Source organism: Triturus cristatus, chromosome 11 (genome assembly GCF_964204655.1).
Source record: "Triturus cristatus chromosome 11, aTriCri1.1, whole genome shotgun sequence".
In the NCBI taxonomy this organism is placed as follows: domain Eukaryota; kingdom Metazoa; phylum Chordata; class Amphibia; order Caudata; family Salamandridae; genus Triturus; species Triturus cristatus.
The window spans coordinates 157,724,074-158,727,945 of record NC_140594.1 but is presented as its reverse complement, the minus strand read 5'-3'; the positions used below and the strand labels follow the sequence as shown (position 1 = coordinate 158,727,945).

The following is a 1,003,872-nucleotide window of genomic DNA, read 5'->3' as shown; positions in this document are numbered from 1 at the left end:
ATGCTAGGTACACTTTGGTACATCTAGTTATGGTGGCATCATAGGAGTACGCATTTTAGTGTCATGTATTTTATACCTGCCTGTATTCATTGTTTTAGCACTATGGTAGAAATCTACCATCTTTTTACTCTGTTGGTTCTTATAATCATTTATATCTGTTTCTGTCTAACGATTGTTTCGGCACACCTAATTTACAATAGAATGACACTGGTTCAATAAATGCTTATTGAAAAAGTCCCCACCATTTAGTCTGTGTATCTCTCTGAGACAAAGTGAGTACGAGTGACTGAGCGAAAAGTATTGCACTGTTTCCATGATCCTAGATGGGAGAGAGTTGTCATGTTCAATAGTTGCCAAGAACTATTCTCTCCTTGGTAAGAGGGGTTTCTAGTGGCACTGTGAGCTAGCTGGTATACAGGCGAACATAACCTGTGGGGGTGTCTGGAATCAGTCTGGACCCCAATACCACAGTCTAAGTTGTCTAAGTGCGCATATCCTATATAAGTTTAAAGGAAATACACAACGTGGTGCCGCCAATGTTGGTTTGGTACTTATTTAATGGTCAAATCTGAATAGTTCAGTCATGCTATTCTCAGAGACCCCTACTCATATTTTTCCAAAGAGGTCTGGAGTGGGAAGGGAACTGTCTGCCACAGCTGAGTAGGCATATTCTATGTATTGGCTGTAGATTTATCAAGCTTGAAGGACAAATAGTTCCTATTGTGCATAAAACCGTTTCTCAGTTTCCTTGAAATTGTCCTTCTTCAAAATAATAGCTGACGAAGGCACCACTGTGCCAGCACAACATGTGGTTGCAGCAAGGGAGGAACAAAAAGATGAAATAAACATTTCAGAAAATGTCAGAACTGCTCTTACTTTAAAACTAGCAGACTATGGAGTCACAGCTAGGGGTGGGACAATCACAATTGTGATTGAGGCACACGAATCATACAGAACACAGGTATTCTATTCATGGGTTAAATTCCCACAAGCAGATGCACAGACAAATACATTTCATTTTTATAATGAAGATGAAACACCAAATGAATAGTCTGTATGAGGACACTGAAGGTCCGCTCACCTACCAGGAGCACCTAAACTGATTTAAAGGTGCCCTCTCACACAGAAAAGAAAAAGTGAGACCCAGTCTGCTCGGAAGAGATGGAGCAACTTGGCCAGTCCTTACAGCATACATACCGCATCCAGACATTGACACATGCCAGTAGCAGACTTATGTCTACTTCATAAAGAAATAATAAAACTTTACAGAAACCTGATACAGCTCGTGATGAAAACACTCACACTTCAGCCCAGCAAGGGCTACACCAGCAGGACAAATTCAGGGATCTACAACTGAATTTAACACCACAAACGCCACACACCATTATGGGTAAAATGCCCACTAGACATGAGCAAATGCCATTATGGATAGCTAAAAAAATAACACAGCTGGAGGCAGTATTTCCCCACACAAGGCCTCAAGAAACACACAGAATATTAACAATCTGCTTGCCAATGGGGATAGCTCTCCGGATAGAGGATTGTACCTCTTAGGGTACAGGTTTCGCTGTCATATATACCAGAACTCATGGTATCCCTTCATTAGAAGTAATAATAGCTGTATTAAGACAAATACAAAATGAGTATGGAGCAGAATCTGCTCTGAACTTAGGGATGAAATTGTTAGGAAATTTTGCCCAGGTATCAGCTACTATATTAGCAAACATAAAAGGGGAGGCAGCAGCAGTGGCAATACTCCAACGCCTGCAGGACTTCACTCCTTTACAACAGGAACATGAATGACCTAACATTTTTGAAGACACCTATGCTGAATTAGGTAGAGATAGTTTGGGAGCTAGAGCAACAAAACCTCAACTTATGGGTGGTCCTGAAAAAAAAGAACACCAAGCAAGCACCTGATTCTTCCAAGAAGAAATGGGATAACAATAAAAAACAAAAGAATAGAGAGAATAGATCACAATCCGGGGGTGGGTCTCCTCAACAGGAGCCCTCTGAAAGGAGGTACAACCTTAGGAATCGTGATAACATTAAAAAACCTGACAGGTATCAGGATACTGTTTCCAGGCAAGAGGGAGGTTAGCGCTCTAGTGGCTTAACCCCCCTGTACAAAACCGGATGCTCTCCCGGTCGCGCAGCGGAAGTGCGCTGGCAGTGTGAAGTGAGTTACGCTGGCAAGCTGGTCCTTTTAATGTGCACTTATTTAAAAAACTGTATACTTGTAAAATTTGTTCACTTACCTGCACTTCTACACCACTACACCCCACCCGGTCCACCGCGAGGCTAGCTCGTTGGAGTGGAGGGAGGCGGGTCCTGTTTCCGGGCAAGAGGGAGGTTAGCGCTCTAGTGGCTTAACCCCCTGTACAAAACCGGATGCTCTCCTGGTCGCGCAGCGGACGCGTGCAGCAGGCGCACCGGCGGCACGCCAAAGGCAAGTCCGCCTGCACCCGTCCGCGCCCGGGAGTCGCCAGGAGCCAGGGACCCTGGCCAATCAGAAGTAGCAGACGACCTCCCACTGAGATTGGCGTACTCTATTGGAGAGTTGTTGGAGCTCAGACCTAAGCCCTGTTCCGCCGACTGGTTTGACACCTGGCCATCTCTGGAGGGTCCTTTTGCATGTATAGCCTGCCGGTTTCAGGGCTCTCTGGGCGAGAGTTTTCCAATTCCACGTGTCCCTGTCAATGCACAATCTTCAGGCCATCAACCTGCTCCTTCCGAATATTCCAATGCAGGCTTTGACATCATTAATACAAGTAAACGCCCCACGAAGCGAGGCTGGAGAAGTCTATTATGTAACGTAAGATCTCTTCCTAAGCACTCTGCCGAGGTTTGGGATCTTCTTTCGTCTGCGCAGCCTGACCTTGGGTTTCTGACTGAAACTTGGCTGAAGCCCCATTCTGTCCCCTCCATCACACTCGCCGTACCTGAGGGATATAGGCTCGTTCGTTTGGACAGACAATCCAAGATGGGGGGGAATTGCCATAGTGCACGGAGACAGTATCAAGGTCACCATACTAGAGCAACGAAGTGACCAGACTATGGCAGTCATGGTCTTTCGTATAGACCTCACGCCCTAAACAAGTTGGAAGGGGGCTCTTGTCTACCGACCTCCTGGCCCTTTACCTGAATTTTCCTTAGAACTCATTGAACTAATCGTTCCGCATGTGATCGCGAGCAGCAATTTCCTATTGCTGGGCGATTTCAACATACACAGTGAATGTGCCTCCAATGTGGATGCAAAGACACTCCTGGCGGACTTAGCCACATTAGGGCTATCCAAGCTTAATGAGGGCCCTACGCATACAGCTGGCCACACATTGGACATTATTTTCTCTAATTCCCCCAATGTTCTTTGTGAATCTCCACAGCCATTGCCTTGGTCTGATCACGCGTCAATTTAATTTTTTATTCGGGCCTCCAGGAAGATAGGCAGCTTTAGCCATGCTACCCATCATTGTCGTCGACAATGGAAGGGAGTCACCCCGGAGGGCTTCCACACCTTTTTTGTAGAACCACGGGTCTCAGAACTAGGCAACATAGAGGATGCCCTCGCCATATACAATCTGGCTGTTTCAAGTGCTATTGACCAGTTGGCACCTCTGAAATCTCTTCCCACCATCCCTAAACGCCCCCAGCATGCCTGGTATTCTCCCCAGCTACGTGTGTTGAAACGTCTTTGGAGGAAGTATGAAAAACGGTGGCGCCGCACTCATGATGAAAGAGACAGAGGTCGGTTTTATGCCTCCCTGGCCAATTACCATGGGAAAATCAGGGCAGCACGTAAAGCCCATATTGTACTACAATTGGACCAGGTGCACAATGACCCTAAAATGCTTTTCCGTATTCTCCAAACCTTCACTAATCCTATAGCCTGTGAGAGCCTAGTAGCTCCTACGCAAAAATTGTGCGACGACATTGGAACCTTCTTCACACAGAAAATAGAGCTTATCTACGATAAAATAGTCTTGTCAGGGAAGCACTCTATAGTCATTTCACCACCTGAGATACCTGCGCAGATAGTTACTCAACTATTGGAGAGTTTTCCCCCGGTTACACAGGTAGAGTCACTGATCCGCACCGTCAAATCAGGATCCCCCCGGGGACATTATTCCGGCTGAGATTATCACCTCTCTTGTCTGCCATCTGTCCCCTTCCATTACGCATCTCTTCAATCTTTCCCTGAAAGAGGGCCATGTTCCTTTAGAATGGAAAGCTGCACAGGTCATGCCTATCCGCAAGAACACCAAGGCCCCGCTGACTGAGTTTTCCAATCTCCATCCTATTTCCCTCCTCCCATTCCTGAGCAACCTTTTAGAGAAGCACATAAATACACATCTCTCCAACTATGTCGAACGGACGGGTAGCCTTGACTCTTCTCAGTCAGGTTTTCAACCTAACCACAGCACAGAATCAGCCCTACTAGCGGTCACCCACAACATCAGGATGACCCTAGATAGGGGTCATTCCACTATCTTGGTGCTGTTGGATCTTTACGCCGCGTTCAACACAGTATCCCATCAAATACCGCTCAGGAGGTTGGAGGAGATTGGACTTAGAGACTTGGCCCTTCAGTGGAAGACGAGTTTTCTTTCTTCTCGTTCGCAGGCTGTCACTCTCGGGCCGTATCGCTCAGCCCCTACAGAATTGACCAAGGGTGTACCTCAGGGCTCTTGTTTAAGCCCGACTCTGTTCAATATCTACGTGGCTCCCTTGGCCAACCTGTTAAGGAGTTGTGGGCTCACTCCCATCTCCTATGCTGACGATACTCACCTGCTTTTTCCATTTGCAAAGTTCACTCCATCATTGCAGGAAACCTTCTCTTCGGGAATGAGAACTATTTCTCAATGGATGATGAGTGATTTCCTTCAGTGCAATGTGGGAAAGACGGACATTTTGCTTTTTGGGGAGGCCCAATTACTATGGACCCCCAGTTGGTGGCCAACTGACTTGGGTTCCCCTCCCACTCTGAAAACCTGCGTCAAATATCTTGGCGTTCGCATTGAACAGACCCTCACTATGAAGGAGCACGCCGATCAGACAGCTGGCTCATGTTTCCAAGTGTTGGGTCTGTTGCGCCGTATCCTCCCTCTGCTCCCTGACTCGACCTGGAAAACATTGACTCAGGCTCTTATTTTAAGCTGCTTGGATTACTGCAACAGCCTGCTGGCCTCCGCTAATCTTTGACAGATTGCAGGTTGTCCAGAATACTGCGGCACGCCTGATTGTCAACGCCCCCCCAAGCACTGCCTCCCGCCCCTTGCTTTACAAGCTTCATTGGTTCCCTATGCGGGAACGAGTGAAGTTCAAGGTTTGCTGTATTGTACACAAGGCCTTGGTCAACTCTAGCCCTACTTACCTTGTGGACAAATTCATTCTTTAAAAGCCTCGGAGGTCTCTTCGTTCTGAATCTAAATTCCTACTTGAGGTACCTCGAATTAAAAGGGCCCGATTGGGGGGCAAGTCCCTTTCTTATCTGGGCCCCCGCTACTGGAATTCACTTCCTTTACAGCTGAGGCAGTGTACGGACCATCTCCTCTTTAGGAAGCAGCTCAAGACCTTTCTCTTCTATTTCTAGTCTATAATGGACTGTTTGCAACATGCCGCCCGTCCTAGCGCAGAGATACCTCTTCTGGCGTTCTATAAATAAATAAAATACATTTTTTTAAAACTGATACACATTCCTCTCGTTCCTTTCAGTGTTCATCATAAAACTCAGAGACACAGACAGGAAGAGCGTAAAAAGTCCAGAGACACGCAATGCGCTTCAGACTATACTTCCAAAAAAGAAGAGCAACCAAAATCAAAACCTCAATTTAAAAAGAAGAAGGTAGCAGGTCTTAAAGTTAGACATGCCCAGAATTCTGAGGACCCAACTTCTGAATGGGGAATGGGCTCTGAAGATGCCAGACAGCGCAGCAGAAGTAGCAATAGCTCGCCAGAACCTGATGGAATTTCTGGTGACAGCGGAGTTGAATGAACATATCACTGTGGAGACACCTGACACGTGGGTAGTGTCCCACATAGGTTACATGAAATAACACTCCAAATGGAGGGGGACAAACCCAGAAAATTAAAGGTCTCTTTTGGGAGAACCTAACTTATGGCTATGACATCCCTTTAGCTGAAAAAGATTGGCCACCTGAAATTGTTATGGATTGCCCAAATGGCGGAACTGTAATTTTACCATTTTTTTCTGACCTTGTTCCAATATACTTAAAACATACATATGCCCAGGAGTGGGTGATAGCACTTGCTCCAGCATTATATCGCAACCATGTTGGGTGGGATGCTGAGTCACCTCACCTTATAATCCCAGTAAAAACGACTCCAACTCCACAGAGACAGTACCCAATAAAACTAGAAGCAAAAAAACAGGTCAGGGAGATCTTAGATCAACTTGAATACCTGGGTGTAATTGAAACTTGCAGCTCTTCAATGAATAATCCTTTGTTTCCCGCAATGAAAACCGATAATTCATACCGTCTAGTTTTAGACTACAGACATCTGAACACATGCACTAAAACATTTGCAGTACAAAATGTACACAGTACCGCATTAATGAATAACATTGTGCGGAAAAAATACAAAACAACACTAGATATGCATTTTTCTGCAAAATATAGCGCCTGAAAGCAGATATTTAACAGCATTCTCAGCGCTTGGTTCTTAGGGTCAATTGTGTCGACTCCCCCAAGGGTATAAGAATAGCCCTGGTTTGTTCTCCGCTAGGGTAACAGAGTAACTTCAGAATTTGGATGAAGAGGCATTGTCCTATGTAGATGATATTTATCTGATGGATGATGACTTAAAGGATCACTTGACCAAGTTGAGCAAAATCATTTTGGGGTTTGCCTCTGAGGGCTACAAATTTTATTTTAGAAAATCAAAAATAGCCCACCTCAGTGTCCTATTTTTGGGATATAATCTATCAAGCGAAGGAAAAAGCCTGGCAGCTAACTTTTTAGAAAAGCGTGCGCTGCTCCAACCTACTAAATCGTTGGAAAACTTACAATCCATATTGGGATTCTTAAATTTTGGCAGAACATACATTTTAGATTACACAGAAAAGGTGAAACCTTTCTACAAGCTAATAAGACCTGATTTTTCAGTTAGACATTGGACACAGGAACACACAGATATCCTTCGTTCCTTACAAGCTGAAATTATAGTTTCAAAACTACTACACATACGTGTAAACACCATAAATCTGGTGAACCGTGTCATAGTGGGTCAATCTGGGTATACTTATCTAACCTTCAATGAAGGCAAAACAGTACCCATAGCATACAAATCACACTTGTACACAAACGCTGAAATGCGTTTTGCTTCTACAGAAAAAATTACTGCTGTAGTGCGAGAAAGAGCACTGGCTCAGGGTAAACAAGTAATTGTCGTAACTCCGGTACCGTCCTTAGAGGCTGTTACAAAAAGCAAGCATGCCGAATGCTAAAGATTTACATCCAAGATGGATACAATGGGCTAATTCTCTCACTGCAACACATGTAGATTACAAATGAGACTCTACACTTAAGACGCAAGCACTTCTGCAATATGAAAAAGAATATCCTCTCCTGAATGAAATAATGTCTTTAGATCAGTATGAATATATTATTTACACTGACGGTTCTGCTCAGTCGGCCATAGGTAGTAAACAACAATACAGCGCTGCATGTGCTATTGTGAAGGATCGTATGCAGGAAGGCAAGTTCAATCCTAGCAGTACGAAGAAACAGTCTGTAGGAGACTGCACAGCTGGTAGAATAAGAAGCCCTGTTACTGGCATTAATAAATACGGATCGAGAATTCCCCACACTGATTGTGTGCGATTCTTTTTAATGTGTCCAGTCATACAATGAATATCTACACTACCAGGGTCAAAATGGGTTTAAAGACTCAAAAGGTGGCACAATTAAGCATAAAATGCTATGGGAACAGGTTGCTGAGTTGAAAAACGAACTACCGAGAGCTCACATGATACACACGCGGAGTCACCAACGAGATGGCGTTCACGTTGAGGGGAATTTATTGGTTGATGAAGCCGCAGAAGGGGGCAGTACTGCTGCTGTAGCTGCAATAACTCGTTCTAAAACGAGAATAGACGGATAGATAATGGTAGCTGTCATTGCTTCACGCAAAAACAGCACAGCCTTACCGAAAGGTTCTCCACTCATGTACTCCTACAAGTCAGATGCAAAAAATATTCTGGATGCTCAGATTTGAGGAGTGGGGGATAGAGTAATACCAAATATAAATCGGAGATTAGGCTTAATACTAGCTGCACATGAGGGTCTAGGTTCTGCACACGCAGGAGTTACCGCAAAGGTTTCTTTACTCAAACAAATCTATTGGTGGTCAGGACTAACTAAACAGATGAAGAATTTTGTCTTAAAGTGCGCCATCTGTCAGCAGATGAAGGGTTCCACCGTGGAGCGTCCAGCGCAGACACCTTTACTAATATCGGACTGACCACTTGCTTGTGTCTATTTGGACCACTGTGGCCCCTTACAATCATACAGGGATTTACAAGTATATCTTGGTGGCAGTGGATTCATGCTCTAGATTCCTATGGGTATGCCTCAGTGCTCGGTTGACGCTTGAACTGTTATAAAAGATTTGCGAGTCTTTATAGGGACATATGCAGTTGGCACATTACATTCTGACCGTGGCCCCGCGTTTACCTCTAGGGCTTGCAAGGAACCTTTGGGAAGTTTGGGTGTTGCACTGCGGTTCTCCTCTCTGTACCATCCCGAGGGAAATTCGGCAGTGGAGAGGAAAAACCGAGACTTAAAGCAATCTTTACAAGAAAGAGTATTAGTTTCAGGTAGTAGTTGGGTCAATCACTTATATGGGGTCAAGAGGGCACTCAATAATATGCCAAGAAGTTCCCTAGGAGGTGTCACTCCTTACAAAGTCCTATTTGAGACGAGAATGTGGGTACCTGATCTTGATTTTGAAAGCACAGTTGCGGATGAAAACCCATTCAACATCAATAAATGTTTGGCTGTTTTACAGGCTCTCAATGAATTCCAGGCACTACAAAGCAACGTGCAAGTAAAACACACCGCCACTGGGGAAGTCAAATCAGTCACGGCAAGACCTGCCTGGATCCCTAAAGTCTGGGATCTGGTCAGAGAAAAGATTGCAGACAAGAAAAAATGTGGGCCATCATATAGAAAGACTGTACCTGTCCTGGCTGTTGAAGGTACAAGAACAGTACTTCTTCTGCCTCTTGCCAGCAAAAAAGAAAAGAGATTTGTCTCCATCGATCTGATCAAAGCACACTATGTGGCTGATACTGAATAGTATGCCTCGTGGGCTCCTGGGTAGCAGATGCTCTCTTTTCGCTACCATACAGGACATTCAGACAGAAAGACTCAAAACATTCAAGGAGTCACCGTTACAAAGTAATGTGCTTACCAACAATGAAATGGAACTCGTTCATGTTGAAACAGAACATCAAAGCACAAATGAAAGACAAATATCAATTCGGCCTAACACCGATATCTACATCAATATGCCTCTAAAAGTGACGTCTGCCAGTTCAACAAAACCTGCTGAGCTACCAAAAATAGATCGAACTGCATCTGGCTACTTCATCGATTTTGATACCTTCTCTCTGGATCCCAGTGAAACTGAAACAACGGCAGCTCAAGCTTCCCGTAAACAACAACTTTATGACTTCTACATTTTTCTGAAAAAGACTTACCTAGTTTCACCATGGCTACAGCTCTGGATAATAACTGGAACATTGTTTTTTCTATTCTGGATTGGCCTAGTCACTGTCTTTTGCTTACTCATGAATGTAAACTATCTCCCAGAATGCTCTGCAGTATCAAATGTGAGCGTGGTCCTGAAACCTCATACGTCATCTCACACTGAACAAAGAGACCTGTCCTCTGTGAACATTACAGCTGTTCCAATTCCTGATGATATAGTTTGGGACAGAGTTCATATGATGTATTTGGTCCTACAGAACTTTTGAAAATACCTCATGTATTTAAAATTTCTCTAAATGATATCATTACCTTCAGTACATTTTCTGATGATTGGGATTTTGAAACTGTGAATAATATGTTGTCTGATTTGGAACAATCTGTTGCATTTTCAAGCACTGAAATGTTAGAGGGCACATCTGATTTTGACACTATGTACTGCTACCAACATTATGGTCATCACTTTTTACACAAATCCTGTATCCCACGTAATGTTTTTACATACCACCAATGGGAACATTGCCCAACACCACCGAAAGGTAGTTCGAAAATGTTTGCGCAGAAATTTCCTTATTTTTCAGGGTTAAACCCTTCTGACCCGACTTCATATTACTATAAGGTTGCACCTACAACTGCACTGAAAAATATGCTAACAAACACCAAACAGATGTATTCTGCATCCTTAATTTTCCAACTGTCTGAACGGGGTTTCGACTTATGGAAGGACACTATAGACATAAAATCAGTCTGGGGTTCGAAGGAATGGCAAGTTCAGGGAACAGATGCACTATTTCATTCCACAGCAGATATTATTTCTTAATGACACTGTGCAACAGACTTCCTGTCTTGGAATAGCCAAGAAGATAGACTTGAACACACCACCGATTCCCTCACCATCACACTTTGAGGAGTGGCAAAACTTCACATCATGTGGAGGGGATACAATAGATGACATCATACATTATAATTCATCAGACCCCAATTGGAAGGGATGATTAGTTTGGCCAACAGACACAAATAGGTGTCAAACAAGATTCAGAGGTACTACCGAAGGGTTTAGTATCCATAGGCCGGACAAACGCTATGTACTAAGAGAACATCCGGGGGTGGTGACATCATACAGTGTTGGGAAGTTATGCCTCGATTGGCTAATAACCTTGACACTGTCCCAGGTGAAACAACACTTACCCTTACTATCAGATGAGATGGATCTAAGGGACTTTTTATTGGGCCCCCAAAAGGCACATCAGAAACGTTTCTTATACGCTGTTTATAATGAATTCTGGAAGATCTCTCAACAAGAAGCCGTGGAGAGACTACGTGAAATTGATAGAATTAACCTAGAAAAAGCGTTAGCTGTTGTTGATAGTGATATGACTACATTAATATCCAGGATTTATTCACTGGGCAACATTGCATCTTCTGCTATTAATATACTAGAACAGGATTTGTCCATACTACAGCACGAACAATCTCAGTTACGTTCTATTATGTTAATCAGCTGAACGCTGCAATCATTAAGGGCTGCTTATATGCCTTGGCGATTTATCAACAGCATGTCATTGTTCTCTGCATACTGTCTAACTAAAAAACAGATAACTGTGGCACAAAGGGGTGCAAAATATACAATGCTGCATATTGAAAAACTGGACCAATTACCTTTCACTGTGGCAGAGTAACTAGCCACAGAATGGTTAATTCATGGCCATATAACATTACCGGTCACAACTTTCCAGTTTCAGTATTGCCTAGAACAACAACAGGCAGGCAGATATGAAGCGATGGGTAGGGAATTCATCAAGGAATCTTGGGAATTGCCATACAGATTTCAATGCAGGAGTGGGGACATGGAAGTGTTTCTAAGCGGTACAAACTGCGAGAACTTAAGTGGATCTCTCATATGCCAGGATATCATGCTTCACGGGGCCTGTAACAGTTCAATTGCAAACTTATCCTGTCATCTGAAAGGGTCCCCAGCTGCCATGATTAATCTGGTGTTCAGGTTGCTCTCGAATGGGAGTTACTTGATGCTGAGTGATCAAGGTTGTTGTGGGATGCTTCCGGGCATCGCATATCTTTTCACTCTAGACTCCAGGGTTACTTGTTGTAGGCAAGTATTGTTTCCACCGACCCACACAGTCAGTGAGGCGCCGTTATGCCCTTCGTTGAATGTTTCCTTTATACGGTTTGATACTCTTAGCAGAATGAAAGCCATGCTTAAACAGAAAACCGTGCCCTTAACCTACGCCCGTGGGACTTTTGATCTCCAGGTCACAAGGTCCTCAGCTGAGATACAGCCACTTGTACGAACAAACTACCCTTTCCATTTCACAGAAATGGTACAACGTATCTTTAACATGTCTGATACAACGGGTATAGTACACCTATTTAAGACCATAGGTTCTGGACTGTTAAGCACCTTTCAGACCATCTTCAGAGTGATTCAAAACTTCATACACTCCGTATTCGTAAGCATTTTTGGAGAACTTCAGCTGATCCTGTTCCTAATAGCAGGAATCCTGATTGTAATTTTTCTGCTATGCAATGGCCGTCCACTCACCAAGGCGATGGAAAAACTGCTCTTGGAACGCAGATACCGTGACCGCATGGTACTCCATCTGGGCATACCTCGCCTTCGCGAACTCAGCGAGTCTTGGTTTCTGTCATTTAGACCAGTCTGGATCGACTGTGTTCTGCCTGTCCTCCGATGCCTGTTCTGCGGACAAGAATGCGTGTTGGATCTCTGTCCAACACTTTCATCGGTTGCGCCACAGGACATGGATGCTTTACTGGACCCGATAACGGCCCATGTACTGCCGTGTCCTCAGGGTATTCCCATGTTGATGTCTGCATTCTTAGAGCCACCACAGGATGCTTCAGCTCCTGTTGGAACGGATACCAGCTCCTCTACAAATACTCAGGCCATGGATGTCACACAGGCTTCCCCAGCATCGGCTGTGGGTAATACGGAAGATCATCTGTGCTCGATTGACCTGATGTGTGAGGTGTTGCAGGGACTGTTGTCTGCGATGTCAAGCAACAGTGATGTTGCATCTCCCAGCCAGGACACAAACTTTTGGCTCACAGTGTGCTGGGAAACATTCAGCATTTTTCAAAACAACCACATTTGGAATTTTTAAACAATAGGCACTTTTTCTTGCTGAACTGCATGGCTTTCAGGCACTCAGTTGTTCGAACTATATATACGAACATATTTTAGTAAGACTCCTACCTCTTAAAATACGTTTTTAGTCATTTTAGAAATGTTTTAATATTTTTTTAAAACGTTGTATACAAATGCCTTGAAGTACATTAAAGTTTTAGTATGTCGTCCAGTCGGATGAGGAGTGGGTGTTATGTTTTATTTAAGTACCTGAATATAGGCTCAGGTAGCAACCTAACCTCTCAACTATATTTCCCCTGCCATTTCACTACATAGTGGTTCTTGGGACTAACCTTTTACAGAGTTAAGGTACTGCTAACAGGACGTGGGGTTTTCCCTGAAAACTAGCCTCATCCATTATGCATAAGGATTCTTGGAAACTCAACAGGACTACTATCTCCTGCATAATAACTACGTATAAGGGTCATTCATACCGTCATCCTAAGTCCGACATGACACAGCAAGGCAGATCCCCTGAGGGTACTACTTTGGGTACATAAACACCATATCTTTGCTAAGGCAGGGAGAGGAGAAAAAGGACTTCCATGCTGCCACACTGACACGAGACGATGAGGTTCCTGCATGCAGACACTCCAGCTCGCAGTGGTCTGACATTCCTCACGGGTTGTCCATCTCGTGACCAAGACGGGGTCCCACAGTCTCTCACTTCAGGTAATGGAGTTGACTTTATCCTTGAGGGATTCTTGGCTTTACATCTACATACATGCTAGGTACACCTACTTAGGGTCGCATTATAGGAGTACGCATTTTATTGTCATGTATTTTTATACCTGCCTGTATTCATCGTTTTAGCACTATGGTAGAAATCTACCATCCTTTTGCTCTGTTGGTGCTTACAATCATTTATATCTGTTTCTGTCTAATGGTTGTTTTGGCACACCTATTTTACACTAGAATGATGCTGGTTCAATAAATGCTTATTGAAAACGTCCCCACCGTTTATTCTGTGCATCTCTCTGAGACAAAGTGAGCACAAGTGACTGAGCGAAAAGTATCGCACTGTTTACACGATCCCTGATGGGACAGAGTTGTCATGTTTGATAGTTGCCAAGAGATATTCTCTCCTTAGTAAGAGGATTTCTAGTGGCACTGTGAGCTAGCTGGTATACAGGCGAATATACCCGGTGGGGGTGTCTGGAATCCGTCTGGACCCCAATACCACAATCTATGTTGTCTAAACGCGCAGATCCTATATCGGTTTATAGGAACTACATGACGTGGCACCGCCAATGTTGGTTTGGTACTTATTTAGCGGTCAAATCTGAGTAGTTCAGTCATGCTATTCTCAGAGGCCCCTACTCACATTTTCCCAAAGACGTCTGGAGTGGGAAGGGAACTATCCACCACAGCTGAGTAGGCATATCCTATGTATTGGCTTTAAGTTTATCAACCTTGAAGGACAAATAGTTCCTATTGTGCACTGTGAACTAGCTGGTATACAGGCGAACATACACGGTGGGGGTGTCTGGAATCAGTCTGGAACCCAATCCCACTATCTATGTTGTCTAAACACGCAGATCCTATATAGGTTTATAGGAACTACATGACACCAGTAAATCCTGAAAGACAGAGTGGCCAAACAGGACCTCCCTGCGAACCTGAGAATCCAGGAAATAGTGTCTGGCGAACGTGGGCAGAGAAGCCCACGTAGCCGCTTGGCAGATATCAGCAATTGGAACACCATGCTGGAGGGCTGTGGTAGCTGCCTTGGTGGAATGGCCCCTAAGGCCTTAAGGCGGCTGGTTCTTTGCTAATGCATAACATGTTTTGATACAGAGGATAACCCAGCGTGATATGGTCCTCTTTTGGACAGCACGCCCCTTCTTTGCTCACACGTACCCTATAAAGAGTTGGTCATCCACCCGGTACTCTTTGGTGCGATCAAGATAGAACAACAACGCTCTTTTATGTCCAGTCGGTGGAGATTATCCTCTTCCTTAGAAGGATACAGAGGTGCATAGAAAGTGGGCAAAGCAACAGACTGTCCCAGATGGAAGGGTGTTACCACCTTAGGCAGAAAAGATGCCCTAGTTCGAAGTACCACTTTGTCCGGAAAGACGGTCAGGTGAGGAAGCTGCAATGACAGTGCCTGCAGTTCGCTCACCCTCGTGGCAGAGGAGATTGCCAACAAAAAGGCTGTTTTAATAGTGAGCAGCAGTAGAGGACAGTTGTGCAGTGGCTCAAACGATGCGCACATAAAAAAGGTAAGGATCCAGTTATGGTCCCACTGTGGCATAATTTGAGGGGAAGGGGGGAAACAAATGGGTTAACCCCTTCAAAAATCTCTGCAGAAGAGGGGATATAAAAAGTGAAGGCTGCTCTAGGAGCCGAAGAAAGGCAGATAGGGCCGAAAGGAAGCCCTTCAGCGTTCCCAGAGCAGAGCCCTGTTGGGCCAAGGAGAGAATAAACGGGAACATCTGACAGAGAGGCACATAAGGAGTCAATAGACCTTTCTGTACAATATTTACAAAATGTGTTCCATAAGTAGGCGTATACCGACTTCGTGGAGGAATTTCTGCCTGCCAGGATTGGCTTCAGCAGGAAGGTCAAAAGCGGTCAACTGAGGCTGCTCAATCTCCACGCAAGGAGGCAGATAGTGGATAGGTTCAGGTGGAGATCCCTCCCCTGCTGCTGCAACATAAGATCCTCACAAAGGGGCAGCCTGATCAGAGGATCAATCCTCATTGCCAGAAGCTTGGGATACCAGACTCTCTGTGTCCAGTCCGGAGCCACAAGAACGACTTGTGCCCGGTCGCTCACGATCTTCTTGAGCACTCTAGGCAGGAGTGGTATTATGAGTAGAACGGTGTACAGGAGGCCTGAGCTCCACTCGCATCAAAAAGCGTCGCCAAGGGAGAGTTGCCTTGGAAACTCCAACGTGCAAAACTGCTGACATTGCACGTTCTCATCTGAAGTAAACAGATCTAACCAAGGCTCTACTCACCTCTGAAAGAGTCCTTGTACCACCTCTGGATGGAGACGCAACTCATGATCTACAAGGCACCGGTGGCTGAGTTCATCTGCTCTGGCGTTCAGAGAACTGGGTAGATGTTGAAACACCAGGGAGACGCCCTGCTGTTCCAGCCACGTCCAGAGACGCAGGGCTTCTTGACAGAGAATCCACGACCGAACACCGCCTTGTTTGTTGCAGTACCACATGAAAGCTAATGTAGTCCATGAACACCTGAACTAGCCTTCCCTTGAGCGATAGTAAAAAGGCTTTCAGTTCCAATCGGATCGCCCGAATCTACAACAGGTTGATATGGAGCCTGGTTTCCGCCGGAGACCAGAGTCCTTTGATCTACACCTCTCCCAGATGGCCCCTCATTCCAGAAGAGACGCATTCATCACTACTATGAGATCTGGGTGGGGAAGAGAGAGGGGTCTGCTTCTGACTCAATCGCGGTTTGTTAGCCACCACCTGTCCGAGGTGTCCAAGGTGATGTCCCGCCAGTGGTGGAGTTGATGGCAAATCTTGCCACCAACTAGACGTGTATGATCTGAAAGGATTGGACTAGGAAGGTTTTGCAGTGGAGGAGGGGTTGTGGCTTGGTTCAACTTCTGGCCACCCATTCCTTGGGATCGAGGTGAATAGCATCCGCGGCCCTGCAGAGGTTGCTGAACTTGCGGGACCCTCTAGCTGGAGTAGGGTTGGAGCGGTTGGAAGCCCCTTCCTGAGCCACGAAGGGAGAGAAAAGCAGACACAGGCCGGGAAGATGTGGTGAGGCTTAAGGTCTTGGTCGTAGCCCCAAGTCCTTAAAACGCTCAAGCTCTGCATCTGCTTTGTCTCCGAAGAGACTGAAGCCATCAAAGGGCATGTCTATAAGATTCGCTTGGATATCCCATGAAAATCTTGATGTCCTCAGCCAGGTGTGGCGCCTTATGAGAACTGTCGAGGAAATCGCTCTGCTTAGCGAGTCTGTTGTGTCCATGCCACAGCGGATGGCGAACTTCGCTGCGTCTCCCCTGTAGGAGTCTGGCTTAGTATATGGTGCACACTTATTTAAGTGAAGCACCTTGCAATAATCCAGGTAACCCTTATTGGTGATTTTAGGGGTCTTAGACAACTATAGAAAGCTCTCTAAGTGGTAGCTGTGGAAAGCAGCCTTCAGGCCTAGTCCAGAAGGAATGTTAAGCAGCTTGTTTTACCAAAACTAATCATATAGTGTAGGTTAAAGGAAAAATAACCAGCCAGTATAGTTATAAGTATATTTATTATACACACTCATTAACGCATTGGTATATCCCTTACCTGGAGATATCAACACAATACACACAATACTTCAATTGTAAACAGGTAAGTAAGCACCAATATACAGTGGTCTCCAGGGGGAGACAAAACCATATACTAAAGAAGTGGAATGCAAACCGCCATCAAAGTCGGGAGTTTGACCAGGAGACTCAGAAGAGTTGAGGACCCAAGGAACCCCCAGAGGTAAGTACCCAGGAACCCCACGAAGGCTGCGTGCAGAGTGGAAACACAGCGGCGTACTCAATGCAAGTCAATGGAAAAGTCGCGGTTGCAGTTTTCAAGAAGGACCCTTTCCAGTGGACCCTGAAGAAACCCAGGGGAAGACAGAAGGTTGGAGAGTCACTCCACCTGTGGACACACCAGGAACCAGGATACCTACACCAGGGAAGCCAGGTGCATAGGTGCGAAGTGATGTCGGAAATCACAGTGGACCACTATGGAGGACTTCAGGAAAGATGAAGCTGGCGAAGAAAGTGAAAGAGACCAGTGGAATCCAAGGATAGATTCTTGAACAGACAAACCTGCAAGCAGAGGGGACAGTTTCTATGTCACTCGGAGGTGACCAGGCGGCACGGAAGAGCACTGACCACCAATGATGGAAGATATAGAAGTGATGACGGTGACCTTGTCACTGTAGCTGTGAGGACCTGGCGATGCTGTGGAAGACCAGTAGCCATTCACGAGCTGTCCTACGTCGGGAGTCGAGAACCTGAGGGTCGGTCTGGCGGGAGCACCAACAAGCCTTCGCTGCAGCAACAGACATGGCAAACAAAAAAGGAGCAATTTTGGGACCAGCAAGATCCAAGGGACTCACCAACTGCAGGAGGGTCAGAGCAGGCCCGAGTGAGCAGGGGAGCCCGCTGAAGCCAAAGAAAACCCTCAAGAGGACCCACAGGCCGATGGCACAGGAGTTGCAAGAGGACCTCGAGCAGGTCACCAAAGATGCAGGCCCCGGTTCAGAGGATGCAGTGAGGCGAATATCTTGGCAGTAAGAAATGCTGGAGCTTCTTGTAGCTTGAAGATCTCTGGAGTACAGAGCAAACAAGCATGGCAACAGCAAGTTGACGCAGTGCACAGAGGTTCTATTCCAGCAGTTCGGATGAGCGATACAGGCTACAAACTTGCTGAGAGAACAGGTCAGGCCTTGAAGGAGTTGCAGAACCACCACCTGTGTTGCTGAGCCTTTCAGAGTCCGTGGGATGTCAGGTGCAGCAGATCAGTCTGCTTTGTTGCGGTGCCTGCAGATGCAGGGTAGTGACTCCTCCACTCCAAAGGTGAATCCTTCGGGTGTCTTTGATGCACACAGGCCTGGAGAAGAACCTGGATGAAGCACAGGCATAGACGCCGAAGAAGACTTGCAAAACAGCGAGACCAGGAACAGCAGGAGTCTTCCTTGGTGCAGTCTCGGTTCCAGTAAAGTCCAAGGTGCCCAGACGGTCGAAGTTGAAGTGGTTTCGGGTTTGAATCTTGTCCCACACTGAAACTGAAGAGCCACCCACAGGTAAGCCCTTAAGTACCCTAGGTAAAGGCTTGAAACGATTCAAGGGTCTGTCCCAGAGGAGGGGCTGTAAGGAGGAGAGGATACTCCCATGTCCTTTTTCTAGTTTCACACCAGAGCGGAAGAAAAGGGCTCCCTGAACTGGCTCAAACTGGCGTATGCAAGGAGGGCACCAAATGTGCCCTTCAAAGCAGTCTGGTGGCACTGGCAAGCGTCCCCACCCCAGTCCAATACACTGAGTGCTGTCTGGGGGGAAACAGCCATTACATCGCTTGTGTTACAACGCATGCAATTACAACATGGTTGTTATCTGACCGCGTTGTTCCTTCGCAGTACATTACAACGCAAGTCGTTACATCGACTTGCTGTAGGGGGTGCGCTAACCTAATGAATAGTATAATTTACTATTCCAACACCTTCCCAACTGTTGCGCACACTGGAGTGGGAATAGTAAATTATACTATTCCTAAGTCCAGTGCGCCCCCTACAGCAAGTCGTTGTAACGACCACGTTGTAATCGATGTAAGGTGCTATATTCCTTTCTGGGAAATGGTCACAGCTCTCTGTGACTGGAAACCTATTGCTCTACCTTCCCCTGCTCGAGCTCAGCTCAGCAGCAGGAGGACAGAATAGTGTCCGGGGTAGGCAGCAGCACTAGCTTGCTGGCAGACCCTAGGAGCTTCTCGGAGGAGACTCCCAGTGCATGGAATCATACCTCCATCACCGGTAACAGTGTTGGGGTCTGATTCCAACATGTTTGATACCAAACATGCCCAAGTTCGGCACACTCAATATAGAGTTAGCTATCGCGTAATGTCGCATGGCCACTATATGTATGAAAATGGCTGACCACACTTACAAAGCCTAGAGAACTGACTACGTGGTTTGTAGGGGGTGCCCTGCTCATGCAATGCACCCTCACATTTATAATCTAGCACCCTGCCTTCAGGCTTGAAAGGCCTGCCTTAGGGGTGACTTATAGATTTTAATTGCAGTGACCTCAGATATAAGTAAATGTATATCTGTCATAAGTGATGCTAGCACCAACTCAGACAGGCTGCAATGGAAGGCCTGTAGTCATAGTTTAAGTGATCTCTCATAGGTGGCATAATACATGCTGCAGCCCATGGAGAACCCTGGTGTACCTATGACCTGGGTACCTTAGTACCATATACTAGGGACTTACATGGGTACACCAGTAGCCAATTGGGAAGGTACCATAGTAATTACCACTGTCAAATTTAGGAGGAAAGCACACTGACTAGGGTCCTGATTAGCACGATCCCAGTCAGACTAGACATAAAACAGAACAACACCAGAAAAAAGTGGGGCTAACCATGAAAGCAGATCCTACTTTCCTACACAGCCCCCCCAAATGAAAGGAGATGAGACTAACCTTGCCCAGTTGAGTCTTCATTTTCCAAGTGGAAATATCTGGAGAGTCCATTCACGTGGGCATGGTTAACCCAGTTCTATGTTTCACAGAAAAGTCCACCCCCTTTAGGGAAATGGACCACCTCAAGAGTTTGGGATTTTCCCCCTTCATCTGTTTAATCCATAAGAGGGGCTTATGGTCTATCTGGATAATGAAGTGAGTACCACGTAGGTATGGCCTCAAGTTCTTCAAGGTCCAGACCACAGCAAAGGCCTTCCTCTCAATAGCTGACCAACGTTTCTCCCTGGGGGTCATCCTTCTGGTTATAAAAGCTACTGGTTGGCCCTGGCCCTCTGCATTAAGTTGTGATAGAACGGCTCCTACCCCCATCTCAGAAGCATCTGTCTGGACAATAAAGGCTTTGGAGTAATCATGACTATTTACAGAATGGGAGCAGAGCACATGGCCTGCTTCAGGTCATCAAATGCCTTCTGACAGCTAACTGTCCACTGAACTTTCTTAGGCATCCTTTTGGAGGTAGGATCATTAAGGGGAGTCACCATGGACCTATATCCATTAACTAACCTTGTGTAGTACCATGTCAGGCCCAAGAAAGCTCTGACCTGGATCTGGGTAGTGGGAGCAACTCAGTCCATTATGGTCTGGAATTTGCTCTCCAATGGTTTAACTTGGCCTCCACCTACCAGGTGACCCAAGTACACAACCTTGCTCTGCCCTATCTGGCACTTTGTGGCCTTGATTGTGAGGCCAGCCTTTTGCAAGGCCTCCAGAACATTCGTGAGGTGGACCAGGTGATCCTCCCAGGTAGAGATAAAGACAGCAATATCATCTAGCCATGCTGCACTATAGGCTTCCAGACCTGTGAGAACTTTGTTCACCAACCTCTGAAATGTGGCAGGTGCATTCTTCAAGCCAAAAGGCATTACAAGGAATTGATAATGCCCACTAGGGGTTCAAAATGCTGTTTTTGGCTTGGCATCCTCAGAGAGTCCGCCAGTAGCCAGCACAAATGCACTAAGGTACTTGGCTGAGGCCAGAGTATCAATTAGCTTATCTGCCCAGGGAACTGGATGAGCATCAGTCCTAGTGACTGCATTGAGGCCTTTGCAGTCTACAAAAAAATCTCATCTCTCTTACCATTTTTGGTGTGAGGTTTTGGTACAAGGACTACTGGTCAAACTCAAAGGCTAACTAAAAGCTCAATGACCCCCAATTCTAGCATATTTTGGACCTCAGTCCGTCCTGATGTAGTCTCTGACATGACTGTCTGTAGATTTTATTCTTCACAGGCAGACTGTCACATGTGTCCACTTCATGGGTACACCAGGTGGTTTGCGTCAGAGAAAACAAATGGGTGAACTAATTTGAGGACTTTCCTGCAATCAGCTTGTTTCTGGTCAGTGTGGCTGCCTGCCAAGGCTACTCCATCCACTGACCCACAGACAGTGTCCTGAGAGAGGAGATCAGGGAGAGGGTCACTCTCTTCCTCATGCCCATCATCCGTGGCCATGAGCAAGTTAATTTCAGCCCTGTCAACAAAAGGCTTTAGGTGGTTCATATGAAGTAACCTGTTGGGACTTCTAGGAGTAACTAGGTCAACGAAGTAGGTGACCTCACCTTTTTTCCCCAAGGATGGTGTGGGAGCCACTCGCTTGTCTTGGAGAGCTGCTGGGGCCACAGGCTCCAACACTCACACTTTCAACCATAGGTGGTCAACAGTCAGTATAGCCTTTTGGTCATGCCAGGCTTTCTGAAGCTCCCGGCTGGCCTCAAGGTTTTTGCTGGCCTTCTTTATGTACTCAACCATACATGAATGCAGGCTAATGACATAGTCAACAATATCTTGTTTAGGAGGTTCAAGAGGCTGCTCCCAGCCTTCAATAACCAGAAACAAAGGATCCCTAACTGAATGTCCAAACAGAAGTTCAAATGGGCTGTAGCTCACCCCATTCTGAGTCTGAGGAACCTCTATGAAGGCATAGAGAAGGCAGGGTGGTAAGAAATCCCATTTTCGCCTAAGTTTGTCTGGGAGTCCCATAATCATACCCCTGAGGTTTTGTTGAACCTTTCAACAAGCCCATTGCACTGTGGATGGTATGGTGTGGTAAACTTGTAGTTTATACCACACTCTTTCCACATAGCAGTAATATAACTAGACATGAAGTTTATACCTCTGTCTGTCAAGACCTCCTTAGGAAGCCACGCTCTGGAAAAGGCTCCCAGAAGGCCATAGCCACTACAGGAGCTGTAGTGGTCCTAAGTGGAATAGCCTATGGATACCTAGTGGCAGGGTCCACAACCACTAGGATGTAACTGAGTCCAGATGCTGTTAGGGGGATTTAAGGGACCAACAAGGTCTATCCCTACCGCCTCAAAGGAAACCCCAACCACTGGAAGGGGAATTAAGGGGGCCTTTATAGTGTCACCTGACATACCACTGGCTTGGCAAGTGACACAGGAGCAACAAACTCCTTTGTGTCTTCAGACATGTAGGGCCAGTGAAAATGAGGGACACGCCCAAGATGTCCTGCAAGGGGAATGTCATGTGCTATGGATGAGCTTCTGAGGTATTACTAACCTCCTGGTGACTTGCAGTCTCTACACTCAGAGAACAGAAGCCCATCTTCACAATAGATCCTATGGGACCCACTGACATTCTGTGCTTCCTCAGCAGCAGCTTGCTGTCTGAGCTGTCCTTGAGAGGGGCAGGATTTCTGCTCCAAACTCACATCTGCCCTGGAAGGGCCCCCTGCCCCCAAGAACTCCGCCTGGTCAGGCCAAGTCCCTCTGGGACAGTTCCTTCACAGGAGCTGAAGTCATCTCCCTCAGGAGACTGACTCTCACTGGGAATTTGGGAGGAGGATAATTCCTTACCATTCCTGCTCCCTCTCTTAGGAGCCAGCTGGTCAATTTTTCCAGTATCCAGCACTCCCTCTGTGTTTAGCTACTCGGCCTGAGCCCTAGTGACAGCAAACGCACTGGCAGAGATTCCCATCATCTCTGCATGTGTCTTTAACTCCACTTCAGACCAAGCTGAAGTTTCCAAATCATTGCCCAACAGACAGTCTACAGGTAGGTTTGGGGAAACCACAACTCTTTGAGGGCCAGTTAACCCTCCCCAGCTCAGATTAACAACTACCAAGGAGTAGTCAGTCTTGGCCTTGCTGGCATTGGTCACTTGGTAAAGTAGACCAAGTATGATTTGTTCAGGGGACACAAGTTTCTCTGTCACCATTGTGACACTGGCCCGTCGACCTGTAAGCCATAGCTTCTTGACCATTGATCAAAGGCTGTTATCTGTACTCGCAGTTATTGGGACTTCGATGTAAAGTGGCAAGGTTCCCGCCACTGTCATAGACAAGGACAGCCTGAGTGGGTGTTCTGACTAGGCCAGAACCCACTTCAAAACCCAAGGTTAACCCTACTAATCACTTGGGGGCTGTACTACTACTTGTACTGGTGCTAGGGGGGTTAGTTGCCTTAGGCGCAGTAGTAGTTCCTTGGTGTTGGCCTTAAGACAATTGGCATCCCTTGGCCTATGGCCTTTCTCTTTACACAGGTAACACCACGTTGCAGGTTTTGTGGACCTTGTGAAGACTCTTTTTTTTACTTTACCCTTCCCCCTTCTCTTGGGCTTTAGAAGAATCTTGCTTCTTCTAGTCACCACCACCATGAGCTTTCTGCTTAATCCTGGTTCGGACTCATTTGTCTGCCTTCTTTCCCAATTCTTGGGTAGAGGTCAGATCAGAGTCCACCAGGTACTAGTGCTGTTGCTGAATTTGACAATTATTAAGGATGTGCTCCTTCATCAACAAATTGTACAATGCCTCATAGTCCTGCACCTTTCTTCCATGAAGCCGTCTGCCAGAGGCCTTAATAGCATTGTCTATAAAATCAACCCAGTCTTGGGTGTGTGCCTTCTGTATGTCCCTAAACCTATCCCTGTACTGTTCAGTGGTTAAACCAAACCCATCTATGAGAACAATCTTTAAGACTGAGTAATTATCTGTATCCTGCTCCCTAACAGTGAGGAGTTTGTCTCTACCTTAGTTAGCAAAGGAGAGACACAGGATAGCTGCCCACTGCCCTTGGGGACCTTCTGAACTTTACATGCCCTCTCCAAGCCAGTGATCCATTTATGAATATCATCCCCCCTCAGTAGGGACTATCCTGCTCAGGTTCCTAGTATCAAAGGAAGTTTCCCTGACTCTAGTGCCACCATGGGAGTCTAATCCCAAATTTCTCCTAGCCCTCTGGACTTCCAGGGTCTCCTTATCAAGGGCCAATTGCTCTTGCTTGAGCTTGAACTCGGCTCTCTCAAGTTTGAATAGGTAGTACTCCCCCTCTAAAGAGTCCTCCCTCTTGCTAGAAATGGAGGTGCCGATGGAAGTGTCTGAGGTATTGGAATTGAAAAGAGGAGGATATAGCCCTCCCCTGTACTCTTTGCGCCCTCCCAGGAAGAATAAAGGGTGACCTGCTTCTAGGGACTCCCTCTGTACCATCTGTACTCTTCCCTGGGGGATAAGAGTTCATCAGTGTGGAGCCATCAGACTCCTCCTGGTCATGGTCAGAATTAAGGTCACGAGGGGGAACCCCTCCTGACCCATTTTCTGGAGTATCTCCAACTACTTTGTCCTGCCCTTCTATCAGAGCCACTCATCTCAACTCCAGGTCTTTCTTTAGGGAAATGTCTGACCCAGCGGCACCTGAAACCCTTTTCAGGTACAATGCTGTTCGTAACAATTGAGCAGTAAAGGGCATCAAGGGGAAGGGGGAATGGGAAGAGAGAAAGAAACAAAAAGAAAACTGGAAAGTAGAGCAGTGGCAGTTTGGTTTAGAGATATGCTTTTCAGGAGTGAGGAGACGGTGCATGGGGGTGGGGAGGGGGGATGTTGGGGGTTTGCAGGGGTTGATTCCATATGTATCGCTTTTCAGATTCTCCTGTCTTAAATGGGTAAAAGGGTCAAAGTAGATATTTTTTGTATGGTACATGCGGCAGTTGTCTCTGGTATTCAGAGGTCTGCATTATATGTGTTATTTTGACTAATAAAATTTGTTATAAAAAAAAAAGAATATTGCAAGGGTACCCAGGACAACACGTGCCTTCAGGATAAACTAGGACACTCGGTACAGATTCTCTGTCTGTGGCGTTGAAATATAGGGGTACACGCTTTTTGGATAGCTGGAATAATAACAATTATAATGTCACTTTGCTTTACAAAAAAAACCTATTCTGATACATCTTTCAGACACAAAGAAAACAATAACTAAGATACATACCTAATTCCTTGTTCTTCAAATCATGAACTATTCACAGGAGAAGTCTTTTGGGAAAAAATATTTGTTTGATTTTCTCAAGCTTTGTAGTGCACTGTGTTAAAGCAAGAACAACATAAATTACCAAACAGTACTTGTAATTCTCTATGAAATTTTGTTATTTTCCTTCTGAACTAATCACCTCTTAAACAAGATTTAAACATGAGTAGAAATGTTCCAAACAAATGAATTCTAAATGAAGTGCTTTACAATTCGTAGACCAAGGTTGATGCACATAGTTGGTAATTCTGTATCCAAGATTTTTCCAAGATAAATAGAGTTTTTTTACAAGTTTGAAGAGAATTAGTAATTGCAAAGATGAATCATAAAGAAACAATGAAGATGATCTTCACACGATGTAGACGTTTGTTAAATAAAAAGGAAAATTACCTGCCTCTTTCTTTTTTCTTTGCGCAGCAAAATGCAAATTGTTAAAGGTTGTAACTCACATTTTTTCTTTTATTCTGTCTTTTTAGGAACTGATTGGGAACAGGAAACGGAGCGCCTGACCCAACCGACCGAAAGTCAGGCACCCGACAGGAACAAGAATCAGCGAGACAGTCAGTGAATCTTCTTCAAGCCGCCGCTGAGAGATGAAAGCCAGGACTGATGACTCACCGCTGCTGGTAAGTCTCAACAGTAAGTCTCAGATAGAGCTGAGGCCATGCTTTTGACTCCAGCGGTTGGTGTTTATTCATAGGGATCCATACATGTGCTGAGTTGCATGCGGAGGGTGGGGAAGCTCGACAATTTGCACGTGTAAGCGCTGACATGTTTCTTAATGGAAATTAAACACATGTGTAAACCGTTAACTGATAACACATGCAAAACTTCATTAAGCATCTAATTAACAATGTATTTGATTCTGCATAATGCATAAATCATATGAGCAACTATTAAAAAAATCATGTTAATTTCAGCTTTTTAAAGGTAAGAACTCGTTCTTTTAACACACCAGGTTTGTGTTCAATGAATATAAATAGCAAATGCACCAGTAAACTTATTAGTCTTGTTCACGCTAGGGAACAGAATCCTCTTCAGTGCTACAATGGTAAACATATGTTGATGCAGGGCTTTTGTGAGATCATGACAGTCGCCCCTCCCAAAGAACGCCTCACGCCTCACATGGCGTGGTTTGTTAGGGTGGTGTTAATTGAATTGTCGTATTAGTCCTGGGGGGGGGGGGGAGGGGGGCGGGCGTGAACATGAGATGCTAGCTCCCATGACTTTTCTGATGCGTCATACCCTATTGATGAAATCAGGTAATATAATCATCTTTGAGTCTAATATGCATTACACCTCATATTCTAAGTGGCCATTAATGCATATGGGAGGTGGGGGTGCTTCCTGTCGTGTATCTGAATGGTATGGCTTTAGTAGGGACACATGAAACACAGGATGGATAGGATAGTCATCAGGTAGCTCTAATTTTACTGAAACTGGATTTATAATCTGTGTGATTTTAAAAGGACCTATGTACCTGGGTAAGAACTTATGTGAGCCTTCTATTTGGAGGTTTTTTGTTGATAACCACACTTTGTCTCCTGGTTTATATGTCGGAGAAGGTTTTCGCTTTTTATCTGCTATGTGTTTTATTGAAGTTTTATATTTATTTAAGGAGATTTTTGCCTGTGTTTGAAAATGTATTAACTGCTGGAGTGATTCGGTAACTGCAGTAACTACCGGACTGGGTAATGACACCGGCAAAAGATCTTGGGTGATATCCGGTGAGAAAATTACAGGGAGTACAGCGAGTACCTATATGCATACTGTTATCATATACAAATTCTGCCATGGGTCGGGCTATATTCTACTCACTAGTAACCGTGGCTAAACGACAACTAAGTAGTTATTCTAATGATTAGTTGACCCTTTTGGTTTGTCCATCCGATTCTGGATGATAGCAAGAAGACAAGGCCACTTCAATACCTAAAGTTTTACATATTTCCTTCCAGAATCGTGAAGTGAATTGGCTACCTCGGTTTGAAATGATTTTAGAGGGCAATCCATGTAGACACACAATTTGTTGTAGCGGGGAGTATTTTTGGCAATGGGATAAAATTAACCATGTTTGATAATACATCTACAATCACTGCAATAGTAGTTTAACCTCCTGATGGAAGATTTGTTAAAAGATCAACACTAATTGTGTGCCAAGGACTGGGTGGAATTGGAAGGGGCTGTAACAACCCTGCTGGAGCTTGATGAGAGGTTTTCTGTCTGGCACACACAGGGCATTTGGCAATGTGCTTTTCCCCATTCTGACGCATAGAATTCCACCCAAAAATTTTTTACAATAGGCTAAAGTTTTGTGAATTCCTGGATGCCCAGCCAAAGAAGAATTATGCACCCATTTCAATACCTGGTCTCTTAATTCCTGTGTTGGTAAGTAAATACAAGATTCATGATAATGCAGTCAATTCTGAATGGTATGCTTTTTGTGAGATAAACATTCCTGTGTGTTAATATCTTGACTTGTAAGGTGTTACAAAATCCTCTTCTAAGGTTGTAACAGCTACACTTATTTGGGAAGGAATGATGTTGGGTTGTACAGTCAGTGATATTGGATGTATGTCTAACCCAAGACAGGATATCAGATTGGATCTGTTTCGTTCATCTTTTTCTGACCAGGTAAAAGGTTGTTTTTTGTATAACAAGCGAGTGGTGGGGCCACAATATCAGAAAAATTATTTATAAAAAGTCTGTACATCTTTAACACTGTTGGGTTTGGCCAATTTAATACTGCTTCAACCTTACTTGAACCCATGGAGAAACCTGTTGGTGATAAACAATACATTAGGAAATCCACTGTTTGTGCGTGAAATGTACATTTCTCCAATTTGGTAAATAAGTGATATCCGCGTAGACATTGAAGAACTGCCCTCAACTGTTGGATATGTTCTTCCTCATTTTTGGAGTAAATAAAAATGTTGTCAATGTAGACAGACATCCAAGAATTCTCTTAATACCTCATCAATGAAGTACTAAAATGCTGCCGGGGCATCGCACAAGCCAAAAGGCATGACTGCATACTCAAATAAACCAAATTTTGCCCGAAAGGCTGTTTTCCACTTGTCACCCTCTTTGACGCTAATCAGATGTTAAGCTCCCTGGAGGTCCAATTAGTATATATGGTAGAATGTCTCAGTTGATCTAACATGACTGGAATCAAAGGTAATGGATATGTGTTTTTGATGGTAGCCTTATTGAGACTGCAGTAGTTGATGCATGCCCTTAAATCTCCACCCCGTCTTGGGACGAAGAAAAGAGGGGAGGACACTGGTGAGGTAGAATGTCTGTTCAATCCTATGGCCAATAATTCATCTAAATATTGTCGTAAGTACTGAGTTTCAGCTTCAGTAAGGGCATATATTATGCTACAAAGCAAAGGAGCACCAGGTATGAAGTCTATCCGGCAATCATAGGTTTTATGCAGTGGTAATGTGGTTGCTTTTACAGGATCAAATACATCTTTAAGATCTTGATATTGCGGAGGAATGAGCGTTAAATAATCTGACACTACTGCACAATGTAACAGAGCAACCCACTCTGCTTCAAAATGTTGGTATCAATGAGTCCGGCAATATCCAATATCAAGAGTAACTGTACTATGTTTCCAATCAATTTTGGTGTTTGTGAGTGGTTAACCAGGGAACACCTAATATTACTCCAAAAGTAGGGGTATTGATATGGTCAAAGACTAATTGGTCAGTATGACTGTTGAACACACAAAGGGGAGTTGTTTGATATGCCATTTGACCTGATTACAAAGCAGACCCATCAACTGCACATGCTAGTTCTAGTTCAGCCTTTCAAACTTTAGGTATCCCTAGTGTACTAGGTGAACTGAGATCAAAAATGTTGACTGTTGCACCTGAATCAATCAACATAGGCAATGCTTGTCTTTGTTGGACTGTTAATATCAAAGTGACCTATATTGTGATATGATGAGGTATTCGAGCAACTGCGTTATTGGGAGATCTTACGGTGATTTTCTCTCGACTCAACGATCTCCGTACTAGTCGAGAGTGTTAGTTTTCCGAGGTTGTTACAGAGGGAGTGGAGAAGACAGCTACGTTTTTGCTATTTGGTCTTGTAGGACTGTCTCGGGCAACATGGCATGCCTTGCCACAATACAAACAAATTTCACTTTCGTCGACGTTTCTTCTCTTCAGGTGTTAAAGGACTTTTAATGCCTCCTATCTGCATGGGTTCAACCTCTGCACTCTAACTTTCAGTCTCCATACGTTCTATCTTAACCTGATAGGACCGGGTGTCAGATTTTGGGCGTCTACTTTCCTTTCTCCTAATCTATGATCTAAGTTTACAACTAGATTTACAAAATCTGAGCAGTCATCTGGAAGATCTACAATGTGGGAAAGAGCATCTTTTAAATCCTCTCTTAATCTCCAATAAAAAAAGGAAGTCCTTTTTTCTTAAGGCCATTTTGTTTCTGTTAATAGTACTGATAGTCATAATATATGTTAACAAATCTTTTGTTCCCTGTCATAAATTTAAAAACTCATTATCGCTTGTCTCTACAAAAACATGCTTTGCGAATAAACAATGCATGACTGTTTTAAAAGCTACCCGGTTGTATAAAATTGGAACATCATTTTCAATTAAGGGAATAGACCAGTTTGCTGCCACACCACCAAGATAAGATTGTACAAATGCGCCCTTGGCTGAATCAGTGGGAAAGGATTGTGGTTTGCATAAAAAATGCAACTGACATCGCTGATAAAAATTGCAAACTTTAAACTATCCCCAGTGAATCGTTCAGGGAAGGCCAAAGGAACAGGGGTTGCTACTGCAACAGTCACTTGTACAGGTTTTGGATTTTCACTACTGGAAGGTGGTCCAAGCATCTTATTATGTGTGCCAAAATCAAACATGTTTTTTCCTCCTTTGTTAGGTGAGGGGTCTCATGGATTCTCTCTAGGTTTAAAACACATCACTTCTTTATGTAACTCTTCATTCTCATCACGCAATATGCGCATTTCTACTGTAAATTGCCCACAAGTTAGCTTATGTCTATAATATTTGCTGCTAGTGATTGAGCCATGTAAGGGGCCTCAATGTGATCTTGGTCCATGTCTCCTGAAAGGAAGGTGAATTTTGGGGCTTAGCCTTGTGTCAGAGCCACTCACCTAAACTCCAGGTCTTCCTTTAGGGAGATGTCTGAACCCAACGCCCCCTGAAACCCTTTTCATCTACAATGCTCTTCGTAACAATTGAGCTGTAAACGGTGTCAAGGGGAAGGGGGAATTGAAAGAGAGAAAGAAAGAAAAAGAATATTGCAAGCATCTTAACGGCAACACATGTCTTCAGGATAAACTAGGACACTCAGTACAGGTTCTCTGTCTGTGGCGTTGAAATATAGGGGTACACACTTTTTGGATGGCTGGAATAATAACAATAACAATTATAATGTCACTTTGATTGCTTTACAAAAAAACCAAACTATTCTAATAAATCTTTCGGACACAGAGAAAACAATAACTACGATACATGCCTAATTCCTTGTTCTTTTAATCACAAACTATTCACAGAAGTCTTTTTTGGGAGGAAAATATTCTTTTGATTTTCTCAAGTTTTCTAGTCCACTGTGTTAAAACAATAACAACATAAATTACCAAACAGTACTTGTAATTCTCTATGACATTTTATTATTTGCTTTATGAACTAATCACCTCTTAAACAAGATTTGTACATGAGGAGAAACGTTCCAAACAAATGAATTCTAAATTAAGTGCTTTATAATTCGTAGTCCCAGTTGTATGCACATAGTTTGTTCCAAGATAACGTTTTTTGCATGTCTGAAGAGAAATCGTAATTGCCAAGATGAGTCGCAAAGAAACAATGAAGATGATCTTCATACAAATTAAATAAAAAGGAAAGTTACCTGCCTTTTTCTTTCTTCTTGGCGCAGCAAAACACAATTGCTAAAGGTTGTAACTCACTAAAGGTTGTAACTCACATTTTTTAATTTTATTCTGTCTTTTTAGGGACCGATTGGGAACAGGAAACGGAGTGCCTGACCCAACCAAACAGAAGTCAGGCACCCGACAGGAACAAGAATCAGCGAGAAAGTCAGCGAATCTCCTTCAAGCCGCCGCCGAGAGATGAAAGCCAGGACTGAAGACGCAACGCTGCTGGAGCACATTTACGTCTCAGATAGAGCGGAGGCCAAGCTTTTGACTCCAGCGCTTGGTGTTTATTTATAGGGATCCATACACGTGCTGAGTTGCACGTCAAGGGTGGGGAGGCTTGACAATTTGCGCGTGTAAGCGCGGACACATTTCTTCAGGAAATTAAGCACATGTGTAAACCGCTAACGGACAGCACATGCAAAACTGCGCTAAGCATCTAATTAACAATCTATTTGCATTCTGCATAATGCATAAATCAAATGAGCAACTTAAAAAAAAAATCATCTGGGAAATTCAGCTTTTTAAAAGTAAGAACTCTTTCTTTTAACACACAGGGTTCATGTTCAATTAATATAAATAGCAAATGCACCAGTAAACTTATCAGTCCTGTTCAAGCTAGGGAACATAAATCCTCTTTAGTGCTACAATGGTAAACCTATGCTGGTGTTGGACTTTTGTGAGATCATGACACCTTCTGACCTATCAGGATTCTGGAGGTCATCCTGCTGAAGCACTTCTAAGAGTATCTTCGTGTTAAGGTTGCTACCTGTCTTTAGTCTTCTAGAGGCACCCAGGGTCCTTAGTTCCTGGAACCTAAGACCAATGTATCTAGAGGGTTGTGACCCACTGGGGTCCACCATTAAAGACATAGTGACTGGGTGTAGTGTGGTGTTGAACCTATCCACCCTAGTGAAAAAACTAAACATCCAAAGATTGTAGAAAGGGTTGTGCTAGGCCCTTAACAAAATGTTTTTATATGTGCCTAATGCTAGCGATGGTTTTTCATCTAACCACACCTAGATTAGCTGGTAAAACATTGTAGGCGTAAATCCCAACCGCTGCACACCAATGTAGGAGGCTGGCTTAGTATATGGTTTACACGTATTCAAGTGAAGCACCTTGCACTAATCCAGGCAACCCTTATGTTGATTTTAGGGGTCTTAGACAACCATAGAAAGCTCTCCAAGTGTTAGCTGTAGAGAGCAGCCTTCAGGCCTAGTCCAGAAGGAGTGTTTAGTAGCTTGTTTTACGAAGACTAATCATGTAGTGTAGGAAAGTACATATTTTTGCATGGTTACACCCCACTTTTTGTCTGACATCTGATGCAACCTGACTTGTTGTGCCTTGGGTCCCTGCCAATCAGGTTCCCAGGGCCTGTGTTCTTTCCCAAGACTGTACCTTTGTACCCACAATTGGCATATCTCTGGTCTCAGGTAATCTTATAAAAAGTAGCATGGGTACCAAGGGCACTGTGATCAGGGAAGGCCTCTAAGGGCTGCAGCACCTATTGTGGTACCCTTTTAGATCTTGTACCTTAACACCCACACACTGCTAATGCAGGCTGCGTGTTTTGGTGCAGAGAAAAGTGAAGAATCACCTGCAACCCACTGCCTTAGGCCTAGGCAAGTCACCCCTCTACAAGGGTGCCCTAACCCTAAGGTGAGGGTACAGTGGCATGAGTCCTGTACCCCTAAAGTGTGTAAGCCCATTCTTAGAAACTATAAGTGTAGTAAAGCCATAAAAAGTATATGGTCTGGCAGTTGTTCATTACAAACTTCACTGCTCCATAATGGCTTTACTAAAAACTGGGAAGTTTGTTAGTAAGCTTCTCAGCACATTAAACCCACACTGATGCCAGTGTCACATTTAATGTAAAATGCACTCAGAGGGCATCTTAAAGATGCCCGCTGAACATAGACCAGCCCTTGTGTAGTTCCGGAATGGCTACACGCCATTTGCTACCACCAGACAAGATTCTGGACCCCTGGGTAGAGAGCCTTCACTCTCTGGGTCCAAAAACAAAGGCCATCCTGGGCAGAGGTGTTATGCCTCCTCCCCCAGGATGGGCTGGGTCAACGAAAGGAGAAGCTTCAAACGCCTGCCACCTTTGGAAGCTGTCCCTGCCTTTTGCTGCCCCCAGCAACTGGCTCCCACTGGTTCTGGCCCCCAGTCCCTACCAGGGTACAACTCCAGGAGTTCCTGGCAAGGCATGCAAAGGACCACCCCACAGAAGAAGGTGAAGACCTTCAAGAGAAGGGGGAAAGTAGTGAAGAGGAAGAAGTCCTAGACAAACCTCCTCAACTACATATGGAGGGATTGTCTCTAAATTTGAGGATGGTGATGGTATCACCAAGTGGTTCACAGCCTTTGAGGGGGCTTGTGAAGCCAGAAAAGTGAGGAAATCTCACTGGGGGGTACTCCTGTGGGAACTGTTTTCTGGTAAGCGCAGAGACAGACTTCTGACCCTTAATGGGGCAGAAGCAGAGTCCTATAAACTCATGAAGGGCACCATAATTGAGGGATTTGGACTCACTACTGAGGAGTACAGAATTAAATTAAGGGGGCTCAAACATCCCAGAGTCAGTCCTGGGTGGATGTTTGTAGACTGCTCAGTACAAACACTAGGTGGCTGGTTTACTGGAAGTAAAGTGCAGGATTATGAAGGACTTTATAATTTGTTTAAAAAAGGAACACATTTTAAGTAACTGCATCAATAAAAAGTTGCATCGGCATCTGGTAGAACTAGGTCCAATTTCTCCCCAAGAAAGAAGACGGACTTCTGGATCAAGATAAGGGTAACCAAGACAACCACTGGGAGTGAAAAAAAAGGGGTCACAAATTCTCCCCAGGGGAAAGAGGGTGAGAAACCCAAAGATAAAATACAAGAGTCTTCTAAAGGCCCCCCAAATCCTGGTCAGGGGGGTGGGCCCAAGAAATCTTCCCAGCCCACTAGTGAGTACAAGGGGAACATTTGTGATCCTGCAAAGGCCTGGTGTTTTACTGTAACAAGAAGGGACACTGAACTGGAGATGCTGCCTGTCCCAACAAACCAGCTCCTTGTCCCCCAACAGTTTCTACTGGTATGGCAAATCTCCAGATTGAATCAATAGTGTGCCCAGAGCAAATCAGGGTTCACACTGAGGCTGTTTTAGTCTCTGAAGGGGAAGGAGGGTTAGCCACTTTGGCTGTCTGGCCCCCTAATTTTAAGAAGTGCCTGCAGTACTTCTTAGTGAGTGGGACTAAGATAGAAGCCCTGAGGGATACAGGGGCCAGTGTCACTATGGTGAGCGATACACTGGTTTCTCCAGAGCAATACCTAACTGGAAAAACCTAACCAGTTACCAATGCTGACAGTGTCACCACTAACCATGCCATGGCTATGGTGATATTAGACTGGGGGTAGAGGGGATGGGGGTGTTACTGGCCTGAAACAGGTGTCTCCAAAGCTCACAGCTGTCTATTTGCTTGGAAATGATCTGGAAACCTCAGCATGGGCTGAGGTAGAGAGAAAGACACATGTAGCCATGCTGCAGATCCCTGAGATAGTGTGTGTAAAGACAAAAGCACAGTTCCTAGCACAGGGTGAAAAAAGGAGGATTGGAGCTTGAAATGATGGCCCAACTTCCCAAGAGGAAAGGTAGGAAGACTGGTGAAACAGCTTCCACACAGCAAAAAGATCAGGACCCCTCTCCTCCGGCAGAGGACTTGTCAGCCCCAGAAGGAACTGAGCCCATGGAGCATGAACCTTACGAGATAGAGCTCTTAGGACCAGGGGGCCATCTAGGAAACAGCTGTGCCTTGGGCAGCAGGTCTACCCCACTATTGAGGCCTGAGGCAGCAAGCTGCTGCACGGGAGCAGGGAGAGGTCAGCGGCTCCTACTAAGTCTATTAGGAGGAAGGACTCCTGTACACTGAACCCAGAGACCTCAAACCTGGAGCCACTAGGAGAGTGGTAGTGCCTCAGTTGTATAGGGACTTCCTACCCACTTTAGAACATGGCATTCCCCTAGCTGGGTATCGGGGCCACACTGAAACTTGGGAAAGATTGGTCACCCACTTTTATTGGCTCCAGATATTCAAAAAAGTGAAGGAGTTTGTAAGCTCCTGTGTCACCTGTCATGCCAGTGGCAAAACAGGAAGACACCCAAAGCCCCCCTACTTCTACTACCAGTGGTTGGGGGACCCTTTGAGAGGGTAGGAGTGGATATGGTGGGTCCACCTGAACCTCTCACAGCCACAGAGAACACATTAATACTAATATTAGTGGATCATGCTACTAGGTATCCTGAAGCCATTCCTCTTAGGACTACTAAAGCCCCTGTGATAGCCAAGGCCCTCATTGGTGTCTTTATCAGGGTAGGGTTTCCTAAGGAGGTAGTGTCAGATCGAGGTCCCAACTTCATATCTGCATACTTAAAACACATTTGATGAGTGTGGAGCGATCTATAAGTTCACACAACCTTACCAACAATAAACCAATGGTCTTGTTGAAAGATTTAACAAGCCATTGAAAGGCATGATGATGGGACTCCCTGAAAAACTCAAAAGGAGGTGGGATGTTCTGTTGCTCTGACTGCTTTCGCCTATAGAGAGATGCCTCAAAAGGTAGTTGGGACCACTCTCACTTGTGAGGGAAGGATGGGAAAGACCCCATCATGTACCAAAGCAAGATGTGATGGACTATGTACTAGGCCTTTGTTCCAGGATGGCAGAGTACATGCACAAAGCATCCAAACACCTTGAGGACAGCCAGGCGCTCCAGAAGCTCAGGTATGACCAAAAAGCTGCACGGGTAGAATTCCAACCGGGGCAACAAGTGTGGGTTTTGGAGCCAGTGGCACCAAGGGCCCTCTAGGACAAATGGCCCATACCTTATCCTGGTCTGAGGTCATGTACTTGGTAGACCTGGGCAGTAGCAGATCCCCCAAAAGGGTGATACATGTGAACCATCTCAAACTCTATCGTGACAGGTCTGATGTAACCCTTCTGATGGGTACTGATGAGGATCAGGAGACGGAGTTAACCTCTTCCCCACCACCACTCTTAAAGCCCCCATGATGAGTCGGTGGATGGAGTTGTCTACTCAGACACCCTCTCTGCCTAACAGAAAGCTGATTGCAGACAGGTTCTGCAACAGTATGCACAGCTCTTTCCCTTGGTCCCTGGTCAGACTCCCTGGTATACCCATGATGTGGACACTGGAGACAGCTTGCCTGTCAAAACAAAAATCTATTGCCAGTCTGACCAAGTCAAGAAAAGCATCAAAGCTGAAGTCCGCAAGATGATAGAGTTAGGAGTCATTAAGCCTTCTGAGAGTCCTTGGACCAGCCCCGTAGTCCTAGTCCCCAAACCTCATCCACAAGGTGGAAAGAGAGAATTGAGGCTTTGTGTGGACTACAGAGGCCTCATTGCTAACACCAAGAGAGATGCACACCCCATCTCCAGGGTTGATGAATTTATAGATAAGTTGGGGTCTGCCAAATACTTAAGTACCTTTGACTTAACTGCAGGGTACTGGCAGGTTGGCATGCCTCCCTCCTTCAACAAAAAATCCAGACCATTCTATATTGGGAATCTCCAACAACCCACAGAGCACTCATTGGCTTGACTGTGTATTATAGGAGGTTTGTGAGGGGATATGGGTCCATTGTGACTCCCCTCACAGAACTCACCTCCAACAAGATGCCCAAGAAAGTGAACTGGACAGTTGGCTGCCAAAAGGCTTTTGATACCGTGAAAGAGGCAATGTACTCAGCACCTATTCACAAGACTTCCAAGCAGTTCATAGTGCAGACTGATGCCTCTGAGCTAGGAATAGGGGCTGTCCTATCCCAAAACAATGATGATGGACAAGACCAACCTGCTGCTTTCATAAGCAGAAGGCTACTCCCCAGAGAGCAGCGTTGGAGTGCCATTGAGAGGGATGCCTTTGCTGTGGTTTGGTCCCTGAAGAAGCTGAGACCATACCTAATTGATACTCACTTCCTAATTCAAACTGACCATAGACCTCTCAGACGGCTAATGCAGATGAAAGGAGAAAACCCAAAACTTGAATGGACATAGACCTGGGACTGCACATGCCAATACAGATGGCCTTTCCAGATTTTCCCACTTAGACAATGAAGACTCTCTTGGGAAAGGTTAGTCTCATCCTATTTCGTTGGGGGCGGGGTGGGGGAGGGGTGTAGGAAAGTGCCCCTTTTTGCATGGTTACCCCCCACTTTTTGCCTGACATCTGATGCAACCTGCCTTGAGTTGCCCTAGGTCCCTGCCAATCAGGTTCCCAGGGCCTGCATTCTTCCCAAGACTTTACCTTTGTACCTACAATTGGCACATCTCAGGCCACAGGTAAGCCACTTGTAAAAGGTACTATGGGTACCAGGGGCACTTTGACCAGGGAAGGCCTCTAAGGGCAGCAGCACCTATTCGACATGGCACACAAGTCTGCAACGCACTGCCTAAGGCCTAAGTCGCCCAACTAGCAGGGTGCACTAGCCCTAAGGTGAGGGTACAGTGGCTCGAACCCTGTACCCCTACAGTGTCTAAGCCCAGTCTTAAAAATTGGAATTGTAGCAAAGCCATAAAGAGTATATGGTCTTGGAGTTGGTCATTACGAACTCCACAGCTCCATAATGGCTGTACTAAAAACTGAGAAGTTTGGTAGCAAACTTCTGAGCACATTAAACACACACTGATGGCAGTGTCAGATTTAATGTGAAATGCCCTCAGAGGGCATCTTAGAGATGCCTCCATAAAATCGACCAGCCCTGGTGTGGTTTCTGAAAGGCTGCCTGCCATTTGCCACCACCAGACAGATTTCTGGACCCTTGGGTAAACAGCCTCCACTTTCGAGGTCCAGAAACAAAGGCCATCCTGGGCAGAGGTCTCATGCCTTCTCCCCAGGATGGGCTGGGTCCACAAAAGGGGAAGCTTCAAAGGCCTGCCTCCTTTGGAAGCTGTCCCTGCCTTTTGCTGCCCTAGCAACTGGCTCCCACTGGTTCTGGCCCCACTTTGGGCTGGAAAATCGGTGGGAAATCCAAGTTAGGAAGAGAGGTGTGCCCACCTTTGCCAACCCCACCCTTCAGGTGGGGTAGGTGAGGTGAAGCACAAATCTAAAAGTCTTCTTGAAAATGGGGTGACTCAACCAATTAGGGAGAGGCTCAAGCCCCTTCCCGACCTTTACGCCCCTTAAACGCCCCTAAGTTTAGTATTAAGGGGCAACCCTGAGCCTTGCCTCCTCAGATTTGAGGAAGAAAGAGGCAGGACCGAAGAGCCGTGCTGGCCCAGGAAGAAGAGGACACCAACTGCTTTGGCCCCAGCCCAACTGGCCTGTCCTGTCTACGACCTGCCTACAGAAAGAACCCCGGCCAGTCCAGCAGCCAGCAACTCCTAGAGCCCGGAGGACCTGCCCTGCAACCCTCTTACAGACTCCGTCTCCTGTGACCACCGGATTTGCTCAAGTAAAGACTCACCCACAGAATCCGGATTCCGGCGACTCCGTACCACTCTGCACCCGACACCCACAGCCTGAGTTAAAGTGACCCAATACCACAAGGAGGTCTGCCAGTGATCCTGACCTGCGATCTAATGATCCTTGACCACCCTCAAGCTTCGAGACACTGCCTGCAGCCTCAACTGGAAGGGTCCCCCTGACCGCGATCGGACCTGGTAAGAAAACCTGACACCAGAAGGCACCCCTGCACCAGATACCCCACAGCCTGGGGTGGCCCAACCCCAAGAACCCAACTTACCTCTCCAGCCAGTGGTCACCTTCAGGAAGTCTCCCAGCCCGATCCTGCAGCAACTTCGCACTACTAAAGGTCTCTATTGAAACGAACAGGGTCCCCAATGTCTTTTTGCACCCTGCTACCACAGTGCCGCTGGTGGTGCAGCAGCTCCTGTGTTGGTCATTGGCCCCTGCAGTGCTGACCTTAACCCCAGAAGCTTTGCTTCCCCAACCGAGTGGCCTGCTTGTCAACAGTACCTAACCTAAGGCCCCCTTAGCTCCATTGGCTAACATTGGGCCTTGCACTCTGCAACCGGCCGCCTCAGTGCTGCTGGTTGTGCAACTTGAGTGCCCAACTAGACCTTGGGGAACCTTAGTCCTAACCCTCAAAACTCCCACTCGTAAGTGGTGTACTTACATGAGAAACCACTAACACTTTTCTGATTTTTGTATGGAGAAAAGAGAACTTAACAGTAAATGTATGAAATGTCTTACTTACCTTGTATTGTGAGATCCTAAGGTGTGGTATCTAGACCTACCACCGCCAATACTCAAAGTAATCCAAAAGTAACTAAAAAGTAATCTAAAAGTAATTACTGCGTAATTTAAACTGTTCCCAAAGCATATACAAGCCTGTAAAGATTACAACTTTAATCACAACTGCATTTCCTTGAACAGTCTTGCATTTGAAAGTATATTTTACTTACCTGTGCCAAGTCCTGCTTGGTTCTAAAATAAAACATAAGTATACCTTTTTGGATTGAGAGAGGTCATACTCCCATGTCCTTTGTCCAGTTTTGCGGCAGAGCGGGAGACAAGGGCTCCCAGAACTTGCTCAAACTTGAGTAGGCAAGGAGGGCACCAAATATGTCCTTCAAAGCAGTCTGTTGGTGCTGGCAAGCGCCCCCACCCCCGCCCAATACACTAAGTCCTGTCTGAGAGGTAGTCACACCTCCCTGTGACAGCAAACCTGTTGTTCTACCTTGCCCTGCTCAAACCCAGCTCAGCCGCAGGAGGGCAGAATCGTGTCTGGGGACGGCGGCAGCACTAGCTTGCTGGCAGACCTAGGAAGGCTGATACCTGGGGGACTGGGGGCATCTCGGAGGAGACCCCCCAAGTGCATGGAATCATACTTCCAACACCGGTAACGGTGCTGGGGTATGAGTCCAACATGTTTGATACCAAACATGCCCAGGTTCGGCACAGCCAATATATAATTAGCCATTGCGTAAGGCCTTAAGTGGTGCTAGCACCAACTCACATAAACTGTGACTGCATGCCTGCCATTGCATCCTAAGTGATCTCTCATTGGTGGCCTAAGACATGCTACAGCCCACAGGAGACCCCACTGGTGTACCTATGCTTTGGGTACCTTAGTACCATATACTAGGGAGTTACATGGGGACGCCAGTAGCCAATTTGGAAGGTATCATTGTACTTACCACTGTCAAATTTAGGGAGAAAGCACAGTGATTGGGGTCCTGATTAGCAGGATCCCAGCCAGATCAGCCATAAAACAGAACAACACCAGCAAAAAGTGGGGGTAACCATGAAAGCAGATCCTACTTTCCTACATCTCCTGTTTGAAATAGCTTGGGAGAGCAGAATCCGATCCTCCTCTGAGACTCTGGGCAGCACCTGTGCAACTGTATCCCATATCAAATAGGAATAACGGCCCAAAAGGCATGCAGTGTTCACCGACTGCAATACCAGGCTGGTGGAAGAGAAGATCTTCCTGAAGCTTTCCAGCCTTTTGGATTCCCTGTCCGGGGGTGCGGAAGGGAACGCACCACGGGAAATGGAAGCTTGGACCACTAAGCCTTGTTGGGTGAGGTGGGCGGTAAGGAAAGCTTGGTTGCCTCGTGCAGGGCGATTGTGGCGGGCAATCGTTCTGTTCACACGAGCCCCTGTGCTGGGCTTGGACCAGGTGCCCAGAAGAACATCCAACAAGGCCTCGTTGAATGGCAGCAAGGGTTCAGAGGTGGAGACACCAGGCTGCAGGACCTCTATCAAGACGTTAGTCTTGACTGCCACCGTAGGAAGCTGCAGGTCCAAGACCTCCAAAACCCTATGCACCACCAAAGCAAATGACGCCCCCTCCTCTGTAGGTAGGTTAGGGGGAGGACAACATGTCAGAATCTGGGGAGGTGTCTAGGCCCCTGGCATCACCCAGTTCCTCATACCATTCTAAATCTTGAGTTTGCGGGATTTCCAAGGGATCCCGCTGCCCCTCCCAATTCTCATTGTCTCTTCCTAACCCTTCAGAATAGGACAGGTTGAACGGCATGGAGCCGTATGGCTCAGTCGGACCCGGTCTTGGGGTCAATGGATGCTCGACAGGCTCCTCGTCGTCCGGAATAACAATTTGGGAGGCGCCCTTGGTGGGCGCAGGTGATGCAGAGGACCTCGGCATTGAACACGGCGCTGTGAAAGGGCACTTCGGGTTACGCCTGGAACCGGTGCAGACCCGGGTCCAGTAGGAGGGTGCCGGATGCACAGTACCCACGGGGTCTCCTTCATCTGAACCTGCGGGGTCCGAAGGCACGCTGGCAGGATCAGGCCGCCCAAATATGGCCCACATGGTGTCATAAAACACTTTCAACTGGGTGGGGATCGCTCCTAGCTCCGGAAAGGGAGGGAAATGCAGAGCAGACCCAGGCACCCGCTCTGCGGAGCGGGGCCTGGAATGCCGAGATTTCGCTGTCTCATCGGGGGACGGACGGGACGAAGCCTAAGCACGCTTTAACTTCTTGTGTTTCTTGTGGTGAATCTTACCTGACCGCGATGACTTTGAGGAAGAGGACTTCGACCCTCCGGAACTGTGCTTGGACCTTCCTCTCGACCGAGAGCAGGAACGAGATTGACGAGGCGACTTCCGTGGCGCCACACGCCGTGTCACAATCAGCTTTAGGGGCTGCTCCTTCAAAGCCTTCAGTGCCATGGCTCGGCAGTTGGAACACGACTGTGTCGTGGTCGCACTCCAGGCACTAGAGACACACTTGGTGGGGATTTGTGACCAACATGGCGCGGTGACAGGCACCGCACAGCTTGAACCCAGAGGTCTTCTTGTTAAACATCCCTACACACCAAAAGGAGTTGACAAACAGTCGAAAAAAGTCTGTCAAAAAATGACAGGGGGTAGTTCTCTCCGACAGATCTGCGTTGGCGAGCACGAAAGAAAAGAATTGACGTCAGCGTGCCCTAGTGGCGGTTATATTAAAGACGCGGATGTCACGACGACAAGGAACACGACCCAGACGACATCACGATGAGGGGTACATCTATCAAAGATCTTCCGGATCCAGACTGATGCCTGGGAGTTCAAAGGTAAGGAAACTGCGGCTAGATGTGTCTATCAGATCTATGCTTTATTTTATTATTAAACAGGGTGCCACAAGTGCAGTTACCCTGCAGACAACAGGGTCATGATTTGAATGGTGCAGCAGGGGCAGTAGCACCGGGCCCAAAAGTTGTCAGAACTCTTCTAAACACATAATATTGCTATATTTGACTACTAAACAGGAAGTCACAATTGCAGTTACCGTGCAGTTAAAAGGGACTTGAATTGAATGAGGCAGCAGGTGCAGTGGCACGGAGGCCTAAAGCTCTGAGGAAACCACAAAACCCAGATTATTGCCAAAATTTGAAACTAAACAGGCAGACACAAGTGCAGTTACTTTGCAGACAACAGGGTCATGATTTGAATGGTGCAGCAGGCGCAGTTACACCAGGACCAAAAGCTCTCAGCACCCCACTAAACAAAGATTTTTGCTATATTTTACAACTAAACAGGCAGTCACAAGTGGAATTATCTAGCAAGCGCTAGGATCATGATCTCAATAGTGCAGCAGGTGGAGTGGCACCAGGACCAAAAGCTCCAAGCACCCCACTAAATACAGATTATTGCTATATTTTAGAACTAAACAGGCAGTCATAAGTGCAGTAATCTAGCAAGCACTAGGGTCATGATTTGAATGGTGCAGCAGTTGCAGTGGCACAGGGTCAACAAGTTGTCAGAACTCCTCTAAACAGCTAATATTGCTACATTTTATTAGTAAACAGGCAATCATAATTGCAGTTACCTTACAGTTGAAAGGGGCTTGATTTAAATGATGCAGCAGGTCACTGGCACTGGGCCAAAAAGTTGTCATAACACCACTAAACACGAAATATTGCTATACTTTACTACTACCCAGGCAGTTACAAGTGCAGTTTATGCAGGCAACAGGGTCATTATTTGAATGGTGCAGTGGCCCGGGCCCGAAAGTTGTCAGAACTCCTCAAAATACCTAATATTGCTATATTTTATAATTAAACAGGCAGTCACAAGTGTAGTTTTCTTTTGGGCACTAGGGTCATGATTTGAATGGAGCATCAGGTGCAGTGGCCCTAGGCCAAAAAGTTGTCAGAACTCCTCTAAACACATAATATTGCTATATTTTTATCAGTAAAGAACAAGTTACTTACCTTCGGTAACGATGTATCTGTAAGAAACATTAGTTAGTTAGATTCCTCACCGTAGAATATCCCCAGGCGTCAGGCTGGATCCGGAAAGATTTTTCGTCAGCAATACCCATTGCGCGTCGCTAGGCGTCGTCTGCGGCTCCGTGTCCGTCGTCTTGCGCCGGAATGACGTCGTCGGAGTACTTAGACGCCGCCCTCGCGAGCTGACATCAGTTCTTGTACATAGCTTTCGCGCCAGGAACGCAGAGCCATGCAAGAGACCGACACTGGTGCCAAAAAATCTAGGGCCCTGAAAAGGATAGCCTTAACCCTAGATGTCGGTTCGCAGAACGGGGAGGATGGGTGGGTCGGTGAGCAATCTGGCTAACTAATGTTTCTTACAAATACATCGTTACCGAAGGTAAGTAACTTGTTCATCTGAAAGAAACACGTTAGTTAGATTCCTCACCTTAGAATAGATACCCCAGCAATACCAACCCCAGTGGTGGGTCTGCAAGCCAAGATCACACCAGAAAGTCCTGGAGAACAGAACGGCCAAAGAAGCCGTCTCTCCGGACTTGGCTGTCCAGGCAATAGTGTTTAGCAAACGTGTGCAGCGAGGCCCATGTTGCTGCCTGACAGATGTCCTGCAAGGGACCCCTCGGCCCAGGGCAGTAGTCGCCGCTGTGGCCTGGGTGGAATGGGCTCTCAGCCCTACAGGAGGGTTCTTTTTAGCCAAGGAGTAACAAGCCTTTATACACAAGACAACCCACCGCGAGATGGTCCGCTTGTGTACTGCCCTCCCCTTCTTAGCACTCACGTATCCAACAAAAAGCTCATCGTCCACCCGGAACTGTTTGGTGTGGTCCAAATAAAAGGACAGCGCCTGTTTTGGGTCCAGACGGTGGAGTCTCTCTTCCTCTTTCGAATGATGCGGAGGCCGAAAGAAGGTGGGCAACGTGACAGATTGCCCGATGTGAAAGGGAGTCACCACTTTCGGAAGAAAGGAAGGACGAGTCCGGAGGACAACCTTGTCCGGGTGAATAGAAAGAAAAGGAGGCTTAGAAGATAGAGCCTGGAGCTCACTCACCCTTCTAGCCGACGTGATGGCTACCAGGAAAGCAGTCTGAAGAGTCAGAAGACGAAAAGGACAATTGTGAAGAGGCTCAAAGGGAGCGTACATCAAAAAAGTCAAGACTAGATTCAAATCCCACTGAGGCATTACGAAGGGGACTGGAGGAAACATGTGAGTAATGCCCTTGAAGAAACGAGAAACAGGGGATTTGAAAAGAGAAGGCTGATCAGGAAGCCGTAAGAAAGCAGAGATAGCAGAAAGATAACCTTTTAGGGTGCCCAGAGCAGAGCCCTGCTGGGCCATAGAAAGAAGAAAGAGGAGAACCTCAGAAAGAGGGGCGGAAAGGGGATCCACAGCCTTTGCTGTGCACCATGCCACAAACTTGTTCCACTGACAGGCGCATACAGTTTTAGTTGAGGGACGCCTGGCTGCCAGAATCACATTACAGACTTCAGGAGGCAAGTCAAATGGAATCAACTGTCGCCAGTCAATCTCCATGCAAGGAGGTGGAGGCTGGACAGGTTCGGGTGGAGGACCGTCCCCTGGTGCTGCGACAGGAGATCCTCCCGAAGAGGCAGTCGGATTGGGGGATCCACGCTCATACTGAGTAGCTCGGGATACCAAACCCTTCGAGCCTAGTCTGGTGCCACAAGAATGACTTGGGCCCGATCGCGCCTGAACCTCTTCAGCACTCTGGGCAGAAGTGGTATAGGCGGAAAGGCGTATAACAGACCGCAACTCCAGCGTCGCCGAGCGAGGGCTGCCTTGAAAACTCCAACGTGCAGAACTGCGGACATTGTGCGGTCTCTTCGGCGGCGAATAGATCTAACCAAGGTTCTCCCCACATGTGAAAGAGACCTTGCGCCACCTCCGAGTGAAGACGCTATTCGTGATCCATTATGCACAGACGGCTGAGTGTGTCCGCCCTGGCGTTCAAAGGACCTGCCAAGTGGTGAACCACCAGGAAAATGCCCTGATGTTCCAGCCATGTCCAGAGACACAGAGCCTCTTGACATAGGGTCGACGACCCCACCCACATTGCTTGTTGCAGTACCACATGGCAATGGTGTTGTCTGTTAACACCTGCACTACTCCCCCCTTGACAGGGGGAAGGAATGCTTTCAGTGCAAGTAGGATCGCCCTGAGCTCCAAAAGATTGATATGGAGCATGAACTCTGCCTGAGACAAGAGACCCCTGATCTCTGCCTCCCCCATGTAGCTGCCCCATCCCAGGAGGGAAGCGTCCGTCACCACTGTGTGCTCCGGTTAGGGAAGGGAAAGGGACCTGCTGCTGACCCAACGCTGGTCAGAAAAACCACCACTGCAAGTTTTGTGCCGTGCCCTCTGAGATCTGGACATAGCCGGACAGGTGTCCCTGATGCTGCGTTCACTGGAACTTCAGGTTCCACTGCAGAGCTCGCATATGCCATCTGGCATGATTGATCAGCAGGATGCAGGAAGCCATGAGGCCCAGCAGCCTCAGTGTCTTCCTGACCGAAACCCAGGACAAGGGCTGAAAGATCGGAATCATAGCCTGAGTGTCCCGGACACGCTGTTTGGGAGGACAAAGCCGAAAGTACGCCGAGTCCAGAACCGCTCCGATGAAGAGGAGCTTCTGAGAGGGAATCAGATGCGACTTTGGCACGTTGATGGAGAACCCCAGCAAATGCAGGAGGTCGGCAGCCTGGGGTGAGCCCGCCTTCAACAACCAGTCGTCGAGATAGGGGAAGACTGAAACCCCTGATCTGCGCAGACGAGCTGCGACCACCTCCAGCACTTTTAGGGAACACCCGAGGGGCGCTGGTAAGGCCCAAAGGGGAGCCCGGTGAACTGAAAGTGCTCGTGACCAGCCGTGAACCGCGGGTAACGCCGGTGGGACGGCAGGAGAAATTAGGCGTCCTGGAGGTGTAACGCTACCATCCAGTCTTGCGGATATAGGAAGCGATTGACGTTCCGAAGGTCTAAAACACGCTCGATGGCCCCCTATGCCAAGGGTGCCGCAACTTCCTGTTTGCAAAGTGTCAAATGATCCCCCGACATGCGGTGATTCTGACGTGGCAGAGCAGGAGGAGTAGTCTCGAAGGGGAGGAGTAGCCCCTTCGGACTGTTTACAGAACCCACCTAAAAAGTGTAAAGTGATGGCGCGCCAGTGGAGGAGGTGATGGCGAATCCAGCCGCCCCCTGGCGTGCGGTGAGCCTGAAACAGTGGACTGAAACAGCAGACTAGGAAGGTTTTGAGGCAGTGTTGGTAGGGGTGGCGGTTGACGGATCTGCCCTCTAGCCCTGGGACCCACCCTGCTGTTATACAAATTGCTCTGCCCATGGAGGATGCGGGGTCAAGAGCATAATGGGTGGTGAATCCCGCCGCATCTTTGCCCTCGGCAATTGCTTGAGAGAGCACCTTCCAAGCCTCCGCTAGACACTGTGGCAGCACCTGCGCCACCGTGTCCCACACAGATTTGGAACAGAGGGCCAAAAGGCCCTTGGAGAAGCAGAGCCCTGGACCACTAGACACTCTGGCGGTAGGTGCTGTGCGATGAAACTGGGGTTGCCTTGCATGCAAAGGCGCCCCTGTGTGACTTTTAAAGTGCGTTATTGAAGGGTAGGAGCAGCTCTGTAGAGAAGGCCGCTGCTGAAGCACTGCAGTGAGATTTACCCTGATAGGCACTGTAGGGAATTTGAGGTTAGGAGCCTCCCCTGTGCCATATCACAGAATGAACCCACCACCTCCGTAGCTACGGAGGAGGGGGACAGTGTATCAGGGTGTGGAGATAATTCCAGCTTGCTGGGATCCTCCATATTGTCAATCTAGTGTAGATCATCCTCACAGCGAGCTGCGAGAAGGTCCTCAGACCCCTCCTAGTATCCCCTTTGGTCAAGAATAGGAACTGGAGGCAGGACAAGGCAGGCTCGACATAATCCGGCCCTGGAGGCAACAACGCCGAGGCTGGTGCCGAAGCCGGATCCGAAGGCGGTGCCGAGGCCGGAGCGGATGCCCGATCCGAAGGCGGTACCAAGGTCGGACCCGAATACGAAGGTGGCGCTGAGGCCGGACCCAACTGCCACGCCGAGGCTTCCCGCAGTGCTACGGCTGGAGCAAACGGTGGCGCCGAGGCCAGAGCCAACGGCTGCGCCGAGGCCTGAACCAACGGCTGCGCCGAGGCCTGAACCAACGGCTGCGCCGAGCCCTGAGCCAACAGCAGCGCCGAGCCCTGAGCCAACAGCAGCGCCGAGGTTGGAACCAACGGCAGAGCCGAGGCCGGAGCCAACGGTGGTAGCACCGAGGCCGGCGCCAACGGTGGTAGCGCCGAGGCCGGAGCCAACGGTGGTAGCGACGAGGCCGGAGCCAACGGTGGTAGCGACGAGGCCGGAGCCAACAGCGCCACAGGGTATCTTGCCGGAGTAACCGGGGCCAAAGGCGGCGGGACGGGGGCAGAACCACCCTAGGGGTTCGTGGGGCCCAAAGGACCTCCGGAGGATGGGACAAGGAAACGGCCCATGGCCGACAGAAGTACCTGTACTTCTTCCGGAGGCACGTACGGTCCCCAACAATGCGGGTAAGCAGCGGGGAACAACGGAGGCCCCAAAGGAGCCGCGGGGGAGTGACCACCCGCCCCCTCCACCGAATCCCGCAACCAGTGAGGGGTAGACGAAGAGCGAAGCCGCTCCTTTGGCATTTAATGGCGCTTGTGACTTACCTGTCCCGATTCCGATGAACGATGGTGTTGGCTGCGCCAGCGATCCCTCGACCTCCCACGGGAGTGGGACCTTGAGTGGCGCGGTACCGAGTGCCGGGCCTCCAACAACTACCGGGAACGCTCCCGCAAGTCGTCTGTGCCATGGCCTGACAATCGGGGCACGTCTCAGGGAGATGGCGTGCCCCAAGCAGAAGAGACACATGTTGAGCGGGTCCGTCACCGACATGGTCCGATGGCAGTCCCAACAGGACTTAAACCCGGGCATCCCCGCTGCATCAAAAGTCGAATTGTCAACAAAAACAAGATACAAGTCAATTTTATTGACTAGGAGTACCACTCTCTCTCGGATCCGCGCTTGCTGGCACGGAAAAAGAAAGAACTTACGTCAGCACGCGTGGGTACGTCTAAGTAGCTCTGACGAAGTCATCTCGCGACAACGACGCCAACGACATACACGTAGCCGCAGGACGACGCCTACCGACGCGTAGGGGTACTTCTGACGAAAACTTTCCGGATCCAATCTGACGCCGGGGGATATTCTAAGGTAAGGAATCTATCACTAACGTGTCTCTTTCAGATATCGCATTATTAGATCTTTCTTATGGTTAATGTGTTCTTGGTGAATATAAAAGGTCTTAACTCTACCTCAAAAAGAACACTGAAATGAAAATATGTTGAAGAGAAGAGGCCCAAAATTCTTCGGCTGCAGGAAACAGAACTGAAACCCTTGCAGATCAGGCCAGAATGCATTTTACTCATCTATCACTAAAAACAATGGAGTGGCCATCTTTCTTCGACATGGTCTCAACGTTATTCAAAATGTCAGATGTTAGGAGAGACAAGGAAGTTAGGGCTGGAATGTTACGAGGTAATCTGTTGGGCTCCCACTGATTATGACCACATTATAGTCCTGAAAACGGGACGGGAGGCCTGCCTACTTGTTTTCTGTCCAAGCTTTTGGATTTTGTTGAGGAAAACAGTGTTGCAGGGGAGTCCAAAGATTGATAGATAGGTTGACTCCAAGGGGTCTAGCAAACCGCAAGGCTACACTAGGATATTTGGATTTAAGGGACATCCTAAGGGCCACAACATTGAGGGAAAGAAATTCATTATCTGTTCACATAGCCACGGGGCATTTACTCTGGCAGACTACGTCCTGCTTTGAAACAGTTTAGTCCGGCAAGTTATCGACTACTATTGGTCAAATAGTGATTAAAGACCACTATATGTATAAATAATATTAATAGGGGGAGATTTAAAAGTGGTCTGGGATGGGAGCATAAATGGATTGTACCCCACAGAGCAGTCAACTGTCAGCAAGTAAAAACTGAGAATGGTGGAGGATTTGGGACTGGTCAACATGTGAAGGCGCCTGCATATTGAAATGATAATACTCTTACTCCATAGTTCACAGGACTTATACAAGAATAGATTACGCCTTTGTTGATTACAAGTTATTGGGGAGGTTTCAGACAGCAGAAATAGCAGATATAACAATTATTATTAAAGTGGAGAGACTCTAGGACCCAAAACGAGGTGGAGGCTTGGGGAGAATTTTCTTTGAGATCCTGGGCATATGGTCAGAATAAAGACCAAATAAAGGAATTCTTAGATTTGCAAAAAGTAGATGACACCAATTTAGCCCCCAAATGGAAGGCAATGAAGCACATGTTAGGGGCACATTGACTGTAATGGAAGCCCTAACCAATACATTGTTGAATCGAGATCAACAAGATACTGAGTTGAGGGAGTCACAAGAAATAAACACCATGTGCACCTCAGTGACGAGAGCACAGAAAATTAACCAACTAATGGGCCTATTGACCCTTCTGCAAACTGACTGGTGGAACGCACACCCCTGAAGCTAAAACAGAAACACTATACCAAAAATAATCCAGCAGACAAAGGTCTAGCCTTACAGTTAAAATACAAAGTAGGTCATACATTAGGAGACAGTGAGTGACGAGGGGTGAAAGATAGAGGCCTTCAGAAACCTTTACCTGTTGCTGTGCAGTAGGGGACAAGACTGTAAAGCTGAGGGAGACATATCTGTATGAACCTTCTCTCTACAAACCACTACAGAAGATCAGAAAGAATGTATTGATAGTCCTATTGAATCTACAGAGGTCGGGAAGCTTTGGGAACACTCTAGTCAGGAAAATCACAGGCCTCACATGACTTTATAGCCAATTTCCATAAGGTGTTTGGAGAAATGCGGATCTCCCTATGTATAGCACTCTTCAATACCTTTAGGAATGGATCACTCCTTCCATGGCAGAGGCGACAATTAGACTTATCGGAAAACCGTGGCAAGATCATAGGGAATGCAAATCCTACAGACCAATTGTCTTTGGCACCTAGGAATATTCTGCAGTTGAGGGGTCTCTGGTTATCACTATCCATCAGAAACCGGGCCGGACAAACCAGGCATTGGGCGTATCCCCAAGAGGCTGAAAAGGGTGGGGGCCGGTTTGCAGTGCTGGGGGCCAGTTTTGTTACTGGGGGCTGGTTTTGCAGCAGTGCTGCGATATCGGCCCCCAGTAACAAAAGCAGCAGTGCTTCACACTTGTGCTCCCCCCTCACCAGGGGACTGGTCTCACAAAATTGCCAGGGTGCTTTGAGTTCCCAGACCGGCCCTGATTAGAAAGAAAGCAGCGTCAAACCCTGTGGGACTGTGTCTTCCTGCAAAGTCTTGCAGGAGACAAGATCTTGCAACTGAGTCCCTGCACACGCCCAGAAAAATGGTCAAGGAACACAAGGAAGCATACTTCTCACAGCATCATGTAATATCTGCTCCTAAACATCAGTGGCGTCTGCCTCGGAACGGGGGTGGTGCGGCGAAAAATAAAATTTAAAAAACGCACTTGGTAACCGAACGCCGCCGCCTCTCCTCCGTACTCTTCTCTCGGCAGTGCATTGACAGCACAGGCCTGAAGCACCCAGGCTCCGAGAAAATCACAACGTTGCTTTAAAGCAATGTTGTGATTAGTCTGAGCACAGTGGTTCGGTGCTCTGAGAGGGACTGGAAGCCTGTACATGTTCTCCACCCAGGCTGTACATTCCAGCCTAGTGGAGAACATGCAAAGTGCGCATAACGGCGCATAACGGCGCATAACGGTTTGGTCGGCCCAAGAGGGCCGCCAAACCGTATGTGCACTTAGGGAGTGCAAACCACTCCTCCCCCTGCTCTGGCCAGCCACGCCCTAACCTGGCTCCGAGTCGGCAGTGAAAAATAAAATGATAATAACATTATGTTATTATCATTTTATTTTTATTACACTGCTCAAATGGCAGTGCGGGCGACGTTCCTCCACCTTAGAGGAGGAGTTGCCACTGCTAAACAGTGAACGTTTTTCCCCAAACTCATGTACTCACTTAGATGTCCTTAAGAAAAGATGGATTAGACTTTATCAAGAGTATTCTTTGGGGTCAGAAATGAGACAGCCTTCAAGGGTCTGATATTCAGACGGATGTCAGGATGGGTTACAGCAAGGGGAGTTGGTTTTATTCTTTTTAACCAGGAGGTGCTTTTGTGAGAAACTGGCAATAATATGTGCACTAATGGTGTATTATGGTATCCTGAATATTTTTTTTTAAATATGTGCCAGAAATAATAATCTTTAAACAAAATCAAATTTAGTGTAAAAAAGACAATTGAACATTTGAAACTACCAAATCATTAAGAGATTAAGAAAAGTAACGTACCTGATGCAGAAAAATAGAAATTTAGTATGAGGCATCTAGAGGATTCAACTGTTATTGCATTGGATAGTGCATGCAACCTTAAGCACAGAACATACAGATTCTCGGGTTAGCCATTTCAAAGGCCAACAAACAAATGCACCCAGACACTAAGACCAACAAACATATAACCATCACTGCACAAAGACCAACAATCAGACGTACCCATGTACAGTAATGGGAATTGGGTGACGTGCAACAGAGAAGCACAGGATGATTTGTAGCCAAAATGATGAGTGTAATACAGTAGAGGAACACAAGGTGATGTGTACAAGGGATGCACAAAGTGATAGCACAAGGCAGTGTGCATTTTGGACACACATGATGTTCTAAATCAGTAAGCAGGGAGTACTGTACAAAGCAGGTACACTATGTGTAGCAGAAGCCAGTTATGTTTATTTTGGCCTGAAGCATTTTGGAGGCTATGTTCAGGCCATACACATTATTGATAGAATTTTTCAAGACCTGGGCAACATAGTAGGCAGGGTGCCTGGAAAATGTACTTTCTTGTGACAGTTTGACTTGTTTTGGATGCTTGAAAGCTTCCTTGGTCTTTGCTGTGCTCAGCATAGTGAACAAAAAGATTTGTGCAATAAGAAACATTTTCTGCATTTTCATTTACTGTGACTCCATGAAATGTTTATAAACTTCTAAAGTGGTAGACAGCCCATCGAACATCTCTTGTAGCAACTATACAGCACAGTCACTCCTGTTCTGCTGGCTCTGAAGGTCAAGTTTATGAACAGAAAACACAGGTTACCATTTAAGAGAGAATAAAGAGAAAAACAACGTTTGGTACATTTTTCTCTGAACAAAACGAGATCAGAGATACCTGAGAGGAGCCAGGTGAAAGAAGCAGCATCACAAAATACTATTGCATTCTTTTACACTTTATCCTCGGATACGTTCCCACTGCAAATTACAATGATCTTTAATTCCCTTTTTATTTCTCATTCAGATCAAAGGAGGGCATTTAGACTAGAGGTCTAGTTGCTTTCTTTGCATCAAAAGACTGGCATCCTAATCTTTATGTTTGCGCTTGACCAAAAAGAATTGTTATTCAAGGTGTGTTACTGTCTTTTTGAGCATCATATTTTAATTACACGTAATGAAAATGTGTCAATGTAAATCTTGAACATAAACACAATAATCTTAACTATTTAATCCAAAGGGCATTTTCTGTACTCCGTAAAACACTAGTAAATCACTTTAAAGCTGAGAAGAAATATAACTGTCTTTCTATCCCATAACTCAATAAGATACGTTCACTTATGTTTCAAAATAGCTTTACTTCCAGGAATTCTGGCTATTTTAATGTTGGTCAAATGCATACGGAAACTGCCAAAAAATAAATAAAACATAGCCAACTTTTTTTCTTCAAGAGTTGCACTAAAGAACACACACCAGTTATGTTCTTCTGACATGCACTCAAAGTTGGTACACAGGATTAAAAAACCGTTAGGTTAAATCCATAACCAGAGATACAGAAACAGGTTTCCATGACCAGAGATACAGAAACAGAGGTGTATGTGACATTTTCCTTTCTTATGCACATTTCAATTCTTTTCCCAGAAAAGGATAACAACTAATGTGATGGGGCCTTTCATAATTTTTGTCCTACTGAAGTCAATTCTAAAAGTGATCCCCATTGCAAAAACAGCCCCAACTAAATTGCAAAAACTGTAAAATAAATCTTAACATCACCATGTTTGCCGCCATGAAAATACCAAAAACAAATGCTCAAAGATAATAATTTATTAAAGTAGATACAACACACTCATTTGACCAAATAATACTGCTTCCCAAGTTATCCTTCCCACAACAGGTCTGTAACTATAATACATTCATTCCAAAAATTTAGAATTATTACAAGAAGAAAATCTTCAGGTTCAAGTACTCAATTTTCTTGAGAAAAATACATCAAAGACATATATACAGTTTTATGTATGAGTTGGACTCACAAATTTTGTACAAGAAACATGGAAATAACACAATATTTTAATTGCTAGTTTGTACATATGCTAGAACACATTTGAATAAACATTTTGAACCATCAGAAATGCACCTTTTGTTTGGTTTCTTCTATTTTAGGCTTATCAAATGCTCCGGCTTAGAAAATCCACAATTACAACTGCAGTATTTTCTGACATTCAAATAGAACATTCGCAAGGGGGAAAGGGTATCAACGAAAAAACGGCTGGAATACCACTTTCTGCAATTCAGTTACGAATACCTGCTACAGGATACATTGATGGTGGGAGAATTTCTTACAGAAAACAAACTGGGAAAAATCTCCCAACATTGAGGTTTTAAAAAGTTGACTTGCTGAATAGAAAACAACCCACGCTGTTGTTCTGGGTATATCGTGGTTCTCCACATTCAAGATACTGTTTAAAATTGTTTATTACATTTAAAAACTCGAAACTGAAGACTTCTATCACCTCATTTCCAAAATATAACTTTATTTATATAAACACTACATAGAAACGAAAATAACGCAGAGCGGGATATCACATAAATGGTAGTTAGTGTATGCAGCACCCAGGTATTAAAAAAGCCCCCTCAAACATACTATTGCACTTGCTTGTATTTGAACCTGTTTTGCAACTCTCCAATGTGTGTTGATGTCATGTTATTACACATTAACACCAAACATGAAGAGAAAAAACACATTTGTGTGGTTTATCACTCATTCTGTGTCAAATGTGAAAACCTTAGTGAATGGGGGACCAGTGGGATATTTAAGTAGTGCACAATTTGTGCTTGGTAAAATCAAACAAATCTAGTGAATAATGAATGTGCAACATTTCTCTATACCTTCCAGTGTCAAAAGCTTAAGAACGTTTAATGTACAAATGAAGTTATTAAATACTGTAGTGCAAATATGAAAATAATTAACAGCATCATTTTTAAGAGCTTAAATTAGATAAAAATGAAACCGGGTTCCATCTGGCAAAGTCCTGTTGTCCTGTAGGCAAACGTGGTTATAAGAGGGTAATTGATTACCCTGATGGTTAGATTTCAGAAAGCAGCAGGGACGAATGGAGTAACCCGTCACCTAATATAATAAGTAATTTCTTCTGGTAGCCATATTTTAATGTCAAGTGATTCAAGCACAGATTACACCAATGTAATTATTCCTTTTTTTCATGGAAATATTATTACAATCCCTAAGTACAAATGAAGACTTTTAAAAATATAGCGGTTGCTGTTCCTGAAGACTGCACACTCCATCACTGGTGTTTCCAGTCCAAAGTGCAGACAATAACTTCCTTTTTTAAAGATATTATACTGTATTAGAAAGTCTCATCATCATTGCAGTTGCTTGACCAGTGCCCAAACACCTCGCATATGTCACAATAGGGGCGCTCGTCCTTTCTGCTGCCATGATATGTAGTATGGGGAGGAGAATCAGGCGTTTGTGTCTGCGTTGGACAATCCTCAGTATCGTGGAGATCAAAACAGTCACAGATATCACAGAAAAGGCGTGGCGGTGGTTTCTTCTTTGTCTGGGTTCCATTTACGCTAAAACAAAAAGTTAATTTGAATAAGTCCTACACAGCTTAAACTGAAAAGAAAGTAGCTTCAGCCATCAGTTCAGGTAAGTTGCTTTCCATCAATGTCCGATGATACAGTTCTAACCTGTTGCCATACAACAACTCCTTATTAGAATTCGATAAGTGTGTGAATGGAGCCCTCTAGTCTCTGATGCCAACTGAGTAGCACATTACTTGAAGGTTCACCATATAGTGCTAACTCCTCACGCAGCCAGATCTTTGCATGGCGCATTGGCAACCTATTCTTTTGTTTCCCACACCTCTGACCTTTACCACTCAAAATCAATTTGGGTTCTTATGTTCATGATACCCTCATGTGATTTTGCTATCGGTACAGTTCATTAAAACTAGTGAGCTGCTGTGTGAACCACATTTGTATAATAAAGCACCCTGCAGAGAGAAATGTTCTATTTTACTAAGGTTGCTATACTTTTGTAAATATATGGCTTCTTACCATCTGTTATTTTACATACAGGTGCAACACTAGTCACTTGAACTATGCAGCTTGGTTTATGCAATTACTTACTTTAAGAATTATGTATTGATTGTCATCATTTAGACTATATGTTTTTTGATTTCACATACCTTTGGAAATAAAGCTGCAACAACTGTGAAGATGGAGTTCTGTATCCAATAGTTTTCAGCACTACTACCATCTTGGGAAAGTGATTTAAGAATATGTAGAATATACTGGATTCACTAACGGAGGTGAAATTAAGAAAAGGAGAGCTTGGACTAGTTTCAAATGCACAGGCAGATAGAACCATCAGCTTCACCTACAAAACATATGCCATTATGAGAGTTCACTATCAAATAAGGCCAGCCATTTTAAGCCCCTTCACTTTAGTGGGTTCAACCTGACTCTATCGAATGCAATTTAGAAAAATGGGGCATGTGGGCCTTACAGCTCCTTGATAAGTCAGCCTAGCTCCCACAGGTGTATTTACTGCAGTAAATACACACAGGGTAAAGACCAGCTCATACCGCACTTCACTGCCATTGTGCCCTCGTCCTCCAAAGTTGTTTGAACATCTCTCATGATTCCAGACCAAATTAAGAATCTTCGGGTTACTTAGGATGGAGGCAGGAACTTAAACTCCATATTAATAAACAATAAATTATTTCTTGTTTAATATGTGACAACTGCAAAGGATATTATGCTTTCTAGCCTCAGAAATTCAAACTATCAGTAAAAGTGCTTCTTAATTTTAAATTAGATAACAGGAATGTCCTACTTGGTGACCGTCCTCAAACACAATTACCCTGATTACAACAGGTATAAATTGCTGCAGTTTGCCTGGTATATGGGCTCCATAGGATGCACTATGTCTCCCACTTTTTGAAACAAGCTACCATTGTCTGGTTATCAGAAGGAGTTCCTGCTTGCCCTTTAGAAAGCCTCTAATAGTTGTGTTTCATTAAAATCAACTCTTAGTGAGGCTGCTACTAAAGGTCATCATTTTTTCCACTGCCTAGAATATTTCTTTTGTAAGCAATAAACATATATAGCCCTTTCTGTGATCTGCTACAGTACAACACTGTTCAAATGTGTGACAGAAAAATACATCCTATCAGCTATCTTGCATTGAAAATATTTTGTTGCCAATTTCTGTGCCCGTGTGAGACATCCTTACATTATACACATGATGAATCCCATATCACAGCTATACTGAGAACCTTTCACAAACATAAATCAGATGCACTTGTATTAAATCCAGCTCAAAGCGGAACCATTTCAGTGATTAAAACACATTAGATTGTTATCAGTTTAATTTCTTTACATGTATTCATGGTCTTTGCAAAGTAGTCTTGGACTGGACTTTATCACTATCATTATTTCTAGCTATGAAAATGAAACATCTTACTAGGAATCAGCTTGTCTATGAAAACAGAAGTGTTGTTTCTAATTAAATACCTGTCATAGTTATCCACGTCATTGCCATTCAGAGAGGCTTCAGCTATTGCTTCAAGCTTCTTTTTCAGGTCATCATTCTTTTGTTGGAGATCAACTATTACAGAATTGAGGAACTCAATCTAAAAAAGGGAATGGAAAGAAGAAAATTACACCGTACACTAAGGTTTGTATATGTGCAAACACCTGAAATGCAAGAGAGTCTTATGAGTGAAGTGTGCATTCAAGATACTTGGGAAAATGTAGTCACAAATTACACACCCGGAACTTTTGAGGTCACTTGCTGCTCCCACTAATAGAAGATAGCGTTTTAGTTTGCAAATTGTGTGGAAAAACTGGCAGAACAGACTTTGCCCTAGCCACCGTGACACATTTTGCCAGTGAAAAGCATGTGGAATTTCTTCAGGGAAAAGTGCTCACACTGAAGGAAAAACATTCAGAAATTGGTTTGCAACCACCCATTATTTACAATTATTACCCCACTGTTATTCCCAATATCATGGTGCTTTATCACCACAGTCAGTATGTTTTGCACCTTGTGCTACTGTTAATTCTGGGTACAGTATTACCCCACCATTTTAACAAAAGACTGCATCTTCTAGGTATCTATACTGCCAACCCTAGTTTGGAGGTGCAAACCAATATCATACTAGGACATCTCAAGAGCAAGATGAATAACATGGCTTTCCAACTGTCAGAGGATGTCAGTGGCATCAAGCAAGATCAGATCAAGATTGTTTCTTAATGTTAGTTCAATGGAATAATCTTCAAGCTGTAATATTTGAATCTAGCTGCATAGTTCAAGAACACCTGCACTAGCAATGCCACCCAGCTCTACTCATCATTTTATCAAAAAGCAGCACTGGAACTAAAAGTACTCTTCTTCTAGAGAAACAGGCAACCCGGTTCGTCCCTCTTTTATTTTCCAGTACTGCTGTATTTTGTCACAAACTGAGATCAGAAGCTTCTGCTGCCAGTGCCATCCTTAGTTTTACAAGTCATAGGTGATCCAAAATGGAATTCCGACTTATGTTGGTTCTCAAATACCACCATGTGTTTAAAAAAAAAAGAAAAGCATAAACCTTGTAACAGAATAGACTTGCCTGAATTTTGTCACATAAAGACACAGGAAGGGAAAAACACATACCCACTCACGCCTTCCAATACATTATGCCACTGTCCCATACCTCTTTTTCAGCAACAGGGACGTAGTTCCTTTGAGTGAAAGAGGTTTACATATGTGTATTTCCTCCCTTATCTTTATGTTCAGAGTTTCAAGTTGTGTAAAGACTCAGAAAGGAGACTGTAATGACCTCATAAGAGGAGAAAAAACAATGCCAGGTACCTCAGAAAGTAAAGATATTTGTTTATTAGCATTGCAAGAGAAAATACGGCTTATCTCAACGCATTGCGTTGAGATAAGCCGTATTTTCTCTCACATTTCTTACTAGATATTATCTGCCCCTTAATTCACGGGCGGACAATTATTCGTAGGGTAATGGGTCTTTTTGGGAGCATTGCCTCCCTTTTTGCCTGACCCCTTTTTCGTGTTTGAATTTAGGGTATTACTGTTATGCAGGTAGGCGGACTCATCCTTATGGTGATGCATTGTGATTTAATTTGCTTAACTGGCATTCATGACTATAGATTAGGTCTCTCTAAATACATTGGGATTCCAACGTATCATTCTGAAATACGAGGACTGACTAGATAGGAATAATATGTGTTATGCTTGTTTTTGCTTTTAGATTTGCCTTTACCTATATTTCTCTGAAATTATACTACGAATTTGATTGAGGTAAAGTCTTAGCTGAACTTTATTCTTTATTTATGCCCCTGATTATTTATAAATTAGGTAAATGGGAGTTATATTTTTTCTATCTCTCATTTGGGAGTATGTATCTATATATTAATAAACAATATTCTCCGAATTGGAGTCCGTGGGTTGGCAGGTTGTGGGTTTCTCCCTTATGTTGGGGATATATAATATTACCGTTGATCTCTGAACTGATAAATATATATATACCTTTCTATTGTTTTTATCCAGATATATTTTTATCAGAGTGATCAGAATGTTGAAGAATACGTATAACTCAAATGCTTTTTAGGTAAGGTACTTGCTTTTTGTACATGGAATGATTGTCTTAGAAAGTATCTAATCAAAACGAATTGGAGACTAGACTATTAATTATTAAATATAGCTTTACAGGTGTACTATCGACTTAGAGACACTTAAAATGAAATGGTAGATAGTTTGTGTCTCCACTGTTTTTTCTAGGGGTGTCCTTTATATCAGGGCAATGATACATATGAAATATGGTCTGATACTGTTTGACCATATAAAATATCTTCGTTGTTTCTTTTCTCTGTAGACCCATACTATATGGGACCACATACAGGTTTTACCTGGAATGTGGTGAAGCTGTCTCCAGAGATTTAGTGTTTGGTGAGTGGACATTATTTGCCTGGGTTGTTTTGTTGAAAAAATCACAATGGCTGCTTGCTCTATTAGGATGAGCCACTGAACTGTTTAGGTGGGTCATGTGTTGTTGTACCCATATAGACAATATAGCTTTATCTCTGTGACCACTTTGGGTGTGTTGATCTTTAAAGCACCGTTCCCTTTTCTCTTTTTTATGTATTGCCTTATAAGTTATAGGTGTGAGTTCTGTCACTGGGTGACTCTTCTTGGTGTCTATTGGTTCTTGGTCAGTATTTACTTATTTATATTTTTCACATAACCTTATGGTTATAAACTATGTTAATATTTAACGTTTTGGTTGGATACTATTTGAGTAATGTATATTTTATTGTTGAAGCCCTGAGAAAGTCAGTGGGTGAATCTTCACAAGACAAAACATGTGTCGGCTATTGGCTACATTTGGCGATGTCATTTATACCAACTCAATTATTGTGAAATCCCTTGTATACTTCTGATAAAGATAAAAAAGAAGACAAGAAAATAAAAAGATGAAAATTCACCTGAGTACACCCTGGATATGGACATTTTATTGCATTGACCGGATATGGTTTACTTGTGAATGTTTATTGGTGCTTTGCTCGGGAACGATACTCTGTTTACTGTATACCAAAAAAACAGTAGCACTTCCTAGAAGGAAATCACTCAAACCAGAGAAATTAAGTCAAATGTCTGCGGACCCTGTGTAAACTCTCGACTCAAGTAATCAAGGAACAAGTTGCATATATAGTTGTCAAATGTATTCAAAACCGACACTGTGATTCTTTCTTGTCAACAGTTTGCTATATGTTGGGCCATTTAAAAACAATTGATATCTTAATGCAGGTGCCCCAATAAGTGCCCAAGCTGCTGTTTAGGTGTTGGTAATAAATGGGTTATTTGATTTCTTATTCAAAATGACACAGCAGCTGCTAATAGCACCCATATCCCTGGACTGACCACTTGGCCACTCCCATTTTACTGCTTACCGTCCTATCAATAACATAACGTAACATAACATAACATAACATAATACGTGTATTCAACGAACCAAGGTCAATACAAAAGAAAAGAACAAACCTTCTGGTGCTTTAAAGATTTCTTCATAGACAACCAAATGCTTGAACTAATTTCTTACCCTATCAATTCCAATGCCAACATCCTTCTAGACAACTTCCAACAAGGTTTTGTAAACCTATGTGAACATCCATGCCTCAATCACAACACACATGTGCAGACCAAAGCCTTTAGTACATTGGTACTCTAAAGACCTTGCTAACAATAAACAATCCATCTGCAGGCAGGAAAGAAAGTGGAAGAAAAACAGGACTCCCAGAGACCACTGGATACTGAAGTTCCTCTGCACAACACACAGGCAGCTCATCACATCAGTCAAAACAATGCACTATACCAACACCATCACTTAAGCCACCAACAGAAGTAAAATACTGTTCAAGACAATCAAGCACTGCATTAATCTGCTGTCAGACCCACCTATTCTGTACTGCACAGAAACATGCAATGCCACCAACCTCTTCTTCTGTGAAAAAAATACAGCAGATCTAACAGCACCAAACCTGCTTCATCTCTTACACCCAAAGAATCTCGCAAAGGTCAGCTTTCAAAGCCCTATCTCTCCCAGAGCTCGCTGACAAACTCAACTCCCTCAAAGCCACTTCTTATAAAGATGATGTCTCATCATTATCCTTCATAAAAGCTCTCTCTGGGGCTGCTCTCTTATTCCAACTTAACAATGTCAGTGCCTTCCATCACATAAGGCATCTTTCCAGAAGCTTTCAACACAGGCTAGATTTTGCCACTACTAAAGAAACCTAGCGTAGACCCCCAATGACCTCCAACTACCTGTCCATCACTCGCCTATCATTCATTGGCAAGATAATTGAAAAAGCAGCCTATGTTTTGCTCCAAGATCACATCAATGCTTACAATCTCCACCACTACTACTACCAGTCTGGCTTGAGATCACACTGCAGCATGGAAACCTCTACCTTAAACATCGTAGACTATGGTCCCTTGACCACTGATGAAGATGACTCCTGATGCTGCTGGACCAATCGGCTGCCTTTGACTCAGTCGACCATTCTACCCTCAAACGCACCATAGAGTCTCTAATGGAATTTACTAATAATGTCTTTCACTGGTTTTCCTCCTACCTTCACAACTGACACATGTTTATTTACACGGGGACCTTCAGGTCACAAAAGCATCCTATTATGTGTGGAGTGCCCAGAGTTCAATAATGTATCCTGTCATCTTCAAACTTTACATGGAGCAGCTTGGTGCTCGACTCACCGATAGCAGCATCAATATTCACCAATATAGAGAGGATACACAACTCTATTTGAAAGTCTCCTCTGCTTCAAACATCTAACTGCTCTAACACTACTTGCCGATTATACAGACCTGGATGTCCAGCACCTAACTGAAGTTTAACCCATCCAAGACAGAATTTGTGTTATTTGTGTAGAGCAAAAAACTAGATACAGTAAAAGTCTGAGTCAATGATATGAACCGTGACTGCTTCAAACACCAACTTTCACTAAATGCCAAGTCTCTTGTATTCACCCTGGACACCAACCTCACCTAACACCCCCCCCCTCCCAAAAAAAACCCTGAAAGGCAGATTGGTACCAGCTCTCTCTTCTAAATAAAAGTAAAACAGTTTCTTCTTTAAAGCGACTTCAGAACTCCTGTTCAAGACTTCGTACCCTTGCATGTGAATGGTGTTAATTCCCTACTCCATGGCCTACCAAACTTCATACTGGCATCCCTTAGAGTCATCCTACATGCAATAGCACATCTCATCCAGTTCTGAAGAAATAGGATTGCCTCACCACCGTCCTGATGAAACTCCATTGGCTTCCCTTGCCAGCCTGTAGCATCTACAAAACTGCTGCATCATTTACAAAGCCATCACAACTAACACCCTGCTTATGTGCAGACAAGCTCAGAGTGCTCTCTGCACACCTGCAGCCTCCACACCATCAGACTGCAGACTAAGAAGAGTAGACAAGAAAAAACAAAACAGCAGGCCCTTTCCAGCTATGCACCTGAGTTGTAGAACAACATTCCGTATCCATCAGGGCTACCCTAACCCTACCCCAATTTAGAAAAGAATTGAAGACGCACGTCTTTAAAGAACACTACATCACAATGCATTAACTGTCCACAACCCAGCTGCCTCTCCTACTACTCACTGTCTTTATGCTCGTCTTTGACTATGTACATTGCTCTGCTGCCTTTTGGCTAGGTTCACGCCATAGATATACAACAAACATCCATACATACACTGGGGATCAGAAGCAGCTACAGATCAGTAAAATTCCTAAACTAAGATAAGATGTCCTTTCTAATCCACTGTAATGTCATAACGCCACCAAAAGTACATTGAATCACCCAAACAACTGTCACATCTCTGGCAAACTCAGGATACACAGTGATTGGTTTTGCTTTGGGTAGAGACACTGTTTAACTGCCATAACCATTTTCCTTATTCTGAACACACAGGGCTATCTTGGCCACCCATGACCTTGTTGACTGCCAAGATGCTTCAGTTTGGTCCCTAACCAGATCCAATTCCAATTTTAACATACAAGGCAATTACATGTCTTTAGTTGAGAGATTTTAAATCTTGTAAATACAAGAAAGAGCTTTGTGCAATAAGGGTTCTCAAAACAAAGCTTTCATTTGCGTCAACTTGGCAGATCAGCTTTTGGAATTTCAGATAGGATATCCAGTGATAAATCCATGTGTAGTAATTTTACCTTACATTAAAGCCAAGGGCCTGTTCAGCAGCCTAAAAGTCTAGCAGGGTGCCACCTTTAAAAAAAATGACTGAGTGTATGCACGCCTCCAGCTTCCCAAATGTGAAAGTTTGAAATAAAAGACTGTGAAAAATCAGGATTTTTACTAATAGGTGTCCGGGGCTATGGCTATGTGGAAATCCTGAATTGTGCAGAAGCTAATTGCCAGTATTTTAACATATTTACTGGCATTCACAGTAAGGAATCTGCTGGTGGTCTGTGCTTGTAAAGGAACAATACCAGATCCCTGATGGAATAGCCACACTTTTCTTCCTTCTGCAATTTCTTCCTGCAAAACTAAGTTTAATTTAGCAATTGCTACATATCATCCTATGTCACGTACAATGTTCCAGCCCCACTGTTGACCGAAGAGATTATGTGCTGAAATACACCAATAAAATAAAGGACGGCATCTGTTTAGGGAGTAATGTTGGGTTTTAGATGGATGGCTAATAGATAATGTACATACTTGAGGAGTACGCCCTGGGTAACACATAAAATGGAAGGTCAGGGGCGGCTCCTTCATGTGGGTGGAGGAGCGTCGCCCCACTGCTTTCTCACAGTGCCAGAAGCAGAAACATAAAATGGTATTATGAATACCATTTTATGTTCCTGCTTCTCACACTGCGAGAAAGCAGAAGGCAGGGTTTGGTTGGGGGCGGGCAGATGGGCGTTCCTGCTCTAGGCAGGGAAGGAGTGGCTTGCCCATTGTTTTGGGCGCTGACTGTTTGGTCGGCCCCACGGCCGACCAAACCAGTCATGCACACACTGCATTTTCTCTATGTAGGCTTGATTTGTCTATCTCAGAGATTTCGGTGTTCAAAATTTAATCTCATGAAGTTTGAAATCAAAGGTATTGTAGGATTAACCAAACATTTTCTGAGTGATTTGGTTTGATTCTTCACTTGTAAATAGAAAATAAGAATATTCAGTAAAGTTAGTAATATTGAGTTTATTCTTCCATTTTTAGTCCCGCCAGGTCTTTCATAGATTCAATAGGTGTAAGTGTTTGAATTGTCTGCAACTTGCAGGCAAAGGAACAGTCTGCTTTGTTGCTTTTATTTACTACATTTCAGCCTGACTCCATCTTCCCTTTCATTAGAGAAGTTGTCCACGTATCCCCTTGGAAAACCTTTGAAACCCAGTTTGTATAGGAAATGATTCAAGCAACAAAATCTGCTGATCTTTCAAAGTGTGCTGATTTAAGAGCGATTGAGAAGTCAACTCATCTTTTACCACTGCCTTTGCTGCTTCCCACTCTAATTCCCACATCACTTCATTTGTGGTATTTCACTGGAAATAATCTAAATGTGTAATGCAGTATGTCAAAATGTGTTCACCCACCTTATCTAGAACAATCTTAGGAAGTATGGGCAGATGAACAAGTTACTTACCTTCGGTAACAATATATCTGTAAGAAACATTAGTAGTGATAGATTCCTTACCTTAGAATTACCCCCAGGTGTCAGACTGTATCCGGAAAGTTTTCGTCAGCAGTATCCCTGCGCGTCGGTAGGTTGCGTCGTGCGGCTCAGAGTCCATCGTTGGCATCGTGGTCGCCGGGACGACGTCGCGGCAGCTACTCAGACGCCGCCGACGCGCGCTGACGTCAGTTCTGTACACGACTTTACGCGCCAGGAACGCAGAGCCATGCAAGATACTGACCACTGGTGCATTGAAACTAGGGCCCTGAAGGAGATGACCTTAACCCTAGAAATCAGTTCACAGAACGGGGAGGATGGGTGGGACGGTAAGGAATCTATCACTACTAATGTTTCTTATCGTTCCCGAAGGTAAGTAACTTGTTTATCTGAAAGAAACATGTAGTGACAGATTCCTTACCTTAGAATAGATTCCCCAGCAATACCAACCCCGGTGGTGGGCCTGCAAACCAAGATCACACCAGAAAATCACAGAGAACAGAACGGCCAAAGAAGCCGTCTCTCCGGACTTGACCGTCCAGGCAATAATGCTTAGTAAACGTTTGCAGCGAGGCCCACGTGACTGCCTGACAGATGTCTTGCAGGGGCACACCACGTCCCAATGCAGTAGTAATTGCAGTTGCCCTAGGGGAATGAGCACGCAGCCCCACCGGAGGCTCTTTTTTAGCCAAAGAAGAACAGGCTTTGATACACAAGACGACCCAGCGGGAGATAGTCCGCTTGTGTACCGCCCGACCTTTCTTGGTGCCAACGTAGCCAACAAAGAGTTGGTCATCCACCCGGAACTGTTGTGAGCGGTTTAGATAAAACAAAAGCGCATGTTTTGTGTCCAGCCGTAGGAGCCTCTCTTCCTGTCTAGAATGGTGCAGAGGCGGAAAGAAGGTGGGCAAGGTAATAGTCTACCTAATGTGAAAGGCAGTGACAACTTTTGGCAAAAAGAAAGATCGGGGCCTGAGCTCAACCTTGTCCGGAGGGACCGACAGAAAAGGAGGTTTACTGGAAAGAGCCTGGAGCTCACTCACTAGTCTAGTAGAGGTGATGGCAAACAGGAAGGCAGTCTTCAATGTTAAGAGACGAAGAGGACAGTTGTGAAGGGGCTTGAAAGGAGCACACATGATACAATTAAGAACTAGATTCAAGACCAACTGTGGCATCACAAATGGAATAGGAGGGAAAAGGCGAGTAATGCCTTTGAGAAAAACAGGAGACTTGAAAAGAGAGAGGGCTAATCAGGGAGCCTGAGAAAGGCCGAAATGGCAGAAAGGTAGCCTTTGATAGTGCCCAGAGCAGAGCCCTGCCAGGCTAAAGAAAGAAGGAACAAAAGGACCTCAGAAAGATGGGCAGAAAGGGGATCCACAGCCTTTGCTGTGCACCATGCCACAAATCTGTTCTACCTGCAGGCATATACCACTTTAGTGGAGGGACGCCTGGCTGCCAGAATGACTTCACAAACTTCAGGAGGCAAGTCGAAAGGAATCAACTGCCACCACTCAATCTCCACACAAAGAGGTGGAGGCTGGACAGGTTTGGGTGGAGGACCGTCACCTACTGCTGCGACAGAAGATCCTTCCGAAGAGGCAGTCAGATCGGGGGATCGATGCTCATAGTGAGTAGCTCAGGATACCAAACTCTTCGAGCCCAGTCCGGGGCCACAAGGATGACTTGGGCCCGGTCGCGCCTGATTTTCTTCAGCACTCTGGGCAGAAGTGGTATAGGTGGAAAGGCGTACAACAGACCGCAACGAAAAGCGTTGCCGAGCGAGTGCCGCCTTGGAAATTTCAACGCGCAGAACTGATGACATTTGCGCCTTCCCTTCGGTGGCGAATAGATCTAACCAAGGCTCTCCCCACAGCTGAAAGAGACCATGTGCCACCTCCGAGTGAAGACGCCGTTCGTGATTCAGCATGCACCTGCGGCTCAGTTCGTCCACCCTAGGCATTCGGGGAACCTGCCAAGTGTTGAACCACCAGGAAAATTCCCTGATGTTTCAGCCATGTCCAGAGACGCAGAGCCTCCTGACATAGGGTCCGCAACCCCACCCCGCCTTGTTTGTTGCAGTACACCATGGCGGTGGTGTTGTCTGTGAACACCTGCACTACTCTCCCCTTGACAGTGGGAAGGAATGCCTTCAGTGCAAGTCGGTTTGTCCGAAGCTCCAGAAGGTTGATATGGAGCTTAGACTCTGACGGAGAACAGAGGCCTCTGATCTCCGCGTCTCCCATGTGGCCGCCCCATCCCTGGAGGGACGCATCCGTCACCACTGTATGCGCCGGTTGGGGAAGGGAGAGGGATCTGCCGTTGACCCAATGCTGGTTCATGAGCCACCATTGCAATTGCCGTGCAGTGCCCTCTGAGATTTGGACGTGATCGAACAGGTTTCCCTGATGCTGCGCCCACTGGAACTTCAGGTCCCACTGCAGAGCCCGCATATGCCATCTGGCATGATCAACCAGCAGGATGCAGGAGGCCATGAGGCCCAGCAGCTTCAGGGTCATCCTGACCGAAACCCGAGATAGAGGCTGATAAGATTGGAATCAGAGCCTGAATATCGCAGACTCGCTGTTCGGGGGGATAAACCCAAAAAAGCGTCATATGCAGAACCGCTCCGATGAAGAGGAGCTTCTGAGAGGGAATCAGGTGCGACTTTGATTGATGGAGAACCCCAGTGAATGCAAGAGGTCGGCCGTAGTCTGGAGGTGGGAGACGACTGCCTGGGGCGAGCCCGCCTTCAACAGCCAGTTGTCGAGATAGGGGAAGACTGAAACCCCTAATCTGCGCAGATGAGCTACAACCACCGCCATCACTTTCGTGAACACCCGAGGGGCGCTGGTAAGGCCATAAGGAAGCACGGTGAACTGAAAGTGTCCGTGGCCTACCGTGAACCGCAGGTCACGCCGGTGGGCCGGCAGGATTGGGATGTGGAAATAAGCATCCTGCAAGTCCAGCGCTACCATCCAGTCTTGTGGATCGAGGGCAGACAAGACCAAAGCTAAAGTCAACATCTTGAACTTCCCTTTGCAGAGGAAGTGATTGATGTCTAAGATAGGACGCAGGCCCTTGTCCTTCTTGGGTACCAGAAAGTAGTTGGAATAACAACCACGACCTACTTCTGGCACTGGAGCGCGCTCGATGGCCCACTTGGCCAAGAGGGCCACAACTTCCTGCTGAAGAAGCACCAAGTGATCCCCCAACATGCGGTGGTACTGAGGTGGCATGGCTGGAGGAGTAGTCTCGAAGGGGAGGGAGTAGCCCCTTCGGACTATCTCTAAAACCCACCTGTCCGATGTGATGGTGCGCCAGTGGGGGAGGTGATGGCGAAGCCTGTCACCCACTGGCGTTTGATGGGCCTGAAAGTTTGGACTAGGAAGGTTTGGAGGCAGTGGTGGCCGGGGTGGAGATGGACTGACCCGCCTGCTGGCCCCTAGGTCCGCCGCGGCGGAACCCGCGTCTGTGCTGAGATTGTTGCTGCGCAGGCCTGTGGCTCTGTTGCGAACGCGCCTTCCGGTGCCACGAAAGGAGCAAAAAGCAGAAGGCGGAGGAGGGCGGGAGGCAGAAAGTCCCAAGGACTTGGCCATAGCCCGTGAGTCCTTAAACCGCGCCGAAGAAGCAACGGCCATCAAAAGGCATGTCCATAAGGGTGATTTGGACTTCCCCAAAGAACCCAGTTGTCCTCAGCCAGGCGTTGCGCCGGTGCGCCACCGTCGTTTGAAATCGATCTGCCCAGCGAGTCAGCGGAGTGTAGGCCACAACGAATCTTGAACTTAGCTGTGTCGCTCCCCTCTGCAACAGCCTGGGAGAGGGCAGTCCGGGCATCCTCCGGATACTGAGGCAGCACTTGCGCCACTGTATCCCACACGGAGTGGGAATAACGGCCCAAGAGGCATGCGGTGTTCATGAACCACAGCGCAGAACTGGCGGAAGAAAACATCTTCTCTCCGAACTGTTTCAGTTTCTTGGATTCCCTATCCGGTGATGCGGAAGGGAAGGTGCTTGGGGATGCAGAGGCTTGGACAACCAAGCTCTCAGGGGTGGGGTGTTGGGAGAGGAAAACGGGGTCACCCGGAGCCAGGAGATGGCATCGGGCCACGTTCCTATCCACAGGAGCCCCTGTGTTGGGCCAGGACCAGGTGCCTAAAAGAACGTCATAAAATGCTTCATTGAAGGGAAGCAGCGGCTCCGCAGAAGTAGCTGCTAGCTGAAGCACTTCTGTCAGGAGGTTAGTCCTGATGACCACAGTAGGGAGTTCGAGGTGTAGGGCATCAGCCTGCCCTATGCAACACCACAGCATAACTAGCACCCTCCACGGTAGGAGGAGATAGCATACCAAGGTCTGGTGAGTTATCCAGACCACTGGCATCCCCCCAACTCCTCTGCCCAGTCCTGTTCAGACTCGCAGTCAGCTGCGAGAGGGTCCTCAGACCCCTCCCAGTTTTCCCCTTCCTCCTCAGGCTGATTTACAGGCCTAAAATAAGGAGCAGGGATATGGGGATAGAAATCCCCCAGCAGCGTCAAGAACGGCATCGATCGACGCCGGGCCAACGCCGCTTCCACTTCGGGGCTGAAACCGGGGCCGCGTCGTCCCGAGGAGCGGGGGACGTCGGAAGTGGTGCCGGCGGGGTCGACGTTGGTGGAGGCGTTACGAGGTCAACCGGCGCCGACTGGGATCCAGGCCTCGATCCCAGGGGGTTCTGCAGCGCTGAGGCCGGAGCCGACAGCGACGTCGGGGCCGCCGGCGGTGAAAGGCTAGGACCCCCCCCCCAGTCGGGGCCCGAAGGCGCAGCAGTAGGACCCGACGGCCCAAAGAGGGGAGCCATGGCCGACAGGAAAACCTGTATTTAAGCCAGAGTCACCGACGGACCCGGAAATGGCAGGTAGGCCGGAGGAGACTGCGTAGGCTCCGCCGGAGCTGCGGGGGTGCCACAACCCGCACCCTCAGCTGCGTCGCGCGACGGGAAGTCGGAGAACGATGACGTTTCTTCGACTTCTAGTGCTTCGTCTTACCTGACCCCGAGTGCGAAGACTTTGATCCCAAAGATCGATGGTGATGACTCTGCACACGGTCCCTCGACCTCTCGCGGGACCGGGACCTCGAACGGCACGGAGTCAACAGCCGGGCTTCCAGCAACTTTCGGGACCGCTCCTGCAAAGACTTTGGCGCCATGGCCCGGCAGTCGGGGCACGACTTGGGGTCGTGGTCGCGCCCCAGGCAGAAAAGACACACACGATGTGGGTCCGTTACCGACATCATACGGTGACAGTCCTCGCAGGACTTAAAACCGGGCATCCTATCTGGACCAGGAGTCGATAGACTCGATGAAAGGCCTCAAAAAGTCAGTCAAAAATTGACTGGGGGTACCGCTCTTCCCGGATCTGCGCTTCCTGGCGCAGAAAAAGAAAACTGACGTCAGCGCGCATGGGCGGTGTCTAAGTAGCTGCAGCAACATCATTCCGGTGACCACGACGCCAACGACGGACGCAGAGCCACACAACGCGACCTACCGACGCGCAGGGGTACTGCTGACGAAAACTTTCCGGATCCAGTCTGACGTCTGGGGGTAATTCTAAGGTAAGGAATCTATCACTACGTGTTTCTTTCAGATATGAATTTTCTCCTAACTTGAATTGCTTCAATGAAGTTCAGTAGGCCTTGACTTACAAAAATATAGCCTAGCTGGGAATAGGATCTATAAATATTTGAGAACGGAGTATGATCTAATTTTCCTGGATGGACACGCCCCACGTATCAATATCTGTCAAGTCCTGAATACCCTGTAATGGTGCATTATGTGTCCTATAAGAGCTTACTGGGGTAGTGACATCTGAATAAAGAGTCCATGACCGAATTAAAATCTCCACCCCAGATTATCTCCCCCTCCATGATGCCGACACAAAGGATATGTTCTTGGGACAGGTCATTTTTGAGGGTCAGAGCCTGCACAGTTCCAGAACAGTTCCTACTCTGCAGAGCTCCAGCATGGCTCCCACTTCAGTCTCAGCAGCCAAGGTGGCGAGTGGAGGATGGAAATTATGACATCCTTGCCAAAATTTGAGGGCACGATTGTGAGGGTGTGTTGCTGGAGTGTACTCAAACCCAACATCAATAAAACCAGACTAAATAGTGCATCTTCCTAAGACTCAATATGGTGCTGGTGTGAGCCAAGGCAGCCTAGAATCTGGTCTGATTGTAGCAGCTACCCAAAGGAAAGCATAATAAAGTGGCTTACAAGATCTCCCTGTGTGCTAAGAACGTCAAGGGAAAGGGTTGGGAGGAAGAATATTCAACCTGGGCTTTTTGCCACTATGCCTCCCAGACTTTAGAAATAGAAAGAAACCCCGGGTACAGGGCAAGAATTCCCTTTACATTACTTTAGAACCATTTTTAACAGAGTTTTATATAGCGCGAACTTGACCCGGTATCGGGTATCAGAGCACTTTACATAGCACCAGTTGCGTTACATGAGGACACATGAATTTTTTGTTAGGCACGGGGGGATTAAGTGATTCAGCCAGAATCACAGAATGTTCAGCGTCATTGCCGAGACTCGAACCCGGTTCTCCAGATTCGAGGTCGACCGCCCTAGCCATTAGGCCAACTCCTCTCCCCAAACCTACCTTAACCACCGTAGTGTTTCTGTACACACAGTAGCAAAGAGGGGTGTTCCATGAACTTGTCAGAGAACTGGGCAAAGATGGTAGTGAAGGGACCACCAACTTTAACTTTGGTCAAGTGATGTCAAAAACAGGCTTCTTATTCATTTTTTTGGTGGATGCCATGATTTCCAGAAAGCAGGAGTAGCGAAGCTGCATGACCAGGCATCTCCAAGATGGTGAGTTGTCTATATAATGTTAACAAAGGAAGAAATGGACAGGGTTCTTTCCTGTGATGTCAATTCCTGTTGCTGCAATATAAATTGATTAATTTCCAAGTGCTGAATGTGTCACAATACATTTGTATGCTTATTTTTGCTCATGTTCGTTGACTCTTGTTACTATTTGTGTCTCTACTGTTTTCTTCTGGCTGTTTTGACCGTATTCCAGCTTTTTACACTGGGATTCTGATAGGCTCTATTCTCCTTCTTGATGTCAGGAGGAGTTTGGTGCCTTGCTAATTTCTCCAGCACTAAACTCCATCTTCAATTCAGAGCTACAAGATTGCCAAAGAGGGTTTTCCTCTTTATGAGGGCTTTCTCTTAGCTGGGACACGCTTGAAGCAACTGTTTACAGCGTTTACGTATATTCTGTACAGGGAGTCACCAAGGCTTTCGGGAGAAGTCACCCTTTTTTGGGGCAATCAAGAAGAGGACTGTGAGCAGCTGGCCTGGGATATGGTGTCCACTAATGTAAGTGGGCACTTTGCACCAGTCCAGATAACCCTTATGGTGATTTAAGAGGTCTTAGACAACCTTAGAAAGCTCTCTTAGTGGTAGCTGTGGACAGCATCCTTCAGGCTTAGTCCTGAAGGAGTGTAAAGCAGCTTATTTACCAGAATGCAATCTTATAGTACAGATTAAGTGAAAAAGAATCCCACAAGGTATTTTTAAAAATATGTATTTATTATAATATTCTCTCTAACACGTTTAGATATCTACCCGGAGATAATCACAATGCACACAATACTTTGCAAAGAAACACAGTAAATAGCATGGAATACACAGTGGACCCAAGGGAGGGACCAAACCATATACTAAGAAAGTGGTATGAGTGGTATAAGAACCACAACAAGGGTCAAGACAAGGTCAAGAGGACGTAGAAGTGCTGGGGACCCTAGGAACCACCCAAGGTGAGGAGATAGGGACCCCACGGAGAGCGTGTGCAGTGTGGGAACACGACCACTTGCTCCGTACAATTCTATGTGGAAAACCACCACCTGTGTGCAGAACCTTACAGAGTCCGGAGGAGCTCAGAATCAGCAGACCGGTCGACTTAGTTTCGGTGCCTGCGAATGCAGGGGAGTGACTCCTTCACTCTAAAGGAGATTCCTTCAGGTGTCTTTGATGCCCACAGGCCTTGGAAGGTTCCTGTATGGTGCACTAGCACAGACGAAGCAGCCGGCTGGAAGGGAGACGAAGTCGAGCCCAAACGAAGTCCACAGTGCCCAGATGGTAGAAGTTGAAGTGGTGTCTGATCTGAATCTTGTCCCACGACGAATCTAGGGACCCACCCACAGGTAAGCCCTTAAGTACCCTTGGGAAAGAGCTGGGCGATTAGGGGACCCTCCCAGGGGAGGGTCTGGACAGAGGGGAGGTTACTCCCAAGTCCTTTGTCCATTTTCGCGCCAGAACGGGAGCCACTGGCTCCCAGGACTGGTTTGAACTGGACTATGCACAGGAACACCAAGCGCACCCACCCGGTCCCAATACACTAAATCCTGTCTGGGAGGTGGTCACACCTCCCTGTGACAGGATGCCTATTTTTCTGCCTTCCCCTGCTCGAGCTTGGCTCAGCAGCAGGAGAGCAGACATGTGTCTCTGGGTGGCAGCAACCATTTTGTGCTGTCTGGGTCAAGAAGGCTGGTACCGGGAGCACTGATAGCCTAACAGAGGGCTCTTCTAGTGCTTGGATTCATACCTGCCACACTGTTTACGGTATGGAAGAATGATTCCAACATGTTTGATACCAAACAGAATAGGATTTGTTGCAGCAGTTTTCGAGATGGTCATCGCGTAATTAGGTGGTGCCCCTCAATATAGTATATGGCTGCTTCACTTAGAACCCGGGAGACTGGACTCCGTAGGCTGTAGGGGTGTCCTGCTCATGCAGGGGCACCCTCACACTTAGAAACAAACACCCTGCCTTCAGGATTGATAAGGCCTGCTATAGGGATGACATAGGTTTTAAGTGCAGTGACCCTAGATATAGGAAACCTATATCTTTAGTAAGTGGTGCTAGCACCAACTTACACAGGCTCCAATGGCAGTCCCGTAGTCAATCATTACTATAGGTAAAGTGTTCTACTTCACTTTTGTTGATGAAGACTGAAACACTAAGTTCTCTGGTGTTTTATGTGTTGACAGCGGGCCAAATGAAGCCAGACTTTTCTGAGGAGCAGCATGTTTTGCCACTGCTACAATCTACTGCAGGTTATTCACACTGCCATCACTGTTTCTAACTATGCCTCATTAAAGGGCAAAAGAGGTTCTATAACTTACTTGCCTGCTAAATGTATGTAAACAAATGAAACCTGTGCTACTCTTAATAAAAGCTAATATTCTGTACCTCAGCTATTTTCCAAACAACTGGCGAACAAGACACATTATCAGATCTCACATAGATCTCAGTACCTGTAAAGTTCTGGTGATGTATCTAGACCACTGGAATGTCCACAAGTATGCCTTCATCCATATGAGGAGGGAACACATTCTCTGCCACTCTATAACCATCATTTTGGTCAAAATTTGGCTAAGTGAACCCTAAAGTATCAGATTCAAAAATAGTCAGAGAATTTGTAAACGTCTTGAGACATCAAACTAGGCATTTCAGAAAACTCAACCTCAACATGGCTCCTGAAGTCGATCTCAGCTTGACTCCCAATACTGGTTTCTTAGAATCCGAAGAATAACACTTAACTTACTTTATACTTCGATGGCAACAAGGCCTCTTTTCAACGTTCATTTAGGGACTGCTTGCAATTGACGATTGCACATGGATGGATGGTAGCTCACTTTCAGACAAAACAGAGTTGTTGGTATTTGTGAACTCATTTACCTGTAACACAATTGGTAACCTACTGACTTAGCCCTCAATTTGTTCCTGTGACATTGGCTTATAACTTGGGCTTTATCTTTGACTCACAGCTGTCCTTAGGGGAACATATCCATGAGTTCAATACCATCTGCTTTTTGGAGCTCCACTGATTTCTGATAGCTACACCCAACTTACACAAACAGAGTTACAGGTTCTGAAACAAACACAACTGGAATACTACAATTCGCTATATTTTTGTTTCAGTGTTTATCTCCTGACATATCTGAATTCAGAATGTAATACAGCGACCTTGGACTAAATAGGCATGCAAGGATCTACACTTGTGTTAACTTTCTTTACTGGCTGCCAATTTTCACTTCAATCAGCTGTACATCATTGGTCAGTTCCAGTGTCAGGACAGACTGTACATGGGTTAATAGTGCACTGCACAGACTTAAATTAGTTAACCAGTCTCTAACCAGCAGCTGGTCGGGGAAGAGTGACTTGATGCCCTGATTTTGGGCAGATTCACCTTTATTTTTCAGCTACTTTTTTTATCCTCCAGTTCTCCAGAAGCTGAGATCAAAAGAGTGCCAAAATATTCTAGTGGCCCCTCACTAGACTAGAGGGGTCTGATCATTTGACATGTTACAGCTGGCAGCAGTGTCACCTCACGTTTTCTTCCTTCCTTCCATTCTGGGACAACATGTTGCAGAGAAGCAGTGACAGGTTCAACATCATTTAGCTCAGACCTGCTTCATCAGCAGTAAGCTTATGGACACCTGAGGTTATCTCCCTTGAAAACTCTTTAAACATTTCTCAAGTGTCTCTCCAGGAGCTGGCCTAATTGCTAAAGTTTTGCCAGAGGCACCTTGCTAAGAAGTTCAGTCCCATGTCTTGCCACCTGCACAATATATTCTGTTTCCCACCTCCAAAATCACCTACTATCTAGTTGGGTGCCTATTGTTCCCATTTATCTGCTATTGAATAGAAATTCCAGAACTGTTTGGTACTTTGAAGGGATGTTTACAGAGCTTTAAATGTGCAAACCCTAGCCAGCTTGAAAGTTGAATTTAGTTTTATCTATTTCACATATTGATTCTGTTGCTGCCAGTGACTTTCAACTGGTGTCTTGCATCAGTCACTTCTAAGAGCTTGTGTTTATTCTTGGTTTGCCGATGTACAGACCTACAGTGAGACTGTTGTCTGATAGACTCTTCCTCCTTTCTTTTTGATATCTAATACCATCATGTTATGAGGACTCTCACATTTTATTAGGATTGAACAAAAAAAAAAAAAAATACAAAATCAAGACCGGCTCATTGTCGCTTGTTTTGATTCACCTCTCTAAGGCCATCCTTGCTGGTTTGATTTTCTCATATTTCTTGCAATATTACAAGCTTATAGGTATTACGTGTAACCCTGGGTGTAGTTCGCGTAGTAGCGCTACTCGTAGCTACGCAAAGTGCACTTCGCGCTACGCGAGATATGCGTATCACTACGCGAATTGCGTAGTGCGCTGTTTGCGATGATTGCACAGTGCCGGATGCTTGTCCGCACTGTGCAATCATTGAAAACGGCATCTTGCACAGTGCGAGCTGTCGTTTTCTGCCACTCAAGTAGATTTTTACTCGAGCTGCAGCTTTCTCAACGCGGACTGGTAGTTTCTCATCGCGATCGGTCACGAGCATATGCGATCATTCGCAATGAGAAACCTGACCTCCCCGCGTTGAGAATCTCGCTGGGAGGTTTATTTTCCACGCTCGCGATTGGCAACTTGATGTTGCTGATCGCGAACGAGGAAAAAGTCTCGCCAGGATGTCATTTTGCTCGCTCGCGGTTGACAACTTGACGTTGAGGACCGCGAGCGAGCAAAAAATGCCAACTACGCTATGCGTTTTTGCACTGTGCTACGTGCAATTTGCGTAGCGCAAAGTAGCACAAACTACTCGAGCGTAGAGTAGTTGTCCTCCCAGGGTTAATTACGTGTATGCCAAAGTATTACAGGTCATTGCAGCTTTAGTTTTCATCCATTTACCACTTTATTTGAAAACCAACCTATTGAGTGAAAAATGTGATACAAGTCGTGGGCCCGAGGTAAAAGGTGATTGGATGGACATTTCTGGTCTAAGTGCTCCGCAAATGAAAATAGAAATAGAATCCAGCCACGAGAAATGATCTGTATACCATTAACAAGTATCAAGTCATGGATATCAGATCAAGGTTGGATACACAGTTCTGTAACTTTGCCACAGTATCCTTTTGGCTGCACCTCACCATGTCTCCTTTATCAGTTCTGGATGTTCATAAATTATCATTGGAGTCTGGAAGCAGGGGGATCATCCTAGAGACTTCATACTCCTAGTCCCAAATTGCTTCTTCCCCGTATGACTTTCCCACCCGTCCAACTGTCTGTGTCAGTTATATATGGTGAGAAAAGGGACTCAGGAGGGAACCTGCAATTGTGTGCATCGGCTGCAGGACAACAGATGCTTAAACTCCAGCAAGTGTGTGCATCGGCTGCAGGTCAACAGATGCTTAAACTGACAGTTGCATGGTAAGGGATGGAGAGGGGGTGCGGGGTGGGGTGAGAGATTGGGGATATCTGTACTCCTGTTTTCTGAGCTGCAGGTCCGGATATCCTAAAAAATCTTCAGCAATGGAGAATATGTACTGCTGAACAGTAGAGTCAACTATAGTGAGCATAATTTGTTAATTAGCACATTCAAATAAATTAATCTGTTGAAATAAATGCAGAGACCCAAGGACGGTCGGTTTTAACTCTGGCTCCTACTGCCACAATTTGCTTTTCAAATTACAAATGGAAGTAAACACATGAAAAGCAAGAAATCATTGTGCTGATGTTTACAGTGTCCTTTTGTTCACATGAAGATTAGTAGTCCATCTCTCTCCTGTGATCTGACCACAATCGATGGAAGTTCTTTAAGATTTTCATATGAACAGATAATAGGCTATCCTTAACTAAAGATGTTTCTGAAAGTGAAGCTACCAGGAAGTCTGCATTCAGGTTCAACCCTACTTGGTGTCACCTTTTTCTGCTTCAATTGTGCTGCCCCATCATTGCCTTAACCTGGGGAGCAAATTGAAGTAATGAATAATCTAGTTTTTAGGTATTTCATACTTCCACACAGATGCACAACGTGTTTAAACACATTGCTATAGGTAGTTCATAATTACTAATCATACTTTCCAGTGCATAATCTTCCCACAGCTTTCTTTTGCCATTTGCTAGACCGGATAGAGACATCTAGGATTGCTGATGTAACAGCCACGATAAAGTCATCAGATATCACTAGTGACACAATTCTAATTTTGTATTTGCCTAACATACACAGATCCAAATTCAGTTGAGTTTTTCAACTGCATCTTTCAAAAAAAATAATCATTTGTCTCTGCCAAACGCTTCTGGCTTCAAGCTTTGTTTCTGTTGTCAACTGAACCTAGGGTGAGTGTCTCAGCTGTTTTAGCTGGTCTCACGAAATATTAGGATGCAGACTAATGGAGAGTTTGGCATTGCTTGTTTTGGCAGCTGCCAAATTACAATCAATATCCACTTCAAGGGGGCAGTCTAAGGAGAGCGGCCTCAAGAAACAATGAAGCCGAGATCTCTGTCCTACTCACACTGAAGCTGAGGAAATTGCTTGAAAAGTAGTAAGTGCCTGGGAAAGCTGTGTCGATGACTATTTGAACTGTGATTAGGGAAGCTGGGCATTGTTTGGGGCATAGAGGGGTTAAGCAGATATCATTTGTCCATTTCCTTGATGACATGGCTAAATCCACAGCTTCTCGAGTCTTACCAGGTCTGCGGTGCAGGTGTATACAATAGTAAACAGTTTTAGCCTGTATATGCATCTCAGACGTCAGTGGTTAACTTTGTCGATGAGCCATATTTCCTTAGGCCTGGTAATCACTTTTGAACACATTTTGATCAAAGGCCAGACCCCCAGACGTAAACCCACTTAAGACCTCCGAAAGGGCAAATGATTTAACACTTCCGAAACGTCATAGTACTAGAAGTGTGCATTGTATCATCTTGAGCACTATCATCTTCATACCAAGGAAACCCAAAGGGGGTGCTAGTTAAGATGAGGCTGCTTTGGCACCTCATGGAGTAAGCAGATCATATTATCACAAACTGAGGAGCCACCCAAGTTTCCTTTTAAATGGGAGTTCTAGACCAATTAAAACTAGTACTGTTAAAAAGAGGTTGCTCTACTTACTTTACTTTGCGTCCCAACAACAAAGACTAGGAGAGACTCTGATGGTGAAAACTGAAAAGAAAGAGCCCCTGACAATGCGATTCTCAAGAACTGAAGCAAAAAGGTCATCGCACTAGGTATGTGGGGGGAGTAGACTGATAGTCCAAACTTAGCAAATAGATATCTGGGAAGGTAATTCTGGCACGCATAATTGTCCTGTGAGCTTGTAACGAAGTCCCACTGAAAAACCTTTGATGCTGAATGAAGGCTATAAATGAGTGGGTTCATAAAAAATAAATACACTGTTAAAGTACCGGAAACAATGAATAAGATGTCAATACTCATGGGGACAAAGAATTAACTACAGAGGGCAGCTAGCAGCAGTTTGAAAAGGTGGGGTGGTGGGTGCTGGTAGACACAGACACACAGACAAAGACAGACACAGGCTTTTGTTCTGTTCCCTTCTTCTACTTGACACCTCAGGACACTGGACATGGGACGACACTGAACATAGGGGTGTTCTAATGTTACACATATCTTTCCTCACACCTCAGTTTAAAGTTCTAAGCAGAATATCACATAGTAGTCCACTTAATGATCTATTAAATGTAATTCAGGACTGATGGCTAAAGTATAAGAATAGGTGAGCAGAAATAGGTTACGTACAAAGAAAAATTAAAGGTGTGCAAGCCAAGATGAATATGAGTTCAAGCTGTACCCTTCTGACTATAGTGCACATTAATCAGATTTTGTTTAGAAATACATTAGGTGCACTAGATCCAAAACAATGAGCAGCAGAATGGGATGTATCAAAGAGAAATTGACAGTCTGTAGAAAATTTTAAAATTTTGTCAGAGTGGGAGTATTAATAAAAATTTCAGAGCTCAAGATCAAAAGATCCGGGCTACAGTTCTATGGTAAGAAGGTGGCTGAAGTGCATGTGACAAAGGTTCATTGCATTGCACCTAAGGCAAGTTGGGAAGGTTCCACTGCAAAATCTGGTCATAGTCTTCTCTCAACATGCCATCTTTGTTACTTTAATAGAATATACAAAACCTTTAAAACAAGTATATAGTCGAGCAATAGCATTTATATTAACAGCTTCACAAATTGAAATTACGATTGTACAGCTGTCAAATTTTCCTCATTTTATATAGAATGCGATATAATACTGAACAATATGTATTGCTGGAAGAATTGTATTTTTAGCCAGCTTTACTGAATTGAACATGTTAATGTTCTTGAAAGAAATGTGTTCAATTATTTCTAAATTCTGTTTCAAATGCAAATATGTAACTTCACTCACATTTATATTTAATATACATTTGGTAACACACTGACATTTTCTTTTCCAATTTGAATGTTACCCAAGATGCATTATGACAAGCTGAGCAGCCGTAATTATTACACCAAGCATTTAACAATAAAGAATAAAAGATTAGGAAGCAGACACAAACCATATCCTGATTGGAAGATAAAATTGCCCGGAGCAGGTATGAAAAGAGCGAAAGAAAAAAGAAATAAAGTTAGTTAAGAGGCTGTAGCAATAAAAGCATGCTCTATATATAAATAATTTACATTCAGATAAGACTAAGAACAAAGCAAAACGCCCCACATCACAAATAATTAGTAGGTATATATTGTGTGAAACACTAATGCCATAACACAATATGTTTGTTGTGTTTGCCACATAAATCATGTACATAATAATGACAGCATAATTCTTTAGGGTCGATTAGTTAAAGCAATACCTTAAAATGAAACATTTTAAATATTGGGACTAATACTGTCTTTGTTGATGTCCAAATTCTGAAGCTGTGAACACCACTTCAGGTTTGTACCTGCTTTGTGCATGACCGTCAAGGCACAGTTTTGTTGTATTTTAAGAAGGAAAAAGCGTGAACTATGTAGGGTACAACCCTATGGTAGATTGACCTATTCCTTTGAGGCATAATTTAGGGAATTCTATTTCAGGTATGCTGTTTTGGGTCTTACTTTTGCCAGCTCTAGTTTCCCTACAGAAACACGGTCTTCTGCAACAACTCACTTGTATCCAAGGAATCCTCCTATAATGCTGCAAAGTTTGCTGTTAATTGTTTTTATTGATAATTGCTGGCATAGTTTAAGAATCAACTTTTACCAGTGATGCATGGTTTAGTATAAAATGCATTATGAACTACACTGGTTTATTTATTATTGGTTTAGGTCAGGCAATGTCGGACAAGTCAAACTTCAAGCTGCAATGACATCTAATGAAGTTGTCTTACTATTTTTTTCAACTAAACAAATCCCATTGTTGCTTTTAAAACAATGTCCCTAAACATGATAGCATCATGTGAATATCATTAATTCTAACACAGGTGTTAGGGCACAGGGTAGTTTGTCCAGCAATTTTGGGGTGGGGGAGAGAATAGATCAGGCAGAAGTTTCATGTTTATTTTTACAAAACACATTCTTCAAGAAGATGACCTCTTGAGAACTTATGGACATGTGGGGCAACAAGTAAGTGACACCCAGTAAGGAATATGCTACTTAGCAGTATGCATCTGTTCTTGGCATGTAGAGCTGCAGATCTACACACTATGCATAGATCGCCATCCGGTGTTGGGCCCGACTGTTGCAGTTGTTTTGGTCTTGGAAAGTCTTTGGAAGTCACAAGGTAGGTGATTCCTCCTTTGGATCATAGTGCGCATGGGCATTGGCTCCATCCTCAGATTGTTTTTCGCCAGCAGGGAAATGATGGAGTTTTTGTAAGAAACAGGAAAGATGCCCATGTATGCTGTATCTAAATAAGATAATACTTGAACAGATAAAGGTAGCCGGGGAGGTGGGTGGGCGTGTGTAGATCTGCAGCTCTACATGCCAAGAACGGATGCATACTGGTAAGTAGCATATTGCGTTCGAGGCATATGAGCTGCAGATTACACACTATGCATAGATTGTATAGCAGTATCCCGTCCTAGCGGCGACCACCAGTATCTGCTGCAGTAGTTTGAAATACTGTTTTGAGTACAGCCTGGCCCACACTAGCCTGTTGTTTAGTTTGCACATCTACACAATAGTGTTTTGTGAATGTTTGCGGTGTAGACCATGTAGCTGCTCTGCAGATATCATCTAAGGGAATGTTCCCTAAAAATGCCATTGAAGCCCCTATCTTTCGTGTAGAGTGGGCTTTGTATGCATTTGACAATCCACCTAGCTATCTCAGATTTTGATATGGTAAGGTATGAAAAGCTCTGTCTGCGACTGTTTGTGGCTACGAGAAGAATACGGGCAGCTCCACAGATTGATTGAGGTGGAAGGGAGAGATGACTTTAGGGAGTAATTTAGGATTAGTTCGTAGAACAACTTTATTACGATGCATCTGCAGAAAGGGTTCCTAAATGGTTAGTGCTTGTAGTTCGCGAACTCTTCGTAAAGAAGTAATGGCTACTAGGAAAGCAGTTTTCCATGTTAGGAATTGAAGCTCACATTTATGTGGAGGTTCAATGGAGGGCCCATTAGTCTTGGGAGAACGATGTTTAAATTCCACACAGGTGAAGGTGGTACTCTGGGGGGAATTATTCTTTTGAGGCCTTCCATAAAGGCAGGTACTCTGAAAAGTGGTAGATGTTGTCTATTTTGTAGATATGCTGCTAAAGCAGCAAGATGCAGTCTAATAGACGTGTAGGCTAAGTTGCATCGTTGGAAGTGTAGTAAGTAGCCTATGATGTGTTGGATAGACACATCCAGGGGATTGGTGGTGTTGTTATGACAATATATTACAAAACGTTTCCACTTGGCTGCATACCATGCTCTAGTGGTAGGCCGTCTAGCTTCTTTAATGACGTTCATACAGTCAAGGGAAGGTTAAGGTAACCGAATTCTAGGACCTCAGGAGCCAGATCGCCAGGTTGAGCTGAGCTGGGTCCGGGTGTTGCATCTCTCCATGGTTCTGGGTTAAGAGGCGTGGAGAGAGGTGTAACTTCTGGTGCGGAACTATGGAGAGTTCTAGCAATGTGGTGTACCACGGTTGTCTGGCCCAAGTTGGAGCAACTAGGATGAGCGTTAAGGAATGTTGCTGTAGTTTGTGCACTACTAGTGGAATGAGTGGGAGAGGCGGAAAAGCATACACAAATTTGCCTGACCAGTTCATCCATATCGCATTAACTTTGGACAATGGGTGGGGATATCTGGCGGCGAAGCTTGGGCATTTGGCGTTATCTTGGGTGGCGAAGAGGTCTATCTGTGGTTGCCCCCACATTTGAAAAAACGGTTGAAGAACTTGCGGATGAAGTTCCCACTCGTGGATCTGTTGTGTTTGACGGCTCAACAGATCGGCTATGGTGTTTTGGACTCCTGGGACATGTAGGGCTAGGAGAAAAATGTTCTGAGGTATAGCCCACCTTCATATGTTCTGTGCTAGCTGAGAGAGCTGCAGAGAGTGTGTATGTGTATGTAGTACATGGATGTCATCAGTGCTTTAAATGGGCCGGTACTCACCGTTACTGAGTACCAGCGCTTCCGAAGTTTGTTGCGGTCAGTCCCGGCACTTTTCTGTAGCCAGGGAGAGTACCGGTACCCTGATCCACGGCAGGGCAGGCTCAGGTTAGGTTTCTGCTGCAGGGCAGAGGACGCTCCGAGGAGCTTGCAATTAACTCGGCTGAAGTATCCTTTTCCAGAGTTGCTGGTGAAGATTCCAGCAGTGCCCATCTAAATGTCCCCAAACTGCAGGGGGGTGAGAGGGCTTGTGTCACGCTGTGATTAACAGGACAGGGTCTGTAGACAGACCCTGCACTGTCAATCAGGTGCGCAGCAACCATTCGGGTGAAAGTACCATCATGACTTTCATTTTGTGTAATGAGTTAATCTGTGTCTTTTTTACATAAACACATTTCTCATGTGTTTTAATATGTTGGTACAGAAGTTTCTATGTATGATATGCCCATAGCCCCGCCCCTTGCCCCACCCACTTGCCACACCTCTATTTTAATGAGTACCTGCACTTATTTTTCCCCATTTAAAGCACTGGCTGTCATGTTGTCCGTGCGGACTAAGACAGCCTTGCCCGATATGTGTTTTTGAAATGCTTTTAAGGCTAGGAATATGGCTTAGAACTCTAGGTGGTTGATGTGGAGTAACTTTTGTTAAGGTGTCCACCTGCCCTGCATGGTGTGATGTAGTAGGTGAGCGATGCATCCGCCGTCAGAACCATTTGAGGAATCGGCTCTAGGAACGGTCGTCCTTTGGAAAGGTTCTTGGTGTTCCACCACTGCAGAGAGCGATGAGAGCGAGGAGTACGACCGTCCACCAACACCAGATCTGTTAACTGACCTTGAGCCTGATTCCATTGGTGTGCTAAGCACTCTTGGAGAGGACTTATCTGGAGCCTTGCATGAGGCACTATGAATATGCATGAGGCCTTTATCCCTATGAGTTGCATGAACACTCGAGCTGGAAGAGAGTGTTGTGGTTGGAATTTGGTGAGAAGAGTTTGCATGCTTGCTATCCTGGCGGGACTGGGATAGGCTAGCGCCCTTGAGGTGTCTAATGTGGCACCGAGGTATTGTTGCGTGTGGGACGGTTGCAGCTGGGACTTGGCGTGGATTACTGTGAACCCCAGGTCGTGAAGTTGTTGAATAGTGGCGTGAGTGTGTTGTACACACTGATTGTATGAGCTGGCTTTTATGAGCCAGTCGTCCAGATATGGGAAGACGTGTATGTGCTGTCTTCTTAGGTGTGCTGCCACCAGTGCTAGGCACTTTGTAAACACTCGTGGTGCTGTTGTGACTCCGAATGGGAGTACTTTGAATTGATAGTGCTGACGGTCCACTACGAATCTGAGATATTTCCTGTGAGCGTTGTGAATGGGAATGTGGAAATAGGCATCCTTGAGGTCTAGGGTAGCAAGGAAGCCGCCCTCTGAAAGCAGAGGAAGGACCTGCTGGAAGGTGACCATGTGGAAATGGTCTGAGTGTATGTATAGGTTAAGGGGTCTAAGGTCTAGAATAGGCCTTAGAGAGCCGTCCTTTTTTGGTATGAGAAAATACAGGGAGTAAACTCCTTTGTTTTGTTGGTGCAGGGGAACTGGTTCTATTGCACTTTTTTGTAGGAGGGAGATTACCTCCTGCTTTAGCAGTAATAAATGTTCTTGTGACAATGGATGCTGTTTGGGTTGTATGTTTGGTGGGGTAGATGTTAGTTCGAGACAGTAGCCTGATTGAATTATCTCTTGCACCCACCTGTCTGAGGTGATGTTGGCCCAGGCAGGGAGAAATTGGTGGAGTCTTCCCCCGACTGGAGTGGAATGGTCGTGGGGAAGTGGAGGGAAGTCATGGGGTGGGGGTGGAGGCAGAGCGGGAGTTGTTGTTTTTGCCTCTGCCTTTGCTGTTGTTCCCCCTGTAACCACCCCTTTGGTAACCTCTAGTAAAGGTGGATTGGGTGGGATGTTTGTAAGAAGTGGAGGGGCTATCAGAGGAGTAGCCTCTGTGGGTGCTTCTGAAGGATGAGCGACAAAATGACCGTCTGGGGGCTTGCGACTGCAAGGCTCCCATAGATTTGGCTGTGTCTGTATCCTTTTTTATTTTCTCAAGTGATACGTCCACATTGGGGCCAAATAGGTGTTGTTCAGCGAATGGCTGATTGAGTATGGAACTCTGGACTTCAGGTTTAAAACCGGAGATGCGTAACCAGGCATGCCTGCGCAAAAGGACACTGGTGTTTATTGCCCTTGAGGCGGTATCTACTGCATCTAAGGCACAACGGATGGAGGTGTTAGTGATGGTTTTACCTTCCTGTATGAGGGCATTGGCCTTTTTTTATACCAGTCAGGGAGGTGCTGCATTATGGACTCAAGTTCATCATAATGTGCCCTGTCATGCCTGGCTAACAGCGCTTGGGTATTAACAATGCGCCATATGTTTGCTGCCTGTGACGCTGTGCGTTTTGCCAGAGGCGTCCAGGAGTTTAGATTCTTTATCTGGTGGTGGTGCGTCACCTGATGTTTTGGAATTGGCTCTCTTCCTTGCATTAGAGACTACCACGGAGTCTAGTGGTGCAGGGCCTTTAATGTATGCTGGATCAGTAGGAGCAGCCTTATACTTTAATTCTATTCTCGGGTTGATGACTCGAGCCCTGACTGGGTCTTTAAAGATCTCTGGGGCATGCTTAATGACCCCTTTAAGCATGGGTAAAGTTGAGGTGGACCTTTGTGTGGTATCGAAAGTGTCCATGAGAAAATCTTCCTCTACTGGGTCTGTATGAAGGGCAACCCCGTGGTACTGGGCAGCTCTGTAAAGGAGCTGGTTGAAGCCTATATTGTCCTCCGGAGGGGAAGGCCTGGAGGGCTAGAGGTCATCTAGTGGGATGTAAGGGACGTCGGGGACACTGGAATCATCTTAGGGGTCTGGGGAGCCAGTAGGGGTAGGGTCCCCAAGGGGTTGATCGTGCGCACCTCCCCCTGCATCATCTGAGGTGTTGTCATCATCATCATCTACTGGGGTAGGTGATGGTGTAGGAGAGCGGTGTGGTGGGGGAGGAGAAGGAGGAGGAAGAGGATAAGAGATCCTTAATGGAGAGGTAGCAAAGTCTCTCTTTTCTGGTGGTGGTGCGGGTGCAGGCATTTCTAGGGGTCTTTTCTGGATTCTAAGCATTAAGTGACCAGTCTTAGGATCCTTCACAAGGGTCTTTTGGGTAGGATCTGGACGAAAGAGTTCTTCAGTGGGAGGCAGATCCTTCGGAATCGACGGCTTCGGTGCTGTCAGCTTTTTCGGCGCCGACTCAGTAGCGGTTCTAGGTTTAGAACCGTGCAGTTTTGCAGTATCTTTATCTGATGGAACCTGTTGTTGTTTTTTCGGTTCCGATGTCTTTGGCTTCGAAGAATGGGAGTCGGGCCCTTTGGTGGTCGTTTTTTGGTCGGCTCCGAGGGTGTTCTCGGTGCCGAGGAACCGGTGCTAGCCTTCGACGCAGAGTGCTTAGAAGCAGCGGTCGGCGTGGATGAGGAAGAGGAAGTCTTCTTTTTTGGTGTCTGCGTATGTTTTTCGGCACCGATTGTAGGCTGACTCGAGCCCGAGGCGCCTAAAGGCTTAGTAGGCTTCTTTACCGGGCCCGAAGGCGGGGCATGGGAAGCAGGGTCTCGGTGTGAACCTGGGCACGAAGGTGAAGGTGGTACCGAAGCCTTTTTTGATAGCGTCGAGGGGGGGGGGTTTGGGTCAGGGTCGACGTCTGTACTCACGGCCCTTTGAGCTAGAGTGATGTCCTTGACGTCGGAGTCATCTGCTTCGGAGGCGCTGATGATGGCGTCTTCGACCTGAACTTGCTCCGGAACATCGACGCCTTCCTGGAAGATGTCTTCGGGGATCAAAGATGACGAGCGAGCCATTGTTCTTCTAGCTCGTCGGTCCCGGATCATTTTCTTGGAGCGGAAGGAGGCGCAAGCTGGACAGTCTCTGGCCTTGTGCTCCGGTGAGAAGCATAGGTTGCACAACTCATGCAGGTCGGTGTGGGGAAACTTCGACCCACATCGAGGACACTTTTTGAATGGCGTCCTTTCCATGAGCTGGAGATGAGGCCCAGGTAGGCCCGAAGGCCTTCGTCGACGACCAGAATTGAAGACTTCGAAGTTGAAGGGTCGCGTGGAGTGGGGAAACGCGATCAAAACAATACCGTTGAGAAGGGAAGGATTGTGTGTCGAAAGAGAAAACCGTTAACGGTTCCGAACTGGAGCGCGAGAACACATCCGAGCCCGATGGCGGAAAAAAACAATCTGAGGATGGAGCCAATGCTCATGCGCACTATGATCCAAAGGAGGAGTTACCTACCTCGTGACTTCCAAAGACTTTCCAAGACAAAAACAACTGCAACATCCGGGCACAAGATCAGATGGCGATCTATGCATAGTTTGTAATCTGCAGCTCATATGCCTCGAACATTTCTTTCCAGTTCCAAGAGCCCATGGCTAAGAAATCCTAAAACCCTGGGTAAGTTAATTAGGCAATTGCAAGAACAAGAATCTCTTGATAAATTACGATTTGATATCCGCCCCCTCCCCCAACGCACCGTGCGTCACTCAAAGCTCATCATTGTGGATCACCGTAGATTTCCACACTTGCTGTAAACGTTGAGGGCTTTTTTTTGCCAGTCACATGGTTAATAAGCAGTACTTCATTTGTATAAAAAAAAAAAAGTGATGCGCCAGGGCCATTGTCAGGAGGCCATTGCAGCTTGCACCACCCATTTCCCTCCACTAACTAGTGCTGCGGATGACAGTACAATCAAAACTAATCATCAAACTCATATAAGTGTGACAATTCATACCTTAAATAAACATTTAAAATCTTTGGGAGGCAGCATTTCCCCAATCATCATTATCTCCATTGTCTTCCGACATACGGATCAAGTATGCCTGGTATGGTCTCCATATGTCACGTGGTCGGTTGCATGTCAGCATGAGGGCATTGCAAGCGTCCGATTGCGTATTGCAATATGCCATGTCAGAATGCCAGTCCGGCATCGTCGGTAAAGGGCCTTTCATCCATCGTATACCAATTCTTTGTCTCGCCAGTAAGAGACCCAGAGCTACTAGTCACAGAGACTATTTCGGCACATCACAGTCATAACCCAACAGCACTCCCAGGGGCGTCTCAGGTAATGAGGCCAAGGATTAGAGTCCTGTTACATACTGACTAGCTACACTTTTATAATATTTCAGTGCGACAAAGGCATGGAGTGTGCCGCCAATTTTTCAGACTCAGAGATTGGAGTCAGGTCTGTGCCTGACATCGATGTTGTTAAAGAAGTTACTGGTGTGAACCCAGGGAGAAAATGTGCATCAGTACAGGCCCGGGAACGAGTCAAGGTGGGTGAGTTGGAGCCAAGGGAAGGACGTCTTCCAGGACAAGCTTGGGTGTCAGAGGGAATAATTTGCTGAAAATGTTGATGCATCCACTGGCAAGGAGCAAGCAGAAGTTGAAATCCCACTTGAGGAGAGGGATGCATGAAACCCAACACGCGTCTCTTGAAGGTTTAGTTCAACAATGAGAAAGACATCCCATGCCTTTTTCAGCAACACCCTCAAAGCCTTGTAGGTCTCCTCCTGCACTCTCATCTCAGCCACATAGCGTGAAAAAGACATAGAATCATCAACTTAGCAGGGAAATTAAGGAATATGCTACTTACCAGTATGCATCTGTTCTTGGCATGTAGAGCTGCAGATCTATACACTGTGCATAGATCGCCATCTGGTGACTCCTCCTCTGGTTAGTATTGCGCATGGGCTTCGGCTCCATCCTCAGATTGTTTTTCGCCAGCAGGGAAGATGGAGCGTAGTGGTAACAGTAAAGAAACCCATGTGTATTGTATCTAAATAAGATAAGACTGGAACGGATACAGGTAGCCGGGGAGGCGGGTGGGCGTGTATAGATCTGCAGCTCTACATGCCAAGAACAGATGCATACTGGTAAGTAGCATATTCCGTTCGAGGCATATGAGCTGCAGATTATACACTGTGCATAGATTATATAGCAGTACCCAACCCTAGCGGCAACCACCGACATCCGTTGCAGTTGTTTGAAACAGTGTTTTTAGTACAGCTTGGCCCACACTAGCTTGTTGCTTGGTTTGCACATCTACACAATAATGTTTTGTGAAGGTGTGTGGTGTTGACCATGTTGCTGCTTTGCAGATGTCATCTAGTGGTATGTTTCCTAGGAAAGCCATAGAAGCCCCTATCTTCCTTGTAGAGTGGGCTTTAGGGGGAACAGATAGCGTTCGTTTTGCCTTGTGGCAGCAAATCTGTATGCATTTTACAATCCACCTAGCTATCCCTGATTTGGAAATAGGGTTGCCTTTGTGTGGTGGGGAGAAGGAAACCAATAGCTGTTTGGTTTTCCTGAAAGGTTGTGTTCTCTGGATGTAGTAAAGTAAAGCCCTTTTAACATCCAGTGTGTGTACGGCTCTTTCCGCAACTGTTTGGGTTTCGAGAAGAAGACTGGTAATTCTACCGACTGGTTTAGATGGAATGGAGAAATGACTTTGGGTAGAAATTTGGGATTGGTGCGGAGTACAACCTTGTTGTGATGCATCTGAAGAAAAGGTTCCTGTATAGTGAGTGCTTGTATTTCACTAACTCTTCTGAGGGAAGTGATGGCCACTAGGAAAGCTGTCTTCCATGTGAGGAATTGCAGCTCGCACTTATGTAATGGTTCGAAAGGGGGTCCCATTAGCCTTGTGAGGACTATTTTCAAGTTCCAAACAGGTGAGGGTGGCACTCTGGGTGGAATTACTCTTTTAAGGCCTTCCATAAAGGCTTTGATGGCAGGCACTTTGACAAGTGAGAGGTGCTGCCTGTTTTGTAAATAGGCAGCAATTGCAGCAAGGTGTAACCGAATGGAGGTATATGCTAGGTTACACCTTTGTAAATGGAGTAAATAACATATAATGTGTTGTATGGATACATTTAAGGGATTGATTGTGTTGTTGTGGCAGTAAACAACAAATCTTTTCCACTTTGCTGCATAGCACGCCCTAGTAGTAGGGCGTCTAGCTTCCCTGATAATGTTCATGCAATCAGGGGGAAGGTTAAGGTATCCAAATTCTAGGACCTCAGGAGCCAGATCGCAAGGTTGAGTTGAGCTGGGTCCAGGTGCCTGATCTTTCCATGGTTCTGAGTTAGGAGGCATGGTGAGAGGCGCAACTTTTGGTGTGGTACTACCGAGAGTTCCAGCAGCGTGGTGTACCACGGTTGTCTGGCCCATGTTGGAGCTACTAGGATCAGAGTTAGGGAATGCTGCTGTATCTTCCGCACCACTAATGGAATTAGTGGGAGAGGTGGAAAAGCGTATGCAAATTTGTTCGACCAGTTCATCCATATCGCATTGCCTTCGGACAATGGGTGTGGATATCTGGCGGCGAAGCTTGGGCATTTTTTGTTTTCGTGGGTGGCGAATAGGTCTATCTGTGGATGCCCCCACTTCTGAAAGAACGGGTGAAGAACCCCTGGGTGAAGTTCCCACTCGTGGATTTGCTGTGTCTGTCTGCTCAGCAGATCTGCCATGGTGATTTGGACTCCTGGGACGTGCTGGGCTAGGAGAAAAATCTTTTGTGGAATCACCCATCTCCATATGCTCTGTGCTAACTGAGAGAGCTGTGGAGAGTGTGTGCCCCCCTGTTTTTGAATGTAGTACATGGCAGTCATGTTGTCTGTGCGAATGAGGACTGCCTTGCCTGAAATCTGCATCTGGAAGGATTTTAGGGCAAGGAAGATCGCCAGTAACTCCAGATGGTTTATGTGGAGTAACTTTTGTTGCGGGGTCCATGTGCCCTGTGCTGTGAGATGTAACAGATGAGCTCCCCAGCCGGAGAGCGATGCATCTGCTGTTAGGATTATTTGTGGGACCGGGCCCAGGAACGGTCGACCTCTGGAAAGGTTTGTGGTGTTCCACCACTGCAGAGTGCGATGGGTGCGACCGTCTACCAACACCAGATCTGTCAGTTTTCCCTGGGCCTGGTTCCACTGGCGCGCCAAGCACTCTTGGAGTGGGCGCATTTGGAGTCTTGCATGGGGTACTATAAAGATGCAAGAGGCCATCATCCCTATGAGCTGCATAAACACTCTTGCTGGAAGAGAGTGTTGGGATAGGAATTTTTGACGCAGTGCTTGTATTTTTGCAATCCTGGCAGGGTTGGGATAGGCTATGGCCTTTGAGGTGTCTATGGTGGCACCGAGATATTGTTTTGAATGTGATGGTACCAGGTGGGATTTTTGATGGTTCACCGTGAAGCCTAGCTGGTGAAGTAGTTGGACTGTAGCGGCGGTATGTTGCACACATTGTTGGTAGGACGTGGCTTTTATCAGCCAATCGTCCAGATAGGGGAAGACGTGAATGTGCTGTCTTCTGAGGTGTGCAGCCACTACTGCCAGGCACTTGGTGAACACCCTTGGTGCTGTTGTTACCCCGAACGGGAGCACCTTGAACTGGTAGTGTTGTTCGTCTACCACAAACCTGAGGTACTCTGTGAGATTGGTGTACTGGGATGTGAAAGTACGCGTCTTTCAAGTCCAGAGTGGTGAGAAAGTCGTTCTGGGAGAGAAGTGGAAGAACCTGTTGGAGGGTTACCATGTGAAAATGGTCCGAATGAATGTAAGTGTTTAGAGGTCTGAGATCTAAGATAGGTCGTAGGGTCTCGTCTGTCTTTGGAATTAGAAAGTACAGGGAGTAGACCCCTAAATTTTGTTGATTTATGGGGACCTGCTCTATTGCTCCTTTTTGCAGGAGAGAGCTCACCTCTTGTGTTAGTAGCGCAGTATGTTCTTGCGACATAGGGCGGTGCCTGGGTGGAATTGTGGGGGGTGTAGATGTTAATTCTAGGCAATACCCTGACTGAATAATTTGTGTCACCCATCTGTCTGAGGTGATTGTCTCCCAGACGTGAAGGAAATGTCGTAGTGTGCCTCCGACCGGAGTGGAATGGTCTGGAGGGAGCGGGGGAAAGTCATTGGGCAGGAGGTGTGGCAGAGCGGGCGGTATTTGTTTTGCCTCTGCCCTTATTATTATTGCCTCTGTGCCCCGAAAAGAAGAACGGTGAAAGGAGCACCTGGAAGTCTGTTTTTGTAGGGCTCCCATAGATTTTGCCGTGTCTGTATCTTTTTTCATTTTTCCAAGGGCTTCATCTACTTTAGGACCAAATAGATGATCTTGGTCGAATGGGTGATTTAGTATAGAGGCTTGAACCTCTGGTTTAAACCCTGAAACCCTGAGCCAGGCATGGCGACGGAGAAGGACACTGGTGTTTATGGCCATGGAGGCTGTATCTGCTGCATCTAGGGCACATCGTATTGAGGTATTGGTTATTGTTTTTCCCTCTTGAATAAGTTCATTAGCCCTAGTCTTGTACTTTTCAGGGAGATGGTGTATGATGGTCTCTAGCTCATCATAGTGCGCCCTGTCGTAACGGGCCAACAGTGCTTGCGTATTAGCAATACGCCATATATTGGCCGCTTGTGACGCAGTGCGCTTCCCTGACGCATCTAGGAGCTTGGACTCTTTGTCAGGTGGGGGCGCCTCGCCTGACGCCTGAGAATTTGAGCGCTTCCTGGCTGTAGATACCACTAGGGAATCTAATGGTGCAGGGCCCTTAATGTAAGAAGGGTCTGTAGGGGCGGCTTTGTATTTCTTTTCTATCCGAGGGTTTAGGACCCTGGCCCTGACTGGGTCTTTAAAAACCTCAGGGGCATGTTTAATTACGCCCTTTAACATAGGTAGAATGGCAGTGGACCTATGTGTATCGTCAAAAGTGTCTAGGAGGAAGTCCTCCTCCACTGGGTCGGTATGTAACTCCACCCCGTGGTAGTGTGCCGCCCGTTGTAACAAGTGGTGAAAACCCAAGGAATCTTCAGGAGGAGATGGCCTAGATGGGTAAAGGTCATCCTGTGGGACATCTGGGATGTCCGGATTGTTATAATCATCCCATGGGTCTGGGGATCCAGTAGGGGTGGGATCTTGTGGCACATCTGCTGGATCATAGTAAGGGTCCCCCAAATCGTCTGGGACAGGAGACAAGGTGGGGGAACGATGAGGTGGAAGGGGTGGAGGTGGAGAGGGTGGAGGAGGTAGAGGAGGTGGGGAAGGCACCCTGAAAGGAGAGGTAGCAATGCCCTTTCTCTTTGGAGGTGGAGGTGGAGCCGGCTTGTCCAAATGTCTCTTTTTTGAAGACAATGTCAAGTGTCCAGTCTTTGGATCCTTGGTGAGGGTTTTTTGCAGAGGATCCGGTGTGAAAAGCTCCTGTGACACCGGTTGTTCGGTCGGCGCCGAAGGTTTCGGGGCCGGCGGCTTTTTAGGTTTGTCGAAGCCGTGCTCCCTGGGGACCTCAGTTTTTTTGGTCGGTGCCAAAGAAGGTTTCGGCACGGGAGTGTCGGTGCCGAGGGACTTGTGATGTTTGGTCGGCGCCGGAGGAGCCGGTTTCGGCACCAAAGACTTCGGTGCCGGGTTCGGTGTGGAGGTGGAGGCAGATTTTTTCTTTGGTGCCGAAGGGTGTTTGTCGGCACCGGTGGCCGGCTGCCTCGAGCCGAGGCTGCCGGAAGGCTTAATAGGCTTCTTTACCGGGCCCGAAGGTGGGGTGTGAGAAGCAGTGTCCTTGCCTAGGCCCGGAGGCGAAGGTGTGACCGAAGCCTTTTTCGGTATCGGTGTGGGCGTTTGAGGGGGAATTGTACTCACGACCCGCTGCGCCGAGGTGATGTCCTCCACATCTGAGTCGTCGGCCTCGGAAGCGCTGACAAGGTCGTCGTCCTCCTGTTCGATGTCCTGCTGTCCCGGAGCTTCGACGTCGTCTCCGAAGATGTAGACTGGAGCGGAGGTCGAGGAATGCGCCATGTTGCGTCTAGCCCGTCGATCTCGAATGGTCTTTTTTAAGCGAAAAGACTTGCATGCGGGACAGTCTCGGGCCTCGTGTTCTGGGGAGAGGCAGAGGTTGCACACCTCATGGAGATCGGTGTGGGGAAACTTGGACCCACATCGAGGGCACTTCTTGAAGGGAGTTCTTTCCATCAGCCGAGACCAGAGCCGGAATAGGCCCGAAGGCCGCCGTCGACCACCGGAATCGAAGAAGTGCCGAAGAGAAGATGAATAAGATGATTTATGTCTTTGAAGAAGCTCAATGAGCGAGGATTTGTGCGTCGATCGGTGAACTGGGAAGTTCGGAACCGGAGCGCGAAGTATTACATCCGAGCCCGATGGCGGAAAAAAACAATCTGAGGATGGAGCCGAAGCCCATGCGAAATACTAACCAGAGGAGGAGTCACCGACCTCGTGACTCCCAAAGACTTTCCAAGAGGAAAAACAAACTGCAAACATCCGGGCCCAACACCAGATGGCGATCTATGCTCAGTGTATAATCTGCAGCTCATATGCCTCGAACTTGATGTTTTTGAGAATGCAGAGTACAGGCATTTTAATCATTTGATCTTGCTCAAGCTTCTGATAAAGAACTTCTTGGCAGCCAGGACTGATAAGTTCTCCAGAAGAAAGAAAGATGTGCAAAGGGCAGCACCTCAGCAACCACTTTCCAAGGACAAGAGGGTTTTTTCATTTGGGAGGCAGAGGTTACCCTTCTAATGTAGATGGAGTAGTTTGAGAACCGGACCTCGATAGGGAGGTCAGATCCAACAGGATGACAGAGCAGCCCAGATTTTCCCTGACCTTCTGAAGGAGTCCCAAGATTAGAAGAGCTGGAGGGAAGGCATACAAGAACTATATATATTTTATGTTCGCATATATATAGGTGTGATTTGTACATCTATCTGTGGATTAACATTGTCCACCACAAACAAAATAGAGGTTTGATATTCTGTATTGCCCAGGTTCCTGGTATAACAGATTGGGCTCACCCTTGTTTTTTTGGTAAAATAAACAAGTCCTCCAGCTGGGTAATCTTCCTGGGCATGTATGTGGACTTTGGGCAAGGATACCATCCACACAGAGGATTTCTGCATCCCTAGAATCCTCTGCCACAATGTCCTGGTCCCCGTGGTTGAAAAGTTAGACAAGGATTGATAGGTTCAGCCCCCCCTATGGAGTTAGGAAAGCTTTAGCTAGGTTGAGTTGAGTCCCTCTGGATGTTACGTAGGAGAATTTGAGAACCCTGGGTTGTGTGGGGTCAGGGCTAGACCAAACTCTGAAGATCGCCTTGATGCTGCTTAGATGAGACTATTGACTATTGTCAAGAGTGGGATAGAACAGTCTGTTTCTAAGGCCAGGATCATGGTAAAGTCTTGAGTGGCAGAACTAAGATAAAATGTCAGAATTTTGCAGTGATAGCGTTCAATCGTGAAACCAATGTACTTAATGTTGTGCTACAACAGGTACCTGGAAGTAGAGAAGAATATATCCTGAAGTTCCACTGAGCACAGCCAGGGTTTGATCTGGGTAGCTGACAGTACATGGGACTTGGTCAATACCTCATACTTTTGGAAGGGGCAAAATTATTTATATCCTTCTATTACCTTTCAAGAAAACTGGAGCAGGATAGTCTCATTTGCTTGTAGCTGGGGACACCTCTCTTACCCTTGCAAAGGTTAATGGGATGCCAAGTAGGACAGAGTTGATCAGAATAAGGACAGCTGGTGGGAACTGAAGAGCATTGCTAGTTTATTGCAAGACCGGAGGCTGTGATTATGTGCATGTTCATTTGATGGTGCCGCTAAACAGCAGCCTTAATAACCATGGTAGCAAAACACTCTAACACTCAAATCTCTCTCTGGACTACATACTGTTTTAGAATAGCTTCCAAAGAGATAAGTCATGTTTTCCCTTAATTTATTACTCCTCTAAGAGGGAGCAATTGTGTGTGAGAACAGTTAACTTAAGATGGTGAAGATCGTGTTGGATTTAGGCAACTCATGGAGCACCTTTGGGAAAGGATTAATTTCTTTACATTAGGGTGAAGAATGGAAGAAGCTTTCTTTAGTGAGTGGTTCATTTTATGGGAGTGAGCGATACCGTAAGGAACTTAAAAATGTATAGTGTGCTCTGTATGTTTAAAAAAAGGCAGATTGAGGCAGTTTAGAGTTAATTTTTAAAGGAGACCGTTAATAACAGTGTGCATGGAGCTTACACACACATTGTTGAAGGTTTACCTTTTAAACGTGCACGTGGAGCTCTGGCGAGACAAGGTGGTTCCAGCAGGTTTGTCACTAGTGGTTGATATGTTGTAAAGGAGTGGGCCGGCAGGCACGAGAGAAGTCTGATGAGCGCAAGGCATGGCATGTGCAAAAGATGTCGCGAGGGTCTGTGAAGATTCCTTGGGTGTGACAGAGGCTCAAAGAGTCCACTGTCAGGAAATGCTAACGCAGGGAGCAGGAAAGGCTCCATATTGGTTTGAAGGTCCATAGTCGGTTTGGGTATAGGAAGGAATATCAGATATTTTTCAGTGCGATTAGGCCCCTTCGCCATTTTCAGCTCAGAAGAGTGTGGGAGCCAGACATTTTGCTGAGGCCATTTTGGAACCGATTAAGTGAGGAGTTTGAGAAACGAGAGAGCATTTTGTAACTCACTGACAATTGTTATTCTGTCAGAGTTCCTCGAGATATACACTGTTCCTTATTGATTACAGGAGATGTCCGTTTGACAATCTTCTAGCGAATACAAGTGCATCAGGACCAATAGTGAATGGTTTGATTATAGAAGAAGTGAAAAACTCAATATCAGCTAATGGTAAAATGGTGGCTTAAGCTTTTTAAGGCAGCATTTATGACTGAACTGATAAAAAGTAAATAACATGGCGTAAAAAAGTGTAGGTTAAGAATCCAGAAGAGTTGTTTTCACTGCTGAATTTGGAAGATAAACTGCAGAAATAGAAGATTGGGCTAAACAAATTGGCATGCAAAACAAAAATCCAGCTTTTGGCAAAAAACATATTACCGTACTAGGAAAAAGCATTAAACATTTTCTGTGAAGAGGTTAATGAAAAATAAGATATTCACCAATAAGTTGACGAAGTATGACTTTAGAGAATGCATTCTTAGGCAAAGTAAAAAAAAAAAAAAAAGCCACATTTGGGTAGAAGATGAGAGAGAAGAGGACAACCTCTCGGTGTCATTTATGATAAGTTTGAGGTGAGGACGTCAATTGACCATCAAATGTTCAAACTAGAAGTATACATCATCTGAGATTTAAAGAATGGCGGCGTTTGGAGCTTGTCTCCAAATACTTCCATTCAAAGTTAAGAAAATCACTAGAGCAGAGTAGAGAAATGCACTTACAATGGTGAAGAATTACGATTTTCAAAGCTTTAACCTCTTCAATGCCCATGACGAGCTGGTCTCGTCATGGGCCGCGGTTGCGCTGTGCCCATGACGAGACCAGCTCGTCATAAACCCCGCCCGCTAATGAAACGGCCGGCACAGGGCGGGGAAAGGGGCGGGCACTGAAGGGGTTAAGTATCAGGAAAACTGGGATCCTATTAAAGACAGAGGCTCTGAATATCCCATCCAAGATAGTCTTCCCTTAATTATGAGGTGTGCCTTATTATAGTTTATTATAGTTTTGTTTCAATGCAATGTGTCACAAGATATTCCTTTAGAAGCTTCAAAATTAGAAAGGTTTGTTTATCATCTTGATGCACGATAAACTTGGAAGCAATAGGCAGTTTGAAGAAAATGGACAAAATTACACGAGAAATTAGTTTGTTGATTTGCATTTCCTTTTTTGAAGGTGGCCTTGCACCGCAGTCAATTGAATAAGTTCCCGCAGTTCCGCCACGAGTTGGGCCTGCATACAAGGGAGTTGCCTGATCTTTCAGAATTGAAACCGCTACAGGGTAAATTACTGATGGGTTACCTGGGCGACCATAAAATTGCCAAAATCTACCAGACCCTGATCAATAACCAACCAGACACCTTTGGAGCACTGCATGCGGCGTGGGAGGCAGATGTAGGTACATTAGAAAATGAAGACTGGAATGAGATCCTGGGTTACCCCAGGGAGGCGGCAATAGCGGCAAAGCTTCGGCTAATTCAATTTAATGCATTCAGACTTATGGACACATGGAGGGCATATACTTAAATGCTGACAAGGGTTGGAGTGACCCACAGTGAGAATATTCACCAGTGTCCAGATGACTAGCTGATTCTCTGGATGACTGATGTATGCATCACATCAGGTATTTCTAGATGTTCAATGGATGTGCATGGTGCCACAAAAATAAATGTTCTTTACAAATTACTAGGTCTCATTTAACACTGGTATAGAGACTACCGTTCATCATGCTGATTTACACAGCCCTGGGTCAGATCTCTTCAAGTGGGTAAAGCATCACCAGTTCATCTGCTATTATCCAGTTTTGGCACCCACAGTCAATTGGCTGAGGCTGTAGATATGCATGTGGAATGCATGATGGTTGTCCTTGAGGGTGTTTGTACATCAAAGCTGATGAGTCACCATCTCTGAAACAGAGCGTCATCTTCAGAGAACCTCCAGTGTTCAGTCTCAATGGTGGAGTAAACGAAATAAAACTTGTAAAAAACAGTTCTCTTGGACCATGGACCAAACATCTCTATAATTTTGGCAAATAGATGCCAAATTGAATAGTTCCAATATTGGATCTTCAAGTGACTCAGTTTGAGGGTCACCAATGCATGTTGTCCAATCAAGCAATTTAAGGAAAATAGTGTTCATCACAACAGGTCTTTACCAAGTGTCTGTCAGGGTTTCTTTGTCAGTCTGCATGATCTAGCAAACACTGAAGGCCTTAATAAATTTGCAGGGGAAAAAGCACGTGTTGGGACACTGGAGGATCTGGAGCAGGTCACGTGTGTATGGTAGAAATAGCATCTCGTATTATGAAGGGAACAAAACTTCTCAGCAAGAAAAATGTTGCAGCAAACTGTGCAGAAAGGTTCCATCATCTATGCAAAACTATTTGAGTGGATCAGTACCAAAGTGTTAAAAAAAAGGTCCATCCAGTTTAGGGCTTAACCTTCTCACTTTCCAGGAGAAAATGTAGATACCACTGTTGTACTCCCATTGATTTTCCTTCTTGCTTTCTGAGAAGGAGCAGAGGTTCGATTTTCCATTGTTGCCACGGCCTTCGGGACTTTACCAGATACTCCCTCAAATGTATATGACAATTTGGGTTTTGGTCGTGGCATAAAAGAACAAGATGTCTGTTGTTTTGATGTTTATGCACTGGCCATGCATGCATTTTTCCAATTTCAATCCATTCTTCTCCAACTAACATTTCTGCTTTGTAAGACCATGTCAATCTAGAGGTCTTGTAAGACATGATAGTATCAATGTATACAATATTTTGAGGACAAGATAGATGGTATGCCAGAGTATGCCCTGCCTTAATGATTCCTGCTTTTCTGAGGAAAGAAAGATTTTGGGACGCCACTCAGGGAAGCTTCTTTGCAATGACTATAGGCTGTGGTTAAGGCTTTTAAGGACATATTGGCATAACATATCGATCGCTCAGCCCCTGAGGCAGGATTTACTGCATAGGTTTGCGACTCCCCAGTTCCTTCCTTCAAGAATCTTACACTGTCTCTGCATGTGTTGCAAGGTCCACCTTTTGAACCTCTGTAGTCGGGAAACTATTTCCCTATTGGTCATTACATCAGCAGGGAAAAGGAGCTCTCCTGTGTCCCAAGTATTCTCCTGACTAGCTCATTTCGGGGCCCGAGTTGCCTTTTATTTCAAAGCCAACTACTGATTTTCACTGGGACCATTTTTATGTACAAAGCTATCCTGACCTGATGGAGTGCCACTAGTTAGATGTTAATTGTGTTTAGGCTAGTATGTAGAATGATCAGGACAATTCTGGAAATCAAATTCTTTTTTGTCAATTTGGAGCCAAAGAGGCCTGAAACGCAATCAAACCTGTCTTGTGCAGGTGAGCGTTACTTGAGACTGCCAATGCACACCTGTCCAGAAGACTTCATCTCCTGAAGGTGTTCTGTGGGTGGGCCATAAAGAAAATATGAGTCAGCCATGAGGTAAAGGTCTGCTTCTGAACAGCAAGTACTGCATCTGCCCAACATCTATAATGTTGCTTTATGGGAATTTCTCCACATGTTGTTGCAGAATTATAGGACACTGTTTGGGACAGGAGAGGCTGATGTTTATAACACCACAATCCTCTATGACGGAATGGATAATATTTATGTTATTCGGCAATATTAGCGTATCAGAATTATTGCATTACCATACGCTTTGTTTTTTGGGGTTAAGTATTTAGACTAGTCTCATTTGATTACAGACTGTGACAAGGAAGACAGAGCGACAGAGCGGCAACAGTGAAATATATCCCCAGAAAAGAAGGAGCTCTATACCTCTATTCTCTTTAAGGGCTTTGTTGAGGAATAGTAGGTGTTGAGATTATTAGCATGTAATGGGGCATTACACAGTATCTAAGCGTAATCTCAAAATTCTTCTCTATTTTGTTTCATACAATAGACAAACTGCAATGATAGCTGCTTAGGCACAAAGTCACTGCAGAGACAACTGTGATATAGGTATCATTTTCCAGTTTGATAATCACACCAGGTACCATCTCATCCGTAGCACCAGCATTCAAGCAATGAATTCTATAAGGGCAAATTCTAAGCACATATGGCAGCCTTGTTCAATACCACAGTTATTCTGGAAAGAGGTGTTCAATACCATCAAAAACATTCTAATGTACACATTACCAAGGAATGACTAATGATAATGGTATATGATATTTGTAGAGCGCACAGCTACTCAACAATCAAGAGTGTCACGGCGCTTAAGAAACCTCGAAGCTATGGCTGTTGCAGACCCTGGAGGGGAAGGAAAAAATCCTTAAGGTTGTTGCTGGAACAACCAGGTTTTCAACAACTTCCTAAAGGTAAGTATGTCTAACACCTGTTTAAGAGTTACTGGTAAGCTGTTCCAAACCCAGGCTACCTGAACTTGGAAAGAGGGACCTCCAGTTCGGGTGTGGGAAATCTTAGGGACAACCACCTGATGCCGGAAGGACGACCTCAGAGTTCTACTGGGGTCATAATGAGTGTCTCTCCTTCTAAGCTAGTGTGTGCCTGTACCTCGAAAGGCCTTGAAGGCTAAAACCAGAGCTTTAAAACCGATTTTTTTTCGGACAGCAAGCCAATGCAGCCCCTTCAGGTGGGGTGAGATCCGGGCTCCAGGTCCAAGCATAAGGACCGCCCTGGCGGCCGCATTCTGTACCACCTGAAGTCCATTCAGAAGGTACTTCGGAAGGCCAAGGTATAAGACATTGGCGTAGTCCAGTCTAGAGATAATAAGGGCTTGGACCACAGTCTTCCTGTGGGTGAGAAGCAGTAGGGGGAGGAATTTCTTAACCATCCGTAGGAGGCCAAAGCAAGATCCTGCGACTGACTTGATTTGTGCCTTCATTGGCAGGGTATTGTCGAACTTAACACCCAGGTTCTTGACCGTGCTAACCAAGGCAAGGGGTTTGACATGTCTGATGGCCACCATTGTTTCCATTTGTCCTCGGATGGAGAGCCAAAGAAGATTATCTCTGATTTCTCTGGGTAAAATTTATGTTGATTCTCTCTAAGCCATGTGAAAACCCCGGTCAGGCATTTGTTGATCTTCTCCCTACAAAGTCCTCGCTTTTTTAAATGAAAACAGAAACTGGTGTCGTCTGCATAGTATATTATTGTAGCGCCGCAAGCATCAGCCAGGGGAGCTAGAGGGGACATATAAATATCAAAAAGTGTTGGGCTCAGAATAGAACCCTGGGGGACACCCACCTTCAGAGGAGGGATGGGGGCAGTGAAAGGAGGGGACCAGACCTCTTGATATCTATCCTCCAAAAAGGAGGAGAAACACTTAAGCACCATGCCACCCAGGCCGCACTCCTGCAATCTATGCAGTAGTCGGTCGTGTGGCACGGTATCAAAAGCAGCAGAGAGCTCCAACAAGGTCAACACCGATTTCCCTCCTTTGTCTAGCTTCTTCTTGATGGACTCAGAAATTTCAAGCAGCGCTGTCTCTGTGCTGAAATTAGATCTAAAGCTGGATTGGCTCTGGTGGAGAAGATTGTGAGTTTCCACATGGTCCGTGATCCTGAGTTCACAAATATTTCTAGTACTTTGGAGAATAATGGGAGGAGCGAGATTGGTCTATAGTTGGCTGCCACCAAGGGGTCAGCCGAGGGCTTTTTTAGTAATGGTAAGATTTTAGCTTTCTTCCAGCCGCTTGGCACTTGCCCATACTTCAGCGAGGAATTGAGGGCAGAGTTTGCGGCTGGGTTAATAACCTCGGCCACCGTTGCTAAAATTTTGGCAGGGCAGGGGTCCATGGGGGAGCCTGATTTAAGGCCTTTCATGATCTCCAAGGAGGTTTCCATTGGAAGAAGGGGAAACTGTTCCAGAGATGGACCCACACCGAGAGTTAGATATTTTGAAGTCCTTCCCTCCACCGGGATGGTCTCTGCGAAGGAGTCTTGGATGGTCTTAATTTTATCATGGAAATATGAGGCAAGTTGGCTTGTCCATCCCATGGTGGGAGAGAAAGGTCTGGCTGCCGCCTTCAGAAAAGAAAAACCTTTTACAACTTAAAACATTTCTCTGATTTTATTTCCCGATGACTCCATTTTAGAGAAGAAAAAAGATTTTTGTTGCCTCATAGATGTTATTGTGGTGGACCTTTAAGGCTTGCTTATAGGTTATTTTATCCTCGTAGTTGAAATTTATGCGCCAGACTCTTTCCAGGCGCTTACAAGCGCTTTTGCTTTCCCTAAGAGTTTCATTAAACCAAGGTGCGGAAATTCTTGCTGACTTAGTGGAGCGAGTGGAAGGAGGTGCGAGCGCCATGGAGCGTTGCTGCAACCAATTCTCCAGGCAGAGAGCATCCTTATCTGGGTTATCACTGAGTGAGAGCGGATGATCAACAAGCACTTTGCACAGGACTGCTGGAGTGATTTGATGAAAGGGTCTAGAAGTAGTTGTATGATGCTTCCCATGCGATTGAGGACATCTTACCAACTTACACACCTTAAAACTAATCAGATAATGATCGGACCAAACTAAAGGTAAAGGCACATCAATTTGGAGCTCTGCGTTCGAAAAGATCTGATTGAGTGTGTGACCCTTATCATGGGTGGGGTTACAAACATATGGGGACAGATTAAAGATGGCAAGGGACTCAATCAGCGAAATGGTATCCTGCTCTGCAGATTTGTCCATGTGAATATTAAAGTCACCTAGTACCAAAAAGTGCTTATACTTGGGGACTAGGGGTGAGATTGACTCGCTAAGAGATTTGAGGAAGTTGCCAGCTGGACCAGAGGGCCTGTATATTAAGACTCCAGCCAGGGATTGGTGTTCTGTTAATACAGTGGCATCCCAAGCATTCCGCTCCGTCCAGCTCTCCTGTATGAACTATGTTGCAGGAGATATCACTTTTAAAGATAATTGCAACTCCACTGATAATGCTGCAGTGAATAAATCAATATCTGAAGCAAATGAGATGTAACAATGGTCACTTGTCATGGCACTGAACTACTGCGGCATAATTTGTGATGGCTGCTCTGCGGAAATATCCTGCTAAGGTGGCAACAAAAAATATGAGAGACACGTGTTCTCAAACTGTGAAACAGACCACACATTCAGTCCAAAACAAGCACAGACCATTTGTCTTAACTTAACCTGTACTTGCCTCTGCATTGCAAGGACATGCAGAAGTATCATGCCCCATTGGACAATGAGAGCTAAACCCTTTGAATTGAAGACGTTTGCTTATTTATTTACAAATGGATGGTATTAAGGGCTAACTGACACCAAGGAATGCGGAGGAAAGTTCAACGATTTTTTAAATGCACACTCTTTTCCAAAGTGCGTGGACTCAAATGTTGACACTTAGAGCAGGTAGAGCTAATAAATTCTTGACCAGACTTGTCTGAATGTTTTTGTAATATGTAGGCATTTTTATGTGAAAATACCAAATCAAGCTCTTCTTTGCTGCTCTTTTCTGAAGTCCATTTGATGGTATGTTATGGAATTGTGGTCATTATAAATATATCAGAGAATATGTAATGTGCTGTTGTGAATATTAATAATAAACGATCAATTCTAAACACAGAAGTAAAAAATGCAAAAACATTACAATCAATATAGCAACAATGTAGTAACAGCAGAGTTTCCTGGGGTGCTTTAAAAGCATACAACATTGGGCATGTTGCATTTATAGGCTCAATCTTATGTTCATTACTAAACAAAGAGCACCACATGTCTCCAGATTTTCAGAGTCCGATGGGTTGCGGTCCATTCCAGAGCCCACCAATGGATTCTGCTGCTTTCTCCTTTCCCACAAGGAACTTGTAAGGATCAGGTTGTCTCACTTAACAAAACCTTTTGATCATCGTGAGGCAACTAGCTATGGTGGTCTATTCCCCCCTTGATGACTCTTCTTCACTACATTCATACAACTACAGCAGTAGAGGTGTAGGTTACAAGCAAATACCAATTCAATCGAGGATCATCTCAAACGACATTTTTCAATTATGTACCTGACTATCCACTGATGACTTCTCTTCTTGTAGCTGGCTATTGAAAACAGCATCACCTAAACAAAAGGTGCAACATATTAGGACACACACATATGTGGGCATTCAAAACGTATTTGAAGGCACAATGTGGTCTGTGGAGGAGGCACTGAACTTAGACTGTGTACTTGTATATCATATTCCTTATTCAATTATCCAATAATACTTCTCCTTAAAGTGGGCGCTCCATATTCTATCACATCAATTTATAACAATGCATTTGGTTGGTCATAAGCAACAAATAAGGAGACACGCCGCAATATCTAGTATTCAATAATGGTGCAATGAGATCCAGCAACAAAGTTAGAACACAGCATGGGCATATCATGCAGATTATGCATTAAACTCCTAGTTTATGGCATTTGCTTTTAACTTGTTTCTATTTACTAACATTTATTTTCACTCATCTTATCGCCATTTGTCTATAATAGGAAAATATATGATTTACCTGTAACTGTAGTTCTCCAGTATTGGTATCTTTCATAGATTCACATGCTTGAATCATTCTCAGTCGTTGATGTGGGAGTCTCGCGGTATTAGATCAAAGCAATCATATTAGTAGCATAGGCCACACTGGCACTAGGCCATTAATTTAAAAAAAAAGACCAAACTTAATCTACAACCAATCAGGCGACAATACCCTCTAGAACCTTCCCGACAGAGGCTAGCTCCCTCAGATTTTCAAGCACAAGTGGGAATAAATATAATCCCAACAGTAAAGAGGAGCCTCTAGGAAAGGAGGTTGGGTCACATGTGAATCTATGAAAAATACTGGAGAACTCATGACTCCACGACTCAGGGAATGGGCGAAAGACATGGACTGTGCCATGATTGCCGAAAAAACTGTGTTCAAGGGAAGGGGATGCCCCCAAAAATGGGATCATAAATGGGGTAAGTGAAATAAATACAGGGGGGGGGACATATGTATCTCTCCTACTGTGGAATTGAAAAGGGAGAGACAAACCTTGATGGCCAGATTGGGTGAGACTCATGAAACCTCCCTCCTGGGCAGCCACTAATAAGAGCTTATTTTGAGCGGACCTGTGGTCTGCCTGATCAGGCTTTCTTACTCTGTGGTACTGCTGCAGCTATAGATGAAGGCGTAGCCTTGCTGGCAGAAGGTATATATACTGCTGATGCAGTGGATCTGGTGAATCAATGTCGATGTTTTGTATTGCCATGCCAAAGATGATTGTATTTTGCATTGCACCGATGCATTTTTTGTTATCAATAAAAACAGTTTAAAAAAAAAAGAAAATACTGGAGAACTACAGTTACATGTAAGTAACTTATTTTCTTTTCTAGTATTGGATCTTTCCTAGATTCACATGTTTGAATCAGAGTAGCTAGCAGTAACATAAATACATATTAGCATATCGTAATAATGCAAATATAGCCAATAGTTGTAACAAGTATAATGAAAGTAATAACATAACCAAGTGATAAAAGTCGACTTAGTTACTGTTATGATTTTTAGGCAATATTTTGCTATTTTAAAAGTTGACACTTAGAAGAAATTTCATAGAAAACAGTCAATGATTCCCTATGGAAGAAAATTCAAGTTGCAGGTATAGTATGATCTCGTTACTTTTGTAATCCAGTACTGGGTGCCTAGACTCAGTACTGGGACCTGGATCTAAAACAGGTAAGTAATTACGTTTTCACAGTTGGTACGATTTACCACTTCCGTATCAGCTTTGTCTGCAGCATCCAGGCAATAATGCTGGGTAAAGGTATGCCTGGTGGACCATGTGGCTGCTCTGCAGATTTGCAGAAATGGAACACCAGCAAATAACACCGTGGACGTAGAACAGTTGTTGAATGAGCCTTGACTCTAATAGAATAGGTCTGTTCTGCAGCGTTATGGCAGAATTGAATGGCTGTTGCAATCCATCTTGAAATAGAAGATGAAGAGACTGGTAGTCCTTTATTCAAATCCATAGGCAATGAACAATTGATCAGATTTTCTAAAATGTTTTGTTCTGTGTAAATAAAACTTAATGCACCTTTTAACATCCAAAGTATGTAGAGATCTCTCCACAATAGTCTGTGGGTTCGGAAAGAATGTCTTTAGTACAATAGGTTCTTTGAGATGGAAATCCGAAGGTACTTTGGGTATAAAGTTAGGGTTAGTCCTTAATATAACTTCGTCTTTTTTTGCATGAACGGTTGTTTCATAGTGAATGCTTGCAGTTCATTAACTCTTCTTGCTGATGTTAGTGCTAGTAACAGAGCAGTCGTCCATGACAAATATTTCAACTGTGTTTTGTGTATTGGTTCAAACGGGCCTTTCATTAACTGACTTAATACCATGTTTAGATGCCAAGGAGGAGGAGGCTCTTTCACTAGTGGAAAAGCTCTTCAGAGTCCCTTGAGGAACTGTTTAATTAATCTTGCAGACTACTGAGATGATGAGTTCCTCGATATCCTAAAGCGAGAAATTGTTGCTAAGTTTACTTTTATTGATGAATGTGAAAGGCCAGTCTTGGCTTACTGAAAAAGATAAGGTAAAATTTGTACTGGTGTTGCGACAAATGGATGTAATTCTTATTCTCGACACCACATACAGAAGCGCTTCCACTTAAATTGGTATGACTTATTTGTGGATTCTGCTCACTCTTTAGAGAGTATTTCACTAGAGTCTTTGGGAATATCTAATGGTCTGAGCTGATGGTCGTCAGGATCCAGGCCGACAAGTGAAGAGAAGTTGGTTTGGGATGAAGTATTTGGCCCTTGCAGCCTGGTACTTCTTTTTCTCTCAGAACAACAACACATTCCTCTGACATCTACCCCGACATTACAATTCAAGAGAAAAAGTACCACCAGAATTTCCGGGGCTAATATGGAGCAATTAGGGTTACTCCAAATGGTTCTTTCTTCATTTTCTTGTGAACCCTTGTTATCAGACAAATTGCGGGACAAGCGTAATCACATATTTTCGACCATCCAATCAAAAAAGGCATTTCCCCAGGATCCTCTCTGGGGATGCCAGCTTGCGTAATATTGTTATTTCTTGTTTGTCTTGGTCGCAAAAAATATTGAGTTTCGGTGTGCCCCACCAATGGAATTGTGTTGGAGAACCAGAGCATCGAGTTCCCACTCATGACAAGTGGTTGTCAGTCTGCTCAAGGTGTCCACCAGCACATTTGATACTCCCGGTACGTGTTCTGCCCTCAGTGTTACCTTGTGTTGTAAGGCCCAATACCAAATTGTTTGTGCCTGATGAGATAGAGCCACTGATTTTGTCCCTCCTTGTTTGTTTAGGTAGTGCATGCTGGTGGTATTGTCCCTACGTATGGATAAGTATCTACGAGGCTGCAATTTTGGGGAGGAATGACAACAGCGCCAGAGCTATGGCCTTCAGTTCTAGACGATTTATTTGCATTATTTTTCCGGAGGTTGTCCATTTGCCACTGACTGATAGCTTTTGAAGGTGAGTGCCCCATCCCTCATGGGACACATGCGTGGTGATGACAAGATCTGTTGCTTGAGAGAGAGAAGTAATCCGTTGAGAAATATTGGGTGATAACCCCAACAATGATAAAAGCTATACAGAGTTAGATGGTATCAGTATCACATTGTCGAATGAGCCCAGAACTTGAAGCCACAGTTTGTCCAACTACTCCTGTAGGGGACACATGCAGGAGGAGCACATTCCCAGAAATGACTTGTACAGTAGTACAGAAACTGACTTTCTTTTGCAAAGTCTTTCGGCCAGTATCCTAATCTTGTCCTGCCGTTCTCGAGAGACAAAAGCCTTGTCGGACTGGGTGTCTAAGACTGCTCCTAGGAACATTAATGATATTGTCGGTTCGAGAGTTGATTTCTGCAGATTTGGTTTGAGACCCAAGTGTTTGAATAACGAAAGGCATAGAGCAGTGTCTGATGTGGCTTGTTGTCAGAAAGACCCGAATTCCGTTTAGTCCCAGACGTGCTGCCACCGGGGCCAAGTGACTTGGTGAATATTCTTGGAGCTGATCGTAGTCCAAAAGGGAGCACTCTGAACTGAAAGTGAGAGCCAGCTACCTCGAAATGAAGTTATCTCCGATGGCTGTGATAGATTGGGATGTGAAAGTATGCGTCTTGAAGGTCCAAAGCGGTCATGTAGTCCCCATGGTTGAGAAGGTGTAAGATATCTTGCAGGGTGATCATCCGGAATTACTATTTTTGGGGGTATTTGTTCAACTTACGAAGATCCAAGACTGGGCGCCAGTCTCCTGATTTGTTCCTGATAAGGAAGAAATGGGAACAGAAGTCCGTGCCACGCTGAGACTTCGGAACCTTCTCCATCACCCCTTTCTGCAACATGATTGCGACTTCTTTCAATAGTTGTTTCAGATGGGGAGCAAACGTCTGTCTTGGAGGCACATTCTGTGGTTTGCTGATGAATTCGAAGGTATGCCTTTGATCTATATATGTATAGGACCCACTTGTCTGATGTTATGCTGGACCATTGGTGTATATAATGAGGAATACGTCCTCCTAGTTGATTCTTGGAATTTGGGGAAGGTAGCCGGCGGAAAGGAAAGATTATTGTTTTCTGTTAACATCTTGTCTCCTGGTGCGCTGTTTTCCTCTGGCTGGTTGAATGTAAACCACTGCAGATGGCTGCCGGTACTGCTGTACATATTGCTGCCTATGTAGCCCTTGGTAAGGCTGATATTGTTGCCTAAAATTCTGGAATCCTCCTCTGTAAGAGTAGGAACTTTTTCCTCTGGCTCCTCGAAAGGGCTGTTTGCAAAACTGCAATGTTTACAAGGCCTTGGCGGTGTCAGTATCCGCCTTAATGGATTGCAGAGCTTCATCGATATGTTTTCAAAACAATGCTTCTCCGTCATATGGCATATCCAGGATTTTCATCTGGACTTCTGTTCTAAATGTGGTCTCTTTCAGCCAGCTCTGCCCACAGAGAACAGCTGTTCCAGATAGTTGCCGGAAACCTGTAGAAGATATATTAGTGTTTTATCCAGACAAAACCAGTGTTTCTGATTGAAGTGCCATCCACAAGTTGTCTTCAACGATGTCGTCAACTGTGTTGTCATCGTCAGGAGCTCCGTCTACGGTAGATTCTTTGAGATATCCGTCGACATGGTTGTCTTCGTTGGAGTTGGTGACGAGCACTTAGACGAACGCTTCGTCGACGAAGGTGGTGACAGAGGATTTGACTCCGAAGTCGTCGACAACAGTCTACATGTAACAATGGTCGTTCACGCTGTCGGGTATACCGTTATTATCAATGGCAATGAAGCCATAGTGAATGTAGACGTCAACGTTGTCGATGTAGTCGACAAGAGCATCGTCGAAGGAATAAAAGATGTAGAAATCTTTATTTTTTCAGCAAGCGTAGATCCCGTCGTCAACTAGAGGGATTTTTGAAGACCTTTTGCCAGGTATACGTTTTTCAGATGGCGTAGAAGGCTCAGAAGAAATCTTTAAGATAGGTCTATGATGAGATTTCTCCTGACATTTCTTAGAATGACCAGGTGTCTCATGGTGTGTTTTCTTAAGGGCCTTTTTAGGGTTTTCAGAAGGCTCTTTATCAGAGGACCTACCCCTTTGTAGCGATTTGCCAAATGTAAGAGAATTATCGCTATCTGCCTCAGACACGAGTTTGTCTTTATATTTAATCCTCTGTAGCTACAACAGAAGTCTTCACTCTTTGTACATGAGGGTCTTCTGTGAGAAAGTGCGTCATATTTTACAGGCTTTGAGTGTGTGATCAGAATACATGCATTAAATTACCTTTTTATGAGGATCATGAATATATAGTCTCTTTTTGCCACAGGTGTTACATGGCCTGAATAATCCCTTCTTAGAAGGGTCTGACATGGTTAGAATGTCCCTAAGGAATATAGAAAGATATATATATATATATATCAAAGAAACTTCCCAAATTGTGCCGTCACGCACAACAACAGGAACGGACAACTTCAATCGCCAATGCTGGAAAATAGTATTTATTAATGGTAAATTTCGTGCCTAGTCCATGACGCGTTTCGAGCCACTCGGCCCTTGCTCACATGACTGAATTATATATATATATCTGATCTGAAGAGAAGTTTCTTGAAATCAGAAGGTTTGAAGAATTACTGAGCAGAGCTCAGGGAGATTCCCTTCACACAACATGCGGTAGAAAATCCAAGGGAGCTAGCCTCTGTGGGGAAGGTCTTGGAAAGTGCTGTTGCCTAATAGTTGTAGATTAAGTCTGGTCCTTTTTTCTTTTTAAAAAAAAAAGGTCATAGATAGGCTAATAAATTCATGGCCTAGTGCCATTGTGGCCTATGCTACTACTATGATTGCTTTGATATAATACCGTGGGACTCCCTCTTCGATGACGGGGAATGATTCAAGCATGTGAATCTATGAAAGATCCAATATTCGAGAATCTCACATTCTGTAAAAAGCAATTAGTATATTTAGACATTATCCAAACAATAAATATGCACTCTTACGCAGATGCCTGTTGGTTTTAGCACAAAATACAACTAAAACGATGCACAACTGAAAGCATAGTCGAACACACGTACACAAACACAGCTATTTAAGAACATTTCTTCCCTTTCCTTACTTAAATCCCCTTGCTGCCTATTTTCACAGATTTTGGCCTGGCAGTTATGACTGAAATCATTTGAAGTCACCCTAAAGGAGACCAATTTCTTTTATATTTCCATTAAAAAAAATATTTACACAGAAAACATGCATAAACATAAGTAAAAACGGAAATCTGGGAGCTTTTCTGGTAATCAAGGAAAGGTGTGTTGTTAAGCCCGCTGTTTATGGAATTTAAAATTTCCATTTTAGAAAGTCCCAGTTTGGCTAGATGACGATCACATGCATTCAAAGGATCTGAGAACTAACACTACTGTTAAATATTTCTTCTTGTATGTTTAAGTCTCAATATATCTCACAATTACAAATTATTCTAAAGCAGTAACCTATGAAGAGAGGGAGAATGCTTGTAAAATTTGATCATAGCCTCAAATAAATAGCTGCAGATTCTGCAGCTTGCTCTTGAAATATACGCAAACACGTTAGATACATTCTTTGCTGCTTAACACAACAGAAGTGTGACTGAGGAAGGCAAAGTAGCATATTTTCTTTGGCAGTATCCACTCCAAGTCCTTCACTTCTGGCGCCCTAACTAATTGTAAGAAAGAGCAGCACGTATATTAGGTAAAGTTTAATATATTGATAGAAAATTAGGCAAATCAGTTTTTCACTGTTCATGTCGGGTGTGTGACAGGGAGCACAACAAAATAAAAGCTCCTGACTTTAGCTCTAGCCAAAAATGGTGCAAACTGACTGAGTTTTCAGAGAAGCGAGAACCGTATGATGCACAAGTTTTGCAGCTGCTCGCAGATGCAGAATGGGCTTGCATGCCCACTATTTACCAAAGGTGCTATTTACAGTGCACATACGAACTCAGTAATACTGGAAGTTAGTACATTAGCTCCAGACAAGACATATCAGAAACATGGAGCTGTGGGGTTACTAGCTCCTATCCTAACTCAGAGGGCCTCGTTCAGTGGAAGTTTGCAAAAGAATGTGTGATGGTGTCCAAAGTTGTGGTCAGAAGCCTGCGGCCGGCTGGCGGCACTATTACATTTCGGTGCACCAAATATCAAGGCTGCGTAGTCTTGAATTCACCTCATGCCTTTTTAATCCACTTCCAGGCACTGCTGCCCCTTTATCTATCTCTTACTGGTCCCTGCATTCTCCCTTTGTGATGGTTTTCTGTCTTTCTCTTTCACCTTTCCTGTGCGTGTTTTTCCCTCTCTTGCTCAATATCTGATGAGGAAAAATAGGAGCAGGTACCCCAAAAATGAGAGCACTGGCCTAATTATGAGTTCCAAATTAATCTCCATCGTGCTGGTATAGGAGTTAAAGGTCTCGTTGGGATTACAATTAACATGTGAACACAGACTCCTGCATGTTGTTCCCCATGAGACCATAATCAGGGTATCACTCTTCTCCCTGAAATCCCCCCTGACTGCAGTATCAATGAAGAGGGGTGGTGAATCAAGAGGGGAGAACATAAAGTTGGTCCGGATGCCAAACCACTCATAATAGGCCAACAGTCATGGAATTAGTACATGCACAGTAAGTAGCCTGGGCAGTCAGCTCAGCATGCACACAAAATGGTCATGTACAGAGATAGGCCCATGAAGGACTTATTAATAATGCAGCAAACTGACTTTGGGATAAAACTGCAGAACAACCAATTAGAAATGCAGCAAAACCCATGATGTCTCAAACAATGTATTTATTTTAAAAGTTTTATATAGAGCGAATATGAACCCTGGGGGTATCAGAGAGCTTTACAATTTAGTGATCACGAAAGGTACAGGAAGTAGTAACAATAAACCAACAGATCAAAATACAATCATAACAATCAAATAGTAAAGAAGGGTGAGGAGAGTGCCCTAAAGTGCCTGAAAAGCGAGGTTATATGGCAGACATTTGTTTATCAGTTGCAATTTAACTTCCTTTTGAAAGAAGTCGCTAAGTGATTCAGTCTGATTTCACAGGGCTGGGAGTTGGAGATTCTCGTGGCGATACCCGAGAAAGCTCGATTGTAAGTTTTCTTTTTAAGGAATATCTGTGGCTTCATCAGTAAGGTGCTGACACTTCTAGAGGATCTAGAGTCACCAGAAAGCTCAAGTTTTTGTGTGTGGTATATCAGGGAATTTAAGTGTAAGGCTTTATGGGTCACGCAGGCATTTTTTTTGTTACGTCCTTGCTTCATATGGAAGCCAGTTTAGGCGTTATAAGGTTGTTTCTTTTAGAACCTATGATGAGCCTTGTGGCAGAGTTAATTAAATTAGTTACTTGACTGTAAAATATAGATTGTTCCATTTACCCTAGCAGAACCACAGGAAAAAACCTCAGGTGGTCGCATTTTCTTCCCAATGGAAAACTAACAACGTTGCTTGCAGAATTTTGGAGCAGACATCTTTGCTCTACTCTTTCCACTGCCACTAAAGAACAACAAACTAAAGATCGGACAGAAACAGACTAGAGTTAGAGAGCTTTTGATGTTTGGCAGACAACTAGTGGTAGTTGCATCTAAACAAAAACCATAAATGGTGGGCAAGGCTTAGAAAGACGCATTTTCACAGAATAAATGGCTCAACAAAAGCGTGAATTCTTGTGAATCTGTCAGTTTCCATAAACAAGGACTACAGTTGGAAAATGTCATGGAATTCTGTATTGAGTCAGACCACAGAGACTTTGTAAAACCTATCACACACTAGGAACTAAAATTGGATAATGCCAAAGATCCTAGAAGTTGTGACGACTTTTCTGGAGTAAACAACATTTCTGATGGATAGATAAGATGTGCCCAATGTAGTCCCCAGATACTGAACTCTCTGGCCTATAACAGAAGTCCACTTATTGTGATTTATCTGGAGCCTGGATTTTTTAGGAACTTGGACAGGAATTTAAATGTGTGCGCATACGTTTAGGGGCTAGTCATCCAAACACAGGTAGAGTAAGTCACTACCATATGCTGGGATAAGAAGCATGGAGCAGACTTCAGAGTACCTTTAAATAGCAGTGTTCATCATGACATTGATCTTCAATATAAATACCTCCTTGAAATCTGTTGTTTACATCCAGTTCTCCTGGTGTAGATGAACAGTAATCAGCTACAAGGCCATTAAACTTTCAGGTTCATATCTTTTTATTAGAGGTTTAAGACGAGTCTCAACTCCTCCTCGGTTTCTTTTCCTCAGCAGAAGAACTAGCTATCTTTGATCATTTGGGGCCTCAATCTTTTTGCACAGCTTGCTTCCACATTAGACCTCCTCAAGTCAAAGTGAAAAGGTTTGCTGGTAAGTGTTACATTTTTTCAGAAATAGTTTTACAAATTGGGGCGCAGGGAGGAAGCTATTGTAGAGGGATGTAAGCAACTGTCTAGGGTTTATCAGCTCCTCTTTGTATATTGGAGAGTGCTTTTGCATTTGTGGCAAGAAACATATTTTTTCTACTTTTGGTGTGGTTTCTGCTAGCAAGGAGCTGAATTTAAAGAGTGCATATATTCTGATCTGAAACCATCACATTTTTCTTACAAAAGTTCATAAAGCTTTGTTTCATAACAGAGAACAGATCCTGAGAATTTCAAAATGATCTTGCATATTGATCTGGAAAAGCCAAAGCGCATGCAATTCTGAGCATGGTAAGTCAAATCTGAAGAATTGCCTTTCCTATGATATCCATCCAGTTTGTCTTTCTCTGGAGAAGCAGAAGTGGATGTTGAATATCTCTATTGGCCACTGATACAACCACTGAATCTGGAAGAGAATTGCTTAAATTGCAACACACTGAAAGTAGTCAGTTTGTCACATATTCAATGAAGAATCTAGGGACATACATGAATAGCTATATTGTTCCAAAAATGAGCTGGTATTTCTATGAGGGGTACTTCAACCGAGTTTAACTAAGTGAGGTTTGGGTATTCTGTTTCTTGACCTGGGGTAGGGGTAATATTTGACTAGGATGGTGATCCTCTCATGTCCTGTTGCTTTAAGACCAGCATTGGACTGGTGTGGTAGGTTTCTTTGACTTTTCCATTGCTGCAACAGGCTGTGGCGCCTCCTGGACTGAATATGCAAGAAATGTTTCCTATGTCAAGCATGGTCTCAATGCTGATGGATCTGCCATTGGTGTCGCATGAGCCACATCGAAATTCTCGGCTTTGGACAAGATCCCAGTGGCCATGTGAGAGTTCACAGTGAGCAAATCACCAACGCGGCCATCCATGTCAAAACCCGTTATGTCAAATTGTTGTCCCATTATGGCACATCAGCTCTGAGGGACATCATGGAGGCATAAGAGTTTATAACAATGTTTTCTGAGGTGAACACCATACTGTGTGGAGGACATCTGCACCTCAAACCAAAGTTAACAATGCTCTTTCTTGGCTTAGATCAATTCAAGAATTCTATCGATCAATTTTTGCATACTTCCGGGTCACACCCTAAGTGAAATGGGTGTGCCCTGACGTGGGTCCGGTGCTCACTGTGCCACTCGTACCAAGTTGCACCAAATAAGGAGCCTCAAAAAAGGGCGAAAACGGTCTTTGGTTGCTTGTGTTCTGGTTCAGGGAGGACCTAGCCTAGCAGTTTGGGCTGTGCTGCCCCTGTTGGAGCAGGGTCAAGACCAATTTGCATATGGCTGGGTTCAAAGTGAGGTGGCATGGCTTGCAAAATAACAAAACACTTGGATGCAATCCTGAGTAATTAGCAGATGCTGAGATTAATTCAAGCATGGCATTCATCACTTTTTTACATACTTGAAAGGCCATCAGGAAAGTTTTCTTTGTGTCCTTGACATCCTCAAAAGGTATGTCATAATTCATCTGTACGTCATACAATGCAGATAGTATTCAATATTGGAGAACATTCCCACACTAAAGGAGGGATGTGCTTCAAACTGAACTTGCATGATGAATGAGCAAAAAAACTCACCTGGAGAAAAGAAACACACATTATCACCCTTCCTCCACAGTGAATTAGAGGAGGTAGAAAATATCAAATATTGCCAAAACCTCCACTGAGCAGAAGAAAATTAGGATGCCTGTGTGGCTCAATGTTCTGCACTTTGTATTCTAAATGAAAGGCTTCAGCATTGACAAAGCACAAAGGTCTGAGCTATAGTAGATGAATGTATTTAGTTGTAATGTCTATACTTTGGATTGAACAAGCATTATATTAATTTATCAGATTGTCTGAGGAGAAATATGTAAATTTAAGTGTCCTAAAGTCTGCTGAAGAAAGCTCTGCCATCTATTTTGTTCTAAGTTAACCTTAACTGATCGTGAGGAAATAGCAGTGAAATGTCAGGTAAGGGACTATCAAGCAGTATGTGAACAGTCTGGCAGTAAAATGTTCGCCTCTTAATGATGAGGAGAAACATTCCAAGTTCAGGCACATCTTGAATACTTTGTGTGAGAGAACACAAATGCAGTGTTTCTTGTAACGGTCCACCATGCCTTACTTTTCTGTATTAGAATGAATCTCCTTTGTCTCACTCTACAATAATGCCTTCCTGGGGCCGTATTATACCTGTGGCGCATTCTCCTCCATTGCGCCAGGCGCACCTTTTAAAAGGTATGCCTGGCGCATTGAAGGAAAATGCGCCCTATCATGATGAATGTGCAGTGCACTTATGTGAAAAACGGAGCAGCTGCTTTGAAGCCAGTCCGTTTTTCACAATGCAGGTGGCAACCCGCCTGCACTTTTAGAGGGGATTAGAGCTCCACCTGCAGGCGGGTGTAGTCAGTGACTGCGTCCGCTTGCAAGGGGAGATCTGGGGAAGGGGCCATGGGACCCCCATTTCCCCTCTCTAGAGAGCTACCTTCAAAGAGCACACTAATAGTGCGCCTCTTGAGAGCTTCTTTGCCTCTGCGTCCTCATCTGTAATACGGCAATGGCACAGAGGCAAAGGGATTCCCTCATTTGCATGGGGCCACACCCCCATGCAAATGAGGGAACGCCCTCTTGAGGAAGTGCTGGAGCTGAATGTGCGCCAGCGCTTTCGGTATTACAGAAGGGTACGTACAAGCGCCTGCGGCCCCTTCTTTAATACCAGAGTGCTCCAGGGGAGCGCAAAGCCCGGTGTGCCCCCGGGGCACTGGCATAATACAGCCCCTGGTGTCCGATATGCATTATGTACAAGAGAAATCTATTGAATTGGACAAGAAGGATCAGTCTTAGTTATCCAGCAACTTATGACCCTCCAAAAAGGCTAACATTAAGTACAATATAGTGAGGCTTTCTCATTTACTACTACTGGGGCCGTAGTATACAAGTGCCCCAGAGGCGCAACGGCATCTGCAACTGTTTTGCGCGCCCCAGTGGCACTTTGTTACTACAGAAGGGGCCGCAGATGCTTGTGCGACCCCTTTTTGTAATACCGATATATTCAGAGTGGGGTCCCTCATTTGCATGGGGGCGTGCCCCATGCAAATGAGGTAATTCCTTTGCCTCTGTGCCTGCGTTGTATTAAAGACATGGGTGCACAGGCAAAGATTCTCTCAGGAGGTGCACTGTCAGTGTACCCCCAGATTGGAGCCCACTGGAGGGGCGGAAAGGGGTTCCAATGACCCCCCCCGCCCCAGACATCCCCTTGCAGGCGGGTGCAGTCACTCACTGTACCCGCCTGCAAGGAGATCTCGAATCTGCCTACACAGGGTTGCCGCCTGCACTGTGAAAACATGGAGTGGCTTTAAATAAGCCACTCTGTTTTTCACAGGATAATACGGCGCATTTTCCTTGACTGCACCTTATGTATAAAACGACCCCTGATGTGCTTTGGTGCTCCAGGCTGTAGCACTATGCACATTTCAAGTCTGCAAGCAGAAGAATTACTTGTGCAGATGAGCAAGTTATTTCCCTTCGGTAATGATACATCTGTAAGAAACATTAGTTAGTGTTAGATTCCTTACCTTAGAGTATCCCCAGATGTCAGACTGGATCCGGAAAGATTTCGCTAGCAGTACCTCTGCGCGTCAGTAGGTGGCGCCGTGCGGCTCCGCGTCCGTCGCTGGCATCATATGCGCCGAGATGACGTCACGGAGACTACTAAGGCACCACCCATGCGCGCGGACGTCAGTTCGGTACATGACTTTCCGTGCCAGGAACGCAGAGCCATGCAAGACACTGACCACTGGTGCATAAATTAGGGCCCTAAAAGGGATGACCTTAACCCTAGAAATCAGTTCGCAGAACGGGGAGAATGGGTGGGGCCGTAAGAAATCTAACAACAACTAATGTTTCTTACAGCTATATCGTTACCGAAGGCAAGTAACTTGCTCATCTGAAAGAAACACATTAGTTTTAGATTCCTTACCTTAGAATAGATACCCCAGCAATACCAACCCCGGTGGTGGGTCTGCGAACTAAGATCACACCAGAAAATCCCGGAGAACAGAACAGCCAAAGAAGCCATCTCTCCGGACTTGGCTGTCAAGTAAAAATGATGCTTGGTAAAGGTATGGAGCAAGGACCACGTAGCTACCTGACAGATATCCTGCAAACGGACTCCCCGTCCCACAGCGGTAGTGACTGCTGTCGCCCGAGTAGAATGGGCACACAGCCCCACAGGAGGCTCCTTTTCAACCAAGGAGTAAAAGGCTTTAATACACAGAACGACCCACCGAGAGATGGTTTGTTTTTGCACAGCCCGACCTTTCTTGGTGCCCACGTAACCAACAAAGAGTTGATCATCCACCCAGAACTGTTGTGTGCGCTTCAGATAGAACGAGAGCACACGTTTTGGGTCCAGACGGTGGAGCCTCTCTTCCTCTTTCGAAGGAGACGGAAAGAAGGTGGGCAAAGTGATGGTCTGCCCGATGTGGAAGGGCGTGACAACCTTGGGCAGAAAAGGAGGACGGGTCCTTAACACCACCTTGTCCGGATGAACAGAAAGGAAAGGAGGTTTAGAAGAAAGATCCTGGAGCTCACTCACTCATCTGGCAGAGGTGATAGCAACCAGGAAAGCAGTCTTTAAGGTGAGAAGACGTAAAGGACAGTTGTGAAGCGGCTCAAAGGGAGCGCACATCAAATAAGTCAACACAAGATTCAAGTCCCACTGAGGCATTTTAAATGGGACCGGAAGGGGACGTGTGTGTAATGCCTTTCAAGAAACGACTAACAGGGGACTTGAAAAGAGAAAGCTATACTGGAAGCCTTAAAAAGGCGGAAATGGCCGAAAGATAGCCCTTGATAGTGCCCAGAGCAGAGCCCTGCTGGGCCATGGAAAGAAGAAAGAGGAGAACCTCAGAAAGAGGGGCGGAAAGGAGATCCACAGCCTTTGCTGTGCACCATGCCACAAATTGTTTCCACCTGCAGGCGTATACCGTTTTAGTGGAGGGACGCCTGGCTGCCAAAATAACATCACAGACTTCGGCAGGTAGGTCAAAAGCTGTCTACTGCCGCCGCTCAATCTCCACGCAAGGAGGTGGACGCTGGACAGGTTCGGGTGATGGACCGTCCCCTGCTGCTGTGACAGAAGATCCTCCCGAAGAGGCAGTCGGATCGGAGGACAGATTGCCAGACTGAGTAGCTTGGGATACCATACTCGTCTTGCCCAATCCGGAGCCACAAGAATGACTTGGGCCCAGTCGCACCTGATCTTCTTCCGCACTCTTGGCAGAAGTGGTATAGGCGGAAAGGCGTACAACAGAACGCAACTCCACTCGCGACGAAAAGCGTCTCCGAGCGAGTGCCGCCTTGGAAATTCCCACGCGCAGAATTGATGATATTGCGCGTTCTCTTCGGTGGCGAATAGATCTAACCAAGGCTCTCCCCACTGTGGAAAAGAGACCTTGCACCACGTCCGAGTGAAGACGCCATTCGTGAACCAACATGCATCTGCGGCTAAATTAGTCCGCCCTGGCGTTCAGAGAGCCTGCCAGGTGTTGAACCACCAGAGACATGCCCCGATGTTCCAGCCATGTCCAGAGGCGCGCACAGCCTCTTGACATAGGATCCACGACCCCACCCCGCCCTGTTTGTTGCAATACCACATGGCGGTGATGTTGTCTGTGAACACCTGCACTACCTGGCCCCGGACAGAGGGAAGGAAGGCTTTCAGAGCAAGTCGGATCGCCCGCAGCTCCAGAAGGTTGATATGGAGCCGGGATTCCGCCGGAGACCAGAGGCCCCTGATCTCCGACTCTCCCATGTGACCACCCCATCCCAGGAGGGACGCATCAGTCACCACTGTGAACTACGGTTGGAGAAGGGAGAGGGATCTGCCATTGACCCAATCGCGATTCGTGAGCCACCACTGCAATTGACATGCAGTGCCCTTTGAGATCTGGACATGATCGGACTGGTTGCCCTGTTACTGTGCCCACTGAAACTTCAGGTCCCACTGCAGAGCCCGCATATGCCATCTGGCATGGCGCACTAGCAGGATGCAGGAGGCCATCAGGCCTAGGAGCCGGAGGGTCATCCTGACTGAAACCCGGGATAGAGGCTGAAAGATCGGAATCATAGCCTGAATATCCATGATCCGCTGTTCGGGAGGATAGACCTGAAACTGCGCCAAATCCAGAACCGCTCTGATGAATTGTAGCTTCTGAGAGGGTTTCAGGTGCGACTTCGGCACGTTGATGGAAAACCCCAGCAAATGCAGGAAGTTGGCCGTAGTCTGGAGGTGGGAGACGACCGTTTGGGGCGAGCCCGCCTTTAACAACCAGTCGTCTAGCTAGGGGAAGATTGAGACCCCCGATCTGCACAGATGAGCTGCTACCACTGCCATCACTTTCGTGAACACCCAAGGGGCGCTGGTAAGGCCAAAGGGGAGCACGGTAAACTGAAAGTGCTCGTGGCCTACCATGAACCGTAGGTAACGCCGGTGGGACGGCAGGACGGGAACATGAAAATAGGTGTCCTGCAAGCCCAATGCTACCATCCAGTCTCCTGAATCGAGAACAGACAAGACCTGAGCCAAAGTCAACATCTTGAACTTCTCCTTCCGGAGGAAGCGGTTGACGTTCGAGGTCCAAGATGGGACGCAGACCCACTTTGTCCTTCTTGTGGACCAGAAAGTAGTGGGAATAACAACCACTCCCTACTTCTGACCCAAGAACACACTCGATGGCCCCATTGGCCTAGAGGGCTGTGACTTCCTGCTGGAAAAGTGCCAAGTGTTCCCCCGACATGCGGTGGTACTGAGGTGGCATGGCTGGAGGGGCGGACTGAAAGGGAAGGGAGCAACCTTCTCGGATGATCTGCAACACCCACATGTCCGATGTGATATCGTGCCAGTGGGGGAGGTGATGGTGGATCCTGCCACCCACTGGCGTGGGGTGCCCCCCAAAGCTCGGATTAGGAAGGTTTGGAGGTAGGAACAGCGGGGGCGGAGGTGGACTGACCCCCACGCTGATTCCCAGACCCGCCCCTGCGGAAACCACGGCCGCGCTGAGGCTGGGTCTGCACAGGCTTGCTGAAGGAATGTAGCCGAAAACCAGGAGGGGCTGGGCTTTTCGTGGAAGACCTAAGGACTTGACTGTGGCCCTCGAGTCCTTAAAACGCTCCAGCTCACTGCCGGCTTTATCAGCAAACAGGCGAGTGCCATTAAAGGGCATGTCCATGAGCGAGCCTTGGACATCTGGCGAGAACCCGGTAGAGCGCCACAGTCATAGCAATTGCTCTACCTAGTGAGTCCGCGGTGTCCAAACCACACCGAATGGCGAACTTAGCTGCATCTTTACCATCGGCCACAGCTTGGGACTGCACAGCTTGGGTCCCTTTAGGGCACTGAGGCAACACCTGTGTAATGGTATCCCACACCGCGTGGGAATAGCGGCCTAATAGGCAGGTGGTGTTCACCGACCGCAGCCCTAAGCTGGCCAAAAAGAACAACCACTTGCCGAACTGCTCCAGCTTCTTAGAGTCCTTATCCGGTGGAGCCGTGGGAAAGGCACTCTGGGACGTTGAAGCTTGGATAACCAGGCTCTCAGGCGTAGGATGAGTGGTCAGAAAGGCAGGGTCACCCAGCGCCTGGCGATGACGCTTGGCGACGTTCTTATCCACAGGGGCCCCTGGGGCTGGCCGCGACCAACTGCCCAGTAAGACGTCAGTGAGGGTGTCATTAAATGGCAGCAGTGGCTCCGACAGAGTGGACGCCGTCTGGAGCACCTCAGTGAGGAGATTAGTTTTTAAGGCCACCGTAGGGAGATCAAGGTTGAGGACCTCAGCTGCCCGACGGAGCACCACCGTGTAAGAAGCGCTCTCCTCCATGGTAGGCGGAGGAGAGGCAAACCCAAGGTCAGAGGAGACATCAAGGCCGCCAGCCTCCTCTAACTCGTCTGCCCAGTCCTGCTCAGAGTCACACTGACGAGCAAGAGGGTCCTCTGACCCCTCCCAGTCATCCTCTACCTCTGCCGTATGTGATACAGACTGCGGCGGCAGGGACCGGGACCGGGGAAGGAACAAACGTGCCGGGAACGGTGCCGGATGGGGCCGAACCGGCTCCGTGTCCCAATGCGGATCCCAGGTAGGGACAAAATTGTCCTGGAACCTGGGCAGGGGTGGAACAAATGGCATCCACTGCGGTGCCGGAGCCGAGGGTAGCGCTGGAGCCGGCAGCGTGGGACCTTGTGGCACCGTGGCTGAAACCAGCGGTGCAGGATTATGCGGCGCCAGGGCCGGAGCTGCCGGCGGCGCCGACAGGTTCCTGACACGGGACCGCGGGGTCCAAGGGCGCGTCGGCGGGAGCCCGAGGCCTAAACAGGCGGTCCAAGGTAGCAAGAAACTCTTGCACCTGTGCGGGAGCGCCGACGGACCCGGATAAAGTGGGTAGGCCGTGGGACTCCCAGGCTCAGACAGGGGGACATCGGAGAGCGAAAACGCTTCTTCGACTTCTTTTTGTGTCGTCTCTTACCCGAATCTGAGGGTGAAGACTTGGAGCCCAAGAAGAGATGATGGTGGCCCCGCGAGCGTTCTCTGGAGCGGCTCCTGGACCGTGAACGGCACTGGGAAGAGTGCCGGACCTCAAGCAGCTTCCGGCGCCGCTCCCTCAAGGCCTTCGAGGTCATGGCCAGACAGTCCATACAGGACCGGGAGTCGTGGTCGCTCTCCAGGCAGTAGAGACAGATGTCGTGGGGGTCCGCCACTGGCATGTTGCAAAGGCAGGCCCCACAAGACTTAAAACCAGGCATACCTACGTGCACCAGAGTAGACTCAAACTTACAGGAGACCAAAGTCTCAAAAAGATAGTGAAAAAGTGACTAAGGTACGTGCTCTAACCGGATCTGCGCTTACTGGCGCGGAAAAAGAAAGAACTGATGTCAGAACACATGGGTGGTGCCTAAGTAGTCTCTGTGACGTCATCTCTGCGCATACGACGCCAGCGACAGACGCGGAGCCGCACGGCGCCACCTACTGACGTGAAGAGGTACTGCTAGCGAAAACTTTCCGGATCCAGTCTGACGCCTGGGGATGTTCTAAGGTAAGGAATCTAACACTAACATGTTTCTTTCAGATAGTTTATATCAGTAAACTTTACAAGGCAATACTGTCATGGTTGGGATGGTGGCAGAGCAGGTACTGAGGTCGTGGGGGAGGTGATGGTGGATCCTGCCACCCACTGGCGTGGGGTGCCCCCCAAAGCTCGGATTAGGAAGGTTTGGAGGTAGGAGCAGCGGGGGCGGAGGTGGACTGACCCCCACGCTGATTCCCAGACCCGCCCCTGCGGAAACCACGGCCGTGCTGAGGCTGGGTCTGCACAGGCTTGCTGAAGGAACGTTGCTGGGCGCCCCTGCCGTGGCCACGAAAGGAACGAAAAACAGGAGTGGCTGGGCTTTTCGTGGAAAGACTTAAGGACTTGACTGTGGCCCGCGAGTCCTTAAAATGCTCCAGCGCACTGCCGGCTTTATCGGCAAACAGGCGAGTGCCATTAAAGGGCATGTCCATGAGCGAGCCTTGGACATCTGGCGAGAACCTGGTAGAGCGCCACAGTCATAGCAATTGCTCTACCTAGTGAGTCCGCGGTGTCCAAACCACACCAAATGGCGAACTTGGCCGCATCTTTACCATCGGCAACAGCTTGGGACAGCACAGCTTGGGTCCCTTTAGGGCACTGAGGCAACACCTGTGTAATGGTATCCCACACCGCGTGGGAATAGCGGCCTAATAGGCATGTGGTGTTCACCGACCGCAGCCCTAAGCTGGCCAAAGAGAACAACCACTTGCCGAACTGCTCCAGCTTCTTAGAGTCCTTATCCGGTGGTGCCGTGGGAAAGGCACTCTGGGACGTCGAAGCTTGGATAACCAGGCTCTCAGGCGTAGGATGAGTGGTCAGAAAGGCAGGGTCACCCAGCGCCTGGTGATAACGCTTGGCGACGTTCTTATCCACAGGGGCCCCTGGGGCTGGCCGCGACCAACTGCCCAGTAAGACGTCAGTGAGGGCGCCATTAAATGGCAGCAGTGGCTCCGACAAAGTGGATGTCGTCTGGAGCACCTCAGTGAGGAGATTAGTTTTAAGGCCACCGTAGGGAGATCAAGGTTGAGGACCTCAGCTGCCCGACGGAGCACCACCGTGTAAGAAGCGCTCTCCTCCATGGTGGGCGGAGGAGAGGCAAACCCCAGGTCAGAGGAGACATCAAGGCCGCCAGCCTCCTCTAACTCGTCTGCCCAGTCCTGCTCAGAGTCACACTGACGAGCAAGAGGGTCCTCGGACCCCTCCCAGTCGTCCTCCACCTCTGCCGTATGTGATACAGACTGCGGCGGCAGGGACCGGGAAAGGAACAAACGTGCCGGGAACGGCACTGGACGGGGCCGAACCGGCGCCGTGTCCCAATGCGGATCCCAGGTAGGGACAAAATTGTCCTGGAACCTGGGCAGGGGCGGAACAAATGGCATCCACTGCAAACCATTTTGTCTCAATAGCCTTGATAAAAGTTCCAACAGGCATGCACACTCTAAAAGTGACACACCTATAGAGTAAATGGAACGCTTATGACAATATTATAATAATTATTCTTATTGAACAGTTGTTTTAAGGGTTTTTTTATGTTGTTGAAACTATTGGCAGAGCAAACAATTGTGTGAGTTAACACAACTGTTCTTCTTCTCATTGCAGGCATATGTTAGCCTTTCAGGCTTGTTAGGACATTTTTCTCTCTTTAACTGATAGCTTAACTGCCTCAACCACATTAACAAAATAATGGGGTTTATGAATGTAACATATAGCCTGACACACCATGGAAAATTCTGTTTCTGACTAAAGATTTTAAGGATTTTTTTTGGGCTGAAGCATTTTCTGGTAAAATATCAAATCTGCCCTTGCTTATTATTTTTTACCAATATGAAGTGATTTGCAGGAGATCTCAGAATCAAATAAGGTATATATTTTGTATCTGTTTTATTAGGTGTTCCTAGGACAGAGATACACAGTATACATTCCTTTTGATAGTAGCCATTTGGTGGGTACATTAATATTGAGTATACAGCAACGCAGATTTAATTAGAATAGATCCACATTTCCGACTGCAGCATACATATATTGCTACTGTGTGTACTGGTGCTCATGGAAGCTCCGCGGCACCTGAGTGCATGATACATGTCAGCCCTGGTAACTCTCACTGCGTAGTGGTCTGTGAACTGGGGAGGTGAGTGATAATATAACAGGGACAAATAAAAACATAACAGGTGATTATGTGATAATAAACCGGAGCGTTCCCTGATCCCCCCACCTAGTGTGTCCCCTGCACTGTCGCACATAAAAGTGGAGTCTGATATGTGTCTGAGGGGCAGTACTGGGTAACGCACATTAATGTCCGCCTCCTATTTTCTCGAATCGACGCTCTTTGCAGCCACTGCCCTCCTCTTCTGATGTGTACTCCTATGCAGTGGCGTTAGGCGAAGGTGAAGCCTCTGTGTTGGTATTGTGTATGTTTTGCAACTCTGCTAACACCGTGACCCAGCTTGCGGCGATTAAATAAGGTAGATCTTAATTGTTAAACAGTTGAAATAGGTTTAACCTTTTTTTCTGAAACACCTTCATTTCAGATTGAAGCAAATCATTCCAACACAGTTGAGCAATTGAGTAAGACCCACTGTTGGACAGCTTATTAGTAAACTTAACTCTTGACATGTACGCTTCCACATTAAGTATTCTGACCTCAAACTCGAATGAAAGCCTCTGCTGAAATAGACTTTCGGCATAGTTAACAGCTTTAAAAAAAATATCTTGTCTAAATGTTAGATTCAGTTATTAAGGTCGTTGTTTCATAAAATAGGGCTAGAGAGATTTTTGTCAGAGATGCTCCTTGTAGAGTGGAATAAAATCTGAGCTCTAGATATTTTTTACTTTTATTTTATGTACCTTTTCACTGCCCAGCACACATGGGTAATCCATCTTTTTTCTTTAAACCAAACTGCATGATTTGGGTTGTGGTCACATTTTTAGATATTTTCCAGCTACAATAGCCTGATAAAGCTTTTAAGTGGTGATGTAGACCAATAAGGTCCATTATGGCCAACTCATCAGCATACAGCAATTTATTAACAGGGAGTCCGGCAATCGCTGGAGGTTTTCCTTCGACTTTATTGAAAATGAGGAGTAGAAACAAGACAAAAAGTTGGGGGGGCTAAAACACAACTTTGTTTTAAACCATTTTTTAATTTCAACCTTCTCAGAACCCTTTCCCAAAGGGTCTAACTGTACTTCAACCGTCTCAGAAACATTTCCCAAAGGCTCTAGCTGTACTAGAGCTACGATTTACTGTGCAGACATTAAATAGTCAACAGCCCAGCTGGAATTCCAAAGCAATGAAGCTGCTCCTCCAGTAATTTGTGGTCTACACGATCAAAACATGCATGGATATCCACAAAACATGCTAATACATTTCCTTCAGAAAAGAATTTGAGTGAAATGTAGCTCAAGGAAAATATGACCAGGTCTAAAATAGACTCGTTCCAAAGGGATAAGGTTGTGCTAAGTTCCCATGTCGCTCCGGTAAATTTTTTGCAAAGATCTGAGAAGTGCAATTCAAAAGTGAATTAAGCCTTTAAGATTGCAGATCTACTGGGCTACCCTTCCTTTTATAGATGGGTTAGATCAGAGTTCCTCTTCAACTGTGGGCAGTTCCTTTGTAGCAATCACATGTAAAAGTACTGGTTAGCTGTAAATACAATGTAAGGGAGGCCTCCTGGGCACAGAACTTTGCTCCACCAATTGCGATTATTTAAGACATCTTATTCAATGTGATTTTATGTTCATACTTATATATTTATGACGAAAGGTCTGGGAGACAACTTAAACTTTAATTAGCCCAGAGACAAAAAAAAGGCTTTCTAGCCTACTTACTTGCTTAGGTTTAGTTTTTAATTTCCAAAATTTTTAAAAACATAGAAAATGTTTCATTTAAATGAGCATTTGTTTACATGATTTTTCTGATACTTCCCTTCAAAAGTTATTCTAGCATCTCGCATATGAATTTAAAGATATTCGTCGTCAGAACCCCTATAACAGGGTGGCGAGGAAGGCAGGAGTTAAAGGGCCCAACTGTGCTGGTTGAGGTCTTTTACTTCTGATGTTCCCAGGCCCGACCTACTGTGGGTCCTGAGTAAATAAAGTACTGCCCATTTCAGGGCTTGACTCACAGTGGTAGCATTGATAGAGCAGTCCAGGGCTTTCCCAGGGGTAGATAGGTGTGAGGCATAGACAGATACAAGATTCAAAGTAGAAACAGTAACCACAATAAAATGATTTTCCAGTCAAATGGTTGCTTTTATGAAAAAAAATGTATTTTAATATAAGAATACAATGCAGAGAGGCAATGCATAAATAATAACCACAGTCTCGTAACATCGTCCAGGGCGGTATTCCTGAGTCGATCCATACTTTTCTAGCGAGGCTGGTTATTTCCCATTTGATACTGGAGGTGACTTTGAGATGCAGGCTACACTAGATCGCATGCGACAGAGGTGACCCCAAGATGCAGGCTACACTAAATCCCATGCATCAAATTCTAAGCTTGGACTTAAGAGTTAACTTCAACAGTGCTATGCACTAAGTTCTTGCAAGTCCTCAACATGCCTGCTAGCCTCGAAAAATCTTACCCGATGTTTACTGGCAAGTGCAGGAGGACCAGGGCACTTCCCTGAGGGCTCTCATCTCCTGATGCAGAGTGTCTGCACCTCTTGTGGTCTCTCCCCAATGAATCCTTTAGTCGGGTCACATCAGTCGGATGTCATCCTATGCGGCTTCTCACAATCAGTAAGGATTCCTCATTGCAGCCTGGTCACGATGTTCCAGGGGATGGCCTTGCCTTTATGATGGTCCCCTCCTGATGCATGGGGATCACCCATTTCCTCCATTTAAGGTTGGCAACTATTACTTCATGGTGGGGCCCCCGCATGGCTTACAGGGGTTGCCGACTGGGTCTGCACAAGGGCGACAGCCCTTACTTCACATTGGCCCCCAACTGGCACATGGGGGTCGCTGGCTGGCTCTGCACGAGTGGCATAGCCTTTACTTCGTTGTGGCCTCCATCTGTCATACAGAGCTTGACAAATGGTTCTGCACAAGGACGACAGCCTTTACTTCCTAGTGGTCCCCAGCTGGCACATGTGGGCAGTTCACTGGTTTGGCACAAAGACTATATCTTTACTTGATGTTGGCCCCCTCTTGGTACAAAGGGGTCACATATTATCTCAACCGGACCGAGCTTCTCAAACTTCACTCACCAAGATCCATCCAAAATGATCCTCACCGGGCCATCCTCCCTCCAGGCACTCTTCAGAGGGTCCACTGGTCTTGAAAGGCAGGCAGAAGACTGGTGCTCCAGGGTCAGGGCAAGTGGTCTTGACTTCCTAGGTGATGGCCCCTCACCAAACGGGGTAGACTAATAGACTTTGGTGCCAGCAGTCCTAGTGAACTCTCTGGTTGAAAAGTGCTGTTGAACGAAGTGTGAGATTCATGCCCTCATCTTTATACACCAAATCTAGCAACAACAGTTAGTGTTTCCTTTGAAATTAGGGTGTCAACTCCTTTAAGTGCTCTATCATATGCACTGTCCTTTGTCAAAGGACAGTCTGCTACAGCACGAGTGGCTCAAATTCTGACTGAACCACAATACAATACAGGGATTAACTCAGGATTAAACCTGGCTGTCAGCCTCCACTGAAATAAGGCTCATTAAGGTTCAGAGGCCTAAACCTTCCTCGCTATCAAGATTCCCTGGTCCACTGGAATCAAAGAGACCTTTGATGATGTTCTGTGCCTGTTCCTCCAGTGTGTGTTCCCACCCCATCCCTCAGGAATGTCCGCAATACACATCTGTCTGGGTGTTGCAAACCTCAACTCTCCTACCCTTTGCAGTCCCCGCATTTCGATAATGGAACTCACATGTCTCCATGTTATGTATCATTCACAGGCATTACGAGCTGTCCAGCACTGCACACATTCCATGCAGGCCAAGGGTGAGCTAGGTACACACAATGGAACCTTACATGAGAGGGCCAGTAGGCACCACTCCTGTGATGCATATAAAAAGTCCAGTTCACACTACTGATCACTATGAAACCTAAAATGGATATGCTGCTACCTTCGTGCTTGTGCCACATAACTCCAGGTATGGGTAGCAGCACTCTACCTCTCTAAGGGTAGCATTGGTGATCCTTTCTCATTCTAAGACGGCTGCCTTACCATGAGACAATCCTAGTTCATGGCGCACACACATGATCCGTGTCCGCCTATGACCAAAAATAATTACCAGGACTCCATACATATATGTAGCCGGGCACTCAGGGTAGGGATGCCGGTCTGTCACCAAGCAGAGGATGTCTTCGTCCCTACATTCATGATTTATGAATATTAAAATAGATTCTATGATAGAAAAATATTAGATGCATAGTAATTTTTAGAATGATAAAGATCTACTATGTCTTAGTAATGTCAGCCGTAGATGATATGGTAAGTTCTGAGAGTCGGTGGGATTCTCTACAGGCTACCCCATTTAAAATCCTTTGAAACATTCACACTTTATTTGTGGTTTTAGTGCTCTCTGTCTTGTATGATTTTAAACATATGCTTTCACAGGAAAAGGATTTATTACTGGGAATGGTTCTGTTCATGCTCAGTATTACTACTAAGCAAGTCCCATTCTCAGTATCTACCCAGTGCCATAGTTGGCCACATGTTTATTTTCCTTCTGGAAACTAAACCACTGTGATATTGAACATGAACTGTTACTGTGTTTCCTTAAATGACTGCTTCACAACAGAAAACTACCAAAACGTTTCTGAGTTTGAAGTTCACTTTTGCTGGTTAAGTGCAATGTCAAACAAACATTATGTTTACCTGAGGAATTTGTTACATTGTAAAGCTGTCGCTTAAGTTCATTGAGTTCCTGCTCCAAGCTCAGCACCTTCTTCTGCAACTTCATCTTATCAGACTCCAGCGATTCAACGACAGACTGCAAAGATTTAGCTGAGGCATTTTCTCCCCGGAGCTCTGCGATCTGAAATCATTTCAAGCAAAGTCTAACTCTGGTCTTTAAGCATCACACTCTTATCAAGGTGAATCACCACCATAAACCCCCAACTCATTTGTTTGCAAGCATATTGAATTTACAACCACCAATGCTGGATTTTTTAGGCATTTGCATCTGCTGAAGTTAACATCCGGATTAGTTGCTAATCTCTGTTCAGCACAGTTTCAAATACTCTCAAAGTTTAAAATGTGGGTCCTGGTGGGATTTGGGGCCTTCAGCAGATTGTAATGGGCAAAAGAACTATACAATCTAAAGGCCGTTGGTTCGAATTTGATACCGGCCAATAATAGTAGAATGTCATCACCTATTTCTATGTATTCTCTGACATGTGAGATGAGTTAGCAAACTCAGTAGTTCCCAGCGGACAGGGATCCACTTTACCAGAATCGCAACTAGACCGCTAGATGATGGTGGAGTTGAGAACAAACTTGAGGCTGAAAATTAAAATTCCTCTCCTCCACTGAGGCTGGCCAAAGTTTGTTAGCAACAATCAGTAACATGCATGGCATTGGACATTTCATTCTACAGAGCAACAATATTTCTTCCCATGTTTCGTATTCTCCACTGCTTTTCATTTTATATTAGTAACACACACTACAAATTGAATAACTTTTAGATGCATGTGTGATTTTACATTCTAGTGATCACAAAAGCCTCAAGGTGAAATAGCTGTTGACAACATTATGCCCAAATCAAAAAACGTTTCCCAATTACAATTCATAATGACACTCGGCCAAAAAGGCGTAACTTTACTATGGTTGCATTGTACAGGAGTCACAAAAGTGGAGATGCACGTTATGCATGTAAGCATCTATGGAAGATGTATGCAATGCACATGCTGAAGGAGAATAATAGCTTATTTTCATTGAGTGAGAGTCATAGAAATCCAGGCATAATATTCCTGGAGTAAGCCACACTTACTAACATAAAAAAATATTTATTTTAAGTTGCCACACTTACTAACATTAAAGGATGAGTCACTTACCTTCGGTAACGATGTATCTGGTAGAGACACAGTCTAGCCGCAGATTCCTTAACTTAGAATATCCCCAGGCGTCAGACTGGACCCAGAAAACTTTCTGCAGCTGTACCTCTGTGTGCCGAGGGCGGCGTCGCACAGCTCCGCCCAGCCGTTGTCCATGGACGTGACGTCAGCGGAGCTATACAAGCCCCTCCAGGGGCGCTGATGTCAGTTTTCTGCACCACAACGCAGAGCCACCACCAAAAACTGTGAGAGTATGGGAACGGTGTGAGAGAAGGATGAAAAAAGAAAAGAAAGTGAATGATGAAAAATGGCACCATAAAGGACAGTGCTAGGCACTGTATACTGAAAAATAGTGAAGGGAAAGAGCAGAGCACCGCTCTGAGAAGCAACCCCACAAAGGCGAAGGCTAAACCCTCCCCGGAGGCAGAAGAAGATGTGAAAAAACATCATGGCAGACGACAGAAAGTCTGCAACCACAATATATAACTGTCAAGGACAACAAGTCCGAAACACATGAGCATTGACAATCCGCCACAAGTCGGCACCAGAAAGGGGCGTCGTATCCCCTGTAAGAGACCTATAGACTGAGCAGAGCCAATAGACTTCAAGCCAATGGACTGCAAGGGAGGTAAGGGACCCCCAGGCGTTTGAGAAAGAAAGGGAGGGGGGGTGGGGGAGGAGGAAGGACATGAGTAGACCCCACACTGGATGACCCAGGGCGTAGGGATGTAAAAGGCCACTGCCCAATCACGAGAATGGTTGGAGTAGAACAAGCAAAACAGAATGAAGCATCCCGCGGAGGAGGGAAGTGAAGATGTCACCCCGCAGAAAGACAAAGTCACCTGGAGGAAGGCGAATTTAGAAACCCAACCTGAAAAGGTCCTCGCAGAACGGGGAGGATGGGCGGGCGTTAAGGAATCTGCGTTTAGACTGTCTCTACCAGATACATCGTTACCGAAGGTAAGTAAGTCGTCCATCTGATAGAGACCTCTAGCCGCAGATTCCTTAACTTAGAATAGATATCAAAGCCATACCCATATAGGAGGCGGGTCTGCGACTGAACCCCACCAAGTTCCAGAGAGAACTTAGCCGTAAACAAGGTGATGAAACACAGCAGGGACAGCAATGCCAGCGCAGCCAACACCAGACCACAAAGCTCTGAAAAGAGCGGAAAACAATGTGAGGCAAAGGCACCACAAGCAGTCAAGAACAGCATGAAAACCCCTTTGTGTATATCAGGTTGAGAGAAACAAAGCACAGAGCCAGAAATGCAGGTGAGGAAGAGAGAGTCCATGGCTTCGTAAAGAAGATGAACTGAGCCTAGGGTCCGATGGTTCAGCAGGATCCGATGTGCCGACAGGAAGCAAGACCCAGAGAGGGGACAAAGCGGTTTGACAGAGTCAACGCATACCGGTCGAGTATGCACAGCAGTGGAAAAAAGGCACGTTGAACCTGCACCAGCTAAGATACGTGGGGCAGCATCAGCAGGATGCCGACCCATGGCCATAAAGTGCCAGCATTACCAGAAACACAAGATACTCCAGTACTCAGTCGCTCCTTCACAAGACATGTGAGAGGACGGACAACAACAATCAGAAGCACCCACAACAGGACCATAGTAAGACTGATATTCATGTGGAAGACAGGAATACACATAAGCATACAGAGTGGACGGCAGACCCACACCAAGAATAGGGAAATCGCCCTGTGGGGTTGCGTGAGCAGCCCAGATGGGAAGGACGCATTACCAGGTAGGCAACCGGCAAAAAGTGGCCTCCGGCAAGCTGGACACACACACAAGAGCTCATTCCATGATTAGACTGGGGCGAAGACCACGGACACAGCTGCAAGGAACGTTGCCTGCGTGACCCCGCTGTGGGAAGAGCATAGAGCTGATATATATTTAGAAAGATACACATCTAAAAAGAGCGTGTTGCATAAAACAAGACAAGGGTACACTATAAGTACCAACAGTCATACTGAAGCAGAGTTGGACAGAACAATGTCCAGAAGCATAAGCGACATCAGCCACCCATCCAGGATGAGCCAATGTCCCCCGCTAGACAGATGAGGAGATGGAGCAGGACACAAAAGTGGAAAAAGTCAGGACCAACTTAACAGTACAGACAAGCCCACCCAAAAAAGCAAGTATCCTGAAGAGAACACTTCCCCTGAGAGTGTTACAGCAGAAACCCAAAGCAGAAGCGTGGAAAACACCTGTGCGGAAAGCAGCAGAGGAATAGGAAAAAACTCCTGTTTGGGAAGTGCCCAGAAATTGAGGGCACAAGGCAGTGTTAAGCATAGACGAACGTGGCGAAGACGCCACAGCCTATAGACAAGTCCTGACAGGGCTAAAGTACGAGAAATCATTACCCATCCCAGAGAGTGGAGGGTAGAACTAGTCACGGCAGAAGCGGAAGAAAGAACGCAGGCACCCCATGATAGCAAACATACCAGGGTGCACCCACACTACGTGCAAACACTGAAGTGTGCCGCGCATTGGCTCTACCCTGGCGCAATATGATGGCCGGGCGTCAGCCGCGGAAGAACTGTGCCAGAACGGAACAGAACAAGGGGTCCCAAGGGACAGTGGCTGGCGAAAAGAAGAGCAGCCAATATGGATAACGAGGAGCACAGTGAAGATGAAAAACGCCCCTGGGAAAGGCAGAAGCTTCACTTTAGGGAACCTTTACCAATGATTCGAAGTACTACGGACAACCGTAGACCCCAACCCTAATTCTAGTGCAATAGAGCGAAGCCAACCTGTGGGTCGCATAGCAGCAGAAAGAGAGGTCAGACTGATCCACAGAAGAAGCTCTATGAGAAAGGCTCCACAGAAGCGTACCAAGTCTTCCTTGTAGAAAGGCAGCTACACAATAACCAGCAAATACCCCACATAGGGTAAGTCTTAACTCAGGCAAGGGGGGTTCCTCTTGAGACAAGCTCACAGCCAGAGGACTGAAAGGAAGGCAGGACCAGCTGACCAGCTGTACTGAACAAAGGCAAATACGGCGGAGTAGCCGCCTAGACCATCTGGGCATTACATCATGAACCCAGGGTCCAAAACAAACAAGGCAATGCTGCCTATGCACAATAAAAGATAGGCCACAAGGGAGAATGCCAGGCTGCAAGGGCCAGAAAATCACGGGAGACCAGACATGAGGCGGGAGACCGCTGGATCAGCGTGACAGTCAAAAAGGACCACGCCATTGAATGACAGATCCCGAAGAGCATCCTGAACATTGTCGGGAAAACGTCTATCGTGCAGCCATGCATTACGGCGCAAAGCAACCGGCCGGGCCATTGCCTTGCCCACAGAGTCAGTAACGTCCAGGGCTGATCGAAGGGAGAATTGTGCCATTCCCCGGCCTTCAAGAAGAAGGCGATGTAATTCAGCACAGGGCCCTTCTGGGAGAGAAGGAAGAAGGAGCTCAACCAAGTCCCAAAGGGCAATGGAAGCACGTGCGAACACACAAGAAGTGTTCAATGCACGGATGCCCGCACTGGCGGAGGCAAAAATGTGGCGACCACATGTCTCCAGCCACCGAGACTCCCTAGTGAGAGTCAGCAACGGAAGAGTGGAAGAAGGCTGCAAAGCGAAAGCCGCCTGGACAACCAGATCCTGAGGTCTAGGGTGAAGGGACAAGCAGACAGGATCGTCTGAGGCAGGGTGATGCCGGCGAGCAATGGCCCGATTACCAGGGTCACCAGAGGAGGACCGTGCCCAGGTACCAAGTAGGATGTCAAACAAAGACCAACAAGGGGCAGCACAGTCTCCACGTCCACAGGCTCCATGTGGAGGAGATCCAGTAAAGGATCACAGGCAGGGAAAGTGCAGCGGGCTGCAGCGAAGAACATCTGCCGCCCTGCAAACAGCCCTTGCGAAAGCCACACTAGCCTCTGTTGCTATTCTGGGGACCGACAACAAACCATCGGTCGGGGATGGTTGGAGGCTAACTCGTCCACTAGACAGTAAAGGTGGAGGAGCCTGAGGTTGATCCAAAGGCCATGGAACGCTAGGCACCTGTACCAAGGGGCAGTGAAACGACCCTGGGCACTGCGATCTCAGAGGGATCTCATCATCCTGACGCTGCGACGGCGTCCTATCGACGTCAAGAACCTCCAGAGGGGACTCAATGGGGGCGCGGACCGATGGCGACCCAACCTCCACCTGCGGGGAGGAAAGGGGTCGACATGGCGTCGAACTCGGTGCCGCAGCCGACGTCAGCGCAGGAAGCTGCACAGGGCTATGCGGCGACTGGATGGGTGGACTGGACAGACGACTGGATGCCCCTCCGGCCCGTGTCCCGTCGACGTTGTATCGACCCTGGAACTGGAGTCGATGCACACAGCCGGCGCCGAGGATGAATCCGCCGGCGAAGACCCGACATGAGTGCCTTCCACCTCTATGGGACCCGAAGGCGCACCAGGGAGAGGGGGTGACCCAAAGAAAGACTGGAAAGCTTTTGAATAGGCCTCCATTTGGGTCCTTGTCGCTCCGACACCCGGGAAAGGTGGATATCGGGGAGACCACTGCTTGTCACCCCGAGTGGGAAGGGTATGCTCAGACGTGAGTCCCTTGCTCTCCATGCCACTGGAATCAAGCTATCCTGGCTGACGAGGGCTGAAAGCCCGACACCGGTCCTAGGATGCTTGTTTCCAGTCCAGGGAGGACCTGGCTTGGCAGTTCGGGCTGGACTGTTCCCATGGGGCAAAGGGTCAAGACTGATTTGCATATGGCTGGGTTCAAACTGGAATGGCATGGTGAGCAAAAAAACGATGGATTTAGGCCCAGATCTCTGTACTGGGGTGAATGTATGACATTGTTCTGCATTCTGTCCATCAATTGTTGTTTTTGCATTTGTCACCCCCAGTGGGAAGGGTATGCTCAGACGTGAGTCCCTTGCTCTCCATGCCACTGGAATCAAGCTATCCTGGCTGACGAGGGCTGAAAGCTCGAAACCGGTCCTAGGATGCTTGTTTCCAGTCCAGGGAGGACCTGGCTTGGCAGTTCGGGCTGGACTGTCCCCATGGGGCACAGGGTCAAGACTGATTTGCATATGGCTGGGTTCAAACTGGAATGGCATGGTGAGCAAAAAAAACGATGGATTTAGGCCCAGATCTCTGTACTGGGGTGAATGTATGACATTGTTCTGCATTCTGTCCATCAATTGTTGTTTTGGCAAAGACCAAGAGCAGCGGGCCCCAGCGTCACATTTACGGGAGGACGACCTCCGTGACTTACGTTTGTGCTTACCTGTCTCCGAATGACGTCCGCGGGAATGACCCTGTGAGCGCAGGACCGGACATCCGGGCAGCCAGCAGCTTCTTACGACGCTCCCGTAGGGACATAGAGTGCGACGCCTGTCGGCAGATGAAACCTGAGTCGTAGTGCACTCCCAGGCACTACATACATATGGCGTGAGGATCCGTGACAGACATTTGCCACGTGCAGGTCTCACACGCTTTAAAGCCCGAAGTCATCGCACACTGCTCCGTAACGACAAAGGCGTCGAGAAAGCACGAAAAACAGGCCAAGGAACCGCTGGTTTTCCGGGATCCGCATTGGGACGTGGAAAAGAAGAAAACTGACGTCAGCGCGCCGGTGGTGCCTTATATGGCTCCGCTGATGTCACGTCCATGGACGAAGACAGTGCGGAGCCGTGCGGCGCCAACCCCGGCGCGCAGAGGTGCTGCTGCGGAAAGTTTTCTGGATCCAGTCTGACACCTTGGGATATTCTAAGTTAAGAAATCTGCGGCTAGATGTCTCTATCAGATAAAATATTTTAAGATGGATGACAACAATGGGAGTTTCCAAGGAAGCCAAGTGAGTAGTAAGGTAAGTGCAATACAAATAGGGAACACCAACCACACAGTATTTTCAGCCATAAACCTATATTCGAAACACCCAAATACCTGATTTACACATGCAAGGAATTCATTAAAAAAATCTTGCCAAGTGTAAACTGACTTACTACTGTGAATTTTTTATCAAGTACAGAAAATCCCCGGAGGTAACTCCCATGCAAGGGGTGGGACGTGAGCATTACAATGTGGTGTTTGCTTTGTACGTTTGTGAACACCCACAAACACATACGTTTGTTAGAATTCACAAACTCCTATCAGACCCCTTCCAATCAAGAGCTGGAGTAACTCACTTTCCAGGATAGGAAAGGAATCAGATCATCCTCACATTTGGAGTGAGTGTAGGGCAGGGGCTTTCTCCCACAGGGAAAAATGTTTTCCCCATGGAGGGGAAAAAGAATGCACATTTGCACAACGGACTTGTACTGAAATCAGCACTCTGTAGATTTCCTCACAGGGGCAATAGGAGAAGTCACATGATATTCCTAGTAGTGTGCATGGAAACCTGTGCCTTCCAGAGCTGTACAGGGGTACTTCTTGGAGGTTTTGTGAATTGGATGGGGGCATGAACTCCCCACACACGTAACTTTTACATGAATCGTACCCCAATTTTTTTGTGATTCAAAAATAATATACAATGCACACCCCATCTTCAGTCACACCTCTCTATATGTTCATTGTATGAGGGTAAACAAAAAAAGCAACGGTATTCAAGGGTGAGGAAAAAAAATCAAATGCTTTTAAAATGGTAAAAGACTGGCATGATTTTCCAAACCCCATGCCTACAACAATGTATGTGATGCGTTTAGTATTCACCTACTGGTTTAGAGAAACAATGCAAATCAGTGATGTATAAGCAAATGTGAAAACATTTAAGCCTGAGGAAGAAAGGAATGTATGGGAAAATCTGATACTGGAGAGGGAATGGAGTCTCAAAGAAACATTCTACATTTTCAATAAGATCAAACATTCCTCTACCTTTAGTTTATTAGATTACTGAACCTAGTCTGTGAGTTTCAGTTAATTGTTTTATTTTTAGCGCTCTTGCTAGTCAATTCTCCTTTTCACAGAGACTATATTACTTGTTAGACATATGCACCGCCCCATTGTACTATATAAATCCCATAAACAAAAAATGAAGGAATACAAATCTTTACCTCATTTCTGAGTTTTTCAAGTTCTTTATCTTTTTCTGTGATTAAGGCACTAGTGAGACTAATGGATTTCTGTAAAGAAATTTTGTCTTCATCAAATTGTTTTTGCAAGTCCGATTCTCTGTATGAAAAAATACCAAGTTTGAAAAATCAAAACAAGTAACTGAGAAAAGATCTCAAACGTGCAAAATGTAAGCAGAAAATATTTAGAGTTAGACACTGCAATGCACATATTTTTATCATAATTTAGCGCTCAGTACTTTATTTGAAATGTATTATAAATTCAATGTTTTACTTCAACAAAAAATGAAAAGTTTACCTACGTATACACATGCCAGAATCTGCATACCATTGTATCCATTTGAACTTAAAGAAATATGTTAATATCTTTAGAGGATGCAGAAGTAAAAAACATGTTGCACAGAATGATCTGAAAAGCTTCACATCAGTTTGAATTAGAGTTACGTTCTCTAAAGTGACATAAAGTGCATGCAAAGCTTTCATATACCACTGGCATGCAAAGTATTGTTCACATTGCTGGAAATATCAGGTGGCTCTCTTGAAATTCATTGTAAAAGTTATCAACTTCATAACAACCACAACTGTAAACGTTTTGGAGAAAGGTCATTCATTTGACCAATATATGTGCTTAAATTATCTCTGTGAATATAAACATATTCTAGAGGAGTCCAGTTATTCAATTGCAGTCAAGAGCTTCAGGTAATCAACCAAAATATGTCTTGAGAATTAAGATCCAGGATAATACAGAGTAATTTTTCTTCTGTGGAACACTTTGGCTACTTCTCACCGTGAAGACTGGCAACTCGTGTGCCTCCTCCTTATTGAAAGAAAATCTGTTTTGTCAAAAACCTGAGTGTTGCCAAAATATTTGGAAATAAGTCTGTTACGATCCGACTTGGATTCTTAGAACAATTGATAGTGCGCAAAATATATCACATTTTATTGGTCTTTGTTGAGCAAAAGTCTTGAAACTCTTATTTTATTTTCTCAGGATGTTAATTTTCTGCATATGGAATACTATTTTTTATGTCATGCTGCATTTTCCTAGTCTTATTTATGGATTTTTTAAAACTTTATTTTAGTCATACATATCATGGTACAACGAGATATGCTTACTTTAAATATTCCCAAAGTCCTAATATGCAAGGGTTCTTGGGGTAATTTAGCATGCACACAGACTTCTGACTTCCTCAAGGTTGAGGCTGCTGGCATAACCCTGAGTCTTTGTAGGCAGGTCTTTCCTTGGGTGAACCAGTTCCCGATGTGCATCTTCCAGTCCTCAGGTAACAAGACGGGACCAACATGGGTGAGGTCAATAGCACTGGTTAGTGGGGAGATGGTGAAGGCACCAGTTTGTCCCCAAGACACTGCTAATCATGGTGGCGTTAGCTCAGTGCTTGCTTCTGATAGCAGAATGAGCTACCAAAGGTATGTGCTTTAGATTCACATTTTCTCTTGTTTGTCCGCAGCTTGTCTTTAGTACTCTTCTACTGGAGTGGATCTTATGGTTTGACATCATCCAAATGAGTTTTCTTTGGAGATGGGGTGTACTACAAGGCTTTCTGAGAGCAAATTCTTGCCTTGGGTTTTGAATTTTAGTTGGATACTGAAGATTGTGGAACGTCACCACCACCATTCCTAAGCACAGGTAAACTGGCAACATACGTCACTGCAGTATCGCCAGCTGATAAGAGTAAACAAGGTACCTCACGGTCTGAAGTGCCTGCTTTAGAAAAAGCAAGTCACAACGAACAACAGCCGAGCATGCTCAACATTTTATGGTCTTATGGTCTTAAAACACATAAGCACAGATCGTGTTGAGTGGTATCAATTACATTATGAATAGTCATTGTTCAAATTTTTTTCTATTTGCTTGGTGATGTATACGCCTATGCATGTGGCTCACAAATGATTGCTGGCCCGCTAGATCTGCTAGGTTAGATAGGGACAACGAGTTCCATATATGTTTGCTGTGGTTTATTACTGCAGTGGTCAGAGGGGGCAGTATCTTGCTGCAGTATTGTCATTCCTTACAAGATGAGACGGATAACGGATCATTAAGTAAGAGTTAGAGGTGTCAGATTTTTTTTACACAATACTACTTATTTTTAAAATACATCTATTACTATTTTGTAGTCTTGTATTAGGCAACAACATTGTTAAGGTTTTTACTTTGACCACAGCCCACATATCACTGAGCACAAGCCTTCCCAAGGAGGAGGTTGACACCGACAGAAGGTAAGGGAAAATGATAACTTAACAAAATCTTATGGAGATGCACAGCACACCACCTTTCTGGAAGCTAGAATTAATTTAATTTAAGTAAATTACTGGTGCAGAAAGAAAGAGAGCTAATATATCCAGCACATGAGAGACAATACTTAAATAAATGAATTTCAGCATGGATAACACAACTGCAAAAAAGTGATCTTCAAGCTTAGCATGGTATGGCAATCTGGAATCGATAGTAATAAGTGGAGAAACTGGGTTTCAATTTACTAGCTTTAAACCATAGTACAGATTTATTTTGTAAGTTTAAATCATCTTCTTCTAATCATGAGCTACTGAATTACTATTTTAAAACGTTGTGTTATGTGCCAATGATTCAATTTTTGCACCCTATTGCTATCTTACCTTAACCTGTAAACAAGTTTAATGTAAAGTACACTATTTAGACCAACAAACTACACAATTTATTTCAAATGTTAATTCAACTAACCACCCACAGCCAAGGGTGGCCCGCTGGCCAACATCGTCAGATCCCATGGTATCTATATAATTTCCTACACAGATGACGCCCAACTCATCCACTCACTAACCGACGACCCCACCACCACCAGAACCAACTTCCACAGATGCATGACAAATGTTGCTGACTGGATGAAGACCTGCCTGCAGCTGAACACAAACAAGATGGAAGTACTGATTTTTGGCAATAGCAACACATGGAACAACTCCTGGTGGCCATCAGACCTAGGACCCTCACCCACTCACTTCAACGACGCCAGAAACCTCAGAATCCTCATTGACAACAAGATACCTATGAAATCACAGATCAATGCTGTCTCCTCCGTCTGCTTCCTCACTCTGCGCATGCTATGTCAGGTCTTTAAGAGGCTACCCATACACACGAGACGCACAGTGACACAAGCCTTCATCACCAGCCAAATGCATTACGGCAATGCTCTCTACGTTGGAATCGTTGCACACCTCCTACAGAGGCTTCTGACCATGCAGAACGCTGCAGCCAGACTTATCCTCTGCCTTCCTCGATGAATCCACAACACACCCCACCTCAGGAAAACTCCACTGGCTCCCCGTACAGAAGAGATGCCAGTTCAAGCTGCAGACCCACACACTCAGGGCTCTACACAACCAACGACCTACCTACATTAACAACCATCTGAATGTCCACCAACCGTCGAGAAGACTATACTCCATCCACCTTTCACTTGCCCATACTCCCAGCATCTACCAAAGCAGAATTGGAGGATGCTCCCTCTCCCACATTGTAACAGCCTCCCCACGCACCTACGGACCATCACCTCACTTCTAAAATTCTGAATGGGCTTCAAGACCTGGCTGTTTGAGTAAGCCTCCGGGACCTGCAAGCGCTTGGATACCAAATCGGGTGATTAGCTGTGCTTTATAAATCCTGCTTGATTGATACCAGGATGTTTTAATGTTCTCAAATGTCCCATAGTTTTATTACAAGTCAGCATAATGCTTCTTTTACTAAAAATAAAAGAGACTAAAACACTGGTTATAAAGTACTCACTCGAGTAAAATACCTGTAAACAATTAATGTTTTTCAGTCTGTTGTGAATGACTTTATGGGAGTGGTGTAACAATCAGACTGTTGTAGCACAATCAGTAGGTGTTTACAACAATTTTAGTGACAGAGCACTAAACTAGCCAACAAGATCAAAGCCTTTAGAGTGACCATCCAGCCATGCTTAAATACATGCGTAAAGGACATATACGACTCTTGCCTCAGAAATCACAGCTATGCTAAATGTGTCCCTCCACAAGATAAAACTTCTGAAACAGGCAATTATACCCACACTCTGGAAAAAGCTAATGGCATGCTTTGAGTTATTAGTTGACTTTTGGTCATTTTCAAGTCCTTCTAGGCCATCTTACTGTGCAGACAACTACAGCAGTACGTGAAGCACACCTTCTGCACAATCATTAATCAGAGATTAGGTCTGTGAAAGGTACGAACACGATGTTATGTTATATTTATATGTAAAGTGCACTATCACCTGCGAGGATATCCTAGGTCTGAGCAGGTGTGTGTCTAACCCTGCCTATGGTAGGTTGGTTAACTGAAAAAACAGTTCTAAAGTTTCTTGCAGAATTCAAGGAGAGGAGTAGGCTCTGATGTGGAGTGGAAGGTCGTTCCACGATTTAGGAGCGATATAAGCGAACACCTGTTCTTCTGATGTTGTTCATTGTATGTGTGGGATGTGTGAAAGTTGGGGTCCTGCGGAGTGGAATTGCATGGTGGAATTTGATGTGACTGTTCAGGTAGGTGGGGCCTGAGTTGTGTGGTTCCATAAATGTGTGTCCGAGGAGATTTAATTGGGTGTGTTTGTGTACCAGGAGCCATTGTAGTTCCCTGAGGTGTGGTGTGATGTGAGTTCTGTTGGAGGGCTTGAGGTTGAGTCTGACTGCCGAGTTCTGGATGGTTTCTGTTCTTCTAGTAAAATGCTTGCTGATTAGCAGCATAGAGGGTCTTCCCATAGTCCAACGTTTTGGTGACTAGGTAAAGAGTCACAGTGTTTCTAGGGTTGCTTGGGAGCCATTTGAAGATCATCCTCTGCATCTTTAGGGTGTGGAAGCAGGGAGCAGTGATGGTGTTGACTTGTGTGGTCATGTCCAGTTTGTTGTTGAAGATTATTCAGAGGTTCTGGGTGTACTGTGGATCAGGGGTCGTCCAGCCACCAGTTGGAGTCCCATCATCAGGTGTTTTTGAGGATGATAACTATGTCTGTTTTATGTATGTTGAGACTGTGTCAAATGCTGCAGATGGATCCGTGAGAATGAGGACTTTAGTATCTCCTCTATCAAGGATCATGCAGGTGTTGTGTGTGGCAGCGATGAGTGCTGTCCCTTTTCTGTCATTGGGCTTGAATCAGGACAGTGTGGTGTTAAGAAACTGGTGGTTGATGAGGTGGTTGGTGAGGCATCGGTTGATTTGTTTCTCCAAGACCTTTGCGGGTTTGGTAGAAATGAGATGGGTCTGTAGTTAAAAAGCGTGGCTGGTTTCTTGAGCCGCGGCAGGACGTTGCCATGATTTCAGGTGTCCCGGTATGTGGATGCATCAATGGAGGAATTGAGGATGGGTATTAGCGCTTCGCTGATCAGTAGGAGTCCGTAATGAAGGCGTGGTGGGGGCATGGGTCAAATGAAGCCCCCAAGTGGATGCCTTCATGGTAGCAGTGATTTAAATGGTGGTGATGGCAGACCTCGAGGTCGGGGTTCTTTCATCAGCCGTGATTAGACTGGTGCAATGGTGATGGGGTCCAGCTGAGGATCGAAGTAGCTCTATATGGAGATGATTTTGTTACAGAAGATTTCTGAGAGCTTATTGCAAGGGTCTTGTCGAGGGGGTGATGTTGGTAAAGGAGGTTGGAGGCGCTGTAAAATCTTTGATGTTGGTGAAGATATCATTGGTGCTATTTAGAGCAGGAGTTGTTGCGCTCTGCAAGTGCCGTGTGCTTGGTGTTCCATATCTACTGGTCATATGTCTTAGGGCTTATTAGAAGATGTCTTTATCTGCGTTGTCTTGACTTGTTCTCCATATGTGCTCTAGCTCATTGCAGGGGTGTTAAGTCAGCCTGAGTTCCTCTGTGTACCAGCTGGCATGTGCTCAAGCTTTTGCCCTTGGGTTGCGCTGAAAGGGAGCAAGGGTGTCATCACATGGGGTAGTCCAGCTATTGAGAATTTTGATGGCTTCTACTAAGTTGCTGTTATGCTCGGGTCAGTGCTCAGAGAGGGCAGAAGCTCACTTCTCTTATGAGATTCTTTTCCAACTGTGGTAGGTGTTTCTGTGGTGGAAGGTTTGTAGTGGTGTGGGATGGGTATGGTGAAACTGACACGGGTGTGGTCTGCCTAGGTCACAGTTGCTGGTTTGTTGACTGTGATGTAACTGATAAAGGAGAAAATCGGGTCCAATAGGTGTGTGGGTGTTATCGGTAACTTGCTGGGAAGACTAAGGTTTCTGGGGTTGTTTAGAAGAGCAAAAGAGTTTGGGTCAGTGGGGTCTCTAGGTGAAGCTTTTGGCCTGCGTTAATGATGAAGGTGCTAGTGGTGATGATAAGGGGTGCAAATAAGTCTGTGATGCTGCTGACGAAATTGGTGCGGAGTCCTGGTGATCTGTATATGAGGGTTCCACCCAGGGAGAAGTTGGCTGTTATGTGTATCTTCAACGTGAGAATCTTGTAGCCGGTGGGGATGGATGAAATGCTGTCCAGTGACCAGGTTGGGTTTAGTCATGTTTCCGTGAGAAAGAACAGGTCTGGAGTGTGGTCATGCAGTGGGTCCCATATCTCAGTGGCATGTTTGGTTAACAAGCGGATGCAGAGTAGCATGCATGTTAGTGTGGTGTGTTGTGTTGTGTTGTTTGGATTGTGCGGGTTGCTGATTTGTGTGAGCGAGTGGGGTGCTAGATGCTGTTGCAGTGGAGTGGTGGGTGTAGGGTGTGAGAGAGTGCTTAAGAACTTACAGGAGGTAAATGTGAACAATAATTATGAATTCTAAAGATAACCAACTATTACAAGACTTCAGAGACCAAGGTGTTGAAACATACCTTTCTTATACCCATAAATCATCCATCATCATCTATCACAACTTCCTGGGGTCCTAGCACCACACATAGGCCATTACAAATGTAGTGGTTGCTCAGCGTGCTCCAAAACGTCAAATATCGAAGTATTTACACATGGCATCACTAAACAAACATTAAGAACCTTCCCCAACTGTAAAGTGTACAAAATGTGCTAGGGCACCACATGCCTAAGTGACTTGCTCTACGCAAGACAACCCAGAACTGATTACACAACACAAAAATATTGACATCACATGGATCATCACTGAGAAAGTTCCTCTGCAAGAGGAGGGGAGGCCTCATCTAGAAAGAACACAGACAAAACTGCAACTTAGACTCCGTAAACAAGAGATTTAAAATATGATAAATTGACAGGCCTGCGACTACTTTATAACACAAATTTGATTTCATCCTACTGCAACCACGCAGAGCGAGCATTCTCTCATATATCGATTACTGAGAGAAAAACATACAGATGACACAGACATGCTGCAAACAGCTACCCCTATTGCATAGACTGGCATGAGGGAATCATTAATAAAGAGATGAACTGCTGATGATCATGCATACCTTATATCATATATGCCTTAGTTTTCTCATGGATAACGCTTCCAAATAATTTCATACATGTATACATTTGAGTGTTTTAGATTGTGACCAAACAGTTGTACACTCATGTGTGAAACTATGACAGTTAATACATGTACCCATTGATAGATCAACTATGTACTATATGCAATGAAGAATTTACTCCATGTGCTAATTTTCTTGAAATGGTTTGTTCTTCTGATTCTGCTTTATCTAGTCTACGCCTAATCAGGCTGTATTAATCTTTTTACATTCCTGCAGACTGGCTAGTTGATTTGATAGCAATATCTTCTTCTTCTGATTCCAGCCTTAACTAATAATTGTTGTAAGAAATTAATTACATCCCTTCTTCTAGAATTCCAAGGAGTCTTCCCTGCATTTGACGTCATTTGTTAGTTTGTGTTAGATTTTCTTCCTATTTTTGTATTTGTGTCTCTCATTAAGACTGGGCTTATTATTTGAGTCAGTCTTCTGCTTGTTTTTCAGGCACTACATATTTCTTTTTGGTTAAGCATGTGTTTACAGCTGTCTCACTTGTGTACTTCTCTTCCCCCTTCAGCCGGACTCTACATACATACATACATACATAAATACATATGCACACACAGTGCTTCTCCCCTTCCCATTGTCTATTTCTTGCCCCATCCTCGATGTTGCTCCACCCGCACCATGTTATTATCCCCATCGGCTTTGTTAAAAAAAAAATTTTTAAAAAGGCTTTTGTGCTATTTTGTTTTGAAATTTACAGATTCAACTCATTTAGTAATTAAAAATTGTTTTTAAAGCACCAGCGTCAAAATTACATAGGGTCAAGGTGCATTTTTCTTTGGGTTCCATTTTAGTCATGCTGCACGGAATCTCTAAAAACCACTGGCAAAGACAAAAGACCCAAACGAGAGACCTACTGGCTTTGCCAATGCTATTCTGCCACTGTTCAGGCTCAGCTCGAGCACACTGATATTTCTTGTTGTGGTTTGCACACACATACGGATTATTATTTACAGAGGGCTTGCATATAATACCACCATGGTTAACTTGATGTATGTGCTGCTGACTGCAGATACTTTAAGTCCAAGGCCCATGTTTGTACAGTATGCATTTTCATTCTGTGGAAGAAGGTAAATGTTCTAGAGAAAAGAATCTTCGTCTGAGCATGTATAGCCTTTCAAAGTAATCTTTGCGAATCAAGCAAACATAAAGGGCACAATCTACACTAGGCTGTAAGGCATACAGTCTTAATGAGAGATTGCAACTTGAACAACAGGTCTTAAAGGGGAAAGAAGAGGTTATTACAACTTCTGTACTACATTCCCTGGAAAGTAACTGCAATTTGCACTTACTGGAGCCAGCTGCCTGTATAGAAAGACTAAACACAGGAGCAAGAATGACAGATATTTCCAAAACACAATATGAAAGTGAGAATGCTTCTTGCTGTGGTGGAAAACGATCCATACTGAAATTAAAATAATTGGGTAAGCAATGACAGCAACTCCTACAGATGTGCTAGTTCTCAGCAGAACGGTCCTGAAGAAACCCTCACTGGAAGTAGCAATCCAACAGGAATAATATTCCCTTAGATATGCGTTTCTTTCTCCTTTTTTCTGAGGTGTACAATTCTACAAATCTGATGAAATCTATCATATCCCATATCAGACTATGGATTTGGATATCATTTGGGTTGGTATTATTGAGGATGACACAAGTGCAGATAAGGATGGGAAAAAACATAGGAGTGGAGAGTAAGGTTACATGGGTCTGGCAACCATTTGTGATTTCAATCTCCTTCTAAACTAAAAGACCTTAGGGCTCTGCTTCAGGTCACAAGGAATATAATGCACTCCTACAAACTGGGATTATTTATGGCACTACTGCAAATTAAATGTACAAGGACTTGTGGGGGAAGAGAGGTGGTCAAATCACAAACTGGACAAAAAGATTAAGGGCCTGATAATGAGTTTGGTAGATGGGATACCTGGTCAAAAACTTGACGGATATTCCGTCGGTCATATTACAAGTTCCATAGGATATAATGGAATTGTAATTTGGTGGTCAGGATATCCGTCATGTTTGTGATGAGTAACCCTGTCTGCCAAACTCGTAACCAGGCCCTAAGTCACTAAGACAGAGGGGCCTAGAATGTCATGTCTTTAATTGTCACACCCAAGTGGAAGTGGCTACTGAAGAACAACCCTTAGGTAATGATGGTCTAAAGCAGACCATACTACGATTGTAAAGTGAAGGCTTTTAGAAAAGTAAAATACGTTGTCACCAAAGTGCAAAAAATGACGCACAAGCATCTGGAGGTTTGTAAACTGCTGTTTTGCTAGTCTCAAGCAAACTGAAGAAACCCTATAAATTTATTTTAGCATGCAAAACTGTTTAGTATCCTTAGCAGGTACTTTTCTAGTAGGGGTTTGCCACACATCGAGATCTTTTCATGTATGTTCTCCCAATCGATGGTTTTCGGGCAATTACTCAACTCTACATGCTATGAAGAGACCGTCGCTTCTTCATGTGCCAGTCTTCGGGATGGCACATTTACTGTGGTGTATGTATCCTGGAATCACCCACCGTGCTGTCATCCATGCCTCTTGTAGTGCCAAAATTTCTACTTATTCTTTAAAATAGTTTATCACCTCGTTGTCTCCCAAAGTTTTGGATATGCTGGTGACGTTCAATGATAATATTGTAGTTTGTGTTCCCAAGTCATGACAGGAGTTTCTCTCTTCTGGGATCTTTGCTAGTCAGTCTATCTGGGTGTTTGTTGTGCTTATGAGCTTAGTTGTTCTGGGTTGGAGAGTGGAGTTCCTTCATTTGAATGTACAGAAGAGATGTTTTCTTGGAAACTGTCATTGTGTTTTTCTTTGGCTGTCTCTTGCATAGCATTTCTGTTTGCTTTGATTTGCTGGACTTTGGGAGTATAATGAAGAAATTCAGGCACAGCTGAGGGATTTACTTAACTGCTGTATGAAGAGCCTGGTTTACAGGGTTTTACTTGGATGGTGTTATTTCCGATCTTTGCTGGTGTAAGCTAGTTTTGATTGTTAGATCACTAATATCAGGTAGTTTGTTTTTTAAGTTTGACTTAACTCCAGGGGCCAGTTTAAGGCTTAGTCCTATGTCCCCGCTGCTTCCAGCCTGAGATGAACCAATTATTATTCTAAATTCTGAAAAGGGTTAGTCAAGGGATCAGATTTTCATGTGTATACTATTAGGCTTGAGGTTCCTGTGGAGACAAAAATAGATTCATGACTGGTCTCTGGGGTGGTAGCATATCACTTGAGGTGGTGAAGGTCATCCATTTTCACAGTTTGTTAGTTAACCATTTACAGACTTTGGTTTTTAGAGAAAATCTTCCTTCACTTCAGCCAAGTCTATGAACCTTATGAAATATAAGGTTCCTTTCATCACTTTGCAAGAGAATACTACGAATGGTTTCCAGACAGATGAGATTCTTTGTTTCAAAAAGGCTGCAATCCCTTTGCCACTCACTGCTGCTTGTTAAACTTTCCAGGCAGTTTCGTGGCGAAGTTGTGGAATTATATTTATCATGCTATATAGTTTTGGCAATCTGTTGAAGGGATGTCACTTCTGACCGTAGACTTGCTGACTCATTATTTTTAACATATTTATCAATTCTGTGTAAGGACAGGTCTTGGAACTCTGTTCCTGATGGAAGAGTAAGATTTATAGCGCACTAGAGGTCGTTCAGAGTGATTTTTGGGGTGTTTCGTTGTGGTGTGGTGTGGTTTTTGGGATTCATTGATTTTCGTTTTGATTTACATTTTCTTGCTATGCCATTTGTTCTTTTTTCCTAGTTTGCTTCTCAAGTGCAGTTAGTTTGGGGAGCGATTGTTTAGTAGGGATGGTTTATTTTTTTACTGTACTAGCCTTGCTTCCTTTGTTATGGAGATTGTACTTAGGCCTCCACTTTGTTATTAAGTGTGCTTAGAGTAGAGAGAAAGACTAGTTTAGAAATTATTTTTATTTGTAAAGAAGATGAGAAAATACTGCAATGAATTCTGGGATGGTTGTTTCTTATGACTGACTACACTTTCCTGTCAGTAGTAAAATAGTGAAAGTGCATCAAAAAGTAAAACCATTATAAGACCACTGAGTTCAGCAGGCAGCTCAAGTGCTAAGTGTTTTTCAAGGAAAGTAAAACAAAGATTGACAATCAAACTAATAAATGCTGTGGTTAAATGCTACCAGCAGATCAGCAATAGTAGTTTTAGGATCTAATAAATAGGATCATGTTATGGAATTACCCACTGGTGAAACCATTAGCGAGTAAGGTTTGAAAGAACACAAAGCTGTAAAAGGTTTCGCATGCGAGGCAATTCACGTCTCTTTTTGGTATAAAAAGAAAAAGATTCAGACTCGCATGGAGACAATGTTCTGTTGATGTGCATTATTAAAATTATTCATTCCTAAACAAACTAGACTTCATTTGATGTGTTTTTCCATATTACCCAGATTCTTCACTTATCACAAAAGAGAGATTCAGTAATGAAGCAAGTACCTTAAAGTGCTACTTGGCAAGCTTTAAAAAATGCAAGATAACAAGAACCACGTTAGAACAATGAAATAGAAATGCAAAATACAATACGGAAGGGAACTGTATCAAAAGTTGTTTGTATTGAAAAAAAAGGAAACGTCTTGTGAAAACTACAAAACAAAAGCAGGACACTGAGGTAACATACGCAGCCAAAATATGTACAATGCTGTACTAACAAAAATAGTTATTTATTGTAACGTGGATAGACTTTTTTTAGTCTTACCATTAAAGACACACAGATATAGCAAAGGAAGCAAGAGTGGAAAGGGAAAGAAAGGGGTGAAATGAGCATTGATAAGCAGCGCAAGCTCAAAGACAGTCAGACAATTAGCATCCACAAGACTCAATGCATAAAAGCTGAAGGGAATAGCCCAGCTAGGCTGCTACTCTCAATATGTCACTTTCACCGTACTTGTCAATAGGTACTCTGGTTATTTGACATATTTAGGCAGAAGTCTTTAAAATGCCTTAATAAGATTTAATGTATATTTATTTTCAAGACTTTATACGTGTACAAATCATACAGAAATTTTAAAAAAAGCATCCTAAGATTTTTTTTAAACATTAGCAATTTTTAAATCCATCATGCGGTTGACTCTGCAGAAACAAGTATCGGATTAACAATGGGAATTAGTCACGCCTCATTGTTATGCCACAAAACAATTTTAATAGATTTCTTTTCTTTAAATATTTTGTGCATGCAAAAAGCCCAACGGGGTGAACATGGAGGCTGGAAACTGTCTTAAAAGTTTCAAAGTTCAGGAGACAGTATGACGCCCATCCATGAGTACCCTGTCCCTGTCTCTGTTAGTAGTTCCAGGAGATTACTCTTCATTTCACATACTGAAAGTTACCCACATGTACCTCTGCTGACAGCAGTTGAGTTGGAAAGGTTGAGGATGAGGGGTCTATATCAATAGAAGGATTGGGAGTACAGTAGTTGGTATAGGTGGAAATCACTTTGATACATCTTGCATCCAGCTCTCCTCTTTTCCCATTTGAGAGAGGAAGTTCTCATTCAGGGAACAGATTATGGCCAGTTTCACACCTAAACTAAAGTGGCAACGTACAAATCACCTGTATGTCATTATCTTATAGGAAGAATCAGATTTCGAATGGCATCCTGCAAACCACAGACTGTCAAAAAGGCATCGGAGATGTGAACATTTCATGGCAGACAGTCAGATTTGTTCAAACGTGGTCCTAAGACAGAAATGTGTAAAGAGCAAGAGAAAAACACAAATCTTTCTCCAAGATGGCTAAAAGCTTTTTCCAGCGAAACAAACATTCATCTGAGGAGCTAGCTGAGGCATAGCAAGTGCAGAGGAAAATGCTTGAAACAAAATGCTGTCAGGATAACATCTGCACACAGTAAGTGCACGAAACCACAATAGGAAAAAAAAGATAAAACCAACATACAGCACACAGTGCTGCTTAAAAACTAAATATGGTAAAAAAAAAATACATGGGTAACGTAAAGCACAACAGAAAAGCTCGTGAAAAATAGCCTGCAGCCATTGACTTCACAAACCTAAATTAGAGCTTCAAAACGTGGCACAAAATGAACCTAAAGAGAGATGTCATCATGGCTAAGTGGTATTAAGGCATAAAAAGTATTTATCCTGGTTTGAATATATAAGATGGTATATAATTCTTATTGTGAGCAAATTCATTGCACATGAAAAGTCAAAAATAGCTGTGGCAAATAGAACGTGTTACAGAAACAGGAAATGGAGAAAAGAAGTCCTCCAACTAATGGCGTGTCCATGGTTATCAGAAAACATGTTCTTCAGAGCCTGGAAAAATATCAGTGGTAAAAATCTGAGAAAGGACACAAAAGTAAAGTCCTCAGGTATCATTACAATTTTTTATTGCCATCTACCAAAAGCTTGACGTGAATGGCACCGTTCCGGAGAGGCTTAATTGGGGTTTGATGGACAAAGTTCTTCATCAAAGCGTATCTTGAGTACCATTGACTATATAATGCACTTGTAATAAGGCAGATGGCACATCACGTTTCTGACAGACTACCCTGACTGACAAAGCTCCACAGTGTTCCTCAGATGATTGTGAATTAGGAGATGAAAACTAAGGAACTAGCTGTCAGTGCACAGACCATGTATTCGTATACTATCACCTGTTCAGTGTATTGGTGAATATAATCACGGTGTATAAGATCATCCTAATAAATGTGCTATACTTAATTTACCTTGAGAAGGAAAGTGCCACAACACACGATGACGTAACCAAATGCCAAGTCTGCACTCTGAGTTTTCATTAGCGCATGTTACTTCCAACCCCTGAAGGGCGGGTTTGCTTGAAACTATATTAGAAAAGATTTTAGGCCTGACCCTATCCACATACTTTTCAGTATGCCTTAAATTTGTTAATTCCGTTATTTTCCTATTTAGTTTGGGAAAGCTGTGGCACCCCTTAAGGGTTGGGCCAATTCCTCCTCATATGTAATAATAGTAAAAGTGCTTGAAACTATGGTCATGCCAGGGGTCATTTGACTTCTTTTTTTTTCTGTTCCAGACGTTCTGTTGGATCACAGGTATGTCATAGTTTTATGTGCACTCACTTTGTTCTTCAACTGAGCGCGTGAAATTAAGCACCACACTTTTTGGAAATTAAAAGTAAGCACTGCAAATAAGCTGCTAAAAAACTGAATGGCAGGCAGGATGCACAAAAATAGTCAGTACAGGGGCGTGGCCAACCATCATGGCCGCGTGGACGTGTTTCGGATAGTCTCTGCTCCGTGCCTCGCAATCAAGGGCTCTACGGTAAGCCAAATGTCACCAGACACGTCTGCTACTTAGGCTTGGGGCTTGCGGTAGCAGGAGGACACCTTCTAGACCGAGATGGCCAGCTAGACGAGCGGCATCCCAGGAGAAATCCGGGTCGCAAAGAAGACTCCATGGAGCTGACAAGAAGGCGGACAACCCCGCCGCCGCGTGATTGGCCCGGACAGCTCGAGCCTTCTCTGATCGTTGGTCCTGGCGGGCACTCACTTCTGGACCTGCTGTATTGTCCAGCCTCTTAGTGGCAGCTGATCTAGAGGGGAACCGGACCTGGGATTTCTCTGGTCCTGAGCTCCATCTTCAGGGAGCTGCCCCATCCGGCGGGGCCACAGCAGAAAGAAGCCCTTTGCTGGCACCAAAAACCAGGTGGGAGCGTGCACACAACCTTTCGAGTATCGGGAGACCCTGGGATCCCCCCTCTAACTCATCACTGGGCCTTGTGAGTGGCGCAAAGGGGGGTAACTCATCAGAGTTACCTGAAGCTGCCTGACTTTCAGATGGCGGCTAGCGGGCCCACAACAAGCCGAGTTGCCCCTACATGTGGCTGATTCTGTGGATGGAGATGACCTGACCCGAGGGGTTCTGGCACTGAAGTGGCAGCGGAATGGAGGTTGCCCAGCCCTGAGATTGACTTCGACATATAATAGAAGGTGGAAGGGTGCCACAGTAGGGGTGCCTTGAATATTGTCACATCGATCTTATCAGATGGGTCTTTGAGTCCCTGTTGTTACAAGCTCCCCAGCTGATCATTTGCAGCTCCCCTGGTTCCAGATTGCGACGACCTAGCTGAGTGCCTCTGCTGACTGGGGGCGGCGCTGCACTGACCGAGGCCCCTGTCCCCATGCCACCGAAAAAGGCCTAGACCAACAGAATCTCCAGTTATTTTCCAACTGAGTCCCGGGCAGAGAGGGAGGTGGAAGCCCACACAGAAGGTATTATGACACTAACCAGCCAGCATCTTCCAGGTGAAAACAAGCGTCCAAGAGACAACATAACCAAATGCAGCTCTTTTAAATGGTAGGAACTTGTTCTACGGAAAGATGGAAACAGTCACTATCTCCTTTTGGGGGCTACGTGCTCGCTTTTCCAGGATGTAGCTCAAGCCACGTTGGCCCGCAGGCAGCAGTTCCGACCGGTCACAGTGGCGCTGAGGGAGTTCCAGATCAGAACAAATATAGATGGACCTACCCTTTTGGCATCACCTTCTCGTCCGGCAACAAACAATGTCACTTCACTGAGGTACAGGGAGCAGCGGCTTTGATCAGCTTAAAAAATGCCTCGAAATAGTTAGATTGGACCCAGTTATGATCTCTCCAGGGGCCATGGTCTTCAAGACATTTGCAACCCTTCCTCGTGTGCTATTCTCCCACCTTCCCTTGTCCGGATGCAGTGGGCCCCTCCGGCCTTCCCTTGCATGGGCCCCTGCCCGCTTCACACTCTCCTCAATACTCTATGTCACATGCAATAAGTACCATGGAATTTGTTAGGTGGAATTTCTTTTTGTTTATTTCATTGGCTCTCGCTTATACTGCATAGGTACATCGAGAGATATGAAGACTATGCGACGTATGCAATTTCATAGTGGGGAAGTTGTACCTGAATATATTAAGGGTAATGCTGAGAACTTGTGGGAAAGCTGTGTTTTGTCTTTAGCTATCTAACGGTCTTGGATTGAGGCAGAGCTTTGTTGAGCCCCATAAGTTGTCAGTTTTTGAAAAAACAATAAACAGATTTTGACAAAAAAAATTGTCAGCACTCTAAAGAAGTGCAGATGCATAAACCAGAACAAGGAACACACTACACGTCTACCAGAGTCCTTCAGAGCTGCCTTTCCAAAGAAAGGACCTTCATAGTCATTTTTTTTGTAAATATGTTTATTCATTTTAAAACAAAACAATCTGACATATACAGAATGTAGACTTCCTCAGACCACTTCTTGGCATTTAAGCAAGTCCAAAGTCTCTAGTAAGTTGCATAATCGTGGGCTGCAGCTGTATATACCGGTTCAAAGAATCAAAACACAATGTCGCACACCAGTGCTGGTATGACGAATTGTCACGAATATCAGTCCAAATGCGATAAAGACCACAATAATGATGACTGAGATACATATTTGAAAAAATAACCAACCAAAAATACCCCCCCACCCACATATTCACCCCCTCACCCTCTCCCCCGGCGTGGCACACAGGGCAGACGAATCTAAGAACAGCAGCAATTGGGCATAGCGCACCATTCTACTGCATAGAAATCATACATTACATTGGATAGCTGGAAAGGCCTATAGTAAAACAGTAAGTGACTGCAGGGACACCCGTTTCCCCCATGTGTGTGTTAATCAAGCAGGCATCGGTGCAGGTCGTTCAGATCGCTAGTGGCGGAGTCCACATCTGAGTCTATCACGGACGTCTTCAACAATAGTGTTAGCGCTTCCCAAGCCCTTGCAGCTTCTTAGGCTTTTTCGCTATGCACGCGGCCAGCCGCCTGTAGCCTAACAGCACCCTCGCACTATGCTCATCTGAGAAAGACTGCCCTCCACCTCCAGAAACTCGGACCCCGCTTAGATTTCCAGTGTGCTGCAATCTCACGCTTGGCTAACAGAAGGCTGTGGTCATGTTAAAATATTTGTTAATCTTAGCTGGAGTCAGGTACGCCCTATGGAAGATAAAAAATTGAACCAGCTGGAATTGAGCATTTCTAGTGCATTTCTATGGTCGTTCGATCAACTCAGCCCACACCGTCTCAGGGATCTCTCTGCCCAAGTCCTCCTCCCACTTCTGCTTCAGCTCCACCAGTGGAGTGTGTCTCTCGTGCGTCATCCGCCGATGTAAACACGTAACTGCCTTGATGGTTCCCACCGCCAGCGCTACATATTAGCAAACCATGGAGGTATGCGGTTTTGAAAGCCCCTCCCCCCAGTGCTTTTGAATGGCCGTTATTAGGGCCGAATGAAGCAGCTAGTCCCCACGAGGTAGATCGTGTCAATCCCTCAGTCTCGAACGGTAAACGGGCATTATCGTCATACAGATCTCCTAACGCTGTCAGGCCCAGGTCGCTCCACTGGTTGAGCGCCGACCAATTGCCCCCGTGTGGCAGTATCATGCACATGTTTATAGGGATCTCAGGGGCATAGGGGCACGCAATCTGTGCCCTTTTCTGGCTTCTGTTCTAGCATAATCGAAATGTTTTAAATTCAGTGTTTTGGGTCGCAACAGTTGTTGTAAGATAATGCAGGACAATATTTGTCTAGACACCCGCCCATCATCCCTCTCGTCCACTCCCCGGAATTCCAAAGCCACCGCTTGGGTAAGCCATTGCAATTGGGCCACCAGATAATAGGACTCAAAGTCCGGTACCGCCAGACCTCCCTACCCTGTCGGGCGCAATAGGGTCTTCAGGGCCACCCGCCGTCTGCCAGCCAGCCAAAGAAAGCCTGTGACCATCATTTGAAGTCGCTTAAAAATCGTCGCTGGGAGCCAGATGGGAAGGGCTCTAAAATAATACATGAGCCTAGGTAGTACTACCATCTTAAGCAGATTTGAAAAGAAACAAGGGGACCCAAAAGGTAATCAAGGACCTTGGGTAATTATGTTTTAAAGGAAACAGTGGTCCTTGGAGAGAGGGAAAATACACTGAGGATAAATATAGTGCAGAATCGAAACTATATTATATTATGGGATGTCCAGCCGGACAAACCTATTTATTTCTAGAATGTAAAAATAACAATTACAATGACATACTAATGGTGGGACACAGTCCTGTATCCTTTGGGGAAAAAACGAGACAATACATGTAAAACAATTACATACAAAGGGGCATTTCAGGCAAGACGTAATGAGCTTTGTTACAGATCCAATGTAAAAGCTTTTTGAGTAACAACTGTTGCACTTTTTTAACACACTGGCTTAATGTGCAAGTTGTTAACTTGGGTCGACGACGTTTCGATCCTGTCTAAAATACTAGGATCATCATCAGGACAAGAGTCTCGTTTTTTCCCCAAAGGATACAGGACTGTGTCCCACCATTAGTATGTCATTGTAATTGTTATTTTTACATTCTAGAAATAAATAGGTTTGTCCGGCTGGACATCCCATAATATAATATAGTTTCGATTCTGCACTATATTTATCCTCAGTGTATTTTCCCTCTCTCCAAGGACCACTGTTTCCTTTTAAACCATCTTAAGCAGGGCCACTCGGCCCGCCACAGACAGCGGCAACGTCCTCCAAAACTTTATGCTGCCCTGAAGTCCCCGGATAGCTCTACCCACATTGCCCTCCAGCAAATCTGTCTGTGTATGATAAATTTGGGTCCCCAGGTATGTCAAACAATTGTATTCCCAGTGCACACCATTAGAATTCAGAGGATCCTTCCCCAACGGGCCCGGATGAAACAGGCATGACTTAACCCAATTCACCTTAAGGCCCGCCACCAGCTCGGGATCTCGAAGCATGCGTTTAGCCCCGAGGAGGGCAGTTCCCGTGTCCGCCAAAAACATGAAAAGGTCATCAGCATAGAGCGCGATGTATTGGATACTACCATGTAGATCCAGACCCTCATATCGACGTCCCGTCCTGGTTTGGGCCGCTAAGGGCTTAATAGCCAAAGCAAATAACAGTGGGGATAGTGGGCATCCCTGTCGTGTCCCCCGGCTCACCGCACATGCGTCTGAGAAGGACCCTCATAGTCATGGTAATCTTGCTTTAAAAAAGAAATCCACTAACGATTAAAACATTTTTTGCCAAAGTTCAATTGCAATTTGAAAGGTAAAAAAGAAAATGTTAAAATGTAATCGAAACTGCAGTTGAGCCAATTTAGATACTTCTAGCCAATCTTGTGTGCGCTGGGTTGGAATGGGTGTCTTGTGTTAACTGCTATCTGACAAAGGGTAAGGACGCAGGTGACAGGCGATAAGAGTTGAAAAACGTTGCCTACGGGGACTACAGCAGACTTGTTGATTTGTGGAGTATTCAAAATGGTGGGACTGCATAGACAATGAACTAATGTTGATAAGGAAGACTCGAGCCCTTGTGAAATACGAGATTGAGATCCAAGAACCAAATCTGACAAGCCAAGGAAGAAACTACCAAAACCAGAGAGTGCTAGAAACCATCATCCATTGTTACAGAATTTTCGAACTAGTATGGATCACAGGCAGAGAAGAAAATACATATACAGCAACATCCCTACCAGTGAGTGTGTACAGCCTGCCTCCAAAGCTTAATCATTCCAATTTAATAGGAGCTTTGGTGCCTGGGGTTTCCACCTGCAAAAACATATTGTTTTTCTGCTCTTATTGTTCCCTACATTCATCCTTATTCTGTGCTTCTCTGCCGTAAACTAGGTACATGAATGCTGACTTAATTGCAAACTATTTGACACTAACTTTGTTTCTGATTATTTCCTGCTGAAATCATAACCGGATTTCAGTTTCAATTATCTCCTTTCATTTCTGTTTTGTTGAACTCATTGATCAACATGCTATGTCCATTTACATGGGTACTGATCATCAAATAGCAGCCTAATTAATATCTGTGAAGTTCGGTGGAATTCTCCAACTTATGAGCGTCCCTTGCAGACTATGGAGGGCACCAAACCCCTGCAGTAAAAATAATGTTGACTAAACGTTGGTTTAAAGGGTCCTGCAATATTCACATGGGTCATGGTGGCTGTCTCCAGAGAGTCTGCCTAAACTTACTTCAGTCCCAAGAGATGGAAAACAAGAAAGGTCAAGCCATGGTAGACAAGAGTACCAGAATCGCCATGGAAAACCAGGAATATAGTATTGTCTGCGTACACCAAGACAAATCAAAGAAATTACATTGAGGCCTACAACAATACACTTTTTGGAGATGGATGGATGTCTAAAGCTGCTCTCAAATGGTACCTTGCTCAAACTGTTTTACGGCACACTTAAGTGGATGCGAGAGCCCTTTTACATGTAACAATGGTAGAATGGGGTTTCTTTTTAATAACTATCCATTCATTTATTTTGACTGACTGGCTATAGAGACTGAATCTTGCAGTAGTCCCCGCCAACTGGATTCCAAAGAGATGCTTTCTCTTCATTGTTCACCAAAACAGTGCTGGTAGAAAGAATGGAAAGAGAGAACACTATTTGGATTGATGATTCGATAGTCAGAAAAGTAGATTTGTATTTCCCTTGTGAAGTCTGGCAGGAGGATGTGCATGCATGCACAAGGCCACAAATCAACCTCTAATGGCTTACTTTCAAATTATTTTGATTTAACATTCTCTCTTCAAGGAGAAGAGCAATTCTGTGTATTCCTGCTGCAGTTGATTTTAAGGTGAGTTTTCATATTACCTTCGTTTGTAAATAAAAGACAGTGATTCTAAAACGTTGAAAGTGTTATTCTCCAAGAGGGTTTGGAGACTATGATTAATAGCCTGGGCGATCTTCAAACCAGACATATAGAGAAGAACGTTTGGTCAGGTGATTTATATAACTGGAGACTCGAAAAAGAGCACCATTTAATGAGCTGGTCTACAGAGCCCACAAAAGACTTGAGATTTCTCAGACTCTAAAATAAATCCACTGGTTCCTGCTGTGTGCATGACATACAAGACCTGACAGTTGAGAGCAGCACCACACCTTGCCTGGTGGCCAAGATAAAGGCCTTTAGGAAATTCAAGAAAGAGATTATGTGGTGGCAAACATTCTCTGGCAATTCCATTACAGATCTCCTAGGACCTCTCTCCTCCAATTCCAAGAAAGATCTCAAGACCCATCTCTTCAAGAAATATTGTATTACAGTATGGACCTTAGTTGGCCTTTTGTCAGCCCTATGTAAAAATAACTTTATTTCTTAGTATCTCCCCCAGTTTCACACTCAGTTCCTCTTTTACACATATTTTATCAGATCTCCCATACCCTGCTTTTTAAGTTTCTAGCACATTCTACAAGAAGAATGGCAACCACATCATCCCTTTTGCAGAAGTCTTCTTAAAGGCGATATGTAAAGCAGCAACATGGAGATCCACATGTGTGCATGAAGAACAAGTTATTTACCTTTGGCAACCCCTTATCTGGTAAAGACACTATCTATTAGCAGATTCCTTACCTTAGCATTATCCCCAGGCGTCAGACTGAATATGGAAAATCTTGAAACAGTACCCCTGCGTGCTGGTCGATGGCATTGAACGGTTCTGTGTCGGTGTTGCAGGTGTTATCCACGCCAGATGTTGTGCGCGGTGCATGGGTATTCGCCACCCCAGCACGTTGACATCCGTTTCTTTTTGTGACTATTTCTGCACCAGAAACATGTAATCATGCCAGACAGATGATTTAACCAGTGTACAGATACTAAGGGCTTACAGGGACCTTTTTGGGTAGAAACACCAGTTTGAAGAACAACGAGGATTGGGGGGGGGGGTCGGTAAGGAATCTGCGGCTAGCTAGAGTCTCTACCATACAACGCGTTACAGAAGATAAGTAACATGTTCATCTGATGGAAACAAGCCGCACATGCCTTACCTTAGAATAGACACTAAAGCAATACCTTGCTGGAGGTGGGTCGGCGAACTGGGTCAGATTAAAAAGTCCTGGAGTACCGAACGGGAGAAGTTGAGTTTTGTAAAGGTGAGCAAAGGATGCCCACATGGCAGCCTCACAGCTATACAGGACAGAGACTTCGCGAGCTAATGCAGTAGACACACCTTTGGCTTGGGTGAAGTGAGCCCGCAAACCCTCAGTGGATTGCTTCCTGTCAAATGTGTTACAGATATTAATTCAGAGCACCATCCTTCTGGAGATGACCAGTTTCTGCACTGCCTTCCCTTTCTTTGTTCCAGCGAACCTTACAAAGAGTTGATTGTTCACCCTATGTTCTTTGCTAGATCTATATAGAAGGGCAGTGCCGTTTTAGGGTTCAGGCGGTGGAGTCGTTCTTCCTCCTGGGAGGGATGAGGTAGTTCAAAGAAAGTCAGCAATGTGATGTTTTTTCATGAAAGGGTGTCACAACCTTCAGTAGAAAATAAGCACAGGTTCAGAGAATCAGTTTGAACAGGAAAAAGCTGGTGTATGGAGGTGTACTGCTCGATTTTCCCGGCCCTATTGTGTTGATGGGTGATTAGGGTGACTTCAGTCTCTCTAACATTCAAGCCTAAGGGTTAGAGTAGTGAATGAAGTCTATTTTCTAGGCACTTCGACATGATCCTGTGTTCTTCCCCATAGATCAGGGCTTGCACACATATCCTAGGGGATAGATTCGTTAGTCTTAGGGATAGCCTGCCCTGTAGTGAGGGTATTTCATGGAGCCGTGCTGAATTCAGGCCTGGTAGGCCTCAAACGGGGGAGACTCCATCTTTCTTTCTGTTCCAGCAGCTTGAGATGCTTCTAGGTTAAAGGGGATGTTTTAGTTATGAGGTGTTATTCGCTTGGAGAGAACCGGTTCAGACCAGCCCTTATCGAAGGATTGTATTTTTCTTGATGCCGAAGACGCTACATCAGGCCGGCCGGCTGGGAAAGTGTCCTTGGCACGGGGAGGTACAAGAATTTGGTGGGCGGCAGGTTACGGGCTGGAATTTTCCATGAGAAAATGCACCTCTATATTAGTGAAAGTCTGAGGCAGATACTGGCACTTGCTTTTTAGTCCGTAGGCGGCACCTGGCCGTTAAGCAGTAAAGCTACTACTTATTCCAGGGAAGACAGATGACAAACTCGAAGGTGGAGAAAGAAAACCGAGAGATAGATATTCTTCTAACAGAATAGCCAAAGAAAAGAGAGTAGCCGATGAGGAAGAGGTCCCAGTGACTCGGAAGAGGAGAAGGGAGTAGATCCGTGACTGCGGAGGTGTGACTTCCAGGCGAAGCCGAGGCACAGCCGAGAAGGGAACCTAGATGACCATTGAGTGCAGGCTACATACGACCAAGGTGATGTCAACCCCTTTATTATTAGAGTGTACAACTTAATCTATCGCTTTTCTTTGCAGGTCATATGTAATATGTATTATGTTCTGTGAGTGTGTATGTAGTGACTAAATAAAGTATCCAGTTTGTAGTGAATCAACATGTACTGCGTGTTCTTGTATAAGAGGGTAGCCTATTCTTCTAGTCAGTTGTGACTTGATATGAACAGATGTTAATCCTGATCAGGTAAGTGGTAACTGAATAAGGGAGAAAGGAGCCCCTCGAACTGGGGAACAGGTTGTGCTCAACTAGCAGTCTTTGTGTGATCTGATACATAGTAACACTGGTTCCCTTGTTGTATGTCATGGTAATTATAGGATGAACTTGTGAAGGCTGCCGTCTGGGCAGGAAGTCCTGGGTCCGTTTGGGACCGCGAGGCTGAGGCTGCCGTCTGGGCAGGAAGTCCTGGGTCCGTTTGGGACCGCGAGGCTGAGGCTGCCGTCTGGGCAGGAAGTCCTGGGTCCGTTTGGGACCGCGAGGCTGAGGCTGCCGTCTGGGTAGGAAGTCCTGGGTCCGTTTGGGACCGCGAGGCTGAGGCTGCCGTCTGGGTAGGAAGTCCTGGGTCCGTTTGGGACCGCGAGGCTAAGGCTGCCGTCTGGGCAGGAAGTCCTGGGTCCGTTTGGGACCGCGAGGCTGAGGCTGCCCTCTGGGCAGGAAGTCCTGGGTCCGCTTGGGACCGCGAGGCTGAGGCTGCCGTCTGGGTAGGAAGTCCTGGGTCCGTTTGGGACCGCGAGGCTAAGGCTGCCGTCTGGGCAGGAAGTCCTGGGTCCGTTTGGGACCGCGAGGCTGAGGCTGCCGTCTGGGTAGGAAGTCCTGGGTCCGTTTGGGACCGCGAGGCTAAGGCTGCCGTCTGGGCAGGAAGTCCTGGGTCCATTTGGGACCGCGAGGCCGCCACTTGTATTATAAGAGGTCTTGATATATATATATATAGTAGGAATTCCCTGTCCTTAGGTGGTATATATGTATATATGTGGTTTCTTAGGTGAGGATAGGCCCTAGGGAGGGGGTAACGTTCTGGCTGGGTTAGAGAGGCTCTGTTGAGCGGGTTCTATCTGATCCGAAAACCCAAGCAGAACATTTGGCGTCACGAACCGTTTACGAAACCTGTGTGCGTTGTGATTGTCTTGTGTTTGCTTTCGGCGCGTGCGTGGTTTTGTTTGCATTTTATTTTTGTATACTTCTGTGTATAGTTTTTATTTTTCTTCTTTCTTTTTTTTTCTTCTTTTTTCTTTTCCGCGATGTTTTCTAGACGATCTAAATCTACTTTTAAGTTGCCCGTTGATATTCCCGGATGGGATTCAACGCCTTATGAAGCCTTGGCCCGTGAGTGGGCTGATTCTACTGGTTTGAGTGAGAATTGGAATTCTTCTTTGGAGCTGGCGGAGCCGGCTAATGTGATTACTTGTTTGCAGAAGGCACCCATATCGAAGGGTGAAGAGATTCCTATTTTGGGGCGCAGAGGTTGGATTGTTCTGTCTGCGTATCGAATTCTCCATGAGAGATTGTTGAAATTACAGATCTCTCTTAAAGATGTGGAAGCGCACTTTGTTGAGATTCAGAATTCCCATACTTTGTTGCGATGTCAAAATAAGTTGCTTGCTGATAAGCTGGAGACTTACCAAACTATTGCCGAAAGGGCGGCTGTGCGAATTGCTCGTTATAAATACAGGAACAGGCGCGGTCGAGTTTCGACGCGAAAGGTGCGTCTGGTCGTGGCGAAAGCCGGACTGGATTGGAATCCTGATGAATGGGATGGTGATATCTGGAATTCGAGTGATTCTTGTTCCTCGGGTGAGGAGTCTGCCAAGCGCGAGTCTTCTCGTTCCCGTCATGATTGTAAGTCTGCTTCTCGCACCTCTGCTGGTGCACCCCGTGATTGCGCTCGTTCTTCGGGTGGGATCGATACCTCTTACACCGATTATCCCTCTACGAGTACTGATCGGGCTCCTTGTGATGCTCGTCCCGCGGTCTCTGCGCATCCAGTTTTTCGTCGGAAGTTGCAGCAGTCTCCCGCTGCTCCGCAGGGTATTTCTTTGGACTCTTTAGAGGACTTTACGCAACAGGAAATTAGTGATATTTTGCAGCGATTTCGGCAGCGAGCTGGTGAGACCTTGCTCACATGGATGGTGCGCCTTTATGAACTGGGCGCTGCTGGTATTATGTTAGATATTGGCGATTGTTTGAAGTTTTGTTCCTTGAGTTCGGATTCTACTGTACAGGATCCTTTTCGTAACTATAATGGTGGTGGTCAAATTTCTTTGCTTCAATTGGCGACTGAGGGTTGTAATCAAAAGTATCCTACTGAGTCTGATTGGCCTGTGAATGACAAACTGCGGTACACTTTGCGCGACGCTGCACAACGTCTCAAAGAGGAGGTGATGAAAACGGCAATTTTTCTGGGTACTGCTGACAGGTTGCTTGATGGTTTGTTGACATCTTCTGTGCGGAATCGCATTATTCGGTCTTCCCCTGTTGCCTATAAGCAGGTCATGATGACTTTATTGATTAATCAGACTGGTAATGTGTTATCTACGGTACTGGAGTCGGTACGCCAACTCGGTGAGTTAGGTGAGTGGTTTAAACCTGAACGTCAGTCCCGGCCTGACACCCGTACTCCGGGTGAAAATAAACTTACTAGGCGTGATATCTTTTCTGGTCTTCTAGCTGATGGTGTGCGTAGGGAGGACATTGACGGTGAGACTACCGCTCGTTTGTGGGAGTTGTTTCGCAAACGTGGTTTGGATCGGAAGGAGGGTGCCCGGCGTGTTCGGACCACTGAGTGTGATCGTGGTGGTTCTGACGGTAGCGGTGATGACGACCGCCGTGGGCGCTCTGTTCGTCGTGATGATCGACGTTATGTACGTGATGTGTCCCCCCGTCGAGAGGGAGACAGGGAGAAAGAGGGGGAAAGAGAAAGGGGGAGAAATGATTATGTTTACAGCAGACGTAGAGATGATAGGGATCAATCCCCTGAGTTGAGGAGGAGAGAGGATCGTCACAGTTTGGTCGATCATAACCTGCAGTACAATGCTGAAGACTCAAATCCGTTCCGTACGGGGAATGGATATGAACAGGAGGTATCGATACCTAAGAAACGTGAGAGTCTTTATCCTGATTTGTCCTGGTACACAGAATGCAGCAAGAATGACTAGGAAATAGGTCAAGCTCCGGTACACAGATGGGCTCACCGAGATAATAGACCCTATGTAGATATTGATATTTATTGGAGACATCGTAATATCCAAAGGGCCCGAGCATTGGTAGATACAGGAGCGGAGGCCACTCTTATTCATGGAAAATCAAAGCAGTTTACAGGTCAGCCTTTTACTATTACCGGATTAGGTGGAAAAGAAACCCCTGCAGTTCAAACTTTGCTTGAAATGAGAATAGGTAGAATCCCTAGAAAAGAATATTCTGTACTAGTGGTGCCACTCTTAGAATTCATAATTGGAATTGATATCTTGAAAGGAATGACGTTGCATCTAGACGATGGGTGTTACCAATTTGGAACCACGCATTATATATCGTCCAGACCTATACGGGTTGGTCGTTTAAGAATGCCTCCCATACAAGTTCCCCAGGCGACAAAAGTGGTTTGTCAAAAGCAGTATCGTATTCCAGGTGGCCATGAGGAGATTAGTACCACTATTCAGGAGTTGGTGGATGCAGGTGTTATAACCCCGGTTACTTCTGCTTGGAATAATCCTGTTTGGCCTGTACGTAAGAGTGATAATTCTTGGCGTATGACTGTTGATTATCGAGAATTGAACAAACACACGCCTTCTTTGACTGTTGCAGTGCCGGATGTTATTACCCTAATTGAAAGAATCCAAAAGCATCCAGGTACATGGTATGTGTCCATTGATATTGCTAATGCTTTCTTTTCTATTCCAATTGCCCCTGAGTGTCAGGAACAGTTCAGTTTTACGTGGAACGGGCGTCAGATGACGTTTAGGAGTCTTCCTCAGGGCTATGTGCATAGTCCCACAATATGTCACCGGCTGGTGGCAGAGCATTTGGCTGAGGTACCGGTTCATTCCCAAATTCAGATATGTCATTATATTGACGATGTTTTGATCCAAGGCGATACACAGGAGGAAGTTCAGACCCAATTGGACAGGATCATTGAGTGCCTGCGTGGGAAAGGTTGGGAAATCAACCCAGATAAATTGCAAGGTCCGTCCCAGTCTGTAAAATTTTTGGGTATTAATTGGCATGAAGGGCACCGTGAAGTGATCCCTCAGGTTAAACAGAAGATTCTTGATTTTGCAGTTCCGAGGAATAGGAAAGAAGCCCAGAGCTTCATTGGCCTGTTTGGTTTTTGGCGCCAGCATATTCCTCATTTGAGTCAAATATTGGCCCCCTTGTACCGGGTCACACGTAAAAAGAATGCATTTGAATGGGGTAAACCACAGCAAGATGCGTTTAGTCTGGCAAAAGAAGCAATTCAACATGCTCTGGATTTATGGCCTGTACATGATGGTGATGTGGATTTGAATGTGTCTGTACAGGGCCCTTATGCAAATTGGAGTTTGTGGCAGAAACAAGGCAGGAGTAGAGTACCGTTAGGTTTTTGGACCAAAAAGTTACCTGATGCTGGTGAGCGTTATACACCCTTTGAGAAACAGTTACTTGCATGTTATTGGGCTCTGGTGGATACCGAGCAATTGACTTTGGGACATGATATAGTTTTGCGCCCTGAAATTCCTATCATGCAGTGGGTTTTGAGTTCGCCGAAAACTCACCGAATTGGACATGCTCAAGAGGCGAGTGTGATTAAATGGAAATGGTATATACAAGATAGGGCACGTGTGGGCCCGAAAGGAGTTGCTTCTTTACATGAGCAGGTGGCGCAAGCGCCGTCGACTGAGACTGAGAGTGAATGTTCCGTACCTTTAGCACAGGAGTCTCCTGTCAAGTGGGGTAAGCCTTTTGATGATTTGTCCGCAGCGGACAGAAACCATGTTTGGTTCACGGATGGTTCAGCGAGGTTTATAGGAACGACACGGCACTGGAAGGCGGTGTCCTATAATCCGGTTACACAGAAATTGCTGAGCACAACTGGTGAAGGTAAAAGCAGCCAATTTGCCGAGTTGTATGCTGTTTATCAAGTTTTGAAACAAGAGTTACCTGGTACATGTCATATTTTCACTGATTCTTGGTCTACTGCCAATGGACTGGCTGTTTGGTTGCCGACTTGGCATTCCCATAATTGGAAGTTACATTCCAAGGAATTGTGGGGAAAAGAGTTATGGCAAGAGATTTGGGAGATGCTCCCACAGAGTACTGTTACAATCTTCCATGTGGATGCTCACACCCCGATAGATTCTCTTGACAAATTTTTTCATAACATTGCAGATGAGAAATCTAAAATTGCTGAGGCAGTGGTGGACAGGCAAGATTCTGACATTGCGGGATTGGCGAAATGGGCACACCAGAAGGCAGGACATTTTGGAGAGAAGGCCACTAGCAGGTGGGCTGCTGATCGAGGAATTTATATTCCCCTAGATTTAATTAAAAATGTTATCTTACACTGTCCCGTTTGTCAACATATCAGACAGCGTAAAGTGCCCCAAATTGTTAAAGGTCATTTACATCGCGGAAAACTGCCCGCTCAAATCTGGCAGATTGATTACATTGGTCCACTTCCTATGAGTAGGAATTGTCAATATGTTTGCACTATTGTTGATACATACAGTGGCCTGCTGGTAGCCCTTCCCTGTAAGCAAGCTACCCAATTGAATACCATTAAAACATTAGAATTGATTATGATGTATTATGGTGTGCCATTCCAAATTCAATCTGATAATGCATCCCATTTTCGTGGAAGATTGGTACAGGAATTCTGTGCGGAAAACAATATTGAATGGATATTCCATATACCCTACTATCCACAGGCCTCGGGCCTGGTGGAGAGATTGAATGGCCTGCTAAAGGACCAGCTGCGTAAGTTAACAAATGACAAGTATAAGAATTGGCGAGACTTTTTGCCTCAAGCGTTATTGATTTTGAATAACCGTCCTTTCCTAAATGCTGAATCCCCACTTATGCGTTTGTTTCCTCCGAATGTTGATGCTAAGCCCAATGAAATAAGAGAGACTGTGATGTACTGGGAAATTACTCCTGGAGCTTTGGCTCCATGTAGAGCAACCCCAGGGTCGGCAGGTTTAGACTTGCATGCCATGGATGACACCGTTTTAAAAAGTAAGGATCGGGTCATCATTGCTACTGGTGTTGGTATTCATATACCACCTGGGAATTTCGGATTAATCGCCCCTAGATCGGGGCTGGCCGTAAAAGGCATTCAGGTGCTTGGAGGAATTATTGACAGTGATTATCAGGGAGAGATTAAGGTGCTCCTGCTGAATAGCAGTGAGGTTGACTTACTGATACACCACACTGACCGAGTGGCTCAATTACTTATTATGCCTGTTTTCAGTGGTACATTAATGAAAGGCACTGCCCCAACTTTGCTAACTGTACGAGGCCAGAAAGGTTTTGGCTCTACGGATAACCCTGGGGCTAGGGTTTGGGTGCAGTCGCCTAAAAATCCCCCTGAACAAGCAGAGGTTATTGCCACTGGTCAGGACAATACCATTTTGGTTATGAGACCAGGGAAAGATAGCTGGGAGGCGGTCCCGGCTGACAAATGTTATTTACGAGAATGATTAATGCCTGTATTTGATTCTCTTTCAGATCATTCTTTGGACTGTTGCTGCAGGATGTGTCGGTACTGGACTCCTTTTGGGATGGTACGACGAGAAAGGAGGGATCCCGTCAACCCGGGATGAACTGAGAACCCGAGTGTTGCGTTCCTTCGCTGCGTGGGATTCATCATCGAACTTTTGGACATCATTGGCCAGGAGGGTGACTGATGCCCCTCACTTCTGTTTGACACCGATGAGATCTGTACACGATATTCTGGCGACCTGTCTGGTTGCTGTCCCTGCCTCGTTGGAAACCCTAATTCACATTTTTAATGTTTCAAAGGCTCGTCCCAATGTTCTCCTGGGTGATTTTGCTACCCATGTATATTGCCCTTTATGTACTGAACTGCCGAACGAGCCACCCCCCATCCCGTCCCAAATAGTTACCTATAATATCACACAAGGTGATTTATGCTTCTTTCTTACGTGTAATCCTAGTGCGATCTCTGAATGTCTACGCCTCAAACTAAAAGGCGCCACTTCATTTACCGCTCATGAACGGACTTTGTGCTTTCAAAGGACACCGACCACATGTGTTTCAGTCCAGAACAATATGACTTGCAATAGTTTGGTAGTTACCCCCAGTCATTATCGCACGATGTTACTACCTGCCGGATGGCTTTTCTCATGTGGTAATACTTCCTGGCCATATGTCCCTGCAAACATTTCCGGAGGCCCTTGTGCTATTACGAGACTCAGTTTGTTAATGTTTTCATCACATCCGAATGCCAACTCTCGTGTGATTCGAGATACTGTGATGTTACAGGAGGATTGTGACTCATCTTTGCATTTATATTCCAAGTCTGAATACCTTAGCCTAGCTATTTCAATTATTGGTGTTCCTGCTCTGGCAGTTTATAATGCCAAATCCATTGGGAAAATGGCCTGTTGGATGGTGAAATCCATTAATCATACTTCTACAGACCTGTCCGACATGTTACTGGATGCCCAGGGTGAACGTAGGGCCATTTTGCAAAACAGAGCGGCCATTGATTATCTTTTGCTTGAACACGGACATGACTGCTCCGATTTCAAAGGTCTCTGTTGTTTTAACTTGTCCGATCATACACAATCCATTCGTGCACACATTGACAAGTTGCGTGATTTAACGGAAGAAGTTAGAAAACACGTTGACCAGGGCTGGTTTGACTGGCTCTTTAATTGGTTGCCTGACGTATACATGCTACGTCAAACATTAGGTGGTATTCTGATTGCTGTTGCTGTTTTGATTTCTATCTGTTGCTTTATTCAGTGTATTCCTTCACTGCTTCAATTCTGTACACTCGGTACTAGACATAGATCAGTTAGTTTTGTTTCATATTATTCTTCCACCGATGTTAGTTCTGTTTAATGAATGTATAATAGACTGAAGTCAAGGGTGAAATGTACTGCTCGATTTTCCCGGCCCTATTGTGTTGATGGGTGATTAGGGTGACTTCAGTCTCTCTAACATTCAAGCCTAAGGGTTAGAGTAGTGAATGAAGTCTATTTTCTAGGCACTTCGACATGATCCTGTGTTCTTCCCCATAGATCAGGGCTTGCACACATATCCTAGGGGATAGATTCGTTAGTCTTAGGGATAGCCTGCCCTGTAGTGAGGGTTTTTCATGGAGCCGTGCTGAATTCAGGCCTGGTAGGCCTCAAACGGGGGAGACTCCATCTTTCTTTCTGTTCCAGCAGCTTGAGATGCTTCTAGGTTAAAGGGGATGTTTTAGTTATGAGGTGTTATTCGCTTGGAGAGAACCGGTTCAGACCAGCCCTTATCGAAGGATTGTATTTTTCTTCATGCCGAAGACGCTACATCAGGCCGGCCGGCTGGGAAAGTGTCCTTGGCACGGGGAGGTACAAGAATTTGGTGGGCGGCAGGTTACGGGCTGGAATTTTCCATGAGAAAATGCACCTCTATATTAGTGAAAGTCTGAGGCAGATACTGGCACTTGCTTTTTAGTCCGTAGGCGGCACCTGGCCGTTAAGCAGTAAAGCTACTACTTATTCCAGGGAAGACAGATGACAAACTCGAAGGTGGAGAAAGAAAACCGAGAGATAGATATTCTTCTAACAGAATAGCCAAAGAAAAGAGAGTAGCCGATGAGGAAGAGGTCCCAGTGACTCGGAAGAGGAGAAGGGAGTAGATCCGTGACTGCGGAGGTGTGACTTCCAGGCGAAGCCGAGGCACAGCCGAGAAGGGAACCTAGATGACCATTGAGTGCAGGCTACATACGACCAAGGTGATGTCAACCCCTTTATTATTAGAGTGTACAACTTAATCTATCGCTTTTCTTTGCAGGTCATATGTAATATGTATTATGTTCTGTGAGTGTGTATGTAGTGACTAAATAAAGTATCCAGTTTGTAGTGAATCAACATGTACTGCGTGTTCTTGTATAAGAGGGTAGCCTATTCTTCTAGTCAGTTGTGACTTGATATGAACAGATGTTAATCCTGATCAGGTAAGTGGTAACTGAATAAGGGAGAAAGGAGCCCCTCGAACTGGGGAACAGGTTGTGCTCAACTAGCAGTCTTTGTGTGATCTGATACATAGTAACACTGGTTCCCTTGTTGTATGTCATGGTAATTATAGGATGAACTTGTGAAGGCTGCCGTCTGGGCAGGAAGTCCTGGGTCCGTTTGGGACCGCGAGGCTGAGGCTGCCGTCTGGGCAGGAAGTCCTGGGTCCGTTTGGGACCGCGAGGCTGAGGCTGCCGTCTGGGCAGGAAGTCCTGGGTCCGTTTGGGACCGCGAGGCTGAGGCTGCCGTCTGGGTAGGAAGTCCTGGGTCCGTTTGGGACCGCGAGGCTGAGGCTGCCGTCTGGGTAGGAAGTCCTGGGTCCGTTTGGGACCGCGAGGCTAAGGCTGCCGTCTGGGCAGGAAGTCCTGGGTCCGTTTGGGACAGCGAGGCTGAGGCTGCCGTCTGGGCAGGAAGTCCTGGGTCCGCTTGGGACCGCGAGGCTGAGGCTGCCGTCTGGGTAGGAAGTCCTGGGTCCGTTTGGGACCGCGAGGCTAAGGCTGCCGTCTGGGCAGGAAGTCCTGGGTCCGTTTGGGACCGCGAGGCTGAGGCTGCCGTCTGGGTAGGAAGTCCTGGGTCCATTTGGGACCGCGAGGCCGCCACTTGTATTATAAGAGGTCTTGATATATATATATATAGTAGGAATTCCCTGTCCTTAGGTGGTATATATGTATATATGTGGTTTCTTAGGTGAGGATAGGCCCTAGGGAGGGGGTAACGTTCTGGCTGGGTTAGAGAGGCTCTGTTGAGCGGGTTCTATCTGATCCGAAAACCCAAGCAGAACAGGAGGTTGAACAGCTCGCTTGCCATTCTGGCCGATGTTGTGGTAACAAAGAAAACGGTCACGAGTGTCAGGAATCTGAGAGAACAGTTATGAATGGGTTAAAAAGGGGAACACACCAGGTAGGTCAAAACCAAATAAGGTTCCATTGGGGTATAATGAGTGGTGCTGAAAGAAATATATGCTGCTCACCTTGTCACAATACGTGACTTAAACAGGGAGGGTTAATCTGGCAACTGCAAAAAAGCTGATGGCTGAAAGATACCCCTTTATAGTGCCCAGAGCAAGGTCTTGCTGGGCTAAGTACAAAGCAAACTACAACACTATCCCATGGATCGAGGCAAAGGTATACATACAGCCTCAAGTCAAGCTGCATCACTAAGGGCAGTTCTACTGATACTGTTTAACTCAGTTTCAGTCCAATTACAACTAATTGCTCGCTCAGCAGGGCAATTTCTTTGACCTTTATGGAGTCTGCGGGAGGGTGCTGAGGACTACGTCATTCCGACAGGTTGGAAATGCTATACCACTGACAACAGACACGGCTGTGTTTACACAAAAGGGTCTGTCTTTTAATTTGTGTAATGCTGACTGATTATAGGGGTGCGTACCTTAAAGGTACCGCAGCTACAGCCTGAACAACGTGCATAGGTTTGACAAGAAAAAGCAAAGCTAACTTTAGAAAAATAAGTCTTAATATTGGTGTAATGAAAAAATACCACAAGAACTGCATATTCAAGTCTGATATGAAAAGGCTTTTCTTAGGTTCTCATCTACCTACAATCGCGTTTTCGGTTTGATTTGCTAACACATTCATTAGAATGGCTGTCGCGAATCTGCCAGTCTTTCCTCAAAGAAAAAAGGAAAGTCCAGCAGAAATTTCTACAGCCACTTTGGAAGTTAATGATTTGCAAATACAAGGTTGCCCTTCTACAGTGATGATCCTTGGTGAGGTCATGAATGATCACTGCGCACCATATATACACAATGCATAGTAATGCTCTAATAGGAATATTGGATATGTTGTATTCATCACCAATGGAGAAAAAGACCAAATACTCGAGAATGGAGGTGATTGTTAAGTCGGGATAATAGTGACAGTAGTGATGCTTATCCGCCAAAATGAACCGCATTACTAGCGGTGTAGGACTGCTGTGGAATCACAGAACATTTATACTGTTAAGAGCACTTTAAAGAAGTTGGGATGGAACTGCTAGAGGGAGGAATGCAAAGAGATGGAAGGGAGATTCGAAGATCTGACGAGTGATAGTATGGCCACATTAGTATAGCTGATCTTGGAGCCCATCAAGAACTACTCTCTAGAGCAGAGACCACAGGGTGGGAGACTTAAACTTAATTTCCAAGAACTACATCTATATAAATGACAAGTCTCAATTTACTCAGGCTAGGCGTGGCATGAGACAGGAGCTGCCAACCTTCCACAAATAAATATATGAATGTTAGAAGTTTGATGGATACACAGGCACCTCTGTATGGCATCATGGGGAATGTTACGATATTTTATCACTCTATAAATGTGTTGTAGGTTTGTTCATGTTTGATACTGTACAATATTAACATGTATATTCAAGAGTATGTGAGCACTGGTGCCAAAGCAAACCAGTTTGTCTGATAGGTCACTGATGCATGCCAATCCCCCTCAATTTTCCCGTACATATAATGATTCTCACAGCATTATACACAAACATGTGAACCCTTCGCTCACAGCAACAACAAGATACCATAACAGTCATTAGCATTTAAGCTATCAAGCTCTGCTCATCAATGTGGCAAAACTCCATGGCTCCTCTTCCACATTTCCTCTAACACCCATCCTCACTCTCACTACCCCTTCCATCTCTAGAAGTTTCATTTTCTGCCTCATTTCTTTTCTTCTTCTGGACGAACCACAGGAGAGCAGCAGGGGAGTCACCAGCTTTTGGAGACAGGCTGAAACCTCACCCTTCTAATACATTATTTGAGTTAACGTTGGAATCCATACTCTCCACAAGAACGAATTAAAATGATCTGATACATGAAGGAATTAAAAGAAATGTGACCATGAGCTATACACGGACATGGTGTCAAAGACGGGAAATGTCCATGTGGCTGCACCCATATGCAATCCTTCTCTAGGTGTGTTCAAGTATGATATTTTGCACCGTTGGGAGGCATATGAGAGAGTAAGTAAGTGTAATCAGATCCAACGAATGCCAGCTCTAACCTTAGTTGGACCATTCTTTAAACACACTGATTGGAGATGTGAGATATCAGTCTTTTCCTCGATTCAATCATTAAGAATGTTAAGGCTGCTCTTCTTCTGCTGCACAATATGACTTGATGCTTTCTAGCTTTTTAAGAATGACAGTCATGAAGTCCACTAAGGACTTCTTACCCTTTATCAGGCTCAATGTATTTGTTGGTCAGTATTCCTTGAAGCTTGCTCTTCTGCACTGCCTAACGGGGTTGAGGAACTCCAACATTTTATTTCCGTGTTTTCATAATCTGTGAAGAACCACAGGTGTTGGCTCTAAGGACTTCTGGCACACTACCAAAGCTTTATTTTCCAATGTACTCCCTGCTTTGCATATTTTGTGTGTCATAACCTTCTGTTTGGCACAGTCTCTCCCTCTCTTTTCCACCATTAAACACTGTGCTATCCCTGGGATGGCTGAGTTCTGCAGGCTCAGAATAACAGCAACGTGTATCTCATCAGACTGAGTGCGGGGGGCTAGTGTTGGAAATGTTGCAGATTATCCCTGTGCATGTAAAAACATTTTGCTATACTCTTGAAGTGAGACATTCACTTTCTTCCATGGGAATCGGCAGTCAGAGGTTCTTCACATGACTGTGACCTTAATAACTGATTGTCAGAGAAGGCTGGAAACTGCTATGGCACCAGACCACCCTCCAAAATCAGCCAGTCTCATGGACACTCGTCTCTCAAATTTAGAGTTACCTGGCTCCACCACTCTGGTGTTAAATTTACATCAGAAAGCTTCCATCTACACAACAGGAGCACTTTTGGCAAAAACGTAATGCCAGGTGAGCACCTGGGCATGTCAGCCACAAAGCCATGCTTTTTTTATTACATAAACAAACACACCAAGGAGGGAGCATGTTCCTGTGGAGAAAAAAAACTCACCAGTCGTCATGACATGATTGCATGGTAGATCCCGGCAGGAAAAATCAGCATCGGATGACTGCTCTCAATAAAGTATGCCTTATGAAGCCTTAGAGCTAGCTGATGGTTGGCTGGCTAAGGGTGTGCGTGATGGAACTGGCAGAGGCTCCATCGTCAGAAACCCAAAGGTTTCCTGATCCCAAATGAGGCTAGGGAACTGCGAGTGTGGTGGAATGATGATTTATAGCAGAGGTCCCTTTCTGTCACAATCCTGATGAGTCCTTGTGTCAGGTCACAGAGTTATTGTAACTCTGCCTGAAGACCTCAGAAGGCTACATCCATCTTGGGGCTTAGCAGATTTTCCCTCCCCTCTTAGCATGATCCCTTACAATGTAAGAGAATTTCTAATATAAGTTTATCATTAAGCTATTTTATAGTGTGGTTAAGTGCATACTTTGGATTTTATTAAACCGCATGCCCTGCTGGGAATGAAATCTGGGAATGGGAAGGAAATAAGGGATGGGAAGGAACTAGGTCATGGGAAGGAACTAGGTCATGGGAAGGAACAGAGGCACACGGGGTCTAAAAATACTTACTTGTTTAGCTCCTTATTAATATGACAGTGTCAAATTCCCTGTTGCAGCTTAAGGAACCTGTTCTACTCATACTGCTTCTCATGCACTATCGCATGAAAGGGAAACTTTTTATTTATTTCTGTTTATTGGCATAAACATCATAACCTAGTGACAAAGAAAAACAAGCATTGGCATAGCCAATAGGTCTCGCTTTTGGGACCTTACAAGTATTTAGTTATGCAGCACAATATCCTTGGTGCAACAACATCAACTGTTGCATGGCTAAACACTTATAAGGTCCCAAAGGCGAGACCTATTGGCTATGTTGTGCTTGTTTCCCTTTGCATCTTCCTTACGGGACCCATCATGACTGAAACGGTAGTTGCACTCGGATTACAAGTTTCTGGGTTTTACTGAATGCCTGGCATTACTGGGTGCAGTAAACCCGGTCACTTTTCAAATGCTGTGGAATATGTACTGAGTAGTGGGGAAAACATGCAGAGACAAATCCTACAATACTCTACATTACTAAACATAACTTGTGCAGTATTAGAGGGGTGATACTATGCAGTATCGATATTTTGGGGTTCAGAGTTACCACTCACGATCAGCTCCATGGTAGCTAGATGTATGCAAAATTGCTGTAATTTGCATTTGCTTAATTAGATAAAATGTTGGGAAAGTTATGCGAAATTATATGTAATTACACAAAATGAAAATCTGTTATCTAGATTTTAGCGCGAAATATATAACATTTTGGTGCGAGGGTGCAATTTGCAGTACTAAAAAGTGCAAAGTGGCATGAGCATTGGCTGCTCCTGTTCTGACCGTATGTACACCCAAGTACTCAATGTAAAATTTTGTGCAAACGGCACGTAATTTGCAGTTGCGGCATAATGGCGGAATTTCATATAACAAGCATAACGTAAAATTCTCGAGATTTTGCAAATTATGCCTGAATAATTAAAATATCGTCGGGCCTATCAATAGCGACACATGCCACGTTGGTCAAGTATCAGGAAAGACTCTTGGATTAAATGCTGACGCCCTGTTTCAGTATTTGAATCCTATTTGTAGATTTCTCAGAACCCAAGTTTATCCAGGTGTAGAAAACAAACAGCTCTTTAAGGCGGTAGTTGTACATGCAGGGCGATGGAGGCAGAAAGCCAGAAAGTGGAAGTTTCTAATTAATCTCTGGAATGCAGGTAGTTCAGTGTGACACAAGAGCCGCGCCTTCAGACGAATGCTTCCCTATTCCAGAAGTTCACTTAGGACATTACGCACGCGATATATGGATAAATTTCTCATGCTTACAGACTATAGTTCACAAAGTCACACTGAATAAAAGTAGATTAGCCCTGGCTTACACGTAGCAATGATGATGACTGTGAAACCATGTGTGCAGAGCAAATGAGCTAGTCCCGGGAAGCCGCCATTCCCATAACCCGGGGCCAGACACCGAAGTGATAGGTAACTGTTTCATGGTTTGACAACGCACGGTTTCTTACCTTATACATGCCAGGCGACGTGCACGTTATGCACCTGTATTTACGTCCTGCGCAAAAGTAGTTAACAAGAAAATCATTTAAAGACATGTTACTGTTTAACGCTGATTTCACAGAGGTGAAGTTGCTCGTAAAATACCACTCCGTAACTTCCGCACTGGTAGAACTTTTCTTTATTATGCATTGGGTTCCCTCCCTTTCGAAAACCTACTTCAAGGGAGGTTCCTGTGAGCTGCGAGTCATGCCTCACTTTTATTTTCGAATGGAATTCACAAACAGGGCCGCATGCCAATGCAGACTGCAGCACAAACAGGTAACGACACAGTATAAACATTATAGTTACTGAAGTCTGTGAACTACAGCTGCTTCGAACTTCCTGTGAGAAACAAACTCAGTGCGTAAGTGCATTTACTCTTCCTGCCAAGCGCTAAGAAGGCAAACTGATTTCATAACAGTCAGACAACAAAGCATAATTGAATGGTTTGAATGGGCAGCTTGTGTCCAAAATATAGTGACACCAGTAAACAAGAAAAAAACAAGCATCGGCGGCGCTGCGAATGTAATCGCGGCTGTACGGGTGCAGCGAGATGGCGCCTGTGCTCGGCGCCGTGAAAGTAATCGCGGCTGTAAGGGTGCCCACGAGATGGCACCTGTGCTCGAAAGCGCGCGCCCGCGTGCGTGACAGCAAGCTCTAGGCCACCACCAAATGTGTGTGGTAGCATTTTCTGAAGCCCGTTTACAAAAAGTTTCGCCAGCGCATGCGCTGGCTCAGGCGAGACCTAAAAAAAGGAGCGCCATACACTTCCATATATTGATAGAAATAGATAGAAACCATGATTCATCATCCTGCAATGCTGTATATACCTCCTGTCCTGTACCCCCCCTCACCCGCCCAACCCATCCCCGCCCAGCAATTCCTGGTAAAACTCGTTGGTCAACAGACAATAAATCAAAGTCAAACGAAGGGGAATCTTGATTTCAGAAACAAAACAGGATGGCAATATATTACATGGGTGGGACAAAGTCAGTTGAAGGCTGCGGTGGTGAACACTATCGTCCCTATTCCATATCCAAATAACTATTTCATGCTTTGTCCTCCCTCGCCTCCTCTTGACCCCACTGTATTACAGAACCAGACGAGCCTTTGTTATAGATGCCCTCTATTTTAAGGGGAAAAGGACTACAGTGATGGAAATGATACTGGATTCCAGCACAACTGCTTGCTAACTCTCAGTCGAGTTAACCTTCACCTTACATGGGGAGCAGACATTATGTTTCAAAAATCTACAAGTTGGACAGTACAATACTTTGTGGGAAATGTTGTTCGCTGATGGCTTTTAACAATTCGTATTGCTGTTTAAGTAAGCATCTAAACATCAATCAGAAAAAAATGTAGTAAAAAGAAACATAGGCCATTGGAGAAAAATTGCAACTAGGGAAAACAATCACTAAAAAGGAGGGTGCTGCACTAGTTAAATAAAATGTTACCTACCCTTAAGCTACCGTTTTTTTTTAATCATTGGGATCTTTCATAGACTCCCATGTTTGAATTAACCCTTAACGTCAGGATATGAACCTTTGGTAATCAATGTTAACACAGCAGTATTGCAAAACAATCAACCAACAATGAAAAAGCCATAAACTCAGTAGTTCATCCATCTCTCTTTATGACCTGAAGTCCTGCCAATCAGGAGAATGGGCTCAGTGCTGTGCTCCTACCCCCTTAAGGTACTTCTTTGCCAACATGTTTTTGCAGTTGAAAGATCTCTACTTGGAAGGCTTGGCCATACTGAAGGAAAAACACAAAGTATATGGATCAGCCACCCAACCTCAAAAGGAAGTACAAGACTCACCTTCTTCAGAATAGGGAGTTAGATGTACTACCAGAGACAGAAAACAGTGGTCAGTATATTGAAATAAAACTCTGAAGAAGAACAGAGATAATTCCCACCCATTGGGCAGACATGTGGAAGAAAATCATACAGCTGGTACCTCTGTTAAAGGGCAGATCTGTGAGGCCTTTTATCCGATTGGCTAGGCTTCAGGTCATTAAATGAAGTGAACGGACTACTGGTAGTCTATAGGTTGCTTTCAATTGGTTTCCAATGTTGGTTTCTCTACTGGAACATCTCTGGTTTAATATTGATTACCAAGCGTCACGTCAGGGATTAAGTCAAGCATGTGAATCTATGAAAGATCAAATGCTGGAGAAATTAACAAACAGAAAAACAATGCAAAACTACCAATGGTTCAGAAGGCAAATGTATGGCAGAACATAAATCCATCCTTTCTATAAACAGAGAGGCAGACAAGCCTACAGATGGGCAGACACACTGATAAATTGATGCGATACTACAGCCCTAGAAATGTAGCACTCAAAATAAGGGTTTGCTTTGAGTGGATGATAATAAATACCTTTGGTACAAGAATAAAAACAAATATAGCAACTCCACACAGTGGAATGCATAAGTGTTTCAGGCTAGAATTCGTGACAAAAAAATAGTTTACCACATGTCTGAGAAAATACTGTGCAACCTTTTTGGTAATGTATGATTAATCATTCTTCTTTATTGTTTGTGTATTGGAAAGATAAAATGCAAACTGAAACAAGTTCTAATAAATATTAGACCTAAAACATTTTAGAGACATTGCCACTTGATACCTTCTGATTGTGCCCAGCTTTCCTAGTCATTGTGCAAGTTTTATAAAACAACAGTTGGTTAAAATAAACTTACCTCTTTTTCATTTCTAGCAGCTGATTATTTAGTACAGATCGTTCTCCTTCAAGCTAAGTTGAAAATGAAAAGATTGCATTAATATTTAAAGGGTAAATTAAACTACAGATTTGCTAAAATGTCAATATTTGTAGAACCATTGTAAAGTACACTTTTATAAAAATCAACTTTTGAAATAAATAAATCTGGAAATGCCCTGTATTCTAAAAACATAATAAAATGACATTATATGCCTATCTTTTCATGGCCATCAACATTTATGTGAGTTTTAAAAATATAATTTGTAAGTTTAGCAAGAATAATTATCACAAATTCTTCAAAGTGCAAACTAAGAGTTTGAAAGCCTACATGAATAACTCTGTTTTTTCACACGTAAGATGGACTGTACTAACTTAAACATTCCTGCAAGTGTACGCTGCCTGGAAAAACGTACCAAAATGGACCAATGTAAGATCAAAATAAAAGTAAATATCCCTATTCTTTGCAATAGAGATGTTTTATTTTGCAACATCCATTTTTCTGATTTTAAATACACTAAATTCATCGACCCTTTAGCACTGTATCCTCATTCATTAAAGGACACACTTTGCAGATCACCGCTTTGAGGTGCTACTTAAAAGCACAAAAGGTCTACAAATAGGCAATCTTCAAACGCATACCTGGAGAATAAAGGAATGCTCACATTGATGTTTTAACTAATGAAGTTATCTTCAATTACACAGAGCAAATTGCAAACATCTGTGAGCTAGCAAATTTCGTAACTGATTGTGAAAATCCTACCAAACGCAGAAAGTAGAGTGGCAGTGAAAGAAAAGTAGCTAAGGATAGTGTGGGCCACCAGCTCTTCACTGAGCATGAAATGTGATCAACCTCCCTCCATGAAAGGTGAAGGCTGTAATCATCTAAAAACATTCAAATGGACAACGGCAGAGTACATAAGCTGGGGAGTGATGCCAAGTAGTCTTGGTACAAGAGGTCATTGTGCCAGGCTCAAATAAACTCGTTTTTAATATCATAAGGCTTTGTGTCTATTGGAAAGAGATAGATGTGGCCTTTTCTTTGAACCATTTCTGCATCTCCCATTTAATACTGTTGTTTTGCATGCAATGGCAGCTAGCATAACAAGTGTCTTTAATGAAAAAGAAAATTATAGGTACTAGATGCTGAGAAGAACTGTAGGTAAAAATGGAAGTTCTGCTCTGCGGAACTGAAGAACTGACTGTATTCGGTGGAATGATGAGTCTGCCTTCTCATGGTGACCTGATCAGGGATTTATGATGGCACTACCCAAGAATCAATGTGCAGACAGCGGCCCCTCTGATGGGAGCTGGTGGACAAGACACTGGCTGGGCGTAAAAGAAGAAGCAAGGTAAAGCACACTTCATGTGATTTTAAGGCATGTGTAGTTTAAGTAATTTGCCTGGAATCACTGGATATTGAGCTGAGGCTGGGATTTAATCCTGGTTCTCCAGTTCCAAGGTCAGCAGCTCTAGCTGCCTCACCTCTCCTTTAAGATCAGAGGGCCATGTGGCTGGCCGGTGGGAGCCAGAACTGGGGAGCCCATAGACAAGCGTTCACTCAAAGAGACACAGGGAAATGGGATGCAAACACCAGAAACACTGCCATGTTAGCAACTGAAAGTGCTACATCCTCTACATTTAAGAGTCACTTGCAATAATGACACTATATAAATGTGTCTTCCCTATCCAATACTGTTCTCCTCTAACCAGTGGCTGTGCCGCATGGAGACCAAAAAACACAAATGATGCGATTTTAGGCAAGGAGGGAAGGCAATGGTCATACTCTTTAATCTGCGATTTCTCTAGAAGGGGAAGTAATTAGTGTTTGCTTCCTCTCCCTCCCTTCCTTGCTAACGCCGTCTATTTCCATCCTAATTTGCATCTGGGGTAACAGAGATGATTAGAAGCAAGTTAATTATAGATTTCTGTACTACAAATAGGGAACCTGATACGAAGGCACAGCTACTTTCAAATGTTAAATGGCAATACATGTATTTGGGAATTCTATGGCATATACAATTGTGCTTTAAGTGATTTATAAACTGATCCAAACGCACAAACAAGTGTTAGCATTACACCAAGTCGGCCACAATAACTACTAATTTCTATCAAGAAAGCAATCTGTCCTTGAAAAGACCATTTGTGCATGAGAGGAAAGGTGGCAGTGGTTGAAAAGGTTTCATCCTATCTGTCACATGCCCGATCTCAAGACATTTACTGTGGTCATTAGAAATAACTAACCCCCTACACTCCCATGCCTGGGGATGTGCCAGCACCAGTACCCAATTTTGTTGCTTCCATTCAATTAGGAATGTTACATATTTACATGAACATGTTTACTCTAGGAGTGTAAGCGCAGTCCCTGGCAGTTTTCAGCTCCAAGTCAGGCACATGAACGTCGTCAAAACAACATTTGGCTTCTGATGGTTTGGATAAGGCGGTAACCAACAGTGCAGCAATGGATTTTCCAAGGAATAGAGTTTTGCAGCAAAAGATTGATCTCCTGAAGCGCCTGCAGTGGGATAGCCTTATATGGCACATCACAAAAGTATTGGAATATACTAAGTGCCCTTTCATAACTATCTAGAAAACCGTTTCCCTATTTTGGTATTTGCGACTGTACAATAAAATGAACAGTTAGGCTTTATGTTTTACGTTTTCACGGGTACAATAACATCTCGAACCTCAACATTATTAACATGAGGAACAAATGGTTAACTTTAGAATTCCAATTAATTAAAAAGGTTTACCCACTGGCCAACTATGATGTGAATGAAATCACACAGGCAACCATGCAGACATCAGTTTAAAGTTGCATGTTTTTTGTAGGCCTGATGTCAGTCAGTAATCAAAATCGTGGGAGCCACCTGTAAAACAGGAGATTGGGATCAACATTTGCTTGAACTACTCAGCATTATTTAAGAGAGTGAGCAGTATCAGGGACCATCTGAGAGCCTTTCTGGTTCATATACCTATATTCACAGGCGTCATAAAAAATATGCTGGACTGCTGTATCTTTTGATTGTTGTTTTGTTTATAATGTTTGTCTTTCACGATTTCGGATGGTAGGTGCAACACAACTTACTGGACCACGACTGTCCCACTCTATGGTGTTCCAATAAGCTTGGTGATCCCACATGCTCTAGTCTCGCATCTTTCCCATTTAACTAACTTTAAATACGTTCATTATTTTCATTCAACTCCTTGCGTGCTCAGAATGTGCAGAAGCCGTCAACAGCACCAGTGCTCAGGTGCTGAAGATGGCTCCAACACGTCCTAGCACCTGCTCATGGAGAAAGTGCTGGCGTGCCCCTTGTGTGCTTCCCCGCCACATGCCTCCTCGGGGCTGGCAGCGGAAGCGCTTACACTACCACCCTTTTCCCCTCTCCTGGTGGAATGATGACATCAGCATGCGCACAGATCCCCAATATTATCATAAACATTATCATAAACAGCCAGGGATATGCTGGAAACAATTAGCAATTAGCTCCCAGGGCGGCCGGGCGAAAGGAGTAGTCTTGTGCTGGGGGAATTGAGGAAGAAGAGGAAGGCCGGGGGAAAGGTTTTTTCCTTTCCTGAGTCATCTCTCGTCAGTGCATTCCTCCTGCAGGATCACGAGTGGGACAGCAATTGCGCAGCAGGAATGCACCTTGAGCAAGGGTCACTCCCTATTCATGGGGGTGTATGTTTTGGCTGTTTTCTGTCCCTCAGCTGGGGCAGATTGGCCATTTTGTAGGCCAATCTGCCCTCAAAGGGGCAGATAACTACTAAACATCAGGGATTTTGTTGTTTATGTAGGTTAAAGAGCGACCCCTTGGGCAAGGGCCGCTCTCCATTTATAGGGCAGTACAGTGGTGGCTGGTGGATTTTCAAAGTGGTGGGGCAAAAATGTTATACCCAAGTATAATGAGCGAGTGAGCCTGAAGTTCAACAGGGGGATGTGGGGGGATCTCCCCCTGACAAGAAAACTTTGGAAAAAAAAGGATTCAAATGGTGGCTTTTACACCATATATTTACTGTGTAGTTGTCTTACATAAATACTTTTTCCAGGTTGCTTATCCTCCTCCACACCCCCATGAAGCCTTACCTGTGTTTAAATCCATGCTTTTGAGAATCCTTTATTGCTGTCCCACTCTTCCCCCCCCTCCCTGGCTGTTGCCCACTCTTGCGATGACTGCTCTGCATTGCCCTTATGTCTCTGCAGCCCCTCTCTGTCAAGTTGGTTAAATAAATAAAAGAAAATATAGCCTGGAAGGAAGTTGATTATGCCAAAGTTAATGAGAAACTGCATTTGTTGCATTTTCAGGTCAATAAAAGCAATGAAAACATAGTCATGACTCTGCTCTCCAGCTTGCGCTTGTCACAATTAACTCGGGCAGCATGCTGCTGTGTATGAAGTACCATATATAGCGCTTATAAATTAAATTAGTCTGTTTTATTGACTTTCCACAGCAATTATCCAGACATCAAATTGCAAGGCAACAACATATTCGTGCTACGCACCAGTTACAGAGAATTACAATATACCAACGGGATACATAGTCGTTTTGAGAGTTCGTAGGAGAGGACTCCAAGTTCGATGTATTAGGTCCAGAATCCTTACAGTGATTCCATACCTGCAACCATTATATAAACGTATAACACAGTCGCCAGTATCTGAATACTTCGTGCGCCATTTTTAGTTTTGGATCGTAACATTTTGTTCCAAACTATGCTCTTCTAAAAAACAACAACGACCCACCCCCTCTCCCCTGCAAGCCCAGCCAACAAGTCCCAATAATAACACATTCTCATGCCCAACACACAATCCTCCGTGTACCCTGGCTCCGCGTTCCGTGCCGTGTGTATCCTATATCCCTGATGTGATGACAGATTTACTCCCCGATGACGCCAGGGGCCCGCACGACCTCCGATCTGTAGTCTAAATTCTGTGTAGACTCCCACTTGGTCCCTCAATAGGATAATATATCTACCGCCGCATATTCTTCCATCATTGCATTCCAGTCTGTTGATATCGGTGTCCTACGTAGGCCTCTATATTCCTCCCTCTGTAGTTCAGCCCCATCCGCCCTACCCCATCGAATCACCTCCGCATGCCAGTCCTGCAGGGACGGAGCCCTAGCGGCCTTCCACCTTGTGGTTATCGTTCTTTTAGCCAGGAGAAGCGCAAGGTTAGAAAACCTGTATATAGGGTTGCTCTTTTTCCCACGGGGGCCTAGTCTCAGTATGCAATATTCCAACGTGTCATTACTGCGCGTTGGGGCAATGTCCTTCAGTATCTTGCTCACAGTCATCCAGTAGTGCCTCAGTCTCGGACAGTCCCATACCATATGTATCAGTCACGCAATGGGTGTGTGGCAGCGCGGGCACGCGTCGCTGGTATCGGGAAACATAGCGCACAGTCTACAGGGGGTCAAATAGGCTCTGTGGAGAAGCATCAATTGGATAAATTCTAAACTTAGGGTTACAGGACACTTTCTTGGGGAAGCTCAGTACAGTTTCCCAGTCCTTGTTTGTGAATGGGCGTCCCACATCCCTTTCCCATTTATCGCGTAGGGAGTGCAGCGAGGTCGCGGTTTCAGTGCAAATCCCGTAAGATAACCATTTAGTCAGTCGTGAGCCATCACCCATTAGATATTGCATGGTGAACAGCTCATTTGTGGCGGGCTCGGTGTCCTCTGGTGACCATGTGGTGCGTATAAACCTGAAGATATGGCCATGTAATAGGAACAGTGTTGGGGCAGCACGTTCACGTACAAATGTGTTGTGCGGCATTAAAATACCCTCCGAGAAGAACACCCCCACGGTGGTGACGCCCACTTCTGACCATGCCCGTATAGCTCTGCTCGTGACCACTCCTGCACGTGTGGGGATCCCCAGTAGCGGAATGGTGGGGGCGTACGGCGCGGCCCCACTAGTGTACCTCACTGCGTTTCTCCAGTAGGAAATGACTATTCGCAGCAGGTGGGGTGTCGACGCTGTAATCAAGGCCTTGGGTAGCAATAGTCTGTGGATGACCCCTCTATACCTATCTTGCTGCGACATGTCTAACTCCTGTAAATTACGTCCTGCCAACCAGTATGCCAGCCATTGCAGCTGGCTAGCATAACAGTACACTCTCAATTCTGGCACTCCCAGTCCCCCTGCTTCGTATTCAATTGCAACTTTGCCAGACTTTTTTTTTTTTTAAATACTTTTTATTGGCATTTAAGAATATAAGTATACATTCATCACTTTCCGTGAAAATGGGTACGTTACATGAGTGGACAAATAGACCAACATCAATATAGAGAGTACGTATATGTCTTGTTCCGTGTGGAAGTGGTCTGTATGGTAGCAGATCATTGCCTGTATAGAAAACTGGGGAGGAGAACCAAACTGGGGGATGCCATGGAGTTCTGAGTGACGAGGTCTAGGCTATGTCCCAAGTCTGCCATTGCCCATTCGGCTATATAGCTGCCTCCCATCTAGGGGGGGGGGGGGGGGGGCGTGTGCACAATCCGGGATGAGGAGCCGTGGGGTGCATCAGGTGAGCAGAGGGGGGAACTCAGCTGGCCAGGAGGTGGTGCGGGGGGACATTGGGGGGATCCCCCGCCGTGGAGACCCGGACCGCGTGAGGTGGTGCGGCGTCGGGGGTATTCCTGTCGGCTACCAGTGCAGCTGGGGTCTGAGATTGTCTGAATTGGTGTAGTAGGAGCGCCCATTCTAAAGAGATTGGGGTTTTACGGGTACCTTTGGCCTCCTCCTCTCGTATTGCGTCCTCCTCCGCAGCAGCCCATTTAAGAACCGCCCCTACCCAAGCTGCAAGTGGAGGACCGGTAGGGGACCGCCAGTGCATTGCTATACAGCGTTTGGCCAATAGGTGGGCCAGGAAGACGAAGTGCATCGACACCTTGTGTCGCTTTCTCCGCCCCAGGATACCCAACGCGCATCCCTCCCAGGTAGTCAAATGAGTCAGCCCAGTGAGATCTCTGAGTGTTGAGTGGATAGAAGTCCAATAGTTCTGAATGCCCGGACAGGTCCAGAACATGTGAAAGAAGGCAGCATCCTGCGCCTGACAACGAGGGCATAGAAATGTAGTGTCGGGATAAAAACGTTGAAGGCGCGCTGGCGTCAAATAGGCCCTATGGAGAATGTGGAACTGTATATTTTTAAAGCGGCCATTCCTGGATACTTTTATGGGGAATTCTATCGCTCTGTCCCATTCGCTGTCGTGAAATGGTCGTCCCGTCTCCTCCTCCAATAGGGCTCGGAGAGGCACCAGCAGTGGGGGTGTTAGGTCCCCAATTGATTTATTCAACCATGTAATAAGGTGTCGACCCTGTCCCAGTTGTAAGAGTGTGTGAAGGACTGGGTGTGTGGGAGGGCAACTTTGCCAGACTTATGCGTCTGCGCCCCGCGTCCCAAATCAGCTCTACCAATAAGGAGTTCAAGGATTTGAAAGTCCCAGTAGGCACTAGGACGGGCAAGTTGGTAAAATAGTAAAGCAACCTTGGCAAGAGCACCATTTTGGTTATAGCTACACGGCCCGCCACCGATCGGGGCAACGAGGTCCAGAATTTAACTTGGGATTTAAAAGCAGTGATGACGCGTGTTTAATTGCCATCCAGGAGATCCGCGGCCTCACGGTATACTTGTATTCCGAGGTATCGGAAGGTGTCAGGCGCTATATTTAAGGTCCAGGGGCTGAATGTGTACTGCCCTGTAGGTGCAGGACCGTCAAAGTAATAGACATAAGACTTGGTAGCATTGATAGCCAAGCCAGAAAGTTCCTGGAAGGTCACAAACATGGAAGGCATTGGGTCAAGATCCCCATCCATGTCTCTAATATAGAGAATGAGGTCGTCCGCGTACGCGGAGACCACGTGAGATGTATGGCTACGCAGTATCCCCCTGCAACCCGAATCGGATTGAAGTCTATGCAGCAGGGGCTTCAGCGCCAAAATAAATAACAGCGGGGACAATGGGCACCCCTGGCGAGTGCCCCGGGCCACAGTATATTGCTGTGATATATGTTGTCCTGTACGCGCCCGCGCAGTAGGGTCCGTGTATAATAATCGCACCCATACAATATACTCTTCCAGTATGCCAAACCGTGAGTGGGCATAGAACATATAGCCCCAGTGTAATGAGTCAAACGCCTGACGCAGATCAAGCGAGATGCAACCTTCCATGGTACCCGTGCCAAGCGCGCCCAGCATAATTGGTGGAGGCGCCTGATATTCAGTGCCGAATTCCTATCAGGCACGAACCCACACTGGTCGGTGTGTATCAATTTGGGAATGAGCTGACAGAGACGGTTAGCCAACAGTTTACTCAATATTTTATTGTCCGAATTAAGGAGCGATAAAGACCTATAACTCGACAGGTCCAGACCTTCCCTCCCAGGCTTCAACAATGAAACCACCATCGCTTGTAGAGCAGAGGTGGGGAGCATTCCTGCCCCGAATGACTCTTGATAAACGCGCTGTAAGTGAGGTATTAGCAAGTCAGCATATACCGCATAGAATTCAACCGGCAAACCGTCATTACCCGGGGTCTTACCACGTGGCATAGCTTTGATCGGCTGAGTCCTCCAACAGAGTGGGTTGCAGTTTCCAGGTCGGTCTCGGAGTGAGGATCTTACCCCAGTGAAGGGTTAGCTCCACGGGGTTGTGATCCGAGAAGGTCTTGCCCATATGAAGCACACTAGTAACAGAACCTAAGAGGGTCGCAGAGCACAGGAATCTGTCTATTCGGGTATGCAGCCTATGTGGTGCGGAGTAAAAGGAATATTCTCTATGGACTGGGTGTTTTGCTCGCCAGGCGTCGTGTAAGCCCCATCCCCTTAGTGCCTCAGCTTGTTTTGTACTTTCAGTGGCGTGTAAAGGGTGGTGGGATCTGTCGAGCTCAATGTCCAATACAGAGTTGAGTCTATGCGCTTCAGGTGGTGATTAATGCTTCCTGCTTTTGTTCATGCTGGAACAGCACATAGTCATTAAAATCAAGTTTTTTGCCTTAGATTTTACAGCTAAAAATGTCTGAGGTGTAGCAAGTTCTAGCACGCCATGTTTCATACTGGTGCAGACTAATATTTAAAGAATTTAAAGTATCCAAAGCTAACATTTCAGTGCGGTGCCACACATATTTAATTACAAGTGCTAACCCCATATCATTGTTTGAGTGCCGGGCCCACATATCAATATAGTGCTTCAGTAATTAATTGGTGAGAGGTAAGCTAATAATAAAGCGAAACCCCTTTTATATAAAACGTTCTGTGAAGTTTCTAAGCAGCTATTCAACTTGTCCCCAAACTGATATCACACCCAAGGAATGACTGACCGATGATAACGTACTATGGACAACACTATCACGTGCAAATACCACAACCCGGGCGTCAGCGCTGGTACCCAGGACTGGCTTACAGCAGAGGCATGCACGATAAAACATGTTACCTGAGGGCAGTAGCACCGAAACAAACTGGGAGTGGCGTAACGAAACATAGAATATACATAAGCTCACAATTGTACTATGTACATAAGGGTAACACAAAATCATGCTCTATTTTCTACGTATTTCTTACCCTGAGATTTCTGCACCGCGTTCCAAAACACATAGTGCACTTCGCACGTGTTATGTAATAATGCCAAGACTCCTAGTGTAATACAGTTGTACACACATCCCCATATACACACAGTCAATTCAGGGCATCATGTCACACTTTCACGAGTACACCCGTCTGCTGTGTTCGCACTCTGCCCTTTATCGGTATGTGGACCAGAAGAACAAGTTACTTACCTTCGGTAACGATAGATCTGTAAGAAACATTAGTTACTTAGATTCCTTACCTTAGAATATCCCCAGGCGTCAGGCTGGATCCAGAAAGATTTTTCGTCGTGATCGCCGGGATGACGTCGGCGTACTTAGACGCCGCCCTCGCACGCTGACGTCAGTTCTGTACATAGCTTACCACGCCAGAAACGCAGAATCATGCAAGAAACCGACACTGGTGCCATCAAACTAGGGCCCTGAAAGGGATGACCTTAACCCTAGATATCAGTTCTCAGAACGGGGAGGATGGGTGGGGCGGTAAGGAATCTAACTAACTAATGTTTCTTACAGATATATCGTTACCGAAGGTAAGTAACTTGTTCATCTGAAAGAAACATGTTAGTTAGATTCCTTACCTTAGAATAGATACGCCAGCAATACCAACCCCGGAGGTGGGTCTGCGAACCAAGATCACACCAGGAAGTCCTGGAGAACGGAACGGCCAAAGAAGCCGTCTCTCCGGACTTGGCTGTCCAGGCAGTAATGCTTGGCAAACGTGTGCAGCGAGGCCCACGTTGCTGCCTGATAAATGTCCTGCAAGGGGACTCCCTGGCCCAGGGCAGTAGTAGCCGCTGTGGCCCGAGTGGAATTGGCCCTCAGCCCCACAGGAGGATCCTTCTTAGCCAAGGAATAACAGACCTTAATGCACAAAACGACCCACAGAGAGATGGTCCGTTTGTGTACTGCCCGCCCCTTCTTAGCGCCCACATAGCCAACGAAGAGTTGGTCGTCCACCCGGAACTGTTTTGTGCGGTCCAGATAGGAGAGTGCACGTTTTGGGTCGAGACGGTGGAGCCACTCTTCCTCTTTCGAGGGATGCGGAGGCGGAAAGAAGGTGGGCAAGGTAACAGACTGCCCGATGTGAAAGGCACTAACCACCTTAGGAAGAAAAGAAGGGCGAGTCCGCAGAACAATCTTGTCCTGATGGACAGAGAGGAAAGGAGGCTTAGAAGAAAGAGCCTGGAGCTCACTCGCCCTTCTGGCAGAGGTGATGGCAACCAGGAAAGCAGTCTTGAGAGTCAGAAGACAAAGAGGGCAGTTATGAAGTGGCTCAAAGAGAGCACACATCAGGTAGGTTAACACCAGATTCAAGTCCCACTGAGGCATCACAAAGGGGACAGGAGGAAACATGTGAGTAATGCCTTTTAAGAATCTATTTACAACAGGGGACTTGAAAAGAGAAGGCTGATCAGGAAGCCTTAAGAAGGCAGAAACCGCTGAAAGATATCCCTTGATGGTGCCCAGAGCAGAGCCCTGCTGGGCCATGGAAAGAAGAAAGAGGAAAACCTCAGAAAGAGGGGCGGAAAGGAGATCCACAGCCTTTGCTGTGCACCATGCCACAATTTTTTTCCACCTGCAGGCGTATACCGTTTTAGTGGAGGGACGCCTGGCTGCCAGAATGACATCAAAGACTTCAGGAGGCAAGTCAAATGGCATCAACTGCTGCCGCTCAATCTCCACGCATGGAGGTGGAGGCTGGACAGGTTCGGGCGGAGGACCGTCCCTTGCTGCTGCGACAGAAGGTCCTCCTGAAGAGGCAGTCGAATCGGGGGATCGATTGACAGACTGAGTAGCTCGGGATACCAGTATCTTCGTGCCCAATCCGGAGCCACAAGGATGACTTGGGCCCGGTCGAGCCTGATCTTCTTCAGCACTCTGGGCAGAAGTGGTATAGGCAGAAATGCATACAACAGACCGCAACTCAACTCGCGACGAAAAGCGTCTCCGAGCGAGTGCCGCCTTGGAAATTCCAACGCACAGAACTGATGACATTGCGCGTTCTCTTCGGTGGCGAATAGATCTAACCAAGGCTCTCCCCATTGCTGAAAGAGGCCTTGCGCCACGTCCGAGTTCAGACGCCATTCGTGATCCATCATGCACCGGCGGCTGAGTTTGTCCGCCCTGGCGTTCAGAGAGCCCGCCAGGTGTTGAACCACCAGGGTGATACCCTGATGTTCCAGCCATGTCCAGAGGCGCAGAGCCTCCCGACAAAGGGTCCACAACCCCACCCCACCCTGTTTGTTGCAATACCACATGGCGGTGGTGTTGTCTGTGAACACCTGCACTACACTTCCCCGGACAGAGGGAAGGAATGCCTTCAGTGCAAGCCGGATCGCCCGCAGCTCCAATAGGTTGATATAGAGCCGGGACTCCGCCTGAGACCAGAGTCCTCTGATCTCCGCCTCTCCCATGTGGCCCCCCCATCCCAGGAGGGACGCATCCGTCACCACCACGTGCTCCAGTTAGGGTAGGGAGAGGGATCTGCCACTGACCCAATCGCGGTCCGTAAGACACCACTGCAACTGTCTTGCAGTGCCCTCTGGGATCAGGACGTGGTCGGACAGGGTGCCCTGATGTTGCGCCCACTGGAACTTCAGGCCCCACTGCAGAGCCCGCATCCGCCACCTGGCGTGATGTACCAGCAGGATGCAGGAGACCATCAGACGTAGAGCCATCCTGACCGAAACTCGAGATAAAGGCTGAAAGATCGGAATCAGAGCCTGAATATCCCGAACACGCTGTTTGGGAGGAAAGACCCGAAACCGCGCCGATTCCAGAACCGCTCCGATGAAGAGGAGCTGCTGGGAGGGACTCAGATGTGACTTCGGCACGTTAATGGAGAACCCCAGCAAATGCAGGAGATCGGCCGTAGTCTGGAGGTGGGAGACGACTGTCCGGGGCTGGCCCGCCTTCAACAACCAGTCGTCGAGATAGGGGAAGACTGGAACCCCTAATCTGCGCAGATGAGCTGCGACTACCGCCATCACTTTCGTGAACACCCGAAGGGCACTGGTGAGACCGAAGGGGAGCACTGTAAACTGAACCGCAGGTAACGCCGGTGGGCCGGCGGAACGGGGATGTGGAAATAAGCGTCCTGCAAGTCCAACGCTACCAACCAGTCTCCAGTGTCTAGCGCAGCCAGAACCTGAGCTAAAGTCAGCATCTTGAACTTCTCCTTCTGGAGGAAGGTGTTGACGCTCCTGAGGTCCAAGATAGGGCATAGGCCCCCTTTGCCCTTCTTGGGAACCAGAAAGTAGTGGGAGTAACAACCCCGTCCTACTTCTGGGCCAGGAACGCGCTCGATGGCCCCCTTGGCCAAGAGGGCAGTAACTTCCTCCTGCAGAAGTTGCAAGTGATCCCCCGACATGCGGTGGTACTGCGGTGGCATGGCTGGAGGGGTCGCCTCAAAGGGGAGGGAGTAGCCCCTTCGGACGATTTGCAGCACACCCACCTGTCGGAAGTGATGGTAGGCCAGTGGAGCAGGCGATAGCGAACTCTGCCTCCCACTGGCGTGGAATGGGTCTGAAAGCTCAGACTAGGAAGGCTTTGAGGCAGATGCTGCTGGAACAGATGTGGACTGACCGTCTCTCTGTCCCCCAGCTCCGCCACGGTGGAATCCGCGACCGCGTTGAGGCTGGTTCTGCGGCCTGTGGACGAACGTGCGGGGGCCACGAAAGGGACGAAAAGCAGAAGTTTGCTGGCGCTGGGCCGAGAGGCCCAAGGACTTGGCCGTGGACCTGGAGTCCTTAAAGCGCTCCAGCGCACTCTCCGCTTTGTCGCCAAAAAAGAGACGGCCATCAAAGGGCATGTCCATGAGGGGGCTCTGGACATCCCCTGAAAAGTTTGTGGACCTCAGCCAGGCATGACGACGAATCGCCACCGTAATTGCAATCGCTCTACCCAGCGAGTCCGTGGTGTCAAGGCCACATCGGATGGAGTACCGTGCTGCATCCCGCCCATCAGCAAGAGCCTGGGCGAGCCGTGTCCTGGCCTCCTCTGGACACTGGGGCAGCACGTCCACCACCGTATCCCACAAAGAGTGGGTATAACGGTCAAAAAAGGCACGCGGTATTAATGGACCGCAACCCCAGACTGAGGGAGGAAAACAGTTTCTTGCTAAACTGCTCCAGCCTTTTGGATTCCCGATCCGGCGGTGCGGACGGGAAGGCGGTTTGGGACGTGGAGGCCTGGATGACCAGACTCTCAGGGGTGGGGTGTACGGACAGAAAGCTGGGGTCGCCCGGAGCTGGGCGGTGGCGCCGGACCACGTTCCGATCCACAGGAGAGACTGTGGAGGGCATGGACCAAGTGCCCAGCAGAACGTCATTGAGGGCCTCATTAAACTTCAGTAGAGGCTCCGAAGAGCTTACTGGCGGTTGAAGCACCTCAGTGAGGAGGTTAGTCCTCACGGCCGCTGCAGGGAGCTCCAGGTGTAGGGCCTGGGCCGCCCTGCGCAGCACTACAGCATAAGTCGCACCCTCCTCCGTAGCCACAGAAGGAGGAGAGATGAGTGTCAGGTGAAGTGTCTAGACCACTGGCATCCCCCAGCTCGTCTGTCCAGTCCTGACTTAACTGGCACTGCTGTGCCTGAGGGTTCTCAGACCCCTCCCAGTCCTCCCCTTCATCCGTCTCCTGGTAAACAGGCAGAAAGGACGGAGACGGGTCATAGATGAAATGCTCACCCATCGACGCCGGAGACGGCGCCGAGTGACGCCGCTCCAACGCCGGACCCGGATCGTGGCTTAAACTAGGGATGGCGTCGTCCGAGGACGGCTCCGGGAGAGGCACCATGGGAGTCGGCGCCGGCGGAGGAGTCGTGAGGTCAACCGGCGTCGACCGGGATCCAGGCCTGGGGACCTGCGGCGTCAGGACCGAAGTCGACGACGGCACCGGGGCCAAAGCCGCCGGCTCGCTAGGACCCCCAGTCGGACCTGCGGGGCCAAGAGGCGCGTCGGCAGGCCTCGAGGGCGGAGCGAGACTACTCATGGCCACGAGGAAGTCTTGAATCTCGCCCGGAGTCGCATGAGGCCCAGGGACCGGAGGGTATGGGGCCAGATGTGACTCCTGGGGGTTCGGCGGAGCCGCGCGGGTGGGTCCACCCGAACCCTCGGCCAAGTCGCGTGACCGGCGAGGGGAGTCAGAAGAGCGATGTCGCTTCTTCGACTTCTTTTTACCATGCCTCGACTTACCTGAATGCGAGGACTTGGATCCCGACGAGCGGTGATGATTTCAATCCCTCGACCTCCTCCTCGACCGGGACCTCGAGTGGCACGGAGCCGACTGCCGGATCTCGAGGAGCTTGCCTAGCCTTCGAGGTCAAGGCCCGGCAGTCGGGGCACGACTTGTCATCGTGGTCGGCTCCAAGACAGTAGAGACACCGATGGTGGGGGTCGGTAACCGACATCAGTCGGTGACAGACGTCACACGGCTTGAACCCAGGCATCCCTACCGGCACCAGGAGTCGAAATCGACTCAAAAAGAGAGAGAAAAATGTCCAAAAAGTTTAGTCAAAAAATAACTAAGGGTATGCTCTTCCTGGATCTGCGCTTACTGGCGCGGAAAAAAGAAGAACTGACGTCAGCGCGCGAGGGCGGCGTCTAAGTACTCCGACTACGTCATCCCGGCGATCACGACGCCGACGACTGACGCGGAGTCGCAGACGACGCCTACCGACGCACAAGGGTACTGCTGACGAAAAATCTTTCCGAATCAAGCCTGACGCCTGGGTATATTCTAAGGTAAGGAATCTAACTAACGTGTTTCTTTCAGATAGCTTGTGACATTGGCACTGGGATGTATTTGCTGTGCAGGTTGTATGCTAGCCGATGTCAGAGGTTCCAAATCCAGCAATGCCAACTCGGGTATCATTTTCCCTGGGCTGGTAACATGGTTATCGATTACGTCATGTGATATTCATTCAGTTACGCTGCAGTTATTATACCCATCCTTAAGGGCACTGCCTTCCAAGCAGAAAGCACCTCTCCTTCGAAAGTGAGGGGAGAGCCCAAGGAGGGTTGAGAGAGAGGCTGGTGTGCACACGGCTGAACCAGTTGCGGCTGGCATGACGGGCGGGTGGGGGAGAGGCGGTGGAAATGGGGTCGTCCCGGATTGGGGGAGGCGGGAGGGGTTTGTTTAATTTAAAAAGTACAAAAAATAAAACTTAGCTTACCGTCCTGCGCCGCTTCCACCTCAGCTTCTGGATGGGTCCGACTCCCGACTTCCGCCGTCCTGCCTTTTCCAATTTCTGCATCGTCATTAGCCAGGAGAGGAAGCCTCCCTCCCTCCCCTATGCCAATCACAATGCTGCAATGGCAGTGTTGTGATTGGTGAGGCGCAGCGGAGCGCGCCCCACCCGGGCCATTTTCTCTATGTAGGCTGCTGCAGCAGCCTACATAGAGAAAAAGGGAGAGTGGGCAGTTTTGCTCGAGGGCGGGGGTGGGGGGCGGGGGGGGGGGGGGAGTGTCTTGCCCACTGTTGTGCATACTGACTGTTTAGTTGGCCCCAGGGCCCACCAAACAGTCATTATGCACATCAGTGGGCAAGCCACTCCCCCCCCGCCCTCGAGCAGGACCACCCACCCCCAACCATGCACTTCTGCTTTCTCGCCGTGCGAGTAGGCAGAAACATAAAATGGTAGTTATTACCATTTATGTTTCTGCCTTCTCGCACTGCGAGAAAGCAGTAGGGCAACACCCCCATGCCCCAATGGGGGAGCCGCCACTGTTATGGGGGCATGTGTTTGGCCGTTGTCTGCCCACCTCCCCTCAGGCCAATCGGGCATGTGTGAGTATGTTCTGCCTCCAAAGGGATGAAAGGGGGGGGGGGGGTCCATAGGACAACAGGGATTTTTGTTGTTTATGTATGTTGGGGAGTAGCCCCTAGGGCATTTTGAAATTGGCATCTGCTTTTTTGTCCATCCCCCTGGGGGTGGACAATCACTAGACACTACCGAATTTCTATCCATATACGTTTAGGGAGCAGCCTCTTGGATAAGGGTCGCTCCTCAATAGTGCCGACACATGTCCTTTGTTTTCCAATTCCTCTTGGTGCTGATCAGTCTTTTGTCACGCCAATATGCCCGGGGGGTGGGGGGAAAACCAATGGGCACCTGAGATTAGGTTCATATGTGTGAACTGGCGTTTGGCTGGTGGTCTGTGTGAAATTGCATTTGGCTAGCGGTTTGGGTAAAGATCACTCACCGCTGGATTGCCAATTATTTGCCTTTGCTTTGTGTCCCCCCAGGGGAAGATCGGGGGGACATAACTGATGCCGATCTGCTGCCAAGGGCAGACTTCATTGTCTTTTTATAATGTTAACTTTTTATTTCTTTTCATCATTTGTGAACTTAATGTTGTATGTCTCCTTTTTATTGTAGTTCAAAGCTTTTGATTTACTTGGTGGCGACTCCTGCTTGCGGCTTAGGCATTGGTAGAGCTGCAGTTTGTGTAGCTGTATGTGTTTGGTAAGGAAACCCTTTAATAATGTTTACTTCAAATGAGTATCGCTAGCCTGCTTGAATGTGTTTTTTTAAACAGTTGTAATAATGTTACCATATGTATTATTGTATTTCAAATTCATGTTTGGATTTGTGCAACACCTGTACTGTGTTGTCTTGTGTGCGACTGGTTTGTTTTTCCAGTCTAGTGGGATATCTTTGGTGCGTTAAGTGTCTGCGCAAAGTAGGTGCAGGACAAATATCGATAGGCAGGACTGTAGACATGTGTCTTTGAATGAGCAAATGTCCGCCTTGTGTTTTCAGTGCAAATGCAGGACTGGTTTAATTTAAGGCTGGCACACATAATTTATCGATGTTTGTCTTGTGATCATTGGTTTGTTGTATATATTTTTGTCACAAAGAATGTGTGTTATTATGTATGTGTTGTATAAATTGTTTCACAAAAGAAATGGTTCTAAATCACGCATACAAATGTGTTGCAATTGTGTGATTTACTAATTTGGTAATTGATTTATGAATGTCTTTTTCAATTATCAAAACTAAGCAGAATAAATGCTCAAAAACCTCTGAATTAGTGGTCTCAGGTTTATCGCGAATATTTAAAATAAACCTCCCTTGACGTCAAGTATTATTAGGCCATTGCCTTGGGAATAAACAAGAAATATACAAAATACTCATATATATAAATTTTTGTCTAGACTCGGGATTGCAGTACTGAAATTGTATTACTCCATTTAGAGATGACGCACTTTGCATTCCTGGCCCACTTGTAGAACTATGGGCTAGGGTTCCCGCTACCTCAATCTACATTGGAAAGTGAACAACATAAAACACTCAGAGGTACAATTCTCACAGTTGTAAATCATAATCGGTCACATGTGTAATAGGTCTGCAGGAAGACCAACCAGTTAGTTATGAGAAAAGTCCCGCAATGGGCTAACAAGAAAAGCTCCCTAGGGGGAACCTTCCATCCCTCCCTCCATTCCCCCTCCCTCTTTTGTGGTGTCTGCTTCCTTCCTCCCCCATCGAGTTGGTTAATGAGGCAATCACCCAAGTCCACCCAGAGTCATTCTCTCCTTCCTAGTGGTCAACGTTCACTAAGGAAGCAGTGGGGCCGAAAGTCAGTGCACGTGCAGCACCCGGTGCCCCTCCCACCCCCTGCACCCAGGCACCATCTCCTCTGGCCTCACCCCTGTGCAGGTCAGCCAGTATCGTGTCTCAAGTACTTGCAGACTCTAGGGGCCTCTTGCCCCGACGCGCCTCTCGGAGTGTTGCACTTCCCTCCCAGCTCAGAAAATCCACCCTCAAGCAGTCCACACGTGGTCCCACAGCATATTTTCAGTGCATCATAATTTGGCAAGTATCATGGGCCAATTCGATTAACCTGTTGTGATTTTGTGTTTAGCAGGGCAAGGTAAAGGCCCAGGAGACAGAACAATGGTGAGAGGGTCAGGGGGCGGTTGGTAGGCTCTGCCAAGAGGCGCACCACCTCATGAGCACAATTCCATATCATATGGAGGAGCTCACCATTAACCGCATGAAAGTGCTGTCACGCAGGTGAAGTTAGTGGAAAATAGATGCTAAGTTTCTGGGGCGTGAGGAATGCAAGGTGTAAAACATAAAATTGTATGAGTTTGACACAGGCATTGTGGGAGATTTTAGGTGCAACCTCCCATATTTTAGTCCAGTCAGTCAGTCATAGGCGAGTTCATATACGCTTCCCACCTTTCTTGCAGTAAGAGGGAATGAATGTCCACACGCAGTTCCCCGTACAGCCTTGAAACCAGACTTCTTGTTTTAGTGGTATCACACAGGAATTGACAGCTGTGAAGCAGCTGCAGTTACTTCTCTTGCATACCCCAGATCCTACCTGCTGTTGCAGCTAGGGTACCGTACAATAGAATGCGAGATGAGGGCTTGAAGCGGGGATCCGGGGAATAAGTGCCCAGCTGCCACAACTGACGTAGCGCCCGCGTCCTGCAGGAGCGAAGTAACAATATGTCATGCTGTCCTGCAGGGAGAGCCTGCCTGGTATTAAGAAAAAGGGTCCACAACAGGGTCTGGTCAGGAGATTCGGTAACCTCAGCATCCTCGAACCATTCCCCCCTGCCCCCCCTGAGGAAATATGAATTTTGTGATCAGTTATGTCCCCTATCGTAGACCCCAACGGCTCCATGTGCATGTTACAAGTACATGTATGTTCCCTCCAGCTCCAGTTATGAAGACGCAAATACATGTGCGTCCACCGTCAACATGTCCTCTTTCAGATCCGCCATGAATGGGTCAGATATTCCATTCCTAAGTATGAAAGGCCACCGACTTTATGTGGTTCACTTTCCACATTTTACAGATTCAGGTGAGTAGGCCCTGAATTCTGTCATCAAGCCTTTTCCTGCCTTCTGCCTCTGAAAGCTCCAGTCCGAACCTGCATCTGTATCCATGAACTTTGTCCTACTCCCTGCGCGGCTAACGATGCCTGATCCAGCCTGTTGCCTGCCAAAAACTGTATTTCACCTTCAAGATTATCTGCTCCGCTCCTCATCCGATGCATTCCTGTCTAGTAGTTTAGGTAAACATTCTTCCAGCTACCGTGCAAAGGGCCAGGCCTCACTGTCCTCATGCAAGTAATTCATAGCCCCTGTTACCATGGAAGATTCCTGCCCCCTCGCATCTCATGTAGACATTTAGACGCTTGTACACACACTAACAGTCAGTATAGAATAGATTTCGTCCGAGAGACCTTTCCTTTTGGATAATACAGTTCTTTAAACATAAGATATTAGATATGATTTGGGATTAGGTTGACATGACCCCTCAGACTTCTGTCTCCACATGTAGAGCTAAATGTCAAGTCTCCTTCACCCTCTAGTTGCACGTCAATCACACGTCATGCGGCTGCGCGTGCATCTCTGCCAAGTATTTCTGCTGACATTGCAGGATTCTCTTATGGATCCACCCACTTGTGACATCATGTTTAATGACGTATTTAGTTACGCCTATGTTTACGCCTTTTTCATTACGTATGTGTATCATTATCTGTATTATCAGCTGTTACGCCTCTTGCATCTGTCTTAATGTAATACTTTTCATATAAATATCATTACTTGTCAATAATGTATGGCCTTCCCTTCCTGAACCTTCGTGGTGATGGAATTCGAAGCCTACAGTTCGAACTGTAAATCCTTTATAGAGGAATAAAGCCTTTTAGAACCTCTAATACCACGGATTCTGCCTCTTATATTTACTGAGTTATTCTTACTAGACTTTACCGCATAAAAAATAGTACCGGTAATGAAATATTTACCACATAAATTGGCGCCCGAACAGGGACACTTTCTCATCTCACGCGCCGGAGGTGCGTTGCAGGCCCGGTCTCCTGCCACAGCTGAACGGACAAAAACGCGTACCCGCAGGATTTCCTGTATCTCCCTCCGGCCAAGCGGGGGCGACTGAGGCTGCGATCAACACCCAGACGAGGCGGTGAGAAGTGCGAAGTATCCCGACCAGAGCCTAGCTGAGAGAGCAAGATCCGAGGTATACAGAGGCCCACCAGGTTCCGAGTCCAGTCGAGTCGAGTCCAGTCCGGTCCAGTTTCAGTTCAGTTCCGAGGCCTTCCGTTCCGCGCTACCCGGTGAGTACCATTGCCGGGGAGGCATTTAAACGTGCACATAGGTTGTGCCGGTCAAGACGGGTTTGGGTACACAAATCCGGTCTGCACTGTTTTAGCAGTGTATCTGTACTGTTTAGCAGTATATCTAGTATGTCTTGCATATAATTCAGTATTATTTAGTGTCAGTATTATGTCAGTAACTAGTTTTCTGTTAATTATCATCGTTCATTAAATGTTAAATGTTTTAATACGTTCTACATATTGTGGTGTGAATGATTGTTCATTATTGTATTTATTGTATTAAGTGTGTTCAAATAATAAGGTCTAAAAATGCCGCTCTTTTCAAAACTAAGACAGATCAAAACCAGAAAAGGGGTACTCGAAGAAGCTGTTCCCATTCCACCTAGGGACACTCCAGGATACTTTATGTATCATAAGCATGGCCTAGATGCCGTGTTATTTCTTGATTTATGGGTGGACTACACCAAAGAGTTGCCAGAAAGTCAGAGGTGGCCCGCAGCGGGGACCTGGGATGCAGATTGCATCATGAGAGTAGAAGAAGAATTATGGAAAAAGAAAGCCAGACAGTCACAGAAAGATGCCATTGAATTATGGCGTAAAGAATCATATAGACGTACAGAAAAAGCGCTCAGACAAGAAGAGAAAGGTAGGGAGAATTCGAATAAAACCCGAGAAAATTTATTAATTGAGGAAGGTACCCGAGTAAAAGCAGAACAAGTAGACAGACAACGAAACACTCTTATGAATGGTATGTATCCTCTTTTGGCCGAAGGGTTACCTCAGGCCACCCCGGAAATACCGAAAAACTTGACACCCCCATTGCTCCCGATAAAAGCACATCCCAAAACAGCAAAAGATATTTTCCTTTCTTCCTATTTAGATGATGTAGCTCCTGAATATGCTAATGCTCCGCCACACGCACAGCCCACCGATGGTGCTCAACGCCAAGATCATCCGTCTGTATCCCCGCAACAACAAACTCCTACGCCCATTCCCACAGGTCCGTCCGTTTCTACCGTTTTTCCCGCATCTACAATTTCTATCTTACATCCAACAAATCCTTTCTTGCCCAGCACCTCAGATGGTGCTACAGGAGGTACGACAGACATGTTTGCCACCCCGCCGCGAAATAAACAGACCCTTAGAGATTTAGCACTCCAACGTACACCCCAACTAGCGACATCCGACATGTTTAAAGAACACCTTGTGGATTGTAGATACGATCCAGTGCCAGGTAAACAGGACAGATTGCTACTATCATCACTACGTATACGACGAGCTACATTGTATTTAATGACGATACCAGGAATGGTTGAACACCTAGACAATATATATCACTTTGTCCAAACAGGGCGAGGCCCAGAAAGTATTAACGAAGCTATGGAATACCAGAAAGTGGATGTACAAAGACAACTACTACGTTTTTTCATAAACTGCGTGATCAGGAACCAAGACAGGCCTGAGGCAGATCATGATACCATGCAAAAACTTGCCAAATGGGGTCAGAACATATCAGACGAGAAACATGATAGACAGGCGTGTATAATCGCGATGTATCGAAAGATCCGCAAGGAAGTAGAACGAATACATAAAGAAAGACGAGAAGCAGACAGAATTGAATCAGAGGGAGAGGAGGAGCAAGAACCAGAACAATTAGATACGATAGCTTACGTAGGTAGAGGAAGACCCCATAATAATACTAAAGGCTTTAATGATCCGATACGTCCGATACGTCCAGAATGTAACAGACATTTTCAAGCCCCTATGTTAAATACAAGGTCCCCTGAACACCTATTCCAAGCCGCTGATAAATTAATCCGAGATCGAAGGGGGTACCATATGCTCGATTCCATGGATGAACAAGAATTAGCCAGGTCAGCAGTACAATGGGCTGACAGTCCCAGCAAATACAGTGATGATGCACTAGCACACACGTTTCTGAACCTTACCCCAGACGAACAGCGTTTAGCTAGTATATACATGATTCAACACCTCCTTATATTATATAAAAGCCAACACTCCGATCCTGGACCCTTACCTGACATATTGACAGAACTACTTACGGATAAATGGAGAGGGTCAGGTACTGATTTGATTAAAGAAATTCTAGAATTTCGAAACCAGTATATAGTTTCCGCATACCCAGAACACGTTCCAAATCCCACTATGGGAAGAAAAATGTATCACATAGATAGACAGAATCCGTTACGCGAAGTACACCCAATCAGAGGTGAAGATAATAACTTTACACGCGTGTTTGTGTACACGCCTATAACTAAAATTGAATTATTAGAAATGAAGAAAGTAGTACCCAGCCATGACAAGGATCCAGCAGGTTTCCACCGTGAGATAAAAGACATGTTGCTCATGGGAGAGTATACCTACCCCGACATTATGAAAATATTGAAAGTGTTAATGCCTGCCGGTGTTTACGAGAAACTCAAAGAAAAGGAATGGGAGGTGGGAGACCAAAAGATAGATTGGACAGCATTAGAAAACGAAGAAAAGGCCCGAGCTGCAGGATCAGGGCTTGGGGAAAAGACTACAGCACTACCAGGATTACTAGTACAGGTACTGCCACGTTTATTAACTACGAAAAAGGAGGACTGGGGTGCAATCTCAGCCTGTAAACAAAAGCAAGATGAAGACACTAGTGATTTCTATTCCCGATTTGAAAAATGTTTTGGTATCAATAGTGGCATAAAAGCAAGTAGCGAGTCATATCCACATCTGTTTGTGACAAAATTAGTTGAAAATTCCTTGCCGCAAGTTAAGAATAGAGTATTGAAATTTGAGAGTACCTGGCAAGGTAACACCCCGTCACAGATGTTACAGATGTTACAATATCACCACAATAGAATTAGAGAAGAACAAGAACATGAACAAAGACGTATGAAAGATACGAAAATGAAAATGCTTGTTGCCCAGTCAGTTCCAGCTGATGGTCATAAAAAAGGTGATTCCGCAGGTCCAACGAAAGGGACATGCAACTATTGTAAGCAACAAGGTCATTATATACACGATTGTCCAGTTCTGAAACATAATATCGCCACGGGTAGAACACAGGAAAGACCACGTCCACCTAGACAGGATCAGAATCAACAACAAATCCCTCAGCATGCACAACCTAGGTCAGCTCCGCAACAACTAGCTCCGCAACAGGCAGCTCTACAACAGACCGTAGCACCACCACAAGCGCAGCCTATTGCTGCCACACAAGCAACAACACTTTCATTAGTATGTTACATCATTCCCATCAGACCAGCAATGCTACAAATTGTTGGATATGTGGCCGACTCCCTCCCTATCAGAACTATAAGGGAGTTTTGCCCCTCTTTCCGTATCCGTTCACACACAATGGCTCCTGTGGAGCATGGTTTAGTTTGATTAATTCCCTAGATTCAAATCCCGTAGTTTATCAAGACAACTGGGTATGGGGAAACCTGAACCTAGTTTTGCTTAAAGTCTGCTACCCTAACAAGGAGGGACTTCCCAAAAGAACAGGAACTGATCTAGAAAATGAAGTATATGGATTAGGTAATTTTACACTTAACCTCCTGATTCTGAATGTTGAATCCGAAGCTACGCCAATCTTATCCGTTATGTCAGTATTCCCAGTTAAAGGGGAATTATGTGTAAGAAAGAATGGTTCCATACACATGGGCCATAGTAAATGCACCACTGTAATAAAATTCAGTGATCAAGGCAAGTCTACATTTAGAGCTTCCCGTCATTCCTACTTCATATGTGGCCAGACCGCATATATACGTCTACCTCTAGATTGGGATGGTACCTGTTACATAGCATTCCTACTGCCACCGGTTTTCCTAGCCCCTCCTGATTATCACAGAAATACCCATTTAGTACACAATAGACAGCAGAGAGATCTCCCGATTGTCGATTACACTGAAACGGCATGGGAACAATACACAGATTTCAATAAAGGTTTCTTTCCCTATATAGGTACAGTCACTAATAGTAAGCTGATACGTAGATTAACTAGAACCCTTGAAGCAGTAGTGAACGAGACTACTTCCGCCTTAGGAAATTTAACAGAAGAGCAGTCTGCGATGCGGATTGTTGTGCTTCAAAATCGTCTTGTCCTTGACGTCATCTTGGCCGATAGGGGCGGAGCTTGTAGGGTCATCGGATCAAGTTGCTGTGTTTTCATACCAGAAAACTCGCCGTCAGTATATAAAGCCATAACTCGCCTTCATAAGATTATAAGCCAGATACACCAGAGTCCAGGCACCTGGACTTGGTCCGGTTGGTTCTGGAGCGTGTTGTCAGCCTGGGGATGGAGGATCCTATCCTTCCTAGGTATTGGCTTTCTCATACTATTCAGTTGCTGCTTATGTCTACAATGTGGGCCAGCGATTTGTGGTCTGTGTGCCACATCGTGTATCCCGCATCCAAGTTTTCGTTCAAGATCCCGGAAGAAGAAAGAAGAACAAATGATGCTATATGACCAGATCGATGGATTGATGAAGATCGATATCTCCTGAGGGTCCGTAGGGGACAAGGAGGGAATGAGGAAATATGAATTTTGTGATCAGTTATGTCCCCTATCGTAGACCCCAACGGCTCCATGTGCATGTTACAAGTACATGTATGTTCCCTCCAGCTCCAGTTATGAAGACGCAAATACATGTGCGTCCACCGTCAACATGTCCTCTTTCAGATCCGCCATGAATGGGTCAGATATTCCATTCCTAAGTATGAAAGGCCACCGACTTTATGTGGTTCACTTTCCACATTTTACAGATTCAGGTGAGTAGGCCCTGAATTCTGTCATCAAGCCTTTTCCTGCCTTCTGCCTCTGAAAGCTCCAGTCCGAACCTGCATCTGTATCCATGAACTTTGTCCTAATCCCTGCGCGGCTAACGATGCCTGATCCAGCCTGTTGCCTGCCAAAAACTGTATTTCACCTTCAAGATTATCTGCTCCGCTCCTCATCCGATGCATTCCTGTCTAGTAGTTTAGGTAAACATTCTTCCAGCTACCGTGCAAAGGGCCAGGCCTCACTGTCCTCATGCATGTAATTCATAGCCCCTGTTACCATGGAAGATTCCTGCCCCCTCGCATCTCATGTAGACATTTAGACGCTTGTACACACACTAACAGTCAGTATAGAATAGATTTCGTCCGAGAGACCTTTCCTTTTGGATAATACAGTTCTTTAAACATAAGATATTAGATATGATTTGGGATTAGGTTGACATGACCCCTCAGACTTCTGTCTCCACATGTAGAGCTAAATGTCAAGTCTCCTTCACCCTCTAGTTGCACGTCAATCACACGTCATGCGGCTGCGCGTGCATCTCTGCCAAGTATTTCTGCTGACATTGCAGGATTCTCTTATGGATCCACCCACTTGTGACATCATGTTTAATGACGTATTTAGTTACGCCTATGTTTACGCCTTTTTCATTACGTATGTGTATCATTATCTGTATTATCAGCTGTTACGCCTCTTGCATCTGTCTTAATGTAATACTTTTCATATAAATATCATTACTTGTCAATAATGTATGGCCTTCCCTTCCTGAACCTTCGTGGTGATGGAATTCGAAGCCTACAGTTCGAACTGTAAATCCTTTATAGAGGAATAAAGCCTTTTAGAACCTCTAATACCACGGATTCTGCCTCTTATATTTACTGAGTTATTCTTACTAGACTTTACCGCATAAAAAATAGTACCGGTAATGAAATATTTACCACACCCCCCTAAAACGAACCCATACATCACTCCAATTGTGCCGCCAAAAAAAGTAGGATTCAAAGTTGGGTTTAATTTTCCCCATCAGTGGTTGCCCGCTGCAACTTAGCCAATGCGATACGACCCAGCCCATGTTCCATATCAAGTACATCAGAATTGAGTCTAGCTCCCTAAATGTAGACTGCGGTACTACTATTGGTAGGACCGCAATAGTGTACAAAAGGAGAAGCAATGCCACCTTCTTTCGACGGCTACGCGGCCCGCCACTGATGGGGACTAAGTCTAAAAAAAAAAACACACTCACCTGAAAAGCGGTCACCACCGTACCCACATTGCCCTCCAGGAGTTCAGGGAGTGTCTGATATATTCAGACCCCTAGAGATTGCACTGATGTTTGCTCCCAAGGCATGTCACCCAGAGGTTCGTCCCTGGCCCCATGTATTGGCAACAGACTAGTTTTGAGACAGTTCATGCAGAGGCCAGAGGCCTCCTCAAAGTCCAAGAGTAGACGCACATATAGACTAAGTATCCTGTCACCGGCACAGAGCGAGATGTAATGGGAAGCTCCACGGGCCTAAACCCCAGCATTGGGGGTGCCGCTACGGGCTCGGCATACCAGAGGCTCCACTGCAATAGCAAAAAGCAGGGAAGACAATGGGCACCCCTGACGGGTGCCCCTTTCTTCTTTACATTGTCAGGAGATAATTCGTCCTGTTTGAATCCGTGCTACAGGGCTCTATTATAGCAAAAAAGTTATCTACAAAGCGGTGTCCCAGCCCCATATATGGCATAACAGTGCGGAGGAAATACCAGTTCAGACTATCAAAAACTTTTTCGATATCTACAAACATGAAGTCACCAAACCGGTAAGGTCGGCCTGTCTTTCGAAATCACGATAGTTGGAGGAGAGATGGCAAATGGCGGGGGATGATGGTGCTCGCAGCATAGCACCAGGTTTTTCCGGGGGTATCCAGGCTTCGGAAGTGAAAGAAAATACCGGGATAGGGCCCGATGCAGAAGCCCTGCTGGGAGCTCCTGCAATCTGCGTCTTACATCCATCAGCATTAGGCCAGGCCCTATTGTCTGAAGGTTTTTATGAAAAACTATCCCTCGTGAAGAACAAGAGAACCACCATGAACGGAAGTGGAAGATACAAGACAGATACAACAGTAACAAATCAGAGTTCCAAACCCTATCGTTCCGATTCATCCTTAATAACGTTACTTGCCCCAGCCTGATGAGACTTCTTCTGAACACTGGAAGCTACACAATGTCCTAGAACAAAAGTACAATACATGTTCTAGCCACCTCCATTTTTACCACACCTGGTGATTGAGGGAAACTTTGCATGCCTGTGCCCCTTGCATAATGGCATGGTGCAAGCTGGGTTCTAAAGTGCACCCGGGCCTGTTTTACTTTACCAGAACTCCCAGTACGGAACCATTTCCAGCTGACTCTGACCTGTAAAGAGAAATCATCACATACCTTAAGAAAGCTTAACCTGAGAAAACTAAGTGATTGGTTCCCTGGAGGCGGTTTCAACCGACTCCAAAATTTTGGCAGCAATGAATATTATTTTTGTATTCTATAGACTCCGCAAGGGCTGTAGAGCTGCATTCAATACAGTCAATTTAAAACCTTCTTAATACTCATTGCCACGTCCCACAAATGGTTGGTCTCACATAATTATATAATACCATGCAGAGAGAGGCACCGATTCTTATGCCAACCTTGTGTGTCCGATGGAACCATGAGGCACAGGGTCAAGACTGATTTGCATATAGCTGGGTCCAGGGCTTTAAGTGGGCTGGGTCTCACCGGTGCTGAGCACCGGCAGTTTTTTAAAGGGGGCCTCAAAACGGGTCTATATCTGGCTCTGTTTTGTGCCCTGGCACAGGCGGTCTGTTTCTTTCCAGACTGCAGTGACAGCAGGCACATCGATGTGCGTGTGCTCACACTGCTCAGTTCTCATTAGTGGAGAAGTTACGGCATGACGTCATGCCAGGTGAGCGTTGTAGGAGAAGGGAAATCCTTTAAAGAGTGTCATTTTCTCTCTAGATTTCCCTTCTCGAAACTCAGCAGCAGAAACATTGTCGTGGGGTCACTAGGGCTTTAAGTGGTGTTTTTTTCAATATTATATACAACAAGCCATAGTTGCTGTTATTTATCTTATGCAACTAACAACCATTGACAAAGCCAATAGTCCTGACTTTTAGGTATGATGTTACTTTTAGTATCATATCTGGATGCAATGACAATTAGCAAAATACAAGTCGGGCGGCACACTATCCGACCCAAGCACAGATTTGTAGCTTATGTGTTTTTAAGTCACGTCCTTAATTGCATTGGCCACGCCCCTTCGGGAGACACCACCCCCCCCCCCCCAGTGTTTTCATCCCACTTAAAGCCCTGGCTGGGTCTGAACTGAGGTGGCGATGTGAGCTAAAGAATGATGATGGATTCAACCCAGATCTGTAACTGGGGGTGAGTGTCTGAAAGGTTTCAGCGCTCCGTCCATCATCTCCTTGTGTTTGCTTTGTTTGCAATAAGTTCTGAAACTTGTTTTTCTGTGGGGTCTCCTAGCACGCTAATAATTGGGTGGGTAGGGTGTTTGAACCCATCAATTCCTTCAAGCTTGCAGCCATTGAAAATATGTTTTGGGGAGAATGCAGTTTTTGTGATTTAATTACCCTGGAACTAATATATACGTGTTTCTGCATAAGAAGTTTGGTATGATGGCAACCTGTAACAGGTGAAAAGCAATTTACAATAATGCATTTTTTTTAATTACATGATCTTGATTCAGCCCACAGTTCGGCTAGAGTAGCTTATTTCCCGAGCCTTTCATTCGGAATTGGACCCTGCAGTTAAGGAGTTGTGATTGGCTGCTCTGCATCCAATTAAAATGGCTGGGCTTCCCCTCATCTTTCTAGAAAGCTTTGAATTGGAGGTCTGGTTCCCAAACTCAGGCGAAGTGGGACATTTCAGAACCAGAATTATCCATAGAATTAACTACAGTCTGTGTCTCACAGTGGGACGAGCACCCCCCCAAGCAATTTCAAGGCTGCATATGTGAATCAGCAGATGAAAAGCCATCAGCATCAGAAATCCAAATAGAATAGTTGTGGATGCGCACAATCCAAAGTAGTGCGCTTCAACGTCTTCGGAAGGTCACCCTTTAGGGGCTCAATCAAATGTATTGGGAAGGACGCGAGGCTCTGAAATAACGCCCAAGAAAAACAACACAATTTTGCTCGTGTACAGGGCAAATGTACTTTAACAAAGTACCACTGAAGAGAATCGAGTCAAGTTGGGCAACAAAAGCTTTCCAGTTTCAGTCATTGGTGGCATTTTCTTCCCCATCAAGTAATTCATAAGAAAATTTATAGGAGTTGTTTTTTTGTTTTGAAAATGCTTGAGGTTTCTGAAAAATTCAAACACCCTGTGTTTTTCTTATTTCATGTTTTCAGTTTCTTGTGGTATAGTATGACACGTGCATATTTTCCAGAGTATTTTTCTCTATTCTGAGTGACTGAAAATCATTGTATGCACTTTCTCCTCATGTACAACTTCATTAATTTTGTAAAGCTCTTTAGAAAAAAGCGCAATGGAATCTTCATTAAATGATTAAATAGCTAAAGCTTCATCTCACAACGCCCTCCAGAAATGTTTTACATAATGTAGTGTGAAGTAATAAGGATTACGGGACATTCATTTTTGCTAACATTCTTTGAAGGGTATCCCCAACGGGCCATCAGAAATGCTTTGTTTGAGCACAATGTTTTACGTTTCATATATTTTTCTTAAAAATGAATTCATGTAATTTAAGTGTAACATTGTGCAACAATTGTATCCACATTTCTGTACAGAATATGACGTCAAATCCACTGTGGACGTGTTTTACTTCCAAAATGTGCTATTTTATTTGAGAGAATATAAAGTATGTCAATTAAGTCAGTGCCATCTTAAATGAGACTGTCAATCAAAGAAACACTCTCTTCGATGGTCACCGACCACTGGTGCATTTCAAGGATATGGGCACAAGGAAAGGCTAAAAACCTATAAAAGCCCGTGGCACGTGACGTTAATGGTCGATGCCACCGGCTCCGCTCCAGCGAGCGCGCGAGCAGCTGGAAGCAGACCTGTCACTCCTGGCAGGTAAGTGCACACCCCCTGCCTGAGCGCTTTTGTTCCTTCCTCCCACGCGCACGTCTCCGCACAGAGCAGCATGAATGTAGCAGGCCAACAAAGCCGCCAACAGAGCACCCTCTGCCGCGGAGCCGATGACTCCATTCAGAAGCAAGGAGAAGCGCTCGTGAAATGGAGGCGCTCATTCCACAACCCGGGCGTCAATTACTCACTCAAGTGGATGCGTGGGTTGTTTGAAGCCTCACGTCGTCTACATCCATACCCGACCACATGAAATGGCTCCTACGGCTCTCCACAAAAAAGGAGTATCCCGGATCACTTGCTAAAATACATCTCGAAATCCCGCCCGGTAATGCAGGCGCACACATTTCAAACTGTATCAGAAAAGCATCGCCACTTAAGGGGGAAACAACCATCGCGAAAGCCACCTCCACGCAGGGCTATTTTGAGCTCCACCGAGTGTAAGCCGGGGCACACCGAGGCTCAGTGACAGCTCCCCGGGCTGGCGACCTGCGCTCCCCTCCAGATTAAACCGTAGTTTACCCTAGCACCGTTTAATCCCCAAAAGAACCAGAGGGGTTACAAAGGAAAAGCTTTCACGCCACAGCCAACACCGCCATTTATAATGTACAGCAATAAAAGATGCAGTACAAACTAGTAACATTAAATGAACTTCTGAAAAAGTGTGGGATGCCTCTCTACAGATACTAAAAAGTACATAACAATGTACTCGCATATGATTCAGAAAGGACATTTTGAAATGATGAAAACACCAAAATTAACAGTGAAAAATACATTTATATAAAGAAAATGACAACTACGAAAGGTAATGAAGTGTGCTCCACTATGCCGCGACAGAAATTTAAATTGAGCAAATACATCAGCTACTGTTTTTTTTCTATGCTTAAACAGCAGGCGTGGTAGCCACTGCTGGCGAGGCGTTCATAGACAAGTTATTTGAGATCAACACCACATGGTGGCCATCATCGTTGCCACACTGCATGCAAGGACACAAATTCAAGCAACCTGTACAGTGTGCAATGAAAACGTTGTATAAATGCTCAAGTAAATGCTAGCTGCTGTATTGTTTTTTCTGGAAAACAACTAGTTCCAGGTAATTCATCTCCGTCCCACATGAAATTGTGTCTTCCACCACACACCAAACATCCTGGTCTCCACAGGCTGAACATGCAGTAGTTCTGAGTGCTGTTATAAATCATGCTCCCAGTGAGTATTTTAAACTTCTGATATTTCCACACACACAAGACAGAATCGATTCATAAGAATTATTGTCAAATCTGATCTCAAATCCTGGTTTCCATTCCAAGTCCATGGACGGCTGTAAGAGCACACATGTTGCTTCCAGCATCTTAACTTGCAGAGCGCGCCGTGGACACCCACCTTTTGGTTACTCGCGACTTCGTCCCTGCTGCGACCCAGCTCGTCAGCAAGTTTCACGTTCTCCTCTTGAAGTGCTGCGAGCTCCTGGGATTTCTGAGCAGCTGCCAGCATCAGGTCTTCCCTGCGAATACAGTGAGTGCATGGTTACTATAGAAACACGACAGGGAAGAAAAACTGGGGGAGAGAATTAGCTTCACAGCTCAAAAAAAGATATCTAGGCCATGTGATTAATATGTTCCACGGTGTAATGAAGAGACCTTGGCAAATGGACAAAAGTGAACAATTAATGTGTCTAAAAAGGTATCATGCCTTCCCTTGTGTACTCATGGTGAATGCCTAAGAGGAATTACGTCTTCTGATGATCGAAACAAACCTTATTTTTGACCAGAGGCAACACAACAAAAAATGTAAAGTAAATGTTAAGTTAAATCTAACTCACAATGCTCAGTAGGGTTACTGAGTTTTTCAGGAAGGCAAACTGGATTATGATCAAAATGAGGTCTTGGTGTTCGGGGGCCGTTCATGCTTGTCCACCCTTCTTGGTGGCCTCAACTGTCTGGCACTTGCCCAATTCCACCAATACTTGCTCGCAACCTGGGAGTCAGTCTGCCAGCAGCAGTCTGAGCAGCGGGGACACTTAGATGCATGGGCAGTGCTGGATCCTTGACACAAGTGTGACTACAGCATGGCACCATGCGTCAGACACACATGACCAATAGACAACCCAGAAACAGGGTACCCTCCAATGACAGAATAGTGATTCAGGTTAGATAGAGCCTTAGGCCTCACGTATCTGCATGGAATGGATGCATAGTTAGGCAAGGATACGTAACTTAACCATGACAAAGACCCTAGACCCAGTTGGTCTCTAGCATGGGCCAAACATGTTGGCTCAGACACACTAGGGTTAATAGACAGACTAAAACTCAATAAAAACCATATAACACTTTTTATCCATATAGTGGTATCCTACAAATAAAAATTAGTTTGGGTATACCGTGAGGTATTTTGAAGTTTGCCCCTTTGCCTGGATCCCTGCTTATCCAGTAAGACATTATCTAATAACTCCCATCTTTTTGGTAGAGTCCGGCATGGTGGTACCAACCTCCCAGGGTGTGGATAGGCGCCAATGATAAAGCATGTCACGATAAAGTGAGTGAGGAGTCCATTTCAATATCTTTGGATATTTTGTCAGGCATAGAAAGCAAAATCCACTTCGAACTTCATCCGACTTCTTTTTCTTCTTCCTCGCCCAGCTGCCTGACTGTGAGAATAGTGATTATTTGGGAGCATGCAACTGGGTATGTAATCTCTTGCTCTCCTTTTGTGAGCATAATGAGGAAAAACAAGTGCCAGTCCCAAAAAATGGGTGCTGGTGGGTCCCACCGACTAGAAAAATGAGTGCCTGTGGACCCCACAGGTAATATCAGACTCAAATTAGAAATTGCTCGCTCTATAAATTAAAATAGAATAGATAGAGTATCTCAGCACTGATTTAAAGGTTAAAAAAAAGCATACAACAATTTGAGCACGTATTTGTAGGGACGCCTAAAGTTTCGAGGCAGCGTGTCTATCGAAAGATTCTCCAGTCGTCAACAGGACAACCTCTTTCTAATGGAGAGGGAAGGTTGAATGCCTAGTCAGAGTTCTGTATATTGAACTTCAGACCTCTTGTAACAGTAACCCACAGACCGGTTCAGTAAGAGCTCTCTTTTCTAATATGTATTTTTATTTCCATGCCAGCACACAGCCATGTGCTGAATTCGGCATGGCAGGTGACTTGAAGGGTAGAGACAATGCTCAATTTTTTAGGAATTAGTGTCCATGAACACACTGGTGTACCAGTCTCAGATGCAGCTTGAATAGGGTATAGACAGGGAAACTGGAGTTTTGCAATTGTGCGACTTGTGGTGTTTTTCACACAATTATGGATTTTCAGCATTTGCCACACAATCTATCCTCTGCTGCACAGTGTGCAGATTCGAACTATAAAAATAGTTTATAGCTCAAAAGTTCCTAAAAATGCAGCGATACGTGTTGCTGTGCAGTGGAAGGGCCTTCACAAAGATTTACTGGCCATCTTTTTGTTATTTTATTGCTACCTTTGGGTGCTAAACTGGTACTAATAAGGTGCAACATATACCCAAACAGTTTTAACAAGTGTAAAAATGAGAAAATAACATAGTACTACAATAACAAAATTTGCCTCGTTGTGCCGCATAATTTGCCTTTTCTTGTCACATAATTTAGTCAACCTTGCAACATAATTTGTCCCTCCCTTGCCGCATAATTCCATTGTCCTGAGCACAGCTTGAAGTTGAATGTGTTGTAATAAGGAAAGGAAATGAACTTCAATGACTCTTTAATGCCTCTAAGTACTTTATTATCGTACTGACCCAACATCAACTGCAGTAAATCAAGGGACTTAGCTTTGTCACTTAAGCCAAGACCACAGACAGACTTTTTTTATAGTAAGACAGTTAACTAGATAAGCTAATACATTTTGATATTCACAGCCTTGCATTTTCTACTGCCCCTTTTAAAGGGAGGGATAGAAGCACAAATAAACTAGGATTAAGACCCACTGCGCTTTTAGCCCAGGTGTTTAGGATCTTTCAATTCTGGCTAAAACAGACACATTTATTCATTAGTATTTATTCGACTATCTAAAGATAGCCATAAAAGAACAGTCATTATAAAAATAGACCCAATACAATCATATTATAAAAACATTGCAACATATACAAATGTATTGACCATAACGTTCATACTTACACATCACTGAGGTATGTTTATATGTTTTTAAAGCGCTCGAATGCCGAGGCGTCTTGACGCTGAAAGTGTAGTGGCAGGGGAAACGGATACCGACCGCTTATGTAGTTGCAAAGAGCTTAGTTTTTAGACTTTTCCTGAACATCTGAAGGTTAGGTTGAAGCCTCATAGTCTGAGGCAGCTTGTTCCAAAGTCTAGCCGCACAATATGTAATCGTCCGGCCACCCCAACCTTCTCGAATCATAGTTATTACACATAAGATGATTATTTATAAAACTAATCGTATTTAAGACCATATCAAATCAATACTCCTATGATCTTATACTTTTCCTCTTATTAATTGCTTTCATAATGAACAGGGCCACACTATAACAAGTCAGGGGGTCACTTAATCTTACCTGGAATTTCATAGCTTCTTTATATGATCTGATGTTGTAAGCAATAAATAGTGTCTTTAAATAAAATCATCTACAAGTCTTATAAAATTTACAAAACAGCATAAAGTGCAACGTGCTCTGTTTGCTTCGATTATCACATGGACATAAAAAATCTGCAGGCAGATGGAACCACATAGTTGGAAAAGCTACAAGAAAATGAAAAATGCCACATCTAACTATCGTTAATACAAAGTGATGCTGTGCATAAGTCACATATGACAAGTAGTTATTAGTGAACATATTACTGCTATATGATATATACTGAGCCACAATAGGTTTGTTCTTTTCAGTCAATAACCTTAGATCTATCCTGTTTTTTAAAAAGGTGTCTCTAATTTCTTTCTCAGAGCAAATTAAAGTTTTGGACGTGTCTGTCCATACTGATGTTTTATATATCTTTTTTAGAACAGTATTAATGTATAGCAGCCATGGAATTTTAAGTGCATTTTGCAATTTCAGACAATCTAAAATAATTGATTTAGTAAAACCTGTTTCTTCCCTTTTCCATATTAAATCCCGCATTAGTAAAGGTCGGGCCAATAGAAAATCTTCTAAGAACTGGAGACCCACCTCATAATGAGAAATGGTATTGGATGCAGATGACGGTAAATAAAGCAACCGTATCAGGAACAAGTTTTCTTGAATTTGCAGGGCTTTAGCATTTGAATGACCCCATAGTCCTGCCCCATACAGGGCTATGCTTGTTTCTTTGGCTTTGAATAAGGCTACCATCTCATTAACTGGCCGGCTCCCTAGTTTGGAAGAAAATTTAAAAATACCTTGGGTTGCCCTGCTCATTTTGGCTCTGGCATATGATATGTGTTGAGACCAAGAACCGTTGTCCGCAAAAACAATACCTAGATAACAAAAGGAATTCACAGTCTTATTAGGAGTTTTTTCAATATAAAAAGTTTTAGGGGGTCTGGGTCCACAAATCACAGTGTATGTTTTAGATTTATTTATGACCATTTTCTTCTGTAACAAAGTTAGAAAATGTGTCCATCAGTCTCTGTAGGCCTATTGGGGTTCTTGTAACAAGTACGGCGTCATCCGCACATAATAAAACGGGTGTCGGACGACCTGCCACCATAGGGACGTCGGCCTGTATTGCCTGTAGGTAATTATCAATCCCATTTAAAAATAAAGAGAATAGGATTGGTGCTAATACGCACCCTTGCCGGATCCCCTGTCGCACCTTAAAATTTGGTGTACATTCATTCTCCTTGGGGACCAAAACGGACCTGAGTAGATCATTTTTCGTACAGGCGGGAGAGGAACCCAATAATAGTCCTGGGAGCTCCCATCTCTGTTAAGGTTGACCACAACAAATGGTGGTCCACTAAATCAAATGCACTACTTAGGTCAGCAAAGCAGAGATATAAAGATCCTGCCTTTGCCTTGGTATATTTACCAATAAGCAGTACTAGGTTAGTACATTGTTCAACAGTCCCTAAGCGTTTTCTAAACCCGTATTGGACTGGTGTCAAAACAGAGTATTCGGTTGCCCATTCTTCAAGTCTTAAAAGGAGGACCCTACTTATTACTTTCATTGCGGTGTCTATGAGTGAAATTGGGCGATAATTTTTAGGATCTTCTTTATTTCCCTTTTTAAATATGGGAATGATAATTGATTCCCCCCAGGTCTTGGGGATTATATCTGTGGCAGCTATATTAAACACTCTGGTTAGGATGGGTCCCCATAAAGTAGGCGCTGTTTTAAAAATGTCAATCAGGACACCATCCGGCCCGGGGGCCCATCCCCCTGCACTCGAATGGATAGCCTGAATGATTTCCTCATTTGTAATGTCATGTGGGGGGTTACGTCCCACATCTACCAGCCCATCCTGCCACATGATCGTCTCCCTATTGCTATCAAAAATTTCTGAAAAGTGTGTAACCCATTTGTCAACTGGGACAAAAGAGCAGAATTCTGGGGTGTTATTCTTAAAAAAAGGGGCATTTACCGTCTCCCAGAAAAGTTTGTTATTTTGAGTTTTTGCTGCAATAGCCACATTTTCCCAAGCCTCTTCCTTAAGTGTCATTTTCCGGGCCACTATAACTGCCTTATATTCATGCCGTAAGGATTGAATAGTAGATGGGTCACGTGGAAATTGAGACAGGGCATGCTTCAAACCCCTTAGGGCTTTAGTGCAGGCTCCGTCAAACCACCCCTTCTTACCACCAAGTGGCCCAGGAGTCTTTTTTAAAATAGATTTAATCGATTTAGTACTATTAAAAACCTTCTCGGGCAGTACTAATGGAGTAATTTCCTCCTGAAGACAATATGCAATTTCACTTTGGTTAGAGGTTACTATTTTCCTCATTGTCAAGGAGGGATCGACACCTGTCCACTTTTGTCCTGACCGGTTTTATATGATTAACTGGGTTAAAAACATAAATCTTTTTACCCCCCAAATAAAGAGTTAATTTTAGAAGGTTATGGTCACTAAACAATAAAGGTACCACAGTAAGGTTACCACATGAGTGGCTTACAGAGGCCGAGACCAATACATGATCAATCATAGAAATAGAGTTTCTGCCTATAAAAGTTGGATGAGAGGTCTCATTTACGCCACTGGCTCCTCTAAGGAGGTAAAAATCATATTTGATCATCATCTGATTGAGTGCTTCCCCGTAAGCATTGTGGCAAAAATGATCAGATTCCTCATCTGTGTTTATGAGGCCACATGGCTTTGTATTAGGAGCGCCACATGCCTGCAGGTTAAAATCTCCAGCCCAAATTAAAGCATACTCCGTATTCAATATGCATAAGAACGTTTCCAGACCCTGATCAATTGCTGTTACCACACTATCTTGTGAGCTGTCGAAGACATTGTTGTCAAAATTTACTATTATCAAATCTTTCACAGACCTGTAGCAATCGGTTTGGTTTTTATCCCAAAAACGTGCTCGCGTTGCATTGCCTTCAATGGCAACGCGTGCACGTTTGGCGATTCTCTTGAGGGAGCGAGCTTGACACCATATGTTTGTAATTAATGTGCAAATACATGGTGCCCGTGGCACGCTCCCGCAAGGGAAACGCTTTGTGTGCTGCGAGCGGCATCTGCTCACCAGGCTCGGGCAGGAATACACAGCAATTTCCTGGCTGCAGATCCGAAAAGGATAGCGTGGCATTTCAAAATGAAACAATGTAGCACTCACTTTCCAATCTGCATTGTTCCGTCGAATGATGAGGCCACGTTTTGTTGGTCTGAGCTTTTCAGAATGTATTTGTTTATTTATCTCACTAACTCTTTAGTGTACGGTTCTTGTAATTAAACAGAGACTTTTCGTATTTCATGGATCTTTTGCAAGTATTCCTGAATGTTGGCTATAAATAAGTAACCAGGCCGGAGCCAGGGTTGTTCTTAAAAAAAAAAAAAAAGTCTCCTAGAAATCAACAATAAAACTACAACGAGATGGCAAATGCACCTTCATTTGGGGTGTAAAAAAGTCCACAATTTATCTTGTTATTTGGTTTATTTTTTCCAGGGTGCAGAGCTACGGGGCGCATCACAGAGACGCAGGTTGGGGGACTGGAGACATTGTCGCCTTTAGAGGCTTGGTTTTAAATATTATCATAGGAAAGAGACACACGAGCAGGGCAGCGACTTCACGAAGGAAGCCGGAGAGATTTTCGAGAGACTAGCATGACAGCAAAGAACCCTGGAGATGAAATGAAGGGAACACCCCCCCCCCATCCCCCGAGTAGCCCCGTGTACCCCAGAATGCCGCCGTCTACCGGCGCTCTGGTGCCCATGTGAAGCTTAAAGGTCTGCAGAGAGGCCCTGAGGAGGCGGATGGGCACGGAGAAGCGGTCGGTTTTAAAAAGATCTCCAACCTAAAGTCAAAGCTGGTGAGTGTCGAAGATGGGGGTTTTAGGGAGGGGTTATGGTATGATGTTCTTCTGGCGCACCAATTTTAGCATCTCTGGCACCAGGAAACTCGCAATATCTAACTTATTGTACACAAATTTCATTTTCCATTTGGGGTGGGAAGGCGTTTCTCCATCTTTGATGTAAGATAGATGATGAAAACACGGGTCATTGCCTTTTTTGTGACAGAGAGTGGGAGGACGAAAGAGCGAGAACATCTAGTGCTCAGAATGGAGAACACCACCTCTTGGCACTGGGCTCTCAGGATTAACGCCTTCTAAACCCGAAACGCCTCCTTATTTACTTATTTAGTTTTGAGCTTTATCTAGCGCTAGCTGGACCCAGAGTTATCAGGACACTTTACAGGTTCAAGGAATACATTAATACGTTTACATGAGGTACAAGACGATTGTTCCCGCCTGGGTGATGCCAGGAGCCCTAATGGGTCTGGGGTGGCAGCACCCTCCAGCTTCTTCAAGTCAAAACGCTTCAGGTGAGGGGGGACGTCGAAAACCACACGATGCTGGGTGCGTTGTCTTAGCGCATCCAATAAAATAATTGGACCGCACTCCAAATAAGAAACCTGCGCTTGATGTAGCACACACCAAGCTGATGGAAGCTCGGGGCGCTTTGTAGAGAGCACTGTCTCCATGACTTTGGGGGCATCTCGAACACTAGTTTCTGTTCCTGATCAGTGGGGTGGGTCCCTGTGCCCCCGCTGAGTCTAAATCGCAGATTCAGCTGAGTTACACTAAACTATGTTTGTTGCACATATTTACAGTCTCAGGGCTGATGTGCCCAGAATCACACTTTTTAGGAACACTTGCTTGAGCCAGGATTAGAACCCCGTACTGCAGGTCCTAAGATTTGAAGCGTTGGTCGTGCTCCGCAGGCATGAGTTGGACTCTAAACTGAACAGGTTATCTCCCAGATAAATATTTGAATATTTGTCATTGTTTCTGGCGGGGGCCGAGCTGCTCTAGCGGGAGAAAGCAATGCTATGACATCAACAGGCCCTCGAGGCACTAAGCCAAGCATCAATGTGCTAGGGGGTACCACACGGTGCGCTGTCAGCGGTTATCCTGGACTCGGCTGGCCACAGTATGCTGTGGCACCACCCGATGGCTGTGGAACCCAATCTCAGATCCCGGCTTCTCACCTTGACCACTGTGAACTTCGGCAGATTAGTGTATCTCTGTGTAACCTTAAGTGCCAAGACTCGGTGGGCTTAGAAATATGAACATTTGTCTTTGGCGCTACACATCAACCTGGGCATTTGAATCTATGTCTGCCGGGTGCAAGGGCTTCTCCCCCTATAGATGCTGCCAACAGTCATAAGTGTGGGCAGCGCGCGAGACGCATTGGAAGGGGGTGCAGGTCGTCAGCGATGAGGTCACTATTTGGAACCCCTCTAAATGAATCCTGCCCTGCAGGGCCGCCTCACCCTCAGCACTCCTTTCTTAAACACGGCGTGTGTAACACCTACTCACACCCGAAGAGCAGTAACCATCGAACACCAATACATATCCGTGGGCAGTGGTTGTGTTAGCGCTGCAAATTCATGTTCTTCTGTTTAAGCGCTGTGTAAGCAGCTGAAACCACATTCTGCACGCAGACGGGAGCGCATATATTAAATGATGACTGTTTGGAAGTGATGCTCTTTGTTACGTTGATGTTAGGCACAGCTTTGATGTTAGCGTGTGGACTGTGTAATTCTGCGCATTAGAAATTTTATTTTCCATGTCTTTTCTGGGAATTATATCATTATTTTTTTCCAGTTTCTTTGCATAAATGTTGAGCGCGGTTAGAAGACATCAGCCCAGAGACCTAGCCTTTGCGGCATCTTTCGCTTCGAATTTATGAAAACGAAAATACGGAAAAGAAAAAAGGGCGTTCGTTGCATATCTGTATATATCTGTGTGTGTGTCTGTGCGTGCGTGTGTGAATAACTCTCTTTCCCTTTCTTTCGATAGACAGATAATTAGAGACAAGTTTGACGTTGCAACTGATGCATGTTGGCTAAAACCAATCCAATACATTACTTAATAATATTGTTATCTAACTTGTGCATGTGTGTGCACAACGCCGTCTCACCCTCCCTCCATACATATCATAAATACATATAAATAGTTATACATATGTGTGTGTGTGTGTCTGTGTCCATGTGTTAGTGTACGTATAACATCCTGTCTCTCTCTCCCTTTACATATATATTATATATGTGTGTTCGTGTGCGTATTACACCCTCTGTCTCCTTTTACATTTATATCATGTGTGTGCGACTATGGCAATATAATACCATCTCCCTCCCAGTTTAGTGTTTTTTTTATTCATATGCTGCTGCCTTTCACTCGCCTGCAGCCACATGTGACGAAGGGAGAGGCATCGCCTGTCTCATCACTTGCCACGGTGCCTTACAGCCTCATAAATCTCTGTTCAGGCGAGGCGCAGGCCCCATCCTCTCTCCCCTCCCCCTGCTGCCTCTTGTGAAACTCTTTTTAGGTCTCGCCTGAGCCAGCGCATGCGCTGCTCTGGCGAGACATTTAGGAGTGGAGTTTTAAATGTCCGACCACAGCTTTGTGTCCGACCACAGCTTTGTGTGGCATACAGTGTGCGGTTACGTGCACAGGCATGAGCAGAGGCGCCATCTGGCTTTCCTCTCACTCGGACAAGCGCGAATGCCTCGCTTCAATGCCCCTCCCCCACCACAGAGCACATCTTGCAGCTTGTTTTTCCTTCTGCGCGAGGCGCGCGCCTTTCATTCCAGGCATGCATTGTCTAACTTCCCACAAACATGGATCCCCTGTGTACATGCACCCATATGTAGCCCTCACTCACAACTTTTAGATAGGACACATTTCGCTTTCACGGACGCGAGGCCCTGTTACTTTCACAGCCGCGCGTGCAATGCTTGTTTTATCTTGCCTTGTTGTCGGCATACACCACCTCCTACTTTGCTCATGTGCAGGAGAATCGCATCATTGAAGTTACGTTTTTTCGAGCAAACCCTAAATCCTGTGTGAGTGGTTTGTCCTGTTAAATACCGACTAACTTTACAGTCTAGTGCATTTTAAATGCACAATTCCACACATATCACCAACAGGAAACAGGAAACTCCAGCATTTCTTATCCTACACAGCCATGCTCACTCACAGCCAATCGTCTTTCAGAGTTGTGGAATGGACGGCTGTAACTGGACCATACCAAATCTATATGTGGGGGAAGATAATAAGCTTTTTCTTCATCCGCATTTACTATCACAGCATGCCTCTCTGTGACTGTTAATCATATAGATAGATACACGTCAATTAAAAGGCAACAAACTTGTGTCCTTGGTCAAAGAGGAGCAGTATTTTTAGCGGACTGTTGGAGCATCAGCATTTCACCTCTGCCTTAGTCTCCTTGCATTGGTAGATCCGCAGCCCGCCCGCCCTCTTCTTCTGGGGACCTCTGGATCAGAAAGTGGCAGCTGGATAGCGTAGGCTGACTTGGGTTTCTTGGCTGGGCTATTTGTCACATTAAAGGAGTCAGAGCTTTTCTATTCCTCACCTTCCAACCCACCGCAACCTCTGGCGAGTGGCAGTAGGGTTCAGCTGGAGAAAGCGCCGCCTTGTCATAGGCCCGTCCGAAAAGGCGTCAATGTTTTTTTTAATCAGAAATCTCTTGCAAGACTAATTGTAATCCACATTAACTGGGTTATTCGTTCGAAGGTTTGGGGGCTAATTTGATCTTTGCTCGCAAACTGGCATTTTGCTTTGATCGGAGCTGCACTCTCTGGGGTTGGCTTGGCACAGTTGTTGGAGTGTGGCCAGCTCCTGCGTTGTGTGCCATAACAGCAGTAGAATTAGGAGAGACTTCCTTTGATGCTAGTTTCCATTATTGTTCCCACTTATTTGCATCTAAGTTGATTATTTTTTAAGCAAGAGAATGCTGATATAGTATGTTTGGCTGCTTTGCAATTCAGGAGATTCCACGGCATCACTCAGCGCCACCACGGAGTCACTCAACGCCACCACGGAGTCACTCAACGCCACCACGGAGTCACTCAACGCCACCACGGAGTCACTCAACGCCACCACGGAGTCACTCAACGCCACCACTCAACGCCACCACGGTGCCACTCAACGCCACCACGGCGCCACTCAACGCCACCACGGCGCCACTCAACGCCACCACGGCGTCAGTCAGCACCACCACGGCATCATTCAGCACCACCACGGCATCACTCAGGACCACCACAGCATCACTCAGGGCCACCACAGCATCACTCAGGGCCACCACAGGATCACTCAGGGCCACCACAGGATCACTCGGGGCCAACACCGGATCACTCACCTTCAACACAGCATCACTCAGGACCACCACAGCATCACTCAGGGCCACCACAGGATCACTCACCTTCAACACAGCATCACTCAGCACCACCACAGCATCACTCAGCACCACCACAGCATCACTCAGCACCACCACAGCATCACTCACCTTCACCACATCATCACATCATCACTCGGCACCACCACATCATCACTCAGCACCACCACAGCATCACTCAGGCACCACCACAGCATCACTCAGGAACACCACAGCATCACTCAGGAACACCACAGCATCACTCAGGGCCACCACAGCATCACTCAGCACCACCACAGCATCACTCAGCACCACCACAGCATCACTCAGGGCCACCACAGCATCAATCAGGGCCACCACAGCATCAATCAGGGCCACCACAGCATCAATCAGGGTCAGCACAGCATCACTTAACGACACCACAGCATCACTCAGTGCTTCTTACACTTTTTAATTACAACTTCTCAGCATGCTGCACAGCAGCCTCACTTCTCTACAGCACAACTTAGAAACATTGCCAAAGTCAATAGCTCTACCTAAACACTTATAAGGCCCCCCAATGCATAGCCAATAGATCTCGCCTTTGGGATATTATAAATGTTTAGTTATCCAGCACAATATCCTAGATTAGACAACATCAAGTGTTGCATGGCTATTCACTTATAAGGTCCCAAAAGCGAGACCTATTGGTTATGCCAATGCTTGTTTACTTAGCCATAGAAATTGTGCATATGGGCCCACATTTACAGCCTTTCTAACATTTACCACAATTTTATTGGAAATGAGGATTTGCAAGCCCCCCTTAGCTCGGCCAGATTGTGATCTGGTAGCTGCTAAAAAATGGGATGAATATCCTTCCACATGGACCGGCTAATACACCAGGTCTATTGAAAGCATATGATATCATAGCTAAGGATGAAATTAGCCCAGTCAGATGTTAGGACCTTACCGGAAAGCCCATTCAACTTGTATTTGTATTTGTAATTAGATTTATAAGGCGCGCAGCCACCCACAAGGGGTCTCCCGGCGCCAGTAGAATAAAGATTACGCATAGAGTTGTTAATGGGAGAAGAGCCAGGTTTTAAGGTCTTTGCGGAATTTTAACAAAGATGGTTCATGTTTGAGCATGGTCGGAAGAGAATTCCACAGCTTAGGCGCAGCGACGGAGAAGGAGCGTCCGCCCATTCTCGTCAGTTTAAAACGTGGGATCTGGAAGTTGCCTTGAGTGGATGACCTGAGGGAACGGGAGTATTGTTGAACCAGGGCCCTCAGGTAGCCGGGAGCTGAGCCATGCTTGATTTTGTGCAAAAGGCAAAGGGCCTTGAATTTAATGCGGCTGTCAACACGGAGCCAATGGAGATCTTTCAGAAAAGGGGAGATGGAAGATCGCCACGGGGCCTTATAGAGGAGACGGGCAGCAGAATTCTGAACAAGCTGAAGTTTCCTCTGAAGCTCCAGAGTGGCTCCCAGGTACAACACGTTGCCGTAGTCCAGGCGAGAGGTGACTAAGGCCTGGACCACTGAGCGTCTGGTAGAGGGTGGAAGTATCCATAGGATTTTGCGAAGCCACCCTAAGATGGAAAAACAGGTGGCTGCCACTTTAACCACTTGATGTCGCATGGAAAGTGAGTCATCCAGGATAACACCAAGATTACGAACCTGGGAGACTGGGATGGGTAGAGGGCCCATTTCTGATGGCCAATGAGCAGAACTCCAGAGATGCTTTTGCTTGCCCAGAATGAGCACCTCCGTCTTATCTCCGTTAAGTTTCAGAAGGTTAGCCTGCATCCACTCTGCTACTCGGCTGAGGCCTACTTTAAGGGCAGATGGAGAATTTGCAGCAGCCGAGGAGAGGGAGAAAAGGATCTGAGTATCATTGGCGTATGAGTAAAGGGAAAGACCAGCGTCTTCCACGATGGTAGCTAGGGGTCTTACGTAGATAGTAAAGAGCATTGGGCTCAGTGAGGACCCCTGCGGGACACCATACGCGGATGAGCGGACGGAGGAGGAGGAGCCGGAGGAAACCACCTGGAAAGTACGTTGATTTAAGAAGGAGGCCAACCAGGCAAGAGCGGGGCCCAACACTCCAGCCGATCTTAGGGCATTCAGAAGGATGGAATGTGAGACCGTATCGAATGCAGCGCTTAAATCTAGAAGAATAAGCGCCATGGTCTCTCCATGGTCAAGGCGGGAGCGTAGGTTCTCGGTGACCCCCAGAAGAGTGGTTTCGGTGGAGAAATGGGAGCGGAAACCCGATTGGGATGGATGAAGAAAGCCTGAGGTCTCCACGTGAGATGTGAGGTGAATGTTGACATGCCTTTCCAGGATTTTTGAAAATAAGGGCAGCAGAGAAATAGGTCTAAAGTTGGCCAGTATCTTAGGGTCTGCACCAGGTTTTTTTTTACAGTGGCACTACGAGGGCCCTTTTCCATTCCTCTGGAACAGTAGATTCACGCAGGGAGGAGTTCAGAAGTGTCTGAATGATAAGGAGAGCATCGGGAGAAAGCAAGCGGAGAGTGTTCATAGGAATCGGGTCAAGGGGAGAACCTGAATTGACCCTCATTAAGCAGGCAGACAGCGTGTTGGAATTTAGCAGGGGCCATTCTGAAATCAGAAGTGCTTGGGATTGCGAGCTTAATGAGTCCGAGGTAGGGAGGTCAGGAAGGGGTTTGTGAGGGGGAATAGGGGGAGCGCACGAAAAAGCAGTGTAGATGGTTTCCACTTTTGATATAAAAAAGTCGGCAATTTCATTGCATTCTGCTTCCCCTAACGCAGGTGGAATAGGAGCTGTCTTAGAGCCGGCTAACTTTTTGACCATGGAAAAGAGAGCTTTAGGGCGGTTGATGGCCTTTTCAATTTACTCAGAGACGAACCGGGCTCTGGCCTTTCGGCAGGCTTGGTGGTAAAGCTTAAGTGCTGAACGGTAAATCAGTCTGTCGTTCAGGGCATAAGTTTTCCTCCAGGATCTCTCTAAATGTTTACATTTAGATTTGGAGACCTTCAATTCATCTGTGAACCATGGGGCAGGGGCGTGATGAGGGGTCTGTGGACTTGGGCGCAGCAGTAAGTGAAGGTTAATATTGGAGGTTAACCACTTAGACACTTCCTGAGCCAAAGAGGTGCACCCAAGATTGATGTCGGGGCAGGAATCCATGAGAGAGGCTTTGAAGGCTGGAATATTCAGCTTGGACCAGGGTCTGTAGTTGTTCCTAAAGCCGGGAAGAGATGTGCATCTTTTAGTGTCAACAGGCAGAGTGAAATGTATAGCAAAATGATCGGACCAGTCTAAAGGAAGAGCTGGGGAAGAGCAGTCGAACAGAATGTTTGAGAGGACAGGATCAAGTAAATGCCCTGCCTGATGGGTGGGGCCGCTGTTGCGAAGTATAAGGTTGATAGCCTCGCAATCAGAGAGAAACATTTTGCTAGGTGCGTTCTGTGTGTCTTCTAGGTGGAGATTGAGGTCTCCTATGATGGTAAAGTTTGCTGCCTTCATGGCAAAAGGAGCCACCAGCTCAGCAAAAGAGGTAAGCCACTGTGTAGACTGATCGGGGGGATGGTAAATTAGGATGCCCGACAGCGTTAATTGGGGGGAAACTGCTAATTTAAACAGGGCAGCTTCGCAATTAGGGAAAGGGACAGCATCCAAAGAACAGGCGTGAATGTCTTTAAAAATAATCGCGATCCCGCCACCTTTTCCCGTGCTTCTATCGAGCCTGACTATTACATATCCCGGTGGTAAAGCACTAGCTACGTCAGGGCCAGAGCCAGTGTGCAACCACGTTTCCGTAAGGAACAGGGCGTCTGGTTTGGTGGAGGATAATAAGTCATATATATGGTCACGATTTTTGGGCAGAGATCTGCAATTAATGTTCCAGAACTGGAAGGGAGAGCTTAAAGGCGCGGATGGAGCGGAGTGTTCAGAATAGGAAAAGCAGCAGTTAGAGCATCTTTGAAACAATTTCAGCGAGCAATCAAGCTGTGTGCAAGAGGAAAGGGTAGTATTTAAGCGGCGGAGCTCCTTAGAAGTGTAAGTGAGAGGGCTGAGGCGTAGCTGATCGGGTTGGGCATGGTGCTGGGCAGCTGGGCGCTTCAGGGCGCGGACGGGCGCAGACGGGCTTGCCTTTGGCGCGCCGCCGGCGCGCCCGCTGCGCCCGCCCGCTGCGCGGCCGGGAAATGGTGTGCTTTACATAGTGAGAGGAGAGGGCGGCACTCATCACACCACAGGTGCGGTCAGCGAATGAACGAGCCCCCAGCGTCAGCAAGCCCTGCCTCCAACGCATCCGATGCTGGTGGACTGTGTGAACAGCGTCCAATCGGTGAGGTGAGACAGGGTGAGTGCGAGTCAGTGTTTTAGCAGCTCAGCATTCAATTTTACAAACTTCCAGGTAGCAAACACAAAACCTTCATTGTACGGATGCTCTACCTGGTGGCTTCCTATCAGATTCACAGGGTCACTGCTTCTATCTCCATTAATAGGCGTACCATGGATTTGCTGCTACTGAGGGTAAGTGCAAGGTGTTTACGATTATAGACTGTTGTCCCATGATACTATTACCGGTGCGGTGGTATTACCAACCGCATCACTGGCTGGCTGTGCGCCAATCCATGTCTCCCGACCGCTATAGTTATTACCATCAGGAGGGTCAATCCTAATACTACGGACTTCATGGGTAAAATCCCTTGCTACAGAGGTCAAAGGTTTTATGCCAAAACTAGGAGAGTTGGTTCAGATTGACTCTCTTTGCGCTGTAAAACTAAGCAGAAGAGTAAGTCAATCTATGTCGTCCAAGGAAGGAAGAATGTCAAATCTATTATATAAGGGCAACCTAAATCGTTCCTGTGTATTAAGAATAGTGGGTCTCTGATTTAGAGGGGAATTAGTTGTATTCATTGGGGGACAAAAAAACCAAGGGGCAATACATTTATGCCACTACTAATTGCAAGATCATTACCGAGTCTGCGTAAAACCTCAAGTACCAAGGGGGGTCATGTAGATGTTGAATAGCGTCGGTCTGAGTGACGATCCCTGGGGGACGCCGCAGATGATGTCTGTGGCTTCGGATAGGAAAGGTGGGAGTCGAACTCTCTGGGTTCTGCCGGAGAGGAAGGATGTGGTCCAGCTGAGGGCTTTCCCGTGGATCCCTTCTTGAAGGCGTGTTTTTAGGGTGCAATGGCAGACCGTGTCGAAGGCGGCCGAAAGGTCCAGGAGGATGAGGGCTGAGGTTTTGCCGTTATCGAGTTGGCGCCTGATGTCATCTGTGGCGGCGATGAGGGCTGTTTCAGTGCTGTGGTTTCGTCTGAACCCGGACTGGGATGGGTCCAGGATGTTGTTGTCTTCGAGGTGGCGGGTTAGTTGTGCATTGACGATTTTCTCGATGACCTTTGTTGGGAACGGGAGCAGGGAGATGGGTCGGAAGTTCTTGAGGTCGTTGGGGTTCGCCTTGGGCTTCTTGAGGAGGGCGTTGATTTCGGCGTACTTCCAGCTGTCCGGGAATGTGGCTGTCTCCAAGGAGGCGTTGATGACCTTACGTAGTTGGGGTGCGATGGTTGTGTCGGCTTTGTTGAACACGTGGTGAGGGCATGGGTCTGATGGTGATCCAGAGTTGATGGAGTTCATGACCTTGCGTGTTTCTTCGCCGTTGACGTTGGTCCAGGAGGTCAGGTGGTTGGTCCAGGTGGTGTTAGCGGGGGTGGAGTCTGGCACGATTGGGTCGATTGGGGGGTTGAAGCTGTTGTGGATGTCTGCGATCTTCTGGTGGAAGAAGGTTGCCAGAGCGTTGCACAGTTCTTGTGAGGGCGGGACGTCGTTGGCGTTGGAGAGTTCCTTCACAATGCTGAAGAGCTCTTTGCTGTCGTGTGCGTTGTTGTCCAGTCGGTTTTTGAAGGAGGATCTTTTGGCCATTCTGATGAGGTGGTGGTGTCTACGAGTGGCGTCCTTGTGGGCTGCGTGACTGTCTGGTGTGTGTTCGGGGAGCCATTTCTTCTCCAGTTTCCGGCAGGCGCGTTTGGAGGTCTGTAGCTCGTCGGTGAACCAGGTGGCTTTCTTGCTGGCGTGGTTGATGGGGGGTTTCCTGAGTGTAGCGAGGGTGTTGGCGCAGTCTTCAATCCACTGTCTGAGGTTGCGGGCTGCTGTGTTTGGGTTGGTGGAGGCCTCAGGTGGGATCTGGGCGAGGGTGGAGGTCAGTTGGTCTTCGGTGAATTTGCTCCAGCAGCGACGGGGGAGTTGTTGCGTGCGGTGGTGCGTGGTTGGTTTCTTGAAGGTGAAGTGGATGCAGCGGTGGTCGGTCCAGTGGAGTTCGGTGGTGTGGTCCAAGGCGACGTCGGTGCATGTGGAGAAGATGGGGTCCAGCATGTGGCCGGCGGCATGGGTGGGTGCAGTGACGAGCTGTCTGAGGCCGAGGTTTGCGAGGTTGTCAATCAGGGTGGCGGATTTGGCATCGCTGTTGTTCTCGAGGTGGAAGTTCAGGTCCCCGAGGAGGTTGTAGTCCGTGGATGCGAGTGCGTTGGTGCTGGCGAGGTCGGCGATGGAGTCGCTGAACGGCACCCAGGGTCCTGGGGGTCTGTAGATGAGCGTTCCTCTGAGGGTGGTGTTGGGGTCGGTGTGGATTTGGAAGTGCAGGTGTCGGTGGTCTTGAGATTTCGTCTGCGTGGGTGGAGAACTTGAGGGTGGACTTGTGGACGATGGCTATTCCTCCTCCGGTACCGTTGGCGCGGTCTCTGCGGGTGATCTTGTAGCCGTCTGGGATGGCTATGGCGATGTCGGGCGCCGAGGAGTCGTTCCACCAGGTCTCAGTCAGGAAGGCCATGTCAGGGGCGGAGGTGTCGAGCAGGTCCCAGAGCTCGACGGCGTGTCTGCGTGCGGAGCGGGTGTTGAGTATGCAGCGGAGGTGGTTGGGTCTGGTTGTTGGAGGTTTGGTGGCTCTGTCGCAGGTGAGGCTGCAGCCGCGGCAGGAGAACGGTCCGTGGGTGCGTTTCGGTGCGGCCTGGGAGCAGCTGTGTTTTCGGCCGGTGTTGAGAGCGTGGAGGGCCGTAGCGTCGTAGCGGAGTCTGGCGTAGTGGCGTTCGCGGGGTCCAGGGGTTCTGGCACTGGGCGCGAGCCCGGCGCGGACGCGCTTGCCTCCGGCGCGGCCACGCAGCGGCCTGCATTATGAGGGGGGGGACGAGTGAGGGGGGAGCAGCTGGGAGGGGGGAGCATGACGAATCGGGACACAGGGGGGGGCGGGGCCGCAGGGGAGACAGCGGCGGGAAACGCGGGGCGGCGTGAGGGGGGGAAACAAGGAACCAGCGGACGGGGCACTGAGGAGAGCAGGCAATAGAGCAAAAAGGGGGGGGCACAGAGGGGGTTTAGAAGTCCGAGTTCTTGTAACTCGGCCAAAACCTTGTGGGGTAGCTGCAAGGCTTAATTCCAAAGCGGATGCGTTAGATACGTTAGAGGATTGCGACTGGCCTTGGGTGATAGGAGACGTTTGTACATGAGTAGCATCTCCCAAGTTAATATGACCCAAGGAAAGGCGCCTTTGCAATGGTATGGGATCAACAGAGAGATGCCTCTCAGTCAGTGCGATCTCATGGCTAAGCATTGATTCTGTCCAAACAATGAAAGCGTCCAAAGTCCCCGCAACTCCCTTGCGCTTACTCATTAATAAAATCCGATGTTACCGACAATACGAGCACAGATGATGCTGTACAAACAGTGTAGGAATGCCACACTACCTGGAAATAGTTGATAATTAGATCAAATACTGCATCAATCCGTTGTTAGAGGGGTGGCCCAGCCCAGCCTCTTCCGGGCGATGACGGGCAAGGATGGACCCGCCCTTGGCCCGGGCTTCCCCGGGAGCGGCCTGTGCACGCCAGCGCTGCGGGAGCCCTGGGCTGCGTATAAACACCTCCTGGCGCGAAGTGGGGCCGTCATCGGCGTCTCCGCCGCTTAGATGCCTGGGAGCTGTAGTTCCTGCTCCCAGGCAAGGCAGAATGGATGGCAGTGTGGTCGGGTCCTGCTTCCTGGACCCCCGAGCAGGCAGGCAGCAAGAGCGGCAGAAACAAGCAATCAGGCAAGCGTGGGCTCCAGCGCTGCAGGAGCCCTGGGCTGCTTAAAAGCCCCGCCAGACGAAGTGGGGCCATCGTCGGCATCCTCACCGCTTAGATGCCTGGGAGCTGCAGTTCCTGCTCCCAGGCAAGACAGAATGGATGGCGGTGTGGTTGGGTCCCGCTTCCTGGACCCCCGAGCAGGCAGGCAGCAAGAGCGGCAGAAACAAGCAATCCGGTAAGTGTGGGCTCCAGACACCTTACGGAAGGCTGTTCTGACACTGGCATACACCAGTGAAAAGTGGGGTAATGCCTTATTATAAATATAGCAACAGCAAAAATAGTCTATAAAAAAAAAATATATATTTTGATTGTATAATTCATATTGCAAAAACACGAGGATGTTAATCATGTTGTAGGTTACACAGTGTTTACGGTCAGTCTTAATACCTGCTTCAAATTTAGTCAGGCTTCAAGTCTTTTCTTCAGTCCTGTATATTTTGGTGGCAGGGGAATTCAATCACTGGTTGCGTTTTTCCTCCCCAATCTTCCTTAATCTGTATGGTTGTAAGACGTTACTACCCCCATTTATTTTTTCTAGACTGGATTCTCCTTTCAAATTCCTGACATTTTATAAGAATTTTGTGAGTATGCTTTCTTCATAAGACAATAACTTACTTACCTGTAACTGTAGTTATCCTGTATTGGTATCTTTCATAGATTCACATGCTTGAATCATTCCCCATCGTCGAGGTGGGAGTCCCACGGTACCATAATGAAGCAGTGCATAACATTACCATAGCCTATAATAGCAATGAAAAAAATAACTTTAATAACCTATCCATATCCTTTAAAAGGAACCAAACAGGCAGTAGCACCCCCTAGAACACTTCCCACAGAGGTTACGTCCCTCAGATTTTCAAGCACTAGTGGGAAAAGTAATCCCATAACAATAAGGGGAGCCTCTAAGGGGAGGAGGGTGGATTGCATGTGAATCTATGAAAGATAACAATACTGGAGAACTACAGTTACAGGTAAGTAATTTGTTTTCTTCTCCAGTATAGGATCTTTCATAGATTCACATGCTTGAATTTGAATAACAAGCACTTACAATATTGGTGCAATCTTTATGCTAATAGCGCGGATGGCGGGTATTATTCATATATATCCACAAAAAAATGCCACAGCCAGATCCAGAAATAGTAGCATTTATTGTAAATTCCCGACGCGTTTCGGTGGAATGCCTTGTTCACAGGTACGTTACAAATAAGTCAAGTCCCAGGTCTTTAAATACTAATCATATCACGTGCTTGTGTGCTCTTGCACTACCTTTCCCAACATGCAGTTAATCTTAGCAGTTGTTATGTTTCATATAGGGACCCCAATATAGGCCCAAGTAACAACTCAACCTTTCACCCATTTCTCCCCTACCATTACACTACATAACGGTTCTTGGGATTGACCTAGTTACGGTACGTGGGGTTTTCCCTGAAAAACTAGCCTCATCCATTATGCATGGGGATTCTTGGAAACTCAGCAGGACTACCATCTCCTGCATAATTATGTATAAGGGTCATTCCTTCTGTCATCCTAAGTCCGACATGACACAGCAAGGTATAACCCCTGAGGGTATCACTTTGGGTATATAAACACCATATCTTGCTGAGGGAGGCAGGCAGAGGAGAAAAGGACTTCCATGGTGACACACTGACGCTGAGGTTCCTGCACGCAGACACTCCAGCTCGCAGTGGTCTGACATCCCTCGCGGGGTGTCCATATCGAGACCAAGACAGGGTCTCACAGTCTCTCATTTCAGGTAATGAGGTTGACGTTATCCTAGATGGATTCTTGGCTCTACACCTACATACATGCTAGGTACACTTAGGTACATGTAGTTGGGATCGCATCGTAGAAGTACGCATTTTACTGTCATGTATTTTTACCTGCATGTATTCATTGTTTTAGCACTGAGGTAGAAATGTACCATCCTTTTACTCTGTGGGTCCTTATAAACATTTATATCCGTTACTGTCTTATGGTTGTTTCAGCACACCTATTTTAAACTAGAATGACGTGGGTTCAATAAATGCTTATTGAGAAACGTCCCCACTGTTTATTCTGTGTATCTCTCTGAGACAAAGTGAGCATGAGTGACTGAGAGCACGGTTTCCACGATCCCTGATGGAACAGAGTTGTCATGTTCGGTGGTTGCCATGAACTATTCTCTCCTTTGTAAGAGGGGATTCTAGTGGCACTGTGAGCTAGCTGGTATACAGGCTAACATACCTGGTGGGGGTGTCTAGAATCAGTCTGGACACCAATCCTACAGTGTACGTTGTCTAAACGCGTATATCTTATATAGCTGTATAGGAACTACATGAACGTTGGTTTGGTACTTTTTTAACGGTCAAATCGGAGTGGTTCAGTCGTGCTATTCTCAGAGACCCCTACTCACATTTCCCCAGAGAGGTCTGGATTGGGAAGCGAACTATCCGCCACAGCTGAGTCTACATATCCTACGTATTGGCTGTACGTTTGTCAAGCTTGAAGGACAAACAGTTCCTATTATGCATAAAATCTTATCTCAGTTTCCTTGAAAAAGTTTCCTCCTTCAAAATAATGGCATAACGTGCTGCAGCTAGGGAGGAAGAACAAGAAGGGGAAATCAAACATTTGAGAAAATGCTAGAACTGCCCTTACTCCAAAACTAGCACCTAGCAGACTATGGAGTCCTAGCTAGGGGTGGGACAGTAACATTCGTGATTGAGGCACATGAATCATATAGAACAGAGGTATTCTATTCATGAGGGGTAAATTGCTACAAGCAGACGCACAATCACATACATTTCATTCTTACTTTGAAGATGAAACACCAAATGAATACTGTCCGTATGAGGACATTGAAGTTCCGCTGACCTACCAGGAGCACATAAACTGGTTTAAAGGCGCCCTCCCATATACAAAAGTAAAAGTGAGACTCGGTCTGCTCAGAAGAGATGGAGCAACTTGGCGAGTCCTAGCTGCCTACACAGCACATCCAGACATTGACACAATGCCAGTAGCAGACTTACGTCCGCTTCATAAAGAAATAATAAAACTTTACAGAAATCCAACACAGTTCGTGATGAGAACACTCACACTTCAGCCACCAAGGACTACACAAGCAGAACAAATCCAGGGATCTACAAATAGTATAAAGCCCACTAAACGTGAGCAAATGCCATTCTGGATAGCTCAGGAAATAACACAGCTAGAGGCAGTATTTCCTCTCACAAGCCCTTAAGAAAAACACTGAATGCTATCAATCTGATTGCCAATGGGGATAGCTCCCCAGATAGAGGATTGTACCACTTGGGGCACAGTTTTTACTGCCATATATACCAGAAATCATGGTATATATGGCAGTTAGCCAGTAATACCAGATGTATTAAGACAAATACAGAATGAGTATGGAGCAGAACCTGCTCTGAACTTAGGGATGAAATTATTAGTATCAGCTATCATATTAGCTAACATTAAGAGGGATGCAGCAGCAGTGGCAATACGCCAACAGGATTTTCCTCCTTTACAACATGAATGTGAATTACCTAAAATTATTAAAGACACCTGTGCCGAATTAGGTAGAAATAGTTTGGGAGCTAGAGCAACAAAACGTCAACTGAAGGGTGGTCCTGAAAAGGATAACACAAAGCAAGCACCTGATTCTTCCAAGAAGAAATGGGATAATAACAATAAAAAAACAAAAGTATAGAGAAAATAGATCACAATCCAGGGTGGGTCTCCTCAACAGGAGCCCTCTGAAAGGAGGTACAACCTTAGGAATCATGATAACATTAAAAAACCTGACAGGTATCAGGATACTGATACACGCTCCTCTCATTTCTTTCAGGGTTCATAAAAAAAAACTCCAAGAGGGAAGGACGGTCAGAACACAAACAAGAAGAGCGTACAAAGTCCAGAGACAGGCCACGAACTTCAGACTATACTTCTAAAAAAGAAGAGAAGTCAAAATCAAAAACTTAATTTAAAAAGAAGAAAGTAGCAGGTCTTAAAGTAAGACATGCCCAGAATTCTGAGGACTCAACTTCTGAATGGGGAATGGGCTCTGACGATGCTAGACAGCGCAGCAGACGTAACAATAGCTCGCCAGAACCTGATGGAATTTCTGGTGACAGCGGAGTTGAATGAGCATATTACGGTGGAAACACCTGAAACAAGGGTAAGTGTCCCACATAGGTTACATGAAATAACACTTTAAATAGAGGGGGACAAACCAAGAAAAATTAAAGGTCTCTTTTGGGAGAACCTGACTTTTGGCTATGACATCCTTTTAGCTGAAATTGTTATGGAATGCCCAAAGGGAGAAACAGCAATTTTACCGGCTTTTTACAACTTTGTTCCAATATACTTAAAACACACATTCGTGACACGCTACCGGCTCATCCAGTTCAAATATTTACACCGGGCATATTTTACAAGGGTTCGACTCTGGCAGATGGGTGTTATCCAGTCCCCTACATGTCTGAGGTGTGGCCAGAAGGAGGGGTCATTTCTACACACGGTTTGGAGTTGCAAGGCGCTGCAGCCCTTTTGGTGAAGGATTAGGTCATGCCTCAATGAGGTGCTGTCGTGGGAGAGTCCACTCGACCCACGTCTTTTCCTATTACACTCTACTGACGAAATCGGGGGGAATCGGTACAAACGGCATTTATTGTTTCTAGGTCTTACCATAGCCAAGAGGGACATAGCGCAATTGTGGAAGGCAACATCTCCCCCGCCTCTAGATAAATGGAAGGCTGAGTTAGACAAATGTATGGGGGCCAAGATTGCTGTTTTCGATGCCCGGGGATGCCCTGCGAAACACCGCAAGATTTTGACCCGATGATCCCGGTTACTCATTACTCTCTATTTTATCTTAATACTGTATTGCTGCCCTATTTATATATGTACATTACGACTGGTACACCGTATGCACGAATGTGGGGATCGAGAACTGTCTGCATTTTGTTTATATTGTTTCATCTGCATGTTTGGCGGGTGTCGTTATGTGACAGAAATGTGGTTATTGGAGCTAGAAACGTCCTCTCTCCTCTACAGATCTTTGTAGGGCTATTGCCCCTCCTATTGCAAAATATCCAAATAAAATTTGTTTAAAAAAAAAAAAAACACATTCGTGCTACACACACTTGCTCCAACACTATTTTGCAACCATGTAAGGTGGGATGCTGAGTCACATCACCATGTAATCCCAGTAAAAACAACTCCAACTCCACAGACACAGTACCCAATAAAACAAGAAGCGAAAAAAAAACAGGTCAGGGAGATCTTAGATCAACTTGAATTCCAAGGTATGGTTGAAAGTTGCACCCCTTCAATGAATAATCCTGTTTCCCGTAGTGAAACCCGATAATTTATACTGTCTTATTTCAGACAACAGACATCTGAACACATACTCAAAAACATTTGCAGTAAAGAACCTTCTCCTGAGGCACAGCCGGGAGCGCTACTTTTAATCACTCTGAATCTCTGCTTTTAAAAATACTTGTTTGTACTATTTGCACTGCTACCCATTCTCTCACCTGATTGTTCTCAGGGAGACCACGATCGTTTCGTCACTCACCCACGCAGCAGAGCTAAGCTGCTAAGGGAAACGCCCTAATCATCGGCGTCAGCGCCAGCAGCCTGTGAGCCGGTCTTTGGCCACGCCCACTCGCTCGAGGCCACGCCCCCTTCACCTACATAAACATGTGCGTCCCGCGTACGCGCAGCGGACGGGCGCAGCGGGCGTGCCGTCAGCGCGCCGAGGGCGCGCCAAAGGCAAGCCCGTCTGGGCCCGTCCGGGCCCAGACGGACCCAGGCCCAGAGACTCTGTCGGATATCCCTTTCGATCGCGTGGTGTATACCGGAGCCATGCTCCGCGCACTCCAACCGAAGGAAATCTTGGCCTGCTACCACACGCACACCGAAGGTAAACCCTTCTTTAACTGTATGCGCTGCACTCCGACTCTCATTAGCTCAACAAAAACCCGGACTCAAGATTGGACTCCTTAATTGCCGCTCCCTTCCAAAACATGCGCTCGAAACAAATCTGTTAATTCAAGATCATGACTTTGATCTGCTCTTTCTCACGGAAACGTGGCTATCAGACAGCGCCGACTCGGACATTGTCATGGCCCTGCCCCCAGGGTACCTCTGTCAAGCTTTACACAGACCCAAAGGGAGGGGAGGGGGGGTAGCCATAATCTTCAAGGAGCAACTTACTTGTAGAACTTCTAATGCCCATATCGAGGACTGCGAAAGCTGCCAATTCTCCATTCAATCCTCCCCAGCTCACTCCCTGTCAGGGCTATTGATCTACCGCCCCCCGGGTACCCCTGGGAAATTCCTTAATGCTGTCACTGAATCAGTCTCACAATTAGCATCTTCCGCCTCCAACTTCCTCGTCCTAGGCGACCTGAACTTACACTTCAAAGACCCCACGGACCGGATAGCTGCCGACCTCCTTCAAGACCTATTGTCACTCAATATCCGACTGGTTAACAATGAGCCCACCCATGAGAAGGGACACCTACTGGATCCCGTCCTCACTAATGTGGCAACCATCACCACCAGGCCACCCTTGGTCCTTCCATGGACCGACCACTTTCTTGTCCCTATCTCCTGGGAAATACCCACCACCAACCCCCAAACCACTAAAATTCAGGTCACTGACAGACGGTGGCACAAACTCGCACCTGAGGAATGGGCCGCCGCCCTTGCAGAGTCCACCCCTGAGCTCTCCACCGATCCTGCCACAGCCTATAAGCAGTTTAATGAATGGATCACCTCCTCTCTAGATGCACTCATCCCCAAAACTTCCTCCTTCAAACATTCTAAAAGAATAGCCTCGGCCCTTTGGTATACTCCAGAGCTTAAAGCCCTGCGCCAAGAGTGCAAGAGAACGGAACGCTCCTGAAGGAAAGACAAATCGGAAATAAACAAAGATGTTTATTCTACCTCTCTCTTAAATTACAAAACTGCCATCCGAAAAACTAAAAGCGCTTTCTTCCAGAAAAGAATAGAGAAAGCAGTATGCTCCAGCAAGGAATCCTACGCCATCCTAAAAGATCTTCTGAAAACCCCAGTACCTGGATCAAGACACTCCACAGACCCCAAAGCGGATCAGATAAAATGCCAACAATTGGCGGATTTTTTTCATGACAAAATCCAAAAAATTCTCGATTCAATTCCCCCCGCGATTTTGTGCGAGGAAAACGATCTCCCGCACCCCCCAACACCCAGTTGTCTCTCCTCTTGGGGTCAAGTTACGACCGAAGAAGTGGGAAACACGTTAAAATCCATAAAAAGCGGCTCTCCCAGGGATTCCGCCCCGCTTCGAATCCTTAAGGAGGTAGCCCCCACGATTATTCCCCCGTGACCCATCTGATCAACACCTCACTCCAACAGGGAGTTGTACCCCCGAGCTGGAAGGCGGCAGTCGTGAAAGCTCTGTTAAAGAAACCCTCCCTCGATCCCGAAAACCTGGCTAACTATAGGCCCATTTCCCTACTTCCGGGAATCAGCAAGATTGCTGAAAAACTGGTTAATAAAAAACTTCCCAGTTCCTGGAGGTCAATAACATACTAAAAAGTTCCCAGACGGGCTTTCGTCCAGGGCAGGGCACGGACATCGCCCTCCTGGCAGCGGTAGAGGAGGCCAGAGCGCTATTGGACGGAGGAGGATCAGTGGCAGTGATCCTCCTCGACCTAAGTGCGGCCTTCGATACCGTCAACCACCAACTTCTCATCAAAAGACTCAAGGGAGCTGGTGTAGAGGGCTCTGCTCTAGCCTGGCTTTCATCCTTTCTGGCTCAACGGACCTATCAGATCTGGGAGAATAACGCCCGCTCCTCCGAAATTCCCCTCCAATGTGGCGTGCCTCAGGGCTCCTCCCTGAGCCCCACATTATTTAATATCTATATGTCCACATTGGAGGAGGTCATCATCCCATTCGGAGTGAGCGTCGTCAGTTACGCCGACGACACACAATTAGTTGTTTCACTATCTCACCCCAGACAACAACCAGCAGACTTATTTAACTGCCTTGCGCAGGTCCATCGCTGGATGAACACCTCAGCCCTAAAATTAAATGGATCAAAAACGGAGGTTCTGCTCCTCGGCCCGAAAGGACCCATACTCTCCCCGAACATCTGGCCAGCCTGTCTGGGCCCTCCCCCTGAACCCAAAGAAGAAGTAAAAAGTCTGGGTGTGTGGCTCGACACCGACCTCTCGTTTACCGTGCAGGCAGAGAAAGTAGCCGGGACTTGTTTCGGGCTCTTGAAATCGTTAAGGAAAGTCCTGCCCCTCCTGCCCACCAACTCCCAAAAGTTGCTAATTCAAGGCCTAGTACTCTCGAGGCTTGATTATAGCAATGTGATCTACCTGGGCGCCCCTGAAGCGACGCTGAACAAACTTCAGAGAATTCAGAACACCGCGGCCCGGATTCTCACAAAGACCCCTGCCAGAGCGTCGGCCAAACCGGCCCTAAAACTCCTCCACTGGCTTCCCATAAGAGAGCGGGTCAAATTCAAGGCCCTGTGTCAAGCTCACAAACTACTACAAAATCAAGGCCCCCCTGTCCTTAAGGAACTCATCACATCCTACAAATCCTCAAGACCCCTCCGCTCGGACACGGAAAACTTCATCGCTACCCCCAGATTCAAGAAAGCCCGGTCAGGAGGAAGACGTTTCTCAGTCCATACTGCACGACTCTGGAACTCACTCCCCCGCGTCCTGCGACTCGAACCACAATATCTCCGCTTCAGGAAACGGCTCAAAACTCACCTCTTCCCTCAGTGAATCATGCTTGTCCTTAACCCTGATCCTCTGTGCCCCCCTCCCCCTCCTCTTCCCTCTCCCTCTTTCTCTCCCTTTTCCCACGGAACTTAGGAGATAGGATCTTTTAGCGCTGGGATACTTCCGGGTGACTACGCGCTCTACAAAATAAAATAATAATAATAATAATAATAATAATGCCGCATTAATGAATAACATTGTGCGGAAAAAATACAAAACATTAGATATCTCAAATGGATTTTTCTGCCAAAACCTAGTGCCTGAAAGCAGGTATTTGACAGCATTTTCAGCTGTAGGTTCCCAGCGTCAATTTGGTCGGAATAATATAGCCCTGGGTTGTTTTCCGCTAGGATACGAAGACACAGTCTCTAGGAGACTGCACTGCACAGCTCAGCTGGCAGATCTAAAAGCCCTATTATTGGCACTTATAAATACGGATCGAGAATTCCCCACACTGATAGTGTGCGATTCTTTTTACTGTGTCCAGAATTACAATGAATATCTTCACTACTGGGGTCAAAATGGATTTAAAGACTCGAAAGGTTGCACAGTTAAGCATAAAATGCTATGGGAACAGGTAGCTGAGTTGAAGAACAAACTACCAGGAGCTCATGTGATACACACGCCAAGTCATCAACGTGATGGCGTTCACGTTGAAGGGAATTCATAGGCCGATGAAGCTGCAAAAGGGGTAGTATGTACTGCTTCCGTAGCTGCAATCACTCGTTCGAAAACGAGAATAGACGGACAGATAACGGTAGCGGTCATTGCTTCACGCAAAGAAAGCGCAGCCTTACCAAAATGTTTTCCACTAAAGTACTCCTACAAGTTAGATCCAATAACATTCGTATGCTCAAATTCCAGGAGTGGGGGATAGACAAGTTAGATGCCAATAACATTCCGTATGCTCAAATTCCAGGAGTGGGGAGAGTAATACCAAACATGGATTGCAGATTAGGTTTAATACTAGCTGCACACAAGGGTCTAGGTTCTGCACACGCATGAGTTACAGTGACAGTTTAATTGCTGAAAGATTGGTGGCTCAGTTTAACTAAACAGACAAAGAATTTTGTCTTAAAATGCGACATCTGTCCGCAGATGAAGTGTTCAACTGTGGCACGTCCAGCACAGACACCACTACTAATATTAGACAGACAGCTCACTTGGGTCTATTTGGACCACTGCGAACCCCTACAGTCAGATGGGGCTTACAAGTATATCTTGGTGGCAGTGGATTCATGCTCTAGATTACTATGGGTATGGCCTCAGCGTGCAGCTGACGCTTGAACTGCTTTAAAAGATTTGGGAGTCTTTATAGGAACATACGCAGTTGGCACATTACACTTGGAACGTGGCCCCGTGTTTAGCTCTATGTCTTAAAAAGGATGCAATGGGAAGTTTGGATGTTGCACTGCGTTACTCCTGACCGTACCATCCGGAGGGAAATTCAGTTGTGGAGAGGAAAAATCAGGACTTAAAGCAATCTTTAACAGCGAGAGTATTAGGTTCGGGTGGTAGTTGGGTCAATCACTTATACGGGATCCAACGAGCCCTTAATAACATGACAAGAAGTTCTCTAGGGGGTGTCACTCCTTACGAGGTCCTATTTGGGACAAGAATGTGGGTACCTGATCTCGATTATGAAAGCACAATGGCAGATGAAAAACCATTTAACATCAATAAACGTTTGGCAATTTTACAGGCTCTCAATGAATTCCGGGCACTGCAAAGCAACGTGCAAGTAAAACGCACCACCACTGGGGATGTCAAATCAGTCACGGCAAGACCTGCCTGGATCCCTAAAGTTGGGGATCTGGTCAGGGAAAAGTTTCAGACCAGAAAGAATTTGGGCCATCATACAGAAAGTCTGTACCTGTCCTGGCTGTCGAAGGAACAAGAACAGTACTTCTTCAGCCTCTTGCTGGAAAAAAGAAAAGAGGTTCGTCTCCATTGATCTGATCAAACTACACTATGTGGCTGATGATGAATAGTAGGCCTCGTGGGCTCCTGGGTAGCTGACGCTCTCCTCTCGCTACCATTAAGGAAGTTCAAACAGAAAGACTCATAACATTTGAAGAGTCACCAATACAAAATGATGGAATTTCCAACAATGAAATGGAACTTGTTCCTCTTGAAAGAGAACTTCAAAACACAAATGAAAGACAAATTTCAATTCGGCCTAACACCGATGTCTACATCAATATGCCTCTACAAGGGACGTCTGCCAGTACAACAAAACCTGCTGAGCTACCGAAAATAGTTCGAACTGCATCTGGCTACTTCATCCACTTTGATACATTCTCTCTGGATCCCAGTGAACCGGAAACAATGCCAGCTCCAGTTTCCTGTAAGCAACACATTTGTGACTTGTACTTTTTTCTGACCAAGACTTACTTAGTATCACCTTAGCTCAAGCTCTGTATAATAACTGGAATACATTTTTTTTCTGTTCTGGATTGGCCTTGTGATTGTCTTTTGCTTACTAATGAAAGGAAACTAACTCCAAAAATGCTCTGCAGTATCAAATGTGACTTGGTCCTGAAACCTCATACATCATCTCATGGTGAACAGAGGGACCTGTCCTTTGTGAACATTACAGCTGTTCCAAATCCTGATGGTATAGTTTGGGATAAGGATGATTATGATTTATTTGGTCTGACAGAACTTTCAAGAATTTCTCATGTATTCAAAATTTCTCTGAAGTGATATCATTACCTCCAGTACATTTTCTGTTGATTGGGATTTTGAAACTGTAAATAATATGTTGTCTGATTTAGAACAATCCGCTGCATTTTTAAGCATTGCCTGTCGCGGGTACTTGCGCCTCCCGGACGAGTGAGGCACCAATTTCTGTGGCAGATTCTTTCAAGACGTCAATATATGATCATTGACGTAGCCCCATTCTCCTGTGTGCAAGGGAAACATGTTGGAGATGTGTTGTCTTTCTATTCATGTAAGCAGAGCCTTGAGTGATGCTGGCTGAGATTACAAACAGTACAGCTGCTTATATTTTTATATAGTGTTATATAGCGCAAACTCGCCCCAAGGGCAGTAGTGCACTTTACATGATCACCAGTTACTTTACCGAAAGGCCAGAATATTTTTTTCCCTTTTAAAGGCACGAGGAGATTACGTGATTTGCCGAGAATCACAGGATGTTGTAATTCTGCCCTTTGTACTGTACAATATTACTACTCACTACAGGCAGCCACAAACCCTTGTCTTAGTGTTCGTGACTCGGGGCACAACAACAAATATGTTTACTGAGCCATCAGAACCGGCCTACATCATTTACAAAATGGGCCCTTTTATGGGAAAGGAGCTATTTGTTTAATCGGCCTAAGTCAATGCATGGAGTTTTCAGTAGCTTAACGTTTTCACTGCGGAGCAGGTACACAAGCCAAGCAACTAGAAAGAGCTCAAATCCCTTGTCCAGTAAGGCCAGTTAGATACTTATCTATGAGTTTATGAAAGGATTTCTGAACCGTGACTCACAGGTTGAGATTCAGGAGTAACTTTCATACAAGTATGACAATCCAAAACCAATTAAGCAGACTAGCAGGGAGGGGATTGTTCTAAATAAAAAAAACTGATTTATCAATACATTTTATTTTTAACTCAATACAATGCAGCGGTGCACAGCACGGTGCCGAGTCCTGAGCACAGGCCTGGATCGGAGCAAACACGCTTCAGGCCTGTTAGCATGTACTTAGAGGGGCCTGCAATGCCGATGCGCACTAGAGGACGGCAATAGCTCTTCTCCACTCTCCTCATGCACAGTGCTGTAACTGGCGCGGTGCATTAGGGGAAAAGGTGAAAAGCATTGTGGCTGCACGTCACATTTACCAAACATGACCAGTGGGAGGCCAACCACCATAATTGCACAGGAGGAGCGCCCCTTTCGTGACACTGCTATGTATAGTATATCCTGTGATTCTGGGCAAATCACTTACACTGCTGGTGCCTTAAAAAATCTGACCTTGACTAATGTAGGCCGGCCCCTGGGTGCTCACGTAATGCACGCCACTGTCTTTGGGACCAGTTTACTAACTGCAAACACTCCTGCGTGGACACCACATGTCTGATAACTGCACGTAAATAAATAAAAAATCTATAAAAAGTTATGTATATTGATTACAGCTTAGCTTAAAGGGAAAATAGGCACCTACCAACCTGTATTCTTTTGGGCCTACGCTGTAACAATCCCAAAGAAACATTGCTCATGTTCGGCTGCATAACTCTTTCAAAAGTGAAAGCATACCACACACAAGGAAAGCAAGGAAGAGTGCAGACAGCCGCATCCCTCCTACAGCCCGCCCCTTCTCGTGATTACTGGTAATTGTTGCCACCCACTACTCGTTCTGCCTCTCAGCCGGCCCGCCCTCTGCCATTGAAACGAATGGTGTTCTTCAAACTCCTCCCAGGACCATTTTGTAAAGCGCCCGAAAAGCAGATTTCTCCTTGGCATTCTAACTCGGCACATCCCCTGCCATGATGTTACTACTGTAGCTTGTGCCTGCAGGTCGAAAGATGACCTCGCCCTGGCCGGCACATGCGCAGCAGGACGTCTGCTGTTTATTAAAGCTGCAGCACTGAAATTAATAGAGCAGCCAGCAAGTAATAATTTATTTTCAGTTGCTTGGCTTTTTAAATTCTTTTCTTGCCTCTCTCCTCAGAATGGCAGGGCGACGCCCCTTTTGCCCATTAACACCAGCCGCCCCTGCTCCCTGGAATCCCCCGGGTGTCTAGTTTTCGGAAATGTGTGGGTTTGGTAGGTTTCCATAGCTGGCCGCGGAGCACGGGGCCAAAAACCCAGGTGACCCCCCTTGCAAAACCAGGTCGTTTTGTGATAGGCAATTTTGATGTCGCCTCAATACGTTTGGGCTCTTGCCTGTCGCGGGTACTTGGGCCTCTCACACGAGTGAGGCACCATTTTTATCGGGACACCTGGGGGAACGCTGGGTGGTAGGAAATTTGTGTCAGCCCAGAGATGCCACAAATTTCCCCACACAAAAATGTGCGGAAAAAGTGATTTTTTCCAGCTAAATTTGAGGTTTGCAGGAGATTCTGGGTAAGAAAACGTTGGGGGATCCACGCAATCCATACCTTCCTGGAATCCCCCTGGTGTCTAGTTTTCTAAAATGTATAGGTTTGCCGAGTTTCCGTAAGTGCCTGCAGAGCTTGGGTTCAAAATCCACAGCTTGGCATTTTGCAAAAAAAGGGTCTGATTTCACCATGAAAATATGTTGTGTCCACGTTGCGTTTAGGGCCGTTTGCTGTCGCGGGCACTAGGCCTACCCACACAAGTGAGGTACCATTTTTCTCAGAAGACTTTGCGGAATGCAGGGTGGGTGGAATTTTGTGGATCCACGCAGATTCCAGAACTTTCCACCACAGAAATGTGAGGAAAATGTGTCTTTTTGACAAATTCTTAGGTTTGCAAGGGATTCTGGGTAACAGAACCTGGTGCGAGCCAGTCAAGTCACCCCATCCTGGATTCCCCTGGGTGTCTAGTTTAAAAAAATGTATAGGTTTGCTAGGTTTCTCCAGGTGCCGGCAGAGCTAGGGTTCAAAATCTACAGCTAGGCACTCTACAAAAAAAGGGTCAGTTTTCACTGTAAAAATAAAGTGTGTCCACGTTGCGTTTTGAGCAGTTTCCTGTCGCGGGCACTAGGCCTACCCACACAAGTGAGGTACCATTTTTATCGGGAGACTTAGGGTAACACAGTGTTGTAGAGCAGCTCTTATTACCTTTTGACTTTCGATGCATTTCTGCCTTCCAAATGAAAGACCATATGTAAAAAAAGTCATTTTGAAAAATGACCTATAATTTTCATGCTAGTATGGGTACTCACAATTTGGTAAATGTGCAAATATCAACTGTTTCTAAACTTTATATTTTGTTCCAATTTCCGAAATACATAGCTGTCTTTCATACCGATTTTTCCATGTATATATTTTCCCAAATGAATTGCTATATAACTGGTACATAAATAAAAAACCATTGCAAGACGCTGGTCAGTTATTGGCTCTGGGTTCGTCTGGTTCTTGGTGAACCTACAAGTCCTATATATCCCCAGCAACCAGAAAGGTCCAGAGGATGTAACGGTATATTGCTTTCAAACAGCTGTCATAATTAGAAGAAATTACAGGTGAAAACGTTGACACAAATGGCTGTTTTTTTAACTCATTGAAACCTTGAAAGATTTACACAAATGACCCCTTGCTGAATTCAGAATGTTGTCTACTTTTCTAAAATGCATAGCTTACCAGGATCCATTATTGCTTTCATACCCATTTCTAACATTAACTGGAAAGAGGTTGAAAGCACAAAAAATAGCAAAAATAGGCTATGTCCCAGAAAAATGCCAAAACTGTGTAAAACAATTTGGTTTTCTGACAAAAGTCTGCTTGTCCCTGAAAGCTGGGAAGATGGTGATTTCAGCACCACAACCCCTTTTTTGATACCATTTGCAGGGAAGAAACCAGACACTTTTATCTGTAGCCCTTTCTTCACATCCAAAAACCCTGGGTACCTTTAAATCCCCATGATGTTGGAAAAAAAGGACGCAAATTTGGCGTGGATACCTCATGTGGTCAAAAAGTTACAGGGGCCTGAGCGCGAACTACCCCAAATAGCCAAAAAAGGCTTCACACAGGGGGGAAAAAGCCTACCAGCGAAGGGGATAAAGGCCTGAATTTCAATCATTCTTCAGGCTGATGTTAACGCCAGCAGTAATGACGGGAACTTGAGGTCCACTTTGTGTATGGGTTTAAAAGGACTTTGCATCAACTATGTCAGCACTACATTCAGCTGCCACGCAGGAGGAGGAGCCCTTATTTGAGGCAAAACCACAAATAGTCTTTTAATGAATTGTTTAATGATCCTATTAGACCACAAAGACAAAGTCTGAAGTGCATCTATATCTTGATATTGCAGCCAGGTGTAATTTAACTGAAGCATGGACCAATCTTGATGTTGCCAGTGACAAGAGATAAGGTAGCATTTCTTCTGGTGATGCCTGAATAGGATGAACATTCTACTTCTGGCACCATAGACAGAAACATTTCCATTTCAATCTATACATTTTTGTAGTGGTCTCTAATCTGGCATTTGTAAGAATGCCTCTGCAGTCTTGAGGGGTATTCACACCTCAAACTCATGGAATACTGTAGTCATGCAGATAAGTTGAGAGAAGCTGGGTACTGGACGAAGGACCTGGCCTTCATCGTCAAGAGTGTCTTTGATGGTTTCAGATGAATGTGGTTGGTTTCTGATAATAGGAGCAGCTCCGTGAACAAATTCTGTCTGGGCCATCGAGGGAGGTCAGGGGGGTAAATCAGAATTATACAATACTGTTCTGCCTTCATCCTGCTAAAAACCCTGGGTATAAGAGTTATTGGGGTAAACTGTATGCATAGGTTCCAGACCATCTGATAGAAAATGCATTCCCTCACAATCCTGGATGTGGATGCTAATTTGCACAAAACTGGTATTCTGGGTCTTTCGTTGCCTAGAGATCTATTGCCGACATGCCCCATAGAAAGAAGGTCTTGTTCAGAGCCAACTGATCGAGCTCCCATTCGTGACAGCTGTTCCATGTTTTGCCTAGAGTGTCCGCTAAGAGGTTGCTCATCCCAGGAACATGTTCCATCTGAAATCTTATCCAGTGAGCCATAATCCAGTTACAGATCTCTTAAGCTTCCTTGGATTGTCTGTGCGAACTAACACTGACAAGCCCGTTATTTTCGGAAGGAAAGTTTGAAGAGTTATATAGACTGCTTTGAGCTCCAGCCATTTGACGTGGATGCTCTTTTTGTCTGGAGACCACTTTCCACGGATTCAAAGTCTTGCAGATGGTCTCCCTATCCCTCTAAGGAGTCATCTGTGGATATCACGTAATTAGGTATTGAGGCAAGAACTGTAGGCCTTCAGATAGATGGTTTGATTTTGTCTACCAGGTTAGAGCTTATGTCATGCCTAGACTGATCTTTACAAGATATTCAAATGATCCCTGTGTCTGAATCCATTGCTTGTCCAGCTCCTTCTGCTGAGGTCTCATTTTCAGACTGGAGAAAGGGACCAGAGATATAGCAGAGGAAATAATCCCTAGGAGTGATTTGAACAGAAGCACTGCAACAGACTCTTTTCAACAGCATGAGGGCTAGCTCACTGAGCCTCTGTTTGTTCTGAGATCAAAATGCTTTCTCTTGGGTGACATCCAAAGCCCCAGAAATATTGTACTTTTTGATGGAAGAATCGACGATTTCTCGTCATTGACAGTTAGACCTAAACTGTTGAACAATGTTAGGCAAGCTTCCGTGTCTCTTGACATTTGAGAGGCCGTTGGTACTTTTATCAGCCAATCGTCGAGCTATGGGAAAACCTGATAACCATTTTCTATGGGAAGCTGCTGCAGGTTAGAGGCATTTTGTAAATATGCAGAGCTGATTTACGGCCAAAAGGGAGAACTTTGAATTGATATTTGGTGCTGGTTATAGTGAATCTTAGAAACTTGCAATGTTTTGGATGTATGGGGATATGAAAATCTGCATCCTGTAAATCCAGGGTTGTCATGTAGTCTCCATGGTTGAGGAGATGCAGGATATCTGGAAGGGTTACCATGCAAAAATATTGCTTCCGTAGATATTTGTTCAATGTTAGGACATCCAAAATGGGTCACCATTCCCCTAATTTCTTTTTTATGAGGAACAAACAGGAGTAGAAACTCAATCCCTTTCAGGGGAGGAGACTTTTTCAATTGCTCATTTGACAAATATGGTGAGGGCTTATTTCCGGAGTAAGTAAAGAGGTGGATGCACTCCGTTTGATGGAATAGTCGGTGGTCTTTTGATGAATTTTAGATTATGCCCGCGGGGGATGAGGTTTAATACCCATCTGTTGGATGTTCTTTCCCACCATTGATGGGAGAAGTCGAAGATTTTTGCACCCACAGCTTGAGTCGTATTGGGTGTAACCGGCACTTGAGGGAGAACACTGCTTTCTGTTAGTCTCCCTTGCCTGAGGAGTTTACTTCCATATAGGCGTATTATAAGTTGCCGCAGGTGGTGGTCGATAGGACTGCTGCTGGAAGGAGGATCTATATTGCTGCAGGAAAGGGTTAATATTGTTGAAGCCGCTGGAAACCTCCTCTGTAGGATATAAAACCCCTTCCTTGTACTCCTCGAAAGGGCATTTTGCGAAATTGTAGGGTGCCCAACGATCTTGCAGCGTCAGTATCTGCCTTAATGCCCTATAAGGCATCATCCACGTGTTTCCTAAATACGGCTTCGCCATCATAGGACCTGTCCAGAATCTTGTATACCTCAGGCAAAAAAGATGCTACCTTCAACCATCGCTGCTGCCTCAAGACCGAAGCTCCTGCTAGATGCTGAAACCCAGTTGATGCTTTATCCACAGCACAGTCAATGAACTCAGAAGATGTTCTTTCTCCCTCTTGTAGTATTCTCTTTTCCCTTCGCTCTTGTCTTCCGGCATGAGGTCTATGAAGGCACTAATGTCGGACCACATTTGCGGTCGTACTGGCCTAATATGGCCAAAGAATTGGCAAAAGACACACATTTGATGAACGGAATGTAGAACAAATCAAACTATTCACCCCCAGCCAAGAGATCTGTGTTAAATCCATCATTCTTTTGCTCACCATGCCACCCCAGTTTAGACTGACCATATGCAAATCAGTCTTGACCCTGTGCCTCATGGGAACAGTCCAGCCCGAACTGCAAAGCCAGGTCCTTCCTGGACTGGAAACAAGCATCCTATGACCTTTTTCGGGGTTTCACCCCTCTTCAGCCAGGATAGCTTGATTCCAGTGGCACAGTGAGCCCAGGACCCACGTCTGAGCATACCTGGCGCACTTAGGGCAAGAAATCAAAAGACACACAATTGATGGACGGAATGCAGAACAAATCAAAACATTCACCCCCAGTCAAGAGATCTGGGTTAAATCCATCATTCTTTTGCTCACCATGCCACCCCAGTTTAGACCTGGCCACATGCAAATCAGTCTTGACCCTGTGCCTCATGAGAACAGTCCAGCCGAAAGCCAAGCCAGGTCCTCTCTGGACCGGAAACAAGCATCCTAGGACCGGTTTCGGGGTTTCACCCCTCTTCAGACAGGATAGCTTGATTCCAGTGGCACAGTGAGCCCAGGACCCATGTCTGGGCATACCTGGCTCACTTAGGGCGAGAAAGCAAAAGACACACAATTGATGGACGGAATGCAGATCAAATCAAAACATTCACCCCCAGTCAAGAGTTCTGGGTTAAATCCATCATTCTTTTGCTCACCATGCCACCCCAGTTTAGACCTGGCCATATGCAAATCAGTCTTGACCCTGTGCCTCATGGAACAGTCCAGCCCGAACTGCCAAGTCAGGTCCTCCCTGGACCAGAAACAAGCATCCTAGGACCGGTCTTAACCCATGAGGTACAGGGTCAAGACTGATTTGCATATATCTGTGTCTGAACTGGGGTGGCAAAGTGAGCTAAATAATATTGATGGATTCAACCCAGATCTGTGACTGGGGGTGAGTGTTTGAAAAGTTTCAGCACTCCGTCCATCATCTCCTTGTGTTTGCTTTGTTCGCCCAAAGAATTGGCAGCACGTACTGTGATTTTGCGTCTGCAGTCTCTATGTAGGGGAGCTGTGATGGGTGTGGAGGAATTTTTGGACCGGCGCTGACAGCCAGGAATATCACTTTAATCTGGCTTTGGGTGCCCTATTAGACAGGCAGGCGAGTCCACTAGCGCCTTACATTTTTTGTCTATTTGCACTAAGATGGCAGCAACAGTCGCTGGATTCTTCATTATTTTTGTTACTTCCGCCGAGATGTAATCCATTATAGGGATTGCTCACAAATCTTTTGGCAGACTCTTTGAAATCATAAATAACAGTCAGATTACTTAACTGTCATTGGAGGTAGAAATGTTTGCCGCTCTTTCCATCAGGTAATGGAAACCCCCAATATCGTCCGGTGGACAGTCCACCGGTTGTGCCGCAGGTGGAGATTGAGTGGGATTAAGTAGTCATTCCATTTGCATGGAATGGACTGATTGTCTCCTATCTCTCCCTATCTCTGTCATCATTCAAAGAGGAGGGATCATCTCTAGAAGGTACTGCAACGAAGGAAGCTGGCGTCACCTTGAGTGTTCTTGGAGGCGGAGGTGGAGCGCCAAGATATTTTTGTGGATTGTTGCTCCGTGGGCTCTGCAGGCCTCTTATAGTAATCCTGCTGCATCCCTTGGAACAGGGTCAAAGGAACATACACAATATCTTCTTGGGAAGGAGAGTGGCCATAATGCTGGAAGTGTTCCCCATGATGCTTAGGCCTTTCAGCGTATGTCATTTGCTGGGGGTCCTTAGTATTCCTCATAGTACTGTTCATCATCCTCATCCTGATGTTTAAAGAGGAGCTCAGACAGGCTTCGGGCTGTCCTGAATGGGCTGTCATCATCTGACTTTTCCACATCAAGAAGGTGACATGGAGGGAGAGGACACACTTTACTTGGAGAAGTATGCTCAGGAAGCAGGAATGTTTGTGATTTTTACTCTCATCAACGGTGGAGTTGACGAGGTTGTCATCAAGTCTGTGGTTGCAGTTTCCAGTTGCGAGAGCTTTTCTGAGACCTTAAACATCGTCAAAGTTATCTTCGTCGACGTGGTCCCCATCGAATGCTGTACTGGTGACATTGACGGAGCCTTTGTCGATGATGTAATCAGTGGCGAGCCGATGGTGACGTCACTGTCGTTGAAGAGGGTATTTTCGACGGCGAGGTCATCGTCATCAAGATTTTCAAAGCAATTTTTGGCTTAGTAATCAACAGTTATGAGGAAGTCTTCTCTGGGCGCACTCCAGACATGTAAGGAGTGATGGGTTCAGACCTTGAAGTTTCGGAGGAGAATTTTTCTCTTTTCTCCGTTTGGGAATTGTCTCTGACAGACTCATGGTGAATCTTCTTTAAGGCCTTTCTAGACTCCTCTGATGTCCCCTGGTTACACAACCTTTCCCTGTTGTGTGAGCTTTTCTGAGCGGTGGGAAGAGGTGTCACTCACGGTCTTCTTCCTCAGAAAGAGGAGTGCTTTTTGATTTTTGTAGTCAAATAAGAAACCTCCCCTCCCTATCTTTGAAGGTCCTAGTTGAAAAGATACAAAAATGTTGTAGTATTTTACTTTTTGTGTAGGGTAGTGGCAGTAGATATACTCCCTGTGTTGGTCTTCAGAACGAAGGTTATTGTTGTCACATGGCCTGAAAAACCCTTTCTTCTTCTTTTTTTCTTTTAGCGCGTACTAGAGCCAAAGATAACGGGTATCAGAGCGCTTTACATGAGCACCAGTTTTGTTACAGATGGACACATTCATTTTTGTTAGGCATGGGGACATTATGTGATTTGCCCAGAATCACAGGATGTTGAGCGTCGTTGCAGAGACTCGAACCCCGTTCCCCAGCTTCGAGGTCGACCACTCTAGCCGTAAGGCTACATCCTCTCTCCATTCTTTGATGACTGACAGGGTAGTAGGTATGTTTTTCCAAACTGGTTGAAGACAACTGAGCAGGGTTCAGGGAGACACCCTTCATACAACATGCAGTAGAAAATCTCAGGGACTCACCCTCTGTGGGGAGTGCTTTAGAGGGTGCTGCCGCCTGATTGGCTGGAGTTTGGTTCCTTTTAAAGGATATGGCTAGGTTCTTAAAGTGATTGTTTCTTTGCCATTAAATGCTATAGTAATGTTATGTGATGCTTGATTATGGTACAGTGGGACTTCCACTTCGACAACTGGGAATGATTCAAGCACGTGAATCTATAAAAGAGCCAATACTGGAGAAATAACCTTACCTGCCATCATGCATCAACTCATATTGTCATACCACAAGTCAAAGTCTAGCGATGTTTGTGCTCCCACAAATGCTGCACTCTACATAACACACCAGCTATTTAGTGTATGTGTGTGTGACTTTGGATTGATTCTGTCAAGTGTTCCCTATTGGTCGTTTGCTTCCTCACAGTGCAGCCCAGTTTATGGAAGATGAGACTCTGTACAGTGTATCGTGGACTTTTTCGTTTCAATGAAACTTACACAATTTGGTATTGACTTGAATTAATGTGTTTACAGGATTTCTGATTTAACATCTAGAATGCTGTGAGACCCTGTATGAGAAGGTAAGACTCCTTGTCTTGACGGCACTTTTAAAGTGGCTTTTCGGATACTCTGACCAGTGTATGGCAAAATGAGTGATTATTTCTTGCTTAGTACAGGATTATTTCCTATCCACTTTTGGCACTCTGGTAAGATGGATATATTGCCCCGTAATCAATTTTTTGGGCGACAACAATTGATGTCTAGGTTTTCCTTTTGCTGTGAGTTGGTGGTTGGTTCACCTGATTCTGCCGATTGCTGGTGATTGGTGTACAGTGTGCCTTGCCTATTGTGACACAACTTTAGCATACGTTTGTGTTGTGCTTCTTTATGTTCTTTTGATAAACGTACATAATATATCCATATGTATTCATTTATATCTATTAAGAGGGCTCCTTAAACTTTTTTTTGAGCTTGGTGATGTTCCTACAAGGGGCAAAGGCAACACCAAACATTTTTTTTATGTTGTTGGGCTGCAAAGAGTGTAGCTGCCCCCCAGCAACATGAAAAACAAAAAAAAGTAAGCCTCCTGGGTCATTAAATCTATTAACCCAGGAGAACATACCACATTTTCCTAGCTGGAGCTCTATGCTCTGCATGGCATGGGGTCAGCTACTCATGAGGGGTTGGATGCTGGGCCTGGCCATAGGCCGGGCCCTGTCGCCTACCCCACACAGCACACCGCCAAAGGCATAGGGGAGGCTGTCCGCGTGACCAAAGGCCTTGCGCGGTGTTGGGTTTGTATTCCGTATGGCAATAAAATATTCTTTTACATTAAAAAAACCCTAGAAATTCCCGGAAAAAAAACAAAGATTAAAGTGACACTATGGTTAGCAATTGTACTTGTAAAAACCTTAAAAACTTTCTGCGATAAAAACCACAAAGGTTAAAGAAACGTTGTAGTTAGGTAAAAGTTTTAGTGACAACGTAACGTTTTAAATAAAAACAAAACACTGAAATTTACCAGTTAAAGTTATTTCTAGTAACTATTTCTCGTGACCTAAGGTAACTATAGCTTTCTCCTTCACCATGCACTGCTAATTACCCCATGTATTACATCATTCATGACACGATCTTTGACATCATTGATAACATGAAATGATGAGACTGTGCTTTGTATAGAAATTAGGTTTTGGTAATGGCAACGGTTACTACACCTAGCTGCAACACATTGATGACTTTAAAAAAAAAATTAACTAAAAACAAGTTAATGTTTAAGACTTTGTGAACTATGAAGAGTTTTGGTGTCACGGCACCTAACAGTGAACCATTAGACTACTAGATAATAGGGGTTTTGAGTCAGAAAGCAAAACTAGCAACAGGATTATCACTGAACTTGCAGAGCGGGCAGGCAGGCTTTGAGATCTATTAGCTCGATTTACAAAAAAAATACCTCAAATTGAAAATAAATGGAGCCACAGCTAAAGTAAGAAAAACAAATAACACTGTTTACCTAATAACTCCAGAGTGAATAAGAGGACTTTGTAAAGAGCGAAGTTAACTCGTCATATTGGTTGTTGTGTCTATTATTTGAGGAAGTATTTACCATTTTACAATTATACTGTACAACCAACATTCCCACTTACATTTCTTTCTTAAACGCCTCTAGTTTCACAGCTTCCAATGCAAGAGACTCTTTTGAGTGGGCCAAGTCTTCTTCATTTTTAGTTCTTTGTTCTCGAAGAGTATCCAACTGAAAATAAAAACACTGATGTGAGATGCGCGTAATGTGCTCCATTTATCATAAAATGCTTTTTGGAAAAACTTTTAGGAAGCAGAGTAGTAACTTGAAAAACTTGACACTTCAGTACAGCTTTACGGTCTGATATGAAAATGCAGTAGTCCGCAATACCCGTTGTTATACATTTTTAGGTTGAGCCTAGCAGCACGCATAAGCTGCTCTGTGAGGCATGTAGTATTTGAACATGGGTTTGGAGCACCGTCCATGTTTTCTATCAGCTCCTGTTAGTGCCCCTTGTAAAGGGCTGCTTTTGTGTGGTGGATATGTTTAGTTAGTCCCACCTTTTGGTGTTTCTGACCCTCCCAGGCGACTGCCCGTTTCTGTGGTCGGACTCTTTTTTTAACCTCCCAGGCGACTGCCCATTTCTGTGGTGTGACTCTTTTTTTAAATGTATGTATGGTCCTTTGTGCACTCTTTTCTTGTTTGCCTCGCCTGTGTAGAAGTTCAGTGCCCGCTTCAGGGACGGTGCGCTTTGTTTCGGATGTGTAATTATATTGACTTACTCAATTTAGTAAAAAAAAAAGCATGGCTGCGCGCCTTTTTTTATTTATGCACCCTGCTTTCACTTTCACTGTTGATCCTCTATCTGGTTTCTAACTACCAACTCACTCCTCTCTCGTTCTCTTCACCTCAGGCTGCTTACTCTTCTCCTCTACCCCAGCAGGATCATATACCGTTGATTCTGGCTTCTTATCACCACTGACTCTATCCTACTTGAGTCTGGTGGCGGCGTCTCCCCAGCCCCAACAGTCTTCTCCAGCCTTTAGCAGCTCTCCCTTCTAACTCCCCGAGAGCCTCTTCCTTCCCGCCCAGGGTGCCTCCCCTCTACAGCTGTGAGCAAATGTTGCACTTTCCAAGTCCTGGAAGAGAAGAGGGATTCCTCTGTAGTGAGCAGCCGTGAATGTGGACAACGAGGATGTCCTGCTGGAACTGGGAGAGGTGTACAAGGACGGGGAAGCGGATGTGGAGGGGGAGATCGATGAGTTTACGTTAGCTATACTGGTGTCTTCAACGATGCACTTTAGTTGAAGAAGGACGACAGAAGAACCTGGAAAAGCCTGTATATTGTAGCACGTTGCTCTATCATCCCCAGTAGATTCAATTGGAAGTAGTAGCTCGCATCTAGTGTTTGTATTTCTACAGTGACACTAACAGTGCGCCAAACTTTTCAAACAAAAGTAGACACTAGCACTTTAGAATGTTCCACACAGCACATTTATTTGTTTTGTTTCTGCGGTATGGTGGAAACGCCCAATGATTTACGGGCACAAGACCATGCGCTTCCAGAACACTCATTATGAGAGCTATAGCTTCCAAGGAACAGCCATGGTTTTCACATTTTATGTGCAATGTCTCCTTAGAAGAAATAAAACCATCAGTGTAATAGATCAGGGTGTGATTTGCCCACTGCAGAGATCTATTTGTAGTCAAAGATTCAAGCTCCAATCTCAGTAAAATATGTGTGGGCCTGTGCGACTGCTAAAAATGTCTTTGTTAAGGCTTTCTGCCACAGGTTCCAACATAGGTAAAACATCTGCGTGGCTAACTCCCCAAAAGGGGCAGACCAATAGCACGTTACAATGCCGGTTACCTTGCTCAGACTTTCATCTTTTCTCATTTGGTAAAATGAGCATGAATGAGTTGATAGGTAGAACCGGCGGGTATTTACAAAGGCACGAAAGAGTGAAATCTGCTGCAATTGCACACGCAAAACCAGTTATTGAGGTGCGTTTATAATATTTTGATAACTTTTGTGGATTCCAAATAAAACATTTATTCCTCTAAGTGCATTTCTACCTACAAACAAGCCGTTGTTTTTCAATCTTTGTCAACATTTCCATACATGGCAGTCATAATATATGTAAGCCCATTGATCTTTATAAACAAAAAGTAAATAATTACAAATCGAGAATACTGTGCTTCCGCCCGCAGGTAGCTGCGTTGCTCTGCAATGGGACTTTTAAAGACCATATTTTGGTCCAGGCAGTACCTGTAGGAAGCTGGGTTTCTGTTGCAGTGACCCCCTCCCCCACTTTTTGCCAGACTACTGATGCACTTTGACTTGATGTGCCCTGGAGCCCTCCAATCAGGTTCCCAGGGCCGGTGTTCTGTCCCAAAACTGTACATTGTACCCCCAATTGGCACCTCTCTGGTTACATGTCAGTCCCTTGTAAAAGGTACTGTGGACAGGGAAGGCCTCTAAGTACTTATTGTTCCACCCTTAAGAGGCCCTGTATTCATTCTCTCTCTCATACTCTCTCTCATACTCTCTCTCATTCTCTCTCTCTCCTAAAGTGAAGAGTCGACATTGCACACATACCTGGGTGACATGCCTACAACCCACTGCCCTGGCGTAGGTCAGCCACCCCTCTAGCTGGGTGAACTATATCAGTGGTGAGGATACAGGTGCATGAGCCCTGTACCCCTACAGTGTCTAGGCCAATTCTTAGACATTGTGCAGTAATGCTATTAAGAGTATATAGTGCTGGGAGTTTGTCATTACGAACACAACAGCAGCATAATGGCTTTACTGAAAACTGTGAAGTTTGGTATCAAACTTCTCAGCACATTAAACCCACACTGATGCCAGTGTGGGATTTAATGAAAAATGCACTCAAGAGGACATCTTGGAGATGGCCCTTGAAAAACAACTAGCCACTGGTGGGTTCCCTGACTGGTATTTGCTATACTCAAGCAATTCAACCTGACAGCAGTGTGCACTGTACATATAGGTATCTAACAAATTAATCACTTTTACTGCAATCTAAATATATTTATTTTCACTTCTTACCATGATTCATAGTTGTATCATTCATTCACTTTTTATGAATACACATTGTATTGATTATGATATATACAAATGATTCTCTGACATATGCAAAGTGAAATAACATGAACATGTTATAACTATATGACATTTATCAAGTCCAATGCATTTTGAGACATTGGGTCCCTTCCCCAGGGGCAATTTATATGGAAACCACATAAACCGCTGCTGCGTCGCATGTATCGTTACACGCGACGCAGCAGCAGCCACGTTATAAGGTTGAGTGTAAGTGATATGAAACGGGGACGGCAGTATTTTCAGCAGTACGCTTTGGCATCAAGAAGCGTATTTACAGAGTCCAGTTCGAGATATTGCGGTTTATGCGGTTTAGCAGGAATAGAAGTTTAAAATAAACTTCCAAGACAGACTCTTGGCCTGCTGAGGACAAAGAAACCCGACGCCTGTAACCACCACTGCACCCGATGCCTACGGCCCAAATCCGGGTGGCCCACCCGTCCCAGCGAGGTCCCCCAGCACTCCAGAGTCCAAGTCCACTGTGGGTTGACCCCTCCAGGTCTCCCCAATGTTGCGTGCAGCCTCTGCACGGAGACCACCCAAACCGTGAGTGTTCCGGTAAGGTGAAATTCAACCTCAAAAGACACCCCTGCATCCAGCCGCCCTGAAGAAGAGAACCTGAGGTGTACCTACGCCCCCGAGCCCTCCAACTTACCTGCCCAGGTGTTGGATCCTCCCGGAAGTCCTCCTGGACCGAGCCTTCAGCCAAAATCCCAAACCGGCAACTCCCATTGAAAACAACAGGGCACCCGACGCCAAAAAAACACCCCACACCCGGCCGCCCCTATGCTGTTGTGGGTGCACCTTGTATGCTAAACTGGATCCCTCCTTGCTCTGAGCTTAAGTCCCAGGAGCTTTGCTCTCACAACCTTGTGGCCTGCTCTTGAGCAGCCACCAACCGGAGGCCCCCTACTCCCTATTGGATAACATTGGGTCTCAGCACTCTGCACCTGGCAGCCCTAGTACCACTGAGGGTGTTCTGAGAGTGCATCCTCGACCCTGGGGGAACCCTGGTTCTACCCCAGAAAACCAAATCCCATAAGCAAGTACTTACCGGTAAACCGATAACTTCATTTCCTCCCATAGGATTGCATTGACTGCTTTTCTTTGAAAATTATTTTAATTGTGGAGTTGGTTTGTATGGAAAGTTGAAAAACTGCAAATGTACCAAAAGTGAATTACTTACCTTTTGTCTCGGAAATTTCTCAGTGTGATATCTAGGCATATCACACTGATTAGCAAAAGTAACTTAAAAAGTAATCCAAGAAGTAGCGAGTATTGTAATCTACAAAGTAACTGAAAAGTAGTTCAAGTAAACTTTATTCGGTTATTATAACAGAATAACCATAAAAGTACAACAGATAAGATTACAAATATAAAATGACTGTCATTGACACCACGCAGAGAAAAATCCACATAAGTTCAGATCACAATTGATTTACGTAGTTTAAAAACATTTTTAAGAAATGAGGAAATAAATACAACTGTTAAAATACTATCCAATTTCTGTACAGCTAAAAAGGCAGGGCGACAGCGATTAATTTCCATGATCTTTAGCAAAGGAACAACATACATTCGTCTGGGGTCTTATATAAAACTTACAGAAGAAAAGTATATGCATATCAGATTGGACTGATAAATCATCACAGGGACATTTGATCAGAATTTTTGACCAATCGTTCATAGCTGGAAAGCTGAGTGATCTAAATAATAAGTTAAATCTGAACCGTATTAACAAAAACCTTTCATAGTCACTCATCAATAACTTAAGATACGGCTGTAAATACTTGCAAAAAACAATTTGCTCGTGGGCTGCCACCGTGGTTTTCTTAATCTCATTTCTAGTTCTAGTCTCATGCAAGTAGGTCATACATCTTTCTTTTAGACATTTCCTAGATATATTGCATAGAGTAGATGGTTCTGTATAGTAATTCCCCATGCCTGATAGCGTGAAAAAATGCTTAATGTAGTTCAGCCATCTAATTTTTCCACACTTCTCTAAACCCATCGCATTTTCCATAATCATTCGGTTTAGACCAGACTCATCCGCAGTCCATATTCTATGCCATAGTAGAACTGGTGCAGTTTTTATTGTATCTTCCAAGTATGGCTCCCCAAGTTTTACATGGCAAACATATGTCGAGACACTCTGTGGGACCGCTAGGAGATATTTCATAAAATTATTTTCGACCACTTGTAGAGTACTGACATTTGCATGCCCCCACAGGCCTGCCCCATAAGTAACAATAGCTACGCAAGTCGCTTTATATACAGTCAACATATCTTTAATTGGCTTCCTCCCTATTTTACGACTAACATTTTTCAATGCCATAAGAGATTTACAGTACAACAATTTCCTAGTCTTAATTGTATTGTTCCATAGGCCTGTACTATCAATTAAAACCCCTAAATAGGGAAATGTTAAAATATCCTCTACTGGGGTAGATCCAATATGAATTACTTTTTTCTTTCTCTGTGCACCCGACCCACAGTGCATGGTAAATGTCTTAGAGCAATTTATACTTAAATCAAGCTGATTCATAAAATCAGAAAAAGAGGTAACTAGTCTTTGCATGGCCTGCGGTGTTCTAGCCATCAGGACCGCGTCGTCTGCGTATAGCAGAATTGGGATTGATCTTTTTCCCACCATCGGCACGTCCCTACACTCAGCTATCAATGTTTTTTCCACATTGTTAATATAGAGTGTAAAAAGGAACAGTAATTCTGATTGACTTACCTGTAAATCAACCTACTGCATTTGAACCTGCATTCAACTGTAATTAATTGCATAAGTATTGCGAAGTATTATTTCACTTACCTGCACCAGGCCTGGCTTGGTTCTAGAAATAAAATAACTAAATAATATTTTTATACAAATTGGTCTGAGTTCAGTGTGTGATATAATTTCCTGCCTGAGTTTGTACAATAAATGTTTAACACTATCCTCTGATAAAGTCTTACTGCTAGCCCACACTACCACAAATAGAGAGTAACGTGCTATCTACTTTTACCTCTGCCTACCTTTGGAGTTCCACTGGACTCTGTGCACACTATACCTCATTAGGGTATAGTATATACAGAGCCAGCTTTTTAAAGTTCTCTCGACACATATAAACAAAGACCCGTGTAGTGGAAAGAGATGAGGCTACAGAATGTGTCTTGTGAACTTAGAACTGGATATAAAGTAGATTCAAGCACTTTCAAGTTGTTTATAATCATGTGAGTGCCATAATAAATCTAGCTGTTATGAAGAGCAGCTGGAATTTATGCTGAATTAATCAGGGCCTTACACACATTGATGGACTGATCTCCTCGACAGCGCGGCAGAGGTTACCATAGTGCGGCAGACACTCGACCAGCGTCTGGAGGCGAAAGCAACTGACACTTTCATTACAGTTGAGACAGCTGACTTTCGAGTTGCTCCTCCTGATGACCTTTATGAAGTAAGCCTCCAAATTGAAGGTGATGTTAAACGCACTGTTAAAGCAGTCTTTTGGGACAATGTAATGTCGTCTCATGATATTTTGCTGGCGGACGTTGATTGGCCACCCCCGTTTGTCCTTGCTTCCTCTAGGGGTGAGGATGTGATGCTCCCATGTTTTTCACAATATGTCCCAGAGGAGGCAAAAAGTGCTTACGCTTCAAAGTGGGCCCTAGCCTTAGCTCCCACTTTATATTGCAATCAGCCTGGTTGGGACATGGACTCACCGGTACATGTGATTCCTTCGCATTCTACAACACAGCCCCAACCGCACTATCCAATTAAACGGGATGCTAGAGCATCCATGGGTGATATCTTGACTCAATTGGAATATCAGGGTGTAATTGAGCGCTGTGTTTCGTCAATGAATAATCCTCTTTTTCCGATATTGACGGTTCATATAGTATAGTCTTAGACTACAGACACGTGAACAGTCATGTTCGTACCTTTCCAATGTTTATTTCAGCACACATTGGCTACTGAAATCCACGACTTGACTGTATTCAGCGCTCTCTGCAATCAAAGAAGATATACGCGAATACCTATGGGATATAACCCAGGAGAGTTTGCGGCACACATTGTGTCGATCTCACGTGAAATTGATCCCGATGGCTTTTCATCCGTCGATGATCTATACTTGATGGATGATGAAATGAATCCGCATCTTAACCGTACGGATCGCATTATCACACATTTTGCAACGTTAGGTTACAAATTGAATTTTGCAGTCGCATTTTACCTTTTTGGCCGTCCTTTTTCTAGGTTATGAGCTCCATAATGAAGGTAGGGGGTTAGCCCCCCACTTTTTGGAGAAATGTGCTCAATTGCAAACTCAATCTACCCTCGAAAAATTGCAATCATTGCTGGGTTTCTTGAATTTTGCCAGGACTTGCATTACTGATTATGCCTAGTGTATTAAACCGCTCGCTATATGCGTTGATACAACTTTCTTTTTCTCTTCCAGCTGGTTTCTGGAACATACGACAGTACTTGGGTCTTTCCAGTCTTCTCTGCTCACGACTTAATTCTTGTTAACTAGAGACAATACCACAAATTTGGTCAAAAGGACTTTCAATGAAGGAGACACAGTTCCCATAGCTTACAAATCACATTTGTAGGACCCTGCTGAAAAGCATTTTTCTTCGACGGAAAAAATCTTAACACCAGTACAGATGATGATTCTCAAAGAATGCTCTCTGGCTCAAGGTAAACGCATGTTCATGGTTTTGCCGGTTTCCGCTTTAGAAGCTGTCACGAAGGCGAGTGTACCAAATTCTAAAGCCTTGCATCCACACTGGATACAATGGGCTAGTTCTTTGACATCGGCTTATGTACATTTTATCTTTGACCTTTCTTTGCAAATACAGGAGTTTTTACAATAGGAATATGTTCATCCTCCTTCTTTATTACTACTCCCTTCTTGATCAGCATAAATGTATTATTTACACTGATGGGTCAGCACAGCCTGCCATTGGTTCTAAACATGCTTATTCCACAGCCTGCGCAATTGTTGCGGGTACAATTGTAGACAGTGATTTTAAATCCCTTGAAGTTTGCACGGCACAATTGGCTGAGTTACTTGCTTTGGTTCTGGCTCTTGAGTTTGCCGATCCGGAGGTGCCTACGCTTGTAGTGTGTGATTCCTTTTACTGTGTCCAATCCTTTAATGACAACTTGTACTTTTGGGAAAAATAATGATTTTCGCGATTCAAAAGGTAGCACAATAAAGCATAAAACGCTTTCGGTCCGGTTGGCCGCTCTTAAGAAGCATTTACCACTCACGCATGTTATCCATACATTGGGCCATCAGCGTGTGGGAGCACACGCCGTTGGTAACTCCTTGGCTGATGTGGCCGCTAAATCCGAAGTAGCCACATGCTCAGTTGCAGTCGTTACTAGATCAATGACTAAAGTTGATGACATTTGGCGGCCAATGCTGCTAAAGAGGAGGTAGCGCAGTTTCCCCATGATTCCCTTCACGTTACACTTATCACTTAATGCCTGATCAGATTCCATGTGTAACCATTCCCTCAGTTGGTGATCATTTGAGTCCCAATGAGGACCGCAGACTTTCTATAATTGCGGCTGCTCATGAAGGCATGGCTTCTGCACATGCGGGAGTGTCAGCGACAATTTCGCTTTTACAGCAATGTTTTGGTGGCGTGGCTTATACCAGCAAAAGTGCAAATATGGATTTTGGTCCATTGTACTGTGCACCGGTCCCAGTCCTTGGTTTAAAAGGCAACCGTACTGTGATCTTGCCTCCACTACCTGGTTAGAAGGAGAATAGTTTTGTTTTTATTGAACATGTCAAGTTACACCTTCTGGCTGATACTCAATAGTATGCATTTCGCGGAGGGATGTTTCCCTTCATCCAATTAATTCTGTTTCCTCGGATCCTCCCCAAGAACTGGATATTCCTGAAAGGACCATTTATTAGCCTTCCAATGAAGAACAACATCTATTGTTTCAATTAGGTTCCAGTGGTTACTATATGGACCGTGATATTTTTTCGTCCGATACGTCTTCATTTTCCTTGTCTGTGACGGAGTCCTCTACACGGATTTGTGTTTTCATCTCCTGGTTAAAAACAACTTACCTGGTCCTGCCATGATCATACATCTGGATCATGTTGTCTATCATGTGGATTGGCTTGATGACTGTTTTTTTCCTTTGGATTAATGGCCACTGCTTACCTGAACGCTCTGCTGCTGACTCGGTTGAGAGAGTTCGGGCCGCACATACTTTGTCTCAAAGTGAAAAGAGATCAAGCACTAGTTAACATTTCAGCCTTCCCAGTCGTTGATGGCATCGTTTGGGATATGTACATGGTCCCACGGAAAATTTGCAAATTCCATACGTATCCCGAGTTTCTTTGGGGGATGTTGTGTTACCTGGAATGCACTCCGACGATTGGGATGTCAATGCTGTTTACTCACTGTTTTCTGATTTACAATATTACACTGTGTTTGATACTGAGGATTTATATTTAAATTCCGCAAATTATGCAGTTCTATTTTATTACCAACGTTATGGCCATCATTTTTTGCACAGGACCAATACTTGGAGACCGTAACTTAGTTACACTCAATGGGAGTTTTGTCAAAAACCATTTAAGGGGAGTTCTCTTATACAGAAAAGAAAGTTTACATATTATACTGGTTATAATTATATAATTTATCAGACCCGAGGTCCTATGTTTACAAATTAAATTTGACCACCCGCAACAAATATATGCTAACCCACACTAATTTGGTTTATTCGCCGTCCTTCATAACCGAGTTGTCCCCGAAAGGTTATGATTATTGGAAGGACACAAATGATTTAAAGTCTATTTGGGGAATAGAGAGTTGGCAGGTCCAGGGTATTGAGTCCTTGCATTGTGCATGTTCAATACCATCTCAGCTAATATTTTTAAATCATACGGTTTAGCAGACTACCTGCTTTGGTTGGGCAACTGCTAAAAATTGTAATACTCCTTCAATTCCGTCCTTGGCTGACTATGACACATGGCATGCACATACCAACTACACGACTGAGGACTTAACTGTTATTTTTCAAAAAGATACTCTCAATTCATCTAGTATTGACCCTATGGATTGGTTGCAGTGGCCCACGAACACCAATGCTTGCCATTTGCGCTTTACCAATACCACGGCAGGGTTCACTCAAAGTAGACCGGACCCTCGTTACTCCCAGGCTCATACAATTACCACATATTCTGTTGGTAAATTATGTCAACAATGGTTGGAACCCTCCACACTGTCTTCTGTGAAGCAACATCTCTTCCTTTTGCAAGGTGACATTGATCTAGCTGATTTTCTTTTAGCTTCAAAATCCCCTCGCAACGTTTTGTATATGCTGCATATAATACATTTTGGCAATTTTCCCAAATGGAAGCTGCAGTTCGCTTACGTCAAGTTGATCAGGATAATTTAGAAAAAGTTCTTGCCGTGGTTGATGACAGTATAAACACTCTGTCTTCTCCTATATATACTTTGGATAATATGGTATCATCTGTCATTGACATTGTTCAAACTGAAGTGTCCACTTTGTATCATGGTCAGAATCAGTTGCATTCTGTTATGCAAATTGGTTCGACTTTACAAACACTTAAAAATGGGAGAGTTCCATGGGATTACCTGAACGCTTCAGCACTGTTTTTACCATTTAATTTAATGGATAAACAAAAACCTATGTCAATGAAAGATGCAACATTAACTACATTACACATTGAGAAACTGGAACAGCTAACATTTTCTGTGGCAGAAACTGTTTTAGCTGTGTTGTTCATATATGGGGTTATTTCCTTGCCCATCTCACTTTTCCAATTTACGGCTTGTATGAAACACTATCCTGTAAGTAGATATGAACAACTTGGGAGCAGTTTCATTCGTGAATTATGGTCATTACCGTTCACATTTTGTAGTCAACATGCGGACAAGGATGTTTTCCTTACAGGGGAAGATTGTGATTCTACAGTGGGACACTCCCTAGTCAATAAACAAGTAAAACTTCACGGCACCTGCAATGTTTCATCCCCTAATTTGGCTTGTTTTTTAAAGGGGACCCTGGTCCCTGCTATTATTCCCACACTCCTTTTGTTTTCTAACAGCAGTTATCTTATCCTAAATAACCAATATTGCTACGGCTTGCGAGCCAGCATCCTGTATATAGCAAAAGTTTCCCAACGTGTTACATGTTGCTGCAACATCCTGTTTCCACTCCCACACGGGATTGACATAGTTCGCTGTGGCCTTCCATTCCTACTTTGAAAACAGATTTCAATAAGCTAAGCAGACTCAAAGCGCTATTGTTTCAACAAAAAGTGGCTCTCACATCAGCTTGCGAGACCTTCGAGTTGCAGGTGACGAGAACATCAAATGAGATTTAGTCACTGCTAAACACAAATCTTTCCCTACATTTTGGAGAATTAATTCACCAAATATTTAATGCGTCTGATACAGCGGACTTGGCCAATTTTTTTGAGGTTGTGTGCTCCGGCCTTCTCACCACGTTTCAGACTATTTTTGGAGTAATCTCAGCTTTTATTCATTCTATTTTTTCCAGCGTATTCGGAGGGTTTCTCTTACTGCTCCTCTTGGTTTGTGGAGTTCTGTTACTTCTACTGCTGCTCCATAATGGCTGTTCGACCTGTGCTATTGCCAAGCCAGGACCAGTTGCAGATGTACCGGGATCGGATGCGGCAGCTTTTTGGTTTGAGGCCACTGGAAGCTCTTAACATTGACTATTGTCTGACCTTCAGTTATGCCTACTTTACCTGTGTGCAGCTTGTGTTCTACTGCCTCCGGTGCCCCTTTGAATGGGCCCCGGATGTCTTCCTCTCCAATACGTCACATGCTGCCCTGGGTGGTGAACTGTTGATGGGTCTGTTGATGGCCCATGACCAGGACTGTTCCGTGGGTAGGCGTTTTGTGTACGATCCTACACTTGGACCATCGGCAGGCTTGAGTACCTGTGCTTGTGCACAGCGCCTCTTGGATCGGAGTTTCATCGAAGTTAACGCAGGTTGCCCTGAAATGCTCCTGACTGCCTCTGGATATGAGGAGCATGTCTGCTCATTCGAATTGCTTAACTGGATGGCATACCTTTTTAATACCGAAGGTTCTGACAGGTTGTTGGAACTTATGGCATTCCACTTATCCCACAATGTTTTTGGCCCAGACAATACGCTGTGAATGGATATCAATTTGAATACTGAGGAAACATTTTCATTTCTCTTTTTTCACTCTCCATTCAGCTTTGATTTTTAAGTCTACCAAGTTTCTAGTTTGGATTTTGACAGGCTCTTTGGCCTTTCACCGAGACGCCTTGCCTCTGCTTACCGTTGATTTTTATTTTAGTCCATGTCTACCGACCTGACCAAGGGGAGGGTGTTACATGTCCCATGGGGACATTGTCGTCTTCTCTAAGTTAGCATGAGCACGCTGCAGATTGTTCGCTGCTTTGCACACATTACTACACAAATATTTTGTGCAAATGCCTCTTTTGCCGTTTTCACATGAGAACCTATCACTGTGTTCGCACTCTGCAGGTTCCTGGGATTTGGTCTGAACATTGTGAGCAAGGTCGATCAACATTGTCCCTTGTTATTCTGTTCTGGTACAGCCCTAGCACTTAGACAAAACATACTGATGCAGCTGTTGATTGGGAATAAGTACTTTGGTCTTATTGGAATACACAAATAGGTAGCACACACTTGGAAAGGGACCTTTCCAGGGAGAAGAGCAAGACAGCACCTATGATGATCTACCATCTATAGACTGATGTACGGGGTCTGCAAATAACGTCCAGAGATCTTCTAATATATAATCATTTTGCTTCTGTCCAAGGGAAGGGAGGTTAGGTTACACTGTCTTTTTATAATGACAGCTCATTTCATGATTTACAGACTAATTGCTATGCTTACCATATTTGTGTTATGCATTTTCCTGCTTATTGTGGCACGTATACTGCATATTTGGGCACGTTACTTAAAATAAATATTTTAAACTGGTTTGTGTCTCTGTCAGATCTTATTGTGGAAAAGTACAAGAGTGCGAGTGAAAGGGTGTGTCTTGCAACCGTGATTCCTGAGAGAGTCAGGAGAGTTGTGTTCTGGGGTGTCTAATCAAGTTGTCACTCTGTGAGTGAGTAGGAGATCAAGTGAGACACTATAGGTATCGGTCCTGGGCTCACGGGTACTATGGTGGTAGGATGACCCAATCCCTATGCACTAAGGTCTCATAATCCTATGCATAGTTCTGCGTTTGTGCAGAATCCCTGCAACACGCCACTAAAAACCATTGGCAGAGTCAATAAGGCCCAAAGGCGAGGTCTACTGGCTTTGCCAATGCTTTTTTTTCTTTTTCAGTAGGTTGTAACAGCATGTACAGCACTGCATTCTTACATTTGTTTTCGAGATGGCTAACCTCAGACATATGTAATTTCACAACCTCTTGTAAAACAGGACCATATGAGATCTGTCGTTTTGGTAAGGTGCCCTTTGCAGCCTCACTGTTTGCCTGAAACATTGTATTTCATGCCATTAAGTTTTCCTGATGATAATTAAAAGTTGCTTTACTGACTTTCACTTTTTGTATGTTTATTATTTGGGAACAGCAGTGTTTTCATTCGGGGTGGGCAAAACGTTCTGCTCTGCTGGCAGTGTTCACAAAGTTTTGCTCACTCCTCATTCTGGTGGGAGTGCGGAGTTTCGGTTTAACTCCGCCAGTCACAGTGTGGCAGAGTTTTGTCTGGTGCGCGGCTTGCCAACGTTAAGTTGATGAGCAAGAATTTGCATCCGGTATTATGATTTTCGGGCACTAGAACATCTACCGTCGAGATTTCTCAACGTGGGTTTTTGCGGCAGCCCTACCATTCGCACTGAGAAAGCTATTGCTCGAGTGAAAAATCTACTTGAGCGGCAGAAAGAAGCTGCGCTCTCTGGCACTCCACTTGGTGACATTCGTGATGATTTTCCAGTGCGGAACAAGCTCCCGGCGCTAAAAATCAGCGTGACGTGCAGAATTATGCCCCCTAGCGGAACTCAGTGGAACCTGACTGAGTTTTTATGTAACTCTGCAGAGTAAAACTCTGCGAGATTCGCCAACATGTAATCTTTGTCAGACTACTTACCGTTCTGTACAGTGTCAGACAAATTTAGGGGTTCCCATGCTTAGAACAACTTTGAATTTTATTACACATTCAAAACATTACACATTCAAAACATTACATTGCTTATTCAAACCCATATGAGGCGAAACAATAGTGAATTATGATTAAACCTTCTGAAATGAAGTAACACAAAAAACTGTTGAAATGTGTCTGGACCAGTGCACCTAAAATTATTCTGATGCCATTTGTTAAAATAAGAAAGAGTGGGGAAGACATAGGCAAGGAGAGAGCGAGCGAGAGAGAGAGAGAGAGAGAGAGAGAGAGAGAGAGAGAGAAAGAGAGAGAGAGAGAAAGAGAGAGATAGAGACAGATAAAGAAATATTCAGAGGTGAGATAAAGAGAAAGACCAATTTCCCTGGTGGCCTCTTGGAAGGTGGGTCACCGGGCAATTGCCTACTTGGCTCATGCCTTGAAATGTCCTTGGTTTGGTCTTGCTTCTTTTATGACCGCTGCCCTTAGGTACCCTGTGACTCTCTCCTCATTCTCTTCTACTGAAGCAGGTGCAAATGAGCACTTTCAACGTTTGCTGTTTTTAAAGGATGTAATGCATTTACACTGGAGACAGAAATAACGTGCGGTCTCAATACTGTCGAACAAAAGTGGGTAGTCCCACCTCCTCTACAGTAGTGTTTGTTTTGCTTGTTCTTGTGTGTGGTTTGAATCTACTCCTTATACTCTGAAGAAGCAGACTTATCTGGGCGTATTCAAGTTGCTTCTATTTCACCTATCTTATGTTTTATTGTACCTGCAGATATAAAGAGTACATTATTTAGAGCATAACATTTTGCAGTTATGGTAGTGCTGAGCGGCACAGTGCATTTTGTTAAATGAAAGCATGTAATGTTCTGAAAGTGGCTTTTTGAGTTAATTTTCTAAAGTAGCACTAAGTTCATGCTTCTATACTTCAACCAACTGTATAGTATTGCAGCATTTATACAGCACTTACTACCCCTATGTAGAGCACCCAAAGCGCTTGCCTGCATGAACAGCAATCTAGACCTTGCAGGGTGTGGTTGCAAGGGTGTTGTCCTTTTGTTCATATGTGGGAAGTATCTCCATGCCGTGTGTAACAACCAGCAAGGTGCGGTTATCGCGTTAAGGGATGCCGCGTTTAGCAGTGTGGTGAATGATGAGATGTGAAAGATAGACACACAGTTTAATGTTTCTGAGTTAGCTGGCAGCTTTGAGAAGCTCTTGAGGTTCCTTTACGATATCTTTTATAAGCATAGTCTACTCAGCTGGTTACAACCTAATATTTTGTTTTCCTTTTTTTGGTGTCCTGAGCAGGTATGGTTGGAGTGGTGGGGAAATCTAGTGGGGTGATCTACTGGAATTGGTTTTGTGATTACCATCCCATATTTGAACATCATTACGAGATGTTAAGATGTGAGATATATAGAAGCAGTCATACTGTGTTGTTAGCTGGGACCTGCAGTGGTGCACTAGATTAGAGGCCTCTGATTGGCCAGCTGTATGTGATAGATCTTTCAGTTATTCTAGGTGATGGACAAGACCTGTAACAGACATGTTTTATGTGAATGTAAGAGGATTAAGTTAGAGTTGGCTGCCAACTGCTGAGTGTTATGGTATTACTGTGGGCCAGAAAGGAAATATGTGGATTGATATCACTACATAATACTTAGGTTAACCATAGGTCCATCCTCCTTAGCCTACCTGGATGTAAAAAGCTGTGTGTTAGATGGATTGTTGCATATCTGCGGGATGTAAACTATGGATCGTACTTGAATATGTAATTCTCTTTTGGGGTTCTATCCAAGGGTTGTGAGATGATGTAGTTAGTTGAAAACATGGCTGTTTATAAGATGTCTTCTGAAGTGTATATGCTCCTGAATGATTACAACCTTGGATGCTAGTGAGTTCCAGGGCTTGGAGGATTTTACTGAGAAAGCAGTACCTCCTATGGATTTCTTCTGGTAAGATGTTAAGATAAACCATGGTGCAAACCGGGAGCACGGTGTCCTGTTTTATTTGTATTACTATAATTTAAATTGCAGGTATAGTGGAACTTTTTCTTGAGATTCGCAGTCATGAGTCCTTTTGAGCGAAGTCAGAGAAGAAGTCTTGCAGAGGCATTTTGAAATAGTTGTATCTTATGGATGAGGAGTCTTAGTGTGTCAAGATACAGGCTGTTGGTACAGTTAAGTTTGGGGATTACGAGTGTGAGGATAGCTTGTAGTTTTTGTAGTATCCAAGGTGGTGTCAACAATAGATCGGAATCTATGATTACCCATAGTTTTCAAAATTCTCTTGATGATGATGTAGGGGCCTTGAGTTATTTGCACTATATTGTGGAAGTTTGGTATATTGCCACTGTCCACATGTCAATATTTATATTTTTGTATTAGTTTGTTACTCATTACCCATATGTTTATGGCGCAAAGGTAGTTGTCAAGCTTCAAGTTTTAGAGGTCTTCCAGGCCATCCATTTTAGAATGATCTGCATGTCATCTCCACAGTTGTAACTGGTGAAGTTGAATGATTTAATCAAATTTAGAAAAAGATTAACTACAGGTTGAATAATAGAGGGGGTGTGATGGACCCTCGAGGGGCGCCACAGTGCTGGGTGTGAGGAGGAGATGTGAAAGTGGGTAGGTATGCGTGTAACAAGAGGGAGAGAGAGGACTAGTTAGCTAGTCCGAGTCCCCGAGGGTTTATATGTGATTAAACAAAGAAGACTAGCTTAAGTTGACCAAAGTGTTACAGTACTCAAATAAGTTCTGTCACGGGCACCTTGTTGGTGTGTTCATGAAGCCCTCACCCACCAACCTAGTGGGTGGCATGCTTCATCATCGGGCCCACCCAGTGACACCTAGTATGTCCCGGGTGTGCTACGACGCCTGATTACAGTGGAGCTGGTATATTGCTGAGAGTGCAGTGAGGTGGGGTGAGTTGTGATTTAAAACGGCTTGGTGGGGGTTAGCTACCGGAGGACGACAGCGGGACAACAGGTACAAGGCAGGCACTGACCAGAAAGACTGTCATCCCCTTACCGCTTCCCTCCAGGAAGCCTTGGCTAATAACCCAAAGCATATGCATGAGAAGGGAATCCCCCTCTCACATATAGAAAAACGCCTTAGTGAGTGTATCACATAGTCTGTACCACAACACTAAGTCTGTTTTATTTCACCACACCTTTTTTAAAAAAACGGTCCTGAGGAAAGCCAGAACACTCTAAGGCACTGGCTGAAACATGTCGACCATCTGAAGGACGCAGGGGACAGTAACTCGCCACCCTCACGCGTCCTGTAGCCTTACTTTTAACCGCTGGTGACGGCCCAGTTATTAAAATTTAATTTACCCTCGGGTACTGGGACTACCACCAAGCCGTTTTAAATCACAACTCACCCCACCTCACTGCACTCTCAGCAATATACCAGCTCCGCTGTAATCAGGCGTCGTAGCACACCCGGGACATACTAGGTGTCACTGGGTGGGCCCGATGATGAAGCATGCCACTAACTAGGTTGGTGGGTGAGGGCTTCATGAACACACCAACAAGGTGCTCGTGACAGAACTTATTTGAGTACTGTAACACTTTGGTCAACTTAAGCTAGTCCTCTTTGTTTAATCACAAAGTGGGTAGGAAAACACTTAGTCTCCGACCTAAGATGCAATGCATTTTAGAAAATGTTCCCATAGAGATGATGGAGTCTTTGTAGTAGTGTGTAGTGATGGAGTGTGTCAAATTCAGCTGACAAATCCAAAAGCGATATGGTGGTCACCCGTTCTTCCCCATTGTGAGTTTAAAGGCACGCCAAATGAATATGATGGCTGACTCATTATCTCTGCCTAGTCTGAAACTGGAGGTTGAGCAATTCTGCTCTTTTGAATATTTTTCCTATGAATTAGCCACTTGATATAGCCCTGTAGTTTTGCTGGGTTGGATGGGTCAATTTGTTTTTTGGGGGGGTCTAATGTAGATGGCTTTTATCTCAAGTGGGAATAAACCTATTTTCCGGGGTTGTTGAGTAACCTTCAAGATGCCTCCCCTACACAGGTTGCAGGAATCTTGAAAGATATTTGGATGTCTGGGGCTGAAGGTGATCCTGATGGTCTGTTTGTGATGATAATGTTGAGTAAATCTTTTTGAGAGGGTTTTGAAAGTATGTAGTGTGGAATATTACTTTTTTACTTTTGCTTCTAATGTGCTTCGGTTAAATTTTTGTTGAGGGGGGGTGGGGGGGGGAGGGGGAATTCCTGTGTTCTTAAGGTAATTTTTTGTCTTTCCAATTTTTTTTAGATCAATTACATAGGAATTTTGTTACAGAAGTCTTGGGATTGTGTTTTTTCTGTGTTTTAGCCCTCTCGACTGTGGAATGCTGAGAATCTTGTGGTGTTCCTTAGAAGGGCAGCTGGCTTCAGTTATGCGTGGGGAGTAATGTTGCATTTTCATGATTCTAATGGCTCTTCTGATTCTAATGGCTTATAGTGTGATACTGCCATTTTCATCTATTGATTTTTTACATGTGCCTTGTAGTATATTTGAATAGTGCTTTCATTCTTTTGATATTGTCATTAATTCATGTGGTGTTCTTTTTGTGTTTAACTCTGGGTGTAGTCTTTATTGGTACCTATTTTCCAGTGCATTGAAGATGCAGTTGTACAAGGTGCCTATATCTTGAGGTTGCATAATTATTGAGAGTCTTTCAAGCTGGGAGTTGAGTTTTTTGGAGGTCTAGTTGTTCCCACTGCCTGTATGAGCATTTGTGTTGTCATTGATTGTTGGTATGATGAGCTTGAAGGTGATGATGCTATGCTCACTCCAGCTTAAGGGGGAGGTGTCTGTAACTGTGGTCTGTCCCAAATGGGCAAATATGACATCCAAAGTATAGCCAGTATAGCTATTTGGGCCGCAAAAACATTATTGGCGGTTGAAGGCCTCAAGGTTGATTGATAGCTGTGCTTAGATTCTTCTTGTCAAACCATAGGTTTCAGATACCTAGGATGTATATGTTTGGGTGGGTCAGACTGTAGTCTATTCTTAAAATCTATCAAGGCATATTTAAATTATGCAATGCTGAGGGTGCACTATATATTAAGAGGAAGGAGTACGTGATAGTTGGTGTGAGATAACATTTAATCATCAAGGATTCACAGCCGTCCAAGGTGTGGTTACTGATGTGTTATTTTTTGTGAATTGTTTTGTGGATGACAGCCAGGCCTTTTCTAATTTTGCAAGCATCAATGTTTGTTAATGATGGGAAATTTAGGAGGGATGGCTTTGCAGCATGTGACTGCAAAGTCTTAACTGAGCAGTGTTTTTGTAATGAAGGCGAACTTTGGGGTTTCTGAGAGTAGATCAAAAATGCTGAAGCAATTTTAGTTAATGGATCTTTGGTTAGATAGCAAGCAGTTTAGTGGCTGTTTATTTCCTCTTGATGTCATGGTACTTTGAGGGGTATGCATTGTCTAGTTATGGGGAGAGACAAGCGCACAGAGGATTTTAGCGAGAATGGGTCAGTGGGAGTCAGTGGAGGGAAGGTTGTTTAATTAGCGAATATTGAGGTTTGAGAGGTGTGTGGAGGGGCTTTTGGGAAGGTAGTGGTGCTGTTGTTGCGGTCTTGTCTGCTATTTTAAATGGGGTGTGGAAGGTTGTGGGGGGAAGGTATGATCATCGAACCTGGTGATCCAACGTTAGTGCATTCCCTTTGTTTTTTAGGTTTTTTTTGGCAAGGGACTTGTGTTTGTCAGGTATTTGGATTATGATTTTACAGTAATGTTGAGCACCTGCTTCTAGCGTGACTCCAAACATATTATTAGGAAGCACTTGTAATGCCAATAGGTCTGGATTATTAATAAAAGTGCCTCCTCAGGTAATGATTGCTTCAGGCACTCAACATTCACTCTGTCACTCATCCTTGCACTCGTGCATCAATTTATCCAGCCACTGACCCATTATTGTATTCATCTACTAACACAACCACAATAAAACACACACAAACAACAATGCATGGTGGATAAATTAAAACAATAAAAATAGAAAAAAGAAAATATACTGCTGCCTAAACATGGCGGCCACATACTTCCAATAACAATATTAATTAAATACATCAGTGGGTGTCTTGCAGTGGTGTTGTACACAGTGTACCGTGGTTTTAAAATTCCAGCACGGCTACCAAATTAGTCCAGTGTGTTGGCTAGTGTGAAATTCTTAAAACAATGATACTATAGAGCCGATACCATTTGAAGAAAGTTGCCTGCAAATCTTTTACCACTGGGGTTTTTAAAGAGGGTGAGATTTAATATTACAAAATAAAGGTCTGCAGGCTTTGGCACTGGCCAATAACATTAACCCTAAAGGGCAATTGGGATTAACATATGTATTTCATAATCAAATAAATCGGACATGAGTGCCCATCATCTATTTCAATGGTTTACTGAGTCGGTCACCAGCACCAAAACCCTAGCCTACTATGGTAATCCATGGGTTTCCATGGAACAATATACCTGCCTTGAGGTTTTAGCGCAGTGTAAAAACAATTTACCCTTAAAGTCCACTGGCTTTAACATCTTTTTCACAATAATGAATTCAGGCCTAATGGCCTTGCACTGAATTCCATACATTTGTGTAGTAAACAGAACAAACCTACTAACCAATACAGGCCTGCTGAAGTGTGCATATGCTGGCAACCATCAAGCATACAGTTATAAAGTTACAAAGTTACAAATATCTACAAAATTACAGTTGGCAAAACAATATCCAGCCCTTCTCTAAAACAGCCCGCAATGATTTTCATAGACAAAATCTTTCACTCCCAGGCATTGCCAGAGAGGGTGACCAACACCAAAACCATCCTTAAGTACCTATTGACTTAACATTGCTTTTCACAACAAATACGTAAGACCTACGATCTTTTTTTAACTTCTCATAATCAACAGAACAGACATATTGCCTTAATTAGGGACTTGCCACCATAACCACACAGCCCTGCTGGACGGAGCATAATATTCACACACAGCAAAAAAAGCACCTTTTCAGTAAAAGGTCACACCTCCTGCCCACTCAAATCCTGTACACAAGGTAATCAGCATATGGGTGGAGATCAGGGCCTTCTTTCAGTAGTACTATTGAAAGCTCATTTGCTGTTGATTAGTTAAAGTTGGACAACAGCTCAACCTAATGTTTTTTTATTTATCTAGTGCTTCGTAGCACACCAATATTTTCTTTAAGTGCTGTAGGTAACATTTTTATCAGTGGGTCATTGAATGGTACTTAATTTACCAGTCTACAGGGTGGAATGACGATTCACCTGGTGTGTCCATCTCACAAAATGTCATCAAGGAACTTGTTTCAAGTCCTAGGTTTTTAACAATCTGTAGCTGAAGTGTTAGCTTACTTACCCATTGGAAGCATGCTAAAATTACACACTCAGAATGCATTATCATGTGACATGAAAGTCCAGGTCTCAAAATAATGTCTGTTATAACAATAAGAGTGAGGTGGGAACCCTAGTATCAGTCCTTGTGGGCTTAAAACTTGAGAAGTCTAGCACTGTGCAATCTGTGAGCAGCAACCATTTTGATTTTTGAGCCATTCTGCTAGTGATAGAATCACACGCTTTCCTAAATTTACAGCTCTACATCCTTATACTTGCCTCCTTTCCCCTTCCAAGGACTCCCTCGCACCTATTACCTGTTGCACAGATTATCTTTGTCGCCTGTGCCCCTCCGATCTTTTTGACAAAACATGTTGATATTATGTACTGCCTTATCTTGCTACTTGTTTCTATTCATTCTGTGTACTCTCTGTAAAGCGCTCTGATACCCTGGTCTGGTACGCGCTATAGAAAACTTAAAAAATAAATAAATAATTACTGTATCTGACTTTCACGCTGCACATTTTACCATCCCACATTTAAAGTCCTGTACACAATTAACAAAACATGCAAAAGCATATTGAGTAGAGGCCAAACATATTGACTTGCCAATGCTTGTTTCATTTATGATTTATGTGAAAACGATTAAGGACATTTTAGGAGGAACAGCCAAATGACCCTTTCCTAAACCTGGGTAACCTTAGAACAGTATAGTTTGTAGGTATCCATATTTGTTTTGTATCTTGTTCACCAATTAACTGCAATAAAAAATATAATTGACATTTTGTTATTAAAAACAACTCTTCGAGAGAATCCAAGACATGCTGACCCGAAGAAACAGAAGGCTATTATAGGAATGAACTGAAAAAAAGGTTTGTCAACTTTAAAAAAGAATAATCTGATGTCTTATTTTGGCAGTCCCTGGAAAACAATCAATAAGCAACCACTGGCCCTCTGTGCCTTTAAAATCAACAGCCTTTTTAAAGGAAAACGTGAATACAGATTTGAATTTGAAACATTTAAAAGGGCCTGGAGCTAGGGATGCAACTCTCAGCTCAAAACATGGGTTGTGGGTTTGTTTTTTCATCACTTCATCACTTCTCAACATTCCTAATTCAGGGTGTTATATCAGTAGGGTCACAACTCCATAAGGCATTGAGTCCATTAAAGAGTGATTTCTAACATATTCTGCTACTCACAGTTCACACCCTCATCAATCATGCCTCTTCAGGTGCGCATTGACAGAAAACCATAATCCTAGATTAACACCTCCGCCTCCACACACTCCAACAGTCTGACTGCGGCACCCACTTTCAACTGCTCAACCCAGTCAAGTCTTGGAAGAAAACTGAGCCAAAGCGCTTTACTTCAGTCACTATTAACCCCTCAAGCGGAAAGCTAACCATTCTGCTTGGATTAAATCCCCCCAGAAAGAATGCAATACAAGTTAGGAAGCACATCATAGTTATCCTAAAAGCCCAAATTTAGAATCAAATATTGGAATCTCCAAACAAGTCTCACTATCCAACCCACAAAAAGTGATGGGAGGAATGTTGGCAATAAGTTTAACCACTAACATTTCAACTGATCATTCTTTTTGTCCACCATGCCAACTCAGTTTGGACCCAGCCATATACTAATCAGTCATGTGTCTACTCCAATATGGGCAGTCCGGCTCGAACTGCCAGGCTTTTCTTGATCCGGAACACAAGCAACCAGGACAGGGTTTTTTTGGGGGGGGTCAAAAACTTTTATTAAGTACCTAAAAGGTGGTGATACATAGTTGTTAAGGAAGTGGTACCTCTCCTCTTAGGGTGGGCAGTCAATTTTAACTATGTTCAAATGCACTTCAACATAAACATTCCATGGGGTAGATATTCAGTATTACTTGCTATGTGTGACTTAGTCACTGTATTAAAGGGCCATTTAAAAGAGTACAGTGGAGAAGGAGGGATTTGTTTACAGTTCTTCCTCCTCTTCACTTTCCTTTTTGTCGATGGCTGCGTAGTCCTTTAGCAGGCTGTGCATCATTCTGCGGCACGCTTCCCTGCTCATCACCTCTCTGTTGGTCACTAGGCGGGTCCTGGCGTACAGAAGAATGTCCTTCACACAATAGAGGAGTCTCAAGCAATCCTGGATAGCTCCAACTGTGTGTGTCTGTGGAAACAGACCATACAGCATGGACTGATGCGTTACGTTCTTGTAGGGGATGTGAGCTTCCAGCTCTTGTCTTAAGGCAGCCCGTAGTCTCTGGGCAAAGGGGCAGATCCAGAAAAGATGGTGTGCAGTTTCCTCTGCGGGACATCCCCTTGGGCAGTTCCTGTGCAGGAATAGTCCCCTGCTGTGCATGAATGACCTCACTGGCAGACCCCGCTTCACGGCCATCCATGCAATGTCTTTGTGTCTGTTGCTCAAAGTGGGGGAGGATACATTTCCCCACACGTGCGTTGCCGTTGGCAGGTCGCTCACTGGCTCTGTGGTGTCCCTGGTCCTGATGAGTTTGTGGATTGTCGTGGGCTTCCAATGGCTAGGAGCAACACAGTTCTGCCCAAATTCCTCCACAAACTTTTCTAACTCCCTGTAGCACCATGGGTGGTCCCAGTTAAATGTCACGGCGTTCTCTCACTTATCTCACCTCAGTCGTCTCCACACCGGGAGGAGGGAAAAGCGGAACACCTTGTAGGCGGAGTGGTCCTTGTTCACATTTTACAGGGTTATTCAGATGCAGCCACACACAAAGAAGGTCCTGAGGATTGTCGAGATGTCAGGGACTGCCTTCCCCCCTTTGCAGTGCTTCTTGTGCATGACTGTCCTTTTAACCCTGTCCATCTTTGAGTATCAGACAAAATGGAACACCGTGCTGTTTATAGCCCATGCTACATTGGCCAGGAGTGGCCAGGCCTGTGTCACATACTGCAGCACATTGCGTCGTTCTTGAGCACCAGAGCCTTCCCTTCAATGCTCAAGTTTCTTAGCCTCCAGAGGCCCAGTTTTTGCTTCACCTTGGCAAGGCGTTCATTCCAGCTCTTCGCAGCTTCCCCAGGACAGGTATCACCCCGATTTCGACTTATCAACCGGGTGTAGCCTGGTTCCAGTGGCACAGTGAGCACCGGACCCACACCTGGGCATACGCTTGACACTTACGTTGTTATATCAAATATACAAAAAGATAGTGGGAGGAATGCTTGCAGTGTATCTAATCAGTAGGAATCGCTCGGGTAGCATTCCAACTCATTGTTCTTTTGCCAACCACGTCATCTCAGTTTGGACCCAGCCTTATGAAAATCAGTCTCAACCCTGCTCCAATAGGAACAGTCCAGCAGGGTCAAGACTGATTTGCATATGGCTGGGTCCAAACTGAGATGGCATAGTGGGCAAATGAACAATGGATTGGAATGCTACCCCAAGAGTTTGCCAGTGTTTATACAGATTGCAAGCATTCATCCTCTCGCCATTTGTGTGGTTGACGTACCGCCGTAAGGAGCAAGCGTATGTCTAGACATGGGTCCTGTGCGCAACATGCCAATGAACCAAGCTACACCCAACAGATGAGCCCCAACCAGTCTTGAGTGGCTGGTGTACTGGTTCAGGGAGGACATGGCTTGGCAGTTGGGCTGGACTGTTCCAGGATCAAGACTGATTTGCATATGGTTGGGTCGAAACTGAGATGGCATGATGGGCAAAAGAATAATGGGTTAGAATGCTATTCCGATCGATTTCCAGTGATTAGACAAATTGCAAGCATTCATCTCATCACCTTTTGAAGTTTGAAGTTTCACTATCCGACAGCCACAAAGCAAAGTGCTAGACAAACGAGCGTTCTAAACAACATCTGAACAGACATTGAAAGACAAAACTACTTATTGCACATTAATACCAGAGAAACAACTAATAATGAGCAATTAGTGAAGAGGCCTGGGAGCCTCCACCTCTCCAGAAAAAGGAAAAGGAGAATGAAGATCACAAAACAAAAATGCATCAATGTCATTTAAGATGCTATCTATCAAACTGAGGACCTTACTAGCAGACCACGCACTTTTTGACAAACGTCTAATTCTATACAAAAAATACAACACATATATATCACTTGTCAACAAACAATTATGATTCAACAGCCATCTAGCTGAAAATATTGTCTCAATGCCTTAAGCAGTGCCAAGATGTGCACATGGTAAATTCATTCAACACTGACATCACCATGACTAGGGCCCAAGAAAACCACGGCAAGTTGCATGGCAATAACAAACACGTCAACAAGTTGGCAATATGTAAGCATATATCAAAACCTAACATGTCACATTACTTATTTACCATTGGTTCAAGTGTGTCCAACATAGTTCCAGATGGGTGGCAATAGAGAGAGTTTCAGCATATCCACATATAATGCATATACATGCAATGAATCTTCCTTGCATCTGGTCCTTCTTGATCGTGAGTGGAAAACACGGATTCAGTGGGTGATCACTACTTTTTAAGTTTTAGACTCTCTAAAGAAGACTGTCAATAGCCCACGTCATCAGGTTCACCCCTTAAAACAGTATCAGTACTCAAACTATAAAAAATGCCAGTGGGCTCTGCTGATCCCTCCAATTTCCATTCTATCTTGGTTCCTTCATAGTTTGCAAAGCTATTGGAACGGGAAGCAACTGCTCAACGGTACCTTTTTTTTGTGGAGATCCTCTTTTGACCAGACTCCAGCAGAGGAATGATAACAGAGACTCCCCTTATCTACTGGATGAGCCCACCCTGGAAATGGGTGGCTCAGATAATGTCTCCACCATCCTTCAGTCTCTAACTGTGGCATTCAAAGAACCCTCACAGCACAGGCACAGACGACTAACCGCAGTAACTAGAGACATGCGCCTGCTTCAATCAGTTTGGCAACCAACTGTGTAAAGCCAATAGGGCTGCAAAACAACCTACTGATAACTGGGAACGATTTAACATTGCCTGCACTAATGTTGCCGTACCAAATACTGCCTTTCACTGAACCCAAACCTATTGACAATCAGGGGCAATTTGGCACTGTCTGCACAAAGGTCGAACTTGTCTACCCAAGGATAGTTTAGCCAATCTGCATTAACATCATGCTCAGGCTTCCTCCAAAAGATCAAGATGCCTGACAATGCTATAACAGACATTTTACAACACCAACCAGCACCGGAGACGGAACAGAACTGGCACCTTGACAATTAAGGTTGGTCCAATACACACTATTTCAGTATCCAAACATTTACTTTAGGTAAATGTCAATGTATTATACAGGTCCCACCTACAAGACCTCAGAGAGATACTGTTCACAGACATGCAAGGCCATCGCAGATTAGCTGCTCTCTTTATGGCACAAAATAAACTTGAAGCACAGCAAGTGTTGAAAAAGGTGGTGTGTTAGCAACAAAGCTCATAGGACAAGCTCCACTAGAAGTGCACCAGGCACCTCAAATCAATATATTACCTCATGTGGCTCATTAAAACAACTATTATGCCAACGCCCATAGTTCAATGAAGGCTAGGATAAGAAACCACCTTCACTGAGGAATTACTTGGTTTGTCTGCGATATTCCAAATGATAGTTAATAGAGTCTTTGTTGTGGGAGACTTCCACCTGTGGGCTGACAATGGCAAAAAGAAACATGTGCTCGGCCCATTAAAGAAAATTGTTCTTTTGGGGTTTCAACAAAATGTCAAAGGGGACAGGCACAGCGCAGGATATATATTAGCCTAAATCACCCCCTGATATTCTAATGCGCAATTTGGAAACTAAACCCCTAGCGTGGATCTACCACTTTCTAATATCTGCCCACAACCTTCAGCAAATTCCACCCACCGATTAAGACAAATCACACAATCTATTTCAGAGATTTGACAAGGGTTTCAAAGATAATATTTAACAATGCATGTCTCTCGCCGGCCACTAGCCATCGTAGACTAACACCACCTTAGTCCAGCTCCTGACCTCTCTAAAGAAACATTTTCAGTGAGATTCACTCTAGCTGTACCATTTTGTAAGGAATATAGAACATGTTTTAAATGGGCCCGCTCATGGTTCAATGCAGAATTGGCAATTTCGAGAAATGCAGGTCATAGGCTAAAAAGTATCTGGCAGAACTAAATCCAGGGTCAACAAAAAGTCCGAAAGATTCGCGTAAGGCAAAGAGAACAGTCAAAAAGCCCCTACAAAACTTGGCTATTTACTATGTAACGGGATAGCAAGTCCAAGCTTTTCCGAGAACAGAGAGTTTTAGCTATTGAACAAGCCATTCAACACTTGCCACTTGTGCTGCAGTGTTGGTGCAATGGTTTAAGAGACTTCTTGGCCTGATGGTATCCTGGTTTTATACTTTGGCAGGGTTAAAAATAATAACGCTTCAGGAGCCCCTGGCTCCAAATTGGGAAGAGTCACAGTACAAAGAAGATTGTGATAATCACTCAAAGATACTTCGGTTTTGGTGAACATCTTTCAATAGCCTGAATCGCTACAATTTTGGTTATCAGTATTAAAAGTCGCCGAGTCTGGTATTGGCACAGGTTGCAGCCTCGAGTTCTCCATTTCCTTATAGAATGCATAGTTTTAAGGCTGCTTATTACAGCCCCTGGAGACAATGGTAATAATGAACTCGTAACATTATCCTGGAGACAGTCTGACAGTCTCCAAATGGAGGAATTGAGCTAAAGGCCTAGCAACGTCCAGACAGCCTAGCAAAGTCCAGACATTAAAAAAAATGACTTTTTAAAGAAGCATATGGCAGATATTTAAGACCACATGAAGCAGTGATCGATGACTGGCCGAAGAAGAGACTGCCATTTTCATCAACGATGAACACTGCCTACCCTTAAATGGCCCCCAGCTAGTCTGTAACTGTTGAAGTTGAGCCTGGAATACAGACCTGAATATTCCTACTGTCCTCGCCGATACCATACATTGTACCATATAACGTGCCAGTACGAGGAGGCACCCTGAAATGGCGGACAGGAAACATATGCTGGGGCTGCGAATTATAACACCCTAATCCTTAAACGTACAAAGATCAATAGGTCAAGGATGTCGATAGTAGAGAAAAGCAGCAGAAGCCCATTCATTTATTTATTCAACAGAATATCCGGTGTTAACTTTAGAAATAATGAATATCCAAGTTCAAAATCAATCTATTCGATCGCTTTTTCATTCTGAATTCTACATAAAACTATAAACCACGTTTAACAGTAATACACAGCTTTACTCACCTCAGCCTTTGGTTTCATTCCTAACACTGCGCTGTCCATTCACTTAATGTTCTCCCAGCTGCATTAACCACATGCCCTTCATACCACAAATAAGCACTTGCAGCGAGACCGAAGCCTGCAGCCCAGGCGAAGGCTCCGGGAGACCGCCTACGTCACATTATGCAACAGATAATCCTAAACCACTCTAATACTATTACAGACCACTAGAGCTTAATCTTAAAACAATCTAGCGAATCAACAGCCTGCTTCACAGACGCACTGGGGCCCGCGCGGCACAGCAGGCGGGAGTTCGCATCGAGTGCAGCTGCATGCTCAGAACTAAACCATTTGCTGCCTTCGTTACGGTTAGTACGAATGTCTCTGAAATGAGACTACACGTGGGACCGCCAACAGATTATCCTGGCTCAGGATTCTCTCTTCCTGGCTGGCTCAGGGTCTCCTTAAGTAGCACATTTGTACAAAACATAAACGATGCTGGGAGCGGACGACAACAAAAGAATGAACCGGAAACGGAAAATCTAGATTTGCACTTCACCTGGACCGTCACCATATTGCGCGTGCAAATACCTCTGTGGCGAACAAGATGGGAATGAGCCCACTTAGTAACACTAGTTCTCTAAGCTTTTCCCTCCAGAGATCCTCACTCTATGGATGCTAGACAAGTGGCACAGACCAGAAGCAGTTAAGAACAAGCATTTGCAATGCAATAGCTCTCAGCTTTCGGCGATGTAAATGACAATGTCTTTTACCTATGAGTATTGGTTTGAAGTGTAGTGGGTGTATGGACAGATGCAGCTGCAACACTGGCTAGAGGACTAAGAATGGGGAATTACCACTAGGAACAGAGACACAGCTGCAGTACTGCCTGGAGGACTTAGAATGGGGGAGTTACTGACAGGACCAGGGAAGCAGTTAGCAGTACTGTCTAGAGGACTAAGAATGAAGAATTACCACTGTGACCAGAGATTTGGCTGTATCACTGTGTGGAGGACCTAGAATGAGGAATTACTACTGGGGCCAGAGAAGCAGCTGCAGCACTGTCTAGAGGACTGGGGATGGGGGATTACCACTGGGACTAGAGAAACAGCTGCAGCACTGTCTAGAGGACTTGGAATAAGGACTTACCAATGGGACCAGAGTAGCAGCTAGCATCACTGTGTAGAGAACTTGCAATGGAAATTACCATTATGACCAGAGAAGCAGCTTACAGCACTGCATACAGGACTTGGAACAAGGAATAACTGACCGGACCAGAGAAGCAGCTAGCGGCACTGCCTAAAGGACTAAGAATCAGGAATTACCACCAGACCAGAGAAGCACCTGTCAGCACTGTCTAGAGGACTTAGAATGAGGGATTACCACCGGACCAGAGAAGCACCTAGCAGCACTGCCTAGAGGACTTCGAATGAGGAATTACTGATGTGACTAGAGAAGCAGCTAACAGCACTGCCGAGAGGACTAAGAATGAGGAATTACCACTGGGACCAGAGAAACAGCTAGCGGCACAGCCGAGAGGACTCATAATGAGGGATTACTGACGGGACTAGAGAAACAGCACTGCCTAGAGAACTAATAATGGGAAATTACCACTGGGAACAGACACAGCTGCAGCACAGCCAAAAGGACTTAGAAGGGGGAATTATCACTTTGAGTAGAGACACAGCTACAGCACTGCCTAGAGGATTTAGAATAAGGAATTACAGATGGGAAATTAGTTAGCAGCGCTGTCTAGAGTACTTAGAATGAGGAATTACCACTGGAACCAAAGAAGCAGCTAGCAGCACTGTCTTGAGGACTTAGAATGGGGAATTATCGACGGGACCGGGATAGCAGCTAGCAACACTGCACAAAAAGGTACCATAACAAAGGGAACAGCCGTTGGAGCCAGGGCTGGGAAGAGCCAGCTATGGCAGGCAATGCGATCCAGGTTCAGCAAGAAGATGCAGAGGAACTGGTAAAGCTAGGACCCACGATGGGCAGCAACAGAGGTCAATATTTTAGAGGCCCAGGACTCAAACGAAGAAGAAACTTGGAGGCAGAAGAGGCGGGGACCTGCAGCTTGCTGTTGACGTCATCAGAGTCCTGTGGGTAGAGACGATAGAGGCTTCCACTGTCCAAGCTACTGTGATGTTCTAGGCACCCTGGACAAGATTAAGGATAGGGGAGCTTTGCGAACACAAAGGAACATCAGCTGCAAGATGCAATATAAAACTCCCCTACACCTACAATGCATTAGCACAACCTTTCGGGAATAGACAGCTTGTCTGAGGCCCGGGCGCGCTTCACAGCAGAGCTGCAGGGGGTGCACGCCCCCATGCAGGAAATTAACAAAACAAGTAGTGTGCGACTAACCTCTGTGGCCCACTGTGAGATAATGCATTTAACAGGGGCAGTCTCCAGGGCGTGACCAAACCAGCTAAAGGAGGGGTAAATGTAAGCTATAAACTAATAAAAATAAAGGATTTTTGAAAAGCACATGAATGAGCCAATCAAAAGCGATGGGTGTGCTGAATGCCCATACACTAGATACAGTATACCTTGCAGAGCAGCACATGTGCGCTGCTAGGCTCGACCTAAAAAGAAAGTCATCATGGCCATGGGAACAGACACTCCTTCCCTCTAGGATCAATTCGCACTGTCATCACAGTGAACAATGACAAACAGCAGGAGTGGGCGAAGCTTCATGGTGCTGCTGTCTTGTAATTGCAAAGGGGGACCTCTCGACAGGACTCTTTTGTCCAGCCAGTATGACGAAAAGAACTATTGATCACTAAATAGATATTGCACAGCTCATGCACTAAATAAAACTGCACGGATACGGACTTACACAGGTGGAACTATGGTGACACACCAGCCTGCACATTGTAAAGAACAATCATCATTCATACATAGCCACCCAGCCCTCGTTCTGCAGCACACATATTCATTCTACTTCCTTCATAGCGCTCTAAGGTGACAGGCTTCTTGGTGCTTTCTGCTTATCAGAAGATTATACTAAAGAACAGCCATCGTAATTCTCAGCAGAAACAGCATGTTTTGAGGTATTAGCGGAAAGAACATGAATCGGCTATGTAATCAAGAGAAAGGCCGGCCTGATATTTCATAGAGAGGTTGGAATGGACTACCAAATCTTGTCCCAAGAAAAACCTGACCATGCTGACAGCAAAGGAGACAAGGGGGTTTCATTTGTGGGCAGTGCATTACTCAAAACTATTTACAGTAAAAACAGACTGTAATTTGCCTTATGAGCTATACAAACCATTTGGAACTCATGCCTTAGCTTTGACGAAACCGATGCAGATATTCAAGGATGGGGAGATGTGAATTCAATCAATCAATAATCTTTATTTGATCACTAAAAAGCATACAATACAAACGCACACACAGATAAACCATAAATACAATATAAAAAAAAAAAATGTCAGAGTACAAATATGTTACCAATCATAAAACCAGAAGTTCCTTTGAAAAAACCATTAAATTACGCAATCTTATTGCACATTTTAAGGAGTCCACAGCTAGCCATGCATCAAGGAAATCCCACTGTTGCAAATAAAGCAGTGCTTCTCTGCACCTACAAAATTTGTGCTTGCGTTAAAGAGGCAATAAATAATGTTGAATAAAAGGAAGATAACCTTTACAAAAGAAAACAAAGTGCAACAAAGTCTGGGTAGACACCTCATCAGACGGGCAGATACATACAGCAGAGGAGCCAAATTGACCATATGGGAAACATAAAACCCATCTGATGGAGCCCAATCTAAACCAGGAAAACAACATACGCTCCCAGGATCCCGGGACCAAGTAAAAAAGAAAGAGCTATCCCCAGCGTGGATTGTACAAGGCAGTATTCCTTAATGGATGGTTTCATTAATTCTCTGCTCTGGCTTTGGGTACTTCTATCGGACAGAAAACGATCCCGGATCCACTCATTGTCCTTCTTGCATATGTCGGTGGTATTCTCAAAAATAGAAGGGCAACCAAGAGTAGCACTTGTGTCACTGATATATTTATGCCACAGAATTCTATTCCCATAAGAAAAAGAGAGGCAGTCTAAACGTATCTCCCTTATCTCCCTGTTTAGGCTACCCTACTCGTTAGACCATCTTGAGCACAAAAGCAGGAGGGGGGCAGGCTTTATCAAATCCTCCACATAGTGCATACCCAATTCTTGGTGGCAAGCATAGTGCAAAGTTCTCAAGGAAACCCCAAGCATGTGCCAGCAAACTCTATTTTCTTCTGTTTGGATACAACCCACATATCTGTAACTCCATACCCCTGCTGCATAAGATAAAATTGGAGGAAATACATTTCCTTTTATAGATCTCGATTATGGGCTTAATGGGCTTTTTTCCTATAGGGGAAATAAGGGAGAAGATCGTACCAATTGCATGTAAAAACATATTTTCCTGTTGGTAACGCATGGTGCCCATGTACAAGAACTATCGAACATCAAATCAAGATATAGAAAACGACTCACTTTCTCAATAAACCTATTGTTGATGCTCATACAACGAGTTTTTGGGGCCACAAACCATAATAAATGAATAGCCAAAGTGCCAAGCACATCGGAATCCTAGGAAATGCCCTCAAGTGGATCGCCTTCTTTCTCACTGGAAGAACCCAGAGAATACGTCTACCACCTTTCACCTCAGAACCCAAGGACATCATCTACAAGGCTCGTCCCTCAGTCCCACACTTTTCAACATCTACATGACTGCTTTGGCCAACATTGTCAGATCCCACTGAATGAACACCATATCCTACGCACACAACACCTAGCTGATCCTCTCTCTATCAGAAGACTCCTCCACCACGAAGGCCAACTTCTGCAGCTGCATGACAGCCATCGCCAACTGGATGAAAGACAACTGTTAAAAACTCAACACAGACAAAATGGAAGTGCTGATCTTTGGGAACAACACCTCCCCATGGAACGACTGCTGGTTGCCTGCAGAACTCAGACCGGCACCCACACTGACAGACCACACATACAAACTTGACATCATCCTGGTCAGCATACTCGCCATGAAAAAACAGATAAACACAGTTTCTTCCACCTGCTTCTTAACTCTTCGCATGCTCCGTAAGATCTTCAAATGGCCCCCTATGAACACCAGACAAACTTTCACTCATGCCCAAGTCACCAGCTGGATGGACTACGGCAACACACACTACACAGGAATCACCACGCACCTCCAGAAGAGACTGCAGACCATACAGAACTCAATGACCAGACTCACCCTTGACCTCCCCAAGTGGACCCTCATCACCCCCACCTCTAGAAGCTCCACTGGTTCCCCATTCAGAAGAGATGTCAATTCAAGAGGCTGATTCATACCTACAAAGCCCTTCACAATCAAGGACCAGCATACCTCAACCACTGAATGAAATTCCATAAACACTCCAGGCTCCTGTGCTCCACCACCCTCACACCCCGCATCCGCTGGAACAGCAGTAGAGGAAGCGTCTTTCTTCTACCTCACGGTAACATCCTGGAACAACCTCCCCATTCATATGTGGACCCCATCCTATCTTCTGGAATTGTGGAAAGGACTCAAGACTTGGCTGTGTGACTGAACCCCTCAGCAGCTATGCTCTAAGTGCCTGGATACCTTCACGGGTATTAGTCTTGCTATATAAATCTGGGTTTTGGTTTGATTTGGAGCAGCGAGCTAAGGTCATCAGCAGTCCTGATGAGCAACACAGCATCATCTGCATACAGAAGCGCTGGAATTGATTTTTATTTACCACTGGTACATCTAACCTGAAGGTTCACAAGAGCGGATTCAAGGCCATTTACATAGAGCAAAAACAAAATAGGTGCCAACACACAACCCTGTCGGACACCCCACTTTACTGAGAAGAAGTGGTACACACTCCCCTCCCTCGTCGTATCTCACTGAGGCAACCAAGTCCTAATGTAGGGATCTCATTAAGGTCATCAAGTCCCCTTCCAGACCAACTGTAGCTACAATATTCCATAGTTTTGATCTATTTAGACAATTGAAAACACTGGATTCGTCCTTCAATGGTAGACGGCGGGAACTGTGTTTAGCAAACTTAAATTTACACACAAAAATGTGCACGTATAGACATTGCGCTATTGTTCAGAGCCCTTTCCTGAACCCATTCTGGGCCTGTGAGAAAATGTTATTTTCAGTGGACCAGAGAAGCAGTTGATCCAGAACAATTCTCCCAATAATATGAACAATAGCATCTAGAAGGAATATTGGGCGGTAGCATTTTGGATCCTGTGAGTTTCCCTTTTTAAAAACAGGCACAATTATGGATGAGCGCCAAGAGGTTGGTATGCCAACCTTACACCCCAAGTTAATAACATTTGTGAGCAGAAGGGCCCAGAACCCAGTGTCTTCCTTATATAGGTCCATGGGGATTCTATCGGGCCTGGGGCTTTTTCAGAAGGGCTGTTGAGGATGGCTTCAAACACCTTCCCAGAGGAGAATGAATGAAGCAGTTTAAAAGCAGGGGACTCTCTTAGTGCCACCGCCATGGAGATTATAGATTACCTTTGCAGTTTTGAGAGTAATTTTCAGATAGATGTATAGGTGACTCAAAACCAAGAATGACCCGGTGACTCTTATGCTAATCTCTACTCTCCTTATGGATATATTCCCCAAAAAACATGAATGTTTAAAAGGAGAGGACTCTCACTTAGTGCTGTCTCCATTATAGGGTTAGGAGTAATTCTCCAAATGAATATATAGGCAACTAGAAACCAAGGGCGACCCTCAATTATACGGATTACTCTTGTACTAGTATCACACCACCTGTTACATGCAACTAATCCAGGGCATCATACTTTGTTGTTTAGTTGGTTCCAGGGGAACGAGTCATTCAGACCCAGGGTGCTGCTTTTTAACCTGTGCACCCACCTTTGTTCCCTGGTGAAGAGCAGACTGGTGGTGTCACTTAGTGTGGGTGGGGGAGATGGTTTGTCAATTACTGTCCACTTAAGGTCGTTTTCTGTGTGTCTTTTCTCTATGTAGTGACATGTTAGTTTAGTATTAGCCCTCCCACACCTAATGGTACTCATTTGTTCTAGTATGCGAATCTTCACCTTCCTGGTCGTCATGCCTCTATATACTGGAGTTCGCAAGGGCACCGGATAAGGTAAATTACATTTTCTGTGTTGCAAGTCATGTGGTTCCTAAGTTCCCACTGTAGGGGTAAGCCTACATCCACTTTTTTACCACTGATTGTCAGTGGACAGACTTTGCACTGTCCACACGCATAGTGTCCAGTGACCAGCGGTAGGCTCCATGGCGAGTTGAGCCGTTGTCCCATAGGTTTGGGTATCCTAGGTATCGTATACACCACTAAGTCTCTTCTACATGCACTTTTTAAAAAAAAGATAACAGTGGGCTTTCAACAATTCAGTCCATTTAAATTCAGGATGCGCCAATTTTTCATAATGATCTTCCTGACTTGATTTAACGCTGTGTTGAATGTTGTGACACAGATGCTCCTCTCTTTCTGTTCTCTTGGATAAGTCTCCATGTGGGCATCTCTGTTATTAGTAGCCCATTCCATCGATCATTTTATCACCTGGTCTGGGTAGTCCTGTTCCTGTAGTGTTTTGCTAAACAGTTCTGCTTCCTTCTTGTAATCACACACCAAGCAGTTCCTACTTCTCCTTCAGGGATTTTGGATGGAAGCTTTTGAAGGAAAGAAGGTTATTTGTGTCCGTGGGTTTGTGGTAGCCACTACTCACTAAAGTTCCATTCTCAGCCCTGATGTTAAGGTCGAGAAAGGGGAGGCAGTCTGTAGTCATTGTCGAGGTAAACAACAGAAAAGGATTCCTGTTATTTAGCCATATCAAGAATTCCTCAGCTGAGGCCTTGTCTCCTTTTCAAATCACAATCACAACGCTGATGTGGTTGAAAAATGGGTTCTCCCGCGTGTTGATGTTTTCCTCCTCAAAAGAGGACACACACAGGTATGCCAAACTAGGGGCAAAAGAACTCCCAATGGCTGCACCATGGACCTGCAGGTAAAAGGTGTCATTGTAGTGGAAGTAGTTCTTTGTCAGGGCTATTTCTGCCAGGCACATAATGAATGATCTCGGTGTTTGATAACTCCAATCCTCCGCAAAGAGGATATTCTCCACCGCTCTAAGGGTTTCCCTCTGAGGTATATTTGTGCACAGTGACTCAATATAGAGTCCGATCATAATTTCATTTTCTGGATCTAATTGAGTATCCTTGATCAAATTCAATACTTCTCTGGTGTCCTTCAGGTACACTGGCATTCTCTCGACAACAGGGCGAAGGCAGAAGTCGCAAAATTGTGAGAGGGGTTCCAACATGGAGTCTATTCCCAAGACGATGGGTCGTCCAGGAGGGGGTCTGGTCTGCTTATGTACTTTTGTCAAAGTGTAAAAGTACAGGATCTTAGGTGTCTGTTTACACAGGAAGGCTGCCTTTTTTTGGCTGATCCTGTTGTTCGTGATGGCTTCTTCTACATGGATTCTGATTTCTTTCATCAGATCTTCTATGGGATCCATCGCTAGCACAACATAATTCCTTCTCTCATTTAAAGGGGTGGGCATTCTATGTTGTAGGCCTACTTCCCCTGAATGACAATTGCCCCGCCTTTTTTCAGCAGGTTTTATTACTATTTGGGGGTTGTCTCTTAGTTCCTCTAACACTTTCTTTTCAAAGGACATCAGGTTGCTAAAATTCCTATTCTGGTAATTCTTTGTGATTGATCAATGTCCCGCAGTACTGCTTGTTCAAAGACCTCAACTTCCGGGGGTAACTGGCCCAATGGACTTTGGCCTAAATCTTGTGTCCCCCTCTGTAGTTCTTCCTTCTTCCTTCCCCGGTCTCTTGTTAGTACCTTGCATTAGTAAAGGTACTCACACTTAGCGAGGGTTCTACAACTTTATTTAAATGTTGCCTGTTGAACTTCACTGGGGTGCTTATTTAATTTCAATGGAAGCTGTAGATTTAATATCACTTTAAAATGGCTTGGGTCTAGGCTGTGAATCATGTAAGTAACCATTCTCCCATTGTACCCTAGAAACACTTAAGATGCACCGTTTTGGGTAAAGCGAAATTTACCATTTTGTTGAACTGTATGCAAAAACAAAGTACACAATGCTGTCCAGCTTTTTAACTATCTGTAATAATGTGCTTTAACTGGCAAAGAAGATATGCAGTATATTTATTTTTCAGTCTCTGCTGTAGCCACTGCCAGGAGCTGACCACAGACACCAAAAACAATCTTAAGTTTGTGGGTGTTTATAAATTCTTTAAAAACCATTTCTAGATGTACAAAAGATGCACAGTTACCTTGGTAATTATCACTAGTTAACGCAGGATGTAAAATGACTGACATTGGTTTAAAAGGTCCCTTACACCAGATGTACAATTGAGAAAACCCTGGCAAAAGTAACATGGCGATGGAAGGATTCAGTCACGAAAAGGTAATTGCAAATCTAACTCCAAGTAGAAAATAAAATGGCAGAAAGTAGCCAGCAATTTTTGTCTCGTAACGCGTCTTTCTTATATCATAGATGGACATGGGTGTCAAATTGATAGTTACATTCACAAGTGTTCAAAATTCGTTTCAAAAAGTGAGATTTGCTAAATGATATAAAAGTAGAATTTTACAATGTAGTCCTTCAATACATATGAGAAGGCTCGTTTTAAAAAACACACTCCAAAAGAATGTGGCTTCTGGTCATGCATTGCAAAGCTATTACGATGTTACTTTTCTTCGGGATGAGAGAAACTGATTCCTCTACCTAACATAATAAACCTGTGGAGACAAACCACAGCGAAGGGACAAACGTCTCTCCAGCAGGCAGCCACTTCAGTAAGCGTAGATCTCCCAGATATGAGTAGATGTCAGAGAAGTGCTTAATTTGGAACAGAATAAGCTCCAAGCTCAGCAGTCCGCACTAACGAAGAACCGGGTGCCGAGTACCAAGTCTGTCTAGCCTAGATTCCACCTCATTTCTCTTCAGTGCCCCTTTACCTTACTCGTGCAGGTTCTTTTTCACCCCACTCTCTCCCTTTGACACTGTTTGTCCTTCTTTACCCTTTTTGGGATTTTCCTCTCTCTTGATCTGGGTCAAAGTCTGTTCAGGAAAAATAAGTGCTGGTTCCCATAAGTAAGTGCCGGTAGGCCCCACCTGCAACCAACGGTTCAAATTAAGCACTGCGATCTCCTAAGACAACGGCCCTTTGGTCACACCTAGTAGACGGCTCTTTGTCAAGAAGACACTCCGAGCTCAGTCTGAGGGACCAGGACATATCTGCATCATTGGTTTGGAAAAGGTACATTCATCCTGGCCTCAATGTTGCTTTGATCAGGTTGAAGGTTTTACTGCTATCAAGAAGTTCTCAATTAAGAGCTCCTGCAAAGCTCATTCCACCTAGTGATCCCTGCTAGCATTAACTGTTTAAAAATCTGCTGCAGAAACAAACTACCCTCTGCTACTGAAAACAAATAACTGCCATGGGGAAGTCGCTGAAGTAGTCTCACACTGATCAATGAGCCATTGAAGACACCATTTCCAACCTCCATATTTCCATCTCTTGCAGGAGTTTTTCCAATCAGAAGTCATGGAACTCCACCCAGCCAGTGCTTGCACCCTCCACCAACTTAAAAGGTTTTTGGGGTAGGTACTTATTTTTTTACCTGTGCCTAAATCCTCTCCCACCCCTCTCTGTCACATCTGTCTTTCCATATACTTGATAACTAAACTTTGTGGGGAAGGGTGGTGAAAAGTGCTTTACTCTGCTCAACAATGTATGTCCCCGACATCTCTCAACGATAAAAAGGTGAACCTTGTGAGGCGGAAGAAGCCCTGCGTGGAAACTAGGAGACAGCCATCAAGCATGTAAATGTCTCCAGGGTTTTACAAGGTTTGGCAGGTGAGGGAAAGGATCTGAAATGTGCCTATCCGTCTAATCATGAAGATGCATCAAGAAGCTCACACAAGAAGGATTGCAGAGATTCCAAACGTAATCAGACAATAAAGTGTTTTCCATGTAACGATACAACTCTACCAATGGGATAGGATGGCACTTCTCCAACACTTGGCTTTCAACCTGCTGCAGTTAACAAAGAATGTAGCTGCTTTTAAAGGCTCTGGACTTTTTCTTTGACTTTTAGCAGCATGGATAAAAAAATAACTTGCTCACATGTCCTGGAAAGCATGCCAAAATGGATTATGTTACTTACCCTGTAAGTATCTGTTCTTGGCATGTAGAGCTGTAGATTTGTAGTATGGGTGGTGGGTTCATTGTCGACATTGCTAAGTTAGCATTAGCTTTGCTGCCATGAGGCTGCTTTTGCGCACAACACTACATGTGTTTATTTTGCAAGACTTTGTTTGTGCCTTTCACATGAGAACTGTCTGCTTTTCGCGTTCTCTGCTGTGCTCTAAAGTTTAGTCTGCACACGATGTACAAGGTCGAAAAACAATGCCCCTTGTTATTCTGTTCTGGTCAGTCTCTCGCACCTAGACATAACATGACACACAGCTGCACTACTGAAAGTCATATGCTTTAACAATGCAAGGGAAGCATGTTGTTCAGGCAGTTGGAGAGAGATATTTCCAGAGAGAAGAGCTGTGCTTGTCCTGAGATTTAAACCTTTCATCTAGGCCTTGAGGTATGGGGACAGCTGACAAAGCCCAGAGGTATTCTTTTTTATAATAAACTAGTTCTTACCACGGGGGAGGGTGGCAAAGCACTGTAGCCCTTTTCCACTGTCTTTATAAAATGATATCCCCATTTGTATTCTATAGAATTGTGACAATGCTGACTATATTGTGATTATGCATTTAGCTGCTAGTAATGGCAAGTGTACTGTACCATAGTGTACGCTAGTTAAAATAAACATTTTAAACTATACCGTGACTCTGATTACACTTATTGTGGACAAGTATGAGTGAGTGAGCGAAAGAATTGTCTTGTTCCCGCGATTATAGCTAGTTGGTTTTTGGGATTTTCGGGTACTAAGGTGATAGGTTGGTACACCACTAAATAACGAGGTCCTGGTTTCCTGCGCATAGTTCTGTATATGTGCAGAATCCCAGCAACATATTCACATGCGTTGCACACTCCTGCCATCTAGTGTTGGGTCAGGATGTTTGCAAGTTGTTTTTCGTCGAAGTCATGAGGTAAGGTGACTTCTCCTTTCGGTGATGGTGCACATGGGCATCGACTCCATTGTTAGATTTTTTCCCTGCAAGAGGGTGAGAATGGAGTAAGCAAGTGTAGTACAGAGATGTCCATGCCTATGTAATGAAAATAATAAGAACTGCAACAACCATATGTGTCATGGGAGGAGTGAGGGTTCAAGTGAATCTACATGCCGAGAACAGATACTTACAGGGTAAGTAAAATAATCCGTTCGAGGCATTTGTGCTGTAGATACACATGCTTTGCATAGATTGATTAGCAGTATTCTCCCAAAGTGGTGGCTAACCAGTTGGTGTTGCAGTAGTTTGAAAAAGTGTTTTTAGCACTGCTTGTCCTACATTAGCATGTTGAAGTGCTAAAACATCCACTTAATGATGTTTGGTAAATGTGTGTGCTGTAAACCATGTAGCTGCCATACATATGTCAGCTATAGGAATGTTACCTAAAAAGGCAATAATGCTCCTATTTTGCGAGTGAAGTGTGCTCTAGGAGATATAGTTAAAGTTCGTTTAGCTTTAACCCCTTCAGTGCCCATGACGAGATGGTCTCGTCATGGGCCGCGGTTGCGCTGTGCCCATGACGAGACCATCTCGTCATGAACTCCGCCCGCTAATAGAAAGCCCGGCACAGGGCGGGGAAAGGGCGGGGCACGCAAGAGGTTAACATAGCATGTTTGAATACATTTGACAATCCACCTAGAAATACCAGATTTAGACATAGGATTTCCTTTATGAGGTGGAGCAAATGCAACATACAATTGTTTTGTGAAAATGTTTTGTCCTATCAATATAGTATAAAAATGCTCTTTTTACATTAAGTGTGTGTAGAGCTCTTTCTGCTACTGAATCAGGTTGGGGGAAGAATACAGTTAACTCAACTGAATGGTTAATATGAAATGCAGAAACTACTTTTGAAAGGAATTTAGGGTATGTACGAAGAACCACTATCTTTATGAAGTGAAAGAAGGGTTCTTATATGGTTAATACCTCTAACTCACCAACACGGCTCAGTGAAGTGATAGCAATTAGAAATGCAACCTTTAATGAGAGAAATTGTGATGGACAATTATGTAATGGTTCAAAAGGTGAACCTATACGCCTTGTGAGAACAATGTTAAGTCTTTGTCAAATGGAACATTTAAAATAGACTGTTGAACCTCTGGTTTAAAACCAGAGATTCTGAGCCATGCACGTCTTCTAAGGAGAATGCTGGTGTTAATTCCCCTTGCTGCAGTATCAGAAGCGTCTAGTGCACATCTAATGGAGGAATTAAATATTAATTTTCCCTCTTGCACTAGTTCCTCTCCTCCTTTTTTATACTCCTCTGGGATGTGTTGGAGTAGCTCCCCCATTTCGTCCTAGTGAGTTCTATCCTTGCTCGCAAATAGTCCTTGTGTGTTGGCAATGCGCCAATGGTTGGCGGATTGTGCAGCTATTCTTTTGCCTGATGCATCAATTAATTTAGACTCTTTGTCTGGAGGAGGAGCATCTGCTGTAGTTTGTGAGTTTGCTCTCTTTCGAGCATTGGATACCACTAGGGAATCTAAAGGCAACTGCCCTTAATAAAAATTGGGTCAGATGGTGGAGACTTGTATTTTTTATCGACCCTAGGTGTTAAGATACAGGCATGTACAGGGTCTTTAAAAAGATCACCAGCATGTCTCATCACGCCTTTTAGCATTGGTAAACTTTGAGTTGTTCTGTGCGTAGAAACCAGTGTTTCAAATAGAAAATCCTCTTCTAAGGATTGCTTGTATAGTGTAACTCCATGGCATGTTGCTGCTCTTGAGATTAACTCCTGGTATGCTGTGTTGTCATCCGGAGGTGATGATTTTGTAGGATATAAATCAGGATCACTATTCATAGGTTGATCAATATTATAATCATTCCATGGCTCTATTGGTGGTAGACTATTGTCATCCCCCTCCTCTATACCAGGCTGTATATGTGGAGAACCCTGTGGTGTGATATTTAAGGGGCTTGAGCCTGGTAGTGGTGCAGGTGGTGGAGGAGGAAACTGAGGGATAGGGTAGAGAGGACTTGTAGCCATGTCTTTCTTCTTTTTTAGAGGAATTTTGTAGCTTGTATCCTCTAGAACAGTCTTACTTTTGGATGGTATTGCGCCCTTGGCCAAAATATGTCCAGTGTCTAGATTAATGTAATTTTTTTGTTTGTTTAGGGCCCAGTTTTTCCTTCATAAGTTCTAGGATAGGTTCCGGAGGTTTTTGAAGGCTATCTTTGGGTTGCGGTGCCGAAATATTTGGTGCCGAGCTGGACTTGTCTTTCTTATCCTTTGGAGCCAAAGCTTTCAGTTCCGAGGGTGTTTTGTCTCAACTCGAGCCCGAGCTAGAAGGCTTAGTATTCTGTTTCGGTGCCGAGCCGGAAGGCGGGACACTGGAAGTAGTCTCTCGATGCCGACCATGTCCAGAAGGTAGCTTGTGACCATGAAGCCTTTTGTTTGGTGGAAATAATTTTGGTGGGCAAAGGGGCTTTGTTACTCATGGCACCCTGTCCAGCTGGACGTTCTTCGGACTCTAAAGTCGATCTCCAGTTCTGAGTCAGATTCCTGGATAGAGAATGCCTCCTCCTCTTCCACTGCAGACACCTCCATTTCCTCCTATTCGTATCTTCTCAGAAGATATTTGGTGTGTAGTCGATGTTCTGACGCAGCATGTCTCTACGTCGAGCTCGACAGTCCTGCAAAGTCTTTTTCGATTGAAACGATCGATAAGCTTCGCAATCTTCTTCCTTGTGCTCCGGTGAGAGGCACAAGTTGCAGATTTTATGCAGGTCAGTGTGCAGGTACTTGGAGTGGCACCGAGGACAGAAATAAAACAGAGCCCATTCCATCGGTAGAAGACTCGATGATTATGACGGAGTGGAAGTCGACCGACACGCTAGGCCTGAAGGCCACCAACGATGTCCTCTGGATCGAAAATGGACGTTTTCTTATTTCTTTCGACATGCAGGAATTAGGGGACGCGTACGAAACAATACCGACGAGGGTACAGTGGGTTGCTCACCGAGGGGGATCCCAAAGAACGGTCTTGAATCAGAACACGCAAACCACGTCCGAACCTGATGGTGGAAAGAAAACAATCTGACTATGGAGTCGATGCCTAGGAGCACTATCACCAAATGGAGGAGTCACCTTACCTTGTGACTGGGAAAGACTTCTTCAAAGAAAAACTATTTGTAAACATTTGGACCAAACACTAGTTGGCAGGAGTATGCAAAGCATATGTATCTACAGCACACATGCCCGAACATATTGTTGCGTACAGGGATGAAGCATATGAATTTTGACACAATGGCCTCACCAAGCTGTTTCCGTGCTCTCTAATCAGACAGAAATTATTGTTGTATGTGCGAGAATGACCCACTGTTGATACTAAAAAAAAAAAGGACTGAATTCTCCTGGGTGAACCAAAAGTCCAAGTTGAAAACCATATTCAGAATAAAGTGCAGGAGAGTGCCTTTTCTGGCTAACTACTGTGTGTCACCACTTGTTCAGATAGGGACAGATATTTTATAGACTGTACAGCATCGGGGTCTCCAATGAGTAGCTTATAAGCTACCAGCAACAAGTTCTAGAAAGGAACCCTTACGAAAACCAATTGAGCCCAGTCCAAACCAAGTGAGCCCCACCCTGCATTTAATTCAGAAGTTGTGGAGCTGAGCACCATCACCTCCTGCACATTGCAGAAGTGAGGACCACTAGGCTTGAGACCGACTGACTGGCAACCAGTGAGAAATGTGTAAAAGAGAGAGAGCCTGACAACTCAGGAAGTCCGGCACAACATATCCAAATGCTGTACAGAAGGAACCCCCAAATCCTCAAACAGTCACATTGTGTGAGTACAGAATAGAAAGAGAAAAAAGCTAGTGATAGGCAGCGTGGAGCAGCTCGAATATGCATCTGCTAGATCAGAGTGGATGTGCACAGGAGAAACCCTGGTGCCAAGTAGAGATGAAGCATAGACAAGCAACTGTCTACCTTCCTGCAGAAGGATGGGTCTGAGGTATGCACACATGCAGCTAGGTGCGTGTATACATTCATTATTTATGTGTGAGTAATCCTTGTGGTGAATTCTCCCTGAAAGGCAGTGCCTCCACCCCCTGGCAGCAATACATGGAACTAATAGTGGCATCTAGTGGCCCTCATGACATACAAGAGTCACTTCTGGCACAATAGTGGATATTCCCGACTTCGTATTGGCCACAAGAAGCATAAAAGTGACCATGGTGCACTAATGTTCACCCATGACACATTTAGGCCATATTTGGCTTAACTGTGGCTACTGCTGACATAATAGTGCTATCTTTGATATATTGTGATAATCCTTGACCTGAGCATGTCCACCCCCGACCTAGGCCTTCCACCCAACATAATGATGGCCATTTTTCACATACAGTGGCCATTCCTTTCAATGTGGTGTCAGGTACTGGCATGAAGGTAACCATTAATCACATCCCATATGAATAACTGAGCACTCCTGGTCTAATGTTGGCTATCATAACATAATGTGGTCATTTTGACCTAATCATGGCCACCCCAAGCTCTATGATACCCATTAGTAAGACTGGGGGCATCCTTACCATTAAGGTGACCTTCACTTGCACAATGCTGAAATTGATATAATAATGGCTCTCCTTGGTGTACACTGGGCAACTTTGGCATTATGGTGGCCAATCCCAGCATGGACATGTGAGCTAGAATTTGTCTATGTGAGGCAAATGTATATGTGAGTACTTGATGAAAATAACAGTAATATTTGAGGACCAAATTCATATTTAGCAAAAATAAAAACTGGTATGTTAAAGTGAAAATGTGTTTTTTACAAAATATTCCAAGTGTTTTTTCTGGGAAATTGGGAAGGTTTCCCTAAAATTAAAGACTTGTATTTGATAGATACATTTACGTTTTCAGCTACATATACGCTGATGTTGTTCGACAAAAAGCTTGTATTTCCAAAACACACTTAAAGGTGACACTTAAATGACAACTTATACAAATCTGGGCAGGGCCGGACTGGGAACCCAAAGCAGCCCTGGCAATTTTACTGGGTCAGACCCCCAGGGGACATGGGGGTGCGCAAGTGTGAAGCAATGCTGCGTTTGTTACTGGGGACTGATATTGCAACACTGCTGCAAAACCAGCCCCCCACCACTGCAAAACTGACCCACACCCTTCCAGCCTTCCAGGGAAATGCCTGATGCCCGCTATGGCCAGTCCAGCCCTCGAGCTGGGGAGACTTGCTGGTGATGTTATTCCATTGGTGCAAGAGGGCACTTGCTAAAATGACTTATTTAATTACTCGTGTTATGGCATTTCTGCTCAGAATGTTTTTTTTATACCATGAATGCTTGAAATCATGTGTGGGTAGTCACTATTGGTAATCCTGCAAGCAGGCCATTGCTATGGTAATGTTGTCTGATGTATAGTAACTACTGTCCTATAGATTATATTTGTTAGCAGGTGAAGGTGTGCTGGTACGAAGTAGTTCATTATAGAAGAATTCATGGCATGGGCTTATGTCTCAATGACTGCTTCAGGTTTAATGATGAAGAAGAATACACAGCTGTTATGTCCTTTGTGAATGTCCTAGAGTCCAAGTAAAGATACACTGGAAGAGTCTTGAAAGAGCAGTGAAATAGTCTAACCAGATATCTTAGGTGGTGCTTGTGACAGGAATAGATAGGGACCAGAAATAATTTACTGTTGATAAGAAAATACCAGGTCCATTCCAGGCATAAACAATGCCATTTAAAAACATAAATTGGAGATGCGTGCCGCTCCACATCTCTAAACATTGGTTAGACCCTGGTGGGCGCTTTATCATAGTCTTGGGCACAGTGGCTGGGGAGCAAATTACGATTGGGAGTGTTTATGCCCCCCCCTCCTTTGGGCCAAACAATTGCCGACAAAATCAAGAAACTATGGGGCGACCTTCCGGACGGCTTGACGATTCTGGGTGGTGACTGGAACAATACCATAGCCTCCCGAAGATAGATGGCGGGCAGCGCAGCCAGACAGACAGATACCCTTCGACGTTCAAGTTGCATATACTAGCGCACACCTTAGGATGGTCCGACACATAGCGCGCGCTTCACCCTACAGAGGCAGTGTTTTCGTATGCACCGGCCGTCCATCACACTCTCTCGCTGCTTGATTACATATTCCTTCCACGCAGTTACTCACACAGACTAGCGCAGGCCTCGATCTTGGCTAGAGGACTCTCCGATCAGTCGTCTGTTCAAATCAAGCTGCACCCACAGGCCCCCCGGACATCATGCAGGTGGCGCATGTCCCCGTGCGCCTCCTGGATGCTATGTATCGGGAGACTGTCAGTCTCGCTATTGTGGAATATCTCCGGTTTAACGTGGCTATCTCTCCATCGTCGGTAACATTATGGGAGGCTCTCAAGCCAACGATTAGGGGGACTGACATTAGCTATCGCACGGGGGAGAAACATAAGCGCCTGTCACAAGTGCTGGAATTAGCGGACCGCCAAAGCCAGCTGGAGTCGCAAATATTAGAAGGGTCGGACCCCAGCTCACGACGTAAAAAGCTACATGTTCAGCAACAAATTAGTCAGCTCCTTACTGACGAGCCCAAGGAGGCGTGGCTGGCAACCCAGCACAGGATTTATCTATGGGGCGGTAAGTCCAGCCAAATGCTTCATCGTCTGTGCCATGCTAGATCAGCTCCGGTACAGGTTCCTCTTTTGAGGGCCCCAGATGGCACACTATGTACCTCCCCCAAAGCGGTGGTCCAAGTGTTTGCCTCTTTCTATTCCAAACTTTACCAGGAGTGTAAGTTGATAGCGGAGTCTCTTATCGATGAATTTCTCTCAGATATTCTCCCCCGCAGGCTGTCGACCAAATGTGCGACCAGCTGGATTGTCCCATTTCGGTCGATGACCTGCAGGCGGCGTAGGCAAGTATCCACCCCGGTAAGGCCCCGGGCCCGAATGACTTTCCACGTGACTGTCTGCATCCTCACATGGAGACTCTGAGACCCCACTTACTAAAGGCCCTTTATGAAGCCTTAAAATAGCTTATCTTATCAATGGATTGGCGCCACGCCGAGATCGTGGTCTTCTTAAAGCCCAGTAGTCCCCCAGACGACCCAACCTCCTATCTCCTTGCTGAACTTTGAGCCTAAGCTCCTAGGGAAGGCCCTGGCGGACCGCCTCGGTCTTGCATCCACGACCTTATATACCTTGACCAGGCGGGCTTTATGCCGCAGCGTTCTACCAGGCATAACATCAGGTGCGTCCACAATGCCATTGCGGGAGCGCCAAGCTTGGGTCGCCCGGCGGCAGTCTTACTCGCCGATATTGATAAGGCGTTCGATCCCCTGAGTTGGACTTACGTCTTTAAACTCTTAGAGGCCGTGAATCTGGGCCCTCAGTTTATAGCCTATACGCGGCTGCTGTACACAGACCTAACTGTGTCGGTTCGTGCCGCGGGACAGTGTTCTTCTCCCTTTCCCATCCGTCGGGGCACAATGCAGGGTTGCCCCCGTCCCCTCTTCTGTTCGCCCTTGCGATAGAGCCCCTGGCGGCATGGGTGCATCAGGACCCGGTGATTCGGGGGATGGATTGGACACAGGAGCACTCCGATAGAATCACACTTTATGCGGATGACGCTCTCTTCTTCATGTCAGAACCATGGATCTTGGGACCACGCATCCTTCAAATTCTTTGAGTTTTCGGTGAAACCACTGGGTTGTGCACCAACCCATCAAAATCCACACTTTTTCCTATTTGCGGGGACCAGAGGAGTCAAGCCTGGGCTTCAGAACTGCGCATTGCCGATACTAGCTTCAAATACCTGTTTTTTTTTTCATCTTGCCATGTCCCACAGTCTCTTGGACACACAATATTGCCACCTGCTGTCCGCAACGAGACGACGGTCTGGTCCCAGCTACCTCTGTCTCTCTATGGAAGGTCCGCCATTTTCAAGATGGTGTCCTTATGGCGCCTCCAGAACTTTCCATACTCCATCCCTCGGTCATGGTTTACACAGCTTAACGCTCTTCTAAACAGGTTCCTCTGGCAGGAGGGTGCGATTCGAGTAGCGCTCTCCACATGTACGCAATCTACGTATTGCGGGGGCATTGCAGCGGCGGATGTCCAAGCGTATTATTCCGCCTCACACCTCTTGGTGATAAACGAGTGGTGGTATGGGCCACAGTCGGGCCCCGCCTACGCAGTCGAGCGGATTGCCTTGTCCGGCACCCCCTTGCTACACCTCTTGTATAGTAATGCATCCCTAGACACTCTGACCCCGGCTTGACGGACAGTCATACAAATCTGGAGGCGGACGGTTCAGTCCATGGGATGGTGAGGTAGACTAACTCACTCCACTCCCCTATGGCATGGCACCTTCCTCCGGCCCGTTGTGGCGCTCTGCAGTTTGCGCAAATGGGACCTCATCGGTATTTCCATGCTGGGGGATGTCATGCGGGGCATCACCCTTAAATCCTTTGAAGGGCTGCAGTCAGATTTTGACCTTCATAAATCACAGTTTCACTGTTACTTACAGCTTCAACATGCCCTGGACCCACAGATACGCCAACTGGAGGCTTTGGCTGAGTTCCACCCGTTAGAGGGGCGCCTACTGATGGCGGACATCGGGGACCACAAAACTAGGCAAATATACCAGACACTCAATACACACGCTAAGACAACTATCCATAAAACCAGAAAAGCATGGGCTGCGGATCTGCCGGCCCTCACAGATGATGACTGGGCCGAAGCCTTGGCCAGACCCTGTTACTCAGCGGTGTCTGCAAGATACAGACTCATCCAGTTGAAGTACCTTCACCGGGTGTATTACACTCGTCATCGGCTGTGGAAAATGGGTACAATTCAGTCCACTATGTGCCTCCTCTACTGCTCAGAGGAGGGATCCTTTTTACATACGTGTGGAGCTGTGTGGCGTTTCAGCCGTTCTGGACCAGTGTGGTGTCTTGCCTGGGTAGGTCCTGGCGTGGACTATTCCACTCGACCCCAGACTGGTACTTTTACATGGCATGGACGACATTGGAGGGAATTGCTATAAACAGCACCTTTTATTTCTTGGCCTTACTTTAGCCAAAAGGGACATTGCGCAGCACTGGAAATACCCCTCCCCGCCCAATGTGACCAACTGGAAAGAAGCTTTGGACAGATGTATGATGGCCGAACTTGTGGTGTTTCAGGCGAGAGGGTGCTCACAGAAGCACAGGAAGATATGGGCCCGCTGGGCCACATACAGAGGTATAGATATCCCCCCAATGTCAGTCTGCCTCTCATGCCCCCATTGAACGATTGGTGGTTAGCAACTCACCTGCGTAGTGTACTGGTCTTGTATTCCTGTGGATGGAAACTGAAATACATTGTATGCGTAATGCTTCACAAGGGTGTTTGGTGCTGTTTAAATGGTGTTTGGTATTTTGGTCTGAAGACCATATGGGTTTTATCTACGTACATTATGTGCATTTTGTATGTATTAGCCTTGCTTTTGATACGATGGAAACTCAATAAAAATGTATTGTTTTTTTTAAAACAATTTTTATTTTCAGCAACATAGTACAAAAATGTATTGTTAACAAAAAATAAAATTGGGATTCCTGTTTGCACATAATATAATGACAGGGATTGTAGATGTTTTTGTAACATAGCCTGAAACACAATGGCAAAAACCTATCAACCTTCATAGATTCATATTCTAAATTACAGTTCATTTTGAAGTAAAGGCGTTATAAAACATTGGATTGGCCTAGACTATGATCGGGTCTGTGTTTTCTGACCCCTGAGCAAACTTCTGTTTTTGCATTGTATTGAAAATAAGTGAAGCCAGCGACCTTGTAGCTAAGATTGGTTAAGATCAACCGTCCCGTTCAGAAAGTGCCGCATTGCCACGGTGTGGAGAGAACAAAAACTGATGTTTTCACGTTTCACACTATTTACTTGCTGCATGCATTTTTAATGGGTAAATATGATTAAAGGTTAATGGGATTTAGATTACTATAATACACTTGGGAACACACAGGAATTTGCTAATAGGAGATTGGGGCTTTATAAATCTCCATCAAACGTAATTGATGTCTTTGCTTAATCATTTTGTTTGAAATAATCAAGAATCACTGGTCTTTTTCTTGGGCTCTGTAACAAACTATTTCATGGTATGGCAAGTAGTAAATTGGGCGAAAGCATCCACTGTGAGGTGGATTAAAAAAGGCAGCCTTCAATCATCTTCTACTCAACCCTTAACAGCACCTCCATCAACGTTTATCACTGCATCCTGCGATAAAAGGAATGCTCATGGTTCACCCATAAAAATGAAAATAAAACAAATGATTTGCACTTACTTCATTCTGCAGCTTCTGGTTTAACTTTCTTGAGACCTCCAGCGAGGCAAGGGTTTCAGATTTTTCTTTCAGAAGGCCCTCTTTCTCCCTAGATACCAGTTCCGCCAACTGCATAGCATCTTCAGCCGTCTTAAAAGCCTAAATGGAAAACAAGACTTCAAAATAGGTCCATTCATCATTAGCAGCATGTCAAGTGTTGTACTTTTCTCATATTTAGGTTGTGTGTGTTACTGACTTTGTTCTAGCAACTTTGACAAAAGGCACCCTCCAGAAGTTACTGCCCTAGGATAGTCTGTGGGAATACTGGGCATGTTATCAATAAGACAATTAATAAAAAGGAACTGTCTTAGTTTCCTTATACTCAAGACCCAGATGCTACCAATAATTGCCTAATGTTGTATCTGTGCTGAAGGTAGCATTCTAGAGTTAATACTTTCATGATACTTTAAAGCCATGGGACACATGTGACCAAACAGAATGGGATTCCATAAGGGTCTGAACGAAACTGAGCAAAGAGGCATATGATAGGCACATTTTGGATCAAACCAGTAAAGCACGCTGCATAACCTTTCAAATTCTAGGTTTCTTACCTTTTACAAAAATAACAATATAATCGAGGACATGTGCACTTAACTTCCTCATATGCATTCTTTTCATGTTTGCAAATGAAATGCGGGATTCTGCAGATAAGACTAGGTTATAAACTAGCTCAACTGGCCATTTTAGGATTAATATTGCTTCTACTGTGAAGCAGCTCAGTGTATGCAGATCTTCACACTAGGAAATACCCAATTTCTGCGCACTAGGCAAAACACAGCCTCACTCCACTATTGGGGCCTTTCAATATCCAACCGACCTACCTGAAGTAGAACAACTGGTTACCCTGGGCTATGTGTTGGTTAAGAGAGCCATTGCGATGAAGTGGGGGGTGGTGGGGCAACCTTCACTAAATGTCTGGGCGGCTGAGTTGGACAAATGCATGATAGCAGAAAAAGAGGTATTCAAATTCAGAGGATGCCCTAAGAAATGGGACAGAAAATGGAGTGGGTGGAATGCATATCGTGGAAATCTATGTACATCTCCGACTGTAGAACTGGACATGGCTAAGGGGAACCATCTCACACTCTGCATAACTGACTGATTGTATGCCTATATTCAGAAAGTCGTACCTGATGTTTTAGGATTGAAATGTCTGCAATTCATACCTGTGATGATTGGAAATTTGTTATTGATAAAAAGACCAATTAAAAGCAACAGCTGTTTTGCGTGTGACATCAACTCAGAATCAGCAGAATGAATATACTACACAAGCAGACAGTGCCCAGATACCCCTAGGGGTGACAGAGTTGCGCTTTATAAATGCTAATTGATTGTTTGAGGTGATTACTGAAGAAAAATCAAGCAAAACAAAAAACATGCTAGGCATCTATCTAAATTGGGCCTAAATTGTTAAGAATTTATAAATAAGGTGCATTAACCATGTCCTTTCAATGCGGTCACTTGGTACTTTTCTTGAAAAACCTTTGACCAGGTTACCTGGGAATAGAACAATTAAAACTGCAAGAACCACCTGTAAAAAGCAAACATTTCCGAAAACAATCATCACGTTTTAAGAAGACAGTGAATGGGGTACAACAGACTTGACCTGAGGACAAAGACATTTTGAACACCAATTCTGATTAGGTACAAAGGAGAATTATATAGAGTTCAAATGCAAAGAAAACGCGGTGTAGACATTACTCAGTGGGACTAAAATGGAAGCAAACTTTTAATGCAAAGTCTGTGTTGCCACACAGCCAGTACAATGTGCACAACCAGGGTGCTCTGTGTATTAATATCAAATTGAGAAATTAATGTAAAAAACAATTCTGTAACCTCAAAAGTGTAATGTATTGCCCGGATAACCATAAAGTCAGTGAGATAGTACCTAAATTCTCCGTTCATATCAGGACATGTACTCAAGACAATACTAGCTATGCGCTACGCACCTTTCCCCCAACCCTCTTTTTGCCAGGAGTTGTATCCTTTGTTGTTGTTGCACTGCCCTATTAATGCAGGAACACAGCATGTGAACTGCTGATGACTGAATAAGAACACTAAAGATCACAGTGAGAAGGTCAAAGATATGCAGTGGGTCACAGATGTAACAGGCTCTACTCGATTTGATTACCTGCCTTCAAATTGCCCCAAGACATTTTTCAGAAACCGAAAGGTGGACAAGGCCTCAATCAAGCAAATAACTTGAGTTGGTGTTCTTTTGAGCTGATAGAGACAAGTCTTAGCAGAAATAGATGCACCCTGCTAACCTTGGGGAAATGGAGAACCTGTATGACGAAATACCTATGAAGACACCTACACTATAGTCAAATAGTGGTGCTATGTGAAAAGAAAAGGGTCTTTGAATAGGCAGCTAGCGATGTTTTTACTGACCATGCTGCCCAGGAAAACAGAGATCATGGGGAACTTCACTATTACGTAAGGCAACAATAGAGATGAAATATTAATTTGACATCCTGAGAACGAAGTAAGGGACACACAATACTTAAATAAAACTACTCAAAGAAACAGATTAAGGGAAAGAAAAACAGATTGCTCTACTAATAACATACTCAATGTTGTAAGTTCTCAGAGATTAAAGAGTAATTGCCTGACATTACCAAAGACAAATAAAATAATTTGATTGAGGTGCTCACCCTTGCCAAAGAATAATAGTAACACTGCCACTATATAGGCTAAATGAGAAAAGCAAAGCATAAGCAACCACTTAAAATCTAGTCCGGTATGCAGATTGGTTCATCAAAATCGTTTTTAGACAAATGGACCTCGAATGAGCTCAAAGATGGATGGACATATAGCGTATAAGAGTCACAACTCTTCAGAAAGATTAGGTCTAGCTAAAGATACTGACAATTAAAAGGTTTTGAACTTGAACAGAGACAAGTATGACAGTCGTATGCGAAGCATCCTGGCAAGGTCTGAGAATATTCTTCTCTTTGATGACAGGGTTATTTGAAATTCACATCCAGCTAAAGAAAGTGGGAGTGTCAATCAGCAATAGCTTAATTAAATACCTAGGTACACATGTTTGCAAAAGTACCTGTTGGGTTCAACACAAACTAGATAAGGTGGGTGGTCCTTCTAAAATATGGGAGGCATTCTGGAAAACGTACATGGTTGTCTACAGTAGGATAGTAGTATTTTGATGTCTGTTACAGAACACATCTGGAGTGAAATCTCTTTTTGTCTCTGAACTATACACCTTGTAGAACACCAGATGCCATAATAATATGGGCTGATGCTAAGAGGAGGAGAAGGTGCTCACTGACAGTAACCGGATGATTCTAGTAAAACTGTATTTTCACAATTCCCGTCAAAGTTGCAAGGTTGGTAATTTCCACTGAACGTACTGGCCAATCTTTGCCATCCAATCGAGGGAAAACATCATTTGGCAACAGCTCTCAACTGAAAAGACCGTACAACCCAAAAAATCAGAGAACCAATCACACTTTCTTCTAAAGTCTAAAATAAGAAAAAGCAGTGGCGGAATCCAACAACAATGTTCAAAAAGAGAAAAAAACTAAACAATGAAAAACCTCTACTGATCCACTCAAGTGAACAAAGCACCTGAAGTTTTTGGTTCTTTAGAGAATTTACATCTGAGACCAGCAGAAACAAAATGTTTAAATCACAAACCTGTGCTCAACCTACAAAGAGAACTCAGTGATAACTTTGAAATCAACTACTACATTTTAAGTTATGATAACAAAGCATGCAAGCATTCTTTGTCTTTAAACCAGTCACCAAAAAAGAACTAGTCTTGCAAAAATGAAGGTTTTTATAAACGATTTAAGAATTGAGGTATAAGATACCATGTAGAGCACAAGATGAAAAAATAACATTTTCTGAAGTATATTTGCTTGTAGTTAAACATAAAAGAGGGGAAAACAACAGTACATAGAAGAATAGTATTATGGGGCTGTAACAAGTACCTTAATTTCAGAATAGCCCAAAGAAAAAAAAAACTTGTTTTGAGACAGGGCTTCTGCGCAGATGTATTCTTTGGCACACCAGTACAGGTGCAACCCCATAGAGAATGTTTGGATGCTCTTGGTTCTACTTTTTAAAAAGAGACTCTGGTTTTCATGGAGGATGACATAAATGGTCCTAAACGTGGAAGGAATGAGTAAGTTCAGCCAGCAACAGATTAACTTGTTCTTTTATGAGTACATGTTTTCTGAGTTATTGTCATGATAAGGAGAATTTAGGTAGCAGATGTTTCAAATTTAATAGATATTAACTGTTACAATTTACAATAAATTAACAGTTTAAGGCTATACTAATCCAAAATGCTTTGCAAAGTGCTTGCTTCCAATTATTTCAAAGACACGGTCTCGATATACCAATGATTAAAAAATATAATCAACATTAAAAGGGAACAGAAAATGTGTTAGTGTCAGTCATTCCAATGCATAACTTAGTAGCTGAGAAATTGAAAAGCACTACAAAGGGCTGATTGTGCAGGTATCAAAATTATGTGGAAGTTAGTGTTCAGTGTTAGTAACTAAACTTGGTTCACTTAAAATGTTCAATACCTCAATCCTTTTGGTTGATGTAGAGGTTTGAAGAGCCTCAAGTTCTTTCAAGTTCAACGCAAGTTCTTCCTTTTCTTTCAGTAATTCCTGATGCACTTTCTGCAACTCAAACAGTTCTGCTGAGATTTCATTTCGGTTTCTAGTAACAAGATTTACGTCTATTAAGAGCTTAGTATTATTTTCTGAAAGCACTGACTTTTCAACCCGAATCTCTTCATTTTCACGCACTAAACCCTCCTTAACAGTGAGTAACTCTTCTTTTTCTTTAAGTAAAATATTTCTCTCTTCTTCAGTCACCTCATGTCTTCTACGGAGATCATCCAGGATCTTGGATAAAGAATCGTGACTATCCTGAAGTTCTGAATTCCTTTGGATCAATGAAACAGTCTCACATTTCATTTTCTCAATACTGGATGTTAGCACAAGGTTTTCACCTAATATTATCTGCTTTTCTCTGACTATGTTCTCCAGCTCACATTCTTGTTTTTCTTTTTCCAAAAACTGAGTTTTTCTTTCTGTAAGTAGTTCTTGATTTTTTTCTGTTAATTCTCTGGTTTGCTCTTCAAGTTCTTTAGCTTGTGCTGCCAGCTGTTCCTTTTCTTTAACTGCAAGATCAAACAGATTTTGAAGGTCTGTGTATTTTAGCAACAGACTACTATGTTCGCTTTGAAGACCTTGTGTTTGTTTAACAAGATTTTGCTGCAAGGTTTGAAAATGGTCATTTAGGTTTAGATACTTTTCTTGTAAATTAGCATAGTCTTTGGTCATTAGATCCTTTTCGGAACAGCATTTCAAAGAATCGCTAATCAATGTTTCATTTTCTCTTAATAAAGTACTATGTTCTAACTCTAAAGATGCTTTGGCACTTTGAATATCACCTAGAAGGACAGAAAGACTCTGCTTGGAAGCAAGCAATTTGTCATGTTCTTTAGTGGTCTCTTCTAGTTCACAAGTTAGGTCTTGAATATTCTTTAAAAGCTCATCCTTCTCCTGAGCCAAGACAGTCTTTGTTGAGATTTCCTGCAAGTTTTGTGCTTTGAGATCATTTATTTCATTTAAAAGAAATTCATTATCAACAATGAGCTCAGCACATTTTGCTTCAAAGTGTTCTTTCTCTTTGAAGACAGCTTCACATTCCTTTTCAAGATCTGATAACTTCCGACTTGCTATTTTTTTCAATTCTATGAGAGAGTTTATTTCATCCTTTAATATGTTCTGAGCAAGGGCTGCCTCTTTAAAAGAAAGTTGGAGTTTTTCTGTAATATTTTTATTTTCTTTGAGAAGATCCTCTTTTTCAACCAAAAGCTTTCGCTCAGACGAGAGTAGTATTTCTTTCTCCTCCACCAGCTGAACCCGTTCAAGGTCTGTTAAAGTTCTACTTGCTTTAATTTCTTCAAGAAGTTGAGAAAGACTATTCTTAGAAGTTTGAAGCTCTACATTATCCTGCAAGGACCGTTCAAGTTGATACTTAATAGCATCAAATTCTGAATGTAAAGAACTATTTTTTATATTTAATGCTTGTATCTCATTTTGAGATGTTTCTAATTCATCTTTTAAATTTGCCTGTTTCAAAAACATTTCATTCTCTAGGTCCACATGTTTTTGTAGCAAGTCATCCCTTTCACCTCTTAGAGCTGCAGCTTTACTGTCAAGCTCTATGTGCTTTTCATGCAGGACTTTTTTCTCTTCTGTAAGAGCAGCTATTTCATTGATAAGTTTGTTTTGGTTATTTGCTAATTCCTCAGAAGAAGAGGTCAGCATTTGAATAATTTCATCTTTTTCTTTAGCTAGGGTACGTTTTTCATCAGCAATCTTTGCCTGATAATCCAGTAGTTCATGTTTCTCCTTTTGGTATTTTGCACATTCAGCAGCCAAAGCACTATTACTATTTTGAATTTCTTCTAAGCTTGCACTCAAAGTTGTCAGGGAAGTTTGTAAGTCTTCATTCTCCCAGTTAACCTTTAACAGTTCTTGTTTTGTATTTTCGATTTCAAGGAGCAGTTTTTCTTTCTCAGCAATTAATTCCTCTTTATCGATCTTTACTTGTTCTTTTTCATTGTCGGAGACGAGTTTCGATTTTAAAATGTTCTCGTTCTGTGAACTGAGTTCCTCATTGAGAGACTGCAGCCGAGTCTTTTCTTGGTGTAAGAAAGTAATCTGTGATTCCACCTCTGTAAGTTTTGATAACATTAAATCTTTTTCTAATTTTAAAGCATGTCCCTCTTCTGCCAAGCGTTCTTTCTCAGATTTCAAACCCCTCATCTCTTCTGATATTAGTTCAATCTCTTTTGTGGCTGATGCTAACACACAGGTTAAAGACTAAAGAAAAGTTGGGAAGAATGGAACAAAATGAAGTCAAGCAGGCAAATGAAAAAGTGTGGATTAAGCATAAGTGTGCTAAAGCTTTTAAATAAAAATGTATATATTGACACACAAGTTTATGACTATTAAAAACTCAACCACATTAAATTAGTGACCTACTTCTACAAACAAATAGATGAAAAATCATATTTCTAAATATTTTCAATAATTAAAAGATTGCACATGGTCTTTTAGCTTGCTTCAAGACAAAGACCCATTGTATAGCTGATCTCTTAAGTAAGTAAATTACTGTCTTTTTCATAATCAAAAATTAAATTGGTGCACACAATGGAAATCGCAGGGCAGCCAAATGTAAACGTAAATTATATATTGTCTCTTCTGTAATTCTGTAAAGAAACCAATGTCCCTCCACCCTCTTCAATCCACTCCTGACTGAGGATAACCGGTTTAATAAACCTCAGAAGATTTAATTGACATTAGTTATGGGAAAGGAGAATTAACACAACATTTTATTTCCTTAACTGGAATCTTACTCTTCACTCAGACACTCTCCTGGTGCCAGCCACACATACTCCCTGGTAGGTCACCATTGCACATTGTGCATAGATGTACATCCATTAGTATACCTGCCCATTCGACAGGCCAACATTCTTGAGCTGGTAAAGTGCAAATCACTGTTATGAAGTGGGCCCTTAATGGGGTGAACGTTTCATCTACATGCTGTTCCAATTTTTCTAGCGAGACTCATCTTCCTTGAATTCTTGGAAGCTCACTTCTGACACCCAAATGAAAATTGCACCGGAATCTTTGCCAACACAAGTACAAAGTAAGAAAAGGTGCACAATCCAAGGAGGGAGTAAACACTTCTGCTTTGAATATTTTATTGTGACTACTAGATAAACAGATTTAAACAGAAGAGTGGCAATAATGGGCTTCAAGCCTCATTATGGGGCCCCTCCGCAGGAAAATGTTTACTAAACAAAACCTACTTTCCAGCCACAATTTCCAATGTGAAATACACCCCATAACTTTGACAAGACAAAATATGTGCAGTTTCTACTCTTTCAATGCTACGCGTGCAAGATTCCCCATTTATGAAAGCATTTGTCATAGTGCATAATTTCAGTGTGTCAATTTATACAAGGAACATACTGCATAAAATTGAAGCTAAATATAAAGCATAAGTCAAAGGAATAAGAATCTTCTGCAGGCAACATAAAAGTAAGAAACAAAGTTATTTTAAGTGGATGTGAAATATGTTCTAATCAAGCAAAACTCCTTTCCAACAGAACAGCAGGAAGAGCCAATGTTCCTGTCTTTTTTGTAGATCAGTATTGCTGAATACACTTTCTTTCCATTAAAGAATGATTTATTAGATTTTATTTAAAAAGTTTTATAGAGCACCAACATGACCCCTAGGGGTATCAGAGCGCTTTACAATTAAGCTATCATGAAAGGTAGAGGAAGTAGTAACAATGAACCAACAAATCAAAATACAGGAAGTAGTAACAATACCCACCAAATCAAAATACAATCATAACAGTCAAATAGTAAACAAGGGTGAGGAGAGCGTGTCCTAGAGTACCTGGGAAGCGGGCGTTACAGGGCAGAAATAGGTTTATCAGTAGCACTTTACTTCCTTTTGGAAGATGCCGTTGAGGGATTCAGTCTGATGTCACGGGGCAGGGAATCTCAGATTCTCGCGGCGATACCCAAGAAAGCTTGATTATAAGTTTTCTTTTTATGGAATTTTGTGGCATCATCAGTAAGGTGCTCGCACTTCTAGAGGATCTAGAGCCACCAGAGAGCTCAAGTTTTTGTGCACAGTATATTGGGGTGTTGAAGTGTAAGGCCTTATGGGTCATGCAGGCAACTGTTTGTTGTATGCTTGCTTCATATGGGAGCCAGTTTAGGAATTTCAGCTCAGGTGTGATATGGTTGTTTCTTTTAGAACCGATGATGAGCTGTGCAGCAGTTATGAGAAGCCTTAGTGGAGCCATCTTAGATCATGGAAGGCCGCAGAGGGTTGCACTCCACACAAGTTGTGCATTTGAAAAGATAATATCCTGCCTGAGTATACAATTGACCCATATGCATGTGTAACAGAAAGTCAAAAGAATACATCTTTCTTACAATTTTTGCATTTTGTTTTGATACAAATAGAAACATCACATATGTTACTTTGCCTTTGGAGAAAGAGTACACTTTCCAAATGTTCTACAATGCAAAATCTATTTTCATGCCACCAATTTTCATGGTACTCTGATTTAATCTTTTGTCTGCGGATATCAATAAAACTATTTAAAGAGAAGCACTAAGTTGACAAACCCTCGAGCCTTCATTGATGCCTTCAGATGTTTCTATCCCCAATGTGTATGTTTTCTTCAATACATTTTCACCCAGAAAATTATGTTAGTGCATCAAAACACAAACTATTGACTGCATTCCCTCCCTCGTTTGGTTCCAGAAAGACCAGAGAGTGTCATCTTCAGTACTATACCTCATATAAAAGTTATAATACTGATTAGCTCTCAACCCACAAATGACTACTTCAGAAGTTGTACCACGAATCATTTTAACATCAAACTATAGAATTTGCAATTAAATTTGCACTGGTTAATATTAAGGCACTTCAGAAAAATTAGTCATTTTCTGGCTTAACATTTTCAATTGGCAAATTAAGAGAAAACTGTCTGTATTAGATATGTTGTACGACTTGAAAATCAAGAAATACTAACTAAAAGTGCATAATAAAATAAACAGATGAAACAAAACCTACAAGTAACTGGTGCATCTTCCCTAATGAAAATGTTACTTACCTTTGGTAACAATCTTTCTGGTGAATAAATCATCTAGCTGCAGATTCCTCACCTGTGGATTTTTCACCTTTTGAATCTTCTCCAGGCTTTAGACTTGATCTGAAAAGTTGAAACAGCCCTCCTGCACCACTATACGACATCTTAACTTTGGGGACCACCCCGGATATGATATCATAAAGCCATTTATGGCACCATCCAGGCGCACCAATAAGTAACTTGTTCTTCTGAGGGGTATTTTTACCTGCAGATTCCTCATCTTTTGAATAAATACCTAAACAGCACCATCCAGGTGATAGGTATGAGAAGATGGTCAAACCAAGAAGTTCTGCAACACTGATATGACAAAATGGCCTTCTCTGCAGACTTTGGAGTCAAGCCAGTAACACCTGTAGAAAGCCAGGACCAAGCCCTACGCTGAAGCAAGGCAAATGCCCAACATTGGAAAGCATCAAGACAGCATGGAGAGGCATCCTTAGTGGTGGAACAGGCCATGGTGACTTTAGAATGCTTCTTTTGGGCAATGGCATAAGAGATCTTGCTGCACGGGATAATCAAGTGGGAAATGTTCCACTTCTTAGAGTCAGAGTAGCTGAGAAAGAGGTGCTCCTCGACTCAAAACTCACAGGGCATAACAATATAAAAACTGAAAACCTATGAGGATCCAGACAGTGTCACCTTTCCTCCTTTTTTGTGGGACACAGGTAGAAGATGGGCAGGGTGATCAACTGACATTCAGGAATAAGAAAGCCTTCAATGGCAGAAACAGGTAATGACAAATTAAGTGAAGAAACTATCAGCAGACAATGTGTGAAACTCACAGACACACCAAGTCTAGGCAATGGATCAGAAAGACAGTTTTAATAGTGAGCATACTCAAAAGGCAACTATGCATGAGGTCAGAAGGGTGAATATATATTGTAAGTAAGCACCACATTAAGTTCTCACTGTGGTATCAAGAAACAAATAAATCAATCATATCAGAAATCTCCTAATAGGAGACTTAAAAGCAAAAGGTGACCGAGCAACCAAAGAAAGGCAAAAATAGTTGACAAATAATCTTTAAAAAAGCTAAAATTGCCCAACTCAACCTCAGACATGAGCAGAGGCACAGCAGGTTTGGATGAAGCACGTGCTCCTGCCACTGCAAGATGAATGGAAGAGGAAAGCACAGATACAGGCAGAGCAGATCTGAGGACCACAACCTCTATGACCAGTTTGGCGCAGCCAAGAAAATCTGTGTATAATCCTGACTTAGCTTCCTTAGATGGTTAGGTGGAAATGCATTGTGGAGATGGAAGTACCAGCTCAGACAGAATGCATCTCCTAGACCTCCCTGCAGTGGGAACTGTAGCACACAGTACTGGGAGCAGTGAGTATTCTTGAGAGTGGCACACAGGTCCACCAGAGGACTGCCCCAAAGGGTGAAAATGGACTGAACTACCTCTTTAGTTGCCGACTGAAATTGTTGAAGCACACATTCAGGGAACCCACCAAAAGGTTGATGTCCCACTAGGCATTGTGAGCTTAGGCCTAAAGCCACAGCTTCAGTGCCTCAAGGCACGGGGTGTGAGCAAGTGCCATACTGCTTGTTGGCATACCACATTGTGGTTGTGTTGTTTTTAAGACCTGAATAGGCCAACTCAGATGGAGGGCAGGAAATCCTTGAGGGCCAGGCAGATCACACAAAACTTGAGTATGTTTTTATGAGACTTTTGCTCCGAGAGAACAACCAATGGAGGAGGCACCAGTACCAATGCAGTGTAGGGCAGAAGGGGTTCTGCATACAAGACGGTCCGTCACCATCCTACACAGGTAGTCTGGAGCCGCCTCTGGAGAAATATGGATGTTGTACAAGACGATGCCCCAGTGCTAGCCCCAAAAGGAGGCTAAATAGGGTCCACATTTAACGATGACAGTTCATTCTCAATGTGTTTTTGACAAAATGAAAGCAAAAATAAATCATCGTTAAAATTAGAGAATCCCTTTGAATCAATTTGGACAATTGTTTCAGAATAACATACAGAATTTGAGGTCATCATTTCCCTCATTGAAACAAATATGGATGACTCATGCACCCAAAACAATTCACATGCCTTCTAGTCAAGTAACTGTCAGGACATGAAAACAGTTTTAAAGTTACTCATACCAAAAGTAACATTACTGAATTCATTTCAAATTTTTAGACCCTCAAATATTTATCTGTGAATAATTTGGGGATACTCGGTTTAAGTTATGCTATTCGATCTGTTAAATGCTCACTACCTACTTAATTCAAGAAAAACACTTTCAGCTGGTGCTTTATGTGTGGAATACAGACAATTAAATGGATCATCTTTATCTCTCTCCATAGTGGGCTAAAGTGCCTTTGAATCTGAGCACCATCAATGCTCTTGTGGTTTCAGATCTTCCACATAAACAGACATATCACACACTGCTAATGTAACAAGCATTGGCATAGCCAATAGGTCTCGCCTTTGGGACCTTATAAGTGTTTAGCCATACAACGGTTGATGTTGTTGCACCAAGGATATTGGGCTGCATAACTAAATACTTATAAGGTCCCAAAAGCGAGACCTATTGGCTATGCCAATGCTTGTTTTTTAAAGCTATCTTATTCGCAAATGGGAGCCACATTTTTATTTTGATTCTCTGGCCCAGCGCGACTCTTAAACAGTTAAAATAGTCATCAAAGAGGCAGATTGAAGTCTGCGTGACACTGAGGGGTGCATTATTAAAATATTGCTCATTTAATAAGTATTTTAACAAACAGGACCAGGAGCCATACTATTCAATCCCCAACATTTGTTGGCAAAAATAGATTATCAAGCGCACACACAAGGTGAGGGAAGGAATTCTTCCAAACGGCTAGGGCGGTCGATCTCTAATCTAGGGAACCGGGTTGGAGTCTCGGCAATTACACGCAACATCCTGTGATTCAAGGCAAATCACTTACTATCCCCGTGCCTACAAAATATGAATGTCTCCTTGTTTAACGCAAATGGTGCTCAGATACATTCGAGTCAAGTTTGCGTTCTATAAAACTAAGGGGAAAAAATAATAATTGCTGCAGCAATATTTATATATTATTTGAATTATCTGTAAATCTGTAGGACAAAAAGCGAGGGCTCATTTCACCTAGATCTAAAAAGTGATTCTGTAAGTTTTTCTTCTGTTAAGATTGTAAAGACCAATTAGCTAACTATCAGAACACCATTAGTCACAATTTTGTGTTTGTTTTTAAACACATCCAAGTTCTGTTCTGTACAGTTCTTGAGTATATCCCAAGCGTCACCGCAAGCCACACCCAAGTTGTGGCACTTCGTCGGGCGAGCTGGTAGAGCAAAAGGCACGTTCTCAGAGTTTGCAAATGCAGCTATGGTGTTGTTAGCTGGTGAATGCAATCCATTCTCAGCTGCCTCCTTCTGTCCCTGCCTGCAGTCAGTAGTATGGGTCACTGGTATAGAAACTGCTCTCAGTTTAATGACGCATTTCAATACGTACGCACTTTCAAAAATGTCTGTTTACCAAAGGGCCAGACATTAAAATGAAAAATACCAATGTCCTTGTCAATGTTAAAGAATATAGCATGCAATGGAAAAAATTACGTGCGACAGAGCCTGAGATTGGGCGCAAAACCGCAGAATTTAATGTTTCGTTAACTACGAGCGTTCACGCAAAAATAATTATGTCACTAAAACAGGAGTTCGGTACTGAAAATATGTTTTCATATTTAAAAGAGTGGGAAAATTAATATAATTAGCATTCAACCTGGCCCTTTATAGAAACAGCGAGTCATGACGAGATTGTAGAAAAGAAAAGAAAACTGCCAACATTCCGTTAGGAATCATATTTTCATTGCGTGAACGTGGCATCCGCTGGGCGGGGGCCTAATAGAGTAACTCAAAGGCACACAGCCCCCTGTAAACAAAATGACTCAGAGCGGGCACAACGCCGAACGCAGCCCAGTGTCCCCCACTCGAGCACTTGTTGCAGGATGCTGTTACTCAGAGCGCATGGGCTTGCCTTGAGGTAACGAGCAGGCCAAGACTAATCTCTGAAGATGGATTCCTCCAAGAGCTGGTAAGACACTATCACAAGATGTACCACAGCAGATTGCAGCAGAACAGTAATAGAAATTAGAAATGACAAAACGGTGCGCGCACGCGCTGCAAAGAGCTAGGAAGTAAAAAAAATGCATCAAAGAAAGGAATGGGGTGAGAGAGTGTGACGCGGCACCGAAAGAGCAGGCAAATGCACTTGTCCTTGTGCTGTCATTCGCCTTGCGGGAGCGAGCAGCGGTGGTGCGAGAGCCATATGTTGTCAATTACCACGCTTGCTGCTGCTCGCTCCCGCAAGGTGGATGCCAGCACAAGCACGAGTGTGCTTGAAAAGGTGCAGACCGATGGCTAAAGGCCCTCCTAGAGCAGCTCATGCGCGCTGCCTAGGCGAGCCCTAAAAATGGTGCATGCTCCCATACTGAGGTCAGTTGTACGTATGATAAAGTCAGTTATAGACATAGAAAAAATAATTCAATCAGTGTTGGGCAAAGCACAAGAGTTTTAGGACAAAGAATGAACCCTCTATTCGCAAAGTACACTTGTTTTACTGGATCACCTATGTGCACAACAGTGTGACACAATAAGTGTAAGCATAGTGGGACTCTGCTTCCCCTGGTTAGTCCTCCTCTACGAGCTGATCTGATCAGACTCACTGGGCCCAACATAATATCAGGTTCAAGGCTTTGCTAAGTAGCTAGTCACTCTCAGTGTGACTTCCATATTTTGGTCCCCCAAGAGCAAACTCATAGTTTGTTGGCCCTCTTAAGTCAGAGTGCTTCTGACTGGCACAGACTGCTTGCACATTAGAATAAAGTTGGACAATGTCTCAGCTTAAAACCCATAGAAACAAGAGCCACCAAATGTTTTGCTCATATATGACTTGTGTCTTTTAATTGTTCTTGACTACAAAAAGTAGACTCCTTTCTTCAAAAGATATTGAGTCTACGAGGTAAAGTTGCATATTGCCATCAAAGCTAAAAATGTCCTTTCTTGAAAAGATTTCACTTTCATCAGCATACTTGCCATACTATCTTGCTTCAGAACACTCTGCTTATGTTTCACATTTGTCTTCAAGATATTTTTAGAGGGGTTCAGATAGGCGGGAGGTGGACACATGTAATATACCACTACGCCTGTTGCCAACTTCTGAAGCTATTTATTCAGCTTAACAAGGACAGACTCAATGCTTTTCAACGCTTGGGCATTCTGACACCTAATTAAATTTAGGAAGGACTTAAGCACTCTTTTAGTACCTGAAATATATATACCTCACAGGTGCTTTCAGTGTGACATCTGAGTGTCATTGGTGCTGTATAGAAATTCTTACACAGTGTTTTTTCAAACCTATGAATGTGTTCTGCAGTTTTCCTCAACTGCCAAATCTCAGCACCATAAGACTACATCACTGAGATTTTTCAATCATTGCCTTGTTTTAAAATGTTGGAATGTTGCAGCTTCTTTAGAATTTTCTGAAGCCATGAACAGTTCCAGGTTGATTGCCCAAAAGCTAATGACGCTTATAGCTCTCCATAAATAAAAAATTGCCTTTGCAGTCTCTAAACATCAACATCACCCTTTGATTTGAAATGGGCCTCCTATGGTGAAGTCCAATGAGTATTACTGTTGTCTTGTTCTCAATTACTTTAAGGCTGATGGTAAACTTCTAATCAAAACAATCATGATGATATGAGGAGCTTGGAATCTTTCTGCCATCTGCTATAGGGATATCATCAGTCCTGAGCTTAAAGTGGACTAAATACATTGGTATAGACATTTAGGAAAGCCCGGGCAAGCAAACAACTTTGCTTCACCCCTCCACTGATATGTATTTCCTAACTGCTTTGGTGTTCTAATCCAACTTGGACTGTGGAGTTTTTAAGGCTACTGATAACAGTTTCTTTAAGCAGATGGCTCATAAAATATTTTTCCACCCTGTCCCATAATCAGTGCATTCCATCGTATCTAATGCCTTGATGTGGGCTATGAAGCTCAGCTAGAGCACTATTTGTTTCTGAATGCATTATTTATTGACAATAAAGATAAGGCACAAGATTAGGTCTATAGTGGAGAGGTCTGTACTAAACTCTCTATGAATGGGTGTTAGCATCAAGTTCCATACAATCTTGAATGGCATTTGGAAATAAATCTTCAGCTCTAGGTCTAGCAACCTGATGGCATGGGACAAGGCAATTCCTACCTCCTTTTTGCATATATGAACTAGCATGCTATTTGAACAAGAAGCAGTACTGGTGTGCGGTGTGAAGAAGGTCGTAAATGGTCCTTTGGACACTATCATACACCACCTTTAGATCCTACTCATCTAAGTTTGATCCCACAAACAGAGGAAGTTCAATTTTCCAGTGCACTGACTCACATACAGGAAGAGGTTGATATTCAAATGGAGCATATACCAATTTATTTTTCGGACCTAACACCTGGCCAAATTACAGTCACATGACCAATGTTTTCAAGACGAGCTAAAAAAAAAAAAAAACCACCCCTTCTGTCAGCCCCAGTGGATGGCAAAGGAGAAGAAAATATGCATTGCGAAGCAAATCTTATCATGCCGTGCCATTCAAAGTAGGGGAAATATCCTTCTTCAAACTGGTAAGCTTCTGAATACTGTAGCTAAGAGGTAAATCAGATTGCGTGGGGTCGGCCTTCACAGCAAGAAACTCACTCATGAAATGTAAACAGCTAAAGGTATAACAAAAATGTATTCTTGAAAAGTCAGCAGACAGGGAACACCCCAAGACATACCAAATGTTATGTCACACAATCTGTATTGCACAATAAATGCCCTCATTCTCTGAAGATGAGCAACATGAGAAGTATAAGAGGGGAATTCCCAAAACCTCACTACGAAGTCTCCAAATAAATAACATCTGGATAAAAGAGTGAACTGCTGATGTATCAGCACAACTGTACCCAATTTATCCATTTGGCATCAAGAGAAACATATTGCCTTGCCTCCCTTTAAGGAATGCGTCTTGGCGGATATGATTCTGACACGTTTTAGTGACTCAAGCACTTTATGAACTCTACTAAGGACATGAGTCTTAGATCTTCTCTTTCACGTAGCATGATCGAAAGAATAAGAATTGACTATCACTGGCTAGGATCCTCAAATGGGTAAAAACTAAATACAGCAGGTGTCTTCCAATCGAGTGCACATGGAGGATTTATATTCCACTAAGTGGATGACCATCATTTCAGAGAAGAAAAAGATGTGTCAACTCAGACAACAAAATGTCTGAATTTAAGAGCTCATGGACAAAAGTAATGCCCAATGGTTTGATGCGGCATGAATTGGACTAGTGTGATTGTCACAACATGTAGCCTGATTGTATGCTAGCACTAGGAAGCAGGAGGATAGTGTCATATCTCTGTAGATATTGCGCTGTCATGCTCTCTTCTTCTCATGCAATGTAAAGTAGCATTTTTGGCTGCTGAGTTGCATGATAATATAGTAAATAGACTCCCATTAAGTCTTATAGTGTTGCGCCAATGAATTGGATTGCTTGCTCACACCCCTACCCTGAGAAGGCCTTGGACTGCTCTGTTTCGCTACCCAAGGAGTGTCAAGTGCTACAATAGGGTGTTAGGGTCTCAGTATAGAGACACTTGTTGATTTATTTTGGTTGCAAAAGACACTATGGGTGAGCAGTTCCTCTCTTAGGGCTCTCCATTGGGGTTCACCTGCACCTTTCATAGGTCCTGAAGAAGTGTCGCTCGAATATGGAGCATATATGACACAAAACATGTCGACCTTATAAAATCACCAGCCACCTAGGTACTTTACGCCCTGTTGGCGGCACCACTGTTTTTACTCAGTCCCAGGTCTACCTTTTGAATTAAAGTATCCCTAGACCTGTAGCCTGTTTTAAACTCACCCATTTATGTTATCTTACACATAGCACCAGTTGCCCACATACACCCTTCACATACGGCGATCTCAGATCAAAAGAACTCCGCCAAAGTAGCCACCAGGCCCGTTGGACATTGCAGCGCCGGTCCGACGAGGAGCGCCCTATGATGAAGCATGACACCCTAACAGGTGTGTGAGGGCATTATGATCTGAAATTCAGATCTCCCAGCGACTATTCTACAGGCAGATAGTGACACCTCTCACACACATGCCCTAAGAGAGGAACTGCTCACCCATAGTGTGTTTTGCATTTGTCCATAGAGGAGCATGGGTGTAGGACCTCTATAAATATTAGCTCTTCCGTCCCCCTGATTGATTATATATGATTTATTTTGGTTTACAAGTCTTTGCAAATACGGGTTTGTACCAAAATACATGGGTGGATGCAAGGGAACACCACTATGCAAGGGAACACCACTGCACCACCCATGTAACAGCTCTCTGATGCAAGGTACACAAAAATCAGTGCTAAGCGCTGCCTTGCGTCAACATTTTTCTTGCAAATTGGAATTTGTGTGGCTTTGTAAATCCACAAATGGATTTTGCATCAGGGCTGCTCTAAATAAGTGATGCAACCCCATTCAAAATCTTAGTAAATCTCTGTGCACCTCATCATGATATGGCCGCTGCAGCATTGAAATCAGTGATATAGCAAGGGTGCAGTTGCCTGCAATGTAAACACTGAAAATTGTCAGCCATCCCTGGGTTTGGTAGCAAAGGTTTTTATAATTGCCGTATAATGGCCCCTCTAAACCCACAGGCCTTGGTACCACTGCACTTGTTGCACCGTTTATAGCTATACCCCTGGTAAGGGTTTACATGTGTGCAGACCAGCTCAGTGACCTCCCATCCCACCTGACCAAGGGTTTGTGAATATCAAAAGTCCTGGTATCTCAGGAGTTGCTGCTTTCTCCTGCCATCTTGTGCTACTCCCACCGGCAGTACAATTTTTGAGTGAAGAGGTTACAGACCGGTGGTTTTCACCTCAGGTTGACAATCACTTAGCCAGCACCATGCCATAAAGGATCCCCGAAGCATGCCACTAGAAACGTGCAAATGCAGTTTCCCAAGTTTGGGTAATTTCATCTTCCAAGTGATTAGCTAGCAAGCTGATCTAAAGGAAATTAGGATTTCTGACAAGGAACAACATATTATCGTATGTTTTCCACACTCTGTTCTATAACTACTAAAAGTGGGAAGATGAACCGCAAGGAAGTCTTGGAGGGGCAAGCTGATAATTCACTTATTTAAAGAAAGAAGGATGGGTGAGGTTGGCAGACTAACCGTTGAAAAGAGAGAATGAATAGGTGGCTGATGGTCAAAGACAGAAATGATGCAAGGATGCTAACATTCCACCCTCTATCAGCAATTATCCTATGTAATCCAAACCTGAGGAAGACCCATTATCAGAAGAATATTACTACTGATGTCTACAGAGGCCGACTTTGACCAGCCCTCAACGCAGATACAATTTATCAATTTTTCCGTTTTCCTCATGCTATTAAAGATATCAGGGAGCTGAGCTGTTAAGGCTCCTACTTACTATAAGACACATGAAAATACACTACAATACACTGGACTTCTTCTGTGGCCATGATGCAGTAGCTCCTATAATACAATCTGCATCCTGCAGGTCTGTCTGATTTTTTTAAGGGAGCTTCTGGCTTTGATTTTGGCACCAGAAAAATAAACACACCAGGATCAATGCTTTTGTAGGCTGGACACATTTTGACATTATGTGTCAAAAGAAGCTTTTCCTTTCCATGTAACAACCAGACAAGGATAAAAATGAGTTCCAAGACATTCTGAGGTGTAAATGGGTGACAGGTGTCAAAGACGTGAGGGGCATCACCCTTACATCATGGGTGAGGGGAATATTAACCAATGAGCAGCTCTACTCAAAGAGTTAATAGGTGCTCTGTGAGGAAGGATTTTTTGGGTTGGTTGAAGAAAGGAGGTGTACCTATGTATGTGCTGGACAAGGGTGAATATCACCCTGAAAGCACAAGTCAGGGAGTGATAGGCAAGGCCGGTTTTATTGGTGATGCATATGTTTTGATTTTGGGCACTTAATGCTCTGGCCCAGGGTGGGGGGTCAGAAAACCTCCATTCATGTACTGAGGCAGGGCAGGGCAGGAGTAAAGCAGGAGTAGGTGTCTACCACAGAAACTCAGGTTCCGGCTCTACCACTGCTCGTGTGTCTTTAATTGAATGACGCCCCCTGAGTGGTAGAGTCTGGCAGATTTTATTTTTGACTGTCACAAAAACTTTCTCAAAGACAAGGAGACCTTCAGTGAACTGGTTCTGTTGCTGAGGTCTTGGAGAAAGCTTCTTCTGGTCATCCATAGGCTGGGCTGGCTCTTGTAACCGGATTTAACTTTTAAAAGAAAACTGCGCCTCAGAAAAATTCATACATGCCTTCATTTCAATCTGCTCAGTTTGTTTAATGAATGTAAACAGTCTGCGACCGCAACAGCAATTACAGCAAGTTAACTGCTTTTTTAAATGCTGTTGCTGAAATGCACTTCAAACTAACAAGTGCCAGTCTCCTTATTTTTCTTTTTATCAGTTTGAAATGTGGTTATGAAAACATGTAAAACCAAAAGCATAGTGGAGCACTGATTTTCAACCATAAATGGGATTTCTCAGCACACACAGCTTGAATTAAAACACCATCAGGTTTGTTTTTCATTTAAAGTAGGGCCTAGCCCCTGCCTTAAGTCTGAGGCCTGGCCAGCCCAAAGCCAGGCCTTGGCGCTAGTGATGTACCTGCTCCCTGATACTTGGAAGCTGATCTTGCTGCTACCTGAGCTCAGTGGGCAACGGTGACACTGCATCATGCAGTTGCTTGTAGCGTCCTCCCCAGCTCAGTAGCATGTGAATGAATTATGCCACACACAGAGCTCGGTATTACACATCTTTAATTCTCACAGTGCAACCATTAACTGAAAAGTACTGCATCATGAATTTTATTAACCACACACAATCGTTTATGTCATTGTTGCAAGGTGGATGTATTATGTGATATGGCTGGTGGGTCTTATGTAATACTAACACAATACACAAAAGTGAACCTCGGATTCAGCCTTAGCAGACTGAAGTGTTCAAAAATATATGCAATAAGTCTTTCAAACTGGTCCCATTAAAGACAATGGGGAAAACACCGGTGATACTTGGTCACTTGCAGGGTGAGTTCAAAAGAACCCTCTTGTGGATACGGTCATGTGGGTCCCTAGACTAAGTTTCAACAGTTGTTACTACGTTACCTTGCCCAGGAAGTCGGGAGCAGAGGTGACTAGGCTGTCCTTGGTTCTGAACGGAATCCACAAGAGCTGTCAAACTTGCAGGACTTGAGAAAACCATGATTGGAGATAAAGTTCCACTCCACCCACGGACAGTAGTAGTCTTGGGGGTCCTAGGACCCAGGTTCAACAGCTGGATTTCCTCTACCTTGCTCGGTGGCTCCGGATGCAGAGGTAGCTTAGCAGCTGTCAATCACCGGGGGCAGGTCGCGCCAAAGATGCTTTGCCACACACTCGACAACACCAACTTCAGGATGTAGGAATACAGCAGCAGGGTCGTTGACGACGTCGGTTGCTGCCGCTGTGAGCTGCTCTCGTGCTGGAGATGTTACTCAAGGGGGAAGACCACTCGACTGGCAATCACCAAGCCTTGGCTGAAGAAAATGTAATCCACGGGTACTTTGTTGGCTGGAGATCGGCTTGAAACTTGGGAGAAAGCTTAGCTACCACTCTGGACTTGCAGGACACCACTTCTCTTTGGGCTCACTCTCGACAGGCCCAGTGGGTAGCAATTCATGTCACAGAGCACGTCTATATTCCTGCAGCTTGCAGGGGACCAGTCCCACCAATCCAAGGGAGTCTGCTTCGGTTTCTGACATCCACTGGAGCCCAACTTGTTGAGAGCAACAAGCTTTTGCCACAGACACACGTCAAACACACAGTTCGAGTATATGGTCTCTTCATGGCACTTAAGTGTCATATCTTCTCACGGAGGCAGAGTCCTATTGTCGGTGACAGCATCTTCTTAGTGCCTCTTCTCGGATTCAAAGTCAGAACTGAGGTTCTGGTGCCAGGGGAGCGCCTTAAATGCTAGTTTAGGGGGCATTAAGTGCATGAGGTCCAGTGTCCAATGGGCTACTGGTCCCTGCGGCTAACCCACCCCTGAGGTGACAACATCCAATGAGTATACATCGCCTTTCTACCCAGAGTCCTCTATTTCAGGGTCTGCCAACATGACAGAATCCTTCCTTGGCTGTAAAGACCTCAGTAATGGTAACTGTTAGAATGATAATCTTCAGTTATGTATATTGTGCTGAGACCCCTTGTCATGCTATCCTCCTCTACTGCGAAACCCCTGGCCATAGCTGCACGTCACTAGCCCCATTAGAAGTTGAGCTGCTGCATTTCTTCCCCTGCAAAATTGATCCAAAAGTTCAGCAGGCCAGGGTTCTTGTTCCCTTGTGAAGGTACTCCAAATATACGAGTCAAGCGGGGATTGACTTACGAACAATGAGTGTTAAAAACGTTAAGGCAATACATGTTGGTGATTTAGCTCCTCTCTTATTTAACGTTTTACTTATTCTTGCCTTCCTCAAGAGTTAGCTATTTAATCATGTTGTTTTTCTGGGTTTTTTCCCTAGTCATACATCGACCCGTGCCAGGTGTTGAGGGGCTTTGATTGAGCGCTCCGAAGCTTACGCCAAAGCAAAGAGCCTGTCAGTGGGATGGCCTCTCTGCAGAGGACACAGAACAATGGTTAAGTACTCCAGTTGTAATTGCAATTCTGTCAAAATGTGCGTGAAGGGAGTGCACAGATGGCAAACTATTTACAGGGCAAAAGCAAAATAAAATGTTTAAACGTGAGTGACTAGAGTGTGTGTTTGGAATTGGTGAAGTGAGGGAGATGCCAGGAAGTGCATTTGTGAAAGAGTAAAAAGAGGGTGCTGAAGAGGAAAGAGGTGGTTGAAGATGTGCAGAGGGAAGAGATGTACAGAGAAAAAGGACATACATATCCAACATAAAGCACACATAACTGAAGGCCAAAACTCCTTCTACAGGCCTCAATACTATCGAAATTTCAGAATTGAAACATTTTGAAGGTTTATTTGTTAAAAAGATCTTTGATGTTACTCATTTATTTTAAACAGCTAACAACCATTGACAAAACCAATCGTACTGACCTGTATATCAGTTGTGTTACATATCTGGATGCAATTACATCTCAGAGAGAAGCCAAAATACCAGTCGGGTAACACACTATAGTTATCACAGAAATGTATTTTACATGTCCCCTTTTGAAGAGCACCCACATTTTTTATCCCACTTAAAGACCTGTGTTCACATATTTCTATATGCCTGTTTGCAATCAGCAGCTGTGTGTCCTTTCCGAAGTCTGGTTAGAGCACTTTCTTCCAAAGTGTATGCAGCATGCAGGGCAAGCACACACTTTAAGGGATATAGGGCAGTTTTTAAAGTGTTTAATATTTCAAGACTATACCTTCCCACTGCTTTATAAGCCTTGCTTTATCACTAAATTAATTTGCTTTAAAATGCACCATTTACTAATCTTTTTTTTTTTTTAAATTCATCTGGAGGAGGACCCACCCTGGACCCAACGTTTGTCCATTAAGCTTGCTCGGGTCGCTCACTACATAAAAGTCATACCAAACTTTTACGCCATACCACTTTTAAATGTCACCACCCGCCACTGGTCGTTTCTTAAGGGAGCTGGATACCTTGAGTTTTCTCGGTAGCCAGCCCATATTACTCTATGGTCACTTACAGTAAAACCTTGCTTTAACAGAGTTACTGTAGGAATATATATGTATGAACATGCACATCCACACCTTTCCGTTAATATAATGCACTCTACCTCCTGGGCCTAGGAGGACAACCTTAAGAGTGACTTACTTATTTAGAGGCAGTGGTATAGCTCTGCAGCACCTGGTGTGTCCAGTCACTCTCGAGCAGACAGGCTGCTCGAGCAGGGCTGTAATGGAAGTCACACTTTTACTTAGGCCATCCGTGGTGGCACAAAACAGTGCTGCAGCCCTGAACGCCCCTTTACCACCCATGTCCAGGGTACCACTAGTACCATATACTAGGGACTTTTAAAGGGGGCAAAGTACCTTGCCAGTTGGGTGTATTAATTCACCTCACTTTTTGGGGCAATCAGCACGAGCACTGGGGCCTGGTTAGCAGTTCTAATAGGGGCAAAAAGTGGTGGGCATCTGCAATGACCACCAGTTTCTAACATCACTCTACTACAGAGTCTGTTAGGGACCATATGGGTCATGTGCTCTATAATACACAAGGCACTACACTGCTGACTGTCTCTTCTATCATTAGCTTTAAGGTAAACTGAAAAATAAAAAAACGGTAAAATGTGCATTTGAAGCTATTGCTTGACGATTTGAAGAGGTTATTTAAAATGTAGGGGAAGTGTGGGGTTGGAGTAGGTTTGATTCTCAGGTGATACGAACTCATCATGAAATAATGCTTATGAACAAATATCTCCCCTCTATATCTATCAGATATGTGTTAAGGTCATACCTGTGATATCCGAGATGTGCATAATCAATCTGCAATGTATTGTATTGCAATTATATTTATATAGCAATTTCTACCCTTGGGGAGCCGGTGAAGCTCTTTTTGGCGAGTAGCACACTACTCTGAAATTCAAAGGATTGCGATTGGAGACCTATGGCGTGCACTCTGTACTGCTTCCATGTACTACATTCGCAAGTGAAGTAGTGCACTGGGGTTCTTAAGGGAACACAAGGGGACTCTAATGACAATCACACTCAGATCTAGGTAAAATTATCCTCCTAATCTTTACAATAATGACAGTATCCCAGAACAGCCTGAAATATGTAGTGTATAGAAAAGCAACAATCACTTTCAATTTAAAGAGCAGAGGGCAACAGGACCAGAAAGCGGCTACTCCTTCAGTCACTTTGGGTGGCACAAAGCAATTCCATATTTCACAAGCCAGGTTATAGAGCTCTTTAATGTAGCCGAATCACTATCTTGCTTGGCTTAAACTAACTAATTAATCACCTTAAAATAAATCACACATTCTTATTTTTTTGCATTTGCAGTGCTCTTGATGCATGTGTGTCTGATTGTATGCAAATTGTACAATTTATTTCAGAAAATGAAATAAAGGCACAGGGTGATGAACTGATTTTGTGGGAATCACTCACTGTTAAGCAGAGAACCTGAGATTAAAATGTTATACATTTAAGTTCCAGACTTCATTCTTCTGCTTGTCCACTGCCTTGGCAGGGTTTGTAAGGCCAATTTACACAATTTTTACATGTCATTGAGGGTCAGACTAGATAATGCAATGAAAGACAGCAACTTAAATCTATACATTTCAGTTTCTTTAGCAAACCGTGCTATACATTTGCTGCATTTTGATATTTTTAATATTTCAATATTTTTCAATATTTTTAAGGGGGAGAACCCCTGCTCCAGACGCCCGCATTGTCATATTCGGCGTACTTGTTCTCTGTACTTAGACACAAGTGATTACGCCTCACGATTTCCAAATTTCACGAGATGCAGGACTGGCCACAAATGACTTTTTTTCTCTATGCTAAAAGGTCCTTTTATTTTTAAAACATCTTTCAAGCAATAGAGAAATGTTTGAACATGAGAGAACAAGATTGTTGGTAAAAATCATCAGTAGAAAATGGCAACTTAAAATACACTTTGAACGGTTTTGTCATATTACATTTCGCTTAAAAGAACTAGTTTTAAAAAATACTCCACAACTTTGAAACGGTAAGGAAAAGCCATATATGACTTCCTAAAACACTTCATTTGACTGATATGGTTAAGGAATACAGTTCACAGAGCACTTTTTCCATTCAAAACATAACAATATAATGTGTTATGTTATCAAATGCATAATTTGTGAATGTAAGAAATATTCATTATCTGCACAAATATAACTGGTCATCATGAATGCTCCACAAAAATGTGTAAGTACCTCCCTGTCACACCTCTCACTGAAACCCTTTCTTCAACTTTTGCAAGTTTCCTGCTACAATAAAACACCATCCCCAAATGTGTCATGCTTTTCAAAGACAGGTGTGTTTCACAAAAAAGCCCCAATAAGTAAATGTATAAACACGCACAGTAAGTAGGGTACTTACTTGAGCTTGTTCAGCTTGCTTCTTCAGGTCTTCCAACTGTATCTCGAGGTCCGTGTTCTTCCCTTGAGCAGTCTTCAGCATTTCTTCAGTATCGTGCATACTGTGCTTCAGATCTCTGATGGTTGATTCATACTTGGTACTTAATTCAGAAATATGACTTTCTTGCAGATTTTCAAGCTCTTTGCTGTGATTTTGAGTCTCCTGTATCCCTTTTTCCTGCAAAACATACCAGTTAAAGTCACATCACCAATTCAAAAGGCTTTGAACCTGCCATAGAATACAACTGGGGATCCAATGTTAAAACTACCAGTCGTGGGTAAAAAATTAATCCTTTCTTACCAGAGTTTCCATTTTGTCCTGCATCTTTTTCAAATCAGACTGCTTATCGATAACCTCTTGCTGGATCTGCTTCTCTATATTTGTCAAGTGATCAACATTTTGCTGAAGAGTAGTTACTTTCTCAGTTTCCTTTGAAAGATTACCCCGTAGTTCTTCGATCGACCTGAAAAGAGTTCATAATTTAAACGTTTACTTATGCCCACTTACTTTAACACTGTCCATCTTTTGTTGAGGAGTAATTGCTGCAGAAGGAAAATGCTACTTACCAGTATGCATCTGTTCTTGGCATGTAGAGCTGTAGATTCGTATACTTGTGCATAGATTGCCATCTGGTGTTGGGCTTGAATGTTTGCACTTTGTGTTTGTCCTGGAAGAAGTCTTTGTAGTCACGAGGTAGGTGACTCCTCCTTAGGATGATAGTGCGCATGGGCATCGACTCCATCTTCAGATTGTTTTGCCATGGAGGGTTGTGATGGAGTTAGTAAGAAATAGCAAAGGATGTCCATGTGTAATGTATCTAAGTAAGATAGTACTGGAACAGATAGAGCTATCCGGGGAGGCAGGTGGGCGTATACGAATATACAGCTCTACATGCCAAGAACAGATGCATACTGGTAAGTACCATTTTCCGTTCGAGGCATGTGAGCCGTAGATTGTATACTTGTGCATAGACTATACAGCAGTTACCTCGTTAGCGGTGGCTACCTGTATCTGTTGCAGTGGTTTGAAAAAGCGTTCTTAATACAGCCTGGCCCACGTTAGCTTGTTGCTTTGCTTGCACGTCTACGCAATAGTGCTCTGTGAACATGCGTGGTGTAGACCAAGTTGCTGAATTGCAGATGTCATCTAGGGGAATGTTCCCTAAGAATGCCATAGATGCCCCTAGAGTGAGCTTTAGGGGGAATGGTTAATGTGTGTTTAGCTTTAGCATAGCATGTTTGAATACATTTAACAATCCACCTTGCAATCTCGGTTTTTGCGATTGGATTGCCTTTGAGGTGGGGAGAAAGCTACAAAAAGTTGTTTTGTCTTTCTAAAGGATTTTGTTCTTTCATCGTAGTAAAGTATTGCTCTTTTTACGTCTAGCGTGTGAAGAGCTCGTTCTGCTACTGAGTCTTGTAGAGGGAAAAACACTGGGAGTTCTACAGATGGGTTAAGGTGGAAAGGAGACACTGCTTTAGGTAGAAATTTTGGGTTAGTCCTAAGAACCACTTTGTTATGATGAATTTGCAGAAATGGTTCTTGTATGGTTAATGCCTGGAGTTCACTGACTCTTCTGAGAGAGGTGATTGCGACAAGGAAAGCTACTTTCCAGGTGAGAAATTGTAATTCGCATTTATGCAGAGGTTCAAATGGGGTACCCATTAGCCTGGCAAGGACCACATTTAAATTCCATATTGGCGAAGGTGGAACTCTAGGTGGGATTATTCTTTTGAGTCCTTCGATAAATGCTTTGATAGCTGGTACTCTAAAGACAAATGTCTGTTTTGGAGATAGGCTGCTATTGCAGCGAGATGTAGTCTAATGGATGTATAGGCTAGGTTACATTGTTATAGATGCAAGAGGTAACAGATGATGTTTTGAATAGAAGCATCTAGTGCGTTGATTTACTGGTACAGTAAATCACAAATCTTTTCCACTTAGCGGCATAGCAAGCTCTAGTGGTAGGACGTCTAGCCTGTTTAATGATGTTCATGCAGTCTGGAGGGAGATTGAGGTAACCAAACTCTAAGACTTAAGGTGCCAGATCGCAAGGTTGAGTTGACTGGGATCTGGATGCCTTATCTCTCCATGGTTCTGAGTGAGAAGCTTGGGTGAGAGATGTAGCTTTTGATGAGGAACTACTGATAGTTCCAAGAGGGTTGTGAACCATGGTTGTCGGGCTCATGTTGGTGCCACCAGGAGCATTCTGAAGGAAGTTGTTTGAGCTTCCGAACCACTAAGGGAATGAGTGGGAGAGGCGGAAAAGTGTAAGTAAATTTGTCTGACCAGTTCATCCATAGCACATTGCCTTTGGACAATGGGTGTGGATAACTGGATGCGAAGCTTGGGCATTTTGCATTTTGTTGTGTGGCGAGCAGGTGTTTTTCTGGGTAGCCCCACATTTGAAAGAATGGAAGCAGAACTGGAGGATGAAGTTCCCATTCGTGGATCTGCTGTTTTTGACGACTGAGCAGATCTGCAATCCGATTGTGTTCTCCTGGGAGGCGTTCTGCAAGGAGGTATACGTTTTGCGGAATGGCCCACCTCCATATGCTTGGAGCTAGGTGTGAAAGCTGCAGATAGTGTGTCCCCCGCCTGGTTTTGTATGTAATACACTGCTGTCATGTTGTCTGTACGGACCAGGACAGCTTTGCCTACTAGATGGAGTTGAAATAATTTTAGTGCCAAGAAGATCGCTAGCAATTCCAGATAATTTATGTGGAATTGTTTTTGATGAGGGGTCCATATGCCCTGAATAGTATGATTTTGAAGGTAAGCTCCCCAGCCGTTGAGCGATGCGTCTGTTGTGAGCACTATCTGTGGAACCGGGTCTAGGAACGGCCGCCCTTTGGAAAGGTTTTGAGTATTCCACCACTGCAGAGAGCGATGTGTGCGGCTGTCCACCAAAACTAGATCTGTTATCTGACCTTGAGCCTGGTTCCACTGACGTGCCAAACACTCCTGTAAGGGACTCAGCTGGAGTCTTGCGTAAGGGTCTATCAGAATGCAAGAAGCTATCATCCCTATTAACTGCATGAACACTCGTACTGGTAATGAGTGTTGAGGTGTAAAGTTTGATATGAGGGCTTGTATGGTTCTTATTCCGACTGGGATGGGATTTGCTAGAGCTTTTGAAGTGTTTATTGTAGCTCCTAGATATTGTTGCATTGTGGACGGTTGGAGATGGGATTTGGAGAGGTTGACTGTGAATCCCAAATCGTGCAGCAAGTGTATTGTTTTGCATGTGTGTTGAACACAGCTGCTGTGAGACTTGGCTTTTACGAGCCAGTCGTCCAGGTAAGGGAAAACGTGAATATGTTGTCTTCTTAATGAGCCGACACTACTGCGAGGCACTTGCTGAACTGGGTGCTGTGGTTACTCCGAATGGGAGGAATTTTAATTGGTAGTGTTGTCCGTTTATCACAAACCTGAGATATTTCCTGTGAGCAGGGTGAATGGGAATGTGAAAGTAGGCGTCCTTTAAATCTAGAGAGGATAGAAAGTCGCCTTGTTGGAGTAGTGGGAGTACCTGCTGGAGAGTGAATGTATAGATGTAATGGTCTGAGGTCCAGTATTGGTCTGAGAGAGCCGTCCTTTTTTGGTATTAGAAAGTATAGTGAATACACTCCTGTGCCTTGATGAGGCAAAGGAACTGGTTCTATTGCATGTTTTTGTAACAGGGAGAGAACCTCTTGTTCGACAAGAGTTAGATGTTCTGAGGACATTGGGGTTTCTCTGGGAGGAATGTTTGGTGGAGTACCAGTGAGTTCCAGGCATAACCATACTGGAGAATTTGTCTTACCCATTTGTCTGTTGTTGGAATTCCAGACATGTAGGAACTTTGATAGGCGTCCCCCGACAGGAGTGGAATGGTCGGGGGGAAGCGGAGGGAAGTCACTGCTTGTTTGCAAGGGAAGTGCGGGTGGAATTATTTTTGCCTCTTCCCCTATTGTTGTTTCCTCTATATCCTCCTCGATAGTACTCCCGGGAGGAGGAAGGTTGAATTTGTTTTTTGTAAGTAGAGGAGGTATTCTCTGATGAAATAGTTTTGGAGCCAAAAAAGAGCGCTGAAAGGAGCCTCTGTTGGAGGGCTCCCATAGATTTGGCAGTTTCCGTATCTTTCTTCATTTTTTCTAATGAAGAGTCTACATTTGGTCCAAAAAGATGTTGTTGGTCAACATTTGGTTGTTTAGTATCACTGACTGTACTTCTTGTTTGAATCCTGAGATTCGAAGCCAAGCATGTTGGAATAGCAAGATGCTGGTGTTAATGCCACGGGATGCTGTGTCAGCAGCATCAAGTGCACATTTTATAGAGGCGTTTGTAATTAATTTACCCTCTTGAATGAGGTTGTTGGCTTTACCTTTGTATTGATCTGGTAAATGCTGCATTAGCTTTTCCAGTTCATCATAATGTGCTCTGTCATAGCGTGCGAGGAGGGCTTGCGCATTGGCAATCCGCCAACTATTAGCGGCTTTGTGACACAATTTGTTTGCCTGACGCGTCTATGAGCTTTGACTCCTTATCAGGAGGAGGTGCGTCGCCTGTGGCTTGCTTGCATTAGATACAACAAGGGAGTCTAGGGGGACTTGACCTTTATTATAAACTGGGTCGGTAGGAGCAAATTTTTTATCAACTCTTGGGGTGAGGATTCGTGCTCTAACTGGGTCCTTGAATACTTCATCAGTATGCTTTAGGATGCCTTTTAACATTGGCAATGTATTAGTTGATTTTTGCGAAAGTTTCCATGAGGGAATCCTCCTCTAATGGGTCAGTGTGTAATTCTACCCCATGATATAGAGCAGCCCTATTGATAAGCTGTGCGAATCCTATATTATCATCGGGTGGTGATGGTCTGGAAGGATATAGGTCCGGATCATTAGTATTGTCTGGGTCTTTATGGTAGTCGTCCCATGGATCTGGGTCTTGTGGTATGGTGTGATGGTCATTATCCCCATCCCCATCCCTGTCTCCTTCTGTATTAGTATCGTCATTTGTGTCATTATCCCCCTGTGGGTCAGGGGAGAAATGAGGTAGTGGTGAGTTATATGGAGATATTAGTAAGTTAGGATCAATAGGTGGAGGAGAGGGAGGTATGTAAGTGGGAGAGGGGGTAGTACCCATGTCCTTCCTCTTTTTGGGAGGTATATGGTGTTCCTCTGAAATGTCCTGTTTTCGTTTCTTAGGAAGGGTTGCTACAAGATGTCCAGTTGTTGGATCAATATGCAGTTTCTTTTGCTTGGGATCCATTGGTTCTTGTAAAGGAAGTTCTTTAGGTGGTAATTCCTTCTCTTTGGGTGATTCAGAGGGTATTTTATGGGCAGTCTGTTTCTTCGGTTCCGAATCCTTTAGTGCATGGTGTTTTTGCGCCGAAGGTTTGTCTTTTGGTACTTTCGGTTCCGAAGGTCTGTCTTTAACTTTTGGATCTGAAGGCTTATCTTTGGGTATCGGCTCCGAAGATTTGGGCTTAGTTATTGTCAGTTCCGAAATCTTTAGTTTATGAGGTTTCGGATTGGAGTCTTTTGGTGCCGAAGATGACTTTGGTGCCGGTATCGGGGCATCGGTTCCATGCTTGGATTTGGCTTTCGGTCACTCTGTTCTCCAAAGATGTCCGGCACCGGGCTAGTGCCGCGTCTCATCTCGTGATGTCAAGCCCGACGATCACAAATTGTTTTCTTCGATCGGAATGATAGACAGGCTTTGCAGCTGCTTTCTTCGTGCTCCGGGGAGAGGCACAGATTACAAACCTTGTGTAGGTCTGTGTGTGGAAATTTAGCTCCACACCCGGGGCATTTTTTAAATGGAGTCCGTTCCATTGACTGCTGGCATGGTCGGCGCGTGTAGGCCTTGCGGCCCGCGTCGAGGCTCTCGATCGAAGTGGCTAGATTTCAACAATGCGCATCGAAGGGGAAAACCGTGATCGAAACAATACCGTTGAGGGGAATGATTGCGCGTCGAAAGGTTCGAAGACGATCCCGAACCCGAAAAAAACAATCTGGAGATGGAGTTGATGCCCATGCGCACTATCATCCTAAGGAGGAGTCACCTACCTCGTGACTACAAAGACTTCTTCAAGGACAAATACAAAGTGCAAACATCTGAGCCCAACACCAGATGGCGATCTATGCCCAAGTATACAATCTACAGCTCACATGCCTCGTACAATATTTTTCAGGAAAGGCAAATTAAAACCTTGATCGCTCTGAAGCGTGATTCTGTATACATGCACTGTGTTGTAAACATCAACCTGATTCTAATTCAATGCCAGACCCTTTATATGTGTCCGCCCAATACCATAATGTCTAGAATGCAATGAGGGACAGTAGAAAGCAATCTGAGGTTGCTCTGATTATTCCACTGGAACTCAAAAGTGTGAATGCCCGACACCGGTGTAACCCAAACTAAGAGCCAAATCATACTAGTGTAGAATTGGGGAACTGAGGCCAGGAAAAGCTCTCAAGTATTGTAGCACACAATTTCTGTTTTTCTACATGTAATTTTATCATGCTTCTCTTTATATTAATTCCACAATATAGAGGGACCAATTATTACCAGTAGAATGACAGAAATGAGAATTTGAGTAAACTATCCGGTTGGTGGACCTACCACACGGCTGTAGAGTACCAACACTTGATCTGTGTCTGGCAAGGGACAGGTAAAGAAGATAGGCATAAAGCTCATCAGAATAAAATAGTGAAATATGCTAAATTAAAAAATATGACCCATGTAATGAACTGTTGCTCTGTTCAACTGAACTTGGACCTCAACTATTAGCCTTGTGCTGGACTACAATGGAAAGACAAAAATACAACGTTCTTTCATCTTAAAGGACAAGTTACTTGCCTTTGGTAATGCCTTATCTGGTTGAGACATGAACTAGCTTCAGATTCCTTTCCGTAGAATTTCACAGGTATCAGATTGGATCCTAAAGATTTTTCATAGAGCAATACCCGTGCGCGGGTAGGTGGCATCCGTCGGCTCTGTGTGACGTCTCCCCCGTTGTGATGTCAGCATCACTTATATAGGCGCCACCTCAGCATGCTGACGTTAGTTACTTTTCACAACTTTCCACACCAGGAGCGCTGAGCCATGAAGTGCACTGACATTGCTGTGTTTAGAACAATTAGCGCCCTGAAAGGGATGAGCACTGATACTAGAAACCAGTCTGCAGTACGAGGAAGATAGGTGAGTCGGCAAGAAATCTGCAGCAAGAGCACGTCTCTACCAGATAAGGCGTAAGTAAGTAACTTGTACATCTGATAGAGACATCTAGCCGAAGATCCCTTACCTTAGAATAGATGCCCAAGCAACACCATCCTGGGAGGAGGGACTGAGGACAAGTTTAGTCCAGGAAGTCCTGCAAGAACTGGGCCGTCTGCCTCGCGATTGGAGACAAGCGGAAGTGGTGGTGTTCCACAAGTCTGGTAGACCTCCAGATCAGCACGCGTCATACCGCCCTATCTCCCTTCTGAACATGGAGGCCAAGATTCTGGATGAGGCTCTGGCTAACCGCCTCCGCTCCCATATTACATCATTGGTCCATCCCGATCAGGCCGGATTTATGCCCCAGCGGGCGACCCGCCATAACATTCAGCGTGCGCATGTTGCCATGGCTTCCGTCCAGAGACTGGGGGAACAGGCAGCGTTGTTGCTTGCGGATATGGATAGGGCATTCGATTCCCTTAGCTGGGTATATTTATTCGCGCTCCTCTGCAGGCTGAATATTGGACCCTGATTCCTATTATACCTGACTCTGCTCTATACGGACCTTACTGCGTCTGTGCGGGTGGCGTGCTCCATCTCCTCCACATTTTCTATTGGACGAGGTACCAGGCAGGGCTGCCCACTGTCTCCCTACTTGTTTGCGTTAGCTATGGAACCCTTGGGGTCCTGGGTGCTGATAGATGTCCGAATGACCGGTCTTGAGTGGGCGCCAGGACTGTCGGATCGTATTGCCCTCTACGCCGACGATGTGTTATTTTTTCTCACTGATATAGACAAGACAGGATCGCAGTTGCTTCGCATCATGCAGATTTTCGGGGAGACCTCGGGCCTGTATATAAACCCTCGCAAATCTACCCTCTAGGTTCTTGGGGGGGGGGGGCTCTCGGCTCCTAGGCCTCGTCTGTTCAGGTAGTTTCTGGGGGACAGAAGTATCTGGGAGTGTTCTTATCGGACTCGCTGGTCACATCTTGGGGTAGGAATTTGGCCCGGGTATGGGATTGTGTGTGGGAAGAACTCAAAACTTGGTCTCATCTGCCCCTGTCTATCTATGGTCGGCCATCTTTAAGATGGTATCGTTGTCTGGCTTTCGTGGCAGGGACCATATCAGTATCTCTACTCTTGGGGACGTAATGCAGATGCCCAAAACCCAAATTGTACAGATACTTGCAGTTCCGACACGCCATCTCCCCTAACAAAGGGCTTGGGGTCCCTGGCGGAGTTCAGCCCTATCGCGGCAAAAGTATTTATGGGTGACCTCCAAGGCCACAAGATCTCCAAAATCTATCAGTCCCTGGTTACCCATAGCTTCCCCACGCTGCAGCGCCTTAGGGAGGCCTGGGAGGGTGACGTGGGCCCACTGGAGGAAGAGGACTGGACGGAGGCTCTGGCCTCCCCGAGGGGGTCGGCCATGGCCGTAAGCCTGCGCCTTATCGAGTTTAAATACCTCCATCGGGTGTATTTCACCAGAGTCAGGCTCTGGAGGGCGGGATTGGTAGCTTGCCCGGTATGTCTTAGATGTGAACATGAAGAAGGTACTCTACTGCATACTGTTTGTCATTGCTCTGCTTTAAAGAGATTCTGGAGGGGGGTTATGACGTGCCTTTCCGGAGTACTGGGCTGGGACCTCCCCAGCTCGCCGAAGCTGGTACTTTTGCATGTTATGGAAGATATTGGGGGCAATATATACAAATGCCATATTATGCTACTAGGGTTTACCTTAGCCAAGAGGGATATCGCAAGGGCCTTGAAGGCACAGAGGGCGCCCTCGGTGTCCGCGTGGAAGAATGGCATGGATTTTTTTATGGGTTTAGAGATTCCCATCTTTGTGGCCAGGGGGTGCTCGCTTAAATATTTTAAAATTTGGAAGCGTTGGGCGGATTAACGCGGCTAAGAGCTGGAACCCGTTTCAATGGCCAGATCTCTTGACCCGGCTTCACTCCTAATTTAGTGGACATAAGACACTGCCTCTTGGGCGATGACAGATCATGCTTATGTGGACGATGCTGTTATTTTTGTGGTGCTGTTCTGGGGTAGGTGCTAGTGCGATGGGGGGTGGGTTCGTGGGGTTCCTGTTTTTCCTTTTTGTTGATAGTTCATTTGTATTGCTTGATCAGTCGGATCTACATTTTGTATGCAGAAGTTGCTGGGGTACAGTGCTCTGCACTATATGTGTTATTTGACAAATAAAATTCGTTTAAATAAAAAAATAAAACAGGCTGATCTGAGGCTCTGAACCCTGGGAGTGGTGGACCCTGTTCTGGCAACCTCCTTGCTACATGACAGTAAACTGGGGGTGGCTGGCACCCTTAAATAACTGCTGTGCTGTGCTCAACCCGATAGTTTGCCGGAAATGGAGATGCCTTCTCCGGTACGCAACCACCCCCACCCTCCGGCGTGGAAGTGAGAAGCGGCTCCTTTAAAGATCCTCTGGTGCCCTGATCCTGGTGGGGAATCCATAACATCAGGGGTGGGAACCTGCTCAGCCCGCCTGAGACTGCACAGGGCTTGTGGGGGTCTGGGACCCGGTGCGATACAGGAGGCCACCACACTCCGCGCCCACCCCATCCTCATTGCAGTGGTGTCACCTGCAGAGCGGCTATAACCAGAGGCCTTGCCTGTACCTGTGGAGTCCTGACCCAAGGAGGCCATGATGTTAGGTGCTATTGCATTTGGAGACTCCATCTGACTAGACTGCTGGCTTGCCCCCACATCCCCCCCTCTGGCATGCAGCACACGAGTTGCCGGAATGGAGTAGGGAATTGCTCAGTTCCTAGAGTCGGTTTGCTCCCCATGGGGTGCACTGGACTCTCCTAAACCATAGTGAGCCTTGATACCTTGGAATTGCCTATGCTTTGGTTCCCCTACTGAGCCACCCCATCACTGGCCTGAGAAGCTTTTGCCCCCACAGGCTACCAGTCCGATACTTGTGATACTGACTGAAGTGGGTGGTCACTGGACACAGCATTGCACAGGTGGCCTGGCATTTTTGTGTTCATTCCTAAGTTGATAACCGCAGAATCGCCTGGGGACCATACGCTGGTACAGATGGGGAAGCCAAGGGCAAAGGCGACTGGAATAACAATGGATCGGGGAGAGGACACCCCTAACCAACACCCAGAGATCCCTGGGGGTATCGACCCGGGTCAGCAACAACTGGCCAAGATACTAGAGACCATAGCAGACACCAAATCTACCCTCCACCAGTTTATCAGCACAGTCTCTGTGGGCCTAGGGTTGCTTCATCCTGAACACCGTAAACTGGAGGAGAGAGTTGGGAACACGGAAACCTCCACTGCAGAGCTCCAACTTGCGCAACAGGCACTGGCTCATATGGTCGAAGAACTCACGGACCGGGTCCACGCCCTAGAACGCAGAGCTGAGGATGCCAAAGGGTGCAACAGGAGGAATAACTTTAGGGTGGTTGGTGTAAGACATGTTGACCTTCCTGGAAACTTGGCTCTGCACAGTGGTGGCACCAGAGGGTCTCTCTGCTTTCTATACACTTGAGAGGGTCCACCGAGTCCCTGCCCATCCATTAGCACAGGGGTGCCCCCCAGGTCCAGTAGTAGCAAGACTCCTACACTTTAGAGACCGATACCCTTTTACAGAGAGCAAGAATCGCAGACCCCTTTGAGATCGATAACAGTAAGGTATCCATTTTCCCTGATTACATCCCTGAGGTGCAGCGGCGACGAGCCTCGTTCACTGAACTAAAGAAGGCACTACGGGGTGAAGGCCTGCAATACTCTCAAATGTTCTCAGCTATACTACACATAACTCTGGGCGGGAAGACCCACTTCTGAGATGATCCTGACACGGCCTGGGAGTGGCTTGAAGTCTATAAATCAGGAGGTCCATCCTCAAAGTTGGACGCTGCTGCAGGAGATCTTTCCGTCAGGAAGGAGCCCCGAAAGAGTCCCAAATGGAGACCGCCTAAGAAACTGAGCCCATCCCAAACTGAGAAAGAGAAGGCGGCTGCTCTCCAAGCGGTGCCCGACATTGTGAAACCTAAAGAATCGGGGTCAGAGGCTGGGTCGTCCTCAGGGAAAGGGACCAGGGAATCTGAATCAGATTTGTCGCAGGCAGACAGTGTTCTGCTGCGACATGTCAACCCCAGATCAGCGGATGATCTCTTAGTGGATAATCCTGTAAATTGGAAGGTGGCACAGTTATGGACTGGAACATGCCGCAGATGCAATAAGCTCTGAGGGCCGGGATTACGGATGTCCGGGCTGGCGGAACCTTCTCAACCAGAGATCAATAGCCTGCCCCCACACAGAAGTCCATAACCACTTGAGGTTGGGACCTTCAGCTGAATCAGATGTACAGTTTGCAGTTTGGGTGGCTGGCCGCTGCCAGGCTGTTTGGGGGAAGGGGAGTTTGGATTTACCTGGTTTTTCTTATTTATGATTTGGTTATGTTTTGTTGCAGGACTGGTGCAATAAAATTGTGGGAGATTGGGGTCTGCCATGAGCAGAGAGGGAAGAAGAGTCTCGGGTGGTTTATTTTTCAATGATGCCTACACATCACACACTGACAATTTATGACGTGGAATATCAGGGTGATGGGGACTGCCACAAAACGGTATATTATACCCAGGTACCCGCAGGGATGGGGGTGCAGACTTCCCTATTACAAGAAACTCACCTTATACACATGAAACCGAGAAACTACGCAGATGCTGGAGAGGGCAGGTTTTTGCGACATTGTTCTCTGCATACGCCAGGGGGTGTTGATCTGGGTCTGGCCGGGATAGCCTTTGAACCTACCCAAACCTTAATAGATAGAGATGGCAGATACATATTCCTGAAAGGGAGATTGAATGGGTGGGAAATTGGGCTGTGTGTAAACCCCTGATCAGGAGCAGATTCCCTTCCTACACAATCTTTCCGCCCACTTAGCGGAAACAGCGGGGTCAGAGATGCTCATGGGGGGTGACGTTAACTGTGTTGCTAACATCACGCTGGACCAAACACGTCCCCCACCCCCCACTGCCGGGAGCCCAAGCCAACCACATGGCAGCAGGACTTGGGGATTGGATAGGACATTGGGGGCTAGAAGTTATCTGGAGGTGAGCAACACATGCAAGATAGAGACTATTCAGCGATACACCAACTGCACACACTGATAGGTATATTCCTTTGCTCCTCTGGGATGGGACACGCCATCACCTGCACGGAATACCTGGGTCGCACTTTTTCTGATCACAGCCACTTGCTGATGACCTTTCAACACGTAGGGAAGCGCCCACTGGTCCCTTTATGATGCCTTAATACACAGATGCTAGAAGACCCCTGTTTTAGGGAGTCCTTGGGTTCCACCATAGATACTTATTTTGCCACCAACACACACATAGCTTCTACAGCACTGATAGAGTGGGAGGCATTTAAGGTGGTGACAAGAGGGTTCTGCTTGGACAATCTATTGGGGAAAACACGGACACTGTACTACCAGGCCCTTGAGAGGCTGAGATGTTAGGATTCCAAGGGGTTCCTTGCCAAGGCACATGAGGTGGAGGGGAGACCTGGCTGATTGCTAGCATGGCTGATTAAGCCAGAAACGCAGGCGCCCCGATTACCCATGTGCGGACAGGAACGAATAAATCGGTCTATGACCCAGAGGGTATTAACATCCTCTTTCGTACATACTATCAATCCCTATATGAGGCACAGACCCAGGTCCTGCTGGTAGAACAGAGGGCTTTTCTCTCCCAGCTGCCACTTCCCACGCTAGACCCGCAAGTGAAGGTGACCCTAAGTTGCCCTATTGCAACTCAGGAAATCCAGATAGAAATTAAAAGTATGGCCACGGGTAAGAACCGAGGCCCAGATGGTCTTCCAGCAGAGTTTTACTCTACATATGCTCTGAAACTGGCCCCCCGCCTGGAAATCATATATGCAGAATCGCTGAGAGTTGGGCAACTCCTAGCGCCTTTCAGGGATGCTTTGGTGATTTCCCTCCCTAGGACGACATTGGAGGGGGCTCGGGGTTCTGATTTTAGACCCCTTTCAGTGCTCAACATGGACTTCAAGCTCCTGAGCAAGATACTGGCATTTCGGTTACTGCCCCACATGTCCACTCTCCTCCATGCAGATCAAAATGGCTTTATTCTGTCCCGAAGCACATCTAACAACTTGCATAAACTGTACTCAGTACTCCACCATCCTGACGTGAGGCTCCTACTTGCAGCAGCCCTTCTCTCGATAGATCTTGAGAAGGCCTTCCATACCATTCGATGAGACTATTTATTTGAAACAATGCTGTGCATGGGCCTAGATGAGGACTGTGTAAAATGGGTGCAGATACTATACAAGCATCCTACAGCCAGGGTCAAGACAGGCAAAGTAGTCTCAGCGCAATACCAAATATTTTGTGGCACCCGGCAGAGATGCCCGCTGTTGCCCCTCTTACTTGCACTGGCGATAGAACTACTGGTGGCGCTGTTTCGCCAGGGAGGTGAGGGGATAGGTCTGACAGTGGCCAGCCGCGACCATATAATCTCACTATATGTGGACAACCTCCTGATTTACCTTAACAACGCAGTACGGGGTTCCACAGTAGCATTAGACAGATTCCAACAAGTGTCCGGATTACGGGTCAACAGAAGCAAAACGTATCTATTCCCAATGTCGCCTACTAGCCTCCACCCTGTAGAGCTCCCAATAGATCTTAACTGGGCTTGCTCCACTTTCAAATATCTAGGAATACATATTTTTTACTCCCTGGAAGATCAGAGAGAGAGGAACCACGGATGGGCACTTAGATCTATTAAGGCCTGTGTCCCATTTTGGTGCTCCCATGCGCCACCTGATCATGGCCCGTATTTCACTATCAAAAGTGGTCATGCTACTGCGTCTGTTGTACTTTTCGGTTAATCTCCTGACCAAGGTTCCCGCGGGATTGTTCCGCCAGCTGGATGCCCTTCTCTGCGACCTCATATGGGAGGGGACGGCGGAAGATGTCCTTGGCCACACTACAGCGTCCCATGGTAAAAGTTGGCCTGGGAGTGCACTACTTACTTCCTGGCCTCCCAACTGCAGTGGCTGGCACAAAGGCTAGACGACACAGGCCCTAAAGGAATGAATTTGACAAATGCGGGGGACCGCACAGCCCTGCTGTTGGCCAAAATGTTGGATGCAACAGTGGTGATCCCTCGCCAATTCGTTACAAACCACTGCTTTGCAGTGCTGGAGACGCCGCACAATGCAAAAGGTGGAGATTCCCCTGCTCTGCCCCTAATAGGTTTGCCACACGGCAACCCCAGAAAGATATTTACCCTCGAACAGCTGTCGCCCTGGACTGCAGTGAATAGAAACAGTGGGGGACTATTACCAGCAGTCTGTCCTGTCACCCATGGAAGATCTGGTTGAAAACACGGGGCTACATGCGGGGCAATTCCTAAACTACGAAGCCTTAGTACGTACATTCAAGGCACTGTGGGGTAAGGGCTGGGAAGAGCCCGAGACACATGTGGTGTTGCAGTCTATACTTACTTTGGGTAGGGCACAGCAACATGTAAAATGGTTTTATGCCTCACTGTCGGAAATGTCCTGCACCGCTCTCCAGCACCTGCGCGGCAAATAGGATACTGTACTGACTAGGGAGCTCTCTGATTCAGAATGGAACAAAATCTTAGCATACCCCTAAAAGAATACCCATCACACCACGATGAAATATATAAAACTTAACTACACGCATACGCGTATATGATGCCTCAGACTCAGAGTCGTGTTAGGGGGTGGTACACGTAACTTCCAGAGATGTGATCACGCAGATGCTGATTTTATCCACATGATTTGGGACTGCACCGCAGTAAACCAATTCTGGGTCGAAGTTTTGGAGTCGACAGGAGAGGCGGTGGGGTGCACGCTTGACCACAGAAATGATACCAGCATACTAGGACTCTTCCATCAGCCACCAAAACGGAAGGTGGGCACTAGGTTTGTAAACCTGGCCTTGGTTCTGGCCAAGAGGAGGACAGCATTAACCTGGAAATCGACAAGGTGACCAATGGCGGGGGACTGGAACATGACATGACACACTGGGTGAGTGCAGAGTGGAGAGCCCTGGCTAGGCAGGACATACTAGGGTTTGGTGGCATCCCTTGGCAGACCTCTGGAAGTACTGGCGTTCTGGGAGCACCCTGAGAGGTATCACCCCCAATCGAGTGATGACGAACCCAGTTCTGGCCCAGGAAGCGACCATGAACAGCCATCCTAGGCGGTGGGGCACTTGGAGCTGTTAGGACTCTCCAACCAAGCTCCTTCCATCCCCCCCAAAGGCATAACCCAGCCCCCCGGCTGGATTATAAATGAGTGCACCTGATATCTGCCCCAGATGACGTGCCGACATGCACACTAGAGAGGCGGAAGGCCCCCCGCTTGCTGGGCCGTCCCCCACAGGACCTCTCCTCCCTTCTTCTCTACCCCTGATGAAAAACTACATTAAAGCACCACACTCCACAGCTCTTAAATGTATGTTTAGTTTCAATTAATGTCACTGAATTGTACGCCTTGGGGCACCACCACCTCAGGACAAACTGCGTATACTAATTGGTGACTCACTATATTCAGTTTTGCTGAATATCCCGGAATACTCTGCCTCAATGCCCATGCTCAAGAGAGCTCACCCCTACAGCAGCATCATCGCCTGATACCTTAATAATCACATTGGTGGAGCATAATGTGGAATATATATGCTATATGATGAGGTAATGCATAGTACAACTGTTATCACTTGTAATACAAACAAAGTTATGTGCTGAGATATGTGATTGACCCAAATGCTGGAAAAAAACATAACAATACTATTACAAAACAATGGGGGAACCCAAATAGCCGTAGGAGTTGGGTATGGAATGGTACAAACCACAATTGGTCCCAAAGTGAATATTTTTCTCTAGTGCCCAAAAATTAATAACACACACTCAAAAATGCTAAATAATTCATCGTTTTATCATAAATTTGAATAACCAATGCATGTTATGCAGATATCTTACACAAAATGAAGTTGCTCATTAATGAGTGAGAAGGAGGGTGATTAGAAAAAGTGCTCGCGAAGAGATAAAGAAGGGGCGCGAGTTAAGTGCCAAAATAAAACATATATAACAAAATAACAACAATGACATTACCATTAACCATAACATTAACTATAGTCTTAACCATAACATACCATACAATACCATAACATACCATACCAGCTTTGTAGCCGAGGAAGCAGTTGTAAAGAACAAGGGACTACATTTGGTGACGCTCTTTCTGGTGGATAATCTAGCTAACTACAGATTCCTCACCTTTTGAGTACTTGAGTGTCAGACTGGAACCAGAACCTTTCAAGCAGTACCCTTGTAGGCAGGTAGGTGGCACCATGCAGCTCTTTGCAGATGCTTTCTAGATGATCTGCGCACCCAGTTGCAGATTAGTTCTGACCAGCGTGGAGAACTCTAGACTTGGGACATTTTTAGATGGGAGAGTCGGTGAGGAATCTGCTGTTAGAAAGAGTATCCAGCAGAACGAGCTGTATAGAAGACAAGTAATTTGTTCTTCTGATGGATACTTTTAAATGGAGATTCCTCACCTTTTTTGTTAAAGATATGTTTATTAAAGTTTTGCAACATACATTCTGTGCCAGTGCAGCATCCCACGCAGGAGAGCAAAATAGTGCAGCAACAACATAAATGCCAAAAGAGGTGCAATGCCCAGTATAAATCAAGCTCCACCCTTATGGAGTGGTCCGGGTAGAGGACACAGTTTCTAAACATTACGGAGCTTGAAATTAGTCCTTTCTGGTTCAAATTGAGAGCACACAGTTTCCCAAGTGCCATCTATTCTCTACTACAACAATCTCTTCATGTCTTAAACATGGCACATATGACATGGAATAAGCATTAAATGTATAACAAGTTATCTCAGATTAAAAAAAAGGAAAAAAGACAGAATGACCCCCCCCCCCCCTTAAACCTACCCCCCACCCTCCCCTTGGTGGCAGCGGCAATCATAAAATGAAGAACTTACATGATACTAGAACTCAAATTAAAATTGAAATAGGTGAAGAGCTCTTATGGTGGCAGGACACACAGCGGATGGAAGGCCTCGTGAGAGGAAGGCTACTAGGGGGCCCCACTTAAACTCAAAGTTCTTAGTTATCTCTGAAAACGTCAGACATACGCTCTAGGCTGAGCAATTTCCATAGTCGAGAGTGCCAAAGAGAGATAGTGGGAGCCTCCTTTCTCTTCCAAACGGCGGCCAAAGTAACCTTAGCTGCTCCAATACATAGCCACAATCATTTTATAGGCTCGGGTCCGGTGTTCTAGGGCGGGGTCGCGCAGCCCCAGAAGGACGCCTGCCATAGTAGTGGGGATGGGATAACTCAGTATGTCTTTTATGTGTGCCAGAATTTCATCCCAGAAGGGGCAGACGGTTGGGCAATCCCACCATATGTGTTGAAAGTCTCCTAGTAGCCCGCATCCCCTCCAACACCTATCAGAAGTGGCGGGAAAGATTTGTCGTAACTTGGCAGGGTGCAGGTACCAGTCCATCATAGTCTTAAAGTGTGCTTCGCTAAGCTCTGTGGAGTGATTAAAACTTGTAATATCAGACCATAAGTGCGTCCATTCCTCTTCAGAGATAGGACGCTGTAACAAATCTTTCCACATGGACATATATCGTGGGCGCGGTTTTAAGCAGGAACCTATATATAAATGAAATCACCCCCTTCATCGAGGTGGTCTTGGCGAGGAAGGCCTCAAATTTTGTGAGGGCTTGGGTGGCAGCGTCTCGTACATGAGGAGCAAGGGCCCAGTGCATCAATTGGGTATAGTGGTATCTTTCTGTGTGTCCTATTTCATAATCCCGTTTACAATTTTCAAAAGTTAGAGGATCGACGTTGTGGAACAGGTGTGTCAGCGCCAAACAACCTCCCTCCCTCCAGGCATCAAAGGATCCCTCATATAGAGCCGGGGGAAATGCGGGGTTGAAAAGGATCGGTGTGAGGGGAAGGAAGTCCACCTATCGTCGCCCGAGACCGAGTCCCATACCTTGAGGGTGGTGCGAGTGCTAATGTATGTGTTTTTAGGTCTATCTGGTCTATGGCGCCAGACCAAATCCCAGATTGTCTTTCCTGTCACGCTGCAGTCCATGTGCAACCAATGTTTCTCAGATTCCTGTTTGGACCATTCAACTAAGATCCTTAACTGCGCAGCTTTATAGTATAATTGAATATCTGGGAATCCCACTCCCCCTTCTTTGCGGGAGCGACGCAGTAAAGAGTAAGAGAAGCGAGCACGTCCCCCCTGCCATATAAAGCGTAGGATCATGGCCTTCACCTTGCGGAAAAAAATCACCCCCCAGCTCAATAGGTAAGGCTTGAAACAAGTAAAGAAGCTTAGGTAGGAGAGTCATTTTCACCGCGTGAATGCGACCTAACCATAATAAAAAAAGAGGTTTCTATTTCGTGAGTTCTGTTTGGATGCATGCAAGAATGGGGGGGAAATTGGCAGCATAAAGATCCTCAAGTCTTGGCGTCAACTGGACCCCCAAGTATTGAATGGAAGATGTAGCCCAGGGAAGAGGAGTAAGGGCTTGGAGCCCGAGGGCTTCTGCCGGCGGGAGGGTGAGGTTGAGTATATACGATTTATCTACATTAATTTGAAACCCTGACGCACCTTCAAAGCGTTCAAGTTCCGATTGTAAGTTAGGGAGGGAGGTAGCAGGCTCAGATAGGGATAGAAGGACATCATCAGCGAACAGGGAAATTTTGTGGGACTCCCCAGTGAACGGCAACCCTAGAATTCCGGGATTGGACCTAATCGCCAATGCTAATGGTTCTGTGCTGAGAGCAAAAAGTAAGGGTGAAAGAGGACACCCCTGTCGTGTGCCTCTGGAGTGGGGAAAGGAGGGCGATTGTACCCCGTTAACTACTACTTTGGAGCAATTGGCTCTAATCATTGTGATACATTTTGGTGAAAATCCGAATGCTGTAAGTGTTTGGAAATGGTATGGCCAGCCAACCCTGTCGAATGCTTTTTCAGCATCTAACCCCACTAGGATCGCAAGGATTTGACGTCTATTGGCCTTTTCTATCAAGTGTATAATTCGACGGGTGTTCTCGTGCGTTTGACGTCCTTTGATAAAACCCGACTGGTCTGGGTGTATGAGATGGGGCATAAGGTCATTCAGGCGTTTAGCTATAATCGAGGAATAGAGTTTTGCGTCAAAATTTAACAGGGCAATCAGCTTATAAGATGCGCAGCGCTGAGGGTCCTTCCCTGGTTTGGGTATCACCGAGATCACGGCCTCAGACACGGTGCCGGAGGTTGTGCCTTCCTCCGCCATAGTGTTAAAGAGACGAGCAAGGTGGGAGCCAATATCCGAAGCAAATGTTTTACAAAAGAGTGCAGTGTAACCATCCGGCCCGGGAGCCTTGTGGGTCTTCAGGGCATTAATGGCCGCAGTTACGTCGTCTTCTGTGATGGGAGCTGTAAGTAAGGCATTCCAATCGTCCGACACCTGGGAGAGGGGCAATGTCTGGGGGTAACCCCGTTGGGCAACTAGGTCTAAGCAGTCCCCAGTATAAAGATTTTTATAGAAAGAACCAAAGAGTTTCGCTTTTTCCTCGTCTTTATATGTAATCGCCCCCATTGGTCCCTTAATGCCACCTATATATTCTCTCTCTCGTTTGTCTCTCAATTGTCTGGCAAGATGTTTACCAATTTTATTGCCTTGGGTGTATGATAGGAGTCGTAATTTGAGGAGTGTAAATTCCGCCCTATTGTTATATATAGCCCTAAGTTTGCCTTTGAGTGCCATGAGGTTGCGTAGAGTTTGCCTTGTGGGGTTGAGTTTATGAGAGTGTTCAATAGTAACCAACTCATTTTCCAGTTGTTCTCGCTCCCTAGCCCTTTGTTTGTTCAAAGCCGCATTGAGGGCGATACATTTCCCCCTAATGACAGCTTTAAAGGTATCCCAGGTGTTAAACTCCGAAGCGTCCTCTGGATTGTTAGTCTTGAAGAAAGCAGTGATAGTTTCTCTCAGTTTAATACAGGAATCCCTATCGCAGAGAAGCGACGGGGAAAAGTACGACCTCGAGGGAGTCGGGGCGTTTCCATACCAAGTGAGGTTAATAGACAACAGGCTATGGTCGGACACTGCAAGGGGGAAAATCTTGGCATCTTGTAAAGCACCCTGTAGGGACTGACTGATAAAGATATAATCAAGCCGCAGTAAGTACGGTGGACATGGGAATAGAAGGTGTAATCTCGTGTCTCTGGAAAGAGTGCGCCAGGCGTCCAGGAGGCCTAAGTCGTGTAAGCGCTGTTGTGTTGTCCCTGAAAAAGAGCCCATGTCCGAGCATTGTGTGTGCGTACTGTTCAAGTCCTTTTGCCATATCAAATTGAAATCATCCATAAGGATTAGTGGGCGTTCTACAAAGTCTGTCAGTTTCCCCAAAAATATGTGTAAAAAGGTCGTCTGCCCAGTATTGGGGGCGTATACAACTGCAAAAGTGCAGATTTTCGCTCTGAAACGCCCTTAAATCTTAATCCGAAAGCCTTCCTTGTCACTTTGGACTCCTAATGGTTGAAATTGTATGGAAGAGCGAAACATAATGACCACCCCTCTGTGTTTCGTGTGGGCTGAGGACCTATATATTAGTGGAAAATGTTTGTGTTTAAGGCGTGTGTCCTCGGCTCTGGCTAGGTGCGTCTCCTGTAACGCCACAATGTCAAGGTGGTGATCGACAATGTATTTCCATACTTTGTAGCGTTTTGGGGAGAGTTAAGCCCTTTAACGTTCCAGGTTCTAATAGTAACCGGCATTATGTCAAGTAGAAAACGTTCCAGGTCATCCTTGACCCTATATGTCCCTCAAGATAGTCGTTCCCGAACCTGCCCTCTGAAGACATGTAATACCCGTTCACAACAGCTGCGTTGTCCCAGTAGTCATACAGCCTCTCAAACATATAGAAAATGAGAAACGGGGGTGCACGAAAAAGATAAGTCCGAAAAGGATTCTTTAAGTTAGGTGTCCACTTTAATTTTCATTTAAGTTTTGTATTTAAAAGGTTGGTCAGCCAACGCGTTTCATTCCCTCAACGGGAACTTCATCAGGGCTGTAACATGATAAAAGTGACATAGATATTACCAATAAATCAAAAGGCACAGGACTTACAACATAAACAGATAACCATACAATATGAAAATCATACAGACAAAACAAAATTGCAACAACATTAAAAAGTGTCCATGAAATTACACCAATCGATACTGGACATATTTATATCACGTTAAGAACATAAACACAAACCAAGTTTTTTTAGAAGGACGAAAGTATAATGTAAAAGCTGTCTGTAAATTTATCTGGCTCTTAGATACTTTTGCGAAACAAATAAGTGAACTTAATCAGGATTTATGGACACTGGAAAGTAAAAGAGAGAAAAAACAGAGAAATAAAAAGAAAATACATTATGAAAAATAGATAGATACAGAGTCATGTAAGTGTTTAAAAGGAAGAAAAAAAGGGAAGGAGAGCAATCCAATCTCTTAAAGTGAGCATACCTTGAATCAATATGTAAACTTCCGTAAGAGGACAAGTTTAAAAATATCCACGAAGTCAAGTACTTCAAGTTTCTGAAAGGAAGCATAGTGACCCAGTTCATATTATCTGGCAGTCCAAGACAGATGAGAATAATAATAACTATAATTAGACTCTATACGAACACTCCAGGTTCCCAACAGACATATCTCCAGGTAAGAGCACTATATGTCGTCCGTGTGACAACCTAGAAGCTATTTGAGCAATAATTAACACGATATATATGTCAGTTCAAAAAGCGCTGGTGGATTGGGTGTACATGACAAGAATCGGGGACCCTTCTATCTACTGGGCGCATACCCGTTCTAGAAACAACAGTAGCACATTCCAAAGGAATGAGCGGTGCCCTAATTACCGAGCATTAACAATACCAAGTCTGAGCTGCCACAGCCGTGTTGGACATTAGGCGCTCCTGACCCGGCCTCAAGTGTACAGTCATTTCAAATCTTGTATTTCTAAATCCAGGACAAGTAATATTGTATTGCCATTGGTGAAAAAAATAGTAAGCTTATCGTGTTGGACATTAGGTGCTCCTGACCCGGCATCAAGTGTACAGTCATTTCAAATCTGGCATTTCTAAACCCAGGACAAGTAATATTATATTGCCATTGGTGAAAATAGTAGTAAGCTTATACAATTAATTTAATCATTCTAAGCATCGAGTTTAATCGGCAATCGTCAGGTCCGAGTAACTAATACGGCGGAAACCTCCCCATCAAGTGTTGGCGGACAAAAACACGTGACTCCGCCCCCCAATTTCGAAACTACAACCACAGCGGACAAGAAAGTAAATTTAGAAATACAAGATTTGAAATGACTGTACACTTGAGGCCGGGTCAGGAGCGCCTAATGTCCAACACGGCTGTGGCAGCTCAGACTTGGTATTGTTAATGCTCGGTAATTAGGGCACCGCTCATTCCTTTGGAATGTGCTACTGTTGTTTCTAGAACGGGTATGCGCCCAGTAGATAGAAGGGTCCCCGATTCTTGTCATGTACACCCAATCCACCAGCGCTTTTTGAACTGACATATATATCGTGTTAATTATTGCTCAAATAGCTTCTAGGTTGTCACACGGACGACATATAGTGATCTTACCTGGAGATATGTCTGTTGGGAACCTGGAGTGTTCGTATAGAGTCTAATTATAGTTATTATTATTCTCATCTGTCTTGGACTGCCAGATAATATGAACTGGGTCACTATGCTTCCTTTCAGAAACTTGAAGTACTTGACTTCGTGGATATTTTTAAACTTGTCCTCTTACGGAAGTTTACATATTGATTCAAGGTATGCTCACTGTTAGAAAGGATAGACGGACCGGGAGGGTCGGCCGGGGTCAGGAGGAGAGGTCTCCGGGGAGAGCCGTCTCCAGCGATCGTACAGACAAGTAACTTCCCCCCCACAGACAGATACCACACACGGATAAGGTTCAGTGTTCTTTATAAGCACTTCTTAAGGTACGGTTGAATGTTACAAGGAGGTCTGGACTCAGGGGTCCCCTCGATTCAAGTCTCTCAAAGCAGGGTAAGGGGTAGCGGGACAGTCTGTCTACCAGTCAGGTAGTTTGGATGAGATGATGATTAGCTCACAATCCTCGAGCTTAGTTGGTGCGGGCCGCGGCAGCGCCAGCAGGTCCCGGAAAGATGGTCGATGTACGGTCCGCGGCAGCGCCAGCAGGTCCCGGTGAGGATGGTCGTTACAACGGGCCGCGGCAGCGCCAGCAGGTCCCGGTGAGGATGGTCGTTACAACGGGCCGCGGCAGCGCCAGCAGGTCCCGGAAAGATGGTCGATATACGGTCCGCGGCAGCGCCAGCAGGTCCCGGTGAGGATGGTCGTTACAACGGGCCGCGGCAGCGCCAGCAGGTCCCGACGAGGATGGATGTTGTAGAAGGCCGCGGCAGCGCCAGCAGGCAGGACGATGGTTCACAGGAGCGGGCTACGGCAGCGCCAGTAGTCCGTCAAGGCTGAGTTCTCTCGGTGTCTCTCGACTCCAGGATACAACTCCCTTCCTGCTCCGGAGTTGCCCCAGTTATAGGGCAGGCGCTCTTTGATGTCCGGACCCTCGCACTTGGAGGTCGGAGGGCCCGGGATGAAGGTGTCCAGACACCCAGCAGGGGGTGGAGCCAGCGCCCGGGGGAGCTGGAGGCGATCGGCACCTGGCGGGGGAAGAGCTCTTGACACTTCGTCCTCCTATTGACCTGCCAAGTGGTCCGCTCACCTCCCGGGTGGATGGTGGTGCCGGGATGTCGGGGCCGGTCAGGCCCGGGGTTTAGGGTCGGGGCGAGGCCACGCGGCCTCGTGGTGCAGGGCCCAAGATGGCGGCTTGAACCGGCCGGGGGAGCCGGTGGGGCTGGGCCCCGTGATGAGTAGAGGTCCGAGGGCAGAAGATCCGTCGGGAGACGGGGTACGGGTGCTTTTCGTGGGTTAAGCCTGGTGGGCCGGAGCTCGGGCCCTGTCGTGCGGGGAGGGAGCAAGCCCTTCGTGTGGCCTGTCCAACACTCACTTTAAGAGATTGGATTGCTCTCCTTCCCTTTTTTTCTTCCTTTTAAACACTTACATGACTCTGTATCTATCTATTTTTCATAATGTATTTTCTTTTTATTTCTCTGTTTTTTCTCTCTTTTACTTTCCAGTGTCCATAAATCCTGATTAAGTTTACTTATTTGTTTCGCAAAAGTATCTAAGAGCCAGATAAATTTACAGACAGCTTTTACATTATACTTTCGTCCTTCTAAAAAAACTTGGTTTGTGTTTATGTTCTTAACGTGATATAAATATGTCCAGTATCGATTGGTGTAATTTCATGGACACTTTTTAATGTTGTTGCAATTTTGTTTTGTCTGTATGATTTTCATATTGTATGGTTATCTGTTTATGTTGTAAGTCCTGTGCCTTTTGATTTATTGGTAATATCTATGTCACTTTTATCATGTTACAGCCCTGATGAAGTTCCCGTTGAGGGAATGAAACGCGTTGGCTGACCAACCTTTTAAATACAAAACTTAAATGAAAATTAAAGTGGACACCTAACTTAAAGAATCCTTTTCGGACTTATCTTTTTCGTGCACCCCCGTTTCTCATTTTCTATTTGACATTTGATCTGGAGCACAGTAGCGCCACACAGCGGCTGGCGTTTTGGGGTAGTTTGCACGATAACCACTACAATTATCGCAGGAACTGGTGTGAGGTGCGGCAAGAGGGGCCCGCCGCTGTTTTCAGTTCGAACACAGCCTCTCAAACATACTTGATAAAAAGCCACCACCACAACCCTCCCAGACCCACCCCTTAACCCCTAAACAAAAGAGAATAAACGTAAACAAGTAAATAGTACAAACATTACTGTTGGTCCCCTCGTGGGACTGGAACGGCCCCTCAGGAACCAGGGGGGACAACAGGTCCGAGGACCCGCTCCACGCCCGTCTCGGTGCAAAGCTGATTCAAGAGCATATTCGCGCAGCTAACTGTAAAACTCTGAAGGGCTACCTTGGATATTAGTCTATGCCCAAGTAAATGTGCCTGTAAATTCCTTGCATGTGTGAATAACGTATGAAATAACATTGTAAATTCCCGGTCGTAGCTACAAACAGTATTGACCACTCTTACCAGCTATAAAGACCTTGTAGAAAAAAGGAAGCAACATTGGTCTTACGTATAGAGTCCTCAATGTCCATGATTCCCCCTGATGTGTGCATGTGTCCGAAGCTTGAGTAGCGGGGACAGCAGGGGGGCTTGAATTCAAACCTGGTGTGGTATTCTGATTAGGAGCCGGCCCCTGGCGTGTGTCACCAGATGCTACTAGAGACGTCGAGCATCTTGGTCATTACATAGAAGTTTACAAAGCGTAATCCATAGTGAAGATTAGTAGTGATTATTGTCGCCCCCTGCGTGATCCAGCAGTCCATGCTGAAGCCGACGTAGAACCTCGGGGAAGTTCTCCATTTTTACTTTGTGAGGGAGTATCCTCTTCAGAGGGGAGGCCCAGCAGATCTAATCTTCCTGCAAGTCGGTGATATGGCGTCGTTTATTCTGATATTCAAAGCAGAGCCCAAAGGGATAGATTCCTCACCTTTTGAATAGATACCAAAGCAGTATCTCTCATGTGGCGGGTCTGAACTGGCTCAAACCAAATAGTCCTACAGAACAGAGTGAGCAAAGTGTCCTTCTCAACAGACCTGCCTGTCCAGACAGTAGTGCTTTGTGAACGTATGAAGTGATGCCCATGCAGCAGCTTTGGCTCATGTGGAATGGTCCCAAAAGGCAACTTGGGATGGCTTCTGTTAGAACCGGGGTCTCCAGTGGGCCAGAGCCTGCACCCTAGTCCATGTAGGGACAACTGATTCCGACAAGGTAGCTTGGCGCGAGGCAGGTAGGCACGCCCGAGGCCATGTGTGAAGTAGTTGTGCAACACGCACCCACACTGACACAGTAAAGCACACACAATCAAGAGAACACCACTCAAATTTTATGTATGGAAACAAGTATCTTTATCCAACTTCTTGTCAGGTTTAATACACAGTACAGCCATCTCTGTATGTCAGGTACGCAATTCCTGTATCTCAGCATTAGTTCTCATGCAGGGGTTCAATACCATTTCCGGGCAACCATTACAGTAGTGTAATGGAGACAGGGTTTTATGTACACACATTGCTATGTTAGCATGGGCGTTTTAGAAGCTAAACGCCATCTTGCTGCTTTGCTGCTTTTGCACACAACACTATAGGTAGCTGTTATTACAAGTAAAATTGCTTGCTTTCTTTTTATTCACATGAGAACGGTCTGTTGTTCACATCCCTAGACGTGCACCGCGACCTTAGTCTGAACACTGTGTGCAGAAGCCGTCAAGGTCAAATAACAATGTATGCTGTTGAATTTAGGTTGATCGGCCCACGCTCTAGACACAACACGCACACAGCTGCAAATATCTGAAACTCGGGTGCCTTTAATATTGCATTTGCATGCATGATTCAGACACTTGGAGAAAACCTTTCCAGACACAAAGAGCAAAGCTGATCCTGTGATGTGATTCACCTAAGCTGATCTTTGAGGTATGGGGCTCCCCATTCAAACCTAGAGACCTTCTATTAGTTTATAAAACGAGTTTACTAGCCAAGGGAGGGTCATTCACAAGGTATTATAGGACCTGCTTTCACTATCATTTTCAATATGATTTCTCCCTTCATTTTCTATGGTATTGCAACAATGCTGATGGTTTTATTTTAAGTACTGCACCTTAGAGCACGTAGTTAAAAATAAACATTTTAAACTTTTCCGTGTCTTTGATTACTCTTGTTGTGGACTGATATGAGAATAATAACAAAAAGGTGTTTCTGATTCCCAACATTCCTGAGAGTACTCTAAGTCGCTTGTTTTGGGTTGTCTAATCATTGGTAGCTTCGAGATGATACGGAGAACGAATGAGACACTGATGCTAGTTGGATAGGGGTTCTGGGTACTAAGGTGAGTTTTTTGGTACACCACAATTCACTGAGGGCCTGGTTTTCTGTGCATAGTTCTGTCCATGAGTAGAATCCCCGCAACATGGCGCACTTACGTTTTGGTCTTATGATTGAGATGCCTTAGTAGTGCTTATATTTGTCCACAACACCCTCACTCTTGTTTCTGGTTGACAGGAGTGACGGTTTAAACCTACCTAAATAGTTAATATATAGGTCCTCGCAAGCTTGACAATTAAAAAGGTTTCATTTTAAATTCTACCCTTTTTGTGCTACGGGTTAATATAGATTGTTTTTCTTCTCTGTTACCTTCTGGCCGAAGTCGCTATTGCAGCGCATAGTCCCGCACCTCTCCGGCGTCACTTGACGCAGTTCGGGGTGCCGGACGATAGGATGTCTATTATCTTTGTAGTGAGTTTCCCTATGAGCTGTTTTACTCTTCGGTTACTTTGCCGGAGGTGAATGTGGATGAGAAGACGTTTCACACATACAATCCTACGGCAGTCCCAGCTAATTACACGCCGTATAGGACGCAGGAAATTCCCATTTCTGCTTGGCAGCATTGTATTTGGTTCAATGGCGCCCTCCCCCACACCGTTACACCGGTTCGTTTGGGTCGCTGGTCTATTCCAGCGGCCACTTGGCCAGTCTTGGCTGGGTTCACACAACATCCACGGTATTTGCAGGCCCCGGTGGATGACTTACGTCAACTCCATACCACCTTGATTACGGTACATAGGGCTTTAGTGCAATACGTCTCTCGCAATGTCCAGGTGGGGGCACCTGGGGTTGCGGCGCAACCAGCTGGACCAGCCAGGATTACTATTAGTTCCATCATGGTTAATTCGGTAATGGGCAAGCGCCCCCAGAATAAGGACGATATGCCTTATTGGCTTGCTGAGAAATGTGACCAGCTGGAAGCGGTGTTTCTAAATTCTACTCCTGTGGAAAAACACAGGATCCTTACCATTAGTTTGCAGAAAGACTTAGTCCCGGAGGTATCTGATTGTGAGAACTGGGGTAAAGTGTTTGCAGCGGTCTACTCGAAGTGCTTCGGCACACCGTCTATGACTGTACTGCCCTCCGTGATCAAGCGTGTTCAGGATCAGCACTGTCCGGTGGCGGCGGTCGAGTTAGAAATGAGGCTTGTCGGCGTGTTCGACGTAGTGACTGATCTCATCCTTGCTAACGTCAAGGGAGATGCAGTTAACTTTCAAGTGTCGAATGAGCTGCGCCTCATCGCCGAAGTCGATAAACCCTGGCAGTTACCGAAAATTATTGCGGAGGCTTATAAGATCATTGGCCGCAATCGTTTAGGCGTTAAGCCTTTTGCTAAAACAACAGCGCAACCGCAAACTCAGACGGTTACGTCTACGAATGACGACCGTCCAGCTTTTCCTAAACAAAATTGGAAAACTAAGAAACAGGGGAAGCAGCAACAGAAACGGGGGTCTTGGCCCGTGTCACCAGTACAAGTGACTACTGAACGCACATATGAATTGCGTGATCGCACTAGAATTAGGTCTCCTGATAGATTTCCTGAACTACGTTCTCCTCGTTCTTCACAGGAAACATCGGTTTCACAGTCCGGTGGAGGAGAACGTGGCAAAGGTCGGGCTGCCCAACAAGGACGTGAGCAGCCCCGCCCAGCTGACGGTAAAGGCAAGTAGGAAGAGTTTGCACGTCAACGACCCACATTTCAGAAAAAGAAGGTTGCTGCACTAACAGCGAGGTATGCACAGATAGTGAGAACGCAGCTTCAGAACCTGACATGGGCACTAACGCTGCTAGACAGCGCAGCGGAGGTTACAATAGTGCGGCAAGCACTGCGTCCATATCAGACGGCGACAGCAACTGACATATTTATTACTGTAGAAACTGCTGAGACTAGAGTGGCTCCCCCTGACAGACTATATGACATAGTCCTTTTAATAGAAGGTGACATACAACGTACCATAAAAGGGATTTTTTGGGAAAATCTGACCTCTACATACGACATTCTGTTAGCGGAGGCGGACTGGACCCCAGCTTTCGTTTTGGCAGGTAATCCTCCCATCTTTCGCGCGCACTGTGCCGAAAGAGCAAGCTCAGAACTTTGCAGAAGAGTGGGCACAGGTGCTTGCTCCGGCATTGTACCGTACTCAGGTTGGGTGGGATAAATTATCACCAAGCCATGAGATTCCATTACGGTCTATGCCACAGCCACAACCCCAATATCCCATGCGCCGCAAAGCTAGATCTCACGGCACAGAAACCCTTGAACAATTGGAATATCAAGGTGTAATTGAGACATGTGTGTCACTCATGAATAATCCTCTTTTCACTGTAACCAAACCTGATGGGTCGTACCGCCTAGTTTTGGATTATCGGCATTTGAACTCTCACTGTCGGACGTGCGCGGTACAAAATACCCACAGTTCTGCACTCGTTGATAGTCTCATGAGAAAACGGTTTAAAACCACACTTGACATCTCTAATGGCTTTTATACCCATAACCTGTCCTCTATTAGTAGTCAATGGAAAGCCATTACTTCCGGCGGCAAACAGAAACAGTTTAGAAGATTAGCCATGGGCTACAAAAACAGTCCTGGAGTCATTGCCGCACGTGTAGTCTCTCTGTTGGAGAGCATTGACCCTGATGCGTACTCGTATGTTGATGATATCTATCTCACAGACGACGAATTATGGCCGCATCTGTGTCACGTTGACCGCATCATTGTTATGTTTGCGGACTTCGGTTACAAATTTAACTTTGCAAAATCACACATTGCAGAGTATATAGTGTTGTTTTTGGGCTCTGAACTCAACAACGAAGGTCGAGGTTTAGCACCTCACTTGCTGGAGAAATGCACATGTTTGCGCGCTCCAACAACTCTGACAAAACTACAATCTTTGATGGGTTTTTTGAATTTCTGGCATACTTACATTCCCGATTATGGCCAGCGTATCAAGCCACTATGTGCCTTGGTACAACCTACTTTTTCCAAATCGAGCTGGCTGCCAGAACATTCGGCTATCCTGCAATCTTTGCAAGCGGATCTTCTTGCTTCTAAATACTTACTGACGCGTGATAACCACACAAACCTGGTAATAAGAATTGTGCCTGGCGCAGTGGGTTACACATACTTAACGTTCAATGAGGGCGACACAGTCCCTATTGCTTACAAGTCACACTTGTACACTTCGGATGAAATGCGCTTTTCAACTGTCGAAAAAGTTTTGACAGCAGTGCAGATGTTGATTCTGAAAGCGAGAGCACTGTCGCAAGGGAAACGCATGTTGGTTGTCACACCGTATCCTGCCCTAGAGGCAGTGACGAAAGCCAGTGTACCAAATTCTAAAGCTTTGCATCCACGTTGGATACAATGGGCTACTTCTTTGACGTCTCCGGATGTCACTTTCATCTTTGATGCCTCATTGCAGACTCAGGAGTATTTGCAGTAGGAATTTGTTCATCCAGCTCCTTTGTCCTTGTGCCCGCTTGAGGATTACTATTGTATCATTTACACTGACGGTTCGGCGCAACCGGCAACAGAATCTAAATTAGCTTATTCAGCGGCCTGCGCAATAGTGGCTGGTACTTTCGTGAATGGTGAATTCAGGTCTGATGTCGTGCACACGCAGACATTAGGTGATTGTAACGCCCAGTTGGCAGAGCTTCGTGCTCTGGTGCTTGCACTGGAGTTTGCTGATCCTCGAGTGACTACTCTTATAGTGAGTGACTCTTTTTACTGTGTTCAGTCTTTCATCGACAATTTATTTTTTGGTCTCAAAATGAGTATCGTCATTTCAAAGGTAGCACAATCAAGCATAAAATGCTTTGGGTTCGAGTCGCAGAACTTAAACAACGTCTGCCACTCGTGAATGTTATTCATACTCTTGGGCACCAACGCGTAGGTGTCCACGCTGTTGGCAACAGTTTAGCTGACGAAGCAGCGAAAACAGCAGTGGCAACATGTCTAGTAGCAGCAGTTACAAGATCCAAAAGTAAGATTGATGATGACATCTTGGCAGCAATTGCCTCAACAGAAAAGGGTGATAATTACCCTCGGGGTTTCCCTTCTAAATACTCTTATCATTTAAGTCCTGATAAAGTTCCCTATGTGAGAATTAACGACGTTGGTGACAGATTGATTCCCATCGCAGGCTGCGGACTTTCCTGGATAACAGCCGCTCACGAAGGCATGGCTTCTGCCCATGCCGGCGTTTCTGCGACTGTTACTATCTTACAACAACGTTACTGGTGTATAAACAGACTCGTGCTTATGTTCTTAATTGTGACATCTGCCAGCAGATCAAGCCTTTGACTGCTGCGCGTCCACCTCAAACACAGTTGTACATATCTAATAAACTACTTGGGTGTGTCTATTTAGATCACTGCGGTCCTTTCTCCTCTGATACTGCGTATACGTGCATCTTAGTTGCAGTGGATTCGTGCACATGTTTTCTATGGGTCTAGCCACAACGGAGTGCTGATGCTCGAATTGTCATCAGGGATTTGCGTGTCTTTGTGGGAATTTTTGCATGTGGCACTTTCCATTCGGATCAAGGTTCAGCGCTCGCCTCTAAGGCGTACAAGGATGCCATTAGTTCTTTGGGGGTCCAAGTCAAATTTTCGTCTCCATACCAGCCTGAGGGCAATAGCGTTGTGGAGCGAATGAACCGTGACTTAAAGCAGTCCCTGACAGCTAGTGTTTTAGGTACTGGCAGGAACTGTTTTTCCCATTTGTATAGCGTTCAACGTGCACTTAATAATCTCCCTAGAAGGTCTCTGGATGGGCGGACCCCATACAAAATGCTCTTTGGCATAAAGATGTTTGTTCCGGACCTTGATGGTCTAGACATGGCGGCGTCGGCCGCACCCTTTGACGTAGATGATCATTCTGCTGTATTACAGAATCTACCAGAGACCCGAGACAGTCTTGCAAAGGAACACTTGCCCTCCACAACTGATGCTGCACTTCAGATTCCGGTAGTTGGCTGGCTACCTAGAGTCGGTGACCTGGTCCGTGAGAAGGTGGAGAACAAGAAGGAGTTCGGCCCCTCTTATCGTGCTCCAGTTCCAGTGCTAGGCGTGCAGGGTACAAGAACAGTCATTTTACCTCCACTTCCTGGTCGCAAGGATAACAGGTATATCTCCATTGACAATGTCAAACTACAACGAGTGGCCGATTCTTCTTAGTATGACTCCAGCTGTCTCTTGTTCAGCAATGCTGAGAAATTCTGTTTTGGCTCCGGCAAATAACAGGCCTGACACTGCCATCGAGATGTATACAGTTACTAATCCTTTATGACTCCACTGGCTGGTGGTCCCATTGAAGATACCGAGTATACCTATCCCACAGATGTGTAGTTACCTGGTGTGCAATCAAGTGCAGTTGACCAGTCACGTTTTTCATTTAACACTAACTCTACAACATCGAATGCCCCATCGAAAATTTCTATTTTTGCTGTTTGGTTTAAAAGACATTTTTCAATTCCCCCTTGGACTTACATTTGGCTGGTGCTCATATCTATTTTTTTGTTTATGTCGATTGGATTTGTGGTTGTATTTTTTCGTCTAGTAAATAGACACTATATAACCGAAAGATCTGCAATTAGAGTAATTGATGGAACTTTGGCACCCCACTCCTCGTCACACATCATGAAGAGAGACCAGACTTTTGTTAATATTACTGCCTGGCCTGTGTTACATGGAAATGTATGGGATGCTGTTAAATTTCAAATTCATGATCCCACAGAGATGATTAATGTCCCCAATGTACTTTGTGTTTCTATGGAGGATGTTGTGAAACAAAACATACGCTCTGATGATTGGGATGTCCAAGCCGTTAAGGCTCTTTTTTCTGATTTGAAATATTATGTTGCTTTTGATGCTGAAGATTTGTATTTAGACACAGCAAATTATGGAGAGTTGTTTTGCTACCAACACTATGGCAATAATTTCCTGCATAAAGCAAATACATTCAGACATATCGTCAATTATACACAATGGGAACATTGTCCAGCTCCAATTGAGGGCAGCTACAAAACTAGTGAAAAAATTTAAATGTTTTACTGATTTCAGTGTATCTAAACCTGAAGCCTTTTATTTTAAAATGGCTGCCGAGTCAGCTTCCAAAGTTAGACTGACCCACACTAAATTATTGTATTCCAAGTCCTTTATGGATGAATTAGCTATAGGGGGGTGAGCTGTGGAAAGACCATTGATCTTAAATCTGTTTGAGGTTCTAAAACCTGGCAGGTACAAGGTTCTGAGGCGTTGCATCATGCATGCCTTATCCCGAACCACATGTTGGTTTTGAACTCTACCATTTTTCAGACCATCTGCTTTGGATTGGCTACTTCTAAAAAGATGAATTCCCCTTTTATTCCTGATCTGGGCGCTTATCCAACATGGGATAATCACACAGATCTCTCCCTTAATGAATTACAGTCATTCATTACTAATACATTCTTTAATATTTCCAACTTAGATCCTTAAGGATGGCTATTATGACAGAAAAATGTGGATTCCTGTCAACATCGTTTTCTGGGTCTACTCCCGGTTATACACAGGTTAGGGTGGACCCCCGATTTGAATCTTCACATTCTGTTACTACCTATTCTGTAGGAAAGTTGTGTAAAACATGGCTGAAACATTCTACATTGGCATCTGTTAAACTTAATTTGTCCAAATTAAACGACAAAGTAGATTTGAATGATTTTGTTAAAGGCCCTGTGGGTGGCAGGTCCAAAAGATGGGTGTATGCTGTTTAGAACGAAGTTTGGAAATTATCTCAAATTGAAGCAGCTTCTAGATTAAGAACTATTGATCAAGCAAATTTGGAAAAAGTGCTTGCTGTCATTGCTAATAGCATTAACACCCTTTCTTCCAGAATTTACACATTAGATAATATTGTTTCATCTGTTGTGGATATTGTACAGGATGATATGTCTGTTTTATACCATGGTCAAAATCAACTGCGTTCTATAATGCAGTTTGCATGGACTTTACAAACATTGAAGGCTGTGAAGGTTCCCTGGGACTACATGAACACATCACCATTATTCCTTCTGTTTAATCTGACTGATAAACAACAGTTCATGTCCATGAAGGATGAGACCTACTCATTATTGCATATTGAAAAGTTGGAACCTTTACCATTCTCTGTGGCCGAATCGAACTCAGCTGTGTGGCTTATTCATGAATTAATCACTCTACCATTTCCATTGTTTAAGTTCAGTTCATGCATGAAACACTATGCCTTAGGCAGATACGAACCATTGGGTTCCGCTTTCCTGCATGAAGTTTGGTCATGCCCATTTACATACAGGTGCCTGAGAGAGTGTAAAGAGGTTTATTTAAAAGGAGAGGAATGCACTTCCACATCTGATCACTCAGTAGTCTGTAGCAACATTCAACTGCATGGCGCATGCAACGTTCACGTACCGAATTTAGCTTGCATTCTGAAGGGAAATCCTGTGCCAGCGATTACACCCACTTTCAGGTTATTAGCTAACGGTAGTTATTTGCTTTTAAATAATGAGGCGTGCTGCGGGATGCTAGTAGGGATTCCGTACATTGTCTCAACGCATGGGAGACTGGATGTATCCATCTGGCCTTCCATACCAACCTTGAAAGCAGAGTTCAACAAGATGAGCTCTACTGTCGCCCTGACTTCCTCTCGTGAAACATTTGTCCTTCACGTAGCAAACACCCACACCGAGGTACAGGCGCTTTTAAATACTGATCTCCACTTCATTTCAGTGCTCTGATTCACACTATATTCAATGCCTCGTCAACAACCGGCTTGGTAAATTTTTTCAAAGTTGTGGGCTACGGCCTTGTGACCTCGTTCCAAACAATATTTGGTGCGATACCGGCATTTTTTCGTTCTATTTTTTCCAGCGTCTTCGGCGGTCTTCCGTTAATTCTCGCCTTGACTACTGGTGTGCTGCTGTTGGTTTGCTTGCTCCGCAATGGCTGCACGATCTGTGTCACACGATAGCCTGCCCCGGCTGCTTCAACTGCGCAACCGGATGCTTGAATACTATGGAACACTACCACTGGCCACTTTGAGCGTAGCCTATGGATTATCCTTCCCGTTCTCATACTTTACTTGCGTGCAACCTGTTTTCCATTGCCTAGATTGTCCATTCGAATGGACTCTGGATTTGTGCCCGAACACAGCGTCTCCTGCCCCGGATTATGATCGCCTAATGAGTCCCTTAGTGGCTCATGAGTTGGACTGTTCTGGTATCGGGATTATGGCCTGTGGAGCGGCGCACGGAGTCCTAGGGAATTGGGATATATATATGCGGCAGCATATGACTTCCTGGCGCAAAGTTATCTTGAAGAACACACAAGTTGTTCTTTGATGGTGCTAGAGGCTCCGGTTATCGAAGAACATGTATGTTCATTTACTTTACTTGACTGGATGGCTGACTCTTTTACTGAACATTATAATGACTTCCTCTTGGAGGCAGTTGCAACTTATTGTGCCTACACGTTGATGGATTCATTTGGCAGTTACCCATCTTCTGCACATCCTAATCAACATTTTTTAATTTTTCTTTTTATACTCCATATTGGGCTGTATATCGCACTGAGAGAGGTTTTCATTTTTTACTTTTTTCCCCAACAAATTTTTCGAACTTTTACTACCAATTATATGGATTGGCAATATATGGACTTGGTTCTGTCTCACTCGAACTTGAACTCTGCATTCCTACATTGGTTCACTATTCTGTTTGTGGTCCGATCAAGGGAAGGTGTAGTGGAGACAGGGTTTTATGTACACACATTGCTATGTTAGCATGGGCGTTTTAGAAGCTAAACACCATCTTGCGGCTTTGCTGCTTTTGCACACGATACTATAGGTAGCTGTTATTACAAGTAAATCTGCTTGCTTTTTCTTCACATGAGAACTGTCTGTTGTTCACATCCCTAGACGTGCACCGCGACCTTAGTCTGAACACTGTGTGCAGAAGCAGTCAAGGTCAAATAACAATGTATGCTGTTCAATTCAGGTTGAGCGGCCCATGCTCTATACACAACATGCACACATCTGCAAATATCTGACACTCGGGTGCCTTTAATATTGCATTTGCATGCATGATTCAGACACTTTGAGAAAACCTTTCCAGACACAGAGAGCAGAGCTGATCCTGTCATGTGATTCACCTAAGCTGATCTTTGAGGTATGGGGTTCCCCATTCAAACCTAGAGACCTTCTATTAGTTTATAAAACTAGTTTACTAGCCAAGGGAGGGTGGTTCACAAGGTATTATGGGACCTGTTTTCCACTATCATTTTTAATATGATTTCTCCCTTCATTTTCTATGGTACTGTAACAATGCTTGTGGTTTTATTTTTAATCAGTTGTATGCTTATGTTAGCCAAAGTACTGCACTTTAGAACACGTGGTTAAAAATAAACATTTTAAAATTTTCCGTGTCTCTGATTACTCTTGTTGTGGACTGATATGAGGATAATAACTAAAAGGTGTTTCTGATTCCCACCATTCCTGAGAGTACTCTAAGTCGCTTGTTCTGGGTTGTCTAATCATTGGTAGCTTCGAGAGGATACGGAGAACGAATGAGACACAGATGCTAGTCGGATAGGGGTGCTGGGTACTGAGGTGAGTTTTTTGGTACACCACAATTCACAAAGGTCCTGGTTTCCTGTGCAAAGTTCTGTGCATGAGCAGAATCCCCGCAACAGTAGAAGACATCATAAGTATCGTGGCTACCCCTGCCTGGCTATTCTCACGATGTTCTCAGGCCCCAGGGGCTACCCCCACCGCAGACGCACGCAAGTCTTTCTGTAAGCGTATAACTCAGCTCCCACGACTTGGCGCCGGGCCCCGTCTGCGCAGGATGCCCCCCCCAGTCAGCCCGCTGCTCACTTCACTCTGGGCTTTTACCTGGATGGGTGGCTGGATTCCCTGCCATCAACGGGGCTCTCCGCTTCAGGGAAACCGGTGTGGAGGCTTTGGGGGCTCCCACACTCCTCGGAGCTCCTCTCGCGAGTTCCTGGAGGAGCCCGGGATCTCTCGGATGGTTCTTCGCCCGGGAGTCAATTAGGGCGCGGCTCCCCAGGGTGCAGCCGATGACGCGGCCAGAGTCCCGGTTGCCAGGTAACATTCTCCTTCTCGCGCCCAATCCCAGCGCGCCACTCCCCGGCCGGGGCGGGATGCTCCTTCGCGCCTTCTGGCCTCTACAGCGACAGCGGCGGCCCTCACTCCGACTCAGAAGGCCGTGGCGGTGATCTCGGCCACAGTAGCACTCTACCTGCTCAGCGCTTTTAGGAGGGTTCCCGGCCAGCGGCGGTGAGTTCCCCACACCTAGCGCTTCGCCTCTCTCACTTCAGGGGCTGCAGCGGGGAACTCTGGCGCAGCAGCGCTTCTCCTCCCACAGAGCCGGGGCCGCGGCGGTGATCTTGGTTACACAGCGCTTTGCTGACACAGCGCTTGGGATTAATTGCAGGGTTTGGTTACACAGAGCTTCGCTGACACAGCGCTTGGGATTAATTGCAGGGTTTGGTTATACAGCGCTTCGCTGACACAGCGCCGGGTTATCAGTGTCAAGTTCTGGTCACAGGGGAAGGGATTATGGCAGTCCCTGGGAAGGCACCCTGGAGAGGTTACCTCATTCCCCCCTTGCAGGGGGAGATCAGTAGGCAGGTAGAACGGCTCTGCTATCTTGGGGCAGCAGTTCCTGGGAGCGGTCAGCCTCAGTAGTGTAGCAGTCCTCCTAGTGCTGCAGCCTCCACTCCTACAGGGGGGTCTCCAGGTCCAGTGGTGTAACTGAGCTATGGGGTTCCCTCCTTTTCTTTTATACCCCTAAGTCAGGTGACCCTCCAAAAAGGCGTCAAGATGTGGGTTTGGAAGGTTCTGGAAGAATCTAGGGACTCTGTGGTGTCTGACGATGGTGACAAGAGGCGGGACGATCAAGGTAACAGTAGCATTAAGTCACAGCCTTATTCCAACTACTAGTGCGTTGACAGGACAGTGGCCTCACCGCAGTAGCGGGGGCCTGTGGCAACCATGTTTTTAGGAGAGAGCACCTGCACCTCGGCACTGTTCAGCAGCGGTAAGGCGCCCAGAGTCCTATGTCCAACAAAAATGGCGGTCAATAAGGAGGCAAAAAGGGAAAAAACGTAGGGGAGGACCACCCCCGGGCTGTCAGGTCTAACAGCTTCTTTGCCAGTGCATAGCAGATTTTGACGCAGAAAACGAGCAATTGCCTTCTTCTGCACTGCTCTGCCTTGCTTGAGTCCCACAAATGCACTAAAGAGCTGATTATCAACACAATGTTCCCCGATATGATCACTGTAAAATCTGAGAGCCTCTGTGAGTCTCTGAGAGTCTCTCCCCCTCCTTAAAGGATAAGGTGGAACGAAGGAAGGCAGAGGTTGATGTTTTACCCGACGTGGAAAAGTGTGACCACTTTTGGGAGAAAAGAGGCTTGGGTCCTCAAAATCACCTTGTCCGGAAAAAATGAATGGCGGGAAGACAGAGAGAGTCTAAAGGACACTCATACCGCCCAGATGTTATAGTGATGAGGGAAACTGTCTTCAGAGTAAGAAGACACAATGGACAGCTGTGCAGGGTTCAAAAGAAGTACACATTAGGGTTGTGAGGATCAAGTTCAGATTTCACGGGGCCATGATGAAAGGTGTAGACAGGAACATATACTCCAAACCTTTTTGTTAAACTCATCACAACGGGCGATTTAAATAAAGGGCTGATCAGGTAACTGCAAAAAAGATGAAAGAACAGACAACCTTCAACACTGCCCATAGCAAGTCCTTGCTGCGCGAGGAAGAACACAAAAATCAACACGTTGGATAGTTTGGCTTGACATGGGCCAAACACCCCACCAAACCACAAATTTGTCCCAAAGGCAAAAGAATACTGCTTTCATTGAGAGACACCTGGCTGCCAGTTTCAGGCGGAAGGTTCAATGCAAGCAACTTTAGCTGATCAATCCGCAATCATGGATACGGAGATTGTGTAGGACCCTGCTCTGCTGCTGCGACAAAAGATCCTCCTGAATTTTCAGCCTGAACAGAGGACAGATACTCATACCCAGTAGTTTTGGGCACCACACTCTCCTTGCCTAATACGGTGCTACTAGGATGACTTGGGTCAGGTCATTCCTGATCTTCTTCAGAACTCAAGGCAAGAGAAGTAGCGGCGGGAAGGTGTGGAGTCCAGAGCTCCACCCTAGGGGCAATTCGTTTCAGATACCGTGCTGTCTTGGGAACTCCATTGTGCAAAAATGCTGACACTGCAAGTCCCCAGAAGCAACAAAAAGATCGAGCCCGGGTTCTCTCCACTCGTGAAACAGACCCTGTGCCGCCTCCTGCTTTAGCTGCCATTTGTGATCTACTAGGCGTCAGTCCATGAGTTCACCCGCCCTGGTGTTTAATGATCCTGCAAGATGGTGTACCTTCAGGAAAATCCCTGGTGATCGAGTCACTTCCAGAGGACTAATGCCTCCTGACAGTAGGTCCATAAACAACACTCCATTGTTTGTTGCAGTACCACATGGCAGTGGTGTTGTCCATGAGGACCTGGAACAGCCTCCCTTACATGTATGACAGGAAGGCTTTCAACACCCAGCTGATAGCCCGAAGCTCTAGCCGGTTGATGTGGAGGAGGGCCTGTGCTGGAGAGAAGATGCCTCTTATCTCCACCTCTCCCAGGTGGCCTACATAGCACAGAAGCAATATATTGGTCACACTGTCAGCTGTAGATGGGGTAGGAATAGGGGTGTGCCACTGACCCACCCGTGGTCCAGCAGTCACCACTGCAGGTCTTTAGCAGTCTCCTACAAAACCTGGATATGATTGGACAGATTCCCCTGGAGCTGTGCCCTGTGGGACTTCAGATCCTACTGCTGAGCCCCATATGCCATCTTGCATGCTTCACAAACAGCATGCAGGAGGAGGGTAGCACCAGCAGTCTCAGAATCATCCTCACTGAGATCGAGGACAGGGGTTGAGGGGGGTGGAGAATTGAGCAATTGGGCACTGTACCGTGTCCAGAATAGCTCAGATGAACGGGAGCATCTGCGAAAGAGTTAAGTATGACCTGGGCACACTGATAGTGAACCGCAATGATGTTAGGAGATTTGCCTTATTCTGGAAGTGGGTTATGACTGCCTGGAGCAAGCCTGCCTTCTGCAGCCAGTCGTCGAGGTAGCGGAAGCTTGGGACCCCTGACTTTCAATGATGTGCTGCGACTACTGGCTTCACTTTTGTGAACACTGAGGGGCACTAGTGAAGCCGAATGGGAGGACTGCAAACTGAAAATCCACTTGCATTACTGTGAACCGCAGATAGCGTCTAGGGTCCTGCAGGACGGGTATGTGGAAATAAGCGTCATGCAGGTCAAACCCTACCGTCCAGTGTCCAGTATCCAGTATCGAGGGCAGACAAAACCCAAGCCAGGGTGGGCATTCTGCATTTGTCCTTCTGTAGATGGAATTTGATAGGGTGAAGGTCTAAAACAAGTTCACTGCTCAATTTTTCTTCGGCCCGAGCAAGAAGATGGAGTAACAGCCAGTACCCGCTTCGGATGCCATTACCCTTTCTATGCTCCTTTGGCTAGAAAGGCCTGAACCTCCTGCTGCAAGACAGACAGATGGTCTTCAGGGTGGTGGAAGGTGTGGTGGGGTGGAGATGTATAGGAGGGCATAGTCACAATGGATAATTTGCAGGACCCACTTGTACAAAGTGATGATTGCTTGCCAGCCTCAGAGAAAATGTGGGATCCTGCCTCTGACAGTGTGCTTGTGTATCTGGATGTACATACTAACGCAGTGTAGTGGCTAAGGCAGCAGGAGGGGTAGGGGCCTAGACTGGATGCTGCCCTTGTTACCCACACGGTCTGTGGGATTCATGGTCTTGACCACAAAAAGGCTAGGACGCCTGGTTGACATGTTGCGTCGCCTGAATTTTTCGGTATTGGTCTCCCCTACTATATACCATAACCATGGTGAGAGGTGGGGGAGGGGTGGTGAGGGATAGAACTCTGGATTGGTTCTGAAGGTGATCAGGTTCGGAGTGAGACCAAGAGACCCATGTAATCACTTGCACCTCCTCTGGTGTTCAAGTGGCAGGAAGGAGCTGAATCCTGCTTGGACTTCTTATGTGTCTTTTTAGACTTAACCAAAGACTTTCACTACACTGATGATCTGCTGCAGGAACAACTTCTGGAGCAGCAATAGGACAATCCATTCGCACTCAACTGGTCTTGGTGTACAGTCTTCCAGTGCTTGGCGACAAACCGCTCCGCCTCTTGAACCCATAAGGCCCTCAGGTTAAACTGGGCATACTCTCAGCAGGCCATGGAGTCGTGTTCCGGCCTCAACCACTAATTGCTTTCCTGATGGGTATCACTCAGACATCTGTTTGCAAAAGTCCCTGCACGTTTTAAACCCTGTAGTTTGGGAAGGTGACAATTTTCTTAGTAGAATGGATTTAAACTAAATTTGAAAAGATATGTGGTCCCATCAGAGACAAGCTGTAGCTATGGATCTACATCTGGTGGCATGGAAAGAAAGGAACTGATGTCAGGATGCATGGGTGAAACGTACATGCGCCTCTGCATATCACTTCTGGAACGGATAAACGTCAGTGAGGAGCCTCATCGCGTCTCCTACCAGCACGCAGTGCACTCCTTGAATGTTGCTTGATCCAATTTGACATCCGAAGAATGTTCAAAACATGAAGATTCTGAAGTTAGAAGTATTCATCGGAAGATCAAGTTAGTTACTTTCAGAAACTCTTTCTGATGGATACACTATCAAACTACACATTCCTCAAATTTCAAATATGCTTAGGCACCATAACGGATCCGAAGTTTCAAAAGCAATTGCTTATGCATGCTGGTGAGTGGCACTGTTGGACTTCGCGACGGCCTCAACCCATCCTGGAAGTAATGGTGTGGCTGCACATATGGACGCTACCATTGATCGATTACATGAGTTTTGAATGTACTTTTCCACACCCTCAGCTGCAGATCAGTCATGACCGATTGGAGGCAACAGTGTACCTAAACTAACTTGGGATCTTTTTAACAGATGCAGGAGTACACTCCAATGAATGGGGAGATGAGGAATCTGCAGTTAGATAATAGTATCCACCAGAAATAGCATTACAGAATGTAAGTAAGAGGTCAGGATATTGCACTCTCCTGGTCCAACCTGTGGCTACCAAAATGAGTTGGCTCGGGTCTGTCATGCTCCGAGGCAGGAGAGGCAGCAGTGGTAAGGCCTACAGGAGTTCTGCACTGCCCTACAGGTGAAATGTGCACTCTAGGGATCTTCCTGTGGGAACTCCAGTGCACAGTAATTTCGAGGCTATATTTTCTCAGTGGTAGTGAAAAGATCCAGCCGGGGCATGCCCCACTTAACTAAGACATCTTACCACCCGGGGATGAAGATGGCATTCATGATCTGCCAGTTAAAGTATGCTGATTTGGTCAACCTTGGCACTGAGCGACGCCGTCAAATGACTGGCCACCAGAGATATCCTTTTCTGGTACAGTCATCTTAAAAGGTGCTGTGCCACTTGGACAAGATCCAATAGCTGAATGCTTGTTGCAGTGCTATATAGAGGTCATGTTGTCTGTCAGGACTGCACCATCCTCTCTCTGATGGACAGATGATGACTTTTCTGAGACAGCCACATGGCACAAAGATCCAAGACACCAATGTGGTGCTTGCTTTCGACTGGGGACAACAGACCTCTAATCACTACCTCTACCAGATGACAGCAACAATCCAGAGACAATGCATTCGTCGCTACTGTGAGCTTTAAATGGAGTGCAGATACCAGCTTCCTGCTTGACGAGTTGATGTCTGCCTGATACCAGCAAAGATCCTGGATTGTATCTTTTGAGATGAAGATCAAGTCACACAGTTGTACCCACTGGGAACGGAGGTTCCATTGTAAGGCCTAAATGTGCCAATGAGCACAAGGGACCAGGAGGCTGCATAAGGACAGCAGTTCAAGAAGCCCCAGCAGACCAAGGATTGAGCTGTAAACATCAGGATCATATACTAACTATAAAGAGTTCAATGCAGGGGTAGAAAAGCCTTAAACACCAGTCCAGGGTGATCCTTATGAAGGAACTCCTCTGTATAGGCATCAGATGACACTTCGGTTAGCAGACAGAAATCCCCACAGATGAAAGAGGTGTGACTATCATTCCAATGTGATAGCCCATTTTGAAAAGCAAGCCCTCGAGGTATGGCAGGCTTGTGAAACTGGACCCCAACCCCAACTTCCACTATCACCCTTCATAAACAACGAGAGGCGGAAGTGAGGCCAAATGGTAAAACAGAAAATTGGAAATTATCCTACCCCGCCATAAAGGTAGCATGTGTGTGAGCATCCATCTTGCAAGTCCAAAAGATACCAACCAATGCCCTGGGTCCACGCAAAAAGAACCTGGTCTAGAGTGAGCATTGAGAATCTGTCCTTCCATAGTAAGGTATTCAGAGATTGAAGTTCCGGAATTGGCTTGAGCCTTCCATCCTTCTTGGACACTGGGAAGTAGTAGGAGAAAGACTCCTTACCCATTTTCAATTCTGGTTCTCTCCCCGTTGCACCCTTTGCCTGCAGAAGAAGCAGCATAATCCACAGCACATATCTTTTTTGAACAAATTTGCAGCACTCAGTGATCTGAAGTTATGGATTTCTAGTCAAGTAAGAATTGTCAAAGCCTTCCCCTCGTGGCTGGGCATAGTCCTGGAAGGGGAATTGAAAGTAGCTGGGAAGTTGCTGAGGATTCAAAAATAAAGGCCTGAGCATGCAACTACCTAGAAAGAGACCCAAAGGGATCTGTCGGCCAGGCTGAAGTGTGATGGTGGCCCCTGCAGCTCCACAGGACCCAAGGAGCCCTTAAGGGAACCAGTATGGCTTTTAAATATGCAGAATGGCCTGATTGAAGGACTATATGCTGTGGGGTCGACAACCGCCTGAAAAATTCAGAGCGCCCTGGGACGAGTCTTGGAATGGGCTTGGAGTTGGATGACACCTGTGGAGTCAGGCCCTTGGAGAGCAGGTTCTCACTTGGGATGCAGTGGCAAGAGAGGGACAAACCTCTTCTGGCCTTTTTGTGTATATGGTACAACTTAGATTTGGACATACCCGATGACTTGAATAGGGATTTAGGTCTCTACGACTTGGAGTTGGGAGGTTATTTTTGGAGCGACCACCTCTTGTGCTCTCAAAACTTCGAGTCATGATGAAACCTGAGCACCACAGGCAAGCAATGTGCAGATACGTGATTGATATCTGCTTACTTTTGTCATGTCCTTTAGGTTAGTCCTGTAAACCCCTTTTCACATACATTTGTCCCATCCACACGACAATAACGATTCTAAACAGGTGACCTTTTACCTAGTATCTTGCTTCTGTCTCTTCGACACTAGGCTCTCAGTACTCTATCATAATCCCTGTACCTGACGTACATAAACAACCTGTCCTCAGGCACGGTATAATTATTCTGTATAAGGGACACCACTTTTTTCATCCTTGGCCAACAGCCAGCTGTGCAAGATCGCATTTGTTTGGAAAAACATTTATGATTGTTTTCAAAACATATCGATTCTAGAATAAACCCTGGAGTGACCACTCTAGTATAAAAGACCCTTATTTCCCCCTGCAAATTTGAGAATTCCTTCCAAGCTGACACGGGGTCCTGCATGCTGAATCTTGGACACGCAGCGGTCGGACATCCCTTGCGGGGTGTCATCCTCCAAGCAGAGACAGGGTCCTTCGTTCTCAACCATCAGGTGAGGGGGATGGGTCTTTGCTGGTGTTTCTTGGCTTTGTATATATATATATATCCTCAACACGCCTGCCCGTATGAAGAACAAGCACCAGGACGCTGGGGCTCACTTTTTCCAGACGGTTTATTTGTTGCTGCACAGGTAACCCGTTTCGATCGCAGCCGCAATATTTGTCAAACCGTTTACCATTACATTAACACATTGATTTATACATGTTCTTGACGTTGCAGAACTCCTATTATTTTTTAAACATTTAAAGTGACAGTGCCAAGAATCAAATTTAAAGTGAAACGTGCTTAGTGTAAACTGATAGATACTTTCAGTCAAGACTAATATTCATTGCACAAAGAAAAATAAAGTGACAAGTGCCTGTGCAATCAAAATCATATAGTTCCAATATCGTTCACAAGCACTGCTAAAAAATTATTTTATATATTAATACAATCATATATAAAAAAGCATTCGCCGATTTGGTTAAAAAAATATATAGTTAACTTTGCATATAAAACAATAGACAATTCGATAAGTTAAATATGGGAAATTTGAAGAGTGGAAATTGCGGGCAAGTGCCCATTTCTCAACCTCATCTTTTATGTTCCATCCCCAAATAACTCAATGTCCTTATTTAGCAGCGTCTACAATATAGTGACTGTGCAAAATCGCATCAACAGTAATGATGAAAGTGTGTAAATTCTTTAAAGTGCATGTGCAAAAACCAACACAAGAACGTCAGGTTTCTAACATCTCACATATGAAAATCTTAAAATGGATTTAGAAGGGGCTATGCAGATTATATCTAAATAAATAAATAGAGAGATATATGGAGATAAAAAGAGTCTGGCATCTTATTATGAATACATTGTTACAAAAGTTATCATGAAGTGGAATGTAAGCCTAATTTTGCAGATGGATGTGCATATCTTCCTCACTGTTGAGACCATTAAAAATCCTCAAATTGAACCTTATTATGTATCTGGATTAAAGTTGTCTCAGACACCTTTCTCTATTGCTACCCCAGAGCCTCACTGGCACCTGATCCAGCACAAAATCTTCTGAATATTTGAGGTTGCTATTGTGGGTCAATTCGAAATGTCTTGCCACTGGATAGGTTTGATCCTTATTTCTAATGGCTCTTATATGTTGTAGAACTCGCTGGTGTGCACGAAGTATGGTGCTCCCAATGTAGAGCTTTTGACAGCTGCACCTTAACACATATACTGAGTATTCCCTTCTACACGTAAGTGGTTTTGTGATTTTCCATTTCTTGTCCCCAAAAGGTAAAGTTATCTCTGTGGTATTGGTGCCATATGTACACGCTTTACATTTGTGGCACCGTCTAAAGTCTCACCCCCCCACTTAGCCACATCTCCAGTTGTTTTATGCCTGGACTATTTGTCACCAGGTCGTCTCATTGATCTGGCCTTACAGAACTTGATGAGGGGTTTCTTATTTAATGTGGGTCCTAGTATGGGATCACTGCACAATAGATGCCAATGTTGTTTAAAAATTGCTCGTATTTTTTTATGTTTTACATTGTAGCTAGTAATGAAAAGAAATTTCTGCTAAGCTGTGTTAGGTGAAATATCTTTTGTTCCTTCAGAAAAGATCAATTGCGCCATAGATTTCATTTTGGCCTTTTGTTTCGCCTCTTCTAGGATGGCCTGATTGTAGCCCCGTGCTTTAAACCTTCGTGTTAGGGCTGACTGCTTCAAAGAGCTGTTCGGATTTGCTGCAATTTCTTCTCATCCTGAGATTTTCCACATAGAGTATACTGTTTTTAAGTTTCGTGGGATGGAAGCTCTGTGCATGTAGCACGCTGTTCCCTGCTGTACTTTTTCTAAATGTCTTGGTTTGTATTTTTGCATCTGCCACGTATACTGATAAATCTGAAAACTGTACTTCCTGGTCACTGAGATGTGCAGTGAACTATAAATTTAACCTGTTATTTATTCTTTCAACAAATCTTTCTGATGAAGACTTACTGCCACGCCACAAGACAAATAAGTCGTCAATATAACGTGACCAACGTATAAAATTCTCAGACATTTCTCTTGCATACTCAGTGGCAAGCACCTGCTCCTTTCACCAGCCCATATGCAAATTTACATAGCTGGAGGGCGAAGCAGGTGCCCATCGATGTACCTCGCAGTTGCCGATATAGCTCCGGACCAAACAGAAAAATATTGTTGCGTAAGCACCATCCTAACATGTACATCAGCATTTCAGTGTGTTTGGACAGCGACATAGGTCGAAAGCCCAAAATGTATTGTACTGCATTCATACCATCCGAATGGGAAATGCTCGTATATAGGGACGACACATCCAATGTGATCATTAAGTAATCTTGCTCCCACTGTACATCATAGATTTTTTGAGGAAGTCTCCTGTGTTTCTAGTATATGAGCTAAGATTTTTTACGGGATCTTGGAGAAAGTGGTCCAAATATTTGGACATGTTCTCAAATAAGCGCTCTATGGCCGAGATTATAGGACGGCCAAGTGGTACACTTATATTCTTATGAATCTTAGGTATAAGATACATAATGGGAGAGACAGGGGCATCTATCTTGAGGAATTTGTATTCCGATTGAGATAGGAGACCTGCTGTTTTCCATTGCAGCAAATTAGCATGATACTTCATTGTCATATTATCTAGACAGCCCTTGTCAATCTTCAAATAACAAAGACTGTCATTTAGCTGATTTGAAGCCTCCTCCTGATACATGGTGAGCGGCCAAAGCACTATATTGCCTCCTTTGTCGGCCTGTCTCACCAGTATATCAGGACGAAGACGCAATATAGTCATCAAGCTTTTGTATCCTATTGTTGATGTGTTCTCCACTGGGTTTCGTTCTACATTGCTGTATAACTCTTTTATATCTTGTACTAGCCGGTCTGAAAGTACATCTATGGAATCCCTTGGAACCATAGGAGAGAACGTCGACCTGGGTTTAAAAGGTGTACTGGGTTTCTCATGTACCCTTAGAGCATACTCTCTTACCAGTGTGTCATCAGTTGCATCATTAACATTGCCTCTAGAGAGGCTTTCCAAATCCCGTAAAATATTCAAATCAGAAACCAATAAATCATCATTATCTGTACTAGCAATATCCTGTTGTACTCCAGGTGCTATGTTGCTGACAAAATATTTCACCAATCTTAATTTGCGAGTGAATTTAAAACAGTCTATCCCAGTCCGAACATAGTCCATATTCTCATGTTGCAAAATGATAGAGCACAAGACAGTGTCTTAATTTCTGCTATATTTAATTCAATATCCGTTAAATTCACTACACTCATATCCACTACGTCTTCACTTATTTGGTTTTTATGTGTGTTCCTTTGTTGACTTCTTTGTTGATGGATAGTTCACCTTGACTGCCTGTTTCTCCTCTGCCCTGGAATGTCCTTTCTTGGCCTCTCAGCGGTCTTAAATTGGTATTTCTATCCCAGTGTAAAAAACAAAGTTCATCCTCTACTGATGGTATTGCCTGCTTTGGCCTGGCATCTTCGTTGTCTGTATCCACTTCCGAACTAATTTCGGAGCCAGACTCGTCTCTTTGGGATGTGGTCGGTGTCAGGCTTTGTGAAAATTTCTGGCGACGGATAGTGCTTTGAGAAGGTAAAGATCTGGCCTCGTTGGTAGTCAAGTTTATCACGTCTAAACTGGACTGCTTTCCTGTTCTTTATTACCTGCTCATATTTCTTTACCCTCTCTTGCATCTCAGTCTGCAACTTTATTACTTCTTGGTCTGGCTGTTTGCTTAGTTCTTCACTCAGAATATCAATTTCTTTTAATAGCGCTTGCCGGTCAATATCTGCATATTTTATCAAAATTGAAACATTCTCTTTGACGAATCAACATTGTTCTATGCCCATTCCCTCAGCATGTCTGGATTGGGGTTCTCATATGTGGGGTCAATTAGGATTCTAAGGCCTCTTGGGACATGTCCCACTTCCAAACAGCGAGTTAGAGACTTACTTTCCCACCACCTTGATGTCTCACGTTTAATGAGTTTTTCTAGAGACCTCAGTAATTCTTTGCTCCCCATGGGCTTATTGAAATCTGCCTCTGAACGCATTTCACATTGCCCATCCACCGCCTCGTGTCACTGAATAATTTTTCAGCACCTGCTTCCCTTTCCTTAATCCATTCCATGATTTGGCAAAAACGTGAGCAACAAACCGTCTAATTTTATACCCCATTAAGTGGTAAAATACCACTCTCCTCTCACCCCACTGCTCAATTAAAAAAAATACTTTGTGGCTTACTGCCGATTCAGTTGGTCACTTCTCCGCGGTGCCAGTGCTTCTTTATCTCCACATCTTGTACTCGTGCTGGGGGGGCTACACGCCGTGTACCGCGTTTCCTTTTCCGAAATGCGCACTGCTCCTTAACGGAGTCCGACATCGGTGACGGATTCACAAATCCTCAACACGCCTGCCCGTATGAAGAACAAGCACCAGGACGGTGGGGCTCACTTTTTCCAGACGGTTTATTTGTTGCTACACAGGTAAAGCGTTTCGATCGCAGCTGTGATCTTTGTCAACCGTTTACCATTGCATAAACACATTGATTTATACATGTTCCTGACTTTGCAGAACTCCCATTCATTTTTAAACATTTAAAGTGATAATGCCAAGAATCAAATTTAAAGTGAAACGTGCTTAGTGTAAACTGATCGATACTTTCAGTCAAGACTAATATGCATACCACGAAGAAAATATAAATATATCACACCACGAAGTCCAATAAGGTGCACACTCAGGAGAAATTAGCTAGTGCAGATTTATTGCTCAGTTGTTACGCGTTTAGACAGTAAAAAAACGCTGTAACGACTGAGCAATAAATCTGCACTCGCTGATTTCTCCTGAGTGTGCGCCTTATTGGACTTCGTGGTGTGACATTTCGTCCGGTTTTGTTCCACCAGCTCTGCGCACCACTTGACAACAGGCCAGGAAGATCTGGGCTAGGTACATTTAGGCAGATTACTTAGGGCACGCATTTTAGGAACATGCAAGTGCTACTGTTTTTATCTTTACTGCTTATGTTCATCTTAGCGCTATCGTAGAAATGTATCTACTATTTACTATATTGGTACCAGCAATCTCTTTCGTATGCTTCTATTTCCAGATTGTCGCAGCAAATATGTTTTACACAAGACTGATGCTGGACCAATAAATACTTATTGAAAACGTCATAACCGCCACCGTGTGTATTTTCTGAGAATAAGCAAAGCACGAGTGACTGAGTGAAAAATACTGTGCTGTTTTCCAAGATCCCTGAGGAATCAGGGTTATGTTCAGGGGTTGCTGAAGACTACCTACACTACTGTAAGATATAGGGGGTGGTAGTGCCACTGTAGAGCTTGCTGGTCTAACGTCCGACACATCCTGTTGGGGTTTCCGGAAGCGGTTGGGACACCAAGCCCTCAGTTTAGGTCCTGGGGATTCCTAGGAACTACACAAAACTGTAAGTGGTGGCACTTTTGAATTCTGGTGGTCTTCGGGAAATACATTTTCCCTTGGCACATGGTAGAATTCAGGATATTTGGTGTTGGTACACTCAATAAAAATGTAAGAGGGGGCTCTTTGGGTGTACGTTGAAGGGTGCAGAAAGAAAGGAACTTAGGTCAGGGTTGGAGGGTAAATCCTATTTGGTGCTCTGCACTGTCCCGCAGGGTTGTTGCAGAATCTCAAAGCCTCACCTCTTGGGACGTGGTAACAACTGCTGTTGAATATCCGGAACTCATCTGGCATCGGGGTGTAATCTAAAGGTAAGGAAATTTCGATTAAAAGTATCCACCAGAAGTGCTAGTTTCTTAATGTCTGTATAGTTCCTACTGTGCATTGATACTATATTGTCAGTGGTTTTGCTTTCTGGTTTAATACCGGTTTGGCAAGGTAGGGAGCAAGTCTGATGAGGTCGCTCAATCTTCCAACTCGTCAAGTAAAGTGAAGCCCAGGTGAACAAGTTGAAATCTATAACAAGGAGAGTGATTATGCAATAGGTTGGAGGAATGTTTAGGTGCCCCTTTTTAAATAGCGAGTACAGTACTGAGCCCTTCCAGAAATCTGGTATGATTTTTGTACAAACTCTACTCTGAAAAGATGTTTGGCCTAGAACTCTGGGGCATTTTCGAAAAGCGAAGCAAGAAGACTCTTTGATTCTAGTGCACATCTGGTTGCAGTGTTTGACTTTGTCACACAAGAACAAGTTACTTACATTTGGTAACACTTTCTAGGTGGATACTTCATTTAACTGTAGATTCCTCATCTTGTGAATGACCCCCAGGAACCAGACTAGACCGGGAGAAATTTCTCCGCAATCCCCTTGCACGTCGGTAGGTGGCATTTTGCAGCTGTGCATCAGGTCTGTCTCGACCTGAAAGTGACAACAGGGTCACATTTAACTGGCACTTAAACGCTGAGCTGTTAGTTACTTTATTATATCTGTCAGTGCCGTAGTGCCCGGGGAACTCAGTAATCCGATTTGACAGTAAGCATATCTCTAACTGGAGCCTTTTGAAGGTGGAAAATGAGTCCATCCTACAGAATGAGAAGGGGGGGGAGGAGTCAGTGAGAAATCAGCAGTTAGTTACAGCATCCACCACAGTGTTACTGTAACTTGCTCTTCTGATGGATACTTCTAACTGCAGATTCTTCACCTTGTGAACAGGTACTTAATCAGGACCTCCTCACTTGGTGGGTCTCTGAAATGGCTCAGGACAAAATGTCCTGCAGGATCGAATTGGCAAAATGCCACTCCTGTCTGTATGGCTATGTCCAGCAGTATTGCTTTGTGAAAGAAGCAGCTTGGCGGAGGCCCAAGACAGGCACTCCATACACCAGCGCAGTGGTAGTAGCCTTAGCTCTGGTGGAATGAGCTCTATTTGTTGACCAATCCATAGCAGACCTTCATGTAAAGCACAATCCATCTATAGACTGTCTGTTTTTGCAATGCTTTTTCCTTCTTTGTCCCTGAGAACCCTACAAAGACCTGATCTTTTACCTGATGGTCCTTTGAACGATTGACATAAAAGCTCATGGATCTCTTAGGGTCCAAGCAATTGAATCTTTCTTCCTCGCTGGTTGGATAAAGTGTAGCAAAGAATGACGGCAAGGTGATAGATCACCTTGTGAAAAAAGGTGTCACAACTTATGGAAGGAACCCCACTTTAGTTCATAGCACTAGCAACTCTGGAAAAAAGGTGGTATACAGTTGCTGGACAAAGTGTTTGGCACTCACTTACACAACAAGCTGAAATGATTACTAAGAATACTGCCTTCAGGGATAGTAACCTTAGAAGGCAGCTGTGCATTGGCTTAAATGGGGTGCGAATCAGAAATGTGAGTTAAATTCAGATCTCACAGGGGCATTACAAAAGGTTTTGGTGGAAGGAAACAGGTGATTTATACAGATACGGCTGATAAGGCAATTGCAAAAATACAGATAAGGCTGAATATAACCTTTAACAGTAGCCACAGCAGTCCTTGCTGAGATAAAAGTAGGAAGACCATCTGACAACTTGGCCTATGAGGGTCGGATATATGCCCAGAACACCAAACAAAAACTTCACCCAGCATCCCACATAGATGGTTTTGGAGGAGTGTCACTTGGCTTCTAAAATGACATTCATTACCTCGGGATGGAGGTCAAAGGCAGTTAACCGGGGCCGCTTAATGTCCAAGCACAGAGGTGATACAGGCTCTAGTGCAGGACCATGCTTTGCTTCTATGAGAAAAGGACCTCACAAAGTGGCGGCCGAATCAGAGGACAGATGCTCATGGCCAGAAGTTCTGGATACTCGCCTGCCCCAATTTAAAACTACTAGGATGACCTGGTCCCGGTCGTTCCTCACCTTCTTCTGAACTTTGGGCAGGAGAAGTAGCGGAGGGAAGGAGTAAGAGTCCTGAGATTCATTCTAGCCGAAAGGCATCTCTGAGGCAGAAAAGCCTTAGGAACTCTAAACCTCAAAATGTTTTGACACTGAATGTGCTCTCGGCAGTGGCAAAAAAGATCGAGCCAGGGTTCTCCACATTGCTGGAAGACACCCAGCGCCACCTCTGAGAACAATCGCCATTTGCAATCCCCTAGGCAATGCCATCTGGGTTCAGCCACCCAAGCATTTAAGGATTCTGCAATCAGGGAACTGTCCTGACGACAGACAGTTCCAGTGACATACAGCTTCCTGGCATAGGAACCAAAACCCTACTCCACCCTGCTTCTTGCAGTACCAGATGGCGGTGGTGTCAGCCGTGAGGTCCTGCACCTGTTCCCCCGTAAAGGCTAGGAGGAAGGCTTTTAGTGCCAAGCGAAACCTCCACAACTTTGACAGATTGATGTGAAGGTAAGTTTTTGCTGGTGATCTAAGTCCTATAAACACAACCTCTCCTAGCAATGATGCATCCGCAACAACTGTTAGATCTGTTAGGTCTGTCACCAGTCCAACTGCAGTCCAGCAAGTTCCTCTAACACCTGGATGTAATCTGACAGGTTTGCCTAGTGCTAAACCAACTGAGCCTTCAGAACCCACTGCATGTGCCACCTAGCTTAGTCCACTAGCAGGATACAGTAAGCCAAGAAGTCTCACAGCCACTCTCACGGAGACCAGGGTGAAGACTTTAAACATTGAGATAATAGCCCAAATATTCTGACTCATGGAGGCAGAGGGAAAGCTCGGAAGCGCCCTGTATCCAGGATGGCTCCAATGTATAGGAGCTTGATAAAAAAGTCAGGTGTGACAATCCATGACAGCTGGACGCAGGATAGGTCTCCTACCTTCCGGAGCACCAATCTATGCTCTCAGTTTTTGCCAATGTGCGAGTGCTTCAGCTGTGATTACAGGGGCAAACTCCCCCCATTAGGTGTATCCTGAAAGTACATTGTATACTTGTACATATTACACAACACCACACATTTAAATGAAAGAGTACGGTATTCCACAGTCAAACACTTATACCGTCCTATCTGAGTAGACAAGGATCCCTCGGTCCTGACAAAATGCTGAGATCCATTGGACTACCAAAGAAATGAAACATGTTGACCCCATTTACTACACATACACGAATTTGAGCTCCAGAAGCTATCAAGTTTCCTTCTCCAGTTAAGTCTTTACAGTCTCCTGTTTAAACTATAGAATAGGGACCCAGCCAATAAAAGCACCCTGTGGGTTTCCTGAAGCTATTTTTATTTTTCACAACACTCTTTTCCACCTCTACTCATATCACTTCCAACACATATGCCGCTCCACCCCTTTCAGCTCACATCGGCAAAAAGAAAAGACCAACAAGAAAGAGCCCCCTTGCGGGGCCCACTGGGAATTAGAGCACCGGCCCAATGAGGAGCTGCCCAATGATGAAGCATGACAGCTCTTGGGGTGTGGGAGGGCCCTTGCTCCTAAGGGAGCTACACTCCCTCTACCCTTCTACTTCTTTTTGCACCTTGTTTACTCCCTACCCTTCCTCACTCACCCACCCCCCAAAGCATACCATTGCCCTGCCACCATTAGGAACGACATACACTTGATAATGCTACTTACCTTTAGGGGCACGTATGCTTGATCTGTTAAGCCCCAGTCCCTCGCTTTGTGCTTCAGGTGTGACTTCAGCACACTAATGGACAAACCCACGGATGTTAGCTTGCAGGCTGCTTTCTGGAGGTGGTTCATGACTCCTTGCGACAAGCATGACTTCCAAACCAGTCGCTGAGATATGGAAAGACTGGTATCCCCAACCTCTGAATATGTGCAGCGACCATCACTTTTATGAACACTTGAGGGGCACTAGTGAGGCCAGAAAGTGTGTGTGTGGGGGGGGGGGGGGGGGTTGGGAACACCAATAATTGAAATTCCTCATTGCCTACCTGAAACTGCAGGTAATGACTGTGGGACTGCAAGACGGTGATGTGAAAATTGGTGTCCTGCAAATCAAACACCACCATTCAGTACCCTGGATCCAGAGCAGACAGAACTTAAGCTAGAGAGAGCATCTTGAACTTGTCCTTTTGGAGGAATTATTCGGGGAGAAAAAAAACCCATCAAAAACAAGCCAAAGTCCTACATCTTTTTTTTTGGCACCAGCAAGTAACAGAAGCAGAAACCAGTTCCAATTTCTTAAACTTCCTGCCCAGACAAATACCGGAGTAGACCAAGAATTCTGTAATCGGTTAGCATCCTTCTTTCAAGCGAAGGTAAAGGCAGTTGCAGACTCTGTTGCCCCCAGCTCAGGGAGCAGGAGGAGTGTTATCCTTCGGTCCCTCTAATATCAAGACTGAGATATCTTGTGAGGAAGGCTCTTCAGTTGACACAATCCCTTGCCTTTATAACTTTAGTAACATCTCGGTAACACAGGTAATGTCTATGCTTAGTCAGATGAGATCAGGATCACCCTGGGACCCCTGCCCCCCTAAAATTCTTCATCTGGCTCCAGAGCCTACGGCCCTTTTCCTTACTGGGATCTTTAATCAAATGTTTTCTGCTGGATATTTCCACGACTGCTTGGAAGAAGGCATCCATTCTTCCGTTATTGAAAAAACCTATCTTGGATTGTCAAGATGCAAACAGCTATAGGTCTATGGCGCGTCTTCCCCTGCCCACTAAGATTGTTGAGAAGGCCATGAATACAGAACTCACCAAGTTCTTGGAGGACAACAAGCTATTAGATTGTGCGCAATATGGCTTTAGAAGTCAACATGGCACCGAGTTGGCCTCAATAAATGTGTCTGAAGAAATCAGAGAGGTTCTGGGAAAAGGCGGGAAGTCAGCGCCGATCCTACTGGACCTTTCGGAGGCGTTCGGCCCGGTTGACCACAACCAGCTTGTCAGTCGCCTTTGCTCCATGGGAGTCAGGGGCAAGGCTCTGGCCCTTCTAAAGTCCTTTCTCACTGACAGCGAACAGCGGGTGGAGCTCGACGGGCACAGCTCATCCTGGTTCACCCTGCCTTGTGGGGTGCCACAGGGCTCCGCATTGAGCCCAACACTTTTCAACTTATATGTTACCCCCTATGCTTGCTCATACAATCCTTTGGTTTCAAAACAGTGTTATAAGCCGATGACACACAAATCGTGGCATCTTTTTCTGGAGACCACACGGACACCGCTTTAAGATTTCAAGAGTGGCTCGCAAGGTTGGACAGTGGATGGCCCAAAACTGCCTCAACCTGTATGCAGTGAAAACTGAGGTGCATCCTTTTGGAAAGGACACCTCTTTCTGGTGACCAAACTGGTGGCCACAGGAAATGGACGAAACTCCCACCCCGGTCAATAAGGTGAAAAACCTCAGAGTCCTTTTTGAGACTAAACTATCCTATGAGGGAAAAATTAATGCAATCACCTCCTCTTGTTTCTTCATGATAAAAACCATCAGAAATATCCTTCCTTTTATTCAACTAGAGCTCCAGAAAGCAGTGGTGACAGCGCTCATACTGTCCAGACTGGACTACTGCAACGGGCTGTTCCTCAACATACGTACACACTTCCTCAATAAAATGCAGGTCCTACAAAATGCATCAGCCAGTCTGCTGCTTGATATCCCGAAACAGCAATCGGTAGCACATGCCTTACCCTCCTTGCACTGGCTACCAGTAAAAAGAAGGATCAAATTCAAGGCCCTCTGTATTGCCTTTAAGGCACTCCATGGACTGGGCACTGATTTCGTGGCGAACAAATTTCAGTGGTATCTCCCAGGTAGGAAGCTTCGCTCTGCAACTTCCGCAAATCTTGTAGTCCCAAAAGACAAAATGGCAACTTGAGGGGGGAGAAGCTTCGGGGCAGGGACAGCGAAGTTGTGGAACTCAATCCCGATAGGACTGAAGACAGAAAACAACATCCTGGCATTCCGCAAATCCCTAAAAACCCTGCTGTTTAATAAGTAGTTGTCCTTCTTCTTGTCTCCTCCACACAGGCTCACACTTCAGATTTGAGCCGCCGCGCCTAGACACCTCCGGCTATTAGTGTGCGTTACAAATCCTAATTTCATTTAATTTCTTTCCATAAGATGAACAAGAACAACAACGGATGTCATTGTGGTGAAAGTGACTTTGTTTGGAGGGTTAAATAGAAAAGATACGATGTATCCATCTGGGACTATTTAAAGCACCCAACTGTATTGATGTGATGCTTTGCCACACATGGAGGTAATAAACAATCCTACAACGAGGTGGGTGAAAATGTGCTGCAGAGGGCAAACTAAAGGGGGTTTGCAGTAGTGGGGTGTGGAACATTGATTAGGGCCTGGATGCAGTCAGTCGAATTCCCAACCTCTACCTCGAAAGGACTCGGAGGTCTGTTCTCATAGAGTTGACTTTGGTAGATGCCTCTTCTGAAGCATCAAAAGGGGCGATATGTTTGAGGAAGCTGACGTACAGGTGCGGAAAGGCCAAGGAAGCAAGCATATTAGACCTACACTCTTTCAAGGGCTCCTGGGCCAAGTCCACCTTGTCTCTGATGAGACAGGTGCCACTGAATGGCATTTCCATCAGTGATGCTTGGACATCACTGGAGAAGCCCGTGGATCTTGTCAGTTGAAGCACCACGTTGGTGCCAACTGCCCTACTCAAACTGTCATTAGTGTCCACGTCTGACCTAATGACTTACTTCACCACATCTTAGCTATCTTGTATGATCTGCTGATCCCTGATGATATTAAGGGATGAGGACTAGATGTTACACACTATGTCGCACAAAGTGTGAGTAACGCCTCAGGAAGCAACTTGAAGTCAAGGAACTAAAGGCTAGGCTGGCTGAGGAGAACATCCTTTCCCCAAAGGCCTCCATGAGTTCGGATTCTCTATCTTGCGATGTAGTTGGCAAGGAATTCAGGTTCAATTTGATACTGCAGGCTTGTACCAGAAGACTTTCTGGTTTGAGATGCTGGTGGAGAAAAGATGAGCCCGCTGGAGATGGTCTAGGTCTCCAAGCAACCTGCCTATTGCAGGAGGAAAGAGCCTGGTTTTGCCCAAGTGTCATGTAAGGTGTCTTTGTTACAGCTTCATTAAAGGGGAAAAGTGTCTCTGAAGAGGTCTGCCCTGGCTGCAGGGCCTTTGTGAGTACATTCATTATGATCTCTAGTGGAGGTCGAGGGCATCAGTTGTCTTGATCACAACGGCAGAGGATGCAATTTCCTCCGTGGAGTGCAAGCTGGACAGTTGATGTGTCCAGGCCACTGAATGCTTTGAAGTCCAAAAATAAGTTCTCCATCATCACTGTGAGGTTCAAAAAAATTGCTGTAACGGAAGAGTGCCTTCAGAATCTGACTAGGTTGCGGTCGAGACAGGTGCAACTTTGGCCAAGGTCGTGGTGGATTTGATTACCAGTCTGATAGGGCTAAAGGTTCTTCCTTCAGTATTGGCAGAATTTATACTGGGCTCCAGAGAACTGGCGTGGGTCTCAGAGCCAGACGAGGTGTCAGAGCAAGTAGAGGCCCCAGAGTAGTAACAAGGTTAAGAGGCGCAGTTGGGGATGAATCTGTTGGAGGTAACCCGACTGGGGGCCTCCATGAATCCTTGAAGCATAGAGGTGCACCAGAGGGATCTAGAGAGAAAGAAAAAGGGCATTGGGTTTGAATGGGTGGGGGCTGTACCGAAAACATGCAATATGGCCCCTTGGAAGGCTTGGGTCTGTTGCAGAGTCTGCAATAGATCCGGAAATTTGGGCTGAATCGGGGGACCAGTTGACGAATCAGTTCTGTGGCAGGAGATCGGGACCGAGACCTGGAGGTATCCCGACATCTGTGTTACTTCTCTTGATAAGAGTGGCAGGAAGAAATGGAGTCACACTACGATTTCCTGCATTTCTTTTTGGAGTCCGACTTGTCTAATTTAGAGTGGGATGACAATCGTTCTCAGAATCTGCCTCAGGAGCCAGAACTCATCTGCTTCCTCCACACCGAAATTGGGCTTCTTGTGCTTTTCTTTAGTGACCAGCAAAGTAGTTTGGCCTTGTAGTCTCAGATGGCCTTCGGGATCAACCAAGTGCAGTAGTCACTGGATTTAGCATCATGCGAAAAGCCCAGACCCAAATTCAAGCCTCATGTGGGTCTGTACTGACATCTGTTTGTGGCAATGCTTGCAGGGTTTAAAGTCGGTAGTTTGGGGAGGGGGGTGTAGTCCCTTGCACATTACATTTTTTTAGATAAAAGTCTTCTGTAAGGTGAAGGAATCGAGGAAGTGGCAATCATATGTGGACGGACATCACTTCAGGGTACAACAGATTCGAAGCAAAGCTGCACAATACCACCGAACAGTACGCAAGGGAGTTGCTGACAAAAATCTCTGGATCAAGTCTGGCGCCAAGGGTATTCACAAGGTGAGGAATCGTAGGTTAAAATATCCATCAGAACTCGGAGTACATGTTAGTGTTAAAATGCTGGTTCAGGCAAGTTCTGTCAGTGTTGTTCTTGTAACATATAGTGCTGTTATGCTTTTGTTCCATGTGTGTGGAGAATACTACTACCTTTAGGCGCCAAAGACGTATGGTCAATGAATTGACCTAATCCTAAAGTTGCTGGCTTCCTTTTGTCTGCAAATCTCAGCAACACTGAGCCACTGTTTTTGTTGAAAAGTTTGTTTAGTGGCTGAGACTGTTTTTTTATATTTGCATTTCAGTGGCTGGACCTTTGATTTGTTCTTGGAGAGTTAGGAAGTTTTTTAAGTTGTTGCAGTTTTATATTCAATTGCTTTTTTCTTTTTTAGATCAGTGGTGAAGCATGGTTGATATTTGGAATGTGGAACCTGTGTCATTTGTCTTCCTTTGCACCATAATTTGACATGCAGGGATTCCATAAAGGTTTGCCACATTGTATATTTGTTCATGTCGATTGATGGAATGACAAGACTGATAAGGTGAGCTCTTACACCTGGATGTTCGTTGCAACGCAGGCCGTTACAATGTTACAATGCGAATGCCATTACCACACATTACAATTACAACGCATTTCTTTAAAACGCATATGCCTTTACCACAATTTTAATTGTAAGCATGAATGGTAAAGGCATATGCATGGTAATGGTTTCACCAGTAAATATAAGTATTTTACAGGTAAGTATAAACCATATACATACATATACATACATATTATATATATATATAGTTAATATGGAATATGCTACTTACCAGTATGCATCTGTTCTTGGCATGTAGAGCTGCAGATCTACATACTTGTGCATAGATCGCCATCTGGTGTTGGGCCCGGATGTTTGCAGTTGTTTTTCCTCTTGGAAAGTCTTTGGAAGTCACGAGGTCGGTGACTCCTCCTTTGGATCGTATTGCGCATGGGCTTCGGCTCCATCCTCAGATTGTTTTTCGCCAGCAGGGAAATGATGGAGCGTAGTAATAAACAGTGAAGATGCCCATGTGTGTTGTATCTAAATAAGATAAACTGGAACAGATAAAGGTAGCCGGGGAGGCGGGTGGGCGTGTGTAGATCTGCAGCTCTACATGCCAAGAACAGATGCATACTGGTAAGTAGCATATTCCGTTCGAGGCATACGAGCTGCAGATTACACACTTGTGCATAGATTATTTAGCAGTACCCACCCTTAGCGGCGACCACCCGTATCTGTTGCAGTGGTTTGAAATAATGTTTTGAGTACAGCCTGGCCCACACTAGCTTGTTGCTTAGTTTGCACATCTACACAATAGTGTTTAGTGAAAGTGTGCGGTGTTGACCATGTAGCTGCTTTGCAGATATCATCTAATGTGATGTTTCCTACAAAAGCCATTGAAGCCCCTATTTTACGTGTAGAATGGGCTTTAGGACGAACGGATAGCGTTCGTTTTGCTTTGGGGTAGCAAATCTGAATGCATTTGACAATCCACCTAGCTATCCCCGACTTGGAGATGGGGTTGCCCTTGTGTGGCGGAGAGAAAGAGACAAACAGTTGTTTGGTCTTACGGAAAGGTTGTGTTCTCTCGATGTAGTAGAGTAAGGCTCGTTTGACATCTAGTGTGTGGAGAGCTCTTTCTGCAACAGTTTGTGGTTGCGAGAAAAATACTGGTAGTTCTACAGATTGGTTTAGGTGAAAAGGAGAAATGACTTTAGGGAGGAATTTTGGGTTGGTACGGAGAACAACTTTGTTATGGTGCATTTGTAGGAAAGGTTCTTGAATGGTAAATGCTTGTATCTCACTGACCCTTCTGAGGGAAGTGATGGCTACGAGAAAAGCGGATTTCCAGGTTAAAAATTGGAGTTCACATTTGTGCAATGGTTCGAAGGGAGGCCCCATTAGTCTGGTGAGAACGATATTTAGGTTCCACACAGGTGAGGGTGGCACTCTGGGGGGAATTATTCTTTTAAGGCCTTCCATTAAGGCTTTAATGGCAGGTACTTTAAAAAGTGATAGATGTTGCCTGTTTGGTAGGTAAGCTGCTATAGCTGCAAGGTGCAGGCGAATGGACGTATAGGCTAGATTACACCTTTGTAGGTGGAGTAAGTAGCCTATGATGTGTTGAATGGAGACATCTAGGAGAAACGTTTCCACTTGGCAGCGTAGCACGCTCTAGTGGTGGGTCGCCTAGCTTCCTTGATGACGTTCATACAGTCAGGGGGAAGATTTAGATAACCGAATTCTAGGACTTCAGGAGCCAGATCGCAAGGTTGAGCTGAGCTGGGTCCGGGTGTCTGATCTCTCCATGGTTCTAGGTTAAGAGGTGTGGAGAAAGGCGTAATTTTTGGTGTGGTACTACAGATCGTTCCAGCAGTGTGGTGTACCACGGTTGTCTGGCCCAAGTTGGAGCTACTAGGATTAGTGTGAGGGAGTGTTGCTGTAGTTTGCGCACCACTAGTGGAATGAGTGGGAGAGGCGGAAAAGCGTACGCAAATCTGCCTGACCAGTTCATCCTTATCGCATTTCCTTTGGACAATGGGTGTGGATATCTGGTGGCGAAGCTTGGGCATTTGGTGTTTTCGTGGGTGGCGAAGAGGTCTATCTGTGGATGCCCCCACATCTTAAAGTACGGGTGTAGAACTTGTGGGTGGAGTTCCCACTCATGGATTTGTTGTGTTTGTCTGCTGAGCAGATCTGCCATAGTGTTTTGGACTCCTGGGACATGCTGAGCTAGGAGAAAGATTTTCTGGGGAATGGCCCATCTCCATATGCTCTGTGCTAGCTGAAAGAGCTGTGGAGAGTGTGTGCCGCCTTGTTTTTGAATATAGTACATGGCTGTCATGTTTCAGTGCGGATTAGGACTGCCTTGCCTGAAATCTGTGTTTGAAAAGATTTTAGGGCTAAGAAGATCGCTAGTAACTCCAGATGGTTGATGTGGAGTAACTTTTGTTGAGGTGTCCATGTGCCCTGCACGGTGAGATGTAATAGAGGAGCTTCCCAGCCGGAGAGCGATGCGTCTGTGGTTAGTACTATCTGGGGAACCGTGTCCAGGAACGGTCGACCTGTGGAAAGGTTTGTGGTGGTCCACCACGGCAGAGAGCGATGGGTGCGACCGTCTACCAACACCAGATCTGTTAATTGACCCTGGTCCTGGTTTCATTGGCGCGCAAAGCACTCTTGGAGAGGACGCATCTGGAGTCTTGCGTGAGGTACTATGAAGATGCAAGAGGCCATCATCCCTATTAGTTGCATAAACACTCGAGCTGGAAGGGAGTGTTGTGCCATGAATTTTGCGCGTAGAGCCTGAATGCTTGTAAACCTGGCAGGATTGGGGTAGGCTAGCGCTTTTGAGGTGTCTATGGTGGCACCGAGGTATTGTTTTATGTAGGATGGTTGTAGATGGGACTTTGCATGGTTTACTGTGAAGCCCCGTTGGTGAAGTAGCTGGATAGTGGCATGCGTGTGTTGTACACACTGGCTGAATGAACTGGCTTTTATTAGCCAGTCGTCTAGGTATGGGAAGATATGGATGTGTTGTCTCCTGAGGTGTGGTGCCACTACTGCTAGGCACTTGGTGAATACACGTGGTGCTGTTGTGACTCCGAACGGGAGTACTTTGAATTGGTAGTGTTGGCCGTCCACTACCAATCTGAAGAACTTCCTGTGAGCGTTGTGCACTGGAATGTGGAAATAAGCGTCTTTCAGGTCTAAAGTGGTCAGGAAGTCGTTTTGGGAAAGCAGTGGAAGTACCTGCTGAAGCGTTACCATGTGAAAATGGTCTGAGTGTATGTATTTATTTAGGGGCCTGAGGTCTAGGATGGGCCGCAGAGTCTCGTCCCGTTTTGGTATGAGAAAATATAGGGAGTAGACCCCCATATTTCGTTGGTTGGTCGGAACGTGTTCTATCGCCCTTTTCTGTAGGAGGGAGATTACCTCCTGCTTTAGTAGTGTTAGATGTTCTTGTGACATTGGGCGTTGTCTGGGTGGAATGTTTGGGGGGTAGATATTAGTTCTAGGCAGTAGCCTGACCAAATTATTTGTGTTACCCATTTGTCTGAGGTGATGGTGGCCCAGACAGGGAGGAAATTTTGGAGTCTGCCCCCAACCGGAGTGGGGTGGTCTGGGGGGAGTGGAGGGAAGTCATTGGGTAGGTGCGGTGGCAGAGCAGGCGGTGTTTGTTTTGCCTCTGCCCTTGTTATTGTTGCCCCTGTAGCCGCCTCTTTGGTAGCCCCTTGTAAAGGTGGACTGGGTAGGGGCCTTATATGAAGTGGAAGTGGTGTCGGAGGAGTAGCCTCTGGATGTGCTCCGAAAGGAAGAGCGGCGAAAGGAGCGCTTGGGAGGGTGTGATTGTAAAGCTCCCATGGATTTTGCAGTGTCTTTTTTCATCTTTTCTAGGGCCTCATCCACTTTTGGGCCAAACAGATGTTCCTGGGCAAAGAGATGGTTGAGGATGGAGGCCTGTACCTCCGGTTTAAAACCTGAGATCCTTAGCCAGGCATGGCGACGGAGGAGGACACTAGTATTGATGGCCCTGGAGGCTGTGTCTGCTGCATCTAGGGTACAACGTATGGAGGTATTAGTAATGGTTTTGCCCTCCTGAATTAGCTCGTTGGCCCTAGGTTTGTATTTATCAGGGAGATGTTGCATTATGGCTTCTAATTCGTCATAATGGGCCCTGTCATACCTGGCTAGTAGCGCTTGTGTATTAGCGATACGCCATATGTTGGCAGCTTGAGATGCAGTATGCTTGCCTGATGCGTCCAAGAGTTTAGACTCTTTGTCAGGTGGTGGTGCTTCGCCTGACGCTTGGGAGTTGGCCCTATTACGTGCTGTGGACACTACCAGAGAATCTAGTGGTGCTGGCCCTCTGAGGTAGGAGGGATCTGTAGGGGCGGATTTATATTTCTTTTCAATGCGCGGGTTAATGACCCTGGCTCTGACTGGGTCTTTAAAGACCTCTGGCGCATGTTTTATAACTCCCTTGAGCATAGGCAATATGGAGGTAGTCCTATGTGTGGTGTCAAACGTATTGAGGAGGAAATCCTCCTCCACGGGGTCGGTATGGAGATCAACCCCGTGATAGTGTGCCGCCCTCTGTAGTAGATGGTTGAACCCCAGTGAGTCTTCTGGTGGGGAAGGTCTGGAAGGGTAGAAATCATCCTGTGGGACGTTAGGGATGTCAGGGATATTATAATCGTCCCATGGGTCTGGGGAGCCTGTGGGAGTGGGGTCTCCTATGTCATCATATGGATCCCCCTGATCATCATCATCCGGAGAGGGTGTTGGGGAATGATGAGGTGGGAGTGGAGACCGTGGAGGAGGGGAAGGAGGAGGGGAAGGTGGAGGAGGCGGTGGAGGTGGGGAATGTATTCTGAAAGGAGAGGTAGCAGAGTCCTTCCTCTTTGGAGGTGGAGGCGGAGCAGGTTTATCCAGCAGTCTCTTTTTGATGGAGAGGATCAAATGTCCGGTTTTAGGATCCTTGGTTAGTGTTTTTTGTAATGGATCCGGTGTAAAAAGTTCTGGTGATGTTGGTGATGTTGGTTGGTTGGTCCGTCGGCGCCGAAGGCGTCGGGCCGTTGGTTTTTAGAACCGCGCTGGTTCGTTGTTTGGAACTATGCTTGGAACTATGCTTGGAAAAGTCTGATTGTTTGGTCGGCGCCGAGGTGGATTTCGGCTTTGAAGTGTCGGTGGCCTTGTGTGCTTTTGTCGGTGCCGAAGATGTTGTCGGCACCGAGGAGCTGGAGCTGGTTCTCGACACCGAGTGTTTCGGTGCGGGGCTCGGTGTCGAAGCGGAGGCTATTTTCTTTTTCAGTGTCGAAGAGTGTTTATCGGCACCGACGGTGGGCTGGCTTGAGCCCGAGCCGCCGAAGGCTTAATCGGCTTCTTTACCGGGCACGAAGGTGCGGTGTGGGAAGCAATGTCTTTGGTCTTGCTTAGGCCCGAAGGCGTGACCGAAGCCTTATTCGGTGCCGGCGAGGGTGTGTGGGGGGGGGGGTAGATTAGTACTCACGACCCTCTATGCAAGAGTGATGTCCTCCACATCTGAGTTGTCGGCTTCGGAGGCGCTGACGAGTCCCTCGTCGGTATGGTGTTCTTCTGGAGCGTCGACACCTTCCCCGAAGATGTCGTCCGGAATCGTCAGACGAGTGTGCCATGGTTTAGCCCTTCGGTCTTGAATGGTTTTCTTGGACCAGTAGGACAATCTTGAGCCTCGTGTTCAGGGGAGAGGCAGAGATTGCATACTTCGTGGAGATCGGTGTGGGGGAACTTGGACCCACATCGAGGGCACTTCTTGAAGGGTGTCCTTTCCATTAGCCAGGACCGGAGCTTGGGTAGGCCCGAAGGCCGTCGTCGACGACCGGAATCGAAGGGTTTTGCCGATGAGAGGCACGTCGAGTGGGGAGATCGCGATCGAAAACAATACCGCGAGTTGGGGTGAGGACTGCGCGTCGATCGTCAAACTGGAAGCTGTTCGGAACCGGAGCGCGAAGATCACATCCGAGTCCGATGGTGGAAAAAAACAATCTGAGGATGGAGCCGAAGCCCATGCGCAATACGATCCAAAGGAGGAGTCGCAGACCTCGTGACTTCCAAAGACTTTCCAAGAGGAAAAACAACTGCAAACATACGGGCCCAACACCAGATGGCGATCTATGCACAAGTGTGTAATCTGCAGCTCATATGCCTCGAACACACATATATATATATATATATATATATATATATATATATATATATATATATATATATATAAATTAAAATGGAGGAGTTCCGTATAATTCTGGAATATAGTAAACAACACAAAGAATTGCGTAATATCATCAAACGCAATTGGCCATTAGTTTTGAGTGAACCTGTAATAGGACATACTCTGTCACACAGAATATCTATTACACATAAAAGGGCACCTTCAATGAGAGATGTACTGATGAAAACAAATCCTGAACTGATAGAAAACTGCGGTTGGTTAAAGACTCACAAAGGCTTCTTTAGGTGCAAGACATGCAAAGCATGCCAATTGGGTATCAATAAAACCTCATATGTGACACCATTTAGTCCTGAAGAAATCAAGATAACCAAACTGCTTACGTGCAAAACAGAGTATGTTGTTTATGTCCTGGTATGTCCATGTGGGCTACAATATATAGGAAGCATAAAACTAAAGGCCCACAATTGAATATTACAACACACCAGGGCTATAACTAATCAAGACAACACATACCCTGTTGCAAGGCACTTCAGGGAATACCATCAGTCTAAGAGCCAGGATCTAAAATACTATTTGATAGACTCAGTACCCCCAAGTAGGCGAGGTGGCAACCAAGAAGCTAAATTACGAAGGTTGGAAGCAAGATATATTCTTGAAATGGACTCTAAGACACCGGGAGGCTTGAATAACACTGAGGATATGTATACCTGTCTATAAAGTTCTACACATACTGTTTAGCATATTGCAACTCAAACATTAACACACAAATCTCTTTTATACTTTATATTTTATATAGTATTGGTATAATCAATGGTACGTTTTTAAGATATTTATATATTTATTTATATATTTATATATATTTATTTATCTATTTATGTATATTTAATGTTTGATATCTGGAGCATACATGACCCAATCTATATAAATATATAGGTTCAAGTTGTAATGGATATATTTGTACTTACAGTAACTGATATACCTTTGTGATAAAGGGGAGATATAACCTGAGGAGGAATTAACTTGTAGAAAAATAAAATAATAACAAATAAAAAAGATAAAGATAATCTGTGGTAAAAAGAAAATGATTAAAAAATGGGTATATACCACAGAAAAAAGAAAAGGATAAAGCAAAAAAATATAGTTATAATGAAAATGAAAATGTAAAATTATAACTATAATAACTCCCACAAGACAAAGAAAATTACAAGCGAGGGCAAGTGAGAGGAGGGAAGGGAAGAAAAGGAGAATTAAAAAAAAAAAAAATAAGAAAGAAATAAGGAAATAATTTTAACAAAAAAAAACCCTTCTCTCTCTCTTTCTATATTTTTTAGCACTTTAGCACTTTTACACTTAGCACTTTAAGAAGCATTTTGCACACAAGGACATATGACATAATATATATTTATCAGAATTGTCTGTTTAACATAAGGGTTTATTCAGGAATTGGAAAGAAAGAAACTGACATAATATATACTTTTTTAAATGAAATTGTATCTCATGGAATGTCTTCTTCATGCATTATATATTGGCATGCTGCATTTAAGCAACAACTTGGTTATCAACAAAGGGAACATTTAAATGCCTTACTGCTGAAGCAGGACCATTCACCATAATTGATGTGTAGACAAAATAAATTATTATGTTGATATCCAATGGTGATGACCATAAGAAATGACTTCATACAGTAACATCATGAGTATCTATACTATAATACTTATAGAAATGTGTGAAAACAAAGTGATACGGACATTTTTCTTTTATTCCTGTTTTTATGTAAATAATTATTTAAATCAGTTATGTTCTCCCAAAGTGACAACTATATTCCAGCATTTAAGCTATGACAAAATTGGCTGTAGGGTACTTGTATTTACATATGTATTTTTCCATGTCCTTGATCATGTGCTAATTTTTAACCAATCACGCTGCACTATGTCACTTTAAATTGTTAAGCAGGACCAAAAAAATGTTACCATGTGATCAAGACTCCTGGCGAGTTGAAACGCGTTATGGCGGCATCAATAAACAACTAAAGAAATGCACTTAACTTGTGGTCTGTGTCCATATGCGGCAAGGCGAGAGAGAGGTGCTTGCGGAAAAAAAGTGATATATATATATATATATATATATTCACTGAAAAAACCATAGGTTTCACACACGTTATAGTTAGGAATTAGCATTTAAAAAACCTTGCAAATTCACTTAAAAAACCATAGGTTTCACACGTTATAGTTAGCTGGGCATTTTCCTCGTGAAAAACCAATGAAATTCCCCCGTTATAGTTAGTGCAGGCAACTATAACTCACGCGACCGTAATCCGCTGCTGATGATATAAGATATTACATCACTGTATTTACACATTTATATACCCATGTCTTCTTCCTTTTTTTTTTAGCTATACATATATATTTTTTTTTTTTTCAGAAAGGCACATATGTCATCATTGATGTAATATCTGACGTCATCAGCAGCGGATTACGGTCGCGGGGGAATTTAATTGGTTTTTCACGAGGAAAATGCCCAGCTAACTACAACATGTGTGAAACCTATGGTTTTTTAAGTGAATTTGCAAGGTTTTTTAAATGCTAAGTTACTTTACGCCGTTCGTGCGCTTCGCGCACGGTGCGCGCACGGTGGGCACACGGTGCGCTTTGCGCACCGCGCGCCCACTTCACGCAGTTCGTTCCATGCTAATTCTTAACTATAACGTGTGTGAAACCTATGGTTTTTTCAGTGAATTTGTACGTTTTTTTAAATGCTAAGTTACTTTACGCCGTTCGTGCCGTGCGCGCACGGTGCGCGCACGGTGGGCACGCGGTGCGCTTTGCGCACTGCGCGCCCACTTCACGCAGTTCGTTCCGTGCGCGCACGGTGAGCACGTGGTGCGCTTTGCGCACCGCGCGCCCACTTTACGCAGTTAGTGCCGTGCACGCACGGTGCACTTTGCGCACCGTGCACGCACGGTGGGCACGCAGTGCGATACGCGCACGTTACGCATAATGGGTCATGTACGCACGGTGCGCTTCGCGCACCGTCCGCACAAGGAGGACACATGATACGCTTTGTTGTTAAGGGTTTTGGCATAATCTGTTATTTCTAGATATGCCATGCACGCACACTGCGCTGCGCCCAGCGTGCCCACAAGGGGGGATTGACATGGCAATTTTATTTTTTAGGATTTACACCGTGCGCGCACGCTGCCCGAACCGCGTGGAATTTTTAACATTTCTAAAGTGCGCGCACGCTTCGCGCACTCGGCGATTTACCGAAAAAAATTACATTTTTTTAATTGCCCTTGGGGGACCTCCTGGGACGTTCAACAAAAGGAAGGAGAGTGAAAGGTGGGCAATTTTTAACGAGGTCCTACACATAGGCCCTAAGTGACTGTATCAACAAAAGATGTGTAGTTCCTGCAGGACAGGAAGTCGACAGGGAATAAAGTATTCCAATTCAGACTTCAACCTAGTGAAAGTAAGTGCACAAGGGAAGGGAATCCCTTCAGGGTGGAACTAAAACCCTCACACACCCAGCAAGCTAGGTGTCATGCTTCATCATCTGGGTTCTGCTCCTCGTCGGGTCGGCGGTGCAATACCCGACGGGCACCCATACAGGGGCTCTTTGTCGGAGATCTTTTGTTCCCTGCCGTATGGTGCATGCGTGTGAGGGCCCGGGAGTGTAGATGTAAGTGATTAAAAAGGTTGGTTAATCTGAAATTGAAGTTTATTGGCTCAGTCAACCCCCTAATTAAAACGGGGAGTGAGTGGCGTAAAAGCTATATATGCTCACAATGGATGAGTGGCTAGCTACGCTCGACTCTTATGGTCCCTCCTGGGACCCCATGACCCCTGCTAGGGGGTCAGGAACTGTCCAGCGTGCCCCCTTTACATGTTTTTCTCCTTTGTGTTTCACCCCCCTCTCAGTGCGAGAGACAAAATGGCGGCCGACACTTCCTGGTTTCGACCGATTCGAATGTTTACTAAGATGTAACAACCAATCAGAAGTGCGCTCGCGGACGGCCGAGTGCGCGCACCCTGCGCGCACGCTGCGCGCGTATAGATATATATATTGATTTAAATGCTATTTTCTCAGAAAATACTGAACAGATTTACACCAAACCTGCAAAAGGCACCAAACGGACCATATGGCTACCTCTCTGCCAAATTTCACGTAATTCTGTTCAGCCGTTCGGGCTGTAGCTGCGACTAAAGTCCCTATGGAAAAATCCATGGGGAAAACGTGTTTTGGGACCCCCCCTTTTTCTCGGCCCCAGCTTGACGAATCACCCCGAGACTTTCAGGGTAGGAGCGGAGCGCCCCATTAGTTTTGAAAATTTCGCGAAGATTCGTCAATCGGCGCCAAAGTTATTCAAAATAGAATTTTGAGATTTCCTATGGAAACTCGGTCCTAACTATAAACTGGCGACCGCCAGTAGAATATATATATATCTCCTTAAAACGCCACAACCCATACCCACCCTAAAATTACCCTTGCCATCCCAAAACCCACCCACCCTAAACCCTAAAATTACCCTTACCTCCCAAAACCCATACCTACCCTAAACAATAAAATTACCCTTGCCACCCCAAAACCCATACCCACCCTAAACCCTAAATGTACCCTTGCCATCCCATACCCATACCTACCATAAACCCTAAAATTACCCTTGCCACCCAAAAACCCCTACCCACTCTAAACCCTAAACTTACCCTTGCCATCCCAAAACCCACACCCATCCTAAACCCTAAACCTAAAATTACCCTTGCCATCCCAAAACCCATAGCCACCCGAAACCCTACAACTACCCTTGCAGCCCCAAACCCATACCCATCCTAAACCCTAGGATTACCCTTGCCACCCAAAAACCCATACCCACCCTAAACCCCAAAATTACCCTAAACCCTTTATAAAAAAATATTTTCCTAAGATATATATCTAACTAATATTTACTTTTAAAACACATATGCCTTCATCATTCATTACAATTAGTTAAAAGGCATGCGTGGTAAAGGCAAATGAGTTGTAAAATCCTGCGTGGTAAAGGTTATGTGTGGTAATGGTAAATGAATGGAAATGGCCACATTGCAACGGCTTGCGTCGTAACAGCTGCGTTCTAATAGCCGTTTCCCCTTATACCCAAGTCATCTTTCAAGCTTGTCAAGATTGTTGAAGAGGCAGTTGGCCATTTAAGACTTTTTTTTTTTTAGTAGTGATCGCTCACAGAGGTCCCAGATTGGATGCATTTGATATTTTCTAGTATTTGGGCTATCCAAAAAGATTGACTGCAGAGCAAAATCCATTTATATTTAGAGGAATACTCAGATATCAGTATAAAGTAGAACTGGAGGTAGAGACACAAAGGTGGAGAGTGCACATAAGCTCACTTCTACCAGCGCATCCCCATCCATCCAAGTCCAACTCCCATGCGTTTTTTCCCTGGCTGGTAAGGTGTAGTACAGTATTGGATGAATGAGCCGTGGTGTAGTGGGGTGGGGGGTGACTTTAATTGCATTGGGTTGGGGGATGACTTTAATTGCATTTAGGATTTAAGTCTAGACCGGTCACATCTGCCTTTACGTGGTGTACCGGCGGGAAGACTTGCAACGGTGGCATGGACAATAGGAGTTAATAGATTGTTGGCAAATGTGCCACCCAGAGACCTGTGTGCACTTTGGACTGCATGACTTCAAGGTTCCACTTGATCGGCTTTAAACATGTAGGGCATTATATAACCGTGCGGTGGGGCTGAAATATTTGGTGAAAACAAATTCTGATCATGCTCCCGTGCCGAGTATGTTCCAATGGTCCTTGTCCAGGAACCAAGGTTCCTACCTGGCACTTCAATCCGGTACTCTTAGACGATCAGGAATTCCGAGTGTTATTGGGGGAGCCCATTTCTCAGTACTGGACGGATAACGCTGGTTTGGCTTCATCAGTGGGGCTAGAGTAGAAGGCAATGAAAGTACTGCTCCGGGGGTATTGTCTTTCTGGTAGAGGGAAAGTTAGCTGTCAACGTTTTTCAGATATTTATCGGCAGAAGGTGGTGTTGGATGGCCTTCTTAGTAGACTGGAGGTGACACCAGAGGGTAGGCATCGCCTGCTGGAGGAGCAGGAGAAGCTGGTTGAGCTTGTGGAACACCTTTGCCATTTTGACAATAAGGCATATTTGGCTAGGGCACATGCAGAGCAGGATTGGTCGGGCAGAATGCTGGCTTGGCTTGTGCCAGATAGTTTTGGAGGCCATTCTATGCTTTAGCTACGTGATCCTTCGGGTGCGACGTATTCACACAGTAGGAGAATAATGCAGCATTCCTGCAGCACTATTGGGAGCTGTACTCTTCGGAGTCGGAGTGAGCGGAGGGAGAAATGCTGAATTATGTTATGGATGCTTCTCCAACAGTTCTTGAGTCGGCGGCGGCTGAACAATTGATCAGGAAGATCACTGAACAAGAGGCCCGGGAAGCAATCAGAGATGGCAGGGGGTAAAGTGCCCGGCCTGGATGTGTTTCCGACAGAATTTTACACAGCCTTTGTCGCTGCTCTCGGGCCTAGACCAGCGCCGCTTTTCAATGACTCCAAAAGCGTGGACAACTCATGGCCTCGTTGTGAGAGGGGTTGTGTCACTCCCTAAGAAACACAAAGACTCTTTTCTTCTCGATTCTTACTGCCCCCTCTATATTCTAAATGAAAACTGCAACATTTTAAGTAAAATATTGGTGACTCGGTTGCTCCCTCATATGTTTACCATCCAGATCAAACAGGCTTTATTCCACCAGTAGAAGTATGCTTAACATCTGATAATCATTCCTAGCATTAGATTGTCAGGAGTACCTCCCCCTGAGGCACTGGTTATCTCGGTGGACATTAGGAAGGCATTTGACTTGTTCCGCTGGAACTTCCTATATAATAAATACTATGCTTAACATGGGTCTGCCCTTTGTCAAGCGGGCAAAGCTTCTTTACACTGGCCCTCTGACCACGATCCGTAATGGTGCTCTGATATCAGACAACTTCGCGGTCTAGCGGGTACTCGGAAGGGTTGCCCCCTTCCCCTGTATTATTTGCATTGTCCTTGGAGCCCTTTGCCTGCACAGTTCGCCAGGGACTCCAATACCAGGGCCTGAGCATTGCCTCTAACTGCATGAATCTCTCTCTCTCCCCATGTAGATGACATTTGCTGTATCTTAGGAAGAAGGACTCTGACCTACTGGGGTCAGTAGCGGCATTATCGGACTTCGGAGCTCACCTGGGCTCGCGGTCAACTAGTACAAGTCATGCGTCTACCCCTTGAGGGGAGATGCCCCTGAGCGTGGTCCTAGTCCTGAGGAGCCGACATTGCGTGCGTGCAGGATACAGTGCGCAACCTTGGAGTGGCTGTTTACCGCTCCCGAGACTTGCTGTATGAAAGAAACTTCGGGAAGGCGTTGACTGGGCTGCAGCACTCAACTGCCTTCTGGACCACATTGTCTCTATCAGTAAACGGCTGTGTGGCAATATCCAAAATTATCATATTGCTGCGCCTTCTTAATCTATTTGCGGCACTCCTGCTGGAATTGCCCCAAAGTTTCTTTCGTGAGCTCGATGGTCTGCTGCTCTTGCTTTATTGGGGCACTACACTTCATTGAGCTGCTCTCTGGAAGTTGCATTTGCCCGTGGCTCAGGGGGGCCTAGCAGCTGCCGACTTCGAATTATACTATTTGGCGGCACATCTACAGTGGGTGGCATGCTGGCGGACCTTTCTCTGTGAGGACATGGGGACTGCTGAGTGTGGTCCTCCCTCCAGGGATTGCCTGCTGGGTTTCCTACTGAGACCAATGCCTGCTTCTATGGTACAGACCTCAAATATCTAGGTTAGGCCTGCGTGATATGTTTGGGACTGTGCTTTATGGCGGACTCATAGGCCAAACCGTACTCCAGTGTGCTTCCTCTTTTGGTGATTAGGCATTAGGGGGAGGGTTTCAGTGTCTCAGTGAGTGGCCGGCTGTGGTGATTGATGTCCTGGGTAATTGTTTTGCAAAGGGGGGTGGGTTACCGTGCCCATTATCAGACCACCAGGAGTCTTGTGATATCTCTGCGGGACATTTTCGCTTCTATAGTGCCCTCATACGTAAGATACAGGAGTGATGAGGGGGCCAGCGTAGCAGAACCTCCAGACATGACGGCCTGCGCCATTTTTTCCTTTTCTCATGCAAATACTACCAGCATGGGTTGCCATTTTATTAGCCTGCCCATGTGTGGAACGTGGGGGCTGGTTAATTATAGCTAACGTCTCTTCCGGAGGCTCTATGTCTGGTTCGGATGATGATGCCTTGAGCCGGATCCGGGTGGCTCTTTGTAGTGGCATTTGCCTCTCTTTGTTCCCCTGCTCTGCTTATTCAGCCCTGCTGTGAGTGGGGATTACTGAGATGTGCGAATGATGCGTGTACCGGGGATGGTCTGACCAGGCTGCTCTTATTGTTTACATGTTCCTCTCTTACGGGCTCTACCGCCCCTCTTATTAGAGGAAGTAAGGAAGTTTTGTATTACAAGTGATCAATGTCACAAGATGCCATAGTTTCAAACATTTTGTGTATCAAATTGCCTGTTGCTAAATTAAGACATCACTTAAGGGTAAGATCTCTCATGGAAGCATGCAAATCAACAGAACAGTGTCTCCTAACAACCTTACACTAAAGAGTAAACATTTCGTCAATTAATACAGCCTATAATAGAGGAGGGCTGAAATATGTAAAGACTCATTAGCTCAATAGATGTTTAGATGCATTCCTTTCTAGTAAATTGGAAAATTCTTACATCAATTGAGGAGGGCTGTAGGGGTTTAGACAATTACCATAAATTCTGCAGCAAACACAAAGCCGTTTGGAGCAGGATTGCTCAGCGCTCTCACTGCTGACATTCCCTATGATCCTAAAGGTTATGAGTTCATATCTTGGTAAAGCCAGCTCTGCAGTTCATCCTCCAGAGGTCTGAAAATTGAATACCACTAACTAAAGAGATACTAGAATCAGATATTAAAGATTTTACAGATATTAAAGGTGCAGTTTATGTCCTATAGAAGAAACAACTGCTTATTATTTGCTCTGACATTAATACCTCCAGGTCTGCCATGGCACAAACATGCTATGTTGATGCAATATCAACATTTAACATATTTAACTGTCAGAACAATCAGAAGTAGTCTGTTTTATTGAATTATGAGGCCCAGATCATGACGAAACTCCAGAAACCTTTAGCTGAAGAGCAGAATCAGGTCTAAGAAACAAAATCACCATTGCAAGAAAGGGGCTAGAAAGAACATCTTCAACTTGTTAAGAGTTCTAGAACCTCTACAGACTCCTAGGAATGAGAGGATTGAGAGACAATGCATAAGGAATGTGCACTACCCGTCTAGATGTCAAACGTTCCATAGAGAATTAGATCCTTTTCAGAAGAGAGACAAGCTAAAGGACTGGTGCTGGTTCTCCGTTACAAAAGATCTAGGTGAGGCATTAACCTAGATCTTTTGCTGATCAGCTGATTCATCTTCTGTTCATGAGGAGTATAAAATAGCTTGCTTGTATTGTCCCATATGGAAGTTTTTCCAACTCTAAATGCAAGACCATTGGAAAGATGTTGTTTTGATAATATCCCACAGCTAAACATCAAATTAAAGGCAATTAGACTGTGTGCTTTTTTGTTTATTCCAATAGAACACTGCTATGTTGCCTGCTATAAAGTGGACAACCTTTTAAAATGAATGACCTTTCATGAGAAAGCATTCTTAGCACCACCCACAAAGAGTCCACTACATCTTTTGAGATAACTATATTCTTTGATTACTGCACACATTCTTGGACCTTGTGAAGAGGTGATGTGGCAAGACTCGTTTTCTGAAGGGCCAGAGTAACCCCCTGAAAGAAGACATAGAAATTTGAATAAGGCTTCATGCTCTGAAATTGAACGATTGGGTGCATTAAGGAGGAGTGCTGAAACTGTATAAATAAATAAGCGTTCAAAACCTTCCTAAATGGCATTAGTTTCTCCTTTAATTGAATAGATGGTGGAAGAGAGTTCCATAAGCTGGTAGATGAAAAGGTAAAAGCCCAACCACCCTTTCTGGATTTACTGATGTGAGGTATGTCCAATAATGGAAAGTTGTTTGAGATCTGTGACAGATATACCTTGGGGGCAAATATTGGAAAAACTTGAACCCTTTCCTATAGTTCACACTGTAACAGTATCATAGGCCCTTAAGCTGAAGACACTTTTGTACAGGCCACAATGTAAAATACAACAAGCTTTATACACATATTTATGTCTGTAGAGATTGACAATGATTCCAAACGGCCCGATTCTGTACGCTCTGCAGTTTAGGCAATGAAGTTTGCTGGACGTTCTAGATAATATGCATTTGAAAAATCAAATCTTGAATTAATGGCTAATATCACAGCACGAAGATCTTGATGGACTAAAGGCAAGATGTCAACATCTTAAGCGGATAAAAGCAAATTTTCACCAAAGAGTTAATCTGAGGGGTGCCACTATCAATCTAAAACCTAACAATGTTTACTTTATCAGTCAATGGATCAGGGATAAGGTTATCAGGCTATAAAGCAGGAGAAAAAAGACTAGTGCAATATATCAGTTTGGAATCCATTCAACTGTGCTCTGCATACTTCTGCTGTGCAGTTTCAGGCTCGGACCTTTGCAAGCTGTTTTTTTGTCTAAGTCGTCTTTTAAGTTAATAAGAAAATTCTGACTGCTCATTTGGCTGGCAATGTGCATGGGCACCCACTTCATGTTAGATAGGTTTTTTCGTACCATGGGTAAGAAAGAATATATAGTGGTAAAAAGAGAGTGCGGTGCACAAGCGTATTGTGAAAGCAAGTTCATTAGGAAAGAGAAGAGCGCTCTGATCAGAGCCCCAGACTTCCGGGGCGCATGTGAATCTATAGCAATACACACAACTAAATGATGCTTAAAAGGTATGTCAACTTTTCTGTTCGTACATAGCATGTGTTGCTGTAGATACACAAGCTCTACTAAGACAACAATACAGTAGTCCTCCACAAGTGGTGGCTAGCATGTGGATGAAGATGATGTCTGAAATAAGGTCCTTAAGGACGTCTGGCCTACTGTAGCCTGTTGTCTGGCTAAGATATCCACAGAGTAGTTATTGGTGAATGTGTGTTGGGCTGACCACATGGCTAATTTGCAGATGTCAGCTAGGGAAATGTTCTATAGGAAGCAATAGTGGTGGCCTTCTTCCATGTAGAGTGTGTCCTGGGCGTAACAGGGAAAGCTCTTTTGACCTTCTGATAGCAAGACTGAAGATACGGACTATTCATCTGGCAATGCCTGCTGCAGATATAGGCTGACCCTTATGAGACTATGTAAAGGCTACAAACAGCTGGTCTGCCTTGTGGCTAGGCTACTTCCTGTCAATAAAATACATGAGAGTGCATTTGAAGTCAAAAGTATGGAGGGCTCTCTCTGCCACAGAGTCTGGTTGAGGAAAGAAGACTGGGAGTTCTGTTGTCTGTTTAAGGTAGAAAGGTAAAAATGCCCTAGTTAGGAATTTAGCTTTGGTTTCGATTAGTATTCTGTCCTTATGAGCCAGAATGAAAGGTTCCTGTAATGTGAGGGACTGCAATTCACTGCGAGAAGTTATTGCAACTAGAAAAGACACTGTGGTATCTGCAAATGATGTCTGTAATTACAACAAACCTTCAATGTTTGGTTGTGGAATCTAATGAGGTCACATAGAATGGTGGGTTGCAATGTGCCAGGAGAAAAGGCCTGAGTCGCTGGAAGCATGGGGTCTCTTCTCCTTGAAAAAAACTACTTTCTTGGTCTACTTCTGACTGAAGTTGTCCTTAATAATACCAGTTTTCACAGTCACCTTAAAGGAAAGGTACAGGAGAGGGCAAGTGTGTGAGGACCCCGTTAGTCTGCCGAGGACTAAACTTAGATCCACACCGGAGCTGGGGGGGGGGCCTGGGGGAAGGATCCTTTTGAGAGCCTCCATGAAGGCCTTAACCGTTGGTATGTGGAAAAGGAATAAGTATTACCTGTTTTGCAAGTAAGCTCCTATAGCCGCTAAATGAAGCTATATGGAAGTGCAGGCTTAGCTGGACATTTGTAAATGGAGTAAGTAACATATGTTACCCTGGACAGTAGGTGTCAGTGGGTCATGGTGTTTTGAAATGTGGACAAATCTTTTCCACTTAGCAGCATAACATGCCTGCGTGGTTCAGCGGGACTCTAGCAAGATGTCCATACATTTCTACGGGAGACAAAGGTAACCAAACCCTAAGACATTAGGCATCAGATCGCTAGATTGAGTTGCTTGGAGTCTGGATTCCTGATCTGGCTATGGGTCCTGGTGAGATGGTCCAGACTGTTAGGGAGCTTCTCACGGGGACTGAATGGCATCGCGAGTAGTGTTGATTACTAGGGCTGTCTCGCTTAGGTGGGAGAAACTAGAATCAGAATCTGAGAGGTTTGCTGCATCGCCCGCACTTCAAAGTGAAGGTGCAGCAGAGGCAGAGCAGTCTAAGCAAATATCCCTGATCAGTTCATCCACAGTGCGTTTCCCATGGACTATGAAGGGGATGGGGGTATCTGGAAGTGAAGCTTGGGCATTTAGACTTTTCAGGGGTCGCAAAGACATCTATATGATGGGTGCCTCAGTGTTCGAAGCAGCTGCAGAGGACTTTTGGATGAAGCTCCCACTTTTGGACTTGTTGCGTACTGCTCAGCAAATCTGCAAGGTCGTTGTACACTCCTGGAAAGTGCCATCAGGTGGGCGCAGTGGCAGTGTGCCAAATGGTCTGGGCTAACAAGGAGAGGGTCAGCGAGTGAGCGCCACTATGCTTTTGTGGATAGTATATGGTGGTAATTTTGTCCATCCTGTCTAGTATGACAGGGCAGTGGAATTTAATAAAGTATCGACTTGTGCATGGGACAGGTTGTTCCATAAATCTACTTGTCCTATGAAAAATCAATTTGTCACTTGTGTCATGTAATGCGGTGACAAATTATGCCAGCAACCTCATTATATAAGAGCTCTGATATAGCATCTCTGATTATGCCAGAGCTCATACCATAGAAAGGTATGAATACTAGCAATTCCCTTATGTTGCCACGTGCATACTAGGGCTGAAGATAGTGGTAAGCAATAGTTGCAGGGTTAGAATGCTCTTTTGAGCCTGTGCAAATCTACAAACTTGCATGTTTAAAGGGTTTTCACAAACTCTTCTCTCATCTATTCCCATACTGAGAAAGGTTGGAAATGTACTCCCGACAATGGCAGACATAAAACTTCTTTCAGGGTTGGGAAAAAAAAAGTGGTTGAAATGTGTATGTACTTGTATAGCGCACTGCCACCCCCAACGGGGGTATCCTGGCGCTTTTACTCATACCGCTATGGAACCCTTCCTGGTCTTTCCCTGTGAAATGTCCACTCCTGGGCACCCCCATGGTGAAGGCAGGCATCCCAGCGCTGCTGGGGCCGTTGTGGAGATTAAGCAAGCTATTGCCCAGAGTTGCAGCGTGGGACCCATGATTAGAATCGGCACCGAGGCGAGAATTAGCAGGTCCGAGGAAATTAAATCCAAGACCCGCCGAGGCGGGGGATTGAACTCTGGTCCCAGGCCAGAACTCTGCATCAGGGTCTGCCGCTCTAACCATTGAGCCACACTTCTCCACAAGGGAAAGTAAACTTGCAAACACACAGATTTTAGAATGAGCAAATCGACACATGCATATTTGCTCATGCTAAAATGCAGTCCACAAATATTTTCTAGTAGTACTATTTCCTGACCTACTTCTGTAAATTCTTGTGAATTCACACAAGCCATATATCTGCACTTAATGCAAGAACATATACCATGGGTGCACTTTTGAGCCTTTCTTTAATAATTGGGCCCCTAATTAAATCAGGCGTTAACCATGACCTTTTGTGTTTAATAAAATTATCTCTCACCCTCTCCCTCTGTCTATCAGCTGTCTTCACTGTGAGTGACAGCATTCGGCTCTTTCATAAGGAGCATATCGGCACACAAAGTAGTTTTGTTCAGTGCTAGGAACTACTGTGTCGATGAGTGCTTATGGAGACCAAAACCAATTTTTGCTTTTGCCAATGTTTGTTATAATGGTGCGGGCCCAGCAGCTCCCACACCAATAAGGTTTTACAAAATTCATGCCATAAATAATTTCAGACCTAATAGGTTTGCCAATTCTTTTTTTTTTTTTAAAACCTTTATTGAGTTATTGCATGGTACATCAGTGCATACATCACATCATATCATATACTGTATCAATACACATACATACCCCCCCTCATCGCACCCCAACACTGATGAGTTGAACTTCCCTCCCCCTCCCTCCCCTAAATAATTTCGATGCAGCTGCAGGAATCTCATCATAAAGTCCGACCTGTTACATTACATGCTATCATCATATAAAGCAGTCCACCATTTATTCCCAATCAGCCACTAGCAGAGCACCAGCGAATTCCCCCACCTCCCTGGCATGGGAGCACTCCACTCTTCGCACTCCAGGATACCCTCCCCTTCCAGAATCCAGATACTACAACAATTGCGCTCCCCAGTCTGGTGTTTGAGCCTGGACATTGTAGTGAACTCCCTCCCGGGTATTCTACCCGTACCACCTAGGCACAGACCTCAGTCCCCAGCTCGTCTCCCGCCCCCAATGCCGTGTCAGCGTCCCCTTCCTTGTTCCTCTCTGCCTGTGTTAACAGATACGTGGTTAACGGGCCCCAAATATCCCTCGGACGCGACTTTATGGGAAAAAGGTCTGCATACCCATGCAGTTGTTCCTGCCAGGTAACCATTGAATTAATCCAATCTTTAAACTTGGGCGCTCGACCTCTACCTCATCGGCATGCCACCTGTCTCCTAGCCAGTAATAGCCCCATTGCAAATTCTTTTTTTATACTTAATGTTGACAGCTTGGATCAGACCCAGAAGTGCAAGCAGGGGGCATGGCTGTACCTGGACCCCGATCATGCTCGAGAGGCCTTCGAACGTCTGTGCCCAAAACTCTGCCACCGAAGGGCAGCTCCACGCCAAATGCTCAAAGCCCGCCCCTTCCCTCCCACAGCGTACACACCTATCATTGTCTCTGAGCCCGAATCTATACAGCTTAGCTGGAGTATAATATAACCTGTGCAAAAACTTAAAGCAATAGCCGTCGTCTGCCTACAGCTAAATTCCCACTGGTCATCCGTCAATGGGGTAGCCAAGTCTGCATCCCACTCACCTCTGGCCCGTATGGGAGTGGTCGGTACCGCATCCTGCGTGTGCTTATATAATAGTGATATTGCATGGCGGGGGGGCGCTGTCTGCAAGAAAGCATGCAGAGGTGCAAATGTGGCCGGCTCCGCGGGGAAGTCAGGGGTCACCGCTTTAAGACTTTGCCGGAGTCTGGTGTAGAGAAATGTGTCCATAACGGTCGGTGCATGCTCACCAAAAAACTGTTCCCTTGTACGAAACTGCCCCGCTACATACAAGTCCCCCCAGATAAGATACCGCAGGCCGTCAAGCATCTTCCGACAAATGCCCTCCCCCGTCACCCGTAACAAGGGACTTCGTGCCAAGACCATTTTGGCCAAGTACAGCACAGGGGACCCCAACTTGCGGGCTATCCGCTGCCAGGCCCGTATAGTACAATCCACTGTGGATGGATCACGTGCCCGTTCCCTCACTTCAGTGAAAAGATAACCGGACGGAGGCGTCGGGCCATATAACCATCCTCAACCGCCAGATGAGGCATGAAAGGCGGCGGGTGGAACCAATAGGTGGCAAAGTGGGCTTGTGCACAGTAGTAATACAATTCAAAATCTGGGACTTCAAATCCCCCCTGGTGATATGGCAACATAAGCGTGGCTAAGTTAAGGCGCGCTTGCTTCCCGCCCCATATAAGCCTTGTGAGTTGTGATTTCAGCGTACTAAAGAAGAAACTCCCTGGATGGTAGGGGATATTAACAAACAGGTATAACAGCTTCGGTAGCAACACCATCTTAATCAGCGATATCCTTCCTGCCATGGACAGGGGAAGTCGCAGCCATTTGGTAACATTGTCAGTGATCTTATCTATGGCTGTCCCATAATTTAGTCTCATTAATGCATCTTTATCTCTGGTAATACGTATTCCCAAATACTTCAAGTCATCCACTTCCCACATTAGGGTATAGTATTTCCAGCTAAGGGGAAGACAGCCGATTTTGACCAATTTATTTGCACGCCCGATATTACGCCAAATTTTGATATCTCACGCAGTATAGGATTGAGATTGACCTGGGCTTGCTTCACATATAGCGTCATGTCATCTGCATATAATGAAATAAGCAGTTGTCTAGAGGGGTATATCAGTGCTTTGTCATTATGGTGCTGCCGGAGTTTCGCTGCTAAGGGTTCAATGGCAAGGGCAAACAAAATAGGAGATAATGGGCACCCCTGACGTGTGCCCCTGTGTTAGACCTGTCAGCCCTTTGGGTGGTCCCTCCTCATCATTATTTATTTTGTCCCACTTTTGCCTCAAACCCTGTTTGAATTTTTCCTTTTTGGGAACCACCAGACTTTTTCGTGTTGCTGCAGATTCAGGGAGCCATTTTACCTACCCCTGAAACTTCTGTCTGAGGGCCTGAAGCACAAAATGGTGGCCACCTGTGACATCACCAGCATCCACTGGAACCTACCAGCACCTTCCAGAACATTCCAGAACCCTGTGACAGTTGGAGGCGGTTTAGAATGTTGGGAAGCTAAGACAGAGAGTTGGCAGTTGGAGCTGGCAGTTGGCACCTGACTGGTGAGGAGTGAGCAGCAGAAACTTGAAGGAGGAAGGAGTGAGGCAGCAGGGGTGGAAACTTGTGCCTGGAGTGGGGTCCATAAACCCACCCTTGATACTAGTCCCTACTGACTGAGCCCAGCCTGGAGCCCTGTGTGGGAAGAAGCCAGAAAAACCATCCTAAGGACCTGGACAGCAGGAACAGGCCTTAGAAACAGAGAACAGCAAGATCCTGACCTGGAAACTGGTTTCCCTGGAGTCCGACGTCGAGTAGCCTGAGACCTGGAGCCCGAGGTGGAGATGCGGCGCTGACTGGAAAAGCAGACGTCGTACCCGGAGCCGCCAGAGGTCGAGAGAGGGCGCCGTCAGAGGTCGTGAGGAGTACCAGAGGTCGAGGAGGAAGTCACCCGAGGTCGAGTGAGCGGCGTCATCGGAGGAGTGAAGTCCGCCCTCCGGAGTCGTCGGATACCGAGGTGAGGTGTGCCGGAGGTCGGGAGTGAGGATCGCACTCCGGAGTCGCCGGAACCTGTGAGAATCGTGCCGGAGGTCGGGAGTGGAGGTCGCACTCCGGAGTCGCCGGAAACCTAAGGAGAGGAGCACCGGAGGTCGGGAGTGAGGATCGCACTCCAGAGCCGCCGGAAGTCGACATCGAGTCAAGGCCGGCCGACGTCATCGAAGTTGAGGTCGCCATCGGACCGGAGCCGCCCGAAGTCGACATCGAGTAAAGACTGCCCGACGCCATCGAATCGGAGGTCGAGATCGAACCGGAACCGCCTACCGGCGTCGTCAAGAACTGACATTGTGCCGAGGCCGCCGACATCGAACCGGAACCGCCTCACGGCGTCGACACGACTCCAGCGGCGTCGGAGCATCAGAAAAAGGGCAGTAAGTGGAGTAGAGGGCGCCTAAGGCCCTGTGGAGACCTGAGAGACTGCTCTAAGGGGCTAGGGAGGTGCTAGAACCAACCTGACTGTGCCAGGGGTGAGCTGGGACTAATCTAGAGAAGTTGTGTGGAGGGAGAGAGCCAGGTCTCTGGTATTCCCCCCTTGATCTACCTCAGTTTAGGCCTCAGCCTTGTCCAAGCCAGGGAGTAGACACCCCCAAGCCTTCCACATCCCCACAAGCTGTGCCTGGGCCAAATCAGCCCTTAGGAATTCAAAAGTGATCTGATTCTATGAGTGTCACTGTCAGCTTTTAAGTATTTATTAGGGGCACTGTATTTATTGTATTTAACCTATTTATTGCTTCACTGTATTTATTGGTCCACAGTATTTATTGATGCACAATATTTATTGGTTTACAGTATTTATTGCCTCAGAATATTTAATCGCCTGTATGTATTGCACTTATATTTATGCCTTCATTATTTATGATCACCCCTATTTATTGAATCATTAAGCCAGTATTTATTTGACCTGCACTATCTAAAAAGTTTGTATATTGTGATTGTTATTTATTCATCCAATCAGCAACTAAGAGAAAAAGAAGATAAAGAAAGATATTTTCATAATTTTTACGGTGTAGAGTCGTTTTTGGAACGGATGCACGCATGGTTATTGTATGGGTATGCCGTATGCTTAGCACGGAGCCTGATTCCTGACCACTCGAGCCAAGCTACCACAGTGTGTCCGGAGGATCACCACCACCCTCTCAGTGTGGGAGTGTGGTTTTCCAACATTAATTGGTGTTCAGTGGTGGGATTGAGCTGTGCCTACGTATACTCAACAATAACTGTGGGTAGTCCATAGGCCTAAACCGGGAGTTTTCTCAAAGCGGCCTTCCTAATTGTGGGTTTTGTTTTTTTCCAAATTTACTCTGGTGGTGGGAGGAGGTATTATTAAAGGTACCCCCCTGCATAGTTACTGCACAAAACCTGTCCTCTGACCTGAGTGGGCGAGATGGAGTTTGTACTAGAAAATCTAGAAACGTACACTGTGGCCCAACTCAGGGAGTTTTGCCAGCGGGAGGGGGTGTACTGTCCCCCAGGAGCAAAGAAGGGTGCACTCCAAACCAGCTTAAGGGCTTGGGGGGAGGCACGACGGGAAAGCAAGGCTGAGGAGGAAGACAGGGATGGAGAGCCTGACACCGAGGGGGCTGAGATGTACCAACCTGAGGTGGGGAACCTGTCAGCGGGGCCCAGAACCATTTCCAGGAAGGGCAGCAGTGCCTCTAGCGGTGGCTTGTCTGAAGTGGAGTTAACAGACCGCAGGGAGAAAAGACAGCTCACATGGGACTTAGCAAGGCTGGAGAAGGAGAAGGAGGAGCAGAGGATGGCCCATGAATTACGACTGAAAGAAATAGATCTTCAGATCCTGAGAATCGGGGCACAACCTGTTCCTAATGGTGGCAGCCAAACCCAAGAGATCACCAGGGAACCTAAACCCTACCTGCCAAAGGACATAGTAGCTAGCTATGGGGTGGGTGATGATATCGCCAAGTGGCTAGCGGCCTATGAGGTCTCGTTGAGGGCCCATGGGGTTCCAGAGAAGTACTGGGGAGGGGGATTGTACAAGTACATGCCTCCAGCTGGTAGGGATGCTTTATTGGCCCTCGAAGAGGATGAGCAGACCCACTACCCCACCATGAAACTGGCGCTCATAAGGAAGTTTGGACTAACACCCGAAAAGTACAGACAGAAGTTCAGGGGTAGTCACAAACTGGGCACACAGAATTGGGTGGACTTCCTGGACTATGCAAAGAAGGCACTGGAAGGTTGGATTCAGGGCAGTGAAGTGAGGAACTACGAGGGATTGTTTGACCTAGTACTGAAGGAACACCTGCTCGAGAAATGTTTCCCTGAACTGCGGCAACACCTGGTGGATAGCAAGCTGACCAGTCCCCGGAAGCTTGCTGAGGAGGCGGACATTTGGGCTAGTACCCGGGTGTCCACAAGGGGGACTGGAGGGGATACTCAAAAGGCCAGACAGGGCGCCCCCCAGAAGAAAGAGGGAGGGGAAAAGAAAAAGGAGTTCTCCAAAGGCCCCCAAAATAACTTCCAAGGGAAGGGAACAGGATTCACCCCTAGGGCTAACCCACCCAGAAACCCTAATCCTGGCCAGAGTCAGCAGCCAAGGGTTGTCCATTGCTATGAGTGCGTGGCGTTGGACACTATAAAGGAGATCCGAAGTGCTTGAAACGACCACCCCCTCCCACTGGAGGAAAGACCCCCGGAGTAGCTAGTGTAGTGCTCGGGGAGGAGATGCCCTTAACTAAGGGAAGGGAGTGGGCGGGTGTCACTTTAGTGTCCCTGGGAGAACGGGAGATGGTTCCTAAGATCCAGGTGCCCGCAAATACCGCAAAGTATGGGCAGTGGGTCACCATCAACGGCCAAAGAGGGGAGGCTCTGAGAGACACAGGAGCCAGTATGACTATGGTGCGTAGCCAACTGGTGTCTCCAGAGCAGGTAATTCCCGATGTACTCCACCCAGCCGCGATGGCTGACGGCAGAACAGGCCACTATCCAGTGGCCGAGGTTCCCTTTGAATGGGGGGGGGGGGTTGCAGGTTCACTTCGAGTTGCCGTAAGCCCTGCCGTGCCAGTCGATTGTCTGCTGGGGAATGACATGGAGCACAACGCTTGGAAGGAGGTGGAATACCGGACTCGCACTGAGATGCTGGGTACACCTGACTGGGCCTGTGTTAGTACAAGGTCCGCGACTACCCGAAGAGGGAGTTCATTTCGGCTGGAGCCTGGAACAAAGGCCCAGCCAGCTGCCAGTCAAGGGAAGAACCGGGGACAGGAGGAGCCTGCCTCGGCGTCCCCACCCCGTAGGACGGATAGGCCACCGGAGGTGGTGGACCAGGAGTCTGCGGTGGGGGACGTTACCAACCTGGAGGACCTACCCATCCCGGCCGAGTGGCACGTGGAGGGAGGCCCGTCCAGGGCCAGAGGGAGTGCCCTACCCTTGAGGGGCTGAGGCGACAGGCCGAAGCCCAGGCAGCAGGGAACGTTGAAGGAAACTACAGTGTTTACTGGGAGGATGGCCTCCTCTACAGTGAACCCAAGGCACCCCTAGACGGATCGTCACGAGCCTTGGTAGTCCCTCAACGTTATCGAGCCTTCCTTCTGGAGTTGGCTCACGAGATACCATTGGCAGGACACTTGGGGCAAGACAAGACCTTCGCCCGTCTTGTCCGATACTTTTATTGGCCTCAGATGAAAGTGTCGTCCGATACCTACTGCCGGACATGTGTGTCTTGCCAAGCCAGTGGGAAAACAGGGGTGAAGCTGAAAGCTCCCCTGGAACCACTTCCTGTCGTTAGCACCCCCTTTGAAAGGGTGGGCATCGACATTGTGGGTCCGTTAGATCCACCGACTACAGCTGGTCACAGGTTTATCCTGGTTCTGGTGGATCATGCCACACGGTACCCAGAGGCAATACCTCTGAGGACCATAACAGCACCTGTTGTGGCTAGGGCCCCGATGGGAATCTTTACCCGAGTGGGTTTTCCCAAGGAAGTTGTGTCCGACAGGGGGACCAACTTCATGTCAGCGTACATGCGGGCCATGTGGAAGGAGTGTGGAGTGACATACCGGTTCACCACTCCTTACCACCCCCAGACAAATGGTCTGGTGGAGAGGTTTAACAAAACCTTGAAGGGCATGATCAGAAGTCTGCCTGAAAGCCTGCGGAGGAAATGGGACGTCCTCCTACCCTGTTTACTTTTTTCCTACAGGGAAGTGCCACAGAAGGGAGTGGGCTTCAGCCCCTTCGAGCTTCTGTATGGGCACCCTGTACGTGGACCTCTCAACCTGGTGAGAGACGGATGGGAAAGAACTCCCAGAAAGCTTCCCCAGGATGTGGTGAGCTACATGCTGGCCTTCCGGAGCCAAATGGCTAAGTTGTGGAAGCAAGCTTCTGACAACTTGGAAGCCAGCCAAGCAGTGATGAAGGCGTGGTATGACCACAATGCTCACCCGGTGGAGTTGGAGCCTGGCCAGAAGGTGTGGGTGATCGAACCGGGAGAGCTTAGTGCCCTCCAGGATCGCTGGTCAGGACCCTTTGAGGTGTTGGAGAAGAAGGGTAAGGCTACCTACTTGGTGGACCTGAAGACCCCTCGTCAGCCCCTGCGGGTGCTGCATGCCAACCGCCTCAAACCCCACCACGAGAGGCCCGAAGTCATCTTGATGATGGTGACTGACGGAGGAGAGGACGTGGAAAGCGAGCCTCTCCCTGATCTGTTTGCGTCTCAAGAGAAGGATGGGTCGGTGGAGGGAGTGATTCTCTCCCCATCTCTAACTCCTGAACAGCAGGAGGACTGTCGCCAGGTCCTGGGGCAGTACTCCTCGTTGTTCTCCCTTGTCCCGGGTAGGACTCACCTGTGCGTCCATGACGTGGACACAGGAGACAGCCCACCTGTGAAGTCCAAGATCTACCGGATGTCAGACAAGGTGAAGGCCAGCATTCATAGTGAAGTCACTAAGATGCTGGAGCTAGGAGTGATCGAACCTTCTAGGAGCCCCTGGTCCAGTCCGGTGGTGTTAGTACCAAAAGCTGCACCACCGGGTGCCCAACCAGAACTGAGGTTCTGTGTGGACTATCGGGGACTGAATTCAGTGACCAAAACTGATGCTCATCCGATCCCTAGGGCGGATGAATTGATTGATCGGCTGGGAGCTGCCCAATATTTAAGTACCTTTGACCTTACTTCAGGGTACTGGCAGATCTCTTTGACTGATGGAGCAAGGGAAAGGTCAGCCTTCTCCACGCCCAATGGCCACTACCAGTTCTGTGTGATGCCCTTTGGGCTCAAGAACGCACCTGCCACGTTTCAGCGCCTGGTAAACCAGATCCTCACCGGAATGGAGAGTTTCTCTGCTGCTTATCTGGATGACATAGCCGTCTTCAGTAACAGCTGGGAGGATCACTTGCGTCACCTGCAAGCTGTTCTCCAGGCCCTGAGACAAGCTGGATTGACGATCAAGGCCAGCAAGTGCCAGATCGGGCAGGGGTCGGTAGTGTACCTTGGACACTTGGTGGGTAGGGGAGCGGTGCAACCCCTCCAGGCGAAGATAGAGGCCATCATGGCCTGGGAACCCCCCAAGACACAGACTGAGGTCCGAGCTTTTTTGGGCCTCACGGGATACTACCGCCGCTTCGTGAAGGGGTACGGTACCATCGTAGCCCCCCTCACGGAGCTCACGTCCAAGAAACAACCTCGACGGGTAGTCTGGACGGAGGCTTGTCAGCAAGCCTTTGAGAGATTGAAGAAAGCCATGTGCGAGGCCCCGGTCTTAAGGGCCCCAGACTTTTCCAAGGAGTTCATTGTCCAGACAGATGCATCAGAACATGGCATTGGGGCAGTGTTATCGCAACTCAACGAAGAGGGTCTGGATCAACCCGTGGTCTTCCTATCCCGGAGACTACTTCCCAGGGAACAGAAGTGGAGTGCAATAGAGCGTGAAGCCTTTGCAGTGGTATGGGCTCTGAAGAAGTTGCGGCCATACCTGTTTGGCTCGCACTTCCTAGTTCAGACCGACCACAGACCCCTTCGTTGGCTGATGCAAATGAAGGGGGAGAATCCCAAGTTGTTGAGGTGGTCTATTTCCCTACAGGGAATGGACTTTCAGGTGGAACATCGGCCTGGAGTGGACCACGCCAATGCAGACGGTCTCTCAAGGTATTTCCGCCTTAGTGATGAGAACTCCCAAGGGGTTGGGTAGCTCTCCCCACTTTCAGCTGGGGGGGACGCGTGTTAGACCTGTCAGCCCTTTGGGTGGTCCCTCCTCATCATTATTTATTTTGTCCCACTTTTGCCTCAAACCCTGTTTGAATTTTTCCTTTTTGGGAACCACCAGACTTTTTCGTGTTGCTGCAGATTCAGGGAGCCATTTTACCTACCCCTGAAACTTCTGTCTGAGGGCCTAAAGCACAAAATGGTGGCCACCTGTGACATCACCAGCATCCACTGGAACCTACCAGCACCTTCCAGAACATTCCAGAACCCTGTGACAGTTGGAGGCGGTTTAGAATGTTGGGAAGCTAAGACAGAGAGTTGGCAGTTGGAGCTGGCAGTTGGCACCTGACTGGTGAGGAGTGAGCAGCAGAAACTTGAAGGAGGAAGGAGTGAGGCAGCAGGGGTGGAAACTTGTGCCTGGAGTGGGGTCCATAAACCCACCCTTGATACTAGTCCCTACTGACTGAGCCCAGCCTGGAGCCCTGTGTGGGAAGAAGCCAGAAAAACCATCCTAAGGACCTGGACAGCAGGAACAGGCCTTAGAAACAGAGAACAGCAAGATCCTGACCTGGAAACTGGTTTCCCTGGAGTCCGACGTCGAGTAGCCTGAGACCTGGAGCCCGAGGTGGAGATGCGGCGCTGACTGGAAAAGCAGACGTCGTACCCGGAGCCGCCAGAGGTCGAGAGAGGGCGCCGTCAGAGGTCGTGAGGAGTACCAGAGGTCGAGGAGGAAGTCACCCGAGGTCGAGTGAGCGGCGTCATCGGAGGAGTGAAGTCCGCCCTCCGGAGTCGTCGGAGACCGAGGTGAGGTGTGCCAGAGGTCGGGAGTGAGGATCGCACTCCGGAGTCGCCGGAACCTGTGAGAATCGTGCCGGAGGTCGGGAGTGGAGGTCGCACTCCGGAGTCGCCGGAAACCTAAGGAGAGGAGCACCGGAGGTCGGGAGTGAGGATCGCACTCCGGAGCCGCCGGAAGTCGACATCGAGTCAAGGCCGGCCGACGTCATCGAAGTTGAGGTCGCCATCGGACCGGAGCCGCCCGAAGTCGACATCGAGTAAAGACTGCCCGACGCCATCGAATCGGAGGTCGAGATCGAGCCGAGGCCGCCAACATCGAACCGGAACCGCCTACCGGCGTCGTCAAGAACTGACATTGTGCCGAGGCCGCCGACATCGAACCGGAACCGCCTCACGGCGTCGACACGACTCCAGCGGCGTCGGAGCATCAGAAAAAGGGCAGTAAGTGGAGTAGAGGGCGCCTAAGGCCCTGTGGAGACCTGAGAGACTGCTCTAAGGGGCTAGGGAGGTGCTAGAACCAACCTGACTGTGCCAGGGGTGAGCTGGGACTAATCTAGAGAAGTTGTGTGGAGGGAGAGAGCCAGGTCTCTGGTATTCCCCCCTTGATCTACCTCAGTTTAGGCCTCAGCCTTGTCCAAGCCAGGGAGTAGACACCCCCAAGCCTTCCACATCCCCACAAGCTGTGCCTGGGCCAAATCAGCCCTTAGGAATTCAAAAGTGATCTGATTCTATGAGTGTCACTGTCAGCTTTTAAGTATTTATTAGGGGCACTGTATTTATTGTATTTAACCTATTTATTGCTTCACTGTATTTATTGGTCCACAGTATTTATTGATGCACAATATTTATTGGTTTACAGTATTTATTGCCTCAGAATATTTAATTGCCTGTATGTATTGCACTTATATTTATGCCTTCATTATTTATGATCACCCCTATTTATTGAATCATTAAGCCAGTATTTATTTGACCTGCACTATCTAAAAAGTTTGTATATTGTGATTGTTATTTATTCATCCAATCAGCAACTAAGAGAAAAAGAAGATAAAGAAAGATATTTTCATAATTTTTACGGTGTAGAGTCGTTTTTGGAACGGATGCACGCATGGTTATTGTATGGGTATGCCGTATGCTTAGCACGGAGCCTGATTCCTGACCACTCGAGCCAAGCTACCACAGTGTGTCCGGAGGATCACCACCACCCTCTCAGTGTGGGAGTGTGGTTTTCCAACACCCTGGAAATATCAAGGGGTGGGGATTTAGCTCCATTTAAGAGCACTGACGCCACTGGCCTACTATAGAGCAACTTAATCCAGTTTAATAAAGTGTACGGCATTCCCATACGCTCCAATACACCCAGCAAGTAATCCCACTCCAGGGAGTCAAACGCCTTAGTAGCGTCAAGAAAAACCGCTACCGCCGAGCTATTGGGATCAATATCCTGTAACACTGCAGCCAGCGTCCTAAGATTATGCGACGTGGCCCGGCTGGGGACAAATCCCGCCTGGGCGGGGAGAACCAACCGCTGCATCAACAGACCCAGCCTAGTCGACAACACTTTAGCAAGTATTTTAGTGTCACAATTTAGTAGCGATAAGGGGCGGTAGGAGTCACAAGAGAGAGGGGACTTCCCTGGTTTCAATAACGAGGTTATTAAGGCCTCGCGCATAGTTCCGGGCAGGCTACCTTCCTCCAATGCCGTATAGAATACCTCCTTCAGAATGGGAGCAAGAATATTAGCATAGGTTTTGTAAAATTCTATAGGCAGTCCATCTGACCCAGGCGCCCTGCCAGACTTCATCTGCATAATAGCCTCTGTAATTTCGTCTAATTCCAACTCCAGGTTCAAGAATTTTTGCTGATTTTCCCCCAACCAGGTATCCTCCAGATATTCAGGCAGATGAAGAGGAGCACCCCGCTGAGAAGAGTACAGTTTCCTGTAAAACTCACGAAATGTGGTCAATTGGTCCGGAAGATTTCTATGTATCTGACCTTGCCCATCCTGTATCTCCGTTATGTAGTTAGAGAACCTTGGGGGTCTGATCGCTGCCGCCAGTGCCTTCCCCGGCCTATCCCCCTCCCCGTACCATCTGGCCAAGTGCGGTTTCCCTCTGAATTTAAGTTCCCTGTCCGCCATCTCACCAAACTCAGTCAATTTGTTACGTATGGTAGCCCTGAGCTCGCACCCATCCGTATTACCACTAGCTTCCTGTTCCAACGTTTTAAACTCATCTTCCAGTCTGGAAAGGTCTCTGCGCAACACCATCCCCGAACCGTCACTTTGAACGCTTTCCATACCACGGTCATACTGGAGACCGTTTTGATATTGCGCTCAAAAAAGTCCTGTATATCTTGTTCTAGTTCTGCTTTAAACACAGCGTCCTGCAAGTGTGAAGGGTTGAGGCGCCAGCTATTATATGGGGAATGCTGCAAAGGAACCTGTAGTTCCACCACCACTGGGGAGTGATCCGAATACGTTCGGGCCAGGTGGGTCGCATCCCGCAGCCAGTGCGCCATCCCAACTGATAGGAACATGTAATCCAATCTAGCCCAGGATGAGTGGACTGCCGAGAAGTGTGTACCCTCCCGCCGCCTAGGGTGTATGTGCCGCCAAGAGTCCAGTAGTCGACTATCCCCTACTATGTCGCTCAATGTTCTGTGCATAAGCGTGAAGTGTGTTGGAGTGACTCGGAGAAACAGAAATCTGCGTAATTTCCTGGTCAAATCCAAACTTGAGGACACCAAATCCATCAACCAGAGGTCTATCACTGGCAGCAACCCTGTGTTAGGTAACCACAAATGTGGGAGCTGCCATGCCTGCAGCACTGCCATTGTATCCTCTGAATTGGTATGGGAAAAGCACACATTCCAACTCAAAGAGATGACAAATTGCAGATCTGCCAATGTCATCTACCTCATTCTCTGTCCCTGTAACAAGGGATATGTGGGGGAAACAGGCAGAGAATTCAGAATCCGTTTTAGCGAACACAAGTCGGCGATTAAAAACAAACGAAGAGGGGCTCCTCTCGTTCAACACTGGCTAGACCACCGACATGCGGATAATGAACTCAGATGGATAATATTGGAAAAAGTACACACTCGAGTGATAAAAATATCAATGGCCTCAGAGGTAAAAGAGAAGTGTTTTGGATTTTCACTCTACGTACTACCATCATTGGACTTAATGAATACTGCCCTTGGCAGAACGCCATTCTCTGAATTTCATTGCCCCAGTATCTTTCTCTGTAGATTAGTTCTTCCCTACCTTTCATCATTTTTTTTTACTTTATTTAGTCCCATACTTTCTGTATCAGATCATTGTTGTTTTTTCCCCTTCAGGTTAGTTCTTGGGTTCTTGTTTCAGAATATCAGTTTTATTATTAATAATTTTCTTTTATTCGTTCCCTCGTGGATTGCTTTTTTCTTTATTAGTATGTACTTGCACTTTAAGTCTCTATATATCCTCCGTTTTTTCTTTATAGTCTGTCTTCCATTTGTATTATTTTCACTGAAGGCCCTGGCCTCTTAAGTATATTTCATTACTAATGCTATTCATCATTCAGGACCTTAGTTTATATCTTTTTTGTCTATTCTTTACTTGGTAGTCTCTCTTTTGGAAATGCGAGTAGTCCGTTTCTTGGTATTCTCATACTCCCAAGATGGCGCCTTACCTTTAGCCTCCCAGACGTTGGGCCGCATACGTCCCCCACGTGGACCTCCAGGTGTAGGTCATCTGACCAGGGACTTAAAGGATGAAACGGCGCATGCTCGTTTAGGATCCGTGATCGGGCCGCTTTGCCGCTTTATTGCATACTACGTACCTTCTATAAGTAAGTGTATTGGCGGTATTTTTTCCATTAGACAGTCCAAGTAGCGTTTTCTACTCCGTATATTTATCTGCTCCGTTTTTTTTTCCCCATTAGGTTGTTGGGCCGCCATATCTAAACTGACCTCCCTGAATCTGTTGAGGCCATGACAGCCACACTTGTGCCTTGTAATTAAGCCAGTCTCTCTCGAGTTCCAAGTAAGCCTCATTTTTGCTTTTTGTGGCTTCCTACCGGACCCGCTGCACTTTACTATCTTCAAAACACACTGTTGGATCTTTATTTAGTCTCCCTGTTTATCCCCTCAGGAGTCGTTTGCTCGTATCTCATTCGATTGTTGGGCAGCTGTACTAAATTTGACTTCCCTGATCCCCCTGAAGTGACGATAACTACGTATTTGCCACGCTTTTCAGCTTTTCCTTATCAGTAAGCAAATTTTTTTTCTTTATGTTACTTCTCAATTGGCCTGCTTTATATTAATACTTCCAAAGCACATGTCCTGATATTCATTGAGCCGTCTTTTTATCCCTTTAGGATTGGCTTGTTTGTATCCTACTTTAGGATAATTTATTTTTCAATACATTATTTTGTATGCAGCATATCTTCGTAATCTGCAACCATTGTGTAAGTTTTGGTTCCCTTTAGTACTCATGTTACCTAGTGATCCTTGACTGTCTCAGTTTCTTATATATTTTTCTCTGAACCATCCTTGTAGGGAAGCTGTCACCTAGGAGTATCTCTTTTACTGGCTCCGTCACTTTTTTGCTATATCTCATTTGTTCTATGGAACATTTGTAGCTGCTCCTTCATCCAGCTGGTAAATGTATATGATGAGCCTTTATTCTTTTTTATTTATGGTCTAATCCATTTGTCACTCTACCTTCAGATCTCCATCTTAGTTATTCTACACTCCTTGCAATTTCTGTTTCTATTCTTTATTATTTGGGTGCATTTCTTGGTTTGGTAGTATTCTTCACGGTTTAAACACATTATGTCTTTTAAACTGTTATCAGGGTGTTTCTTCGACTTGTCTACCCTGGCTTTCACATCTATTTTTCTCACTGGTGGTGGTCTGCTCCAACGGAAATAGATTATTGTAATTTTAATCATTGTATATTTGCTTATTGTTTGCCTCATTTATATTTTTTCACAGAAGTCGTCTGAGTTTACTTTGGGTTGCCAAGAAGCCCTGTGTCTAAGCCCTGTCCACGCAATATTCTAAAAAGACTTCATTGATGATAATATAGATTATTGTTCCATTTATCTCCTTTTGCGCCCTGACTAAGGAACTAGTGGACTTTGTGGTCCACTCCGAAACGCGCGTCGGCGCCTTGGTTGTCCTTATTATTGATATGAATAACATGTGCTATTGTTGATATTTGTTTTCTTTTCAGCTTGTTTGTTATGTTTTTTCATTCATGTTGTTTTTTTGTATATGTCTAATTTGTGGCATTGTAACATATGAAGTTAATTTTGTGCTATCTTATCTTCGTGGTTCCAGCGTTGTGCTTTGTGGGCTTTACTTGGCTTTTTGTTAGTACAAATGATTGAAATTATGTTCATTGTACTAGTCTTTTGATATTTATATTTCTGTCTATATAAAAATAAAATTGTTTTATATAAAAAAAAAGTATTTTTACCATACTTCTGTGATTGAATGAGGCATTGATTATCTGTGGGATTTATTACCGACTAAGAAATTTATAGGGGAGGTTCTGTCATTTTCAATGGTGACTCGGGACCTATCCATCCGTGGTTGTAACGTCGTGTTAAAGTCCCCGCCCCAAATGACATATGCGGTGGCTATCTCTTGAATTCTATTCCATAACCTAGTAAGAGTGTGGGGGTCATCAATATTGGGGCCATAATAATTAGCAAACGTCACGCCATAAGAGTAGAGTGTCCCCCAAATGAGGCAAAATCTGCCGCCAAAATCAGTATCTATTCCACTAGGTACAAATGGCAACCCCCGTTTGAACAGGATAGCCACTCCGCAAGAATAGCTGGAGTAGCATGCGAAGCATCGGTGTGCTGCCCATCGCGAGGCAAATACAGGTACTCCGCCAGGGCCTAGATGTGTCTCCTGTAAAAAAGCTATGTCGATATGATGTCGATCTAAATATCCAAGTACCTGCCTTTTCTTTCTGGGGTTGTTCAAGCCTTGCACATTCCATGTTGCAATCTTCAATCCATTAAAATCTCGTGTGGTGTCTGCCAAGGCGTGCACTACAATAATCTGTACCTATCGCTGCATCAAGAATTACTTTTAAAAGTGTAATCAGGCAATTTGCAACCAAATACTCCCACACTGGCAACCCCAACATACCGGGTACATAATCCCTCCCCTCCCAAACACTTGTCAATATCCCACATTGACTGTCCCTCATCATCAAATATTTGGGGGATGCCCACATAGGGAATGCCTGAGGCTCACGACCCGCCCTCTCCCTCCTTACTTTCACCCACACACCACTCCACTGTAAAGTGGCCAGCTGTCGTGGGACGGAAGGGAGGTGCCGAGCAGGACATCATGCGGAACATAATAAAGTAAGATAATACATCACCAACTACAGGCCCATCAGTAACAGCATATTGTCCAGAAGAGTCACAGAAGGAACCAATGTCCAGTGGAGGCTTTTTAGCCAGGGTCCGATAGTGGAGAGTGTGATCTGGAGCGTCGTTGCGCCTCCGGGCCTCTGGGCGCTGCACGCTGGTGCTGCTTAAGGAAGTCTTCAACCTGCTGCGGTTTCTGGAAGAAGTGCTGTGTGCCCTGATGTGTTATCCGCAACCGCGCCGGATACAGCATAGCGTAAGACATGTCCTGCGCTTGAAGCTTTTACTTGACTGCAGAAAACTTACGCCTGGCATCCTGAACTGATTGGGTGAAATCGGGGTAGAACGCCAGTATGGTATTCTCATAGTGGACCTGCTTCTTTTCGCGAGCTAGCCGCAGAACCGCATCCCTGTCATAATAATTCAAGGTGCTTCCGAGGTGTCCGAATCAGCATGCTCCTGCGAGGCCGACCTGGACGCTTTGCGTGTTTCAAATGGAAGCTTGGTCTGCTTGGGATCCGTGCGTCCCATCTTGCGACTCTCCAATCCAAGCAGTAGCGCAAATAGGGTATGAAGTATATTTTCCTGCGGCCATTTTGGTTGTGCGCCACCTAGCGCCCCCGGTTTGCCAATTCTTGTTTATATTTTATGTTTCCCATAATTTTATTGAGACTGGTAACGCTGATTTACCATTATGAACTTTTTGGGGAAATACTAGCATACGTCAAAACATTTTACTAAATGATGCTGCAAAGAAACCCTAAATAATATGTCCTGGGCATTGGGCTATAGTACTATAGTACTATAGTAGCAATGCCACCTTTTCGCAGATCTACATACAGGGGCTGGAGGTAGCGGTAAGCAATACTGCCAGGTCAGGAATGCCTTTTTGAATCTGAGCAAACCTGTTTTCGGGGTTTTCACTAGCTCTTCTCTAATCTTTTCCTATACTGAGAAAGGTTGGAAACTTATTCCTGACAAGGGCAGATGTAAAACTTCTTCCTTGGTAGGGAAAGAAGTGGTAGAGGGAAATTGTAAACGCGCAACCGATTTTTGCATGAGCAAATCTACATATACATATACATATTTGCTCATGCTAAAATGCAGTTCACAAATATTTTCTAGAAGTACGCTTTCCCGGCCTACTTCTGTAAATTCTTGTGAATTCATGAAAGCTGCACTAACAAACCTTCAGTAACGCCTTATCTGTTAGAGCCTCTATAGAGCCGCATATTCCTTACCTTAGAATTATCCCCAGGCGTCAGACTGGATATGGAAATTATTTTTTGAGCAGTACCCCTGTGCGCCGGTAGGTGGCATCGTTCGACTCTGCGGGACATCGTTCGCGCATTCGTGGTGCCTATACATGCACCACCACGGCACACTGACGTCAGTTACTTTTCACGATTTTCCACACCAGAAGCATGGAGCCACAAAGTACACTGAGCACTGATGTGGAAAACTAGGGCCCTTAAAGAGGAAAAACCCTGACCGTAGAAATCCGTTCGCAGAGCGGGTTGGATGTGTGGATCGTTAAGGAATCTGCGACTACAGTCTCTACCAGATAAGGCGTTATTGAAGGTAACTAACTTGTTTATCTGAAAGAGACTTCCAGCTGCAGATTTCTTACCTTGGAATAGATCTCCGAGCAATACAGTCCCAGAGATGGGTCTGCGGACCAATTTCACATGAAGAAGCCCTGCAGGACCGAACAGGCAAAATGCCCATCTCTTCAGATCTGACTGTCCTGACAGTTACGCTTGGTGAACATGGGCAATGAGGCCCAAGTTGCTGCCTTGCAGACATCCGGGACCTCATGCTAACGTAATGGTAGCAGCTTTTGCTCTTGTGGAATGAACACTCAAACCCTCAGGGGGTTGCTTCTTAGCCAATACGCAGAAGTTTTTGATACAGAGCATCATCCTTTACTATACAGGCTTGCCCTTCTTCGCTACAACATACTCCATTAACTTTAGTCATCCACTCGGAACTCTCGTGTTTGGTCAAGGTAGAACGACGATGCTCTTTTTGGGTCCAGACAGCAGAGTCGCTCATATTCCTGGGAGGAATGAGGAAGAGCATAAAAAGTAGGCAGAGTGATAGTTTGGCGTACATGAAATGAAGTGACCACTTTCAAAAGAAAGTAAGGCCTCATACAAAGCGCCAGTGTGTCTGGGTAAATGTTTAGATAAGGAGGCTTGGATGACAAGGTCTGAAGCTCACTGACCCTTCGGGAAGAAGTTATTGCCACGAGAAGTGCAGTCTTGATCTCAAGGAGCCTGTGTGGACAATTATGCAAACCTTACAAAACCCTATGTACAATAGGGGTTTGGAAAAGGGAAGGTTGGTCAGGCAATCGAACAAAAGCAAAGATTGCAGATAGGTAGCCCTTAGCATTTCTCAGAGCAGAGCCCTGCTGGGCACGGGAAAGAACAAACAGGAGCACCTGAGAAAGGGAGGCAGAAAGGGGATCAATGTTTCTTTCTGAACACCACACCACAAATTTAGCCCAATGGAAGGCATAAATCATTTTGGTAGAGGGATGCCTGACTGCCAAGATAATATTACAGACTTCGTGTGGAAGGTCGAAGGCTATCAACTATTGCTGCTCAATCTCCACACAAGACGCCGGAGTGTTGACACATTCAGGTAGAGAACCCTCCCCTGCTGCTGTGATAAAAGATCTTCCCAAAGAAGCAGCCTGATCGAAGGGCTGATGGCCATTTTCGACAGCTCGGCATACCAGACAATGTCAGATCTGGTTGGAGAAAGGATAGGGGTCTGCCACTGATCCAATCGTGGTTCTAAGCCACCACAGTAGGTCCTTTGCAGTTACCTCCGAGATCTGGACCGTGTCAAAAAGATTCTCCTGATGCTGCACCCACTGGAACTTAAGGTACCACTGCAGAGCCTGTATATGTCAATGGGCTTGTGTCACAAGCAGGATGCATGAGGCCCAGCAGCCTCAGAGTCACTCTAGCCGATATCCAAGATAGAAACTGAAACATCAGTATGCTAGCCTGAATATTGTCGTCACAGCTCGGTGGGAGACTAGGCCCGAAAATGCACTGTGTCCAGAGCAGCTCAGATGAAAGAAAGCATTTAAGAGGGAGTCAGGTGTTACTTCCCCACGTTGATAGCGATCCCCAGCGAATGCAGGGGGTTTGCTGTAGTCTGGAAGTAGGAGACGACTGCCTGGGGCAAGCCCGCCTCAAACAACCAGTCGTCGAGATAGGGGAAGACTAACAGACCTGATCTCTGCAGTTGAGCTGCAACTACCGCAATCACCTTGGTCGACACCCGAGGGGTGCTGGTGAGGCCAAAAGGAGCACAACGAACTGCAGGTTAACACCTGAGGGTAGATAGGACAGGAATGAAGAAGTATGCACCTTGCAAGTCCAACACTATCATCCAGTCTCCAGGGTTCAGGGCAGACAGGACCTGAGCAAGAGTTAACATCTTCAATTTCTTCTACTTGAGGAAGAAATTGCGAGACTGTAGGTTGAGGATAGGATGAGGGCCTTCGCCTTTCTTGGGCACCAGAAAGGTGCTGGCACTCTCTCTAAGACTCCTTTGGCCAAAAGAGCCATCACTTCCTGGCAGAGAAGAAATAGGTGGTCCTCTGTCAGACTGTTGTAAGTAGGGGGCATGGATGGAGGGATAGTTTTGAAGGGTAGGGGGTAGCCCCTTCAGACAATCTTAAAAAAACACCTGTCCAATGCTATGGACTGCCAGAGGGGTAGGTGATGCCAAATCCTACCACCGACTGGGTGCCCATGATAAGTATGCAGACTAGGAGTGTTTGGAGGCTGCGGCTGTAGGGGGGTTTGTGGACTGACCCAACCACCGGCCTCCCGACCCAGTGGGCTGGTAGGAACTGCGGCCACACAGAGGCTGGAAAACGTGGTGCTGCGGTGGCTGGACGGGTAAACTTGCGTGGCCATAAAAGGAGTGAAAGGCGGATTGAACGTGACAAAGAGCCATATAAAAGCCCAAAGACCTGGCCGTAGCCCTGCTTTCCTAAAAGAGTTCCAGCTCCGAATCCGCCTCATCTCCAAAAAGATTGTAGCCATCAAAGGGCATGTCCATAAGTGAGGACTGGCCGTCCCCAGAAAAGCCAGTCGTCCTAAACCAGGAGTGGCATTCCAAGGCCACTGTCAACAAAACTGCTCTGCCTAGTGAGTCGGTGCTGTCAAGTCCACAACGGATGGTAAACATCGCTGCATCCCTCTCATCGGCAAAAGCCTGTGAGAGCAACGCCCGGGCTTACTTCCGGACCATTGGCAGCACATGAGCAACCATATCCCACAGAGCGTGAGATGCCATGGTGTGTTCACAGTCCAAGGCTGGAGGAAGACAACATCTTCTTTCCAAAATTGTCCAACTACTCGGATTCCCTTTCCGGGGGTGCAGTAGTGAATGTACAATGATTTACGTACGACATGGAGGCTTGGTCCACCCGGGTTAGGGTGTTGGGTGAGGAAATTTGGGTCCCCTGGAGTGGGGCGATGGCGAAGGGCAATAATCCTGTTCACAGGAGCACCTGCGCGGGTCTTGGAGCAAGTCCCAAGTAGGACGTCAGTAAGTGCCTCACTGAAAGGGAGAAGCGGTAATGATGGGGACACTCCCGGCTGAAGCACTTACGTCAAGACATTAGTCTTGACTACCACCAAGGGCTAGGTAAGCTCCAGGACCTCAGTCTCCCTCCACTTCCTTCTCCATAGCCACAGTAGGAGAAGAAAGCATGCCAATATCTGGAGAAGTATCCAATCCACTGACTTCACCCAGATCCTCAGTACAGTCCATTTGTTCTTCATAAGGCTGGTATTCTTTACGGTCCAGGCTAAGACTCAGGGAGGATTATTAGGGGTCGCTGGACCGCTCCCAATCCTCCCAGAGTCCTAACCCGTAAGAATAGGGCTCAGGCTCTAGCCTGGAAGGCATGGCTCTAGTCGGCATCGGACGATGTCACACCTGCTCTATGTCGGGAATAAGTATGGGTACGGTGCCGCCGGTGGGAGAGTCAGCCTCAGCACTGGTCGAGACGGTACAACTGACGCCGATTCGGATCCATTTGTGAATCCTCAGGGCCCGAATGGCGCCGGAGCCGCAAGGGTGGATCCAGTAGGGTCCCCCTCAAACCCGCAGGGCCTGATGGTGTACCAGAGGGAATGGGCCACCCAAAGGTTAGGTGCATGGCCTCATAAAACTCTCTCAATTGGGTGGGAGTCGTTCCGGCTCCCAGAAACTTGGGGAGGCGCCGAGCCGACACGGGCGCTGGTTCACCCATGGAGCCAGGCTTCGAGTGGCATCACTCCCTCGTCTCATCGGCCGCTTTGACTTCTTCTTGTGGGACTTGGACTTACCAGAGTGGCTAAATGACTACGAATGAGACAATGACTTCGAGCTCCACAACCCTTCCCAGGACCTTCCTCTCGACCAGGATCATCGCAGCTTTGCATGAGGAGCTGCCATAAGCTTGAGGGAGCTCTCCCTCAAGGCTTTCGGGTGCATGGCGCGGCAGTCGGAGCGATCTTCGGGTCGTGAGCCCGCTCAAGGCACTTAAGGCATACAAGGTGCGGGTCCATCACCAACATCTGTCGGGGACAGGTGCCTCAGGGCTAGAAGCCGGCCTTCTTGGATGACATCCCTGCCGCACCAGGAGGTAAACCTCAAAAAGACTTCGCCAAAATGATGAAAAAAACCTAGTCAAAAAATCACAAAGGGGTGGCTCTTCCCATATCTGGACTGGCTGGTGCAAAAAGAAAATATCAGACGTCAGCGCACTTAGGTGGCGCCTTTGTAGGCACCTGCGAAAGTCACTTACGGCACGGCCACGTCAATGATGCCAGGGGGAGCTGAACTACGCCACATACAGGTGCGCAGGGGTACTGCTCACCAAAAATGTTCAGATCCAGTCTGACACCTGTGAGTAATTCTACGGTAATGGATCTGTAGGTAGAAGTCTCTTTCAGATCCAAGGATTATATACCATGGCTGCACTTTTAGGACTCTCTTTAGGAACTGTGCCCCTAATAGGTTCTGGCGTTAACCACGACCTTTTGCTCTTTCACTAGGCGCATATTGGCACAAAAAGTAGTTTTGTTCAGTGCCAGGGAAAACCGTGGCAATGCGTGCTTTTAGAGACCAAAAAATATTTTAGCTTTTTGGTAATTTGTGTTATAATGGAGAGGGCTCAGTAGCTGCCACAACAATAAAGTTTTACAAACACCATGTCAAAACAAGACACGCACTGACAAAACCAAAAGGCTGACTACCAATGTCAGATCGATTGGCCTTGCCGATGCTTGTTTATTTTCATGTTTCCCAGAATCTTGCTGAAACTGGCTACACTGATTTTCTATTATGAATATTTATTGGAAATACTAGCATGCATCAACACATTTAGTAAATTTGCTAAATGATACTTCAAAGAAATGGTCCCTAAACTTTCACAACAGTATAGGAAAAGTTTTTTTCCTAGTTGCATTTTTTTGTTAGCATTTTATTTTGATAGCAAAGAACTGTCAATCTTGCTTTCAAGCGTCTGACAATATCTGCATCTAATCAGAGGGCATTCTGGAAGCATTATACGTAGCCTTGTATTGTTAAACTTCGCAAATGTGTGTTTTCTGGAACCACTGTCAGTAGTGCAGTCCGAGCTTACATTTCTTTACAGCACTCACCCTAATGATAAAGGCTTTGCATTAAAGAACCATAAATAAAAGTTTGAAAAGCATTAACATATGGACACAAATATTGTCTTAACTGCAGACAATGCCCTTCCTTGATTCATAATGTGGTACTGTAAACTAGCAGACAAAGAATGTGTGTGCAGGGGGTTTGGATTTCTTGTTCCAAGTACAAAATAAACATAAAAAAATGTTGTCCTTGACAGCAAACAATAGGTCTTGGGCGTCAGGCTATAGGAATTTCACACCCCTCAGTACTACTTTGCATCAAAGGAGTGGAAGGACAGTTTTGAGAGTGAGATGGATTGCCAAGAGCTTGAGGTAGTCGATGTGGTTTACCTGTAGATGTGGGCCCACTATACTATAGCGAGATCTGTTCCCCGGCTGGCCAGAGAAGCGTCTGCGGTAATGGTAACTTGGGTGGGGGGGTAAGGGGTAGAGAAGAAAATAACTCACTTACCTGTTACTACGGTTATCCAGTATCGGTATCTTTCATAGATTCACATGCCTAAATCATTCCCCGTCACCCAGTATTTAAATAATGCCATAGGCTTTAATGGCCCTGAGCCATGTTTCAAATAGCCTATCAATGCCCTTTAAAAAAAGGACCAAATGCTGAATGCAGCCAATCAGCTGCTAGCACCTTATAGAACTCTCCTAGCTGAGGCACTTTTCCTCAGATTTTACCAGCACAAGTGAGAAGTGAGTATCTCATAAAACGATATAGAAACAGCCTCTACAGGGAGGTGGGAGGGTGCATGTGAATCTTTGAAAGATACCAAAACTGGATAAGGAATATGCTACTTACCAGTATGCATCTGTTCTTGGCATGTAGAGCTGCAGAGTTGTACACTTAGCATAGGTCGCCATCTGGTGTTGGGCCCGGATGTTTGCAGTTTGTTTTTCTTCTTGGACAGTCTTTGGAAGTCACGAGTTTGGTGACTCCTCCTTCGGTCCGTACTGCGCATGGGCTTCGGCTCCATCCTCAGATTGTTTTTCGCCAACAGGGAAATGATGGAGCGTAGTAATAACAGTGAGAAACCCATGTGTTGCATCTAAATAAGATGTACTGGAACGGATACAGGTAGCCGGGGAGGCGGGTGGGCGTGTACAACTCTGCAGCTCTACATGCCAAGAACAGATGCATACTGGTAAGTAGCATATTCCGTTCGAGGCATATGAGCTGCAGATTGTACACTTAGCATAGATTATATAGCAGTACCCAACCTTAGCGGCGACCACCGGTATCCGTTGCAGCTGTTTGAAAAAGTGTCTTTAGTACAGCCTGGCCCACCCTAGCTTGCTGCTTGGAATGCACATCTACACAGTAGTGTTTTGTGAAGGTGTGCGGTGTAGACCATGTGGCTGCCTTGCAGATGTCATCTAAGGGTATATTCCCTAGAAAAGCCATAGAAGCCCCTAACTTTCTTGTAGAGTGGGCTTTAGGGGGAACAGATAATGTTCTCTTTGCCTTTTGATAGCAAATTTGTATGCATTTTACAATCCACCTAGCTATCCCTGATTTTGAAATGGGGTTGCCTTTATGTGGTGGAGAGAAGGAAACGAACAATTGTTTAGTCTTCCTGAAGGGTTGCGTTCTTTGTATGTAGTATAGTAACGCCCTTTTTACATCAAGTGTGTGTAAGGCCCTTTCTGCAACAGATTGGGGTTGCGAGAAGAAGACAGGTAATTCCACTGATTGATTGAGGTGGAAGGGGGAAATGACTTTGGGCAGAAACTTCGGATTTGTGCGAAGTATGACCTTGCTGTGATGCATTTGTATGTAGGGTTCCTGTATGGTGAACGCTTGTATTTCACCAACCCTTCTAAGGGAAGTGATAGCTACAAGGAAAGCTGTTTTCCAGGTGAGAAACTGTAGCTCACATTTGTGCATTGGTTCGAAGGGCGGACCCATTAGTCGTGTAAGAACTAAATTTAAATTCCATACAGGGGAAGGTGGTGCCCTGGGAGGAATTACTCGTTTAAGGCCTTCCATGAAGGCTTTAATAGCGGGCACTCTGAAGAGTGATAAATGCTGCCTGTTTTGTAGATAAGCAGCGATCGCTGCTAGGTGTAGGCGTATGGATGAATATGCCAGGTTACACCTGTGAAGATGGAGCAGATAGCATATGATGTGCTGTATGGATGCATCTAGAGGGTTGATTGTATTGTTGCGGCAGTAAATTACAAATCTTTTCCACTTTGCGGCATAGCATGCTCTAGTGGTAGGACGTCTGGCTTCCATGATGATGTTCATACAATCAGGGGGAAGGTTAAGGTATCCGAATTCTAGGATTTCAGGAGCCAGATCGCCAGGTTGAGCTGAGCTGGGTCCGGGTGCCTGATTTCTCCATGGTTCTGGGTTAGGAGGCATGGGGATAGATGCAGTTTTTGATGTGGTACCACTGACAGTTGTAGTAGCGTGGTGTACCACGGCTGCCTGGCCCACGTCGGAGCTACCAGAATGAGTGTGAGGGAGTGCTGTTGTAGCTTCCTGACCACTAATGGAATTAGTGGGAGAGGTGGAAAGGCGTATGCAAATCTGCCTGACCAGTTCATCCATATCGCATTGCCCTTGGACAATGGGTGTGGGTATCTGGCGGCGAAGCTTGGGCATTTTTTGTTTTCGTGGGTGGCGAAGAGGTCTATCTGAGGATGCCCCCACTGTTGGAAGAATGGGTGAAGAGCTTGTGGATGCAGTTCCCATTCGTGTATTTGTTGCGTTTGTCTGCTGAGCAGATCTGCCATGGTGTTTTGTACGCCTGGAACGTGCTGTGCCAGGAGAAAGATGTTTTGAGGAATTGCCCATCTCCATATGCTCTGGGCTAAGCGGGAGAGCTGGGGAGAGTGTGTCCCCCCCTGTTTTTGGATATAATACATTGCAGTCATATTGTCTGTGCGAATGAGGACTGCTTTGCCCGAAATCTGTTTTTGGAAAGATTTTAGGGCTAGAAAGATCGCCAAGAGCTCCAGATGGTTGATGTGGAGCGATTTTTGCTGTGGCGTCCATAGACCTTGCATGGTGAGGTGTAGAAGGTGCGCTCCCCAGCCGGAGAGCGATGCGTCCGCTGTTAGAGTCACTTGAGGAACCGGGTCCAGGAACGGCCGCCCTTTGGAAAGGTTTGTGGTGTTCCACCACTGCAGAGAGTGATGTGTGCGGCCGTCCACCAACACCAGATCCGTCAGCTGACCCTGGGCCTGGTTCCACTGTTGTGCTAGGCACTCTTGAAGTGGACGCATGTGGAGTCTTGCATGGGGCACTATGAAAATGCAAGACGCCATCATTCCTATGAGCTTCATAAACACTCTTGCTGGAAGAGAGTGCTGAGGAAGGAATGTTTTGCGTAAGGCTTGAATGCTTGTGATTCTGGCTGAGTTTGGATAGGCAATACCCTTGGAGGTGTCTATAGTGGCCCCGAGGTATTGCTTTGTGTGAGATGGTATGAGGTGGGACTTTTGGTAGTTCACCGTGAAGCCTAGCTGGTGGAGCAGTTGGATGGTGCTGTTTGTATGCTGCACACATTGGTCGTAGGACGCGGCTTTTATCAGCCAGTCGTCTAGGTAAGGGAAGACGTGAATATGTTGACGTCTGAGGTGTGCTGCTACTACTGCTAGGCATTTGGTAAACACCCGTGGTGCGGTGGTGACCCCGAAGGGGAGAACCGTGAATTGGTAATGTTGCCCGTCCACCACGAACCTGAGGTATTTCCTGTGAGAGGGGTGTATTGGAATGTGAAAGTATGCGTCTTTCAGATCCAAGGTTGTGAGAAAGTCTCCCTGGCAGAGGAGTGGGAGGACTTGTTGTAGAGTGACCATGTGAAAATGGTCTGAGTGTATGTAGGCATTTAGAGGCCGGAGGTCCAGAATGGGTCTGAGGGTCTCGTCTCTCTTTGGTATTAAGAAATATAGAGAGTAGACCCCTAGATTTCGTTGGTTGACGGGGACCTGCTCTATAGCATGTTTTTGCAGGAGTGAAAGTACCTCTTGTTTGAGCAGTGTGGAATGTTCTTGAGACATTGGACGGTGCCTTGGTGGGATATTGGGTGGGGTAGATGTTAGCTCTAGACAGTACCCTGACCGAATGATTTGGGTCACCCATTTGTCCGATGTTATGGACTCCCATACGTGGATAAAGTTTTGTAGTCTGCCCCCGACCGGAGTGGAATGGTCTGGGGGGAGCGGAGGGGAGTCATTGTGCGGGGGGGGTGGCAGAACGGGTGTTGTTGGTTTTGCCCCTGCCCTTATTGTTGTTACCCCTGTAACCACCTCTCTGATTGCCCTTTGAAAAGGTATTTTGAGGAGGGGACTTGTAGGAGGTAGAGGCGTTATCGGTGGAGGAGCCTCTACCTGTGCCACGAAAGGACGAGCGTCGAAAGGAACGTTTGGAGGCTTGTGTTTGGAGTGCCCCCATAGACTTTGCTGTGTCTGTGTCTTTCTTCATCTTTTCGAGCGCTTCGTCTACCTTTGGCCCAAAGAGTGTTTCCTGGTCAAAGGGGTGATTGAGTATGGATGCCTGGACTTCAGGTTTGAACCCTGAGATCCTGAGCCAGGCGTGGCGGCGAAGCAGGACACTGGTATTTATGGCCCTAGAAGCAGTGTCGGCTGCATCGAGGGCACACTTAATGGAGGTGTTTGTGATTAGTTTACCCTCCTGTATAAGGTCATGAGCCTTGTGCTTGTATTTTTCTGGAAGGTGCTGCATAAGAGCCTCTAGTTCGTCATAGTGTGCTCTATCATATCGCGCAAGCAGTGCTTGTGTGTTTGCAATGCGCCACATGTTTGCAGCTTGGGAGGCGGTGCGTTTACCAGACGCGTCCAGAAGTTTAGATTCTTTGTCTGGCGGTGGGGCATCTCCTGAGGATTGGGAGTTAGCCCGCTTTCTAGCTGTGGAGACAACTAGGGAATCTAGGGGAGCAGGGCCCTTGATGTAAGCAGGGTCTGTGGGTGCCGCCTTGTACTTCTTCTCTATTCTAGGGTTCAGTACTCTGGCTCTGACAGGGTCTTTGAACACCTCTGTAGCGTGCTTGGTGACACCCTTAAGCATGGGTAAAATGGAAGTAGATTTGTCTTGTATATCAAATGTATCCAGTAGGAAGTCTTCTTCTACTGGTTCACTGTGCATGTCCACCCCATGGTAGTGTGCTGCTCTCTGCACTAAATGATGAAACCCTAAGGAGTCCTCTGGAGGAGACGGCCTTGATGGGTATAGGTCGTCCTGAGGTACATTGGGTATATCAGGGTTATTGTAATCCTCCCATGGATCTGGGGTCCCTGGTGGAGTGGGATCCATTGGGGCGTCCGCCGGGTAATTGTCCGGATCCCCATCATCCGGATCTGGGGATGGGGCCGGATCGTAGTGAGGTAAAGGTGGCGGAGCCCTGTGAGGTGGAGGCGGTGGAGGAGGTGGAGTGGGTAGGGGAGGCGGTGGTGGGGAGGGCACTCTGAGGGGAGAAGTAGCAGAGTCCTTCCTTTTGGGTGGAGGAGGAAGAGCCGGAGCATCAAGGCGTCTTTTCTTGGTAGTTAAAGTCAAAAGCCCAGTCTTTGGATCTTTGGACAAAGTCTTTTGTAAAGGGTCTGGTGTAAACAGAGCCAACGGTGTCGAGTCGTCTGTCGGCACCGGTGATTTCGGAACCGGGGGTTTCGATGGTCTGTGTGCGCCATGCTTTTTTGAGGTCTCCGGGTGTTTCGGCGTCGAATGATGTTTCGGCGCCGGAGCGTCGGTGCCGACAGATTTGTGTTTGTGTTTGGTCGGCACCGAGTGTCCAGGCTTCGGCACCGGTGGTTTCGGAGTCGAGCTGGATTTTGCAGTCTTCGGTGCCGGATGCTGTTTTTCGGCACCGGGTGTCGGCTGGCTCGATCCCGAGCTGCCATGAGACTTTGGGTGCTTCGACACCGGGCCCGAAGGTGGGGTGATCGAAGTTTTGGTTTTGGTTTTGCCCAGGCCGGCAGGCGAGGGAGTAACCTGAGTCTCTTTGGTTTTCGGCGCGGGGGTGGGAGGGGGCATAGTACTCACGGCCCGCTGCGCTGGTGTAACGTCCTCCACGTCGGAGTCGTCGGCCTCGGAAGCGCTGACGGCGTCTTCCTCCTGCTCGGTGTGTGTTTGCCCCGAAGCTTCGGCGTCGTCTCCGAAGATGTCCGGTGGAGCTGCCGAGGATGAGTGCGCCATGGTGCGTCGAGCTCTTCGATCTCGGATGGTCTTCTTCGATCGAAAAGACTTGCAGGCGGGGCAGTCTCTAGCCTCGTGTTCCGGAGAGAGGCAAAGGTTACACACCTGATGGAGGTCGGTGTGGGGAAATTTAGACCCACATTTTGGGCACTTTTTGAACGGAGTCCTTTCCATCGGCCGGGACCGGAGTCGCGGAGGGCCCGAAGGCCGGTGTCGATGTACGGGATGGAGAAAAGTGCCGCTTCGAGAGATGAAGATGATGAAGGAACTCGAAGAATCGAGGATTTTCCGTCGAGGCTGGAACCGTAGAAGTTCGAAGCCGGAGCACGAAGTATCACATCCGAGCCCGATGGCGGAAAAAAAACAATCTGAGGATGGAGCCGAAGCCCATGCGCAGTACGGACCGAAGGAGGAGTCACCAAACTCGTGACTTCCAAAGACTGTCCAAGAAGAAAAACAAACTGCAAACATCCGGGCCCAACACCAGATGGCGACCTATGCTAAGTGTACAATCTGCAGCTCATATGCCTCGAACCTGTAGTTACAGGTAAGCAACTTATTTTCTTATCCAGTATTGAGATATCTTTCATAGATTCACATGCCTGAATCAAAATAGCAAGCAGTAACATCCAATATTATCTTGTCTGTTGCGGATGGTAGGAGACGTCTACAGTATGGAGAACCCAAAATTTGAAACAATATAGAAGATACATGTAAAGATATGCCTATGTCTCTTTTCTCCCCCTTATTCTTGTTTTTTTTTTTTTGTACCTTTAGATAAAAGTATGAAAGAACAAATGTATAGGACATATACACAAGAAAAAATTAACTTATTTCTTATAAACTCGCATTTTCACGTACAGAGTAGCAACAAGAGACAAGAAAACAATAACATAACTTATAATATCCCTTAGTCCGTTATAATTCACATAATCATGAATACATGAGCTTATGAAATCACCGTGAGAAGAAAGACTCCTTCTAAGAGTAAGAAAGAGGCTTACCTTAATGGAAGAGGTGACGAATCACCTCCTGGCCCACAGCTGCATCTGCATCCTACGCAGACTCCAGGCAGTAGTAATGCGTGAAGGTATGAGTGGTCCCCCAGGTTGCAGCACGACAACTTTTTTCTAAAGCCACTCCTGCGAAGAGTGTAGCCCATGTGGCAACTGCTCTGGTGGAGTGAGCTTTTGTTCTTCGTTCCAAAGGTTTGTCAGCTTTGATGTGACAGAACTTTATAGCCGCCGATATCCATCTTGCGAAAGTGGCTTTCGTTATTGCAGTCCCTTCTCTGCCTTGACTGTAGGCCACTAATAATGGATCAGTTTTCCGAATGTCCTTCGTTCTCTGAAGGTAGAAGTTAAGGCAACTTTCAACATCAAGCGTATGTAATGGTTGCTCTGCAGGCGTTGATGGTTGCAGGAAGAAGGACCGGAGTATGACCAGCTCATTATGATCGAATTGAGACGGTACTTTAGGAATAAACATAGGATTACTCCTTAAAATCACAGCATCTTTTCTTGAGCAGTAGAAAGGGCTTCTTGATGGTGAACACTTGAATTTCACTCACCCTTCTGGCTGAGGTGAGGGCCAGCAAAAGAACAGCTTTCCATGTCAGGGATTTCAACTCAGCTTTATGAATTGGCTCGAACGGTTGTTTCAGAAGTTGTGCAAGGACTAAGATTCCATTCCGGGGGAGGTGCTCGCACCGGAGGAAAAGTGCGGAAAAGTCCCTTCATAAATTGCTTGACCAGGCTTGAGGCACAAAGAGAGGTGGCACTGGACGCTCTTCTATAATGAGAGATGGAGGCTAGATACACTTTAACTGAGGCGAAAGCTAAATCAGATTTTGCCAAGGAGAGGAATTATGATAAAAATCTGTTGCGGGGATGTTTGAAATGGATGGATGCCATTTTGCTGGCACCAGAAACAAAACTTTTTCCATTTCAGCTTGTACTTTTTGTTGGTACTTAGAGCTCTGGACTTTGAAAGGATGTCTCTACATTCGTACAAAATGTTCATGTCCATAAATTCTAGGAACTCAGGAGCCAGGCATGCAAGTGCAGAGACTCTGGGGTCGGATGGCACACCTGACCGTTGTCCCTGGTCAGAAGAGAGGGGAGCATCTGCAGAGGTGGAAGTCTGGCTTCTGAAAGATGAAGAAATTCCGGGAACCAGTGTTGCCTAGGTTACCTGGGAGCAATGAGTATTATTTGGCAAAGCTCCAACTTCATTTTGGTCAACACTCTGGGAATCAATGAAATGGGGGAAAAGCGTAGGCATATATCCCTGACCATCGCATCAAAATGGTATTGCCCTGAGAGTCCGGGAGGGGGAATCTGCTGGCAAAGTACTGGCACAGTACTGGCAGTTGGCGTTGATGTCTGTAGTAACAAGTCCAGCGTTGGTTTTCCCCACAGTGCAAATACCCCGTCCAGTTGGGATTGGTTGAGTTCCCATTCGTGGCAACTGTCTGTAGCTGGGCTGAGAGCATCCGCTAATGTATTGTGCAAGCCTGGAACATGCTCGGCCCTGAGAGATATTCTATGCTCTGTTGTCAAGTTCCATAGTTATTGCGCTTCCTGCAAAAGCATGAGAGCTTTGGTTCCCCCTGGTTTATGTAGAACATACTGGTTGTATTGTCCGCATGGACCAGTACAGAGGCGCCTGCTATTCTTGGCGGAAAGGTTGGTAAGGAAAGGAATATGGCTTTCCGCTCCAGGCTGTTAATATGCCTTTGCTTTTGAGAATTGGATCAATTGCTTTGGAATTAGAGGTTCGGCAAGTGGCCTTCCCAGCCTTCCATGGAGGCACCCGTTGTCAGGCCATAGTTTGGAATTTCTTGCAGAAAAGTGAGGACTTTCGAAAGGTTTGGTCCGTGACACCACCGTTGAATCGCTGCTTTCATGTCCAGGGTTATTCGAATGGTATCTTCAAAGGATCCTGATGTTTGCAGCCATTGTTTCTGAAGCTCTTCCTCGAGATGTTTCATCTTGAGCCTGGCTAACTGCACTAGGTTGACTGCTGATGAGTACATTCCTTGGAGCAACTTGTACCTTCTAAGTGAAATGGACTTTCTTCTTGCGATGATCATAGCCAGCTGCCGTAGATGTGCCTGCTGTTCGTCCAATAGGAAGGCTTTGTATTAGATTGTATCCAACCTGGCTCACAGAAATTGTGTTATCTGACTGGGAAGAAATGAAGAGTTCTTTCTGTTCACTGTCAACCCTAGTTTGCTGAATACCTGGAGGCAAGCATTCGTTGTTCTGGCTGCCTGACTCACTGTTGATACCTTCAGTAGCCAGTCATCCAAGTAGGATGACAGCGTAAGGCCGCGGCCACTGGTGCGAGACGCGTAAGGAAGCAATGATCAACACAGGGTACCAGCTCCTCCCCATTGACCCTCATACACTCTGACTATTGAAATCACGACAGTCAAAGAACCAGATGGTTTCCCTCCAGGTGGAGGAAGGCTGACTGCCTGGAGAATGGGAAACTCAGGAGGAAAAGGACCCAATGATAAAACCAATCGCTAACCTTCTCAAGCGGAGAACCAAGATATACCGCTGCCCACGGGTTAGAGTGTATGAGGGCCTTTGTACAACACTTATAGACCCTGGCTTTTTCAAGATACGTGGTTCATTCTATTTTGATTACAAACTATTCAGCATGGAAGCAGAATGAATCACTGCTTCTTCCTCCCTTCTCTTGATTTTTTGGGCTATCACGGCCATTATAGTCTATGCAATCATTTTAAATACTACTTCATAATGTTACCGCGGTACTCCCATCTCGACAACGGGGATTGAGTCAGGCATCTGAATCTATGAAAGATACCCCAATACTGGATAAACAGCCTGCTCTACAACAGTTGTTGTTCCACCTTTGGAGAGCGATGAACGCTGGCTTTTACCAACACTAGAGAGTCCATTAGACTAGCACTACTGAGATTACACATAATGCCTTTTGCTTTCCACCATATCAATATCTCAGTTGCAAGCCAACGTGGCAAACAATTTCTGCCATTTGACCTGGTCTATAAAACAAGTCTGCTAAAAAATAAAAAAATACACAATACCACTCTTTTTTTCACATAGTCTGGTCCTGAAGAAAGCCTCCAAACCCATTTTTCAAGAGGCTGAAACATGTTGACCCTTGGATAACTAAGATCAATTATTCTTGAGGGTGTCCCTATTCGGTTATCTTTTAACCTTGTCCTGGGCCGCTGGGAATAAAAAAAATCGGACAGTAAAGATTCCCTGAGACATTTTTAACTTGCACCACTTTTCCAGAATTTCCTCTTCACACAACACCAATCCCACTCCGCTGTAATCCAGGTGTTGAATCACAACCGGTTGGCACTCGGCTACCCAGTTGGGAACCCTATGATGAAGCATGTCACCAACTAGGTTGGTGGGTGAGGGTTCTTTTAACAAACCTAGTGATTTTCTGGCACTCAAAAACCATAACTGAGCCGTCTTTACTAGTGGGTTTGTCCACTTTGCTTATGAATTGGTTCACAAATAATCAACTAATGATCAATCAAATCATTAGAAAGCATGCATAAATGCTTTATGAAGACAAATTTGCCAATTCTTTGCACAAGAATGAATATATATCCCGATAGCAATGATTTTGACATCAGATATGAATGTTTGTGGTGTTTGCAGTTGCAAAAGTATTTGGTAGGTGCTTCTGTTAGGGCATTTTTTGTGTAGAGAAAATTATAGACGCACACTGCTGTAGTTCTAACTTACAGAAGACATTCCTTTAACCTTAAAGTCGTAAGTTTAAGTAATCTTTCCCCTTGAGGGCTTTGATTTAAGCATTGATGGTTGGATATTTTTTAAATTGTATGTACAGGCTGATTAATCTCACACATTGGTTATTTATAAAGGCATGAAGAGTTGTGAGGGTTCAATAACAAATCTATGGAGTGAACTCCAAATTTCACAAGACAGCAAGGTAAACAGGTTTACAAAACATTTACTCTGGTGTTTTGCTAAGCTCCAACATGTTCACCTTGTGTACACGTTCATAGCACTACCTTCGTCAATTTTGAGCAGAATCTTTTTCTCCGATTGGTTCATTATGATTGTGTACCCATTTGCTTAGTGACTTTAGCACTATTCCTAGTCAGGAAGAGATTACAGAAATGTTTTCAAACAGAGTGGGCTCATTTATGGGGTACTCAAATATCTAAAAAGCCTTTGGAGGAAGCCCTACACGAACAAGGCTCTCTTTAGGCCATTTGTGCAATCATAGAGCTTTGGCAATTTTCTTGTCTTGGAAACCTGTGCTTTCTAAATTTGGAAAACACTTTGGCGCAGCTACATTGTTTGTAAAGGTTGAATTCTAACCGTCAGGTGGATATTGATATAAGGTCCTGGTTGTGGTTTAGTAGGTAACCAGGTCTTGCAGGCCTGTATTTATGCGTTCTGTGTGTGCAGTGGGTTTTGAATTGGATTTTTTATTTTACTGGTACCTGGTAGAGTGCTTTCAAAAGAATATTTTGTGCGGCCTTAAGAAACTTCTAATTCCTTTTGGGTTGTAGATGCTTTAGAATGTGTGTGTTTATTGGCACCTGCACAGACTGTACAACAGTTTAGACCAGCAAACACTCGTTCTCTTGTAAATGCCATCTAACGGTTGGAATGAAAGAGTGAGACAATTTTCCATTGCTACTCATGTTAGAACTTTAAGGTCTAGACTATAGCCTTCATCTAAAAAACAAAATGTTTGTGAGCATCGCAAAGCAATATAAAGACAAAATGTCCAACAATTCAAAATAAGGACTGCACCGACTTACCTTTCTTTAGCTTGCAATTCTTCATTCATCTTAGAAAGCTGGGCAGAACTGTCCCCTGAAGAGGTAATCATTTCAGATATTTGCTTTTCAAGTTTTGCTTTAGATGCATGTAAATGTTGTTCATTTTCCTCTGCTTCTTTAAGTGATCGCTCCATTTCTAAGTGAAAGACAAAAAACCCTTAATTTGCAAATTTTGTAATATCTCATCTGAAGCACTACCTACACTATGGAAGGAAAAATTTAATATCATGAGTGCAGTGTCTTTCCACTGACAAAAACATACATGTTTACAATACATCTCATTGAAATGTAGATAAGATACCAGATGAGCAGCTTGTGGTTTTCAGTGGACTAAAGTAGTATGAATACTGCATTACAATTAAAGAAGTAAACTACAGGCAAGTACTAAGTTATCACCATACTAAGTGAGACTAAAATTCGCTCACAAATTACTACTACGAATCCATCTGTGAACAATCAATACAAGTCTTATGATTACATTTAAACAGTAAATGAATGTAAGTCATAGGCAAGTAGTCAGTCTAATTACAAATGTGTATAGCTAAATATTTCACAAAGTATGCTTTAACACATTTCTACAAAACAGTTTAAGTCGAAAGGAAACAAAAGAGATTGTTATCAATATGTGGTACAACATTCTCCGTAATCTTGTTTCGTACATGGCTTTCAGTATTATTATTAAAGTGTAACCCTGACACTTATGTTTACTAGAAAACCAACTTTTCAGGGCCTTAACTCCATACAATTGGATGGAGGAGCAGATCTCGAATTTCTGAAAACTACATATTATTCACCATTGGACCTTTATACTCTTAGACTATTCTCAGAAGTGGCTGTAGCCCACTCAGATAATTCACTTGGGGAGGGATACAACCCATAGGGAAATACTACTCACAACTATTACAAGAAACTCAGTGTCTCTGGACTGGGTCCATAGACACAGGGCCTGCTTTCACCAGGTACAGACCTGTGCCCAGAAAAGCCGGTGCCCAGTGAAGCCGGTGCCAGGACGGGGCAGCTGGCAAGCCTGGCCACCAACACGACCCAGAAAGCACTTGCCCATGCCAGGGGGTGGGAAGTATCCCTGGTGTCTAGAGGAGTGGATCCCTGCTTGGAAATTGTGTCTGGTGCGACCCCCAAGCAGGGTTCAACTAGAGACATTTGACCTTTTCCAATGCTGCCTTTTCTTGTGTTGAAAGATTCTTGGGGGCAGATGAATTGCTCCTTACACCAATCAAGATGAAAGCGGACCACACCATTAGTGCTGCCTACTTTCACTTTTATCCTGCTGTGACATCAGCACACACTTACCACGTGTATAAACTTTGATTTAAGAAAAGAAAATATTTCTGAGAACACCAGAAACATTTTCTTTTCCAGTATGGTGGGTGATCCGTTGACGCTCAAAACACTTTGAAGGTAGTGCGGTGGATGTTAGCTGTTGTATACCGCACGCACTAAAGCTGTTATATGGCCAATCAAGGACTCTGCAGGGAGGAAGTTAGCAACCCGTGGTAACATGGTGCGGACTCAGTCACCTCACCCATTGGCAATTTCTGCATAAGCAGTTCACATCTTGATCACAAGTCCAAGGTCTTATTCTATATTGATCATTTCCTGGATGCAGACAGGTGGTTCTCAACCAACAGTATGCTTGGCAGAGTAAAACAAGTGCTTCATTAAGTCAATTAGAAATTGATAAAGTAAAAAACATGCCACTTTCAGAAAGGAAAACACTACAGCCTTGCTCAAAGGGAGGAAATGCCTGATAAATGTATACTTAGATCCTGCATTATATCGGTAAAAGAGATAAACATGTGGCATTAAGGACACTAAAGCCAAGGAGCTGACTGTGCACCCAAATACATTGGTACACAAGTGGCAGCATTCTCTTATGGAACCTTTTTTGTGTTTTGCCAGGTAAATCCCAACCAGTTGGGAAAGTAAAACGACAGAGTAATGGATATATTTACCACATTCTTAAGTGCTATTGTTATTTTCATGAGAAGATGGTTCAAAGGGAAGCTTGCACACATGTATAATACTGCTGCAGTTCAGCAAGATTAAGACATTGTATGGTAACTATTGATGGCATGGCTGCTGAACCCTGTAAGTAAGATGGTAAAGTTCACCAAGGAGGCTGCCATGATGCCAGCGATGTTTCTCGGCATGGCCATCCAAATGCTGTGTACTATTCATAGGTTAAAGGATTGTAATTATATATCCCGTCCCCCCTGATCAATTTCTCTCAACTTTGTTTTGAGTCAATATGTGAGCCAACGATAACATACAACAAAAACTTTTTGGGGGGGGGGGGGGGGGGGTCCAAGGGAAAAAATATTTACCGACCCTGCAGTTGCCAATCCCTCTACCTTGTATGCAATAACAACATAAAGAAAACCAGGGTCAAAGTCAATGAGCCTTTACACTTTGTACATAAGCATCCTGAGAAAAGAGGGAGAAAAACAGAAAGTGAACAGTATCATTGGTAATGAATCCCATCAGCCACTAAAAATAGCGTACATCATCATTTAGGATTCAATCATACACTTCCCTCCAGTCCACGAGGGCTGTATAATGTATGAACAAAGAAGAAGAATTAAATTCTAATCTTTAGGTTTTTTATGATGTCGCTAAACAGAAGTTTAAGTGGAGTTGATGGTCTAAGCAGTGCAAAAAAACGAAACCAGTGAGTGCAAATGTTAAAAACATCTAGATGGTCAGAACAAACATTTTATTAATAACTGACCAAGTGATGAGACTAAAAAACAGTGCAAAAGCAGTTTGACAAAATAACTGCCTATGTCCTAAATACAGTCAAATTTAGGACATAGGCAGTTATTTTGTCAAACTGCTTTTGCACTGTTTTTTAGTCTCATCACTTGGTCAGTTATTAATAAAATGTTTGTTCTGACCATCTAGATGTTTTTAACATTTGCACTCACTGGTTTCGTTTTTTTGCACTGCTTAGACCATCAACTCCACTTAAACTTCTGTTTAGCGACATCATAAAAAACCTAAAGATTAGAATTTAATTCTTCTTCTTTGTTCATACATTCTACAGCCCTCGTGAACTGGAGGGAAGTGTATGATTGAATCCTAAATGATGATGTACTCTATTTTTAGTGGCTGATGGGATTCATTACCAACGATACTGTTCACTTTCTGTTTTTCTCACGCTTTTCTCAGGATGCTTATGTACAAAGTGTAAAGGCTCATTGACTTTGACCCTGGTTTTCTTTATGTTGTTATTCCAACGATAACATAACCTCAAAAAGTATGAAGTTTACAAGTTCTAACTATTGGATGGTTTACTTGAGTTTTCTCCTTCAAACACAGTCTAATTTTCAAACGATTGGAAACCACTTTAAATTACAGTGTCGTTTATTTGAAAATGAAAAATATCATGCAGATCTTCTACGTGCTGTACCACCATAATCTTTGTGTATTCCGAATGTTACAATGTAAAATGATCATCAAATCCTATAAATACTCCTAAAAAAAACATCACAGCAATAAACAACCCAAACGCTGCAAAAGTCAGTATAAAGTTAGATTACTAAGACAATGTTTTTTGTGTAAATGTTTACATGTAAATAGAGTCGGATGGTACTAAGCTTACAGTTATTATCAGTTAAAAATTCCGGGATGTGTTTCAGCAATAAGACCATTTAATTAAATCAGTTCTAAAGGCAGCTTTTTTAACAGCGCAAACAAACAACATACTGCATAACCATAAAACCTCACCTGCAAACTGAGACTTTAATGCTGTTAATTCAGAGGTAATAAGTGCACATTGTTCATCTTTCTTGCTTAATTGTAAAACAGTTTCTGAAAGAAATAAAAGAATAATAATAAGTAATCCATATTAAGCTTTCAAATTATACAGTTGTAGCACATATTATTGGCCAGTTGTGGGTCTATAATTTGGCACACCGGAAGAAAAGCATTATGAATCTGTTCCAACAAGGTTGCCCTTTAGTGTAACACTACATATCCAAGTAATTGTTTCCATGTTTGTTTAGTCTCATTTTGTCAAGCAACAGCTCAGTAATCAATCGTAGCATCTCAAAACATTAAATAAGTCTCCTCTTCATGGCTGGTAAAAACCCTGAAGCAATCAACTTCTATTTCACCATAGTTCAACAGCCAGACATGCAAAAACCAAATCAAAAGGTGATGAGGAGAATTATCTTTCACCTTTTTGAACAACTGTACAGCAAAATCAACAATTATGTGTAACTGTACATTTTATATCCTATAGATTACTTTTTTTTTTACATGGACTCATTATTTTTAAGTACTTTGCAAACAAGTTCCTATTTAAGATAAAAAGCACAATGAAAACGAGGAAATAAACACATTCTAAATTTTCATTGCATGTAGAATTTGAATCTATAATTAATGCTTCATGTGCAGAAGAAGGCCATGTGAAATATTTGCACATTTCGTGAAAAAGACCAAACTATAGTTGATGAAAGCAATCTTGGTATTTGCAAAGGGCACAGAGATCTATTTGGTAAAATAATCTGTCAAACGCACTGCAGCAAACAATGCTATTCGCCTTTTAAATTACTATGACGCAGGATTAATTTACAGTTACCGCTAAAACGTAATAACACGTTTTATTGCTTCCAGGAAAAAATGCACGGCACTGAAGACATTCGTTTTGTGAAGCTTTTTCTGCCTGTTGGATATATGAGGTTAAGACACTAAATGAAAAAAGCAACAAATTGATTGAGGCATAAGTACCACTCCTATGAAGCGAAAATGTGGGTACAAAATTCTATATTAAAGGTCTTTTACCAAACCTGTGATCAATGTTTAACCAAAAGGACAAAAAAATATATTCCAGATAACAAAAATATATATCAAACTAACTACTGCTCATGAATTTCGTCCAGTCTCTCGGACTGCGGAATGTCAGGATATAAAACTTTCAAACACTAGTTAAGATAACACCTTGTCTGAAATTATAAACACTTATACTACTATTAAGGCTAAAATAAAAGTATTACGAGCAGGAAAGTGGTCGTTCGGTACTATTGTGAACTAATCGAAAAGAAAATTATCCTTAGAACAAAAGAACACACTTTTCATCAAATTTAGAATCAAATAACTTTGACAAACAATTTAGAAAATCCTTACTTTGACAGAAGATCCTATAAAAATATTGTCAAAGCTAGGTTTATGTGCCTCAAATTGTCAATTGATTTGGATAAAAATTAATCGAAAAAAGTTAAATTAGCCAGCCTTTGGCCCTATTTTTAAAGTGGAAGACTCTGACACAAAAAACAAGGATTAGGCCAGCTTCTTTAACACTAAAGGGAAAAGCCAGCCTCATGGCTGGTGCAGTAAAACAACTAGTAATAGGCCTCTGGTTAAGGATGAATTATAATTAACCTTTAAAAAAAAATATCTACGCTCAAACTATCCACTCCTTTCTCAAATCCCAAAATAACTACCAAAGCTAAAAATACAAGTATGCACGTAGTGCACTGGGTCAACTTTACTGAATTTCTCGCTTTTCCAAAGCATGTTCCTGGACTGCCTGAAAGTAGAAAACAACTCTCCTCCCTTAAAAGAAAATGCATACACTGAGCAGAATTACCTCAATAGCTAGTAGCCAGTACCCCCTCCCTTCCTTGCAAAAATCCATTTGGAGCTGTGTTAACAATCAAGTCAAAACTGTTTGTCACTGAATACATCCTACAGTATAATTCCCAAGCTAGTGTTAAAGCTAGTTGCAGCAGAAACCAATCAACATCATATCATCACTGATTCCTTGAAAATCCTTGACAATGGTGAATTATGTCTGCTGCTGACTCTATTCAATCAATGCCCTTTGATAACCTCAACTAGAAACTTTAAGAGACCTAATGGGTTTTGAAGATAATGTCCTGAACGGGTTTGAATCCTACCTCACAAACCAATAGAACAGATCAAGGTAGGCAGTATTTGCTCCACAATAAAGACTCCAAGAGGTCCTCCAAAGCTCCATTTTAGCATCAGCACACAAACCTGATCTATGAAACCTAGGGAGGTAGCATTAAAGATTCTGGTGCATTAAATTACCAATACATGGATAGTGAACTTTATTTGTAGGTTTATTTTCCACCCCCAATATTTCTCGTCTAGCTAAAACTCTTGGATGACAGCACACCACTTTAAATTTGATCCCAACAAAGCAGAGCTTTTACTTGTCTTTCCTTTTCTCCACCCTTGTTCGAACTAGGCTGCAATGGACAACCATCACTGAAATCTATAAGTATCTCCGACGTACTCAAACACAAAAACAATATGGCCTAAATGCCAAATATCAGTTGAGAATCATCCATGGCATGAAACCTTTTTTACTTGAACAAGAGAAAATTGTTCAATCAAATGGGTCCGTTGTTAAATTCTTCATAGAATTTACTACACTAGAACTACCCTCTGCAAAATTGATAAATTCGAAAGCCTGTTATGTCTGAGAGGTTGTGGGGAGATTGGTACATTCTTCCATACGATCTGGGATTGCCCCATGGTGATGGGGTGCTGGGAGGCAGTCATGTCACTGATCACGAGGGTGAGTGGATATTCAGTACCAAGGGAGCCCAAATGTTGTTTACTTAATATTTGGCACGCAACAGACCTAAACTTAATACAACAGACCTGGGCTACTCTTGGTATCATGATAGCAAAAAGGAACATCGCCCGCAGGTGGGGTGGCTACCCCTACCCCAGCAATTTGGTGTAAAGGCATGGACACAGTGATGGTGGCGCAAAAACGGTGTACATACACAGGGAATGCCCCAAAAAATGGATCATAAAATGGGGAAAGTGGAATACCTATAGGGGAGGTATTTGTGAATTACCATCAATTATTCAGGAAGAATACTCAATGGAGGGAGGTAACAATGCTGAAGGTAATGATGCCTAAATTACTGATTGCATGTACTGTGTATATAAGATTGCAAACGTTACATGTACGTAAATGGAATGGGTCATGAGAATGTAACAAGTGCAGTGATAACTTGATTGGGCCCTAATTTTTTTTAAAATGGGTCCGTTGTTTTCCAGCTCTAACTTGTAGACATTGAAGTCCATGACATAGAGAACATTTTACTACCTCTAAATTTCAACAAAGAAAAGAAATTATGCAACTGACGTACCTCCAATTCTCAACCTAAACATTTTTTAAACTTTAGACTGATTAAAATCAACACCACAAACAACTGAACAGTAGGCCACTTGGCTCTGCACCCATTTCCTCTGTCTGTACTAGTAATCATTTTAATTATTATTATTTACATCTAAATCAGTGTGTGAACAATACACAAGTGGGTAATATTTTAGTCCTTATCCTTTTTTACAAACTTCTACATATGATTAAAAAATGGCTTAATGTAGTGATGTAGCATTATTTCACTTCTGAGTGGACCAATCCCTTAAACCTATGGCAATTATTTGCCACTGTTTAGGAGGAAATGCTAGAATGTGCATGCTGGTTCAAATTACAGAGAGGCATTCACTGAATAATAACAAATAAAGTCCATGTTCGCGGAGGTGTAGTTCATATAATACTTTTTAACAACACATTTCTATTTGAGTACGCTTTATTGTGACCACGAACAGTGCAAAGATCTTTGGTGCTGTAAGAAAAATAGCATTTGCCTCTGGAATACCCACTATCCACAAACAAAAAGGCACATTTCTGGGGCTTTGCTTTGTAATCTGACATCACAAAGCAGTGGCCAAAGGCTGCAGTCTTGCCTTGCTTTATTGATATGCCTGCAATATTCTGACAGCATAGACCTTACTCCAATGTGCAATCTAGCACAGCACAGAGAATATCAGATGACAGATGCTGCAATTCCCACAAGGGTAGTGGCCAGTGACTTTGGGGAGGCCCCAACTGTCGCAGACAGATGCTGCAATGGCGAAGTTTCTTCTTGACAAGAAGCAACGCTGGGTACACCGCCTGTCCACCCATGTGGAAGGTCTCAATGACCAGATACCTTGGAATACCCTGAATAATTGAGATCGTCCCTCCACACTTGCGCGTCTTCTGTTTTATTTTTGCTTTTATTTTATTTTAATTTTTTTCATTATATTTGGTTTCACTTTTGACTTCTTCTGTGAATTGCAGTTGACATAAGTAACTTCGCGCTACTCCTTACCCACTCTGGAGGCACTGCCCATGAACCACACATACATGCCCCTTTGTCGGTCACGTGCGCGATTTACCCCCAGCTATTGGCCTCTCTGCTTATGCGCATAATATACTCGCCACATTGCTTGGCATGTGCGAGCTGCACTTCACTGCCGATGCGCGGTTACACACCTTCTGTGCGACGCGCTGGTCTTATTAGTCCTTTTAGTCTTTCTTTCCTTTTTGCCCGGTATTTTACCGGTCCCTGTGTATCTGTCTTCTGTTTCCTTCTTTTTTTACAGACACCTGCCTGTTAATTGCCTGCAGCTGCTCCCCACAACTGAGCGCTATCTTGGCGGGTGTGCTATTTAAGCCTCAGCTTCCTCTGCTCATTTCCAACCACGGAGTCGGAGAGAGGCCACACAGGTTTGCGGTATGAGCTCTGTCAGCTACAAGTAAGTGGGATCTAATTTCTGACCGGCTTTGATTCCTTTGCTGGTTAAGTTTATTTACTTCGCCCTCTTTTGGTCCCTTTCTCGCTCTTTTTTTACCCTGTCCAGATGGTAGCTGTGACAGAATACCCCTACTCCTGACTCATGGAGCCTGTCCCTTTAATCTTTGGTGTAAGCATTCATGGGTTAATTCTAGTTTTTTTGTTCACCATGTTTTTACCGTGTCCTTGAGCCACTTGACACATTACCGCGTATTTTTAGCGTGAACTGCCACTTATAGCACGCTCTTGACACTGCCCCACGTGCCGTACCGCTTTGCACCTCCACCCCGGTATACCATGTCACTCATGTTACTTGATATTGCTTGAGGCTAACATTATATGTGGTATGTTTTGTGTATGTTTGTCTTTTCCCTCCCACAGGATTGGAAATAAGAGGAATACCCCCTCTTCCAGTTAAGCCGCCTTAGCATAGACGGCTATACACACTCTGTTAGACCTGTCCTCTCAACTTCCACTTTCTTGGTCCTGATGAAAGCTAGCCCCAGTTTCCAGGCACTGGCTGAAACATGTTGACCCCACTGGATGGTGGCGGCCATTGATACCTCCTTAGCCATCCCCTGCCTCCTTTTAATGCTGCCCATGGCCCATTATTAAATAATTCTAATTGGTTTTTGGGACCAGAGGGACAGCTTTTAAATATACACGCACTACACCATCACTGCAAACTCACCTTGACAATAAACCGCTGCAATTGCAGGCGTCGCAGCACACTTGGGGTACATTTGGTACCCCTAGTGGGGGCCGATGATGAAGCATGCCACCAACTAGGTTGGTGGGTGAGGCCTTTCTTAAAAACCTAAATGGTTTCCCTTGACTAAAGAGACTATTCTGTTTCTTCATATCTACATACACATATCCCCCTCGACCGTGGGGCTAGTTCCTTTTGATTTTCTACATTTGTACTCAGGGGAATTGAACCAGATTCCTTTTTTCCTCTCTCTCTTTGATTTATATAATATTTTAATTACAGCAGAAGCAGCTCAACTAGATGTTCACCGCAAAGAACTATATTAAGTATGTGATATTTGGTAGAAATTAGATCACAGAAACCAGGAGCTGATTGCGGGTGGGGGGAGTTTAGAACATAGACAAAACACTAAGGGCCTGATTTCGAAGTCGGGCGAATGACACAGACTCGGCCCTGGGACCGACCGACACCCAGTCGGCGGTCCTGACCGCCTCATTGGGGTTCGGTTACAATCCTATATTTCACTATGGGAGCATTGCGGCTGTAAACCAGCGTAATGCATGCTCCCATAGTGAAATGGGAGGTGGGTTGATCCCTGCACCTGAAGGTGTCTGCCACAAGGTGCAGGGATCATATCAGCCTCCAACAGGAGGCCGTGCACAAAGGGGGCCCTGCTGTGGGCCCCCAAACACACTTTCCGACATGGTTTCCATGTCGGACAGACCGGCATGGAAAACATGTGGGAAACCGTGCATTGTAATCTTAAGGGCGGAAAGGCCTCCCCTTAAGATAACTAGCCGGCTTTCGCATGGCCGACTGTCTTTCAAGCCTGTCGGATGCCAGACGAAATGACCGGCAGGTTTCCTTTCCGACCGCCTCCATCATAATGAGGCGGTCGGAAAGGAAACCGAGCGTCCCATTACGATGCAGCCCATTCAGGGCGGCATCGTAATGGGCCCCCATATGTTTGACTGTATTTTAATTACATTTTGTAACATTGCACACAGTTTTTTTAGGGAATAAGCACAATTACTGGTTTTATTAGCCTCCTAAAGCCAAACCATTCTAAAACAAAGCAAAATAAAAAAAACTTAGTCATTAGAACAATAAAAACCTTACCTTGCATATTCAGTTGCAGACACTCTGCATCTTTTGTGGTTTTGGTAAATGTTGTTTTCTAAAACAGAATCAAATTCAAGAGTTAGAAGTAAATTGGGGCCAGGCTAACATTCTGAAACACAAAATACTTTAAAGAGGTCAGCAAAAAATGTCTGAGAGTAAACCATGTCTAACAAGTCCACACGAATCCCTGTTAAAGGATATATGGTTTAAGCATGCACTAAATATACAAGTGGTTTCCTGGGTGTCACAAACGTCAGCATGAAAAAGGACAGTGTGACTTTCTCGCCTGAAAGTTAAGCTAGACTGTCAACTCACAAACTAGTTCCACAAAGGTGCTGAAACACTTTTTAGAGTGGGGCTGCGGTCATCAATGTTACTTCAAATAAGTTGGAGGGTTGGTGCAAAACTCAAACTTCACACAAAGAACAAGTATAACAAATGTATTTAGTAAGGGGTGTGGTTTTTAGCTGGTAGTGCATTTTGAAACATACTAGTGCAAATACATTACTAAAGCATAGAGTGGTGTACACTGCCATTTACAGACAGCACACGTTCCATTGCAACAGCCACTACATTTGCACAGGCATATAATTTTTACTTATAAAACAATATCACGCACAAAAACAATAGTGTGTGGAAATCATGTTTCACTGAAGATGTATTATTTGCACATCACTAAGTGTCCCTATTAAAATCTTTGTTTTCATCACATTACACACTACACAATAACATAACAAAACCTTAATTTGTGGTTCCCTAAGTGCTGACATATTCTGAAATATTTGTACAGTATATTTACAGGTATTCACATCTTGTCTATTAGAAACAAAATACATCCTACAGCCTTTCGAGTCACAATCTCAGTACCTCAGCAAGATTGTCCTAGAATTCACTTTACAAAATCCCCTCAGTTTGCAGTCAAAGAAAGCAGAAACCAATACACACAGTAAAAGAATAAGCAGCAATTTGTCAGAAGATGTAGCCTGATATTTGACCTCAGTCTCTGAAATATGGCAAATGATGAAAACAAAATATAAAGGAATCTTTATTGCTCATTCACCTTTTGAACCCCAGCATGATTATTTTGGGGGGTGCTGCAACACCACTTCCCTTACACCCCTACTTGCAAGACCTATGCAAAGGTTGAACTGCTACTAAAAAAAACACAATCCCTGATATTGTTCGGAAAAAGTCCCATACCTTCGGTTACGCCATATCTGGTAGAGACTATCTAGCCGCAGATGCCTTACTTTAGAATTATACCCAGGCATCAGACTGTCTCCGGAAATCCTTGAGCAGTACCCCTGCACGCCGCTTGGAGGCGTCCTTCGGCTTTGCATCGGCAACGCCAAAAGCCATGTGTGCACCTCAGCACACCGACATCCGTTTCTTTTTGCAACCTTTCCATGCCAGAAGAACAGAACCACAAAGGATGCTGAGGTACTGGTGGGCAGCACCAATGGCTAGAAGGGTGACCCTATGCAGAGAATCCATTCGCAGAGAGGGGAGAATGAGAAGGTCTGTAAGGACTCTGCAGCTACATAATCTCTCTACCAGATAAGGCGTTACTGAAGGTAAGTAACTTGTTCATTTGATAGTGACTTCTAGCTGCAGATTCCTTGCCTTAGAATAGATACCCAAGTAATACCTACCCGGAGGTGGGTCTGCAAACAGATTAGACCAAAATGTCCAGTAGGACCAAACGGGCAGAGCGCCCGTCACAACAAACCTGACTATCCAGGCAGGAGTGCTTGGTGAAAGTGTGCAGAGATTCTCACATTGCCACTTAAAAATGCCTGGGATAGGGATCCTGCGAGCTAAAGCTCTAGTAGAATGAGCATGCAAGTCCTCATGGGGTTGCTTTTTGGCAAGTGCATAGCGTAATTTTATGCATAGAACTATCCATTGTGAGATGGCCCTTTTCTACATAGATTTCCCTTTCTTCTCCCCGAATTGGCCAACAAAGAGTTGAATGTCCACCCGGAACTCTTTAATTCGATCAATGTAGAACAATAACGTTTGTTTTGGAGTCAAGTGGTTGAGTCTCTCCTCTTTTTTTTTTTTTAGAAGGGTGAGCTGGAGCGAAGGTAGATAGTGATATTTTGACCCACTTGATAAAAGGTTTTACCACTTTTGGGGGAAAGGAGGCTTGAGTTCTCAGACCCAGTTGGTCTGGGTAGAATGTAGTGCACAGAGAGTGCTTGCAGTTCACTGACCATCTTGGCTGATGTTATGGCCACCAGAAAAGGCATTTTGAGGGTAAGTAAATGGAATGAACAGTTGCATAGAAGCTCGAAGGGCACACATATTAAACAGGTCAACATCAGATAGAGATCCCATTGGGGCATAAGGACTGGTTTGGTGCTGGGGTCCCTGTAGGAAACAAGTCACAACGTGCGACTTATACAAAGAAAGTTGGTCTGGCAATCATAAGAAAGCCGGAATGACTGAAAGACAACCTTTGACAATGCCCAGAGCAGAGCCTTAATGGGCCGAAGATAGAATAAACAATAAAACCTGGGATAAAGTTGCAGAAAGACTCAACATTCTTGGAGCCACAACATGTCACAAATGTATCCCAATGGCAGGCGTACACAGTCTTGGTGGAGGGATGTCTGACTGCCAAAATGACATTACAAACTTCGAAGGGGCATGTCAAAAGCGGTTGACTGTCGCCGCTCAATCGTGGAGCATGAAGGAAGAGCGTGCACAGGTTTGGGTGCAGCACCCTGGCCTGCTGCTGAAACAGGAGATTATTCACAAAGGGGCAGCCTGATCAGAGGGCCAATGCTCAAGCTCAGGAGCATGGAATACCAAACTCTGTCTAATCTGGAGCCACAAGAATTACTTGGGCCAGCTTGGTCCTGCTCTTCTTGAGAACTCTGGGCAGGAGCGTCATCAGTGGAAAAGCTTACAAAAGGCCTGAGCTACACTCGAGATGAAAAGCATCTTCGAGCGAGAGCTGACTGGGAAACTCCAGTGCCCAACACTGATGAAATTGTGCGCTCAGGGTGGTGGAGAACATAGATAACTAAGGTTCTCCCCAATCTTGGAAGAGATCTTGCACCACCTCCAGATGGAAACGTCATTTGTGATCCGCTAGGCATCGATGGGTGAGTTAGTCTGCTTTGACGTTCAGAGCCCACAAGGTGTTGAACTACTAGGGAAATACCCTGATATTCCAGCAATGTCCAGAGATGAAAGGCCTCTGGACAGAGTCCACAATCCACCCCATCCTCGTTTCACTACTAGGCCTGGAAAAGTCGAAGAGGCTTCAACTTCTTAGACTTCTTTCGCTTGAGAAACATAACCCAACAACTTGGAATGGGATGAGCTTCAAGGAGCATTTCTGCAGCACCTTCAAATTCATGGTGCGGCAGTCATCACAGGTCTTGGAGTTGTGGTCATGCTCCAAGCACCACAGACAGAACAGGTGTGGGTAAGCCACAGACATCTGCTTGTGACAGGCACCACAGGGTTTGAAACCCGCTTGTTTCTTAGGGGACATCCTTAGCACACAACAAGAAAAGTTCTCGGTCTATCCTGACTTCACGCAAGCGGTCCAGAAGCAGAGGCTGGGTTTCATGGGCGTCAAACGGCGGCTCAGAGACATGAACTTGAAGTACGCCATGCTTTTCCCGGCCAGGCTGCGGGTGGAATCAGAGGGTCGTTCTCATTTCTTTGACCGTCCGGAGGCGGCGGGGGATTGGTTGGACACTAGGGGACATGATCGAGAGGGACTGGGGGCCGCGAGTGGGGAGTGCCCACCGGACCGGGCCTAATGTATTGACACTGGGGCTACTTTCTGATGAGGTCACTTCTTTGTTGGGCTCAGGGTTCCTTGACTGTCGTGTTTTGTCCTCCCTCGCTTGGAGGTTGTGGTGTGTCTTGAGGGGGTTCTCTTTCCTCCTCCAGGGGGTCTTTTTGTAGTTTAGTTCATGCAAGGGCGACAGGCACACTGCAAGTTGGGGGGGCTGTTTGGGCTCATGCAGGGCTGCAGGGTGGGGGGAGTTTTGTTTGGAATGTTGGGTTGGGGTTGGGTATTGTTTGTTCGTATCACAAGGCAGGATTATTGTTGTTTCATACTTGAAGTGCTCTCTGGGAGGGTGGCGATTGGAGCTGGTTGTGATGGGGGGTAGGGGACTGAGACTTCTTTCCTGGAATGTTAACGGACTGGGGGACAGGATAAAACGGGGGGTGGTCCTGCAGTTTTTAAAACGGATCTCACCCGATATCGTGTTTCTGCAGGAAACACACCTCATTGGTAATTCCTTCCGTGCTATGAATAGGCGGGGCTATCGCCTTCTGGCTCATTCGGGCTTCACCTCTGGTTCGAGGGGTGTGGGCATAATGGTTAAAACCTCGCTCCCGCTGGAGGTTGACGAGGTGATCCATGATGACAGGGGGCGCTACACTGCACTGGTGGGCAGATGGGAGGGTAAAGTGATGTTTTGGTTTCTATTTATGTCCCGCCGGGTTTGCAGACTACTACTTTTGCCGACTTGGGGCGCCTTCTTCTTGGGCTACCAGAGGGGATTCTAGTGGTTGGAGGGGACTTTAATGCTGTGGTTTCCGGAGCCGAGGATCGATACCCCCCCAGGGACCTCCCCCGGGCCCAAACTTGGTTGTCTGGACTCTTGGACACCCTGGGATTGGTGGATTGTTGGCGGCTAAAACACCCTGCACAGACACAGTACACGTTCCACTCCGGGGCCCATGGTAGTCTTTCACGACTTGATTATGTTCTTATGCCAGCGGCCGAGTCGGGGAGGATCGGGGAGGTGCGACATCTGGCCCGGGGTATTTCAGACCACTCCCCGCTTCTGTTACACTTCGAAATTGTCCTGGGGGTGGAGGGGAGGGTGGTCCCGATCAACTCCTGGTACCTGCGTAATCCCACAATTCGTGCAGATTTGATTAAATCCCTTGAGCAATATTTTGAAGATAATGTGGGATCGGTCTCGTCTGCTGTTTCTCTTTGGGAGGCGTTCAAGACGGTACTCCGGGGGGAAGCCCTGTCCCTCATTTCCCATTCCAAGAGGCGCGAGCGGGAGGAGGTGACTCGTATTGAGTCTGAAATTACTGAGTTGGAGGGTGACCTGGATCGTGGTGTCACGGAGGACAAATTGCATGCTCTCAGACTCAAACAAGCAGACTACAAGGCCCTGGTCACTGAAGCGGCCAAGGGCATGAGTAGGGAGCAACAGGGGCGACTGTATGATATGGGGGATAAGGCTGGAAAATTGATTGCGTGGCTGGATAAAAAGGAGAGAGCGAGTCGAGTTGTGCCGCTGGTTGAGAGAGTGGATGGTGTGTGTGTTACTGATCCCGAGGAAATTGTTGATTGCTTTGCAGAGTATTTCCGCGGGGTGTACTCCCCGGTCTCTTCTCGCCCAGAAGAGGATTCCCGCGTCCTGCTTAAAGATATTGGGTTGCCTTCCCTTTCGGAGGAGGATAAATTGTTGATGGACGCGACTCCGACGTCTGAGGAGATCGCCCTGGCCATATGCTCAGTCGCTTCTGGCAAGGCCATGGGTCCTAATGGCCTTCCCATTGAATTGTACAGGTTGCGGCCGGATACCTTAGCGCCTCATCTTCGTGATATGTTTCTCGCGGCTCGGGCGGCGGGTTCTCTCCCGCTGGACCAGCGTCTCGCCACCATTGTGGTTATTCATAAGGAGGGGAGGCCGCGGGATCGAGTCACGTCCTACAGGCCCATTTCGCTTTTGAATGCGGAACCGAAAATCCTTGCTAAGGTGCTGGCTAATCGACTGGTTGGCGTGGTGTGCGATCTGATCCATCAGGATCAGTCCGGTTTTATTCCTCATCGCAACATCGCGCTTAACCTACGCCGTCTGCATGGGGTGCTCGCGAGGGTTCCGTTTATACGTGAGCCGGCCATTTTGGCGTCCCTGGACGCCACTATGGCGTTTGATACGCTTGAGTGGCCATATATTTGGGCGACGCTGGAGAAGTTTGGGTTTGGCCCGGGATTCATCGGTTGGGTGAAATTGCTGTATTCTAGACCGCTGGCGCAGGTGGTGGTGAATGGTAGAGTGTCGGCTCCCTTCGAGTTGGGCAAGGGCACGCGTCAGGGTTGTCCGCTGTCGCCTCTCCTCTTTGCGCTCGCTTTGGAGCCCCTGGCGGAGTGGCTGCGGTGGCACCCATCGATTCGTGGTCTCAGATGGGCCCCAGAGTATGAGGACCGAGTCTCTCTCTATGCGGACGATATTCTTTTGTATCTCGCTTCCCCGCGTGAATCGTTGATTGTGTTGGTGGATGTATTGTCCTCCTTTGGCCGTAACTCCGGCCTAGTCATCAACTGGGCTAAGTCCTGTGTTTATGTTCTTTTTGGAGAGGCTCCTATCCTCCCGCGGGGTTGCCCTATCCAGGTCGCTCACCAGGGATTCAAGTATCTGGGAATTTTTATTACCCTGGACTCAGCGGCCCGATACACACAGAATTTACTCCCCCCTCTCCAACGTTTGAAGGCAGATGTGGCGCGTTGGCGGCGCTTGCCGCTCTCGCCGCTTGGCCGGGCGGCGCGGTTTAAGATGATGTCATTGCCGCGGTTTTTATACGCCTTACAAAACACAATGGATGTCGTGCCGGCTAGCTATTTTAGGGAGGTGGAGGGTCTGCAGCGCCAACTGTTCTGGGATGGGAGGCCGCGGATCGCCCTCGCGAAGCTGACGCTCCCGTGGTACGACGGGGGGGTCGCCCTCCCCGATATCAAACGTTATTATTGGGCTTCCCAGCTGGCAGCGATAAATCACGGGCTTTATGGGCCTGCCCTTAATCCGGCTTTTGAGATGGACAAATTGTTGTTGCCGGGTGGCGACTACAATAGGGCGCTCTACTCCAGATCGCTCGACGCGCGGTTGACGGGTCCGACACGGGTCGCGGTACGTGTGTGGCACGCGGCAAACTCGGCGATGGGGTGGAAGGATCGGTTGACCCGGGCGACGCCATTGTATGCTTCCGAGCGATTGGGTTGTTTGTGGACGACGAAAGGCTTTGAGAAGTGGGACGCGATCGGCATTAGCAGGGTAGGGGATCTCTGGACGAAGGGGGGATTTAAAACGTTCGATGTGCTGAAAGCGGAGTACCAATTGCATGACAGGGAGTACTTTCGGTATGCGCAGGTTCGTCATGCGTTGCTCTCCGTATTCCCGGAGGTCGCGTCCATCCCGGAGTGCTCCCCATTGGAAGATAGAGTACTAGATGGGTATGTGCCGGATAGCACTATTTCATTAATCTACAAAAAGCTCGTCAATGATCGCTCGGGGCTGCTGGCCGCCCTTCGTGAGGCATGGGTCGCTGATGGATTGGAGCTGGATGACGAGGATTGGGTGTCTGCGGTGGCCTCCCTGAAAGAGGTGGCCATACCGGCCCGCCTTCGGTTCGTCCAGCTCAAGATACTCCACAGGGTGTATGTTACGGGTCCTGGCCTGATGCGTATGGGATATGCGGTGGATGGGATGTGTAAGCGTGGGTGTGGTATGATTGGGACCTTCCTCCATGTTTTGTGGGAATGTCCGGAGGTGACTCGGTTCTGGCGTGGCGTGCATGCAGTATTGCAGGCGGTCACGCATGTTGCGTTGTTCCCCAAGGCGAGGAGGTGTTTGTTGAATGTTTGGGAGCCGACTGATTACACGGTGGCGCAAACGTGGTGGGTGACATTGGGATATATGGTGGCCAAGCGTGACATAGCACAATTGTGGGGCTCCCAGAGGTCACCCACGATCTCGGTGTGGAAGGAAAATATGGATTGGTGTATGTTCCGAGAAAAGACTGTGTATGTGGCGAGAGGCAAGCCTGGGAAATGGGTAAAGGTGTGGGGCCCCTGGAACTCCTATCGTGGCGGGATTTGCGCCCCGCCCCTAACGTGTGACTCTGCTGAGGCCCTGTCTCCCTAGTCTGCGCATCTCCATGATTCTGGGTTATCGGGATAACTTTGTCTCTGCCCCCTGCCCTTCCCCCCCCTCCTTCCATTGTAGTTTGGTAGGCCCCTCCCGAGGGGAGCGCATAATGTCACCTGGACTTTTGCCGCCTTGTGGGGTTTGTTTCTTTTTTCATTTAAAATGAAACCGTCATGTGGGATGTCAAGGCCTATAGCCGCAAATGATATTTCAGATCCTTGGGACCTACACTGCTTGCTGCTTGTGTTTATACCTATATGTTTATGACCTTATTGTTTTCTAGCGGCCGGCCCGGAGGTTGTAGGCCCATACCTGTATATCTATTGAAATTTGTAATAAAGGTTTAAAAAAAAAAAAAAAAAAAAAAAAAAAGAAAAGAAAAGTTCTCGGAAACAATCTTTGACAAAACTTAGAAAATAGTTTGTCAAAAACTGACAGGGAGACACTCTCTCCGTATCTGAGCTGACTGACACAGAAAGAAAATAACTGATGTCAGTGCGCTCGAGTGGCACCCATATAGACGCCATGCACGTCACTTTTGGCGCAGACACAGAGCCAAACGATGCCACCTACCTGCACGCAGGGGTACTGCTAAAACATTTCTATATCCAGTCTAACGCCTGGGGATAATTCTAAGGTAAGGAATCCGTGGCTGGAAATCTTTATCAGATACTCTAGGCTGAAAAGATGAGAATAACAGCATCCAAAGAGTCTGCCTTGTCTATCTGCTCTTTTCATGGGATAGGGGTACTGGGTTAACTTATGAATTGGTCCAACTTGTCAGTAGCTCATCAGGATTCACAGGTGCTAGCCGAACAAGTACATGTCATGCAAAAAATATTATCGGACAGGTCAACGTTACTGGTCGTTTAAAATGAGTTCAGGCACACCTTCCTTCCTTCCTTCCTGCAGTCTGTTATACTGAGTGAAAATTGGATATAAACTAAACCTTTGAAATATGGAAAAGCACTGTAACAATCGCAGATATAATGCTTTCCTCATATCCACTAGTTAAAAATGTGGTTGTACTCGAAGAAAAGAGGAAATTGACTTCAAACATAAAAATACCAACAGGATAGTTCTAACTTTGTTTTTCAAAACTTTCACAAGTGCACTATCTTCCTTTCCTGCGTTGCTTATAAAACATGTGTTCTTGTGCCCTCTACCCTGCGATGAAATTACATTTGAAAATAATGATTAAGAAATATTTGGGGAGAAAACTACAAAACATTAACACAAAGTCTCACTTTCGCCACAAAGACCATCAGAAGACTGTATTTAAATACTATCAGATAATTTATGAAAAAAACATTTACTTACTAAACTTTGCAGTTCTTGCTCCAATGAATCTTTGATTTGACTCACTGCTTCCATGTTTTTCTCAAGGTTTACAATTTTTTCATCACGCCCTTGTAGTTCTATGGCTAAGTCAGAGGCCTAACAAGGATATTATATGATGTGAACATAAATTACTGAAAAACAGTTCCACAGGTAACAAATGATAACATAAAATCAAACACTAAAAGAAATGGATAACCAAAAAAAAATACGCGAACTGCTTGTTGGAGTTTTACTTTTCATTAGCTATGTCATGGGCTTTGGATTAGATAGTAAACTGGTGTCAGGCATTTGGTTAAGGAAATATCAAAAGAAAGACATCCAAACAGTAGATTCTAAAGTTGTAAACCAATTAAAGTAATCAAGTGCAAGATATATGAGCAATATTATCAATAATTTTGGTACTTAAGCAAAGCACTAGCAGATTTAAAAAGTATGGGCGTAACTACAAGGGCCTCCTGATTCCAAATGCGGTTATACCTCACCAGGGAGATGCAATACCGTGGGGCACAGTAATTCCCAAGTGTATTTTTACTGCACTATTAAGAGTTAGACCCAGTTTGCCACACATTTCAACAGGTCTTTCCAACTGCCGCTTAGGAGGCGATTAGCATTTTTGCATATTACACAGTTTTCAAAATTAAGGCTTCCATAACATGATGTTACAATTGGTGTAAAGCAATAAATGTCAAGGAATACAAGAGAAGGGAAGTTAGACTGTGGACAAGATGAGGCTCTTGAGTTATACTTTGTCCAAATGTCTGCTTCCTCCAATCTAACGCTAGTCCCCTGGCACAATATGCACAAAGGGAAGAGACAAAGCAGAACGGGAAGCCGGTGGCCGAAAAGGAAAGAGGAAAAGAAAAAATAAAGAGAAAGGAAAAAGGAATAAAAAGTAAAGAAAAAATAATATTAGTAAAACCGTAAGTACAGGAGACAGTTTGTGAGACCAAGAAAAGAAAAGGGAGCAGAGCAGACAAGACAGCAAGACAGTAGCAAGATATATCACGTAAAGGGGCAGGAAGGCTAACAGGAATAAGGGAATTGAGCAAAATATGATCCAAGGGGAATGCAGCCTCTAAAAAAAACAAGCATTTGTAATGCAATAGGACTCGCATTTACGCAAGACCTATGGCATTGCAAATGAGACTGCAGGCGGGCGAGAAGGCACGATCAACGGGAGTGCGGGCGGGGGGGGTGGGAGTCGAGAAGGCACAGACTGTGGGGGGGGGGGGCGCAGAGAAGGCACGGGCAGTAAGAGAACCCCATTAAAGAAAATAGTGCTCAAAATCTAAATAACACATACCGAGCAACACTCGAAGTAAAGGGGCCAGTAGCCATGGAAGGATACAAATGACGACATGGCCGTCATAAGGAGGGACTAACAAGCCTATAAACCAATCGGAAAGCAGCATTTACGAAAGACAATGACACAAGCCAATTAAAAACATGGGCGGAGAGTGGGCAGAGCTTACACTGCATACTCCATTACTGCATGCCTCGCAGAGCGAGCAGCGCATGCGCACTGCCACTATAGGCTCTACCTAAAAAAGAAGACCATCCAGAACCAGGGGAAAAAGAAGTAGCTGAACTCAGGGGAAAGAAAAGAAGCCAGACCCAAAGGATAAGAGAAGCCAGACCCAAAGGATAATACAAAGGATCCAAAGGATAAGAGAAGAAGCCAGACCCAAAGGATAGGAGAAGAAGCCTGTCTCAGGATCCGGACCACTGGGGAAAGAGAAGGAGCCGGACCCCAGAGGACAGAGAAGGAATCGGACCCCTGGAGAAAGAGAAGGGGCCCTGGCCCTGGGGGAAACAGAAGGGGGATCTGGCCCTGGGGGAAACAGAAGGGGGACCGGCCTGGGGAAAACAGAAGGGGGACCGGCCTGGGGAAAACAGAAGGGGGACCGGCCTGCGGCCTGGGGCAAACAGAAGGGGGGCCGGCCTGCGGCCTGGGGCAAACAGAAGGGGGGCCGGCCTGCGGCCTGGGGCAAACAGAAGGGGGGCCGGCCTGCGGCCTGGGGCAAACAGAAGGGGGGCCGGCCTGGGGGAAACAGAAGGGGGCCCGGCCTGGGGGAAACAGAAGGGGGCCCGGCCTGGGGGAAAACAGAAGGGGGCCCGGCCTGGGGGAAAACAGAAGGGGGCCCGGCCCGGGGGAAAACAGAAGGGGGCCCGGCCCGGGGGAAAACAGAAGGGGGCCCGGCCCGGGGGAAAACAGAAGGGGGCCCGGCCCGGGGGAAACAGAAGGGGGCCCGGCCCGGGGGAAACAGAAGGGGGCCCGGCCCGGGGAAAACAGAAGGGGGCCCGGCCCGGGGGAAACAGAAGGGGGCCCGGCCCGGGGGAAACAGAAGGGGGCCCGGCCCGGGGGAAACAGAAGGGGGCCCGGCCCGGGGGAAACAGAAGGGGGCCCGGCCCGGGGGAAACAGAAGGGGGCCCGGCCCGGGGGAAACAGAAGGGGGCCCGGCCCGGGGGAAACAGAAGGGGGCCCGGCCCGGGGGAAACAGAAGGGGGCCCGGGGGCAACAGAAGGGGGCCCGGGGGCCCGGCCCGGGGGAAACAGAAGGGGGCCCGGCCTGGGGGAAACAGAAGGGGGCCCGGCCCGGGGGAAACAGAAGGGGGCCCGGCCCGGGGGAAACAGAAGGGGGCCCGGCCCGGGGGAAACAGAAGGGGGCCCGGCCCGGGGGAAACAGAAGGGGGCCCGGCCCGGGGGAAACAGAAGGGGGCCCGGCCCGGGGGAAACAGAAGGGGGCCCGGCCCGGGGGAAACAAAAGGGGGCCCGGTCCGGGGGAAACAGAAGGGGGCCCGGCCCGGGGGAAACAGAAGGGGGTCTGGCCCGGGGGAAACAGAAGGGGGTCTGGCCCGGGGGAAACAGAAGGGGGCCTGGCCCGGGAGAAACAGAAGAAGACCCGGCTCGGGGGAAACAGAAGGGGACCCGGCTCGGGGGAAACAGAAGGGGACCCGGCCCGGGGGAAACAGAAGGGGACCCGACCCGGGGGAAACAGAAGGGGACCCGACCCGGGGGAAACAGAAGGGGACCCGACCCGGGGGAAACAGAAGGGGAGCCGGTCCAGAGGGAAACAGATAGAGCCCGACCCGGGGGAAACAGACAGAGCCCGACCCGGGGGAAACAGATAGAGCCCGACCCGGGGGAAACAGAAGGAGCCCACATGCAAATAAATCTCTGCAGATATTTTTCCAAAATTACATAAATCCCTTGAGTCTCTTGTACTGTCATTTCACCTCGGAAACCCCTCAGATCATTCCTACCTTTTCTTTCCTATTTCTACCTCTCTTCCTATACTCCAACAGTTCCTCACCCCTTCTCACTGAACTAGGTTTTCCTTTATCTCTGATTCTACTGCTGACGACACCGCAATATCTCTTCCCCTTACTTATGCTAGTACTTTTAATCCTATACTCCACATCCTAGCACTGTAACCCATGCCTATACCAAAGTAGCACTACTCCTGCCATAGTGTAGAACATCTGCAACCCATTATATTATAGTATCTCTGCACATACATGCACCCTAAGTCTTATTCCTATCTATACACTTCTTTTATCTTTCCTTTCTTTATACCATAGTGTCTCTACCCCTACCTGTACTTAAGCACCTTTACCCCACTTATACCACAGAACCTTCACCGCACCTTTTTATTAATAACTGTACCCCTGTCTATAATGTGTTGCTACTATTTGTACCCTGCTACTTAATCCACCCTTCCCTCTCCATTACACCGCCCATTTTCTCCTTACCTGTGGTTTATTCTGTTGTTTATCACATTAAGCTGGTGTTTTCTTTGTTAAATTTCTCAATTTGTATGAATACGTAGAGTTTTCTCATTTTGAGAAATCACCAAAATAGTGTTTGACTAGCATGGTTTGATCAGGTAGCGGCTTTGGTTTTTCCCAGGAATAAAATCGAGCTGACCAATCTAGATTAAATGAAGCAACAGCAAAAAGCAAGATCCAGAGCAAAGGAAACCACAGGAGCCATAGAGATGGACTAAGCAAAAAACAACAGGCACACAAGGAGCCAAGTCAAAGGAAGTCAGACCATCAATGTCATCAGGTGAGGAGGGCATTGAGACCTGAAATGTTGGTTCAGAGGAGAGAAACCAGGACTTTTATAGCATGGGAATTAGAAGTGTGTGAGAAGCTAAAGTCAGGGATGGTGAAAGTAGCCACATCTGAAAGAAAAATAAGCCACCCAATGCAAGGAAACAGAGTCCGCTAGACAGGAAAAAAAAAACCCCAAAAGAGGCAACTACGAAAAGTTGGAGGAGCAGACATAAAACAATTTTTTGAGCCAAAGGATTAGGGGACTAACTGCTGAAGAACGCAGACTATTGCAGAAAAAGCAACGGATCTGGACTAAGGGATGCAGTGCAGCATTTGTTTTTATTCTCCACCATGTTCTTATTAAACCTATACTACTGCTTAGAATGGTGTTGGAATGATTGTGAAAAATCAAATCAATGAAATACAAAAAATTATACAAAACAAAAATAAAATGATATGATGTACAAACCTTACTACGCTGGGCAAGATTTTCACTTTCAACATTTTTTATCTGCAACTCTGCTGCCTCAAGTTTCTCTCTAAGTTTCTCAGTTTCCAAAATGGCCTCAGAATTGGCATTCTGCAAAACATCAAGACTTAAAATCTTCTCCTCTGAAGCCTTGATTTGTGACTTACAATCATCAATCACTATTGCTTGTTCTTGGCATGTACTTTGTAGTGCCTCCAATTCCTTTACCTTAATTTCAGTGTCTTGCATTTTGTTGAGCAAGTCTTCCATTTCTATCAAGTGCTGATTTTCTGCTGCATCCAGGCTGGCCTTCAACCTCTCAAGCTCCCTTTCCCTATCTTCTGTCATTTCTAATAGTTTTGCCTTTAGTGCCTCCATTTCTTTCACATGAGATGATGTTTCAGCCTCTCGTTTTGCATTTAAACTCTTGATTTCATTCTGGTGTTCCAATGTAAGAGTTTCAAGCCTAGATTTCAGTTCAACAAATTCAGCAGCCTGAGTGCCAGCACCTTTATTAAAAGACAACTGTAGTTCCTCCATGGATTGCTTATGTGACAATATAGCAGACTCTAGCTTTGACTTCCATAGTTCAGCAACATCAGAGTTTTCCTTGTTTGCCTGCTCAAGCTTTGTTTTTAAGGCCTCATTATCTTTTACAATCTTCTCTGTGTTGGATTTAAGAGTCATGATCTCCTGTTGATGTGATTCCGCAGTTGTTTCAAATTTTCCTTTCAGCAAAGTAATCTCATGCTGATGCTCATTATTCAAAGCCTCAATCTTTTCTTGTAAAGAGTTTATTTCTTGTAACAGCGATAACGAAGTATCAACACTCTCAGGTAGTTTGGTTGACTCAACTCTCTGACGAAGGTCTTCCAGTTCTCTTGCTCGCAAAGCCAAGTCCCTTTCCAGTTCCATAATACGAGACTTTTCTGACACCGTTGCTACCTAGAAGTCACATCATTTGAGAAACAGACACATGGAACTTAAAACATGTACAATACATTAATATACAGAAAATATGTTAGCAAATATATGTTAGCAAACGAACACTTAAACCAAAGCCCCAATGCACGTGCAAAGTATCCTAAACAACCATTTGAATTCATCTTGAAGGACTAAGTTCAACAACGTAGGTCTGTCAAATTAAATTTCTTTGCCCATTTATGTAAATACAACAACTAACTGATTTGAACATGTGAAGCAATATGTATGCAGATATGCACCCCATGGTCTATAAAGATCAATATCCTTGAGTATAATATGTAATTAAAAAGTCAGGTTCCAACTAACAAACATAAATGAGCAACTCAGTCCCATTTTAGTGCACCAAAGATCTTAAGTACAACAAGTGTATATGAAACATAAGTTGAATCACTCCATCTTTTTACTTTGTCAGTAAATTGCTTCAATATATAAGCACCCTCCATTGATCAATGCTCTTGGTGACTAAAGAGCTATATAATCTTCTTTAAAAAGACACTTAGGTCCTCAAAAGTAACATCTAAGATCTCTATGTCCAGGTTTCTCTCTTTGACAGGAGAATATACTAACGAAAAGTGGCAAGAGTAACGTGTGTGTGTGTGTGTGAGAGAGAGAGAGAGAGAGTGTGAGTGAGTGAGTGAGTGAGTGAGTGAGTGAGTGAGTGAGTGAGTGAGTGAGAGAGAGAGCTCTAATTAGTACGTGGAATGTGAAACTCGCAAAGGCCATTTTCAGGATTATATTAATAGATAACATGATTAAGTGAATGCACTTTAAATTATTAACAATTAACAGAAAATGTGGGAATCCTGTAACTTCTATAAATTAAATAGTCCCATTATTACCAAGTGACCAATCAGTCAAATCAAGAATGTTTAACAAATACATAAATAAAAGTGGTCGAGGGGAGAGGATGTGGCCTAACGGCTAGGGCAGTCAACCTCAAATCTGGGGAGCCAGGTTGGAGTCTCACCACCGACACTCAACATCCTGTGATTCTGGGCAAATCACTTAATCACCCCATGTCTAACAAATGTGTTACGCAACTGGTGCTCATGTAAAGCGCTCTGATACCTTCGGGTCATGTTCGCGCTATATAAAACTCCGATAGAATGTGTCACCTATATCAACCATAATTAAAAATAAATGCTGTTAAATCTGTGCATCACTTCTAACTGTAAAAGAAAAATATCTTGTTTCAATACAGCCAAATCTAACGAAGGCCTTTTGCCATTTGCCATTTATCTTGGGCAAACACCAATGTGTATATCACAACTAACAGAAGGTGCTAAAGTTGTGATGACCACAGGCTCTTCAAATAATTGTTTATTCACACCCATTGTCATGTTTTGACTTTTTTCCAGAAGCTTTGGAAAAGTATGTGCAGGTGATAAAAATGTTTACAGTATTATAAATCAGATATAGTGGGCAGGTCAGCCAAAAGCAAAGGGATTTACAAATGAAAAAGTCACACATCCATATTTTTATGAGCTTATTCCCTTACAAATTGTTACATGACCTGTGAGTTATGTTAAACACAAATTGAACAATTTCCTAGTATCAGATCTCCTAGTTGCAGAGTTCCAGGTATCACTCAACTTGTTTTGTGACTGATTATCCTAAGATCAATGCTCCAGTCAATGATAGATTCTTTGACACAATATGCTATTTCAATTATTAATGGTTAGAGAAACCAATACATCCTACGTAGCCAAAACAGAGCAATGAAAGGTCCAGAGAGACTGCAACTGAAAGGCCAATTTAGCTGCAGCCTTCACTTATACAACCAATATAACAAACAATCAAGTAACACGAAATTGATTGTTTCACCAAAATCAAGAAAATTAGATGAAAAAAAATAAATCAATTCGATCATTGTAGAAATGTTCACCATATTGTAGACTATTTGGAAAATGCTGCCATATTTAACAATTCCAACCAGTGCAATCTGTTCCACTTAACTTATCTTTTGAAGGATGAAGTGTGCATCTTTTAGTCATAAACCTTTAGAATATCTTTTACATTGGTGCATAGTTGAACAACAGTATATCCCAATCCAAAAACTATCATAACTATCATTTCCCCTAGTCCTCAGCATACATGAAATGGAACAACAATTTCCACAAGCTGTTACGGGAACAATGCCATCATAAAACCAGCAATTAAAATACCTAAGCAATAGTTTCCAGTAAACTTGAATAGGCAAAGGGTTTAGGCAGTTATCACTATGAAGACAAACATCTCCAAAGTTTTTCTCAGCTAAGGCACCTTCACAATTCTTGCATTATCTATTTGCCCAAAAGCAAAGTGTTCACTAAAAGAACGAAGGCAAACCAACTGCTCATAGCTTTTCATTAAGACTGGAATGAAAGTTGGCAAGCTGTTAAGTATCACAAAAAAGGTCACTATGCTATAGTGATAAGGGTGGTTTACTCAGAAGTGTGTAGATAGCTTGAATCTTTTCCTGATTTTGTCTGCAGCTACTGACTAACCAGATTCAAAAGTCTAAGGAGTGAGTAAGGCGTCACCTATGTGTTAGCACCAGGCTTACAAGGGTGGCACAAAATTTCTGAAGTTTAGAAATTTGGCATTAAGGAAAGAAATTACTCATAAAGTGTCCCTTGAACACCAAGGCATGATAAAGTATGGCAAGACAATTCAAGGCAGATGAAAATAAACCAAATAAACTCCAACCTTCAAGCAAGGATTTAATTTCCAAATAATGTTTAAAAAAATAATAATAATTAGATATGCTATTAACTTACAAGGAAGAAGCCTACATAAAACTAACCACGTTGTGCAATAAGCAAAAAAGGATATTGATAAGGCTACTTTCTGAAATCTCACAGAAAGAGAAAGGATTATGTTACATAACCTGTAAGCATCAGTTCCTGGCATGTAGGGCTTTAGGGTCACATGCTTTGCAAACTCCTGCAATCTAGTGTTGGGTCAGTATGTGTGCAAGTTGTTTTTCTTCAAAGAAGTCTTTCTAGTCATGAGGTAGTGCGATTCCTCCTCTTGGTGATAATGCATATGGGTCTTGACTCCATTGTTAAGATTGTTTTGTCACAGGAATGTAAGAATGGAGTGTAAAGTAAGTGTAAGTAAAGAGATGTCCATCCATATGAAAAGGTAAAGAAACTGCAACAGCCACAGATGTGCAGTGAGGAGGGTGGGGGCATGTGAATCTAAGGCACTACATACCAAGAACAGATGCTTACAGGGTAAGTACCACACAATCTGTTCGAGGCATGTGTGGCTGTAGATACACTTGCTTTGCATAAACTATATAGCAGTACTCTCCAAAGTAGTGGCTAACCTGTGGGAGTTGTAGTTGTTTGAAAGTGTGTACGTTGCACCGCCTGACCTACATTAGCATGTTGGCGTGCTAAAACATTCACACAATAATGTTTAGTGAAAGTGTGTGGTGTAGACCATGTAGCTGCTTTACATATATCAGCTAGTGGGATATTGCCCAGAAAAGCCACAGAAGCCCCTATCTTGCGAGTGGAGTGTGCTCTAGGAGGTGTAGGTAAAGTCCTTTTGTCTTGAACGTAACATGTGTGAATGCATTTAACTATCCACCTGGCAATGCCTGATTTGGATATGGGCTTTCCTTTATGAGGGGGGTGTAAAAGCAACAAAGAGATTTTCGAAAGCATTTAGTTATGTCACTGTGCTACATAAGGGCTATCTTAACATCAAATGTATGGAGAGCCCTTACTGCAACTGAGTCTGGTTGAGGAAAGAACAATCAACTGATTGATTATGGTGGAAATGAGAAACCACCTTTGGAAGGAATTTTGAGTTTGTGCAAAGAATCACCTTATTTCTGTGGAACTGGAAGAAAGTTAGTGACTGGAGCTCATTAAAACGTCTGAGTGGAGTGATGGGAATTAAAAAAGCGACCTTTCAAGACAGAAAGAGTTAAGATTCCAGGAAGGTTCAGGTGGAATCACTCTCTCAACATCTTCCATAAAGGCTTTGATGACTGGTACTTTAAAGAAAGTCAGGTGTTGTCTATTTTGCAGATTGCCAGCTACTGCAGCCAGATGTAACCAAATGAATATGAATACGAATACAAGGCCAGAGAGTTGTAGATGCAGAAGGTAACAATGTTGTGTTTTGTAGCTTTAAATGAAATTATACTCTTTATTATGATAGTAACAGACAAATCTTTTCCATTTCGCTGGTTAGCATTACTCAAGTGGTAGGCCTGCGAGCTTCTTTGAGAATGGTCTTACATTCAGGTGGAAGATCGAGATAACCAACTTCTATGACCTCAGGAGCCAAATCGCTAGGTTGAGTTCCTTGGGGTTTGGGAGCTCAATTTCTCCATGGTTCTGAGTGAAAAGGTCTGGGTTGAGGTAAAGCTTCTCGTGGGGAACTACTGATACTTCTAGTTGTGTAGTAAACCAGGGCCTTCGAGCCCATGTGGGAGCCACTAGTATGAGTGTGAGAGATGTTTGCCTGAGCTTCCGAATCAGAAACAGAAGAAGATGGAAAGGGGGAGGAAACATAGACAAATATCTCTGACCAATACATTCATGGAGCATTGCCCTGGATAGTTTGTGTGGGAACCTGGAAGCGAAATTTGGGCATTTTTGTTAACAGATCAATATGTGGATATCCCCACTTGTGGAAGTAAAGGAGAACTCTAGGATGGAGTTCTCACTCATGGACTTGTTGCCGCATCCTGCAGAGGTAGAAAAAAAATGTCGTCTGTTCCCGGGAGGTGTTCCGGTATCATATGAATGTTGTGATGTAGAACCCAATGCTAATTGGTCTGAGATAGGTGTGATAACTAAGAATGTGTCCCCCCCCCCGTTTTTGTATATAGTACATGATTTTCATATTGTCTGCCCAGACTAAGACAACCTTGGCGATAAGGTGAAGTAGAAACGCTTCACTGCTAGGTGAAAAGCTTGAAGCTCTAGGAGGTTGATGTGGAGACCCTGGTGTTTGGTGTCCCAGAGACCCTGGACTGTGAGATTCTGTAAGCGATCACCCCAGCCTCTCAGTGATACATGCACTGTTGGGATGATGTGGGGAACAGGGTCAAGGAAAGGCCACCCTTTTAACAGGCAGAGAACGAGGAGTGTGACTGTCTATAAACACTAGATCGTCTAACTGACCCTGTGACTGAGACCACTGCTGTGCTAGACATTCCTACAGTGGATGCATAAGTAGCTGTGCATGCGGCACTATAGGGACACATGATGCCATCATACCCATAATTCGTATGATAGTTCTGAATGTGAACTGTTGATTGGCTTGGAAACATGGTAGTAGTGTTTGGATATTTTTGATTCTTGCTGTATTAGAATAGGCTAATCCCACCTGTGTGTTTAGAATAGCCCCCAAATAAGGTTGAACCTGCAAAGGCTGAAGATGAGATTTTGAAACATTGATGGTGAAGCCTAGTTGATGGTTGTCTGCTATCACAAATCTTGGGTATTTGCGATGTGCTGGATGTAGTGGAATGTGAAAGTAGGCGTTCTTTAATTCTAGGGCTGACAGAAAGTCACCTTGCAGAAAAAGTGGGATCACGTCTTGGAGAGTGACCATATGGAAATTCTTTGACAGGATGTAATGATTTATGGGCTGTAGATATAAGATTGGCTGTAAAGATCAGTCCTTTTTGGGGATTAGGAAGTATAGGGGGTATACTCCTGACCACTGATGTTGTAGAGGGACAGGTTCTATAGCTCCTTTGAGCAAGACAGTTTGAACATCCTGTTTGAGTAGTGTTTGGTGTTCCAGAGAAAGCCTGTGAGTGCGAGGTGGAATGTTTGGAGGTGTGATAATGAGCTCCAGACAATAAACTTGTTGAATAATTTCTAACCCCCACTGGTCTGATGTTACTGACAGCCATGTGGGCAGAAACTTCTGTAATCGTCATCCGCAGGTGTTGAGTGTTAGGGGGGGGGGGGCAGGGAGGGGAGGATTGGGAAGTCATGATTTGGTGTTGGGTGCAGCACCACGTGGGGGAGCACCTTTTCCTCTACCTCTGGCATGGTTGTCTCTGTAAGAGACTCTATAGTAACCAGGGGGAGAGGAGTGTTAACCCTGGTCACGTTGGTACAAGGTGGAGGCATGAGAGGAGGTAGTTTTGGAACCTAGTTTGTAGGTGGAGCAGCGAAAGGAGCCACAAGGACTAGGTGTTTAAAGGGCATCCATAAATTTGGCAGTGATGGTATTTTCTTAATCTTTTCTAGGGCTGGGCCTTCTTGGAGACCGAAAAGATGCTCTCGGTGAAAAGGGGCATTTAATAGACTTTGTTGGACCTCTGGCTTAAACCCAGATATGCGAAGCCAGGCGTGGGGCCGAAATAGGATGCAAGTATTTATACCTCTAGCAACATTGTCTGTCGAATCCAATCCACACCGTATAGATGTATTAGAGATTAGCTTGCCTTTGGAGACAAGTTCTTGACCCCCCTTTTCCTGTGCTCGTCTGGGAGACACTGGAGGAATTCCTCCATCTCGTCCCAGTGGGTATGGTCATACCATGCAAGCAAACCTATTGAATTGTTGATACGCCAATGGTTAGCAGATTGAGCTGCCACCCCTTTACCAGAGGCGTCAATACGCTTGCTCTCCTTGTCAGGAGGTGGAGCATTAGTGGCAGCTAGGGAATACCTTTCAAGCAAACCCACTGAATTGGCGATACACCATTGGTTGGCAGATTGAGCTGCTGCCACCCTTTTACTGGAGGCATCAATGAGCTTGATCTCCTAGTCAGGAGGTGGGGTATCAGTAGCAGCTTGGGAATACCTTTCAAGAAAACCCACTGAATTGGCAATACCCCAAAGGTTGGCAGATTGAGCTGCTACCCTTTTACCGGAAGCGTCAATGAGCTTGCTCTCCTTGTCAGGAGGTGGGGCATCAGTGGCAGCTTGGGAATTAGCACGCTTGCAAGCGTTAGTGACAAGCGAATCAGGTGATATCTGTCCCAGGATGTAGATTGGGTCGGATGGAGTGGCTTTATATTTTTACCCACCCTGAGAGTGATGATTATGGCTCATGCAGGGTCTTTAAATAAGTATTCTGTATGACGTAAAATACCCTTAAGCATAGGGGGGTATTGAGTGGCTCTATATGTGGCAGAGTGCTTCAAAAAGAAAGACTTCTCTTATAGGTTCCTTGTGTAGCTTAATCTCATGAAAATTAGCAACTCGACCTATTAGATGCTGGAATGATGTGGAATCATCATGAGGCAATGGACGAGCATGGTATAGGCCAGGATCGGTGTCTCCTGGAGGGTCTACATCACATACGGTCCAGGAATCAGCTGGAGGTAGTGTTGTACCAAAAGTGTCATCACCTGCCCCATGTCCACCTGTGTAAGAGTGTGGAGACCCTTGAGGTGTTAGGTCTAAGGGATCTCCATCAGAGTGTTGGAGAAAGTGAATGTGGTTATGGCGGTTGTGGAGGTGGTAAAAGACTGGTGGCATTGTCCACTTTTTTCCCCTGTTTGGCTGGGACCGGTGTATCAATAGCCTCTTTAAAAGGGAGTTGTCTCTTCAATGGTGGTGGAGCCGGGACCGAAGGTTGGCAAGAATGTTCCCTGTGTGGGGCTGGATGTGTATTTGCTTTAGGTGAGCATCCAGTTTTTCTAGGTTGCACAGGCTTGCCAGGATCAGGTTTCAGGGCTGGTTTTGAAGGTTTCGGAGCAGAGGTGTATTTTTGTTTCAGCGCTGAAGGTCCGATTCGAGCCGAAGATGGGGGCTGGTCGGCTCAGTATCAAAGTTCAACTCGGCACTGAAATGGACTATGTAGAAGGCTTCAGCTGGTGGTTTGGTGCTGAACCCGTAGGTGGGGTATTCAAATCAGCCTTTCGAAGGCTTCGGCTTGTGTTTCAACGCTGAGCCAGAAGGTGGGGCATTCAAATCGGTCTTTCAGTGCCAACCATGGTTGGTCCGAAGCCAGTGGTGGTCCGAGGGCCTTTTGTTCGGTAGGGACCGAATGACTTGGGTTGTTCGAGACGGGGCAGAAGGACAGGGGCTACCATACTCACGGATTGTTGACCTGGCAAAATGTACTGCATCTCCATTTCGTGCTTGAAGTCAGTGTTGGAACTGCCTTCAACAGAGAACGCATCTTTTTCTGCACAGATGGTCTGGAGAGTTCTTCCTACTCTTCCTCGATATCTTGATGTCCAAAGATGTCAGGAGTGTCTTCAATACTGCTCCGCTGCATTTCATGTCGACGATCCAGAAAGTCCCTAAGAGTCTTTTTCGAGCAGAAAGATAGACAGACTTGCAACCCTCCTCCCTGTGTTCCTGTGACAAACACAGGTTACAGACCTAATGGAGATCAGTCTGGAGGCATTTTGCGTGGCAGTTCAAGCAGAAACAGAAAGGCATCCGTTCCAACACCAACAAGGCATCCTCTGGTGAAACTGAGGTAGACTGAAATGGAGGCCCCTAAGGGCGAAGCCCTTGAGGGCTGCAGTTGAAACATGCCGATTCAACGAGTGATATCGTTTTCTGTATTTCGATACGCTAGATGAAATACTCAAGCGAAAACAATACCGATAAGGGTGAGGGTGCACACAAACTGGACAGAGAACCGTAATGCTCTCGACCTGGAGCGCAGCCACACAAGTCCGAACCAGGCGGCGGAAAGAAAACCATGTAATAATTTAGTTGATGCCCACGTGCATTATCACCAAGAGGAATTACTCTACCTCATGACTTGAAAGACTTCTTTGAAGAAAAACAACTTGCAAGCATCTGGACCCAACACTAGAAGGCAGGAGACTGCAAAGCATGTGCATCTACAGCCACACATGCCTAGAACACTTGGTTTACACTGGAAGAGCAACTAAAGTGTGTTAATATTACAAACTTTTTTTATTGAATGTTAACTAGGAGAGGGATGCACTAAGTAAAAAAAGTGGTCTCAATCAACTAGGGTCCACAACACAAAAGCGCACATGCAACACAGAGTGTTAGCAGTAACAGATCTAACCTGATGAAACAATGGCTTAGTAGGTATGGCAAAGTATCAATGTATGCCTTCTCTGTTAAACAGGCCAAAAATACAACTTCCACCTTCACCCAACTCAAAACGTCATGCGTGTGAGAACAGATTTTCCATCTTAAATAAAGCAAAGCAACATAAATGTAAACAATCATCTTACCACAGCAATCCGTTCTCAACCAATCCCTTAACTCATCAACCAAGAGTAGGGATCTATAGAGGGTACTTACTTTTAAAGTAACAGGTTTTGATTTGGCCTGAAATCAAAAAGAATATTAACAGCAACTAATTTCAAATTCCAAGAGTTCAGAAACTGCGATGCTGTCCTGATGAGGACTAGTGCTAATGGGACACATTTTAAGTTGCCTTTGTAATTTTATTGAAATAACCAATTTTTAATAACCATGTTTACAATTAATGATATATATGTTGTAAAAAGAAAGGCATTGTTATATAACAATATGTTGAAATGACCGAGAGCACAGCATACTGGCAAAATCTAATTTGAGGCAGAAATCATTGTAGGATGTAAATTGGTAAAGTAAAGGAGTCTTCTGGCTAGTAGATACACTGGATGAACCGCCCATATGCATATGTTCATAGGAAGCCTAAAGGTTCATTTGACAGAACAAATGATGGATCTTTTAAGTAGATAGTGCTTTGAATGCTGCTTATACAAATAGCTAGTTTATTGACAATTGATTTTAGAGAACATGGGGAACAAGCATAATAAAGTCGCAGGCTTTGAGAAGGGAGAGGGTCACCTTGGCTGGGGGTAGTTAACTACTAAACATGTGGGTGACAATTCCAATTATATTTATATGTTGGTGAGAGACTTCAATTCTGTAGTGTACGGTATCTGAGAGGAAGCTTTAGGAGTGGCCACAGCAAGACCAAGAGAGCGAACAGTCTTGTTTAGTGAGCAGCCAAACACACAGACATTATGGTCTAAATATAGCCTAGAATTGGACTCTGCCTATGAGGTAACTTTTGAAGAGGATAGTCTTTAGTTACTTTTGGAATACATTATGAAGAACAACTCTTTTGAACGATCTAGGTAGCAAAAGATCTCAATTCTCAGGGTGCAGCCTAATAGTTTTCTAGAGACTGTTCTTTTTTAGGAATTTTGGGATTTCCCAAAATAGTTCTTCTTTGGTGCAGAGTGACTTGTGGCTTACCTCCAGAGTTTTAGGATTATCTACCAGGTTTCTTGGGGGTGTAGACTAGAGAGTTTTCAACGAGGGGAAAAAAATTATGAAGATGTATGAAGCCAAATTAAGACTAGAGTAATGAGATTATGAATCCCTGCTAGAAATAGAATTTCTTTCAATAGCTAATTCCAATTTTAATGAAACCCATCGAACAAGTTACTTACCTTCGGTAACGCTTTTTCTGGTGGATACAGTATCTGCCTGTGGATTCATCACCTTGTGAATATCCCCTGCGCCAGCAACATTCGGAAACCTTTGTAGCTCTCCACGCCGACGAGGACGAGGTCACAGAGGCACGGCTCCGCTCGTGGCTCCGCTGACATCACTAGATCCATAAGAAGACCTCGTCGGCGTGATGTCAGTTCCGCCCTTTTTTCCGTGCCTTCGAGGCACACGGCCGAACTGACAGCAAAATATATACAGTATACACAGTACATGATACACAAAATAACACACACAGTGTGAAGATGATACAGGAAGGCAAAAGAAATAACACTCTTCCTTTGACAGTAATAAATTAATTTTGAAACATTATCAGTATTGTAAGTATACAAGGGTGGACAACGGGGAGGCGGGTGGGTCAGTGAGGAATCCACAGGCAGATACTGTATCCACCAGAAAAAGCATTACCAAAGGTAAGTAACTTGTTCTTCTGATGGATACATCTGCCAGTGGATTCCTCACCTTGTGAAAAGATTCCCACAGCAGTCCCACTCCCGGAGGGTGTCCACCCTTCTATACCAGAAAGTCCTGAAGGACGGAACGAGCAAAGTGTCCGTCCCTCCTCACCTCGGAATCCAAGCAGTAATGCTTCACTAAAGTGTGGAGGGAGGCCCAAGTTACCGCTCTACAAATGTCCTCCACAGGAACACCTCTTGATAAGGCAGATGTAGAAAACTTTGCCCTGGAAGAGTGAGCCCTTATACCCTCTGGAGGTTCCTTACCGGCCAAAGAGTAACAGATCTTGATGCACAAGATAATCCATCTGGAAAGGGTGCGCTTGTGCACCGCTCTTCCTTTCCTGCAGCGAACAAAGCCCACGAAGAGCTGGTCGTCCACTCGAAAGTCTTTAGTCTTATCGAGGTAAAAGCTCACCGCCCTCTTAGGGTCCAAGCGGTGAAGCCGCTCCTCCTCCTTGGAAGGGGGATGATAGAAGGTAGGAAGGGTAATGGACTGCCCCAGATGGAAAGGAGTTACCACCTTTGGCAGAAAAGCAGCCCTGGTCCTGAGTACCATTCTTTTAGCATGAATGGTCAAGAACGGCGGTTTTGAACTCAGAGCTTGAAGCTCACTTACCCTCCTTGCCGAGGTAATGGCAATAAGAAACTCCGTTTTAAAAGACAACAGCCTTAAGGGACACTTGTGCAAGGGCTCGAAAGGAGAACCCATCAGGTAAGTTAAGACAAGATTTAAGTCCCATTGAGGCACAATAAAAGAAGTAGGCGGAAACTTATCCGGCAAGCAAAGGAGAGCCGACAGAGCCGATAAATATCCCTTTACAGTAGCTACAGCAAAGCCTTGCTGAGCAAGAGAAAGAGCAAACTGAAGGATGTTGGATAAACGAGCCCTCAAAGGGTCAATAGACTTTTCTCCGCACCAAAGAACAAATTTAGACCACCTCAAGGAATAGATAGATTTGGTGGAATGACGTCTGGCAGACAATATTACATCTACCATATCAGGCGGCAGAGAAAAAGAATTAAGGTTGCCCCGTTCAATCTCCAAGCATGAAGGTGTAAGCTCTGGAGCTGGGGATGTAGAACCTGCCCCTACCACTGTGAGAGGAGGTCTGCCCTGAGAGGGAGACGGAGCGGAGGGCCCGAGGAGAGGTGGAGAAGATCTATAAACCACACCCTTCTCGGCCAATCCGGGGCGATCAATATGACTTGGGCCCGGTCTTGGCGAATCTTCCTCAGAACCCGAGGAATCAAGGGTATGGGAGGAAATGCGTAAAGGAGTTCTGAGCTCCAACTCAACTGAAACGCGTCCCCCAAAGCTCCCTGCATCGGATACTGGAGACTGCAGAATGACGGGCAGTGAGCGTTCTCGTGAGTGGCAAACAGGTCCACCCGAGGAGCTCCCCACGTCCGAAAGATGTGCTGAACTACCTCTGGATGAAGCCTCCACTCGTGGTCGGCGAAAAAAACTGTCGACTGAGACGATCTGCACGCACGTTCAGAACTCCGGCCAGATGATCCTGAACCCAGGACCAGAGACGCAGAGCCTCTCTGCAGAGACAATGCGACCCCACTCCTCCCTGCTTGTTGACATACCACATCGCGGTAGTGTTGTCCGTCAGGACTTGAACTGACTGACCGGGAAGGGAAGGGAGGAAGGCCTTGAGCGCCAAACGTATCGCCCATAATTCCAGAAGGTTGATGTGAAGCAACCTTCCTCTGGAGACCAAAGACCCTTGATCTCCAAATCCCCCAGATGAGCACCCCACCGTAAAGTGGATGCATCCGTTATCACCGTGGCCACCGATGGAGGAAGATGGAAAGGCTTTCCTTGAGACAGATTGCCCTCCACACTCCACCAAGACAGATCCACTGCAGCTTCTCTGGAGATCCTCACAGACTCCCCGAGATCTCCCTTGTGCTGATACCCCTGCCTGCGGAGCCACCACTGGAGCGCCCTCATGAGCCAGCGTGCATGGTTGACCAACAGAATGCAGGAAGCAAACAGACCGAGCAGACGAAGGACCTTCAGGACTGGAACGACCCCTCCATTGTAAAACAAGGGAATCATTTCCTGTATGTCGAGAATCCTTTGTGGAGGTGGGAATGCTCGACACACAGTAGTGTCCAGTACCGCCCATATGATCAGGTTGCGCTGAGAGGGCACCAGGTGAGACTTGGGCTCGTTTATCGAGAAACCCAATTTGCACAACAGCGGAGTTGTATCCTGCAGATGATGACGCACCTTCTCTGACGACTCCGCTTTGATCAGCCAGTCGTCCAGATAGGGGAAAACTGGAATCCCCGACCTTCTGAGATGGGCTGCCACCACTGCCATCACCTTGGTGAAGACTCGAGGTGCAGTAGTAAGACCAAACGGAAGGACGGCAAACTGATAATGTTGCGACCCTACCATAAAACGGAGATACTTCTTGTGAGACTTCAGTATAGGGATGTGAAAATACGCATCCTGCAAGTCGATCGACACCATCCAGTCCTCCTGTTGCAGCGCTTGAAGAACCTGCGCAAGGGTGAGCATCTTGAATTTCTCTTGCTTCAAAAAAAGATTCAAGATCCTGAGGTCCAGGATTGGACGCAGCCTGCCATCCTTCTTCGGAATCAGGAAATACCTGGAGTAGTTTCCCTGACCCCTTTCCTGCTCTGGAACCACCTCTATCGCACCTTTTTTTTAGTAACGCAAGGACCTCCTCCTGCAGGAAAAGAAGATGGTCCTCCGAGCAAGCACCTTGGCAAGGAGGGTAATTTGGAGGGAATTCCCGAAAGGGAAGGGCGTACCCATTTTCTACAAGATTTAGAACTCAAAAGGTCTGTAGTAACCGATTCCCAATCTTGTAGAAAATGGGTTAGCTGGCCCCCCACAGGACCAACTTGATCCAGAATGGTGGATCTAGGGCTGCTTTGCAGTGGTGGGAGGGACGGAGGAAGAGGAGGAGGAGGAGGAGAGCTGCCGTCCTCGAGCACGACCTCTGATTCTGCCCCTGTAGGTCTTATACAGGGTGTTCTGTTGCTGTTGTTGTTGCTGCTGCTGGGGCTGCCTGTAGGTCCGAAAGGACGACCTTCCAAAGCCTCTGTATCTCCTAAAAGAACCCCTAGGTTGTGTCTGCAGACCCAGAGATTTGGCCGTTGCTTTGCTTTCTTTAAATCTCTCCAACGCAGCATCAGCCTTTTTACCAAAAAGCCCAGAACCGTCAAAAGGCAGGTCCAGAAGCATTGCCTGCACATCAGGCGAGAACTCAGACGATTTCAGCCACGCACTCCTCCTTGTGGCAACAGAGGAGCACATAATTCTGGCAACAGAGTACGCAGTTTCCAGGCCACTCTGGATAACCTGGCGTGCAGCCGCCTGAGTGTCTGATAGCACCTCATTAAAGTTCTGTCTGTCCTCCTCTGATAGCTTAGGGGCCAGTTGTTTTGCTGAATCCATGAGAGCATGGATATATCGGCCCAAAAGACAGGTGGCATTTGACGATTTTAAAGCCATACTGGCCGAAGAGAAGACTTTATTGGCTGACTGGTCAAGTTTTTTAGCGTCCCGGTCACTAGGACCCTGAGGAAAGGCACCTGAAGACCTCTCAGAGCAAGCAACCTGAACCACCAGACTTTCTGGAGAAGTAAGAAAGTCTGGATCTCCTGGAGCCGCCCTGTACCTTCTAGCCACTGTTTTAGAGACTGCAGGAGCTGAAAAGGGCTTTCGCCATACCTCCAAAACTGGTTTAGTGATGGCCTCATTAAATGGTAGTAAGGGCTCGGACACAGTGGAGGGAGAATGCAAAACCTCAGTGAGGATATTTGGCTTGAATTCAGCAGTTGGTAGCTGTAGATCCAAAAGCTCCGCAGCCTTTTTAATAACCATATGGTAGGGAGCCACATCTTTGGAGGGAGCATCAGCTGGAGGAGTAATCTCCCACTCTGGTGATAAATTCAGGACACTAGCCTTTCAACCCTTCAAACAAATCATCAGACTCCATGAGTTCACCCTCTTCCATCTCCTCAACCAGGACTCTTTGAGCCTTTCTCCTGGACCTAATTCTCAAGACCGGCGTCAGGGGCGCCATAACCGACTCCGACGGCGCTGGAGCCGGCGTCGAACATGGAGCCGGAGGAGCACCGGAGTCGAACGAGGTCGAGCTGGAGCCGGTGAAGATGGAAGCGGCGTCGATGTCCTCGGCGCCGGGAAACGCCAAGAAGGCGTCGCCGGGAAAAAAGGCATAAATGGAGCCTGAGCATAGGCTTGAGGAACCCCCAGATTGAAAGCCATCGGACCCATGGGACCCGAAGGTGCTCCAGAGGGGTACATCGCTCTATTGAAGATCCCATACATCGCATTCAAATAGTGCAAAGGATCCTGACCCGGACCTGGAAAGGGGGGATATGGCTCAGGCTGAGGCATAACCGGACTCGGGCCGATCGGCGCCGACGGTGGAACCAGCGGAGTCGAAGACTCATCAGGAGCCAGATCTTCTTCAACCGGAGCCGGAGAATGAACCGGCGTCAGAGATGGAGCCGGAGCCGAAGAATGCTCCGGTGAAGCCACAGGAGAGGTCAGGCCAACAGGAGGAGCATGAATAGAGACAGAAGAAGGAGACAAAGTCCTTACGACGTCGAGTAGGCGAAGCCGATCTCGGAGCCGCTTCTCTATCTGAACGGTGTCGAGAACCATGCCTCTTCTTCGTTTTGTGCTTCTTGGACTTCTAAGCATGTCCCGACGTCGACTTCGATGCCGACCTCGACCTGGATCGTCTTCGACCCCTCTTCTCCTTTTTTATTCTGGCAATAAATAACTTGACTTCTCTTTCTTTCAAAGCTTTTGTACTCATCTTGCGGCAGCAAGAGCATCCCTCGACGTCGTGATCCGACGACAGGCACCAGACACAGTCCTCGTGCGGATCCGTAATGGACACATGCTTGCCGCACTCCCTGCACGGCTTGAATCCGGACTTTTTTGTCAACATCTTCAACAGGAAGCAAGAAGAAAGAGAGAGACACAGCAGAAAAACAAAGTAACTAGCCAAAGCTACAGAGAGTCCCAGAAAACCGTTAGCGTCGACGGCGTGGAAAAAAGGGAACTGACGTCATCACGCCGACGAGGTCTTTTTATGGATCCAGTGAAGTCAGCGGAGCCGCGAGTGGAGCCGTGCCTCTGTGACGTTGTCCTCGTCGGCGTGGAGAGATACAAAAGTTTCCGAATGTTGCTGGCGCAGGGGATATTCACAAGGTGAGGAATCCACTGGCAGATGTATCCATCAGAAACGAGAGTATTTCCATCATCTATTCAACAAGAGAATGACTGCTGCTACAAGTTATTTGTTGGATTCTCGGCTGATGCTTGTTACCCGAGAAATGTGGTTGAAGCATCTTAAGCCTCAAACTTGCTCCTTCATGTAGAATTATTTTGAATGGAGAAAGACATTTTAGGGAGACCAGTTATGAGTGTGTTTCTTTAATACGGCCTTGAGAGTGAACAGGAAGTCATACATCAAATTTCACAATTATATTCTTAATGTAGTGCAGAAGCAAGGGTTTAGATTACTGCACTATTTTAAAAGAGGAATGCTAATCTTAATTCAAAGTATCTTGTGACAGAATATAAATAGCATGGGAAAAAGACCTACATAATTCTATGATTTAGCCTGGATGAAGTAGCTATGTCGCAACATACAATATAGCCATCAGATCAGCTATTTTCTTCTATAGTCGGAACTTTACTGAGAAACTGCAGTTGCTCCAAGATCATGTACATGATTTTCCATACCCTCAGACTACAACTTACATTTTAACTTAATTAATTCACCTTCTCAGCATCATTATCAAGTCTATACGACAGGAGGGGGAACTCAAATTAGGATTTAGACGACCCAGCTTGATCCTTGACCTGGATATATTATATTCCCTCACCTGGAATTTCCTGTTTTATAAATTCCCTGGGATAGGCACTTCATGAAGGCTAAATGTGCTGTCTACAGTCTGAACTAGCTATGTACACTTCTGTTTTTCACTGAAAAATAGAGGTTAAAGCTGTTAAAATTAGGTTAAATCTGGCACTTACATAGATGGTGTTATTTTAGACACTGTCCAGCATTTTTAGAATCTTGACAGGGAGCAATATAGAGAATGAATAAGTTTCCTTATGAGGATAAATTCTGAGAAAATGTGGCAGAAGAAGTCTTCTCATTTGTCCGATCTGGCATTCAGGGACCGTGCCAGGTGGGTGGCAATCAGGAGGATGTTCTGGTGCTTCAGCCGCCTCCAGTGGCCCAGGACTTAATCCCTTCCTGCCCCCCTACCCCACCTGCTTGCTTCAGTATCACATGGCAGTAGTGTTGTCTATGAGAACCTGCACCAGACTCGCTTTGATAAATGGCAGGAAAGCCATCAGGTCCAAAAGGATGGCCTTGACCTCCAGTGGGTCGATGTGGAACTGGCCCTCTATTGAAGACCAGATGACTCTGAGCTCCACTGCCCCCCAAATAACACCTGTCCCCCAAACCCAGTAGGAATGCACTAGTCACCACTGTCCGCTCTGAGTGGGAACGGGAGAGAGGCCTGCTACAGGCTAGCCACCAGTGTAGATATTGGGCAATATCCTCTGGGACATGGATGGTGCTCGAAAGACAGCCTACATGCTGCACCAACTGGAATTTCAGGCTCCACTGCAGGGATCACATGTGCCACCTGGTGTAATGGACAAGGAGAAAGCATAAGGCTAAAATGCCAAGTAGCCTTCGAACCACCTTCACTGGGATATGGGATCAAGCCTGCAGTATCAGAATCACAGCCCGAATGTCTCTGACTTTTTAAAGCAGAGGAAAAGCCTTTGGACTTTGGTTTGGTATGGTAAACACCCACGATGTCAGGAGTTCTGCTGTTGTCCGGGGGTAGCCCATGAAAGCTTACAGCAAGCAAACAGGAACATCTGATCTTTGAAGATGTGCAGCGACCACGCCATCACTTTCAGGAAAACTCTAGGGGAACTATGAGGCCAAAGGTGAGCAAGGCAAACTAAAAGTGCTCTTGGCCCACTTTGAAAAGCAGGCAACGCCTGTGGGAGTGCAGGACATGAACTTGAAAATGTGTGTCATGCATGTCCAAGGACGACATCTCATCTCCTGGGAACAGGGCAGAACGAATCTAAGACAGTGTATTTTGAATTTGTCCTTCTTCAAGAAGGCGTTCAGGGATCAAAGGTCCAAAATAGGTCTGAGGCCTTCATCCTTTTTTGGGACAAGGAAATAGCAGAAATAACCTCCATCTTTCTCCAAACCTAGTACTGGCTACACGGCAGGCTTGTACAGCAACAAGCATACCTCCTTCGGAAGAATGTACAGATGTTCCTCAGAAATTCATTCTGGTGCAGGAGGAATATTGGGTTCAGAGGAGAGAAAAGATAGGGCGTAGCACCTTGCAGAATCTGCAAGACCCATCTGTCGGACCTGATGGATCGCTAAGCAGGGAGAAACTGTTGAATCTTGGCCCTCACATGCCTGACTGTCATTGAACATCCAATCCAAAGAGGCACTAAGGTCCTCAATAACTGCCGGAAAGATCTCACTAGCCATATCTCAAGGAGCATGTGTATGTTGCTCAAAAAAACAGACTATGCTTAGGATCCCAGTGGAAGGCTGGCAGAAGGAAACATTTTCTTGCCCAAAGGCATAAATCCTTTTGGATTCTCTATCCGGAGGATTGCGCAGAAATTATTTAGGACTTACTGGAGTAGGGTTGCTTGGTAAAAAAAAAATCTGTGCCGACGGACACTGGCCTATGTCACCTAACAGGCAGGCAAGAAAATGATTTCCATCGGGTACCCATCAAAATACCCATAGGGCATCATTGAATGGAAGCACAAGTTTTATGTTTCTGGCACAGGCTGAACATTTTTTGTAACATTTTAATTAGTCTCAATAGAAGGTAGCTGTAATTCTTGTACCTTAACCACCCTCCAAACTACCACTGTCTATAAGGCATTTTCTTCCGTAGGCAGCCTATGTGGCGACTCAAGCTCCGTTTAAAGGGAGGTACCAAGCCTCCTGGGGGTTTGGAAATTAAGGTAAAAGGCATCATCAGTACAATGAGGGGGAATCAAGCTATCTCCCCCTCCATCATTCTCATCATCATCATCATCAGTATCTTGGCACAGGATCAGAGTCATAACCAAAATAGAAACTATCTGCTGATAGTTGTGTTGCGGTAGAGGTTTCAGATTGGAGTATGGCTGCAAGTCTTTCATTTCATACCTTGTGCTCAAGTGGAAATCGGTTTAGGGTCCAACGATGAGTTGCCATCAGTTCATCAACCGGTGCTTGTGGAGTCAGTATCAGTGTTGTGGACCGGCTTTGATCTCGGGCCAGAGTGGAAGTCTGTACCAGAGACAACATAGACTCTAGGCCAGGTAACTAGCCCCGTAGGAAAGGATCCGCTAGGCCTGAAGGCACACCAGAGGAAACCGGACGCATGCTGAAGATGTGCATTATGGCCTTTTTGAAGGCCCTACTCTGCTGCAAGGTCAACAAAGGTCAAGGAAACTCTGGACCAACTGACGAATTGGTTCTGTGGCCAGTGACCTTGAGGGAGTGCAACTTAAATCTCAACACCCTCACGTCGTCTCTTTGGAGCCACAGTGGCAGAGACAGTCTTTGCTTCATATGCTTGTGCTGGGACGAACCCAAAGATTTTGAGCAGGAAGTGAAGTGGTCGTGAAACAGGCACCGGGAATGGGACAGGGCCTGGACGTGGAACAGGGGCAGGTGAAGACAGCAACTACTTCTGGTGTTAGATGATATAAGATTTCGGCTCTAGGTTTCAAACTGTTTTTAGGTGAATTAGGGCGCATCTGTCACGCAACTTTAAGTTGTGGACAGAACCTAGGTACCAAGGGCAAACCTCATGCGGGTCTGCGACTGAAATCTACTCCCAATATTTGGGAACTGCTTGAATCTTGTTTTCGGTGGAACATCGTTCCCTAGCACACTGTTCAAAGTGTTGTTTGGAGTCGTCAGAAGACTGAAACAGGAGGAAGTGAAGAACTAGATCAGAACCAGATTGAACTGGAAGAAATGACCTGACATCAGCATGTGGGGATCGCTTTTATATGAATCACTGGTCTGTCACCTGCACAGGTGGTATGTAATCACCATGGAGCCACAAAATGGCATCTATTCTCCAGGTCCAGCCTAGCACCTGGGGGATATTCTAAAGTGAGGGATATGCAGATAGAAGTATCCATCCGAAACAGTTTCTTCAGCAACTGGCATACATTTTCTTTGAGTCAGAATGCTTGGGTAAAAGAACCCTCAATGAGAGAGAGAAAAGGTAGTAGTTTTGTCCTTGATGTTTTTAAAGGTGCTATCCGAGGCCAACACAAATTTTCCCATTTTAGTGGTGAGGAAACAAAATTGCTGGTTTACGAGAACAGGGGATTTCATGAACTATTTACTTCACTTGTTTCTTTCTGCACGGTCTGTGTTCATGGCTATATAATGTCCTCTTGTTAGACCTGTCAGCCCTTTGGGTGGTCCCTCCTCATCATTATTTATTTTGTCCCACTTTTGCCTCAAACCCTGTTTGAATTTTTCCTTTTTGGGAACCACCAGATTTTTTAGTGTTGCTGCAGATTCAGGGAGCCATTTTACCTACCCCTGAAACTTCTGTCTGAGGGCCTGGAGCACAAAATGGGGGCCACCTGTGACATCACCAGCATCCACTGGAACCTACCAGCACCTTCCAGAACATTCCAGAACCCTGTGACAGTTGGAGGCGGTTTAGAATGTTGGGAAGCTAAGACAGAGAGTTGGCAGTTGGAGCTGGCAGTTGGCACCTGACTGGTGAGGAGAGAGCAGCAGAAACTTGAAGAAGGAAGGAGTGAAGCAGCAGGGGTGGAAACTTGTGCCTGGAGTGGGGTCCATAAACCCACCCTTGATACTAGTCCCTACTGACTGAGCCCAGCCTGGAGCCCTGAGTGGGAAGAAGCAAGAAAAACCATCCTAAGGACCTGGACAGCAGGAACAGGCCTTGGAAACAGAGAACAGCAAGATCCTGACCTGGAAACTGGTTTCCCTGGAGTCCGACGTCGAGTAGCCTGAGACCTGGAGCCCGAGGTGGAGAAGCGGCGCCGACTGGAAAGCGGACGTCATACCCGGAGCCGCCAGAGGTCGAGAGAGGGCGCCGTCAGAGGTCGTGAGGAGTACCAGAGGTCGAGGAGGAAGTCACCCGAGGTCGAGTGAGCGGCGTCATCGGAGGAGTGAAGTCCGCCCTCCGGAGTCGCCGGAGACCGAGGTGAAGTGTGCCGGAGGTCGGGAGTGGAGATCGCACTCCGGAGTCGCCGGAACCTGAGAGAATCGTGCCGGAGGTCGGGAGTGGAGGTCGCACTCCGGAGTCGCCGGAAACCTGAGGAAAGGAGCACCGGAGGTCGGGAGTGAGGATCGCACTCCGGAGTCGCCGGAAGTCGACATCGAGCCAAGGCCGGCCGACGTCATCGAAGCTGAGGTCGCCATCGGACCGGAGCCGCCCGAGGTCGACATCGAGTAAAGACTGCCCGACGCCATCGAATCGGAGGTCGAGATCGAACCGAGGCCGCCGACATCGAAACCGGAACCGCCTACCGGCGTCGTCAAGAACTGACATTGCGCCGAGGCCGCCGACATCGAATCGGAACCGCCTCACGGCGTCGACACGACTCCAGCGGCGTCGGAGCATCAGAAAAAGGGCAGTAAGTGGAGTAGAGGGCACCTAAGGCCCTGTGGAGACCTGAGAGACTGCTCTAAGGGGCTAGGGAGGCGCTGGAACCAACCTGACTGTGCCAGGGGGTGAGCTGAGACTAATTTAGAGGGGTTGTGTGGAGTGAGAGAGCCAGGTCTCTGGGATTCCCCCCTTGATCTACCTCAGTTTAGGCCTCAGCCTTGTCCAAGCCAGGGAGTAGACACCCTCAAGCCTTCCACATCCCCACAAGCTGTGCCTGGGCCAAATCAGCCCTTAGGAATTCAAATGTGATCTGATTCTATGAGTGTCACTGTCAGCTTTTAATTATTTATTAGGGGCACTGTATTTATTGTATTTAACCTATTTATTGTTTCACTGTATTTATTGGTCCACAGTATTTATTGATGCACAATATTTATTGGTTTACAGTATTTATTGCCTCAGAATATTTAATTGCCTGTATGTATTGCACTTATATTTATGCCTTCATTATTTATGATCACCCCTGTTTATTGAATCATTAAGCCAGTATTTATTTGACCTGCACTATTTAAAAAGTTTGTATATTGTGATTGTTATTTATTTATCTAATCAGCAACTAAGAGAAAAAGAAGATAAAGAAAGATATTTTCATAATTTTTACGGTGTAGAGTCGTTTTTGGAACGGATGCACGCATGGTTATTGTATGGGTATGTTGTATGCTTAGCACGGAGCCTGATTCCTGACCACTCGAGCCAAGCTACCACATTGTATGTCTGGGAGAACACCACCACCCTTCCAGTGTGGGAGTGGTTTTCCAACACCTCTCATAAAAGGTGTTACCATAAACATTATTAAAACAGATATTTCTTTTGAAGCTCACAGAGTGTGGGAATCACATTCTCTCTGCTGATGTGATCGCTTTAATGAATAACTGGGAGGCATCTATAATACTCAAAACTGAACATTAAGTAATTAAGAAATATCTACCAGTAATAAAGAAAATGTGGTTTCAGATGGGAGCAGTCGGGGAATTCTGTGTTCAATAACTTAGCCATAAAAAAGAATAAGGCTAAAATTAAATTTCCAGGCATGAGCTGATCCTAAACCAAGTTTTCTTGCCTTACAATTTCAGGAGAGGCTGATGCTGGAGGATCAGAAAAACCCACCAGGGCATTTCTAAACTTGTGACTGCAGAACACAAACTTAAAAAGCTCTAAATATCAACATTAACAAAAAAAGCTAAAAAGAGTGGTGAATAGAAAAATAAAATAAAGAATAACTTGCACTTTAGATGAATAATAGCATATCACCCTTTTCAGCTAAAAATAACAATTCTCAAAACATGCGTTTCCTTACCTTAAATCTGTAAAGCAGCACATTACAGGGCCTCTACTAAATGGCTGAGGTGTGCTTCTTATGGCTGTAACCACTGTGAGCTGTTAGGTCATCTTATTAGTCTGAGTGCTGGTTATGGAAGAACGGTGCTACTAGAAATTTTCACTTGAACGTCTCCACAACGAAAAAAACTAGTTTGATCAAATAGTTAAAACCATTACCCTAGTATCTTCTAACTCCCTCTGAAGTTTGTCAGCTTTGGTCTTTTCAAAGAGCAGGCTCTGTTCAAGCTCCTTAATGCGGGCATGCTCCAGTTTGGTCTGCGTCTGTTAGTAAAAAGGGAAAGGAAGAGAACACAACAGTGCCACCATCACATGCCAGCACAAGAGGAGGGAGCCACATGCAGGCCGTGCCGCCAGTACCTTCCACCACTGATGAGCAGAGAAGATGCAGAGGGGAAAAATTAACATGAAAATGCAATGGGTGAGGAAGAAGACTAGAAATGGGTAAAGGTTGACATGGTGGAAGGGATAAACAACAACAGGAAGGATGGAGAAAAAGTAGGGAAGATACATGCAGCCAGCGTAAGTTAAGTTTATAAGTAAAACTGTATCAGCACAAATTAAAAACATTAATATTTTAATAAGCTATAAACCCCTTTTTCCTTGCTTACTACAGTTTACACTGGAAAAATAAGTACATTTGTTGCTTTATACATATGTGTAATTGCAACACAATATACACTGCAAATTTTAGCAGATTTATTTTGTTATTGTTACAATTAGCACGCCAATATAGATGTACATGCTATGTAGTATTCAAATATTTTTCAAACGAAAACTATTCCTTGATCCAAACTATAAAAATCTAGACTACATATAAATGTAGCCAAATGTTAACGCTAATGAAAATTAAACAAATATTCTAGCTAGGTTGTTAAATAACATGGATGTTTGCACATGCTCATTTTCACTTCCTTCCATTTCTTCCTAGAACCTTCCAAGGAACACCATAGAAGATTAGAACTTATGTTGCACATGAAACACCAAACTCCACATTAGAACTTCAGGGAGACATAAATACTAATGGAAAACAGATACAAAACATTTAAACTGATCAAAGAGTATTTAATAGAATTAATTTTAAATGAAACAACTCTGTCTATATAAGACCAAACTCTCCGTTCATGAACAATTTTGGCCATTGTTATTCAAGGTCACAATCTAAATTTTGAGGATATATTGGTTCAGGACTTCAAGAGATTATGAATATTTAACTTTCCTACCCAACTAACATGAATATCCAAAAGGAAAGCTGCTCTAAAACTCATACCTGGTTGGGAATTAATATCACAAACTGAGGAACTGTTAACATTAATCTTGGAGCAAGAATCCCTAAAAGGAAAGTAACTTGTCCCATTATTGCTGAAAGCAATGGCTTTCTCATGCAGTCATAGCTAGACAAGAATGTGAGCCATGAGGAAAATGGATACTGGTTGAATCACACAAAGAAATTCGGATTACTTGTATGTGATGCAGTGCGCCTGGAAACACATTCAAACCAGACACCTTAATGTGGTCTCAATAAATATTCACACTTATGAAAAAAGAGAAGATGCTCAATTAAACTGGCTGCTTATATTTGAGAACATTTGCATGAACTGTAAAACATACCAAAACTATACACTTTATTACTTCAAGCTCAGGCTCCATGACACCATAAAATTTGTAACAAACTTGGGGTAGGAAACAACTTAAGTGTCATGCAACTAATAAAATTAATCGAAGAAAACTGCATCCTCAACTCCTCCCAATCAGGATTCCGGAGCACTGAGACCGCTCTACTCACAGCCACAGAGAACATCCACACCCTCCTCGACCAAGGGCATACAGCGGCCCTGATCCTACTTGAACTCTCTGCAGCGTTCAACACCGTCTCCCACTGCACACTCACCGCCAAACTCCACAACGCCGGCTTACAGGGAACCACCCTCGACTGGCTCCGCTCCTTCCTCACCGGCAGAACCCTAAGAATCAGACTGCCACCTTTCCTCTCCAAACCCACGGCAATTAACTGCAGAGTACCCCAAGGATCGTCGCTCAGCCCCACGCTCTGCAACATCTACATGGCCCTCCTCACTGCCATCGTCAGACATCACAAACTCAGCATAGTATCTTACGCTGGCGACACCCAGCTCATCCTCTCTCTCACCAAGGTAGCCATCACCACTGGACTCAACTTCCAAGAAGGGACGAAGGACGTTGCATCCTAGATGAACAGCAGCTGCCTGACGCTCAACTCAGAGAAGAATGAGGTCCTCGGCCCCTCCCCCTCTGTGTGGGACAACACCCGGTGGCCCACTGTCCTCGGCAGCCCCCTCACCCCCACGGACCACGCCCGAAACCTCGGCATCAGACTTGACTCCTCCCTCTCCATGACCCAACAGGTCAGCGCCGTCCCCTCCACCTGCTTCAACACCCTCGGCATCCTCCGAAAGACCTTCAAATAGATCTCCCCCCCCCCCCGAATCAAGGAAGACCTTCAGCCATGCAATAATAACCAGCAGACAGGACTACGGAAACGCCCTCTACACCGAGATCAACAAGTCTCTGCTCTGTAAGCTCCAGACCATACAGAACACCGCAGCCAGACTCGTCCTCGGCATCCCTCAAAATAAACACATCACCCAACACCTGCTTAACCTCCACTGGCTCCCCGTTGAGAAGAGAGTAACCTTCAAGATACTCACCCACACCTACAAATGCCTCCACAACACCGGACCCAATATCTCAACGATAGAATCTCATTCCATGCACCCAAGAGGAACCTCCGCTCCAGCGACCTCGCCGAAACCCCTGCGCATCCCCAGAGCAAGAACAGGTGGGAGAACCTTCTCCAACATTGCGGCCAAGACCTGGAATGAGCTCCCAATCGACATCAGATGTGCCCCCACCCTGCACATCTTCAGGAAGACCCTCAAGACCTGGCTCCTCAACTAACCGGAGCTACTACCTCCCCCCCCCCCCCCAGCACCTTGAGACCCTCACAGGTTTGTAGTGCGCTTCCAATTCCCTGATTGATTGATTGATGCAATGAAGCTGAACTGAAATCTTAAATCTCACTTCAAAGAATCCTCATTTACTACTGGAAACGGTGCTCAACTGTTCCGAGTTTATGCAAGTCTACCAATAACAATGAAGTCCACTTTAATTTCACAGGTCAATTAAAATGTGTTAAAATTCAAATGATTTGGTTTGTCACGATTTCAAGATTGACACTTGGGAATGAACTTCTTAGAGAAACACTAACATTTGAATCAATAAACACAAAGGAAATGTTTAAGGCTTTATCTAGTAGGGCCCAGGTATTTCCTGAAATTTGAATTACTGACTTTTCATTAAGTTGCAACCTACCAGGAGTCTCTGAAAGTGGGATCTTCCTACACAATCTAGGAGTGAAAAGCATAAAAGACTGTTGACTATTTAAACATGTCTTTGAAGTCTAGGGGAGTTCTATTATCTGCTCAAAGCCTCTTAATGTTCTTAACCTTATCACAAGTTAGGTCAAGAGTTGGATTTACAATTATTGCCTGTAAATAAACAGCATAGCCAGTGCTACGGAACCATAACCTGTATTTGATAACGGAGCACACCACTAAGATTTTTCAAGACCATTAACAATAAAAAATAAAACAAAACACAAGAGCCTTTAACACATAAAATATGCTTGAAATAATTATCTTCAATAATATCAAATGCCACAGGTCTATATTTTTTGTTTTAGTAAGATCTGAAAAATGGAAATCAATCAAGTAAAAGAGAACTTAATGTTCATGATGCTGTACGCCTCTAGAGATGAAGCTGCCGAACAAAAAGAGGTTATACAACAAAATACTGTCTGTGACTTCACTGTTGTCCTTGTCACAAAATAATATGCAGTACCACTACTAAATTATAACTATGTTGTTGAATGATCTAGGTTTGACGTCACTGCTGAAATGCTTTACTTGGAAGAACTTAAGCAATCTTGGGAGTTAAATCTTGATCACATTGAAGGAGTGAGTTTTAAAAGACACTCTACAATCCATCACATGCGAAGGTGGCAATAAATGAAAAGAAGGAATACACTATAAATGCTCTCTGTACCCAACAATTGTACAACGCTACCTCTACTGAAATTTTACCAGACAATTTCTGTTGATTAAAAGATATAAAATATTTGGAACTAAGAACCATTTTCATAACCAAATCAGACAGAAGAAAGAGAATTAGGTCTAATGTGTGTTCCCATTTCCAAAACCTAAAAGGTATTTTGCATTAGTGATTTAGCATGTTTCAAATGATACCTGGCAAACATCCATTTAGATTTTCTGTTTTTCTAAATAAAGGGGTTTACAGAGTTAATAATAAACATTCACTTAAACAATTGTTTAACTTGATCTGAAAGCAACATGCAATTATATGTAAATGCTTTACAAACCAATTATGCAGTTAGTGGTAAAGTGTATCAATAAGCATTTGGAATAAAAACAATCTGTAGAATAACAACGTAGGATGTCTTCCCCCTTTCATCTAAGAATTATTCAAAATAAATCTAAAGGTTCTTAGTATAAGCACATAACATTTTCATGAAGACACACCAAACCTACGTGGGTTTTAAAGAAACTGATAACACTGAGAACTTCATAAAAAGTGACTTATCAGTGTTGTTTGGGGTCATCTTAGTGTTTAAAGAATGGCTGAGATGAGTAACATGGAATTTATACCTAAATAATTAATGATACATTGCCAAGAATTTATTGGATCTTGAAATATTTTGGCCTTTTATTTGAAGACATCCAACGTCTATCTTTTAATAATTCTGTGTGATAAAACTGGCAGTTTGAGATCTCATCTCTTTACTAAGCTCTGAGGATCTTAATTTGTACATTTCATTAAACGAGCAATGAACAATATTTATCAGGTTACCTGATATATTAAATTTTGTTTAGAATCTCAGCAAAGCAAATAATCTTTCTACATGAACACTAACAATCAGCATTCAGTGGTTAATTTTAGCACAGTTTATGCAAGATGTGGATTTAAGCACATGTAAATTTCTGACAATGCCGATCAACATATATATATATATATATATATCGATAAAGCATTTCCATTGTGGGCAATGTTTTGAAATGACCTGCCAGTTTTACATTATTTACATATTTTATTACTTTATTGTTTAAGAAAGATTTTAAAAAGCATTAGCAAGGCACATTAAAGATCAGTGGAAAGGTTGGAGCTGAACAAAGAATTAATTACTGTGACACCACTGCAACCATCCAGCTTTAGCAGACATGTCCAATGTTCACTCACTGAAGGCTCTTCATCCTCCTATATCTGCTTATGATACAAGTCCATTGGTTTAGCAGTTGCCTTACATATGAAATGTTTACGATCCGTATATTATTTTATACTTTATTAACCGTCCTGAAAACAACCTGCAACTTGGTAATTTTATTGATTTCAAAACAAAATGGGAAACTACATTTACTGAGCCCATTGCTTTTTACCTCTAAATCGCCTTTGGTAATGGACTCTTCCTCAACACGGAACTGTAAGTCTTCAACTCTCCTGCACAAAAATTGTTTTATTTAGAATACAACAATATTGACATTTTCTAAAAGAACCATTATCAAATAGCATACATGACAATACAATATGTTACTTTACCTCAATCCAATTACCCCTCTTACTGCTTTCCCGGTTTGGGTAACACAACTCAACAATTTATGTATTTGTTTTCTAAATTGGGTTTTACATTTGAAATGCACATCGGTCTCCTTTTATTGCTAGCAGATGGAAGGTATTTTGTACACCAGGAATGAAGCAGAGGCACAAAAAACATAAAGCACTTCCATCAGCATAAAGAATCCTGTAAGACTCAACTGGTACTTAACCACAAATGTTTTATTTTCCTTTAAATCCAGTTCACTATCCAAATTCTTTCGAGAGACAGTAAAAAGGCCTAAACGTTGTATGCAGTTCACAGCTGCTCCAATTCTGTGAAGAGACACCAAGGTTCCAACAGAAAACGGACTGCTGCACAACTGCAGTTATGTTTTTATACCGCTGATGTACTGTGTCTTACATCCTTGCAAGACTTTGTGCACTACATGGACAAAGCATTGGTGGATCTGAAATTCAATGAAACCTCAGTGTTATGCATTAGTAGTGGTGGTATATCTGAAAAACATCTTTATCTTGAGCCTGGTACACAGGATATTTAAAGGCTAAGCATACTGCCCTGAATGGCAAAATACCTATGTAAAGCTTGACCTCTTTAAAGTACTAGACCAGTAAAAACAATGTCCTCAAAGTGGTTTTTTCACCAAAGCTTGACATGAAGCTGCTTGATGGTGTGGTATAATGCACAAACCCCCACCTGAAAACAAGAGTGATACCTAAACATTTGTGAAGACAACCACTGATGAGGAAATTTTCTAGAGACTGGACTAGAACAAGTAGTTATTATCTTCTTCCTGCTCTATACAGGCCCGCTTGTTAGGAATATCTCCTTCTAGACTGCAGCATTGGTGATAAGGAAAGACTATGCCTCACAGCATGAATAATTTTATAGAACCACTAGGATAGTTAATTAAGAATAATAATTCATGCCATATCAAGCTCAATTCAAACTATTAAGCTGAATCAGCTGACTTAAGTAACGATTTATCTAAAAAACAAATCATGAGGAAATTCTAACTATAAATTCAATTTTTCAGGAAAGACTTCTCCTATTAACTCTATTGATCAGATGTTAGATATTGGACCTGAATTATTTACCTTTGATCCTATATCACCTGAAGACTCAGCCAAAAAACTAGACAAATGCACATCTGGATCTCCTGGTGATCCATGTCCCCCGCACATTATCAATTTAATTTCCTCCACCATTAATCCAGTGCTAAATAACATTTTGAATAGTTTCTTGAAAACTGCTAATGTTGCCTCGTGCTGGAAACAGGTTCTACCGCTTTCCCTACTGAAGAAGTCAACAGCTGATCCTACTATATTATGTAATTTTAGACTGATTTTCCTTCTACCCGCACCAAATAAGAGCCTCCAGAAACTGGCTAATAAGTAGATGATCCATTTCTTGGAATCAAATAACCTTTTGCATGATTTCCCTATTAGCTTTCGACTGGGCTATAGTACTGAATATGCCTTGTTGGAAGCAAGAGAACTTATTAAAGGAAATTTAAACCAGGATTTCGCAGCCATGTCGGTCTTACTTGATTTATCAGTCGCTTTTGATACTGTATCTGATCCCCTTCTTCTGAACAGGGTAAGAAAGATTGGTATTCAAGGACATGTCTATGCTTGTATAAAATCCTCCTTCGAGGATAGATCTCAGGCAGTTTATCTCCTGCCATTTACATCTACTACCAAACCACTTTGTTATGCAGTTCCGCAGGGCTCAGCTTTGAGCCCTACTTTGTTGAACATATATTTGGAACCATTGGCTAAGTAAATTGAATCTTAGGGACAACAAGTAATATCTCACACTGCTGGCACTCAAATTCTCATGTCTGTACATGAAAACAAGGATGAGGCCCTGACCACTTTTAAGCAATGTCTACGAGGAGTAGCCAGGTGGATGAAGGAAAATTTTCCTAGCTATCGTAATGGAAAGTTTCAATTCTATTAAGGACTCAGAGGCGAGGATTATGCTTCATCTTTCTCCACTTTTAACAATAGCAGCCATTTTAACTTGAGAAAAACTACAATTCCCATGAAACACTGGAAATGGTAGAAACAAAAAACGTCCAACATTCCCACAATGCTGCAGGTCCAATCAGAAGCAAGCACTCTCCAACTAAGGGCCAGATGTAGGTAATCCACAAATACCGAATTCTTAATACCGAATTTTACCGATTCGGTATTAAGAAATTGGTATTTCTTATGTAGGTAATGAGTCGGTAAAAAATACCGATTCCTTAATATTACTTATTACCGAATCGGTAATAAGGAATACCTACCCATTCATTTCTATGGGCTTGGAGGCCCCTAGGAATGAATCTAAAGCCATTCTGTATTAGCGATTTGGTATTACCGAATCGGTAATACCGGGAGGTATTTCAAGGGTGCCAGGGTGTCCAAAGGACACCCTGTTGCACCCCTGAAATGTGCCTGTGTGCACATGTGGCACACATACATGCCCTAAGGGCATGGATGTGTGCTACATGGCACTTAAAAAAAAAATTATAAAGTACATTTTTTAAGGAATTCGTCAATTACCACCAATTTCAAGTTGGTGGTTCCAATCGAGCCCCCAGAGAAAAAGCTTAAGATGCCATTGCTCCATGGGCAGAATGCGCCCCCACAATCTTAAAGTCTAATCTAGTTTCCTGCATCACCCAACGCACACCGTGGGTTATGGTTGGACACTACCTTGTGCGGTTTCCTGAGGGCGATTAGAAACTGGCATTTCTAAGGGGGCCGAAACTCTTCTGACATTGACACATAGGCTTTAAGACACTCCGCAACACATAACTTAGGTGATTCTGGAAAATCTGGGTATTCAATCACCTTGGTATTGGACGTTGTACATCTAGTCACTGTAAAGGTGCCCCCCCCCCCTCCCCCCGAAGGAGAGAAGGATCTTCCCGTGATGTCAAGAGCTTGAACAGCCAAAGCACTCCTGCAAGACACCAAGCAGAGTAACCTTGCAAGCATCGCAGATAACTCCTTCCTTGAAAGGAACAGATTAGGCTGTCACAAGAGAAACAGGTTTAAAACCCTATTATCATCTCAAAGGGCCGAGTAGTGTGGTTCCGGAGGAAAAGATAGCCTTATGCCCCGTAAAACCCTGCAAACAAAAGGTTTCCTGATCGGGACCCCTTCTACAGGGACATGTCCCGCCGAGATGGCTGAGCACAAGGTATCGATAGAGCGATACGCCAGACTCTTCCTAGCCAGGTCAGCCAACAAATGTAAGAACTACACAACATCCGTGCCACCAAATTGAGGTTCCTTCACGTAGACCAATGATACCACCTATTCCAAACTGATCTATAGTGTTTGATTGTTCCTTCAGACCATGCCTTAACCTGGAGGTCCTCAGCTTGTTCCGAAAGGCCTGGAATCAATCATCACCCCCTGTAATCATCCATGCCATGAGCTTAAGTAAACTGCAAGGACCATCTTATGTGGGTTCCGATCTGGATTGAGGAGGAAAGTCAGAAACAGGTGGAGTGGGATTGAAGAATGCCAAGAAAGTTCTAGAAGAACCGGAAACCAAACTTGAGTCCTCCAAATCTGGGTGATCAACACCACCTCTGCCCGCTGGCATCTGATCTAGGCAAAAGCTCTGGTGATCATCGCGAACGGGGGAAACGCGTAGCCCCTCTCTAAGTGCCAGTCCTGCAGGAAGGCATCCATGGCTGTTGCCAGAGGATCCGGCCTCCAGCTGAAGAAGCTGGTGGTCCAACCTGGAGGCAAAGAGATCCACTGAGAAAGGGCCTCCATCTTGAAGAGCCACACTCTGGACGCTGAATGCCGGCTGATTCAGACGCCTTCCCTGACGCCCTATTCATTAGGCGGTCATTACCTTTCGCGCTCTTCACGCGCCGACCAAACTGAAGATTAATCATAGAAACCAAGATTTGCTCCTTTCAAGGCCCCTGGCTGCTCCCACTACTTACGAGCAGTATCCACGATTGGCTCAGTAACCTTTTCACCTCTCCTTCCCTGGATTCCTCTCCAATTACCCACGTCCAGATTCTCATCTACCCGTACTCTCTAGCGACCCTCTGTATTCTAAAGTTATACATGTTTACAGCACTTTTTGAATATGACAGCCCAGTCCTGATGATGATCCCAAATTGCTCGGATCGAAACGCCATCGACTCCTCAGCTTAAACTGATGGCCCTATGGTTCCTTATTTTGTATATTCAAGTAATTCTACTGTAAAGAAATTAAATTCAGAACCTTTGTATATATTTTCTAAATTTCACCATCACTTCACTCTGCGCCGTCCTCAGCTGACTTCACCTTGTCACTTGCGTCACCGTCTTCGTGTCACGTACACTTCTAAGCACCAAGTACAAGTTCGGGTTGTTCTTATACGTCATTCATTTTACGTACAGTGCTGATACAACTGTTCCATTATTTTGTTTATTTACATTATTGTATGTCATTTTTGTAAAACCTTTTTTGATCTAATACATCATGACCTTTTTCTACCTAATTCTTTCAGAGTCTTCCTTATTCCTATTGTAATGTATTGTACATACGACTTATCTGTCTTGTTTAAATGATACCTGTTGAGAATCACTTTCCTTGGGTATGTCACCTTGAGGCGCTGAAGCGCACGGTAGAGCAAAGGGCCTGGAAAAATCACCCGGATGGATGAGGACAGCAGGCCCACCAAGCAGGCAATCTGTCTGAGAGACAACCTCTGCTTGACCAACATATGCTGCCGCTCGTGCTTGATTTTGGTCGCCTTCCTCAAAGGAACACTCAATGTAGCCCCAGTGGAGTCTATGACAAACCCCAAGAACACTGCTATCTGGAATGGGGTCTGGACGGATTTCTTCGCGTTGATAAAGCTGAGGTTTTCCAGCAAGGAAATTGCTAACTGAAAGTGCGCCGACAACTGACGGGGATCCTGCCTCAACAGAAACATATCGTCCAGGTAGACAATCAGGCGTATGCATACCTTGGGCTCTGAGATGTTCAACAAACAACCGGAGAACCTTCAGGAAGCACCATGGGCCGAAGAGCTGGAGTAAATGCCTCTTGGGCGGAAAAATGGGAATAGCTAGGTAAGCATCCTTCAAGTCCAGGCGTACTAGCCAGTCCCGTAAGCGCAAGACATCCCGCAGGAGATGGATTCCCTCCTTCTTGAAGAGGCAATAGATCAGCCACTTGTTGAATTCGCATAAATTGATAACCGGCCTTTGTCCCCGATCCAATTTGTCTACCAGAAAATGGTTGCTTATGAAGCCCTGCGAAGAGCAGTGGAGCAGATAACTCCTTTCCCGATCAGTGAGGTCACCTCTGCATCCGCCAGGGCCACCTTGTCCTGTGAGAACGGCAGTGGCCTGGGCCTTGTAACCTGATAGGGAGACCCGCAAACCTCTATGTGGAAGCCTCAAACTGGTTGCAATACCCATGCATAGTTTGTAATGGAGTGACAATTGTGTGAAGTGGACGCTAGGCGGCCCCTACCTTCAACACTGGCATTAGAGGCAGCATTGTATCCCATGTATCCTCTGACTCTGGAACACCATCCGCGGGTCTATTGGAAAATTTCCAAAGCAAGCCTGATTCTGGTACTGCCCGCGTCTGGAGCCTTCCCCCTTTGAGCTTACTGGGAGTAGGCCCGGCCGACCGACCCCTGCCAAGGCCGGCCCCACAGAAAACTTGTGAGGAAAACACTTTAATGGATGACTGGGCTTGGTCAAGGGAGGTGAAGGTTACTAACAAACTTCCCCAATTCCCTGATAAAAGGCTCCCCAAACAGGCCACCATGCGCCACTACCCCAGCCTCTGAATCCGCCAGGTCCCCTAGCTTTGGGTCCACTTTATCAGAAAAGAGCGCCTCTGCTCTGTGGTTAGGGCACAATTTGCATTGCCCATAAAGGCCAACGCTCGCTGTGCCCATCCAGAAAGAGTCTGGGGGAAATAAGTTTTCCAGAGGCTTTTGCATCCTCTGCCATATCCAGTATCCTGGTGAGCAGGTTAAGAGCATCCAGGACATTACCCTATCATGCCCACCAGTATCTGTCAATGCCCATTTGGGATCCTTTATAAACTTAGTTAAGAAGGTAGCCATTATAGGGCCCAGTTCTGGGGTCAACACTACCTTGTTCACCAAGAAGGGGTGTGGGCATTCAGCCTTTAGACAATTTTGGGCGTCCTTACCCAGCGGGGTTCTGATCCACACTGCTACATATGCAGCTATTTTAGGGGAAAAAGTCTCCTCCACTGACCGCGGGTGTATGAGCTACTCGGGGGACAGTATATCGGATCAGTCATCCTGCGGCGCAGGCTCTGCAGCCGGAAGGGTAAAGAAGGGGCACCATGGTCGCAAAGGGCCAGGCTCTTCCTCTGTGTCCCTGTGGGCATCATCATCTGAGGGCGGTGGTGTATTGGCGGATTCCCAAACAGACTCCCCAGGTCCAGAGGCCGGTGGGGCCCGATTCAAGAATGCCTCCCTGAGGTGCTTGAAAGCATTCGATCCACCCCTTCCTCCCGGGGGAGTTTGACTGGGGTGGGTTCCCCTACATTTGGCTGGGGGGGGGGGGGAGGGGGCTGGAGGGAGTGAGTGAGCTCTGAGCACTGGGGACCTGAGTGTAGCCCCATTTAGTACACTCCTGAGCAATCTGCTTGGCTAAACACTGCTCTATGAGAACTGCCTCCTCAACTGTGAAGTAAATCGAGGCATCCACCACAGCGCAGAAATCATCCCATGGGAAGGCATCTAGGAGATCTTTCCCATAAAATTCATCCCCCTCTCCCTCCATGACAATGTGTGCTCACACCTTAGAGGGGTACTGAAAGCGGGTTCTCCGCTATAATCACAGGTGTCAGCTATCTGGATATAGGTTAGACAACCTTTACTCAGCGCAGAGCAAGCCCACCTGCAGCACTATGAAAACGCTGAACAGAGTGGCAGGCACTGGAATTAGGAGGCCAAGTGCTAGGCTTTGCCGATTTGGGGCTGGAGTTCAGCAATTCAATAAAAAGCAGAGGCTCCCATTCAGGGAGAGGTCACAGCCCCAGGGACACCACCCACATGGCTTCAATCATTATGAATATTAATGTAAGGGTGTTACAGCCCCTGGGCGCATGTCTTCCACTAGGCTTCAGCGCCTGCAAAAAGTGATACAGACCCCAGTGGGGCGTCAGTCAGCACAACAATCCCGGCCTTTGAGGAGTCAGGTACACTATGCACCAGGCTGAGAAGCCTATACAGACCCCAGGGCGTCAATCTCCAGGGGCAAGCAGAGGCTGAGACAGACAGCACGATTTTGGGATTCCTGTAAGAAGAATTCCAAAATCACGCTTAAGATGATAGAGAAATGGCGCTCCAACAGCGCCCCCTAGGAGTGGGAGGACCCCACCGCACTCTGCTACTCTAGGTCGCGTATGAGCGCAGAGCCTTTCCACAACAGTAAACAATAGCACAGCACAGTAAAGCACAATTACTTAGGAGCAAACAGACCATAAAAAATGCCAAGAATAGGAGAAGGGAACTTATTTGGGCTGTGCGCAGCATTGTGAGACTGTTAGACGTTTTTGGGTTCTACCATTCCCAGTGTTTCCTGGGAAATGTAGTTTGTTTTTCAAGTTAAATTGGCTGCTCTCATTAAAAGTGGAGAAAGATAAAGCATAATCCTTGCCTCCGGTCCGGACATAGAAGTCTAATAATCTTAAACTCAATTCAAATAAAACTGAAATCCTTTTCTTTGGATCAAACTGCCTACCTTACCCACGTCAATGGTGGCCAGAGGAACTTGGTCCTTCCTCCATGCCTGCTTCCATTGCGAGAAGCTTGAGAATAAAAATGACCGACAATCTCTTCTTTCTACCTCAATCCAACACATTCCCTCTCTCAAAAGAATGCTGCATTTAGTCACAAAAGACATGTGGAAAACTATTTGTCACACCATCGTAACATCTATATCGGATTATGCTAATAGTTTGTATTTGGGCCTTCCAGCCTATATGATTCAGCAGCTACAGACTGATTTGAAATATTCCTTTTCAGCAATCAATCTCTACTCATTTGAAACTCATGCACTGGCTGTCAGTTGTGAAACGTATTCAACTCAAGGCTCTTACTTTTGTTTTTAGCGCTCTAGCGCTGAAAGGCCCTATTTACTTAAGAAAAAGACTCAATTTATCATCATTTCAGATCCAGCAAACCCAGGTTTCTACAACTCACAAAAGTCCTTAAAGCCAGAAAAGGTGGCAGATCTTTTTTTCCCCTCACTTTAAAGCTTTGGAATTTTAAAAAGAGATCAACGACTTTCCTTTTTAATTCATCTATATCTAGTGGCCTCCTTCTCTATGCCTACAAATTTTTCTCTCCAGCTAACGCTGGGAAGCTTCTTCTGAAGCAGCTGTGCGCTGTACAATTGATCTATTATTATGATATAACTTTTAGGGAGGCACTATACATATCAAGATCAGATCAAGATATAGGCCATAATGTTATTCTACTTGAGTGATAAGGTATAGGGAGGTCACCTTTGACACTATTAAACAGTTTGGGTACCTCAAAAGTCGATCATATTAAAGATGCAGTCTTGTAACATCTCTTGCAGCAAGATACTAACCTAGCCAACTTTAAAGTATCTGAGACTAGTAATCAATACTTGGTTAAAGGATATGCAGGTAAAAAGGTTTGATAAAATGTTGGGGGGGGGGCTGTAAAACTATTCAAGAAATAGTAACACCATCTTCTTACTCTTATTAAGAGGGTCAACACAATTAAAATTGCTATCCCGTTTATCTTTAACTTCTTCTCAGCTAATATCTGCTTTACCCTCTAATAAATGTTTTACTCAATTGCAGGGGGGTGGTCTTATTTCCTGTTGGAGGAGTTCGGGAAAAGGGAGGTGGGGGAAAATAGGCATGTCACTGCAAACTTTTTACCAGAGAACAAATGAGAATTAATGTAGCTATACTTAATCATGTAAAACTGAGATTTGCGGCCCTCTGATATACAGCAGGCAATTACATTTACCTTCAATCCATCAAGCTATAGGAACCCACAAATTGACCTTCATAGGTTGGGCTTTTTGCATTTCACTGTATGCAGACTATCCTTGCTGGAAGAGTCCACAAAGTTGCACTTAGACAGGGAATTTAGTAATGGAACACACATTGTCCTCCCCATGAGAAAGGGAGATACAAGGCAAAGGCAAAAGGGAGATGAAGCACTGGGTCAAGGAAACAGGCACAGGATATGCTGAGCAGAGCAGGGTTTTATTATTTCATGCTCTCAGAGAATACCCTGAACTGGTTTTAAATTATGTCAAAATGAGAAGGAAGGCTGAGGTTATTTTAAACATACTGAGCACTACAGCAGCAAAGAAAAAAGTGAGAAATGCTCATTATGGCAAGAATATTATAGCAAAACAAAGTTACCTGTGTACATTGATTGCAAAGTTAAGTAGCATGCATACAAAATAGGTCCAGCCTTGCTAAAAGCAATATTGTAATCTTAGTCACCTTTTTTCCTCTTCTAGTTGGTTAAGCAGCTCCACCTTCTCTCTATCAGCAGCTTCTACCATTGATCGCAGCTGATCCATCTTTGCTTCCATTTCATTGACATACTAATCAAGATGGAGAATAGATTTGTTAGAAAGATTTAAAAACGGACACTCCTGATTTAAAGTTTTATACAGCAAGCAAAAACGCATAGAAATGTTTCAGCATGCTTTCTCCAATATTATATTCAGCAGACATTTACATTAGCAATGGTATAAAAAAGGCTTGCCAAAGAACAAAGCACTTAGCCAGTAATCATATCTCTCCCAAAGACAGAAAATTTCTATGGGCCCACACTTGTGAATTCACTAGCTTTCTAGAAGACAGACCATTAAATTATTGAATAGTAAAAAAATAAATGTTAATACATGTTTAGACCCTTATTATCCTTGGCAAAGACCCATTGGAATCTGATATAGGTCATATACTGGCATTAAGATTCATAGGAATCTATACCAGCTAATCTTAATGCCAAGAGGATGGCAGGGTTGGGTCAAATAAATCTAAAGAGATTACTGCCACCCTTGTCCAATTGTTTGGCATTCCAAGTTGATGCTGAAGAGCGGTTTTGGGCCATACCTAAAAAACAACAACTTGCTCGACGCCTACCAATCCGGTTTTCGACCCAACCACAGCACCAAGACCGCCCGGATCGCAGCAACTGACAAAATCAGATGCCTCCTCGACCAAGGGGAAACAGCAGCACTCATCCTCCTAGACCTCTCGGCAGCCTTCAACACTGTCTCCCACTAGACCCTCATCACCAGAATCCACCACATCGGCATCCAAGTGGACCTCCTCCTTCCTCACTGGCCAAACTCAGAGGATCCATCTACCTCCCTTCTACTCCGTACACAAAATCATCATCTGCGGACTACCCCAGGGCTCCTCCCTCAGCCCCTCCCTCTCAAACACCTACATGATGCCGCTAGCAGACATTGTCTGCACCCACAAACTCAACATCATCTCCTATGCCGATACGCAGCACATCCTCTCCTCCTTCACAGAAGACCCCGACACCACAGAGCCAACTTCCGAAACACCATGTCTGACTTCGCCACTTGAATGAAGTCCAACTACCTAAAGCTCAACTCGGACAAAATGAAAGTGCTCATGTTCGGGAATAAGCCCTCTCCCTTAGACGACACTTGGTGGCCCACCAAACTCGGCCGCACACCAAACCACACTAACCACGCACACAACCTCAGAATCATCCTGGACACCCAACTGTCCAAGAAGCATCAGGTCAATGCTGTATCCTCTTCCTACTTCCATACCCTTCACTGACTTCCCAAGATCTTCAGATGGATGCCCACCTCCACCAGGAAAACAGTCACCCAAGCCCTTGTATCCAACCTCCTTAACTACAGCAACACACTCTACTCCGGAGCTACCAAACAGCTCCTCAACCACCTCTAGACCGTCCAGAACACCGCAGCAAGACTTCTGTTTAACCTCCCCAGATGGACCAGCACCACCCACCACCTCAAAAGCCTGCACTGGCTTCCCGTCCAGAAAAGATGGCTCTTCAAACTCCTGATACATGCCTACAAAGCCCCCCACAACTCCGGACCCATCTACATCAACCACCGCCTGACGGTCCACCAACAAACCAGGGAGCTCAGCTCCACCTCCCTCGCTTTGGCTCACATTCCCCGCATTAGTCGGAGCAGGTGCCGAGGTTGTTCCTTCCACCGAGCTGCCAAGTCCTGTAACAACCTCTCCCTACACCTCCAAACCACCCCTTCACTGGAAGATCTCTCCGGAAGAAGCTCAAGACATGGCTTTTCGATCAAGGCTCTCAAAACCCCAGTGCCTGGAGACCCCCCTACGGTGACACCGATGCTATATAGACTGATTGAGTGATACAGACAATCATGCATAGCAACAGAAAGTAATAAAAGGAAATGTTCTTCTGGACACACATCTGTAACAGGCTGGGCAAAATGTCATCAGTGACTAGCCAATCTGGATCAAAATAATCTTGGAGTTTTTACATCTGAACTTGGCAGTCAGCATGAAAGTGGAAGCAACTGGTGGAAAAGCATACAGAAATCTTTTCAACCAAGTCATTGAAGGGGCATTTTGTAGAGAACGGGGTTAGGGAGATCAGGTAACGTAAACGGAAAAAGATCCATCTCCAACATTCCCTAGTCTAAGAAGATGTCTTCTAACAAGTCGTCGTCCAAGACTCTTAATTGTATTGGCCTAACAAATGGTGATTTCACTCTTTCTGTGTAGCTGGTAGATCAATTGCCTTGAGACAAATGCCCCTAACCACCATCCAATGACAAATGGCCCCAACTTCCTGAGAAAGTACTACAGACTTCGTCCCACCCTGCTAGTTCAGACAGTAGAATATTGTGCACATTTTATCTGCTGTGGTATGGGAACTGACCTGATCTCTGCTAGGAACGACTATAATGCCATATGCACCACTATGAACTCCAACATGTTTATATGGTAATATTTTGTCACCGGAACCACACACCTTGTGTTGCAAGAGCTCTTATACGAGTCCTCTAGCCTTCAAGGAACACATCCATCACCACAGTCTGTGAATGGGGCCAGAACAGAACGAACAAAACAAAACTTCAGTCAGTGAGCTATTTTTCTGACACCACCAGTTGAGGGACAGCAAGGCCCTGGAAGATGTCTGTACCTTGTTGTCCAGTTTCCTGACTTTTGGCACAATTGATCTTTGGGACATTACTGTAGAGGTCTAATGAGTAGTCCTTACTTTCCCTATTACAGAAAAGGCCACAGATCCCAAGAGGAAAGACACTGAGATTATGTAAGATGCAGTGGAAGGCATTGCTGCTGTAAAGAAAGAGCCACTCTTTATAATTTTGTATCTAGAGCTACTCCCAATTATTGGTTGAGCTGGTTTAAGCTTTTACTTCTTGAAGGGGATGGGTGTGATGGAGGTCTATTGTCAGCTGAAGTTCACAAAGAAGAATCTGATGCAACTCTTCCTCGCTCAACCAAATGTCCACATAGGGGTAAATGAAGACATCTTTTCCGAGTAGAAAAACAGATACCACGGATATGAATTTTGAAAAAGCTCTAGGAATTGATTATCGGTAATATTTACTGCCAACTTTGAGGTGTAAGAAACTAAAGAGCTGGGTGGAGATTAATGTATGTAAAAAGCGTCCCAACAGGTACACATTCAATCCCCTTGCTGGCGAAGTAAGAAAATTGGGTAAAAGCAATAACATTCACAATGTTTACCTCTTGGCCTATATGTTCGCCCTCTTGAGGTTTAAAACAGAATAAAAATATTGCTATGGAACTTTCTTTGTGATCATAAAGTAGCAGGAATAAACAACTTTTATTCCAATACAGTTTTGGAACCAGATCTACAGCAGTTTTCTCTAATGAGCATCATATTTATTGAATCCAATAAAGCATGATTTTTCACTTCCGTTGGAATGTGGACAAGAAAAATAAAGTTTCATTTTGTACCATTCCACACAATATCTAGCAGCCACAACTTTCAGAGCTTTTTGCAGCTGGAAAGACTTCCACTCACCGTGGTGCCAAACAGTGGGGGCAGCAGAAAAGAGTGTTTTTTTTCCCATGAAAAAGCCACAGACAAAAAAGAGTCAGTCACATGAATTTATCTTTGGAGCAGTATTCATAGGTCAGTTCCTCTTCTCTATTTGTCATTTTACTGGACGAAATGAGAAAGGGTTGACAGATCTTTCCCTCATCATCTCCAAAATCCAGGAAGCAAAGGAACTAATGGGCGAGCTTGTGACTTCAATAGTTTTCAATATAACTGAAGTTTGCACTTCAGATGGTGCAGTTTGAATACTGAACATTCTTACCGCTCTACTGGAAAGCTCATAAAAACAGATGAGGTCGACAGAGCAGATTCCAGTGGCACTGGCAAAAGAGCACACTAATCTGTACAAGAGAGGGCCTGGAGAGTTCACTGAAACTATAAGTCATCCAACTGTGTAGTATTATTTGAATCTTGTATTGGAAAAGGCAGCTGAAGAGGAAGTTTCACAATGGCATATGGATAAACTACTGTCTGTAGGGTTGAAACCTAGAGAGGTAGCTGGCAAGGCTGAGTGCTTAAAGGTGACATAGCTTTTACAGGAGGTTCTGTAGTACTGATTTCTTTACAGATTCCATATCAACTGCCTTACTTGTGCGTGCTGAAGTATCTGGGGGCAAGATTATATTCCAACTTGCATCAAAGATAGTGAAACCCTGAGAAATGAGCCTTAAATGTTAATGTATCCCTCAATATCAACCCAGAATATTCAGAACCTCTGAACACTGAAGCAAGAAAACACTTCAATGTCAACCGATGTTCTGTAGAGCCTGTGTACTTTCTATGCCTTGACATCGACAAGGAACAGAAGTGCTGGTGATCTCGAGATGCTGCCTTCTCACCTCCTGAATTGGCATACGCAATGTTCAGAAGTAAAAAGGGGAGAAACTACCCTTCTCACCTCAGAGGAAAATGTAGATGGCGCTGAAGAAATCTTTTCAATTTTGCCTCTTTTAGCTCTGAGATAAACCCACTCTTTATCCCAAAGAGGCCTGTATGACAATTTTACAAACGTTACTGCCCTTGATGGAATGCATGTCAGGGAAACAGAGCACACATACATCATGGCTGCCTTTCTTACACATTTTACCATCGCAGTCTGGGCACTTGTGCAAAAGTGCTGACCTGATAGCCAAAAGTCAGGAAGGTGAACAACTTTAAAAAAAAAAAAGAACAGCAACACTGTTTGGTTTCTGGACAGAAAAGGCACCAAATAGGCAAAGAATTCCTAAATATGCTGTGTGGTAGAGAAAGAATCACCTAAATTTGGTGTTTCTAGACAAAGACCGCCTTGAAAAAAGGCAGAAAGTGTTGGGGATCATCGTCAAAGGGAGGAAAAAACTCCCTGACTCCTACCTGCTGGGAATGATGATGGGATTGTGCAGCCTTGTGGAATAATTAAACTGCAGAGTCACATTTCTACAGCTTAGTTTAGTTAAGCATAAGGGACTTTTTTTTTGACAATTTAATATGCAGAGGGTCTTTCTGCGAAATGTGTGTTTATGTTACAATTTGGCTGCTCAGATAAATTTAAAAAAAAACTGAAATGTTGGCCTAACCGGGCATGTTTTACTGGAAAATATTTTGTTACATTGTGTTTTGTGATCTCGCACATGCAGAGATATTATACTTTTTATGTATATCAGACAGACAAAACAAAATGATTTCTACATCAGAGACTTGCACTGTTGAAAGCATGTTGCGAAACATATTGTGTAGGTAATGATCTCCAAAACTCACATATCTACAGTGGGAAGATGTCAGTGCTTTAGAGACCAACCATTAGGTCTGTTAAATCTATCCATCAACACTGCATTGATCCTGCCATTAATGTAAAGTCTCTAAGGTGCGACCCCATTTTATTTAGGCCCTGACTCCACCTCAGGTAATGGAGGTAGATATCTTCTCACTCTCAAACAATGGAAGTCACCATCTTTCCTGGTTTATGCAGAATCATTGTCATGTCTGCCATTAGACACAGATGTCGTCTGACCTTATCTTTCCAAGAACTGCGAAGGCGTCAAGTCATTCGATTGATGACACAGACACCACACTTAACGCAACATTCATTTGGGTTAAATATCTACTCTTCACCATGTCAAGGTTAAATAATAACACATGCAGACATATAACCAAAATAATGTAGTCTGAATTAACTTACTTTTACCTTGTATGTTCATATGCAAAAGTCTGGGATGTACACCTTGATGTACATAATCTGTGTCAGACCTTCGTAAACTTTTGTCAGACATTCCAATTTCTGATAAGATTTAGTATATAAGGACTGCCATTTGACCATTTGTAAGGAGAGGTTCTTTGCCCAGATTATTGCCCAAGATTCTACTAGAGACGGTCTGACCTACTGCCAGCACCCTTCGCAGAGGCTACATCTTGCCTGTAGCTGATAAAGGCAAGTTCCGGAAGAAGACTGACTTCTACCGCAGCGTGTGCTTGCCCTTTGCGGGGAACACTGTAAAATTGTGTGCAATTGTTTTAGGCGTACCGAGAAACCTTATTGCTGTAGTATCAAATACTTTTTACACAAAAGGAGAGAGAGAGATTTTTTACCCTGTAAATAACAAAATAAAGTTTGTGACTGTTACCACGGTGCCCCCGATCCCTTTATGGGATTGTTAGTAACCCAAAAGCAAAGTCTTCATCTTAATTAAATATTGAATAGTGTTTTGCGGGACTACAATAACCGGTCTTTCACATTTATCGCAGGTGCAATAAACCAAGTTCACTCATGGGTGGGTGGGAAGGAACACCTTAAGTTGTAACTCACACAACCCCATAAGTGCCACATTGTTACATAATTCAGACCACAAAAATGGGTTGCAAGATGGAACTGACAAGTGTATCTCTTTCAAGTTTCATGAAAATCAGAGTTTTTTGTTGGGGCTGCAAGAGCTTTTTCTCTGTACACATTAATATTAAGGCAATGTGATTGTGGCTAAATCAACTTAAAATAAAGTTTTGTGTAGTCTCGTCAAATGGAGCCAAAGTTATTAAATATTCAAAAACTGTCATCCATATGAAGAAAGGGCTGTGATTATAACTGCAGTTACTAAAGTAGACTTTGTAATGTAAATACACACACACATTAAAAAAATAGATTCTCACATTAAAACATCAATTATTAGTAACACAGTGGAGTGAGATAATGTAACCTACAATTTCTTACACATATAGATACACATACACACACAGCACTGCCTCCAACACCACAATGTATGAGCGAGACAAAAAATCTCCATCCTGTATAAGAAGCTCGGCTTGAGTAGAAGTCTTGAAACATTCTTGTTAATTTGTCAGATAATTGGAGGTCCCATTGCCATCACTGCCAGACAGGAGACAGAAAACTGCACTTTGAGGCATTGGTTTGAGACAGTAACATTATACCCTTCTAGTGTCTAGATTATGTTAGGATTTCTCCACCAGAGAAACAGGACCTTCAAAGAAAGCAGAGAAAGATTGTTTAATTGGCTTGAATTTAGGGAGGGACATTTGGGATATAATTGTAATATGATTCATATATGACTATTATTGTTAATGCTTGCAACTCATTTACGCACCTGGCAAATGCAAGAGACAGAATAAAAGCCGCCTTTCAGGTTGCAATCTTTCTATTGGTCTTACGGTAATGTCCAAGGGATGCGTCATTAGTTTTCAAAGAACTGTATGTAATTCTTAAGCAGGGCCACCTTTAGAAATAGGAGAGAATGACCTGCGCAATCTTTGTGAATACTTTAATACTACTTTCAAAACAATTATGATGTATCAGCTTCCCTCTAAAGGCCAGAAAAATATTGACAGATCTTGTTTCAAAAAGGCTACTCTAGTCAAGATTTGGGCCAAGTGCTGAAAAGGTTGCCCAAGATAAGGGAGACTTGATAATAAAGGGTACAGATCTATGCCAACAGACACTTTTTCCAGTTCTTGGAATAATACTTTCTTGGTCAGGGCATGCGCGATTTTTTTTTTTTTTTTTAAAGATGATGTTATCTGAATATATAAATCCCAGGAGACAAGCTCTCAACTGATTCATGATTGAGTATTTGCACCATCCCTCATTGTGGTGTCTGTAATCAGCCAGATATTTTTTGGAACGATATTGGTTAATTTGTTTATTATTAAGGATAAATTGATGGATCTGAAAGGTAGACATAACTGTTTACACACTTTTTAGGCTCAGATAGGCCTCACAAGAGAGTTGACTGCATTTGCAATCTTTTTCCAAAACAAACATTCATTTAGTTTAAAATTTTGGGCTAAATACAAGTACTGGAGTTATGGATGCAGAACCTACCATCTTTTTTGACACCTAAGTTATTAGCTGTGATTCTCATAGAAATTCTTTGAATGCTCAACCTAGGAGAGATGACAGTCTTTGATTTTAAAAACCACTAGCAACATTTGCGGAACAGTAAAAAATGCACATAAGTGACAGCTTGTTTACCAAGAATAAAGAAGTGTGTCAATCGAGATCCAGAGGGGGCACCCTGTGCTCTACCAGGAAGAAGACAAGAGTTACAGTTGGAAATGTCAGCAAACTCTTTCGTTTTTGGGCATTCACATGTCTCTTGGACATAATTTCCCATCCAGGAAACACTCACAAATTGCCTCTGTCAAAGGAAGATGTAAGAGCATTTACAGGGTGGGAAGAGGGAAGGAACACATCCAATGTCAGGAGAAGGCATCGAAAAAGGAGTTTCTGAGAAAAGACAAAAACATTTAAAAGTTCTGCATGAAAAAACTTTTTGCATACTTTGAGGCATGCAGAAATGTCCAGGTGGAAAATCCACATGGACAATTTACTCGGTGTTGCTCTTCATAAAATCTTCATCTGTTGTGGAATTCATAAGTGCTCTTAATAGCACTAGTGAATATATTAAAATAATATACTTCACACTTAGGGGGACCCTACACAAGCAGATATACCATTTTTAAACGAGACCCATTTTGAATGCGGTCAAACACATTTCAAAGAAAGCTTTACACCTTGCATGAACAATTTTCTCCAAAAATACAGATAAAGATGTTTGTAATGGATACTGACGAGAACTTTTATCAAAATCTGGAATAAATCTACAAAATAAAGCACAGAATTAGCAGGGGGAAAAATAAAATGGACAGTTTGGTCAAACAGCCCTAGACTTGTCAGTTAATACCACAAAACGGTTTGTGATAACCCTGCTATCTTTATTTAAAGATATTCATTTCAAAATGTTAGAAAACAAATAATTTCTTCTTTTGAAAGGACAATAACAAAAACTTTTACGGAGACTACATCCCAGAGATGCAATAAATTCCCCAATCATACGAGTTACTGAACAGACACCTCTGTTACCTCTAGTTTTTGGGGTGCACTGAATTACTTGTGCCATCAATAATAAATGGTACAAGGTTAACAAGAGACCTGTTAACACCGCTGAAAAATGAATTAAATTATGCACTCACATACCTTTCATGGCGAAGATCCCGATTAGAGGGAGAGTGAAAAGCTAACAACAAACTCTACAAGGCAACTTCCATTTAGATCGGTCAGACTAGCTTTAGAACTATCTCAGGTCCCAGCAAAGGTCTTGCTAAATAGAATATGCTATTCCCTGCATAGCTGGAGGAGAAGCGGTCATATTGCCTCATGGATAACTAAACATTACTGCCAACACAAGAGAAGTACTGCTTATGGAGACAAAAAGGACACCGAAAAACAAAAATAGGTGAAGCAAGATTCCCTACAAATAATGCATTATACATAACCTTTTAATAGAAACCTGAGTAGCCCCAGACAAAAGTAATTCTGTGTACAACCGACTGAGACACAACGTACCAGTTGGAATGTTCAAAGTACTAACTTTGAGGGAAGTGAATCCATGCCACGCAAGTACCCACCAACACAACCACTGTCTGTGCACATGGGTCTGTCATCACCGCTTATATTTTAAAATGTTGGCCTGGCTAGACATCATACTAGTTAAACTGCTGATGAAACATCGGTTTTATACAATGTTTCGGAGTTCTTTCAATATCACCTGATAGAGGCAATGAGTTTGTCCCCAAGATGCAAGTTACTATGTACTTCTTGCGTACAACTGGTGACAGTGACCGCAGCAGGGGAGGATTGGCAGCCCTTAGGTAGGGTGTATCACCATCTCATCAACATGAAGGAAGCTAGAGAATGCGCCCAGTGGCCAAGACTTGGTACTCTTGACTTATCATACAAAGTATCAAGCAGGTCTTCTGTGTGATTTGGGTACTTGTACTCTACATGCAAATCAGATGGTTCTGAGGGCATCTGCTATCCAAGATAGTAACAAAGTCGGGCATGCCTAGGGTGATGTTTCTATAAATGAGACACACAGAAGTCATGCCGGTTTGCTGCTGCATATTGTGCGATGCACATGGCTTAACCTAAAGTGTCACTGCATCAAGTACTAAGATGGAGGGTAAAAAAACTGTTTAAAACATGTACAAAAAAAGACGGAAAGCTCCAATTGATGTGGGTCGCAAGGCAGAATGTAAGGAAGTCAAGGAGAGAAAGAGAGACAGCTACAGAAGGGGTTTCCAGTCCTACGACTAGATGGCAGGCTATCTACATAATTGAGAAAGAACCAGGATGCAGAACTAGAACCGCATATAGGAAATAAGTGACATGCCAATTATCACACACATTGGCTAGCTGAAGCAGCTGAGGTTATGGCACTGGGTATTTGGTTCAAGTTCACAATTTAGCCACTAAACAAGCATATCCTTAAATGTTAATACTCGGGTCCACAAATGATAACTAGCTGGAGGTTTCATGACTTAAAGCAACGCATGTGAGGAATTTAACTGCAATTATTGGATCCACAATCATTAAACCCTCAAAGCTCAAATCTAAGAGAGCATGCAGATACGTTATTCAAAGAAACACAGCAGAAAAGTGCATTATGGGTATATCATCAAGTGCATCATCAAAAAAGACACCTATAAATAATGGCTGGGAGTAAGTGTTTAAAGATTATTTTGGAATAAGCGGCTATGGGAATGATTTTCGGGGCTGATCTCTCTAACATCCCTAGTGCCATGAAGACCCAATCAGAATTCTAGTTGCACTGACGAAGACAAACTCCTTGAAGTTTTCCCACTGGCTTCCCCTCACAGTGGGCCGGTCCCCTCCCGTCTCAGTGGGGCACAGTGGACGCGCATCAGGCCAGCACTTTCCGCCTCTCGGAGAGGCACAGCGCAGAGATGCCAAGCCTCAGAAGATGCCATGGAGGAGAGGCGCCACTGGTAGACACTGAAGCCCTTACCTGATCATGTCCGTCCCGTATCACCGCCAGCTCCTGCTCCACTTCTCCAACGTGGCTGGTTGCCTTGGCAACTTCCGCTTTCTCCAAGTCCCTCTCAGCCATCAGTTGTTCGATGTGCTGCTGCTTCTCCTTCAGAGCCTCCTGCAAGGCCGTGGTGCCAGAAATCTTGCGTGCATAGCGGGAGGAAGTTTCAGTGAGCTGCAGAACAAACGGAAGACAGAAATCAATGGCGGTGCCCTGACCCGAGTGGGCAGTGTGCCGAACGGCCATGCGTTCAGATCCTGTGCGCGGACCACAGTAATGACAGCAGCGCGGCTACCTTTAGGGAAACAGATCATACGCGCTCGGGAACCAAAATACCTGCGCATACGTGATGGTGTCCCTGTTACTAAGGCAACGAGGAAATGTGCAAGGGCGCAAAGCCCAAAATAAACAGAACTGCGCGAATGAAAGCATGTTTATCACACATCAAAAGCACGGGCACATTCGTGCCGAGGGAAGGCTGGTTCTTAGTTACATGCCAGATACCTCCACGGAGTAAACAGCTTTTTGGGGGGCGATGGTCAGGTACCCAGAGTCCAGCACCAGCTTCACGGAAGGAGCCCGCTGTCGCATGGATGCATGTCGAGGCGCTTCTTCAAACAACATATCCACTGCAGCACAAGCCATTTGTAGTGTTGGCCAGAATTAATATATTCTTGAAATCTACTACAAATAAAACCACCTTTTTAAAAACTGATTGAGCAAGTCCTACTGGGAGTAAGGACGTATCTAAGTAAGATGACTTTCCTCCTAGAAATCTGTAGAATTACTTCGATGGAAGCCAAACAAGACTGACATCACCAAGAACTCATTAGGATATCAGGAAACTGCCCTAATGACCTGGCGGCAGATGGTCACCCTATATCCAACTGAGTAGAGTTATCTGACTGAAGTAAAACTGCTCTCCGCACTTGGGGTCATACTGTTCACACATGGAGGAGCACACTGTTGCCACTTGTGTAAACGTAACCTCTTGCTGCCGGTCTTCCACTGAGCTGGCACTGTTAACGGGTCTCACTACGCTCAACAGAGCTAGCTGTGTAAAGTCGACTGCTTGTTATCGGCCGTTCACTGACGTCGCACTGTTAGTAGGTAACGCTCAACTCAACGACATTAAATGTATCATCTCCACTGCTTGGTACAGGTCTTTCACGGGTGCGGCACTGTTAACAGGCATCATTCAACTCTGCAGTACTCCAGGCTGTGCAATATGGACTTCTGTTATCAGTCCTTCACTGACGTCGCACTGTTAGCAGGTAGCGCTCAACTCAACGACATTAAATGTATCATCTCCACTGCTTGGTACAGGTCTTTCACGGGTGCGGCACTGTTAACAGGCATCATTCAACTCTGCAGTACTCCAGGCTGTGCAATATGGACTTCTGTTATCAGTCCTTCACTGACGTCGCACTGTTAGTAGGTTTCCCTCAACTCAACAGAACTACTTGTGTAACCTTGATTGCTTGTTTTCAGACATTCACTGTTGTAGCACAGTTGTTGGTAGTTATTACTCAAACGATCTATTAGTATAACCTCAATTGCTTGCTATCAGTCCGTCACTGACATAGCAAAGTTGTCAGATATTTGTCTCAACTGAACTATATGTATAGCCCTCACTGCTTGATATCAGTCCTTCATTGGTGCAGAACTGTCAATACCAGGCAGAACGATCTGTGTAATCTTTACTGCTTGTTATCTGCCTTTCACTGATGTCGCGCTGTTAGTAGGTAACACTCAACTCAACGGACTATATGCATAGCCCTCACTGCTTGATATCAGTCTTTCACTGATGCAGAACTGTCAATACCAGGCAGAACGATCTGTGTAATCTTGACTGCTTGTTATCTGCCTTTCACTGATGTCGCGCTGTTAGTAGGTAACACTCAACTCAACGGACTATATGCATAGCCCTCACTGCTTGATATCAGTCCTTCATTGGCGCAGCACTGTTAACAGGTATCATTCAACTCTGCAGAACTCCTGTGCAATTATTCACTTCTGTTATCAGTCCTTCACTGACGTAGAACTGTCGTTAGCAGGTATCCCTCAACTCAACAGAACTGCTTGTTTTCTGACATTCGCTGTTGTAGCAGTGTTGTCGGTAGTTATTACTCAAATGAACTATTGGTGTAACCTTGATTGCTTGTAATCAGTCCTTCACTGTCGTTGCTAGATGTTCCTCAACAGAACTATTTGTATAACCTTGACGTGTTGTTATCAGTCCTTCACTGATGTAGCACTGTCGTTAGCAGGTATCCCTCAACTCAACAGAACTGCTTGTGTAACCCGGATTGCTTATTTTCTGACATTCGCTGTTGTAGCACTGTTGTTGGGAGTTATTACTCACACGATCTATTAGTGTTACCTCGATTGCTTGCTACCAGTCCTTCAGTGACGTAGCACTGTTAGCAGATATCACTCAACTTAACAGAGCTATCTGTGTAACCTTGATTGCTTGTAAGCAGTCTTTCACTTACGTACAGATATTTGTGTAACACTGACTGCCTGTTATCAGTCTTTTACTGGAGTAGCACTGTTAATAACAGGTATCATTCAACTCTACAGAACTACTGTGTAATGACTGCCTGTTTTCAGTTTTTCACTGACATAGCGCTGCTATTAGCAGGTATCGCTCAACTCGACAGAGCTATTTTTGTAACCCTAACTGCTTGAACTCAGCCTTTCACTGGAGTGGTAGGGTTAATAACAGCTATCCTTCAACTCTGCAGGACTTCTGTGCAATCCAGACTGTTATACGTATTTTACTGGCGTAGCACTGGTAACAACAGGTATTATTCAACTCTAGAGGGCTTGAAAAAAGCCTAAATGTATAAGAAAAAAAAGAGCAAGTCCACAGTACCTCACAATAAAATGTAAAGGGGGGGGGGGGGGGGGGAAGAGGCTCAGCACGGGCTCTGATGGGCGTGGACAGGCCAGCCCTTGGCCTAGGAGCGGCCCGCACTGTGGGTATGCTCTGTGCACTTTTCAGCTTGTGCTGGATTGGCCCCACCGCCTGGGCAGCTTCTGCAAGCGCACCTCCTGGGGCAAGTTGGCTTGGGGGATGGAGTACCCTGGAGGTAGCAGAGTCAGTGGGGCCAAGGGCCCCTGGACCCTGCACTGTTAACAACAGGTCTCATTAAACTCTATACAACTCCTATGTAATCCTGACTGCTTGTTATCAATCTTTCACAGACGTGCCACTGCTATTAGCAGGTATCGCTCAACTCGACAGAGCTATTTGTGTAACCCTGACTGCCTGTTATCAGTCTTTTACTGGAGTAGCACTGTTAATAACAGGTATCATTCAACTCTACAGAACTACTGTGTAATGACTGCTTGTTTTCAGTTTTTCACTGACATAGCGCTGCTATTAGCAGGTATCGCTCAACTCGACAGAGCTATTTTTGTAACCCTAACTGCTTGAACTCAGCCTTTCACTGGAGTGGTAGGGTTAATAACAGCTATCCTTCAACTCTGCAGGACTTCTGTGCAATCCAGACTGTTATACGTATTTTACTGGCGTAGCACTGGTAACAACAGGTATTATTCAACTCTAGAGGGCTTGAAAAAAGCCTAAATGTATAAGAAAAAAAAGAGCAAGTCCACAGTACCTCACAATAAAATGTAAAGGGGGGGGGGGGAAGAGGCTCAGCACGGGCTCTGATGGGCGTGGACAGGCCAGCCCTGGGCCTAGGTGCGGCCCGCACTGTGGGTATGCTGTGTGCACTTTTCAGCTTGTGCTGGATTGGCCCCACCGCCTGGGCAGCTTCTGCAAGCGCACCTCCTGGGGCAAGTTGGCTTGGGGGATGGAGTACCCTGGAGGTAGCAGAGTCAGTGGGGCCAAGGGCCCCTGGACCCTGCACTGTTAACAACAGGTCTCATTGAACTCTATACAACTCCTATGTAATCCTGACTGCTTGTTATCAATCTTTCACAGACGTGCCACTGCTATTAGCAGGTATCGCTCAACTCGACAGAGCAATCGGTGTATCCTTGACTGCTTGTTATGAGCCTTTCACTGGAGTGACAGCGTTAATAACAGCGATCACTCAACTCTGCAGGACGTCTGTGTAATCCCGACTGTTATAAGTATTTAGAAGTATTTTGGGCACTCTTTATTCTTTCTTAACACACTTGCAATGGCGTATTATTGTAAATAACAGGTGTATTACCCATCTGATGAGAACTATTTGGGTAGTCTTAACTACTTGCTATCAGTCTTGCAGTGATATGGCACTCTATATAACAGATATATTATCGAACTTAATGGAATTTCGTAGATAATATTAACCGCTTGATACTAGGTTTACAATCTGCGCCTACATGTAAATCATTTATCAGGTGTCATTTGTGTGCTATCATTCACACACTGCTTCAGTAGGCATCAATGCCAGAAACACATTTAATGTTTGCCTTTTCAATGAAACAAGCCTTGTAATTTATGTGAAGGATAATACGAGAAGGACAATTGCTTGATGATCTCCTCTAAGAGAGCAAATAAATTACTTATGCCAGGACCAGAGGCGAGGATTATGCTGTACTTTCTTCGCTTTTATTTACAGCAGCCATGTCAAGATATATAAAGAGGACTTCACTTCCCATGAACCATTGGGAAAAAGTGAAACAAACGGTTCATCCAATACACAGCCAGGAACCCTCTTGATAGTCCCTTGTCGTCCTTGCTGCCCCCTTTTTCTTCGCTTCTCCTGCAGCCTGAGCTAAGTGCCCCCGGCTTGCGGACTTCTTTATTTCATGATTTTAGTGCTTGTTAATTTTTTTAAGGTACAACTGCACATGATGCTTGTTTGTTTTGCAGCACGGCCACGGGCACGCATTGGCGCTCTCCTTCCTTCTTACACATGCGCCTGCTGCCTCGTGAGGCACGTGCGGTGCTCCGACCGTCAGAGGGTGCCGCATACTGGTTTTCGTCTCTTGCTCCGTGACGGGCGCACTTACTTGGGACTTCATTCGTGCAGCGCGGCCGGCCGGGAGCCCCTGGGGATTAGATGAGTTTAAAATCTCCTCAATCGCCTGTAGTATTATAACCTCACGCTGGGGTCTGTATTTCTCTATAAAAAAGAGAGCTCGCGCTCCTAGTGCACACGGTGGGACACAGATTCTAGTTACTGACCCAATATAACTAAGTGGAGGAGTGGTGTCCCAGGCTTTGACCCAGATTGGCCATGTAAATTGGGAAACTCCCAGATTTTGATTTATAATTATATGAAGGAGGACGGTATTACCTACCTCTCCATCGATGATAACGTATGCGAGGTTACCAATCCATCTATCATTAGGGCAGTGTCATAGTGGTGGCGTCCCTGGAGCAGAAGATGCTTCAGATCGCAAAACGCTGTTTTAAACCCTTCCCCTGGAGGAAAGACCTTTTTGGGACCCAGATCCCTCTACCTGACCAGCCAAATGCAGAAGTGAAGCACAAACTGGACCATGAACTCAGCGCCGACCTGCACGCTTTTGAAAGACTGAAACGGGCCTTTATGGACTGTGCTCAGTTTCTGGGGTCTGAACCTTCACCTGTACCCATGCCTGGACCCTCAAGCAGTCAACCTGTTGACACAGGGCCTTTTTCCCCCTCCCAGCCTCCATGGATATGGTGGACTCCCCCTCTGGCTCTGAAGCAGAGCACAACATGGCCAGGAGACCATGGCGACTTTCGCCTACCCCTAAGATGCCAGACAGCTATGCTACTTCGGGGAACATGTCCTATGAGAAAACCTCTACAATGCTCGACCCCAATGAGCTGTTACACCCCCTCTCCGCAGAGTGGTTCCCGGCCGAAAAGCTAGCGACTTACGTGTCTAGGAGGCTTTGCAAACCCCTTGACAAGAAGGTTTGTATGCGCCTATGGGCGGAGTGCCCCTGTCCATCTCTCGATTACAAGGTAACAATAACCTCTGGCTCTGACACTGATGGCCACCTGCCTGGCCAAGTATATTGGAGACCCTAAGAAGGGCATAGATAGATCCAGGCAGGCCTGTCCGGATAAACTTCTTGATATATCCGGGCTGCTGACAAGAATCCTTGACATAGCGGAGGAACTTCTTAGGTAACATTAACTGCTTGTAACCAGGTTTGAAGTCTGCGCCTTCACCTAAATCCTTTATCATGTCATTTGTGTGCTAGAATTCACACACCGCTTCAGTAGGCATCAATGTCAGAAACACATTTCATTTTTGCATCTTAAATGAGACAAGCCTTGTAACTTATGTGAAGAATAATTCCTCTACAGACCTTCACCATTCCCGGTTTTCAAAGTACAATAGCAAAAGGGAGCAAGAAGTGAGCCTTTGACCGATGAGGCAAGTGAGTCGCATGTGAATTTAAAAAAGATAACAAGCCTGGAGAACTATAGTTAAAGGTAACTTGTTTCTTGTCCACTATTGGATCTTTCATGGATACACATAATCAAATTAGAATAGCTAGCAGCACATAGTACATTAGAAAGAAGAAAGCAAGGTCACCTTATGCAAAGAGATTGCACAGAACGGATTGTCCTACTGAAGAATTTGCCACTACATCCTTATCCAGGTAGTAGTGCTTGGCAAATATATGCCTGCTCTTCCAGTTCGCAGCTAAACAGATGTTGTGCAGAGGTACTCTTGCAAACAAAACTTTGAGGAAATGCCTCTGGTGTAGTGTGCCACCAATTTTCCTTGCTCTCTTGCTTCCTTGCCTTTTTGTGACAACGTTGTGTAGGGTAAAGAGACCTCAACAGTCTTTGCTTTTAGAGGGGGCAGCCATTTACAGGCTGACTGAAGGACATCTGGTCAGTTTATATTGCATCAATTATTTTATCAAGGTTGAAAATCAAACACGTGCGCACATACAAAGGAAAATGCTACTTACCAGTATGCATCTGTTCTTGGTATGTAGAGCTGTAGATCCACACACTGTGCATAGATCGCCATCTGGTATTGGGCCCGGATGTGTTTGCACTTTGTTGTTGTACTGGAAAGTCTTTGGAAGTCACAGGATAGGTGGCTCCTCCTTTGGACAATAGTGCTCATGGGCATTGAGTCCATCGTCAGATTGTTTTTTCGCCAGCAGGGAAATGATGGAGTTTTGTAAGAGATAGAAAAAGATGTCCATGTATGTTGTATCTAAATAAGATAATATTGGAACAGATAAAGGTAGCCGGGTAGGTGGGTGGACGTGTGTGGATCTACAGCTCTACATGCCAATAACAGATGCATACTGGTAAGTAGCATTTTCCGTTCGAGGCATATGAGCTGTAGATCACACACTGTGCATAGATTGCATAGCAGTACTCCTCCCTTAGCAGCGACCACCAGTATCTGTTGCAGCAGTTTGAAATAGTGTTTTGAGTACAGCTTGGCCCACACTAGCTTGTTGTTTTGCCTGCACATCTACACAATAGTGTTTTGTGAATCTGTGCGGTGTAGACCATGTAGCTGCTTTGCAGATGTCATCTAGGGGAATGTTCCCTAAAATGCCATTGAAGCCCCTATCTTTCAGGTAGAGTGGGCTTTAGGGGGAATAGATAGTGTACGTTTTGCTTTGTGATAGCAAATTTGTATACATTTGACAATCCACCTTGCAATGCCAGATTTTGATATGGGATTGCCTTAATGTGGCGGTGAGAAGGATACAAAAAGTTGTTTTGTTTTATGAAAAGGTTTTGTTCTGTCTATATAGTAAAGGAGTGCTCTCTTTACGTCTAGTGTATGAAGAGCTCTTTCAGCTACCGTTTGTGGTTGCGAGAAGAACACTGGCAACTCAACAGACTGGTTCAGATGGAAGGGAGGGATAACTTTAGGAAGGAATTTGGGATTTGTTATTAGAACCACTTATGATGGAGTTGTAAAAATGGTTCTTGAATAGTTAGTACCTGTAGCTCACTGACTCGTCTAAGAGATGTAATGGCCACAAGGAAAGAGACTTTCCATGTGAGGAATTTTAGTTCGCATTTATGCAGAGGTTCGAATGGAGGACCCATTAATCTTGTGAGAACGACATTTAGATTCCAGACTGGGGAAGGAGGTACCCTGGGAGGAATTATTCTTTTGAGGCCTTCCATGAATGCCTTAATGGCGGGCACCCTGAACAGTGACAGGTGCTGTCTATTTTGTAAGTAAGCTGCAATGGCAGCAAGATGTAACCTAATTGATGTGTATGCTAGATTACATCTCTGAAGATGCAGTAGATAACATATGATATGCTGAGCGGAGGCATCTAGAGGGTCGATGTTGTTATTGTTACAGTACATAACCAATCTTTTCCACTTAGCTGCATAGCAGGCTAAAGTGGTGGGACGCCTAGCCTCCTTGATAACGTTCATGCAATCAGGGGGAAGATTGAGATAACCAAACTCTAGGACTTCAGGAGCCAGATCGCTAGGTTGAGCTGTGCTGGATCTGGGTGTCTGATCTCTCCATGGTTCTCTGTTAAGAGTTGTGGGCAGAGGCGTAGTTTTTGGTGCGGGACTACTGATAGTTCCAGCAATGTTGTGTACCAGGGTTGTCTGTCCCACGTTGGAGCAACTAGGATCAGTGTTAGAGACTGTTGTTGCAGCTTGTGCACCACTGATGGAATGAGTGGGAGAGGCAGAAAAGCGTACACAAATCTGCCAGACCAATTCATCCATATCGCATTGCCTTCGGACAATAGGTGTGGATATCTGGCGGCGAAGCTTGGGCATTTTGTGTTGTAATGTGTGGCGAAGAAATCTATCTCTGGCTGCCCCCACATTTGGAAGAACGGTTGAAGAACCTGTGGGTGAAGTTCCCACTCGTGAATCTGTTGTGTCTGTCGACTTAACAGATCTGCCATGTGATTTTTAGTTCCTGGGAGATGTTGAGCTGATAGGAAAATGTTCTGAGGAATTGCCCATCTCTATATGCTGTGTGCTAATTGAGAGAGCTAGAGAGAGTGCGTCCCCCCTTATTTTTGTAAATAGTACATTGCTGTCCTATTGTCCGTGCGGACGAAGACAGCTTTGCCTATTATGTGTTTCTGGAATGATTTTAGTGCCAGAAAGATTGCTAGCAACTCCAACTGGTTGATGTGGAGTAGCCTTTGCTGAGGTGTCCATGTGCCTTGTATGGTGTGATGAAGTAGATGAGCTCCCAAGCCGGTGAGCGATGCATCTGCTGTTAGCACAGTCTGTGGAACCGGCTCTAAGAACGGTCGCCCTTTGGAAAGGTTTTGGGTGTTCCACCACTGCAGAGAGCGATGTGTACGGCCGTCCACCAACACCAGCTCGGTCAGCTGACCTTGCGCTTGGTTACACTGACGTGCTGAGCATTCCTGTAAAGGGCGCATCTGGAGTCCTGCATGAGGTACTATGAATATGCAAGAGGCCATCATCCCTATTAGTTGCATGAACACTCAAGCTGGAAGTGAGTGTTGCGGTTGGAATCTTGCTATAACAGCTTGAATGCTTGCTATCCTGGCTGGACTGGGATATGCAAGGCTTTTTGAGGTGTCTATTGCGGCACCCAGATATTGTTGGATGTGGGATCGTTGGAGGTGAGACTTTGCGAGGTTTATGGTAAACCCCAAGTCGTGAAGTAGTTGTATTGTGGCATGTGTGTGATTTACACACTGGATATGTGACTTGGCTTTTATGAGCCAGTCGTCTAAATAGGGGAAGACGTGAATTTGTTGTCTTCTTAAGTGGGCTGCTACCACTGCCAGACATTTTGTGAAGACCCTGGGTGCTGTGGTGACTCCGAACGGGAGGACCTTGAATTGGTAATGCTGGCCGTCTACCACAAACCGAAGATATTTTCTGTGAGCAGGGTGAATGGGAATGTGGAAGTAGGTGTCCTTGAGATCTAATGTGGCAAGGAAGTCGCCCTGTTTGAGTAACGGGAGGACCTGCTGAAGAGTGACCATATGGAAATGGTCTGATTGTATGTAGAGGTTTAATGGTCTGAGGTCCAAGATGGGTCTCAGGGTTCCGTCCTTCTTTGGAATGAGGAAATACAGGGAGTAAACCCCTGTGTTTTGGTGATGAAGGGGAACTGGTTCTATGGCATGTTTTTGTAGGAGGAAAAGTACCTCCTGTTTTAGAAGCATTGAGCGTTTTGCCGACATTGGACACTGTCTGGGTGGAATGTGTGGGGGAGTTGAAGTGAGCTCCAGGCAATAATCGGATTGGGTGATTTGCCTCACCCACCTGTCTGTGGTAATGTTGTTCCAGACAGGTAGGAACTGCAGCAATTTTCCCACGACCGGAGTAGAGTGGTCCAGGGGGAGTGGAGCAAAGTCATTGTTTAGGGGTGGAGGCGGTACGAGTGTTGGTAGTTTTGCATCTACCCTTATTGTTATTGCCCATGTAGCCTACTCTGTAATGGCCTCTGTTAGATGAGGTCTGTGTTGGACTCTTGTACGAAGTGGAGGGGTTTTCGGTGGAAAAACCTCTAGAGGCGCCGCTGTAAGAGGAGCGACGAAAAGAACTTCTGGGAGCTTGCGATTGCAAGGCTCCAATTGATTTGGCAGTGTCGGTGTCCTTTTTCTTCTTTTCTAAAGATGAATCTACGTTGGGTCCAAACAGGTTTTCTTGATCAAATGGTTGGTTTAATATAGTGGTTTGGACCTCCGGCTTGAAGCTGGAAATGCGTAGCCATGCATGTCTGCCTAAAAGGACGCTGGTGTTAATAGCCCGGGATGCTGTATCTGCAGCATCGAGAGCACAACTAATGGAGGTGTTTGTTATGACCTTACCTTCCTGGATGAGATCATGAGTTCATGTCTTGTATTGATCTGAAAGGTGTTGTAGTAGGGTCTCTAGCTCGTCGTAGTGTGCCCTATCATATATTGCGAGCAAAGCCTGTGTGTTGGCAATCCTCCACATGTTAGTTGCTTGGGACGCTGTTCTTTTGCCCGATGCATCCAGCAGTTTTGATTCTTTATCAAAAGGTGGGGCATCTCCTGTGGTTTGCGAATTGGCCCTTTTCCTGGCGTTGGAGACCACTAAGGAATCTAAGGATATTCACCCTTTAATATAAACAGGGTCAGATGGGGCAGCTTTGTACTCTTTTTCTACCCTGGGGTTAATAACTCTGGCCCTTACAGGATCCCTAAACACTTCAGGAGCGTGTTTGATTACCCCTTTTAACATGGGGAGAATGGCACTGGACCTTTGGGATGGTTCGAAAGTGTCCATGAGGAAATCTTCCTCTATAAAGTCTGTATGTAGGTTTACCCTGTGGTATTCTGCTGCCCTATGTATAAGTTGAGTGAACCCTATAGTGTCCTCAGGGGGGGTTGGCCTAGATGGGTAGATGTCGTCCTGAGGTGTGACTGGGACATTTGGTGTGTCATAATCCTCCCTTGGATCTTTTGGGGCACCAGGAGGACTGGGCTCCCCTAAAGGGTGATCATCCCCCATGTCGTCAAAGGTGTCATCATCATCTGGCGGTGGAGAAGAAGGTGAGGGAGGTGAATATGGGATAGTAGGAGAGTGGTGTGGAGGGAGAGGAGGAGAAGGAATCCTTAAGGGAGAAGTAGCAATGTCTCTTTTTGGAAGGAAGTGGAGCTGGCACAGGTTTGTCCATTTTCTGTTTCTTTGAAGGGCTAAGTATGAGTTGACCTGTTTTAGGGTCTTTTTGAAGTGTTTGTTGAGTTGGATCTGGTTGAAAAAGCTTCTCCACTGACGTGTGTTCTTTCGGTGCCAACTTATTGGGGACCAATTGTGTGTGTGAGTCAGGGGTTTTGGAGTCGTTTTGTGCTCTTTAGGGCTGGAATCGGGAATTTTCTTCAATTCAGATAGTGGTTTTGGTCCGGACTGTTTTTTCGGTTCTGGTGCTTTTTTCGGATCCATAGGCCTGTGCTCCGAAGGCTGAGAACCCAAGGTTTTTGGAGCCAGGTGTCTGCTCGGTGCCGATGATTTTTTTGGAGCCGGGGCATCTGTGCCAGTGGGTTTTAGTGCCGAAGGCGTCGATGTGGAAGTAGGCGTTGGCGCGGAGGAAGGCATTGTTTTTTTTTTCGTGAAACTCCAAGAGAGACAGCATTTGCTTGATTTTTATGCAGACACCTCAAAATTGTCTTGCTTTCAGATTAACAATGTTGGCTTTCACCCAATCGCAGAGCTGCTGGGCATCCTCTGAAAGGAGCTGAGATTTTGTTCTGCCTTGCTTCAATATATAATCCATTGAATGAATGTTTTCCATTCAGGTCAGGACAGTGCTAATCAGCAAGCGTAGAAAAAAAATGCTAGAAGAACCAGACCAATTGCCTGAAGCTCAAAGACAATGGTCACTGAACACATCTGTAGTCATTAATACTTTATGATGCAGACTCTAAAAGTTAAGTCTTTTGTAAGACTTCATGACATTCTCCACCAAACCCAAACATGCTTTCAGTGGTAAGGAACCAACACCTTGTCGTCCCATGAGGCTAACCCAGTCTGTCTGCCCAAGAAACATCTCAGATACTGTCTGTGGTTTCCATGAATAGGAACAGGAATGAAAATAAGCATCCTGGAAGTCAAGGAATGTCAGGAATTGCCTTTCTCTGTATTAGAGAGGGCCTCCGGAAGTGTGACCCTCCGGAATAAATGTGATCTTAGGGTGGTGTTTATGCCCTGAAGATCCACGACGGCTCTCCTGCCACCGGCTTTCTTTTTGACTTTGTCATAGCAGCCTTAATTGTGCTGCTATTGTATACCTTCTCAATCACCCCTATGAGGAAGGTGATTCTTTAAAACGGACTGTCAATGTAGTGGTGTCTGCAAACACTCTAGGGTTGATCAATGCATTAAAATACCTAATGCTCAGAAGTACTTTTCTCCTATTCCACAGGAAAATCAAAACGTTTCCCTTCCATTGGATGGAAAGCATGTGGCCAGCAGCAGTAGAAAGTCAATATTTGCGTACAGGTGTCTTAGCCACAAGCCAGCCAAGCTCCTCTTTTTCTTCAAGATTGTTGTCACTTTGTCACTGAGGTGTGATAATCCTTAATCATTTTGGGACTGACATGTTGACCATATTCTCAGTGTTGAGCCTCCTCTGTACGACTGTTCTCTTGGATCCTCAAAATCCAAAGAGCTTGTAAAACTGTAACACCTGCTGGGAGCATGCTGTGTCCTTACTGTTTTAAACACGCCCCTATTACACCATCTACGTGCTTGCCAGACAGTGCCTGGCCATCAAAACAGCCTATCTAGCACTTTCCGCTGCACCTCGGAGAGAAACAAGGTGCTGTTCAGCCATTTTTATCGAGAAAGAACTGCTGCTCCCACTAGCTGGTGAAAGTCTACAGTGGACAAATCCATGGCTGTACCAATACCTGCTGATAAGGCATTCACACAGTCGATCCTATTCTCTTTCGGCAAGTTCCATTTGTCTTCTGGAAGGAGAGCTAGAAGATGTGAAATGTCATTCCAAGCCTGCCGTTTGTATCGGCTAAAGACTGCAAGACCATTGGCTGCAATGAGACGATGCAGCCATGAAGCTAACTCTTTCGCTTAAAGCGGTGATGTATGTGATCATGTAGTAAGATACTGCTGAGCAGACAGCAACGTCAGAGTCCGAGCATGGATGGCCAGTGATGCAGGGTTGGGCGATATTCAGAGTAAAATACATCCAAATGTGAAAAAAACCACAGTAACGGTGGCTATCGTCTATAAAAGCTCTACCCACATTCGCAAATTCAAGTGAAGGATAGGAATAGTATTTGTAAAGTTTTAGATAATTTCTTAAAATCATACAAGAAACATGGTTGTTATGCTGATGTCATGGGACGGTGAAACTTCTTCGCAGCTTTCTCTGAAGGGCATGAAACTTGGATATGTAGTTCAGCGGGCCATCAGCCAGAGTAGGTATCTCCAGAGGGTTACCTGTTGTGCGAACCACCTCACAGTGTTCTGTAATTTGAACTTTGTTGCCTTCACTGGCTTCTGATTCAGAGAAATCTTCTTGCTGTCCATCCTCCACATCATGAGGTTCCTCTGCTCTTCGTCTTGGCGATAATACCCATGTCCTCTGGACTGATGGACACAAATAACTGTGACGCTGTAGGTGAATGTGGTGACATAGGTTGCTGAATGGAGGAGAGGAAGTTGGTGTAAAAACTGAGGCTGCTGAGGTGGAAGTAGGGGTGCCAAATGATGATATATCCAATAGGACTGACTGACAGGAGGCATAGGCTGCAGTTTTGCACACAAATCCTCCATCATTTGCTATGACATCCACAGAAACATCCATCCTCTGCGATTCTCTGGGGTTGTATCTGCCACCAGGACAGTACCATTTGTAAGCGAGTTCATAGTCTTCAGAACATCCTCAGTCGTCATAATACGCTTAATCTCCATAATAACACTCATACAGTGGTGATTCAGACTTATTTTGGTCCCTGTCGGTAACGGCCGAAAATCGGTAAATTTCCCGTTACCGACTGGTATTTAGCCCATTGCGATGTAGGAGGCTGGATATAAGGATTCGGTAATTTACCGATTCGTTATTTTAAGGAATCGGTAAAATACAGATTCCCTACTTTAAGGAATCGGTAAATTACCGAATCCTTAAATCCTATGTAGGGAGCACTCAAGTGAGTTCATTTTTGGTTTAAGGATTCATTATTTACCACTAACTACAAGTTGGTGGTGAATACCGAATACCTTTTAAAAAGCAATTTTGTGCTTGCAGACATACGTGTGCCACATGTGCACACATGCACGATTCAGGGGTGTAACAGGGTGTCAATGTGACACCCTACCACCCTTGAATATGCTCCCCCTATTACCGATTCGGTATTTACCGAATCGGTAATAGTGAATGGCTTCCCATTCATTCCTATGGGCCTCCAGGCCCATAGGAATGAATGGGAAGTTATTCCTTATTACCGATTCGGTAAATACCGAATCGGTAATAACGAATATTACTGAGTCGGTAACATTTACCAATTGTTTACCTACCTTCTATTTACTGATTCTTAAATACCGAATCGGTAGAATTCGGTATTTAGGAATCGTTAAATAGAAATTACCTACATATGGCCCTAAGTGTTTTAATGTTCCATCTATCAGTATGGATATATACACGGTCAAAAAGAGGGAAAACAGGAAGGGGTTAGTGGATCCAGATTTTTTGTGCACTGTCAAAAAGACTCGACTATATCAGGCATTTAAAGTTCACAACATTTAAAAAAAAACATATAATTTTCAATAGATATTATTAGAGAAGCTGACACTTGCATGCAAGTGCCATCAAAACTAAAAGGCAGGGGTACTGAGAAAAGGAATTGAGACTTTGAAACAGGTTATTAGAAAGTAACATTGAAACTTACTGTGTCTCACTATTTGTTCTTTTCTTAGAATTCAATAAAAATTATTTGGAAAAAAAAGAAAGTAACATTGAAAAAGAATCCAAGAAGTAGTCACAAGAAAGCATCTCAGAAATAGACATTTTTGAAGCATTGCACCCTCATTCGAAGATTCCTTTATAAGCAAAGAAAAACAAGCAATAAAGTTTAGGTGCAGAATGTATTTAAGGAAAAAGTAATGCCTGATTGATGGAAACACCTGTGTATCACAGGAAGAACGTTCAGGTTAACTGGTCTCAAAAAGATCTAATGCAGGGCAACCGGTACTAGAGAAATATGATGAACGAGACTGTCACCAACCAGTAATGACAATAACTACCACATTTTGAATGTTCTGTAGGTGTTGAAGAAGGCAGAAATTAGCTTTCTAAAATTAGCTTTCATAGTCAAATCTAGGGGAGACAAAGGCAGAGGCAATAATCCCAAGAGAAAGGCTGGATTAGCAGCAGAAGCAGAGTCAACTATGTGCTGCACATAACATTCACTTCTTTGGTCATAGTAAGATGATAAGCAGAAGGTAAGTGGATGAGACAAGAGGTTGTAGAATGGCGAAAGAAGCATGGAAATCCATGCCCATACTAGCCTCTCATCAATCAAACTCCACAAGCTCTTCACTGTTAAATTTGAGCTAAACTAACTACATCAACGAACCCTACCCACCCACCCACCCCCCATTCACTCCCTCCACACCAACATCATTGTGGCACACTATAGGAGCTCTTCCAAGACAAACTAACACATAAAGTACCTCTAAAAGCACATAGAGGCTGCAGACAATATACCGATAAGTCACCATAACATTCTAGCATGCTGGCCTTTGTTCCAAAATAACACTCATTCAGTAAAGGCCAGGTCAGGCATTGTTCCAGCTCAATGCTCTATTTTGGGCAACAACATCCACTATAAGAACTAGTAACTATTTACTGAGGATGCTAATTGTTGATCGGATGTCTTTTTGTCGTGACCCGATTGTTTCTACAGAAAAATAAACCAATACAAAACTGTGAGCGTATGTCCTAATTTGTTAATTATTTTTTAAGGGTCATCTGAAAAAGACTAGCTATTATGCAGTCTTCCCATGCCAAGGCAGTAAAACGTAAACAAAAATATAATGGGATAGTGATGTTCCGAGGGAAGGCAAGGAAACTGTATCACAAGACTTTAATAGTACTTACCATTCTAGTATTACATTTATACCAGTTAAAACTATAAAATGTTTTTCGGATTTTTAACAGGAGGGAGCCGCAAGAAAATTCAAAAGTGGAAACCAAAATCTTCCATAAAATGCTCTTAATTTGAAGATCTGGTACATGTAACAACATATAGTTCACAGGCAGCACAGCACCACCACAGCATATGTTTCACAAAGGCAGATGCTTATACTAATTTTGACAAGATTAATAACATCAAGTGGCTTTTATTGATTGATTCGCCAGGCCACCTATCACACAAACTTTCCTTCCTTGAAGCCCTCACTGGCCAATAATTCAGTGGTCAAGACCAAGGATGAAAAGACTGAAACAGGGTTGTAGGTATCTCAATAAATTGCTTGAAGGAGGAGCAAGAAACCCACTGTGAAGCTTGGCACAGGAATCACCAGTATCTAGTACACTGAAGTATCCAAACCAGCAGAAAGAAACTGTCTAACTGGTTAGAAAATGCTGCAGCGTCTGGGTGGTGGCCACCATCCTGTGAATCCTCGGGCAGATCAGGAGGGGTGGGGGTCCTAAATAGTGCCCCTAGTGGCTTGGTCAGACTGTTAACTCCCTTGTTGTCACCTCTTGGAGGCAGTGTTTGGACTGGATTGTCCCCTGCATGCATACAGGTATACAGCCCTGAACTCTGTGTCCAACTGCTAATGTATCTCATATTCAGACTTTTGGCTCTAGCCCTGGCACCATGCTAATCTAGTGTGTATGCAGAGGTTTAGGCCTGTCCCTCACAATGCAAGGTCCAGAACATGTCCCATGACCTGGAGGGGAGCACTAAGTGTGCCCTCAGAGTGGACTGAGGACTACTGTCCCCAGCCTGTATTTAGCACATAAAATGGTGGTGGCAGCGTGCTGTGTATTTTTTATCTTATAGCTCACTAGACTATTTTTATCGGTCAGTGAGAGTGTGGTCCACTGATCCTCTTTTGTAAAGCTCCACTGTTATTTGAAACCAAGAGGTGTGTATGTCTAGTCCGTCAGCATAGCATGCATGTAGTCCATGAGTGGTAGTGGAAATCTGTGCAGGTATGAATCTAAGCTGTGAAACCAGTTGGATCCATTTTGGATGCCCCTGGTTAGGTATGGCAAAAGATGGAGGATGAGAGCAGCATTCCCAGGTAGACAGTTGTAAGTGTATTGCCTGTATTCCTGTGGCTCGGGGGTTGAGAGTCAGACATTGAATTGAGGGGTCTGGAGATCGTCAATGAAGACTCTTTTAGAAAGGGGGTGCTAATTTGTTCTTCCTGAGCCCTGCCATTTGGTTGATGGAAGGGTTGTTGGGTGGGACTGCAAGGTGAGGAAGGATGCTTCTAGGTAAGGTCTGTGCTTTTGGGTCAGATGGAGCCACCCACACGACAGATAACAGCAGAGTGCAGAAACATTACACTTCATTGTGCCCATGTTGTGGAGGCTCCAGCTTGGAGACAGCCCAAGTGCTACCTGTTGCAAGAAGGAGAATATTGCTTATCTGTAACAATCGGTCTACAGTTCATAGTGCTTTGGACCACATGTTTTACACACTCCTGGCATGGATGTTGAACCTGTTCTTAATAGAAGTAGAGATTTTGATTTCAAGGAAACTCGAAACTCATGATCCCTCTCTCAAAACCCATAGTGCACCAGAATACAGACCTCACCTCAGATTGTGTTTCCGCACACAGGTAATAGTAAGTCTAGTAATAAGTAGCAAGGCAGCCAATGCAAACTGGTGTACATTTCTAACTTTTAAAACATTTTTTTAATACAAATGTTCAACATCCTAATATGAGCTCACTTCTAGGGAGGCTGGAAGGGCACCTATAAATCTATAGCACTGCAAGCAGCAAACCGATTGTTACGGGAATATAATGTTTCCCGTTTGCAGCATGTGTTGCTGTACATCACCTGCTTTGCATAAAACTAAGAAGCAATGCACTTCCTTCTAATGCTACAACTTGTGAGCAATTGTAAATGGAGAATGAAACAAATTTTGGGAACAGTTTCCCCACCGTGTGCTTCTTTGCAGGCATGAATGTTCACACAGTCGTATGTGACAGCACTACAAATGCCTGCAACTTCGATGCTGCAGAGGAAAGCCATAGTAGCTCCCTTTTTGTGAGTTTGAATGTGCTCTGGGTACAGCTTGAAGTGTGCATTTGGCTTTGGCATAAAAGACTGCATAAGATGCACTTAATATCCATTGAAATAGGTTTCACTAACGGAGGCTTATCAACAGCTTACAAGAGCTGTTTAACGCCCCTAAAACCTTTGGATTTATATTGTAATAAGTGCTCTGTTGACACAAAACAGGGGGTAAAGCCCTTTCTGCAACCACCTGATGTTGGAAGAAAAAACTGGTACATCTAAGGGTTGAGTGACATTGAATGGGATACAGAAAATGAGGGAGCTATTACAGCAGGTAAGTGAACTCTTATGGAAGTGTATGGCAGCCCTGGTTTGTACAAGTAGAATAGGTAACAGATAATGCAGCGCATCAAGCTTTCTATGGGTTGCTTTTGAAAATTCATGCAGTAGTAAGCCCTTGGATTACGCTCATAGCCCTCCTTAAGAAGCAGCATACATTCACAAGGAAGATCTCAGGGACCAAATCAAAAGGCTCAGTGCCCTGGGATTAGGATGCTGGAAGTGACCCTGATGTTGTGTAAGAAGTTCTTATTATAGAGGTAGCCTTTCGCGTGGATGTATGGACATTTCTAATAGCACTCAACACCGTTGTCTCTCTCATGTAAGGGCTATTATGAAGATCCTCCAGGGTGGCAGTCTTATTTTCCTCACCTGCCATCACCAGGGACTGTGGGTGCGGGAACCTGGAGGCGACGCGTTGGCAATTAATGTTTTTGCACATTGCCAACATGTCAACCTTCGTGGTCCCCCAGAAATGGCAGTATCATGGAAGTACTTGTGGATTTATTTCTCTTTCATGTGTTTGTGAATGTGTCCTGCTAACAGGTCAGTAAACCTGTTGTCCTTTCCAGGGAAACATTCTGCCAGGAAAAGGACTTGGTGCTGAACTGCCCAAAGCCAGATCTTCTGCACCAGTTTGTGAGCTGGGTTGACTGTGTGCCTCCTTGCTTTTGGATTTAATACATTGCAGTTATGTTGTCTCTTTGAGTAAGTACTGTTTTGTTGCAAATGAGTTTGTAAAATCACACAGTACTAACCGGACCGCCAATTGTTCCAGGAGACTGATGTGCAAATGTTGTTGCCAAGGAGACCATTGGCCCTGCAATTCAGTGGCCCAAATGTGCTCCCCCAATGGAAGGGATGCATCTGTGGTGATGGCCACCTGCACCTGAGAGTCAAGAAGAAGAACAAGTTACTTGAGTTTGATAATACTCTTTCTGGCAGATACTTATCTAACTACAGATTCCTCGCCTTTAGCAAATTCCACAGGCATCAGAACAGATCCAGAAAATCTTTCGCAGTATCCATGTGTGCCAGTAGGTGGTCTTATGCACCTCTAAGCCGATGTTGTTCCACTTTGGAGGTGGCAAGCGGAGTTGCACGTAAGATCCACCCATGTGCACCGATGTCAGTTGCTCTCTGGGCTGTCTGCGCCTCCAGACAAAGAGCCCATTAGCGGATTGGCTGTGACCAATGTGCAGATCTCTACAGTTTGGGACCTTTTCAGATGGAAAAGAGTCCAGATCACAGAATAGTTAGACGGGAGTCTCCGTGAGGAATCCGCGGTTACATAAAGTATCGACCAGAAGAACAAGTTACTTACCTTCGGTAACGCTTTTTCTAGTGGATACAGTATCTACCTGTGGATTCCTCACCTTATGAATATCCCCTGCGCCAGCATTCCACGGAAATTTTTCCTAGCTGCCCGCACTGACGAGGTCGTCTCAGCGGCATGGCTCCGCACGCGGCTCCGCATGACGTCACCGGAGCCATAAGAAGACCACGTCGGCGTGATGACGTCAGTTCCGCCCATTTTTTCCGTGCCACCGAGGCAAAACGGGCGGACCGACCATAGAGACAATGCATACATAGTACACAGTATTCACACAAATACACACAGTGTAAAGTGAAAAAGGAAAGCAAACATTTCCTATAAGCTCACATTTCAAATAAGTCAACCAAGGACAAATCTTCAGTACCCAAAAACATCAAATAACCAATACCTCATCTTTTAAGGTATAAAAGGGTGGACAACGGGGAGGTGGGTGGGTCAATGAGGAATCCACAGGCAGATACTGTATCCACCAGAAAAAGCGTTACCGAAAGGTAAGTAACTTGTTCTTCTGATGGATACATCTGCCTGTGGATTACTCACCTTATGAATAGAATCCCACAGCAGTCCAACCCCCGGAGTAGGGTGTCCACCCTTCTATACCCTTAAATCTTGCAAAACAGAGGGTGGAAAATGACCATCCCTCCTCACCTCGGAATCGAAGCAGTAATGCTTTGCAAAAGTGTGGAGGGAGGCCCAAGAAGTCCAATACAGGAACACCCCTGGACAAGGCAGAAGTAGACGACTTAGCCCTGGTGGAATGAGCTCTAATGCCTACAGGAGGCTCCTTACCGGCCAAGGAGTAGCATATCTTGATGCACAAGATGATCCACCTGGATAAAGTGCGCTTGTGCACTGCCTTGCCCTTCATACGACCAGCATATCCAACAAAGAGCTGATCATCTTGATGGAAGTCTTTTGTTCTAGCCAAATAGAAGCTAATCGCCCTCTTTGGATCCAAACAATGAAGCCTCTCCTCCTCCTTGGAAGGGTGATGGGGAGGATAGAAAGTAGGGAGGGTAATGGACTGTCCTAGATGGAAGGGAGTTACCACCTTAGGCAGAAAAGCAGCCCTGGTCCTGAGTACCATCCTTTCAGCATTTATGGTCAGAAAAGGAGGCTTTGAACTCAAAGCCTGGAGCTCACTCACCATCCTAGCCAAAGTGATAGCCACAAGAAAGACCGTTTTAAATGTCAGAAGTCTCAATGGACAACTATGCATAGGTTCAAAAGTAGAACCCATTAAAAATGTCAACACCAGATTTAAATCTCACTGGAGCATAATAAAAGGAGTGGGCGGAAACATGTTAGTAAGCCCCTTAACGAACCTTAAGACTATTGGAGACTTAAAAAGAGAAGGCTGATCGGGCAAACAAAGAAATGCCGACAAATATCCTTTAACAGTGGCTACAGCACAACCCTGCTGAGCCAAATGAAGTGAAAAACAAAGAACATCAGAAAGATGCGCTTTCAGAGGATCAATAGATTTCTCTCCACACCATCTAACAAATTTCATCCACCTGTAGGAGTAGATAGATTTGGTGGAGTGTCGCCTGGCCAATAAAATAACATCCACCACGTCAGGCGGGAGAGAAAAAGAATTCAGGTTGCCCCGTTCAATCTCTAAGCATGAAGGTGCAGGCTCTGGAGGTGGGGGTGTAGAACCTGCCCCTCCATTTGAGAGAGGAGGTCTGCCCTGAGAGAGAGACGGAGTGGAGGGTGCGATGAGAGGTGAAGAAGGTACGTGTACCACACCCTTCTTGGCCAGTCCGGGGCAATCGATATAACTTGGGCCCGGTCTTGGCGAATCTTCCTCAGAACCCGAGGAATCATGGATATGGGAGGAAAAGCGTAAACGATTTGTGAGCTCCAACTCAACTGAAACGCGTCCCCCAACGCTCCCTGCATCGGAAACTGGAGACTGCAGAATGACGGGCAGTGCGCGTTCTCGAAAGTGGCAAACCGGTCCACCCGAAGAGTCCTGCACGTCCGGAAGATGTGTCGAACTACCTCTGGATGAAGCCTCAACTCGTGGTCGGCGGAGAACTGCCGACTGAGACTGTCCGCACGCATGTTCAACACCCCGGCCAGATGATTTCCCATCAAGCAAATCCGATGGTCCTGAACCCAGGACCAGAGCCGCAACGCCTCTCTGCAGAGACGGTACGACCCTACTCCTCCCTGCTTGTTGACATACCACATCGCGGCAGTGTTGTCCGTCAGGACTTGAACCGACTGACCGCAAATGGAAGGGAGAAGGCCTTGAGTGCCAAACGTATAGCCCGCAATTCCAGAAGATTGATAGGCGACAATCTTTCCTTTGGAGACCAAAGACCATTGATCTCCAGATCCCCCAGATGAGCACCCTAGGGTAGAGGCATCCATTATCACTGTGGCATCAGATGGAGGAAGATGAAAGGGCTTTCCTTGAGTCAGATTGCCCTCCACGCTCCACCAAGACAGATCCGCTGCAGGTTCTCTGGAGATCCTGACTGACTCCCTGAGATCTCTGCTGTGTTTATACCACTGCCTGCGGAGGCACCACTGGAGTGCCCTCATCTGCCAGCATGCATGGTTGACCAACAGAATGCAGGAAGCGAACAGACCTAGCAGGCAAAGGACCTTCAGAACCGGACAACCGCTCCATTGTAAAACAAGGGAATCATTTCCTGAATGTCGAGAATCCTTTGCGGAGGAGGGAATGCTCGACACACAGTGGAATCCAATATTGCCCCTATGAACAGGTTGCGCTGAGAGGGCACCAGGTGAGACTTGGGTACATTTATCGAAAAACCCAATTTGTACAACAGCTGGGTTGTAACTTGCAGATGATTAAGCACCATCTCTGGCGACCCCGCCTTCAGAAGCTAGTCGTGCAGGTAGGGGAAATCAGGAATCCCCGACCTCCTGAGATGGGCAGCCACCACTGCCATCACCTTGGTGAAGACTCGAGGTGCGGTTGTAAGACCAAACAGAAGGACCGCAAACTGGTAGTGTTGCGACCCAACCGTAAAACGGAGATACTTCCTGTGCTACTTCAGGATTGGGATATGGAAATACGCGTCCTGCAAATCGATGGACACCATCCAGTCCTCCTGTTGCAACGCCTGAAGAACCTGCGCTAGGGTGAGCATCTTGAATCCCTCCTGCTAGAGAAACAGATTCAAGATTCTGAGGTCCAGGATAGGACGTAACCTGCCATCCTTCTTGGGGATCAGGAAATACCGATAGTAGCACCCCTGACCCCTTTCCTGCTCGGGAACCACCTCTATCGCACCCTTTTGTAACAGGGTAAGAACCTCCTTCTGAAGGAGAAGCAAATGATCCTCCGTGCAAAACCCCTGGCAAGGAGGATAAGGAGGAGGGAATTCCCTGAAGGGAAGGGCGTACCCATTTTCTACAAGATCTAAAACCCAAAGGTCCGAAGTGATTAACTTGCAATCCTGTAGAAAATGGGTAAGCTGACCTCCCACAGGACCCACATGATCCAGGATGGCGGATCTAGGGCTACTTTCCTGCATTACCAGGAGGGGCTGGGGAAGTAGAGAGGGAGGAGGAAGAGGGATGACATCCGGCTCCACGAAGGCGACCTCTGCCTTTAACCCTGTAGCTCTTATACAAGGGGTTTTGCTGCTGAGGCTGTCTGGACCCACGAAAGGAAGATCTCCCAAAGCCACGGTATCTTTTATATCCATAGCCTCTTGACTGAGTCTGCAGACCCAGAGATCTCGCTGTTGCCTTACTGTCCTTAAATCTCTGCAGGGTAGAGTCCGCCTTTTCACCGAAAAGCTTGGAACCATCAAATGGTAAATCAATAAGAGCAGCATGCACATCAGGAAAGAACCTAGAAGATTGTAAACAATGCATGCCTCCTTGTCGCAATAGACAAGCCCATTATTCTAGCAACAGAGTCCGCTGTATCCAGACCAGACTGGATAACCTGGCGAGCAGCCGCTTGAGCATCCACCCACACCTCATTTAGATTCCCCTTGTCCTCCTCAGACAACTTAGGGAGAATCTGTTTCGCAGAGTCCATTAAAGCATGAATGCACCTGCCCAAGAGACAAGTGGCGTTGGTAGATTTTAGTGCCATACTGGCCGAAGAAAAGACTTTCTTTGCAGATTGTTCCAAATTCTTAGAATCTCTATATGCAGGAGCCTGCGAAAACGCCCCTGATGACTGCTTCGAGCAAGAAGCCTGCACCACCAGACTTTCAGGAGAGGGGTGAGAGGAAAGAAAAATCGGATCTCCAGGAGCAGGTCTATACCTTTTTGAGACTGTTCTCGAAACTGCAGGAGCTGAAAGAGGATTGTGTCACACCTCAAGTATTGGCTCAGTCAGAGCATCATTAAATGGTAAAAGTGGCTCAACAACCGAAGATGGAGAGTGAAGAACTTCAGTGAGAACATTAGGCTTATACTCCGCTACAGGAAGCTGTAAGTCCAAAGGTTCCGCAGCCTTCCTAATAACTGTATGGTATGGAGCAACATCCTTAGAGGGGGAAGCCTTTTGAGAAACAAAGTCCCACTCAGGAGAAGTGTCAAGGCCACTTGCCTCACACAAGTCCTCAAACACATCCTCTGTATCATACACCTCTCCTTCCTCCCTCGCTTCAGCATGGTACTGCTCCTCTTCCACTAACCTCTGCGCCTCTCTCCTCGAACGCATCTTCGGTTGTGGCGTCGGCAGCACCACAAGCAGCGTCGACGGCTCAGGGAGCGGCGTCGAAGGTGGATCCATAGCTGGCGCCGATCGAATCAGAGGCTTCACGGGATGGAGCCGGGGACTGACCATATGGCGTAGACATCCTCGGAGCCGGAAAAGACCAGGACGACCTCGCTGGCATGAACGGCATAAAGGGGGCCTGAGGATACTGATGAGGAACACCCAAAGTATATGCCAAGGCACCCATGGGACCCGAAGGTGCTCCAGAGGGGTACGATGCTCTGGTGAACACACCATACATGGCATTAAGGAAATGCGACGGATCAGAACCTGGCGTCGGAAACTGAGGGTAAGAAGCCGGTTCTGATCGAGGTACCTCTGGAGTCGGCGCCACTGGAGTCACAGGAGGAACAGCCGGAGCCGAAGGAACCTCATCATCAGCCGGATTCGTCAGTGAGAATCTCGGCGTCGTAGCCTGCTCTGTAGTCCCCTTATAAGAAGGAGATTGAGCCGGAGTCACCTGAGGAGGCTCTGAAGGCGAAGGAGAAACAAAGTCCTTCTCTCGACGTCGAGGAGCAGGAGAAGGCGACCTCGACACCACCGGCTTCGACGGCCGACGTCAAGAAGCATGTCTCCTCTTCGTATTATGCTTCCTCTTGGAGTCGCACGACGTCGAAGACCTGGACTTTGACCTTTTTCAACCCCTTTTTCCTTTTCTTGCCTTGGCCACGTAAAGTTTGGCTTCTTGCTCCTTTACCACTTTTGGATTCATCTTCCTGCACGAAGAGCATTCCTCGGCGTCATGGTCTGAAGACAAACACCAGAGGCAATCCTCATGCGGGTCAGTAATTGACATAGGTTTACCGCATTCTCTGCATGGCTTAAAGCCTGACTTCCTCGGAGCAGACATGACAAAAGAAGAGAACGATACAATCCAAAATACAAAGTATCAAGATGAAGTAAGGAGAGTCCGAGAAAAAACCGTTCGCATCGACAGCGCGGAAAAAAGGGAACAGACGACATCACACCGACGTGGTCTTCATATGGCTCCGGTGACGTCATGCAGAGCCGCGTGCGGAGCCATGACGCTGAGACGACCTCATCAGCGCGGGGAGCTAGGAAAAATTTCCGTGGAATGCTGGTGCAGGGTATATTCATAAGGTGAGGAATCCACAGGCAGATGTATCCATCAGAAAGAGTGTTACTAAAGGTAAGTAACTTGTTCTACTGATGGATACATCTAACTGCAAATTCTCCACAGTTTGAATAAATAGCAAACCAATACCATCCAGGTTCTGCAAGCCAGCGCGTGAAAAGTGCCCCTCTTGACAGACCTGGTTATCCAGTGCTTCCTGAATGTATAAAGTGATGCCCACATAGGCAAATATCCAGGAGAGGCACTCCACGTGGCAACGCAGTAGTTGCAGCTTTGGCTTTGGTGAAATGAGCCTGTCCGCCTTCTCGAGGCTGCTTCTTGGCCAATATGTAGCAGGTTTTGATACAGAGCATGATCCAACGAGAGATGATTCTATTCTACACTTCCTTGCCATTTTTCGCTCCAGCGAATCCAATAAAGAGTTGATAGTCCACCGACAAAGTTTTGTACAATCGAAGTAAAACCTGCTAGCTCTTTTAGAATCCAACCGATGGAGCCTTTTCTCCTCCTTAGAGGGATGAGGCAGAGCAAAGAACGGCAGAAGGGTGACGTTTGCCTAGCATGAAAAGGAGTCACTACATTCCGAAGAAAGGAGGTTAGGATCCTTGGGACTAACTTGACCGGGAAGAAAGTAGTGCATAGTGGGTTGACAGAGGGGGCTTGCAGCTCACTTACATGTTGCACCAATGTTATAGCGATGGGGAAAAATGTCTTGAGGGTAAGAAGCCGTAATGGACAGTTGTGTAGAGGTTCAAAGGGTCTGCATACGAGAAACATAAGAACAAGATTATGGTGTCAACAACATATAATGAAAGGAGTAAGCGGAAATGCATATTGCAAACCTTACAAAAAAGGAATTGCAGCAAGTGATTAACATAAAGAGGACTGATGCAGCAACCGCAAAAGAACAGAAAAGCAGACAAATACGCATTGACTGTGCCCATCGCCTGAAGCAGGTCTTATCTGCCAAGTTTCATAACCAAGCCACAAATGTGTGCCAACAGCAGGTGTGTATCGATTTAGTGGAGGGGTGTCTGGCTGCCAAGATGACATCAACCATATTCTAACACTGCTCAGTCTTCAAGCATGGAGCTGAAGATTGAGCAGGCCAGGGTGCAAGACCCTGCCCTGCTGTTGTGACAAAAGATCCTCCCGAAAAGGAACTCCGATCAGACAAATGATGCTCATGAGTTCTGGGTACCACACTCTACTGGCCCAATACGGTGCCACTAGGATGAAATAGGACTGATCATGCCTGATCTTCAGAACTCGGGTCATGAGAAGTAGTAGCAGAAAGGCATACAGGAGTGCAGAACTCCACTCTCGGAGGAATGAATCTCCGAGAGCACCGTCTGGGAAACTCCAATGTGCAAAAGTACTGACAATGCACGTTCTTGGCGGTGTTAAATGGACTGAGTCAAGGTTCTCCCCATTCACAGAAGATACCTTGTGTTCCTCCGGGTCCAACAGGCATTCTTGACCCTCTAGGCATCGGCAGCTGAGTTTGTCGCCTTTGACATTTAGAGATCCTGCCTGGTGGTGTAACATCAGGAATACCCCCTGGTGTTCCAGCTACTTCCAGTGACAACGTCTCCTGACGTTGGGTTCACCACTACACCCTACCCTGATGGCTGCAGTATCACATGGTGGTGGTGTTCGTAAGCATATGCACTAGCCTCCCTTTGATTGATGGCAGGAAGGCTTTCATCGCCAAGATGGCCACAACTGCAATTACAAGATCCCACTGCAAAGATTGCATATGCCACCAGGCATGCATGACCAAAAGGATGCAGGAGGATTGATTTTCAAAAGCGTGAAGCAGCTCCACTAGTAGAAGGAAAAAAAGCCTACAGCGCTGACGCAACAAGTCAATGGTGACCCGGAACTGGTAAGAGGAGCGACTGAATGGTGAGCAGTGTTGCTAAATGTATCACAGCTCAATGAGGATCTTGTTATAGAGGTGGCCTTGCACAGATCATTCATCTGATACATCTCTAGCCAAGACATACGGGAAAGCTGCCGCATAAGAAACAGAAATTCACAAAAGAATAGAGAAGGATGTCTGCATCAGCAGTCGTATACCAGTTGTGCAAGATTTTCTTTCTATCCAAGATTGTCTACGAGTGTGAGACCTGTATATATTTGTCAAGAGCCATGCATCCTTGTTTTGTAGGTAAAGATTCTTAAAACATTTTTTTTTATTAGGCAAAGGGTGCCAGTGATTTCCTCCGCTTGGACTGTAGGAGGCGCTTTTTCAATTCACCAACCAGGCTGTTGCATCCTTAGATTTGATGTGCTTTGGCACCTGGCATTTCCTCAGTGATGCATGAATTCAAGCTTCCACCAAAGAAACGTTAATTCTTATAACCCTCCTCCCAATGCCACAGTGAAGAACGTCTCTATGCCAAAGATACTTTCAACAGACTTCAATGATGTATGCCTCAAAGGCAAAATATGCCTGAACTTCAAATAGGTTCTTTATGTTCAGTATATTTGCAATTTTGACCAATGAAACAGCAGATAAGTAGCTGGGTACATGTTCTCTGATGCCAAACAACTTCCGAGAGAAAGGAGGGAATAGTAATACTGTAGCTGCCAGTACTGTGTTTGCATTTCAACCCTTGGGATCTGATCAAAAGCTTATGACCTAGACCAAGTTTCTGATGAGAAAAACATTAAGGAATCTCGAGGCTGCCTCACACTCCGATGCTCTCATGGTCCTTAAGGATAAGGCCACTCTTTCAGATTGTGTGAATAAGGGAGCAACAATATTCACAGTGTGTGGGGATCATTTTCAATTTGTGCTTCTCTTTGCTCTCAAGAGAGACACTACACAATAAGTGAAATACCTGCAAGTGGCAACAAAATGAAAAAAAGATTGTTTCAAAGAAAAATAAGTCGATGAAACGTAAAAACTGAAAGCTTTATAGGTAACATCTGAAGAGTTAAAAATGTGTAGTTTTCCTGCCTGAAAAGTGTTTGAAGGGAAAAGCCTAGTGCGCAGACACTTCACAGAGGAGTGTAAAATGACTAGGTCACAGTTGAGCAGTGCAGCAGCTGACACCACCCCCCCCCCCCCCAAGGCACAGAATCTTTTTTCAGCTCTGCGTATGTCACTCCATGTTCCTGTACGTAAAAAGGAATTAAAAAGAGTAAAATAAGCATTGTTTTTCAGTCTAAGGTAATTGTCATTCTGACTGGATTGTTGTCAAACTAATAAATAAATAAATACATATTTAGTTAATGTTGCCTTCATACAGGCACATGAAACAATGAGGTTTTTATTGTAAGTTTTCTTTTTATAAAAGTGATACCGAATCCTGCACATGGACAGAGACGTTCAATGTTTATGACTACTAAAAATGCCGTGAAGGAGACTGTCATATGCTGGAAATGTAATACTGTGCCATGCCAACATCATAGAGAATGTAACTGCTGTTTTGCCACTGACATTTAGCAAATAGATAAAAACTTTTGCCTTAGTGAACCATGGAGAAGGCAGACACGTCTATCCAGTTTCGTAATGCAGTAGTGACTATCACTTGCTGAGTTTGATTTCGCTGGAGTTAAAGGTTATCTCATATACAGGGGATACCCATTATATGTAAATTATCCCAAAAAAACAAGGCCTAAGCCAAGCTTTTGCACTACGCCCGTAGATAAGTATATAAAAAAGGGAGAGCACGTTTGCTAGGGCATCTCTTCGAACATGGCTGTTAAGAAAGTGGTCCTTGAGAGAGAGGTTCTTAATGCCTTTGGTAATAATAAGATATTGCTGTCTGATGAGGTAGATCTGCACTTCCTCAGGACAAACACTTTTCAGCATTCCTGTGTGAATGCCCGAGTAAGGACATAGAAAGCGAAGGTACTTTTGGTCAATGGATATTCTAAGGAATCTGTTTTTAGGCTTAGATGTAAAAAGAATTAGGAATCTCACAGAAAGACATTGACTTATTGACTTAGGCTCTTATTACTAGTTGGCTGGATTTAGATGCAAGGACACAGGGACTCGGAATCTGGCCAGTATTCCTGCACCTGCCATTATGAGCTCATATCCATGGAATGGAGCCCTACCATACTAACCGAGAATTGCTGGACTCTTTTCCACAGCCCATTCCCCCCCGCGCGCCCCCCCCCCCCCTTCCATGAGTCAATGGGTGGAGTGGGCAGGTAGTGGTGAATCCCTGGCTTGACTGGGAGCAGCATTATGTGTTGTCTCTGTGACCAGGCAGGAGGCGGGCTGTGCCTTATCTGCAGGTTCTGTCTCTCCAGCTTACTAACTGTGGATCTCCAGTCAGTAAAACTGGATCCTGTATTTACAGACCTGCCAATTTAGGGCCCAAAAAACCTGGACCACTCATTGTATGGTGTCATTCTTGGAATGAGGGCCTCAGTGTTTACAGACACAATTACGAGGCTACTGTGAATGACTGATACAGCTTACATGTCAGACCGGCTAGGACATCTGTAGGTTTGCAGGCTTTAACTCCTGACTCTGAAAGCAGACACAAGTTGTGAATGATGGCTAGAAACTCACCTGTAGAAAGATCTTCAGCCAAGATACACAAAAGACACAGAAAGAGTTGCAAGAAGAAACGATAAATGTTTGGCACACAGATTCCATATCTCTCAAATAAAAGATATGGTTGTGAGGATAGTAAGAACCAACAAAGTCTTTTGTGGCAATAGCAGGAAGAAGACACAATGTTCCTCTGAGAAATTCTTTGAGATGTGGTAACGACAGGAGACAAAGGAAGCACCTGAAAATAATTCAGTTAGCTGATTGGAAACAATCTAGCATGCTGACAGGGAAATGCTGGCTTTTTGTGGCTTAATAGACACTATTTTAAAAGGCTCTCAATTCTTAGTGAGAAGACTTTTTTTAGACTCTTAAAAGCACATGGTGGGTTTTTGGGTTTGTGCCATCGTCGTCTTAACACATCATAGGATCATATCAAAAGACGTGCAAGTAGGATGATTTTGATGTTTTTGTTATACTCCAACTAGATGCCGAGTGTGACATAAAAACACTTTTGGGTATATTTGGCTCATTCTGCCTTTGGACTCAATTTGCACCCAACTGAAGAGACTCAAATACGCTGAAACCAATCTGAGGTTGCTTGTGTTCCTCCTTTCTGGAGGGGGCATTGTTTGGCAGTTCAGGATGGACTGTTCACATGAGGAATAAAGTCAGCACTGATTTATATAAGGTGGGTATCAGTCCAGAGTTGCATGGACACAAATACAACTCGTGCAATTGCAAGTGGTTGAGATAAATTCAAGCAATCCAGCTACCAATTTTGTTGTTTCTTTCAGCTGACACCTAAGTGAGATGTTAATGCCTAAAGGTGGGTTCTCTGCTCACTGTGTCATAGGATTCCAGTTGCCCCCCTCCTGATGAGGCCCAAACTGGTCTGGGGCTGCTTGTATGTCCCTTCTAGGGGTGGCCTCACCTGGCAGTTTGTGACGGGCTGTTTCCTTGAGGAACAATGTCAGTACTGATTTGCAGGTAGCAGATCTATTATAGCATGTGGACACAACAACGATAAACTGGAATGTGACCCTGACTGATTGCCAGTGGCTGACATTAAATCAAGCATTCCATCCATCACCTTTTTGTTTGTCGCCGTTAACTTTGGTTTGGTGCATCATATAATTAAAAACATTTCAGCACAATTTACTGGGAGTAAATCATTAGTCAATTGCCACAATTATAAGAAAGGATTCTAAACATGTTCCCAAAACATCATAGTTCTGACCGAGCTGATAAAAGGGAATTGTGATGGAATAAAAAAGGGCAGTGCACTTCCTCACTTGTCATCTGATCAGTTCTTTCCTTTGTACCAATTAAAGCTCTTCCTTATGGGAAACTTTGAAGTCCCTCACAGCAAGTTTAACCCAATTACCTAGCCCATGTTACTGCAACTAACTTACTATTGTTGTTCAGCTATATTTTATAATAAACTACTTATTACATTTTAATTTAAAAGCTGCTATCCTATTTACAGCCCTTTCAATTTCTTGCCTATAATAAAAGTTTGAAACAGGAAACCGTCACTCATTCCCTTCTTTGTATCAGGTAGATGGATCTACTCCTTATTAGGTTGTATCCAGATCACATTGGAAAGTAAAAACAGGCTTTCTTCAACTGGGCAAGGCATTTCTTCTTTGGTACCCTTCTAACCTGCATTTTATGTTATCTTAGAATGTAGTATAGTTTTATGGCAGACTGGATCTGCTCTACCAACCTTCTCTAGGACTTTTTTTTTTTTAAAGCACTGCCTCGCCGAATCTACAAGTTTCGAAAGCGGGACACCTGGTTTGGGACAAGGTGAAGTATCCTGGTATGAAGGCTTGCACAAAACAAGACCAATCGACTCATATCATCTAATAACAGAGGAAGGCTGAGCCAGTGCAAACCTGGGCAACCTGCAGAACCGCCTCTCCTGCCTTGCGAAACCCAGGCTCTTCACAGGTTTAAGAGCACACAACTGGAAATTACATATAATGCAAGGCTGCCCAGGGGGGTTGCGCAGCAGCCCCCCTTCAAAGGGCGGCCGCCTTAGTGTCACAGGAAGGCACTGGAGGCACCGGTCTAGTCCCTGGGCCACGGCCAGGGAGGACATCCGGCTAACCCACTTCCGGGAAAGGGGGAGGGGACAAGGGTATTTAGGCTGTCCCTGCGCGATGTTCGCCTTCTTGTCCCTCGACGTCTCGCCTTGCAGGTCGCAGCTCGATCGTCGTGCGCCCAGCTGCCTCGGGATACTCGATTGCGGTGAGTTTGCCGGTTTCCACCCCCCCGCCCCGGCCCTGTCCCTGGGCAGTACCAGGCGACGGCGAGTAGCGTGGTTCCTGCGGTCTTGGAAAGCTCGAGTGTCGATGCCATGCTGCATCATTGCGCAAGCGTGGGCAACGGCACAATGTTTGGCGGGATGGGGCGGGGCCCTCACTTCTCGTGTTCCTGGCGCGCCAGTAGTCACCCTCGGTCACTCCGGCGGGGGGTCTGGTGGGACCTTTGAGCCCGCGGCATGGATGCACCGTGAGCGGCTGTGGAGCTGTGCTCAGGGCAGGTCGCAGCCGAGTGCATTCTGGGCCGTTAAGCACGTCCCGCTTTCCAAGGAAGTCGTTTTTCAATCAGGAGTCGGTGGAGCAGCGGATTGGGGGGAGGATGTGGCACACCGGCGGGGGTGGCCGACCTCGCAGCTGGGGATCCGGGTTCACGCCTCAGCTGGGGGGTGCTGTTCCCCTTGTGTTTCTGGGCAAATCTCTTAATCCCCTTGCGACCAACATAATGGAATGTGTGCAGCCAGAATGCAACGGGTGCGTGTTACTCAGTCAACCCTTGCCTACTAACCCCTCTCTATTTTTCTCACACAGATCCTGCCGGTGAGCCTCTAAGTTGCGGGATCCCCTCGCTAGGGATTAAGAGTGTACGTGAGGACGGTGAGAATAGTGGGGGAACGTAGAGCTAGCCATAAGGTTATTAGGCACGGGGGGAGCACGCCTGAGGGCTGTTCAGCTAATATTTTCTCAATTTTGATTCAGATATTGGAACTTTCGTTGGTACGGATCAGACAGTCGCGCTAGCCGTTTCAAGATAGTAAGTAAGTGCAGGGTGGGCGCTGCAGAAAGAACACCTGAGGCTGTGGGGGTGCCGGTCATGTGGTGGTAGGCTGCAGCTCACGTTGGCTTTCTTTTTCAGTTCAGGTACCCAATCCCGAGTGATGGATAGCGAGGATACCCCGGCGCTCTTCTCCATGACGTCCCAGGTGGAGGAAACGCAGCTAGGCACCTCCCAGGACGCACAGCTAGCGGCCATCATCGAACTGGCCAAGACGAAGGGCCTGGCATGGGCTGCGGACCTCTTGAAGGCCAGCAACCCGGACGACTCGGGGGTCATTTCCGGTGGCCCTCCCACGGGCCAAGAGCCGATTGATGAGGCAGGGCCGTCCCGGTCCAAGCGGATACGCAGGGCCACCGTCAAAGACTTCCCGTCGGACGCGCCGTCACACAGGAATCGTCCGGCGCTTATCCCCAGAGGTGCAATCGGGGTTGCACCACAGACTGTCGGTTGGACACGCCCCACCCACGAGCGCCAGCCCATCTCAAACTAACTTTGCCACCACAGAAGACTTGGGTAAGCTCAATGACACTCTTAAGAGCTTTATGGAAGAGGTCAGAGCTGGCTTCTCGAGGGCTGGATCATCTGGGAGATCCTCCCGCAGCAACACAGGCAAGATAGCAGAAGTAGTAACAGCAGGAGTAGAGGTGACTCCCAGGTTGGAGGCAGCGCTGGCGGGGTCCGCCGGGTCAGGGCACACTGCAGCAGGGGGGGAGTGACAGCAGTCAGTTGGGGGTGAGTCGCCAGCTGCACAATTGAGTACGGTCACCCCGCTGCCGGTCACCACCTCCTCTGCGGGCGTTCCTTCCTCCACCACGCAGCCCGAGAGCACGGCAAAGGCAGGGTCGGTTCAGACGGCAACATCTAAGAAGGCTATCACACATGCCCCCTTATTGTCAGGGCACAGCTTGCTGGCTTGGGAGGTGCCCATGGCAGTGAAGAAATTCATTTGGAGGTGTGAATTCCTGGATATATTTTCCTTAATTCTGCTGGGCCAACATGGCCAAGATGCGCGCAGGCTAGGGGGGAAAGAAGAGGAAAAGAAGATCAGATTCCAGCAGTGGCCAGAGAAATCTATAGACAACTGGCTGTCTGCTTTTTCCATCCTTCAATCTGTCATTTTAGAGAAATTCCCAGAGCAGGGCCAAGTGCTGGTATTGTACCAGAGGTTAATTCACACCGAGGCACCCTTCTCCCCCCACAGTGGGGGGGAGAAGGGTGGCTCAATTACGACAGGGAATTCAGGAAAAAGATGGCCATATGCCCAGAAATGGAATGGGACCAGAAGGAAGTCCAGTTGTGGATGGACCACATGGGTTCCCGGGAGCACAGTGCCCAGTCGCCCAGACTAAGGTCACAGGGGGAGGGGGTGCTCAGTCAGGGAACAGCCAGCCCAACCCTAAACCGTTTAGGCAGTCCTTTCAGGGGAGCGCAGGGGAGGTGGCAGAGGGGGAGGCAAGAGAGTCTCTCCGGGGACGTGCAACCTTTTTAACGCTGGCGCATGCTCGTGGGGGAGCAAGTGCAGGTTTCAACATGCATGCAGCAAATGCGGGTCGTCACACAGCATCCTCGTGCCAGTTCAAACAGGACAAGAAACCGGCTGATTCCTTTAAACAGGCCAGTTGAGTCAGCTCAGCCGCCCCCAGTTGCACCCTCTCCCTCCATTTTCAGCCCGGTCATGCAGAGTAGCAGCGCACCCACTTCACCCCCCTGTCACGTAGACCTCCCTCTCTCAGTACCTCACAGCGCGTCCGCACCCCACGCCTGCAAGGGCCCATCTCCAGTTAACCTTGGCCACATGTTACGACTTCTGAGGCAGTATCCCAACTCAACTGACAGCGCGCTCCTGCTAAAGGGGTTTTCCGAGGGCTTCACTATCCCATTCGTAGGCGCGCTGTCCAGCAGGGAAGCGGATCACCTCAAATCCGCCAGAGACCTCCCCCAAGTATTGCATGAGAAAGTCTGGAAAGAATTAAGACTGGGGAGGGTGGCGGGTCCGTTCATGGAACCTCCACTAGAGAACTTTGTGGTCTCCCCGCTGGGGCTGGTACCCAAGAAAGAGACAGGAGCCTTTAGACTGATCCACCATTTATCATACCCGGAGGAGGACTCCGTAAACCATGGGCTGCAAGAGGGCGCTTGCTCTGTATCTTATTGTACGCTGGACGTGGCTCTGGACCTTGTCAGGAGGGCTGGCAAAGGAGCCTGGTTAGCAAAGGCCGACACTGCGTCAGCGTTCCGCTTGCTACCAGTGCACCCGAGCAGCGAACACCTGCTGGGTTTCAAGATGGACGGCCTGTACTATTTTGACAAGTGTATGCCCATGGGGTGCGCGGTCTCCTGTGCCTTCTTTGAAGCCTTCAGCTCCTTTCTGCAATGGGCTTTCCAACAATCTTCTGGGGTGACAGGGGTCTCGCATTACTTAGACGACTTTCTATTCATTGGGAAAGATGGCACACAGGATTGCAAGGCAACCCTCACGAATTTCCAAACCCTGATACAGCAGCTCGGCGTTCCCTTAGCCCCCAGGAAAACGGAGGTCCCAGCGCAGGTTCTCACCTTCCTAGGCATAGAACTAGACACTGTTGCAGGCGAAGCCAGGCTGCCCGAAGACAAGGTGCGGGATTTGAGACAGCAGATTGGGCTTACAGTAGGGAAAGAGAAGGTCTCTTTGGGTGCCCTACAGGGCCTCCTGGGAAAACTCAATTTCGCTGCCAGAATCATCCCCGCAGGTAGGGTAGTTGCACTGAGATTAGCCAGAGCCACAACCCATGCCAAAAAGAAACATCATATGGTCAAGCTGAGCAGGGGCATGCGGGAAGATTTACTGATGTGGGCGGACTTCCTGAACGACTTTAATGGGTCGGTCATCTAGCGCGATCCCTGGCGCAGCAACTCTGAACTAGCGCTCTTCTCAGACGCGTCAGGCCGGGAAGGGTTCGGCGTGATCATGGACAAGGAGTGGTGTGCGGAGAAGTAGCCGAATGCGTGGCACAAGAAGAAGGTGACGTCCAAGATCACTGTCCTGGAACTCTTCCCCATTGTGATAGCCTTTCATCTAAGGCCCAGGGCTTTGTCAGCGAAACGAGTCTTGTTCTGGTCAGACAACCTAGCTGTGGTGCAGGCCATCAACACGCAATCAGCCAGATGTCCCCTGGTCTTATGTCTGCTGCGCGAACTAGGGAGGGCATGCCTAAAAAACAATGTGGAGTGCAGGGCTAGGCACATCCAGGGGGTTTTGAATGTAGCCGCTGACTCTCTCTCTCGATTTCAGTGGCACCACTTCAGGGAGGCTTGGCCGAGAGCGAGAGAAGAGGGGACCCCTTTCCCGCCACACTTGTGGCTGCTGCTGAAGTGGGACTGCGGATGAGGGAACTGGGGGAACGGTCCTTAGCCCCACGAACAGCGAAACGTTACAAGAGCTGTGTGGCGAAGTTCTGCGCGATCACTGGGGCCTGGGAGGTGGTCATGGAACTTAGAGTGCAACAATTCCTCTTGTGGGCCAAGGATGGGGGTAAATCGCATCCATGGATCATGGGTCACCTGTCCGCCATCAGCCACCACGCCATGGGGATGCTCGATTGCATGATCAGGGATACCCACTCGGGGTATGAAGCTACGCTGTTCTCGGCCTGTTTCGCCTTGGCCTTCTTGGGGGCCTTCAGGATCGGGGAGTAGGTGGCGCGTTCAAAGACAGACAGCTCAGGGGTGGCCTTGAACGTAAAGGACGTAGACCTAGTCTGGATGTATCAAAATTATCATTAGGCAGTCCAAAACAGACCAACACGGGCGGGGGAGGTTTCTCGTGTTGCATAGTTTGGGGGATGACAGATATTGTCCTGTAGCCTGGGTCAGAGCGTACTTGGCACTTCGCCCGGTGATGGCAGGATATCTACTAGTACATTCAGATGGGCTCCCGGTCACTAGGTTCCAGGTTGATCACATCCTGCAGGCGTGCCATCGATTATCAGGGCAGGCAGACGGGACCAACAAATTCAGCAGTCACTCCTTTAGAATAGGGGCGGCGACCACTGCGTTTCTAGAAGGAATGCCAGCGGAAGGTATCAAGAAAGTGGGGCGCTGGGAGTCGCAGTGCTACAAACGATACATCCGGCCCTAGGCGTGGAGAGCAGGGCCACTGCCCGGGGCACAGTCACAGGATTTTGGGTGGGGCCTAGGCCACGCCACTTTGCGTGCCGTTAAGTAATTTTGATGTGTAATTTTGAAGTGTTGTTCTGTGTGGTATTGGTTACAATAAATACGTTCAAACCATTGTTTCTTTATTTATCAGGAACCAAAGTGTGGGTAATTGGCCATTCAAGCATCGCGAGACTGGCTCGGTGGGCGGAGGTCAGAGAGTGGCGGATTGGCTTCCTAGCCACGGACATCACGTGGTTGGGCTACCCAGGGATGCGCTGGAGTGAACTGACAAGGAAATTGAAGCAGAGACTCGGGGGGGGGGGGGCCTCCGCCAAATATGTTGGTGATTCACCTGGGAGGGAACGACCTGACCACGCTAGGCAGAAGAACTTTGCTTCAGGACATGAGGGACACTTTTTGCCAGTTGAGCATCACCCTGGGGTCATGCGAACTGTGGTGGTCAGAAATGACACCACGAACTGTTTGGAGGAGAGCACGCTCGGGGGACGCTATTGAGGTTTCACGGAGGAAAGTCAATCGAGCCATGCGCAGTTTCACAGAGCAAAGATGTTTTGGCTTCATCAGGCATGGTCTAATACACGCCAAGTCAACAGGGTGCCTGGAGGGAGATGGGGTGCACCTCTCTAGTTTAGGTATGGATCTTTTCCTTCTGGACCTAGGGGAAGCCTTGGCAGCAGCAGGTTGTAAGTAAATAGGTCTACCTTGGTGGGGGGCCCTGGTAGTGACGGTGGCCACTCCCAGGGCTGTGGAGGAGTTACAGGGCGATCCAGAGTCTGCAGATACCAAGGGGTACTTCATGCAGCAGCACAGCGTGGTGCTAAGCCAGGATACCCAGGGATGTCTTAGCGTTGTCCCCTGGAAGAACGACGGCGCCCCGTTAGTCCTACGGGCGGTTGTGGGTCTGAGCAACCGGGGGCTGCCATGAACGCTCCGCCCACCTCTTTCGGGGGGGGCAAGAGTATGCAAGTGGACTGGTGGTCCACGAATGGGAGGGGTGGCCCATCCCAATATTTGGTATGCACCAATTGGCGTCTGCCACGGTGTAATTTAGGCTGATCAGACGGGCATGCGGCATAGGAGTTGGCCTGCCCTGGGATCGCCTGTAAGATAACCCATCATGTTTGCATATTGGTTATGCTAATAAACCTGCAGCAATATTTCTCCACTTACAAAAGTGGTGTGTGGTTTATTGATGTATGATATGTGTTATGTGACTACATTAGCCGATATTGGCACTATGCAAGGCTGCCCGGGGGGGTTGTGCAGCTGCCCCCCTTCAAAGGGCGGCCGCCTTAGTGCCACAGGAAGGCACTGGAGGCACCGGTCTAGTCCCTGGGCCACGGCCAGGGAGGACGTCCGGCTAACCCACTTCCGGGAAAGGGGGAGGGGACAAGGGTATTTAGGCTGTCCCTGCACGATGTTCGCCCTCTTGTCCCTCGACGTCTCGCCTTGCCCACCCCTCCTCTTACCCGGCAGCCGGAGGTACAAGGAGTGAGGGGGTTTAGGTTTTCTAACATGTTATTTTGTGTTGCAGGAGGAGTTACAGGGCGATCCAGAGTCTGCAGATACCAAGGGGTACTTCATGCAGCAGCACAGTGTGGTGCTAAGCCAGGATACCCAGGGATGTCTTAGCGTTGTCCCTTGGAAGAACGGCGGCGCCCCGTTAGTCCTACGGGCGGTTGTGGGTCTGAGCAACCGGGGGCTGCCATGAACGCTCCGCCCACCTCTTTCGGGGGGCGGGGGGGGGCGTGAGTATGCAAGTGGACTGGTGGTCCACGAATGAGAGGGGTGGCCCCTCCCAAATATTTGGTATGCACCAATTGGCGTCTGCCACGGTGTAATTTAGGCTTATCAGACGGGCAGGCGGCATAGGGGTTGACATGCCCTGGGATCGCCCGTAAGATAACCCACCATGTTTGCATATTGGTTATGCTAATAAACCTGCAGCAATATTTCTCCACTTACAAAAGTGTTGTGTGGTTTATTGATGTAGGATGTGTTATGTGACTACATTTGCCGATATTGGCACTAAGGTTTTTCTAAGCATGTTGGTAAGACTGCACCGGGAAGCCCAGCATTCTACCCAATTTGTTACACGCACATAGTATTATTTAATAGCAATATAAAGAGGAAAAAAGTGTGGGTGTGGCCAAGCGCAGATGTACTGTGATTAATTCTACCAACAAAGAACACAAACCATAACAGAAATAAATTGCAAGTTACACAATGTTTGCTGTGCCTTTTTTTTTTATATATGTTGTGTATCACCTGCCTGCATACACAGGTGTAATTGCAGAAGTATGACATGGATAACAGCAGCGAGGCACATGCGAACGTACCAGTCCTGTGCGGCTTGGCTTGCTGCTCACGGATGAGGCCACCGAGCTGAGAGAGCTGAGGGATGAAGCGCTCGGACTGCGCTTCAGCGCAGCCGGGGTGGAAGGTGTGACGGCCAGTTTCCGTACAGTGGGCTTGGCTTTAGCTGGTGTGGTTGACGGAAATCCAATCTTTGTCACTTTGTGGGCCGGTGCAAACAACCCATACTTTGGCTGGCACTGAAAATACCTTTAAAAACACAGTTGCAAAAGTTAGAGAGACCTCAAGTGGCCATTAATGCTTCATCATTATCATCTGTATCTGACTGGCCTCTAAATACTTCACAAGCTACTTCTAATCAAAATTAATTTGTTACATTTTCATATAGAAGGGTTGACTGTCAATTTACGTAGCATTTGGATGCTTTAATTACTTAAATAATATTTTCTATTTGTTAACGGAGCAAATATAATTTGTTTTACTCAACTCACAGGGTAAGACAAACATTAGGAATCTTGCATTCCAACTATATATTTCTTCATTTCATTATGACTTACAATGAACGTAACTTTTTATTAGTACTGTAGTTATTTGAGCTGGCGCTTTTTACCAAGAACTCTTCAACTGCCAATCTATGCTCTTAACGTTGTACTCCATTCGTTCAACTACTCAGAGATTGGTAACAGCACACAACATGTATTCGTTTCTTTCCTGAATTGCTAGCCTTCATAGTGCTGTTACAGCGGGTGAAATAGACTTCGCCTAATCCAGTCTCCTTGCCAGAAATAGAAGGATCAGCAGGGACTAAACTAATGTTTATTATGCCCAAAAAACATTTATGTGGTCTTCAAAAGCACTTCACAAGAGAGTAGCAGGAAAATGTTCTTTTAGGGAGTTGCGCTTATGCATAGTGATTTCAAATCTGCAGCAGATGCACAGAAACATACTTCAATGCAAATAACATTCTATCGAGTCCGATACACTTGATGATGTGATGAGAATTTGCATTTGGGGGCAATCAGGCTCAGAATGCGGATATTGGGGAGGACATTTAGTCAAGATGGGCTGGTCGACTGAGGACGGATTAGGGTCCAAGTCTTGGCGGGTGAAGTCCAGGCCTCTGCAGAGCTCGATACAGGGTTACCACATTCCAGTCACAAACCAATTTGTACACATGCAAGTAAAGGCCCACCTGATTAATTTCCAGGGTTAAATCTGGGGGTAGGGTGTTTGGGTGGAAGAGAAGGGGTAGTAGTACACTATGGGGTGAACAGGAGTGGCTCTTGCAGGCAATCCATTCCAAAAACAAGTCGAAATCAGTAATTGGCCTCTATAGCTGCCACCTGTGTACCATAAGAGAAGTCATTAGCTTCTAACCTTATCTTCATGCTCAGTAATTAGACCTCACCCTAACAATTCCTTTGTTGGACCCACTTCTTAAGGTTCAATGACCATCAGAAACATACCTGTCTTGCCATCTATCTTTGACTGTCTTAATTTAATATACTCAAGGTTAGTCCAACACTGTTCCAAATAATTGCGTTGCCAACAGATTCTTCAGTTCCAGATGATCAGTCCCTGCTCTCAGCTCAGACTGAAGGCTCCCCAGTGTTTTAGGCAATTGGCTCCTATTGCACACGTTACTTACATTCGGTAACGATATATCTGTAAGAAACATTAGTTAGTTATAGATTTCTTACCTTAAAATTACCCCCAGGTGTCAGACTGGATCCGGAAAGTTTTTGAGTCAGCAATACCTCTGCGCGTCGGAAGGTGGCGTCGGTCGGCTCCGCGTCAGTCATCGGCGTCGTGGTCACCGGGATGACGTCGCGGTAGCTACTTAGACGCCGCTCTCGCACGCCGACATCAGTTCTGTACACCGCTTTCCGCGCCAGAAGCGCAGAGCCATGCAAGAAACTGACCATTGGTGCACAAAACTAGGGCCCTGAAAGGATATCCTTAACCCTAGAAATCAGTTCGCAGAGCGTGGAGGATGGGTGGGGCGGTAAGAAATCTATAACTAACTAATGTTTCTTACAGATATATCGTTACCGAAGGTAAGTAACTTGTGCATCTGAAAGAAACACGTTCGTTATAGATTCCTTACCTTCGAATAGATACCCCAGCAATACCAACCCCGGTGGTGGGTCTGCGAACCAAGATCACACCAGAAAGTCCTAAGGAGAACAGAACGGCCAAAGAAGCATCTCTCCGGACTTGGCTGTCCAGGCTGTAGTGTCTGGTGAACGTGTGCAGCGATGCCCACGTGGCAATCTGACAGATGTCATTCAGAGGCACTCCTCTTCCAAGGCAGTAGTGGCTGCCGTCGCCCTGGTTGAGTGAGCGTGTAGCCCGATTGGAGGCTCCTTTTTAGCCAGAGGGTAACAAACCTTAATACACAATACGACCCATCGAGAAATGGTGCGTTTGTGTACGGCCTGACACTTCTTTGCACCCACGTAGCCAACAAAAATTAGATCATCCACCCGGAACTGTTTTGTGCGATCAAGATAGGAGAGCACACGCTTTGGGGTCCAGGCAGTGGAGCCTCTCTTCTTCCTTTGAAGGATGCAGAGGCGGAAAGAAGGTGGGCAAAGTAATGGTCTGCCCGATGTGGAAGGCAGGGACCACATTAGGAAGAAAGGATGGACGGGTCCTGAGAACCACCTTGTCCGGATGAACAGACAAGAAAGGAGGTTTTAAAGAAAGAGCCTGGAGCTCACTCACCCTTCTAGCGGAAGTGATGGCTACCAGGAAAGCAGTCTTAAGAGTTAAGAGACGTAAAGGACAGTTATGAAGCGGCTCAAAGGGAGCGCACATTAAATAAGTTTGCACAAGATTCAAGTCCCAGGCATAACAAACGGAATTGGAGGAAAAAGCTGTTTTAAGCCTTTCAAGAAACGGTTAACTACCGGGGACTTGAAAAGAGAAGGCTGATCTGGCAGCCGAAGGAAGGCAGAGATGATAGTGCCTAGAGCAGAGCCCTGCTGGGCTAAAGAGAGGAACAAGAGTACTTCAGAAAGAGGGGCAGAAAGGGGATCCACAGCCTTTGCTGTGCACCATGCCTCAAATGTGTTCCACCTGCAGGCGTATACCGTCTTAGTGGAGGGCCGCCTGGCTGCCAAAATTACGGCACAAACTTCAGGAAGCAGGTCGAAAGACGTCAACTGCCGCTGCTCAATCTCCACGCAAGGCGGTGGAGACTGGACAGGTTCGGGTGGAGGACCGTCCCCTGCTGCTGCGACAGAAGATCCTCCCGAAGAGGCAGTCTGATCGGAGGATCGATGGCCATGTTGAGCAGCTCGGGATACCAGACTCTTCGTGCCCAATCCGGAGCCACAAGAATTGCTTGGGCCTGGTCGCGCCTGATCTTCTTCAGCACTCTGGGCAGAAATGGTGTAGGCGGAAAGGCGTACAACAGACCGCAACTCCACTTTCGATGAAAAGCGTCGCCTAGCGAGTGCCACCCTGGAAATTCCAACGGGCAGAATTGCTGACATTGCGCGTTCTCTTCGGTGGGAAATAGATCTAACCAAGGCTCTCCCCACTGTTGAAAGAGATCTTGCACCACCTCCGAGTGAAGACGCCATTCCTGATCCATCATGCACCTGCGGCAGAGTTCATCCGCCCTGGCGTTCAGGGAACCTACCAGGTGTTGAACCACCAAGGAAATGCCTTGATGTTCTAGCCATGTCCAGAGGCGGAAGACCTCCTGAGATAGGGTCCACGACCCCACCCACCCTGTTTGTTGCAATACCACATGGCGGTGGTGTTGTCTGTGAACACCTGCACTACTCTTCCCCGGACAGAGGGAAGGAATGTCTTCAGTGCAAGACGAATCGCCTGGAGCTCCAGAAGGTTGATATGAAGCCTGGACTCCGCCGGAGACCAGAGGCTTCTGAACTCCGCCTGTCCCATGTGACCGCCCCATCCCAGAAGGGAGACATCCGTCACCACAGTGTGGTCTGCTTGGGGAAGGGAGAGGGATCTGCCATTGACCCAATCCTGGTTCGTAAGCCACCACTGCAGTTGTCTAGCAGTGCCCTCCGAGATCTGGACGCAATCGGACAGATTCCCCTGATGCTGCGCCCACTGCAACTTCAGGTCACACTGCAGAGCCCGCATATGCCACCTGGCATGATCGATCAGCAGGATGCAGGACGCCATGAGACCCAGCAGCCTCAGGGTCATTCTGACCGAAACCCGGGACAGAGGCTGAAAGATCGGAATCATAGCCTGGGAGGATAGACCCAAAACCGCGTTGTGTCTAGATCAGCTCCGATGAAGAGGAGCTTCTGAGAGGGAATCAGGTGCGACTTCCGCACATTGATGGAGAACTGCAGCAAATGCAGGAGGTCAGCCGTAGTCTGGAGGTGGGAAACGACTGCCTGGGGCGAGCCCACCTTCAACAGCCAGTCGTCGAGATAGGGGAAGACTGAAACCCCTGATCTGCGCAGATGAGCTGCGACCACCACCATCACTTTCTTGAACACCCAAGGGGCGCTGGTAAAGCCAAAGGGGAGCACGGTGAACTGAAAGTGCTCGCGGTCCACCAAGAACCGCAGGTAACACCGGTGGGCCGGCAGGGCGGGGCTGTGAAAATAAGCGTCCTGCAAGTCAAACGCTACCATCCAGTCTTGCGGATCGAGGGCAGACAAGACCTGAGCAAGCGTCAACATCTTGAACTTCTCCTTCCGGAGGAAGCGATTGACATCCCTGAGGTCCAAGATAGGACGCAGGCCCTTTTCCTTCTTGGGAACCAAAAAGTTGTGGGAGTAACAACCACGACCTACTTCTAGGACAGGGACGCGCTCGATGGCTCCCTTGGCCAAGAGAGCCGTAACTTCCTGCTGGTTAAGGGCCAGATGATCCTCCGACATGCGGTGGTATCACGGTGGCATGGCTGGGGGGTAGTCTCGAAGGGGAGGGAGAAGCCCCTTCAGACTACTTGCAAAACCCACCTGTCCAAAGTGATGGCGCGCCAGTGGGGGAGGTGATGGCGAATCCTGCCTCCCACTGGCGTTTGATGGGCCTGAAAGGTCGGACTAGGAGGGTTTGGATGCTGCTGCAGAGGGGTGGTTGGTGGACTGTCCCGCCCCCTGAACCTCACCGGTTCTTTCCATGTCCCCGGCCACACGAAGGTTGGGTAACTTGCTGCTGCCTGTTGCCCTGGGTGGGACATAGCGGGGCACCCCTTAGGTAGCCACGAAAGGGGCAAAAAAGCAGACTGCGCCAGATGGGAAGTGAGGCCCAAGGACTTGGCTGTAGCCCGTGAGTCCTTGAAACGCTCTAGGGCGTTGTTTGCTTTGTCGCCAAAAAGGCGACAGCCATCAAAGGGCATGTCCATCAAGGTGTTCTGGACATCCCCTGAAAAGCCAGTGGACCTCATCCAGGCGTAGCGACTAATCGCTACTGATGTTGAAATGGTCCTGCCCAGAAAGTCAGCGGTGTCCAGCCTACAACCATTGTAAACTTTGCTGCATCTCTCCCGGCGGCAACAGCCTGGGAGAGCACTGCCCGGGCCTCCTCCAGACACAGAGGCAGCACGTGCACCACCGTATCCCACACTGAGTGTGAATAATGGCCCAAGAGACATGCAGTGTTTACAGACCACAGTCCTAAGCTGGCGGAAAAGAAAATTTTCTTGCCAAGATGGTCCAGCTTTTTGGATTCCCTTTCCGGTGGAGCGGTAGGGAAGGCGCTTTTGGAGTTGGAGTTGGAGGCTTGGACCACCAAGCTCTCCGGGGTGGGGTGTTGGGAGAGGAAAGTGGGGTCGCTCAAAATCGGGCGGTGGCGTCAGGCGATCATCTTGTCCACGGGAGTCCCCGTTTTGGGCCTGGACCTCGTGCCCAAAAGAACATCGGTGAGGGCCTCATTAAACGGCAGCAGGGGCTCCGAAGAGCTCGCAGCCGGTTGAAGCACCTCAGTCAGGAGATTAGTCCTGACCGCCACTATAGGAAGCTCGAGGTTGAGAGCCTCGGCCGCCCTACGCTACACCACAGCATATAACGCTCCCTCCTCCGTAGCTACGTTAGGAGGAGACCACATGCCAAGGTCGGGTGATGTATCAAGACCACTGGCCTCCCCCAGTTCCCCTCTCCAGTCCTGCTCAGCATCTAGCTGGTCAGTTAAAGGGTCACCTGACCCGTCCCAGTCCTCCTGCTCATCCTCTGGGTGCCACTGTTGTTGGAAAGGGACCCCAGGAGTGAACAGGGGCATGAAAACCCAACCTGGCGCCGAATCCAGAGTCGGTCGACGCCGGTCCGGCTCCATGCCCATGTCGGGAAGGAGGCCGGGGTCGACGCCGGACGGAAGCACGACCGGCGTTTGCAGCGGAAGTGGTGCCGGAGGAAGCGGAGCCAGTAGAGGCATAATGAGGTAAACTGGCGCAGATCCGGATCCAGGCCTGGATCCAAAGGGAGCCTGTGGTGCCGGAGCCGCCAGCAGCAAAGACCCAGGCCCCCCGACCGAGCCCACAGGGCCCGAAGGCGCGCCGGCGGGGTCAGTCCGCCCAAAGATTGCATGCTTCGCTTCGTAAAACGAACAAAGCTGGGCGGGGATCGCTCCGGGTCCCGGAAAAGGAGGAAAGCTCGGAGTCGACCCTTCGGGCTCCACGCGCGGAGCCGCGGGAGTGGCACCACCAGCGTGCCTCGTCAGATCGGCCGACCGACGAGGAGAAGTCGAAGAGCAACGATGCTTCTTCAACTTCTTCTTATGCTTCGCCTTACCCGACCCAGAGTGCGAAGACTTCGATGATTTGGAACCGGAATGGTGGTGGCTCCGTGACCGGTCCCTCGACTGGGACCTCGAACGGTACAGAGCCGACTGTCTGCGTACAAGCAGCTTTCGGGACCGCTCCCACAAAGCCTTCGGCGTCAACAACTGACAGTCGGAGCACGACTTGGGGTCGTGGTCGTGCTCCAGGCAAAAGAGGCACTCACAGTGCGGATCCATCACCGACATCAATCGGTTACAGGAACTGCAGGCCATAAAACCAGGCATCCCTCGTGCACCTGTTCGGAGTCGAAGACTCGAAACAAGATGTCGACAAAAGTCGATAAAAACGTAGTAAAAAAATGACTGAGGTACCGCTCTTCCCGGTTCTGCGCTGGCTGCTGTGGTAAGAGAGAAAACTGACACCAGTGCACGAGGGCAGCATCTAAGTAGCTGCGGCGACGTCATCCCGGCGACCACGATGCCGACGAAGCCACATTCCGACACGCAGAGGTATTGCTGACGAAAAAACTTTCCGGATCCAGTCTGACGCCTGGGGGTAACTCTAAGGTAGGGAATCTATAACTAACATGTTTCTTTCAGATGTTATGTGTTAACGTTCAGGCATTTCGATTCTTGCTGGAGAATCAGAGGTATGCAGATTTTGAAGTATGCTTGGTCCATTGCTCTAAAAGGGCGCGTGTACCACACACAGAACGTTCAATTTTATGCTGCTTGACCGTGGTGCCCAACTGAGGGCATTTAGAGTTAGTATTGTGTGTCTGAGTCTTAACACGTTGAGACTCAGTATAGCCACCTGGTTTTGCATGCATTGAAATCCACTGCAGAGTTCCTGTGGAGACTGACCAACACTATTGCAGCAGTCCAATTAAGCAGTCACCAGAGATCTAGTTAGCACTATGTAGGTGTTTGTCATAAGAAATGGTAATGTAATGTAAATTTAATTTATTAAGCGCAGCTTATGCCCAGAGGCGTCTTGGCGCTGTAGTCTTCTAATAAAAAAGGCAGCTGAGCTGAACACTGTAGTAAACGGGAGGCTTTACCTATCCTGTGTGAAAAGCCACGTTTTTAGTGTCTTCCTGAAACTGAGAAGAGAGTTGGCTGTTTTTAAAGAAAGTGGCAAGTCATTCCAAAGCATTGCTGTTCACCTATAAATGCTTCTCCCCCACATGTGGCCTTTTTATATGGGGGACCACCATGTTCCTGGCTGAGCCTGAGCCAAAGTTCTTGCCGGTATATACCATTTAAATCTTTTCATAAACCGGTCAGGCCCTAGTCCATGCAAAAACTTATACGCCAAGCACAGGGCTTTAAACTTACACCGTTGTCTGACTGGCAACCAGTGTAGTTTTTTGATGGCTTCCCTTGCTGATTCATGTTTAGGTATTTTAAAAATGAATCGAGCTGCTGCATTCTGCAGAATCTGGATGGAGTCTGTTCAAAAGGCCTGATGTCAGGGTGAGATAGAGACTATTACAGTAATCTATCCGTGTGAGGACCAAAGCCATGGTCACTGTTTTTAAAAGATCGGTGAGTAGATATTTTTTTCTTTTCTTTAACATCCTTATGTAGCAAAAAGAGGCAGATGTTATTTTGATAACTTGCTCTTTAAATTTTAGCTCATTGTCCAGTACAACTCCCAGGTATTTTACCTTAGTAGAGGGTGTGGGCAGTGTGTCTACCTCTGGCGACCACCATTCAGGTGTCCAGAGAGAGGGTTTGTTGTCGAAGAGGATAACCTCGGTTTTTGAGGCATTCAGCTTCAGGCAATTACGATCCATCCAGTTGCTCACCTTCTTCATGCATGAGCTGAATGCCCCATCAGCGTTTTTCCCCCCGTTAGAGACACCACAATTTGGGTGTCATCTGCATATGAGGCCAGGGTAAAGCCCGCGTTTTTGATAATCTATGCCAGTGGCGTAACGTATAAATTAAAGAGTGTAGGGCTCAATGCTGATCCCTGTGGTACTCCGTATGGTAGGAAAATTGCCTGGAGACACAGTTGCCCATTGCCACGTTTTGTTGTCGGTTCGTTAAAAATGATTTTAGGAAATCCATAGCTGTTCCTTTTAACCCCAGATCCTGGAGCCGGTCGACCAAGATCTCATGGCCGTCTGTATCAAAGGCTGCGGAGAGGTCTAACAGCACTAATGCCACCTTCCCCCCTCCATCAAGAATTTCACGCATGTCTTCCGTTGCCACAATTAGTGCCGATTCAGTGCTATGGTATTTCCTAAATCCGTGTTGTGTATCATCTAACAAGGAGTTCACTTCTATATATTTTGAAATTTGTTGGTTTATGATCTTCTCAGCCAATTTGGCAGCAAAAGGGAGCCTCTAAATGGGCCAGTAATTGCTCGGGTCCGCGGAGTCCAGATTGTCTTTCTTCAGAAGTGGGAGAATAGAGGCAAGTTTCCACTGATCGGGGAAGGTCCCACTTGTAAAGATCTAGTTAAGGATGAATCCTAAATCTTTTGCCACTTGGGCGGGCAGCATATGCATTATGCTGGTGCGGGCAGGGATCATATGGTGAGCCAGATTTAATTGACAGAATTAGGTCTCCAAGTTGTTCCTCCGGAGGGGCCATGAAAGTGGAGAAACTCTTTCTGTCCTCTAGATTGGTTATCATCTGTTCAGCTCGATGGTTAACTCCAGTACTTAATTTGAGCCGGAGCTTTCCGGTGCTGAGCACCGGCACTTAATTGGTTTCCGGTGCTCAGCACCGGCACCTAATTGTCAACACCACACTTAGGGCAGTCTGCCACAAGGTGACGCTGCTCATGCAATTTAGAGATGAGCAGTATAACAGTGGTTTAGGAAAACAATATACATTAACCCCTTCAGTGCCCATGACGAGATGGTCTCGTCATGGGCCGCGGTTGCGCTGTGCCCATGACGAGACCATCTCGTCATGAACTCCGCCCGCTAATAGAAAGCCCGGCACAGGGCGGGGAAAGGGCGGGGCACGCAAGAGGTTAAAGAAATACTAATACCTGCCTCCCCAGCCATTCCTTTAGCTTTGGAGACCAGGAATAATCTGAACTGTCGCATTTACATGCGATAGAGATGGTTAGTGGTTGTTTGGCAGCGATGACTGGGGCGATTGGTGGTGCAAGCTGCAGTAGCCTCCTGGTCAGAGCCCCGGCACTTAATATTTTACAAACTAAGCACTGGTTAACTCTTGTGTGCCGCAAATTTATTGTAAATGTTTACAACCTTCTCCTGAAAGAAACTAGCTAACTTGTCGCAAAAATCTTGGTTTATGCCAACGTGATTAGCACAGGTAGGTGTAACCAGTTTCTTTATCACGGAAAAGAGAGTTTTATTAGAATCACAGGCGGCTTTTATATGCTCTGTGAAATAGATGGTCTTTCCTATTAGAATGCTCTCTTTATGCTTTGCTAGTTTAGGTTTATAGATGATCCTTTCTTCTGCCTCATAATTTTTTCTCCATCTTTGCTCTTGCGTGTGGCAATCCTGCCTGGATAGCCCGAGCTTCTCATTATACCATGACTGTGACTTTTTTCTCCCTTTTGGATTTTTATCGGTGGTTGGTGCTACGATATCTAAAGCAGTATTTAACCAGAGCGAGAAATTCTCCACATTCTCCTCTAGGTTGTCTCCTAGTTGACAGGGGCTTGAGGTAGTGGCCTCTTCTAATTCTGCCGGGCTTATTTTATGCCAGGCTCTACCTCTTATTTGTTGGGTGGGGGGCCTGTGTTGGATGTTTTTTTAATGTTTTTATTGGCCATTTAATCACCCAGTGGTCAGATCATGTCACTGGGAATGGTGGGAGAAGTGTAATGGCATCGTCAGTAGAAAAGATGCCATCCAACATATGTCCAGCCTTATGTGTTGGGCCCTTATTGATTAGTGTAAGTCCAAAGGAGTCCATAGTATCAATCAGTTTTTGAGAATCAGGGTCAGTATGTTTTTCCAAATTAAAGTTAAAATCCCCTAGTACGGTGAAATTATCTTTGATAATTAGAGACTCAATCACCATACTAAGATTATTGGTGAAGCTACTCCTTAATCCAGGCGGGCAATAAATTAGCATCCCCTTAATAGCTGATGCATCTGGCGGCTGGACCGAAAAGGTTAATGCCTCAAAGCCTGCCGTATGCTTTGTTTTAAAATGGTTGCGATAAAAATAAAAAAAATCGCCACTCCACCTCCCTTTTTTTCTGTCTATCCAGTCTAAATACAGCATATCAGGAGGGTGTGGCAGCAACGATATCTGGGCCAGAACTCTCATCTGCCCAGGTTTCTGTTACAAATGCCACATGAATGTCTTGTTGGAGCTCTTGACCACTTCTTTTATTTGTTTAAAAGTGAGCAAGAGTTGAATATGAAGGCCGAGCTTTTTACTTCATCTATTGATCAGGGGCAGGTGCCAATGCTTGTGGGCATCGAAAGAATTCACAGTATTGAGGACACCCAATGGCATGATCTCCATTTTAGAACCATTTAAATAAAGAAAAATGTACTAAATCTAGAAGTTAAAAAAGATCAAGGCACTCCGAGGTGGTCTTTGGCTCTAGCTTACTCTAGGTTGATGCAAGACTGGTTCAAAAGCCAGGTTTTAACAAAACAATATCCAATTCTTAATTATTTTTAAACTTCCTTTTTTTTTTTTGCATACATATGACTACCGTGTTTCGGAAGTGGTACGTTTTCTTTTTCACTATTTCTTTCTTTTAAGTTAAGTGTCAGAAATTTGCATTAAAAAAAATTACACCCGATTGCCAAGGAAAGAGACATATGGCCTTGCCAAAGCTTGTTTTCTGAAGTGTCACCATGGGTGTGTTTCGCAATCAGCCAAAACAGGGTTTTGGTGTTAATAATAATAAAATTATACATAACAAGCCAATTCTTAGGAGCATTAACTTTTTTCGTGTGCTTGATTACATTTTTAACCCTTGTTTGAGTATTTTGTTTTGACCAGCTCTGTATATCGGGAATCTGTGACCACAGCTGCTGCTACCGCGAAACACAGCACAGAAATATGGACTGTATACACAGAGTCATTAGTCTAATAACTGGTACTTTTTTGGAGGAGAAACAGAACAGTATGGCTCCCTTCAGGAGCAGAGTGCAGTGACATGCATATAGGTTATGTACATGCATGTCACTAAACGGCTGTGATTCGAAGTTGGGCAACATCTTACTAAAACAAGCATCATGTCTATATACATTTAGGGAAACCCACTCCATCCAAGAAAGAATTACTTGACCACAAGTAAAACAAACCTCGTTCCAGCCACTGCGCCATCATTCTTCCCAAGAGGTTCATCCAATTCCACGCCACACCACTCGCCCTTGGCAAAGTCCGTCTCCCCTAGAAACCGTATCACTCCAGCTTTGGTACCGGCAACCTAAAGGGAAAAAATCAATATGTATGAAGAGGGCAACTGATTGTTTATGCTCAGCAATATCATTACCAAGGAGTAAGAGCAAGATTGCATGCTTATACAAAATACACGGCTGCAAGTTCTCCTGTGTAATTAAGTTACTCCATGAACCTTAAAATAAAAGAAAAAAGATTCTCAAAATGACTTCGGAAAATTATATTAATAAACCAAACAAAAAGCCTTTAGATCATGTTAAATGCAATAATTTCTCGGGCGTTTTCATCATCTGAGCAACAATTTGCAGATTAAAAAATAGCAATAAAGGTTGTCACTGTAGACCACGTTGTTTTATTTATCATTGGTATTAAAAATTAACAAAACCATTAAACAAGTAGGCCAAGTTTCTTCCAGATAGGACTTCAGAAAATGCTTCCTTACAGAAAGCTTGTTTGCAAAAAAACATCAAAAAACATTGGGTATCTGAAAAACCACTTGTTGATCTACTAAATCCAACGGGGGGCTGGCCTCGTCTACTAGTCACCGGTGTATTACATTCTGCAGTGCAGCAGGGTAAAAAGATTAACTTATAGAGGCATGCAATGTGTTAGAGTGCGCACAAAGCGTTCATCACAAACCGAGTTCTTTCTGTCAACTGATTATAGGAAGCGCTGCGCGCAGGCTTCTTCTAGCAAAGGAAGGTCGAATATAAATCTGCTGTCGATTATTCTCCTTCCAAATCTTTCAGGGCCCAAAATACAAACTCAAGCAATGTACCCGAGATCGTCTGCAGCATAATGAAATGTCGGAAAAACTCTCAGAGCAGAGAGAGGTCAGTCGGCACATTCCTTCGTGAAGCTTTCTCATGATCTCAGTGCCAATGACTGGTATTTTCTGATGGGTTCAGATCTCGGTTGTGGTTACTTTGTATGCGCCAGTGTCCCGGGACGGTAAAAGATTACTGTATGGAAGAGCAGCCAGGCACATTCAGTATGGGCGAGGAGAAACAGGCTGCGATGATATGGCTAATCAACGTACGGCTCGCTTTAATGCGGAATACACGAGCGCTGTCAGGGGGCGCAATGGAATTCAATCCATTACAAAGTAAGGAAATATAAAAAACATGAGCGGCATCTTATAGGACAAACTATAAAGGGCAGGAGGTGTCAATCTGCAGACACTGCTTAGCCATGGTGGGAGCGGCTTTCGAGCTCCTGTGTCTCGTTTACCTTTCTAAAACCCATAAACCCATACAAGGCTGAGACCACTACTTTCACTTTATAGATTTCACTGAGATTCCACCATGGCTGCTCTTGCATTGATGTACGCCTCCCACAATCTGACTCATGACGGACATTTTTTTCCAGTTTGGCCATGACATTTTGTAGATGACGCAACGTGTTTACTTAGGTAATCAAAGGTGTCTAAAAACTTGCGAGCAGATCCACTAAGTTGAAATGCTTTCTTCAGGTTGACACTTTGGTTAATGACCATAAATGTTGTGTTATTAACATTGTTGGTAATTTTTGGGGAGTTAAAATAGCATTCACAGCCATTCAACAGGCTGCGTTTCGTCATCTCTGTCCTTGAAAACAGCAAGACAAAGTTGGCAAAGAGATGGATTGGTTCAGATCAAGCACGAGCCTTTCCACATTGCTTAGGTGGAATTTATACAGCATAGGTGCTAATACACAACCTTGACAGATACCTACTGGGATTAGGAAGTCAGATGTACTCTTCCCCCATCGTTCCATATTTGACACAGGCTGCCATCTTTTAGTAGAGCTGTTGCAGACCTACCGGCAGGTTGTCGGGAATCCATTGTTGCCTCAAAGTAGATCAAAGGAGAGATCTATTTACCAAGTCAAATGCTGTCCTTGGATCTATAAATGTCGAAAAGAAGGTGGATTTCTTTAATATTTCACATATTTAACGCATGTGAAGTACAGCCTCATTGTCTGTTATACTGCCCATTCCTTTTTTAGGTCGAGCCTAGAGCAGCGCATGCGCTGCTCTAGGCTCGACTTTTAGTAAGGGGGGTTTCAAAGTGCTACCAGAGGCTGCCTCAAGCTTGCGTTCAAGATCGCGTGCACGCGCGCAGCCGCCATCTGTCTTTTCTCCGTCATGGGTAATTAAGTGCTTCGCGATCACGATTCGCTTTCACTTTCAGCGCCCGCGTGGCCAATGCTTTTCGCGCGCCCTTGTTGCTAAATGACCCTCTACTGTAATATCAATTAAATAGTTAAGACTCCAGAGACGATAAAGCATATCTACAACACAACTAAAACATCTTTCCTTGTAAAGGTGCAGAACCATGTAAATCATTTAGTAAAACAGCTTCATTTAATTAGACTTAGTCGTTTGTGACAAACACGAATGGGTGATTTACAAAACACAAACTGGTCGTTCCTTTCAACTCAGATTTATACCTCACGTCTAACAATGCCTTTCCTTTCATCAAAGCCATATATTTCTTTGTTTAAGGCTGTAGGTGTGTTCGTTGTTGCATTCTGTCTCACTTCCACTGCTCTGCATTCCAGCTCCACGTGGCTGGCAGCTCATAAAACCTGGGTATGTTGAAATTACTGTTATAAATAGTAAGCGAACCACTCGCACAAGATGTACTGGTACCAATTTAAAGCACCGTTTCAATCTCTATGGGGCCACGTTTCTTAGGATAAAAAAGGGAAAAAATAACTTTGATTCATTTGTTTGTCCACCATACTTCTAACAGCTGCAGCTCCTTCCAATGTCCTCATGCCCAGTCCCCAGAAAGCAGCCATTGCGTGCGCACAATTTAAATAAACAAACAAACTTTTGAATGTGGCCTGAAAAGAAAGCAGCCCTCGCGCATAAAACATTTTTTTTGTTTTACTTTTAATTGTTTATATTCCTGCTGGTTAAAAAGACACGCTTACTCACTCATAAGTGCACCATTCAAGTACAACTGCAAGTTATTTTCCGCCCCATCTCCCACAGGTATACAGTTAGCACTTTGCCTGGTCTCTCGCATCTCTGGTCCTTTCACGGCCCCTTTTCTCATTAGAAAATCATGGTCTGGTGACGTTCCAACATACCCTAGCTTTAAAGAATGCACCACCACGTCCACCACCACGTCCACCAACACCACCACGTCCACCAACACCACCACGTCCACCAACACCACCACGTCCACCAACACTACCATGTCCACCACCACCACCACCACCACCACGTCCACCACCACGTCCACCACCACCAGGTCCACCACCACCACGTCCAGCACCATCACCAGGTCCACCACCATGTCCACCACGTCCACCACCATGTCCACAACGTCCACCACCACCACCACCATGCCCACCACCACGTCTATCACCACCACCACGCCCACCACCACTTCCACCACGTCCATCACCACGTCCACCACCACCATGTCCATCACCACCGCGTCCACCACCACCACCACCATGTCCATCACCACCACGTCCACCACCACCACCATGCCCTCCAACACTTCCACCACCACGTCTATCACCACCATGTCCACCACCACCACGCCCACCACCACTTCCACCATGTCCATCACCACCACGTCCACCACCACCACCACCACCATGTCCATCACCACAATGTCCATCACCACCACGTCCACCACCACCATCATGTCAACCATGTGCACCACCACCACGTCCACCACCACCATGTCCACCACCACCACATACACCACCAGGTCCACCACTACATCCACCACTACGTCCACCACCACCATCACCACGTCCTCCACCACCACCACCACGTCCCCCACCACCACCGCATCCACCACCACCACCACCATGTCCACCACCACCATGTCCACCACCACCATGTCCACCACAGCCACCACATCCACGGCCACCACATCCACCACCACCAACACGTCCACCACCACCAACACGTCCACCACAACTACCAACACCACGTCCACCACCACCACATCCACCACCACCACATCCACCACCACCATGCCCACCACCATGTCCACCACCACCACTTCCACCACCATGTCCATCACCACCACGTCCACCACCACCACCATGTCCATCACCACCACGTCCACCACCACCACGTCCACCACCACCACGTCCACCACCATGTCCACCACCACGTCTATCACCATGTCTACCACCACCACGCCCACCACCACTTCCACCATGTCCATCACCACCACGTCCACCACCACCACCATGTCCATGTGCACCACCACCACGTCCACCACCATGTCCATCACCACCACATCCACCACCACCACCATGTCCACCATGTGCACCACCAGCACGTCCACCACCACCAAAACGTCCACCACCACATCCACCACCACCATGCCCACCACCACGTCTATCACCACCATGTCGACCACCACCACTTCCACCACCATGTCCATCACCACCACGTCCACCACCACCACCATGTCCATCACCACGACTTCCACCACCATGTCCACCACCATGTCTATCACCATGTCTACCACCACCACTTCCACCATGTCCATCACCACCACGTCCACCACCACCATGTCCACCATCACCACGTCCACCACCATGTCCATCACCACCACGTCCACCACCACCACCATGTCCACCATGTGCACCACCATGTCCATCACCACCACGTCCACCACCACCACCATGTCCACCATGTGCACCACCACCACATCTACCACCACCACATCTACTACCACCACGTCCACTAGCACCACATCCACCATGTCCACCACCACGTCGTCCACCAGCACCGTATCCACCACATCCACCACGTCCACCACCACCACGTCGTCCACCAGCACCGTATCCACCACATCCACCACGTCCACCACCACCACGTCCATGTCCACCACGTCCACCACCACCACCACGTCCACCACCACCACCACATCCACCACGTCCACGAGCACTGCATCCACGTCCACCATCACCACGTCCACCACCACCATCACCACGTCCACCACCACGTCCACCACCACCACGGCCACCACATCCTCCACCACATCCACCACCATGTCCACCACCACCACGTCCACCACCACGTCCACCACCACCACGTCCACCACCATCACCACGTCCAACACCACCACTTCCACCACCACCACGTCCACCACCACCACATCTACCACCACCACATCTACCACCACTACGTCCACCAGCACCACATCTACCACCACCACATCTACCACCACCACATCCACCAGCACTACATCCACCAGCACCACATCCACCAGCACCACATCCACCAGCACCACATCCACCACCACGTCCACCATCACCACCACCACCACCACGGCCACCACCATCACCACGGCCGCCATCACCACCACGGCCACCACATCCTCCACCACGGCCACCACATCCTCCACCATGGCCACCACATCCTCCACCACGGCCACCACATCCTCCACCACCAACACGTCCACCACCACCAACACGCCCACCACAACTACCAACACCACGTCCACCACAACTACCAACACCACGTCCACCACCACCACCACATCCACCACCACCACGTCCACATCTACTACCACCATGTCCACCAGCACTACATCCACCATGTCCACCACCATGTCGTCCACCACATCCACCACCACCACATCCACCACCACGTCCACCATCCCCACCACGTCCACCACCACCACATCCACCACGTCCACCACCACCACGTCCACCACATCCACCACGTCCACAAGCACTGCATCCATGTCCACCACGTCCACGAGCACCACGTCCACCACCATGACCACCACGTCCACCACCTACATACATAAGAGGACCAAGATGGCCGATAAAAGGATGGTAGTCGATTTCAGTGAGAGCGCATAATCAACGTAAATACAGGTATGCTAACACTAGCATGTTGGCTGTATAACAAATTCAGCTAGGGATGCGAGCATCAGTTAGAATAAGGAGCTAATAGTAAATAGTATAAATCTTTGGGCTAAGATAAGGGTAATATCTATGACAGACGAATAGTGACTTTCGCGCTGCCTGTTAGCTTCGGACAAGTATAATATTTACCACGTATACGTTTAAGCTCATTTTAGTCAAATTTTTGGCGTGCTGTCGTGTAGCTTCAAATAATTATATACAGTATATACACACTTAAGTATGTAAGATTTGGTTGCTGTATGAGGACTGGAATAAGGAAACAAACATTTGACTAAATAGTTTAGTCTTTTCGAGCAGTGAGAAACAACCACGATTTAGAACCCTGGTATAAGGTAGATAGAAGATATGTGCACGACAGTTTATAACTTACTGTTTAACATACTGAAGAGATATAATCTTGTAGCCAAACTGTAAAATAATTAAAATCATTGGATATACCACTAAACAAACTGAGCTCCATTCAATCACAGTACATATAATGATCTGATTAGACCATTGATATCGAATCATTGATTACCCTTTATCCACAGGATTCTATCCCCACGGGACACGAAGCTTCAGATTTTCATTACAATACCTGTTTATACCATACAACAGGGTTAGTATACTTTGGTTGAAACATAAATTGTGTGACTAAATCATAGCTTAATCATTAACCCTTAGAACATGTATGTCATATCTATATCCCCTCTTGCAATAAGCATCCATTATTACATTAAGTGCCCAATGATTTAGCATTAAACATCGCTCTAAGACACGTCTGTATTTTTTGGATTTTCCCCTTCCCTTTTTTTTGCTGCGGTCTCCATCAGTTGGCGTTAATTCTGAACAATATTCTATAAAAGTACGGAGAGAATCATTGATCATCATTCAATTGATCTATGCTACTGATCAAAGATGAGAGCTTAAACAGGTATATTAAATTTATTTATCAACATAGCTACTTATGCAGATCTCTTAATACCGACAAGATCTCAACAGGATATACACTTATATTACTGTTTCTATTATATATAGACAATTTGGAAACACGACTGAAATCGATGCACCTGGTTCGAATTGATAACGTTCACATTTAAAGGTAGGCGCACAGATTATGAATCTATTCATGCCTAACCAAATTCTGGAATTAACATTATATGTGAAGATCAAGGGCTGCAGTTGGCCTTGTTACATTTTAAATAACTTCATTGCCCCTATTAGATGGGTTGTTTTTAATACATAAGTGGTTGCCCTAGTTAAGTGTGGAAGCCTTAAACTGGATCTTTTGTATAAATTATTTGTATGTTAACATTAAAATTTGTAAATAAGTATAGATCGCCATGTTGACTCCTAATTCTAACATTGGTTTTTATTTTTTGATTATTCCTTGCATGTAGTATACAACCATGAGCGGGTTCCTGACGAAGGCTTAGCCGAAACGCGTTGTGTCTACCAACCGCCTGTTGAGAAATAATCATGTTTTTATATGTATAAATTGCCTTTTTGAAATGTTCAGTACTTATCATTAAGATTAAATTCATAGGAAGAAAAAATAGGAGCTATACAAGTGTATTACCTATATCGAGATTTACTAGGATTATTATTTACATGTATACTGATATAGGACTACTTATTGATTATCACAATTGTATATGTTTAAAGATATATCAACTTATTCAAAAATAAGAAAACAAAACAAATATATTTATATATTAAAATAAAAAAAGTATAAAAACAATTTACACAACTTTTTCAATTAGTTTTTTCCAACTTCTTTATATATGTATGTATTGACACTGTATAGCCATCAGTAATTTTGCTATAATTGGAGTTGACATTTGATCTACCAGTTATACACACTGTGCCCAGTGTTTTCCTCTTTTTCCCATTCACCACGTCCACCACCACCATGTCCACCACCACCATCACGTCCACCACCACCACCACGTCCACCACCACCACCACCACGTCCACCACCACCACCACCACCACGTCCACCACCACCACCACTACGTTCACCACCACGTTCACCACCACGTCCACCACATCCACCACCACATCCACCACCAAGTCCACCACCAAGTCCACCACCAAGTCCACCACCAAGTCCACCACCAAGTCCACCATCATCACCACATCCACCACCACGTCCACCACGACATCCATCACCACGTCCACCACCACCACCACCACCAACACCACCACCACGTCCACCACCACCATGTCCACCACCACCACCACCACCACCACCACCACCTGTGACAGGTAAAGTGTCACTGGAGGGCAGGGGTAATAGGAGTGTCAACCCCGGCTGTACATGGGACATTTAAGGATGCATTGGGTGCGAGAAGACGGGAATAGGGGCAATAAGTATTACACCAGACCCAAGATACATTTTGAAGAGGCACAATGTCACAGGGGCTCCTGTTAAAGCACTCGCAGCATCTCTACCACACAGTGGCATACCTACACAAGCCACTCACTCAAAACAAGCATTGGCATAGCCAATAGGTCTCGCCTTTGGGACCTTATAAGTGTTTAGCCAAGCAACACTTGATGTTGTTGCACCAAGGATATTGTGCTGGATAACTAAACACTTATAAGGTCCCAAAGGCGAGACCTATTGGCTATGCCAATGCTTGTCTAAAGCTCGCCTGGAGGTCGCTTAGGCTCTGGTCCCGCTTGAACCAATGATGAACACACAAGGAGTAGCTTGCCATCAATTTGTCCTGCTCAAAGCAAAAGGGAAATTGGCCAACAGTTTCCAGTGTCAGATCAGGAACCTTTTTTGAAGATGGGAACTATGATCGTTATTCTCCATGTGTGGGAGCCGTCCCTGAATTTCCAAAATGAATTAAAGACTGTTTTAAGGAGAGTGGCCCATAAGGATGCCTTAGTAAGGAAGTCTTCTGCTGATATTGTTGCTTTTTGTTACCACAGAAAAAGCCTTTTTTGCTTTTCGTCTAACATTGGCACCGTTTGACCAAACTTTACAAAAAAATGTTTCATCCACCTCGGCTCCTTCCTGGAAAGTTTTAGGGCTATCCATCAAGTAGTGCAGAAAAACAGGGGGCGGGGGTCCCCAAAATGAGTTATCACTATTCATTTTTTCATTGGAAAATATAACCAGCAATACAGCTTAAAGCTCTGAACACATTTATACCAAATTTAGCACAACGCATGGTCTTGGTCCAGAAAGCATGCTTTTTCTGATTTGGAGCAAATCCATTCAGTAGTGTTTTTTTAAAAGAAAATAAGCATAAAAAACGTTGTATATATCAAGCTGCAGAGGATCCGAGGAGCCATCAGATCTCAAGATGAGATCGGATTGGCTGCCATCACATCACCAATGATGTGTCAGCAGTCATCTTAGCACTTGGGACTCAGTTGCAAGAGCTGAAAAAAGGTAGAAAAGGATAGAAGGGGATAGGGCTACCCCATCCCCCGTGTCGTGGTTAAATTAATGGGATGGCCACCACTTGGGGACGATTCAAAATTAATGTGGAGGGAAGCATGCAGCCACCCACCGAGCCTGCACAGGACCTGGGGAACCCATCACCTGGGGTGAAATTATTTAACAGGGAAAAGGTCATGTTCCACCACTAAGCCTCGTAAGGCCCCAGGGACCCCATGCCCCAGGGCTGGCACAAAAGATGTGTGTGAGAGAGAGAGCGACTACTCTTCCCTTCCCACTACAAGGGCCAGAATCCCGCAGGGCAGGGATGACGTTTTACAGAGGTCAACATACGCGATCGAGCAACTCGGACAGAAAAGCACCTACTTTTCCTGTTTCCTCACAGACCAACCCCCGTCCTGGAGATCTCGTACGGCAACACCAAACAACAGAGAAGAGGGGAGGAGCTGACCCCCGAAGTGAAGCGCACGGGGAGGTGAAAACACTGCCCGCCCAGGAAGGGTCGTCGTCGTTGAGAGACAGCGGAGCCCGAATAGAGAAGACGTGCGAGGAGGAGTTGCGAAGTGGCCGAGAGGAGAAGGAGCACGCTGACGGCGACCAAAGCGGAAGCGAGGACAACGAAGCAGACGACCGCTGGACGGAGGAGTGGTGGAGTCATCCGGAGGATGCTGAGGAGCGGCAGCAACTCCGGGGGAGAGTTGCGGCGGGGCCGGTGAGTACCGCTGTGCAAGGGAACGTCGGGGAAGCTGTCAATCCGGGAGGCGGGAGGGGGGCGTGTACCGAAGTCACCGGAGGAGAGAGGCATTCGTAATTATAGAAGCCAGGGTGAAATCTAGTATGTAGAGTCCAGACCCAAATTATTAACACCCCGTTTTCCAGACCATAGTGAAACTGTACATATCAGCGTAGCACTCCTGGAAAGCACGCTTCCCTAGTGTCTAACTCACCGAGAACACATTTTCCAACCCCCTCACTATTCCCGCGACCCCTCACTATCCCCGATTGTGCACAGAAAACTACCGAAACACCGGGTGTTGTTGACGGCAGCACCTAAAGCCATCTTTTCACACAAGAACTCACAAACGGCCACTATTGTTTTTTTTTCTTTCCTCTGAGCCTCCGGTCACAACACCACGACGGACGGAGCGAAGGAACTCTATCAGGAGACCGGCCATACAGGCGAAGAGACCCAGACCACCACACCGCCTTCTCCCGTCGAGGACCCCAGCAGGACAAAGGAAGCAATCCCTGATACTTTGTGCATCCCGTTTGTGCCACCTGAAAATAAAGCCACTCCCGTCAGACACTATATAAAGCCTCCGCGTCTGTATTTCCGACCCCGTCTCCCACAATGTGTCCCAGTGAGCCTACTACCGGGACAGTTTCCCAGCCCACAAGAGTGCAGACAGGGAAAAGATGTGCTCTCCCACCTGGCTGGAGCTGCAAACATGCTCCTGCTGAGTGGGAGCACACATTTTTTCCCTGCAGAGAAAAAGAGATTGCTTCCGCCTGGAAGGAGCATAGAAAATACCTAAAGGATCAAGGAGGCCTGCGCGCCCACCTCCCCTAAAAAACAAACAAACTTGGCCAGGGGATCTGGTCCCTGGGGCTTGTAAAGGCTTGGGAAGGGTGGCTGCATGGCCTGTCCATTTACAAAAAAAACAACAATATGGATCCGGGGTATGAGTGCCGTAATAAATGAGTGTCAGGAGCCACTCATTTATTATTCAGTGCTCCTTTCAAGGAGTACCCTGTAATGCTCTGCAAAACCTTTCTTTCGGCTTGATCCTGCTCCTAGAAGAGGTAGGGGCACTCCAAAGCATTATTTTTAAGGGGGGGGAGTTGCAGACAGTGCAGCAGTCCTCCAGTCACTTAAAAAAAAGGTATGTCATTAAATCCATGATCCCAGGAGAGCTTACTATATTTTATTAAAGTGCTCCTAGCTGGAGCAATATGCTCTTCAGCTGGAATGCAGAGCCCCCTTGCGGTTGGTTGCAGCCAGACCCTGCGTCCAACCCCATGGGGTGCACGGAAGAAGGCTGTGCACGTCTTGGGGTTGGTGCCCAGAGGACGCAGGGCGGGCTTGGGGGGTGACCGTGTAAAAAAATAAATTAAAAAAATAAACGCACACGCACACGCACACACACACACACACACACTTGAAAAACCCTTACCTTTCTTTATCTCTACTCTCCCTTACCCATTATCTATCCCTTAACACTAAAATCACCCCCTTTTAAAAATAAATACTTAGCTCTGTGGTAAAGTACAGCAGGGCAAAGTAACAAAAAGGAGCGTTGTACTTACCTGTGTGGTAACGTCCTGCAGTGAAAAGTCTGCATACCCTGTGCTCACTGCTTCAGTAAATTGCAAATTTTCATTCAGACCTAATTAATGCGGTGTTTCAGTCTTGTCTGGGACATAGATTTGTGTGTCAAGAAAGACTGATTTCCATCTGGTGGTCCTCTGGCTGTATTTCAGGGCCAAACTGTCAGATGCCTTATTAGAAGGAGGGTGGCTGAAGACTTGTGATGAAGGTTTTGCAATTAATGGGTCATGATCACTTACAGTTCATTGGAAAGCTCATATTATTTACAAATTGCCAAGACTCAATGCTACTTAATTTCTAGTCAATTAAACTAGTCTGGTTATTGCCCCAGAAGTTTTTTTTTGCATGTACGTCTAATATTTTGCACCTATTAAGAGTGTGGAGGCCACATGGTACTATAATTGTGGCAAATAAAAACCCATCTCTTGTGCGCTTGTACCCATCCATTACAAGCTCCTGCAGGTCCCATACACTCTCCTTGATAATTAAGTCTGGTTCAGTCATAATTGTTTGAGGTCTTGCATTAAAGTCTCCTTTGACTAAGATAATTTTAGTTTTGGTACCAAGCTGCTGTGAGATCGCTTTAGTCTGGACTATTGAAGAATCTAGATCCTTGAGTATTTGGAACCTGCTGTTATTTTTGATGGGGGGTGGGGGGGGGAGGGGCAGGGGGGACATTAAAATATCAACTACCTTGCTGTTGCTATCTAGTGTGATGTACTTAAGGGGATTCTATAGCATGACTAAATTGTACACTTACTGCAGGATTAATGGGGAGCTTTATAAGTATTCCACCTTTCAGTCTGCCCTTCATGCACTTAATAGATGGCATGCAATATGATATAAAATTATTCATTATGGTTTCTTCTATTGCCCATGTTTTCTGGAAGCAACATATATCAAAAGGTTTTATGAAGACGGTCCAATACTTCTCTTCAGTTTCTGTTCTAGTCTTGCAGTATTCCACCTCAACAGAGAGTTCAACCGTACTGAATCATTTGGGCTGCAAGATTCTTTCTTTTTTTTATGGCTGTTTTTTTGCAAGTTTCATAGCGCCGATGGTGGCCAGCTTCAATCCTTGCTATTTTGTCTATGCGGAGTATGTGCATTATTGGTATTATTGACTACAGTCAAATATTTCGTTCTCCCTCTTCTGTTGATACATTTGAACCTTAAAATTTAATAGGTCATCTCCATTTCATACATCATAAAAAATGTGATACCTGTATACTTTAAGCTAGGCCACATATGAATCTAAAAGCGACCTAAGTATTAAATACTTACTGCTTGAGTTTTTTCTTTCTCCAATTGTTTAATGGAGAGTTTTTCATGACTCGAAGTGATTTACCACAGCTCATCAGTATTCGGTTTACTGACTAGTATTGCTTTTACCGAATCCTGGGTCTACCATAGGAACACCGTTGACTATATCTTCTCACAATATATTTTCCAGGAACTTTACTGTTAATATATCATTTGAAGATGCACATTCCATATCAGACAGGCAGGCATTTAATTAGCTTCAATAAATTCCCCTTGTTAAGGATGTCATGGTGTGCCCTAGATGAATAAAGTGGTGTAAAACGAATGATGCTTGCTTATGCTTTCTTTGTTGTATATTGACTGTTTGTGCTACTATTTGTTATTTTTTATTTTCTGAATGAACTGCGATAGTCGATCAAAAGCAGTAAGAAAATTGCTCGTCATCAACATAGCAACCCCCCCCTTGATTCATGCAGATTTATATTCGCCACCTGTGTCTTCATATGTCCATTTTACAGGTATCGTTTGGGACCAGGAAACAGTAGTAGTTGGTCGCCAAGTACATCCTCTAAGGCAGTCCGCCCTCAGGCCCACTTACGGGACTCTCCTGTGTTGTGTATGCTGCGGAAAGCTGCGTGTCATCTCCCAAGTCCAGCCCAAAACATAGTCTCCACGGGTCCCAAATCTTGTGGAATTTTTTGGGACACCCCCTGCTACGATATGTAGTTTGCTCAGTTGTCATGTATAGACCCATTCCCCTCGTCTACTCCTGAATTGTCTGTTTTTTGGCCACCCCCCATCTTCTGGCTATATCCCTTTTGGCAACCACCAGTCCTAGGGAGGCAATAGTTAGCTGTGCTCTGGTGACATCAACCTCACTCTGTATCCCCAGTATCACGAACCATGGCTCAATCGGCAACGTCACTCCTAGGACTGTTCCCAGTAGCTCAATTACCTGCGTCCAATATATTTGCAGGTCACGGCATGCCCAGACTGTGTGAAAGAAGTCTCTTTTGGTCGTTGTGCAGGTGAGGCAACGTGGTGACTGTCTTTCCCATTTTATGCAGTCTATCCCTGTCGTAATATGTTCTATGTAATATCTTATATTGAATAAGACGGAGGCTTGCCTTTATGGCAACTTCTCTGGGGTGCATTAACCTCGCCTCCCAATCAATATCCTCCATGGACCCCACCTCTGTCTCCCATCGTGCTTGTAGCCCTATCAGACCGTCTGCGATATTGTTGTTGATAGTTTTATAGGTGAAGGAGACCGCCTTATGCGTTAGTTCTTCTTGAAGGAGTCTGCCCTCTAGAGGTGCGTATTCCGGGAGTTGTTTGCTTTGAATATTCTCTGTCTGCCATGCATGACGCAGCTGGGCATATTTGATAAATTATTATTATTATTTCGAATTTGTAAAGCACACAGCTACCCAAGGGTTTCCCGGCGCCGCCTGAAGGGACCAAGGAAAAGAAGAGAAGGAGGAAGCTTATTGATTGAACAGCCAAGTTTTCAGTGACTTACGAAAGTGGACAAAAGTAGTGATGAATTGGGAATTATTCATGTAGTACTCCTGCTTAAGCTTTGCCCATGATTTGACCTCTCCCCTTTCAACAATGTCTCCTACTGTGGAGAACCCCAAGAGATCCCAGGTCCCAAACCCTTTTAACTTTCGCAGCTCCTTGAGCCATGCTCCCTTCCAGAGCGGAGTGCTCTTCGTGACCCGACCTGTCCAGCCATGGTCTTGGGCACCCTAGCCCATGCCGTCAGAGTCACTTGTGTGGCCGGTTAACAGGCAGGAACCCCCCTTTCCTCCGTATAGGTAATGTAGGTACATATGCGGTAGCATTTCATCCCTCTCAAGGCGGTACGTAGGGTGGTCCCTATTTTTATGTATACAATCGTTTATAGGTATCTGGTGGGATGCCCAGTAGTAGGCCTCTATGTCAGGGAGTGCAATCCCACCATTGTAAGGATTGCGTTGCTGTGTTTTGAGCGCTATTCTGGGGTGCCCCCTTGCCACAGTAGTGTTCGAATTCTACTAGCTATCTCTGTGAAGGTGACTCTGGGGAGTGGGTGGTATGAATTTTGAAGGGCGTACAGCAGCTGGGGCAGGGTAATCATTTTAAAGAGGACCGCTCGTCCAAGCAAGGTGAGGGGAAGGTCCCTCCATCTTTCTACGTCTAATTTAAAATTACTCAGGACTGTCCCTAGGTTTTCTTTTCTGCATACCTCTTGGTGCGGGGTAACGAATATACCTAGGAATTTAAAGCCCCCTTGTACTACCCTCAGGTCATCCAGCAAAATCCAGTCTACTTGGGCGTCAGTCGGGCAGTAGAGCATGGATTTATTCCAGTTGATTTTGTAGCCCGAGTAGCAACCATATTCAGTTATAGCTTCAAATAGGGCCGGGATGGTCGTGGTGGGGTCGGTGATATACAGTAAGATATCATCGGCGTATAAGGAAATTTCTTCCTCTCCGTTAACTGCGGGATTACTCCGAAACCTCAAATAGAGGGATGCAGTCTGACTGAACAGGCCAGAGGCTTGAGGGTTAATGCAAAGAGGAAGGGTGAGAGAGGGCACCCCTGCCGTGTCCCTCTCTCGATGGAGAAGGGTGCCGAGCACTTACCATTGACACGTACCGTGGCTACTGGTTGATTATAAAGGAGGGCCACCCAGCTGCAAAATTTTGGCCTGAACCAGAGTTTATTCAAAGTGGCATCAAGGAACGAACAGTTCACGGCATCAAACGCCTTTTCAGCATCTAGGGATAAAAACACATGTGGACTTGTCCGGTTCCTTACCTTCTTTAGCCAATTGTGGGTTTGCCTGAGCTTTAGACGGGTAGATTGGTCTGGCAGGAATACTGACTGGTCTTCGTGAACCAGAGCAGTGATCTTCACTTCTGAGTTTAGCAATCAAATGGGTCTATAGGAGCCACATTGGTTACGGGCTTACCCTCTTTGTGTATGACCACTATAGTTGCCACCCTCAGATCCAGCGGTAGACCACCGTCTTTATGGGAGTCAATGAAAAGCCGAAGTAGGTGGGTGCCGAGGATATCGATGTAGCGTCTATAAAATTCTGCCGGCAAACCATTGGTACCAGGGGTTTTCCCCAGACAGAGTTTCGCCACCGCCGCCTGAATCTCTGTCAAGAACAGATCTTCTTCTAGGCCCTAAGCTTCTTCCTCTCCCAGCACCTGGGTGGGAATTGCCACCAGGTAGTCCCTTATCTCCGTACGAGATTTAGGCGACTGAGCCAGATATAGGTCTCTATAAACGTCCGTGAATGCTTTTGCCACTCCCTCATCAGTGGGTTGGTTAACTCCCTGGAGGTCTGCCACCTCCCTTACCCAGCTATCTTGGGCCTCTTTTTTACTAATCCAGGCAATGAGCTTTCTCGCCTCGTCTCCCACCCCGTAGAGGCTGTGTAATGTAGCTAGATGCTGTTTTTTTAAATTGTCCATGGCCAGTGCCTTGTATTCAAGTCTCAGAGTGGTCAGCCTACGAGTCAGTTTGAGATCCTTGCTCTGGGCTACTTGTTGGTCAAGCTCGGTTATCCTGTGCTCCAGCGTAACCAGGCATTTGTCTTTTTTTTTCTCCCAGGCTATACGGTTTTGGGCTCTGTCCAGCAACACTGTCTTATACACTTCCCACACCGTCACCCCAGTGGGAACAGAGTACTTGTTTTCTAGGAAGTAGACCTCCGTATCTGCCTTAATTCCCTTTGCTATTTTGTTGTTTGTCAGGTCCCATGGGTTTAATCTCCATTTGCCAGCTCTGTCCCTTTCCCTCAGGCACATCTCGACCAAGAGGGGGAAGTGGTCAGAGAGACCTCTAGCTGTGTAGTCTGCATTCCTTACGTCATGTAGTTCTCCCTTGGGGATTAATATGTAGTCCAGTCTGGAGCGTGTGTCGTGAGCCCTGGAGTGGCAAGAAAACTGTCTGATCTGCGGGTGCTTCTCTCTCCAAGCATCTATTAAACCCATTGATGTAGAGAATCGTCTCCCTCCATAGCCCTGAAGCTCCCACGTATCTACCCAGGGGGTCCTGCCCGAGGCATGAAGTCTAGAAGGGAATTTGTTTTAATCAAAATGGCTACTCCCCTCGCCCCAGATGTTAATCCTGAGTGTGCCAGAAGTTTATAGGCCCTTCAGACTATAAAACTACACTGCGTACCTTTGGGGTGTGTGTCCTGAAGGAGAGCAATATCTGGGTGGAGCCTTTTAATGAGTTGTGACACTAGCCCCTTTTTGACCTTGTCCCCTAGCCCATTAACGTTCCACATTATAACCGTTAAGTTGGGCCGTCTGGTCATGTTACATCTGGTGGCAGTGTGCGTGCGGCCCCGGGATCCAGGGGTGGAGGAGAGTGATGTCCCCCCCCCCCCCTTGTCCCTTGATCTACAGGAATTTCTAGTTGCGACGGCCCTTGCGATCCATGAAGCAATGTAGAAACATTAAAATCCCAATTGTGCAGTCCCAAAATCCTCCCTCCACCCCACCTCCCTCCGCCCTCTCTCAGCCTTCTGTCCCCCCATCGAATGAAGTGACTCAGCCAGAGAGATTATGTCGGTCTGTCGTCCCTACCCCTACCCCCCCCCCCCCCAAGTAAATACCTTAAAACCCCAACACTAACAGTTTGTACCTCAGTTTTTCAAAGTAGTCTCGGTTCTAAGCTCTGGATGCTTCGGATAGGGGTCAATACTGATTCTCGGTACCTTCCCGCCAGTGTTCAAGTTGCAGTACCCAGTTCATTCGGGTCAGTCTCCACTGGTAGAGTGTCTTCTGTGGGTCTTTCTGTATCTTCATTTTGCTTGAGAGCCTGAATTGCCTCTATTAGTGGATGTTTTGATTCTGGTTCTGAGGACATGTCGTTGTCTTCCGAATCTCTCTATTGGTTTGGGGATTCAGTCCTTTGGGCTGTATCTGTTTCGGATTGGGATCGATCTCTTTTTGGCTGCTTCTGGCGTCCCTTCTTTTGTGTGGACTTTCATAGGACATACGGAGTTCCATTGCCCAATCTTCTCAACCGGCCAGCCGTTGAGTGTCATCTTCGTCGGGGAGACGCCTCTGTTTGTTCTGCTCTGTGTCAGTCAGTTATCAACTCTGTAACCCTCCTGGGGAGCGGAGCCCTAGTCTTTCCTCCACCTATGCCCAGGCCTCCTCTGGGGTTTGGAAGAAGAAGGCTTTCCCCTGGAAGATGACCTTCAGTTTTGCTGGGAACAGGAGCATATATTGAATTTGAGGGGCCTTAGTTTGGCTTTAATTGAGTCGAAAGTTCTGCGTTGTTTCTGCACTTCGCGGCTGTAGCCCGGAACGTCATGATTTTCACGGTTCCGTATCAAACTTCCCCCTTGAGGCGCATTTCGCGCAGTATCATGACCCTGTCCATAAAGTTCAATATTTTCGCTATGATTGGCCTTGGCGGTGCACCTGGGAGGAGGGGGACGGGGGGGCGCAGTTTGGCGCTAAGTGCACAGTGCACGTGTTCTATGACAAAGCATTGCGAGAACTGTTCTGCCGGGATGAGATCTGTCAGCCAGGATGTCAGGAACGCCGCTGCGTTGTTGCACTCCATGCCCTCCGGAAATTCCACAAAGTGGAGGTTGTTCCTTCTGGCTCGATTTTCCACGTCGTCGATCCTCCACGTCATGCTGTGGCACTATGCATGTCTCTCATCCCCTTTTGTAGATTTTTAACGGCGTCCTCCACTTCTGATACTCGGGTCTCGGCCTCCGTTACTCTCTCTGACACCTTCCGGAAGTCTTGTCGAAAAAACAATACCTCTGAGCAAACCTCCCCGATCTTGCCTTCCAGGGCTTCTCTGGAGCTTTGTATTGCTTGGAGGAGAAGCGCTGTATCTGTAGGAGGCGGCACGGTCTCTGCCGCCTCTGCCTGCGCCGGGAGGACCTTAGCAGATTTGTCAATTTTACCCTGCCTTGGGGGCTTCGGATCCTTGTCTTTGGCTATAGTATTAGTAATTGGCCCCCCTAGCTGGGTGTGGTGGCTCCGTTCCGTACAAGTCAGGGGGAGGGATCCTCCCCCTACCTCTCTTCGGGTGTGCAACGTCTTTCTGCAATGTTGGGACTCTTGCCACTTCTTTGCTCCCGTGGGGAGAGCCTTTGCCTACTTTTTCAAATAAAGGGTGGTTCACTGGGGTGCGGCAGCATCTAGTGCCTGTCTCCGGTAGCTCCCCTTCGTGCTGTGCTCACCGATGTATGCCTCCCGGTGTCCCCGAGGCAGGGGGGCCAATCACCAGCCAGCTTCGCTACCTCGCAACCCCACTGCGCCAGGGGTGAGTGGGCTTACCTCTGCTATGTACTGTGGGGGTAAAGGGGTGCTTCCTCTGGGTCCCCTGACTCCCAGTGGCCAGCCACAGCACCTCGTCTCGTGGTGTCTGCTAGTGGCTGACTCACCCACAGCATATGGACCCGGTGTGTGGCCCTCCCGCTCAGCCCGCCGGACATGTGGAGCAGTCTTTCAGTTGGATGCAGGCTGTCAGGGAGAGGGGCGGGAGCATCTGTACTCACAGCTTACCCTGTAGTGGGATCTAAAGTCTTCACCCGTGATATCGGCGTGCGCGTCTGGTGTGGTGAGGCAACTCGCTCTTCTTTGTTGGGGGTGGGTAAATGGACCGGAGCAGGTCCCTCTCTCTCTCCCCGGCCTCTCCCAATCCCAGCGGCACATACACCTGTTTTAGGGCTCCAGGAACTTGGCAGGGCTGGAGATGGATTGGAGAAGGATTTGAAGGCGGAAGTGGTCAGAAACAAGTAAGAGCTGCAGACGACTTGATGAAAGTGAGCGGCCGCGAAAGTGATCACGCACTGTGAGTGGGCTTTAAAAAGCCCGACCACAGCTTTTTGGGTGCCGCGAGCTATGCGATGTGGCGGCACCATGACGAGAGAGGAAAGCCAGATGGCGCCTCTGCTCGCGATTGTGCGCGCAACCGCATGCTGTATGCCACCCAAAAAGCTTAGGTCGGGCTTTTTAAAGCCTACTCACTAAATGTCTCGCCAGAGCAACTCATGTGCCAGCTCAGGCGAGACCTAAAAAGGATTATTCATGTTATATCCGACTGTATGTAAATTAACACTTATTACAGGTTCTGTACTCAATGCTATGTACACTTGATATTTTAAATAAACTCTTAACTCGGAAACTAGTAAAAATGTAGACTTAGCTTGCAAAACCTGATACAAGGACTCAATTTAACTTTGTTTGATAATTTAAAATGCTAGTGTGGTTCAGAAACACACAGTAATTGTGAGAAGTTGGCCTGGTATATGATGCTCACTAGTTAAAGTGATCACCTTGTACCATGCCAAGCAACCCTTATGGTGTGGTTGTAAGTCAACCTTTTCGGACTAGCTGCCCTAGTGGTAGCGTAGGCTAAGCAGTCTTTGAGGCTAAACTCGTGAAGCGTGTTAAGCCAGCTGTTTTACCAAATGCAACCCCCTTTTATACCAATGAAAGGACACCACACAGATATATATTCAAAATATATATGTATTTATTTATCAAAGTAACCCCTAGTCTCTTTATGAGCACAGGAGCACAAATCGTCAAACAAGATTATCACAGAATACACAGAAGTTGCACTTTATATGGATAGGCCCTGGTGGCCACTCGAACCATATACTAAAATAGTGGTATAAGTACCACGAACAGAAAAGGGAAAAGGCCTAGGGCCTCTAGAATCGCTGGGCCTACAAGGAGCTAACGTCAGTTAGTGACCAGGAGGTCCACGGGTGGCGTGTGCAGAGCAAATAGTCACACGCGTGCTCCCATAGGTTTCAATGGGTGCGTAAAAAGTACAAAGTTACTGCAAAGGAGATCTTCCGGGTTGACTAGGAACTTAAGATTTGGAACACAGGCACTAGAGATGTATTACTACACATGGGCACCGGAGTACCAGCTTTACCTCACCCACAGGAAGCGGGTGCATAGGCCTCAAAGTGCGTCGGGTTTCTTCTATCTGTTCCGTTGAGCTTGAAGACAAAGATGCTGCAGGCGGTCGGTCCGGGAGAGATGCAGGGGATCCAAGAGTGGATCGGAGATGTTGAAGACCTGTAAGCAGAGGGGACAGTGTTCACAGTCACTAGCCAGTGACCAGCGTGGCACCAGGTGGGTACCAGGCGATGTCGGGTGCAAACAGGTGATGAGGTGTAGCTTGACTCTGCAGCCACGTGGTCCCTGAAGGTCGACGACGTCCAGGAGTCGAGTCACGAGCTGTCCCACGCAGGCTCTCGCTGTCGGCGGTGTCGGCGACTTGATCGAAGCAAACAAGCCTTGGCAAAAGCAATTGTTGTAGGCAAGGAGTTTAAGCTGATGGTTCTGACCAGCAAGGTCAGAGGAACTGCTCCTTTGGAGGGGAGCAAGGGCCAGTCTGGAGCAACCAGACCAGCGGTGTTTGTCGTAGATTTCGTCGCCAAGATGGCCACTAGCCAGCGGGCCAGCAACCGGTTAGGCGCGTCGAGTGGCAAAATGCAGAAGGGCCCCACGCAGATCGTGGAGATGCTGGAGGGCTCACCTTTGGTGCAGATGCTGCTCGGGGGTTGGGCTTCTCAGGACCCAAAGCACAACTTGGAGGGAGCCTCGGTTGTTGCACTGGTCAGCTTGTCGTAGTCGTTTCAAGATGGCTGGCTCCACGTGTCTCGGTGCCTCCACGGGTCTCCTCTTTGCAGGGACTGTGGATCGGGCGGTGAGAGGTCTGGAGGTCCAGGTCTTGTCAGTCTCTGGGCTCGGGCTCCGGCGGGAGGCGGCGGCAAAGCAGACGTTGATTCGCTGGATGGTGCTTGCGTTAGCAAGGTGGTCACTCCCTGACCACAGGGGAGATTTTCTTCAGTCTTCTGTGCAGCAGAATGTCGAAGTTCCCGTCTTCTTCTTAGTTTCAAGTTGATTCCAGGATGTCTGAAGTCTTAGGACACAGCTCCTACCTTTATTCGGATTCTAGGGGCCGGACTACCTGCTAGGTCCCTCCCTATGGGTGGGACCAGGAAGGGGGGTGGTTACACCCCCAATCCTTTGTCCAGCTCGCCCCAGGCCCGGGACTGGTGTGCCCCAGGACCGGTTTGAACTGGCATATGCCCCGAGGCTCCTTGTGAGCCACAGGCATGTCTGGTTTCTTTCAAGCCCTACCTGACCAATACACAAAATCCTGTCTGGGGTGGTGCACGCACCTCCCCTGGCAGGAAACCCTTTGTCCACACCTCCCAAGCTGGAAGGACTCCCAGCAGCAGGAGGGCAGACTTGTGTCTGTGGTGGCAGCATCCATTTTGTGGAGCTGAGGCTATGTCTGATTTTACCCGGGTTTCAGGCACTGTACATGTCGTGTCCCTCTAGAAGGGTGGAATGCTAACCCCGTCGCCAGAATTGGCGAGGGGTTAGTATTCCAATTCGTATGACACCTTACTCGACATGTTTTGATAAAGCCAAACCAAAGATAGCATTTAACCGCGAGGTTCATAATGCACTTAAGAGTATATGGTATGACGATATCTGGAAACAGTAGAAGGAAGTTGTTCCGACCACTGCAGACAGGCTCAGCTCATGCCAGAGCACCATCTCACATGGAACCAAGCACTCTGCCTTCAGGATTGTTAAGGCCTGCCATAGGAGTGACTTATAGGTTACCAGGTGTCCCATTTAAGTTTAGGTATAGGTATACTACACCTAAGTAAGAGGTGATTACACCAACTTACCCCAGCTGAGTGATCAGCCAGTTGTGTCAGATTGTTAGGCCAAGCCTGGGGTGGCATAATACATGCTTCAGCCCCTGGCAGGCCTTGGATACACCAATGCCCTGGGTACCTAGTGTACACTGGTACAGGGGCTGACAGGGTGATCCAACCAATTGGGTATGTACCTAGGGTACATGGAGTCCATTTTACAGAGAGAGCAGATAGCCTGAGAGCCTGAATGGCAGGATCTCAGGCCAACTAAGTCGAAAAACCAGCTAGACACTAGGCAAAAATTTGGGGGTAACCATAGTCAGATATCCACCTTCCTACACAACCCCCCCCCAAACGAAGGGAGATAAGGCTGACCTTGACCAGGTAAGCCTATATTGCCCAAGTGGCCATATAAGGAGGAACCAGCACTGGCATGGTTACCCCCTGTCTCATGGTCCACTAAGCAATCCCTCACCCTAAGGGTATCAGAGGGTCTCCACCATAGGGAATCTCTACCTGTGGTGTGTCTTGGCAAAGTAAAAGGCTGGTGTTGAGATGGAGTACTGAAGTGAGTGTCCTCAAAGTGAGGCCTCAGCTTCCTCCAATCATCCTCCACCATGGATGCCTTTCTTTCTTTAACTGAGTTGCACTGTGCTCTCAGGGTCAGCCTCTGGCTACCTAAAGCTGGAGGCTGGGTCCCTTTTGTGGGCTTACTGGAGGGACAGGTCAGGTTTGGGGCCCTAAGGTCCCATGTTTGCCTGTGCCCAACAGAATCCCCCTGGGGGAGGTCCCTAACTACCTGTAAAGGAGATCCCTCAGGAATGTTTTTACCCATCACCTGACTAGGGCTACTAGCCAGGCAATCCTCATTCTTTTGATGGGGGGGTTCTTGTGGACAGGGGCCCTCTGGGGGTCCACTGGCCTCCCTGACCTCTGCAGCCCTGGGCTGACTGAGGCAGGGTAGAGAGAGGCAGGCTACCTGCACCAGACTGGATCCCACCTTGGAAGGGGCCACTGACATCAGAGGCTCTGCCAGGCCAGGCCTGGCTACCTCTGGGGCAGTTCCTTCACAAGGGGTGAGGTCAGATCCCTGAGGAGGCTGACCTTTTCCTAATGTCTGGGGAGAGGGAGACTTTTCTTCCTCCCCACTACTCTCAGTTTGTGTGGAGTGATCCATTGTTTCAGGCTTCACTACACCTATGTCAGTCTGAGTATAGGCTGAGACCATTACAGCCTTGCCAACCTTTTCAGGGGGGCACTCAGTTTGTGTTTGAGCTGTGACTGTCACAGCTCTGCCAGTCCCTACAGGGAAGTCTGTCTGTGCCTGGGCTGTGGCTACCACTGCCCTTCCAACCTTTTCAGGGAGGAAATCTATTTGGACAGGGGTTGTGAATGGCACAACCCCCCTACCCTTTTGTGAAAGGCCTACCATTTTAGAATGGGTGTCTTGTTCAACTCCAGCCCAAGCTGAGAGTTCTAAGTCATTCCCCAGTAAGCAGTCTACAGGCAAGGTTGGGGACACTGCTACCCTTTTAGGGCCAGTGACCCCTCCCCAGCTGAGACATACCTCTGCCATGGGATGACTGTTCTGTTTGCCATCAATGTTAGTCACCTGGTAGGAGAAACCGGGCAAAAGCTGCTCAGAGGGAACTAGCCAATGGGCCACCATTGTGATGCTAGCCCCAGTGTCTCTGTAGGCCTCAGCTTTTGTACCATTGATGTAGGGCTCCTGTCTGTACCTACCCAAAGTGTTGGGACAGGCAGTGAAGTTGGCAAACCCCATGCCACCATCACAGACAAGAGTGGTTGCTGTAGGGGAATTGGCTAAGCCAGGGTCCCCCTGTGTTCCCCAAGTAAACCCACCCAGATTTCTGGGGGCACTCCCACCACCTGGGGGATTACTGCTGACAGTAATAGGTGGTGTGACAGGAGTAATTGGAGGAACAGTTTTGTTTTTAGCCCTTGGGCAACCGCTGTCAGTTTTCCAATGCCCAGGAGTTTTACACTCATGGCAGTAGGGCTTTTTAGCTGTGGTAGAGGAGGGAGCTTGGGACCCACCACCCTGTGTGGAGTTTTGGGGCCCTGAGGAAGGTTTCTCTTTTTCTTTATCCCCACCCTTCTCTTGAGGCTTGGTGGTATCTTTCTTTTGGTCACCACCCTGGTTTTTAGGCCTGATCCTGGTCCTGACCCATTTATCTGCCCTCTTTCCCAATTCTTGGGGAGAGGTCAAATCTGAGTCTACCAGGTGTTGATGGAGAAGCTGGTTTTGACAATTACTTAAAATCTGCTCTCTCATCATCAAATTGTACAATCCTGTATAATCAGACACCTTACTTCCCAGCAACCAACCCTCCAAAGCCTTAGTGGCACATTCCACATATTCAGACCAGTCCTGAGTCTGTGTCTTCTGGGTGTCTCTGAACATTAACCTGTACTGTTCAGTGGTTAAGCCTAACCCATCAACTAGGACACTCTTCAGGACTCTGTAATTTCTGACATCCTCTTCTCTAACAGTGAGGAGTCTATCTCTGCCTCTCCCCTCAAAGGAGAGCCATAAGATTGCTGCCCACTGGTCTTCAGGAACCTGCTGCACTTTGCAGGCTCTCTCAAGAGCAGTCATCCATTTGTGGATGTCATCCCCACTTTTGTAGGGGGGCACAATCTTGGACAGGTTCCTATTGTCAAAGACCCTATCTTTGTCCCTAGGGACATTGCTGCCACCAGTGGGTATAGACCCACTCTCTCTATGCTGCCTAGCCTTGCTCAGTTTTTCTTCCATCAGGGCTACTTCTAGCTCCTGCTTCCTGATCCTCAGCTGGGCTTCCTGCATTCTGGCCTCATGTTCCCTCCTCTGAGGGGTGGTCAGTCTCCTTCTGGAGTGACCTTGAGAGCCTCTAGAGCCATGGGAAGCATTGGAGTCACCTGAGCGATTCCTTTGCCTTCCAAGCCCTGTGTTAAGTCCACTGGGGAGATCCAATGGGGTGAACCCACTGTCAGTCCCCAATAGCCTTAGTTTAGCTGGGCCAAGTATAACACTTGGCACTGGGCTAGTTCTCCCTTCATCCCCACTCACATCTGTATCCCCATCACTTTCTTCCTCTGTGGTAGGCATCCCATCTAAGGGGTGACTATTGAAAGGGGGTACCTCTGTGGCATCTTCAGAAGGGGGGCCTCCTGTTCCTGACCCTAAGGGGGCTAACTGGGAAGCTTTCCTGAGTTCTCTCTGATTCTCATCATTTTGTAAGAGTTCTCTGAGCTCAGCAGAGGTAGGGTTCTTGGGCTGTTTAAGGCCTCTAAGAGTTGCCAAATGCCTGAGCTCATTCTGGTTAAGGGTAGCAAAGCTGGATGTTGCCCTCTGGGGGTCACTCTCAACAGAGATGGGTACAGTGGACCCCTCTGCCCCGGCCATTGCTCTTAAGTGTGGGTGGATGTGTTGCAATCTACCTACACTTGTGTTTACCTACTAAACCTATCTAGTAGTTGTAGTCAGGGTGTGCTACTCCCTTTGCTCTACAACAACTAAGTTCAGTAGAACTTATGTATATCTAATCTTGTTTTATATGTACCTACAGGTAACTATGTGATCTTTCAATTGGTAACCAAGAGATTACAATGGTAAAACACAGCAAGCTCAAATCCAACCGCTGCTCACCAATGTGAGAAGTTGGCCTGGTATATGATGCTCACTAGTTAAAGTGATCACCTTGTACCATGCCAAGCAACCCTTATGGTGTGGTTGTAAGTCAACCTTTTCGGACTAGCTGCCCTAGTGGTAGCGTAGGCTAAGCAGTCTTTGAGGCTAAACTCGTGAAGCGTGTTAAGCCAGCTGTTTTACCAAATGCAACCCCCTTTTATACCAATGAAAGGACACCACACAGATATATATTCAAAATATATATGTATTTATTTATCAAAGTAACCCCTAGTCTCTTTATGAGCACAGGAGCACAAATCGTCAAACAAGATTATCACAGAATACACAGAAGTTGCACTTTATATGGATAGGCCCTGGTGGCCACTCGAACCATATACTAAAATAGTGGTATAAGTACCACGAACAGAAAAGGGAAAAGGCCTAGGGCCTCTAGAATCGCTGGGCCTACAAGGAGCTAACGTCAGTTAGTGACCAGGAGGTCCACGGGTGGCGTGTGCAGAGCAAATAGTCACACGCGTGCTCCCATAGGTTTCAATGGGTGCGTAAAAAGTACAAAGTTACTGCAAAGGAGATCTTCCGGGTTGACTAGGAACTTAAGATTTGGAACACAGGCACTAGAGATGTATTACTACACATGGGCACCGGAGTACCAGCTTTACCTCACCCACAGGAAGCGGGTGCATAGGCCTCAAAGTGCGTCGGGTTTCTTCTATCTGTTCCGTTGAGCTTGAAGACAAAGATGCTGCAGGCGGTCGGTCCGGGAGAGATGCAGGGGATCCAAGAGTGGATCGGAGATGTTGAAGACCTGTAAGCAGAGGGGACAGTGTTCACAGTCACTAGCCAGTGACCAGCGTGGCACCAGGTGGGTACCAGGCGATGTCGGGTGCAAACAGGTGATGAGGTGTAGCTTGACTCTGCAGCCACGTGGTCCCTGAAGGTCGACGACGTCCAGGAGTCGAGTCACGAGCTGTCCCACGCAGGCTCTCGCTGTCGGCGGTGTCGGCGACTTGATCGAAGCAAACAAGCCTTGGCAAAAGCAATTGTTGTAGGCAAGGAGTTTAAGCTGATGGTTCTGACCAGCAAGGTCAGAGGAACTGCTCCTTTGGAGGGGAGCAAGGGCCAGTCTGGAGCAACCAGACCAGCGGTGTTTGTCGTAGATTTCGTCGCCAAGATGGCCACTAGCCAGCGGGCCAGCAACCGGTTAGGCGCGTCGAGTGGCAAAATGCAGAAGGGCCCCACGCAGATCGTGGAGATGCTGGAGGGCTCACCTTTGGTGCAGATGCTGCTCGGGGGTTGGGCTTCTCAGGACCCAAAGCACAACTTGGAGGGAGCCTCGGTTGTTGCACTGGTCAGCTTGTCGCAGTCGTTTCAAGATGGCTGGCTCCACGTGTCTCGGTGCCTCCACGGGTCTCCTCTTTGCAGGGACTGTGGATCGGGCGGTGAGAGGTCTGGAGGTCCAGGTCTTGTCAGTCTCTGGGCTCGGGCTCCGGCGGGAGGCGGCGGCAAAGCAGACGTTGATTCGCTGGATGGTGCTTGCGTTAGCAAGGTGGTCACTCCCTGACCACAGGGGAGATTTTCTTCAGTCTTCTGTGCAGCAGAATGTCGAAGTTCCCGTCTTCTTCTTAGTTTCAAGTTGATTCCAGGATGTCTGAAGTCTTAGGACACAGCTCCTACCTTTATTCGGATTCTAGGGGCCGGACTACCTGCTAGGTCCCTCCCTATGGGTGGGACCAGGAAGGGGGGTGGTTACACCCCCAATCCTTTGTCCAGCTCGCCCCAGGCCCGGGACTGGTGTGCCCCAGGACCGGTTTGAACTGGCATATGCCCCGAGGCTCCTTGTGAGCCACAGGCATGTCTGGTTTCTTTCAAGCCCTACCTGACCAATACACAAAATCCTGTCTGGGGTGGTGCACGCACCTCCCCTGGCAGGAAACCCTTTGTCCACACCTCCCAAGCTGGAAGGACTCCCAGCAGCAGGAGGGCAGACTTGTGTCTGTGGTGGCAGCATCCATTTTGTGGAGCTGAGGCTATGTCTGATTTTACCCGGGTTTCAGGCACTGTACATGTCGTGTCCCTCTAGAAGGGTGGAATGCTAACCCCGTCGCCAGAATTGGCGAGGGGTTAGTATTCCAATTCGTATGACACCTTACTCGACATGTTTTGATAAAGCCAAACCAAAGATAGCATTTAACCGCGAGGTTCATAATGCACTTAAGAGTATATGGTATGACGATATCTGGAAACGGTAGAAGGAAGTTGTTCCGACCACTGCAGACAGGCTCAGCTCATGCCAGAGCACCATCTCACATGGAACCAAGCACTCTGCCTTCAGGATTGTTAAGGCCTGCCATAGGAGTGACTTATAGGTTACCAGGTGTCCCATTTAAGTTTAGGTATAGGTATACTACACCTAAGTAAGAGGTGATTACACCAACTTACCCCAGCTGAGTGATCAGCCAGTTGTGTCAGATTGTTAGGCCAAGCCTGGGGTGGCATAATACATGCTTCAGCCCCTGGCAGGCCTTGGATACACCAATGCCCTGGGTACCTAGTGTACACTGGTACAGGGGCTGACAGGGTGATCCAACCAATTGGGTATGTACCTAGGGTACATGGAGTCCATTTTACAGAGAGAGCAGATAGCCTGAGAGCCTGAATGGCAGGATCTCAGGCCAACTAAGTCGAAAAACCAGCTAGACACTAGGCAAAAATTTGGGGGTAACCATAGTCAGATATCCACCTTCCTACAGTAATACCTTGGAAAGAAATCAGAAAAATCACGAGTTTGCCACAACTATTTTATCCATCATGTTGAGAAAACCAAAACTGAGGAGAATTTAGAAAATAAAGTGGTTTACTAGGTTAGATCATGATAAAAAGAGCGAGCATATTGGTGAAGCAACAATCAGACAATGTTGCCAACAGCTTGACAGGCAATACGGCATGCAGCTTATTCAACAGGGTGCATTACACCAGGGCTTTGTGAGCTCCCCCTCTGGGAAGAGAGTATTTTGTATAATCTGTCCAAATAACTAAGAAATCCGTAACATCTGCCTGATAGCGTGATTCATACTCATCTTGACAATATCACCAAAGTTTGTCACAGATGGAAAAATCCAAGTTGTGACCATTGAAAATAGAGGGCAACAGCAAGCTCAACTTGCCTGCCCATGAGTTAGAAAGTTAAAGTTAGTTTAAATATAAACATGCTTGGTATTACTGATTTCAATGTAATATTTTCTGCTTATATGAACATACCTCTCATACTGCAAATGCGGACGTCACATGACCTACATCTGTAACCAGAAGTTATACCATGGCCAAATATGTATTATGTTTAAGTCGGAAACAACAAAAACCAAAATACCTTATGTATCAAAACGGTCATCCTTTTATGCGAATAAGGTTTTCAATAAAGTATGTTAAAAAAAAAAATAACATGCCTGCCCATATACTGCCTAGCTTGCCAGTTGAGCATTTTGCCAATCCGGCTATCCAGGCTTCTATCTCAACAGGCTGGGTCTGATTGTGCTATTGCACAGAATAAACAGAAGCAAGCATCACACTCATCTTTCTATTCTTCCTTGGCCTCCTTGCTGAAATGGAATCCCACACCTTCTTCATGTGACAGCAGCTGCTGAGGTCAGAGTGCATCAGACGCCTACCCTTGACCAACTGTATGAATCGTGCTTTGCTGTGAAAGATAGTTTGGGGTGGAGGAAGGAAGATTTATTTTCACCTTTCTCTGTGGAACAACCTCTTTTTCTGCACTTCCACCTTTTTCAGGGATATTCTCTTCCTGCCCCGGAAAAACGTTTTACATTTGCCTTGTCAGGAGTGACATCTATGCATATCCACAAACCTTTATTGAAAGTGGATAGATACAGGATTGGCAAAGAAGTTTTAGGCATTACTTGTAAGGTGGCAATTTGGAATCTCTCCTACCTTCACCAATAGAGGTGACGGCGAAAGCATGAAGGAAAGCGAATGGTGAGGTATGGAGAAAAGTGACAAAGTAATCACCGCTGTGGGTGGGCACCCGCATGGCAAAAGTGAGGAGACTTCAAGAATTTGTAAAATGGTAACTAAGTGGATTAACAAGAGGGAGAGACATATGGGAGTCGAATGCCATGCAGTCCATCTCCTAGATATGAGGCTCATTGAATGCACAAGACACAATTAAAAAAAATCTCTAGTTGCATCACATAGAGAGGAGTAACGTTGGAAACTGAGACAACATACCAGACTACACTCCATTAGTAAATGATCTCCTAACTGGAGAAATGAAATCCGGGTATTGTCCTTCAAATACAAAACACTCACAGATTATGCCTTACATACACATGTAAAACTAAAATCTAAATGGGCAAAGGATGTAGGAATATTGGAGAGGTCTGACTGGCAAGAGGTAATAATGCATCTGTCTGAAGCTATGATTAAAGCCAGCTCCACAAGTAGTCACTTCAAAGTCCTACACTGGATATTCTACTCCAGAGCACAACTCGATCAGTTTGGCTAAACTAAGTCTATGTTGGGCTTGCGAAAGTACACATTCTAACACATATGTTGGCGGGAGGATGGATGACAGTGTGGGCACAGCTCAGGAGGTACTGCCAAGGTTAGGACTTCTGAAGCATGGGATATATGGTGATTTTCCTGGCATCATCAAAGATTTCTTCATTTGGCTTTCGTGATGGCAAAATGGATTATAGCTCAAATCTTGGGCAACCAAGTGATACCTTCACCTGATCAATGGAGCAGGAGTCGAGACTGGTGTATGGAACTGGAGTAGTGGAAGATCTAGTAAATTTGATTAAAAAAAGGGATGCATGGAGATAGCACATGGATGTTATGTGAACACTGAAGTGTTTTACTGCTTTAATGTACAGTTAGCACAACCTTGGGTATTGTTTATAAACTAAGCACAGGAAAAGATACAATGGGAAATGTTGTGGGAAGACCCAATACTGTCACTGTTTTATTATGATTTGACAGTGTAAATGCTGTAACCCGTAGTTTCAAAGGTTAGGTTATAATTTATGCAAACTAAAGTTAAAAAAACACAAAAAGAAATAAATGAAATAGGCTCCAAGCAGATTCTTCTGCGTATGCTTGAGTACACAGAAAAAACCTACTACACAATAACTGAAATTGATTGCCTGGCAAAGATATACTGTCCAGTAGTGGGAGCGGAAGGCACACCTTAAAATAAGGGGTTTCGAAGACAGACAAACACAATTTTTCAAAGAACACTGCAAGGAAAAAGGAAGGTGGTTTAGGTTCTATTTGCTACAAGGCACATGGTTAACTGGTAGGGAAGAAGCTTGACAAATGTCCAAGATTTTAAAAAACAGAGCTTGAACCTGTGTGCCCATAATTGTATTGTATAATGAGAATGAGTGTCAGGATACTCTTCTTGGGAAGCAGTAGTGCTTTAATAATTATACCCATCCAGATCACTCATTATAAACTAATAAAATGATAATGGAGAAGGATTTTAATGTGTGAAATGGCCTGAGCATGACAAAGTCACACGGCATTAAAATAAATATTAAAACAAGTTTACTGTAGTGCTCTTTGTAACTAGTCCTTTTCACCATCAGAAAGAATTCTGGCACGTTTGCTTATACTACCAGGTTTTTTTTGGGCTACACAGTCGGATTAATCACCCCGGATTAATCACCCCAGGAACACTACTTCGCTTAATAAGGCAAGATAAAGGAAGGGAGCTATTCCATGCCCCATATCAAGATGAGGTAGAGTAGTTCGAGAAATTGCTTTCAGGCCATTTTGTGTTCTGAATTAGTATTTTATAGATTAGAGCAAGTGTTTTACTATAGCAGAGGAGTTATGGCTTCGTAGTTGTTGGTGATGTATTGAAGCAAAAAATTGCAGTTCATCATTTTGCTACCTGTGCAGAACATAGGAAGAAAAACATCTTCTAGTGGTAAACGTCTGAATTGGACTACTGACCTAAGATTTGAAAATACAGCAGACTTATTTACTCACAATTCTTAATTATGTTGCCTGGGGTAAAATACTGATTTGAAAGGGGTTTGGACATTCGAGGTTAAATAGAAATGCTCTGGAAACATCCCCGTTGTACCATGTCTTCTCAGCTTATCTAAGATCTAGTCTGGAAACCTAAAAGAAATATTTCCTGATTCAAATAAAATTCCATCAACACTTCCAGAATGCAAGTGGAGAGCATCATCAAATTTTTGCGAAAAACACTGTATGGTTCTTTACAGGGTAAAGCCTTAAGAGCACTGATTTTTTAGGTCGCGCTGCTCTGCGAGACATTCTGTAAGCGGGTTTTAAAAGTGCTACCAAAGGCTTGGCCACCAGCTTGCGATTACGCGCACAAGCGCACGCGTGCCTCGCTCCGCCTCTCCAATGCAGCTTGCCTCGCTCCACCCCTCCCCGACCACAGAGTGCGTCCCTGCGATCGTGATCGCTTTCACAGTCTTTCGCGCGCTTGTTATATGTTGATACCGCACTCCATTAGAGATTGCCTTGCAGTCCAATGCTAAATGCAATGTGCTTCGTAAATCATTATTATGTTCCAAAAATAATGTCACTCTGTGTGACAACATGGCATTTCTGTTGTTTAAGTTTCCTTAAAAGTCCTGCGCATTTATTGTTTCGCCTGTGGTTGCTTGCTTTCAGTGCACGCTCATTACATTACTCAGACCCGCCCTTTCTCTTTTTCTTCGAGTAATAAAGAAAAATCACAATTGTCAGCCTTGAAAGAGACTATTTTGCCTCCATACTTAGGAGGCACGGCCGCTGGAGGGCCACCAGAGAAAGCTCTTTTCATGAGCATTGTGCCTGCATTGGTCTACGTTTTCACTAAGTTGATTTTATAATTTGAAAACGTCACAACATCAAAGGCTTGCGCAATCTTGTCACACTGCCCTCTAAATATGTTGAGGCTGGGACAACATGTCTAAAACAAACACAGTACCTTGATCGGCCATAAATCAAGCACTAATTCTAATTAACACTGCCATCCGGAGTTTATTCTGACGTCAGGCAATATTAATTCATCTCATAATTAGAAATGATTATCCCATATAATACTCGCACCTACACATGGCATATGGCAGATAAAATAACATAAGGAAGATTACTGATAAGGCATAAAAACTCATTAAACCAATGTCATTCGCCAATGTCAAACCATTGTCAAGTATTAACATTTGCATTAAATGTCACAAACTACAACATATGAAACACAATGGGACAAATAAAACCGCAATTTGTAGTGAACTTAATATTCAATTCTTTCCGCGTAATGTTTTTTTACAAATGAAGGGGCCACTCATATACAGTCATTTACTCCTGTTTCAAGTCAAGGTCTTTCGACTTCCCCAAAAATGGTAGTACACTTTCTACAAAGCCTAATAGGCCTGATTCACAAAGATAAACTTACACTTTTATGGAAGTTTACAATTGCTGTAGTAACTTTACTACTATTGTGGTATTCACAAACTACGAGTGTAATTTTACTACTAGTAATTTTACAAGTAGTTTGTGAATACGAAAAAGTGGTAAAGTTACTACAACAAGTGTTAATTTACAGAAAAGTGTAAGATTACCTTTTTTAATCAGGCCCTGGGTGTTATAGATTTACTGGAAGGAATGTAGTGGGGGGTCTGAGCATTAGCCAACTGATCATCAATTACAGCTCAGAGAGATCTTTTATTAGAAGCCCGGCACGTAGATGCAGCACAGAAACCAACAATATATCACATCTCATTTTAAGGGATTCACCTCTTTGGGGTAGAATCGACAACTTATTTAAGAAAAGGCAATCTTATGACAACAACAGTTAATGGAATGTGGCTGGTGAAGGTTTCGCCTTCCCCAGATTGCAGAAGAGTTTATCAGCCATCCAGATGATAGCAGGCATCATCCCACTCTAAACAAGCATTGGCATAGCCAATTGTAGTGAATGAGCCACTTTTGTGGTCTGACACCCTATGATGACCCACAACCACCACCTTTTTGTACTGACTTAAGTGTGTTATGTTACCCTAGCCTTAATGTAGGATGGGTTTGCATATGCCTGCTACTCTTCTGTCCTGTAATCTTGCTGTCTTTTAGTAGAATAGTCTTCCCAAGAATAGGAGGTGTGGGATGTCGAGGTGCAGTGTTGTGGGTAATGGTGCACACACGTGCTCAATGTTGGATACTGAGGGATTAAGTGTATAATGTTATTTGGGTTAGGTGAATTATGACTTTGCCCTATTGGCTTTGACGTGGTCTAATGTCATTCTGCCTTCTGACTTTACCTTGCTTCAAATTTTTCTGTGTGCACAGTGGTGCTTGTAAATTATGTGGATGAGAATTATAGGTGCTGACTATTGCCTTTCACGTGGTTTCATGTCATCCTTGCTTTTCTGATTCCATCTTGCTTTGGGCCTTTGTGTGCATGGCTTAACTAACTCCATTTTCATGCTGAAGCCATTTTCTGTGCCTGCACGAAGAAGAGGGCATGTTTTTGCTTTCCTCCTGTTTTTCACACTTTACTGACTAGAGAGAACTGGTTCTTATCAGAGGAATGTACATGGTCTGTCTCGGAGCCATAGCAAATTCCTGATCAACCGATGCGGTGGCCTTGGAGCAGGCTGGTACGGGCTCTCATGAGAACGAGGGGCCGAGGCTTGCTAGAAGCTTCGTTGTGTTTGAAATTGTATTTAAAAGGGGAGCCTACACTGGCCTGGTGGAAGTTCACGCCATGGAGCAGACGTGCTGTCACGGAAGAGTGGATGCTGGTGTCACCTCTGAGCTTTCGCCCGGTTCAAGCAATGGACTCCCCTTGAGCGAAGTGGGGTGAAATGATGGAGCAGTAGGTGAGGTGTCTCTGCTACTAACTGTCTCTTGATTCTTTACTGATTCTCTCCTTTCCTTCTTATTTTCTGATTCTTATATCCATACATATATATTTCTACATATATATATTTGCTATGATTGTGTATTTCAATCGGTTATTTGATATGCGAGAGTCTGCCATGATCAATATATATTCGGCCTGCCCGTGATTGAAGTATTGTGTTAATACATTTATATATTCCATATGTTTGAATTCGTCTTTTCCTTGAAGCAGGAGGTGTGGACTCTTCTTGGCCAAGTATTCTGTTGTAGAAGGATGGGTGAATTCCCTTCTAGCAGGTAATTGTGTTATAGGAAGTTGTTCTACTCCTGGCAAGTGATGTGTAAAATATACTTCGCTCTAGAGAAGTGTTGTGAGTGTTACCTTGGTCTAGAGGAGACTCATATGTTATATTGTTTTCTTGCCTTGCCTTTGGGGGGGGGGGAGTGTTGAAAGTTTGCCCACCTTAGGAAGTGCTGTGTATATGTTATATTCCATAAGTTTGGAACTGATATTCTCTCCCTGGGAAAGTGAAGGTACATAGCTTGGTCTAGGGGAGATCTAAGTTTGGCATTACACCAATAGGTCTCGCCTTTGGGACATTATAAGTGTTTAGCCATGCAACAGTTGATGTTGCACCAAGAATAATGTGCTGCATAATTAAACACTTATAAGGTCCCAAAGGCGAGACCAATTGTCTATGCCAATGCTTGTTCTGATAGATTTGACTGTAACCAGACAGGTCATTTACCAAAATGGGGCATGTAAGCAGGATGTTTCACTGTTTCCAGATTCAAGAGCACAGAGGATATTAAAACACTTAGTTCAAAGTAGTGCAATAGATCAGGAGTGAGTTCTAGTTTAAGAAAAGAAAACAATTAATGGGTCTTTTAGCCAAGGGTATCAGTGCCTTGATAAATAATGAACTCTAATTTGTGCCAGAGATGAAGGCATCTAAAGGCAGCATATTTAGCCAAAGGTGTTTCTAAAATCCCTGCATTTTCCACTCTTCTTAGGGTTATCCCTGCTACTGCTGGTATAACTTTGAAAGCGGATTAGCCACTAAATGGTGTTTCTGCTACATTTTCTTAGGAGATAGCAGGCAGAAACAACAACTCCCCCTCCCCACCTAGGCACAGGTAGTAGGCATATGAAACCACTCCTGTCTCAGCCTCATTAGCTGACACGCAACACCCGTTATTTCAGAGGCCCTTCTTTTCAATAAGATTCCTGAAAACATAACTGTGTTCCAACTGTCTCACGCCTCTCACTGACACAGTCAGACATGCATGCTTCGTCACTGACAGCATGAAAACTTTCTAACTTTCTCCTTTCCTCAAAACAACACCCACTCTACTCCTAGACATTTTATGCATATAAATAACTTACCAGAACACGATCTCCCATTTTGAGTTCCCGCTCCCCCTTTTTCACGGATCCAGCTTCAGACAGGTTAGATATGGATTCACTTCCTGTTCTTGTTAGATTGCTTATCTGACAGGGGGTCACTGGTTCCTTAGCCACAGGTGATTTGAGAGGAGTAGCTGTATTAAGCGCTGCTGAAGTCGGTGAAGACACCATACTGATAGATGACACAGATGTTGGTGATGTAGCTCTAGATGCAGATGCTGTCTGGACACCATTAGCTTCCTCATCTGTTAAGGGTTTTCTGGATAACTTTGAAGGCCTAGTAAATATTCCTTTTGAGGGTTCACACTGGAAATAACGCACTCCTGCCACTGAACCATCGTTCTTGCCAATTGATTCGTCCAAAACAATGCCTGCCCATTGCCCAGGGGCAAATTGAGCCTCCCCAATAAATTGAATAAATCCAGGTTTAGTACCATTGACCCAGACACGTTCCCCAACTCTAAAATCATCCACAAACGCTTCCTGTGTTTCCGAAGATGTTGTGCTTGATGGTCGCTCACCTGCTCCAGCTTTTAATGATGGCGCTGTATTGGAATAAACATAAGAAAAATTACAAATCTGATGCAGAACGAGAAGGAAAAACCATCTTGCAAAACAAACCGTCATACGTTCTCACTTTTGAAATCGTACTCAAACTAAATGGATGGATAACAAATGTTGTTTCTAGTCATCATTCCAGTTATGCATTACTCTACCCATTAAAAACATACCAATTTAAACTAAAGTTAAAAATTATTCTATTTACTGGAGAAGATCTAGTAAAGAAAAAGACAAAGTCCTCACTAAGTGAATCGTGTATTTCAAATTATGTAAAACACTTCCACCAGATTCGGGTTGCAGAACTTCTGCACATGTAATAAAAAACCACATCAACAACAACATTAAAGTCCATGTTCTACCTCATCAGTGCCCAGATTCCGCTCCAGTACACATATCCAGGTCCTTTTATGTCAATTTGCAACATTTGTAGATGCATTTATATTTATGGTGGGTTAGTATCCTGGATGAAGGGGGCAGGGCGATCATAGGACTAGACGTAGAGGTGTTAGTACAGTAGGTACATTAAACCTGATACTTTACCCACCCATCCTATTACTCCAGACTTGAGGGAAATTATAAAGCGCAAACAACTGAATGGAGAGATGCAGCAAGTTCTGATAGGTCGTTAAGGGTGTTATTAGCTGTGTGTACCATCCCAGGGCCTCACGCTGACAGAAGGGCTGCTGCCTCACTTTAAGGACTCTTGCAATCTTTACAAAGATCCCAGATCCAGGGCATTCACCATCTGAGCACCCATTCGATGGCAGCATTAAAGAGCATTACTAAATGTAAATTAAAATTCTCCTGTATTATTGCCGTGATTAACAGCACCCCCCCCTCCCACACATGCAACATTTCTAGTTGATTTTAAAGACTCCTGCCACTACAAAAGGGAAGTGGGTATTATTCTAGGTGACTTTTATACTCATGTTGTTGAAGAATCTATTTAAGCTTAAGACCTGCTTTGTTTTTATCTTCAGTCGGGTCTTACTGCTACAGCTGGTCATTCCTTAGATTTTATATTGGATTTCTAAATAAACCTAGGAGGCAATCACCTAATCTCATATCCTGGGCAGATCACACTTTGGTACAAATGTTCTATCCCTATACCCTGGTCAAAGATAGCAGTCAAACAAATAAGCATATTTATATTCCTCAGCTGGTAATTCAGTTGATGTGAGAAATAGTTCTGCTATTATGCTAGACAACATTCACGTGAAATGTCAAACAATGCTAGATGTTGTAGCCCCTGAAAAAATGAAACTAGACAGATGGATATATATATATATATATATATATATATATATATATATATATATATATATATATATATATATATATATATATATATATACAGTATGCAAGAGTGTGCGCGAGCATGGAAGGGGGGGCATATACCGACATGAGAGTGAGGGGGGGACCCAGCCAGTGATCCCCAAATTGTCATAGACGAGCCTTGAGGATCATGTACCACTTGGGAAAGGACAAAAGGCAGTGTACTCCTCAGGAGGATGGCAGCCCCTCGTGCGCCTCTAGAGAAGCCGGAGTGCCATACCCTATCATAGCCATAGCAAGCTAAGAAGGGGCAGCAGTTACCTAAGAGGTGTGTTTCTTGAAGCATGAGGATATCTATGTGGAGACGCTGCGCGTACCGTAGGACCGCTGTGCGTTTGTCGGTCGAACCGGCCATTGACGTTCCACGGCAACACGTGGAGAGACGCCTTGGGGGAAGTGTTATCTGTCATGGTAGGCATTTCCTGGTCTAGGCTGAGTGTGTGGCTTTGGGTATACAAACGCGCTTGGGAGTCCGCGGTGGTGTGTGCGTTCGCTTGCTACGGGGGCACACCCATCCCTCCCACTGGTAAAGTGTCATTCCATGGGAGCTGAAACAAGAACCAACAAAAAGCAGAACGTACAGGAAAAAACCGTTCAGTATATAGCGTTATATAGCGTTAAATTAGTGCCTTACCAAACCGTTGGGCGCCATGTAGTGTAGTTCCTATATCCCTGATAGGCTCTGCGAATTGGAATAATATACACTATAGTTTTGACATAGGACTGAGGTCAGTATGTCTCTATCGAGTACATTAAACTTAATTACTTGTGTGTGCCAGCTAACTCAGAGGTCACTAGAAAACTTCTCGAATGATCAAGAAGAGATTAGTTTCTGACAACCGCATAAACATGACAACTCTGTTTCCCTTAGAATCGGAACCATCTTAGAATCGTGGAAACAATAGATAACAGTTTCACTCAGTCAATCGTGCATGCTTCGTTTATACAGAGTTACACAGAAATAGATAGACGGGCATTTCAATAAAAAGGGTTTATTGAACAGTCTTATTTCCCGTGCAAGAGATATGAAATGCTACAATTGTAAGACAGAATGCAAACTAAAATATGTACAGCGTTAGCAGTAAGAAAATAATATTGCAATAGCATGGTTTGTAGCTATGACAGATATTCATAAAAATATATACATAAATAACACAGGTTAAAAGGTTAATACTCATCTGATGCTTCTAGCTAGTTCTACCCCAGTGTACCTAACCTAAGTGTAGTACGAGGTAAGAAGTAGGTGCTGTTTGTCTATAGTCTAGTTTAGCTATAGTTGCCAAGATTTGCCAAAAGTCCCTCTAGGTTCTAGTCCGCTCCATACCTTAGAATGAGTGAGGTTGGAATCTCTTTCCGAGTCTCGATCTCTAACACCCCGCAAGGGGAGTCAGAAACACTGGAGCTGGATTCTCTGCAAGGAGGATGACAGCGTCTGGTCAGTGCGTCAGGCAGGAATTTGACTTCCTTCCGAACTTGCCGTGGCGAGCCGCGTCATGCAAGTAGGCAGCCGAACCGCGGTTTCCCATGGTAAGTGAAGGTATATTTATAACTTGAAGGTGTTTAGGAATGCCAGTACTGACGTAAAAGTCGGGCAGAAGAACGTCATGAATGAACCCCTAAGGAATAGATGTTCATGCATAATAAATGAGTTCTTGGAGAAATCAATATCCAAGCAAGGGGAAGTCCTAAAAGGCTTAAGAGTCTGGTTTTCCAAGAACTCGTTGTGACGTAGATGAACAGATGTAGGTGGCCATGCCTGTATTTGGTTAGCATGGATAATGCCTAATTAAGGGTATTATTTCTATGCCTAAATATGGGCAATGCGAATTGTGCCTATATAAGGACATAAATCGAGAAACCTATACACGGTATCTAAATCGACACATAACATCACAGCCCTACAGGACTCCGTCATGGCACCCACCCATGGGGGAGCATGGGCAGCCCGTCTACCCCTCCCCCCTCCCCCCCCCCCCCAAATAGGGATGGCAGCGGAAGTTTCTGCTGCCACCTCCGAAACCCCCCTCGGCAATCCCATGACGTCAGCGTGCACAGCGCACGCCGTGTCACGTGGGCCATGGGGACATTGTCGTATTCTCCAAGTTAGCATGAGCAGGCTGCAGTTTGCCTGCTCCTTTGCGTACTTTATTTTTGCAATAATTTCTATGCCTGTTTTCACGTGAGAACTCACTGCTGTGTTTATTCCCTGCAAGTTCCTGTGATTTTGCTGAACATTGTGAGCAAGGTCGAACAAAAATTTCCATTGTTATTTTCTTCTGGCCAGGCCTTAGCCCTTAGACAAAACATACCGATGCAGCTGTTGTTTGGACAACGTAATTTGGTTTTATTAGAATACACAAATAGGTAGCACACACTTGGAGAGGGACCTTTCCAGGGAGAAGAGCGAGACAGCACCTATGATGTAGATCTACTCTCTATATGCTAAGGTATGGGGTCTGCTGACAAAGCCCAGAGATCTTCTAACATATAATAATACTGTTTCTTAGCAAGGGGAGGAAGGTTAGGCTCTATTGTCTTTTCATTATGACATCCCCCTTCATGATATATGGACTAGCTGCTATGCTGACTGCATTTGTACTATGCATAGTCCTGCTTGTTGTGGCACGTATATTGCATGTTGGGGCATGTTAGTTAAAATAAATATTTTAAACTGATTCATGTCTCTGTCAGATCTTATTGTGGACAAGTACAAGAGCGAGAGCGAAAGGGTGTGTCTTGTTACCGCGATTCCTGAATGATCTGGGAGTGTTGTGTTCTGTGGTGTCTAATCACTTGTTTCTCAGTCAGTGAGTAGGAGAGCAAGTGAGACTCTATAGCTAGTCAGTCCTGGGATCATGGGTACTAAGGTGGTAGGATGACTCCGTCTCTATACACCAAGGTCCTATAACCCTGCAGATAGCTGTGTTTGTGCAGAATCCCTGCAACATGGTGCCACCAATGTTTGGTCTGATATTTTTTCACGAGACCCCCTGAGTGGCACTTGTGCTTGTCCACAATACCCTCTCACCATTCGCGAAGACGTCTGGGGTGGGGGGCTTAGCCTCCTATATTTGTATATTTATAGGTTTGTCGAGCTTAAATTTTAAAAGGTTTTGACCCTGTTTTGCACTGCAGTTTTTTTACTTGCTTTCTTTATAAACATGGCACAACCAGTCGCTATTGCAGCTCCTAACCGCGCAGCGATAACAGCACACTTAAGTCAACAAGGAGTCCCCAATGCAGGGGCTACCTTTATTTCTGTGGCTGAGGTGGACCCAGCTTACCACTTCAAGGTTTTCTATTCTTGGGTTACATTTCCCGTGGTGGATGGGAATGACAATTTGTTTCATGAATATACAAGAGTGTCATATAGTTTATGTCACGTGCACTTCAAGCAGCTCCGGCTGGAGCTGTTCCTCCACCACCAGGACACGGTGGTGGACTGGTGATTAGTCAGTCATGATTAACTCAGTGATGGGCAAACGTCCTCAAAATTGGGATGACTTGCCGTTTAGGCTTGCACAAAAATTTGACCAGCTTGAGGCCGTTTTTCCACACACGACTCCTGGTAAAAAACGCAGGATCCTTACAATGAGTTTGCCGAGTGGTCTGATTCCCTCTTTAGAGGACTGCACCACCGGGGGGACGGTGTTTGCTTAGGTGTGTGTACATTGTGCTTTGGCACCCTGTCCATGAGCAGTCGACGGGAACGTTGTGAAAAAGGTACAGGATGAGCACGAGGCTGGTCCAGCCCTGGATTTGGGGATCAAGCTAGTGGGAATGTTCTCTATTGTCTCAGATATGATTCTGGTCAATATTAAGAGTGAAGCAGTTTGCTTACAAGTCCGTCAACGACTAGCGGCAGAAGCTGATCGGCAACAACAGTTACCAATTATTATTGCAGAGGTGTATACATCTTTAGGTCGCAATAGCTTGGGGGATTCGACCGTTTACTCAGCCACAAGTGAGACCACCCCTGAAAAGGAGAGTCGTCCAGTCTTCCCTAAGAAGGCTTGGAACAAGATTGAGCAGCAGCAACAGCAGAAGACTGGTTCACGTGCAGGTTCACCTCCACCTGATGCTTCTGAGCGTAGCTATGATTTGCGTCACCGCTCAAAAATTAAGACACCTGAGAGGTTCCAGGTTCCTGATCCTCGTTTTCCTTGTTCCTTTCAGGAATCATCAGATCAACAATTCGGTGGTGGGGGGCATCAGGATCACAGACAAGGCGAGTCTACGCAAGCCAGACGTGACCCACAGTGCCAGTTTGATGTTAAAGTCAAGCAGAAGGAACCACCTCAATATCGTGCCCCATTTCAGAAGAAAAAAGTTGCCGCTTTGACTGCAAAGTATGCCTCAGACGGTGAGAACCCTGCTCCTCGACAGGAGTTGGGCTTTAACCCTCCGTGACAGCACAGCAGAAGTTACCATGGTGCGGCAGACACTTCACCAGCGTCTGGAGGTGAAAGCAACTGAGACTTTTATTACTGTAGAAACAGCCGATACGCGCGTAGCTCCTCCTCCTGATAGGCTTGATGAAGTAAGCCTCAAAATTGTAGGTGATATTCAACGCCCGATAAAAGCAGTCTTTTGGGAGAATCTTACTTCTTCATATGATATTCTATTGGCGGAGGTTGATTGACCTTCCCCTTTTGTCCTAGCTTCTTCCAGAGGGAAACATTTTATTCTACCCAGTTTTTCACAATACTTACCTGAAGACGATAAAATGGCTTATGCCTAATGAGGGGAGGCCAATGCTGCATTCGTGCATGTGTTTTAGGACTGCCCTACGATAGAGAGTTTCTGTAGAGAGGTAACACAGGTGGTAGCGGAGGTAACAGAAAGAGGTGCAAGTAACCGCAGGATTCTGTCTCTTACACTGGTTCTCTCACATCTCCAGGGTTAAAGTGACAAGTAAGTTTCAAGATCTGGCACGTCTGATAGCCAAACAGGAAAATACTAGGAACTGGAAAGCCCAGGGAGGACCCGGGGTGGAACGGTGGAAGAAGGAATTCATGAAATGGGCAACAAATGAGGGAGCGGTAAGGTTGAGCGAGGCCAGACGAGGCAGGGGATCCCTAGATAAATATATTTATAATACACTATATATGCAGAACCGCGAAGTCCTGAATATTTGAAGGGCCAAGAGGGAAAAAAGAGGGATTACACCCTCCTGATTCTGAATCTTGTTCACATAAGAGTTCTACACTATTATTCTTATCAAGATATTGATTGTAAGAAAAAAGAGAGAGAGAGAAAGGTACTGGGATGCCCCTACGTGAAGCTATCACTTATGGAGTGGTGTAGGGAAAGACCTTACTTTTATTTATTTTCCCTCACACACCCTAGTGTTGTCATGCTTCATCATCGGGACACCACGACCCCTATAAGCCGCGGTGGGCTCAACCAATATTTCAGGGAGCACTTAGATAATATAACAGATTAGGGAGATAAAGATTAAAAATTCACTGTTAGACCTCAGTATCCCTTTATTCTTGGGTCTGACAGGAATATTAAAATAATGACATTAGGATCGTATGGAAAATGATCGTCCCAAGACCCTAGAGCCAACATGTTTCAGTCCTTGTGTGCCCAAAACGATATGGTGCTAGGACTTTCTTCAGGGCTGTGTCATCCCCTGGTGAAGGTAGAACTGGGAAATACTCTATCCTATTTGAATAAAGGGCAGATAGCTGCTCCTTTGTATGTTGTCAATAATTTAAAATTTATGTCACTCCATCTGTGAAGAGAAAAACACAACAAAAAGAAGAAATGGTATATATCAGCTCATCGTGATCTTCAGACGCTAAATAACACCATGATGTGAGAAGTTCCCTCACATTTTCCCAGGTTGTGCTCTTGAAATATAGTGTGTCAATTTGAAAGCTATATCTTATGCCAAGAGAACTCACTTTCATACATTCAGCGTTTTGTGCTGGCTAGTTGCCTTTATATAGTGTACCTTAAACCCAAGTGACGAAAACAGGAAGGAGTTCCTTAATCGTGCACACACTCACTCACTAGTCTTCATGTATATCGCTCTGTAACACAATAAAGTTTTATTGAAACACAGGCAAAATATTTTCAATGTTCTTACCCCGTTTAGAGAGTGGTAGTGATCCACGTGGAATCACGCTTTATCGGGCGTATCCCTGGTTCCAGGATTTTGGTTAAAAGGCAAAAGTATACCGGTCCATCAATACATGGAAGGTGTTTTGCAAATTATATATAGAACGAAAAAGAAAAAGAAACAGAACGCGGGAGGCATATTTAAGCTGTGTCTTAAGGCTGCCGTCTCTCTGTTTGGAGTTAGTGGTAGCAAAACATGATCAAGTTTTGTCAGGACGTCATGCGGAATACTCACGGTCTGTCCGGTCTCACCCCTCTAATGACCTATGTGGCGCGGATTCCATCGGCTTGAGCGATGTTCAGACGTGCATTGCAAGTTTAAATGCCCCGGAGGGAAGTATCCATTTCCAGGTGTATAGGCGAAATCACACAAGATTTGTGAGGAAGTAGCCGTGAACGTAATGACATAAAAGTACAAATAAACAGTGCAAATATGTTAACAACCGGATGAATTTATTGTAATAAGATTAAAGAGCGGTCTGAATTAAATACTTCTCAATACGAGGGGGTGGCCACACCGCAACCGCCAATGTAAACTGGAAGAGAATACACCTCCTATTTAAGAGGGATTATGGGACATGTAGTGTCGTCCTTAAAAAAGCGTCGGGGAAACCCCACCTAATATATACTTCACTGAGACTGGTTAAGGTAACGGGAAGCCGATAAACGTGGACCATATTATTTATGACTTCATTAAGGTTGGATATAGGAGCAGATGTGTAACAGCGAACTCGCTCAGTCACATCAATTTATAATGTGAATAGAGCCAAAGGGTTGAATCCCTTTCGGAGTGGGCATATTGTTTATATCTGTGTAATTTACAATGATAGAGATTTTGGCCTAATTGTGAGACTGGACGATATTTTGTGTAGAATAAACCAAAATAGGGGCACTAGCACTGGTACCTCTATGTTTTGGTGGGAGAAAATGATGATCTCTTGTAACAATACTGAGTGTTTTAAATTAATACATATCATGACTTGTTGATATTTTAGCTCTTTTTATTTATTTGATTCCAAGGAATGGAATCGTTAAGTGCATGGATGTGTGTCTTTAGGCGCTACACCCACCGTTGTTCTCTTTCAAGGAGTTTTCTTGTCAGGTCTCCTTCTCCTTTGACTTTCTCGTCCGATGAGCTCTAATGCATGTCAATTGCGCTTTTTGAATACCACAAAAGGGTTTACACAAAGTAGGACTGATCCTCGTTTTCCACATTCCCATACTGCTACCACATATTCTGTGGGTAAATTATGTCAACAATGATTAGAACATTCCACGTTGTCATCTGTGACATTGATCTTGCTGATATTCTTTTAGGTCCAAAGTCCCCTCGCACAAAATGTTTTGTTTATGCGGCATTTAATACCTTCGATGCGTGCGTTGGCCAACGGCCGTCGCAAGCACTACCTCCGTAGTGCTGCGCACGTCCGTTTGCCGACGCAACCCTGCCCGCGCAAGATTTCCCCCGCACCGCAGCGGATTTTACGCCGCGGTTAACAGGTTAATACATTTTGGAAGCTATCACTGATGGAAACTGCGGTGCCCCTGCGCCAAATTGACCAAGATAATCTTGCCATTGTCGATAACAGCATTAATACACTGTCTTCTCGTATATATACTTTGGATAACATTGTCTCATCAGTCATTGACATTGTTCAACATGAAGAGTCTGTTTTGTACCATGGTAAAAATCAGTTATGTTCTGTAATGCAATTTGGTTGGACCTTGCAAACACTCTAAAATGGTAAAGTTCCATGGGATTATCTGAATGCATCCGCATTATTTTTACCATTTAATTTGACAGATAAACAAAAGTTAATGTCGATGAAACATGCAACATATATACGATGTTACATATTGAAAAACTAGACCAGTTACCGGTTTCTGTGGCAGAGACTGATTCAACTGTGTGGTTAATACAAGGGTTTATTTCACTGCCTATCTCTCTCTTCCAGCTTATGGCCTGCATGAAACACTATCCAGTTGGTCGATAAGAGTCCCTCGGCAAAAGCTATATTTATGAATTATGGTCCCTGCCTTTCACGTTTTGGTGTCAGCGAGAAGATAGGGAGGTTTCCCTCACAGGGGAGGATTGTGATTCTACACTCGGACATTCCCTAGTCTGTAAACATGTACAACTTCACGGTGCCTGCAACGTTGCGGCCCCTAATTTATATTGTTTTTTAAGGGGACTCCGGTCCTAGCTATTATTTCTTCACTGACTTTGCTTTCTAACGGCAGTGATCTTATTTTAAACAATTACAACTGCTACGGCTTGCAGGCAGGCATCCTGTATATAGTAACAGTTTCACAACGTGTTACATCCTGCAGCAATGTCCTGTTTCCACCCCCGTATGGGATTGTATATAGCTTGCTTTGGCCTTCCATTCCTACTTTGAAAACAGATTTCCATAAGCTAAGCAGACTCACAAGAGTGGCTCTCACATCAGCTTGTGAGACCTTCAAATTGCAAGTGGCAAGAACAGCAAGTGAGATTAAGTCGTTGCTAAACACAAATCTCCCACTCCATCTTGGAGAATTAATTCACCAAATATTTAATGCGTCTGATACAGAGGGCCTTGCCCACTTTTTTAAACATATGGGATCCGGGGTTGTCACCTCCTTTCAAACTATTTTTTGAGTAATACCCGCTTTTATTCATTCTAATTTTTCTAGCGCCTTGGAAGGGTTTCCTCTGGTGCTCCTGCTGATTTGCGGCATACTTGTACTTCTACTGTTGCTCTGCAATGGCTGCTCGATCTGTAGAGCTGCCAAACCCGGTCCAGTTGCAGCTGTACCGTGATCGGATGCGGCAGCTTTTTGATTCAATTTCATTAAAGGATCTTAACATTGACTTTTGGCTGACCGTCCGTTATGCCTATTTTACCTGCATGCAACCTGTGTTCCACTGCCTCCGGTGCCCTTTTCAATAGGCCCTGGATGTCTGCCTCTCCAATACAACACACACTGCCCTGGATTATGAACTGTTAATGGGTCTGTTGAAGGCCTATGACCAGGAATGTGGTGCCATCCTCTACTTGGACCAACGGCTGACTTGAGTACCTGTGCTCGGGCACAGCGCCTCTTGGATCGGCGTTTCATCGAAGTTCACGCAAGTTGCCCTGATATCCTCCTAACGGCCTCTGGATATGAGGAGCATGTGTGCTTGTTCGACTTACTTAATTGGATGGCATACCTTTTTACTATGGAAGGTTCTGACACCATACTGGAGTTTATTGCATTCCGCTTTTCTCGCAACATTTCTGCCTCTGAAGATTCGATATGAATAGATATGTTTTTGGATACCAGGTTGGCTATTTTTTTTAAATTTGAAAAAAAACAAAAAAAAACATTTGGTCCACAAATATTCTAATTTGGATACCACTAATGCGCTTTGCCTCTGCTTAACTCTGATTTTTGTTTTAGCCCAGTGCTAACGACCTGTCCAAGGGGAGGGTGTCAGATGGCCCATGGGGACATTGTTGTTTTCTCAAAGTTAGCATTAGCACGCTGCAGCTTGCCTGCTGCTTGCGTACGTTACTACACAACTTTATTTTTGCAATAAGTTCTATGACTGTTTTCACATCACCGCAGTGTTTACTCCCTGCAAGTTCCTGGGATTTTGACTGAACATTGTGAGCAAAGTCGAACAACAATGCCCCTTGTTCTTTTGTTCTGGCCAGCCCTTAACGCTTAGGCAAAACATACAGATGCAGCTGTTCTTTGGACAATGTACTTTTGTTTTATTAGAATACACAAATCGGTAGCACACACTAGGAGAGGGACCTTTTCAGGGAGAAGAGCGAGACAGCACCAATGTAAATCTACTCTCTATAGGCTAAGGTATGGGGTCTGATGACAAAGCCCAGATATCTTCTAACATATAATAATACTGCTTCTTAGCAAGGGGAGGGAAGTTAGGCTATATTGTGTTTTCATTATGACATCCCCCTTCATGATATATGGACTAGCTGCTATGCTGACTGTATTTGTACTATGCATTTTCCTGCTAGTTGTGGCACGTATACTGCATGTTAGGTCACGTTAGTTAAAATAAATATTTTAAACTCTTTCATGTCTCTGTCGGATCTTATTGTGGACAAGAGTGAGAGCGAAAGGGTGTGTCCTGAGAGATCTGGGAGTGTTGTGTTCTGGGGTGTCTAACCATTTGTTTCTCTGTGAGTGAGTAGGAGAGGAAGTAAGACACTCTAGCTAGTCGGTCCTGGGCTCATGGGTACTAAGGTGGTAGAATGACTCAGTCCCTATGCACCAAGGTTCTATAATCCTGCGCATAGTTCTGTGTTTGTGTAGAATCCCTGCAACAGCCAACGTCATTAGGAAGCCCCGGACGCGCTGGAAGCCATTTGCTTCCAGGCGTCCAGAGGAGTAGGTAGGTGTTTCCTGCTCCTGGGGCGGGGGTGGGGGGGTTCTCTGTGCATCGGGGGAGAGAAAATGGGTTTTCCTCTCCCCTGATGTACCTGTGCAGGGCATTCCTGCTGCACGATCGCACATGGTGTCGCGATCGTGATCAGGAATGCCCCCACTAGGCACCAGGGATTTTTTTTTGTCGAAATGGAAGTGACCCCTTGGGCAAGGCTCACTTCCAAAGGGGACAGTTTTGTTTCTGCTGTTTTTGTTTAAGCCTTTCTGCCCCCAGGAGGTCAGAAAACCCAACTAGGCACCAGGGATTAATATCTTTTTACAGATGGAAGCGACCCCTTGGGCAAGGGTCTCTTCCAAAAGGGCCTTATTTGCCTCTGCTGGTTTCGCCCCCCCCCCCCCCCCTCCCCGGAGACAGATCGGACTGTTTTGTGGCTTTTCTGCCCCTGGGAGGGGAGGGGGGTGGGCAGAAAACCCCACTAGGCACCAGGGAAGCAACCCCTTGTGCAAGGGTCACTTCCAAAGGAGGTAAATTTCAGTCTGCTGTTTTCAGGCCTTCCCTCCCCTGGGGACAGATCAGCCCTCTTTGTTGGCCTTTCTGCACCGAGGGGGGCAGAAATCCAACTATACAAAGATATCTTTTTCAAAACTGCATGGGGATCACCCCATAATATTTTTTTATACTTCTTTCTGGCTCCCAGAACCAGGGCTATTTTTTTTTTTTGTAAACGGATGTGACATCTTGGTCAAGGCTTGCTTCCAAAGGGGGTGATTTTTGTTGGCCATTTTCTGCCCCCTCTGTGGACAGATCAGCCTGTTTATTTTGCCTTTCTGCACCCTGGTGCCTCCCCTGCCGCGGGCACTAGGGCTACCCACACAAGTGAGTTACCATGTTTATCGGGAGCCTTTGGGGAATACTGGGCGTGTGGAAGTGTGTGGATCCATGCAGATTCCAGAACTTTCCATCACAGAAACATGAGGAAAATGCATTCTTTTTAATTTTTATTACAAAGTTTTAATTACAAAGTTTTAGGTTTGAACTCACAAAAGGTGACTGGATGGTGGACCCAAGCTACTCACCAAAGAATCAGAGTGAGGGGGGAAGGGATAGACGCACACATGTTAAGACAAGAACCCTCACTCACCCTAAGGTGACATGCTTCATCACTGGGCTCCCTCTTGTACACTGGGACCGCAAGGTACCCAGTGTGAGCTACAACTCCCCCGCAGGAGAGGAGCGTGAGCTGTTTTATGTCATCCAATGTAGGGCAGAGTGAGGGGCAGAGTGCAAAAAAAGTTTTTTTAAATGTGAATTAAAACTATCTCCTGGTTGACAGGGTCAATCCTTTATTGGTGTCCCCAGTGGATAAATTAAAATAAGCTCAGTGAGAATAGGGATATAGATGGTCCCTATTAGGATAAGGTCAACATGTTTCTGCCTCAATAGACCGAAAAGGTTCTTATCATTCTTCAGGACCGTTCACTATGTCACTCCGCTTGATAAGTGTAAAAATTATACAAGAAAGTTACCATACTTTTACTGGTATGGAAATTGTCAGTAGTACCAGCTTGTAGTCAGGTCTACATTCAATTAGAGACTACTAGTCAACATCCACCTTCATAAATCCTTTATTGGCAGGTCTCTGGACTCTTATTCTCCTGGCCGCTGTAGCATGCCCTAAAGGCTAAAGTTTGAGGTTTACAAGGGATTCTGGGTAACAGAACCTGGTCACAGCCACACAAGTCACCCATCCTGGATGTCTAGTTTTCAAAAAATGTATAGGTTTGGTATGTTTCATTAGGTGCCGGAAGAGCTAGGGTCCAAAATCCACAGCTAGGCACATTGAGAATAAAGGGTCAATTTTCACTGGAAAAATGTGATGTGTCCACGTTGCATGTTGGGTCGTTTCCTGTCAAAGGCACTAGGCCTATGCACACAAGTGAGGTAGCATTTTTATCGGGAGACTTAGGGGAACACAGAATAGTAGAACAAATGTTATCATACATTGACTTTCTTTGGATTTCTGCTTTCCAAATGCAAGACAATGTGTAAAAAAGAAGTTGTGTGTACCAATACAAGCATGTGGAGATGTGCAAATAACCACTGCTTTTAAACTCTATATTTTGTTCCCATTTCAGAAATATATACCTATTTTTCACATATTTTATCAAATGAACTGCTATATACCCAGTACACTATGAAAAACCATTGAAGACGCAGCTCAGTTATTGGCTCTGGGCTCCTCAGGCTCTTGGTGAACCTACAAGTCCTATATAACCCCGTAACCAGAAGGGTGCAGTGGATGTAACAGTATATTGCTTTCAAACATCTGTCATACTTAGAAGAAGTTACAGGTAAAAACGTTGGCACAAATGGCTGTTTTTTTCAACTCAATTACAATATTTTTTATTTTCAACTGTTAGTTTCTACAGAAGAAAACCTTAAAGGTTCTACACAAATGACCCCTTGCTGAATTCAGAATGTGGTCTACTTTTCAGAAATGTATAGCTTTGAGGGATCCATTATTGCGTTCACACCCATTTCTACCACTAACTGGAAGGCAGCTGAAAGTGTAAAAATAGGCTACGTCCCAGTAAAATGCCAAAACTGTGTAGAAAATTTTAGTTTTCTGACAAACGTCTGCTGGTCCTGGAAAGTTGAGAAGATGATGATTTCGGCACCACAAGCCCTTTGCTGATACAATTTGCTGGGGAAAAACCAGACACTTTCTTCTGCAGCACTTTTTTTCCATGGTTTAAAAAAAAAAAAAAAAAACAATTTGTAATTTGGCTCATTTCTGGGTCCCCTCCAAAGGAATCCACAAACCGTGGGTACCTTTAGAATCCTCAGGGTGTTGGAAAAAAGGACGCAAATTTGATGTTGATACCTTATGTGAACAAAAAGTTTAGCACGGGGGGCCTAGCAGCAAAGGGGTTAAAACCGGATTGTTTTACAGGAGACAAGGTACTGCACAAAAAAAAAGTTTGTTTTGAAGAAAACTCAACTCTAGAGAGCGAGCTCCGCATCAAAGACGCAGCAACGAAGGAAACGGACGTGTCATGCCAGGGTGGGCGCTATATGGCAACAATGATGTCACCTAACACCACTTTCGGTATCGATACCAAGGTCGCAACCCCTACTGGCGACGTGAGAGCTTTGAACTTTAAAGTTCCCAGGGCCAGTCTGGGATTAATGTACAGAGGAGGAATCTGCAGGTAGAAGCATCCATCAGAAAGTCGAGAGTTAAATGCAAGATACTCAAGATTGTGGGGGGAAAAAAAGCATTTTATGGATAAGTTCTAAAACAACTTAAATAACAACAAGCATTGAAAATGCAATAGGTCCCGCCTTTGATTAAGTTAAAGCCATTTGCTTTGCTAATGGTATTGTATAGCAAAGCAAATGGGGTTAACTTAATGAAGTTCTAGCCCTTATTCTCGTCTTCTCGCACTCAATGCATCCTTAAATGTCCCATGTACAGCCGGGGTTGACTCTCCTATTACCCCTGCCCTCCAGTGACACTTTACCTGTTACGGGTGGTGGTCGTGGTGGTGTGGACGTGGTGGTGGTGGTCCTGGTGGTGGTCGTGGTGGTGTGGACGTGGTGGTGGTGGTCGTGGTGGTGTGGACGTGGAGGTGCTGGTGGTCTTGGTGGTGTGGACGTGGTGGTGGTGGTGGACGTGGTGGACGTGGTGGACGTGGTGGTGGACGTGGTGGACGTGGTGGTGGACGTGGTGGACGTGGTGGACGTGGTGGACGTGGTGGTGGACGTGGTGGTGGTGGTGGACGTGGTGGTGGTGGTGGACGTGGTGGTGGACGGGGTGGTGGACGGGGTGGTGGACGGGGTGGTGGAGGTGGACGGGGTGGTGGAGGTGGACGGGGTGGTGGAGGTGGACGGGGTGGTGGAGGTGGACGTGGAGGTGGAGGTGGAGGTGGAGGTGGTGGAGGTGGACGTGGTGGTGGTGGTGGACGTGGTGGTGGTGGTGGACGTGGTGGTGGTGGTGGTGGACGTGGTGGTGGTGGTGGACGTGGTGGTGGTGGACGTGGTGGTGGTGGACGTGGTGGTGGTGGACGTGGTGGTGGTGGACGTGGTGGTGGTGGGCGTGGTGGTGGTGGGCGTGGTGGTGGTGGGCGTGGTGGTGGTGGGCGTGGTGGTGGTGGGCGTGGTGGTGGTGGGCGTGGTGGTGGTGGGCGTGGTGGTGGGGGACGTGGTGGTGGGGGACGTGGTGGTGGGGGACGTGGTGGTGGGGGACGTGGTGGTGGGGGACGTGGTGGTGGGGGACGTGGTGGTGGTGGTGGACGTGGTGGTGGATTTGGTGGTGGTGGTGGAGGAGGTCGTGGTGGTGGAGGACGTGGTGGACGTGGTGGTGGACTTGGTGGAAATGGTGGTGGACATGGTGGCCGTGGTGGTGGTGGACATGGTGGTGGGGACATGGTGGTGGGGGACGTGGTGGTGGGGGACGTGGTGGTGGGGGACGTGGTGGTGGGGGACGTGGTGGTGGATTTGGTGGTGGTGGTGGACGTGGTGGTGGAGGTCGTGGTGGTGGAGGGCGTGGTGGACGTGGTGGTGGACGTGGTGGAAATGGTGGTGGACATGGTGGCCGTGGTGGTGGTGGACGTGGTGTTGGTGGTGGAGGTGGTGGACGTGGTGGTGGACATGGTGGTGGACGTGGTGGTGGACGTGGTGGGGGTGGACGTGGTGGCGGTGGATGTGGTGGGGGTGGATGTGGTGGGGGTGGACGTGGTGGGGGTGGTGGACGTGGGGGTGGATGTGGGGGGGGGTGGACGTGGGGGGGTGGACGTGGCGGGGGTGGACGTGGTGGGGTGGTGGACGTGGTGGGGTGGTGGACGTGATGGTGGACGTGGTGATGATGGACGTGGTGATGGTGGACGTGGTAATGTACATGGTGGACATGGTGGTGGATGTGGTGATGTACATGGTGGACATGGTGGTGGACATGGTGGTGGATGTGGTGGTGGACGTGATGGTGGTGGTGGACGTGGTGGACATGGTGTTGGTGGTGGATGTGGTGGTGGACGTGGTGGTTGTGGGCGACTATTGGGTAGGAGAGTGCTGGCAGAATGCGGAAGGAGAGGAGGATCTCGAAGGGGGCACGTGAGCGCAGAAAGAGGCCGAATATTAGAAACAAAAAACGGCGAGTAGATAGAACACGAAACAGATTTAACGGGGTGGTCCCTTCTTATAGCTTATGTGAATGTTCCTTAGCAGCCCATTTTTAGTAAACAGGGGGACCATGAGGAGATTGAGTAATCACGCATGATGAGCGGGTGCGATTAATTGATTAATCACACACGATGAGGTGGTGTTGTTCGCATCACGGCGTTGGCTTACCAATGTGTAATTCTGGGCAAATTAGTTAATCTCCCGTACCTTCTAAAAGGCAATGTGTTCCTGTGTGAATGTGCTCTTGTGTAATGTAACTGGGTGTCTTGTAAAGGTCTCTACTACTCTTGAGTTCAGTTTGCTCTGTATGAATTTGCTAAACAAACAGCCAGCAGACCTTGTAGAGCAAGAGCCTATTTTATCCATTCATGTAGCACACGCAAGGCAATGAGGGCTCTGTACAGACCAGTACTGCACATTACACAACAAACAAATATCCGTTCATGTAGCACACCCACAGCAATGAGGGCTTTGTACAGTACTGCATTTAAGATTTAAAGCACATTAAAGCGCAATGCTCCGTTAATAAAAAAATAAAAAAACACCTTGTGCCTGCAGTGTGAGTGGCTCATGTAATGTAACTGGGTGTCTTGTAAAGGTCTCCATGCTACGGCTGCAGCGCAGTCCCGAAAGTGAAAGAGGACCGCGCTGCAGCCGAAGCATTGGGATCTTTTGTCTTTATGGGTCCATGTGTTTCTAATTAGAAACACATGGCCCCATAAAGATAAGAAAGTGCTTTGCGACAGCAGCAAAGCTGGCCACCGAGTCCGGATCGGAGGCGAAAGGGCGTGAACCCAAAACCCTCATTTCCAAAGGCAGGCCACCGTTTAGCATAAACGGTGACTCCAGCCAATGGAAATGAGGGGCGGGGCTTCAAGCCCTCTTCTGAAAGTCCTCCTTAACAATAAATCTCGCCGAGCGAGCAATGCATGCGCTGCCACGCTAGGCGAGACCCGAAAAACGGCTGAAATCTTACTTGTCAATTGGAACACTATGACCTGGTATCAAATTGCTCTTTCAGAAACGCAGATTAAGTAAGATATGAACAATAGGTAGACCCCTGGGAAGTGCTTAGTTTGTAAACGAAAGAGAGCTGGTTCTCAAAGCTCTGCTCTGGTGGTACTTTTAAAAATCGACGCGCCGGTTGAATTCACCTCAGGCCTCCTCAACCCACTACCTCACAATGCTGTCCCTTTATCTCACTCTTGCTGCTCCCTGCTATCTCCCTTTTTGCCTGTTCTTCCATCTGCTTTCCCGGTTTTTGTTTTCTTCCTTTTGGTCACGATCAATATCTGATGAAGAAAAAAAAGGGCTGGTCCCCAATCTGCGTATCTTATTGATGCTGACCATCTAGGAAGAGCTTGGATTCTGTTTTGCGTTTCAGTATTTTGATATGAGGAGAGGTTGCTACATTGTGATTTTCATTTCCATCAGAAATATTAAAATTAATTCTTAGTTGGTTACCTTTGTTGCTAGTTCAAAGCACAGCATTAAATACACAATACATATTTGTACCTTTAAGAGAATCAAGGCATCCCTTCATGTTATTTTGGAAAATTTGCAGTGTCTTTATTTGTGAACTAATGTCCTGGAAAACTGATCACCTGAAAGCAAGTTTCTTACAGTCCACTGGCGGTAAGATCAGCCATGTCAGTAAAAAATATCTTTATTGTGCAGGAAAATCCCTTGAGTCTTGTGCACTAAAACAAACTACACATTACAAACACTTAAAATGTAACAACTTGGGTCAAGATTGCTGGATACCTGTGTACTGGTCAAACCGAAAAAGAAGCAAACCATCAATTTCAAATTGGTAAATGAAACAGAACAGTATTAGTAAGGAAATAAAGATGATCCATAAAAACACAGCAAAGAAATGTTTTCCATAAAATGGCTGGCACTGCTCTACTTTAAGACTTTAGGTAAGAAACCAAAAGCAAGCACAGGCACGTCTCTCTTACCACTAGTAACCGCTGCAGTTGTTTTGGGGGCTGGTATTCCAGGCTTGCCTATTTTCGAAGGAGCCTTAATTCCACTTTGTTTTACCGTACTCATCTTTTTATAGATGTTTGCTTATTTCGACAGCGGTAACTATGCTTTTCAAACCATTGATGGTACAGTTTGTCTTGCTATTCGAAGCCAAAGTGGAACCTACAAAATAAACATAGACAAAGAACACGAGTTATTTAAAAATAACCATCCATTTTCTCAAACTAGTTTTTTATGACAGAAATAAATAGAAGCGGCACACCAACTGTGGTCAAAACTGCAAGGGCAGACTCTCAAAAGGCATACAACAGTTTATCTTGTTTTTGAACAATGCTACAGTTGAAAAATATGGAGGCAACCCACTCACTTACCAGACCCTTATTACAAATGTTATCCTATTATTTTGAGACAGGCCCATGCCAGTGCATGGGGGTTCAGCGCATGTATAATGATTGACAGCAATATTTGAGAACGGAGGCGGGACCAAAGTGGGGAGGAGTTTGTAGTGTTTGCTTTGTTCTCCCTAAGTTGGCAGGGTATGCCCAGACGTGGGTCCCTTGCTCATTTTGCCACTGGATTCAAGCTAGCCTGGCTGATGAGGGGTGTCACCCCGAAACCTGTCCCAAGATGCTTGTTTCCAGTCCAGGGAGGACCTGGCCTGGCAGTCCGGGCTGGACTCTTCCCATAGGGCGCAGGGTCAAGACTGATTTGCATATGGCTGGATCCAAACTGGATGCATTCTATCCATCAATGGTTCTTTTTACATTTTTAGGATAGCCACAAGATAAATCTACCTATACGAAATCGCAATAGTTATCCTTTATACAGTTGGTGGCTATTGTGAAAATCTGCAGTGGGTCACGGGCCTGGATACTAAACGTTGGAAGCCCAAATGCTCAGGGATCCTGAACCCCAGATTCCACAGCACTGAATGGAAACTCTAATGGTAAGGCACAGAATGGTTATTACCAAGCCACTATGTGTGCCGCCGAATGATACAGAGTCAAACCTATAACGGAGTAAAAAATGCATTCCAGCCCCCTGACACATGGAGTAAAAACAACGAACAAGTAATTACAATAGCTACTGTACTGCAATGCTCATCAATACCGTTTTAAAGCAATACTAAACAAAATGAATGTTTCTTGTCTCTGGCATTTTAACTGGAAGTGCGACAGTGTGCAAGACGAAGCCATTCTATTTACAAATGTGATTGAATTCTTCATGCATTATTAATGCACTGCCAGGCAGAATCCCTGTATCTCAATGCACTGGGAAACAGAAGAGGTAGTATCGAGCAGTATGCCTCGTGGCCAACGTCTGAAAGCCGCAGTGTTAATGTGCGAGCTGAAGGTCACAGAGGTCACATTCAAGCAATGGTCTTAAAACCAAGCCAACAACTTCTCCACAACGTGCCTCGAGCAAATATAAGTGTATGGGGCGAGAGAAAGCTAAGGAAGCGGTTTATGTACAAGAATAGCAGGAAAACTGGACCAGTGCTACGAAGGTCTTGTAAATTAACGGCACTAACACCAAAAACCAAAAGGGCACTTTAGGCACAGCTTTCACATTTCAGCCGATTTTCATTGCAAAAACATGGCCATCCATTCAATATATGTCTTCAAATTGCAGGCCTTTACTCTAGAACCATGTAAACCCCCTGCATGGTTCATGAAGTACTTTCTCTGCTCTGGTTTGATTGAGAGAGAAGGTGTCACCAGTAGTATGGTACCAATACTTTAACATACACATGGCGTGAGTGGCCTTTAGCTTTGCCCCAGAAATGATTATACGCTCACTGACCACATGCCATCCTTCGATTGCAATGTATGAAGGGCTATTTTACATCTAAAAAGTATGCTCAGTAAATTCATTTTCCATCACCTCAAAGCTTTTTTAAAAAAATTTTAATAAACACATAATATCCCACAATGTATAAAGGTGCTCTCACCCTTAGACATTTTCACATAGAAACAAAAACAGGACTAAGAATTAAGACAAGGGGACCTTCAATATAACTCTGCTTTTGTTTTTCTGTAAAATTAAGATCCACAGAGCTCTTCAACGGTCTGGCCAAATAGGCTAGTGCATACAAAAACAGGTATTCATAGTTTTGCACTTATGCTTACGTCTGTTTGTAGGCACTACAACATTAAAGCCTGGCTGTTTGTCATTATCAGCGCTTGATGTTTATTTGTGGCATACAAATATAGCAAAATATATTTTATAACTTATTAATGATACATTTACTGTTGTAGACATATATGTTAGATTTCAGCTTAAATATATGTATTTTTTATTAATAAATTTTAAAAAACATAAGACTGCAACATATTTCAATACAAAGGTTTACTGTTCTAACGGGTCATATATTAATTTCATTTAACAAAAAAAACGTACAAAACACTTGCAAAACGCATAATATTTCCAAAGCAACTGGGGACACCTACTACTCCAATCACCACAATAAAAAACCTGGGAGTGTTGTTCCACCATCTACTATCATTTGTTCACCAAATACAGAAGGCCTGGTCAACATCTTTTCCTCCCTGTGGAGATGTTTGGCCAAGTGACGGGGGCTTGTGGCTTCTCTAATCTGGCCTACTGCAATCAATTTGGGCATACCTAGCTACTCTATTGTAAAGTTACACCGTCTGCAAAACATGGCAATGAGAGTAATGATGGGACTAAGAAAAGTAGATCACGTTTCACATGCCAGACACCATCTAACCTGGCTGACCATAGGAAAGCAGGTGATGTTTAAGCCAGCTGGCCATGTTCACAGAATTTATTATAAAACTGGCCTTATTTTCTCATGGAGATGGTTATCCTCCACCATCCGGTTAGGCCCTTCCACTCAAGTGCTGCTCTCTTGCTTAAAGTGCCTGTGAGTGAAAAGGCACATGCAAGAGGAGAGAGCTTCCAGTGACTGGGCCCTTGCCTCGAGAATGGACTTCCTCTGGATATTTATACAATTCAGAGCTTTGCTACGTTTAGAAAGGCACTACACTCATTTCTGGACTCAAATTAGACGAACAAACGCTTATTGGAATGGTTAGAGGTTTGTGATGTGTTAAATTCTTCCTTCTTTGACTGTTCATAGCGCTAAGATGCTTTGGTGGGTGTGCAATAAATATAAAAATAATAATAATTTCACACTGTCTAGGTAAAAAAACAAAATTTACCTTGCTGTCGCCCCATTTGTTTACTACAAATAGGACAATAAAGACAAAGCAATACATTAAATATAGACACTGCAATAAATGAAACCAGGCAAAAAAGGTGCAAGCAGACACTAATCCATTAATATTAACCTGCAGCAAGACAGATGCACAGTCTTTGGCTAGTCTAAGGTCCCTCTCCCTGAAGAAACCAAGTGATCCTATTCTCCAGAATGGCGGACAAGAAAGATTCTAAAGGCATATTAAACAAAGACTGGGCTTAAGAACCCCAAGCAAAACCCTCCTAATCCTACGTCACCATTCCCGACTCACCAATAAAAGAAAAAGCAGATCACAACCCAAGTTTAGACATTATTCTAAAAAAGTTAAATGTTGTTCACCGAATAGCACAATATACTAACACAAACAAACATCAAATGTAAGGAGAAATTGCTGACATAAGAAAAGATTTCAAGAAGTTGACACTGGACCACCAAATATAAATCTAGACTCCCTAAGCTTGAGGATAACAACAATCACCTGCATCTTCAAGCAAAACGTCTTCCAATAACATCAACCAACTGCAGTGTGATTTTACAGAATTAGGAAATCTTAACAGACGAGGCAACTCTGCATCTTTAGGCTTCTACAGGGCGCAGAAAGCAGGAACTCTGCTTTTAACGCTTTCCTTGAAAATTGTAACCCCAATACCCTGGGGCTGTCAGTCACCAGAGACTTTGAAACTGAGAAAGGCCATCAAGTCACATCAAGAAGAAGCAACAACCTGAACTCACCGAGACTGCTAATCTTCAAACTATTGAACAAATCCTCATCCATATGAGTAAGATCAAATTGCTAAACTGAGAAGGTGCCAAAATGAATACTTCACAGGACATTGCCAGAGAGACTGTGTTGAGAAGGAAAGGCTTCCTGGTTTTAAGAAGAAAATGCAAATATAGTGTTATACTCCCAAGTTAGGCCCATGAAGTGATGTAGCTTATTTCTTTCATGGTTCTTGCAAATACATTTTTTTGCTTTGACCTTTTGCACATTATTGCGTGCATGACAATGTTGGATTCGTTTCCCTGAAACTAAACTTGTTTATACATCTAGCTTCACACATTATTACAACGCCCTGAACATCAAGTGCAAGGTCTCATTTCACACTACGTACAAATATCATCACTATTTTCATCCACGGGGCGATAGAACTATCTATATATCCATAACATCACTAATCTATACGCACATCGCAAGTCTGCTTTCTATGATAAAAGATGAACATCCTGATAGATTAGGAGAGGAGGCACTTCCGCTGACACCGAGGTCCTTCCATGCTGAGAAATCACCACGTAGCGATCTTAAATCTCGTGAGGGGTGTCCAGTTCGTGACCAAGACTAGGTCCTTCACTCTATCCCATCAGGTAATGGGTTTGGATCATCCCATGGGGTGATTATTGACTTTACACCAGCAGACACTCTAGGTACACTTAGAGTAAGGTCCGCATCGTAGGAGAATGCCGGATTACTGCCTTGTTTTATATGCCGTCATATATACATTGTTTTAGTACCATGGTAGAACTCTACCTACTAGTTCTGCTTTTGGTGCTTGTAATCACGTTTATCTGCTTCTGTATACTAATTATTGCAGCACACGTATTTCATGCAAGAATAACATTGGTTCAATAAATACTATTCAAAACGTCCCACTGTGTATTCTCTGTATATTTCTATGAGAATAAGTGAGCGCGAGTGACTTAGCGAAAGCTTCTGTACTGTTTCCACAATCCCTGAGGGATCCGGGTTGTCAAGTTCAGTGGTTGCCAAAAGCTATTCGCTCTCTCGTAGTTTGGGGGGGGAGGGGGGGGGGGTTTATCGGTAGTACTGTGAGCTAGCTGGTCTATAGGCCAACATATCCTGCAGGGTGTCCGGAATCAATCTAGACAAGGGGTCTCCAACCTTTCCACTAATAAGAGCTACTTTTGTTAAATGAACATCATCCTGAGCTACAAAAATTATTAGTGTTGTACACTTAAGACAAGAATACATTAATGGCCCCTATGCAAGGTTACCAGCCGTGATCAGCTCAGTACAGGATTGCCAGCAGTAATGGAAAAACAGGCTTAGTCAGTTTGGAATACCTCTAAAAGGGTAATACATAACATTTACAATTGTACCTACTTAGAGTCCTTTAAGAAAAAGAAAAACTGTCAATACTCTAATTTAATGTTAAAACACACAGTAATGTCTGTGATTATGTCTGAGACAGACATTGAGGGCAGATCACCCGACTGCAGAGCAATTACTCCAAATCTGGCACACCTCAGTTCTGCTGTTACATGTACAGTATATCTCTGAGCAAACATTTGAAAGGATTATCATATGTGTTTCAATGAATTTGATGGTCAGTCCACCACTGGTCAAAAATCACATCTGCCCTCTGAACCTGGATCCCACAGAGTTAAATATTTTAAAGGAGACAATTCAACTATTTCTCAAGGAGAACTTGCATCATTGTAACTTTATAGGTAATCCTAAGGGTTGTCATAAAAGTCACATTATGTGAAATTATTATAAACTCAATAGCCTCTAAAAATAAGGTAATAATGAGAAACTTGAAAACCTTGAGAGAAAAAAAATATAAAATGTTTAAAGCTTAACAATGGCACACCAAAAAGGCATCCCACATTCACACACAGAAATCTAAAATACAAAAAAAGATTATAAACAAAAGTGCCCATGCTGAGTGCAAGAGCAAATAGCGAAAAGGTTGCATCAAATAAAGCATGCAAAATGCTACAGAAATTTTGAAAAGAAGAATGCATGTCCATCTGCAGTCAAAGTTACAGTAGGCACCCTCCACTTAAACAATAGAAAATGAATGCCATTATTTTCAGATCATATCATGCAAACCTCTATGCTACAAACTCTCAAATCAACGTAGAGAAGGTGCATCTGCATTCCTAAAGAAAATCAAAGTCAATAAACTTACAGAGGAGACACAGAATCTCTTAATTAATTGAATGTTACCAAGAGATTGACATGTTTGCTGTAAATATATATATACACATATACATATATATATGTGTGTGTGTGTTTAACGATCCCTTAATCTCTTGAACTTGTTAGTTTGTTTATACATTTGGAAGCACAATTTCTTCCTGCTTTGTCTACCGCAAGGTAATAATGTGGCAATGTGGGGTCCACACATTTAAATGAACTGAATATTTCAGCACGCTTTTAAAGCATGTTTTATTAATATGGAGCATTGGGTAGGCTACAAGCCTTGGGGAGCTTTTGGCGCCATCTTTTTGAATTAATGTACTTGAGACGGGTATCTCGACACGCTCATTCTCCGGGCAGAGAACACACCTTTATTTTCATGTATAGATTTTTTGAGGTGTTGATAATTCCTCTTTGTCAAAACTTGACGGTTGTTCACTATGCTGCTATTTGTACTTATTTATTTTCTGCACTATGCACTTTATATTTATGCCATGTTTAGTCTGTTTTTGCCAGTCATGATTTTACTTACGTTGTCTGTTCTCCAGGTTTACTGTTGCCTATGTGAAAGGGGAGGGCTATATATAGTTGATATCTAAGGGCGTCAAACAGATTGATAAAGCCTGGTGCGCAGGCGAAATGCGTCTCTTTCTTTGTGGGGTCGTGGGACACCTAAATACAATAAATAAGCCCTATTCATTCCTTCCATGTGTACGTGCCTCTTCTTCTTGGAGCGGAATGGACTTTTGATATAGATATATATATATATAGATAGATTATATATATATATATATACGGCTGGATAAACGAGACTATTTACGGTGGGAATGAGGCACCAAAATGTATGGTAAGATGCCAAGGACGAGGGGATGGGGGGGATGTGTAGATTGGTGATGTCCTTGGTAGAAGAACACGATATAGGAATGAGTCGAGGTAGACAAATGATTGTGAAACGACTCCCCAGGATTGAAGCTGATGGGTGCTCTAGACACTCGACAGTATTAATGTAAAGGGAAGTCAGGGTGAAAGTTGAGGGATTATGCACGTTCCTTTCTTTAGTGTAATGTTGTTGGGAAGGGGCGATAAGCACTCTGCAGAGTTTGAAGGCTGACAGTTTCGAGTTCGCTGTGCAGGGACGCAGGGGGGGGGGGCTGTTCAGTTTGGGAAGCTAGGGACTCAAGAGTGGGAGTGGGGGGAGTTGACAGTTTTATTATCTTGTACAATGACAGAGGAAAGCAAGAACCTGGGAGGCACAGATGTAGGCAGGCTTGTTACCAAGTGATCAGGGACCAGGGTAATGAGCGAAAATGGTTAGACAGACTAACCCAGAAATTAATCTCCCAGAGATTAATTTCTGGGTTAGTATGGCGTTCGACATGGTGGAGTGGCCATACCTTTTAGCTGTGTTGGAATGCCTGGGCTTCGGCCCAAAGTTCCTATCCTGGGTACGGCTACTGTACACTGAACCACTGGCCAGAGTAGTAGTGAACGCAAAAACCTCTAAACAATTTCCATTGAAGCGTGGGACCAGACAGGGCTGCTCCCTCTCCCCCTGTTTGCTCTGGTCCTGGAACCATTAGCAATTTGGGTTCAAGCAGACCCCTTGATAACGCGACCTCCTGCGTTGGACAGAGGAGTGGGAAGACAGAATATCCCTTTATGCGGATGATATTTTGCTATACGTGGCATCCCCACATGTCTCCGAGTCGGATATGGGATATTTTTACATCTTTTGGGAAGTACTCTGGGTACACCATTAATATATCTAAATCAGTGCTGTTTGTCTTTAGAGGGGAAGCTCTGAGACATTCTCAAGGTAATGAACTGAAGGTGACTGGGGATGGCTTCCAATATTTGGGGATCTTAGTCACCACTGACACGGAGGCCTTTACCAATCACAACCTCCAGGGCCCTGATGCGCCTTAGGAGAGATGTCAGTCATTGGAGGACCATGCCTCACTCCTTATTGGGTAGAGTGGCGCTATTTAAAATTATGGCACTGTCCAGGTTAAATTGTTTTTGTTTTCCGTCGGATGTGAATGCGGTCCATTGACTGCATGCAGGGGACAGATTGTGACTGAAGAAGCCATTTGAAATGTCTAGTGTCGTTTTGTATTTTTTACGAACAAGACTGTCAACAAGAGCAGAACTATGGGTATTCTGTACCGCAAAAGTGCAACAATAAGAGTTCAAATGCCGGTTATCCAAAACTATGAGGTACGACCCATAGGGTTTGGTAACGGTAAAAAGAGGGTTATTCATTGGTGACACACGTCTCAATCACTCCTTGATACTCTAACTGGGTTAGAATCTCAGAAACGGGAACTTTCGCTTCCCGCTGGAGGGGATATTGGCATTGAGGCTGTGGCATAGACCGCAATGGTATCTCATGGGGTGGAGAATCCTTATCCCAGCCCACATGAGTACGGAACAGAGCCGGTGCAAGCATCAAAGGCCATTCTTCTGCAAAAGCTTCAGCAAGCTCCTTGGAGACGTTATGTAAAAAACTCAGAAGTATTACCTCCTCCCCTTTTGAAGCATTCAAAATAAAAGGTGGGGGCCAATCTGTCTCCGCCAACAAAATGTCGTAAGAACATGATCGATTCTCCCAAAAAATCCCTTTAATCACACGCTGTATGTCACCTTCAATTAAAAGAACTAGGTCATACAGTCTGTCAGGGGGAGCCACTCGAGTGTCAGGTGTTTCAACTGTAATGAAAGTTTCAGTTGCTGTCGCCTCCAGAAATGGACGTAGTGCTTGCCGCACTATTGTAACTTCAGCTGCGCTGTCGAGCAGATTCACTGCCCATGTTAAATTCAGGAGGCTGGTTCTTACTGTCTGTGGCATATCTTGCTGTTAAAGCCGCAACTTTCTTTTTCTGAAACTGAGGGCGCTGACGGGGAAATTAGTCTTGTTTTCCCTTTCCGTCAGTCTGACGAGGCTGCTCACGTCCTTGTGGTGCACCCCGACCTCTGCCATGATCCTGGCGTTCCCCTCCACCGGCTAGTGAGCCTGATGTTTCCTGCAAAGAACGAGGAGAACGCTGATCAGGAACCTGAAACCTATCAGGAGACCTAATTCTCGCACAGTCGTGCAAATCATAAGTGCGCTCAGAAGACACGGGTGTCGGTGACTCAGCACGCGACCCCTGTTTCTGTTATTGCTTTCCCTGTTTTTTAGTTCTCCAATTTTTCTTAGAAAAGACTGGACGCTCATCTTTATCAGACTGAGACTTCTGTTGAGTTTGCGTTTGAGGTGGTATTTTAGCAAAAGGCTTAACACCCAAACTATTGCGACTAATGGTTTTATAAGCCTGTGCAATAATTTTGGGCAATTTGTGTGGCTTCTCACCCTCGGGGACGAGAGCCAAAGCTTTAGCTACTTGAAAGTTCACTGCATCTCCCTTCACGTTTGCAAGGATGAGATCAGCAACTACATCAAACACCCCCACCAACCTCGTCCCCAATTCAACTGGCGCTTCAGGGCTGTGCTCATCTTGAACACGCTTAATCATGGAGGGGAGTACGGTCATTGAGGGAGTGCCGAAACACTTCGCATATACTGCCGCGAACACCTTACCCCAATTGTTACAATCGGTTAACTCGGGGATTAAGTCCTTCTGCAAACTATTAGTCAAAATCCTGTGTTTCTCCACAGGAGAAGTATTCGGAAATACCACCTCCAGCTGGTCAAATTTCTCAGCAAACCAATAAGGTAGATCATCCTTATTCTGAGGATGCTTGCCCATTACCGAATTAACCATGACGGGACTGATAGTCACACCGCCAGGTCCAGCTGGTTGCGCAGCAACCCCAGGTAGTTCCACCTGAACGTTGCGCAGGACGTATCGTACAACATCTCTATGAACCCGTATCAAGAGGTGTGCATCACGGAGCTCATCCACTGGAACTGCCAGATAACATGGGTGTGGGGTGTACCCAGCCAAAATGGGCCAAGTGGCCCCATCAATTGATAAAGGGCCTAAACGGATCGGAGTCACTGGGTGGGGGAAGGCGTCATTAAACAAATTCAGGTGTTGCCATGACGTTAGCGGAACTTCAAGAGTTCTATAAGGTCGATAAACATTAGGAAGGGCCGAGACAGTGTAAGTATGGTACAAATCATCGTCTGCATTCACCGCCGGAAAAGTGACCCAAGAGTAAAATACTTCAAAGTGTTGAGCTGGATCAGCTTTCACTACAAAGATAAGATCTACACCTGTGACTGGCACTCCATACGCGGTCAAATGTCGACGGAGTGCTGCACGGCTATGTGCTGCAATATAGAGATCAGCCATGTAGACAAAGGACGTATAATAACCAAATGTGTGGCAGCACAATAAAGGGTTAAAAATTAAGAGTAAACACCTTTTAATAATATCAAGCTTGAAAAAAACCTATAAAAACATAGGAGGTTACACCGTCACACCTGTTTATGGAAACAGAAGTGAGGGCATTGTGGACAAGCACAAGCACTACTCAAGAGTCTCACAGATAAGAACCAGACCAAAAACCGTTGGTGGCGCCATGTTGCAGGGATTCTGCCCATATACAGAACTATGTGCAGGAAACCAGGACCTCGGTGTATAGTGGTGTACCCACTACCCACCTTAGTGCCCAGAACCCCAATCAGACTAGCTATAGTGTCTCATTCGTTCTCCTTACTACAGCGAAGCTACCAATGATTAAACATCCTAGAACATGTCACTCCGACTCTCAGAAATCGCGGGAGCAAGAACACTCTCTCTCACTCACTCATACTGGTCCACAACATGAGTAATCAGAGACAGGGTATAGTTTAAAATGTTTATTTTAACTAACGTGCTCTAAAATGCATAATGCATAAACACAATATAGTCAGCATTGTTACAATTCCATAAAAAATAAACGGGATATCATTTTATAAAGACAGTGGAAATAGGCCTATTGTACCTTACCACCATCCCCATGCTAGGAACTAATTTATTATAAAAAAGAAGACCTCTGGGCTTGGTCAGGGGGAACCCCATACCTCAAAGTCTAGATGCAAAGGTTTACATCTCCGGACAATCACAGCTCTTCTCTCTGGAAAGGTTTTCTCTGACTGTGTCTAACATGCATTCATGCAAATATTAAAAGTATCGATTTTCAGCAGTGCAGCTGTGTTATCGTACTATGTCGAAGTGTGGAGGACTGACCAAAGCAGAGTAACAAGGGACATTGTTTTTCGACCTTGAACATCATGTGCAGACGAAAACCACAGAGTACAGTCAGGAACGGGAGACGCAGACAGTTCTTATGTGAACAAGCACAAGAAGAGGTTTAGCAAAAACAAAGTCATTTGGTAACGTGTGCAACAGCAGCAAAATGGCAGCCAAGTTTGTGCTAACCTATGCTAACTTAGCAATGTCCACAGTGAATCCAGCAGCCGCACTACACCTGTGCATATAGGTAACATTAATTTGGAGGTAGGCAAGGATGGTTCCTCTATTTGTGGCATAGGGACTGACCATCCTATATTTGTTGCCCCGTTGGCCCCCGTATTACCAATGTAAAATAATATTAAATAAGTAAAAGATTCCCCCCCCCCCTCCCCCATCCCTCCCCAGTCACGGTGCTTTTATTTCAGGCACTGCTGCGGTTAGTTTGGGTGCACAGATGAAACTGTGTGAGTGCCTTTCTTCTCTCAAGAGTGGGTGGGGGCCAGGCTTAATTACTGGCAGCTGGCTGGACGGGTGTCTTTCTGTAACCAACCCAACGCGCGCATTTGAGGCTCTCCCTACCTAACCAACACTAGTGACCTGAGGATCACAACCACAGTCGTGCCGGTGTCTTAAGGAACGCTGGTTTTGCCTGCTCCAGCCAATCCTGGCGTTGCGGTCATGCTGTTTAAGCAATAGAGCAGCGTCTGGATTGGCTCTAGCGGCATCAGTAGACCTACTCTAGTAGTGAGACGGCACAGGCCAATCACTATATGACTTTAATATGAAGCCATACAGTGATTGGCTATTTTCTGTCTCATGCTAGTCTCTATTTTAGTTATTTATTTTAATTTTATTTAATGCGATTTTATATAGCGCGAACATTACCCGAAGGTGTCAGAGTGCTTTACTAAAGAACCAGTTGCGTTACATAAGGACTTTGGATTACGTGAGCTAAATAAGAGATACAAACAGAAAAAATTGCAAATGTACAAGTTGTAAAGTCACTCAAGGAAGAGATCTAAACAGATAAACTCTAAAATCACATAGGAATGGTACTAAGTACAAAGGTCTACTACATATACTAGTGGTTAGACTTGTATATATACAAATTGCAAATTCACTCAGGATTACATTTTAACAGCGATTAGGCTTGGACAATTATATATTACATTTACAGAGCAGGAAATTCTTGCCATAGTTCAGCCAGGTGTTCAGGTGGTCAGGTGGTGTTGCACTCAAGGGTGGTGGTCTTGGGTCTGGAGGGATCCCTAAGTTGGCGATGTCCATAGGGGTAGAAGGCCGGATGGTGGTGGGGGAAGCAGCATGCTGGATCCCCGGGCTGATCTTGAGGTGATGCTGGGCTCCATCTTGTGGGCAGAGGAGGGGGCTCAAGGGCAGGCAGAACAGTGCCACGAAGTCAGGTCTCCCGCCTGGCTCATGCACCCGCAGTGAGGGCCCCGGCAGGCCCAGCGTGCCTAAACCGCATATAGGCATTGTCAGCGGCGGGCGCCATGTTTAAGTCAGGCAGATCGTGCCTGGGCGCCCCCACTGCACTTCTCAGCCCCCAGGCTCCTCCTAAACCTCAATTATAGGCCTTTTGCCTCCAGGCTGTCCTCTGCACTAAGAGGGGGGGAGGGGGGGGGGGTCGCTCGCGCTGGTAATCTGCAAGCTCCTACCAGCAGCTACTCCCCTCTAAGGTTCCCATTTGCAGGCCCAGCGCATAGCGCACGAGCAAGAGAGTGGAAAGGACTGTTACTAGGGCAAGGCCTGACTGAGAGTTTACTTATTCGTGTTTCTCCCCTCCATGTTGCGTCCCACAGATAAGCGGAGCGTAGTATTAACTACTTCACCTCATCTGGTGCGGTTCCTTTTTTTCGTAACATTCTCTGCACTGGACTTATGAAAAACACCGATTTGTGCAATAGTGATAGCAATAGTAAAATGAAAGAAAATACGTGTGCAGCTTTACTTTGCACTAGAAAATACTTTCCTCTTGGTTGGGCACATAGAACTCCCCATCCCGCCTTTCCATATACTGCTCGCTCTCTACTGGGTAACTTAATTGCAGTATTAAGGCGCACCTAGATAATTTGTGGATCACAAAATTCTATTTGGCTACGCAGTATGTTTATATTCTCTCTACAGCGTTGAGATAGTTTCACATTAAAGCGTGTTATATAGAGTCCAGTTGTACTCGATTGAATTGTTGCTCATGTATTGAATTGTGAATGTTAATGGTGTCTAAAGATACGGACATCGAATGTCCTATAATCTTGCTACAGGTGCTTGCTTCGGTGTCCTCGAAGTTGTACGCCATACATCTCTGTTGTTATTTACCACCCCAGATACATCTCTGCCTGGCTCTGTTGGATCGGAGCTCTAATTCTGTCAGCGAGCTCCTCTCTCGGCCTGAGTCGTTGAAGCGGCTGAGAAGTCTTGACAAGCTGTATTTTTCTAATATTGGATCCATCCTGATGGCCAAGGCTCCCCGGAGTACAATAGAGGTGGGCGAGCAAAACAAATTAACAGGGAGAGCCAGGCCAGAGTCGAGCCAATAGTTTGGCCCGGCGCTTACAGCCTGTCCACCAACCGAGCCCTGAATATCTGCTATGAAAATGAGACTGCAAACATCACATAAAATATAATAAAGTCTCTTCAAAAGTCAAAAAAGTGTATTACTTTAACACGTGGATGCTTTGACATTAACATGCTACATTATTGCACTGCGAAATGTATTAAAAAGTCATAACTATAAAAACACAAGCATTTGCAATGTAATAGCTCTCGCATTTACGCGAGTTTAAGCTATTGGCATTGTAAATGACAATGCCTATTGTTTTAGTTTTTTAAAACATAAATAAAAGGCATTGTCATTTACAATGCAAATAGCTTAAACTCGCGTAAATGCAAGACCTATTGCATTGTAAATGCTTGTTTATATTCCCGCCGGTTAAAAAGACACGCTTTCTCACTTTGTGTGTAAAATTTGTTAATGCTACATGCAAATTCATGTTTAGTGCGATTGATATCACGCTCTAAAAATAGACGCAAACAATGATAAATGTAACGTCCTTCCTAGTACGTGAGGTCAACTCTTCACACCAAAAAAACTATAACAAAAGAACATTTTAACCCATAAGTGCACTATTCAAGTAAAACTGCAAGTTATTTTCCACCCCGTCTCCCAGAGGTATGCATTTCGCATTTTGCCTCGTCTCTCATATCTCTGGTCCTTTCCCAGCCCCTTTCCTCATTAGAAAATCACGGTCTGGTGACGTTACAACGTACCTGAGCTTTAAAAAATGCACAAAATTCGCAGCATTTTACAACTTTAGTGATTTGTTTGAAATTTTCAGGCGTATATTTCGCATCTTCTAGCTATTAGGCGAATCAAGTAGTGTGTATATTGCATAACTGTGAATGCCCTGTTTTATTGAATAAACATTTTTGAACAAATAACGTAATTGTTTTTTTTTACGGATGGGGCGGGGTGTGCCTACCTTATTGATGTAAAGTTGTGAACCATGCAGGTATTTGATGTGATCAGCTGAATTCTGCTGGGTAGGTGCAAGCCGGACCTCGAACTAGCCTTCCTGAGTGTTCTTGATAGCATTTAAAAACAAGCTGTCGTCGTGAAAGCGCAGGGCAGGAGATGTGCGTATGCGTGCACAATTCATGTACAAGCTGTTGTCGTGAGAGTAAAAGCGTGCCATGCGCACGTTCTGCTCAAACACCGCGAGCGGGGTCAGGAGATGTGCGTACGCGTGCACAACTCCTGTCCTGTGCACACGTGCACGTTCTGTCCCCCTTCCGAACACAAAGCCGACAATAGATCTCGCCAAGGCGAGCAACGCATGCGCTGCGTCGCTAGGCGAGACCTAATAAACCATGAGTGAATTAAGAGACAAGACAGCTGTCAACCACCTTTACGCCCAACCACTTTCAAATGTTACCAGCCAATACTGAAGGTAAGCTCGGACTTCGGTTATGCGGAGTTCCAGGTCGGGTCTAGTGGCTTAGTAGACCAATGCGTCCACTTAAAAGGCCTGTCTTCGACCTCATGGTCACATGTTCAAATCCTGGCGGGTCCACACAGCTTTTCATCCTTCTGAGGTCGATAAAATGAGTACCACCGAGTTGGGTAACAATAAACATCTGTTATTCAGCGCCAAGATAACCTTCTGGGTGAACGTGCGCTTTACAAATACACGTTACTTTATTATTGGCAGATAAAGAGTGGCACTGGTGACTCTTCTGCACTCATACCAGCCCAACGCTGGCTGACAGGGCTCCAGTGCAGTTGCTGAAAAATAACTGCGATGGGGAGCAGACCTCTCTGAAGACGTGCATTATGTTGTCCTTTAACAGCCTTTCTGCAATACACTTGGTGTAGCAGGGGTGCTCAGCTGGGCCACCAGCAGTCTGCGTCATGGGACGGCTCTTTACAGCCTGTCTGCGATACACTTGGTGTATCAGGGGTGCTCAGCTGGGCCACCAGCAGTCTGCGTCATGGGACGGATCTTTACAGCCTTTCTGCGATACACTTGGTGTAGCGGGGTGCTCAGCTGGGCCATCAGCAGTCTGCGTCATGGGACAGCTCTTTACAGAGTTTCTGCGATACACTTGGTGTAGCAGGGTGCTCAGCTGGGCCACGAGCAGTCTGCGTCATGGGAATGTCTCTTTACAGCCTTTCTGCGATACACTTGGTGTATCAGGGGTGCTCAGCTGGGCCACCAGCAGTCTGTGTCAAAATACGGCTCTTTACAGCCTTTCTGCAATACACTTGGTGTAGCAGGGGTGCTCAGCTGGGCCTTCAGCAGTCTGCGTCACGGGACAGCTCTTTACAGCCTGTCTGCGATACACTTGGTGTATCAGGGGTGCTCAGCTGGGCCTTCAGCAGTCTGCGTCACGGGACGGCTCTTTACAGCCTGTCTGCGATACACTTGGTGTAGCGGGGTGCTCAGCTGGGCCACCAGCAGTCTGCGTCATGGGACGGCTCTTTACAGCCTTTCTGCGATACACTTGGTGTACCAGGGGTGCTCAGCTGGGCCTTCTGCAGTCTGTGTTAAAATACGGCTCTTTACAGCCTGTCTGCGATACACTTGGTGTATCAGGGGTGCTCAGCTGGGCCACCAGCAGTCTGTGTCAAAATACGGCTCTTTACCGCCTGTCTGCGATACACTTGGTGTAGCAGGGGTGCTCAGCTGGGCCTTCAGCAGTCTGCGTCATGGGACGGCTCTTTACAGCCTTTCTGCGATACACTTGGTGTAGCGGGGTGATCAGCTGGGCCACCAGCAGTCTGCGTCATGGGACAGCTCTTTACAGCCTGTCTGCGATACACTTGGTGTATCAGGGGTGCTCAGCTGGGCCTTCAGCAGTCTGTGTCAAAATACGGCTCTTTACAGCCTTTCTGCAATACATTTGGTGTAGCAGGGGTGCTCAGCTGGGCCACCAGCAGTCTGCGTCACGGGACGGCTCTTTACAGCCTTTCTGCGATACACTTGGTGTAGCGGGGTGCTCAGCTGGGCCACCAGCAGTCTTTGTCAAAATACGGCTCTTTACAGCCTTTCTGCAATACACTTGGTGTAGCAGGGGTGCTCAGCTGGGCCTTCAGCAGTCTGCGTCACGGGACAGCTCTTTACAGCCTGTCTGCGATACACTTGGTGTATCGAGGGTGCTCAGCTGGGCCACCAGCAGTCTGTGTCAAAATATGGCTCTTTACAGCCTGTCTGCGATACACTTGGTGTATCAGGGGTGCTCAGCTGGGCCACCAGCAGTCTGCGTCACGGGACGGCTCTTTACAGCCTTTCTGCAATACACTTGGTGTAGCAGGGGTGCTCAGCTGGGCCACCAGCAGTCTGCGTCATGGGACGGCTCTTTACAACCTTTCTGCGATACACTTGGTGTATCAGGGGTGCTCAGCTGGGCCTTCAGCAGTCTGCGTCACGGGACGCTCTTTACAGCCTGTCTGCGATACACTTGGTGTAGCGGGGTGCTCAGCTGGGCCACCAGCAGTCTGCGTCATGGGACGGCTCTTTACAGCCTTTCTGCGATACACTTGGTGTACCAGGGGTGCTCAGCTGGGCCTTCTGCAGTCTGTGTTAAAAAACGGCTCTTTACAGCCTGTCTGCGATACACTTGGTGTATCAGGGGTGCTCAGCTGGGCCTTCAGCAGTCTGCGTCACGGGACGCTCTTTACAGCCTGTCTGCGATACACTTGGTGTAGCGGGGTGCTCAGCTGGGCCACCAGCAGTCTGCGTCATGGGACGGCTCTTTACAGCCTTTCTGCGATACACTTGGTGTACCAGGGGTGCTCAGCTGGGCCTTCAGCAGTCTGCGTCACGGGACAGCTCTTTACAGCCTGTCTGCGATACACTTGGTGTATCGAGGGTGCTCAGCTGGGCTACCAGCAGTCTGTGTCAAAATACGGCGCTCTACAGCCTGTCTGCGATACACTTGGTGTAGCGGGGTGCTCAGCTGGGCCACCAGCAGTCTGCGTCATGAGACAGCTCTTTACAGCCTGTCTGCGGTACACTTGGCGTATCAGGGGTGCTCAGCCGGGCCTTCAGCAGTCTGTGTCAAAATACGGCTCTTTACAGCCTTTCTGCAATACACTTGGTGTATCAGGGGTGCTCAGCTGGGCCAACAGCAGTCTGCGTCACGGGACGGCTCTTTACAACCTTTCTGTGATACACTTGGTGTAGCGGGGTGCTCAGCTGGGCCTTCAGCAGTCTGTGTCATGGGACGGCTCTTTACAGCCTTTCTGTGATACACTTGGTGTAGCGGGGTGCTCAGCTGGGCCACCAGCAGTCTGCGTCATGGGACAGCTCTTTACAGTCTGTCTGTGATACACTTGGTGTAGCGGGGTGCTCAGCTGGGCCACCAGCAGTCTGCGTCATGGGATGGCTCTGAACAGCCTTTCTGCAATACACTTGGTGTAGCAGGGGTGCTCAGCTGGGCCTTCAGCAGTCTGCGTGGTTAGATATGAGCAGATCAATGGTCCGGATCTCTTCAGGGACATCACCAAACATTATGTTGGAGTGTATATTCCTTCCATAAATTAAACTTGCTCAAGATTTGGAACACACCACCCTGGTCGCCTAGGCGATTTTAACAGTGAGATCTGCCAGGAGTCAAGGAAACAGTAAAAACCCTTTCATTTTTGTCGTGGCCACTTTTAAGTGCCACACGCTGAAGGTGGTCAAATGAACAGAAAGAGCATGAGATGGTCGCTCGTGTACTGGTTACCTGTGCTGCAGTGTAGGAGCCAATGCTCGTTACCCATTCCTAAACTCACCTAAGGGCAGAGGAGAGGAAAAACCAGTCCACCTTTTAATGGACATGACCGGCAATGAATACAGTGTACATTTCACTGCTTTGTTTTAACAATATAAAAGCGTATTGCTCATATGGTTTCTGGTAAATTGCAGTCAGGGGTATTTTAATGTTAAAGTGAAAAGTAAAGTTAATTATTGTCCAGGATAACTATGATCCTTTATATCTGCAAGTGTACCGAGTAGGCCCATGAAAGAGACACAGGCATGCTTTTCAAGTTTTCCATTGGCCTTGTTGTTTTTACTGCAAGTAAAATCTTCGACCCTGGAAATCTGGCATGGATCCGGCCCTTCTGGATGGATGTTCAACACCTCCTAAGTCTTTCATTTAAAACGTCGTATTAAAGTCCTCTATAACTGATCCATCTTCAATTCCCTCATCGGCCATGCTTGGCCAATGCCCTCAATCTGAGAGGAAACAGGATCAGGGGATTCATTATTTTTGCAGGACATCAGACATACTGTAACCAGGAAAATAGCTGTGAATATGAATGAATGAATGAATGAAATTACATTTGTATGGCGCTTAGCTACCCTGAGGCCTCCTAGCGCTTGCGGATAGGAGAGCCCTAAGGAGGGCACATCGCACTATGGTGCTGAGAGAAAGAGGTGTGTTTTAAGCATTTTCCGAAAGATCAGTAGGTCAGGTTCACCTCGGAGCGTGTGCGGGAGGGTATTCCATAGGTTAGAGGCATTCAAAGAAAAGGAGCGTCCGCCCCACCTAGATCTTCGGACTTTCAGAGGCTTGGCAAGGAAAGCAGAACTGGAGCGAAGAGTCCTGGAGGGTTGGTAGGGAGTGACCAAGGACTGTATAATGTGAGAGCTGTTTTTCCAGATAGCTTTGTGTGCAAGGCACATGGCTTTGAACTGGATCCTGGCTCATATGGACAGCCAGTGGAGATTCCTTAGGGCAGGCTTTGCAGATTGTCTACGGGGAATCTGTAGTAGGTGGCGTGCTGCACAATTCTGGATCACTTAAAGTCTGTAGAGAGTAGATTGAGGGGCGCCCAGGTAAAGTGTGTTCCCATAATCCAAGCGGGACAGAATCAGTGCCTGAACCATGATTCTCCTAGCCTGAAAAGGGAGCAGGGGAAGAATTTTCCTGAGCATTCGCAGCAGGCCAAAGCAAGTGGCCGAGAGCTTAGTGCCCTGGTGGTTAAAGCAGAGGGAGCTGTCGAGCCATACGCCAAGGCTCTTAATCTGTTTTTTGGGAGTGGGCATAGGTCCAAGACAGGACGGCCAGCTGAGTGGCGGGGTGGGGGAAGAAATTTTGCCCAAGAACATGAGTTCAGTCTTCTACCCATTTAATTTGAGGTGAGAACGGTCCATCCATTGGGCTACTGCCTCTAGGCAGGAACCTAGAGCGCAGGATGATCCCTCAGGGTGGTTTAGTGTCACCACCAATTGGGTGTCATCTGCGTAGGTGATAAGTTTGATGCCAAATGGAAGGACTATCTCAGCTAGTGGGGCCATGTAGGAATTAAAAAGAGTGGGGCTCAGGGATGAGCCCTGCGGGACTCCACAGCTGAGAGGCCATTGATTGGAAGTGGAGTTCCCCTCAAAAACTTGAAAGAATCGATCCTGAATAAAGTAATGAACATCAACTGTTTCTTAGAAAGTGCTCTTTGCAGAGAGGTGCTTTAGATTACTGAATTCCTTGCTCAATGAGATAGGAGCTACAATGTTTTCGTCAAATTGGCATCATGCAAATGGACATTCAGGAAGCATGCAGCGGGTCCCTAGACTGCAGTCACCTCCCCCTAATGCTGGCATGTTACTCTGACAAAGAGGAAACTGCCCACTATGGACAGCTTCTCCTTTGTGGTCCTAAAGCACTGATGCATATCTTTAGAATTAGAAACGGGGTGGAGGCCCAATTCACACTATCTACTATTCGTTGTGAATCAAAAGGAGCCTTAACTTGAAAAATGCTACTCACTAACCCAGGAGTGAATTACAATTTACATTTAGTATATTATGAGTACGGTTTTAGCTGTCGGAAAGCCTGCAATTCTGTGCACTGCAGGCAAGGATGAAACCAATAGTATGTCAGACGCCCAGTGTACTGCCATTCAGAAATAGACAGTCTGGGGTCCAAACTGGAGCCCCTGCCTTGCTTTTGAAACCACAACAGGTCTCTGAAAAGCAGGGGCCAGTTTGTGGTTATCTTTTCGGCAAAAGCAAACCACTGCCAATAAAGCTATATAAACGTCAAATATGTTCAAATGTAAACACGACAATATGACAAAGAAGTGGGCCATGGGCAGAACCATTTTCATTTATGTAGTACGAGTGGACACCTATCACCAATACCGTTGGGGCCCTTAGATAATACACAATTGAATCCGTGTCAGATCAGATAAGCCAGCAGCAGGTACAACAGACACCAGACTAACCAGAAAACACAGCTGGCCTTCTTCAGCAACTTACAACTTGAAATTGGACTGAAACGTGGATGCAGTAAGAACAACAGAACCTGACCCAGCCAACTTTTCTAACCGAAGTTAGTCCCTCAACATTGCATAGAAAAAACAATTTGGAGGTTTACCTTAATTATTTCACTGCATTTGGTTTGGCTAATTAACCTTCTTGTTCTTCCCTGGAGTCGGCAAAGTTAGGAGCAAACTTCAAAACCCAGGGGCCGGACTGGGAACCAAAACCGAATCTGGCAAAGTGCTTGGCCGGCCCACCCCCCGGGGGTTTGGGGGTGCCGCCGAGCTCTTTGCCAGGGCCGGTGTTCGGCCGATTTTGTTACAGGGCCGATTTTGCAGCTGTACTGCAAAAACAGCCCTGTAACAAAAACGGCCCCCAGGGGCCCAAAACCGGCCCCCGCCCATTCGGTACCACCGGGGGATTGCCCGGTGCCTGCTACGGCCAGTCCGGCCCGGTCAAAACCACCTTCAAGACAAGAGTCCACTCGGAAGAACAGAAGACCAAGGAGATCCTTCAATCAAACCTAAAATCATTACTGAAAATCTGCAACAACAAAAAACTGCCAAAATTGCAATCTAATCATGCTTCTCAGTTTTCTCACAAAAGGATAAAATACAAACTCCCGACATAGACAGAGTAATGTGGCTCTAAGAGACCAGACAAAATCCAAATAAATTCAGCTGGGATAGAGATTTGACAAACAAAGCACATTCTATTCCAACCCTTAAAGGAGGCGTTATGCAAGGCTATGCACAATACTGTTCAGGATCCAACAGATGGGAAGGACGTCCATGCTTAAAATATGAGAGTTTTCCATTATTAAACTAACTGTGCCTGTGCATTGGATACCTTCACACTCAGTCTTCCTTCCCCTTTCCTCCTTAACTTATAAGCCTTAGTTTCTGTCAGTCTCACATTTGAACTTGTGCAAAGTTGAATAGACCACGGGATCAAACAGTAGAACTTCAAGGACAAGGTTTAAGACCTTGCACTTCATGGACTGATAGCAAGAGCTATTGTTAAAGCGCATCTGCATCAATGAATACTAACCACCCAACCCTCCACCCCCCCTCCGATCCGACAGCTATGGTCATTAGGAAATGGAAAAGGGCAATGCAAGCAATGGTTTGGAAACAAATTAATGCTGGAGACCCTCTTTGGGAGAAAGAGACCTCCAAGATCTGTGGGTGGTCGAGGAACAGAAGAAATGGGACCTCTTGGTCATTTCCAAGGGGGGGGGGGGTTATCTGTCGGGAAAACAAATTGATACCGTTCTCCAAATTGCAAAAACAATAAGACATAACTGGGAATCAGTATCTCTGATGCTTACAGATAAAACCCATGAGCAAACACCCAGTCCCACAATTTTACACTACACGGCTTACCAATATTCCCCCATCAGAAAGCAGAAAGGAACAAGTGGAAATAAGATCTGGGCACTGCTGTGGACCCCCACTTAATCAGTACTAGAATCCAGGGACCCCCAATGAATCATTATTGGAACCCTGGGAACCCCACCGAGTCATTACTGGAAGCTGGGGACCCTGGCCAAAGCATTTTTGATTATTTGAACTGTAAAACAGTGCACAAAATGTACAGAAACAAGCATTCATCAAACAGGTACACACATGGTGAAATATTTTATTTCATTCACAAATATTTTGAAAAAATAATTTTAATGAGATGGCTGGAGCTTTTCTAAACAGAATTGAGGACACTCATTATCCATACTATATCTTGTTTGAAGCACTTGAGCTGCTCCCACAAATCAATCCAAGGATATTAACTTCATTTTTAGCCTCCAAGTATACAGTCTGAATCTTAATGTATATACACTTTATTAAAGTGTTAATAATATTTAAATTTCTAAGCAGTAGCGGACCCCCTGAGTAGGCTTTGGAAACCTGACCACAGGTTAATAACCACTGACCTAGAGGATGAGGGTTGGGGGCGGCCTGAAGGTACCCAAGGGAGGTAGCCATACGGAACAGGTTTCTCCCGGTACAACTCAACAGGTACAACTCAACATACACCACAGAGGCTATTTCACATGAACCAGACTGTCCTGATTGGGTTGAACTTTTTGCCTGAGGAACAGAGTGGTGGACAGAGATGTACAATTCTACATACCATCTAGGAATACCCCTGGGCCCAGGTCTTTTGGACTAAGGTATGCCATAGGTTGTCCTCGGTGACTGTGGAATTTACCCAACATTTAGTCGCATTGGGTATTTGGGAGGAACAGACCTTGGATAGATATACATTTCTCTTTTGCAATGTGGCGCTGATCGTCGCTAGATGCGACAGTCAGGTATTGGAGTGATGCCTGTGTCCTGACTGTGGAGGATTGGGAATCTAACATGGACTGGTGCATGAGACCAGAAGCGCTGGTTTACAAAGCTCGGGGCTGCCCTTGAAAATGTTAGACAATATGGACTCACTGGCAAAGTGCCAAGGACAACATGAAGTGAGAAGGGGTGGACGAAGATTCACCAGCGGTTGGACAAGGGTGATGTGTTGGCATGACTATCTACCATTGACTGCATTGTTCTGATGATGAATTGTGTGTCTACCTGGAAGCTCGCTATATTTCCAATCATTATATGTGAAGCATTCACCGAACTGTAGCCTCTGTATCCTTTGTTCAACAAACTTGATTTATCTGCATCTTCGTTCTCATATGAGGAAAACATAATAAAGAATTTTTCTAAAAAATTCTGATCACCCAAAAGAGGATTAGTAGGATGTACTTTGTTTGGAGTGGTGAAAGGAATCCAACTGGCTGCTTTGTCTGCTTTATGAAAATAGTCAGATCGAAGCACAACTTCTCTAAACTCTACTTGGGTCACAAAAGCACCTCACTGCTGTTGTCTGAGGACTCTCTTAAAGTCAGTAACAGAAGAATGACCGAAGTGAAGGTCGTAATCCAAGTAGGGCTCAATTTGGAGTACCTATTGGACCATCAGCAAGTAAAGGAAGCAAGCCTAAACCTCTCCAATACTTCAAGGTCTGGCACAGTGCCCAGGAACCTTATTCCTGCAGAGCAGCAGATCATGCATATGCCTTTAAGAAAAATGTGTGGTGTACTTTCAAGGCCACTGTTCTGTTCACCTGCCTAACTAACTAGGATTTTCCCTAGGTCCTGTATGGTTAGTACAGCCTTGAAAACAAGGAGAAACTACAATGAATACATAAAAAGACAAGGAACTGCCATGTTGGAGCAGCAAAACAGACTTCAAACAAAAGGGACCAGAAAAGAAATCCAAAAGAAAATCTAAAAGCAAAAATCAGAAAAATAATGAGACCTGCTAATCCGTACTCCACAGCTTGATGCAAAGATCTGCAAAATAGCTCTAAGAAACCTTGTACTTTGCCGCGATGTAACCTAAGTGCCACCAGAATAAGAGGATTTAATATGAAGCTTTCTCCTGACACTATGCCAGATAGGATGCACAACCACTCTTCATACCAGCTAATACCAAATCACAGGTACACATGAAGGACTCCAACCCGCCAGCCACGCAGTAACAGGATACACAAATTGTACCAGGTGCAGTCAGTATTGTAAATGGGTTGAGACAAATCAAAGGCAGCTTAGCAGACAAATGCAGGGTTTCTTGGTTGGGCAGTTGTATGAAGTCTGTCCTAGACAGACCAATTAAAAAGGCCATTGAAGGTTTAAAAAGTCATCCCACACCCGAAAGAGGAATCCGAAGGTATGGAATAACTTAAATCTCCACAGCAGGACGATATCAAGCATTCAAAATTGGAGTAGGAGAGAATTTACAGCTTGATAGAGCCTTATAGCCAGTATTCACTTCACATGAATTCTAGAAGACTTTCAACTTTGTCCCATTCACCGTTGTGCTAACAAAAGAGCTGTTCAATTAGTCACTCTCAGCCTGTGGATCAAATGTTTCAATCGCAAGGCACATCATTCCCACTCTTCTCTTCCATCAAAACCTAAAAAAGGCACAGCTGTATAAAATGAAGTACTGGCTACTCAAAAACACAAAGAGGGGATTTAAATCGTTTGCAAGCACGTGAATATTTTTAGCCCCAGAAGAGTGAGCACTCATTCATTATTAACCTTCCAAAGAGGGAAAACGCTTTCCTAGAACTCAGGGATTTGTCTACACCTTGCTTAATGAAAAACACTAGGCATTGCTGATGTTCTCAACATACCGTCAAGGCCTCCTAACAAAGCTACAACAAAGTAAACAACACTCAAAGGATAGCGGACATATTTTTTTACCTACTTCTTAAAGTCATGCACATTAAAGGAACGTATCGTATCCCCTTGGTAGAGACCACAGTACAAGAGGACTTTGCTTAGCCAATGTCTTATACACCAACATGTGCACAGCACTGCTCAGTCAGTGCTGGTGAGATCATATGAAATATTGTGTGCATCACTATTTAGGCCGATTTATCAGTGAAGACAGAAAGGTTGAGCAAGGTAGATACTACTCCTGGTGGGTCACTCACCCTTCTCACTAGTAACCTACTTGTAGAATAAAGAGCATTTTTTTATACAGGTCGACAGTCCACCTTTTCACCTTGGTGATGGGTCTCAAGGTATCCATGTGTGTTAACAGAAGTTAGAGAGCTCTAAGCTTGCCACTAATACCTTCTACATCAGAAAACCACAAGCCTTTACGAGTCTTCTGTGGGTGGAGAAGAAAAGTGGACACTGATACCGCTTCTGAGTTCCCAGCAAATATCAACAGACTGTTTATTCTTTATGGAAAGCTAGCTCACAGGGACATCCTTCTCCCTTGGAGGATATGTGTAATTTGCCCAGCGCCTGGGTTGAGGCAGTGTTTAACTGGTATTTCTAATAAGTAATCACTGTTGCCCTTGCAGCGGGTATATTAGCACCACATCAAAGTTTGAGCACTACAAACAAAAGGTTAATGGTGGGTGCAAACCCCTGACTTCTCCGAGATCATTTAAAAGTAAACAGGGTGCTGTGGATATCATGGGAGGCGAAACTGAAAGCCTTTGGAATAATTTGGAACAGGTTCTATTTAGTAAGAGCCAGCTGCGGTGATCGGGCACAGGAGGAAAACAAAGGAATGCAGAACTGGCATCTTTACTGTTGTAAAGCCGAGCCATTGAATGCTGCTTTATATATTTAGTATAGTGGAGCATAAGAAGACAGAAGTTTAACTTCAAGAACATTGTTCGATATTTGTGTATGCTATATGGAGAAGCATTTCTATCAGCCTCATCACGGCTCGTCGAATTTCAGCCACTAATAATGACAGCAGTCAACAACATTCCAAACTTCCCACAAGTAACCACCCACATCAAAGACAATTAAGCCGTTCCCCCCCAGGAACCCGCAGACCAAGGGCAGCGCTTGCTACCACTTAGGAGGATTAACAGGAGCAATTCCACCACACACATTTCCCGTCACAACATCGAACTTAAGTGAATCAAGCAGCACACATGCCTGCACCGCCTGTACTGAAAGAATCAATACAACCAGATAAGACTGATCAAAACCACATCATTCGGTAACTAGGTAAACACACCATACCTAAGCAGCAGACTATACTGGAGCATAGAGGCACTAGTAAGTGAAGGCCATGAGATGTAAAGAAGGAGAAAAGTTGAAAAATAAGGGAGGGTGGGGGTGTACTTAGGAGATACACTCAATATAGGGGTGAAGGGAAACAGGCAGATTTCGCTACATTTCCTCTCCATCCCAATATCTTCTCTCGACTGCATGGCAGGCAAATCTGATGTATTCGGGTTGATGGGTCAGTAATCAGCCAGGACCGCGCATGATCCACAAACTCTGGGTCAAAGCTGCTTATCTTCCATGAAAGAATGTGCAGACTGGTGGCGACTCTCTTACCAAAAGCATGCCTCTTTCTTCAGGAGGTGGTGCTAAGTCAGGTCAGGTGCCATCGTGGTAATTTGCTCCTTGCACTTCAATTAGGGGTAGCAATAAGAAAAATATTCAAAACGACACTATACACAAACCTTACAAGGATCCACTGCATTGGCATCCCAAATCTCCTGATGAGATTTCACCTCCAGCACCACTATTATAATGCCTAAAATTCACGAGTTTCTCTCTGTCAAATCCCTCTCAGAATCCCCATCAATCCAATTAATTTTAAGGGTAACTTGCATCCAGCTAGTCCACATGGAATTTCAGGGCTTTGTGATGCCTGCACATTGTCTTACACTCAGGGTGAGCTACTCACAGAATTCCTGCCCACCAATCCCCTCTTATACAAGGACCAAGACCCTTCTAGTTCTCACTCACCCGCCCACCTTCATGACCACGTTATACAAGGAGACCAAGACCCTCCTAATTCCCACTCATTCACCTCCATGACTTCAGTGGTATGTGGTCTACTGTAGCCTGCCATCATTTCCAAGGGCACTGTAGACTATTGGACTTTCAGCCAAAGAGATCACTTTCAGAATCTTTACAGCACCTTGCCTGTGAATAACAAGCCAACTTGGGGCCAGATTTAGAGTCTGACAAACTGGGTACTCCGTCCGCCAAAGTGACTTTTCGCTAGACTCATCTGGAGTGTCGTTGTTGGATTTGTCAAGAGAAAGCTTTCTCCAATGGACCGACACAGTAGGGTCCCTTGGAAGAAGGGTATTGCACACCAGCCCTCTTTAGGGTGGACTGTGTGAAGTCCTTTTTTCTGTACGTCACCACCTGGTAAAATCTAGCGAGTGGAGTGGGGGGTAAAAAAAGAAGAAAACAAATAATCGAAGAACTTCCCTAGCTGTGGGGGTCACTGTTATTTGTTTTTCAATAACAAACCATTTTAGAAAGTTTGTTTTGGAAAAATTATAATTTTTGCAAAGTTTGGTGAACTGCAGTCAAAACAAACAGTGGACGTCCACCAAACATTGTGTACCTTGGCAGAACTGCCATGACAGCAGTTCCTAAGAAGGTACAGAGATCAATCCTGGGCCAGGGGACAGTGGTCTGGGGTGGTGGCGGACTTCATGTCCTCTACCACCCTGATGGACTGTACTCTGTCCACCAAACTCTAAATTAGACGCTCAATTTCCTGCAGGCCTGATGTTTCCTGAACCTGCCATGCCATATATTGAAAGATCAAATCAGCCCTACCAGTGCCCCCATATTTGTCCATAGGCAGCATATTCCAAACTGCCTTTTATGAAATACTGCTCAATCCTCAACTTGACTGCTTTTCACACACAGCTGCCATTCAATTCAGGCATATAGTCAGTCTGATAAGGTATAACCCTTCCACCTACCCTCCTTACTGTTGGGCTCTAAAGGCCTGCAGATTCTTCCCATTATTGTCTTTTATCTGAAATCTACCACAGCTGCCCCAGTCCTCAAGATTACCCTCTCAAAGCACACAGCTTTTCACAGGGCCCAGGACATAGAAAGGGCATTGGACCTGGTTGCCTAGTTCCAAGTTCAACCAAAGATCACCACTTTCAGGTCACAGACAGCCAAAGTTTCACTGTCACGCACTGCTTCTTTAACTGCAGCATGTACTGGTGTAAGCCATTATGCACCCTTCACACCCACTCTAGAATGCATTAAGATCTATAATAGGAGTTCTGACTTAAGTTAATGTAATGACACTTTAAAAGCTAAGCGTGCATTGTTCTTACCCTACTATAAGATTACTGGACCTGAAACATATTGGTAGTTCTTGCATTATAGAACACACTTCACAATATAAAGCAAGCTAAGATCTCAGCAACAGAGTATCATGAATTTGGGGAGCTTCTGGCAGGTTTGTTTTGATGTCATATTAAACTGCATCACAATACTGATGAGCAGAACGAATGTTTTAACAAAGTGATATAAATGGCAGCTTCTTGTCCCACTCGTCAGCTGTTCTACATTCTAGAATCGTTTTTAAGTTAGTGCAGGAACTGTAGGTCAGTTGCAAGTAGAAGGGAGCAGTAATGAGAAGGTTCCTTGTGACCAGGTCTACATGAATAAAGAAGCTATTCCACACAAACTGGAGACTTTATTGGAGAAACATTACACACATTATCTTCAGTCTCTACAGGGAGCCCTTAGAGCTCTACTCATCAATAACTACATCAAAATGCTGATCGTACACAACTCGACTTAAAAGTCTCCATCCTTCCAGAAATCGAATGCCACAAACTCTTGCTGCCTCTCATTCAGCCCCTTCCTGAAGTTCGCACTTGGCCAGACAGAATTCCTGTTATTTACCAAGAAGACCAAGCAATAAATAAAACTTGGCTCAATTACATGATCCTTGGCAGCTTCAAACCCCAACTTACACCCAAAGCTAATCACATAGATTCACTCTGTTAAACAACCACACCCACAAGGAACACACTGCAAAGAAAACAAAGGTAGGGTGGTACCAGGTCTCTCTATTAAAGAAAGTGAAACCATTCCTCCCTAAAACCAACTTTAGAAATGCTGTCTAAGCTCTCACACTCTTACATCTGGATGGTGGAAACGCCCTGCTACATGGCAACACTGACTATGCACTGGCCCCGCCTTAGGTACACCCTACATGCTGCAACATGACTCATCGATGGCCTGAAGAAATATGATCAAATTATTCTCCATCCTGATGGAACTCCACTGGCTACCCTTGCTGGCCTGCACCATTTTAAAAACCAGCTGCAACCTTTACAAAGACAACTTGACCAGTACCTCTGCCTAACAAGCTCTTCATCTCTGGTGGCTCTCGACACACAGAACAAGATTAGACTGGAGACAAAGAAGTGTAGAAAAGAAAAAACAAGGCATAAGGCATTTTCAACTATACAACCAGAATCTAGAATATCCGTGTCCATTAGAACCACCCCAACGCTGTTCCAATTAAAGAAATAGTTGAAGATGCACTCTTTAAAGAACAATATATTCTGATGCAGTAACAGTACACTCTTCTGCTCCCAGAAACCAGCTACATGTCCAATCAATCAATTGTATCCTTGCCTTTAACCCTGTACAGCGTTCCACTGAGTTTTGGAAAGGTTTGCGCTTTTCAAATAACTCATACCTACATAAATCCTTTTGTTTCAGCTTTATTAAAACTTCAGTCTAGAATGCATCCTCTCTTTGTTCATCTGGTACCTTCCTAAACGAATTCAAAAATAACCAATGGATTCAATTTGTTGACATATATCCTAATCTCTTAAATATTCATATCACAAAGCCATCTGTGCCAACACACAGGTGAATGCGTTTTACTGATTTGCAAAACTATTATTTGGCACTATTTACAAATGTGCCAGTAAATTCATTGCCACCCACAACCATTCAAAAGACGAGCTCAGCACCTTCTGCTAAAGACCCTCCAATTTGATGTTCTACTTGCATTAGACTTTTTAGATTAGGGACATTAGTCCAGAAACAACTTCCTGCTCCTTATGCAATTTCCAAACAAAAAGCATTGAAAACGAATTTTTGTAGTCTCAAAGATGCCCTGCGGAGTGCCTGGTTGTAACGGAATTCAAAAGTTAGAGAGGCCATTTTCTCAGTTCCTAAACGTGCCATCTAACTTTACAGTACGTGATTATGGAAATCAGAGAATAACTGCCTCCAAGCTTGGCCTTCCAAGGAATTAAACAAGAATCAAAAGGTAGTAAATGCTCAGTTACCTACATGACAAATAATTCATGGAAATTGTAATGTAGTATCAAAGTTCTCCCATTTTCGTCAGATATGGAAATATAGAAACAGCAAGTCATTTACCAGTGTTCACACAATGTGGTCAAGTTGAGAAGTCTGATTTAGAAACCACGCCTCCTGGTTCCAAATTCAGACACGCACCTATACTTGCAACCAGAGCAAAGAGTTAAGGAAACGCCCCAAGTGTGCTAGGCATTCTCACTTGGTCAACAATGAGCAAATGCCCAGCCCTGACGATATTATGGACAATTGGGAGGGCAGATGGCAAATGTAATCATTTTTAAATTCAGCTTAAATTCAGTTCAACAGTCAATACAATATAAAGCATCTGATGTGGACTATGAAGGACAAATTAATGTATGTGCACTGGACAACTTTAACTCAGATAAAGGTTTGGAAAATCGTTTTTTTAATTGGTGTGTATATACACAAACAATTATTGAACACTATTCAGACACTAGCTATCATACAATAGCAGCAGTGAATGAAAGGATGCCATGTTCGGGTTTACTTTATGCCTTATTCCATATTAAACACTGCTCATGCCAGCCTGGTGTTTGAACTGGTAACATTTAGGCAGCTGTCCTAGGAGTAGGCATTTCCCTTCTCAATGCTGTCCTAAAAGTTATTTATATAAAGGTTGAAGCCGAGAGCAAAGTAGAAAGTTGTGTGCCTCACCGTGATTTGCAGCTGTCATTGGGTACCTGCTCACATGCAATGATGGGATGAATTCAGAACACACAAATGGGTGTGTAGGGGGAGCGAGAGAATATATATAAAAATATATTTTCGCTGTGTTCTCCTCCCGAACCGGCAGAGCACAAAGTCTCAGCATTTGGGTATTGTTGTGAAACTTTCATATTTGTGTGAATGCAGTTATTACAAATCTATTGGCACAAATGCGAACAAAAAAAATGAAACAACCGACGCGTTTCGGTCGACGCTACGCCCACAAAATCACCACCCAAGCACTCTGGTATTGGTTACAGCCACTAGGTGTAGAAGGTGAGCAATGTGCTTTGAAGGACATGTTCCTGCCAGTTTGAACCTCAAAGCAGATCATAAACTTTAAATGGACCCACGTACCATGACAGGGGTGTGAAAGGTAAGCAACTTCTAAGATTGCTTGGGGCACAGGAGGCCACAGGAATTCATCTTTCAATTGGAAAATGCGCCTGAGAATACGACACATCATGGCAAACTGTTTTTCTAGGACACATGAGGATTCACCTAGTGAAAAAAAATTAAGGATGATGGATGTGTGCTGCCATGAAAAAGGAAGCGTCAGTGTGGAATTGTAGGCAACCGGGGAATCGGGAACGATGAAACATTGAGAAAGGCGTCCTCGGTTGTATAATACGAAATAAAAAAAAAAGGTCTGAGAAGAAAGGGGTGGGGGGAGGAGTATTTACCCTACTTTGCTGAGACAAATACGTAATTCCAAAATAATTTGTTAAAGGGGGAGTGTTAGTAGTGCCAGTAGGATTTAAGTCAGAATTTTTAACATTAGACCAAAAGATTTATTAGCTATGGAAGTCAGATACCAACACGAGTGAAAGACATGCTCCTTTAATATACTCGGAGTATCTGCAGCGATAAGTAACAAAATACGGTGATTTGCCCATTAAAAAAGCAGAGCCCCCTAAAAGGCCAAGAAAGAATAAGACCACTTGGCACTTTTGGGGGCTACCCAAGTATGTCATAGTCGCAAAAACAAAGTTGTATTCGCGCTGGCCAAAAATAGATTTTGTGTCTCATATCAACACCAAGGAGTTGACAGAGTTGTTAGAAGAATTGTATGTAGGTGAAGGGTTCCCACAGGGGTTAATGATGGTTAACAAATTCTAATGTGGGGCTCTGGAGACGAGAATTTCTTTGTGTAGAGGCTCCACACACATGCTTGGACACGTTTCTTATCCTCCTAAACACCCAGGTTGTGGAACATAGGACTCGGGTATTGAAAGAATGTTTATAGTTTGCTTTTCTCCCTTAGACAATGCTGTGTGCAAAATACGATGCCATATCGCACTACACCACACTGGCATGAGAAGAGAACACCCTATGAGATGAGGGGAAAGAGGAATTAGTTCTTACTTAAACAGGGGAAAAGAAAGTAGGTGCATACAAGATAATCCTGAAGAAGTAAGATTAAGAAGTAAGATTAAAGTGGGAGAAGGGGTGAGAATGAGACTGTTACTGTTGGTGACGAAGGGATTGTCAAGTGGATCAAAACCACGCTGATGTGGGCAGGATGGAGTATTGTGGGTCTGAGTGATCACAATGTCTGGAAAAGCAGAAAAGCTGCGCATGTGACAGACTGTCTTTTGCAAATGGGTAGGGAAAGAAGAAGCCAAAAGGGATAGTCGATTGTTTTACTTTGTAACTTGTAAATATGCCTTATTATTTTGAATTTAAAGGAAGGTAAAACTTCAGTGTGTTTAGTACTGAATGTGTGAACTATGGCAACCCGGTCCTTGGAATTTACATCAAGGACCCAAGACTGTCAATTGGTGGGTAGTTCCCTACCTCACTGGACATTACATTGTGAGCTAAAACAAATATGCTCTCCCTTATTCCTGATGAAGGCCCATCGTTCCATCACCCGCTTTACCCATACTCCATCTTTAACTCTCTTTTGGTTACAGTCTCCTGAAGTCTGGATACGGTCTGGTGCACTTGGACAAAGGAAGAATGTTGTATTTTTCCAATTACGGAATCCAAACTATGACAGAGATGGTAGAGTACATCAATATTAACATGAAGATGTACATCACTTATAATGTTTATGTCTTTTATACGGCAAATACAGGGTACACATGTTTTATCCCTTTCATGTTTACAATGAAGAGTAAGCTGCTGTCTTGACAGAGAATCAGACTGAATAAGAAAGAGACACAAACTGATGACAGCAGAAGGCAGAGAGATCAAAAGAGTATGTGGAGGCACATGGATGTCAATGTGTTTTGAGGGCACATGGACGTCAGGAGAGCATGTGCACGGTACATGGGGGTCAGAAATCTGTGAGGAGCGAGTGGATTTCCTTGTTGTCTATCCACTGTGTAACTTTCATCTTAGGTGGTTCCGTAAACTCTTCTCCCACCCCACCTTACCTACAGCTAGGTAGGATCCAACACCCCACCATGAATGACCACCAGCAATCCTTCCCCACAGAAGGTGAGGCTCAGGAGTAAGAGGTCACAATATAGCACCCACTAGCACACCCCATGCACTTAATACTCCTACAGGAGTGCAGAATGCGATGACACCTGGGAGCATATGCATATGTTTGCAGACCTGGGGAAGGCTCTGAAGGCAGAAATGCTGTTTGTGGAAGGGAGTATCCTGAAAGCAATAACATGCTCACACTGGGTTAATTTTAATTTACAAGGGATAGTAATCAGTGAACCTCATCATGCTACAAAAGCGTGCTAAGCAGGCATTCATCAAACACTACAGACACCAATAACAAGTAACACACAACATGGTGAACGTGCGAGGCCGCTGTTGGTTGAAGGTAGGAATCAAAGATGTGCTTTAACAAATAGGCTTTGGCAATATCAATCATTTTGGCATTCATGTAATGAAAATCTATTTCGGGCTTCAGCAAAAAATACAAGGAACACAGAACACATACAAAATTGGCATTAAAAAACGTACCAGGCAGCACATGCGTATCAGGAGTGCAAGCTCCCTTAACACACAGCACGGACAGCAGCGGAGCAAACTTCACTCTAAACACAGCACAAGCAGTAAATTGGCATCAGAAGAGCAAGCTTCTGTCCACACACAGAACTAACAGCACATGGGCATCAGCAGTGCAAGCTTATGTCCACACACAGAACAGGTAGTGCTTGAGCAACAGCAGCACAAGCTCCCCCCAAACAACCAACAGGCAGATCATCGTTATCAGCAGTGCAAGCAACCCCCATACAGGACACATCCATCATAGGCATCGGAAGTGCAAGCTTCTGTCCACACAAAGAAATAACAGCAACGTAGGCATCAGAAGTGCAAGTTTTTGTCCACATCCAAAACATGCAGTGCATAAGCAACAGCAGTGCAAGCTCCCACCTCACAAAGAACTGGCTGATCCTGTGCAACCATCCCCCATACAGAGCACATCTATCATGGGAATGAGCAGTGCAAGCTTCTCTTACTGTGTGTATGTGATTGTGTGAGTGATGGATTGAGATGGTGACACTGGAATGGAGTGTGAGAGAGCTTATGCAATTATGTGCATGCGAGATGATGTCACTGTGAGCAGTGGAATTCCATGGATCCCCCAGGCCCAGGGGCTTCAAGGCACAACGGAATCCTTTTGGGTTAACATCTCTGAAGTCCAAAAGCATTCCACAATGAAAAGTGGGGTTCCTTGAGCCTCGTGGTATAGGGCAGACTGGGCAACTACAGCTCCCAGCTGGTAGGTCAAACTATGGGGTAGACTGGGGAACTACAGCTCCCAGCTGGTAGGTCAAACTGCCATCCTAAACAGGATAGCACAGAGCAGCGCTATCAAAAGGCATTTACCTCAACACATGCAAGTACTTCAAGTGTATTATTTTTATGTTTATGGTTTTTATAGAGCCAACTACAGCCAAAAAAAGCACTATTGCGTTAAGAGAATATACTATTTTAATTGAAGTAACCCCTAGAATATCCAACTTTCAAACTTTATCCTGAAAAATCAGCTGCTAGATGCCATGCAATTTGGCTTTCAGAGTGGACACAGCATGGAACTCTGATCAAGTCCACAGAAGAAATCATAAATGCACTTGATGCTGGGGGAAATGCTGCATTAGTATTGTTAGATCTCTCCGCAGCATTTGATACGGTCTATCAGGACCTTCTGATGGATCATCTAGCCACAATCGGTATATGGAGAACAGCACTGACCCTGCTGTCATCTTTTCTCGCAGATAGAAAATAAGTGGTTGCCTTGGATTCATTTGTTTTAGAGTCTTTCTCACTCCCGTGTGGGGTCCCACAGGGATCCACGCTCAGCCCAACACTTTTTAATGTGTGTCTTCTCATGCCTCCCTGATAAGATCATTTGTTTTTCTCTCACTTCATTAGTCGATGACACACTAACTGCGGGGTCTCTTTCAAACCAGGAGACAAATACAGGAAACCGATTTTGCAACTGTATTTGGGTAATCAGTACCTGGATGAGCAATAATTGCCTGAAATTGAATTCAGGAAAAACAGAAGTTATACTCTAGGGAAATAAAACTTCCTTCTGGTCACCTTCAAGGGGGCCAGATAAATAAGGCCCTCTGCCCATGCCAGTGAAGAAAGCCAAAAACCTGGGTATCCAAATGGACAACAAACTCTCCTTTGGAGACCAGTTAAATGCAGTCACTGCTTCTACCTTTTTTACTCAAAGGTTGATCAAAAAGATTCTTCGATTCATTCCATTTGAGGCGCAAAAAACAGTTCTTACCTCACTTGTTTTGTTAATACTAGATTACTGCAATGGACTGTATTAAAATATAAAGCAACAACACCTTATTAAACTACAAATGCTGCAAAATTCTGTGGCCAGACTTCTACTTAGCTTACCCAAATTTAAGTCAGTCTCAGCTGAAATTCGTAAATTGCACTGGGTCCCGGTGAGGCACTGCATCAAATTTAAGGCATTGTGTACAGCTTTACCACCTTGGGCAGAATCTTAAATGATACGAACAAAACCGAACACTTCGCTCAAAAGGAGCTAAAACCTTAGTGGTTCCCAAATTCAAGAGAACCAACTGGGGAGGCAGACGTTTCATCATAGGTACGGCCAAGGCATGGAACTCACTGCCTTTCCATATCAAATCTTCCCCCAATATGCTTACCTTCAGAAAGGAATTGAAAACCCTGCTATTTAACATCTCGGGATTGGTCTCAGACCGTTATTGTTTAATCGGAGCTAGCGCTGGGACACCTCCGGGTATACGAGTGCTTTACAAATTTATCTAACATAATATAACAGAGTAAATAACCAGATCTTAAACTGCTTCCTAAACAAGGAAATTAGTATAACTTCTTAGTTTTAGAGATAACACTTCCAAGCTCCGACATCTTGGTACGTAAAGGATCTGCTGCCTTGGCAATCTGTTTATCTTTGAAATTTGTATGAGAAAGGCAGGGGAGTGTAGTGTCCTAAAAGGGTGGCACGATGAAAAAACATGACGAATTAAAAATACTGCACGGTTATGCAGCCCGCTGAAACAGACTATTTTAAACAAAATTCTCCTCTGAATCGGAAGCAGTACAAGATCTGCAAGTGATGCTTAATCAACGCACGTCTCCACTGGCTCCCCTTGTTGGTCTGGCCCATCTTCAAAACTAGCTGCATAGTTTACAAAGCCATCATAAACAGCACCTTTACTTATCTTGCAGGCAAGCTCACCATCTCAGGTGGCTCTCAGCAAACTTGCAGCCAGCACATCATGAGACTGCAGACTTAGAAGTGTAAAAAAGAAAAAACAAGAAGGCAGGCCATTTCCATCTATGCACCCAAGATTGGGAACAACATCTCCACACCCATCAGGACTGCCTTAAGACTGTCCCAACTCTACTCTAATTTAGGAAAGAGTTGAAGATTCACCTCTTCACAATGCATTAACTCTCCACAAACCAGCTTCCTCTCCTATTACTTGTTTACTTTATGCTCGTCTTTGACCATGTACAGCTCTCCTCTGCCTTTTAGCTAGGTTTGTGCTACTTAAATACCGTATACATACATACAATAGTCAAGGTCCTACCACAGATTGTATAATGGGATAGAGAGTAGATTGAAGGAGAAAGGGGAGTAGTTCCAAGAACTTCAGATATAAAAATCTAAATGTAGCTTTTTGATGAATGGAAAAAAAGAATCCAGTCAAACACAACCCCTACCTACATTTTTCAAAGACTGGACTGGAATCAGGGATTGGCCAATGGCATCGGGCCACCAATCCAGAGTTGAAAGGGAAGGAGAATCACCCCAAACAATACCATCACCTCTGTTTTCTATGAACTTAGCTTTAGACAGCAGACATACTGTCTGCCTCCGCCTTAAACTTTAAGCAACAATTGGGTAGCATTACCTTTACCATCAAACCTAAAAATAATCTGCTGTAATCAGTATAGCAAATGCTCAACTGATAGTCTTTAAGTAAAGCGGTTAGGGTGGCCAAATAAGGATGAAATAGAGTAGGACTCAGAGACACCGCTGGGATGCTCCACATTGCAAAGATTTGGTTGTCAAGTAAATGGGGGCACGTAAAAAGTCAGACTGTGAACAGTTAGAAAACACTGAAACAAGTTCAATGCTTGCTCTCTCTCCTGCCTCCACAAGCCGAGCCACATACACTGGTAAGAGTGATACTTCTTATTGTCACAACTGCTGGTAGAATCATTAAAACTCTAAAACAATGAAGTCCCCAGTCGCTGTGATAATAATGCTGTGTATTTTTCAGATCTTCCTAGTGGTTGATTAGCCATGTCCAGATAAGGAAACAGAGTCCTGGGGACATACGATGAACTGTGTATGATCACAAACCTCGGTCAGAGGGAAAAGCTAGTATTCAAACACAGTCCCACAATAGCAAGATAGAACCCCTTCCAAAGCATGTGCAAATTCTCAAAATAGTACACTGAAGCATGAGGATGACACTTTCTGTGCTCTGAGTTTCCTATGAAACCAGCCACATGATTAAGACCCTTCTAACAGGACCATCCCACCCGCCCTGGAAAGTGTTTGACACTTGGCTTTACCCTTACGTTCAACTAGACCTAAATGAACAGCAGTGTGCGAGCAACATGTAACCTGTGCATTTATGAGATAGTGGCAAAAAGGTTTGAGGAGCTAACGTGGTGCGAGTAGAACAGGCCTGTGGAGAAAGCAGAAAATGTGGTGCCTAACAGGCCTAAGGAGTTGTGGCCCGGTAAAATTGACTCACATCCGTCGTTCTGTCCCAAAACAGTAGTCCTGTTATCTAATACAGCTTCATAATTTCTTATTTAAGTTTAGACTCTTAATGCTACTTTTCAGTCTACTTAAACTCTAATTGCTCTGTCATTGGCAGTTTGAGCTAGGCTCAGTATTGAAATATTTTATATTCACCATTTGTTTTTTAAAGAAAAAGGGGGCTTCTCTTGTGGTAGAACATCAACTACCTCTAGGCATGGTGGCACAGAGAGGGGCAACTGAAGTTGCATATAAGAAGGCAGCACTCTACCACCTTTATATAGCCCTTTTGATAGCCCTATGCATGGAAATTTCATGATGCTGAGACGTGTCTACAAGTACTCAACACATTTCATAAATATACTTAAATCCATGAATTACAGAACAAAAGAATAGAAGGAAAAGTATTTAAAAAGTAAAAAAATTGAATGGTCTGGCTCTAAAGAGGGGTGCCCAAAGTAGGTTAAAAAATGCTGCACGCGCCCAGGGTTTTCAAGAAACTGACAATATGACTGATTACCATGAAGATTGATTTTATGTAGATTTGTCTCCGGTGGATGTCCTGAAAATCTAGAAAGGCTCGAACCCTTGTAGACTAGCACTGGACAGCCGTCATTTGAACTGAAGGTAATGAGGCCACCCCATGGCTCCCAGAAACCACTGATGCAGGTGTGAGACTCTATGGCAGATCACAAGTAATAGTCGTCTTTATTATTGCATATATTGTGATGGTGGTACCAACAATTATGAAGAGGATGAGAACCATAATCTTTGCTGGTTAGAAACTCATGTTCACTTTGCCCAGTAGGCTCTACCACAAAAGGTAGTTCTTGCACCAGAGAAGGTTTAACCAACAACTTCCAGTCTTGCCCGGTCTAACTTTTATTTAGTTTGAGCTCGATTCTTAAACTGTTTAGTGCACCAAACCTCCAGGTGCGCAAAAATGCCATTCATGAGAGTAAAACCTCATTCCTTATTTAAGGCCTGAAAATTGGTAGATTTTTATCTTCACAAATGGAATTTCCTCGTTAGAAAATGTCACCAATATGGTGGAGTTTCAGAGTGATGAAATACAGATGATGAGACTGGTCTGCAGGTGATCCAAAGGTAATGAATCCATTAAAAATGGTGGACATCAAACGCACACGTTTTTGTGTATTGAACGACAATTTGCAGATATTTTCCCACCATGAAAACACTGTGTGAAGGACAGGATTAATTGCAATATCAGGAGAAGAGTTGAGGGCGACCACCTTCATAATTGATGGAGGTTTAAAGTATGGAATTCCTTTCTAGAGAAAAATAAATCCTCTAGCAAGAAAATTGAACTTTTACTTTATTCTTTGGTGACTTAGTTACTTTGGAGTAGTATAGCATATCTACGAATCGGTTAGACCTCAAGGAGTAAAGCTGGAATACTTTGAATTCCAAATAAAATGTCACATGTGAAGACCAAGCATAGGAGGAATTCTTGTGAAATGCGTTTTCTTTAATTCTGCTACGACGTTTGGCAACTCTTCTGAGCTGTAGGGAGACTTAGTCTGAGGAGGATGGGTCTACGCGTGCTGTGAGACGACGAAAAGTACAGCAGTACATACAGTACGTGTTGTTTTAATGCGGTGAGTGCATGTCACGAACACTAGAGGAGTTTCAGCAAAGACAAGACGAGCTGCCAAATAGCGCAGAAGCGGAAAGAATTTTTCCTCGAAAAATCAAAGGCTTTGCATGGATGTCACGTTGAATTAGTGGTACAAGGTCCGTCTGATCGGCACTGAATGAAGGAAGTGCGCGGTGGTTGTTTGTGTATTTACATGAGAGGAGATCTGATGCTATTAGAGAACATTGGTACAGACATATACAAGACCCGTGTTCACGCTTCAATGGGCAAAGGGCAATAAATGCAAAGTATTACACACAATGCACAAGAATAGAATATTTCCAGTTCAGTCAAAGATATTTCAGGGTTATCGCAACTGTCTCAAGTTTATTTGCATCAAATGATCTTGTTAAAGGCTTACATCTGTAGTCTGGCAGATCAGATAGGAAGCATTCGAATCCATCAAGGGTATACGTTGAATGCAGGAATGAAGCAGTCTACAACGAGAGGGGGGAAAGGTGACCAAGTGCTTACGAACAGCGCAGCCCAATGTTTCAAGTATGAATGTTATGTTTCTTGCTTTTAAACTGCAGCCCAAAGGATGCTGCAAAGAGCTGGGGCCGAAAACCTAGATCAGGAAAAAGAAAGTACAGTCAGAGCGAGAAACGAGAGTAAGGTGGATGAGAAATAAGCACCGTGAATAGAATGATTTTCCGAAAATCTTTGAAACACACCAGCAGGTAAGTAGTGAAGCTTGTAGGTGAGAAAACGTACATAGGAAGGAGAGATGGCCTAGGGACTAGTCACTTGTACAATGCCCAGAAGAGGTAGCAGTAGACTATGCGAATGGTCTTTTTTCAATATCGAACAGTTAAAATAACTGGGGATTTGGCGCAAGATGCAAGTGGGTGAATGGAGGGTGCAAAGAGGACGAGTGCAGGATGCAAGGGGGTGCGGAGTGCCAGAGGGAAGTGCAGGATGCATTGTGCAAGGAAGAGCGCAAGGTGCTATGAAGAGCAAAGTGGAAGTGCTGGCTGTGCGTGCGTGCGTGCGTGTGAGCGGTCGTGGTGTGTAAGATAAGGAGCTGATGAGCAGGGGAGCACAGAGCTTCCAACATTGAGGGAGGATGCAGCATAGCCAGCCACCTGTGCAGTGCCATAGGGCCCGATGGGAACAAGCAGCTTTACATGAAGGGGAAGAGAATAACCAAAGGACAGGAGGGAGGAAGGCTTGCCAGAAAAAGGTGACTGCCATGAAACAGAAGAAAGGAGAACGTGATGACTAATAAAACAAAGAGAAGGCCAGAGAACAGAGGGCGCGAGTTATTAGAGAGAAAGATTTATGACAAGTGGGATAAGGATAAACGAATGAGGCGAGACGAGCACAACAGACTCGTGGACCTGGTGCTGAGGAGGCAGAAGAGATACAAGGAGGAACAGAAAGCAGACAAGATCAGACTGAGCATCCTACCACTCTGGCATTTCAGTGTAGACTGTAGCCATGAGGGATGCTTTCAGAACAGAATGGGCAGCCATGAACCAAGCATGCCCCCATTCTAGACATATCCTCCTGCACAGTGGGGCTGATTTGAACATTTTTTTTGTTTCATAACATAGTTTATTGTTGACAGCCGATACAGATCTGGCACAGCCAGGGGCACCAGAAAGGCACAGTAATTATTAATGATACTCTTATCAACATTTTCAGCATTACAGTTATACCATTTTCGACATATTAATGTTTAAATACAACGTTTTACAACAATCAAACGTGCTATATAAAGCTTACAGAAGAAATAAGGAAATCTAAGATACATAGATCTAGGCCCTCCAATGAAAAGACAATTATACTGACAATACGGGTCCTGGTACAAAACAGTCATGTCTGCAGTCCCTCAATATCAGAAGCTGGTGGAAAACGTTCCAGGTAAAGCCCTCTATAGTCTGCCCACCTCTTCCATATTTTAGGATGTTTCTGGGGCATCCCCTCGCCTTAAAAATCGGTATTTCCAGACCCATAGAAAAATCTAGGCCCTTTTCCCAGATTGGGACAGAAGGCTGAGACTCTTCCTTCCACGCCCTGGCAATAGCACGTTTAGCTAGTGCGAGGCCTAGAAATAATAAGTGACGCTTGTATCGGTTGCCACCCAGTCCCTCAGTAATGTGGAGCATAGTCAGGCATGGCGAAAGTGGGCTATCCCACCCTAGGACCTCCGAGAGGCAAGTGGTCGCCCCCCTCCAAAACCTCAGTAGAGATGTACACTGCCATACCGTATGTATGAAGGTGCCCTCCACCGCCCCACTACGCAGACAATGGGGGAGGGGAGGCAACAAGTCCAGCACGCCAAAGCCTATGTGTAGTAAAGTAGACCCGGTGAAGATATTTAAATTGAATAAGTCTCAAGCGTGCCGCAATCGGTTTGAACATTTTTGTGCCAGGGCTGATTTTAGTTTGCAATTCAGCCAATAAAGTGGAGGAGAGTGAAAAGACTAAAGGGTAAAAGAGGGAATTTTGTAAGGACCAGGGTGTGGTACTACACATTGCACGGTCACCCACCTGTGCCTTGGTGTCCATGCCTGCAGCGTGGAGTACCACTATGCTGTGCCTGCTGCTCATGTGCTGTGCTATAGCTTTGGCTCCCCCCACTTCACCCTAGATCGCGGACTTTCATCATGGTGTTGCTTTTTTGCCTGCCTTCTGTGCAGGACCTCCCCTGCATCAGTGCTCTCTCATGCTTTCGTGAAAAGGGAAACAAAGCAGCAGCGACTGCACCCTTGTCTTGTTTATGCTTCTGAGAGACAAACCCATAGGCGATCGAGGCAGGACCGAAACCTTTAAACGGCGGGATGCCCCTGAAAGATCAAAGGCTGAGGATAGGGACCGAAGTAAAAGAAAGCAGTCGCAAAATTTAAATGGGAGTGGAACTGGCTTAATGGCAATGTTAATGCAAAGATTTAAATGAAAAAGCCTCCACGGTTAAAGCAGACAGGACAAACTAGGACAGGACGATAATCTTAAATCAATATCCAAGTACCTAGTACAGCCAAGAGTAGAGAACTTTATTATTTTTTAATACATTTGTTTAATGGTCTTTAAACAATTTATACTTCAGAACGGCCGAGGCACGCAGTATAGGCTTATCACAACATCACGTGGTTACAAATAACGAGATACACTCTTTCTTTCCTATCTTCTCTCTTTCTACCATCCTGTTCCTAATTTCCCAGCAAGTCAACGTAGAGGGGCTCAGCTAAACACGTATACCACAGTGCCTGTAATTACTGCAACACCAACCACGTTTGGCTGGAACCTCATAACGGAAATGCGAATGTACTTGTTTTTAAAAAAAATAATAAAATACTTTGAAATCAAAACAATAAAAAAATACACATTTGTAACACATATAACACAATACACAACTAGGTATAAAGAGTTGTACCTATGGATCAGATCTTAAATCCAAAATGGGTTTTGCAGGGACCCCAGATGCTGGATGGTTTATGAAATCACCCCCTCGCAAGGTGCACTAGTTTGTCCGGAATGGTACATGTGTCCACTGTTTTTCTAATGGCGGTTTGGGTGTATGCTTCACCTCCACCAGAACGCACAAGGTCGTATTTTAAACGTGAAAAGTAGGATCGGTAATCATAAATTGAAGATTTTTTCAGAAAAGTAGTGAATCATAACACATGCAATATGAAACGCTCATCTTCCCTGTCACAATGCTGCTGCTGCTTTCTTACTGTACAGCCAGCAACACTGCCTGAAAACCCTTTAGTTGATCTTCCCTACTACTGTCGGGACCTACTTAAACAGTGAGAGTATACAGCTCTTTGTAAATTATTGTAAATATTTTTGTCTGAACATGGTCAATATGGACTGTCCTCCCCATTGCTTATGTCTTGATAAATGTATTTATGTACCTATGAAAGGACTGTCATCCCCGGAGATAGGACCTCCATTGCTTAGTTGGATTTTTGTAATATTGTTGATAAATTCATTTATGTACTTAGGTTGATTTTTTTTTTTAAATCAATGGTCATCAAATATCTATTGATGATATGTATTTTGCGTGGTCTTTTTAATCTATTAACACAGATACCCTGACCTATATAGGCAATGAGATTAATCCCCTTCAATATCCGCTGACGCTCCCTTTTGTAAATTATCTGGAATACGATGTTACCTATTTCTATAGGTCTGATCTTCATGACACTATCATGTTACTCCGTGACGTGTACGTTGCGTTCTGTCAAGAACTGACAGACGCATCCATAAATTCCTTTACGCTACCCGCACGCATGTAACGTAGTCAGTGACCGATGCCCGCAGCTGCAGGTAGGACACGCAAGCATTTCGCTGTGTGCATCGACTCCTTGTTTTGCTTTACCTGTCTTTGAACATACTCTTTCCTTGTCTATAAGCCTACTGATTCCTACAGAGGCAATCACTAAGATAGGTAAGACACTGAAGCACACCCTAGTTCTAACACGCGCTTAGACGCTTGCTTCGGTTTTGGTATTACGCTATTGACTATGGATTAACACTTTTATTTTTAATAGGGGCTACTGCGTTTTGCAATTAATTATTCTACACATGGGAGTAATTAACTTTGATATTTACCGGCTCACACATCGCTTGTACCCATATGCCTTAGTTTTATATTTAATCAGTTTACACAATATTCCGGATTTCACATTACTCGGACCACAGGTTGTTAACTGTATGACTCTGTGTATCATAATTAATTTATTTTGATCTGATGACTACCGACTTACACTTGATTCGGACGATGGGTTCATAGCTGCATGACTCAGCTTATCGTAATTAAATTCGGTCTCATGCTAACCGGCTCTCACATCGCTCGGACCACGAGTCTTTAGCTGCATCACTCAGCTTATTGTCATTGACAACACTATTGAGTACTCGGATCGAAACGAGTCGCGACTGTTCATTCACGGACCACAACAGATCGGAAGAGTGTTTTTTTAATATTGGGACATATTTGGATCCCAGTGACTGGAGTATTACGAACGTCGCCTTTACGCTAGAACCCTCTTTTGCGGGTTGGAATTATCACCGCAAATAAAATCCAACTAAAGAAGAACATAGCCTTGATAAAGTCGCGGGTGTAATACCCTGTGCGACGAAACAAGTGTTGGCTGTTGGATGAACAAAGGAATAAAAGAAAGAAAATCTCAAGAAACATCGCACTTTGTTTTACTTGATGCTCACAGCATGCTAATTTAACCAATATAACTGTTTACGTGTGCTGGGGACATTATTTGATTACACATAGTGGTTAACACTAATTCTGATGGTCACATTGCTCGAACCACGCGTATATAATGATGGTATCGGTCTCTTCACAAAATACCACACTAAAACCGCTTAATTTTCCCATCCTAGATTAAGTTCTGGCTCACGAATTCTGGTTTAACCTCGTTGGCACCCAATTAACTCCAGCTTAAGCCAACCAAAAGGTAGACTCTGCCTCCTCTAAAGTAATAAGGCATTCTATTTTAGTCTTAACACTTCCTTTCTTAACGAAAATTCGCTTTAATTACAGAATCCAAACCGGATGGTGGATTCAATGACTGACTTTAGGCCTATAAGTGGAATTCAACACCACTATATCTGGTAGGTCAGCTTGACCAACTATTAAATAATAATTTCTACCTTTGAAACACACCCCATTTGATCTTTGACTCATTTTGCCCATACAAGCTGTCCACACCCCTGTCCTGAAGAAGACCCATTGGGACGTTGGTTCATTAACGCACGTTCCTAGGTCAAAACGTCGACGCCTCCTTGCAACCAATACCTCCGTTCTCCACCCCCTAAAAAAGAACAATCATTTGCAATGCAATAGGTCTCGCATTTGCGAGAGTTTGAGCTATTGGCATTGTAAATGACAATGTCTTATTTATGTGTTTTGAAAACCAACAAGTGGTGCGTAAACACGCACTTTGTACTTATAGTACATAGGCACCACTTGCAGGTTTTTAAAACATAAATAAAAGGCATTGTCATTTACAATGATAGCTGCAACTCTCGCAAATGTGAGTGACGGACACGGAGAAAGGACAGTGTGAGAGGGGAAACAAATTAAAGGGGTAGGGAGGGTTTGCAAAGTGATAAAGGAGGGGATTAACAGAGACAAGAGAGAAGACTATGCGAGAGATAAGGCGCAAAAGAAGGTTAACTACTGAGAGAGAAGGGAGAGAACGAGAAATGCAAGAAAGGAAAGAGAAGAGGAACTAAGAGCGAGCCGTGGGAGGGGGGAGAAGAGAATGTGTGAGGCAAACAAAGAGTATGAAAGAGAGGTGGAAGAGGAGAGTGAGAGTAGAAAGGAGAGAAGAGATAGTGAGAAGAAAATAAATGGAGAAATAAGTGAAACCAGAGGATGAAAAAGAAACTAGAAGAGGCGGTAAGAGAGACACATAGATGACAGGGTGTGGAGAATAGGATAGAGAGAGAAAGAGAGGGAAAATGAGAGAATAGGAAAGGCGGGGGCGGGGAGACAGCAGGCAGATTGAGAAACGACAAGTGGGGAGGTAATAGGGAAAAAGAGACAAGGAGAGAGGAAGACAACGATGAAGTAAGGGGAAGAAAGTGGGGAAGGGAGTGGGAGAAGAAGAATGGGGACAAAACAGTTATATAATGGGATAATAAGAGCAGTCTGAAATGGGGAGCGAATGAAGAGAGGGTCGCAAGAAGAGAGAAAGGGGTGAAACAGTGACAGGACGGGCAAGAAGCATGTATGTGTGAGGGATCATGAGTAATAGGAGAGACAATGGAACACAACAGAAACAAGGATTCTTGTCCCAATTCCACGAGGGCTGGGGACAGCAGTCTCTGGATTTTTCATATACCCACCTCATGTGCGACAGTGTTCCTGTACTGCAGAACACAGTAGGCTATTGCAGGAGTCTAGTTTACGGACTGTTGATCACTACGCTGGCCCAGTGTGGAATGGAATGTAGTGACGGGTCTTTGGTAGATCTAATGTGCTGCAGTGGCTATGAATGATGGTGTTGAAAGAGTCATGAATGGGTTAAAGTGATCTCCAAGATTTTTGGCAGGGGTGGGACGATCAGTTAAGAAGTAAATGGATTGAATCTAGTAGGGGCTTCGGTGCTGATAAAGAAGGAAAATACACGCTCTCCATTTTCTGATGAATTTAGCACGAGGGATAGTAGGGCCAGCCAGTGGAAACAACAGTGACACAGCTGAATATGCATTTCTGGAGATGGAGAGAGAAAGTTAGTTGAAATGGAGAAAGAAGCGCCTTGGTCTTAAAAGTGTAAAGCCGGTAAGACAAAACAAACAGCCTCGAGTAGGGTGTTCCAATGCACTCCACTGTAGGCAGCTCCTCCGGCCGCAGTCCGGTCGCGACGGATCACTGGCATTCAGCCGGGGGCCACAGTCAGCAACAGCGCTGCGTGGCAGCCACGTCAGGAGGGCCACCGGAGTTCATGGCCGCAGACTGCAACAGCACCACGAAGGCAGTGGGTCGGGTGTTCCGGTGACTGGCAGTGGAGGCGATGTTCCAAGTCTCAGCAAGGCCGCGGCAGAACGCCAGCGAGCAACCGGAGGCCAACATCAGTGACAGCGTCGTCCAGTGGGCTTGGGAGGGGTCTCCGGCACATGAGGACGCCCCCGATAGGGCTCCGGGTTGTCTCTAGCTCGCTTCCAACAGGGCCAGCCTCAGTCTGTTTGCGTCGCCAGTCTAATCAGGGCACAGGTCCTGGGTCTCAGCGGGCCCCTCCAATGACGCCGTCGATCACGGCCCTATTCCGTCAGCAGCGTCAGGAAGGCTGGTGATCTTGGGAGGACCCCCTCCGAGACAACGCAGGTAGGAACCCAGGGCCAGCAGGTACAAGACCTCTGCCGAACTCTTCAGGCAAGGCCGCGCCCACCAGCTTTGCAGAGTGTCTACAGTATGGCGCCGTCTTTTCGGGTCTCGTTTCTTCGCAGGGTATGTTTCTTCGAGGTCACCCTTGCAGCTGCGTATCGTCGCTGGAGTCCTGCATGGGCAGGGGGACAGATTATAAGTGGATGGCCCCAGGTTTCAGCAGTTAATTAAAGGATATTTGAGTCCTGCATGGGAGCTCCGTCAGTTTGCGGCCGCCATGTTTGGCGGTTATCCGCTACCCCATCCTTATCTACGTAGCATTATGGGGCATGGCAGTCTCCCTTGTTTAAAAAAAACTCTAGCTCGCTTTATGTACGAGTACCTGGTCTGGAAGAAAAACAATCCTCTGTTGCGAACCGAAGCGCGTGATGCTTCATCAGCTCAGGTGCAACAGATGTGTGGGAAACTAGGGGTTAGAATGGGTCCTGGGTAATCAGAACGCCAGTAAATTGTCCCATATGGGTAGTTGTAAAGGTGTTCAAATGGCCATACAGTCCAGTGGCGGGTGTCGACCACGGGCACGGAGCAGATCGCCATGACGTATTTGCTCAGCTTTTTCTGCCATGCCACTTGGACGGCCTCGCCTATTAAAGGGTTTCTTGTCTTTATGGGGCCATGTGTTTGGCCCCATAAAGATAAGAAACCTTTTGCGACGAACGCAAAGCAGGACAGGCCGTCCATATGGGACGGCTCAGAAAGCCAAGCAAATACGTCACCAACAGCTCTTTTCCAATGGCTGGCCACCGTTTAGCATAAACGGTGACGCCAGCCAATGGAAAAGAGGGGCGGGGCTTAATGCCCCTTACAGAAAATACCCACATCTCATTAAATCTCGCCAGCGAGACAGCGCATGCGCGCAGCCTACGCCAGGCGAGACCTAAAAAGGACCCAGATGAGGGCTTTTGGAGATTTATCTGTATAGGGACAGATGTCAATTGATTCATACATCTTATAAATTGTTTTTAAACGCTCACACTGTATATATTGTATTCACTTTACCTCCTTGTCACTTTATGATCACTTATTCACTAATGAGTCACGTATTTGTCTTTTCAATTATGAACATGTTTGTGACAGCCTTGCATATACAATAAAGAAAACTTAGAATATACAAGTCTTGAAAATAACTTACTTAGTGTGTTTCGTGTTACCTATTTATGATGGACTGCTAAGAAATTGATGATCCGACAGAACTGATTGTAGTATATTTTTTTAATACCCGCCCAGCAACAATCGCCTACCATCTGGACCCTGCTCACAGACAGCGTGCCCGCCGGCTCTTTTTCCCTGCTGAGTGGTCACTGCTCACACAGTAACTGTCCCCGGCGGCTCTTTTTCCCTTGCCACAGAGCAACTGCTACTGCTTAGTGTGCCTGGTTTCTTACTCCAGCTACAAAGAAAAATTGGCAGAACCAGTGGGTGTAGCTTAAAAGCCACAATGTGAAAAGCCCACTTGCTTTGTCCGTGTTATTCATCCTTAGTTAACTCGTGTCATATTGGTTAAGGATTAAGGTGCATTATCCTATGCAAACGTTCTGTTTAGCCTATCCTGTTTGAGGTTTAAACCTAGAATAACTGGAAAAAACTCCAACAAAAGGGAAACAGCCCTCATCAGTGTAAACATATAACACACTGATAAACAAGTGGCAGCTACAAACACGTGGCAACTACAAACTAAAATGCCATTCCAAAAAAGGAAAGTAAGAGAGAACAAGCAAATTTAAATTCTTTCTGAAGGGGCCAACACAGTGCAACTTTGTTATACAAGACAACATCAAGAAAGAGTGGTTTAAGATTATTCTGCTTGAGTTTTGTTGTTTAGAAACATCACTAAAATATTGTTTCTTCTTCCTTTGGTTTGCTCCAGTTCTGTGCGCTTGGATTAAAGGTTCAGGGTTTAGAAGCTTAGATTTTGGTCTGATCAAATTATTTTTTCTCTGCAAAAAATTTGGGAACATTAAAATCATATTTGATTTTTTGGCAAGGTTTAATTCTTTCACTGACTTGGTGAAATGGCCGGCTCGTATGAATCTTGGCTTGTGCATTATCACATTTGCCCACAAACACAAAATGGGCAAATACTTTGATACATCAGCCCTGATTTCTTGCAAGTTAGTATTGATATAAGGTCACCTGCCAAACACCCCAATCTTTAAACATTCAATGCAAGGTGCAGTGTTGACAGGTACTTATGGAAAAAAAGCTGTCAGCATGCAAATGGGTTGGATGAAAACATGACACAAGAGTATCCAAATACCAACAGAATTCTTAGCTGCAAGGCATTCAATTGCTACATGCGATACCTTCAGCTGATCTGACTTTTTACCCAACAGCAGAATACTATTAGGTTTTTTAAGCCCATAGTTACAATGCAAATTGTCAAGTCCCAGAATACAATGTGATGTCGAAAAGGTCGGGACTGACAAAGTGAGCCATTATACTTTGGGACACTTGGCAGCTATGAATGTCCACACAAGAGCAGACCCACCTTGATGTACTCAGGCAAAGAGTACAGAAAAGTAGTGGCGAGCATACCAAAATCATCAAACGTCAGGTGACTTAAAATGCAGGGCTAAAATGTTATCTAGTGTTCTAGTCAAACTTTTAAAAGCTTCACAAGGTACTTTGCTGTTGGCAGGATTCATCACCCTTCAAATGCCATAATATTCAGTAAGGAATAGGTCAATGATCTCAAACTGTGTATCGCAATTTACTTATTAAAGCATTTCATTACAGCACTCATACTTTTTTAATACATTAACAGTCCTGTAAATGACAAAGTGAGTGGAAGAGGAATGACATGAGAGTAATGAAAGCGAGAGAACAATATACATACTTTCTATACTTAAAACAGTCTAACATAAGTCCATTAGACACACTGCCAATTGGAAGACACTACACGACCTGCATCACGACTCCTTTAAATTAAATATGTACTTTATAACAATCCCTACAAGAAACAACAGTTTTTGTCTATTTTGAGGGCTTTGCAGTTGAATTAACACTGATGCACAATGATTTCAATATGTTTGGAAACCACCACTGATTCTACAAAAAATAAACCCTGAAAAGAGGACAGCCTAGTTATGTCTGAAAAAAGCTAAATCTGGTTGCTGCTTGTTTTACCAAGGAATATCCAACACCAAAAAGGGAATAAAACAGATTAATTGTTCACTGCTTATCATATTTATGTTTGTTACTCTGGTGATTAATGCAGCATACTATGGCTGTGATCTAATGGAATGGAATCCTTGGGTCAGGTGGCTTAGTGGACTAATGCATCCACAGTAGGGGCCTGCGTTTGAGCTCATGGTCACAGGTTCAAATCCTGGCATGTCCACTCAGCTTATCATCCTTCTAAGGTCGATAAAATGGGTACCATTGAGTTAGGTAACAATAAACAACTGTTATTCAGCACCAAGATGCTCTTCTGGGTGAACATGCGCTTTACAAATACACGTTATGTTATTTGTACTGACAAACCTTTAAGTTACACGCTTCAGTGTTTATGAAAGTGGGGCTTAACTTCGTCCATATAGGATAATCTGCAGACTGACTGCCATTTATATGGGACACTTCAACTCAAATGGCCTGCATGGGCCATAATAGCTACTACATATAACTTCATAGAAAATCGAGTTGCTGATGGAATCTCTGTGAGACCTACCTAACAAGTGCTGTAGAGGAGCATGAAATGTGAAGGCAGTTGGGAACATCAAACCTCCTTCAAATAGTCTACTTCCCAAGTACTAAAGGAAAGTGATGAAAACATCCAAAAACCCCAGACCAACTAAACTCTGTAGCCACTGATCTGAAGACGTTCCCATATTTAGACCATACAAGATTTATTTACAAAAAGATCAGTCCAATTGTAAATTAAAGGTGCCAAGATGATTGACAATAGGGCTAATTTACAGAGCTCGCAAAACAACTTGGACGCACAAGTTGCTTTTTACTGTATTCCAGTATACATACAAGTTGCACCAGGGTACTAAGGCAGCATGATGTTAGCAACATCTCAGGCTGTCGACAGGGCTGGACATAGAGTGAGAATTATCAGTTACCCAAAATGAAGTACCTGGCATGGTGATAAAATGTTGCTGACCTTAAGGGTGCATGAATCAGGGCACACAGGCTAGCGGGATTTTTGGGAGAAGTTTTCTGTTCATCACTTCATGTACACTTCAAAGGGTTTCCGAAAAAAGTACAATGCGGTAGCAAAAATCTTTTCATTGCACCAGCGATCAGGGCTTATGAATAATTTAAGAACACAGCAATATATTTTGGTATCCACTTAAACACAGTCTTAAATTACGTAGGCTGTCAATACGGAGGCACACAGGTTTATTTCTGCAAAAAGTACCAAGTTGAGACTAAGTTCCCCCCAACAATGTGACTGGTGGGATGCAGCTAGAGGAATAGATAGGCCTTCTTGAAAGCTATGAACACGCCTCTACTGTTCTCAATAAGGAAACAGTACTTCATGGGATCGCTTTTTGCCTACTCTCAGCAATAATGAAGAACCCCAACTACTTTTGCACCTCATGATGAGGACTGTCTATCGTATACAGGAAATGGAAGAAAAGGACCATAATTGGCTCAAGAAAAAGTAAGTAAAATTATGAATACAGTAAAGTGCTTTTAACTCAACACGTAAGATAAAGACATGGTAAACAGTACCTAGGGAGGACACAAGAGATTGAGCAGGTACCAGATTCAATTCAAAGAAATATTGTGCTATGCAGCTCACTAACAGTGGATAGAAAATAAGGCGATACAATTTCAAAAAGAAATACTGTATTGTAGTTGACTAACAGACTACAAAAAAAGCCAATATATTACTAAGGAATGGTTATATAATGGTTTGAGTTCTTCGTGAAGCTTAGGATCAGCAGAGAAGATTAGTTACATTAGTGATTTGTGCAGACTAGTGCCTCCATGAGACAAAGGAAGGAAACTGTTTTCTTTTACATGCAGAAGAGTAGGATGTTTGACTCGAAGCCCATGCAGTACCTGTCCACAGAGTGAGATCCAGATAGACATAAGAAAGAGTACCCAGAGTGATAAATAAGAAAGAAAAAACTCAAAGAAATGAGTTTCATAAGTCAATCAAAATGCCAGTATCTATCATCTGTACCTAATGCCTGTGATTCAAGTGTGAAGGGTTAAGACTCTGGTTGATAAAAGAAAGAAAACTTGACAGAATCGCCTCGATATTCTTACGCCATTAGCCAAGCTAGTCAACATGACAGAAGAGGCCTACACCTATGGGATGCTGCTGTGTGTGCTGGTGCTAAATAGCTGCCTTCAGCAAGTGTTTTGCCTGCTTGAAAATGCAAATGAGTTAATGTCAGCAGAGCTATGCAGAGGCATCCTTCTAAAGATAGATTCTTAGCTAACAAGGCCAGCAAGTGACGAGGATGATGCTGGGGCACAAGGGACTCTTTTTTTAGAAGTGATTTAATATGGAACACAAGTATATATGTGGGAGCCTTCATTAAAACGGTTGGGAAAGATATGAAAAGGGCGTTACAAAGGTAGGACTTTACAAGGGTCAGGTGAACAAAAACCATACACACACACACACAAGAGAAAGCAACATGGAGAGGGGAGAAAAGCACACGAGGGATACAGCTGGAAAACCCATGCTTAAGCAAAAAATAAAATAGTAGTATCTCTCTAAAACGGAGCAATGGAAGTACACAAGTAAAGGGGATAGGCTCCAGGGGAGATACAGACACAAGATATACAAGGCAAGCCATTGAATAAGAAGCAAGCACATGGGAGTGACAAAAAAGGAGCCAGAGGTTAGCAATGGTTGGGCTGTAAACCCACTTCAAGTTCTTAGTGAGCTGACAATAGGTCTTTAGCAACCAGACAGCGCAAGTTCCACCTAAAAAACTAACAAGACAAAACTCTTCAATGCTTGAACTCTACCAATTTAACAATATTTGTTTCCTTACGGATGCATTATAAGCAGGGGACTGGTGAGCATCTGTTTCTAAAGGCTCCTATTTGTTGACGCAGACTTTTCCATACTATTAACAATCCTGACAAGTTTTTCTATGCAGCTTCTTGCTTCACATCTGTTGTTTCTAAGCAATGAAAAGGACAAAAGTTAATATTACCCAATTTATGGCACTTCCTCTGGATTTCAGACTTCTCTCAGTTCCTGTGGATGAATACATATTTCCCATTCATGTTTCATATCGGTTGAACATTGGTCTGCCAGCTAAAGAGATGAAAGGGGTGGCACCGCTATGAAAGCTGTACAAGGCATAAATGACTTGTAATCAAATGAAGACTTTTGGAAGTGGGTGGGAAGAAAATTAAGACTGTATTACAGACAAATGGGCTAACATTGTCTCTTCCTTTGCATTGAATCTTGCCCATCACAAACTTTAGTGTCTGTCTTTGCAGCGTGAAAGAGCATAAGATATTCAAACATTCAGACGAGTGCTCCACAACAGGCGATGAGGCGTTTATGGAGAAGGTGCAAGAGGAGTTGCAGTTAGCTGGAGACATTTAATTTGGTGGTATTTTCACACTTCTGAGTACCATGCACTTCAACATGTAGGTAACTATGGACATTCCAAAGCTTGGACCTTTATTCTATTACAACAAGTCTTCTGCTACTCATGGGTGGATTTATACATATATAACTTTATAGCTGTTGGCAGCACGGGTGTACTCGAGTCCGTAACATTAGCCTCTGTCTCTAATATAATCAGGACTATCAGACTTTTCATATCTAAGTCGAAGCTTCCTCAGTATAATCTACGCATTATGATTAAGGATTGGGATACCAGTGATAGATCACTTAAATGACTACATTTATTCAAGCTTAAATCACTATCTGTACGCTCTACTTCAGAAAACAAAAGGACAGGCTGCATTAGCTAAGCACATAGCGTCCCCCTCCCCTCCTTCCCACGAGCCTCCGTTTCTTCTGGGTGGTAGGTCGAAGCAAACTAGCAACATTTGGGTTACAATTGTGAACGCTATACAGTAAATTCATCACTGAAAAACAACAACTTTCCAAAATATTGAATCAGAAAATTCAGGTTTAGCGCTGGGATGCTCTAGGGTTACTATGCGCTCTACAAAACCTTTAAATAAAATAAATAAATAAAATTAAACCCTACACCTCTTTAAATCGCAGAGAAAAATAACTTTCATGTGACACTTTAAAAAATGTAAACAAAAAACAACTTCGTGTGAAAAGTATATTAATGAGAAATCTAACAGCCCATCACGATAGAATCTTGGGCCTAACCAATAACACATTTATTAAAGCATTGCTATTTAAAAAATTAAACAATGTTAGACTTGACCAACTCTGATTGCATTACGATGCCATTTAGCAGCAGTTACTAACTAGTACACACTGATCTGGCAGAGAAGACTGGATGGATCCCGTTTTGTTGGGCAAGCCATGAATTTGTAGGAGTCTGGCAATTTTTTTGGGTGATGTTCCCCAAACAAAATACCCGAGCCCCGTTTCTGGGCAGCCTCAGAATATGTATTGTGGAGTTTTTAAAGAGAGAGTGGCCTGTGTTGGACAGGAACACTGATGGCAAACATTTACGCCTTAAAGATATTCCTAGAGAAATCGGCTGAGAGGAAGTTTTCTTTTTATTGAAGAATGTTTAATTTGTATATTTGTATATAAACCATTACACTTGCTGGTGGTGCATTATATATATACACATATACAGATATACATATATAGATTTTTTTCCACTGAAAAATACAAGGGTTGCAGGGACGTTCTAGTTGAGCCCAGATTTCACTAGTTCAAAACCAGTGAAATTCAGCAGTGATTGTTACCTGAGCTAACTATAGCGTACGCATCCGCAATGCACTGCTAACGACCTACCATACTACATCCTTCATGACATCACTCATGACATCTCAAATGAAAATCACTGAAGACATCATCCAGCGAGTGAGTTTCGAAAACGTTTTTGCTATTTAAAGATATATACTAAGCTACTGCATTTGTTAAATTACTATCTTTTCTGTACTACTGAGAGATACTATTTCTATCATTTGTCATCGGAGTAGCTGTGTGACTGTCTCGATCTGTGTATGAGTGTCTCTGTATGGGTGAATAAGTGGGTGTGGGAGTAGCTGTCTGGGTGAGTGAGTGGCTGTGTGAGTAGCTGTCTGGGTGAGTGAGTGGCTGTGTGAGTAGCTATCTGGGTGAGTGAGCGGCTGTGTGAGTAGCTGTCTGGGTGAGTGAGTAGCTGATGTGTGAGTGGCTGTAAGGCTGTGGTGAGTGGCTGTAAGGCTGTGGTGAGTGGCTGTAAGGCTGTGGTGAGTGGCTGTAAGGCTGTGGTGAGTGGCTGTAAGGCTGGGGTGAGTGGCTGTAAGGCTGGGGTGAGTGGCTGTAAGGCTGGGGTGAGTGGCTGTATGGGTGGGTGAGTGGCTGTATGGGTGGGCGAGTGGCTGTATGGGTGGGCGAGTGGCTGTATGGGTGGGCGAGTGGCTGTATGGGTGGGCGAGTGGCTGTATGGGTGGGCGAGTGGCTGTATGGGTGGGCGAGTGGCTGTATGGGTGGGCGAGTGGCTGTATGGGTGGGCGAGTGGCTGTATGGGTGGGCGAGTGGCTGTATGGGTGGGCGAGTGGCTGTATGGGTGGGCGAGTGGCTGTATGGGTGGGCGAGTGGCTGTATGGGTGGGCGAGTGGCTGTATGGGTGGGCGAGTGGCTGTATGGGTGGGCGAGTGGCTGTATGGGTGGGCGAGTGGCTGTATGGGTGGGCGAGTGGCTGTATGGGTGGGCGAGTGGCTGTATGGGTGGGCGTGTGGAAATATGGATTTTTCTGGTCAGTTATGTCCCCTATCTTGGACCCCAACGGTTCTATGTGCATGTTACAAGTACATGTATGTTCCCTCCAGTTCCAGTTATGAAGACGCAAATACATGTGCGTCCACCGCCAACATGTCCTCTTTCAGATCCGCCATGAATGGGCCGGATATTCCATTCCTAAGTACGAAAGGCCACCGGCTTTATATGGTTCACTTATGCTATTTTTCAGTCCAGGCGAGTAGGCCCTGATTCTGCCATCAAGCTTTTCCTGCCTTCTGCCTCTGAGAGCTCCAGTCTGAGCCTGCATCTGTGACCATGAACTTTGTCTCATTCCCTGCACGGCTCACGAAGCCTGACATCAGCTTGCTGCCTGCCAAGAACTGTATTTCACCTTCGAAATTATCTGCTCCGTTCCCTGCCCAATGCATTCCTGTCTAGTAGTTTCAGTAAACATTCTTCCAGCTACCGAGCAAAGGCCCGGTTTCTCTGTCTTTATGCAAGTAATTCATAGCCCTGTTACTATGGAAGATTCCTGCCCTCGCACCTAGTATAGACACTTAGACGCTTGTACACGCACTAACAGTCAGTATAGTCAGTATAGAATAAGATTCTACTCTAAGAGACCTCTCTTCTGGATAACATAGTTCTTTAAACATAGGATGTTAGATATGATTTGGGATTAGGTTGACTTGACCCTCCAGACTTCTGTCGCCACATGTAGAGCTAAATGTCAAGTCCCCTTCACCCCCTAGTTGCACGTCAATCACACGTCATACTGCTGCGCACGCATCTCTGCCAAGTATTTCTGCTGACATTGCGAAATTATTTCATAGGTCCACCCATATGTGACATCATAACCAATGACGTTTTCCTTGTTACACCCAATTACGCCTCTTTATGCTACGCATGTGAAATGTTATCTTTGCTATCAATTGTTACGCCTCTTGCATCTACTTCCCTGTAATGCCTATTGTATAAAAGTGAATAATTATCAATAATGTATGTACTTCACTTCCTGAACCTCCGTGGTGATGGAACTTGGAGGCCACGATTTCGAAATCGTCCATTGGAATAAAGCCCTTTCCGAACCTCTAATACCACGGATTCTGCCTCTTATTTACTGAGCTATTTTTATTATGTTCTGTATCAAATTAAGTCCCGGTAATTAAATTATTTACCACAGGCGAGTGGCTGTATGGGTGGGCGAGTGGCTGTATGGGTGGGCGAGTGGCTGTATGTGTGGGTGAGTGAGTGGCTGTATGGGTGGGTGAGTGGCTGTATGGGTGGGTGAGTGGCTGTATGGGTGGGTGAGTGGCTGTATGGGTGGGTGAGTGGCTGTATGGGTGGGTGAGTGGCTGTATGGGTGGGTGAGTGGCTGTATGGGTGGGTGAGTGGCTGTATGGGTGGGTGAGTGGCTGTATTGTGGCTGTATGGGTGGGTGAGTGGATGTATGGGTGGGTGAGTGGATGTATGGGTGGGTGAGTGGATGTATGGGTGGGTGAGTGGATGTATGGGTGGGTGAGTGGATGTATGGGTGGGTGAGTGGATGTATGGGTGGGTGAGTGGATGTATGGGTGGGTGAGTGGATGTATGGGTGGGTGAGTGGATGTATGGGTGGGTGAGTGGATGTATGGGTGGGTGAGTGGATGTATGGCTCTATGGATAGGTGAATGGGTGTGTGAGTGCCTGTATCGGAGACTGAGGGGGGTCCTGTGACTGGCGTTATGGGTGAGTGACTTGGTGTATGTGTGACTGGTTGCATGAGTGGGTGTATAGGTATGTGAGTGAGTGTGTGAGGGCATGCATTGCACAGTAGGTGTCTGTGTGAGTGACTGTATAGGTGAGTGAGTGGGCTTGAGAATGCTTGTATGGATGTGTGAATGGGTATGTAAATGGCTGTATGGGTGAGTGAGTAACTCTGTAAGTAACTGTATGGGTGAGCAAGTGGTTGTGTGAGTAGGTGTATGGATGAGTGAGTGGGGGGGTGTTAGTGCCTCTATGGGTGTGGGTGTGTGTTAGTTGCTGTATGGGTCTGTGAATGGGTATGTGAGTGGTTGTGTGAGTGGGTGCATGAGAGTTTCTATGGGGTGTTAGTGGTTCTTTTCATGATGTCATCAGTTATGTCATTTGACATGTCATCAGTGATGTCACTGACCATGTCATGAGTGATGTAATGTGTGAGGTCATAAACAGTGCATTACTGGGGCGTAAGTTATAGCTAGCTCAGATTATTATAACTGCTGAATTTTACTGGTTTGTGAAACCTGAGTCTAACTATAACTTCCCTGTAACCTTTGGTTTTTCTCCATTGAATTTCTAAGGTTTTTTAAAATTTTATTTCCGAACTGTAACTAGTAACCTTTGATAGTGAGTGAGTGCATGAGGGTCTCAGTAGGTCTGCAAGTGGACGTGAGAGTGGGTCTGTCAGTGGGTGCGTAAGTGGCTGCATAAGTGTCTCATTGGATGTGTGAGTGGGTGCATGAGCCTCTGACTGGGTCTGTGAGTGGGTGCATGAGCCTGACTGTGGGTCTGAGTGAGTGTGCAAGTCTCTGAATAGGTGTGCGAGTCTCTGAGTAGGCATGTGAGTGAGAGCATGGGTCTCTGAGTGGGTCTCTGAGTGCGTGACTGCCTGAGTGGTTTACATGCTGAGCTGTGAAGTGTGTGCTTTTTAAAGAGGCGTAGCACAGGCCCCTGCGCCGAAGGGGCTGCAGGGGTCTGTATTACATTCCTAACTATTCTCCACTTCTCCAACCAAGATCGAATTTCGAGGCTCTCTGGTTACAGATGCACACTTCTGCAGGGCATTAATTATTAGAGGTTTCATAAAGTACGATAGTACATTTCCCGCTGATTAACTTGCATTTATTTTACATATAAGCTGTGTTTTTTTATATGTACATACCGGAAGGTGAAAGAGCGAAAAGAGTTGGATTTTGTTTTGCCACATCTTTGACCCCGCCTCCATTCAGCACAGTATCAGAGTTCCCTTACTGTTTTTTAATGCACTCCGACCGCTGGAAGGGGGTCCGTGCGGCCCCCCTCTCCGGGCCGATTCAGGTCTGAGACCCCCATCCCCGGCCTTCATTAAATAGGGGTGGGGGACCACGTGGCCCCCTCCCCAGGGGGATTACAGCCCTAGGACGTCCATCCCCCTGAGACCGGCCATGGCACCCCGGTGACCTTGGGATCCAGTGTGCACGATAGGGACTAGTGGGAGCCTCAAGGCCCCCCATGCTCCAGTCAGCTCCCCGCCTCCTGCGGGAGCCTGCATTGCTGCTGCACAGAAAGAGTTGCTGATAAGGCAGATCCCTCTGTGCAGGAACAATCATTACATCTCTTTCCCTGCCCACAGAGATCAAACCCCCACTTCCAGCAGGCAGAAGCCTTTTGGCATCTCCCGCCGACTGGTACTGGAGTGTTTGCTTTTGCTTGATGGGGGCGGTCAAAGCTCCTGCCAAGCAAAAGCAAATAGCCATGTCCCAGTGGTTGGTACCCTAGACATAGCAGGAGACGGCCTGGGTGGAGGTGTCCACCCAGCACCATGTATGGCTTCAGGAGGGGGGCCTTTTGTTTACATGGGCTGTCATGGGGAGGTGGTGATCCCAGGGGCAAAGAACGGCCAGGGAGGGGGGGCTGTGCAGCCCCACTCCCATTCTTGCAAAATATATTTGGACCTGGGGAGCTGGTGGTCCCAGGGGCTCAATGAGCCTTAGAATGAAGGCCCCATACGCTACCTTCCTTTTTCAAAAAAGGCCCACAGACCTGGCCCACCCGTAGGCACAATTCAAAATAAGCGCGGGAGCCTGCGCTATATTTTCTTTACCCCACAGATTTGCGGCTCTATGGCATTTCTAGAGCACAAAATTTAAAAAAGAAAATGCTTTTTGCCCTGGCGGAGTTCCTCTGGGATACCATGACCAGAGCTAAGGGGTCAGGGTATTCCTACCCTGCCCACTTTTTTCTTTTTTTAAACATTTGTTTGTGGGCCATGGCTGCCAACACTTCCTGGTTGAAGTGATGGCAGTTAATTAGATTTGAGCACGGGGACTATCGGATCCTCAGATGATCCGTGTCCATTTATATACAAATTTGTTTTTCTTTTAATAACTCTAAAACTACTGAACGGATTTACACCAAGAGCTACTTTTCTGCAAAATTTGGTGCAATTATGTCCAGTGGTTCGGGCTGTAGTCGTGTTCAAAATCCCCATGAAAATGAACTATGGAAACACTCTTTTTTCACCCCCTCCTTTTTATCGGCCCTGGCTTGACGGATTGTCCTGAAACTTTCCATGCATAACTAGAATCACCGAGGCACTTTTGCTTGGAAAATTTTGTGAAGATTTGTCAAGAAGGCCAAAGATATAGGCAAGATATAGGAAACATGGTCCTAACTAGAACTACCTACCGGTGACCGCCAGTAGGCATATATATGTTTTTAAAATCAGCCCCAATCAAATCCAACTCCACACGAGGCGAGGAAACAGCAGCACAGCCAGGTAACCAGTTCCTTGTTTTTTTTATTGTTCATCATGGGGTACGGACATGAGTTCTGATTGGCCACAGAGCTTTACTTCTCTACCTCCAAGGGCCAAAAACAACTTTTATGGGGAGAGGGGCCACGCAGTCCCCTTCCTCGAGCCTGAAGAGGTCCCGGGAGACCAATCCCGGGCCCAACATGCGGAAAATGGGGAGGGGGCCACGTAGCCATTCTCCCACGCAGTCCACCTGAGGGGCCGAAAATGGGGAGGGGGAGTTGCGCAGTCATGCGAGGCGGGGAGCTGCATTTACATATGGTAATTAAGTATTACTTTACAATTAAAAAGACCTAGAAATTAACTGGGAAAAAAACAAAGATTAACGTGAAGTTATAGTTAGATGAATTGGTCAGTGACAACATTAACGCTTTGAACAAAAACACAGAAATTCGCCATTTATAGTTAGCAGAGCTACCTATATGTGCGCCCCTGCCATGCATTGCTTATAACCTCACATTTGACATCACTTAAAAAATGTTCTATGACATAATTTATGACATCATGCTGACATCATCCAACGAGTGTGCAAGTTTGTTTTACAGTTTACATAGTGGCGGGTAACTATAAAGGAGCTACTCTGCCTAAACTTGGGAACTACCCAGAGTTCCCTGCTTCCTGTTTTGCATAATTTATGCAAAACAGGATGCATAATTTATGTAGCACTCTAAGCCTGATACACACACACACAATCCAGAATGCCTTCCTAGTAATTTTTAAAATCCTATTAGAGTCTGGGAAAAAACGTACAGGTTTGGACAGCCAATAGAAGGTCAAACCTTCGAATAGTGGGCGTACCAGAGAACATTGAGGGGTCAGATATGATATAATGGACTACTTCTTTTTTTTCTCAAGAGGTTGTCCCTGAGTTTAAGGGATACTTAACAATTACGCGGGCGCATCGAGCTCCTGCTCGCCCATCTCCTAATTCTCCGTTTCCTCGGACTATTATTGTTAATTTTGCAGATGTTCGCGTCAAAGAAATAATTCTATCACAGGCTTTTAAGCAAAGACAATTCCATGTTAATCCCACTACTAAGTGCCGGATTTTCTCCGACATGTCGGCTGCCGCTGCCAGACGGAGAAAAGACTTTGTAAAGATTCTCCAGTTATTTAAGGACAAAGGCGCTCAAGCATCGATTGCACAGCAATCAAACTTAAAAGTTTTGATTAAGGGCAAATTTCATGTGTTTACGAATGTTGACGAGGCACGTGGGATGCTTGATCAGTTGGTGTAGGGTTGGGATGGTTTTGGAATTTGATTTGATCTGGTCTGATGGTTATTGGAGGTTCTTCCCTTTCTCTTCTTTTTTTTTTCTTTCTTTCTTTCTGGTCTTTTTTGCTGCTGCAATTTTGGATATTATTGCGTAGGGGGGGAGGAGCAGGTGAGGAACTGGGGGTAATGGGAACAGGGGCGCAACATCAAGGCACACTTATGAGAGGGGTTAGTGCCATGTGGCCAGCGTGGGAGGGAGGTGATGGTGAAGTACAGGGCCACGGGGTTAGGTGCAGGGGGAGAGCACCTGGGTGGGGGAATGGGGTGGGCGGGGGGGGGGGGGGAAATATGGAAAATTGGAGTTCTTGTTGGCTGTGATGGAAAAATATGTTGGCAAGAAGTTGTTTTTCAATGATTTAAATTTATGTTTATTGGGGGGCTTAGAGTGATTTTCTTTAATGTTAATGGGCTGAATAATAATAAAAAAATGCGAGCCATCGAGCTATGGATTAAAACGGAGCGCCCAGCAGTTGTGATGTTGCAAGAAACTCATATTCCCGTGGATAAAATTAATTCTTTTTCCATGTTTAAAACTTGGTCCTCATATCGTGGGTTTTCTTGCGCTCAAGAATATCAAAGGGGGGGTCGCATTTTTTTTAGATCGAAACTTAGGACGCAGAAATTATCCAGTTTGAAGATGGGGGGGCAGGGCGGTGGTGTTGGGCCACGTGTGTAAAAAAGACAGGAATAGGCCAATTACTTTTGTTAGTTTTTATGCCCCAGTGGAAGATCACGCCCCCAACTATGAGGAGTTATTCCAATCATTGCTGATGGTTCGGGGGGGATATAGTTATAGGCGGGGATTTTAATATTCTTGTGGATATAAAATTAGACTCTACTGGTGCCTTGAAGAAACAATCTAAACCAAAGTCAAGAAGGACTATTATGAAGAATATAGCCTTATTGGATCTTTGTGACCCATGGCGATTAAAATTTCCACAAAAAAAAGAATTTACTTGTTGGTCCGGACGACATAGATCCTCTTCTCGTATAGATTTTTTTTTGGCCTCTAGGTTATTAAATTTTCTTATCAAAATTTTTTGCATAATGGCTTCTCAGACCACGCAATGTTGGTAATCGAATTCGAAGTAGAGGAAGAAATTAGGCCCCCTAAGAGATAGATATTTAATAAGGCATATCTACAAGATAGTAACTGGGTCTCTTTTTTAAAATCGGAGATTGCGGAGTTTATTGCTCGTAATTCGGATACGGCTCCGCTTCACATTATTTGGGACTCATTAAAAGCCTTTATTCGTGGCATCATAATCGGTAAAGACCCAGACGAATGGCACGCTATTAAACAAGCTAGGACTGTACTCTATCAAAAAATTTGTATGCTTACTCTGCTTCGACAATCCAACTTTTCTAGTGTTGTGCAAAATAAATTAAATGAGGCTAAACGTGAACTCAGTACGCTTTTTTCTACACAGAGTGAACAGCAATTTCTGGCACAATCTCAGAGGATTTATGAGGAGAGTAATTTCTCTGGTAAACTTCTCGCGTGGCAGGTAAAAGAGCAAGCCGCTGCAAATCGGATCGGTACTCTGAAGTGTCCTGCTACTCAGATAGAAACATCACACTCTGATGTTATAGGCACTATAATGTTGTCCCATTATAAACAGATATACAGCCAACATCAAGAGATAGATCATTCTAGGCTCTCAATTTTTTTAGCTAGATAGGATATGCCCTCTCTATCTCAGGCAGATAGTGGTGCAATGATGCGCTTATTTTCTAAGTCAGAATTAGTGGTTAAGAACTTACCAATTGGTAAGGCTTGTGGCCCGGATGGCCTCCCAGCTGAATTCTTCAAGGTTTTTTTTAGCGCTTTTTCTGATTTATTATTACAATTAGTTAATTATATGCTAGTGGGCGGGCAAGTTCCAGACTCCTTTGGGGTGGAGACAGTTGATAGCTTTCCGAAAAAAGACCCTAACTCATATAGGCCTATTACATTATTAAACACTGATTATAAGATCCTTACTAAATTATTATCAATACGATTTAATCTCATTGCAAAGGATCTTATTCATCTGAATCAAAATGGTTTTGTGGCAGGACGGCAATTAGCTACCAACACACATTTTCTTACTGAGGCTTTAGATTATTTTCAGACAAAAAAAATCTCTGCTTTAATCCTATTATTAGATGCGGAGAAAGCCTTTGATCTGGTGGTATGGATAACTTTATTTGCTATTTTAAAGCACTTTGGAATTCCTCCACAAATTATTAGTTTAATTCAGAATTTGTACACAGGTGCTAAAGCCAATATAATTATTAATTCTGTTATGGTGGGTACAGTTTCGGTCCAACGGGGCACCAGGCAGGGTTGCCCCTTGTCCCCTATTCTTTTTGCTTTTTTCATTGAACCGTTAGCTACAGCAATTCGTGAGTCTGTGAATATTCCTCCTCCGATCCCTTCTATGGCAAAAATTAAATTGTATGCAGACGATATCATGTTGTTCATTAAGACTGATATTCAATCTCAAACTGCTGCTCTACAGCTTTTTGAAGAATTCGAAGCTTTGGAGGTTACAGAATTAATAAAAAAAAACGGAAATATTAGTTTGTGGTGGGGGTGAGGTGGATTTACATGTTGATTTACTTGGCTGCACTAATTTAGACCGAAGAGGTATCTGGGAGTTATGTTTTTCACTCTGGTTTCCGATTTAGCTATGCTGAACTTTGATCCTCTTCTACGTAAGGTTCAATCTTTGTTTATCAAATGGGATTCGTTGCCATTCTCCATTTTGGGGCGGGTGGCACTTATAAAAATGTCTATTCTCCCGCTCTTCAATTTTTTATTTTCTGCCATCCCTTGTTTTTTGCCCAGTGGCTTTTTTTCAAAAGTAGAATCGTTATTTCCAGGGTTTAAATGGGCAAAAAAAAGTCCCAGGATAGCAATGGGGACTCATTATTCGGAAACTGAATTGGGAGGTTTAGCCGTACCTAATGTTAGAGATTATTATAGCACATATTTTGCCCAATATTTAGAGCGGTTTAAATCTGGAATGCAGAGTCCAAATGTCTTTATTAATTTCTTTTTTGACCGAATTTGTCATGAAGCTCAGACCCCATTTCCGTTGCATATTCCTAAATCACCGAAACTTAGTCGATACAAGATGATGCTCTGGTTTTTTAAGCGTCGTGACGTTTTTCTTAAAAGATATTCTCTCCCCCAGTTTAATATCGGAACTCCCTTAAGGAATGCTCTCATTTTTATGGGAATGGAAATTGGAGTGGATACTGTATTGCAATGGGAACGAGTTGGGTTTTATACTCTTTCAGATTTTTTAAGGGAGGGGGCATGGTTGTTACCAGGAGAGATGCAGTTACTAATCTCGGGGAATTTTATGCTACTAGGTTCCTATGTTTCGATCTTTAAAAAAATGCTGGAACAAGTGGAGCCAAGACTTATTGGTTTCTCTAGTCAGTTATGGGACGATTTGTTTTTGACTCCTCGGATGAGGAAGCCAGGGGCATGGAAACGTTGCTTAGCCCAGCATATTGAGGTAGATCCGAGTCAGAAAGCCATTAAAAAATGGCAAGAACAGGAGAATCACGTACTCACTATTAATACCTGGAAAACCTTAAATAAGCTGAATTTTAGTGTTCTTCGAGGATCTAACTGGAGAAGAATGCTATTTTTCAGTAAATGGCTCCTGTATCGCACTCCTGCCGCCATCGCGAAAATGTACGTTAATACTAGTGCCACCTGTTTTAGATGTCAGCAATATACTACTGCTAACTGGTCTCACATTATAGCTCACTGTTTTAAAATTGGGCCTTTTTGGAATGAGATTTTCGAATATTTGCAAAAGTACTGTGGGATCCAGATTACTTATAACGTTAAATTAGTACTGTATGGATATGACTCTGATCTCGGTTTGATAGAACAGATGGTTAAACTATTATTTATTGCAAAGGCAGTGGCAAGGTCTCTGGTGCTCCAGAACTGGAAGTCAATTCAAGTTCCTTTGTTTAATGTCTGGCTTCAAAAAATGAGGAATGTTAGAAAGAGTGAACTGCGATATGCACAGCGAATTGGTGATACGAAGAAGTTTGACAAAATTTGGAGTTCTTACTTTGAGTAATGTTGGATTTTTGTATTCCATGAATAATTTTCCTTACTCTGTATTTTTATTTTTGGTTGCCAATTCATGTTATTGTCAAATTGAAATTATGATACAAGAACTTCAATAAAAAGTTATAAAAAAAAAAAAAAAAAAAAAAGGTTTGGACAGCCAATCAGAATGGTTCCTAACAAGCAATACAGTACTGGTACAGTCCACTCAGGAACTATGTAGGGCTGCCAGTCCCTGTCCCCCTCTGCACTTTCCCGATTACTCTCACCTTGAATATGTTCATATGTGGAGAAAGATCTCTTGCATTGAACCGTAGTGAAGGTACCTTGGTGTCTGGCAGAGCTGCGTGTGGGGCTCTTTCCATTTCTTGGTCACGCTCCAGCACTTCAAGCTCTTTTGTATTGTGTTTTTATTTGCCACTCACCCTACTGATCCTTCACGAGACAAAGAAGTCCTCCACAATTCCATGCACAGTTCCAAATAGGTTAGGTTGCGCATTTAAATCACGGAGAACCATTGTGCCGTTGTCAGACCCTCCTTTTTCCCTGTGAACGTTGCTGGTGCCTTTCTTGTGGGGAATAACAGCTTTATATTACATGCCCCCTGGCCCGGCTCCCATGGGCTCAGACACTTACAGCTCACAAGTGGGGCCAATAACAATGACTGTTTCGTTATTGTTCTTATTTCTTCTCTAGGTTACAACAATAAAGTGAAAGTCTGCTACTCTGTTGAAAGATCCAACCCAGTCGGGTCAGGAGACTTCCAGCCTTGTTGCATTTTTGTGCAGTTCAGCTCATCGTAGTGGGAAGAAGGAAACATCCTGCTTCTGAGGCTGCTGCCTTATCTTAGTCACACACCGGATGTGCTTCATAAGAAATGTTGGCAACACATCCACAACAGTCAGGAAGTCAAAAGGCAAACACAGTGGTTTCCTTAATTCGGCTTAATTATCCAGCATGGTCATTGCTCAGAAGAAAAACATATGGCAGAAAAAATGTGTTTGGTTTCTCAAGAGAGATCAGTAGCTTGCAAAGTTACGTTATATATAGTTCCAGTTCCATCCTGAAAACATTTCGAAGTAACCGAATACTTCATATGCAGTCACTGCAAGGAGCAAGTTGTTATGTGTTCTGCAGATGAAGCTCCTTTAAAAAAGGCTATGGAACAGGAACACGTTGCCATGTACCTTTCTACATTCAACGGCAAATCGTGTCCTCTAAATCACTCCTTTCTGTCACTTTGCGATGACAGCAAGGCTCAGCTGTTTACTTACAGCACATTGATGTGCTCATAGACGAATGAACCGCAAACAACATAGAAAAAAACCTCTGGTGAGGCTGAATAGTATCTACAGCATATTAAACGATGACAAAGCCAACAGGTCTGCCTTTGGTATAGTTCAAACATGATAGGAAGATATATTACCTTTATGCAAAATCACCCGCCAAATAGAAATGCTGTCCCGAACAGTCTTAAATTTGACCCTTTTAAAATAATTAGGTTCCATTATTCTATACAGAAACATTTTACTTTCTTCCCCCAACATAAATGTATGAAAAAATAAGGTACTCGCAGGATTAATCAGACTACGAAAGCGGCCTAAGAAGGCTGACCAGAAATACATCTTAAAATCCGGTAACTCCAAGCCTCATTGACCAAACGGTAGCTTTAGTCGTTCTATCACTTGCCTAGATTTCTTGTATACCCATATGAAGCTGCCAATTGCCCCTTCTAATCGTTTGAAGAAGGAGTTAGGAACCGTAGTGGGATAGAACGAAAAAGATATAAAAACTTAGGCAGAATTTTCATTTTAATTATATTAATACGGCCTATAAAACCTATTGGTAGCTTATGCCAGTTTTTAAAAGATTTAACTGTGCCTTTCAGCAGTTCCTCATAATTCAAAGAAATAATTTTCTCTATTTGTGCTGATAAACGCACCCCCAAATAAGTAAACCCCTGTATACGATCTAGCGGTTTATGATTAATTAATATTTGGGTCTTATTAATATTTAATTTATACCCTGATATCAGACCAAACCCGGAAGCCGCCTCTGTTATTTCCCCTAATGCTCACCCTGGGTCTGTAGAAAATACTGCCAAGTCGTCCGCATATGCAGTGACCTTGAAGGAGGTTGTTCCATTGCCAAAAGCACTAATTTGGGGATTATTTTGTAAAGCACAAATGAATGGCTCTATATATAGGGCAAATAATAGGGGTGAAAGAGGGCACCCCTGGCGCGTACTACAAGACACTGGAAATACAGACCTGAATATGCCAATTTAGCACTAGGCTTATCATATAGGGCTGGCATCCATTTCTTGAATCGACTCCCAATCCCAAAAGCATAAATTACAGCCCAGAGAAACTCCCACCACACTCGGTCGAACGCTTTCTCAGCATCTAATAGAATCATACCGAGTGAGGTAGGTGTTGTATTGGCCACATCGAAAGCTGTCACTGCCGTATTTACATGGGTAGTTGGGTCTCTATTTTGAATAAACTCATGTTGTTGGGGAGAAATCAGACTAGGCATCTCTGGAGCAAGCTGATTTGACAGTATTATATCTTCCTATCATGATAAATTTCCTCTGTATTCTAATCCTGCCTTACCTAGCGTATTTCACGATGGGGTGGGGAAAAATTGGGCCAGATTGGGAGTAGGATGCTTGGGCGATCTTTTTGATTATTATGGTATTATCTCTTTTGAGAGATTACATCTTATTTATAAGCTGCCAAACCATATGCTGTTAAAATACTATCAGATCCAAGATTACTTCTCAAGGCACTTGAAGTTGACTAATACAACTGGGTCTGAGGTCTGGGAATTCATATATGACGAAGTAGGGGAATCTAGGATTAGCAAGGTGTATAAAAGGCTGGGCAGGTATAGAGGAGATGATTGTGAAAAACTGGAGTAAGATATTGGAGATCCCTGTAGGGGCTAGCATTATAACGCAAGCATGTGTACTATAAAAGAGGTGGTGCATTCTACTAATTTGAGATTGCAACAACATCGAACGATATGTCTCCTCTATTACACTCCAGAGAGGATAGCTAAGTGGGCGGCTAACAATATAATTACGGATAGGATGAAGTGCCCAAGATGTGATATGCACAAGGCAGATATTAAACATTTGTTTGTAACATGCTCAGAGTTAAAAACATTTTGGCAGGATGTCCAGAATGTCCTCCATCAGAAACAGGGGCTAAAAATACCCCTGACAGTATGGGAAATTATGCCGAGTTGTAGTAATGCTGGATCTAAAAATAATGGTTTACTAACTATTTTGTTAGTATCTGCAAGGCTGATTATTGCCCGAGAATGGATATCGCTAAAGCCCCCAAATGTGATGGATTGGTGGCTTCTTGTTCGACAGAAGTATGATATGGAACAGGCATTGACCAAGTCAAGAGGCATCCGCTCAGTCGCTAAATGCAATGTAATATGGGGGTCTTGGCTTTAGATAAATTCCTGGAAATACCAGGTTATCCAACGCGGTGTAAATAGGTGAGCGGGGTCCAATAGTTATATGTCTGATATTAATCTATGCTTGATTTTTCCCCCTTCTCTATCCGTTATTTATTTTTATGTGTTCCCTGTTTATATACTCCATCTGTGATATTATGCTTTGATATTGGTTATACGTAGTATCGATATTGTTTTGATGTATTACCCAATCGTTGACAAATAAAAAATCTTTTTTTTTAAAAAAGGTATAGTGCAAACAGACGCAACATACAGGCTGGTTGCAGACATAGCACAACTTATGTAGAGACAATTGAGCACACAGCCTAACCGGCACAACCTAGTGTCTCCCTGCATAGAAAGGGTAGCGAGCTGGATGATGAGTTGCACGTTAAAATTAAATGGGGACAAAACAGAACTCATGTTCCTAGGCAATAAGCTTCTGCCACAAGTCACCATGGAATGGCCCAAAAAACTGGGACGTTCACCGGTGCATAAAAACTCCAAAAAGAACCTAGGAGTGTGGATAAACCACAACGTCACCATGGAAACTCAAGCCGGGAAATTGGCCGCCAATTGTTTTGGAATTCTGTGGATGCTCCGTAAAATTCTTGACCTCATCCGAGAGGAGGCCGGTCTGTTAGTCGAGTGGAGAACGGATTGACTCCGGTTCTATACCAAGCCAAAACTTCTGATTCACGGGTACAGCTGATCAATTTGGAGATAAATGATGTTAAAGGTTGCAGAACCTTCAAGAGATTTCTAGCAAATTCATGTTGCAACGTTACCGTCCTGAAGATGGTCTCGTGGATCTTATAGACCGTTAATGAGACCGAAACGTCGACGCTACTACACCTTTTTGTTTTCATTTAGGTTTGCTGATGCATAATGAAATTAATGTAAATACTTAATTAATTTCAAGGTATGGTTGAATCTTTGCACTGCCCATACATTTGTTCAAAACAAAAGGTGTTTGCTACTACAGTGTATTATATATACTGAGTCAGTAGTATATTTGTTGCCGTACATGATATATTTAATGTAGTCTTTGTTTTTTGTCTTTTGATAAACTTGATTGAATCAAATATATATAAAATACTAATTTAAGAGAAATTCCCTGACTGTCGAAAATTTTGTTCACATAATGTTCACTTGGAAATATCAAGTTATAGATAAATGATTCCTCAAGGTACATTTGTATTTTGTTATTGATTATACCCAGTTCCTTGGGGACTAGTGGGTTGCCCTATTTGTGTATTACATTAACTACCAGGGCAGTCTGATACTTTCGGCCATCCGTGGCGTTTAGGTACGATCATACTTACTTACATAGTTTTTCAATTCAGTCTATGCATCTCTTGTGATTAAATGTTACACTCTTATCCAAAGCCATCAACAGACACTAAAAACATTTTCTTTATTTAGTAGAGTTAATTTTCTGTAAAAATATGAACGTGTATTCAGTGTTTATGATGATGACACTTGGACTTATTTTTTGTATTTTAGTTTTCCAAGGAGTTTCCTATTTTGAAGTTTTGCCACAATGTGTATGGAAATGCAAACTTTCTAAAACAGGGGTGGGGGAATCATATCGCCCGACGCCCGAGCCATGTTGATTTTTACCACGGGCAAGAAGATTTAATGTCTATTTTGTCCGATGGACAAGTAGACATTAAATCGCGTACATAATACGGGCTTTTAGTCAATCTGGGACTCACAACCAATCAGAAAGGCCGGAGACTCTTTTGAGGCCTCTGATTCGCTAGCAGCCCATGACTGGCTCTAGCCAGTGATTGGCTGGGGGATTGGAACGTCAGTCTCAACCAGCAGCAGTCTCAGCGATCTGTTGTCTCGCTTTCTCAATTTCAATGGTTTGGACTGCAAAACCACGAGGAAGCTGTCTCCGTTTTAACACAAGAGGGTAGCACAAATAGCTCGTTGCTGGGGCACGACCTGTAGACCGAGGTGAGGAGAAAGTGTGGCATTAATGTTACCAGGCTAATGCAGAGTGAACTTGTGGCATTCAGGGACGTAGGAATACAATTAACTTTATCGTTTCAGCTCGCAAAGGGAAAAAGAAATGCAAACTTCCTGCTGAGAGCTCAACTGATTGCAGTCAAAATAACGCATTACGCTAGTGCCCAGTTCAGATTCCACTAGAGAAAACAGAGCGCGCTAACTTGGTGTTTGGAGCGGACTATTCTTTAAGTGGAGCTCAGCTATGCAACCACGCATATTATATTAAATTTGCCATTAAAGAATGGTACCGGGCCAAAAACACTTAAAAAATCCCGCGCTCAGTATCTACGGTAGCATTGGACCAAATGAGCAATATGTTTGTTTTTACCTCGTATTGTCTGTGACAGCTGGTGGATTTTAAAACTGGTGGGGGTGGGGGGGATAGGTAATTTGAATTAATTTCCTTTAGGGACAGGAGTTGCAATCCGTTACCTGCACAGTGCCTGATCGAAGTCATCTACTTTTTGCCGGGATGAGAAGTGAGGTGGTGAACAGTGAGCCTCTGTATGCTGCTATATATGTATAGAGGAAGAGATGTTGAAATTCCAGTGTCCTGAATCAGTCACATAGCGCAGACGCTCATTCATTGGTGGGCTAATAGAGTGTGCGCCTTACATTGCACACAATGTGATATGAGTTAACACGATCTGTCTCATTCTCTCTTCCTCACCTTATCTTTCTCTCACGCGCCAACGTTTCATGCTCTCTTTCCTGCTATTTTTCAGGACCATGTACCAATGTAACCACATTTTGAAATAACTGCTTAGCTCGTGAGGAGTGTGAGTGCTGCGTGCAGCCACGTGCTACAAGCGCCTCAGCCCTGTCTCTTCCTCCTCGAAGACCCCTCCTAAGACGATTTTCCCATCTCATTACTTGCAGTTTAACTGGGTGACTTGTATGGATCAAACCACAGCAGTCCAGTCAGAGGACGCCTGGCACCCTCCCCCTTTTGCACATTACATGTTGCATGTTCGGAAGACCACATTGTCTGCTTTCTTCCAGGATATCAGAAAGAAGAGGATTTCCAACTAGTGCTCTAACGTCATTAGTGATAATTGGGTGTATTTACGAGCTACTACGGAACTGGTGAAATTAATTTTATAGCACTGAAAATTGGGCAATTTCCCCTAACACTCACCTGGCACAGAATATCCTGCGTGTGGGCTGCACAGGAGGCATGCAGAGTTTGCAAGAGACATCCCCAGCACTCTGTAGTAGCAGTCCATGAACTCCCAGTCACGAGACCGCTCTCAGCAGCCGAACTCCCTTACTTTATCATAATGAAATGTACTCCTTTCAGTCTTGGAACCCGCACACCGTGGTTATATTCTGGTTTTAGAAGGTGTAATACTGCTCTAAAATGATTCTCTCTCTCCCTGTTGCTCAGACAGTGTGTCATAAAAAAAATGAAAAATATCAAAACGAACTGCACAGGAGTGCACAACCCAGTAATTCCCCACTACTAGTCCTCGCACTCTATTCAGACTCCATACACACAAATCGGTTCTTGCTAAAGCACCTCAAGTGAGGCTGTTCCTGCTGTTATAAAAATGTTCCTGGAATCCCCCCGTTGCTCCAGGGAGTTAGACTATATCAACTACTAAACATGCAGTAAAGATACCAACGACTCCACAATTCCTTGCACTAATACACGCTCACATGCAGGCTACTGCTCACATTCTCCCCCTTGCCCACTCCCCCCTCCCCTACTCCCTTTCCCCCTCTCCAGCAGGTGCATTAACCCTTCAAACTAGCATACTGGCTTTGGAGCCTGAGACAGGCAGATTGTAAACAGAGCACAGAAGAAAAGACTCAGCCTGCTGATCTAACCCACTGGGATAGGAGCAGGGGAACAGCAGGTGTCTCTTTACATTGTATGTGGTAGCAGGTTCAATAGCCCACCAAACTACTGTACTTGTATCTATCTATGACACGTAGGTTACAAACCGATCACTGCAGCAGACTTTCGACCTCATTGGCTGTCCTATCGGGATTGGAGGATGTAATCAGAAAGTGTCACAGTAGCCTGTGATGTGATCAGATTTTCTCAAGCTCTATTTAGGCAAAGAGCCCTCAATACTTGGGTACGTTAGAGGTACATGGAGAATGTTTAGACTGTTGTTCTCCCCCCTATTGCCACCCCTGAACCTCATGCCCAGCCTAAAACCCCACTCGATGCCTGCACTCACCCATCCATATTATTTTTTATTCTGACTACAGAAATGATTTTCAGTGGCTCTCAGTGTCGTAACCCCTCATGGTCACTGGTTCAGTGTCACCACTAGGTGGCATCAAAGCCTCCAGGACAAGCCCCTGCGGATACAGAGCTGTTTCATTTCCCCTTCCACCTCTGGTGACCAGAACCTCCTTCAGCAGAGACCCAGTGGCATCTCACAGACTCCACCTGAACCCCAGCCACTCAAAGGTTTGTCCGGCTCTTTTGACAGTTTGATGTGGTCTCTGGTGGAGTTCAGTGGCCTGCAGGATGGCTGCCTGTGGCTAGCATCAGAAGTCTGCAGCAAAACTTGCACAGCTACCTGTGCACAGGGCTGCATGTGCAGTCTGCACATGTGGGTGCATGTGCCTAGGACGGTCTGTCAGAGAGATTCCTGCCTGCTGTGCTAAATGTTCATCGATGGGTCAGTGCATGAACTAATAGAGGTTTCATAATGTCTCACTTATTAACATAACTTTTATTTCAATAAAGATGTCCATTATTATACATGAGACTCCAGAGTGGGTAAAGGGAGCAAAGAGTCCCCTTATTACGAAGAGAGAGTGGGGCTGCCCCACCATTTTACCAACCACCATCCCTATGCCCTTCACACACACCCACCCCGCTCCTGACTCCCCTGTTACAGCCAGAGCTGCCAACTTTGAACCTTGGGGACCAGGTTTGAGTCTCAGCATTGCTAAACACCCTGTGATTCTGGGCAGCTCACTTAATCTGCTCTGGCATAAAAAAAAAATGAACATGATCTTGTGTAATGTACCTGGTGCTCATGAGAAGCGCTGCAATACCTTTGGGTCGTGATAGTGCTATATAAACAAACTGCAAAAAATAAATGCTCACACGACAAGCACGGTGCTTTCCTTTCACAGATGAAACAGACTCTGAAGCTTTCCCATTTTTAAAGGTAAAAGGAAATAATCCTGCATCTTGAATTCGGACATTACCACCATCCGTGCAAGAGGTGCAGGGAAAGGGCCTCAGTGTTTAGGCCTGTGTCCTGGCTTGATAACATAACATGCATTTATAAAGCACACATTCACCCAGAAGGGTATTTTTGCGCTTAATATTATATGTTTATTGTTACCCACCTCACTGGTACTAATTTTATCGACCTCAGAAGGATGAAAGGCTAAGTGGGCCCGGCAGGATGTGAACGTGTGATCATAAGGTCAAACACAGGGCCCTGCAATGGACGCATTAGTCCACTAAACCACCAGACCCGATATGTCACTAGAGAAAATAAAATTAGTGGCACTTTTGGGTGTTTGTTCAACTATTATTGGATTTCTAAATCCACTGAAGAATAAACAAACTTAATCCGCCAGATAGCATTTGACTATCCAAGAGGCCAGGACAGTGTTTCCAACTCTACGTGACTGAGCCTGGGCGTCCTTGCTAGGTGTGACATGAAATGCTGGGTGGTTGCAGTAACTCGCTCGCCCCCATCTCAATGATGTGCAGCTCTCCACTTCTAGATTTACTGTCTTTTCAACTTAACACTCCTTCCCTTCGCTGTGAGACTAGCGCTTGCTTTCCAGCTGTGTGAGTGTGAAGATTTGCATTTGAGAGTGCATGACCATGCACTGCATAATTAGACTTGCACTTGAAATATATATTGCTCAGTATGTTGCACTGATTGCAGTGCAGGTTCTGTCCGTGCAGACCAACCTTAGTGATTTATGGAGAAGGCGGGGCAAGCAGTTACCTTCCCAGGACAAGTAGATTTGTGTAACATTTTGTCCCCTGGCCAAGTAGATTTTTGAAACATTTCCACACCCCTGCTAAAATATAAATTGCTTTAGTCCGCTTGCCCCTCAAACATTTATTGCCTCAGATTTACATTAGTCAACAAAAGTAAATCCAATGTACAACTTCGGCCCCTTTTGCTCACTTCCATAGGTTCCTAACGGCGTAATTCTCATATACAGACCCTTATGAGGCAAGGGAGACGGCAGGCGTTAGTGGTGTGTCATTGGCGAAAACAATTACTTCTTTCAGGGACGCCATGTTATGAAATGCACAAGTTACAGAAAGTACAGCCCATGAACACAGGTGACCAGGCAGTAGATGTACTTCCTGTTACTTTGTGCATTTCATTGGCGTCTATGGAAGAAGGCATTGTTTTCCCCATTGATTAACAGCAGAGATGCAGGAAATGAATAGAAGAGCTGCAAGCTCCCATGAAACGTTTGAATGCCACACTAGCACGATACAACATATCATGCAGGACAATGACATACCTGTCTTGACACAGCAATTATAAAGCCAACAATTTCATATATCAGAGTTTCTTCTTTTTAAATCTCCGATAGAAATGGCATGCCAATTTATCACGACGGTCACAAAAGCAAGATGAAAAATAGGATTAGTTATACTTTATTAGTAACGTGATATTACACTTAAGCATTTCTAGAGCTCCAAAGGACAGCAGATCAGTTTTCATAATCAGAACTGTGCTGACCGAAAGCATTTATTTCAAATTCATATCTAAAAAAAATGCTCTGTGGCATCCGATGCTCTATAACTTGTTCAGCAGTTCACAACCCACTTCATTTTCTAAGCGCTTCACAATTACCAAATTTTAATGTCCCTTATTGTAGTCAAACACGCGGATTTTGATCTCTTTTGGTGTAACATAATTAGGGAATGAGACAAAAAAAAACGATTTTATGACAAACGTTGTAGTAAGATATATTAAGCATGAATAAATTATAGTAACAAGCTGGTTTACTGGATTAAACCTTTCTTCGTTTCTTTTACATTCATACCATGACCCAATGAAAGCATCTACAACTTTGCAATCACAGTCCCTCAGTACAATTGATGTAGAATACATTGATTTCGGAAATCTCTGTTATGAATCAGTGTATTCGTATTGCTAAACTGCAGTCACGTTATGACATCACTACTTACCAGTAATAAGAAAATGACATCACTTGTGCACTGCAAATGATTTATTACAAATGAGCTGCGACAACAAAATGCATCATACTAGAGGCAGCAGTCCCTTACACAATTGAAAGGAACACCGGTTTCCCAGTCCTTTTTTAATTTAATTTAAAATGTATTTCCTGACTGACAAAGAGACACAGATAGCAATATTAACTGGAATCTGTGTGAATGTCTAAACCACAGTGCCAACTTTAATAATGTCACATCAAAAGGCATACATTTTGTTTACAACGCAAGCAGTGTAATGGGGAGCTTACTTTTACATCATACATTCTATATCTATGCAACAAATCTACAATCAGAAAACTGTTTATTAATGCTTGAAATAGCCAAACATTGATCAAGGGCTTGGAAGGGAGTGTAAGGGCAACCGAGTGCTAGAAGTATTAAAATAAGTCCTACAAGCTCACAGTTGACTCAGAAAACCGCTACAATGTGTAGCAGAGGGTACTTTATCCCAGAGATATTACTACAACAATTAAACAATGATCTATCAGAGTAGGTCGTTTCACCTGATAGGCCAACAGAAAGCCATATCCTGTAAGATCCACGAAAAGAAACACTAATAAGCTGAAGCTTTATGGGTTGTCAGGCACAGTCTTTTATGCTACAATTTAAATAACCATCCATCGTTAACTAGCATCCACAACAGATATGCCAAAAATAGGTGTGTATGTATGTGTCGAAGGGGGGTGACAGTAGATGGAGTGAAAGAGGGAGAAGACATGCAAGAAGGGGATGATTAAGCAAATTCCCACGCAAACATATCAAACACATCTTGGCCTATTTCCTGCTCTTTCAGCCGCCTCTATGTTAATATCCACTGCTAGTCCCATTTTGTTAGTTCATACAAATCTTCTTAGATGTTTTGTGCATAGCGCTGGTGTAACCATTTGATCCAAGCCCAAGTGTCTGACTAGTGGATGACTCAACAAGACCATTAGCAATATAAAACAGGGGTTTGGGCCAATACACCAATCAGGAACCAAAGGTAACATTGTAAATTAAAGATCCACGGTGGACTCATTTTTAGATAACAAATCGAACTGTAGATGAATAATCAATCCAGAAACATAAAGAAACAGCTGTTAGAACATATTGGACCAAACAATCAGACAATTGTGATATTAAATACATTTATTATTGTATATGCTATACAAGTATGACATAATGTTTCTAAAATTTAAGTGCCGTGATTAGTGATCACTCAGTGTAACAAGCATGAAAACTGTGACGTGTTTACATAAAATGACAAAATTACTCTTGACTCCCAAAATTTCGCTTTGGAGTCAGTGAGTGAGTCTTTGTTTTTGTATACAGTTGACAGCGTCAATTTACCTATATTGTCTATTGGTTTGATAATATTAAATGATACAAATGCCTAGATACTGTTAATTTCTTGAGTTGTTTTTCTATCTTCTCTAGGCAGGGCTATGATGTGTGTGGTTTGCCCCCAATATAACTAGATAGCCTGTGGCTATAGAGTTGGTGTAATATCGGTTGTTGTTGCCAATATGTTTTGCTATGGCCAGTATATGGCCTCATTGTTGCCACTGTGTAAATATGGTATATAACTCAATACTGTATATTGGTGAATTTATACTCTGTGGCTACTTAATTGCCTCTGAACATGCAACCACCTTCACACTGACTGCAACTATTATGCATAACTTTATGCTGTACATTTAATCTTCACTGCTAAATCGGAGTATTTTTCCAATAAGGCCACTTCCATAGCCAGTGCACGCTGCAGCTCTGACGAGATTTAGTTCTATTGTGTATATTTATTCTTTGTGGCTAAAATTGAGCATTCTTCCCAATAAGGCCATTCCTATAACCTATACACAGCGTGGCCTTGATGAGGTCTAGCTGATCAGTCTGGCACTGCCAACACATAACATCTCCCACATGCTGGACACATGCTCCCTTCCCACTGCTAAATTAGAGGTCCTCACCATTCTGGCTTGTTGCCATCAGTAACAGCAATCAGTGAGCCTCTCCTGCTAATTAGATTTTTTTTAAGAACATTCGATTTTCTAGCCATTTATTGGTTGTCTTTGTTCGGAAATTCTTACTTGTAAATAATTCGGTAACTTCAGTGAGCTGGTTGCTCTCTAATTAAACTCATCGCATTTACATCTTCTCGCCATCAGAAACCATATTTCTCCTGTACAAAAGAGTGAGACGTAAGGTTTTAGCTGTATACATTTTTTGTTCTTATCCGTCCGGTTAACCACTTCCCCTATTGTTTTAATATAGAATCACCACGCTATTTCTCGAATTATAAGTATAGCATGTTAAGCTCATAATTGGCCCCTCTTACTCCACATTTCGTCGTTCTGACACCTACTTTTTGCTTATTCCCTATTCAGAATCATCTTTATAACAAAAACAATTGATTCAGTCTTCTATTCGGGGTGAGCAACTTACTTCAATGACGTCCCTTCCCTCCCCCTTTTTATTGACAATTGATTACCTATAACCCTTGCTTCCATGCAGGCTTTGTGCCAACGTGTAGCTCTGCAAATGTTACCATGAACATTTTCATCCTAGTACGTTTTTCTCTACTCCAGTCCTGATTGACCAACCTCCCACCCTTTATATTATATAAATATTAATACACATGTTTTTCTTTTTCAAGACTACAGTGCGCCTCACTGTTCCCTTGTCCTGATGATGACCTTTAAGTGACCATAGAACTCAAAACACTGTCGATTGTAGAAAAACACATAAATTAGCTGACCCCAATGACAAAACAATGTCCAGGATATAAGACTCATTTGTCTTTTTATGTATACACACGTCACGGTTTTCACATTTGTTGCACTGTGTAATCAGTGATCAGAGCACTTACATTCTAGAAACACTATTGCATGCCTGCATAGCAAATATTATGAAAGTACCGAATACCTGAATTTTGGGATATTTTTTATTGTTTTAACAAACGTTTTTTTCTTTTTGGGATATATTTAGCATCCACAGATTATTGAATGCTCTCTCAAAATGAGTCCACAATGAACTATTGTTTTATTTACAAGATCATGAGCTCTAGCTGTGGAAATCCACCTTCCCATTAACCGTTGCAGGGAGCCAATCAAGAGTACAGGGGGTCACATTCCTCACAAAAGAAAATGCATTATGAGGCATTGTTGTTGTTATAATTTTACTATATGGGCGTTTTCCCCTTGCCAAAATATGCACAGGGATGATAACCACCTGGCATTGATTTACAAGGTGCCATTATTCACTTTATATATTATCCATGAAGAGGTCAGATTTCTTTCACAGAGTTTTCTAAATGCAGCCCATCTAACCATTTATCCCATCAAGATCAGTATATAATTTAATTGCAAACATATGCACAGACACACACACACATAATACCAGGGTTATTAGATAATTGGATTAAAAATAAAAAATAAATCTAACAATAGTTAAAATATCAATCAATTCAACTGTAAAATATATCCAATTCAATAATGAAAAACCACCCATATTTTTTTTTACTTTTTTTTTTTTTTTTTTTAAACGAACCTAAATGGTACTGCCACTTGTACTGCCACTTGTTGGTTGATAAATAAAAATAACATTTTCCTAGATATAGCGATTGTTCTAATGGTATTAGTAGTTAACAACAGCTGCAAATACATTTGACGTATATTTGAATAATTACATTGAAGCAGTCATGAATTGGTCAGGTGATCCTGTCCTTTTAGTAAACAATCACAATAATCTCTTTTCCAAATGTTATCAGGGAAAATAAAAGTAGACTCATATGCATACTTAACCCCTTCCCCGCTCATGACGGAACCGTTCCGTCATGAGCCACGGTTGCCGTGTGCTCATGACGGAACGGTTCCGTCATGACAATCCTGTTGGCGGCCGCTCCGCCTGCGCGGCGCTGTTTCCCCGCCTGTGCGGGGCGACAACGCAAATGGGCGGAGTCATGACGGAACCGTTCCGTCATGAGCACAGCTCAACTGTGGCTCATGACGGAGCGGCTCCGTCATGAGCACAGGCCCACCGCGCTGCCCCCCTGCCCCCCCCCAGCGCTGCAGCGGAATGTCCGCGGCAGCGAAGGGGTTAATAAAAGCTGCCCAAGTCTTGAATCTGGAACTTTTAAATATTAAGCTATGCCCAAGGTACATTTGCTATCCATCCACAATTTCAATCATTTTTTTGTTACAACATAATCCAAAAAAAGCTTTGTTGAAATGAAAAGCGCATTTTCCTTTAACGGAGATCTAATAATACAAAGTGGAATCAAATTATTTACCATTTATAATATTTTTTGTTGATTTGGATATGGCCATTTGATGAAGTCACCCCATGTCTGAAAAATAGAACAGTTTGCACTTTAGCCTTTCCATTGAGTGACTGCAATCTCAATTCTACATTTAATTCTTGCATAATTGTAGAAGAAGGAAGACACAAGGTTCTTTTTAGAAAATTCGCCCCCATTATATCAAAATTATAATTGAAGCGTAAAACAGTCACAGGTTGACCATTGTTTTTGGTATATATGCTTTTAAAAAAGGAGTCAATAACAACGCCCAATATAGTGCATTTAATCCCAGTAAGCCGTCCAAAGTCTTATGTGCTTTACTAAATGTGTCTTCCCAAAGTGACTTACATGCAAAAGTTTGTGAAAATGTAGCACTTCGATATCTAAATTCCTAGGCTGTTTCCAATTTCGCACAATCCAAATACTAACTCATTTGTCTTAGTTTTGTTAAAGATAGGATTTTGGGTTGTCTGTAAGCTCATTTCTAATTTATTAGTAATAACGAAATGAGGAGTCTAGTTGGCGCTGTAGACCAATTGTTCTCAAGAACAATGAAGTCTACAGCATAAAATAAAACTGTAACTGGTTTCAGATAAACTTCGGGGGGAGAGGGGTATCATTTTGCTTATTTTTTAAGGTGCCTGGAGGGTTATGTAGAGATAACGAAAAAAGATTATGTGCCAGTACGCATCCGTTTGTGACCCTTCTCAGGTGGGATGAGTGCCAACAAGTCTCCTGAACAAAGTAACTGAACCTCTGTCCATATTGGATTATGATAATGTTTTATTAGTTAAGAACGACCAGAAGTAATCACAAGTTTTACCAGCAGTTTCAGTCTACTGCACAAACGCTCCTTGGAAAAGGAAACAAGAGTAAAGATTCCTATTACTTGAAACAATGGACTTTTGGGCTAGGTATTATAAGGCAAACATGTTGTTGGGTGCTAAAACTGTTGCAATAGCCCCCCTTGTTCCAATGGAAACTAATTGCTTTATTTTATCCCCCTCGCAGCCCCAATGAGTATGGTGGGTGCCCTGAGTGGGCACCCATCTATAAGTGAAAAGGGCCTCAGGGGATGGGGTCCTATGGGCCGAGAACGGATTAAGGAGGGGGGGGGGGTCCTGTGGTCCCGCTCCCCATTAAAGCAGTTGCCCTGGAGGATGGGGGTCCCAGGGCCTAACAAGGCTTAAGGATGGGGGCCACGCAGGCCCTCCTGCCCGTTAATGTTTTTTAAAAAGGACCCTGAGGGATGGGGTCCCCACGGCCTAACGGGGGGGGGGCATGGATCCCCTTGCCCCTTTTAATAACAAAAGGCCTTGGGGGATGGGGTCCCCAGGGCGAATCAAGGCTCAGGGAGGGAGGCCATGTGCCCCACATCCTTTAAATTAAAAAAAGAGACCTGGGACGGGGTCCCCAGGGCCCAACAAGGTTCTGGGAGAGGGGCCAAGCAGCCCCGTTCCCTTTCATTAAAAAAGGTCCTGGGGATGGGGTCCCCAGGGTCTAAGAAGGATCGAGGAGGGGAGTCACGTGACCACCCCATCCCGCTACTCCTAAAACGAAGTACAAGACAATCTGGAATGTAATCTAATGCTTTCTAGTATCCCTCAGTATATTTTTGTGTATGGATAAATATTTGCCAATGTTAGCGGAACACTTAGAGATGTTCTGGACGTGAAATAATTGGATATCTGCTGATATCGAATTGGTTGAAATGTAAAGCGCTCTGACACCCAACTCAGGGTCTGGTTCGCTCTATAGAAAACACTGAATAAATTAATTAATTATTAAATTAATCTATTAAGAACTGTGTACACAATGCAAAACGTGTCCAAAGAAAAATTATTCACTTAAAAGAAGTCCGAAGGCGATAAAGGTCATACTACCTGCAGCCTTCATACTGGGATGAAAAGATTACGGTTAGCCCATCTTCTGAAGCAAAACAAGCAAATATACATTGGTTAGTACCTGGTGCACACAGTCTTCTATGCTAGGTAGAAATTGTTATACTGAGAGGATTATGTCTAATAACTGAAGACTGCCTACAATACTAAATATGTAGTACGTGGAATCTTTGCTCTGCTGGAAACTTTCTACAGTACCAAAGAACATATGTGGAATATAATGAACACAAGTCATCAACTGACACCTGCAGACTTCTTCAATACAAAGTTTATAACATGTTCAATTCCTCTATACTCCTATGATGCATTAGGAGTAAATGGGTTTTGTAAACACACCCATTAGCTGGACCCAGGCTGTACAAAAAAAAACATAGAAAAGTAATATGGTAGTTACCCGCCACTATGTAAACTATAAAACAAACTAGCACACTCTTGCATGATGTCAACAGTGATGTCATAGACCATATCATGAGTGATGTCATAGAACATGTCATGAGTGATGTAATATGAGAGGTCAAAAGCAGCGCATGGCGTGGGCGCAAGTTATAGTTAGCTCTGTTAACTATAACTGGTGAACTGAGTTTTCTTTTAAGTTCAAAACATTAATGTTGTCACTGACATATTCACCTAACTATAACATTACATATATTGACATATATTAAACAGAGGAAACAATTTGATCAAAGAACGCTAGAGAGTTGTTAAAACTTGTTTCAAAGATTCAGTCCATAATTTCTGAAAGGTCCATATAGCTCACAAGATGCTTGATCTAAACATCTAAACATCTGTCTTATATCTATAAATTGCATGTAGATTTAGAGGCTGTGGAAGGGTGTATTGTGTACGACATTTCCATGCAAGTCCAAGTCCTTTCCATGCATGGCAAGTATATTTAAGGTAAGTAAAACACATCTATAGATGTTTAGATCAAGCATCTTATGAGATAATATCTGGACCATTCAGAAATGATGACCTTTGTTCTAACCGTTCCTCGTGAAGACCAGGAAAGCTTCACGAGGAACGAATACAAAACACTACACCTTTCCTTTGAAACAAGTGTTACCAACTCTCTAGAGTTCTTTGATCAAATGGTTTCCTCTATGTTTAACCATGCCTTCTTTTTTCCCCTTTTTAAACTTGAGAAACATTTTATAAAGATAGTTTATTTTTAACATGTCCCATATGTATCAGAGTTCTAGTCTGCTGATACTTCTTTAACACTTCAGGAACGTTTGTTACCTAACAATGTAAATGAGTGTTTTTCCTCTTGTTTTTAATATTGTATGACATTACATCTAATGTAAAACTAGAGTACTTGCATAATTTGTTTTTAACGAAGCAGGATTGCAAATACTTTGTCAACTACGTTGATACAATAAACTTTTTATTTTTTTAAGTATACAAGTAGCAGCTACCGGAACACGTTTCCAAAAGGAAAGGCTCAATACTTTTAAGTGGTATGGGTAAATGGCCACTCCCTTCATAATCCAAAACTCTGAATTTCTGACTGAAAGAAAAATGACCAGTGCTCACAGCAATATAGTCAACAGGAGTATCTGTTCAGCCATAAAAATAATTTCGACATGCAGGAAAATCATATTTAAAAAATACCCATTTGCAATACACAAGTTTTCTAGAGTACCATTGCTAGAAGTGCCATCTTCACACTTGTTGCAGTGCTTCAAAGAAACATGATTGTACATGATTAATATATTTTGCCAGAAGATCTAACTAGTTTTTGGAATTTCATCACAGAATCACATGGCCTCAAACACATACTCAAGAATATGCTCCACACTTGATTCATTGGATTATTTTAGACCAAATTAGCTCCTACTAACTGCTTAATGCACAAGGAGATCAATGGAGCGATAGTCCATTTCAAAGAGGCTTTCTTAGAGTCTGGCATCAGACAGCTTCAGCTGTCTGTTCCCAAGAGCTAATGTAACCCTTACAGCAGCACTGGCATATCACAGACGTCTAGTTACACACAGTAGCACTGACTTAGCATTACAGCTTTCTTATAACAAAGTACATTCTAGAAGTTAACACAGAAGTGGCAAAGTGCCATCATGTGGCCAACTTTGTATAGAAAAAGTATATATTCGGAATGCAAGCCAGGATCAGTGTATTTGGTATTATTTGTTTTAATTCCTACCATACCCAATGGACGACAATCTTGGTACTTCTCTGTATTAACTGAAATTGTTACAAAACCATTCAGAAATTAGGGCTCAATTTATCCATGCCCCTTGTAGGAACATTACAGGGGCATCAATCAAAAGATCAATAATATCATGCTTTAATATGCTGGTTTGGGCCATTAATGTTCTACAAGGCAGTTTGACAAATGTGCACCTTTTCTGTATGTCTAGGAGGAGGGAGCAAAACATAAGTCATCTGACAAATCACAACATTGGTTCGGGGTCCAAAAGCCACTTGGAGAAGGCGGGCAATCAAATTTTGTGCTGATGTCATTTGAATCCGCTATTCTTATTGAGACGATTGGAATCTTCTCTATTATGAAAGTTATCTTTTAAAAGATCATGATATTTTTATTATTCAGTTAATTTGGTGATTTAGCTTTTCTTCAGATAATTTAACTTGACTGAGCATCATTTTTGCTGTGAGCAAAAGAACAGGTATGTCCTCACCTTGAGCATCATAATAAAATCATATCCTGACTTGTCAGGAATGTTAGCACAGGGATAGCATCCAATATTCTTAACTAAGTACTTCAGTTTAGATGTTTAATATGAAATACTCTCTGTCCCTCCACTAACTCTTTATTCCGCAAAGAGTCTTGGTCAGACATTTTGTGAATAATTCATTTCTTGCAATTAAAAACAGGGCAAGTAACAGTTATAAAGTCTTCTGGTATTCTTAAATAATTGCCTGTTGCTGTAATGTTTCTTTGCATCCTAGGGAACCTTTGACTTCTTGCACAAACTACTTGTATTCCCTTGCTTTTAAATTGCGTTTTTTTTGTTGTACTTACTAGTGGGTCGTGCCAGGAATGTTCATCATCATGCTTTGTCGGTTTTAATTTAATTTTTTTACATGCAGTTCCTCACTTCCTTTCTTATATTCACAATATTCAATTGAATGGTTCGAAATCCGTAAATGACTGACCCAAGAAATAGGAGGCAATTAACTGCACAATAAGGAACATTTGTAATACATGTTGTATGTTTCCTCCCATACTAAGGAAGTTAATCTAAATGCAGCTCCCTCTAATTTATCCTATTATAGCTGGAGCATGAAGCTACTACATTTACAGAACCCTCATTATTAAAAATATTCACAATCTGCCTTAATGAAATTGTATGTGCTGATTGCTCACCTGATATTAGAATTGCGGGTTTTAATATGCCCGGTTTTATTTTCAGCAACACTGTGTTTGTCACTGAAGTTGGAGTACAGTTGTCCCCCTATTCAACACCCTGAGGGCAGCACACAATTTCAGAACTATTTAAGTCACTTAAAGCCAATGGTTTTGCATTAAGTTATTGTTAACTGTAGCTAGTCCAGTATGAGATCTGAATGGATGGGGTGAGGTACTCTGGAGCCTGACAAATTAGGGGTGGACAAGAGAACACCTGTCTTTTTCAGTCTTATGGAGGCTTTCAATGGTGGAAAACAGGTTTGATCAGTCAGGGAGTATAAAAAAGTATGTGCCTCTAAAGCAGCAGATGCATTTGCCTCTAGTTTAGCATAGGTTTTAATAACGATGGCTTTAATGAAGGCTGCTAGAGCAAGAATGGTTTCCAACTGGTCCACAAGCCCTGTAATTTCTGTCTGTTCTGATTGACAAACTGTTGCTCCAAGAGCACATTTTTTTGATTTGGCAAAAGGAGCTTTCTCATTGTTCCCAATGGCAAAATCATATTAATGTATCCAAATATATTTTACTCATTCCACAGGATTTCCCAAACTATAAATAATGCGAAAGAAAACCAAGCAGCATCCTTTGCCTTCGTCCATCTGGGCAGTCTGCAATGCACACTGTGTCAACATGCTGCACTTTCAAACAACAAGGGGGTTGATAAGTATGGGTTTATTCAAAATCCACCCATTAACGTGAAGTGGAAGGTGGAAACGCCTCCCTTCATTTGTCACGCCTAGTTAACAAAAGTTCAATATTAAAATCTTTCCAAAGAACAGCAATCAACGGCACTCTTTTCCTCAAAGTGCTATGAGCAGGAAAATGTACAGTGGCAAAGTAAGTCCATTAAAGAGTGTAATATCGACACATTATTTTACAACACTTAGAAATGGCAACAGAGTGGTATGAAGGTTTATCTATAAACAAGTTGTCATTCTGAAGGACAGTTTCAGGGCACAATATTTGCGAGAAGCATTAGTGTTATGATTCTCAATATTAATGCATTTTAGCACCGGCACAAAGGGGTATTTTGCGCTATGTAATTACTACAATGCAATAAAATATAATACAATAGGGTACAAACCGTAAGGTTTTTGAGTGGCATTAGTGCACCAGACTACTATACTGATGCCATTATACATGTCAGACTACAAGAATTAAGGAATTAATACAAGCTTAAAAGTGGAATAAAAATACAGATTTAGTAAAAGTATGAAAAAAAGGTGCTATAAATGCTACATGATCGGAGATAAAAATTAATGTATGGTTGGAATTTCAATTTTAATAGTCTACTGAAGAGGTTTCTAAGATTATTCTGTTATAAATTATGTGTTACTGACCCACAACAAAAATTAATGTATGATTGGGATTTAAATTTAGTAGTCTATGAAGAGATTTCCAAGAATAATCGTTATATTTATGATGTGTCAATGACCCCTGAAATATGCATGTGTATTAGCAAGCAACTGAGCCTCGACATAGTAAGTACCCCATCAGGTCACTATACGCAAATACAAGTTTAACAACGTTGCTTAAACTCGTGGCAAATAAAAAATATATGACTGCTGTGAAAAACGGTTGGAAAGAAATTAAAAATACTGAGAAAATACAGGTGCAAATCAAACCAACCTAGGCGTAGCAAAGCTGAGATTAAAATGTAACCTGCTCAGCTGCTTTAAATGGCCATACCTTGATATTTTCTCTTGCATTCACAACTAATGCATTTGTAATAATGCACAGTCTTTACTTACACTCTAGATCAGAGTGCATCCATGAAGTGTGAAACTCCAAAGGAACGCAGCCTAAGAAGTACCATTTTCGCATCCAGCTGGGCCCAATACATTCAAAAGCCTCAATTAAAGGGTCATCAGCCCTCCTTTTGATTGAGTCCCTTGAGTCCCATCCGGTCTGGGAGCTATCTGGAGGCTTAAGCATAACACCTGTATGGAAGTAACATGGAGGGAAACTCAGCTTGTCATGACATCATAAGTGCTTGAAAGACACGATGATTTGGTGGCATTTCTTTTACTTTATTCATCCTCTGTACACAAGAGATGTGCGTGCACAAAAGATTGTGGACGGTCTGTATGAGTAATTCACTAATCATCATTAAAATAGCACCAATTTATTTGTAATCCCTTTGATAGCTCTGTTAATCAAATGATGGGTGTCAGAGCACTTCCCGTCACACAAATATATACAGAGACATTGAATCATAGGAGTGTGTACGTCTATGTAAAGGAAATGTTACATGAACAACAAGAGTTACAAGGAGTAGGAGTGACATATTATCCATACTGGTAAGCATTATATGTCAAGCACTCTTAACACAAAGTCAGGATAGAAGACAACACAGTGGTTGGGATTGTCTGTACTAACATAAGACTTTATGGCTATCCAAAGCACCCCATTTTAGAATAAAAGAAGATGGAAAAAAATTGGAAATGTATGACTTGCAGTTTCCTGACCGATACTAACATTTTGGAATTTCTGAACTGCTGAGTGACAAAACGATTTATGACTCAAGCATTAACCCACTGATCTATCTACATAAAATACAAATCTGAACTTCAAGTTACAGGTTGTGCTCTGCAACAAGAATATTAACGCTCTATGATAACTAGATAAAACACATTTCAGTAAGTGCATTAACCACCAGGTATCTTATGGCTACTATAGCCTGGAAATTGTGGGGCACACAAAGAATCCTGCTGCAGGTGCTTTCCCTTAACCTCTTATTTTACTGTTCGGTCTGTCCGTGACAAAGTAAACCAGAAGAGACTTACTGGCACATTTGCCCTTGTTACTAATGTATTTGTAGCAACGTTTTAAAAAAATGTATAAGGAATCCCTTTTGAACAGCGCACTTACGGAGCTCATGTATTTCCAGGGGCTCTCAAGTGTGCTAATGACTGAAGTTGGCTATTCTTTCCTCTGGGGTCGAGGGACACGAATAGCCAACATCAGCTAGTGGCTGTACAGCGCACATCCGGAGTTCTGTCATTTCAAGGCGCCTTGAAGTACATGAGCTCTGGATGTTGGATGGATGTGGACAAATAGACACGTCCACCCTACAGTGGGGTAGGGGAAACAAAGGGGATGGGAGGGCTTTTTTTTATCTATATTAACAGGAAGGTTAATAGTCTGGTAACTTGGGAATAATTGGAGAAAGCAATAGGGACCAAATGACTATTATGCAACCTGCAACTTTGTACATAAGGGTGCATTGGTATGGGGAATGTTTGAATCTGGAACTGTGATACTGAGCACAGTTCAAAAATCTAAACTTGTCGCTCGGGAAATTCTCACTTGTTGCCATCGAGGAGTATTCTTTGTAACTAACATCGCCGTGTTTTGTGCGAACACCTGTTTATTTTTAACAGTGTGTGCTTAACAGAGGTAACACACAACAGGTCACTTCTCTGTGCACATTTCTAATGTTGGACACGACAATAGTAAGTGGACAAACAGGTCCATAAAGGTGCCAGCATGAACTATTGACTTTTCTTTTTGTCGATTTACTGGCATTGGCTGGCCTGCCTCCGTTTCTGGCGTCAAGTGTCCAGCACTGACCCTCCCTCTTGGTGCTTGTGGTGCATTGGGTGGGACGAAGCATGCCGCACCCTCCTTTGAATCCTTTTGTACAGCGCACGTCCAGAGATCATGTGTGGTACAGCACAGATCCTGAAACGCAGGATGTGCACTGTAAAAAAGCACATCCTCATATCGTGTCTTTCATGGCACCGAGAAATGAGTGAGCTTTGGACGTCTGCTGTACATAAATACATCCTGATCTCATGACTGTTAGGAGTGTATTTTGATTTGTTGGTTTATTGTTACTACTTCATGTACCTTTCATGATAGCTAAATTCTAAAGCGCTCTGATACCCCCAGGGTCCATGATGGCGCTCTATAAAACTTTTTAAATAAATAAATAAAATGAGTTTCAAGATGCCTTTGAATACATGAGCTTACAGGTGTGCGCTGTACACAAAGATTTCTTCATGTAGAGTGTGCAACCTCTAGTGAGGCCCAGACCGCTGTAGAAAACCCGATGCCATAGCCCTGCACCCCATCCCCAATTCCACCCCCAAGTTACAATTCTAGTTGGTTCGTTAAAAACGACACTCGCGACCAATATGTTTATTTTTGTTAATAAAAAGATTTTTTTTTTTTTTTTTGTTAAACCGACACTCGCACATTAGCCACAACTGCAACGGAGTTACTATGAAGAGGCTCCAAAAATCAAACATATCATTACAGATCCACAACACTTAAGTACGCATAAGCCACGTACAGAGGACAAAACACGCCCAGACACTCAACACATCCACTTGTTCACCACACTGGCAATTTAATGTGACTAATTGATAAATAACTGCAAATTATGTTGTTTACGCTTGTATACTCTGCCTGCACCTGAAAAATTCAATAAAAAGGTTTACAAAAGAAAAAAAATGTAGAGTGCCCAACCTGAGCTCATGTACTTCAAGGCGCCTTGTAATACATCAGGGTGAAGTGATTTCAAGGTTTCTTTTGGTATAGCTCGCATCGTGAGCTTATGGGCAGATGCAGACTGACTGAAGCAGGCAGGGAGAGAGGTAGACTTACCTCACCAGCAGTCCTGGCACGCTGCTGGACGCTGCTGACATGTGACCTATCCTTCGCCTTCAGTGCTCCAGTCCATTCGGATAGCTTGGTCAGTGAAGGCATGTTCGAAGCTCTGAAAATACTGTCAAGAAGCACACGTGCCACAGCAGAGGCATGTGCAGTGTATATGTATACATGTAACCCGACATAAGAGCATCATGACTGACGTCAGTAGGGGTGGGCGGAATTTGCGAAATTCACTTTCGCAAATGAATGCGAAAATGTTGAAAATCTCCGCAAACACGCGGAAATATGGCGAAGATGCGGACGTTTTTTTCCCGCCCGTTCGCGGTATTTTCTGCGTGGTCGCGGCTCGCCAACTTACCCATGCGGTTGCTCGACCCTACCCCACCCTGTGATGACATGGAGAAGACTGTGGGCTGTGAGGAAGCATCAGACTTGGAGTCAGAGATGTGTGTGACACGCAGCCCCGGGAGGCACAGGGCTAATGCACGAAGAGCCGAGGCTGCATCTAATTAAAAGTGTGCCCACCAGACCCCCGAGAATCACAGGCCAGACCGGGCACAAGATCAGCCCTTTGTCTACCTAAACAAACCCCAAACAAATAAATCAAAGATAGCTGGCACATAGGCCTCTGAAAACTGCCTGGATGCCAGCCCTCGTGTGAGCGAGACAATGGCAGCCAGGCACAGGTATTCTTTTAACAGAAATGATGTAATTGGTATTATCTATTCGCAGGCATCATCCGCATGGCTCCGAAAAGTGAAAGGGCGGAGCCCTGACGCTCATATTTAGCCGCCAGGTCTGCACTAATTCCCGAATAAAACTGTGTACACGAGAAACATTTCTTTGAGGCTACTTGTATGGCTCAAAGAATGCTCCATGATTATATGCAACTAAAATACACACAGAAGCCCGGAAGGAAGACTGCTGATTGTTTGCTCTCATAATATAAGGTGCACAAACAAATTGCAACTTGAAAAAAAATGTTTTGTCAAACGATTGTGCAACTTTAGACACCGTTGCTCTGAGGCATCACTATTCGAAAATAATTAATAATGGAGAAACAGTGTAAAACCATTATGGGCGACATGAACGTAAATGATAACACAGAAGGGCACTTGCAGGTATATGTACTTACACTATTGAACATGTACGACTTTCGGGAATTGCTAAGAGTTTATTCGTACGGTTCCCCGGCCTACTTCTGTAAATAGCAAACTTTTGTAAACTCCATTTTCGCATGAGTGAATATGCACCAGCATATATTTGCTCATGCACAATTTTGCTTACCGATTGGAAATTCATTCCCCCTACACCCCAATTTTCCCACCCTCAAAAACGTTTAAATACCCTTAAAAATAATTTTTAAAACCTACGATTGTGGGTGTGCACAAACTCACAGGGCAGTCCAAATCTAGAACTATTGCTTCTCAACCGCATATAACTCCTGTATGCGGCTTTGCGAAAAGTTGGCAAAATCAGAGCCTTGCTACAATACAAACCCTGATATAATACGGTTCGACATAATCAGAGAAGTTACTATCAGTTTTGATAACGAGAGCACTGCCATCATTTGTCACCTCAATGCACGGCACCAAAAGGGTCATGGGGATTTTTTTTTAACAAAACAAGTACATTACTGAAGCATCTCGTCCACTGGACCAGTAGATGTTTTATTTAAGTTCCAAACCCCTTTATTTATGAAAGTTAACAAAACGAATCCATTGATAAATGTTATCCAGCCAGTAATCGCAGAACTTGAAACGGGACTGGGATTCAGTTCAGACTCTGTTTGACAGTCATCAGGTTTTTCTAAAGTCCAAGTTCAAGGTTTGTCCTTGGGGTGCCAATCTTTGCAGACTATCAGTAACTCAATGAGATAAACATTCATACATCTACATGGGAGTAAATGGTTATTAGTGGTGACCTGTAGCATGTACTGTCTGCCAATGGACCAAAAGCGGACAACACTAGTCTAGAACTAATCTCAATGTGCTCATGGAGACTGAATTTTATGTCAAGACCGGAGGCTCCTATTATGCTTTCTAATATTGCTTTATTCCAATAGCAGCCAAGATTAACAATAAAACTATAGTTCCCAGAAGGCCAAGCGTAGGATTGGCCAATGGGGAAACATGGAATCTAGAACCAACAACCAATGAACTGACAGTCTCATGCACGCTTGTCCTGACAGCGAACAGCCCTCTTTTCTTGCTGCTCGCAGTCAAGATAAGTACATGCACTTCTTACTTTTATTAGATAGTATAAGGTTACTGATATATTTCTTGTGTGCTGTTATTATTCGTTTATTGTGCTGCTTTTAAGCGCCAGTGTCCTGCTTTTGTGCTTTGCACTCCCCCACCGTTGCCCGCAATAAGTGCTCACTTCGCCGCTCGCGTGCGTGGACGGTTGCCTCATCGCGATGCGCGACAGCCATTTTCTACTGTTTCCCTTTGGTTTCCTCACCTCAGCTGGCTCTCCTGCATTCCGCCCGTCATGCCTCATTTATGCCGATTTTCGGTGCCGGAGCTCCGTGTCCTTTGCTCTCCTTTGCTCCGGTGGCGTCCCACCCCTAACGGAGTGGTTTCCTTCGACTTCCAGTGTCATATTACGCCCACGGGCGGTCCTCAGCTTTGGGTTTAGTTAACCCTTTGTTCATACGCTCTCTGCCTACTTATTTTCATGATGGAGATTGACCACTCTCCTGGCTCAGACATGCAAAACCATGAATGAGAAGCCTTTAAGAATGATTTAAATGTCTTTTTTAATTCCTCTATGGAGCATGCTGTAGAAGCTTCTATGAAACGTTTTTCCAAAGATATGGAAAAGTCTATGCTATCTCTGATGTCCAAAGCTTTGGCCCATTCTGTGGGGGATAGCAGAAATAGGAAATTGGTACCCTCCAGCAATAAATATATTTTTGATGCATCACGTATGATTAGCGAGGCTTCCTCGTGCAAGGTTTAGGACGTGGTGCCTCCCAGGCCTCCTTCTAAGGAGGGGATTTTTATTTTGGATGGTAAAAGGAGAAGTCAAAAAACAGAGGTACCTAATAAACTGGTAATTTCCCAGATTTTGGACACAGATGATCCTGGTGACGCAGATGATTTGTTTGACCTTTTTGATGTCAATGACCCTTCTTCCCCTTCGCCTAAAAAAACAAAAAAAGAAATCGGATTCTTTTTCCTCCAGACCCATTCTGGATTCGGAGGGTACTCCCATGTTTGACCCTTCTTCCATTCGCCATCAAAATTCCACAGAATGGTTCCCTGTTTCTCATGTTGGCGACTATATTTCAGCTAGACCACTAGGTCCAAACTCAAGTCGGAATAACCTAAACCTTCCCTTGCTTCCAATATTACGGTTACTCCGACTATTGACCAACCTTTATTAACCTTCCTTTCCAAATTTGGCAAAGATCTCCGTAAAGGGGTGGATAAGGCTTGGTCTGCCAAGTTATTGGTCGTTGTATGACCTGGCGGAATCCGCTCATTTGGATGGCACTGATTTGGATCCTCAGGATATTTCCTTATGGGTACAAAGAGCCTATTGTCTCCTCGGTAATGCCAACTCTGCAATTATCCATGAACATTGCAAAGGTCTCCTTATTAAACTGGATCCCAAGTTGCCTAGCTTGGCTGCCCTTGACCCTGGTATTAAGGCCGATGGACATTTGCTTGGTGACTCTTTAGTAAAAGACTTAAGTTCGTCACCACCTTTGCTTCCCTTGATAAAGCTCAACAATCCATAAGTAAAGTTTTTTCTTAACAGGTTTTTGGACGGGCCGGTAGAGGCAGGAGTCGCTTTGCCGGCCATTCATATCAAAACCAAGGCTTCAGAGGATCTTTCGATTCAAACTCCAACTATCAAGACTATAAGCCCCAATTCTACCTTCAAAGAGGTCGAGGTTTCAGAGGTCGTGGACAAAAGAATTTCAGGAACAATTCCCAACAACGTAAGTCCCTCAGATTCTCCCCCTGTTGGGGGTCGCTTAAGTCTATTCGTTCAAAAATGGCGAACTCTGACTGCAGATCCTTGGGTTCTAAACTCTATCCAAGGTTATCTTATAGAGTTTTACGCTGCACCTTTCCAAACAGTTTTCCCTCCTCCTCTCGTCTTCTCATCCGACATGTCAAATCTCATTTTAATAGAGGTTTAATCCCTTCTCCAAAAACAAGCAATTTAAATTGCACCTCTAGATCCTTCAGGGTTCTTCAGCTCCATCTTTCTTGTTCGCAAGAAGAACAAGAAAATGGGTCCGGTCATAAATCTCAAGTGGTGCAACCAATTCTTGGTTTGTCGTCACTTCAAAATGGAAACCATTATTCATCTCAGGGACACTCTTCGTTTAAATAATTGGATGGTCAGAACAGATTTACAGGACGCATACCTCACCATTCCGATTCATCATGCTCACAGGAAATTCCTCCAATTTCATTGGCTAGGACTAACCTATCAGTTTTGCTCCCTCCCCTTCAGTCTGTCATCAGCACCATGGTGCTTTACGGAGATAATGAAACCGGTTGTGACGTATCTGAGGTCTCTTGGGGTCAGATTATCTATTTCGACGACATCTTGATAATGAATTTGGACAAGCAAACTCTGTTGTCCCATTTGAACATCACTCGAACTCTCCTTTCAGAACTGGGTTTCCTTTTAAACCCCCAAAACATCCATGCTCATTCCTTCTCAACGAATCGACTTCTTAGGTTTTCTCGTGGATACTTCCACTGCTTCTCTTCATCTTCTTCAGTCAAAAGTCTCAGCTATAAAATCAGAAATCTCTCAAGTGCTTCGGACCTCCTTGATCTCCCTCGTATCTCTCGTGGTCTGTTGTCTGACTCCATTCAGGCAATCTTCACTATTGTGCCCTCCAGCGCTTAAAAATACGACATCTGGGTCAAGGCCTTAGACCAGGAATCTCATCTAGAGCTCCAATGGTGGATAGACCATTTAGATGCGTGGAACGGGCGAACAATCTTCGCCTCAGCCCCAGATCTTGTGTTAGAATCCGATGCAAGTTTGTTGGGCTGGGGCGCCCGTTGTGGTACAATCTCCACTGGAGGGACATGGTCTCTCGAGGAGTTGAGATTGCACATAAACTGTTTAGAGATACTGGCAGGCTCCTTTGCAATCAGGCGTCTCGCAAAGGATAAAGTTCGCTGTTCGATCCTTCTTCGCATGGACAATGTTTCTGCGGTCCGCTACATAAACCATCTAGGTGGCACCAAATCCAAACCCCTTGCGGAGTTAGCCAAGAGCCACTGGGAATTTAGCCTTCTCAACAAGATCTCTCTCAGAGCAAAATACCTCCCAGGCAATCTCAACTCTATAGCAGACTGGCACTCTCGTTACCTACTTGACTCCAGCGATTGGAAGCTTCTTCCATCCGTTTTTCAATCTCGGTTTCAAAAATGGGGACTTTTGCACATCGATCTCTTTGCATCTCGCCTCAATTCTCAAGTTCCACAATTCTTCAGTTGGCATCCAGATCCTTTGGCTCTGGCCACAGACGCCTTCCTCCAAGATTGGTCTCCTCGTCTCAATTACGCCTTTCCTCCTTTTATCATGATCAACAGGGTTCTGGCCCAGTTAGCCTCTCTGGTGATAGTGGCCTCCTTTTGGCAATCAAAGATTTAGCTCTCTGTTGAAGACGGCAGTGGATTTTCTGGTTCTCCTTCCTTCTTGCACCAATTTTCCCTTCGGTCAGCCACACAATCTGATTCTGGACAACTTCGTTGATTCTGTCCGCTTGGAAGATTTTGGGTCTTTCCAGCCTGACCACCTCATTTCGCAGGAAGCTTCTCTCTTTATTAGCAGAGCATGGGTTCCAGGAACAACCAAAGCTTTCAAATCAGCATTGTCTTTATGGGCAAGCTGGTGTTTTGGAAAACATATCGATTCCCTTTTCAGCACATTTAACCTACATTGCCAATTTTCTAGCTTCTGAAGCTAGCTCAGGTAAGTCTTACAGAACGGTTAATCTGTACAGATCCACGATTTCTCTTAACCACAACGCTGTTGATGGCAAACCAGTGGGTGAACACCCCCTAATTTGTCGCCTTCTTAGAGGAATGAAGTTCTCTAAACCTCCTTTGGCAAAGTACTCCAAGTTATGGGACGTGAATTTGGTACTTAAACTATTTTCTGTTTGGCCAGATAATGCAGTACTTTCTTTGAAAATGCTTTCAGCTAAACTTACTATGCTTTTGTGCTTGGTTTCTATAAAATATGTTTCTGATGTCAAAGCCTCAAGGTGTACGAACAACGGACCTTTGATCTCAGAACGTCCTCCTATCCCAAACTTCTCATTTCTTTCCGTAAACCTCACCATCCCATTTCTTCTACCACTTTAGCTCGTTGGGTTTGCTGGGTTATGTCCCTTGCCGGCATTGATGTTTCCGTCGTCGGGGCTCATTCCACCAAGGGAGCCATGCCTCCAAAGCTTGTTGGGCAGGCTCCAGATTGGAGGACATTCTGAGATCAGCTGCTTGGTCCAATGATAGTGTGTTTCGAATGTTTTATTGCAAACCGGTTATTACTGCTGCTTCTTTGGTTGTTGATATGCTTTAAACAAGCATAATAGGAGCCTCTGGTCTTGGCATAAAATGTAGATTTTCCTAGTAATTTATGGCGGAAAGTCTTAATTTTATTAAAGACACGGAGGAGAGTATTATCCCACCGCAACACCTTTTAATTTGTGTTCTTATCCCTCCCTATAGCGACTCCAGCTCTACCACCAGCTTCCTCCTGATCAGTGCCATCGCCTGCAAAAGGACTCTGTTCTCCAACGCCCTGTTTCATCGTTCAACTCCGATCCTCGTTTCATCTGCAAGAATGACCTTTTTGGACTTTCGTCAAGAGTTTTTTGTTTGGGCTCTAGCCTTTGGTATTGTTCTTTCTATTTTCCCTTTGTTTATGGACAGAATCTAATTTGCTCGCCGAAGAAAAGAGGGCTGTTCGCAGTCAGGACAAGCGTTATACATGAGACTGTCAGATCATAGGTTATTGGTTCTAGATTCCATGTTTCCCCATTGGCCAATCTTTCGCTTGGCCTTCTGGGAACTATAGTTGTATTGTTTATCTTGCCTGCTATTGGAATAAAGCAAGATTAAAAAGCATAATACTCGCCTCTGTGTCTTTAATAAAATTAAGACTTTACGTCATAAATTACTAGGAAAATCTACATTATAAACCACTCTTGGGTATTACAGAGCAATGAGAAGACACAATCTGAAAGACACCTGATGATGTAATTCACTAGGATACATGGTATATTATTCAGAAATTAATGTTTATTGAATGCTATTATGCACAACTTTACCTTTAAGAGGGAGTAGAGCATTGCATACTGGTAATAGTACAAGTCAGAAACACTGCATGCCCTAGACTGACTGCACTTGCAGTGGGCAAGGCTCTGTTTCCTTTTAACACAGCATCAAACTTTTAAAAGTTTCGGCCACTCATCTCTCCGTGGGCTTTCCGTTTATCCATGTAGTGCATTTAACACTCCAGCGACACGGATTGATCCCCTGGTGCCATACCGCTGACATTTAGCTTAAACTTATCCTCTAAATGAATGAGGAGTGGTTATAGATTACAGAGGTGCCACCTACAGTGGGTCTTATAACAGTGCGGACCCCATCTTAAAGGAATTGAAAGAAATCTGATTAACCTGGATGTGTTCTTTAACCTGAACTTATTTTTGTCGCACTTTGTATCTTTACGCTCCCCTTGCAATTTCGCTTGAACTTTGTCCAATTTTTGGCCTTGGGATGTACCTCTCTTGACATAAATCCAATTGGTCGCACACTGCTCGTCCTATCAGCGTGTTACCCCAAAGCATTATGGTCCACTCGCTGATGCGGACTTCATGGACCACAATGGTTTGGGGTAACACGCTGGTAGGACGAGCAGTGTGCGACCAATTGGATTTGTGTTAATATTCAGGCTCCCTTGAGCCGGTGGGGCTGACGAGCTCATGGTTACGCACCTGAGTGCCACGAGCGGTACTGGACCTGAGAACAATTTTGGCAGCCTACGCAGCAACCCTACACACATGCCTATTCCCTGCTGACGAGAGGTAATAACCTCGAAACACGTGTCCAGGGATGGCCAACGTGACTTTAATTTTGCTTAATACTCTGGCAGAGGCGCATTCGCTGATGCGGACTTCATGGACCACAATGCTTTGGGGTAACACGCTGGTAGGACGAGCAGTGTGCGACCAATTGGATTTGTGTTAATATTCAGGCTCCCTTGAGCCGGTGGGGCTGACGAGCTCATGGTTACGCACCTGAGTGCCACGAGCGGTACTGGACCTGAGAACAATTTTGGCAGCCTACGCAGCAACCCTACACACATGCCTATTCCCTGCTGACGAGACGTAATAACCTCGAAACACGTGTCCAGGGATGGCCAACGCGACTTTAATTTTGCTTAATACTCTGGCAGAGGCGCACTCGCTGATGCTGACTTCATGGACCACAATGCTTTGGGGTAACACGCTGGTAGGATGAGCAGTGTGCGACCAATTGGATTTGTGTACCTCTCTTAACATTAAGCAGCAAGAGCGCTTGAGAACTGCTGAAACTGTATCAGACTGTTCCAACTCCTCCCTCTTTGAACAGTTGTTGCAGTGGTGATCTCTTCAGTGTTATGTTGATAAAGTCATGCTCTTCTAATTAATTTTGTTACCTCTGTTCAGTGAGGTTCATCATGTCTCTAGCACAAAAGGCCAGCAGCAAAGTACCTGTTTACCATAGTGAGACACTTGCCTCCAAGGCTAACACCCGCAGCACTTCCAGGATAATGCTCACAGGTCATTATGAACTCGCCAAATACCAAGTGAAATAAAAAATTTAAAAAACAAGGACGTCCATGCACAGCATTACCCCAAAACTCTCCCACTCATCCTATAGGGCCACCTAAAAAAAAAAACTAGGTATTAACATAACATCCTAGGTTTTGCTACGGAACTTATCATACCGCTCCCAAACCGAACACTGATTGCTATTTAACTACTCGCGATACAGTGAAACACTTAAGTCCAACCATGTTTTCTTTGTAAATGCTTCTTTAAATTGTCCTCACCCTGTACTCTATTTACCACCAACACTCTACAATTTGAATGAAGGGCTTTACACTTAGTAAAAAAATAAAATAGTAGTTCCTGGTACGGCATCCTTAGAGCACACAGTAAACATACCAGAAAGGTATGATACAAAAAGTAGACACTAAAAGATGCATAAACAAAGTCATGTGAAATGACAGATTCCCCACCAACCTGAATGATCCTTCTGACAAAAGCCATTAAATTGGCTTAAAACTACTTGAATAGAATCAAAGTGGTGAGACGCGACAAGAACCAAGAAATCATTGTCTTGAAATGACTAACCGGCACATGAGGTGGCACCACATTTACCCCATCACCTCTACTTATTTCAAAACCATTACAGTACTGAATGGCACTGTACCATATAGACATAAAATCATTAATCAGATAACATGAAACACTTCATCCTCCGAGGATTGTTAACCATATAATAAACAATAGTCTATTCTTCAAACAACCTATACAGTACCCTGGTTAAAATACCAAGCACCTCGTTCTAACCCAATCCGAATGGGTCATCTTGTCATAAAAGAAGTACATCATCTCATTGTTACTAAAATTCATATACAATATTAAATATTCCTAAAACAAAGTCAAGAGTATATACACAGATCTAATTGATAATAACATAAGCCAAATTAAAATAATGCCCAAGTCCCTTACTTGGGGACCGGTGGGGCAATTCAGTCTGGAAGGACAAAGTGCTTATTGCACTCTAGTTCTGCCCAACTTAGAGCCTCCGGAAAACTGATGTAAGCTTAATACCAAGCGAGAATGTCCCGCCTTTTACCTCTGCCCTAACTTCCAGGTGGCTTCTCCACCAGCGGAGAATCCCCAAATACAAGGCATTCACCACAATGCTACTAGTTCTTCTTTTGGGAGCCATAAATCCCAAGAGTTCCGTCTAAGCAGGATTAAACCTCACCACCAGGCCCCATCTGTCCCAGGTGTCTACTGTCCCCCGGATCGGCTCTTACTTACACTCCTATAGAACAGATAAGTTAATTGCAGACATTATTTCGGAGGAAAAGCTATCACCCGGGTGTTCACCAGTAATTTATTTTAAATGTTCACAAATTTAGCACTTCTCCCCAGCCCCCGGGTGAGCTGCTGCTAAAGCAAAAGGCTGATGCCTGTACACAAGACCGAACTCCCTCTGCAAGAACAATAGGTTTTAGCCGTAGTCTCCTTTGTTGGTTTAAGCAGGGCAACGGCATAGCAGATGAAACCATGATTCCCGATAATTGTTGCATAGCCTACACTTAGTCACCCCCGCCCAGGGTTGAAATCTCTTATTGGTAATGCAATTAAATCAATTTCAAAGAAATTGATAAGGAATTCTTGGCCGCACCCCTACACTTGAGAAAATATTTTAACAAGGAAGCCTTACAGTCAATTGATTGAATTATTAACCCTAGCTCAAGTCTTACCCTGGAACGTAGGACATGTCGCGGTTGCTGGAATATGTTTTTTATATGCTCTAATGTGACATAGCTCTAACACACTGTCCATCGCGCCAGGATAGACAAGATGCCCATACAGCAATACTTGGAGTGAGGTTACCTTTATAACTCTTAAAATGGGTGAAGCAGAAGCGCTACTTTATAAATGATTCAGTTGGCCAATTCCATAAGTAATAGCTGCCGCTTTCTTATTAAGATCTTAACTTCCGCTACTGCAGAACCAGTTTCACTAAACCACACGCCCAGATATTTATAGTGCCGTGCTGTGGTAATGGTCTGACATCCCAACTGCCAGGTTGCCAACTTCTTCCTTCGGTAACTCTCGAACATCAGGACTTTAGTTTTGGACAGATTTTCCAATAAATGGATCACCTTATTATATCTACCCAAAGCGTTTAAAGCCCTTTGCAAACCTGACTTGGTGTGATCCATGACCACAATATCATTAGCGTATTGGATTATTTGTAATCGTACTGAGCTAGGGGGGGGGGCAAACTACAGCCGTCCAGTGCTTTCCCTAAATCTGCTGTGTACAGATTAAACTACATGGGTGCCAAAACACAACCCTGTTTTAGCACTTAATTAGTTTTTACTTTCTGTGTTACTGTTGTTGCACTAATTCTCACCCAAACGCATGTCTCTGTATATAGTGATATGATGGCTCTTAGTAAGTTTGGTGGTATAACCCACCCCACAAGCTTCCTCCAGAAAATGGCCCCATCTACTCTGTCAAAAGCTGCGATGTCATCTATAAAACAGCACAGGAGAGGTGATCTGTTCTTCTGAATGGAATAATGCCTGAGGACAGAGAGAGCTTGAATATGGTCTACAGTGGATTCTCCAGCACTGGACCCCGTTTGAAAAAATTTCAAATATTTCCCTCTTCTGCCACCCAGGATTCAACATGTTCTAGTAAAATTCAGGGAATAGACTTTGCTTCAATATCCAGTAAGGCAACCCAATCTATAGTTTGCTGCTGCGGCTCGATCTCCGCCATTCACCAAGAGAGATCTGGTGTGCTCATGCTTATCTGGCCAAGTAGTGGAACCCAACCCCTTCATGTCTGGTTATAGCATCTCAGGCCCTACCAGAAGTTGCAATGCCAGGCATGGTGGCAGGCATTTGTGGGAGAAGAGGGACAAACAGGAAAGGGCTTTGCAGAAACTCTTGAGAGCAAAGCTGCATCTCATGCTACAGTGGACACCAGGAATTATAATTGTTGTGGGGTGCCAAATTCACAGTCTTGGCAGTAATTTGGAGATCCTCCTTGTCCACATTTCAGAAACAGTAAAATATGTGCATTATTTGAAGACTTCAAGCAGTCCGAGTAGGAGGAAAGTGAGTCTGTATATGCTTCCCATAGTTGCGTTTCATCTGGAGACCCCATGTTAGCCTTTGGTTTGGGTATAGAGGATCTCCCAGGAGTTAACAACACGTGTTTCCTCCATGTAAGAGAAATGTAGCTATCATTGGGAGAAAGGGTCTCTCCTTCAATGAAAATTCTACTCCACACAAAGATATTGTGGACAGAATGCAGGAACTGCAGGTCATAGGGCTGAAATTGTGGGAAAAGTGACAATTGGAATCCAGGATACAAGGTTTTTAGGAATGGCGGCAGCAGCAGGAGGGAGCTCAAATTGGGCTGAATATTCTAGATAAACAATAATGAAAATAATAAACCATGAAAGAAAAGAAGGAACTTGAAATATCAGCAGTTGTAAGAATAATGTTGAGACAAGGAGAGACATTGCGAGAAAATTAAGATGGATGTGGAAGAGGAAGGAGAGACAACAGCAGAAAGTCAATTTTAATTCCCCAAATAAAAACACAGGAAAATCAAAAAGCCACAGTTTATATTTCCCCCCCGTAAAGAAAATACTTGGTTCGGGTCTCCTTCAAACACCTCTATACTAATATTACTTAATCACATATGCTGCATATTACAAACCAACAACAAGAAAATTATATATCTAATCATTTACTTTTAAAACAATCTCATCAAGATTTTTCACATTATTATTTCATAAAGTATCTCTCATCAGTTACAAAATGTTTATCACAGTTAATACAATAACAAATGCCACACTCCAAAATACAGAATTGCATTAAAAACATATAACAAGACTAGTACAATTAACCCTTTAACCGCGGCGTTTCAGTGCGCGGACGGGGCCGCGTCGGCCAACGGACGTGCGCTGCACTACGGAGGTAGTGCTCGCGTCGGCCGTTGGCCGACGAACGCATCGAACAGGTTAAATTATAATTCAAAATAACATTCACTACAAAAAAACAAGACTGAGCTGGAAAGCGAAAACCATGATTTAGAGACCACGACCTCAGACCAGCAAAGGGTAAAGCCTCAGACTACTGGGTTGACGCAAGTCAGCCGGGTGTAGCCATAGGATCTATGCCTCAGAGCATGACTACAAACCAGTGGCGGCTGGTGACATTTGATAGTGGAAGGTGTAAAAGTTCAGGATGAGTTGCCGGTGACTAGTGCGCAAACCTGTCATAAAGAGAGCTCGAAGTGGGGATTCTCCCCCAGGGAACATTTTGAAATAAAAGGGTGGACAAAAGGTGCATTTTCAAGGTCCCTTTCAAAGCACTCTAATACGTTTGGATCGAGTTTGTGCCATATAAAACTGTAAAAAAAAAAAAAAAATTTAAAAGGCTGCAGACCATTAAGTATAATGGGCATCGGGGAAACTGCTAAGAAAAACGGACCTGCATGTCTGCACCTCTTGCATCATATCCCCTGCGTGATCCACACCACCACCATCCAAAACAAAACCCTGAGCTGAGCCAGCGCACGTGTAACATGAAGATCTAAAATCAGGATTTGTCAAAGGAATAGAGCAAGGGGCTGGAATAAGTGAACAATCTCTCTTATGCGACTATGGGGGGTTATGGAGGCAGCACCTGGAGCATTGGAACTGTGTATAAAGAAGTTTCCCACCAACTAAAATACATTAGACGGGTGATAAAATTGCTGCTGCTATATATAAATTGGTGGTGTTATTTCCACCACTCAGTGGCAATCATTTTAAAGGTTGAGCAGGTCCTTCCGATTACGAGCTCATACCTGTCCCCTGCAGGTAACTCCAGCAGATGTATTAACCTAATGTGTTGTCTTACCGCATGAAGACGATTCTGAGGCAGTGCCGATCCTTTGCTGAAGTTGCGGGGGATACATGCAGCTTTCTATGGAAAGGCTTGCCCGCTATTGTCCTTTGGGGTCAAAAAAGGGATTTTTGGAGAACTTGCGAGGCTCTAATCTGTGATTTCATGTAGCCCAGCTGGTGGCCGGACTCTGCAGTTACAGACAGCTGCACCCCAAACAGTGCTCAGGGGGGTCCCAAGTGGCACCCATCGAGGACAGGGCTGGTTAAATGCAGCCAGGAGATGTAAACACCCCTGCCCCAAGGGCAATAAGTCCTAGGTCAGCAAGCTCACACGCAGTGTCCCATATGTGAAGTGCAGGGTGTCAGATTGCGCACAGTGTGAAACATGGATTCTGCATGTGAGTGCACAAGTTGTTTCATTCCCTTTCCAGGCAAGTGAAAGTGCCTATTAAATGCCAGCTTCTGCTTTTACAAATAAACAGACATCGCTGCTGGGGGCATTGGAAGTTTTGTGACTCTCTTACTTCGAAAGGCTGTGCCTGGAACCGTTGTGACGCTGTGACGCTGCAGAGGGCGAGAGGGGCTGCTGGTCGGACTCCAGTTCCCAGGAGCCCGTGCGTGATTGCTTGCACCTGAGTTGCGGCCCTCCCCCCCGCCTATTGGCCCCTGTACTCCTCTTCAAATATCAACTGGCACCGCAGCGCGGGACGCCCCGGACGAAGCCCGGACAAAGGGCGGACAGTCTGTGACAGTCCGGGACAGGAGGGGGCAGGTGGGGGCAGCGCCTTTTGTGATTTATTATTCAGTAATAGTTAGTAGGCGAATTCATTATTCAGTTTAAAGCTGATAGCATAGCAGGTAATCCGAGAACACACAAGGGCTGATAATTACTTGCTATTCGTACTTTCTGTTATTGGGCTGTATCAGTTTAATTCATGTCCATGTCCAAAGCTAAACCGACGTCGGCAAATTCGACCATGGATAATTACCTTGTGAAAATGGTTGACAAGATAAACCAGGAGCGTAGGAAGTCACTGGGGCGATCTGAAACTGTTGTCTTAACCCCCCCAAATACCAATTCTCCTACCCCCCCAGTAACTTTGAATCAGGATGTTAGTAATGAGTACAGTGAACTCAATCAGGGTATGGAAGTCACTATAGTGGTTAGCGCCTTAGAAGGAAATAGTTACACTGATCCATCACCCGAAGAAACGATAACTATTTTAGAACCACCAACTGTTACTCAGACGGCTCCAACATCCCAGAGAGTACTACGCTCTAGTAGAACTCATAATAAGGACATACATCCTAAAAAGGGGGGGGGGGGGGTCGATCATCTAAGAGAGCTGACCCTTTGCCTACTAAATCTGTTGGTGACCCTGCCGCAGCGCAGGACAGTAACTCGGTCACCATTGATAGTAGGCAGTTGGACCTTTTAATTAGTATGATTGATGCCAAGTTTGAGCTTCTAATTAAACCATTATTGAACAAACTAGATATGGTAACCAACGAAGTGGCCAGACTAGGAGGCTTGGTAGAATCACATCTTAACGCCAAAAAAAACACTGAAGTTAATGATGGGGTATTAGGAAATAGTTATGTTTCTCAACAAACCTCCAAGGCTGTTAAATCAGCGGCCAAGACTAATTCTCACAGGGCTCCATATGGAGAAGGCTGCGAGGAGGGAAGAAGTGTTTTAGACTCCTTGCAGACCCAGGGACAACATAGTCTGCCATGTACCCCTGTTATTGTAAGTCAGCCAGAACTTAGTGCTAAAGACCTTGGTACTTCCAGCCCTGATTTGCCCCCGGCCTGTGCTCCATTTGTGGCAGTCCTTACTAATGTACCCCCAGTTAACAAGATAGGTAACAATTATAGTGAATCCCATACCTCCTTGAAAAATAAAACCTTGGACTGGCTACATCGGGAGTGCGGATTCCCAGTTGTTTTAGCAAGGGATATACTAAGTACCAGAAGAGTTAATTGGATTGGGAGCTCGCGCAAGACCTGTGGGGGTGATTGCATTATAGTTAACTTCCGAAACCCCCATCTTGCTTCGACAGCTCTGTTAAGAGCACAATCATCCCCCCCCCAGGAACTGGGGATAACTCTCCAGCCTTTAGGGTATTTTTATAGGCACCTTAATTCCCGCCCTAATGTTGTGCGGCTTGGGTCAAGAGAAGGAGCTGCTAATATTCTCCCCGGGCCTAATATTACTACGTCAAATCGATACGAAATTTTAAGCGGTCTGGATTGCAACGACTGACTGGTACCAGTCGTGTCCGAACCAGTGGATGTTGTTGGCGACTCGGGAGGGGATGTTATCCAGAGGATGTCTGACATAGTAGATGTCAGCGGGAATGATAATCCCCTGGATACTATCAACGGAAAACCAAGTTGCTGTGACAGTGAGAAACGGGTTCACTTGGATGAGGATCAGCCTCATAATATTGCCCCCTTGGTTTTTACTAGCTCTATTCCATTATCCAGACCTTGTAGACAGAGAGCCTGTTTGATTGCTAGTTGGAATATTGCGGGACTTGCTTCTAAGGACACTTGTCTGGGATGGTTAGAGTTTATTAACATTTTTAATATTGTATGTTTCCAGGAAACCTGGTGTGTTAATCCAATCAACTATAATGGTTTTGTTTCTTTTAATTTACCTGCTGTGGCTTCACTATCGGGCAGGGCAAAGGGTGGGTTACTGGTTTTGATTTCTGTAGAAGTACCCATCAAAGTTAAGAAACATGTCTTGGTTGGTGTACACTCCCAGATTTTATGGCTTCAAGAGGAGCAGGGTAGAAATATCCTTTTAATCAATTTTTATAATAATGTATTTGATTGTTCAAGGTACCAGGTGGTACTTGCTTTGGAGTCTGCTATGGAAGATATTATAACCAAATCGGATATCGTCTTTGATATCATTTGGTTAGGGGACTTTAACACAACGGTATGCCCCTTTTCCGCTGATAAGGTATGTGGTTATATCGACCATTGGGGGGACGGTGTACGTCACTTCCCCCATAATCCTTATGGCAACTCCTTAAACAAAATCCTAACTACTTATGACATGGATATTTTGGTTAATCAGGTCAATTCCACAGGTGATATAATTCCTACCTATACAGGGAGGAATGCTAATACAGTTATTGATTTTATTTGTGTATCATCTGGTATTCACCCTAGGTGTTCAGTTCCTGTGGTTGTGGACAATTTAATTAGTGACCATAATTGTATTACCATTGAGGTTTCACTATGGAAAGACCGATTGGTCCCTATTCCACGTATTGTTAATAATATCGAGCCACATAGACCTAATGGTATCCGCATTAAATGGAAAGGTAATAATGCGGATATTTCATCTAGTACCATTGTCTCAAAATGTCTTACGGAAATTGTCACAATTTTAGAAAGTGTGGAAGGAACTGTTGACATTGTGGACAATTTTATCAAAATTAATTTAATTATAGATAGCAACTTCACTATAAACCCTAGGGGTAAGAAATCTCAGTATAGGGGATGGTTCGATCATGCGTGCTCTAATGCACTTAAGGGCCTCAAAACAGCGCTGGCTGCAGGAAAAAGAGATATTAGTATGATTAAAGAACTGCGAGGGATCTATCAGACCGCAATTAAGTCAAGGAAAATAGAACTACGACAAGAGGCATGGGATAAATTGGACCAGGCAGCCTCTACCGCGGAATCCTCTCTATTCTGGGCAACTGTTAATAGCCCCTTTTTAAAGGATGATAAGATACCTGAACTATCGGCTTACGTCAATGCGGAGAGCTGGGTCACCCACTTTTCCTTGATTTTTGACTCGGCTAGATCCAGGGGAGACCATGATGAAAGGTGGCCTGTCATCCCCCTGGATATTACCACTGCCGAAGTGTGGGACAGCATCAAATCTAGTAAGGGTGGTAAGGCCCAGGGACCTGATGGGGTTCCCATTGACGTATATAAAACAGCCCCAGAGGTTTGGGGTCCGTTGCTTGCAAAGGTATTTAATGCCGCTGTAAGCAACGGTGTCCCCCATACATGGGAGGAATCCATAATTGTACCAATCCATAAGAAAGGAGACAAGGGGGATGCGAAGAATTATCGCCCAATTTCCCTCTTGGACTCCTCTGTGAAAATCATTAGTCGGGTACTTATGGTTAGGCTGACAGAGTGGGCTGAGACCAATAATATCCTGGCTGATTCCCAATATGGTTTCAGGAAGGGCAGAGGAACACTAGAACAATGCCTCAACCTTGACTTGATAATCGGAAAATATACAAAGGCAAAAAAAGGATCCCTTTACCTCTGCTTTGCCGACCTAAGTAGTGCATTTGATATGGTGGACCACAATATTTTATGGACTAAATTATTAGAAATGGGGGCACCGGAGTCTATTGTTTATTTTTTGGCGAGACTCTACATCAAACTAAATTCGACCGTTCGTTATGGCCAGGCAGGAGAGTGCACCCAGATGTTTAGGGTCAGGCGGGGCATTAGACAAGGGTGCGTGCTTGCCCCTTTACTCTTTATTCTTTTTATTAATGAAGTAGATTTAGTTTTAAAGGAAGTTGTGGCTGACGCACCAAAAATTAAGGATTTCAGTGTCCCCGTACTTCTTTATGCGGATGACGCAGTAATCCTGTCTAGGACACCTATCGGCCTACAGCGCCTGATGGACAGATTCTCACTGTTCATTAAGGATAGGAAGCTGTTAATTAATAAATCTAAAACGTTTATCATGGAATGTGGTGTAGGATGTAAAAAACCCCACACCTTTTTTATTGATGGCCACAAGGTGCTAACTGTGGAGTCTTTTAATTATCTTGGTATCACTTTTACTAATAAGGGCAGTTGGATTAGAGAGATCAATGGTGTTCAGGCAAAAATGGCGAAAAGCTCCTATGGGGTGTTTAAATTTGCCACCAATATTGGAGATAAAAGGATTAAAGATATTTCGGTGGCCCTTTATGGAGCTGGGGTATGGGGGCACAGTAAGGCAGGGATCCTGCAAGTGGAGGAAATTTTTTTCCTCAAAAGGTTACTGTGCCTGCCAAAATCAGCCACTAATGACCTGGTCCACAGAGAATTAGGTATTTTCCACCTTTCAGACCTATTAACATTAAGGCCTTTAATGCTGTGGCGCTCAGTTTGGTCAAAGGAAGAGACATCCCTAACCAGAGTAATTATTGGAGATTGTCTTACCACTGATGGCCACCTAAAGATTCCATGGATTAAATTTGTTTTAAATTGTTATTTGGAAATTTTGGGCATTAATCTCAAAGAAGACTGTTATGCCTCCTCCAGTCTGCCCAAAGAAACTATGAAATCGGTTTTCATGAATTTTAAGTTAGAGAAACGGGAAAGGACTAGTAATAACTTAAGTACATGTATGTTTTACGATAGATTTTGTGAAACAGAAGGATTTCAGCCTTATTTAAGTATAGTCACCCGTCCCTCTCACCGGTATGTCATCACAAGATTAAGGTTTGGGATAGTGCACCTTTTGGTGGCCTACCCGTGTATTGAAAAACAACCGGTTGGCCCCTGTCCTTGTGATAATGTATCAGTCCAAAGCACCATGCACTTTTTATTACTGTGTAATTTATACGGTAATTTTCGTCAAGCTCACCTTAAGCCTATACTGTTAAAATACGGAGTTAGGAGTATGCAAGATGCCATGAAGTTGCTTTTTAAACCTTATCCTGATGTCTGTTTTTTTACTGCTACCTTCCTCCTATTAGCTATCAAAGCAAGACCTAGTATGCTTTTTTAATTATTCGTACGTTTTAATCATGTAATTTGTATGTTCTTTTATTATGGCTATGTATATTGTATTGTGGTTTATTTGTTTTGCTTTTATGGACTTGAGTCCAAGCTCCGAATAAAGCCTTATGAACTGAACTGACAAGATTTGTGTCTGGTAAAGAATAACGCTTAAAATACCCTTCCTCCCTTTAGGTAGTGGAATAAATGTAACCAGGGCTTTAAGTGGGAAAAACAACCTGGGGGTGCTCTAAAAGGGGCGGGGCAAACCCCTTAAAGGGGTGTGGCCTATCCAAGTAGGGGCGTGGTCTAAACCAACTCCATTCTGCCTATTGCTGGAAGAATTAGCCCCCCCCCAAATATTTATTAGCATCCCCTCTCCCACCCCCCGAAATTTGGCTCTAGTTGCGCCTCTGACAACCAACATCCAAATACCAATATTATAATTTTATCTGTTGTCTGATTTCAGTGAGGATACGTGTAACAATGTCTCCATTTTAGTACACATGCAAACTATGCTTCTGGTTGTTCTCCGCCGTGCCCTGAAGCTGGGGGAGCACAAACCGCCACCCAACACGTTCTCGAGTTCGAGAAAAAAAGAAGCATGCCAATTGGCTCCGATGGGAAATTGTCATATTACATTGCGCGTGAATCAGTCACTGAGCACAACCACTGCACGGTTTAAAAGAAACACAGCCCCATGCTGTCACTGACTTAGTGAGGAAACCGATATCAGAGTTCGAACGCTAAGTTAGCCAGGTTAGCCTTTCATCCGTCCGAGGTCTGTAAACTGATTATTTATACAATCAAAACACTTGTTATTTGTTGCACTTAAAAGTGCCAGAAATTAAGTATGCATTGCCACTCTAAAAACAAGCTATTAATATGCATCTCTTTCAACCTGTTCATGACATTGACGAAGTCATTGACTTTTTCATATTAATGCCAGTAACATTTATACATAAGACGCCAGGCGCGCAACGCCCATTGGGCTCAAAGGGCATCAGCCCCCCGTCGTGTAAAACAGCCCGGGCTGTGACAGCTTCCCGGGCTGGCGGCCGTCTTCTTGCAGCCTGCATTCGAGTACTTCACAGGTCTTTAAAAGACCACTCACTTGTTAACGAGGCATTGTTGTGTTTTCACCCATTCTTAGAGCCCTTGCATCTCCACTCTGCATATTGCTGGAAGAATTAGCCCCCCCTCGAAATGTTTATTAAATAAATGCATGCACTCATTAATGAATGGATGGATGGAAACATGCCAGAATGAATGAGTAGCTGGATCGGAGGGAAACTGATTGATACATGAATTCAGCAATAGATAGTAATCAATAAAGACACATGTGCAGGTATATGGAGCAAATGTTCTCAATGCTCTGACTATCATCACTCTAGGGTAGGTGATGCACCCTCGCCCCCCTTACTGGCAGCACCAGGCCCCCGTTCAGCCGGCCTCTTCCCAACTGTGGCTGTCCCTCACCTGCAATGGACCACTAGCACTCAGCTGACTCACCGACTTGGAGCGCTGCCCAGTCCACCACAGCTTTTTGCCCAAGCTACCCCCAATGGACGTCCATGCAGGGTGTTTCCCCTCCTCCTAAGCACGAGGTTTAGCACCTAGAAGTGCACTGACTTCACTGGAGGTTGCGTCCATCCCTCACACTGGTCCCTCCGACGCCCCAAAGTAGGGCCATGTTTTAGTCAGCCTTGACCCAGTCTTGATCTGTTGGACTTCCCTGAAGGCAGACTAGAGGAGACAGCGATCTCTGTTTACATCTGTAGCCCTCCCCTTCACTAGAAGCAGGCTTGCACCTTGACCAGAAATACAATGTGCACTAGTGAACTCAAGAGGACATCTTCAGAGCCCCACTAGTGTGGGCATAGAACTCCTGGAATAGCGCCACACTGTTGTACGCCGGCACAGCTTCAAATATTTCTGTACTGCCATGTGCTCTGAGTGCACACGCTCGGCAGCTTTGAAATTAATCGCTCAAGGCGCTACTAACTTGTCAAAGTGGGCACATTGGGGATGTGGGGGGTGGAGGCTCGTGGTTTAACCATATGTACCAACACAAAGCGGGCAAACTGGCCAATTTTACAACTTATTTACAGTTGGAGCATGGTCCGGGAGTTGAAGCTCTGGTCTGACATACCCAGTTCTGTTGTGGTGAACCAGACAGGCTGTGGTTATTCAAAGGCCGAGCGTTTCCTGTTGGGCCTCTGGGCACGACATCACGGTAATCTTCTGTGCTTCCCCCTTGTTGCTCTGGTCTGAGCATGATGCTTCCTGGTGTTTGTAGGCACCAGTCGCGGCCGGCAAGCAAGGTGGGGGGGAGGGGGGGGGGGGGGGACAGGGTGGAGCTGGGGGGGGGGGGGGGGGGGGGACAGTAATTTTAATTAAAAACGTACCTTTCCCAATCTCCGGATCAGCAGCGCCGCCGCCTCAGCTCCTGCCTGCCCCTACTCCTGGCCGCGTTTTACCTCAGCAGCCTCCCTCCCCTAAGTCAATCACAAAGCTGCAATGGCAGCGTTGTGATTGGTAAGGCGCAGCGGAGTGTGCCCCAGCCAGGCCATTTTCTCTATTTAGGCTGCATGCAGCAACCTACATAGAGAACAAGCATTGGCATAGCCAATAGGTCTCGCTTTTGGGACCTTATAAGTATTTAGTTATGCAGCACAATATCCTTGGTGCAACAGCATCAACTGTTGCATGGCTAAGCACTTATAAGGTCCGAAAGGCGAGACCTATTGGATATGCCAATGCTTGTTTTTAGTGTGTCGTAGCAGGGCAGTGGCTGCTGCTTGGCAGGTCTGATGATCCCCGGCGCCCTCTTTCATTGGGAGTGAGAGCAAAATAATTGGGGAGGGGTGCTCCACCTGTGTGCGTGTGTGTGGTGTACAGTCCAGAAAGCTGGCGCCGTGTGGTAGGCTGCACCAACTAAGGTCCAGAGATGGGGGCTCGGAGAGGGCGAAACCTTGCTGACGCGGCTGGGGCCACATGAAACAGCTGGGGGTCATTGGCTTCAAGGGTATGGTGCGTGTCCAGGCCTGCGCCAGTGCGCAATGACTCAAACAGACACCAAGGATCGTAGCTGGTGCAGAACAATCGATTGTGCTGCTCCGCTCCTATTATTAAACTCCTGCGGTCATGTGACTTTGGCTCAAACCAAAACTTAATAACAGCCTGGCGGTGCTGAGGTGAACACCCCTAGGTCGACATTACAACCCAAACTAGACTGATGTGATTGAGTGAGCCGGCGTTAAGCAGACAGGGAGAAGCCCTGCAAGCATTATGGGCAAAAGCTAGCTATGTTAATAAAAATAAGAAAATACACATTAACAGATGAAATATGATACATAAAGATAATGGGGCTTATCAGCTGCTGTGAGCAGCAAAGTAAGAGGAAGAGACTACGACAGAAGCATTTTATATGTTACTAGTGTTGTGTGTAGACATTTTGCATCACCTGTTTTGTTGTTTGTTACACATTCCTACTAGGTGTTGCTGTTCGTGTTTTTATTGGCTGGTGAGCAAACAGAAAAGAAAATCCAGCGTAATCAGAGCCTCAGGTTCTGAAAAGATATTGGGCAATAATAGCTGCAAAACTAGTGATTCTAAGCATGGAGCCAGAAATGAATACGTTCACGGTGCTAAATTGTTACTCTAGACGTTTCTTACAGCGAGGATTTTGTCACTCACAAAGAACTGCCTAAAATAACGCAGGCTGTGGACAGAGCTACCGACTTTGGAGGTGGGGAAACTAGGTTCGAGCCTCGGCTCAACGTCAGAATCCTGTGATTCTGGACAAATCACGTAATCTCCTCGTGCCTAGTACAAATGAATGTGTACTTGCTTAACTTAATTGGTGCTCATGTAAAGCGATCCAATACGGGTTGAGATTGCGCTATATGAAACTACAAATAAAATTGAGAGCTTAGCTGGTAGAACTATCAAAGAAGTTTTATTGAGAACTTGGGGTGAGGGCGTGCCTTAAAAGAGGAAAGAGGTAGGCGTTAAGAAACAATGAAATTAGCGTCCATATTATATATCTTTCAAAGGTACCCCTGGGGCAAAACTGCAGTGCCCCTATGAAGTTAATTTGTATAGCTATGAAGTTCATTTGAATAGTGCCCCAGGGGTGCCAACTGGAACGCGATTAGTCCGTTTTTTAGACACGAACTCAGTGGAGGGTTTGGGATGTGAGCATGGTCTGTACCTGTGGACTTCTTAGAAAAGGCGAGAGTGGATATAATTGAGAAACTAGATCCCGCTGTATGCTTGTGCTGGAATGCCTGCTATCGCGCTCTCCTGTTGGCCGAGGCACAAAAAAGAGGTAGGATGCACAAAGAGATTGAAGAAATTGTCTTAGTATGGTAAAACCAAACCTATTGCCTTTGCCAGTTCAAGTATCCAAGTGGACACAGCGGAGTATATCACATGTTAGAACCAGATTAGACAAGCCACGCTCTCGCGAGTTCTGCACTCTGGTGCATGGTTGTGGCTGGAGAGGGATTCCTTCAGCTCATTTGTAGATACCATTCGCCATGGTTGTGGTGAATGGCATACAATATTAAAAAGTTGTCTTGCCTCCTGCGCGGCCGCGACACGCGCTCTGTGGTCGGGAGGGGCATTGAAGCGATAAAGGCGTGTGGCCGATATCGCAAGACGTGCTCTATGGTGGGGAGGGGCGAGCAAGACAGAGAGGCAGAGTGAGGCGCGCGCATGGGAGAGTGAGAGGAAACCTTCAATGCTAGGACCAGTAGGGCCCTAGTCTCCACGCACAGTTGCGTTCAGGACAATGCCTTGAAATAATTCTCAAAACTGTAGTTCATACTTAATCCAGCATTTGTAGTGAATGAATTAAATCAATGTCTCAGTGATTAAAGCAATTTATTCATTGCAAAAATATTCGTTAGTTAAAACTTCATTCAATCCTTCATATAAATCCAAATTACGCTCTTACAAGAAGTTCACTTTTTGTGAATGCCCAATGCATTTCGAGCCAGCCGGCTCTTCATCAGGGGCTACGTATCTAAAGAAATAAATAATGCATATTTACACATTGACCATTACAATGATGGCAAAAACATCAGTTTGCAAATACATGATCAAACTCAGAAATTCATAACAACATTCCATACTGAAACAACTAAGTGAATAAGTTGAGTGACCGCATAATGACCCAAAATGACCATCACCAAGAATGTTTAAATAAAGTTGTGTAGACGGTGAAAGAAGCCGAAAAAACTCAGAGAGACTGTTACCTTGTTGGGCAATAAACAACCGCTTTTCAAAACGAATGGATCAACCTGAAAACAGAACACACTAGAATGTCGTCTCTGAACGTAGAGAAAGAAACTGGCAAGAGAAATGAAGAGAAAATTCAAAATGAGAAATCTTACCGACACAGTACAACGTGGTCGATTCAATGAAAGGAACCTGTTCGACTGCTGGCTCAAAAAATCACCAGGTGAAAATCATGGCGGTATGTTGGGAGCATGCGCTTAAATCAGAGCATGTTTAGACATAAAAAAGGTGACTGAACAACGATACCTTACTCAAAATGGGAGGAACTATCTCAAAAAAAGTGACTAATGATACATGGACTATCATCAAAGGTAAAACTGGTTCCACTATAAAAATAAACGACATGACAAAGCGCAAAAGCCTGAATCAAAGTGGAGGTAATACTCGCGTGCATACTGTGCTACTGAAAAAAAATTTTTAAACAAGGTGGCTGGATGAATGGTGCCGCCATCTTGAAAGAGAGCGAAAAATGAACCTGGACATGAGAAAAATGGTGAAAAATTTAAAAACGTTAAAAAATAGTCGGAATGACCGGAAAAAATAAAACGTGTGTTGGTGAGGGTCACTGGTCAGGGTAATCTAACCCAAGAAGAAAGGTTGATCACATAGGTATATATGAATATGCAGTCCTATCCTGATACAAAAAAACCTTTGACACAAATACATCATAAATAACAAGCATAGTCTATTTTGTCATTAATGCCTTTCTCCATTAAGGTGTCCAAACGCTTAATCCAATAGGTTTCCCTCTGTAGGAGACTTCTGGTCAGATCTGTATCTTGACGTTGCTCTACTCTTTCTAGGACAGAGAATCTGAGTTGGGCGATACTGTGCTTCTCTTCATTCCAATGCATGGCCAAGCTGCTGTGTTTGTTGAGTGTTCTGATTGTACTTTTGTGCTCAGAAATCCGGGTTTTAATTTTTCTTTCGGTTTTGCCCACATACAACTTGCCACATGGACATTTGATGTAGTAGATGAGTTTATTTGAATTGCAATCAGAATTATGGTGAAGTCTGATGATTTCTCCAGTACATGGATGGTTTAATGTATTGCCGGTTATAACGTTATTGCAATGAATGCAGTTATGACATTTACTCATTCCTTTGTGGGCAATGTTCCCTTGCTTAATGGGAGTATTGATGATTTCTTTGATGTTTTTTGCACGTTTATAAGCAAACATTGGAGGATCTTTAAAAATGTTGTGAAAGTCAGGCTCATTCTGTAACAATTCCCATCTTTTGACGATGATGTTCTTCACTTTACCGGATGCTGTGGAGAATTTTGATACAAAGACTTGTCTGTTTGTCTGTTTTCGTGGTCTACTTGTTAAGAGACTCTCTCTATTGAATTTGGATGCGCGTTGTTTAGCTGATTCAATCACTTCTGTAGGGTAACCCCTGGCAAGATACATCTGCTGTTGGAGTGATAAGTTCTTCTCCGTATCCTCTGCAGTAGAGCATATCCGTTTTATCCGCAAAAATTGGGACAATGGTAAGTTGTGTTTTAAGCTATTAGGATGGAAACTTTGGAAATGGAGCGCGCTATTCACATCTGTTTGCTTTTTGAAAACCTCCGTTTTTATGTAACCCGCTTCTTTGGTAAGGATGACATCAAGGAAAGATATTTTAGTCTGGTCAATTGCATGGGTGAACTGAATGTGTTCATCTATTTGATTTAGTTGTTCAATTTTACTTTCCAACATTTCCTGAGTGTTAATCCAGAGAATAAGAATATCATCAATGAATCTGCAATATAACAATAAATTTCCAGTCCATCCGGTATCTTTGTAGATGTAGTCTGATTCGAATTTGGCCATGAAAGTGTTGGCATATGCCGGCGCCCCGGCAAAGCCCATGGATGTGCCTTGCTGCTGCAAATAAAAATCATTGTTCCAGTGAAAATAACTGTGATGCAAACAAAAATGTAAAAGTTCCAAAATGAACACTTTATCTGCTCTGAGCGAAGATTGGCGCAGTAGAGCCCATTCTACCGCCTCCATGCCAGCTGAGTGAGGAATCGAGGTATATAAAGACTTGACATCTATAGTGCAAAAAATGATGTCTTCCATGAACTTTATTTTCTGTAGCTTAAGTAAAAAGTCTGTCGTGTCTTTGATATACGAGGGCCATTCTTGAACCAACGGTTGTAGGAAATAATCAATATAGTGTCCCAAGGGCTCGAAGATGGTTCCACAACCCGTTACTATGGGCCGCATCGGTGGGTTAAACAAGTTCTTGTGGATCTTTGGCAACATGTACAGGGTGGGTTTCCTTGGATACTCTACTGTCAGAAATTTTTTGGTGGTTTCACTGATCCATCCCATTTCCAAAGCATGATCAAGAATGCTTCCAAGCGTTTCCTTAAGCTCAAATATAGGATCTTGATCCAATTTCAGATAAGTTTGAATGTCTGATACGTGTTCTTGTACTGCATTGATGTAAAATGAGCGATCCATAAGAACAATTGCGCCTCCTTTATCTGCTTTTTGAATCTGTATTTCTGTATCCTTCTGAATTGATTTCAGTATATTTTTTTCTTGTAAAGTTAGATTAGAATTCTTCGCTTTCCTGAATTGTAATTTTTGTAGATCTTTCCTTACTAGATTATCGAATGAATCTATGATTTTATGCGAAACTGGTGCCTGGTATGTGGATTTGGGTTTGAATTCAAGAAACTCTTTGGTTTGTGTGTCTTCCTTGGCTGGTAATACATTTGTAAAAAAATGTCGTAATCGTAGGATTCTGGTGAATTTGTATAGGGCTAGTTCGCATTCCAGTAGATTGGTGTCATAAGTTGGCACGTATCCAAGGCCTTTGTTCAATGTTTGAATTTGTGCATTGGTGATTTCCTTTGAAGAAATGTTGACTACTAGATTTACTTCTGGCTCCTTGTGCGCCCTTGTTTTGTGGTTGCTTCTCCTGGTTTTGCGCTTTTTGATGGACCCGGTGGTTGACTTGTGTCCAGGTCCCTGGACAAAAAATGTGTGGATCCAGATGCTCCTGATTCTTCGATGATATCTTTGGTGATATCTGTAGTTGGTTCTGGACTGGGTAGTTGACTTTTCGCTGTGGGTCTGGTGGTTGTGGTGTCGGTGTCTGTGGCTGAGAGGAAAGCCAGATGGCGCCTCTGCTCATGCCTGCGCGCGTAACCGCACACACAATGCCACACAAAAAGCTGTGGTAGGACTTTTAAAAGCCCACTAACTAAATGTCTCGCCAGCGCAGCGCATGCGCTGGCTCAGACGAGACCTAAAAAGAGGGAGTGCGCATGACTGCTTTGTTCGGCCCTGGGGCCGACCAAACAGTCAGTACCCACAACAGTGGGTAAGCCACTCTCCCCCCCCCCCCCCCTGCCGTCGAGCAGGACCGCCCACCTGCCCATCCACAACCAGGCACTTCTGCTTTCTCGCAGTGCGAGAAGCAGAAACATAAAATGGCAGTTTTACCATTTTATGTTTCTAGCTTCTCGCACTGCAAGAAAGCAGTGAGGCGACACACCCATGCCCCTATGGAGGAGCCGCCACTGTTACAAACACTAAAATGTTGGGCCTTTCGTTGACCTACTGGAAATTCTAAAGAAACTAAACATTGTGTACTCAAGATTAAGTTTGAAAAAACTTACCTTACACAAACATGTGATCATTTTTTAATAGATCACTTTTGGTATGCGCACAACCCCTGCCATCTATCTCAATAAGGCTCACTTGTATACACTAGACAATAAAAACCATTGAGGAAATTAACCCTTTAAAAAGGGGGAAGACAGAAAGAGAACTCCATTTCTTTATCTTGGAAGACTAAGATGTACAGAAAATATTGACTGTTAATAAATATTTGGTTTGAATTATTTAGCATCACTCCTTGAAGTATAGGAGAAAATGGGAGTATCCATTTGTTTCTTATGAAACAGAGTTAACACACTTATATGCAGATACCGAACTACTTTAGAATATGAAAGACTATTAAGAGAGTGTGGTGACTAACACACTTCCAGAGGCTTATAAACAGCAAAAAGTTAAGTCAGACAATAGCTTTACCTTGCTATAATATGTAATGGATCGTTAATGGTCTACAAGGAAAATAATGCAGATGAAGCCTGGAATGAATTATTCCCAGACATATTGTTGAAAGTATCAAAAGAATTTAACGCAAATTTCACAAAAATGTCTTAGTAATTTCTGTTGCACTATTAAATTCGTCAATTTAGAGTCATTGAAAGTCTAAATGCTTATCAGAGTGAAAACAGGTGGAAGAAGATTTCACAATTAGCTCCATAATTATAGATCTATTTATCAGTTGCCTTCATGATGGGCTGACCTAAAAAAACATGTTACATCTCATTTTTTAATCCTCTGGCCCACTCACTTTGGCCCTTGATTCTTAACACTGTGCTGCAGGAAATAAGCACCTAAGCACTTATGTTGTGAGCTACATGCAGAAAGTCGTCAGTGTTATCATGAAACAAATCAACAAAGATGTCTGCTAGGAAAACAATCATTAACAGACGTACTAATGAAAACTGAAACAGTAAAGAACATAATTTGCCTATCATATGGATCTCAAGGGATTTTACTGTGTACTTAAATATATTTTGGCTGGCCGAAAAACAACCAGTTATCCTTGGAAAAAATATAAACTATGTGTTTCTGCCCAATTTATTTTTGTATGGTACTGAACTTATTTTTCTTCCCAGACTGGGTTACTTTTGGTATAATAATGTGAGCCGGAATGCGAGTCAGGCCGGAAGTGGAGCGGGACTGTGCCGCGGCATGTGGCACCGGAAACAGGAGACGGTCTAGTCTCGAGACCGCCCTTAGAGGAGGGGCCAGCCACGGAAGAGGAAGCGGGACGCTTAAAAACGGCAGGGAAGGACGAGGAAGGGTGTGGGATGCAAGGAGTATCGAGCGGAGCAGGAGTATCGAGCGGAGCAAAGGTGACCGGAGGAGCAGCGGTGAGCAGAGGAGCAGCGGTGAGCAGAGGAGCAGCGGTGAGCAGAGGAGCAGCGGTGAGCAGAGGAGCAGCGGTGAGCAGAGGAGCAGCGGTGAGCAGAGGAGCAGCGGTGAGCAGAGGAGCAGCGGTGACCGGAGGAGCAGCGGTGACCGGAGGAGCAGCGGTGACCGGAGGAGCAGCGGTGACCGGAGGAGCAGCGGTGACCGGAGGAGCAGCGGTGACCGGAGGAGCAGCGGCGATCGGAGCAGCGGTGAGCGGAGGAGGGGGACGACGAGCGAGAGGAGAGACAGCAGCGGGGAAGGACGACGGAGCAGGTCGCATCAGCAACATCTTTACGGCGATCAAACCCGGTGGGCAGCAGGGAGGAGAAACCACCCCGGGTCCCAGCGCCGCGGTCCGGAGAACGGGCCGTGGCTCGAGGCAAGTGGCTCTGCGGGGACCTTTTGGGTGGGGGCGGTGGGGAGGTTGTGAAGGGCTGTGACCCACGTGAGAGGTGTAGAACATCCCCGACCCCACACTTCCCCTCCTACACATCCCTTGGTGACGGTAGCACAACAAGAGATCCTGGTAGCAGTGACTCAGACCTGTTCTCTTTTCTCTTTCTTTCTCCCTGCAACCCCGAGCATATGTGAAGACTGAGAACCCTGAAACGTGGAGGCGCAAGAAAGCACCCTCCAGGGATGAACCTCGGGGAAGACCTACGTTGTTTTGTTCTGCCTTGTTACAGTTCGGAGACTCTCCTATCAGTGCTTGGTTCTCCGCATATCTGTAAATAAACAAGAACCTAAACCTATTTGTGGTATACCAGACTTCTTACTGACAGTAAAACCCCATTAGGGACCGCAACCCCCACAACTTGGTGTCAGAAGTGGGATCGTCACCGGGTGTCGACAATGACCCAACCCGTGCCTAACACGATAGAAAGCATAATTAACCAATTGGCGGAAGGACAGAGACATCTACAGTTGGCTCTAGAGGAACAAGCTCTGGCAGCCCGGACAGATAGGGAGGTGTTACATGGGGCCTTACGGGATCAGGCAGTGATTCTGACAACGAACCAGCAAATCCAGGACACCGCAATTCTTAGATTGACTGACGCCATCGTCAGTGCTCGAGTCCGCCCTAATGTCCCCGGGTCGGTCCTCCAAAAGTTCCAGGAAGGAGACGACCCCGATTACTTTTTCGTGAACTTCGAAAGGGTGGCCACAACAGCGGCGTGGCCCCCGGAACGCTGGAGTCAGTACATAGCCCCCCTGTTGGCGGGAGAGCTACAAGCCGCCTATCAGGCCGCCAACCCTGCTGGAACAACAGCCTATGAAGACGTGAAAAAGGCCATCTTGGAGAGACTCGGTTGTGACCAAGAATACTATAGAAATAAATTTAGGAGGGAGAAATGGAACGCTGGGGATAACCCCCGTGCACTGTACTATAGGATCAGGGATATGGGGAACCGATGGCTGACACCCCATGTGTCTACAATGGAGGAAGTGACGGAAAAGATCTTCTTGGAACAATTCCTGGACGCTCTGCCCCTCACGACTCGATCTTGGATAAAACAGCACCCTAATCTCAACACTTCCAAGGCAGTTGACCTAGCCTGTGCCTTCCACAGATCACCAGAGTTTAAGGCAGGAACAACCCGGACCCCCTCTATTCCCCCTAGAAATCTCCCCAGGCCTGAGATCAAACCCCGTGTCCAGACTAGAGCGCTTCCGCCTCTCCCAAGCATAGAAAATCAGGAACCACAGTGTTTTCATTGCTCCGAGTGGGGACACATCGCTCGACAATGTCCACACAAACCCTCAACTGTAGAACCCATAGAGGTAGGATATACAAGGGGGCGGATAGGTGTGGGAGGACAAGGGGCTCCTAGATACAAAAAAGAGGTCCTCTTAAACGGAAGGAAGCAACGGGCGCTGTTAGACACTGGGTGTCACGTGTCCGTGGTGGATAGGTCACTAGTACCCCAGCTTCAGTTACGAGACACAGACACAGTGCAAGTCACCTGTGTACACGGAGACACAAAGACCTATCCGGTCGCAGAGGTGCTACTGGACATATCACATGACCCACAAATACGGCGAGTAGGGGTGATACCGTCCTTGCCCGAGGCAGTCATAATAGGAACAGACCACCCCAAGTTTGAGCAGTATCTAAGTGAGATACGAAACGAGGGGACTTCATGGTTACAGGAAGCTCCCTTTAGCGAATGCGATCTAGAAACAAGCGCAGGTAAAAAAAAAAAAAGCAAGACTGAGAAAAGGAAAGCCAAATACCTGTATGCAGAGGCGCATGACCCATATCACGCATTTCCTATCTCCCTTACAGAACCTGTGAAGACGGTCCAGAGTAGCTTCCGTTCAGCACAGAGAGAAGATCAGACCCTTATCCATGCTTGGGAACAAGCACAGGAGCAGAACGAGGAGAAGGTAGGACCTTATTTTTATGTGTCTAAGGGTCTTCTATACCGGAGCAGCGGTGAGCAGAGGAGCAGCGGTGAGCAGAGGAGCAGCGGTGAGCAGAGGAGCAGCGGTGAGCAGAGGAGCAGCGGTGAGCAGAGGAGCAGCGGTGAGCAGAGGATCAGCGGTGACCGGAGGAGCAGCGGTGACCGGAGGAGCAGCGGTGACCGGAGGAGGGGGACGACGAGCGAGAGGAGAGACAGCAGCGGGGAAGGACGACGGAGCAGGTCGCATCAGCAACATCTTTACGGCGATCAAACCCGGTGGGCAGCAGGGAGGAGAAACCACCCCGGGTCCCAGCGCCGCGGTCCGGAGAACGGGCCGTGGCTCGAGGCAAGTGGCTCTGCGGGGACCTTTTGGGTGGGGGCGGTGGGGAGGTTGTGAAGGGCTGTGACCCACGTGAGAGGTGTAGAACATCCCCGACCCCACACTTCCCCTCCTAAACATCCCTTGGTGACGGTAGCACAACAAGAGATCTTGGTAGCAGTGACTCAGACCTGTTCTCTTTTCTCTTTCTTTCTCCCTGCAACCCCGAGCATATGTGAAGACTGAGAACCCTGAAACGTGGAGGCGCAAGAAAGCACCCTACAGGGATGAACCTCGGGGAAGACCTACGTTGTTTTGTTCTGCCTTGTTACAGTTCGGAGACTCTCCTATCAGTGCTTGGTTCTCCGCATATCTGTAAATAAACAAGAACCTAAACCTATTCGTGGTATACCCGACTTCTTACTGACAGTAAAACCCCATTAGGGACCGCAACCCCCACAAATAAGAAGCTCTAGATATTTTCCTAATCTCATCTCTGGTGCTGATTTAGAGTTGTGTGTACCAAAGCAGTTAATGACTACCAATGTCAGAGTTTCAAATTATGTTCAGTCATATATTCATCAAACAACATTATTTCACAGTTCTTCTTTTGCAGAATGCTTCCGCTGAGCAAAACTACTAATTGATCACTCCTAACAGAAGCTACGACAGTAAAGCGGTCTCAAATGTATTGACGTTAACAAGTCCATTTTTAAACCAACTGCACAAGTGCCTTTTTCAGTAACAACTATGCCGACAAACTTATCAAATATGAGGCTTCCAGCTCTTGCCAAGTACCCCATATCACCCTAGTAAACCATGATGGAAAATCTTAACTGTACTGAGGAAGTGGAAGATGTTCACTCCAAGGAGGAAGGCCTCACTTAATGGTGGAGCTGCGAGGAAGGGAGAGCAATTTAGCTGACAATGAGTCCGTGGTCTTGCTCATACAGCCATACCTTACATACGAAAGTGGGGCAGAAGCACTCTATACCATAAACCATTTAAATCTCAACCTTATATGACACAGCATTGACCTGCACCATCTAGCCACTTTGTGTTGCTGACATATATATTTGATGAATACTGAGATTTGACAGAATCCTACTAGCACACATACCTTCTCAAGCTATTAAAAATAAGTTTTTGAAATTTCAGCTTCCACAAGTCCATGTATAAGAGGTATTCCTGTTTAATGTTTGCGAAAGGCAATTGCCCAATAGCCTTAAATTCAAACCAGAGTTAATTAATTTTGGTCATTTTTAAATACCATTGGATTATCTGAGATTTTATGGCTAACATGCCACATTTCTTGAATGGATTTAGTATTAGCTGAAACACAAATAATTAAAAAAACTTTAACTGGCACAAATCCCTAGAGTTTGTCATCACTACAACATAATTCAGAGACTGATTTCACAGCGAGGATGCAAGTCATTTTCAAATGACAATTGATGTTCCAAATGTTAATATAAATCGGACCACTAAAGCAAGACAAACGTTCTTCTTCTCATTAACAAAAAGGTTGACATGAGTTTCAAAACCATAAGAGTGAGGACTACATAATAATTCTAAAAAACTGATGTAATGCGAGCATGTAAAATCTATTAAATAGTTTTTGACCAAGATTCTTTTGCGAAAGCATTATTGTATGTTTCAGGTGATCAGCAAATGAAAAGAAAGAGGATTCTCTAACTAGGATGCGAGAGGGAACTTGATTTAGGACTAAGCTATGAAAAAGAAGCATAGTTTACAAAAACTGTGTTGAATGTCAAATGAATTTTTTTTCTTATCTCTCAAAAGGAGGTGTTAAAAAGATTCTGTATCAGCTGTAAATAGGCAGAAAGGAATACTGATGTTAATGGAGGAAAAGAAGATAGCCAAGTAATGGATAGTTTCGACCATATGAGCAATTATTAATTAAATAAATTGGGGATAAATGTAGTAATAAATACATCTGAACTTACAGATAATTTGAAAGAGTGAAAGTCCCTCCAAATTTTATTTTCATTTGGTCTCCTGTCCGCCTCTCCAGATGGCTTCTCCTGAACTTGGTTTTATCTGGTCATTTCCTCCTTTAGTAATCCGTTTCTGGCTCACTGGCTTTGTCTTTTTCTTCTGGTTTCAGAGGGCCTGTGGTGGGGTCAGGCTTGGAGGTTGGGGCCCTTACATTTTTGTAGGTGGGCTTTTTAGGTCATGTTAGTGATTGTGGAGGCCTGGATGTCCTCCCTTCTGGCCAGGGTCTTTGGTCTTCTGTTCCACGTGTGTGGTCCGCCAAGGAGAGGTCTCAGGTCTGTCCATTATGGCTCTCCTGACCTTTTGTACCTGCAGTCTGCTGCAGGAGGTCTTGCTCTTACTGCCTGTATCTCAGCATGCTCATTTAACGACCATCAGGGAATGGAGGGGTATTGTCACTATCAGTAAAGTTGGACTGTCTGCAGTGGGATCGTTTGATGGTATATTTATTTGCACCACCCCTTCCCGTTCGTCTTCCCTGCTTGTTGATCCAGGTGGTGGGAGCTGGCAGCGTGGGGGCCAGAGTTTCTGTCCTGTCCATGGCCGGTGGATCTTCTGTTGCTTGCCCTATGGTCTCCTTGATGTTTTCTGCTCAATGAGCCGGAGGTGGGTGCATGCTGTGTTTGCCTCCACTTGCCGGTTTGGAGTCTGTGTGAGTTGATTTTGTATTTCTGGGGCCTTCTGTTGCTGTCTCCTCTATTGGTCAGGACACTCAAGTTCCATCCACTGGGCTTGTTTTACTTGTCCTTGGGTGTCCTTAGGGCAGTGGTGGTGGGCATTAGCAGTCGTTGCCTCTTGCAGCTTCTATTTCTCTGATTATTCCAGTTACTACTGGATGGTTTTTTTCTTCAGGCTTGCCCTTCACCGTTGTGACTGCTATGGGGCTTTCGGGGCTCCTTGAGATTCTTTTGAACCCTGGTTCCAGTGGTTTTTGATCATCACCCTTAGCTTTCTCAGTTTGTTCAGCCTGGGCTCTTCCTTGGTTTTCTGGGCTCTGCGTTACCCCTTTTTGTTTTGGGCCTCTCCATTTCACACTGGCTGTGTTCGTTATGTTGGCTGTTGCCTCGGTGTGGAGGTTTGGGGTTAAGTGGGCTCTTTCTTGTGGGCTCTGTTCCTGTAGTTTATTGCCAAGCAGGTGGTTTTGTGCCTGGAACCCGCTTTCTGTTCCCGGAGTGCGCTCGTTTTCAGTTCCACCCAGTGGTTCTTTTACCTGTTTTCTGTCCAGTTCCATGGTTTCGTCTCCTGTCCCTGGTCCTCTGGAGAGCTGTCCTGGTTTTACCAGTGTGGATGGTACCCTTCCAGTGGGACTCCTCTCTGTTTTTCCTCTTAGGTCCTCTATTTCCATGGCGTTTTCCTCTTGCAGCTTCTATTTCTCTGATTATTCCAGTTACTACTGGATGTTTTTTTTCTTCAGGCTTGCCCTTCACCGTTGTGACTGCTATGGGGCTTTCGGGGCTCCTTGAGATTCTTTTGAACCCTGGTTCCAGTGGTTTTTGATCATCACCCTTAGCTTTCTCAGTTTGTTCAGCCTGGGCTCTTCCTTGGTTTTCTGGGCTCTGCGTTACCCCTTTTTGTTTTGGGCCTCTCCATTTCACACTGGCTGTGTTCGTTATGTTGGCTGTTGCCTCGGTGTGGAGGTTTGGGGTTAAGTGGGCTCTTTCTTGTGGGCTCTGTTCCCGTAGTTTATTGCCAAGCAGGTGGTTTTGTGCCTGGAACCCGCTTTCTGTTCCCGGAGTGCGCTCGTTTTCAGTTCCACCCAGTGGTTCTTTTACCCGTTTTCTGTCCAGTTCCATGGTTTCGTCTCCTGTCCCTGGTCCTCTGGAGAGCTGTCCTGGTTTTACCAGTGTGGATGGTACCCTTCCAGTGGGACTCCTCTCTGTTTTTCCTCTTAGGTCCTCTATTTCCATGGCGTTTTCCTGGTTAAATGCTCCTTCCCCGTTAGGGGTTCTGGGTCGGTCGGTTCGAGCATTGTCCGCTTTCCTTGATAATTGTCTTGTCTGCCTTTTGTCAGGGGGCCCTTGAGTGTACCACTTTCCCTTTCGCACTTTCCCAGCGCGTCAGGGGGCCTGCTGTAGTAGTTATATTTAGGTCAGTGGTTCGGTCCACAGTGTAATGCCCGTTACTTATTGTTTCCTACTTCAGTAAGTTATTTCTGCTCTGTGCTCAATTGTCCTGGCTTTCTTGGCTTGGGTATATCTCACGTTGTTAGGAATCTAAGCCAGAGGGACGATGGGGTATTGCTTTGATTACTTACCAGTAATTGCATTACTCAAGAGTCCTTCTCTCGCTTAAGAGTCCTACCTTCCTCCCTCCTGGCCCTGTGTATCCATGCAATGTGTTCTGGGTTTTTGACGAAGTAGGAGGTGTGAGGGGTCGAACTTTTATGCTTGGAAAAGGGTCAGGAGGGTCACAAAGGCCTCAAATTGTTAGGAATCTAAGTGAGAGTAGGACTCTGAGTAATGCAATTATTGATAAGTAACCGAAGCAGAAACAGCAGAACAGAAGAATCAGAATCAGTGACTATTCTTCAGTCTGATGTAACAGGGAAATATTCAAACAAAACATACGATATTTCAAGATCAAAAATGGCACACACTGCCATGTGCTTGTTCGCATATTTGTTTTAGTCAATGGCATTACTTTTTCATCTTACCGTAAATATACATTTTATGGAATTCCACAGACTATTAGTACATGCTCCAGCTAAAGCTAAAAGCTCAAATCTGCTGAGCTTCAGATACATGAAAAAAACATAATCAGGGAGACTAATTGTGAATTTCTGTTTAGCAAAATTAGACAAGTTAAGTCCAGGCTGATCTCGGACAATAGCCTTATTTTTCAAATAGAGATTTATTTGATAAATCAATCCTGCAGGTAGACGTGCTGAATTACTTTATCACGTGTGCATTAAATTGACACTGATTGGCAAGATTTCACAATTTAAAACGACAAGATCGTCCTGATTGAAAAACAACCCAAAACCATGAATCTTATTACTTCTTTTAGTTCAATGCTTGTATATTTTTGAGGGTGGAATTGGGCATTTTGAAGCAATGTGTTTCAAAGGTACAGAAGTACCTTTCATAAATTGTGTATCAACATCAAAAAGGCTTGCATGAACAGAGACCAATATCCATGGTCTTTCCATGGACCTTATCATTAAAGGTATAGCCACGTGGTCACATAAGCGATAAAACCTTTACATTACATTAGTTTGTTCTAATCTCTAGACCAATTCTAGATTCACCTTGAAGTAAAGCAAGGTGCAATATTCAGCATGTAAAAGAGTGACAAAATTGCTAACTGGTCTGGGTTTTGTTGTTTAAAAATGCATGCTTCTTTGTGCCCAAAAAAAATAATTTGTGGTTTTAGCTGGAATGTAGCTATTGAGAGTATAACACTTGCGAAAAGCTGTGACTGTAGATGATAAAAGTAACATTTTAGGTATTCAGTGACAAGCTAAAAGTCAGGAAATTGCTAAATAAAGTACTTCAACTGACACTCTACTGAGAGCATGAGCCTTATACTTCTTGGGAAATTAGAGCATGAGCCTTATACATCTTGTGAAATGAAAGGACCTCTGTTGTGGAATGCAATGCAAAAACTTTAAAAATGGTCTGCAAACTATGCTATTTAATACTTAATATCCATGACTCTTTAAATAAAGTTATAGGATTGTTTGGGGGTGTTTAAATATCAAAGAGGAATGGGTACAGAAATAAACTAAACCAGTGAATTATTCATGATGGCCCACGGATTCCCCGAACCAAATAAAAACGTCCAGACAATTGCAAGGGCTTTTTTTTTTTTTTAGAGTCTGGTGGACGCAGAACACCTGCCAAAAAATGGAAATGTCCAGTCCACCCTCTAGATTGTATACTTGGCTATAGACTCTTAATAGGGAAAAGAAAACATTTGCCAGGTTTTATTTTTGCAGATGCCCTGCATCCAACAAACTCGTCTAATAATACCCAGAACCCCAAACCCTATCAAACATTGCAGGCCTCTAGAATGTCAGAGAAAACGCCCTGCCTTGGACACGGGTACGCTCTCTTACAGGTTCTCTACGCAGCTGGTATATTAAACATCGACAAAAAATAAAAATGAATATTTCACAGCAGTTCGCCCACTGGTTCCCGGTTCGTGAAATGAATTACTCTTTATTTCGACAGAACTGGGTTGTTTGCGTTGTTGCATAAACGGACTTCGTTTCCCCTCGAACAGCTTCTAGACAGGATAAACTTAAGCCAAGAAAACGAAGACAACATATTTAAATAGCAAAGCAGAGAGTCAGAATAGGGAAGGGACTCGGGGATAATTGGTAGCTATTTTTGACAATCCTACTCATTGCATCACTTCTGCTGAATGGAAAATAAGTGGAAATAATGAGCTAGTACAGCACAAACAACAATCACTACTAGAAAAGCAACAAACTAGTTCCTTGAAAGAAGGACTGTTTCCCACTCTATATAAAGGCAGTAGCTTCTGGCACAACACAAGCCCCCGTGAATTGGCAACATCTGGGTGTCATCTGACCATGCTGGCAGCATTCCAGCAAGGCAGCGCAGGAAACTCAATGAGGGAAAGCTAGAAGATATTCAACCAGGGAGCTGAAAGGCGGGCGCAACACGCAGACTGCATCTGCGGGTACACCACAAGAAATAATCAGAAAAGCTCAGGGTGAAAAAAGAGAGAGCTTGGTTTTGGCGAGCAATCATCGCGGATTAACTAGATTACAAGGATTAGCCAAGCCTTCTCTTTTCTCTCACCAGAAACCACCTCGACGGGTCAACAGGAAATTTTCCTTCTCAGTTATTGCCTCCTTGGTGTTAGGCCTCAGGTCCCGTGACCAGCTTTCACAGAACAGAAATACATTTCGGAAAAAGGTGAACACCTACAGGAGGGTTTATAAACCATATAAATTCCGCTTGAAGACTTAAATCATGTAGGAGATTGCTGAGGCGTCACGCATGAAAAAATGTACCTTCGATAACACAGCACTACGTTACAGGAGAACATTGTCATAATAAGGGAATAGTTTGTTTTAGAAAATGTAAAATACAAAATATTTGCACTATGCAATGAACATAATGTCAAAGAAGCTCTTTATTTATGGCTGTTGTCTTACATGCCACGAGGTTTAGGGCGCCAATCCCTGTATTGTTTGCAACCACAAACAAGGTACATGCTCTACAAATCGGAGGCGGTCCCCTTTTATAGAGTACGTTATGTACACGCCATCACTTGCTGCCATTACAATTTAGAAGAATAAATGTCTGGCGGATGGGGGACTCACTTAAGGTTTAACTGTCCATAATTGCTAAGAATAGTTTTTGGGGCTTTTCATACAAAATTTTATTTGCGAATGCAGTGCGCTCATCTATAAATTAAAATGAGCCTATACTTTATAAATGTAAAAAACTTCACAAAAACACAGCACATGCACAGCCAGTAGCAGTGCAAGCTTCTCTTTTTCAGACCCAACGTATAGAGTAGCAGAGCAGTGGTGCAAGCTATCCACACTCGCACAAAACAGGTACAGCAGCTGCAGCAGAGGTGCAAGTTTCCTCGACTCAGAAAGAGCATATACTAACAGACCGCATAAATTCAAACTATCATTGGGCACGATCACCTACAAATGCTCATATGCACCGACCTTAAAATGCTCCAGAAAATAGACATATGGGAAGCATGAGGAATGCACAACATGTTTTATTAGCAACAATTAGAAAAGAGGGGACATTGTTTAGTCATTAAATATGGTAGCTGGTCAGAGTATCCGGCTATTACATTGTGGACTGGGAGGCACCTGGTTACTGTTGCCATAAGAAAATTGTCATCTGGTGAAGAACAAGAGGATTGGGGGAGGGGGTTGTGCTAGAACAGGGATACATGGGGTCCTACGGTAGTGTAGCAAGGAAGGGCACACATTGAAGGGTGCACTCTACAGAGTGCACTGGGTTGGCGTAGGAATGACTGGAGGAAACTGCTACGTCACTCAAGGGACGGGGGGCACTATGGTGAGAGTACTGTTTTCACTGTCCCTTGTTGGAAAGATAATCAAGGCCTGAAATATGTATCTGGTGATAAGAGCACAGATCTGGTCACAGACCAAAAAAGAAGGAATGGGCCTCTAAAGATATTCCATGACCCTGGATAATGCTGCCCACAAACAAGGGAGGGAGGGTCAGACCAGCGGGGCAGAATAATACACAGCGGAAGGAGGCATGGGATTTAAAATGGTACTTGAAGGGCAACCTGCTCTGTGATGGTATGTGGAGGACATGGCATTGTATTCGTGTAGAGCTGGTGCTGACATGGAACAGAACCTATGAGGAAGTGTTAATAATATTTTAATCTGAAAAAGACAGGTATCTGTTGGTTAGGTGCAATATGCTGGGGTAGACAATTCTGGTACAGGCACTGGTGGTATAATGTGAGTCTCAGAGGAGGGCCGTTGCTGGTATATGGCCTGTCCTGAGAAGAGGCAGGAACCGCAGATACAGCTGGTGTAATTCTATCTTACGACATAGCAGGAAGATTTTGGGATCTCTACTAGCATAAGAAGAGCACTATGCCAGTACAAAGAGGACCAAGCACCAGGTCAGTGTAAAAAGACTAGGTCACTAGGCTGGTGAAAAGGTGCCACTGGCAAGAATGGGAAACCATGGAGAAAAGGTGCATGTGCTAATATAGTGCAGTCTAAGTAACTAACATTAGGAATACTATGTGTATGCTCCAAGGACTGATAGTATAATACAGGCATCTGATCGAGGAGGACAACTATGAGATTCTTTGCAAGAAAAGCAAGGACACACCGTCAGACTAATGAGGCCCAAGCACAGTGCAGATATAAAGATGTCTGTGACCTGCGCAGATATAGTTGCTACTGAGGCAGAGTGCTGGTCTGTGAAAAAAGGTCCCTGTGGTGACATAAGGAAGTCCAATCATTACTAACACAGGTCTGTAGCAGTGGGACTAGGGGCGATAGAGATGCTGCAGTAGCCCCATAACTCTTGAATGGGTATAGATGGAGAAAGAACCATAATGGGCCCTTCATATGCACCATTTGTTGTATTTTCAAATACAGAGTGTCACGCATTCCCTATACTTCAGGGAGGTGATGTTATCAGCCAGCAACTCCACTCTAAAAATTGCACCAGCACCATGGTCACAGGGTGCGCACTGGTACCATGATCATACAAGGCTGCTTCAAGAACTAGTATACAATATGGTTCTCTTAAATAAAAAATAAAACAGCATAGTCCAGGCACTGCTGCTGGAATGGGGATCAGGTGCACTGAGTTGGTTCAGAAAGGCCAGGGAGACAATGCTAGTACATAGAGTGGTAGTATAATGCACTTCCCAAAAAAAAATAAAAAAAATAATGATCTGGGAAGCCTCTACTTGTGCAAGACCCGTGAGGCCTAGCAGTTAGCTAGTGTAATGTTAAAATTTGCTAGGAGGAAGGTTAGAGGATCTCCGCTTGGTGTGGCAGCTCAGTGGACCAAAGCTTCCATTCTACATACCTTTGTATGTATGTCATGGACACCGGTTCAAATCGCAGAGAGTCCACTCTGCCTTTTACCATTACGAGATGGATAAAATGAGTATTACTGAGTTGGGTAACAGTTACCCCGGTTTTTAATGCCAAGATGCCCCAGGGGTATAACGAGCGCTTCACAAATAAGGGTTATGAGGAGGACAGGAGCCTCGTGCTACTATAAGGAGTACCATGGTACTGCTTCTATAACGTTGCAATCCTATAGAATAGGCGGGGGCTATTGGGATTTCTGCTGGTATAAGGAGCATGGGACACCATGATGAAACATGAAAGTCACAGACACTGATAAAAACGTTTTCATCTAAAACGGAAGTGTGATTCTGTGATCTCTGTTGGCAAAAGAGGAGGGGGCTCCGTCCTGGTTAAAGGATGCCAAGGTATTGCCGGTATGATGCAGTCATGTGACAGAAGAAAAAGAATCGCCTGTCTCTGCTGGAACAGGGAACTCTGGGAGCAATCTGCGGATAGAAGACTGAAGGATCGGTATCTCCACTGATAATAAGATGCCAGTAAGGGCGATCGGGGGCAGCGTACGTGTATACCGCTTGTCTCCATGATGACAAGAGGGAGGCCAGAAGGACCCGTGGGATATTTAAAGTGGATGGAAATGTGGTGGTATCATGTACATTCTTTGGAAAGGAGGCTCCCCGGGAGACTTGGGGTGACATATGGAGTGGTAACCATGTAGCGGAAGGATCGGGTGTACGGATCGGGAAGGGGCATGACGCTTCCCCTACAATGAATCTCGGCCTTGGGTTGTGTGCAGCGATACACACCGATCCCTGAAACGGGCGTAAATGTCGTGCAATGTATCCGATCTAAGGAGGCCTTGGGGGCACTGTGTAGGTTTACCGAGGCCCTCAGCACGCTGGACAACGAGAGAGGTGATGAGTTCGCATGTGGGGCTTGTGGGCACTGTGCAGGTATAGCCTAGGAGGCCGGAAGTACCGTACTCATGTGTGTAATTACATACATATGCAGCGTGGCACTACCCCCGTTTAAGAGTGGCCTGGGAGCTGGCGGTCAAGGGTAACAACCTGTCTGAGGCCCAGAGCTGTCAGAGGCACGTGAGATCCCACGGGGGGAGGTTCATCTCACCGACCCCGCCAACAGTCCTTAAAGACTAGATAGGCCCCCCACCCTCTGTCACCGGCTCCCTGCGCCTCCTGCTTACCGTTGGTGCCCGGGCTGCTACTCCGCCGGGCTCTACTCCTCCTCCACCCGCCGCCTCTCCCTACCCTGAGCCAGCGCTCAGACTGTCTCCAGGAGTGACGGAACGCCCCGCCCCCTGGCACCAGGCTCCGCCCACACATCAGGCTGCCGGCGGAGGGGCTGGCTCTTCGTGACGTCATCGCGGCATTCCACAAGGCGGCGCGCGAAAAGCAATCAAGGCAGAATAGACATTAGAAACAAAAGAAGGACAGAAAGTGAAATCTACCTCAGCTAGACGACGGACAACAGCAACACTATCAGTTATTAGAAAGAAACATTCGACCAGAAGTTAGCCGCTAACATTTAAACAACAGCTTTCAAATACGGCGGATGACTGTTATCAATAGATTCTATGTAAATGTTTAGGAATTTACTAAAACTAAATTTCTTTGACATCGGCCAAGCTGGCGGTACCCTATGAGGCTGACGTCAAACGTTTTAAGGGGGCTTATGACTTTACCGTTATTTTACATGAACCATTTCAGGAGAATAATAGGTGTTTGTAATGAGGGTTAGGTCAGTGTATTTTAATATAATAATATTTTTATTTTATTTCATATTACACCGATTTGAAACTAGCTTGGCTTGCGGGTAACTTTATCCAAACTTGGGCAAGATAGAGAAAACAAGCATTTGCAATTCAACAGGTCTCGCATTTGCAAGAGTTTAAGCTATTGGCATTGTAAATGACAATGCCTTTTATTGATCTGTTTTAAAAATAATAGGCATTGTCATTTACAATGTCACTTGCACAAATGCTGGCAAATGCGGGACCTATTGCATTGCAAATGCTTGTTTTAATTGCTGGGGAAGTCGAAGGATGAAGGGGATAGAGGGGGGAAAGAGCTTTTTACTTCAGTTGAGGGAAACTTTTTCCTGCTCCTTACATGGTGCTGTATGCAGGCTGACAGGCTGGGGCAAGGCATGTCAGCTGCATTAGACTCCTGGTCTGGTTTATCGAATCCAGAGTGGATAATTCCGGGACCAGAGAAACCCCAAACCTTGGCAACTTGTTACAAGGGCTAAAGTAAGCTGCTGTAGGCAAGACATCACAGGGAGTGAAACATTCCTAGCACACGACTGAAGGATGGTTATTGTACCCGCTGTGCAGAAACTGAAAATCCCCTTCTTATATAGTGCAACTGCTAGCGCCATGATTTTTTTTCTGACAAAAAGAAATACTCGGGAAACATATCTCATGAATGGGAAACAAAAAAAACTGGTGAGCAAAATCGTGAGGAGTAAATGGTTTAAAGGAACAATGACAATGCTGAAGGTAACTATAGAGTAATGAAAAGGTTACATTTAAAAGGTAAATGGAGAGGGTTGGTTTAAAAGCAAAGGGTTGAAGGAATCCACCTGGGTAAGTTTAAAAACAAATACTCATTTGCATTTTAAATAACAAGCATTTGTAACACAGGGACAAGAAGAGAGGGCGTGAGAGCAAACCAAATGAGTAGCCTGATAAGATGTAAGGCCAGATGAGGGAGATAAACTATGCGGCCTGGGGATATTGTGAGGTCTGGCAGGGAGGGGCACAGAAGAGAGACTCCGGAGGCTAAGCTCTGCATAATTTAAGTGAATACCCTTGTCCTGTGCTGGCGCAAAGCTCAGGGAAACGGAGATTAACACCTATAAACATATGTAATACATATGGAAAGACGTGTGGCATAACATGCAAAGTTGGGGACTTTGGAATTGTGAACGTGGTTCGAGTCTCCACGCACTCTGTACCTTCAACCAAAATAATGCAGACATGTCATGTATTAAAAGTTTTGTAAAACAAAGCGAAACCCTGCTATTTATTAGTGCCTTTGTATGATTTAAAAGGGGACGGCAAGTGGATGCAGTGGCGCGAGAATACTTAATGACAAATGAAAACTAGAGCTATTGTCTTTGGCAATATTTGTAACAAAATAGGATTACAGAGGACTAGGTAGTATTTAACACTAACTTAATATAATGCTACAGCACGTGATTACATGTAACGCTCCTCAACGCGATAACATTACGGCCCTGATAGAAGATTTCTGTTAGATTGAAAGCAGTTAAATGTAAAAGGGTGGTGGGAATGTGCCTTGTGTCTTGTTTAATGGAATTTTCTGTATGTGCGCCGCGGCAGTGGACAGAGAAGGATGTAAGTGCAAGTGTCCCATTGCATTTTATTCCTTTAAATGCAGTTGCGTTTGAAGATGAGCGTTCTGGTGTTTATAACTGTGGTTGTAGCTAAATTGAAAACACTTTATTGCCCTAGAGCCGGAGGAGTGCACACTGCAGTCACTGCTTGTACAGTCCACCGCTGTGTTACTCAAAGTGAAGGCGACTGCGCGTATCCCAACATGAATATGAGGATTGATGTTTTGTGTGTGCAGAAGAGAACAAGCATTTGCAATGCAATTGGTCTCGCATTTACGCTAGTTTAAGCTATTGGCATTGTAAATGACAATGCCTTTTATTTATCTGTTTTAAAAACCAAAACATAAATAAAAGGCATTTTCATTTACAATGCCAATAGCTCAAACTCAAGTAAATGCGAGACCTATTGCATTGCAAATGCTTGTGTTTTTAAGTGAGTGCTTGAAGTAGGAGGACAGAAAAATAGACGCAACAAAGAACAAGCATTTGCAATGCAATAGGTCTCGCATTTACGCGAGTTTGAGCTATTGACATTGCAAATAATAATGTCTTTTATTTTTGTTTTGTTTTTAAAACATAAATAAAAGGCATTATCATTTACAATGCCAATAGCTTAAACTTGGGTAAATGCGAGACTTATTGCATTCAAAATACTTGTTTATTACTCCTTTGTCTGCCCATAGCATGTTCCAGGGAGACTGGCAAGCTTCTTGTAACACTACTTGAATAGAAAATGTGGTGCATCTTGGCTGTTCCAAGTCTGTTGCTAAAGATTTGTCATTCCCTGTGACGTAAGAAGATGCACCGTACAAGACAGCATTGTGCCCTATGTCCGAAATGATTAATGCCACCCTGGAAAATGAACAGAGTCCATTTAAACTGCGTCCATGCTGCTGCAGGGGCTCCTAATGCAACAGCAGCGAGACCCCCCCCCAAGGATGTTGTGATGTATTAATGTGTAGAAAAATAAGCTTTAAAAAAGATGCACAATTGGCGCTTCTATGTAAATCCTGTGTTGCTTTTTACCCCAAGCAACATACACAAGTTTGTGAAGCCTGAATTTTAGTAGGCGAGGGGGGAGGCAGGGTGTGTAAAGATTTGCAGATAGTGTCATGATGTTTGGTTTTACGGCGGAAGTGAAGGCCTGGTGACCTGGGGTGGAAAGTGGGGATGAATTGAATGGGAGGCGGTTGCATTGAGTTGGGGCGAGTGCAGGGTGGTAGCCACGCTCAGTAGGATTTGGAGGAATGTATGGGGTGGGGGGGATTGTTTGTAGTGTTGAGGAAGGGGGAGCCATGGTTTGAATGGAAGGCTGAATGATGTAGGGTGTAACTAGAAACACCTAAATGGTGCTATTAGAAGCGCTGTCTCCATTGCGGAGGATGTCCAACGTGAGTTTAAGAGGGCCGCACTGCGCCAGACGGCTGCTTCTATGTGTCAGAACATGTATTTACTCACAGCGCTCCTGTTTCGAGTTCCCTCCCGGCTCACAGCCCGGTCTGCTGTCTGCATTCCCACACCCCCCTCCCCTCTCGAGATGCCCAGCAGCATACAGCCAGCAGCAGTGCAGCCCAGTGCTCCAGATCACACTGAACAGAGACATATCAAATAACACCAGTCTCTGCCCCCGCATACATCCACCATCAGTCACATTACACACACACACACCAGTGACTGCTGCTCTCATGGACATGACATGACATCACAGAACAGGGTAGCTGATGTACCCACACGAGTGGAAACGCGATCAGCTGTAGAGGGACCACGAGACAGGAAGAAAAGTTATAGCTTGCTCCACGTGCTCCACGTGTCTCTGCATCCCCAGAGGCAGCTGCTGCCTCCCAGACCTGCTAATTCCATCAGGGAGCGGAGTCCCACCGTCACCAAATGCTCAATTGCTGTAATCGCGCTCACAACATGGTGCAAGAGCCACAACTCACACAACAGTGGTGTGAATAGAGGCTCCTAATCTGACTCTGGCAGGGGCTCTAAAAGGGGTGAAATAACAAAAAAGCCTAATTAACAAATAAATGGTCTTTCAAAGACCTGTGAAGTACTAGGGTGCGGCTGGCAGCTCTGTGTGCGCCCGGGAAGCTTTCTCAGCCCGGGCTGACACCTCTTAACCCTTTAAGGAGGGGGAGACACCAGACGGCAGCACAGCAACATGTACTAGTATTTTCCCGTTTTTTATATATAAATACAGATAAAGGAAAACTTGTTTTCCGTCTGTATTTATATGTAAAAATCCGTAAAAACGGAAAACCGGGAGCCCTAATCTAAGGTAATAGTAGGCACAAAATACTTGGACATTCGCTCTACTTCCTTATTGTAATCATATTTGTTCAAGTACTTAAGAACTGGAACATCTGAGAGTACCACATCATAATTCAAGAAATAGTACTCAAAATGTGCCTTACTATAAAACATGCTCAACAACACACTACATGTAATACCATATGTCACAGGTAAGTGATGGTATTATCGAATGCCTTCATCTACTGATGCAGGCAATTGAATACACAGATAACAGTCTTTCGCTTCCATCGTATCGACATATTCATACAACAAACGAGCATATGCATTCAGCTTGAAATCACCTTTTGATAAGTCTACATGTAACATCCGACTAGTCTCCCTGATCATTTCTCTATCTTTTGCGGATGCACCCCCTTCCAAATCTGTGAAGCAAGTGTCGCCTGTTCCTCCTTCCCTATGGCATTTTGAGATTCAACTAAAGATGTAACAATCACCACAGTTATGACAAGGAACACCACGACAATAAGGGTACCAATTATGCACTTTTTCTTGTGTTCTGAATTGTTAGACTCCAATTTGGACTACTGTTGGTATCTTGAGGTACAGACGAAATCAACAAAGTCTCTTTTCTTCTTTTCTTTGCTTTAGCCTGTTATTTGCAATGTCTCTTTATTATTCTTTATCCATTTGATTGTTGCAGTATACAGTCCAATAACACTAAACCTATTGTAGAGATGTAGTCAGCCCTATCCCTTAGTTCTTCTTCTATTGAACGTCCCTAAATTTAAATCTTCTTCCGCTTGGGTCTCAATGATCTTCTTTCTAAAGCCTAATGAGTTCTTCTTTCACAGTTCAAGCTTCATCATTAATGATATTAGATCCAAGTACAGTAAGAACAAGTTGCAAAATCTCTTCATGAATTTCTCCCAGTTCGTGAGCAGTGGGGTGTCGACCGAAGGTAGGGAAATTAACCTGGTTAAGGATCAGAAATCGTAACCCACTCAGCCTTGGTGGATCGGGGACGGTCAGTGTCAGGACTCCAAAAGCCTCAACTCCAGGTACCAGCAGCTGAATATCAATCAATAGGGTGTCCCCTCCGTAAGTCACTGTGCCAGTCCCCAGCCTCCCGGAGTTCCTCGGTCTCTGCATCTGCAGCCAGGCACGTCCACTCAGGAGATGCGTACTATTGAGACGGTACCCTCTCTCTTCTGGATTGTCTTATACCATCCGATCTCTCGTCAGCTTCACTTTGATCTGATTCAGACGTTTCAGGAATCGGAACGAGATTTTTCTCAGATGCAAGCCTTATGTTTAGCCTTTCTTTTCTTGTCGACCACTTTTCTGCTTCTGCACCTGTTCTCCTCTTTTCCTCTTGATCTGATCCTTCTGCACCAGGCCTTTCACTTTGCTCTGGTTCAACGTTCACTTCTCCGATCTCGTCTATGTCAGGTTCTGAACTCAATTCTAGAATGGCTTGATCTCTTCTTTCTTGCTCAGTTGATTGTTCAGCCTCATCTCCGATGCTTACGATTTGACCTGTTCCCGCACCATCTGTTGCGTTTTTAAGTGCACCTCTCGGAACAAGGGGAGTTGTTTCCTCCATGGGCTCTGGAACTCGACGAGTATGTGAAGCGTGGATCCAATTTGGTAGTCCTCCACACTTTACAGCTGTACTTGTGACCAGAATCAACTGGTAGGGTCCTCGCCAGTGAGCATCAAGGCAGTTCTTCCTCACGTGCTTTCGGACAAGCCCCCAGTCACCAGGGTTGAGATCATGCAGTAGGTCTCTCAAGGTGGATGCAGTCGCAGCCTTGACCTGGTGGGACACAGAATTAACCACATCAGCCAGTCCCCTACAATAATCCATTACCAAATCATCTGTCATGTTTATCAAAGCTGTAGCTGGCACTGTAGGAAACCGCATAGCTCTTCCCATCAGTATCTCATGGGGAGAGAGCCCTGTCCTCCTATCAGGAGTACTAAGCAGACTCATTAGCACCAAAGGCAGTGCATCTGGCCATTTCAATGAAGCTGACGAACACACCTTCAATACCCTCATCTTGATTGTACCGTTAATCTGCTCTAGCAGACCAGAAGCCTCAGGTCTGTAACTACAGTGCAACCTCTGATCAATATTCAAAGCTGTACACAACAACTTCATGATTTCATTATGGAAGTGTGTTCCTCTATCTGTTTCCACCGAGGTCGGAAATCCGAACCGCGGTATCAGTTCTCTTAAGAGCAGTTTTGCCACTGTGAGACTGTCATCTCGTCTACTTGGATATGCCTCAACCCAACGTGAAAAGATACACACCACCACCAAAACATACCTCAACCTATTGCACCTCGGCATCTCAATAAAGTCCAATTGTATCCTATTGAAAGGACCTCCTGATCTTCCAATGTGACTCATCGACACCACAGTTCTCTTTCCAACATTCATTTGTTGACACGTAACACACCTGTGACACACTACTTCAGCATTCACGAGAAATCGAGGGTTAAACCACGTTTGCCTAAACACTCGCACCATGGCATCTCTACCGAGATGAACTGCTCCATGAATTTGCCTTGCCATTGGGCTCAGTAAACAATTGGGTAGTACTACTCTATTATCTGTTGACACCCAAATGCCATCTTCCCTCTGTTCACAGCCTGCTCTGACCCAAGATGCAGCTTCCTCCTCTGAGACCTCATCTTGCAGCTGCTTCATCTCATCCCAAGTATCGGCTGCATCATGCTGAGCTCAGTCTCTTCAGTGCTCTCTCCTACATATTCTCCATTAAAAACACAAACATGTATAGCACAAAAACAAGGCCCTTTGTCAGCGTAGTTATTCTCCTTTTTTACAAAGTCCTCTCCTCTCCCATGGGCTGCACATTTAACTACTGCGATCTCCTTATGTTTCTGAAAAGCCTCTAGTAGTTGTCTTACATATTCTCCATTACAGATGGGAGACCCAGAGGACGTCAAAAATCCCCTCTGTGATCACAACTGCCCAAATCATGGACAACTCCAAACCCATATTGGCTGTCCGTATAGATAGTCACTCGGACACCAGTCGCAATTGTACAAGCACGTATCAGAGCAATACTTTCGGCCACCTGAGAAGAGTATACTCTTTTCAAACAGGCAGCTTCTACCATCCCTAGGATGGATGCACACGGCAAATGCTGCTCTCAAACACCCTTCATTGTCTCTTAAGCATGAACCATCGACAAAAAGGATCAAATCAGATTCAGACAGTGGTTCATCGACAATGTCAGGTCTGGGTGTGGTAGATAGTTCAGTCACATCCAAGCAGTCATGCTCTTCACAATCATCTTCTTCCTCTTGCAGAACAGGTAACAATGTGGCAGGATTCAAGGTAGTACAGCGTCTTAATGTAATATTTTCAGAAGCCAATATAACCTGCTCATACTTTGTAAGTCTGTTAATCGTTAGATACTGTGTCTTGGTTCTTGTCATTAACAGTTCTACGGAATGTGGTACATAAACAATAAGCGGATGACCCATCACTATCTCTCAATGCTGACACCTTTTGCAGCAACGGATTTGAGACATCCGGGCAACGCAGAAGCTACTGGATCTAATGTAGCTGAAAAGTATGCCACCGGTCTACGGGCACCTCCATGTGTCTGTACTAGGACTGCTAAAGCACATCACTCCTTCTCACAACAGAAGAGCGAAAACGCTTTGTTATAATCCGGCATTCCCAGAGCTGAAGCGCGACATAGGCTCTCTCTCAGCTCATGGAAGGCTTTCAAGCAATCGTTATCCCATGGTACCGGATCACTAATGTCCTTTCGAGTTAATCTCAATAGTGGCTTTGCTTGTAAGGAAAAATTTGGGATCCACTGTCGACAATAGCCAACCATTCCCAAAAACATGTAGACTTCTTTTTGTGTTTTCGCAGTACCCATTTGCAGAATCGCCTCAATGCGATCTGGCGACACTCTTCATTTTCCCATCTCAATCCTGTGACCCAGACACTGAACTTCAGTCTAACAATATTGAAGTTTATTTGGAGACACTTTGTGTCCATTCTCTGCCAAATAATTCAACAAAGCCACAGTATCGATCCTGCAAGGATCTTCAGTCTCAGAGGCGACCAGAAGGTCGTCAATGTACTGCACTAGGACTGACCTCTGAGGCGTCACCAGCCCTTCAAGATTCTTTTTCAGACACTGACTAAAGATAGAGGGGTTTTCTGTATACCCTTGAGGGATATGACACCATGTTAACACACGATCCTCCATCCTGAATGAACATAAAAACTGGCTATCTTCATGCAATGGTATGGAGAAAAATGCCTGGCATAAATCTATGACTGTAAACCATTCCGCCTCGCATGGTATCTGAAATAAGATAACAGCTGGATTCGGTACCACAGGACAACATGGGATCACAATTTCATTGACCGTGCTCAAATCCTGCACTATTCTGTACTTGCCACTAGGCATTTGCAGTCCCATAATAGGTGAGTTACAGGGACTTCCTCTTATCTCTTTAAGAATGCCTTGTGCAATCATAGACTCAATCACAGGTCTTATTCCAGCCACAGTTTCTGGAGACAATTTATTCGTCGGAGTTCGTGGAAATTCCGCATTTGGTTTAATCTGTATCTTGACAGGTTCAACCCCTCGGATCAATCCTATTTCCTCTCCTGTGAAAACCCACACTTTCAGAGAGACTGAGTCTCTCAAGTCATGTGACAACTCCTCTACCGTGAGTACCACAAATATTTCTGCACACAAATTCATATTGGCCATTTTGAAATCTGCATCGTCATCGCAGGTTTGCAACTCCACACCTCTCAGAGTGCAAGATATAGTACAATTTAGCTTACAGAACAGATCTCGCCCCCAGAGGCAGACTGGGCTTGAATTGCACACCACAAATTGGTGTCTATCTTGGAATGGTCCTATTCTCACAGGTAACTTATTTGTCAATGGGTTAGTCATTCTCTGGTTAGAAACTCCTACCACTTGAATCGATTCTCCTGAAAGGGATACGTTTGGAACGACTTCTGTTCTTAGTGTGGAGCGCACAGCTCCATTGTCTAATTAAAAGGTAACAGGATGTCCATGCACTTCTGCATCTACAAACGGTCCACTCTGATCTACTTCTAAGGCCGCACCCAAAGTGCAATCTCCCTGCACCCCCCTCTGACACTCCTGAGGATCTTGAGTTCGGTCAAATCTGTCTTGAATTTCAAAGCAGGGCATCTGATGATACACCTGATTATTCATCGGTATTCTGGAAGGCTGAGGTACTTGCATTTGCGGCTCAAATCCTCTCTCATACATGGACTTAGGTCTAGTCACGATGTTTAAAGTCTCGGATATCTGTCCCTCTCCTTCATTCTGTATTTGATATGCTGGATTGGATTGACACTCGCGCTTCCAATGCCCGATTTTATGACAAAAATGACATGCTGTGACCCTCTTTTGATTTGCTACCAAATCACCTCCTGTACCCATTCCTGCATCCATTCCCCTTCCCTGTCCAGGTTGGGGTACCATCTGTTGACCCATACCTCTACCACTTTCTCTACCTCGACCCATTCCTCCTCCAACCCCATACATCTGATCAATATCCATTTGTCTTTCACTTTCTTTTGCGTCGATTCCACTTGATCACTACAGTATTTTGCATAACGCAGAATTTCATCAATTGTTTTATTCTGCCAACAGATCAAGTGGGTCTGTATCATCAGACTAATATCAGATTTCAATCCCAGCACAAACTTCGAGACAAACTGTCCCATGTCTTTCTGCTCAATTGCGTCCAATCCACTATGCTGTTTAAAAGCCACTAACAGTCGCTCATAATAGTCATGCACCGACTCCTTAGAATCTTGTGTTGTACGATAGATTTTAAGCCAATCAACAGTTTGAGGAGCTACCATAGATTGTAACCAGGGAATCACTTGCTCGTATTTCTTCATCACCTCGGGTGAAGGACCATTATTCACCGGATCTCTAGCTGGTTCTGCAGCAGACCATTCAATGGCAACTTTACATGCCGACCATAAATCACCTGGAACCACCATATCAAACAATGTATTCAAATCAATCCATAATACTTTGGAAATTTTAACAAACCGATCCAGTTGTTTGTATCAATCAGCAGGTTTTTCCCTCAGCCGAGGAAAATCATTAATGAAAGCTACCAAATCACCTCTACTCCATGGCATGTGTACATACCCTCCATGTTGTACTTCTCTCAAAGGAAAATTCCCTGTTGTTCTCATCCCTCCACCCGGTACTATTCCTGGTGCTTTTCTTTTTGGCCCACCTTCCTTTCCATTTGTCTAATGCTTTCCAACCTTGCATCCCTATCACCAATTCTTTGATGTGTACCTTTAATCCTATCATTCGCTTCTCTTCCAATGCCTTATCTGTGTAATTCAATCGGCAGGTTCCCTGCATCATTTTAGTCTTTGTCAGATCCACCTCATACCTTTGTGCCAATTGTGACAAGGCATCATGAGCTCTCTTCGCCTTTCTGGTAATGTCCTTAGCTACGAATAGCAATTTGCTTGGGTCATAACTATCAATTCTTTCTAATGGCAGATTCCCTTCAATCACCTCATCAATTTCGGCTTTTAATCTCACCACATCTAACAACGGTGCCTTTAAGGCAACCTGTATCAACTTTTGGTCCATTTCACTTCCCTGTTCCTCTCTGTCGCAACTTTGTGTTCTCCTTGGACCCCCCTTTCTTCCATTCGCACAACTGGACGACTTTATCTCTCCCAGAATCGGCTTCTCCAATGATTCCCTGGACACACAAAATGTGGCCCCAACGGTGCTACTCTAGGTGCTTCTCCTCATATCTCTCTTTCTTCATTCTGTATCATTGACTCCCTCACCGGTGGAATCCACATTCTGATGTCTAATCTTGAATTTGCCAAAGCTCCTGTTCGCCTTCTTTCTGACCCACTATCCATCCTTGATGGAACCGCTGTAGCTGGCAGTGGGGTACTGGCTTCCACTGGTATCTGAGCCATGCCCGTTCCACTCATTGTAAGACTTCCCCCATATATAGTATCTTCCCTTTCTCCTGTCTGCTGTTGATTTCCACTTATTCTCTCCCTAGGGTTATATATCGAGACCACTGGTCCAATAGTTACTGGTACTGAAAGTGCTTCCGGCAACCGCGTGTTACATGCAGTGTCTTCTGGCTCAGTAGCTGAATACCTTATTCCACCTGACCCTCCTGGAATTTGTGTTAAAATCGTCCCTCTTACTCCAGTGGTCTGCTCTTCTGAGCCCATTCGTCCCATTCCTGACGTTTCCTCAACGTCAAGAAAACTTTCATCTGTGTCACTGTCCTCTTCTGTCTTACTTTTCCCCCAGATCCTCCTCCCAACTGCCTAAATGGATACAATTGTTCCCCCTCTTTGGTGCCTACTCCCCACCTCTTCAACTGTGCATCCCATCTGGCGTCATTATAAGCCTTCATTGCTTTCTTCATTCTTCCCTGCGAAGCTTCTATTTTCTTTGCTATTGATGCTCTCATTCATGCATCTCATGCCTCAAATTGTGTAGGTCTAGGCGAAGGTTTCAGAAAAGACATCACTCCTCTCAGCTGATACAGCACCTCCATTCGGAATGACCCATAGCGAGGGAAAGCCAATTCACCCTCTTTCTCTGTGATTTTGTGCCAATTTTGCAACCACACTATAGTATTTAATCCTACATTTGTTGCCATATAATGGGCCGGGGGTCCTCTGGCGGCGCTTCTTCTCCCACTCGAGTCACTACCCCTGTGTCACCTCTACACAAATCTCGCAACACCTTAAAACATCTCATCATGAAAATCAAGTATTTGCAACCCCAATGTCAGTATTGGACTTTGGACAAATTTCGACCAATCCCAGCGCGGCGTTACACCAACCGACCTATCCCAGCACGGCGCACACTGACGTCACTGCTCACTCTGTGCAGCGGCTCGCCCACGTTTACAATTTCAGCTCGTACACTCGCTCTCACATTCACACTACCAGTAACTGTATATCCAAAAGTTATTAAACCAAGTAACTGCTCCTACACAGCCAGAATAACTTACAGTTACATAAACAAGTAATCGTCTGTCTCCTACAAGATCGATAGAACACTCTCACAAGATCATTCATCTGCTGTGACCCCCGACCTGCGTTGATCACTCAATCGCCATAGTCCACCCCCGGTACCTGAGGCTTTCTACCGCAACTTACTCCTGCATGCACACAAAGTTCCCTATCACAAATGGATCGTCAATAGCGCTTCACGACACCAACACTTTTGATCAGACGATTACGAATACAAAACTATCCCGGGATCTTGGACTTCTCTTGAGGCGCCGATTACGATCCTGGAAAAACCCGGGGTCGGAGCTTTTTCTCCGTCCGACTCGTACCGGGTTGTAAAACTTTACAAACATGCAATTACGATTCGTACGGAAACACCATTTCCGTACGAATCGGAAAAAAGACCAACCGACAGAAAAATACATACAAATGTGATCCGGGACACCGCGGACGTGACGTCCGGACGGAGTTAGGCATGTTTTTACATACCAGCAATTACGATTCGCACCGACTGCAGTCCGGATGGGAAAATTTTTACGGCACCTAAAAAGTGCAGGGGTACGCTCCGTACATACGGGGGCTGGGGGGTACGGGGGTATGCTCCGTACATACGGGGTTGGGAGTACGCTCCGTACATACGGGGGTGGGGGTACGCTCCGTACATACGGGGGGCTGGGGGTACGGGGGTACGCTCCGTACATACGGGGGGCTGGGGGGTACGGGGGTATGCTCCGTACATACGGGGGTGGGGGTACGCTCCGTACATACGGGGGTGGGGGTACGCTCCGTACATACGGGGGGCTGGGGGGTACGGCACGCCCATCCGCGGGGGGGCTGGGGGTACGGCGCGAACATACGGGGGGCGGGGGGGGGGTACGGCGCGTACCGGACACTTGTTTGGACATCTCCATGGTTGCTATGGGAGTTCGCTCCGGACGGTCTTTTTTCCATACAGTTGTACAATCGGACGGATGGGACGGATCGTACTTGCGCATTTGGACTTCAGTTTTCCCATTTGTACGTAAAAATGTCCGGGGACGTGTCGGAGACTTTTCCCGACCCGAGGACGTGTGGGGGAGTTTTCCCAATGCGATTTGTATGGACTTTTTCCCATACGAATCGTACTTGGCAGTTTGTACGGCGCTTTTACCATTTGTACGGAAAAAAGTCCAGATTCAATTCGGTTGGGGAAATTTTTTCCAGGATCCTAATCGGCACCTGAGTCCGCTAACCAAACTTCCTGATCCGCACGTGTCTAGACCAGTAAACCGATAAACCCACAATCACTCAACTAGCATTCCCACTCTGCAAGACACCACACAAGTACTTCATCACCACAATCTAACACACCACACAAGTTCATACTCACTCTACCACTGTTTCCACCGCACCGTCAGCGTCCGCCAACCTCCATCACCTTCGCCGTCTTCTGCTTGGTCCAAGCTCTATGTTCTTCCAATCCTACTCTTAATTTCTCTTTTCTCTCCTCTTGTTTAGAAGCAAACCATCCTCTGCTACCCTTTGATTACGCCAGCTTAGTCTTCCCTAATTATTTTACTAAGTTACGCCTGATGGTCTTTTATTTGCTTGCTAAAAGTGGTAGAGGGGAGTAAAACAAAGCAATGGTCATACTTTCAAATTTAGTCATACTCTAAAGGACCACAGACTCCGAATTCCAATTTTGTGGATTTATTATAAGGCCAAAAATAATTGGATGTATACACATCTGAGTATAAGAGTATACAGATACATGAAAACTAATACAGACCCAAGCATACGAATATAGTTCATTCGGCACAAAAGGCATAATATGATAAATTCCAAAATCAATACACAGCAAAGAATAGAGGCTGAGTCGAGTTCTCTTTTCATCTGGGAGAAACACAAAACAAGGAAAAATAATCTTTCCCTACACTGTTCTATCGAGGGTCCTACCTATTTCTCTTTTATCATTCCCAAAGGTGTCAGCACGTGTTGACTTCCTAAGAAGTACTCACATCAAATGGGTTTCGTAGCTTAAGGCTATGGAGCTCGCTCTTAGATGCTCCTTCTCCTCTGAGAATCACCAGAAGTCTCTAGACTCTGTCCCTGCGCATCATATCAAAAACGGACAAAGTTCAGCCCCAATGAATCATTTGGTAAATTTCTCGATTGTATCATTCCAGTAACTTTCCAGTAGCTTAATTAATTCTTCTTCATCTTCCAGTGGACTTGGTTCCCAGACAGGCCAGGCACGAAAGGAGTCCTCCCTTCTCGCCTTCCAGTCTTCTTCAAAGACATTCCGGGTATCTCCTTAAATATAAGAATAATGAGGCTGAATTCCTGCGCCTGCAGTAGGATGAGAACACGCTACTTTCGAGTACAAAAGAGATTCATTTAATTAATTTTTTGAGCGGCCAAGGAGAATTGAAACTATCAACAACTTTACAGATTGGGCCTACGATTCAGGCAACTGAAACTAAACATGGTTACATTGCATGAATATAATTTGATCCTGTACATTACATATACAGGAATTATGAATGTTCTAATACAGTTAAAATCCTACTTGAATGTGCACACTACATTTCAATGTGAAGATAATGTCAGTTAAATGCATCTTAATACTCGTAAAACACTGCAAACGATAAAAATACATGTGAGTGCGTTTAAACCATAAGTATAGTGCACCCATATAATTTAGAGTGCTGTAAGTGCTCTATCAATTTACTTACTGTAATTCTCCTAAAGATCTTAATATACATCTAAATACGTTCCGAAAAATTAAAAAAGTCTATAGCAGGTCATTTCCTTTTGAGCAGAAATAAAAAGAGGGCGAGTAGCATCGAAGATATTGTTTCAAAATCATAAAAAGGGAGAATAAGTAATGTTTCCGTACCTTAGATAACACCAGAAAGAAAAAAAGTACATGAGACAAAGCTTGAATACCTGCATTCCATAACTTACATATACACTCTTCTCTTTTTTAATTTTACCATGCACCTGTTATTATCCTTAAAAGGTGCAAATTTAATCTCATGAATAAAATAATTCTTTGCACCCTATGAACTAAGTACAATTCTACATAAGGTTGTGCCACTTTTTCTTTACAAGTAGAGCTAATATCTAGAAACTTATTTTTACTAATATAGGACTTTATATCTCTTTGCATACTAAGAGTTGGGCAACATTTTTTAATAAACCTCTTTAATTCCACTTTCGACATTTTTATAAATACCTCTTTCTCGAATTAAAAAAAATGTAAGACAAATATAATAAAACAAGGAAACTTCCTGCAACTTCAAGATAAGTTTATTATACACCCACCAGGGGGTCCACACCAGCAGCCAGACGCTACAGCTGAGAACAATTAATTAAAGTGCAAGCCACAACACATCTTCCCTTTATAATGCAAATGAAAAGAGGAAGAAAGAAAAAAGGAAAAGAACATGAGGGCAGGTTGGAGGCAAAGAGAACAGAAAATCTAATGATGAGGCAAATGCAAGAACACATGAACAAATAAAACATGAGGTAAAATTTTACTTAAGAACATAATCCTGGAGGCGTGGAGGTGGCCTTCTGGATGTAACAGAGCGCCCAGGAAGATTAACTTGAACCTCACCATCGCATCTCCGGGAATGCACAGGACCACTATGGGACTGTCTGGCCAGGGGTTGTAAACCCACATTACCATTCCCACTCCCACATTTAGAAAGGCGGAACATGCTCTAAATGTCCTCACCAGTGAGCATGACAACATTTTTCATAACATTGATGATGCGTTTGGGACCAAAAAATTTGGTCTCACCTTTGGGAGACCACACAGCCTTTTTCACAAAAACAATATCACCCACCTGCCAGTCATACTTGCGCACACCCATTTTGGTATCAAACCTTTGTTTGTAACCCTCCTGATACTTCCTGACTCTCCAATCGTTCACAGAATTGTTCCTATCTTTAACACTCAGCCACACAGGGTTGAGCTTGGAACCAGCTGTCCTGCCCCTTAGTTTTTTAAATGGGGAGCAACCAGTAATACTGTTGGGAGTGTTCCTGTCAGCCCAATTTTTTTCTCTAAGGACACCCTTAATGGGGCGACGAGTGTCGAGAGCAGTTTGGTCACACGCTCTCACGAGCCTGTTCATGCTCTCTACCAGGCCATTAGCTTTTGGTGAGTAAAGGGCCGTACAATGGTGGGTGATGGAAAGGTCTTTTAAAAAATCAGTAATCTCCTGAGAGGTAAACTGCACCCCGTTGTCGGAGACTAAAACGTCAGGTACTCCTGATCCAGCGGTGTACCAACAACAGATACTCTACTACCATATACTCACCGGGGCCCATAAACACACTTTTGAGTAAACCGCTGGTGTCAAGTTTATAGATTTCATAACATCCAGGATTAGTTATTTGGTACCCTTTTTATCTCTAACTAACCCTCCACTGATCAAGAAGTTCTTTCCTTTGGTCGATGGACCATTAGTTGAACTAGTTGATGGTGATAATTAACAAAATTCTAACTATTCATTTAATTATAAAGAAAATAATCACAGACTCAGGAAAGTTTTAAATCTTTATCTAAATTTCAAGCACATGTGAACCATCTCAAATACACAGTGCAATCCCCATCATTCAGTAAATCAATTAAATCATCAACCAAACATAACATGGACTTACTCAATGAACAATGTCTAAAGAAAAGAGAGGCTAGAGAGAAAAGGGCATTTAGCTAAGCTACGAAAGAAATATATTTACCAAGAATGGTGTGAAGGCCAACCCCCTGGCCAAAGGGCTGGTGTTGGTCAGCTGGGATAGGTCAGGAGACAAAGGCTTCAGGACAGGAATCAGGACAGGATAGTGGACCTCTCTAATTGCGCTGCATCCCTCTCTGACACTTTCTTCCTCCTCGAGATTCTTCTGTGATTTTCAGCTCTCTCAGCTCCCCTTCCCCAGCTCTGCACTTCTTCAGTTCTGCGTCAGCACCTCAGCAATCACGACAGTCTTCGCTCCCCATTCGTTCGGCATTCAGCATGGCGCTCTGCAGAGTCTCAGTTAATTTCCCGCTCCCGCGCTCTCTTCTTCTCTCTTCTTCTCATTCTTCTTACTAACTAAAGCTATCTAATTGTAAGGTTTTTCTCTTCATGTCCCACCCATTAAAGTTTAAATATCGTAAAAATATGAAATATGATTGGTCAGGCAAGGGGGAAGCTCCATCACACCATGCTTACATGTCATTAGAATCAGTTCAACTATTGTTCGCAAACCCATCCTCTTAATTGTTATTCAAAAGTTTAGTTCTCACACGTCTTTCACATTAGTTTGAAACATTTTAATAACATTTAAATGCAAGTTCCCATCGTTAAACTCTTCACCATCCGTTCTCAGGGTGAAACACTTGTGTCCTTGGCTTCCGTTCAACCTCCAAGTCATCATTCCGGGTTAACTTTCAGTGGACATGCGCAGTCTGCTCATTACTCGATTCAGTTATACATCAGAGGCCCAAATGCGCACTAGTGAAAAAGTCAGAAAGACAAATATTAATTTCACAAATAAAGTGGTCACACTGTATACCACCCACCTCTATTCTATTCCCTTTTATTTATTAATACTTTTCCCGCATTAGCGTTAGTAGAATAGCTTGTTTTTGTTTCAGCTAAGCATATGCCATGCACACGAGACTTCAAGACTCAATTTTTGCGTCTTCTGCTCAAGCGCAAGAATTTCCCTCCAAGCGATAGCTCGTCATCCTACGTAGATGTAGTTGACACATGCGCAATAAAGATTCCCCGTTTAAATCGGTTTTAGTCCTTAGTTCATGTTATCCACGTTAGTAAACACATAAGCAAGCTTCACTAACCTGCGTATTCGTGTGGTGCGCATTAGTTTTATTGATACACACAAATGGGGCCGCTCTTATTGGAATGACCCGGACAAACAACTGAGTAGTGTTAAGTGACTGTTAGTGTGGACATCTCACTAAAAATTATGGACTGGCCTCACACACCACCTGGTGTCATGCTTCATCATCGGCCAATCCTCGCCCTCTAAAAACTTGGTTTGATAGAGGGCGGGCATACACCTGACGACAGGGATGCACTTCTAACTAAGTGGGGCCCAAAGTGGATAAGTGAGATTAAAAGCCATTATAGTAACCTCATTCTCTATTTAATGATTTAGGAGACTATATGGTTTATAAAAACAAGTGTACGGCGCAATTGGGAAAAGTATTATTCCCTCGCCGTATAATCATTGGTCTGAAAATGGGTCGACATGTTTCTGCCTAATGTCAACAGCGGTACTCGGCATTCATCAGGACCTTAGTTTCTACCAAGAAACGGGCTCCACTCTTACCAAAATTATGGTTAAATGGAATCAGCGGTGGAGGGACCTTGGTCACTCTCTGCTGTATACATATGGGTCAGAAAAGTACCCTATAGGAAAAAAGAAGAAAATGTAATATAACACATATTCAGCAACCAATAGGTTAGGGGGTCATTCAAGAAGAATCAAACAGGCGCAACTACATACAATCTTATGTGCGCATAGTGCAAGTGTATAACACGTGACTGGTATACGTGAATACACAAGTGAGTAAAAACACGGGGAAAATTACTCCCCATTTCTTACCTACAGCCTAAACTCCATATACTCCATGGGAGGGGGAGTAAAGGAGAACCCCTGTAGTCAAACTCTGAAGAGGCAAGCAGATAAAGAAAAACTAGTTTAGGCAGAATATTATAGCCAAAGTGCGTGAAACTAAGGTGGGGGCATGAGAGTATAAACCATATCCTGCAACACACGCATCCCACTGTCATTCATCAAGACCATAGCGTCTTACTTCATCAAGGTGCGTTCTTCACGGGATCACCTAGCTGTGTACCGCACTCCTCCCCGGTGACAAGTAAGTGAGGGTAGAACCTTTTGTTAGATAGCAACCTTAATTGGTAAATTGATGGGAGGGGCCGCCCGGTCATAACATGACTGCGGGACCCAACTATGTATTCCAGTGTCCCAGTCGCTCCCAGCGTAAATACTGTCTGGCTCAGCCTGCCTTCCGGGAAATACGTCATGACAGGTATCGATGTAGAACAGTATACAAAAATACTGAAGTCTCGGTGCCCAGACTGTGCCCACAACCCCAGAGCTGATACCTGATTACAGGACTCGGAGATGGCTAGACGCGCGTTTCAGCAGAGAACGGCACCATCGCTCCGTGTGTGCTGGAAACACTCTCGTTACCATCAGGGAGGGTCCAAAACCGGAAGTCTCCGTCTCAAGCGACGGAGGGAGCGGAAGTCAGGCAAAATGCTCGAAGTGAGCTTTGTGATGAGCGTAGGCTCATATATCGGAGGGATCTGTGATGTAAACAGTGAGTAATACTCTCAGGTGACCAATAATGCGGAAAACCTGTATACGCCATATTTAAAATACACATAGTGAGGTAAAAAAAAATAATTTTCAATGTCTATGTATAAATTGCTCGTATCGACTGAGCTGACATTATAGGTCCAGGTGGGGCTCTCGCAATCTTGATAAAATGATACCACCCTGTTAATAAGGGTATGCAGACCATACATCAGTCGGGAAAACTAATGCCGTGTATCTAATCGATATTGGATAGGAGGTGTGGAACAGGTGTCCTAATTAATATTTGTTCCCGTATTGTTGTGTCAGGTTATTACCTTCCCACTTGAAGCCAAGGGATATCGTCGTTCAAGCCAACGTCCCATGTGCGTAAGCGGAACACCCAGCGCTGTTCCCTCTGAAAGAGGGCTTGGGTTATATCAGTCTTTCTTTTTTGCATAACCTCCAGAACCACCCATCTGATATCAGTGTCTTTGTGGTTTAACTCGAGGAAGTGTTTAGTCAGTTTCGTATTAGATCTACCGCACCAGATAGTGCTACGATGTTCATTGATTCTAGTTTTTATTTTTCTAGTAGTCATACCCACATATCTAAGGTTACATGGGCATGTCAACAGGTAAACCACCCACTCGGTGTTGCAGTTGCTAAAATTCTTTAGCCTCCAGGGGTTCCCAGTCCCAATATCCACTTCTTTCGTTGTGTATGTCTGGGGGCATGCTACGCAATTCCCACACGGGAAATGTCCATACGGTTTCGACTGGCCCCAGAGTGTACCTTGGTCTATAGATTCTTTCTGATGTGTTTGTGCCTGGACCAGATCATCCCGTAGGCTCCTGCTGCGTTTAAAAGCAAAAAGCGGGGTTTCACACTTTTGATCAGAGCTGTTCAAAATAGACCATTTCTTCCTGATGATGTTTTGGATCCGATTTGATACAGTAGTATAGGTGGTTACACAGACTATCCTGTTACTTTTTTCTTTATTAGTGGTTTCCAAGAGGCTTTCTCGATGGTTATTCCTGGCCCTCTTTTTTGCTTTCTTAACCAGGGTTTTAGGATAATTTCGGTCCAGCAGTTTCCTCTCTAGTTGATTGGCTTGTTCATTGTAGGTACTCATATCAGAACAGTTCCTTCGAATCCGGAGGAATTGTCCGACTGGTAAGTTCTGTCGTAGTGCTTTAGGGTGGAAACTCTCATAGAGCAGTAAACTGTTTTTGTCAGTTGGCTTGTTATGTACTTTTGTGTGAATCCCATCTGGGCTCATAGAAATCACCAGATCCAGAAAGATGGCTTGATTGCTGTCAATGGAGTATGTAAATTTCAGATGTTCATCTTTGGAATTTACCCACTGTGTGAAAAGAATAGCTTCTTCCATTGTGCCTCGCCAGATGATCAGGATATCATCTATGTAGCGTTTCCAGGTCTTTAGTTGTGTTGCATAGGGGTTATTCTGGTTGAAAATGAAATCCTCTTCAAATTGGTGTACATACAAACATGCCATGCTTGGCGCGAAAGTGCTTCCCATGGAGGTACCGGAGATCTGGTGGTAGATGGTACGTTCAAAATCAAAGAAATTCTCATTAAGGGCAATTTCTGCACACTCTAAGATGAAATGTATCGGGGTGATGTATGACCATTCCATATTCAACAAAATGTGTTCGATTACAGCCAGGGTACGTCTCTGCGGAATACTGGTATAAAGCGCCTCAATATCCATGGTAAGGAATATGTCTTCGGTGTCGCTTATCTCAAGATCACGTAGGTGGCACAGAACATCTTTTGTATCACGTAGATATGATTTCTGGACAATAGGTTTTAGAAACCAATTGCAAAATTGTGATAAGGGTTCGAGTAGAGAACCTATCCCGGACACAATGGGTCTACCAGGAGGGGGAGTTTTGCCCTTGTGAATTTTTGGCAAGATATAAAATCTGGGAGTCCGAGGGTTATCATTAATCAAAAATTCGGCTTCCTGTTTCGTTATCCAATCGTTAGTGACTGCCTCATGTACCAAGATCCCGATCTGATTCTTGAGACGGTTGGTAGGGTCACTCACATAGATCTCATAACTATTGGAATCACCCAACAGTCTGTTGCATTCATTCCGGTACATTTCCAGATTCATGAGTACAATAGCACCACCCTTGTCAGCTGGTTTAATTACCAGTTCTTTGTTATTTTTCAAGGATAGAAGTGCGTTCCCTTCACCTTTTGTCAGGTTTTGATAGCCTTTGGTTTTCTGAAAATCAATTTTGTCCACCTCATTCAGTACTGCCTGTTCAAATGCCTGGATGTTACATGATACTTCTTGTGAAGGTGGCGAGAAACTGGATTTTTTCCTGAGTCCGGTATTAGTTTCAGAGTCGTAGTCTTCTTGACGGTCACCGAAGAAATCCCTAAGTTTTATTTTTCTTAAGAACTGGGCCAGTTCTGTGTGAAGACGGAAGGGGTCATTAGTGGGCGTTGGTACAAATCCCAAACCCTTTGATAAAACTGATTCCTCCTCCTGTGTGGTTATATGGTCACTCAGATTGACAATATTGCTCACTCTTTGCTCGTTGAGGGGCCGTTGCCCTTGCCCATGCTCCGAGTCACCGCCCCCGTCACGTTCGGTGTTTGGTCGTCCCATTGGACTCTCGTGTTTCTTCTTTGCTTTTGTCTTCCTCTGCCCCTGCCACGGCCTCGGGATAAAAAAGGCTGCGGCCCTGGTGGAAATCCAAATCCTTGGGGGTAGAAAGGTTGTCGCCAAAAAACAAAAGGGGGCATCGGTGGTGCATACATAGGGTGATGTGGATTCTGGTATTTTCTCCCAAATTGCCTGCCCGTATTTTCATCACCGCTACTTTCCGAACTGCTCCTTTCCTCACCTGAGCTGAATGTCCAATTCTGTGGGTTCGGTCTGGGTCGTTGTTTCAGTGTTGTTTTTAATTGTTGTAGCTGTTGTGGCTGATCATAATATTCATCTGTCGTATAGGGATAGACTTTATCCCCATTGAATTTTTGTACATCCTTTTGTAATTTTGTGATTTTGCATTGGGTCAGATATTCTCGGTATTCTGATTGGTCATTATTGATCTCTTCCAGTTTTTTCTTATAGACAGTAATATGCACAAGCGTTTTTAGTCGGCTTTCACTTTGTTGTATCTCAACAAGTAGTGCATCTGCCAGTTGTCTAGCAGTGTTAATTATGAGAACCAACCAGTCCTTCGTGCATTTCCATGCAATACCGGACCAGTTGATGCGAAACTCTTTATTATCTAAAAAGAGTCTTGGTTCGTTGGTCACCACTAAACCTCTAGGAGCTGTATTCTTCCTGAGGTATTTGGTCATAAAAGCTCCGTGAAGGGCTGTCCTAACCTGATGTTTCTTCTTAACTGTAAGAGCTTCCCACTCATCTGAGTTTTTTAACGTTTGAGTTACTACAGTCTCTGCCAAAAGGGATGGAGTTCTCAAAATCTCAGCGTAATTTTCCTCTCCAAACGCCAGTTCAGACTCCATGTTTGATATGGGGTGTCAGTAGGTAATAGAAGCAATATGTGAGGGACACTAATTGTAGTGAATCCTAGGTTACCAACTAGACTAGCTTAGTGTAACCTTTATGTAATACTGTTACTGTGAATACAGAAAACCCTAAAATATGTTCCCACAGCTATTGGCTGTACCACTGTCAATGCACACTAACCCAGTTAGTGTGCATTGTTAGAGCGCATTAGTTTTACACAAAACATTTTAATAACTTGTTAGTGAGTTAAAGGAGTGGATAGCTTTCGAGCAAGTCTCTTTTCTACAAGTCCTTGCTCCATCACTCCCTCAGAGGTTAATATATCCTTTAAGAATTCAATAATGTTTTTAGAAATAACGGAACTCATGCAGAAAGCGGATATCCATTTGGAAGTATAGTCAACCTGGACAACAACAAATCTTTCTGTGGGGACCAACACTTCAAAAGGACCAACAATGTTGATGGCAAAATTGGACCAGGGTCATTCAGGAAGAGCCACAGGAGATAGCGGTGAAGTGCTGACTTTCCTGGATTTGTCATTAGCGGCACAAATGGTGCAATCCTTGACAACCTCCTCAACATGTTTGTCATCCTCTGGCCACCAGTAGGATTCCCTGACTCTTGGTCAAACTGCGTCCCAGATCGCCCTCGTGTGCCAGATTGATAATTTTCTCTCTCAGGGGGCGAGGAGGAACTAATCTGTTGCCTCTGAAAAGTTCTCCCTCAACAATGTTTAGTTCATCACGAACATTCCAAAAAGATTTGGCTACACTAGGAACCATGGAATGAACAGGCCACCCATTGACAACAAGCTCCATTAATGGTTCCCTGGAGTCATCACATTCAGCACCAGCTTCCCACTCTACTCTGTTGAGAGCACATTCCCTCACCCAAGACACAGCACAGTCAGAGGAGTTCGGTACATATTTTTTTAGCTATACTCCCAGAGTCCCTCAATCTATCTTTTGATCCTGGGAGTAAACATGTGTAACAGGGGCTTGTGGTCAGTTCAGAAATGGCAAACCCCACAAATAAAACCTGAAATGGTTGATGGCCCACGAGCAAGCTAACGCCTCGCGCTCTATCACTGAATAGCGCTCTTCAGCTCCCTTCAGCGAGCGCAAGGCGAAACCAATAACCTTTTCTTTACCATCAATCATCTAGGACAGGAAGGCACCCAATCCCCGTGAACTGGCATCGGTGGTGAGGATAGTCTTCTTAAGTACATCAAAATGGCCTAGTGTAGACATGAGTTTAATCTTACCTTTGACCTTCCTGAAAGCAATTTTGCAGTCTTCAGACCAATTGAAATCATCCCCCTTTTTTAGTAGTAGCCTTAAAGGTTGCACCACACAGGCAAAATTGCAAACGAACTTCGAGTAATACTCGGATAACCCAAGGAAAGACCTTACTTGGTCCTTGTTTGTGGGAGCTGGAGCTTGTAGGATTCCTTCCGCAAGGTCAATTTTGGGACTGATACCCTTGCTTGAAATAGATTGTCCCAGATAAGATACAGAACTGACTCTGAATTTTCATTTCTCTCTCTTGAGAGTGAACCCACGTTCTTGGAGCCTGGATAACACCTTGAACAACACTTCGTCATATTTGTCTCTATTCTGTCCAAAGACCCGTATGTCATCTTCGAAGAATAGGACTGACTCAATCCCTGATAGTACATCTTTCATAATTCTTTGGAAACACCCAGCAGCACTCGCTAGCCCAAAAGGCATCCTGACAAACCTATGAGCACCCACGGGTGTTACAAATGAGGTCAGAGCCTTAGAGTCCTCATGCAACATGACCTGATGGTAGGCCGACGACATGTCCATAATGCTGAAAAGGCAGGCACCTCCTAACTTCGTCAGGGCTTCATTGATGTTGGATAATGGTTGCCTGTCGACCCAAATACAGGAATTTAGGCTTCTCAAGTCTACACACATCCACATTTTTGTGCCTTTGTCTTTTGGGGCTAAAGCGATGGGGGCCAGCCACTCTGCAGATTCAATCTCCTCTATGACACCCAAATGGAGCAATCTATTCAATTCCTCTTGGAGTGGCTTTAACATATATGATCTAAATCTTGAATACCCCTTTTACATAACTTACAAATACACTCTTCTCTTTTTTAATTTTACCGTGCCCCTGTTATAATCCTTAAAAGGTGCACATTTAATTTCGTGAATAAAATAATTCTTTGCACCACATGAACTAAGTTCCATTCTACATAAGGTTGTGCCACTTTTTCTTTACAAGTAGAGCTAATATCTAGAAACATATTTTTACTAATATAGAACTTTATATCTCTTTGCATACTAAGAGCTGGGCAACATTTTTAATAAACCTCTTTAATTTCACTTTCGTCCTTTTCATATATACCTCTTTCTCAAATTAAAAAAATTGTAAGACAAATAATTTTGGCAAGTGTGAAAAAGAAAATATTTTCTTTAATATTCTCTGCAGCAAATAATTCACGCATTGTTCTATCAGAAAGCACCAAGCCAAGACCCTACCTTAAAAGTGCTACTATGCCTAATGCATAAACACTGGACAACCTTAGTTCCACTCTGATGGCATAAATTAGTGCAGATGTGCTTAGCTTTCTAAGTATTCTCCCTTCCACTAAAACCATAAAGACCCAGTTCTTAATATTAATTGATTCTGCTGCATATAGTACGGTCAGGGACATTTTTATCTGAATCAATAAGAGATCATTAAAATGTTTTTGCTTGTGTGCATTCTAAAAACTTCGGAGTCCATTTGGATGAGTCATTGGTCACTGTGTAACATTGGCTATGTGTTCTTTATCATCAAGCAAAAAGCTAAAAATCTCCCCAAGATATATGTAGTCCTTTACTACTTCCGGAGCATCCTTCCATACTGTCCACCTAATATTTGGGACATTCTGCCTATTTCTTTCTTTTTGTCAAATTAAAAAAATATATTTTTATTGAGCTGTTGCACAGCATACAGCAAATGTTGTGGTCGAGTCGGTCCTACAATGTAAACGTGAAACAGAGCAGACAATAGCATGAACATGAAGGCAAAAGTTATCATGAGCAGAGACTTCACATTTTACAGAGATTTTAGTCCCGCCCAAGTGGAAATGTCAAGATTCCTCCCCCTAGTATTCTGCCTATTTGTACCCTTAAACAGTAAAATTATACCTTTTGCTGTATTAATTTTCAGATAATGACTATCCCAAAAATCTTTAAAATTATTCAAACATCTTTGCAAGCCTATCGCTGTTAGGTCAAGTATTACTATATCACCTGCATGAATAAGGATAGCTACCCCCACCCACTCTCGGTGGGTCACCTACTGCACTGGATAGGATTATTGGAAATCATACATATAAAGTCAAAATAATAATGGAGCCAATAGACACCCATATTTCAGGCCATTGTTTGTGCTTATTTTTGCAGTAACTCCTTGTAAAATCTGTGTAGGCAGATAAAGTAAGTATGCTCTATAATATGTTGATTACCATATCTGTTCAAACACTAGCATGTGTTTCTCTCGAATGTCTTTTTGGGCTGAGTACCTATTCTTGTTTAATTGAGCTTTTTATATTTTAACAGAAACAAATGCTCCCAGTGTTTTAGTTATTTGATTACATACCATTATTGTTGATTGCATCCTCTTTTATCAATACATACCAATAGACCCGATTTCAGGCAGGAGCCAAAAATGGCTTTATTTCGGCTGTCTCTGACCTGAAATTGCCTCTTCTTCAATAGAATTCAATGGGGGAAATACATTCTCAGATTATTTTTTCTTAACCTCTTCAGTGCCCATGACAACCGTGCTCGTCATGGAGCACGGTTGCGCTGTGCCCATGACGAGACGATCTCGTCATGAACCCCACCCACTAGTGCAACGCCCGGCACAGGAGGGGGAAAGGGCGTGGCACTGAAGGGGTTAATCTCCCACTATGCTCTTCTAAAATGTTGGCACGTATATATATATATATATATCATTTATTCAAGGTGACGTGCAACATGATAAGCCCACACCAGCAATGTGCAGAAAAGAGCAGATGGACACTCTGTAATGAGAATTCTTTGCTTTCATTTTATACGAAAACTGTAAAAAATATTTTTATTTTGAAGGCAAGCGCATGGCGGGAGCACCTGGCATTGATGGCCTTACTGGGGCCTTTGATAAGACCTACCAAGAATTGCTTATACCACATGTAGTCACACTTACAAGAAGATGGTGGAGGCTGATGAGATGCCACCCTCAATTGGGAAGCTTCAATTGTAACCCTCTTGAAGCCAGGAAAACCACATAATAATGTAGATTTTCCTAATAAGTTATGACGGAAAGTCTTAATTTTATTACAGTCACAGAGGCACGTATTATGCTCTCTGATCTTGCTTTTATGTAGGTAGCAGCCAAGATAAACTTATAAAACTACAGTTCCCAGAAGGCCAAACATCAGGTTAACCAATGGGAGACAATGGAATCAACAACAACAACCAATGAACACACAGTCTCAGGTATAACGATAGCTCTGACTGCGAACAGCCTTCTTTTCTTCAGTGAGCAAATTAAATAGTGTCCATAACTAGAGGAAAAATAGCAAAAACAGTACATAAGGCCAAAGTCTAAACAAAAAGATCTTGACTGAAGTCCAGCAAAGTCGTCCTGGAAGCAGGAGCTAGGGATGGAGGATCACCAGAGCATGAGGAAACATTACGTAGCAGAGTAAGATCCTTTTCAGGACGCTGGATCCAATCAGGAAGAAGCGGGTGGTAAAGCCGGTGTCCCTGTAGGGAGGGAGAAAACACATATTAAAAGGGTTGGGGCGGGATAATACTCGCCTTCGTGTCTTTAATAAAATTAAGACTTTCCGTCATAACTTATTAGGAAAATATACTTTTTATGTCAAGACCGGAGGCTCAAATTATGCTTGTTCAAAGCATATCAACTACTAAAGAAGCAGCAGACATGACAGGTTTGCAATAAAACATTTGAAATACATTATCATTGGACCAATCCGCCGATCTCAGAATGTCCTCCAACCCGGAGCCTGCCCAAAAAGCTTTGGAGGCCATGGCTCCTCTGGTGGAATGGGCCCCGAACACAGAAACATCAATACCAGCCAGGTACATAATCCATCGAACCCAATGGGCTAAAGTGGCAGAAGAAACAGGGTTATGAGGTTTGCGTAAAGAAATGAGAAGTTGGGAATGGGAGGACATTCTGAGATCAAAGGTTCTTTGCTCATATACTTTGAGACATTGACCTACACATAATTTAGGTTGATCAGGAAAGTAGGGATAAAAAACAAAGTTCAAATTAGTTTTTGTACATCTATTAGTAGGAAACAACACACCAGAAGGAGTAAACTTTTGAGAGGAAACATCCATAGCCTTGACATCAGAAACACATCTGATAGAAACCAGACACAACAGCATAGTTAGTTTGGTTGAAAGCATTTTCAATGAAAGAGCTGCATTATCTGGCCAATCAGAAAAGAGTTTGAGTACCAAATTCAGGCCCATAACTTAGAGTATTTAGCCAAAGGAGGTTTAGAAAACGTAACACCTCTCAGAAGACGACAAACCAGAGGGTGCAAAACCCGCTGGTTTGCCTTCAATAGGACAGTGGTTAACGGAAATTGCTGATCTATACAAGTAAACTGTTCTGTACGTCTTACCTGAGCTGGCCGCAGAAGCCAAAACATTTACAATGTAATTTAAATGTGCTGAAAAGGGATCAATACATTTTCCCAAACACCAGCTTGCCCATAAAGACCATGCTGATTTGTAGGCTTTAGTTGTTCCTGGGGCCCAAGCCGTGCTAATGAAGAGAGAAGCCTCTTGTGAAATGAGGTGAGCAGAGTGGTTAGACCCGAAACCTTCCACACGGACAGGACCAAGGAATTGTCCAGAATTAGAGTGTGTGGATGACCCAATGGGTCCAAGAGAAGATTGCTACAAGAAGAAAGAAGGACCGGGAAGTACACTGTCATCTCCAGAAGAGATGGGAACCAGATCTGGGATTGCCAGAAGGGAACCACAAGAACCAGAGAGGCAAGTTGACGTCTGGTCTGAGCGAGAACTCTGTTGATCATGACAAAAGGAGGAAATGCATCATTGAGATGAGTAGACCAGTCATGGAGGAAAGCGTCTGTGGCGAGAGCCAAAGGATCCAGACGCCAACTGAAGAAACGTGGAAGTTGGGAATTGAGGCGAGAGGCAAAGAGATCGATGTGCAAAGGGCCCCATTTTTTAAAGAGATTGAAAGACGGATGGAAGAAGCCTCCAGTCACTGGAGTCTCGTAGAAAATGAGCGTGCCAGTCTGCTATGGAATTGAGATTGCCTGGGAGATATTCCGCTCTGACCGAGATCTTGTTGAGAAGACAGAATTCCCAGAGGCACTTTGCTAACTCCGCAAGGGGTTTGGACTTGGTGCCACCTAGATGGTTGATGTAACGTACCGCAGAAACATTGTCCATGCGAAGGAGGATAGAACAACATACTTTGTCCTTTGCGAGACTTCTGATCGCAAAGGAGCCTGCAAGCATCTCTAAACAGTTTATGTGCAATTTTGACTCCTCTACAGACCATGTACCTCCAGTCGAGATTTCGCCACACCGGGCGCCCCAACCTGTCAGGCTTGCATCGGATTCTAATGTAAGATCTGGGGCTGAGGCAAAGATGGTTCTGCTGTTCCAGGCATCTAAATGGTCTATCCACCATTGAAGTTCTAGACGGGACTCCTGATCTAAAGAAATAAAGTCGAAGTAAGCCAGGCCATGACGCAGATGTTGAATCTTTAGGTGCCGGAGGGCCCGATAATGAAGAGGCCCTGGGAAGATTGCTTGAATAGAAGTGGACAAAAGACCCACGATTGTTGCAAGAGCCCTGAGGGAAATCGAGTTGTTCCGAAGCACTGGGATGATTTCTGATTTTATAGTGGATACCTTTGACTGAGGGACATGAAGCGAAGCGGTGGAAGAGTCTACGAGAAAAACCTAAAAACTCGATTCATTGAGAAGGAATGAGCATAGACTTTTCGGGGTTTAGAAGAAAACCCAGGTCTGAAAGAAGAGATTGAGTGATGTGCAAGTGAGATAACAGAGTTTGTTTGACCAAGTTCATCAACAGGATGTCGTCAAGATTGATAATCAATCTGATCCCGAGAGACCTTAGATAAGTCACCACTGGTTTCATAATCTTTGTAAAGCACCATGGTGCTGACGATAGACCGAAAGGGAGAGAACTGAATTAGAAAGTCACTCCTAGCCATTGAAATTGGAGAAATTTCCAGTGGGAACGATGAATCGGAATAGTGAGATAGGTGTCCTGAAGGTCTATTCTGACCATCCAATCATTTAAATGAAAGGAGTCTCGAGATGAATGATGGTCTCCATTTTGAAGTGGCGATAAACCACAAACTGTTTGAACCATTTCAGGTTTATGACCGGACGCATTTTTTTGTTTTTCTTTTGCACCAGAATGATGGAACTGAGGAACCCAGAAGGATCTAGAGGGGCAATCTGAATTGTGTGTTTCTGGAGAAGTGATTGAACCTCTATTGAGATAAGATTTGACATTTCATCTGCGAAGACGAGAGGAGGAGGGAAAACTGTCTGGAAAGGTGGAGCGTCAAATTCTATAAGATAGCCTTGGATGGAGTTTAGGACCCAAGGGTCTGCACTCAGGGATCGCCACTTTGGGAGGAACAATTTCAGACTGCCCCCAACAGGGGGAGGAACTGAGGGACTTACCTTGTTGGGAATTGTTCCTGAAGTTCTTCTGTCCACGGCCCTTGAAACCTCGGTCTCTTTGGGGGTTGAACTGGGGCATGAATTCCTGATAATTGGCATTGGAATTGAACGAACCTCTGGAGCAAAGAACGGCCGGCAAAGTGACTCCTGCCTCTGCCGGCCCGTCCAAAAACACGTTGGGAGAAAACCTTTTTTATAGATACAGCCTTGTCAATGGACGCAAAAGTAGTGTCAAACTTGCTAAGGTCTTTTACCAAAGAATCACCAAAAAAGGAGACCATCGGCCTTGATACCGGGATCCAAAGTAGCCAAGTTAGCCAACTTGGGCTCCAACTTTATTAGGAGGCCCTTACGACATTCATGGGTAATTGCTGAATTGGCATTGCCAAGGAGACAGAAAGCTCTTTGAACCCATCAGAATATGTCTTGGGGGTCCATTTCTGTGCTGTCTAAACCGGCGTACTCCGCCATGTCAAAAATATGGGCCAGAGGACCAACAACGTCCAACAACTTGTCCTGACAAGTTGACCAAGCCTTAACCACACCCTTGTGTGGATCTTTCCCAAATTTGGAAAAGAAGGTCAGCAAAGGCTGATCAATAGTCGGAGTACTAGTAATGTTAGAAGAAAGGGAAGGTTTAGGGCATTCCGATTTGAGTTTGGACCAGGTGGATTTGTCCAAAGGTAGATGCAGTCTAGCTGAAATGTAATCACCAACATGGGAAACGGGAAACCATTCCGTGGAATATGGGTGACGAATTGTGGTAGGATCAAACATGGGAGTACCCTCCGGGGACGTGGCTAGCCAGCCAACATGGCGGACGTGAACTCTTAGCACTCCAGCCGAAATCCCCTATTATCCGCAACAATCCTCCTACCTGTGCGCCATCCGCGTTGGTAACATGTAGACTCCGACTCTGGTAGAGCTGCTGCGGCCGGATCGGACCCATTTGTACTCTCTTCATTGCTGTGGCTTCGGTTGTAGACAGGAGACTGGACACGGCTCCCGCGTGGTGACCCCCGGAAGACGGCAGCTGCCCACGCTGAGACCGCTGCTGTGCTGGTGACCCCTGGAAGGCAGTGGGCGCCCGGGCTGAGACTGCCGCTGGGCTGTGAATCCTCGGGAGAGGAGGACAGGACCTAACCCGCGCTCCTGGGCCCAGAGTTGGAGGCAATGAAGCTGCGCCCTGCCGTCAGCGGTGAGCCACCCGGCGGAGGCTCCACAGCAGCCTGAAGTACTGGGAGGCCCGCGGACCCCTGGGCGACCGCAGATCTGCATCCTGTGGCGGTGTGTTGTGCGGGGAACGAGCGGAGAAGGAGGAGGCTTATATGGTGCGTGCCGGCGCTGAGAGGTAAAGGCTACCCTTCCGGGAAGAGACGAGACCTGCGCCTTACCTTGTAGACCCCCGAGGCGTGAGACGCTGCAGCCTTGGTGATGGCGGAGGGGGCACGGGTGCCTATAACGTGTGACCCCTCCAGGGCGTCTGCCCTGTACTTCTGGTGAGTGCTAAGGAGGTGGAGCCGTGTGGGGTGAAGGACGTGCTCTGGGCCTGTGTGGCGCTTTTTTGCTGTGGCCCTGTCGGTGCCGACTCCACACCTGAGACCGGCGGAGAGCGACTGGGAGGTGTGCTGGGCCGCAGTCAGACCTGCTATTAGCCCCCCACGGATAAGTTGAGATCTGCTGAGTTGCGTGGGCGGTTGGCCTGCAGCGGGAGACATACATAGCAGCTGCACTGATGCCCTGGCCTTTCTCTGCGCCCCGCAAACAACGTTCGGTGGTTGCTGCCCAGCTGGTGGGAGCGGTCGCGGGAAGCGCAAGCATTGCTAACAGGCTGTTGCATGGGGTGCAACACTGCCCCTTGACGAGGAACTCACGTCCCGCTTCCGGACCTTGGCCTGGAACGTGCTAGCCCCTGTTGGCCCACACGCGCCGCCCCTTCTGGTACCCGCCTGGCGCGAACTGGTGGGCTGGAGGTACCCACAATTGAAACACACTTCTGCCACTACAGGGCAGTGACAGAGAACCTCTGTGGGTGCGAACCTGCTACTGGGGGCTGCTGCGGATCATTGCCTGAGGAGCAGACGCGAACCCAGTGTACTGATGGCCTCTCATGCTGGGGTAGCACTTGGGGCCTCCTTCTGAGCACATCGCCCGAGCAGCGCACATCTGTCAGCCAGTCGACCTTCCTTCACCGCAGCTGACGCGGCCAAGCCCCAGGCACGCCCACTCCACTAGACGCTGGCTGCAGATGCCCACGTCACAACAACTGGTGATGGGCCGTATGCGTGCTTAGATGCAGCAGGGACCGCTGTGCACGACTACTCCCGACCATACGCACTTGTGAAGCGAGAACGATGAAGGGCCGACGTCCGCAGCGCTTGCGGCCAATATGGACTCTGTCCTTGCAGCGGTGGAGAAATTAGGGGCTGCCTTAGACCACACCAGGACATCTCGGGAAAACCGGATCGACAAAGTCACCTCGGATTTCACGCTTCTGCACGCGGATCACCGCAAACTGGTGGATACAGTCATTGCTCAAGGGCAAACGCTCAAGGAACTGCAGCCAGTCACCCGCAGTCATGCCGCTGCTCTGCAAGATATGTTTGATCGCATCCACGCACTAGAAGACAGGGCAGAGGATGCGGAGGGGTGCTCCCGCCGCAACAATATCCGCGCTGTGGGTCTGCCGGAGGGAGAAGAGGGGCGAAATCCAGAGCAGTACGTGGACACCTGGCTTCGCGCACTCATGCCGCTGGGGAAATTGTCGACCCAATTCACGGTGGAAAGAGCCCACCGGGTACCCACGCAAAAGCCCCGGCCGGGAGCCAGACTGCGCCCATTCCTGTTCAAACTCCTCAACTACAGAGACAGAGATGCGGTACTACGAGAGGTTCGAAATATGGACGGTCTCGCTGTAGGCGGCAGCCAAGTCATGTTTTTCCCGGACTATACTGCTCTTGTGCAATGTCGCAGAAACAACTATATGGCAGTGAAACGTCAACTCAGGGAACTGGCGTTGCCATACTCGCTCTTGTTCCCCGCCAGATTGCGAGTGGTTGAGAAAGGTAAAACCCGCTACTTTGATTCACCTGCGGAGGCATGGGACTGGCTCGAGGAGTCCGGGCTGTGGACGGGAACGAGGCCGGCTGATCCAGGAGACGGCACCCAGCCGGGCAAGAGAGACAGGCAGCACAGACGACGCGGAACCACACGCGAGACAACGCCAAGAACAGCAACCCCAACCCCAGAGAAAATGAGACTGGAACATCAAAATGCGCTGAAAGCATTTACAACAATCGCCAGCCCAAGTCCCGCGGACCGTCTGAACATCGACGAGCGACATGCGGTGGTGGTGAGCGGCTCATCGTCGCCGTCAACAGCGATCTCTGAGGAATTCTGCGGGCCAGAAGTTAACCCTCAAACTGCAGACGGTATCTTGGATTGAGAAAACGCTCATGCTACACCATGCGGTGCACCGCTCACGCAAGTAGCTCACTGTTTGTTGCTGTGACCGGCGAGGGGCGGGGGAGGGTCGGCAATGTAACCAATTGTGTGTGCCCGCTGGGTTGGTTGGGGGAGTCACCCGGTTTACCGCCAGACGCCCCTCGGGTCCCTCCACAAAGCAGTAGATTGCGCGCGAGAACCCTCTTGCTCCTCACCTGTATCTTGCTAACCACACAGGCTACTCTGGTGACACTTATTAATGGTGCACTGCACACACAGGACATGGGGGGGATAGCGACAGCAAGCCGTTACCTACATGCACACCACTCCGGGTCACACCCTGACCTAGTTTTCACCTACGCAAGGTAGCGTAAGTTTGGACGGACGCACACGCAAAGTTCGCCCCAGCAGTTATGTTTTTCACTGTTCACATATTGTTATTGTTACCTCAGACCGGTGCTTTCACACTCCACCACATTACATGCTCACTGGTGCATGCCCCGCCCCTGGTTCCCCCAGCGACCACCCACTCCAGTCATGAGGCGCGTTAGCATGCTCACGTGGAACATACGAGGCATGCACACCCCCACACCCCCACACGGCCATACTCCATCTTTGCCTACCTCCAGCGACACTCAGTCGGAATCGCTCTCTTACAAGAGACACACATGACACAGCCGGAGTTAGATAGGCTGCGGAGGCGTCGGAGAGGTCAAGTGTACGGTACCGTGTATTCAACGCATGCTGGGGGCACCCTCGTATGGGTTAGGGCGGGTGTCCCGTTCGTTAGTACGGGTGTGACAATAGACCCTGACGGCAGGTACACCCTTGTACGGGGCACACTCAATGGTCAACCCTTATTGCTGGCTTCGATCTATGCTCCGAACGTCGACCAAATACCCTTCCTCACACAACTGTCGCTGGAACTGACCCCCTACGCTGGGCTCCCCTGGCTGATAGGAGGGGACTTCAATTCAGTGCTCGACGTGCACCTCGGCAGGTCCTTTCCTCCTCTTTGTACAACGTCAGCTGTCTCCACAGCGCAGGCACTCACTGACTGGCTCTCACACTGGGCGATACTAGATATCTGGCGGACCCTTTACCCCACCGAACGTATCTACTCCTATTATTCAGACCTCTGAGGCGGAAGCCGGAGGTGGTGTGACTCGTGGTTTTGAATTGTTTATTTTGTGCTTACCTCATATTTTAAAACTTTGTGTCCTATACAGAGATCCTCTCTGTATTTTAAATTCCCGCAAGCATTTGACATACAGCGGATTTAGCGCTGTCCCTTGCATTGATTCACGGCCGCCATCGCTAGCGCGAGGCCACGGCCACCTCCCCAGCCTATGAATAGCGCTGATTGCTAGCGCGCCCATAGAAACCAAAGACCTCTGAGGCGGAAGCCGGAGGTGGTGTGACTCGTGGTTTTGAATTGTTTATTTTGTGCTTACCTCATATTTTAAAACTTTGTGTCCTATACAGAGATCCTCTCTGTATTTTAAATTCCCGCAAGCATTTGACATACAGCGGATTTAGCGCTGTCCCTTGCATTGATTCACGGCCGCCATCGCTAGCGCGAGGCCACGCCCACCCGCTAGGCCACGCCCACCTCCCCTCTCCCTAAATGTGCTTCTCACGCAAGCGCAGCGGGAGCGCCGTTTGCGCGCCGAAGGCGCGCCTAAGGCAAGCCCGTCTGTGCCCGTCCGCACCGGGACCGGGCCCAGGGCCACAACCCCTGCCCGACCGACGCCAGATACCGACAGGACGTACACAAGCCATGACTTATTGGCACTTCAGCCAGCGCCCAACACTCGCTGTACAAAAATAGAACCTTCAGGATTACATAGCCAGTCTGCTACCTACTGTCCCCATTGTAACCACACAATACCTTTACGATTACCTGTCGTAAATACGGTACCTGCAAGGAATGGAAAAACAGTTGTTAGAACAATTGCCCTTATCAATGCGCGCTCACTCGTTGAGCATATGAAAAGACAGTCACAGTGGAACAATTTAGCTCAATTAGAACACAAGTTTATAATCTAAATTTAAGTAGAGTTATGACAACATCTTATTGAGATACACAAATGACTGCATTTAATCGTTTGAGCATAGAAAAAGGTCAACATATCAACCTGTTCGACAGACAAACGCATGTCAAAATCATCATTTTCAATTAATAAGGGTGTAAGTAAGGTGAAAAGTGCAACATAAATAGGGATAAGTGCAGACAATGTGAAGGGGAAGGTCGTGTGTTTAAGAACATCCAAAATCAATTTGAAGACCTAACCTGCCACTTGAATGGCAATAACACAAATGCAATAACATGAACAAAAAAAGCAGTTGTAAAATCACTGTCAGTCTCATGTATTGAACAAAGGGAAAAAGTCGTCGACGTTTCGACCCCTAATCGAGCCAGCAATTAGGAATTCTTGGAAGCGGGGTCTTCTTCAGGACCAGTGGGGGGTAGAGAAGATGGACTTACACCTAGGGATAATGAGTAGTATTAATACGGTGTGTCTATGGGATCATTGAATGTCATTAGGTAGAATTAAGGTATTATTTACCGACATCAGCAGGGATGACTCATGCTGGACGATATGTGGAATGGGCCCGAACGGCTCCTAAAACAAAAAGACGGAACAAGAGGAGAATGTACATCTGTATGGGGTCTCAATTAAGGCCTAATGATCAAACCAAAATGGTGTACTACTCACCATTCGATGTTGAAAAACCGGTGCTATTGCTGAGATTATTCTTATCGGTATCTGAAGAATCAGAGTGGGCAGTGGTTCATACGTAACCAGAGCTGGGGGGGCAAGAACACGGATTTCAAACCTCAAAACCGGGTTTGGAATTATACCTAAAACATTATGGTATAAACATCAAGGGACCCACAAGAGTAAAGGAAAATATTTAAAAACAAATTGGCGGCAAATATATCAATTGGTATTGAAAAAGGAGTCACCGTGAGGAGACAACAGGGGTACGGGAAGTTGGAGCATAAACAACGCTGCGGGGTCTTTAAAGTTTAAACCATCTATAGTTGGTGAACACCCAGCGTGTTACGGAATTAACGTGTAACCGGCTTGGCGGCTCTACAAGCCCGGATTCCAGTCAATTGATATGTGGCTGGCAAAGGCCCATATAGCGGCTTTTACATCTAAAACCCAACCCAGGCGATGTGTCTCGCAACGGGAGATTCGCAAAAGGAAATATGAGGAGGAGCAACACCCAGTCTCTTAGTGGGGCAAAGGAAGGCGAGCAGCGCGGTGAGAGAAGCTCTCCAGTAAGAAGAAGACGCGCGCATGCATCGCGGTCTGACATACCTCCCGGGCAGCGTCAACAGCATCTGACAGCTAACCCTGGGCGGTGTCACGTGACCCTTTAAGTAGCTGACGAAAGCAGGTACGTCAAGAATTTGCGCGTAACGCGCTCATTGGACAAAGGCAGGGGGTGTGTGTGTCAGCGCAGCTGAACACTCAAAAGAGGCAAAACTGAAAGTGTTTTCACCCGAGCGGCAAACAGAGTTCAAAAACGCACGAAGGGCATTCAAGTATGCCGATAGAAACTGCTGTCAAACAGCTTACAATCTAAATATCTTGCTTCTAACATTGAGGCATGGTATTCACAGTACTGTACGTAAGTACAAAGATAGGTAAAAACACTTTGTCAGATATACATAACGTCAACGTACTAAACGTTAACCAATTCATTAAACAGCATAAAAATGAGAGAACAGTTTAGCTTCCAGGGTGAAATATATGCAAAGATACTGGCCTGACTGCAAAGGCAGCTTACATTCTGATGCAGTGATAGACTGACCTCGTCGGATTATTAATAAACACCTAGGTAGAGCTTTGCTCAGATTTTAAAAGAAGGGAATAGAGGCAATTATAAGCTTGCAAAGATGGAAAGAGTGTCAGTAATGTGATATGTGCCATGTAACAAAAATCCATAACAGGTGTACATGGACGGAAAATGCCCCAAATGTAAAGGCTAGGTGTTATTCAACAGGGATAATTGTGCATATGTAGCGTCAAGTTCGTTAAGGCCATTGCGGACAGAATCAAACCTGTCCATCCATTTGCATTCGCGGATATTAAGAATTGCTCCCAAGTCGCCTCCCCTGACGCCCAAAGTGATGGCCTCAAGAACTAGCCATTTCATCGATTCAGGGGGATGGTTAGATGCTAAAAAATGTTCAACCATGGGAGCCCCCGTGGTGTTGCACCTTATTCTGCTACAATGTTGTAGGATGCGGCACTTGATCCTCTGAGTAGTCTGACCTACGTATATTTTATTGCAGGGACAGACAATCGCGTAGATGACATTCTTAGTATTGCAGTTTGTCAATGTTTTAAGGGGCACCGTGCAATTATTATATTGAAACACTTTAGTGTTTCAATATAATGGAAGCTAAACTGTTCTCTCATTTTTATGCTGTTTAATGAATTGGTTAACGTTTAGTACGTTGACGTTATGTATATCTGACAAAGTGTTTTTACCTATCTTTGCACTTACGTACAGTACTGTGAATACCATGCCTCAATGTTAGAAGCAAGATATTTAGATTGTAAGCTGTTTGACAGCAGTTTCTATCGGCATACTTGAATGCCCTTCGTGCGTTGTTGAACTCTGTTTGCCGCTCGGGTGAAAACACTTTCAGTTTTGCCTCTTTTGAGTGTTCAGCTGCGCTGACACACACACCCCCTGCCTTTGTCCAATGAGCGCGTTACGCGCAAATTCTTGACGTACCTGCTTTCGTCAGCTACTTAAAGGGTCACGTGACACCGCCCAGGGTTAGCTGTCAGATGCTGATGACGCTGCCCGGGAGGTATGTCAGACCGCGATGCATGCGCGCGTCTTCTTCTTACTGGAGAGCTTCTCTCACCGCGCTGCTCGCCTGCCTTTGCCCCACTAAGAGACTGGGTGTTGCTCCTCCTCATATTTCCTTTTGCGAATCTCCCGTTGCGAGACACATCGCCTGGGTTGGGTTTTAGATGTAAAAGCCGCTATATGGGCCTTTGCCAGCCACATATCAATTGACTGGAATCCGGGCTTGTAGAGCCGCCAAGCCGGTTACACGTTAATTCCGTAACACGCTGGGTGTTCACCAACTATAGATGGTTTAAACTTTAAAGACCCCGCAGCGTTGTTTATGCTCCAACTTCCCGTACCCCTGTTGTCTCCTCACGGTGACTCCTTTTTCAATACCAATTGATATATTTGCCGCCAATTTGTTTTTAAATATTTTCCTTTACTCTTGTGGGTCCCTTGATGTTTATACCATAATGTTTTAGGTATAATTCCAAACCCGGTTTTGAGGTTTGAAATCCGTGTTCTTGCCCCCCCAGCTCTGGTTACGTATGAACCACTGCCCACTCTGATTCTTCAGATACCGATAAGAATAATCTCAGCAATAGCACCGGTTTTTCAACATCGAATGGTGAGTAGTACACCATTTTGGTTTGATCATTAGGCCTTAATTGAGACCCCATACAGATGTACATTCTCCTCTTGTTCCGTCTTTTTGTTTTAGGAGCCGTTCGGGCCCATTCCACATATCGTCCAGCATGAGTCATCCCTGCTGATGTCGGTAAATAATACCTTAATTCTACCTAATGACATTCAATGATCCCATAGACACACCGTATTAATACTACTCATTATCCCTAGGTGTAAGTCCATCTTCTCTACCCCCCACTGGTCCTGAAGAAGACCCCGCTTCCAAGAATTCCTAATTGCTGGCTCGATTAGGGGTCGAAACGTCGACGACTTTTTCCCTTTGTTCAATACATGAGACTGACAGTGATTTTACAACTGCTTTTTTTGTTCATGTTATTGCATTTGTGTTATTGCCATTCAAGTGGCAGGTTAGGTCTTCAAATTGATTTTGGATGTTCTTAAACACACGACCTTCCCCTTCACATTGTCTGCACTTATCCCTATTTATGTTGCACTTTTCACCTTACTTACACCCTTATTAATTGAAAATGATGATTTTGACATGCGTTTGTCTGTCGAACAGGTTGATATGTTGACCTTTTTCTATGCTCAAACGATTAAATGCAGTCATTTGTGTATCTCAATAAGGTGTTGTCATAACTCTACTTAAATTTAGATTATAAACTTGTGTTCTAATTGAGCTAAATTGTTCCACTGTGACTGTCTTTTCATATACCAATATATACACCCGAGTCCAGTGGTTTATCGGGTTACCCCATTGACACATAACTCATCCTAGTGCAGGTTTTTCCTGCGAGGGTATTTGCTTTTAGCCTATTTAATTTGCATTTTCACATTATGACGGCAAGTGAAACTTTATCATATACTGAGGAGTACATCGCCAATCTCATTCAGGACCCCACTAATCCTTTCATAACCTCCAACACTCCCAACATAGATGTGTCTCTCAACGAAAAGATAAACAAACTGGAAAGACTGGAGAAAAAGCTAATCCGTACAAGATTACACGGACACGTCCTGACCAAATACCTACAGGCTAATGTCATCCCGGTAGGATTACAAGTCAAGAACGAGCCTGCGATCTTTGTGGACCAACCCAAGTTCAAGGAGGGATTCAGTTTTGTTGCCAACAACTGCTCACGGCACTGGATGGTGCTGGGGGTAGAAACAGCCCTTGAACAGGTCGAGAAACTTATGAAAGAAATCGCAGATCTTAAACGCGATATCTCTACTGACAGCGCTTTAACGAATGCCAAAGAAGCCTTGGAGCGTCTTGAGAAAACAATCAAAGAATTCGACATTAATACTCAAGCGAAGAAGCTTGATAAACTCTCCAAAGACGTCCGTGTCTATGACAAGAAGTTGACCTACCCATATCTACACGACGATTATTACAAACAGGATCAACAGGGACGTTTCTTCAATAGAGGAAGGGGTGGCTTCAGAGGTACCCGTAGATTCACAACTTTCTCTGAATCAACAGGATCCACTGGAAGCGACAGCGAACAAGCAGGGATCAGTCTCAATTACCAAGGCCAGGACACGGCATATTATCCACCATCTGGACCTTCTTTTTTAGAGGACAGACAATGGCGACCACCAAGAGGAAGGAATACGAACTGGAACTGGAACAGAGGCCGGGGACGCGGCTACCTTCAACAAGGATGGGGTCGAGGCCAACCCCAGGGTATGACTCCTGCCCAGAAGCAAGTGCATTTCCCCCAGGAACAGCACGGGGAAATTCAAACGAGACGCCGGGTCTATCGCTGGTGACTACCATCAAGGACCCTATTATGAATTTGTCTAATCATGTATTGACCAATGATGAACATAAGGTTCTCAGTAAAGGGTTATCGTATGTCCCCACCACATATCCTAACAAATTTAATCTGCAAACTGAATTACACCGTTTCTTTCGTAAAATGAGGTTACGCTATTTTTTCCGTCAGTCCCCAATTCATTCTACGACATCTTGTACTGGACTCCGGACTCCATCCTCTTTTACTCCAACCTCACAAATGGTTTCACATCGGCTGTTGACCTATGAGAGCATTGTGCTTAAGGAGGCCCTCAACACGTGTTCGATCAAGAAATATGTAACGCACAACGTTACCAGTGGTGAAAGGAAAGCCCTTGAGAACCTCAAAAACAATCGCTCCATTGTCATCAAACCTGCTGATAAGGGTGGTGCCATCGTGCTTCAGAATGTGGAGGACTACAAGGACGAGATTTACTCCCAACTGAATGATGGTGTTAGTTACACCAGATTAAATCATAATCCCTCCAAGAAAATCAGTAGCATGATTTTACGGACAACTCAGGATGGCCTTGCTCAAGGTTTCCTCTCAAACTTGGAATTTGCCTACCTGAACCAGACTCACCCACGCATTCCAACGATTTACACCCTACCTAAAGTTCATAAGAATCAACAACGACCACCTGGGCGCCCGATAGTCTCCGGATGTGGGTCAATTCTTGAACCCCTGTGTAAATACGTGGATTTCTTCCTAAAACCTTTAGCTGAACAGACCGGGTCATATGTACGAGACACGATGCAGGTCATCAACTTAATTGATGGTATGTCTTTCAATCCAAATACCCAGATCCTTGTCACGCTGGATATTGTGTCACTATATACCAGCATCCCACAACAACATGCTCTAGACGTGATGTCAAAATACTTGGACACAAGAACACAACCTACACATGTCCCATCCGAGTTCATAATTCAATTACTCACTATAGCGATGACACAAAATGTCTTTCTTTTCCAAAATGAGTACTTCATGCAGACTAAAGGCGTCGCGATGGGGGCCAGCTTTGCTCCGGACCTGGCGATCCTGTATATGGACGACTTTGAGCAGACCTTTGTGAACAACATCATGAATCCATTTAAAAGGCAAGTTGCGTATTGCAAGCGTTACATCGATGATGTCCTCATGATTTGGACAGGCAGTGATTCGGAACTCAACAATTTTTTCAAATGGCTCAATGAGAGAACAGGTGATATCCAGTTTACTATTCACAAAGACAAGTCCACCATTGACTTCTTGGATATCTCTATCAAAACTGCGGATGAGTGCTTATACACGACACTTTACCGAAAGCCTACTGAGAGAAACACGCTACTCAGATATGGGAGTCACCATCCAAGAGGCCTACGTGATAATCTGCCCTTTGGCCAGTTTCTCAGGATCAGGAGAAACTGTACACGGAAGGAGGACTTTTTTAATGAATCTGATGATCTGATTGCTAGACTAATTGAGCGTGGCTACCCCAGACGGTTGGTTAAGAGGGCCCGTAAGAGAGCATGGTTCAATCATAGGGATATGCTTCTAACTCCAAAGAACCGAGAAGAGGACCTCAACAGGCTAATATGCGTTACCACCTTTAACACCAGGAGCAACGAAATCCGACATATCATAAACAAACACTGGCATCTGGTATCATCGGAACTACATCTTCCTGAACCACCAATGCACTCCTTCAAGAAGGGCAGAAATGTTCGTGACCAAGTGGTAAAGTCCTTTCTGGACACACCTCCTAAGCCAACAATTGAATCAATGTGGCAACTTCCGGCACCAGTAGGCCATGTCAAATGTGGACAATGTAAAGCGTGCAATCTTACCATTGAAACTAAAGTGTTTCAATATAATAATTGCACGGTGCCCCTTAAAACATTGACAAACTGCAATACTAAGAATGTCATCTACGCGATTGTCTGTCCCTGCAATAAAATATACGTAGGTCAGACTACTCAGAGGATCAAGTGCCGCATCCTACAACATTGTAGCAGAATAAGGTGCAACACAACGGGGGCTCCCATGGTTGAACATTTTTTAGCATCTAACCATCCCCCTGAATCGATGAAATGGCTAGTTCTTGAGGCCATCACTTTGGGCGTCAGGGGAGGCGACTTGGGAGCAATTCTTAATATCCGCGAATGCAAATGGATGGACAGGTTTGATTCTGTCCGCAATGGCCTTAACGAACTTGACGCTACATATGCACAATTATCCCTGTTGAATAACACCTAGCCTTTACATTTGGGGCATTTTCCGTCCATGTACACCTGTTATGGATTTTTGTTACATGGCACATATCACATTACTGACACTCTTTCCATCTTTGCGAGCTTATAATTGCCTCTATTCCCTTCTTTTAAAATCTGAGCAAAGCTCTACCTAGATGTTTATTAATAATCCGACGAGGTCAGTCTATCACTGCATCAGAATGTAAGCTGCCTTTGCAGTCAGGCCAGTATCTTTGCATATATTTCACCCTGGAAGCTAAACTGTTCTCTCATTTTTATGCTGTTTAATGAATTGGTTAACGTTTAGTACGTTGACGTTATGTATATCTGACAAAGTGTTTTTACCTATCTTTGTACTTACGTATAGTACTGTGAATACCATGCCTCAATGTTAGAAGCAAGATATTTAGATTGTAAGCTGTTTGACAGCAGTTTCTATCGGCATACTTGAATGCCCTTCGTGCGTTGTTGAACTCTGTTTGCCGCTCGGGTGAAAACACTTTCAGTTTTGCCTCTTTTGAGTGTTCAGCTGCGCTGACACACACACCCCCTGCCTTTGTCCAATGAGCGCGTTACGCGCAAATTCTTGACGTACCTGCTTTCGTCAGCTACTTAAAGGGTCACGTGACACCGCCCAGGGTTAGCTGTCAGATGCTGTTGACGCTGCCCGGGAGGTATGTCAGACCGCGATGCATGCGCGCGTCTTCTTCTTACTGGAGAGCTTCTCTCACCGCGCTGCTCGCCTGCCTTTGCCCCACTAAGAGACTGGGTGTTGCTCCTCCTCATATTTCCTTTTGCGAATCTCCCGTTGCGAGACACATCGCCTGGGTTGGGTTTTAGACGTAAAAGCCGCTATATGGGCCTTTGCCAGCCACATATCAATTGACTGGAATCCGGGCTTGTAGAGCCGCCAAGCCGGTTACACGTTAATTCCGTAACACGCTGGGTGTTCACCAACTATAGATGGTTTAAACTTTAAAAACCCCGCAGCGTTGTTTATGCTCCAACTTCCCGTACTCCTGTTGTCTCCTCACGGTGACTCCTTTTTCAATACCAATTGATATATTTGCCGCCAATTTGTTTTTAAATATTTTTTCTTTACTCTTGTGGGTCCCTTGATGTTTATACCATAATGTTTTAGGTATAATTCCAAACCCGGTTTTGAGGTTTGAAATCCGTGTTCTTGCCCCCCCCCAGCTCTGGTTACGTATGAACCACTGCCCACTCTGATTCTTCAGATACCGATAAGAATAATCTCAGCAATAGCACCGGTTTTTCAACATCGAATGGTGAGTAGTACACCATTTTGGTTTGATCATTAGGCCTTAATTGAGACCCCATACAGATGTACATTCTCCTCTTGTTCCGTCTTTTTGTTTTAGGAGCTGTTCGGGCCCATTCCACATATCGTCCAGCATGAGTCATCCCTGCTGATGTCGGTAAATAATACCTTAATTCTACCTAATGACATTCAATGATCCCATAGACACACCGTATTAATACTACTCATTATCCCTAGGTGTAAGTCCATCTTCTCTACCCCCCACTGGTCCTGAAGAAGACCCCGCTTCCAAGAATTCCTAATTGCTGGCTCGATTAGGGGTCGAAACGTCGACGACTTTTTCCCTTTGTTCAATACATGAGACTGACAGTGATTTTACAACTGCTTTTTTTGTTCATGTTATTGCATTTGTGTTATTGCCATTCAAGTGGCAGGTTAGGTCTTCAAATTGATTTTGGATGTTCTTAAACACACGACCTTCCTCTTCACATTGTCTGCACTTATCCCTATTTATGTTGCACTTTTCACCTTACTTACACCCTTATTAATTGAAAATGATGATTTTGACATGCGTTTGTCTGTCGAACAGGTTGATATGTTGACCTTTTTCTATGCTCAAACGATTAAATGCAGTCATTTGTGTATCTCAATAAGGTGTTGTCATAACTCTACTTAAATTTAGATTATAAACTTGTGTTCTAATTGAGCTAAATTGTTCCACTGTGACTGTCTTTTCATATACCAATATATACACCCGAGTCCAGTGGTTTATCGGGTTACCCCATTGACACATAACTCACTCGTTAAGCATAGGCAAGAGATCTCAGACCTCATTACTGACTTTAAATTGGATGTTCTGTTTGTCACTGAGACATGGACCGATGAATCTTCAGAGCCAGACTTAGCCATAGCAGTACCGGATGGTTACAAAGCATACCGCCAGGACAGATCAACACAATCATGGAATCAGTTGCCACTGAAAGTGCATTTACGGTCCTAGGTGACCTGAATTTTCACTTGGACCAATTCCATCTAACTGACACGGTCACCCTAACTTCCAATCTGGAAATACTAGGGTTAAAACAACGGGTCACTTCCCCCACTCACCTAGCCGGCCACATCTTGGATCCCATATTTTCCAATTTAGAAGGCCTACAAATAACCAATATATTACCTCTGCCATGGACTGACCATCATGCTATTTTTGCTATTATCACCATTAAAACTCCTTGCGATAACAAACCCACTCCCATCCCTCAAAAGCCTTTCAAAGATTGGAAAAACATCAATCTGGACGATCTAAGGTCAAAACTGGATCATACTTGCCCAGTACTATCTGCTGACCCCAATTCAGCACTATTTCAATTCCACTCCTGGCTGGGTTTGGCCACGAACCAATCAGCCCCGACTAAAGAATTATCTAAAAATAGATCTAAACCCACTGCCCCTTGGTATAACGAAGAACTAAGGGCACAAAAGCAAATCAACCGGAATAAGGAGAGACAATGGAGGAAAACCTACGATATAGTAAGCAAAGCAACCTATAAGGAATCTCTGGCACTCTACAAAGCCATGATTACAAAGGCAAAAAAAGACTACTACACTGATCAAATCCAAAAATCCAAAAATTCCAGTAGACGATTGTACCAAATCACAAAATCACTGTCAGGCAATTCCCCGGATCTCACTCCCCCCCCCCGTCACAATCTTTATGTGACTCTTTAGCCTCTTTTTTCTTTACCAAAGTTGACGATATCTATCAGGCATTCTCGGCAAACTCACTCCCCAGGACAGTCAATTCCCTCATTTTACCTCCAGCCAACATGTTTCCCAGTTTTCAACCAGTTACAATGGACCAAATCAAAATCATAGTGTCCACCATTAAATCAGGATCGGCCCTGGACCCTTGTCCACTCTCAGTGCTTCTGCCGGTAATGGACTTCATCATTCCACTACTCACCCAAGTATGTAATTCAACTCTACTTGCAGGCACTTATCCAGACCCCTTAAAAAATACCCTACTAAAACCCTTGTTAAAAAAACCTTCCCTGGATAAAAATGAGCTAAAAAACTACAGGCCCATTGCGAGTCTCCCGTTTGTGGCTAAGGTGATTGAAAAAGCCATGAACATTCAGATCTCTGAATTTATTGAGAAACACCATCTCCTGGATGACACGCAATTTGGATTCCGGAAATACCATGGGACAGAGACAGCCTTGATTAAGGCTGCCGATGATATCAGGGTAATCCGGGATCAGGGGGGAACAGCTATCCTGGTAATGCTGGATTTATCAGCGGCCTTCGACACGGTCGACCACACAATTTTGGTCGATCGTGTCGAGGGATTTGGAATCTGCCACTCCGCTAAAAATCTAATTGCCTCCTTCCTAGCCAAAAGAACGCAGGCTGTCATCTTAGGCCCATTTCAATCGGCACAACTTTCATCTCCCTGCGGAGTTCCTCAAGGCTCATCCCTTAGTCCGACACTTTTTAATATTTATGTGTCGGACCTTGCTAAAACCATCAAAGCACACGGGATGAGCCTAACCTCCTATGCCGATGATACCCAGTTGGTACTGGCAATCAAAGGTGACGGAGATCAAGTGGCTGAAAAATTTAAGAAGGGACTCATCGACATAGGAGAATGGATGGCCACTAATTGCCTCAAATTAAACTCAGATAAAACTGAGGTGGTCATATTTGGACCTCTCCTCCCAGCCTGGCCATCAAGTTGGTGGCCAGTTGCCTTCGGTATCCCTCCCATTCCAACCGCCAAAGTTAGGAACCTCGGTATCGTTTTCGATGAAGGTTTACACTTCATGGATCATGCCAATAAAACAGTTTCCACAGCACATCTAAAACTAAAGATGATCAGAAAAATTCGACCTTTTCTCCCGGAGTCTGCCATCAAAACTCTGGTCACCTCCCTAGTATTCTCCGCTCTGGATTACTGCAATGGCCTCTTTCTTAACGCTCAATCCAGAGTAATACCCAAACTACAAACTATCCAGAACGCAGCAGCACGCCTGCTTTCAGGAAAAACAAAATATGAATCAATATCAAGAAGCATAAAAGATTACCACTGGCTCACCGTTCAAAACAGAATCCATTTCAAGTCCCTTTGTATCGTGTTCAAAGCGCTCAATAATCAAGGACCTTACTTTTTGAAAGAGCAGCTGCAACTGTACAAACCTAGCAGAACGTTACGTTCAGCCACCCTCGGCCAACTGGTCATTCCTCGTACAAAGACGGTATCCTGGGGTGATAGACGCTTCCTGGTGGCAGCCCCAAAGCTCTGGAACACTCTACCCCTAAACATCAGGCAGAGCCCCTCCCTCCTTCACTTCCGTAAGCTCCTAAAAACTTGGCTGTTCGATCAATGATTCTTCCATCCCCACGTTTCTCACCACAAGTAACTGGTTTCTTAGCGCCAAGACGCCCTAGGGTATATGCTGCGCTTTATAAATATTAAAAATAAATAAATAAATAAATTCAAAGACGCACGACCTACATGTGCGATTAGATAAAGTGGTGGGATCTCAGTCTTTGCTACCGCTGGTTGTGAAATCAGAATACTTGGGGCGGACACACTCCAATCATAACCCCCTGTGGCTCCAGTTCAGCTGGGATGCTGATCAGCCTCCCATACCCACATGGCGACTCCAATCTACTGTGTTGGAGGACCCCGAATTCCGCTCCTCAGTGGGGAATGCTATCCTTACATACTTTGAACTTAACGAAGGCACAGCCAGCAATGCAATGGTGGAATGGGACGCCCTTAAAATAACGCTTAGTGGTCACTGCTTGGGGGCCACATGGAATATGCGAAAGCAACTGGCGCAGTCACTCACCCACCTTTAATCCCAACTGTTACAGTATGAGCGGGAGGGGGAGGGCAGTGGCAGGCACGCGAACCGTTTGGTGGTCCTTCGGACGCAACATGCAGCGCTTTTGAAGCGCTTGAGGTGCCTTAATTATGCGGCACATACAGCCCGCACACACGCGGCGGCGGATAGGGCAGGACGTCTACTCGCCTGGCTTTTAAAACAAGAAGGCACCCGTACCCCGATCACAGCTGTGCGCACGTCGGAGGGAGACCTTGTGTATACACAAAGGGAGATTCACAGGGTTATGGTAGACCACTACACACAACTGTACCGATCAAAAGTCCGTTGCTTGGGGGACGACCTAGAGCGGTTCTTCGAACAAGCCCAGCTGCCCACAACCTCCAATACACATCAAGAGGCCTTCAATTGCTCCCTCACCCTGGAGGAAATAGGAGACGCGCTCTCCTCCATGACCTCTGGGAAGACACCAGGTCCGGATGGCCTACCCACAGAGTTCTACAAAGCCTCCCGGGAGTACCTGGTGCCATGTCTCCACACGCTGTACACAACGGCGCTTGAGAATGGCACGTTACCCCCCTTGATGCGCGAAGCCTATCTGGTGTCTTTGCCCAAACCAGATCGGGACCTCACAGACCTGGGATCCTATAGGCCGCTAGCACTCCTCAACGTTGATTGTAAGAGTGTTTGGCGCCAGTGGTCTCTGACCTGGTCCACGGGGACCAGAACAGCTTTGTGCCAAAACGCAGCACGTCGTTGAACCTGAGGAGGTTTTTCAGGATAGCCGCAGATAGTATACAGGAGTGGCCCAAAGCGGGTTGCCTAATATTGGACCTGGAAAAGGCATTTGATTGCCTGGAGTGGCGCTACCTCTCGGCGTTACTGATGCACTACGATCTTGGATTTGGCTTTCTACAGATGGTGGGCCTTTTATATAAGAATCCCACGGTGAGGGTGCAATTGGGCCCGTACATCTCCGGCGCCATACCAATCTGCAGGGATACCCGGCAGGGGTGCCCACTCTCACCGCTCCTATTCGCTTTGGCGATGGAGCCCCTGGTGGCGACCTTGCGCGAAGCACTGGGAGATAGCATACTACTAGGGGATGCAGTGCACCAGGTGTCGCTCTATGCCGAAGACCTGTTGGTGTATGTGAGGGACATAGACGTTCTCCACCCCAGTTGGCCCGCACCTTGCAAGACTTTGCTACTATCTCGGGTCTTCAGGTGAATGCCAGTAAGTCCTGCCTTTATGCGTTCGGCGAGGGGAGGCAAGATCCAGGATACACCCTAAATGGTACTAGGGTACAGTGGAGAGGAGATACTTGGGACTACGGATCTACCGTCAGCCGGCAGACCTATTTGATGGTAATCTGGGCAGGGCCTTCACGGTCATTAAGTCACAGGTGCGCTTTTGGGGCACATTGCCGCTAACAGTCACGGGTAGAGTAGCGCTGTCCAAAATGGTGATCCTTCCACGGTTACTGTACTATTTCGCTAACCTGCCTTTATATGTCCCTGCGGCCTTTTTTGCTAAACTGTTGCAACTACTTAGAGATTTCATTAGGGGGAATAGTAGACATAGGATGTCACTAGCGAAACTCTATCTCCCCACGGACCAAGGGGGCCTGGCCGTGCCCTGCTTTGAGCACTACTATTTAGCTGCTCAGCTGCAGCGAATAGCTCGCTGGTTGGTGGATAGGGGTCGGGACGACACCGCATCCACACTGCCACCACGCTCTTTGGAGCAGCTACTGGTGCTGTTCCACCCAGCCACCAAGTCTGAGACGCCGACCCTGCTCCTCCTCGCGGTGGCATACCGATGTTACTGTAGGAGCTTATTCTTCACTAGACCTTTGGTCCCCTATGCGCCGGCAATACCGCTGGAAGGTTCCCCTAGTTCGACAGGATCGCTCACCTCCCTCGCGGTTGCACACTGGCGGGATGCGGATATACAGTCCTTGGGTGACCTGTACCGAGATGGCGCGCTCCTCACGTATGATTCTCTGGTCAAGGACGGGGGATTGCCACCGGGACAATTCTTAACTCACCGCTCATTAATCAGGACCACGGCCGCTAAATGGGGTGATATGTCCACAGAACCCAGCCAACACCTAACCATACAGTATCTACACGTCATGGGGCGAGGCAGACACCTGGTCCGGTGGTTCACGGCGTCACTACGCACACATTCGGCGATCACCCTAGAGCCTCTCCGACGCAAATGGGAACTAGATCTAGGGAGACAGCTGGCGGATAAGGAGTGGGAGCGAGTATTTAAAGGTCCGGTACGCATACCCAGAAACATGTGCCTCTGACAGATACAGTTGTTCATTGTACACAGGGTATATCTCACCCCTGCAGCTCTCAACAGATACTTTCACCGCACTGACGCGGTATGCCCTAGATGCGCCGAGCCAGGGGCTGATCTAGTCCACATGCTGTGGAGTTGCTGCAAATTACACACATACTGGCACACAATCAGCGAGTCACTGCGCATTAGTACGGGTCGCGACATACCCTTTGACTGGACAGTTTACCTGCTGCACCACTTCTGCAGAACCCCGACCACCAAGGTGACGTCCCGGTTTCTTGACCTGTGGCTTGCGGTCACAAAGCGACTTCTGACGAGGAGGTGGAAAGCGCAGGACCAACCCCATCCACAGGCATGGAGGTGCTCTCTTTCCGCGTGGGCCGGAACGGAGGGAACCGCCATTCGCCGGGAGGAGACACTGGGGTTGAGGAAGACACCCATAGCTGCACAATGGGAGGAACCGAGGAGGCAGGCTCAGAGGGACGACCTGAGGGTAGAGATACACATCCGGGATAGGCAATGGGAGCTCTGCTGGAGCAAGATCGTAGTGTTCCACGTATGGCCAATACCTAAACAGGCACTATGGGAGAGCGCAGCTAGAAACATGGTTGGGAGCAACAGCTAAGCTGCGGTACAGCAGAATGGGGGAGGGGGAAACAGGGGGGCGGTGGGCATAGGCACATTCATACTGGCACCGGTCTATGTTGAGGTTGTTGGGTTTTTAACTGTTTCATTTCATCGATATCTGTTCTGAAGTCCGTACCGATTCGTTTGAGAGGCCTCATGGGTTGTATTGATGTAACTGTGTTTCATTGTACTGTAACCTGCTATGTTCATGGTATGAGCTGTTCATGGGACTCACGAACATTCTGGTGCGAAAAGCACCTCAGGGACTGCTACAATGCTCTACCTCTTTGCATAAACGCAACAGGGTTCAGCACTATTAAGGAAAAGCCAACAAGTATATAAAGGAATGTCCAAGACGTCGATGTAATTTTCCATAAGAAATTCTTTTCTTTATTTCATATTTTCACAAACATGGAGAGTCAAAGCCTCATAGATGTGAAAAGCCATAGCCGACGCGTTTCGTCTCTTATAAAGAGACTTCTTCAGGGCTATTGGAAAAACATATACAGAATATAATTTAATTCCCAGAGATACTAACATATATACAAATACAAAATTGAAACATTTAAAAACCATAGATCTGGTAGTACAAGTTACTATGTGGTTGCCATATGTAATAAATGGCCAATGATTATCTCTTAATTTAAGAAGAAGGACCTGTGTAACAAAAAAATAATTTGTTTTCTGCATATTGAATACCTCTAGATATGACATGACAAATTTTAGTGAAGTTTGCATCCTATACAGATACCCATTTGTTTATCAAAAAGTTATTATTACCAAAATCAATAGTATAGTAATTGAAATCATACCTTCAAAGAACAGTATAAAAAATTGTTCAGATTAATTATAAATTTAATTCGCAATGATTACAGCAAGGTCCAAAGCTTCAATAGGCTTCTTGTAGGAGCATTATCTAAAAATTTAAATGTGTAACTGATAAGATAGCTTCAAACAGTGTTCGCTCCATATATCAATACATTCTTATAATATCATTTTATGATTTCTCACCACATGTACATTTAATGCAATAATCAAAAATCCAATTGGCATGAACATTATATGTCTATAATTGTTCATAATATGTCATTTAATCTACAACAAGACGAAACAAGTATAAACTATACGGTTACATTTTTGACATCAAAAACTCAAGATAAGAAGGGTTCAAAGAATTCCAGAAATGAGAGCAAGGCCTAGAAACGCACATTGAAGTGTATATGTCCAAAAAAGGCAGGTCAGCAACTTCATCATGCTACCTGAAATATACCTACTACCACTATTGAAAAAGAACATCAGTATTGGTCCCTAAACTCATTGACACGAATCATGTTCCACAAGAAATTCATGAATATTCTATAGCGACTTAAACCCAACAAGATGAGCCATTATTGAATGTAGAATAACCTATTATTTCTGAGACATATAGAGAGACCAATACCCTAAATATTAAAGAAGGGATCCCGCTGTCTTTTGTTGCGCATAAGAAAAGAATATTATTTCCCAAATAAAACTCACCAATATAACGTGGTAACCTGTTTCTTCCAATTTCTTCGGTCAAAGAATAAACCGAGCACCTAAGCGAGGACATATATAAACCTCCGCTCTAAAATATACAATACCTGTCAAAAGATAAAAATAAAAAACAATGACTGCTTTAGGGATGATGAAACTTGAACATGACGGCCATATTTAAATATTGAATTAAACGAGACAGCTAAAATAGTCTCAAATGTTACGCACGCACAATGCGATACTTGTTAAGTCAATATATACAGAATCATGCTTTAAAAGTGAAAAATAAAAAATAAAAATAAAAGCCAACTCTATAAGTCCTGATGCATATTTGAATCACAATGCCCTACTTATTAATAAGGGGATCTCACTATCGATGGATAACGGGGGGAAGATAATATTTCCTAAATAAACTCACCCAAACGGCATGGTAGCCCGTGTCTCTCGGTCTCTTCAATTTCGGAAGGTAAACCGAGCACCTGAACGAGGACGTATTTAAACCCCCGCTCTATAATGTGCAACACCTGTCGAGAGATGAAAATCAACGACGGCCTTAAATGCGGTAAAGCACAAGTAAGCGAGGCGGCCATCTTAAGATATTGAGATATAAGTTCATATCCATCAATATGCGTAGAAATTACGTCAACCAATAACCACAATTCAAAAATATATCGCATAAATCGAATATAGAACACAGATATCTTGATATTACACGCGCTAAAAAATTTCCATTTAACCAATGAGTAATACAGTCCAAGAAGTGTCACGTGGGTCAAATGCGAATCAAAAGCACAACCGCCACAGTAAACACCTTAAGATTGTGGCGGCCATCTTCAAGTGGTGCACACAGACCAGAAATGTCAGAAAAGTAACCAAGAACCATATTTAGGGAAGAAATTAACACAATCTGAATCATCCTGTGCTCATTACAGAATATGTGAAATGCATAAAATATAAAAGCAAAGATGTCATAACCAAATAGATGTCATACAATCAAATACGACAAGTAGTAAGTAAAGTATATCAATTTCAAAAACAATCAAACACTATGTCCATTTCTAAACGAGATCTAAATAATCACTAAAATCAATAGTGGATGAAATATGGAATAGACCCCGATCCTTTTCGGTTATAGACGTTATAAAGAGTTATAAAATGGATTGCAAAAATGCAAGTTTAGTTAAGATGAACTCTACAATACAATTATAACTAGAACCAACAAGTGTTGCTTACACTTGAATAATGTGGTGAAACTAACACACATCAATCATCGGCAATTTAGGACACATTAGACAATTATGTAATATAGCGGACATCTTTACACAATAAAAACAAATCAATTAGTATAACATAGTCTCAAAAGAGAATCCTGTTCTAATTGCCAAAAGGATATCCAAGTGTTAGTAAGATAACTATTATTGATGGGATAAATACAATGAACCTGAGGTACCAGTTATAAAAAATATGTATGGGGCCAATGAATATTGTGCCCATCTATCAATAAATAGACAAAAAGGTGAAAAAGGGACACACTCTAAGATTTCTAAAATATCCTTTTACTCCACGATAAGACTTGTAGAAGGTCAAACTTCTCACAAAAGACAAAATATGAAAATCTTGTCTAAACAATGGTTCTTGTGAATGAGAAGGACATAGGATCATGTAATGCCTCAATCATTATGTTCAAGGATCACTATAGATGGTATGTCAGAAAAAGTTATTATTAAAGCCCTGTTTCTTGTATTCAAAAATACAACATGTGATGTATCAATAGGTCTGATGGTAGATACCAAAACAGTCTCACAGTATAAAGTGTCATCGGTATGCTAAACTCATTGATGAATTACCATCATCAGCATATTTATTTCTCAATTTCATCACAAAAAATGATGTCATTCATCATTGATATTGAGTCTAAACTTATATGTCCTAAGACGGCAAATCCAGGATGCCTTACGCTGTCTAAGTAGCAATTCTCTATTGCCTCCTCTCTCTGGCATCTTGACCTGATCAATACCACAGAAAGTGATGTTCTTATCATTTGGATGATCATGATGTATGTGTTGAGCAATAGGATATTTTGTATCACAGTTTCTTATAGCTCGCACATGTTCTTGAATTCACAGTTTCAAGCTGCGAATGCTGCTACCAACATATACCTTTTCACAGGAACATGTGATCATGTAAACAGTAAATGTCGTGTTACAATTAATAAAGCAGTTTATAGTAAACTCTCTCGATTGACTGCTTCTGAATTTTTTTAAGCTTGTTTAAACCAAATTTGCATACACAACAGTTTTCACACGTATAGAAACCTTTAGGTCTTTCTGGTAACCATGTGAGGGTGGGAGTTTGAACACCTTTGATGTAACTAGGACTCAGTATGTCTTTGAAGGTCCTACTTTTACGATAAACTACTCTAGATTTATTTGATACGATGTTTGTTGAAAAACCTTCAATCTCTAGCAAATTCCAATTCTTTCTCAAGATGTTATAAATGTGATTACTGAAGATGTTGTCCTCAGTAATAAATAAAACCTCAGAGGCTTGTTTTTTAGCATATTTGTTTGTCCTTACCTCTGACCGTCAACATCTCCTTCCTAATCAGAGACAAAGCTCTTTTCTCTGCACTGTCCAGACATGACTGATCATAACCTTTCTTAGAGAAATTAGTTTTGATTTGAAGAATGTTTTAAGTAAAGTCTTTATCCATACTACAATTATGTCTAGCGCGTACCATTTCACCATATGGTATGGCTCTAATGGTAGATTGAGGATGAGCGCTTGTAGCATGTAAGTAACTATTGCAGGATGTCTTTTTCTTATACATATCGCTATGTATCTTAGTCCCACTTATAAACAATTTCAAGTCAAGAAACTCAATGCTGACCTCAGAGTGTTGGATGGTTAATTTGACATTGAAGCTGTTCATTTTCAAATAATCCTAGTACATATTTAAGCTCTCAACCGTTCCATGCCAAATCCTAAAAATGTCATCAATGTACCGTCCATAAAAAATTATGTTGTCACTCCATCTATGAGCACCTGGGCCCCAGACATGCTCCACCTCATACAGCCCCATGAAGAGGTTGGCATAAGATGGGGCAAATCTGGAGCCCATGGCCGTGCCCTGTATCTGAAGAAACCTCTTTGCACCTGATATGTATTGCCATCAGTAATACGTGCTCTAATGCATGGTTCAATACAGGAGCGAGCCGCATAGATGTAAATGTAAACTAAAAGTCAATAAAAACAGATTTAAACAAAAAATCAAAATAAAAAAAATGGGAGTACCCTCCGCATCCAGTATGGGATCGGAGAAAAAAAGGATCAGATTTAGCTTTTTTAGACGGAGTAGAAGGATCACTGTCATCAAAATTGTCAAACAAAAATATTTTTTTGTAAACAGATTTTATTCAGTAGCATCAAACCATTCAAGGGCAATACAATGGGGATCCAGAGCTTTCATCGTAATTTCGATTATAATTATCAACATCCATTATAATGATCTCAATCAACTGTCCTATTGTCAAACAAATCATCAGCGTCACCAAGAGCATCATCAGTGTCCAAAATCTGGGAAATTATCAATTTCTCAGGTACCTCAGCGTGCTTTGTTTTAACATTGCGTTTGCCATCAGAAACAGAAATCACCTCCTTAAAGGAGGCCCGGGAGGCACTAAGACCTCAACCTTGTGAGAGGAAACCTCATTCAGCATTCGTGACGCAATAGAAATATCACCTTTAGCGCTGTAAGATACCAATTTCCTTTTTCTGCTATTCCCCGCAGACTGGGCCAATGCTTTGGGTTCAAGTGACAACATAGAATTTTCCATGTCTTTGGAAAAAAGCTTCATAGATGCTTCAACAGCATGTTCAACAGATGAATTTTTATAAACATTCAAGTCATTCTTAAATGTCTCCCCTTCCTCGTTTTGTATGTCTGAGCTTTGAGAACTATCAAGTTCCATAGCTGTTAAAAGGGAAAGGAAAAACCAGGCAGTGAAGGGTCAACAAAGGATCCGGTGGGTGTGAAGCTGAAACGAAACCTGGCCAGGAGACAGATAGCCACTCCCCAAAGGGGCAGGACGCAAACCGGAGCAGACTCGTGGACCGAATACCAGGCTCAGACCACTGAAGACGCGGTGGGGAAAGCGCTTGAGAATGGGCCAGTGAGGAGAACAAAGACAGCAAATGGCCGCCTCGCGTTGCGTCGAGACAACCGTCAATGCATGCGAGTGACCGGGAGTGCTCTAAGTGGGGGAGGGGACGCCGAGGAGCACAAAAGCGGGCAGAGCAATGAAGCGCACAGCGCGAATGGAAGGTAACAACATGAAATACAACATTATAATCAAACCAATAATACAACAACGAATAGATAGCAATAATGATAGCGTGTACTTATCTTGACTGCGAGCAGCAAGAAAAGAGGGCTGTTCGCAGTCAGAGCTATCGTTATACCTGAGACTGTGTGTTCATTGGTTGTTGTTGTTGATTCCATTGTCTCCCATTGGTCAACCTGACTTTTGGCCTTCTGGGAACTGTAGTTTTATAAGTTTATCTTGGCTGCTATCTACATAAAAGCAAGATTAGAAAGCATAATATGAGCCTCTGGTCTTGACATAAAATTGCCCTTGTCACTGTTAAATGTTGACACCAAGATAGTCGCCAAAATCCTGGCGCAGAGGCTGGCTCCAATTGTTCCAGTGGTGGTTTGCCCGGAGCAGGCAGGATTTGTGCCAGGAGACAGTATAACATATAACCTTAGAATGCTGTTTGGTGTTATGCAGCAAGTTGACCCAGCAGTGCAAGTTGACCCGGCAGTGAGGGCTGCAGCAGTCTTTTTAGATGCTGAAAAGGCGTTCGACTCCGTAGAGTGGGAATTTATGAAAGCTGTTCTTCGACGGATTGATGTGGTTGACGTGTTTCTTCATCTGGTTACAGTGTTATATACAGCCCCGGTGGCCAGGGTTTGGGTGGGCAATTTTTTCACTTCCCCCCTTATGGTCACAAGGGGTACCTGACAGGGCTGTCCTTTATCGCCCTCATTGCATGCGCTGATTGCTGAGCCTTTGGCATGAGCCCTTAGAGAGTACAATGGGCATGGAGTTGCGCTTTCCTGATTACCATCTCATAATTTCGGTGTACTTGGACAACACGTTGTTGTATGTTCACAAACCGGAGAGAAATCTCTCTTCGATACTCAGGGATGTAGTTCGGTTCGGAGGTCTTTCAGAACTATGCTTGAACTGGGACAAGTCCATAATTTTCCCTCTACCTCCATCCATGACTCAGCTGCCACTAGAGTTCCCTCTACAATGGAAAAACTGATTCAGTGCGGTACCTCAGCATACAAATTAATACCGTATCAAGCCCTGGTGAGACGAATCCTGTAGCAAGACCGCCGTGAGGGGAACGGCCTGTCGTGGGGGAGCACGCTAACCCGGATTCTTGCCTACTCCTGCCTATTCCACCGCCGTGAGGGAAACGGCCTTTCAGAACTACATTACCCAGCGCTCCCAGCCCCGGGCGCCTGCCGCTGACATCATCAGGCAGCGCCCGGGCTGCATTTAAACCACCGGAGTGCCCCGCAGCGCGGGAACCGCTTTTCAAGCCCTGGTGAGACGAATCCTGTAGCAAGACCGCCGTGCGGGGAACGGCCTGTCGTGGGGGAGCACGCTAACCCGGATTCTTGCCTACTCCTGCCTATTCCACCGCCGTGAGGGAAACGGCCTTTCAAAACTACATTACCCAGCGCTCCCAGCCCCGGGCGCCTGCCGCTGACATCATTAGGCAGCGCCCGGGCTGCATTTAAACCACCGGAGTGCCCCGCAGCGCGGGAACCGCTTTTCAAGCCCTGGTGAGACGAATCCTGTAGCAAGACCGCCGTGAGGGGAACGGCCTGTCGTGGGGGAGCACGCTAACCCGGATTCTTGCCTACTCCTGCCTATTCCACCGCCGTGAGGGAAACGGCCTTTCAGAACTACATTACCCAGCGCTCCCAGCCCCGGGCGCCTGCCGCTGACATCATCAGGCAGCGCCCGGGCTGCATTTAAACCACCGGAGTGCCCCGCAGCGCGGGACGCGCGCGGGCAGCGCCCGGGCGAAGCCCGGGACAAGGGCGGGACCGTCTGAGGCCGTCCGAGGTCGGACTAGGTTGGGTTGGGCCAGGGACTCTGCCTGAAATTTCTTTTGTACGATTTATGTACCCACGAGCAGTGCGGTCTATACAGGGTAATCATAACATCTATCTGTATCCTGTGTGTGTAAGTGTATTGATTATCTTAGCCACCTTATTGGTCTTACTCATGCCTGGGAAAAAACAAACCCCAGCAAATAATACTTTAGATAACTACCTGATCCAAGTTGTGGCTAAAATCAACAGTGACAGGAGATCCTCATTGGGATTGGATTCGTCTAAACAATCCCATATGGCCGATAAAGAGTATGGGGATTCTTTGGCTTTACACAATAGTAGTGCATCCTGTGTGGCTCATGTCCCTCTATTCGATACAGACCCCATCCTGCCTAGTGGTGTAGTCGCTCTTATTGAAGCCAACAGCGATAGTGAAGGTGTGTCAGTGATATCCACCAACATAGAGTCCCCTCCTTCCATTATCCCTGTACCAGCTCCGAGGGTTACTCGGGGTAAAAGCAAGGTTACCCAAAAAAGAGGGGGTCTAAGATCAGGCAGAAACAAAATTGCAACCCCTCCGAAGAAAATATCAGAGGACGAGGAGGAGGAGGTTGATCTGCTCAGTGAAGCTCATGTTACCCTTTCTAACGCTCAATTTACTAAACTATGGAGTATGATGGATACAAAAATTAAAGGTATAGTCAAACCCCTGGTTAGTAAAATTGATAAATTAACCGCAGAGGTCAACAGACTAGGTGGTTTATTAGAGAAAACTTTGATGAAGGAAGGAAATACTACTGAAGTTGTTGTAGAGCCAGTATTGAGCAAAACAACACTTGCTGAGAATAGGGGATCTGTCTCCAATCCTGTACCACTGCCTAAAGTACCTAGTGGTGCCTTTGTTGATCCACCCCCTGTCGCTCCCACTAATAATTCTAATATGGGGAAAGGGTCTTCCGAGCTTGTAGTTGAAGCCTCTCCATTAGTTCTTGTTCTTGCAAATGTTCCCCCTTTGGCTTCTGGGGAGGTCGAATCTGCCCCTTCTCTATTAAACAAATCTTTATCATGGCTTACTAATAACATGGTAATAACACCTTGGGGGAAGCAACAATTAGCTGTTGAACTTGCTAATGCCAGAAGGGTTGAGTGGATTGGTAACAGCGTCAAGAGGTTCAGAGGGGATTGTGTTATTCTAACCTTCACTGACCCTGAGGTTTTCTCAAATATCTTACCTAACATCTTGCCTCCACAGCGAAGGTCAACTTCAATTGTACCACTGACCCTGGACTTTTTCTATTCTCGGAAAGGAAGAGGTACGAACCCTAATATTCTAAGAACTAAATGGAATGTTGTGACCAATAGGAGTAGTAATGATGTTGGATTTCGTGAATGGGGTCTATGTGTGGAAAATAGGTTTTCTGCCCTGTCAAACCTGAATGCTTGTGATTGACAACCATCCCTCCGTTCATCTGAATCACCCTGTACTGATGAGCTGGGCCAACGAGAAGGTTCCCGTCCTGAGATTGTTAACTCGGAGGCCATAGCTGGTTTAATAACTGAAAATCTAATATATAATGGTTTAAATGATAATGTGATGAGTGTACTTACTCTTAGCCCTAAACCTGTAATGGCACATGATTCTGGAAACTTATTATCCTGGAATGTGGCCGGGCTAGGCTCAAAGCAGGGTTGCGGTGATTGGTTTAATTTTGTTAGTAATTTTGACGTTTGTATCTTTCAGGAAACATGGGCTTGTGACCCCGTTTTCGCTTTGGGGTACTTAAATTTCTATGTACCAGCTTCTAAGGGCCCTAAAGGGCGTCCGATGGGGGGCCTTACTATATGGGTCAAACAATCCTTAAAGGCCGTTGTAAAAAACGTAGAGACTGGTCAGAAAGATATTCAGCTCATTAGACTCATGAGTGATTTATCCTTATCCATCGATATTTACAACATTTATGCCAGAGGTGGAAATGTAGGAAAATCTGTGGTTCTTCTTGCCCTGTATAATCTCCTTGAGACACATTCAGGTGGTAAAAACATAATAATTGCTGGGGATTTAAACCGTACGTTTGAACCTCTAGATACAGGCGAAGCCTTTCTAGGTGCAGAGGAAGACAAACAATGGGACATCCCCCCATTAGATACCATCCCAGTAACTCGTTGGTCAGAGGATATTTTGGGTTTGAACGCAATGTGCCTTGAACAAGGATTAAGAGCTTTGAATGGAAGGACAAAGTCAGACAGAGTACCAGCTATGACCTTTGACAATGGGAGAAGCAAAAGTCGTATTGACTATATTATTTGTAGCTTTTCCCTTTGGCCTACTGTTAAAGACATGGTTGTAACAGAAATGCCAGAGAGTGACCATAATCCGTTATGTGTCACCCATAAATGGTGGCTGTCTGAATCCAACGCCTCTACTTTTCTGGATGATTACCTACCCCCGCTCATTGTCCCAACAAATGATATGCGTAGGCTAAGATGGACAAGTGTTAGGACAGACCAGCAAGCTATAGATAATATAGGAGCTGCGACCGAAAAGGCCATTATGGCCCTAGACGGCGAAGCTGGGATTACTACAAGTCAAGTTAATATTATTGAAGTACATGAGTCCCTTTTCCAAGAAATCAAAAGCTACTTCCTGAAACCAGTAAACCCTAAGGTGACCCGTGTTCACCGAGTAGCCAAATGGTATAATCATGCTTGTAAGGTGGCACGAACTTCTTTGGGAGCTGCAATTAAGAGTAAAAACCTGGGGGCTATCCGCTCTGCAAGAAAGTCATATAAAACTTGCATTACTAAAGCAAAAAAAGATTGGGATGAAGCCCATTGGGAAAAGCTGAAGTGTGCTAGTGATCGAAAAGATTCTAGATTATCTTGGCATATTGTCAAATGGGGGCAAGAAAGGCCTGAAGAGGCTTGCAATAATTATGTCCCGCAGGAAGCCTGGCTAAACTTTTTTAGTGATCAATATGCTAACAGGGTCCAGATTGTAAATAACATTTGCCCTATCTATATAACTTCTGAGGACAATGTCTTTACGACGGGTGAAATTCTGTCGGCCCTCAAAACTGTACACAGTGGACGTGCTCCTGGCATTGATGGAGTCCCAGCGGACATTTTCTTAAACGACACTGATAGGTGGTGTAAATATATTCACTTACTAATAAACCACATAGCGAGGGGAGCAGCTATCCCGGCATCATGGCGGGGTGCTGTTATCATCCCTGTGTACAAAAAAGGTGACCGTTCCCAGCCTTGTAATTACCGCCCGATTAGCCTAATCGACACAGTGCAAAAAATCGTTGGGCGAGTGATTGTTAATCGATTGCTCGATTGGGCGGAAGAATTTAATATTCTATCTCCATTTCAGGCTGGGTTTCGTAAGGCCACTAGTACTGTGGACCAAGTTTTTCGGTTCCAGCTGATCCAGTGGAGGACTGTGGTGCTAGGCGGGGGCAGTCTTTATGCGGCTTTTGTCGACTTGAGGGCTGCCTTCGACCTGGTACCAAGGGCGAAACTGTGGGAAGTACTTGCGGCCTTGGGGGTCCCAGGAGTCCTGTTGACTATGATCATGAGATTACATGAAGGCACCTATGCTAAAATTCAATGGGGTGGATACGGCAAAGACACTGCCGAATTTCCTGTTGAGCGTGGGGTTCGGCAGGGGTGCTCAATGGCACCTACTTTGTTCACCCTTTTTATTAATGGCATAGTCCCCTGTATCCAATCACAGGCAGTTGATGCTCCTTCTCTTGCAGGTGTAAAAGTTCCGATTTTAATGTTTGCCGATGACACGTTAATTTTATCTAAAACTCCAAGTGGATTGCAAAAGCATTGGATATTTTCGATAAGTTCTGCGGGGATCACGGTCTGGAGGTGAACGCATCTAAAACAAAACTCATGGTTTTTAATCCGTATCGTAATTTTAAATCTAACATTACCATGAGTGGACGCACTCTTGAGGTCGTATCATCATTCACATACCTGGGAATCCTTATTTCTAATGATAATAGGTGGAACCAGCATCTAAATATTGCAACTTTGAGGCACAAGCAACTAGCTGGAACCATTATAAAGGAGCATAGGAAATCATTAACTAAACCGATCAAATCACCCCTGATCATATACGAGGCAAAAGCAATTGGGTCGGCATTATATGGGGCTGAGTTATGGGGGCATGATAACCTGCAGGAGTTGCAAACCTCAGAGAATAAATTTCTTAGGAAACTAACGGGTACTCCTCAGAGTAGTCCGTTATTGCCTCTGAGATACGAGCTTGGAAGAAAAGAAATCTCGCAAATGGCCAAACTACGACCAATTCTATACTGGCGTAGGTTATGGACCACACCTGAGCTCACCCATTATGCATCCGGGTTCACTGATGTTATTAGAGCAGATTGCTTTAACAAAATCAGATGGTTCAAATTATTAAAACTAGTACTATTTGAACTAGGCCTGAATGCACTATGGTCCGACCCAGCATGGACATCATTCCCTAATAAGACAACCCTAAAACATATTTTTTGGGATAATGTCGCTAATAAAAGTCTTCTCAGTATCAATTGTGGGGCCATGACTGTTAGTTTTCTCGAGGTTAAATTGTACCCCATGTATGAACTGTATTGGGATTACATATCCAAACCTTTGGATAGGAAATTGCTTTTTCAATTAAGGGCGGGCTCTCTTCCTCTTCGTTACCTAACATCTAAATGGAGGGAAGGAGGCCCTGCTATATGCCCAGCTTGTGGGGAAGGTAATGAAACGCTTGGTCACTTTTTGTTTTCCTGCAAACCATACTCTACTCCAAGGCGTGTTTGGTTGGCACCTAGGTGTAGGAATCTGGGTACCAAAAGTAGTATGGTGGCTTTGCGCATAGTAAGATCGACTTCTTTAACTTGGATTATAATCGCCACCGCCAAGTATTTGGGGTGGGCATGGACAATCAGGCAGAGATTGCTAGTCCGGTGATTACTCTCTGCCTAGATGAACAGAGACTGCTAGAGCATTGTCTATTCTCTGTTTAGTGTAATTTATCGTGTCATCTGGAAAAAACAATTTTAAATGATTCTTTTTAGAACAAAGATTTTATAAAATTATACTTAATTGTATTAACAACATTAATGAACTTTACACCTGTGAAATGTATGTCTAAATGGCTCTCTCATTAGCACAAAGATTATATAAATTGTACAGAATTGCATTATCTACAATAATGAATTTTATTATTGTGATTAATTTTATTTCATCTTTGAAAATAATTTGTATCTTTTTAAGAACTGTGCGTTTGTCAATATGACATCTCAGATTTAATAGTTTTTTATTATATGTTTGTATGTCTGCTTTTATGAGTAATTCTCGAATAAAGCACTTTTTGAATTGAATTGAATTGAATACTGACCCCGCAATAGTTATGTTGGATAATTATGAGAAACCAATACAAAAACTTGAATTAGATGTTGACCCTTAGATAAAATTGTCATTATTCTTAATAGGGTGTATGGCACTGATGAAAATGGTAGTCCTCCCCAGATTTCTGTTCGATTCCGGAACATTCCAATGCTTCTACCGCAGTCTTTGTTTGTCACATTGCGCTCTCTGATGATTAAGTTAGCATGGGCCAAGGGTTAAATGGGATGCCCTCACCTAGCCTATCAACAATGGGGAGGTTGAATGCTCCTGAACTAGAGCTATACTATAAAGCAGCACAGGGATCACATGCTCATTATTGGCTTCATGGCCCACACGACCTGCCACATTTGCATATAGAGAGGGATACTGTAGATCCTCTCACCCTGCCTAAAACTCTTTTCCACAACCCGGTGAGATGCCACAGTACATTTGACTCATTAAACTCCACGATCCATGCTTGGCGGAGTTTGTTGGTGCAATAGTCTGGCTCCTTCATGTACTCCCCACATGAACTGTTGGTGTGGTGCTCATGGTTCCCGATGGGAAGGGAGAGAGGTGTGATTACACACATTAGGAATAACCAAGATTGGAGATTTTTTCTGAGACAGTTGTAGATAGCTGGGAGTTTGTTCTAGATGGGGTCCACGCATCATCAGCTCTTACTCATTTCCATTACTATAGAGCCCAACATGCGTTTCTAATAATTTCAAGGGATGACCTGCAGGAGCCCCCGGATAATCCAGCGCTTTCATCTCTGATACAAACAGATGTTCCTGTAAAATTGGTGACAAAATTGTAAGCATTTGCACAAGGGGCCAGGAGGCTCGCTATGATGAAGGCATGCATAGAATGGCAGAGAGATTTCGACACGGTTATTGACAATAAATGTGGGCAATATTGCTGCGCCATGACCATGGGGATTTCCTTAAATGGTAGGCACCGACTAATACACTTTAAATTTGTCAACTGAGTGTACTATACACCTGAGAGACTGTATCGATATGGGTAATGCGACTGCGGAATGTCAGCGTTGTCATGCACAAGCGGCCTGATTCTTACATACTTCATGGCTCTGCCCAGATGTGCTAGAGTTTTGGGAAAAGATTTTCCAAGAGTTTGAAACTATAACTGGCTCTTCTCTAGAACCTGACCCGATGCTTACCCCTATTGGGTTTTGATAAAGAGGTACTTAAGAGTGTCAGAAGACTCGTGACCAATGGGCTAGAGGCCCAGCCCGACCGTAGAAGACTAGCATAAAGACATGGTATACTATAATATACAATCGATTTCTACTGTGAACTGCTCCCTCCCCAGAGTTGCCTCAGGTCTTTTGGGGCCCATATCAAATATATTTAGTGGGCAAGGAGATGGGAGACACAGAGAGGGAGAGGGATGTTGTTTTGTAAAAATTGATTTCTGCTTATTACACATTATATGTGCCAGGAACAGGAATGTGTCTGCCTTGATTAATCTTATGTAAATTGTGGGAAATTCGTAACCTAACGATTTATCTATCTGCTCTGGTTGCCATCCGCTTGTGGGGACTGCTTGATAAGTCATGATAGCTGTGTCATTTCATATCACTCAAACAAATGCTATGTTCATGATGTCATGATGTATCCAACCAGATTATACATTTGCACGCCTTTTGTCAATAAATAAAATAATTTAAAAAAACCATAAAAAATACTTAACTTGAAACAGATGTTTAATGATAAGTAAAAAAAGAGGCTGAACACATTGCTACACTCTTCTGAAGATACGCTGTTTCAAGTGAGCAGAGTTCCTTAAGCAGAACTGTACCCCATGAACAGCTACCCTGCTTGACTCAATTCTAGGTCAGGACAGGAGGCAGGGGCGGCTCCTCCATTAGGGCGGAGGAGCATCGGCCCCATGCTTTCTTGTAGTGAGAGAAGCAGAAACATAAAATGGTAAAACTACCATTTTATGTTTCTGCTTCTTGCACTGTGAGAAAGCAGAAGGGTTTGGTTGGAGGCAGGTAGGTGGGCGGGTCTGTTGAGGGCAGGGGAGGAGTGGCTAGCCCAATGCTGCGGGCTCTTTGGGGCTGACGAAACCAGTCATGTGCACTGTCCCTTTTCTCCATGTAGGCCTACATGGAGAAAATGGCCTCACCATAGGCGCCCGGCTGGGAGCTGTCCTCACCAATCACAACGCTGTCACTGCAGCGTTGTGATTGGCTTAGGGAAGGAGAGGGAGGCTGCCTGCTTCCTGTTCAATGGAACCCAACCAGGAGCTGAGATGGCTCAGAACCTGGGAAGGTAAGTTTATTATTATTTTTTATAAATTCAATTACCCTGGCTCGACCCCACCACCTACCCCGCTCACCCACGAGTCATGCCGGCCACGACTGGCAGGAGGTTCAGGTTATGCTTCCCAAACCTTACTGCAATTTTCAGCAGCCAATTAAAACAGTAAAACCATAGAACTACATTTCCCATAAGCCTGTCATCCAAGCAGGGCACACCACTCGTTGTATCAGAGGCAACACAGAAAGCCTCCTTCTCTTTCTTTTCTGCTGCAGAAAAAATGAATTACAATCCTCCACATTTTCTTTACATATTGGTGCTCAAGTTTATATATGCTTTTGGTGCATTGAGGTTTATTGAGGGTGTTCTTTGATCAATAGCCTCCCTGTGTATTATGCCAGGTTTGTTCATTATTGTTGTTGTTCTTCTTTCTGTGTGACTTCAGTGGCCTGGCAGCCAGCTCCCACTAGCAGTCCTCTTTCTGTCCCACCTTCAGCAGGCTAGTGCCCACCCCCAAGGGTCTCCATGCGCTCGGGAGAGCTGCGTTGAGCCAACAGTCGACTGGACCCGTTTTCCAGCCACAAAGGACCGGGTTGGAGTTTATTTAGACCATATTTGACCATGTCTGGTTTTTCCACCTTGAACCATTCCTGATTTAGCCCGATTTCACACTGCATACTCCTATGCATGTCACAGTGACTGACTCTGTTGCATTCATAGCCCTGTGGGGCCATAAATAATTTTTGGAAACCACAGAGGTTGTGATGAAAAGGTGAAGACCTCTAGACAATCCGCTGGACTGCGGTCGTTGCGCCCCGCCCCCCCCCCCCCCCCCCAGTTCTACTTGGTACGTCCCCCTCTCTTCTAAGCCCTTATACTCCTGGTGTGTGTGTGTTCCCTTACCTACATCTTCCACTACGGATCAATCTGGCTCTGCTCAAGACCCACTGGAGCCCTACACTGCAGAGGAGGTTATATTGGGGGAACGACTAGCTGAGGCCCTTGATACCTCCGTCCAACACTCAGTCAACAAGGCCCTGGCGCTAGCCTTCCAACCCGTCACCCGACAATTATGCCTTTTTGCGGAATGAGTCCCCAACCCTCCACCCCCTATTCTGGCTGATCCCCTCCTCTGGGCCCCTCCAAAGAACCCCCACCCCAGGGAGATACATTTCCCCTCTCCAACGCCTTTGCACGTCTCACCCATTCATTCATGATGGATCACATGTATAGCTCCCCTTTGGAGCCCAGTCCCACCCACCTCTGACCCTTCCGCTACCTAACAGGATGTTGACTCCCCACCATCCGACCCATCACACGCACTTTCTTTTGATGTCGACCCTGTCTCCTCCAAGAAACAACAGGCTTCTCTGCCCTCCAACCCTTTCCAGGACCATTCTCAGGTAAATAATCAAATGGGGTGAATAAACACAGGATGAGTTATGGCGCTCACAGTTCACGTTCTAATAAGAAGGGCCTTCATATATGTTGCGGTGCTCTAAAGGAAGGAGGAGTCACCCTGCCCCCTTGAACTGGATCTTAACTATCATTGTAACGATACATGCATAATCCCCAGGCACATGCTAAATCAAATCACAATTTATGCACAATGGTTTTAAGGCTGGCTTTAACTCCCTCCCACCAGAGTGAATACGGACAGCGCGGCCTATAGACGCTGGATGAATCTTCATATCATACTCGCTTTCAGGATATAAAGGACATATAGATTGTTCTGGAGGGGTAATGGACCCAGTACTTGGAGTTACGGATTGAGAGGCACAAAATCTCAAGTTTTATAGGGTACGGAAACGGGAAACAGTGAGGGCACATCTTGGATTGCCGGGACGGAATTAAAACCAACCTTAAGGATTGACTTGATAAACGTTACAAAGGAAGACAACCCTGAAGAAGTCGTGGGGAACTCTCTACACGACGTAACATGTGTTGGCTGAGCAAAAGAAGAAAAGAAAATAAAGATAACGAAGAAGAACCATTGTACATTAATTGTTCGTAGAAATTCTTAGGTAGACCTTATGGATTTTGAACCTGACGAAATTGTCCACCCCAGGTCTAGTGACTGGACCCCCTTGCCCTAAAGTGACAACTTACAGGCACGCTCATCTCCGCAACAGATTTGACAAAGAGGTGTGTGAGGGACTCCACACTGAATGTCCTCACCTTGTGTTGCAAGACAAGGTGTCAGATACCCCAGAGATAGATGCCAATATGGACCCTTTTCTTAGAAAGTTTGTGATAGACACCAAGAAGGGCATCAACAGGGCCTGGCAGTCATGCCAAGACCATTTATTGGACATCACTGGGCCTCTGGCAAAATTTTGGAACTGAGAGTCGATTCAAAGGAGTCTGGTGTCTCTATTAACTCAGAGGTCCTGGTCGGTTGGGCCCAACACTCCATTTGTCAGGTCGGCAATGCTAACTGCGGCATCCCTTCAGAATGTAGGAAGTCCATTCAAATGCGAATTGATATGAAAATCTTGGAGCTGGCCTAGCTCAGGCCAACCCTGTACTTTCACTGCTCTTGATAAAGCTCAGTCTTCACTGAAAAAGACATTCCACACAGGCCTTTAAGCAAGGGCCAGGCGTTGCGAAGGCTGCTCACCTGGCCTATCCTTCCTACGAGATCTCCAGAGAGCCTATGATGTCCGTCACAATTCCTTCTTGCAGGACTATGGCAGTGGGCTCTCCTTCTACCAACTTGTTCTCGCTTCCGCAGGACCAGACATGACAGGGGCAGCAGTTGCGCTCGCGCCTTTAGCGGATCACAGCTGTCACTCACAGGTAGACTGATTTTACCTACAGAGGTTTCCTTGGGAGGGTCGAATACGCTATTTCCTTCACAACTGGGCTCAGCTTACTCAGGGCACCTGGATTCTCAACACTTTTTATAGGATCCCCTTACAACAAGTTCCCTCCACCCTCTTTCTTTTCCCCTTCCAGACCAGGCAGTCAAAGATGAAGAAATCTGAGATTTGCTGAAGAAAGGAGGGGTCATCTTCCCTGCTCGCCATCTCCCAAGAGGGTTTTGTAGTACCATTTCTGTGGTCCTGATACGGGGGCGGCAACAGACTGGTTTTGAACCTCAGGGAGTTTACCTGTTGAGTTTATCACTGCCACTTAAAGATGGAGGACATTTACTTACTCAGGGATTTTCTCAGGGAGGGCAGCTGTATGGTCCAGCTGAAACTGAAGGATGTCTACCTGACAGTGCCGATTTATTCCCCTCACCAATGGCTCCTCTAATTTCAATGGCAGAAACGCTGTTTCGAATATTCAGCTCTTCCCTTTGGGCTATCTTCCAACCCTTGGTGTTTCACTAAGTTGATGAAACCTGTTGAGGAGTTTCTTTGGGCTCGCAGAGTTTAAATCGTAATTTATCTGGACGATCTCTAATACCAGCCCAAGAGAGAGATCCCCTCTTTGGGCATCTAAAGTTGATGGTCTCTCTACTTCAGCAGTTGGGGTTCCTCCTAAATGTGGGGAAATCCATGCTGACCCCCTCACGTTCAGTGATGATGGCACAACTATTTTTGCCCTCTCAAAAAGTCTGTGATGTCAAACAGTAACAGAGATCCCTGCTGTCCAAGACGTTGGTCTCCTTACATCAGATTGCTTGAATCATGGACCTTTTTGCCTATTCTATTTAAGCCACCTTCCTGAGCCAACTGCACTACCTAGCTTTACAATGCCTCACAATTCACCACCTCCAGAGAGGCTTGTCCCACTCAGATCTGGTTCCCTTTACCCAGGAGACCAGGGATGAGATAAAGTGGTGGCTGCATCACAGAGAGGCCTGAAACAGCTGAGTGATCTTTGGGTCCCAGCCAGAGATCATCATTGAGTCAGATGCGAGCAGATGGGAATGGGAGGTCTGTTGTGGTTCAATCTCCACGGGTGGCCTTTGGTCGGAGGAGGAACATGCCTCCACATCAATTTCCTGGAAATGCTGGCCGGGTCATTTGCTATCAGGGCTCTGTCCCCTCAGAAATTCTCAGGGTGCATTCTTTTGCAAATGGACAATTTTTCAGCTTTCCATTAAATCAACAAACTGAGGGCACGAGGTCTCGGATGTTAGCGAGAGATCGCCAAACATTTTTGTCATTTTTGCCTGCAGCGCAAGATTGAAGTAATAGCGTTTCATTCCATGGTCTAAAATTTTCTTCCAGACCATATCCTTTCCATGACACTAAATACCATGTTTTTTCTTTTCTTTTTTTTTTACTGTGCAAAATTGCTTGTACCTCGTATTCTTTGTGATCCTCAATTAGAATGGGAGGTGGTTCGGGTTTCACTTATGATTTGGCTGGTTTCAGTAGAGAAGTGTGAGACACTGGATGTATTGCCATAGTCTTGGGTAATTTCAATTTAAACAATACTGGGTTGATTCTTGCTACAATTTCAAAAGTTCCTATGAACCGTGGATGAAATTTATATTGTTGTTTGAAATTTATGTTTTTCGTAGATAACCAGACCTTGTCACCTGGTTGATAGTTAGGTCCTGGTATCCTCTTTCTATCTGCAAAGCGTTTGTATAGGGGTTGGGCCTTGATTACATTAGTGCATAGTTGTAGTAAAAGGTGTTTCATTGACTGTATCCGTGCTGCCACCTGTGGTAACAGATTCTGTTTGTGGTGTTAACAAAGGTGTAAAATGAGGATGGAAACCATGATTGGCATAGAACGGTGACATAGTGGTTGAAGCATGAGTGTGATTGTTATAAGCAAATTCTGCTTCCCACAGTAGAGCAACCCAGGAACCGTGATTCTGTGACAGATAACAGTGTACGTATTGTTTTAAACACTGATTCACACATTCCGTTTGTCCATCGGCCTCCGGGTGAAAACTGGTGGTTAGATTACTGCTTATTTTCAACGCGTTACACCAGGCTTTCCACAATCATGACGTGATTTGTGAGTCACGATCTGAACTAATAGTGCGAGGTAGTCCGTGGAGGCGTACCACATGTTGGAACATGAGCTCTACTAGTGCAGAAGCTGTAGGCATCGCTGGACACGCTACAAAACGAGCCATTTTCGATAGTCGATCCACTATGACCAATATGGTAGTTTTTCCTTGATCTTTTGGTAGGTCCATAATAAAGTCAATGGAAATGTCTTCCCATATTTGGTTTGGGGTTGATAAGAGCAGTAAATGTCCCCTTTTTTGGAAATTGTCATTTTTCGCTCGTATACATATCTCACAATTTTATATGAATGCAAGGCATCTTTTCTCCAAGTAGGCCACCAGAAATTTCCGTTTACTAATTCCAGAGCGTTCATCCGACCAGGATGACCAGCTAATGGTTGTTCATGGCACCATTTTAGCACTTTTTACGTTGTAATCTCTTAGTAGAGACATACAGAAAGTTTTCCTGGAAAATGAATGCTGCCATAATGGATCTTTTTTTGTCTCATTGTTGCCATTCTATTAGTTTGCTCAACAGCAAATGTTTTCTGGTTATATCTAAGAACTTATTAGATATGTAGCCCCTACTATTTGATTTGATGATATTATAGGTGGTGGAGTTGGTTTGGTAATAGAAGATGTATCTTCCATGTATCGTGCTGTATGCTTCAGTTTGCGCCTCCTCTACCTCTGTGATTTGCTGCTCTGACATGTCCAGTCGCTCTGCCTATTTGTCCAGCCTTTCGGACATACGACCCATTCCATATGATAGGGAGTCAATTTTCCCACCGATTGTGGATAGGCTTTTTGTCTTTTTCGCATTGCTGCTAAAATCTGCTTGATGTCTCTACCTGTGCTCTCAGTTTCTTCTCGACCCCGCCCCCCCGCCCGCAGCTGGATCCGAGGCCTCGTCTCTGTGCCTGGACTTCCGTTGTTCGAAGTTCAGCCTTGGCTGAGATTTGTCCGGTTTACCCATGGTATAGGCATCATCCACGTAGTCAGAGCCTCAGCAGTTGATATCTACCTCAGGGGCCTTTGTTTGTAGAATAGAGACTACTGTAGTGTAAGTAGAGGGAAACTATGTACACAAAAGGCCCAACAAAGCACCAGTCCCTATGATTCGCCCTCAGGCTAAGAGTATTAGCACACTTCTCTGGGAGAGACCTCAACTGCAGTAACCATTAGCACCCACAGTCACACTTCAGGGGGAGCTCAAGCGTCCAGGACGTACCTAAGCTGCCCCCAGTAGGCTCAGGACTCGGGATACACTTCTCTGACCCTGGGGCCAGAAGCAAGTTGCAGCTCCCCAAGGAAGCCGGCGAGTACACAGGCCCCCACAGATACCGGAAGGCCCCAGGAGTGCATCCACAGAACATTGCAGGTTGAAAGCAAGGAGACGACTGGCTCTGGTGAGGCTCCTCTATGAGGCTGCTCTCCAATCTGAGCACCTGGCGGGCCCCAGAGCACCACTCACCGCTCAAGTTGAGGGCGGACAGGTGGGCGTTGGTCCACGCACCACGGGCCAAGAACCAGGCCTCACAGCGCTCTCGCGGTTCCGGGCGGGTCACGCCTATAATCTTCAACGGTCTCCAATGCCAGAGGGCCCCTCGCTGCAGCAGCCAGCACCGGCCACCACAGCGCGAGACCCAGGACACATCCCACACCGTCAGGCAGGCCCCCAGATGCCTCGCACCACAGTGACGATGTCAGCGGCGGGAAGGCAGGAACACACACCGCGGGTCGGGAGCCCCGCCGCACAGTGCACCAGCGGGTCAGGACAGGTCTCGCCTCAGCGATTCTCAACCTCTGACGCCGGCAGGCTTCTGTACGCAGTGGCTCACAACCAGACTTAGGGAGCGAGTTACGGTTCTATCTTGCCATCGCTAGGTAGCCCTGCCTACACTGGAGTTCCTTGGCAGCTTGTACAACAGCGGACCCCAGGTGAAAAAGAGGATAATTACAGATAAGGTAGGTGGCTTGCGGAGCAAGCCTAATCAGCGGCCATCTTCGATCCTGGCAAGCCCCCCCAAGATTGCTCCAATTGCTATATCTGAAGCATCGTCTTCAACAATGAATGGTTGAGTAACACCCAGATGTTTTAATACTGGTGCTGACATAAAAGCGTGTTTGAGAATCTGAAACGCTTTGTCGGTAGTGAGATTCCTTAAGCGTGTCAAAGGAGTGGCTTTAGCTGAAAACTGGTTAACGAAACATCTGTAAAAATTAGCAAATCCCATAATCCTTTGGATGTCTTTGACTGAGGTTGGTTTAGGCCAGTCTTAGATTGCTTTCACTTTTCGATCTGCCATAATAGTTCCCTGAGGTGAGAGTATGAATCCCAGAAATTCTATGGTTGACGTATGAAATTCACATTCGGAAAATTTACAGTATAAACCATGCTGGTGGAGGTACTGGGAATTATTGTTTTCATGTGTCTCATGTTCCGACTGTGATGTAGAGAAAATCAAAATATAATCAATATAAACTATGACAAACCTATCCAGATATTCGTGGAGGACCTCGTTAACAAAAAACTGGAATGCCACTGGGGCATTGCATAGACCAAACAGCATAACACAGTATTCGAAGAGACCATATCGAGTTCTAAATGCTGTTTTCCACTCATCCCCAGAATGAATGTGTACAAGATGATAAGCGCCTCTTAGGTCCAGATTAGTGTATATGGTGGCTGTCCTGACTTGATCAAGGAGCACTGGTATAAGTGGTAAAGGATACCTGCTTTTTACGGTAATAGCATTTAGTGCTCTATAGTCAATTCACACGCACATCTCACCGTTAGGCTAAGGGGCAAAGAAGAGAGGTGACACAGCGGGGGATTTAGCAGGGAGGATGAAACCGTTCTTTACATACTTATCTATATATTTCTTACGGTGTTGGTTTTCTCGTTCAGTCAATACATAGTCTTCCACATGGTATTTTTGCACCGGGAATCAGATCAATCTCACAATCTTAAGCAAGGTGCGGTGGCAGTGTTTCCGCATTGCTTTCACTGAAAACATCATGATACGCTTCATATACAGGAGGTAAAACAGTGTCCTGTTCAGCTGCGGTAGCTAGAGTGTGATAAGAAGGTTGCTTATTACAATTGTCTGTAGCATGTTCTATTGCACTTGCTATGAAATGAGAAGGAGTTTCTTTATTAGAATGATTTTGAGCTATACATTCTTGTTTACTTTCCTCTAAATTAAACTAGATGCTCCTTTTAATCCAATCTAAGGTGGGATTGTGGGTGGTTAATCAAGGCATGCCAAGGATTACTCCAAATTGCGGTGCATCAATGAGATCAAAACATATAGATTCAGTGTGAACTTGTTCTTGTGTTTGACAAGACATAACAATTGTTATAGTTGCATGGGTTATTGGACCTGAAGTTAACAAGGTTTCGTCCACAGCTCTGACTGTTTCTGTTTTTTTCTTGGATTGCATGGGAATTTTTTAACTGTGTGCAAAACGTGGAATCAATAAAATTGCCTGTGGCATCAGAGTCTACCATCACTACTACCTGTTCCGTTATATCTGCGTGTTGAAATACTACATGCAATGATAAGTGAGGCACAGACAATTGTAGAGTATTTGCTACTGATTGTTCAGGAGATACAAGATGTCTACTCTGGAAGTCTCCTGCTTGTTCCTCGAGTAACTTATTATCCCTGTTTTATGGTCAGTTCCATATCTGTTGTAGATCCAAAGCTTTTCGGCCTTACTGAGCACTCCTTGTCAAAGTTTCCCTTTTTGCCACAGTAAAGACAGAGACCATTTTTGTGTCTCTGTTCTTTCTGATCAGGAATAAGGTGTTTTCGTGGACCACCTATATCCATGGGTACCTGCACATCTTGCCTTAAAGGAGGAACTTTTTCCCGTGGTCTGTATGATGGAATAAATTCAAGTAATTTCTTATTTCCTTTTCTAGGGTAAGAGTGATCAGCTCATCGCAACTCTGAGGCTGTGGATTAGTAGAAGCTAAAAGATCTTTAAGTTCATCCTTTAGTACTTGATAGAATAGGGTGGCTCTTTTCTCCTCTGGCCAATTTGTTTCCACTATAAGTCTGGTAAACTGTGTTAAATAGTGTACTAAATCCTTATTTCCCTGGTGAAGCTCTAGTAATTCACGAGCTGCTGACCCAGTAATAGTTCTTCGGTTGAATATTCATTCAAACTCGGCTTTGATGTTTCGCCAATTATGCAGTAAGGGGTCATCGAATTTCACCAATGGTACAGCCCACATGGCGGCATCTCCACTCAAATATGAGATAAGGAACGCTACACGAGATTGAGAGTCTGGTAATGCATTAGGTCGTACCATGAAATGTAGCTGTATTTGTATTAGAAATGTTTGAAACTTTGTTGGATCCCCAGAAAAGTGTTCTGGAGAAGCTAAAGGCACTACAGAAGGCATATTTACAGACACAGTGGGCACTTGTGTGGTGGCCACTGTTGGTGTCTGATTAAGAGAGGCATGTTGGGCTCTTGTTTGTCTTTGTACATGAGCCACGTAATTGGATAACATTGAGGTCTCCATACGAGCTGCGGACAACTCTTTCTGCATCTCACTGATCATTTTACATAGATCATCTAAGGTTGCCATCCATGCTCAGGAGGAACAAAATTGGGATGGCGTATTATTTCTATCAAGGCCAGATATGTTCCTCAGGAGCAGTACCATCAAGAGACCCACCTTCTGGCAGTTCTAACTGATTTATAAAACACAGAGGATCAGAACGGACAGATGAGGGGAAGGGTATTAGGGAGGGTACTGCGGGGAGGGAGACCTAAAACAGATTATCCAAAACGTGAACAAATGTATTATAAACCACAATCACAGTATTATATTTGGCACATATGTATTTGACATGTACAAGTATTTAGTTACCTGTAAAAAGAAAGGCGTACTCTTGTCCTATAACATTCTGGTGCCAATTACGATCCGGTAAAAAATTTCCCCGTACGACTCGTGTCCGGTCTTTTTACCGTACGAATCGTACAAGTGCCGTACAAACTGCCAATTACGATTCGCATGGGAAAAAGACCATACGAATCGCATTGGGAATTATTCCCCACACGTCCTCTTGTCGGAAAATGTGTCCGACACGTCCTCGGACGATTTACCATACAAATGTGAAAAGTGAAGTCCAACCGCTGAATCACGATCCATCCCGTGCGTCCGATGTTACAACCGTATGGAAAAAACACCGTCCGCACCGAACTCCCATAGCAACCATGGAGACATGTGCCCGCATACGCGCCCAACACTCCCCCCAGCCCCCGTATGTTCGAGTCGTACCCCCCCGTGTATGTACACCCCCACCCGTGTATGTACACCCGTGTATGTGTCGTACCCCCCCGTGTACGTTCGTGTCGTACCCCCCCGTATTTACACCCGTGGACGTTCGTGTCGTACCCCCGTGTATGTACACCCTTGTACGTGTCGTACCCCCCGTGCATGTACACCCGTGTACGTTAGAGTCATACCCCCCCGGGTATGTACACCCGTGTATGTTAGAGTCGTACCCCCCGTGTATGTACACCCCCACCCGTGTATGTACACCCGTGTACATGTCGTACCCCCCCGTGTACGTTCGTGTCGTACCCCCCGTGTATGTACACCCGTGTACGTGTCGTACCCCCATGCATGTACACCCGTGTACGTTAGAGTCGTACCCCCCGGGTATGTACACCCATGTACGTGTCGTACCCCCGTGTATGTACACCCGTGTACGTGTCGTACCCCCCGTGTACGTTCGTGTCGTACCCCCCCCGGTATTTACACCCGTGTACGTTCGTGTCGTACCCCCGTGTATGTACACCCGTGTACGTGTCGTACCCCCGTGTATGTACACCCATGTACGTGTCGTACCCCCCGTGCATGTACACCCATGTACGTTAGAGTCGTACCCCCCCGGGTATGTACACCCGTGTACGTGTCGTACCCCCCCCTGTATGTACACCCATGTACGTGTCGTACCCCCGTGTATGTACACCCGTGTACGTGTCGTACCCCCCCTGTATGTACACCCGTGTACGTGTCGTACCCCCCGTGTACGTTCGTGTCGTACCCCCGATATTTACACCCGTGTACGTTCGTGTCGTACCCCCCGTGTATGTACACCTGTGTACATGTCGTACCCCCCGTGTATGTACACCTCCACCCGTGCATGTACACCCGTTTACGTGTCGTACCCCCCGTGTATGTACACCCGTGTACGTGTTGTACCCCCGTGTATGTACACCCGTGTACGTGTCGTACCCCCCCTGTATGTACACCCGTGTACGTGTCGTACCCCCCGTGTACGTTCGTGTCGTACCCCCGATATTTACACCCGTGTACGTTCGTGTCGTACCCCCCGTGTATGTACACCTGTGTACGTGTCGTACCCCCCGTGTACGTTCGTGTCGTACCCCCCGTGTATGTACACCCGTGTACGTGTCGTACCCCCCGTGCATGTACACCCGTTTACGTGTCATACCCCCGTGTATGTGCACCCGTGTACGTGTCATACCCCCGTGTACGTTCGTGTCGTACCCCCCGTGTATGTACACCCGTGTACGTGTCGTACCCCCGTGTATGTACACCCTTGTACGTGTCGTACCCCCCGTGCATGTACACCCGTGTACGTTAGAGTCATACCCCCCCGGGTATGTACACCCGTGTATGTTAGAGTCGTACCCCCCGTGTATGTACACCCCCACCCGTGTATGTACACCCGTGTACATGTCGTACCCCCCCGTGTACGTTCGTGTCGTACCCCCCGTGTATGTACACCCGTGTACGTGTCGTACCCCCATGCATGTACACCCGTGTACGTTAGAGTCGTACCCCCCCGGGTATGTACACCCATGTACGTGTCGTACCCCCGTGTATGTACACCCGTGTACGTGTCGTACCCCCCGTGTACGTTCGTGTCGTACCCCCCCCGGTATTTACACCCGTGTACGTTCGTGTCGTACCCCCGTGTATGTACACCCGTGTACGTGTCGTACCCCCGTGTATGTACACCCATGTACGTGTCGTACCCCCCGTGCATGTACACCCATGTACGTTAGAGTCGTACCCCCCCGGGTATGTACACCCGTGTACGTGTCGTACCCCCCCCTGTATGTACACCCATGTACGTGTCGTACCCCCGTGTATGTACACCCGTGTACGTGTCGTACCCCCCCTGTATGTACACCCGTGTACGTGTCGTACCCCCCGTGTACGTTCGTGTCGTACCCCCGATATTTACACCCGTGTACGTTCGTGTCGTACCCCCCGTGTATGTACACCTGTGTACATGTCGTACCCCCCGTGTATGTACACCTCCACCCGTGCATGTACACCCGTTTACGTGTCGTACCCCCCGTGTATGTACACCCGTGTACGTGTTGTACCCCCGTGTATGTACACCCGTGTACGTGTCGTACCCCCCCTGTATGTACACCCGTGTACGTGTCGTACCCCCCGTGTACGTTCGTGTCGTACCCCCGATATTTACACCCGTGTACGTTCGTGTCGTACCCCCCGTGTATGTACACCTGTGTACGTGTCGTACCCCCCGTGTACGTTCGTGTCGTACCCCCCGTGTATGTACACCCGTGTACGTGTCGTACCCCCCGTGCATGTACACCCATTTACGTGTCATACCCCCGTGTATGTGCACCCGTGTACGTGTCATACCCCCGTGTACGTTCGTGTCGTACCCCCCGTGTATGTACACCCGTGTACGTGTCGTACCCCCGTGTATGTACACCCGTGTATGTAAGAGTCGTACCCCCCCTGTATGTACACCCGTGTACGTGTCGTACCCCTGTGTATGTACACCCGTGTATGTCAGAGTCGTACCCCCACCCGCGTATGCATGGAGCGTACCCCCACCCCAACATTCTAAGTACGGAGCGCACCCCAGGCCCCAACATCACCACCTTCACACAACATCGCGCATGTACGAGTCGTACCAAGCCACACACAAGGACAGCACTGTACAACAAAATGTGTATAAAATGGCCCATGTACACACCGTACACACGCTAAAAACGAACGTACACAACCAGGACAAACCAAAACGACACAAGAATACACCATTCGAATGGCACAAAGCCACAAAACATGTCCAACAACCACTAAAACAACACATTCACTGACCTGCAACTGCCAAAAACAAAAACAGAGGCCCAAAACACAACCACTCCTTATAACACACCCACCCAAAGTTCAAACACAGCCACACCCACCAATGGACCAATAAAAAGGGCCCACACACAGAAACCATGAGCCTTTGCAACAGACTCACTGCTGCCAGACCCCACAGACAACCTACAGCACCATACTAGAAGCTTTACCACACCTTACACTTGCAAACCTTCACACACACACCTTCACAAACACCCCCTCATCACATTCACACACACACCTGCACAACCACACCCACACACCCACAACCATCCACACCCCCCCACCATCCACACCCACACCCCTCACCATGCCCACTAACAAGAATCCAAAGTTCACTAGCCGAGAGTTGGAGGTCCTTGTCGATGAAATCCTCAGAGTCGAGCCACACCTCTTTGGAACATTGGTCAGACAGACCAGCACTTCAGCAAAAACAGCCATGTGGCAGACGATCGTCGATGCTGTGAATGCTGTTGCGGACACCAGAAGGAACAAGCAGGAATGCCAAGGAAGGTGGTACGATCTGCGGAGGAGGGTCCGAGCCAAGATGACCGATGAACACAACCAGGCCAACGTCACTGGAGGAGGGCCGGCCCGCAGACCCGTACACTACCATCCCTGGGAGGAGAGGGTGATGACCATACTGCCGGTGGTGGCAGTGGACGGAGTAGATGGACTCCGAGAGTCGGGTGAGTACACAAACAACTCACCTCACATGGGGGGAACGTCATCCACAACCAAACTCACAAACAGGCACGCAACCACCCCAAGCTATCGCATGACTCAACCACAGTCCATGAACACGCACATGCCACTGGCGCCACCATGCCCCATGCACCCAGCTGGACAATGTCAAGTCACAGGCCACAGAAGACACCAACACATGACACGGTAAGCCGGATGGCGGGAGGGTGGGCCCAAAAAATCACATAGTGCAACTCAGAAGCAGACAACAATGCCCCCTGCCCATATGGCCTAGGTCACAGCCAGACAAACAGTGTGTCCCAACACAGGAATGACTTGCCAGCAAATGGCGGACGCCTTGCATCAACACATGGGGGTGACGGCACGTTCTTGCACATGACAGCAGCTAATGAACAGCCAACACTGTGAAAGAGTGGCAGCACAGACCACCACAGCAGCAGTGTAGACACAGACACTACACCCAATGGGTGCCTGGAGATCAGAAACAAACTCACATCAACAATCCAAGGGCCATTCAAAGATCTGCTAACAGTGTGTGCACAGTAAGCTGGGCTGAGGTGACAGAGGGTGACACACAGAGGGAGGGAGAGGGGGACAGAGAGGGAGGGAGACACAGGGAGACGGACAGAGGGAGGAGGCTGACACACAGAGGGAGGGAGAGGGGGACAGAGAGGGAGGGAGACACAGGGAGACGGACAGAGGGAGGAGGCTGACACACAGAGGGAGGGAGAGGGGGACAGAGAGGGAGGGAGACACAGGGAGACGGACAGAGGGAGGAGGCTGACACACAAAGGGAGGGAGAGGGGGACAGAGAGGGAGGGAGACACAGGGAGACGGACAGAGGGAGGAGGCTGACACACAGAGGGAGGGAGAGGGGGACAGATTGGGAGGGAGACACACACAGGGAGACGGACAGAGGGAGGAGGCTGACACACAGAGGGAGGGAGAGGGGGACAGAGAGGGAGGGAGACACAGGGAGAGCAAATCAGCCTTGTGGTGTGTGGGAATGTCTGCTCGTCAGCAGGTGGACTGCGTGCATGTAGACAAGGGTGGCCAGTGCCAGCACCCCCCCTCTCCTCCATGGCAAAACACAGGGCCATGTCACAACCTGTGCACGAGCACAACGACAGCTACCTGCATCATATAAGTGTGTGGAACAACTCCATGTGCCCACGTACAGTGCTACACGGAAGGCGCCAATGCACGGCTCGCCACACCTGCCCACTCCACTGCTGACTGCAGTCACACTTGACGCAGCAAGTAAGACTGTGCCACACATAGGTAAAGTCGCCAAAGCTGTGCCCAAGGGACATACCCATGCACAAGTGCACTGTGAGTGGAATGCAAGACATAACCAAATTCCCAGAGGAAATGTTCCAACTTTGAAACGAATGAAACATGGATGTTGCATGGAACAAAATTAACATTGTCTCTCTCACACACAGGTCAACGTCGTGGATCACCCCCCAACACTGGGGGGGAAGACTCACAGGACCCGGCTCGGCGGGAGGAAGGAGCCACCGGCAGCGACGACTCTCACCACTCTGTGGACGAACCCGACCAACCTGGCCCCTCTGGTGTCCAATGACCTGCAACCGGGCCAACCACCACCCCCACTCCTGCCACATCCCAGGAGACACCCAGGATCCCTGCCCCACCACCACAAAGCAGCCAGGCTGGCCAGGAGGGACACAGTGTCCCGGGCACCCAGGAGGAGGCAGGCGACAACGCCAATGCCACCCCTCAGGGGTCCCGGAGACCCGATGTGCCCACAAGGGCATGCCAGGTGCAAGTGGGCAGGGGTGGTGGGAGTGGAGGACTGCGGAGGCGCCAGCCTGACCAGTTGGCTGGGGAACCGGTATATTCCCATGTCCGAAACATCCTGGACACATACCGGCAGGACACCACGGGCATGGCCCAGGTTGTGTCCATCCTCGAGGAGATCAAGACCCAGCAGGCCCAGCAACATGCGGAGCAACATGCCTGTCTACAGCAACACCAACGGCGGATGGAGGACAGACAGGCTGAGCTCGTGACGGTGTTCACGGGAATTCACAGTACACTCCTTCGGATGGCCGACAACATGGGCAACCCTCCCTGTGCCAGCAGGCGTAGAACATCACCACCCACAGGGAGGGATCAGGAGGAGGAGGAGGAAACATCCGATGGAGCATCCCAAACATCGTCACGGCCTGCTTCTGAGGGTCCCCGCAGGAGGGCGGGTCGTCCACGTAAAAGACCGTGAGGGTCGGCGCTACAGCACCATCTCCCAGGACACCTGGCCTGGCACCTGGCCCACTGGAGCAACAGCAGCACAGCATCAAAAGACATTCTCTGCCACATGGCCTTGCTGGTCACTGTCTGACCAATGTTGACAAAGACTGTGGCATGGACTCTGAGGATTTCAAATGGCAAGGACACCAACTCCCCTAGTGAACTTTGGATTCCACACACCCGGAAAGCCCCTCATGTCAACCCCCCCCCCCCCCACTAAAATAAAAAGTCACACCATGAAGAGAAGATGCCTACTGATTGCATTATTACCTTACATGTGTCTTGTAAAGTCTAGCCATGCCTGAGTTCTCATTTGACTTCAACCATCCACACCCTGGGGCCTGAGTCTGGCACAGGACACACGGGTCACAGTGTATTAGGCAAGACAGACATGGAGCACCGTACACACCCGTGATGGGCCCAACCAGCTGAGGGGGGGGCCGCACAACCGTGCCGACAGACATTTTGAGTACAGCGACAGCCATGCGCAGAGGTCAGGGATCATGTGGAGTGTCCTGGGGGGCACCCAGGTATGTGTGGACAGGTGGCAGAACCATGTCCTGCAAGCTTGAGTCAGGTGGATGCAGAGAATGGTGGCCTGGCCAACGTTGGATGCATGGGGATGGCACATGTCACAATACCCACACAGTCATGGACATCATGCACAATACACAGTCTAATCCCACACAAACAGCTTGCATCTTGCTACTCTACACATAGACACATAGCCACTATCACGGTAAACCATGCCAGACATGCCGTATGCCCCATGGCAACACACCAGCATTGACTGAGAAGAGGCACCTTGGAGGCATAGGGACACCTTTATTAGTCATGTATTCGGGATTGCAGAGGCAACTCGGAGTACACATGAACAGGTCATGTGGAGTAACATGTGGGTCCAACACTGGCACCCCCCTTCTGCACCACAAATGCGTGATATCCATGGAACTGGCACACAAGTGTCGGCTAACAGCTAAACACCCCCTGCTGCTCACGGAGAGCCTGCCATACACCATTGAACCGCTGATGTGGAAGTCCCACACCATGTCAAGCCAATGCAAACCGTATGTGTCCGAGGGCAGTGTAACACACATTGATGCCATCATCACATTCCACAATCCCATCACTGATGACTGTCAACAAGTCTGACCATCTATTCAGGTGTACCCATCTGCATGTCATGTGTACCATGGTGATGCGACATGTCTGCAGAGGAACCAAACATCGACAGGGGCAGTGTGCATACATCGTGAACAACTGCCACACCCAATACACCCCTGATGCATCCCTTACCCTAAGGAGACTTCCAAACTTGTCCGTGCGTGTAACGCTGAGTCAGCACACGATGACGTGTCCATGACGAATAGCAGTGCCACAACAATGCAAGCAGCAGACGGCATGCGCAAGTACCTGGGGAAGAGTGACACACAAGAACTCAGCCACAAAAAGCACAGCCACTTGCATGTGCATGTACTCGACACATGTATGGATGACAACATGCTAGGTCACAATTATGACTGGGGAAATACACTCATCACTGGCACCATCACTCCAGTGACACATCCACACACACCTCTGACTCACGTGGCATACATGCAGATGGACACACACATCGCAACACATGCCACACGGGGACCAATGCGTGCACACTCAGACACTGGTACTCACCACTAAGCAAAGAAGTCGCGTATGAGCCGAGTCCGGATGTCCTCTTGCGGCTCCACATCCTCCACATCACTAGCCCCATTGCCAAGCCCTTCGTCCTCCACGGGTGGATGGTCCTGATCATCTTGATCCAGGATGAGTGGCACAGCTTTCTCAACTGCCATGTTGTGCAGCATGCAGCAGACCATGAAGATTTTGCAGACCTTCGCCGGGGCATATGGGAGGGCGCCGCCGGTCTTGTGGAGGCATCGGAATCGGCTCTTCAGGAGGCCAAATGTCCTCTCTATCACTCGCCTTGTCCGGCCATGGGCGGTGTTGTAGCAGAGCTGGGCCGGCGTGATGGGGTTGCGGAGAGGTGTGATCAGCCATGGCATGTTGGGATAGCCAGCGTCCCCTACATGGAAAGCACATGGACATAAGTAGGACAGGAGAAGCGGTCGTGCTGGAAGTCTACGCAAAATACAGGACAGACAGACTGTACCCACCAACAACACATGCTCGTTCGTTGCGCAGCTGCGTCATCATTTCAGGCATCCTGCTACGCCTCATGATGTAGGCATCGTGTGCTGATCCTGGAAAACGAGCACAGACATGTGAAATCACCATGTTGGACAGACACACCACAAGGGCATTGATGGAGTGGTAGTGCTTGCGATTCCTGTACGCTACCTCCTGTGCCTGTGGTGGTACCAAAGCCACATGTGTCCCATCTGTGGACCCAATGACATGGGGCATCCCTCCCAGGGCATAGAATCCACGCTTGACCCCAGTCAACATTTCAGGGGTTGGGAAATGGATGAAGTCATCCAGGTGAATCAACATGGCCTCTAAGAAATCATGCAGCACACGGCAGAACATGCTCTGGGACATGCCACCAACATGAGCTATGGTATTTTGAAAGGTACCCGTGGCAAGAAAATGTAGGGCTGCCATTATCTTCAGCTTGGGTGTCAGTGCCGTAGGATACCTGTGCAGCGGTTGCAGGTGTGGTGCCAGTCTCGCCGTCAACTCCAGAATCAACGGTTGGGGGAAGCGGTAGCACCGGATACAGTCATTCTCCCGCATGGCAGCCCAGTCTGGAATTGGTCGGGGAAGAGGCGGCGCTCTGTAGTAATTTGGAAGTGACAAGGAAGAGTGAGTGCACCACAACAACAATTTATTTGTACTGAGCACATGTTAATCTGTCAATACACATATGCTACATACGGAGTCAGGTATGTGCCACATGCCCTGGACACGTATGGCTGCCAGGTGACACTCCAACCAAGACCCAGCTACACACGGAGATTGTGAACCTCCACATGCCATGGCATGGGATTAGCTGTGTCCCAGTGTAAGTGAACAGCCAGACGCAACACAGGAGTGACATACATCCACACATCAGCAGAAGTAGGATGTCGATTGCAGAGACTGGTAGCGGAACACTAGAGCCACAGGTCACATGACATTACACTAGGACAGCCCACACACCTTGCCATGAAGGTGTACATGTGATGACTCACCACACATTCATAGAGAGGATGCAGACATGTCCTTGTTACGCTACTCCGTGTCCCATGCATACATACGCACCTCACATCCGATACCACATGTGGCATGGTGTGCGGAACAGTGTGCCATGTCAATCTACACACAGACACATGTTGGTTGCTGCAACAGCTGCTGCTTTTGAGGGAGCTCCAACATCAAGCTAATGGGAATCCCCCACACATACATGACATAGTCACATCGTGCACCGTGGGTAGTGACATGTCAGGTGTGGTAACCCCTGTACCGGGCCTCAGGGGACACTTCCGTGTGTTGTTGTCCGTGCCATGCCAGTGACGCTCATCCCAAGTGTGCAGTACGACATGCACACATGTCAAAGGAGTCAAGGGCATGCCTGGAACACATTGCACCGTCACACATTACATGTGTACACATCTCATCATACATCTGGTGCCTTCTCGGAGTAATGTGCCACATCACAGCCTTTCACACCTGTGCCCCACACATGTAGTACTGCCCAGACAATGCCTTGATGTCCATCCATGGACAAGTATGTCAGCCCTATTCCTTCCTGTGTGCTGCCTGTCACCACTGTGATGTGTGAAAACCACCGTACTTTCGCAAAGAGGGCCTGTGTACGTTCCCGTATCACTATGGGAGTGCTGCCGTATGTGTACCCATAGTGATGGTGAGCGTACGCATGTGTGTACGGTCCGTACCACCATGAGTACGCATACGCAAAAACACCCATAGTGGTACGGACCGTACACGCGTGCGTACGCTCACTATCACTATGGGTGTTCTCGCGTATGCGTACTCATAGTGATAGTGAGCGTACAGGCGTGTGTACGCTCCGTACCACCATGAGTACGCATACGCGAGAACACCCATAGTGGTACGGAGCGTACACACTCCTGTACGCTCACTATCACTATGGGTACGCATACGCGAGCACACCCATAGTGGTACGGACCGTACACGCGTGCGTACGTTCACTATCACTATGGGTGATCTCGCGTATGTGTACTCATAGTGATAGTGAGCGTACAGGCGTGTGTACGCTCCGTACCACCATGAGTACGCATACGCGAAAACACCCATAGTGGTACGGAGCGTACACACGCCTGTAAGCTCACTATCACTATGGGTACGCATACGCGAGCACACCCATAGTGGTACGGACCGTATACGCGTGCGTACGTTCACTATCACTATGGGTGTTCTCGCGTATGCATACTCATAGTGATAGTGAGCGTACAGGCGTGTGTACGCTCCGTACCACCATGAGTACGCATACGCGAGAACACCCATAGTGGTACGGAGCGTACACACGCCTGTACGCTCACTATCACTATGGGTACCCATACGCGAGCACACCCATAGTGGTACGGACCGTACACGCGTGCGTACGTTCACTATCACTATGGGTGTTCTTGCGTATGCGTACTCATAGTGATAGTGAGCGTACAGGCGTGTGTACGCTCCGTACCACCATGAGTACGCATACGCGAGAACACCCATAGTGGTACGGAGCGTACACACGCCTGTACGCTCACTATCACTATGGGTACGCATACGCGAGCACACCCATAGTGGTACGGACCGTACACGCGTGCGTACGTTCACTATCACTATGGGTGTTCTCGCGTATGCATACTCATAGTGATAGTGAGCGTACAGGCGTGTGTACGCTCCGTACCACCATGAGTACGCATACGCGAGAACACCCATAGTGGTACGGAGCGTACACACGCCTGTACGCTCACTATCACTATGGGTACGCATACGCGAGCACACCCATAGTGGTACGGACCGTACACGCGTGCGTACGTTCACTATCACTATGGGTGTTCTTGCGTATGCGTACTCATAGTGATAGTGAGCGTACAGGCGTGTGTACGCTCCGTACCACCATGAGTACGCATACGCGAGAACACCCATAGCGGTACGGAGCGTACACACGCCTGTACGGGCCGTTGATATGCATTTGGGGTGCCCTAGGGCCCCGGAACGCACCGTACCTGTGTATGAAGCTCCAAATTACATAGGGGACACATGAGGGACAAGTATAAAGGCCTACATGCATGCTGGTTGTCATGGAGACCAAGTTTAAAGTTTGAATTTGTTCCAGAAGGTGCACAGCAGAAGTCAGTTGGAATGAATCTACTTTGTTGCAATGTGTTTGTGGAGTTGACATCATGCTGAAGAAAAAAACACAATAAGAACCCACTGACTGTGCTAGGTTTGAAGGGATTGGAGGAAACATAGGATGCAAATGTGAGTGACCAATCACTCTGTACTCCTGTGCATGAAACAGGCCAGCAAGGCAGATATAAGGCAGCCAGGTCCCATGAGGGAGCACTTGCCTGCACATCTTTGTAATCCACGACCCAGCTGCTGCTACTGATTCCCTGGAACCATGTCAAGGTCTGTGAAGAGGTCACAGCCTTTCACCCTGGAGGAGAACCTGGCTTTGCTGGATGTGATCCTCCCACAGTACCCCATGCTGTATGGGCGACCAGGGTATCAGGTGAGTGCAGAGTCCACTGGCACAGACTGTGTCCCTTTTTTGGGACTGTGACTTCTGGCATTGTGTCCAGGTGTGACACACATGCTATGTACTGTAGGGGGGGCCCGGGGGGGGGAATGCCTGATGTCTCCCAGCCAGAGCATGCTGTGGTGCATGTCTGCCGTCCTCACTAGCATGGTGTTTACTGTGACAATCACTGCATGGTGCATGCCACATTCTGCCTGTCTTGTCCTCCTGGGAATGTAGCCTCTACAGTCCTCATGTGATTCTGTGGTCAGCCCAGTGTGACAGGTGACTGTACCCACAGATGTGTGTTAGTTCTGTGTACCTGTGCTGAGAGTGTCCACATGATGTGTTCGTACCCTGGACATCGGTGTGTGTGTAAGTCCCCTGTCATGTGGGTGGGTGCATATGTGGAGTGTAGCACCCCAGCTGCATGAGGGATGGATATACCCTGGCCATGTGATGTGAGCAGGGAGCAGTGCTGTGTGTCTGACGTGCAGAGCCAGCCCCACACCTGTGAGCCCCCCCCAGTCTAGTGGCACATGTGCAGAGTGAGGTATGTCGCTGCATTTGGCAATGGCAGGTGAATGTCCTGTGCCTGTGTGTGTCTGTGTACTCTGCTGCGGTAGCGTCAGTGGCCTGTGGCATGTGACTGCTTAGAGGTGCTGCACATTATCCTGGTGTAGCTTGTGATGCACAGTGTCAGTCTGGATCATTGATTGTGTAGTTGCCCTCATTCCACCTGTGTCCTTTCAATGGCACGTACTGCTTTTGCCCTTCCCCAGAGGATCATGTCCCTATGACAAAGGTGCAATGCGTTGGATGCATACTATGCCTTGTTGTAAACAGAAAATGTGTTCTAATATGTGTCCCTGTAACATGTGTCAGGTGTATTGATGTAGTGTCACTTGTTCATCTTCACAGGTAGGCGCCTCTGCCAAGGAGCAGATATGGCTGACCGCCGTCAGCGCCGTGAGGAGTGCGGATGGTCGGAAGCGGCGCCTGTCCCAGGTGAGGAAACGCTGGCAGGATATCCGGTGCTGGACGCGGAGGATCGCACGGGTCCTGCTGGGGGACTCACCTGAGACCCATAAGAACTGCGGGCGCCGCCGACTGACCCACATCCACAAGCGTGTGCTGCCGGTGGTATTTCCAGACTTGGAGAGGCGCTTACAGGAGAAGCAGCAGCAGGAAGGGGGTAGGTACATGTGTGCTTGTTGTGTTTCCCCAGCATTTGTAAGTGCACAGTTGCATGGATACACTGCCAGGGTTTAAAGGTGCTGTGCAGATCCAGTTACCCACAGTATAGCTGTGCTCTCCTGCCTCCCTTCCCCTCCTTGCAATGTGTTCCCTGGTCTGTGTGTAGTCACTCCTTCACAAGGTAATGTAGGCTGGCGCTTTCTCCACGTGAACTATGCCTGTAGCATCATGTGTGGGGGTGGTGTGTAACAGGTTTTGGGACTTTGCCTGTGCCCTGTCCAGTTCAGTACATGTGGGTTCCATGTCAGTTGGCACTGATGCTGAGTCCAGACATGGGAGTTAGTCTCACAAGTGTCATGCCTTACAGCGCGCATGTCCTATGTTGTGGCCTGTGACATGATGTGCATGAGTGTGCGATACGCATAGTGCAGGGATGGTGGCGTGTGTTGCAGTCATTCCCATTCAGGACTATGGAGTTGTGTTGCCACTACTGTCCCCTGGGGCATATTTTCCTAGGTGTCATGTGTGTCATCACAAAACGTGGACACTCTCAGTGTCTACAGCATAGGTTGTGCTCTGTGCCATTGTCCCCTGGCACCATGTATATTGACGTGAAATGTAGTACAAGTGTCCACTGTACAGCCTGACCTGATTTTCCTTGTTCATAGTCACAGTGGCCAGTGCCTGTGTGTCTTGTTACAATCATCTGATGATGGCCATTTGTACATGATTATTTGGACAGGCGCACCTTGGGTATTTGGCATCCAATCTTGCATTTATGCATCCCCTGTGTATTCACCCAGACTAAGAGATGTAAGTGCCACCTGTGTCTCAACAAATTGTCTCATGTAGGGGGTGGTTGGTGCGGGCCAAGCCTACATGTCAAAACCATAATTCTCCTTGCTAGGTCTGGCCAGTGTGTGATGTTTGTCTGGACATACAATCAAGGTGCAGTGAGCCAGTCATGGTGGGCATGTTTTCAGTATTACCTATGCAGCATGTGCCTCAAGTTGATGGATTTGGTCCCTCCTCATCCCTATTTTCGGCAACGCTGTGTGGTGCAGATGCAGTGCTGGATTGTCCCCAGGGCCTGCCTCCTATGTCAAACTCCATTTCATGTCATTTGCTATTGTGTCATGCTCTCCATGGATTTTCATTGGCATGGTGGGTCAACCAACTGTGTGTTGCATGCCCTACATCTGTACCTTGTTTTGTAGATGTTACTGATCTTTCTTTGCAGGCTATGCACTGTAACCTATGTAGATTGGACTCATGTGACATATGTATACAGGTGTGTGATTAATTGCTGTCTCTTCACCTTGCCCACAGCATCGTCGGGGGACACGGAGGGAGACATGAGCACAGACGGAGCGGAGGGACCGAGCACCAGTGCCAGCGTTGACATCGTGGCTGGCACATTGAGTGGTACAGAGGCGGAGGAGAGTGAGGCCGAGGACCTGTCCACTGGCACCACCGAATATGAAGCGGACGGGTCCGAGGATGATCTCTCCGAGTGGGCGGAGGCTGCACCACCAGCTGACAGTGGAACAACATCGCACCCCGCACCCTCCATTGCCATCAGCCGCCTCCCACTTGCTCGTGTCCCTTCCCAACGTCCACGGTCACCACATGTCTCCTTCCTGCCAGGCACCGCACCCCCTGCCCCTGTCTCCACTGCTGCCGCCAATGCCGAGTCTGTGGACATCCAGCGGCAGTTGCAGGTTGGTCAGGCTGCGATCCTTAATGTCCTCCATGGCCACAGCCAAGTGCTGCACAACATGGAGGCATACTTGGAGGGCATTTTTTCGTCGCAGGCTGACCAACGCCAGTTGCTGAGGTCCATAGACTCGACACTGACTGCAGCAGTGGGTCTCCTGCAGCGCTACGTCCCACCCCCTACCCCTGCCCCATCCACACTTCCCACTCCCATGCCTGTCCCACGTACACCCAGACATCAGCATGCACCCACCACAACAGACACAGGCACCACACCAGCAGGGAAGGTCATACGCACACCTCCTGGCACGCACACACAGGGTGAAGTAGGCACACCCACTGGGTCGGGGGGCAAACGTAAGACACGCAGCCAGAGTGGGAGTCCGCATTCCACCCAATCCACTCCCTCCAAATCCCCTCCCCTCAGCTCTCCTGGCCACATATCCGGCAAGGACTCCTTCATGGCCGCTCTGTCCCTGAGCCCCACTGTGACACCACCCCGCAAGCGGTCAAGGGAGTCCCCGGTGAGGGTGGTTGAGTCCCCCCCCCTGTGCACACCCTCCCCCAGTGGCGCTGCGACCCATCCCTCCGCCCCCCCCCCTCCTTGGGGCCTGTGGTTCCTTCGGGTGCAGGGGAGACGCTGGAGGACCTTGCTAAGGTGTGCAGCGAGATCCTGGCCTCTGCCTTTGGCCCTGCCCCACCCCCTGTGGTGGAGTCCTCCATCCCTGCACCCACGGCGCCTACCCTTCGCCCTCCTGTCCCTGCGGTGCCTGGTCCTTCCCCCCCACATGATGCCCTCCCCGCTGTGGAAGACGAAGGAGTCTGACTGTGCAGGCAAGCTAGGGGACACGCGTCCCACTGTGTCCCCCATCCAGCTGTGACTCATGGACTGCCCTATGGGCTTTGTAAATATTGAAATTTATCCACTCACAAATTTTTTTGTAATGCTGAATAAAGCCAATTTTTTTTTCCTTAGATCACTACAGCTTTTGTGGTATTGCTGTTGGTGGGGCTGCTACATGATTTTGGGTGGTGAACATGTGTTGGGTGTGTGGGAAATTTAGTAGTGTGCTGGTCATAGTGGGGACCCTGGTATCTGTGTGCCATCACAAGGTGTTAGCTAAGTGTCTTTGTTCATGTAAGCAGTTACTGCATGGTGAAATTGTCCCAAGGTGTGTTCCTTCCTCTGTGTACCCTGACATCTTCCCTGCAGGGTGTTTCCACTATGTGGTGCTGAGCCGTGTCTACATCAGCTGGGGGTGTGACGGACTCCTTCAACTTTGCACAGGCATGCAGAGCGATGTCTCCACCTGCATCATTCGTGGCATCCTTGGTGATCACTGTACTTGTGTATGTAGTCTGTTGACATGACTTCATGTGGACATGTTCCCTTTTAGGCTGTATGCATGTGTATACTCCCAGCCTCGCACACATGTGGTACATGTACTGCAGGATCTTTGTGCACCTGACTGACATTTATGGGCATAGGATCTGTGGGTACTCCACCCTTTTCTTTGCAGGGGCACTGCTGGGAGTGATGGGCACCCACCCCTCCTATGTCTGGGCACTGCTGGGTGGACTCTGCACCCACCCCTCCTGTGTATGGGCACTGCTGGGAGTGATGGGCACCCACCCCTCCTGTGTCTGGGCACTGCTGGGAGGACTCTGCACCCACCCCTCCTGTGTCTGGGCACTGCTGGGAGTGATGGGCACCCACCCCTCCTATGTCTGGGCACTGCTGGGTGGACTCTGCACCCACCCCTCCTATGTCTGGGCACTGCTGGGAGGACTCTGCACCCACCCCTCCTATGTCTGGGCACTGCTGGGAGGACTCTGCACCCACCCCTCCTATGTCTGGGCACTGCTGGGAGGACTCTGCACCCTCCCCTCCTGTGTCTGGGCACTGCTGGGAGTGATAGGCACCCACCCCTCCTGTGTCTGGGCACTGCTGGGAGGACTCTGCACCCACCCCTCCTGTGTCTGGGCACTGCTGGGAGTGATAGGCACCCACCCCTCCTGTGTCTGGGCACTGCTGGGAGGACTCTGCACCCCCCCTTCCTGTGTCTGGGCACTGCTGGGAGTGATGGGCACCCACCCCTCCTGTGTCTGGGCACTGCTGGGAGGACTCTGCACCCACCCCTCCTGTGTCTGGGCACTGCTGGGAGTGATGGGCACCCACCCCTCCTATGTCTGGGCACTGCTGGGTGGACTCTGCACCCACCCCTCCTATGTCTGTACGCTCCATACGTCCGCGGGTGAGGGTACGGGTCGTACTTACACTGTTGGGGTGGGGGGTACGCTCCATACGTACGCGTGTGAGGGTACGGGTCGTACATACACGGTTGGGGTGGGGGTACGGTCCGTACATACACAGTTGGGGTGGGGGTACGCTCCATACGTACGCGGGTGAGGGTACGGGTCGTACTTACACTGTTGGGGTGGGGGGTACGCTCCATACGTACGCGGGTGAGGGTACGGGTCGTACTTACACTGTTGGGGTGGGGGTACGCTCCATACGTACGCGGGTGAGGGTACGGGTCGTACTTATACGGTTGGGGTGGGGGTACGGTCCATACATACACTGTTGGGGTGGGGGTACGCTCCATACGTACGCGGGTGAGGGTACGGGTCGTACTTACACTGTTGGGGTGGGGCGTACGCTCCATACGTACGCGGGTGAGGGTACGGGTCGTACTTACACTGTTGGGGTGGGGGTATGCACCATACATACGCGGGTGAGGGTACGGTTCGTACTTACACTGTTGGGGTGGGGGTACGCTCCATACGTACGTGGGTGAGGGTACGGGTCGTACTTACACGGTTGGGGTGGGGGTACGGTCCGTACATACACTGTTTGGGTGGGGGTACGCTCCATACGTACGCGGGTGAGGGTAAGGGTCGTACTTACACTGTTGGGGTGGGGGGTACGCTCCATACGTACGCGGGTGAGGGTACGGGTCGTACTTACACTGTTGGGGTGGGGGTACGCACCATACGTACGCGGGTGAGGGTATGGGTCGTACTTACACTGTTGGGGTGGGGGTACGCTCCATACGTACGCGGGTGAGGGTACGGGTCGTACTTACACTGTTGGGGTGGGGGTACGCTCCATACGTATGCGGGTGAGGGTACGGGTTGTACTTACACTGTTGGGGTGGGGGTACGCTCCATACGTCCGCGGGTGAGGGTACGGATCGTACTTACACTGTTGGGGTGGGGGTACGCTCCATACGTCCGCGGGTGAGGGTACGGGTCATACTTACACTGTTGGGGTGGGGGTACGCTCCATACGTCCGCGGGTGAGGGTACGGGTCGTACTTACACTGTTGGGGTGGGGGTACGCTCCATACGTACGCGTGTGAGGGTACGGGTCATACATACACGGTTGGGGTGGGGGTACGGTCCGTACATACACAGTTGGGGTGGGGGTACGCTCCATACGTACGCGGGTGAGGGTACGGGTCGTACTTACACTGTTGGGGTGGGGGGTACGCTCCATACGTACGCGGGTGAGGGTACTGGTCGTACTTACACTGTTGGGGTGGGGGTACGCTCCATACGTACGCGGGTGAGGGTACGGGTTGTACTTATACGGTTGGGGTGGGGGTACGGTCCATACATACACTGTTGGGGTGGGGGTACGCTCCATACGTACGCGGGTGAGGGTACGGGTCGTACTTACAGTGTTGGGGTGGGGCGTACGCTCCATACGTACGCGGGTGAGGGTACGGGTCGTACTTACACTGTTGGGGTGGGGGTACGCACCATACATACGCGGGTGAGGGTACGGGTCGTACTTACACTGTTGGGGTGGGGGGTACGCTCCATACGTACGCGGGTGAGGGTACTGGTCGTACTTACACTGTTGGGGTGGGGGTACGCTCCATACGTACGCGGGTGAGGGTACGGGTTGTACTTATACGGTTGGGGTGGGGGTACGGTCCATACATACACTGTTGGGGTGGGGGTACGCTCCATACGTACGCGGGTGAGGGTACGGGTCGTACTTACAGTGTTGGGGTGGGGCGTACGCTCCATACGTACGCGGGTGAGGGTACGGGTCGTACTTACACTGTTGGGGTGGGGGTACGCACCATACATACGCGGGTGAGGGTACGGGTCGTACTTACACTGTTGGGGTGGGGGTACGCTCCATACGTACGTGGGTGAGGGTACGGGTGGTACTTACACGGTTGGGGTGGGGGTATGGTCCGTACATACACTGTTGGGGTGGGGGTACGCACCATACGTACGCGGGTGAGGGTACGGGTCGTACTTACACTGTTGGGGTGGGGGTACGCTCCATACGTACGCGGGTGAGGGTACGGGTCGTACTTACACTGTTGGGGTGGGGGTACGCTCCATACGTACGCGGGTGAGGGTACGGGTTGTACTTACACTGTTGGGGTGGGGGTACGCTCCATACGTCCGCGGGTGAGGGTACGGGTCGTACTTACACTGTTGGGGTGGGGGTACGCTCCATACGTCCGCGGGTGAGGGTACGGGTCATACTTACACTGTTGGGGTGGGGGGTACGCTCCATATGTCCGCGGGTGAGGGTACGGGTCATACTTACACTGTTGGGGTGGGGGTACGCTCCATACATCCGCGGGTGAGGGTACGGGTCGTCCTTACACTGTTGGGGTGGGGGGTACGCTCCATACGTACGCGTGTGAGGGTACGGGTCGTACATACACGGTTGGGGTGGGGGTACGGTCCGTACATACACAGTTGGGGTGGGGGTACACTCCATACGTACGCGGGTGAGGGTACAGGTCGTACTTACACTGTTGGGGTGGGGGGTACGCTCCATATGTACGCGGGTGAGGGTAGGGGTCGTACTTACACTGTTGGGGTGGGGGTACGCACCATACGTACGCGGGTGAGGGTACGGGTCGTACTTACACTGTTGGGGTGGGGGTACGCTCCATGCATACGGGGGTGGGGGTACGGTCCGTACATATCCGTCCCCACGCTATGTGATGCTTGTGCGGGCCGTACCCAGGCCTTTGCCACGTGGGTACAGCCTTCCCGCCATTGTTGGGATGACGTAGGTGTGGGCGGGGTACGACTCGTACCCACGCTCTTAAGGCGTGGGTACGGGACGTACCTGTATTGTTGTGTTGCCGGTTCGCGTCGTCAAGCACTTCCGTTGTGGCGGACGATGGCTTTGCTGGACACGCCCCCACCCCCTCGTAGTGACCAGGGCCTGGGGGTCAGGTATGTCCAGGGCATGTGTGCTGTGTGACTTTGGTGGGGGTTTTGTGGCCTGCCCCTGGTCCTGCCCCCCCCCTCTCCCCTCCCTTTGTTGTTCTGACCTTCTGCGGCGTCTGCGTCCGAACCTGTAGAGGAGGTCGACTGCTATGAGGGCCGGGATGACACGTAGGTTCGGGTCCATGTCTGTCCGTCGCGTGCAGGTACTCCTTGTTCGCGTCGTCCTGATTTCCCGGCAGCTTTTGGCAGCCGGAAAATATTCACCATGCGGGATGGCGTCGGTGCGAATCGTAATTCCTGGTTCGTGAATGGCAGGCTGCGTGCGTCCCGACTTCACGTCGGCGCTTTCCCGGATCGCATTTGTATGTTTATTTTCGTCGGTCGGGGTTTTGTACGAATCGTACGGAAATGGAGTTTCCGTGCGATTCGTAATTCCATGTTTGTAAGTTTTGACGACCGGGTACGCGTCGGACGGAGAATATGCTCCGTCCGACGGTTCGTACCCGGTTTTTACAGGATCGTGATCGGCACCTCTGTATATGAAAGGCACTCCTTAATCTTATTGAAGAATATTAGTAATGTTCCATAGTAAAAGAATCTCAGGAATGATAATATACGTACATGTCTCTGACTTCTTCCCAGAATGTTTAAAATGTTAAGCCAGAGTGGTTAATTGTCAAGATCACACGAGCATCCTATTGTTCATTTATCTCCGATGTTCTTAATACTTGTAGAAATACTGCCCCGGATATGTTCATAGACCTTCAAATATTAACTAAACACTCTATTGCTATTCAGATCAAGGAAAACATCCGAACCGTCAGGTTTTCCTTCCAGGATTCCTGCACAAAGCTGACATTACTCGAGAAAGCTGCAGGCAGAGAGAACGAAGGGTAAACAGACATAATATCGAGAAAAAAAATATCGACTGGACAGAATATCGAGTTTTTAATATAGAATGGACAGAATATCGAATTGCCAAAATATAGTGGTGAAGAATATCGAAAATCAGGTAAGAAATATCGATTTACATAATATAGAAGTAAGTAATATCGACAGTCATAATATAGTTGTTAAAAATATCGAATTTTGTAATAGTGTTTTAAGTGTTAGTATATGTGTTAAAAGTGTGTATTAATTTTGGAATGTATGTTTGAATAATTTTAAAGTAATGAATTTTATGTTATTTAATTTTTGTGTAATTTAATTCCGTAGTGGGTTGTGGGTTTATAGGGTATAATTATAGTACATTAAATAATCATTTTTACGAATTATTAATTATTTTTAATTTAATTTTGTGTTTTACTTCTGTAGCGGGTTGTGGGTTTATAGGGGAATAGGGTGGGAAGTAATTTAATTGTTATTAAGTAATTATTAATTGGTATTGAAAATTAATTGGTTGATGATTAATTATTAATTGGTAAATAATTTGTATTAATTGGTAATTAATTTGTATTAATTGTTTAATTGATAATTATGTTAATTGTATTAATTTATTATTTGTAGCAGGTTGTGGGTTTATAGGGGAATATGGTGGGAAGGAATTTAATTGTAAATAATTAATTATGTAAATAATTTTTGTATATTGATAATTACTTTGTTATTAATTAATTATTAATTGGTATTATTTGTATTTATTAATTTTTGGTATTGAAAATTAATTGGTAGTTAATTAATTATTAATAGGTAATTAATTAAAAATAAATTTATTGGTATTTATAATTAATTAATTATTACATTTTGTGTGATTGGTAATTAATGTTAATACTTTTTTGGTATTAATAATTAATTTATTTTTAATAAAATATTAAATTATTATTTTCCCTACTATTGCACTCACTGGAGTGGGAATAATTTTTACCCCTACGCTATCCAACGCTTTCCCTACTATTGCACTCACTGGAGTGGGAATAATAATTTTTACCCCTACGCTATCCAATGCTTTCCCTACTCTTGCACTATTTGGAGTGGGAATAGTAATTTTTACCCCTATGCTATCCAACGCTTTCCCTACTGTTGCACTCACTGGAGTGGGAATAGTAATTTTTACCCCTACGCTATCCAATGCTTTCCCTACTGTTGCACTCTTTGGAGTGGGAATAGTAATTTTTACCCCTACGCCATCTGACGTTTTTCCTACTGTTGCACTCACTGGAGTGGGAATAGTAAAGTTTGCCCTCCCGCTATCCAACGCTTTCCCTACTGTTGCACTCTCTGGAGTGGGAATAGTAATTTTTACCCCTACGCTATCCAACGCTTTCCCTACTGTTGCACTCTCTGGAGTGGGAATAGTAATTTTTACCCCTACTCTATCCAATGCTTTCCCTACTGTTGCACTCTTTGGAGTGGGAATAGTCATTTTCATCCCTACGCTATCCAACGCTTTCCCTACTGTTGCACTCACTGGAGTGGGAATAGTAAATTTTACCCTCCCGCTATCCAACGCTTTCCCTACTGTTGCACTCTCTGGAGTGGGAATAGTAATTTTTACCCCTACGCTATCCAATGCTTTCCCTATTATTGCACTCTCTGGAGTGGGAATAGTAATTTTTACCCTCCCGCTATCCAAAGCTTTCCCTACTGTTGCACTCTCTGGAGTGGTAATAGTAAATTTTACCCGCCCGCTATCCTACGCAAAAATATTACAGTCACTAGTCATGATTCTATTGGCGAGACGCCCTTTGTAGTCATGGGAGGTCGCATTCCACATTCAAAGTCAATCCTGGATGGATGGACAGTAGCAAACAAGTTATGTGGGATGCAGAGAAAATAAAAAATTGTATTCTAGTGTTTCAACACAAAAACAAGGAGTATTTTGATAAAAAGCACGGTACCAGGGATGTCCATTTGTCTATTGGACAATGGGTTTGTGTCAAATCTAACAAGATGGTGACTAAGGGTCAAAGCAGGTTTGGTCCTCCGGTTCAAATTGTGAAACTTATGAAAAACACTGTTAAGCTATCTGATGGTAATGTATGTCATATTAGTCATTTATCTTTAGTCAAAAATGATTTCACACCTAGGTGTCGATTCCGATCCGGTAAAACCCGGGTACGAACCGTCGGACGGAGCGTTTTCTCCATCCGACTCGTACCCGGGAAAACCACCTTACAAACCCGCAAGTACGATTCATACAGAAACACCGTTTCCGTACGAATCGTAAAGAACACCGACCGCCTAAAACATACCCACAATTCCGATCCGGGACACCGCGTACACGGCATTCGCACGTACATACGGGGGGTATGCACCGTACATACGGGGGGTGGGGGTACGCACCGTACATACGGGGGTGGGGGTACGCACCGTACATACGGGGGTGGGGGTACGCACCGTACATACGGGGGGTACGCACCGTACATACGGGGGGTACGCACCGTACATATGGGGGGTGGGGGTACGGCGCGGACATGGTGGGGGTGGGGGTACGGCACGGACATGGGGGGGTGCTGGGGTATGGCGCGGACATGGGGGGGTGCTGGGGTACGGTGTGGATGTACGCGGGAGGGGTGGGAGGCTGGGGGGGCCGTACGACTCATACCCCTCGCCCAGGTGTGCCCGGGGTAGGGGTGGTACACAGTTTGCTCCGTACGGGACGTTTTATATGCGGTTGTATATTCAGACGGAGCATATTACCTGCGTTTGTATATTCGGACGGACGGTACGGATCGTACTTGTGCGCTCGGACTTCAGTTTTACGAATCGTACTTAAAACTGTCCGGGGACGTGTAGTAGGCTTTTCCCAATGTCATTCGTATGTATTTTCCACGTCCGAATCGTACTTGCCCATTTGTACGGGACTTGTACGATTCGTACGTAAAAAAATACAGATACGATTCGTACAGGATTTTTTTTTAACCGGATCGGAATCGGCACCCTAATGATCCTAAAGGATTTGTGTCTTCCCGCAACTATTGGTGGATCAATATTCACCCTGAGTGTTCTTCTTCTTATGCTATGTCTGATTTGTGTGTTCAGAGTGAGGATGGCCCCTCTGTTGTAGATCTTCCACCTGCTGTGGTTCCTGATGGGGGCCTTCCTCAAGCTGAAATCCCTTCTGAACTTTGTGTGGACAATGTTCCACAGCAATCTCATGAAATAAAGGTTAATACCTTTGGTACAAACATTGTTAGACCAAAACGCTTTGATAATTATGTTTGTGAGTCTTAATCTTTTTTTAAAAAAAACATTTTTATTGAAAGAAGGAGAATGTGTAGGATTGTGGTTACTTAATATGTCTTGTATTAGAATTGTCTGATTTGTGAGAATTAAGAATCAGAACAATACAATAGTTCTGTGTATATATTTCCTTGTATTACAATGTTGGATTAATTTCTGCTTGTTACTCGGCTTACTTGGTTATTGCTGAAGGGTTGTCAGAATAAAGAAGATACCTACAGTTTCTATGTTTACTGCCATAACCTTACCCAAACGCTCGTATCTTCGATGCTGCAACATCCCTCCAAGGACTTTGGAAATGTTCAGGAAAATTCGATTTTAGGGCAAAGTATGTAGAAATCCTCAAACGGTTGCAGACGATTTCGTTGAGTAATACTGATATTCCAGAAGACAAATAGAAGTCCCACTGTAGCAAAAGCCTCAAAGTATAAAGTGGCAAAATAGTAATATGGTCACGTAGAAGTGGGTTTGTGGGGTTGTCAGCAGATCCCGGCCGTCGCCAATTTCTTGAAGTAATGAGGCAGTAAACATAGAAACTGTAGGTATCTTCTTTATTCTGACAACCCCTCAGCAATAACCAAGTAAGCCGAGTAACAAGCAGAAATGAATCCAACATTCTAATATAAGGAAATAAACACACAGAACTATTGTATTGTTCTGATTCTTAATTCTCAAGAATCAAACAATTCTAATACAAGACATAGTAAGTAACCATAATACTACACCCTGCCAGAATAGCCTGGAATTACTTTATGATGTAGCAACAGTGGTTATCAAGTTCTGTTACTCACCATTGGAACGTCATAGTAGTTTTTACTGGAATTCAGTAAGGCACGCTAATGGCTCTCTATGAAAGCTATGCATAATAAACAAAGTGAGGCATCCATAATAGATCATTTGGCAACAAAAAGAGGCAACCCCTCAGAGGAGGATTTTTGATTGCTTTCAGAAGTGGAAGAGGTGTTTGAAGAGTAAGATATAAGTGGAGGATAAATATAAATGAAGGAAAAATATTTTTGTGAGAAATGTAACAAAACAGTGTAGATGGGTGGTCAGAACACCATGCAGAAAAGAGGTGACCTTGGCAGCACAAAGAGTGACATGCATAAAGTGCCATTAAAGAGAAGTAGGTTTATCCTGATGTAGAGGATGAATTTGGTCTTATTATAGGAAGGAGTAATAAGGACATGGGATAAAGCAAGTGTGTTTAAAATTTGGTCTATGGTTGTATGCAGAATGGCCTTATGGAGGAAGAAGACAATAGTACTTGAAATGGTATACTAAGGGATTCACAACGAATTGAGAAGTTAAATCCAGGTTCCATCTGCCACCCTCAGAGTGTGGAGTGGTAGTCGATGCAACATGTGGGCATATTAAAAGAATGGATTTGAAAGCCTCTGAAGAGGGAGAAAAGGGCAGTCTTGAAAGCAGTGTATAAAACCAGTAGTTGATTGAAAGGTGTGTTTAACACCTAATTTGGATCCTAAAATGATTATTTCTTTGTCCAGACTGGGAAATAGTCCAAGGAGTGGCATGGAGTGTCTCGCGATTCAAAAAAGAGGCGAAATCCTTTCTCACGAGTAAATTCCTCCCTTAACTAACTACGGTCCTCTCTTGGCTTCATTGAGACATTTAGTCATTCCTGAATCTACTACTTTCAGATATGCTAATAAGTGAAGATAAACAGGATGATTGTACTGCTATTATCAGAGCAATGACTCCGGGGATAGCTCAAGTCAGTGGGCTTTCATTAAGTCTCACCTATGGACCACAATCAACCCTGTTTGGATAACCAAGTCCATTCGCAAGATTCCGGGACGATGGCTAATGAAGATACCTCTATCAAGCCACAAGGTTATTGGTCTGGTTTTGTAACTGTGTATCCAGTTCTGACTCCATGTTTCATGACATGTACTACTATAACCCAAGTGGTTGCCTAGTAAGACTTAGGTGCCAATTACGATCCTGTAAAAACCGGGTACGAACCGTCGGACGGAGCATATTCTCCGTCCGACGCATACCCGGTCGTAAAAATCTACCAACATGGAATTACGATTCGCACGGAAACACCATTTCCGTACGAATCGTAAAAAACCCCGACCGAACAAAATAAACCTACAAATGCGATCCGGGAAAGCGCCGACCTGACGTCGGGACGCTCGCAGCCTGCCATTCACGAACCAGGAATTACGATTCGCACCGACGTCATCCCGCACGGTGAATATTTTCCGGCTGCCAAAAACTGCCGGGAAATCAGGACGACGCGAACAAGGACCACCAGTACGCGACGGACACACAGGACGACGCGAACAAGGAGGACCAGTACGCGACGGACACACAGGACGACGCGAACAAGGAGGACCAGTACGCGACGGACACACAGGACAACGCGAACAAGGAGGACCAGTACGCGACGGACACACAGGACGACGCGAACAAGGAGGACCCGTACGCGATGGACAGACATGGACCCGAACCTACGTGTCATCCCAGCCCTCATAGCAGTCGACCTCCTCTACAGGTTCCGACGCAGACGCCGCAGAAGGTCAGAACAACTAAGGGAGGGGGGAAAGGGGGGTGGGGGGGTGGCAGGACTAGGGCAGGCCACAAACCCCCCACCAAAGTCACACAGCACACATGCCCTGGACATACCTGACTCCCAGGCACTGGTCACTACGAGGGGGTGGGGGCGTGTCCAGCTAAGCCAGCGACCGCCACAACGGAAGTCCGTCACGATGCGAATCGGCAACACAACCAGACATGTACGTCCCGTACCCACGCCTGAAGAGCGTGGGTACGAGTCGTACCACGCCCACACCCATGTCACCCCAACAATGGCGGGACGGCTCGTACCCACGTGGCAAAGGCCTGGGTACGGTCCGCACAAGCATCACATAGCGTGGGGACGGACATGTACGGACCGTACCCCCACCCTGTATGCATGGAGCGTACCCCCACCCCAACAGTGTAAGTACGACACGTACCCTCAGCCGCGTACGTATGGAGCCTACCCCCACCCCAACAGTGTAAGTACGACACGTACCCTCAGCGCGTACGTATGGAGCGTACCCCCACCCCAACAGTGTAAGTACGACACGTACCCTCAGCCGCGTACGTATGGAGCGTACCCCCACCCCAACAGTGTAAGTACGACCCCTACCCTCACCTCGAATGCATGGAGCGTACCCCCACCCCAACAGTGTAAGTACGACCCGTACCCTCAGCCGCGTACGTATGGAGCGTACCCCCACCCCAACAGTGTAAGTACAACCCGTACCCTCACCTCGAAAGCATGGAGCGTACCCCCACCCCAACAGTGTAAGTACGACACGTACCCTCACCTCGAAAGCATGGAGCGTACCCCCACCCCAACAGTGCAAGTACGACCCGTACCCTCACCTCGAAAGCATGGAGCGTACCCCCACCCCAACAGTGTAAGTACGATATGTACCCTCAGCCGGGTACGTATGGAGCATACCCCCACCCCAACAGTGTAAGTACGACACGTACCCTCACCTCGAAAGCATGGAGCGTACCCCACCCCAACAGTGTAAGTACGACACGTACCCTCACCTCGAAAGCATGGAGCGTACCCCCACCCCAACAGTGTAAGTATGACACGTACCCTCAGCCGCGTACGTATGGAGCGTACCCCCACCCCAACAGTGTAAGTACGACACGTACCCTCAGCCGCGTACGTATGGAGCGCACCCCCACCCCCACCCCAACAGTGTAAGTATGACCCCTACCCTCACCTCGAATGCATGGAGCGTACCCCCACCCCAACAGTGTAAGTACGACCCGTACTCTCAGCCGCGTATGTATGGAGCGTACCCCCACCCCAACAGTGTAAGTACGACCCGTACCCTCACCTCGAAAGCATGGAGCGTACCCCCACCCCAACAGTGTAAGTACGACACGTACCCTCACCTCGAAAGCATGGAGCGTACCCCCACCCCAACAGTGTAAGTACGACCCGTACCCTCACCTCGAAAGCATGGAGCATACCCCCACCCCAACAGTGTAAGTACGACACGTACCCTCAGCCGCGTACGTATGGAGCGTACCCCCACCCCAACAGTGTAAGTACGACACGTACCCTCACCTCGAAAGCATGGAGCGTACCCCCACCCCAACAGTGTAAGTACGACACGTACCCTCACCTCGAAAGCATGGAGCGTACCCCCACCCCAACAGTGTAAGTACGACTCGTACCCTCAGCCGCGTACGTATGGAGCGTACCCCCACCCCAACAGTGTAAGTACGACACGTACCCTCACCTCGAAAGCATGGAGCATACCCACAACCGTGCATGTTATGAGCGTACATATTGTGAAATAGGAGAGGTAGGTGCAGAGTCCTCCCAGCAGTGCCCTGAGACAGGAGGGGTGGGTGCAGAGTCCTCCCAGCAGTGCCCAGAGACAGGAGGGTTGGGTGCAGAGTCCTCCCAGCAGTGCCCAGACACAGGAGGGGTGGGTGCAGAGTCCTCTCAGCAGTGCCCTGAGACAGGAGGGGTGGGTGCAGAGTCCTCCCAGCAGTGCCCTGAGACAGGAGGGGTGGGGGCCTATCACTCCCAGCAGTGCCCTGAGACAGGAGGGGTGGGTGCAGGGTCCTCCCAGCAGTGCCCTGAGACAGGAGGGGTGAGGGCCTATCACTCCCAGCAGTGCCCATGGAACGCAAAGGGTGGAGTAGTCACATATACCATGCCCACAAATGTCAGTCAGGTGCACAAAGACCCTGCAGTACATGTACCACATGTGTGCGAGGATGGAAGTATACTCATGCATAGGGCCAAAAACAAAACATTTACACATGAAGTCATGTCAATAGTCCACATACACAAGTACAATGACTACCAAGGATGCCACGAATGATGCAGGTGGAGAATGGCTCAGCATGCATGTGCAAAGTTGAAGGAGTCCCTCACACACCCAGGTAATGTACTCACAGCTCTGCACTACATATTGGGAACACCCTGCAGGGAAGAAGTCAGGGTACACAGAGGAAGGAAAACACCTTGGGACAATTGCAACATGCAGCAACTGCCTACATGAATGGAGAAAGGTAGCTAACACCGTGTGAGGCACACTGATCCCAGGGTCCCCCCTATGAGCAGCACACCACTACATTTCCCACACACCCAACACATGACCAACACCCACAACCATGTAGCAGCCCCACCAACAGCAATGCCAGCAATGCAGGAGTGTTCCAAGGGAAAAAAATAAAAAGCTTTATTCAGCATGAGCAAATAACTAGTATGACGTAAGTCCAATAATAACAAAGGCCATAGGGCAGTCCAGGAGTCCCAGCTGGATGGGGGACACAGTGGGATGTGTGTCCCCTAGCTTGCCTGCACAGTTACAAGTCCTCGTCTTCAACAGGGGTGAGGGCATCATGTGGGGGGGAAGGAACAGGCACCGCAGGGACAGGAGGGCAAAGGGTAGGCGAATTGGGTGCAGGGATGGAGAACTCCACCACAGGGGGTGGGGCAGGGCCAAAGGTGGATTCTAGGATCTCACTGCAGACCTTGGCAAGGTCCTCCAGGGACTCCCCTGCACCCGAAGGAACCACAGGCCCCAAGGAGGGGGGGGGTCAGAGGGATGGGTCGCAGCGCCACTGGGGGAGGATGTGGACAGGGGGGGGACTCAAGCACCCTGACCGAGGACTTCCTTGACCGCTTGCGTGGTGGCGTCACTGTGGGGCTCAGGGACAGAGCGGCCATGAACGAGTCTTTGGGGGAGATGTGGCCAGGAGAGCTGAGGGGAGGGGATTTGGAGGGAGTGGATTGGGTGGAATGCGGACTCCCACTCTGGCTGCGTGTCACACGTTTGCCCCCGACCCAGTGGGTGTGCCTACTGCACCCTGTGTGTGCGTGTCAGGAGGTGTGCGGCGGACCTTCCCTGCTGGTGTGGTGCCTGTGTCTGTTGTGGTGGGTGCATGCTTACATCTGTGTGTATGTGGGACAGGCATGGGAGTGGGAATTGTGGAAGGAGCAGGGGTAGGGGGTGGGACGTAGCGCTGCAGGAGACCCACTGCTGCAGTCAGTGTGGAGTCTATCGACCTCAGCAAGTTGCGTTGGTCAGCCTGTGAAGAATGAATGCCCTCCAAGTATGCCTCCATGTTGTTGAGGACCTGGCTGTGGCCATGGAGGACATTAAGGATCGCAGTCTGACCAATCTGCAACTGCCGCTGGATGTCCACAGACTCAGCATTGGCGGCAGCAGTGGAGACAGGGGCAGGGGGTGCGGTGCCTGGCATGAAGGAGACATGTGGGGACCGGGCACGCTGGGAAGGGACACGAGCACGGGGGAGGCGGCTGATGCCAATGGAGGGGGCGGTGCCAGATGTAGGGCTGCTGTCAGATGGTGGTGCAGCCACCGCCCACTCGGAGTGATCCTCCTCGGACCCGTCGGCTTCATACTCTGTTGTGCCAGTCGACAGGTCCCCGGGTTCACTCTCCACCGCCTCAGTCCCACTCGAAGTGCCAGCCCCGATGTCACCGCTGGCACTGGTGCTCGGTCCCTCCGCGCCGTCTGTGTACATGTCTCCCTCCGTGTCCCCCGACGATGCTGTGGGCAGGGTGAAGAGACAGAAAGTAATCATACACCTGTATACATATGTCACATGAGTCAAATCTACGTAGGTTACAGTGCATAGCCTGAAACAAAGGAAGAGTTACATCTACAAAACAAGGTACATATGTAGGGCATGCAAGACACAGTTTTTCGACCCACCATGCCATGGAATAACTATGGAGAGCATGACACACTAGCAAATGAGATGATATGGAATTTCGACTGAGGAGCAAGGCCCCGGGGACAATCCAGTACTGCATCAGCACCACACAGCGTGGCAGCAAATAGGGATGAGCAGGGACCATAGGCAGGAACAAGAGGCACATGCAGCATAGGTAGTACTGATCACATGCCCACCCTGACTGGCACACTGCACCTTGAGTGTATGACCAGGCAAACATCACACACTGGCCACTCCTAGCAAGGAGATATCAGGTCTTGACATGTCGGACATGCCCGCACCACCCACCCCCTACATGAGACAAATCAATGGAGATACAGGAAGCACGTACATATCTTAGTCTGGGTGAAATACACATGGGATGCAAGAAATCAAGGTTGCACACCAAATACCCAAGGGGCGCCTGTCCAAAGAATCATGTACAAATGGGCATCATCAGATGATTGCTACAAGACACACAGGCAATGGCCACCGTGAGTATGTACTTGGAAAATCAGGTCAGGCTGGACAGTGGACACTTGTAATCCATCGCACGTCAATATACATGGTGCCAGGGGACAATGGCACAGAGCACAACCTATGCTGTAGACACAGAGATTGTCGACACATTCGGATTACACACATGAGACCTAGGAAAACATGCCCCTGGGGACAGTAGTGGCCACACAACTCCATGCTCCTGAATGGGAATGACTGCAACACACGCTAACATCCCTGCACTATGCGTACCGCACACTCATGCACATCATGTCACAGGCCACCACATAGGACATGCGTGCTGTAAGGCCTCACACTTGAGAGACTAACTCCCATGTCTGGACTCAGCATTAGTGCCAACTGACATGGAACCCACAAGTCCAGAACTGGACAGGGCACAGGCAAGGGCCCAAATCCTCTTACACACCACCCCCACACATGATGCTGCAGGCATTGTACACTTGTAGAAGGTGTCAGGCTACATAACCTTGTGATGGAGCGACTACACACAGACCAGGGAACACATTGCAAGGAGGGGAAGGGAGGCAGGAGAGCACAGCAATTCTGTGGGGAATAGGATCAGCACAGCACCATAAACCCTGGAAGTGTATCCATGGAACATTGCACTTACAAATGCTGGTGAAACACAACAAACACACACATGTACCTACCCCCTTCCGGCTGCTGCATCTCCTGTAGACGCCTGTCCAAGTCAGGAAAGACCACCGCCAGCACACGTTTCTGGATGTGGGAGAGACGGCGGCGCCCGCGGTTCTTGTGGCTCTCAGGTGAGTCCCCCAGCAGGACCCGTGCGATCCTCCGCGTCCAGCACCGGATATCCTGCCAGCGTTTCCTCACCTGGGTCAGGCGCCGCTTCCGACCTTCCGCCCTCCTCACGGCACTGACGGCGTCCAGCCATATCTGCTCCTTGGCAGAGGCGTCTACCTGTGAGGATGGACAAGTGACACTACATCAATACACCTGGCACATGTCACAGGGACACAGATTAGAACACATTCGCTGTTCACAACAAGGCCTAGTATGCATCCAACGCATTGCACCTTTGTCATAGGGACATGATCCTCTGGGGAAGGCCAAAAGCAGTACGTGCCATTGAAAGGACACAGGTGGAATGAGGGCAACGACACAATCAAAGATCCAGCCTCACACTGTGCATCACACCCACCCCTCCTGTCTCAGGGCACTGCTGGGAGGACCCTGCACCCACCCCTCCTGTCTCAGGGCACTGCTGGGAGGACTCTGCACCCACCCCTCCTGTCTCAGGGCACTGCTGGGAGTGATAGGCCCCCACCCCTCCTGTCTCAGGGCACTGCTGGGAGTGATAGGCCCCCACCCCTCCTGTCTCAGGGCACTGCTGGGAGGACTCTGCACCCACCCCTCCTGTCTCAGGGCACTGCTGGGAGTGATAGGCCCCCACCCCTCCTGTTTCAGGGCACTGCTGGGAGGACTCTGCACCCATCCCTCCTGTCTCAGGGCACTGCTGGGAGTGATAGGCCCCCACCCCTCCTGTCTCAGGGCACTGCTGGGAGGACTCTGCACCCACCCCTCCTGTCTCAGGGCACTGCTGGGAGTGATAGGCCCCCACCCCTCCTGTCTCAGGGCACTGCTGGGAGTGATAGGCCCCCACCCCTCCTGTCTCAGGTCACTGCTGGGAGGACTCTGCACCCACCCCTCCTGTCTCAGGGCACTGCTGGGAGTGATAGGCCCCCACCCCTCCTGTCTCAGGGCACTGCTGGGAGGACTCTGCACCCACCCCTCCTGTCTCAGGGCACTGCTGGGAGTGATAGGCCCCCACCCCTCCTGTCTCAGGGCACTGCTGGGAGGACTCTGCACCCACCCCTCCTGTCTCAGGGCACTGCTGGGAGTGATAGGCCCCCACCCCTCCTGTCTCAGGGCACTGCTGGGAGTGATAGGCCCCCACCCCTCCTGTCTCAGGGCACTGCTGGGAGTGATAGGCCCCCACCCCTCCTGTCTCAGGGCACTGCTGGGAGGACTCTGCACCCACCCCTCCTGTCTCAGGGCACTGCTGGGAGGACTCTGCACCCACCCCTCCTGTCTCAGGGCACTGCTGGGAGACATCACCCATTCCCCCCCTTGGGACCCCCCCTACAGTACATAGCATGTGTGTCACACCTGGACACATTTGCAGAAGTCACAGTCACAAAAAAGGGACACAGTCTGTGGCAGTGGACACTGCACTCACCTGATAACCTGGTCGGCCATACAGCATGGGGTACCGTGGGAGGATCACATCCACCAAAGCCATGTTCTCCTCCAGGGTGAATGGCTGTGACCTCTCCACAGCCCTTGACATGGTTCCAGGGAATCAGTAGCAGCAGCTGGGTCGTGGAATACAGAGATGTGCAGGCAAGTGCTCCCTCATGGGACCTGGCTGCCTTATATCTGCCTTGCTGGCCCATTTCATGCACAGGAGTACAGAGTGATTGGTCACTCACATTTGCATCCTATGTTTCCTCCAATCCCTTCAAACCTAGCAGTCTGTGGGTTCCCTATCGGTTTCATTCTCCTGCATGATGTCAGCCCCACAAACACATTGCAACAAAGTAGAAGAATTCCAACTGACTTCTGCTGTGCACCTTCCAGAACAATTTCGAAATTTGAACTTGGTCTCCATGACAACCAGCATGCATGTAGGCCTTAATACTTGTCCCCTATGTAATTTTGAGCTTCACACACAGGTACGGTGCGTTTCGGGGCCCTAGGGCACCCCAAATGCATTCCAACGGCCCGTTCACGCGTGCCTACGTTCACTATCACTATGGGTGTCCTCGCGTATGCGTACTCGTAGTGATAGTGAGCGTACCTGCGTGTGTACGGCCCGTACCACTACGAGTACGCATACGCGAGGAGACCCATAGTGATAGTGAGCGTACATGCGTGTGTACGGCCCGTACCACTACGAGTACGCATACGCGAGGAGACCCATAGTGATAGTGAGCGTACATGCGTGCGTACGGCCCTATCACTATGGGTCTGCTCGCGTATGCGTACTCGTAGTGTTACGGGCCGTACACACGCATGTACGCTCACTATCACTATGGGTCTCCTCGCGTATGCGTACTCGTAGTGGTACGGGCCGTACACAGGCAGGTACGCTCACTATCACTACGAGTACGCATACGCGAGGACACCCATAGTGATAGTGAGCGTACATGCGTGCGTACGGCCCTATCACTATGGGTCTGCTCGCGTATTCGTACACGTAGTGGTACGGACCGTACTAATGCCTGTACGCTCGCCATCACGATGGGTACACATACGGCAGCACTCCCATAGTGATTAGGGAACGTACACAGGCCCTCTTAGCAGCAGTACGGCGGATTTTACACATCACAGTGGTGATAGGCGGCACACAGGTAGGAATAGGGCGGACATACTTGTCCATGGATGGACATACTTGTCCATGGATGGACATCAAGCCATCGTCTGTGCATTACTACATGTGTGGGGCACAGGTGTGACAGGCTGTGATGTGGAACATTACTCCTGAGTGGAGAAGGCACCAGATGTATGATGAGATGTGTACAGGTGTACTGTGTGACGGTGCCATGTGTGCCAGGCATGCCCTTGACTCCTTTGACATGTGTGCATGTCGTACTGCACACTTGTGATGACCGACACTGGCATGGCACGGACACCAACACACGGAAGTGTCCCCTGATGCCTGGTACAGGGGTTACCACACCTGCCTTGTCACTACCCACGGTGCACGATGTGACTATGTCATGTATGTGTGGGGGCTTCCCATCAGGTAGATGTTGGAGCACCCTCAAAAGCTGCAGCTGTTGCAGCAACCAACATGTGTCTGTGTGTAGATTGACATTGCACACTGTCCCGCACACCATGCCACATGTGTTATCGGATGTGATGTGCACATGTATGCATGGGACACGGAGTAGCGTGACAATGACATGTCTGCATCCTCACAATGATTGTGTGGTGAGTCATGACATGTGCACCTTCATGGCAAGGTGTGTGGGCTGTCCTAGTGTAATGTCATGTGACCTGTGGCTCTAGTGTTCCGCTACCAGTCTCTGCAATCGGCATCCTACTTCTGCTGATGTGTGGGCGTATGTCACTCCTGTCTTGCGTCTGGCTGTTCACTTGCACTGGGACACAGCAATTCCCATGGCATGGAATGGGGAGGTTCTCAATCTCCGTGTGTAGCTGGGTCTTGGTAGGAGTGTCACCTGGCAGCCATACGTGTCCTGGACATGTAGCACATACCTGACTCCCTATGTAGCATATGTGTATTGACAGATTAACATGTGCTCAGTACAAATGATTTGTTGTTGTGGTGCACTCACTCTTCCTTGTCACTTCCAAATTACTGCAGAGCGCCGCCTCTTCCCCGAGCAATGCCGGACTTGGCTGACATGCAGGACAATGATCGGATCCGGTGCTACCGCTTCCCACGACGGTTGATTCTGGAGTTGACGGCGAGACTGGCACCACACCTGGAACCGCAGCACAGGTATCCTACGGCACTGACACCCCAGCTGAAGGTAATGGCAGCCCTACATTTTCTTGCCACGGGAACCTTCCAATATACCATAGCTCATGTTGGTGGCATGTCCCAGAGCATGTTCTGCCGTGTGCTGTATGATTTCTTAGAGGCCATGTTGATTCACCTGGATGACTTCATCAAGTTCCCAACCCCTGAACAGTTGACTGCGGTCAAGCGTGGATTCTATGCCCTGGGAGGGATGCCCCATGTCATTGGGTCCATAGATGGGACACATGTAGCTTTGGTACCACCACACGCACGGTAGGTAGCGTACCGCAATCGGAAGCACTACCACTCCATCAATGCCCTTGTGGTGTGTCAGTCCAACATGTTGATTTCACATGTCTGTGCTCGTTTTCCAGGATCAGCACACGATGCCTACATCATGAGGTGTAGCAGGATGCCTGAAATGATGATGCAGCTGCGCAATGAAAGAGCATGTGTTGTTGGTGGGAACAGTCTGTCAGTCCTGTATTTTGCATAGCCTACCAGCACGACCGCTTCACCAGTTCTTACGATGTCCATGTGCTTCCCATGTAGGGGACGCTGGCTATCCCAACATGCCATGGCTGCTCACACCTCTCCGCAACCCCATCACGCCGGCCCAGCTCCGCTACAACACCGCCCATGGCCGGACAAGGCGAGTGATTGAGAGGACGTTTGGCATGCTGAAGAGCCGCTTTAAGTGCCTCCACAAGACCGGCGGCGCCCTCCCATATGCCCCTGCGAAGGTCTGCAAAATCTTCATGGTCTGCTGTATGCTGCACAACATGGCAGTTGAGAAAGCTGTGCCACTCATCCTAGATCAACATGACGAGGACCATCCACCCGTGGAGGATGAAGGCCTTGGCAATGGGGCTAGTGATGTGGAGGATGTGGAGCCGCAGGAGGAAATCCGGACTCGGCTCATACGCGACTTCTTTGCTTAGTGGTGAGTACCTGTGTCTGTGTGTGCACGCATTTGTCCCTGTGTGGCATGTGTTGTGATGTGTGTGTCCACCTGCATGTATGGCACGTGAGTCAGAGGTGTGTGTGGGTGTGTCACTGGAGTGATGGTGCCAGTGATGGTTGTATTTCCCCAGTCATAATTGTGACCTAGCATGTTGTCATCCTAACATGTGTCGAGTACATGCACATGCATGTGGCTGTGCTTTTTGTGGCTGACTTCTTGTGTGTCTCTCTTCCCCAGGTACTTGCGCATGCCGTCTGCTGGTTGCATTGTTGTGGCACTGCTATTCCTCATGGACACGTCATCGTGGGCTGACTCAGCGTTACAGGCACGGACACGTTTGGAAGTCTCCATAGGGTAAGGGATGCATCAGGGGTGTATTGGGTGTGGCAGTTGTTCACGATGTATGCACACTGCCCCTGTCGATGTTTGGTTCCTCTGCAGCCATGTAGCATCAGCATGGGACACGACATGCAGCTGGGTACACCTGAATAGATGGTCTGACTGATTGACAGTCATCAGTGATGGGATAGTGGATTGTGATGATGGCATCAATGTGTGTGACACTGCCCTCGGACACATACGGTTAGCATTGGCTTGACATGGCGTGGGACTTCCACATCAGCGGATCTATGGTGTATGGCAGTCTCTCCGTGAGCAGCTGTGGGTGTTTAGCTGTTAGCCGACGCTTGTGTGCCAGTTCCATGGCTAACACGCATTTGTGCTGCAGAAGGGGGGTGCCAGTGTTGGACCCACATGTTACTCCACATGAACTGTTCATGTGTACTTCAAGTTGCCTCTGCACTCCCGAAAACATGACTAATAAAGGTGTCCCTATGCCTCCAAGGTGCCTCTTCTCAGTCAATGCTGGTGTGTTGCCACGGTGCATCCAGCATGTCTGGCATGGTATTCCCTGATTGTGGCTATGTGTCAATGTGTCGAGTAGCAAGATGCAAGCTGTGTGTGTGGGCTGAGACTGTGTATTGGGCATGATGTCCATGACTGTGTGGGTATTGTGACATGTGGCATCCCCATGCATCCAACGTTGGACAGGCCCCCATTCTCTGCATCCACCGGACTCAAGCTTGCAGGACATGGTTCTGCCACCTGTCTACACATACCTGGGTGCCCCCCAGGACACTCGACATGATCCCTGACCTCTGCGCATGACTGTTGCTGTACCCAATGTGTCTGTCAGCACGGTTGTGCGGCCACCCCCTTAGCTGGTTGGGCCCATCACGGGTGTGTATGGTGCTCCATGTCTGTCTTGCCTAATACACTGTGACCCATGTGTCCTGTGCCAGACTCAGGCCCCAGGGTGTGGATGGTTGAAGTCAAAAGATAACTCAGGCATGTTTAGACTTTACAAGACACATGTAAGGTAATAATGCAACCAGCAGGCATCTTCTCTTCATGGTGTGAAATTTTATTTTTGTGGGGGGGTGGGGGGGGGGTATGACGTGAGGGGCTTTCCGGGAGTTTGGAATCCAAAGTTCAGTAGGGGAGTTGGTGTCCTTGCCATTGGAAATCCTCATAGTCCATGCCACAGTCTTTGTCAACATTGGTCAGACAGTGACCAGCAGGGCCATGTGGCAGAGAATGTCTCTTGATGCTGTGATGCTGTTGCTCCAGTGGGCCAGGTGCCAGGCCAGGTGTCCTGGGAGATGGTGATGTTGCGCCAACCCTCACGGTCTTCTCCGTGGACGACCCGCCCTCCTGCGGGGACCCTCAGAAGCAGGCCGTGACGACGTCTGGGATGCTCCATCGGATGTTTCCTCCTCCTCCTCCTGCTCCCTCCCTGTGGGTGGTGATGTTCTCCGCCTTCTGGCACAGGGAGGGTCGGCCATGTTGTCGGCCATCCGACGGAGTGTATCGTGAATCCCCTGGAACACCGTCACTTGCTCAGCCTGTCTCTCCTCCATCCTCCGTTGGTGTTGCAGTAGACAGGCATGTTGCTGGGCCTGCTGGGTCTTGATCCCCTCGAGGATGGACACAACCTGGGCCATGCCCGTGGTGTCCTGCCGGTATGTGTCCATGATGTTACGGACATGGGCAAATACCGGTTCCCCAGCCAACTGGTCAGGCTCGCGCCTCCGCCGTCCTCCACTCCCACCACCCCTGCCCACTTGCACCTGGCCTGCCCTTGTGGGTACATCGGGTCTCCGGGACCCCTGAGGGGTGGCATTGGCGTTGTCGCCTGCCTCCTCCTGGGTGCCCGGGACACCGTGTCCCTCCTGGCCAGCCTGGCTGCATTGTGGTGTTGGGGCAGGGATCCTGGGTGTCTCCTGGAATGTGGCAGGAGTGGGGGTGGTGGTTGGCACAGTTGTACCTGACGCAGGTGCTGCAGGTGGTTGGACACCAGAGGGGCCAGGTCGGTCAGGGTCGTCCGCAGAGTGGTGAGAGTGGTCGCTGCCGGTGGGATCGGGCTCCTGCAGATCCGGGTCCTGTGAGTCTTCCCCCCCAGTGTTGGGGGGTGAACCACGACGTTGACCTGTGTGTGAGAGGGACAATGTTAATTTTGGTGCATGCAACATCCATGTTTCATCAGTGTCAAAGTTGGCACATTTCCTCTAGGAATTAGGATCTGTCTTGCATTCCACTCACAGTGCACTTGTGCATGGGTGTGTCCCTTGGGCACCACTTTGGCCCCTTTAACTATGTGTGGCACGGTCTTACTTGCTGCGTCAAGTGTGACTGCAGTCAGCAGTGGAGTGGGCAGGTGTGGCGAGCCATGCATTGGCACCTTCCGTGTAGCACTGTACATGTGCACATGGAGTGGAGCCACACACTTATATGATGCAGGTAGCTGTCGTTGTGCTCGTGAACAGGTTGTGACATGGCCCTGTGTTTTGCCATGGGGAAGAGGGGGGGTTCTGGCACTGGCCACCCTTGTCTACATGCACGCAGTCTACCTGCTGACGAGCAGACATTCGCACACGCCACACGGCTGATTTGCTCTCCCTGTGTCTCGCTCCCTCTCTGTCCCCCTCTCCCTCCCTCTCTGTCCCCCTCTCCCTCCCTATGTGTGTCAGCCTCCTCCCTCTGTCCGTGTCCCTGTGTCTCGCTCCCTCTCTGTCCCCCTCTCCCTCCCTCCGTGTGTCAGCCTCCTCCCTCTGTCCGTGTCCCTGTGTCTCGCTCCCTCTCTGTCCCCCTCTCCCTCCCTCCGTGTGTCAGCCTCCTCCCTCTGTCCGTCTCCCTGTGTCTCCCTCCCTCTCTGTCCCCCTCTCCCTCCCTCTGTGTGTCAGCCTCCTCCCTCTGTCCGTGTTCCTGTGTCTCCCTCCCTCTCTGTCCCCCTCTCCCTCCCTCTCTGTCCCCCTCTCCCTCCCTCCGTGTGTCTGCCTCCTCCCTCTGTCCGTCTTCCTGTGTCTCCCTCCCTCTCTGTCCCCCTCTCCCTCCCTCTCTGTCCCCCTCTCCCTCCTTCTCTGTCCCCCTCTCCCTCCCTCTCTGTCCCCCTCTCCCTCCCTCTGTGTGTCAGCCTCCTTCCTCTGTCCGTCTTCCTGTGTCTCCCTCCCTCTCTGTCCCCCTCTCCCTCCCTCTCTGTCCCCCTCTCCCTCCTTCTCTGTCCACCTTTCCCTCCCTCTGTGTGTCAGCCTCCTCCCTCTGTCCGTCTTCCTGTGTCTCCCTCCCTCTCTGTCCCCCTCTCCCTCCCTCTCTGTCCCCCTCTCCCTCCCTCTGTGTGTCACCCTCTGTCACCTCAGCCCAGCTTCCTCGGCACACACTGTTAGCAGATCTTTGAATGGCCCTTGGCTTGTTGATGTGAGTTTGTTTCTGATCTCCAGGCACCCATTGGGTGTAGTGTCTGTGTGTGCGCTGCTGCTGTGGTTGTGTGTGCTGCCACTCTTTCACATTGTTGGCTGTTCATTAGCTGCTGTCATGTGCTAAACAGTGCCTTCACCCCCATGTGTTGATGCAAGGCGTCCGCCATTTGCTGGCGAGTCTTTCCTGTGTGGGGACACAGTGTTTGTCTGGCAGTGACCTAGGCCATATGGGCAGAGGGCATTGTTGTCTGCTGCTGAGTTGCACTATGTGATTTTTGGGGCCCACCCTCCCGCCATCCGGGTTACCGTGTCATGTGTTGGTGTCTTCTGTGGCCTGTGACTTGACATTGTCCAGCTGGGTGCATGGGGCATGGTGGAAGCAGTGGCATGTGCGTGTTCATGGAGTGTGGTTGAGTCCTGCGATAGGTTGGGGTGGTTGCGTGCCTGTTAGTGATTTTGGTTGTGGATGACGTTCCCCCCATGTGAGGTGCATTGTTTGTGTACTCACCCGGGTCTCGGAGTCCTTCTAATCCGTCCACTGCCTCCACCGGCAGTATGGCCATCACCCTCTCCTCCCAGGGCTGGTAGTGTACGGGTCTGCGGGAGGGCCCTCCTCCAGTGGCGTTGGCCTGGTTGTGTTCCTCCTGCATCTTGGCTCGGACCCTCCTCCGCAGATCGTACCACCTGGATTGGCATTCCTGCCTGGTCCTTCTGGTGTCCCCAACAGCATTCACAGCATCGATGATGGTCTGCCACATGGCTGTTTTTGCTGCTATGCTGGTGTTCTGACCAATGTTCCAAAGAGCTGTGGCTCGACTCTGAGGATTTCATCGACAAGAACCTCCAACTCTTGGTTACTGAACTTTGGATTCTTGGTAGTGGGCATGGTGAGGGGTGTGGGTGTGGATGGTGGGGGGTGTGTGTGGATGGTGGGGGGGGTGTGTGGATGGTTGTGGGTGTGTGGGTGTGGTTGTGCAGGTGTGTGTGTGTGTGAATGTGATGAGGGGGTGTTTGTGAAGGTGGTTGTGTGAAGGTGTGCAAGTGTAAGGTGTGGTGAAGCTTGTAGTATGGTGCTGTAGGTTGTCTGTGGTGTCTGGCAGCAGTGAGTCTGTTGCAAAGGCTCATGGTTTGTGTGTGTGGGCCCTTTTTATTGGTCCATTGGTGGGTGTGGCTGTGTTTGAAGTTTGGGTGGGTGTGTTATAAGGAGTGGTGGTGTATTGGGCCTCTGTTTGTTTTTGGCAGTTGCAGGTCAGTGAATGTGTTATTTTAGTGGTTGTTGGACATGTTCAGTGGCTTTGTGCCATTCGAATGGTGTATTCTTGTGTTGTTTTGGTTTGTCCTGGTTGTGTACGTGCGTTTTGAGCGTGTGTACGCTGTGTAGATGGGCCATTTGGTTGTACGGTGCTGTCCTTGTGTGTGGCTTGGTACGACTCGTACATGCGGTTGAGATGTTGGGGCATGGGGTGCGCTCCGTACTTAGGAGGTTGTGGTGTGGGTACGACTCAAACGTACTGGGGTGTAGGTACACGGTGGTACGACACGTACAGGGGTGGGGGTACGACTCGAACGTACTGGGGTGTAGGTACACGGGGGTACGACACGTACAGGGGTGGGGGTAGGACTCGAACGTACTGGGGTGTTGGTACACGGTGGTACGACACGTACAGGGGTGGGGGTACGACTGGAACGTACTGGGGTGTAGGTACACGGGGGTACGACACGTACAGGGGTGGGGGTAGGACTCGAACGTACTGGGGTGTTGGTACACGGTGGTACGACACGTACAGGGGTGGGGGTACGACTCGAACGTACTGGGGTGTAGGTACACGGTGGTACGACACGTACAGGGGTGGGGGTAGGACTCGAACGTACTGGGGTGTAGGTACACGGGGGTACGACACATACAGGGGTGGGGGTACGACTCGAACGTACTTGGGTGTAGGTACACGGGGGTACGACACGTACAGGGGTGGGGGTACGACTCGAACGTACTGGGGTGTTGGTTCACGGTGGTACGACACGTACAGGGGTGGGGGTACGACTCGAACGTACTGGGGTGTAGGTACACGGGGGTACGACACATACAGGGGTGGGGGTACGACTCGAACGTACTGGGGTGTTGGTACACGGGGGTACGACACGTACAGGGGTGGGGGTACGACTCGAACGTACTGGGGTGTAGGTACACGGTGGTACGACACGTACAGGGGTGGGGGTACGACTGGAACATACTGGGGTGTAGGTACACGGGGGTACGACACGTACAGGGGTGGGGGTACGACTGGAACGTACTGGGGTGTAGGTACACGGGGGTACGACACGTACAGGGGTGGGGGTAGGACTCGAACGTACTGGGGTGTAGGTACACGGGGGTACGACACGTACAGGGGTGGGGGTAGGACTCGAACGTACTGGGGTGTTGGTACACGGTGGTACGACACGTACAGGGGTGGGCGTACGACTCGAATGTACTGGGGTGTAGGTACACGGGGGTACGACACGTACAGGGGTGGGGGTACGACTCGAACGCACTGGGGTGTTGGTACACGGTGGTACGACACGTACAGGGGTGGGGGTACGACTCGAACGTACTGGGGTGTTGGTACACGGTGGTACGACACGTACAGGGGTGGGGGTACGACTGGAACATACTGGGGTGTAGGTACACGGTGGTACGACACGTACAGGGGTGGGGGTAGGACTCGAACGTACTGGGGTGTAGGTACACGGGGGTACGACACGTACAGGGGTGGGGGTAGGACTCGAACGTACTGGGGTGTTGGTACACGGTGGTACGACACGTACAGGGGTGGGGGTACGACTCGAACGTACTGGGGTGTAGGTACACGGGGGTACGACACGTACAGGGGTGGGGGTACGACTCGAACGTACTGGGGTGTTGGTACACGGTGGTACGACACGTACAGGGGTGGGGGTACGACTCGAACGTGCTGGGGTGTAGGTACACGGTGGTACGACACGTACAGGGGTGGGGGTATGACTCGAACGTACTGGGGTGTACATACACGGGTGGGTGTTCGACACGTACACGGGTGTACATACGGGGGGGGGTGTACATTCACGGGGAGTACGACTCGAACGTATGGGTGCTGGGGGGAGTGTTGGGCGCGTATGCGGGCACATGTCTCCATGGTTGCAATGGGAGTTCGGTGCGGACGGTGTTTTTACCATACGGTTGTGAGTTCGGATGCACGGGATGGATCGTGATTCCTCGGTCGGACTTCACTTTTCACGTTTGTACGGTAAATCGTCCGAGGACGTGTCGGACACATTTTCCGACCTGAGGACGTGTGGGGAATGATTCCCAATGCGGTTCGTATGGACTTTTTACCATGCGAATCGTGATTGCCAGTTCGTACGGCACTTGTACGATTCGTACGGTAAAAAGACCGGATACGAGTCGCACGGGGAAATTTTTTACCGGATCGTAATTGCCACCTTAATATGTTTATTATTTGTAAATTTGTAAATTGTGAACAAAACTGATTGCTGTTGAATTGTAGAGCGCTCTGACACCCAGGATTGGGTCATGTTCGCGCTATAGAAAACACTAAATAAAATGGAGAACGACTAAAGACACTGCAAAGAAAAGCTATTGAACGCTTAGGCTCTTTGGCAAGATTTCTTCACATGGATGAGGATGGTCAGTCAAAAGGTATATCAGTAGATGTCACATTATTAAGACAATGGAGTCAGAAGGAAAGTTTTACATTGGTAAATGACAATGCAGCATTAATCTTTGAAAGACGAAAGCCAGTGTTGATGCAGATTAATCTAAAGCCTGGACACGTTACAGATTAGTGCAGATATAAAGGATCTGTTATTTGGAGAAGGATTGGTAAAATTGATAAGTAAACATGTTCCCCTTTTACTGCTCTTGTCATGATGCAACATGCAATGCGAAGAGTGTTCAGACGGAGCAGTTTATTTGGAAGGGCTTGGGGGGGAGGGTGATATCTCAGCTGACGTTTTCAAAGGCCCCATTGCCAGCCACAAGGAAGAGGAGGACGTTTGGAATTTCAAGCAGCAACCAGTTTTTTTGCACAGCGTGGAAAAGCTGCTAGAGGAACAACAACAAGAGACGAGGTGCAAGTAGTGAGTTTGGAGAGTATTTCTAGGAGGAACAGTTTCATCAAGCTTAGTGAGAGACAGCTTCAGATCCAATGATTTTGGAGACAATGCAACGTTTCAAAATAAAATGTCTGGCAATTCCTTATCAAGAAAAGGGAACCAAAGGTTTTACACTTTTCAGTGGCATAAAGAGATTGGATATTTCAGAAAGTTCAACAGGTGCCAGGGAGGGAGCAATTGTGAGAAAGCAGGAAAACAAGAGCTTATGTGAGGGTATTATTGTTAAGAAGAAAAATAAAGATAACGGCTGGAGGACATTCATAAATCTGAGAGGGGTAAACAAAATTGTAGTGTACAGACATTTAAAGATGGAAGGGATCCATCTGAACAGGTATATTTTACACGAACATGACTAGTTAATTCTAAAATCTAAAAGATGTGTACTTCACAATTCCTATGGCAGAGGACAGTCAGGGATATTCGCAATTAAGGTGGGTGGGAAAGCTAAATGAGTTTGTGAGCTTGCAGTTTGTACTATTATTGGCACCCTGGTGTTTCACAAAGGTGCTAAGACCTGTTACTGAATATTTAAGAACACAAAGTGTAAGGGTTATAGTGTAGCTAGACATTATCTTGATAGAGTCAAGAAGAGTTGATCCAGCACTTGGGTCAGATTTGAACAATTTTGGAAAGTTAGGATTCATAGAAATTTGGAGAAGTGGTTAATGATCCAGATGAGAATAATATATTTTTTGGGTTTGCAGGTGGATACCGAGTTTGCATTCTTCGGGTTACTTTTGAAGGAGTTTCAAGGACTTAAACCAGAGATTTCAAGCGGATTAAAAAGGAGACAATAACTGTGAGAAATTTGGCAAGGACCATGGGGCTGTTATCTGCATCAATGCAAGCCTTCTTTCCAGGGCTTTTAGGCATGGAGCTTGCACAAAGGTTTTTGTTATGAGGACAAGATTCAGATAACATAGGAGGTGAAGTACAGACTGTGGTGATGGATGGAGAATTTGGAGGCATGGACTGGAGCAGCCATTGTTTTTTAATTACCTCATAATTTTCGATACAAATGGAAGTCAATTACAGGGAGTGAGATTAGGAAAGGAGGAGACAGATGGCAGATGGTCCAAAGAGGAGAAGAAAATGCATATAAATAGATTAGAGATGAAAGCCAGATTTGTGGTATTGCAGACTGGAGTTATTTCAGGAAATACACTTGAGGATGAAATCACTGGAAGTGGATCTGCTTGAATCAAGGCTAACAAAGCAGGTGAAGAGATATTTCAGCAGGAGACCAGAGCCAGGCGTGATGGCGTGGATGCCTTTCAATGGGATTGGAAACAGATTAAAAGTTATGCCTTTCTACCTTTTGTGTTGATTCAGGGGGTGTTGATTATGGTGTGGAGACAGAGATATCAGGTAGTGCTAAAAACCCTATTCTCTGAGTCTCAGCTTTGGTTTCCAGGTGAACTGGTGTTGACAGTACAAGAGCCTTTTGATACCAGTGTTGTAAGGTCTTTTAGAAATGTAGAGAGAGAGGAGCATCCTTTAGTGGTAAGTGGAATCCTGCACATTCTTTTTTTTTTTTTTTTTTTTTTTTTTAAAACCTTTATTGACAGTTCAATAAGAACAAGTATGGGCCTACAACCCCCCAGGGCCGGCCGCTAAGCAATCAGAGCCATAACAACAAGTATAAACACAGGCAGCACTTCGGGGAGCAAAATCGTACTGCTAATACTGTGAACAGCGTAAGTAGGGCACCAGGAGAAAGAGGTTTTCATTTTATGATGAAACAAGGCAGAAGGATCAGGTGACAAGCAATTTTAAAACAACAATCACGGATATGCGGAGTAATGAACGTTAGCGATTTACAGCAATCTATTAGGTCAGTGGCGCAAACACAAGAACATCAGGATGGGGAAGAACATAATATACAGTTGCGCCCGCAGTCCCCCGCCAGAACTCCCCAAGAACACCCCGGAAGTTGTGAACACATGGAACGGCAACGAGGCATAGCAAAAGGAGGTGTATCACGCTGATCCCAGAAAAAGAAAAACAAAAAGAATCAGAGAAGAAAAAGGAGGCCATGGAAAAAGTGATGAAAGAAAACAGAATCCCCTCCCCTAACCCCCCACCCTGCACCTCTGCAGATGAGTACGGCCCCCCCCCCAGCAGTGTGCCTGTCGCCCTGGAACCAGACCCGAAATATAGAAGAATAGGGAAAAAGAAGTAGGAAAGGACCCCCACCAGACGGGGGGGTGGAGAAAGTATTTATAAACTGGAGGAGGGCCTTCATAACAGACCCCCGGCTTCTCCCTCCCGCACGGTAAGGTTCCCCTAAGGTGAACAAGAAACAGCACAAAAAACAATCTTCTCAAACCAAGATGGGGAGCATTATGCACCTATTGTGCCAGTAGCCATGTAAGGAGAGCACGCCACCCCTAAGCCCGCTCGTCCACTAGGCGATCACCCCCCAGGGGCCAGCCTCATCCCTGACCACTCTTTGGAATTCTGCCCATGTCGACCCCTCGACCCAGCACCATACCCAATGTTCCTAGGCAGAGGAATGTCCAACAACGACCGAGAAGCGACGCACCCAGGTGGGGTGGAAGTCTCTGAGCATCAACACAGTCCGCCGCGTGAAGAAACAGGCTTCCCAGTGCTGCCCTAGGATCTGCACTGCATGCAAGGTTCAGGAAGGCAGAAGCAGCCAAAACAGACATTAGTTGCTGGAGTTGTCCCTGGGTCGCAGGAGGGCATGTACGGGATGAGGCCACCACATCCCACTCAGGTCCAACGCCTCCGGGACAGATCAGGCCCTCAGAAGGCCGAACACACTGTAGCGTACTGGCCGGAGCGTCCAGTCGTGTACTAACCTCAGGGGTGGCCGCCACAGCGTCCTCCTGCGCGCAGTGTGGGTAGTCTCTGTGTTCGTGCGGACAGGCGGGCCGCCACTGCCCCAACTCCGACGCCACCCCATCGAGCTTACTCCCCAAGACCACGAAACCATGAACCAAGGAGGAGTGAAGAGTACCAAGAGCCTCGAGGAGGTCGCCGTACCCCAGCGCAGCTCTCTGTGATATCGCCGCCACACTCCCAAAAGTCGTACGCTCACAGGCCCGCTGCGGCCCAGCGGACAGGATGGTAGGCTTCATCGCCCCAAGATGGCCGCCAAGTATGCCCGACCCTCACCGGGGCCGGGACCCCTGGACAAGCGTCGCGATGTCCACGTCGCGGGTGACCGGGTTCCGGGGGCAGGCAAAAAAACTATCCGTGGTCACGGGCAACAGTCGTCCCCACCCCGGACCAGCTCCCGTAGAAATCCGGGGGCGGCCCGCGATGATCGGGGCAGGATACGGACGGCGGCCGGGCAGCTCACCAGCAAGGCAGGGGCAGTCACCGGAGGATCTAAGATTTGCACCCTCGGTCATGCACTCGGTCCGCTACGCTGGGCAGTAGAAGTGGCCACGCCGAAATGTAGGCCGAGTTCGGCACCGCTCCGGTGGGCCGACTCCACCCAGTCACCACCGGCCGCTGTTGTCGCACTGCCACACGGCCACAACGTCCACTCGATGTCCCGGCTCCAGGGCCGCACGGGCCGCAAAGTTCAGATGCAGTTTTCTCCGGCGATACCGCAGCTAGAAACCTCGGAGTCACACAGTCGGGAGCCCCTCTCCCTCAGAAACACGACCACGTAGCACAGGTTAAGGATCTCAGGCAGGATATCCGTGCGGGATGCGGAGGTTCACGGAGCCGGGAGTCTACGCTGCCGTCCCGGTCGCCATCTTGGCTCCTCCCCCGAATCCTGCACATTCTTACTTGAAAATCTGGTGATGTAAAGAGCCCAAAAGAAGTTTTGGGGAAGGTGTAGGTTTGCTCAGAGAATCATGGGCAGTAGTAACAAGGAAAAGATACAAAGGAGCATAGAAGGTATGGGTATGTTGGCGCCTGACAAGAGGCATGTATCGCATGGAGGCTAATGCTGTAGACGTGGTGATTTTCCTCCAGTTTGTATGAGCAATGTTTGTCACACAGGCAATTAATTGCTACAGATCAGCAATTTCAGCGGGTCATTCTGTAAAGGAAGGTACAACTTTAGGTTGTGATTCCTTGGTTTGTAGAGTAATAAGGTCATCAAGACCTAGACACAGTTCAATGTGGGATGGTGAAAGAATACTCAGTTTGGTAAAAATGTGGGCAGATAATAAGGACTTGACTGTAAGGCAGTTGAGTGGAAAACTGACAAAGTTTTATGTTTGATACAATTCAGAAGGGTATCAAACATGCAAGCATTAGAGGTAAGCAACAGAGTTTTTATTCCAGAAACAGTATTTTTTGAAGTTATTAGAAGAACAAAAATGATGAGCAAGTCAATTTATTTAGCCAAGTTTCACTGTACAAGCCTGAGGGTGTGTTTTGAGACGCGTGCAGGCATAAGAGGAAAGGATGGCAGAATTCAGAGCAGCAGGTACGACACAGTTATTGATTTTGTATGTGAAACCTCTTAAAGTGGTTTTAACACCAACAATAGGTAATTGAGTGAGAAAAGTAACAGCAGAGTTTTGAGTGGATAGGTCAAAGTTTGGACAACTTTGAACTACAGGTGCTGAGACAAGTAAAGTGTTTTTATCAGGAGAAAGTTTGAATGAAATAATGAAGGCAACAGATTGGTCATACTCTAGTGTGTTTGCATGTTTTTATTTATGAAAGGTGGAACATGTGACTTATGCAGCCTTAAGGAACTTTAAACATGCAAAATGATTGCCACTGATCTTACCATAAAAAACGATTCTCCTGACAAGATAATCAAGATTTGATTAAACACACACTCAACCTAGCATTACACCCCATCCTTAGACCTGTAAGATAATTGGTTAATGGAAAGTGGAGTGTAGGGTACATGTGTGATATTGCACATGTTGAAGAAGCGTATGTAGAAATAAAGGGAGAATTGTTGTTCTATTGCCATGAAGGCAAGATACATGTTAATGAATGTTTTTCTTAAACACAATAGGAGAAGGAAAGCAGAGGAAAAAGAGATAAGGACTCAGCTGTGAGAGGAGTTACAATGGAAGGAAATAAGATATAGAGAAAGACAGGCTGGTCTTGGAGCAGGCAAAGATGAAGAGTGTTGTGATGGGAAAGAGTTAAAAGTTGTGAACATTCTACAGTTACAAACACATGCTTGTTCTATGGTATTTTAGCTTTAAAATGTGCTTCTGGGTGTGGCAATAAAGGAGTACATACATTATGCAAGCCTCTGTATCTTTAATACAATTTCTATTCTCTTATCAATCTTAGGACTCAGACAGTTTGTAGGCAGGAGAGGCCTTGAGGGGAGGAGCAGAGACAGCTCTTTCCTCAACCAATCAGTATCCTCTAAACCAGAGGAGGGGCAGGGGTGGAGTTTCCTTTCCTTATTTAAGGGGCAGCATACCAAGTCATGGTGAGTGCAGATTGGATAGCAGGACTCCTCTTTTCACGTCCTCCATATTCCGTCCTCCATCAGTGGCACATCTAGGCACTAAGTTAATATATGGAAGGAAAAGGGGGAAAGAGGGTTTGAGAGGCCAGGGGGCACATACTGGATACCGGGACTCCACTCTTCACTGCCTCCTTACAGGTTGCGGGACCCATCAATTAAAACAGTGTATGTGAGCTGCATGAATAAAAGTGGGTGGACTCTTTGGAGTTCATAGACATGGAGGGTAATCATGAAATGCTGCTGAACATTTGCCAGTTATTGGTTTTCTCTAATAAAAGAAGGTGAAGAACAAACCTTTCTTGGTAAAACAATGAGGCAAATAGACTGTGAAATCAACAGCCAAAAAAGACGCAAAGGAGATGTAAACCAACGTATGGATGTATATGTCTGAATTGCTCATATTAGAAAGACTAAATACTATGTGCGTCCTTGAAAGAACTTCACAATAGCATAACATGTTCTGCTCAATAGGTCAGTAGAACACTCAAATAACCATAAAGGTATTGCTTTTAGTCATAATTCTAAACTTACTGCTCTGACTGAAATATGGTAGGAAGGAACAAAACACCTTACCCAGCCTTCAATGAAATTCATTGGAAAAACAGGACAGGCTCCATGTTTTCATTTAAATGCACTGTGAACAATGTACATGCACGAAAACCCTAGAGAAGCATGCTGTGCACAATGTACCAGCTCCAATTTTTCACTGAAGTTCATTGGGAGAATGAAGAGGCTCTGACCTTCCATTAAAATGCACTAGGACAGTATAACAATCAGAAATCAGCACATCATTGAAATGCATTGGAGAAAATGGACTGACTCTAGCTTCACAGCTTTCCAGTGAAATGGATGGTGGCAATTGACCTGTAGTACTGAAATGCAAAGGAGACAATGGACCTGATCTAGCTTTCCAATGAATTGCTTTAGAAGACAATATACATAAGCCAAAAAGCCCTGAAAATATATGACATAATTACTTTCCTCCAACACTGTAAAGTGGGCCTCCCTAAGTTCCCTTCCCAGTTAAGCACTGTATAATTCACTATTTTGGGGCTCATCTATAGGTTCCCACTAAAATGCATTGGGGGCAACTAACCTTCTACAGAACCTCTTTAAATGTTCTAGGATCAACGTATTTGCTGAAAGCCCCACCTTTGCACAGTGGAATTGAGACAATTCCTCATTAAAATGCTTTTTGGACACTGGGAACGCCCGCTCTCCATTACAAATTATTCAAGACAATGGACGTGCTCAAACTATTAAAATGCATTGCATGCAAAAGTCTTGCTTGAAAATTCTTGGTAAGATGTGTTGATAGACTCTAATTATACAAAGGAAATCATTATAGATAGTGGATATGTTCTAGCTTTCTAATTGGTTGTATTGGGTAGAATAAGCCTACTCCCCACTTTGAGATTAAAGGGACATTAATTACCTTCTTCAACCTTCGTTGGTAAATAAAATGAACTGGTCTGCCCAATGAGACACACAGTGGAGTACCAAGGTGGTTCGCGAGTTTTGGGGGCAGCAGCCTCCCCCCGCTCTCTTACCTGCGGCCGTCGCAGGGTGGCGGCAGCAGGAATCGCCTGCACCCCCTCGCCTCTTACATTCAGCCTAACCGCCTCGGGTGGCCTACGGCCAAGCTACGCCACTGGAGACACAAATTTCACTAGTATTCTTCTTACCATCTAAAGCATTTCATATAGCTCCTAGTAGAACAGAGGATATAATTTGAAGGACTGTGGACGCTGTATGACACCTTCTGGAATAGAGGTTCTACCTATCTACAGAATCAAAACCCACAATAAATACCAGTCAGAATGGTGAGATTTCACCAATCTTCTTTGATCTGCAAAAATATCTAGAACAAAAAAACACATAAAACGGACTCTTACAATGTTAGCCACACACAGAAGCACCCTCGACTTGGTCCTATGACACAACTGAGGATAAAGGCCTTTAAACTGTAGCAAAGGCCAAGGAGGGGCGTCGGAGCCTGGAGCGCAACTTGTCAGATGCAACCTCCTGAGGCTCCAGTGGAAGGTCTTGCTCAGTTTAAGAAGGCTCAGCAGAGTCTAATTCTGGACCACAGAATACCAATTGCTGTGATTGATAAGTGGCTCAGCTCTAGGTGGCGAGCTGACTAGACGAAGGTTGGAAGCAGGATCAGAATGCTTGCCTCTAATGATCACCTCCCACTGCCAGTGGGCCTTGTGAAGTATTCAAGATGGCACCTATGAGGTTAAGTTGCTGACACTGCAGCGGCCTCATTAACTTGACTGAGGGTCATCCAGAGAACCAACAATCGCGATCCAGAGGAACATGGGTGAAGCCAAGGCCCTCTCTGGTCCTCAGGGAGATATCAAGAGACTTGCCCAAACTCAAACACATTCTGTCCCCCTTGATGGGTCTGAACCTTGTGCAACAGCTTCCAGATGGTTAGAGTGAGAGAGAAACTTTGGAGCTCCATCAATAAAAGAGGATGACCTGAGCATCTACCACCCAAATCCACATGGTGGTGAGGTTTTTTCATTTTACTGTCAGTCGGACAGGGAAAGCTGAGCCACTGGGTTAATGCACAGAGATTGACTGAACAGAGCTGCTACTGCCCCCAGAAACAAGATGTCAAGCTGTATAGCCAAAGAGGAGTTGAGCACCCATTGAGACATAGTTAGAGGTGAATAAAGCTTAAAGTTAGCATTGTACTCTGCCCCTGCTGTTTAGAAGGCTGAAAATATAACGGAGGGCATTACAAACTTCACACAGCACATGTCTGGTTTGCAATGCTTGGTTGCCCATGTTTTCTGTAGGCTGTGCACAAAGAGTTATGAATGCAATGTCTGTTGTAAGCAATTGCTGTGCAGATTTGTTCTAAGAATGCAACACTGTCAGCGCAGGTGAATACCCATTTACATTGTTGGAAGTATAGCATGGGGGATTTATTAGAGATACTTATTGTATAGTTCCCTCCCAATGAATGCATGGGTTCTGGGCAAACTGAATGCACAGCACCTCTACCAAGAAAAAAAGCAAGAGCATAGATTGTTTTTGCGAGATTTAAAAAAAAACACAGAACGCTAAGATGCATTGCTGGCCACCCCCACAGCAACCACAATTGATTACGTCTTCCTGAGTCAGGGTCTAAGTGAAGCCCTCTCGAACCACAATGTGATCCAATGTGCAAAGAGTGACCACGCCGCCCTGTTGATGCAGCAGACCCTATCAGCTGGAAATCACACCCACTACCCGCACTGTAGTGAGGATATGGACACACCAGCGGACATTGCTAAGTTAGCATAAGTTAGTATATGATTGGCCGCCATTTTGCCGCTTTTGCTCACGTTACTACATGGCACATTTCTCGTAAACACTTTCCTTGCTTGCCTTCACATGAGAAATGTCTGCATTTCAAATATTCAGTTGAACACTCTGCTCCTCGTCTGCACAGCGTGTTCAAGGTAAAAAAACAATGAGCTCTGTTGAATTGCTTTGGTCAGTCTCATGTCCCTAGCCATAACATAGAACACAGCTGCAACTCTGGAAGTCTGGTGCTTTTAATATTGCTGTGCATGCATGTTAACACACTTGGAGAAAACGCTTTCCAGGATAGAAGAGCTGTGCTTGTCCGGAGATGTAAATTCCTGCATCTGAACTCTGAGGTATGGGGTCCCCCTGACAAAGCCTGGAGGTCTTCTATAATTATAATAAACTAGCTTCTAGCACGGGGAGGGTGACAAGGCGCTATAGTCCTGTTTCCACTATTATTATAATATGATTTCCCCTTTTGTTCTATATGGAATTGTATCTATGCTGATTTATTTGATCTTATGCATGTTGCTGCTAGTATTGGCTCATGTACTGCATCAGAGAGCACGTTAGTTAAAATAAACATTTTACCTATACTTCGACTCTATTTACTCATGTTGTGGATAAGTACGAGAGTTTGAACATAAGAGTGTCCTTGCTCCCACGTATCCTGAGAGGAACGGAGTAGCATGTTCTAGGATGTCTAATCATTGGTAGCTTCGCTGTAGCACGGAGAACGAATGAGACACTATAGCTAGTCGGATAGGGGATCTGGGTACCGAGGTGGGTATTTTGGTACACCACTACACACCGAGGTCCTGGTTTCCTGCGCAGAGTTCTGTATATGTGCAGAATCCCTGCAACATGGCGCACCTAACATTTGGTCTGGTTCTTAATTACGAGGCGCTTTAGTAGTACTTGTGCTTGTCCATGATAGCGTCACTTCTGCTTTCCGATAAACAGCAGTGACGGCATAGCCTACCTATATTGATATTTTTATAGGTTCATCTTCAAGCTTGATACATTAAAAGGTTTCATAGTTCTTTTTGAGTTACTTCCCCATTGCACTTCCATTCATTAGGTTGTTCTTCTTTTTTCTCAATATGGCCAAGGTTGATATTGTGGCACATAGCCGCGGGGCGCTCGGTCATCATTTGACTGCCTATGGAGTGCCCAACGTGGGTATCTCACTCATTTTTGTGGTAGGAGCTGATCCGGCTCACCATTTTGAGGTGTTTTATTCTTGGGTTACGTTTCCAGCAGTGGATGTTGATGATAATTTGTTCCATACCGACACTCACACTGCAACCCCTGTAGCGTATCGGCCATATACAACTCTGGATGTACCGATTTCAGCATGGCAACACCTTATTTGATTTAATGGCACCCTATCTCACACCGTGACCCCGGTCTGGTTAGGCCCTTTGTCAATTCTGGGGGACTTGGCCAGTTTTGGCCGGGTACTCACCACATCCACGTTATCTAGCGGTCACTGTAGACGAGTTGCGTGTCTTACAAACCTCCTTGATTGAGGTGCACAGTACAGTACTAGTACAATACGTCTCACGCAATCTTCAGGTGGGAGCAACTGGGGTTGATGCGCAAACAGCTGGACTTGTTGGACTAACTATTAGTCCAGTTATGGTTAATTCGGTTATGTGCAAGCATCCTCAGAATAAGGAAGATTTACCTTATTGGCTTGCGGTGAAATTTGACCAGCTGGAAGCAGTATTTCCTAATACAACTACTCTGGAGAAACACAGGATTCTTACTATTAGTTTGCAGAAAGACTTAATACCCGAAGTAAATGATTGTGAAAATTGGAGTAAAGTGTTCGCGGCGGTGTATGCGAAATGTTTCGGCACACCATCTATGACTGTGCTTCCCTCCATGTTTAAACGTGTTCAGGATGAACACGGACCTGAGGCGGCTGTGGAGTTGGGGATGAGGTTAGCTGGAGTGTTTGACGTAGTTGCTGATCTGATCCTTGCTAATGTCAAGGGAGATGCAGTTAACTTTCAAGTATATAATTCTTTGCGCCTTGTTCGGGATGAGGAGAAACCCAGCGAATTACCAAAAATTATTGCAGAAACTTATAGAACAATTGGGCGCAAAAGTTTGGGAGTTAAGCCTTTCTCTAGAATTCCAGCACAACAGCAGACACAGACGGCTCAGTCTGCTAAAGACAACCGTCTCAATTTTCCTAAAAAGAATTGGAAAATAAGAAACAGGGGAAGCAACTACATACACAGGGGTCGCGAGCAGTGTCACCGGTTCCCCAACCTTCTGAGCGCCCTTATGATTTGCGCGACCGTGCGAGAATTAGGTCTCCTGACAGGTTTCAAGTTTCTGATCAGCATTCTCCTCGTTCTTCACAGGCAACATTGGGCTCACATGCCGGTGGAAGAGAATGCCAGGATCGCGGCAGAGGTCGAGGTGCCCTACTCGGACGTGAGCAGCCTCATCAGACTGACGGCCAAGGGAAACAAGACGATTTTCCTCGTCAGCGCCCGCCTTTCCAGAAAAAAAAGTTGCTGCTTTAACAGCGAGATATGCCACAGATGGTGAGAACCCGGCTCCGGAACTTAACATGGGCAGTAACATTAACATTAACATTAACATTAACATTAAAATTATTTGTAACGCGCACTATCACCATCGGTTTCTTGGCGCTCATTGACAGGTAACGTGATCCAGGATGAGAGGGTTAGTCATATGCGGATTGAAAAAGCAGGGTTTTTAAAAGTCTGCGGAAACAGTCGTACTTTGGGCAGAGATGGAGTGAAGGTGGCAGGGAATTCCAGGTGGAGGGGGCCTGGACAGAAAAGCTCAAGCCACCGTGCTTTTTTCTTTTGAATTTGGGGACCTCAAGGAGATTAAATGATGCTGAGCGAAGAACTCTAGAAGGGATGTGACGGGTCAAGCCCGAAGAGATGAACGCGGGGGCTGCATCCGAGAGGGCCTTGAAGGTAGAACATGCCAGTTTGAAAATGCAACGTTTGGAAATAGGGAGCCAATGCAGACTATGGAGGAGGGGAGTGACGTGCTGATGTTTGGGCTGGCGGAAAATCAGGCGGGCAGCTTGATTCTGCACCAGCTGTAGTCGGTGAAGGTGGCATGCAGGAATTCCCGCGTACAGCATGTTGGCACAGTCGAGCCTGGAGGTGATGAGTGCAATGACAACTTGGGTCAGGGCTTCTTTGGTAAGAAACCTGCTGATCTTGCGGATCCGCCTGAGGTGGAAGAAGCAGGCTGAGGTGACCGCGTTGATTTGCGGTCTCATCGAAAGATCTTCAGAAATGATCACCCCCAGGCTTTTGACTGAGCTCACAGGAGTGGGTGCTGTCCCCAGAGATGTTGGCCAGAAGGTGGAATTCCATGGGTGATTGGGGCCTCCTACCAGGACGAGCTCAGTTTTGGTAGGGTTCAGCTTTAAGTGGCTGTGGTACATCCACTCCGCAATGGTCAGCATGGTGGACTGGAAGTTAAGACGGGAGGAAGGAAGGGAATCTATGGGAAAAATTAACTGGAGGTCGTCCGCGTAGTTAAAAATTGTGACCGGGGAGTTGCGGAGGGAGGCTAAGAGGGGTTGGAGATACAAATTAAAAAGAAGAGGGGATAGTGCAGAGCCCTGTGGGACGCCGCAGGGAAGGGATGTGTAGGGTGCGGAAAAAGTGAAAAGATGGACGGACTGTGATCGCTGGTGAAGGAAAGATCTGAGCCAGTCAAGGACCACTCCCTGAATGCCGGCATTGTGGACACGGTCGATCAAGATGGTGTGATCGACCGTGTCGAATGCCGCCGAGAGATCTAATAGGACAAGGGCCTGGGAGGTGTTATTGTCAGCGCCCTTCCTGAGGGTGTCCATGACTGCTACTATGACCGCCTCGGTGGAGTGGAGGGGTCTAAATCCCGCTTGTTGAGAGTCCAAGAAGGAAGATTTCTCTATAAAAGAGCTCAGGCAGCGGGTGACGTAGGTCTCCAGAATCTTTCCTAGGTAGGGGAGGAGGGAAATGGGTCTGTAGTTGCTGAGTATTGTGGGATCTGCGTTGGGTTTCTTTAGGATAGGTAAGACGGCAGCTTGCTTGAAGGAAAGAGGGACCTCCCCAGTGGCAAGAGAGTTGTTAAGTAGTGCTAGGGGGGGGCCTGGACATGCGAGAAAGGCTTCTCTCAGGATCTGCGGGGGGCAACGATCATTGGGGGATCCCGAACTGACTTTGTGAAGGAGTGAGGCGAATTCTTGTAAAGAGATAGGTGGGAACTCCGACAAGGTGCTGGTATTTCTAGGGGGAAGAGGTGGGGGAGTAGGAGATGCCGGGGACGGGATGTTGTTTTTTATTGTTGTAATTTTCTCTATGAAGTAGGAGTTTAGCGAGTCACAGAGGGTTTGGGTCGGCTGGGGTTGGGGGGTGACCCTATCCGGCAAGGAGAGCTCATTTACAATTGAAAAATCACTTTCGTTTTGTTATTTGAGTCCAGGATTATTTGTGAGAAATATGCCATCTTAGCTACCAGGATCGATTGTTTATAAGATTTTAAAGCCTCAGTGTAAACAAGTTTAAGCTGTGGGTAATAGTGGCGACGCCAGCGGCGTTCAGCTTGCCGCAGGGCAAGTTTGTCCGCTTTGAGTTGGTCCGTAAACCATCGTTGTGCGTCGTGGGGGCGCTTAGCTTTGATCTTTTTTAAAGGGGCAACTTTGTCACTAGCCTGACGTATCCATTCATCAAGTATGTCAGCCTGATCCTCTAGTGAGGTCAAAGACGTGGGTGCAGTGGAAGCCAGTGAGGCAGATTGGCTCTTTTCCAGTTGCGAGCCATAAGATTCTTAATACGGGGGGGAGGACACAGAGTGTGCAGATGTAAGTGAAAGGAGATGAAGTAATGGTCAGACCAGGAGCAAGGGAGAACTGATGGAGGTGAAATATCGAGATTAGATGTCCAGACTTGGTCGAGGATATGACCTTTCTGATGGGTGGGGGTGTGAATGTGTTGGGAGAGATTCATGCTAGACAGCGCAGCAGAAGTTACCACAGTGCGACAAGCACTGTATCCATTTCTGGAGGCGACAGCAACTGAAACTTTTATCACAGTTGAGACAGCTGACACCCAAGTGGCTGCCCCTGACAGATTATATGACATAGTTCTTCTCATTGAAGGAGACATACAACGTGTAATACAAGGGATTTTTTGGGAAAATCTAACTTCTTCGTATGACATACTGTTAGCGGAAAAAGATTGGCCGCCACCTTTTGTTCTAGCCGCTCCCCGAGGAGAGGAGGTAATACACCCCAGTTTTTCACATAACATATCCAAGAAGCAAGCAAAGGCTTTTGCAGAGGAGTGGGCTATGGTGCTGGCACCGGCTGTGTACCGAAATCAGGTGGGCTATGATAAAGATTCTACCCCGCAAGAGATACCATTACGGTCTATGCCACAGCCACAACCCAATATCCCCTCCGGCGGGAGGCAAAGGCTCCCGTAGCAGATATTATGGATCAACTAGAGTATCAGGGAGTACTTGAGACATGTGTGTCACCAATGAATAACCCTCTATTTACAGTAGCAAAACATGATGGGTCGTACTGCTTAGTTTTGGATTACCAACATTTGAACTCACATTGTCGGACTTGTGCGGGGCAGAATACCCATAGTTCAGCGTCCGTCGACAGTCTTGTTCTTAAAAAATATATTATGACACTTGACATTTCCAACGGCTTTTACAGGCCCAATCTATCCCCTGAAAGCAGTTAATGGACCGCCTTCACAGCGGGCAGAAAACTAAAAAATGTACGCGTTTGGCAATGGGCTACAAAAATAGCCCTGGTGTTTTCGCTGCCCGTATTGTCTCTTTGTCAGACAGCATAGACGAAGACGCTTACTCATACGTTGATTACATTTATCTGACAGATGACGAGTTATGGCCGCATCTTTGTCGCGTGGATTGCATCATAGTATTGTTTGCAGACCACGGTTACAAGTTTAACTTTGCGAAATCACACATTGCAGAGTACACAGTGTTTTTTTTTTTTGTTCTACAAGGTCAATAATGAAGGAAGAGGCTTGGCGCCTCACTTCTTGGAAAAATGCGCACATTTGCGCCCTCCGTCTACACTGAAAGAATTACAGTCTTTACTGTTTTTTTTTAATTTCGGCAGGACTTACATCCCCGATTATGCCCGGCGTATCAAGCCCTTGTATGCTTTGATACAATCCTCTTTTTCAAAGTCCTGCTGGCTTCCGGAACATTCCACTATACTGCAACTTTGCAGTCTGATCTTATTGAATCTAATTTCTTATTGACTTGTGATAACCATACTAACCTGGTGATAAGATTAGTCCCAGGCCATGTGGGTTTCACGTACTTGACGTTTAATGAAGGAGACACAGTGCCTATTGCTTACAAGTCACGTTTGTACACTTCAGCAGAATTGAGGTTTTCCAATGTTGAAAAGGTTTTAACAGCTGTCCAGATGGCGCTCCTAAAGGAACGCGCACTGGAACAAGGGAAACGGATTTTGGTTGTAACACCATGTCCCGCGCTTGAAGCAGTGACAAAGGCAAGTGTACCAAACTCAAAGGCTTTACATCCCCGTTGTATACAATGGGCCACATCGTTGACCTCTCTGGATGTCATGTTTATTTTTGATTCTTCATTGCGGACGCAGGAGTTTTTACAGTATGAATTTGTTCATCCTCCTCCCCTGTCGATGCGCCCACTTGAGCAGTACCAATGTATCATTTACACTGACGGTTCAGAGCAACCAGCAACCGGGTCCAAACATTCTTACACGGCGGCCTGTGCTATAGTGAACGGAGAGTAAAAGTCCAATGTTGTTCATACACAGGCACTAGGTGACTGTACCGCCCAATTAGCCGAGTTGCGCGCTTTGATACTTGCTCTGGAGTTTGCAGATCCGACAGTGATTACTTTAATTGTAAGCAATTCTTGCTACTGTGTTCAGTCTTTCAATGACAACTTATTCTTTTGGTCTCAAAATGACTATCGTGATTCTAAGGGCAGCGCAATTAAACAAAAAATGCTTTGGGTTCGAGTCACAGATCTTAAAGACCGTCTGCCTCTCACACAAGTAATTCATACTCTTGGTCACCAGTGTGCAGGAGTACACTCAGTTGGCAGCAGTTTGGCAGATGACGCTGCCAAATCAGCAGTAGCCACATGTTCAGTTGCAACAGTTACAAGATCCATGAATAAGATTGATAATGACATTTTGGCAGCAATAGCTGCTGCAGAGAAGGGTGATAATTATCTGCAGGGTTTCCCTTCCAAATACTCTTTTCATTTAAGTCCTGATAATGTTCCTTACGTGAGAATGAACGACGTTGGTGACAGGTTGATTCTCAGCGCAGACCGCATGCCTGCACTGATAACAGCCGCACACGAAGGAAAGGCCTTGGCGCATGCTGGAGTGGCTGCAACTGTTTATATCTTGCAGCAGCGTTACTGGTGGCGCGGCTTATATAAACAAACCTGTAATTACGTGCTTTCTTGTGACATTTATCTGCAGATTAAACCGTCTACGGCAACGCGACCACCATAAACACAGCTATGCATTTCTAATAAACCTTTCGGCTGTGTTTATCTAGATCACTGCGGTCCTTTTTCTTCAGATACTGCCTATAAGTTCATCTTAGTTGCAGTTGATTCGTGCACACGCTTTCTTTGGGTTTGCCCACAACGCAGTGCTGACGCCCGAACTGCCATCAGGGATTTGCGTGTCTTTGTGGGAATTTTTGCATGTGGCACCTTCCATTTGGACCAAGGGGCCGCGTTTGATGTAGATAATCATTGTACTGTATTACAGAAAGTACAAGAGACCCGTGACAGCCTTGCAAAGGAACATTTGCCCTCACCCACTGATGTTGCCCTGCAGATTCAGGTAGTCGGCTGGCTACCAAAAATCGGAGACCTGGTCCGAGAGAAGGTGGAGAACAAGTTTGGCCCCTCTTTGCGAGCACCGGTCCCAGTGCTTGGAGTGCAGGGTACTCGTACAGTCATTTAACCACCACTTCCTGGTCGAAAAGACAACCAATACATCTCAGTTGACAATGTCAAGCTACAACATCTGGCTGATCCTGAATAGCATCACACCAGCATTGTCTACGACAACAGTAGTCTTGCCGGCTTTTAACATTACACAGGATGACACAGCGATTGAGATGAATTCTGTTAACAATCCTTTGCTGTTCCCGCCTGCTTCAACAATAAATGAATAAACTGAATATGCATATCCCACTACAGTGTCTTTGCCTGGCTTGCGACCTGAGCCCCTTAATGAATCACGTTTTTCCTTTGACACACATTCCACATCATCAAAGGCCCCTTCCAAATTTTCCATTTTTGTCACCTGGTTTAAAAGCACTTATTTGGTTCCACCTTGGACTTACATCTGGTTGGTGCTCATCGCAATTTTTTTGTTCATGTCCATTGGTTTTGTGACATTTTTTTTCCTTCTGATCAATGGCCACTATCTCCTGGAACGCTTTGCTGTAAAACTGGTTGATGGAACTTTGGCTACGCAGTCTTCTTCTCACATCATTAAAAGAGACCAGACTTTTGTTAACATTACTGCCTGGACAGTTGTCAACGGCATAGTTTGGGATGATGTAGATTTTCAAATCCATGGCCCTACAGAGATAATTAATGTTCCAAATGTACTTTGTGTTTCAATGGGTGATGTCGTGAAACATAACATAAGATCAGACGATTGGGACGTACAAGCCGTACAATCCTTGTTTTCAGATTTAAAATACTATGCTGCCTTTGATGCTGAAGATTTGTATTTGAATACTGCAAATTATGCCGATTTATTTTGCTATCAGCACTATGGTCATCATTATCTGCATAAAGCTAATATATTTAGAAATGTTTTTAATTACACACAATGGGAACATTGCCTGGCTCTTTTTGGAGGCAGCTCTAAAACGTTTTTTAAACAATTCACCGATTTTGACACATCAAACCCTGGGTCGTTCTATTTTAAATTAAATGATTCTTCTAATTCTCACCCACACTAAATTATTATATTCTAAGTACTTTATTGATGATTTAACAGTTGGGGGCTATGAGCTGTGGAAGTCAACAATTGATCTTAAATCTGTCTGGGGTTCTAAATCTTGGCAAGTGCAAAACACAGAGGGGTTACACCGTGCATGCCTCATCCAAACACAGATTTTATTTTTAAATGACTCAATTTATCACACTACCTGTATTGGTTTGGCAACTTCTAAGCAAATGAATGCCCCTGCTATCCCTGCTCTGGCAGCGTATCAGATCTGGAGCAGTTTTACTAATTATTCTATGGACGAATTACAATCACTTTTTAAAAATGACACCTTTAATTTGTCTAGTCTGGACCCCCTAGGTTGGTTAGTTTGGCAGACTAGCTAAAATGCTTGCCAACTTCGCTTCCACGCCAAAACTCCTGGTTACACGCAGGATAGACCTGATCCTCATTTTTCTAACACCCATTCAGTTACCACACTCGTCTCTAGCTTCAGTTAAACAACATTTGTCGTTATTATCAGGTGACATTGATTTGACATACTTTGTAAAAGGACCTGCTGGTCCTAGATCAAAAAGGCTTATTTAAGCAGCTTACAATGAAATCTGGAAACTATCCCAAATTGAAGCAGCTTCACGTTTAAGGGCAATAGATCAGGCTAATCTTGAAAAAGTGCTTGCTGTTGTTGATAATAGTATTAATACACTTTCTTCCCGCATTTATACATTGGGCAATAGTGTTTCGTCTGTTGTTGACATTGCGCAAGAGGATGTTTCTGTTTTGTATCTTGGTCAGTATCAATTGCATTCAGTTATGCAATTTGCATGGACTTTACAGACTCTGAAGATGGGGAAAGTTCCATGGGATCACTTGAACGCGTCATCGTTATTTTTGCCATTTAACTTGACAACAAAACAACAATTTATGTCCATGAAAGATGCTACGTATTCTCTTTTGCATATTGGGTAGACAAGTTACCATTCTCTGTGGCGGAAACAGACTCAGTTGTCTGGCTCATCCATGGGGTGATAACTCTTCCGTTTTCCTTGTTTAAATTTACCTCATGTATGAAACACTATCCACTAGGCCGTTTTGAACCTTTAGGCAGTGCATTTCTACACGAAGTTTGGTCATTACCTTTCACATACAGATGCCTTAGGGATGACAAAGAAGTATACCTTACTGGGGAATCATGTAACACCACAATAGGTCATTCCGATGTTTGCAAAAACATCCAGTTGCATGGCGCGTGTAACCTAACGGCCCCGAATCTTGCTTGTGTTTTAAAAGGTATACCCGTGCCGTCTATAACACCCACTTTCACTCTGTTTGCAAACAGTAGTTATTTGCTTCTAAATAATGAAGAATGCTGCGGCATGCTAGCCGGCATCCCTTACATAGTAACAGTTTCTCGGTGTGTGGTTTGCTGTAAAAATGTCATTTTTCCACCCCCACACGGGAGACTCGATAACTCGGCCTTCCATTCCGACCTTGAAGGCAGACTTCAACAAGTTGAGCACAATAAGAGCATTGTTATCCCAAAAAGAAGTTTCTCTCAGATCTGCCCGTGTGACATTCGTCCTTCACGTGGCTAACATCCGTACAGAGGTGCCATGACTTCTTAATACTGGCCTCCCACTACATTTTGGTACGTTAATTCACACTATCTTTAATGCTTCTATCACTACAGGCTTTGCCCATTTTTTTAAAGCTGTGGGCTCTGGCTTTGTGGCCTCTTTCCAAACTATATATATTTATTCATTCTATTTTTTCCAGGGTCTTCGGTGGCTTGCCACTATTACTTGCCTTAGGCGCTGGGGTCTTGCTGTTGATTTGCCTGCTACGAAATGGATGCTCTTCTTGTAGCTCTGCACGGCGAACTCCGGCTGCAGATACTTCGTAGCAGTATGCTTGAATGCTATGGTGCTCTGCCCCTGGCCACACTAAGCGTGGCTTATGGATTGTCTTTTTGTGCTGCCTACTTCACTTGCGTGCAACCTGTCTTCCGCTGCTTGGATTGTCCCTTTCAAGGGCATTGGATCTTTGCCTCTCCAATGCGGCATTTCCTCCACCTGATTTTGAACTGCTAATGAGTCCCTAAGTTGCCCATGAGCAGGAATGTTTAGGTTTTGGGATTGTGGCCTTCGCAGTGGCGCTGGGAGTTCTGGCTGAATGGGATATCATTGCAGCAGCATATGTTTTCCTACAATGTAGTTACATTGAGTATCACGCAAGTTGTCCTTTAATGGTGCTGGAAGCGCCCGTGATTGAAGAACATATATGTTCATTCACTCTACTTAATTGGATGGCAACACTTTTTTCTGCCTAGAACAATGACTTCCTCTTGGAGGCTATTGCAACATACTGTTCGCACACCCTGCTGGATTGAATCAACCACCATATCCATATTTTTTTATTTTTTTGTGCCTTAATGGACACAAATTTTATTTTTTTTCACTCTCTTTCTCTCTCCTCACATTCCCTGCAAATCAGAGGCATCACTGATACAAATGCTCTTGATTCTTGCTCAGACTTTTGAAAGCTGTGTTCTCTCTAAGACCACTGTCCCATGGACTGACCAAGGGGAGGGTGTAGTGAGGATATGGACACACCAGCGGACATTGCTAAGTTAGCATAAGTTAGTATATGCTTAGCCGCCATTTTGCCATTTTTGCTCACGTTACTACATGGCACATTTCTCGTAAACACTTTTCTTCCTCGCTGTTACATGAGAAATGTCTTCATTTCATGTATTTAGTTGAACACTCTGCTCCTCGTCTGCACAGCGTATTCAAGCTAAAAAACACAATGAGCTCTGTTGAATTGCTTTGGTCAGTCTCACGTCCCTAGCCATAACATAGAACACAGCTGCAACCCTGGAAATCTGGTGCTTTTAATATTGCTGTGCATGCATGTTAACACACTTGGAGAAAACGCTTTCTAGGATAGAAGAGCTGTGCTTGTCCAGAGATGTAAATTCCTGCATCTGAACTCGGTGGTATGGGGTCCCCCTGACAAAGCCTGGAGGCCTTCTATAATTATCTTTCTTTAGTAAAACTTTATTTCGACCGAAAGGCCATAAAAGCAATTATGCAAGACGCCATATACAAATATGAACATGATTAAAACATTAAAAACATTTTATGTGTGTCCAAGTCCATCAATCTCCTGGGGCAGCTAGACTGTTTGAAACAATAATGTTGGCATATATCACAGTCTATAATTATAAAAAACTAGCTTCTAGCATGGGGAGGGTGACAAGGCGCTATATCCTGTTTCCACTATTATTCTAATATGATTTTCCCTTTTGTTCTATATGGAATTGTAACTATGCTAATTTGTTTGATCTTAATCATTTTGCTGCTAGTATTGGCTCGGGAACTGCATCATAGAGCACGTTAGTTAAAATAAACATTTTAAACTATACTTCAACTCTATTTACTCATGTTGTGGATAAGTACGAGAGTTTGAACGAAAGAGTGTCCTTGTTCCCACATATCCTGAGAGGAACGGAGTAGCATGTTCTAGGATGTCTAATCATTGGTAGCTTCGCTGTAGCACGGAGAATGAATGAGACACTATAGCTAGTCGGATAGGGGATCTGGGTACCGAGGTGGGTATTTTGGTTTCACCTCTACACACTGAGGTCCTGGTTTCCTGCGCATAGTTCTGTATATGTGCAGAATCCTTGCAACAGCACCAGGAAGAATAAAAGGAGAAGAACATTTAAAATCCTGTAGAGGATTAAATGGTCAACCATCTTGACAGGGAAGTTTTAGGGATAGTAGAGAAAGTGGGATGGCTGGGCAACAGAGCGGCAGAAGCTGGACATTACCAAGAGCTGGCCACACCTGGTCCTGGAGCTGTATACGCTCTTGCAACGGGACAGCCCAAACATTACCAGAAGAGCAACGAAATACATGCTGAGATCAGTGCCAGAGATCAAAAAAGCAAGCGGAAATTAAGGGTGACTGCAGGGGCCAACAACAAACCAAAAAGCATCATCTAAAGAAGCAGCTGACCATAGCAGCAAAAAAGCACAAGCAGCTGGTATGGGAGTATAAGAGAAAAAGACACGAGGCTGAGTGGATCAAAATCTTTGACCTAATTGCAGCCAATAAACACCAATAATTCTGGCAGTACTTTAACACATTATGCCATGAGAAGGGCAAAAGGGGAAACTCGGTGCCTGAAAAAACATAGATCGAACATTTTACATCTCTTTATACAGAACCCAAAAACAAATCCTCCTTAGCCAATCTATCATCCACATATAACGCAGTGGAAGTAGATGGGGCTGGACCAGCGGCACCCACGGTTCTCCCAGTATCGAACGATCAGATGGTCAACATGGTCTTGAAAAAAATCAGAAAGGACGGTGCCCCTGGCCTCAATGGACTTCTTGGGTCATTTAGAGCAGACACGCAGTTCTGGGCCACAGCGCTGGCTATATGAAGATGACTCATGGAAAGGCTCCCTCTTGCAGCTCATCTTTAAGAACGGCGATAACACCCACCCCAAAAACTAGTCTTATAGCCCTGCTGAACATTGAGGGGAAAGGCTATGCTAGTATATTTCTTCAAGAGCTAGCAAACTGGGCCTCCGCTGAGGGCTTGCTGCCGTTTTACAGGATTTTGAGCGGGAGGCTCTACAGTGGACATCATCATTACCCTCTCATATCTTGCCCATCAGGCTGTCACTCATGACACTCTACGCGTTTTCGCTTGTTTCATCAACTATTCCGAGGCATTTGGCGGAGTTGTCCAGCACGTCCTTTGGCAGAAGTTAGAGAGGTGGAATATTTGTCCTAAATTAATGCGGGCCATCATGTCACTTCATACCAATACATGGAAGAGAGTAAGCTCTCGGGGGGACACAGTAACAGCAAAGCTTACCACTAACCGGGGGTTAAAACAGGGGTACATGCTCGCTTCAATCTGATTGAACCTAGATACAGCTGATTTGAGCTGGTACTATCCCACGCCAACCTAGCTAGCCCGAGGATTGGAGTCAGGAAAATTCACCTCATGCAAAATGCAGATGACTTCGTCCTTTTAGATCATACAAAAATGGGGCTACGGAGAGCCAAGAGCACCCTGAATGTTTACAATATAAGGAACAGACTCGTGGCTTACGCTAACAAAACTAAAATTGTGAAAAAGGGTCATAAAGCGGAGGCTGGTGTCACAGAGACTCAACTGTGTACAAAACTGAAACTATCTTGGGGTTTGGTTGAGCGAAACGGGCAAACCAACCATGCTTCTCCAAAAGATGAAGGCCAAAGGAAAGATGGTCACACATGCCATGCTCTCAGACAGTTGAATAACACCCTTGACAGTCCAGCAACCGCAGCCATCAGGCGGGTGCTCAGGTTAAATATCTGCCATCGGTAAACTACACGCAACAAGCCTTCTTGGGTATGCTGGCTGCTGATCAAAAACTCGAGTGCATGGCCTCCTTGGCCAAATATTTTTCATCAGATCGTTGCTGCACCCGAGAATACGAAAAAGGCCGTCATGACGTCAATCTTTGAAAGCAAGAACAATCCCTGGTCAACTAACCTTAAAGCGCCAGTGCATACCCTGCGTCGCACAGTGGAGAGCTGGACTCCAGGTACCACTCAGTACACAGCCATCAAATCGGCACTAAAAAAGCAAATGCAACTCTGCTCACGGAAAATGGACACCAAAATACTACACGTGAGGGACCCTCACACCTTCCTAAGGGCACCCCAAATAAACCAGTCAAGCAAACCACATCTTTACCAGGCATTGGGAAAACATGGTTTAAAACACGTTATTTGGGCAAGACTGGTGTCACGGCCAATCAAGGAACTGATTGTGCGACTACAGAAGGGAATGGCTCGCTCACATCATATTTTGTTGCCCGGCACTGTAATTCGCCCATTGCACACTCTTGAGGACTATTTTTCTGCAGCAGGGCACACGCTCGGTGATAGAGGTTCAACACTTCTTATCCTCCCTGGAAACAGTGGTGTAGATGGACAAACTGGGAACATTTAAATACCAAGCCGTCTGTTGTTGAAGGGCAAGCTGCCAGAGGCCCCCATCCAATGGCCGCCTCTCACTCTGTCCTGTAGCAGAGAGCAGTCGAGTGCACAATTGACTCTGCCCCAGCTACATCAGCCTTAGGGCACTGGGCTGTGCACTGGAACACTTTGATCCCCGCACTGGAGAACGTTTGTGCATTGAAATACCCTGTGTTGCTGCACTGAAAAGCGTTATTCTTTTATCCACCAGTTCATTAACTGACAGATCTTAAAAAATAAATAATAATAATAACCAGTTTGCTGCTCTAAGACGGTTCATCTGATTAATAATGTTTGCAATGAATCGACTTATCTCAAATATATTTTCATATCGACTATGGTCTTATTGTACCCTTTTTTTATTAAACATGTGTAATGGTTTTAAGTATTCATACAATCCCGTATTAATGAATTCACCTCCATAGCAACCAACATTGCTTTAAAGACAGCCAGCACAGGGTTAATGAAGGAGGGCCTCGACATCTGTCTGCAGAACCTGCAGAAAGGACTAGAAGTCAGATCTGCATCAAGAAAAGGAAGTAGTTAAGAAACCTTTGACTGAAGTGATGGCCATGTTGCAACAAGATATTGATCTATGGGGGTCCAGAGTGGTTAAAGTAGAAGATGCAGAGCAGGGAATAACCACCAAATAAAATAATCAGACAGAAAGATATACATGCTGGAGGCATAGGTAGATGCATTTCAATTAAAATGCAAGGTCTTAGAAAATAGGGTTAGAAGAGACAATATGAGAATAAGCAACATGACTGAGGATGCAGAGCGCACAGATATCCTGCACACGGAGGCGGGTGAATCGGTGGGCAATAGAAAACGTACAGGGTGGGCACCTGGAGGATGAACGTTTCTTCCTACTCACATAATGAGGAGATATTAAACAAAGCACTTTTCATATAAGACAAACAGGTTTTACCTTTCTATGTTGGACAAAAGGAGACAGACCGATTGAGGATATTCCTAACAGTAAATGCATACATATAGCTGAACTTTCCCTTGTGGAATATATTTCCAAGTGGGGGACAAGCATCACCATCTCCAGTCAATGCAGGAAGAATTCATAGCACTGGACTTGTTGATGCAAGTTTTAGGTCAAGAGAATGTGAAAATCGATTGCCATCCAACGCTCGTAGAAAGAGGCTTCACTCTAAAAGATGAGGGCCGCTGGATGAAAATGGTCAGGGATTGATCAGGGACTCTATTGGCCACTCAGGACACTCCAGTTAAGTAAACATTTGAGTTTCATTCCCACTGAAGCCAGACTATGCAACAAAATGACAAATTGGGGAAAGGAGTGCATTTCAAAGTGGTACCATCAAAGAAAGCCACGGTAGGATGCCTGCATGCCCCCCCTGCCTGCAGCTCACTAGTTGATCGGTTTTAAACAGGTTGATATCCAGTAAAGTAGTGTCTAGAAAAGACCAGAGTGTCGCTAGAGCCAGGAACTTTCCTCAACAAGAGCTGTGGATTCTGAACTCAATGGAAGGCTGGTCAATCAATCAGGATCTGTATAGTGCTGCTAATCACCCGAGATGGTATCCAGGTGCTTGCAGGTCCTGGAAGGCTCAATCGAACAGCCAGGTTTTGAGGGCCCTTCGGAATTCCTGATGGTCCGTAGCTGGATGTGGAGGCTGTTCCAGGTCCTTGCTGCGATGTAGGGGAAGGAGCATCCTCCCCTTCTGCTTTGGTAGATGCAGGGAATGTGGGCAAGTGATAGGGTGGTGGAGCATAGTCTTCTAGATGGTTGGTGGAAGTTCAGATGGTGGTTGATGTAGGCGGATCCTTGGATATGGAGAGCATTGTGTGTGTGGGTCAGTAGCTTGAATTGGCATCACTTCTGTGCGGGGAGCCAGTGGAGTTGCCTGAGGTGGGGTGTGATGTGAGTTCATCATGGGAGGTCAAGGATGAGTCTGGCTGCTGTGTTTTGTATGGTTTGAAGTCTCTGTAGGAGGCGTGCAGCAATTTCTACATAGAGAGCGTGGCCGTAGTCCTGTCGGCTAGAGATTAAGGCCCGTGTCACGGTACATCTTGTGTGTAGGGGTAGCCACCTAAAGCTCGTATGTAGCATACGCAGGGTGAGGAAGCAGGAAGAGGCAACGGCGTTTATCTATGATTTCATGGTGAACTTGGTTTTGAGGATGATTCCGAGATTCCTGGATTGGTTGATGGGTATGGGTCCTAGGTTAGCTGGTCACCAGGAGTTGTTCCATGTGTTGTTGTTCTTGCCGAAGATCAGGACTTCCATCTTGTCCGTGTTCAGCTTCAGGTAGTTGTAATTCATCCATTCGGCGACGCTTGTCATTCATCTGTAGAAGCTGGTCTTGGAATGGAGTGAATTATGGTGTTTAGGGGAGTAGGAAATGGGTGGAGGGGGGTTTGGCCGGAGGAACACGCTAGCATGTGGTAACGGGATAGAGACTAATCACATTGACTGCCAGGCTTCATTCATTAATATTTCATATTCCGAAGCTTCATGTGAAGGGGCTTAGTTCATCTTCTAAGAGGATGAGCATTCACAATTTTCTGGCATCTCATGAGACACATATTGTGATAGTGTAAGAGAAATGGGGCCAGATGTAGGTGGCTAAATACCGGTCGGTAACGCCGAAATTCAGTAAATTTCAGCGTTACAGACCGGTATTTAGCCGTTCCTAATGTAGGTAAGTTATTGGTAAATAAGGAATCGGTAAATACCGATTCCTTATTGCTTTTGCATTCAAGGAATCGGTAATACCGATTCCTTAAATGCAATGTAGGAAGCACATTAAAGAGTGCTTTTGAGCCTTAAGAAATCGGTAATTACCGCCAACTTCAAGTTGGTGGTAATTACTGATTTCCTTTAATAAATCACTTTTTTGTTTTTTGTCAAGTGACATGTGGCACACATTCATGCCCTTAGGGCATGTATGTGCGCCACATGTGCACACATGCACATTTCAGGGGTGCAACAGGGTGTACTTTTTTTTTTTTTTTAAATCTGTTTATTAGGTAAAATAGAATACGTTTCACAGTCATCAGTGAGCAGCATACAGAAGAACAAAAACGTTATAACAACATTACAGTTCCGGACAGAGTAAGAAATTACAGTGTGCAATTTGGAGACACGGCATGCGCCCTGCTGCGGGCCCGCCCCACGAACAGCAGCACAGCATTACCCCTTGAAATAGACGTGACACAATCGCACTCACTCAGTATCAGCCAACATTGTCTCAGCAAGGAAGTTTCTGAGCGGCCCCCAAATATCCTTCGGTTGGGAGGATGCGGGCAGCTCCTCCGCATACAGTTCCAAGTTTTCCCTGCAGTATACCATGTCTGACAACCACTTGTTTAACGTTGGTTTGGCCACACCGTCCCATGTAAACAGAGTGCGCCGTTTAGCCAGCAGAAGGGCGATCCTCACAAATCTGCCCACCACGCCCTTCAGCTGAGGTACATGAGCCAACAGACACACCGCTGGTACACATGGAAGCAATGCCCCCGTCATTTTATGAATATGAGTCAGCACCGCCCCCCAATACTCAAATACTGGCCCACAGCCCCACGCTAGGTGTAGAAAGTCCGCACCTTCTTGGCCACATCGTCTACACCGAGCCGATTCCCTCAACCCCATTCTGTGCAGTCGGGCCGGGGTGTAGTATACTTGGTGCAAGAACTTAAAGTGGATAATGCGCAGGTTGCCATTGGGGGTAAGGCGGCCCGTCAACTGGCAAATCCGCTCCCAATCCGCAGCCTCGAGTGGGGGATCTAGACTAGCATTCCATTTGGCAAGACTAGTATCAGGGCCGTTAATCGTCTCCTCCTGTACAGCTTTGTACAATTTAGTAAGTAGTTTCTTCTTAGACGGTGCTACCAGCAGCAGCTGCAGTGCCTTGAGTGTGGGGGGCTCTGCAGGGAAACAGGGGTAGTGAGCTTTCATGGCCTGTTTGAGATGGTGACATGTATACACAAATAGTGGCGTGGGGTTTTGTATGTAGGCCAGATCATTCTGCTCTAGATAATGTCCCTGCGGGTACAAGTCTTGCATATGAGTGATACCAGCTTCCTTGAGCGATATTAGAGGACCCGCCTCTCGTGTGACCGACAGAGCGGCGTGGTGTGCCAGTGGCAGGGCCGGCGCATACAGCGGCAGCCTCTGCGTCCTACGGCCTATTGCCTGCCAGGCCGCAATAGTCATGTCCAGCGTGTTAATCTCAGCCCGTGGCGTATGTCGGGCAGTGTGCGTGAGTATACCTCGAAGCGGGGTGGGATGGGCGTCCCCATCTTCCACCGCCACATGTGGAATAAAGTTGTGTGGTCCGTACCAGTAGTATGCGTATTGCGCCTGTGCGCAGAGATAATACACGTAGAAGTCTGGCGCCGCGAATCCCCCTCTTTCGTACGACAAGGTCAGTGTTTTCCAGCTAATTCTAGGGTGTCCCCCCCCCCCAAATTAAGCGCAGGGTGAAAAATTGCTGAGTTAGTTTTATCGGTATATTGCAATATAGGTATAGAAAGCGCGGAAGGACGACCATTTTTATCACAGCGATGCGGTCTGCCAGGGACAAGGGGAGACGCAGCCAACCGTCCACCTGCTGCACCAGCGCGTCGTAAGCCCTACCGTAATTTTTCCTGATCACTACCTCGGGATCACGATGAACCCACACTCCAAGATATTTTACTGGGTCGGACGTCCAGATCAGAGGGTATTCCAGTTGAGGCCGGGACGTAATCATCGTGAGTGGAATCACGACCGACTTGTCCCAGTTTATCGTGAGCCCCGAGTACAGGCCAAATTTAATGTATTCTCGGAGGACTGGGGATAAATGCGTTTGTGGGTGCCTGATGAACAAGACCATATCATCCGCATATAGTGATATTCCAACTGGCCGATGATTAAAGTTGAGGGCAGACTCCCTGTGACGTTGTCGAATCTTACAAGCTAGCGGCTCAAGAACGAGAGCGAACAGTAGAGGGGACAGCGGGCACCCCTGTCTCGTACCTCTCGCAATGCGGAACGGCCCAGACGTGTGGTTGCCCATGCGCACTACCGCCGATATGTCCGTGTATAAAAGCCGAATCCACTGCAGCATGACTTCCGGGAAGCCCATCTTACTCAGTATGTAAAACATATAGTGCCATTCGACGGAGTCAAAGGCTTTAGCCGCGTCCAGCATGACAGCAGCCGCTGGCAGTTCAGGATTAAGGATATGGAACATGGAGAAAATAGTCCGCAGATTGTGAGAGGTGGATCGTTCCGGTATGAACCCAGATTGATCGGGGAGCACCAGTCGGGTCATAAGCGGCTGTAGTTTTGTGGCCAAAATTTTAGCCAATATTTTCGCGTCCAGATTGATCAGCGATAGGGGGCGATAGGAGTCGCAGCTGGAGGGCGACTTATCCTTTTTAAGGAGGGTGATAATCATGGCCTGGCGCAAAGTTGGAGGCAGTACGCCAGTCTCATGCGCCTCAGCGTACAGTTCTAGTAGATGCGGGGCAAGTAGGTCGGCATAAGTCTTGTGGAATTCGGCCGACAGGCAGTCAGGCCCGGGAGCCTTTTTGTTGGGAAGAGAATGAATAGCGTCTCGGACATCCTGCACATCTATCGGGAGTGATAGATATTCCCGGTGGGATTCACAGAGCCACGCACACGCTATGTCCGACAGGTAGTCCGCCAGGGCCGACCCATCCACCTCCCCCTGCGTCGTGTAAAGTGATTGATAACAATCCTTAAATTGGTCTACAATGGCCTGCGGTGTGAAGTGTTCTATGCCTGCAGCATCCACAATTTTATCTATGTGTTGATGAAGCGCCCGAAATTGTAATTTAGCGGCCAGATTCCTGCCAGGTCGCCCACCCTCTCCGTATGCCCTGGCCGCATGTCGCTTCCCCCTGTATTTGACCTCTGTGTTCGCCCATTTGTCATATTCCACCAGCAGCTCATTTATACGCGCCAGCGTGGCAGCAGACGGCGTCGCGGCGTAGGCCCTCTCCAACCCAACGAGAGCAGTCTCAATTTTAGCAAGCTGCCCCCGTATGTCCTTCAGAATGCCAGCGGTGGTGCCAATGCATACCCCCCGGATCGTCACTTTGAACGCCTCCCAGAGAGACGCCTGACTGGCCACGGAGCCCGTGTTTTCAGCGAAATAATTGACAATGGCCTCCCTGATAGTGTCTACGTAGAGCGGGTCCCGCAGTGCCTCCGCGCGAAAGCGCCATGTGAAGGGGCGATGGGGGCACGCCGGAATCCGCAGGTGCAGATATACAGGGTTGTGATCGGACAGTGTGCGTGGTAAGTTGCGGACGTCGAGCACCCATCTGTTAGTTTCCTCTCCCAATAACCAGTAATCCAGTCGGGACCAACTATTGTGGGCCGGTGTGATGTGCGTGCCTAGAGAAGTCCGTTCATTCCTCAACCGCCAGACATCTACCAGTCCCCACTCCCCCATTGCCTCACGAACGCATTGAGCAACTCTAAGCGTGCGAGCACCCGCCGGGTTTGATTTATCAACCTGTGGATTGAGATGTGTGTTGAGGTCTCCCCCCCAGAGTATCGCAGCATCCGGCCAGGAGCGCACCGCAGCGAGCATCTGCGCAAAGGGGGAGGGGTCATCCACCACAGGGCCATACATATGGAGAATCGTAACGTAGGTCATGCCGAGTTTGCCCTGTACCGCCGCCCAGCGCCCCTCTGAGTCTGTAGACGTATGTACGGGTTGGAAAGGAACACCTTTTTTAATCAGTATGATTACCCCGCGCGCATAAGCTGAGTATGATGAAGCGAGCCGAAACCCCGCCCACCTACACGCCACCGCGGTCTCTGTGTGTTTGGTGAGGTGTGTCTCTTGCAGCAGCGCCACCTGAACATTGTGCCTGTCTAAGTAGTGTAGGACTTGCCTGATTTTCTTGGGGGTGTTAAGGCCGCGGACATTCCAGGTTAAACATCTGTAGTCTTCACCCATTGTCACCAAATAGGGGCCCCACTGCAATCTCAGCAACCATCTCCCCCATCACACTACCACTCGCACTGCGCGCCGTCATCCAAGCAAACGCTCCAGGTTCGCACTCCTCTAGCATCCGGAACTGTAGTAGACCCCCGCCCTCCACCCACTTCAGCAGCCCAACTTTGCCAATGATGATCCCTGCCCCTACACAACACAACATAAAAACAAAACCAAAAACAATCCCAATGCACATTGGTGAGATAGAAAAGTGGGGAGCACCCATTGGGGGAACGTAGCAACCGCAAACACCTCCCAGTCTTTTGGGGAGGGGGCCACCGCGTCGTGTCTAGTGCTCCCGGTGATTAGCCCACCACCCGGTGCGCCATGTGTCTGCCCATCGTGCGGCCATAGTCCCAGGTCGCCGTACAACAGTATCTCCACGGGTGCAGCCAACCAGGAGACCCAGCAGCCCACCCCACACTATGACAGCCAGAGGCTGAAAGTACATGCAGAGGACAACCAGCAAACCCCCGGATCAGCCGCACACCCACGCCCCAGCAAAAGTACATGCATTAGCTAGCAGGGAGTCACAGGAGAGGTAGTGTGATCGCCACATGGCAGCGTAGCAAACAGTAAATAGAGGTCCGCAGACATGCGGCCCATGGCCTCCACAAAGCGTGCAAGTCGAGTGGGTCTCGGCACAGTTCCGGCATCGGAAAGGGGAACCCTAAGTCAATCATCAGTCTCGGGGGTAGGAGCAGAATGTTGGTGCGTTTTCCTCAATGATTTTGCATAGTCCATAGCTGACTTTGGGCTGGTGAATATTTTAGAGGCTTCGTCAGTGCCAATGCGGAGGCGCGCCGGGTACAGCATCGCATAGGGGACGTGGTCTTTCATGAGCAGTTTTTTAACCCCTAAGAATTCTTTACGAGCCGACTGGACTGCGGCAGTGAAGTCAGGGAAAAAGGAAAGGACATTGCCTTGGTAGTTGATCGTGCCTTTCTGGCGAGTGATACGGAGCAGTGTGTCTCTGTCCCTGAAATTCAGCAACCTAGCTATGATAGGGCGCGGTGGAGCGCCCGGCGGCGGGCGCGCATTGAGGGATCTGTGAGCGCGTTCAACGGCAAACATGGCTGAAAGGTTCGTGGGCTCGCAGATGTCCCGAATCATGGTTTCTATGTAGTCCTCAAACCTGCCCACATTTATGGATTCCGGCAGACCCAAAATCCGTACGTTGTTGCGCCGAGAACGCGCCTCAATGTCCTCGTTCTTGGCCTGTATCACTGCCAGCAGCTTCGCCATGTCCGTGGTCTTGTCAGAAACCTGCCGGAGGCCATCTTCGTTATCCGAAATGCGCTGCTCCGCCTCGCCCAAGCGCACCCCCTGCCTGTCCAACTTGGCGGAAATGGAGTCCATGCGACCACTGAGAGCCTCTATCTTGCCATCTATGGACTGCAGGCTGGCCTGAATTGCCGATAGTGTTTTCTCTAAGGCAGTGGGGGGCGGCGCGGCAGCCTCCAGCTCCGAGTCCGAAGCCAGCGAGTTCGACGATTTGCCTCCCTTGCGCGTCTCGAACGTGAGGCGCGCCTGAGCCTTGTCCGGCTTGCCCATGATCGCCCCACCGGCCCGGGCACTATGAAGGGCCACCAGGTGAAGGAGGCGCCCCCCAGGCCAGGAAGGAGCAGAACACCAGGTGGCTAAAGGATCCAGTCAGGGGGGGGAGGAGAGCAGATCCGCACCTCACCCGTTCACAGGAATAGCACTGCCAGCAACGACCACACCGCCGGAGGTCCCACGACGATCTCGCACCGCTCTCCACCACACAGTCGTCCCGGTAGAAGTCCGCACCACGTGCGAGTGTGGCCAGTCGCCCAAATCTTGGCATCCAGACGCCAGGCAGTCGAAGAGGCACCCAGCGGGGGGGGGGGAGGGGGGGAGCCGCCGCCAAGTCGACTGCCCGGCAGTCTCACGTCGTGGTACAGGCAGCAAGTCCAGGCCTCAAGCCACCCCTCCCTTGGCAGACCCCCGGGGCCCGCGGTGATCCGCAGCAAGCGTGAGCGTCCAGGCACCCACAGTCCAGCGCAGGGCAGTCCGATCAGACACAGGGGGGGGAGCGCGCCAGCCGGCCACAGGGCCCACTCACCCGTCCGAAGCCGGCGGCTTTCGTGGGCACCGCACCGCTCGCTCCTCGCCCCCGCCCGCCGATCCACCACACTTCTCCTCAGCTGGCGCGTGCAGCGACGGGCAGCTCCAGGGTCGGCCTCGCGTCCACCACTCCGCCCTCCGGACCTCCGCTACACAGGCTCCAGGTAAGCGGCTCGGGGGGGCTGCAGCGCGATGTCGCTCCTGGCCGCCTCGCGCACCCCGAGCCCCTCAGGCGTCACAAGATGGCGGCTCCGCTCGGCGCCGCACCAAAGGCACGGCTACAGAGCACCGAGCCGCACCAGAATCACAGCCCCAGCGAGCGCCCGATCCGGAGGGGCTCGATCTCCCACTCTGGCGCTCGTGGGCAGGCAGTTAGGGAGCAGGATAGTGCAGGATATTGGCGGTGGCCGGCGGAGCTACACTACCGTGCGGCCATCTTGCCTCGCGTCAAGCCACGCCCACCCCAGGGTGTACTTTTAATAGTGAATGTCTTCAGATTCAATCCTATGGCCTCCAAGCCCATAGAAATAAATGGGTAGGTATTCCTTATTACCAAATCTCAATTACCGATTTGGTAATAAGGAATATTAAGGATTCGGTATTTTTTACCGAATCTTTAACTACATAGGAAATACCGATTTCTTAATAGCGAATTGGTAAAATTCGCTATTAAGAAATCGGTATTTCAGATTTACCTACATCTGGCCCCTATTTGTATAAGGGCAGTGCGTAATTTTTAATGGTGTGTATTATAATCAGAAGCCGCAGCCGGTGCTGTCAAATGTTGGGATGCAGAATATTAATGCTGCATATTCTTGATTCCATCTCATTCCTCTTTCAACCACTATTACATTTTCCCTGCCATTTATCTCACTCTTTCATGTTCTTTTTAATTGCATGTTTCTTTATTTGTCACAGTTTTTTTCATCTTTCTCTCTTCTGCTTTTGGTAATATTCTGTTGAGGAAAAATGATCGTTCTTTCCTTCTTTTTGTGTTATTCTCTGTCTTGCTTTGGGTCAAAGTCTGATGACAAGAAATAAGTGTCAGTCCATAAAAAATGAGTGCGGGTGGGGTCCTCGGCAACCACCAGTTTAAATTAGGCACTTCACAGTGGTGATTCAGGGAGATCTAGGTTCAGTTTATAAGCCATCCTGTTTGATGCATCAGCACCAACTTAAACCTCGAGAGTAGCCATTCGGATCTCGCGATACTTTAACTGTAAGATTTTGGAAAAGCTGTAAAATAAGGAGGGGAGGATGGTGATGACCATATTCCTTCAGTCAGGATCAGAAGTGAGTTTTGAAAAAAACCCTGAGAAGAGTCAGGTTTCACTGAAATGTCTCTTGTCCTGGAGACTTCAGTCTTGTCATGGATGAGGGAGTGGGAATGTCAGCCACCTAATAGGGCCACCTGTGATATAGGTTCAAAGAGTTTAAGGAGCTGCTATGAGGTGCTGAGAGAGCTGGGCGTAGCTGATAAATGGAGGGCAAAGCACCATTGTTAGAGTGACTATTCTCTTTATTTATCAACAAACCACACCTACTTCAGAAAAGACATGAGTGTTTTTTTATCCGGCTACATTGCACACAGGGTTTGAGAAACATAAATAGGGAAAAGTGCTGGAGACTCGGTTAGTATGATCTTCCAGATGACTCAAATAGGTCTGGGATCAAGGCAATCGACTACTAAATGGTGTTTAATAATTCACCTGATACCTCCAAAGCGGTACTTTGGAAAACATTTTTTAATGGAAATTGAATTATCACTAAAGGGGAAGGTTTATGAGACTGGGATCAAAGCACTCAGACTCTTGGCCTATAAGTTCAAACCTAAATGAAACCAGGCGGGCATATTTGACCTGCAACCCGAGACATGGTACATGACTTTTGAAAGCATGGTGAAAACATACATGTTCTGATCTTTTTACTCATAGTTGTTTTTGAGAGGGCGTGAAGGAGAAGACCGGCATACACTTTTTCTCAACAAATTGATCTACATGCAACAAGCCAGAGAGCAGGCAGTAATGCTAGGAGCATCAATTACGAAAGTAGACATTTCTATGGCTATTAAAGACCAATGGTCGAATAAGGACCCAGGCCGTGATGGTTTTACAGCGAGTTTTACTGAATGGTCTTTAAATTCACCCCAGTACTGAAAGAAGTGTCCCATTCATGCTCTAAGACCAGCAGGGAATCTTTATACATGAAAGAGGTGAATGAAGTAGTCGTCTCCAAGCCATGAAAACCTCATTTATATTGTGGGCTTCAGGCCCATTACATTTCTCAATCTAAATGTCAAAGTCTACATGAATGTGGGGGCAAGTAGATTGCCATTACTCCTTCCACTCCCTTATTAGAAAGGGCCAAACAGAGTTTGTCATTTCAAGACAGACAGTTGACAACACTCATAGCTTGATCCACGCGTTGTAAAAATGAAACATAACTGGCTGACTTGAGATGCCCAAAAAGCTTTTAACAGGGTGAGCTGGACTTTTATCAAGGAACAGGTTAGGACTAGCACATGCATTCATTAACATGATATTAACTGCATATATTAGGATCCTAAAACTTGTGTTATAATTAACTGAGCATCTTGGCAAACAGTTAGCTTATAAAGGGGGAACACACAGGGTTGCCTGCTATCTCCCTTACTGTTTGTAAAACCACTGGACATGAGGGTGCATTCAGGTAGATTCATAAAGGGCATCACATTTGGTACAGCAGAGTACAAAATATCTCCATTTGTGGATGACGTGATGGAATACATGTGAGCCCCTGTCGGGTCACATCTGACACTGCTTGCAGCTTTAGGTGAATACCGGTTAGTATCTAGTTACAAAAGTAACTAGGATAAACACAAGCTCCTGATCACTAGCCTCTCAGAGAAGAAGGCGCATGATCTCCACCATACAATACATTTTTGGGCTACAAAAGAAGTGGTACAATACTTGGGAGTATTACTAACATCATCCCTTACAGTGCTATATGATACAACTAGCCACAGTTTACTCAATGAAATAAAAGATGACCAGGGAAGATTGAAAGATCTATATATTTACAGTCAGGCCACATCTGTAGTTGGAGAATGGTCACGGAGAGAATCAGATAAGCATTGGGTCCATGTGGACTAGGCAGTAATGGAGGTGACCCTATAGTGTTCCATTTGGATGTCCAAGAGATACATAATGTGAAATGTGAATCTCAAAGTCTGGAAGAGGATGATGCAAGTTCATAAATGTAAGCTGTAGAATCAGAGGACAATGGGAAGTATTTCATGACTGTAGTAAGTTGCTGAAATATAGAGCAGTATACAATTTCTGAAGAAAATGGAAAAACAATTTTTTTGAAGGTTCAGTCTCTAGAGGTATTTATGTACATCGATGTTTAGCAAAATATAAAAATGTAGAAAAACACACACAAAAAATATCCAGGTCTGGGTTCTCCGTAGACTAATACATCCTTTGTAGGAACCTGTTTTTCACCTAATGGAACCTAGTTCAAAACCTGGCAAATCCACTCAGTCTTTCATCTTCTGTCTTCTACAGACCAGTCGCTACCAGGGCCCTTTTCTATTACTCTAGGTCAGAGACATTTAGATTCCAGGCAGATGGGCAACTTTTCTGGTTTTCCCCGGATTGTGCCCTATTAACAGCTACTTCGTCTTCCTTGCCTTGACCCAGAACAGGATTTGATCACTGATGGGTACTGGCCACAAGCTCAAGTGAGTAATGTGCCATCGCACATAGTTGTGGAACTGGCTCACGGTTTTGTGCTGACACAGTACCAGCAGCCAACACACACCTAGTATAACAGAGGACAGCTGTTGTTGTCCATAGCGATTACTTATGCCCTCGATAGAGACTGGTAACCGAGCCCAGACTTCTATTGTGGCTTAGTCAAAACTTTGAAAGCATTATGAGAACGGAGTGCAATTGACAACTGTTAATGCCAAACAACATGTGGGCAGAAGTATCTGCACTCGTCCCCTTTGTCCCTGTCTGCTTCATACTCTAGTAGAAATTGTAATGCAGCTACAAAGGCCACCGCATTAATGCTCTAGTTGGCTGACTCAATTTTAGCATTTTATACAGGGCGCCAACAGATATTATTATTATGTGAGTGAAACTCCTTTTATCGACCTTGAGGAATAAAATGTAGAGTCGAGCTTGCTGAAATTTGAGATTTTAACCTCCATGTGGCCGGTCAGGCACTGAGCTCACGTGTTCATCTCACCATTGTAGTCGACCAGGGCAACCCCGACTGTTCCACATTTCGCTGATTGACAGCTGGCCTGCCCTGCTGGGCCTGCACGGGGATCCAATAGGGGGTAGATAGCACATGGTGCTATGAATGCATCTTTGTAATCCATGGACCCACGGGAACATAGAGGGGGCGTGGAAGGGCGTGAAGTGCAGAGGGAGGCAGGAAGTGTTTACTTTAGGGACGCATATGCACTGCAGATGTGATAACGGATGATGGAGGGGCCCAGTAACAAGCTGCGGGGGTCACTTGTGTATGAGGAAAACATTTTGGAGTCTGTTCATAAAAGTATTAATGAGTACCGGAAGCAGTACTCCAGGTGTAGTCTTTTATGTATTCCTACATGCCTTTAGGAAGCGGCCCATAAAACGCCTAGGGGCAGATTTACAAGCCCCTTGCGAGACATTTACGCCGTCGTTGCGTCACTTCTGTGACGCAGCGGCGGCGTAAACCATGCGCCATGTTGCGCCTTATTTACACCGTGACGCATCTAGGGAGATGCGTCACGTTGTAAAGCCCTGCGCTACATTAAACCTGCGTCAGGTTTAATGTATGCACGGTGGGCGTTCCGTCGGAAAAAGCCTCGGAAAAGTGAGGCAGTGAAATCTACAAGATTTCACTGAGTCACTTTTCTGACGCTGCTGCGTCAAAACCCTGCGCCTGCTTGAAGCAGGCGTAAGGCATGACGCAGCATGTTCGGCATAGGGCGCCCCTGAGCATTGCTGGAGTTGCGTCGTGCTTGCGACACGACTCCAGCAATGCGCCGCCCTTATGCCATCAGATGTGTCACGCATCTGTTTATCCTTGCACCACGATGCGCTGCATTGTAAATGCGGCGCATCTGTGGTGGCGCAAGGGTAAACTTGCGTGACGCATCTTTCCTGGCGCATCCCTGCTGATTTGCAGGGATGCCCCAGGAAACATAAATCTGCCCCTTAGTTCCTAACAGTAAAAGTGGAAAACAGGCACAGTCCATCCTTATAGTACCAATTGGATATCAATAGGCCCTGAATAATCCCGTTGTATTTACATTTTAGATTTTTGGGGCCGTTTCACAAATTCATGGAAGAGTACAAGTACTACAGGAGTACGGCTTCACATACTATTAAATGCATCTGTGTACCATGCAGTCAGTAAACAAACAGCCCTAGTTCAGCAAATACCCTAGTTCTCAAGTAAGTCAGATGCACGCAATATTTCAATCCCATAATGCGATTTTCCTTTTTTAGGTCTCGTCTGAGACAGCGCTTTAGCGCTGCTCTGGCGAGACTTATAGTAAGCGAGTTTTGGAAGTGCAAACAGTGCTTTTCAGGCCTCCAAATACAGTGCATGTGCCCTGGGCGCGCGCACCATTTGGCAGCCTGAAAAGCACTGCCTGATCACTTGCTTTGATGTCCTCAGTGAGCCGTGGGGCCACTGAGGACATCAAAGTGCACACCATTTGCCACCCCCTTGTTTTTTCCTTTGATCCCTATCTTTCCCTTCCTTAATCTCACTGTCAGAGGGTGTCTTCAACTGGCGCCGGACTGCACAGGAGCAGAATGAAGCTAGGTACCAATGCCCCTCTCAGAACTTCCCGCTAGGTATTTTAGACTTCCTTTGCAGGTAAGTTCCCAGGGGGGAAAGGGGAATGGGACAAGAAGAGACAGCTCCAAAAACTCTGCCAAGTCTGCTTCGTCTTCTATTGTTCTTTTTCTTCTGGCTATAACATTTATCTTAAATCATTAACTGTCCTTTTGCTCTTTAACTTACTGTATTTTTAACTATAGATAACTTATCTTACCAGGATGGTGTTTTTGGGCTTGCCTCTCTTCTATCTCTCTCATGTGTAGCTTTGTATGAGGAGACGTCTTCACACTGTTCTCTTATTCTTTTCTTTTACAGGTTGTGTCTCTCTGGTTATGATTCTATGCTGAAGCGAGAGAAAAAATCATGGTGAGTATTTCCTAATTCTATCGTGTGTATGTGGCCACTTTAACCCTTCTCTCTTTCCACTCACTGTATGAGAATCTGGTGAAGCCTTTGTATGAATGTTGCCGGAAGTTTGATTCTGACTTCTATTTTAGTAATGTCCAAGAATACTCCTCTATTGTTCAGTTGGCTACGTTTTAGCGTTATGGCCAAAGAAGTGAAAGTGCTGACCTATTAGGGGTTTAATTGGACATTTCCCTTTATCTTTTTACGCTTGTAAAGCGCCATTAACAATTAGGAGGTTCTTAGGGTTAACGCGTTTATTTGCTGCTCACGCGTACCAATATCACCTTTTGAACTTGGAAGTTCAATGGTGACTAACGCCGAGTCTCCCTCGCGTTTCTTTAAATGAAAAACAATTTTTAGTTAGGTATAAGCCTTCCCTCAAGCAAGGCTTTCGAATAATCGTCCGTGTAACGCTGCTTAAAATACGCAAGCGTTTTCCTGTTGTTCTTCTTCTTTTTGTTTTAGGCTGTGAGGAGACTGACTAAGCTGCCTCCGTCTCAGGTTTCAAAGACTAGAGGAAACGAGCGTCAGCTGTTCATGAAGCTCGCTCTGGACCAAGGGTACTAATTTACCGGAGATAACTTTGAACTCTATCTCCAAAATACTTCAGTGTGTGTGCAGCGTAAATAATAACGGAACGCTCACACTTGAGAAATACGTCATAAATATACTATAGACTAACCAAAGAGTGGTTCTTAGCAAGGACTACAGTTTCTTAATTTCCTTAACGATTTTATTTCATGACAAGATTTTTTAATTGGTTAATTTTTATCAAGAAAAAACCTCTCTCAGATTAATGTTATTTCACAGCTGGTTATAATGCTAACCTGATTCTTGAAGTGTAAGGTGACCGGCGAATCTAACCCCGAGGTGCCGCTTCTACCCTGACTATCTTCCACGACGACTGGTAAACAGGTGCTCTCCGGATAATCTCTTCAGTGAAGTGCACTGAGGAATGTTGAAGAACATTCCTCAGGCAGTTGGTACTAAGAAACACTAGACTGCTAAACTGCAGTAAGCAGTTGCAGAATTCGGAAAGTTGGCAGCCATGTTGGAATTTCTGCGATGCCAGCAATTGCTCCAACTAAAAAGGTTACTTGCTTTCAAATGGGTTTGTAATGAGAAAATGGTAGCCACAGTGGAAGTAGAGGGAGGAAACCTCCCGTGATTCCTGACAGTACCCCCTCCCAACGGGGTTTCCTCCTGATGAGGTTTATCAGGGAATTTGGCATGGAAGGCTTTAATTAGACGAGGAGCATGGACATCAGCACTCTTTTCCCAAGAACGTTCATCCGGACCGTAACCCTTCCAGTCAATCAGATAAAAGAGTTCATTATGGATGAATTTGGAATCCAAAATCCGTTTGACTTCATACTCAGGCTCACCATGCAGTATTAATGGCTCAGGAGGAGAGGACCTACGCAAACCCGGGTGGGTTGGTTTTAGCAAAGAGACATGAAAGACTGGATGGAATTTAGTGGAACCAGGGAGAGATAGTCGGTAAGTGACAGGATTAATAACCTTCTCAATTGGATAGGGACCCATAAAACGGGGTTGGAATTTACGTGGACCCTTGAGTTTTAGGTTTTTGGTACACAACCAGACTAAATCACCTACATGAAGCTCAGGTGCCTGTTTTCGTTTACGATCAGCAAAGTGTTTGTAACGAGTCTTAGCCATTGTTAAATTCTGGGTTACAGTGTGGTGGATCCTAGTAAACTGTTGGGCAATGTCTTCGACAGCAGGAGTGTTAGCATTGTCAAAATTAACATAGGAATTAGGATGTCTGCCTGAATTGATAAAGAAAGGGGAGTGACCTGTGGAGACATTGAGGGCGTTATTGTAAGCATACTCAGCAGTCCATAAATGATCAGGCCAATCGCCCTCCTCGTCTAACAGATATAATCGGAGGTGTTGTTCAAGTTCCTGATTAACACGTTCAGTCTGACCATCGGTTTCTGGGTGAAAGCTAGTAGAGTAACGATGATCGATATGAAGGCCCTTGGTGTAAGCCTTCCAAAAACGTGAGAGAAACTGGGAACCCCTGTCCGAAATGATTACCTTAGGAATGCCATGAAGGCGAATTATGTGTTGATTGAAAAGTTGTGCCAGTTGTTTAGAGGTGGGTGTACCTTTAGAAGGTATAAAATGTGCCATTTTACTGAAGGTATCAACCACTACCAGAATGGTGTCATAGCCCTGAGAGGAAGGTAGATCTACAATCAAATCTAGGGAAACCGTGTGCCAAGGACATGGAGGGGTAGGCATAGGTTGCAAAAGACCCTTTGGAGCTTGTCTAACTGATTTACCCCGTGCACAGAGTTCACAACTTAGGACATATTGACGGGCATCTCGGCACATGAATGGCCACCAAAAACTTCGTTTGAGTAAATCTTCGGTTTTTAGAATGCCCTTGTGACCCGCCAGAGGGTTATCATGACATTCCTGCATAGCCTTTAGTCGAAGTTCATTGGTGGGTAAATACAGAGTGGAACCGTGGTAAGGGAGGCCATGGCGGATGGAACGAAGTGGATCTTCGGAGGCCCAGGTTTCCATATCCCAATCAGACAATGAATCGCGAACAAGTTGCTCAAAAGGTTCCACTGCAATTAATCCGATGAATTTTTCTTCGGGTATGATTTGTTGATTTTCAATGACAGTTGTTTGATTTTCAGTATCCAGTCTGGAAAGAACATCAGCCTTCCCGTTTTTGGAGCCCGGACGGAAGGTGATAACGAAATCAAAATCCGCGAAGTACAGTGACCAACGCAACTGGCGTGGAGTAAGAGTGCGAGCTGAACGCAAAAACTTCAGATTGCGGTGGTCAGTAAACACCGTTACAGTGTGTTTAGCCCCCATTAGGTAATGCCTCCAATCTTTGAAGGCATCTTTAATAGCCAGGAGTTCCTTTTCTGTAATTGTATAGTTGCATTCCGCAGGGTTGAGTTTGCGGGAGCGAAAGGCCACTGGATGCAACTGCCCGGTGTCTTTGTGCCTCTGAGAAAGTATTCCTCCAATGGCTAGATCCGAAGCATCCGTTTCCAAATAGAAAGGTTCAGAAGGATCCGCATGGAGTAATACTGGTGCTGTGATAAAACTGTTCTTCATCAACTGAAAGGCTTGCTCCGCCTCTTCAGACCACAGGAACGGAACGCCTTTCTTTAGGAGACGGGTTAGAGGCAAAATTTTGGAGGAAAACCCATGAATGAATCTTCTGTAAAAATTGGAAAATCCGATAAAACTTTGAACTTCCTTGATACAGGTAGGAGATTTCCAGTCAGTGATTGCTCGCACCTTCTGTTGGTCCATTTGAACTCCATTAGGGGACAACACAAAGCCTAAAAACTCCACAGTATCGGTGTTGAATAGACATTTTTCCAATTTTACATAGAGGGAGTTCTCGCGTAGACGTTGCAAGACAGCTCTGACCTGATCATGATGTTCCGCAGTTGATTGTGAATAAATCAAAATGTCATCTATGTAGACTATGACACACCGATCAATGAAGTCACTTAACACATCGTTGATGAAATACTGGAAGGCCGCTGGTGCGTTACAGAGACCGTACGGCATCACCAAGTACTCGTAGAGTCCAAATTTGGTCCTGAACGCAGTCTTCCATTCATCGCCTTCTCGAAGTCTAATGAGATGATACGCTCCTCGTAGATCCAGACGAGTGTAGATTTTGGCTTCCTTTACTTGATCGATCAGTACTGATATAAGAGGCAAAGGGTAACGGTTTTTTACAGTGATTCTATTGATGGCCCTAAAGTCTATGCAGGTCCTGAGATCTCCTCCCTTCTTCGGAACAAAAAAAAGGGGGGAAGAGACTGGGGACTGGGAAGGTCTAATAAATCCGTTCTCCAGATTTTTTGTTAGATAGTCTTTCAGGTGGATATTTTCTTTTTCAGTTAAGGCGTATACTCTGCTGCAAGGCAAGTTAGCACCAGGCTCCAAATCAATTTTGCAATCATAGGTCCTATGGGGTGGTAGCGTTTCAGCCTTGATCTCATCAAAAACATCTACAAAATCCTGGTATACTTCCGGTATCTCCAGAGTTTGAATCACACATACGGAACTGCCATTAGAGCATAACGGTGTAACCGCTCCGGTTTCAGTAGGGTTTGCCAATTCTTCAAAACAATGCCTTTTACAATATTCAGAATTTAATTGAATGGTTCTGGCTCCCCAATCAATTAAGGGGTTATGTTCCGTTAACCACGGGAGTCCTAGAATCAATTGAAATTGGGGAGCGTCTATTAAATTGAATTGCAATGTCTCTTGATGTCCTTCACCCATGGTCATATGAACGAATTCAGTGTGACTAGTAATTGGTCCTGAAGTTAACTCAGTACCATCCACTGCACGAACCTTCTCGCTTTTCTCCTTTTTGACTGCTTGCAATCCGATTTGGCCAGCAAATTTGTGGTCGCAAAAATTTCCGGTTGCTCCCGAATCCACCATGACAACTGCTCCGTTCAAAATATTCCCTCTGAACCTTAGTGTCACAGTCATTACCAGATGGGGTGAAGAAACTTGTAATGTGTTTGCCAATTGGTGAATTGGTGGAGTTGCGGCTCCATTCGCATCCACAGGTCCAACTCCGCTTACCTGTGGTGCCTCTAGTTTCCCTTCTCCTTGGTCGGCAACTTGGGTCGTTTCAGACAATTCTTAACGAAATGCCCACTTCCGCCACAGTACAGGCATAGTTTGTTCAATCTTCTCTTCTCTTTTTCCTCCTTAGAGAGAGGACCTCTGACTACTCCAATTTGCATGGGCTCTGTTCCAGAAGCGCCTTCCGCCGACCGTGAAGATTCTGTCTTGGTTCGATCAAAGCGAGGAATGCTAGATCTAAACTCCCTTCTTCGTTCTCCTTTCCGTTCACCTAATCGATAGTCGATTTCCAAGGTTAAGTCTATCAACGCTGAGATGTCTGTAGGACGATTTGGAATCTGCGATAGGGCATCTTTCAGTTCTTCTCGCAACCCTCTGTAAAACACTGCTGCTTGTTTATCTTCTGGCCAGCTGGTCTCCACTACTAATTTATTAAACTGGGCTAGATAAGCCACAAGTTCCTTGGTTCCCTGTTTTAACTCTAACAGTTCGTTATCTGAAGCCTGTGATGCTGTTCTTCGGTCAAAAATTCGAAGAAATTCTTTCTTGAAATCTTCCAAATTATAGAGTATTGGGTCATCCTTTGTTACCAATGGCATTGACCATGAAGCGGCGTCCCCACTGAGGTAGGATAAGATGAATGCCACTCTGGACTGAGCATCGGGGAAAATTGTTGGGCGGCACATAAAATGGAGGGAACATTGAGTTAAAAAAATTTGGGTCTTTTGTGGGTCTCCATTAAACCTCTCTGGAGGAGCTAGAGGAATTACTGGGGACAATGAATGGATGACTTGAGTGGGGGCAAAGGAGGAAGTACTAGGATTAGGATTTTGGTTTCCAAAGGGGGTGGTATCTTGACTAATTCCTAAACCTGACGCTCCTGCCTTAAATGTTAAGATCTCTTGTTTCATTGCTTTATTGTCCTCCCTGACTGCCTCCAAATCCCTTTGTATACTACTCAAAATTTCACCTAATCTTTTTAAATCTAATCCTTCTGCCATTCTGCTCGGGTGCTTGAACTGACGTGGGCACTTCACTCTGTCAGAGGGTGTCTTCAACTGGCGTCGGACTGCACAGGAGCAGAATGAAGCTAGGTACCAATGCCCCTCTCAGAACTTCCCGCTAGGTATTTTAGACTTCCTTTGCAGGTAAGTTCCCAGGGGGGAAAGGGGAATGGGACAAGAAGAGACAGCTCCAAAAACTCTGCCAAGTCTGCTTCGTCTTCTATTGTTCTTTTTCTTCTGGCTATAACATTTATCTTAAATCATTAACTGTCCTTTTGCTCTTTAACTTACTGTATTTTTAACTATAGATAACTTATCTTACCAGGATGGTGTTTTTGGGCTTGCCTCTCTTCTATCTCTCTCATGTGTAGCTTTGTATGAGGAGACGTCTTCACACTGTTCTCTTATTCTTTTCTTTTACAGGTTGTGTCTCTCTGGTTATGATTCTATGCTGAAGCGAGAGAAAAAATCATGGTGAGTATTTCCTAATTCTATCGTGTGTATGTGGCCACTTTAACCCTTCTCTCTTTCCACTCACTGTATGAGAATCTGGTGAAGCCTTTGTATGAATGTTGCCGGAAGTTTGATTCTGACTTCTATTTTAGTAATGTCCAAGAATACTCCTCTATTGTTCAGTTGGCTACGTTTTAGCGTTATGGCCAAAGAAGTGAAAGTGCTGACCTATTAGGGGTTTAATTGGACATTTCCCTTTATCTTTTTACGCTTGTAAAGCGCCATTAACAATTAGGAGGTTCTTAGGGTTAACGCGTTTATTTGCTGCTCACGCGTACCAATATCACCTTTTGAACTTGGAAGTTCAATGGTGACTAACGCCGAGTCTCCCTCGCGCTTCTTTAAATGAAAAACAATTTTTAGTTAGGTATAAGCCTTCCCTCAAGCAAGGCTTTCGAATAATCGTCCGTGTAACGCTGCTTAAAATACGCAAGCGTTTTCCTGTTGTTCTTCTTCTTTTTGTTTTAGGCTGTGAGGAGACTGACTAAGCTGCCTCCGTCTCAGGTTTCAAAGACTAGAGGAAACGAGCGTCAGCTGTTCATGAAGCTCGCTCTGGACCAAGGGTACTAATTTACCGGAGATAACTTTGAACTCTATCTCCAAAATACTTCAGTGTGTGTGCAGCGTAAATAATAACGGAACGCTCACACTTGAGAAATACGTCATAAATATACTATAGACTAACCAAAGAGTGGTTCTTAGCAAGGACTACAGTTTCTTAATTTCCTTAACGATTTTATTTCATGACAAGATTTTTTAATTGGTTAATTTTTATCAAGAAAAAACCTCTCTCAGATTAATGTTATTTCACAGCTGGTTATAATGCTAACCTGATTCTTGAAGTGTAAGGTGACCGGCGAATCTAACCCCGAGGTGCCGCTTCTACCCTGACTATCTTCCACGACGACTGGTAAACAGGTGCTCTCCGGATAATCTCTTCAGTGAAGTGCACTGAGGAATGTTGAAGAACATTCCTCAGGCAGTTGGTACTAAGAAACACTAGACTGCTAAACTGCAGTAAGCAGTTGCAGAATTCGGAAAGTTGGCAGCCATGTTGGAATTTCTGCGATGCCAGCAATTGCTCCAACTAAAAAGGTTACTTGCTTTCAAATGGGTTTGTAATGAGAAAATGGTAGCCACAGTGGAAGTAGAGGGAGGAAACCTCCCGTGATTCCTGACACTCACCCTCTCCCTGCCTTTTACAACTGCGGCCCGCACCACTGCGCCCGCCCCCACTCCTCCCTCCCACTCCCTCCTCGTCAGCTTCAGTGCGCTCTTGTTCTGTGCCACTCGTTTTTAGGTCTCGCCTGAGACAGCGCTTTAGCGCTGTTCTGGCGAGACTTATAGTAAGCACTTTTGGAAGTGCAAACGAGTGCTTTCAGGCCGCCAACTACTGTGCATGTGTGCCGGGCGCGCGCACCATTTGGCAGCCTGAAAGCACTCGTCTTTCACTTTCGCCTGTCACACAGCCGCGCTTTGAAGTGTGATCGCGATTGCGATCACTTACATTTCGCGGGCGCTTTGATGTTTTCAGTGAGCCGCGCGGCCACTGAGGACATCAAAGCGCCCGTGAACACCATTTGCCACCCCCACCTCTTCAGCCAACTTACTCGCCATGTCTGCTCTGGATTCTTGTGCCTCTTTTTGAAACTCAGGAGCAGTAACATTGTCGTGGTGTCACTAGGGCTTCAAGTGGATGCTTTTTCAATATTATATACAAGCCACAGTTACTGCTAATTTATCTTATGCAACTAACAACGATTGACAAAGCCAATAGTCCTAACTTGTTTAAAATGTAAATACTTCAGAGAAATGACTACTTGTTATTGCATAAACAAACGCCCCTTTTCTCAAGTTACACTTTATGCAAAATGAGTGCGTGTTGTCTGTGTGTTTTTTCTGGAAGCACCAAGGTTCCAGTCTGCAGTTCTCATGTGTGTCTGTGGGGGCCTAGGAACGGTGGGATCTATCTCCAAGACATCGCTGTTTTCATCAACGACATGAAGAGTCGTTTGAAGCATTTCAGATGAAAGGGTGAAGTCTGAACTGAAAAAATATGAATGCAAGCGTATGTAAAAATTGAGGCTTCCTGAGTGTTAGGCTACCTTCAAGATCAAGATGTATAACCTGTAGTTTCTTGCTGTCCCCTGCCTCCCACCCTCCCATCTTCTGTTCCTTCAAAGCGCTGCAGACACGTTGTGTGGTCTTAGGCGGACATTCCAGTATTTCTTTTCGCTTTCTTTATAATGTGAGCAGCTTGAGAAACTTCACTTTCAATCCAATGTTGTTTTGGTCACGTTTGTGTTGCTCCTTCAGTTTCTGTAAAGGCAACTGTAAATAGACTGAAACTTTTTTGCTTCACTTCTATATGTTTGTGCCCCCGACATCATGTGTAATAGTGCGCTCCCATTGAAGCAACTGTGAATGTTTAGAAAAGCTGCAGTTTCAGTCTCAGATCCCGGTGTCGGAAGACACCCAATGCTTTTATGTCCCCCTTAGAGCTCCCCCAAACTGTAACTGGCTGGACGCTTTAGTAGTTATTTTCCAATACTTGCATTTTGCAGCACTCTGTAAAAGTATATGAAGTTGCTTGCCGCCCCATTTTAGCTGATTACTGCTCCCCCGCATCCTACAATAGTTTGCTTGAAAGCGCTGCAGACACCGTGCGGTCTTGTGCGCATATTGCTGTATTTCCTTTTCCTTCCGTAAACTACAAATGTGAGCAGCCTGAAAAGCTTTTCTTTCACTCCAAAGGGCTGCAGGCACCCAGGTTCACCCCTGGTTTCCGGGTCAAATTACTGCCTCCTTGAGCTTCTGTAAAAGCAGCTAACTGTAAATAGATGGAAGCGATTCAGCTCAGCTCCTATATTCTTGTGCCCCGGACACCATGTGTAATTGTATCTCTTCCTCTGGTGCCGATATCAGACACTCAAACTGCAGCTTTTATGCACATTCACAGTTGCTTTTACAGGAGCAACAGAGGCATACAAGGATGAAAGGGCTGACTTGAATGTTATAACTGGGAATGGACTGGACCATTGCCAAACACAGCATATAAGCCCACTGGACAGCGTCAAAAAAACGCTGTTGCAATTGTGAGTTAGTCAGGTATCTCATGCCTTTGCATAATAAGCATTTCCAATGCAGGAGGTCTCGCATTTGCAACAGTTTGAGCTATTGACATTGTATATGACCATGCATTTTATTTGTGTTCAGAAAACCTACATAGTGCATGTTTACGCACCGCTTGCAAGTTTTCAAACACATAAATAAAAAGCATTGCCAATAGCTCAAACTCTCGCAACTGCGAGACCTATTGTATTTTTGTTCTTATGCCGTAGGCAAAAAGTAGTGGTTTTAATAGTGTTTTCTGTGGTTTGAAGAGTGCAAGGTAACCGCATAATAAAGGATTAAAAGATTCACACATGGAATCACAAAGTCTGCAGTTTGACGTTTTAGTGAGTGACTGCCACCTGGGGTTTACCTTTTTAGATTGCAGTCCTATAAGGCTTGCAAACATTATTGATTTATGGCATGCTTTCAGAAGTGCACAGCTAAGATAAGGTTGGGGTCTGAGTCAGTCTGGCTGAGCATTGGCATACGATTGCCCCACCACTGATAGTAACATTGATTTACTAGGTTTCCCCATATCTCTTGCCATTGACAATATTTGTTTGTTTTTTCAGCTTTGCTTTAACATTGGCTCAAGAACGCTGTAAACTGTTTAATACCGTCTGATTGATTTGAAGGGTGGCAATTGTTATTTGAAGCTGTAATGACCATGGGTTCTTGGGTGAAGGTGTTCTGGCGAACAGTTTCATGGTGTTAGGTGGGGCTTTTTTTTTACCCTGTAGTAGTTGTTTACAAAGGACGCCATGCTTGCCCATGTTTGGCCCTCCAGACCACATTCAAGCCTTATGAAGGAGCTCCGTAGATATGATGGTAGTCTGAAAACCATTTTGTATGCCTTGAGCTGATTCTTATCCATGATGTTTACTAGTTGGCCCCGGTTTGTGGCTGTACTTGATCGTTGGTAGGAGGGTAGCTGCTAGGACTCATCTTTTTGGGGCGGTAGAAGGGCTTTCCAGGGGATTGTTTCATTTGCACATGATTATTATTGATTCCGCCTTTGACACAGTGTGCATCAGGTGCTTTTTGGTACCGCCTTTGGTTGATGCACAGACACACAGGTGGTTATAGGCATCGGCTGTTCTGATTGTTAATGGACCCAAGGTCCATGTGCAATTAGTTTTTTTGGTTGAATTACAGAAGGCTAGTACTTTGGTCTTGGAGCCATTTGCCACTATTTTATTATACAGGTTGTACTTGTGCAAGGCATTGAGGGCCTTCTGTAAGCCTACTTTAGTGTGATGCAAAAGAATTACGTGATTGGCGTATTGGAGCACTGAGACCTTAATGTTTCCAATTTTGGGCAGGATAAGGCTCACTTGTTTCAGTGCTGCGCCCATGTCTGCAAAAAAGAGATTAACAGGGGGCGCAAGCACAAAACCTTGCTTAAGGTCATTATCTGTCTGGATTTTCCTTGTGACCGCTGTCGGTGTTTACTTGACCTGCACCCATATAGAAGTGTATAGGGATATAATGGCCTGGAGAAGTTTGTTTGGTATGCCCAAATCTCTAAGCTTCCTTCATAGGCTGTTTTTCTCAATGAGGTCAAAGGTGGCTGAGTAATCCACAAAACAGACCGAGTGGGAGTTTTTTGTTGTTCGTTGCCCGGTGTATTAAATAGGAAAGGGACACAATGTTATCCAGTGTGAAAGAGTCTGCCCTGAAGCCCATTTGACTGAGTGGAATTATGTCATTCACTTTTGCCCACTGTTCCAGGTCTTTCAATAGAACAGAGGCGTAAGCCTGGGCTTAAATGTCCTGGAGGACAATGAGGCGGTGAGTGGATGGATCCCTTTTGTCGCCCTTCGTGTATATGGGAATTAAGATCGAACCCCTCCAGCTCTCTGGGAATTGCGTGGACGTTAGGCAGGTTTGATAGAGCAGAGTTAGTATTGCATAACACAGGTCTGAATCTTCTTTAAAGACCTGGTGTGGTGCCTGCCGCTTTGCGTTTGGCATCATGCATGGCAGCGAGGTAAAACAAGCATTTGCAATGCAGTAGTTCTCGCATTTACGCGATTTTGAGCTGTTGGTATTGTAAATGACAATGCCTTTTATTTATGTTGTAAAAACCAAACCTAAATAAAAGGCATTGTCATTTACAATGCCAATAGCTCAAACTCGTGTAAATGCGAGACCTATTGCATTGCAAATGCTTGTTTTCCTCGTTTTTTGTGCCTTTCTGCCCTCTGTACCACTCGTTTTCCCTCTTTTTGTGCCTTTCTGTCCTCTGTTACACTCGTTTTCCCTCGTTTTTTTGTTCCTTTCTGCCCTCTGCTCCTCTCGTTTTTGTGCCCTTCTGCCCTCTGTTCCACTCGTTTTTGTGCCCTTCTGCCCTCTGTTCCACTCGTTTTTGTGCCCTTCTGCCCTCTGTTCCACTCGTTTTTTGTGTGCCTTTCTGCCCTCTGCTCCTCTCGTCTTTTGTGCCCTTCTGCGCCACTCTTTTTTGTGCCTTTCTGCCCTCTGTGCCACTCGTTTTCCACTCTTTTTTTGTGCCTTTCTGTCCTCTGTTCCACTCGTTTCCCTCTTTTTTTTGTGCCTTTCTGCCCTCTGTTCCACTCGTTTTTTTGTGCCCTTCTGCCCTCTGTGCCACTCGTTTTTCGTGCCTTTCTGCCCTCTGTTCCTTTCGTTTTTCTGTACCGGCTTGTTACCCAGGAGTCTGTGTAAGGCGCGCGCCTACAGACCGGTCCCTTAAGGTGACTGGCCACCACGTCATCAGAGACTTTATGTTCCTGTCTTGTCCTTAAGTAGACGACAAAGTATTGTGGGAGTTGTAGTTCTGGTTTAACTCAAATTGAACAATTTAGCTGCGGATCTAGATGAAGGAATACGGTGACCTTGCTTGCTGGGACTACATTCCTCTGCACGTCTAGTACACACTAGGAAACTGTCCCCCGACTTCCCAAGAAAAGGCCTCAGAGAGGACATGTGGTCATAGGACAGCCTTCATGGTCTGTGCCTGGCCTCCGAAGCTGGACCCTTCGAAGCACTGAGCCAGGGTTGGGGCGCAGAGGGGCTCTGCTCGCTTATACTCCCCCGGAGTGTTCATTCACTTTCAGAATGAATCCTCCATATCTGTAGTGTCACGTGAGGCAGGATCATGGGATTCTGTGGGTGCGCAGCCCTGTGGATCACCCCCCCCCCCCCAAACGTTAATCCTTGAAGCCCGGGATGTCAGGGTGGTGTCTAACTGGCTGGCTTTGAGGCGCTGCCAGAAAGACACGTTGGCGCTAGCTGGAGAGTTGTGCCTGGCTCCAAGGTCCACCTGTAGTGCCACTTAGTGGGAACTTGAACCAGGCGCTAAGCAGCGGTCGGATACTGGTGCGAGCTGGCGATATGTGCCAGGCTCTCTCGTGACCCGCACCTGATGGCACCCCCGGCATCTGCCCCTGGCAGTGATTCACGTAGCTCCATCACTATAAAGTTATTTCGAAAAATTGATCCCTTAAAACTTAGACTATAAAACAATCATCAGATCACAACATTTCAAGATTGTTGGAACGGGACGTCACGAAAAGATTTATAAGGGGGACGAACCCTTAGTAAACAGGAATTGGCCTGTCAACCAATCAAGAGACTGCAATAACAAGCGGCACTGAAAGCGATCGCTATTGTAAAATGTATGGGTGCGTCTGTAGCATAACTAGTGCTCATGTAAAGCGCTCCGATACCTCCGGGTCGAGTTCGCGCTATATAAAACTCCACCCAAAAAAAACAAGCATTTGCAATGCAATAGGTCTCGCATTGACGTGAGTTTGAGCTATTGACATTGCAAATAACAATGCCTTTTAGTTTTGTTTTCTTTTTATAAACATAAATAAAAGGCATTGTTATTTACAATGCCAGTGGCATAAACTTGCGTAACTGCGAGACCTATTGCATTGCAAATGCTTGTTATATCTTCTTTATTTTAAGAAGCGTTGTGCTGCGTCATCTATTTTTATGAGATTTCACATAAAGGGAGAGGGCTCATGGGAATAGTTCGTTTTGCTCTGCAGAGATCTCAGAGGGGTTTTCAGATGTTCAGAGATTTCCACTAACATTTCAGGGGAACGGAAAAAAGCACATTTTCCTGGCTGGATTTGTCAGAAAACTGAATGCCGGCCAAAATCCTGAAGTGATAAATCAGAAATGAGCTATTTTCTTACACAATTACACAATTACACATTCTTTAGTCATCGATATCAAAATTATTTTTCAATGCATCAACAATTTTAAAAGAAGAAAAGATTAAATTAACCAACTTTGGCAAATGTTATTCATATTTTTAAAATGCAAAAATTCCAAACAAGGCCTACTAATCCAGATTGTTTACCCCCTAATCCACCATGAGAAAAATAAGGCCACCAAACCTCACCTTACCCTAATGTATGTAACTTTGGTGGCACCACAGTATAGAATTTACCACAATGTTGGTTGTTACCACTGCATAGATTATGAAATCTATGTTCCTTTCCTATTCTTTGGCGACTCCCAAATAATGTATTATTATGCTGCATGACAGAAAGTGTTGTCATGTGATGGGGCTGCCCATAAAACAAAGGAACCTGGATCATCTAAAAATCAATGGTTAAACAAGCATTGGCAAGGCTAATAGGTCTGGGGTTGTATTGTATTGTATTATAATTGCATTTATATAGCGCTTCCTCCGGGACCCATAGAGGATTAGTGTTGAATTAGTATAGTGAAACATGCAAGTACATTTTAAGTGGTGCATAGGTTAGTCAATTATTTGGATTTGGAATGATAGCAGAAGGATAGCAGAAGGATAGAGGGGGAAAAGGTTTGTATTTATATAGCGCTAGTTACCCCTGATGGGGTGTTGATGCACGCTATTCAGGAAGCCCATAAAGGATTAGTGGTGAATTAATATGGTGAAATATGAAAAGAATTTCAGTGGTGGATATTAGTCAGTTATTTGGAGTGAGCAGGATAGCGGAGGGATAAAGGGGAAGAAATGTTTGCATTCATATAGCACTTGTTAACCCTGATGGGTGTTGAAGCGCTTTTCTGGCGAGTAGCACGCTACTCCGGAACCCATAAAGGATTAGTGTTGAAAATTAGTATAGTAAAATATGAAGTAATTTGAGTAGTGGATATGTTATTCAGTTATTTGGGTAGAGAATGGTAGGTGGCGGGATAGAAGAGGGAAAGAGGTTTGTATTTATATAGCGCTTGCTACCCCTGATGGGGATTTGAAGCGCAAGTAGCACGCTACTGTGGAACCCATAAGGATTAGCGTTGAATTAGTATGGTGATTGGGTTGGCTCCCAGCTTGGTCTGAAAAACAACACATTGTCTTAATTGTCTCTGGCACTGCAGGGAACTACTTTGCGTAAGGATATCCTTCTTGTGAAAGAGCAGAATGCCATCACTCACAGTGAAGTTAGCTGAAGTGGGCTGACCCATTCCCTATGCTGTCTGCTGTAGTGGAAGACAAAATAGCATGACACAACAACAGGCCAATGGATGAAGAAGGCTGGCTAAAAGCCCATATAAGTATATCAACCATTCCATTTTTGGAAAATCAAAAGGCTTCGGCCAACTCCAGACCTAAACATGGTTTTCTTCAGAATGAACTCTTGAAACAAAATGCAAAACTGATGTTCCGGATTGTCTGAAGGAAAATATTTCCTATAATTTGTGTAATTGCAAGTCATAACTAGTGTAACCCTGGGATACAGTAGCCCCTTCTCCCAAAGCTAAACATTTGTACTGAGTTAATACAAAAGGGACACCCTTTTATTGACTATTGCATGGCACAAAATGAAATGACACAACTTAGACAATCAAGTTGTACACCAGCACCATGACACATCACATTCACCGCGTTCATCTGTGCCTGAAGTTTCCACTACAAGCAATTACTCAAGGCACCTTTTTCTTTGTTTTCCTATATTGCATAGGGTCACATATTTCAGAGTTTCCAGACGCTGCAGTCATTAGTGGATGGGTCAATTGGGAAACCAGTCAGGTCTTAAGAAGTTTCCTGAAAAGGTTAGGTTCAGATACCAGGGTAGGGGTAAGGAGCCCCACAGCTTGGCTGCTTGAATTTGGAAAGCTCTGCCACCCCATTTTTCACAATTGCATTTTTTTAACCACACAATTGCGGTTGTTGGAGGATCTCAGATAACTTGATGTTGAGGCTTTTACAAATGTTTAGTAAAACAAATTGTTTCTGTGTACAAAGAAGATTTTATGGCGTGAATGCTGATTTAGATGTAATAATTTTCATACCTGGGAGCAGTTTAGTTCCTTCAGGTATCCAGTAACATAACAATTAAGGCCTCCCACTCAGTCATGTGGCTTGAACTATCAGCACATTCACCATTACCTGGCGTGGTTCCTACTCACCACAAAATCAGCATCTGATCCACTCCCGTTTGGCATGCCCTAAGTATTTTTGTATATAACACATAAGGCCAACCCTGTACTCCTTGGAACCTGGGTAAATTATAACGAGGTTCTGGTAGAATTAATGCTTTTACATGGGATATAAACATATGTACTATTTGTAGCATCCTCCTCAGCCCGCTAGGATGCAAATCACCATGCCACACACGGAGCTCTATAGTACACGTCTTTATTCTTCAGAGTGCAACCATTAATGGAATGAACTGTGTCACAAACTTTACGAACCACACACAGCCACACCCATCCGATTACACCATACGTGTAAGGAGTCTGTTGAGGGCAATGTTCGAAGTGGGGAAAAAAAAGTAGGGGAACTGTGGGTGGAGAATCAGAGGGCGGGAATAACCCGAGAATGGGGTCAGTGGGCGGAGTTAGAGGTGTGGCCAGGATTGACATAACATCCCAATCTTTAGTATTTGTTTGGCATTTCACTGACCAGTTACAGCTTATTATGTTTTGTAATTCAACCAATGGATACACATGATTATTTAATGATTAATATGAGTTATTGACATTAAAATAAATTCACAAAGAGGGATATGTTTCTAATCACAGAATGTCCCAAATATGCTTAAAAATGGAAGCACAAGCCATTTATTTCTGAGCCATGTATTTTCTGCCGTCAGCAATATACACAGCGACAATCAATTTTACGTGTGTAAATCACTGTAGGAAATGTTACATAAGACAAAGGACTACAAGATGTAGGAGTCACATGACAACCATATTAGTAGGCAATATAGTTTAATAGTGATTGATCTGGAGAAACACAAACTCAGAATTTAAAACTTAATACCATGATTGGGGGTTCTCTTCAATACTCATTATTGATTTCTATCCAAATGAACACTTTTTGCTACATCAGGATAATCAAAGGCTTAGGGAAAAAACCATAAAGCTCTAGTTTATACCTTGCAGTTTGTATGCAGCTCTAAGATGAAAGTTAATAGCTCACTGTTCTTTGTCAGGATTTTAACTTATAAACCGCAAGTAACAAAAGGATCTTACTGACAAAAGCAGTAACCCACTGACCTATTTACAATATGTGCACTTTGTGATGGGCATGGTACATTTTCTTTGCAGCAGGCACATTAACCCTCTGCACTATCTTTCCCTGAGTCAAAACTTCCACTAGACAAAACTCCGATCTCTCTCTAAGAAGAAGTTTATTCGCCGGAGTTATCATGACATTTTTATTATTGCCGAAAATTGCTGTAGGCCAGGAAGGAGGCAGCAAGTGCTTTTAAAACCATAATTTACAACACCCCCACTCAAAGTCAGCACCCGTTGCAGTCACACCGGTCGCACCACCCTTGAGCCAGCTCTTCTCAGGGATCCTGTGACCTCAGTGACAGTCGCTGTTGCTCTAGGGCTTTTCCGGTTTTGCAGGGCTTTCTAAGGTCTAGCATGGCAATGTGCTCCCTCAGGAGAGTGGTCTGGGGGACTGTTCATGAAGGCTGAACCTGGTTCCCTAGTTCTAAATTCGGCAGGTCTGCCCCCAGTGCTACATCCACTCCCTCACTGAACACCATACTGCCCCACTGAGAGAAATTCACACTGCCTTCAACTACAATCCAATTTGACCTGCTATAAACAACTGGATGCAACTCAATTCAAATTACGCACTCGGCAAGAGCAATATGCTGCCTAAAGGAAAAAGTAACAACATCCTGGAAAAAGCAAACACTCATAGGGAATGAAAGATTAAATAAAGCATGTGAAATGTAAGCAGAAACAACATGGTGAACTTAGTGTTTTTACATTTATGCACAAATCAACGGGTATTTTTGCCTGAAAACTACTGGGTCCTTTCTTTCCCCGAAAAACTACAGGCCCAGAAAGGACCTATTTCAATGTCCACTGCTTATATGCTTACAAGACGTAAGCAGTATGGTTTAAAAAGACCACAGGGCATATTATCAAGGACGGCATTAAAAATTATCGCCGGTTTAGCGGCAGAAAACTGCGGCTAAAGCTGCGATAATGGGCTTGATAATATGCCCTTGAGAATTCCAATAGAAGCCCATGTTCTGTTGTGAACCTGGGCTTCTATTGGAATTCTCTGCGGCATATTATCAAGCCCATTATCACCGCTTTAGCTGCAGTTTTCTGCCGCTAAACCGGCGATAATTTTAATGCCGTCCTTGATAATATGCCCCCCAATTCATTAACACAAAGCCGCCGTACACATTTTGTTTTCAAATCCACCCATCAACCCGGTATTGCAGTACCTCCTGGTTTGGTGCACTTCCCCACCGGGGAAAACAGCGCTTCACTGGCAAACTCAGTAAAGTGACACTAATGTTTTTGGGGTTTGAATAAAACCAATCTGGCCACTTTAAGAACACTCCGTCTTATTTTTTTATTGATTTTTCATATTATGAACCTTTTATTTCTGAGGCTGCACTTTGGAATAGAAAAATGTCAAAACGGCATTTCCAGCAAAAGTAATTTTCTTTTTTGCATCCATTTCACAGGCGAACAAATGAACGACAGAAAGAAAGAGGTTGAGAACCATTTCTTGAGTCATGGTTTTCAGTAAGTGAGGAGGAGTTAGACAGACAGAGAGGGAATAGGAGTAAGAAAGAGGGTGGGTGGGGCATCTGCCAGCGGCAGATCAGAAGCAGGCACTGTCCTTGTCTCGTCTGGGCAGGAAGCAAGAGACGGAGACCTTTTCCTTCCCTGCTCCCCGCCCGTCCCCGAACAGCCACTAATGCCAAGCCTTCTCTAAGGCCGTGGATATTTCTGACGTCCCGGGACGCATGTTCAAAATAAAAAAGTAGGGGAACGGAAGCTATAGAATTAAAGAAGTAGGGGCACGCCGTGCCCTGCCGTTCCCGCCCACTTCGACCACTGGTTGAGGGTCACTAGAGTTTTCATGCACATTAACACAGAGCGCAACGTCATTGAGCTTTGTCTAGAAAATACAGGAGTTTACATAGGATGAGACTATCTGGGATACATAAACATATTCAGCTGCAGTGGAGTAACATAAGCCCCAGCAGCCCCTGCGGTGTGGGAGGGGGAGCTCCAGAAGCTCCTCAACAAAAGTGGTAGGTGGTGTCATGCTGCCCCGCCTGCAGCCACGCTCTCAGCCGTGCCCGCAGCCTCGCTTGCAGCCCCGCCTGCAGCCTCGCTCGCAGACCAGCCCGCAGCGGGCAAGGGCGGTGCTTAAGGGCCATAAAATGGGGTGGTCTACAACAGGAACACGCTTTGCGTTCCATTACGGATCCCCGCCGAGCCCTTTAGTTTACGCCCAACTACCCAACACTTACCTGCATTTTCTACTGTGACGCGTCAGAGAGCAGGGGCATCTCCGGCGCATTCTCTCGAGGACTACTTGTGTTCCTTTCCTTCCGGGTTTCAGCTCTTCTTCCGGGGCACGCAGCGGCATTGATGTTCCCTTGCCGGCTGCTTTTTCTCATGTTAATATCTTCTGGTCAGCTTTCTCCTTGCACCGCCTTTCCTGTTCCTGCAAGGGAGAGACAGAGAGAATTTATTTGAAAGAATCCTAGCCTCCAGCCTAACGGTAGGAAAATATATACCTATGCATCTTGAAACTATACTTATCTGATTATCGACTGTTCAAGTAAGTGTAGTACTAGTGTCTCTGCCATGATTAACTGCCGCAACTTCTCTTATGCTGTGAAATAAGAGAATGGTATTAGTTACTGTGTGAAGTACATGGATAACCTATCCTAGCTGGACCCAGCACCTTTTTGTGCAATATTTTGCTTTTTATCCTTTATAGGAAAATACGTTTTTTAATTTTTTTCCTAGTAGTTCAGGATAGTATTGTTTCTTTGGGTCTAGTGAATCCAGATGGTGGTCTCCGTTGAGGTTAGTATTGTTCACGCTTGTCATGATTGAATGCCTAATTCTGCAGTCCTAAAGGTTAATATGTAATACTTCTACTTTTTAGACACAACAGTTGTAGCCTTGAGTCCTACTCGTCCATATCTTCAATTGCAATAGAAGAGGGATGTCCAGAGGGTATCTCTCCTAGATTTAAACACACGTCCTTAATAGTATTACTATCATTGTTTAAAGGGGCATTACTTACCTCCTGTTTTTTCTTTACACAGCAGGAAACATATGCAATTCATCCTATAAGAACATCGTATCAGATGTGCCATTGAGTTCTACTACTTCTCCCTTTCCTTGTTTTGTTCCCCCTCTTCCCCACCTTCTCCTCTTTGGCTTTGACTCTGTTGGGCTGAAGTGGTGGGTGAGGGAAGTTGGGATCCAGCATCTGTTTGTTCATCTCGCCCCCGCGGAAACAGCAGGTGGGCCCCACAGAACGCGAAGCCCATGTTTATTTTCCGCCTGCATTGATGGAGGAACGACAGATCACCTTGGCTGATGTGGCACACATGATAGGGAACTTGCCAGAAAGAAACACAAGCCCTGACTCTTAGAGTGGATGCCTTACAACATGCCACTCAAACAGCACCCTTGCCAGACCCTGTGTCAGGCGTTCATGGTAATTTTTTCTCATCCCAGTCATCTTCCTCCAGTAGTGCTTCACCAGTATATCATATAACTACACTCTCCTCTATGCCATTAGCACCACCAGAAAGGTTTCTAGGTGATTCTGCTAAATTTGCTACTTTTATCAACCAATGCCAGTTGCATTTTATGTGCAATGCTTCTTGTTACGCTACAGAGCAATCGAAAGTAGCATTTGTTTTATCATATTTGGGGGGAACAGCAGCTACATGGTCGATCCCTTTAGTAGATCGTAATGACCCCTTGTTGTAAGATTACAAGGCTTTTAAAGAGGAGTTACGGCACTTGTTTGACAGACATTCATTTATGCAATCCGTAGACAACAAATTATTGAATCTTAAACAAGGATCAAAGGATCTCATGACCTATATCTCCTGTATTAACAGGTTGATTGATGAGGCAGGATGGCCTGAGGCCAAGTGCAGTGCCCTATTCTACAAAGGGTTAAAGGATGAGCTAAAAGATCTGTTAGCTCAAGTTGTGGACCCTCCTGACTACTGTGACGCAATGATTGATTTGGTGGTTAAATTAGATCACAGACTGCAGGAACGGAAATGTGAAAGAGTACGTTCGGAGACCAAGTTCCTTACCTTTAGAGAAAAGAAGTCGGATCCTGACAAAACAATTGATGACCCTGATCCTATACAGATTGGTAGTATCAGAGGGCCCTTGAGTGATGAAGAAATACAAAGATGAAGGGTCAAAAAACCATGTTTATACTGTGGTAAAGCAGGACACATTTTACGCGACTTCCCGGTTAAACCAAAAAGGCCTTCCTGGGTCGGGAAACTAGCATACCCGAAAACTGTGGAGACAGGTTGTTCGGGTAGGTCAGGTTTGATGGTCTCCCAACTGTTAAGTCAGAATTACACCTTTTCCCCTCTGCACCATTTTTACCTTAAGGCTCAAGTAAGCTGGGGAGATAAATCTGTAGAGGTCCAAATCATGTTAGATTCTGGAGTGACAGGAAACTTTATAGACTCTACCTGGGTTAAAAGAATGGAAATACCAGTTGATCCAAAAAGACAGTAGCGATAGCAATAACTATTGATGGGAGCCACATAAAATCAGGACCCCGTCACACATTCCACTAAAGAACTAAATCTTTACATACATAATAGTCACCTTGAAACCATTCAATTTGATGTCATCTCTTCACCTCAATTCCAAGCAATTTTAGCAATCCCTTGGTTGAGGAAACATGACTCAGATATAAAATGGAGAGATCAATTCTTGATTTTCACTTCTGACTTCTGTAAACTACATTGTCTGTAGAGCGATGCATCATCACAAAATATAGCGATGACTACTGACTTCAACTTACCTGAATTACCTGCCTGCTATCACCCTCTAAGAGAGGTATTCGATAAAAAAAGGCCTCTGTTTTACCACCTCATCGTCCATATGACTGTCGCATTGATTTAGTACCTGGAGCACAAATTCCGTGCAGTCGTTTATACGCTTTGAAGAGAAGGAAAACATCTACTTGAGAGAGTATCTGGATGACATGTTTAAAAAAAAGGTTTATTCGGCTTTCTAGATCTGCTACTTCTTTCCCCCTTTTCTTTATACCCAAGCGGGAAGGGGGTCTCCGGTGTTGCATAGCTATAGAGCCCTAAACTGTGTAACAATAAAGAACAGGTACCCTCTGCCCCTGATTCAGTCATTACTCAATCAGGTGAAAGATGCTACTATCTTTACTAAACTGGACTTGAGAGGTGCCTATCATTTAGTGCAGGTAAGAGAGGGAGATGAATGGAAGTCCACTTTTTGTACTAAATTCAGGCTCTATGATATTTGGTCATGCCCTTTGGGCTATACAATGCCCCTGCTGCATTCCAATTTTTATTGATGACGTTTTGAGGGGGGTATTGGATGTGAGCGCCATTGCCTGTATTGCCTATATTCTGACTTATTCCTCTACCATCAAAGAACACATTGGGCATGTGAGAAGTGTGTTAGAACACCTCACAGATAATAAGCTCTTTGTGATGCTGGACAAATGTGAATTCCATGTTCCTGAAGTAACCTTTTTGGGCTTTGTGTTGTCCTCAAAAGGGGTGACAATGGATGCCTAAAAAGTTGCAGCTATTACAGAAAGGCCTTCTCCTAGTTCTGTGAAAGAGGTACAGAGTTTCTTGGGTTTTGCTAACTTCTACAGACGGTTCATCAACGGTTTTACATCTTTGGCGTCCCCTATTACAAAACTTCTGAAAAAAGGGATACCTTTTTCCTGGACGCCAGCAACTGAGGAAGCCTTTTCCTTTCTAAAACAATCCTTTGTTTCCAACCCTGTCTTGAAACATCCTGACACCTCACAGCCATTTATAATGGAAGCAGATGCATCCCTGTGGTCCCTGCGGTCCCTGCTCAAACCCCCCCCCCCCCCCTGTTTTGGTGGATGACGAGCCTGAGTACGAAGTAAACTATATTGTAGACTCACGTAGAGTATGGCAAAGGCTGCAGTATTTAATACATTGGGGGAGTATTATCCCAGAGAGACAGGGAGACTGGACAACTACACCTGGTTGCCTTCCATTCACACTAACTCACACCTTCTCGGCAAAACTATTTGGTAGGAGACAGAGAATTGTTGGCTATAAAACGTTTCTTCGAAGAAGGGTGTCAATACTTATTAGGGGCATTAAACACTGTCACAGTCATCACAGATTACAGAACTTTGCAGTTCCTGAAGGCAGCTAGGGCTCTATCCATGCAGCAGTTACAATGGACACATTAGTTTAGCAATTTTGATTACATCATACAGTTCCAGGCTGGCAAAAAACATGGCAAAGCAGATGCCCTATCACAATATGGTTATGATATATCCGATACTCAGAATATTCATGATCAACCCCTTATCTTGAGTCCTGAGCGTATCCTGGGAAGTATCTGTTCAGAGGACTCATTTTTGAAGGAGGTACTCCAGGCACAAGACACCAAGGACATACAAGAGTATTAAAACAAACACAAGGGTGTGAGAATTCAGAATCTATTATACATTCAAGGAGGCTTAGTGCTCCCTACTAAAACCTAACAGCTACAAGCACTTGAATGGTGCCATTCACATGTATTAGCAGGACACCTAGGCCATAAAAACATTACCTTACTTAAAAGATCTTTTTGGTGGCCATCTATGAGTCAGGACACTCGCCTGTATATTCAGCAGTGTCATATCTGTGCCCGGAGTAAACGTTCACACCAGGTCCCAGTGGAGTTGTCAACTCCAATGCCCACACCTCCTACATCATGGCATTTCATTTCTATGGATTGTATTGTGGAACTTCCGCCCACTAAGCAGGGACATACTGTCATATTTGTGGTTGTCATTATGTCATCAAAAATGTCTCATTTTATACCTTTAAAAGGTTTACCTGATTCTAAGGTACTTGCTTCTATCTATCTGCAGCATGTGGTATGGATCCACAGTGTTCCTTCCATTATTGTGTCAGATCGAGACCCCAATTTGTGTCTACATTCCGGAAGGGTTTAAGTACATTGTTACAAATAGATGTAAAACTCTCTTCTGCTCATCATCTCCAGACAGATGGCAGACTGAAAGGGTAAATCAATGTATTGAACAATACCTGAGGTGCCAACTGTTGTACACTTCGGAGGAATGGGATTCCTTTCTTTGGACTGCAGAATTCGCATGCAATAATGGTGAACACTCCTCCATAGGGTTCTCTCCTTTTTTTTGCAATTTTGTTTTTCACCCTTGTTGTGGACTCATGTCACCTTCTGTTTCTACTTCCACTCCTGCCGCCATAGAACTTTCAAAAAGCACAATTGATGGACAGAATGCAGAACAATGTTATACATTCACCCCAGTACAGAGATCTGGGCCTAAATCCATAGTTTTTTTGCTCACCATGCCATTCCAGTTTGGACCCAGCCGTATGCAAATCAGTCTTGACCCTGCGCCCAATGGAAACAGTCCAGCCTGAACTGCCAGGCCAGGTCCTCCCTGGACTGGAAACAAGCATCCTAGGACCGGTTTCGGGGTTTCACCCCTCATCAGCCAGGATTGTGTGTCTTTTGCCATAGAACTTGCGACACATCTCCAAGACATACATACTAAAGCCAAACAAAATCTAGAGGAGGCAAAAAATAGGCATAAGGATAACGCTGATCAGCATTGGAGACCACCACCCGATTATGCAATTTGAGACAAAGGGACCTATTAGGATGGCGGCCGGAAAACCACTCCGACCGCCATGGAAGCGGAAAACAGCCGCCCGCCGGTTTAGGATCATCCGCCAAAGAACGCGGAACAGGGCCAAAAAAAACCACCCGTAGCGGGCGGAGATGGCCAAAATCCGTCCGTGGCAGTCAGAGTCGTGGTGGAAAAACACCAACCCGCCGCACGTATAGCGGAGACACTGCACGGGAAATTAGGATATCCCCAACGGTACCGACGTACGTACAGCTGTCACCGACCGCCGCAGTCGTACAATGGGATGAATGGAAGAGCCAGCGGAAGAGCTGAAGCACAGCCACCGCTGCGGATGATCCGTAAAAAATATGGCGGACGAAGCAAAAAACCCACAAGTAGGCAAAAATGTACACACATAAATCTAGCCATGCCCCCAAAAAACACAAAACACACCCCAATGACATGACCATATGGCAAAAAGAAACATACAAATCCCAGGACAACACACCTGACAGCAATACCCCAATTGGACACACCCACATAGCTGAGTATAAAACCAGCCCCTTCCCTGACCACAATCCTTTGCAATACTCCATGAGGGAAGGGATACACACCCCAGCTGAAAGGAGAGGCAAAGAACACAACATCACTAGCCACACCATACACAGCACCATCACCACTTCCACACTTGCACAACTAACCCCCCTGCACAACACACACCATACACATCACAACCACACCCACCACTCACACTCCTGCACCCACAACTACTTTGCACAACACACACCATGGCCACACAGAAAATGCCCAAATTCACAGAGAGTGAGTTGACAGTCATGGTAGATGAGATAGTCCGAGTGGAACCACTGCATTTTGGTAGCCTGGTCCAACAGACACCATTAGCCACAAGGACACAAATGTGGGTAAGGATAATCCAAAGGGTCAATGCAGTAGGGCCCACCCCAAGATCAAAAAAGGAGATCATGAAGTGGTGGCATCATCTGAAGAGGGTGGTCAAGGAGAGGAGGAGCAAGAACTGTGAGCTGGCTCAGAGGACTGGCGGTGGCCCTCCCATTCCACAAAAACCATTCACACCATGGAAGGAGAAGGTGCTTGCCATACTGCATCCAGAGAGTCTCACAGGAGTAGCTGGGGGAGTGGAGGCTGGTAAGTACAAACAAATGACTACCACCACACTGATATGTACTGTCTTCCACAACTACAAGGCTACACCACCTAGGACAAATTCCATCCATCTGCACCACACACTCACAAAAACATGTCTCACAGATCCAACATTCACCCACTCCCATTCACCCCAAACGTAGTACCAACATTACCATTGGGGCATGTGTACTGGCAGACAGCACTGCAACTCCCACCAGGCCCCCTTGTCCCACAGCATCAGCAAGATGGAGCCCTCCACCCACCCCACCCAGAAGCATGTGTCAGCCATTACATTACCCTCATCAAACTTACAGGTAGGTAGCCATCTTCCCTGGGAGGGTGTCTGTGGGTGGGAGGCCTGTACCACTACTCCCACCATGCCCCCTGTCCCATACCTGAGCAGGATGGAGCCCTCCCCCACCCCCCCAGAAGCAGTTAGAAGCCATTGCAGTACACCAAACAAACTTATAGGTAGGTAGCCATCTTCACAGTGAGGGTGTTTGTGGGTGGGAGGCCTGTACCACTACTCCCACCATGCATCCTGCCCCCCCTCAGCAGGATGAAGCCCTCCCCCCCCCAGAAGTAGTCGGAAGCCATTACATCACCCTCATCAAACTAACAGGTAGGTAGCCATCTTCACAGTGAGGGTGTCTGGGTGTGGTAGGGCTAGACTACTACTCCCAACATTCCCTCTGTCCCACACCTGAGCAGGATGGAGCACTCCCCCCCAGAAGCAGTTGGAAGCCATCACAGTACACCCAACAAACTTACAGGTAGGTAGCCATCTTCCCTGGGAGGGTGTCTGGGGGTGGGAGGCTTGCACCACTACTCCCACCATGCCCCCTGTCCCACAGCCTAGCAAGATGGATCCCTCCCCCCTTCCAACTCAGAAACATGTGTCAGCCATTACACAACCCACATCAAACTGACAGGTAGGTAGCCATCTTCACAGTGAGGGTGTTTGTGGTTGGGAGGCCTGTACCACTACTCCCACCATGCACCCTGTCCCACAGCCTAGCAAGATAGAGCACTCCCCCACCCAGAAGCAGTTGGAAGCCATCACAGTACACCGACAAACTTACAGGTAGGTAGCCATCTTTACAGTGAGGGTGTCTGGGTATGGGAGGCCTGCACTTATACTCCCAACATTCCCTCTGTCCCACACCTGTGCAGGCTGGAGCACTCCCCCACCCAGAAGCAGTTGGAAGCCATTGCAGTACACCAAGCAAACTTACAGGAAGGTAGCCATCTTCACAGTGAGGGTGTTTGTGGGTGGGAGGCCTGTACCACTACTCCCACCATGCACCCTGCCCCCCCTCAGCAGGATGGAGCCCTCCCCCACCCCACCCAGAAGCAGTGGTAAGCCATTACATCACCCTCATCAAACTTACAGGTAGGTAGACACGTGTGACATAACAAACCTAAATGTGGGCACATTACAGGTAAGTAGCCAATACGTGCACCCACCCATTCGTCACAAATTAAATGGTGCCATATGACAACACCAGCCCTCTCATTGCACAAAGAGGCACACCTACCCCATTGCCAAGCACAGTGTGCACACAGGTAAGCTAAGGAAACTGTCACAGCTACCAAAGTGTGACACACCAATGCACAAGTAAAAGAAAGTCAGGGCAAAATCATGCACAACACCTATTTACATGTGCATCGCCATGGGGCAAGTCCAACAAGGACCATTAGAAAAATATGACAGCATGTGTGGTGGTACAAATCAAGATATGCACATGACAGGACAAAGGTATGCAGGAGATGACAATGGCCAGTCCATGGCCAGATGTGACGTCTGCCAGGTCAGACAAATCAACAATGAGTTCTCAATTAAACACATGTTGTGCCAGGCCCTAGATGGCAACAAGTCCCTGTAATCTTTAATTGTGCACGGGTCGCATGGTATGCCTTGACACCTCACACCATGGACAAGTAATGCATGTACCACTGCATCATGTCAGGAAGCACAGTAGTGCACATAGTAAACAATGTGATGATCTGTCAATTGTGCAGTGTACAAAAAGTGAATGACACACAGCTAACACACAGCATGCCGGGTGCACTACAACGACCATTTCCCATCTGACTCACAGGTGACCAAGAACTCACTGCAGAGGACAACACCAGCAACCTGCAGAGCCAGTCTCACCGGTACATAGACTCTCGGATGTTGACTCCCAGGATTCCATCGACGATGAGCTCGAAGCCAGCCCATCTGGTGTGCCAGGGAACAACAGCTCCCAGGACACCATCGTCCCTCCACCACATGTGCAGCAACAACAACTTCACAGCAGACCCCTGCTGTCACGGCCTGTGCGACCACCGCCACAACCACCACCACCAGTGCTGCCTGCAACACCCTCCCTGTCCCAGAGGATGACCAGCACACACCACCGACGGAGGAGGGCAGGGAGAGGATGTGGGTGCCCACAGTGGTGAGGCAACAGGTCCGTGGCTGCAGGACAGGTGGGAGGGGCAGGGTCACCCACGGACACCAGGAGTATCGGACCCAATCCCTGGAACACATCACCAGAGTCCTGGGCGCATACGAATAGGTCCAGGGACGAACGGGCTGGTCGGACGAACTGTTGCACGAGCTGATCCTGCTGATGAGGTCCATCGACACCCGCATGGGACAAATCGTGGACCTCTTGGGCCAGCAAGTGGCGGTACTGAGGGACAGGCATGTGCAACAGACAACACCTTCACCTCCCTCTGGTGGGCATCAGGATGACAGTTCACCATCCTCCCCTGCGCCCACAGAGAGGGGTGAGTCCTCAGACCCCACTGGCCCTGCAGCAGGGCCCCCCCCCCTGCCAAACGATGAAGGGGCCATCCAAAGAAGACCCTGGGAGTATCTGGAGGCAAAGCACCTGCCAGACGCCAATCACGGAGCCAGCCATGATGGCAACCCTCTCCACCACTGCATTGACTTTTTGGACTGTCCTTCCCCACACTGCCTTTTGAATAGCATCTGTCTGTTGAACTGGGTCACCACATCAATGTGGTGACGACTCGATTATTTCATCTACCATAACTGTCAACTCACTGCTCCACCCCACCCCCCAATGGGAATGTACACCCCCCTCACATCCTTACACACATGTTGTCGTGTCTGCTCCGTCTTTATTGCAGGATGTACAGCCTTCAACATGATCACAATGTACCAGGAGCATGGACTGCATGTAGGCAAGGAGAAGTTGAAGGCACCTAAGGAAACACAACAGAACTACTTTCACTGGTCTGGGTGTGGCATCACAGACATCACACAACCCTTACCATCAGGATAACCCAACATGCACACGTCACAATGTGCAACAAGTGTCAACATACACGTCCTGTAGATGTTACCAAATGACCTGTCCCAGAAACATTGCCAAACACCGCTGGGTCTACAACTGGCTGCTGTTACAATTCTCACATGCCCCTTCTCGACAACAGCAATATCAGCAGACAATGGGTATGTTGCACATTGTCACCCACCTTCAAGTGAAGTAGCAGGTGATGAGCTGTTCACGCAGGTCAACACCTTCCTCCTCTCCACTGTCCTCATCACTGGACACGGGTCGGTTTGCAGGCTGGGGCCTTGGGTCCTCACCATCATCCAGGAGCAGGGGAATCTCCTTGCGAATGGCTAGGTTGTGTAGCATGCAGCATGCCACTACAATCTGACACACCTTCCCGGGCAAGTATGCCAGTGCACCTCCTGTCTTGTCCAGGCAGCGGAAACGTGACTTGAGCAGACCAAAAGTAGGCTCCACCACACAACGTGTCCTCCCATGTGCCTCATTGTAGCGGACGTCAGCTGGGGTCCTGGGATTCCTCAGTGGGCTCAGCAACCAGGGACGGTTGGGATATGCAGAGTCACCTAGGTATGACAAACACAAATAGACATTGCAATGTTGCTGAGGCTGAGGGCAGCAGCTCACACACCCAGCACGCAATACGACTAGGCATACTCACCCACAATCCATGCACGCTCGGGAAGCAGATTAGCCATCAGCTGGGGCACAATGCTGTTCCGCAGGATGTAGGAGTCATGGGCCGAGCCTGGGATATTGGCACACACGTGGGAGATGATCATATCTGCCAGGCACACCACCTGCACATTTATGGAGTGGTAATGCTTGCGATTCCTGAAAATGTGCTCACTGGCCTGTGGTGGCACAAGCCCGACATGGGTGCAATCAATGGCACCAACAACATTGGGGATGTGTCCAAGGGGATAGAAGCCTCCGTTCACAGCTGGTAATTCAGCACCCCTGGGGAAATGGATGTATCTGTCCTTGTATATCATCATGGCGGAAAGTACATCACGCAGCACCATGCTGAACATCGGTTGTGACATCCCACCTGCGCTGGCCACTGTCTCTTGGAACAATCCAGTGGCAAAAAAATGTTGGGTCGCCATCACCTTATAAGTAGGGGTGAAAGCTGTTGGATATGTCCGGCGAGGCTGCAGGTGGGGCTCCAACAGATCACAAAGGGTTTTCAGGGTGGCTCTATCCAGACGGCATTTTCGTATGATCGCAACATCCTCCATGTCCTCCAGCACCGTCAAGTGACAAATCAAATTTGGCCTCCTCCTATTTGAGATGATAGTGGACACATGTCAATGCAATACATCATAAGATGTGCACAGCAAATCACGTTCTGGATGACACAACGACAACAATGACTGCCATCAATATTGAGTTACAGACCAGCTTACAAGTAGGGACACCTTCAGCTACACAAAGGGCACACCTCTCAACTTACACAAGACAAGTACCTCAAACACCACCTTGGTCAATGTGAATGTACATAGGGATATGGCCACATTTCACACGGGCACGCCTGGGAGTATAGCATCCATCATATGTGCAACAAATCAAACCCACTGTCTCATACCTAGCTGCTGTACCTGTCACACCTTAATGCGTCATTACAACCTGGCACACATCCACCACACAATGACCACCGTCAGCGCAGGAATGACGAATGTGTGCATGAGCAGACATGAGAGGCAATGCAAAATGGATCATCATTCATTAAGACGAGCATTGCTGTGATTGTCACTGCATCTCAACACATTGACATGTGCACACATTGTAGAGTCCAGAACAACACTGTCCTACCCAACCAACCATCAAATCCATAAGTGACATGTGAGTGAGTACAGGCCACTCTACGAAATCACACACACAAACATGGCATGTGTAGCCATCAGTGGAGTAAATGGAACATTGGCATTGTGTGCACAATGATGTGCCATTGACCATGTGGGCACTGTGCACTGTTGATGTTTCCCAGATGGCCATTGCTGTTGTATGGCACCCATATCGCGGTAGCTACCGCCTGGCCCCGGCGGTGTGTCACCAGCACCCCCATTCACACAAGTGCGGTAGTGAGAGGCATGGAGACATGGGGAAATGGCGGTTGGCATGCTCAGCCACCTAAATCGCGGTGCCTCATGTCAATGCATGGCACCCATATCGCAGTAGCTACCGCTGGGCCCCGGCGGTGTGTCACCAGCACCCCCATTCACACAAGTAGGGTAGTGATAGGCATGGAGACATGGGAAATGGCGGTGGGCATGCTCCGCCACCCATATCGCGGTAGCTACCGCCTGGCCCCGGCAGTGTGTCACCAGCACCCCCATTCACACAAGTGCGGTAGTGATAGGCATGGAGACATAGGGAAATGGCGGTGGGCAAACTCCGCCACCCATATCGCGGTAGCTACCACCTGGCCCCTGCGGTGTGTCACCAGCACCCCCATTCACACAAGTGGGGTAGCGATAGGCATGGAGACATGGGAAATGGTGGTGGGCAAACTCCGCCACCCATATCACGGTAGCTACCGCCTGGCACCGGCGGTGTGTCACCAGCACCCCCATTCACACAAGTGCAGTAGTGATAGTCATGGAGACATAGGGAAATGGCGATGGGCATGCTCCACCACCCATATCGCGGTAGCTACCGCCTGGCCCCTGCGGTGTGTCACCAGCACCCCCATTCACACAAGTCGGGTAGTGATAGGTATGGAGACATGGGAAATGGCGGTGGGCATGCTCCGCCACCCATATCGCGGTAGCTACCACCTGGCCACGGCGGTGTGTCCCCACCATGGAGCTTGCCCTAGAGCCAATGGGAAGCTCGATAGCGGTGGCATGATCCAATTTTGAAGATCGCGGTAGGCGTGCTCCGCCACCGCGGAGGCAGTCATTGGATGCATTTGAAAGATGCACCATCGCGCTAGCCCAAACCGGGCCCCGGCGGTGTGTCCCCACCATGGAGCCTGCCCTAGAGCCAATGGGAAGCTCGATAGCGGTGGCATGATGCAATTTTGAAAATCGCGGTAGGCGTGCTCCGCCACCGCGGGGGTGGTCATTGGATGCATTTGAAAGAGGCAGACCTGGACCACCAATTTCTGCAGCTTGGCACCTTTGAAACGACCCCAGGGGGCTATATATGTGTGGAATTGAGCCTCACATTACCACTGCTCCCAGAGCCTGCTGCCAGAGACCCCTCGCCTGCTGCTGCCTCCAAGGATTGCTGCCTGAGACCCCTCACCTGCTGCTGCCTCCAGGGACTGCTGCCAGAGACCCCTCACATGCTGCTGCCTCCAGGGACTGCTGCCTGAGACCCCTCACCTGCTGCTGTAACCAGAGCCTGCTGCCAGAGACCCCTCACCTGCTGCTGCCTCCAGGGACTGCTGCCTGAGACCCCTCACCTGCTGCTGCCTCCAGAGCCTGCTGCCAGAGACCCCTCACCTGCTGCTGCCTCCAGGGACTGCTGCCTGAGACCCCTCACCACCCAATTCCGCCGCTGTTGTCTCATGTCCACAGTGATGGCAAGGACAGAGAAGATCCATGCCAGTCCCTTCACGAGTGAGGAGCTGGAGGTCCTGGTGGACGAGGTGCTCACACAGTACCTAAGGCTATATGGTGCCCCAAATGTCGTGGTAAGTCATCAACAGTGGGGTGGTAGGGCAGGGGGCCACACATGTAGTTGGACTGATGCAGTATGTGCCTGGGAGTGTGGGGTAGTGTTATGCACTGCCTGACATGCTGTCTCCAGGGGGAGGGTGTGTGTACCCAATGCCACAGGTTTTCTTGCCTGCACATGTATGCATGAGTGACCTGTGTTGTGTTGTCAGCCATACAGTGACACAGAAGGTTGTTCATGCTGTAGTCAGGACAGTGATTGCTTGGCTGGATGGCTGTGTGTGCCCCTGTAGTCCATCTCAGTGTGAGCCCAGCTGGGCAGCGCAGTCCCCGTCTACAAAGACAAAGACACATCACTTTACTTACAGAGTATGACATCAGTCTTTTCACATTGCACTCCAGCTATGGGCCATCCCAGCACCGTAGATTGCACACAACTGCCCTTGTGAACGGCATTTTGTAGTTGTGAGATCATGTCCCTCAATTTGACATCCATGACACAGTTATCTATTCACAGGGCAGGGACATTGGGGCTGCGCAGTCCTGGACACAGTGGGTCACCCCCCACCCAGGTTGATATGTGATGTATGTGTTGCTCAACCCAACAATGGACTGGAGATGTGGGCAGGCTACAGAGGGGTTCCAGTGCTGGCATCCTGCATGTGTGTGAGATGTGCAGGGACTGTGTTCCCCCTCACACCTGCATGCATTCACATCAGCTTTTCTCATGCAGATGTACCATGTGAGATGTACTCTAGTCTCTGATAGACATATCATTGGATATGTGATGAGTTGGTATCTTGCTGCTATACTGATAGCTGTTGGTACATAACACTGTGTCCCTGATAATTTCCCCCTCTTGTCTCCCATGCCTGAAGCTCAAGGTACACCAACGTAAGGCCGTGTGGAGGGCCTTTGCCGCGAAGGTTCGAGCTCTGGGGGTCTCAAACTGACGGCGCACCCACTGCCACAAGAGGTGGGATGACATCAGCCGGCTGGCAAAGAACGTGGCGGAGATGACCTTGGGGCTGCTTTCTCGCACTGGGTGTTTGGCACGGCGCAGCATGACACCACTAATGGGGCGCATCTTGGCGGTGACACAGCCTAAGCTGGATGCACGTTTGAAGGAGCATCAGCAGCAAGCCAGGGGAGAGCATTTGGGGAGGGTGACTTTGGCTGGGAGTGGCTGCATGTGTACAGAGCCTGTGCCAGCGCTGGCCTATGTGATGTTGGTAGTGTGATGCTGTGGCATGTAAGTGGCTGCTGGGCTGGGTACCGGTGGCATACATTTGCCCTACCTGTACTGACAACGGTGATGTGGATGCTGTGCATTCACATTACATACTGAGTTGTGATCTTCAGGTTTCTTCTGCACTGGGGTAGTCTTGGGAATCCCATGGGAGGGAACGGCAGTGTGCCCAATCTGACTGTGCTTTCATCAATGCGTCCACTGAATGCACCCAGATTGGGGAGGCCTACACATCTGACAGCAATGTGCACCATTCTATTGTCCCCACAGTACAACATGGTGGGTGGCATGGGCTAATGTCCATTGTGGACTGTCATGTTGTAGTCTGGGTCTGTGTTGTCCCCTCCTGTTCCATCCAGATCTGCCATTGGCAACAAGTAGTGTGGCCCCATCATGTCCCTAGGTGTGCTCAGAGCTAGTTGTGTGTCTGGTTGAACAGAGCCACAACCAGGGTGTTTTGCTGTGTGGTCATCACATGGCTCACTCATGCCTGAGTGTCCAGTTTCCACGCACTGTTTGAGTCTATATAGTGAGTTGGCATGATGTGATTGCACAGGGTAGTGTGCAACATGTAGATGTGGTCATCTTTTGTAATACATTGCTTGCATATGTTTGTTCTGTTGCTGTCACTGACGTGACCCTACATCTCTCTTTCTCATGCAGCATCTCCTGTGGTCACGGAGGGACAGGAGACGGACACCAGTGGGGGTGAAACAAGCACAACAGCTGCACAGGAGCCCAGTGACACAGATGTCACCAGCGCCTCAGAGGGGGACAGGAGTCTGCTGGAGGAATCCCAGCCTGAGACGCAAAGCACCACATCATCTGATGCCAGCGGGGATGCATCCATGTTGGAGGGCACAGGGAACGGGGACTCTGCATCGTCTTCCACCATACAGCGGCCAGTGCCCACCCTCCCAGCCACATCCTCTGGTGCAGCCCATGTCCGCCTCAGTAAGAGGGGAAGAGTGTCCTTCACCCCTGGCACAGCTGCCCCTGCCCCTGTCCCCCCTGCTGCCATCAGTGCTGAGTCTGTGGACCTTTTGAGCCAGCTGTGTGTAGGCCAGACAACTCTCCTCAATGCCTTCATTGACCACGACAAAAAATTGGCCCAGGTAGTTGCTTTCATGTAGGGCATACATTCTGACATGGGTGGGCTGCACCGGACAGTTCAGGCTTTGTCATCGACAGTGACGTCTGCCCTTCAACAGGCACATACTCACAGTCCAGCTCCGGTCCCTTTGTCCACCCCCCTGGCAGTGGCCACGTCTAACGATAGTGACCACGGTCCACATACATCACAGTCACGATACAGCACACGGAGCACACAGCAGCAGCAACCCAAGCAGTCCCGGCCGCAGACACCATCCCCACAGAATACCAAAGCCACCCAAGAGCGCAGGGAAAAAAGCCCGTCAGGCGACACCAGTGGACTAAAAGCAAAGCAGCAGGCCTCAGGCACACATGCGTCAGAGGCATCCCCATCCAAGGACTCTCCTGCCCCTAAAGCATCACGCAAAGAGAAGCATACAGTGTCTGTGCCCACCAAGGAGGTGGTGCATGCCAAGGGTACACCTAGGAAGGGCTCCAAGGCAGATTCACCCACCACCTCGACTCCCATTCCAAGCCCAGTGAAGCAGGGGCCGGAATGCGAAACCAGGCAAAGCGTGATGCTGGGTCCAGCACATCACCAGAGAGGGTGCCAGCGCCTGCACCTAATGCAGCTTTGGTGGTGAGTGTGCCCGTTGTGCCCACACCACTTCCCATTGATCCAAAGTCAGGCAAGCCATTTAGAATCCCCAAGAAGTGGAAAGGCACCCCTCCACAATCTCCAAGCCACACCGTGTCTTCCGTCTGCATGACTCCACCTCCACGTGCCACTACACCACCTGGTCCAAGGACCCCTCGGGCTTGCCAAGCCACTGATAGCTCTACTTCAGCTGTTCCGCTCTCTCCCCGTTCAGGTGCCCCGACAGTCCCCAAGACACAGCCAGCTCCCAGTCCACCTGACAGCCAAGTCTGAGTGTTAGTTACCCTCACACACCTTTCTCTCACACATGTGGGCCTGTACTGCACATTGTTACCCTCTGACTGTGTTGCTGACCATGGAAAGGTACAGTCACACACATTCCCTGTGCAGCTTCTCATGGACTCAGTCAGCACCTTGGACTGGCTACTGGCCTTGTGTTTTGCCCCCTGCCTGTGCAGCTTCTAATAGACTCACTCTGCACTTTGTCCTGCCCACTGGTCTTGGCGTTCACTGCTGTGTGCCCCCTGCCTGTGCAGCTTCTCATGGACTCAGTCAGCACCTTGGACTGGCCACTGGCCTTGTAGATGGCCCCCTGCCTGTGCAGCTTCTCATGGCCTCACTTTGCACTTTGTCCTGCCCACTGGCCTTGTCGTTCACTGCTGTGTGGCCCCTGTCTGTGCAGTTTCTCATGCACTCAGTCTGCACCTTGGACTGGCCACTGGCCTTGTGTTTTGCCCCCTGTCTATGTAGCTTCTCATGGACTCAGTCTGCACTTTGTACTGCCCAATGGCCTTGTCGTTCACTGCATTTTGTGCCTTGCTCTTCTCTTGTCATGGTGCCTATCTGTGCAATATGTGAATAAAGACAGTTGCTCCTGTTGTCTATTTTTTCAGTGTCCTTACTGAATAAAGTTATTTTCCTGTGTTTATATGGTTAACTGTGCCACATGCTCTGTGTGCCAGTTCAACATGGTCAATGTTTGGGCTCACTTACTAATCAGTTTTCTGGGGTGACGGGGTCTTCAGTTCTTCCTGAACCAGATACTTGTGGGGGCAATGGTGTAATTTTACAATGTGCAGCAGTTGTCATTTACTTGATTAGTTCATGTTGGCTATATTGTACACATGTCAGGTTGGGGGGCACCGCCGGCACAGAGTGGGTTTCTGCACACAGTTTTGCAGGCAGGCTGTCAAGGGTCATCATGAATGTGTGTTCTTCCTTTATGTGTGCCCAGTGGTGTATGTGTGTGGTCATCTTGTGATGGCCAGTCATCCTAGTCCCATGGCTTATTTTCCATGTGTGCTCTTGGATGGTCAGGTGGTGTGCGGTGTGAAGGGGGTGAGTTTGTGGGGAGTGTTGATGTGTGCATGCCCCTGCAATGTGAACTACACACATGTGTCACCCAGGAGTTGTATGTCTGTTGTTTTGATTGTTCAGCCCTGTGGATGTGACTGTATGCACATGTGTGAGTTATTTGTAGTGCACTGTACAGTGTGTTGGTGTGTCCTTGCAGTTCTGTCTAACTCCTACTTGTTGTTTTTGTCACTTGTGAGTATGCTGAGTGTGTGACTGGCGAGTCAGTGTTGTGTTTTGTTGCACATCAGTGTGTCTGATCGCTGTTTGTGGTGACTGTGCAGACCTGCTGTTCCACACTGTCACTGTGGTTATGTTTTCTCATGCCTTGCTGTCAGATGATGCCTTCATGCCTCCAGTGTGGCATGTTGTGTGTGTTGTCATGCCATCCCCTATCTGTGCTTCAGATGCCTACCCATTGTGGGTCTGCACTCCCTCTATTTGGGTATGGTACACTCCTGCCATGTCCCTTACTGGCATGCAGTGCACTTCACTTTGGTGTCAGCTGTCCCCTTGGTTTCCATGTGTGTGTGTCTCCCCATCACTTCATTTGTGCCACTATGCTTTGTGGTGCATTTCTTTGTCCAGGGTCAATGTGTCACTCAGGGCATTTTCCCAATGCGTTGTATGTGATATGCTGGTGCTGTTTGGCAGTCATGGTTGCTCCTATGCAGTCCTATGTTTTTGTGCAGGCATTTGTTGTGGCATCCCTGTGTGTGTGTGATGTTTGAGGCTACCCCCAGGGTGTGTTATTGTTTGTGTGTGTGTTGACTGGCAAGTATTGCCAGCCTTCAGTGTGTTTGGCACTGGTGTTGTGTGCTGCTGGTGTGAGGGGGTATGTGTGTGCTGCCCAGTCCTTTGGTCAAGTTGTTTCCACCTTTGTGTCCCGGACTTGTGCATCTGTTGGTGTTGTGTTGGATGTATGTGTGTTGTCAGTGTTATTGCTTCACTTCCTGGGTGTGCTGTTGTCTTTGTGCTGTGCTGTATGGTGTTGTGTGGGTTGCTGTTCTGTCACTGATGTCTGTGTGTGGCTGGTATGCCTAGTGTGCACACACTGCTTATTGTGCATGCAGTGCTGTGTGTGTCTGTTGCCTTGTCATTGCCTGGTGTGCATCCCCTGATGTCCTGCTGCTTTTGCTGTGTGAGGTTTGTGCCTGTGCATCTGTTTGTTTGATGTGGCTGTGTTATTCTGTGATGGTGCACTTCTTGTGTGTGTTGTGGTATGTTGTCTGGGCATTGTTCCTGAATGATGATGTTGTGCCCTCCTCTTGTGTCTGTGCTCCCATTGCCTTTCCCCAGTATAGCTGCACAGGGCATGTCTGTTCTTGTTGTTGTTCTGTGTGTGTTTCTGTTGGGTCATGTGTTTGTGTGTTGTTTTTGTGCAGACATTTGTTGTGGCATCCCTGTGTGTGTGTGATGTTTGAGGCTACCCCCAGGGTGTGTTATTGTTTGTGTGTGTGTTGACTGGCAAGTATTGCCAGCCTTCAGTGTGTTTGGCACTGGTGGTGTGTGTTGCTGGTGTGAGGGGATATGTGTGTGGATTCCTACTGGTGTTTGTCAGTCATGGCGTGTGTCAATGGTCCCTGTGTGTGGTGCTGCTGGTGTACTCCTGTGAAGTAGTTGTATAGATGTGTGGCTGTTCACAGTTTGACTTCAGGGCCTTCCTTTCATCCTTGTGCCTCTACATGGTTTGCCTTGCTGTCTCCCTGTGTTGTTGCACTGTGATGTCTGTGGTTTGTCCTCACTGCCTGTACCAGCCATGTGTGCTTTGATGGTGTAAGGGTGTTGTTCTCTGTTCCTTGTCTTGCATGTGATGTACACATGCTTGTTGTGTGTCTCCTTGGCCTTCCATTTGTGTGCATCCCACTTTGGTTTTCCTATTTGTTGTGCTCCATTGCTGTTGGCATGTGGGGTGTGTATGTGTCTGTGTGTCAGTCTGTGGTATGTATGTGTGACTAAGCAGGCTGTGTGTCCATTTGGATGTTTGTTCCTTGTATGTGTTCATTTGGTGCTTCTCCTCATTTTTCCCTGAGTGTGGTGCTGTGGTGGTGTCTGTCTTTCCCTGGCCCTGTGCAACTGTACTGTGTGTTGTGTGTTCCTGTGCAGCCACTCCTGCAGTGTCTGTCTACATAATTGTTTGTTGTGTGGTGCAGGGTGTGTATTGACCTGGCTTGTTGTTGTGCATGGTGTGCACAGGAGGGGCACATGGCATGTGCCTTCATGGGGTCTGCTGGTGTGTGGTGGGAGGGGGTGTGGCCCTGTGGTCGTTGTGCCCTGCCCATGCCTGGCACTGGCCCTGCCTTCTGCATTGTGCGCATGTATTTCCTTGTGTTCACCGCTGCGGTGATGTGACCGGGACATTGCTGCATGGTGGCGGTAGCTGTGTGTCCAGGATGCAGAGGGGTGACTTGGTGGCAGGTGGGTGATGTGTGGGTGCCCTTTTGGATGTGTCCCTGTCCCCACCAGGGTGTCTGATGTGGATTTGGACACTGTGTCAGCCCATGTGTTGTGTGTTGTGTTATTGCGTACCTGCGGCGGCGTCTACGGTGGTCCATGAGTTCCTGGTGATGTTGCAGGTACAGCACCGGAAAGACGTGTAGAGCTGGTTCCATGGCTGTCGTGACCGGGTGATGTGGACCGGGACTCTGGTTTCGTGCTCCGCTGTCGTGCTTCCGCCGTCTCTGGTTGGGCAGTTTCTCCGCTGTGGTGCGTCTGCTTGTTTGGGTAATTTGTGGAGCGGGCGGACGTCATTCCGCACGGCGGAGAGTCTCCATTGGCTCCCACCGCCGTGGTGGCGGACGCATCTTGATGGCGGTCAGGAAATGGGCTATGTTTGGCCATACTAATATGGCGGGCGTGAGGACCTCTGCTCGCGGATGGAAAAAGGCATTTTACTGCACCGCCGGCACAGCGGTGGTGCCACCGCTCGACATCCTAATGGACCCCAAGTATGGCTGTCCACAAGAAATATTAATATAAAAGGGACAAGTACATTTAAACCTTACTTTATTGGTCCCTATGTTATCTCTAAAGTGATAAACCCTCTTGCCATGAAGTTATACTTACCTGCCTCCTTGAGGATCCATTCAGTTTTTCACGTTTCTTTGCTAAAGCCTGTGGTTCCTGGAACTGTGGTCCCTGCTCAAACCCCCCCCCGCCACTGTTTTGGTGGATGACGAGCCTGAGTACGAAGTAGACTATATTGTAGACCCACGTAGAGTATGGCAAAGGCTGCAGTATTTATTGCATTGGAAGGAGTATGGGCCTGAAGAACGGACTTCGGAACCTGCTTCTCATATTCACACACCATTGTGAAGATGCTGATCGAGCTAAGGCCTCTTGAATTTTTACAGCAGTTGTTTGCATTCATTGCGTTCCTCCAACATATTCTCTTCACTAAAAGGAAGCACCGGCATTCCACAGTCTGCCATCTATGAGCTCCCAAACTGATCCTAAAGTGATAGGGTGCACAACGTCGCGCTTGGAAATTCTTTTAAATAATGTGAGATCAACTGATCTCAGATTGAGCTCTTTCCAGGTTTAGGTCCTGATGAGAACCCTATAAATTATTTGCCTGGGTTCTTCATTGTTTTGTGTTTATTTGTTTGTCCTGGAATCAGAGCTTGTTTACCGATGATTGATGTTAAGAAGTATAATTTGTTGTCTAAGTGTTGTCTTTTGTTGTCTAATAAGTGTGAAGTCTAAATCTATGTAAAGTAATTGTCCATGGATTATTATATGTGGTTTTGTATGTTCTATGACAATAATTGAATTAGTTGGTGTTGTGTTGACCATTGAAAAATTATTTAAAAAATTGATGGATTGAATACATCTTTTTTGATATGATAAAATAAAAAAATTAATTGTTCTTCCGATCACAATGAGTTTAACGTGTGATTTGATAGAATAATCTTGGACGGAATATCAGTATTGGCATTTGTTTTGTTTCGGACAGTGAAATAAGAGAATGGTATTAGTTACTGTGTGAATTACATAGATAACATATCCTAACCGGAACCAGCACCTTTTTGTGCAACATTTTGCTTTGTTTTTTATCCTGTCTAGGAAAATATGTTTTTTGTTTTTTCCTAGTAGTTCTGGATCGTATTGTTTCTTTGGGTCTAGTGAATCCAGATGGTGGTCTCCGTTGAGGTTAGTATTGTTTACACTTGCCATGATTGAAGGCCTATTTTCTGCAGTCCTAAAGGTTAATATGTAATACTTCTACTTTGTAGACACAACAGTTGCAGCCTTAAGTCCTACTCGTCCATATCTTCAACTACAATAGAAGAGGGATGCCCAGAAGGTATCTCTCCTATATTTAAACACACTTCCTTAATAGTATTACTATCATTGTTCAAAGGGACATTACTCACCTCCTGGTATTTTTTTACACAGCAGGAAACATATACAATTCATCTTATAAGAACATCGTACCAGACGTGCCATCGGGTTCTACTCCTTCTCCCTTTCCTTGTTTTATACCCTCTCTTCCCCACCTTCTCCTATTTGGCTTTGACTCTGTTGGGCTCAAGTGGTGGGTGAGGGAAGTTGGGATCTAGCATCTGTTTGTTCATCTTGCCCTGCGGAAACACCAGGTGTGCCCCACAGGTGGTGGGCCGGCGGGGGGCCCTCAAGTTTCGTTACGCCACTGATTACACTCATCTTCAGTGCAGATCTTTCTGTCTGTAGTTCATGATGGCTTTATGTTTAAGGTTGACATATTTAAAGTTGGTTCATGGCTGTTCTGGGATCTACAATGTTTAATACCAGCCATATACAGCTCCGAACAAGTGAGCATAACTAATCCGACCCTCTCAAGAAGGTATGAGGGATATTGGGAGACTCCCATTCAAGATTATTTCTAAAGATTGGATTTTAACGATTAATTTTACAGCACACAATACCATCAGTTTTGAGTAAAAGACTGTACAACTTTTACAGATGTTTCTGAAGAGAAGCTAATTAAATATTTCAGTATTTCATGCCATGGCACAATACCAAGGAACATTATTATTACTGCAATTATGGCTGTGGCTATAAGAAAATGAAGGATGGCTCCTGCAATGTTGTTTGTACAGCTAGATCCATCGGTAACTCCAGCCCCAGTCCCTCAAAAGAGGCTTTTTCCTGTATCCAGCATAGCAAGACTATGATTGGTATGGGAAGCCGCCATGCAATCTAGACAGATGGTTCTATCTGCTTGCTAACGTGATGGGTGGACAAGCACCAGGAAGTTTGTCTGATCCTTCAATCACTCGCCTTTAGGTCCCTGGTGTGGACTCACCATCACATTGGGCTTACTTTACCTCCCCGGAGGTGAGTGAGGTCATGGTGGTGCTGCACCTCTCCTGTGCTTCAGCTTTGGCACACTCATTTGCTCTTATTGAAGCCAACTAGAGTGGTGGTTGGAAGGAAGCTGTCATTGTGGCTGCCACATTTAATTGGGTGTTGAAGCACGTGGGCACATCTTGCATTAGGGGCAAAAAACCACTGTGTTGTAGGTGCAACATCAAAGATGTGCATATGGGTGAGGCTGTGAATCTGGGTACTGTCAACAGCTCAGGTTGTACTTTCACAGTTTCCACAGTCCCATCTGGAGGCAAAGTTGACCTCCCACTGCTTAGATCCTGTGGATATACCGAAAACTAAATGTACCTATTCACAGTCGTAGTTTACACAAACCACCAATGCTAAGGAAATGAAGAAAATACATTGCACTGAGAGCTCATTCACCGCTGTAAGTACGAAGACCAATCCCTGATACCTGGCATAGTGAACGAATACATCACAAATCCTGCTCGCGTCGCCACCCAGGGCACATGCATTAGTGAGTGTGATGCAAGAGTCCCACAGTGCTGGCAGGCTGCATTTAGCTTGGGAGGTACACGCACATGTTCCAGGTAGTGTCATTCATGTTATTTTTAGAGCATGGAGAAATCCAAACAAAGAGGTAAACACAATTAGCTCATCCATGGGCCACTGATAGCTTGGAAGTGGGAAGCCAGCCCTGCACACTGCACGGTAATCAGAGAGGGCCCACCTAGCGCGTGAATTTAAAGCCAACCGGACCAGAAGGACCGAACACAGCTTCTTGCATTAAAAAAGCAGCTCTCGACGCATCCACAGAGGGACTACCAGCCTCTATGGGAAGGATTCATTTGGAAGCTATAAAAACATTCGGTTCATAGAGCACACTCATACACTTAAAATAACACTGTGAGAGGCCGAGAGAAAAGATGATCCCTAATATAGGCCGTGGCCGAGATAGAGAAGTCTTATCACTGAGAGTGTTACTCAGCCTGAATACTCCTCGTTGGAGGGAAGAGTGCAAAGTCTGATGTAATTATCTGTGGGACCTCTGAGCCAAGCTAAGGCAAGAGACAAGACATTCACAAATCCATAACCCAAGCTAGATGTTCAGGTTGTACAATTGCTCCCACCTCCATAGGCTGCACATTTTGGCTAGCATCAAGTAAACTCTCTCTCTCTCTCTCTCTCTCGCTCTCTCTCTCTCTCTCTCTCTTAGCTAGCTTTCCTTATGGGTCATGGGTTTCCTTTTAGCTCAACGTCCCTCCTTCCTGCCATATTGCATTAGTGGAGCCATCCTTTAGGGTCATCACTTCGAGTTATGGCCTTGAACCATCATGAGAAGATACTGGGTTTCTGCAGATGAGATCTTATTCTTCGCCCCTCTTGACTGACTTCGGAGAGGTTGAAGTGCCAGGAATGGTGCCCCATGGAGTATGCAGAGGATGCTTTGCTCTCCGGTCATAGGTCGTTGATAAAAGTGCTTCATACAATGAGATAGTCCTCTAGATGGTGTTGTCTAAAATAAATTCTCTCCGTATTACTTCTCACGGTTACAGATTTGTATTCACTGATGTCTCAGAGTCCCACAGCCCCTATATAGGCACTATTGTCCCGTTTTACCGCGCTGCGGTTTGTAAGGGCTGCAGATTTTAATCTTTTACTTTGTGCAGTTTTTAGCGCGTTTAGCGCGTTTTCGCGCGTTTGGCACTTGTTTTTGTTTTATTTGCTGTGCACTGGCTGGGCTCTCCCCCCCCTCACACCTGCATTTAATTTGAGGAATACTCACCACCGTTTTGGTGGGCCCGGGTTCTGTGGGTGGTCCGGGGATCGTCTTGTCATCGGCGACCAGCGCCATCTTGGATTGGGTCCAGGCTTTTTTTGGCGGGCGCCATCTTGGAGCGTCCAGGCGCTCCTCCCTCCACTTCGGCGCCTATTTAAGGCACTTTTAATCGGCGGTCAGCCTTGAAAGGTCCCGTTTTACCGCGCTGCGGTTTGTAAGGGCTGCAGATTTTAATCTTTTACTTTGTGCAGTTTTTAGCGCGTTTAGCGCGTTTTCGCGCGTTTGGCACTTGTTTTTGTTTTATTTGCTGTGCACTGGCTGGGCTCTCCCCCCCCTCACACCTGCATTTAATTTGAGGAATACTCACCACCGTTTTGGTGGGCCCGGGTTCTGTGGGTGGTCCGGGGATCGTCTTGTCATCGGCGACCAGCGCCATCTTGGATTGGGTCCAGGCTTTTTTTGGCGGGCGCCATCTTGGAGCGTCCAGGCGCTCCTCCATCCACTTCGGCGCCTATTTAAGGCACTTTTAATCGGCGGTCAGCCTTGAAAGGTCCCGTTTTACCGCGCTGCGGTTTGTAAGGGCTGCAGATTTTAATCTTTTACTTTGTGCAGTTTTTAGCGCGTTTAGGCGCGTTTGGCACTTGTTTTTGTTTTATTTGCTGTGCACTGGCTGGGCTCTCCCCCCCCTCACACCTGCATTTAATTTGAGGAATACTCACCACCGTTTTGGTGGGCCCGGGTTCTGTGGGTGGTCCGGGGATCGTCTTGTCATCGGCGACCAGCGCCATCTTGGATTGGGTCCAGGCTTTTTTTGGCGGGCGCCATCTTGGAGCGTCCAGGCGCTCCTCCCTCCACTTCGGCGCCTATTTAAAGTCGCTCTTACCCGCGCAGCGGGAACGCGCAGCTAGGACGCCGTCGCTTGCCGGAGTCTTGCCAGAGTCCTGCCCGTCTGCGCCCGTCAGCGTCCCGGAGGCGTCTTGGCGGCGGGCGGGGCTGTGTTCACCGAGAATGAGTAATCTGGGCCCTCATTTGGTGCGGTACTCTTCTAGGGAGCTGCGCTCCTTGAATCATAGGGAGAGCTGCTGTTGTACTGTCTTTCCGGGCCGCTATAGGGGTAAGTCGCGATGTCCGGGTTGTGGCTGGCATCCGACACGGGTTCTGTCATCAGCCCCGCCTATTGACATAGCTGGTGCAGAGTATGCCTGCATGCTGTTAAACACCAGATCAGCTCGCAGCCATGCGCAACACATCTTTGAGCTCCTCGAGACAGAGAAGCACTCTGCCTAATGCTGACGGAGACTTGGTGGGGTGAAGGTTCTAATCCCGATGTGACTATGGCCATTCCGCCAGATTTTGACATCTTCAGGAAGGACAGAGCAAAGGGCAGGGGTGGCGGGGTCGCATTGGTGGTAAAGAAGGGCACGCCCTGCACTATCTTGCCCACTGAGGACATCCACGGCTCGGAATCGTTGGCTTTTTCAATTGTGCTAGCGCCGCATCAATCAGTAAAGGGACTGTTAGTCTACCGCCCCCCTGGTCCGCTTGGGACGTTTTTTGCTGACCTTGATTCGGTGCTGGTGGGTCTAGCACTGAGAGCAGAACACTGCTTAGTGGCGGGGGACTTTAACATCCGGATGGATGATCCGTCGGACCCCGCCGCTATTAAGCTTTTGGAGGCTATGACTCCGCTGGGTCTCACCCCGCATTTGCAGGGCCCGACCCATGACAAGGGGCACACTCTAGACCAGGTCTTCTCGACCTCTCCTTTAGTGGTGAAAGAGATTCTCCCGGTCTTGTGGTCGGATCACTGGCTGGCCAAATTTGTAATCAGCGGCAACGTCAGGGCGCCTAACCCTGTCTCACAGCAGCGGGGACGAGCCTCTAGAGCATTTAGCAGGGTGACCCCTGAGATGCTGGCTCAGGCTGCTGCGACGCACCCTTGCCCTCTGTCTGGCGAGCTAGAGAGAGACCTGGAGTCCCTGCAAGAATGGCTGACGGAGAGGCTGAATGACCTGGCCCCAGTCCCGCCCCCCCGCCCGACATCTAAGCGGGTCTCGGCCCCTTGGTTTACCCCTGCTCTGTGGGCTACGCGGCAGCAGTGCAAGGTAGTCGAAAGGGCCTGGCGGGCACATTATGACAGCAAGGACAGGTCTGCCTACAAGGCTGTGGTTAAAGCTTACCACCGAGACATCCGCCTCGAAAAGAAAGCCTATCTTGCGGGGAGAATCGAAGCAGCTTCGAACTCCAGTAAGGAGATCTTTACCATCGTTCGAGAATTCATCTCCCCTCGGACTACTGCTTCGGAAGAGGGGCCCGTAGAATCTTGGGCGGCGGATCTTGCGTGTTTTTTTACAGGCAAGATCAAACTCATCCAGGACTCCTTTCTATCGAGTGAACCGGTTACATTGCCGATGCCCGAGGCGGGCTCGCCTCCCCCAGTTGCGCAGGGCGCCTTATTGGCTGAGTTGCCATCTCTGCCAGCCTCAGCTTCTCTAGCGCTTATGGGTAATTTAAAATCTGGGTCTCCGCTTGACCCCTGCCCTGCTAAGCTCCTGGGTAAACTGGCGGAGGTGGTTAATCCGCTGGCGCACCCTCTTCTCAACCTCTCGTTGAGTCTGGGAGAGGTGCCGCCAGTATGGAAGCAGGCAATGGTCATCCCGTTGCTTAAAAAGCCGGGACTTGACCCGAAAGCCCCAGCCAATTACAGGCCAATTTCGTTGCTGCCGGCTCTTGTAAAAATTCTGGAGAAGCACGTTCAGTCGGTGCGCTCCAATTTTCTGGAGTCCCATGAGATCTTACATGACTCCCAGTCGGGCTTCCGTTCACATCGCAGCACCGAGACCGCGCTCCTTGAGGTTTCTGAAACCATTAAAGGGGTGTTGGATACCGGGGGCAAAGTCATGCTGGTGTTGTTGGACTTGTCGGCGGCTTTCGACACCGTCCCCCATGAGGGCCTGCTCGCAAGACTCTTTGAGATTGGTCTGCGGGGGACGGTGCTCAAATGGTTTTCTTCCTTTTTGGCCGGCCGCCGGCAAACGATCTGGACATCATCTGACACCGCCGTAATGCCGCCTCTGGGAGTCGGGGTCCCTCAGGGCTCTATATTGAGCCCGACCCTTTTTAACATCTTTATGACCCCTTTGGCGGCGGTGGCGGAGTCATTTGGTGCCCGGATCGTGTCGTATGCCGACGACACCCAGCTCCTCTTCTCTTGCGAGAGAGGGGCTGACTTTGACGGGGAGAGTATCCAGAATTGCCTTGGGGCTGTGTTCGCATGGTTCCAACTGAACAGCCTCAAGTGCAATTCCGACAAATCGGAGGTACTCTTCTTCGGGTGCGATACGGAGCCTAGCTGGCAGGCCTGGTGGCCCATCGACATGTTCCCTCCGTCCGGCTCTTCTCCCATGGCTAAAAACTTGGGGGTTAAGATGGACAAGGGGCTGACGATGAAAGCCCAGATCTTGGGGGTAACCGGCACTTGCTTCGGCCTGTTAAAAATGCTGCGGAGGTTCTTGCCTCTCTTGTCCGAGGAGCACAGGAGGCTGACGGTGCAGGCTCTGATAGGCTCCAGGTTTGATTATGCCAACATTCTTTACCTGGGCCTGCCAGAGTATCTGCTACAAAGGCTTCAAGTTGCACAGAACGCGGCGGCCAGGGCCATCTTTGGCCTAAGTAGACGGGCCAGCGCCTCTGGGTTGTTGGTGACGTTACACTGGCTACCCATCCGCAAACGGATTGCCTTTAAGGCTCTGACCTTGGCCTACAAAGCGCTCCATGCTGTGGGAGCTAAACATCTCCAAAAGAGACTGACCTTTTACCATCCGACTCGCTCGTTGAGGTCAGAATCTCTACTTTTGGCGGCTGTTCCGCGTGTGAAGAGGGCTCGCCTTGGGGGCCGCTCTTTCAGTCTGTTGGCCCCACAGATGTGGAATGCACTACCGCTCCCTTTGCGGGGGGCGTCTACTCTCCTTGATTTTAGAAGAGGTCTCAAAACCTGGCTGTTTTCCCAATAGGTCTGCCAGTAGTTTTGCTTTCTTTTTGTTTATCTTTTAACCTCTTTTAGCTGTGTTGTGTTATTCTGAAATCTGTTCCCCTTACCTAAAAGCGCCGGGACACTCTTTTTGAGTAACCGTTGCGCTATACAAAAGAATAAATAACATAACATAACATAACATAACATATTGTAGGTTAGCTGGCACATCCTCCGTTTTAGGGGAACATCGCAGCACGGTTCATATGTCACCTTTTCTCCTGTTGGACAATTTCTGAAGGGGTGTGGGCTACTAAATAATGTTACCCCCAATTTGTGTCCCCATACTGGGACTTGAATTTGATTTTCATTTTCTTGATGGGGGCTCTGTTTAGGCCCTTGCACTTTGGCCCACAGGAGGGCAAGGAGGAATCTGTGAGAGAAAGTTCTCGTTGAGTAATGTGTTCCCCTAATGGATATCCTGCGGATCAAGACGTATCATCTTATTGGATACTCTTGGGGAGTAAAGACAAGGTAAGATTGATGTATGAAGAAAAGAAAGAGTAAATAGGAAACACTGTTACTTCACATAACAAAGCATTGCAGAGGTGTTCCCCTGAAATCAGCATCTTCAAGGGGGAACTCACTAGAGGGCAAAGTTGCAGTTGGATCCCCTGCGGTGTGGGTCCTGGTGCCCTCTGGAATCTCCTTCCAGAAAGCTGGAAGTGTAGCTTGGGACATTTTACAATCCAGATTGAACTGGCTTGCTCAGAAATGGTGTTCTCTTTCTTAGCACCAGTTCACCACATAATACTATGTTCATTAGTAGAGTGCATGCTACTATCTGTGTTCATTTCAAGTCTGTGGCCTCTCGGGTGCTGTAGAAAAGATCACAAATTAGGTGCATGGACTCTAGTGGCTTCAAGGACATCCCTTTGGCATTAGTTAGTGCTGTTGCAATGGGAATAAAAGGGCCTTGTGTCAAAAATTATTTTGAAGTCATAAAGCCTGCAATTTGCAATCACAGGGTCTGCGAATGGAAAGTACCTTTATGTGATGTACAAAAACTCTTTTGCGACTAATTCCAAATCACAATTCAGTGAGAGCATGGAAGGGGTGTCCTCTCCTCAATGCAATTCACGATGACACGCATCAGTGGTTTGTGGTAGCAAACCACTCGTCAGATACTGACCCCAGGGTTGGGGTGGTATCTGATCACAAGGGAGAAGCTGTCACCATGGGACATCCTTCGCTTTGGGATCCCAGGCGGGCAGCCTCAAGGTGCACATACTGCTTTTAAAGGTAGAAAGTTTCCTCCACCGCAGGAGATCGCAATTCGTAACCTGCTTGATTAATATTCATTATAAACGACATTTTGCGACTTACTCCAAATGGGTGCTGTACCATTCTGCCCATTAGCACACAATTCACAACTCAAACCGACCGGGAAGTTGCCAAAAGTCAATGCACAATTTGCACCCCCTATTTGTGAGCTGCCTGTAGGTCGGTCAGGTCTCATCTCACTCAATAGCCACTCCGGCGCCACCTGCTGGCAGGGGGACACATTTCAGATTCATAAAATCTGTGCTACTTCATAAAATGGAAAACCTGTAGGATGAAGAATGAGTCCATCAGAAAAAATGACCGGATGTAAGTAACTTGTTCCTCTCCACGCCTCTCTCTGCTGCAGATCCTTTCCTCCGCCTCCGCGTGGTGCTACTTTGACCTCTGACCCCTCTTCATCTCTGCAGTGGGTCTGTTTTCCTCCTTCCCTTCCTGCTTCCGGTTAGTATTCCCCTGTTGTGATTGTTAATGGAACCATTTTCCTCAACCCCTTCCCCTGTCAATCTTCTTGGATTTCGGTGTTTGTTCCTAATCTACTGAGTGGGATCACCCGGGGCTGCCATTGATCCAGCGTTCCATGCAGTTTGTCTTCTAGGACTGAAACGCTGGATAGGAACAGTGCAAGGGTTTTCAGTGCGTCTAGAAATATAGCATTTTGCAGTTGGAGTGCTCCTTGTTCCATAAAAGAAGCAATAGTTATTAAGTCCTTTTCTCTCGTCTGGGTGTGGCACTCTAAAGCTGCTGCTGCTGCCAAACCTTGCATTATGGAAACACCAGGAAAGGACCTGTAATAATATTCCACCCTCCAACTGAGAGAGAGCGAAGAAGAAAAAGAGAGAGAAGAAAGAAGACAAGCTCACAGTTTTTGATGGAGTAATGACCAGTACAAAGCATTACTCCTAGTAGAAAAAAGGTGGAAATATGGGATCCCCCGCTCCCAGGGTAACCAGTATTTTCACATGAGATGACTTTGCATGAAATGTTTGTAAATGGAACTCATTCATATGTGTGAGGGGTTTTCATGAAAATGTGGCATGGATCTGGCTCTCCTGCACACCAGGATCTGAAATACAAGTCCCACATGGATGTGCGTGCCTGTAAAAACCAACATGGAAGAACCCCACTGGGCCATTTAACAAAAGTTCTGAAGGTTTAGTGACACAAACATTAATTACTAAATTACACTTTGAACGACAATATCATTGAGTATTAAAGCGACATTTGGGAAAGTATGTTGTTATGCAGATTGTAAGCGCCCTATCACTCGTTATCCTGGTGTTGCGCAGTTGTGAGCCTAGACACACCCAGGGTCTAGTGGGACTACTCGAAAAGCCAGGTCTTCAGCTTCTTGCGGAATTCAACAAGTGAGCAGGAGGCTCTTATGTATAGCAGCAGGTAATTCCAGGCTTTCGGAGCATTGTAGGAGAAGGATCGACTGTCGGGTCTAGTTTTCCGTATGAGTGGTGGAGCAGCACACTTTAGGCTCCACCCTTACACGTCACAGAAGCGCAAATGTTATGTGTATTTGACAATATACACTGTGTTTCATTTTATTATCGTGAAGTGAAGCATTTAAGTGCACTACTGAAGTGCATTCACTGTAGAACACTAGAGACCCATAAAACGTGTACGCATTAATGTTTGGCTTAACCATGACTACAAGTAGTTTTCACTGATATTTATACTCATGTCTCAAGTCATAGTACATTTATTTGAAAGCATATTACATATGTAACCAAGAACGCATTTATTTACGTTGCAGTTATTTCTGAACTTATACATGCATCTGTGATCATGTATTCAAAGTGCACATTGTAATGCTTGACTAAAGTTAGCTTGACTAAAGGCTGTAATTTTGTAAGGCATTTTGCTTGCTCTGCGCGTTCCTTCTTTTGCAGGTGCGTTCTCGTGATTTCATAGCTAGAGAAAGGAGTATTGTTCTATTATCGATAGTGAGGCCTGAGCGAGGAATTCTTGGCGGGAACGTTAAGAGCTGACGAGCCGAAGAAGCCTCCTATTCATCGCGTCTCAGGAACAGAGGGATACTCAAGGTTACCATGACTGCCCAAGTTCTGTGCAATAGGAAAGTTTGGTAATGTTGCCATTGCACAACGTAGAGTTCAACACCATTGATCCTGGGAGGGGTGGGGAGAGAAATATGGCTGATGTTGGAGTATTTGTGTGTTTTAATTAATGTATACACTGTTAGAGTTTAGAGCAGATCCCTTTGGATTTCGAGAGGGGCAGACCTCGTTACTTTCTTTGAATTGTTTTATTAAATGTCGACTCCCTTCTGGCTCTCAGTGAACCAAAAAGATTTATAGGATGAGAAATGGTAACCCCTTTCCAGGATGCTCTTGGTGGGATTTGCGCAAGTAGAGTCCAGATGAGGGGAGGTACCTGAAAGGTTTGCGCAAGCAGATGCAATTATGGAGGTATGCTGGGCCAGTGTTATGCAGTCCCTCGAAAGTGTGGGTGAGTGGTTTGAATTGTGCTTGTTTGTGAATGGGGAGCCCGTGGAGCTCCTTCACGTGTGGTGTGATGTGAGTTGTGGCGTGGAAGGTTGAGAGTAATTCTGGCCTCTGACTTCTGAATGGTCTGCAGCCTTCTGAGTTTGTTGTTGATGCCAGCATAGAGGGGGTTTCCGTAGTTCAGCTTGTTTGTGACCAGGGCGTGTGTGACAGGGCGTGTGTGACGGTTTTCAGAGTGCTGACTGGGAGCCATCTGAAAATCGTCCTCAGCATCTTCAGTGTATGCAAGCATGAGGCAGTGACAACATTGACTTGGGCAGTCATGTCAAGTTTGGTGCTGATGATGATCCTGAGGTTCTTGGTGTGGTTGGTGGGGGTGGGTGTCGGTCCTAACTCTGCTGGCCAGCAGGTGAGTTCCATACGGATGAGCTCTTCCTGTAGATAACCATTTTGGTCTTGTTGGTGTTCAGCTTTAGACAGTTGGTCTTTATCCAGAGGGTGATTTAAGTCATGCAGGTATTGAACTTGATCATGGTACTGGGCGTCTTGTCCGAGAGGACAGCGATATTGTGAGAGCAGATGATACTGGCTTGAGGGATCATGTATGCATTGAAGAGGGTCAAGCTCAGGGAGGATCCTTTTTGGAACTCCGCAGATGAGGTTGCAGGCATCCGAGTTGTACAGTGCCAGGCTGACTGACTGGGCCCTTCCAGTCAGGAAGGAGAAGATCCATCAGAGTGTGTGTCCTTGGATTCCAATGTCATGTAGGCGTTGGATGAGGTTGGGTGGGAGACTGTGTCAAATGCTGCAGAGAGGTCCAAGAGGATGAGGGCCTCCATGTCTCCTCTGTCTAGAGCCATACGGATGTCATCCGTGGTGGCGAGGAGTTGGTGGTGGTTGAGATATTCAGTGAGATGTCTGTTGATTCTCTAAGACCTTGGTTGGGAATAGTAGCAAGGAGATTGGTCTGTGGTTGGCGATTGTTGAAGGGTCGGCAGAGGGTTTCTTCAGAAATAGGACAGTTGAGTGTTTACAAACATCAGGTAAAGTCATGAAAGAGGTGGAGCGTTCAGAATGGGGTTGAGCTTTTCACTGATGGGTTGAAGTCCTCTGGAGTAGGCGTGATGGGAGCGGGGGTCTGATGAGGCCCCAGAGTGAATTGACTTCATGGTGGCAGCGGTGTCTTCTGGGGTGATAACAGGCCATGTGGTTAGCATTGGTTCTTTGGATGAGATTGGGAGGGGTTTGGCAAGGTCTGCTGGGCCGGTTGCGGGTTGAAGTATCGGTATCAGATTTGTGAGTACATTTAAAAGCCTTTTGTGCCTGAAATGACTTTTGTCCTGATGAATCTGCAAACAGGAAGCGTAGACACATGGCACCATTTTTGAAGTGTCTTTAATTATAATGCATATTTTGATTTGCATGTGCAGTCACACCATCAATAAAATGTAATTGGTGGAATTGTGTGATACCATTTTTAGGTGGGCTGGAGGCTGTGTCGCTGATTGCAATAGGACATCATAGCCTCAGTACGATTAGTGATGAGTATAGCTCGGGCTATAAAGCAGCAATAAATCAACGATTAGGGACAGTGTTCTGTGACCCACTGAGGAACTTCGCACTCATTTCTTGTATTATATAAAGCAGCAATACCACCCCTCACAGGATAAGCAGGGACAGATATAGGAGTAAGAACTGAGGGCATGAATACTAACACTCTCTAGGATAACTAAGGACTGTATGGTCTTTTTCATTCTTCCAAGCATCAAGCACCAAAACCAGCCCAATAAACGTGTAACCTTCACTAACGCTCCCTCTGTGCAAAAGAAGATATTGTATAAATAGGCGGCATTTTATTTTATGGCTACTCACATGACTGAAATGTATTGACCTCATTTTTTTATGTGATAAAGAGGGGAATGTGTAACTTGCTGTACAAATCCTATCAGGAAAAGCTGTTAATGAGAATTCAGGATGCTGACAATGACTCATGGTTTCACAATGTACACTGGTCACACCACTAACAATGTGTTATGGCAGACAGTGCAGTTGTAAAGATACTACTCATAAAATACCTTTGTAAATAGCAAACAATGCGTGTGTTTCTTTGTGTGCATTATTATCTTATTTTTATGATGAATTAAGGCAAAAGTGCTTGGGGGCAGCCGATGTGTTTTTGTGGGCGGTCTGAAGGGCGAATAGGGACTCATTATTGTAGCCTAGAGTAGGACTTGCTCGATAAAAGCATCCCCTCTAGTTGGCATAAAACACACTCCATGTGCCCCTCTGCACTCCTCGCAGCCCATCTACTCTTCAGCCTCACACTCAGGGGGTTAATATCCTCACTATGAAATATGTATTTTTTGCATTAAGAGAAAGCAATGAGGAATGTGCAGGGGAACATTTCGCACACAAAAGCGCTGTTTCCATTATTGGCTGAGGGTCACCAATAAGAAAACCATGAGGGTGTGTGAGAACAGCCTCATCCATTACAGGTAATGCAAATGGGGGAAACTCTGAGTTAACTCAGGGATGCAAGGGCGCCAATGTAATGCATTCTGGTATTTACAGTTGAAATAAGACAATGTTCCCATCCACAATGAATACCCTGACAAACAACTGTTGTGTACATCACAGTGATCCAAAACATATACTGCATATGGCTTTGTATGTCACCCAAAGTGTTACCCTTTCCTTTCAGTCAATGCTGTACCCTCCTTGTCTGAGCATGCACCAGGCGATGGATCCATGGATGAAGGAACCCTGGGGTTGAAAGGCATCACTCCACCAGGTTCTGACCCACGTCTTGAACCCACCGAGCCGAGGCAGGTAGAGGTCAGACCCCAAACACCACATAGTGGAACACATCCACAAATATCAAACATCCGTGCCCACTACCCTTGTCACAAGCGTGCACGAGCAGAATGTTACCCAGTTAAAATTCTCTGCTTTTGAAATATCAAAGTTATGAGTATAGAAGGAATTTCTGTGTGAAATCAATGTCATTAGGTGGTGTTTCGGTGACATGACATCATCATTCACTGGTGCATACAGCGGCTTAAAAAACATGAATAATCAGGGTGCAAGGGGCATAGATTAGGCAAAGCCTAGAATGGCAAATAGTCCCGCCTCCTCTAACATGCCATTATAGGCAAGTAGATAGATGACACGCAAGGACAGTCCGTGACTTAGCTGATGTGAAGGCCATTTTTGGACGATGCACAGGCTCAATTGGACAATTTAAGGCCGCAGCACCGGTGACACGTGACCCTCTTTTTGCTTAACTTCATCCACCAGGGCTCTGTCACAATCACTCCCAGGAGCGGTTCATCATTGTCATCTTTCGCTGTCCCCCATCACTTTCCAGCAAACGTTCAATGGCGCTGCACATTGCTATGTTGTGTAATATGATGCATGGAGCTATGATGTGACAGCCCTTTGTATGTACCTTAATTTTTACTTCTTGATCCCACATGCTGTACCTGTGCTGCCTTCCAGTGGAGGGATATAGATAGGGTGTAAGGATTCACCCACACATTTCACATGTGGTGATCTATGTTGAGATGTTGTTCACACATGTATACCAAAGGAGCCACCGCCGGCAAACACTGATGTAGAACATGTAGGCGCCATTTCTGCCTTGTTTTTTTCCACTACGTCTGTAATGACATACCTTGCATCACAAGTGACCTACACACCCGGTAAGTGGTGGCTGTTTATTTTCTAACATAGGCTATGTGGAGCTGGTGGGCGGGGCTGGCAAAATATGGATGCCATCAATGGGTACAGTCATATTAGGGAAGAGTGCACTGTTGTAGACAACCACCTTTACACTGTGGGCCAGATGTACAAAGCTTTTTTCTGCTCGCAAACGGCTTGATTTACAGATTCAAAAACATTTTCTGATGTACCAAACCCTATTTACGATTCGGTAACCTATTACCAAATCGCAAATAGGGTTTACGAGTCTCTATTAGGAAGGGGCGTGTTAAGGGCGTCCCTTCCTAATAGAGAGACGCACTGGTATGTAGGAATGTTTTACGATCAGGAATGTGGTCACAAAACATTTCCAGTTACCACCAACTTCAAGTTGGAGGTAACCCATTCACAAATGGGAAGGGGCCACCAAAGGACCCCTTCACCATTGTGAATGTGTGTGCCCACATTTTTGTAAGAGCAGGCAGTGGTCCCACAGACCACTGCCTACTCTTAAAAAATGAAAAGGTAGTATTACATTTTTATTTTTGAAATACATCCCGTTTTCCTTAAAAAAAAAAAAGACTGTATTTTTTTTTTTAAACTGTTTTTTTTTTAAAAAGCAATCACAGACATAGTGGTCTACTGATCCCAGCAGGCCACCATCCCTGTGAGTGCGGGCCATTCCCAATGGGTCGCTAAGTGAGACCTACCTCCTGAATATCAATGAGGTAGGTCTATTTGCGACCCTCTGGGAATCGCAAAATGTGTCCAAGACACAATTGTACATGTGTGTTTGCGATTTCCTAATTGCAAATCGCAAAGATTTGCAGTTCGGAAATCGCAAACTGACTTTTATGTACATCTGGCCCTATAACTCTACATGAGTGCAGGCTTTGATTTTTGTGAGCCTGACCTTGCTGAGTTGGTGCAGTGAACAGTACACCCTTGCCATGACAACCATGCTGCCTGACCTGGGGGAGGGCGCTGACATCAGGGAAGGTGTGTTTAGCAATAACTTATGATTTCAAAGCACCTGCTGCAGAGTTTCTTGTGCGTCCAGTTGTCAGGCAACAATAAAACTGTCAAGATAACTCTTGTGATTAATGTTCCTGCTAGAGAGAGAGATCTGGATTTTGTCCAGGGGCAGTTTTGACTCTCCATTAAAGTAGTGCAGGTGGTTAATACGCCTGCTGCAAAGAACGCATACTGTGCAGATCACAGACCTGTATTTTATGTGGATATTTGAGTGGACCACTGCTTTTGTCGTAGAGATCCTTTTGCTAGCGCAGTAGTTCATAAGATACAACCCTAATAAAGAACAGTGACAGTTATGAATTGTCATCAAAGAGCTGCGTGCAAACTGCGTAAAATAGGTTAGAATGTTATGTTTTTTTCTTCAGTCTTTCATAATCTAGTCCTAATGTCGCTAAAAGGGGTTTGTTTGGGTAGATATACATTCTTATTAGTAAAGCCAGCCTTTACCAGCACTTTAAAACAAATTGAATGAATGTGCGAGAGGGCTGTGGAGAGATGAGGAGCAGCTTTGGCGAGTGATAGCTGGGGAATCCGAGGAGGAGGTCATGGGTGGGGCGAGGGGGGTAATAGTGGTGAAGGCGGGGCAGAACCCAAAAAGTTTGTTGCACCGGGCGCCACCAGCGCTGAGGCCGGCCCTGATGACAACTCTACTTGGGGCCAGAAAATGCAGTGCTGTAACCACTTTCATGTACTGGGAGTATCTTATTCTCTGTGTTACTGGGCTTCCAGTATTGGATGTCTCTCATAAGCTATAAAAGCCTGGTTCTCCTGTGCATTCCTTCCTCAGTCTCATGCACTAAGGTAAGCTTTCCCCTTTATCTTCTCCCTTCCTCTCTCCCTGTGCTCATTCTCATCATCCTGTAGCTGCACAAGCGTCTTACCAACACGTGAGGTGCACCCATTGTGGTTGGCCATGATGCATTTAGCGATTTATTTTAATAATTAAAAATGTTTGCACCTTGTTTGCGCTTGTGCAAGTTTATTTCTGTTTTGTTTTCCCCTCATTCTAGCGAAATTCAACATTTGTGCATTTTGTGTGTCAATTTAAGTAAATTAAGTCAAAAGCGGATGCTAATTACTTTGTATTTTTGGAAAGAGGCTTGCAGTAAAATCATACGCTTGCATTTTGCTGTATCTACAATTCACACTGCAATTTCTTTATCCACTGCATGGTAGTCAATGGCTTTTCAACACGTTATGAAACCCTCATACCTGTGTGTGTGCCAGGCCCTCTCTATGGAAACTGGGGTAGCGTTATCGTCTAAAGTAAACGCTTTCTTTCATGACCCTTCTCCGTCATCCTCGCCGCGGTGCAGTCCCTCTGGGAGTTTGTAATATCTCATTTAAGACCCCTGAGTTTCCGGAATGTATTCGGTGGACCTCTGCTCTCATACGCAATAAGATCAGGGTCTTCCAATCTTCTAGCTGACTAGAGCTGTGGATTGCAGACTACATACAGGTTATTTCACTCTCCTGTGTAATTCTGCTTACAATAAACAGGCGCTCACTGAGATGTCTTAAGGCATAGGCAAAGTGGGCAATGGCCCAGGGCCCTCGCCTTCTAGGGCCCCCTGGGAAAGCCAACTTTCTCCCTAGCTCACTTCCGTGTGTTTTCGTATCTAATCTTTAACATGTTGTTTGTTAGGCAATACAGGGTTTGAATTAGCAAAAGTTGGGTAATAAAATCCAAAGTTGTTCCAAGCAAGGTCCCCCGAAATATTTCTTACTGGGGGCCACCAAAATCCCTAGGATGACCCTGCTTAGCTACCTGCTCTTTTTGAGTCTGCAATGAGATGGGGGCTGAGCCGAGGAGTGAGACAAAGATGCTAGTGTGCGGCTCACACATTATTCCACGCCACGGTGCTCCGGCAGGAGGCAGGAACTCTAGGAATGTGGCTTCGCCCTGGGCCAGCCCAGTGATAAAAAGAGAACAGCATTTTCCACGCCCTCCTGCACCTGCACAGCCCGGGCTCGGCGCTCCACTCTATCGCTGTGAGTGTTTGTGCATGAAAGGTTTCCACTGGACCATGCACCATTCTTGTATTTGCACACGTTTGTTTTGTATTCTGTTGTATTTTCACTGTTATCGGCATGTTGCTGTATGGTTATGAGGTGCTTCTAATGTCCAGTGTTGCTTTGTTATTTTACAAATCTCTCTTTCCATTCTTCTGTTATGTCTTGTGCTTGCTCATGGGGCCAAGTTCTGGAATTGTTTTAACTTCTTACGCGCAGTTGGACGTTGGCCCTCTGCTGAGTGGTCCTCTCTCTTTGCTGCTGTGGACATTATGGGCCTCATTAGGATGTCAGATGGAAAGCCTCCCACTGCAGGTAGGCGGCTTTCCGACAGACGTCCCTGGTTTGACTTCCGACCTCCGTATTACGATTATGGCAGTCAGAAGTCAAAGAATTCAAGACCGTTTCCGCCGTCGGAATTAAGATGTCAGTTTCGGACAGGCTTTCTATGTCGGGCTTTCTGATATGGAAATCCTGTCGGAAAGCGACTTAGGGGGCCCCTAACAGGGCCCCCATCCCTCAGCGGCCTACAGTTGGAGGCCGGTCGGGCACCTATGGTGCTCCCCTATAAATCCCTGCACCATTTGGTGCCTGCTACACAGTGCAGGGATTCACAGAAACTCTCATTTCTCTATGGGAGCTTGTACTGCGGCCGGTGTCCGACCACACCACAAGCTCCCATTGAGAAATGAGAGTTTGCGACCGCACCATAGCGGTTGCATTGTAATAGGGAATGCGAAACGGGCGACCTATGTTTGGTCGGTTCTCACACCAAGATGGTGTCGGGCGGATGCAAGTCTACTTTACATCGTAATTAGGGCCTATGTTCCAATAAAGTTGCTTTCCTGACTCTGCGAGCCTCGCTCACCTTACTTCATTTTGGCAATGAGCGATGAAGAAGTGTAATCTTGATCCCATCTGAAGATAATGTAGGATACTCTCGAATAGTCAGCACTCAAAAATACTCTGTCGTGACTAATGTACTAATAGGAGTGGGATATTGTATATCAAAGATGTTTTGTTTGAAACATGTATTTAGAATGTGATTAATATGGTACGTGACAAGGTAGAGATTAAAGCAACATGAAATGTCGTATTGTGAGATACTTAATTAGGATGTGTAGAACTAATGTTAATGTTTAAACGCAACATTTGAATCAATTAAGTGCAGACACAATTAAACTGAGACTGTATAATTCATTGCATTTATTTTCTTGTAGAAAAGTGCACGTATTCTGTAACCCTGTGCATATGTTAATTTAACAAAACTAGGCCTCAAGAAGAAATTAGTTCAGTTGCTGCTCACATTAAGATTTGAAATGTAATTTACATTTAGCCTTCATTATGGAATGTATGTTGGTAAGCGGTTTCTATTGCAGGTGGATAAGCTTCATTATTTAGCATAAAGAAGTCTTTTGTTAATAGGTAGCAAAGAACAAGAAGGAGGAGTCAGCCAAAAGAATGGTGGTAACAAGAGAGGAGAGGAGTTCTCATGGGAAAGGAATGGCCAAGGATGAGAAGAGATAATGTGTTATCTGGCTGGGAAAGGTACCGAAGGATTCCAATAGTGCCGGAGTTATGGAGATTTCCAAAGGAGGAGCCACATGAGAGTGTTACGTTGACTGCAAACAATATTATGTGCTATGTTTAGTGAGGGAGAAAGTCCATCTTGGTTTTCCTTAGGGAGCAGACCTAAGCTACTGCTTGAGTGTCTTTAAGCTACTTGACCCATTATTGGGGCTTTCTATTGAATACCCTGATGGCAGACACCTTTCTTTTTTTCTAATTTGATTATGTCCTTATTCAATTGTTTTAGTTTAGGGTTGCCCTTTTAGGTAGTGTAGGGAAAGTTACTCATGCTCGGTAAAGAGAATCATCTGATGCAATTTAACTTTCATTTCTTCTTTCTGATTATCTGTGTCATTATCTTGGTGTTAGTCATTTGCTTTGTACTATATACGGTTCATCTCTTAAGGAGATTTGGACTTACTCTGACCTTTTTATATTTTATATGATTTATACGATTATGTTGAGACTAATCTATATTAACTTGATTCTGAACTTATAATTCAATCAATCAGTACTTTTAGGGTGCTACTAATCACCCGGTAAATTAAACTTACTAAACTCAGATCAAAGACTCGAGTGGATTAATGTGAGGCCACATTGGTTACACTGTACTGAAATGATAACTAGTGATTTGATTCCTTTCACCGCTCACTCTACTAGAAAGACCTGTCCCCTCTGGATAGAAATGTGTAAATGGGCCTAGACTTTAACAGCATCTTGTCCCCATCTGTGCGTGTCACGGTGGATTTCAGCCCTGGTACTTCAATCTATTTTTCAGATCTCTTTAGCATCTGGTTGCCTCAGACTCATGATAATCTTTACCTAACCCACCAGGATGCCGCCCCTCCAAGCTGTATCCTGGGTCAGCTGTCCTTCAATTGCTTCATATTGGGTACTCTTTGTGCTGCGCTGGGTCTGGCTGACGTCACTGTTTGCCGCATCCTCCTACATTGGTGAGCAACTCTTGGTGCACTCTACCATCGTAAGCCACCTGACACCCACGTCCTCTATGTGCTGCCATCTTTGTTATCCTTCTGTACACTTTAATGCTGAAGTCTTGGAGCACGCTATTGTCGTGAGCCACCCTTCACTCATGTCCCCTGCGTGCTGCCTTTTTTAGGTCTCGCCTAGCGACGCAGCACATGCGCTGGACGCGTGCGAGATCTTTTGTCATTGGTTTTGCTTCTGAAGCGGGGTGGAAGCTCCACCCATGCTTTCATTGGCGCGCGTCAAAAATGCTCACTTTTGATTGCAAGGGAGGCATGTTTGTTGCCTCCCTGTCTCCTGTTTGCCGTGCCTGCCTGGGCAGGAGATGTGCACGCGCACGGTGTCTCTGTGGCGCTGCGACTTCACACAAGGCAGACACATGCCGTTCAGCACTTTGTTTACTGTGTGTGAGGTAAGATTCTCAATCTTAGCTATAGCACCATGTACTGTTCGTCGTGAATTACGCTTTCACTTTGACAATGCTTTCTGCTTATTTTACTTCCTGCCCCACACAGCACTTGGGGCGCCGGCTTCAACAATGGTGGCTGCTTCTTGTTTTTATTTGCTGCGTGCCATGTGCGTTTGAACTTTGCCAATGCCTTCTGCTCATTTTACATTCTGCCCCACACAGCACTCGCAAGAAGCCGGCTTCAACAATAGCGGACACTTCTTGTTTTAATTTGCAGCGCGCCATGCGTGCTTTCCCTTTGACAATGCCTTTCGCTTATTTTACATCCTGCCCCACACAGCACTCGCAGGACGCCAGCTTCAACAATGGCAGCCACTTCTTGTTTTTATGTGCCGTACACCATGCACCCTTTCACATTGATAACGGCGGCTCGCCGTATTTAACTTGTTGTAATTCCTCACTCATACCGACAGCTGCACATGTTTGAGTTCTCCATGCGCCTGGTCCTGCCCTCAAACCTTCAGGGGCTCAGTCACTCCCTTACTTACAGTCTGCCTGTTCTGCTGAAGTTCCTAGGTCCCCGTGCCCTCTGCCAAGGACTTTATTTACCTTTCCAGCTTTGTGGAAGGGCATGTCCAGGCTGCAGACGGTTTCGTAGTCTGGGTAGGGATTCTTCAAGGAACACACTTCCATCTCAGATGTGACCCCGAACTAAAGCTTCACAGCGTGAATACATCTTCCAGACATATTTGCCCACAGAGCAACCCACTGCATACCCTTATGGAACACTTTACATGAGTACCAGTTATGTTACACAAGGACACATTCATTTTTGGTAGGCACGGGGAGATTATGTGATTTGCCCAGAATCACCAGATGCTGAGCCGACATCGAGGCTGGAACCAGGTTCCCCAGCTCTGAAGTCAGCAGCTCTGGCTAAGCGACCTTATCTAACTTGAAACTGTTGTCACCCGATACGTTCTCCTTAAACCTCATTTGTAATGGTTGTCACCTTCTGAGTACTGTATAGTGCTTGGGTCATGTATGCACTTAATAAAACCTTTGAAAAATACAAAATAAGGGAGAATACGACATATAGGGATTCTAGAGCTTTGCGGTGTATGTGGACAGTCACGGTGCTTGATTTATAAAGGGCAGAGGCATAGCTCTGCAGAGATGTCACTAGGTGCTGACAGGGATATATACAAGAGGGTACTCACACTCGGCGAGCAAAGTAAAAAACGGATTTTGACTGCCCCGGGCCAAATGGGGCCTAGAGTGCTTAAGTGCATACATTGGGGCATAGACATTAGCACTGTTGTGGCACAGCCTTAGTCGCTAGTTTGACGATGTCTGACGTGCTACTGACCTCTCCACAGCCTTGCCTACCTTACGCTGTACATGTGCGTGTGTGCGTTTGTGTGTGTATATATATATATATATATATATATATATATATATATATATATATATATATATATATATGATCAAGTCCCCATGCAGGGATGAAACGCGTAATGGCTGCTGTGTTGTTGATGTAACCCAAAGGACAATAAACCTATCGGTATTTAAAGGATTGTGGTCCGTGCTCTTTTTGCCGTGGCTGGTGGAAGAATCGCGGAGTGGAAGAGTGCTTGACGATATATATATATATATATATATATATATATATATATATATATATATATATATATATATATATATATATATATATATATATATATATATATATATACATATATATACACACACAGTCTTCCTGATGACATCTGTCTGTCTGTCCTTGCTGTTAAGCCCCCAGGCCCCAACTGCCTTTTACTGTCATACGCCTGTAACAAACATGAGGAAACAATAAAAGAAAGGAAAATTTATAAGTTTGCAAGAGATAAGAGAGATTATGAGACTGGACGAGTATTCACATTCTCAAAGAAATTCGATAACATAAAAAGACGCGCATTAACCAGTAATGAGAGTGAAATCACCAGAGCGCCAACGTCTCACATGCAAACCAATGAAAGTAACTTTTCTTCAGTTGAATCAAGCAGTGTGGATAGTAGCGGTGGATCAGATGACAACATCGGCAGCAAAAATTCACAAGTTCCCACTAATTTTGCTCCGGGAGAAGAATTATCTTTTTTAGTCGAAGACCGCCGGCAAACTCTGAGACCACGAAACCAAACAACGGGTCAGGAAATAGAAAGAACCAACGGAGGAAACAGAGGCGGAAAAGGAAATTACAGAGGAAGAGGCAAGAAGAATTACAACAATCGAAAGTAAATGAGGTAAATGGCGAAACTGTGGACAATACTGTAATCAATCTATCAGAGATAACTCTATCAATTGCTGAACAACAACTGTTATCCTTAGGCTTGTCTTTTTGTCCAACTAATTGTTTTAAATACACACAAACAAGAGTGGATGTTTTTAAATTTATTCGCAAGTTAAAATTGAAAAAACATTTCCATCTCAAAAGCGCAGTAAATATTGCAACACAAATTAAAGCACCGCAAGGATTACATATGAACCTGCAAGCTTCAGATGTAGATACATTGTTGGCTGTACATTCGCTAACACATGATAATAACCCTATAGGGAATTCTACACAAGAAGATCTCAATGAAGCAGGTATCATATGCAATATTCCAGCGATTAGTCCATTCAAGCCTCCGTCCACATTTATCCCCATGATGCCTAGAGACGCAATTGATGTTTTTAGTGACTGTATAATTGAAGATCTTAAAAAATTAAATTGCAATGTTCTAAAACAGAAAAGACGCAACAACTACTCTGAACTACAATATTTTAAACTTATCCATAAGCTACAAAAACATACGGAAGTAATTATAAACAAAGCGGACAAGGGCGGTAATATTGTCTTATGGCCTAGACCCCTATATATGGAGGAAGCAGGGCGTCATTTGAATGATGCCAGCTGTTATAAGAAAGCCAGCTTTCCAGAATTACGTCAAATAAAAGACAACATATTTGCGGAACTTTTGCAGTGGAAACGAGTGGGCTTATTAACTAAAAATGAATATAATTTTTTGAAAAATGACCACCCAATGACTCCCTATTTATACTTCATCCCGAAAGTACATAAAAATTTAACACCAGTTCCAGGCAGACCCATTATATCTGCGCAAAAAAGTTTACTGGAAGCTATGTCCAAATATATAGACTATTTTTTACATGAATTTGTGGAAAGTTTGCCGTCATATATAAGGGACACTGGACATTTTTTAGCTAAATTAAAAAATGTAAAATGGGATAATGATTGTCATTTGATAGTGATGGACATTTGTTCGTTATACACGAGTATTAACCATAGTGATGGTATGAATGCAGTACGCTATTATTTGGACAAAAGGAGTATAAATATGTATGAGCATAACAAAATGATTATGAAAATGATTGCCACTTGTTTAACCAATAATTATTTCCTTTTTAATAAGGAAGTATTTCAACAGCTGCGCGGCGTGGCCATGGGAGCATGCTTCTCCCCTAGTTACGCATGTCTACATGTGGGCTGGTGGGAGGAGCATGTTTTGATGGCCACCCATAAAATTATGTTTGAACAGCATGTGCTCCATTGGTGGAGATTTATTGATGATGTTTTTTTAATTTGGAATGGAACCAGAGAGTCAGCAAACATCTTTATAGATGAAATAAATAAAAACACATTGAATCTTAGGTTTACTTCAGATATAAGCAATATTGCAGTACAATTTTTGGATGTTGAAATTTTTATTAAAGAAGACACATTACACACTAGAATGCACAGAAAGGTAACAGCCGGGAACTCTGTATTACACGCTAAAAGTTCTCATCCTCACCATCTGATTCGTAGTATCCCCTATGGGGAATTTTTAAGAACTAAACGGATTTGCAGCCATGAGGAAGATTTGAAAACTTGTCAAAATGAGACGTTTGAAAGATTCCTAAGGAGAGGGTATAAGGCCTCTGATTTACACATAGCTCGAGACAAGGCAAATAATACAGCTCTGGTTGCTTATCAACACATTGCACCTAAGGCCCAAGAACTGATAAGGCCCAGTACTAATGATCCGGACTCTACTATCCCGGAATCAATAAGTAACATCAGGTTAATAACTAACTATTGCAGACAAGAAAGACAGATTCGTAGAATCTTATATAAAAATTGGCCAATAGTTAAGACGGATATCACTATGTCTCAAATTTTGCCGGAACTTCCCCTATTGACATTTAGAAGGGCACCCTCAATGAGGGATGCTTTAGTCAAGAATAGTCCAGAGGTAGTAACTTCCAATACTTGGTTAATGGCCAGAAATGGGTTTTTCAAGTGTAATTCTTGTCGCGCTTGTAAGTTCGGAAAAAATGTCTCAGAATATGTCACAGCATTTAGTCCTGAGCCAGTTAAGATAAAAGGACATCTAACTTGCAGAACTGAGTATGCAATCTATGTTTTAGAATGCACGTGCCATCTATTATATGTGGGCAGTACGAAGTTGCAAGTTTTCAACAGAATCCTTCAACATCTTAGAGCTGTGGTGAATTCCGATCCCACATACCCAGTAGCGAGACACTTAAAATTGGTACATAATAACAACCTCAATGACCTTAGATATTATGTCATTAGTGCAATATCGAAAAACATCAGAGGTGGAAATAGGGAGAAAAGATTGAGACAAGTAGAGTCTGAATTCATTATGTTATTAGATACTAAGATGCCAAATGGGCTTAATATTAATGAAGATCTGCATAACTTTTTATAATGAATTGTTGAATTCAAGGATGTTGAGGAGTTGATGAGTTCCTGGTTGCTTTTTAACTGACGTTTTATGTTTAATTTTACCAATTTTGTCTAGGTTTCTAGACTTTGTTTGGTTTTATTGGATTTTAGTGTTGGTTTTAAGCTTCCAGATTTTATTAATTTTAGACATCTATTTAAAGCTGGGCAAACTAGGTGTGGTTTGTGTCTGTTAACCTCTGATCATTTAATGATGTTTACTAAACTATGCACTTTATTCAACTTTTCAAGAGTCCATATATCTCTAGATATATGTCCAAATTCTAATCTGTAAATAATTTTGACTTCCTCATTTTTATCAGATGCCATCGATAAGAATGTTTTGGAGAAACTGTTGCGTGCTACTGTATGAACATTCCATTTTTGAATATTGAAACATGAAAAGAATTTGGAAACGTCAATTACAAGCTGCTATGTATTATACATTGATCATATTTATATATTTATAAGTTTACTTTGCTATGCACTTTAACATTAATAATTACACTATTTTGCACTAGTTTTTACAAATCACCGCTATGTATGCCAAATATATTCTTTAAAGAAAATGATGATTTAAAGATGCATTGTATATATAGAACTAAACATGGGCAAATGAGTTAAATTGTTAGATGCCAACTAAAAATGCTTTTTTCCTATTGCATTTGTGAATCGTAAAACAAATGAACACTATGTTCTTATTCAAAAAGTATTTGATTGACAAAGTTAGACAATACAATATTATATTTTGCGCATCGTGAGCACTATGCTCAGACTGGATGTTAAAAAATTAAAAAATTACATGTCTGATGTATGTCTAGTTTAAAACATTTCTGCATTTAACAAAGTTTGGCAAACATACTGAGATATAGCTCAATGTGAAGTCCCATGTTTATGTTTATTAGAAAACTGTGTTGGCAATTGTCTAAGTGGTGATGTAATTGGTCGGCTTATATAAGGATATACATTGGTCCTGCGCGTCATGTGATCAAGACTGCCGTGGGCAGTCGAAACGCGTCAGGCTGAGCTGAGCACTTGCTTGAGAATGCACTATGCACTTTAATTTGCACCATCAATAAAAAGAAAACTATCTCCAGAAAGTGGTCCGTACCTGCTTTCTTTGGATCCTATCGGATTGTTCCAGGACTTGTGGCTGTTATATATATATATATATATATATATTACCTACTGGCGGTCGCCAGTAGGTAGTTATAGTTAGGACCCTGTTTCCATAGGAAATCCGCAACATTCTATTTTGAATAACTTTGGCGCCGGTCGACGAATCCTCGCGAATTTCTCAAAATAGGTGGGGCGCTACGCTCCGCTCCTACCCTGAAAGTCTCGGGGGGATTCGTTAAGCGGGGGCTGAGATAAAAGGGGGGTCCCAAAACGCGTTTTTCCCATGCATTTTTCCATAGGACCTTTAGACAGGGCTACAGCCCGAACGGCTGAACAGAATTACTAGAAATTTGGCAGAGAGGTAGTCCTCAGGTCAAGGAAGTGCCTTTTGTAGGTTTGGTGTAAATCTGTTCAGTAGATTCTGAGAAAATAGCCTTTAAATCAATATATATATCTGAGCCAGCTTACGGTACGCTTACGGTGCGCTTACCGTACGCGTACGGTGGCGTGCGCGAGCGCGATTCTGATTGGCTGTTACATCTAAGTAAACATTCGAATCGGTCGAAACCAGGAAGCGGCGGCCGCCATTTTCTCTCTCGCACTCTGAGGGGGGGGGCTGTAAACAAAGGCAAAAAACATATAAAGGGGCTGTTTAGACAGCGCCCATGCACATAGCCATGTTAGTTGAGTCCTCAAAGATCCCCCAAGGCCAAAAACGGTAAATTTTTATTTTTTGAAAATTTCGCCGATTACGCTTACCGTACGCGTACGGTGCGCTTACGCTAAAAATTTTAATAAAAAAAAAAACACTCTCTGTGCATGGCATATTATTGTCATCACTTACAAATTAAATTTAACAGATTACCTATCACAAGGAAGCGCATAATATGTCCTCCATGTGCGCACGGTGCGTAACGTGGGCACGCGGTGCGCGTAGCGCACTGCGTGCCCTTGCGCACCGTGCGCGCACGGAACGAACTGCGTTAAGTGGGCGTGCACGCCACGAATGGCGTAAAGTAACTTAGCATTTAAAAAACCGTACAAATTCACTGAAAAAACCATAGGTTTCACACACGTTATAGTTAGGAATTAGCATTTAAAAAACCTTGCAAATTCACTGAAAAAACCATAGGTTTCAGACATGTTATAGTTAGCGGAAATTTTACTGATAAAAAACCAATGAAATTCCCCCGTTATAGTTAGTGCAGGCAACTATAACTCACGCCACCGCAATCTTCTGCTGATGACATATGTGTCTTTATGAAAAAAAAATATTTGTAATATATGTATAGCTAAAAATTTATGGAAGAAGACATGGGCAAATAAGTGTCTAAATACAGTATTAGCATCAGCAGAGGATTGCGGTCGCGTGAGTTATAGTTGCCTGCACTAACTATAACGGGGGAATTTCATTGGTTTTTTATCAGTAAAATTTCCGCTAACTATAACATGTCTGAAACCTATGGTTTTTTCAGTGAATTTTATATATATGATCAAGTCCCCATGCAGGGATGAAACGCGTAATGGCTGCTGTGTTGTTGATGTAACCCAAAGGACAATAAACCTATCGGTATTTAAAGGATTGTGGTCCGTGCTCTTTTTGCCGTGGCCGGTGGAAGAATCGCGGAGTGGAAGAGTGCTTGACGATATATATATATATATATATATATATATATATATATATATATATATATATATATATATACATATATATACACACACAGTCTTCCTGATGACATCTGTCTGTCTGTCCTTGCTGTTAAGCCCCCAGGCCCCAACTGCCTTTTACTGTCATACGCCTGTTACAAGACTGACTCCCCCTCAAACGCCGCTCAGTTGCTCGGACTGACGCCTGGAAGGCACCCGCATTTCAAAGGGACAGTGCATTGAGCCTAACTCTTCCCCTGTGCAATTTACCTTTCAATGCCAGAGGCCAGACGTGACTGACTCGGGCACCAGCCCTACCGTCATCGTTGTTGCACCTTTCTAATAGCTGGCCGTCCATGCGCCAATCCTGCCGTTTTTCAAAACTGATTCTTTCCCAAACCCATCAACTTCTTACACGCTACTTATTTCTAGCCCTACTGGCTTTCATTGGCTAGCTGTACTATATGGGAATGTTTAATAATTTCAATTTGGGAATATGCCTTTGCCTACAAATAGGTATATGGATTAATGGTACCACAAATATATTTATCGATCTGCATCTCAAGGGTTACATCGAGACACCTCATACATGACAATCAATGCTAAAAAAATATAGATATGATGTACTCGTGTCCAAAATGTTGAACACTTTATTTTGTACAAATATTCTACGCCACGTTACTAAGCTGATGTTATTTAAAGCAACAAAACCTGCTTTACTTTGTGTTGTGTAGCGTAATTGTTAATGATATAATAATTGCCCGCTGCACTTTGTGTGTGTGTGTATGTGTGCGCAGCAGTAGAGGGATACTACACCCTGGCTCCACCCAAAAAAAGAAAATGTGCGCTTTGTGACACAACACAGCATTATGCTGCTGCGCAAGGTGGTGATGTAGAACCCATTTGTCCTCAAGGAGCCAAGGCACATACATAGTTACACTGCTCATTAGACATTAATACATAATTACACTCCACATATATCCACTTGGCTCCAAAACACATACCTACACTCTACATAATTCCACACCATGCCACACAGTTCCACACAATGCCACACCACACAATTTAATGCCACACAATTCCATACCACACAACAAAATTACACTCCACCCCATAGCACATAATCACACCGCACTTAAATCTACTCCATGGCACACAGCAACACTCCACATAAACACACTCCACACCGTGCCCCATAATTCTACTCAACATAATTTAACTCAGCCCCACACAATTCCATGTAACACAATTCAACTCCACACAATTCAATTCCACAGCACACAATTCCACTCCACAACACATAATTCCACTACACACCGCATACATCGAATCCACACCACAGAATTCCACATCATGCCACATAATTCAATACCACTTCACATAATTCCACTCAATACATGACACTTCACAACGTACAATACCACATCAGTCCACTCCAGTTAATACCACATAATTACTATCCACATAATTCCATTGCACAACCAACATTTCTCATATTGGTTCACTTCAGGTCATACAGCACAGTTTCTTTACCATAACTTTTCAAAAAATCCAAACCACAAACACACACTCTCCTCCACTTCTTTCGGTGTGTACACAAACGCAGCCTCTTTATGTGTCTTCTCTCCCATTCATTCTCTCTAACACACTCTTTCTACCACTCTATCTAGTCTTCATTCGCCACTTCATACACAAACTACCTATTCCTCTTAATCTTACTTGCTATCTATTTTATACAGCTCTCTCCCCTATCTATTCACCATACCACATAATTCCACTACATAAATACACTACACACCACGCAATTCAACCCCACACTATTTCACAACTAACAATTCCAATCCAAACAACATAATTCCACTACAAACAACATACATCCACTCCACTCCACTCCAAAAAAATAAGTAAAAAACAATATCATTTACAATGCCAATAGCTCAAACTCTCGCAAGTGCAAGACCTATTGCATTGCAAATGCTTGTTTTGTTTGTTTTCTCTTATCAGGAGTCTTCCTCCTTCAGCCAGTGTCACTGGAGGCTGGTTTCTCCAGTGCAACATTGGTTACACAGTTGGACATTTGATTTTCCACATAGTTTGCTGTCTTATCTTTGTTCGTTGAACAAGTATTTCCCACTTTGTGCCTTTATACATTACTTGGACATTTACTTTTATTTTTGTTTCAATCTCATTATGTAGAAGTGTTGTAATCCACCTCCTCCCTTACTTCAAAACCCTGGGGATCAACCAGTGAAATGGATTAGGTGGGTATGGTTATTTAACAATTTCATGATAGCCACAGATGCTAATGCATTTACTGCTGCAAGAAAGAAAGGTTTACAATTGAACACCATAGATGCTGAGGCACAAAACATGTTTGACCATCTACCTGAAGTACATGCCCCACAAGGTATTAAGCAGTATGATGAATGTTGCGTAACATTAGACTGATGCTTTTCATTGTGGAACCAAATGTGGCTATGGAACATTTAAATTTGTACTCCAGACCTCAGTTACCCACCGAGTCTTTTGAATGTTAGGTTGTGGCACTTCGTATTTTAGGGACAACCTGTGAGTCTGGTACCATAACTGAACAGTACATTCGCAGTCAAGTGATCATGCATTTCCATAATAGAAAAATTCAAGAGCAGTTGCTCAGACATAAAAATCGCACATTCACTGAAGTTATTGAGGTGGCCCAAGGTACTGAGAGATCTGTAAGATCATTTAAGATCCTTAATGATGAAAAAGAGAGTCACCTCAAGGTTGCTCTTGTGCAGAACAGCAGCAGAAATAAGTTAAACAAGGTGAACATTGGCAAGTCCATTGTAAACAAATCCAAATGCTACAGAAGTAATTCAGGAACACGTTTTAATAAAGCTGCTTGTCCAGCAGGCTTGAGAATGCTTTAAATGTGGGAAGATTGGACACTTTTCTAATGTTTGCAAGTCCCAATGCAACGTTAATACCATTTTGGAGAGTAAAATGGAATCACTACAAAATAAACAGAAAAAGGAAACATGCTTTTGGTATTAGAGTGTGACGACAATGTCCTCTCTGCGTCTGTTGATGCCGACTCTTGTAACCCACCTAACTATTAAGTTGTAATCGATGGAGTCAAAACTGTGATGTTGGTGGACTTTGGGTCACCTTTTTAATTTTTTTCGGATGTATTTTTCAAGGAACTCTGGAAAAATAGAATTTTAGAACATAATGATATAAATGTTTATGGTTAAGGGAAGTCTGTTATTTACATTCTGGGTTACTTTGTGTCTTTCCTTTCATTTTCCTACCCCACATTTTGGGGAAAATATATGTTGCCAAGAATGGTCAACATGTGTTAGGTTGGAGGCACCAAGGAAACTTAGAGACTCATGCTGGATTCTTAATCTGATATTCCTGATTATTGTATGCCTATTCACCAAGGTATTGATGGTGCTATTTCTCAGTACATGGATGTGTTTAGAAAAGAGTTGAGATTTGTTAAGGAATTTTCCCATGAGAATAAGCTTAACGCTGGAGCATTTCCTGTTATACATAAACTTAGAGATATACCACTCAGTGCCAGGAAAGAGCTCAGTTTGTTATTACAGCAGTTGCAAATAGAAGGTGTGGTTAAACCAGCTTATTCTTCTGAGGGGATTTTTCCTATTGTGTTAGTGAAAGAAAATCAGGCTCCTTTAGATTATGTGCTGATTTGAGGTCTCTTAACAAACAAATTATTGAAAATTGTCATCCCCTTCCTAAAATTCAAGAACTTTTGGCACAACTAGAGGGAGCAAGATTCTTTACCTCGTTAGACCTTAAATCCACATATCACCAGATTAAATTGGAAGAAGGATGTAGGCATTTGACTACAATTATCACTCCTGATGGAGCTTTTCGATATGTAAGGATGCCATTTGGTTTGGCGTAAGCTGCATCTATCTTCCAAAAACTCATGTTTACGCTCTTTAAATGTTTAGACGGTGTTATGGCGTTTCAAGACGACATGTTGGTTTATGCTAACACTGTTGAATTACATAATTCAAGACTGTCGAGAGTGTTAAATTGCATAATTCAAGACTGTCGAGAGTACTGCAAGTTTTGCAAGAGAAGTGTATGACTCTACAAACAGAAAAATGTACATTTCTTACCAAAGACGTTGAGTATATGGGTCAAGGTATTTCTACTATGGGTATTTCTCCTAAACAAAGTTTTCTCTAAGCTACTGAGTTGTTACGCACACCTGCAGTTAAATATCAATTAACATTTTATTTGGGGTTGTGTGAATTTTACTCCAGATTCCTAATCAAATTTTCTCTCATAGCTTTGCCCTTGAGAAAGCTGCTTAAGAAGGGAGATAAATGTATTTGGACAAAGGAACATCAAGTTGCTTTTCATATGCTCAAATATTCTATTGTTAATGTCTTAACATTGTTTCCTTTCAATCTACACAAGAACCTGACCGTTTTTAGGACACAAAAAACTTTTTTAGGTGACCGACGGGGATTCATCTAGTAACCCCCCCCAACCGCTGGTTTCAATCAGTTACCAGTCATGTCCGGTCAAAAATGTCCCATCTAAAAAAAAATGTAATCCCTACCCCGTAGAAGGTGTATAAGAGGGGGAAAGAAAAAGGTTGTGAAGGAACAAAAGTACCTCACGTAAGCATCACCAGGGGAGCTGCTGGTTGGTACTCACCAGTTAGCCCACGTTTCTCATCATCGGTAACTTTCTTATCCGTGAAGAGACAAAGAAACAAAGAGAAAGTGTCCAGTGTAAAATATACCGAGCTTCAGACGCATGTACTGCGTTACCTCGTCCCAGCCTCCAAGACAGTACACGCGTCTGAAACTCGGTAAACAGATGGCAACGGATTGTGCCGCAAGGGTCCGTTGAATTCAGGATCCCTTTTACAACATGGTGGGGAGCCAGTATGAAATGTGATGGCTTCTACCTGTCACCCAGAGTCAAAACTTTGAGATCCAGTGTGGTGGAGTCTGGCCCCGAGCCCTGAAGAAATTGCCGTAAAAAAGAGTGGCAATGAAACATGTTGGCCCATCTTAAAATGGCATGAAAAATGCAGTCTGGTTTTAAATTTGAGTAGGTTAACACCATGGAATAAAGTAGAATCGTGTGAATCATAACTCTATTTTTATTAGAGAAAAGTGTTTTCTTTTTTTCACAGTACGGGGCACTTTTTCTGTGACACAGAACGTCTCTGTGCACACTCACTCATTTATTCAAAATACAGAAAAAGAACCCCTATAAATAGGATGACATCTCCATTCCACAGAAGAAAACAGAAAGAATTTTTATATAGCTTTTTCTTGCATTTTTTATTATAAAAATATAGAATTAATCAATTTTTTGTTTACACATACATAATTTAAAATATTCTTGGTATTTCAAAATTGATTAGTAGGAGCCAGCTATTCGTCAGGCTACAGTGAAAGAGGCAATAAAGTTTACAGACAAAAAAACATATAAAATGACAATTGGTACAAAAAATCAAACAAAGTATCATATAAATGTATAAACCATGCAAAAAGTACACAAAAAAGAAAGACAAGCAGACAATTTGGCCTATCAACAGTTATTTTGCCACACTCACTCATTTATTCACCTTGTATATTTTACACTGGACACTTTCTCTTTGTTTCTTTTTATATCTGTGAGAAGGGCAGCGGAGTCCTCCTCCGGCAAATCCGAGCCACTTCCATATACCTTCTGATAATGGTTTGCAAACTCAAGGACAATGTCATTGGGCTTTGTCAGGATGGGTTACTCTTGAGCACTGGGACCAGTCTCTTTACCCTCTCTTTCTTGTCCATCCATGCGAACAGTTTGCCTGCTTTGTCCCCTTGGTCATACAGGTGTCCGTCCCTGTCTCTTGGGAGGGTTTTGGCCATGTCTGTAGCTACGGTTTTGTATTCTGCTGTCTTTAGTTGTAGTTGATGGAGGGCGTCTAGGTCCTCCCCCCTTTTCACTACTCCCTCTAGGCGGAGAAGATCCCGCTTAAGTCGGTTCATGTGTTTGACTTTCTCTTTGCGCTACCCAGCAATTGCCGATGGCGCGTGCCCCCTGAGGACTGTAGGAGAATCAACCGAACCTGTGATGTCCTGGAAATAATGGTCAAGAGTTTTCGTAAGTGTGTCCTTGATTGCAGGAATACGGAGATAATAAGTGCTAACGGGCGCTACACTACCCACCCTCTTGTCCCCGATTGTTAAATGGACCCACCGCGGGGAGTGGTCTGAGATACCGCTTGCCGAGTGTTTAATCTCTCTGACAGTCGTGGTCTGTTGCTCGGGCATAAGTATGTAGTCTAGCCTGGAGAAGGTATGGTGAGACCCTGAGTAGAAAGTTTATTGTTTGAGTTCTGGATGGCGTGTCCTCCAGAGATCCGTGAGGCCAAGGGCATCTAGGAAGTTGGTGAGCCGGTTTCCCGCCATGCCAATATCTTGTGGCGGATGTCGGTCGAGTTGCCCCGACACGACGGAGTTAAAATCCCCTCCCATCACCAGTTGGCCTTCCGGAAGTGAGAGTAGGAAGGTTCCCAGGTCGCTAAAGGAGTGGTTCTGCAAACCTGGTGGGATATAAACTGTCATTAGCGTCAAGGTGCGGCCCTCCCATTGCCCGGAGACCGCTGAGTAGTGACCCAGTGTTTCAGTCCAGACATGTTGTACACTGAACGGGAAGGATTGTTAAATGAGAATGCCAACCCCCCTAGAACCTGAGGTAAAGCCCGTGTGTGCCGCAAGTGTGTACCCCATCTATTTAACGCTTTACAAGTATTACCAACCAGGTGTGTCTCCTGAAGTAGTGCGATGTCTGGAGCTTGTCGCTTAATGTACTGGAGCACAATACATCTTTTTATCGTGTCACCCAGCCCATTGACATTCCAACTAAGGAACTTAAGGCTCTTGTCCCAGTTCGTACTCATTTATACAATGAAAACATTTGCTGTGTATCCCAGACATGTAACGCCACTCACGTGGAATGATTATTTTGTGCTGTGACCGATAATGACCCTTCAAACCAACCACCACCCAGGTCCCTTGAAAACAACTAATCGAAAAATTCAACATAATATTCCCATATAACCGTTCCCCCCTCCATGCTACCCTGCTTCGTAGGTTTAAAACTACCCACATCCCCAACTAGCAGAACGCCTCTCACCCCGTGAACATATCAACAATTGCAGGGGGGCTACAGGGTGACACCAACTCTGCCCACTCGGGACCCCGTCCCCACCCACCAGAGGAGAGTGTCATTGTGAGGTGCCAGCAGTCCCGCAGTGCCAACCCCTGTGAAGGGTCTCTGCCCCCAGTCCCTTTCACTGAACATTATACATTACTGTTTGCAGGAGCAGTTCAGAGAGTCCGACATCGTAGGAAGACCCCTAATTTCCCGCCGTTGACCAGAGTCACTGGGCTCACAGATCTCGATCTCCAGGATCATTGACTCTGTCTATCTGAGTCCGACCTCCCATCTACGAAGGGCGGTGAGCGGACATGAGCGTCTCTCCAGTTAATTCCGGGGGTCGCTCTTGTGCTTCGCGTAGTCTCCTTGTCCAGCCATGTCTGCACGTCCGATGGGGCCGT

At 45.6% G+C, this 1,003,872-nt stretch overlaps 1 protein-coding gene across 14 annotated transcripts; it reads right to left on the bottom strand.

Annotated features, from left to right (window-relative positions):
- Positions 1–53,733: 53,733 nt before the first annotated feature.
- CLIP1 (CAP-Gly domain containing linker protein 1) lies at positions 53,734–766,207 on the bottom strand. 14 transcript variants are annotated; one of them, XM_085636021.1, is made up of 28 exons: positions 766,094–766,199; positions 631,053–631,242; positions 611,481–612,046; positions 574,896–575,020; positions 562,934–563,159; positions 522,693–522,890; positions 511,791–511,894; positions 502,114–502,174; positions 496,784–496,888; positions 482,871–482,897; positions 472,676–473,620; positions 468,128–468,244; positions 458,883–458,940; positions 452,175–452,258; positions 448,407–448,563; positions 333,309–333,471; positions 332,970–333,185; positions 311,658–313,976; positions 307,066–307,203; positions 255,806–255,912; positions 212,764–212,884; positions 180,797–180,849; positions 151,100–151,120; positions 139,140–139,257; positions 130,940–131,099; positions 105,080–105,135; positions 57,466–57,584; positions 53,735–55,518 (listed from the first exon to the last, which is right to left on the bottom strand). In XM_085636021.1, the coding sequence occupies exons 2-28, from the start codon at positions 631,144–631,146 to the stop codon at positions 55,290–55,292; spliced, it is 6,687 nt and encodes a 2,228-aa protein (XP_085492147.1). In that variant the 5' UTR covers positions 631,147–631,242; positions 766,094–766,199; the 3' UTR covers positions 53,735–55,289. The 14 variants fall into 14 exon arrangements, with proteins under 14 accessions (XP_085492134.1, XP_085492139.1, XP_085492136.1 ...); XM_085636008.1 differs by lacking the exon at positions 482,871–482,897 and having other exon boundaries at positions 53,734–55,518; XM_085636013.1 differs by lacking the exon at positions 482,871–482,897 and having other exon boundaries at positions 53,734–55,518; positions 472,904–473,620.
- Between the last annotated feature and the right edge of the window lie 237,665 nt (positions 766,208–1,003,872).

Coding starts and splice junctions, on each gene's coding strand:
- CLIP1 (XM_085636021.1), bottom strand. CDS start 631,146: ATGAGTACGGTAAAACAAAGTGGAATTAAGGCTCCTTCGAAAATAGGC. Junction 458,941..468,127: donor AGCAAGAACTGCAAAGTTTA/GTAAGTAAATGT, acceptor ATTCTGTTTTAG/AAAACAACATTTACCAAAAC. Junction 57,585..105,079: donor AGTCATCAGTGGATAGTCAG/GTACATAATTGA, acceptor TCCCTTTTTTAG/ATTGAGTTCCTCAATTCTGT.